Raw genomic sequence first — 1,121,398 nt, 5'->3', positions numbered from 1 at the left:
AGGTCTCCACAAGATAAATTTCATCCTTGCAATATATTGGGCGCGGTGATTCCACAAGTTTCAATGAACACATGTGGAATCACCTGCATTCAAAAGCCGGCAGCGCTTTGGACTCAGCGGACATGAGCTGCGTTCAAAGCGCTGTTGATGCCTGACCGTGGGCACATACCCTCACACTACCTTGGCACCCTTGAAATTGTTCCAGAAAATGAAGTATGTCGCCAAGAAAATTAATGCAAGTGCACATTCCCTTAGTGTGTATTGGAACACCAAAAATCGGAAAAAAAGGCAAATTGGACACAATTTCACACAAAACTCCAAAAAATGGGCTGGACAAAATTGTTGACACCCTCAACTTAATATTTGTTTGCACACCCTTTGGAATAAATAACTGCAATCAATCACTTCCTATAACCCTCAACAAGCTTCTTACATCTCTCAACTGGAATTTTGGACCACTCTTCTTTTGCAAACTGCTCCAGGTCTCTCATATTTGAAAGTGCCTTCTCACAACAGCAATTTGCTGGACGTCCTTCTGTCAGCACACCAGGAGGTAGTCCTTATCCTCTAAGTACAGGAAACGCACGAGACTCCAGAGATCAAAACAGCAAAATAATATGGAATCCATAGAATGAAGCAACATGTGTGAAACAAAAATAAAACAACTGAATATGAGTGAAACCTTAGCTTATGCAATGGACCACTCTTTTACTATGATGCCAGATTTACACACAATTGGCATTCTCTCAAACAGGTTCATCTGGTAGTCACCTGAAATGACTTCCGTTAAGCAGGTATGCCCCTCCAATGTTTATGACATCATCAGCCTGCAGAAAGTGTTTATACCAACACTGCCTTTCCAAAACACACCTGTTGGTCGCACAACACTGTGGAACTATTCCAAAACAGGTTTTAGCCAGAATCTGACAAAAACAACTCGACTAAGTAGAGAGAAACTAAAGTCCATCGAGACATGAAGGTCAGCAGTCAATCCGAAAAATTCCTAAAATCTTGGTGGTATCCTCTAGTTCAGTACTGAAAACCATCAATTGCTATGATGAAACTGTCTCTCATGAGGCCTTCCCCAGGAAAGGAAGACTTAAGGTACTGTCACACTTAGCAATATCGCTAGCAATATCGCTATAACTTGTGACGTTATAGCGATATTGCTAGCGATATCGCTATGTCTGATACTTAGCTACGACCCGCTCCCCCACTGGTTATCGCTGATCGCGCGAGAACGTCCAGGACTGTTTTTCGTCGTCAGCTTCCTGCGGTGCTTCCTGTGGAGAGACGAGCGATGCGTGGAGCCGGGCGGGAGAACGCAGGATCACCTAGTGTGACAGGTAAGTAGCGACCCCCGTCCCCAGCGATGTCGCTGGTGAGATCTGCCTGTGTGGCAGCTCACTAGCGACCACTTAGAATCGTAGAGTTGGAAGGGACCTCCTGGGCCATCTGGTCCAACCCCCTGCTCAAAGCAGGATTCGCTAAATCATCCCAGTCAGATGTCTGTCCAGCCTCTGTTTGAAGACTTCCATTGAAGGAGAACTCACCACTTCTCGTGGCAGCCTGTTCCACTCATTGATCACTCTAACTGTCAAAAAGTTTTTTCTAATATCTAATCTGTGTCTCCTCCCATTCAGTTTCATCCCATTGCTTCTAGTCTTTCCTTGTGCAAATGAGAATAATCGCTGGTCGGGATCGCTGGTACATCGCTAAGTGTGACAGTACCTTAAGAAGAATTACCTGTGCTGCAGAGCAGAATTTCTTGAGTTAAAAACCTCAGAAGCTGCAAATTGACATCACCTAAGATAACGCTTATAAATTATGCAGATGCATCAAGACCAATCAACACAATCACTGGACGTTAGACCATTGGAAAACTGTACTGTGGTCTGATGAGTAAAATTTGAGATTTATGGTATCAAACGCCCCAAAGTAAGTGCTCAGAGTAGAGTGCCAGATAAATGTGATACTAAATGTTATGTAAAATGTTCCCAATAAAAGCTTCAATTCACAAAAAAAGCAAGTACCACTCAGATCCATCATCTGTTAACAGAAGTATAGAGGGCTTCCACATTACTAGTTGTAATACAAAGGCTTTGGAAAAGAAATTCAGCAAATTCTGCGCTCCCAGATCCAAATGCCCCCCTCCTTTCTAAGCCCCTATGTGTCTAAACCACATCTAGGGTATGTGCACACGTTGCGGATTTTGATGTGTTTCCACAGCGTTCTCTCCCTTTCTCTTCTCCAGAGCCACAAGGTAGAAAGTTCACAAACCAAATCCGCACAGCAAAAACGCACTGGAATCCGCATCAAATCCGCAGTAAAACCGCAAGAGTTTTCGGCCAAGAGATGCGGATTCTCTGCAGAAAATTCCGCAGGCTAATCCGCATCGTGTGCACATACCCTTAGCGTTTGCATGTTTGGTATTTCTGTAGCGATTAATGCCGCCTAATTTACAGTGCATGTCTCCAGAAGCATGAGCTGGGCATCACAACGTACTGATCACTACAACGGCAGTTTGCAATTTTCACTCAGCAACATCCACTCCTGCTTGTTTTTGGAAAACACCCAGGGAGTCAAAATCGTCAATACAACTGTAGATAAAATCCCAGAGGGGTATAATTTCTAAAATGGGGTCACATGAAGGGGGGGATTCTGCTCTTCTAGCACCCATTTCCCAGTATGAAAACATAAAATCTAGGGCTAACACAAAATCTTGGTGGTAAAAATGTAGTTATTTTTTTTCTTCACTGCCCAATGGTATAAAATTCTGTGACACACCTATGGTGTCAATATGATCATTGCACCTCTAGATTAATTCATTGAGAGGTGTAGTTTGTAAAATGGAGTGGGTCTCTGCTGGTCTGGCACCTCAGGACCCTTACCATGTGACATGGCACCCTCAAACTAGTCCATCAAAATCTGAACTCCAGTATGGCGCTTCTTCCCGTCTGAGCTTTGCACTGTGCCTCAAAAGTAGTTTTCATCCACATATGGGGTTATTGGTGTACTCAGGAGAAATTGCATAAGAACTTTTGGGGTCCATTTTCTCCTGTTACCCTTGTGAAAATGCAAAATTTGGAGCTGAAATGCATTTTTATGGGAAAAATCTGATTATTTTTTTTTTATTTTCACGGTTCAACGTTATAAACTTTTATGAAGCCCCAGTGGGTTGAAGGTGCTCACCACACATCTAAATAAGTTCCCTGAGAGGTTTAGTTTCCAAAATGATGTAATTATTTTTGTGAAAAAAGTTAAATGTTTATTTTTTTCCTTCCAAATTCCATTAACCCCTTCGATACCAAGAGTGGTTTGCACGTTAACTCCCGGGCCAATTTTTACAATTCTGACCACTGTCCTTTTATGAGGCCATAACTCTGGAATGCTTCCATGGATCTCAGTGATTCTGACATTGTTTTCTCGTGACATATTGTACTTCATGTTAGTGGTAACATTTCATTCATATAACTTGCGTTTATTTGTGAAAAAAAATGGAAATTTGGCGAAAATTTTGAAATTGAATTTGAATTTTTATGCCCTTAAATCACAGAGACATGGCACACAAAAAAACTTAATAAGTAACATTTCCCACATATTTACTTTACATCAGCACAATTTTGTAACCAAAATTTTTTTTTGTTAGGAAGTTATAAGGGTTAAAAGTTGACCAGCGATTTCTCATTTTTACAACACCATTTTATTTTTACAGACCACATCACATTTGAAGCCACTTTGAGGGGTCTATATAATAGAAAATACCCAAAAGTGACACCATTCTAAAAACTGCACCCCTTAAGGTGCTCAAAACCACATTCAAGGAGATTATTAACCCTTCAAGTGCTTCACAGGAATTTTTTGAATATTTAAAAAAAAAATGAACATTTAACTTTTTTTCCACAAAAAAAATACTTCAGGTTCAATTTTTTTTATTTTACCAAGGGTAACAGGAGAAATTGGACTGCAAAAATTATTGTGCAATTTGTCCTGAGTACGCTGATACCTGATATGTGGGGGGGGACCACTGTTTCGGCGCATGGCAGAGCTCAGAAGGGAAGGAGCGCCGTTTGACTTTTTCAGTGCAAAATTGGCTGAAATTCAGATTGGACGCCATGTCACGTTTGGAGAGCCCCTGATGTACCTAAACAGTGGAAACCCCCCACCACAAGTGACCCCATTTTGGAAACTATACCCCCCAAGGAACTTATCTAGATATGTGGTGAGAACTTAGAACCCATAAGGGCTTCACAGAAGTTTATAACGTACAGCGGTACAATTAAAAAATCATATTTTTTCCACAAGATGATCTTTTCTCCCCCAATTTTTATTTTCCCAAGGGTAACAGGACCCTAAAAGTTATTGTGCAATTTGTCCTGAGTACGCTGATACCCCACATGTGGGGGTAAACCACTATTTGGGCGCATGGCAGAGCTCGGAAGGGAAGCAGCGCCATTTGACTTTTTTGGCTGGAATTGAGATCGGACACCATGTCGCGTTTGGAAAGCCCCTGATTTACCTAAACAGTGGAAATCCCCCCACAAGTGACCCCATTTTGGAAACTAAACCCCCTAAGGAACTTATCTAGCTGTGTGGTGAGCACTTTGAGCCCCCAAGTGCTTCACAGAAGTTTATAACGTCCAGGCGTCAAAATAAAAAAATCATTTTTTTTTCCACAAAAATGATATTTTTGCCTCCAATTTTTTATTTTCCTAAGGGCAACAGGAGAAATTGGACCCCAAAGGTTGTTTTGTAATTTGTCCTGAGTAGGCTGATACCCCATATGTGGGGGTAAAACACTGTTTGGGCGCATGGCAGAGCTTGGAAGGGAAGGAGCCCCATTTGACTTTTTCAACGCAGAATTGGCTGAAATTGAGATCAGACGCCATGTTGCGTTTGGAGAGCACCTGATGTGCCCAAACAGTGGAAACCACCAATTCTAACTCCAACCCTAACCCCAACACACCCCTAACCCTAATCTCAGCCCTAACCCTAACCCTAACCCTAGCCCTAACCCTAACCCTAGCCCTAACCCTAATGGGAAAATGGAAATAAATACATTTTTTTAATTTTATTATTTTTCCCTAACTAAGGGGGTGATAACGGGGGGTTTGATTTACCATTTATGGTGGTATTTATATTTGGCAGCTGTCACACGCTAAAAGACGCTTTTTATTGTAAAAATAGTTTTTGCATCACCATATATTGAGAGCTATAATTTGCCCATATTTTGACCCACCGAGTCATGTGAGGTCTTATTTTTTGCGGGACGAGTTGACGTTTTTATTGGTACCATTTTCGGGCATGTGACTTTTTTGATCGCTTTTTATTTTGTTTTTTGGGACGCAGAATTTACAAAAACCAGCGTTTCATGAATTTCTTTTGGGTGGTGCGTTTACGCTGTTCCGCGTGCGATAAAATTGATAAAGCGGTTTTCTTCTTCGGGTCAGTACGGTTACAGCGATACCTCATTTATGTCTTTTTTTATGTTTTTGTCGGTTTTATGCAATGAAAACAATTTTATATAAAAAATAATTATTTTTGCATCGCTTTATTCTGCGAGCTATAACTTTTTTATTTTTTCGCTGATGATGCTGTGTGGCAGCTCGTTTTTTGCGGGACAAGATGACGTTTTCAGCGGTGCCATGGATATTTATATGCGTCTTTTTGATCGCGCGTTATTGCACTTTTTGTTCGGAGGTATGATAATAAATCATTATTTTTTGCTTCGTTTTTTATTTTTATTTTTTAAGGGGTTCGCTTAAGGGGTTAACTAATGGGACAGTTTTATAGGGCGGGTCGTTATGGACGCGGTGATACCAAATATGTGTACTTTTATTGTTTTTTTTTTATTTCCAAAAAATGATTTTATTGGGGAATTTATTTTTTTTTTCTTGAATTTATTTAGCGATTTTTTTAAAATTATTTTTACACTTTTTTTTTTTACTTTATTACAATGTCCCAGAGGGGACATAACTGTCCTGTGACAGATCGCTGATCTGTCACATCACAGATCGCTGTGACAGATCAGCAATCTGTCACAGGCAGTGTGCAGGTTTCCTCCTTGCCTGCGCTTTGCAGGCACTGAGGAAGCCAGCTTCCTGCAGGCCCCCGCCGCCATATTGGATCCGGGGACCTGCAGGTAAGGAGACCCCCGCAGCAGCGTTGCACATTGCGCTACTGTGGGGGGCTCAGGGAAGCACGGAGGGAGCCCCCTCCCTGCCGATGCTTCCCTTTAACCCCCGGTACACCGCGATCGTGTTTGATCGCGGTGTACAAGGGGTTAACGTGTCGGGGGCGGTCCATGACCGCCCCTGACACATTGTGCCGGGTGTCAGCTATGATAATTAGCTGACACCCGGTCGCGATAAGCGGCGCTCACCACGTGGGTGCCGCTGATCACTATGACGTAATATTCCGTCCATGGTAATTAGGGCCCAGGGCACATGGACGGAATATTACGTCCAATGAAGGAAAGGGGTTAATTCATGTTAAGCACCTGAAGGGTAAATAAACTTCTTGAATGTGATGTTGAGCACCTTGGGGGATGCAGTTTTTAGAATGGTGTTGCTTTGGGTATTTTTTGTCATATACAGTTGTGCTCAAAAGTTTACATACCCCGGCAGAATTTTTGCTTTCTTGGCCTTTTTTCAGAGAATATGAATGATAACACCAAAACTGTTTTTCCACTCATGGTTAGTGGTTGGGTGAAGCCATTTATTGTCAAACTACTGTGTTTTCTCTTTTTAAATCATACTGACAACCCAAAACATCCAGGTGACCATGATCAAAAGTTCACATACCCCATTTCTTAATACTGCGCATTGCCCACTCTAACATCAATGACAGCTTGAAGTCTTTTGTGTTAGTTCTGGATGAGGTTCTTTATCTTCTCAGATGGTAAAGCTGCCCTCTCTTCTTGGCAAAAAGCCTCTGATTCCTGTAAATTCCTGGGCTGTCTAGCATGAACTGTGTGCTTGAGATCTCCCCAGAATAGCTCAATGATATTGAGGTCAGGAGACTGAGATGGCCACTCCAGAACCTTAACTTTGTTCTGCTGTAGCCAATGACAGGTCGACTTGGCTTTGTGTTTTGGATCGTTGTACGTCCCATGTGCAGCTTCCGGTCTGATGACTGCAAATTTGCCTCCAGTATTTGCTGATAACGTGCTGCATTCATCTGTCCTTCAACTTTGACCAAGTTTCCTGTGCCTTTGTAGCTCACACATCCCCAAAACATCAGCGATCCACCCCCTTGTTTTACAGTAGGAATGGTGTTCCTTTCATCATAGGCCTTGTTGACCTCTCTCCAAATGTAACGTTTATGGTTGTGGCCAAAAGGGTAAATTTTGGTCTTATCACTTCAAATTACCTTGTTCCAGAAGTTTTGAGGCTTGTCTCTGTGCTGTTTTGTATATTGTAGGTAAGATACTTTGTGGAATTTGTGCAGTAATGTCTTTCTTCTGGCGACTTGACCATGCAGCCCATTTTTCAAGTGCCTCCTTATTGTGCATCTTGAAACAACCACTCGGCTAGTTTTCAGAGAGTCCAGTATTTCAGCTGATGTTATTTGCGGGTTTTTCTTTGCATCCAGAACAATTTTCCTGACAGTTGTGGATGACATTTTTGTTGGTCTACCTGGCAGTGGTTTTGTTTTTACAGAGCCCCTGATTTTCCATTTGTTAATCACAGTTTGAACGCTGCTGACTGGCATTATCAATTCCTTGGATATCTTTTTGTATCCCTTTCCTGATTTATTCAGTTCAACTACCTTTTCCCGTAGATCCATTGACAATTCTTTTGCTTTCCCTATGACTGACAATCCAGAAACGTCAGTGGCTGGATGAAAGATGCAGGAATCTGTCTGGATCCCAGAAACTCACTCGGCTTTTATGCACACACACACTGATTACAAGCAAACAGGTTATAGGTGAGGATGTTACCTATAGTAGCCATTCAAACCCATTTGTGTCAACTTCTGTGCATGTTATCAGGCCAAAATCACCAGGGTATGTGAACTTTTGATCAGGGTAATTTGGATGTTTTGGGCTGTCATTATGATTTAAAAGGAGAAAACACAGTAGTTTGACAATAAATGGCTTCACCGAAACACTAACCATGAGTGGGCAAAAAGTTTTGGTGTTATCATTGATATAGTCTCTGAAAAATGCCAAGAAAGCAAAAATTCTGCCGGGGTATGTAAACTTTTGGGCACAACTGTAGGTCCGTCGAAATAAAAATCAAATGTAATGTATTCCGTAGAAAAAATGGTTTTGTAAATTTTGCTGTAAAAATCAGAAATCGCTGGTCAACTTTTAAGACATAACTTCCTAACTAAAAAAATATTGTTCAAAAATTGTGCTGATGTAAAGTAGACATGTGAGAAATGTTATTTATTACCTATTTTGTGTAATATGACTGTCTGATTTAAGGACATAAAAATTAAGAGTCTGAAAATCACAACATTTTCTCCAAATTTCAGATATTTTTCACAAATAAACGTAAGTCATATCAAAAATTTTTTACCACTTTAATGAAGTGCAATATGTCATGAAAAAAGTCTCATAATCAGAGAGATTCGTTGAAGCGTTCCAGAGTTAATACCTCATAAAGTGACAGTGGTCAGAATTGAAAAAATTGGCCCGGTCAGGAATGTGAAAATAAGGTTTAGGGTGAAAGATTTAAGCATGGAGGAGGACTTTTGAGGTGTGGGGGTGTCTTGCCAGTGACACGGTTAGTGATTTATTCCAAATTCAAGGCACACTTAGTATTCTGCTCTGATGTGCAATCCCATCTGGTTTGCACTTAGTGCGACCATCATTTGTGTGGCAACATGACCCAAAACTAACCACCAGGCTATGTAAGGGATATGTGACCAAGAATGAGTGGGATGAAGTGGTGTGTCAGATGACATATTCTCCACAATCATCCGATCTCTGGACTGCAGTGTGTAGATAAAGCAGTCAAAAAGTGCACAATATCTCTGTGTAGAAATGAGCAGATCAGTGCCCACAACCACAGCAGGTCATTGCATTCTTGCCACAGACAGCAGCTGTACAAATTTTCTGACCGTCCAGGTTCTTTGGTGCAGCATTCGATTTGCTGGACTGGTGTGACGTTATCTGTGCAGCACAGAGGTGGTGATGTGCCAGCACAGCAAATCATAAGACAAGATCAAGATTCCGGATATTTACGCAGCTGCTGCTCTCAGCCATAGTGCATTCACCTGGATTGGGGTTGCGCGTAGAGATATGCTCATCTCTACCTCCGAGAACGCCTTCAAGACTCTTGCATATTAAATTTCCCAGAGGAGCATTGCACGGCGAATAAGCCTCCTTACCTTGACAAGCCAGAGCTGGTATGTCACTCTTCACAAGGATAAACCTTACCCCTTAGACCTCAGTCCAGAGCCTCTCACCTAGCCAAATCAGATCTCATACTTTGCACTGACGAGGGCCAATAGCCCGAAACACCGTGTCTGCAAATTGAGATTCTGATTTGGCATTTATCCTAAGTCATATTACAAGACTCGTTAAAGGGTTGATTGTGACTTGTAGGATCGCTACTACCAATAGGAGGCGCTGTAGAGTAAAAGTCCTCTTTCTCTCTGAAGAGGCAATTTGCATATTAAATTTCCCAGAGGAGCATTGAACGGCAAATAAGCCTCCTTACCTTGACAAGCCAGAGCTGGTATGTCACTCTCCACAAGGAGAGACCTTACCCCTTAGACCTCAATCCAGAGCCTCTCACCTATCCAAATCAGATCTAATACTTTGCACTGACGAGGGCTAATAGCCCGAAACACCGTATCTGCAAATGAGATTCTGATTTGGCTTTTATCCTAAGTCATATTACAAGACTCCTTAAAGGGATGATTGTGACTTGTAGGATCGCTACTACCAATAGGTGGCGCTGTAGAGTAAAAGTCCTTTTTCTCTCTGAAGAGGCAATTTGCATAATAGACTTTAGACAACTAATTCCAGGTGACTAACTGATGATGTTGCTTGTAAGAATATCAAGAATTTAAAAGCTTTCAACAGAGTAAAGGGGATCATTAAGTAGTCAAAAGTTTTTAAAATGTTCTTTTTTTTGCAAATAAAATAAAGATTTTCCTTTGACTTTAGAGGTGTAAATAGTTAAAAATCTTATGTAAAATCTGTATGTGTGCATGGCATATATGGGACTGTAGGAAGATACTAAGGTGATTCAAAACGTAAAGTAAATATAAATCATAATTGCCCACTTTCAGGAAAAGCCTTGTGGATGATAACAGACTTTACTGTGCGAAATGTGGTGCTAAAAAATGGTGTTGACCATGACAATACCATTTTACAGACTTCATCCCTCTTTTAAATCTTGTTATTCTCCAAATAATTTTGCATCTGGGTGTCAGGGCTGCGTCTGTTGACAGAGTATTGGATCGGTCGCCTCGCCCAGGGCAGCGGGGTACTCGGAGCCGGTCCCGTTGCTCTCAATGGGAAGTGTCACGGCAGCGGTGACCCGGTCCGTGGCCCTGGGCGTCCATTGTAAAAGGGGAATAGTATTGGGCGTGTGGATGATGATTAAAGTTTATAATGATTCGTGACGCCACCTGTGGTGTTCGGCAATGAAGGTGTTAAGCCGACGCTGCAGACAGATCCTCTGGGACAGATGGTGTGGTGCAGCAATGATGGTGTGGCCCTCCACAGGCAGGGCTGTAGTCCCAGGGCAGTGTAGATGGAGAGATAGTGAGGAGAGGAGAACGGTGCAGTGTTAAGCGCAGAGATGTAGCAGTGCTGAGTGGGTTGGCGCAGGAATAAGCAAGCGGAGGACACCAGGGCATGTAGTTCCAAAGCTTTACTCACAGTCTGCTGTGCATACCGGTGCCCGCATACATGCCTCCAGGTCAGGGGCTCAGCCAACCTCCAGGCATGATGAAGTACTCCGTTCCAACATATGTGCCTTTTCTGAACGTCTCCCTTCTAGCGCCTATTTGAAGTACTCACAGTACTGAGTTACACTGGAGTTCCTCCTTTCAGATGTTCTTAGAACTCTACTTGTACGGCAGACAGCTGTAGCCTGCTTCAGGGACTCTTTGCTACTAAGTCCCGGCTCACTCACGTTGCTGTTGTGCCCCCAAGTCTTGTGTGAGAATAAAGTGGTGACAACTTCTATTCCTCAGGTGTCTGTCGCAGGACCATTAGTATCCATACAACCTCGGGGACCGGACCCCGGCCATGCGCTTAGAACTTGAGGAAGGGCTCTGCCCTAACCCTAATCCTTGGTTCTCTTCTTCTCCTTACGTTCCATACAAATCAATCTTTCATATGGAGAATTAGGCTTTCTGAATTTCTCTTTCCTGTGCCAGCAGACCCAGGTCACTAAGGTCTGCTGCAGTACTTCCTTCATCCATCCCACTCAGGGGATCCTCTCTCTGACTCTTAGTCAGACTGACTGACCCAGTCCTAATAATCTCCCGCTCTCTTGTGCAGACATAGCTCCACCCACCTCCCAGCACTCTTCGTGTTCCAAGCAGGGAGCCACCAAAGGTGCTTTTCTACACTATGTTGTGTGGGATGCAGGTGTTGGAGTGTGGTCAGGTGTCTCCAGGTGCAGTACCTCTGTGGCGACTGAACCCTCAGGGGCGCCACATACCCCCCCGTTAAACACACCACGTCCGCGGGCTGCAAGTGAAACAAAGATGTTACAAATAAGGATCATACAAAAATTTTTGAAATGCTTAATAAACAGTTCTTAAGCTAACCTTCCCAATTTGGGAGGCACTGACTCTTGATCATTGCAAACAATTTAACAGACTATCTATAACTTAGCATATTACCTATTTTAAAGTTATATTACCTATTTTAAAGTGCTATGGAAGTACTAATTACTAATACGTTTACTACCAATTTAAGTACTGCAGTATCTCTTTCTTTTTCTTTTATCATACACTTTTCTTTTAGACCATGAGTGACAACCGCTGATGCCTGGTTCGTCACCTGAATTTAAACCTTTATTTCTTTATTCAACACACATCTTTATTAAAGCATTATCAAATTCTGTCTATTCTGATACCTACTAAGTTCTATTCCTATCAGTATCTTTATCAAAAACTATCATAACAACCTATTCTTATCCTTCACTATAAAATACTAAGCATTGATTATTAAGACATTAGTGCAATTATTCTTGGATAAAGTAGACACTGGTCCAGCCCAAAATGTCTTGAAATGTCCTTATGATAGGAGCAGAGCTCCCAGTCCGAGGTAGTTCCTATTTAAAGAAGGCCTATGTAAAACCAAGAGAGGGCACCTTAAAAGGTGCAACTATATACAAGAAAGTCTGTGACTCATTCCAAGTTCATGATCACGGCAGTTCAAATTTCCCAAAAAAAAATACTAATGCCAAAAACTAGGCAAACTTGAAGGAAAACATGATAAACAATGGGGAAAAAATAACAAGGGCAAACGTGCCAATACCCTCCTGGGTAACAGTTAGATATTGAGGAGAATGTTCTTTATTGATGATTCCCTCCTGGGGTAGTGAAAGCTGGTTTCTTTTGCTGCTGCTTCCAGGGAAAACTTTCTGCTTTTCCACCTCCTGGTGGATTAACAAATTGCAGGTTCTCTTTCTCCCAAGGAGTTAGGTTGGTGGCTGCCTGTGCAGATTAGGTGGCAGCTGGTGGAACTGCTGCCTGTGGTACAGCAGGGGTAGCAACTTGTACCATGGGATGCTGCAACTTAGTGGATGTGGCCTGCCTGACCTTTGCAGGTACAACTACCACAGTTGGAGGTATCCCTGCCGGCTTTTTCCCTCTTGTAGGCCGCTATGAAGTCCTCCGGTATGCGGCGCACATTCAGGGCATACCAGCCACGTAGCCCTCATGCCGGGTAAAGGTGACATATTCTCCCGGGTGCAAGTCACGAGCAGGGTGTCCCCTCCGGAGGTGGGACTCTACATCCCTCTGGCTGAAGAAGAGGTCAGAGATCCTCTGGGGGTCTGAGATGAAGCCAAACCCCCGTTCTTGGTTGACATTAAGGACCTGACCCCATCCTGCTGAGTCCCGGGGACCATAGCGACCGGCAAGGACCCTTTCTTTTCGGTCTATGTCGAGGCCAAGCACGGCCAGTCTCCGCTGTTCCCGCTCCCTCTGCTCGGCTGCCAGTTGGAGGAGGGTCTGCTGGCAATAGGACTCTTCTTCCTCCTTCACCTCTTGGGGCCGGCCTCCACCCACTGTGGACAGGGGCACAACTGCTAGGGGTTCAGGTGTTCCCCCAGGGACTAGAATCCCGGTCCCAGACCAAGTCCAGCACTACCTGCCTGGACGCTGCAGCAGCTGTGCACCCCGAGGCCTTCCCAGCTGCAGGGGCAGCGGTCATACCTGGAGCCTCCTGGCGGCGTTGTGTCGACTCCGATGCAGGCATCGGGAGGCAGCCGGTGGCAGCGGTCGTGACTAGAGCTGCCTGGTCTGAGGCGGGAGACGGTGGTGGAGCGGATGGCGTCTCCGGGTCCGCAAGGGCCTCCGGTGGGACCTGCGCAGCCGTGCTAGGCCCAGGCAGGAGCACAGCTTCTTCCTGTTCAGATCCCGGGCCCTCCGGTGACTCCTCCTGGCAGGCATCGCTCAGCGGCGGTTGCAGCGGGGAGATGGTAACAGGCGCTGCTGATGGCATCGCAGCGGCCACGGGCTCCACAGATGCTGCCTGAGGGAGAACCAATGCATCGGTGGTGGGTACCGGTGGTGAAGGTACCGCTGGTGTGGGCCCCGCCTGGGTGCGCTGCAGGTTCAGGGTCCAGAGAGCCTCTTGTCTCAGCCGCAGACAGTGAGTCAGCTGGGCAATCTCATCCTCCAGCTGCTGGCGGTCCATTGTGGAAGCAGGGTTGGAGCCTTCAGCTACTGCGCGGGGAAAGTTCAGCTTAACCTCCTCGCGCTCTTTGGGCCTCCTTCCTTCTTCCATCATGGCGTCCTGGCGTTCTCTCTCCTTCCCGGGCTCCTTTGCCGCTACAGGGCTTCGCTCCTCCTTCTGGGGGTGGCGTCTTCTTCCTATTCCTCCATACCAGGCCAGTATACGAACCCCTCTGGGGGTGGGCCATGTCGCTGTAGCATAGAAGTTTAGGCAGGAGAGGCCCAGGACAGTTCGCGCTCTTTTCTTAGGTCCACCCATATTGTCACGCCCTTCTTCACCGCGCCAGTGGCCATTTTGAGAGTCCATTTTACAGTCTATCAATTTGGTTATTTTGCACATTTTCAGCAATTAAGTCCAATAAATCCTTGGCACACAGGACAAGGTGGTACCGGGCTTTGTCATCCTGTTCGTGACGCCAAGTAATGGATCAGTCGCCCTCGCCCAGGGCAGCGGGGTACTCGGAGCCTGGCCCATTGTTCTCAATGGGAAGTGTCACGGCAGCGGTGACCCAGTCCGTGGCCCTGGGCGTCCATTGTAAAAGGGGCATAGTAAGGAGCGTGTGGATGATGATTAAAGTTTATAATGATTCGTGACGGCAATGAAGGTGTTAAGCCGACGCTGCAGACAGATCCTCTGGGACAGATGGTGTGGTGCAGCAATGATGGTGTGGCCCTCCACAGGCAGGGCTATAGTCCCAGGGCAGTGTAGATGGAGAGATAGTGAGGAGAGGAGAACGGTGCAGTGTTAAGCGCAGAGATGTAGCAGTGCTGAGTGGGTTGGAGCAGGAATAAGTGGTGGACCTCAGGGCATGTAGTTCCAAAGCTTTACTCACAATCTGCTGTGCATACAGGTGCCCGCATCCGTGCCGTGTCCTCCAGGTCAGGGGCTCAGCCAACCTCCAGGCATGATGAAGTACTTCGTTCCAACACTCCGCCAACATATGTGCCTTTTCTGACCGTCTCCCTTCTAGCGCCTATTTGAAGTACTCACAGTACTGAGTTACACTGGAGTTCCTCCTTTTAAATGTTCTTAGAACTCTACTTGTACGGCAGACAGCTGTAGCCTGCTTCTGGGACTCCTTGCTACTTAGTCCCGGCTCACTCACGTTGCTGTTGTGCCCCCAAGTCTTGTGTGGGAATAAAGTGGTGACAACTTCTATTCCTCCGGTGTCTGTCGCAGAACCATTAGTATCCATACAACCTTGGGGACCGGACCCCGGCCATGCGCTTAGAACTTGAGGAAGGGCTCTGCTCTAACTCTAATCCTTAGTTCTCTTCTTCTCCTTACGTTCCGTACAAATCAAGCTTTCTTATGGAGAATTAGGCTTTCTGAATTTCTCTTTCCTGTGCCAGCAGACCCAGGTCACTAAGGTCTGCTGCAGCACTTCCTTCATCCATCCCACTCAGGGGATCCTCTCTCTGACTCCTCGTCAGACTGACTGACCCAGTCCTAATAATCTCCCTCTCTCTTGTGCAGACCTAGCTCCACCCACCTCCCAGCACTCTTCGTGTTCCAAGCAGGGAGCCACCAAAGGTGCTTTGCTACACTACTATGTTGTGTGGGATGCAGGTGTTGGAGTGTGGTCAGGTGTCTCCACCTTACCTGAATGGTGGGGTACCACACCTCAGGAGGAGGTGCAGTACCTCTGTGGCGACTGAACCCTCAGGGGCGCCACAGTATTCCAGCATCAAACACAAGAAACCTTCTAAAGCTTTGCTCTCTAGGAGGTTTTGGCGGTACCCAAGAGATTAAAGAATTCTTTTAGGAGTCTGAGAGGTCCCCCTTTTTCTGGAAGCCTCACAGTTGTTTAAGAAGAGGAGGCAGCATCATATAAATACATTTTTGTTTTTTAGGACACGATGCATCTGTGAGTGTAGCCTTGAAGGCTTTGCGGAATTGCCATTTCGAAGTACAGTGCACCTGACTACATCGCCTCTTTGGGTTTACCTTCCCTTGTCACTGATCAGAACAGATGGGAGGCTATAAAGGTGCAGCATATTGGGCTGCTTTCAGAGATGCTGTTACTCAACAATTATAGGATTACATAATTGGGGCATCAGAATACATCATTCCTAGAAATAATAGGACAACACCCATTGTACGCAGACTGTAATGGAAAGATGAAGAGCAGCAATGCAATAGTGACAGATTTTGGCAGTATTGAAATTCAGAATCTGCACAGGACACAAAGTAATGTAATGGTATTCTAGTCATATTGACTTCCAAAAATATGTTGCAATACAAGGCGTGTCCCAGGCCATTGTGTTATACTGTCTCATGTCATTATCATCATGTCCTACTGTGTGCACAGAGCCGTACACATGACCCTGTCGTTAGGTTGTCATGGTAACTGTTCTCCGTACGGTGCATCTGTCCATTACTGCCCACTCGCAGCTGGGTCACAGCGGCCCAGAATCTATGCAGGAGATTCAGTTTAATGTGCACTCAATTTATTGATAAAGATAGTTTGTCATTACATGACTGTGTGCAGGATACTTGTCAATTACCACGGTTTAGAAACCATCCTTAAAGGGAATCTGTCACCCCCTGGAATGCTTTTACGCTATTAATATGGGCATACATGTGATAGAATTGTTAAAATTGTATTACCTGTATGCCTCATAGCTGCTGTCTTGTTTCTGAGAAATAGACTTTTAATCTTTTATGTTAGTTTAGTTCTTCCAGGCTCCGGGATGTGCGGTGCCTGGAAGATAGCTCTGCCTCCGGTGTTAATTTGCATACCACCCCCGTCCAATGCATGGCACAGTGCCATATGATGTGTAGTTGTGGCCCTGGAATCCCGCGCCTGCACGCTGCACTTGTGCAATTATGCACTCTTTTTCCGCCCTTCTATGGGCAGTGTCTTCACCGTTCCTCTGCGCAGGTTAGTCACTGCTACTTCAGTAGCATACCGTATCAGTCATAAGCTTAAGTTCTTGACATTATTATTTATTACTATAGTGCCATTTATTCCATGGCGCTTTACATCTTGAGGAGGGGTATACATAAAAGAGATTACGGTAATCTTACACTAAAAGTCACGACTGGTACAGGAGGAGAGAGGACCCTGCCCGTGAGAGCTCACAATCTACAAATGTGAAGTATAATAGGTGCAGTCAGTTATATCTACAGTGGGTACGGAAAGTATTCAGACCTCTTTACATTTTTCACTCTGATTCATTGCAGCCATTTGGTAAATTCAAAAAAGTTCCTTTTTTTCTCATTAGTGTACACTCTGCACCCCATCTTGACTGAAAAAAAACAGAAATGTAGAAATTTTTGCAAATTTATTAAAAAAGAAAAACTGAAATATCACATACTCATAAGTATTCAGACCCTTTGCTCAGTATTGAGTAGAAGAACCCTTTTGAGCTAGTACAGCCATGAGTCTTCTTGGGAATGATGCAATAAGTTTTTCACACCTGGATTTGGGGATTCTCTGCCATTCTTCCTTGCAGATGCTCTCCAGTTCCATCAGGCTGGATGGTGAACTGTTATGATGAGTCACCGAAGGAGGAAAAAACAAAATACCAGCTATGTCCAGAAAAACCAGAGAGGTTGGCAGCTATCGGATTGCAGACCCCTGAACCTATCCACAACAACTAGCAGTAGCCGTGGGGGGTTCCTACGGTGCCCTAGACCCCTCGATCACAGCCGGAGAGCTACATAGCCTAAAGACAGAAAGGGGAAAAACTAAACTGCCCCAGAGCAGACCCCAAAGCAATAGGCAGCCCCCAACATATAATGACGGTGAAGCAAGATGAAAACACTAACACAGATAGAAAGATAGGTTGAGCAAATGATGGGGCCCAAGCTAACTACATAGGACAGGATAGGAAAGGTGCTGTCTGCCATCCGCAAAAACCCAATCAAAATGAGCCAACCGACTGATAGGAAAAACAGGCCCTGAAGTCGCTAGGCTTCAAAAGACTATATCAGCACTCTGGTATATTCTGAAGACAGAGCAACAGATCAACAGATCAGAGACAAAAATGGAATACAGCTCACCCCCGGCCAGGGATGGCAGAACTCCCAAAAAACAAGGCAAAACAAAAACAAAACTGAAGAGTACAAAGCAGAGCAGAAAAACTTAGCTTTGAGACGCAGGAATCAGACTGGTCTCCAAGAATCCAGCAGGAAAATCACCAGCCAGGAAGAAGGGCGTCGGCAGCCTTATATCCAGTCCTCAATTCCAGCCACCCAGTAATCATCTAGCTGCCCAGGTGTTTGGTAATCAGTCTCACTACCTTCCTTCACCAGAGGAGAGAGTTCATCAGACCTCAATGGTGAAGGGAAAAATGAACTCACAACAGTACCTCCCCCTTGAGGAGGGGTCACCGAACCCTCATCCATGCCACCAGGGCGATCCTGGTGAGCCCGATGAAAGGCACGCACCAATCTTTCGAAATGAATATCAGAGGCAGAGACCCAGGAATTATCCTCCTGACCATAACCCTTCCACTTAACCAAATACTGGAGTCTCCGTCTAGCCAGACGGGAATCCAGTATCTTCTCTACCTCATATTCCATGTTACCTTCAACCAATATAGGGTCAGGAGGTGCCACCACAGGAACCACTGGTTCAACAAACCTCTTCAACAAGGACTTATGAAACACATTATGAATTTTAAATGTGACAGGAAGAGCCAACCGAAAAGAGACCGGATTAATAATCTCCAAAATCTTGTAAGGTCCAATAAATCTAGGCTTAAACTTAGGAGAAGCCACCTTCATAGCGATATTTTTTGATGACAACCAAACCATATCACCCACCTTAAACTGGGGACCAACGGTCCTACGCCGTTTGGAAAACTGCTGGGCCTTTTCCTGGGAGACAACTTATTGTAATGCCGGTGTGTTTGTACTTTGCTTTCCCGGCGTTACTCTGCATGTCTGCATTAACCCTTTGCTCCTCTCCTCCTAACTAGCAGGGATACTGTTGCTTGTTACCGTTATGGATGCTGCTCGGGTCCCTGCCCCGCTGCGTAGCCGTACATGCGTGCGTGGCTCCGCTGCTTTGCAAGACCACCCGCTGGTGCGGTCCCTGGCTGCTGCTGTGGAAAGCTATCCGTAGGTTAATAGGTCCTCTACATTGTGTATGGCTTACCATGTTTGTTCAGGCTTGCAGCTCTCGCCAGGTGTCCTCTGCAATGCTGATTTGTTTGGCCTTGCTTAGGGTGCGCGCGGCCACACCTCCCCTGCTTTTATGAGGAATGGGTGTGTGCTACAATTGCTGCTCCAGCCTATCACTGTGAGGCAGCTGCTATATAAAGTTCCCTCCCCCTTTGGGGCATTGCCAGAGCTTCGCATTGAGTTCCTGAACCTAGCCATGTGAGTGTGTGTTCAGCTCCTGCTCTGATTCTGATCAGTTCTAGGGGAGCTGTGGCTCTTCGTCCCTGTGTGAACTGTGTCTTGTTTGTCTGCCTGCTCTGGGGGCAGAAATACCCAGTCCGCCCTTCCTGGAGGCTGCATATCCAGGCCCGTCCATGTTGTGTCTTGTTTCCTGAATCTCTGATCCTGGATCTATCCCTGCACCTGACTGTCTGAATTGTGTCTTGTTTCTTCGCCTGCTATGGGGGCAGTAATACCCAGATTGCCCTTCCCAGAGGCTGCATATCCAGGCCTGTCTATGTTGTGTCTTGTTCCTTGAATTCTGGACCTGCTCCTCTACCTGACCCTGTCTGAACTGTGTCCTCTGTGGGATGTTCCTGAGGTCCCTCCGTTTCTTGAACCCTGTGCCCAGTGACTGTGACTCTTTGCTACCTGACTTGCTGTGATTTAACCTGGGTTCATCTTGGTAGTAGGAGTCCGGTGTGTCCGCTGAGTTTCTGCCACTCTGTGCTCAGCTGGGGATTCGGTGCAATTCCCTGCCGGTTCCAGTCCAACCCAGCAGGGTTTGCACCAGACCGCTGGGGTTCCTTTCTAGGTCGCTGCCAGATGACCGGAGCCTGATGACCGTGGCCTCTCATCCGGAGCCTGATGACCACGGCCTGATGTCTGATGTCTGACGACCCCTTCCAGATGTGCTGTGCCTGATGTCCTCTGCCAGATGTCCGGATCCTATGCTTCTCTGCCCGATGTCCGGAGCCTGCCGATCGCTGCCAGTGGTCCGGAGCCTGATGACTGCGGCCTGATGTCCGGAGCTGATGTCCGCAGCCTGATGTCCGGATCCTGTCGGTCGCTGCCAGATGTCCGGAGTCCGATGCCAGTGTGCTGATGCTCTATCTAAGATCCGAGTCCTGATGCCCTGCCTGTGTCCTGATGTCCAGTCCGTGTTCCTGGTGTCCTGATGTCCGTGTTCCTGGTGTCCTGATGTCCGTGTTCCTGGTGTCCTGATGTCCATGTTCCTGGTGTCCTGATGTCCGTGTTCCTGATGTTCTGCCCATGTCCCGATGTTCCGCCAATTCCCTGAGGTCCACCCAGTGATGACGTCCTTCTGGGATCGGTGTTTGATGTTCTCCTGCTGAGCCTGTGCTACGCCTGAGGCCTGAGAGAGAGGCCGTCCTAGTATGCCCGTGCCAGAGGATCCTGGACTGCATCAACCCGTGATGACTCCTGCCATCGTCTGACGTCTGTCCTGGGTATGTGTCTGATGTTCTCCTGCTGAGCCAGTGCTATGCCTGAGGCCTGAGAGATAGGCCATCCTGATATGCCCGTGCCAGACGACCCTGGACTGCATCGGCCCGTGATGGCCCCTGCCATCGTCTGAAGTCAGTCTGAGGTCGGTGTCTGATGCTCTCCTGCTAGGCCTGTGCTACGCCTGAGGCCTGAGGAAGAGGCCGCCCTAGTATGCCCGTGCCAGACAACCCTGGACTGCATCGGCCCGTGATGTCCTCCTGCCTTTGTCTGTTAGCCTGAGACGTGTACCCTTCCCTGATGTGCGGAACCGGGAGCCTTGCATAACTTTCGTTTCTGTACCATGTCTTGTTTAAGTAAACTTTGTCTATACCTGAAGTTGTGCGGTGTCGTTCTGCCTCCTCGTCCACATGCTCAGCTGCCACAGACCCCGGTCACTACTCTTCCCTAGTCTGGGTATGCCAGGGTCCCTCCTGTGGTCCAGTGGGTCCACATTCCGTTCCCACCTGGGATGCTCGCCCCACATCGGCGTGGTCGGTCGATGTGGAGGCGCCGGCTCGGCCGCAAACGCGGTCGCTAGTCGTGACACTTATCCACTACTTGGTCCCAGATCTGGTGCATTCTCTCCACCACAGTGTCAACACCTGGGCAGGCAGAAGGCTCCACCTGCCCTGAAGAAAATCGAGGGTGAAAACCAAAGTTACAAAAAAAAGGTGACATCAAAGTGGCAGAACTAGCTCTATTATTTAAAGCAAATTCGGCCAAGGGCAAAAATGAAACCCAATCATCCTGATCGGCAGAAATAAAACATCTCAAATACGACTCCAAAGTCTGGTTTGTTCTCTCCGTCTGCCCATTGGTCTGAGGGTGAAACGAAGAGGAGAAGGACAACTGAATTCCCAGCTTGGAACAGAAAGTCCTCCAAAATCTAGACACAAACTGAACTCCTCTGTCAGATACAATGTTCTCAGGAATCCCGTGCAAGCGAACCACCTGTTGCAAAAACAAGGGCACCAACTCAGAGGAAGATGGCAACTTAGGGAGTGGTACAAGATGGACCATCTTAGAGAATCTATCACAAATCACCCAAATAACAGTCATTATCTGAGAGACAGACATATCAGAGATAAAATCCATTGAAATATGGGTCCATGGCCTCCTGGGCACCGGCAAAGGCATCAACAAGCCACTAGAGCGAGAACAAGGTTTAGACCAGGAGCAAGTCTGTTGTGAGTTCATTTTCACCTTCGTCACTGAGGTCTGGTGAACTCCCTATTCTGGTAAAGGAAGGTAATGAGCCTGATTATCAGGCACCTGAGCCTAATGAGGATGACTGGCTGAGTGGAGTCACTGACTGGATATAAGGCTGCCGACGCCCTTGTGCCCTGCGGGAGATTTCTTTGTGGACTTCTAGGACACCAGTCTGATTCCTGCTTCCCTAAAGCTAAGTTTTCTGCTTTGCCTGTTTGCATTTATGTTTTGTGTTTGTTTTCCTTGCTTTTCTGGATTCTGCCATTCCCTGCTGGGATGAGCTGAAACTCCTTTTGCCGGTTGCTCTGTCTTCAGAATATTCCTGAGTACTGACATAGCTTTTTTGAAGCCTAGCGTCTTCAGGGCCTTTTTCACTGTCAGTCTGTTGGCTCTTATTTTCATAGGGTTTTTCACGGATTGCAGACAGCAGCCTTCCTGTCCTTTCCTATCTAGGTAGTTTGGGCCCCGTCTTTGCTCAGTCCATCTTTCTGTCTGTGTTAGTGTTTTCATCTTGCTTCACCGTCATTATATGTTGGGGGCTGTCTATTGCTTTGGGGTTTGCTCTGGGGCAGTTTAGATTTCCCCTTTCTTTAGGCCTATTTAATTCTCCGGCTGATATCGAGGGGTCTAGGGCATCGTAGGAACCCCCCACGGCTACTGTTAGTTGTTGCAATCCGATAGCTGCCAACCTCTCTGGTTTTCTGGACTTAGCTAGCATTTTTGTTTTTGCCTCCTACGGTGACTCAATCATAACAGAATCACCCGCCATACCGCAGATCCTAGGGTACTCAATAGCAGGAAAGAATTGTGTTTAAAAAAAAAAAAAAAAAAAAGTGTGTGTATATTCTTTCCTCTATATCTCTGAGGCCGTAGGGGGAATTTTTTTTCTCTCAATGGAGATAAAGCAATTGTCTGATCATGTGGAGCAGCTCGCTGCGGAAGTGCTGGAAATTTCCGCCTACCTTGCTCGTTCGCATGCTGTTGAACCAAAGATCCCTACACCTGATGTACTTTTTGGGGATCGATCTAAATTTTTGAGTTTCAAAAATAATTGTAAATTATTTTTTGCCTTGAAGCCTAACTCGTCAGGGAGCTCCGCGCAGCAGGTTAAAATTGTCATCTCTTTGCTGCGTGGCGATCCCCAGGATTGGGCGTTTTCTTTGAAACCAGATGATCCTATTCTGACTAATGTGAACGCATTCTTTCAAGCTTTGGGGTTGTCGTATGACGAACCTAATGCTATTGATCAGGCTGAAAAGACCCTGTTGGGGCACCACATTTTAAAAAAGACATCAACAAACTGGAGCAAGTTCAGAAAAGAGCGACCAGAATGGTGACCGGTCTGCAAACCCTGTCTTATGAGGAAAGGTTGCAGGATTTGGGAATGTTTAGTTTGCAAAAGAGAAGACTGAGAGGAGACTTAATAGCTGTCTACAAATATCTAAAGGGCTGTCACATTGTAGAAGGATCAACTTTATTCTCATTTGCACAAGGAAAGACTAGAAGCAATGGGATGAAGCTGAATGGGAGGAGACACAGATTAGATATTAGAAAAAACTTTTTGACAGTTAGAGTGATCAATGAGTGGAACAGGCTGCCACGAGAAGTGGTGAGTTCTCCTTCAATGGAAGTCTTCAAACAGAGGCTGGACAGACATCTAACTGGGATGATTTAGCGAATCCTGCTTTGAGCAGGGGGTTGGACCAGATGGCCCAGGAGGTCCCTTCCAAATCTACGATTCTATGATTCTATGATTCTATGATTCTGTTGGCATTAAACCAGGGTCGAGATTCTGCAGAGTTGTACTGTCAAAAGTTCCGAAAGTGGGCGGTCCTTACTACCTGGAATGATAATGCCTTGGCTGCTCTCTTTCGGAAGGGTTAGTCAGAAGCCGTAAAAGATACTATGGTGGGATTTCCTGTTCCCTCTGGTCTGGACGATTCTATGTCATTAGCCATTCAGGTTGATCGTCGTTTACGTGAACGCAGGATTGCACGAGAGGTGTTGCCACCGGTTGAACTGACGTCTGAACCTATGCAATGTGATAGAGTTTTGTCTAAGGCGCAACGTCAGGAGTTCAGAAGGCGTAATAAGCTGTGTTTTTTCTGTGGAGATGCCTCGCATATTATTTCTGTTTGTCCTAAACGAGAGAAACGCTTTGCACACACGTTTTCTGTTGGTGGTGTTCAACCTAAGTTTCTTCTGGCAATTACTCTGATCTGCTCCCTGTCCACATTTTCCGCCAAGGCTTTTGTGGATTCGGGAGCAGCGCTAAACCTAATGGACTTGGATTTTGCTAAACGTTGTGGATTTCCGATGACACCTCTGCAGACACCTATCCCTTTGAGGGGGATTGATGCTACTCCTTTGGCTAAAAATAAACCTCAGTTTTGGACCCAGGTGGTCATGCGGGTCGCCCCAGACCATCAAGAAAATTGCAGATTTTTGGTGTTGCATGGTCTGCATGATGCCGTTGTTCTGGGGTTTCCCTGGTTGCAAATCCATAATCCAGTTTTGGATTGGAAGTCTGTGTCTGTGGTGAGTTGGGGTTGTCGGTGTGCCTTTAGTGAGGCTCCGGTTTTTTCCACCTCTCCTCAGTCGCATGATGTTCCTGACTATTTGGCGGACTTTTATGATGTATTTAGTGAGAATGAATCTGCGTCCTTGCCTCCTCATAGGAGTTATGATTGTGCAATTGAACTAAGCCCGGGGTGTAAACTTCCCAAGGGTCGGCTCTTCAATTTATCTGTACCCGAGCACGAAGCTATGCGGTCCTATATTAAGGAGGCGTTGGAGAAGGGTCATATTAGACCATCCTCTTCACCCTTAGGTGCCGTTTTTTTTTGTGGCCAAAAAGGATGGTTCTTTAAGGCCTTGTATTGATTATCGTGCCCTCAATAAAATTCCTATTAAATATCAGTATCCGTTACCCCTGATTTCGGATCTATTCTCTAGAGTTAGAGGTGCTTGCTGGTTTACCAAGCTTGACCTCAGGGGGGCGTATAATCTTATCCGCATTAAGCATGGGGATGAATGGAAGACAGCGTTTAATACTCCGGAGGGACATTTTGAGTACCTGGTGATGCCTTTTGGGCTCACTAATGCCCCTTCTGTCTTCCAGTGCTTCATGAACGATATTTTCCGAGACTTTGTCGATAAATTTTTGATTATCTATCTGGATGATATTTTGATCTTCTCCAAGGATTGGGATTCTCATGTGGAACATATTCGGACTGTGTTCCGGATCTTGAGGGAGAATTCCCTGTATGTCAAAGGATCGAAATGCCTTTTTGGAGTACAGAGGATTTCATTTTTGGGATTTATTTTGTCTCCGTCAACTATTGAAATGGACCCGGCCAAGGTACAGGCCATTTATGATTGGGTTCAGCCCACTTCTTTGAAGGCCCTCCAGAAGTTTTTGGGTTTTGCTAATTTTTATCGGAAATTTATAGCAAAATTTTCTAGTATTGCCAAGCCATTGACTGATCTGACTAAGAAGGGTGCTGATGTGTTGAATTGGTCTCCGGAGGCTGTTGCTTCCTTTCAGGAGCTGACGCAAAGATTTACCTCCGCCCCGGTTTTGCGGCAACCGGATGTCTCACTCCCGTTCCAGGTAGAGGTGGATGCTTCTGATATTGGTGCAGGAGCTGTTTTGTCCCAAAAGGATCCTGTAACATCTAAAATGAATCCCTGTGCTTTCTTTTCCCGAAAGTTCTCTCCATCTGAACGTAACTATGATGTGGGGAATCGGGAACTGTTGGCCATGAAATGGGCATTTGAGGAGTGGAGACATTGTTTGGAGGGAGCTAAACATCAAGTTGTGGTCCTCACTGACCACAAGAATTTGATTTACCTAGAGTCGGCTAAACGCTTGAACCCTAGACAGGCTAGGTGGGCCTTGTTTTTTACACGTTTTGATTTTGTGGTCTCTTTTCTTCCTGGAACTAAGAATGTCAAGGCAGACGCCCTCTCTAGGAGTTTCTTTGCTGATTCTCCTGTGGTGACCAAGCCTGCTATCATCTTAGGCGAAGGGGTAGTTCTTTCTGCCATCTCGCCCGATTTGAGACTTGCTCTGCAAGAGTTCCAGGAGGACAAACCTGAGCGTTGTCCCAGTGGAAAGTTGTATGTTCCTGACCAGTGGAAGAAGAGAGTGATGTCTGAAGTTCATTGCTCTGCATTGGCTGGTCATCCAGGTATTTTTGGTACTAGAGATCTGGTGAGTCGCTCTTTTTGGTGGCCCACCTTGTCTCATGATGTCAGGAATTTTGTGCAGTCCTGTGGGACTTGCTCCCGGTCTAAATCTTGTTCTCGCTCTAGTGGGTTGTTGATGCCTTTGCCAGTCCCCAGGAGGCCATGGACCCATATTTCAATGGATTTCATCTCTGATATGCCGGTCTCTCAAAGAATGACTGTTATTTGGGTGATTTGTGATAGGTTCTCTAAGATGGTTCATCTTGTACCACTCCCTAAGTTGCCATCTTCCTCTGAGTTGGTGCCCCTGTTTTTGCAACAGGTGGTTCGCTTGCACGGGATTCCTGAGAACATTGTATCTGACAGAGGAGTTCAGTTTGTGTCTAGATTTTGGAGGACTTTCTGTTCCAAGCTGGGAATTCAGTTGTCCTTTTCCTCTGCTTTTCACCCTCAGACCAATGGGCAGACAGAGAGAACAAACCAGACCTTGGAGTCGTATTTGAGATGTTTTATTTCCGCTGATCAGGATGATTGGGTTTCATTTTTGCCCTTGGCCGAATTTGCTTTAAATAATAGAGCTAGTTCTGCCACTTTGATGTCACTTTTTTTTGTAACTTTGGGTTTCATCCTCGATTTTCTTCAGGGCAGGTGGAGCCTTCTGCCTGCCCAGGTGTTGACACTGTGGTGGAGAGAATGCACCAGATCTGGGACCAAGTGGTGGATAAGTTATCTCTCTCCCAGGAAAAGGCCCAGCGGTTTTCCAATCAACATAGGACCATTGGTCCCCAGTTTAAGATTGGTGATATGGTGTGGTTATCATCAAAAAATATTGCTATGAAGGTGGCTTCTCCTAAGTTTAAGCCTAGATTTATTGGACCTTACAAGATTTTGGAGATTATTAATCCGGTCTCTTTTCGTTTGGCTCTTCCTGTCACATTTAAAATCCATAATGTGTTCCATAAGTCCTTGTTGAAGAGGTTTGTTGAACCAGTTGTTCCTGGGGTGGCACCTCCAGACCCTGTATTGGTTGAAGGTAACATGGAATATGAGGTAGAGAAAATACTGGATTCCCGTCTGGCTAGACGGAGACTCCAGTATTTGGTTAAGTGGAAGGGTTATGGTCAGGAGGATAATTCCTGGGTCTCTGCCTCTGATATTCATGCCAAAAGATTGGTGCGTGCCTTTCATCGGGCTCACCCTTATCGCCCTGGTGGCGTGGTTGAGGGTTCGGTGACCCCTCCTCAAGGGGGAGGTACTGTTGTGAATTCATTTTCACCTTCGTCACTGAGGTCTGGTGAACTCCCTATTCTGGTAAAGGAAGGTAATGAGCCTGATTATCAGGCACCTGAGCCTAATGAGGATGACTGGCTGAGTGGAGTCACTGACGGGATATAAGGCTGCCGATGCCCTTCTGCCCTGCAGGTGATTTCTTTGTGGACTTCTAGGACACCAGTCTGATTCCTGCTTCCCTAAAGCTAAGTTTTCTGCTTTGCCTGTTTGCATTTATGTTTTGTGTTTGTTTTCCTTGCTTTTCTGGATTCTGCCATTCCCTGCTGGGATGAGCAGAATCTCCTTTTGCCGGTTGCTCTGTCTTCAGAATATTCCTGAGTACTGACATAGCTTTTTTGAAGCCTAGCGTCTTCAGGGCCTTTTTCACTGTCAGTCTGTTGGCTCTTATTTTCATAGGGTTTTTCACGGATTGCAGACAGCAGCCTTCCTGTCCTTTCCTATCTAGGTAGTTTGGGCCCCGTCTTTGCTCAGTCTATCTTTCTGTCTGTGTTAGTGTTTTCATCTTGCTTCACCGTCATTATATGTTGGGGGCTGCCTATTGCTTTGGAGTCTGCTCTGGGGCAGTTTAGATTTCCCCTTTCTTTCTTTAGGCCTATTTAATTCTCCGGCTGTGATCGAGGGGTCTAGGGCATCGTAGGAACCCCCCACGGCTACTGTTAGTTGTTGTGATAGGATCAGGGGTCTGCAATCCGATAGCTGCCAACCTCTCTGGTTTTCTGGACTTAGCTAGCATTTTTGTTTTTGCCTCCTACGGTGACTCAATCATAACACAAGTCCCACAGGACTGCACAAAATTCCTGACATCACGAGACAAGGCGGGCCACCAAAAAGACCGACTCACCAGATCTCTAGTACCAAAAATACCTGGATGACCAGCCAATGCAGAGCAATGAACTTCAGACATCACTCTCTTCCTCCACTGGTCAGGAACATACAACTTTCCACTGGGACAACGCTCAGGTTTGTCCTCCTGAAACTCTTCCAGAGCACGTCTCAAATCGGGCGAGATGGCAGAAAGAACTACCCCCTCGCCTAAGATGGTAGCAGGCTTAGTCACAACAGGAGAATCAGCAAGGAAACTCCTAGAGAGGGCGTCTGCCTTGACATTCTTAGTGCCCGGAAGAAAAGAGACCACAAAATCAAAACGTGTGAAAAACAAGGCCCACCTAGCCTGTCCAGGATTCAAGCGCTTGGCCTACTCCAGGTAAATCAAATTCTTGTGGTCAGTAAGGACCACGACTTGGTGTTTGGCTCCCTCCAACCAATGTCTCCACTCCTCAAATGCCCATTTCATGGCCAACAGTTCCCGATTCCCCACATCATAGTTACAGTCATATGTAAAAGTTTGGGCACCCCTATTAATGTTAACCTTTTTTCTTTACAACAATTTTGGTTTTTGCAACAGCTATTTCAGTTTCATATATCTAACAACTGATGGACTCAGTTATATTTCTGGATTCAAATGAGGTTTATTGTACTAACAGAAAATGTGCAATCTGCATTTTAACAAAATTTGACCGGTGCAAAAGTATGGGCTCCTCAACATAAAAGTGACATTAATATTTCGTAGATCCTCCTTTTGCAAAAATAACAGCCTCTAGTCGCTTCCTGTAGCTATTAGTGAGTTCCTGGATCCTGGATAAAGGTATTTGTGACCATTCCTGTTTACAAAACAATTCCAGTTCAGTTAAGTTTGATGGTCGCCGAGCATGGACAGCCCGCTTCAAATCATCCCTCAGATGTTCAATGATATTCAGGTCTGGGAACTGGGATGGCCATTCCAGAACATTGTAATTGTTCCTCTGCATGAATGCCTGAGTAGATTTGGAGCGGTGTTTTGGATCATTGTCTTGCTGAAATATCCATCCCCTGCGTAACTTCAACTTCGTCACTGATTCTTGCACATTATTGTCAAGAATCTGCTGATACTGAGTTGAATCCATGCGACCCTCAACTTTAAGAAGATTCCCGGTGCCGGCATTGGCCACACAGCCCCAAAGCATGATGGAACCTCCACCAAATTTTACTGTGGGTAGCAAGTGTTTTTCTTGGAATGCTGTGTTTTTTAGCCTCCATGCATAACGCCTTTTTGTGTGACCAAACAACTCAATCTTTGTTTCATCAGTCCACAGGACATTCTTCCAAAATGTAACTGGCTTGTCCAAATGTGCTTTTGCATACCTCAGGTGACTCTGTTTGTGGCATGCTTGCAGAAACGGCTTATTTCGCATCACTCTCCCATACAGCTTCTCCTTGTGCAAAGTGCGCCGTATTGTTGACCGATGCACAGTGACATCATCTGCAGCAAGATGATGCTGCAGGTCTTTGGAGGTGGTCTGTGGATTGTCCTTGACTGTTCTCATCATTCTTCTTCTCTGCCTTTCTGATATTTTTCTTGGCCTGCCACTTCTGGGCTTAACAAGAACTGTACCTGAAAAGCTGTGTTGAATAATCTTTGTTTTCAGATTTGAGAGTTGTTTTGAGGAGCCCATGATGCCACTCTTCATAGGAGAATCAAATAGGAGAACTACTTGCAAGTGGCCACCTTAAATACCTTTTCTCATGATTTGATACACCTGGCTATGGAGTTCAAAGCTCAATGAGGTTACAAAACCAATTTAGTGCTTCAGGAAGTCAGTAAAACGTAGTTAGGAGTGTTCAAATCAAGAAAATGATAAGGGTGCCCATACTTTTGCACCGGTCAAATTTTGTTTAAATGCAGATTGCACATTTTCTGTTAGTACAATAAACCTCATTTTAATCCAGAAATATAACTGAGTCCATCAGTTATTAGATATATGAAACTGAAATAGCTGTTGCAAAAACCAAAATTGTTATAAAGAAAAAAGGTTAACATTGATAGGGGTGCCCAAACTTTAACATATGACTGTACGTTCGGATGGGGAGAACTTTCGGGAAAAGAAAGCACAAGGATTCATTTTAGATGTCACAGGATCTTTTTGGGACAACACCGTTCCTGCACCAATCTCAGAAGCGTCCACCTCCACCTAAAACGGGAGTGAGACATCAGGTTGCCGCAAAACCGGGTCAGAAGTGAATCTTCGCTTCAGCTCCTGAAAGGAAGAAACAGCCTCCGGAGACCAATTCAGCACATCAGCACCCTTCCTAGTCAAATCCGTCAATGGCTTGGCAATACCAGAAAAATTAGCTATAAATTTCTGATAAAAATTAGCAAAACCCAAAAACTTCTGGAGGGCCTTCAAAGAAGTGGGCTGAACCCAATCATAAATGGCCTGTACCTTGGCCGGGTCCATTTCAATAGTTGACGGAGACAAAATAAATCCCAAAAATGAAACCCTCTGTACCCCAAAAAGGCATTTCGATCCCTTGACATACAGGGAATTCTCCCTCAAAATCCGGAACACAGTCCGAACATGTTCCACATGAGAGTCCCAATTCTTGGAGAAGATCAAAATATCATCCAGATAGATAATCAAAAATGTATCCACAAAGTCTTGGAATATATCGTTCATGAAGCACTGGAAGACAGAAGGGGCATTAGTGAGCCCAAAAGGCATCACCAGGTACTCAAAATGTCCCTCCGGAGTATTAAACGCCGTCTTCCATTCATCCCCATGCTTAATGCGAATAAGATTATACGCCCCCCTGAGGTCAAGCTTGGTAAACCAGCAAGCACCTTTAACTCTGGAGAATAGATCAGAAATCAGGGGTAACGGATACTGATATTTAACAGTAATTTTGTTGAGGGCACGATAGTCAATACAAGGCCTTAATGAACCATCCTTTTTATCCACGAAAAAAAAACCAGCACCTAAGGGTGAAGAGGATGGTCTAATATGACCCTTCTCCAACGCCTCCTTAATATAGGATCGCATAGCCTCGTGCTCGGGTACAGATACATTGAAGAGCCGACCCTTGGGGAATTTACACCCCGGGTTCAGCTCAATTGCACAGTCATAGCTCCTGTGAGGAGGCAAAGACGCAGACTCATTCTCACTAAATAGATCATAAAAGTCAGCCAAATAGTCAGGAACATCATGCGACTGGGGAGAGGTGGAGAAAACAGGAGCATCACTAAGGGCACACCGACAACCCCAACTCACCACAGACAAAGATTTCCAATCCAGAACTGGATTATGGATTTGCAACCAGGGAAACCCCAGAACAATGGTATCATGCAAATTATGCAACACCAAAAATCTGCAATTTTCTTGATGGTCTGGGGCGACCCGTATTACCACCTGGGTCCAAAACTGAGGTTTATTCTTCGCCAAAGGAGTAGCATCAATACCCCTCAAAGGGATAGGCGTCGGCAGAGGTGTCATAGGAAATCCACAACGTTTAGCAAAATCCAAGTCCATCAGGTTCAGAGCTGCTCCTGAATCCACAAAAGCCTTGGCGGAAAATGTGGACAGGGAGCAGATCAGAGTAATTGCCAGAAGAAACTTAGGTTGAACACCACCCACAGAAAACGTGTGTACACAACGTTTCTCTCGTTTAGGGCAGACAGAAATAATATGCGAGGCATCTCCACAAAAAAAAACACAGCTTATTACGCCTTCTGAACTCCTGACGTTGCTCCCTAGACAAAACTCTATCACATTGCATAGGTTCAGACATTTGTTCAACAGGTGGCAACATCTCTCGTGTAGTTTTGCGTTCACATAAACGCCGATCCACCTGAATGGCTAATGACATAGAATCGTCAAGACCAGAGGGAACAGGAAATCCCACCATAGTATCTTTTACAGTTTCTGACAAACCCTTCCGAAAGAGGGCTGCCAAGGCACCATCATTCCAGGTAGTAAGAACCGCCCACTTTCGGAATTTTTGACAGTACAACTCTGCCGAATCCCGACCCTGGCTTAATGCCAACAGGGTATTTTCAGCTTGATCAATAGCATTAGGTTCAACCCCAAGGCTTGAAAAAATGCGTTCACATTATTCAGAATAGGATCATCAGGTTTCAAAGAAAACGCCCAATCCTGGGGATCGCCGCGCAGCAAAGAGATGACAATTTTAACCTGCTGCGCGGAGTTCCCCGACGAGTTAGACTTCAAGGCAAAAAATAATTTACAATTATTCTTGAAATTCAAAAATTTAGATCGATCCCCAAAAAACACATCAGGAGTAGGAATCTTTGGTTCAGCAGCATGTGAATGAGCAAGATAGGCGGAAATTCCCCGCACTTCAGCAGAGAGCTGCTCCACACGATCAGACAATTGCTTCATCTCCATTGAGAGAAGAATTCCCCCTACAGCCTCAGAGATATAGAGGAAAAAATATGCACACAAAAAAAAAAAAATTCTGACACTTTTTCCTTTTTTTTCCTTTTTTTTCTTTTTACAATTCTCTCCTGCTATTGAGTACCCTAGGATCTGCGGTATGGCTGGTGATTCTGTTATGATGAGTCACCGAAGGAGGAAAAAACAAAATACCAGCTAAGTCCAGAAAAACCAGAGAGGTTGGCATCTATCGGATTGCAGACCCCTGAACCTATCCACAACAACTAGCAGTAGCCATGGGGGGTTCCTACGGTGCCCTAGACCCCTCGATCACAGCCGGAGAGCTACATAGCCTAAAGACAGAAAGGGGAAAAACTAAACTGCCCCAGAGCAGACCCCAAAGCAATAGGCAGCCCCCAACATATAATGACGGTGAAGCAAGATGAAAACACTAACACAGATAGAAAGATAGGTTGAGCAAATGATGGGGCCCAAGCTAACTACATAGGACAGGATAGGAAAGGTGCTGTCTGCCATCCGCAAAAACCCTATCAAAATGAGCCAACCGACTGATAGGAAAAACAGGCCCTGAAGTCGCTAGGCTTCAAAAGACTATATCAGCACTCTGGTATATTCTGAAGACAGAGCAAAAGATCAACAGATCAGAGACAAAAATGGAATACAGCTCACCCCCGGCCAGGGATGGCAGAACTCCCAAAAAACAAGGCAAAACAAAAACAAAACTGAAGAGTACAAAGCAGAGCAGAAAAATTTAGCTTTGAGACGCAGGAATCAGACTGGTCTCCAAGAATCCAGCAGGAAAATCACCAGCCAGGAAGAAGGGCGTCGGCAGCCTTATATCCAGTCCTCAATTCCAGCCACCCAGTTATCATCTAGCTGCCCAGGTGTTTGGTAATCAGTCTCACTACCTTCCTTCACCAGAGGAGGGAGTTCATCAGACCTCAATGATGAAGGGAAAAATGAACTCACAACAGTGAACGTTGGTGGACAGCCATTTTTAGGTTTCTCCAGAGATGCTCAATTGGGTTTAGGTCAGGGCTCTGGCTGGGCCAGTCAAGAATGGTCACAGAGTTGTTCTGAAGCCAATCCTTTGTTATTTTAGCTGTGTGCTTAGGGTCATTGTCTTGTTGGAAGGTGAACTTTTGGCCAAGTCTGATGTCCAGAGCACTCTGGAAGAGGTTTTCATCCAGGATATCTCTGTACTTGGCCACATTCATGTTTCCTTCAATTGCAACCAGTCGTCCTGTCCCTGCAGCTGAAAAACACCCCATAGCATGATGCTGCCACCATCATGTTTCACTTTTGGGATTGGATTGGGCAGGTGATGAGCAGTGCCTGGTTTTCTCCACACATTCCGCTTATCACCAAAAAGTTCTATCTTTGTCTCATCACACCAGAAAATCTTATTTCTCATAGTCTGGGAGTCCTTCCTGTGTTTTTTAGCAAACTCTATGCTGGCTTTCATATATCTTGCACTGAGGAGAGGCTTCCGTTGGGCCACTCTGCCATAAAGGTGGAGGGCTGCAGTGATAGTTGACTTTGTGGAATTTTCTCCCATCTCCCTACTGCATCTGTGGGGCTCAGCCACAGTGCTCTTTGGGTTCTTCTTTACCTTTCTCACCAAGGCTCTTATCCCACGATCAGCGTCGGACTGGAACACCTTGGGCCCACCAGAGAAAATCATTCTTGGGGCCCACTATGTAGCTGCATAGAGTTAAATACCAGACCACCAATTATGCGGTAAAACACGCTAATATCCGGGTATAATATAAGGTTGTACATGTCTTAATTATGTAGCAGGAGTTGGGGTAGCCCCCTCATAGAATATAAAGCAGCCCCCTCACATAGTATAATGCAGCCATCTCATAGAATATAATGCAGCCATCTCATAGAATATAATACTGCCCCCCTCATAGGGTATAATACTGCCCCCCTCATAGGGAATAATGCACCCCCTCATAGGGTATAATGCACCCCCTCATAGGGTATAATGCACCCCCTCATAGGGTATAATACTGCCCCCCTCATAGGGTATAATACTGCCCCCCTAATAGGGAATAATGCACCCCCTCATAGGGAATAATGCACCCCCTCATAGGGAATAATGCTGCCCTCCTCATAGGGTATAATGCTGCCCCCTCATAGGGTATAATACTGCCCCCCCTCATAGGGTATAATACTGCCCCCCTCATAGGGAATAATGCTGCCCTCCTCATAGGGTATAATGCTGCCTCCTCATAGGGTATAATGCTGCCTCCTCATAGGGTATAATGCTGCCCCCTCATAGGGTATAATGCTGACCCCCTCATAGGGTATAATGCTATATAGATATATAGATATAGAGTTAGATATATATAGATAGAAAGATAGATGTAGAAATAGATAGATATAGAGATAGATAGTAGATAATGGATAGAAAGTAGATAATGGATAGATATAGATAGAAAGATTCATAGAGATAGATAGAGATAGATAGAGATAGATATAAAGATAGATATAGAAAGAAATATAGATAGATAGATAGATAGATAGATAGATCGATAGGTAGATAGATAGATAGATATAGAGATAGATAGAAAATAGATAATGGATAGATAGATAGATATAGAGATAGATAGCTATAGATAGAAAGATATAGAGATAGATAGATATATAGATAGAGATAGATAATAGAGATAGATAATAGATAGAGATATACAGATATAATAATAATAATAATAATATAGACATATATAGATAGATATAGAGATAAATATATATAGATAGATGGCTATAAATAAAAATAGATATAGAGATATATATAGAGATAGATAGATATAGAGATAATAGATATAGAGATAGATAGATAGATAGATAGATATAGAGATAGATATAGAGACAGATAGATATAGAAAGATAGATATAATAGCTAGATATAGAGATATGTATAGAGATAGATAGATATAGAGTTCGAAAGATAGATAGATATAGAGAGAGATATAGAGATAGATAGAGATAGCTAGATAGATAGATGGATAGATAGATATAGATAATAGAGATAATAGATAGATATAATAGATAGATATAGAGATAGATATAGAGATAGATGGATAGATCAATAGATAGATAGATAAAGAGAGAGATAGAGGTAGAGATAGAGATAGATAGATAATGAGATATAGAGATAGATATACAGATATAGTGTTAGATAGAAAGATAGATATAGAGATAGATAGATATAGAGATAGATAGATATAGAGATAGATATGGATATAGAGATAACAGATAGATATAGAGATAGATAGATAGATAGATATAGAGATAGATAGATAGATATAGAGATAGATAGATATAGAGATAGATATGGATATAGAGATAACAGATAGATATAGAGATAGATAGATATAGAGATAGATAGATAGATATAGAGATAGATAGATAGATAGATAGATATAGAGATGATAGATAGATAGATAGATATAGAGATAATATATAGATAGCTATAGAGAGAGAGATATAGAGATAGATATAGAGAGAAACAGATATAGATATAGAGATAGATATAGAGATAGATAGGTAGATAGATATAGAGATAATAGATAGATATAGAGATAGATAGATATAAAGATAGATAGAGATAGAGAGAGCGGTAGATAGAGAGAGAGATAGATATAGAGAGAGATAGATACAGAGATCGATAAATAGATAGAGAGATAGATATAGATATAGATAAATAGATAGAGATAGATAGATAAAGATAGATAATAAATATAGAGATAACAGATAGATATAGAGAGAGTAAGATAGAAAGATATAGAGATAGGTAGATATAGATAATAGAGATAGCTAGATAGATAGACATAATAGATAGATATAGATATAGATAGATATAGAGATAGATAGAAAGATAGATATAGAGATAGATGTAGAGATAGAAAGATAGATATAGAGATAGAGCGATAGATAGATAGAGATAGATATAGATAATAGATAGAGATAAATAGATAGATAGATAGAGAAAGATAGATATAGAGATAGAAAGATAGATAGATATACAGAGAGATAGATATAGAGATAGAGATAAATAGATAGATAGATATAGAGAGATATAGAGAGAAATAGATATAGATATAGAGATAATAGATATATATAGAGATAGATAGATATAGATATAGAGAGAGATAGATACAGAGAAAAGATATAGAGATAAATAGATAGAGAAAGATAGATAGATATATAGATATAGAGATAGAAAGATAGATATAGAGATAGAGCGATAGATAGATATACAGAGAGATAGATATAGAGATAGATAGAGATATATAGATAGATAGCTATAGAGAGATATAGAGATAGATATAGAGAGAAATAGATATAGATATAGAGATAGATAGAGATAGATATATAGATATAGATATAAAGATAGATATAGAGATAGATATAGATATAGAGATAGAGCGATAGATAGCGAGAGATATAGATATAGAGATAGATAGATACAGAGAAAAGATATAGAGATAGATAACGGATAGATAAATAGATAGATAGGTATAGAGATAGATAGATATAGATATTAGATAGAGATATATATAGATAGATATAGATGGTAGCTAGATAGATAATAAATATAGAGATAATAGATATAGAGATAGATAGAGTAAGATAGATAGATATAGAGATAGATAGATAGACATAATAGATAGATATAGAGATATATAGAAAGATATAGAGATAGATAGATAGATATAGAGATAGATGTAGAGCTAGAAAGATAGAGCGATAGAGATAGATATAGAAATAGATAGATATAGATAATAGATAGAGATAGATAGATATAGATAATAGAGATAGAAAGATAGATAGATATAAGAGAGATAGAGAGAGATATATATAGAGATATAGAGATAGATAGATAGATAGATAGATAGATAGATAGATAGAGAGAAACAGATAGAGAGAGCGAGAGAGATATAAAAAAAAACAAACAAAACACAATACTCACCTCTCCTCCTCGCTCCCACGCTGATTCCGGCAGCCGGCTTCAGTGTCAGGAGCTGGCCCCTCTGCCAGACACACAGTGGGTGCGCGATGTAGTGACGTCATCGCGCACTGGCTGTGAGCCAGGAGCAGAGAGGACTGAGGGCGGCGCCGGCCCTGATTTACAGCTGTAGTCTGCAGAGCAGCTTACTGGGCTGGGGGCGGGGCCTCTGGGGGTGTGGAGACCTGAAATGATATTCACTGCTTCGCAGTGAATATTCATTTCTCTTTAGCAGCGGGGACAGGGGCTCCTGCCTCCTGACACCTGCTGCTGCTCCCTGGAGCAGCGGGGGCCCTAGGCAACTGCTGGCCCTGTATGGTTCTCCGGTGGGCCAGTCCGAAGCTGCCCACGATTGCCTAGTTTGGCTGGACAGCCAGGTCTAGGAAGACTTCTGGTGGTCCAAAACTTCTTCCCTTTAAGGAATATGGAGGCCACTGTGCTCTTAAGAACCTTGAGTACTGCAGAAATTCTTTTGTAACCTTGGCCAGATCTGTCCCTTGCCACAATTCTGTCTCTGAGCTCCTTGGCCAGTTCCTTTGACCTCATGATTCTCATTTGGTCTGACATGCACTGTGAGCTGTGAGGTCTTATATAGACAGGTGTGTGCCTTTACAAATCAAGTCCTATCAGTTTAATTAAACACAGCTGAACTCCAATGAAGGAGTTGAACCATCTCAAGGAGGATCACAAGGAAATGGACAACATGTGACTTAAATATGAGTGTCTGATCAAAGGGTCAGAATTCTTATGACCATGTGATATTTCATTTTTTTTTATTTGCAAAAATTTCTACATTTCTGTTTTTTTTTCAGTCAAGATGGGGAGCAGAGTGTACATTAATGAGAAAAAAATGAACTTTTTTGAATTTACCAAATGGCTACAATGAAACAAAGAGTGAAATATTTAGTCTGAATGCTTTCCGTACCCATTGTAAATCTGAGAAAATGACTACCATTTATTATTAATTTTATTTACTGTATATAGTGCCAACATATCCCGCAGCATTTTACAATACATCTTTCAGGCAATTCTTCCAAAGTATGCAGCAATATAGAGGAATGTTGCTGTATTTTTCTAAAAAAAAAAACAAACAAATTACACACTGAATGTATTACTGCTCAGTTTGTAAATTTCTGCTCAGGCACTGTAAGGGTGTGACAGGAGCTATCATATATATGCCTCTCCCCCATGTGAGGCAGTGACCGGTGTCACAGGTAAGTGGGTCGCCCTCCCAAGGCTGTGGGGTACTCGGTACCGGGCCGGCGTCGGCGGGATGTGTCACAGTAGCGGTGACCCGGTCTGTGGCCCTGGGCGCCCAATTAATAGGGGAAATTTAAATGGTGGAATGTAATTAATGGGATAGTTCGTGACGCCACCTGTGGTGTTCGGCAAGTGAGATGTTGAGCCGACGCTGCGTGCAGATCCTCTGGGGCTGGTGGTGTGTTGCAGTCAAGATGGTGAAGCTCCCCACAGGTGAAGCTGTAGCCCCAAGGCAGTGTAGATGTAGGGGTAGAGGAGAGGCACAAGCGGTGTAGAAGCTGGTACCCAGATGTAGCGGTGCTGGGTGTGTTGGCGCAAGAATCAATGGAGGACACCAGGGCTTGTAGTTCCAAAGCTTAACTCACAGTCTGTAGTACACACAGGGGCCTGCCTCCATGCTGTGTCCTCCGGGTCACAGACTCAATCAACCTCCAGGCCACATGGAATGCTCCCTTCCAACACTCCGCCAACATGTGCCTTTCTGAACGTCTCCTCTTATAGCGCCTTTAAGTGTGAAGTACTCCTAGTACTGAGTTACACTGGAGTGCCTCTTGACAGATGTTCCCAAGAACTCTACTTGTACGGCATACAGCTGTAGCCTGCTTCGGGGACTCCTTACTCCTGAGTCCCGGCTCACTATCAAGGTTGCTGTTGTGCCCCCAAGTCTTAGATGGGAGTAGTGCATTTACAGCCCACTACTCCACCGGTGTTAGCTGTACGACCATTAGTATCCATACAACCTCGGGGACCGGGCCCCGGCCTTGCGCTTAGAACTTCTAGGCAGGGTTCTCTTCTAACCCACGTCCTCTGTTCCCTTTTACTCCTTCGTTCCGTACTAATCTCTCCTTCTCATGGAAGATCAGGTTTCAGTTCAATGTCTTTCTCCTTCTTTCCTTTCCTGTGCCGGCAGACCCAGGTCCCTGAGATTTGCACACCCTCTTCTCGGGAAAACGCATGCGTTTTATGAAGCGTTTTCGTAAGCGTTTTTGATGCTTTTGTTAAGTGTTTTAGCATGCGTTTTCCTAAGCGTTTTTGCAATACAATTGTATGTTTAATGAACATACTGCGTTTTTTTCTGCTAAGCGTTTCTGCAGCGCACAAAAAAAGCACCATTAGCACAACATGTGTGGATTCAATTATGATTACATGGGATGCTTTCTTAAGCGTTTCCGCGGCAGAAAAGCGCGTCTAAAAGCGCTGCGGAAACGCTTAAAAAAGCAACGTGGGCACACAGCCTTAAGAAAACCTGATCTGGGCTTTTGTTTTTGAAACGGACTACATGATGGTTATGGGGTAGCTCGTTTCCTCCCCCAGCCCGGTATTTTCATGTGGCCCATGGCCACAGATTCCAGTTAAAAACCTTGCAGTTAAGGGTTTGGGTGTGTAAGGGTCAGTGTCAATTTGGTTTTCGCAAGAGTGCAGAGCAGAAGGCTCTGTAGAGCTCCACCTGTGTGAGGCAACACAAGCAAGCAGAGCCAAATGGCCAAGAGAGCTGAAAGGCCTGGCACCCACAGCATACATGGCGGTGCAGTCACCCACGGCAACCAGTCTCGGAGGTAGACTGGTGTGTTCATTGGCTGTAATATGGAGGATATGTTTCCCGGCTGCGATCCAGACAATATTGTGTGCTGTGTATTTTTGTGAGTTGAGAATTAAAGAGACTTTTGTTGTGGAACTTTCCTGGGTCACTTCCTCATCAGTGCACAGTGTGGATATCGCTGCACTACACCCAAAATACAACGTCTACAGGAACTGTACAGGAATACATGTTAGAATATGTTTTTATTGTATTGTGTGAGTAATGTAAAACGTGAAACTCCATTGTATCTTATAGGTACTAATATGTATAGTAAATGTAATGTACAATGTATTTTATGTCAAACATTTAGTGAAAGTTTAGGGATTATCTTAGGAAAGCAGGTATAGCATAGGATATAGGGATTAAAGTGGCAAGGGTAAAGTGCAGTTGTGGGCACAATAGATATAGGAAGCAAGTTAAACAGGTTTAGGAACAGTTAAATGGTTGGAACCTGCTTAGTCAAGGGAGGGGGCAGTGTTAGTTGCAAAGGGAAGAACTTCCTGATTAGAGTTAGATAATTGAAGTCATGGCAGAACGTCAAGGCCAGAGGGCTGGAGTGCACAAACAGTTACAGATTTAAAAGCAACTGCAACAAACTTCATCGCATCTTCCCGAGACATCCAGGGCCAATTGCCCAAATTAGGCATAGAGAAGCCTGCCTTTATCTCTTTCCACAAGGGAAAGCTGGACAGGGAATCGCATACAGAAGTTGGGTTGGGACTCAAGGGAGAGGCAAAGGCAGGCGGAGTAACCCAGGGACCAGCGATGCCAGGGATGAAAGGGATAGCCCAGAGTGAAGGAATCGTAACAACAAAATGTGGTGTAACAGTTGAACTTGGACTGTTCAGTAAAGTTATTTTGTTTGAAAAGATCCGGGAGACCACTATTGAATGTGAGACTGTTCCTGGATCTGGTATCATGGAGACAGTGGAGGTCTGCCGCCAAAACATGAGTGTTATACAGTACACCCACAGCACGAGGGAAACAGGACACTTTATTTGTAGGGTGCCAGGGTATGTGAACAAAGCAGCTCCTCACCCATCACTACTGCCGTGTGCACCTTACTCTATTGTAGCTTTGGATGTGTGATCCATATCTTTTATTTTCCTACAGTTGCTTTACTTGGTTTACTACAGTTTACTTGGTACCAGCAATCCTCCCTTTTGGCCCAGGTGATTTTAAATTAACAAGAGACTGCAAGAAGTTTACAACCTATTTTACTGTTGTCTTTCTGTCTGAGACCTAGTGGAAGGTGATTAATTTTTTTAGCTCCTCTCACTTGGGTGTTGGGGCTACGTGGCCATCATTGTCGCTGTGGTGCTGCGCCTGTGTGGTGGTCTAATCTGGAGCCATGGGGGCTTTTCCTTTCAGTATATATGCTGTGGGGCATCTGAGTCACTCCCTCTGCTGATGTGGTTTTTAGTGATGAGCAAATGTGCTCAGATTCTCTAACAAACAGGCAATCCCCACATGTGTTCAGGTTAACAGCAGCAAATCATGTATACACAAAGACAAAAACATAATATACGAGCACCGCAAGATACTCAGACAACAACCGAGCATGCTTGGATAAGACATTATCCTAGCACGTTCGCTCATCACTAGCGTTATTATCTCAGCGATGGCCACTGTGTCTTTAAGGTCAGGGACCCACTAAGTGATACGACGTGGCAGTGGACTTCATAACTTCATATAGAATGATCAGAATGTTAACTAAAAACTTTGTTTTTAGATCTGTTCACTTTTGCTTAGCGTAATAGAACTATCTATGAGTTTTGTGTGTGGTCTACTCTTATAGTATAAAATACAATATGTTCCTATGCAATAAAATTTCTCCATAAGATCACCTTATTGTAAAGATCACCCCCTTAACTACAGGGTGGGCCATTTATATGGATAAACTTAAATTAAATGGGAATGGTTGATGATATCAACTTCCTGTTTGTGGCACATTAGTATATGGGAGGAGGAAAACTTTTCAAGATGAGTGGTGACCACGACGACCATTTTGAAGTCGGCCATTTTGGATTCCAACTTTATAAATGGCCCACCCAGTTGTATCCATATAAATGGCCCACCCTGTAGATTACATTTCCAGCATTATGCATATTGTCCATCTGTTTTGAAAAGATCCTCCTCTTAAAAGATATACAGTATATATATTTTTTTTTTAATGCAATGCAATTTTGGGTAGTCGCTTCAAAGACTGTTCACTATACTGTATATGCTGCTCCAAAAAATAATGGGAACACTAAAATACCACATCTTAGTTATTACTGAATTAAATATTCCAGTTGCAAATCTTTATTCAATACATAGTGTAATGTGTTGAGAACAATAAAACATAAAAATGATCATTGTAAATCAAAATAAATTTTCCATGGTGGTCTGGATTTGGAATGATACTCAAAATCAAAGTGGAAAATCAAATTGCAGGCTTATCCAACTTCAGTGGAAATGAATCAAGACAAGGAAATGATGCTCAGTAGTGTGCGTGGGCTGCACGTGCTCGTATGACCTCCGTACAATGCCTGAGCATGGTCCTGATGAGGCAGCTGATGTTCTCCTGAGGATCTCATCCCAGATGTCAGGATCCTGTCAGCGTCGGCAAACTGCCACGGCTGAGCAGGGTGACTTACCCACACTGCGGGAGGGCCCGAGGTCCGATACTGCAGTGAAAGTTCAAGCAGACAGGACCTGCGACACTGAAAGTAGAAAGGAGTACAAGGACCTACGATCATGTGACTGCAGGGGGCGGGGCTTAGCATCCTACTGCTGCAGATGATGTAATGTACTAACTGCAGGGATACGGTAGTAGAGGAGAGGGAAACGCAGGTCAGACAAGCAGAGGTCATAATCGGAGAGGGCGGCGCGGTACCAGAGGAACGAGCAGAGAATAGTCAAGTCACAGGCAGAGAGTCATACACAGAGAAGGTAGTGCAGTACAAGAGGGACAGGCAGAACTCGTAACAGGGACGGAACTGGATCAAAACCAAGCAAGCAACAAGTTATCAGGCACAAGGCACACGTACGCAAGGGGTCAACTAACTCAGCCGAGGGCAGGAGTATAACTGACACCAGACCTAGGTCGAGTGGCCACGAAATAGCCGCCCTCTGCCAGAGAGAGGCAGAAACAATTAACCCCTGTCTGACCAGGATGGGCCAAAGTCAAAACCCCGTCCTGGATCATGACACCAGACCTGGATTAAAGCATCAGTCAACTGCTGGACAGTCTGTGGTGCAATGTGGCGTTGGTGGAAGGAACAAGACATGATGTTCCAGATATGCTCAATTGGATTCAGGTCTGGGGAACGGGCGGGCCAGTCCATAGCTTCAATGCCTTCATCATGCAGGAATTGTCGACACACTTCAGCCACATGAAGCCTATCATTGCCACCATTGCCATGCATCAGAACGAACTCAGGGCCCACTGCACCTGCATATGGTCTCACAATGGGTCTGAGGATCTCATCCTAGTACCTAATGGCAATCAGGGTGCCTCTGGCTAACACATGGATCGCTGTGCGGCCCTCCATAGAAATGCCTCCCCACACCATTACTGACCCACTGCCAAACCAGTCATGCTGGAGGATGTTGCAGGGACCAAAACATTCTCCGCAGCCTCTCTGAACTCTGTCATGTCTGTCATGTGTGCTCAGTGTGAACCTGCTCTCATCTGTGAAGAGCACAGGGCGTCAATGTCGAATCAGCCAATCTTGGTGTTCTTTGGCAAATGGCAATCAACCTGCATGGAGTTAGGCTGTAAGCACAACACCCACTTGTGGACATCGGGCCCTCATACCACCCTTATGGAGTCTGTTTCTGACAGTTTGAGCATACACTTTGATGTTAGTGGCCTGCTGGAGGTCATTTTGCAGGGCTCTGGCACTGCTCCTCCTGTTCCTCCTTGCACAAAGGAGGAGGTAGCAGTCCTGCTGCTGGGTTGTTGCCCTCCGACAGCCTCCTCCACGTCTCCTGATGTACTGGCCTGTCTCCTGATATCTGCTTCATTCTCTGGACACTGTGCTGACAGACACAGATACCGTTGTTGCCACAGCTCACACTGATGTGCCATCCTGGATGAGCTGCACTACTTGAGAAATTTCAGTGGGTTGTAGACACTGCCTCATGCTACTGTACCGCTAGGCATGAGAGCATTTACACTACTGAGCATTATTTCCTTGTCTTGAGGCATTTCCACTGAAGTTGGATTAGCCTGTAATTTTGATTTTCCACCTTGATTTTGTGAGACTGGAGTGCTCCGGGAGTTGAATCCTCAGGACCGCGACGACGAACCTCCCTCGGGCGAGCTGGCCAGGTGTACCACCCCTATACAGGGAGCGTTAGGGGCAGGCCCAGGGGTGACTATCGCTGCGGAAGCTGATACCTGGGAACAGCCGGAGAGAAACACAGGCGGGGAACGTACTGGAGGGCAGAGGGGAGATGGAGACGACCACAAGGGAGACTGCTGCAGCCGCGGGAACGGAGGTAGACGGCAAAGGTGTAGACAGGAACGGGTTCTGGGGGAGACGCTGGAACCGGCGGACACAAGCTGGAATGGACCGGACCTAGAAGGGAACACAGGGAGGTCACAAGTAGGGAATAAGCGGAGGACCAGGAAGGGTACAAAGCGCAAAGACAGAGGAAACGCAGGAGTGTGTGGACCCGAGATCAAGCGTGAACCACAATTGATTGTCAGGCTCAGAGCATGGGGTGAGGCTGCCTGATATAGGACACGCTGCAGGACTTCTGGGTCAGGGTGCACCAGCATCATGGAGGCCAAGGGATAGGGCGACTCAGTCTGGGAGAGGCGTGCCTTGATGTGCGCCTGCGTACCTGACAGGGGACAGAGACCTGCCGCAGGACAGGAAGGGAGGACGCTGATTGACAGGCACCTGCAGTAGGGGTGGGCCGAGAGAGCCGGGAGCGCCAGGGAGCCCTGGGCGGCGCGGAGACACAGGAGACGGCAGGAGCCGCCCGCGCTGTGACAGGAGGAGCTGTGGCAGAGGCGGCCAGAGCAGCGGCCGCAGGAGCAGGGACAGCGGGAGCTGCGGCAGAGGCGGCCAGAGCAGCGGCCGCAGAAGCCCGAGGAAGAGCGGGAGCTGTGGAATGGGAGGTAGGCGTGACAGATTTTTAGTATCATTCCAAACCCAGACCTCCATGGGATATTAATTTTGGTTTACATTGATAATTTTTATGCTTTATTGTTCTCAACACGTTCCACTATGTAATGAATAAAGATTTGCAACTGGAATATTTCAGTCAGTGATATCTATGATGTGGTATTTTAGTGTTCCCTTTATTTTCATGAGTGGTGTATAAGGTTAATGGCAGACGGCATAGCCGTGATGCATAAACATAGTGGAAAAAAGACACACATAGCATGTGTATGTTCTAGTTTGCCGTATAAATGATCAATATTGCAATTATTCTAATGTGCTGTCAAGAACAAACCAGACATACAAGCATAGCACTTAAAAAGGCTCATTCTCACACAGACTTACTCAGTAGGCGAAGAGTAAGAACTAGTGTTGAGCTTTCCGATACCGCAAGTATCGGGTATCGGCCGATATTTGCCATATCGGAATTCCGATACCGAGTACCGATACTTTTTTCGTATCGGATACCGGAATCGGAAATCCAAAATGCAATGAGCCACAAAAGTGGCTCTGATTGGCTGCCGAAATGACGTCATCATGATGCGCTGTCTGTGCACATCATGATGCGCCGTCATTTCGGGCCTTCGGGGGGGCTGTGCCGACTGTCCGGGGGTCTGTACCGGCCTGCCGGTGGTCTGTGCAGGCTCCGGGGGTCTGTGCCGGCCTGCCGGGGGGCTGTGCCGGCCTGCCGGTGGTCTGTGCAGGCTCCGTGGTCTGTGCCGGCCTGCCGGGGGGGCTGTGCCGGCCTGCCGGTGGTCTGTGCAGGCTCCGGTGGTCTGTGCCGGCCTGCCGGTGGTCTGTGCAGGCTCCGGTGGTCTGTGCCGGCCTGCCGGGGGGCTGTGCCGGCCTGCTGGTGGTCTGTGCAGGCTCCGGGGGTCTGTGCAGGCATCGTCCGATGGGACTACAAGTCCCATCGGGCGATGCCTGCTACCATGACAGTGATTGACACATTAGCCAATGATGGGACAGTAGTAGTCCCATCATCCGGCTAATGTGTTGAATGTAAAAAAAAAATAAAAAAAAAAATTACATGCTACATACATGCTACATACATGCATACTACATATATACTACATGTAACATACATACTACATATATACTACATGCAACATGCATACTACATATATGCTACATACTACATGCATGCTACATACATGCTACATACTACATACATGCTACATACATACTACATATATACTACATGCATGCAACATACATACTACATATATACTACATGCATGCAACATGCATACTACATATATACTACATGTAACATACATACTACATATATACTACATGCAACATGCATACTACATACATGCTACATACTACATGCATGCTACATACATGCTACATACTACATACATGCTACATACATACTACATATATACTACATGCATGCAACATACATACTACATATATACTACATGCATGCAACATACATATTACGTATATACTACATGCATGCAACATACATACTACATATATACTACATGCATGCAACATGCATACTACATATATACTACATGTAACATACATACTACATATATACTACATGCAACATGCATACTACATACATGCTACATACTACATGCATGCTACATACATGCTACATACTACATACATGCTACATACATACTACATATATACTACATGCATGCAACATACATACTACATATATACTACATGCATGCAACATACATACTACATATATACTACATGCATGCAACATACATACTACATATATACTACATGCATGCAACATACATACTACATATATACTACATGTAACATACATACTACATACATGCTACATACTACATGCATGCTACATACTACATACATGCTACATACATACTACATACATAATACATATATACTACATGCATGCAACATGCATACTACATATATACTATATATACTACATGTAACATACATACTACATATATACTACATGCTACATACATGCAACATACACACTACATGCTACATACATACTACATACATGCTGCATACATACACACTACATGCTACATACATGCAACATACATACTACATACATGCTACATACATACTACATACATACCACATGCATGCAACATGCATACTACATATATACTACATGCATGCAACATACATATATACTACATACAATACATACATATAGACATACAGTACATATAACATAGAGTACATACTTACTGTCACTTGTCACTTTGATCCCCGAAGCCATTGTCACCTGAGGGATAAATATCAAAATAAAAAAACACCAATATACTTACCCCGATCCGCAGAAGTCCACGAGGGTCCCACGTCCATCTTGCGTGGAGAACAGCAGCATCAGCTGATGCTACCGTTCTCTACCAGCTCCAGGAATACAATGACGGAAGGTAGGTATCCTTCCGCACTGTATTCCTCCACCACTTTAAAAAAAAAAAAAAAAAGTCCCTAGTCTCACTTTATGCCATTGCTGCATGGGAATTTCCCACGCAGCAATGGCATAAAGTGAGACTAGGGACTTTTTTTTTTAAAGTGGTGGAGGAATACAGTGCGGAAGGATACCTACCTTCCGTCATTGTATTCCTGGAGCTGGTAGAGAACAATAGCATCAGCTGATGCTGCTGTTCTCCACGCAAGATGGACGTGGGACCCTCGTGGACTTCTGCGGATCGGGGTAAGTATATTGGTGTTTTTTTATTTTGATATTTATCCCTCAGGTGACAATGGCTTGTAGTCCCATCGGATGATGCCTGCACAGACCCCCGGAGCCTGCACAGACCACCGGCAGGCCGGCACAGCCCCCCCGGCAGGCCGGCACAGACCACCGGAGCCTGCACAGACCACCGGCAGGCCGGCACAGCCCCCCGGCAGGCCGGCACAGACCACCGGAGCCTGCACAGACCACCGGCAGGCCGTCACAGCCCCCCGGCAGGCCGGCACAGACCACCGGAGCCTGCACAGACCCCCTGGCAGGCCGGCACAGCCCCCCGAAAGGCCCGTACAGACCCCAGAGAGGCTGTACAAGGCAAAAATAGGGTTTTTCTTATTCCGATACCGGAAGTCCCATAGACTTGAATGGGACTTCCGGTATCGGAATCGGCGATACCGATACTTTTTTTTAAGATCGGCCAATCCATTCCGATATTTTCAAGTATCGGCTGGTATCGCTCAACTCTAGTAAGAACACAATAGGTTGACACTTGCTGTTCTGTGCTGCTCAGAATTCAGCTTGTGCTGTGCAGGTTAGAGATGAATCATTCTGGTTCTTTCATTAATATTTGAGGTCAGGGGTCACAACAACAGGCTGGCAGCTGAATTGTTTTGCAGGAGGCCTAGTACGTGCGGGTTTACACTGCTTACAAGACATGGAGAAGTGACTACACAGATTTTTTTATTTTTTTGCTGAATTTTAAATCAACATGCAAAATGATTTTAGGGATAGATGTAAATATTGTGTACTTTTACAGCTAAAGTTCCTCATTATCAGTAAGCACTACAATTTATAATAATGCCAGAAGAAGTGCCTTCATAAACATATGGCCAGATTATCTCTTGCGTTACCCTATATTATAATGACAACCAAATGATCCACAAGGTTGTCCCATCCATAGTGCCATCTATTGTAGAGTTGCCATACTGCGTTCTCCATTAGTAATGTACCCAGCCAAGGTGCCTCACGGTAGTCCTCATGCTGGATAACAAATTCATGCTTAAATGGTCATTGTAGCTTCAAGAAATGGACAAAAGTCGATTCTTTTCTATTTCCCATTCCTTTTGACTCCACTCCCATCTCACAAAACCCAATGTGAGTATCTATTCTGTAAATATTCTGAGGACTCTCAATCCTGAATATTTTTCTATCTACTGGCTAACACGGTACAAAGATATACATCTTTCCTGTATTCTGTAAATATGATCTGTATATATGATCGTGCCAAAAACTAACCCGACCAGATATCCACTAAGCCAAACCCATCTCACCAATTTATTTTATTTTTGTTAGCCAAAGTTACACCAACAGCTACCACTTCTTGCTCATCTGTTGAAATCATCTTAAAATAAAAACTCCCTATTCTTTATAACGGATTTGTCTTTCAGATATCTGTTTCTAAGCTACAATCCTTACGTTCGACCGACAGATTTTTAAGCAAATCAATTTCTGGCAGATGAGACAGATTTCAATCAGATCAAATTTGCCATTCATACATAATTATAATCTGACTAGACAAAAATTGGTCAGATATCATACTTTTAAAATAATCGTAGATAGAAATATAACCACAAATATGTGATGTACAGCCAAAGAATGCACAAAATACTGTGACCTTGCATTGTAAATCTATCAATAAATAATCATAGTAACTAAGCATTTTAATTATTTACCAGTGTGTGTAAATGCAAATGATCTTTTAGAGCTAGTGTCTAATGTCTAGGCTTTTACCGTCTACCAGTCTAAAAGGTGAGCACATTATAAGAGACATCACAACAATATATGTTGCCATTTTTCTGTCAGATTAAAGGAGGAATATTAGGCATTATTCACATGGGTGCCTGTTTTGTCTCTGCCATTTTTCATCTCTGTTATGGTACGTTTTCTTCCTGTTTTCTTTAATTTTTCTATTTTTTTTCGCTTAGAAACCCGCTGTTTACCTTGGATACCAGCTCTCAGCGCCTGCACGCTGGTATCTAAGGTACACAGCAGGTAACTAAGCGACGCGTGTGCTTGTTACCCTCGTCGTCGCTGGTCCTGATCAGTGGTGAGATCTGCCTGTTTGGCAGCTCACCAGCGATCATGTAGTGACACACCAGCGATCCTGACAAGGTCATATCGTTGTTGGGATCGCTGGTGCATCGTTATGTGTGACGGGGGCCTTAGACATGGCTTTATTTGCTTTTCATGCAGTGGCTCTGGCAGCAAGGGATTATTATCATTCCCCCTAATTGGGACAGGAAATACAAATGGCCCTTCCTACCCTCAGTTTTTTCGCTGTCTTAGTTTATTTTGTTCGTTCATTACTTCCCCAACCCTTTACAGACATTTTTATCACTGTCCCCACCAGATCTCACAATTGACATTCCCTATCAGTGTGTCTTTGGAGTGTGGTTGGAAACAGGAGTACCCGGAGGAAACCCAAGCAAACACGGGGAGAACATACAAACTCCCTGCAGATATTGCCCTTGATTGGATATGAACCCAGCACTGCAAAGCAACAGTGCTATCCACCGAGTAACCATGTTACAGTGCCTCCATAGGGCATGGAAAGGTTCTGCAGCATGATTCTGCAGCCAATAGATAGACACTTTTTTTTTATACCAGACAGCTGAGGTTAATCACCTTGCCTTCCTTCTCTTGAGCTGCTCCTGTCTACCCTAGATCATGGACTTCCACCATCTTCTGTGCCTTTGGGTAATGCCAAGCTTTTTCCAGGCTGTGATCCACCATGAGCTCCCCTGCCTCACTCCTCCCCCGCTATGCTCTTATCTGGTCCTCTGCACTCTACCGTGTGTGATGTGGCTGTGGAAGTTGACGTGAGACGCATACATATTCCTGCTCAATGTCACTTCCGGCGGTGTTCCTCAGTGGACCGTACTTCCGGTTTCTGGATCTTTGCGCTCCTGGTTCTGGAAAACAGGAGACTGATGGTGCCTGTGTCAGGCAAAGTGGTGGCATTGTCCTTGTCAACCTTGAGTCACATCCAATAATTGGATAATGCTGCTGTAAGTCACGGTCACATGTCTATAATTCACCCCAACTGAAAACAACCAGCTAAGGGAAGACCCACCATTTCCTCATCTAAAATAGTTAGAAGGCTTCGAGGCACTCCTATAAGGGTGCACAAATAGGATTCCAATCCAAATAATCAAAGAAGAATTTGGCACTCCAATTTTGATGCAAGGAAAATAAAGTCTTTGTATTGCATAAAGTATCCAGTATTGCAGTATTATTGAACATTTCGGCCTGTATTGACCTTCTTCAAAACTAAGAATAATGAACAACAGAATAAAGTTCTATAAATTAATCGTGAAAAGACTGAGGATCACATAGTACAAATGAAATGCATAATACAAGGATTTTTTATGAAATAACCTTAAAGAGGACATGAGAGGTAATTGGCCATATATTACATGAGGTAATATCTTGAAATAGATTATGAACATGATTCCTCAATTCATATAGCATAAGATGAATTAATAACGACAACATTAATCATTATGATGTGATATATACACAAAAGGCATAAGAAGAAAAAAATAGATTTTACCCGTATACTGCTCAATGTAGACAAAGTGACTGTAGGAACTGAAAAAACATAAATGCTTTGTATTACAAAAATTTCTGACAGAGATTGCAACAATAAGCTGGCATATATATTCTGACATAAAACATGAACTAACTGGAGGATCAACTCGGCACTCCTAGAGAACATTGGTCACCCTCCTTGCCTCTTCTCCAGAAAGCCACAGGATTGCTAGCAGATGCCGTTGCAGAATCAGTCAGAGAAGCAGCTAGATCTTTGGTGCTGTCAAATACAAAAAAATGGGCTTAATGGCTAAAGATGTAGGATGGAGATATTGTTTCCAAATCAAAACTTTCCTCTGTTCCCTATTATGCTGAGTGGAAAAGGCATCAGACAAAAATAAATGAAAGCCTGAACCCAATGGATTTTAGGAAAAGTGCAGGAGGAAAGAAAGACTAGATGTTGAAGCTATCAAAAAAGAGGGAAAGGTAGAGACATTTTTACTCAGAACCATCACCAAAATAAATAATTTTGCCAAAAGAGTACAAGACAGTGGTAAAACTCTGCATTACTTAAAGATAACTTCTTTTTCATTTCCAAAGTGACATGATGCTTTGACGTCCAGTCTCCAGATCCTGTAATTTGAGGTTTTTTTCTCAATTGCCAGAGATAGAACAAGGCTGGGTCTCTATTCTGATATGTTATAAATAAGGAAACTAAATGGAACTTTCAGGATAATTAAAAACTTAGAATCCTTAAATCAATATATTACCCACAAAAGGTTCAAGAAGGAATCCATCAAAACTATCATTCACCTAATGGGGAGAAACTTTGTTATGGAAGTCACCAACTTGCAGAATGCCTATTACCACATCCCCATTCATCCAATTTACTGGAAATTTCTAAGATTTGCTATCTCTTAAGACCATCAGGTTTTGCTGTTCCAATTCAATGTTCTACCAATCTGAATTTCTTCTTCTTTTTACAATAATCATGGCAGAGGCAGTGGCATTTAACAGAAAATAAAACATCAGCATTATTCTTTATTTGGATGATTTCTTGATCATTGGCAGCCTCTGTATCACTCCTCAGAGAACACCTAAAAATAACTCGCTAGATCCTAATACTTCTGGGATGGCTAATCAATCTTCCAAAATCAGACTTCATCCCTTCCACCCAAAAGACCTTCCTAGATATTCTACAGAATTGTCAAAAACAAATATCATTTTTAGCAAAATAAAAAGGATCCAGATAAAGTCCAAAAAATCTGATTTACTAACACTGAAACCAGTGCGCTTGACGTTTGCAATTGTCCATTATGGGTTCCATAACCTCATATATCCAGGTAGTGGCCTGCTCTCAAACCCATACAAGGATCTTACAAATTCTCATTCCTTCATTTTGGGACAGATGCCCCAGGTCTGTGAACAGTAAAATTATTCTTTGTTAAAAAAGTGATCTCTAAGTATAAATGTTCATTCCACAAGAGCTGTGACTGTCTCCTGGGTCAAAAGGGTTAACGCCTCTGTTATTTATTTTACTCACTTATATAGCGCCATTAATTCCACAGCACTTTTCAGACATTGTCATCACTGTCCCTATTGTGGTTCACAATCTAAGTTCCCTATCAGTATGCCATCAGTATCAGGAAACCCACACAAACACAGGGAGAACATACAAACTCCTTGCAGGCCTTGTCCTTGGTGGGACTTGAACCCAGCACCCCAGCGCTGCAAAGCAACAATGCTAACTACTGAGCCACCATGCTGCACTATTAAGCAGATTTGAAGAGCCACCATTTGGACTTCGATCCCTACCTGTTACTAAACATTATTCTGTAGATTAAATTTAATGTCAATTAGAGACCTGGTCTTTGGGAGAAAAGTTCTCCATGCAATCATACCTACCTGACAATGTTCATCTGACATTCCTTCTATAGTGCTGTTGTGGAGGATGACTTGAGAAAATAAAATTACACTTACCGGTAATTCCATTTCTAAGAACCCTCCATAACAGCACAGGTATTTCCAACCCGATAGTTTCTTTTTCTGTATTTCTTGGTGGGAAATAAATATTTCAGCATTCATGCCAGTTTGGTAATTTATAAAGGGAACCAGGAGTATGTATAATGTATACATACCCTCCGGTCCCTTCTCAGAAGCCGCCAAATCCCCACGCAACTCACAGAGTGACTGCAGACTTACCGATATGGTCTGCCAATTGATAAGGGGCCTGGGGTGGTGTAAGAAATAGAGAAAAAAAATGTGTGAACATATTAATGCCAAAAAGAAAAAAAATGGTAAATGTGTCTCCTTAAAGATAATCATAGTAATATTATTGTAGAGAAAAAAGAGAAGGGCAAAATATTAGATGTGTGCTTTTCATCTGTATTCACCAAAGAACTGCCTGTGCCAAAAATCATTCAGCAAGGCAAAAAACAAAGTTCACCACACAATATAACAGCTTAACACAAGAAGAAGTACAGCTACGTCTGAGCAAATCAAATATTACCAAAGCCCCTGGGCCAGATGGCATTCATCCACGGATATTCAGGGAGTGGAGCTTGACAATTGACAGACCGATGTATCTAAACTTCTTAAGACTTTCTTGTAACAAGGTTGATGCCACAAGGTTGGAGAATGACTGACGTGGTACCAATATTTAAGAATAAGGTGGATGCAGGCAACTAACATCTGGTGTTTGACATCAGTGGTGTATAAAATGTTTGAGGGCATTATAAGGTGGGAACCAGTTTTAGGCTCAATATTTTAAAAAAAGCTAGAGTTAGTTCAAAACTGGACAACTAGATTACTACATGGGATGTAAGGGCTCTCTTTATAATGACAGGTTCGAAAAGCTGGGCTTGCTTAGCCTAAGGACGCTTCAGAGGTGATCTTATATAAATGTATAAAAGCATGTGTGGTCATTACAAAGGACTGGACACAGGATTTATTCCTTCCAAGAAATACAAACGACCAGGGGGCATTCATTATGCATGAGGGAAAGATCATTCAGGCAGCTAAACGAAAAAGGGTTCTTTACAGTTAGAGCAGTCAGACTGTAGAATTCCCTATCACAACAGGAAATAATGGCAGATACTACTGTGGCGCCCCTGAAGGTCCAGTCGCGACAGAGGTACTGTACCTCAGCCAGAGGTGTGGTACTCCGCTCTTGGGTAAGGAGGGGACACTACCCAGTACCCACACACTACCTGAGAGCTGGCTGGGCCACAAAGCTGGAGGACACAGCACCCCGGCTGGGGATTGTAACTGAAAGAACTGTGAGTAAAAGTATGAAGACTGCACTCCGCTATGTCCTCAAATTATTTACTGCATCATCTGCCCTGCACTACAACCACTACCATCATCTACTATCTTACATCTGCCCTGGTGCCTCGCTCTACCCGGGGAGAGCTGTAATATCTTTGCTGCGTCACCAACTGCCCCAGTGAATTTGAATTGCAGCGTCGGCATCTTCTTTTTGCTGAACACCACGAGTGGTGTCACGTCTTTATTTTAACTAACTTCCCTATCTTTATTTGATTGGACGCCCAGGGCCACGGACCGGGTCACCGCTGCCGTGACAAAACCCCTGAAGAATTGACTAAGGACCATGCCGAGTCCCCCCCCCCGGCCCTAGCGGGCGCTCCACTACATCAGCATTTAAAGCAGGGCTGGATGATTTTCTCACAACAAATACCATTGGGAGTTATAAATAATTTAGCGACAGAGAATGTATAACTGGTGGAGTGTCACAATCCATTTTTGGATCTGTGGCAGATCTGGATTCTCACATATAAACTTTTTACCTTTCTGGCCATCAGGGGTTAATGTCTGTTTTTCCCCCCCCGTTGGCCGCTGGTGTAATTACATTGCTGCTTAATTTGCTGATGCAGGTGGTGACCACTCCCACCATCCTTTAAAAGGTCACCTGTTGCATCAGCTGGCTGGCGGTGTTAGAGTTCATGCTACAGCGACCGAAGTGGAGGAAGGAGTTTGCTGGTAGCGGTGATGCCTCAGCTGTTTATGGTGTATCTGGTGTCGAGATCCTGCTGTGCGGTGCTTTACAGCAAAAAGTTAAGTGTTGTATTTTTGTTACCCTGTTCCTTTTACTGTCGGTCTATCCTTACCTTGTGTTGTATTAGTGCAGCGGTGGTACCCGTGTCCTCACTTGCTAATTCCCTACTTAGGGATAGGTGCAGGACAAGCGAGGGTTAAGGTATCCTGCTCGGTGACAGGTTGAAAGAACCTGTATAGTGACGCTAGTAAGAGCAGGTCACATCCTCAGGAGAGTGCAGGAGGTGTCCATTTCCCCATTACCTATCGTAGGGCCCGCCGTTGTAATTGTGTCCTCGTTCCCTTGTTTGTTTGCTGTTAGGTGACTCTCTGTGACATTAACACCGACCTTCCCATTTTTTTCTGGTGAGCCATGGCCCAGTTGTAGGCCTTTGCTCAACTGCTCCAGACCCTCACTGATAAGCTTAAGGTGTTGCGTGGTGAGGTGGTGCAGCAGCTGCAGCAGTTGATGGGGATCTGGGCCTCAGCTCAATTGCAGGCTCTACCAGAACCCAAAATCTCTCTCCCTGACCAGTTCTCTGGAGGGAGAGATACATTTTTGGTTTTTAAGGAGGCCTGCAAGCTATACTTCAGGCTCCACCCTCGTTCATCTGGGAGTGAGGAACAGCGGGTGGGAATCATCGATTCTCTTCTTAAGGGTGATCCCCAATCCTGGGCCTTCTCCCTACCGACCGGTTCTCCATCTTTACGGTCGATAGACGAGTTTTTTGCAGCATTGGCTCTGGTGTATGGAGATCCAGATGGCGTCTCTCTGGCGGAATCCCGGCTTCGTAAAATCAAGCAGGAGGGCCGGCCGGCTGAGGAGTACTGCTCAGAGTTCAGGATTTGGGCCACTGACACGCAGTGGAATGACCCTGCCTGTTGTGAATTCTCTCTCTGGCTTCCCTCTGGTGATTACTGAAGATAGTGGAGCTGGTCAGATTGAGAGTTCTCTTTCTGGGCTCCCTCTGGTGGTTACTGGAGGTAGTGGAGCTGATCTGATTGACAGAGGCTTGCCACCTGATAATGAGGAAGAAGTTTGGAGATCTGGGGTTTCTGATTGTGATTTAAGGCAGCTGACTCCCTCTATCCCTGCTGGTGATTTTTTTCCTGTGCCGCCTAAGGTCTGATGTCTCCTGGTCTTTCCCTGCATGTTCAGCTAAGTGGTTCATTAGCTATTTTGTTTGCATTTGATCTGGTTTTGTTTATCTCTGCTTTGTGCAGGTCAGCTAGCTCTGGCTGGGGCTGTGCTGAATCACCGCCCATATGTTACTGCATGTGCCAGTTTGTTTTGTCCCCTTTTATATTGGTCTCGTTTTGCTTTGCTTTCAGAATATACCAGAGTGCTGATATAGTGGGGGGCGAAGTCGTGTGACTTCAGTGTTTTTTGCATCAGACGTGTTGGACTTTTGCAGGGTTTTTTGCGTGATTGCAGACAGTGTCTTTCCTTTCCTGTCCTGTCTAGTCAGTGTGGGCCCCATCGTTTGCTCAGTCTATTTTTCTGCCTGCGTTTGTGTTTTCATCTTGTCTCACCGACAATATATGTTTGGGGGCTATCTATTCCTTTGGGGTCTGCTCTGGGGCAGTTTAGAAATCCCCTTTCTTGCTTTAGGCTTAGTTAGCTCTCTGGCTGTGCCGAGGCATCTAGGATCATCGTAGGTACGCTCCACGGCTACTGCTAGTTGTGTGGACAGGATCAGGGGTCTGCATCCGCTTAGTTACCAACCTCTCTGGTTTTCTGTGGCTTGGCCTGGGCCTGCTATCCTCCTCGGTATTCCATTCATAACACCTGCTCTTAGGAGCCACTTTAATCAGGGTCTGTCACTACTACTCTGGTGCAGTACGCCGCCCCAAGGTCGCTGGAGGCCTCCATGTCCTTTGCCATCCAGGTAGACAGACGCCTCAGGGAGAGGCATACTCTAAATGTGCCCCCGGTGGTCCTTGTTAGGGAGGACACACCACTGCAGACGGACAAGCCTATGTAGGTGGGAGGAGTTGGTTCCCAAATGGTGTTGCCTGCTGTTCGTCATGGTATGGGGGCATGTTTTTACTGTGGGCAGACTGGTCATTCCATCGGTGTCTGCCCAGCTCGCGCCAAAATATCTATACCATCTGAGAAGCCGCGTCCCCCTGGTTGTGTGGAGGGAGGCGACCAGGGAGTGTATATTTTCTCCATTTTTTTCTCCTCAGTGTACCTTACTTGCTGTGGATGCTCACTTTGTCCAGACCCATGGCCTGAGGTGTAGGACGCTAGCAAAACCCCTAAGTGTCCAGGCCATTGACTCTCTCCCACTTAGCCAGGGGAGGTTGACCCAAGTCATGGATGATATACATTTGCGTATAGGGACTCATCATGAGGAGTCCCTGTTGTGCTACGTCTTGGGGGGAATGCCATCACCCATCGTTTTAGGCCTCCCTTGGTTGAAAAGACACAATCTGGTCATAGATTGGCGGTCCAGGGAAGTAGTCAGCTGGGATCAGTCGTGTGAGGGCTGCTGCCCAAGGGCTACTGTCTTTCTACAACCATCCCCTTCTTCTCCAGTGGGGGCAGTAGAGGTGCTGCCAGGAAGTAGGGGCAAGTCTGAACCCTCACCACAAGCTAACCCTGAGTGTCGGAATCCTCTTAGGAGGAGGGGTCAGAGGAGGGTGGTGGTTCCTTCTGAGCATTGTGGGGGTGTGAGTGTGATGACACAGGGGGACACCTCTGTTGTTGGTTCTGTGAAAAGTTCACCTTCTTGTGGCAAACGTGTGTGTGGCAATAAATGTTCAGGTCCAGACCTGTGTGTGAATGAGTACGTATGGGTGTCCACCAGAAACATCTAGTGGAAGTGTGCTGCTGGGGCCTGGAGTTCTCGGGTGATCAGGCCGTATCGGGTGTCGCCATTCTCGGCCCGGGGACTTACCAGCTGGTGTTACCCCCAGTAATGCCCGTACACAACTCATTCCCCAGGTCGGCACTCTGGAGATTTGTGGCACCTCTGGAGCATACGTTATTGTCACTTCCATCAGTCTGTGTTTGCCAGAAACCTCAGGGTCAGGTGATTGCCGAGGTGAGCTCTGGTGGATCGAGGCGTCCTCACCGTAGGTTGCTTTCAGGTGAGGTCTGGTGTTGAGGGTCCAGAGGCCCCTCATTGAGGGAGGGGTACTGTCACGATCCATTTTTGGATCTGTGTCAGATCTGGATTTTCACATATAAACTTTTTTTCCTTTCTGGCCATCAGGGGTTAATGTCTGTTTTTCGCCCCGTTGGCCGCTGGTGTAATTACATTGCTGCTTAATTTGCTGATGCAGGTGGTGACCACTCCCACCATCCTTTAAAAGGTCACCTGATGCATCAGCTGGCTGGCGGTGTTAGAGTTCATGCTACAGCGACCGAAGTGGAGGAAGGAGCTTGCTGGGAGCGGTTATGCCTCAGCTGTTTATGGTGTATCTAGTGTCGTGATCCTGCTGCTAAGGTATCCTGCTCAGCGACAGATTGAAAGAACCTGTATAGGGACACTAGTAAGAGCAGGGCACATCCTCAGGAGAGTGCAGGAGGTGTCCATTTCCCCGTTCCCTATCACAGGGTCCACCGTTGTAATTGTGTCCCCAGTGTTCCCTTGTTTGTTTGCTGCTTGGTGAATGACCAATTGTTGGGTCATGTCGCACTGGTCAGTCACTCCGTGACATGGAGAAAGATTGAGCTTGATCGACCTATTTCTTTTTTCAATTTACGTAACAGCCTATACTCACCTCCCGGGCTGACAACGCTCTGCACTTAACATTTTATACAAACATGAACAGAAATGTTACTTCCTGTTTGGACAAAATATGAAGATTGCAGCCAATCAGTGGCCACTGATGGGCTACATAATACTTATAGCAAATCGATATAATCTCTAGGTGCTATACGCATATGCCAAATGAAAATACCCACAGCTATGAATAATAACATTGTAAATCAATGGGTATCATGAAAAATAAAATTATATAAAGTTTGAATGCAAATAAACATCAGACATAAGCTGCCAGAATGACACCCTGCCTCCTGTAAACAAAGGTCTATAACCAATATAAAAAAAAATACTGTATAAGTACTACACAGCTTAAAGTGCAATTATGCAGTATAGCTGAAATACAAAAACAAAGAATAGCAAAAAGTTCACCATCAAGTAATAAAGTGTGCTCCTGCATGAAATGAATATTGTATAAGATCAGAGACCTTAGTGGAAGTTTGGGGTCTGTATGTCCCCACACATATTTCCACATCACATGTGGCTTTCACAGGGTCTAACCCATACGGTCCTTACATAGGAAAACCATGACTATAGCATCCAATTAAAACCTGGTCATATATCATTGCACGGCTTCAATAAATATAATACCTTCCATCAGTGCTACTCAAAGCTTCACACTAATATCACTTTGCAGTGCCTCAATAACATTGTTGAGTTCCTGAATTAAATTCCCCTCCCTCTCTTCTCTCAGGAGCCATGGGATGCTATAATTTCTGAAGAGGAATGTGAGGAAATCATAAGACCTCTAAAGTTGTCTATCTCAAAAATCACAATGAAGCAAAGTTTCAGCACTCCTTAGTTAGCACTGAGGTTCTTAGCCATAGTGTATGGGTGGAGAGGATAACGTGACACCTCTCTGAAGACTCCTGTTGTTTTAAATGTATGAAAATGTATTGTATTGTATCTGTTATCCCCCTGGAGGTTTCAGTTCCTGTTAGCCATTATGTGCTGGGTTAATTATAACACCATCTAGTGGTGGCTGAATTTATAGCAGTGTATTTGATAGCATTTACAGTCTGTGACTTTAACAGAAGCAATGCACTTTGGAATTGAAGCAATTCATTGTGGGAACTAAGCAGTGTATTCTGGGAAGAGGGAGACTCCATTTTTCCTTTTGTGGATCTCATAGGATGCACATGTGAATTTGTCCTCTTGTTAACCTTTGTTTTCCTGTGACTTCTCTACTTGAGCTATCTGGCTAAAGCATATCTGGTAAGGATCAGTGTTTTCTAACAATGCAGTGATTTACAGAGGTGTTATTTACTGTCTAGCAGCCAGATGTCATTAACCATTTAGCTACCAGTTCACAGTGAATGTAATCAGGGACTCATTTATTCTCATGTAATGTTTACATCACTGTAGACTTTCTATAAATGTGTTAGCTGTGTTATCATCTGCCATATACTTACCTATGTCATTTGTATTCCTTGTAGTTTTACTGCGCATGTTCTATACTGTTCACCAATAAACAAGATAGACTACAGAGAACAGTCTGCTTATTTGGAACACAGAACAGTGGTTTATGCTGAATGCTGAATTGCACACCGTGTCAACGTGTATGAAGGCAGAACAACCTGTGTGACCCTGAATCAGGAAGATGGAGTTACCCACTTTGTCCTATTGTTCATCTGTAACATTCACCACAAGTAATGTGCACCTGCATTGTGTGAAGAAAACAGCAAAGCTTATTTCCTGGTAACCTCTTCAAATAAGTTTTCTTGTCAGTAAAAGACTTTATTTTTGCAAACTGGTCACACATTCGTGGCAGAGCTGAATCTGAAGGTGTCCGCAGCAGCAACCCAATCACACTCAGTCAGAACCCCGTTTTTGTGTAGAGTGTCGGGGTGTGGTAAACAAGTACCTTGCCCACTGCTACGACCCTGCGTCACATTACATGTAGTTGGCAGGATGATTCTTTTGGGAAGAGATGGCTCCTGAAAATAGATGGCCCAAGATGGCTGCCAGAAGCATGGACTCCATGTGTGTGAGAGGAAACCAGAAAAGAGGTGCAAGCTTCAGCAGGAGATCTTCAGTGGCAGCAGTGTTCTTCCTTCAGCAGGGAAGTCGGGGCACCTACAGCAAGAGACTTTTAGGAATGTTGTTAGTGAAATAAAGCTATTGTCAGCTAGGCTGGGGGCATGTTTAGAAAGGTGGTAGCTGGTGGAGCTTCCTTCCGTTGTTTTCAAGAAGTGTAGTTAGGGTTCAGTGGTCACAACAAAGATTATTTCCTGCTACCCTCTGTACATATGCATTATTGGCAGTAGAAAAATGGACTTTATTTTTACAAACTGGTCTGCTTTACTCATCGTTGATTTCAAGGGGCCCGGTGCTGCACCAATTTTTAGTGGCAGGGCTGAACCTGAAGGTGACTGCAGCAGCAACCCAAACACACTCCCAGTCAGGATCCCGTTTTTATGTAGGATGCCAAGGAGTGGAAGACGAGCCACAATATAATAGCATAAAGTGTTCTTTATGCCATAACTAAGAAGGCTCCAGTATCACGGATTATGAAACGCGTAGGCTTCTATAGATTTGTTGATTTTTTTTTTAAATTAAGAATGTTAGCAGTTTTTATATCACAGTGGATTTTAATATGATGTGATAAAGAATTATAATTTTTACCTAAAGATGAGTGCTGGTGGGTCGCCCTCCCAGGGCCGTGGGGTACTCGGTACCGGGCCGGTGTCAGGGGAATGTGTCACAGCAGCGGTGACCCGGTCCGTGGCCCTGGGCGCCCAAGTAATGGGGTGAATGTAGTTAATGGAATGGAATAGTTCGTGACGCCACCTGTGGTGCTCGGCAAGGGAGGTGTTAAGCCGACACTGCAGACAGATCCTCTGGGACAGATGGTATGGCGCATCCACTGCCAGCACTGTTGCTGCTGTTGGCGATTCTGCCGGCGCCGTCACTAATTCCTCTGGATCTGACTCCTCAGTGTCCATTGGGACTTCAGTCAATGGTACTGCTGTCGGGGATCGTCGGCTGAGGTCAGCTGGGCCATTCCTATCCAGGGGTTCCGCTCCCAAAGCTAGGGTCAGCCCCGGGGCAGTATTCGTACCTGGCGTTTCCAGTCGTGGCTCCGGTACCGGGTGGTAGATAGCAGCAGCCGCAACTCCCGGGGTGACTGGTGGGATGGGCCGCAGTTGTATCCGTGCCGGGGGGTGGGCCATGTCGCTGTCACATAGTAATTCAGGCAGGGGAGACCCAAGACTCTTCGCGGTCCTTTCCTAGGACCTCCTATCTCTTCACGCCCTTCTTCTCCGCGCCAGCGGCCATTTTTAATATTCATGTCACAGTCTATTAAATTGGGTCTTCTACACATTTTCAAAAGTTCAAAGTCCAACAAATCTCAGGCACACAGAACCCCGATGGCATCGGGTCTCGTCATCCTGTTCGTGACGCCAAAATTGGGTTGCCCTCCCAGGGCCGTGGGGTACTCGGTACCGGGCCAGTGTCAGGGGAATGTGTCACATCAGCGGTGACCCGGTCTGTGGCCCTGGGCACCCGAGTAATGGGGGGAATGTAGTTAATGGAATGGAATAGTTCGTGACGCCACCTGTGGTGCTCGGCAAGGGAGGTGTTAAGCCGACGCTGCAGACAGATCCTCTGGGACAGATGGTATGGTGCAGCAGTGATGGTATAAATCTCCACAGGCAGGGCTGATGTCCCAGGGCAGTGTAGTTGTATTCGTTGTGGAAAGGCGCAGGCAGTGTGAAGAATGGTACCCAGATGTAGCGGTGCTGAGCAGGTTGGAGCAAGAATGAATGGAGGACACCGAGGCTTGCAGTTCCAAAGTTTTACTCACAGTCTGCGGTACACAAGGGTGCCTGCCTCCGGACCGTGTCCTCTGGGTCAGAGACTCAGCCAACCTCCAGGCCAGATGGAAAGCTCCTCTCCAACACTCCACCAACATGTACCTTTCCTGAACGACTCCTCTATTGCGCCTTAAAGTGTGAAGATCTCCAGTACCATGGTACTCTGGAGTTCCTCCTGACAGATGGTCCCAAGAAATCTACTCGTATGGCAGACAGCTGTAGCCTGCTTCGGGGACTCCCTTCTCCTGAGTCCTGGCTCTCTAATCAGTTGCTGTTGTGCCCCAAGTCTTAGATGGGAGTAGTGCATTTACAGTCAAATACTCCACTGGTGTCTGCTGCAGAACCATAAGTCTCCATACAACCTCGGGGACCGGGCCCCGGCCTTGCGCTGAGAACCTATAGGCAGGGTTCCTCTTCCAACCCACGTCCTCTCTGTTCTCCTTACTCCTTCGTTCTGTACTGATCTTTCTCTCTCTTATGGAAGCTTAGGTTGCAGTTCTACGTCTCTCTCCTTCTTTCCCTTTCCCGTGCCAGCTGGCTCAGATCACTGAGGCAGCTGCAGCACTCCTTCCTCCATCCCTTCTTCCAGGGATCCTCACTCCTGTCTCAGTGACTTCTTACCCACCTGACCTTCCGCCAGACTGAACCTGTAATCCTACACTTTCCCACTCTTTTATATATCTCAACTCCACCCACCTCCCAGCACATCCAGTGTTCCAAGCAGAGAACCACCAGAGGTGCTCTGCTACTCTCTAAGCACTGAGCCACAATGTGGTTGTGTAGAACTACCCTGTTGTGTGGGGTGCGAGTGTTGGAGCGTGGAAAGGAGTTCCCACCTTACCTGGATGGTGGGGCACTACACCTTAGGAGAAGGTGCAGTACCTCTGTGGCGACTGAGCCTCAGGGGCACCACACTGGAACTTCGTTTTAATTTTGATTCAGTCTTGCTTTTTTGCATATCACTAAAATTGCACACCCTTTACAAATGTGACTCGGATGTGACTGTAAAGGGTTACGTGTTACGCCACTATCTCACTTGACCACTAAGATGAGCTAATTGTACCCCAAAGCCAGTTCACAAATCCAAACCAATCTTCTTGCTGCCACACACAAGCACAACCGGTTCTTTAGCACCTTGCAGGTACACTTCTAGAACTCAGAAATTCACGGTGTAACACAACTCCGCTATACTTTCTCTCCAAGGAACAAACTTATTAACATTTAGATTTTATATACTAAAGGTGTTGTAGTGCTTCAAAATACAAAAATAATTAAATAAAAAGCACATACACAAAAGGCAAAACAATACAAAACAAAATGGATAAAATAAAGAGATTACTAACTTGTGAGTGATCCTGCAGAGTAGACCCACTACAATGACAGATCTATAATCCTGGTTGTATCTCCTGGGGCTTACCCTTGGTGTTTCTGGATGAGAGATTTTAAAGGGTCCCAATCAAGCCCCTGACACCTTCTGTTCAGGTGAGCGGAGGAAATTAATACATGTGCATTCAAAAATGACAGTGGACTCACTCTATTTTCCCTATTCTCATGATTTCATTGTTAAATGTACCTTGAAGAGAGTGCACAATACAGCTCTGATCTGCACACTGCATTGTTGTGATAAGATTGTCATGTACATGTGCACAAGGAATAAATATGAAAAAGTAACATGAACATGCAACCCTGTCTGATTGTTTATACCTGACAGCTTTCCACAGTTTTAGAGAGACAAAGGTGATCTATGAAGGGGTGGGAGTAGATTTAGGACAGGGAGTTTAGGTCACATCAGTGCATCAGATCGAGATCCAGTTTTACCTATTGGGGATAGTTTGTCGTAAATTAGTTAATGTTACTTGGACAATTCTAGCTGCTTGATAATATTTTAGTATATTTAGAACACCTAGTCCACCAAGTTTTCTATGGTAGTAAGTAGCATAGCAACCAAGGAGGGAGATGCAGAGGTCAAGGCCGCCCCAGGACCCGCGCTCTGAGGGGCCCACCCAGAGCTACACTACTTTTAACTGTATTGCTGTGCGCAGACCGGGTCCCCCGCCCTTCATCACAAATTCAACTGTATCGGCATCCTGAATGCCGATATAGTTGAAAGCAATAATGAAGGAGGGAGCATTAGCAAATACTCCCTCTCTCAGCATTCTCCTTCGGCGCCTGTTGTGCTCATATGTACAGGAGCTTCAGAAGAACGAGGTGAGCATTGTATTTTTTATGAGGCGTGCATTATGCTACGTGCAAGCCTATGGACAATGCATTATACTGTATGGCGGACTATTGGAAGTGCATTATACTGTATAAAGGCCTATGAGGAGTGCATTATACTATATAGAGGACTATGGGGAGTGCATTATGCTATATGGACGCCTATAGGGAGTACAATATGCAATATGGAGAACTATGGGGAGTGAATTATACTATATGGAGACCTATGGGCAGTGCATTGCATTATGCAATATGGAGGACTAAGGGGTCCATTATGGAGGCTATTTAGGGGGCTATCATACAATGTGGGGTGTACGGTGAGGGGGACATTATACAGTGTGGAAGCTAATGTGAGGTCTTTGTACAGTGTAGGGGCCATTGTAGAGTGTTGGGGCCATCAAACAGTTTGGGGGCTACTAAGAGGTCAGTATATTGTGTGGAGGGTACTATACATTATGGGTGAATTATACTGTGTAAAGGTGAGCTGTTCAGGAGGAGACTTGGGACATTATTCAATTTCAAGTCGGCGTTTATTGTTGTAGGGAAACTCAGGTTATTGTAACTGTTAATGGGACGTACAGAGGGTATTATTACTTTTTTAGGGAGCAAAATATGGGCACAGTTTTCTAGGGCACTAGCACAGGACCAGGGGTGTAACTTGACCAGCATGAGCCCCAATGCAAAAGCACCAATTATTGCAAGTCATTAATAGCATTTTCATATAGGCCAAACAGACTAAAGAGGCCCCCTAGGTGTTAGGAATCTGTGTCCTGCCATACTTATGCAGAGATCCAGATCCTCACATTTGTCTCCAGAGGCTAAGTCCTTTCAGCCAGCTTCTGAGCATGCTCCTGGAATGAGCTCCCATTGGAGTTCAGGAGTCAGGTGATCAGGTCCTGCTCCTGATTCCACTGGTTCAGCTCAAGGCTCTGGAGATTTCCGGAAGGTCCCGGTCACTATAAAAAGTGTGCATGGCTGTTCCGCCATGCGCTAGTATTTTTCATACTTGCTGCTGTGTGTTTGGTAATGGATGCTTGGACTGGTGGATGACTTATTATGAAACCCCTTCCCTCTGATATTACGATTGTGTGAGTGATTGGGCAGCCGCCAGTAGCAGCGCTAGCGCCAGCGCGCTCCAGCTATACCTTTTGCAGCAGCTAAGCGTCCTGCATTGCGCCAGCGTCCTTGCAGCGCCTTGCTTGCGGCTCTGTTCATGCCACGCTGCGGTTGCAGCCTCCCGGGTGTTCGCAGTTGCGACACCTCGTACCTAATTTTTAGGGTAGGTCTAGAGGGGATAGTCCTGGTGTTTAAGGCTATTTCTGTGACCTTTAATACCGTGTCCACATCGCTGAAGTCTGTGACCCTATACAGACTCAGCGGTATTTATGTTTTTGTTGGCAGCTCTGTGCATATAACAGAGTCTGCTTTAGTGCACTGTGTGCAGCTAAAACCCTGTGCACGTTACTGCCTGAGTGCCCTGCCTCTTTTAGCAGCGGTTACCCCATCTACCGCACGGTGGACCCGAGCGGTGAACGCACTTTATTTTAAATTTATTTTGTGCGTTCCACCGCTCATAACATAATACTAGCGCCAGGGTCTGACTAGAGATGGCAGATCAGCAGCAGCTGTTACAGCTTGTGCGTCAGCTCGAGGCTCGTCTTGCTACTCTTGAGAGGTCTCTCGCAGCTGCGCAGGCTACAGATGTTGCCGTCAGGCACTCACAGATGCGGTAGGACGTATGTCCATGTCCGCCCTTGCACCGACAGTTACCCGCCTCCCATTGCCCGATAAATATGCTGGGGATGGCGCCTCCTGTAGGGGTTTTATCAGCCAGTGCTCGATACACCTGGAGCTGCTGGCTGCGCAATTCCCTACGGAGCGGGCTAAGGTGGCCTTTGTTATCTCCCTACTGTTGGGCAAGGTGCTGGAATGGGCTACGCCTCTGTGGGAGCGTGGTGACCCCGAGATTCGGTCCGCGGCTAACTTGCTAACTGCCATCAGGCAAGTTTTTCTCGGTCCTCGGGTCACGCATGATACGTCCCTGCAGTTACTCGCCCTTACTCAGGGGTCACTCTCTGTTAGCCAGTATGCCGTCCATTTTTGGACACTGGCGACCGAGTTGGAATGGTCTGACAAGGCCCTAATCCCCGTTTTTTGGCGAGGTCTAGCGGAGCATGTGAAGGATGCTCTCTCTACTAGAGAGATTCCCACTAGCTTGGAAGAGCTAATCTCAGTCTCCTCACGTATCGATCTCTGTTTTTCGGAGCGCGGTATGGAGCGAACTCACTCCAAGCGCAAATCCGTTTCGGCTCCCAAATTTTTTGCACCACTTGAGCTAGACGAGCCGGAGGTTCTACCTCCTGAGCCCATGGAGGTGTCTCGCACCAACTTTAATACAGACTCTGACCAGGAATCCATCTGCGGTTGTCACCATGTCTGTGCGGTTTCTCTGGAAGCCGGCTCCCCGCAAAGGTCGGAGTCTGAACCGGCTATCGAGACCTTTGTCCCTCCTCATCTCAGGGCTCAGGTGCTCGCCTGGGCGCATGCGCCTAATACGCACCACCATCGGGGCTATATGCAGGTTTCAAAACTGTTGGCTGATGCGTATTAGTGGCCCCATAGAGCTTGGGACATAAAAAAATTTATTCAGGCTTGCACCTTATGTGCTCAGCCTAACCCTCCTAGACAGAGGTTGGCGACATCTGCCGACACGCGGCAGCATGCCTCTGTCACTCCCGCTCCTACTATCTCCCAAGTGTCCCTCTTGAAACCTGGTGACCTCGGTTCCTCTGATGCCTTCCAGGTGTCTCGGGTTACTGTAACCCCTACCTGGACACCAAGCTCGCCCTCGGACGAGTTTGAGCCCTATGCCACCGTAGGGCACAGGGTATTCGCCCGGAGGGCTCGGGGAGGAGGGGGCCTTAGGAGGGGGGTAATGTTAGGAATCTGTGTCCTGCCATACTTATGCAGAGATCCAGATCCTCACATTTGTCTCCAGAGGCTAAGTCCTTTCAGCCAGCTTCTGAGCATGCTCCTGGAATGAGCTCCCATTGGAGTTCAGGAGTCAGGTGCTCAGGTCCTGCTCCTGATTCCATTGGTTCAGCTCAGGGCTCTGGAGATTTCCGAAGGTCCCGGTCACTATAAAAAGCGTGCATGGCTGTTCCCCCATGCGCTAGTATTTTTCATACTTGCTGCTGTGTGTTTGGTAATGGATGCTTGGACTGGTGGATGACTTATTATGAAACCCCTTCCCTCTGATATTACGATTGTGTGAGTGATTGGGCAGCCGCCAGTAGCAGCGCTAGCGCCAGCGTGCTCCAGCTATACCTTTTGCAGCAGCTAAGCGTCCTGCATTGCGCCAGCGTCCTTGCAGCGCCTTTCTTGCTTCTCTGTTCACGCCGCGCTGCGGTTGCAGCCTCCCGGGTGTTCGCAGTTGCGACACCTCGTACCTAATTTTTAGGGTAGGTCTAGAGGGGATAGTCCTGGTGTTTAAGGCTATTTCTGTGACCTTTAATACCGTGTCCACATCGCTGAAGTCTGTGACCCTATACAGACTCAGCGGTATTTATGTTTTTGTTGGCAGCTCTGTGCATATAACAGAGTCTGCTTTAGTGCACTGTGTGCAGCTAAAACCCTGTGCACGTTACCGCCTGAGTGCCCTGCCTCTTTTAGCAGCGGTTACCCCATCTACCGCACGGTGGACCCCGAGCGGTGAACGCACTTTATTTTAAATTTATTTTGTGCGTTCCACCGCTCATAAAACTAGGTTCCGGGGCCCAGATGCGATTGCAACCCCTGTTCCTACTGTACTTACGCCCCTGCACAGGGCATTACTATATTCTAGAGGTTTGTTTTACCAGCTAGAGGGCACACAGTACCTCACAGCTGGTGCAATAATAGGGACACATACGGCAGCAGCGGCTCAGTATTGGGGTATCAGCAGGATGAGGAGTTTGTGCAGTTTGGGAATAGATGGACATGGGGCTGGAAATGTGAGAACTCAGATGTGTCTTTGTTGTAATCTCTGTAGCCGAGTCCTGGCTGGAGAAGTTGTCATGTTGGTTTGAGCCAGGTGGAAAAGGTTGGAAAACTGAACGATTACATCAGAAAGAATGTCAGCTGTAAGTCACCATCTATAACTGTGCTGTAATCTCTTATACGTTCTGCAGTGCCACAATTGGGTGTGGCATCTGAGTGGTTAAAAGCCAGGATTGTAGATAGCTCTGATCCCAGCCATAATTGCAGGATATCAAAACAGCAAGCAGTGAGTGATAGTGCGGGTACAGGTCTTGTAACTGAACCATCATAACAATGCAATATACTGGTAGTTTGCGATGAGAGAAACTATAATTCTCACAAATGTTTTGAAGGTATACATGTCAGGAAAAACTTGTACTTGTAGTTCCCAGAGCTGAAGAGGAAAACAGACACAAAGTCCCTCCACTGTGGCCTCAGATTGCCTGCAGCAGTCATGCACTGCACCTGTCTGATTAATAAGGGATGAGTCTATACATAAGAAAGGACACTATGTAATAAGGAATTATCTCCTCCATCTGGTCAGACCTTCATGCTGACTCCTTCGACCCTCAGAGTTTGCCTCACAGATCACTGAGATCCTGAATATAATGAGGCCATATACAATATATGCATAGAAAGAACAACATGAGCACAACTCAAGATGGTGCTAAGGTTAGGTTCCCAAACCGTTAAAGCAACAGATATGAACCTAGCACTCAACTTAAAGGTATTTGCAAGGAGGTTTATTGTAGTACACGAAAAAAGACGTTTCGGTCAATGTGACCTTCTTCAGTTACTACAAGGGTAAATATAATTACAAAACAAAACAAAATGTCATATAAAACAGAAAAGATAACAAAAGATAAAAAACAAAGGAAAACAGAAGTATATACATACAATAGTCGAAATGGTCATATAAAAATAGGATAAATTGATCGCAAATAACGCCAGGTATCCCACACTGCCCATATCACACCAAATAGTTTAGAAGGAGCCACAGAAAATATATAGCAGCAATCCAAAAGAATGTGAAACATGCCGTGTGGTATATAGATTGTGTAGAGCTTATAGGCATCTATCAGAAAGGACGATGGTGCTTTAAGCATCTAAAAAACAAGATGCGGTGAAGTGGAGCGTATGCTAGTAGTTGTGAATCATGTAGCAGGAAAAAAAAGGTACTTACTGAGGAGAATAATCTCTCTAAGGTAATGAGCTGTGGAGGATATAGCGAGAGGGAGCATTATTGCAATGTGTGCAAAAATCGTATCGCCTTCCCTGTTAATAGGTACATATCAGCGCTAAGCATTTACCTTGTCAGAATATAGGAGAGGGGCAAACGTGCCTCCAGATGCGGTGTCCACCGGTGCCTATAAGCTCTACACAATCTATATACCACACGGTATGTTTCACATTCTTATGGATTGCTGCTATATATTTTATACTTCTGTTTTCCTTTGTTTTTTTTTCCTTTGTTATCTTTTCTGTTTTATATGACATTTTGCTTTGCAATTATATTTACCCTTGTAGTAACTGAAGAAGGTCACATTGACAGAAACGTCTTTTTTCATGTACTACATTAAACCTCCTTGCAAATACCTTTAAGTTGAGTGCTAGGTTTATATACAATATATGCGTCCTGAAAACAAAATTCCCTACAATGTCCAAGAAGGACATCGGTTGTACCCCTTCAGCTCAGAACTGGCGAAATCTTGTGAAACCCTAACTAAAGATAGTTGACAGGCTTCCTTGATAGGAACATCACCTGAAATACTACACAGGACTTCCTATGTCCCCACCAGGCTTTAGTGCCTTATACCCTTTGGTCTTTATTTTATAGAGGCTGCCAGTCTTTAAGCTTGATGTCTCACATATTGTAAGGAGGCCATCTCCAAAGGTCCCGGTGTTCTAGCAACAAGTGATACATTTAATTGAAGTCTCTCTTTTCCTAAATTGCAGCTATATTCGTAGACTGTCCTATCCAAATTTTTAGATTATCATATTAGCCCTTTGCCAAAACTTATACTAATGTACAGTAGTATGTTCACTGTTTTTATTGGCCTGCCCACAACAATATAATCGTACAATTACAACTTCTGTAGCATTATTGTTGCGGAACCAACAGAACCTTATTAAAGAAGAAGCCTCCTCAAAATATTTATTTCGTAATCTGCAGTAAGTATCTGTGTAATGGGGTGTGATTGGTCCACAGTTTACATACCACAGCCCTGGAAAATGAGGAAGACTGCAATATGTAAGTATTTTAATGCACTTACACACCATAAACCATTAAATAGATAATTAGAACGGATTACGTAATACAAATGTTGATGAGACTTTACAAACTGACATATGTAGAGCTGTCAGTGCTTATGAGTGCTAATAGGGGTTTAATGCTTTCGCCATATGTTGCTAGAGCTTTAGGATAGTGTTATATTTCAAAATGTTGTCTTTTTCTTGTATATCACATTACATCCACTTTCCATTCCAGTTTAGTTTCTTAAATTGTGTATAGCATTGGAAATACTGCACTCTTGTGGTCAACAGTAAAATCTTTACTTTTAGGAGTAGAGAAGTCTCACTTAGGTCACTTTCACACATCAGTTTTTTTCTGACAGGCTTGATCCGGCTTCGCGCCGAAGCGCCGGATCCGGCGTCATCCTGCGTCTTTTCTGAAAACCGGATGAAACGGATCCGGTTTTTCGCCGGATCAGTCTACCTGATCCGTTTCATCCGGTTTTCTATTCATTTCTCCCAGTTTTTTTATCCGTTTTACGCCGGATCCGGTTTTTACAAAGCCAATGGGAGGCTCCCAAATGTGATTGGCTACTGAAAACCTGTATATACAGTGCTCCGGCAGGCCATATTTGACAGGTTGTAGAGGAGCAAGTGCATGTTGGAGAGGAGAGCAAGTACCTGGCCAAGATAGAAGCCGTAATGGCAAACATTCCAAAGATTAACGTGGATTTTACTGTTGAGGCAAATCATTTGAAAGCGATTGTTCTGGAGAAGGAGCGAGAGAGACAGCAGTGCCTCAAGCGTCTGCACTGACGACGTTTATGGATCCACCCCATCACAGCCAAGAGAATGATGCGTGGGGTGTATTCAACACTATACATGGAGCTTCGAGGGAACCCATGCAAATGAAGAACTTTGATGTTTTGGTGGGACGAATTGGACACCTCATCAGAAGTGACACATATTGCCGCTTCTCCATTTCACCACTGGAGCGTCTGATGGTGACTCTTCGGTAAGGCAATATTAAGGGTATGTGCACACGTAAGCGGTTTTTTTGCTTTTTTACAAAAAAAAGCTTAAAAAACGCTTACAAGAAGCATCCCATTCATTTGAATGAATTCCATACGTTTTATGCATATTGATGCGTTTTATTCCACGAAAAAATGCAGCATGCTCATTAATTTCGCGGAAAAATCCACATTTCTAACTATATTCTATAAGACTGGGTCCGCCCCGGAAAAAAAACGCACGTTTTCTGGGAAGAAGTCCAGTTGTCAGTCAGGAATTTCCTGAATACGTGCATACGTGTGCACATTCCCTTAATGTATCTCCTCCTTGTAAGCACACTTCTACTGTAATTTTGTTGCTGGTAGTTTTTAAGAATTGTTTTTATTGTATCTCCAACCAACTGACTTATAAGTGTAATGATATTTTTTATTGCAGTATGTACTCATTTTTCCCTTTTTTTGGTCACAGATTCCTTGCAACTGAAGAATCTCTTTTGTCACTCCATTTCCAGTTCAGACTTGGGATTTCCACCATCTTCGGCATTGTGAAGCACACATGCTGTGCATTGTGGGACTCTTTACATGACGAGTTTATACCACATCCCACATTGGAGAGTTGGCTTGAAATTGCAGATAAATTCCAACAAATCTGTCAGTTTCTCAATTGCTTGGGTGCAGTGGACGGGAAATATCCGCATCGTCAAACCTTCTGGATCGGAATATTTTAACTATAAGAAATATTTCTCCATTGTGCTCATGCCCATCGCTGATGCAGAATACAAGTTTATAGCGGTTGATATTGGGGCCTATAACCGCTCAAATGATTCCCAAGTTTTCAAATTGTCTGCAATGGGGCGTCATCTCTATGGAAACACCTTCCAATTTCCACCCCCAAGACCACTGCCTGAAACAACTGGGTCACCAATGCCATTTGTTTGTGTTGGGGATGAAACCTTCCAACTATCGGAACACCTGCTGAAACCATACTCCAGTAGTGGATTGACGCAAACTAAAAGAATTTTTAATTACCGCCTCACACGAGCGCGAAGAATGGTGGAGTGCGCTTTGGGTATTCTGACAGCAAAATGGCGAGTTCTATTGACCGCTATCAACCTGAAGACTGAAACTGTGGACGAGGTGGTGAAAGCTTGTGTGGTTCTGCACAATTTTGTTATTTGCAAGGAACATATTTCCATTGATGACCACCCTGAAGAAACCACCCTGCATGATTATCACAACATTAAGTATAGAAGTTCTGTGTCAGTTTCAAGAATGAGGGACAAATTTGCTGAATACTTTATTTCACCTCAAGGAAGAGTAGACTGGCAGGATGAGAGAGTTTGAAAAAATTCTCTTGTATCTTGTAACCAAAACTTATTTACCTTCTTTAGCCAAAGTATTTTACCTTATTTACCCAAGTTGTGTACCTGGTTGTGTTGTACCCAAAGTATTTTACCTTCTTTACCCAAGTTGTGTACCTGGTTGTGTTGGACCCAAAGTATTTTACCGTCTTTACCCAAGTTGTGTACCTGGGTGTGTTGTACCTAAAGTATTTTACCTTCTTTACCCAAGTTGTGTACCTGGTTTTGTTTTACCCAAAGAATTTTACCTTCTTTACCCAAGTTGTGTACCTGGTTGTGTTTTACCCAAAGTATTTTACCTTCTTTACCACAAGTATTTTACCTTCTTTACCAAAGTTTTATACCTGGTTGTGTTTTAACCATTTTATTTTACCTTCTTTAACCACAGTATTAAACCTTTTAAAAACCATTTAATAACTTTATAACCAAATAAAAGACCAAACTTGTAAACAAGCTGTTTTTTTTATTAACAAAATATTAAATAGAAAACATTACAAATCAACATAGTGTGGGTTGGAAATAATGCTGGAGGGGCTGTCAGATTGGGACACTTCGACACTGGGAGTGTGGAGAGAGGAAAGTGATGGTGGTGGAGAAGGATCAATAGGAACAGGTGAAGGGGTGGAGAAAGAAATGGAATGGGTGGACATGAAACCGGGAGTTGTATTGGAAATTTGGAAGGTTTGAGGGGTGGAGTCGAAGGATTGGGAGGCAGAAGAGGTGGGGGTGGAGAAGAGGGTTGTGTTTGCGGCATGATGGTTGTTGAAACAGCATGGTAGTAGTGGGCAGGGAGTGGAGGCGCTGGTGATATGGTTGGTAAATGGTACGGGGTGGTATGTTGGTATGGGGCAGGCTGCTGGTACGGGGAAGGCTGCTGGTACAGGGCAGCCTGCTGGCATTGCATATTGGGGGAGGAGGGATAGTGGCTGGAGGGGGGGCAGGTGTGGGAAGATGTACCGGGGTGGGTGGAGGGGGATGGGAGCTAACTTGCTCTAGAGCCGACTGGCACGATTGCATTACATGCATCTGCTGGTCAGGAGATAGCATATCCATGTGCTCAAGCACGACTGAAAAAATGTGTAGTTCAGAGCTTTACTTGCATCTGACTGCATCCTAACCAGAAGTGTGCGCAACTCAAGAATACTGCTGTTGAGCAAATGAAGTCCTGCGGTCATTTGCTCAGACAACAGTTTCAGACAGTTGTGGAAGGATGCATTCAGATGTAAGAACTCGGGCGCATAGCTCTTTTCCTGACCCCTCTGGCGCTGCCGCCCAGAACCCACAGGTGTACTAGAGGTGACAGCAGCAGAGGGGTGGGGTAAAGGAAAAGCTATATCCTCACCAGCAGATTTATGTAAAGGCGGCCACGATGCTCCAGCGCAAGGTGGTGTTACCGTAGGATCAGATGTGAGGGAAGTCTGGGAAGATGCAGATGGTCCGGGACTGTCGAAGTGTCCCTCATTAGCGGACTCCTCAGGGATCGCCCCAGAAGTGTTCAACGGTGCAGACTCCCGAGTGCTGCAGAAGGTGCTGTGAAATAAAGAGAAAAAAAGATAATTAATATACTGATATTGCATGACCCTGGCTGAAAGCAAAAAAAGGGTTAGACATGTAAACATTTTGAATTAAATGGGGTGGGTAATATTTACATTCTGTTCACCATCGTCTCCTGGAGGAACGACAGGGCTGTTGAATATTTGTATTTGCTCCTGCGTCCTCCAGAGCCACTCGAGGCACTCATCTTGTTGTTTAACTCCTTCTCGAAGCGATCCCGGATTGACCGCCACCGCTTGACAATTCTCTTTCCTGAAAAGTAAAAGCACAAATTGGTTAGTATACAACACTTTTACAGCCAGCAACATGACTGAACTGTGTATATTTACGCATTTTATGCTGGGCCCGAACCTCGAGGTCCTCCCAGTTGGCAGTAAATTGACGGCAGACTTGCTCCCAGAGCCAACGGGTCGCTAGGAGATCGGAGTGGCTGTGGTCCCCCATATTCCACAGTGGCTCCCTTTCTCGGATCAGATCGATGAGGAGGTCAATATCTAGGCCCGCCTCCTCCTCACCGTCCGAGTCAGGAGCCGACTGTGAAGCCTGTTAAAAAAGCTAAAAAAAAATACATTAGACTCCAAACAACATAATTAGGGATAAAAAATACATTTTAGTTTCAACGGTTTTATTGAAAAGGAAACATCATTAAACATAAAGTACATTCACATTAAAGTTCAAAGATCCCCTCGCAGGGGGAAGTATATAAGAAAAAAAAACACAATATGTTGTACATTATCCTTGACTTAGTAATATCAATCTATTCTTAACAGAGTAGGGAGGGAAAGAGGGGGAATGTATAATGAGTGCCGATAATATAATCAATCAATCAATCAAATTTATTATCGCCAAGTACATATTACATATATACAAGGAATTCTTTGTGGCAAAGAGGCAACATAATATATAACAACAGATACAACAAGTAACATCTAACAAGACAGATACAGTATATAGTCTACACATGACGATTTAATTGTTGAACAGAGAGTGGATAGAAGCTGTTCATATGGCGGTTGGTGCTGCATTTGGGGACTCTGAAGCGACGTCCTGAAGGGAGTAGTTGGAATGAGGAGTGTCCCGGGTGAGAGGGATCGGATGAAATTTTCAATGCGTGGGATCGAATACTCTTATCATAAAGATCCTGGATTTTAGGCAGGGGGGAACCTATAATTCTCTCTGCTGTTCTGAGAGTCCTTTGTAAGCGGAGTTTGCCATGCGCAGTGGCTCCCCCATACCAGACTATCAGAGAGGAACAAATCACAGATCTGATGACAGCATTAAAGAATAAGATCAGCAGATTCTTAGACAAACCATATCTTTTCAGCTGATGCAGGAAGAACATCCTCTGTTGTGCTTTTCTTATAACAGCATCCACGTTTTTCCCCCATTTAAGATCATGAGAGATGATAACACCAAGGAATTTGGTCTCTGTGACCCTAAGAACCACTTCGTCATGTATGTAGATTGGAAGTATCTCATGTTGATCTTTCCTAAAATCCACAACCATCTCAGCAGTTTTTTTAGTGTTGAGTACAAGATTATTGGCTTTACACCAGTCACATATTCTTTCCACCTCACTCCGATACAAGTCTTCAGCATTTCCCCTGATGAGACCAATCAGTGTCATATCATCGGCAAATTTCAAGATTTTTACTGAGTCTGCTGAAGAGATGCAATCATTCGTATAGAGAGAAAACAGTAACGGGGACAAAACACACCCCTGAGGTGCCCCGATGTTTGTGACCAAGGTGTCCGAAGTGAATGGTCCAACTTTTACACTCTGTATCCTGGCTGTCAGGAAGTTATAAATCCACAAGCATAAGTTGAGAGGGACTCCAAGAGCTACCATTTTCTTATGAAGTAAATTCGGATCAATGGTATTGAACGCTGAGCTAAAGTCCATGAAAAGAATCCGGACATATGAGTGCAGTTCATCTGTATGATCCAAAATGTACTTCAGTGCCAGATTGACAGTGTCGTTTGCCGAACGATTCTCCTTATAGGCAAACTGAAGCGGGTCCCATAGCTTCTGCGTGAATTTTATCAGGTGGGACATCATAATTCTTTCGAAGACTTTCATAGCTACAGATGTGAGTGCTACTGGTCTATAGTCGTTCAACTCAGAGGATCCCACTTTCTTGGGGACAGGGATAATTGTGGAACTTTTCCAACACTGAGGTACAACGCACTGTTTCAGTGACACATTGTATTTATTTGTCAGTATAGGGGCAAGCTGGGTAGCACATACTTTCAGACACATTGGAGATACACCATCAGGGCCAGGTGCCTTTTTGACCTAAGTCCCTTCAGGATGCGTATCACCTCTGCCTCGGAGATCACTACTTGGGTGTTACACAATGAATGATCTTTATATGAACAGACTGAGGAGCTTAGAGATGAATAGCCACTGTGTGTAGAGCTTGCCTCAAATCTGCAGTAGAATTCATTTAACTCTGCTGCCAGACTTCTGCTGGGGTTCACTATAGTGGGGTGGCTTTTATAATTGGTGACCTCTCTTAATCCTCTCCATGCAGATCTAGTATCTTTTGATGAGAACCTTTCCTCCAGAATCTTTGCATACTCGTGTTTGGCTAACTTGATCTCTTTAGATAGCGAGTTCCTAAGTTTCTTGAATTCAGCAATATCGCCTGCTTTATAAGCCTCCTCTTTTCTCTTACGGATCAACCTGACTTTATTTGTAAACCACGGCTTGTTGTTTCCCCGAAAGTGGACAGATTTGGATGGAATAAACGTGTCTTCACAAAAACGGATATATGAGGACACTGCATCAACCCATTCATCCAGACCCGAGCATGTTTCCTGGAATACCTCCCAGTCCATGCATTCAAAGCATGCTTGTAGTTGCAATTTTGCCTCCTCAGACCATGTCTTCTTTGTATAAACTGTAGGTTTGGATGTTTTCAACCTTTGCCTGTAGGCTGGAATTAAATGAATTAGACAATGATCTGAAAAGCCCACTGCTGCTCTCCTCACTGCCCTGTAGGCCCCTTTTTTTGACTGTATAGCAATGATCAAGCGTATTGTTCTCTCTCGTGAAGCAGTTTATATGTTGAGTAAATTTGGGGAGATCCAGGTTAAGTTTTCCTTTGCTAAAGTCCCCCATTACGATCACAAATGCTTCTGGAGATCCTTTCTCCCATTCTGATATTTTGCAAGCTAATTCACCAATAGCAGCTTTAACAGATGATTGAGGGGGAATATATACTGCAACCAGGAACCATAGATGAAAACTCTCTTGGAGAGTAAAATAGTCTACAATTGAGTGCAAGGTACTCTAGATCTGGAGAGCAACCTTTTCCCAGTATGTTAACATCACAGCACCAGCTAGTGTTGATGTAGAGACATACCCCACCCCCTCTTTGTTTACCTGAAGCTACACAATCACGGTCAGCTCTGTAGATAACAAAACCAGGTAGATCCAGACTACAATCAGGGATGGTCTCATTCAACCAGGTCTCAGTAAAACAAAGAGCAGCTGAATTGGCCATATCAGATCTCATGTTACAAAGTAAGCTCAGATCCTCCATTTTGTTAGATAAGGAACGGACATTAGCCAAATGGAGTGAAGGAAGAGCTGTTCTGAACCCTCTCCTCCGAAGGCATGCCAGGACGCCTCCTCTCCTACCTCTCTTGCAGTACACCTCCACAGGTTTCACAGAAGTAATGGATTTTATGTACTCAATTGTTGAATTAGCAATCATGCTCCAAGAAGGGGAGTCCATGAGAAATTGCGGATGATTCCAGAATAATAAATCGTCCCTTGAAATCATAAGAGTAGGTTTACAGAGTGCAGTGGCCATGATTACACTCAGCTTGTAGCTATAAAGACTGAACAGTCACAGCTTAGGAGAGTTAAATGACAACTTTCCATAAAGGGTACTCCCAGCACTGCTGGGGGGGGCATGGGTGCAACAAGACAGGGACATAAGGGGACATGCCAACAGTCAGTCCAAACCTGCACAGCTCACCCCTTCAGCTCCACCTGGACCACAAGATCTCCAGAACATCTCCAGCACCGCACACTCCACCAGCTTTCCTATCCCGGGATCATCTGCATGCTGGAAATGGGTACAAGTTGTAGGAAAGTTGGCAGGCAGCCAGCAGCTTCACTCTCTCCCAGCTGAAACCAGGCACGGAGCTCCACGAGGACAGAAAGACACCAGTCCCAGCTGGTCGCAGTCTCCACACTACTCCCAGCTCTGCCGAATCCTGTAGCCCTACAGCTCCACAAGATCTCCAGAACATCTCCAGCACCGCACACTCCACCAGGTTTCCTATCCTGGGATCATCTGCTTGCTGGAAATGGGTACAAGTTGTAGGAAAGTTGGCAGGCAGCCAGCAGCTTCACTCTCTCCCAGCTGAATCCAGGCACGGAGCTCCACGAGGACGGAAAGACACCGGTCCCAGCTGATCGCAGTCTCCACACTACTCCCAGCTCTGCCGAATCCTGTAGCTACGCAATGGTGAGTGAACCAAAGGGAGAATTAACAATTAAACGGGGTAAAAAACTAAAAAACTCAGGAGCCTCATGCCAGAGCAGCCATCTCTCGGCGCTCCTCCTCCAAAAAAAAAAAAAATAAAGTAAATAAATAGACGTGAGGTACCAGAGAGTACACATCAGAGACTATAATTGTAGGAGACAGATACCATGTCAGCATGCTATGTGGATAAAGATATCATCCTGGAAAGGTCATCATCCCCTTGTGCCCGAATCCAAGGGTAAAACATACATTTAACCCCTTCCTGACATGAGACGTACTATCCCGTCCATGGAAAAGTTTTTTTTTTATTTATGTCTATAACACACTCCATGTCTGACATGCCATCTAAGAGCACATTGTCCCTTTTACTGCACCGGCTATTTGGCACAATACCAGTGATCCATTTTCTGTCCCCCATATTTGTGCCATCTAGATGTTAACCCCTTCCTGACATCCGACATACTATCCCGTCCATGGGACCCGGGCCCCTATGCCCATGGACGGGATAGTACGTCTACCGCGATCAGCGGCGCCCACCTGGTGAGCGCCGCTGATCGCGGCCGGGTGTCAGCTGATTATCACAGCTGACACCCGGCACTATGTGTCAGGGGCAGTCACGGACCGCCCCGACACGTTAACCCCTTGCACACCGCGATCAAACATGATCGCGGTGTACCGGGGTTAAAGGGAAGCATCGGCAGGGAGGGGGCTCCCTCCTTGCTTCCCTGAGCCCCCCACGGCAGCGCAATGTGCAGCGCTGCTGCGGGGGGCTCCTTTCCTGCAGGCCCCCGAATCCAAGATGGCGACGGGGGCCTTCAGGCGCCTGCAGGAAGCTGGCTTCCGCAGTGCCTGCAAAGCGCAGGCATGAGGAAGCCTTCTGCAGTGCCTGTGACAGATTGCTGATCTGTCACAGTGATCTGTGATGTGACAGATAAGCGATCTGTCACAGGACAGTGATGTCCCACCTGGGACTATTTAATAAAGTAAAAAAAAACAAAAAAAAAAACCGTTAAAATAAATTAAAAAAAATCGCCAAATAAATTAGAAAAAAAAAAAATATTCCCCCAAATAAATCCATTTTTTAGAAACAAAAAAAACCAAAACAATAAAAGTACACATATTAGGTATCGCCGCGTCCGTAACGACCCGCCCTATAAAACTGTCCCATTAGTTAACCCCTTTAGCGAACCCCTTAAAAAATAAAAATAAAAAACGAAGGAAAAAATAATGATTTATTATCATACCGCCAAACAAAAAGTGTAATAACGCGCGATCAAAAAGACGCATATAAATATCCATGGTACCGCTGAAAACGTCATCTTGTCCCGCAAAAAACGAGCTGCCACACAGCATCATCAGCGAAAAAATATAAAAGTTATAGCTCACAGAATAAAGCGATGCAAAAATAATTATTTTTTATATAAAATAGTTTTCATTGCATAAAACCGACAAAACATAAAAAAAGACCTAAATAAGGTATCTCTGTAAGCGTACTGACCCAAAGAATAAAACTGCTTTATCAATTTTATCACACGCGGAACGGTGTAAACGCACCCCCCCAAAAGAAATTCATGAAACGCTGGTTTTTGTTCATTCTGCGTACCAAAAATCGGAATAAAAAGTGATCAAAAAATGTCACGTGCCCGAAAATGGAACCAATAAAAACGTCAACTCATCCCGCAAAAAATAAGACCACACATGACTCGGTGGGTCAAAATACGGAAAAATTAGAGCTCTCAATATGTGGTGATGCAAAAACTATTTTTACAATAAAAAGCGTCTTTTAGCGTGTGACAGCTGACAAACATAAAAACCACCATAAATAGTAAATCAAACCCCCTGTTATCACCCCCTTAGTGAGGGAAAAATAATAAAATAAATTTTTTTTATTTATTTCCATTTTTCCATTAGGGTTAGGGATAGGGCTAGGGTTAGGGTTAGGGCTAGGGTTAGGGCTAGGGTTAGGCTAGGATTAGGGCTAGGGTTAGGGCTAGGGTTAGGGTTAGAGCTAGGGTTAGGGCTGAGATTAGGGTTAGGGGTGTGTTGGGGTTCGGGTTGGAGTTAGAATTGGGGGTTTCCACTGTTTGGGCACATCAGGGGCTCTCCAAATGCAACATGGCGTCTGATCTCAATTCCAGCCAATTCTGAGTTGAAAAAGTCAAATGGTGCTCCTTCCTTCCAAACTCTGCCATGCACCCAAACAGTGTTTTACCCCCACATGTAGGGTATCAGCCTACTCAGGTAAAATTGCAAAACAATTTTTGGGGTCCAATTTCTCCTGTTACCCTTAGGAAAATAAAAAATTGGGGGCAAAAATATCATTTTTGTGGAAAAAAATGATTTTTTTATTTTCACGTCCGAGCGTTATAAACTTCTGTGAAGCACTTGGGGGTTCAAAGTGCTCACCACACATCTAGATAAGTTCCGTGGGGGGCCTAGTGTCCAAAATGGGGTCACTTGTGGGGAGTTTCAATAGTTTAGGTACATCAGGGGCTCTCCAAACGCACAGTACATCAGGGGCTCTCCAAACGCACATGACACCCGCAGACCATTCCATCAAAGTCTGCATTCCAAATTGTCACTGCTTCCCTTCCGAGCCCCGACGTGTGGCCATACAGTAGTTTTCTCCCACATATGGGGTGTCAGCGTACTCATGACAAATTGGACAACAACTTTTGGGGTCCAATTTCTCCTGTTACCCTTGGGAACTTAAAAAAAATTGGGGACTAATTGATCATGTTTGTGGAAAAAATACGATTTTTTTATTTTCATGCCCGGGCATTATAAACTTCTGTGAAGCCCTTGGGGGTTCAAAGTGCTCACCACACATCTAGATAAGTTCCTTAGGGGGTCTCGTTTACAAAATGGGGTCATTTGTGGGGGTGTTTCCACTGTTTAGGTACATTAGGGGCTCTCCAAAGGCAACATGACACCCGCAGAACATTCCCTCAAAGTCTGCATTCCAAAACGTCACTACTTCCCTTCCGATCCCCGACGTGTGTCCATACAGTAGTTTTCTCCCACATATGGGGTGTCAGCGTACTCAGGACAAATTGGACAACAACTTTTGGGGTTCAATTTCTCCTGTTACCCTTGGGAAAATAAAAAAATCGGGGACTAATTGATCATGTTTGTGGAAAAAATACGATTTTTTTATTTTCATGCCCTGGCATTATAAACTTCTGTGAAGCCTTTGGGGGTTCAACGTGCTCACCTCACATCTAGATAAGTTCCTTAGGGGGTCTAGTTTTCAAAATGGGGTCATTTGTGGGGGGTTTCCACTGTTTAGGTACATTAGGGGCTCTCCAAAGGCAACATGTCACCCGCAGACTATTCCATCAAAGTCTGCATTCCAAAACGTCACTACTTCCCTTCCGATCCCCGACGTGTGTCCATACAGTAGTTTTCTCCCACATATGGGGTATCATCAGACTCAGGACAAATTGGACAACAACTTTTGGGGTCCAATTTCTCCTGGTACCCTTGGAAAAATAAAAAATGGTGACTAAAAGATCATGTTTGTGGAAAAAATACGAATTTTTTATTTTCACGCCCGGGCGTTATAAACTTCTTTGAAGCACTGGGGGGTTCAAAATGCTCACCACACATCTAGATAAGTTCCTTGGGGGGTCTAGTTTACAAAATGGTGTCATTTGTGGGGGGTTTCCACTGTTTAGGTACATCAGGGGTTTTCCAATCGCGACATGGTGTCCGATCTCAATTCCAGCCAAAAACGTCAAATGGCGCTGCTTCCCTTCCGAGCTCTGCCATGCGCCCAAATAGTGGTTTACCCCCACATGTGGGGTATCAGCGTACTCAGGACAAATTGCACAAAAACTTTTAGGGTCCTGTTACCCTTGGAATAATAAGAATTGAGGGTGAAAAGATCATTTTTGTGGAAAAATATGATTTTTTTAAGTGTACCGCTGTACGTTATAAACTTCTGTAAAGCCCTTGTGGGTTCAAAGTTCTCACCACATATCTAGATAAGTTCCTTGGCGGGTCTAGTTTCCAAAATGGGGTCACTTGTAGGGGGTTTCCACTGTTTAGGTACATCAGGGACTCTCCAAAAGTGACATGGCGTCCGATCTGAATTCCAGCCAATTTTGCATTGAAAAAGTCAAACGGCGCTCCTTCCATTCTGAGCTCTGCCATGCGCCGAAACAGTCGTTCCCCCCACATATCAGGTATCAGCGTACTCAGGACAAATTGCACAATAACTTTTGCAGTCCAATTTCTCCTATTACCCTTGGTAAAATAAAAAAAATTGAACCTGAAGTATTTTTTTTGTGAAAAAAAGTTAGATGTTCATTTTTTTTTAAAATATTCAAAAAAATTCCTGTGATGCACCTAAAGGGTTAATAAACTTATTGAATGTGGTTTTGAGCACCTTAAGGGGTGCAGTTTTTAGAATGGTGTCACTTTTGGGTATTTTCTATCGTATAGACCCCTCAAAGTGACCTCAAATGTGATGTGGTCCTAAAAATAAAATGGTGTTGTAAAAATGAGAAATCGCTGGTCAACTTTTAACCCTTATAACTTCCTAACAAAAAAAAATTTTGGTTCCAAAATTGTGCTGATGTAAAGTAAACATGTGGGAAATGTTAGTTATCAAGTTTTTTGTGTGCTGTATCTCTGTGATTTAAGGGCATAAAAATTCAAAGTTGGAAAATTGCGAAATTTTCAAAATTTTCACCAAATTTCCGTTTTTCCCACAAATAAACGCAAGTTATTTGAATGAAATTTTACCACTAACATAAAGTACAATATGTCATCATGAGAAAACAATGTCAGAATCACCGGGATCCATGGAAGCGTTCCAGAGTTATGATCTCATAAAGGTACAGTGGTCAGAATTGTAAAAATTGGCCCGGTCATGAACGTGCAAACCACCCTTGGGGGTGAAGGGGTTAAAAAAAAAAAAAGTTGCTTACCCCATGTTGACAGGCTGTTTGCTCATGCCGACTCTGGGAGGTTTGCACGTTCATGACTGGGCCAATTTTTACAATTCTGACCACTGTACCTTTATGAGGTCATAACTCTGGAACGCTTCCATGGATCCCGGTGATTCTGACAATGTTTTCTCGTGACATATTGTTCTTCATGTTAGTGGTAAAATTTCATTCAAATAAGTTGCGTTTATTTGTGAAAAAAATGGAAATTTGGCAAAAATTTTGAAAATTTCGCAATTTTCCAACTTTGAATTTTTATGCCCTTAAATCACAGAGATACGGCACACAAAAAACTTGATAACTAACATTTCCCACATGTTTACTTTACATAAGCACAATTTTGGAACCAAAATTTTTTTTTGTTAGGAAGTTATAAGGGTTAAAAGTTGACCAGCGATTTCTCATTTTTACAACACCATTTTATTTTTAGGACCACATCACATTTGAAGCCACTTTGAGGGGTCTATATGATAGAAAATACCCAAAAGTGACACCATTCTAAAAACTGCACCCCTTAAGGTGCTCAAAACCACATTCAAGAAGTTTATTAACCCTTTAGGTGCGTCACAGGAATTTTTTTGAATATTAAAAAAAAAAGGAACATCTAACTTTTTTCACAAAAAAAATACTTCAGGTTCAATTTTTTTTATTTTACCAAGGGTAACAGGAGAAATTGGACTGCAAAAGTTATTGTGCAACTTGTCCTGAGTACGCTGATACCTGATTTGTGGGGGGAACGACTGTTTCGGCGCATGGCAGAGCTCAGAATGGAAGGAGCGCCGTTTGACTTTTTCAATGCAAAATTGGCTGGAATTCAGATCGGACGCCATGTCACGTTTGGAGAGTCCCTGATGTACCTAAACAGTGGAACCCCCCCACAAATGACACCATTTTGGAAACTAGACCCCCTAAGGAACTTATCTAGATGTGTGGTGAGAACTTTGAACCCCCAAGGGTTTCACAGAAGTTTATAACATAAAGCCGTACAATTAAAAAATCATATTTTTTCCACAAAAATGATCTTTTCACCCTCAATTCTTATTTTTCCAAGGGTAACAGCACCCTAAAAGTTATTGTGCAATTTGTCCTGAGTACGCTGATACCCCACATGTGGGGGTAAACCACTATTTGGGCGCATGGCAGAGCTCGGAAGGGAAGCAGCGCCATTTGACGTTTTTGGCTGGAATTGAGATCGGACACCATGTCGCGATTGGAAAACCCCTGATGTACCTAAACAGTGGAAACCCCCCACAAATGACACCATTTTGGAAACTAGACCCCCTAAGGAACTTATCTAGATGTGTGTTGAGCACTTTGAACCCTCAAGGGCTTCACAGAAGTTTATAACATAAAGCCGTACAATTAAAAAATCATATTTTTTCCACAAAAATGATCTTTTCACCCTCAATTCTTATTTTTCCAAGGGTAACAGCACCCTAAAAGTTATTGTGCAATTTGTCCTGAGTACGCTGATACCCCACATGTGGGGGTAAACCACTATTTGGGCGCATGGCAGAGCTCGGAAGGGAAGCAGCGCCATTTGACGTTTTTGGCTGGAATTGAGATCGGACACCATGTCGCGATTGGAAAACCCCTGATGTACCTAAACAGTGGAAACCCCCCACAAATGACACCATTTTGTAAACTAGACCCCCCAAGGAACTTATCTAGATGTGTGGTGAGCACGTTGAACCCCCCAGTGCTTCACAGAAGTTTATAACGCCAGGGCTTGAAAATAAAAAATTTGTATTTTTTCCACAAACATGATCTATTAGTCCCCAATTTTTTTATTTTCCCAAGGGTAACAGGAGAAATTGGACCCCAAAAGTTGTTGTCCAATTTGTCCTGAGTATGCTGATACCCCATATGTGGGAGAAAACTACTGTATGGGCACACGTCGGGGATCGGAAGGGAAGTAGTGACGTTTTGGAATGCAGACATTGATGGAATGGTCTGCGGGTGTCATGTTGCCTTTGGAGAGCCCCTAATGTACCTAAACAGTGGAAACCCCCCACAAATGACCCCATTTTGAAAACTAGACCCCCTAAGGAACTTATCTAGATGTGAGGTGAGCACTTTGAACCCCCAAGGGCTTCACAGAAGTTTATAATGCCAGGGCATGAAAATAAAAAAATCGTATTTTTTCCACAAACATGATCAATTAGTCCCCAATTTTTTTATTTTCCCAAGGGTAACAGGAGAAATTGAACCCCAAAAGTTGTTGTCGAATTTGTCCTGAGTACGCTGACACCCCATACGTGGGAGAAAACTACTGTATGGACACACGTCAGGGCTCAGAAGGGAAGTAGTGACGTTTTGGAATGCAGACTTTGATGGAATGGTCTGCGGGTGTCATGTTGCCTTTGGAGAGCCCCTAATGTACCTAAACAGTGGAAACACCCACAAATGACCCCATTTTGGAAACAAGAACCCCTAAGGAACTTATCTAGATGTGTGGTGAGCACTTTGAACCCCCAAGGGCTTCACAGAAGTTTATAATGCCCGGGCAAGAAAATAAAAAAATCGTATTTTTTCCACAAACATGATCAATTAGTCCCCAATTTTTTTTAAGTTCCCAAGGGTAACAGGAGAAATTGGACCACAAAAGTTGTTGTCCAATTTGTCATGAGTACGCTGACACCCCATATGTGGGAGAAAACTACTGTATGGACACATGTCGGGGCTCGGAAGGGAAGCAGTGTCATTTTGGAATGCAGACTTTGATGGAATGGTCTGCGGGTGTCATGTGCGTTTGGAGAGCCCCTGATGTAGCTAAACTATTGAAACTCCCAACAAGTGACCCCATTTTGGACACTAGACCCCCCCACGGAACTTATCTAGATGTGTAGTGAGCACTTTGAACCCCCAAGTGCTTCACAGAAGTTTATAACGCTCGGACGTGAAAATAAAAAAATCATTTTTTTCCACAAAAATGATATTTTTGCCCCCAATTTTTTATTTTCCTAAGGGTAACAGGAGAAATTGGACCCCAAAAATTGTTTTGCAATTTGTCCTGAGTAGGCTGATACCCTACATGTGGGGGTAAAACACTGTTTGGGCGCATGGCAGAGCTTGGAAGGGAAGGAACACCATATGACTTTTTCAACTCAGAATTGGCTGGAATTGAGATCAGATGCAATGTTGCATTTGGAGAGCCCCTGATGTGCCCAAACAGTGGAAGCCCCCAATTCTAACTCCAACCCGAACCCCAACACACCCCTAACCCTAATCTCAGCCCTAACCCTAGCCCTAACCCTAACCCTAGCCCTAACCCTAACCCTAGCCCTAACCCTAACCCTAACCCTAGCCCAAACCCTAACCCTAGCCCTAACCCTAGCCCTAACCCTAGCCCTAACCCTAACCCTAATGGAAAAATGGAAATAAATACATTTTTTTAATTTTATTATTTTTCCCTTACTAAGGGGGTGATAACGGGGGGGGTTTGATTTACTATTTATGGCGGTTTTTATTTTTGACAGCTGTCGCACGCTGAAAGACGCTTTTTATTCTAAAAATAGTTTTTGCATCACCACATATTGAGAGCTCTAATTTTTCCGTATTTTGACCCACTGAGTCATGTGAGGTCTTATTTTTTGCGGGACGAGTTGACGTTTTTATTGGTACCATTTTTGGGCACGTGACATTTTTTGATCGCTTTTTATTCCGATTTTTGGGACGCAGAATGAACAAAAAACAGCGTTTCATTAATTTCTTTTGGGGGAGTGCGTTTACACCGTTCCGCGTGCGGTAAAATTGATAAAGCGGTTTTATTCTTCGGGTCAGTACGGTTACAGCGATACCTCATTTAGGTCTTTTTTATGTTTTGTCGGTTTTATGCAATGAAAACTATTTTATATAAAAAATAATTATTTTTGCATCGCTTTATTCTGCGAGCTATAACTTTTTTATTTTTTCGCTGATGATGCTGTGTGGCAGCTCGTTTTTTGCGGGACAAGATGACGTTTTCAGCGGTACCATGGATATTTATATGCGTCTTTTTGATCGCGCGTTATTACACTTTTTGTTTCGCGGTATGATAATAAATCATTATTTTTTGCTTCGTTTTTCATTTTTATTTTTTAAGGGGTTCACTAAAGGGGTTAACTAATGGGACAGTTTTATAGGGCGGGTCGTTATGGACGCGGCGATACCTAATATGTGTACTTTTATTGTTTTGGGTTTTTTTTATTTTCAAAAAATGAATTTATTGGAGAATAATTTTTTTTTTTTTACTAATTTATTTGGCGATTTTTTTTAAATTATTTTTACACTTTTTTTTAATTTTTTTTTTACTTTATTACATAGTCCCAGGTGGGACATCACTGTCCTGTGACAGATCGCTGATCTGTCACATCACAGATCACTGTGACAGATCAGCAATCTGTCACAGGCATTGAAGAAGACTTCCTCTTGCCTGCGCTTTGCAGGCACTGAGGAAGCCAGCTTCCTCCAGGCCCCCGTCGCCATCTTGGATTCGGGGGCCTGGAGGAAAGGAGACCCCCGCAGCAGCGCTGCACATTGCGCTGCCGTGGGGGGCTCAGGGAAGCACGGAGGGAGCCCCCTCCCTGCCGATGCTTCCCTTTAACTCCCGGTACACCGCGATCATGTTTGATCGCGGTGTGCAAGGGGTTAACATGTCGGGGGCGGTCCGTGACCGCCCCTGACACATAGTGCCGGGTGTCAGCTGTGATAAACAGCTGACACCCGGCCGCGATCAGCGGCGCTCACCAGGTGGGCGCCGCTGATCGTGGTAGACGTACTATCCCGTCCATGGGCATAGGGGCCCGGGTCCCATGGACGGGATAGTATGTCGGATGTCAGGAAGGGGTTAACATCTAGATGGCACAAATATGGGGGACACAAAATGGATCACTGGTATTGTGCCAAATAGCCAGTGCAGTAAAAGGGACAATGTGCTCTTAGATGGCATATCACACATGGAGTGTGATATAGACATAAATAAAAAAAAAACAAAAAAAAACTTTTTTTTACCTCTAAGCGTGGACGACGCGAGGGAGGGCTCCCAGAAGAAGACAACATGTGTGGCTGGCCTCGCTCTGTGGCTGCTGGATGCTCGACGGCTGCTGGCTGGCCTGGCTCTGCGGCTGCTGGCTGCTCTGTGGTTGGTGGCTGATCTGTGGCTGGTGGTTGGCCTGAATCTGCGACTGCTGGCTGGCCTGGCTCTGTGACTGGTGGCTGGACTGGCTCTGCGGCTGCTGGCTGGCCTAAGCCCTGTGGCTGCTGGCTGGCCTGGCTTTGCGGTTGCTGGACACGCTCTGTGGCTGGCACCGCTCTGTGGCTGGATCCTCTGTGGCTGGATCCTCTGTGGCTGGCTCCTCTGTGGCTGGCTCCTCTGGCTGGCTGCATGATAATGGATGGATGAGTGCCTCACTGGCAATGTTTATATATGTTCTCTGGGGGCTGGGCAATGGGATCTGAGCATGCTCAGACGTAAAAGCCGGATCCGGTGGCCACATCTGGCTTTTTCCGGATCCGGCGCATTCCGGTGCCCATAGACTACCATTGTAGCAAAAGACTGTAAGCGCCGGATCCGGCGCTTTACATTTCTTTGCCGCAGACAAAAAAACGTTACAAGAAACTTTTTTTTTCCGGACGCCGGAATGAAACATTTAGCCGGATCCAACGGAAACCGGAAGAACTGGAAGGCCATGAGGCGCAATCCGGCGCTAATACAATTCAATGACACAAAACCGGATCCAGCGGCAGTTTTCGCCGGATCCGGTTTTTGAAAAAAGAGCCGGATCCAGCCTGTCAGAAAAAACCTGATGTGTGAAAGTAGCCTTAAAGTATCGTGTGCCTCCTTATTTTTCACCTACTCTTCAGATAAATGTCATAGATAGTTACTGTATGAAGTTAAAACAATCATCACCGCATTCTTCTTTTCTTAGAAACTATCCCAGAAGATTACGAAGATGTCCCCCTTGGATACAAATTAAATTTTAAATATATTATTTAATTTTAGACCACCATTGATTCCATGGTGCTGTAAATGAGGAGGGGTAACAGATTCAAATATAGTTTGCAGTATACAAACTAAAAATGATAGACTGGTACTGATGGGAGAGGACCCTGCCCTTGCGGACTTAAATTCTATAGGATAATGGGGAAGTAGACAGTAGGTCGGGGGTTGCAGCAGTTCCATTGGTGGTGGAGTGGCAGTTGGGTCATTGCAGGCTGTAAGCTTTCTTGAAGGGATGCGTTTTCAAGTTCTGTCTGAAAGTTCCGAATGTGGTGGATAATCAGACGTGTATTCAGAATTCCAGAGAATGGGGGATACACAAGAGAAACCTTGGAGGTGGTTACGTGAGGAATGTATAAATGTGGAGGAGAGGAAGAGATCTTGAAAGGACCAGAGATTATGTGTTGGAAGATATCAGGAGATTAGCTCAGAGATATGAGGTGGAGACAGATTATGGATGGCTTTATAGATCAATGTTAGTAGTTTAACCTGGCTACGTTGGGAAATAAGGAGCTAGTGAAGGGATTTGCAGAGAGGACAAGCTGAGGAGTAGCAAGGAGAAAGCTGGATTTGTTGGGCAGCAGAATTAAGGATGGACTGGAGAGGTGTGAGAGGGGGCAGGCCATAGAGGAGAATATTGCAGTAGTCAAGATGGGAGATAATGAGGGCATGCAGTAACATTTAGATTCAAGGTAATTGACATTTTCTGGAAGTATTTTTGAATTGGAGCTGGCAAGAGGTGGAAAGAGCTTGGATGTGCAGTTTTAAGAACAGGGCAGAGTCGAGGGTTACTCTGAGGCAGCGGGCTTGCGGTACAGGGAAAAGCGTGATATCATTTATTGTGATAGATAAATTGGGTAGGGGAGTTAGATGAGATGAAGGAAAGATGATGAGTTCAGTTTTGTACAAATTCTGCTTTAGGACGCATGATGAGAAGAAGGAGGATATGGCTGATAGACACTCTGGGAATCTGGACAACAGAAAGATAACATCAGGGCAGGAGATGTAGATCTGAGTGTCATCAGCATATGTATGTTATAAAAGGGTAACACTCACTGGGGCTACAGTTTAGCTTAGGCATTGTTAACTGTAATGACCGACGGGAGCCCACGCAATTTTTTGAAAAATAAACAGATATTGCATTTCACGCAGATTTCTGACAGTTGCTGTTTTGTTACAGCATGCTGTATGTAGGTTATGTAATGCTCCTACATAGGCTGGTGTGTGCGTGTGTGTCTGTGTGTCTTTATTTTACTCTCTATGTACCGTTTTATTAATGAGGGTATCTGTCTGACACCTGTTCATTACTATACCTTGGGCTTGGTATTACATATATATATATATATATATATATATATATATATATATATATATAAACAAAAAAAAATAGGCAGCACTCCAAATTAAATGTGAAAAAAGTGGATACTTTACTGATCGTCAGATGGCGACGTTTCAACGGTGACCCTTCTTTATCTTTGGCTATTTTTTTTTATTTATTAACTCGGTTGTTTGGACACTGCTGAATAGGTTTTGCACCAATTGTATAATTTTAGTAGTGCTGCCCTTTTTTTGATATATATATATATATATATATATATATACATACACAGTTAGGTCCATATATATTTGGACAGAAAGAACATTTTTCTAATTTTGGTTCTAGACATTACCACAATGAATTTTAAACAAAACAATTCTGATGCAGTTGAAGTTCAGACTTTCAGCTTTCATTTGAGGGTATCCACATTAAAATTGGATGAAGGGTTTAGGAGTTTCAGCTCCTTAACATGTGCCACCCTGTTTTTAAAGGGACCAAAAGTAATTGGACAGTTAACTCCAAGGCTATTTCATGGACAGGTGTGGGCAATCCCTTCATTAGGTCATTCTCAATTAAGCAAATAAAAGGCCTGGAGTTGATTTGAGGTGTGGTGCTTGCATTTGGAAGGTTTTGCTGTGAAGGAAACATGCGGTCAAAGGAGCTCTCCATGCAGGTGAAACAAGCCATCCTTAAGCTGCAAAAACAGAAAAAAACCCATCCGAGAAATTGCTACAACATTAGGAGTGGCAAAATCTACAGTTTGGTACATCCTGAGAAAGAAAGAAAGAACTGGGGAACTCATCAATGCAAAAAGACCTTGCCGCCCACGGAAGACACATTACCGTTCAAAAGTTTAGGGTCATTTAGAAATCTCCTTACTTTTGAACGAAAAACACAGTTCATTCCAATGAAGCTAACATTAAATGATTCAGAAATACACTCTATACATTGTTAATGTGGAAAATGACTATTCTAGCTGCAAACGTCTGGTTTGTAATGCAATATCTTTATAGGTATATAAAGCCCCATTTCCAACAACCATCACTCCAGTGTTCTTATGGTACTTTGTGTTTGCTGTGTAAGAAGGCTAATAGATGGTTAGAATACCTTTGAAAACCCTTGTGCAAGTATGCTAACACAGCTGAAAACAGTTTGGCTGATTAGAGAAGCTATAAACCTGACCTTCCTTTGAGCTAGTTGAGAATCTGGAGCATTACATTTGTTGGTTCCATTAAACTCTCAAAACAGCCAGGAAAAAAGAACTTTCATGTGAAACTCAACAGTCTATTCTTTTTCTTAAAAATGAAGGCTATTCCATGCGAGAAATTGCCAAGAAACTGAAGATTTCCTACAGCGGTGTGTACTACTCCCTTCAGAGGAGAGTACAAACAGGCTCTAACCAGAGTAGAAAGAGAAGTGGGAGGCCCCGCTGCAGAACTGAGCAACAAGACAAGTACATCAGAGTCTGTAGTTTGAGAAATCGATGCCTCACAGGTCCTCAACTGGCAGCTTCATTAAATAGTACATCCAAAACGCCAGTGTCAACGTCTACAGTGAAGAGGCGACTCCGGGATGCTGGCCTTCAGGGCAGAGTGGCAAAGAAAAGCCATTTCTGAGACTGGCTAATAAAAGGAAAAGATTAATATGGGCAAAAGAACACAGACATTGGACAGAGGAATATTGGAAAAAAGTGTTATGGACAGACGAATCTAAATGTGAGGTGTTTGGATCACACAGAAGAACATTTGTGAGATGCAGAACAACTGAAAAGATGCTGGAAGAGTGCCTGACGCCATCTGTCAAGCATGGTGGAGGTAATGTGATGGTCTGGGGTTGCTTTGGTGCTGGTAAAGTGGGAGATTTGTACAAAGTAAAAGGGATTTTGAATAAGGAAGGCTATCACTCCATTTTGCAATGCCATGCCATACCCTGTGGACAGCGCTTGATTGGAACCAATTTCATCCTACATCAAGACAATGACCCAAAGCACACCCCCAAATTATGTAAGAACTATTTAGGGAAGAAGCAGGCAACTGGGATTCTATCTGTAATGGAGTGGCCAGCGCAGCCATCAGATCTCAACCCCATTGAGCTGTTGTGGGAGCAGCTTGACCGTATGGTACGCAAAAAGTGCCCCTCAAGCCAAACCAACTTGTGGGAGGGGCTTCTGGAAGCATGGGGGGAAATTTCTCCAGATTACCTCAGCAAATTAACTGCTAGAATGCCAAAGGTCTGAAATGCTGTAATTGCAGCAAAGGGAGCATTCTTTGACAAAAGCAAAGTTTGAAGAAGAAAATTATTATTTCAAATAAAAAAGTTTTTCGAACCTTGTCAATGTCTGGACTAGGTTTTAAATTCAGAGAAAACAAAAACAAAAAACACAAATATCCTAAAATAAAAAAATAGAAAATAAACTGCAAATAATGCATAAAGGTAAAAATAATAATAAGGGTATTTAGTAAACATAGTTTTCATCAAAATAATGTACAAGCCATCCCGCCACGTCAAGGCAACCCTTGTGGGACAGTCCTAACTCTAGTATTTATAGATTTTAAATTCATTTGGCAACTCATTTCATTAATAAAAGTATGAGTTTTTATGGAAAACACAAAATTGTCTGGGTGACCCCAAACTTTTGACGGGTAGTGTATATATACTGCTCAAAAAATAAAGGGGACACTAAACAATACATTGCATTGTCTAGTGTTCCTTTTATTTTTTTGAGCAGTATATATATATACTGTATATTCACTTATATTTGTTTTGTGTGTAAACATTATAAATTTAAACATGATATGTAATGATATTATGTTCTTCAATGGACAATGGAGAATGAAAAAAGAGGAGGTTGAACAAGGAAGTAACATCACAATTCTTCTTTTTAAATAATATATCTTTATTTAGTTCTATGGAATTAAAAAAACGCATGAAAATCCACATAAAAAACGCATAAAAAACACGCAGATTTTACACTGCATTTTTATGCCAAGAGATGCAGAAACCTTGCAGAAATTTCTGCAAGCAAATATGCAACGTGCGCACATAGACTTAGTGTCAGGAACTGGAAGTGTCAAACAGTTGAGTGACAGTAGTGTGAACTGTCAGCAGCAGTCTCCAGCACTGGGCTGCTTGGGCCTAAAATTCGGGGCAGTGGATTGCCAGAGAACCCATCCGCTTGAGTCCCCTTTGCAGCCTGGGAATCTCGAGATAGATGTCGGGGCTCAGGGGCACACTCCTTCTGCAAAGCTGCAGGAGATACTGGACTAAAGCTTTCAGATGCAAAGTGAGATGGAATCTAAATATACTGCTACAATTAGAGAATAAGGCTGTGTGCACACGCTGCGGATTAGGTGCGGATTCATCCGCGCGGATTTTGTAAAATCCGCAGGTGAAACCGCAGGTCAAAAGACCTGCGGTTTCACCTGCGGATTGCTCTGCGGTTTTGCCCTGCGGTTTTCCATCTCCTCAAATGGAGGAGATGGCAAACCGCAGGAGAATCCGCAGAAAGAATTGACATGTCAATTCTTTCTGCGGATTGAAAACTGCAGATAATCCGCGCGGAAAATTCCGCACCGTCTGCACTGCGGTTTTTGATTCCCATAGGGAATCATGGTACTGTACACCGCAGCAGAAACTGCTGCGGGTCCGCAGCGGCCAAAACCGCTGCGGAACCGCAGCAAAATCCGCAGCGTGTGCACACAGCCTAATTCCTAGTGCTAGGGAAGATAACAAGAGGCATATTCTACTCATACCGAGAACCAGGGCTGAAGTTGTGTCCTGTACCTGTGGGAAAGACAACAACCCGTCGGGCCTTATCCTGTATGTCTGTTTGTAAATACTGCCATTTTTCAAATAAAAGTTTATTTGATTTTATGGAATCCGTGTCATCTGGAGTTATTATTGCTGAGGTTCCAGAAGAGGAAAGCTTGGAGCCCATGGAGACCTGCAGTGCTGAAGTGTGATGCACCCCACACACAGCAGTACACAAGGACAGGGACATGTGTTGTCTGCAGGATGCCGGAGTGAGTGGGAACGGAAGCTCGCCCATGACTACCTCGCTTGGGCATCTTACATTAGGAGCATGTCGCATTCGTTGTGCATGCTGAATGTGGGGACATGGAGGAACTCTTTTTTATGATGATGATAGGAACTGCGCATGCCTCACCAGCTGATCGGCCACTGGGATGGACGGATAAAGCTCGCAGAAGGAATAATGCCAGATGGCCCATTTTCAGAAGATGAAAGGTTGATATTTTTTGAACAGAGCATCATTTTATTGACTGTAAATTGCAAAAACATTAATGTACACATTTTATGCTTAATTAAATGTATCCTTTATGGTGGCACAACCCATTTAAGGGGGCAGTGAAAGTGATGTTTTACAAATCTGTATACCATTATGCTGTGAAGATTTAATAAATTACATATTTTCCACTAAAATGTTTTTTTCCCAGTGTTCTCATTTTCCCAATATTTAAAGGGAGAAAATGGACCCTAAATGTTTTTGCACAAATTCTCCTGATTCCAGCAGTACCCCATTTGTGGTCTGAAACTACTGCTTGGGCACATGGCAAGGCTAAGAAGAGAAGGAGCGCCATTTGGCTTTGAACTGGAGAGTTTTCTGGAATAGCTTGCATACTTCATTTGTAGAGCTTCTAAGCAAAAAAAGGAAAAAAAAAATCACCCCTTCTCAGAAATTACGCCTCTCTGAGAGTTCATCTATGGGTGCAGTTAATTTTTTTTTCTCCTAAATAGTGATAAGGGAGCATGCCAGGATAAAGTGTTATCTGAGCCCGTTCGTGTGCTAATAAAGTATCTTCAGCGTGCGCGTATACTTTGTTTGGAGTCGCTGTGTCAGTGTGTCTCATGGCTGTTCAACAGCCGCAACACCCAAAGGGATTGCCTGTTGTTAGACAATCCCTGCATGTTTTGCAGATGTCGAACAGCCGTGAGACATAATGCCACGTCAACTCAAACATAGTATTCCAGCACGCCAAAGATACTATATTTCTGTTGATGACGGACCTGGGCGAGGACTTGATTTTTGTGAATGAGTTGAAGATTTTATTGGTACCATTTTGGGGTAAATACTATTTTTTATTGCAGTTTATATGTTTTTACGTTTTGTTATCCATACTTTTCATTTTTCATTCATACCATTGTTCTCTACATATGACTTTTTAACCACATCTTAGTACTTTTTTGGATTGGGAGTATGATGAAAAATTAGCGTTTTAGCTGTGTTTGTTCTTTATTCTTTCACAGCGTTAACCATAAGGATTTAATAGTGTTAACATTTTACCATTTTGGTTGTTCCACACGTGTCAATACCAAACGTGTCTTTTTTATTATTGTTTTTGCTTTTACATAGAACATGTTCTTCCATTTAAAATGCATTTCTTGTTATTTATGTTGTACTTTGACTTTTTACTTAACTTTTTTTTTACTTAACCCCTTTGTGATACTTGAATACTAAGTAGTTTTATTGCTGGTCTACTGCATTGCAATTCACATGTACAGTTGTGGCCAAAAGTATTGACACCCCTGCAATTTTGTCAGATTATATTCAGTTTCTTCCTGAAAATGATTGCAAACACAAATTCTTTGGTATTATTATCTTCATTTAATTTGTCTTAAATGAAAAAACACAAAAGAGAATGAAGCGAAAAGCAAAACATTGATCATTTCACACAAAACTCCAAAAATGGGCCAGACAAAAGTTTTGGCACCCTCAGCCTAATACTTGGTTGCACAACCTTTAGCCAAAATAACTGCGACCAACCGCTTCCGTTAACCATCAATGAGTTTCTTACAAGGCTCTGCTGGAATTTTAGACCATTCTTCTTTGGCAAACTGCTCCAGGTCCCTGATATTTGAAGGGTGCCTTCTCCAAACTGCCATTTTTAGATCTCTCCACAGGTGTTCTATGGGATTCTGGTCTGGACTCATTGCTGGCCACCTTAGAAGTCTCCAGTGCTTTCTCTCAAACCATTTTCTAGTGCTTTTTGAAGTGTGTTTTGGGTCATTGTCCTGCTGGAAGACCCATGACCTCTGAGGGAGACCCAGCTTTCTCACACTGGGCCCTACATTATGCTGCAAAATTTGTTGGTAGTCTTCAGACTTCATAATGCCATGCACACGGTCAAGCAGTCCAGTGCCAGAGGCAGCAAAGCAACCCCAAAACATCAGGGAACCTCCGCCATGTTTGACTGTAGGGACCGTGTTCTTTTCTTTGAATGCCTCTTTTTTTCTCCTGTAAACTCTATGTTGATGCCTTTGCCCAAAAAACTCTTCTTTTGTCTCATCTGACCAGAGAACATTCTTCCAAAACGTTTTAGGCTTTTTCAGGTTAGTTTTGGCAAACTCCAGCCTGGCTTTTTTATGTCTCGGGGTAAGAAATGGGGTCTTCCTGGGTCTCCTACCATACAGTCCCTTTTCATTCAGACGCCGACGGATAGTACAGGTTGACACTGTTGAACCCTCGGATTGCAGGGCAGCTTGAACTTGTTTGGATGTTAGTCGAGGTTCTTTATCCAACTGTCAGTATCTAGTCCTAGAATGTTTTTTCTTGCCCTTAAGGTACTGTCACACTTAGCGATGCACCAGCGATCCCGACCAGCGATATGACGCGGTCAGGATCGCTGGTGCATCGCTAAGTGGTCGCTAGTGAGCTGCCACACAGGCAGATCTCACTAGCGACATCGCTGGGGTCGGGGGTCGCTACTTACCTGTCACACCAGGCGATCCTGACGTCCTCCCGCCCGGCTCCACGCGTCGCTCGTCGTCACAGCAGGAAGCCCTGCAGGAAGCTGACGACGAGAAACAGTCCTGGACGTTCTCGCGCGATCAGCGATAACCAGCGGGGGAGCGGTCGGAGGTAAGTATCAGACACAGCGATATCGCTAGCAATATCGCTATAACGTCACAAGTTATAGCGATATTGCTAGCGATATCTCTTAGTGTGACAGTACCTTTAGACTTGCCCTTAGTTAACATGGATCTTGATGTTTACATCGGCCATCTTGCTTCCTGCCAAAGCTGTATATAAAGCCAGCACCTGTTCTGTTTCATTGCTTGTGTATTATGTTTTGGACCTTGTGCCTCTGCAGTCCCAAGCCTGGACTTACTATCCCTGTTGGTCCTCTCTTAACGGCGGAGTCCTCCGTCGACCTGCACGTCTGGATCCCTGCTTGCTGACCGAGTGATTGCTGAACACTTGACTTCAGGAACCTCTGCCTGACTACACCTGCGGTGAAGTAAGAACTCCAGCCAGCTAGTGTGTTCCTCCGCTCTGCAAGAGTCTGTGTCTTGTGCCCTCATTGCTCAGTGACTTTGATTGCTGTGTCGCAGAGTATCAACTCTGCTATTACCATTTATCAGATTGACTGAACATTTATCTGGACTTATATGCTATTTTGCATTCAGATCACTAATACAATATTGCTTGAGCAACCCATTGTGTCTGCAGTCTCTTTGACCTAGCCACTAGTGTCCAGTTGTCTCCACTAGTATCGTGACAGGATACACAAGCCGTAAAAAATGGATGCCGCTTGGTCACAGACTTTAGAAGTGCGTGTTAAGAAGCTAAATATCACTGCCACTGGACACGCTGAAGTGCAGACATGGAAGAACAGAATAGAAGGCCTAGAGGGGCAGACTAAATATGATATACAAGTGCTCAGTCAGACCCTTCAGGAATTGCGTGGCCGAGTTGCGGCTCTGGAGGCACAATCTCAGGCTTCTGTTCCTACCATCCCCAAACTACCGCCTTTTAGGTTTGGTGGCGACCGAGACAAATACCGTGGGTTTCTGAACCAGTGTCGTTTATACTTTGCTGCACATGTCACACAGTTTCCTACGGACCGATCAAAAGTATTGACTATCATCATGTTGCTGACTAATAAGGCTCTTGCCTGGGCAAACCCTCTGATAGAAATCACAGGATGCATGTCTGAACGACTTCAATATGTTTATCGCCGCCATGGGGCAGATGTTTGACGATCCGAGCCGTGGCCTTACAGCTGAGAGGGCCCTGCTGAATTTGCGTCAAGGTAAACGCCCAGTGACTGAGTATGCTATGGATTTTAGAAGGTGGGCTCAGGACACCACCTGGAATAGTGCAGCAAAGTACTCAATATTTAAGAAGGGGTTGTCCAGTTCTATCAAGGACGAGCTTGCACGTGCGGAGGCTCCCACTGCTCTAGGTGATTTCATCAATCACTGTATTCGCCTAGACGCTCGCATCTCCGAACGAAAACTAGAAAGGTGGTCTGAGATGAACCGCAGCAATAAATCGCTTCTTCCTTTCCTTCCTAAGGAGAAACCGGACCCAAGTCCTCAGGAGTCCGCACCTGAGCCGATGCAGGTAAATTCCCTACGAAGTCGAGTAAGTGACGAACGGAAGGAATTTCGCTTCAAGGAGAATTTATGTTTTTACTGTGGGAAGTCAGGACATTTTATTATCAACTGCCCCAATCGTTCTCGCAGGACAACCGCAGCCGTTGTAAAACGCGACTTCTCTGAATCATACTCCATGACTTCCGAATCAGGGCCACTCGAAATTGCAGCAACCGTTCCTGATTATGACTTTTCAGATATGAACTCTGCTACATCCGAAACGATACTACCCATTAATGCTGTTATTCTATCTTCTGCAGTTTCATACCCTTGCAATAAGAAAAAAGATTCACATTGTTACCTTCCTATCAAGATCTGGATTGACTCCCGTTGGGTGAACAGTTCCGCCATGATAGACTCTGGGGCTAGCGGTAACTTCATGGACACTTCTTTTGCTAAGGAATATGGAATCTGATCACAGAGAAGAGTATCTTCAATTCTGATGGAGACTGTGGATGGGTCCCCTTTGACCTCGGGGCCCGTAGACCAGCAGACTGAACCACTAAAGGTCCTCATGGGAGATGATCACCAGGAGAAATTGCCCTTCCTTCTGATTTCCTCTCCACATTTCCCTATTATCTTGGGTTTACCCTGGTTGCAGGCTCAAAATCCCATCATTGACTGGGAGACTAAGAGATTACGCTTCCCAGCTAAAGAGGTAACTTCTGAGAAATCGATTGATCCATCTCCGGGCAACCCATCATCGGACCTAAGGTTACCGGCAGTTTATAAAGAATTTTCGGATGTGTGCGATAAAAAGAATGCAGATAAATTACCACCACACCGCTCTTATGACTGCCCAATCGAGCTTCTGCCTGCTGCTTCCATTCCTTTTGGTAAAATTTATCCATTGTCCGGTCCTGAGCTCAAGACTCTCAAAGAATATATCGACGAGAACCTGTCTAAGGGATTTATACGCCCCTCATCCTCTCCAGCCGGTGCACACATGTTTTTTGTTAAAAAGAAGGATGGATCCCTCAGACCCTGTGTTGATTACCGGGAAATTAACAAGGTAACCATCAAGAACCGCTACCCCCTGCCATTAATTCCGGAGCTTCTTGAGAGAGTTCGTCAGGCCAAGGTCTTTTCAAAATTGGACCTACGCGGGGCATACAATCTAGTCCGTATAAGATCTGGAGACGAATGGAAAACAGCATTTAGATCTCGATATGGACACTTTGAGTATTTGGTCATGCCATTTGGACTTTGCAATGCCCCAGCAACTTTTCAACATCTAGTAAATGATATTTTCAGAGACATTCTTGATCTTTTTGTCGTAATCTATTTGGATGACATTCTGATTTTTTCTAGCTCCATTGAGGAACATCAGCAACATGTCAAGACTGTCTTGCAGCGGTTGAGGGAACACCATCTGTACATCAAGCTGGGGAAATGCGAATTTCACAAGTCGGAGATCCAATTCTTAGGTTATGTAATTTCCCCACAGGGTCTGAGTATGGATAACAGCAAGATCAAGGCGATTCAGGAGTGGCCAATCCCCAAGAACGTCAAAGAGGTCCAAAGTTTCATCGGATTTGCTAACTTCTACAGACGTTTCATCAAGAACTTCTCTGACATCGTCTCGCCCATCACCCTGTTGACACAGAAGAAGACACCATTTATTTGGTCCCTTCAAGCCCAGGAAGCATTCTCTCGGCTCAAGACCGAGTTCACGTCAGCACCGGTACTGATCCACCCTGACCCGGAACTCGCCTTCATTATTGAAGTAGATGCCTCAAACTGTGCCACCGGGGCTATACTGTCCCAAAGAACAGGTGAGAAGAATTTACTTCATCCTTGTGCTTTTCTTTCCAAGCGACTGTCTCCTGCCGAAAAGAACTACGATGTAGGAAATAAAGAATTACTGGCTATCATCGCCGCCTTCAAGGAGTGGATACATCTTCTGCAAGGAGCTTCACAGCCGATCGTGGTCCTCACGGATCACCGCAACCTTGAGTTCATCAGGTCAGCAAGATGCCTGACCCCACGGCAGGCCCGCTGGAGTCTTTTCCTTAATCAATTCAATTTTACAATCTCTTATAGACCAGGTTCGCGCAATGGAAAAGCAGATGCTCTATCCCGGATGTACTCCACTGACGCTGTTCCAGATGCTCCACCTAAGACCATACTTTCTGACTGCAATTTTGTAGGAGTCATTCATAATCAAGATTTGTTGCAGGTCATCAAAGAAGCTTACAACTCTGATCTTTTCCTGTCTCAGCCATCTGATGAGGTAAGCCTTCTTTTTAGGAATGGAGTTTGGACCCGGGAACGGCGCCTCTACATTCCTGAAGCCGTGAGGTTAAGAGTGTTGAGATTGGTTCATGATTCTAAGGTTGCAGGGGAATTCAGAAGACTCAAGAATTCTTATCTCGCTTCTTCTGGTGGCCAGGTTTTCGGAAGGATGTCCAGAAGTACGTTTCATCTTGTGAGGTATGTGCCAAATTCAAGGTTCCACGTGCCTCCCCTACTGGTCTGTTACAGCCTTTGCCGGTGCCGTCTCGCCCGTGGGAATCCATTTCTATGGACTTTATTGTAGAACTGCCCCTTTCCGAGGGAAAGAGTGCGATTTTGGTGGTGGTCGATCGCCTGACCAAGGCGGCCCATTTCATCCCTTGTTCCGGTTTACCCTCTGCGAAGGACACTGCTGACCTAATTATCCAGAACATCTTTCGCCTGCACGGGGTTCCGGATGAAGTTGTTTCTGACCGTGGAGTTCAATTTACTTCAAAGTTTTGGCGAAGCTTTTGTTCAGCATTAGGCATAGAAGTTAATTTATCTTCTTCTTTCCACCCACAGTCCAACGGGCAGACAGAACGTACCAACCAAACACTAGAGCAATATCTTCGCTGCTACGTTTGCCATTTGCAAGATGATTGGGTAAGGCTACTCCCATTGGCTGAATTTTCTTATAACAACTCCCAGAGTGCCTCCACCAAGCAGTCTCCATTCTATGCTAACCTGGGATATCACTCTAGTATTCTCCCCAGATTACCGGTAGATACATCTTTACCAGCAGTTGCCGACAGGATCTCTTCACTTCAACAGAACCTTGAACTTCTGAAAGAGACTTTGGGTTCCGCACAAGAGAGGTACAAGAATGCAGCTGACAGATTTCGCAAACCAACACCAACATTTAAGGTAGGAGACTTAGTCTGGTTATCTACGAAGAATTTAAAGATGAAGATCCCTTCCCCTAAGTTGGGACAGAAGTACATTGGTCCTTATAGGATCAGTGACCTGGTAGGTGCTGTTGCATGTCGCTTAAAACTCCCAAGAACACTGAAGATACATCCTGTCTTTCATACTTCTCTACTAAAGACTGTACCAAATCCTTTTCCAGGATGTTCATCTCCTCCTCCTGATCCCGTTCTTGTGGATGGTCAAGAGCAGTTCATCGTTGAGAGGATTCTGGATTCAAGAATCTACAGAACTCGACTGCAATATTTGATTAAATGGCAAGGCTATTCCTCAGAGGAGAATTCCTGGGAACCCGTGGATAATATTAACGCCTCCGGACTGATTGAGCAGTTCCATCAAAGGTACCCTGGCAAGCCTGGTTAAAGGTCGTCCGGAGGCCGTTCTTGAGGTGGGAGTAATGTCAATATCTAGTCCTAGAATCTGTTTTTTCTTGCCCTTAGACTTGCCCTTAGTTAACATGGATCTTGATGTTTTACGTTGGCCATCTTGCTTCCTGCCAAAGCTGTATATAAAGCCAGCACCTGTTCTGTTTCATTGCTTGTGTATTATGTTTTGGACCTTGTGCCTCTGCAGTCCCATGCCTGGACTTACTATCCCTGTTGGTCCTCTCTTAACGGCGGAGTCCACCGTCAACCTGCACGTCTGGATCCCTGCTTGCTGACCGAGTGATTGCTGAACACTTGACTTCAGGAACCTCTGCCTGACTACACCTGCGGTGAAGTAAGAACTCCAGCCAGCTAGTGTATTCCTCCGCTCTGCAAGAGTCTGTGTCTTGTGCCCTCATTGCTCAGTGACTTTGAATGCTGTGTCGCAGAGTATCAACTCTGCTATTACCATTTATCAGATTAACTGAACATTTATCTGGGCTTATATGCTATATTGCATTCAGATCACTAATACAATATTGCTTGCGCAACCCATTGTGTCTGCAGTCTCTTTGACCTAGCCACTGGTGTCCAGTTGTCTCCACTAGTATCGTGACACCACACAATCTTGCGTTGAAATCTCTTGTCAATTTTTCTTTTCCGTCCACATCTAGGGAGGTTAGCCACAGTGCCATGGGCTTTAAACTTCTTGATGACACTGCGCACGGTAGACACAGGAACATTCAGGTCTTTGGAGATGGACTTGTAGCCTTGAGATTGCTCATGCTTCCTCACAATTTGGTTTCTCAAGTCCTCAGACAGTTCTTTGGTCTTCTTTCTTTTCTCCATGCTCAATGTGGTGCACACAAGGACACAGGACAGAGGTTGAGACAACTTTAATCCATGTCAACTGGCTCAAAGTGTGATTTAGTTATTGCCAACACCTGTTAGGTGCCAAAGGTAAGTTACAGGTGCTGTTAATTACACAAATTAGAGAAGCATCACATGATTTTTCGAACAGTGCCAATACTTTTGTCCACCCTCTTTTTTATGTTTGGTGTGGAATTATATCCAATTTGGCTTTAGGACAATTCTTTTTGTGTTTTTTCATTTAAGACAAATTAAATGAAGATAATAATACCAAAGAATTTGTGTTTGCATTCATTTTCAGGAAGAAACTGAGTATTAGCTGACAGAATTGCAGGGGTGTCAATACTTTTGGCCACAACGGTATTGCAATGTATTAGACTTATCAATCCAAATAATCATCCAGATGTACATTTTTCATGTACATGTTCTGTGATTTTCACACTTAGAACACGTAACCATTAAAGTCCATCGTGCTGTTCATAAGTCCGTGGTTTTTTGTGGACACTGTGTCTATAAAAACATTCAGAATTGTCCATTTTTTCCAGCAGCACGGCTGAAAAGTGCTAATTCACGTCTATTGGTCTGTGAAAATCATGCATGTGGATGGCATCTGTGCTTCATCTTCGAACAATCCGTCAGCTGTCCGTGATTAACAATACTACTGAAAAGACAAGCTTTTTGTATTTTTTTTAATGTATTTATTGATATGTGAAAACCACTGATAAAACAATGATGGCAGTTGGCAAAAACTGACCAATCACTGATGATACTCGGCTCATTTTTTTTAATGGAAAAAAGCCAGGACTTTTGAGAGAAGCCTTACACTGACAGGAGGCCTATGAGACCCTGCTTGTGGCAGGGTCTAACAGTCCACCATAACAGGCAGATCTGGTGGACATGATGTGACCTCTAGTTATCGGCTCTCTGTGGTCGTGGTGGAGGAGTGGGCGATGAGATTATAGAGGAAGCCCCCTCCCTCTACCAACCTTCCAAATGCCACGATCACTATTGATTGCAGTTTTTAGAGGGTAAAACAGCAGTTACAGAAAATCTCTATAAAAAGATTAACACTGATATTGCCCCCATATAGTGACTATATAGTGGTAGGTACCAGTGCTGCAGAATAAGTAAGAGATTACAGTGCAGTTAATGATGGTGACTTACAACTGACTTCTTTCTGTTGGAGTCATTCACTTTTCCCATCTTCTCCATCTTGTTCAGAGTCGACCGATATCACGACTTCTCCAGCAACGACTTCTCTGCAGAGTTTACAACAAAGACACATTTGGCTTCTCACATTTCCAGCTCCGTCCCCATCTATCCCCAACCTGCACAACTATTGATACCCCGATGCTGAGCTGTTAGGGTAATATATGGCACTATTACTGATCCTCTTAGTACCATACATAATAATACCCACCTCTCTGCCTCTAACAAAGTAGTCCCCTTACACCAACACTGTATGAATGGCCCCCTGTAGTCCCCCCATATTGTTTGGATGGTCCGCTGTAGTTCCCCACACTTTATCATGGCCCTCAGTTTTCCCCCACACTGTATGATGGCCCCCAGTATTCCCACACACTATATAGATAGCCCAAAGTTGTCCCCCCACAGACACTGTATGGATGGTAAAACCTAATCTTGAAACAAAATGAGCAAATACCCTCCTGTAAGTTAGTAAAACATAAAAGTACATATAAATAATATAGGTTACTTGGTAAATTTGATTAAAAAAAACGTAAAAGCCATCCTACCGTAGCAAGGTGTACCCAAAATGGGATGGTCTTATACTGTCTCTAATATTTTCCATATGTCATAAATTACCTCAATGTGAATAAGGGCAGGGAAGGACAAAGGCCCAACTGTGGACACCGAGAAATGGGAAGATATATGAATACAATGCCCAGCTCAAAGAAAGGGAGGCCAAAACCTTGTTTGCACGGAGTACAAAAACTTAAAGAGAAAACAAGAAAAATTAGACAGGCTGTAAGTTGATATGCATGCAGCCTCTAGGAGCATGTTCACAGTGGCCATTAAACAGACAAAACCTAATAAAGAAACAAAATGAGCAAATAAGTCAGCAAGCAAAATGTAATAGTACATATAAATAACATAGGGTATTTAGTAAACACTGCTTTTTATTAAAAATAAAAAAAAGCGTAAACGCCATCCCATCGCATCAAGGTGTGCCCAAATCAGGACGGTCCTATAAAGCCTCAGATATAAAAACTGTATGGATGGTCCCCAGTAAGTCAGTAGTTGACACACACACACACACACACACACTGTATGACTGGCCCCAAGTAGTTCCCTCACACTGTATGGATTACCCCCAGTAGTTCAGTAGTCCACACAAACAAACTGTGTGGATTACCCCTAGTAGTCGTCCCCAGTAATTCCCTCACACTGTATGGATGGCCTCCATTAGTTCAGTAGCCCAATAACACGTCACAGTCACACCACACCGTACGGTAAACCCCCAATACACTCTGTCCGTGTGTCAGCTCCGCTCTTTTTGTTTACCACACCCTTTTCATTCACACCGTTGTACCCTTCAGGTGACGTCAGGTCAGTAAGTTCATCCGACGCCATTCTTTCTCCGGTCGCCCCTACGTCTGGCCTGTCCACATTAGGAGGCATCAGTGTCTCAGTGTCTGCTAGCCCTACAGTAGAAACGTCTCTATCCTCCTCCCCCACATCATCAAATATGACAAAGTCCCGGAGCTTCACAAAGGTATGCACTAGGTTTGGTGGTATCCTTGGCACTCCCCCTTTTTCATCTCAATCATGACTCTGTCCACCTTATAATTCACAAAGCCCCCGTGGACACAGCGAACTCTGACGTTTTTCTCGGTCAGAGATAAAACGAGCGGAGTTCCCGTCAGAGTCACCTGACTCTTGGAGTCCAGCCTACCAGAGACTCCTTCCTGGTACAGTATCACAGTACACACCTGGGGCCCGTCATTACTTCCCAGAAAGGATATCTCACATTCCTCCCAAGACATACACATACACTGCGGTACTGCAGACATACCCACTGAGTCAACCAGTGCTGCCATTTCCTGAACCACCCCAATTTGGGTTACTGCCCCCTCCCGGGACTCCACCCCTTTTTGGGTTACCACCCCGATTTGGGTCACCGCCCCCTTCTGGGACTCCACCCCCTTTCGGGATCTCCCCATGTCCGTTATACCGGTCTTCTCAGACCACAGTTCACACAACACAGTTTATGCCTTAACGATACCACACAAGTCCTTGCTGACACCACCACAGCTCCTGCTGTCACCTATCACCAACACCACTGGCTGCTGTTCACACACAGCGGCTGGAGTCACTGCAGCTCCTGCTGCGCCGTCTTCGTGGACCCGCCGATCCACTGGAAGCCGCTTGTCCCCTTCGTAACCCCGCCGAGTTACCGGAAGCCACTTGTCACCTTCGTGACCCCACTGAGCCACATCAAGCCGCTTGTCACCTTCTTGACTCCCACTGAGCCACCGCAGGGTGTCCTGTCTGTGTGCTATTCAGGATGCACCGTCTCCACCTGAGACCATCCAACACACAGGACGCACCGGGTGCTATTCAGGGAGCCGACCCTCTTTCCAGGGTTTCCCAACAGACTGGTCTCACCAGGTCCAGGGGTTTAGCGGGTGCTATTCAGGACATCGGCCTGAGATTGCCCAACACTTACGCCTCACCAGGTCCAAGGTCATACCACGTGCTCCAGGGATCTTCCCAACACTGACCCTCCAGGACCTTGCTCACTGAACCCTCCAGGAACAGTCTTTCCCACTGACCCAGGTCAGTACCACACGAACACCAGTCCGTTACCTATGTCGGCCCCACAAGTCCTCGGATACCTCTTCTCCACAGAGGCACCCTATAGCAATTACCAGTCTCTTTCTCCTGAGGAAACGGCCGCACTGGGCTCACCGATTCGGACAATGCCTTACTCACTAGGCCGCCCCACGGTTCCAGAACCACAGCCAGGCAATGGCTTCCCTAACCATCAGCCATCCTGGCTCAGCGTTGCCAGCACTGCAACATACGCTTTTTTGAAACTGTTGCCCTTAGCAACCGACTTTGCAGTCCTCTTCCGTTGCTCCCAGCAACAAGGCTACAATATTGCCCATTGCTTTCTCCACCAAATGTGAGGTAGCGCTGTCATTTACTTGGGGAATTCTCGCTAGGCAGCGAACAAAACCAGATCCGGCACAGGTTTTCCATAAACTCAAAACATAGTCATTGCGGTTTATTCACCATCATAGAGCCACAGCAGCACTATACAGTTCATTGCCGTAGCATAATCCAAAGCAATCAACATAAAGTTCATCATAGCATAGCGTCCATTACAGAGCTTCCCTCTGTTAAGCCTGTGATCATACAGGTTATGCTTAGGAGACTTTCTAGCCTCCTTTATCTCACCCACGTCAGGGTCTCCACATGGTTCCTTCATTCAGGCTGCAGACGTCCATATCCCTCCAGCAAACTCTCAAGCTCTGGCAGCCATTACACACACAGCCACACACAGGCTGTTAGCCAGGAGACAATCCTGCGCACGGGACCTTCCGCTCTGGACCAACCAGGTCCCTGCATTCACCACCTTGTGACTCACCCTGGCCACAGTATATCGTTCATAGCCACGCCCACTGGGTCACATGACTGACCTCATCACAAGTCCTTCAGGCATTTTCACACTCTTTACAACCGTGCTTTAAACACACCCCCTGGGTGGGTTTGTAGGTAATCAGGCCCCCCCAACTCTCTAGTTACCTGGAGACTTCTCCCACTCATATTAAATCAGCATCTCAGCAAAGACCTTGCAGATCACACATACATAAGTCTCCATCTCAAAGCCACCCACTTTGAGATACCTAACGGCCATTCAACATTCTGCCATTCATCCTTTCTCCTGGGACCTCCACACAGTGCCCCCTAGTGGACACAGTGGTTACTACACCACACCACCCACTGTATGTATGCCCCCTGTACTCCACACACACTGAATGGATGGCCCTCAATAGTCCTCCCATGAGCACTGTTAAAATAAAAAAAATCTAATATTCACCTAACAATGGATCCTGAGGAGACGGCTGGCAGACTGGACCAAGGAGTGGATGGACCAACGTGATGTCATCACGCCGCCCTGACACCCGCCTTGTCCTTGCGTCTCCCTACTTTTCTGTAGACCGGAAGCTTAAATCGACATACAATATACAGAATGTAGAGAATTAGTGCCTGCTCCACTGCAGAGTTTTTCATTAGCGTGCTGTGCATACCAATACAGTTTAGAGTGGCAGTAGCTACAGATGGTCCCCTCTAAGTGAGGGGCTTGGGGCGACTGCACCCTCTGCCTCCATCTCCCCCAGTAGCTACACTACTGTACATACAGGTGTGTCATGGATGCACACATCTGTCTCTGGTTATCTATATTTCTTTTTCAAAAATGGAACTTCAGTAGTGAAATGATTTAAGTAAAAAAGCAGAAGATATTTTTCAATTAAAGTGTCTGTGTGGGAAATGGTTATATGAGCACACGTAATGTCTGCTGCTTCCAAAAGAAAGAGTTGAGAATAGCCTCTGCTTCCCCCCAATATGCACCTCATGCTCCTGTGTGTGCGGTAGCCAATCTTCTCTGGCGGGTGCCAGCAGCAGAGTAAAGGACAAAGCAGAGAGTGAATTGAACCCATATGTTTCAACATGAAATATTTTTAAAGTTATTAACAACAGACATAATCAAATTTCAAAATGGGGGCTTTAAAAGAGTAATACTAATAGAAAAAAACTCCAAAAGTTAATACTACACATCAAACTGAAAAATTAAAAAAAAAAAATAGATATAAATGAACATTAGCATTTATTTTCCACAGTGCATGGCATGCAATATAAACCCTCTGTGTGAAGCCACATAACAAATGTATTTCATAGTTTCATTAGCAACAATCTCATTCATAATGAGGCCTTCAGATGATTAGCTGACACCTCTTGCTGTTTATGAAGCTGCACTACTATACCTGTATGGCCCAATATTGACATGGGTTCACTTTATTAAACTACTGCAACTATGCTTTTTAAGTAACTTATCATAATAAGTTGTAATGTCAGGAATAACACTTACCAGTCATTATATACATTGTATCCTGCATTTTCAGATTTCCCCTATGCAGACTCTCTCTTCATTTGCAGTTGTTACTGAGCTGATAGAGGAAGAGCAGCTGCTATGATGTCTCTTTTGCACTACACAATGATGGAATCCTTCTTTTCATTTTTTAAGACACAAACAAAAGCAGCAGCATGGAGGACAATATATATCACTCCTATGCAATAATAAACAAAAATGGCGGCACAATGAGCTAGAAATGAGTAACATCATATATACTGTAAATAATCATAAATAAAGGTAATACAATAAAATACTGTCCCAGCCCATTGTAACATAGTGCAGGACACACTGTAAGCATGCAATTAACTCAGAAGAAAGACCAGTGCAAAGACGTCCAAGATAAGATGTGGTAAAAATCACAAATCTTTATTATGAGACCAAATAAAAATTGAAAGGTTGTGGTTATAAAAGTGACACAAAGAAAAAAATCACAGGGTGATGGTAAATAGTGCACATCAATAGATATCAGGATAATATAATATAAATATAGCCCAGATATGTCAGTACCAAGTAGTATATACCATATGGTCACAAAGAAGGTGTCATGGGTTAATAATAAATGGCCAGCAAAACAGAGTAACGGAAAAATCCAGAGCTGGTCACGAAGATAAAAGATACCATGACAGCCTTGTGGCCAAACAAAAGGCAATAAGTAGAGCACATACCAGGGAGAGGAGGCACTAAGCACCACACACTGCGAGCCCCAACGCAAGTTTCGGAAATAGTTCCTTCATCAGGGGGATGCAATGTAGATGTGAATCCATCTCTGAGGTGAGGTAAAAGACTTGTTAGAGAGCTCAGCATGATCTTTCTGTATCTCCTCCTTCCTGTGTATCACTCTGCTCCTCACTCCTGTCTTTCCATAGAGTATAATAGGAGGTCTAATCTTAAAATTGTATTGGGCTTACAGTTTGAGTTGAACTTTTTTTTCAGCACAGATGACAAGTTTAATCCATTAATCCCATATGACGTACTATCCCGTCCATGTGCCCTGGGACTTAATTCCCAGGGACGGGATAGTACGTCATAGCGATCAGCGGCGCCCACGTGGTGAGCGCCGCTGATCGCGGCCGGGTGTCAGCTGATTATCACAGCTGACACCCGGCACAATGTGTCAGGGGTGGTCACGGACCGCCCCCGACACGTTAACCCCTTGCACACTGCCATCAAACACGATAGCGGTGTACTGGGGGTTAAAGGGAAGCATCGGCAGGGAGGGGGCTCAGCGATCTGTCACAGGACAGTGATGTCCCACCTGGGACAATTTTACATAATCCAACATATCAATGAACATAATACTTTTTCTATCTAGAAAAAAGAACGTTCAAAAATGGCTGAAATAGGGAGGCAACTCCTTTGGAAGTATATGAACCTATATAGAATTGGAGTATAACGCCAAAAAATTCAACTAATTATATTATAATATCAAAAATTTTTATTAGTACAGGTGCAAAACAAGTACATTAAAAAGTACAATCAATATGATCAGGGAACAGAGATGACATAGAGGAATGGAATCACCGCACATGTATGGTGAATACAATGATAAAAGGATAAATAATCCCAAATCTACATGGAAACCCATGCCCATGCTGCAAAGTCTCACATATGGCCATCTATTAAGGTTACTGCCAAAGGGCATGGGGAATACGTACAGAAACTTCCATAAAATGCTGTGTGCAAAAGAGTATGGAAGTAAAAATAGTTAACCACCAAGCTTACCCATGGATGAGATAAATGTGCGGAGTGTCCAGTCCCCAGAGCCCCTACGCACGTTTCGCGCTGGGCTTCATCGGGGGGCGTATGTGGTGCTGTTGAATGTGCGGGGGATTAAATATGTATGACACAGGTGCCTGAAATTAGCATCGCCGCGGGAGGATGTGAGCGCATGAGAGGTGGGCCCCAGTCGTGGAACGTCACTTCCGGCCGTCATGACCTGTGGGAGGGACAAGGAGAGATACCACTCTCCTGACGTCATTGTCCCGCCCCAGGTAGTGCTGACGCCCGCTGACGAGGGGACCAGCCGCGCATGCGCAACCCCGCGGCGGCCATTTCTGGTATTGGCAAAGAGAAGGGCAAGTTACAATGGAGTAACACAGCCTACAGAGAGGCACGGATAGAAAAGAAAAGGAAGCGAAATGAGTGAAGAAGGGGAAAAGAAAAATTCAACACTGATACCAATGGACATATAACCCGCAATCTTCCACAAACAGAATTAGCGTAATTCTCAAAACCCACATAAAATATGTTTAACAGCCATTGTGATTTACAGAAGAAAAAGCAGTAATGTACATATAACAAGAAAAAAGTCTAGATATATACAGTTTTAACTATTTATGTAAAAGGCAACATACAATGACATCCAAATATCTCAATTGTATATAAAATATTGAAATAATATGATGATAATCAAAGCACTCATTTTCTCATGTATAATATGACATCATTCAGTCAGGACATAGCCCCACAGAAAATAATCATAATCAATTTCATTATTGATCATCATATCAAAAGAATACAATATGTCATCTCATCCAATTAAGATACAAAATATCATTTAATGTGCTATATATCCAAACATTAAAGTTAAAGCACAAAAAATAGCTAACACGCAGATGGCTCTACAAAATCTGCATGACCAAAGGGTCAGTATAAAAACTGATAGAATTTTCTTCCTTTTTCTTCAATTCCATGTCCTGCACATAAGCAGATGATTATTTCTCCACCCTTCACTCCGCGATTCCAATTCGTGCCCAGAATAAACCCCGCAATATAATCAAGAATTCATGCTAATTGTACACTGAAAAAAACGTGAAATAAAAAACAGCAATTAAAAACAAGAACAAAAAAATCCTTATATTTACTTACACATATAAAAAGCCAGAAAGCCACCTGGGACAATGTAATAAAGTAAAAAAAAAAAAAGTGTTAAAAATAATTTTAAAAAAATCGCCAAATTAGAAAAAAAAAATAAATTCATTTTTTGGAAAAAAAACAAAACAATAAAAGTACACATATTTGGTATCGCCACGTCCGTAACGACCTGCCCTATAAAACTATCCCATTAGTTAACCCCTTGAAAAATAAAAAACGAAGCAAAAAATAATGATTTACTATCATACCGCCGAACAAAAAGTGCAATAACGCGCGATCAAAAAGACGCATATAAATATCCATGGTACCACTGAAAATGTCATCTTGTCCCGCAAAAAATGAGCTGCCATACAGCGTCATCAGCGAAAAAATAAAAAAGTTATAGCTCGCAGAATAAAGCGATGCAAAAATAATTATTTTTTATATAAAATAGTTTTCATTGCATAAAACCGACAAAACATAAAAAAAGACCTAAATGAGGTATCGCTGTAACCGTACTGACCCGAAGAATAAAGCCATTTTATCAATTTTATCACACGCGGAACGGTGTAAACGCACCCCCCAAAAGAAATTCATGAAGCGCTGGTTTTGTTCATTCTGCGTCCCAAAAATCGGAATAAAAAGCGATCAAAAAATGTCACGTGCCCGAAAATGATACCAATAAAAACGTCAACTCGTCCCACAAGAAATAAGACCTCACATGACTTGGTGGATCAAAATACGGAAAAATTATAGCTCTCAATATGTGGTGATGCAAAAACTATTTTTACAATAAAAAGCGTCTTTTAGCGTGTGACAGCTGCCAAACATAAAAACCCGCCATAAATAGTAAATCAAAACCCCCATTATCACCCCCTTAGGCTGGTTTCACATTAGCGCATTTTCAGCGCGCGCACGGCCGGGGGTAGCTCCGCCCCCGAGCCGGCTCTCTGCCCGGCGTGCCCGCCCCTTGCTTGTAGCGCCGCCTACTAGCGGACAGCGGCGCCTGCGATCGGCGCACCCTATCTTTAGCATAGGGTGCGCAGATCGTGCGCAGGTCGTGCGCTAGTTGCGCTTTGACCTGCGCTGCGCACTTTTGACGGTGCGCCGTGCGTGCCAAAATCCGAAAAGTTTGATTTTGGCGCGCACGGCGCACCGTCAAAAGTGCGCAGCGCAGGTCAAAGCGCAACTAGCGCACGACCTGCGCACGATCTGCGCACCCTATGCTAAAGATAGGGTGCGCCGATCGCAGGCGCCGCTGTCCGCTAGTAGGCGGCGCTACAAGCAAGGGGCGGGCACGCCGGGCAGAGAGCCGGCTCGGGGGCGGAGCTACCCCCGGCCGTGCGCGCGCTGAAAATGCGCTAATGTGAAACCAGCCTTAGTTAGGGAAAAATAATAAAATTAAAAGAAGATGTATTTATTTCCATTTTCCCATTAGGATTAGGGCTAGGGTTAGGGCTGAGATTAGGGTTAGGGGTGTGTTGGGGTTAGGGTTGGAGTTAGAATTGGGGGTTTCCACTGTTTGGGCACATCAGGTGCTCTCCAAATGCAACATGGCGTCTGATCTCAATTCCAGCCAATTCTGAGTTGAAAAAGTCAAATGGTGCTCCTTCCCTTCCAAGCTCTGCCATGAGCCCAAACAGTGTTTTACCCCCACATATGGGGTGTCAGCCTACTCAGGACAAATTGCAAAACAACTTTTGGGGTCCAATTTCTCCTGTTACCCTTAGGAAAATAAAAAATTGGGGGCAAAAATATCATTTTTGTGGAAAAAAATGATTTTTTTATTTTCATGCAGCATGATCGCATGTGTAATGTAAAATTAAATTGTTTTATTTGATGATATAAGTAAAGTCACCTACTTTGAATACGGGACCCACCAAATGTTTCCTTTTGGCCTTCTGTTTCTGGCGAAGCTGAGCCACCCCAATTAACAAGTTTCTGTAAAGCATCCTCTACCTCAGACACCCAGAACTCATCCTAGAGAATTCACCAAAATTGGGATAAAAACCGTAATTAAAAAAAAAGCCCAGGTTGCTGTTAACTTCTTAACCCGACTGTTAAAGGCGAACTCAACAAAAGGTAAAAAGGAGGACCAGTCCTACAGCTGAGACACAGTGAAACACTTTAAAATGTTTTTAAACAATTGAGTCATTCTTTCTGTCTGACCATTAGTTATAGGCTGCGTTCACATGTCGCATTTTTTCACGTTTTCGTGGCGGTCTTTTGCCGCGAAAACACAAAAATCCAGCATCCCATGCAATCCTATGGGATTCCGCAATGCTGTGCTAATGCTGCGGATTTTCCCGCGGCAGAATCACATCGCAAAAAAATATGCAGCATGCTCATTATTTTGCGGAATCGCGGCAATTCCGCCCACAAAGGAATGCATTGTTCTGCTTACTTTCCGCATGTGGCTGTGCCCACCATGTGAAAAGTAAGCAGAAAATTTGCAGATGGTACCCACGGTCCAGAGGAGAGGAGACTGTCCTCCGGGCTGTGGGTGCCATATCCCTGTAAAAAATAGAATAAAAAATAAAAAATCGGGTTATATTCACCTTCCGGCATCCTGCGCAGCGTCCCCAGGCTTCAGCGATACACGTGGCAGGTCCCGTTCCCAGTAATGCATTGCGATAATGAGCTTTGCTGACGTCGCTGTCTCGCGATGCTGTAGCGATGCTGTAGCAGTATCGGAGCATCGCGGAGGCCTGGGAACGCAGAGCAGGACGTCAGAAGGTGAATATAACTCTATTTTTTATTATTTTTAACAGTAGATCTTTTTACTACTGATGCTGCATAGGCAGCCTCTGTAGGGTCGGTGGGCCAAGCTGGGGGGGTGGTGCCTCTTCTTACTGCGCAGAGATAAAACAGAGACAAGATGGAGGCAGTTTCTGGGTGCAACAGGTCCAAGTTTATTTCACTCGCCGTCCGTCTGACGGCCTCAGAGCACACCGCACTTTCTTTACCTCAGGCCCTCCGTTTCCAGGGCCGCTTCTTACACACCATACTCTATACTGGGGACGTGTATGCATACACCGTCCCCTCTGCACTCGTTGACGCTCCTGACAGGTCCGTCACTGTGGCCGCCTTAGGCCCATAAACCAACAGCACTTCCACTGATCAGTCGTCGTGTCCAACACGGTGTCCCACACCTGGTGTCTCGTCTCTTCTGCGGTTCTTCCTGTCAGGACCACCCCCCTGACGTTCTCTCTTTTCAGTCCCCCTGGTATTGTTTTCCTCCCAGCGCACAAACTGTCGTAGTCCTCCTGTCACTGGAGCTCCCCCTGGGGACTAGAACTTTCTGGATCCCTCCCTCAGTATTTATAGCACTCCCGGTCCCCTGTCACTGTAACTCTGCCCCCCATGACCAACGGTTTCTAAAGCCCTAAGCTGATGTCAAGTCCTTTGCTCACACTCCTCCCTGCCATCTAATGGTCAACCCAAGATACTGCACGTCCACTACACTTTCCTAGCTGTTTCCCCACTGTAGTAACTGACAACTGTCTAAACTGTGCAAACCTATCTTTCTCTATTCTGACACGTACGTCCGTCCATCAGGTCACCTTCCCTACACTCCCCCTTCCTTTGTCCATTGTCATCCTCGACAATCGTCATCCCTGCCTTCGTCACTCTGAAGCTTCACCTACACTCTGTTGTCGGACCAGCTGTTGGGCCAAACCCACTACCTTCTGGGGCCGAACCATACTGGGAGCACTATGCTCTGAGCAGCCTACTGCTACTCACCAGCGCGCACGCCACATGACAATGTCTTTCAAATTGGACTAGGTACACCCATATTCTCTCTATGGCATGTACCTTCCCCTACTCTCCCCTACTGTCACCTTCCACTATTCGGTACGCCATGATCGAGGTATCACACCTACCAGATCATTACCAGCGCCCGCCTTCCTCCTTCAGGGGTGTCTGTGGTGTTGGGGACCTGACCTAGGACGGCTGTCTCTCACGTCTTCCAACTCTTTTACCCTTCTTTCAGTTGCATGTCATGGTCGGCGTCTCGGTCTCCCAGACCCTCTTCACACATAGACCCCCTCTTCGGATCTCACACCTCCCGTTGGTCCCACAGACCTTCCCTTACCTGGACCTGTTGCATTTTACTTTGGCATATTATACATTAAACAACTTTATAATAGCACAAGTACCCATTTTTATATTTTTTTTTCCATTTTCATTTGCTTCTAAAACCAACATATAACATGAACATTGCATGTCTTCTCCCCCCCCCCTTCCTTGGACATGCACACTCCCTCTCTTCTACGTATCCCCACTCTATCAGGCTAACAAGTAAACATGGACTATCCTGTAAGAGGAACATAGAAAAACAGAAATAAAAATCACAGATAAACATTTTTTTTTTTAAATCTGACCGCAAACTGTCCTTTTGACCTGCACAACGGTGCAACGAACTCCTGACAGTTCAATCCACCTTCTGGTGGACAGTAGTAAGGGCCCCACAGCCGTGGAACACCTGGGGAAACCAAGAGTGTCCATCCAAGTCCTTTTCACGGAGGGTTCGCTTTCCTCAGACTCCGCCAGTACTGCCACCGCGTAATATCCGCGGGGGCAGTAATCCTTATAGTATGAGACGGAGTCCCCTTCTTTCAGGGTCCGGCCATGACGTATGCAGGCTACATTCACATACACTTTTTGGCCAGACTGGTCACGAATAAAACCGTACCTCCTGTCCGTGTTGGTGTACAGCAGCTGTCCCCGGGATCTTTCCACCGCCATGCCAGCCTCCCCTTTTGAGTGAAGCAGACTCCATACCTCAAGCTCCCGGATCTTCTTCTGTTTTATCACCTCCGCAACCCAAACGGAGGGTGTCGCGCCAGTCCCAGAGTCCGGTGGGCGGGACCTTGCTGAGAAAGGGCGTGGGACAGACGCGGCCGATGGTTTCTGAGGCCCAGCAGCCGCTGGGGCCAGGTGGTGGATGGGAGCAGCCGTGTTTCCGGAGGGCTGGTCCACAGGGCCTGTCAATCAGGCCGCAGCCGGTTCTAACGCTGGCATAACCGCGGCCGCAGTGTAGGCCATATCCAAAACTTCCAGCAGAGCCGGAGTGACGGTCGGTTCTGATGATGGAGCTTTTTCCGGCCGAGGGAGCACAGCCGTGTCTTCTGCAAACGAGCTCCGCCCTGGTGACTCCAGGCGGGATGGCTCAGGGATGGAGGCAGGGGCCTCGCTCAACTCCGCATATACCATAGGGCCCTCTGCAGCCAGACCTTCCGGTACGCTGGAGACTGCTTGCTGTGGCAGAATGATAGGGGCCACTTGTGAAGCCGCCGGCAGAGCCGGGGGAACTCTCACCTTCCCCGGCGCCACGGTCTCCGTCACGTCACCACGAGGCTCCTCCCGCAGTCTCTGCTCTCCAACTCGGTGTTCAGCGGGCCTAGCCTCCAGGCTCAGGAGCTCCATGGGGAAGTTCTCCGCCGGTATCATTGGCGGCCGCTCCTTCTGGCTCCGCACGGGCTCCACACCAGCTCCGCTTCTTGTCCAGGGACCCGAGGATGACGTGTTCTGGCGCAGTCCATTCTCTCGCCGCCTTTGCCACTCCAGGCAGCCGATGCCCCGACACCCGCAGCGTCTCAGACCGATCGGTGGGCAGCAATCAAATGGCGCCAAGCAGCCGCACTCCAGCTTTTCCTTGGGGTCACTCCCTCTGTGGGGTGGGGCGTCGGCAGGCCTCTCCACCCACCTGTTGGGGTCCAATACATGGAAGCGTCGGTCTCTGGGCACAGTCTGCTTCCCTTTGGGGTACGTTGGAGGGGGTCCCAGTCCATTCTGAACAACTGCAAACACCCGGATCTCTCCTCTGCGCTGAAGCGACACCACCATACTGCACAGTATCCGGTACCGCCCCGGATCCTCTGCTGACCACGCAGATCCGTCACAGCGCTTCCAATCCATATCCCATAGATCAGTTATTTGTAATCCACTGGTGTCTTTATTCCAAACAGCACAGTCCAAATCTCTTTCCATTATTTGAGGCAGGCCTGTCGCAGAAGATGGGGTATTAGTGGCGGCGATCCTGCCGACTACGCCAAATGTAGGGTCAGTGGGCCGAGCTGGGGGGGTGGTCCCTCTTCTTACCGCGCAGAGATAAAACAGAGACAAGATGGAGGCAGATTCTGGGTGCAACAGGTCCAAGTTTATTTCACTCGCCGTCCGTCTGACGGCCTCAGAGCACACCGCACTTTCTTTACCTCACGGCCCTCCGTTTTTGGGCCGCTTCTTACACACCGTACTCTATACTGGGGACGTGTATGCATACACCGTCCCCTCTGCACTCGTCGACGCTTCTGACAGGTGCATCACTGTGGCCGCCTTAGGCCCATAAACCAACAGCACTTCCACTGATCAGTCGTCGTGTCCAACACGGTGTCCCACACCCAGTGTCTCGTCTCTTCTGCGGTTCTTCCTGTCAGGACCACCCCCCTGACGTTCTCTCTCCTCAGTCCCCCTGGTACGGTTTTCCTCACAGCACACGAACTGTCGTAGTCCTTCTGTCACTGGAGCTCCCCCTGGGGTCTGGAACTTTCTGGAACCCTCCCTCAGTATTTATAGCACTCCCGGTCCCCTGTCACTGTAACTCCGCCCCCATGACCAATGGTTTCTAAAGCCCTAAGCTGATGTCAAGTTCTTTGCTCACACTCCTCCCTGCCATCTAATGGTCAACCCAAGGTACTGCACGTCCACTACACTTTCCTAGCTGTTTCCCCACTGTAGTAACTGACACCTGTCTAAACTGTGCAAACCTATCTTTCTCTATTCTGACACGTCCGTCCATCCGTCAGGTCACCTTCCCTACACTTCAATAGTAAAAAGTTGGTCACACTCGTCAAACACACTGTTTGACGAGTGTGACCAACCTGTCAATCAGTTCTCCAAGCGTTGCTACAGATCGCTTGGAAAATTCTAGCATTCTGCAAGCTAATTACGCTTGCAAATCGCTAGTTTTTCGGTGGGAATTTAAAATGCGATTTTCCCGCGGAATGGAATTCCGGAATTCTTGCGGTAACTTCCGCTGGAGTTCCGATACGTGTGAGCCCAGCCTTAGGGTGGTAAGCAGTGGAAAATGACTAATCACCATGGTTTCTTTTAAAACACTGTCTAGAGCTTGGAGACAAATTGCACCCCTCTATCAGATAGTGTTCAAAGAGATCCCATGCAAACTCAGCACATGATTGACAGAAAGCCCGGAAAGCGTTTCAACATTTGGTTACCTCGGTAAAGGAACAAAATGTTCCTGGTTACTAAATCGGTCAACTACCACCCAAATAACAGTCTTCCCTCCAGACAAAGACAGATCCGTAATTAAATTTATGGACAAATGAGTCCAGTCTTTCTAGAACCGGCAAGGGAGCCAGTTCTACAGCCGGTCGGTTATGACAGACTTTAGCACGTGCGTAAACATCACAAGCGCATGCAAAATCTTTAATATCATTAAGCATGGATGACTACAAGGGATGATCGAATAGCTTTGGATAAGAGCTTATCCAAATACCTATAGCGCTTACCGAATAGCTGCATCGGGAACCCGGATACCTGGAAAGCTCCCGATAATCAGCTGTTCGGTGCCGCAGCTGCATTTGTCAGGGCTGTGTGACAGACACAACACATGCATGGCATGGAGAGCCTGTTTGCAGGAACAGCAACATCATCAGCACAACCAGTAGCAGCAGCTGCTGTTCCAGCAGCAGCAGAAGACTAATGACCTCATTCTGCAACAGATTGCGGCTCTGCGAGAGGCACCCCAGCCACCGACCCCAATCCTTTCTGAGACCCGGTACAAAGTCTGGTCAGAGTTGAGGAAGATGAGTCCTGAGGACAATATGGAGGCTTTCCTCACCGTGTTTGAATGCACAACAGAGCGGGAGAGCTTGCTGTTTTCCCAGTGGGCTGAAGTGGTGGCCCTCTTCCTGACGGGAGATGCCCAGAAGGCCTACTCTGACCTCAGTTGGGACAATGCCCTGGACTATTGGAAACTGAAAGGCGAGATCCTTACCTGACTGGGGGTTAACACGTATGTACGGCCACAACGGGTGTTCCAATGGTCCTTTTGTGGAGGCTCGACCCGCCAGGTGTCAGGCATATGACTTGCTGCAGCTAGTAAAAAAAAGTGGCTTCAGCCCGGACCTTAACCCCATTCTAGATGGTAGAGAGGGTGGAGGTCGATCGGATGGTAAGATCTCTGCCAGCTGCTATACAGCATTGGGTGGGCCAAGGGGATGCAGGTGGTCAGCCTGATTGAGTGGTATACGGCCACTTAAGACTTCATACAAGACTCTGCTGCACTACTTTTATCACGCCGGGCCCCACCAGCCTTGGAACCTGGGAAAGGTCCATGACCCTCTGCTGGGGCCAATCAGGACCAAGCGCGTACTGAGTGGGTACCCCGGAGTGAGAGTGACAAGAGACTCACTACCCCTAAACCGGTCCTCGGGTCCAGTTGTGCCACAGCTATTAGGTGTCGGTGACGCCAAGGGCCAGGACATATGGCTGCCAACTGACCCCTGACAGCTGAACCCATGGACTGCCGGTTTACTCGGCGTGTGTTGATGTACACCCAGGCTGCCTTCACTGTGGGTCCATTCGTCCCGGTGGGTGAACCATATCTGTACGAGGTGCGTGTCAATGGAGACCAGGCCGAGGCCCTCCTGGACTCAGGAAGCTTAGTGACACTTGTGCATGGGTCATTAATCTCGGGCTTAGAACCCATTGGTAAAAATGTGTGTGTATTCATGGTAAACTTCGATAGTATCCGACAGTGGAGGTTACATTTTTTACGCCATGCGGCAAGATTAAACGTGGTGGGGGTAGTGGAGACCCTTCCTTATGGGACTGTCCTGGGAAGGAACTTGCACCTGTTCTGGTCTCTGTAGAAAAACAAAATTAATCCTCCATGGGTAAATATTTTTCCGGCAGCAGAGCCTGAAGTTCCTAACACAGAGATTCCTGCCGTAGGGGTCATCCCCAAAGGGAAAGAGTGTGATTCTGATAGGTTTCCACTAGAGGTGATGGCATGAGAGGTCGAGGAGACCCCAACAATCCCCGAGCTTGAAGTGCCTACTCTATAGGGTTGATAAAATCCAGGACTAGGTGATAGAACAGTTGGTAGTGCCCCAATCCTAACGTCAGACGGTGCTCGAAATGGCTCACACCCATATGCTGGGGGGGGCACTTGGGGGCTAAAAAGACACAGGAATGCATATTACAACTATTTTTTGGCCCAGGGGTCTACGCTGAGGTGCAGAAGTTTTGTGAATTGTGTCCTGAGTGCCGACTGACCTCACTCATCGCAAACTACCGGAGTCTGTTGGTACCTCTACCCATTATATAGGTACCTTTTGAGCAGATTGCAATGGATCTGATAGGGCCAATAGTAAAATCTGCCCAGGCCACCAACATATATTAGTGATCGTAGACTATGCCACTCAGTACCCAGGAGTCATTTGCTTCGGCACATCTTGGCTAAGCTTATCGCCTGGTAGTTGTTTGCCATGTTCTGTCACCTTGGGCTACCTAAGGAGATCCTTACTGATCAGGGGACTCATTTTATGTCCAAGGTGAAGGAGGAACTGTGCAACATTCTCAAAATGTTTAGTGGATGCTCAGGTAACGCAGAGTCATGCATATAACAGAAAGGCCACACTATATGCTCCTTTAACCCCTTAGCGACAGAGCCAGTTTGCAGCTTAATGACCAGGCCAATTTTTACAATTCTGACCACTGTCCCTTTATGAGGTTATAACTTTGGAATGCTTTAATGGATCCCGCTGATTCTAAGATTGTTTTTTCGTGACATATTGTACATCATGTTAGTGGTAAAATTTCTTCGATAAGTCTTGTGTTTATTTATGAAAAAAACGGAAATATGGCAAAAATTTTGAAAATTTTGCAATTTTAAAACTTTAAATTTTTATGCCCTCAAATCAGAGAGATGTGTCACACAAATTTCTTAATAAATAACATTTCCCACATGTCTACTTTACATCAGCACAATTTTGTAAGCAAAATTTTTTTTTGTTAGGAAGTTATAAGAGTTAAAAGTTGACCAGCGATTTTAAGTGCTTCACAGGAACTAAAGCAATGTGGAAGGAAAAAATTAACATTTAACTTTTTTTTGCAAAAAATTTACTTCAGAACCAATTTTTTTTATTTTCACAAGTGTTAAAAGAGAAAATCAACCACAAAATTTGTTGTACAATTTCTCCTGAATACGCTGATACCCTATATGTGGGGGTAAACCACTTTTTCAGCACACGGCAGCGCTCGCAAGGGATGGAGCGCCATTTGACTTTTTCAACGCAGAATTGGCTGGAATTGAGATCGGATGCCATGTTGCGTTCGGAGAGCCCTTAATGTGCCTAAACAGTTGAAACCTCCAACAAGTGACCCCATTTTGGAAACTAGACCCATTAAGGAACTTATCTAGATGTGTGGTGAGCAGTTTGAACCCCCAAGGGCTTCACAGAAGTTTATAACGTAGAGCCGTGAAAATAAGAAATCTATTTTTTTCCACAAAAATGATCTTTTCGCCCCTAAATTTTTATTTTTTACAAGGGTAACAGGGGAAATCATACCTGCACAGTTGTTACGCGATTTGTCCTGAGTACGCCGATACCCCATATGTGGGGGGGAACCACTGTTTGGGTGCATGGGAGAGCTCGGAAGGGAAGGAGTGCCATTTTGGAATGCAGACTTTGATGGAATGGTCTGCGGGCATCATGTTGCGCTTGCAGAGCCCCTGATGGGCCTAAACAGTGGAAACCCCCCACAAGTGACCCCATTTTGGAAACTAGACCCCCTAAGGAACTTATCTAGATATGTGGTGAGAACTTTGAACCCACAAGGGCTTTACAGAAGTTTATAACGTACAGCGGTACACTTAAAAAATCATATTTTTTCCACAAAAATGATCTTTTCACCCTCAATTCTTATTTTTCCAAGGGTAACAGGACCCTAAAAGTTATTGTGCAATTTGTCCTGAGTACGCTGATACCCCACATGTGGGGGTAAACCACTATTTGGGCGCATGGCAGAGCTCGGAAGGGAAGCAGCGCCATTTGACGTTTTGGGCTGGAATTGAGATCGGACACCATGTCGCGATTGGAAAACCCCTGATGTACCTAAACAGTGGAAACCCCCCAGAAATGACACCATTTTGTAAACTAGACCCCCCAAGGAACTTATCTAGATGTGTGGTGAGCACTTTGAACCTTCAAGTGCTTCACAGAAGTTTATAACGTAGAGCCGTGAAAATAAAAAATCCATTTTTTTTCCACAAAAATGATCTTTTCGCCCCCAAATTTTTATTTTTACAAGGGTAACAGGAGAAATCATACCCACACAGTTGTTATGTGATTTGTCCTGAGTACGCCAATACCCCATATGTGGGGGGGAACCACTGTTTGGGCACATGGGAGAGCTCGGAAGGGAAGGAGTGCCGTTTTGGAATGCAGACTTTGATGGAATGGTCTGCGGGCATCATGTTGCGCTTGCAGAGCCCCTGATGGGCCTAAACAGTGGAAACCCCCCACAAGTGACCCCATTTTGGAAATTAGACCCCCTAAGGAACTTATCTAGATGTGTGGTGAGCACTTTGAACCCCCAAGCGCTTCACAAAAGTTTATAAACGCAGAGCCGTGAAAATAAAAAGTCTTTTTTTATTTCCACAAAAGTGATTTTTTTAGACCCCAATTTTTAGACCCCCAAAGTTGGCAAATAGTGGAAACCCCTCAATTCTTGCTCCAACCCTAACCCCAACACACCCCTAACCCTAATCCCAACCCTAACCCTAATCCCAACCCTAATCCCTAATCCTAATTCTAACCCTAATTCTAGTTCGCCCTAACCCTAATTCTAACCCTAGTCGTGACCCGAGCCCTAACCCTAGCCCAGCCCTAGCACAACCCTAACCCTAACCCTAGCCTAACCCTAGCCCTAACCCTAACCCTAGCCCAACCCTAACCCAACCCTAACCCTAGCCCAACCCTAACCCTAGCCTAACCCTAACCCTAACCCTAACCCTAGCCCTAACCCTAGCCCTAACCCTAACCCTAACCCTAGCCCTAACCCTACCCTAACCCTAACCCTAGCCCTAACCCTACCCTAACCCTAACCCTAGCCCTAACCCTACCCTAACCCTAATGGAAAACTGAAAAAAAAAATATTTTCTTTATTTCATTATATTGGCCTATATAAGGGAGTGATAAACGGGGGGGTTATGTACTATTTTTTTTATTTTGATCACTATGATCGTTTATCATAGTGATCAAAATAATGAATGGAATCTGCCAGCCGGAGCCGGCAGATTCCCGGCGGGCGCACTGCGCATGCGCCCGCCATTTTCAAGATGGCGGCGCCCATCGGAGGATGCCGGCGGGACGTGGGACCACCGGGAGGGGACGGAGGGCCACGGAGAGGTACCGGGGGGGATCGGGGACCCTATTTCTCTCTCCTCTGATGTGCGATCACATTAGAGGAGAGAGAAATTAAATGTAAAATCGTGGCTTTTTTTTTTTTGCGGTCGCCGTTATAGGGTTAATAACGGCTATCGCAAAAGCGGGGGTCGGTAAAAACCGACCGATTCATGTTCTCTGGGGTCTCGGCTACCCCTGGCAGCCGAGACCCCGGAGAAAAACCGACACTGGGGGGGCGCTATTCACTTAAGTCACAGCGCCGTGAATTAACGGCGCTGTGGTTTTAGTACCCTTAATTACCGCCGTTAAAAGGCGTATCGGCGGTCGTTAAGGGGTTAAAGAAGGAGATTGAGTTTTAATCTTAGTATCCACCACCGAAAGTAAGCTTATGGCCAAGTGGCAAGGGCCATAGGAAGTTCTGGAAAAGGTTGGGGAGGTGAACTATTGAGTATATCAGCCCGGAAAAGAAACCCTGAACAGTTGTATCATATCAATCTGTTAAAAACGTTGAAGGATCATCTGGGGACCCTCCAATTTCGGCGCGGGAGGAGGCCGAAAGACAGGTAAGGATAGGTGACACCCTCTCTAAACAGCAGCATCAAGAGGCTCGGAAATTAGTGCAAGAAAATACGGATGTATTCTCGGAACTACCCTGCCGTACCTCTGTAATCCAGCATGACATGGTCAACGAGCCTCACTTAAGTGTGCGAATGAAACCGTACCGTGTGCCCACAGCCCGGAGACAAGCCACTGCGAGTGAGGTAAGACAAGTGCTCCAGCTAAGAGTAATTGAGGAATCCCGGGGTGAGAGGGCTAGCCCCATTGTGTTCATTCCAAAGCCGGACGGGTCATTATGGTTCTGTAATGATTTCTATAAGTTGAATGAGGTGTCGAAATTCGACCTTTATCCAATGCCTCGTGTGGACAAGCTAATTGAGTGACTGGGGCAGTCCCAGTACTTTACCAAGCTCGATCTGACCAAGGGTTACTAGCAGGTGCCTCTTACAGAGTCGTCGAAAGAAAAGACCGCCTTCATAACACATTAGGATCTGTACCACTACGTCTTCTTGCCCTTGGAACTACATGGGGCACCAGCCACGTTCCAAAGGCTGATGGATATAGTCTTAGAACCTCATCAGAAGTATGCCTCAATGTACTTGGATGATGTCATCATCTTTAGTACTGACTGGCATACTCACTTGTCCCGGGTACACACTGGCTTGGTGGTGAATCCCAAGAAATGTGCAATAGGGCTTGAGGAAGCCCGGTACTTAGGGTACGTGATCAGCCGTGGGGTTATCAAACCCCAAAAAAATAAAATTGAGGCCATACAGAACTGGCCCCGGCCTGTTACCACCAAACAGGTAAGAGCATTTCTCGGCATCACTGGGTATTACTAACTTCTCTGGAAGAACAACACTCCTAACCGATCTCTTAAAGGGAAAGAAGTCAACAATCATGGTCCGCTGGAACCCTCAGGCAGAGGAAGCGTACCAGTACTATGAAGTTGGCACTGGGCGGACAGCCCATCCTCATTAGTCTCAACTTCAAGAAAGTCTTCATCGTGCAGACGGATACCTCTAACATTGGCCTAGGAGCGGTCCTGTCGCAGGAGGTGAAGGGAGAGGAACATCCTGTCACCTACCTGAGTAGGAAACTCATCCCAGCCGAGAAAAATTATAGCATAGTGAAGGAGTACCTAGATATTAAGTGGGCTTTGGAGCCCCTATGCTATTATTTGCTTGGTTGACTGTTTCGCTTGGTGACAGATCATGCCCCCTTGGTATGGATGAGAAATGCCAAGGAGAGGAATGCTCAGGACACCAGATGGTTCCTGTCACTGCAAAACTTTAATTTCACTGGGGAACATTGTGCAGGGAAGGCGCAAGGAAATCTGGATGCCTTGTCGCAGGCACCCTGCATGTGTTTGAACAGAGGGGAGTATGTGAGGCAGTGAGAGGGATAATATGCGACGGTCGATATGTGTCCAACAGGATGCAAACGGAGTCATATTAAACCCATTGGAGCACCTTGTGTTTACAGCAGAACGCTAGTGAGTCACAAGGAAAAATAAAATAAAGTCTGGATTGGGTCCAAGTAATTGACCCAGTCAGATTTTTAGGAAAACCCGTCAAGGGCTTTTATTTTTAGAGGAATTTGCAGGTTTGGTAGTGAGGCGAATCCCTCTCTCCACTCCGGGTTTAGGAAGAGGCTCTATGGCCACAATTCCATTTAAATCTCTCAATTTGGCCTTGGGTGTGTCAGTTTGGAGTTTTCAAGCTAGCTGCAGAGCAGGAGGCTCTGTTCAACCCAGGTCTGCGTGGAGCTAACACAGAGCCAGGGGCTTCAAGGCGGCTGATGCAGCCATGAGACACGGCGGTGCCATTGTCCACGGCCACCGGTTTTGAACACAGACTGTATTTGTGGAAACCTGGCTGCAATCCGGAGGATATCACTCCTGTATGTGAGTCTGAAAATAAAGACACTGTTTATGTTGAACTTTCTGTGGTCCCTGCGTATCTGTCGACCTGCACCAACCCCGCTGCACTATACAAGATAGGCAAGATGTCCAGGGTCAGTACCAAGAGGGCTTGTACTAAGCAAAGGGAAAAGACAAAAACAGCCAGGTCACAGTCTGAGGTCAGAGTAGCAGGAAGGTAGTGGATAAAAACAAAGGGATAAGTCAGACGATGGTCAAAGGCAAATCCAAAGTCGGCAACGGAAATCAGAATACAACTCAGAGTACAAAGCAAGCACACACCACTTGAGCAAAGCTACATTTGACAATGGTCTGACCATTGTCAGTGTGCTAAATAGCGCTGTAATCATCCAGAACAGATGACACCTGTAGGAGATCCCACAGACCCAGTTAGATAGGAAAGCTGAGCTGTCATTCACACTAATTACACTTCTGCCTCACATTGGGCAGTTGAGCTGTCACTCACAATCCTGACAGCCCAGCAAGCCCTCAATCCCATAGAGCAGCAGAGCTGTCAATTTCAGCATCTATAGGACACCGTGAGTGCTGGAATCGTGACATTCCCTACTAAATCCTAGATAAAATATACTTTAGATCATGGATCTCCAACCTATGACTCTAGAACCACATGTGTTTTTTGGGCCCATGATATTTGTCTCACCGCTGTCTGCAAGCCTGGTGCATTAGTATCAGGTCTCATAAACAGCTATGAAGAGAAGGTCTCCAGATGGTGATCTTTGTGAGTATTCCAGCAGAGAGGAACAAATCTAGATACAAATATAATGGGCGTGGGAGTCATAGGGTAATATTTTAAGCTGGAGAAAGGATGATACTGCCAGTTAGAGTGTTATGTGAAGCTGAATGTGATGGTATTTTTGTGTCAATCACTCCCTCCACACCGAGTGATGTAAGAATGCTTCCTATAAGGGAGGAGTACACATCGACATATTCAATGTTTTCCTGCAGAAGGCACACTGTCATTATAATAGTTAGTAATGGGGGAATGGAGTGTCACTACTGTGAGTGGGTGTATAGTACGAGTTATTTTTAATGGTTTCAACACTCCAATTAATTATTTTACTAAATATTGATATGGTTTAATATATATATATTTATATTTACACATATATATATATATATATATATATGCATACATATATATCCTTCTGCTAAACCTTCCTGAAGGTCAGATCATTGAAACTTGTTCAAACAGTCCAAAGAGGGCAAATAACTGTTTTTTATTATCTTAACACTTATCTTCTAAACAAAGGAATGTAAATCATTTACATTCATCTTCTAACAAAAGGACCTTTGATATCCAAAGATGAGAGTTAGTTTTATAGAGTTTCCCAGGAGATGTTTACCCTAATTGGAGGCAGTTTCAGCCTCCAGTACACATACCTTGTTGACATCAAAGAAGTTTATACACAAAAAAGAGCACATAGATATACAAGGAGGGGTGACACACACAGAGAGCAGAGGGGAGATGTGACAGACAGAGACGATACGGAGATGAGAGAGGGATGGACACATGGACTTTTATACCTGAATAATTTAATGTATGGATTATTTAATCTTATCATTTATTGTGTAAATCAATTTAGTTTATACAATTCTTGTGTGATCATTTTCTTATTCATTACAATCCATTGTAACCCCTTACAAAACAGGGGGCATGATGTCACTACTCAGGGATGGATGTGGCTCCTGTCCCTTAGAGAAAAATGCGTCTCTTATGGTAAGAAAGGTTGGGGACCAATACTTTAGGTCAACAGTGATACAAATCACCCAGATAACAGACTGGGGGAGAAGTCCTTAGCTGAATGCAGAAAATCAAAAAATCTTACATGCTTTGTATTGCTTTTGTTATGTGATTTGGACACTTTTTCAGCCTTCCTCAATGAATGGGTGTGATTTACCTCAGAAAGGGGCATGGCTTCATGAAAAAGGAGGCGGCACTTCAGTTTGCAACAACATGGGGCTAATATTTTAAGACTGACATTGCACAAACAAGTTTTAATGAAGCGCTTGTCGGATTATGTTGCATCTTCTAAGTGTAATGCGTCGCCCTTGAGCCTTACCAGAAATACTACTCTAGTCACGGACTAAACCTAAGATAAAAAAATGAGCAAATACCCTGAAATAAGTAAATAAATTGCAACAGAGCACAAAAATAATATAGGGTACTTAGTTAACACAATCCCACCACGTCATGGTGACCCTATTTGGGACGTTTCTAACCTCTATCATTAAAACCTTACCATGTGTCCAATGTCATAAATGTGAATAAGGGCTGAGAACGACTGAGGCCCCGCCTAGTGGACATCCAGCAGTGGGGAGCTATACAAACATAATGTCCGATTCAAAGAAAAGGGAGGCCACGTCCGTATTTATTTTTTTAACAAAACAATGTTAAATAAGTAGCCTATATTATTTTCATGCACTATTGCTATTAATTTATTTATTGCAGGGTATTTTCTCATTTTGTTTTTATCTTAGTTTTTTTCTGTTTTGTGGCCAGTGTGAACATGCAACTATACTCTGCATGGACACCAACTTATATTCCAGTTCATTTCTTTTGTTTTTTTTATCTCAATTTTTTGCACCCTGTGCACATAAGAACATGGCCTCCCTTTTCTTTGCATCCACATGTATGGGGAAGATGCGGGAGAGAGCTGTCAGCTGAACGAGCATTCAGATGACAGCAATAGGGTGTATGCATTATGGGGCACCTTTCCAGAATTGTTGAATGGAAACTTAATAGATCCTCCTCAGTCAATGGTATAAAGGATCCATTTGAAAATAGACCTGACATAACAAATTCTGTATGTTCAATATGTTCAATATATTACATGGTCATTAAATAACACCATTTTGTCTGCTTATCACAAATCAACTCATTGCTTTACATTTCATGATCCAATCAAGTCGTGATAGCTCACTAATTTCTAGGATATTAGGCACTTAATATCTTGTGTCATTTTAAATCACATATTACAATTGGTAAAGTGCCTTTTAATGAGAGTTTACTGATGTGAATATAGTAATGTCAGGTGATGAAGTGTTCAGTTGTTTCCCTCAGACATTTATGTTTTAACCTTTACTGAAGGGGCATTGTCCTTGGTAGTAAAAGTATGTGTGACTTTAGGTGTTGGAAACACATATACAGTGCTCAGCATAAATGAGTACACCCCAACAGATTAGTCAGAAAACCTTTAGTTTCCTTTCACTATCAACATTTTCTATATGGGATATATATTTCTATATATGGGATACAATGCTACAAAACACTCCCACAAATGCAGGCCATTGTTTGAAAACAATATTTGTAATTCTGCAAACCCAAAAAACTATTTTTTTCTAGCAAATTAATTTAAGACCATGTTGCAAGAATGAGTACACCCCAATGAACGTTTTAGGAGCACACCTAAAATTTAGACTTCAAAATTCTAATTAACAAGAATTTAACCATATCCAAATTCATACAATGGATGATGCTATCCATGCCATGTTTCATCTCTATAGACATGTAAAATCGCAATAAGAAACATGACGACAATAGTTACCGCCTGGGAACTCTAGGGGCGATGATATCCTGAAAGTTAGGGATCTCATAAAAGTCTAAAAGATCTAGCATATTCCACAACTAGCCCCCATATGAGATTACCAAGGGAAGGGGAGGAATGTTAGTGTAACCTTGCTCTAATAAAAAGCAGAATTTGGCTTTGGTCATTAGTCAGCCCTGCAAGGTACAGCTTGCTGTGGTTTCTGTCCATTTTCCTAAAGAGCACCTCCCTCCGCTAAGCTCTGAGCCATTTCCATGACATCATTTTTAGCAATTTTCTTTTTCTATCCCTTTTATTCTATGTAATTATATATATACAATATTGTTTTGTTCCCATTTTGTATCAACTTTGTATATTTTTAGAAACACTTCCTACCTTTCCAGATTAAATATATAAAATGTAATAGTTCTTTTCCTCTTGCTTTCCAAACCGCACCCCTGAAGCTATACTCTTCTTGTAAAGGATGTCCAATCAGCCTGTATAAACGATTGGTTGTGGCAGCTAATAATTTTTGTTATTGTGGCGTTGGCAGTGATCGTATTGGGGTATGTACATGGAAGGAGGTGGTGGGGACCCTCAATTGCCTTCTCTCTGCTATATAACAAGCACGTGTCACATGCGGCATCCTAATGGCTCACTAACGTTTTATATTGTTATGTCATGTATTAATGTTCTTGTAATGTGTAATGTGCTGTCTCTTAATGTTATAATGCTGTAATGTGACTGCATTTGTACTTATTCAGCTTAGGGACTGTCAGGAAAAGGGGACCTTTGGCCGGCACACGGCTATCACATGTGCAGGGGGGCTTATCTCACCGCTGCCAACAATGTGATGAAAAACAGCAGACAAGGCTATTGACCTATAAATTTACTGCAGGCGCTTATTTTTAGTATCCCACTGCTCTGCCAACAATATGTCATGAACTGCAGGAATTTATGTATATCCCACTTTCTGGTTCCACTTTGGAACTCGCAGTTCTCTGGCACCCCCTGACCCTCAGGTCAGTCAGGGAACTGCACCTCGGATATTTGGTTGCCGGATGGGCTGCGTCACTGTGGACTGACTATCAGGCACGCTGCAGCGAGGGAATTATAAGTGCTCTGGCCGCAGCCAAACAATAGCTTATAAAAACCAGTCCGTCACTGCCAGCTTAACCACCTAGCCCAGAACACACTTCGCTGCCACCAGTTCCGATTTCTCTATTAATTTCTAATTAATAAAGGGGGTCCGAAGGCAACCCAAATTAATAGCGTAATTAACTTCCGGCACGTGTAAATTCGTTATAGAGCATGGAGAAGACGAAACTAATAATTTTATATTTTACTCCAAAAAGGTACGCAATGTTTACAGAAGGTATAAACCGATTTTACAATATGAGACAATTAAAGTATGTACAAGGCAATTACAAAAAAACAGGGATTAAAGGAAAGAAACACTCACATGTTGCTTAGATCATCTCAGGCAGACCAGGCTGGTGGAAGGAGCCAAACATCGCAATGCATTACAGGGTGGCTCTGTATCTGTTTCTCCTGGCAGACTGAGACTGCAGACTGAGACTGCAGACTGAGTGACAGTAGCTTATAGTTCTGGGGCATGACATCACTAAAGGGGCTGAGATACTGGTGTCCTCCCCTTTTCTCCGAGTTGCAATTTTGGCTCTGAAAACGTCTTGGCTACATAACTGGGCTGGAGAACCTAGCAGAATAATGCCAGAACCATCACTCATCTTGTCTTGAAATTAGCTTCCTATTGACTCTAAACACGGACTGTCTATTCACCTCGGTTCAGGAGAAATCCATTTCTCATATTCTGCTGGCGCTGGAGTCTGGAAAAACCCAGGTTAAGAAGCTCCGTCGAAGCATGTTCCAGCTATGTAATTTTCCGTTTCCAAACATAAACTGGCGTCGCATTATGTCCAAATGATTAGATTCTAACTCTATGCTATGGGAAATCCACAGCACATGTGGAAGACAAAGAACATTCCTTAGGGAGGGGTAAGGACATCACACACTAGAGTATTGGATTACAGGCAGGCAGAGGAGAAGAATGCTGTGAGGGAAGGGGGGGGGTTGACAAAGCCACCAGCGTGTCGTTGTACTGCTCTGATGGATGCAGCTGCTGGCAAGAGGGGGAAGGAGGGGAGTCGCTTGTCTCTGTTTAGCTATGAATGCAGCAGAGCTCAGTGTGTGGAGCGTTCTGGAAAGGTGTGTTAATAAGGGAAACCATAGATCATATTCACATTAACGTGACAGGGACAGAATGAGTTAAGTTGTTGGGAGGAGTTAAAAGGGGGATTGTACAACAGGCTTACAAGAAAAGAATTTCCTGTTCTTACAGCAGAGCCTGGGCATGCTTGCCCAGGGCAAGATGCTCTCCACAGCTAGGAACAGAGGGCGCTCGGGTCGAGGGGATAAAAGCTGCCACGGACTGTTGGACAGTGTGGACGAGCCCTGGTATTGTGGGAACGTCTCCAGAAGGAGTGTGGGTTCCCAAACCTGGATGGGAGCCATTGAGGTCATGCAGCCTACTGAAGTTATAGGAACAGAGCAAGAAGCATTGTGTTGTTTGCTGTAAAGTTTTCCTGTTGGAACAGAACTGTGGCTTGTGGTGTTTCCTGAGTACTCATACCCAGTGACTGAAGTGAGTGCATGATGAAGGTAAATGACTGTACTGCAGGACTGGGATTCCGCTTGTCTTTTGCACGGTGCCGGGGTGCTCATACTGTGACTTAGTAGACTTGCCCATGACTACCACCCCGTACCACCTTGTTACATACATATAATCCATGGCTTGGAATCGGAGGAGTATATACCCAGGGTCAGACTGGTTCACAGTGACACTAGAGAATTCTCCAGTGCACCCCGGGGTTTTGGCATGCCCCCGAGCAGGACGCACAGAGGGCCCGCTGGTGTCAACTGAATGTGCATCCTCGGACACACATTCAGCTGAAATGTATTGCCCAGTTGCAATAGGCTGCACAACTAGCAGAGGCCGGCAGCTAACATGAATGCGACATCGCAGGCGGCGCATGACAGTGATGTCGCTGGCGCATGACGTTATTGTCATGTGCTGCCTACGACGAGTGCACTCATGTAAGCTGCCAGCCTCTGCTAGGTTGGCGGCCATTTTAACATGAGATCGCTTTTTCTATGAAGAGGCGCAAGGAGTGCAGGCAGGTAAGAGGGATCTTTTTTTCTCTTTCTAATGTCACTGTAGATGCGGCATGATCTTGGGGGCCAGGCCAAGAGACCTAAGGGGCACATCAATGGACATGGGACATAGGCCCCCTTGATACCTTGGCCCTGACTGGGCCTCCTGGCCCTGGCTAGGTCCCCTGACTAGGCCCCCTTGTCCTCGCTAGGCCCGCTGGATATGACCCCTGGCCCTGGCTAGGTCTCTTTGCCCTGGCTAGTCCCCCTAGCCCTAGCCATGCCCACTAGGGCCCGTGGCCGTGCCCCCTAGGTCTCTTTGCCCTGGCAGTATTCCTTAGGTCCTTTGTCCCTGGCTGTGCCCCCTATCATAAGGCCAAGGGATTTAGCGGGCATAGCCAGGGCCAAGGGACATAGGGAGCCAGGATGGGGCACATTATTAAGTAAAGAGGGCTAGGATGAGGGACTTAAAGGGAACCTGTCAGGTACCCCATGCTGTACTAAACAGAGCTGCATTCACTTATTTATGAGTAAGCTCCCTTCATAACCAGCCCTGCATAACATTTTTCTGTAAAAATGAGGGTTAAAAAAAGCATTTATATTGTCCCTGTTTCCTATCCTAATGAGGGCTTTGACTAGACAATGGAGCGTTAGTTTCCCCAGACTAGTCAGCCCTCTTTCCATGTTATCACGGGCTTCAAAGGCGCCCTGTGCATGTCCGGAAGTTCAGAAGATGGCTTCCAGACATACACAGTTCACCTCTGACGCTGGAAAGCTTACACCTGCAGTGGTGCTGCTGAAATGTGTTGGTGCATGTTCACGAGATATGCACTGGCTGGTGATGATGACAGCTCCTGCAAATTATGTTATCAAGAGTGCTGACTAGTCTGAGGCAACTAATGCGCCATAGTTTAGTCACAGCCCTCATCAGTATATGAAGCGGGGACGATATAAGTGCTTTCTTTTAAACCTAATTTTTACAGAAAAATGTTATACAGGGCTGGTTAGGCAAGAAGTTTACTGATAAATAACTGAATGCTGCTGGGTTGCAGGGCATGTGGGACCTGACATGTTCCCTTTAATTACTATTTGGGGGCCAGAATGAGGAACACACATTATAAGTTTATGGTGGCAAGTGGGGACATTATTACTGCTGTAATATAATTTACTTTTTAGCAGACTGTTTTCCATGGGGGAACAAAACGTTGGGTCCTGTTACTGTACAGGGCAACACTATGTTGCTTTTTTCTTCATCTGATGTAGTGTAGAAGTCAGGGAAAAAGAGGGGAATGTGCCCTGGAACATATCAGCTATAAATGACTGTTATTTCCTGCAGAGACAAGTCCCGACAGGAACAAGTGATGGTGGTCTGTGCAAGATGAAGAAGAAAAGTGAAGAAAGTGAAAAGTGAAAAATGACGATGAAGGAGTTCACCTAGAGATGTCATAGGTGAGTAACTGTATAACGTATATGCACACTATACACAATAGATACAGAGCTCCTGTGTATAATGTCACTGTGATCCCTGTATTACCTGTACACCATACACTATATACAGAGCTCCTGTGTATAATGCCACTGGTGATCCTTGTATTAACTGTACACTTTACACTATATACAGAACTCCTGTGTATAATGTTACTGGTGATCTCTGTATTACCTGAACACTGACACTATATACAGAGCTCCTGTGTATAATGTCACTAGTGATTACTGTATTACCTGTACACTGACACTATATACAGTATATACAGAGCTCCTCTGTAAAATGTCACTGGTGATGCCTGTATTACCTGTACACTGACACTATCTATAAAGCTCCTGTGTATAATGTGGGTCGCCCTCACATCCAGGGCTGTGGGGTATTCGGTACCGGGCCCGATGAGCTTCAATGGAAGAAGTCACGGCAGCTGGGACCCGGCCCGTGGCCCTGGGCGCCCATTGTAAAAGGGGAATGTTTCAGTGTGCTTATGGTGGTGAAAGTTTATAAGTGATTCGTGACGCCACCTGTGGTGTTCGGCAATAGAGATGTAAGCCGACGCTGCAGACAGATCCTCTGGGACAGATGGTGTGGTGCAGCAGTGATGTTATAGCCCTTCACAGGCAGGGCTGTAGTCCCAGGGCAGTGTAGGTGGAGTGACACTTAGATGGTGTAGTGTCAGGCGCAAGGGATGTAGCAGTGCTGGGCAGGTTGACGCAGGAATAAGTGGAGGACACCAGGGCATGTAGTTCCAAAGCTTTACTCACAGTCTGTTGCAGGTACAGGTGCCCACATCCATGCCGTGTCCTCCGGGTCAGGAGCTCAGCCAACTTCCAGGCAAGATGAAGTACTCCTTTCCAACACTCCCCCAACATATGTGCCTTTTCTGAACGTCTCCGCTTATAGCGCCTTTGAATGAAGTACTCCTAGTACTGAGTTACACTGGAGTTCCTCCTGTCAGATGTTCCTATGAACTCTACTTGTACGGCAGCCAGCTGTAGCCTGCTTCGGGGACTCCTTGCTACTAAGTCCCGGCTCACTAATATGTTGCTGTTGTGCCCCCCAAGTCTTGTGTGGGAATAAAGTGGTCACTACTTCTATTCCTCCGGTGGCTGCTGCAGGACCATTAGTATCCGTACAACCTCGGGGACCGGACCCTGGCCTTGCGCTTAGAACTTGAAAAGGGTTCTCTTCTAACCCTGGTCCTTGTTCTCTTATTCTCCTCACGTTCCGTGCTAATCCTTCTTTCCAATGGAGAATCAAGCTTCCTTTCTCTGTCTCTTTCCTGTGCCAGCAGACCCAGATCACTGTGGCCTGCTGCAGCACTTCCCTCTTCCATCCCTCTCCCGGGGATCTTCTCTTTCTCACACTCTGTCCTTCTACATCCTCACTCACTGACTGAATGAAAGACTGACTGACTGACTCAACTCTTCCCGCTCTTTTGTGTGAACTCATCTCCACCCACCTCCCAGCACGTTTCGTGTTCCAAGCAAGGAGCCACCAAGGGGTGCTTTGCTATACTCCAAGCAGGGAGCCGCCGAAGGTGCTTTGCTACACTACTTTGTGGTGTGGGGTGCAGGTGTTGGAGTGTGGTCAGGTGTCTCCACCTTACCTGGATAGTGGTGTAACACACCTCAGGAGGAGGTGCAGTACCTCTGTGGCAACTGAACCCTCAGGGGCGCCACATATGCCACTGGTGATCACAGTATTGCTTGTACACTGAAACTATATACAGAGCTCCTCTGTATAATGCTCACCGATGATCACTGTAATACATGTACACTGTATACTATATACAGAGCTACTGTGTATAATGTCACTGGTGATCACTGTATTACTTGTGGCAAGAATGAGGGACATACTGTATATATCACCAGGATGAGGAAGATATATACCAGGATGAGGGACATATGTACCAGGGTGGAAGACGCGCATGTTTATATATACCGTATATATATTCAGGATCTGAGGAGCCCATTTCAAGTTTTGCATCGGGGTCTATCAGACTCTACTGTTTCACCGTAAAGACTCCATGCTTTATCAAATATATTAAACTATGACTTTTATTAGTTCATAAAAGTGGAAGGAAAGTGAGCTAAATTGGAACCAGTACCACCAGATGTATATAATGCAACTCAAAGAGATAAGCCGGGGGGTGCCTGACCCTGCTCGACTGCTGACTTGACCTGAGTTTGGTACCCTACAATTGGCGCGCTCGCTCATCGGAGGCTCATCCTGCTGGCCTTATGAGGCCCTAAATGAAAAGGGTGCAGAAAAAAGTCATAAGATCAAACTCTGCCAACTGAGATTCCATATGCATCAGCGGGTCCAATTCTCCCATCAATATTATAAAAACACTGGTACCACAAACGGTACAGGGTCAACAGCATTGGTCATGTATAAGCAAATATTTATCTGACCAATATCAGGCAAGGCGGAATATACAGTATATCCACTGTGCAATCCCTGCCTAGCCTTGCTCACCCTCCTAGCCCTATTGTTAAAAAAAGAAGCTCAATTTATCAATCCAAAAACATTGTTCAAACAAAGGTGCTTGGTGCAGCAAATATTCAAACAGACAAAAGTAACTCATCATACATTAGATAGGTAGTTCAGCAGTAGCGGGATATATATTTGCATGACTCATATGTCAGAAAATAGAGAAAAATTATCTTTCACAATTGGTGCAGAATTCAACCAGAGAAGCAGCACTTTTAGACCTAATACTATCTAATAGACCTGACATAGTAACAAATCTGAGGGGTAAAAATTACCTTGAATGGTGCTTAGATGGCATGAAAAGAAGTAGACCTGAAAGAGGGTCCTTAGTAGCGAGGTAGATGAAAGATCCTTTCCAATAAAGAACAATAATCTAACAGTAGCTGGTGTCTCAGATGAATAGTAGTGGAATCTCTCTCTCTCTCTCTCTCTTTTCTCTCTCTCTCTCTCTCTCTATATATATATATATATATATATATATATATATATAGACTTCATCTGCATGGCTATATAAGAATCATTCTCACTCTCTGGGGCCATCCCTGAGGAAGGAATCTGAGAATTCCAAAACGCGTAGGAAAGCAAGTTTTTTCTGACCCCTACAGCGCTCCAGTGCCTGTCACGTGATCTATCACGTGTCTGTGACGTCACACAAAGTCCTGCAGCGTCTCTGGACCTTGCAGGCCTGCCTTCTAACGCGGCGTCTGTAACCAACACAGACGGCCGCTGCTTATCTCCAGCTGTAAGCTAGTCACCGGCCGGGACAGCGTCATATATGGAGATTCCACTTCTATTCATCTGGGACACCAGCTACTGTTAGATTATTGTTCTTTATTGGAAAGGACCTTTCATCTACCTCGCTATTAAGGACTCTCTTTCAGGTCTACTTCTATCATGCCATCTAAGCACCATTCAAGGTAATTTTTACCCCTCTTTTTGCTCAGTATTGTATTTGTTGGCACCACTGGTTTTATTTATTGAACCTGGGTACATTATTTTTAGCGCAAGTTATATACATTTTTTTATTTGCATTTTTTCTTTGGACGAGTTGAGTGGTCTTTGCCTTTTTACTTGCAGCTTTGTACCATAATGGATCGCGCGTAGCGCTGTTGGCTCTGTATTTTCTTTTGTAATAACAAATCTGCAGGTCGTCGGGCATCTAGGAAATAGCAACCACAATATTGTTCCAAAAAAAGAGAAAGAAGGATCGACCAGCTGGATATGGATAAAAAACTTCTTCTTTATTTCATATCGTTAAAATAAGTTCAGACAGGTTAAGAACAAGAAGACATTCTGACGCGTTTCTGGCCGAAGCCCTTAGTCATAGAATATAGCTTGAATGTCCTAACGGAAGCAATATATAGGAGAACAACCTATGACATCATGATACAATTAACAAACAAAAAATTTGCATATGAAATTGCAAATACAACAACAAAACAAAGTGCACTATCCATATAAAAAAGGAAAATACAAATTGAATGATATATGTGGCAAAAAATGCTATAATAATTTGGTGACTATAAACACTTGAATACAGAGATAAGAGAACCAACAGAATCATTTTCTCTGATAATAGAAGGCCAGCAAGGACGTAATATTTGCTGCTGCTGGTAGTACACATCTCCAATATAGCTTCATAGTTCTCATCTGATCTGTGTGCCAAACAGAAAAAAAAAAACGTGCAAATAAATGCCTATATATGAGCTACAGTGTGAACACTTCTTTGTTAAAAAAGTATTAACACTGTGTAATTGCACTAAACACAATGGCATGCCGCTGGGTGTGGACACGGCCCAACGAATATAATTGCTGTAGGGGCTCAAATAGTTAAATGAGCAGAATGAAACTACCATGAAACTATTATTTCTTAGATTTAGGGACTCTATAGCGAAGGGGTCTGTTCCACAGGACTATTGAATAGCAAATGTGTTACCAATATTCAAAAAGGGCTCTAAAAGTGAACCTGGAAATTATAGGCCAGTAAGTCTAACCTCTATTGTTGGTAAAATATTTGAAGGGTTTCTGAGGGATGTTACTCTGGTTTCTCTCAATGAGAATAACTGTTTAACTCCATATCAGCATGGTTTTATGAGGAATCGCTCCAGTCACACCAGTTTAATCAGTTTTTATGAAGAGGCAAGCTAAAGACTGGACCAAGGTGAGTCATTGGATGTGGTATATCTTGATTTTTCCAAAGCGTTTGATACCGTGCCACTCAAGAGGTTGGTACACAAAATGAGAATGCTGGGCCTGGGGGAAAATGTGTGTAAATGGGTAAGTAACTGGCTTAGTGATAGAAAGCAGAGGGTGGTTATAAATGGTATATTCTCTAAATGGGTCGCTGTGACTAGTGGGATACCGCAGGGGTCAGTGTTAGGACCTATTCTCTTCAACATATTTATTAAGGATCTGGTAGAAGGTTTACTCAGTAAAATATCGATATTTTACTAGATTAACTTTGTTCAAATCATAATTTTGTCCTCTGTCTGTGTTAACTAGTGATTGAGAAATGAAGTTTTGAGGGTTGTAATGTGGCGCCCCTGAGGGTTCAGTCACCACAGAGGTACTGCACCTCCTCCTGAGGTGTGGCACCCCACTATACAGGTAAGGTGGAGACACCTGACCACACTCCAACACCTGCACCCCACACCACAAAGTAGTGTAGCAAAGCACCTTTGGCGGCTCCCTGCTTGGAGTGTAGCATAGCACCCCTTGGTGACTCCCTGCTTGGAACACGAAACGTGTTGGGAGGTGGGTGGAGTTTAGTTCGCATAAAAGAGCGGGAAGAGTTGAGTCAGTCAGTCTTTCTTTCAGTCAGTGAGTGAGGATGTAGAAGGACAGAGAGTGAGAAAGAAGATCCCCGGGAGAGGGATGGAAGAAGGAAGAGCTGCAGCAGGCCACAGTGATCTGGGTCTGCTGGCACAGGAAAGAGACAGAGAAAGGAAGCTTGATTCTCCATTGGAAAGAAGGATTAGTACGGAACGTAAGGAGAATAGGAGGCCTAGGGATTGGGGTTGGAAGAGAGAACCCCTCCCAAGTTCTAAGCGCAAGGCCGGGGTCCGGTCACCGAGGTTGTATGGATACTAATGGTCCTGCAGCAGACACTGGAGAAATAGAAGTAGTGACCACTTTATTCCCACACAAGACACAACAGCACAACAGCAACGATTGTGTGGGGGCACAACAGCAACGATAGTAGTGAGCCAGGTCTAGGTAGTAAGGAGTCCCCAAAGCAGGCTACAGCTGTCTGCCATACAAGTAGAGTTCATAGGAACATCTGACAGGAGGAACTCCAGTGTAACTCAGTATTGTGAGTACTTCACTCAAAGGCACTATAAGAGGAGACGTTCAGAAAAGGCACATATGTTTCCGGAGTGTTGGAAGGGAGTACTTCATCTTGCCTGGAAGTTGGCTGAGCTCCTGACCTGGAGGACACAGCACCGAGGCGGGCACCTGTGTGCACAGCAGACTGTGAGTAAAGCTTTGGAACTACATGCCCTGGTGTCCTCCACTTATTCCTGCGCCAACCCACTCAGCACTGCTACATCCCTTGCGCCCAACACTACACCATCTAAGTGTCACTTCACCTACTCTACCCTGGGACTACAGCCCTGCCTGTGGAGGGCTATAACATCATTGCTGCACCACACCATCTGACCCAGAGGATCTGTCTGCAGCGTCGGCTTACATCTTCCTTGCCGAACACCACAGGTGGCGTCACGAATCACTTATAAACTTTCCCCTTTTTACAATGGGCGCCCAGGGCCACGGGCCGGGTCCCAGCTGCCGTGACATCTCCCATTGAAGCTCATCAGGCCCAGTTCCGAGTACCCCACAGCCCTGAGAGGGCGACCCATTTTGGCGTCACGAACAGGATGACGAAGCCCGGTGCCACCGGGTTCTGTGCGCCTACGATTTATTGGACTTAAAAAGTTTGTGGAAATGTGCAGAATAACCAATTTGATAGACTGTAAAATGAATGCTAAAAATGGCTGCCAGCGCGGAGAAGGGCGTGACAACATGGGTGGTCCTAAGAAAAGACCGCTAACTGTCCTGGACCTCCCCTGTCTGAACTTCTATGCGACAGCAACATGGCCCACCCACCTGAGGGGTTCGTATACTGGCTTGGTATGGAGGAGTAGGAAGAAGACGCCGCCCCCAGAAAGAGGAGCGGGAGCTGGTGGCGAGAAAAGAGGCCAGACAGGAAGAGAAAGGAGAACACGCCATGATGGAAGGAGAGAGGAGGACTGAACAGCGAAGGGAGGTTAAGCTGACCCTCCCTGGCGCAATGATGGAAGGCTCCGATCTGGTTTCCCATCTGGACCGTCAGCAGCTGGAGGGCAAGATAGCCCAGCTGACCACCCGTCTGCGGCTGAGGCAAGAAGCCCTATGGACGCTGAACCTGCAGCGCGCCCAGGAGGGGCCCACACCCGCGGTACCCTCACCACTGGTGCCTGTTGCCGCTGCACAAGCTCTACCCCAGGCAGCTCCCCTGGAGCCAAAGGAGGCTGCAATATCACCGGCAGCGCCCAACACCATCTCCGCGTTGCAACCGCCGCTGAGCATAGTCTGCCCAGAGGAGTCATCTGAGGGCCTGTGGCCTGAAGCAGAGAAAGCTGAGCCCCTGCCTGGACCTAGCGCGGCTGCGCAGGTCCCACCGGAGATCCCCGCGGATCCGGAGCCACCATCTGCTCCACCGCCGTCTCTAGGACTTAAACGGGCAGTTCCAACCGCCACTGCTGCCACCGGGAGTCGCACCGTGCCTGCACCGGAGCCAAGACTGCACCACCGGGAAACATCAGGTATGATCGCCGCCCCTGCAACCGGGTTGCCCCCTGAGTTCCCGTACACTGCGTGCATCGGGCCGGTACTCCGCATGGGACAACTGGAAGAGCTGTGTTCCCTATTTAAAAGCGCTAAGCTGACTGCGATGGGGAAATGGAAGAAGTCCCTGCTGAAAAGAGTAAGGCTGGAACAAGCTCGTCCCATTCGACATCTTCTGATCTCAGCAGAAGCGCCTGAGCAGCTGATGGGTGTCACTCTGCATCACGGGTTTCCTTTACCACAAATTCAGAACCCCCGCATCTCCCCCTACAAGCGCCCACAGACACCGGTACCACCAGATGTCAGGCCAAAAACCAAGGTAGTAGTGCCGCTAACTGCAGTACCACCTGAAGTGACAGAACAACATCCCTTGGTACCAGCTGTGACTCCTGCAGAATCACAGGCAACTGAGATACCATTAGTGACAGTTGATGTGTTGCCCGCACAGGCTGCAGTTACTTCCGCTGCCATCCCATTAACACCAGCAGATGATAACCTTACTCCAGGAGAAAAGGAGTACCTGCAATTTGTAGACCGCCAGCAACAAGATGAAGACACCCAGAGCATCTCCCCTGGAAGCAGCCTAAGCAACCAGCTTCCAGAACCCCAGGAGGGGACTACTAGCCATAATGTTTACCTGAACTAACTGAAACCCAGGAGGGTATTTGCACCGTTGTGCTTTAAAGTTATTTGTCTTTATGCATCATGTTTTTTCCAGTTGTTACCCAGTTCTATTGGCAGCGTTTTTCTTGGCTGAACTGTGGAGATCATGGACGCTGAATGATCCAGAACTTTATTGTAAATAGTTGCACCTCTTTAGATGCCCTTTCTTGGTTTTACATAGCCCCTTTTTATGGATAAGAACTACCTCATCGTGGAGCATGGCTCCTATCTAAAGGACACTGCAAGAGATCCCGGCTGGCAGCGGTGTCCAGCACTTACAAGAATTATTGAAGTTTTGATGTGAAGTATTTTATAATGTGGCTTATGACAGTATTAATAGAGAATAGCTTTTATATAGAATCTAGTTAATAGCAATGACTAATAGGAGTGTTTTAGTAAAGAGATGTGAATAAAGATGACGATTTGAAAACTGCAGGTGGCGAACCAGGCATCAACGGTTGTCACTTAAGGTTAATAAAAGAAAATAGTAAATGTGAAAGAAAAGAGAAAGTGAAGAAGTGTGTTAATGATGTTACTTGAAGTGATAGTGAGTTATTGCTAAAAGCACTTTTAAATTAGGTACTATAGTAAAGTATAGATATTTAGTAGAAATTGTTTTGCAACGTTCAAGAATGAGTGCCTCCATATTGAGAAGATTAGATAAGAACTGTGTATTAGCATTACAAAAATTTTGTATGTTCCTGTATTTGTCTTCTGTTTTCTTGCAGCCCGCGGACGTGCTGTGTTTAACGGGGGGGGTATGTGGCGCCCCTGAGGGTTCAGGCGCCACAGAGGTACTGCACCTCCTCCTGAGGTGTGGCACCCCACTATCCAGGTAAGGTGGAGACACCTGACCACACTCCAACAGCTGCACCCCACACCACAAAGTAGTGTAGCAAAGCACCTTCGGCAGCTCCCTGCTTGGAGTGTAGCATAGCACCCCTTGGTGGCTCCCTGCTTGGAACACGAAACGTGTTGGGAGATGGGTGGAGTTTAGTTTGCATAAAAGAGCGGGAAGAGTTGAGTCAGTCAGTCAGTCTTTCATTCAGTCAGTTAGTGAGGATGTAGAAGGACAGAGAGTGAGAAAGAGAAGATCCCCGGGAGAGGGTTGGAAGAAGGAAGTGCTGCAGCAGGCCACAGTGATCTGGGTCTGCTGGCACAGGAAAGAGACAGAGAAAGGAAGCTTGATTCTCCATTGGAGAGAAGGATTAGTACGGAACGTAAGGAGAATAGGAGGACTAAGGATCGGGGTTGGAAGAGAGAACCCCTCCCAAGTTCTAAGCGCAAGGCCGGGTTCCGGTCCCCAAGGTTGTATGGATACTAATGGTCCTGCAGCAGACACCAGAGGAATAGAAGTAGTGACCACTTTATTCCCACATAAGACTTGGGGGCACAACAGCAATGATAGTGAGCCGGGACTAGGTAGTAAGGAGTCCCCAAAGCAGGCTACAGCTGTCTGCCATACAAGTAGAGTTCATAGGAACATCTGACAGGAGGAACTCCAGTGTAACTCAGTATTGTGAGTACTTCACTCAAAGGCACTATAAGAGGAGACGTTCAGAAAAGGCACATATGTTTCCGGAGTGTTGGAAGGGAGTACTTCATCTTGCCTGGAAGTTGGCTGAGCTCCTGACCTGGAGGACACAGCACCGAGGCGGGCACCTGTGTGCACAGCAGACTGTGAGTAAAGCTTTGGAACAACATGCCCTGGTGTCCTCCACTTATTGCTGCGCCAACCCACTCAGCACTGCTACATCCCTTGCGCCCGACACTTCACCATCTAAGTGTCACTTCACCTACTCTGCCCTGGGACTACAGCCCTGCCTGTGGAGGGCTATAACATCATTGCTGCACCACACCATCTGTTCCAGGGGATCTGTCTGCAGCGTCGGCTTACATCTTCCTTGCCGAACACCACAGGTGACGTCACAAATCACTTATAAACTTTCCCCTTTTTACAATGAACTCCCAGGGCCACGGGCCGGGTTCCAGCTGCCGTGACATCTCCCAATGAAGCTCATCGGGCCCGGTACCGAGTACCCCACAGCCCTGGGAGGGCGACCCAGTAACAATGTATTTTTATTCTTTTGAATTGTTCCCTATGGATGCTTTCTGTTCATGGACCATGATGACAGCTAGAGAAATCAATAAAACTATTACATGTATACCATCATGATACTCCAGTTCATTTCTTTTGGTTTTACTATAGATTTTTGCACTCAGTGCACTCAAGGGTTTGGCCTCCCTTTTTTGACCTGGACATTACATTTATACAGCTTCCCACTGCTGGCTGTCCACAGTTGGGTCCCGGTCCTGCTCTGCCCTCATTCACAGTAGTAGTCATCATTCAGCGCTTGACCAGCGGAAACCTTGTCACCAACGGTCACAGCCACTGGTTCACATGCTGTCTTCTGTGTGACAGCGTTGGAACTCAAAGCTGTCCACGATACCCAGAGGCTGTCAACGACGGTGACTTCAGTAAGGTTACTGCCGTTCAGAGTCGTGGTTTCCCATATTGTCACACAGAGGACAGCGTAGGAACCGCCGGCTGTTCTGGCCCCCCATTCATTTGAATGAGGTTTGGGATCAAGTTCGGGGACCGTTCTGGTACCCAAACCAAACTTTTTTGTAAAGTACGGCCGGACCCGAACATCCACGGCTCCACACATCCCTACTGTTGATGTGTAATTTTGCTCTCTACAAATTACACAATTTATTTTAGAAAAAAATAAAAATTTAACTTGATTATTTTGTTCATTGAAATCCGATATGTGACTTAAGTGTCTCCTTTTTTTTGGAACAATGTTGAATACAAAAATGAGACCTCCACAGGATGACCTAAATACCAGCACGCCAGTATTTATATGATTTGCTCCTATATATTTATCTTATCTGTGATGTGGCATTTCTAACTTTTATATTGTTTTCCCACAAGATAGGATTGTACTAAAACATTCATTATTTTTTTACTTCTCATTTATAAATCCTGTGGTCCTAGCAAATAACTGGTGATTTTTACGATAGATTGACTGACAAGTTTGGTATCGTTCATAAAATGAAATGGAAGAAACAATTAACATTTTTAAAGAAATGTGAAAAGTATGTGTAAGAGTAACACGTGAGCAAGATTCCTTCCATCTCCGCTGACGAGCTGTGAATAACAATAACACTGGCTGCACGGATTCTACAAATATAATGATTGCCATATTTATTGAAATGTCACCAAAAAGTTGTAAAAATATTATGACATGCATTATCCACTAAAGAATATTGTTAAAAAGAATATTAGGAAATGGAAATCAGATCCTAAAAAATGGCATATTGAAATGATTAAAAACATGAGGACTTGACTCACCTGTAAGGTTAAAGACATTGTCCACTTCACCTGACCAGAGACATGTGACCTCTGCAAACAATCACTGGCTGCAACACTGAAGAGCGCAACACATGCCTGTCTGTCTGGCCAGAACAGGGTTCCAGGAGAGTGCGTGTGGAGGACCTGAGCGGCACAGAAATGGCAGGAGTTCAGAAGCGGGAGTATTTTATTATTTTAGAGCATGTGTGGGGAAGGTGACTTGACGGACAGACTTGACTGAAGGAAGAAGGGACGGTTTGTGCACTATAGACGGATATTGGCAATGACAGAAGGGGAAGGTGGAAAAGGAGTGCAGTACCTAGATTTGACCACAAGATGGCAGGGGGAGCGTAGAACAGGACTTGACAGCAGCTTAGGGCTACGAAACTGCTTAGTCATGGGGGGCGGGGAGATAGGAACCCAGGAGGGAAATTCCCGAGGAAGGGGATAAATAGGACAGGACAGGGTTCCAGGCTAGGCTAGTCCCGGGAGGAGCTCAGGAGGAGAAGACTCAGTACAGAAGACTGACAACGGTGGAGAGCTCGACCAGGGGACAGACAGAAAGAGACAGTCAGGGGGTGGCCCTGACACGAGGAATCGCAGGACAGACGAGCCCCCGGGGGTACCAATTGGACGACGACCTCGGACTGGTGAAGCGCTGGTGGTAGATAGGCCTAGGGCAGCCCCAGCTAAAGATCCGCGAGGAATGTCACTGCGACTGAAGGAAAGGTGAAGGTACACGGGCCTGAATACGGAGAGCTGTAAAGGAACTGCGGTGTTTGGCTACGGTCGTCAGGAGGACAGCCAATAAACTCGGACCTGTTGCAACCGAAAATCTGCCTCCGTTTCGTCTTTGTGTCGTCTGTGCGCGGTAAGAAGTGGACCACCACCCAATCCGGGCCATTACTACACATGCTGGATGACTTTTTAGAACATTGTCATAGTTGAAATAGGTAGTTTTTATTCCTGCTGGAATGGAGTGGCATTCCACCTGCTCGACCTCTCGACTCATTCTCAATGGGGCTAATGAATGATGCACTCATCTTTTTCCAGCAGCTCCATAGGGAATGAATGGAGTGGCGCTGGGGTGTCTGGTCTACCGTGTCATTCTGTTCTGGAGATAATAGTTTCCAGTCAAGTATGAAAATGCCATGATCTGCCAGTTCAGTTGATAGATGATAACATGTTTTAAATAGAGCGTTTAAGTTTAAAGGGAATATGTCCCAAATAAAACACTATGGCCCCAATGTGTAAAGTGCCAGAGGGCAGCAGCCGTGATCGAGCTGCTGCTCCATGTCTCCCTAGCACTTTACAGGAAAATTGTTTCCCAGTCCTATTGTGCTGAAGGTGTGTGGAGCGTCACACTCACCTGCAGGCCACCGGCCTCAGCCGTCTCATGTATACCACAGATCAGGGGACACCCCAGTTTGTTTTACCACACAACAGTTTACTTGACAGTTCAAGTTCATCAGATTGTAGCACACAGTGTCGGGCACAGCACCCTCCATTTCTTGTTTCCGTAATACAGTACATTTTCGGCTTTCCTTTCAACCTGGACTATCCCTACGTTCACTGTTCCTGTTAGCCCCAGGGATTCCCAGTCCAGTTTCGAAGTATTACAGAGATCCGTTACATTCCCAAACTTGTTTTCACGTCCATCTTCCTCCATACGGAAGAAGTTAAAGCGCTCTCCATAGCACCTGTATTGAGCCTTGTTCCTTCGGATATTGCAGGAATGTCCGCAGGGAATTTTGTAAGGCCTCATACCAGCCAGCCAGGGCCGGCATTAGTGGCAGGAAGACCAGGCAGCTGCCTAGGGCCCCCGCTCCCCTAGGGGACCCCAGCTAGCGGCACAACACGCAGTCGCTATGGGGCCCGTGAGGAAGGGGGGCCCGCCTGCCCCCAGCACCGACTCCCCCCGCCGCACCATAGACGCTAGTACAGTTCAAAGCAATGATGGAGGTGAGAGCGTCAGCTGACGCTCCCTCACCCATCATTCCCCGCTCTGCCTCTGACACTACGGGTGCGCGATGATGTCATCGCACGCTCATTGTATGCCAGGCAGACTGCAGTGCAGCCACTGAGACAGGAGTCGGGAGCAGCGTGGGCACGAGGAGAGGTTGTGTTGTTTGTTTTTTTACTATAACAGTGAGTACTGGACTGTGGGGCCATTCTGGGGGGAGATGTGGGCTGTGTTATATACTATGTGGGCTGTGCTATATACTGTTAGGCTGTGCTATATACTATGATGCTGTGCTATATACTATGTGGGCTGTGCTATATACTATGAGGGCTGTGCTATATACTATGAGGCTGTGCTATATACTATGTGAGCTGTGCTATATACTGAGGGCTGTGCTATATACTATGAGGCTGTGCTATATACTATGAGGGCTGTGCTATATACTATGAGGCTGTGCTATATGCTTTGCGGGCTGTGCTATATACTATGAGGCTGTGCTATATACTTGAGGGCTGTGCTATATACTATGAGGCTGTGCTATATACTATGTGGGCTGTGTTATATACTATGTGGGCTGTTCTATATACTATGAGGCTGTGCTATATACTATGAGGCTCTGCTATATGCTTTGCGGGCTGTGCTATATACTATGAGGCTGTGCTATATACTATGAGGGCTGTGCTATATACTGTGTCGGCTGTGCTATATATTATGAGGCTGTGCTATATACTATGAGGGCTGTGCTATATACTATGTGGGCTGTGCTATATACTATGCAGGCTGTGTTATATACTATGCAGGCTGTGCTATATAATATGCGGGCTGTGCTATATACTATGCAGGCTGTGTTATATACTACGTGGGCTGTTAAATACTACGTTGACTCTGTTATATACTACATGGGCTGTGCTATAAACTACGTGGGCTGTGCTATATACTATGTGGGCTATGTTATATACTATGTGGCTGTGTTATATACTATGGAGGGTATATTATATTCTATGGGGGAGGCTGTGTTATATACTATGTGGCTGTGTTATATACTATGGGGGGTACATTTTACACTATATTCTATGGGGGAGGATGTGTTATATACTATGGGGGGTATATTATATTCAATGGGGGAGGCTGTGTTATATACTATGGGGGGCTGTATTATATTCTATGGGGGGCTACATTATATTCTATGGGAGGCTGTATTAGATTTTATGAGGGACGACTGCTTCATACTCTTTGATGGGGCTACATTATATTCTATGGGGAGGTGGGCTGTATTATATTCTATTCGGGGCTACATTATATTCTATGGGGGGCTGTATTATATTTATATTCTATGAGGGGTGATTCCATCATACTCTATGAGGGGGCTACATTATACTATAAGAGGGGGCTGCATTATATTCTATGGGGCAGTTACATTATACTCTGTGGGGTGGATGCATTATACTCTGTGGGGTGGCTGCATTATGCTCTATGGGTGGCTGCATTACACTATATGTGTGCTGAGTAGACCAGCAGCAGAGACCGGAGCAGCAGGGGAATAAAAGGAGGTTGATATTGTACTTATCTTTTTTTTAAATCAGTGAGTGTGTCATGGCCATAATACTGGAGGACCATGGGGCTGCATTATACTCTATGGGGGCTGCATTATATGCTATGGGGGATGCATTGTAATCTATGTGTGCTGCATTATACTGTATCGAGGACTATGGGGAATACATTATACTATATGAAGAACTATAAGAACTATGGGGTGCATTATACTATGGGAAGTGAATTGTACTACATGGATGACTATGGCGGTGCATTATACTATATGGAGCACTATGAGGAGTGTATTATACTATGTGGAGGACTGAGCAGTGTATTTTAATATATGGAGGACTATGGGGAGTGTTTTATAGTATATGGAGGACTATGGGAAGTGTATAATACTATATGAAGGACTGAGTAGTGTATTATACCATATGGAGGACTATGGGGCATATTATATTATATGGAGGAATATGGGGTGTGCATTTTACAATATGGAGGACTGTGGTGCACATTATAATATATGGAGAACTATGGGGTGTATTATACTAAACAAGCAAAATGCTGCTTATTCATTGATTGATTGGATTGTTTATGCCAGAACACTGATCATTGTTCTCAGCAGCACATCGCCAGTGTAACTGTAGATGTGCTGCTGATAACATTATACTGTATGGTGATCTATATGGCTACTTTCACACATCAGTTTTTTGCCGTCAGGCAGGATCCGGCTATTTTTAGAAAAAACGGATCCGGCATAAATTTTGGAGAACTGTAGAAACGGATCCGTTTTTTTGCTGGATCCGTCTCTGTTCCTGGGGGCTGGCCAATTGGATCTGAGCATGCGCAGACTTAAAAAAACCGGATCTGGTGGCTGGATCCGTCTTTTTCTGGATCCGGCGCATTCCGGCGCCCATAGACTTTCATTGTAGCAAAAAGCTGGAAGCGCCGGATCCGGCGCTTCCGACTTTTTCGCCGGAGACAAAAAACGTTACAGTAGCCGTTTTTTCCAGACGCCGGAATGAGACAAGTTGCCGGATCCGGCAAAAAACGGATGAAAAGCAATGCCATCCGGCACGATCCGGCGCTAATGCAAGTCAATGGGGAAAAACTGGATCCGGCATTGCATTTTGCCGGATCCGGTTTTACAAAAAAAAGCCGGATCGCGCCTGAAGGCAAAAAACTGATGTGTGAAAGAGGCCTTAGTGATCCATTAGTGATTGTTCTGTTCCTGATCATTCTTTCTCAGACAGTGGAAAGAGGTCGGGAAACAAGTGTTGAACGATTTCAGTATTGTCAATCACACTCATTTAGTGGCCTGAACTCAGCGCATGTAAATACAACCAAAATGTTTGTGTGTGATGTGCAATATGTTAGCATTTGGGGCCCCATTTTAAACTTTGCCTAGGGCCCCACTTTGCCTAAAACCGGCCCTAGAGACAGCATAATATGCAGTGGCGGATTAAGTGGACTATGGGCCCAGGGCTGTTCATAAAACCTGGGCCCCTGTACCCCCTTCCCACCTGAGCGCTGCGGTCCCCGTGCGGGAATTGACAGCCGTACGGACCGCAGCACTTGGTTTGCTGCGGGTCCATACGGAAAACCCGCCACCATTCCACCACGTGTGGACATGGCCTAAAAAGACGTTGCACATAAGCTGTAGGCCTACGGCCAATACGCACAAAATCGCCCAACGTGATCCTGGCCATAGGGGATCCACTTTAATGTCCCCACTTTAATTTGAAGTCCCCTACTTCATCCATTGCAGTCCCCTATCACCCACTCACTTCATCTGCAGTGCCGCTTCATCATTTGCAGCCCCTTATCCCCCCTTCCATTTCATCATGTGCAGTCCCCTTCCCCCCCAACTTCATGTGCAGCCCCACTCCCCCATCATCATGTGCAGTTAATTTTACCCCCACATCATGTGCAGTCCCCCTTACCCCCACTTCATGTGCAGTGCCCCTTACCCCCAATTCATCATGTGCAGTCCCCCTTACCCCCAATTCATCATGCGCAGTCCCCCTTACCCCCAATTCATCATGTGCAGTCCCTCTTACCCCCAATTCATCATGTTCAGTCCCACTTACCCCTTAATTCATCATGTGCAGTTCCCCTTACCCCCAATTCATCATGTGCAGTCCCACTTACCCCTTAATTCATCATGTGCAGTCCCACTTACCCCTTAATTCATCATGTGCAGTCCCACTTACCCCTTAATTCATCATGTGCAGTCCCATTTACCCCTTAATTCATCATGTGCAGTCCCCCTTATCCCCCACTTCATCATGTGCAGCCCCACTTATCCCACACTTCATCATGTGCAGCCCCACTCACCCCCCCTTCATCATATGCAGCCCCACTCACCCCCCCTTCATCATATGCAGCCCCACTCACCCCCCTTCATCATGTGAAGCCCCCACTCATCCCCCCTTCATCCTGTGAAGCCCCCACTCACCCCCTTCATCCTGTACAACCCCAGTCATCCCCTTCATCATATACAGCCCCCAGTCACCCCGTCATCATATACATCCCCCAGTCACCCCCCCCGTCATCATATACAGCCCCCAGTCACCCCCCTTCATCATATACAGGCCCCAGTCACCCCCCCGTCATCATATACAGCCCCCAGTCACCCCCCCGTCATCATATACAGCCCCCAGTCACCCCCCGTCATCATATACAGCCCCCAGTCACCCCCCCCTTCATCATATACAGGCCCAAGTCACCCCCCCTTCATCATATACAGCCCCCAGTCACCCCCTTCATCATATACAGCCCCCAGTCACCCCCCCTTCATCATATACAGCCCCCAGTCACCCCCCTTCATCATATACAGCCCCCAGTCACCCCCCTTCATCATATACAGCCCCCAGTCACCCCCCCTTCATCATATACAGGCCCCAGTCACCCCCCTTCATAATATACAGGCCCCAGTCACCCCCCTTCATCATATACAGGCCCCAGTCACCCCCCCTTCATTGTGTACAGCCCCCACTCACCCCCTCCCCCATTTAATTCATTTTATAAATGAAAAAAAATAAAAAAAGTTCCCCATACTTACCTCACAGCCGGCTCGCTCCCCAGCAGCGCCTCTGCTTTCAGCATCCTCCGGGACATGTCGGCGCGTGCACGATGACGTCATCGCGCACGCCCGACATCTGACCCGGAAGTACAGCCGGAGGGAGCCGGAGCTGAGCAGCCGTCAAGGTGACGGCCGTGCACAGCTCCCGGCCCCTCATAGAATGTGACGCGGGCGGCTGTCTGCTGCCGGCGGCGTCACAGCACAGGGCACGGCCAGCCCTGTACAGGTGCTGGGGGAGCGGTCCGGGGGGCATTTGCTTCTCTGCCACCCGGCCCAGCCCGCCCCTGCCCCTGGGCCCCCAAAAAACCTTGGGCCCGGGGCGACCACCCCATCCGCCCCTATTAAGATCCGCCATTGATAATATGTACTCCTCATGCTATCAGGCCACTGCACCTTGAACTTGACCTTGGCACACTACTCAATGAATTCTTACTTTGTCCAGGAAGAGCAGTCCTGTCCCTATCACTAAGCCCTCCCTCCTGTGAACTAGTCCCAACAGTTAAATATATCTGTCCATGCAGCCTGTTGTTGGGCAGATCTCCCTTACAAACACTATGCATCTTATAACTCTATGAAAGACAGATTCCAGCTCACCCGTCAATGCATCTTGATAGCAGGGCCGGACTGGGACTAAAAATCAGCCCTGGCATTTGAAGTTACTCAGGCCCACTAGTCACATGGTGACTATATAATATCTTTGTACACTTGTAGGTTACAAGAAGTAAGAGGAGATTAACACGACTATATAACATGTAGTCACAGCTGTGCCCAGTATTTCAGCTCAGTCCTATATATTGCTTTTATGTACAGTACTCCTCCCAAAGCTCTGTCCCCTTTTGTATGCACGGTGACAGAATTCCTGGCAGAACTGCTATCCATTGGGCAACCAGACCCCCTGGTCACAGCCACCCCTATCATACCTCCCAACTTTTGAAGAAGGGAAAGAGGGAAATTTGCGCGCCGCTGCAAATTTTAGGCCACACCCCGGCCACATCCATTTCGCAACTAGTCACACCCATGTCCACGCGCAACCGCACCCATTTAGCACTGCTGATCACACTGACTGGTACTGAGGGGACAGTGGCTGGCATTATGGGCACACTGACTGGCACTAAGGAAGAGCGAAAACAGAGAGAGAGAGAAAAAAGAAAACAGAGAGAGAAAGAAAGGAGAGCGAGAGAGAAAGAAAGAACAGAGAGAGAAAGAAAGAAGTAAAGTAAAGAAAGAAAGAACAGAGAGAAAGAAAGAGAGGAAAGAAAAAGAAAGAAAGAGGGGAAAGAAAGAACAGAGAGAGAGAGAAAGAAAAAAGAAAGATTAGAGAGAGAAAGAAAATGAGGGAAAGACAGAACAGAGAATGAGAAAGAAAGAACAGAGAAAGAAAGAAAAAGAGAGAAAGAAATAAAGAAAGATTCTATAAAGATAATATAGCAGCTCAGCTCCCATTGTAATGCCCACCTGCGCCTCCCGATGCAGGACATATCATGATCCGCTCACATGGCCTGCATCCCTGATTCCAAGGCGATCCTGCTGTCTGCGCTGTTGGAGGACGACATGGTGATGGAACTGAAGCATTCCTAGTTCCGTCACAATCTCCTCGTGAAATTATCTAATTTCCGGTCAGCTTCCAGCATATCACTTCCGGTGGAACGTCATGTGTGAGTTTTAAAATGCTCCTCGGGGCTCCGCCGTGTACTCCTGTGTCCGTGGGAAAAGCCCGCATTGTATGCTTCGTACACACTTGGCTCCGCTCTGTACATCCCGTACACATATGGCTCCACTCCGTACACTCACGGCTCCGCTCCGCATACCCCATACACACGCGGCTCCGCTCCGTACACCAAGTACACACACGGCTCCGGTCCGTACACCTCGTACACACGCAGCTCCTCTCCGTACACCCCATACACACACGGCTCCGCTCCGTACACCTCGTACACACGCGGCTCCTCTCCGTACACCTCGTACACGCGGCTCCGTTCTGTACACCTCATACACACACGGCTCCTCTCCGTACACCTCGTACACACACGGCTCTGCTCCGTACACCTCGTACATACGCAGCTCCGCTCCGTACACCTCGTACACATCCAGCTCCGCTCCGTACACCTCGTACACACGGCTTCGCTCCGTACACATCGTACACACACAGCTCTGCTACATCTACCCTGTAAACCCCTCCTGTCCCCACACATACTTACCTCATCCAGCACCATGACAACCAGCACAGCAGAGTCCGGCAGACACCAAGAGGCAGGGCTGTGCGCACAGGACCTGTGATGAGGTCACAGGAGGGGCGGAGTCAGGGGTCACATGATCAGGGGTCTGGACAAAGGCTCCTGGTCATGTGACCCCTGACTCCTCCCCTCCTGTGACCTCATCACAGGTCCTGTGTACAGAGAAGAGAGCAGTCAAGTGACGCTGTGAGTGGCTGGGGGGGGTCTCAAGCTAGGGTGAGGATGAGGTGCGTGGCGGCTTATCTCCCTGCAGTGCGCGCAGAGGGCCGGCGGCAGGAACAACAGCCAGGCCAGTGGCCGCATCAGCTGGCAAGCGGCCAGATATCACGGCCCACATGACAGCAGCCCAGCGGGAAAATGCCCGGTTTGGCATATTACCAATCCGGGCCTGCTTGGGAGCACAGACCCGCTGTGTTAGGGTGTGAAACATCCAAAGAAAAAGCGTCCAGCTTGACCAATTTAGTGAAATGGCAAGTTTATTCACCAAACTTCATACATGGAGGATAAAATCTTCGGTACAGTGGCAGACAAGTGATAGTATCGACGCGTTTCTGGAGACTAAGCTCCCTTATTCATGATACCAAATACAAGCAAGTACCTCTTTTTTAGGGTATGTGCACACGTAAGCTTCTTTTTTGCGTTTTTACCAAAAAATCCGCTTAAAAAATGCTTACAATAAGCATCCCATTCATTTGAATGAATTCCACACGTTTTGTGCATATTGATGCATTTTTTTCCACGAAAAAAACGCATCACGGAAAAAACACACCATGCTCATTAATTTCGCAGAAAAATCCGCATTTCGAATTATATTCTATGAGACTGGGTCCGCTCCGGAAAAAAATGCATAAAAAACGCAAAGGTCTACAGAGTAAGCACAGCACCTATTACCCATATCAGCTTCTAAACATTAATTCACACACGCACACACATACTGCTCAAAGAAATAAAGGGAACACAAGCAGCCTGTTGCAAATGGAAGTGTTCCCTTTATTTTTTTGAGCAGTATATATATGTGTATATATATATATATATATATATATACAGTATATACACTGTGTTCCAAATTATGATGCAAAAAATATTTCCTCATATTTTCTCTAAATTACCTATATGAATTGCAGTCATTGTTATTTTCCAGTCATCTAATATTCTAGTATAATTGCAATGTTTTTGAACAAACTGCCTATGAAAACAGTATATTTTTTAAGATAATAAACACTCAAAATGCAAGTTCCAAATTATTATGTACAGCAGAGTTTTCAACCTTTTTATTTTGAACAAAAAAATGGTCAATTGTGAAATTATAAGCATTATCAGCTTATTACAAAATGAAAGCAAACAGTTTTCAAGTCAAAACTTTATTCTAGGTGATGTTACATTTGCACATAGGACCCCTTGTTCGAACGAAGCTTCTGAACTCTCTCGTCCATTGAATTTGTCAGTTTTTGGATGGTTTGTGCTTCAATTGTTTTGCATGTGGACAGAATACCCTGCCAGAGCTGTTGCTTAGATGTGAACTGCCTCCCGCCATCATAGACACTCCTTTTGATGATGCTCCAGAGGTTCTCAATGGGGTTGAGGTCAGGGGAAGATGGTGGCCACACCATAAGTTTGTCCTCTTTTATGCCCATAGCAGCCAGAGATGCAGATGTGTTATTTGCAGCATGAGACGGTGCATTATCATGCATGAAAATGATCTTGCGGCGGAAAGCACGGTTCTTCCTCTTGAACCATGGCAGGAAGTGCTGTTTTAGAAACTCCACATAGATTATGGAGTTCATCTTTACCCCTTCAGGGATCCTAAAGGGGCCGACAATCTCTCTCCCCATGATTCCAGCCCAAAACATTACTCCACCTCCTCCTTGTTGGCGCCTTAGCCGTGTTTTCATGGGGTGTCCATCAACCAGCCATCCTCCACTCCATCCATCTGGACCATCGAGCGTTGCACGGCACTCATCGGTGAACAAAACAGTTTGGAAGTCAGTCTTCATGTATCGTTTGGCCCACTGGAGGCGTTTCTGCTTGTGTGCAGTGGATAGAGGTGGTCGACAGGATGGCTTACGCACAGCTGCAAGCCTCTGAAGGACCCTGCATCTTGTTGTTTGGGGGACGTTGGAGGCACCAGCAGCTTCAAAAACTTGTCTGCTGCTATGACAAGGCATTTTTGCAGCTGCTCTTTTAACCTGATGCAATTGCCTGTTGGAAAGAGTCCTCAATTTTTTCTTTTCAGCACGCACACGTGTGTGCTGGGAATCAGCTACATACTTCTTGATTGTGCGATAATCACGATGAAGTGTCTTGGCAATGTTGATTGTAGTCATGCCTTGACCTAAATACTCCACAATTTGTTGCTTCTCAGCAGCCGACACATCCTTTTTCCTTCCCATTTTGGCAAAAAATGTAGGCTGCTTAATAATGTGGAACAGCCATCTTAAGTAGTCTTGCCTTTATTTGGACACACCTGCCAAACTAATTTGCACAGGTATCTGCAATTGCTTTCAGTGATATAAAGAGCCCTGACACACATCACCATCAATGAGTGTAAATGACAAACAAAAAAATTCTAACCTTATCACTCCTAAACTCTTTTTGCATAATAATTTGGAACACAGTTTATATATACGTACACACTCAGTGTCAGACTGAAGAACATTGGACCCACCGGTGGATTTGATTCTGAGGGCCCACCTTCCCACCCCCACTGAAGAGCCCCATTGCAACTGCAAGGTTTGTACTATGAACTCTGCTGAAGGAGAAACCAGAGCCCACCGGAGGATTCTCCGGTTCTCTGGTGGGCCAGTCCAGCCCTGTATATACCGTATTTTTCAGGTTAGAAGATGCACTTTTATGATCTCCAAAATTAGGGGGGAAATGGGGGGGTGTCTTATAACCTGAACACTGTTCTTACCGAGGGGTTAATGCTGCAGGCCCGGAGCTAGGGGTGTTGCGGTGGTGGTGCGGCAGTCCTGCGGTGGCAGTTCTGCGGTGTGCGGTGGTGGTATGGTGGCGAGTGCTGACCCTGCCGCTGCCGCACATGGCGGCCGCCATTCTTCTTCCGGGTTCCGACTTCCGCTTCTCACTCGGCGCAAGCGCAGATGTAAGAAAGCAGAAATCTCCATCCGCACCTGCCTCTATACGATGTCTGTAGGAAAATGGCCGCAAATGCAGCGCAGACGCAGATGGAGCTCTCGGCTTAGGCCATGTGCACACGTTGCGGATTCTGCTGCGGATCCGCAGCGTTTTTGGCCCTGCAAATCCGCAGCAGTTTCTGCTGCGGTGTACAGTACCACTATAGTCAATGGAAAATTAAAAGTGCACACGCTGCGGATTTTTCCACGCGGATTTGCTGCGGTTTTAAATCCGCAGCATGTCAATTTTTTGTGTGGAATCCGCAGCGGTTTAACACCCATTGTCCAGCTGTCAAACCGCAGGCTAATCCGCAGGTAAAACACAGGTCTTTTGACCTTTGGATTTTTCCAAATCCGCGTGGAAAAATCCGCAGCACAATCCACAACGTGTGCACATGGCCTTACTGAGCTCTCAATCTGCGCATGCCCTGCATCCGGCGGCAGGGTCTAGGCCAGAGTTCCCCAACTCCAGTCCTCAAGGCCCACCAACAGGTCATGTTTTCAGGATTTCCTTTGTATTGCACAGGTGATGCAATTATCACCTGAGCAATACTAAATAAATCCTGAAAACATGACCTGTTGGTGGGCCTTGAGGACTGGAGTTGGGGAACCCTGGTCTAGGCAATGCTCTACTACAGATGGAACCCTAAAGCTGAAGAGGGAGAGAAGAACGATTCTCCCCCTCCTCTGCAGGGATGGATAATGATTGATGGAGGGAACTGTTGCTGAGCTGCCTCCACCAGTCACATATCTGTCCCTGCAAATGTTGTAACTATGGTAATCACAAGTCCAATATCCTTTTAGGAAAGGTGAGCAAACAACCCCCATCATCCTTCAGAACATACTGTATCAATGGGTATATTCTGAAGGGTGATGGGGTTCTAGCCATATTTAGTGTAAATATACACTGTAATGTAGTGGTCAAAGTATTTACTGCAAATCTGACAGTAAGAGGGTGTATTCTTGAGGATGAGGAGGGTGGTAGTCACAATATACGGCACTGCAGGCACTGTACTGCAATTGACAAATCACTCATAACAGAGAGTCATCCACAGATGCCCCATAACAGAGCGTCATCCGCAGATCCCCCCATAACAGAGCATCACCCATAGATTCCCCCATAAGAGTGTGTACCCCTGATATTTTTGTATCTAAATCTAGGTGCGTCTTATAATCAGGTGGGTCTTATATATTTATTTACACATACACAAATACAAAGCCCCTGTACAATAGCACAAAGCCCCTCTCTCTCACATACAGGTGCTTCTCACAAAATTAGAACATCATCAAAAAGTTAATTTATTTCAGTTCTTCAATACAAAAAGTGAAACTCGTATATTATGTAGAGTCATTACACACAGAGTGATCTTTTTCAAGTGTTGATTTCTGTTGATGTTGATGATTATGGCTTACAGCCAACGAAAACCCAAAAATCATTATCTCAGTAAATTAGAATACTTTATAACACCCGCTTGAAAAATATTTTTAAAATTCGAAATGTATGCCTAATGAAATGTATGTTCACAGTAAATGCACACAATACTTGGTCGGGGCTCCTTTTGCATCAATTACTGCATCAATGCGGAGTGAAGAACTGAAATAAATTAACTTTTTGATGTTATTCTAATTTTGTGAGAAGCACCTGTATGTATATACCATATATATATATATACAGTATATACAAAAAGCGAAACTCATATATTATATAGAGTCATTACAAGCAGAGCGATCTATTTCAATTGTTTATTTCTGTTAATGTAGATGATTATGGCTTACAGCTAATGATAACCCAAAAGTCATTATATCAGTAAATTAGAATAATTAGCAAAAAACACCTGCAAAGGCTTCCTAAGCGTTTAAAAAGGTCCCTTAGTCTGTTTCTGTAGGCTCCACAATCATGGGGAAGACTGCTGACTTGACAGATGTCCATAAGGCAGTCATTGATACACTCCACAAGGAGGGTAAGCCACAAAAGGGCATTGCTAAAGAAGCTGGCTGTTCACAGAGTGCTGTATCCAAGCATATTAATGGAAAGTTGAGTGGAAGGAAAAAGTGTGGTAGAAAAAGGTGCAAAAGCCAGCGGGATGACCACAGCCTTGTAAGGATTAAGAAAAGGCCATTCAAAAATTTGGAGGAGATTCACAAGGAGTGGACTGCTGCTGTAGTCATTGCTTCAAGAGCCACCACACACAGACATATCCAGGACATGGGTTACAAGTGTCGCATTCCTTGCGCCAAGCCACTCATGACTAGAGATGAGCGAATTTGTTTGGATTTTGGCCCCGAATCTGATTTTGACATATCCGTGATATATTCGAACACTATTTGTGCCGTATGTATGTCTTATGATCGGTTTCAAACATATTGGGTAATTTCTTCTCCCATTGACTCTAATGACATTTGGCTGTGTTCAACAAATATTAAAAAACAATATTCGATTCCAATTGTATTCGGAACCGAATCCAAACAAATTCGCTCATCTCTATTCATGACTAATAGACAACACCAGAAGCGTCTTACCTGGGCGAAGAAGAAAAAGAACTGGACTGTTGAAGAAAAAGAACTGGACTGTTGCTCAGTAGTCCAAGGTGTTGTTTTCAGATGAAAGTAAATTTTGCATTTCATTTGGAAATCAAGGTCCCAGAGTCTGGAGGAAGAGTGGAGAGGCCACAATCCAAGCTGCATGAGGTCTAGTGTGAAGTCTCCACAACCAATGATGGTTTGGGGAGCCATGTCATCTGCTGGTGTAGGTCCACTGTGTTTTATCAAGTCCAAAGTCAGCGCAGCTGTCTACCAGGACATTTTAGAGCAATTCATGCTTCCCTCTGCCGACAAGCTGAGAGATCCTAGACCCAACAATGCCGACAAGCTGAAGAATGCTATCAAAGCAACCTGGGCTTCCATAGCACCTCAGCAGTGTCACAGGCTGATTGCCTCCATGCCACACCGCAATGATGCAGCAATTTCAGTAGGCCAACATTTCAGATTTGAAAATCATTTTTCAAGCTGGTGTTATCAAGTATTCTAATTTACTGAGATAATGACTTTTGGGTTTTCATTGGCTATAAGCCATCTTTGAAGATTGAAAACATGGGTGTCATGTCCGCCATGTCTGTCATGCCGCAAGATGCCTGGAGCAGTGTGCACGCGCGCCTTACCTCATGGCTGCACGCTGTTGCTGGGTGATCATCCGTCTCTGTCTGACTCTGCAATCCGCTGTACTCCTGGAAACCCCTAAACATGTGACTCTTACTATGTTCCAATCCTGCTCTGATTCTGCAATCCGCTGTATTCCTGGAAACCCCTGATCATGTGACCTTTCCTATGTTCCAGCCCTGCTCTGATTCTGCAATCCGCTGTATTCCTGGAACTCCCTGATCATGTGACCTTCTCTATGGTTCTACCCAGGCTGTTCTAGCAATGCTCTCTGTGATCCTGGAGGATCTGAACTCAAAGTCCCTCCCTGGTCCTGACCTGGAAGTACTGGTGCTATGGTGCTATATCAGACCGCCCCTCCCTATGGTCAGGGCCTGATTATTGTGTTGCTTCCCTGCATGGCTGTTTGGTCTGCTCGGTCGCTCCCTGTATTCTCTGCCCCTGCACTCTGCCCTGTCGTGTGTCTCTGCACACGCTCTGTGCTTGTATTCTGCCTCTTGTCTCGTGCCATGACTTGTGTTGTCTCTCGTGCCATGTTTGTCCTTGCCTTGCTTTGCCTTGTAGTACGTCCGCTGTTCTCTGCCTTAGCCTGTTTTCGCCATGTTGTGTCCTTGCTCTGCCTTGCCTGTTTTGCCATGTCTGGTCTTTGCTATTCTGAGCCTTGTAGTACTCCTCATGTTTCTTGTCTCAGCCTGGTTTTCTGTACTTTGCCCTATGGTGCTCTCTGGCACATTTCCATGTCTAGTCTCAAGGTCCTGCCTTGACCCGGCTCTGGGCTTTGGCCTACGCTCCGCTGCTAGACTCTGTCCTATCATGCTCTCTTGCACATTTCCATGCTAGTCTCAAAGTTCTCCCTTGACCCGGCTCTGGGCTTCTGCCTACGCTCAGCTGCTAGCACTTTTCTCGCTCTGACCCCGCTCTGTTATGATTGAGTCACCGTAGGAGGCAAAAACAGAAATGCTAGCTAAGTCCAGAAAACCAGAGAAGTTGGCAGCTATCAGATTGCAGACCCCGGAACCTATCAACACAACTAGCAGTAGCCGTGGGGGGTTCCTACGATGCCCTAGACCCCTCGATCACAGCCGGAGAATTAAATAGGCCAAAAGAAAGGGGAAATCTAAACTGCCCCAGAGCAGACCCCAAAGCAATAGGCAGCCCCCAACATATAATGACGGTGAAGCAAGATGAAAATACTAACACAGACAGAAAGATGGACTGAGCAAAGAGGGGCCCAAGCTAACTAAATGGAAAAGGACAGGAAGGCTGCTGTCTGCAATCCATGAAAAACCCTATGAAAATAAGAGCCAACAGACTGACAGTGAAAAAGGCCCTGAAGACGCTAGGCTTCAAAAAAGCTATGTCAGTACTCAGGAATATACTGAAGACAGAGCTACAGGCAAAAGGAGATTCAGCTCACCCCAGCAGGGAATGGCAGAATACTGAAAAGCAAGGAAAACAAAAAACAAAACAAAAAGCTAACAGGCAAAACAGAAACTTAGCTTTAGAGGAGCAGGAATCAGACTGGTGTCCTAGAAGTCCACAGAGAAATCACCCGCAGGGCAGAAGGGCGTCGGCACCCTTATATCCAGTCCGTGACTCCACTCAGCCAGTCATCCTCATTAGACTCAGGTGCCTGATAATCAGGCTCATTACCTTCCTTTACAAGAATAGGGAGTTCATCAGACCCCAGTGACGAAGGGGAAAATTAACTCACAACAGTACCTCCCCCTTGAGGAGGGGTCACCGAACCCTCAACCACGTCACCAGGGCGATCAGGGTGAGCCCGATGAAATGCACGCACCAATTTTTTGGCATGAATATCAGAGGCAGAGACCCAGGAATTATCCTCCTGACCATAACCCTTCCACTTAACCAAATACTGGAGTCTCCGCCTAGCCAGACGGGAATCCAGTATTTTCTCTACCTCATATTCCATGTTACCTTCAACCAATACAGGGTCTGGAGGTGCCACCCCAGGAACAACTGGTTCAACAAACCTCTTCAACAAGGACTTATGGAACACATTATGGATTTTAAATGTGACAGGAAGAGCCAAACGAAAAGAGACCGGATTAATAATCTCCAAAATCTTGTAAGGTCCAATAAATCTAGGCTTAAACTTAGGAGAAGCCACCTTCATAGCAATATTTTTTGATGATAACCACACCATATCACCAATCTTAAACTGGGGACCAATGGTCCTATGTCGATTGGAAAACCGCTGGGCCTTTTCCTGGGAGAGAGATAACTTATCCACCACTTGGTCCCAGATCTGGTGCATTCTCTCCACCACAGTGTCAACACCTGGGCAGGCAGAAGGCTCCACCTGCCCTGAAGAAAATCGAGGATGAAACCCAAAGTTACAAAAAAAAGGTGACATCAAAGTGGCAGAACTAGCTCTATTATTTAAAGCAAATTCGGCCAAGGGCAAAAACGAAACCCAATCATCCTGATCAGCGGAAATAAAACATCTCAAATACGACTCCAAGGTCTGGTTTGTTCTCTCTGTCTGCCCATTGGTCTGAGGGTGAAAAGCAGAGGAGAAGGACAACTGAATTCCCAGCTTGGAACAGAAAGTCCTCCAAAATCTAGACACAAACTGAACTCCTCTGTCAGACACAATGTTCTCAGGAGTCCCATGTAAGCGAACCACCTGTTGCAAAAACAGGGGCACCAACTCACAGGAAGATGGCAACTTAGGGAGTGGTACAAGATGAACCATCTTAGAGAACCTATCACAAATCACCCGAATAACAGTCATTCTTTGAGAGACCGGCATATCAGAGATGAAATCCATTGAAATATGGGTCCATGGCCTCCTGGGGACCGGCAAAGGCATCAACAACCCACTAGAGCGAGAACAAGATTTAGACCGGGAGCAAGTCCCACAGGACTGCACAAAATTCCTGACATCATGAGACAAGGTGGGCCACCAAAAAGAGCGACTCACCAGATCTCTAGTACCAAAAATACCTGGATGACCAGCCAATGCAGAGCAATGAACTTCAGACATCACTCTCTTCTTCCACTGGTCAGGAACATACAACTTTCCACTGGGACAACGCTCAGGTTTGTCCTCCTGGAACTCTTGCAGAGCAAGTCTCAAATCGGGCGAGATGGCAGAAAGAACTACCCCTTCGCCTAAGATGGTAGCAGGTTTGGTCACCACAGGAGAATCAGCAAAGAAACTCCTAGAGAGGGCGTCTGCCTTGACATTCTTAGTTCCAGGAAGAAAAGAGACCACAAAATCAAAACGTGTAAAAAACAAGGCCCACCTAGCCTGTCTAGGGTTCAAGCGTTTAGCCGACTCTAGGTAAATCAAATTCTTGTGGTCAGTGAGGACCACAACTTGATGTTTAGCTCCCTCCAACCAATGTCTCCACTCCTCAAATGCCCATTTCATGGCCAACAGTTCCCAATTCCCCACATCATAGTTACATTCAGATGGAGAGAACTTTCGGGAAAAGAAAGCAAAGGGATTCATTTTAGATGTTACAGGATCCTTTTGGGACAAAACAGCTCCTGCACCAATCTCAGAAGCATCCACCTCTACCTGAAACGGGAGTGAGACATCAGGTTGCCGCAAAACCGGGGCGGAGGTAAATCTTCGCTTCAGCTCCTGAAAGGAAGCAACAGCCTCAGGAGACCAATTCAACACATCAGCACTAGTGTTGAGCATTCCGATACCGCAAGTATCGGGTATCGGCCGATACTTGCTGTATCGGAATTCCGATACCGACTTCCGATATTTTTTCAATATCGGAATTCGGCATCGGAATCGGAAGTTCAGTTGATTGACGGCCTGACGTCATCATAATGCGCGGTGTGTGCGCATCATGATGCGCCGTCATTTCGGGCCTTCCGGGGGTCTCTGCCGGCCTGCCGGGGGGGCTGTGCCGGCCTGCCGGGGGGCTGTGTGGACTGCCCGGGGTCTCTGCCGGCCTGCCGGGGGGCTGTGCCGGCCTGCCGGTGGTCTGTGCACCCTGTGGGGGTCTGCACCGGCCTGCCGGGGGGCTGTGCCGGCCTGCCGGGGGGCTGTGCTGATGTCCGGGGGTCTGTGCAAGCATCGTCCGATGGGACTACAAGTCCCATCGGGCGATGCCTGCTACCATGACAGTTATTGACACATTAGCCAATGATGGGACAGTAGTAGTCCCATCATCCGGCTAATGTGTTAAATGTTAAAAAAAAAAAAAAAAAAAAAAAAAAAATACTACATACATACTACATGCATGCTACATACATACTACATGCTACATACATACTACATACATGCTACATACATACTACATGCATGCTACATACATACTACATGCTACATACATACTACATGCATGCTACATACATACTACATATATACTACATACATACTACATACATACTGCATGCTACATACATACTACATACATACTACATGCATGCTACATACATACTACATGCATGCTACATACATACTACATGCTACATACATACTACATATATACTACATACATACTACATACATGCTACATACATACTGCATGCTACATACATACTACATACATACTACATACATACTACATGCATGCTACATACATACTACATGCATGCTACATACATACTACATGCATGCTACATACATACTACATATATACTACATGCATGCTACATACATACTACATGCTACATACATACTACATATATACTACATGCATGCTACATACATACTGCATGCTACATGCATGCTACATACATACTACATACATACTACATGCTACATACATACCACATATATACTACATACATACAATACATTCATACAATACATACATAGACATACAGTACATATAACATAGAGTAACATACTTACCAATACTTGTCACATTGTTCCCCGAAGCCATTGTCTTTCCGGAATAAATATTAACATAACAAACCACAAAAATACTCACCCACGATCCGAAGCAGTCCACGAGTGTGTCCCACGACGATCTTGGGTAGAGAACTGCAGCATCAGATGATGCTGCCGTTCTCTACGGGCTGCAGGAATCCAATGACGGAAGGTAGGTATCCTTCCGCACTGTATTCCTCCGCCACTTAAAAAAAAAAAAAAGTCCCTAGTCTCACTTTATGCCATTGCTGTGTGGGAATTTCCCACACAGCAATGGCATAAAGTGAGACTAGGGACTTTTTTTTTTTTTTAAGTGGCGGAGGAATACAGTGCGGAAGGATACCTACCTTCCGTCATTGGATTCCTGCAGCCCGTAGAGAACGGCAGCATCATCTGATGCTGCAGTTCTCTACCCAAGATCGTCGTGGGACACACTCGTGGACTGCTTCGGATCGTGGGTGAGTATTTTTGTGGTTTGTTATGTTAATATTTATTCCGGAAAGACAATGGCTTCGGGGAACAATGTGACAAGTATTGGTAAGTATGTTACTCTATGTTATATGTACTGTATGTCTATGTATGTATTGTATGAATGTATTGTATGTATGTAGTATATATGTGGTATGTATGTAGCATGTAGTATGTATGTAGTATGTATGTAGCATGCATGTAGCATGCAGTATGTATGTAGCATGCATGTAGTATATATGTAGTATGTATGTAGCATGCATGTAGTATATATGTAGTATGTATGTAGCATGTAGTATGTATGTAGCATGCATGTAGCATATATGTAGTATGTATGTAGCATGTAGTATGTATGTAGCATGCATGTAGTATATATGTGTTATGTATGTGGTATGTATGTAGCATGTAGCATGCATGTAGTATGTATGTAGTATGTATGTAGTATATATGTAGTATGTATGTAGAATGTAGTATGTATGTAGTATGTATGTAGCATGCATGTAGCATGCAGTATGTATGTAGCATGCAGTATATATGTAGTATGTATGTAGCATGTAGTATGTAGCATGCATGTAGTATATATGTAGTATGTAGCATGTAGTATGTATGTAGCATGCATGTAGTATATATGTGTTATGTATGTAGCATGTAGCATGCATGTAGTATGTATGTAGTATATATGTGGTATGTATGTAGCATGCAGTATGTATGTAGCATGCATGTAGTATATATGTAGTATGTATGTTGCATGTAGTATGAATGTAGCATGTATGTAGTATGTAGAATGAATGTAGCATGTATGTAGTATGCATGTTGTATGTATGTAGCATGTAATTTTTATTTTTTTTTTTTTTTTACATTTAACACATTAGCCGGATGATGGGACTACTACTGTCCCATCATTGGCTAATGTGTCAATCACTGTCATGGTAGCAGGCATCGCCCGATGGGACTTGTAGTCCCATCGGACGATGCCTGCACAGACCCCCGGAGCCTGCACAGACCACCGGCAGGCCGGCACAGCCCCCCGGCAGGCCGGCACAGCCCCCCGGAGCCTGCACAGCCCCCCGGCAGGCCGGCACAGCCCCCCGGCAGGCCGGCACAGCCCCCCGGAGCCTGCACAGACCACCGGCAGGCCGGCACAGCCCCCCGGCAGGCCGGCACAGCCCCCCGGAGCCTGCACAGACCACCGGCAGGCCGGCACAGACCACCGGAGCCTGCACAGACCCCCTGGCAGGCCGGCACAGCCCCCCGAAAGGCCCGTACAGACCCCAGAGAGGCTGTACAAGGGCAGGCTAGGGTTTTTCTTATTCCGATACCGGAAGTCCCATAGACTTGAATGGGACTTCCGGTATCGGAATCGGCGATACCGATACTTTTTTTAAAGATCGGCCGATACCATCCGATACAATACTTTGAAGTATCGGACGGTATCGCTCAACTCTAATCAGCACCCTTCTTAGTCAGATCAGTCAATGGCTTGGCAATACTAGAAAATTTTGCTATAAATTTCCGATAAAAATTAGCAAAACCCAAAAACTTCTGGAGGGCCTTCACAGAAGTGGGCTGAACCCAATCATAAATGGCCTGTACCTTGGCCGGGTCCATTTCAATAGTTGACGGAGACAAAATAAATCCCAAAAATGAAATCCTCTGTACTCCAAAAAGGCATTTCGATCCTTTGACATACAGGGAATTCTCCCTCAAGATCCGGGACACAGTCCGAATATGTTCCACATGAGAATCCCAATCCTTGGAGAAGATCAAAATATCATCCAGATAGATAATCAAAAATTTATCGACAAAGTCTCGGAAAATATCGTTCATGAAGCACTGGAAGACAGAAGGGGCATTAGTGAGCCCAAAAGGCATCACCAGGTACTCAAAATGTCCCTCCGGAGTATTAAACGCCATCTTCCATTCATCCCCCTGCTTAATGCGGATAAGATTATACGCCCCCCTGAGGTCAAGCTTGGTAAACCAGCAAGCACCTCTAACTCTAGAGAATAGATCCGAAATCAGGGGTAACAGATACTGATATTTAATAGTAATTTTATTGAGGGCACGATAATCAATACAAGGCCTTAAAGAACCATCCTTTTTGGCCACAAAAAAAAAAACGGCACCTAAGGGTGAAGAGGATGGTCTAATATGACCCTTCCCCAACGCCTCCTTAATATAGGACCGCATAGCCTCGTGCTCGGGTACAGATAAATTGAAGAGCCGACCCTTGGGAAATTTACACCCCGAGCTTAGTTCAATTGCACAGTCATAACTCCTATGAGGAGGCAAGGACGCAGACTCATTCTCACTAAATACATCATAAAAGTCCGCCAAATAGTCAGGAACATCATGCGACTGAGGTGGAAAAAAACGGAGCCTCACTAAAGGCACACCGACAACCCCAACTCACCACAGACACAGATTTCCAATCCAAAACTGGATTATGAATTTGCAACCAGGGAAACCCCAGAACAACGGCATCATGCAGACCATGCAATACCAAAAATCTGCAATTTTCTTGATGGTCTGGGGCGACCCGCATGACCACCTGGGTCCAAAACTGAGGTTTATTTTTAGCCAAAGGAGTAGCATCAATCCCCCTCAAAGGGATAGGCGTCTGCAGAGGTGTCATCGGAAATCCACAACGTTTAGCAAAATCCAAGTCCACTAGGTTTAGCACTGCTCCCGAATCCACAAAAGCTTTGGCGGAAACTGTGGACAGGGAGCAGATCAGAGTAATTGCCAGAAGAAACTTAGGTTGAACACCACCAACAGAAAACGTGTGTGCAAAGCGTTTCTATCGTTTAGGACAAACAGATATAATATGCGAGGCATCTCCACAGAAAAAACACAGCTTATTACGCCTTCTGAACTCCTGACGTTGCGCCTTAGACCAAACTCTATCACATTGCATAGGTTCAGACGTCTGTTCAACCGGTGGCAACACCTCTCGTGCAATCCTGCGTTCACGTAAACGCCGATCAACCTAAATGGCTAATGACATAGAATCGTCCAGACCAGAGGGAACAGGAAATCCCACCATAGTATCTTTTACGGCTTCTGACAAACCCTTCCGAAAGAGAGCAGCCAAGGCATTATCATTCCAGGTAGTAAGTGTCACGCGGCGGCTGCCGCGGACCTCCTCTCTTACCTCCCTCCGGCCCCGGCTCACCCGCTCTCCGGGGGTCACCTCTCTGCCGCACCGGCTGCTGCGGGCCTCCGCGCGGTCTCTCCCGGTCCCCCGTCCACGGCCCACGCCTGCCTCTGTCCGGCCCCCTGGTGCGCGCTCCCGCTCCTCCTCCTCGGCGGGTGCGTCTCCTCACTATGGCCGGGCGCGCGCTCTCCCCCGCCTGAGGACGCGCGTCTCCTCCCCCAGCTGGAGGTCATGACCCGGCAGGCCTTCGCTCTCCCTATATCAGGCCGCCTCCTTCTGGAGGCGATGCCTGACTATCATTAGTATTTGCTAGTGACTCTGGCCGCTCTCCTTGCGCTCCCCTGCCTTTTCCGTGCATTTACCTTGCTCCTCTTGTGTTTCCTCTCCTAGGTTCTGTGGCTTCAGTCCTCGCCCGTTTCCCTCCTGTGTCTTCAAGCCTTGCCATTCCTCCTGTCTCGCCAAGACTTGCCGTCTCTCCTGTGTCTCCGAGTCGTGTCGTCTGTCCAGTGCCTGTCCTTCGGATCCACCTCTCTGACCGCCCTGACCCTCCCGGGTACCGGCTACCGTGGTGATAGTCCCCCGTGGGCCTGCCCCATACACTCCCTGTATAGGGGGTGGTCCACCTGGTCAGCTCGCCCTTGGGGGGTTCGTTGCCACGGTCTAGTGGGTCCACCCCAGGAGTACCTTACAGTAAGGACCGTCCACTTTCGGAACTTTTCACAGTACAACTCTGCAGAATCTCGACCCTGGTTCAATGCCAACAGGGTCTTTTCAGCCTGATCAATAGCATTAGGTTCGTCATACAACAACCCCAAAGCTTGAAAGAATGCATTCACATTAGTCAGCATAGGATCATCTTGTGTCAAAGAAAACGCCCAATCCTGGGGATCGCCACGCAGCAAAGAGATGACAATTTTAACCTGCTGCGCGGAGCTCCCTGACGAGTTAGGCTTCAAGGCAAAAAATAATTTACAATTATTTTTGAAACTCAAAAATTTAGATCGATCCACAAAAAATACATCAGGTGTAGGGATCTTTGGTTCAACAGCATGCGAACGAGCAAGGTAGGCGGAAATTCCCCGCACTTCCACAGCGAGCTGCTCCACACGATCAGACAATTGCTTTATCTCCATTGAGAGACAAAAAAAAAATTCCCCCTACGGCTTCAGAGATATAGAGGAAAGAATATACACACACCTTTTTTTTTTTTTAAACACAACTCTTTCCTGCTATTGAGTACCCTAGGATCTGCGGTATGGCGGGTGATTCTGTTATGATTGAGTCACCGTAGGAGGCAAAAACAGAAATGCTAGCTAAGTCCAGAAAACCAGAGAAGTTGGCAGCTATCAGATTGCAGACCCCTGAACCTATCAACACAACTAGCAGTAGCCGTGGGGGGTTCCTACGATGCCCTAGACCCCTCGATCACAGCCGGAGAATTAAATAGGCCAAAAGAAAGAAAGGGGAAATCTAAACTGCCCCAGAGCAGACCCCAAAGCAATAGACAGCCCCCAACATATAATGACGGTGAAGCAAGATGAAAATACTAACACAGACAGAAAGATAGACTGAGCAAAGAGGGGCCCAAGCTAACTAAATGGAAAAGGACAGGAAGGCTGCTGTCTGCAATCCGTGAAAAACCCTATGAAAATAAGAGCCAACAGACTGACAGTGAAAAAGGCCCTGAAGACGCTAGGCTTCAAAAAAGCTATGTCAGTACTCAGGAATATACTGAAGACAGAGCTACAGGCAAAAGGAGATTCAGCTCACCCCAGCAGGGAATGGCAGAATACTGAAAAGCAAGGAAAACAAAAAACAAAACAAAAAGCTAACAGGCAAAACAGAAACTTACCTTTAGAGGAGCAGGAATCAGACTGGTGTCCTAGAAGTCCACAGAGAAATCACCCGCAGGGCAGAAGGGCATCGGCAGCCTTATATCCAGTCCGTGACTCCACTCAGCCAGTCATCCTCATTAGACTCAGGTGCCTGATAATCAGGCTCATTACCTTCCTTTACAAGAATAGGGAGTTCACCAGACCCCAGTGACGAAGGGGAAAATGAACTCACAACACCGCTCTGTGCTTCTGCCTAGGTTCCGTTCCTTGCTTTGTCCTCTCCTTTCCCTGTCTGGTTTTCCCTTCCCCTCGTCTTATTGTCACACAGGACAGTGTCACGTGTCGTCTTGTTGTTTCAGTACCGACCTGTTGGTCGTTTCACACAGGACAGGCATACGTGACACATTGCCCCTTGCCCACCTCCTGTGCCTTAGTCGTGCCGCGTGTTTGTGTCTCAGCCGTGGGCACTGGCCAGTGAGGCGTGTCTCCTGCCTCGAACCCTGGCGTGGCTCCTAGCACGCACCCTGCCTCGAACCCTGGCATGGCTCCTAGCATGCACCCTGCCTCGAACCCTGGCGTGGCTCCTAGCACGCACCCTGCCTCGAACCCTGGCGTGGCTCCTAGCATGCACCCTGCCTCGAACCCTGGCGTGACTCCTAGCACGCACCCTGTCTCGAACCCTGGCGTGGCTCCTAGCACGCACCCTGCCTCGGACCCTGGCGTGGATCCTAGCACGCACCCTGCCTCGAACCCTGGCGTGACTCCTAGCACGCACCCTGCCTCGAACCCTGGCGTGGCTCCTATCACGCACCCTGCCTTAAACCCTGGCGTGGCTCCTAGCACGCACCCTGCCTCGAACCCTGGCGTGGTTTCTAGCACGCACCCTGACACTGGCATGCCCCTCTGCAAGCGCAGGACCCTGTCTTATATGTTGAACTCTGAGCCTGGAGTGCCCCTCTGCACGCGCAGGACCCTGTCTTGTATGTTGAACCTGACCCTGGCGTGCCCCTTGGTACGCACAGGACTCTGCCTCGTACCTTGTGCCTTGGTGTGTCTCTACACACGCACTCTGTCTTGTTTGTTGAACTCTGAACCCTGGCGTGTCCCCTACACATGCACCTTGCTTTGAACCCTGGCGTGTCCCCTACACACGCACCTTGCCTTGCACCTTGCTTTGACCCTGGGGTGTCCCCTACACACGCACCCTGCCTTGTACCTTGTCCTGGACCCTGGTGTGCCCCTAGCATACACCCTGCCTGGAATCCTGCCTAGGACCTCGGCGTGTTCCCTAGCACGCACCATGTCTGGAGATCTGTCGTGCCTCCTTGCCTGAACCCTGGTTTGCCTGCCGGATGCCCGGAACCTGCCGATCATTGCCAGAGATCGTAAGCCTGATGACTGCGGCCTAATGTCCGGAGCTGATGTCCGCAGCCTGATGCCCTGATCATGTCGATCGTTGCCAGCTGTCCGGAGTCCGATGCCATTGTGCCTTTGCCTGTACCCAGGCGTGCCACCTGGCACGTACCATGCTATGAACCTTGGCGTGCCCATGCACGCACCTTGCTGTGTTTGTTCATTCTCACGTTTGCACTCAATGTTGTCCTGGAGTTGTCTTAATGAAGATACCTTGAATTTACGTCTTGTCTTGTCTTGCTTCCTGGTCGTCCTTGTCGTCAGACACTCGCACATAGTGTTCACCTGAGCCGGCCGTCTGGTCCCAGCAGTCGTGGGTGCCACGACCCAGAGGGTCCACTCAAAAAATCGGCTCAGCAGAAGCTGAGTCTGTCACAATGGGAGAGTGACATCACGGGAGAGTGACAACTTGGGAGAGTGATATCATGGGAGAGTGACATCATGGGAAATTGACATCACGGGAAAGTGACATCATGGGAGAGTGACATCTCGGGAAAGTGACATCACAGGAGAGTGACAACATGGAAGAGTGACATCATGGGAAAGTGTCATCACGGGAGAGTAACGTAAGCAGAAGAGAGAAGCCTCGGAATTCCCCTATACTTATGCTGCACTGTACACTACTCACATTTTGCATAAACTTTACATTACTTATACATTACCATATTACAGTACATACTAAAAACTGCAAGACATAGTTCACACTTCACATGACACAGTATATGTAAAAGGCACATGACATGTGAATGATGAAATTCTTGTCTTCAGGGGCAGGAAAGCGACAGTGCAGTCCACACCTACAAATTCATAATTTCCTTTTTTTGTATGTCACTTTCCTTATTTATATTGTGGTGTTTTTTGCTGTTTTTGGTACCAAATTAATCAAAATAGTGCATGTGATTCATGAATTTGCCACAAAGTAAAAATTGGGCTTTCTTCATGCTTTGAACTGTTTTTACAACTTTTTGTGCCAAAAGTCACACGTTGGTGTAAAAAAATCACAAGTTGCAACAAAATATTTGCGTACTCAAAGATAAACCAAGACTGAAGTGAAGTTGTGCCAAATTTTGCAACGTTTTTAAAAATTTGAGTTTCATTTCCTAAAATGTATTATTTCATGTGAAATTGAGAAAAAAAACTTGCCTGGCACCATTTCCCGTACTTCTGAAGTATCAGTGAGCAGATGAATGTAATTCTGCGTTGCCATGTTGGTCTCATCACAATACCCTGCACCTATGACATCTTTCAAATTATCAGACGTTGTATAGTGGTGGTCAGTACCTGGGCTATGACAAATTGGAGGTTCTCAGTTGAGCACAGTCTGCATAGCAGAGTCATTTTACATCTCTAGAGTCATAGGGTAAGTGTCACTAGGTCTTATTGTCAGCATAGGCCTGTCTCTTCTGTAGAGTGTAAACTTTTATGGTCAGCAGTGTCCTCTCTATCCCATAGAGTGTAAGCTCTTATGGTCAGTGGGGTCCTCTCTCTCCTGTAGAGTGTAAGCTCTTATGGTCAGCGGGGTTCTCTCTCTCCTGCAGAGTGTAAGCTCAAATGGTCAGTGGGGTCCTCTCTCTCCTGTAGAGTGTAAACTCTTATGGTCAGCGGAGTAATCTCTTTCTCTCCTGCAGAATGTAAGCTCGTATGGTCAGCGGGGTACTCTCTCTCTCCTGTAGAGTGTAAGCTCTTATGTCAGCGGGGATCTCTCTCTCCTGTAGAGTGTAAGCTCTTATGGTAAGTGGGGTCCTCTCTCCCTCCTGTAGAATGTAAGCTCTTATGATCAACATTCTCCTCTCTCGCTTTGTAGTGTAAGCTCTTATGGTCAGCAGGATCCTCTCTATTCTGTAAAGTATAAGCTCTTATGGTCCGCTGAGTCCTCTCTCTCCTGTAGAGTGTAAGCTCTTATGGTCAGCGGGGTCCTCCCTTTTCTGTAGAGTGTAAGCTCTTATGGTCGGCAGGGTTCTCTCTCTTCTGTAGAGTGTAAGCTCTTATGGTCAGCGGGGTCCTCTCTCTCTCCTGTAGAGTGTAAGCTCTTATGGTCAGCGGGGTTCTCTCTCTCCTGTAGAGTGTAAGCTCTTATGATCAGTGGGGTCTTCTCTCCTGTAGAGTGTAAGCTCTTATGGTCAGTGGGGTCCTCTCTCACTCCTGTAGAATGTAAGCTCTTATGATCAGCATTCTCCTCTCTCGCTTTGTAGAGTGTAAGCTCTTATGGTAAGCAGGATCCTCTCTTCTGTAAAGTGTAAGCTCTTATGGTCCGCAGAGTCCTCTCTCTCCTGTAGAGTGTAAGCTCTTATGGTCAGCAGAGTCCTCTCCTGTAGAGTGTAAGCTCTTATGGTCAGCGGGGTCCTCCCTTTCCTGTAGAGTGTAAGCTCTTATGGTCGGCAGGGTCCTCTCTCTTCTGTAGAGCGTAAGCTCTTATGGTCAGCGGGGTCCTCTCTCTCTCCTGTAGAGTGTAAGCTCTTATGATCAGTGGGGTCTTCTCTCCTGTAGAGTGTAAGCTCTTATGGTCAGTGGGGTCCTCTCTCTCCTGTAGAGTGTAAGCTCTTATGGTCAGCGGGGTCCTCCCTTTCCTGTAGAGTGTAAGCTCTTATGGTCGGCAGGGTCCTCGCTCTTCTGTAGAGCGTAAGCTCTTCTGGTCAGCGGGGTTTTCTCTCTCCTGTAGAGTGTAAGCTCTTATGATCAGTGAGGTCTTCTCTCCTGTAGAGTGTAAGCTCTTATGGTCAGTGGGGACCTCTCTCTCCCGTACAGTGTAAGCTCTTATGGTCAGCATTCTTCTTTCTCCTGTAGAGTAAGCTCTTATGATAAGCAGGGTCCTCTCTCTCTCTTTTGTAAAGTGTAAGTTCTTATGATTATATTTTTTGAACAATTGCAAGATTTCCAATATTAAGACTTAAGCAAATTAATTTGCCCCAAATCATATCTTTTTGGGAAATTCAACTGTCATCAAATTTCAAAAGATCCGCTTATTTCTAATAATGATGACTGATGATGATGATCATGATTGATGATGAATCCCAATATTGGGTTGCAGATTCTCCTTGACTTGCATTCCCTGATACATGTTAGATCAAGTGTCTGGGCTTCATCTACGTCAATGGCTTTACTGTTCTCCAGACCATCTGGTACTGTACGGCAGCATGCTGCTGAATTAATCTCACATATGTTGACAGCTGACAGATGCTGTATCTCTGTAGCCTGAAAACCAGAATAGACGGCATCAATATAATTACTTGAAGCTTGGCAAATTTATTCTAATGGAATGTTTAGCAACTTTTCTGTGGCACAGCTTGAAGTTTAGACGGGTTCAAAGCCTTGATTTTATCGTCTTATCTGGTGATACAACTTCGCGGCTCTGTCTGGTATATAAACTGCGGCTCTTGGATTGAGATTCTGTTTATTTGAAGTACAATTATCACTCGCTGCTGGATTTTCTTGTAAAAACGTTTTCTTCCAAATGGAGTTTAGAAAGAAGAAGTGATCCAGATTGTATGTTTACATATGGACATATATAATATCCTTTATGGCAAGGAGAAAATCGAAGCAATAGGCAGAGTTGGGGAATGTTCCTGCAACATGATGACAGCCATTGTGTAGCACTGCGATTAGATTGTTCCACTTTATTGTAACAATCCTACATCGTCGAAGTGAAAAACAGCCTTTTGTGATAATTTGTTCAGCCATGTTGGATATTAATCCTAAATACCCTGGTCCGGAACAAGGGTTTATTAGGGTTTATGTAGCAGTCTTTTGCCATTCAGGGGTTCTTTACAGCAAATTTGCAGCATCTCATCTCTACATCTTCAAATGCTAAATTTTAAAAGTCTCAAAATATCTGGAGTGCTGCAGATTGCTGATCCCTGGCTAGGTGACAGTAACACCGGTTCACTTTGCTCCATCGACAACTGTCTTAGAAAAAAAGGATTATGTCTATTAATCAAAGGGTACATTCATGTGAACGAATTTACAGTCTGTGTGCCATGTGGAGAACGGACCCAATGTTAGCCTATATGTGCTAGTACACACAGGCCACTTTTCACATAACCTTACAGGGAATTTGTCACCAGGTTTTCCCCATATAAAGTACGGCCACTAGCTTTAAGGGCCTGGTATTCTAGTAAACTATATTTAAGTTACCAATCCCCTCTGCTTAGCACAAAAAAGTCTATTATTGCACCCCAATACGGTGCAGTCCAGTCCGGTCCAATGGGCATCTCTGGTCTTGATCCGGCGCTTCCCACAATCGCTGTCCTCCTTCCCTGCTTCATATGGAATTTGCGTCCTAAATCATTCACACAGCGCACCCATTATCATGCTCCTGTGCAGGTGCACTTCTCTCTGCCCTGCCGAGGGCAGAGCAAACTACTGTAATGTGCATACGCCAGCTTACTTCCAAGTCATCAGCACTCTTTGGCCTTTCCAGATAGAAGTTCAGCTGCGTAGGAGTGGGATTGGGGGACACTGTGTGGGTGACGTAGGACACATCATCTGCATGAAACAGGGAAGGAGGATGGCGCTTGTGGGAAGAGTGGAGGCGCCAGATCAAGTCCAGAGACGCCCATCAGCGTGGGATTGGGAGACACTATGTGGATGCATCGGACACGTATTCCACATGAAATGGGGAAGGAGGATGGCGCTTGTGGGAAGAGAGGAGGCGCCAGATCAAGTCCAGAGACGCCCATCAGAGTGGGATTGGGGGACACTGTGTGGATGACATAGGACACGTATTCCACATGAAACAGGGAAGGAGGACGGTGCTTGTGGGAAGAGAGGAAGCGCCAAATCAAGTACAGAAACGCCCATTGGACCTGTTGGAATAGGAATAATGCTTATTGTTGTATGTTACAAAGAGAAGGCTGGTAGTGCAATAAGAGACTGCGCTGCTGTGGTAGAATTCAAGGTATCTTTATTTGCCAACGCGTTTCCTGAGCCAGTCCCAGCTCACTTCATGATGCCCTGATGAAGTGAGCTGGGACTGGCTCAGGAAACGCATTGCCAATAAAGATACCTTGAATTCTACCACAGCAGCGCAGTCTCTTATTGCACTACCAGCCTTCTCTTTGTACCAAGTCCTTGGACCTCGTGCAGACTGCTGCAGCTGTTTTATGCGATTATAGGTGTTGTGACTCTCACAACCCTATCAGGTGAGCCTAACACTTGCCGTGCACTCATCTACTTTCCATACAGACCTACGCATTGGAAGCGCCCTGTCTCCCCCCTTTATTGTTGTATGTTGCAACAACTACTATTTACTACTATTTAATACTGAAAGGTTTTCTGTATCCAGCAATAGTGTTATATTGCCATTAATTCACTGATTAAAAAAAAGATAAAAAGGAAGTTCCTGTTCACTTTGTGTGTAGCTGGAGCACATTTTACTTTCACTTTGCAAGCCAAAAGACATAAGATGCTAAGATCCTAAGCTATAGGAAATACCAGTTGTAAGCTGTGTTATCTTTGTTCTTGAATAAATATATATTCACTGTTGATCGGCTGGACAGTACAGAGATTAATCTACTGTCAACAGGATGGGACACCACCATATGGCGGTATAATAAAAGGTCTGTTTTGTGTTATGCATGGGGGATTGGGGACTTACATAGAGCATGCTAGAATGCTGTAAAAGAGGCGGTGACGATGGAGGCTCTACTCTATATTGTGAAAAACTGGTACCAGGTTCTCTCCAAGTCGTTTGAAAAAAGTGTAGCCTGCATGTAAATGGCAAGCAGCTCACGGGCACACAATTTGGGGAAAAGACTGGTCTGATAAATTCAGCGCCTTAGTTCATACACAGCTGCATTTTTTTCTGCAGTGAAAACCTGCTCTCTTGCACTCTCATTGCTTTCTAGAGGTGGAGAAAAAACGCAAAAATACGGAAAGGATTGACATGCTGAATATGCCAAAAAAGCTGCCACTCTCAAGTTCAGACAGGAAAAAAACAAGCGTGTACATGAGATTTCTGAAATCTCATAGCTTTTACTGGTACTGTAAAAAGCCGTTTTTAATTTGCATTAAAAAATAAAACGCTGCATGCGAACATAGCCTTTGCCATAAATAGGTTCTGCAGCAGCCAGGATGTTTATTATACCCGACGCTGCACATCCTAATATGGTGCAAGACCTCTTTCAAATATGTCAGATAAACATTGATTGAAATTAATACTTTTCAAAAAGAAGTTCTGCAGCAGTTGTGACATCTATAAGGGCTCATGCTCACTTGCGATGAAATCGGAAGAATTCAATCCGATAAAAAAAATCGGATTGAATTCGGACCAATGTTAATCTATGATGGTGTGCTCATCTGCGTTTTTTTTTATAGCTCGGATCGGGCTGGAAAAAAATCGCAACATGCTGCGATTGTCATCAGAAAAAGGATCACATCCCACAATAGAAGTCAATGGGTGCGATAAAAAAAATCGCACAGCACTCGCACAGCAATCATACCATGCGAGTGCTGTGCAATTTTTACGTACCGGTGTCCTTTGAAAAGCCGGCAATTCATATGCGGCTATATAATACAATCACTCCGACAGGTTACAAAAGAATTGATAGAATACATATATACACATAGAATAGGAAGAGAGAGACTAAGTGCCGGAATTGGCGCATCTTACAGATGGGATGGCTGGGGGCAGATGTTTTTAGCCGGTGGGAGGGCAATAACCATGGTCCCTCTCTAGGCTATTAATATCTGCCCTCAGTCACTGGCTTTTTCCCACTGGTGCAGAGAATTGTGCGAGAGCTCACGCCATTCCTTTCCGTAAAAAGAATCTTTTAATAAATACATACAGGTCCCAAATTTTGCACACACATACTACTAACAGTATTAGACTGACATATATAAATCTAACTGTTTTACTGTATGTAAACCATGTCTCCTATCCTGTCGGCTCTGCATTGATTTTACAGAAGCCGACAAATGAATTAAGGGATAATCTATATCTCTAAGCAATATAAAGATATATGTATATATATATATATATATACAGTATATATATATATATATATATGTGTGTGTCACTGACATACACATATATATACACCTATTCTATGTGTATATATGTATTCTATCTATTCTATTATAACCTATTCTATACTGTACCCGGCAGATGATTTGCCAGCTTTTAATATATATATATATATACTGTATATATGTATGTTTTGAAGAATATTTAGTTTTAAAACGATGTGTAAATGACTTTGAACATTTCTCTAGGTAAAAGCTCATGTTAAAATCTCATTGCAGTCGGATAACAATCACACTGCATTCGGATGTAAATCGGATGCTAGGTGTGAAAACTCGGATTGTACTCGCATAAAAAACGCATGACACTCGCATGACAATTGCATTACACTCGTCCGACTTTACTGCATCAAACTTGGACCGATTTTTTTAATCGCTAGTGTGTCTCTGCCCTAAGACAGCATAAGTAGTGTAAATTATTCAAATTAAAACTCCAACTCCCAGCATGCCCTAGTAGCTGCAGGCTGTCTGTGTATGCTGGGAGTTACAGTTCTACAGCAGATCGAGTGGTGCAGGTTGCTGACCCCTGACTACATGACCGTATATAAATGATATAAGGTCAGTCCATAATTCTATCACCTGCATTATTGACTGTATCATTGTGCTTTCTTCTGACCAGCAAACACCTCCATTCCTAGTAAAATGTTGGTCTTCCCATGAGTTAGATATTAAAGTGCACTTGATCTGATTTGAGCTTTTCATAGATTTTTGTTTTTGTGGTTTGCATCCTTTTGAGCACATTTGACCTTCATGGTAACAATATATTTAGACATGAACTATAAATAATGACGCACATTATGAAATGGTCATTTTACCATGTTGCAACATATATTTACAAAATGTAGGTGTATAAAGGATGTTGGTAATGCGGCCGATGTGATTTATCTGGACTTTGCATATGCATTTGATACAGCTCCACTTATACTGAAGCTACAGAAGCAAGGACTGGGGGAACTACAGTATGTGCAGATGGGTAAGAAATTGGCTAAATGACAGGAAACAAAGAGTCGTCATAAATAGTACATTCTCTAAATGGGATAAAGTCAGCAGTGGGGACCACAGGAATCTGTACTGGGGGCAGTGGGGACCGCAGGGATCTGTACTGGGGGCAGTGGGGACCGCAGGGATCTGTACTGGGGGCAGTGGGGACTGCAGTGATCTGTACTGGGGGCAGTGGGGACCACAGGGATCTGTACTGGGGGCAGTGGGGACTGCAGTGATCTGTACTGGGGGCAGTGGGGACCACAGGGATCTGTACTGGGGGCAGTGGGAACCACAGGGATCTGTACTGGGGGCAGTGGGGACCGCAGGGATCTGTACTGGGGACTGTGGGGACCGCAGTGATCTGTACTGGGGGCAGTGGGGACCACAGGGATCTGTACTAGGGGCAGTGGGGACCGCAGGGATCTGTACTAGGGGCAGTGGGGACCGCAGGGATCTGTAGTGGGGGGCTGTGGGGACCGCAGTGATCTGTACTGGGGGCAGTGGGGACCACAGGGATCTGTACTGGGGGCAGTGGGGACCGCAGGGATCTGTACTGGGGGCAGTGGGGACTGCAGGGATCTGTACTGGGGACTGTGGGGACCGCAGTGATCTGTACTGGGGGCAGTGGGGACCACAGGGATCTGTACTGGGGGCAGTGGGGACCGCAGGGATCTGTACTGGGGACTGTGGGGACCGCAGTGATCTGTACTGGGGGCAGTGGGGACCACAGGGATCTGTACTAGGGGCAGTGGGGACCGCAGGGATCTGTACTAGGGGCAGTGGGGACCGCAGGGATCTGTACTGGGGGCAGTGGGGACCGCAGGGATCTGTACTGGGGGCAGTGGGGACCGCAGGGATCTGTACTGGGGGCAGTGGGGACCGCAGGGATCTGTACTGGGGGCAGTGGGGACTGCAGTGATCTGTACTGGGGGCAGTGGGGACCGCAGGGATCTGTACTGGGGGCAGTGGGGACCGCAGGGATCTGAAGTGGGGGGCTGTGGGGACCGCAGTGATCTGTACTGGGGGCAGTGGGGACCACAGGGATCTGTACTGGGGGCAGTGGGGACCGCAGGGATCTGTACTGGGGGCAGTGGGGACAGCAGGGATCTGTACTGGGGACTGTGGGGACCGCAGGGATCTGTACTGGGGGCAGTGGGGACCACAGGGATCTGTACTGGGGGCAGTGGGGACCGCAGGGATCTGTACTGGGGGCAGTGGGGACCGCAGGGATCTGTACTGGGGGCAGTGGGGACCACAGGGATCTGTACTGGGGGCAGTGGGGACCGCAGGGATCTGTACTGGGGGCAGTGGGGACCGCAGGGATCTGTACTGGGGGCAGTGGGGACTGCAGTGATCTGTACTGGGGGCAGTGGGGACCGCAGGGATCTGTACTGGGGGCAGTGGGGACCGCAGGGATCTGTACTGGGGGCTGTGGGGACCGCAGTGATCTGTACTGGGGGCAGTGGGGACCACAGGGATCTGTACTGGGGGCAGTGGGGACCGCAGGGATCTGTACTGGGGGCAGTGGGGACCGCAGGGATCTGTACTGGGGGCAGTGGGGACCGCAGGGATCTGTACTGGGGGCAGTGGGGACCGCAGGGATCTGTACTGGGGGCAGTGGGGACCGCAGGGATCTGTACTGGGGGCAGTGGGGACCGCAGTGATCTGTACCGGGGGCAGTGGGGACCGCAGGGATCTGTACTGGGGGCAGTGGGGACCGCAGGTATCTGTACTGGGGGCAGAGGGGATCACAGGGATCTGTGCTAGGACCGATTCTTTTTAACCTCTTTATTAATGACCTTGTGGATGGGATTGAGAGTAAAGTGTCAGTCTTTGCTGATTTCACCAAACTATGTAGGATATTAAAATCTGACCTTAACAGTAAAATATTACCAAAGGATCTGGATAAGATGACTGAATGAGCAAACACTTGGCAAATGAGGTTTAATGTAGATGAATGTAGATTAATGCCCCTGGGACGGAGTAATCCTATTGCTGCATATACAGTAATAGAAGTATACTCAGGACTACAGAACAAGAGAAGGACTTTGGTATGCTAGTTACAAGTAAGCTGAGTAGCAGTACTCAATGTCAAGCAGCAGCTGCAAAAGCAAGCAGGATTTTAGGGTGTATAAAAAGAGAGATAAAATCCCACAATCCCACTGGTAAGGCTACATCTAGAATATGGGATCCAGTTTTGGGCTCCACATTTTAAAAAGAATATTCAGAAGTTAGAATCAGAGCAAAGACGGCAACCAGATTATTACAAGGGATGTAAGGCCTCTCATATGATGAAAGGTTGGAAAAGTTGGGCTTGTTTAGCTTAGAACAAAGACGCCTCAGAGGAGATGTCATTTATATGTATAAATATATGTGTGTCCAGTACAAAGGATGGGCACATGACTTGTTCCTTCCAAGGATTGTCCTGAGGACTAGGGGGCACTCATTACGGGTATAAGAAAGGAATTCCAAGCAGGAAAGGGTTCTTTACAGTTAGAGCAGTCAGACTGTGGAATGCCCGACCACAAGAGGTAGTAATGGCAGACACTGTAACAGCTTTTAAAAAAGGGCTAGACAATTTCTTTGATACACATAACATTGCGAGTTATAGTTAGATTAGTGACGGTATGTAGAGTTGGTGGAGAAAGGTTGAAGTTGATGAACCTAGGTCTTTATTCATCCTACATAACTATGTGTAACTACAACTATATGTAACAGGATCTGTTTTGGGAAAGGAAAAATAGAAATAAAATTATCCAATGCAGGATCCATTCTTTTGAAAGAGGACAAAAATGTTCTAAAATGTTTTCAGTTTAGCGGCAATACATTTTTTAGCCAGAACATCTATATATATAAATGCCTTATCATGTCTGTCTAACAGAAATCCCGCTGCGCCGAGCGGTCGCGGCCGATAGGCCGCAACCAATCAGCAACAGGCGCAGTGAGCAGGCGCAGTCTGCAATTAGCAGGACGCACGCCACCGCATACCAAGCCGTCGGGAGATCAGCGGCGCTAGCCGCTGTTCTCCCGACGGTTGCCATGGGTCATCTCCGGGCGCACGGGCGTCAGCGGCAACACAGCCGGAGATGCCCGGCGCTAGCCGGTACCCAGGGTCCGGAGGAGAAGAGACTCCTTCGGACCCTCGGTACCATAAACGTGTGAAAAATAGAATTAAGATAAAAAATAGTGATCTACTCACCTTCCGACGGCCCCCTGGAATCTGTCCCTCTCCACGCTGCCGGCATCTTCCGTTCCCAGTACTGCTTTGCGCGAAATACCGCTGATGACGTTGCGCTCTCGCGAGAGGACGTCAGCAGCGGTCTTTGGCGCAAAGCAGTACGGGGTATAGAAGATGCCGGCAGCGTGGAGAGGGGGGACAGAGTCCGGGTGGCCGTCGGATGGTAAGTATATCACATTTTTTTATTTTAATCTGCCGCTGGCCATATTCTAGAGTACCCGATGCTTTAGAATCGGGCCAGCAGCTAGTAAAAAATAAAGCCCAATTCATCAAGGTGTTTTTTTTTTCCATTTTTCTGGTGTAAAACTCTTTGAAATGTCCCAATTTCTTTTCCCCAAGTCTCAAAATTGTGGAAAAATTTGGAGATTTTTGCCACTTTTATGCCAGTCCCGGCCAGCTCCACCAAAGTGGCTTGATCATGGGTGGGATGGGGATGGATGAAGCCATGCTAGCGAATTCATTAAAATTTATCCATTGAGCAGCATTTCAAGCAAGCCGCAGCGCAGTTGTAAGATGCAACTAAATGCAAAATGCCAGTCTCAGTGGATCATAGTCTACACACGTTTTAGGCCAGAAATTGGATCCATTTTAACTATCGTGTATTCTCAGAACCCTAGAGGTGTTCAGATACACCTCTAGTACAAACGTATCTGTTGCAAAAAAAAAAAATGAGGAATAAAAATGGATGCAAAAGTGAAACCTAAATGTGCATCTGATTTTGCACCATTTGTAACAGACGCAATTTTTTTTTACTACTGGATCCATTACAGATTTATGACAACTGGACACGGGAACAGAGCCTAAGTCTTATTATATTAGTATAAATAATACTTTTCCCATTACTATTCCTTTAGAGTCTGCAGATTGCAGGCTGCTGGGTGCCTGTCCTAGCTCATGTAGATGTTTATCATGTAAATGGCACCATCTACAGTTCATTATTGTTATTGCAGTCCAAATAAAATCCACCCACATGCCCTTTTTATTAAAGTTAGCCTGCAATAAATCTCAGAATCAGACTTTTGTTGCATACTTTTTTCAAACAAAGCGAAATCATAAAGTAATTTTCTTTATTAATATATTTTGTTTGCTTTCTGCATCCAATAGTTGATTGATTTAATTAAAGGGCTTAAAGCTAAACCAAACAACTGGGCTAACCCAGCTGTTGGTATAAGTGTAATATGTAGGTGCACATTCACACTGAATCTATTAACTGACAAAACCTGGTATAAAAACAATAATCAAATACCTTGTAGTAAGTAAGTAAACAAATAAATAAATAGTAATAGTGCATGTAAAGAACTGGTCTGGGTTCTGCTCTTCCCCATCCATTTTGAGCCCTGCTGGCACGTAATGAGGTGAGTCACTAGAGTTAGGGTATGCCTTGACATGGTGGGATGGGTTTTACACTTTTTTTGATCAAAATTGTGCCAACTATTACCTTATATTATTTTCATGCACTATTACTATTCATTTACTTACTCCAGGCTATTTTGTCATTGTTTTTATCCTGTTTTAGTAATTAAAGGGCTTGTCCGGGCTTGGAATAAAGATCTAAACGAGGGTGCACAACATTTTTTTGGTAAAAGAGATGCATTGCCATACTGAACCCATGTTACGGCTGTACATCCACTCCGGTCCTCTTCCCAAGGCCGAGTTGGTGGGGTTGGACATGGTGCAGTCTGAAACCTACTGTGTATGCCTCATCAATGGTCTGCTGGGTCTGTCTGTATGCCTCCCTGGTTGTGAAGCCCTGGACGGTGTCTACGAACACCAGTCCCCTGCAACTCCCCTGGTTCTGCTGGGCTGAGTAGTATCCCACCGCTGCCACCAAGTGTGGAGAAGCGGGGATAGTAGGTGGTCTCGTCTGCTTGCCCGGCTGTCTTTAGCAAGACTGCATGGACCAGGGCTCATACCACTGAACGCCCGCTCTATCTCCTTGTGGGCAGAACACTACACAGACAACGCAGGGTTAGGGTATAACAGTGTGGCCAAGCTTTATTGAACCACAACACCCACTAGTAAACAGAACAATTCCAGCAATTTCCCCAAGATGGTGCACATTACAAGGTCTCACCCCTCTGCTGACTCACCGGGATGCTAGTGGATGTAATGTCAGAGCTCCCAGGGTCGCTATTCCACCTGTGATAACACACAGAGAGGAGGTCACGACAAGCGTAGGGAGATAACCGAGAGCAGTCCTGTGTTCTTTCAGCCGGGTCTGACATACCCTCAGCTGGGATCCTGAAGAGTTTCGTGTCTGTTGGGTGTTTAGCAGAATGTCCGTCTGGTAGCTCTTTGTGATGAGATGAGACCCCGTAGCTCTGTCTCAGGGCCTTTTTATACCCGATCTAAATTAACAATGCGAAAAGGATCTTAAAGTATAATCATATAAATATCCCCTAAAAATGATGCTAGGATATTTATATGATTATACTTTTAGCATCATTTTTAGGGGACCTTTTTATACCCGAGGCAGGTAAGCTATTTTTAGAATTACCCAGTGTCCTTCAGTACACCCTCACAGCCTTTCCCTCACAGCCTGCAAAAACATAGCTGTCTGGGCAATTAAGATGTACTCTCGTTTCTTCACAACCACTAAGCAACTAAGGCCGGCGTCACACTAGAGAGAAATACGGACGAATGAGAGGCGTAAAAACCACACATTGCACTCGGACCAATGATTGTCTATAGGGTAGCTCCCATCAGCCGTATATTTCTCACGCATATTTTACGGGCCTAGCAGCGTATTACAGGCAAAATACACCAATAAAGTCTATGGATGCAAGAAAAGTATGCATTACACACAGACCAGATGTGTGACTTGCGAGAAATATGCACCGGTGTCCTTTAACAAAAGCCGGCAATTCAGTGCGCGATACAGTAAAATCACATTGACGTTTAATAAAGAAACGAAAGATACATAGAATACATATATATATATATACATACATACATGTAATTGAGACACATATTAGATTAGATTAGATTAGATTAGATAAACTTTATTGATCCCGGAGGAAATTACAGTATTACAGCAGCAGAACAAAGATCAAGAACATTACAAGAACAATACACACTTTACAAAATAAGTCTATATGGACAGCAGATGCGGATAGACTGGTACTTGTAACTCACCAATTCCCCCCCATACACTTTGAACTTCATTTAGTCTTGGGATGCTTTACACTTATACATTTGTTAAACATCCCCACAGCTGTCGGAACAAACGATTTTCTATATCTTTCCTTTTTACACATTAGTTGGAGTAGACGCTTGCTGAATGTGCTCTTTTGCTTCGCAAACAGTTCATAGAGCGGGTGTGTATTGTTGCTCATTATAGCCTTGCATTTCTTAGTAATTCTATCCTCTAATACCTCCTCGAAAGTCCTGAGTTGTAGACCCACCGCCGCACTAGCCTTCTTGATAAGTTTATTCAGCTTATTCGCGTCAGCTGTGCGCACACTACTACCCCAGCATATAATTGCATCAAAGATTGCACTCGCCACAATGGATTGGTAGAACATTTCAAGCATTTTGCTACACACATTAAACGACCTTAACTTCCTTAGGAAGTAAAGTCTACTCATCCCTTTCTTGCAAACCTTCTCCATATGGCACCTCCAATCAAGCTTGCTGTCCAGGTGAACCCCCAAATATTTGAAATTCTCCACCATCTCCACATCCTGACCATCAATAGTGATAGGTAAGCAATCCTTCATGCACCTTCCATAACTCAACACCAGCTCCCTGGTTTTCTTTACGTTGAGTTCTAAATGGTTAGCCTGGCACCAGTCAACAAAGTCCAAAACCACCCTTATATATAATATATATTTATATTTCACAGAGTTCTTCATAGCAGAATAGCCGCTAAATCAATTGTCGGCTTCTGTAAAATCATTCCAAAACCCGACATGAAATGACACATGGTCTACATACATTAAACCATTTCATTTCATTTCTTTTTTTATATGTCTTTGACTAATAATTAGATTAGGGTTTATGTGTAAAATTTGGGACATCTAGGTGTTAAGGGGTTAATTTGTTGAAAAAAAATGTGTGGGCTCCCGCAGTAAAATCACAACCAGTGAGGGGGAGTCCGCGCAGCCTCACTGATGTCACTGGCTGACCTGAGATGAACTGATGAGCGTGGGAAAAAATGCAGAAACTTTCTCACGCTCATTAGTTCATCTCGGGGAGGCTGCGCAGAGATAAACTGATTCATTCTGGCAGTGGTTTACAGCAGGCTGGTCACATTAGCACCAGTCCCGTGGTAAACCTTTTAACACCTTCTGATGGATTGCAGCGGGGAACCTGACTGAGCAGCAAAGAGGTAAGGATATTGTTGCTTTTTTGTTTTAGGTCCATGGTTTATTTATGGATTAGCAGAGGAGTAAATATGGTCAAAAACTTGGTGTCTTTATTTTATTAAAAGAATTTTTAACTAATGTCTGTGTTTTTTTAACCCTTTAACCCATTCACTACCAAGGGTGGTTTGCACGTTAACTACCGGGCCAATTTTTACAATTCTGACCACTGTCCCTTTATGAGGTCATAACTCTGAAACGCTTCCGTGGATCCCGGTGATTCTGACATTGTTTTCTCGTGACATATTGTACTTCATGTTAGTGGTAAAATTTCATTCATATAACTTGCGTTTATTTATGAGAAAAACGGAAATTTGGCGAAAATTTTGAAAATTCTGCAATTTTCCAACTTTGAATTTTTATGCCCTTAAATCACAGAGATACGGCACACAAAAAAGTTAATAAGTAACATTTGCCACATGTTTACTTTACATCAGCACAATTTTGGAACCAAAATTTTTATTTGTTAGTAAGATATAAGGGTTAAAAGTTGACCAGCGATCTCTCATTTTTGCAACACCATTTTATTTTTACGGACCACATCACATTTGAAGCCACTTTGAGGGGTCTATATGATAGAAAATACCCAAAAGTGACACCATTCTAAAAACTGCACCCCTTAAGGTGCTTAAAACCACATTCAAGGAGTTTATTAACCCTTCAGGTGCGTCACAGGAATTTTTGGAATATTTAAAAAAAATTAACATTTAACTTTTTTTCACAAAAAAATTACTTCAGGTTCAATTTTTTTTATTTTACCAAGTGTAACAGGAGAAATTGGACTGCAAAAATTGTTGTGCAATTTGTCCTGAGCACGCTGATACCTGATATGTGGGGGGGAACCACTGTTTTGGCGCATGGCAGAGCTCAGAAGGGAAGGAGCGCCGTTTGACTTTTTCAATGCAAAATTGGCTGGAATTCTGATCGGACGCCATGTTGCGTTTGGAGAGCCCTTGATGTACCTAAACAGTGGAAACCCCCCACAAGTGACCCCATTTTTGAAACTAGACCCCCTAAGGAACTTATCTAGATATGTGGTGAGAACTTTGAACCCACAAGGGCTTCACAGAAGTTTATAATGTACAGCGGTACAATTAAAAAATCATATTTTTTCCACAAAATGATCTTTTCACCCCCAATTTTTATTTTCCCAAGGGTAACAGGACCCTAAAAGTTATTGTGCAATTTGTCCTGAGTACGCTGATACCCCATATGTGGGTGTAAATGACTATTTGGGCACATGGCAGAGCTCGGAAGGCAAGCAGCGCCATTTGACTTTTTTGGCTGGAATTGAGATTAGACACCATGTCGCGTTTGGAAAGCCCCTGATGTACCAAAACAGTGGAAACCCCCCACAAATGACCCCATTTTGGAAACTAGACCCCCCAAGGAACTTATCTAGATGTGTGGTGAGAACTTTGAACCCCCAAGTGCTTCACAGAAGTTTATAACGCCCAGGCGTGAAAATAACAAAAAACATTTTTTCCACAAAAATGATATTTTTGCCCCAAAATTTTTATTTTCCTAAGGGCAACAGGAGAAATAGGACCCCAAAAGTTGTTTTGCAAATTGTCCTGAGTAGGCTGATACCCCATATGAGGGGGTAAAACACTGTTTGGGTGCATGGCAGAGCTTGGAAGGGAAGGAGCACCATTTGACTTTTTCAACGCAGAAATGGCTGGAATTGAGATCAGATGCCATGTTGCGTTTGGAGAGCACCTGATGTGCGCAAATAGTGGAAACCCCCAATTCTAACCCTAACCCTAGCCCTAGCCCTAGCCCTAACCCTAGCCCTAACCCTAGCCCTAACCCTAACCCTAATGGGAAAATGGAAATAAATACATTTTTTTAATTTTATTATTTTTCCCTAACTAAGGGGGTGATAACGGGGGGTTTGATTTACTATTTATGGCGGTTTTTATGTTTGGCAGCTGTCGCACGCTAAAAGACGCTTTTTATTGTAAAAATAGTTTTTGCATCACCACATATTGAGAGCTATAATTTTTCCATATTTTGACCCACCGAGTCATGTGAGGTCTTATTTTTTGCGGGACGAGTTGACGCTTTTATTGGTATCATGTTCGGGCTTGTGACATTTTTTGATCGCTTTTTATTTCGTTTTTTGGGACGCAGAATTTACAAAAACCAGCGTTTCATGAATTTCTTTTGGGTGGTGCGTTTACTCCGTTCCGGGTGCGGTAAAATTTATAAGGCGGTTTTCTTCTTCGGGTCAGTACGGTTACAGCGATACCTCATTTAGGTCGTTTTTTTATGTTTTGGCGCTTTTATGCAATGAAAACAATTTTATATAAAAAATAATTATTTTTGCATCACTTTATTCTGCGAGCTATAACTTTTTTATTTTTTTGCTGATGATGCTGTATAGTGGCTCGTTTTTTGCGGGACAAGATGACGTTTTCAGCGGTACCATGGATATTTATATGCGTCTTTTTATCGCGCGTTATTGCACTTTTTGTTCGGCGGTATGATAATAAATCATTATTTTTTGCTTCGTTTTTTATTTTTATTTTTTAAGGGGTTCGCTTAAGGGGTTAACTATTGGGATAGTTTTATAGGGCGGGTCGTTACGGACGCGGCGATACCAAATATGTGTACTTTTATTGTTTGTTTTTTTTATTTCCAAAAAATGAATTTATTGGGGAATATTTTTTTTTTTTTTTGTAATTTATTTGGCGATTTTTTTAAAATTATTTCTACACTTTTTTTTATTTTTTTTTTACTTTATTACAATGTCCCAGGGGGGACATCACTGTCCTGTGACAGATCGCTGATCTGTCACATCACAGATCACTGTGGCAGATCAGCGATCTGTCACAGCCTCACAGGCACTGCACAGGCTTCCTCATGCCTGCGCTTTGCAGGCACTGAGGAAGCCAGCTTCCTGCAGGCCCCCGGAGGTCCCCGTCGCCATATTGGATCCGGGGACCTGCAGGAAAGGAGTCCCCCGCAGCAGCGCTGCACATTGCGCTGCCGTGGGGGGCTCAGGGAAGCACGGAGGGAGCCCCCTCCCTGCTGCTGCTTCCCTTTAACCCCCGGGACACCGCATTTTTTTTCAATGAATTAACCCCTTAATTTAACACCTAGATGTTCCAAATTTTACACACAAACCCTAATCTAATTATTAGTCAAAGACATATAAAAAATAAATGAAATGAAATGGTTTACTGTATGTAAACCAAGTGTCATTTCATGTCAGGTTTTGGAATGATTTTACAGAAGCCAACAATTGATTTAGCAGCTATTCTATGTAGAACTCTATGAAATATAAATATATATATGTGTCTCAATGACATGTATGTATATATATGTATGTATATATGTATTCTATGTTTATATATCTATTCTTTTGTTTGTGTTTTAACCTGTCATTGGGCTCCATTATATGTCCATTTTGCAAGCCTGCGAGAAAATCTCGGCATACGGATGCTTACATGCGCAAAATACGCGGCCACACCTTGACAACGGATGACATACGGAGCACTGTTCAGGGAACATTTCTGTGTATTACGACTGTACAATACGTTCCGTATTTTTATACGTTAAGTGTGACTCCAGCCTAAAGGCCTCTCTCACATTAGCTGTTACTATTTGTGGATCCACCATAAGGAAGACAATGAACAGCAATGGTGTGCATGGCAGGACTGCAAGGAGAAAGCCACTGCTCTCCAAAAAGAACATTGCTGCCTATTTGCAGGTTGCTGAAGAACACCTGGACAAGCCAGAAGGCTATTGTAACAGTGTTTTGTGGATGGTTAAGACCAAAAGAGGTTTTTGGTTTAAATAAGAAGCATTATGTTTGGAGAAAGAAAAACACTTCAGTGTAGCAGAAAAACCTCATTCCAACAGTTAAACGCAGTAGTAGTATCATGGTTTTGGCATGTGTTGCTGTATCTGGACCAGGATGACTTACCATTAGAGTTGAGCGATACCGTCCGATACTTCAAAGTATCGTATCGGATGGTATCGGCCGATCTTTAAAAAAAGTATCGGTATCGCCGATTCCGATACCGGAAGTCCCATTCAAGTCTATGGGACTTCCGGTATCGGAATAAGAAAAACCCTTTCCTGCCCTTGTACAGCCTCTCTGGGGTCTGTACGGGCCTTTCGGGGGGCTGTGCCGGCCTGCCAGGGGGTCTGTGCAGGCTCCGGTGGTCTGTGCCGGCCTGCCGGTGGTCTGTGCAGGCTCCGGGGGGCTGTGCCGGCCTGCCGGGGGGCTGTGCCGGCCTGCCGGTGGTCTGTGCAGGCTCCGGGGGGCTGTGCCGGCCTGCCGGGGGGCTGTGCCGGCCTGCCGGGGGGCTGTGCCGGCCTGCCGGTGGTCTGTGCAGGCTCCGGGGGTCTGTGCAGGCATCGTCCGATGGGACTACAAGTCCCATCGGGCGATGCCTGCTACCATGACAGTGATTGACACATTAGCCAATGATGGGACAGTAGTAGTCCCATCATCCGGCTAATGTGTTAAATGTAAAAAAAAAAAAAAAAAAAAAATTACATGCTACATACATACAACATGCATACTACATACATGCTACATTCATACTACATACTACATACATGCTACATTCATACTACATAAATACTACATGCAACATACATACTACATATATACTACATGCATGCTACATACATACTGCATGCTACATACATACCACATATATACTACATACATACTACATGCATGCTACATGCATGCTACATGCTACATACATAACACATATATACTACATGCATGCTACATACATACTACATGCTACATACTACATATATACTACATGCATGCTACATACTACATGCTACATACATACTACATATATACTACATGCATGCTACATACATACTGCATGCTACATGCATGCTACATACATACTACATACATGCTACATACATACTACATATATACTACATACATACTACATACATACTACATGCATGCTACATGCATGCTACATACATACCACATATATACTACATGCATGCTACATACATACTACATGCTACATACATACTACATACATACTACATATATACTACATGCATGCTACATACATACTACATGCTACATACATACTACATATATACTACATGCATGCTACATACATACTACATGCTACATACATACTACATATATACTACATGCATGCTACATACATACTACATGCTACATACATACTACATATATACTACATGCATGCTACATACATACTACATGCTACATACATACTACATATATACTACATGCATGCTACATACTACATGCTACATACATACTACATATATACTACATGCATGCTACATACATACTACATGCATGCTACATACATACTACATGCTACATACATACCACATATATACTACATACATACAATACATTCATACAATACATACATAGACATACAGTACATATAACATAGAGTAACATACTTACCAATACTTGTCACATTGTTCCCCGAAGCCATTGTCTTTTCCGGGATAAATATTAACATAACAAACCACAAAAATACTCACCCACGATCCGAAGCAGTCCACGAGTGTGTCCCACGACGATCTTGGGTAGAGAACTGCAGCATCAGATGATGCTGCCGTTCTCTACGGGCTGCAGGAATCCAATGACGGAAGGTAGGTATCCTTCCGCACTGTATTCCTCCGCCACTTAAAAAAAAAAAAGTCCCTAGTCTCACTTTATGCCATTGCTGTGTGGGAAATTCCCACACAGCAATGGCATAAAGTGAGACTAGGGACTTTTTTTTTTTAAGTGGCGGAGGAATACAGTGCGGAAGGATACCTACCTTCCGTCATTGGATTCCTGCAGCCCGTAGAGAACGGCAGCATCATCTGATGCTGCAGTTCTCTACCCAAGATCGTCGTGGGACACACTCGTGGACTGCTTCGGATCGTGGGTGAGTATTTTTGTGGTTTGTTATGTTAATATTTATCCCGGAAAAGACAATGGCTTCGGGGAACAATGTGACAAGTATTGGTAAGTATGTTACTCTATGTTATATGTACTGTATGTCTATGTATGTATTGTATGAATGTATTGTATGTATGTAGTATATATGTGGTATGTATGTAGCATGTAGTATGTATGTAGCATGCATGTAGCATGCATGTAGTATGTATGTAGCATGCATGTAGTATGTATGTAGCATGCATGTAGTATGTATGTAGTATGTATGTAGCATGCAGCATGTATGTAGTATATATGTAGTATGTATGTAGCATGTAGTATGTATGTAGCATGCATGTAGTATATATGTAGTATGTATGTAGCATGCATGTAGTATGTATGTAGTATGTATGTAGTATGTATGTAGCATGCAGTATGTATGTAGCATGTATGTAGTATGTATGTAGTATGTATGTAGCATGCATGTAGTATGTATGTAGTATGTATGTAGCATGCAGTATGTATGTAGCATGTATGTAGTATGTATGTAGTATATATGTAGTATGTATGTAGCATGCATGTAGTATGTATGTAGTATGTATGTAGCATGCAGTATGTATGTAGCATGTATGTAGTATATATGTAGTATGTATGTAGCATGCATGTAGTATGTATGTAGTATGTATGTAGCATGCAGTATGTATGTAGCATGTATGTAGTATGTATGTAGTATATATGTAGTATGTATGTAGCATGCATGTAGTATGTATGTAGCATGCATGTAGTATTTTTTTTTTTTTTTTTTTTTTTAACATTTAACACATTAGCCGGATGATGGGACTACTACTGTCCCATCATTGGCTAATGTGTCAATCACTGTCATGGTAGCAGGCATCGCCCGATGGGACTTGTAGTCCCATCGGACGATGCTTGCACAGACCCCCGGACATCAGCACAGCCCCCCGGCAGGCCGGCACAGCCCCCCGGCAGGCCGGTACAGACCCCCACAGGGTGCACAGACCACCGGCAGGCCGGCACAGCCCCCCGGCAGGCCGGTACAGACCCCGGGCAGTCCACACAGCCCCCCGGCAGGCCGGCACAGCCCCCCGGCAGGCCGGCAGAGACCCCCGGAAGGCCCGAAATGACGGCGCATCATGATGCGCACACACCGCGCATCATGATGACGTCAGGCCGTCAATCAACTGAACTTCCGATTCCGATGCCGAATTCCGATATTGAAAAAATATCGGAAGTCGGTATCGGAATTCCAATACAGCAAGTATCGGCCGATACCCGATACTTGCGGTATCGGAATGCTCAACACTACTTACCATCATTGATGAGAGAATAAATTCTGAAAATGTCAAGTCATCGGTCCATGAGCTGAATCTCAAAAAAAGTGGGTCATTCAGCTAAGACAGTAACACAGAAGTCGTTTTACAAAAGAATGGTCAAAGAAGAATAAAGTTTTGAAACTGCCAAGTCAAAATCCTGACCTTAATCCTATAAAAATGTTGTGGAAGGACCTGAACCGAGCAGCTCATGGGAGAAAATCCCCCAACGTGTTAAAGAGATGAAGTTGTTTTGTAGGGAGGAATGGGATAAAATTCCTCCAAGCTGATGCTTAGGACTAATCAACATTTACTAAAAATGTTTAGATGCGGTTATTGCTGCAGGGTGGAGGTCACACCAGATACTGATAGCAAAGTTTCAAATACTTTTACCAATCACAGACATGTGAAACGGGATCATTTTCCAAAATTATAAAAATGATGGTCTAATATTTTTCATTTGTTTGATTTGGTTATCTTTATCTACTTTTAGGTCTAGTGTGAAAATATGATGTAGTTTTAGGTGAAATGTATGCAAAAATATGTAAAATTCTAAAGGGCTCATAATAGGCGGCTAAACGAAAGGTGAGACCTCTCTCTGTCAGTTCATCCTTCCCCCTTGAGACCTGATCACAGGACCGTCAAGTAGAGTTGAGCGAATATGTTCGGAATCGGTCACCGAATCTGAATTTGCCATATTCGTGCCATATTGGTCCCCTGTTCGTGCCGAACTTATGCTTGATGATTGGTTCCGAACATATTCAGTAATTTCTACTTCCATTAACCCCAATAACGTTCGGCGAATATTGCAAAATCAATATTCGCCGCCAATCGTAATCAGAAATGAATTTTGAAAAATTTGCTCAACTCTACTGTCAAGGTACTTTCACGGCAGACAGAAATAACAATGGCTATCCTTAAGTCGTCCTATTGCCATTTAAGAGAATGGGTCAGTGGTAAAAAAAAAAATCAGCACTCTGATAGCATCAACATGCCATCTATTTTTCACTGTCTGTTTTGTAGGAAAAGCTTGGGAGGCCTCCATCAATATTTTTCTGCATATGAGAAAAACAGGTGATACACCATCACATGCAAAAAAAATAGATGAAAAAAATGATCCAACACACTAATGAAAATCCATCTTTTTAAAAAAAAAAAAAAAAAAAACCTCACTGAGGTGTTCACAATGGTAAGGGTAGATACAGCGACCAAGAAGCATAGAGGATGGCAGGCATTGCAGTTTTCAAATAGTATTTTAAACAATGATGTGATTTTGTAGGAGATCGGCTCCTTCACATGCAAAGCCACAAAGACATAAAAATCAGCCGCATGATTTTTCAGGTAAAACATTTTCCACTGAGTAGATCGTCAGAGGCACAATCTGCAGTGGATCAGCTTCAGGCAAGGGTCACACGAGTGTATAGTCTCTCATCCAAGAGAATTAGGTTCATTATGCAAATCACACTATGATCAGATTTTGATCAAAGTGTGATCTTAGTGCAATCCGATTTAATCGGATGAGAATATGAAGAAAAAAAAATCTCCATCTTCTCCATTGTGTCAGTCCGTGGAAATCAGACTGAACATAGATGTCATTTGAGTGCAGTCCGATGATTTCCACACACTCAATGACTTGTATGGCCATGTGCCATTCAAATATCAGCTCAAAGTCAGGCACGCAGTGGTCCAAGGAAACCATCTGACATGTCCACGGCCCTATAGAATAAAATTGGTCCAAGTGTGATCCGATGTTGTCAGATTTTCTCTACAGCTTGTGGATATGAATTTGGAAAATCTCCAGTGTTGGTACTCCACTGTAATATGCAGGAAACATAGAAAATCTGCTGTGTATAATACCCACTTGAACATATACGAAGGGCACGCTCACACTCGCATATAACATGGCCGAGTGCCGATGTTTGATTGTATAACACTCGGACCAATGTTATACTATGGGGCAGTTCAGATCTGAGATTATTTTCTTACACTAATTCGGCATGAGCAAACAATTGGAGCATGTTGCGAGTGGCTCCAATATTCAGATACAAGTCTATGGGAGTGCGTGAAACATGGAGCTGCCCACCTTGTAGCTCTGAAAAAAAAATGTTATACGATGCCTATGTGATACCACCATACAGTGGCCAATTATTGCTAGACATTCTTAAAAAAAAGACTACATATATAAAGTGTACAATAGCTACACAGCACAACGTCAACATTGCGTCAGCAGACGGTACACAAATTAACAACCAACTTACTATCAACAATGCCACAGTCATTTCTTCAGTTGTTCTTCTGGGATCCGTCACTGATTAAGGCAGCAGTCAGCCATCAAAGGCTCCAATTAACAATGAATAAATGTAAAAAATACACGTTTGATATCAATGTGTAAATAAAAGTCCGATCTAACTCTAAGGTCGGGGTCACACTAGAGAGAAATACGGATGAGTGAGAGACGTAAAAATATCTCACTAAACACAGACCAATGATTCTCTATGGGGCAGCTCCCAACAGCCGTATATTTCTCGGCCGTATTTTATGGGCCGAGACAATCGCAGCATGCTGCGATTGTCAGCGTACGGCTTCTGTAAAATCAATCCAAAACCTGACATGAAATGACACATGGTTTACATACAGTAAACCTTTTCATTTCATGTATTTTTTATATGTCCCTGACTAATAATTAAATTAGGGTTTGTGTGTAAAATTTGGGACATCTAGGTGTGAAATTAAAGGGTTTATTCGTTGTAAACAATGTGTGGGCTCCCACGGTAAAATCGCTACCAGAGAGGTAAAGCAGGTGAGTGAGGGCAGATTTTAATAGCCTTGAGAAGGACCATTGTTTTTGCCCCCCCCTGGCTACAAAAATCTGCCCCCAGACACCCCAGAAAAGGCGCATTTGAAAGATGCGCCTTTTCTGGCACTTATCCTCTCTATTCCCATTGCCCTATAGCGGTGTCTAATGGGTTAATATTAATGGGTTAATGTCATCTTGCAATTGGAAGGTGACATTAAGCCGATTAATAATGGAGAGGTGTCAATTAGACACTTATCCATTATTAACCCTAGACTATTAAACAGTAAAAAACACAGACATTAATGAAAAATTATTTTACTGAAATAAAGACACCTAGTTTTTGACAAGATTTATTACTCTGCTAATCCAAATAAAAGCCATCGACCTGTAACAAAGATAAAACAAAAAAGCAACCATATCCTTACCTCTCCGCTGCTCAGTCAGGTCCCCCGCTGCAATCCATCAGAAAGGGTTAAGTGGTTTAGAACGGGACTGGTGCTAATGCGACCAGCCCCATGTAAACCACTGCCAGAATGAATTATTTCATCTCTGCGCAGCCTCCCTGGCTGCGCAGAGATGAACTAATGAGCGTGGGAAAGTTTCTACATTTTTTTTTCTACATCTCTCACTCGTCCTTTTTGTAAGTGTGACTCCAACCTAAAAAAAAAACATCTGGTCACCGCCCAAAAAAACAAGCCATCACATGTCTCCATCAACTGAAAAATAAAAGTGATGGGTTTTGGAGATGGCGAAGAAAGCAAATTTCTTTCACCACTTAGAGGAGTTGTCTATCTTTGAGGACAATTTTATTTCTTACTTAAATACAATTAAAGAGATTCTCCGAGAAATGTACTAAAATAAATAATACACATTTAAATATTAGATGTTTTCTAAATACCTTTTATATAGCAAAAAGGTAGGCTTTATGTACTGCAACCAGGCAGTAGAAGTAGAACGGGCTGCGTGAAGCACAGGTTACGTCAGAACAGCTGTCCTGTCAGACCTCATGAACTTGCATTCTTCTGTTCAGTCAACCTGACAGGACATCCATCAGAGTAGCACTAAAGGACATGAACATGTTTCTTTAGTTGACTGAAAATGAACATTTCTCTCGGTCAGACTGGCAGTTTTAGTGCATCTGTCTTGTACTCCGTCCTACATGTCCTCTGAAATCTAGGACGGGGTGTGATTGATGGAAGCAGCCATATTAGAATCCTGACAGTGTGCAGTCCATAAAGCATACCTTTTTGCTAAATATAGGAACCATATTTAGAAAAATGTTTAATATTTATTTAATGTAACGCAGAATTGTACAAATACATTGAGAAAAACTTATTTTAAGGGGGAAAGGTAAAATAATATGGTTGCATAAGTGTGAGCTCCCTTGGGGATGTGATTCTGTTCAGAATGAGCCATCACATTTAAACTCATGTTAAATAGTAGTCAGTGCACAGCTGCCATCATTTACAGTGGCGTGTAAAAGTTTGGGCACCCTGGACAAAATTACTGTTATTGTGAACAGTTAAGCAAGTTGTAGATTACTGTTATTGTGAACAGTTAAGCAAGTTGTAGATGAAATTATCTCTAACAGGCTTAAAGTTAAAGATGACTCATTGCCTTTGTATTTTTTTTCATGAGTTATTTACAAGTTTATGACCACATAAATGCAACCCTCTTCTCCCACTCTTCACACACTGATAGCAACACCGAAGAAGAAATGCTAGCACAGGCTTCCAGTATCCGATGTTTCAGATGCTGCGCATCTCGTATCTTCACAGCATAGACAATTGCCTTCAGATGACCCTAAAGATAAAAGTCTAAGGGGGTCAGATCGGGAGACCTTGGTGGCCATTCAACTGGCCCATGATGACCAATCCACTTTCCAGGAAACTGTAAATGTAGGAATGCTCGGACCTGACAACCATAATTGACGGTATGGTGTGGTATATGGGGTACAAAGATAGTGGGGCCATTCTTCATCAATGGAAACCTCAATGCCTCTGGATATCTGAAATTGCTACATGATGATGTGTTGTACTCTTTATGCACTGAAGATGGCATGTTCCCTGAGTTTTTCCAGCAAGATGGTGCACTACCATATTATGGGTGTCAGGTCCGAGCATTCCTTCAAGGAATCTGACCCCCTTAGACTAGCATGTCTTCTGCAGTATTGCTATCAATGTGTCAAGAGTGGGAGAAGAGGGTTGTATTGACAATCCAACACAATGAGCAGCACTTTGAACACATTTTCTAAGTGGTCATAAACTTGTAAATAACTAATGAAAGAATAAAGTTACGTTAAATCCAAGCACACCATTGTTTTTTTGTGAAATTCTCAATAAGTTTGATGTGTCACATGACCCTCTTCCCATTGGAAAAATTAAAGTTGGACCCAAAATGGCTGACTTCAAAATGGCCACCATAGTCACCACCCATCTTGAAAAGTTTCCCCCATCCCATATACTAATGTGCCACAAACAGAAAGTTGATATCACCAACCATTCCCATTTTATTTAGATGTATCCATATAAATGGCTCACCCTGTATATTATAATTTTTTACATTTTAAAAATTACAAAAAGGAAAATGGGCCTATGGAAAAGTTTGGGCACCCTTGGAGATTTGTGTGCTCAGATAGTTTTGACCAAGGTTTCAGCCTTAATTAGCCTGTTATGGCTTGTTCACTATCATTGTTAGGAAAGGCCAGGTGATGCAAATGTCCCAGCTTTATAAAAACTCAGCTTCCTCTAGCTCTATGACAAAAAACAGCAGCCATGGGTTCTTCTAAGCAACTGCCTAGCACTCTGAAAATGGTGGAGGCACACAAAACAGAAGGCTAATAAGAAGATAGCAAAGCATTTTAAAGTTGCCCTTTCCTCAGTTCAAATGTAATTAAGAAATAGCACTTAACAGGAACAGTGGAGGTCGAGATAAGACCTGGAAGACAAGGCAAAATGTCAGTGAGAGCTGCTCATAGGATTGCTAGAGAGGGAAATCAGAACTCCCACTTGACAGCAAAAGACCTTCAGAAAGATTTGGTAGACTGGAGTTGTGGTACATTGTTCTACAGATCAGAGACACCTGCACAAATATGGCCTTCATGGAAGAGTCATCAGAAGAAAACTTCTACGTTCTCACCATAAAATTCAGCATCATAAATATGCAAAAGGACATCAAACAAGCTTGTGCATTTTGGAAACAAGTCCTGTGGACCGATGAGGTTAAAACAGAACTCTTTGGCCCCACTGATCAAAAAGTATGTGTGGAGAAAAAAAGCATTTCAGAAAAAGAACATCTCGCCAACCATTAAGCATGGTGGTGGATCATGCTTTGGGGTTGTGCTGCAGCCAATAGCACTGGGAACATTTCATGGGTAGAGTGAAAAATGGATTCAATGAAATTTCAACAAATTCTTGATGCAAACATAATACCATCTGTAAAATAGCTGAAGTTGAAAAGAGGATGGCTTCCACAAGTGGATAAAAGTGGAGAATGATCCTAAACACACGTCAAAATCCACAATAGATGACCTCAAAAGGCGCAAGCTGAAGGTTTTGCAATGGCCCTCGCAGTCCTCTGATCTGAACATCGTTGAAAATCTGTGGCAAGACCTCAAAATAGCAGAGGATGCAAGATGACCCAAGAATCTCACAGAATTGGAAGAAATTTCCAAGGAAGAATGGATGAAAATCACTCAAACAAGAATTGAAAGACTCTTGTCTGGCTACAAAAAGCATCTACAAGTCATGATAGTTTCAGAAGGGGGCGCTACCATGCAGGGTGACCAAACTTTTGCATTGGCCATTTTCATTTTGGTAATTTTTAAAATGTAAAAGATGAAAATATAGATATTTTTTGCCTATAATACAAAGAAAATGTGTCATCTTTCACTTTAGGCCTTTTAGAGATCATTTCACCTTCAACTTGCTAAATTGTTCATAATAACAGTAATTTAATCCAGGGCTGCCCAAACTTCTACATGCCACTGTACAGTGATTCTGATTAACCTCATATAAAGTTTTGCTGTTCTAGTAGGATTTTCCTGATATTTTCTTAGTTAAACTTTACAACAAAAGCAGTATTCAGTAAACAGCTAACACAGCAAAGAGATCTCGTTGTTGAAAGTTATCAGTCGGCAGAAAAGTACAAATTCCTAGACAATAGATTTACCATGGAACACTGTGATAAAGAAGTGGCCTAAATTTGGCACAAAAGTTACATTAGCTAGATCTGGATTTCCCTTAAAAATTGATGAAAAGACAAGAAGATAATTTGTCATGTGAACCTGCCAAGATGCCTACAGCAACAATAAAGGAGCTGCAGGAATTTCTGGAAAGTACAGGTTGCGTACTACATGTGACAACAATCTCCTGTATTCTTCATATACAGCTCTGGCAAAAATTAAGAGACCACTGCACAGTTTTATAAAACATGTCTGACAGCCATTCCAATCCACTATCAGTTGAATTAAAACCAGAGTAAACCTCATTCTAATTAATGTGCTTCTGATTAGGTGATCACCTGAGCCAAATCTTATTTAACAAAGGAAAATATAAAAAACCCTGCTGTGGTGTTCACAATCCTCTTGCAACAGGACAAGATGGATGGCAAAAGAAGTGCTAGTAATTTCCCAGAAGTAATAGGAATGAAAAAATAACTTTTAACCATGCCAAAGGAGTTGAAAAGAAAAGCGAGGAAAAGAAGAGCTCATTTTGGGCTTTACTAGCCGAGGGATACAGTGAGCGTCATGTTGCCTCCATCCTTAAAATTTCTAAGATTGCAGTCCATTCCAACAAGGACAAGCAGCAGACATTGGGGACAACAAAGCTACAGACCGGCAGAGGGCAAAAACGACTCTCCACTGACCGAGATGACCGTCATCTTATTCGAATGTCACTTGGCAACCGCAGGATGACATCAAGTGACCTACAAAAGGATTGGCAAATGGCAGCTGGGGTGAAGTGCACGGCAAGAACAGTTTGTAACAGGCTCCTAGAGGCAGGGCTCAAGTCATGTAAAGCTAGAAAAAAGCCTTTTATCAATGAGAAGCAAAGGAGAGCTAGGCTGAAGTTTGCCAAAGACCATAAGGATTGGACCATAGAGAACTGGAGTAAGGTAATCTTCTCTGATGAGTCTAATTTTCAGCTTTGCCCAACACCTGGTCATCTGATGGTTAGACGGAGATCTGAAGAGACGTACAAGCCACAGTGTCTTGCACCCACTGTGAAATTTGGTGGAGGATCGGTGATGATCTGGGGATGCTTCAGAACGGCTGGAATTGGGACAGGTTAATCTTTGCGAAAGACGTATGAATCAAGCCACATACAAGGTTATCCTGGAAAAACAGTTGATTCCTTCTGCTCAGGCAATGTTCCCCAAATCTGAGGACTGTTTTTTCCAGCAGGACAATGCGCCTTGCCACACAGCTAGGTCAATCAATGTGTGGATGAAGGACCACCACATCAAATTTCTGTCATGGCCAGCCCAATCTCCAGACCTGAACCCCATTGAAAACCTCTGGAATGTAATCAAGAGGAAGATGGATAGTCACAAGCCTTCAAACAAAGAAGAACTGCTTAAATTTTTGTACCAGGATATAATATTGGTTTCTGAACTCTTCCTGAGATAAAACATTAGTATTGTTGTTTCTAAATGATTATGAACTTGTTTTCTTAGCATTATTTGAGGTCTGCAAGCACTGCTTTTTCTGTTATTTTGACCATTTCTCATTTTCTGAAAATAAATACAAAATTTAGTGCTTAGAAATTCGAAGACATTTTGTCAGCTGCGGAATATGTTAGCGCTATATAAAAATAAAGATTATTATTAAAGATTATTATAGAATAAAAGAGCAATTTACATTTTACTCAAAAATATACCTTTAAAGAGAAAAATCAGACAAACTGAAAATTTTGCAGTGGTCTCTTAATTTTTGCCAGAGCTGTATCTGGCCTATGGGGTAGTGTGGCAAAACGGAAGCCTTTTCTTACAAGGAATAACATCCAAGCCTGGCTATGTCTTGCTAAAACCTACATAAAATCTGCCAAAAGCATATGGGAATATGTGTTATGGTCTTATAACACCAAGGTTTAACTTTTTGGCCATAATTCCAAAAGGTATTTTTGGTGCAAAGCCAACACTGCACTTATCCAACTTAACACTATACCCAGAATGAAGCATTGTGGCAGCTGCATTATGCTTTGGGGCTGTTAGCAGCTAGAACTGGGACTTCAGTCAAAGTGGAGGAATTTATAAACAGTTCCAAATGTCAGTCAATTTTAAAACCAAACCTTGAGGCCCTTGCTAAAAAGCTGAAAAGGAAGATTAATTTCACCTTTGAACACAATAACAACCCTAAACAGAGCTGTAAATCAACATAAAAATGACTTTGCCAGAAGATGATGAATGTTTTGGAATGGCCCAGACCTGGACCCTATTGAATCCAATTTTATGCAACCACATTACTTTAGTTCTTTATTTTTCCACAAAAAAAAAATTGTTTATTTTCAATTTGAATTGTACAGATATAGGTGAAATTAAAGGCGGAAAACTTCTGAAATTATTCTTCTTGGTATGTTTTTTCTTACATTACTAGCATTTTAACAGGAGTGTGTAGACTATTTATATTTACTGTATATACTACAATTTGTAATATACATATAACACTAAGAACAATCTTTCTGGTAGTAAAATTGCAAGGAAACTTCTCCTGTGTCTGCTGATGTACAAATCCAAAATATGCTGCAAATTTCATTTATTTAGGAACAAAATTCACTTATACAGATTTTTTTGCCTTTAGAACAAACTGAATTTTCTGTTTTGTACACAAGTTGGAGGATTTCTCCTTAAAGTGCTGTTATTGCATCCAAAATACAAAAGATGGATAAATCAACCAAATATAGAAAATAATTCAAATAACTTAAAAAAATACTGCTTTAATAAGAATCACAGTACATAGATATCCATTGCACGTGGCCACTCTACCACCAATGACCTCTAGTGTAACACTTCTGGTGCCAGACGGACACCCCCATTGGTTCTACTGAGGTTTAGTGGAAACATACAGAATAGGAATTAAAATCGTAAAACAATAATACATTGGACTTTTTTGCAAGAATTGTTTATATATATATTTATATATATTTATATTATATATAGGTGTTGGTTATTAACAAAAGCCTTATATTACACGGTCGATCAGCGGATCATTCCTGGCTCAGATTCCTCAGTGCACAGACATCCTCTTCCTCATTTTACAATATATACAAGTTCACCTATTGGTCCGAGGGGACACTCCAATATGGTCGGCCACGCTTGTGCTTTCTTTCCACTGGAGACAGCAAATGGCTTCATTTCTACAGAAACTATTCCTTGTGTTTCTCTCATGGAGCTGGAGGATACATCAATTTTCTGGGAGCCCAGATATAGCTAAGAGGTGCTGGATTAGAAGACTGGAGGAACAGTTCTCTGTGCAAGGTCTTGGTATCTGCATCTTAAAAAAAAAAAAAAAAAACATTTATAGAAAATGAAAGCATGTACTAAAACATGAACAGTAACTATGCATGTTCACAAATTGGACCTTTTCCATTAAAGCACTGGAGTGGTGTCACTAATCTAAGTTCCTTCCCGCTAGTCTTATATTTACCAGCTGCTGTCTTCAGCTCTTCCCATCTTGTGACCGCGCATTGTGACTGACCAGAAGTCAGAGGTAACGGTCACAAGCTCTCCGTGTAAGTCTATGAGCATTGGTTTTTCTTACATAGACTTACATTGAGACGTGACCTCTGGCTCAACCCAACACATACTGGAGCGATCTGGCAGGTCACAAACTGCTGGAAAACAACCGAAGCTGCACCAGGAACAGATGACGATATCAGCTGGTAAGTATAAGACTAGGGAACTTCGATTAGTGACACCACTTCAGCGCTGCAATAAAAAAAAAATGCTGGAGTGGTGCTTTAAATCTTTTCTAATGAACAGATATCAGCACTATCATACAGACCTATAACCAATCATTGGCCACATTGGTGACTAGTTTCTCACTTGGACCAAAAGGGCCCTCCATCTGGTGCTGCTTCCTATTTTAGTTACTCATAATCGCAGGGCAGAAAGGCCTTGCACCCCAACAATTCCCTTTCCATTCCATGTATTCCAGCACAACCTTTTGGTCATTTCTTCTTTCACATCTCTGACAATGTTGCTATGATAGAAAAATTGGAGGCCCAGTACAAGTTCTGTAGGGTAGTGGCTAGGGCAATTCTGAGCTCATCCACTCCATAACAGTTGCTCTGGTTGCTTCCATGACATCTACACCTTTGTACAGTGGAGTAATTTGAAGCTCAAGGGCCCCAATGCAAAAGTTCCAAAGGGGCCCCCAATTATTGCAAGTGTTTAATAGCATGCGTCTCATATGAATAGGCCTAAGTGACTTTTTGGGCCCTTAGGTGATGGCATCCCCGGCACCTATAGTAGCTACGTCACTGTCTTTGTATACTTCCAACATTGCTATGACTCTTCTATGCATGTTCCTAACATACATATATGTTCAGCGTATGTGAGGCCGCTCTTGTTCTGTATTCACAGTTTTTATGCAGTTGAAATTGCTCCGTGACACACTTTTCTCGTCTCCTTTGCTAATACCTTTTAATTTCTGCTGGATGGCATAGCGCGCTTTCCTCTCTTGATCCAGTTCATTACACAAGGTGTCTGGGGAAAGAAGGAAGACTTTAGCTTCTCATGCTCAATGACAGGCTCTTCTCCAAATACTCAACCCCTTCCTTCCCAGTAAATACACATCCTTCATATACATATTTTCTAGTCTGATTGGAGCCACCATACCAGTGTCCTTAATATAAAATATTTTGTCTATATTTCCGTCCACTTAATTATCCTCTTCATAGTACAATTAGACAAATATCCTTGTTCACTATATAATAAGCATAAATGGCACAAAATGCACAGATGTAGGTGTTCAGCACTGTACATGCGGGGGAAGGCACCGGCGTCGAAAAGACTGGGTTAAAAGCAGAGCACTTTGTTAGAAGTGAGTTACAGTAAGGACACTGCCTGTGATTTTGCGCTGGGAGGCAGATGGATACGAGTGGAATTAAACACAATCGCAGGCATTAACACGCAGGTAATTTTACGCCTCGATTTTTAATTTAGAAACCCATGCAAATTAGTGTGCAGAGGAGTTCAATCACTGTTTGGTAATGGTGCCTGCAAGGCCCGAGCGAGGCTTGTTTGCAATGTTTAGGCTAATCAGAGGATATTAAATAAGAAAAAATAATTGTTAAATTACCTTGCATTTAAACCTAGGCGACTGAGCGGATTGGAAGCAGCGTCAGATGAAGGCAGAACTGCGGGAGAACTTACCTCTGACAATCTGCAGCTGCTGGACCATCTCTTCTCTGTATGCCAACTCCCTCTTCATCTGGTCCTGGAAATTATCTAGAAAAAAAAAATAGAGGGAAATGAAATAAACAAATATTTCCCGACAAAAACAAGCGCAGGATATTAGTGACAAGTATATTCCCACGCCAGTGTGGACCGGTGAGCCTCCTGACACTGCTAAGCTGTTCCAGGCCATCAAACCACTATGTTCTAGGAGGCAGAAAACCATAAGGTCACGTTGCAAAGGCAGTAATCGCGGCTTCTTGTTCTTCTTGTCTACGATAGCGCTAGGAAAGCAGTACATGCCCAGGGGATGTTTCAATTATATTCTCCCTAGTTGACTTTCTAATTCAGGTTTTGCAATTTAGATGGTTCAGCGTCAGTACAAAGTGCATGCCCATGGAATCCGGGAGAATAATTGTGAAAGTGGCTTTTAATATCACATTTACTTACTATTATAGCAAATGTACCTACTTCTTAACAGCTTATAAGCCCTTAAAGGGTACCGTTACTCATTGTTACATTATAAATCAATAGTACACATTAAACAAGCAGCTTTGTAATACATCTTATTAGAGAGATCTGCTTCTTTCTCCTCTTGAACTGATCTTTTGTTCTCAACTCACGGGTAAAATCTGTATTCAGTGAAGACAGATTTTCCCATTAATGAGACAGGAGATGAGAGTTGTGCTTTTAAAATTCTATGGAGCGAAGAAAGGGGAGACAGACCCTGCCATCCTGGAGCAAGATCTCCTAAGAACTTTAGAAGTACCAGCTGTCAACAAATATTTCAGTAATGGGAAAATCTTTATTCGCTGAAGACAGATTTTATCCGTGAATTGAGAATTTTGTGAATTAATGATCAGTCCTGGCGGAGATAGAAGTGGATTTCTTTAATTAGAAAATAAGAAACTTTGTGATATATCTTATGTACAATCGATTAATATTTAAAAAAAAAATAATGATAGTAACAGTTATATTGTGCCCACAGAGAAATAATTGCAGTATTTTACACCTTACCAACTAGCTTTTTTTCTATAGTTTTAATGCATCTAAATTTCCTGTCTTCAGATCCTGCGTAAGCCTAGGCGTCTCCATGGTAACAGACTACAAATAAACTGTCGTCTGATACTGCAGTCATGTTCCCTCCCATCAGTCCTCTACTTTTTTGTTTGGCCACGTTCACACTCTCAATATTTGGTCAGTATTTTACCTCAGTATTTGTAAGCCAAAACCTGGAGAGGAACAATCAGAAGAAAAGAATAATAGAAACCCGTCACCACTTCTGGATTATCAGCCACTCCTGGTTTTGGCTACAAATACTGAGGTAAAATACTGACCAAATACTGACAGAGTGAATGTGGCCTTAATATGTATTTGGAAAGTTATTAAGAAGTATCAGAAGCACAGAAGAGAGTATGACTGCGGGATCACACTGACTACCACTAGTCCTATTAGGTATCAATTATTTATATGCATTATATGTGAATTTTCCAAATCCTGTCTTTTGACTGGTTGTCGTACTATATATTTACACATGCTAATTTATATGTGTCAATTATCTTCAACATTCGCTCCTTTCTAAATGACTGTAATGAATTGACCGGTGTAAATGCAAAATAATATCGACGCTAAAATGCCTTTATTGCTGATCTTGATGGATCTCGCTGGCAAATCATCATTATTTGTTTCTTGATCTGTACATGTAAGTTTCAGTCAATGTGGCCGTCACCCAGTGCCAGAGCCATTGCTAACTGACAAAATACTTCCTCACTCGGACAAAGGGGTTCGCCTACCCCCCAAAAAACAAGATATTGCACAAATGGAAAAAAACAGCATGCCTCCCACATGCATAATACAAGTATAGAAGTCCGCCATTAATGCAGCTTATCATACCTTTCAGGCTTTGGAATTCCCTTTCCAGCTTTTTCCTAAGATCCATCTGTTCCACCAACAATTTCTGCAGCTCATCTGTTAAAAAAAAAGAACAATCAATTACAGAGGAAAAACCTAAATACACACAAGAAAAATCTGTTTTTGGAAAGTGTTGGTTCTCCTGGCAGAGATCCAGCAGATGTAGGGAGTCTTAGGGCTGGCTCACACCACCATATAAATCAGATAAGTGTTATCCGATTTTTTATTATGCAAATTTTCTCTTCAGAGAGGAAGACGACTAGAACTCTAGTCCCGCTTATTGGAAGTAGCAATCCTAAAAGTCAATGTTGACCCTTTAACGAGTCTTGTTACATGACTTAGGATAAAAGCCAAGCCAGAATCTCAATTTGCAGACACTGTGTTTCGGGGTACTGCCCCTCGTCAGTGCAAAGTGTGAGATCTGGTTTGGCTGTGTGAGAGGCGTCTGACCGATATCCAAGAAGTATCATTTCTCCTTGCGGAGAATGACATGCTAAGGAGACTTAAAGCCGCAATGCTCCTCTGGGAAATATGCTAATTATGCAAATTGTCTCTTCAGACAGGAAGAGGATTAGAACTGTGACAGAATCTGTCTGTGAAAAAAATTGCAGTTTGTTGCGACTTCACTCCGAAATCGGTTGGATGCAAAAAAAAAAAATATCAGATGCCATACTGAGCCACAAACCTGGCATACTGATACATTACAATTCTGTAATATAAGAAACTAAATGGTTGTGTAAGGGTGGTTTCACATTAGCGTTTCAGGGCGCAGCGACGGCCTGCTCACGGCCGCCACTAAGCCCCGCCCCTGCCACGCCTCCTCCGGTAGCTCCGCCTACAGGTTGCGTTTGGCGCTGGTCGGCGCACCGTCAAAAGGACGCATGCGCCGCCAAACGCATACTGCGCACGGCCTGCGTCCCCAGTGATAAAGATAGGGGACACAGGACGCATGCAGCGTCATGCGCCCGTAGGCGGAGCTATCGGAGAAGGCGCAGCAGGGGGCGGGGCTTAGCGGCGGCCGTGCGCAGGCCGTCGCTGCGCTCTGAAACGCTAACGTGAAACCACCCTAAATGATTAAGAGCTGCTGAGTAGAGATGAGCGAACCCGAGCTTAAAAGTCCGAGGTTCATACCGGACAGTTAGTGTCCAGTGCTAAACTCTGAGCACGGACTTCTCCCGGAAATCCATTGCAATGTTCGGAGAGGGGGAGAATTTTTCTAACTGCAAAGTTCGAGTCCACATTGTTTTCAATGCAGTTTGGATTCTGGTTCATGTTTGGGTGCAATTCTGATACCGGAACCGAACTTTGGAATAGCGTTTGGGTGGGGTACCAGAACCTTCCATGGGTCTGCACATCACTAATGCTGAGTAGAAAAAAAAACTGATTGCACACGAGCAACACATGAAAAATCAAACCTATTTTATTATACGTTCCTGTAGCCTCAATGAAAAACTCTGGAGTCTTCTGGTCAGTAGCATTATTATAAGCTACATGGCTGCATTACATTAGTGTATCGCACAGAAAATCTCTACCCTGACTTGCATGAACACAGTTTCTGTACAGTTTATCATTTTATTTTCCTACATCGTGGTTGCATGAACAGAAGCTTGGGCAGCAGCAGAAGAATTCACTCACCTTTTGCCATGTTCTCAATATCTTTTTCTACAAACTGGGTCCCAGTGACATCGATTGGACTGTCTTCCCCTGTTTGTGATAAGCGAGAACAGTGAGACTAATGCCGACTATAAAAATCACCTTTATGATCCACATAATATTACATGGAAGTGAAAAACAAATGTAATTGTATCCTGCAGCATATAATAAAGCATATTCCTTCTCCAATGCTTCCAATGCATACTGAGTGGAAACTATGGCAACTTAAAATAACTGTCTGAACTGATTAACAGTGATGGGAAAGGGGATTTGTCCCAGACACCGGGTATGGGAAATATAACAAACAGCAATATTCAATGATAGATGTTAACATTTGCATCTACATAGTAATATAATGATGCTACATTGAGAACCTTTAAATAGATAAAGCAATATAAGGGCTCATTCAGACTAGTGTTACCCAGACGTGTGGCGCCTGAGTAAAAATCGTACAGCACAATGACCAACGTAATTCAATAGGGCCACCCAGTTGACAGTTTTTCCACACGGAAAAAACTTGCCGCATGCATTATTCTTTTCTGAGTATCGAATGGGAATCACCTATAAAAGTCTAAAAAAAAAAAAATCAGACCCCATACAGATTATCTGTGCGGCACCTGATTTTTACGGATATTACGGATATATTGCAATTGTTAATCTAAGAAACTGTATTTGGTCACGTACATTTTAAAATGTTATGTAAAAATGGACACACGGATGGCATGTGGATGACAATATTAATGCAGTCATCTGCATTTTCTGGATAAGACTCGGATAATTTTTTCATACGCTTGTCTGACCCTGACTCTAAGAGCCATAAATGGTCAGGACTTATAACATGTGTGAGATCAAGCATTTATCCATAAGAAATATTGATGCTTTATTTCTATAGCAGTCTTATCATTCATATACATTCCAGTCTAAAACGGCGCTCACAACCTTTTTACATAGAGAAGATGCATATGTTTCTTAGCATAATTTTGGAATACCCATTCAAAAAGGAAATAACCTCAAATACACAGTATATTGCCAACCATGACCCCAATAATGTAAGCCCTACCATAGTGTTACCATATATCCCTACTCTAGTGTTACCATATAGCCCTACCATAATGTTACCATATAGCCCTACCATAGTGTCATTATAATACCTTACCATAGTGTTATTTATACTACTCTTTACACTACTCTACCATAACGTTACCATATAACCCTACACCATAGTGTTACCAGCACTGTTCCCATTGGGGCTCACATTCTAGTGTGGGAGACAACAGTGCTAACCACTGAGCCACTGTATTGCCCCCCCCCCCCCCGAAAATGCCCTATAGTGTTATTATTTTGACCTACCAGACTAATCAAACAGCCCTTCCAGTGTTTTTTCTACTGCCCTACAATAGTATTACCATGTAGTCCTGCCAAAGTGCTTCCATATAGCTCTACCATAGTGTTATTATAATGCCCTACCATAGTGTTATCATATAGTCCTACCATAGTGTTACCATAGTCATACCATAGTGTTATATAGTTCTACAACAGTGTTACCATGTAGTCATACCATAGGGTTATCATATAGTTCTACCATAGTGTTACCATATGGCCCTTCCATAGTGTTATTTATACTGCCTCACAATAATGCTACCATATAGCCCTACCATAGCGTTATTATACTGACCTATTAGATTGTTACCATACAGCCCTACCATAGTGGTATTACACTGCCTTACCATACCATACTGACCTACCACAGTGTTATTATACTGCCCTACCATAATATTATACTGGCCTACCATAGTATTATACTGCCTTAGTGTTCTTATACTGCCCTACCATATTATTATACTGCCCTAGTGTTCTTATACTGCCCTACAATATTATTATACTGCCCTACCATAATAATAATCTTTATTTTAATAATAATAATATTTATATAGCGCTAACATATTCCACAGCGCTTTACAGTTTGCACACATTATCATCACTATCCCGGATGGGGCTCACAATCTAAATTCCCTATCAGTATGTCTTTGGAGTGTGGGAGGAAACCGGAGTGCCCGGAGGAAACCCACGCAAACACGGGGAACATACAAACTCCATGCAGATGTTGTCCTTGGTGGGATGCGAACCTAGGACTCCAGCGCTGCAAGGCTGCAGTGCTAACCACTGAGCCACCGTGCTGCCCATAGTATTATACTGCCTTATCATAGTTGTTATACTGCCCTACCATATTATTATACTGCCTTATGTTATTATACTGCCTTATCATAGTGTTATTATACTGCCCTACCATAGTGTTTTTATACTACTCACCACCAGAAGAAAGCTGTAGCTAAAATGAGCGTAGGGGTGGGCACCGTGCCAATAAGTGGGTAGCTTACAGGTACATTATCTAGATATATCATGTGATTACTTGTTTGCGCACTGTGCATATAGTATCACTTCCATTTAGCTCAAGACAACTTTAGTATTATTTTACAATTATTTAAACACTATTTATCTTTAGTCTATGGATTTTTTTCAGAATTCTAGACTTTCTTTATAATGATATATTTGTATCCTGGCTCTGCCCATCTTTGCTCAAGCATGTCGCCTTTCCACCTGAGTTACTCACTTTTTTATCTTCTGTTCTTAACAATTTAATAAAGATTAATTTAAATTACCATTAGCTATTTGTACATTTTTCGATATAGGATTTATTGGTGCTTTGTATGCCTAGCCTAACTTTTTCATATGTTTTTGGGAGATATGTAGATTGGCTGTATATATTTATACCTCTTTATATATATTTATTTCTGCTGCTATCTCACACTATGTACATTAGATGATTATTTACTCCACCATAGTGCCACCATACTGTCCTGCCATAATCTCCCACCATAGTGCTGTCCTACATAGTGTCATCATTTAGCCCTACCATAGTAGTATACTGCCCTACCAAAGTGCTATTACACAGCTCTGGCAAAAATTAAGAGACCACTTTCAAATGTTCAGTTTGTCTGATTTTTCTCTTTATAGGTATATTTTTGAGTAAAATGTAAATTGCTTTTTTATTCTATAAACTCCTTACCACATGTCTCCGAATTTCCAAGCAATAAATTTTGTATTTTTTTTCTGACAAAGAAAAATGGTCAAAATTTAAAAAAAACAGTGCTTTCAGACCTCAAATAATGCTAAGAGAACAAGTTCACAATCATTTAGAAACAACAATACTAACGTTATAACTCGGGAAGAGTTCAGAAATTAATATTTTGTGGAATAACCATGATTTGTAATCACAGCTTTCATGCGTCTTGGCATGCTTTCCACCAGTCTTTCACACTGCTTCTGGTGCAAAAATTTAAGAAGTTCTTGACTATCCATCATCCTCTTGATTACATTCCAGAGGTTTCAATGGGGTTCAGGTATGGAGATTGGGCTGCCCATGACAGGGTTTTGATGTGGTGGTCTCTTAATTTTTGCCAGAGCTGTATTTTCATAAGAGTGTTATTATACTGCAGTACCATGGTGTTACCATACAGCCCTATCATAATTTTACCATACTGCCCTACCAGTGTTATTATTCTGCCTTATCCTAATTTTATTATTTTGCCCTACCATAGTGTTGCATTCTGCCTTACCATTGTGTTATTATGTTGCCCTGCCATAGTGTTATTCTACTGCCCTACCATGGTGTATTTATACTGCCATACCATGGTGTAATTATACTGCCTTACAATAGTGTTACCATACAGCCTTACCATAGTGTTATTCTACTGCCCTACCAAAGTGTTCTTATACTGCCTTACCATAGTGTCCTTATACTGCCCTAACATAGTGTTCTTATACTGCCCTACCATAGTGTTATTCTACTGCCCTACCATAGTGTATTTATACTGCCATACCATGGTGTAATTATACTGCCTTAAAATAGTGTTACCATACAGCCTTACCATAGTATTATTCTACTGCCCTACCAAAGTGTTCTTATACTGCCCTACCATAGTGTTCTTATACTGCCCTACCACAGTGTTCTTATACTGCCCTACCAGTCTTATTAGACTGCCCTACCATAGTGTTATTATACTGCCCTACCAGTCTTATTATACTGCACTACCATAGTGTTCTTATACTGCCCAACCAGTCTTATTATATTGCACTACTATAGTGTTATTATACTGCCCTACCACAGTCTAATTATACTGCCCAACAAGAGTCTTATTATACTGCCCTATCATAGTGTTATGGTGCCATACCATACTGTTATTATATTGTCCTACCATGGTGTAATTATACTGCCTTACAATAGTGTTACCGTACAGCCTTACCAGTGTTATAGTGTTTTTCTACTGCCCTAAATCTATTTCCCTACCATAGGTTATAGTGTTATTTTACTGTCCTACCATAGTGTTGTTATGGTGGCTTACCATAGTGTCATCACACAGCCCTAACATAATGTAATTATACTGCCCTACCATAGTGTAATGGTTATCACATTGCCCTACCATAATGTTATTATACTGCCATATCATAGTGTAATTATACTGCCATACCAGTGTTCCCATTCTGCCCTACCATAGTGTTACCATACTGACACACTATTAGATTTAGCTGGCAGCCAATGTTCTGAGGAGGTAATGATATTTAGTGTAGGGTTATGTGAACAAAAGAACCATAAAAAAGTAGCTACTGTAATAACACAGTTTTTGAAGCTCAGATTAATACATGTATGACCAATGTAACAGACATCTATCAGCTTGACTCGATCACTTAGTCCCATAAACATAACCATTATCATAATCATAACATAGTTTCTCTCATCTATTTATATAATTGCCTTGTAATGTTTTCATTTCCTGTTCTGTCCAGATGTCACCGTATCCTAGAATTCCAAGCGGAGGAAGTTCACCGACCTCCATATTGGGACACCCAAGTGATGTCTTAATATGGAAACTGCTGCTGGTACCAACCTATTGCGCGATATCACCAGCAGAACACTGTTGCGCCACACACACACTCAATACGCCGTACGCACCACACACACTCTCAGACTCACACACACTCACAAACTCACGCAGCCTCTTGCGTGGTACCACCAGCGGAACACCATCGCACTGCGCCTGCGCGAATTCCACGCACGCGCAGTGTATCTGTCAGGAACACCGCACTGCACTTGCTCACTGAGCCAGTGCGCGTGTCCTGAGTAAGACAACCTGTGCTCAGAGATACCTGTGGAGCGGGCAGCAGCAGAGAAGATGCGTGCTTCAGACCCACAGGACCTGAAGCATGTGACTGCTGGGGGCGTGGCCTAAACTCTCAAGAGTTAGGAGCTGCAGGAAAACTCCTAGAATGGTAACTACGGAACAAAGTTACTAATAGGCATAGACAGGGAAATAAACCAGATCAGGCCGGGGTCAAAGCACGAGATAGCACAACAATTACCAAAGGGCAAGACAGAACGGATAGTCAAGACGTAGCCAAGAAGTCAGAAACCAGAGAAGCAGATATACAGTACAGAATCAACAGGCAAACTCACAACGGGGGACAGAACCGGATCAGAACCATATAAGCAAGCTATAAGACAACGAACAGGCACACAGGGGTCACAACACTCGGCCAAAGGCAAAAGTATAACTGACAGGGATTGGAGTATCTCAGGGCAATAAAAAGCTCTGCCTGAACCAAAGAGAGGACACAATAATTAACCCCAGGTGTGCAGGTCAAAGCCTGCACTGAGCTCAAGACATTAACCCCTGACGTGCAGGTCAAAACCTGCACTGGGATCATGACAGTACCCCCTCTCTCAACGGGGGGCCTCTGGACCCCCAGGCTTCCCCGGGTAGTTGGCATGGAAAGCCTGAACAAGGCGATCTGTATGTACAGAGTGAGCAGGGACCCACGAGCGATCCTCCGGTCCATATCCCTTCCTGTGGACCAGGTACTGCAAAGAGCGGCGCACCCGCCGAGAGTCCACAATATGTCCAACCTCATACTCCAAGTGACCCTCCACCAACACTGGAGGAACAACAGACTCGGAGTTCTCCTTGACAGACCCCACAGGTTTCAACAGAGATATCTTTAAGGAGGCGGGGAGACGCAACCTATATGCCACCGGGTTGACCATCTCCATAATCTCGTACGGACCAATGAACTTTGGTCCCAATTTAGCTGACGGTACCTTCAAGTTGATGTTACGTGTGGAAAGCCAAACCTTCTCCCCCACCTGAAACATGTGTCCCGGGGCCCTCTTTTTGTCAGCAAAATATTTGTACCTCCCCTGGGCCGGAAGAGATATTACGCTGGACTTCAGCCCAGAGGTTTTTTAACCATTGGACGGACCCCTCTGCCCCTGGACAACCGGAATCCACCCGTGAAAACTCCCCAAAATGAGGATTAAATCCATAATTGATTAGGAATGGGGACATGTTGGTGGACTGACTCACCCGGTTGTTAAAAGCGAATTCCGCCAACGGTAACGCATCACACCAATCCTCCTGTCTGGCGGAGGTCAGACATCTGAGAATTAGTTCCAGGAATTCATTGGTGCGTTCCATCTGACCATTACTCTCCGGGTGATATGCTGACGAGAAGGAGAGTGATATGCCCAATTTCATACAGAATGCCCTCCAAAATTTGGCCACAAACTGCACACCTCTGTCAGACACCACATTCAGAGGTACCCCCATGCAATCGGACCACATGCTGCACGAACAACCTTGACAATGTTTCTGCTGAGGGTAGTGATGCCAAGGGAATGAAATGGGCCTGTTTTGAAAACCTATCCACCACCACCCAGATCACGGTATTGCCCCTGGAAGGTGGAAGACCGGTAATAAAATCCATGGAGAGATGAGTCCATGGCCTATCAGGAACCGGTAAAGGTATGAGTTCCCCAGCCGGCCGGTTATGCGAGCCTTTGGAACGGGCACAAACTCCACAAGCAGCAATGAATTTCTTGACATCGGACCCCAGTGAAGGCCACCAAAAAATCCTGGCTACTGCCTCTCTAGTGGCCGTCATACCGGGATGAGCACTCAGCCTAGACTCATGAAACTCCTGCAGAAGTCTAGGCCGCAATAAATCCGGAACAAACAATTTATCCCCTGGCCTGGTCGTCGGAGCTACAGTTGTGGCCAAAAGTATTGACACCCCTTCAATTCTGTCAGATAATACTCAGTTTCTTCCTGAAAATGATTGCAAACACAAATTCTTTGGTATTATTATCTTCATTTAATTTGTCTTAAATGAAAAAACACAAAAGAGAATGAAGCAAAAAGTAAAACATTGATCATTTCACACAAAACTCCAAAAATGGGCCAGAGAAAAGTATTGGCACCCTCAGCCTAATACTTGGTTGCACAACCTTTAGCCAAAATAACTGCAACCAACCGCTTCCGGTAACCATCAATGAGTTTCTTACAATGCTCTGCTGGAATTTTAGACCATTCTTCTTTGGCAAACTGCTCCAGGTCCCTGATATTTGAAGGGTGCCTTCTCCAAACGGCCATTTTTAGATCCCTCCACAGCTGTTCTATGGGATTCAGGTCTCGACTCATTGCTGGCCACCTTAGAAGTCTCCAGTGCTTTCTCTCAAACCATTTTCTAGTGCTTTTTGAAGTGTGTTTTGGGTCATTGTCCTGCTAGAAGACCCATGGCCTCTGAGGGAGACCCACCTTTCTCACACTGGGCCCTACATTATGCTGCAAAATTTGTTGGTAGTCTTCAGACGTCATAATGCCATGCACACGGTCAAGCAGTCCAGTGCCAGAGGCAGCAAAGCAACCCCAAAACATCAGGGAACCTCCGCCATGTTTGACTGTAGGGACCGTGTTCTTTTCTTTGAATGCCTCTTTTTTCTCCTGTAAACTCTATGTTGATGCCTTTTCCCAAAAAGCTCTACTTTTGTCTCAAATATTCTTCCAAAACATTTTAGGCTTTTTCAGGTAAGTTTTGGCAAACTCCAGCCTGGCTTTTTTATGTCTCGGGGTAAGAAGTGGGGTCTTCCTGGGTCTCCTACCATACAGTCCCTTTTCATTCAGACGCCGACGGATAGTACGGGTTGACACTGTTGTACCCTCGGACTGCAGGGCAGCTTGAACGTGTTTGGATGTTAGTCGAGTTTCTTTATCCAACATCCGCACAATCTTGCGTTGAAATTTCTTGTCAATTTTTCTTTTCCGTCCACATCTAGGGAGGTTAGCCACAGTGCCATGGGCTTTAAACTTCTTGATGACACTGCGCACGGTAGACACAGGAACATTCAGGTCTTTGGAGATGGACTTGTAGCCTTGAGATTGCTCATGCTTCCTCACAATTTCGTTTCTCAAGTCCTCAGACAGTTGTTTGGTCTTCTTTCTTTTCTCCATGCTCAATGTGGTACACACAAGGACACAGGACAGAGGTTGAGTCAACTTTAATCCATGTAAACTGGCTGCAAGTGTGATTTAGTTATTGCCAACACCTGTTAGGTGCCACAGGTAAGTTACAGGTGCTGTTAATTACACAAATTAGAGAAGCATCACATGATTTTTCGAACAGTGCCAATAGTTTTGTCCACCCTCTTTTTTATGTTTATTGTGGAATTATATCCAATTTGGCTTTAGGACAATTCTTTTTGTGTTTTTTCATTTAAGACAAATTAAATGAAGATAATAACAAAGAATTTGTGTTTGCAATCATTTTCAGGAAGAAACTGAGTATTAGCTGACAGAATTGCAGGGGTGTCGATACTTTTGGCCACAACTGTAGGAACTGAGCCCTCAAAATTTCTTGTTCCAACTCTGATGAGACCCCCGCCACTAACAACCAATGGGGGAAGAATGGAGGACGGCGGCTCGGGGGGAGACACCGGGTCAAAACTTCTGGACAGGGCATCCGCTTTAACATTTTTGGACCCTGGTTGAAAAGTAATGAAGAACTGAAAGCGTGAAAAAAAAAGTGACCAACGGGCTTGTCTAGGAGTAAGCCTCTTAGCAGATTCAAGGTATGCCAAATTTTTGTGATCCGTGATAACAGTGATAGGGTGAGCCGCCCCTTCCAAAAAGTGCCTCCATTCTTCGAATGCCAGCTTGACCACAAGAAGTTCTCTATTGCCTACATCATAATTTCTCTCGGCGGATGAGAACTTCTTGGAGAAGAAGGCACAGGGATTGAGATTAGTAAGGTTGGCCGGACCTTGGGACAACACTGCCCCCACCCCTACTTCAGAAGCATCCACCTCCACAATAAATGGTTTGGATGGGTCTGGCTGGACCAACACCGGGGCGGACATGAAACATTTCTTAAGAGCTGAGAAGGACTCCTTAGCGAGTTCTGACCAATTTTTTACATCAGCCCCCTTCTGGGTAAGATCTGTGAGTGGTTTAACCACTTGAGAGAAACCTTTAATGAATCTCCGGTAATAGTTTGCAAATCCCAAGAAGCGCTGGAGCCCCTTGAGATCATGAGGCTGAACCCAGTCTGCGATCGCCAGCACCTTCTTAGGGTCCATACGAAACCCCTCACAAGATACAATCAGCCCCAATAAAGACAGTTCCTGTACGAAAAACGAACATTTTTCCAATTTAGCAAACAGGTGGTTCTCCGTGAGTCTCTGGAGAACTGTCTGTAGATGTTGTAAGTGAGACTGACTGTCCGGGGAATACACCAAAATGTCATCCAAATAAATGACAACAAAACGGCCTATCAGGTCAGAAAGCACAACATTGATAAAGTTCTGGAAAATAGCTGGGGCATTAGTTAACCCAAAGGGCATAACCAGGTTTTCAAAGAGTCCTTCTGATGTGAGGAACGCAGTTTTCCACTCGTCCCCTTCCCGAACCCTTATCAGCTTGTAGGCCCCCCGGAGATCTAATTTGGAAAACCATTGGGCCCCAGGTAACTGGTTACATAGGTCTGGGATGAGGGGAAGTGGATAAGTGGTCCTAACCGTTATCTTGTTAAGTTCCCGAAAGTTGAGGCACGGCCGCAAACCACCATCTTTCTTCTTCACACAGAAGAATCCTGCTGCCACGGGTGACACAGAAGGCCTGATATGCCCTTTTCGGAGACTCTCAGCTATGTACTCCTTCATGGCTTGGCGTTCAGGCCCGGACAAATTGAACAATCGAGCCTTAGGTAACTTGGCTCCGGGTACTAAATCAATGGCACAATCGTAGGGTCTATGTGGTGGCAGCGCCTCAGCCTCACTTTCGGAAAATACGTCTTTGAAATCCTTCAGGTACTCCGGAATACCTTCCAGACCGACAGACGACACAGATACGGTTTTAACAGGGTTAACAAAAGGCCCCAGGTTACAACACTTATCTTTACATCCCCATTGAGTGATCTCCCCCGTAACCCAATCAATGGTAGGATTATGGCATTGTAGCCAAGGCATCCCCAGTACCAGTCCTGCAGGCAAGTTATCTAACACAGACAAGTTAATTTTTCCACATGATTGGAACCCACTTTCAGACAAAAAAGTTCAGACCTGAAACAGATACCGTCCTGGGTAAGAGAGGACGAGTTAATTGCCACAAGTTTAACAGGATCCTGAAGCCTGACTGTCCCTATCTTATTAAGTCATAATCCGGGCATCAATCAGGTTAACAGCAGAGCCACAGTCAACAAAGGTGGTAGTCTGAACAGGACCATCACCAAGTTCCAGTTCCACCCGAAGCACAATTTTTGCAAGTGAGGAAAAAGGTACCTGAAGGTCTGGGTAGCCTCCTCGACTACTACCCAGACCTAGTCGTTTTCCGTCACCTTGGAGGATGAAGGACAGGAGGGGCAGTCCTTCTTCCAATGTCCAGATTCCCCACAATAGAAGCACAACTGCTTCTCCCGGCGGCGTCTTCTTTCCTTCTCATCACAGGTGACAGCGCTCAGCTCCTTAGCCACCGGAGGAGTCCGGGTCTCAACTCCACTGGAGAATAATGATGTTTCAAGTTGCATAACACCTCTTGCCCGCAGTCTGCGATCCATGCGAACCGCTTGGGTCATGGCATCCTCCAGGGAGTCAGGTGGAGGATGGAGTGCCAGGGCATCCTTCAGATGTTCACACAGGCCTCTACGGAACAGCCCCCGAAGGACGGCATCACTCCAAGAAACCTCAGCTGCCCAACGCCTAAATTCAGAACAGAACCACTCGGCCGAGTGTTTCCCCTGACAGACACTCATCACCTTGTCCTCAGCCAAACGCACTCTATCTGGCTCATCGTAAATAAGCCCTAAGGCCTCAAAAAACGCATCCACAATCATTCTCTCTGGGGCAGAAGAGGAAAAAGAAAATGCCCAGGCTTGTGGGGACTCCCTAAGGAGGGACATAACTACCCGCACCCTCTGTTTCTCATCCCCAGAGGAGCATGATCTCAAGGAGAAAACGAGCTTACAGCCCTCTTTAAATGCTCTAAATTCATTTTTGTCACCAGCAAATGTATCTGGTAACTTAAACGGGGATTCGGGTGGGACTAAAATGACATCTCTATTCCCCACCTGCTGAAAGCCTGCGGAAAGCACCCCCTGAACCGAGTCCGCAACCTGCCGTTGAGACTGGGCCAGAGCTTGGTGTTCCAAACTTAGCTTCTGCAGTGACTGAGTCAAGTATTTCACCTGCTCAGATAAGGCATGCATTGGGTCCATGCTGCAGAAGTGAGGAGAGAAAAAAAAAAGTTCACGGTCAGTTATAATGTCAGGAACACCGCACTGCACTTGCTCACTGAGCCAGTGCGCATGTCCTGAGTAAGACAACCTGTGCTCAGAGATACCTGTGGAGCGGGCAGCAGCAGAGAAGATGCGTGCTTCAGACCCACAGGACCTGAAGCATGTGACTGCTGGGGGCGTGGCCTAAACTCTCAAGAGTTAGGAGCTGCAGGAAAACTCCTAGAATGGTAACTACGGAACAAAGTTACTAATAGGCATAGACAGGGAAATAAACCAGATCAGGCCGGGGTCAAAGCACGAGATAGCACAACAGTTACCAAAGGGCAAGACAGAACGGATAGTCAAGACGTAGCCAAGAAGTCAGAAACCAGAGAAGCAGATATACAGTACAGAATCAACAGGCAAACTCACAACGGGGGACAGAACCAGATCAGAACCATATAAGAAAGCTATAAGACAACGAACAGGCACACAGGGGTCACAGCACTCAGCCAAAGGCAAAAGTATAACTGACAGGGATTGGAGTATCTCAGGGCAATAAAAAGCTCTGCCTGAACCAAAGAGAGGACACAATAATTAACCCCAGGTGTGCAGGTCAAAGCCTGCACTGAGCTCAAGACATTAACCCCTGACGTGCAGGTCAAAACCTGCACTGGGATCATGACAGAATCATTCAGCTGATCCCAGCGGCAGATGCGCGATGAGTCTACAGGCAGAGGAAGCCAGTCAGATTAAAGGAGATTTCACAAGAACGAAAGTTCATTTTAAAAATTGTCCGTGTCTGACCATGTACGGAGCAAACCACATCTCCTGGGCAGGGGAGGAAGCAAAAGACAATGCTGACATTACAGCAGGGGATCACAGAGGATTCATTTCGTGAGGTAAAATATTTCACTGACTGTTTTTAAACAATATTTTACCTCACAAAATGTAGCTTCTGCAGACTCCTGCTGTAATGTCAGTATTGTCTATCCCTGTGTGGCACAGCCAAAAGTTTTACCATAACCAGGTTCCCCACATCATGTTCCCACATGCTTTATGCATCCATTAGCCCTGTGTGTCTGTACTGTTACACACTTAACATTATGGCTGGTCCATACAATCAGGGCAACTGTTACCACCCACCTTTCGTGTCTACCTCTTTCCTCATAGACTGTAAGCTTGCGAGCAGGGCCCTCATTCCTCTTGGTATTTGTTATAATCTATGTGATTATTGTTATGCTGTAATGTCTATTGTCTGTACAAATCCCCTCTGAAATGTAAAGTGAGGTGGAATATGTCGGCGCTATAGAAATAAAATGTATTATTATTATTGTCTTTTGCTTCCTCCCCTGCCCAGGAGCTGTGGTATGTTCTGTACACAGTCAGACACAAGGGTAAGAGAGACAGAGCACAGGAGGAGACAGCTCAAACGGGACAGCACATGAGGGGAGAACACAGCACAGGAAGGAGAAAGACAGCAGAGAAGGGGGATAGCACATGGGGTAAACAGGTCAAAGAAGAGAGCACAGACGGGAGAAGTCAGCACATGGGGAAAGAGACAGTGGATAGGTGGGTGAGCACATGGGGGGGAGAGATTCTTAACGCTGCAAAGCCTGCCCCCATCATGACATTACCGTCCTCACGATGCGATAGCATCGGGCCTCCAGCTAGTTAATGATAATCTCAGTCTATGGACAGGTCACACCCAAGTCATCCGTTTCCTAATGACGTAGTGATTAATATGTCATTCCCTGATACAGATGTTAGTGTTACACCACGTCTGACATCACATGGGATTTCTCCCAGAAGAGGAAACCTTAATGTACTACTATGTGCACCAAGTCATATTAACTATTTCTATGTCTATTCGATTTGTTCAGTAGAAGGATGACTCAAAGTCTAAGCAACAGCACAATCCGAAACACACGTAATAGATGAAGCAAACCCCCACATACTGCCATTAATACTGGGCTCCCCCCGGGTTACAATATTAATTGGCTCTGGGAAGAACATTGCAAGTTAAAAAGAAAGTTTAGAATATAATTCTATTTCACTGTAAAATGATGAGTTCAGAAGTCACAAATGTTGTCCCAAAAATAAATAAGATAAAAGCGCAAATCTGATACTAATAAAGCAGAACCTTATATAATAATAATAATAATCTTTATTTTTATATAGCGCTAACATATTCCGCAGCGCTTTACAGTTTGCACACATTTTCATCACTGTCCCCGATGGGGCTCACAATCTGAATTCCCTATCAGTATGTCTTTGGAGTGTGGGAGGAAACCGGAGTACCCGGAGGAAACCCACGCAAACACGGGGAGAACATACAAACTCCTTGCAGATGTTGTCCTTGGTGGGATTCGAACCTATATACAAAAAAAGTCAGAAAAAAATGCTATAAGCTTTAAACCACTTTCTGTGTAAAGGACGGGAGCTTCTTCAGGGTCCAGTACAGTAGGAGCCAGCAGAACGACATGGAGTCACCCTAAGCTGGAGCCAAAATAGCAGCTCCTCCTGACACTGGTATACAGTTGTACAGAAAATGTAGTACCGCGCTGTACTGTAGGAGGCGCTGACAGACTTATCAGTGCAGGCAGGTCACTAATACTTATAGTGACCGTGCCGATTGGCTGCATCCTCTGTCATTTATGTGCTGCAGATCTGAGCTGTCTGTGACACTGGAAGTTGAAAGTCAAGACCATTGAATGTTAAAGATATTGTATCCTGGGGTTAATGTAACTTGAGAAAGACCACTGTATAAAAATTATGTCACTCATTTTCCTAAAAATAAAATATGAGAAAAAAACAATAGGCAAGACTTTATGCTGCAATGTAAAATGTCTTGTGAAAATACTCCATGTGCAAGCCAGCAAATAAAATATACCGTAATTCATGAAATTAAAAGCACCAACTAAAGCGAAAAATGATAAACTAACAGCAATATTATCCTAAAAGCCTAAAGAAATGCAAATATGATCTGGCAATTATTTGGTGAACACTAAAGTGAAACAAAAGAAAATAATTATTTTTTCAGAATTTTTCAGCAGTCAATGGATTCAGATCCCATTTACACCAGCGAGGAGCAACCATTCACACGATGAGGCTTCCACCGTTTTGTATTTTTTCCTAAAAGAAGTAGCAGGACCCTGGTCCAGCAGGCACATTGGCATTTTGTGGAACCAGAGCCCAACGAATGACTGTTATCCATGTGTCACACCACAAAGATGATGTCACCCCAAACATACAAATCAGAGGAGGCACTAGGGATTGTGTAAGGAGATGGCGGGGACCCTCATTTGCCTCCTCTCTCTTATACACGGGGCCCATGTGGCACCCCAAGGGTTCCCTCATATTTACAGTGTGTATTAATGTTGCATATTGTCTTGTTGTGTTCCATATATAATGTGTAATGCTTTGTACATCTCATGTCATTGTATATTCTGTGTCATTGCAATTGTATTAAGTTAGTTTAGGGATAGAAGGGGTTGCCTGTGGCAGGACGTGCTTCACCGTTGGAAGCAGAGTATACCCCTTGACGGGAAGAAGCTACTGCCAAGGACTGCCGGGCAGTGGGAACGGAACTCGAACTGTGGAAGTGCCCACCGAAACCAGAGGAGAGCCGTTGATACTGCACATTTTGTAAAGACGCAGGGAAAGCGCAGGAAGCATTACTTTATTTTCCTCATGTTACCTCATGTTCATTAAAAGTTTCATAACCTGTGGCATATCTGAGGACGTGTTTCCAGCGTGCAGAGCAACCCTGTGATAGAGGTAACTGACTGTGCTGCAGGATAGGGACTTTATCTGTCTTTCCATGTGCAAGGTACCGGGGTGCTCACTGACTGTGACTTAGTGGACTCTGCCACGAATACCACCCGGTGCCCCCTTGTTACAATGTCAGCAGGTAAGACGGGAATCGCAGTGTTAGAGAAGGTTCACAAGTGGCAGCGGTTTTTACACAGTGTATTTGGTGTGTAAAATATGCAGAGTTTTAAAATACTAGCATAATTTATGAGATTTCTGAAATCTGATGCATACGCTGTTTTTTGGGGGGAGGGTTAAACGCATATTTTTATCGTTTTGCAGCGTTTTTCACCCATTCAAATGCAAAAATGTTGCAAAAAAACACAAGTGAAGATGTGAAGAAATGAGTGCATTTTTCCTGCCACTACGTACTCCAGTTTTTGGAGCAGACATAGATAAACGCTGCAATAACGCAACGTGTGAACATACCATTGTGGTCCGGCGGCCACAGAATCTGATGTGGCTGTTGAACCAGTGTCCTGTGAATCTTGGAAACAAGTAAGCTGAAATGATTCCCAAACTTCGGTAAAGAGGAGGGAGGTTTTAAAAAAAAAAAAAAAACAGCAACTTGTGCATAGTGTTCAAAACTCCCAGGATATGAGGAGTTACAAATATCTTCTAATAATTATTTTATAGCAGAAATACTATTTATAAAATGCAAATGATCTCACTATAAAGTTTGTAATAAAGACTCATTAAAAAATAAACATGTTGAATACCATTAAGTTTTTTATTACATCGGATGAGATATTAGACAATTGCTGCTCGGTTGTTCCGTCAGCTTTGCACAGAATACACGTGCTGGAGAGAACACGGCTGTATATTTTCATCCGTCTTTTCCTTTAAGGAAACTCTTGCTCCTTTGATTGTTTTTGATACCGTAAATTATTAATATTGAATCGATGAGAATTGGCTTGGGTGGTCTGGACCTAGAATACTACTGTAGGCTAAGTCCAATAGTTTTGGTGCAGAAACGTCTTGCAGGAAGCAGCATGCTCAAGTAAGATCCATATTCCCATGAAAGGTTATTCTTTAAACAATTGAGTTACTTATTTAAATATTTATCCGGTGAAAGCTGGAGGGGACAAGCTGTTTTACTGCTGATTTAAATCTCCGTCTATCGATTGTGAATACGAAGTGCCAAAGATGTATTATTAATGTGGGCATTAAACGGGAAGAAGGGGTAATGCGCACATTTTATGGCATTGGTAGGTAGAGCACAAACGGCTCATTTATTCGACAAGTGGGAAAGGAGCATTCACAATGTGCGAGGATGTTACATTAGTGAGATGTACTGCGCGGGGCCAGAGATCACACCTACCTCTGTCAGTGTGTACCGGGCTCGGGTGAGATATATGACTCCTTTGGTCTTGGAATGACTTCCTGCTCTCCAGATCTTCGGCAGTTGAATGACTGTCTTCTGAATCTTGCTCTTAAAAAGCAATAAACAAGGTTTCAACTGTAGATGAGAAGACAATATACATCTGACCCACATAAAATTACTAGAAGTCATGTTTTTTGTAGGAACTATATAAGCCGCTCTACATGGTAGCGCTAGTCTCCAGATCCATGGAATACATAGTGTTAGACCACCGTCGTGTGAGTGACAAGCTTATCTGTATTGGGTATGTCTGCTAATATACAACTATATGCAAAGTCACACAATTATATATATATCTATAAAAAAAACACAGTCTGCAGGGTTATACAAAATATACGTTAACCCTAAAGGAAACCTTAAGGATTCTACTATGAAATGAGATCCATGATGATTTGATTGCCTCCGTTTGCCTGTTATGGCTTAGTTCTGAACAAAAGCAATGGAGATAAAACAGTGAATGATTGTAGGAAATTTTAATAAGGCCTCTTTCACACTTCAGTTTTTTGCATCAGTCAAAATCCCCCAAAAGGACGGATGGCGGATCCGTTTTAGTACTGAGGACAACGGATGCCACCCGTCCGTTTTTTGACGGATCCGACAAATGAAGAATTTTAAAGGAATCGCAGCCTGGAAAGAGAGAGGAGAGAGAGAGAGAGAGAGAGGAAGAGGAGAGAGAGAGAGATTTTTTTTTTTTTTTGTCCGGCACCCAGAAATAATTTCGGGTTAAATCAGTGTCTGGAGGATCCGCAAGAGAAATAAACGTTGAAAGCTCCGTTTTGGAGGATGGTGACGGACAGCAACTTTTGGCGGATCCTCAAAAAAAAAAAGGATGCAACGGACGGCAATCCGTCACAATCCGCCATTAATGGAAGTCAATGGGGAAAAAAAAACGGATCCTCAAAAGAAAATTGAGGATCCGTTTTTTTCAAAACCTCACGGATTGTGACTGATTGTAAAAAACTGAAGTGAGAAAGAGGCCTAAGAATACAAGAGGATTCCCTAGCGCCTTTGAAGTCTATCAGTGTGGCTGCAGGAGCTTAGATTCAAAGAACTTGTGTATGAATCATATCTTGAGCGATATACTGCCAAAAAGAGGGAAAATAATCATCTCTACGTTCACGAAGGGACGATGCTGAACCTAACCTAACTCTAAGAGTTAATTGCTGTAATGTCTGCGACTTTAGGTCTTGGATGTAATTTCAAAGTGATATGCAGATGAGGTTGCAGAAAGTAGATATTGTCCGTCTACAGTAGTGAAAGGGAATGTGAATCGTCCCATGTCCAATAATCCATTGTCACGGAATCATCCAAGGTCAACGAACGAGTGTCGACTCCCCGATCATTTTGGTTATGGAGATCCAGGGACGCGCAGGACGGTATCGACGCTGGTGATTATATGTTTATGTTCCTGGACTTGGCGTGTGACTTTACTTAACCAGAGAGTACGGCAACCTGTGTGAACCAAACGACCCATGTGTTTCGGAAAAGTTCTCTTTTCCAAAACGAATAAGGCGTTTGGTTCTCTCAAGCCCCTGTAACTCTGTGATTAAGAAATGTCATATGCCAACTCTTAGAACATGCAGATCCCAATGTCCAGAGCGTCCCTGGATCGCCATAACCACGCTGATCTGGGGAGTCGACACTCGTCGACATTGGATGAGCCGTTATGGTGGATTAGTGAACATATCCACTTTCTGCAACCTCATCTGTAGAGCCAGTAGGAATTACAACCAGACAGCAGCACAAGTGAGACCTAAAGACACACACATTAGGAGGACATCTTATTCTTAGCGTTAACTTTGATTCCGCATCGCTATTTAGTGAGAGCAGAGATGATTATTTTACCTCTTTTTAAACACATTTTATAAATGTTTGGATTTATTCTTAATATTACACTTTAAAAGCCATGTAACAACTCATTGTGACAAATAAGCAACAACAAACGACACCTGCAAGAGGAGAGATTACTTTATCCAGCGCTACACATGATATTTCAGGGCTGATTTAAAACTCCCTACTCCTAATTGCAATAATATTAAGGAACAATTTATATAGCGCAAAGCATGAGGAACAAAATCTGCACGGATCTGAACAAGATCTCTATGGAGAACACAGTTTTGCATCAGCAAATATCTTCCAGCACCCCAACAAAAAATATCTGAATGCTTGTCTGATTGAGGAGGAGTCTTCAAGACTCACTTTAAAAAGACGTTTCCTGAAGCTGATTCTTTCGGAATACTGAAACCAAAAAACAAGTGTTGCAAGTAAATCGATATGATCATAAGCATGTGTGACCTACACGCTAGGAATCCACAAAGTCTGGATGCCGCATACTTTCTGCATACTCTACTCAGAAAACAGGCATCCAGCAGCAGAAATCTGTTAAAAACATTTCTTCATTATATGCGATTCAAACCTACAGATATTTTGCCCACTTATTTTGTGAACTGTACTACAATACACATTTCGGATTACCACTTCACCATGATGAAAGAGCAAATCGGTAACGTGTTGTGTATTACGGCTCACAAGACACATGGGGAAAATATCTGTAAGCTTTAATTGCATACAATAAAGAAATGTTTGTAACGGATTCCTGTTGCTGATACCCGTTTCTGATATATGCTCCGTGCACAGAATCTCCAATGGGTGAGCTGACTACTTGCACTTTCTTCTTGTATCTAATACTTACTGTACTGTAACAATCATTCTAGAACATAAGATCTTTGCGTCCACACAGATTTTTCTCCTTGATCAGCACAAAGAGTTCCTAAAAAAAAGCTTGCTAAGGGTATGTTCACACGTTGCATTTTTGGCATGAAAAAAAAAAACAGCGTTTTTACTGTACCAGCAAAATGAGTGAAATTTGCTGCTTATTTTTTTCCTAGCAGATTCAAATCTGCAACATGTCAATTATTTCAGCATTTTTGCAGAATTTTTCACTCATACAAATGAATGGGGAAAAATGCATTAAAACGCATAAAAGCATGCGTGCAAAAACAAGGCGAAAATGTGCATTTTAGGCAGCGTGTTTACTGCCAACACTCCATTACTTGCAGCAAACTTGTCTGCGACAAATACAGATAGTGTGCACATACCCTTACTGTACCATGTGCACTGCAAGTATAGGAAATCAGCCGATTGCTCCTTTGCAAAATGCCATCTGGAATGAAAATGTTTTATAACATGCCATGCCACCTCCATTACTTGTCTACTCTTCTCATCAGATTCAGACGATGGTGAGAAGTAAAGGATCAGACATGTTCAACTGCAACATACCACACTTATTCTCCATAACATTTGGGGACAGTCGGAGTACCCCAAAATCCATTAGATGTTCTGCTGACATTCACCTAGTGTGTAGGACCACCCTCAAACGTAACCAATATATCGCTCAACTGACGGGAAGACCAATAAAGGCTGCATCTATCTTCTTCATAGCAGTATGTAAGGTAATGTAAAACAAGATTCATATCCAGGAGGTGGACAGGGCTCACATCTTCAACAGCGATGATTATGAATGTTCCAGGCACCAGACGTAAGTTTTCAGTACACCGCCTATTTACATTCATGTTAGTATTAGGATTGTATAGCTTTCTGTACACTCATCTATGTGGATGTCCGAAATGATCTGGTATCTGGAAAGCTAGTTGAACTTAGTAACTGAAGTTATTATTCTTACCATTTGAGTCTAGGCTGCAGAGATAAGATGCCGGGAGGCTTTGATGGGGGGCAGTCGTCTTCAGGCTCTGAGGAACATCTGCCATCTGCTTTGTGTAAACCTGCAGAACACAAGATAATAGATACTGTAGATATTTACGTCTTGTTTTAGTTCTATCATTATGTTGTAGGTAAGACTGACCAGAAAATGTACTAAAAGGGAGAGCAAATCAGAAAGTGACATTATAACAAAATCATCTCCTTCGCTCTTATAATGAAAGGTAAGGGGTCTTAGCATCTAGGATAGCTTCCCATAAGAGGTGACCATGCTTGGACTGTCGCACAGGAGAACAGGAAAATCCTTTGGTGGGCCCCTCTGCAAGAGTACGCCATCATATGATCAGTACCGTACTTGGCACAATATACATGAATCACTATGTACAGACAAAGGCGGCATCTTATTCATTTAACAATCATTATTATATACATTTGTGATTGAGGATAATGTCACATTTGCATGTAGGGTAAAAGTGGGGACCTGGAGTTGGTTACTGGTGGGCCCTTGGCACCCTAGTCTAAAGCTGAGGAGAACCATGACTAAAATGGTTTGGACAGGTGCCATCTTCTAGGATAATCTTTACCAGGAGAAATGCATCGACTGTACAGCAGATCTAACCTATCAGACGTACTTCATTTTTAGCAGACGAAAGTGCTTACATAGGTTTCGAACCTCGCCATCCCTTTATAGAAAAGGAAAATCGTCTGAGTTGTTGGCATTAAAGTATTAATTAAACGAACAGCTCACACTACATTTTCTAATGGTCTATTTTCCTAGAATATAGTTACACGAGACGAATGGTATTTTGATGTTGTTACATCCAGAACTGAGGCATATAGGGGTCAGCACTGAGGTCCTGATGAAAGGCTCACTGAGGTATATTGGTCCTTTGTAGAATACTTCTATCTATATTTTGCCACCCTAGATCCCTACCATGGCTTCCAGATGTCGTTTGTTATTTCAAGTAGGTATTATTATAAGAGGTCATATTTTAAAGATATATATCATACATGGTTCGGCTCAGGAAAGTTTTACCCAGCCTTGTCTAGCTCCAGTTTCCATAAAAGGCTCCCGTTTTACCCCTCTGGAGCCCTCCATATCCTGCACCTTTGTTGGATGATCAGGCAGATGTAAATAATACAAGATCTTAGAGAGGACAAGCATTTTATTATATATAATTACCAGTGCTTCAGAGAAAATTACCCACATTAGAAGAGGGCCAATATGCACAGTCTCTTCAAAGGGCCGCCATGGTACGTTGCAGCCTCCGAGCATGAAAGGACTTTCTCTAATCAGGATAATTAACTCTATGTTAATGTGCTTACATGGAACCTTACAGGTGTTCTCAGTCTACAGGGGGGAACGGGAAACACAAAGCAGAATTAAACTCCTGGGGTCTCGCTGTGTATTTCCAAGGTAAATGTTATGGTCTGTAATTATCCCCTCTTCAGAACTGAACACATACAATTACACACAAAACATCAGTGATGAAAAAGCAATAACTATTAATGCAGAGTATGTGACAGTAGTATCAGGATCGTAAGTGACATTTACAATATTTTCTCTCTGCAACATCAATTATATAGGGGAAAGCGAACAATACAGTCACGAATGATACGAGGTAATTGCCAAGGGAGGATTACCAATCATCGCTGCTATTTATTTTAATATATTTGTTGTTGATTCCTATTACATTTTACAAAAAGGTACAACTGAACAATACTGATATTTACTGGATTTACTGCACCCTACAAAGGGGTCTGGGATCCTGAGGAAAAGGCTGAAATGCATGGGAAAGTGATGAAACAGAATGGGAAGAGCCTGGAGAATATACCTGCATGCATTTCTGACTCACATATGGCTTCTGGGAATAAGTTTGTCGCAGTATTACACCACTTTTACAGATACACAAGAACAACTACCAAACCTAGATTTCTACTGAATATGTATCCCCTATCTCAGTCACAATGTGGGACAACCTGTCACAAGGGCCTCCAATGACAAATAGAAATTTGGTAGTACCACTCTACATTCAAGATTTGGCCACTGCACAATGTGCATAGAGTTTGCCTATGGGCTAAGTCCTGGTTGACGCAGGAAGGAAACGGGTTTTTATGGGAAGGGGTTGACGCTAAAGGCCCCGTCACACATAGCGATCTCACTAGCGAGATCGCTGCTGAGTCACAATTTTTGTGACACAACAGCGATCTCACCAGCGAGATCGCTGTGTGTGACAGCGATCAGCGACCGTCCCCCCTGCCGGTATCGCTGATCGCTGCAGGAAAGGCCAGGACTTTTTTTTGGTTGCGCTGGTCTCCCGATGGCCACCATGCATCGCTGCGTGTGACAGGCGGGAGACCAGCGATCGGCTGGTAACTAATGTACACATCGGGTATCCAAGGGATGTGCGTCCCTTGGATACCCGATGTGTATGTTAGTTACCAGCTTCCTGCATCAGCGCGCTGGTTACTAACGTGCACAGCGATGCCGCGCGCTGGGTGTCGCTGTGCTGATCGCTGGTGAAGCTGTCTGTTTGACAGCTCACCAGCGATCACATAGCGATTCACCAGTGATCCTGACACGTTGATATCGTTGTCAGGATCGCTGGTGAGTCGCTATGTGTGACTCCAGCCTAACAGCAGTAGCATGAATCAGCATTTTTGGTGACTTTAAGTTGGCTTGTTGTCATCTGGAGGAACTGCAAACTGTGGAGATATCCAGTCCTTGTTAAATTTAATCATAGTAAGTCATTCTGCATTTTCCGTGGACAGTCGTGTGCACCTATCAGTGATGATTGAACCAGCGGAACTAAAAAAAAAACACACTCTGACATCACACTAGCAGCAGGGCAGGCCAGCACCTCCAAGGCGTATAAGGAGAGTTCGGGTCAAGTGTTCAGCTTGGACACCCAATAATTAAAGGAAACTGAAGCATCAGAAAGGACGCACGTATGGTCACTTAAGTACCCCTTGGCCATGTTCTGTAACTTCTCCCTCCTTGGCATTGTTACAGGCACAGATAACCTTGGCTGTTGTCCTGGTTTATTGAAAATTGCCCAATTTGTGCACATTTTCCCCCCACCTCTGTTAGACCTGGTGTTCGTGTCTCTCCCCATTATCCCTTGGTGTTGAAAACAGCCGCTACCTCTGCCACCAACATTGTCTGAGAGTGATGTTTTCAGCAACTGATCTACAACAGCCCTCTTGAATGATTCCTTTGTAAAACTCTTTGGTGACTCCAAAAGGAGAGAATTACATTTCTCGTACTGTGGATCGAGAAAGCTGGCCACCCAGTATTGGTTGTGGGATAAAAAGTGTATCACACGAGGGTCTTGCCACTGACACTTGCACATAAACTGTGCCGTGTGAGACAAGCTGCAAAAAGGCAAATGTTCTGTGTCCCCAACAATAGAAACAGTACCCATCCACTTCTCATGCAGACTCACCTTCTCCTCCTCTCCAGCCCATCCAGGCTGCACAGACATCAAACTTGGGTTGGGTGTCCCCTCTGTAGCATTAGGAGTCCCCGCGGTAGCACAGAAAAACAAGCCCTCTCCCTCCTCGTCACCCAATGTTGACTTAGAATATTGGCTGGGCTGGGCAGTATCACCCATTGTGAAATCTGGCTTCATACCAACATGCTGGGCACTTAAAGGAAATCTGTCACCTGGTTTTGGCGGGCTATTTAAATGAGGTCTGTCCGGTCCGATGGGCATTGTTTCAGATCTTTGCCGCCTCCCCATCCTTGGCTGCCGTCCGCAGTTTTTTCATGAATAGGAGTAGGTGCCCGCCATCTTTCGCGCGTGCGCTAAGCATTCTTGGCTCGAGCACACGCAGTATGCCTTGCCCAACTGCGGGCAAAGCCGAAAAGCCTTACTGCGCATGCGCCGGTTAACTAAGCCCCGGAAGTATTTTGCTGTGTTCCGGGGCCTAGTTAACCGGCGCATTTGCAGTAAGGCTTTTCGGCTTTGCCCGCAGTTGGGCAAGGCATACTGCGTGTGCTCGAGCCAACAATGCTTATCGCACGAGCGAAAGATGGCGGACACCTACTCCTATTCATGAAAAACTGCAGACGGCAGCCAAGGATGGGGAGGCGGCAAAGATCCAAAACACCGTCCATCGGACCGGACAGACCTCATTTATATAGCCCGCCAAAACCAGGTGACAGATTCCCTTTAAAGCTTCCTCGTTGAGATTATGCAGTTTTTGTTTCAAGAGACACAGCAGTGGGATGGTTACGCTGATAATAGCCTGATCACTGCTCTCGAGGTTGGTGCAGTACTCAAAGTTCTCAAGAGTCTCACAAATGTCAGCGATCCACACCCACTCGACAGTTGTTATGTGCGGTGGCTGACTCTCAGTCTGATGGGCATGTTGAAGCTGGTATTCAGCTACTGCCCTCTGCTGCTCACTAATCCTCACCAACATATGATATTTTGAGTTCCACCGGGAGGCCGGTCCCAAATGAGTCGGGGACTTGGCAAATTCTAGTGCTTTTGCAGAGCTGTAAGACCAACAAAAGCGGAGTGGAATGGCGGAAATGGGGACTAATACAGCGCTCCTTCTCAAGTAAGTTCGGCAAGGCAGGGTAACTTTTCAGAAATTTCTGAACAACTAGGTTCAGCACGTGAGCCATGCATGGCATGTGTACCAGCTTGCCGACCTTTAAAGCCGCCACCATGTTATGCCCATTATCGCAGGCAACCAGACCAGGTTGAAGATGCAGCGGGGAGAGCCACTGATCGGTCTGTTGTTATAAAGCTTGCCACAGCTCTGATAATGTTTGGACTACTACTTTGCGTAAGGCTCTAACCGCCTTTTTAAGTGGACTAATGTGGACAGCAGAAGTCAGGCTATGACCACAAAAACAACGGGAAAAATGGCCTGGTGCGTGCTTGATAGAGGGCAGTAGGAAATGTTTGTACTAATGCTTTGCGTAGGGCACAAACCCAAAAACAGCGGGGAAAATAGACCGATACTTTAAAAAAAAGGCAGCACAAAATGCTTGTACTCTGTGTGCTGGAAAAATATTGTTTTGCCTCTAACAAGAGCTGTTTTAAGATGGACACTGGAAGAACACTTTCACCTCTCCCTACCTAATACATAATCTCTCTCTCTGTACTGTGACTTTGCTGTGGGTCTTCAGCTCTGAAAAGAGCTATTTTTAGTGGTATTATGCGGCTAGTGATCGGCTCCTTTAAATTGTCCCTGCTCGAGTATCTCCCTCCCTACTCTACACTGACCTAGTGTACACTGCAGGTAGCCCTGAGCTTTTGTGTTATCAAGAGGTCTAAAGACTCCCTAGCAGCTGAGCGATCTCGCCCTATGCTTGTAGATGCAATGTGCGCAAAATGGCAGCAGCAGGGCTTAAATAGACCTTATGGTGCTGGGCAGCCAGCCAATCACAGTAATGCCACAACCAAGATGTCTGCGGCATTACTGTGATTGGTTAAGAAGCCCAGCATGTTTGGTGGCTGCAAAGGAGATGCCAAACTGTAGGGCGTGACATCCGAATATAGCGAGGCGAGTACACAAGTGCACAATGTAACGAGTAACCCGAATACTGTACTATCTGTGCGAATAGCGAATAGTAACGAATATACTTGCTCATCACTAACTACTACATCTGCACAATACTGCAATACTGATATTCACTGAGTACAGACTGCTACCTCTGCACAATACTGCAATACTGATATTCACTGAGTACAGACTGCTACCTCTGCACAATACTGCAACTGCTACATCTGCACAATACTGCAATACTGATATTCACTGAGTACAGACTGCTACCTCTGCACAATACTGCAATACTGATATTCACTGAGTACAGACTGCTACTTCTGCACAATACTGCAATACTGATATTCACTGAGTACAGACTGCTACTTCTGCACAATACTGCAATACTGATATTCACTGAGTACAGACTGCTACATCTGCACAATACTGCAATACTGATATTCACTGAGTACAGACTGCTACCTCTGCACAATACTGCAACTGCTACATCTGCACAATACTGCAATACTGATATTCACTGAGTACAGACTGCTACCTCTGCACAATACTGCAATACTGATATTCACTGAGTACAGACTGCTACTTCTGCACAATACTGCAATACTGATATTCACTGAGTACAGACTGCTACTTCTGCACAATACTGCAATACTGATATTCACTGAGTACAGACTGCTACATCTGCACAATACTGCAATACTGATATTCACTGAGTACAGACTGCTACCTCTGCACAATACTGCAACTGCTACATCTGCACAATACTGCAATACTGATATTCACTGAGTACAGACTGCTACCTCTGCACAATACTGCAATACTGATATTCACTGAGTACAGACTGCTACTTCTGCACAATACTGCAATACTGATATTCACTGAGTACAGACTGCTACTTCTGCACAATACTGCAATACTGATATTCACTGAGTACAGACTGCTACATCTGCACAATACTGCAATACTGATATTCACTGAGTACAGTCTGCTACATCTGCACAATACTGCAATACTGATATTCACTGAGTACAGACTGCTACTTCTACACAATACTGCAATACTGATATTCACTGAGTACAGACTGCTACTTCTACACATTACTGCAATACTGATATTCACTGAGGACAGACTGCTACATCTGCAAAATACTGCAATACTGCTATTCACTGAGTACAGACTGCTACCTCTGCAAAATACTGCAATACTGATATTCACTGAGTACAGACTGCTACCTCTGCACAATACTGCAATACTGATATTCACTGAGGACAGACTGCTACTTCTGCACAATACTGCAATACTGATATTCACTGAGTACAGACTGCTACTTCTGCACAATACTGCAATACTGATATTCACTGAGTACAGTCTGCTACATCTGCACAATACTGCAATACTGATATTCACTGAGTACAGACTGCTACATCTGCACAATACTGCAATACTGATATTCACTGAGTACAGACTGCTACCTCTGCACAATACTGCAATACTGATATTCACTGAGTACAGACTGCTACTTCTACACAATACTGCAATACTGATATTCACCGAGTACAGACTGCTACTTCTGCACAATAGTGATTTACTGGGTACAGACTACTACATCTGCACAATAGTGATTTACTGGGTACAGACTACTACATCTGCACAATACTGACATTTACTAGGTACAATTCTACTACATCTGCACAATACTGATATTGTACCATGGTTATGATTAAGAACACTTTTGTTCGAAACGAGCAGTCCTCTGGATTTACCATTTTAACAGCATGTTTTTAAAGGTATTGCAATAAACATGAAGTTTTAACGTTTATTCTACAATCTATTTGGATGTCTGTTGCTGGAACTTTTCTGTTTGATATTCACTGACTACAAACTACTACATCTGCACAATACTGATATTTACTGAGTACAGACTACATCTGCGAAATACTCATTCACTGAGTACAGACTACTACATCTGCACAATACTGATATTTACTGGGTACAGACTACATCTGCGAAATACTCATTCACTGAGTACAGACTACTACATCTGCACAATACTGATATTTACTGGGTACAGACTACATCTGCGAATTACTCATTCACTGAGTACAGACTACTACATCTGCACAATACTGATATTTACTGGGTGCAGACTACATCTGCGAAATACTCATTCACTGGGTACAGACTACTACATCTGCACAATTTTAGTGTTTACTGTGTACAGACTACTTTATCTGCACTATGCAGGTGTTTACTGGGTACAGACTATTACATCTGCACAATACTGATGTTCCCTCTGTATAGACTACTACAACTGCACAATACTGATGTTTCCTGGGTGCTGATTTCTGTATTGCCTTTGATCTGGTGTCATCTGGGTGCAGACAACTACACACACACACACACATTACTGGTGTCTGCTAGGTACTACATCTGCACAATAGTTTACTTGGTACAGACTACTATATTTGCACAAAACTAGTGTTTATAGGGTAAAGACTACCAAATCTGAACAGTACTAGTGCTCACAGGGTACAAACTACTACACCTGCACAATACTGGTGTTTTTAGGGTACAGACTACTATATATACTTAATATTGGTGTTAGCATAACACACATGATACACTATACACAATATTTGTACGTATAACTATTGTCTTGATGGCGGGCTATTTACCAATCACAGCACAAGAGATACAGTAAGATAGAACTGTATTAGTGCTGGGAATACTGCACTCACTGATGAATTACACACTATCATGATCTGCTATATACTGTAAAAACATCATTAAAAAACCTAAATGATCATATCTGCAGGGTTAGAATTAGGATATAATACAGGTAAAAATATTTTACTGTGATAAAAAAATATTTACAGTCCAATTTTCTTATTATACATCTTTATTGTTAGTTGTTAGACTAATCCGGTAATGACCGAGAATACTAGACCATGTCTGTAATCTTGGTTCAGGTTTCTATTGGTGTATCACTGATTCCTGTAGACGGGCCTAGCACTGTCACTAATCTATCGTCACCTCCATGGCCATGCTAGCCATTACATCCCAGGAAGTGCCACCGTACTAATCCAGTACATACAGCATACCTGACATTAACCAAAGTATTCAGGAGATTCTATTCCTAATACTTAGGACACTGTGCAAAGAATAAATATATGGACGGACAATTATCTGCCTTAGTATGGAAACCAGTGCCAAGTATAACAAAGACTTTCCCAAAACACAGCATGGCTGTATGGGCTGCAGGGGACGAAATGGAATCAAGGCCCAGGAGGAAAGGTGGCCACCAACCCCTCTGCCTCATCAGAGAAGAGCTTTGAAAATTACATGGAGAAGTTGTAGCCCCGGTAAAGATTTTGCACCAGGACCCCAGAGGTTAAAGTTAGGACTCTGTGGGCTGCTAAATACTAAGGTTGAGGGGCGCACTAAATTAAGACTGCAGCACTGAGCCCCTACTCCGCAATGCCACCACTTCTGGAAGGGTCAGCTAGACAATCTGGTAAATGTAGAATCAAACTCCGTAAAGCTGGACACCTAGCATACTGTAAATGTTGACCAAAAGTGAGGTTTTCATGGCTGAACGAACGTGCCCCAAAATCTGCAATCATAGGGAATAAGTATAGGGTCATTCCCCAACCTACAAAAATAATCATGCATGCTCGGGAGTCAGGAGTGATAGCTGTGGACCAAACGTGAGCTCAGCCTACAGCTGCCCCTCGTGTACCACTGAGGAGTACAGAATAAACAGCGCAATCTGTACACGTTACAGCTTTGGGAAGCCATGCCGCGGCCGATACAGCCTGTGCCCTACTCACTGTAATAAAGAATTCACGTGTATGAGATGGTCCTGTGAGTACAATAAGTGTGGTGTACATGTATGCTATGTGTGTACGGTATGTGTGATGTATATCACATTTGTATGGTATATGTACTGGACGTTAATATCGTGTGTATGGTATGTGTTCTGGACATGTAGATCACGCGAGTATGGTATGTGTGTTGTATATGTATATCATGTGTGTATGGTATGTGCTGTACATACAACTCTGGCAAAAATTAAAGAGACGACTGAAAGATTTTCAATTTGTCTGATTTTTCTCTTTATAGGTATATTTTTGAGTAAAATGTACCGTAAATTGCTCTTTTATTCTACAAACTACTGACAACATGTCTTCAAATTTCCATGCACTGAATTTTGGATTTATTTTCAGAAAATGAGGAATGGTTAAAATAAAAAAAAATGCAGTGCTTGCAGACCTCAAATAATGCTAAGAAAACAAGTTCATAATCATTTAGAAACAACAATACTGTTTTAACTCAGGAAGAGTTCAGAAATCAATATTTTGTGGAATAAGGCTGGTTTCATATTCGCGAAAAGTTTGATTTTGGCGCGCACGGCGCACCGTCAAAAGTGCGCAGCGCAGGTCAAAGCGCAACTAGCGCACGGCCTGCGCACGATCTGCGCACCCTATGCTAAAGACAGGGTGCGCCGATCGCAGGCGCCGCTGTGCGCTAGGAGGCGGCGCTACAAGGAAGGGGCGGGCACGCCGGGCAGAGAGCCGGATCGGGGGCGGAGCTACCCCCGGCCGTGCGTGCGCTTAAAAAGCGCGAATGTGAAACCAGCCTAACCATGATTTGTAATCACAGCTTTCATGCGTCTTGGCATGCTTTCCACCAGTCTTTCACACTGCTTTTGGGTGACCTTATGCCACTCCTGCTATAAAGATTTAAGCAGTTCTTCTTTGTCTGATGGCTTGTGACTATCCATCTTCCTCTTGATTACATTCCAGAGGTTTTCAATGAGGTTCAGGTCTGGAGATTGGGCTGGCCATGACAGGGATTTGATGTGGTGGTCCTTCATCCACACATTGATTGACCTAGCTGTGTGGCATGGCACATTGTCCTGCTGGAAAAAATAGTTCTCAGAGTTGGGGAACATTGCCTGAGCAGAAGGAATCAACTGTTTTTCCAGGATAACCTTGTATGTGGCTTGATTCATACGTCCTTCGCAAAGATTAACCTGCCCAATTCCAGCCTTGCTGGAGCATCCCTAGATCATCACTGATCCTCCACCAAATTTCACAGTGGGTGCAAGACACTGTGGCTTGTACGCCTCTCTAGGTCTCCATCTAACCATTAGACGACCAGGTGTTGGGCAAAGCTGAAAATTAGAGAATATTACCTTACTCCAGTCCTCTATGGTCCAATCCTTATGGTCTTTGGCAAACTTCAGCCTGGCTCTCCTTCGCTTCTCATTGATGAAAGGCTTTTTTCTAGCTTTACGTGACTCGAGCCCTGCCTCTAGGAGCCTGTTACAAACTGTTCTTGCCGTGCACTTCACCCCAGCTGCCATTTGCCATTCCTTTTGTAGGTCACTTGATGTCATCCTGCGGCTGCTGAGTGACATTCAAATAAGATGACGGACACCCCGATCAGTGGAGAGTCGTTTTTGCCCTCTGCTGGCCTGTAGCTTTGTTGTCCCCATTATCTGCTCCTTGACCTTGTTGTAATGGACTGCTGTCTTAGAAATTTTAAGGATTGAGGCAACATGACTCTCACTGTATCCCTCTGCTAGTAAAGCCAGAATTGAGCCCTTCTTTTCCTCACTCAAGACTTTTCTTTTCAACTCCTTTGGCATTGTTAAAAGTTATTTTTTCATTCCTATTACTTTTGGGATATTACTAGCACTTGTTTTGCCATCCAGCTTGTCCTATTGCAAGAGGATTGAGAACACCACAGCAGGGTTTTTTATACTTTCCTTCGTTAAATAACATTTGGTTCAGGTGAACACCTAATCAGAAGCACATTAAGTGGAATGAGGTGTACTCTGGTTGGAATTCAACTGACACTGGAATGGAATGGCTGTCAGACATGTAGAGAAGCTGATTTTTATAAAACTGTGCAGTGGTCTCCTAATTTTTGCCAGAGCTGTATATATCACGTGAGTATGGTATGTGTGCTCTGCATATATATTATGAGTGTATGGTAGGTGTTTTACATGTATATTGTGTATATGGAATTTGTGTTGCACATTAATGTTGTGTGTGTGGTATATATTCTGTACATGTATATCATGTGTGAGTGGTATGTGTTCTGTACATGTCTAGTGTGTGTATGGCATGTGTAATGTACATGTATGGTATGTCGGTATGTCTGTATAGTATGTGTGCCTCACACTAAATTCATGAGAGTATGGCATGTGTGTGGTGTACATGTATATCATGTGTGTATGCCATGTGTGATGCACATAAATATTGTGTGTATAGCATGTATGCTGTAAATGTATATGGGGTATGGTATGTGTATTGTACATGCATATCATGTATATGGTGTATGAACTGTACACGTATATCATGTGTGTATACTAGGCATATTGTACATGTATATAATGCACATGGTGTCTTCTTCACATGTACATGATGTTTATGGTATGTGTGAAGTACATGTAAATCATGTGTATTTTTTGTGTGATGTACATGTATAATGTATGTGATGTACATGCATATCATGAGTGTATGGTATGTGTGCTGTACATGTATTTTGTGTATGGTATGTGTATTGTACATATATCATGTTTGTTGTACATATATATCATGAGTATGATGTATTTACTATATATGTATATCATGAATGTATGGTATGTGTGCTGAACATGTATATTGACTGTACGTTATATACGCTGTTTATGTATATCATGAGTGTAAGGTATATGTGCTGTACACATATATTGTATGTATGGTATATTTGCTGTACATGTATATCATGTGTATATGATAAGTGTTTTATACATGGATAGTATGTGTGCACAATACATGTGCTATAAATATATATACTACATTATATATATTTTTACTGCTCTTGTACGTGAGATCTATTTGTACGTTAAGGGTGTGTGCAGACGCTGCGGAATCCGCTGCGGATTAATCCGCACGGATTTTGCAAAAAACGCAGATAAACCGCAGGTCAAAAGACCTGCGGATTATCTGCGGTTTGGTCCTGCGGATTCACCATCTCCACAATGGTGGAGTGACATGTCACTTCTTTCTGCGGTTTCAAAACCGCAGCAAATCCGCGCGGATTTTTCCGCAATGTCTACACAGCGTTTTTTTTTTACCATTCATTTGAATGGTACTGTACACCGCAGCTAAAACTGCTGCGGGTCCGCAGCGGCCAAAAACGCTGCGGAAACGCAGCGGAATCTGCAGCGTGTGCACATACCCTAAATGTGCCAATATTTGTTACAACTGAAATTTATATTGCCCTACATATCTGTGAAATATGTATACTGAGTACCTGTTCTGTGTGCTGTGCACTACACGTAACTTATATATGTATGTTTTATGTGCTCAATATTTATATCCTACATCATGTGCTCTACATTATAATTTTTTTGTATATTTTATCTTAAATTTGTGCTATAAATGCAATTTTTGTATATTTGTGTGAATTACATGTATGTTCTATTACTGCAATCTATGGGCTCTATAGTATGGTCTATGCATATAATTCACTTGTATGTTTTATCTGTATTTTGTGTACTACATGGTATATATTCTATATGTTCTACATTACACCTGCAGTTTATGTGTATATATTACACCCGTGGTTTGTGTGTATATATTACCCCTGTAGTTTATCAGTGTATATGACGCTCATAGGTTGTGTATATATTACCCCGTGGTTTATGTATAGACATTATACCCATCATTTATGTGTACACGTTACATCAGTAATTTATGTGAATATATGTCACCCATAGTATGTGTGTGTATTACACCTGTGGTTTATGTGTATATATTATTCGTAGTATGTGTGTGTATATTACACCTGTAGTTTGTGTGTATACTACACCCATTGTTTATGTGTGTATATTACACACATGCTTTTTGTATGTATATTACACCTGTGAGTTTTGTGCGTATAGTACACCTGTGGTTAAGTGTATATATTACCCATGTAGTTTATCTGTGTATATTACACCCGTGATTTATGTGTATATGTTACACCCGTAGTTTATCTGTGTATATTACACCCGCGATTTATGTGTATTTGTTACACCCGTTGTTTATCTGTGTATATTACACCCCTGGTTTATGTGTGTATGACACCCGTAGTTTGTGTGTGTATATGACATCTGTGGGTTTTGTGTGTATATTACGCCAGTGGTTTACGTGTATATATTACCCCCGTAGTTTATGTTTATGTATTACACCCGTGGTTTATGTGTATATATTACACCCACAGTTTCTCTCTGGATATTACACCCGTGGTATGTCTGTGGATATTACACACGTGGCTTGTGTGCATAGATTATACCTGTGAGTTCTGTGTATATATTACACCCGTATATATTACACCCGTGGCTTGTGTGCATAGATTATACCTATGAGCTCTGTGTATATATTACACCCGTGTATATTACACCCGTGGCTTGTGTGTATAGATTATACCTGTGAGTTCGGAGTATATATTACACCCGTGTATATTACACCCGTGGCTTGTGTGTATAGATTATACCTATGAGTTCTGTGTATATATTACACCCGTGGCTTGTGTGTATAGATTATACCGGTGAGTTCTGAGTATATATTACACCCGTGTATATTACACCCGTGGCTTGTGTGTATAGATTATACCGGTGAGTTCTGAGTATTATATTACACCCGTGGCTTGTGTGTATAGATTATACCTGTGAGTTCTGAGTATTATATTACACCCGTGTATATTACACCCGTGGCTTGTGTGTATAGATTATACCTGTGAGTTTGGAGTATATATTACACCCGTGTATATTACACCCGTGGCTTGTGTGTATAGATTATACCTATGAGTTCTGTGTATATATTACACCCGTGTATATTACACCCGTGGCTTGTGTGTATAGATTATACCGGTGAGTTCTGAGTATATATTACACCCGTGTATATTACACCCGTGGCTTGTGTGTATAGATTATACCGGTGAGTTCTGAGTATTATATTACACCCGTGGCTTGTGTGTATAGATTATACCTGTGAGTTCTGAGTATTATATTACACCCGTGTATATTACACCCGTGGCTTGTGTGTATAGATTATACCTGTGAGTTCGGAGTATATATTACACCCGTGTATATTACACCCGTGGCTTGTGTGTATAGATTATACCTATGAGTTCTGAGTATATATTACACCTGTGTATATTACACCCGTGGCTTGTGTGTATAGATTATACCTGTGAGTTCTGAGTATATATTACACCCGTGTATATTACACCCGTGGCTTGTGTGTATAGATTATACCTGTGAGTTCTGAGTATATATTACACCCGTGTATATTACACCCGTGGCTTGTGTGTATAGATTATACCGGTGAGTTCTGAGTATTATATTACACCCGTGGCTTGTGTGTATAGATTATACCGGTGAGTTCTGAGTATTATATTACACCTGTGTATATTACACCCGTGGCTTGTGTGTATAGATTATACCTGTGAGTTCTGTGTATATATTACACCCGTGTATATTACACCAGTGGCTTGTGTGTATATATTATACCTGTGAGTTCTGAGTATATATTACACCCGTGTATATTACACCCGTGGCTTGTGTGTATACCGTAGATTATACCTGTGAGTTCTGTGTATATATTACACCCGTGTATATTACACCCGTGGCTTGTGTGTATAGATTATACCTGTGAGTTCTGTGTATATATTACACCCGTGGCTTGTGTGTATAGATTATACCTGTGAGTTATGTGTATATATTACACCCGTGTATATTACACCCGTGGCTTGTGTATATAGATTATACCTGTGAGTTCTGAGTATTATATTACACCCGTGTATATTACACCCGTGGCTTGTGTGTATAGATTATACCTGTGAGTTCTGTGTATATATTACACCCGTGTATATTACACCCGTGGCTTGTGTGTATAGATTATACCTGTGAGTTCTGAGTATTATATTACACCCCTGTATATTACACCCGTGGCTTGTGTGTATAGATTATACCTGTGAGTTCTGAGTATTATATTACACCCGTGTATATTACACCCGTGGCTTGTGTGTATAGATTATACCTGTGAGTTCTGTGTATATATTACACCCGTGTATATTACACCCGTGGCTTGTGTGTATAGATTATACCTGTGAGTTCTGAGTATTATATTACACCCGTGTATATTACACCCGTGGCTTGTGTGTATAGATTATACCTGTGAGTTCTGAGTATTATATTACACCCGTGTATATTACACCCGTGGCTTGTGTGTATAGATTATACCTGTGAGTTCTGTGTGTATATTACACCCGTGGCTTGTGTGTATAGATTATACCTGTGAGTTCTGAGTATATATTACACCCGTGTATATTACACCCGTGGCTTGTGTGTATAGATTATACCTGTGAGTTCTGAGTATTATATTACACCCGTGTATATTACACCCGTGGCTTGTGTGTATAGATTATACCTGTGAGTTCTGTGTATATATTACACCCGTGTATATTACACCCGTGGCTTGTGTGTATAGATTATACCTGTGAGTTCTGAGTATTATATTACACCCGTGTATATTACACCCGTGGCTTGTGTGTATAGATTATACCTGTGAGTTCTGAGTATTATATTACACCCGTGTATATTACACCCGTGGCTTGTGTGTATAGATTATACCTGTGAGTTCTGTGTATATATTACACCCGTGTATATTACACCCGTGGCTTGTGTGTATAGATTATACCTGTGAGTTCTGAGTATATATTACACCCGTGTATATTACACCCGTGGCTTGTGTGTATAGATTATACCTGTGAGTTCTGTGTGTATATTACACCCGTGTATATTACACCCGTGGCTTGTGTGTATAGATTATACCGGTGAGTTCTGAGTATTATATTACACCCGTGTATATTACACCCGTGGCTTGTGTGTATAGATTATACCTGTGAGTTCTGAGTATTATATTACACCCGTGTATATTACACCCGTGGCTTGTGTGTATAGATTATACCTGTGAGTTCTGTGTATATATTACACCCGTGTATATTACACCCGTGGCTTGTGTGTATAGATTATACCGGTGAGTTCTGAGTATTATATTACACCCGTGTATATTACACCCGTGGCTTGTGTGTATAGATTATACCTGTGAGTTCTGAGTATTATATTACACCCGTGTATATTACACCCGTGGCTTGTGTGTATAGATTATACCTGTGAGTTCTGAGTATTATATTACACCCGTGTATATTACACCCGTGGCTTGTGTGTATAGATTATAACTGTGAGTTCTGAGTATTATATTACACCCGTGTATATTACACCCGTGGCTTGTGTGTATAGATTATACCTGTGAGTTCTGTGTATATATTACACCCGTGTATATTACACCCGTGGCTTGTGTGTATAGATTATACCTGTGAGTTCTGTGTATATATTACACCCGTGTATATTACACCCGTGGCTTGTGTGTATAGATTATACCTGTGAGTTCTGAGTATATATTACACCCGTGTATATTACACCCGTGGCTTGTGTGTATAGATTATACCTGTGAGTTCTGTGTGTATATTACACCCGTGTATATTACACCCGTGGCTTGTGTGTATAGATTATACCGGTGAGTTCTGAGTATTATATTACACCCGTGTATATTACACCCGTGGCTTGTGTGTATAAATTATACCTGTGAGTTCTGAGTATTATATTACACCCGTGTATATTACACCCGTGGCTTGTGTGTATAGATTATACCTGTGAGTTCTGTGTATATATTACACCCGTGTATATTACACCCGTGGCTTGTGTGTATAGATTATACCGGTGAGTTCTGAGTATTATATTACACCCGTGTATATTACACCCGTGGCTTGTGTGTATAGATTATACCTGTGAGTTCTGAGTATTATATTACACCCATGTATATTACACCCGTGGCTTGTGTGTATAGATTATACCTGTGAGTTCTGTGTATATATTACACCCGTGTATATTACACCAGTGGCTTGTGTGTATAGATTATACCGGTGAGTTCTGTGTGTATATTACACCCGTGTATATTACACCCGTGGCTTGTGTGTATAGATTATACCTGTGAGTTCTGAGTATTATATTACACCCGTGTATATTACACCCGTGGCTTGTGTGTATAGATTATACCTGTGAGTTCTGTGTATATATTACACCCGTGTATATTACACCAGTGGCTTGTGTGTATAGATTATACCGGTGAGTTCTGTGTGTATATTACACCCGTGTATATTACACCCGTGGCTTGTGTGTATAGATTATACCTGTGAGTTCTGTGTATATATTACACCCGTGTATATTACACCCGTGGCTTGTGTGTATAGATTATACCGGTGAGTTCTGTGTGTATATTACACCCGTGTATATTACACCCGTGGCTTGTGTGTATAGATTATACCTGTGAGTTCTGTGTATATATTACACCCGTGTATATTACACCCGTGGCTTGTGTGTATAGATTATACCTGTGAGTTCTGAGTATTATATTACACCCGTGTATATTACACCCGTGGCTTGTGTGTATAGATTATACCGGTGAGTTCTGTGTGTATATTACACCCGTGTATCTTACACCAGTGGCTTGTGTGTATAGATTATACCTGTGAGTTCTGTGTATATATTACACCCGTGTATATTACACCCGTGGCTTGTGTATAGATTATACCGGTGAGTTCTGAGTATTATATTACACCCGTGTATATTACACCCGTGGCTTGTGTGTATAGATTATACCGGTGAGTTCTGAGTATTATATTACACCCGTGTATATTACACCCGTGGCTTGTGTGTATAGATTATACCGGTGAGTTCTGAGTATTATATTACACCCGTGTATATTACACCCGTGGCTTGTGTGTATAGATTATACCTGTGAGTTCTGAGTATTATATTACACCCGTGTATATTACACCCGTGGCTTGTGTGTATAGATTATACCTGTGAGTTCTGTGTATATATTACACCCGTGTATATTACACCAGTGGCTTGTGTGTATAGATTATACCGGTGAGTTCTGTGTGTATATTACACCCGTGTATATTACACCCGTGGCTTGTGTGTATAGATTATACCTGTGAGTTCTGTGTATATATTACACCCGTGTATATTACACCCGTGGCTTGTGTGTATAGATTATACCGGTGAGTTCTGTGTGTATATTACACCCGTGTATATTACACCCGTGGCTTGTGTGTATAGATTATACCTGTGAGTTCTGTGTATATATTACACCCGTGTATATTACACCCGTGGCTTGTGTGTATAGATTATACCTGTGAGTTCTGAGTATTATATTACACCCGTGTATATTACACCAGTGGCTTGTGTGTATAGATTATACCGGTGAGTTCTGTGTGTATATTACACCCGTGTATCTTACACCAGTGGCTTGTGTGTATAGATTATACCTGTGAGTTCTGTGTATATATTACACCCGTGTATATTACACCCGTGGCTTGTGTGTATAGATTATACCGGTGAGTTCTGAGTATTATATTACACCCGTGTATATTACACCCGTGGCTTGTGTGTATAGATTATACCTGTGAGTTCTGAGTATTATATTACACCCGTGTATATTACACCAGTGGCTTGTGTGTATAGATTATACCTGTGAGTTCTGTGTGTATATTACACCCGTGTATATTACACCAGTGGCTTGTGTGTATAGATTATACCGGTGAGTTCTGTGTGTATATTACACCCGTGTATATTACACCAGTGGCTTGTGTGTATAGATTATACCGGTGAGTTCTGTGTGTATATTACACCCGTGTATATTACACCAGTGGCTTGTGTGTATAGATTATACCGGTGAGTTCTGTGTGTATATTACACCCGTGTATATTACACCAGTGGCTTGTGTGTATAGATTATACCGGTGAGTTCTGTGTGTATATTACACCCGTGTATATTACACCAGTGGCTTGTGTGTATAGATTATACCTGTGAGTTCTGTGTATATATTACACCCGTGTATATTACACCCGTGGCTTGTGTGTATAGATTATACCTGTGAGTTCTGAGTATATATTACACCCGTGTATATTACACCAGTGGCTTGTGTGTATAGATTATACCGGTGAGTTCTGTGTGTATATTACACCCGTGTATATTACACCCGTGGCTTGTGTGTATAGATTATACCTGTGAGTTCTGTGTGTATATTACACCCGTGTATATTACACCCGTGGCTTGTGTGTATAGATTATACCTGTGAGTTCTGAGTATATATTACACCCGTGTATATTACACCCGTGGCTTGTGTGTATAGATTATACCTGTGAGTTCTGTGTGTATATTACACCCGTGTATATTACACCCGTGGCTTGTGTGTATAGATTATACCGGTGAGTTCTGTGTGTATATTACACCCGTGTATATTACACCAGTGGCTTGTGTGTATAGATTATACCGGTGAGTTCTGTGTGTATATTACACCCGTGGTCCCTGCGCACGGTCCTGGCCCCGCTCCTCACCTGGTAGCCGCCGGTGCTCCTCGGACTGTCCGCCCTCGGGCTTTGCTCCCTCCTGTCCTCGGTGTCCCGGGCTGAGGCCGGGGAGGAGGCGCTGGAGCACGGCCCCGGGACTACGCTGGCTCCTCGGTCCTCCTCGGGGAAGCGGCTGGACTCCACGTCTACTTCGGGCTCGTCCGCAGTGTCGGGGCCGGGAGAGGCGGAGCGGTAACTGGAGGTGTCGCTCAGCAGGTCCGGAGAGCTGTACCCCGGCGGCCGGCTGGGCCCGTACACCTCCCGGCTCCCGTATAACTTGGCCAGACTCTCCGCAGCCTTCACCACCGGCCTGAAGGCGGAGATGTAGCGGAGCTTTCTGGGCGTGAGCGGCTCCCCGGGCCTCCCCTCATCCCCGGAGCGCTCTTCCTCCCGGCAGGCAGCCTGCTCCTCCTGGGCTTCTCCGCTGCTCTCCGGCTCCTCCGCCTCCCCCGCGGTCTTGACCGACGCCTGCTGCTGGGACAAGGCTGGGTAAGAGGGGACCTGTAGGGCCCCGGCTGCCGGCCAGAAGACAGGGAAGGGCGGGTAAACCGAGTCCTTGGAGGCCGGGGCGGCCGGCCAGAAGACGCCGGGCAGTGCCCCCTTGTCCCCCAGGCCGCCGTCATCCTTCTTGGCGCACAGACCGAAGGCCGGGAAGCCATAGGGAGGCGGCGGGAAGAGCGGCGGCGTCATCTTGTGCAGCACTCCGGAGAAGCCCTTGCTGGGTACCGGGATTAGCGGGAAGCTGCGGCCCGCCTGCTCCTCGTCCCCCCGCAGGCTCTTGGCTGGTGGCGGAGGCGGCGGTGGCGGCGGCCGGAGCTCCAGGTGCTGGCGGGCAGAGCTGCTGCTGGACGCCGGGGAGGGGAAGGCTCTCTTGCGGGTGCCGCCGTTGAACATGGCCTTGACGTCCTCCCAGGAGTGCGCCAGGTCGTCGGAGGCGGTGGGGTCGCTGAGCCGCAGGTGCCGCCTCCAGCTGTTGAAGTTGGCGGCGTCGGGCTGGGTGTACTTGGAGTCCGGGGCGCGGTGCGAGTGGAAGATGAACTTGTTGGGGGAGAAGTAGAGGCCGCAGTAGCCGCACTTGATGCACTTGGCCCGGGAGCTGTTGTACCGGGCGGGGATGAAGCTGCCCCGGCAGCCCCAGGCGCACTCGTGCACCACATCGAAGGCGAAGTTCTCGGGCAGCTTGGGCGGGCGGTGCTCCCCCAGGAACGACTTGCACAGGCGCTCGGCCTCCCGCTTAGTGATCATCCCGCAGCGGCGGGACGAGATGGGCATGGCCCCCGCCCGGCGCAGGATCTCCAGCTGCACCGGGGTGCACTGCACGCACGTGATGCCCAGCGCCACCCGCCGGTTGTGGATCTCGTTGTAGCTGTAGCTCTTCAGCAGAGTGTTGGAGATCTGCGCCAGGCACAGGCGCTCCTGGCCGTCTATCACCAGCGACACGATGGGCACCCCGTACAGCGACGTCTCCCCCACCTGGTTGGGCTTCAGGGACGAGAAGGGTTGGGGGTCCTGGCCCGGGGGCTTGGTGCTGGGCGACGAGCCGGGCTCCCTCTGGGCGCTGATCCCCTCCATGGTGTCTGCCCTGCAAGATACAACGGGGGCACAGTCAGCGCCATCAGCAGGAAGGAGACAGAGCGAAGGCGGCAGAGACAGAAGGAAGGCGGCAGAGACAGAACGGAGGCGGCAGAGACAGAAGGAAGGCGGCAGAGACAGAAGGAAGGCGGCAGAGACAGAGCGAAGGCGGCAGAGACAGAACGGAGGCGGCAGAGACAGAAGGAAGGCGGCAGAGACAGAGCGAAGGCGGCAGAGACAGAAGGAAGGCGGCAGAGACAGAACGGAGGCGGCAGAGACAGAAGGAAGGCGGCAGAGACAGAGCGAAGGCGGCAGAGACAGAAGGAAGGCGGCAGAGACAGAACGGAGGCGGCAGAGACAGAGCGAAGGCGGCAGAGACAGAGCGAAGGCGGCAGAGACAGAAGGAAGGCGGCAGAGACAGAAGGAAGGCGGCAGAGACAGAGCGAAGGCGGCAGAGACAGAACGGAGGCGGCAGAGACAGAAGGAAGGCGGCAGAGACAGAGCGAAGGCGGCAGAGACAGAAGGAAGGCGGCAGAGACAGAACGGAGGCGGCAGAGACAGAACGGAGGCGGCAGAGACAGAAGGAAGGCGGCAGAGACAGAGCGAAGGCGGCAGAGACAGAAGGAAGGCGGCAGAGACAGAAGGAAGGCGGCAGAGACAGAACGGAGGCGGCAGAGACAGAAGGAAGGCGGCAGAGACAGAACGGAGGCGGCAGAGACAGAAGGAAGGCGGCAGAGACAGAGCGAAGGCGGCAGAGACAGAAGGAAGGCGGCAGAGACAGAAGGAAGGCGGCAGAGACAGAACGGAGGCGGCAGAGACAGAAGGAAGGCGGCAGAGACAGAACGGAGGCGGCAGAGACAGAACGGAGGCGGCAGAGACAGAACGGAGGCGGCAGAGACAGAAGGAAGGCGGCAGAGACAGAGCGAAGGCGGCAGAGACAGAGCGAAGGCGGCAGAGACAGAAGGAAGGCGGCAGAGACAGAAGGAAGGCGGCAGAGACAGAAGGAAGGCGGCAGAGACAGAGCGAAGGCGGCAGAGACAGAAGGAAGGCGGCAGAGACAGAAGGAAGGCGGCAGAGACAGAACGGAGGCGGCAGAGACAGAACGGAGGCGGCAGAGACAGAAGGAAGGCGGCAGAGACAGAACGGAGGCGGCAGAGACAGAAGGAAGGCGGCAGAGACAGAGCGAAGGCGGCAGAGACAGAGCGAAGGCGGCAGAGACAGAGCGAAGGCGGCAGAGACAGAAGGAAGGCGGCAGAGACAGAAGGAAGGCGGCAGAGACAGAACGGAGGCGGCAGAGACAGAAGGAAGGCGGCAGAGACAGAACGGAGGCGGCAGAGACAGAACGGAGGCGGCAGAGACAGAACGGAGGCGGCAGAGACAGACCTGTGTATACATCACCAGCTGGAACTAGATATATATATACAGGACATAACACCCCTGAGCTGACCGTGCACAGTGTCCTTATAATCACAGGCTCGTGTGTTGTATACAGCAAATAATAGATATCGCATGTCTAGTCCGGATGGATAGAATATTCAGGGCAGTATATCTGTGATATGTAATGTTAATATTTAATAGAAAACAATTCCCTGGCTAATGCCACATTCTCACTCATTTATATATAAATAGACGTGTATATATTTGTGTGTACAACATGTCAATGATAGTGGTATGTGAATATATAATATATATACCACCTCTATATTATGACTTGTCAATAATGACGACAATTTTGCGAGTTTGTTTCTCTCCATATTTGTAATACTTTTCGTAACTTTTTGTAATGTAAAAGAAAAAAAACAGAAATCTTGTGTTGGTTGTTCTCCTCCTGTGAAGGGGCCAATGAGAGGTTCTTCTTTGCCCCTGTACAGTGCGATCTTCTGTCACTGCCCCTAGTGATATCACATTGTTATTTCTTAGAGCTGAAGATTTCGTTTAATTATTGGCACATTCAGTAGAATTTTCATATTTATTTATTCTATTCGAAAATGTTATTTATTCGAATCTGATTCCTTTTTCCCATAGATTCCAGTGGAATATAAGAACATTTATTTTACAGTCATACTGATATCGCAGTTGCACTATCATAACTATAGATATAATAAGTATAGGTGCAGGTATAATGTCTATTGTTATTAATCTATCAGAATGATGAAGTGAGGCCGCGTTCACACGGTCAGTATTTGTAGCCAAAACCAGGAGTGGCTGATAATCCAGAAGTGGGGACGGGTTTCTATTACACTTTTCCTCTCCTGATTTTAGAGTATAAATACTGATGTAAAATACTGATCGTGTGAATGTGACCTAATTGACAAAGTCGGCTCTGTTACCGGTGTCCTGCTTTATCGCCAGAGCCGCCATCATTGCTGACCAGTAGAGTGTGAGCTCCTAGAGTCAGGACCGTCCCAATCCTCAGTGCCGGGCTCCTAGCACTGTCTGGCCCCGTCTGATGCAGAGAACAGACCGGATGCGTTACCGTCAGAGAAGTGACAAATCTGAATTCTCCCCACAGCCCGCGTGTGTCCGGTGTCACCAGGCTCCCGCTTCTTACATGTCACCTCCTATATGTTGTGTGGCCACGGCAGGAAATGTAGTGTCCTGTTTTTTATTAACTTTTCTATGTGTAATATATGCTGTGTAGGATGTAATAATCTCGTGTATTTAGGATATATATATATATATATATATATATATATATATATATATATATATATATATATATATATACTGTGCGTGCAAAAAAATGATATATGTGCAATTGACATGTATTCTAAATAATCTGATGTTTTTAAACATGTCTCGTAAGCACATAAAGTAAGAGAGGATAATAATATTGTGTGTATGTCAAAAAGTTCTATTTTGTGTGTATATGACAAGGTCGCGAGTTGTGTGTCTGTATAGAATATTCTCATCTATTATCAGATGTGTGTGTATATAATATTATCTTCTATATATTATCAGATGTGTTCTGTGTATATAATATTCTCATGGATGTATGATGTGTTATGTATATAATATTCTCATGGATGTATGATGTGGTGTGTTATGTATATAATATTCTCATGGATGTATGATGTGTTATGTATATAATATTGTCATGGATGTATGATGTGTTATGTATATAATATTGTCATGGATGTATGATGTGTTATGTATATAATATTCTCATGGATGTATGATGTGGTGTGTTATGTATATAATATTCTCATGGATGTATAATGTGCTATGTGTATAATATTCTCATGGATGTATGATGTGTTATGTATATAATATTGTCATGGATGTATGATGTGTTATGTGTATAATATTCTCATGGATGTATGATGTGTTATGTATATAATATTCTCATGGATGTATGATGTGTTATGTGTATAATATTGTCATGGATGTATGATGTGTTATGTATATAATATTGTCATGGATGTATGATGTGTTATGTGTATAATATTGTCATGGATGTATGATGTGTTATGTGTATAATATTCTCATGGATGTATGATGTGTTATGTGTATAATATTCTCATGGATGTATGATGTGTTATGTATATGATATTCTCATGGATGTATGATGTGTTATGTGTATAATATTCTCATGGACGTATGATGTGTTATGTGTATAATATTCTCATGGATGTATGATGTGTTATGTTTATAATATTGTCATGGATGTATGATGTGTTATGTATATAATATTGTCATGGATGTATGATGTGTTATGTGTATAATATTCTCATGGATGTATGATGTGTTATGCATATAATGTCATGGATGTATGATGTGTTATGTGTATAATATTGTCATGGATGTATGATGTGTTATGTATATAATATTCTCATGGATGTATGATGTGTTATGTTTATAATATTGTCATGGATGTATGATGTGTTATGTATATAATATTGTCATGGATGTATGATGTGTTATGTGTATAATATTCTCATGGATGTATGATGTGTTATGCATATAATGTCATGGATGTATGATGTGTTATGTGTATAATATTGTCATGGATGTATGATGTGTTATGTATATGATATTCTCATGGATGAATGATGTGTTATGTATATAATATTCTCATGGATGTATGATGTGTTATGTATATGATATTCTCATGGATGTATGATGTGTTATGTATATAATATTCTCATGGATGTATGATGTGTTATGTGTATAATATTGTCATGGATGTATGATGTGTTATGTATATAATATTCTCATGGATGTATGATGTGTTATGTATATGATATTCTCATGGATGTATGATGTGTTATGTGTATAATATTCTCATGGACGTATGATGTGTTATGTGTATAATATTCTCATGGATGTATGATGTGTTATGTTTATAATATTGTCATGGATGTATGATGTGTTATGTATATAATATTGTCATGGATGTATGATGTGTTATGTGTATAATATTCTCATGGATGTATGATGTGTTATGTTTATAATATTGTCATGGATGTATGATGTGTTATGTATATAATATTGTCATGGATGTATGATGTGTTATGTGTATAATATTCTCATGGATGTATGATGTGTTATGCATATAATGTCATGGATGTATGATGTGTTATGTGTATAATATTGTCATGGATGTATGATGTGTTATGTATATGATATTCTCATGGATGTATGATGTGTTATGTGTATAATATTGTCATGGATGTATGATGTGTTATGTATATGATATTCTCATGGATGTATGATGTGTTATGTATATAATATTCTCATGGATGTATGATGTGTTATGTGTATAATATTGTCATGGATGTATGATGTGTTATGTATATGATATTCTCATGGACGTATGATGTGTTATGTGTATAATATTCTCATGGATGTATGATGTGTTATGTATATGATATTCTCATGGATGTATGATGTGTTATGTGTATAATATTGTCATGGATGTATGATGTGTTATGTATATAATATTCTCATGGATGTATGATGTGTTATGTGTATAATATTCTCATGGATGTATGATGTGTTATGTATATGATATTCTCATGGATGTATGATGTGTTATGTGTATAATATTCTCATGGATGTATGATGTGTTATGTATATGATATTCTCATGGATGTATGATGTGTTATGTGTATAATATTCTCATGGATGTATGATGTGTTATGTATATGATATTCTCATGGATGTATGATGTGTTATGTGTATAATATTCTCATGGATGTATGATGAGGTGTGTTATGTATATGATATTCTCATGGATGTATGATGTGTTATGTATATAATCTCATGGATATATGATGTGGTGTGTTATGTGTATATAATATTCTTATGCATGTATGATGAGGTGTGTTATGTATATAATATTCTTATGTATGTATGATGTGGTGTGTTATGTGTATAATATTCTCATGGATATATGATGTGTTATGTATATAATATTCTTATGTATGTATGATGTGGTGTGTTATGTGTATAATATTCTCATGGATATATGATGTGTTATGTATATAATATTGTCATGGATGTATGATGTGTTATGTATATAATCTCATGGATGTATGATGTGTTATGTATATAATATTCTCATGGATGTATGATGAGGTGTGTTGTGTGTATATAATATTCTTATGGATGTATGATGAGGTGTGTTGTGTGTATACAGTAATTCCATGTCTTTTCTGTGTAATATAGTGAGGTTGTGTGCGGGTTTCTTGTGTGTTGGAGCTGATAGTTTTGTCTGAAATTTTATTGTAAGACTTCTCAAAGTAGCGATAAATGTTATACAGTGTTTTTTAAAAATGGAAAATGTCCTTATAGAATCTAATTTATTATGTTTTTGTATATTTACTTATTGATTGATCCATTCATTTATTCGGCTTGGAAACTGATGAAGTATTATATTCATTTCTGGCAGAATAAAAGTAAATTCTACAAAACATTTCTGTCTAATCACAGTCTATCCATCCCTGTCCTATCAGTTTGGGTCATCTGTATCAGAGCAGTGTGAGCCTTATGTTGGTGTGATACAGCTTCTGATCACACTGGACTGTCCCCACACACAGTCCTGATCTCCTCCGAGGTCCATCCCTGCCTCTTCCACATCACACATGTCCTGTGGATCACACAGCGAACAGTCCAACATCGAGGACTACAGCCTGTCTGTGACCCCTACACAATGTAGGGGCAGTGCAAGCCCATGTGTGGTGTCTGCCCAGTCTCACAAATCTATCACCTGAGTGTGAAGTATTCCAGAACTGCTCCAAATGATTTCTCCTGCTATGTCCCAAATATTATCTAGCTATTTCTCTGTCTATCTCATTTATCCATCCATTCATCTATCTAAATATTGCACAATTGAATTTACTGTAAAGTACATGCACAATGTGATTTTGATATTACCACCCATAGCTGATGATACATATTTACTATATATGTAATATAGATTTATTCAATACATTAGATATAATATTTAATTTTTCTGCGTGTTATTATTCAGCTTTGAAATTGAAACCATTCCCCCAATGTGTGATCTCTATATTGGTTTATAAGCAGCCAGCAATATTGTGTCCCACGCGTGGAAATATGCCTGCATCACTATCACGGGGGAGCCTTTCGTGGGGATCCTCCTCGTGCTCCTGCTGGACATATTTCTTTTCTCCCTCCTAATAATCCTTTTTGTGCTTTTCCAAATCCAGCTCTCGGTCTCGGGGTAAAGTCCTGACAGTGGCTAATCCTGGAGCAGCTTAGGCTGTTTCACTGCACAATGGCCCAGGTCCTGCACAGGGGAAGAGGCTTATCCTAAAGAGATGAAGGGGATTGCTGCTAATTACCTGGAGTAATAGGATGAGGAGCAGCACTGCTGAGATTGGGGTGTCCTCTGTCTACCCTGGTTATGGGGGGGATCACATGTAACATTGATTTGGTGATCTCTGGAATTCCCCTATAGTGATGATGAGATTGTGTTTAACTGCACGATAGATAGATAGATAGATAGATAGATAGATAGATAGATAGATAGATAGATAGATAGATACAGAGAGATATAGAGAGGTGCCATGAAAGCTGTGTGTCACTTACCCTCGTGTCCTGTGGGCTGCTGCTGTCTCCTCCAGGGTAGAAGCTTGCTCTCCCACGGTCCCCCACTTATGGGCTCAGGGGGTGGCAGGACATGGAGGCTGAGGCTGGCACCCTGGGCTTGGGGTCCACACGAGCACTGAGGATGCGGCTGATCTGAGTGCTCCCAATGATCCAGTGACAGCTACAATAATAGGGAGGCGACTCCACTTAGCGCTGACATGTTCCCTTTAACCCCTTGTGCGCCGCCCAGCCCTGGCTGGTGGGCTCCTTCCTCCCAGAGAGTGAGCTGTGCAGCAGATAGCGGAGGTAAGTGGGGGGATTACTCTTCACCTGTGAGTGTTTATTATTATTACTACTAGCAGATACCACCCTCATCCTCCTCCTCCTCCCACCACCTCCTCTCTGGTCTGTGTGTGTAGGGGGGGGACCCTTTAAATCTGATGTGTGAGAAAAGTGTAATCATGAAGATGATAATTATTACTAATTAATTGCTGGATAAACATAAGAGGATTCGATCCATTTCCCAGGATCTCTCCCAGAGTTTAGCAGTGAGGGAAATGAGTTTCATATTTAAGAGTGGCAGCTTAGGAAGTGGAGCCTGGTGGCACATTGGGGCAGGGGCTTTCTCTGGGTCTTTTTCTTGCGGCAAGTGGTGTTAGAATAAGGGGCAGCTCACTGGAGCTGTAATAACCCACAGCTAACTAATAGTCATATACTCCCAGCACATTGTGGCTGCTCTGTCCCGAGCTGATCAGACCTGGTGGAGCATGCAGGACCCCACAATGTCCTCATGTTCTGTCTCTTAGATTGTATGAGGGATGCTACACGAAGCTCATGTATCACCAGGAACAGAATACTCCACAGGAAAGGGTGAGCTCCATGAAGAATAAAAGCTGCCATGTGTGGAAAGGTGCAGGAGCTGTCTACAGACAATAAGTGTACGAGATATTACATTATTACACTATGTCTGTGCATAGAACTCCTCTAATATGTAGATGAATAACAGCCATATCTATTATCTCATTGGTACCTATTTAATTTCTATATATCTATAGTCCTATCTAATCCATATATCATATCAATGGGCTAAATAAACCACTACACATTTTTCTGCTGTGCTGCCTCTAGTTGTTTCTATCTATCGATCTTTCTATCATCACATACATAGTCACTTGTCTCGTACTTTGTGTATCTATTTGTATACTTATTTCTCTTTAGCTCTCTAGTATATATAACCGAAGCTACATAGTTTTCCTGCTTCGCTGTGATCTGGGTGATCCCCATTTCCTAAGCTGGGCTGATAATAGATATCCAGGGCTTGTCACGTGTAATTCTGTATACATATCTGGCAGATATTTACTTTTTGTGTTGTGGTTGCAGCATTGTTGTGTTATATATGATTCCCCCCAGTCAGCACTGCCTGTCCAGCTTGAGGTTTCACAGAGTTGCCCCCCAGGCGTTCTATACAACACTGTGGCATTAACAGCTCTTAATGGACACGTTAATTAAACTGTAATTAATCATACTGTCCGGAGTAAATGCGAACAATTACACTAATCAAACACAAGTTAATATCGGTCACAGCATCGCCCCCGGCCACACTGCTGCTGCCTCTCCAGCCCCAACAAGAGCAGCAACGAGGAGAAGAGCAGAGACCCCAAAGCAGGAGCAGAAGAAGGATATATGGTAGGGAATGAGAGTATCATGTGCAGTGTAATAAAATATCATGGCCTGTATACAATAACTGCATGGTCTGATACAGTATGACATGGCAATAGTTTGGTAGAGCATACTATTGTATGATATGGTAACACACAGTATCTCTATCAATCTATAGATCTATCTATCTATCATCTATACATATATAATCTATCTCTCATATCTCATATCTATCTATTATTTATCTATATATTATCTATCTATCTATCATATCTATCTATCTATCATATCTATCTATACATCTATTATCTATCTATCATATCTATCTATACATCTATTATCTCTCTATCTATCTGTCTATATATTATATATCATATCTATCTATACATCTATTATCTATCTATATATTATCTATTTATCATATCTATCTATACATTTATTATCTATCTCTCATATCTATCTATCTATCGGAGAAAAAGAGGTCGCACTCCAAACATACCAAAAAATGTGAAAACAAAAAAACATATCTATCTATTATCTACATATCCATCTATTTATTAATTGGTTGGACACTACATGTAATAATGCTAATAATGGGATATGTGGACCGAAAAGTAATAGCAGTCCCGGAGAATCTAGACCTCTCTACATTATGGGGTATTTCTTATTGCAGTGTGTGAGGTTACAATATGGCATTACTGATGGGCTGATTTGCTCCCCTCTGTGCTGTCTTTTCTGGGTTCCACCAGGGGAGGGAGGCTGGGGGGTCACAGGAGGGGCCATGTCCTCTGCAGACTGTCACAGACACCCAAACCTGGATGCAACATTTATAGGGAGGGATAATGGCGCAGCTGATAGCGATCTTGTGCTCGGGTTACCGAGCAGCCGCCCGGCGTCCTCAGCCTCCCCGGCATTACAATGTTATGCTGTAATTATGCCTGTGCTGTCAATTATTCAGGGAGTGTGTGAGGGCTGGTGTCAGGCTGTGACAGGAGGCTGGAGCCTCAGCCCTGCTCCTCACACCTCACATGGCTGTAATTAGACTTCAGCCTCCCTCTCTCCTAACTTTCTCCTGTGTCACCTGTCTGTGCCCTGCACCAGCTCAGCCCTATACCATTACTCCTCAGTATACAGCTCATTGTTCGAAGCAATGTGTATATATATACACTGCTAAAAAAATAAAGGGAACACTACAATACCACATCCTAGATACCACTGAGTGAAATATTCCAGGTGCAGATCTTTATTCATTACATTCCCCTTTATAGGGGTTCTCTGTTCCATTTGCACAACAGCAGGTAACATCGATTCACAATTGGGGTTGCTCCAGATTATTTTCACAGAAGCGGTGCTCCCTTTTTTTTGAGCAATATATATATATACACATGCACTGTAACTATACCAGGCTTCTGCATACCCGAATGGCCACAAACTCAGAAGTGCACCCTATATTTTACACCCCAAATTCTGAGAGCTGGGTGATTGTACCAAAGTCTGTCCTGGCTATTGCAGAACTAAAGTCCCCTCATTTTCGGTCCCTGAGGACTTATTGCTCACACAGCTCTGAAGTCGCCAGCCTGGTCCCCAGACCTTACACACATTGCTTCGGGTTCTTAGCAGCACCTGGGGTTGCTTTTTTTTGTTTCATATACATGGCTGCTACAATCCTGCTGAATAATGGGAGAAGGTTCTGTGTGTGATCATCACTTGGGTAATGGAGTCACCTAAGACCTCATGCAAGAAAATACATCAAGAAGAACACATTCACAAACTGCATGGGAATTACAGCACAACATATTATTAAAAAAAATAAATATATATATAATATATTTTTTGCATATATATATAATATATATATATATATATTACACCCCATATATATATATATATATATATATATATATAGCAGCGATCTACATAACACCATGTGTCATTATTAGGTTGCCGATGAGAATTGTTAAGAATAATAACAATTGATATTAATAAAACAATTATAACTTCTAGATCTGTTTCCCATTGGTGCTGATTCTCGATTTTACTATTAATAACATTAGTAATAATTACACTAAAATTAACTAAATGGAAACCCATCTCCTACCGAAGCCCAGCACTGTCAGCTCTCGCCACTGTAAGAAAACTTCAGCTCAGTTTTTTTTTGTCTGTTCTATTCCAGGAACTCCCTAGCTTTACACATCACTGCCAGCAATTATGCCTATTTTACATCCAGCAAATCCTAATTACACGATCGACCCATAATAATAGTCACAGCAATCAAATATTTACAGTAGATATCTGAGCTGTAAAAAATGAATCTATAAATCCTCTGTGTTCTGTAATTTATATTATTGGAAATAAGCTGCCTAATAATTGTGTCTAATCATTATTGCATGTTATTGTTACTTATGATTATTTTATAGTTTTAACATGATATTTTTGTATTTATATTTTTCTATTTATTTATTTATTTTATTATTATTATTGTTTTCTTTTTATAATGTAATTTATTATTTGTTGTTACTTTTGTTTTCAGATATTTAGCTAATATGAAAACATATTTATATGGGCGAAAGCCAGGGGAAAACTATCACTAATATTAATGTATTTTTGTTCTCCTTTAGATGCAGGTTGGAATTCACTGATGTATTTTTCACAATATTCAGAGATGAGGTATCTGACCTTTTGAGATGACATGCCTATTTATTATTATTATTATTATTTATCAGCACTGATGCTGTGCTGCGGGTGCCAGTGTGGCGGGGCCCTGTAGAGCTGGAGCCCCCTGGCACACACATGCAGGGCAGGCCTGGCAGCAGGCACCGGGCTGTACGTGCGGCTGCCACTTGTCACACTGCTGCCGTCTTCCCGTCTCCCATCTCCTAGCAGTGGAATGAAGTGGAGTGTGCTCCTCGTCTGATAATTAGCTTTCATTTACATAATTAGTACAGTATAAAGAGTAGTGGGGATAATCACAAGGTAAAGACGGATTTTGCTTACTGTGTAAACACGAAGTCGGAATGAAAAAGCAGATGTAATTACACATTGCCTTGTGTTAAGACAGGGCCCTAATTGTAATGAATTTCTAATTAACATTCAATGATTAGTGCAGGAACCAGCCTGTATGTGGCTCTATATGTGCAGCAGTACAGACTGGGCGGCGGAGAGGAGGAAGCGCAGCCCGAGGTCCAGCCCGCAACCGAGAGCCAGGAGACGCGGCGGCAGCACGCCCGCTGCAGGGAAGGGAGGACTGCAGCCCCTGCTCACTGCTGGGGGGTCTGCAAACCAGTGTACTATCTATCTGTCTATCTATCTATCTATCTATCTATCTATCTATCTATCTATCTATCATGTATCTATCCCATATCTATCTATCTATCTATCTATCTATCTATCTATCTATCTATCTATCTATCTATCCCTACCTATCTATATCTATCTGTAAAAAAGAAGGAAACACAGCACATTCAGGCTGTATATAATGGTTGCAATTTCTCCCAAGACAACCAACTCTGCTTCCCTTATAGTAAACCAAATACAAATGTGATACAGCACAGTGTATGAAGATAGATGAGGATGCATTTACCCAAATGCTACACTTCAGCCCTGCTCTATGGGACATCTGTATCTATCTATCTCTCATTATCTATCTATCTATCTATCTATCTATCTATCTATCTATCTCTCATATCTATCTATAATAATGGAGGCAGCACAGGTTCACACTATGACCCCAAACCTCTCCACAATGGGCTATTAGAAATTTGCATTTTTTTCCTAATTTTTCAATTGGTGTTCTGCCTTTATTATTGTATTTATATTTGAAGGGTTTAGGTTTTACTTCTTTCCTGGTAGACTTCGCACCCCTAATTTTTGCTGGTGCTGTTTCTTAATTTTTATCTATCTATCTATCTATCTATCTATCTATCTATCTATCTATCTATCTTTTAGATTACCTTTCTTTCTTTCTTTCTTTCTTTCTTTCTTTCTTTCTTTCTTTCTCATATAATCACTAGGTTGCTTCCTGATTTTCTTTATTTATTCAGTTTGACATCATTTGAATTACATTTGTGGCTTCACTTTTTAACCTTTTCTTTCCCGTATACAGAGCTGCTCTAATATATTATTTATGTCTGTGACCGATGTTTTCTATCATGACACTGTCATTTTCTCTATCTAGTTTTTTTCTATTATTTCGTTTCCAGAGTAATTTATAATCACGTCTCTTATCTTTTAAGCTTTCATCTATTTCTCAAAACCTTTTTTTAATCATACAGATACTCGGATCTCTACTTCCTAACACACAGAACTCCTCTGAAGGTGAGCAGTGTGTGGAGGGGTTAATTCAGCACGTTTCCCATTGATATTGTAAGTGAACCGCAGACTATCCATCTCTGCCAGAGCCTGTCCCGGGGACATGCCAGGAGATGCTGGGACACACTGGGAGCCCTGGGAGAGGCCCCTGACCTCCCTTTTGTCACAGAATGGGAGATTAGCGGCAAAATTCTCCATTTAATAATTCAGGAGAGGGAATTATTTATCTGCCAGGTGTCAGGGGTCAAGCACATGGGCACTCTCTCCTTCCAACAGTGCCACCTCTAATAGCACTGCCTGATTTACTGCACTCAATCTAATGAAGAGGGAAGAGGCTGGACAGAGGCTCAGCCTCACCACTGCTAGTGCTGGACTCCTGCCTTACAGGACACTCCACTCACTAGAGAAACACCCTACACACAGTGACCCCTCCCCTAATAATAATAATAATAATAATAATAATAATAATAAATAATATTCCTCTGATTTCCTTTTTTCTGCCAAGTTGTTGAAATGTATATTTATCTAGTTATATATGAGTAGCAAGTTGGAAAAGCTGAATGATAACCCACTGAGCTGTGGTTTGAGGTCACTGATGTCCTCACCCAGATTTCCCAGTTTGGAGATCTGTCCTAAATCAGCAGAATGGTCTGTGGCCATCCAAAAGAATCCTGACTGAGGCCTGAGAGAAGATAGAAGTGACTCTTTCATTTTGCATTATATTCCATATCATTCATATCTAAAGAGACTGTGTAGCCTCCTTGAAATGAGTGCAGTTATATACATCCAAATACATATGTCACAATGAGTGCAATTGCATATGGCTTTCATTAAATTAGACCCCAAAGTGCACAAAAATGATGACAAAGAAATGAATTGGGATCTCACCACCTTCTCAGTTATTTATTCCTCTCATCCAGAGTTCTGTGACTCTGTCACTTCTATCCTCTGGTGTCTGTTGTGTGATCTCAGTCCTGTAGAATATGTCCCCACCTACATGATAGGCTTATAAAGCTAAATCATTGTTAGATGAAATGTTCTCCAAATCCCTTACCCTCTAATATATCTAACTTCTTTGCCTAAACAGTCTGTTATATAAGCAGATAGATTTTACCTGCAGAGATGGAAAAATATTAAGATTTGAGAATCCTCAGTGGTTGATACTTTTTTTTATTGGCTAACTGAAAAGATGGGAACAAATATTATTATATCAATAAAAGGTATCAACCACCGAGGACAGGACTGTCAAATTTTAACATGTTTCTATCTACTGCCTAACAGGAAACAAATTCATTTTTTATGAAGACAGGCTGTCTCTATGAGATCATTCAGATTCAGCATTAAACTTCACCCTACCAATCTCCTTACCAAGACCCAATTGATCTCACCAGGTAGTTATTTTAGAATAAATCCTGAAAATCGAAAATAATGCTTTAATGGGTCTTCAAAGTTGCTTTTGTTTGTACTTTTCCAAACTTGCAGTATATTTAGGATCCTATGATGCTGTTAGGTCAGGTCTCCGGACCTGTGGTTGGGTTGAGCACAGTTTAACCTTTTCCAGCGCACATCTTGTCTAGAAAAGGAGGTTAGAATACTATTGTATATTAAAAAGAGCCATAATTTATAATATTTAATACTTAAGTTTTATTTACAACCCCATAAATGTGTACGACTTTGTTCTCTGAAGGCTTCCTAATCTTGCAATGATGGTTCCCAAAATGCAAGTTGGAGTGAAGGATTGTACAAATCGAGCCAGTATTTGTGCTATGTACTCCCACAATTATGAATGGAGGGCAGCAGAAAGGAGAAAGTAATTAATAGCATATCTATAATATCTCTGCCCTCATTCTTAAAATTAGGTAGACATCTGCTTTTTTTGTTCGCTTTACTTTAAGAAGTCATCACTGTACTGAAAGTGTGTATATTTAATGTAGAGATAAATCAATGTGCACGCTGATAACTATGCATATACATTCACTCTAGGCGCTATATCACACTGACAGGTGCTGTACTCATCTGGTTAAGCATTGGTTTTGACCTACTAATATGTCTGATGATACTATGATGATTATGCCCCTGTGTCAAACCCATCCTCTTTTATCAGAAAATCACTGATTTATAGCTTCTGTAGACCGCTCTCTAATTTGCCAACCCCTGATATTCTCACTTACTACCCATACAGTATACTGTAATTTAAGAGCATTATGTGCCCATTTTATGCCCTTACTTTTCCTCAATGCCATCTAAGACACCTTTTTCATCTGCCCACTTTTCCTCTTAAAATGTGTTTGGCTGTATTTTATTCTAGATATATACGTATATGTATATAAAAAAAAAAATAGAATAAATATAGGTACTGAATACATCATTTTGTGGTAGGTACACATCACAGTTCCTAATGACATAAATTAGAAAGGACTTCATTTATGGCCATGTTGTGAGATCACACTATAATAATGTAGCTTGTTTCAATGTGAAGTCAGTGTTATGTGCTACTTTAAGATGCAAATCACTTAAATTATTTGAACTTTTTTTTTTATTGTGGGTAAAAATGAACCATTGTGAAGTTTTAATTAGCTTACCGGAGAGAGTCTAGAATAGTCTAGCACTTCATTGCCCTGAAGTAGACTTTCTTATAATAATTTAGGGTCAATGTCTGTTACTCCTCCATGTACCATAGATGACCATGACGACCATGCATGTTCAGTGCTGTAGAACGATTTGTGTGATTGCATCTCCACATGTCCACCAGTCCATATGAAATTGTGTTAATTTCTGTATTTCCCTCTCTATAACTGTTTTTTTTTTCCATTTTGGGTAGGGGAAGTGGTGGGGAGTAAACATAAGATTGTGTTTCTGGTACACCATGAGAAGTTTCCTCTCCTTATGGCCGTATGTGTGTTTCTGGTTGTCTTGGCACTTGTATGCATGTGACTATGTTCTCTTTGGTCCTTCAGGACTATGAGTAATAAAATACCTTTATATTGATGTAAATGTCTCATTTTTTTATACCTCCATGGTAGTGTTTATAGATGATTGTGCATGGTGGTATGTCCTGGTCCCCAAATGTTTTTGAATTTTTCCATGTTCCTTTGTGATTGTCTTTATTGGGGCCACTTTGTGTTTGCAGTTTTTAGTCTTCTCAAATTTTTTTTTTTTTATGACATAGAATTGAACTTCTACTCTTGTACATTCTGCATTGAATGGTTTGAGTGTTATTGTATCTGACCATATTCCTCTTTGATTGGGAGCGGGCCTATAGGACTGTATGGCTGGGTCGCCATGCCCCTCTGTGGCTGCTTCAGAGTTTTCCTATGTGAATGTGTGTCTAGAATAGGCTGATTTAACAGCGGCATCTTTCTGATGTGCACCTCGGCTTCTCCAGCAGAGACATAAAGTATGTGTAAGTGGCTTTATTTCTGTAGGGGACGGATAAAACCGCAGCGTGTGGAAAAAAGATTGAATTTCCAGCTTCTATTTTCCAAACATTTAGGGCCCCCAGAAAAAAAAAATCAGCAGTTTTCTTTTGAACCAGACTAGAGAGTCATTTTTCGGTTAAAACCTAGAGATCCGTGTCCTATAAAATGAGAACCTTCTCCTCCCGGGGAGATTGCCCTATAAATCACCACAGACTAATTCAGTGCAAGTTTAATAAACGCTCCTATTGAAAATGAATGTTCTCCATTTAACAGTTGTATCAGCACCATATAAAAGCATGACCCCAATAAATCCCTCTTTACAGGCGGATCAATCCCTCCTCCCTATTGATCTGCAGTCACAGCCTCCCTCTGTAACATTTTCTGGATAGAAATAGCATTTCGATTAGATCCTTTATTAGGAAAAGATTGTTTCAAGAGGATCAGTGCAGGAGATAATTAAACTGTGACATTTTAATTACTGGACATTGATAAAAGAATGGAGAAGGAGAGCTGGATAGTTTAATGTCGTGTAATGGGAGGACAGGCACTGGCGGGGTCTCGCCTAATCTGCTGACCTAGTAATGGCACTATAGCTTCTATACTACGTGGCAGCATTATATACAGCCAGACTGCACAGAGCGGACACAATGTACACATATGGCTACTTGGTTAACCACATGTGTAGAGATTATTGCAGGAGCAGACACAGACAGGAGAGGGCCCCTGTGCAAGAACAAGATATAGGTCCAATAGCTCATCAAAATGCACAATCCCACCTGCTATGGAGGTGAATGTGGGCTCTCATACTGCTTTGGTCCCTGTGCAACTGTACAGGTTGCACCAGTGGTATGTCCGCCCCTTGATTATTGTCCCCATGTTCAAAAGAGATTTCATAGATTCTCCAATTAACATAATCCTAATAAAGGTCCAAGTACAATAGTTTTGGTTCAATGTTCCTGTCGCAAGTGTCCATTTATGTCACGTGTCATCAGCTCCATGGATAGTTTTATCTCTGAGATAAACCGTTACTCGACACTATAGACAGCTCAGTGACAAAATGAGGAGCCAGACTTTACCATAGGCAGTGTCATCTCTGAACTATCACAATGTAAACCTCAACACTATGGACAATTCTAACTCTTATGGGATCAGTTGTCAGCTCAGCACCATGGACAGCTCCATCTCTCATAAGATCAATGGATAGAACTATGCAGCCTGGACAGCTCTGTCTCAATGGTAAATCAAGGCATAGTCCTTAGTACCATGGACAGCTCCAGGCACAGCCCTTAATACCATGGACAGCTCAAGGCATAGTCCTTAGTACCATCGACAGCTCCATCTCTCATAAGGTCAATGGACAGAACTAGGAAAGATATTTATCTTTGTACCGTGTTAGCCAGTAGATAGAAGAATATTTAGAATTGAGAGTCCTCAGTGGTTGATACCTTTTAATAGGTAACTTCAAGTCTCAGAGAGAGAGAAGAATCTCGGAGTACAAATTTATGAAAATTTTCTACACAATCAGTGTAGGAATGAATGTGTCGCATGGATTTATTTCTTTTTACATCAATTAAGGAATTTGCTCTTCAGACCTTCTGGGGTCATCACACAACACAGAACCAGACTGCAATCAGAGGGCAATAAAACCTTCACACTGCTTATCTATGAACTGTTCCATTATTTATGCTTATCCCTCTCCCATAATGACTATTCCACTTCACATCACTTGTCTTAGCTACTGGGTTATTTCTGTGCTATCTTGTGTATAAATATGTGATTCTTTAGATTTTGTATTAGTCTAGCCTGATGAAGAGACCTGCGTAGTCTCGAAAGCTTGCAATTTGTTACCATCTTTTCAGTTAGCCATTAAAAGGTATCAACCACTGAGGACTCTCAACTCTAAATATTCTTCTGGACAGAACTATGCAGATGCAGCCTGGACAGCTCTGTCTCATTGAAATCAAGGCATAGTCCTTAGTACCATGGACAGCTCCAGGCATATTCCTTAGTACCATGGACAGCTCCAGGCATAGTCCTTAATACCATGGACAGCTCAAGGCATAGTCCTTAGTACCATTGTCAGCTCCAGGCATAGTGCTTAGTATCATGGACAGCTCTAAGCATAGTCCTTAGTGCCATGGACAGCTCCAGGCATAGTCCTTAGTACCATGGACAGCTCCAGGCATAGTTCTTAGTACCATGGACAGCTCAAGGCATAGTCCTTAGTAACATGGACAGCTCCAGGCATAGTCCTTAGTACCATGGACAGCTCCAGGCATAGTTCTTAGTACCATGGACAGCTCCAGGCATAGTCCTTAGTACCATGGACAGCTCCAGGCATATTCCTTAGCACCATCGTCAGCTCCAGGCATAGTTCTTAGTACCATGGACAGCTCAAGGCATAGTCGTTAGTAACATGTACAGCTCAAGGCATAGTCCTTAGTACCATCGTCAGCTCCAGGCATAGTGCTTAGTACCATGGACAGCTCTAGGCATAGTCCTTAGTACCATGGACAGCTCCAGGCATAGTCCTTAGTACCATGGACAGCTCCAGGCATAGTTCTTATTACCATGGACAGCTCCAGGCATAGTCCTTAGTACCATGGACAGCTCCAGGCATATTCCTTAGTACCATCGTCAACTCCAGGCATAGTCCTTAGTACCATGGACAGCTCCAGGCATATTCCTTAGTACCATCGTCAGCTCCAGGCAAAGTCCTTAGTAACATGGACAGCTCAAGGCATAGTCCTTAATAACATGGACAACTCCAGGCATAGTCCTTAGTACCATGGACAGCTCCAGGCATAGTCCTTAGTACCATGGACAGCTCCAGGCATAGTCCTTAGTACCATGGACAGCTCTAGGCATAGAACTTAGTACCATGGACAGCTCCAGGCATTGTCTTTAGTACCATGGACAGCTCTAGGCATAGTCCTTAGTACCATGGACAGCTCCAGGCAAAGTTCTTAGTAACATGGACAGCTCCAGGCATAGTGCTTAATAACATGGACAGCTCCAGGCATAGTCCTTAGTACCATGGACAGATCCAGGCATAGTCCTTAGTACCATGGACATCTCCAGGCAAAGTCCTTAGTAACATGGACAGCTCCAGGCATAGTCCTTAGTACCATGGACAGCTCCAGGCATAGTCCTTAGTACCATGGACAGCGCTACCTCTTAAGAGACCAAAGTATAGCCCTCAGCACTATAGTCAGATCTAGCTCCTGTGAGATCACAGTATGGACCTCAGCATCATAAACTATCACTAATAAAATCAAGTAACAGCCTGAGGCATCATGGACATATTTATTATAATATACAGTCAATCATTTCAAGGCAAAGTTCTCAGCACCAAGGACAGCATATGCTAAGACTGATGTATAGACATCAGCACTATGTGCAGCTGTATCTAAGCCCAAGGTGTAACATTACTATGGGCAGCTTGTATGCTTCAGCAGATAGCTTTATCTTTATTTTAGATCAATACGTACACTTCACCATAATGGATATCTCTAATTAAATCTGGATATTGCCTTAAATACTAAGGACAGTCCCGATTCTGCTGAGATCAAGGAGACCGCAATCTTTATACACATACACACACACACACGTACGTAGGCCCACAGATGCACACTCCTCAACCTTGCACTGCAACATCAAGAAGGAACAGAAATTGAATTATTTGAATCACAGCACCAACAGCCATGTTAATAATATGCAATTGAGCATGTTGGCTCACAAGGTCATCTGCATTCTGGGGATCTTCTTGGGCAACTCAGCTTTGCACGGATTTCGGTAGTGAGTTGATATACTGGTCAACTACCACTCTTTCTACCATCTGTGCTGTAGAGGAGGTCTCAGACTGCATGCCATGTTTGCACCAGGTATTAAAGATCTCCCATCTGGGACCAGGGAGGTTTGTTCCTTTGGTTGCGCCAGATGTGCACCCGCTATGTTTGGACTACCAGGGTAACATCAAAACATGCCATAATCTCCACCGTCAGCATGTTGTACTCCTTGGCTTCCTGCAAGGTCAGGTCATAGTATGCTTTCTGCGGTTCTCCAGAAAGGGATGGAGCTAGAACCTATGCCCATTGTTCTGAGGCCAGTTTTTCTTTTTCACCCACTCAAATACAGTCAAGAAAGACTCAAAGTCATTCTCTAGAGTTATCTTCTGCAAGGCCTCCTGTACAGTTTGCCTCACCCAGTTACCTTCACTTTGACTGCCAGGTGGTACCACCTCCCTGGCCCGGACAGTTTCTGCCAGGAGAACCATCAGCTGCTGCTGAACCTGCTATAATTGCTGCTGATTATTCTGTTGTTGCTCCTTAAACTGCTGTTGCTGCTGTAGTTGCCATTTGAACTCCTGCTGCTGCTGTTTAATTGGTTTGATCAGGAGTTTGTTATTCTCCTGTTTGGTCAGCTGCTGCTGTTGCTACTGGACTAATTGCATTATCCTTCATGCCCACATTCTCCACCAATAGTAGAAATTCACACCTTTAGGTAGGCATTAGGAAGCATTCACAGAGGCACTGAATTCTTTTATCAAAACAATGTGACGTTTATTTCCACAGGTTGTGCATCATAAAGCATGGGGAACCTATATTCACTGTGGTGGCTACTGTGAGGGACTCCCTCATACATTGTATGGACTACTGTGGGGGCCATTATACAATATGTGAACTAATGTTGGGGCCGTTATTCAGCTTGTGACAATGTGGAAGCCATCACACAGCATGGGAGCTAATGCAGGTGCCATTATACAGCATGGGAGCTAATGCGGGGGTCATTATACAGTGTGGGAGCTAATGTTGGGGCCATTATATAGCGTGGGAACTAATACGAGGACATTATACAGTTTGGAAGCTAGTGTTGGGACCATTATACAGCAAGAGAGCTAATGTGGGGGTCATTATACAGTGTGGGAGCTAATGTGGAGAACAATATACAGCGTGGTAGATAATGCGAGGGCCATTATACAGAATGAGAGCTATTGGGGTGGCCATTATACAGTTTGGAGCCTATCTTGGGGGCCATTATTCACTGTGGGGTCTACTATGGCAGCCATTATACAGTGTGGGAGCTAATGCGGGGGCGATATAGTTTGAAGGCTACTGTGGGAGCCATTATACAGTGTGGGGACCTATACACAGTGTGGGAGCTACTGGAGAGCCATCATATACTGTGGGATCTACTGTGGGAGGCTGTCATAAACTGTGGAGGCCAATATACAGTGTGGGGACTACTGTGGGGTCCTTTATACAGTGTGTGAGCTCCTGTGGGGGGCCATCAAAAACTGTGGAGACAACTTTTGGGGCCATTATAAAGTGTGGGAGTTATTATGAGGGCCATCATACAGTTTGGGGGCTACTGCAGGGCCCTCAAACTGTGGGGGCCATTATACAGTGTGGGTGCTATAGTGGGGACTATTAAAGAGTGTGGAGGCCACTGTGAGGGCATAAAGGAAACCTTTTACTATATAAGAGGCACAGTGGTGGTATTATTATGTGGGGCAGTAAGAGGAGCCATCATTGTACCACACAGCAGGTGCAGTAATAGAGACAAATATGGCAGCAGCGGCTCAGTATTGGGGTATTGACAGAATAAGGAGGTGGGACGGGGCTGGAAATGTGAGAAGTCAGATTTGTCTTTGTTGTAATCTCGGCAGACTCTTGAGTCTTGACTAGAGAGTTGTTGTGTCAGTCTGCGCAAGATGGAAAAGATGGTAAAAGTGAACGATTCCATCAGAAAGAACTTCAGCTGTAAGTCACCATCTATAACTGTGCTGTAATAATTTCTATGTTCTGCAGGACTTGTATCTACCACCATATGGTCTCCATATGGGAGTAAGCTCTGTTAGTTTTTGTGTAGAGCTTATTTTTCACTAACAGTGCGGTCATTTGCTGAGGTTCCCCTATGCCCACTTTTAGGGGGTACACTGTAATTGTAATCAGGGTTACCAGGTTAAGTACCCATAATTCTGCACATATAGTGAATATTTACTTGTCATTCTTTGTTGAACTAAAATATCACAAAAATAATAGTGCGCCAGGTCAGAGTCAGACAGTGACCTAGTACCATATATATTCGCATACCTCTAGAAGTCACAATTTTCTATTGTCATATTAAACTGAAAATGAATACTAAAATGAATACTTTTCTGCACCCAATGGCAAAATATAGCTGATATATTTAGGTATACAACTTGTCATTTTGAATTGATGTGACTCAACAAATCAATCTTCACCAGGAATCAAGTAAATTGGCACCATATACAAAGGAACAATTCACAGCCCACCATGAGGTTTCTCTAGGGATTTGGACACATTCCTTCTTTAATAAGATATTGGAAGTTTACCCAGAGAGAATATCTCCAACTACCAACATGGGGACAAACAACACAAACACTATTACACATAAATGAATACAGTGTTATACTGTATAACTAAAACAAATCAAAGTGGGGCATTTAAAGTTGTGTTCCAGCATGAGATAAATATTGCTGAATAATTAGAAGCTCTTTAAAAATCTAATATACCTTGTGCTCCATTCCATCACTATTTTCAAGATTGTTGCTTTGGATGCACACAAGAATGCAAGTAGAGATCTTTTAAGTGGTGAAAATGTATATTCATTAGATAGCCCAAATATGTATAAGTGCCCAAGCTTGTTTAGTCTTATTAATGGAATTAAAGTGATTGTGTGCACTACTAGCACAACTCCTTCTCCTTCCTCATGTTTGGACCTGTTAAAAGAAAAAAAAAACACCAATACTCACCTCCGGTGCCGGCGATGTTCCAGCGGTGTCAGTGCTTGCATTGCCGGGGCTCACGTGAGGTTGTGACTTCACATGAGCCCTGTGCCCAATCAGTGCTGGTGTCATTATCCCCACCTTCAGACAAATTGAACATCAAAAGGAAGTCAGAGAGTCAGCATGGCGAAAGGGACAGAGTAGATGGTAACAGTGAAGAGGGGGCATCATGAAGTGAGGACAATGTAGTGGTAATATGTGCAAAAATACTTGGCACTCAAAAGTGAAGAAGCAGTATATTCTTTATTTAGCATCCAGACAAAAATACACTCATACCGCATGAACATTTTCGGTCCAACAACGGACCTTCATCAGAAAGGTTTTTTTAGTTTCTCATGGTGATAGATATATAGATAGCTATAGATAGATATAGAGATAGATAGATAGATATAGAGATAGATAGGTATAGAGATAGATATAGAGAGATAGATATAGACAGATAGATAGATTTAGAGAGAGAGATAGAGAGATAGATATAGAGATAGATAGATATAGAGATATAAAAAAACAAAACAATACTCACCTCTCCTCCTCGCTCCCACGCTGATTCCAGCAGCCGGCTTCAGTGTCAGGAGCTGGCCCCTCTGCCAGACACACAGTGGGTGTGCGATGTAGTGAAGTCATCGCGCATCGGCTGTGTGAGTCAGCAGAGGGGACTGATGGGAGACAGAGCGGCGTCATCTGACGCTCTCTCCCATTACAATTGAGGGCAGCGCCGGCCCTCACTTATTGCCGCATAGCGGCTTACTTGGCTGGGGGGGCGGGGCCCCTGGGGGAGAGCGGGGTGCAGGCCATGAAATGATATTCACTGCTTTCCACGCCCACGTGGGCATGGGAAGCAGTGAATATTCATTTCCTTTTAGCAGCGGGCACAGGGGCTCCTGGCTGCTGCTCCGCTGGCACAGAGCCCCCATTAGCAGCTGTGTGGTGTGCCGCTATTAGCGACACACCACTGGCTGGGGGCCCCTGGAGCAGCGGAGGCCCTAGGCAACTGCTGGCCCTGTATGCCAGCAGGTGCCAGGGCCCAGGGCCCACCAGATGCCAGGGCCCAGGGCCCACCAGATCCCAGGTCCCACCGGAGAATCCTCCGGTTCTCCAGTGGGCCAGTCCGACACTGCGTGTGCCGAATCAGTGCCCCACATACTGGCGCCTGGGAAGCACCAGTACTGTTCGTGGACAAACATCTGACTGGGATGATTTAGCGAATCCTGCTTTGAGCAGGGGGTTGGACCAGATGGCCCAGGAGGTCCCTTCCAACTCTACGATTCTATGATTCTATGATTCTATTCCCTGGCACCGGGTTCTGAAGGCAGCTTTCATCATTCTTCCCTGCTCGAAATGCGATCAGCACTAGCAGGGATAAATTGTTGAGAGTTGTATTCAACTGATAACCGCAAGATAAATAAATAAATTAAAAAACGCCATGGGTTCCTCTGTATTTTGATAACCAGCCAGGCAAAACTGACAGCTGCAGGCTGCAACCCTCAGCTGTCAGCGTTAGCAAGGTCGGTTATCACAAATAAAGGGGTCCCGACACTGTTTTTTTTAATTATTTAAATAATTTAAAACAGCATGGGGTCACCCTCATTTTGACAACCAGCCTTGCTGAAGCAGGCAGCTGGGGGCTGGTATTCTCAGGCTCACAAGGGGCCATGGATATTGCCCCCCCCAGCCTAAAAATAGCAGCCGGCAGCCACCCAGAAAAGGCACATCTATTAGCTGCGCCAATACTGGCGCTTTGCCGGGCTCTTCCCAATTGCCCTGTGGCAGTGTCAAGTGGAGTAATATTTGTGGGGGTGATATCACCTTTGTATTATTGGATGACATCAAGCCCATGGCTTAGTAATGGAGACATAAGACACCTGTCCATTACTAATCCAATAGTTATACTGTATTGTAAATAAAGACACAGCAAGAATAAAGTCTTTTATTTGAGATAAAAACAAAACACATTTTTCCTTTTTTATTTAAAAATAACAAACGCAGTTATACTCACCTATCGCCCATTCCATTGCATCCCTCATCTCCTGTAATAAAACAAAAATATAACACAATATCCCTTACCTGTCCATTGTTCTATCCCACACCGTAATCCATGTTTGGGGATGAACAGTTTAAAACCTAGATGGTGCCAAGATGGGATCGTTCAGGCTGACTACCAATGGAGATGAGCTGCTGGGAGCGCAGCATCAGTCAGCAGCGGTGACCTTATCGAGGTTACCATGGGTCACTACGGCTGCGTTCCCAGAGGGGCTGAACTGAGCTGACCTCAGTCCCGTGAGAAAAAGTCACTGAGTTCACCGCAGATCAGCCTTGCTAATGAGGACAGCTGAGGGTTGCAGCCCGCAGCTGTCACTTTTGCCTGGCTGGTCATCAAAAATACAGGGGAACCAACGCCATTTTATTTATTTATTTATAGCACAGGTAGTGGCTGATGAATACTCCCATCAGCCGTCGCCTGCTGATCTCGCTGTTATCAGTTGAACTCAACTCTCAACATTCTCCCCTGCTAGTGCTGATCTCAGCGCGAGCTGGGAAGGATGATGGTAAGAGGGGTTTTCAGCACCTGGCGCCGAGGAATACTGCAAACTGCATCGCTGCTTCCCAGGCGCTGGTACGTGTCACATTGATGACACACAGATGTCTTGCGTGTGTCATCAGTGTGCACATGTGTGGGACTTTTTGTGGCCCATGCTGCTGTTAAAAAATGGACATGTCAGAGTATTTTGCCCACAGACACACAGTCTGTGGAAGCACAGACATGTGCACAGACCCATTCACTTGGTCTATGTCTTTAAGTGTCTTCGGTATGTGTGAAGACTATCACCACACATACCGGACACACTGTTGTGTGAAAGAGCCCTTATACAGTATATATAAAAAAAGTGAGTACACCCCTCACATTTTTGTAACTATTTTATTAAATATTTTCATGGGTAAACACTGAAGATATCACACTTTGATATAATGTACAGTAGACCTTGTAGATCAGGTATATCAGTGTAAATTTGGTGTGTCCTCTAAAGAACTCAACACAAACTTGGCCAGATTGTGCCCAAAGTGTCAATATTTTGTGTGGCCACCATTATTTGTAAGTATTGCCTTACCGTTCTTGGGCATTGAATTCACTAAAGTTTTACACGTTGCTCCTAGAATCCTCTTCCATCAGAAAGAAAACACATCCAAAAGGTACCTGGGTGTAATGTTTATTTGTGATACTAAGGCTAGTTTTACACTTGCCGTGTTTTTGCTGGCCGTTTTTGCGGCCCCAATGCATTTCTATGGGGCCGCAAAAATTAGTAGGAGGGCCGTGCTCCGTATGGCCGTGAGGGCCGTATTTGCGGCTGTGAAAAAATATTGAGCTTGCTCGATAATTTTCACGGCTTACAGACACGGCCGCAATGCATTTCAATGGTACCGCAAAAACAATGTTAGCTTGTTTTTGCGGTACACCGTATTTGCAGATCGCCGTTTTTTCCCCTATTTGTTATAACAGGGAAAAATGGCGATCCGAGAAGGTTTTTTGAGGCCCGTTTTTGTGGAAGAACGTGGAAATTATGGCCATATGGCCCGCAAAAAAGGACAGCAAAAACGGACCTCAAAAAACACGGCAAGTGTAAAACCAGCCTTATTGCATATAATCAGTACTGTGGTTCATGTATGATCCGCAGTTTGATGATGGTTGGTAACAACAACTCCCAGTATCTTACCATTGTCAACGACATACTGGCAGTTCTAGGTTCATGTGATACAAATGTATATGGCTGAGGCTGACCTTACAATGCAACTGATTGTTATACTAAGCTTGGTGCTGTATTGATGCACTGATAATAGTTTTGCTGCTGTGTTCATCTACTGACAGAGATACTGCTGCAGTTTTTCTGGTGCTGTATTCATGTACTCATGCTGGTTCTGGTGCTCACTGTACTCCTGTAATGATGATTTTGATGAAGTATTCATATACTGTTGATCGTTGTTTTGATGTATTCATGTATTGGTTCTGGTGCTGTATTTTTGTACTGCATTTGGTTCCACTTCTGTATTCATGCAGTGATGGTGGTTTTGGTGCTATATTTAGGTATGGAAGGTGGTTCTGGTGCTGTATTAATATACTGATGATGGTTCTGGTAATGCATTCCTGCTCCTGTGGTGGTTCTGGCTCTGTATTCTTTTACTGATGGTGGTTCTAGTGATATATTCATGTACTGCTGATGATTCTGTTGTTGTATCTTGTGTTGAATATGGTTCTACTGCTTTATTTATTCATGCACTTATGGTTGTTCTAATGTTGTATTCATGTGCTGATGATGGTTCTAGTGATGTATTTATGTACTGATGGTGCTTCTCGTGATTTATACATGTACTGATGATAGTATTTGGTGCTGTTTTCTTGTACTGATGGTGATGCTAGTGATGTATTCATGTATTGCTGGTTGTTCTGTTGCTGTACTCATGTATTGATAATGGTTTTGGTGCTGTATCTTATATTTGTGTATGCATTTTGTCATTGCAATTGGCTATGAGGCGTTATGTTTAAAGCTACATCTGTCTCGAAAGCGTTACGAATTTATAAACATATACTATAATCATAGAAGTACTTTATAAGCAACATCTATCTATTTATAAGAAATGCGTATGTTTTCATTAAGCGTGGGCACTATTTTCATTCATTTTTTACATCTTTGTATATATGTGTTCCTCTGCTTCCTTTTTCCATATGGCATCAATCACCAGCATTGGATTTGCCTTCACGGCGCATGCGCATGATTTAACTCCCCGTTATTGTCATCACCTTTTATTGCAGGGTGCGTGTGTGCTATATTTTTCCATCAGCACCGCGTTATTTGTTAGGCTGTGATTTTTATAGTTCTAGAACCATGCTTTGATGCTTCATTATTGCAATATGTCATTGGATGTTATTAGAGGGCGCTTGACAACAGTATATGTGCGGTCACACTGGTGTGGTTCTCATTCATTTTTGCGACTGTGCCATATTTGACTCTCAGGTCTCGGTCTTGACTCATCCTTGGCGCCTGCTCATTTATCCCTCTCTCTTGGTTATTGAATCAGCTACGACCTTATCTTTCTACACATGCGCAGCTATATTTGTTTGACATCCATTCAGACTGCGCCTGCGCAGCTTCCTGATTCCTAAGTTTCGGTTTGGCTTTTCATCTCGGCGCCTGCGCCTTTGTTACTTCTGGACGCCAGCTCCGTGGACGCTGTACTAGTCTACCATATGTAAGTAATTTATTTATAATTTTGTGGCATACAAAAAGGACATCACTTGTGACTAGGATTCACCTCCATCTCCCCTGAAGCCACGCCAGAGGTGGGGTGTATTGCCCCTCCTGGTATTAGATCTTGCGGGCATATGGCCTCACTTTAAGACCTCTATTTGGTTTACCTTTATGCAGTCCACAGGCGTTCTATCAATCCATTTGTCTCTCATTTTAGAGACACTATTGCCTTTGTCTGTGGTTATTGCAATTCTATGCATACAATTGTTATTTTGTTATTTTGCCTATATTTATTTACATTTGGAGGCTCCATTATTTCCTTGGAGGCACTTTATTTTATGGACTATCCAGATAGCCTTTTTTTGGGCACTATAAATCATATATTGGGTCCATATTTTTGTGTGCACACCGCCATCTTTATAATTAGGGGTCTTTGCATGTATGATTATCTGTGGCTATTTGTAATCAGGGCTTTCTGTTTTATGTTATATATAGCACGCAGTACACCCTATGCTTTGTTTTACTATATATTTAGACAGTCTATTTTGGGCACTGCAAACCATACATAGGTTTCATACTTTGTGTACAAAACCATTATTTCCACAAATAGGGGTCTCCATTTAAGGTCTTCTGTGGTTACTTGTAATCTGGTTTTTTGTACTATATCTATGTTATATATAGTGTCCAGTGCATTTCTTATTACTGTCAGCGATACACTGTCTTCATTTAACATTTGGTCTATACAGATTTTGTATTTTTTGCATGTTTCTACATCTTCATGCATTATTATTTTGTAGGTCTTTGCCCAGCACATTGGAGGGGGTTGACATCAGGTTCCCATTTTAGAACCTGTTCTCTGGGAGTGTCATTTATGACCAATTTGTCTTGGCCTTTTTAATTGGTTTTATTCATTTTTTTCACTTGTGTGTGTTTTTTTATGTTTGCAATAAAATACCGTGTATTTTTGATAATAATTTGTCATATTTTGCTTATTTTGGGGTTGATCGCGTCCATATACACACTTCTTTTCTTCTTCCTTGCTATCATTTTTCCAGGTATGTGGACAGCAGTACCCTATAGATAGTTTGTAGTGCCTTCAAGTCCTCTTTTCTTAGATAATTTTCCAAGGTCACTTGTTGTCCCTGTTCCTCTTGAGTGGTGGCACACATTGTTGGTTCATCATGGATATGGAGGCTAGGGAAGCGGCATGGTTGGGCCAGGTGTCAGGTATTTTTGGAGGCACTAGTGCCATAGAGCCTATTGATGATTCATTTCAAAAACTCTCCTGTGACCTCATCCACCTCAATAAAGCAGTTGCAAAAACATTGTGGAATATTAAAAGCCTAGAAGAGTACCTTAAACTAAAATTGGTTCCCAGGAGTTTGAGAGTGCAGATTTTCCCCGCATGGGAAGTGGAACCTGGATTTCGGCAAACATGGGAGTCTGGTCTCTTCCAGTGCTCCACAATTTTGATTAATATGCTTATAGAACATGATGAGGCATTATTATTGGATTTGAAAGAAAGGGTGGAAGTTGGGGAAACCAAACTTAAGACTTTTGACATGCAGTCTGTAGTATTACCATTTCAACAAAGGCTTAAAGATATTATGGACAAATACGAAAAGGAAATAATACGTGGCAAGAAAACCAAGTTTGCTAGGGATAAGCATGATTTTGATGATAGAAAAGCTTATAGATGGATGCATAATGGTAATCATAGAGGTAAAAGGGGTATTGTCCCCTTAAGTAAATCAATGGACCCTGGTCCAGTTCCCTCTCAGGATCCACCATCTTCTAGTGATTTTTTGTTGTCAGACACCGATCAAGAAATTCCACCAGGACGGGTAAGCGGCAGAGCAAGCCCTCCAAATCCAAGGAGACGATATCAGCAGTACAGAGCATGGTCCCCGATGTACGGGAGGGAGACGAGACAGAACCGGAGGCGGTAGGGAGTGATCTGGTTCCAGGCACACTTCAGGTGATCAATTTATCCAACCATCCTTTGACCCAATATGAAATCAAACTTTTATCAAAAGGTTTGTCATTTTCACCCACTAAAGTATTGGATAAATTCGAACTAATCAAGGATATATATCTTTTCTGCAGACAAGTCACCTTCAAGTTGATGTACCATCAACCATCGATTATTGATACTCTTCCAGAGGAAGATCGACAGACGTTTCGTGATCTCCTTGAACTCATGACTGAGAATCAAAATGGTGCAGGTAAAAGAACTATGTTTTCCCAGAGGCTCCCTTCCAAGGCCACTCCTTCACTCTCCTTGTTCCCGGCGGTAGAAGTATTCTTCAACACTACATGTCTTGATATACAAGATCTTTTACCCGATCACAATCAGGGTAATAATTTAAGTCGGTAGGAAAAACAGGCCTTGAAGAATTTACAGGATAATAAATCTTTCCTTATAAAGGAGGCCGACAAGGGGGGTAATGTTGTTTTGTGGCCAGTGGAAATGCATTTGAAAGAAGCCTCTAGACAATTACACACTGCTAAATATAGGATTCTTCCATCTGATCCTACAGAGACTTTTACATTTAAGATTGATAGTTTATTAAAAAAAGCTTTTGACTTGTGCACTATAAATAGAAAAGAGCGTGATTTTTTAATCACAACATTTCCAATAGTGCCCACATTCTACATGCTCCCAAAAGTCCATAAGTCAATAGAGGAGCCACCGGGGCGCCCTATAGTTTCGGGAATTGGAAGTCTGTTTGAGCGTCCATGTTCTTATCTGGATTTTTATTTGCAGCCTTTTGTTCTCTCTCTAGGCTCATTTGTCAGGGATTTTTCCCATCTTATTAACCAACTGGATGGTCTTTTGGTGGATGAAAATGCTTTGATGATTACGATGGATGTTGAATCTCTTTACATTTGTATAGAACATTCATTAGGGCTACAAGCTGTTTCACATTTTTTGAATTTACGGACGTCAGGAGACCGTCTACACGACTCTTTCATCCTGGATCTACTCAGGTTTGTGCTCGAGAACAAGTATTTTGTTTTTGAACGTAAATTTTTCAAACAGATATCCGGTACTGCCATGGGTGCCAAGTGCGCACCCTCCTATGCCAACCTATTTTTAGGTTGGTGGGAGGATACGTTTGTACGCCATCTACCTTCTTTTCAGGCACATGACATCAGGTGGTACCGGTATATCGATGACGTTCTATTTTTCTGGTCGGGTTCATTGGTGGAATGTGAAAATTTTATTTCACATTTGAATTCTAATTCTTGGAATATTTCTCTCACGTATAGTATCTCTCATGTGTCCGTGCATTTCCTGGATTTGAGAATCACCAAAAATGGAGGGCGGATCTGTACTTCACTTTTTCGGAAGGCAACGGCCTCAAACAGTCTGCTTCATTATAGCAGCTTCCATCCTCCACATGTCCGCAACGGTATACCTAAAGGACAATTCTATAGGATCAAGAGAAACTGCAGTGAACAAAGCCAGTTTCTTAAAGAAGTCAGATCACTCTCTACTCGTTTCAGGGAAAGAGGATATCCAAGACTGGTCATTTCACGAGCCTTTCAGGCATCTGACCGCAAGGAACGTAAGGAACTTTTGGAATCAAGACAGTGGAGGAAATTTTCAAGTACCAACATAATTACCACCTACAATAATCGATGGACGGAAGTCTACGATATTCTTTATAAGAACTGGAACATTTTGTTGAGCGACTCCAAAGTGATTCCGTTTGTTGGTGAACGCCCTAGACTTATTGCCAAGCGGGCGAAAAATTTGAGGGACTCTCTTTGTGTCAGTCACTTCAAACGTCCTACAGTACCATTGAATAGGGGGACTAAAGTAATTGGCACCCACCCCTGCGGGGGGTGTACAATTTGTCCATTTGTTGTCTCTGACAACACTTTGAATCTTTTGTTTTTTCCGGGTTGCATCCGTACCACTCTTCATTCTAATTGTCGCACACGTAACGTTATTGACATCATGGTTTGCAGTTGCCTAAAAATCTATGTTGGCCAAACAAGCCAAGAGCTCCGCCGACGTATACATCATTTTTCAAACATTATGTGTGCACGCAGGGACCATGGTTTGGGCAAACCCATCACTTCGCTGGCCAACCATTATTTACTTTGTCATAATGGTTCTCCGGGGAAAACTCGCATCATAGTCGTTGATAAGGTGGAGTCTTCCATAAGGGGTGGTCATTGTACTGATGCTCTTCTCAGAAAGGAGTCCAGATGGATTTTTGATTTACATAGTTTGGCACCAGAAGGCCTCAATGAAAAATTGCTATTTACTGGTTTCTATAAGAAATAAATTTTCCACGCCATCTTTGGCCATATAGTGTTTCATTCTATCTTCGCCTTTACATGCTGTGCTTTTTGACTTAGCTTTATCATTCATTTTTTGGATGGATTGCTTCCATGTGTCATACCAGGCATTTCCATTCATTGTCAAGCCTGTCACCTGACTTCAGCCCTTGAGGGGTCCATGGTGGCTGACTTGTTTCAGGCCTTCTGGCTCGGCATGGGAGCCTCCGGTCCAGTGCCGCACTCATGGATCTATTTCACTGCATTGACAGTGTTGGTTCTATGGGTCTATCACATGGTGCGGATGGCTGGCATTTCCAGTCAGGTCCAACTTTTTGTGGCTTAAGGCCAGTTCATTCCATTCTCTCTACCCAGAGGTGTATATGTATATTTATTCGGGTGGGGCATTTGTCATCAAGCAATGAAGGGAAAAGAAGGAAAGATAGTAGGAACAAGAAAAATGTTAACTATGTGATAATTCAAGTAAAAGGGATAAGTGAGAATAAGGGCAAGATATAATATAATTTTGGGCAGCATAAAGCCATGTCGACTTCTTTTTACTTTGTCCTTGTAATATTCGCCTTACAACCAATGACCATGTGGTTTTTTTTGTTTTTTTTTGGCCTTATGGTAACACATTGGGTTAAAATTGCTCTCACTTCATTTATTGTCATTTGATAAATATTTTCATTGTTAGTGGACTTTTACAGGGCCCCCTTTTAAGGGTGCCTCATTCTTTTAACGTCCACTTATTTTTTATCATCTGTATGATAAATAGCCATCTACCAGGACATAGGGCTTTAATTGTTTTTTTCATTGCATTTTTTATTATTTTCATTATATTTGTGTATGCATTTTGTCATTGCAATTGGCTATGAGGCGTTATGTTTAAAGCTACATCTATCTCGAAAGCGTTACATACTGTATTTATAAACATATACTATAATCATAGAAGTACTTTATAAGCAACATCTATCTATTTATAAGAAATGCGTATGTTTTCATTAAGCGTGGGCACTATTTTCATTCATTTTTTACATCCTTGTATATATGTGTTCCTCTGCTTCCTTTTTCCATATGGCATCAATCACCAGCATAGGATTCGCCTTCACGGCGCATGCGCATGATTTAACTCCCCGTTATTGTTATCACCTTTTATTGCAGGGTGCGTGTGTGCTATATTTTTCCATCAGCACCGCGTTATTTGTTAGGCTGTGATTTTTATAGTTATAGAACCATGCTTTGATGCTTCATTATTGCAATATGTCATTGGATGTTATTAGAGGGCGCTTGACAACTGTATATGTGCGGTCACACTTGTGTGGTTCTCATTCATTATTGCGACTGTGCCATATTTGACTCTCAGGTCTCGGTCTTGACTCATCCTTGGCGCCTGCGCATTTATCCCTCTCTCTTGGTTATTGAATCAGCTACGACCTTATCTTTCTACACATGCGCAGCTATATTTGTTTGACATCCATTCAAACTGCGCCTGCGCCGCTTCTTGATTCCTAAGTTTCGGTTTTGTTTTTCATCCCAGCGCCTGCGCCTTTGTTACTTCCGGACGCCAGCTCCGTGCACGCTGTACTAGTCTACCATATGTAAGTAATTTATTTATAATTTTGTGGCATACAAAAAGGACATCACTTGTGACTAGGAATCACCTCCATCTCCCCTGAGGAAGCCACGCCAGAGGTGGCGATACGCGTGGGGTGTATTGCCCCTCCTGGTATTAGATCTTGCGGGCATATGGCCTCACTTTAAGACCTCTATTTGGTTTACCTTTATGCAGTCCACAGGCGTTCTATCAATCCATTTGTCTCTCATTTTAGAGACACTATTGCCTTTGTCTGTGGTTATTGCAATTCTATGCATACAATTGTTATTTTGTTATTTTGCCTATATTTATTTACATTTGGAGGCTCCATTATTTCCTTGGAGGCACTTTATTTTATGGACTATCCAGATAGCCTTTTGTTGGGCACTATAAATCATATATTGGGTCCATATTTTTGTGTGCACACCGCCATCTTTATAATTAGGGGTCTTTGCATGTATGATTATCTGTGGCTATTTGTAATCAGGGCCTTCTGTTTTATGTTATATATAGCACGCAGTACACCCTATGCTTTGTTTTACTTTATATTTAGACAGTCTATTTTGGGCACAGCAAACCATACATAGGTTTCATACTTTGTGTATAAAAACCATTATTTCCACAAATAGAGGTCTCCATTTATGGTCTTCTGTGGTTATTTGTAATCAGGTTTTTTGTACTATATCTATGTTATATATAGTGTCCAGTGCATTTCTTATTACTGTCAGCGATACACTGTCTTCATTTAACATTTGGTCTACACAGATTTTGTATTTTTTGCATGTTTCTACATCTTCATGCATTATTATTTTGTAGGTCTTTGCCCAGCACATTGGAGGGAGTTGACATCAGATTCCCATTTTAGAACCTGTTCTCTGGAAGTGTCATTTATGGCCAATTTGTCTTGGCCTTTTTAATTGGTTTTATTCATTTTTTTCACTTGTGTGTGTTTTTGTATGTTTACAATAAAATACCGTATATTTTTTATAATAATTTGTCATATTTTGTTTATTTTGGGGTTGATCGCATCCATATACACACTTCTTTTCTTCTTCCTTGCTAGTAATGGAGACATAAGACACCTATCCATTACTAATCCAATAGTTATACTGTATTGTAAATAAAGACACAGCAAGAATAAAGTCTTTTATTTGAGATAAAAACAAAACACATTTTTCCTTTTTTATTTAAAAATAGCAAACGCAGTTATACTCACCTAACGCCCATTCCATTGCATCCCTCATCTCCTGTAATAAAACAAAAATAAAACACAATACCCCTTATCTGTCCGTTGTTCTATCCTACACGGTAATCCATGTTTGGGGATGAACAGTTTGCAACCTAGATGGTGCCAAGATGCGATCGTTCAGGCTGACTACCAATGGAGAATGAGCTGCTGGGAGCGCAGCATCAGTCAGCAGCGGTGACCTTATCGAGGTTACCACGGGTCACTACGGCTGCGTTCCCAGAGGGGCTGAACGGAGGTGACCTCAGCCCCGTGAGAAAAAGTCACTGAGTTCACAGCAGATCAGCCTTGCTAATGAGGACAGCTGAGGGTTGCAGCCCGCAGCTGTCACTTTTGCCTGGCTGATCATCAAAAATACAGGGGAACCAACGCCATTTTATTTATTTATAGCACAGGTAGTGGCTGATGAATACTCCCATCAGCCGTCGCCTGCTGATCTCGCTGTTATCAGTTGAACTCAACTCTCAACATTCTCCCCTGCTAGTGCTGATCGCAGCGCGAGCAGGGAAGGATGATGGTAAGAGGGGTCTTCAGCACCTGGCGCCGAGGAATACTGCGAACTGCGTCACTGCTTCCCAGGCGCTGGTACGTGTCACATTGATGACACACAGATGTCTTGCGTGTGTCATCAGTGTGCACATGTGTGGGACTTTTTGTGGCCCATGCTGCTGTTAAAAAATGGACATGTCAGAGTATTTTGCCCACAGACACACGGTCTGTGGAAGCACAGACATGTGCACAGACCCATTCACATGGTCTATGTCTTTAAGTGTCTTCGGTATGCGTGAAAACTATCACCACACATACCGGACACACTGTTGTGTGAAAGAGCCCTTATACAGTATATATAAAAAAGTGAGTACACCCCTCACATTTTTGTAACTATTTTATTAAATATTTTCATGGGTAAACACTGAAGATATCACACTTTGATATAATGTACAGTAGACCTTGTAGATCAGGTATATCAGTGTAAATTTGGTGTGTCCTCTAAAGAACTCAACACAAACTTGGCCAGATTGTGCCCAAAGTGTCAATATTTTGTGTGGCCACCATTATTTGTAAGTACTGCCTTACAGTTCTTGGGCATTGAGTTCACTAAAGTTTTACACGTTGCTCCTAGAATCCTCTTCCATCAGAAAGAAAACACATCCAAAAGGTACCTGGGTGTAATGTTTATTTGTGATACTAAGGCTAGTTTTACACTTGCCGTGTTTTTGCTGGCCGTTTTTGCGGCCCCAATGCATTTCTATGGGGCCGCAAAAATTAGTAGGAGGGCCGTGCTCCGTATGGCCGTGAGGGCCGTATTTGCGGCTGTGAAAAAATATTGAGCTTGCTCGATAATTTTCACGGCTTACAGACACGGCCGCAATGCATTTCAATGGTACCGCAAAAACAATGTTAGGCTAATTTCACACTTGCTTTTTTTTGCAGCGCGTTTTTCCCGCAAAAAAACACATTGAAAAAACGCATACAAACGCATACAAATGCTGCGTTTTTTTCAAGCATTTTTATGAGCATGCATGAAAAAAACGCAGCGTTTTTATGCGTTTGTATGCGTTTTTAGTGCGTTTTTACCGCGTTTGCGTTTTTTTCCAACATTAGGTGGCCCCTCACACTAACCCAAACCATGACTTTACTAACCCTAACCCTAACCCTGACCCTATCCCTAACCCTGACCCTAACCCTAACCCTAACCCTGACCCTAACCCTAACCCTGACCCTAACTCTGACCCTAACCCTAACCCTGACCCTAACCCTAACCCTTAACCAAACCATACTAACCCTAACCCTAACCCTGACTCTAAACCCTAGCTAACCCTAACCCTAGCCCTAAACCCCCTTAACTAACCCTAACTCTAACCCAAACCCCTAAATTCCATTGTCCAACTAATGGTAAAAAAAAAAAACGCATGCACAAAAAAACGCATACATAAGCATGCCAATGCGCACATATGCGCACCCATAGACTTATAATGGGTGTCTTGTTATAACAGGGAAAAATGGCGATCCGAGAAGGTTTTTTGAGGCCCGTTTTTGTGGAAGAACGTGGAAATTATGGCCATATGGCCCGCAAAAAAGGACAGCAAAAACGGACCTCAAAAAACACGGCAAGTGTAAAACCAGCCTTATTGCATATAATCAGTACTGTGGTTCATGTATGATCCGCAGTTTGATGATGGTTGGTAACAACAACTCCCAGTATCTTACCATTGTCAACGACATACTGGCAGTTCTAGGTTCATGTGATACAAATGTATATGGCTGAGGCTGACCTTACAATGCAACTGATTGTTATACTAAGCTTGGTGCTGTATTGATGCACTGATAATAGTTTTGCTGCTGTGTTCATCTACTGACAGAGATACTGCTGCAGTTTTTCTGGTGCTGTATTCATGTACTCATGCTGGTTCTGGTGCTCACTGTACTCCTGTAATGATGATTTTGATGAAGTATTCATATACTGTTGATCGTTGTTTTGATGTATTCATGTATTGGTTCTGGTGCTGTATTTTTGTACTTCATTTGGTTCCACTTCTGTATTCATGCAGTGATGGTGGTTCTGGTGCTATATTTAGGTACGGAAGGTGGTTCTGTATTAATATACTGATTATGGTTCTGGTAATGCATTCCTGTTCAGGTGGTGGTTCTGGCTCTGTATTCTTTTACTGATGGTGGTTCTCGTGATATATTCATGCACTGCTGATGATTCTGTTGTTGTATCTTGTGTTGAATATGGTTCTGCTGCTTTATTTATTCATGCACTTATGGTTGTTCTAATGTTGTATTCATGTGCTGATGATGGTTCTAGTGATGTATTTATGTACTGATGGTGCTTCTCGTGATTTATACATGTACTGATGATAGTATTTGGTGCTGTTTTCATGTACTGATGGTGATGCTAGTGATGTATTCATGTATTGCTGGTTGTTCTGTTGCTGTACTCATGTATTGATAATGGTTTTGGTGCTGTATCTTAAAGTGATATTCTTGTACTGTATCAATGTGTTGGTGATGGTTTTGATGCTCTACTCATATACTGATGATGGTTCTGGTGCTGTGTTCAAGTACTGATGATAGTTCTAGTGCTCTAATCATGTACTCTTAGTGGTTTTAGCTCTGCATTCATGTACATATGATGATTACGGTGATGTATTCCTGTAATGATGATTGTTTTAATTTGGTATTCCCTCATACGAAACAGTGATTTGTCCTATATACTGCAATATGATGTTTTAAGTACCCTAAGGGGACTAAATAAAAATGAATTAATTCCGTCACAGCAAAACCCCAAAAACAATAATGGAATTGTGTTTATTAATTGCCGGTTTATATTGCTTTGTGGGGAGGGTCATCATTTAAATATTAGCCTTGGACAGCAGGAAAACTAGAATTGGCCCTGGTTATACAGCATCATTAAGGTCTTTACCAAGCAAAGATTTCAAAGCAGTCTGGAGTTTCAAGTTGTGGCGTACAAGATCTTTTTAACAAGATCATGCAGCATAGTGGAGGTTCCTTGCAAATTATGGGAACCTAGTCCAAGAGTCCTTGAAGGCGGTTTCACACGTCCGGATAATTCCGGTACCGGAAAAAATGGTACTGTAGCTATCTGTGTCAGTGTGGACACGTGGTACCTCCGAGTGGCAACAGTGTGCTGGACGTGTGCTACATCAGGACCACACGGACGGCGCCGGGAAGAAGCGCTCCAGTAAGCGCTGTTCCCGGTGGCTGGTGCTGACCACGGCTGTAATTCTGCTCTCCTGGCAGGAGAGCAGAATGAATGAAAACCCAATGTAGGTTTTTCCCTCATTTTAATAACCACCAGACGAAACTTACAGCTGTCAGCTGTCAGCCAGATTGGTTGTGAAGAATAGAGTGGTCCCCATGCTGTTTTTTTAAAATTATTTAAATAAATAATTTTAAAAAACGGCGTGGGGTCCCCCCTATTTTTGACAACCAACCTGACTAAAGCCAACAACTGAGGGCTGATACTCTCAGGCTGGTAAGGGGCCATTAATCTTGGCCCCCCCAGCCTAAAACAACAGCCCCCAGCTGCCCAGAAAAGGCACATCTATTAGATGCGCCAAATCTGGAGCTTTGTGCGGTTCTTCCCACTTGCCCTGTAGCGGTGGCAAGTGGGGTAATTAGGGGTTAATGGCACCTTCTCTATTATAAGGTGATATTAAGCCCGGATTAGTAATGGAAGGGTGTCAATAAGACACCGATCCATTACTAATCCTACAGTAAAGAAAGGGTTAAATACACAAACACACAATAAGAATAAATTATTTTAATGAAAGAATACAACACACATTTTTATTATCTTTATTATACTGGTAATTCCTTAGCGAAGCCATCGATCTTCTGAAAAAAAGTTGAAAATAATTAAACAAATCTATACATTACTTGTCCGGCACTCAGTCATGTCCCACGGCGTAAATCCATCTTGGGGGGTTAATATATTTACAGTGGGAGCGCTGCTAGTACATCCGTTCCTGACTGTAACTGACTGGGGAATGAATGGAGCAGAGCCAGACTGTGATGAGCGGTGACATCACCGCTAGTTACTGAGCAGGCGCCGACTGCTCCATTCATTCCCCAGTCAGTTACAGTCGGGAACGGATGTATTAGCAGCGCTCCCACTGTAAATATATTAATCCCCCAAGATGGATTTACGCCGTGGGACGTGACTGAGTGCCGGACAGGTAATATATAGATTTGTTTTATTATTTTCAACTTTTTTTCAGAAGATCGATGGCTTTAGTCAGGTTGGTTGTCAAAAATAGGGGGGACCCCATGCCGTTTTTTAAAATTATTTATTTAAATAATTTTTTTAAAAAAACAGCGTGGGGACCCCTCTATTCTTCACAACCAACCTGGCTGAAGCTGACAGCTGAGGTTCGCAGCCCCCAGCTGTATGCTTCGTCTGGTTGGTTATTAAAATGAGGGAAAACCCACGTCGGGTTTTCATTCATTCTGCTCTCCTGCCGGCAGAGCAGGAGAGCAGAATTACAGCCGCGGTCAGCACCAGCCGCTGGGAACAGCGTTTACAATAGCCGCTTCTTCCCGGTGGCCGTCTGTGAGCACGGAGGACTGTGTGAACAGTTCTCCGTGTGCACATGTGCAGCACGTGTTGCGGGCAGTGTGTCCGTGTTAAAACGGACATGTCTCCGTGTTTTGCACACTGACACACGGTCCGTGAAAACACACTGACATATGCATAGACCCATTTGAATGGGTCTACGTGTGTCAGTGTCTCCGGTACGTGAGAAAACTGTCAACACACGTACCGGAGACACTGACGTGTGAAACCGGCCTTACATGGACCTCTGGCAGCTCCGTGCTGGCTCAGTTAGACCACCCACAAGGTCCAAAGCCATAGAAAACCCAAGAATCCCAGGCACCAGAGAAAATGGGGATAAAACATAACCTTTATTACATTATTCATCCTTAAAAATCACATGGTGAAATACAATTAAGGCAGATGAGTGAAGCAACGTTTCCGCCCAAAAGAGCCTTTTTCAAGCCAGAAGTACAATAAAATGGCTGTAATTTTTGTTGTACTTCTGGCTTGAAAAAGACCCATTAAATGTGTCCTCATTACTTAGAAATGCAAGCATATACTTATCCATCAGAGAGGCATCTGACGGACTCCAAATTTATTCTGCAGCAAGACAATGACCCCAAACAGCCATTGTCATTAAGAGCTATGTTCAGTGTTAAGGAGAACATGGTGTCCTGATAGTGATGACATGGCCCCCACAGAGCCCTAATCCCAACATCAAGTCTGCCTGGGATTCATAAATGTCTACAAATGTACCTTGAAGAATTGAAGGGTTACACCATATATTTGATTTAGATTTCTCTTTTGTTCATGCACTTTGCGTAAAAAAAACTTAACACTTCTATTTTTGAAAGCATTTTTACTTTGCGGCACTTTTTTTTGCACCTGCCTAAAACTTTTGCAAAGTACTGATTATGGAAATAGACCTCATGGGTCATTCTTGAGGCCATACATTAATGGCCTGGTGTTTACTGTACATATGGTGCTAAAATGAACTATTTTGTAAAAAATGTTAAGTTGTAATCCAGGCCTGATAAGAGCTGCCAATAAGGGTGGAGATCCTTAATGGATCTGTGCTTCACTGACCTTTTATAGATGCTACCAGCCCTTAATAAAGAAAACCTATTCTACTCCTGAATGCTCGCCTGAATCTGCTTAATTTCTATCAATTGTGAAGCTGTTTGCTGGTAAGTGATGTTGCAAAATGAAATTTACACAATCAATAGACAAGACTTTATTGATTAGGTTAAAATGGCTCTTAGCAAGACTGAGAAAATGAGTCAAGAGGAGCAATTAAGTCACCCAGTCATTAAAGAGACTAAATGTGGGCTAGATGACAAGGGGTATAAAGTGAGGAACTGTTGGTGGGTGATCAGATAAAGAGATCAAGAGAAATATATGGGCAGTGGGTCCAGGAATATGTGACTGGTGAAAGGTTATGCTCAATTACATTTCCTCACCCCTTGCATTGGAATAAAGGGACTTAGTGTCATCCAGCTGGACCAAGATGTGACACTTGTCACATTGTTTCATTCCTTCTCGTGTCCCCAGACACCAGTTTCTATTAAAAAAAAACAACTTGGGTTAGACAGGATTATAAACCTTGAACCTAGAAGCGGCTGTGTGGACTGCCTGTGAGTGGAAGAAAGGGAAGCATCATGTATCCAATAAAGTGACCCCTATAAATCGCTGCTTTAGTGCTCTCTCAATCATTTCTCAGTAAATGGACTGTGAGCTTGGAGCTCAGGGACAGGCAAGCCTCAGGTCTGCAGGTTTATGGCCCATTTGACTCCAGCTCTGATATTTCATATAATTACCATTTATAAGACAAGCATCATTGTCTCCCAAGTTTAACGCAAGTCTCAGGGCTGTGCAAGGCTGCTGAATCATTGTCTGGAATCCCAGGTGAAACTGAAAGTTATGTGCAGACTTCCCTCTGATATTCTTCCTCTATGAAATGTAGGCAGTATGCCAGGAAAGGGTTAATTCTAGCACTGATATAGGCCAAATGCTAAGACACCATTATGCCTATTCAGTCATCTTTAGTGACTGAGACTAGCTAAAGAAAGGATGGCCAAAGATAAGAATCATTTTATTTCTATAGCGCCAACATATTCCGCAGAACTTTACAATTAAGCAGAGACATATACAGACAATAAAAGTATCACAAAGTAACACATAGTTTAACAGTTCCAGAAAAGTGAGGGCCCTGCTCACACGCTTACAATCTATTAGGAAGTTCCTCACTCTTCACCAATAAAACTTACGGACCCTTTCCCTTTTCCATACTCCCTTCCATGGTACGATAGTGAGTACTTTGTTCTACTGTTTATTAAAAAAATAAAAGAAAAATATGTGAAAAATAATCTATAAGAAAACAGGAGAGACACAACAGGTAGAAAGTGCTTGCCATGTATGGTCCAGTCATCATCGTAATAAATAGTGGTTCTCATATACAATGGCTTGCAAAAGTATTCACCTCTGACATTTTTTGTGTTTTTCTACCTCACAAACCTTGAATTTCACTGTTCTTTTTTTTTTTTTTCCACAGTTTGCATCAATTCACGTAAAGAACATGCCTACAACTGTGAACATTTGGTTTTATTTTTTTTTGTGAAGCAAACAGGAAATTGAACAAAATAACTGAAGACATCAGTGTGCATGACCATTCATCCCCTTAAAGTCAGCAATTTGTAGAGCCTCCATTTGCGACAATTACAACTGGAAGTCGCTTTGGATAAGTCTATATGAGCTTTCCACATTTTTCCACTGGGAGTTTTGCCCATTCCTCAAGGCAAAACTGCTCCAGCTCCTTCAAGTTAGATGGTTTCCTCTCGTGAACAACAATCTTCAACTCTAACCACAGATTCTCAGTTGGATTAAGGTCTGGACTCTGACTAGGTCACTCCAAAACACGATTCCTCTTAAACCACTCAAGTGTTGCTTTAGCAGTATGCTTTGGATAATTGTCTTGTTAGAAGGTGAACCTCCGTCCCTGTCTTATATCACTGACAGATTGAAACAGGTTTTGCTCAAGAACATCCCTGTATTTCGCACCATCCATCTTCCCCTTGATTCAGACCATTTTCCCTGTCCCTGTTACCAGTAAACATCACTCCAACTAACATGTTTCATTGTGGGGATGGTGTTCTTGGGGTGATGAGCTGTGTTGATTTGGCGTCAAACATAGTGTTTACTTTGGTGGCAAAAAAGTTAAATTTTTGTCTCGTCTGACCACAGCATTCTCCTCGATACATTTTGGGACTCTCCCACATGTCTATTGGCAAACTAAAAACAAGCTTTACAATTTTTGTAAGTAAAGGCTTTATTCTGTCCACTCTTCCATAAAGGCCACCTCTATGGAGTATATGGCTTATTATGGTCATATGGACAGATACTCCAGTCTCTTATTGGGAACTCTGCAGCTCCTTCAGGGTTACCTTTGGTCTCTGTGCTGCCTGTCTGATTAATGCCCTCCTTGTCCGGGCTGAGAGTTTTGGTGGGTGCCCCTCTCTTTCCAGAAAAATATTCAGAATTGAGAGTCCTCAGTGGTTGATACCTTTTAATGGCTAACTGAAAAGATGGTAACACATTGCAAGCTTTCGAGACTACTCAGGTCTCTTCATCAGGCATAGATGCATGACACTCTGCACACTTTGAATGCTGGAGAAAACATGTTTTCAGCATGTGCCAGAGCTGCCGTCGTCTGTGTAGGGTCTTTCTATATGTAGCAACTGCTGCTTCATCCAGGACATTCTGCAATGTTTTATTACAATGTGAAAATGCAGAGTGAACAGGAGAAGGGAGGAGATCTGTATGAAAGATGTGTAGATTGTTCATAAGCTATTTATGACACGTAGATTTCTGTATTTGTAGTAAATGGGGGTGTCTTGAGTGGGGTGACAGTTACTGACAGAAAAGGAGAGAAAATTATAGTCAACGAGAGAGAGTGGAGTTAGTAAAGCCATACCCTGAGCAGAGCCGGGAGAAGACCAGGTCCAGAGTATTCCCATCATCCTGTGTAGGAGAGTTAGTAAACTGAGAAAGGCCGAAAGAAGAGGTTAGAGAAAGGAGTATCAGATGTGTAGAGTGAATAAGGATGTTAAAGTCCCCCATGATAAGAGTGGGGATGTTGCAAAATAGAATGGAAGCCATGTGGAAAAGAGATTAATAAACTGGCCCCCCCGTTAGAGTTGACCTAAAGTCTGGAACTCCATTGCCAAGGAAGCCACAGTACCCATTGAGTATGGCACAGGCAGATGCAATATCCAAAACATTGCAGAAGTTCTTAGAAAAAGGAGCCATTGTCGAAATTACATCAACATGCAATACTCCACTGTTACCAGTCAAGAAAAAGGTAGAAAAAGGTCAGCCTGCACAGTACCATACGGTCCAAAACTTGCGGACTGTTAATTAGGTCACTGTCCTCAATACACCCATTGTGCCTAACCCTCATACTCTATTGGCACAGATCCCTCACACGGCCACCCATTTCACGGTCACTGATCTCGCCAATGCTTTCTTCTCAGTACCACTCCACCCAGGTTATTGGTATTAGTTTGCCTTCACACAGTAGAGCAGACAGGGTGGTACTCCCCCCCCCCAAGGTGCCTAAAATTCGCCCAGCCAATAAATGGCTGCCATGTCTTCAGTCCTGAAGGACTGGCACAGACCAGACAGTCCTTTTCCAGTATGTTGATAACTTACTCCTTTGCTGCCCCAGTCAGTAAAGATGACTGTATTAAAACACTGTCTCTCCTACAGTTTCTCGTAGACAGTGGCTGCAAAGATTCTAACAAAAAACTCCAGTTTTGCTGTACAACTGCCATGGTTTTAGGCCACTGTATTTCTGCAGGGGTGAAGCACCGCACTACAGACAGAAGGAAGGTAATTGAGATGCTCACCCCTCCTTCCAATCCTGCAACCTTGAGAACTTTTCTTGGCCCCCATGGGCCTTGACCCTTATGCAGCCTCTGTATGATTGCATATCCACACAGCCTTTCCAACCAACGTCTGAAGCACTAGAATTTCTATACTGTCAAACTGACCATCGCTTCCGCTTCAGCTTTAGGCCTCCCAGACCACTCAAAACTCTTCAGGCTGTACTGTCATGAACAGTCAGGCCACACATCTGGTGCACTCACCCAAGCCCATGGTGGTCGACAGCGACCAGTGGACTACTACTGAACCATATAGACCCCATAGAAAGAGGTGCTCTCTCATGCTTGAGAGCCATAAATGCTGTGCAGCTTATCTTGGATGACTTTCTCCCTCACTGTTTATGTCCCTCATTACTGCCATTCTTTCTCAAGTACAACCTAAACATCTCAGTACTGCTAGCTATCTTAGGCTTTAATGTGCCCTCTTTATGCCTGTTAACATCGCCATTCACTGTTGCTCTACTCTGAATCCAGCCACATTGCCTCTGGAGGGGGGAGGGGATGGCAGAGGTAACCTGGGTGATCTGCTAGTTGAGCCAGAAGAGGAACATGATTGTATACAACTAATGCTGCAGGAAACGGCAGGTTTCAGTCATGTTATCGATGTCCCACTAGATAACCAACCCAGACCAGCTCTTTATGGACAGAACATGGTATGGCGTGGATGGCCGGTTCTACAATGGATATGTTGTTGTTTCTCTCCATGAAGCCATAAAAGCAGAATCACTGCCTCCACATTTCCACCCTAGAAGACTCTGTAGATATGCTAAAGACCAATCTGCTACCATTTATATAGACAGTCGCTATGCTTTTGGCATAGCTCACGACTATGGACCTATATTGAGAGCTTGATCTTTCCTCACAAATAAGCAAGCCTATCAAGAGTTATAAATCCGTCCAGCGCCTGATGGAGGTCCTACTTTTACCCAATAGAGTTGTCATAGTGAAAGCCAAAGGTCAGGCAAAGGACTCAACCATAGCAAAGTTCACCAGCTTATATATCAAGAGACAACTCTTCCGGGGTGGCAGCTGCATAGATGGCCTTCTCCTGAAGCTACAAGAAAAGGCTGGTGTTGAAGAATTCACGAGATGGCAAGACAAGGGAGCTGTGCAGTCACCAGTAGGACTGTGGCTCATGGAGGAGAAAGTTTGCCTTCCCCGGGTTCTGTATCCCTTGATGGGTCAAGCCACCCAAGGCAATACCCAGCAATCAAAGACTGCAATGACGGACCTCGTCCACCACTAGTGATCTGTTCCTGAGTTCAGTGTTACTGCAGTCAAACACGTTGAAGCCTGTGTGACCTGTGCATGCAACAATGCAAAACGCACTACCAAGACGCCTATGAGACATACACTGGGGCCCGTGTACATGTTCCAGTATCTTCAGATAGACTACATTCAACTTTCCAAGATGCAAACCTAGGAGTATGTACTTGTGTGTGTCGACCTCTTCTCAGGATGGCCAGAAGTGTACCCAGCGTGTAAAGCCACCGCCAAGGCTACAATGAAGAAACTAATCTCCGAAGTTGCCTGAATATACGGGGTGTCTGAGACCATAGAGAGTGACAGAGGCACCCACTTTACCAGAAAAGTGATGCAGGAAATAATATCTGCCCTGGGAGTGAAACAGACCTTTCACACTACGTAGCATCCACAAAGTAGTGATAGAGTAGAGAGATTGAACGGGACCCTGAAATTGAAAATCCAAAAAGCCATGACTGAAAGGGGCAGGCCATGAACAGAATGCTTGCCCTTTGCACTCTCCTCAATCAGGTATACTCACAACAAAAAAACAGGCCTCAGCCCGTATGAGGTGTTATTTGGGTCAGCCACTAGGCTAGGGTTGTTTATTCCACAGCAGCTCCAGATGCAACATAACAAGCTGTTTTCTTATGCTATTGTATGCTATTGCACTTACAGAACGCTTATCTGAGATATATGCTTAAGTTTACTCTTCTCTCCCAGATCCAGATTCTGCGGAAGGGAGCCACCGCATACAATTATGAGCCATGTGGCCAAAAGACACATCAGAAGAGATCTTGAGCCTCGATTTAAAGGCCCTTAAATGGCTGTAAATCTCGAAAGAATGCCCAACTGGATTCACCTTAGTGCAAAAAATCAAATATTGTAGGAATTAGCAGTACAAAAAGTGAACATATAATCCCTATAAAATCAGCTTTTATTTCATATAAATATAAAAACCACCAATTTCCCAGTGCAGTAAATGGCAGATGCCACAATAAAAAAGACCTAAACTGAGATGCTGCAAGGCCCTAAAATAAACTCATCTGATACCTTCCTATCCGTGGAGGTTGGCACCCTAAGGATCCCGATTTTTTGGCGCCCCCACTCAGCGAGAACTGTCCCTTGCTGCCCTGTTGGTCCCTGATATCACAGGTATGAAAACAGTGACTGATAGTATAGCGATGAATAGTAAAAGTGCCCTAGAGCTAGACCAAAAATCCCAGACTAATAAACAGACAATTACCACATCATGACATCAAGGTCCACCATACTGCAAAACCATGTCCTAGCAATGAGGCATACATGAGAGATAAAAAAGTGGCCACTTATCATTTGTGGAGTAACCTCAACGCATTTCCTCGCACCAGCGGTTCATCAGGAGGCATAAAAGATGTAGAAGATGTCCATCATGTCAGATATCAAGATGAGATGACAAACTGGATTCACGCCTTACACAGCAAGAAGATAGCTGAGCCCAAGAAAACCACCAAACGATGTGGACGCACACTCTGTGCCTTATTCTTTTTGCCTTAAATGGGGGGTCATCAAGGGCTATGTCCCAAGAGAGAAAGAATGGGGAGCTAGTTATCAATTTATGGTTTAAAACCTCAGATTCTGTAGTCAGTTATAAATGTGCCCTGTGTAACATGGTCTCCTGCCCTAGGGTGGAGTGGCAGCGTGGGAACACCTATAGACTCCCCGAAAAGTATATACAGTGCCTTGCGAAAGTATTCGGCTCCCTGGAACTTTTCATCCTTTTCCCACATATCATGCTTCAAACATAAAGATACCAAATGTAAATTTTTGGTGAAGAATCAACAACAAGTGGGGCACAATTGTGAAGTTGAACGAAATTTATTGCTTATTTTAAATTTTTGTGGAAATTCAAAAACTGAGAAGTGGGGCGTGCAATATTATTCAGCCCTTTTAACTTAATACTTTGTTGCACCACCTTTTTCTGCGATTACAGCTGCAAGTCGCTTGGGGTATGTCTCTATCAGTTTTGGACATTGAGAGACTGAAATTCTTGCCCATTCTTCCTTGGCAAAGAGCTCGAGCTCAGTGAGGTTTGATGGAGATCGTTTGTGAACAGCAGTTTTCAGCTCTTTCCACAGATTCTCAATTGGATTCAGGTCTAGACTTTGACTTGGCCATTCTAACACCTGGATACGTTCATTGTGAACCATTCTATTGTCGATTTTGCTTTATGTTTGGGATCATTGTCTTGTTGTAAGACAAATCTTCGTCCCAGTCTCAGGTCTTTTGCAGACTCCAACAGGTTTTCATCAAAAATTTTCCTGTATTTGGCACCATCCATCTTCCCATCAATTTTAACCATCTTCCCTGTCCCTGCTGAAGAAAAGCAGGCCCAAACCATGATGCTACCACCACCATGTTTGACAGTGGGGATAGTGTGTTCAGGGTGATGAGCTGTGTTGCCTTTACACCAAACATATCGTTTGGCATTGTTGCCCAAAAAATCGATTTGGGTTTAATCTGACCAGAGCACATTCTTCCATATGTTTCGTGTGTCTCCCTGGTGGCTTGTTGCAAACTTTAAACAACACTTTTTATGGAAATGTTTGAGAAATGGCTTTCTTCTTGGTACTCTTCCATAAAGGCCAGAATTGTGCAGTGTACGACTGATTGTTGTCCTATGGACAGACTGTCCCACATCTGCTGTAGATCTCTGCAGTTCATCCAGAGTGATCATGGGCCTCTTGGCTGCATCTTTGATCAGTCTTCTCCTTGTTTGAGATGAAAGTTTAGAGGGACGGCCGGGTTTTGGTAGATTTGCAGTGTTATGATATGCCTGCCATTTCAATATGATCGCTTGCACAGTACTCCTTGGGATTTTTATAGTTTTGGAAATCATTTTATATCCAAATCCGGCTTTAAACTTCTCCACAACAGTATCACGGACCTGCCTGTTGTGTTTCTTGGCCTTCATGATGCTTTCAGTGCTTCAAACAAAACCCTGAGACTATCATAGAGCAGGTGCATTTATACAGAGACTTGATTACACACAGGTGGATTATATTTATCATCATTAATCATTTAGGACAACTTTGGATCATTCAAAGATCCACAATGAACTTCTAGAGTGAGTTTGCTGCACTGACAGTTAAAGTGGCCAAATAATATTGCACGCCCCACTTTTCAGTTTTTGAATTTCCACAAAAATTTAAAAATAACCAATAAATTTTGTTCAACTTCACAATTGTGTCCCACTTGTTGTTGATTCTTCATCAAAAATTTACATTTTGTATCTTTATGTTTAAAGCATGATATAAGGAAAAGGTTGAAAAGTTCCTGGGAGCCGAATACTTTCGCAAAGCACTGTATGTGTTACTCCCGCCAATAATGGCTATGGGTCTCATTGTGACTCCTGGATTATGGTGGGGTAGAACACTGGAGAAAACTGGGCCTACAACACTTAAATAAGCTCGAAAAAAAAGACTGCAAGAGCAGAAGCCTCCTTACTAGAATGACTCAGTTACAACCAGAAAACGTGACCAGAGCCAAGAGCAACTTCAGTGATACTCCTTTTCAGAGACAATCTGCAACCATTAACTCCAGGTTAACCAAGAGAAATTATCCTGCATGGTCCTTAAACCGTACAGCTAATATCATAGATGCCAAATCCAGGAATACTTTAATTAACAATTGAAGTAAAAACAATTCAAGTTGTGAAATACCCACTTTAGTACTTGCCTATGACACATTTTTTCAGCTAGTCCTAATATAGTGAAATGTAATTTATAAATTCTCAGGGAGGATAGTATCATGGACTCCATCTTGGAAAAGGGAATCAGGGTTGCGTCTCGTAAAGCATCTATGATAGGCAACTATTTATCACCTAGTCCGTACAATAACCATACCACCACTAACCACGGCAACTGGTTATCTGTTAGCGGTTTTCACAAATGCGGTTTTACGACTTGTAAGACATGCCCATATGCTGTTAAAAAAATCTTTTTCCAAAACTGATAATAGCAAAACGAACAATATTAAAGGGGTTGTCCACTACCAGAACAACCCCTTCTTGATCCAAATGTTTGCTCCCATAAAATAATAAAGCCTATACTCACCTCCCGTGTTGCTGCCGTTCCCACAGAGTTGGCACTCGCGGTCTTGGAGGTCTGATGCTACTATTATGACATTTGACCTCGATGCCCAATCAGTGCTGGCGTTACTGTCACTGCCTTCGGCAAATTGAACATAGAAAGGAAGTCAGGGCTGCAGTTGATCTTGAACTTCCTCTTCCTGCTTAATTCAATAGGAGGCTGGGACAACGATGCCAGCTCTGATTGGACACTGGCATCACGTGTCACAACAACCACATGGGAACCCCAGAAGGAGGAGTGCTGACACTGAAGGAATGGCGCCAACACTGGAGGCGAGTTTAAGCTTTATTTTTTTTTATGGGGGCCAAGCAAGGGGTATGAGAAGAAGTTGTCCAAGTGGTGGACAACTTGTTTAAAGGTTTTTTGAATTGCAATACAGATCATCTGATCTATAATATTGAATGTACTATATGCAGGTTGAAATACATTGGTTCCACTACAAGGAAACTTAAGAAGAGAAGAAGGGAACATTTGTATGATACTGTTCATCCAGCCAACTGTAATACTTACAACACGTCAATATGCTTTATTAACAATCACTGCTAGTTTTTCTATTTTTGCTATTGAACATGTTCCCAAGCATATCCATATCGGTAAGAGTGAAAAAAACACTCAATAACAGGGAAGCCTACTGGATTTTTTCCTTAGACACAAGGGTCCCCTCGGGTTTAAATCTCAGAAGATAAATTATGATAAATCGTTGAAATACTTGGCATTACGTACATGTGAGTTTTAATCTTATTGTTTTTCCTATATGTTGTTCCCACATACCATTCTCATTAATCAGACACACCTGCATCATTGTTTAATCAATAATGTGCACATATAAGGGTCCTCCTTTTCCTTGCCACATATTCATACCAAGTTTAAGAACGCATTTAGTGTTCAAAATGCGTCTGGTAATAGCAATTCTTTGCCCATGTTCCCACTTTTTTTTTGGACTACTGCTCTTAATGCTTCTGATACTTATTTGGATACATATCCTGGTTTTAAATAATCTTGAATAAAGAGTATCATACATTTTATCAAGACTTTCTGTCCTGGGAGCTGGGTCATTTTTCCCTGTCATGCTGTGGTTGACAGGCAGACTGATCCAGTGAAGCGGTGTAGGAAGAGGAGATATTAGGGGAGGAGAATGTATCTGGGGGAGTCTTCAGGCGGGCACTTTGGCTGGAACAGCCACCCACTGCCACAAGAGAAGAGAATTGTGAGAGCAGGATTTATCTGTCACCACTCCATTTTGGTTATTGCACCTGCAGTTCCTTGCTTGCAAAATGGAGTCAGACTACCATATATTTAGATTAGGGTCTCTGGAATTTCTTAATCTAAAGGGACTTAGGGATAACAGGAAAGTGAAAGAAAGAAGTTAAGCTACACTTAGACTCTAATGCTGGGTGTAGATAGTGTTAACTTTAGCCAATTAGATATATGTATGCTAATGCCAGCAGATATGTAGAGATAAGCTGAGCCAAATATATTGTTATAATGTATATCCAGCCAAAATCTATATAAACCCTGATCGATGATATAATAAACAGAGTTCTGTTCTGATACAAAGAATGACTTTGTGGTACCTCTCTCTTTGTACATGTACTTGGATTTTACAATTTAATTTGGAGCATGCTGAATTCCTCAGAATGTCCCACATTATGTGGCAAAGACACTACTGTGGAAAGACGGGGGGGGGGGGGTCGGCGGGCACCCCGATCCACTAGCCAAACTAGGGGGTCATCCCACCAAATGCCCACTCTCCCTTTAACGGGAGCATAACGATACTCAAACAACACAGAGTGAGGGCAAAACAGTGTGGCAATACTTTATTAAACCACTATATAGACAGATATGTGTGGCACGCACACAGAGAGGAGGTAACGATAAGCACAGGAAGATGACAGATCATTCAGGTACAAGGCCAGTTGGCCAGAGAGTCACCACCTGGCTTCTCTAAACATCTCCATGGAGCCAGGTGACCGACAGGTCCCAAACCTGGCTTTCTCCAAACATATCCTTGGATTTGCAATAGCCAATAGAGCTGATCTGTATTCTTACAGCCGGGGCCGAGGTTTGCTAAACTGGCATCCTGTAGAATGATAAATCTGTGTCCCTTGTGATGGAGCCATGATGTATTGGCTGCTGTCCTGTTTGGACTCTCTGGATGTCTAGATGTCTTGGATAAATCTCTGGCTTTTTCACTCTCACAGAGGCATATAGCCTCTTATTATGGTTACCAAGTGTGCTTCAATCAGTATTTACAGGTAAAGCAGAAGACTGGAGATTTTGCTAATCTATTTTAAAAGTCAACAAACTAACTGGCTTGGACAATGTGTCACAACAAATTGTCAACTTACAAGTCAATACGACAGGTTTAGAAAAGCAAAAGTCTATTTTCTTGACCAACCAGAAAGAAACACATATTCAAAAGTCAACATATGGATAAAAGTCTATTCTTTCTGGCTTGCTAAAAATATATGTCTGGTTAATTAAGATACAATGCTGTTTCTCCACAACTACTATTGTATGAGTTTAGGGAGAGGAAAGATTTTTCATTCTTTTCTGATGTAGGATTCTCTGCTCAACAGTTCTGGGTCTTCTTTGAAAGGTTTTTCATTACATAAGACACCAATTATTTCCTATTAATCTGATCTGGGATGCAGATGGTTAGTTCACCTTTTGCACTCTTCTTCTGTGAAACCATGCTATGATGATACATGCAGTAAGTAGTTTAGCATTGTCTAGTTGAAAGATGTAAGGCCTTCCTTGAAACTGCCATTATCCTTGATTAAGCATATGTTGTTCTAAAACCTCTATATAATGCTCAGCATTGATAGTGCCTTTGAAGATGTGTAAGCTGCCAATAACATCAGAGATTCAGGAACTGTACGCTGATAAGAAGCTGCATTGTCCCTTTCCTGTTGAGTTCACAGGACACGGAATCCATGGTTTCCATACATAATTTCAAATTTTGATTCCTGTGATCACAGAAGTTTTCTATTTTGCCTCAGTCCATCTTTAATGAGCTTTGGTCCACAGAAGTCAGCAGCATTTCTGTATTGTGTTGCTACATGGCTTCTTCCTTGCGTGATAGCGCTTTAACCTACATTTGTGGATTGCTCAGCAAATTGTGTTCACAAGCAATGATTTCTGAAAGTCTTCCTGAGCCCATGCAATGATTTGCATGACCGGATCAAGCCTGTTTTATTGCAGTACTGCCTGAGTGCCTGTAGATCACAAGCATCCAATATTGACTGCTGACTAGAGTTGAGCGATACCGTCCGATACTTCAAAGTATCGTATCGGATGGTATCGGCCGATCTTTAAAAAAAGTATCGGTATCGCCGATTCCGATACCGGAAGTCCCATTCAAGTCTATGGGACTTCCGGTATCGGAATAAGAAAAACCCTTTCCTGCCCTTGTACAGCCTCTCTGGGGTCTGTACGGGCCTTTCGGGGGGCTGTGCCGGCCTGCCAGGGGGTCTGTGCAGGCTCCAGTGGTCTGTGCCGGCCTGCCGGGGGGCTGTGCCGGCCTGCCGGGGGGCTGTGCCGGCCTGCCGGGGGGCTGTGCAGGCTCCGGGGGGCTGTGCCGGCCTGCCGGGGGGCTGTGCCGGCCTGCCGGGGGGCTGTGCCGGCCTGCCGGTGGTCTGTGCAGGCTCCGGGGGTCTGTGCAGGCATCGTCCGATGGGACTACAAGTCCCATCGGGCGATGCCTGCTACCATGACAGTGATTGACACATTAGCCAATGATGGGACAGTAGTAGTTCCATCATCCGGCTAATGTGTTAAATGTAAAAAAAAAAAAAAAAAATTACATGCTACATACATACAACATGCATACTACATACATGCTACATTCATACTACATACTACATACATGCTACATTCATACTACATAAATACTACATGCAACATACATACTACATATATACTACATGCATGCTACATACATACTACATGCTACATACTACATATATACTACATGCATGCTACATACATACTACATGCTACATACTACATATATACTACATGCATGCTACATACATACTACATGCTACATACATACTACATATATACTACATGCATGCTACATACATACTACATGCTACATACATACTACATATATACTACATACATACTACATACATACTACATGCATGCTACATGCATGCTACATACATACCACATACATAACACATATATACTACATGCATGCTACATACATACTACATGCTACATACATACCATATACATACTACATGCATGCTACATACATACTACATGCATGCTACATACATACTACATGCTACATACATACTACATATATACTACATGCATGCTACATACATACTACATGCTACATACATACTACATGCTACATACATACTACATATATACTACATGCATGCTACATACTACATGCTACATACATACTACATATATACTACATGCATGCTACATACATACTACATGCATGCTACATACATACTACATGCTACATACATACCACATACATACTACATATATACTACATGCATGCTACATACATACTGCATGCTACATGCATGCTACATACATACTACATGCTACATACATACCACATACATAATACATATATACTACATGCATGCTACATACATACTGCATGCTACATACATACTACATACATACTACATACATACTACATATATACTACATGCATGCTACATACATACTACATGCTACATGCATGCTACATACATACTACATACATACTACATGCTACATACATACCACATATATACTACATACATACAATACATTCATACAATACATACATAGACATACAGTACATATAACATAGAGTAACATACTTACCAATACTTGTCACATTGTTCCCCGAAGCCATTGTCTTTTCCGGAATAAATATTAACATAACAAACCACAAAAATACTCACCCACGATCCGAAGCAGTCCACGAGTGTGTCCCACGACGATCTTGGGTAGAGAACTGCAGCATCAGCTGTTGCTGCCGTTCTCTACGGGCTGCAGGAATCCAATGACGGAAGTTAGGTATCCTTCCGCACTGTATTCCTCCGCCACTTAAAAAAAAAAAAAAGTCCCTAGTCTCACTTTATGCCATTGCTGTGTGGGAATTTCCCACGCAGCAATGGCATAAAGTGAGACTAGGGACTTTTTTTTTTAAGTGGCGGAGGAATACAGTGCGGAAGGATACCTACCTTCCGTCATTGGATTCCTGCAGCCCGTAGAGAACGGCAGCAACAGCTGATGCTGCAGTTCTCTACCCAAGATCGTCGTGGGACACACTCGTGGACTGCTTCGGATCGTGGGTGAGTATTTTTGTGGTTTGTTATGTTAATATTTATTCCGGAAAAGACAATGGCTTCGGGGAACAATGTGACAAGTATTGGTAAGTATGTTACTCTATGTTATATGTACTGTATGTCTATGTATGTATTGTATGAATGTATTGTATGTATGTAGTATATATGTGGTATGTATGTAGCATGTAGTATGTATGTAGTATGTATGTAGCATGCATGTAGCATGTAGTATGTATGTAGCATGCATGTAGTATATATGTAGTATGTATGTAGCATGCATGTAGTATATATGTAGCATGTATGTAGTATGTATGTGGTATGTATGTAGCATGTAGTATGTATGTAGCATGCATGTAGTATATATGTAGTATGTATGTAGTATGTATGTGGTATGTATGTGGCATGTAGTATGTATGTAGCATGCATGTAGTATGTATGTAGCATGCATGTAGTATGTATGTAGTATGTATGTAGTATGTAGCATGTATGTAGTATGTATGTAGTATGTAGCATGCATGTAGTATGTATGTAGCATGCATGTAGTATATATGTAGTATGTAGTATGTATGTAGTATGTATGTGGTATGTATGTAGCATGTAGTATGCATGTAGCATGCATGTAGTATGTATGTAGCATGCATGTAGTATGTATGTAGTATGTATGTAGTATGTATGTAGTATGTATGTAGCATGCAGTATGTATGTAGCATGTATGTAGTATGTATGTAGTATATATGTAGTATGTATGTAGTATATATGTAGTATGTATGTAGCATGTAGTATGTATGTAGCATGCATGTAGTATGTATGTAGCATGTAGTATGTATGTAGCATGCATGTAGTATGTATGTAGCATGTATGTAGTATGTATGTAGTATATATGTAGTATGTATGTAGCATGTAGTATGTATGTAGCATGCATGTAGTATGTATGTAGCATGTATGTAGTATGTATGTAGTATATATGTAGTATGTATGTAGCATGTAGTATGTATGTAGCATGCATGTAGTATGTATGTAGTATTTTTTTTTTTTTTTTTTAACATTTAACACATTAGCCGGATGATGGGACTACTACTGTCCCATCATTGGCTAATGTGTCAATCACTGTCATGGTAGCAGGCATCGCCCGATGGGACTTGTAGTCCCATCGGACGATGCTTGCACAGACCCCCGGACATCAGCACAGCCCCCCGGCAGGCCGGCACAGCCCCCCGGCAGGCCGGTACAGACCCCCACAGGGTGCACAGACCACCGGCAGGCCGGCACAGCCCCCCGGCAGGCCGGTACAGACCCCCACAGGGTGCACAGACCACCGGCAGGCCGGCACAGCCCCCCGGCAGGCCGGTACAGACCCCGGGCAGTCCACACAGCCCCCCGGCAGGCCGGCACAGCCCCCCGGCAGGCCGGCAGAGACCCCCGGAAGGCCCGAAATGACGGCGCATCATGATGCGCACACACCGCGCATCATGATGACGTCAGTCTGTCAGTCAACTTTAAACTTCCGATTCCGATGCCGAATTCCGATATTGAAAAAATATCGGAAGTCGGTATCGGAATTCCGATACAGCAAGTATCGGCCGATACCCGATACTTGCGGTATCTGAATGCTCAACACTACTGCTGACCTTGTTTGTTGTGCACATGGATTTCTCCAGAATTAGTGAGGAATGCAAGTGCTCTTTACTCGAGTTGGCCTAGGGAGCTTGGGTATGCACAGAGTATTGCAGGTGCTCGAGTTATGTGTTTGAGTCCCTGCAGTCGCTAGTTTTGCAGCTGTTAGACAGCCACAAAACTAGTAAAGATTTTCCATGTATATCAGGCTATCCCAGCATGTTTTGTGGCTGTCTAACCACTGCAAAACATGTTTCCACTGGGGGCTCAAACATGTCACTTGAGCACCCACAATACTCGGTGCATATCCAAGCATCCTAGGCAAACCCAGGTAACGAGCACACGCTTATCATGATCCAGAATCTACAAATCTTTGATATTATGTACTGCACATGGTGCAATATTCAAAGTCTTTGCAATTTTACATTGAGCAACATTTTTTCTGAAATTGTTCCACAACTTTTACTGTATATGCAGTTGTTCAGATTGGTGAACCTCTGACCATCTTTGCTTCTGAGAGACTTTACCTCTAGAACATGCTCTTTCTATACACCGTCATGTGACTTAAATAGAAATTAAACCTCCAACGGTTTTTCATTAGTATCACCTACTGTTTTAGTCTTTTGTCGTCAACCCTCTCCAAAATTTTCAAGATGGTTTGCTGCCATCAATTTTTAGTTACCCTTTTCAAATGAAATGGACACGTCTAACTTTCACATTCTCATTTGTGTTTTATGTTCTGTTCTGAATAAAATATCGCTATAAGGCTGGTTTCACATTTGCGCTTTTGCGCGCAGCGCATCGTGCGCACCAGTGCGCATGCGCACTGCGCACCTATATTTAACATGATGTGCGCATTGTCTTGCGCATACTTGCGCTTTCGTGCGCATGCGTTTTTTTGTCTTTCGCGCCAGGCGCGTCAGACGCAACATGTTGCATTTTTGGTTCCGCCCTGTCTCGTTAAAACAACGCATGCGCACGGAATGCGCACGGAATGCGCAAAAACACCACATTGGAGCCTATGGGAGCGCAATACTTGCGCATGGTATTGCGCACGCTTGCGTTTTTATGCGCATGCGTTTTTACAATAAACATGACTGAAATGTGGTCTAGACAGTAAAAAAAAAAATTAAACCAAGGTGATAAAATGGTGTGGGCACTGGGATTCCACAATACTTTAAGGATTGCTCACGAGTGGACACACAGCACAAGCTGCACCAATGTAAGTATGAAAAACCTAATGTCTGGCTGAAATTTCAATACATTTCTATGTACTTATGTCTCTTTTTTTTTTTATTGCAGCATGTCTTCATCTGGTGAGGAATATGTCCCCGGGACAGGGCAAGAGGCAGAAGAAGTGAGTACTATGCTTCCGTATGGATTGGAAAAAATAAACACATGTGATTAATTTTTTTGGTTTAATTTTCAGACCTCATCCTCCATCACGCCACCACCACCGGAGGAACGGCAGGAGCAGCAAGGCCAAGTGCGGGCGGGAAGACGTGATGTAAGTACAGACGGACTGTTATTTTTTTTTTTACTTATTTTCTAGTCTGGTTTTTTTTTTTTTTTTTTTTTTTTTTTTAATTTTCATGGTTGTTTTTTTCGATGTTTGTTGCTTTTTTTGCATTTATTTTCATTTAAAACAAATAATTTTTTCATGGCTTGTTTATCTAAAGCTCAAAGTGTGTATGTGTGTGTGTGTGTGTGTGTGTGTGTATGTATGTTTGTTTGTTTGGGTATATGGGAACGGGACTATGGGATGGCGGATATGTATGATGGTATATGGGCACGGGACTATGGGATGGAGGATATATATGATGGGTATATGGGCATGGGATGGAGGATATGTATGATGGTATATGGGCACGGGACTATGGGATGGAGGATATATATGATGGGTATATGGGCATGGGATGGAGGATATGTATGATGGTATATGGGCACGGGACTATGGGATGGAGGATATGTATGACGGGTATATGGGCACAGGACTATGGGATGGCGAATATGTATGATGGGTATATGGGCACAGGACTATGGGATGGCGAATATGTATGATGGGTATATGGGCACAGGACTATGGGATGGAGGATATGTATGATGGAATATGGGCACGGGACTATGGGATGGAGGATAATTATAATTTTCTATAACTAACCACAGTTAGTTACTATGCCCGGGCAGCGCCGGGCTCTTCAGCTAGTTTTCAAGATTTTTTATTTTAAAATCTTTCAAAGATTAATGTTTGTCTTTCTTTTCTAGGCTCCACAGCGGGAGGAGGACCTCGCCCTGGACAACGACGAGCTCATCCGTCTAGTCCAGGAGCGAGTCCCGTTGTGGGACACCCGTCACCAACTGCACTCGGACAACGTGGTGATCCGGCGGCTCTGGAACGAGGTGGCCGCAACGCTGATGGATGGCTGGGACAACGCCTCTCCCCGGGTCCGCAAGGATTTTCGTAAGTATTTAAATGCAGTGTGATGCAGCAGTGATCTTGGCCGGGATCACCCAACTGTGTGTGATGCTATTAACTCCATGGAGTTTCTATCATCACACACAGTTGGATGATCACAGCCTCCAGTGCATAGTCTTACTTTTTTTCTTTTTTTTTTTTCCACCACAGTGAACAAAGTCAGAACCCGTTGGCGCTCGATGAAGGACCGCTTCAACAGGGATATCCGTCAGGAGAATAAGGTTCGCAGTGGTGCTGCGGCAAGGACCGGCACGAAGTACAGATACCATCGTGCCTTGGCATTTTTAAGACCGGTCCTTGCCTCCCGAACGTAAGTATTTTCTAGTTGTATTGTGTTTTATTCTGTGCTTTTCTATTCCACAGGAGTTGGCGATTGTTAATTTATGGTAGTAATTTCTTTCTTTTCTTTTCACAGCACCTGGAGCAGCACCCTGCAACCTGGGCCCGAAGCGGTCCTTCATCAAGCTGCCCCGGACCCCTCCCAGCCATCCATCAGCGAGGAAGCACCTTGCAGGTCTGCACCACAGTCATCTGGAGACCAGGAAGCTGGTCGCTCAGGTGTTCCCCTGTCCCAGGTCTCTGCCACTGGTTTTGCGGGCACTTCCCGCCAGCAGCGGCAGAGGACCTCGGACAGGCCTCTCATGCCCGAGTTCGTTGAATTGAGCTCGGTCTTTCAGAGTAGCCTCAAGGCACTCTCCGATAGACTTGAGAGTGGTTTCCTCCTTTTGGACCAACGGTACAAGTCTATCGAGGGTCGCCTTGAGCGCCTGGAAGTCGACCTCGCCAGACCAGCGCATCATTTTTACACCCAAATAGCTCGGGACACGGCGGAACACCTTACCCCTGACCTCCAGTTGACTGTCATGCAGGCCTGCAACAATGCTTTTATGCAGGCTATGCAGCAGAGTAGGATTATGCAGCAGTCAGCGGTGGCATTTCCACCGGTGCCACCCCTGACTCGTTTTACAGCATTACCTACTTCTGCTGCATATCACTGCACAGCCACCACACTTCCAAGCCTCGCCGGACACCAATATACCGCCCCAAGTCCGAGTGCAGCTGGACACTTACCCGCCAACACCATGCCAAGCGCTGCTCCTGCCTGGCCCACCACTGCTGCCGCCACCACCACTGGATGGCCCGTCGTCACCACCCCTGCCTGTAGCGCCGTCACCACCACCACCAGCGGGAGGACCACCCCGGTATGGACCGCCACAGCCACCACGCCTGCATGGACCGCCACCAGCACCACCACCTCGGAGCAGCATCAGCTGGGGGACCCGCATTCAATATTTACGGCCCCTGCCAGGACATCCACCACCACCAGCATGCCACAGCAGGTACAAGATCCTGGCAGGCGGTCCACAAGCGCCAGGCGGTCCCCCAGCTCCAGCCAGTCCACAGCCTCCAGGCGTTCCAGAGGCTCAAGGCGGTCCAGAGGCTCAAGGCGGTCCAGAGGCTCAAGGCGGTCCCCGGGGTCTAGCCAGTCCTCAGGCTCAAGCGAGGACAGCAGCAAGACGACGGGCCACCGTCATAAAAAAACAAAGAGGAGGACTCTTACCCTCCCTCCTCCCTCACCTCCCACTTCACAACTTTCCTTGCCTCGGCTCCCTTCCCCCACTTCTTTGGTTCCTCCTTCCCCTAGAACCCCTTACTCCACCCAAAGCCGTTCCTCATCCCTCCACACCCCCCAGTTTCCAACAACTAATAAGTAAAATAAATGTTAAATTTATATTTCAAAATAATGTTTGGTTATTGTGTCTTTCGCCGCCTGCACACACTGCGCCATACACTATGGTTTGTTTTTCTTTACTTTATACCGGATGGTCAGCCATCCAACTCTGAAAGGGATACTATTTTTCATTTTTTTTTATATATATATATATATATATATTATATATATATATATATAAATAAAAAAAAAATGAAATATAGTATCCCTTTCAGAGTTGGATGGCTGACCATCCGGTATAAAGTAAAGAAAGGGAAACCACCAAAAAAAATAAATAAATTATATATATATATATATAAATATATATGTATATAAATATATATATATATAAATATATATATATAAACATATATATATATAAATATATATATATATATATATATATATATAAATAAATATATATATATATATATATATATATATAAATATATATATATATATATATATAAATATATATATATATATATATATAAATATATAAATATATATATATATATAAATATAAATATATATATATATATATATATATAAATATATATAAATATATATATATATATATATATTTTTTTTTTTTATGGTGGTTTCCCTTTCTTCACTTTAACCTGGGCAGGTGAGTAGTGGAGTTTATTAAGACACAGTACACTAGGTATAAAAAAAACATGTATTTTATTTTTAACAAACAACAAAACTATTAAACCATTTGATCCTGCCATGCTACACGACCAACATCGGATAAAAAGTAGTCCGCAAATTGGTCCCTCATTTGGGCAACTTCGACTGAGGACCGAAGAGGGTGCTGAGTAAAATCTGGCAAAGGGTTGGCAGCAGGCTCATCCATGTCAAAGTTCGGCCGCTCCTTTACCATAACAAAATTGTGCAGAACCACGCATGCCTTCACCACCTCATCCACTGTTTCCATTTTGAGATTGATGGCGGTGCTGAGAATTCGCCATCTGGCCACTAGAATGCCAAAGGCGCACTCTACAGTCCTGCGAGCCCTCGTAAGCCTGTAGTTGAAAATTTTCTTGCGGTGGTCCAAGTCACGGCTGGAGTACGGCTTCAGCAGGTTTGGGCACATCTGAAATGCCTCATCCCCAACCACTACAAATGGCAGTGGTGGAGTTTGGGTTTGGGGAAGAGGCCGTGCCAGTGGAAAATTGAAATGGTTGCCGTACAACCTCCAGCCCATATCAGAGTTCTTAAAAGTCTGTGAATCGTTGCCCCGTCCGAATGCCCCTATGTCCACCGCCACAAACCGGCAGTCTGCATCCGCAATGGCCATTAGGACTGTGGAAAAGTACTTCTTGTAGTTGTAGTACTCGGAGCCACTTCTTGCGGGTTTTGTGATGCGGATGTGCTTCCCGTCCACCGCTCCTAGGCAGTTCGGGAAATTGCAGACTGCCCAGAATTTCTCCGATATTTGAAGCCACTTTTCGGCAGTGGGCAATGGCAGAAACTCCGGACACAGAACATCCCACAGAGCCCTGCAGGTGTCGGCAACAATCCCGGATAAAGTAGAGATTCCCAGCCGGTACTGGAAATGCAGGGATGAAAGACTCTCTCCAGTTGCCAGGAACCTGCCAAACATAAAAAGAAAAAATAATTATATTTCTGTCTTGGGTATTAATAAAAACACTGAAAATAAAAAAGTACATGGCCTAACTATTTTGCATGTTTTTTTAATACAACATAGCAAAAAAACATTTTATAAAGGCTTGGGATTAGTACATGCCAGAAGAAAAACCATTATGCAAAAAAGCAATTTCCCAAAAATAATGTTAAAATTCAATAGCCAAAAAAAAACCTAATTTTTTGGACCAAAAAAAAAAAAAAAAAAAAAAAAAGGGAAAAAGCCAAAAAAATTATGCAAACATAACAACATACATACCGTAAGGTGACAAGGAGCCTTTCTTCGGGAGGAATGGCATGCCGGAGCTGAGTGTCCCTTCTCCGAATGTTTGCTTCAACCATACCCAGCAAGTCAAGGAAGCTTTCCTGGGACATCCGTGTATAGTCAGCAAATTTCTCTGGGTTTTCCTGTAGCTCGCTGTACAGCGTGTGATATGCTCCACGGCTTGCCCGGAGTTCGATGATTGGATGCCTCCAAAACCGACGCCGCTGCCGTCTCTGCTGTCTCTCCCTCTCCCTTTCTTGCTGGCAACAAAAGGCATACGCCTGAGACAGCGCAATGTCAAGATCCAGCTTGAAGCGGAAATTATCCAGACGCAGGTCCATCTTGACACCGGAAACAGCAGCAAAATCTGATGAATTCAGCAGTACAGGGTCTATAAAACATTCCAATGACACACGCCCACTGGTGACCCATTGGTGGTCAAGGATTTTTCTATTGTGAAATGTCACACCTAAAAACGCATGCGCATAAAAAACGCAACCGCATGCAAAAACGCATGTAAAACGCAAGTAACACTGCGTTATTTTGACGCATCAGCGTGCGCATGAAGAAAAAAAAAACGCACATTTGTTTTGCGTTTTTCTTTGCGTTTTTTATGCGCACGATGCGCTGCGCAAAAAAACGCTAATGTGAAACTAGCCTAAGAGATTTCCAAATTATTGCCTTCTTGCTTTCTTTACATTTTAAACAGCATCCTTAATATACATATATATATATTATATACATACACACACATACATATATATATATACACACACACACACACACACACACACAGTATATACACATTATATATATTGTAAGATAGTGTGTGTTGGGGGACACTCACTTGGCAATGGGATAAAAGCACACAGGAATGTTTCTCGCTTAAACTGTCTATTCGGTTTATTTAGACATCATATATCGCACCATGCATAGTCCATTACTTAACATCAACGGAACATAGTAAGGCACCACCAGTCTTTTCATGTAGCAGATACTTGTCTGCCCTTACTACAACCACCTTTTCTGAGTTTACCTTCCTGAAGCTCTGCTCCACACGCTGACTTCTTGTCAGTCCTGGCTTCCTGAAAAGCTGACTAACTGGGATCACTGTCCTGGATGATGACTTGTTCCATAGGCCAAACCCAGCAGTCCAGACCCTCAGAAGGATGGTAGCTTCCCCACCACAGTTAGCTGTCACAGGTACATGGTCTCACCCTGTGCTCTTCAGGAACCAGTCCACTCGCAGGACCTTCCAACAGAGACCATCCAGGTACATGACCTCACCATGTGCTCTTTAGGAATTGGGTCCACTCGCAGGACTTTACAACACACAGCCCATGTGCCCATTATGTAGCTGTAACCACCCCTATATGTAGAAGGTGTGTGTGGTTAGCCTAGCCCCTCTAAACTAAACAAGGCTCATAGAACTACAGGTCTCAGCACAGAGGACCTCATCCCATGCGACACATACCGGCCATTTACAACAATGCCGGTCACTGTGTCACAATATATATACAGCTCTGTAAAAAATTAAGAGACCACTGCACAGTTTTATAAAACTCAGCTTCTCTGCATGTCTGACAGCCATTCCATTCCAGTGTCAGTTGAATTCCAACCAGAGTACACCTCATTCTACTTAATGTGCTCCTGATTAGGTGAGCACCTGAAACAAATCTTATTTAACGAAGGAAAATATAAAAAAAAAACCTGCTGTGGTGTTCACAATCCTCTTGCAATAGGACAAGCTGGATGGCAAAACAAGTGCTAGTAATATCCCAAAAGTAATAGAAATGAAAAAATAACTTAACCATGCCAAAGGAGTTGAAAAGAAAAGTCTTGAGTGAGGAAAACAAGGGCTCAATTCTGGCTTTACTAGCAGAGGGATACAGTGAACGTCATGTTGCCCCCATCCTTAAAATGTCTAAGATGGCAGTCCATTACAACAAGGTCAAGCAGCAGACATTGGGGACAACAAAGCTACTGACTGGCAGAGGGCGAAAATGACTCTCCACTAACCAGGATGACCGTCATCTTATTCAGCAACCGCAGGTTAACATCAAGTGACCTACAAAAGTAATGGAAAATGGCAGCTGGGGTGAAGTGCACGGCAAGATCAATTCGCAACAGGCTCATAGAGGCAGGGCTCAAGTCATGTAAAGGTGGAAAAAACTTTCATCAATGAGAAGCAAAGGAGAGCCAGGATGAAGTTTGCCAAATACCATAAGGATTGGACCATAGAGGACTGGAGTAAGGTAATCTTCTCTGATGAGTCTAATTTTCAGCATTTCCCAACACCTGGTAATCTAATAGTTAGACAGAGACCTGGAGAGGCGTACAAGCCACAGTGTCTTGCACCCACTGTGAAATTTGATGAAGGATCTGTGTTGATCTAGGGATGTTTCAGCAAGGCTGGAATTGGGCAGGTTAATCTTTGCAAAGGACGTATGAATCAAGCCGCATGCAAGGTTATCCTGGAAAAACAGTTGATTCCTCCTGCTCAGGCAATGTTCCCCAACTCTGAGAACTGGTTTTTCCAGCAGGACCATGCGCCATGCCACACAGATAAGTCAATCAATGTGTGGATGAAGAACCACCACATCAAATCCCTGTCATGGCCAGCCCAATCTCTAGACCTGAACCCCATTGAAATCCTCTAGAATGTAATCAAGAGGAAGATGGATAGTCACAAGCCATCAAACAAAGAGCTACTTAAATTTTTGTACCAGCAGTGGTATAAGGTCACCCAAAAGCAGTGTGAAAGACTGGTGCTGGTGGAAAGCATGCCAAGACGCATGAAAGCTGTGATTAAAAAATCATGGTTATTCCATGAAATATTGATTTCTGAACTCTTCCTGAGTTAAAATATAAGTATTGTTGTTTCTAAATGATTATGAACTTGTTTTCTTAGCATTATTTGAGATCTACAAGCACTGCATTTTTTTGTTATCTTGAACATTTCTCATTTTCTGAAAATAAATAAAAAATTTAGTGCTTGGAAATTTGAAGACATGTTGTCAGTAGTTTAGGGAATAAAAGAGCAATTTACATTTAATTAAAAAATGTACCTATAAAGAGGAAAATCAGACAAACTGAAAATTTTGCAGTGGTCTCTTAATTTTTGCCAGAGCTGTGTGTGTGTGCGTGCGTGCGTGTGTGTGTATATATATATATATACACACATACACACACATATACACACACCCACATATAATATATACATATATATACACACAGATATACATATGGCAAGACAGGCTGCTGCATGTGATGTACCACTGACAGATAATGGAGGTGGCGGACATGGAGAAATCCTACCAATGGCTGGAGAAAGCTGGACTCAGACAGCACAGAGGCACTAATCATAACAGCACAAGAAAAAGCACTAAGTACCAGACAGGGCTGTCACCAGGAAATTTGGGGCCACAAACTGGCAAAATTTTCAGGGCTCCCTTGAGACTCCGTCCAGGCTCCACCTCAGCCTCGCCCTCCACCCATCGAACTGTCCAGAGTCCCACCACTTTCTCTCGGAAAAACACTTCTCACCAATCACACATCTCCAGATCACATACATAGAGCCAGCAGCTCTTGTGTGGCCAAAAGATTTTTTAAATCTGCCACCACAACAAGGTAGATTTTTTTGGCCGTGCCCTACTCTATTCTAACCTATTAAACATTTGTTAAAATATCCAATACAATTTAGGTATATTTTTTATTTATTTTTCAATTTTTAAAATGACCAATAATATTACATCTAAAGGGACAAATACCACTGCACCATGACCAGACACCATATTACCACCACATGGTGACCAATAATACCACACACAAGGAACAAATACCACCACACCATGTCCAGACCACATATTACCACCACAGTGACAGAATAATAGCATATACAAGGGTCAAATACCACCGCACCATGCCCAGACCACATATTACCACCACATGGTGACTGAATACTACCATACTGATCATTAATAAAAAAAAATACTATCACCATAAGTGCCATTATACACAGGAGATCTGTACTTAGTATGCAGTGTCTGTGTTCAGGTAATACAGTGATCACATTATGCACAGGACCAGTGACGTCTTGGTGAAGTCCTTCAGCTTCGCTTTTCATCTTTCATCCAGCACAGACGGCCATTACGTCTCCCAGTGAGGGCTCGTCACTGCAGGAAATAACAAAGTTATCTGGGGCACCGCTTGCAGAACACATTATTTTTTTCCCCAACTTCTACACTACACCAGATGAAGAAAAAAAGGCGACATAGTGTCGCTCTGCACTGTAACAGGACCTCCCCCTATTTAAAACAGTATCCTCAAAAAAAATAAATAAATACATCACTGTAGTAATAAAACCCCTAAATTAGCCCCTATGGTAATATTACGGTATCCCCCATCCTGGCCCCGTGTATCTCATTTTTGGCTCCAGCCATATGTTCTCCCATTTAGCACTCATGAGTATCCATTCTGCCGCCATATGATCTCCCGATCCTGCGCTATCAGTCCCATGATCCTGCCACCCCATCTGTCTCCATCCTGCCCCATGATCCTGCAACATATGTCTTGCATCCTCCCCCCTCCTGTGTCTCACATCCTGCCCGTGTCCATTCTGCCCCCTCCTGTGTCTCACATTCTGCCCCCATGCCCATACTGCCCTCTCCTGTGTCTCATATTCTGCCCCCATGTCCATTCTGCCCCCATGTCCATTTTGTCCCCGGATTGCCGCTTTCAATAAAAAGAAAGCAAACAAACAAAAAAAAACACTCTTCTTACCTTGCCGCGCTCCTGCAGCAAAGCTCACTTCACGTCGTTCAAGCGTGCTCTCGCCCGGCGAATGACAATGATGTCATACGCTGGCGACGTGCGCGCTGATGTCAGCTGCCAGCCTCCAAATGGCTGGGGGTTTTTAACTATAGACGTGCGGGCCCAGGCCTGCACGTCAATAGAGTTTTTAACTGCCGCTAGGGCCCAGTTAAGCCTGCTGCTAGGGCCCAGTGAGCAGATGAGACTAGGCCCTCTCTGCCCACTGGGCCCCATATGCCAGTCAGGGCAGTAATGCCCTGATGGCAGACCTGGTACCAGATCCATAGAAGCAGGAATATACCACACAAGACAAGACCCAAGGTGCAGACTATGCAAAGAAACCTCAGAAACAGTCCAACACATAGTGGCAGGATGCAAAATGCAAGCAGGAACAGTGTGTACCAAATGCCACAACCAAGTAGCAGGAATTGCATACAGGAACATCTGCACAGCAAAGTGGTGGAGAATGAAAAGGCAAAAATCCTGTGGAACTTCAAGATCCAGATGGATCCAGGTTTTGGCTAACCAACTAGACATTGTGATGGTAGACAGGGAGCAAAAGAAAGCAATGATAATAGATGTGGCAGTGCCAAGTGACAGCAACATCAGAAAGAAGGAATATACGAAGCTGGAGAAATACCAGGGCCTCAAAGGAAAACTGGAGAAGATATGGAAGGTGAAGGCAACAGTGATTCCAGTGGTGATATGGGTCACTGCTCCAAGTGCTCCTAAGTTGGAAGAATTGCTACAACAGATCCCAGGAGCAACATCTAAACTCTCTGTCCAGAAAAGCGCAATGCTGCCAACAGCTAAGATCCTGCGCAGAACCTTCAAACTCCCAGGCCTCTGGTAGAGGACCTGAGAAAGGGGAAGGACGAAAAAAGACCAAGAGAAGGAAATATAATATACAGTGCCTTGCGAAAGTATTCGGCCCCCTGGAACTTTTCAACCTTTTCCCACATATGCTTCAAACATAAAGATACAAAATGTAAATTTTTGGTGAAGAAACAACAACAAGTGGGACACAATTGTGAAGTTGAACGAAATGTATTGGTTATTTTAAATTTTTGTGGAAAGTCAAAAACTCAGAAGTGGCGTGTGCAATATAATTCAACCCCTTTAACTTAATATTTTGTTGCAACACCTTTTGCTGCGATTACAGCTGTAAGTCGCTTGTGATATGTCTCTATCAGTTTTGGACATCGAGAGACTGAAATTCTTGCTCATTCTTCCTTGGCAAACAGCTCGAGCTCAGTGAGGTTTGATGGAGATCGTTTGTGAACAGTAGTTTTCAGTTCTTTCCACAGATTCTCGATTGGATTCAGGTCTGGTCTTTGACTTGGCCATTCTAACACCTGGATATGTTTATTTGTGAACCATTCCATTGTAGATTTTGCTTTATGTTTGGGATCATTGTCTTGTTGGAAGACAAATCTCCGTCCCAGGTCTTTTGCAGACTCCAACAGGTTTTCATCAAGAATAGTCTTGAATTTGGCTCCATCCATCTTCCCATCAATTTTAACCATCTTCCCTGTCCCTGCCGAAGAAAAGCAGCCCCAAACCATGATGCTGCCACCACCATGTTTGACAGTGGGGATGGTGTGTTCAGGGTGATGAGCTGTGTTGCCTTTACGCCAAACATATCGTTTGGCATTGTTGCCAAAAAGTTTGATTTTGGATTCATCTGACCAGAGCACCTTCTTCCAAATGTTTGGTGTGTCTCCCAGGTGACTTGTTGCAAACTTTAAACAACAGTTTTTATGGATATCTTTGAGAAATGGCTTTGTTCTTGCCACTCTTCCATAAAGGCAAGATTTGTGCAGTGTACGACTGATTGTTGTCCTATGGACAGACTGTCCCACCTCAGCTGTAGATCTCTGCAGTTAATCCAGTGTGATCATGGGCCTCTTGGCTGCATCTCTGATCAGTCTTCTCCTTGTTTGAGATGAAAGTGTAGAGGGACGGCCGTGTCTTGTTAGATTTGCAGTGGTAGGATACTCCTTCCATTTCAATATGATTGCTTGCACAGTGCTCCTTGGGATGTTTAAAGTTTTGGAAATCATTTTGTATCCAAATCCGGCTTTAATCTTCTCCACAACAGTATCACGAACCTGCCTGTTGTGTTCCTTGGTCTTCATGATGCTCTCTGTGCTTCAAACAGAACCCTGAGACTATCACAGAGCAGGTGCATTTATACAGAGACTTGATTACACACAGGTGGATTATATTTATCATCATTAGTCATTTAGGACAACATTGGATCATTCAGAGATCCACAATGAACTTCTGGAGTGAGTTTGCTGCACTGAAAGTAAAGGGGCCGAATAATATTGCACACCCCACTTTTCAGTTTTTGAGTTTCCACAAAAATTTAAAATAACCAATAAATTTCGTTAAACTTCACAATCGTGTTCCACCTGTTGTTGATTCTTCACCAAAAATGTACATTTGGCATCTTTATGTTTGAAGCATGATATGTGGAAAAAGGTTGAAAAGATCCAGGGGGCAGAATACTTTCGCAAGGCACTGTGTGTATATATATATATATATATATATATATATATATATACACACACAGTACAGACCAAAAGTTTGGACACACCTTCTCATTCAAAGAGTTTTCTTTATTTTCATGACTATGAAAATTGTAGATTCACTCTGAAGGCATCAAAACTATGAATTAACACATGTGGAATTATAAAATTAACAAAAAGTGTGAAGCAACTGAAAATATGTCTTATATTCTAGGTTCTTCAAAGTAGACACCTTTTGCTTTGATTACTGCTTTGCACACTCATGGCAATGTCTTGATGAGCTTCAAGAGGTAGTCACTGGAAATGGTCTTCTAACAGTCTTGATTGAGTTCCCAGAGATGCTCAGCACTTGTTGGCCCTTTGCCTTCACTCTGCGGTCCAGCTAACCCCAAACCATCTCGACTGGGTTCAGGTCATCTGGCGTAGCACCCCATCACTCTCCTTCTTGGTCAAATAGCCCTTACACAGCTTGGAGGTGTGTTTGGAGTCATTGTACTGTTGAAAAATAAATGATGGTCCAACTAAATGCAAACCGGATGGAATAGCATGCCGCTGCAAGATGCTGTGGTAGCCATGCTGGTTCAGTATGCCTTCAATTTTGAATAAATCCCCAACAGTGTCACCAGCAAAGCACCCCCACACCATCACACCTCCTCCATGATTCATGGTGGGAACCAGGCATGTAGAGTCCATCCATTCACCTTTTCTGCGTCACACAAAGACCCGGTGGTTGGAACCAAAGATCTCAAATTTGGACTCATCAGACCAAAGCACAGATATCCACTGGTCTAATGTCCATTTCTTGTGTTCTTTAGCCCAAACAAGTCTCTTCTGCTTGTTGCCTGTCCTTAGCAGTGGTTTCCTAGCAGCTATTTTACCATGAAGGCCTGCTGCACAAAGTCTCCTCTTAACAGTTGTTGTAGAGATGTGTCTGCTGCTAGAACTCTGTGTGGCATTGGCCTGGTCTCTAATCTAAGCTGCTGTTAACCTGCAATTTCTGAGGCAGGTGACTCGGATGAACTTATCCTCCACAGCAAAGGAGACTCTTGGTCTTCCTTTCCTGGGGCGGGCCTCATGTGAGCCAGTTTCTTTGTAGCGCTTGATGGTTTTTGCCACTGCACTTGGGGACACTTTCAAAGTTTTCCCAGTTTTTCGGACTGACTGACCTTCATTTCTTAAAGTAATGATGGCCACTCATTTTTCTTTACTTAGCTGCTTTTTTCTTGCCATAATACAAATTCTAACAGTCTATTCAGTAGGACTATCAGCTGTGTATCCACCAGACTTCTGCACACACAACTGATGGTCCCAACGCCATTTATAAGGCATGAAACCCCACTATTAAACCTGACAGGGCACACCTGTGAAGTGAAAACCATTTCCAGTGACTACCTCTTGAAGCTCATCAAGAGAATGCCAAGAGTGTGCAAAACAGTAATCAAAGCAAAAGGTGGCTACTTTGAAGAACCTAGAATATAAGACACAGTATTTTCTCACTTTTTTGTTAGTTATATGATTCCACATGTGTAAATTCATAGTTTGGATGCCTTCAGAGTGAATCTACAATTTTCATGAAAATAAAGAAAACTCTTTGAATGAGAAGGTGTGTCCAAACTTTTTTTCTGTACTGTATATATATATATATATATATATATATATATATATATATATATATATATTTTTTTTTTTTTTTTTTTTTTTTTGCACTCACCCAGCTGTGGTTGAGGTAGGCACAGGAAGTGGTATAGGAGAAATATCCAGGTAAGTTTATTTAGAACTTTATTAACCACTCAGGATAGCAAACGAATGAACAGCCTTTTCTGGCACAAAGTGAAAACACAAAGTAAAGAGTCCATACAATACAGCGGGTCTGCCAGCTCAGTATTGCGTCCGATTCTTTAGGACTTACACAGACCAACACACAGGAGATCCACACATCTCCAGACCCATACACTAAATGAGACACTGTTTCCATTTTATCTGCCAAACCACAATGCTAGGGTGGGGATATGTGAGCAGCCATTGCCATCCATCTCTTGACTGCTCGTAAAACCCATCCCTGGAATGGCCTAATAACTCTAAGCACTATATGTGCTGTAGCATGCTTCCGAGCTCACATCACCACAGCTACCAACCGCGATGACACAAGGACCCATCCGGCAGCCATCTTACATACCTCCCCCCTCTGCCCAAAGCCGGGGGCTTAGCACCTTCTACCAACCAGTCAACTCTCGGCACATGGAAGTTAAAATCCTGAAATGCTAGGGACCACCTGGTCACTCGGGCATTGTTCCCCTTCTTCTCCCTCATCCACTTCAGTGGGGCATGGTCTGACACTAGTCTGAACTTCCTGCCTAAGAGGTAGTACCTAAAGAGTGTCCAATGCCCACTTGATGGCTAAACATTCCTTCTACACTATTGAGAAATTTTTCTCGCAGGATGACAACTTTCGAGATACATTATGGGGTGCTCTTCCTCATTCACCTTGTGATAAGACAGCGTCCAGCCCAACATCTGACAAGTCCGTCTGGACCACGAACTGTTTGGAGAAATCCGATGCCATCAGCACCAGCTGTTTACACAGGGTTAGGTTCCGTTCCTAGAAGGCCGTCTCAGTTTTTGGAGACCACTTAGCCTTAGCTGATTTGCCCCTTTAAGGAGGTCTGTCACAGGTGCGGCTATCATGATGAAGTTCGGAATAAACTGGCGGTAATATCCCACAATGCCCAGGAATGCTCTGACCTGCTTCTTTGAGAGATTGTGGCCATCTCTGGATCGAGTCAACTGTATTTATATGGGGCTTTATTTTGCCTGTGCCTACGACATAGCCCAAGTATTTAGCTTCCTCCATTCCCAAAGCACATTTCTTCGGGTTTATGGAAAAACCTGCCTTCCGTATAGCATCAAGCATTGCCTGGACTTTGCTCAGATGGCTTCCCCAATCATGGCTGAAGTTTACGATGTCAACCAGGTAGGCTGCTGTGTATCTCTTGTGGGGAGCTAGAATCCGGTCCATAGCTCTCTGGAATGTGGCTGGAGCACCTAGTAACTCAAACGGTATCCTTGTGTACTGGAAGCATTAATCAGGCGTTTAAAAGGCAGTCTTCTCTTTGGCATCTTGGAACATGGGAATTTGCGAATTCCCTTTTGTAAGATCAATGGTAGTAATGTACTGAGTCTGCCCTAGCCTCTCAATTCATTGAGTATATATCAAACTTAGAGACCTCATTCAGTTTTCTATAGTCATTCTGTCAGGAACACCGCACTGTACTTGCTCACTGAGCCAGTGCGCGTGTCCTGAGTGTCAGGATCCTGTCAGCACCGGCGTGCAGCCTCCGCTGAGCAGGGACTCACCCGCACTGTAGGGGTACCGGGGTCAGGTACAGCCAGAAAGTACCGATGCACAGGACCTGTGGATGCTGAAGTTTAGCAAGCAGACACGGGACCTACGGTCATGTGACTGCAAGGGGGCGGGGCTTAGCGTCCTGCTTAGTGAGATGGAAAGACACTATACAGAATTACTCAGAGTCAGGCAAAACGGGGTTCATACACAGAGATAGCCGTAACGTACCAAGGATGAGACAGAGCAGATAGTCAGGGCCAAGCAGCAGACAAAACCAAACAGACATAGAAGGTACCAAGCAGAATCCAAAGCAATATCCAGAGAACAGACCGAGTCATACACAGATTATCAAGCAACCAGAACACAGCACAAACACACTCAGGGGTCACCACACTATGCCAAGGGCAAGAGTATAACTGACAGGGATGGGAGCGTCCTGAGGCTATAAGAAGCCTCTCCCAGAACCAGGGAGAGGCCACAATCATAGCCCCAGGTGTGCAGGTAAGCCTGCACCGGGATCACAACCTTTAACCCCAGAAATGCCAGTCATCAGCACTGGTTCCAGACCTTAACCCCACGTGTGCGAGTCAAACCCGCACTGAGATCATGACACATTCCAAAACTGCCATTCTCCATTGGTTTGGTACAAAGGCTATTGGACTGGACCAGCCACTCTTGAAATCTTCAATGATTCCCAGGCTCAGCATCTGCTTTACCTCTTTCGAGATCACCTCTCGTTGGGCTTCGGGAATCCAATGCGGCCATAAAAGTTGAACACGGACATGAGGCTCCATGACTGCAACCACATGGACCAGGGATCGTCCTGCCGAATGCCCACTTTCTTTTTAACATGGGCATAACGCTACTCAGACAACACAAGGAGAGGGCAAAACAATGTGGCAATGCTTTATTGAACCACAAAAAATGGCAGATAACACGTAGAAAAGTCCCAGCAAAATACTCCAAGATGTTGCACATCACAGTCTCACCCTTCCGCTGACTCGCTGGGATAATGGCAGTTGTTACTTCAGAGCTCCCAGGGTCCACTACCCCACCTGTGGCTTGCACACAGAGAGGAGATAAAGCCAAGCTTAGGCAGATGACAGGTCATTAAGGTACAAGGCCAGTTGATCCAAGGGTCAAAACATGGTTTCTCTGAACATCTCAATGGAGCCAGGCAATAAGCGGGTCCCAATCCTTGCTTTCTCCAAACATATCCATGGTTCAGTGATGGTCAATGGAGCAGATCTGTATTCTTCCAACTGCCGTAACCGAGGTCCCCTAGGTTGTTTCCTGTAGAATGATAGATCCATGTCCCTCGTGATGAAGCCATGATGTTTCGGAAGCAGCCCTGTAGGGTCCCCTGGATGTTTGGATGTCTTGGCAGAATCTGTCTGTCTCTCAGTCTTTCTGTATAGAGGCATGTAACCTCTTTTTCTACTTAACAAGTATCATTCATTCAGTATTTACATAAAGGGTAAGAATGTAGATGAGATCAAGTAACATTACTTGATTATTTCATCTAGTTGCATAGTTTTTCCTCCTCTGTTTTCGTAGTCAACAACCATCTGGCCTAAACAATGCATAATTAACATATCAGTAAACCTCACTAGTCATCAAGGATAAGGGTCTCGTTTCAATTAGCAACGCACCAGCGATCCCGACAATGATACAACCTGGCAGGGATCGCTGGTGCGTCACTAAATGATCGCTAGTAAGCTGCCAAACAGGCAGATCTCTTCAGCGACTCAGCAACGATCAAGCGATCAAACACAGCGATGCATGCTGGCCAGCGGATCGCCGCCGATGAAAAAATGGCCCAGGTCATTCCTGCACGATCAGCGATATCCAGCAGGGGGGCCAGTCGCTGATGCGTGTCACATGTAGCGAGATCGCTGGTGCGTCACAAAACCAGTGACGCATTAGCCATCTTGCTATGTGAGACGGGGCCTTAAGAGCAAAATATGTTACATGAAATGTCAATATTACAGGCTTACACAAGCAAAAGTCTGTTTTCTTAACACAAATTTAAAAGCCAACATACAGATAACAGTATATTCTTCTTTGTTTGCTAAAAATTAACATCTGGTTAATTAAGATACAATGCTGTGTCTCCACAGCTTTCTTCTCCCTGGTTGGTGAATTTTATAGTTGACGTCTCCAACCTTTTCAACTATTTTGCAGGGGCCCTGCCACTTGGCCAGGAATTTGCTCTCCATTGTAGGTACCAGCACCAGTACTCGCTCCCCAGGGATGAAGTGTCTCACCTTCGCTGCCCTATTGTACACCCTCGACTGTTCCTCTGAGGAGGTGTTGTCTCATGATGGGCATCACCTTGGCAATCCTGTCTTGCATCTGGGCCACATGCTCGATTACACTCCAGTAAGGTGTAGACTCCACCTCCCATGTCTCTTGTGCTACATCAAGGAGCCCATGGGGGTGTCAGTCATACAAAAGTTTAAAAGGGGAGAACCCAGTAGAGGCCTGTGGGACTTCTCTGATGGAAAACAGAAGGTGCGGTAGTAGACAGTCCCAGTCCCGGCCATCCTTCTCTACAACCTTCTTTAACATGGCCTTCAAGGTTTTATTGAACCTACCCACCAAGTCATCCATCTGTGGATGGTAGACTGAGGTCCGGAGTTGTGCGATTTGCAGGGTTTTGCACAACTATTTCATCACCTTTGACATAAACAAGGTTCCTTGCACCCTTAGGGACTCTTTAGTCAACACCATTCTAGAAAAGATATGGAACAACTCTCGGGCTATACGCTTGGCGGAGGAGTTACGTAGTGGCATGGCCTCCGGACACCATGTAGCATAGATCACTGCCACCAAGATATACTGGTGCCTTCTGGCAGACTTGACCAGGGGTCCCACAAAATCCATGGCTATGCGATCAAAAAGAACCTCAATCATGGGCAACGGCACTAAAGAGCTACGGAACTAGGCAACCAGGGAGGTCAACTGGCAGGTGGGACAACGGTGACTATCGGGCCTGTAGAAACTCTGGAGGCTCCGTTCCTGGGTTTTTTCTACTCCTAGATGACCACCTAACACATGGGTATGGGCCATATCTAATACCTTGGGTCTGTACGGCCCTGGTACTAGTAACTGCTCCCTCTCAGCTTAGTGAACCAATATATTAACTCCTCTTTCATGGCAAAATATGGGTACCGAGTGTCAGCACCCGGCTCTTGAGCAACACCATTAAATACCGTCACATTATCAAACGCCCCCTTTACACTTAAATCCCTGAGTTGGGTGGTTTTAAAGTTTCCACCGGACACCTACAGCTCAGGGATGTTGGCCTCTGGGAATGCTGCTTCATCCTCATCACCAGCAAGCACATAAAATGGAAACCTGTCAGCTGCGGCCTGGGACGAGGCTTTTTTAGCAGTGTCCTGGCTGTTGTCCTGGCAACTAGATTTCCTCCCTTTCCCCCACGTCCCAAAATAATGCAAAGTCCCATGAGATTATAATAGGGTGCAATAGGTAACATAGTAACATAATTTTGAAGGCTGAAGGAAGACCTTATGTCCATCTAGTTCAGCTTATTTTTAGTGCAGCTGTTCTGCATTGTTGATCCTGGGGAAGGCAAAAAACCCACAGAGTAGAAGCCAATTTTCTCCATAGGGAAACAAATTCCTTCCCCTAAGCTGGGTCAACCATCTACCAATAATATTCTGTTATTCGTAACCTTCTATACTGTTACTCACAAGAAAAGCATCCATTCCTTTCTTAAATTCATTCAGTGAGTTGGCCATCACCACTTCCTCAGGAAGAGAATTCCAGAGCCTCACTGCTCTTACCGTGAAGAACCCTCTTCTATGCTGGTGCAGAAATTGTCTTTCCTCCAAGCGAAGAGAATGCCCCCTTGTTCTTGTCACAGTCCTTGGTACAAACAGTTCATTGGAGAGATCTATGAATTGCCCTCTGATATACTTGTACATATATATTAAGTCTCCCCTAAAGCTTCTCTTTTCTAGAATAAATAGACCTAATTTTCATAACCTTTCTGGGTATTGTAGTGAACCAACTCCATTTATCATTTTAGTAGCCCGCCTTTGAACTCTTTCAAGTTCAGTAATGTCTTTCTTGAGCACCGGCGTCCAAAATTGCACACAATACTCCAAGTGTGATCTGACGAGTGATTTGTACAGAGGGAGAATTATGTTTTCATCTCGTGTCCCCAGACCTCTTCTGATGCATCCCATGACCCTATTTGCTTTGGTGGCAGCTGCCTGACACTGGGCACTCCAATTTAGCTTCTTATTGACTAAGATGCCTAAGTCTTTTTCCATGTCTGATTTCCCCAGCAGTTTCCCATTTAGTAAGTAATTATAGCATCTGTTTCTCCTTCCCATGTGCATAACCTTACACTTATCTGTGTTAAACCTCATTTGCCATTTTTCAGCCCAATTCTCCAATTTACTCAAATCTGTCTGTAGTTGCAAACTGTCCTCCTTTGTGTTAACTACCTTACATAGTTTTGTATCATCTGCAAATACTGATATTTTACTGTGTAAGCCATCCACTAGATCATTAATGAATATATTAAATATTAGGGGGCCCAATACAGAACCCTGTGGTACCCCACTAGTAACCCTGGCCCAATCTGAGTATGCACCAATAATAACCACTCTATGTTTTCTATCACTAAGCCAGCTACCTACCCATCTACACACATTTTTCCGTGGCCCAAGCTTTCTCATCTTACTTACCAATCTTTTATGTGGGACAGTGTCAAATGCTTTAGAGAAGTCGAGATAAATGACATCCAATGATTCTCCTTGGTCCATTTGAGAGCTTACATCCTCATAGAAGCTGATCAGGTTAGTTTGACAGGAGCGATCCTTCATAAATCCATGTTGATATGGAGTTAAACATTTATTAACATTGAGATATTCCATAATGGTATCCCTTAGAAACCCTTCAAAAATTTTACCCACAACAGATGTTAAGCTTACCGGCCTATAGTTTCCAGGTACCCTTTTACACCCCTTTTTGAATATTGGTACCACATTTGCTTGCCGCCAATCAAAAGGAACAGACCCTGTTTCTATAGAGTCTTTAAATATAAGGAATAGAGGCCTGTCTATCACATTACTTAACTCCCTTAATACCCGAGGGTGAATGCCATCAGGGCCTGGTGATTTGTCAATTTTAATCTTACTAAGGCGGTTGTGCACTTCTTCCTGGGTTAGGCAGGTAATACTTAATGGGGAGTTTACATTATCATTCTGCATTTCCCCTGGCAAATCCTTTTCCTGTGTGAACACTGTTGAGGTCCTTGACTACACCCACCTCATGGGACTCGGAACCACAGTTTGTGTTTTTGACCAATCAGGCCACAGGGTAGTCTTTAGTGTCGCCATGAATAAAGCGAATGCCCACCTTCTTCCCAAACAATAAGCCGATGAGGAATTGTGGCCCTCACTAGGGTTACCAAACTACCTGAGTCCAGCAGGCCAGTCATTTGCACTCCGTTTACTGACACGGGGCATGACAGCGGTCTCTCACCTGGTTGAGGGACAGCACTGCAGGTGGGATATGCAAAATGCGAGCAGCACCGTCCTATGCTGCAGTCCATTGGTTCCGTGTTCATGGGGCAACAGACGGCTATGTGACCTGGGGTAAGACACCGCCAACAAATAACACTATTGGATGGGGCCTTTGACAATAACTCAGATGCCTCCTGGGATCTTGGATGCCCCCCCATATGTGGCTCTAGCTCCTCTCTTTTGGCTGTCCTCCCCCCTTTGTAAACCCCAGTATGGAGATGCCAAGACCCCTTGCTTCCCCAAGGAACTCTCAACAGCCTGGTACCTCTCCATCAGGCTCACTAGGTCATCGGCATTACTAAGATCTCCCTCGGCAACCCAGGATTGTACCAGGCTTAGTACGGAAGTGTATTCACCTGTCCCTGACATCCCTCTCCACCATCTATACAGGGGAGGAAGATTCAGGTTGCAACCATTTTTGAACCAGGTATAGGAGGTCAAACATTTGGGACTGGGGAGGCTTGTCACTGCAATAGGCCCAGTGGTGCACCCGTTGCGCCCCGACAGTCAGAGTCACTCCTAAGCATGCCAAGATCTTAGCTTTTAACCCTTTTAACCCTTTAACTTCAACCCCCCCAAAAAACCTTTTTTTGGATTTGCGTTTTTCACTCCCCTCCTTCTCAGAGCCATAACTTTTTTATTTTTCCATCAATATGGCCATGTGAGGGCTTATTTTTTGCAGAATGAGTTGTACTTTTGAATGACACCATTGATTTTACCATGTTGTGTACTAGAAAATGGGAAAAAAATTCCAAGTGCAGTGAAATTGCAAAAAAGTGCAATCTCACACTTTTTTGCCTTTTTGCTAGGTTCACTAAATGCTAAAACTGACCTGCCATTAGGAGCCTCCAGGTCATTACAACTTCATAGACACCAAACACGTCTAGGTCCTTTTTTTGTCTAAGTTGTTGAAAAGATTCCAAATTGTGCTAAAAAAAAAAAATTTCCGATACCCGTAGCGTGTCCATTTTTTGTGATCTCGGTTGGGTGAGGGCTTATTTTTCGCGTGCCAGGTTGACGTTTTTAATGATATCATTTTGGTGCAGATACGATCTTTTGATCGCCCGTTATTGCATAATAGGCATTCTGTGTTTCCCCTGTTAAATATGGCACCAGAACCTTCGTCCACTGCTCCGGAGGCAATTTTTCCTGTTCCGCCACCCTTTCAAAAACTTTTGTAAGGCTCTTCTTACCATCTTACTTACATGTGAGTCATCTCCTGAAATTGGGGCGGTTGCCCTGCCACGGATCACCTCTGCCAGGGGTTTCATCTGCTGCTTATATTGATGCTGCCATATTTGTTGCTGTTGGAGATTAATATGCATCAGTTGCTTTATCAATTCCTCCATGTTGTCGGCGTTCGTTCCTGCGGTTGCTTTCACTCAGGACATGCGGTATCTGTGCGGCAGTCACACTGCCCCTTGGGATTCGTGCCTGTGCTTCTAGCATCAATTGTAGAGATTTGTACTCATTCAGCTGCGGTTGAGGTAGGCACAGGAAGCGGTATTGCTGAAAACCCTCACTGTAGCATTGATCCACTCCCGCCTGGATTACTGCAACGCTCTATTAATTGGCCTCCCCGCTACTCGACCTTCCCCTCTCCAGTCCATACTTAATGCAGCAGTCAGGGTCATCTACCTGGCTAATCGGTACTCGGACGTGTCCGCTCTTCGCCAATCCTTACATTGGCTGCCCATTCATTGTAGGGTCCAATTCAAAGTACTTGTTATCACCCACAAAGCTCCCCACAGTGCAGCACCCCCCTACATCTCCTCCCTCAATTCTGTCTATCGGCCTAGCCGACCGCTGCGCTCTGCAAAAGACTTTCGACTAACCTCTGCACTAATCTGCACCTCCCACTCCCGACTCCAAGACTTTTCCCGCGCTGCGCCAATCCTCTGGAATGCTCTACCACAAGAAATTAGGACTAACCACACTTTGCACAGTTTTAGGCGCTCTCTCAAAACACATCTATTCAGAGCAGCCTATCACGTTCACTAATCAGTCATTTTATGTGCAAGTGTGAGTATGTAGCCCATTCACTATCTCTGACTGTCCCCCACCTTCTCAAGATGGCTGCACCATCATTGTAAATACAACATTGTAAATACACACCTGTACTTTGTATCTCCCCCACCTCATTGTAGATAGTAAGCTCTCACGAGCAGGGTCGTCTTATTTTACTTTAATTACTGTATTGTTAACGTTGTTACTTATGACTTGTGTTTTGAAACTGTTAAACTGTAAAGCGCTGCGGAATATGTTGACGCTATATAAAGATTATTATTATTATTATTATAAATGCCCAGGAAAGTGTATTTAAACCTTCATAAATCGCTCAGAATATCAAACAAATGAACAGCCTTTTCCGGCACAAAGTCAAAACACAAAGTAAAAAGTCCATACAATATAGCGGGTCTGCCCGCTCAGCATAGTGTCCGATTCCCTAGGCCTTAGCACAGACCAACACACAGGAGATCCACACATCTCCAGACCCAGACACTAAATGAGACACTCTGTCTCCATTTTATCTGCCAAACCACGCTGCTGGGGTGGGTATATGTGATCAGTCACTCCCACCCATCTCTTTTGACTGCTCGTAAAACCCAACTCTGGATTGGCCTAATAACTCTCTAAGCACTATATGTACTGTAGCATGCTTCCAAGCTCACATCACTGCAGCTACCAACCACGAGGACACAAGGACTGTTACAGAACCACTCAGCACCCAGAATATGTTGTGCAGTTATACATATATAATAGGTTCCATGTGAGATGCATGTCCCTAATGTATCAGCAGTGTCCGCCCTCCCCCCACCTTTGTAATTCCCACAGTAAACATCCGGCCACTTGCGGCTTTTGTAATGCATGTCTGGCCTGACGCTTGTCTATTGGCCGGCCCTCTGTATCTGTGTGATATATTCTGTGTCCTGTGAGTAAAGTGTTGTCAGACTGGAAATGCATGGAGAAGCAGTGATCTTTTATATGCACCCATGCACTCAGAGGAATTCCCGCCAGCGTCATTCATTCAGACTCCAGCCAACGCAGAGCGGACCTCCGAAAATACGGGGTGGTACTGAAAGAGGTACCCCAGCTTGGAAGACCCCGTTACACTGGTGGCAGACAGCGGGACTTGATACCCCTTCTACAGGAGGAAAGGAATGAATGGAAAATAACTACCAGAAGTTAAAGAGGACTACATTAAAAGATCTGGTGGAAGCCCGAGGGTTGATTGCCAGCAACAAAACAAAAGCGGATTTGATAGCAGCGATCATGGAACACGACAGTGCAGCGCCCCCCAACGTGAATGTGGAGGAGACCGAATTCCAGAGGGAGGTAAAAAACAGACTGGCGTTCTATGGCCCAAACCCTGCAGTAGAGATCATACGAGAGGTGATGGCTGATGTGCGTACTGATCTGAAGGAAAAGATGGCCGAGCTGACCAGGATAGAGCTAGCCAAGATGGAGATGGCAGAGCGGACCAAAGTGGAGCTGGCCAAGATGGAGATGGCAGAGCGGAGAGAGGAGAGTCAGCGAGCAGGGGGAGCTCTGGCCTTCGACCAGGTACCTTCAACAGTAAGCCACAAAAAGATCCAGTACAATGCCTTCCGACAGTTGGGGGAGGCAGAGGAAGACATTGATGGCTTTCTGCAGGACTTTGAGCGGCAGTGTGCCCTTCATCAAGTAAAGCCGGAGGACCGGGTTCAGATTCTGGCCAGCAAGCTGACAGACCGGGCAGCGGACGCCTATCGCACGGTACCTGATGAGGACTGTATGGACTATGAGCGGATCAAAGAAGTGATCTTGGCCCGGTATGCGCTGACACCAGAGGCCTATCGCCAAAAGTTCCGCGGACTTATAAAACGCGTAACCGATACCCACGCTGAATGGGCCTGTAAATTACGGCGGTCATTGCTACAGTGGGTACAAGGGAGCCAAGCAACCACTAAGGAGGACGTCCTCCAGCTCTTCCTGTTAGAACGATTCTTTAATGGACTAAACCCCGAGACACAGGAAAGGCTTCGGGACAGGCGGCCAACGACTCTTGAGGAAGCCGCTCGTCTGGCCGATGAACATCATGATGCCAGGAGGCCGCAGTTCTCCGGATCAAAGGTGGTCACTAGGGTCCCGCCCATGGACCTGGAGGGCCCCAAACCACCGACGATTATAGGGGGATCGGCTAGAAACCCGGCCTACCACAGTCCCCCTGGGGCGCGATGCCACACCTGCCATCAGCTGGGCCACCTGTAAAGACAATGCCCCAACCGGACTCAGCATACCCAGTGGCCAAAGGCGGGAACAGCTACCTTCAGCCGGGCTGCTGTACACTGCTACCAAGGCGAAGCTGACCCGGCATTGGGGGCTACGACTAACCAAGGGGTGGAAGAGATGGAGGAAGTGCTGCATGAAGTAGACCCCGTGCAGACAGCCCGGGCAGATAATCGACAACAGCATCGACAGGTCGCGTGGGTTAATGGGAAACGTATGCAGGGACTAAGAGATTCCGGAGCAACTTTGACCCTTGTGAAGCCTCATCTCATCCGGGACCAAGAGAAGACGGACCGGACAGTGGCAGTCCTTGTAGTAGGGGGAGCCATACATCGACTACCCACTGCCAGGATTCACCTGAACTGAGGAGTTGTGGATGGCCTTGTTGAGGTCGGCTTGATGGAGGATTTGCCTGCAGACGTCTTGCTGGGAAATGACTTGGGGCCCATGTTGTCTGCATTCTCGGTGGCCCCTCTGGCTGAGACCTATCCTGTGACCACCCGGAGTCAAGCTCTAGCTGCGGAGGCGGAATCATACTCAGAGGAGGCCCAGGTAAGACATCCCAGCCCTGCACGTATTCCCATAGCCAGACACATTTCTTGGGCCACCCCAGATGAATTTAAGAGGGAGTTACTTGAGGATCCTTCATTGGAGGGATATCGTGGGAAGGCACAGGAGGGGAGAGGAGTACTAGAAGGGGAACAGTTTGTATGGAAGCAGGGACTCCTCTACCGGATCACAGAGCAGCACCACACAGGGACAAGCCCCACTATAAAACAACAGCTGGTAGTTCCCAAGAAGTATAGGCAGGAGTTACTGCGAATCTCTCATGATATACCCTTGGCCGGGCACTTCGGCGTCGGTCGCACCAGGCATCGTCTGACACAAAACTTCTTTTGGCCGGGGGTAACCTATGATGTTCGTCAGTACTGCCAGACCTGTGACAGTTGTCAGCGCATTGGCAAGAGGGGGGATCGATGCAAGGCCAAATTATGCCCCCTCCCCATTGTGGAGGAACCATTTAGCCGAGTAGCGGTCGATTTGATAGGGCCGTTAGCCAAACCCAGTCCGTCCGGGAAAAAGTATATATTGACAGTGGTAGATTATGCCACATGGTATCCAGAGGCGGTTGCGTTACCTAACATACTGGCAGAGACGGTGGCGGCAGCCCTGCTCCAGGTTTTCTCACGGGTTGGATTTCCCCGGGAGATTATCTCGGACCAGGGTACCCAGTTTACAGCAGAGGTCACCCACCAACTGTGGAAGCTGTGCGGCGTAAAGTCCATTAGAAGCGCCCCGTACCACCCGCAAACCAATGGGTTGTGTGAACGCTTTAACGTGACATTAAAACAGCTCATTGGGACTTTTACCAGGACCTACAGGGACTGGGAGAAATTCTTGCCACACCTCCTGTTTGCCTATCGGGAGGTGCCCCAAGAATCCACGGGGTTCTCCCCGTTCGAGCTGGTATACGGGAGACGGGTAAGGGGACCCCTAGACTTAGTGCTGGAACACTGGGAAGGGGAGGGCCTCATAGAAGGGGTACCTATTGTACCCTATGTGCTGGAATTCCGGGACCGCCTACAGGAGCTGACTCAGGCTGTACGTGAGAACATGCAGGCGACCCAGCGGCGCCAGCGCATATGGTACAATCAGAGGGCCAGAGAGCGCACCTTGGAAATAGGACAGAAGGTCCTAGTGTTAGAGCCCACTAAGCAGAATAAGTTTCAAGCTGCATGGCAGGGGCCCTACCAGGTAGTGGGGAAAATAGCCGACACACCCTATAATGTCGCCAATTGTGACGACCCCAGGGTTATCCGCATGTTCCACGTGAATATGCTGAAGCCCTACCGGGAGCGCCCTGAAGAGGTAGTGGCCATCTGTGCACCTGAAGCAGAGGATTTAGCCGGACTTCCCTTGCCGGATGTGTTAGGGTAAAGGACTCAGTCTAAAACATGGGACCAGGTACACTTGGGTGAAGACCTAGGCCCCCGGGAGAGACAGCAGGCGGAGGTGTTGTTGAGGCTGCGACAGAGGATGTTTTCAGAGAGACCGGGGTACACTCGCCTGGCACAACACAAGGTTGAGACCCAGGATCAGACCCCCCTGCGACAAAACCCCTTTCGCGTCCCTGAGTCTGTACGAGAGGGGATGCGACAAGAGATACAAGAGATGTTGCGTTTAGCGGTCATTGAAGAGTCAGATAGTCCCTGGGCATCCCCCGTAGTGTTAGTGCCCAAGAAGGATGGGACTACACGGTTTTGTGTAGACTATCGTAAGCTCAATGAGAAAACAGTGACGGATGCATACCCCATGCCGCGTGTGGATGAGGTGTTAGACCGGCTGGCGGGGGCAAAGTATTTGACCACCATCGATCTATGCAAAGGCTACTGGTAGATTCCCCTTAGTCCTGACGCTATTCCCAAGTCGGCATTTGTCACCCCGTTCGGCTTATTCCAGTTTCGAGTTATGCCATTCGGGATGAAGAATGCCTCGGCGACCTTCCAAAGGCTGGCTGACCGGCTTCTGGATGGTCTCCAGGACTATGCTTGTGCCTACCTGGATGACATCGCCATCTACAGTGCGACATGGGAAGAGCATCTAAATCACCTAGAAACAGTATTGGACAGGATCCACCAGGCCGGAATCACCCTGAACCCAAACAAGTGTCACGTGGGCAAAGCAGAGGTCCAGTATTTAGGGCATTGGGTGGGAAGTGGGAAACAGCGACCAGAACCAGACAAGATTGAGGCCATAGCCAAATGGCCCATGCCACGCACTAAAACCCAGGTCATGGCGTTTCTAGGGACAGCGGGGTATTACAGGAAATTCGTTCATAAATTACAGCAGCGTAGCCAAGCCCCTCACTGATTTGACCCGTAAGAACCAACCCCGCCAGGTAACCTGGACCTCAGAGTGTGAGGAAGCCTTCCGCCAACTAAAGGACGCCCTCACCAATACCCCTGTATTAGCCGCACCCAATCCAACTACACGTTTCCTTGTTCATACAGACGCTTCGCTTCTATGTTTGGATTGGGGGCAGTAGTGAGCAAAGTCGGGCCGGACGGCCAAGAACACCCGGTAGCTTACCTGAGTCGGAAACTACTGCCCCGTGAAGTAAGCTATGCGGCCTTCGAGAAGGAGTGCCTGGCGGTAGTATGGGCACGCAAGAAGTTGCAACCATATTTGTATGGACGACAGTTTTCCCTCCTAACGGACCATAATCCCCTAGTCTGGCTTAATCGGGTCTCTGGAGACAACGCCAGATTGCTGCGGTGGAGTTTAGCCCTACAACCTCTGGACTTCACCATCCACTACAGACCCGGCAAACAAAATGGTAACGCCGATGGACTAAGTCGACAAACGGAACTTGTAAAACCCCATAAATTTCGGTCATCCCCAAACCGATCCGTTGAGGATCAGACTGTGTATGCCGATTGCATCGCTGAAAAGGGGAGCCGTGTTACAGAACCACTCAGCACTCAGAATATGTTGTGCAGTTATATGTATATATAATAGGTTCCATGTGAGATGCATGTCCCTAATGTATCAGCAGTGTCCGCCCTCCCCCCACCTTTGTAATTCCCACAGTAAACATCCGCAGGCTCCGGCCACCTGCGGCTTTTGTAATGCATGTCTGGCCTGACGCTTGTCTATTGGCCGGCTCTCTGTATCTGTGTGATATATTCTGTATCCTGTGAGTAAAGTGTTGTCAGACTGGAAATACATGGAGAAGCAGTGATCTTTTATATGCGCCCATGCACTCAGAGGAATTCCAGCCAGTGTCATTCATTCAGACTCCAGCCAACGCAGAGCGGACCTCCGAAAATACGGGGTGGTACTGAAAGAGGTACCCCAGCTTGGAAGACCCCATTACAAGGACCATCTTACAATTATATATATGTATATATACACAGTTGTGCTCTTTACATACCCCGGCAGAATTTTTGCTTTCTTGGCCTTTTTTCAGAGAATATGAATGAGAACACCAAAACTTTTTCTCCACTCATGGGTAGTGGTTGGGTGTAGCCATTTATTGTCAATCTACTGTGCTTTCGCTTTTTAAATCTTAAAGGGAATCTGTCACCCCATTTTTCGAGTATCAGCTGCCGGCACCGCCATCAGGGGCTTATCTATAGCATCATGTAGTGCTGTAGATAAGCCCCCAATGTAACCTGAAAGAGAAGAAAAGCGAGTTATATTATACACACCGAGGGTTGTCCGGGCCCGGTTTTGGTCCGATGGGTGTCGCGGTCCGCTCCGGAACCTCCCATTTCCCGGAGACACCCGCAGCACGGTCGGACACCTCCACAGCACCGCTGGAGACCCCCTCATCCCAGCCTGTGGCTTTTAGCAATGGTAAATCCGCATTATAAGACCCCAAATTTGGAGGGAAAAAAGTGTGTCTTATAATCTGAAAAATACGGTATGTCACACAAAATAGTTGATAAATAACATTTCCCATTACTTTACATTAGCACAGTTTTTGAAACATCATTTTTGTGTGTTAGGAAGTTTGAAGGATTAAAATATCTCATTTTTACAAAAAGAATTACAAAATCATTTTTTTTAGGGAAGTAACTTTGAAGGGCCTATATGAAAGAAAATTCCCTAAAAGTGACACCGTTCTAAAACCTCCATCCCTCAAACTCCTCAAAACCACATTCAAGAAGTTTATTAACCCTTCAGGTGCTTCACAGGAATTAATGAAATGTGGAAGGAAAAAATTAACATTTAACTTTCTTTCCACAAAAATGTTACTTTAGCCCCCAATTTTTTATTTTCACAAGGGTAATTGGAGAAAATGGACCTCAAAATTTGTTGTGCAATTTCTCCCGAGTACCCCGATTACCTATATGCGGGTGAAAACTACTGTTTGGACGCAGGGCACGGAAGGGAAGGAGAACCATTTGACTTTGTAAACTTAAAAATGTCTTGAATCGAGAGTTGATGCCATGTCGAGTTTCTAGTGCTCCTGATGTGCCTAAATAGTGGAAACCCCCCACAAGTGACCCTATTTTCTAGACTATACCCCTCAAGGAATGTATCTAGATGTGTGGTGAGCACCTTGAGCCAGGTGCTTCACAGAAGTTTATAATGTAGAGTCATAAAAAAAAAAAATATATATTTTTTCCCACAAAAATTTCCTTTTAGCCCCATTTTTTTTATCACAAGGATAAATGGATAAAATGGACACCAAAATTTGTTGTGAAATTACTCCTGAGTATGTTGATACCCCATATGTGGGTGAAAACTACTGTTTGGGCGCATGGTAGGGCTCAGAAGAGAAGGAGCACCATTTGATTTTTTTTTTATGCAAAAATGACTGGATTTGATAGTGGACACCATGTCACATTTGGAGAACCCCTGATGTGTCTAGACAGTGGAAACACTCGACCAGTGACCCCATTTTAGAAACTAGACCCTTCAAGGAATGTATCTAGATGTGTAGACAAGAAATGGGGAAAGATTCCGGCACAACCATCCAGGGATAAAATGGATTCTTTACTCAAACGTAGTTAAAACATAAAAAGATGAGGCCTCGCCTTTTAATGTTTTAACTACGTTTGAATAAAGAATCCATTTTATCCCTGGATGGTTGTGCCGGAATCTTTCCCCATTTTTGTCTACCTTCCGGTGATCACCAGTGGAAACAGCAGCCTCAGGAGGAACTTCGGGACAAATTTCCAGCTACACATTATCAGCGCCTTCATCCCTCTCCCTGCATCTCCCCATATCTAGATGTGTGGTGAGCTCTTTGAATCCCCAGCTGCTTCCCAGAAATTTAGAACGTAGGGCTGTGAAAATATATATAAAATAATAAAAAAATCACATTTTTCCCACAAACATTTTCTTTTGCTAGAAAATTTTTCTATATTTTCACAAGGGTAACAGGAAAAAATGGACCCCAAAATTTCTTGTGCCATTTCTCCTGACTGCACTAATACTTCATACGGTTGAAAAACTACTTTAGAGGCACAGTTTAAAGTTCAGAAGGGAAGAAGCGCCATATTGGAGTTTTTGATGGAATTTTTTGAGGATGGCATGTCACATCTGAGGTAGCAGAACCCTCCATAAGTGACTTCATTTTAGAAACTTCACCCAGCAATGAATTAATCTAGAGGTGCAGTGATCATGTTGGCACCACATGTGCCTCATGGAATTTTATAATATTAGGCGGTGAAGAATGAATAATTACATATTTTTCAGTTAAAATATTGATGTAGCCCCAAATTTTTAATTTGTATAAATGGACCTCAATTTTTTTGTGCAATTTCTCCTGATTGCACCAATACCCTACATGTAATCAAGAACTAATTTTGAGGCACAGTGCAAAACTCAGAAGTGAAGGAGCGATATATTACAGTGCAGATTTTACTGTTATGGCTTGCGGGTGCGATGACCCACTGGAAGAGCACGTGAGGTGCCAGGACAGCAGAACTCTCCAAAAGTTACCCCATTTTGCAAAACTACACCTCTCAAATTAATTAATCTAGAGGTACAGTGGTCATATTGATACCTCAGCACCTCCTGCACGATCATGAAGAAATTACTCCAGCAGCAGTCCATTCCTCGTGAATCACCTCCAAATTTTTGAATGGCCTTTTCTTAACAATCCTTTCAAGGCTGTGGTTATCCCAGTTGCTTGTGCACCTTTTTCTACCACACTTTTTCCTTCCACTCAACTTTCCATTAATATGCTTGGATACAGCACTCTGTGAACAGCCAGCTTGTTTAGCAATGACTTTTTGTGGCTTACCCTCCTTGTGGAGTGTATCAATGACTGCTTTCTGGACATCTCTCAAGTCAGCAGTCTTCCCTATGATTGTGGAGCCTACGGAAACAGACTAAGTGACCTTTTTATACCCTTAGGAAGCCTTTGCAGGTGTTTTTTGTTAATTATTGTAATATACTAAGATAATGACTTTTGGGTTTTCATTGGCTGTAAGCCATAATCACCAACATTAACAGAAATAAACACTAGAAATAGAACACTTTGTTTGTAATGACTCTATAATATATGAGTTTCACTTTTTGCATTGAAGAAATGAAATAAATTAAACTTTTTGATGATATTCTAATTTTGTGAGAAGCACCTGTATAGTTTTTAACACATCACCAATTTTCTAAGTAAATATATTTCTAAAGATGCCATTGACATAAAATTCTCACCACATGTCGGTAACAAGCCATTCAATCCACGCAGGCAGAAAACTCAAACCTTAAATGTCCATAAATTAAGTCATGTGTAATAATGAGAAATGACACAGAGACAAACACATGAAGAAAGAGATGTGCAAAAAGCCATGAAAATTCATTACACCAGATGAAAGCTATCAGTAATTAGAAAGCAATCCTGGCACTTAGTGAAAAATTATATCAGTTGGTTTAACTGATGGCCTATAAAAACCATGGTGCCACACAACACAAGAAACATCCAATGATGGGTAAACCAGTGAGCTGCTTCAAGACCTTTGCAACCTTCTTGTTGCAAAACATACTGATGGCATTGGTTACAGAAGAATATCTAAACTATTGAAGGCTCCTGTTGTAGCCATAATCTGGAAGTGGAAAGAGCATAATTTCACCATAAACCGGCCACTATCAGGTTCTCCCTGCAAGATCTCAGACATAGAAGTGAAAATGGATTATCAGAAGGACTGTCCAACAGCCAAGGTTCACCTGTGAAAAGATTCAAAATGACCTGTAATCAGCAGGAACAATTAAATGTTCCAGTGCATTTAAAGCTTGCTCAACAACATTTGAAGAAGCCTGTGAAATACTTGCAGAATATAGTCTGGTCAGATGAGACCAAATTGTACTATTTGGTGCCCTAATACACACCATGTTGGGAGGCCAAAAGGCACTGGATATCACCTTAAAAACACCATACCAACAGTAAAGTTTGAAGGTGGGAACATTGAAGGTATGGAGCGGTTTTTCAGCATATGGCACTGTAAAACTTCATATAATTGAAGAAACGATGAATGGACAAATGTACAGAGACATTCTTGATAAAAATCTGTTGTCATCTACCAGGATGATAATGAAACAAGGGTGGACATTTTAGCAAGACAATGATCCCAAACACACAGCCAAATAAACTCTCAGTTGGTTTCAGAGAAAGAAAACATAGTTGCTAGATTTGCCAAGGGAATCATCTGTCCTGAATCTAATAGAAAATTTATGGAAAGAACTAAAGCTCAGAGTTCATAGAAGGAACCCATGGGACCTTCAGGATTTGAAGAGTGTTTCTGTAGAAGAATGGGCCAAAATCACACCTGAGCAATGGAAGCGACTAGATTCTTCATACAGGAGGTGTCTTGAAGCAGTCTTCACCAACAAAGGCTTTTATATGAAGTATTAAATAAATTTCAATAAGTGTGCTCAATACTTTTGCCCTGTGTCATTTCTCATCATTACACATAACTTAATTTATGGACATCTATAGTTTGATTTCCTTGGTGTGTGGATTGGATGGGTTGTTACAGATATCTTATGAGAATTTCAGTCAATAGCACATTTAGAAATTTATTTCGAAATTTGGCGACGTTCAATACTTATTTTATCCGCTATATATATTATAGATATATAGGGATACCTTGGGTACAACTTTTTTAATATTTGGAATACACAGCTACAGTGGGGATAATAGAATTCTTGCTGGTTGGTAGGTGATCAAATGCCGATTTCATGCAATAAAATGCAATTTAATAATTTGAATATCATGCAATGTGATTTTCTGTTTTTTTATTTTTAGATTCTGTCTCTCACAGTTGAAGTGTACCTACGATAAAAATTACAGATCTCTCCATTCTTTGTAGGTGGGAAAACATGCAGATTAGTCAGTGTATCAAATACTTATTTTCCCCACTGTATGTCTAGGACTGTAGCCTATGTAATGGTTACCAAGTTGTGTGAATTATGGGATAGGTATGACATCATCAAATAAAACGTTAAATATTCATAATTATAAATGCAGTTTTCTTTTCTGTGGTTAGCTTGTCATTTTAGACAGGGTTGCCACTAGGAATTTTGGGGCCCCATCCTGGCAAAATTTTTTGGGCCCCTTGAGACTCCACCCAGGCTCCACCCCAGCCCCGCCCTCCACTCCTCAAACTGTCCACAGCCCCACCGCTCTCTCTTAGAAAAATTCCACTTCTCACCAATCACACATTAACAGTTCCCATCTCCAGATCACACACATAGCCAGCAGCTCTTGTTATGACCAAAAGATTTTTTAAATCTGCCACCACTAGGTAGACTCTTTTGGCTGAGCCCTATTCTACTCTAACCTATTAAACATTTGCTAAAATATCCAATACAATTTAGGTATTTTTTTTATTTATTTTTCAATTTTTAAAATGACCAATAATATCACACCCAAAGGGACAAATACCACCACATCATGCATGCCCAGACACCATATTACCACCACATGGTGACCAATAATACCATATACAGGGAACAAATACAGCCATACCATGTCCAGGCCACATATTACCACCAGTGACAGAATAATAGCACATACAAGGGACAAATACCACCGCACCATGACCAGACCACATATTACCAGCACATGGTGACTGAATACTACAATACTGATCATTAATAAAAAAACATATTACTATCACCATAAGTGCCATTATACACAGGAGATCTGTACTTCGTATGTAGTGTGAGTGTACAGGTAATACAGCGATCACCAGTGACATTATACACAGGAACTCTGTATATAGTGTCAGTGTACAGGTAATACAGTGATCACTGGTGACATTGTACAAAGGCACTCTGTATATAGTGTATAGTGTCATTGTACAGGTAACACAAACTCACCAGTGATGTCTCTAGGTGAAGTCCTTCATCTTTGCTTTTCATCTTTCATCCAGCACAGATCGCCATCACGTCTTCCAGCCAGGGCTTGTCTCTGGAGGAAATAACAGAGTTATCTAGAGCTCCACTTGCAGAACACATTACTTAATTTTTTTCCCAACTTCTACCCTACACCAGATGAAGAAGAAAAAAAGGCGACATAGTGTCGCTCTGCACAGTAACAGAACCTCCCCCCCATTTAAAACAGTATCCTCAAAAAAATAAAATAAATACATCACTGCAGTAATAATATCCCTTAATTAGCCCCTATGGTAATAATATCCCCCATCCTGGCTCCAGCCATATTTTCTCTCATCCTGTCCTCATGAGTATCCATTCTGCCCCCACATGATCTCCAGATCCTGCCCCATCTGTCTACATTGTATCCATCCTGCCCCATGATCCTGCATTATGTGTCTCCCATCCTGTACCCTGTGTCTCACATTCTGCCCCCTCCTGTGTCTCACTGTCACATTCTGCCTCCTCCTGTGTCTCTCTGTCACATTCTGCCCCGTGCCTCACATTCTGTCCCCTCCTGTGTTTCACTGTCACATTCTGCACCCTCCTGTGTCTCACTGTCACATTCTGCCCCCTCTTGTGTCTTACTATCACATTATGCCCCCATGTCCATTCTGACCCCGTGTCTCACATTCTGCCCCCATGGGCATTCTGCCCCCTTCTGTGTCTCACTGTCACATTCTGCCCCCTCCTGTGTCTCACTGTAACATTCTGCCCCATGTCTCACACTCTGCCCCCTCCTGTGTCTCACTGTCACATTCTGCCCCCTCCTGTGTCTCACTGTCACATTCTGCCCCCATGTCTCACATTCTGCCCCCTCCTGTGTCTCAATGTCCCATTCTGCCCCCCCTGTGTCTTGCTGTCACATTCTGCCCCCATGTCTGCATTCTGCCCCCATATCTTGCATTCTGCCCTCACGTTCTGCATTCTGCCCTCATGTCTCACATTCTGCCCCATGTCCTTTCTGCCCCATGTCTCACTGTCATATTCAGCCCCCTCCTGTGTCTCACTGTCACATTCTGCCCCCTCCTGTGTCTGTCACATTCTGCCCCCTCCTGTGTCTCACTGTCACATTCTGCCCCCATGTCTCACATTTTGCCCCGTCCTGTGTCTCACTGTCACATTCTGCCCCCTCCTGTGTCTCACTGTCACATTCTGACCCCATGTCTCACATTCTGCCCCCTCCTGTGTCTCAATGTCCCATTCTGCCCCCGTGTCTTACTGTCACATTCTGCCCCCATGTCTGCATTCTGCCCCCATATCTTGCATTCTGCCCTCACGTTCTGCATTCTGCCCTCATGTCTCACATTCTGCCCTCATGTCTCACATTCTGCCCCATGTCCTTTCTGCCCCATGTCTCACTGTCACATTCAGCCCCCTCCTGTGTCTCACTGTCATATTCTGCCTGCCCCATGTCTTGCATTCTGCCCCATCATGTGTGCATTCTGCACCCATGTCTGCATTCTGCCATGTCTTGCATTCTGCCCCCATGTCTTGCATTCTGTCCCCATGTCTTGCATTCTGCCCCCATGTCTGCATTCTGCCCCCATGTCTGCATTCTGCACCCATGTCTGCATTCTGCCATGTCTTGCATTCTGCCCCCATGTCTTGCATTCTGTCCCCATGTCTGCATTCTGCCATGTCTTGCATTCTGCCCCCATGTCTTGCATTCTGCCCCATGTCTTGCATTCTGCCCCCATGTCTTGCATTCTGCCCCCATGTCTTGCATTCTGCCCCCATGTCTGCATTCTGCACCCATGTCTGCATTCTGCCATGTCTTGCATTCTGCCCCCATGTCTTGCATTCTGTCCCCATGTCTGCATTCTGCCCCCATGACTTGCATTCTGTCCCCATGTCTTGCATTCTGTCCCCATGTCTTGCATTTTGCCCCATGTCTGCATTCTGCCTCCATGTCTTGCATTCTACCCCATGTCTTGCATTTTGCCCCCGTGTCTACATATTTGGCCCTGTGTGTCTCTAATCCTGCCCCCTGTCTCCATATTTGCCCCTGTGTGTCTCCAATCCTGCGCCCTGTCTCCATATTTGCCCCTGTGTGTCTCCAATCCTGCCCCCTGTCTCCACATTTGCCCCTGTGTGACTCCAATCCTGCCCCCTGTCTCCACATTTGCCCCTGTGTGACTTGAATCCTGCCCCCTGTCTTCACATTTGCCCCTGTGTGACTCCAATCCTGCCCCCTGTCTCCACATTTGCCCCTGTGTGACTCCAATCCTGCCCCCTGTCTCTACATTTGCCCCTGTGTGACTCCAATCCTGCCCCCTGTCTCCACATTTGCCCCTGTGTGACTTGAATCCTGCCCCCTGTCTCCACATTTGCCCCTGTGTGACTCCAATCCTGCCCCCTGTCTCCATATTTGCCCCTGTGTGACTCCAATCCTGCCCCCTGTCTCCACATTTGCCCGTGTGACTTCAATCCTGCCCCGTCTCCACATTTGCCCCTGTGTGACTCCAATCCTGTCCCCTGTCTCCACATTTGCCCCTGTGTGACTACAATCCTGCCCGCTGTCTCCATATTTGCCCCGTGTGTTTCCAATCCTGCCCCGTCTCCATATTTGCCCGTGTGACTCCAATCCTGCCCCCTGTCTCCACATTTGCCCCTGTGTGACTACAATCCTGCCCGCTGTCTCCATATTTGCCCCGTGTGTCTCCAATCCTGCCCCGTCTCCATATTTGCCCGTGTGACTCCAATCCTGCTCCCTGTCTCCACATTTGCCCCTGTGTGACTTGAATCCTGCCCCCTGTCTCCACATTTGCCCCTGTGTGACTCCAATCCTGCCCCCTGTCTCCATATTTGCCCCTGTGTGACTCCAATCCTGCCCCCTGTCTCCACATTTGCCCGTGTGACTTCAATCCTGCCCCGTCTCCACATTTGCCCCTGTGTGACTCCAATCCTGTCCCCTGTCTCCACATTTGCCCCTGTGTGACTACAAACCTGCCCGCTGTCTCCATATTTGCCCCGTGTGTCTCCAATCCTGCCCCGTCTCCATATTTGCCCGTGTGACTCCAATCCTGCCCCCTGTCTCCATATTTGTCCCTGTGTCTCCAATCCTGCCTCGTCTCCATATTTGCCCCTGTGTGACTACAATCCTGCCCGCTGTCTCCATATTTGCCACTGTGTGTCTCCAATCCTGCCCCCTGTCTCCATATTTGCCCCTGTGTGACTACAATCCTGCCCGCTGTCTCCATATTTGACCCTGTGTGTCTCCAATCCTGCCCCGTCTCCACATATGTCCCTGTGTGACTTCAATCCTGCCCCGTCTCCACATTTGCCCCTGTGTCACTACAATCCTGCCCGCTGTCTCCAAAACCAGGGGAGAGTCTTGAGGAGATCATTTGCATATTCCCAATGCCTTCTGGGATAAGTGAAGAGTCTCCGCGAGCTCAACGATCACTGGGTTTTGACTGTTGCAGCTGAAAAGAGGAAATCGGAAAATCGCGCGTCTATCGGCGCGCGAATTTTGGCTCATCTTTCATCGTTTTTAAGAAATCTCAATATGGAAGAGGCCAGGAGCCATTTGGTGAGCTACATTTCTTGCTACATGTTCACAGACTTACCAGTGGAAAAGCCAAACTTCACATGCCATAAATGCAAGCTTGTGTCCCTGTTGGAGGAAAAGTTGCAATATCTCGAAGAGAGGTTAGCTACGTTGAAGATCATTAAGGAAGGTGAAGAGTTCTTGGACAGAGCAGAATTATCTCTTCATGTTACAGAAAGAGAAGAAATTCGAAGTGCACCTGAAGAAACAGAGGAATGGAGACATGTGACCCAGAGAAGCAGGAGGATCAGGAGGCAGTCAGCACCCATACTGCTCAGGAACCAGTACCAGGCTCTCGCGCAAGAAAACGATGAAGAAATACATCAGGATAAGACTTTGCCAACAAACAGCAACCTTGTACGCCTTCAGAGTCCTCCTGGATGGAGAAAGAAAAATGTTGTGAAGAAGAAACGGAGAGTGGTGGTCATGGGGGATTCCCTGTTGAGAGGAACAGAGGCCGCTATCTGCAGACCGGATATAACTTCAAGAGAAATGTGCTGTCTTCCAGGTGCAAAAATTAAAGGTGTGTCTGACAGGATATCAGGACTCTTCAGACCTACAGATGACTACCCATTCCTGCTACTACATGTGGGGACAAATGACACCGCAAGAAATGACCTGGAAACCATCTGCAGAGACTTTGAAGACTTAGGCAAGAAAGTGAAAGAACTGGGAGCGCAGGTGGTCTTCTCTTCCATCCTTCCAGTGGATGGCCATGGAACAAGGAGGTGGAATAAGATTCTGCAGGTGAACAACTGGCTACGTCGATGGTGCCGTAAGCAACGATTTGGATTTATGGATCACGGAGTAAATTACCTTTACGATGGACTACTTGCTAGAGATGGGGTGCACCTTAGGGTATGTGCACACGTAGTTTTTAGTCTCTGCGGATTTTGTAGAGAAAACCGCAGGAAATCCGCAGGACAAAGTGCTGCGGTTTTTCTGCGGTTTATCTGCGGATTATCTGCGTTTTTTCTGCGGTTTTGCCCTGCGGTTTTACACCTCATAATGGATGAGGTGTAAAACCGCAGCGTTTCTGCACCAAACAATTGACATGCTGCGGATTGTAAACCGCAGCAAAACCGCGCGGAAAAAAACGCAGCATGTGCACAGCTTTTTTTGATTTCCATAGGAAATAAAGGTACTGTACAACGCAGCAGAATCTGCTGCGTTTCTGCAGAGCCAAAAACGCTGCGGAAACGCAGCAGAAACCGCAAAGTGTGCACATACCCTTACGAAGACTGGAAAACAGTTATTTGGAAGTCGCCTTGCTACACTTGTAAGGAGAGCTTTAAACTAGAACAACATGGGAAGGGAAGCAAAAGACCATAAAAAGCCATACACCTGACAAATGCTATTGCGAAATCTGCTATTAGAAGTGGAAAGGAAGAACAAAGACAAAAGAATCTAATTAATAAAAATATTGGAGAAAGAGAAACCAATCACAAACTAAAATGTTTCTATACTAATGCACAAAGCATGGGCAACAAACAAGGAGAATTGGAACTACTAACACAGGAAAAGAAATATGATGTCATTGGAATCACTGAAACTTGGTGGGACAATACACATGATTGGAATACAAGACTAGAAGGATACAACTTATTTGCAAGAAACAGACTTGATAAACGAGGAGGAGGTGTCGCATTGTATGTTAGAAACGCGTATATCTGCACAGAGATTGAAGCTTCAGAGACAGGGAGTTCTGTGGAAACTGTTTGGGTTAGAATACAAGGACAGAACAATGGAAAGGACACCATTTTAGGCATTTACTACAGGCCGCCTGTGCAAGCTGAAGATATGGATGAACTCTTTATGCATCAGATGGCCAAGTTCTCCAAAAAATATGACATAGTTGTCATGGGAGATTTCAACTATCCAGATATTTGTTGGGAATCTCTCTCAGGCAAAACTAACAGGTCAAGGAAATTCTTATCCTCTCTTGCTGACAACTTTATCTTCCAAAAGGAAGGAGAGAAAACAAGGGGAACTGCTACCTTGGATCTAATCCTTATAAAAAGGGAGGAAATGGTTGAGGAGGTAAAAGTGGCTGGGACCCTAGGAGGTAGCGACCATGCTATTTTAGAATTTTGGATAACTAGAGGAGGAAGACCTGTGAAGACTCAGACGTCAAGGTTAGATTTCAGAAAGGCAGATTTTAAGGGATTCAGAAAGAGAATTGGAGGGATCCAATGGCTGGATATCCTTAAAGACAAAAATGTCCAGGAAGGATGGGAAATCTTGAAAAATGAAATTCTCAAAGCACAATTGTTAACAATTCCAAAAAGAGGGAAGAATAGGAAGCATTTAAGGAAACCAGGATGGATGAACACAGAACTTAAGCACATGCTAAAAAAGAAAGAAATGTTTATAAAATGGAAAGAGGGAGGCATATCTAAAGAAGAATATAATGCTGTCTGCAGAACCTGCAGGGCACAAATCAGATTAGCTAAAGATGAAAATGAATTGAGGCTTGCAAGAGATGTCAAAAGCAATAATAAAGGATTTTGGGGATATGTCAAAAGTAAAAGAAAAGTCAAAGATGTGATAGGATTTTTACAGGATGAAAATGATGAAATGGTAAGACAGGATGTTGAGAAGGCCGAACTTTTAAATTCCTATTTTGCATCTGTTTTCTCTCAGAAAGGAAATGTAACATCAACTGTTCTTCACTGTCCTATTAAGGGAATAGAAGAATCCAGGATATCTATAAACAGAAAGATAGTGAGGAAACACTTAGCTAACCTAAATGAATTCAAGTCTCCAGGTCCAGATGAATTACACCCCAGAGTACTGAAGGAGATAGCAGAAGAAATTTTTGAACCTCTCTCCATAATCTTTGAAAATTCTTGGAGAACAGGAGAAGTCCCAGAAGACTGGAGAAGAGCAAATGTTGTTCCTATCTTCAAAAAGGGGAAGAAGGTGGACCCAGGCAACTATAGGCCGGTGAGTCTGACTTCTATACCAGGAAAGATCTTTGAACAAATTATTAAACAACATGTATGTCAGTACCTGGATAAGAATGAAGTGATTAAACAGAGTCAGCATGGGTTTGTAACTAATAAGTCATGTCAGACTAACGTAATTTCCTTCTATGATATATATATATATCTTTTTGATCTCTGATCCAGATATTGTTTTTACAGATATGAGCTGGCATGGAGATACTACACCAAAAAATGTGTGGCCTGTATTCCAATTACACCTGGAGCTAGCTATATACGGCTAATATATCCCATAGGTAGCAGCAGCAGCACCAGAACACAGGAAGGGAATGGACCCTCTTGATGTATGCAATGCTCTATATACACACATACAATGCCTGCAGGCCTTGCACTGATGTGTATACAGCGACGTACACTACCCTGCCTGTCTAATACTGGAACCTATAAACTCCGGAATTAGTCCTTAGAAGGACTGTTGGTTTAGCTGGATGTCAGTATTTAGAATGGTAGACCCCACACTAAGAAATCTCCAATTCTGACCCTATCAAGGCAGCCGCTCTCCCTACACTCTCTCACAACAGAGCTGAATGCGTCGAGCAGGGCGGCATCCGGTCTCTTATACCTCTGATGATGCTGTTCGGCCAGCCAATCACTCCATGACCACAACTAAGAGGGCTGCGGCGATTCATAATGTGGCGCCACTGAGGGTTCAGTCACCACAGAGGTACTGCACCTCACCCAGAGGTGTGGTATCCCACTTCCCAGGTAAGATGGAGACACCTAACAGGACTAACCCCTGCACCCAACACACACCCTAGAGCAGCAGGGCACCCTGGATGGACCCCAACGGAGGAGGATCTCAACCCTGCCGGGTGGTAAAGGGTGTTGGGAGGTGGGTGGAACTAGAGGGTTTAGAGCAGGAGAAGAGAGAGTTTAGTAAAGAGTCTTCCCTGAGGGGAGGAAGGGGAAGGACGTGTGTAGAAAGTCTTCCCGTAGGGGAAGAGGTGAACAGACGTGTGGAGCAGCTCCTGGTCAGGAGAAGCTGCTGGAAGGAAAGGAACAGAAGGAAGCTCCCTGAAGAGGGAAGGGATCCTAGAGGCACAGCGCAGCGACCATACTGCCCAGTGGTGCTCGCTCCATGCCGGCAGACGTAGAGTGGTGGGATCAGGTCGCAGAGGGGTATCGGCCCCCGAGCCTAGTGGAGATCTCATTAGACTCAACTAGCAAGCCGAAGGCAGAGGCACCTTTGGGTACCTCAGCCATGAGCCACAGTTATCTTCTCCAGAGGGAGCAAAGGAAAGCAGTGAGGACGTTACCTGACAAGGTCCGCGGCTGCTGGTCTGGACACTTACTGTGAGGTGTTGGGAAGGAAGAGAAGTAGAAAAGCCATCACAGTGAGACGGTCAGGAAAGACACATACTGAAGGGAGTACTGGAAAGGTGTTCTCCATCCGCTGGGAAGTTTGCTGGACCTCTCACCTGGAGGACACAGCATCAAGCGGGCATATGCGCATCAGAACTGTGAGTAAACCTTTGGAACTGCACTCAGAATTCAGAGGAGAAAGCTTTCTGAAACACCTACTCAGCACTGCTACATCTATCATCATCAAACACAACATCTTTACTACAACTGCTGCCCTGGGACAAAGCTCTGCCTGTGGAGAGCTATACCAACTCTACTGCATAACCATCAGACCCAGAGGCTCTGCCCTGCAGCGCTGGTCACCTCTGACTGGAAACCACAGGTGGCGTCACAAACATTTTACAAAATCTTTATTTTTCCCCTGTAAATATCCCCTTTTATTTGACGCCCAGGGCCAAGAACCGGGTCACTGCTGCCTTGACACTGCCCCTTTAAGAAGAGGCCCGGTACCGAGTATCCCTATTGCCCAGGTGGGCAATCCAATAGCCTGGCAGACAATCCAGAGCCCCCTTTTTTTCTACATTTATTTGCTTGTTCACACTGCAGACTACAGCCAGATCATTTTAATACAACAGTGTGAAAATCCAGCAATTTAAAACGGCTTTGTCCGTCCTAGGCCTCACACCTGAGTGCGCAGAAAATTCTGGCCTTTTTGTGGTACTGTAGTATTTTTGGAGTGTCTTACAACATTTTTGTAAACCATTTTGCTGACCAAAAAATATTTCGCTGGCCAAAAAATATTTAGCTACAGTTCCTATATTTATCACTGTGTTTTGTACGCCACACGCATCGCATATCGTTGCGCTAAATATTTTACAATTTTAGTACTCCAACAATTCTTTTTAGTATCATCGCCAACTTATTGACAATTTTGGCGGGCCAAAAAAAATCCAGGCCACATATTTAACAGTGTTCTATCTCCGTCAGATACCAGATCTATCTGTGTTCTACAAGTTGTGGCATTTCCGGCCTATATTAAACTGTTTTTGCTGTCTGTTACCCTAGATCTATACAGTATTTTAAGGTAAAAAAATTAGAAGGCCACATAATTAACAGTCTGTTATCGCCATCAGACGCCTGGTCTATCTGTGCTCTACTTTTCAGGCCTACATTCCTCTTTTTTGCTGTCTGCTACCCTAGGTCTATACACTATTTTGGGGGAAAAAATTAAAAAACTTCAGGCCACATACTGAACAGTGTGGTATTTCTGTGACACGCCTCCTCTATCTGTGGGCTACAAAGGGTGCTTTTGAGGCTTCCATTCACCTTTTTTGCTGTGTGTTACCCTACCTCTAAACACTATTTTACTATTTTGGGGTAAAAAATTAAAAAATACAGGCCACATATTGAACAGTCTGGTATCGCTGTCAGACGCCTGATCTATTTGTGGCCTACAAATTGTGGCAATTCAAGCCTACATTCCACTGTATTTGCTGTCTGTTACCCTAGGTCTATACACTATTTTTGGGGAAAAAATAAAAACACAGGCCACATATTGAGCAGTGTGGTATCTCGGTAAAAATACTTCTGTTTCAAGTTGTTATGGCTGCTTTATAACTGTGTCTTAAATGCAACTACTACCACCATCGTCATCTTTTGCCTAGAGGCAGTCACTTCGCAGATAGAAAGTCTAGGGAGCAGAGGGTGAATGCTTGGGCGGTGTTGTAGTCTGTCTCTGGATTACGAAGGCGAAATATTCTAGATTAAATCATAACTGGAAGATCCAGAGCAAGAGCAGGTGGAAGAGTTCGGGGCTAGGACTCGCAACTACTGAGGCCTGGTGTTCCGGGGCCAGATTCTGACAATCCATCATCTACTATTGCTGAACGTTTTGGACGAGGACATCAAAAAGGAGCCCCTGCAGTTTTGGGTAAGAAGTGGAAAAACACAGAAGACAGAATAAATCCATTTCCACATTCCAAAATTCCTCTTTCTAATAAATGGATCTATCTAATAAGCGTCAGATTATTATGCTGTGTGCGGATTTGTCACTAAACCTGAAGGGTTTCCTGATGCCAGGGAAGCGAATGATAATCCTGAAGTCTCATGCACGCGTTGCTTATTTTTTCCTTGTAGTTTCAGTGCAGATTTAAACCTGAAACAGGTCAATTCTTTCATCGTTTTTGATGCAGATTTCATCCATACTAATGAGTGGGGTAAAATCTGCACCAAAAAACGCAAGTAAAGTAACGCAGCAAAAAAAGCTGCCTATTTTATGCAACGTTTTTCCTGCCAAGAGATGCAGAAATTTCTGCACCAAATTCTTAATGTGTGCACATACCCCAAGGATACAATGACCTTTATTAAGGTGTGCGGAATTTTTAGGCAAATTGTAAATGGGCCATAAGAGATTTAGCTGACTGAAAAGTCAAAACTTGTTACCATGATACTGTTTAATGTGTGTATACAATTTAATGGGTGTTTCCACTTAACCTTAAAATTTGAACTACATCTGAGAACTGAGATTCATAGCAGCATTTAAGCCTTAATTATGTAATGTATTAAATTCCCCCTTTCCCACTTATATTTATTTCCTAAACAGTGACCATACATTAAATTTTCTGCTTATAATTATATATATTTTTTAGATTTTATTTATATTATTTAATTATATATATATATATATATATATATATATACTACAAAGTTTATATCTATCGTCTATGTATCTGTCCATCTACATGATTCTCATTGTGACATCACGGTACAATCTATGTCACAGTGATGTGATGACATCATCACATTCTACATTCCAGTGTTACAGCCCGTAGGAAATCACTGCCTCACAGACCCCCAAGGGTGAGGGAGTTCCTTTTGTTTTTCGTGATGAACGAAGCAAAAATTGATTACAAAATGGATAAAGAGAGAAGACGAGCCCAACGAGATTGGGTACTGAGAGAGAGGAGAGGATTAAATGAAGAGCAGGTATTATTATTCGCTTTAGGGCGAAAAGACATTACTCTACCGAACATGGACACTGACGCCTCTGAAATGGCGTCCAAACGACAAAATCTTGAGAAAATTAGAAAGTCCAAAAGACATGAGATCCTTACAGAGAGAAGGATTATGGAGAACCTCATGGAGTCCCACTCTGCAGCCTCCGCTGAGCTTCAGAGTGCCATACTTATCTCCTTGAAAAAAATTGGAGATCTGGCCCCTGCAATAAGGATGAGGACTAAAGAAGCCATCCTAAATAAGCGGAGAAACATCGGCGCAGATATAAAGCTGGACGAGGTTCTCCAAGAAACTCCAAGACTGGTCTCATCCAGATCTAAAAGAAAGGACATCCTGGACCTGCAAAGAGCGGCAGCCAAGAAGAGAATTTGGAACAGCAGAGACTGGGTTATCCAATGCAGGAGACAGCTGACCTATGCTACACCCATTATTAATGGGAATGGTGCACTATGGAGTTCCCAGTCTTCAGCCAAAACCATCAGCGTTTCTTTACCAGAAAGAGCAATGGATGAAGATGAAACAGGTAAGATGGAAACAGCTCAGTAGGATAAGACTGTGGGCGAGGAGGATTATACTCCTAAAATTATGTGCAGACCTCAATTATGACTTGTGGAAGAACAGTCCTTGCTGCCCGTAGCAGCCAGTCACATTTCAGTGTTCCATTGAATGTTAAGAACCGGAATCTGTGCTGTGAATCGTTGCTACGGGCAACAGGGACATTTTTGCAATTAGACAGTAAATGAAACCCCAAATATTCGACATTTCCTGCTCATGTATAGAGTTCTGTTTAAAATTGTAATGTGATATCTGGAGCTATATTTATTAACCCCTTCTTGACCGGGTAGTTTTTCGTTTTTTTCCTCCCTTTTTCGAAAAAGCCATAATTTTATTTCTTCATTTGTCTTCTAATACAGCCGTATGTGAGCTTGTTTTTTTTTCAGTGGGCCGAGCTGTAGCTTCAAATGACCGCATTTATTTTGTCATTCAATGTTTTTTTTGTTTTTTTTTTTAAAAAAAGGAAAAAAAATTAGTTTGGTAAAATTGTGTAGAAAAAAGGGATTCCAACATGTTTGTTCTTTATTGTGTTAATTGTGTGATAAAAATGACCTCACAACAAAAAAATTTCCCATGTCAGATACAATTCTGGTAATGCCCAATATGCATAAGTTTTCTTTTTACTAAAATGGTGGAAGAAAATTAGAAATTTAATAAGAAAAAAAATGACAATTGGTTTGTGTCGCCATATTCTCAGACATTGTAACATTCTGATTTTGAAAAAAATGCAATTTTGGTAGTTCCATTTTTTTTCTCATTTCAGTATTTACTGTTTGGGATAATTATTTTTATATTTTTGTATAGTGGATTTATACTAATGGAGTGATCCTAGTTATGCTCATTTTTTATTATTATTAACTGGAAAGGATAAGTAATTCAAATTAAATTTTTGAATAAAAAAAAAACAAAAAAACTTTTTTTTTATTTATTTCATTTTTTAGTCTCTTTAGAAGATTTGACCCTGAGATTTTCTGAACTCTTGTAAAGGGACTGTATCGCTGTATGTATCTTTAGTTACGTTTTCATATGAAATTAAGCCAGGCTGGTCTTAACATTTGGATGAAAATAAAAGATAGGACCCATATAGACATTACAACTGATAAACCCCTTGCAATTGTGTCCTGAGGGGACTAATGGGTGCTGGTGCGCACAAATCGGCATTTACTTAATTTAAGTACCACTCTTAGCAATGAAATAGTAAAACTGAAGCAATCGGAGTGTTCTCCAGTCACTGCAGTTATAGGCAGGTGGCAGCTATGTAATACAGCTGGTGTTAGCCTGGTAAAATGCATGCTCAGCGCCTGAGCCCGCATTTAAAGGGAATCTGTCACCCCTTTTTTGAGATATCATACAATGATATAATTCAATTGTGTGTCACATAAGGATTCTCTTAGTACTTTTGCTTCCCCCTAACCCCGCACCTTTCATGCATAAATACCTTTTTTTATATCGGTTCAGATGTATGTAAACTGCCGCTGTCCGGTCCGCTGGGCGGGGCTTATTCAACTGCTCCCCCCCTCCCTGTCTTGCTCTACGCATTTCTTCTTGTGTAGAGCCAGACAGGGATGGGGGGAGCAGGTGAATAAGCCCCGCCCAGCGGATCGGACAGCATCAGTTTACATACATCTGAACCGATATAAAAAAGGTATTTATGCATGACAGGTGCGGGGTCAGGGGGAAGCAAAAGTACTAAGAGAATCCTTATGTGACACACAATTGAATGATATCATTGTATGATATCTCAAAAAAGGGGTGACAGATTCCCTTTAATGGAAAGTGTATTTTCATTATTTGTTCTCAAAGAGATTAACAAATCTTATATTATCTCAGCAGGTGCAAACGTTTTGATGCCCTCTGGCATAGCAGATGTGAAAGCAGAAGACCTTGGTGATGCCAGATCCCTTATTTTACCTGAGAGAAAACTGGTTAAAATAGAAAATCCTATTGACCTTTACAGCCTTAATTTACTCACTGATATTGGAAGAGGAAGCTATGGAAAGGTAAGAATTTATACTACTCCGTGCTCCCCAATGTATTCTTCACCAGATACACAGGATGGTACAAATATTCATTACAGGATCTTCATATGTAATGATAATTGGGATACACCAGTGATCCATTACACAGATCCCTAGAATAGATGAGAGTTTGCTCTGATCTTCTGTGACTTTTCTCCAGGTCGTCTTGGCATCAGATCCGGTCAGCAAAGAATTACTAGCCCTTAAGATCATGGAAAAGAGTTGTTGTGATGAAGAAACATTCTCCACAGAGTTAAAGGTCCTAAGTATTGGCGCCGACTGCCGCTTCATAACATCTCTGAGGGGTTTTGTAGAAACATCACAAGATTATATAATAGCCATGGAGGCAATGGCCGGAGGAGATCTGTTTAGCCAAATGTTAGAATCGATGAAGTTCGATATAGAGACCACAAGGTAAATATCTTAGGCTGAATCATAATAATCTACTGCCCGTTCATTATAGTCCTAAAGTGTGTGCAACCACTGATCCATCCTCTACTTTCTTCTCCACAGACGCTTTGCAGCAGAAATGGTTTGCGGAATCCAGTTCCTCCATGAACACGGCGTGATACATCGGTAATCAGTTCATCTTCATAAATCTATGTTGTCACCTTACATATCTATTGTAGAAAGTTCTTTTCATGAATTATCCTCACCATCAGTGTCTGCTCCTTTTCTCTGCAGTGACCTGAAGCCTCATAACGTCCTCATTGATGGCACTGGACACATAAAAATCTGTGACTTTGGCACTTCAGCCTTGAATGTGGGCAAGGATGACATCTTGGAAGAACTTGTTGGCACGAAGGGTTACATCGCGCCTGAGGTAAGGAACATCCCTGAGTGATTGATGTCGATAGTAGGATTGAGTACTAATCTGAGTATCCAGCTCATATCTCATCACAGACCGGTCCTCATAGGCTCTGTGTGTAAATCCCCTCCCCGAAATATTCAGCTCATCTCCTATCTTATGTTCCTACAGGTACTGGATAGAGAAGGCTACAATCATCTGGCAGATTCCTTTTCATTTGGTGTCATCCTGTACATGATGATTGTGGGGACGTCTCCATTCTATAACAGTGGCGATATGGACGACTACCATGAGTCTTTGGACAACGTCCTATATTTCCCACCCTGCATCTCCATCGATGAGCTTGACATCCTAGAAGGGGTAAGTAGGATTAGGTGAGGAAGAATGATGGTAGATTATAAGGAAGGATAGAGGACATGATGCTGACAGTCCATAGACATTGTGTAATAATGTATCAGTAATAATACATAATATAACGATCAATGGTCTCTCTCATCTTCCAGCTTCTCTGCAAAACTCCATCTGCTCGGTATGCCATAACATCGTTCATTAGAGAACGCCCATTCTTCCACTCCATAAACTGGAGCGACGTGGAGTCCGGCAGAGCCGAACCACCATTCCATTATGAAAATGTAAGTATAGCACATAGGGACATCCATAGTGTTACCTCTGCCCAGTAGCACACATACCCACCATACACCTCATCATTATATCCCCCAGTATACAGTATATATGTGAGGCGCCAGTTCTAAGAAATGTACATTTCTCTTCTTAAAAAGGAGAAAAGCAGCGCTCACCTTTAAAAATCACTTTCTTAATAACATCCTTTAAGACATATCATCAGTAGAGAGAGAAGTATCAGGTGCGACTGTTCACAGAGTCCAGCCGATATAGTCTTCAGGACATTAATAAAGGAGTATTTTTATACGGCGAGTGACGCTTTTCTTCATTATTGGCCTGCAATTGTTTCCCCAGTTTGGTGTCTATTAAACTGGGCTCCCCTGTGGTCCACGGACCCTTTTTGAAATGTGCAACCTGCGATATTGTGATCTCCGCCCAGACTTTATGATGGTGTCGAGTCGCTTCCATTTCTTTATTTTGAATATATTTCTTTTCTTACAGGAGTAATAGGCTGATATAAATCAGCCCGATTCCAGCAACATCGAGGAATGAAGCTTTAATTAATCGGATGAGACAATTACCTGGACTTTCTAATTTACCGGACTGTGACAAATACTACAGAGCTTTCACCACATTAACAGCCATGTAGATTCGAGCACCAAACATCCAGGGATGTATTCCGATCGCCATATTTGGGGTCAGGAAGGAATTTTTTTCCCCTGAGGATATTCCAACAACAAGTCCTCGGGGTTATTTTTCGCCTTCCTCTGGATCGAAATGGCAAGTAAACAAAGGCTGAAATTGAAGGACTTCTTTCAGCCAAACTTGCCATTTGGTTGACTCATTTACACTGTGGTGGTAAGGACAAGACTACTGGATGTGGACAGAGAAGGCAGCGGCTGCTCCTTCTCCACCGGATATGGCCAAAAAGAAGGCAGCGGCTGCTCCTTCTCATACTTGGCCATAGGCCGGGGTCACCCTTGCAAGAAACTCGCACGAGTCTCGCGTCTCAATACCCGGCACTGCCACCGGCACTTGGACCTTAGCGCTCAGCTGCATAGAAACAAACTCCAGTCTTGAGTGACAGCGGCAATTGTGACCCCGGCCATATACAGACACAACCGGGTCATGGACAGAATGAAGAAGCGGCTGCTCCTTCATCTACCTGTCCATGGCCAAACAGAAGGCCATATGGTTGATTGTGGTGCTGTAAGAATCCAAGAAAACTCCATCTACACAGATCACACGTTACACATTCCTGCTCTTCTCCTCTCCATCGTGTGTGATCCTGACCTGGATGTGCAAAAACAGCACAAGTACAACCAATGGCCCGAGGAGCGGAATCATCAACATCTGCTCCTCTCTATAGAAAGTTACTGTATCTACAGACTTTCTTATTTCATCTTTGCATATTAGTAACAACTTTTATGCAAAAATAAATATATTGAACATCAATGCTGCTTCTAGAACGATTCTTCTGACAGAACTGCTGTTTGGTACTTTTACTAATATCCAGATGACCTAATGTAATTGTGGAAGGGGCTGAATATCTCTCATGAGGATTTCTGCATACAGTAAAATATTTAAGTTCTAAAAAAAGATGAGAGAATTTAATCTACTCAAACTTTACAAGTATCCTCATTTACTGCTCTCCCAGTAGCATAACTTCTGGAGAAGCAGAGGTTTAAGTCGCCCCAAGCCCCTCACTCAGACGGGCCCACCCAAAGCTTAACTTATCGGTGAGGGCAGCCAGATGATACAGAAAGACTTGATACAGAATAGCAGGGGGGCACACTAGACGAGCCCTGGGCAGAGATAAGGGGGATAGAGCGACATGATGAAGTCTGTGACTCTGAAGTACAAGGTGCTCAGTGCTCAGAGACATGGCCGAGGTAAGGAAGGCTGAACCTGACCACTGAGCAAGACACAGAAGTACAAGGTGTTCAGTGCTCAGAGACATGGCCGAGGTAAGAAAGGCTGAACCTGACCGAGCAAGACACAGAAGGTGAAACATCAAGACTGAACCAATAAATATCTGAAGACAGATTTTTTAAAGGTTTTATGGACTGATGAGATTAGAGCGACTTTTGATGGACCAGTTGAAGAAGTAATTGGTACAAACATCTATTTTGACACCAGCAAGGTGAAGGTGGGGAATAGCTATGGGTTGGGATTATTAATGATGAGCTTGATGGACCTTTTCAGGTGGCAGATGAACTTAAAATCAAGTCCCAAACATATTACCAGTGTTTAGGAGACTCTTCCTTCATACAGTGTTACAGGAATAGATCTGTATATTTCAAGAAAATTATGATTGTTCTGCAGGACAATGCTCCATCGCAGCATCAATGTCTCCACTGCTCGGCTGCCAGTAAAGATGAAAGAATAATGATACAACCCCTTCCTCACCGGACCTAAACCATTATGAGTAATTGTGGGCCCTTCTTAAATGGGAGATTTACGGTGAAGAAAAACAGACACATTTCTGTACAGTATAACACACAAAAATGAACTGTAACCTTTAATTCAAAAAAGGGGTCCAGTTCTGAGAAAAGATCCACGATAAAATTATTTTTAATAGTGATTGGTGAGCACTAAAATGCTTGTTGTTCGGGTCGAGCAAATTGTAATACTCGGGTACTCGGACAGATCAACGAACCCAATGTAAGTCTATGGGAGACCAGAACATTTTTACCGCAATCTCCCCCGGGGGTCCTTTTAAGGTCTAAAAACTTCAAAAAATGATGGAAACACTGCTCAAATGACATGGGGACATCATGGGGATCGCCCCTGGAAGCATTCCTGACTCCTAGTTCACAGCTTTAAACAATGTTTTCAGAGTTTCATGCCATTTTTACCGATGCACCAAAAAACATACCAAAACGGATTTTGCTGGGAAATATGTTAGGGTACATCCTTTCCAGGTTAATTACTTGTATATAAGGCAAAATAAATAACCCCGGACCAAAATGTTCCTCCCCCACTTGGGCTATGCGCAGAAGCAGCGTTTTTGAAGCTTTTTTCAACTTTAACATTGCTTTCAACCAAAACAAATGCATTCACTGGGAAACGTCATTGTAACATTTACCAACCATAGCTGGCCATGTGGTGTGTGACACATAAGCAGACCCATCTTGTTTCATTTATGAAGGAGGGATTCTTAAAGTCACAGAGCCTATTTTTACAGGGGCATCAGGCAGCATTAAGCTGCTTAAAGGGCCATTATTAAACAGTGGGTATCCTAAACTGTTATAGCCTTCTAGCTATTGAACCCGTTCTATGCCCGGGTGGTGAGCATTTTTATTGGTATATGTGGTATATGGTCTCCCAATCTGGTATGTGCTGCCCCCCTCCTGTCCTGGTATGCAAGGCACCCCCTCATCCCTATAATGGTATGTATGGCCCCCCTCATCCCTATAATGGTATGCATGGCCTCCTCATCCCTATTCTGGTATGCATGGTCCCCTCACCCCCCAATCCTGGTATGCATGGCACCCCATTCCTCATCCTCGTATGTATGGTTCCCTCACCCCCAATCCTGGTATGCATGGTCCTCTCATCCCCCAATCCTGGTATGCATGGTCCCCTCACCTCCCAATCCTGATATGCATGGTCCCCTCACCCCCCAATCCTGATATGCATGGTTCCCTCACCCCCCAATCCTGATATGCATGGTCCCCTCACCTCCCAATCCTGGTATGCATGGTCCCCTCATCCCTTATACTGGTATGCATGCTATCTCTCACCCCCTTATCCTGATATGTAAGGTCCCCCTCACCCCTATTAAACTGCACACATACAAAAAAATATTTATACTCACCTTTCTTCCCTGTGCTCCAGAACTGTCCTGTTCTGCCACAGGCCGGGGGAGGAGTGCAGCGCTGGAGTACGCGCATGCCCATACCGCGCTGTCCGGCGCCATATTGTTGAAGACACACTGCAAATGTGTCTTCAGTAAAATGGCACCAAATAGCGCTAGGCGCATGTGCGATTGCGACGCCGAACTCCTGCCCGGACTCCAGTGAGAAGAGAAGCACCACTGCATCACTCCTCCCGCTCAGGTAAGTATGGCGCCGGAGATCGTGGTATGCATTCAGTGTCTACGCGTACCACGATCTCTGGCGCCAGGCTCGGACTGGCCCATAGGGTAACAGGGGAATTCCCCGGTGGGCCCCTGTGCAGATCTGGGCTCCCAATCCCATTGTGTGGGAAGAACTTGGCATAATTCACTCTATACAGAAAAAAGCAGCATCTCATCATTCATTAACCAAACTAGCCAGTTTATTATTATATACTGCTATAGGTAAATTTGTGAGCAAGGGTAGTGTAATATTTGTGTGCAGGTAAAAAGGGGGCCCCCAAAGTCTATTTTACTGGTGGGCCCTTGGCACCCCAGTCCGACACTGCATACAGATGATCGCTGTCGAACTTCAAATGGGCCTGGACATGTGCTGAGTGAGCAGGTGGACTTTGAGTGTCCTGCAGAATTTTAATCCATGATGACGTAGTGTGTTACTAATGGTGATGTTTGAAACTGTAGTCCCAGCTCTCTTCAGGTCATTGACCAGATCCTCCCGTGTAGATCTGAACTGATTCCTTTCCTTTCTCAGAATCATCCTTATTCCCACGCTGCGAGATCTTGAATGGAGCCCCAGACTGAGAAAGATTGACAGTGATCTTGTGGTTCTCCCATTTTCTAATAATTGCTTCAACAGTTGTTGCCTTCTCCACCAAGCCGCTTGCCTATTGTCTTGTAGTCCATCACAGCCTTGTGCAGGTCTACAATTTTGTCCCTGGTGTCCTGAGACAGCTGTTTGGTCTTGGCCATGGTGGAGTGGTTGCAGTGTGATTGAGTGTGTGGACAGGTGTCTTTTGTGCAGGTAACGAGTACAAACAGGTGCAATTAATACAGGTAATGAGTGCAGAGTAGGAGGCTTCCTAAAGAAAAACTAACAGGTCTGTAAGAACCAGAACTCTTGCTTGTTAGTAGGTGATGAAATACTTTTTTCAAAATGCAAATTAATTATGTAAAAATCATACAATGTGATTTTCTGGATTTTATTTTTAGATTCTGTCTCTCACAGGTGAAGTGTAGGTGGGAAAACTTGCAAAATTGGTAGTGTATCAAATATTTATTTTCCCCACTGTATATAAATAGTATATATCAAAAAGATTAATTTAGACTAAAAACATTTACATAGAGTGATATTTACTTACTGAGTTTAGTGTTCACTTGTAAATCAATGGAGGAAAAGATTTCAAAGTCAATAGAATGGTCAACCTGAACACTAAAAATTAAATATAAGACGAAACATTACTAACATTTATATTTTGAAAATAATGCCAAATAAAATATATTATATTACATCTTAGACCACAGAGATATGTTCACTTTTAAACACTTTCACAGGTTAGGTATAATCTACAGTATACATAGCTGAAACACCACCGTGCCGTACAAATGTGGTGGTCAAGCTCAGCTCCCATTGAGACGAATGGGATCTGAGCTGCAGTACCGAGAACGGCCACTATGCAATCTACAGAGCTGCGATATTTTGGCTCCATACATTGTGCACTTTTCGTGACCACTGCACCAGGTATCAGTTGACCCGTGATGGTGTCAGGTTCTGCTCCCCATTATCTAATATTTTATATATTAAACATACTCTCTATATCATTTCTATGTATATATTTATTTATGGAATATATTTTATAATTGTCATGTCCACTTACAATCAGGTCCCATATCCGTAATTCAGAGTTCCTTTGAAAGATGCGCTGACGTTTTTGATCATGATCTCCACAGCGTCATCCTCCTTCAGATCCACTTCACTGCTTTCTATCGATAGATTACTGATCTGAATACTGAAGCAGAGGCACCTTAGTCAGTATCCTTATTATTAACCCTAAATGAGCGGTTACATCGGTCAGCAGGCTATGTCGCCCCGTTGCAAAGACAGCAAATTTGTGCAAAGGTACATTCTTCTAATAGCCAAAATAATGTGTGGTTTGTCCAATAGGAGCAATCAAATATACGGCGCATTGTTAGGAGTATAGTGCATTCATGAAGAGAGCGCTCCTCAGACCTACTCACTGGCTACTCTTGATGCAGAGAAGCCAGGAGTCCGTCACCGCAGAGTGGGGGTGAGCGCACCCCATCATTAATATATCAGGCTTATAACTACGAGATCAGACCTATCTCCATGTATAAGGCAGGTCTGCTATATTGCAAGCACTAGGATTTGTGATTTGCCAGTGGTGGACTTTTGTGACTATAAATCTTTATGGACTGTGTACTATATTTACTATTATTTTTTATTATTATTATTATTATTATTATTTATTATTATTATCATTATTATCGTTATTATTATTATTGCTATTATTATTATTGTTGTCATTATTATTATTATTCAGGCCCTTGGGCAACTTAGTCGCAGTCCTCATTGTCGATTTTTGCACCTCACTTTCATAGGTCTATAACCCTTTTTTGTTTGGGTCGATATGAGCTGCATTTTTATTACTACCATATTTTGAGGTCCATATGACTTTTTTTTATCTCTTTTTTTTCGGGGGGGGGGGGTGGAGTTAACTAGCCAAAAATCAATGACTCTACCATTTCAGATTGATACTTACTAAATAGTATGAAGTGGTTATTCGGGCGGATGCTCCGATTCAAAATATGTTATTTTTTTAAAATTTAATTTATGATCTGGAAAAAGGAGGGTAGATCTTAACCTGCCATATATATACATATAGCCTAAGAAGGTCCTACAAGTTCATGGGAGTATAAATAAATCATATAGCCAAAAAGGACACTGACTTGAATAAAAAGATACATTTTATTAACATATAATTCAGACAAAAACCATAAAAACACAATTAAAAAGGGAATCTACTGCAAAAGTCATGTCACTGGTAAATGTAAATTAATAAACTGAATTATTTATGAAGTGATCATTGGATGGTGTTTAGAACACTAATTAGAGTATGAATCTATATGAAGAAATTGTGCTCAATTTTCACAATTTTTTTTACATGTATATTAAAGAAAGTCCGTATAAATCAACAGTCCACAATGTCTCTATCTAGTGGAGTCAGTTAAAATGGAGGCATATGGGAATATAATAGCAGCCACAGAGGAATAAATAGAAAGTGCATTAAATTCAATCTTTAAAGAAGGGAGACACCTTCAGGAATTCAAGAGTGGAGGAACACCATAAACATTTCAGATCATGAATAAATACTTCATATTTACCAGGACTTGAGCCCCCTAACGCGTTTCGCTTTCTGCTTCTTCAGAGAAGCTTCTCGGTGTCCCTTAGCGTATTGAACCCGTTTCATAAAATTCAACAATGCTGTCATTCTTACTTTGTTAAACCATATGTGACTTTCCCCAGAAATCCGACAGCTTTTTCTCCCGTGATGTTAGGAAAAGAGGCATGTCTGAAAGCGGCCTGGATAACTTCGGAAGTCTTCTCATTCACTGGAAAAGCACAAGAAGAAGTCAAACCATTTATAATGGCACACAGAAAAGTTTTAACACTTTAAGAAAAAAATGGATGGATAGATGGATGGATGGTAGTGGCATGATGGTGAGCGTGTGTAGGAACAGTTTGTAGGTGTATTGTGGTATTATTGGCACTATTTGGCTTTGAAAAAAAGCGTGTTCTGTTCCATAGAAGTTTGGTAACATTCATTAGTTATGTAGTGGAAATGGTTTTGGTTATGGTTTAGCGGTTTTATTTTGGATTAGTATTGCGGTATCATTGGAAATGATGGCTTTATACAGTGTGTTTTGTTTTGTAGTCGTATGGTAATAGTATTCATTCATTGAAAAGTGGAAATGGTTGCTACCATCGTGTAACAGTATTACTTCAGCCACGTATAGTAGTATTATTGGCAATAATTGGCTTTGCACAGTATAGGTATTTTAATACTATTCATTATGGTGTAGAAATGTTTGTGGTTATGGTGTGGCGGCATCATTTAAACTGAGTATAGAAGTATTATTGTAATATTAGTTTTTGTACAGTGTAAAAGTACGGTAATAATATTTGTTGTCTATGTGGGGATACGGCTGTGGTTATGGTGTGGCGGCATTATTTCATCCTCTTATAGAGGTATTGTTGGTAATAGTAGTCTTCGTGCAGCTTGTAATGTTTTGTAGAAGTAAGGTAATATTCATTTTATATGTAGTGGACACAGTTTTGGTTAGGGTTTGGCGGTATTAGCTTGGCCTAGTATATGGTATTATTGGTCGTTAAACTTGTGCTTTGTTCTGTAGTATTGGTAATATATATGTAATGGGAATAGTTATGGTCACAGTGTGGCAATATTATTGAGAATATGTTTTTTTTTATACTGTATGCGTTTGTGCTCTAGAAGTATTGGTAATATATATGTAGCGGGAATAGTTATGGTCACAGTGTGGCAATATTATTGAGAATATGTTTTTTTTGTACTGTATGCGTTTGTGCTCTAGAAGAATTGGTAATATATATGTAGCGGGAATAGTTATGGTCACAGTGTGGCAATATTATTGAGAATATGTTTTTTTGTACTGTATGCGTTTGTGCTCTAGAAGTATTGGTAATATTATTTTTTCACTATGTAGTAGATATGATTGTGGTCACAGTATGGCGGCATTATTTTTCCTTAGTATAATGGTATTATTGGTGATAAAAGGCTTTCTACAGTGTTTTGTCCCTTGGGGCTTGTTCCCCTGACGTAAATACATGTAAATAAAATGGAGCACACTTTCTCACGGAGGATTATGGCGCAGGGAGAGTCGTAGCCAACAGGGTTGATGCATGAGACATATTGGATAAGCATTAAACACAATCTTATCTGTAGCTTAGTGGAAACCTCCTGTGAATGTAACAGGACCACACCGGGATGTGTGCGAGCAAATATAACCTGGTAATAGTATTACAGCAGTGACTTCAGTGTTTGTGTACATTAATGCCTATACATTACATCATTATTACAGAACGGTTCTGTATATCAGGACTACGTTTCTGTGAGGTAAATGTATGAGGAAATAGTATCATATGTTGGACACATGAATGCCTTTTACTATCCAGAGCAGCCAAAGCCCAGCTTATACACAGGTGAGGTAAAATGAAAGCTGCTCTGTGCTTGGTTGCTATGGGCAACGAGGCCTGTTCTGACATATGAGGCCTAATGTTGTGGAAAAAATATTGAGAAATCTTTTTTTCCCCAGTGACAAAATTCAGTGACAGAAATGTCTGCAACAAAATCTGTTTCCACAAAGCATTTTTCGTGTGATTTTTTTTTTTTTAATCTGTGTATTTTTGATAAAATGCAAGTAACCTATCTTACTTACCGTAATAGGTGCAGAAAATCCGCAACATCAAAAGCTCATTGTGGGAACACAGCTCTAAAGGGAATCCATCAGCAGGATTTTACACCCCAAACTATTTATATGTGCAAAGACAAGTCCAGCAATACTTTTACATGGCCAGTCCGTTCCCCCATTCCTGAGAAATCAGTGTTTGTGTTGATAGGCAAATGAGGACGAAGGGCTATTTGTAAATCAGAAGCCTCTGTCACTCCAGCTCTGTTCTCCACCCAGAGCGGCTTCCTCCTGCTTGACGGACAGCCTCTATGATGTGTGACAGCAGGCAAAGGAGCTGTTGGTCAAGCAGGAGGGGGAATAGAGCTGGAGTGACGGAGGATTCAGATCTACAAATAGCTCTTCAGCCTCATTTGCATATCTAGATGCTGATTTCTCAGTAATAGAGAAACAAACTGGCCATGTAAAGGTACTTCTGAGCTTGTCGTTGACAGAGCTACATATGAATATATATACTGTAGTTTGGGGGTGAAGTCATGGTGACAGATTCCCTTTAACTGCAACTTTCTTAAAGGGGAAATCCATTTCTGAATAGAGAGAAGATAGGTGCTACCGGTGTTGATGGCTGCTTGATACTGACAGGTCCTATACATAGACAGCATGTACTGTGCACCCTCCAAATAATCCTATTTCTTAGGGCTCTCGGATATACGATGAGCCTGTACATAGAGTGGAGTCCTGGATCATACATATACACTGAATCTGTACAGTGGCGCGTGCACAGGGCTGCCACTAGGAATTTTGGGGCCCCATACTGGCAAAATTTTTTGGGCCCCCTTGAGACTCCACCCAGGCTCCACCCCAGCCCCGCCCTCCACCCCTCAAACTGTCCACAGCCCCACCGCTCTCTCTTAGAAAAATTCCACTTCTCACCAATCACACATTAACAGTTCCCATCTCCAGATCACACACATAGCCAGCAGCTCTTGTTATGACCAAAAGATTTTTTAAATCTGCCACCACTAGGTAGACTCTTTTGGCTGAGCCCTATTCTACTATAACCTATTAAACATTTGCTAAAATATCCAATACAATTTAGGTATATTTTTTTATTTATTTTTCAATTTTTAAAATGACCAATAATATCACATCCAAAGGGACAAATACCACCACACCATGCCCAGACACCATATTACCACCACATGGTGACCAATAATACCACATACAGGGAACAAATACAGCCATACCATGTCCAGGCCACATATTACCACCAGTGACAGAATAATAGCACATACAAGGGACAAATACCACCGCACCATGACCAGACCACATATTACCAGCACATGGTGACTGAATACTACAATACTGATCATTAATAAAAAAACATATTACTATCACCATAAGTGCCATTATACACAGGAGATCTGTACTTAGTATGTAGTGTGTGTACAGGTAATACAGTGATCACCAGTGACATTATACACAGGAACTCTGTATATAGTGTCAGTGTACAGGTAATACAGTGATCACTGGTGACATTATGCACAGGACCTCTGTATATAGTGTCAGTGTACAGGTAATACAGTGATCACTGGTGACACTGTACAAAGGCACTCTGTATATAGTGTCATTGTACAGGTAACACAAACTCACCAGTGATGTCTCTAGGTGAAGTCCTTCATCTTTGCTTTTCATCTTTCATCCAGCACAGATCGCCATCACGTCTTCCAGCCAGGGCTTGTCTCTGGAGGAAATAACACAGTTATCTAGAGCTCCACTTGCAGAACACATTACTTAATTTTTTTCCCAACTTCTACACTACACCAGATGAAGAAGAAAAAAAGGCGACATAGTGTCGCTCTGCACAGTAACAGAACCTCCCCCCCATTTAAAACAGTATCCTCAAAAAAATAAAATAAATACATCACTGCAGTAATAATATCCCTTAATTAGCCCCTATGGTAATAATATCCCACATCCTGGCTCCAGCCATATTTTCTCTCATACTGCTCTCATGAGTATCCATTCTGCCCCCACATGATCTCCAGATCCTGCCCCATCTGTCTACATCGTATCCATCCTGCCCCATGATCCTGCTCCATATGTCTCCCATCCTGTACCCTGTGTCTCACATTCTGCCCCCTCCTGTGTCTCACTGTCACATTCTGCCCCCTCCTGTGTCTCTCTGTCACATTCTGCCCCGTGTCTCACATTCTGTCCCCTCCTGTGTTTCACTGTCACATTCTGCACCCTCCTGTGTCTCACTGTCACATTCTGCCCCCTCTTGTGTCTTACTGTCACATTATGCCCCCATGTCCATTCTGACCCCGTGTCTCACATTCTGCCCCCATGGGCATTCTGCCCCCTTCTGTGTCTCACTGTCACATTCTGCCCCCTCCTGTGTCCCACTGTAACATTCTGCCCCATGTCTCACATTCTGCCCCCTCCTGTGTCTCAATGTCCCATTCTGCCCCCCTGTGTCTTACTGTCACATTCTGCCCCCATGTCTGCATTCTGCCCCCCATATCTTGCATTCTGCCCTCACGTTCTGCATTCTGCCCTCATGTCTCACATTCTGCCCTCATGTCTCACATTCTGCCCCATGTCTCACTGTCACATTCAGCCCCCTCCTGTGTCTCACTGTCATATTCTGCCTGCCCCCATGTCTTGCATTCTGCCCCCATGTCTGCATTCTGCCCCCATCATGTGTGCATTCTGCACCCATGTCTTGCATTCTGCACCCATGTCTTGCATTCTGCCCCCATGTCTTGCATTCTGTCCCCATGTCTGCATTCTGCCCCCATGTCTGCATTCTGCCCCCATGTCTTGCATTCTGTCCCCATGTCTGCATTCTGCCCCATGTCTTGCATTTTGCCCCCATGTCTACATATTTGGCCCTGTGTGTCTCTAATCCTGCCCCCTGTCTCCATATTTGCCCCTGTGTGTCTCCAATCCTGCGCCCTGTCTCCATATTTTCCCCTGTGTGTCTCCAATCCTGCCCCCTGTCTCCACATTTGCCCCTGTGTGACTCCAATCATGCCCCGTCTCCACATTTGCCCGTGTGACTTCAATCCTGCCCCCTGTCTCCACATTTGCCCCTGTGTGACTCCAATCCTGCCCCCTGTCTCCATATTTGCCCCTGTGTGACTCCAATCCTGCCGCCTGTCTCCACATTTGCCCCTGTGTGACTCCAATCCTGCCCCCTGTCTCCACATTTGCCCCTGTGTGACTCCAATCCTGCCCCCTGTCTCCATATTTGCCCCGTGTGTCTCCAATCCTGCCCCGTCTCCATATTTGCCCCTGTGTGACTCCAATCCTGCCCCCTGTCTCCATATTTGCCCCTGTGTCTCCAATCCTGCCCCCTGTCTCCATATTTGCCCCTGTGTGACTACAATCCTGCCCGCTGTCTCCATATTTGCCCCTGTGTGTCTCCAATCCTGCCCCCTGTCTCCATATTTGCCCCTGTGTGACTTCAATCCTGCCCCGTCTCCACATTTGCCCCTGTGTGACTCCAATCCTGCCCCCTGTCTCCACATTTGCCCCTGTGTGACTACAATCCTGCCCGCTGTCTCCATATTTGCCTGTTATGATTGAGTCACCGTAGGAGGCAAAAACAGAACTGCTAGCTAAGTCCAGAAAACCAGAGAGGTTGGCAGCTATCGGATTGCAGACCCCTGATCCTATCACAACAACTAACAGTTGCCGTGGGGGGTTCCTACGATGCCCTAGACCACTCGATCACAGCCGGAGAATTAAATAGGCCTAAAGAAAGAAAGGGGAAATCTAAACTGCCCCAGAGCAGACCCCAAAGCAATAGGCAGCCCCCAACATATAATGACGGTGAAGCAAGATGAAAACACTAACACAGACAGAAAGATAGACAGAGCAAAGACGGGGCCCAAACTACCTAGATAGGAAAGGACAGGAAGGCTGCTGTCTGCAATCCATGAAAAACCCTATGAAAATAAGAGCCAACAGACTGACAGTGAAAAAGGCCCTGAAGACGCTAGGCTTTAAAAAAGCTATGTCAGTACTCAGGAATATTCTGAAGACAGAGCAACCGGTAAAAGGAGATTCAGCTCATCCCAGCAGGGAATGGCAGAATCCAGAAAAGCAAGGAAAACAAAAACAAAACATAAATGCAAACAGGCAAAGCAGAAAACTTAGCTTTAGGGAAGCAGGAATCAGACTGGTGTCCTAGAAGTCCACAGAGAAATCACCCGCAGGGCAGAAGGGCGTCGGCAGCCTTATATCCAGTCAGTGACTCCACTCAGCCAGTCATCCTCATTAGGCTCAGGTGCCTGATAATCAGGCTCATTACCTTCCTTTACCAGAATAGGGAGTTCACCAGACCTCAGTGATGAAGGGGAAAATGAACTCACAACAGTACCTCCCCCTTGAGGAGGGGTCACCGAACCCTCAACCACGCCACCAGGGCGATCAGGGTGAGCCCGATGAAAGGCACGCACCAATCTTTTGGCATGAATATCAGAGGCAGAGACCCAGGAATTATCCTCCTGACCATAACCCTTCCACTTAACCAAATACTGGAGTCTCCGTCTAGCCAGACGGGAATCTAGTATTTTCTCTACCTCATATTCCATGTTACCTTCAACCAATACAGGGTCTGGAGGTGCCACCCCAGGAACAACTGGTTCAACAAACCTCTTCAACAAGGACTTATGGAACACATTATGGATTTTAAATGTGACAGGAAGAGCCAAACGAAGAGACCGGATTAATAATCTCCACAATCTTGTAAGGTCCAATAAATCTAGGCTTAAACTTAGGAGAAGCCACCTTCATAGCAATATTTATTGATGATAACCACACCATATCACCGATCTTAAACTGGGGACCAATGGTCCTATGTCGATTGGAAAACCGCTGGGCCTTTTCCTGGGAGAGAGATAACTTATCCACCACTTGGTCCCAGATCTGGTGCATTCTCTCCACCACAGTGTCAACACCTGGGCAGGCAGAAGGCTCCACCTGCCCTGAAGAAAATTGAGGATGAAACCCAAAGTTACAAAAAAAAGGTGACATCAAAGTGGCAGAACTAGCTCTATTATTTAAAGCAAATTCGGCCAAGGGCAAAAATGAAACCCAATCATCCTGATCAGCGGAAATAAAACATCTCAAATACGACTCCAAGGTCTGGTTTGTTCTCTCTGTCTGCCCATTGGTCTGAGGGTGAAAAGCAGAGGAGAAGGACAACTGAATTCCCAGCTTGGAACAGAAAATCCTCCAAAATCTAGACACAAACTGAACTCCTCTGTCAGATACAATGTTCTCAAGAATCCCGTGCAAGCGAACGACCTGTTGCAAAAACAGGGGAACCAACTCAGAGGAAGATGGCAACTTAGGGAGTGGTACAAGATGAACCATCTTAGAGAACCTATCACAAATCACCCAAATAACAGTAATTCTTTGAGAGACCGGCATATCAGGGATGAAATCCATTGAAATATGGGTCCATGGCCTCCTGGGGACCGGCAAAGGCATCAACAACCCACTAGAGCGAGAACAAGATTTAGACCGGGAGCAAGTCCCACAGGACTGCACAAAATTCCTGACATCATGAGACAAGGTGGGCCACCAAAAAGAGCGACTCACCAGATCTCTAGTACCAAAAATACCTGGATGACCAGCCAATGAAGAGCAATGAACTTCAGACATCACACTCTTCTTCCACTGGTCAGGAACATACAACTTTCCACTGGGACAACGCTCAGGTTTGTCCTCCTGGAACTCTTGCAGAGCAAGTCTCAAATCGGGCGAGATGGCAGAAAGAACTACCCCTTCGCCTAAGATGGTAGCAGGCTTGGTCACCACAGGAGAATCAGCAAAGAAACTCCTAGAGAGGGCGTCTGCCTTGACATTCTTAGTTCCAGGAAGAAAAGAGACCACAAAATCAAAACGTGTAAAAAACAAGGCCCACCTAGCCTGTCTAGGGTTCAAGCATTGGACCACAACTTGATGTTTAGCTCCCTCCAACCAATGTCTCCACTCCTCAAATGCCCATTTCATGGCCAACAGTTCCCGATTCCCCACATCATAGTTACGTTCAGATGGAGAGAACTTTCGGGAAAAGAAAGCACAGGGATTCATTTTAGGTGTTACAGGATCCTTTTGGGACAAAACAGCTCCTGCACCAATCTCAGAAGCATCCACCTCTACCTGGAACGGGAGTGAGACATCAGGTTGCCGCAAAATCGGGGCGGAGGTAAATCTTCGCTTCAGCTCCTGAAAGGAAGCAACAGCCTCCGGAGACCAATTCAACACATCAGCACCCTTTTTAGTCAGATCAGTCAATGGCTTGGCAATACTAGAAAATGTTGCTATAAATTTCCGATAAAAATTAGCAAAACCCAAAAACTTCTGGAGGGCCTTCAAAGAAGTGGGCTGAACCCAATCATAAATGGCCTGTACCTTGGCCGGGTCCATTTCAATAGTTGACGGAGACAAAATAAATCCCAAAAATGAAATCCTCTGTACTCCAAAAAGGCATTTTGATCCTTTGACATACAGGGAATTCTCCCTCAAGATCCGGAACACAGTCCGAATATGTTCCACATGAGAATCCCAATCCTTGGAGAAGATCAAAATATCATCCAGATAGATAATCAAAAATGTATCGACAAAGTCTCGGAAAATATCGTTCATGAAGCACTGGAAGACAGAAGGGGCATTAGTGAGTCCAAAAGGCATCACCAGGTACTCAAAATGTCCCTCCGGAGTATTAAACGCCGTCTTCCATTCATCCCCCTGCTTAATGCGGATAAGATTATACGCCCCCCTGAGGTCAAGCTTGGTAAACCAGCAAGCACCTCTAACTCTAGAGAATAGATCCAAAATCAGGGGTAACGGATACTGATATTTAATAGTAATTTTATTGAGGGCACGATAATCAATACAAGGCCTTAAAGAACCATCCTTTTTGGCCACAAAAAAAAACCCGGCACCTAAGGGTGAAGAGGATGGTCTAATATGACCCTTCTCCAACGCCTCCTTAATATAGGACCGCATAGCCTCGTGCTCGGGTACAGATAAATTGAAGAGCCGACCCTTGGGAAATTTACACCCCGGGCTTAGTTCAATAGCACAGTCATAACTCCTATGAGGAGGCAAGGACGCAGACTCATTCTCACTAAATACATCATAAAAGTCCGCCAAATAATCAGGAACATCATGCGACTGAGGAGAGGTGGAAAAAACCTGAGCCTCACTAAAGGCACACCGACAACCCCAACTCACCACAGACTTCCAATCCAAAACTGGATTATGAATTTGCAACCAGGGAAACCCCAGTACAACGGCATCATGCAGACCATGCAACACCAAAAATCTGCAATTTTCTTCTTGATGGTCTGGGGCGACCCGCATGACCACCTGGGTCCAAAACTGAGGTTTATTTTTAGCCAAAGGAGTAGCATCAATCCCCCTCAAAGGGATAGGCGTCTGCAGAGGTGTCATCGGAAATCCACAACGTTTAGCAAAATCCAAGTCCATTAGGTTTAGCGCTGCTCCCGAATCCACAAAAGCCTTGGCGGAAAATGTGGACAGGGAGCAGATCAGAGTAATTGCCAGAAGAAACTTAGGTTGAACACCACCAACAGAAAACGTGTGTGCAAAGCGTTTCTCTCGTTTAGGACAAACAGAAATAATATGCGAGGCATCTCCACAGAAAAAACACAGCTTATTATGCCTTCTGAATTCCTGACGTTGCGCCTTAGACAAAACTCTATCACATTGCATAGGTTCAGACGTCTGTTCAACCGGTGGCAACACCTCTCGTGCAATCCTGCGTTCACGTAAATGCCGATCAACCTGAATGGCTAATGACATAGAATCGTCCAGACCAGAGGGAACAGGAAATCCCACCATAGTATCTTTTACGGCTTCTGACAAACCCTTCCGAAAGAGAGCAGCCAAGGCATTATAATTCCAGGTAGTAAGGACCGCCCACTTTCGGAACTTTTGACAGTACAACTCTGCAGAATCTCGACCCTGGTTTAATGCCAACAGGGTCTTTTCAGCCTGATCAATAGCATTAGGTTCGTCATACAACAACCCCAAAGCTTGAAAGAATGCGTTCACATTAGTCAGAATAGGATCATCTGGTTTCAAAGAAAACGCCCAATCCTGGGGATCGCCACGCAGCAAAGAGATGACAATTTTAACCTGCTGCGCGGAGCTCCCTGACGAGTTAGGCTTCAAGGCAAAAAATAATTTACAATTATTTTTGAAACTCAAAAACTTAGATCGATCCCCAAAAAATACATCAGGTGTAGGGATCTTTGGTTCAACAGCATGCGAACGAGCAAGGTAGGCGGAAATTCCCAGCACTTCCGCAGTGAGCTGCTCCACACGATCAGACAATTGCTTTATCTCCATTGAGAGAAAAAAAAATTCCCCCTACGGCCTCAGAGATATAGAGGAAAGAATATACACACACTTTTTTTTTTAAACACAATTCTTTCCTGCTATTGAGTACCCTAGGATCTGCGGTATGGCGGGTGATTCTGTTATGATTGAGTCACCGTAGGAGGCAAAAACAAAACTGCTAGCTAAGTCCAGAAAACCAGAGCGGTTGGCAGCTATCGGATTGCAGACCCCTGATCCTATCACAACAACTAACAGTAGCCGTGGGGGGTTCCTACGATGCCCTAGACCCCTCGATCACAGCTGGAGAATTAAATAGGCCTAAAGAAAGAAAGGGGAAATCTAAACTGCCCCAGAGCAGACCCCAAAGCAATAGGCAGCCCCCAACATATAATGACGGTGAAGCAAGATGAAAACACTAACACAGACAGAAAGATAGACTGAGCAAAGACGGGGCCCAAACTACCTAGATAGGAAAGGACAGGAAGGCTGCTGTCTGCAATCCATGAAAAACCCTATGAAAATAAGAGCCAACAGACTGACAGTGAAAAAGGCCCTGAAGACGCTAGGCTTCAAAAAAGCTATGTCAGTACTCAGGAATATTCTGAAGACAGAGCAACCGGCAAAAGGAGATTCAGCTCATCCCAGCAGGGAATGGCAGAATCCAGAAAAGCAAGGAAAACAAAAACAAAACATAAATGCAAACAGGCAAAGCAGAAAACTTAGCTTTAGGGAAGCAGGAATCAGACTGGTGTCCTAGAAGTCCACAGAGAAATCACCCGCAGGGCAGAAGGGCGTCGGCAGCCTTATATCCAGTCAGTGACTCCACTCAGCCAGTCATCCTCATTAGGCTCAGGTGCCTGATAATCAGGCTCATTACCTTCCTTTACCAGAATAGGGAGTTCACCAGACCTCAGTGACGAAGGGGAAAATGAACTCACAACATTTGCCCCTGTGTGTCTCCAATCCTGCCCCGTCTCCATATTTGCCCCTGTGTGACTCCAATCCTGTCCCGTCTCCATATTTGCCCGTGTCTCCAATCCTGCCCCGTCTCCATATTTACCCGTGTCTCCAATCCTGACCCCGTCTCCATATTTGCCCCTGTGTCTCCAATCCTGCCCCCTGTCTCCATATTTACCCGTGTCTCCAATCCTGCCCCATGTCTACATATTTGCCCCTGTGTGACTCCAATCCTTCCCCGTCTCCATATTTGCCCCTGTGTGTCTCCAATCCTGCCCCCTGTCTCCATATTTACCCGTGTCTCCAATCCTGCCCGCTGTCTCCATATTTGCCCCTGTGTGACTCCAATCCTGCCCCCTGTCTCCATATTTGCCCCTGTGTCTCCAATCCTGCCCCTGTCTCCATATTTGCCCGTGTGACTACAATCCTGCCCCCTGTCTCCATATTTGCCCCTGTATGTCTCCAATCCTGCCCCATCTCCATATTTGCCCGTGTGACTCCAAACCTGCCCCCTGTCTCCATATTTGCCCCTGTGTCTCCAATCCTGCCCCCTGTCTCTATATTTACCCGTGTCTCCAATCCTGCCCCCTGTCTCCATATTTGCCCGTGTGACTCCAATTCTGCCCCGTCTCCATATTTGCCCCTGTGTCTCCAATCCTGCCCCCTGTCTCCATATTTACCCGTGTCTCCAATCCTGCCCGCTGTCTCCATATTTGCCCCTGTGTGACTCCAATCCTGCCCCCGTCTCCATATTTGCCCCTGTGTCTCCAATCCTGCCCCCTGTCTCCATATTTGCCCGTGTGACTACAATCCTGCCCCGTCTCCATATTTGCCCCTGTGTCTCCAATCCTGCCCCCTGTCTCCATATTTACCCGTGTCTCCAATCCTGCCCCCTGTCTCCATATTTGCCCCTGTGTGACTCCAATCCTGCCCCGTCTCCATATTTGCCCCTGTGTCTCAAATCCTGCCCCCGTCTCCATATTTGCCCCTGTGTCTCCAATCCTGCCCCCTGTCTCCATATTTGCCCGTGTGACTACAATCCTGCCCCGTCTCCATATTTGCCCCTGTGTCTCCAATCCTGCCCCCTGTCTCCATATTTGCCCGTGTGACTACAATCCTGCCCCGTCTCCATATTTGCCCCTGTGTCTCCAATCCTGCCCCGTCTCCATATTTGCCCCTGTGTCTCCAATCCTGCCCCCTGTCTCCATATTTACCCGTGTCTCCAATCCTGCCCCCTGTCTCCATATTTGCCCCTGTGTGACTCCAATCCTGCCCCGTCTCCATATTTGTCCCTGTGTGTCTCCAATTCTGCCCCGTCTCCATATTTACCCGTGTCTCCAATCCTGCCCGCTGTCTCCATATTTGCCCCTGTGTGACTCCAATCCTGCCCCCTGTCTCCATATTTGCCCCTGTGTCTCCAATCCTGCCCCCTGTCTCCATATTTGCCCGTGTGACTACAATCCTGCCCGCTGTCTCCATATTTGCCCCTGTATGTCTCCAATCCTGCCCCGTCTCCATATTTGCCCGTGTGACTCCAAACCTGCCCCCTGTCTCCATATTTGCCCCTGTGTCTCCAATCCTGCCCCCTGTCTCCATATTTACCCGTGTCTCCAATCCTGCCACGTCTCCATATTTGCCCCTGTGTGACTCCAATCCTGCCCCGTCTCCATATTTTCCCCTGTGTCTCCAATCCTGCCCCCTGTCTCCATATTTACCCATGTCTCCAATCCTGCCCCCTGTCTCCATATTTGCCCCTGTGTGACTCCAATCCTGCCCCGTCTCCATATTTGCCCCTGTGTGTCTCCAATCCTGCCCCCGTGTCTCCATTCTGCCAGGGATACATATTGCCCCTTTCAAAAATAAAAACTTTCTTCTTACCTGACCTCGCTCCTGCGCTGAAGATGGAGCTGCTGCTGTGTGAGCTGAAAGGACCTGTGGTGACGTCATCGTCATGTGATCAGGGGGCTGATCTGATCAATGCTGAAGGCCTGTGATAATGATGATGTCACCACAGGTCCTTCAGCTCTTCTCTATCTTTCGGATGTCGGGCGCTGTGGCGGCTCTGCTGATGTGTGTGCTGCAGGCCCGATCGCAGCGCACACTTGGGGCCTGCCCGGCGCCCCTATGACGCACAGCACTTGGGGCCCGATGACTGGCAGCACAGGAGCGGGGCCCCTGATCTGCGGGCCCCCTTCTGTACTGATGTTCATCGGGCCCCATACAGCAGTAAGGGCTGTCATGCCCTGATGGCGGCCCTGATTTTAGATATATAATTGTTATAAATATAGATGTCTGCCCTTCCTTCATAAACCCTTCATCTCTCTAGCACCATTTTCTGAACAATAGATATCCATCTATATTAAAAACATTCTGTAATTACACCATGTCGATCTCACCTACTGTAATCAAAATATTGGTGCCGAGTACATTACCCTAAAACTCCACGCTGACAGCTTTAAGACACAAGTAATATTAGTCCTATAAATTAAATCGCTTTTCCCCTGAAGGAATAAATGAGATTATCGATTTATCAGTTGTTCTTTAGCTTCTTTGTGTCCTCGTGTATTTGCCATGCACAATTTACACTTTTTACGGTTTAACCTGTCATATTTCATCTTCAGCTTCAGACCCTTTCTTCACAGAAACTTTATTTCTTCTGGAATATATAAAATATTTTAAAAGTGTACTTATCCATGAGGAAGACAGATACCGCATTTGGGGTAATAAAGGAGAAAATGATCTCAGTGTCCTCTGTGGAACCAAAGGCTATGTAGAGGAACGAATTCTGAGTTTCCACCCACCATTTAAACAGAATTTCCACGTTACTTCATCACAACCTTTGCTGGTGTTGTAGACACAAACTGAATTTTTTGGAGGATTTTTTCCTCTTTTTGAGGTTTTCATGGTGTTGTAGACAGAACATATCACACCGATTTCTGTTCAATTAAATACTAAGCCCTATTGGAGGCCAAGGATTGTATATGACATGGCCTTTGCTTTAAAGATTCTATTGATCTGACCTTTTCTGTCAGTTCATTAATTGGCACAGACATACTATAACCATCCATTAATGATTCTATATACTGTATATCCTGGTATTTTAAATATAACTATCCATTAATAATAGTACATACTGTATCATGTTATTCTCCATAATAGTGCTGCACCTCTGTGCATGATGGTGGTCTGCATTAACAGCGTGATAGAACGCACGCCACGCTGTATATTTGGTTAGCTGTACAGTGTTTTCAGTTCAAGACGTGATGTCATCATATAGTGACAAGACTTCCAGCTTTATCTTAGGGTATGTGGAGACCATCAGTAAGCGCTGCGGGTTGGACGCCGCGTACTTGTGCAGTGTCCAATCTGCAGCCACCCGATGTTACAGCATAGTGGATGGGATTTCAAGAAATCCCATCACAGCTATGCGTCCACAGACACTCTCTTACAGCTAAAGGAAAGATGTACTTTTCCCTCTAAATGCCCTTTTAAAGACCTCTGTGCGGACAGGACCTCCCCACTGTAGCTGCCTTAGGTGAAACTGTACCCATCTTACTGCCGGTATACAGGATGTTAGGGATCCTAGCAAGGACTTCGCCTTCCTTAATGTCATTATAGGCTGCTGTATTGCTGACAGTGCCATAGTAACATAGTAATTAAGGTTGAAGGAATGCTTTAACCCCTTTCTGACATCTGAAGTACTATCCCGTCCACAGTACCCGGGACCGTATGACCGGGGACGGGATAGTAAGTCAGCGCGATCAGCGGCGCCCCCGGGGGGGGCTGACACCCGGCTCATTAACCCCTGGCACACCGATCAAACATGATCGCAGTGTACCGGAGGATAAGGGAAGCATCGGTCAGGGAGAGGGCTCCCTGCGTGCTTCCCTGAGACCCCCGGAGCAGCGCGATGTGCTGCGCTGCTCCGAGGGTCTCCTTCCCTGCAGGTCCCTGGATCCAAGATGGCCGCGGAGGCCTGCAGGGAGGGATTTTTTATAAATTATTTTTACACGTTTTTTTTGCTTTTTTTTTGTTTTTTTACTTTATTTTATTGTCCTGGGGGGGGGGACATCACTGTCTAGTGTCTGACAGGTGCTGCTGCAGGCTTTCTCAGAGCCTGCTCTCAGCAGGCACTGAGAAGACGCCTCTCTGCAGGCCCCCGAAGGCCCCCGCGGCCATCTTGGATCCGGGGGCTCTGAGAAAGCCTGCAGCAGCACCTGTCGGACACTAGACAGTGATAGCCCCCTTGGGACAATAAAATAAAGTAAAAAAACAACAACAAAAAACGTGTTAAAAATAATTTATAAAAAATCCCTAAATAAATTTAAAAAAAAAAAATATTCCCTAATAAATTCATTTTTTGGAAAAACAAACAAACAAACAAAAAATAAATAAAAGTACACATATTTAGTATCGCCGTGTCCGTAACGACCCGCCCTATAAAACTGTCCAACTAGTTAACCCCTTTAGTGAACCCCTTAAAAAATAATAAAAAACAAAGCAAAAAACAATGCTTTATGATCAATAACACGCGATCAAAAAGACGTATATAAATAAACATGGTACCGCTGAAAACGTCATCTTGTCCCGCAAAAAAGAGCTGCCATACACCATCATCAGCGAAAAAATAAAAAAATTATAGCTTGCAGAATAAAGCGATGCAAAAATAATTATTTTTTATATTAAATTGTATTCACTGCATAAAAGCGCCAAAACATAAAAAAGACATAAATGAGGTATCGCTGTAATCGTACTGACCCAAAGAATAAAACCGCTTTATCAATTTTACCACACGTGTAACGGTATAAACGCCCCCCCAAAAGAAATTCATGAAATGCTGGTTTTTGTTCATTCTGCGTCCCAAAAATCGGAATAAAAAGCGACAAAAAAAGTCACATGCCCGAAAATGGTACCAATAAAAACGTCAACTCGTCCCGCAAAAAATAAGACCTCACGACTCAGTGGGTCAAAAAATGGAAAAATTAAGACCATGTTAGCACAATGGTGGAAGAAAGTCGAAGTTCCTAAGTTTTTGGACATACTTGATAAAATAGGCCAACATAGTGATTTAGAACTCAGATTTGCGATTAACAACAATCACATCCACAAATATACAAAAAAATGGAGGACTTGGAACAACAAATTCCATATCAAATACACCTATTAAGAGGTATTATATTTTGAGGCCTAAACATGGCCGTTGTAGTACCAGGATGTCGTATCTCCTTCCAAGAATGTTACCCCATAATAAGGATTGTCGATTTTCTTTTCCTTTTTTGTTGTTATTTGCTATATGCTATTTAATGCCTATTTGTGGGTTCTCTAGTTTTAAATTTCTTCCGTACCTGTACAAGGTTCTTTACTTCCCATTCCCTTTCCTCCCTTCCTACCTTCCTTCCCTTACCCTGTTTAATGACTGAAAACCAATAAAATTATTTGAAAAGAAAAAATGGAAAAATTATAGCTCTCAAAATGTGGTGATGCAAAAACTATTTTTACAATAAAAAAGCGTCTTTTAGCGTATGACAGCTGCCAAACATAAAAACCCGCTAAAAATAGTAAATCAACCCTCCCTTTATCACCCCCTTAGTTAGGGAAAAATAATAACATTTAAAAAAAATTTATTTATTTCCATTTTCCCTTTAGGGTTAGGGCTGAGAATAGGGTTAGGGGTTTGTTGGGGTTAGGGTTGGAGTTAGAATTGGGGGGTTTCCACTGTTTGGGCACATCAGGGGCTTTCCAAATGCAACATGGCGTCTGATCACAATTCCAGCCAATTCTGCGTTGAAAAAGTCAAACGGTGTTCCTTCCCTTCCAAGCTCTGCCATGCGCCCAAACAGTGGTTTACCCCCACATATGGGGTATCAGCCTACTCAGGACAACAACTTTTAGGGTCCAATTTCTCCTGTTACCCTTGGGAAAATAAAAAATTGGGGGCAAAAATATGATTTTTGTGGAAAAAAATATGATTTTTTTATTTTTATGACTCTACGTTATAAACTTCTGTGAAGCACTTGGGGGTTCAAAGTGCTCACCACACATCTAGATAAGTTCCTTGGGGGGGCTAGTTTCCAAAATGGGGTCACTTGTCGGGGGTTTCAACAGTTTAAGCACATCAGGGGCTCTCCAAACGCGACATGACACCCGCAGACCATTCCATCAAAGTCTGCATTCCAAAACGTCAGTACTTGCCTTCCGAGCCCTGACGTGTGCCCATACAGTTGTTTTCTCTCACATATGAGGTATCAGCGCAATCAGGACAAACTGGACAACAACTTTTGGGGTCCAATTTCTCCTGTTACCCTTGCGAAAATAAAAAAATTGGGGACTAAAAGATCATGTTTGTGGAAAAAATATGATTTTTTTAATTTCACACCCAGGCGTTATAAACTCCTGTGAAGCCCTTGGGGGGTTCAAAGTGCTCACCACACATCTAGATAAGTTCCTTGGGGGGGTCTAGTTTCCAAAATGGTGTCAATTGTGGGGGGTTTCCACTGTTTAGGCACATCAGGGGCTTTCCAAACGCAACATGGCGTCCGATTTCAATTCCAGCCAAAAAAGTCAAATGGCGCTGCTTCCCTTCCGAGCTCTGCCATGCTCCCAAATAGTGGTTTACCCCCACATGTGGGGTATAAGCGTACTCAGGACAAATTGCAAAATAACTTTTGGGGTCCTGTTACATTTGGAGAAATAAAAATTGGGGGTAAAAATATCATTTTTGTGGAAAAAATATGATTTTTTATTGTACGGCTGTACGTTATAGACTTCTGTGAAGCCCTTGGGGGTTCAAAGCTCTCACCACACATCTAGATAAGTTGCTTGGGGGGTCTAGATTCCAAAATGGTGCCATTTGTGGGGGGTTTCCACTGTTTAGGCCATCAGGAGCTCTCCAAACGTGACATGGCGTCCAATATCAATTCCAACCAATTTTGTGTTGAAAAAGTCAAACGGCGCTCCTTCCCTTCAGAGCTCTGCCATGCGCCGAAACAGTGGTTCCCCCATATATCAGGTATCAGCGTACTCAGGACAAATTGCACAGTAACTGTTGCAGTCCAATTTCTCCTGTTTCCCTTGTGTGATGTAGTGACCACTGTGTCCGCTAAGGGGCGCTGTGTGGGTGTCCCAGGACGGGCAGAAAGCCATGTCCAGAGTGGTAACAGGAGCAGGGTCCTAAATGACCATTATGTATCCCAAGGTGAGTGGCCTTGGGATGAAGGCTTGATTATGTGCTGATCAGCAGAGCTGATGTTTTGTTCCAATGTGTTAGGGAGAAGCCTTCAGGTGATTGGTGAGACGGGTGGGATCAATCACCTACAAACCCACCTAGGGGCGGGTGTCTAGAACGCAATAGTAAAGTATATGTGTGTGAATGGTTGTAGGACCTGTGATGAGGTCATAGCCATGTGATCCGGTGGGCGTGGCTACGGACCATATAAGGTGGCCATGGTAGATCACATGAGTGAATGCTTGGACCCGGTTGGTCCATATGGAAGGTCTCTGCAGATCGACTGCAGAGAGACATGTCTGCATTCCTGAGTGCACGTGGAGACGTGTGTCTGATAGTTCCCTGGAGGGAATGAACGTCTGAACTGAGAAGCAGCCATGAGGTAACCCGGACAGGGGATATAACTGTGAAGCTAGAGAGCCTGTGTACCGGACATAGCAAAGCCTGTGTGACCACAGGATAACAGAGTGGAGCTCTGTCATGGACGTTATGCTGTATTAATATGAACTTGCTGTTGCTATTGATGGTTTATGCTGCATAATAAACCGAATGTTGGTGGTATATGAGAAACCTGTGCCGGACCTGATTTATCGGCTGCCTAGTGAGTATCCCCTACCTGATTGACAAGCGCTACCTTACACTTGGTAAAATAAAAAAAATTGGACGAAGTAATTTTTTTGTGATAAAAAGTTAAATGTTCATTTTTTTTGTAAACATTCAAAAAATTCCTGTAAAGCACCTGAAGGGTTAATAAACTTCTTGAAGGTGGTTTTAACCACCTTGAGGGGTGAAGCTTTTAGAATGGTGTCACTTTTGGGTATTTTCTATCATATAGACCCCTCAAAGTGACTTCAAATGTGATGTGGTCCCTAAAAAAAATGGTGTTGTAAAAATGGGAACTCGCTGGTCAACTTTTAACCCTTATAACTTCCTTAAAAAAAAATTTTTGGTTCCAAAATTGTGCTGATGTAAAGTAAACATGTGGGAAATGTTGCTTATTAAGTTTTTTATGTGCCATGTCTCTTTTTATGTGATTTAAGGGCATAAAAAGTTGGAAAATTGTGAAATATTTAAAATTTTCACAAAATTTCCGTTTTTTCACAAATAAACGTAAGTTTTATGAATGAAATTTTACCACTAACATGAAGTACAATATGTCATGAGAAAACAATGTCAGAATCACCGGGATGACTGGAAGCATTCCAGAGTTATTACCTCATAAAGGAACAGTGGTCAGAATTGTAAAAATTGGCCCGGTCATGAACGTGCAAACCACCCTTGGGGGTAAAGGGGTTAAAGCTCATTTGCCATTTATCAGCCCAAGCTTCTAGTTTACATAAATCCTCCTGTAATATAAAATTGTCCTCCTCAGTATTGACTACCCTGCAAAGTTTAGTGTCATCTGCAAATATTGAAATTCTACTCTGTATGCCCCCTACAAGGTCATTAATATGTTAAAAAGAAGCGGGCCCAATACCGACCCCTGTGGTACCCCACTGCTAACCGTGACCCAGTCCGAGTGTGCTCCATTAATAACCACCCTTTGTCTCCTATCCCTGAGCCAGCTCTTAACCCACTTACACATATTTTCCCCTATCCCCATTGTTCTCATTTTATGTACAGTGGGGCAAAAAAGTATTTAGTCAGTCAGCAATAGTGCAAGTTCCACCACTTAAAAAGATGAGAGGCGTCTGTAATTTACATCATAGGTAGACCTCAACTATGGGAGACAAACTGAGAAAAAAAAATCCAGAAAATCACATTGTCTGTTTTTTTTTCATTTTATTTGCATATTATGGTGGAAAATAAGTATTTGGTCAGAAACAAAATTTCATCTCAATACTTTGTGATATATCCTTTGTTGGCAATGACAGAGGTCAAACGATTTCTGTAAGTCTTCACAAGGTTGCCACACACTGTTGTTGGTATGTTGGCCCATTCCTCCATGCAGATCTCCTCTAGAGCAGTGATGTTTTTGGCTTTTCGCTTGGCAACACGGACTTTCAACTCCCTCCAAAGGTTTTCTATAGGGTTGAGATCTGGAGACTGGCTAGGCCACTCCAGGACCTTGAAATGCTTCTTACGAAGCCACTCCTTCGTTGCCCTGGCGGTGTGCTTTGGATCATTGTCATGTTGAAAGACCCAGCCACGTTTCATATTCAATGCCCTTGCTGATGGAAGGAGGTTTGCACTCAAAATATCACGATACATGGCCCCATTCATTCTTTCATGTACCCGGATCAGTCGTCCTGGCCCCTTTGCAGAGAAACAGCCCCAAAGCATGATGTTTCCACCACCATGCTTTACAGTAGGTATGGTGTTTGATGGATGCAACTCAGTATTCTTTTTCCTCCAAACACGACAAGTTGTGTTTCTACCAAACAGTTCCAGTTTGGTTTCATCAGACCATAGGACATTCTCCCAAAACTCCTCTGGATCATCCAAATGCTCTCTAGCAAACTTCAGACGGGCCCGGACATGTACAGGCTTAAGCAGTGGGACACGTCTGGCACTGCAGGATCTGAGTCCATGGTGGCGTAGTGTGTTACTTATGGTAGGCCTTGTTACATTGGTCCCAGCTCTCTGCAGTTCATTCACTAGGTCCCCCCGCGTGGTTCTGGTATTTTTGCTCACCGTTCTTGTGATCATTCTGACCCCACGGGGTGGGATTTTGCGTGGAGCACCAGATCGAGGGAGATTATCAGTGGTCTTGTATGTCTTCCATTTTCTAATTATTGCTCCCACAGTTGATTTCTTCACTCCAAGCTGGTTGGCTATTGCAGATTCAGTCTTCCCAGCCTGGTGCAGGGCTACAATTTTGTTTCTGGTGTCCTTTGACAGCTCTTTGGTCTTCACCATAGTGGAGTTTGGAGTCAGACTGTTTGAGAGTGTGCACAGGTGTCTTTTTATACTGATAACAAGTTTAAACAGGTGCCATTACTACAGGTAATGAGTGGAGGAAAGAGGAGACTCTTAAAGAAGAAGTTACAGGTCTGTGAGAGCCAGAAATCTTGATTGCTTGTTTCTGACCAAATACTTATTTTCCACCATAATATGCAAATAAAATGAAAAAAAAAACAGACAATGATTTTCTGGATTTTTTTTTCTCAGTTTGTCTCCCATAGTTGAGGTCTACCTATGATGTAAATTACAGACGCCTCTCATCTTTTTAAGTGGTGGAACTTGCACTATTGCTGACTGACTAAATACTTTTTTGCCCCACTGTATCAACCTTTTGTGTGGCACCGTATCAAAAAGCTTTTGGGTCATGAGGTTATTCTTCAGATACTCCAGTATAGTATCTCTTAGAAAACCCTCCAGGATTTTACCCACAGTAGAGGTTAAGCTCACTAGCCTATAATTTCCAAGTTCAATTTTTGTCCCCTTTTTGAATATTGGCACCACATTTGTTATACGCCAGTCCTGTGGTACAGACCCTGTCATTATGGAATCTTTAAAGATTAAAAATAATGGTCTATCAATGACTGTACATAATTCCTGCAGTACTCGCGGGTGTATCCCATCTGGGCCCGGGGATTTGTCAATTTTAGTGATTTTTAGACAACGCCGTACTTCCTGCTGGATTAAGCAGGTGACATTTAATGGAGAATTTTTTTTTTATCACTGATCATGTTATCCGTCATGGGATTTTTTGTGTGTAAATACTGTTGAAAAAAGGTCATTTAGCATATTGGCTTTTACCCTCATCCTCATCTACCATTTCACCCAGACCAGACTATTTTTAAAGGGACCAACACTATCATTTTTTAGTTTCTTACAATTTATGTAGTTAAAGAATATTTTGGTATTATTTTTACCTTCTCTGGCAATGAGTCTTTCTGTCTCAATCTTTGCTGCCTTGATTTGCTTTTTACAGATTTATTTAATCTTCTGTATTTATTTAATGCCTCATCACTACCTACTTGCTTTAATTCACTAAATGCTTTCTTTTTTGTCACTTATTGCTCCCCTTACAGCTCTATTTAACAATAGTGGTTTCCTCCTATTTCTAGCATGTTTACTCCCATACGGTATATATTGTGGCACAGGTCCTATTTCAGGATGCTAATAAACGTCTCACATTTTCTTTGTGTATTTTTATGTCTCAGGATATCGTCCCAGTTAATTGCACCAAGATCATCTCTCATCCGTTGGAAATTTGCCTTCCTGAAGTTTAGTGTCCTTGTAACCCCTCTACTATACATCTTATTAAAGGATACATGACAACTTATTATTTTGTGATCACTATAACCTATGTGATCCCCAACCCCTATATTTGATATGCGGTCTGGCCTGTTGGTTAATATTAGCTGCCAGTCCCATTATTTTGGCTATCTTGTTCTCTGGTAGGAGACAGACCTGGTGCTTGGAGTCCAGTACCAATCCCAGGAAGGATTGTATTTTTTCCGGTCTTAGCTTTGATTTGAGTGTATTTATCACCCAGCCTAGCTCCTTTAGGGCCACAGTCACTTCCCTCACCTGTTCTGTACAGTAATTTTCTGACCTCCCAACTATAAGGATGTTGTCCAGATACGGGATGATAATAATGTCCTGAGAACGAAGGTAGGCGATCACCTCCGACATTACCTTTGTAAACCCCCTTGGGGCCACTGACACACTGACTGGGAGGGCTGCATACTGATAGTGCCTGACCTGTCCCTAGACATACAGAGCGACTCTCAGGAACTTTTGATGGTCCTGATGGATGGGGATGTGGTAATTGGCATCTTTCAAGTCTATGACCGCCATGAAGTAATCCTGGAACAACCACTTTATAACCGTGTTCACTGACTCTATTTTGAAAGAATAATTCACAACCCATCGGTTGAGCTTCCTCAGGTTGACAATAGTCCTCAGAGAACCGTCCAGCTTCTGTATCAAAAAGAGGGGGGAATAAAATCCCCTTCCTATCTCATCCATCGGGACTTTGCATAGCACTCACTTTTGTACCAGTCCCAATATCTCCGCCTCCAGGGCTGGCTGTTCTCTTGGCGATTCCCTGCGGGGTGTTAAGATAAATGTCTGGCATTATGGATGGAAGAAGTCTATCTTCAGACCATCCTTGATGACACAAGATCCAGCGACTGGGGGAGATGTTCACCCAGGCAGGGAGAAAGAGAGAGAGCCTTGCCCCTACCTCTGACCTGATGTCATGGGGGGGCTTTTTTTCACCCAGGCAGGGAGAAAGAGAGAGAGCCTCGCCCCTATCTCTGACCTGATGTCATGGGGGGGGCTTTTTTGACGAAGTAGAGGGTCCTCTGGACAAGTATCCAGACCCCTTCCTATCTTTCAAGTCGCAGCTTTTTCTTTCTCCTGGGGGACGACCCCTATTAAATTTTCTTCTCCGAAAAAGTTTCCTAGCATCCCCGGAAAAAGGGGAAATCCCATCTTATCCCCTGCCTTCTCTAAGATATACGCATTGTATGTTAGAAATGCGTATATCTGCACAGAGATTGAAGCTTCAGAGACTGGGAGTTCTGTGGAAACTGTTTGGGTAAGAATACAAGGACAGAACAATGGAAAGGACACCATTGTAGGCATTTACTACAGGCCGCCTGTGCAAGCTGAAGATATGGATGAACTCTTTATGCATCAAATGGCCAAGTTCTCCAAAAAATATGACATAGTTGTCATGGGAGATTTCAACTATCCAGACATTTGTTGGGAATCTCTCTCAGGCAAAACTAACAGGTCAAGGAAATTCTTATCCTCTCTTGCTGACAACTTTATCTTCCAAAAGGTAAAGGAGAAAACAAGGGGAACTGCTACCTTGGATCTAATCCTTATAAACAGGGAGGAAATGGTTGAGGAGGTAAAAGTGGCTGGGACCCTAGGAGGTAGCGACCATGCTATTTTAGAATTTTGGATAACTAGAGGCGGAAGACCTGTGAAGACTCAGACGTCAAGGTTAGATTTCAGAAAGGCAGATTTTAAGGGATTCAGAAAGAGAATTGGAGGGATCCAATGGCTGGATATCCTTAAAGACAAAAATGTCCAGGAAGGATGGGAAATCTTGAAAAATGAAATTCTCAAAGCACAGTTGTTAACAATTCCGAAAAGAGGGAAGAATAGGAAGCATTTAAGGAAACCAGGATGGATGAACACAGAACTTAAGCACATGCTAAAAAGGAAGCAAAAAATGTTTATAAAATGGAAAGAAGGAGGCATATCTAAAGAAGAATATAATGCTGTCTGCAGAACCTGCACGGCACAAATCAGATTACTAAAGCTGAAAATGAATTGAGGCTTGCAAGAGATGTCAAAAGCAATAATAAAGGATTTTGGGGATATGTCAAAAGTAAAAGAAAAGTCAAAGATGCTATAGGATTTTTACAGGATGAAAATGATGAAATGGTAAGACAGGATGTTGAGAAGGCTGAACTTTTAAATTCCTATTTTGCATCTGTTTTCTCTCAGAAAGGAAATGTAACATCAACTGTTATTCACTGTCCTATTAAGGGAATAGAAGAATCCAGGATATCTATAAACAGAAAGATAGTGAGGAAACACTTAGCTAACCTAAATGTATTCAAGTCTCCAGGTCCAGATGAATTACACCCCAGAGTACTGAAGGAGATAGCAGAAGAAATTTTTGAACCCCTCTCCATAATCTTTGAAAATTCTTGGAGAACAGGAGAAGTGCCAGAAGACTGGAGAAGAGCAAATGTTGTTCCTATCTTCAAAAAGGGGAAGAAGGTGGACCCAGGCAACTATAGGCCGGTGAGTCTGACTTCTATACCAGGAAAGATCTTTGAACAAATTATTAAACAACATGTATGTCAATACCTGGATAAGAATGAAGTGATTAAACAGAGTCAGCATGGGTTTGTAACTAATAAGTCATGTCAGACTAATTTAATTTCCTTCTATGATGGTATTACTGATTGGGTGGATCAAGGAAATGCTGTAGATATAGTATATCTTGACTTCAGCAAAGCATTTGACAAAGTCTCTCATACAATCCTTATTGAAAAAATGACTAAGTATGGAATGGACAAGGCAACTGTTAGGTGGATTCATAACTGGCTTAGTGATCGGACCCAAAGAGTGGTCGTAAATGGCTGCACATCCAGTTGGAAGAATGTCTCAAGTGGGGTACCACAGGGCTCTGTCCTGGGCCCTGTATTGTTCAACATCTTTATCAACGATTTAGATGAAGGAATTGAGGGTAAACTGATTAAATTTGCTGATGACACAAAGCTAGGAGGGATAGCTAATACTAGAGAAGAGAGAGAGAGGATTCAAAAAGATTTAAATAAACTGGAGAAGTGGGCAGCAACTAACAGAATGGTTTTTAACAGGGAGAAATGCAAAGTACTACATCTGGGCAATAAAAATGAAAAAAGCATATATAGAATGGGAGGAATAGGGCTAAGTGACAGCACATGTGAAAAAGACTTGGGTATACTAATAGATCACAGACTGAATATGAGTCAACAGTGTGATGCAGCAGCAAAAAAGGCAAATGCAATTCTAGGATGTATTAACAGAAGCATACAGTCTAGATCACGTGAAGTAATTATTTCCCTCTACTCCTCTTTGGTCAGACCTCATCTGGAATATTGTGTCCAATTTTGGGCACCACATTTTAAAAAAGACATCAACAAACTGGAGCAAGTTCAGAAAAGAGCGACCAGAATGGTGACCGGTCTGCAAACCCTGTCTTATGAGGAAAGGTTGCAGGATTTGGGAATGTTTAGTTTGCAAAAGAGAAGACTGAGAGGAGACTTAATAGCTGTCTACAAATATCTAAAGGGCTGTCACATTGTAGAAGGATCAACTTTATTCTCATTTGCACAAGGAAAGACTAGAAGCAATGGGATGAAGCTGAATGGGAGGAGACACAGATTAGATATTAGAAAAAACTTTTTGACAGTTAGAGTGATCAATGAGTGGAACAGGCTGCCACGAGAAGTGGTGAGTTCTCCTTCAATGGAAGTCTTCAAACAGAGGCTGGACAGACATCTAACTGGGATGATTTAGCGAATCCTGCTTTGAGCAGGGGGTTGGACCAGATGGCCCAGGAGGTCCCTTCCAACTCTACGATTCTATGATTCTATGATTCTATGATTCTAAGATGTCCTCCAGTTTCTGATTGAAGAGAAACCGACCGTCACACGTATGGAGCAGAGTCTATTTTTCGAAGGCAGGTCTCCCGAACACCCTTTTAGCCACAAGGCCGGTCTACCCGAGTTGGATAGGCTTGCCGCCCTAGCTGCTAACCTCACAGAGTCGGCTGAGGAGTCTGTTAGAAAGGCCGCTGCTCCTTGCAACAGAGTCATAATGGCCAAGATTTCCTCTCTTGGAACCTTACTCCTCATTTGTTCCTCCATCTGTTGCAGCCAGACCATGATGGAACGGGCAGTACACGTCCCAGCTATTGCCGATTTCAGACCCCCTGTAACTGCCTCCCAGGTCTGCCTGAAGAACCCATCTGCTTTCTTATCTAATGGGTCTCTAAGCGTGCTACTGCTCCTTCGATCTTAGGGATTTTATCCCAACCCTCCAAGTCCTTCTGAGATGAAGGCAGGCTACCAGACCTCTCCAGCTTCTTCCACTCCTTATCTATGAGTGCCTTTAAACTAGTGTTAACTGGCAAAGTGAACTTCTTGTTTTCCTCCAGGCCCCCAAACATAATCTCCTTTAATAGTATAGGTGCCTTTTCCTCCTTTAGGCCCGTTGATGACCTGACTGTCCTAACCAGTCTATCCGTGTCCTCGGCCAGAGAGCAAGGTCGGCCGCCTATATCCCTGTCCGAGGAGGAGTAGGAGGATGGGGAGGAGGGGAACGGGATTCCACATAATATTCCCCACCGGATTGAGAGGCCTCTGAATCCGTGTCAAGCCCCCGAGCTCTTTTGCTTTCCTTTTTCAATGCCGACTTTAGGGAACCTTTCCCCTCTGCCCTGATCATGGCCCTAAGGCTCGTGGCGAAGTTGAGGGTCTCTTCTGGTATTGTTTTCTGTATGCAGTCAGCACAGAGATCCTTCTGCCACTGAACTGCCAGCAGGGTTTTACAAAGGGCACACACTCTATTCTTTGTCTCGACGCTAGCCTTCCTAGGCCCCTAGTGATTAAGCAGATGACCCCTATTAACAACAAAAGTGACATTCTCGTTGATCACTCACCACCCGCTGTCAAATCAAGGGTACGGGATTTGAAGGCTGATCAGGGGTAAGAACAACGTCCCTCCTGGATATCGAGGAGTCCTGTGATCTCTAGTCAGAACGGCTGCCACTCCTACAACTCGAGCGGCTGCTCCTCTTAGTGCGCCCAAGCTAGTGACACTGGTGAATGCTCATGCACCCAGTATCCACACGCCCTGGCTGGCTTTTCTGCCATGGTCACCGCCATCTAGGCCCCGGCGCACACCTTCTCACATCACGCGGGCACGCCCATTCCCACCGTGCTTCACTCGCGATGTCAGCAGCATGTGCTCCCAGAAACCGGGCTCATTAAAGGAGCGGCGGTCAGAAGACAGAGAGTGGCGCGGCGGCCACTGAAGAGTCGCTTGGCCCATGACTGCGCCGCTCCACGCCCATACGTACGTCGAGGCCCCACAGGATCCGCAGACGGCACTTCCGCCAACTGAAGGCCAGCATAAAGGCATTCTGCCTGCTCTTCCAGTGCCAAGACAGGCATGGATGAGTAGATGGATAAAGTCTTCAACCACCTCGGGTTTCAGCACGAGGGTCCCCGTCAGGACAGGAAACCCAACTGAAGTGAGGGAGAGGTACCACCCTTTCATTTCAATAGGTTTCCTGTCCTGGCTGGGCGGATCCCTCTCTTAGGTGTGCCGTCATGGGTGAAGGGAAAAAAATGCATTTAACACACTCTGTTAGCCCCACAGTGAATTCCCTCGCACACACAGTATGATGAACCCAATGTCTCAAACAGTATGCTGACCCCACAGTACATATCCCCACATAGCATGACCCCTCCACACAATGAAACCCCCATAACACCTCATACAGTATATGGCCAATGTTTACATTAGAAACCAGCTTGCTCGCTGGTCCTGATCGCTGGAGGGGCTGTCTATTTGACAGCTCACCAGCAATCAGCCTAACGATGTCCCAGCAATCCCATCCATGTCGGATCGTTGGTGGGATCGCTGGGACATCGTTATGTGTAATGGGGCCTTTAGACAAACACGCTGAATGGTGGAGAAAAGATCCGAAAGTTCCACCATTGTATTCATATCTTAGACCTACACGATAATATCCCAGAAGTGTAAAGCAACGTACACATTGCTCTAAGCTTCCACTTCTGATAATACAGATCGTTGTGGGTCAGGAAGTGGAAGAGACATTTGCGGTTAAATGTGAACATCTCAGGAGTACTCCAAATGATCAGGCAGAACGCTTCATGAGCTCTCTGTCTAATAATTAAGTAAATTAACGGTGGGGGGTGGAAATGCTGTACCTCAATGAACAGGAACTATAAGGTGGGCACTCAAACAAGATTTTTCATTTTGCTAAAAATTCTGTCTTACTGTATAGCCCTAAAAGTACATTATATAGAAAAAAACTATAATGAGGTTGTCCAAAATAATGAAAACGATGCACACAGGCAGCAATATCTGCTCACCCTTCTAGATTGCAGATTTCCAGTGCCATGTCTCCGATGCTTCTATTTACATAGGGTACCCAGGTTGTGCCATCTGCAGCCAAAGTGTCTTTTGCAGCGTATCAGTGGAATACGGCTCAAGACCATGAAGCCAGTGATTGGCTGGAGATGTCATATGGGGCATTTGAGCTGTGACGTCTGCAGCCATTGTAAAAAGAAGCATCAATGAATGTGTCACTAAAGCTGCCAGGAGTTAGGAAGAGGAGTATCTTGAAGTTTAATAAATGGTTTGTCCAGGCATAAAGGTGCTATGCCTACATGTTTTCAGTATTGCTTTATAAGTTTTTAACCCCTTCATGACCCAGCCTATTTTGACCTTAATGACCTGGCCATTTTTTGCAATTCTGACCAGTGTCCTTTTATGAGGTAATAACTCTGGAACGCTTCAACGCATCCTAGCGATTCTGAGATTGTTTTTTCGTGACATATTGGGCTTCATGTTAGTGGTAAATTTAGATCGATAATTTTTGCGTTTATTTGTGAAAAAATCAGAAATTTGGCGAAAATTGTGAAAATTTCGCAATTTTCAAATTTTGAATTTTTATTCTGTTAAACTAGAGAGTTATGTGACACAAAATAGTTACTAAATAACATTTCCCACATGTCTACTTTACATCAGCACAATTTTGGAAGCAAAATATTTTTTTGTTAGGAAGTTATAAGGGTTAAAAGTTGACCAGCGATTTCTCATTTTTACAACAAAATTTACAAAACCATTTTTTTTAGGGACCACCTCACATTTGAAGTTACTTTGAGGGGTCTATATGGTAGAAAATACCCAAAAGTGACACCATTCTAAAAACTGCACCCCTCAAGCTACTCAAAACTACATTCAAGAAGATTATTAACCCTTTAGGTGTTTCACAGGAACTAAAGCAACATGGAAGGAAAAAAAGGACATTTTAATTTTTCCAACAAAAATTTTCTTTCAGCATCAATTTTTTCATTTTTCACATGGGCAACAGGATAAAATGGATCCTAAAATTTGTTGGGCAATTTCCCCTGAGTACACCGATACCTCATATGTGGTCAAAAACCACTGTTTGGGCGCACGGCAGGGCTCAGAAGGGAAGGAGCTCCATTTGACTTTTTGAATGGAAAATATGCTGGAATATTTAGCGCTTGCCATGTCGCGTTTGGAGAGTCGCTGTGTGCCTAAACACTGGAGCTCCCCCACAAGTGACCCCATTTTGGAAACTAGACCCCCCAAGGAACTTATCTAGATGCATAGTGATCACTTTGAACCCCCAGGTGCTTCTCAAATTGATCCGTAAAAAAAAAAAAAAGTACTTTTTTTCACAAAAATTATCTTTTAGCCTCAGTTTTTTCATTTTCACATGGGCAACAGGATAAAATGGATCCTAAAATTTGTTGGGCAATTTCTCCTGAGTACACCGATACCTCATATGTGGTCATAAACCACTGTTTGGGTGCACGGCAGGGCCCGGAAGGGAAGGAGCGCCATTTGACTTTTTGAATGGAAAATTAGCTCCAATCGTTATCGGACACCATGTCGCGTTTGGAGAGCCCCTGTGTACCTAAACATTGGAGCTCCCCCACAAGTGACACAATTTTGGAACCTAGACCCCTTAAGGAACTTATCTAGATGTGTAGTGAGCACTTTGAACCCCCAAGTGCTTCACAAAAGTTTATAACATAGAGCAGTGAAAATAAAAAATCATTTTTTTTCCTCAAAAATGATTTTTTAGCACGCTATTTTTTATTTTCACAAGGGTAACAGGAGAAATTGAACCAAAAAAAGTTGTTGTCCAGATTGTCCTGAGTACGCTGGTACCCCATATGTGGGGGGGGGCACTGTTTGGGTGCACGGCAGGGCGCAGAAGGGAATGAGCGCCATTTGACTTTTTGAAATGAAAATTAGCTCCTATCGTTAGCGGACACCATGTCGTGTTTGGAGAGCCCCTGTGTGCCTAAACTTTGGAGCTCCCCCACAAATGACCCCATTTTGGAAACTAGACCCCCTAAGGAACTTATCTAGATGCATAGTGAGCACTTTGAACCCCCAGGTGATTCACAGAAGTTTATAATGCAGAGCAGTGAAAATAAAAAATCTTTTTTTTTCCCTAAAAAAATTTTTTTTAGTTGGCAATTTTTTATTTTCACAAGGGTACTAGGATAAATTGGACCCCAAAAGTTGTTGTCCAGTTTGTCCTGAGTACGCTGGTACCCCATATGTGGGGGGAACCACTGTTTGGGCACACGTTGGGGCTCAGCAGGGAAGTAGTGACATTTTGAAATGCTGACTTTGATGGAATGGTCTGCGGGCGTCATGTTACATTTGCTGAGCCCCTGTGTGCCTAAACAGTAGAAACCCCCCACAAGTGACCCCATTTTGGAAACTAGACCCCCCCAAGGAACTTATCTAGATGTGTGGTGAGCACCTTGAACCCCCAAGTGCTTCACAGAAGTTTATAATGCAGAGCCGTGAAAATAAAAAATCATTTTTTTTCCCTCAAAAAAAATGAATTTTAGCACGCAATTTTTTTTTCACAAGGGTAACAGGAGAAATTGGACCCCAAAAGTTGTTGTCCAGTTTGTCCTGAGTACGCTGATACCCCATATGTGGGGGATGACCACTGTATGGGCACACGTCAGGGCTCGGAAGGGAAGTAGTGACGTTTTGGTATGCAGACTTTGATGGAATGGTCTGCGGGCATCATGTTACATTTGCAGAGCCCTTGATGTACCTAAACTGTGGAAACCCCCCACAAGTTACCCTATTTTGGAAACTAGACCCCCCAAGGAACTTATCTAGATGTGTGGTGAGCACCTTGAACCCCGAAGAGCTTCACAGAAGATTGTAACGCAGAGCCATGAAAATAAAAAATCTTTTTTTTTCCTCAAAAAATGAATTTTTAGCTCGCAATTTTTTATTTTCACAAGGGTAACAGGAGAAATTGGACCCCAAAAGTTGTTGTCCAGTTTGCCCTGAGTATGCCGATACCCCATATGTGGGGAGGGACCATTGTTTGGGCACACGTCGGGGCTCGGAAGGGAAGTAGTGACGTTTTGAAATACCGACTTGATCGAATGGTCTGCGGGCATCATGTTACGTTTGCAGAGCCTCTGATGTGCCTAAACAGTGGAAACCCCCCACAAGTGACCCCATTTTGGAAACTAGACCACCAAGGAACTTATCTAGATGTGTGGTGAGCAGCACTTTGAACCCCCAAGTGCTTCACAGAAGTTTATAATGCAGAACCGTGAAAATAAAAAATCTTTTTTTTACTCAAAAAATGATTTTTTAGCCCGCAATTTTTTATTTTCACAAGGGTAACAGGAGAAATTGGACCCCAAAAGTTGTTGTCCAGTTTGTCCTGAGTACGCTGGTACCCCATATGTGGGGGGGAACCATTGTTTGGGCACACGTCAAGGCTCGGAATGGAAGTAGTGACGTTTTGAAATGCAGACTTTGATGGAATAGTCTGCGGTCGTCATTATGTTTGCAGAGCCCCTGATGTGCCTCAACAGTGGAAACCCCCCACAAGTGACCCCATTTTGGAAACTAGACCTTCCAAGGAACGTATGTAAGATGTGTTGTGAGCACTTTGAACCCCCAAGTGCTTCACAGAAGTTTATAATGCAGAGACGTGAAAATGAAAAAATCATTTTTTTCCACAAAAATAATTTTTTAGCCCCCAATTTTTTATTTTCCCAAGGGTAACACGAGAAATTAGTCCCCAAAAGTTGTTGTGCAATTTTTCCTGAGTACGCTGATACCTCATATGTTGGGGTAAACCACTGTTTGGGCACACGTCAGGGCTTGGAAGGGAGGGAGCACCGTTTGACTTTTTGAACGCAAAATTGGCTGGAATCAATGGTTGCACCATGTCGCGTTTGGCGACCCCCTGATGTGCCTAAACAGTGGAAACCCCTCAATTCTATCTCCAACCCTAACCCCAACACACCCCTAACCACAGCCCTAACCCTAACACATCCCTAACCACAAGCCTAACCCTAATTCCAACGCTAACCCTAATTCCAACCCTAACCCTCTTTCCAACCCTAACCCTCTTTCCAACCCTAACCCTCTTTCCAATCCTAACCCTAACCCTCTTTCCAACCCTAACCCTCTTTCCAACCCTAACCCTCTTTCCAACCCTAACCCTCTTTCCAACCCTTACCCTCTTTCCAACCCTAACCCTCTTTCCAACCCTAACCCTAACCCTCTTTCCAACCCTAACCCTAACCCTCTTTCCAACCCTAACCCTCTTTCCAACCCTAACCCTCTTACCCTAACCCTAACCCTCTTTCCAACCCTAACCCTAACCCTCTTTTCAACCCTAACCCTAACCCTCTTTTCAACCCTAACCCTAACCCTCTTTTCAACCCTAACCCTAACCCTAATGGAAAAATAAAAATATTTTCTTTATTTTATTAGTGGTGCCTACCTATGGGGGTGATAATCGGGGGGTTTATTTACTTTTTCTTTCATTTTGATCACTGTGAGAGTGATCAAAATGAAAGAATTGAATCTGCAGCCGGCAGATTCGGGCGAGCGCACTGCGCATGCGCCCGCCATTTTCTAAGATGGCGGCGCCCATGAACCGGACCCGCCGGACACCGGGAGCGACGGGGGGACTTAGAAGGTGCCGGGGGAGGTGAGATGGGGTGAGGGGGGGATCGGAAGCTGGCGGGGAGCGAAGGGAATGGGAGGGGGGCAGATCATGACAGCGGCGGCAGATCGCCGCTGTCATTCAGTTGCGGGGGGGGCGATCGCCAGTGGGGGGGGGGTGGAATCGGTGTCTCCAGCCATGTCCGATGCTACAGCAGCATCGGCCATGGCTGGATTGTAATATTTCATCAATTTTCATTGATGAAATATTACTATCGCTCTGATTGGCTGTTTCACTTTTAACAGCCAATCAGAGCGATCGTAGCCACGTGGGGGCGAAGCCACGCCCCCTGTGGCGAAGAACAAAGCCCCCTGTATCTGCGGGTTGGGTGACCTTTCAGTGACCTAGGTCACCCGACCCGCAGGGGGGCTTTAAAGTCATGACGCCACATAGGCGTCATGGGTCGTTCTGGCACGACTTTTCATGACGCCTACGTGGCGTCAAAGGTCGTGAAGGGGTTAAAGGTCAAAAAGTTTTGGGGATTTTATGGACTGAATATGGATCTTTACTTTTTTGCAAGTCTGATTCTGACGTCTGGCAGAGATGCGATTCCGTGCTTCTAAACCTGAAACTTCCACGGAGTTTCTACCAAGGGTGAGCTGATTTTGCTTGTTTACTCATTTGCTGATTACCTGGAGGGCAGGTTCTGTAACAATAACAAAATAAATCATACTCCCCTGCTGTCAACCTCCCGGACTCTATGCCGGCCACCATGTGGTCTACACCAACATTAGTTAAGTAATTGTGCTACCAGACACACGATTGATGCAACTTGTGGTGCATGCAGTTAAAGTTACTTGACCACTGCAGCCTATCACATGCTGCAGTGGTCCTGTGTCTGGTAGAATGGTGACCTACAAGAAAACAAAAACCTGGCCAGCACCTCCATATAGTGAGAACAGCTGCAATGACTGCACTAATGTAAGGGCCAAAACATATGAAAACACTGAATACATGAGTTCTGAAATTCATTATTGCTAAATAAAATGTACTTAGAAAAAATAAGTCCAGCGCTGTAAGTCCATAAAATCCATTTTCTTTTATTCCATCACTTCCAGTAGTATAAAAGCAATTACGTCATAGTCCAGAACATTAAAATCAAACGCGTTTCAATGCAAAACCGTACGTCTTAATCATTGACAAAGATCTAATGGCAGACTGAACATTTTAGACTAGTTGACAGTTCAATCCCACCCACCAGATCCAGCTACCTGATAGGGACTTGCCGCACAACAGGATCCGTGCGCTCCAGGAGGAGGTGAGCAGACACTAAACTTTTTATAAATACTTAATTAATATCAATTGAACAAAATAAATGTCAACTGACAAACTGACAAGATTAGAACAATGGTAATGTTGGACAGTATATTGGGAGAACGCTCATATCAGGAAAAATAGAAGTAAGGGTATCTTGAGTTCATGTGATCTACAACTGTGAAAATAAAATGAACATATATATATATATATATATATATATATATATATATGTTTTATTTAGATAACCTGGATAAAGGCCAATGTAGGCCGAAACATTGGTTCTGTTATTTATGCCAAGTGTGCCTGCAATAAAAAACATTATGGTATTTACTTCAAGATTACGTTTTGTGCCAAATGTTCTTCCTCTGCAATATTCAAGGCTTTTTTCCTGACGGCACATCATTTAGGGATTGCAGATTCCCTTTACTTTATAATATTACCTGAAACACTGTCGCGTTTCAGTGTCAAACATTCCTGGCTGAGATCCAGCCAGTGCTTAACACATGGGGCCTGTGGATAGAGCAGCATGTATCCTCCTCTCTCAGGATCAATTTAGTCAGCACTGTATCACAGGTGGGTACAGAACAGCAACAGATTCTCCAGAGAAAATACAGCAAAAACAGCCGCACCATAGACATAGGTATTTATTCACCTATAAGCTCACATGTGGCCCTTCAGCCCCACCACACGGGCTCTTTCTCAAACTTGTACTGGAGCTGAAATGCCACATATGAACACACAAGAAGACATGGATGTACCCACAGATAAACACGCATCCCCACCGCGAGGAACACTCAACTCAGCACCTAAGTAAAAGAATGGGTCAGAAACCATGGTGAGATGACCCCTAAAATTGCCCCCCCCCCCATTTCACTGAAAGATACCTGTAAAAGTAAAGAAAAAGTGATGTACTTTAGGGGTGAGGCTCAACAGGAAGCGGGCTGTTTGGCTTCAATTAAAGTGTCCATCATTCGGCAGATGCCCTAATGGAAACTAAACAGATAAAGGGATACAGATAAGTAGAAAAAAAAAGGAGAGAAGCCAGCGCTGCTTGTGGTCAGAAAGCAGAGCATAAAGTGCATATGCACATAATATCTAACTGTATTCAAAATGAGATATTTGGCAAAAAATTGATCAATTCATTTGAGCCACCCCGCCGCGCCAAGGCAATCTCATGTGGGGCGGTCCTACTCTACATTTTTAATATTCACTGTGCCATTTCGGCCTCCTAAATACATTAAAAACAAGACCACATTAAATGCAATCCGTACCTGAAGAATTTTTGAATTGCTCCCATGGAGCCAGATAAAGCAAGTGCAGATAAAGGCCAACCAGGTCTGAACATAGACATCTCAGGTTTAACCTCCACACATTGCCCGACCAGCAAACATAGATGATGGGCGATGCAGGCTCAGACACAGCCTTAAATAAAGCTTGGGGCAGGGCAGGGCTGCTGTGTGTGTGTACAGCAGCCTAGATCCATCACAGTGAACACAGAAAAAATGTCGAACATAACCCAGCGCGCACGGCAACAGTGGTGCTCAGCCACATACCAACATACAGAAAAAAAGGAGAGAAGCCAGCGCTGCTTGTGGTCAGAACAATATCTCATTTTGAATACAGTTAGATATTATGTGCATATGCACTTTATGTTATGCGTTCTGACCACAAGCAGCGCTGGCTTCTCTCCTTTTTTTCTGTATACGGATAAGTAGGATTGTTTTTAAAGAAGCACTCCTCTCATTACAACTTTTATTCTCTCAATATATTGCAAGCACCATATTATTTCGCACTGTGTACTTACAATTGCTCATTTTGCCCTTATACCCTCTATGCTGTGTGACTTTGCATCCTGGTACACTGTCAACTTCACCCAAGACCTGCAGGTCATCCACAGCCATCACACGTGCTTCCAAGGTAACTTGCCCGCACTTCTAGCACCAACCGTGGTAGATCGGATCGCTTGGCTGCTCACAGAGGTAGACGCAGGCACGTTCCTTCTGCTGGTTTATTTAAAATATGGCATAAACCACTGCAGGCTCAACAAAATAAACACGGCATTTCTGGCTGGCAGAACAGGAAAACAAAAGATAAAGTATAGCACAGTCTATATGCCTGCTGACACACACATGCCCACACATTACACATGGACTTACCCTTCCTGAAGATGATTGCACATGATGCATTCCGCAGGTTCTTGTCTCTGAGGAGTGTCCTTCCATCGTCTCTGTGGTGCAGCATCCCCTCTTCCTGGGGCCCGACTGCTGAGCTTTCTTGCTGTAATGGCACAGCAGAAGTAGGAAAAGAGCTGAGCACTCATGTAGAGATCAGTGGATGCAGAGAGGGCAGTGGCCATGTTTTAAGCAACCTCTCAGGGCTGATGTAGGCCGGAGCTGGTGGACAGAGCCTCATCCAAGGAGAGCAGATGACTCTTTTCCCCGACTCTTTGCCCGATGGATAATCCTCTGGTCTTTGGTGGACCTGATTGAGCATAATTGCATTCAACTGTTTCTGCATGCTAAGGCTACAAAGACTTGAAATTTTGGTGGGGGGGGTGGAAGGATCTGATGTTCTTGAGCAGTGGGTCCCCAAAACAGTCCCCCTTATCTCATGGGTCCCATAGCTGCAGAGTGGTCTGCCACTATGGACCATATGCCCCTGGTTTTGGGTCATTGTCTCATCTGTACTGTGAAGTGTCGTCCAATCAACCTTGCTGCATTTAGTTAAATCTGAGCAGAAAGTATTGCCCCAAACACTTCAGAATTCATCTGGCTGCTTCTATATCCAGTCACATCATCAATAAACACTAGTGACCCAGTGTTATTGGAAGCCATGCATTCCTACGCCATCACACTGCCTCCACCATGTGTTAGAGGATGTGTTGTGCTTTGGATCATGAGTCATTTCAAGCCTTTGCCATACACCATATTTTCTTTTCCTCATCATTCTGGTACAAATTGATCTAAGTTTAATTTGTCCAAAGAATGCTTTTCCAGACCTGGGCTGACTTCTTTAGATGTTTTTTGGTGAAATCTAATCTGGCCTGTCTATTTTTAAGGCTGGGATCACATGAAAAATAGGTATTAGACCTACCGGTAATGATGTTTCCAGGAGTCCATCCTGACAGCACCATGGAGGACGTCCTCCTCCTCCTTACAGGGACAGGAAAGCACACGAGAGGTTAAAAGGCCCCGTCCCACCCCTTTCCTTCAGTGACTTAACAAGTACCACAGCGTGGATAATGCTATAACTCTTTTAATGGTATCATCATATTACATCATATGACATAGGTTATGTTAAGTTATCAGGCAGGGAACTACCCGTGCTGTCAGGATGGACTCCTGGAAACATCATTACCGGTAGGTCTAATACCTATTTTCCAGGACGTCCACCTGACAGCACCATGGAGAGTACCAAAGCACCTCCTCAGGGTGGGATCACCGCCTGGAGAACTTTTCTCCCAAATGCGGTATGTTGGCCTGATAGCACGTCAAGTTTGTAGTGCTTGCAAAATGTATTCAGGCTGGCCCAAGTTGCCGCTCTACAAATCTGCTCGACTGAGGCGCCTGTGCGCTCGGCCCAGGAGGCTGAAACTGCTCTAGTAGAGTGGGCCCTTAAGGTATCTGGTGGGTTGGCGCCTTCCGACTAGTAGGCGTCTGAAAGTACTGAGGTGATCCATCTTGCGATGGACGCCTTAGAGGCTTTTCTCCCCCTATTTTTACCCCCGAAGATGAACAGGTTTGAGTCAATACGCCAGTCATTGGTGGCCTCTAGATAGCTTATAACTGCTTGTCTTACGTCTAGGGAGTGGAGACGCTGTTCTTTCTCATTGCGGGGATTGCTGCAGAAGGATGGTAGCACTATCTCCTGATTTATATTTTGGTAAGAGGCTACCTTGGGGATAAAAGCCGGATCTAATCTTAAGGTTATATGATCGTCTCTGATCTGGAGAAATGGATCCTTGGTGGACAGGGCCTGGATCTCCCCTATTCTTTTGGCCGTAGTAATGGCTACCAGGAAAGCCGTCTTCCGAGAGAGAGTCGAAATGGACATTCTATCACTAGGCATGTAGGGGTCCCTACATAAAGATCTGAGTACCAGGCCGAGGTCCCAGGGCGGGGTGAGCTGCCTAATTGTGGGGCGAAGACGTTGCGTGGCCTTTATGAATCTTACCACCCAAGGATGGGAGGCTAAAGGGTAGTCGAAGAAGGCGCTCAAAGCCGAAATCTGGACCTTTAACGTGCTGGGTTTAAGCCCTTTATTATATCCCGACTGCAGAAAGTCTAGGACACTAGGGAGGTCAGGGGTACCTGCCGAGAGGCCGGCCCTGCCACCTTCCAGGCAGAATCTCTTCCATATTTTTCTGTAGATTGCGGATGTTACTGGTTTCCTGCTGGCCAGTAGAGTGGATATGACCTGCTCGGATAAGCCCTTTGCTCTCAGGATGTCCCTTTCAGGATCCATGCCGAGAGGTGTAGCCTTGCTGGGTCTGGATGGCGAATCGGCCCCTGATGGATAACATCTCCCTTCAGGGGTAGCTCGACTGGGTTTCCTACTGCCATGGCTCCTAGCAGCGGAAACCAGCTTTTCTTTGGCCAGTATGGCACTATTAATATCACCGACGCGCGGTCCTCGCAGATCTTCCTGAGTACCGCCGGTATCAGCGCCAGTGGTGGGAATGCATACAAGAGGGGTTCCGTCCAGGCCTGGCTCAGGGCATCTACTCCGTCCGGGTGGTCTGCTGGGTTCAAGGAGTAGAATCTGGCGACCTTTGAGTTCTTCCGGTTTGCAAACAGGTCTATACTGGGAGTCCCCCAACGCTGACAAAGCTGATGGAAGATTTCTTCGTTTAGTTCCCCCTCTGTCGGGCTGACCCGCTGTCTGCTTAGATAGTCCGCTACTACGTTCTGAGAACCCTCTAGGTGGATTGCCGTTATGGAGAGGACCACCTCTTCTGCCCAGGCGAATATTCGTCCTGCAAGTGCCTGGAGTGGTCGATGTCTCGGACCGCCCTGGTGCTTCAGGAATGAGACTGCCGTTGTGTTGTCGGACAATATCCGGACATGTCGATTTCTCACTACAGACCGGTTCTGATGCAGGGCTTCCCAGACCGCATAGAGCTCCCTGAAGTTGGAGGATCTGCTTCTGATGCTGACCGGCCATCTTCCCTGAAAAATTCTCCCTTCTACGTGGGCTCCCCATCCCCACGTACTGGCGTCTGTGGCGATTACCACGTACGGCGAGGTTGTCCATAGCACTCCCACCTGTAAGTTCTGGGGCTGTATCCACCACCGCAGGGATCTTCTTACCGTGTCTGGTAAGGATATGGGCCCGTCGAGAGAATCCTGACGCCTGTTCTATCCTGCGAGGATTTCCTTTTGCAGGGGCCTCGAATGGGACTGGGCCCATCTGACGCATGGAATGCAAGCCGTCATCAGACCCAGAACTTCCATTGCACCTCTTATGGAGGAGCGATGTCTCAGTAGTCCCTTGACTCTGTCCTGAATTATCTGCTGCTTTTTTCTCGGTAGCCAGGATATTCTGTCTCTTGAATCCAGAAGGACTCCCAGGAAGATCTTCCTGCTTTCTGGCTTTAGGTCTGACTTCTGGTCGTTGATCAGCCAGCCGAGATACTCCAGTGTTCTGATCGTTCGGCTCCTGTCCTGAATGAGCCTTTCTTCTGATCCTGCGACTAGGAGAAAGTCGTCTAGATACGGTATTATAATGACTCCCTGCTTTCTCAGGTAGGCTACCACCTCCGCTACCAGCTTTGTAAATATTCGGGGGGCCGAAGCCAGCCCGAACGGAAGGCACTGGAACTGGAAGTGGCAGGTCCGGGACGGTAGACTGATTGCGAATCTCAATAAGCTCTGAGATGAGGGATGGATGGGGACCTGATAGTATGCACTCTTCAGGTCCAGAGTACACATGACGGCATCCCTGTCTATAAGTTGAATTGCTGAACGTATTGATTCCATTCGAAACCTTTTGTATACCACCCAGGCATTTAGGGGTTTTAAGTTTATGATTGTTCTGGCCTCGCCAGATGGTTTTGTAATGGAGAATAGGGAAGAGTAATGACCTTTTCCCCTCTCCTGCTGCGGAACTGGCACTATGACCTCTGACCTGAGCAGGTCCTGTAGATCTGCCCACATGGTAGAGTCTTCCAGGACTACGGTGGGGGCGATGTATCTGTAGGGGGGAAGGGAATAACATTCTATGGTGTACCCCTCTGTGATGGTTCTGAGGACCCACTGGTTCTGGGTTACCTGGCGCCACCTTGCTGCGAATCGTCGCAGTCTTCCCCCAACACCTATGGCGTCATTGCCTTCTAGACCTGGAGGATGACGCAAAAAGAGGGGCTTTGCTTCTCCCCCCCTGGCTCTGAGTGTTTCTAAAGGAGCCCCTGTTGGATCTACCCTGGCTCCTAAAGTCAGTCTGTCTCCTGAAAAAGGGCCCTCTATGAAAGGACTGGGGACGCTTGGGTTTTTCTTCTGGAAACCCCTTGTTTTTGTCAGACACCTGCTCTAGGATGCTATCTAGAGCTGGCCCGAACACCCTTGAGCCTGAAAAGGGGATGGAGCAAAGCTTTGCCTTTGAAGCGTTATCCCCAGACCAAGACTTCAGCCAAACCACTCGCCTTGCTGCGTTGGAAAGGGAGCTGTTTCTGGCTGCGAATCTTACTGACTCGGCCGACGTATCTGAAAGGAACGCAGTGACTGATTTCATCAGAGGGAGGGATGCTAAGATCTCAGATCTAGGGGTCTTGTTGGATAAATGCTCTTCCAACTGCCCCACCCATAGGAACATGGACCTGGCCACTGAGGTGGCTGCTATGTTAACCTTAGTAAGGGCAGCTGCCATTTCCCATGTTCTCTTTAATAGAATATTCGCCTTCCGGTCCATCGGGTCTCTGAGACTTGATGAGTCCTCGAAGGGGATGGCGGTTTTTTTGGTCACCCTAGCTACAGGAACATCGATTTTAGGAATTTCCTCCCACAATCGTGTTTCCTCTGGGTCAAAGGGCAGTCGGCTCTTAAAGTCCCGAGACAGTACGAGTCGCCGTTCTGCCTCTTTCCATTCTTCTAGGACCATTGTCTTAATGTGTTCGCTTACGGGGAACACAGTTTGTTTCCGAGCGACCAGTCCCCCAAACATCAGGTCCTGTCGGGACTGCGGTTTTGGAACATCCTCTATCTGGATGGTGTTCCTTACCGCCTGCACCAAGTCCTCGGTGTCCTCTAACTTAAATAGGTATTTCCTGCCTTGGTCCCTCCTGTCAGTCGGGATCTCCCCCTCCTCGGGATCCGAGTCCCGGGGGTCTGACCCCTCAGGCGAGCTCGTCTCCGAGGCTAGCTCCATCTCCCACCTCGGCCGCTTCCGGCTTGGCCCCGGACTAGGGGACTGCTGCCGTGAGAGACTGGATCTGGAGGCCTGTACTTCCTCCCGAATCAAGGATCGCATCTCGGCAAGGAGGGACGGCTGCTCGTCTCTTAGGCTAGTTTCACACTTGCTTTTTTTGCAGCGCGTTTTTCCCGCAAAAAAAGCATTGAAAAAACGCATACAAAAGCATACAACTGCTGCGTTTTTTTCAAGCATTTTTATGAGCATGCATGAAAAAAACGCGTTTTTATGTGTTTGTATGCGTTTTTAGTGCGTTTTTACCGCGTTTGCGTTTTTTCCAAACATTAGGTGGCCCTCACACTAACCCAAACCATGACTTTACTAACCCTAACCCTGACCCTAACCCTAACCCTGACCCTAACCCTTAACCAAACCATACTTAACCCTAACCCAAACCCTAACTAACCCTGACCCTAAACCTAACCCTAACCCTGACCCTAACCCTTAACCAAACCATACACTAACCCTAATCCTACACCTATCAGGACAATGGAAATGTTTATACGGCTGTCCTGGGACACCCACACAGCACCCCCTTGCGGACACAGCGGTCACTGCACCACACTATATATATATACTGTATGTATATATATAAAAATGAGTGTATGTATGTGTGTTGTATCAAGCCACGCCCACTTCACATAGAAACCAATCACTAAGTATCTTTCATTTCACCAGAGCTGTTTAAAAGATGAAAGCAGAGCTGTGATTGGATGCTATGAGCAACAGTTTTCCTTGTAGACAGTTGTGGTAACTGAGGCCTATTATTATCATTTCTATGGTATCGTCCTTCTGTAAAGCTGGAAATAACACGATTTATTACCGTGCCAACACAGACCACCCTCTGACACAGACTGCAGGGGGAGCCCAGTATCACACAGGATAGGATTAGAAACATGGCTCAGCAGTCAGTATCACACAGGATAGGATTAGATACACAGCTCAGCAGTCAGTATCACAAAGGATAGGATTAGATACACGGCTCAGCAGTCAGTATCACACAGGATAGGAATATACGCAGCTCGGCACACAGTATTATTATTATTTATTATAGCGCCATTTATTCCATGGCGCTTTACATGTGAGGAGGGGTATACATAATACATAGAAGTACAGTAATCTTAAACAATACAAGTCACGACTGGTACAGGATGAGAGAGGACCCTGCCCGTGACGGCTCACAATCTCCAATGGGATGGGTGAGGATACAGTAGGCAAGGGTAGAGCTGGTCGTGCAGCGGTTTGGTGGATCGGTGGTTACTGCAAGTTGTAGGCTTGTCGGAAGAGGTAGGTCTTCAAGTTCTTTTTGAAAGTTTCCATGGTAGGCGAGAGTCTGATATGTTGTGGTAGAGAGTTCCTGAGTAGAGGGGATGCGCGGGAGAAATCTTGTATGCGATTGTGGGAAGAGGAGATAAGAGGGGAGTACAAGAGATCTTGTGAGGATCGGAGGTTTCGTGCAGGTAAGTACCGGGAGACTAGGTCACAGATGTACGGAGGACTCGGGTTGTGAATGGCTTTGTATGTCATGGCTAGGGTTTTGAACTGGAGTCTTTGGGTAATGGGGAGCCAGTGCAGGAATTGACAAAGGGGAGAGGCCGGGGAATAGCGGGGCGACAGGTGGATTAGTCGGACAGCAGAGTTAAGAATTGATTGGAGGGGTGCGAGAGTGATAGAGGGGAGGCCACAGAGCAGGAGGTTGCAGTAGTCAAGGCAGGAGATGATGAGGGCATGGACTAGGGTTTTTGCAGATTCTTGGTTGAGGAATGTACGGATCCGTGAAATATTTTTGAGTTGAAGTCGGCAGGAAGCAGAAAGGGCTTGGATATGTGGTTTGGAAGAGAGATCAGTGTCAAGGATAACCCCGAGGCAGCGAGCTTGTGGGACTGGAGAGAGTGGGCAGCCGTTTACTTTAATGGATAGGTCCGTTGGGGGGGTCACGTGAGATGGGCGAAAGATGATTAATTCTGTTTTGTCCATATTAAGTTTTAGAAATCTAGCTGAGAAGGATGAAATAGCAGACATTGAGGGATTCTGTTTAGTAGGGAGGTGATATCTGGTCCAGAGATGTAGATCTGTGTGTCATCAGCATAGAGATGATACTGAAAGCCATGAGATTCTATAAGCTGTCCGAGGCCGAAGGTGTAAACGGAGAAGAGCAGGGGCCCTAGGACTGAACCTTGCGGGACACCGACGGATAGGGGGAGCGGTGAGGAGGTAGTGTGCGAATGGGAGATGCTGAATGTCCGGTCTGCTAGGTATGACGCAATCCAAGATAGGGCCAAGTCTGTGATACCAAGAGATGAGAGGGTCTCTAGTAATAGGGAATGGTCCACTGTGTCAAAGGCAGAGGACAGGTCCAGGAGGAGGAGGACAGAGTAGTGTCGCTTGGCCTTGGCGGCTAGTAGGTCATTGGTGACCTTAGTTAGGGCAGTTTCAGTGGAGTGGTGTGGCCGGAAGCTGGATTGCAAGTGGTCAAGGAGGGAACAAGAAGAGAGGTGGGAGGATAGTTCAAGATGGACGTGTTGTTCCAGTAGTTTTGAGGCATAGGGGAGAAATGATATAGGGCCATAGCTAGATACAGAGGATGGGTCAAGAGAGGGCTTTTTGAGGATAGGTGTGATTGAGGCATGTTTAAAGCTTGAAGGGAAAACACCAGTTGTTAGTGATAGGTTGAAGAAATGGGTTAGGGTTGGGATGAAGACTGTGGTGAGGTTTGGGATGAAGTGGGATGGGATCGGGTCAAGTGCACAGGTAGTGAGATGTGATGTTGAGAGTAGAGTGGAGAGTCGATATTCTGTAATGGTGGAGAAGTTGGTTTTGGGGGAGGAGGGCAGGGCAGGTAGGAGGAAGGGCACTGGGGGTTGTTGACCAAAACTGTCTCTGATGTTACCAATCTTCTCCTTGAAAAATGAGGCAAAGTCTTCAGCTGAGATGAGTAGAGAGGGAGGAGGGGCTGGGGGCGGAGGAGAGAATTGAAGGTGTTGAATAACTGTTTAGGTTTGTGAGACAGGGAGGATATGAGAGATAAGAAGTAGGTTTGTTTTGCTGCAGTGAGTGTGGCCTTGAAAGTAGTGAGGGACTGTTTGAATGTGACGAAGTCCTCATTGGAGTGGGAGTTTTTCCATCTCCGCTCAGCAGCCCTGGAAGCCCGCCTCAGTTCTTTGGTCAGACTGGTGTGCCAAGGCTGTCTGTTGATTTTGCGAGCTTTGGTATGTTTGAGAGGGGCAACTGATTCCAAAGCTACAGCTATTGTGGTGTTATATACAGTATCACACAGAATAGTATTAGATACACAGCTCAGCAGTCAGTATCACACAGGAGCAGAAAGTATTGCCCCAAACACTTCAGAATTCATCTCGCTGCTTCTATATCCAGTCACATCATCAATAAACACTAGTGCCTCCACCATGTGTTAGAGGATGTGTTGTGCTTTGGATCATGAGTCATTTCAAGCCTTTGCCATACACCATATTTTCTTTTCCTCATCATTCTGGTACAAATTGATCCAAGTTTAATTTGTCCAAAGAATGCTTTTCCAGACCTGGGCTGACTTCTTTAGATGTTTTTTGGTGAAATCTAATCTGGCCTGTCCATTTTTAAGGCTGGGAACACATGAAAATTATATTATATATATACACTCACTGGCCACTTTATTAGGTACACCATGCTAGTAAGGGGTTGGACCCCCTTTTGCCTTCAGAACTGCCTCAATTCTTCGTGGCAGAGATTCAACAAGGTGCTGGAAGCATTCCTCAGAGATTTTGGACCATATTGACATGATGGCATCACACAGTTGGCGCAGATTTGTCGGCTGCACATCCCTGATGCGAATCTCCCGTTCCACCACATCCCAAAGATGCTCTATTGGATTGAGATCTGGTGACTGAGGAGGCCATTTGAGTACAGTAAACTCATTGTCATGTTCAAGAAACCAATCTGAGATGATTCGAGCTTTATGACATGGCGCATTATCCTGCTGAAAGTAGCCATCAGATGTTGGGTACATTGTGGTCATAAAGGGATGGACATGGTCAGCAACAATACTCAGGTAAGCTGTGGCGTTGCAACGATGCTCAATTGGTACCAAGGGGCCCAAAGAGTGCCCAGAAAAAATTCCCCACACCATGACACCACCACCACCAGCCTGAACCGTTGATACAAGGCAGGATGGATCCATGCTTTCATGTTGTTTACGCCAAATTCTGACCCTACCATCCGAATGTCGCAGCAGAAATCGAGACTCATCAGACCAGGCAACGTTTTTCCAATCTTCTACTGTCCAATTTCGATGAGCTTGTGCAAATTGTAGCCTCAGTTTCCTGTTCTTAGCTGAGAGGAGTGGTACCCAGTGTGGTCTTCTGCTGCTGTAGCCCATCTGCCTCAAAGTTCGACGCACTGTGCGTTCAGAGATGCTCTTCTGCCTACCTTGGTTGTAACGGGTGGCAATTTGAGTCACTGTTGCCTTTCTATCAGCTCGAACCAGTCTGCCCATTCTCCTCTGACCTCTGGCATCAACATGGCATTTCCGACAACAGAACTGCCGCTCACTGGATTTTTTTTCTTTTTCGGACCATTCTCTGTAAACCCTAGAGATGGTTGTGCATGAAAATCCCAGTAGATCAGCAGTTTCTGAAATTCTCAGACCAGCCCTTCTGGCACCAACAATCATGCCACGTTCAAAGGCACTCAAATCACCTTTCTTCCCCATACTGATGCTCGGTTTGAACTGCAGGAGATTGTCTTGACCATGTCTACATGCCTAAATGCACTGAGTTGCCGCCATGTGATTGGCTGATTAGAAATTAAGTCTTAACACACAGTTGGACAGGTGTACCTAATAAAGTGGCCAGTGAGTGTATATATATTATAATTTTCATGTGTAATATATAAAAATGAGTATGTGTGTGTGTGTGTGTTGTATCAAGCCACGCCCACTTCACATAGAAACCAATCACTAAGTATCTTTCATTTCACCAGAGCTGTTTAAAAGATGAAAGCAGAGCTGTGATTGGATGCTATGAGCAACAGTTTTCCTTTTAGACAGGTGTGGTAACTGAGGAATATTATTCTTATCATTTCTATGGTGTTATCGTCCTCTGTAAAGCTGGAAATAATTTATAACCGTGCCCACACAGACCACCCTCTGACACAGACTGCAGGGGGTGCCCGGGGGAGCCCAGTATCACACAGGATAGAATTAGATACATGGCTTAGCAGCCTGTATCACACAGGATAGGACTAGATACATGGCTCAGCAGTCAGTATCACACAGGACAGCATTAGATACACAGCTCAGCAGGTGGTCTCAATAGGATAATAGGAATAGATACACAGCTCAAGAGACAGTATCCCACAGGATTGGGTTAGATACAGAGCTCAGCAAACAGTATCACACAGGACAGAATTAGATACACAGCTCAGCAGACGGCATCACACAGGATAGGATTAGATACACAGCTCTGCAACAGGATGCATCAAATGTGAGGACATTTTCTTTCCAAGAATTCCACTAATTCCGTCTGATTTGCCTTTTGATTTTAAACGCCTCCAGTTTCCACTTCGACTGCCATTTGCAATGTCCTTTAACAAGGCTCAGGGACAGTCTTTTAAAGTAGTAGGGATCCATTTGCAATCGCCATGCTTTTTCATGGTCAACTTTACAGGCCTGTGGCAGTTACTATGCCCGGGCAACACCGGACTCTTCAGCTGGTATATATAAAATCAGTCCGATTTTTATCCGGAAAAGTTGGACAATTTATTCTCACTGCAATCTGTTTTTTTAACCAGTAGTTACTACTCATTTACAGTTTCCTATGTTACAGAACTGCAATGTATCCATTTTTATCGGACTGCAATTGGCCAAGTTATGTGAGCGAGCCCTAAGGCTGATTAATGGTCTGCACCCTGTGATGAACCCTCTGTATTTGCTTTCATGCAGTCTTCTCTTTATGGTAGATTTACATACTAAAACATCTACCTGTACTTCCTGGATTGTGTTCTTCACTTGGGAAGATATTGTGAAAAGTTTTTTTCTTCACCATGGAAAGAATCCTGAGATAATCCACCAGTGTTGTCTTCCATGGATATCGAGGCCTTTTTGAGTTCCCAAGCTCACCAGTGTGTTTTTTTTTTTTGCAGAATGAACCAAACTGGTGATTTGGCCTCTCCCAACACTTCCGCCAACTCTCTGATGGCTTTTTCCATTTTTTCAGCCTAATGATGGTCTGTTTCTCTTCCATTGATCGCTCCTTTAAGCAAATATTGTGAGTTCACAGCAGCAGCTTCCAAATGTAAATGCCATATCTGGAATTCGCTCCAGATCGGTTACCTGCTTAATTAATGATGGATTAACAAGGGAAAGCCCATTAACCCCTGATTCTCACAGCTGACACCCGGCCCGAAGTGCCAGAAGCGGTCTCGACCGCTCCCGGCACTTTAACCTCCAGAATACTGCAGTCAAATGATCGCAGCGTTCCAGAGCCGGCAGAGGGGCTGACAGCCCCTCTGCCTTTGGATTGGAGACCCCGCAGCATGTCGCAGGGTCCCGATCGCTGCCTTAGAGACCTGATGTCGTCATGATGACATCCGGGTCTCCAGGCCTGAGAGACTTCCTGTCATGCGCAGTGCATGTCAGGAAGTCTCGCAGGTCAGTGTAAAATGCATGCAGCGCTGACTGCTTCTATAGCATGCAGATCTGCATGCTGTAGAAGCAATCAGCCTGCACAAAATGAGTGCCCCACTACAAAGTGTAAAAGTAAGAATTAAATAAAAATTTTTTTTAAATAATTGTGAAAATATTTTAAAAAATAAAAAATACGCGGAATGGTATAAACACCCCCCCCCAAAAAAAAAAGAAATTCATGAATTGCTGGTTTTTGCTCACTCTGCCTCCCAAAAATCGGAATATAAAGTGATAAAAAAAAGTCGTGTGCCCAAAAATGGTACCAATAAAAACATCAACTCGTCCCGCAAAAAACAAGACTTCACATGACTCATGACTCTGTGGGCCAAAATATGGAAAAATTATAGCTCTCAAAATGTCGGTGATGCAGAAACTACTTTTTGCAATAAAAAGCGTCTTTTACTGTGTGACAGCTGCCAAACATTAAAACCCGCTATAAATAGTAAATTAAACCCCTCTTTATCAACCCCTTAGTTAGGCAAAAATATTTTTTTTTTATATTTATTTCCATTTTCCCATTAGGGTTAGGGTTGGGGCTAAAGTTAGGGTTGGGATTAGGGTTATGGTTAGAGGTGTGTTGGTGTTAGGGCTGGAGTTAGAATTGGGGGGTTTCCACTGTTTAGGCACATCTGTCTGGGGCTCTCCAGACGCGACATGCGTCTGATCTCAATTCCAGCCAATTCTGCTTTGAAAAAGTCAAACAGTGCGCCTTCCCTTCCGAGCTCTGCCATGCGCCCAAACAGTGGTTTACTCCACATATGGGGTATCAGCATACTCAGGACAAATTGCACAACAACTTTTGGCGTCCATTTTCTCCTGTTACCCTTGAGAAAATAAAAAATTGGGGGAGAAAAGAATTTTTGTGAAAAAAAATGATATTTTATTTTTACAGCTCTACATTATAAACTTCTGTGAAGCACTTGGGGGTTCAAAGTGCTCACCACACATCTAGATAAGTTCCTTAGGGGGGTCTACTTTCCAAAATGGTGTCACTTGTGGGGGGTTTTCACTGTTTAGGCACATGCGTCCAATCTCAATTCCAGCCAATTTGCATTGAAGTCAAACGGCGCTCCTTCCCTTCCGAGCTGACATGTGCTGGAAAACATGCGGGTACATCATAGGTCATGAAGGGCTGAAAAATAAAGATATTACAAAAAATACACTACCGTGTAAAAGTTTGTGGTCACTTAGAAATTTCCTTAGTTTTGAAAGAAAGCAGTTTTTTCCAATGAAGCTAACATTAAATGATTCAGAAATATACTCTATACATTGTTTATGTGGTAAATGACTATTCTAGCTGCAAACGTCTGGTTTGTAATGCAATATGTTCATAGGTGTATAGAAATACATGCAGCTGAACGCTCCGCTCCCGAATGCCGGTGGCAGTGCCGGGTATTGACGTGCGAGACTCTTCCGAGTTTCTCGCATGTGATTATGAGCCCTAAGGGCTTATTCCCACTTGCGATGAAATTGGACCAATGCAATCCAAAAAAGATAAAGAAATTGGATTGCATTAGGACCAATATTATTCTATCGTGTGTTTATCTGCGTTTTTTTTCAGTTCGGATCAGATCATGATCAGATTGGAAGAAAATGGCAGCATGCTGCGATTATAATCGGATCGCATCCTGTAACAGGAGTCAATGGGTGCAAGAAAAAAAAAAAATCACAGCACTTGGACCATGCAAGTGCTGACTGATTTTTACACACTGATCTCATTTGAAAAGCTGGAAAATCATCTGCCATGTACTGTAAAATCACAGCTGGAGCCGACAGCATAGTATAGACGGATTACATACAGTAAATACAAATAGGATAGACATTATAGATGTCAGTAAGATACAAGAGAACACAGAATAACAGATTTGCAAAAATTCTCTGCAGCCAAAAATATGGCAGTGATCAGCAAGTGCTGGAGAATAAACACAGGGTATTTAGTCGATACGTCTTTTTGCAAAAAAATGTATACCAAGCTGCCTCACCAACGTCAAGGTAACCCGTGTCGAAGCAGTCCCTATCTAATGTATTAAAAACCTGAACATCTGAACAGTGTCTAATATGAACAGGATTCAGACAGGCCGCTCCACAGTATGGGCTTATGGTCTGAGACAGCTCTTTTGTGCACATCACACAGGAGAGGGGTGGGGTCTCCCAAACCATGCTAAGCAAGGAAAAAACGGATTAGAAACACATGTGACATGCACAAATGTGAACACGTCGGTCAGACAGCGCTCACACCACCCATTAACTAAGATACAAGAGAACACAGAATAACAGATTTGCAAAAATTCTCTGCAGCCAAAAATATGGCAGTGATCAGCAAGTGCTGGAGAATAAACACAGGGTGTTTATTCTCCAGCACTTGCTGATCACTGCCATATTTTTGGCTGCAGAGAATTTTTGCAAATCTGTTATTCTGTGTTCTCTTGTATCTTAGTTAATTGGTGGTGTGAGCGCTGTCTGACCGACGTGTTCACATTTGTGCATGTCACATGTGTTTCTAATTATAGATGTCAGTGACAAATACAATTAGTACAGTGTGTATGCAGCTTATTGTACATGTATTTAATTAAATTATTTTTCTGAAAAAAATGGCTGTGAGCTGATATCAATAGCCAGGGACACTCCATGGGTATTAAAATTGGGGACCCCTCAAAAAATGACGTGGGGTTCCCCTATAATTAATAACCAGCAAAGGCTATGCAGACAGCTGCGGGCTGATATTAATAGCCTAGGAAGGGACCATGGATACTGCTCCCACCCAGGCTACAAACATCAGCTCTCTAAGATGCGCCAATTCTGGCACATAGCCTCGCTCTTCCCACTTGCCCTGTAGTAGTGGCAAGTGGGATGATAGCTGGGGGGGTTGAAGTCACCTTTGTGTTGTCTGGTGACATCAAGCCCTGAGGTTATTAATGGAGATGTGACAATAAGACTCCCCCATTATTAACCCCATAGTCACTTTGTATGACACCCAGAAAAATTCCTTTAATTGAAAGAATGACACAGACTCTTAATATTCTTAATTAAACCATACTTACGACCTCGCCAAATCCCCTGATACCCTCATCCTCTGCAAGAGTTAAAAAAACAAACAAAACAATATTCCTTACCTTTATGCAGAGATGCTGCTAATGCATTTGTCCCACGACGGGTCTAGCTCTGCTACATGTAGATAGCAGGCTGCATGTTTGTATGATGTGACAAAATTACGCAGAAGCCCACGCCATTTTATTCAGAAAAATAATCTTTTATTAATTAAATACATGTACAGTAAGCTGCACACACACTGCACTAATTGTATTTGTCACTGACATCTGTATATCTACCTATTGTATTTGTATTTACTGTATGTAATCCATCTCTTCTATCCTGTCGGCTCCTGTAGTGATTTTACACTATGCAGCTTCTGAATTGCCGCCTTTATCTATTATATACTAACCGAAGAGCCCGGCGTTGCCTGGGCATAGTAACCAACTGTGCTTAGTTATAACAAATTATAATGATTATATTGCACATAAAAACCGTGCATCTAATCTTATCCTGTGTGATACTGACTGCTGAGCCGTGTATCTAATCCTATCCTGTGTGATACCGACTGCTGAGCCGTGTATCTAATATTATTCTGTGCGATACTGTCTGCTGAGCCGTGCATCTAATACTATTCTGTGTGATACTGTGTGCTGAGCTGCGTATCTAATCCTATCCTGTGTGATACTGTCTGCTGATCCATGTATCTATTCCTATCCTGTGTGATACTGACTGCTGAGCCGTGTATCTAATCCTATCCTGTGTGATACTGGGCTCCCCCTGCAGTCTGTGTCAGAGGGTGGTCTGTGTTGGCACGGTAATAAATAGTGTTATTTCCAGCTTTACAGAAGGACGAGAACACCATAGAAATGATAAGAATAATAGGCCTCAGTTACCACAACTGTCTACAAAGAAAACTGTTGCTGATAGCAACCAATCACAGCTCATTTTTCATCTTTTGAACAGCTCTGGGACAGCGTGGCGAGTTTTGAGTGGCGACTTTTGTGTTTCGACTTTCATGTGGCAAGGTTGGTGTATGTGTGGTGAAATGTGTGCTGAGGGTGGTATATGTGTTGAAGCACGTGGTAGTGTGTGGCGCATTTTGTGTGTGTTCATATCGCCGTGTGTGGTGAGTATCCCATGTCAGGGCCCCACCTTAGCAGCTGTACGGTATATACTCTTTGGCGCCATCGCTCTCATTTTTTAAGTCCCCCTTGTTCACATCTGGCAGCTGTCAATTTGCCTCCAACACTTTTCCTTTCACTTTTTCCCCATTATGTAGATAGGGGCAAAATTGTTTGGTGAATTGGAACACGCAGGGTTAAAATTTTGCCTCACAACATAGCCTATGACGCTCTCGGGGTCCAGACGTGTGACTGTGCCAAATTTTGTGGCTGTAGCTGCCACGGTGCAGATGCCAATCCCGGGTATACATACATACACACCCACATTGAGCTTTATATATATATGTTTTGAAAAATATCTCCTTGAAAACGATATGTAAATGGCAAAATTACTGTATGTAAAAGCTCATGTTAAAATCGCATTGCAGTCGGAAAACAAACACTACATTCGGATGTAAATAGGTTGCTAGGTGTGAAAAATCAGATTATACTCGCCTAAAAAACGCATGACACTTGCATTACACTCGTCCAACACTCCTGCATAAAAATCAGACCGATTTTAAAATCGCTAGTGTAACTCCAGCCTAAAGGTGCAAACTGATTGGTTGCTCTGTGCAATTGGTCCATGCTTTCCAGCATTAGCTTTGATAAATTTCCCTCAATATTGAAAAATCAATTAAGATGCCCTCAAATATGGTGCTTGGTTTTATTAGTAATGTGACTCTTGGCACTGCACAGTGATAATTTACTATTAGAGATGAGAAAACTCAAAAGTTTGCCGTTCGTATAGGACAGTTTTTTTTTCTCACACAGACCCAAAGTTCAGGCCCCCATTGTTTCCAATGGTGTTTGGGTTCTGGTTCAAGTTCGTGTAAAGTTCTGGTACCCGAATCGAAAATTGGAATAAAGTTCGGGTCGGGAACCAGAACTGTAACTTCCACAGGTCCATTCATTCCTATTCGCCATGTACAGGTGCTTCTCACAAAATTAGAATTTCTTCAAAAAGTTAATTTATTTCAGTTCAATACAATCAACACAAAAAGTGAAACTCCTATATTAGATAGAGTCATTACAGACAGAGTGATCTATTTCAAATGTTTTCTGTTGATGTTGATGATCATTGCTTACAGCCAATGAAAACCCAAAAGTCATTATCTCAGTAAATTAGAATACTTTATAACACCAGCTTGAAAAATGATTTTAAAATCTGAAATGTTGGCCTACTGAAATGTCTGTTCAGTAAATGCAGTCGATACTTGGCCAGGGCTCCTTTTGCATCAATTACTGCATCAGTGCAGCGTGGCATGGAGGCGATCAGCCTGTGGCACTGCTGAGGTGTTATGGAAGCCCAGGTTCCTTTGATAGCAGCCTTCACTTCGTCTGCATTGTTGGGTCTGGTGTCTCTCATCTTCCTCTTGACAATAGCCCATAGATTCTCTATGGGGTTAAGGTCAGGAGAGTTTGCTGGCCAATCAAGCACAGTGATACTGTTGTTTTTATACCAGGTATTGGTACTTCTGGCAATGTGGACAGGTGCCAAGTCCTGCTGGAGAATGAAATTTCCATCTCTATAAAGCTTGTTGGCAGAGGGAAGCATGAAGTGCTCTAAATTTCCTGGTAGACGGCTGCGCTGACTTTGGTCTTGATAAAACACAGTGGACCTACACCAGGAGATGACATGGCTCTCCAAACCATCACTGATTGTGGAAACTTCACGCTATTCCTCAAGCAGCTTGCTTTGTGTTTCTCTCCACTCTTTCTCCTTAGCCCAGGTAAGACGCTTCTGGCGTTGTCTATTGGTCATGGGTGGCTTGGCACAAGGAATGTGACACTTGTAGCCCATGTCCTGGATATGTCTGTGTGTGGTGGCTCTTGAAGCAATGACTCCAGCAGCAGTCCACTCCTTGTTAATCTCCCCAAAATTCTAATGGCCTTTCAAGGCTACAGTTATCCCAGTTGCTTGTGCACACTTTTTCCTTCTACTCAACTTTCCATTAATATGCTTGGATACAGCACTCTGAACAGCCAGCTTCTTTAGCAATGACCTTTTGTGGCTTACCCTCCTTGTGGAGTGTGTCAAATGACTGCCTTCTGGACATCTGTCAAGTCAGCAGTCTTCCCCATGATTGTGAAGCCTACTGAAACAAACTAAGGGACCTTTTTAAACGCTTTTTAAAAGCCTTTGCAGGTGTTTTGTATCAATTATTCTAATTTACCGAGATATCTTTTGGGTTTTCATTGGCTATAAGCCATAATCATCAACATTAACCCCTTATTGCCATGTGACATACTATCCCGTCCATGTGCCCTGGGACTTAATTCCCAGGGACGTGATAGTACGTCACAGCGATCAGAGGCACCCAAGTGGGACAACCTAATAAAGTTAAAAAAAAAAAAAAATATTCCCTAATAAATTCATTTTTTGGAAATAAAAAAAACAAAAAAGTACACATATTTGGTATCGCCGCGTTCATAACGACCTGCCCTATAAAACTGTCCCATTAGTTAACCCCTTTAGCGAACCCCTTAAAAAATAAAAATGAAAAACAAAGCAAAAAATAATGTTTTATTATCACACCGCTGAACAAAAAGTGCAATAACGCGCAATCAAAAAGACGCATATAAATATCCATGGTACCGCTGAAAACGTCATCTTGTCCCGCAAAAAACAAGCCACCACACAGCATCATCAGAGAAAAAATAAAAAAGTTATAGCTCGCAGAATAAAGCGATGCAAAAATAATAATTTTTTATATAAAATGGTTTTTATTACATAAAAGCGCCAAAACATAAAAAAAGACATAAATGAGGTACCGTACTGACCTGAAGAATAAAACAGCCTTATCAATTTTACCGCACGCTGAACGGTGTAAACGCACCACCCAAAAGAAATTAATGAAACAATGGTTTTTGTTCATTCTGCATCCCAAAAATCGGAATAAAAAGCGATCAAAATATGTCACGTGCCCGAACATGATACCAATAAAAGCGTCAACTCGTCCCGCAAAAAATAAGACCTCACATGACTCAGTGGGTCAAAATATGGAAAAATTATACCTCTCAATATGTGGTGATGCAAAAACTATTTTTACAATAAAAAGCATCTTTTATCGTGTGACAGCTGCCAAATATAAAAACCGCCATAAATAGTAAATGAACCCCCTGTTATCAAAAAAATGTATTTATTTCCATTTTCCCATTAGGGTTAGGGCTAGGGGTGTGTTGGGGTTAGGGTTAGAATTGGGGGGTTTCCACTGTTTGGGCACATCAGGTGCTCTCCAAACGCAACATGGCGTCTGATCTCAATTCCAGCCAATTCTGCAATGAATAAGTCAAATGGTGCTCCTTCCCTTCCAAGCTCTGCCATGCGCCCAAACAGTATTTTACCCCCACATATGGGGTATCAGCCTACTCTGGACAAATTGCAAAACAACTTTTGGGGTCCAATTTCTCCTGTTACCCTTAGGAAAATAAGAAATTGGGGGCAAAAATATCATTTTTGTGGAAAAAAAAAATATGATTTTTTTATTTTCACGCCTGGGCGTTATAAACTTCTGTGAAGCACTTGGGGGTTCAAAGTTCTCACCACACATCTAGATCAGTTCCGTGGGGGGTGTAGTTTCCAAAATGGGGTCACTTGTGGGGAGTTTCAATAGTTTAGGCATATCAGAGGCTCTCCAAACGCACGACACCCGCAGACCATTCCATCAAAGTCTGCATTCCAAAACATCACTACTTCCCTTCCGAGCCCCGACGTGTGCCCATACAGTAGTTTTCTCCCACATATGAGGTATCAGCGTACTCAGGACAAATTGGACAACTTTTGGGGTCCAATTTCTCCTGGTACCCTTGGGAATATAAAAAAATTGGGGACTAAATGATCATGTTTGTGGAAAACTACGATTTTTTTATTTTCACGCCCGGGCATTATAAACTTGTGTGACGCCCTTGGAGGTTCAAAGTGCTCACCACACATCTAGATAAGTTCCTTAGGGGGTCTAGTTTCCAAAATGGTGTCATTTGTGGGGGGTTTTCACTGTTTAGGTACATCAGGGGCTCTCCAAAGACAACATGACACCCGCAGACCATTCCATCAAAGTCTTAATTCCAAAACATCACTACTTCCCTTCCGAGCCCCGACGTGTGCCCATACAGTAGTTTTCTCCCACATATGGGGTATCAGTGTACTCAGGACAAATTGGACAACAACTTTTGGGGTCCAATTTCTCCTGGTACCCTTGGGAAAATAAAAAATTTGGGACTAAATGATCATGTTTGTGGAAAAAATACGATTTTATTTTCACGCCCGGGCGTTATAAACTTCTGTGAAGCACTGGGGGTTCAAAGTGCTCACCACACATCTAGATAAGTTCCTTAGGGGGTCTAGTTTCCAAAATGGGGTCACTTGTGGGGGGATTCCACTGTTTTGGTACATCAGGGGCTTTCCAAACGCGACATGGTGTCCGATCTCAATTCCAGCCAAAAAAGTCAAATGGCGCTGCTTCCCTTCCGAGCTCTGCCATGCGCCCAAATAGTAGTTTACCCCCACATGTGGGGTATCAGCGTACTCAGGACAAATTGCACAATAACTTTTAGGGTCCTGTTACCCTTGGGAAAATAAAAATTGGGGGTGAAAAGATCATTTTTGTGGAAAAAATATGATTTTTTAATTGTACCGCTGTACGTTATAAACTTCTGTGAAGCCCTTGTGGGTTCAAAGTTCTCACCACATATCTACATAAGTTCCTTGGGGGGTCTAGTTTCCAAAATGGGGTCACTTGTGGGGGGTTTCCACTGTTTAGGTACATAAGGGGCTCTCCAAACGTGACATGGCATCCGATCTGAATTCCAGCCAATTTTGCATTGAAAAAGTCAAACGGCGCTCCTTCATTTCTGAGCTCGGTCATGCGCCGAAACAGTGGTTCCCCTCCCACATATCAGGTATCAGCGTACTCAGGACAAATTGCACAATAACTTTTCCAGTGCAATTTCTCCTTTTACACTTGGTAAAATAAAAAAAAATTGAACCTGAAGTATTTTTTTGTGAAAAAAAGTTAAATGTTGATTTTTTTTTAAAATATTCAAAAAATTCCTGTGAAGCACCTGAAGGGTTAATAAACTTCTTGAATGTGGTTTTGAGCACCTTGAGGGGTGCAATTTTTAGAATGGTGTCACTTTTGGGTATTTTCTATCATATAGACCCCTCAAAGTGGCTTCAAATGTGATGTGGTCCGTAAAAATAAAGTGGTGTTGCAAAAATGAGAAATCGCTGGTCAACTTTTAACCCTTATAACTTCCTACCAAAAAAAATTTTGGTTCCAAAATTGTGCTGATGTAAAGTAAACATGCGGGAAATGTTACTTATTAAGTTTTTTGTGTGCCGTATCTCTGTGATTTAAGGGCATAAAAATTCAAAGTTGGAAAATTGTGAAATTGTCAAAATTTGCGCCAAATTTCCATTTTTTTCACAAATAAACGCAAGTTATATGAATGAAATTTTACCACTAACATGAAGTACAATATGTCACGAGAAAACAGTGTCAAAATCACTGGGATCCATGGAAGCGTTTCAGAGTTATTACCTCAAAGGGACAGTGGTCAGAATTGTAAAAATTGGCCCGGAAGTTAACGTGCAAACCACTCTTGGGGGTTAAAGGGTTAATAGAAATAAACACTTGAAATAGATCACTTTTTGTAAAACTCTATATAATATGAGTTTCACTTTTTGCATTGAAGAACTGAAATAAATTAGCTTTTTCATGATATTCTAATTTTGTGAGAGGCACTTGTACAAGCAGATTACAAAAGGTGTGGAACACATGAAGCTACCAATGGGTGATCAATCCTACTAAGAAAAAGTGCAAAAACATAGAAAGTTTATTAGACTGAAAAATGAGTGCGAGACATACATATTATACTGTATATTTAACAGAGGGGATGTTTGGTGGTATCAGAGTGACTGCAATAGGATTACCATTTTGTCACCCACAATCCACCAGTGTCATACATTCAAGAAAAGAAGAGACTCCTGAGACCTGTATAAATATGGCACTTTATGTAGCAAGTCCTGGAAGACGCTGTAATGCACTGGTGATCACGAGGAGTGAAGTTTTGTCTGCACAGAACAAGTCCCAATCATCCTAATAGTGTGACTCGTGCTCTGTGTACAGGCAGATACGTCCTCTTACCCGCCCTGCGGATGGCCTAGGCTGGCTTACAATGCACTGTATATGAGGCTGGCTACTATGGCTAACACTGTCGGGCATTACTTCTCCTGTCCGATGTATTCTTCCTCATATACGCCACACATTTGGGATATGTTACCAGCAGGCCACATGGAGACACTATTTATTCCGCGTTACGGGTCGTTCAGCAGTCATATGGCTCATGCTTACAGTGCATTTAACACTGGCTTGGCTGAGCTAGTCCATGTATATAGTCTGACTTGCTTCTTCCTTGTGATGTCTTCTCACTCCTGGCTGTTCTGTGCCCGTCTCTCTTCTAACGCCCTACAGACCCACATGGACACCACCTCCGTGTTCCCATCATCAAACTGAACGATGAACGGATGACCCTGTCAGAGAGAGATAAGACCATTATATCCCGAATCTCCACGCTGCATTACCCCCGACAGCTGCATTCCTCAGCACCCATTGCTCTAGCCATGAATTTTAATATGTGAGCATTATCATAGGACCGCTTGTCACTCATGTATATAAATGTCCTTTCCAACCATAATATTCCGGTGCCTTTGTTCATTCTATATCCAGGGATTTCTATTGGAAATGTAGATCTTAGATGTTTGTAATTCCTTTGTGGAACGAAAAAACTTCTATTCTATGCACTGAAAAGGCCTCATTATCTAAAAATCCGACACGTCTCATCCTATAAACAAAGCCAATGGAGGTAATGATGGGCGTGAAAAAAATACAGCAAAGTATTACTAAGGTTAAGGGCTTGTGCACACGAACATATAAATCGGACAAGCGCTATCGGATATTTATCGAATAGCACAATGACCAAAGTTGAGGCTGTGCAGATGGCTGATTTTTCTCTGCCAAAATCTGAAAAAAAAAAAAAAAAAAAAAAAAAATCACATCATAGGAAAGTGTAAATGGTCCTGGAAGTGATTAATAGCTGCCGAGTACAGAACCGGACTGTATACGGACAGCACACGGATGATGAGGGAGAAAAGAATCTCCCACTTTGCTGGACTGAAAATTGGACCAATTTGTTATACTGTCGTGTAACCCTAGCCTAATAATAAGTCATGTACTAAGCTATTTCCCCACTACATACAGCCATATAAAGAGGATTGGGTAAGATACGTTAAATTTAAAAGGCAAATTATATACACTCATGGCCAAAAGTGTTGGCACCATTGAAATTGTTCCAGAAAATGAAATATTTCTCCCAGACGTATTGCAATTACACATTTATTGTGTATTGGAACAACACAAAAAACTGAGTTAAAAGAAAAATTGGATGATTTCACACACAACCCTAAAAATGGGCAAGACAACATTGTTGACACCCTCAACTTAAAGTTTTGTTGCACGCCACTTGTAATAAATAACTGCAACCAATCACTTCCTATAACGATCAAAAAGCTTCTTACACCTCTCAACTGGAATTTTGGGCCACTCCTCTTTTGAAAACTGCTCCAGGTCTCTCATATTTGAAGGGTGCCTTTTCCCACCAGTAACTTTAAGATCTTGCTGACACTAGGCACTACACTGTGACCCAAAATCTTATGGTAATCTTCAGATTTAATGATGCATTACACAGTCAAGTCACCCAGTGCCAGAAGCAGCAAAACAACCTCAAAACATCTTAGTACCTACAGTCAAATATGGTGGAGGTTCAGTGTTCTTTTGTGCACTTTAGGCCATGACTGTATGTATATATTTTATCATTAAGGGAAACAAAATAAATATATTTTACTTTTTTACACTTTGGAGATACCTGGAACAAATTTAAAGGGGTTGTCTAGGCATAATACAACTATGCCAAGGGAATGGGGAATGTTTAAAAAAACAAACTCAGCCATACTCACCTCTTGGCACTCATCTGGATCCAGTGGAGGTAGGAAATGGTGATGTTACCGTTCCATCAGTTGACGGACTACTGAAGCCTTTGAGTGGCTGTTGCATTCGGGCGGCTTGAGTAGTGAATCATTGCATGTATGAAGACAATGAGCAACTCCACGTTGCTTTTCTGCTGCAGTGAGACAAGCCGCAGAGATCCCACAGCCGATCTGTGACACCACCTCTTTTTGTCTCTGCGCAGAACATGGAGCGTGGCCAAACAATTCAGTGCACCTGCCCATCGACTTGTTTTCCATCCATATCCACATTCCTCTGGCTCCTGCTAAGTCATAGCAGTAAAAAAAAGGAAGAGGATGAGATACAAGCAAGTGGGAAGGAGAACTGAGTGGCTTGGCCATACCAAGGGTGCACACAGTGCATGTTCTTGTTTTGAGTAGTGACTTTGTGAGGACACGCTCTTTTTAAATGATTCCAAGACTCTTATAGATCATAAAAATATTAACAGTTTTCTCTACATAAAAGGATTGATTTATATATCAATCAACGTAGCATCAAAAAGTGGTATAGTTACTATTTGGTAATGGCAAGGAGACACCTGCTTTGGATAAATTAACCCCTTGACTTATTTTGCTCATTGTAATTACTGGTGTCAGGAGAGCAACAAATATAGCAACTATTATACAGCAAACAGCCAGTCTTATGAGAAATTAATGCTTACCGCTGTATATTTCATATTACGCATGGTTATCTACACGTTGAGTAGAAATAATTTGGTTTTTATTTACCCCTGGACTGACCTCGTCATGTCAGGAGGCCTCGGAGCCAGTGTGAGGTCTTGGCACTGACCAGTAGCTGCTTCTCATTTCTGGCAAGTGATACGGTTCTAGGGTCAGCACATGGCATTTGTGAACCTCTTAGTGAAATGCTCCGTGCATTAATCATCCTGCTGCCCGCTCAGCCAGGCCCACCTGACTGCTACAATCAGGCACCATACTGCCCCTGGGACTCCCTGCACAATATTAATTGTTTCTAGGCCTTGATGGTCTTTTAATCCAAGATTAATTTATGCATTTTTAAATAACTCTCCTTATGATTAATAAGCTTGAAAATTAAAAGGAGTTGGAAGCAATTATCATAAGCGGTTGGTCATAACCTCATTAAGGGGAGGAGGAGTGGTTACTTAAAATACACGGAGCAATTTTCCATAATTCTCCAGATTGAGACAATACTTTAACTGAAAGGTCAGAAAATCCTTTGGCGACACGATGACAGGGTTATGTGATGGGCTGCCAGGCACTGTTCTCAGACTCATGCTGATCATTGATGCATTACCGGGGCAGCGGCAGAACATTCCCTGTCATACCGCTAACAGTATCCGTATAATGCAATGTAAAGGGTTTAATTACAGAAGGTATATACGTTACTGCTCTGTTACCATGGCACTCCTCTGCGGTAGGTTGTGATGGCTCATTAAATCTGCTAAGTTTAATGTGCCGACAGTGGGTGAAGGTTTCAGCGCTACATATCATTACAAAACATTGTCCATTATTGCGCATTAATTTTTCAGGATAACCCTCAGTGCTGGCTATGGAAATGGTATTAAGGACAACTGCTCACATCCCTCTTAAGCATGCTCAGGTACGTGTCTCTGACAACCCGTCCTGTCAAAAGGCAAAAATCCGACTCTAGGAGACAGTAATCCAACTTGTAAAGTTATATCAAATTTATATCAAGGTGAACAAGTTAGAAGGTGAGGGCTATAACATCCGCACAACTCTTTATACAGCTCAATCGGGGCACAGATCTGCCTTACACCAAGGTAACGTTCAATCTGGTCCATATATAGCTGGAAAAAACCTTAAATCATCGCTCTTAGAGTGTCATCCCTTGTGTTACGATATCAATCTGCTGCTGTGATTTCACTCGGAAATCGGATGGGTGCGAGAAAAAAAAAAAAAAAAAAAATCAAAAATCAGTTGCCATAAAGACCACAGCCCAGCATCCAATTTTTACGGATACATTATAATTCTGTAACATGGGAAACTGTAAATGATTAATAGCTGCTGGCTAAAAAAAAAAAACGGACACACACGAATGACAAGTGAGAAAAAAAAAATTCCCTACTTTTTTGGATGATTTTTCATACGCCCGTGTGACCCTAGCCTCAGATTTAAAAGGACGTCTTCAGTAGTTTTCTCTAGTGATTAGGGGCCTGGTCAGGAAAGGAGAGATATACCATAGTCCGGCTGCCATATAGGATTATTACTGAACCTTCTAAGAGAGCAATGTTGGCTCCAGGATGGAAGCTTTCCTGATGTTTGCCACTATAGTACTGCCCTGCAAGGACCTTACTCCGCTATATCAGTACAGATCTACAGGTGTCAGCAAGCTTTGGTCCAAGGGTGTGAACATCCTTATACAGAGGGGTCTTGGCTTGCTGCACCCAACAGTGTTACACTGGGGGAAGCACTGGTACGTAGGGCTCATTCAGACGTGAGTGATTTTTCTTACGTCACATTTAATCAGCGCTTTTGATCAGTTTCATCAGAATTTGGTCTGTACGTCAGCTTTTACCAGAGTTTCATCAGTCTTTCTAGGACGAAAAAAAATGCAGGATCCTCAATCTTAACTTATCAAACATTCCTTGAATAATAGACAGCCTACAGATGGCTTCAAAGTGCAGTCCGTTATTTTCCACGGGTCCATAGACTTGCACGAATGCTATCCATGGAGAACACAAGAAACACGGACGCCTGAATGAGCCCTTACTGAAAGGAACATCTAGATAAATGTGAGGACTATGGGAGAACCAAAGGATTATACATACTGATGTAAGCAGGTAGACATCTAACTTAACTTTTGGTAATGAATTCCTCCAAATGGGAAGTGGGACCATAAGAATAAATACTCCATCTCCGTAAACACCGTACCGGACTTTAGAGAGTCCATGATGGAAATAGTCTAAGGACGCTCGTACAGGGCCGCCTGACAATGAGCCGTAAAATGTCCGGTACGATAACCCATCAGTAGCGTTATGTCATACTACAAGGATAAACCTCCCGAGCGGCTGCTTCTGATCTATAACCACTTCCCTCCCTTCCATCACATAGTAATAATATCAATACACAATTCATCACTTTAGAGAGCAGACAAATGTTTTCCTAGACTCCTTGTAAAATAACTGAATTAGGCCCCTGGAGGGCTCGGTGTTAAGCGGCATAGAGAAGTTCAATACAAGAATTTGCAATTACCACCCTTCCCTTCTCAATCACGCTAGTTCTTATAGTGAATCCTCGGCAGGTCTCACAGAACGACGCAGACAGACCTTTGGTCACAGTGGAGCCTGCCTGTCGCAGAGGAATAACAGAACGAAGGTGCTAAAAGGGCCTTTATCATCTCTTCTCTTCAGCAAAATACCAACATATTGAGAGGAGGAGGCAGGGTAAGACGGCGCAGCTCTGGGTTATATGCTTGGGTCAATGCTTTACACACAAAAATAAGGACCGAATATCTTTATATGATCCGATAGACAACGTTCTTGCTTGGTTCCTGTGATAACCTCCCAATAAATGAGGTCTGAGCTGAAAAAGTAAATTAATGTGTATGCAAAATGTAAATGCATATAAACACATGACCTTTACACAGAGAAAACCAAAAACAAAATATCCTAAAATAAAAAAGAAAAAAATAAATTGCAAAAATTGCATGAAGGTAGTAATAATAATAGTAATAAGGGTATTTAGTAAACATAATTTTGATCAAAAGAATGTACAAGCCATCCCGCCACGTCATGGCAACCCTTGTGGGACAGTCCTATCTCTAGTATTTAAAACCTTTCCACGTTCCAACTCAGACGGGCGGTCACACCATTTTGTGCATATAAGGGTGTGACCGCCCTGCTTCTGAGTTGGAAATCCATCCTGTCTGGCCTATGCTTTACTGGTGGTTCAGTCCCTCGATCCTTGTTCACATTTACGTCACTTGACAAGTGGAAAGGTTTTAAATACAAGAGTTAGGACTGTCCCACAAGGGTTGCGTTGACGTGGCGGATGGCTTGTACATTCTTTTGATCAAAATTATGTTTACTAAATACCCTTATTATTACTACCTTCATGAAATTTTTGCAATTTATTTTTTACTTTTTTATTTTAGGATATTTGTTTTGTTGTTTTTGGTTTCCTCCCAATAAATTGTATAGTACATAAGTCAATGCTCATACAGTGAAATGTATGTACAAAAGTGGGTCTCTGCCCCTCCAGATATGCTGGGTTTAGTATATACTTAGATTTTTGTTATTAAAAGACAAGCCAGGATTTTTTTTTCCATTTCTGCGACGTTCCTCTGTTATTTCTCTTGAAAATGTAGGACTAAATCGGCAATTGTGCGTTACAGTTTTCCAGGTCTACTGGGAGTGCCTGTAAACAGTCTGTCATGGGCACCTCTGATTGGACAGCATCTGATGGTGCAGAGACACAACCCCAACTAGTAACACCCAGTTGTCATTTTATTTAGATTTCTTAGGAAGACTAGAGGGGCCATGCAATATAGAGGTAGAAGAACAGGTGCCTAGCCAGGTTATTTGGGGAATTTGAGTATGTACTAAAACAGATCTTTTAACATTATACTTGATCAATTTCCAAAGGTGACAACGGCAAGAGCAGCCCATTAGAGTGCTAGGGTGGCTGTCACACCGCTTCTTACAGACGGATTCACATGGAAATATGTATTTTTATTCCAACTTTCTTCAACAAAATGATTCCTCTCCATTACTGCTCCATCACTGTAGTGTCACAGTAATTCTGGTACTTCCTCATGTCCAAAAAGGAGGTTAATGAACAGAACTGTCATTTCCTTGCAGAATATATGAAGCAATGTGGCATGTGTGGTTGCATCTATGGAGAACCTCTTCTTCAAACTAAAACAGTTGTACCCTTAACCAGTGGGAGGATGCGCGGGGGTGGGGTGGTTCTCGACCTTTGGCAGAGAGGGAGGAGGGCTTCTGGGGAGTCACTTTGTACTATGTGGTCTTCGAATCCGCCCATATCAACCTCTCTCTGTATCTGTTCTACAAGATCTCCGATACTGTCACTACTATGCAGTAAACATGTTAACATTCCTGGTAATGATTTATTGGACATCAAATCTTGATAACTTGCCATATCTGTAATGTATCTGATCCTTAATATCTCCTCAATTAACTTGATTTGCATTCCAAAAATAAATACATTTTTGCACCCATTTTATTATTCTATTTGTGCTATTTTATATTTGTTCGCCTGTTTGTTTTTTGTCTCCTTTTCCAGCTTGTTATCGGCAGAGATAAGCAATTCCATTTTATCAATTGCAATTTTTTTTATTTTGGTGCACATTTTGTGCCGTTTTTCAAAGAGTGCGAATTTTGACATCAAAAAGTCACAAAAAGAGTTCAAGACCGAAAAAGACCATTTTGCCCCTGCTTAATCTTAAACAGATTCACATGAATGGGGTGAGTATTTTGGAGAACGTTCAAACAAAAGTCAGTTATGAATCATCGCCCAGAGCCAACTGGCTTGCTAGGTCACTGGCCACAACTCTTACCATTAATTCTTCTGGAGCAGGTCTCTCTTTTGGTAGTTTTCTCATACTATAAAACAGAAAACACGTTGGCGATTAGGCTAGTTTTTACAAACCTCACTGGCCGGGAAAAGACCATACAGTGCATACTTATTCATATGGATTATGTCTACAGATGAAGATTAAAAGTCACAAATGACAATGGGAAACATATACGTAATATTCTTACCACTGAGTAATGAAATGTATAAACGACTCTGAAAATTCCCCCACCGGAAGAATTGGAGAATCCTAAAACAATCCAAATACAATACTCGTTATTAAAGGACTCACAAAGGATAAACGGTGCAAAAAACTACAATTTTCTACAAAAACAAAGTAGTGTGAGACCTCTTTGCAATCACTGGGAACCTACAACTAATCCATATTGACACAGCAATGTATTCATGGAAGAACACAACCCTATCTTTATCCAGTCAGGGATTAGAGTAAGGTTTCTGGTAAGGTACGCCACAGCTCATTGGAAAATGGATAACAGAAAGGAGGTGTCATTCGATGCGCTGCTGAAGGAAGCTGGATGGCAAGGTGAAATCAACAGTATTTTATTGTAAAGGTTTACAGGTCAATGTGTTTCAAGGTCTCACACGACCTCTTCATGATGATGATGAAGAGGTCGTGTGAGACCTTGAAACACGTTGACCTGTAAACCTTTACAATAAAACACTGGTCATTTCACCTTGCCATCCAGCTTCCTTCAGCAGCGCACTGAATGACACCTCCTTCTTGTTCTCCATAGGTCCATACGTGACCGGTGTCCTGCAGCAGCTGTAATACGTGTCCATCTCATGTTGCTTGGTTGCAACCACACCAGGTGAGTGTTCTCACATTTCCTACCCTTTGCGCTCTTTTGTCTAATAGTTCTTTCTCTATCACAGCTCATCATTAGAAGAGCTTGGCACCACACTCCCGCTCCACGCATTTTGGCAGAGCTGAGTGAAACTGGGGTGAAAGTGACAAAATTTGCCAATTTTTCCTAGAAACTTCTCTTTCAGCAAAAATTTTGGCATAATCGCTTTGATGAATTGGGGCTGAGTTTCAATACCAGACACAGTTAAGGCCTGTTTCACACATCCGTTTGTCACCATCAGTCAAAATCCGCCATTTTTCTTTGCGGATCCGTTTTTCCCCCATTGACTTTCATTATCGGCGGATTTTGACTGATGGCTGTCCGTAGCATACGCATTTTTGCGGATCCGCCAATATTTCGGCGTCCGCTGACCTGACCGGACGGACCCTGCAACGTTTTTCCTCTCTCCGGATCCGCTATTTTCTGTTTTAACCCGCAATTCTGTCTGGCTGCTGGATGAAACTCTCTCTCACTCACCTCCTCCATTCCTCGCCCGATCTCCAGCCACATCTCACACCGTCTCTCATCGCGCGATCGCCTCCCTCATGGTCTCTCATCGCGCGATCGCCTCCCTCATGGTCTCTCATCGCGCGCTCACCCACATCCCGCGAGATGATCGCTCACCGCAGATGCTCTTCCGGATACTTCTACATCCGGCGGTATTAATTTTTTTATTTTTTTCCTTTATTCCCAGGCGCGGTTCCTTTAAATTTTTACCATCGGCGGATCCGTACATCCGCTGATCCGCAGACCCCCGTTTGTCAGTCCGCCTGCGGATCCGTTTTCCGCTATTTTGGCGGATTTAGGCTGACAGAAAAAACTGATGTGTGAAACAGGCCTAAATTGACATAAGTGACGTTGTGTCTCAAAAAAGTACTCCCTCTCTTCTAATCTCATACATAGAGGGATGTGACTAGATTGTCAACTGCCAGAGGGAGAAGGAGACTGATTCTGTTCAAGTAACCCCCCCCCCCACCAACTGCACAGTGACATCAACACTACAGGGAAACAAAAGGATGCCTTTAGCATAGCTGTAGTACAAACAATGTAAATTATTTTATAACAGCTGTTAAAGGGAATCTGTCATTAACTTTTTGCTGCCCCATTTATTTTTTAAATTTTTATAAAATCAATGTTTTACCTGCTGCAGATCTACCATGTCTCTGAATACTGAGCTCTGTATAACCCCCACCCCACACAGATTAGAAACTTTCTGTTTACACTGTGCATAGGCAGAAAGCTGCCAATCAGTAGTGAGCGAGGGACTATACAGAGCTCTGCATGGCACCATGTTTATCAGTCCTCCTTATTCTAGTGTACTAGTGATAATCTGCTGATAAAACCGTGATTGCATCAAAATATATTTGCACCAAACAGACCAGTAATGATGGCTGATATCGGTCTTTACTTTATTCTGCTCTCAAATTGGGTCGCAAAAACCTGGTGACAGATTCCCTTTTATTTAGCTTTTTTTATATGCAACAGTCAGAGGAGTTATTATCCCCTGGCAAGTAGAACCTGCTTGCTGGAAATATGTATGTGTATTGCAGTACATGTATTTTCTCTTGCATTAAGTGCAAGTAGTATCTACAAATGTAATGCAGCTCCCTACTGGTTGGAAGTTATCACTTTGATAATATACATCCAATAATAAATCATGTTTTCTGAACATGTCATTAACATTACAGATGTTTGGGTCCTTACCATTCATTTTTTTATGTCAAATTGTGGTTATTTTGTCAAATTCTAAAAAAATAATATTCTAAGCGTCTATTGACACTGAATTTATACGTGAAGCAAGTAAAACTCTACACAGATCCCAAAAACATACCCCCACACACTGCCCTTGTTACCGGCACGTGCCTACATGCTGGAGGTGACCATACACTCCTTTGTGAAAAGAGCGCAGTACCAAGCATATGCCAATCACCAGGGCGGTATCACACTGCCATCTGATTGCTAACCATACAGATAATTACTGTGGCCCAATTATCAGTGAAACAAGTGCTGTAATTACAAGAGGGACAATTAGTGGGAGCCCTGATTAAGGGTTTCGATTCCCATATTAACAGAACATGGTTCATCCAGCACAGTCAGGAAACAATACAACCCACAATCTGCTCCTGCACAAATTAAATGCAGAGCAGACCAGATTTGTGGGCCAATTCCAGTCCACAATAACATAACATATGGGCTAGGAAATCTGAGCAATATTTAGTAGACAGGGGCTAATATGGCCAGCACATTGTGCGGGATGCTAATATAACTCAGATATGCTAATCTTCATCTACCCCCATTTACACTTTTTGGAGAGCAATAACCAACTGGTCCTAGCGCGGTGAGACGAGATGACTGGCATCAGCCACCGAGCTGGACGCCCATCTATAGCACAAAAATGTGGCTACGTAGGATGACAAAATATACAATCTGATGCCTTTATCTACATAAATATACAAATCTATGCGCTGCCACGCGGATACATACGAGAGACCGCTCCTAATCTTGATGTGCATCCTCTATTATGTCCCATTCAATTACGCTACCTCCACATGGAGATCTTCTCCTTAGATTTCCAGCAGGCAGGGGATGAGCCCCGATTAATATTCTCCAGCACTGTCCATGGGGCCTGGTACAACAGATAGGATCAGTCTGCAGGGGGCTCTCAAAAGAGCTAGGAGTGGGGGGAGAGCATAGGCCAAGCCATGTTAAACAGCTCCAAGCCTTGCCAATGAACTCTCTCAGAGGGTGTCGTCCATTGTGCTTCATTAGGAAACAAAATATAAGCTTTCCACTCCATTAGGAATGACTTTAGGAGCGAAAGCACATAAGTCTGAGACTCACCTCATCAACAATGCATTGCAATATCTGGAACGGCTGCGGCGAGAGAGAGAGAGACAAGTATTAACCTATATGCAATATCTCTACAGTAGAGTCATAAGAGACGCAAAAAAACCCCACCATTAATGCAATAAAAATAGCAAGATTAATCAACGGCAGAGAGCTCTTATAAAAACATTGATGCTGGAGCATCGCTATTATTTCTAATGGTACCTAATCTAATACAGGCCGTTAAATGTTTGCTTTTTCTTCAAAATGCAATTTGCAAAGTTTAAAACAAGGCAGTGGAGCATGCAGAAAGAATCAGCCATCAGGAAAAAAAAAAGAGAAAAGTGAATTTTTTTTTTCTATATCTCCCCCCTTTTCAGATTTCCCTACCGCCATCATCCTCACCCCTCCCTTCCGCCTGGACTCGTAATACCCACCATTAAAGAGCCATGATTTTTCTGAATCTGGGAGGTAAAGAGATGAAAAATATTACATAAAAACATAATAAATAAGAACGTGCACAAAAGAGTGAAAGAATAGAAACGCGAGAGCAGAGGGGAAAAAGGCAATATGTAATTAGCATGTCATAATCAAAACATCTCACTAGGACACATTATGATCACTGGGAGAAAATGATTGTCTTGCTGGTGGCAATTTGTGGGCATGTGTTAACACAATTTACATAATGAAAATACACAAGTGTTAATAGCTCTTCTCTCATTTATGGGTGAAAGTCGGCAGAATGCTAATTTACCACAAACACTTTTTAGTATCCTCCAGGTTATATTAGAAGAGGGAGGGAAAAAGAAAAAAAAAAAGAAAAAAAACATAATCCATTTCAGCGGCAGAGCCGTTTCCGCTCCGTGTATAAATAATGTTTTATGCGGCTCCATCGTGAGCGCAGAGCTTAATGTGGCAATCATCGCTAATGTGAGGAAACTCGCTCTTTTTAAATTAAAAAACAATTTATTTAAAATTGAAATTAAATCATCGTCAGAAATTAGAATTTCTGGCTGCCTGCCAGGGCTGGCCTGGCGTGTCACCCCTGCCTAATTTCTGGCTGGAAGACACAAACTTTAATTATATCTCTGTAATGGGACAGGGAGCCGGTGTGGGGAGCGAAGGGCCGGCGCTGCCAGAGAGGACCGCTCTGTGTGCAAGACAGATCTGAAGTCCCCTAATGAAGGGTCCAGGGCGTGATGAGGCGTTTCAGAGGTATAAAGTATGTTGGAATGGGGATCACCACAAGTAACCGATAAAATCAAGTTTCAGATTCTAATGAAGACCTATGGATAAGCTGAGCCTAAGTATTTCAGTAGTGTGGTGCGCAGGCAAACTGCTTTACCGCATATTCACACAGTTTTGCAATGCTGTAATTTGCTGTGGCATTTATAAGATCGCAATCAGATGGCTGAATAAATTGGACTGCGATGTCCGAACTGGCTGAGCGCGACAGCTGCATAGTGATAGAGAAAGGTGTGATTTCGGTGGCATTCAGGAGGCACAGTACAACGTAGTTAATGATAGATTAGCTTCACTATAGAGGTGGGAGATGGCACCAGGAGAGAACGCGCTCTGGGAATGAGCAGGTTAATAATCGATGTAAGAAGCGGCAAGGTGGCAGTACGCTGCCCGGTTAAAGTACAAATATTCAGAGAATAAAGTTACCTTTAAGTCCACAAACTGACAGATCATAAACTGGTGGCTCTGGACAGGAGCCTTCGTCAGGTGGTTTTGAAAGTCATCCGATGAAGGCTCCTGTCTGGAGATGAAAACCAGTTTGTGATATGGTGATTTGTGGATTTCAATAAAGGTAAGATTATTCACTTTAGGGCTCGCTCACATGAGTGTATAAATCAGACGAGTGGAAATCCGATTAACAATCAGATTGCACTCGGACTAATGTTAAGGTCCCGTCACACCTAGCGACGCTATAATGATCCCGACAGTGATACGACACGACAGAGATGGTTGCCGCATCGCTATGTGGTCGCTATTGAGATGTCAGACAGTCCAATCTACCCAACGACGGAGCAACGATCTAGCGTGTCATAGCGACCTTTGTAACGATGTCGTTGGGACGGTGTCACATTGCATGTTCCATTGACGATTCACACCTTGATGAGGGATGTACTGTGTGACGCTGTATTTACACAGGCGTGGATTGCGCTCCCTTTCTCACGCCCTCTCAGCTTTGAATGGTGGACGCTACCGCGTCCTGATTGGCCGTGCATTTAAAAGGTGACGCACTAACGCTCCATTTCATTGTTCTCGAACACGTCTTTTGGCTAGCACACCCGAGTAACGGTCATCGGTGTCCTATTTGACCACCAATCGGAGCCGAGGTAGGCGTGGAAACGGGAACGCTAATCCCCGCCTTGTCTTGCTTCTGAGTCGCTAACGAGGTCGTTAGGCTAGGTGTCAAACGTGACGATCCAAGCGACTCAGCGGGACATGAGCGACCAAAGAAATGTCCAGACATTTCGGGCACGATCAGCGATACCCGGCAGGGGGGCTGGTCGCTGGTCACTGTCACACACAGCGATCTCGCTGGTAAGATCGCTACAACGTCACAGTTCTAGTGACTCAGCAGCGATCTCGCTTAGTGTGACAGGGCCTTTACACTGTGGGGCACTGCAGATCCGCGATTGGTTTCTGAAGCTAATTTTCACTTTAATTTAATTAGAAAAATAATTAGTCTATCATTTTTGGTAAGAAATTATCATAATTTTTGTCCAAGGACCCATCCAATTACAGCATGTTCTGCTGAAAATCTTGTCGATATGATTAGCCTAAATGTCCCCTGAAAACATTAGAAGAGAACAGGATCAAGTTTGGACTAATCCTTCTGTTGTCCCAGAGATAAGTGGTGGCAGAGGCAAAGGGGCAAGATTAATGGGAAAGTCTGTAAGGTTAGCTGCCATGATTCATCAGAGAAGCCTTCCTATAGTTAATATAAAAGGAATACTCTGGGATTTTTCTTTCTTTCTGGAAGTTCTCCATTCTGCAGTAAGATGTACCGTAGGTGTACAGACAGGAGCTTTGGTGAACGCCAACTGAAAAAACTTTTCCTAAGGAGTTGTGATCATCCAAGCCCATATGATATCTTTGACCCATTGAAGTCAAAGAAGAAAGACAGTGCACAATCAGATAATGAATTGGGTATGTAGTCTACATTAAGACTGGTGTTTTACAAGCCAGTCTTAAATGATGGGACCACTAGAGTAAGACGTGCCTAATTCATTAAGAGACACGTGCCATTAATGGAATAGGCGCATCTTAGAACTGGTGTGCACTTTCCCCAGAAATGTTACACCAGTCCAAGACTGGAGAACATTTTGGCCATATAAATTGGACCAAGATCAGAATGCAATACTCAGACTGGCTGGCTGCTATCCCGACCAGAGCATGAGAGCTGCACAGAAATAGATGAAGTTGTCATGCTCAGGTCGGGAGAGCCGCCAACCAGTCTGAGCACTGCGTTCTGATCTCAGTCTGATTTATACGGCCGTCTGACTGCTCCCTTAAGATGCCGTACATTTTGATGAAATAGAAGGGAAAGCTTTGTTAAAAAAAAAAAAAAAAAAAAGGCCAAAAGTCGTAAAATTTTTGTGCAACTTTGAGCTGCTAAAAAACTGTTGCGACATTCGTTGGTATTTTGCACCAGAATTCACCATCGTGAATAGGGGCCATCATGATTATACGCTACCCATCACTACTTTCTTTTGGCTGGATGTTCCTCCAGATGTAGACATATCTCTACTCCCATTTCCATGTCACAGTCTCTTTTCCTCTTGTGATCTTTCTTCTTCACACTGAGCTCTCTTAGCTATCTCTTCTATCTCGTTCATCAGATAATCTTCCATTCTCCCCCCCCCGACACAATGCACGCCAGCATTTTATTCAAATAATTCTTAAAAACAGCTTAAAAAGCCGTTTGGAATAACAGAGAGCATCTCCATCAATCAGTGCGGGGGAGGGCGAGGATTTCCACTGGTAAGTGTATAAACAGCAGATCAGCTCTTCAGAAGCAGTCATAAAAAACTCCATTAACTTCTGACAAAGAATGCAAATTAATCACAACATGGGGCAGGGTTGGAATTAGTGTGTGTTCTGATCACAGGCTATGCCTAGAGATACCTCCCCAAAACCCCCGCCTTGGTGAAAGCATACCCTTGAGGAACCCTGGAGAAGATTTTTTAAGAAAACCCATATAAAACCCATTTTAGGCCTGTGGGATCAATTCACAATCCTGCAATGAAAGACCAGCCATGTTTTCCCAGAAAGAACTTTAACAATCTTCAAAGCAAATGGACCAAACATTATGGGCACATTAAGAGGAAAAAAAATGACCTTCATACAAATCCTCGGCGAGACCACATGTGACATTTATGTGTAGTTCATCAACTAACCTAAAAAATTAGAAGGCGGAAATGGCACCGAGAAGTAGGCTAGCCATGTGGAGCAACGCTTCATGGGGTTAGAGGAGGATACAAAGAACATTCATTAGGGTTCACCCAAAATTAAACTATACTGGAACAGGTGTAAGTACAATGGGTGGAGGGCTCACAGTTGAACCAGAGTCCAGGAGGGCCCAAAAGGTCACCCTGGCCCATATGAGAAGAACAGTTCCTTATGACCCATGACAGTGGAGGGCCCTGTTGGAGACCTTGCACTGGGTCCCACATGCTGAAAAATATGCCCCTGTAATATTGTACAATTATATCCATCTTCATAACTCTCTGAATGAAGGCAGGGATATTAATAATGGATGACTTCATTAAGTTTGTCGCAGTTTATATATTTTCAGTAATCTGCCTTGTTACATGTAATATCGGATATGTATACTAATACATGCGTGTAATCATACATGGGCAGACTGGTCTAGAAGGAAAAGTGTCTGTTGCCCATAGCAACCAATCACAATACAGCTTTCATTTTGCCAGAGCTTTATAACAAAATGAAAGCGGAGCTATGACTGGTTACTATGGGCAACAATGGGAGGTTTTCTTTAAGACAGCTTTGATAAAGGAAGCTTACAGTACACGATATACATGCGAGTATTAGGTTCCATCCTTACCAATGCAAAATTCCTAATATTTAAGCCCTGCTCCCAGGGGGGTCCAGAAACACCCGTAAAATATACACTCCCAAATCAGTTTTGCTTAAAGGGGTTGCCCAGCTTTAGTTAAACATTTTTTCACTTAAATGCATGTATTTGGGACTTAAAATGTTTTCTGTAATTGGGTTTCATTAAAAATATTGCACCATTTGTCTTTTACATGCTCTTTGTCTCTCTGTGCATTCAACTTTGAAGTATTCTGCATTCATAAACCAGAGTAGCTTAGAAAAAGACAGCTTAAGTAGTCACAAACTCTCCGGTCAGTCCACTAGAAGAAGCTCACCCATGGAGTCTCAGTCAACTCATCCTTCCTGCAAAAGAGAGCACAAGACAAACTGCAAAAAATAATTTTTACCTCCAAATACAAGATTTAAGTTAAAAAAAGGTCCCAAAGACAAAATCCTTTTAAGCACCTTATTGGACCTCCGTAAGCCTCTAATTTAATAGGAAGGAATTCATTTTTCTATTAATTTCTGTACAAGTATGGCAGAACCCCTCCCCCCCCCACCAAAAAAAAAATGTTGCATGCTTTATAACCATGTACATGAGGCCTAATTGTTGGGAGGACCAGCTGCCATCTTTTCCAGTCCATGCAAGCCTTGGAAATAAACAGGCATAAATAAAAGAAGCCGTCTTTGGATCTATCGTACAGTATAGCTCTGCTTGCTGCCAAACTCTGTGGAGGCCCCTGGGTAGTTGGACTCTTGGGGCGCTATTATTCTATGATGACCTGGAGTCTGTGAGGACTCGCAACCACTAGTGATGAGAGCATGTGCTCCGATAAGGTGTTATCTGAGCATGCTGGGGTGCTAACCGAGTGTCTTCGGCGTGCTTGAATAATATGTCCGATACCACGCGGCTGCATTCAAATTCTCGAATATATCAGACCACAGGTGAAACATCTCACTTCCATTTGTTGTAATGTTTACATTGGAGCTCCATCTGGCCTCCAATGTCAGCTGGCCAGGCGGGTACCTGATTGTGAATTTATTTCAATATCAAATCAATATTATTTTTCATTCATAGTGTGAAGCCCCCAAAAGAACCTTGACACATAGGCTGGTGCCCGTTAGGCCTAATTGGTAATCTGGCACTGCTCGCAGGCTCTTGTTTCTTGTTTACTCACATGATCAAAATTGTCAGTACCCCTCATTTAATGACAGAAGACCCACTATGGTCACAGAAATAATTTGAATCTGACAAAAGTAATAATAAATCAAAAATCTATGAAAATGAACAAATGAAAGTCAGACATTGCTTTTCAGCCATGCTTCCACAGAATTAAAAAAAAAAAAAAAATTAAAAACTCATGAAATAGGAGTGGACAGAAATGACGGTCCCCTTAACTTAATATTTGCACAACCTTTTGACGCAATCACTGCAATCAAACGATTCCTGTAACTGTCAATGAGACTTCTGCACCTCTCGACAGGTATTTTGGCCCACTCCTCAAGAGCAAACTACTCCAGTTGTCTCGTGTTGAAGGTTGCCTTTTCCAGACGGCATGTTTCAGCTTTTTCCGAAGATGCTCAATAGGATTTAGGTCAGGGCTCACAGAAGGCCACTTCAGAATAGTCAAATGTTTTCCTCTTAGCCATTCTTGGGTATTTTTATCTGTGTATTTTGGGTCATTATCTTGTTGCAAGACCCATTACCTGCGACTGAGTCCAAGTTTTCTGACACTGGGCAGCACATTTCTCTCTAGAATCCCTTCATAGTCTTGAGATTTCACTGTACCCTGCTACACAGATTCTAGACACCCTGTGCCAGATGTAGCAAAGCAGCCCCAGAACATAACAGAGCCTCCTCCATGTTTCACAGTAGGGAAAGTGTTATTTTCTTAAAAATGCATGATGGGTTTCTTGCATGCGTTTCTATTGCGCACAAAGCGCTGCGCTAAAAAACTCTAATGTGAAAGTAGCCTTAGCGCTATATAAAAATAAAGATTATTATTATTTTGACCACGTGTGTATGCACTTTCCTCTCTAAAATCAATGGACAAGACCAATAGTGGGAAGTATGGAAGCATGGTATAGGCAAAGCCTATATTAGCAACAAAAACCGTGTTTTTTTTGCTTTTTTTTTTTTTTTTGCGCATTTGGGGTCCCCACTGCATGATGTTGCCTTATCGTGAAGGATGGGGTCATCATGTACCCCAAGAACCTCACATTAATGATATAGTAAATTGCAGTAATAATCTTCAAATATTATGTTTGCGCATAGCGGCTACATTTTTGTGTTTGCTTCTAAAGTGCCCTTTAATACTGATGTCGCTAGAGGGTACATGCCGTGTGCCATATTTATTATGAGTTGTACACACATTGTGTGTTCTTCAACAGTTTGGAATAGCGATTAGGAACAAGATACCTTTGTGATATATGCCAAACTTAACATACAAAATATTCGTGTAGATGTACGCCAGCCAAGAGTTGGAGAAAGGAAAATAAATGGTTTATTTGCGCCATTTTTGAGCACCGTTCAATACTACCAAGTACTTCTATTGCTGTAAAACTTTGACTTTATGCCACTTTTTGCCTCCTCATGGCTGTAAGGTCTCGTCATTGAATAATTCCAGCCGATACGCTACTGCCACAGTCTGGGAATAGTGGTTCCCAATGCCTGAATAACCTTACAATCAGTGTGTGGAAACCGAGCTGCGCGCAATAAATACACTTTACGGGAGGCTTGTAGACGCATCCAATTTGTTATTTGTACTCTGCCACTGAGGGCGCCTGGCACACTCGGGCATCGGCAACCTGATCCTGCCGCTCTGGCCTGAGGACGTGCAGCAGAATCTCATTCCGCCTGCAGGTGAAAGCTCTGTTACTCCATATGGAGTCAGGAAAATTAACAGCGCAGAGAAGACTGAGGCAGCAGCAGGGGGCAGGTGGAAAGAGGAGGGGGCACCGCTCTTTTTTGAAAAGGGGATAGGAAAAAAAAATGAAAAAGAAAAATGAAATTTGGAGATGAAAGGATGGAAGTAATGAATTAATGGGGTGTGAAAACACAGGCAGCTCGGCTGTAACAGACAATATCCAGTCACATATCTGATCAGCGGCTCTCTGGGGCATTCTCATTTCATTTACTGGACGATTTCTACAACTGGAGCCAAAACGCGACTTATTCCGAGAAAAACACTTCCCCGATGTTCTTTAAATAACAATAGGCTCCTTATATATGACCTGCATTCGCAAGGCTCTATGCGTGGGCTAAAATATTCACATTATACATCTGTACAATGAAACTAGAGAATTAAATGACTATACGGGACGGACCTGGGAACACCGATCTCTACAGCGTAGTCAGGTGCATTTACAATCGCAGAGAGGAATAAGGTATCTATGAACTTAAAAATATTAGTTAAGGTAAATGAGAAGAAACTGATAGTTGCCCTCTTTCTAAGAAAAGAAGGCAAATGCTATGTTGGTCGTTTTGTAGATAGAACTCGCCTAATGTCAAATGGATTGGTGAAAAAACAGAATACACGGTTGGCATTCTAGCGCTGGCCATTTTTCAATGACTGTTTGCTAAGAGAAGTCGGAGAAACTTACATAAGTGTTTTTTTTCCTGATAAGAAAAACTGAGGACGCTAAAAATGGATCAGAATAGGACTTAGGCTGGGGTCATACTTGCGCGTGTCTCTCACGTCAATACCCGGCACTGCCGCGGGCACTCAGGACCGGAGTGTGCAGCTGCATGTATTTCTATGCAGCCGCACACTCCGTTACCGAGTGCCGGCGGCAATGCCGGCTATTGATGAGCGAGTTTCTTGCATTACACACGCAAGTGTGGCCTCGGCCTTACTCAGAGCCTCACGGATTTAATAAGTCGGATGTGTGAATGGTTAATGATTAATTAATGATGATTAATGAAACTATGGGACCGTGTGCTTTCCATTTAAAAAAACGGACGGCACAAGGGTGTGCACAATGCCTTAGGTTGAATTCACACATAAGTTGTACACAGATTTTCAATTATCCATTCATAGATCAGTTTTAAAAAGGCAAGTTTCTGCGCAGATCCATGCAGTCTTCAGATCAGACTTGACCATTAAAGTTTGCGGGATCTGTAAAAAAAAAAAAAAAGGCCTGAAAAATGGGAGACGTCATTTTCAGTTCAGTTTTTCATCCGTGAGTCATGTTTTCAATCCATCGCCGACAGTAAATGGATTAAAGACAGGTGAGAAGAAAAACTAAAGCAAGATGGATGACGCATGTGGACAAACCAAATTGTCCGTTTCACACAGCTGTAAAAAATGGAAAATGATGTGTGACTGTAGTGTAACACTGATGGTCCAATGTCACCCAACGCAATCACATCAATATAGAAACCTTTTAAAGATTTGCTAATTTTGGCCTTTTAAAGTGGTTTTAGTTCCCGAGAAATCCTCATAAGACTACGTTCCCACGATGAGCTTTTGCAGATTTTCTGCACCTACTAAGTAAATTGGGTTACTTGCGTTCTTTTCATTGCGCTTTTATGGCGTCTTTGCCTCTTGTTGATGTGTCACGTTTTTAATAAAGCTGCGTTGTTTTTGATACTTCCTGGTGTTTGGCTCTGACAATACTTTATTGATGTAGCCATGTGTGGATTACATGCGCTTTTGATGCATTTCTGCTGCGCAAACGCACTAAACACGCATGTGCGTGTTTTACCTGTGAACTTTCCACATTTAATGCAAGTCTATGGGGAAAATCTGCACAGAAAAACTCTGCGTACCAGCAAGAGAAATTGACATGTCACGGATTTGACACACACCGGCAAGTCGGTTTATGCAGAGTAAGAAAAAACACAGTGGGCAGGAGATGTTGATAAATCCCATCCACTTCGCTGGAACAGTAAGACACAGTATTCTTGACACGGTGAACATAGGCAGTGTCAAAAACTTACTAAAACTCATTGTGGGCACACAGCCTAAAAGGCATGTGTAGATGACGTCTTTTTTTCCAGACGGATTTTGCTTGAAATCCACCTGAAAAAAGAGCCGCAAAAAATGATCGTAACACACAGCAATGTAAAAACAACACTGCTTGTGCACATTTTCAGTGTTTGTTTTTTGTTTTTGTTTTTTTACTTCTTTTGGCAACTTCCACTAGAAAGCTGCACACTAGTTAATAATTTAAAATTATAAGGGACAAGAAGAAAAAAAGAAAAAGAAAAAAAAAAAAAAAAGACGCCGGTAGCGAAATCATCTTAAAAAGCATGGCAAAACCACCAAAGAAGCTGCTTCAGGAAAAACACCACCGGCTTTTTCCTGCAGAAACTTTGCCGAGGAAAACCTCAGTGCTTGTGCCGGAGTCTTAAAGACATTGTGTTCACATAACTTCATAGGATAAAAACAAAGGACAGGTTTTAGAAAATGTAATTCTCAAACTGGATTCAAGAATATCTTAGGGTATTGTTCACATGCTGCGTTTCCTCAGTGTGTTATTTTTTTTCCGTGCGGAAAAAAAACACGCTGTTTTGCAGTATAAGCAAAATAAAGGAGATTTATTTTAACCATCAATGTGTGTTTTTCAAATCTGCAGCATTTTAGTTCTTACAGCTTTTTTCACCTATTAAAAAAATGCAAACGCGCGTATTGTACGCTGTGTTTTTACTGCCAAGAGATGCATTTTTAGTGCAGGAAAACACTGCAAAAACGCATAACTGTGAACTTTGTTTACACTTATAAGACCATTTTGTGGGGAATCGGGAAGAAATTGAAGTGAACACCCCTCCTCCCTACCCAAATTAAAGGAACCCCGACAATGGCCTTCCAAAAGATTTCTGTCTGATAAACTAGGACCAACGGGGAGGGCTTTCAAATCTGGACTGTGGGTGCATGTAGAAAGAAGAAAAACTGGGTGGGTGAAGAACGGGCTAGATATGAGGACCACAAGGAATGAGGACATAGACTGGGTGTGGGAATAATGGACTGGGGAACTTCCTTAAAGTGCTGGACATATGGGCACTGGGTTAATTTACACTCGTACTATACACAAACATGGTTGAGCGCCGGTAGAAAAGGACATTATACACTAGAGAAATCCGGGAAATGGTCAGCTCTATGGATACGAGGACGAGTTACCAAATTCTGGAACTTGCACTATAACAGGACATAGACTTAATAAAAAATATGCATATATTCTATCACAAACACTTACACATCAAGATGCTATTCTAATAATCTTCCAGGGCGAGATCCCTCAATTAGCATTATAATAGTCTGTTAATAGCTGCCTGAAGAGCTCCGCCAGTCCCCTCCTATAAATAACCAAGCAGAGCCCGAGGCATGGACCAGACACCGGTGTCTTCACTCGCCAACAGCATGTGATTTTCCCAGGGATCGTCAGCCGGCCAAGTGTCCAGCCATTCATATGGAGGCCAGTGTCAGGAGACCGCCAGATGCAAGTTCACAGACCCCCAGTAACTCATTCCTTATCACACATTACCAAATACACTGCAAACTAGATGAATGAACTTACTAAGCTGAATCTAGCAAGATCAAGATAGGTCAAGATCAATGTTTTGAGCTAGAACAAAACAGTGGTGCGATATTTGAAGGAATTATGGATTAGAAAGTGTCAAATTAGGATTTATCTCACCCTCTATATACCATGCACCACTGCATTTTAATGAAGGCGTTTCATTACAGAATATTAAGCAAAAGAGGTGATTGCTGGCCTACTGACTACCTGGATTGGCACTGGATGATTGCATTTGTCATACACACACACACTACTGCCTGATGGTAAAAAAGGGCCAGCAAAGGTTAAAGGATACAGGCTATTAGGCGTATACACAGAACATTTAGGCAATTTTGTTAGAACATTAGCAGTACAGCCTTCTGATCACTAGCTAGTGTCAGTAAAGTACAAGCTGCAGACAATGCAAGCTGCAGGGTGAACAAAGTTCTTAAAAAGGTATGATGAAGGGACAATGCATGTGTTTTTGGTTCTGCATTCTTAGAAATGCTTTCTACTCAGGCAATCAGTATGTTCATCCCAATTATTACTGATGGTGGCTAATAATTTGTGAATGACCAGTCTATTATACTGCTGGAAACAAGATAGGCAGGAGGACAGTAGGGAGGGAACCTGCTGCTAAGCTAAGGGAAACTGATGCATGTGTCTACACCCGATATTTCCAGTTTTTCTGATATTTCCTACCTTAAAGAAACACACCTGCCATCAAAGTTTTTATCATCTTACTCTATTGCAGTCGTCATATCATATAGCACTGTGTACTTACAATTGCTCATTTTTCCCTTCTACCCAGCTAATTCTTCTCTTTACCATTAGGTCTATGACATCAGGTGATTTACAACTGACTAGCTGAATCCTTCTAAGCTCTATGTTAAAACAGGAAATCTATTTCCCAGCATGAGTCATCACTGCACTGGGGGATGACTCACGCTGGGAATGAGATTTCCTGTTTCTACTTAGCGCTTAGGAGGATTCAGGTAGTCTGTATTTAATCACATGAGGTCAAAGACCTAACAGAAAAGATAAGAATTAACTGGTTAGACGAATGCAATATATTAACCCCTTAGTGACAGAGCCAATTTTTACAATTCTGACCACTGTCACTTTATGAGATTATGGCTTTAGAACTCTTCAACAGATCCCACTGGTTCTGAGACTGTTTTACATAACATATTGTACTTCATGTTAGTGGTAAAATTTCTTTGAAACGAATTGATTTTATTTATGAAAAAAAAAAAAAATTTGGCAAAAATTTTGAAAAACAGAAATTTAGCAATTTTCAAACTTTTAATTTTTGTGCCCTTAAATCAGAGACTGGTGTCACACACACAATAGTTAATAAATAACATTTCCCACATGTCTACTTTACATCAGCACAATTTTGGAAACATAATTTTTTTGTTAGGAAGTTATAAGGGTTAAAAATTGACCAGCGATTTCTCATTTTTCCAACAAAATTTACAAATCCATTTTTTTTTAGGGACCACCTCACATTTGAACTGAGTTTGGGGGGTCAATAGAACAGAAAATACCCCAAAGTGACACCATTCTAAAACTGCACCCCACAAAAGGTTTATTAACCCTTCAGGTGCTTCACAAGAACTAAAGCCATGTGGAAGGAAAAAATGATCATTTTACGTTTTTCACAAAAAAATTAAGCTTTAACCAAACTTTATTTTCACAAGGGTATCAGGAGAAAATGGACGAAAAAATTTGTATGTGGGGGAAAGCCACTGTTTGGGTGTATGGCAGGGCTCAGAAGGCAGGGAGCACCGTTAGACTTTTGAACGCAAAATTGTCTGGAATCAAAGGCAAGTGCCATGTAGCATTTGGAGACCCCTAATGTACCTAAACAGTGGAAGCCCCCCAATTATAACGCCAACCCTAACACAGCCCTACCCCTGACCCTAATCCCAACCATAACCGCAACAACCCTAATCCCAACACAACCTTAACTCCAACTGTAACCACAGCAGAACCCTAACCCTAGTCCCAACCCTACCCAAACCCTAGCTCTAACCCCAATTCTAATCCTAGCTCTAACACCAACCATAGCCCCAACCCTAACCCTAGCTCCAACCCTATCCTTAACCCTAGCCTCAAGCCTAACCCCAACTGCAAAGAATGGAAAAAATGCATTTATTTTAATTTTATTTTATTATTTTTACCTAACTAAAGGAGTGATAAAGGGGGGGTTGATTTACAATTTTTTTATTTTAATCACTGTGATAGGGTCTATCACAGTGATCAAAATGAACCAACAGGAAAAATCTCCTATTGTTGCCGGCTGCCGGAGGTGCTCGGGGGGCCCCATTTCTCTCTCCTCTGGTATGTTAGATCATATCAAAGGAGAGAGCAAAATGAATGGGAAATCTGACTTTTTTTGTGATTCGGTTAATAACAGCGATCGCAAGACTGGGGGCGGTAAAAACCGACCCAAATCATGTTCTCCGGGGCTTCAGCTACCCCCAGTAGGCGAGACCTCGGAAATTTTCCGACTCTGATTGTGCGCTATAATCTTATTTCTCAGCACCGCTTTTTATTTTTGACAAGTACTCTTAACTGCCGCCGTTAAAAGGTGTATCGACGGTCAATAAGTGGTTAAGAGAATAAAAACATTGATGGGAGCACTTTTTTTAAAGACTACCTCGCCCCAAATCAAGAGTGACAAGTTTTCCCTCCTGGGCCTTGTGATTAAGTGCCTGTTTTACAGTCTTTACAAGGGGCAGTGCTCTCCGGGTAATAATACAGTGCAGCCTAAAGACACACACACCCAGAGAATCCAGTGACCAGTGGTTCCTTGGTAAAGGCCATACAAATTAGCCCTAAACAAAAGCCGTACAGTGAATTAAAACAAAAAATAAATTAAAAAAAAGTCAGAATACTCATGGGAGCAGCAGAAACAAGCACAAACAATGGCCAGTTTTGACCTAGGGGCACGTCCTCTTTATGGCTAAACAATTCCATTTAAATACTCCAGACCACTACTGCAGTAAAGCCCACAAAACCCCACTAAAGGGTGTACACAGGACAAAGCACAATAATGATTCAGGGGGCATTTACATGTACAAACATCTGACCAATTTCTGTCCAGCTAGATGAAAATATGAGGGTGCAAATGGCCGTTTGAACTGGTTAAAATCTTTCTGATCATAGTCCTGTGAGCTCAGAACAATGGCTGAAACGATCATTGTGTGCACATAGCCTTTCATGTTACTGGCAACACATATATTTATACAGAGAACAATGTTTTTGAAACCTCAAAAATAATCAGTGTCGTCAAATGACCAGTTTGCAGAATTTGCTGTTTGTCGGCTTGGTTAGAAAGGCCAAAAGTCGGGAATGAGTATTCTTACAAATGTTAGCGCCCCAATTACTTATTGTCCGATGTAAAGAGGTGAAAACTCAGACCAATTTTAGAATCTGTAAGAGTGGTCACAAATATCTGTGTGAGTGCAGTTTAAATGGACTCTGTCAACACAAAATGACTGTTCAAACCAAACACAGGTGCTCAGTGCTTCATGGCATGGCCCATCATTTATATACACCTTCCTCCCACCTGCTTGTTTTCCATCTGTCCCTCTTCTGGCTCTGAAGACAAAACTGTCAATCAAAAAAGAGGGGTGTGGTGGAGTGAGATAGGGAGGTGCACTTAAATGTCTGGGCATTTCATGATACACAGAGTGCCTGCACTTGGTGTCAACAGTCATTCTGCGCTGACAAGAGTTCCTTTAAGTCTGTTAGCACAGAATGACTGTTCAAACCAAGTACAGGCGATCGGTGCACCCATGGTGAGGCCAAACATTTAAGTGCACCTTCCAATGTACCGTATTTTTCGGACAATAAGACGCACTTTTTTACTCCAAATTTGGGAGGAAAGTGTGGGGTGCGTCTTATGGTCCCAATGTAACATGTGGGGAGGGGGCAGTGGCGGAGTGGGATCACACTCGCAGGAGGCAGGAAAATGTCGCAGGAATCCGAAGCTGGGAAAACCACGTGGTCCCGATGCTTAAAGTGTCAGCGCCGAGCAGTGGGGCGGGCAACAGCAAATGAATATTCCTTCACTTAAACAGCGGACCCACATGGTTTCCCCAGCGCCGGATTCCTGCAACGGCTGGGGAGATCGTGTGTCCGGTGGAGAAGGAGGCGGCAGGAGCAGGGTGCCACTGGAGAGATCGCAGCAGTCACATACCTGAGAGCACAGCGCGGGCTGGGCTGATGCTGAGTGCTCCCGTCATTATATGACCTGTGGTGAGGTAATCAAGAGGGCAGGCTGGAGCATCACATGACAGCACAGAGCCCTCTTCATTATGTCACCACAGGTCCTGCAGACACTGCACTAGAAACAATGCAGCTTCCACTTACAGGACCTGTGGTGAGGTAATAAGTGGGAGGGCTCTGTGCGGTCATGTGATGCTCCAGCCCTTCATTACCTCACCCCACAGGTCCTGTAAGCTGTAGAGAGATACTTTTGGTTTTCTAGCACGGCTGGCTGGCTGTAGGACCTGCACTGATGTGAGCGCAGCCTGTACAAGTAAGAATTAAAAGTTTAGTAATTACAATACATAAAAAAAGCACTCTGCCACTCCTGTGGTGAACTATAACTCCCAGCATGCCATAGGATCTGCAGGACATGCTGGGAGTTATAGTTGTCCCATGGGATCTTAAAGCAGCACCCCAGTGTTATTTTTCAGTGCTGGAGTGGAGCTTTAAATATAAGCCCTGAGCCCCATTCTTATACTCACCCTCCAGTGTCTTCATATAGTACTTTACAGAAACCACACTGATCCCGCAGCACCATCTTCTACCAGTAGCTTTAACATATAACATACTATTTTATATAATAACACCACATATAGTATGTTATTAAATATTTTATCAAATTTTTTGCTTCAAATATTTTTTTCCACCTCTAAAACCTGGGTGCGTCTTATAGTCCGAAAAACACGGTACAGTTTTCCCTCTATGTCCACCTTCCTCTTTGCTTCACAGAACCAGAGAAGGGCAGAGATAGAGGGAAAAGATGTAGGTGGGAGGGTTCATTTAAATGTTTGATCACACCAAGGGCGCATCGAGCACCTGTACTTGGTTTGAACAGTCATGTCCTGATCGTAGAGAACTAAATAAAAACATTTAAGAATCCTCATTTTTATCTCCGCAAGGAGAAACCTTACTTCTTAGACCCTAGTCCAGAGCCTCTCACCTAGCCAAATCAGATCTCATACTTTGCACTGACGAGAGCCAACAGCTCGAAACACCGTGTCTGCAAATTGAGATTCTGATTTGGCTTGTATCCTAAGTCATACTACAAGACTCGTGAAAGGGTTGATTGTGACTTGTAGGATCGCTACTACCAATAGGTGGCGCTGTAGAGTAAAAGTCCTCTTTCTTTCTGAAGAGGCAATTTGCATATTATTTTCCCAGAGGAGCATTGCACAGCGAATAAGTCTCCTTACCTTGACAAGCCACAGCTGGCATGTCACTCTCCGCAAGGAGAAACCTTACTTCTTAGACCCATTTTTATCCCAGATCTGAAGTCCCATAAATGCTCTTTTCATATGCTGTATTCTACTATGCATTTTCTTTTATACTGCTTGCAGATATCAATGTACTCATATGATCTGTTAACTCATATATTGCTATGTTTATACGTCAATAAAAAAAGTTTTGATAACAAAAAAAAAAAAAAAAAAACATTTAAGAATTTAAGAACACAGTGAGACCTCTCCAAAAGACAACCAATTATTGGATTTCTGGTGCCAAGTTCCACTTAGCACCAGATATTATTATGTAAACTAACTATTGCCCCCAAAGCACAATTCTGAGTGGTCGTCTAAAAGAAGCTTCACCGACAATAATCGTCCTTCATAGGCAATATGGGAAAGAAATGTACGTTACCTGTGGGTATGGGAATCTTCCAAGTGCTAGCTGCAGAAAGACAAGAAAAGAAAAGGCACATGTCATGAAATTCCAAGACATTTCCGTAGTGAGCTAAGAGACATTTTTTAAAGGATTTTTTAATAAAGCTTATTATTGTGATTATTTAATAAAGCTGAATTTTTCAAAACTTTGTACATGAATATTTAGTAATTAGTTGGGTCTACCATCCCCAAAATTGTGACGTCTCTGTGTACCACAAAAGCATCAGCAATAAAGCATTTTACTGCATCGAGCAATCAAGAGCAAAACGAAATATGGGAAAAGTTGCTAATGAATTCACAGTTCCTGTAAACACGCAGAGACTTCTTAATTATTAGTTCTTACAAGACGTAATGGCGAACGTATTAGGAAGGAGGGTCGGCAGAGAGCGTGGCACACACAACATTCAGACGCAGCCTGCGGACATTGCAGGGCATAAAATGTGCTTCAGATTTAATGAAGCCTTTATGGCTTCTTAATTCTGCCTGTGTGTTTCAGGGAGGGTCACCCAGACAGGAGGGGTACCTTATTACTGGGCACATAGAGAAAGTGATGTGCTCATGAACTGCAGAGGATTTTCTTAATTAACTACTGACTTAAAGGCTGGAAGCTGAACAATCACAGAGCACAATGGTAGATTGCAATCACTTACGAGGTGAGCGGGTTCATCGCAAACACATCAGCGCGCTATCCCGAATATACCCAAGCTCTTCCACAGACTTCTTGGGATGTCAGGAAGCCGCCATGTTTATATGGATCACCCAGATCTCGGGAAGAAGGGGTTAATCGCGCTCCTTGCAGGGCAGGTAACTCATAAGGGGGCTCTCATGGAGCTGCAACAGTTCACTGAGTGAGCGATTACAGGGGGCAGCGGCAGAGTAACTGTGAATGAGGCCGAGAGAGCAAGTGAAGGAATTACAAATGAATGTAATCTGATGTGTACAGGCTGCAAATGCACAGTGTGTCTGGGGGTTTAGGAACAAAGCCTGAGCGGAGAGAGGGGGGCAACGAAGTGCCATGTTTAATGTATAACACTATTAGCTGGCAGCGAGCAGAGGCTCTGACCCCTGTAGAGGGGCACCAGAGCGATGGAGGACACGGCGGCCTGACCTGTAGCAGGACACGGGGTGCGACTAGTGAGAGCGTAGGGGCACTGCAGGTCAGGACACCATGTAAGACACAGAGCAGGTGAACGGAGAATGACACATCATAGGATACTGGAAGAAAAGTATAGAAATGGGAAGAAAATTGACAGGATTAAACCTGATCTCCCCACACAAACATGTTTATTCAATCTGACAAGGGTGGTGTACTTACTTAAAAAACATGTCAATTTGGCTGTATAATGCTGATATTAAGATTATTATTTTGTGAGTCCAGCTATAGAATGGTATGGTACAACTGAGTCCATTTCTGCTCAGTGTCTGCTCACAGAGCCTGATGGACAGCTGCAGTTGGACTGAGCAGCGTGAGATATCAGCAAGGAGGAGGGACACTGAGAAGATGTCAATAAGGCAAGGTAGGCAGAAGCAGAATTTAAACTTTGATAAAGGATTAAGCAAAAGAATAAAGGATTTTCAAAGTAAATACGGTGTCCTTATCAGGTTTAAGGAAGGTATTTAGTAATGTGTGCAGTTTGTATTGTGAAATTTAGTGCTAGATCTGCTTTAAGCTTGATGAGGATCGAGGCAGACAAGTGTAATAACTCACTCAAGAAAACAATATACACGCCATTATATGTAGTAGAGCCATAATATTACAACTACTGACCGGTGTGTGAATAACAGATCCTCTCATAACAATGGTACCTGTCAAGGGGTGGGGTCCGTTTGGCAGCAAGTGAACAGTCAATTCTTGAATCTGATGTTTTGGAAGTAGAAAAAAATGGGCATGTAAAAGGATTCAAGTGACTAGGACTAAAGAGAACTTGCTCACTAGGTCAAAGTATCTCCAAAATGGTAGATCTTGTGGGGTTTACATGGTACATAGTGGCTAGTGCCAACCCAAAGTGATCCAATGATGGACAATCAGTCAACCAGTGACAAGGGGGGCACCCAAGGCTCACTGGTGTTAGAAAAAAGGCTAGTCCATTCGGTCTGAACCCTTAGAAGAGCTACTGTAATTTAAAGTGCTGAAAGAGTTAATGCTGGATACAGCAGCACAGAATGGGTTGTGAGTTCCCGGAGCAAACAAGTATTTTCCCCCAACACGTGATCGGTAGCACTCAAGAGTGGCATCCAACAATACAAGAAGTGCTAACTGTTCATGGTTTTCATTTTTTTTTTTTTTTTTTACAGAACTTTAATACCCTACGCCTAACAAAGACTCAAAAAGTGATATGAACAGGAACTTCACTAGTTAAACCATGAAAAAGTGACGGATGATGTAACATAATGAGTCCACTCTATACGCCATGGATCTAGTAGAAAAATAAAACCACGCTGGTAAGTGCTCTCGCCAGTCTCAGAAAATTCTAATTTTGCGCATGTGTTTTCAGGAGTCTTATACTAGTTTTCTGGCGTTTAAATAGAGCGGACCGAATCGTGCATTAAAAAAAAAAAATAAAGTAGACCTAATCTCAATACTTGTGACTGCATCCTCTGAATAACCTTATTAAATTGGGAAATCCTTTCAATGTTATGAGAGTGCGGCGCGCACCATACCAAGCGTGATCTCTGCGCATCCGGAGCGTACAGTTCTTGTTTAAAAGCCCTGCTCCCCTCTGCCCACCCTGCTGGACAGAGACCTGCTCCCATTCACACTGTAACCCACCGTGGCGGCTGTAATTGCCTTATTTATCTTGTGGCTCGCGCACAAGCTGCGTGTGCATTGGCTGCCTGAGTTTGATGCATGGAAGTCCCAGTCGGGCCTGAGTGACACTTCGCTTACACTTCACAGCCGTCCTGCAGCCCCGCCGCTCTATGTCCCTGCGCAACCGCTGGATAAATCATCTCAGAGTTTTACTCCAGCAAAGTTTGTTTGCGGCTGGAGCGCCAGCTTCTGAATCGCTGGAGCACAGGGCCAGAACGTGCACTAATTACGGAGGTTCTGGTCAGTGAGTGATGGATAGCCCTCCGCAAGGCAGCCACCGTGTTCTCAGCATCGGTGACAGAGGAGGAGGGGGGACATTCTGCAGGCAACTATTAATTCACAGCCAGAGGTGCTGCCACTTAATTGTGCGCCTAAATTGCCCCCAAAATCAACACCTAGTGAGGTCAGCGAGTGTCGCCGAGCCCCCTGGCCAATGAGTGGCTGGCTGCACTTTGCTTAGTATTGTGCATCACAAGGAGAACATGCAATAGTCACTGCCATTTACTTTAATTAAGATCTAATAGGCCTAATTTACCAAACACTTGGCTGATTAAATACAAAACAACAGAAACCAGTGATTCTTCACTAATCAAATATTTACTGGGTAAGAAACAAGCAGAACCTTCCCGTGGAAATGAGAACAAAAAGGGAATCTGTCACCAGGCTTTACTACCCCATCGGAGAGCAGCCTGATATAGGGGCAGTGATCCTCATTACCACGCTGCGTCACTTACTGGGCTCATCGCAGTTTTGATAGAATCACAGTTTTATCTGCTGCAGGTCTACCAGGTCTCTGAATACTGAGTTCTGAATAACCCCACTCACACAGCTGATGGGCAGATTTCTGCCTATGCACAGTATTCACAGAAAGCTGACAGTCAGTGGTTGGAGCGGGGGATAGAGGTCATGAAAATCGAGGATTACATGGCAGCACGTTTAGTAGACCTCGAGTGCATTGGTGGGATTCAGCCGGCTCTCTCCTGGGGAATCAGTTGTTAAAATTACCACCGGTTCCCCAGTTCGGCAAGATACAGTGCCCCGAAGCCACTGACTTCCATTTCTACAATACTTAAAATGGTGGTCGGCCTACAGAGGCCAGCAGCTGACATCAGCGACGTCTGCTGTCAGCCTGTTCCGCAATACATATGTAGCAAGAAGAGGATGCCATGGGCGAGCGTAGAGGTAAGAAGGATCTTGTTTTTATTTGTGCGAGTTACAGAGGGACACAGGACGAGTGACACACGAGCCCGTGATGGGTGGCACGTGGGACCAGAATGAGGGACATTACAGGAAAAGGGAGAAGATAGAGGACATTATTACAGAAAGAGACCCAAAATGGGGACATTAAACAAAGTGCCTAGGATGAGGAGCATTATTACAGGATGGGGCCCAGGAAGGAGGACAATATAGGAAAGGCCCAGGATGGATGTCATTGTTACAGTAAGGGACCAGGATGGGCTACATTACTGTATGGGGGACAGAATGAGGAACATAGATTATTGGTCTATGGTGGCAAGTGGGGCACGTAATTACTGCAGGGGTCAAGTATGGCACATTACTACTGCTGTGATATATTTTACTTTTGAGCATACTGTTTTCCATGGCGGGAACAAAAGGAAGGTCCTGTTAAGGTGCAGACAAATATCAAAGACTGAACGTCACTTCCAAAAAGAAAAAGATGTGTTAACTGATACAAGCTAAGAGAACCACTTCCATATGATGCCTCTTGTAGGCTGATAGGCAAGATCAAGCTGTGATTGAAACCACCATAGGCCGATCAGTGGAGTGTTCAGTCAGAAAGCCTGACTGCTCACACCTGTTTTTCTGCTTGGAAGTGACATCAGTCTTTGATATTTGTATACTCATGCTTCCTGACTGAGCACTTCCCCCCCCATCAGCCTCTGCCAGTTTCAATCACAGCTTGATCCTACCTACCCATAACTGTAGGCTATCAGCCCAGGAGAGGCATCATATTAGGTTAGGTTCCCAGCAAATAAGGTCGCTTCGTCAATGGCTGTTGGGCACTCATAAATTGGCCAATATATGCACTTAGTATCTTCATTTAACTTTTTTTCTAGAGCAACAATGCAATTATAATTTCATATATTCCATGTGTGCATACTATAGCGTTACAGAGTGCAATTTTAATTTGTCTGTTACTGTGCAGGGCGGTACTAGGTCACTTTTTTTTCTTCATCTGGCACAGTAAAGAAGTTGGGGGACAAAAGTGAGGAATGTGTACTAGAAGTGATCGGTTATAGATGACAGAGTGTGACTTTCTGCAGAATAGAGTCCTGGCAGGAAGAAGTGATAGTGGTCTGCACTGGATGAAGAAGAAAAGCTTAGATGAATGACTTAAACTACAAATGTCACAGGAAAGTCACTTTATTACCTGTACAAAGTTACCTGTGTGTAAAGTTACCGGTGATCACTTTATTACCTATACACCTGACCAAATACAGCGGTCCTGTGCATAACATCACTGGTGATCCTTGTATACCATATAGGAAAAAAGCAATAAGGAAACGTGGCACTTCCAAGAGATGTTAAAATTTTGTTTTCTTTATTGCAACTTCATTAAAATGTTAAATGCATTTAGCCCTCAGAATCTCTGATGCGGTTCCGGGGTTACTTCATTCCCTTAATCGTAGAGAAGTTCTGCCTCTAATCTATAACCTATTTAAAACCAATGTGGACCAAACATTTATATACCGCACAAAAAGGAACGCAATGCCAATAGTTTTATGAATTATGACACTGATCATATAGTATATTGTCTCGAATGCACTAGTTGTACCATGAAGTATAAAGGTTGTACCATAAGAAAATTGTATAATGTCACCAGTTATCACTGTATTACAAGTACACTTATACACTATATAAAAAGCTGCAGTGAACAATGGTACTGGTGATCACTGTATTACCTGGACACTATTCACTATATACGGAACTCCTGTGTATAATGTCACTGGTGATCACTGTATTACATGTAGACAATATAATATCCACAAAGCTCCTGTGTATAATGTCACAGGTGATCATTGCATTACCTGTACACTACATACAGAGCTCCTGTATAGAATGTCAATGGTGATCACTGTATTACATGTAGACAATGTAATATCCAGAGCTGCTGTGAATAATGTCACTGGTGATCACTGTATTATCTGTACACTGACACTATATACAGAGCTCCTGTGTATAATGTCACAGGTGATCACTGTATTACCTGTACACTATATACAGAGCACCTGTGTACAATGTCAGTGGTGATCAATGTATTACCTGTACACTGAAACTATATAGAAGTCCTGTGTATAATGTCACAGGTGATCATTGTATTACCTGTACACTATATACAGAGCTCCTGCGTATAATATCACTGGTGATCACTGTATTACCTGGACGCTATACACTAAATACAGAACTCCTATGTATCATGTCACTGGTGATCACTATTACTTGTACACTATACACTATATACAGAGCTCCTGTGTATAATGTCACCAGTGGTAATATTTGTGTTATTATTGTGATTTTTATTAATGATTAGTATTAATGATCATTATTATTCGGTCACAATGTGGTGGTAGTATACGGTCTGGTCATGGTGTGGCAGTATTTGTCACTGTATGTATTATTATTTTGTGACTATGTGTTGGTAATATATGATCTGGTCATGGTGTGTCAGTATTTATCCTTTGTATGTGTTATTTGGTTACTATGAGGTGGTAGTATGTGGTCTAGTCATGGTGTGGTAGTATTTATCCCTTGTATGTTGTATTCGGTCACTATGGGGTGGTAATATGTGGTCTGGTCATGGTGTGGTGGCATTTTGTGCATAATTTGGCCTGTGTCTGCTGAGGACAGAATAGGTGCAGTAGGCAGTTGAGGTGACAGGAGGTCATCCTTTCCAATTTTGCAGGTTCCTTTAGTACTAATTTGAAAAACTTTTAGAAAACCCTTTAATACTATTCAACATACTAAGAAGTAACCGACAGTGACTGGGACAACGGGTACTGGACAAAAGGCAATGAGACTATACATGAAGGTAGACGTAGAGTAAGAAGAGTACTTTTTGTAGTTGAAAAATGGGCATGGCTTTAAAATGGGTGTGGTTTTCTAATACAAACGGGGAACCTGTAGTTAAGAACTTGAATCTAACCCATGCTGTAGTGATAATCTACTGCTGATAAAACTATGATTTTATTGATACCACAGCAAATAGTCCAGTAAGTGAAACAGATCTGGAATCAGCGTCTCTGCCCCTACATCATGCTGCTCTCAGTCTCAGCTTAGGTGGCAAATACCTAATGACAGATTTTCTTTAAGGTTATGTTCACATTGCGTTTCAATGATGCAGATGAAGTCCCCGTGAGCTCTGTTGGACATCCTTTATTTCTGTATTCGCCTATTTGAGGTGAGATCCAAGATGTGGTTGACTGCATATTGGATCCCACCTCAAACACACGGATACTGCTAAAAATGTTGCCCGACAGAACACACAGTGACCCTGTGCCATTACAATCAATGGACCAGTTAGCGCATACGGTACATCCCGAATCCTGTTTTCCATGGCTTCAGAAGTAAACTAATATTGGAGCCACTGACGTAAGGTTAAAAAGCAATCTGAACACAGTCTTAGGGGTCCGTACACATTAGATATAGCTGTTAGGAGAGATAGCTGAGAAGTGATCAAGCGTACATCTGAGTTGCCCAAACACATGACCGCTCACCTCAAGCCTCGTCTGGCAGTGACATATCTGTCTAAAGAACAAATTGGGTACTTTGCAACCTCAAGGTCTTAATGAAAATGCTGGTTTTGGTGCGTTTCTATAGGATATTATTGGGTTTTCTCCTGATCATTTTTAGGGTTTGGGTGTTTTTATTGTTTCTGTTATTGTTGTACTTACATTTTTCTGTTTTATTTTGGGTTTGTTGATATGAGCCTCATCCATGACGAAAGAAAAGTTTGGGGATTAAACCATAAGCAAGATATCGGAATCCATCCGAGTGCAGCCATACTAAAAACGGCATTTACACAAGATCATCTACGCAGAATTTCTTCCTGCTTTGATATGAGCCTCATCCATGACGAAAGAAGAGTTTGGGGTTAAAACCAATAAGCAAGATATCGGAATCCATCCGAGTGCAGCCATACTAAAAACGGCATTTACACAGGATCATCTACGCAGAATTTCTTCCTGCTTTTATCTGAGCTTTATCCATGACGTAAGAAGAGTCTGGGAAAAATCTATAAGCAAGATATCGGAATCCATCCGAGTGCAGCCACACTGAAAACGGATTTATACAGAATCATCTATGTAGGATTTTTTCCTGCTTTTTATATGTGGTGGACCTTGATCATTTTTCACAACGGTTTGGTTCAGAATATAATATCTTGGGATTTCCAGACATTTTTTGTTGGTAGTTTGGTGATTGGTAATTTTGTATATTCTTTGTAATAATTGTGCATATTCAGTATGGGGCATATTTTGATGGACATTTTGAAGTGTTATGCATGTATATTTGTCCTTTCGAATTTTGTGAGAAGAGTTAGTGGGTATTTCCGCGACACTTAACATCATATATTTTTATATCAAATACTTTCATATTGTGAAATCCCTTTGCTCAGGTTATTATAGTGATTATGTTTATGCACAATGATCATTTAGGCTTTACAATAACTGATATACTGAATTTCGCTTGAACTGTTTAGTTATGTGGGCCAATGATATGAGCAGCATGGGGTTGGAGTGCGCATGTGCGATTCGGCACCCTCCTGACATGCGTGCCGTGGGCAGTCACACTGACGGTGTTCGTCCCTCATCATCATTTGGATGATGGGGGATAGGAGGCTGTTCATTATGACCGCGGCAGGATGTCTTTTAGTGAAGTGGAGTGGAGCGCGATCGGCACATGCGCCATACAACCATCCCTATAGTGCTTTTTGAAAGGGCTTGATTCATTGGCTGAAGCATGGAAGACAGATTCTTTCTGATTGGCTGAGACTGGTATTTAAACTCAACACACCCATTGCTTAGACACGCCCCCCGAGGAAGCTGGGAGCGAAACGTGCATGTCGGGGTGGAGGGATTTTTCTCCCAGGGGACTTCTATTAACGCTGCCAGGATTCAGGTAATGGCCTCAATAGCTTTAATGCTAACTAGTTTACATAGGTATACCATGGATGTTATTATATAACTTTGGTTTATCTGAGCCGATGAACTTGTGCTGTGTAGTCATTATACTCTGCATGTTTGAGTAAACAGCAGACATTTATAGTATAGCTTTCCAGCAGCATACATCAACTGATTGCTTATTAGCTATGAGGTTCTATACCATGCAGCAAAAAAAAATACATACAATGGGAGGTGCAGGTCCCTCTCTTTTTGCACTGATTTTGGAAACTTGTATGTCTTTTAATGTTTTGATATTTGTATTAATAAAAGTAATTATATTTTACCATTTGAAATGCTCTGGTGTTGATCTGTACTCCAATTGGAGGTGATCTTGGATTTTTGTACTTAATTTGTGGTGAGCATTACGATTGACAATTTGGCTAGGGTAGTAGTAAAGAACAAAGACGTCAAGACGCCACTATTTGGTATCATGCTCATATAATGGTGATCATCACCGCTCAGTAAAGGTTACATTGTACAAAAACCGCTATGTCTATGGCCACAAAGTGCCGGCCCACGCCACTCCTATACAGCGTCACTATAACATTACTCCATGGTTGATTAGGTACAGTGTAAACGGACATTTTATTTTCTAGACCTCAGACGAAACAAGAGATCGCAGGCAGCGCCAGGAACTGTATCAATGACACGAGGGAGCATAGCCCAAATTTATTATAAATTGCTAAAAAAAACACCAAAAACTGCAATTGGGGAAAATCAAATAAATATCCTATATACTACTCTGTTAGGTCTAAGAAGAAGCCATACTGGGAAATAGTTGTAACAAAAAAAAAAAAAAATAGTCCTTAATGGGACGTTGTGTAATTTCGAGCCATTCCCGGATTCATACTACTCCCACTACTGAGTCTTAATTTAGAGGAGATGCTCTTTAAGTCTCATTTGTATAGTTATCAATCATTTAGATTATACACTTGTTTGGATGAACCACTTGCCTCATTTATCTGGTCTTGTAAATGTTATGCTAGCACAACTGATGTGATTACTCTGAACATTTATTCTTGGTCTGATGGATTGCATTCACCTCCGGTAAGTGCGCAGAAATGCAGTAGGTAATGGGTTAAATAGCAAATCCCTAATATGACGATGATATTGAAAGTGAAAGAATGTGCTGTAAATAAAGCAGCAGATACAGGTGCTAGGATCTGATTCCAGCAGTATACTGTAAAGGAATTGCTATTTAAGCTACAGTCATCGCTGATTACTAGATTAAAGAGGTTGTATCCTCATAGATGACCCTTTCAGGGAGAGGATTTTGCTCATACGTTCTACCTGTTTCATCACAGTGACGTCTCTGAAGTCAAATAGGACATCTATCCTATACACATGCACTATCCCCATATGTTCCCATACAGTGCCGAATGATCATACTCCCCCATACACAGAATGCTAGGCTCATTCTCTTATCTGCCCACCTACCAAATAGGCTGAACTCTTCTCTATCCTGACATCATCTGTCAGAGGAGGGTAGGGAGGTTCCCCATGTACATTAGATGGTGGTCCCAACCAGCTGCAATTGGCACTTTTAACTAATGTGTACTGGGGCCTTAAAGGGAATCAGTCACCAAGGTTTCGCAACCCCATCTCAGACCCTGATGCCAGCCATGTGTCACTTACTGGGCTGCTTGCTGTCACTTTGATAAAATAAGTTTTTTCTGCTGCTGATCAAACAGTTCTCTGAATGCTGAGCTCTGTATAACCCCACCCACACCACTGATTGGCAGCTTTCTGCCTATGCACATTGTACTCAAAAAGCTGCCAATCAGTGGTGGGGGCGGGATTATTCAGAGGTCATGAATATAGATGACCACATGGCAGCAGGTTTACTAGTCCTCTAATGATAAAATCGGCTTTATCAGCAGGAGATTATCAAAACTACAGCAAACTGGAATCGGGGTCTCTGTCCCTACATTATACTGCTCTCAGATTAGTTGGAAAAAAATCTGGTGATGGATTGCAGGGTAATGCAGCAAGAGCTTGTACATCAAACATTCAGACCCACCTTCTTGGAGAGTTTGGATTTAAAAAGTGGAGGATCGGATTTCTTAACTCTATAATCGATGTGGCATTTTCCTATGGACCAGGCATTGCTGTATAGAATGTCAGGATTACGCAGAATACAAAGCTATATTAGCTCATGATATGTGTACAGATACAAATCTATATTAGTCCCTATAGGTGTTTCTACCTCATCACAAGGAGGGGAGTGATAGGGATTTGGGGCATGCACCAACCAGCTCCCCACATTGTGTCTTGTATTAGCTATGATAGGGGATTTGGGGCATGTGCCAACCAGCTCCCCACATTGTACCTTGTATTTGATATGATGGGGGATTTGGGGTATGTGCCAACCAGCTCCCCACATTGTGTCTTGTATTAGATATGATAGGGGATTTGGGGCATGTGCCAACCAGCTCCCCACATTGTGTCTTGTATTAGATATGATAGGGGATTTGGGGTATGTGCCAACCAGCTCCCCACATTGTACCTTGTATTTGATATGATAGGGGATTTGGGGCATGCGCCAACCAGCTCCCCACATTGTGTCTTGTATTAGATATGATCGGGGATTTGGGGCATGTGCCAACCAGCTCCCCACATTGTGTCTTGTATTAGATATGATAGGGGATTTGGGGCATGCGCCAACCAGCTCCCCACATTGTGTCTTGTATTAGATATGATAGGGGATTTGGGGCATGCGCCAACCAGCTCCCCACATTGTGTCTTGTATTAGATATGATAGGGGATTTGGGGCATGTGCCAACCAGCTCCCCACATTGTACCTTGTATTAGATATGATAGGGGATTTGGGGCATGCGCCAACCAGCTCCCCACATTGTGTCTTGTATTAGATATGATAGGGGATTTGGGGTATGTGCCAACCAGCTCCCCACATTGTGGCTTGTATTAGATATGATAGGGGATTTGGGGTATGTGCCAACCAGCTCCCCACATTGTGTCTTGTATTAGATATGATAGGGGATTTGGGGCATGCGCCAACCAGCTCCCCACATTGTGTCTTGTATTAGATATGATAGGGGATTTGGGGTATGTGCCAACCAGCTCCCCACATTGTGTCTTGTATTTGATATGATAGGGGATTTGGGGTATGTGCCAACCAGCTCCCCACATTGTACCTTGTATTAGATATGATAGGTGATTTGGGGCATGCGCCAACCAGCTCCCCACATTGTGCCTTGTATTAGATATGATAGGGGATTTGGGGCATGCGCCAACCAGCTCCCCACATTGTGTCTTGTATTTGATATGATAGGGGATTTGGGGCATGCGCCAACCAGCTCCCCACACTGTGCCTTGTATTAGATATGATAGGGGATTTGGGGCATGTGCCAACCAGCTCCCCACATTGTACCTTGTATTAGAAACGATGATAAATAGCTGTATATTTGTTGGGACTGCACCACCTTTTTTGAACATCCATGTTTAAAGGGTTTTCTCTTTGCCTTCTTTCCCTTCTCTTAATTAAACTTATACCCAAATAGAAATAAAAAAGTGCCAACCTGATGATTGGCAGATGATGCAGGACTGGCTTCTGAGACTTCTAGTGCACAGCTGTAATTGCCATTGGTGTTTATTTCACCATTTTTAGTGGTAAATTTAAAGACTGTTCGTTTATTAATCCGTCTTTTAGGATCTCCATATTTTGTAATGGGGTATATGCAGAGGGGTTGTCCTCAAATGACAACCCTATATGACGGTCACTTTAGTGAACTACCTTCAATGATTCCTCGCCGTCTTAGTTGTATCACAGACCAGATGTAGTAACACGGCGTCAGTGTGTACAGTGCACTGTCCTGTGATACCTTGTTCCGGTCCCTTAGTCATAAAACCAGAACCCTTGGTGGTCCAGGCATGGGGAGACTGTGGAGGGGCTGCGGCTTGGATACAGGGACGCACTGCACGACCAAGCCCCATTCCACATAAACTGTATTTTTATTCCTGTGCTTGACTTCTGATTATTTAAAAAGCTACCTTTATACAGTGATAATGAAGAGGCTGACTCCCATAGGGAAGCACGCTGTATATAAATGGAGCTATTATTACAACCATCACTGTCAGTGCTCCGGGGATCGGCTTCAAAGTATGTGAAATTATGAAATCTATAGCCGCACGGAACACTGTCCATTCCCTCCGCAGGACGTGCACTTCATTTATAAACCCTGCGCTACTCTCACACAGGGTGATAAAATATCAATGTGAACGCAGCTCTATCATGTGTCTGCACTGCACATATATACATTACAGTGTTCACATATACACACATAAATGGTATTCTCACCTCCATAAATGAGATTCCCAAGCTCCAAACATCAGAGTGAATTCCATATTGTTCTCCAGCAATGCGCTCAGGCTATAACGTGGGAAAGAAGGAAAATAAAAAAATAAATAAATACCAAGTAAAAAAAAACAACAATTTGGCAATCTCATAATGAATACCATATTACACCCTTTAGTAAATGAACAGATACCAAAGTTTGATCATTTTGTCTTTTTCATGATATTGCCATTTTTCTTTCTCCGTTGCCATTTTTGCCCTGCCATATTGCTTGTCACCTTTGTAAATGTGCAATTTGCCTGAACATGCTGGCAAAATCACAGAACGTAAATATAGGTTGTCCCGAAACTGATGGGAACAAGGTTAAAGGGGCTGTCCACTACTCCGACAACGCCTTCTGAATCCCTATGGTTCCCCCCAGTAAAACATTTATAATCTCCTCCGGTATCAGCGCCATTCCATGGGTATCAGAACTGGCTCTCACACGGAGAGTGGCCAATCAGAGCTGGCTTCCCTCTCCCATCCTTGGGACAAATTAAAACATCCAGAGGAATTGGGAGCAAACCCTCACTTCCCCCCAGATTTCAATTATGTCTGTAGGAGAAATGGGTTAAAACAGAGCAGAATGGCTGCAGGGATTGTGTGACAGAACAACGTCACACGATCCCCGGGAGACCTAGTGCTGACACCACTGGAACGGCGCCGACACCAGAGGTTAGTGTAAGTGTTATTATTTTACTGGGGAGATACAAAAGGGTTCAGAAGGGGTTGTCCGAGTAGTGGACAAACCCTTTAACATGTTTCAAAAATAAGTGATAATAAAAATGCTCACTACCCCTTTATGGTAGGGACTCACGACATAGCTAGGGATAAAACTGAATGGGAGGAGACAGATTAGATATTAGAAAAAACTTTTGGACAGTGAGGGTGATCAATGAGTGGAACAGGCTGCCACGAGAGGTGGTGAGTTCTCCTTTAATGGAAGTCTTCAAACAGAGGCTGGACAGACATCTGTCTGGGATGATTTAGTGAATCTTGCTTTGAGCAGGGGGTTAGACCAGATGGCCCAGGAGGTCCCTTCCAGCTCTACCATACTATGATTCTAGCACGTGAAGAAGTGAGGCTGAAAGTCTGCTTTCAGCTGTAATATTAAAAATTGCTAATTTCTTGCTCATAGTTAACTCCACTGTAGAGATTAACAATTTGTTTGATGCTGACCTGGTCCAGCGTCCAGTCATGTCCTGCATGGCAGCCGATCTTCACTACTGAGCTCGGCATCCTCAGCCTGGCATCTTGGGCGCCGCTGGCTAAGTACTAGTACTCACATAGTATCAAGACGTTGTGGGGCCTAGTAAGCACCAACACCACCTAGGATGCCGGGTGGAGAACAATGACTTGCTGCCATGGGAGAACAGGATGTCAGACTACAGCAGTAGGAATTCAATTGCCCAATTCTTCCACAAAGCTATGCAGAAAGCAGAGAGGCCATTAACAAAGCGCAAACAGCTTGCAATGACTTTACGCTAATACAGCTGAAGGTTACGACAACTTTCATAAAGCAGCAGGATCTCAGCGACACCTTTGCAGAGCGCGCTCACCCGCCAGACTATTCTGCCGGGATGTCAGCAGAATACAGGCTGCCATATCATGTAACGCTTTCAGACTAAAGGCTTGGGATCACACAAGGATCAACAGGTCTACCTAATGGAAACTGATGAGATCACTAAAAAATAGCCAAGTCATAGGGTATAGCCACATATACAGCGAGGATGTCTTGCAGTCATGGCAATGCTGTCCTGCATGGGCCCCAGTCGCTAGATAACTCACTACTGTGATAGCTGATGTTCTGGGATGTACACAATGCTTTCTGGTGCCCAAGTAATAATAACAACATCATTTTTTAGCCTTTGAATGTTACTTGGTCAAGGGCTGAGTTCACTCAAACATTTTCTTTGTGTGAAGGTCAGGAGAGTAAGAGAGTTAAGATGGGAGCACTCCCCTGACGGAGATTCGCGCTGTGCTCTTAATGCACCTGGCTGCCTGACACTTCCTCTCGAAGCCTCATAACCCGGGGGCCTCCATACAAGAAAACAAACTCTGAAATTAGTGCCAGCTGAGTGTGTTCAATGCGGTTATCCAGGTCAGTGCTTGTGAGGGGAAGTAACAGTAAATAAGAGTCACAACGTGGGACCCTAATGTGCGGAATATCCCAGTGCTGCCTCCTGCTGCCTCTCACCTGGGAATTGCGGAGGATTCTAACTCACAACATTGGTTCTGTATCTGGCAAAATCAAATATTTCACTCAACTGGTAATAAAGTGACATTAGAGTTAAAAGCAAACGAGTGCCTATTCAGAAGCAGGATTTTCTGCAAGCTCCACAAACTACTAGTCTTGTAGAAACTTGGTAAAGAAACTCAAGGTCCAGATGCTTTTGGGTGCCTATACCTCCAACCTTAGCTATGGACTAAAGGGGTAGCACTAAGCTGAAGGATCGCTGGCACCTGTAATTTATACAGATGGGCAATCATTTCAACAGGGGTTCTGGGCTGCCAGTTTCAATGGGGGCTGCCGGGTAACTCATTTTGTATCCGTTGGATTGTAATGAAGGATCGAACAGGTTCAAGGAAAATAAAAATATTATGAAAAGTAATTTTAACATATTTCATTTTTTTTATGCATACCTGTTTTTTTCCAAATAAACCTCTCAAAAAGCATGAATGGTCTTGTGTGTCATAGCACCCATAAGTTAAAATGGTTTGGGGTTCAAATAGTCTGATATATCTACAAAGTGTCCCAATTCTCATGTTCTGTAACTTACCACTCCAAAATTTTGAGCGGGCATTTCTTCATCAGCATTCTGCCTGCATCATAGGTGTTGGAACCGCCTAACACTTTCCAACATGCATGGTCTGATAGCTTGCCTACCCTAAACGGAAATCCCACCTTTCAGTTATACCTATATGCAATTTAGCAGACACGAGAGATGGAGAGGAGACACAAAGATTCGCCTCCATTTTCTATAATGGTACTGGATATCTCTGCTGCTAGAGAAGGACTACAACTGACAGCAGGCAGCGGAAAGGTAGGGACAAACCTCTTTGACAAGGTGAATAGTAATGCCTAGTTATTTATTCTTAGAGCACCATTGATCCATGGTGCTGCACCTGTGAAGGGGTAACATACCAGATACAAATATACAATGATAGACTGGTACAGAGGGGAGAGGCCTACATTCTACATTCTAGTTGTCCATATATTCATACATTTGTAAGAAGAATAACAGAGAAACATCATAAGGTGCTTCAAAATTATTATTTTATGGGAAGTACAAGTATTTATTAAAATTAACATGTCAGAAGAGCTGGCAAGTCCTTTTAAGATTTATCCAAAATGGGACTGCAAGTATACAATTAAAATAGACAGCTTTCTCACATCTAGAGAATATAGGATAGATGTGTCCAGTCTGTTGGATCTAATCCTCTTTTCCAATTAGCAGATGGAGGTCCCCTTCATCTGCCAATCAGTTTAATACCCAACTGGGATCTCCCTTCATGTCATCAAACAGACCCTCAAATTAATTACTGTCCCACTAAATGTGTGGATTAGATCTGGTACAGATAAAGCCTTGAGGAACCCACGAGACCTATGCACCCTATACAAGTTACAGTGCCAATATAGGATGAGGCAAAGTGAGTGTGTGTATATAATACACACACACACACACACACACATATACACACATACATACACGATTCTAGTTTAACCTTTCTGCACATACATACATACATACATACATACATACATACATACATACAGTGGGTAAAAAAAAAAAAAGTATTGATCACCAATTTTCTACATAATATATTTCTAAAGGTGCTATTGACATGAAATGCTCAGCAGATGTCGGTAACAACCCATCCAATCCACACAGGCAAAGAAATCGAACCATAGAGGCCTATAAATTAAGTTATATATAATAATGAGCAATGACACCTAGTAAAAGTATTGAACACATGAAGAAAGGTGCAAAAAGCCATGGAAAGTTAGGACACCAGTTGAAATCTATCAGTTATTAGAAATCAATCCTGTCACTTAGTGTAAAATAATATGAGCTGGTACAACTGATGGCCTAAGGTGTCTCATTACAGAGGCACCACTCAAGAGACCTCTCATGATGGGTAAAAACCAGTGAGCCGTCTCAAGACCTTCACAACTTTATTGTTGCAAAACATACTGATGGCATTGGTTACAGAACAATTATCTAAACTACTAAAGGTTCTGGAGAGAATAATTCGGATGTGGGGAAAAAAAAAAAAAAAAAAAAACAACTTAATTCCACCGTGAATTGGCTACTCACAGGTGCTCCCCACAAGATTTCAGACAAAGGAAAGAAAATAATTATCAGAAAGTTGTTAAAGAGCCAAGGGCCACTTGTGGAGATCTATAGGAAGACCTGGAATCATCAGGTACAACAGTTTCAAAGAAAACTGTAAGAAATGGACTCAATACATGTTCAAGAGCATTTACAATTTGCTCAAGAACATTTAGACAAGCCTGTGAAACACTGGGAGAATATAGTCTATTCAGATAAGACCAAAATTGAGCTCTTTGCATACCATAATATACAGTATGATACTATGTTTGGAGGCCAAATAGTAGAGATGAGCGAATTTGTTTGGATTCGGTTCCGAATACGATCAAAATTGAATAGTTTTTGCAATATTTGTCGAACACAGCCGATTGTCATTAGAGTCAATGGGAGGAGAAATTACCAAATATGTTCGGAACCAATCATAAGACATATTTGCCCCGAATAGTGTTCAAATATGGCACTAATATGTCAAAATCAGATTCGGGGTCAAAATCTGAACAGATTTGCTCATTTCTACCAAACAGCACTGCACGTCACCCCAAAAAACACCATACCAACAGTGAAGTTTGGAGGTAGGAATATCATGTTGTGGGGCTGTTTTCCAGCATATTGCACTGGTATACTTCACATAGTTGAAGGAAGGATGCATGTACAAATGTACTGAGACATTCTTTATAATAATTTGCTGCCATCTACCAGGATGATGAAGATGAAACGAGGGTGGACATTTCAGCAAGACAATGATCGCAAACACACAGCCAAGGAAACTCTCAATTGGTTTCAGAGAAAGAAAATAAAGCTGCTTGAATGGCCGAGCCAATCATCTGACCTGAATCCAATAGAAAATTTATGGAAGGAACTAAAGCTCAGAGTTTATAGAAGGAACCAATGGAACCTTCAGGATGTGAAGAGTGTTTGTATGGAAGAATGGGACAAAATAACATCTGAGCAACGCAAGCGACTAGTTTCTCCATATAGGACATCTTTGGGTTGATTTCCCTGTATACATTATATACATACATACTGGCATTAGGATACAATTTTACAGTTCCTATTGTACATGTACAGGCTGCAATGAAAGATATAATCCCAAAATACCTGTCTAACTTACCGCCATATAAGCATTTGTGCCCACATATGTTTTGGCGATAGAATTCACCAGCTAGGAAAGAAAGGGAATGATGGTGTTAAACCAACAATAGCATAAAACGGGCAATTATTTCTCATTTAATCCACGCATCAAACAAAAGGAGAATGAAATGGAGTGATGACATAAAAGACAAAATAAAAAATATATAGAGTGCTTTTATCTGCAGGCATTAAACAGAAAATGATTACACTTATTGCTTCCACTCCGATGTGTGAGCAAAGCGATTGTTAGTGGTGCTGAAGTTCTCATTTAGACAAACCCCTGGCCTGCTGTAAGTATCGGCATTCTCCGGTACAGTACAATTCACAGAAACATAATGTACAAAGCATCATTTACAAGAACATAGAGAAGTGCTTATGACTCATAGATGAGATCTACAACGGTTACTTACAAATGTGGCATTACTCTACATTTTACTTTACCAAGTAACATTTCTGCATAATAATGTGGGCAAAGAAGTCATAGGAATGGAGTATTATAATGTCTAATTATAGCTGGAGGTGATCATAAGAAAGACGTGTTACGAGAATGGCGCCGCAGACAATACAATAGGTAAAATTACTTAAAAGGAATTGTTTGCTTTGTATAGCTCCATCCAATCCTTTATTAAAGTAGAAAAAGGTAAATGAAGTTCGAAAAGAAAAACTTGGGCTACAATTACACTGAAAGATAATTCTGAATAAATGTTCTTAACACTCATTTGATGATAATCTTTTGGTGTAAACAGGTTGATGATCGGCCGATGAACGAGCAAAACGCTCCTCCTTTGAGCAAAACCATGTTCTGATCAGCGAAAAAGATCATTGCTCTCCTTGGTGCATCATCCTGTGTAAACTGCTAAGAACTATGGTAGGCTATATTCACTGAGCGATCTATTACAAATCGTTTGCCTGTGTAAATAGACTATTAAATGACCAGCGATTGACAAAAGTTTACCAATTGGTGGTTGAATGGTGATACAGGTCGGTCTGTGTAAACAGAGAAGTTGAAAGGGCAAATGTAACTCAGATTGATGATCAGAGGATGGCTGCGAGCGTGGAGGAGGACGACGACCGCGAGCGTGGAGGAGGCCTGCGAGCGTGGAGGAGGACGACGACTGCGAGCGTGGAGGAGGAGGACGACGACGACTGCGAGCGTGGACCACAGGTTCACTGTGAGTGAGGACCACAGGTTCACTGTGAGTGAGGACCACAGGTTCACTGTGAGTGAGGACCACAGGTTCACTGTGAGTGAGGACCACAGGTTCACTGTGAGTGAGGACCACAGGTTCACTGTGAGTGAGGACCAAAGTGAGTGACGATCACTTAGTGAGGATCATTGGATCACTGGATAATTGGATCACTGTGCGTGATTCACTGGAACATTGAGTGAGGATCACTGAGTGAGGATTACTGGACCATTGAATGAGGATCACTGTGTGTGATGATCACTAAAAATAAAAGCAAAGGTGCTTAAACATCAAGATTTACTGTAAGCTCAAACTAATAGTCTTACAGAAACGTGGCAGAAAACATATGGTCCATGCGCTTTCAAATGTCCCAACCCCCATCTTTAGCTGGGGACTAACTAAGGGTTTACACTTGGCTGAAAGATCACTAGCGTCTGTACATTATATGGATGGGTGTTCATTTCAAAAGGTGCTGTGTGAAGTCAGTTTCAATGGGTAGCAGGGTAGTTCACAACTGACCCAAAGCCTTTTTTTATGTCCCTAAAGAAAAGTGTAGAGAGCAAACAAAAACTATTAAATTTAAATTGAAGCATTATGTGGGAACTATATGATAGTACGGTATTATGGGAATTCCATAAGGCGATATAGTCATGACACTCTTCGTATTAAGTGGACTGAGAAATTACGAGAAGAGGAAGGGAACACTAAAATCCCACATCCTATATATCACTGAATGAAATACTCCAGTTGCAAATCTTTATTCATTACATAGTGGCATGCATTGAGAACAAGAAAACATAAAAATGATCAATGTAAACCAAAATGAATATCCCCATGGAGGTCTGGATTTGGAATGATAATCATAATCCAAGTGGAAAATCAAATTACAGGCTGTGGAAATGCCTCAAGACAAGGAAGTGATGCTCAGTAGTGTGTGTGGCCTCCATGTACTTGTATGACCTCAGCACAACACCTGGGCATGCTCCGGATAAGGCGCCGGATTTTCTCCTGAGGGATCTCCTCCCAGACGAGGATTAAAGCATCAGTCAACTCCCGGACAGTCTGTGGTGCAACATAGCGTTGGTGGATTGAACAAGACATTATGTCCCAGATGTGCGCCTTTGGATTCAGGTCAGGGGAACCGGCATGCCTGTCCATAGCATCAATGCCTTCATCATGCAGGAACTGCTGACACATTTCAGCCACATGAGGCCTAGCATTGTCATGCATCAGAAGGAACCCAGGGCCCATTGAACCTGCATATGTTCTTACAACTGATCTGAGGATCTCATCTTCGTACCTAGCGGCAGTCAGGGTACCTCTGGCTAGCACATGGAGGGTTGTGCAGCCCTCTAAAAAAAAAAAAAAAAAAAAAATGCCTTCCACACAATTACTGACCCACTGCCAAACCGGTCATGCTGGAGGATGTTGCAGGCAGCAGAACGTTCTCCACGGCTTCTCCAGACTCTGTCACATGTGCTCTGATAGAACCTGCTCTCATTTGTGAAGAGCAAAGGGGGACAATGTCGAATCTGCCAATCTTGGTGTTCTCTGGCAAATGCCAATCGCCCTGCATGGGGTTGGGCTGTAAGCACAATACCCACTTATGGATGTCGGGCCCTCATACTACCCTTATGGAGTCTGTTTCTGACAGTATGAGCAGACACATGGATGTTGGAGGCCTGCTGGAGGTTATTTTGCAGGGCTCCGACACTGCTCCTCCTTGCACAAAGGAGGAGGTAGCGGTCCTGCTGCTGGGTTGTTGCCATGTTAAAACTGCATGTTAAACGGATGTTTTTGTGGCAGTGATGAAGAGATTCTTACTTTATGTCATGGTTTTCTTTAATTCTGCCTGACCTTTTTTTTTCTTCTAGAAATAGCACTATTCTTGTCTATGGGCTCTGGCTGGTATTGCAGCTTACCGATACTTTAGATAACCGGGCTAAGCTGCACTAACAGCCACACGTCATAGACAAGAATGGCGCTGCGACAGGAACAAAAACTAATACTTTTTTCCAATTTGAAGAACTGCTAATTATAAAATGGCATCAGGTGACAGAGATAAAGGAAAGAGTAATGGTAAGTGTTCATTCACTATCTAAATCACTGCTAATTCTATCACAGTACAACAAAAAGTCACATACAGTTAGGTCCATACATGTTTGGACAGAGACAACATTTTTCTAATTTTGGTTCTAGATATTACCACAATGACTTTTAAATAAAACAATTCAGATGCAGTTGAAGTTCAGACTTTCAGCTTTCATTTAAGGGTATCCACATTAAAATTGGATGAAGGGTTTAGGAGTTTCAGCTCCTTAACATGTGCCACCCTGTTTTTAAAAGGGACCAAAAACTAATTGGACAGATTAATTGTAATTAAAATGTTCATTTCTAGTACTTGGTTGAAAACCCTTTGTTGGCAATGACTGCCTGAAGTCTTGAACTCATGGACATCACCAGACGCTGTGTTTCCTCCTTTTTGATGCTCTGCCAGGCCTTCACTGCGGTGGTTTTCAGTTGCTGTTTGAGGGCCTTTCTGTCTGAAGTTTGGTCTTTAACAAGTGAAATGCATGCTCAATTGGGTTGAGATCAGGTGACTGACTTGGCCATTCAAGATTATTCCACTTCTTTGCTTTAATAAACTCCTGGGTTGCTTTGGCTTTACGTTTGTGTCATTGTCCATCTGTAGTATGAAACGACGACCAATCAGTTTGGCTGCATTTGGCTGGATGTGAGCACACAGTATGGCTCTGAATACCTCAGAATTCATTCGGCTGCTTCTGTCTTATGTCACATCATCAATAAACACTAGTGACCCAGTGCCACTGGCAGCCATGCATGTCCAAGCCACCATGCATGCCCAAGCCACCATGCTTATGAGTGGCTTGCCCCTTGCAGTGAACCCTCTGTATTTACTTTCATGCAGTCTTCTCTTTATGGGAGATTTGGATATTGATACGCCTACCTCCTGGAGAGTGTTGTTCACTTGGTTCGCTGTTGTGAAGGGGTTTCTCTTCACCATGGAGATTATTCTGCCATTATCCACCACTGTTGTCTCCAGTGGGCGCCCAGGTCTTTTTGCATTGATGAGTTCACCAGTGCTTTCTTTCTTTCTCAGGATGTACCAAACTGTACCCACATTGTTGATTTTTCTAAATATCATGTCAACTGACTGTTAGGGGACATTGGGTTTAATTATCAGCAGTTTACAAAAACCACCCATGTGGGAATGCCCACCATTTTTTTTTTTTTTTTAGGTAAAAAGGACACCCCCGGATTGGTGGTAGGTACTCTTTCAATTTGCCTATTTCTTCCCCTTTGAACACATACGAGAACTGACTGTTCACTTGCTGACTAACTGATCCCCACCCTTAACAGGTGTCATTGTAACAAGATGGTCGGCATCATTCACTTCACCTGTTGGTGGATGCAATGTTATGGCTGATTAGTGTATATTTTGTCAGAATTCCCCTGTAATGCTGCCATTCCTAATGTCAGACACTTATGGCAGCACTTCACAAAGAAGAGTCAAAATGCTCCAAAGCGTCGGACGGACCTAGATACACAATGTGCAGGAGATAGACACAGACAGCTAGAGACACACAATACCGCAGCGTGCGAGGATGGCGGTGCAGCAGGTGGGGCCACACAGAATAGCTGCTGGCCCCCTGAGTCCTGTGGTCTCTAGCCGAGTACGGGGGAGTGAAGGGGCCTATTCAAAGTGACATGACAGGACGGTCAGGGGTCAACCTGATGGGTACTCTCTGGGGAGGGCTAGAGATGGAAATTAATTACAATTCGGGAGGAGGGTCTTGCCCAGACCTCGCAGTCTTTGTTTTGCTCAACATTCATTTTTATTAATTATTATTATTTTTGATAACAGTCTCCCCTGGAAGCCTCCCCCCAGCTCATTCTTTTGTGCGGACAGAACCGATCTTCTCCTAACTCCCCAGAACGCATATTAATCAGGCCGCAATCCCATTAGTAATTACCACATCATCTGTTACTCACTTTAACCCCTCACCTGCTGGAGAGACCCATAATGTCCAGTGGTATAAAGACTCAGTGTACAGTAATGTGTGAGAGGAGAGATGGTGTCTCACTGTGGACGTCTTAAGGCACCGGCCTACAGGTGACTACGTGACTTACCTGTATGCTAACTCCAAAGTCACACAATTTCACCTGGCCACGGGTGTTCACCAGCATATTGGAAGGCTTCACGTCTAAAACACAGAAAGCATTTATTTGTGATGATCTAATCAAAATCCTGTATAAAGGCATTATATTACAGACTGTAAATGGATGTAGACAAGATAAAATACTAGTATATAATTCTGTAAGACGTAACATTGTGCCATATGAGGTCCAGGATCAGTGGTATAAGCTAAAGGTGAAGTTACCTGAAATAACATTTATCTGAATCTTCATGAGGACATGTGATACCAATAATTGGTGTCCACTTTATATAGCCCACAGAATACTGCTATAGAGTTTCCACATAATACCGCACACCAGTTTTCAAATAATACCACCAAATACTGCAAAATAATAACAGGTATTTTTAGTTTGCTCGAGGTTCCCATTTTTGGTAGTCACTTTAAAAAATACACATAGCCCAGTATTCCACCCCATAAAACTGGTTTTGGCCACGTGTGGCACAATCTTGAATATCCCCAAGTATGACGTTCTCTAGAGACTGCATAACGACTAGTCGTGCTCTAGGTCTAATAAATCTACTTGGCTCTTTTTGATCAGCTGGGGTACTATTGGTCTGTGCTGCCCCAATCACACACTGATGGCACGTCCTAGTGATATGGGATACTTTAACGTCCAAACTAACGTGTGGTCAAGTTCAGTTTTAGGGGGTGAAAAAAAATTGTGGAAACTCCAGGAGCAAACTAAAAAAAAAAGTCAATATTAATTTGCTGCATAGGGCGATGTACTTTTGAAAACTGATTTGCAGAATTACGTGAAAACTATATGACCGTATTATACAGGGGATATCTGAGACTTTAATATTTCAGGCCAGTCCTTATAAGGGATATGCCATTATTCTGCACAAAATATGTGGAGCGGACCCTGCATGCCACACCATGGACAATCAGCTAATCATTGGGGTACTGGCAACCGACCCACACCAATCTGATATACATCTCAAAGTACTAGAAAACCCTTTACGGGAATTGATTTTGGATTCTGCATATGAATGGGGCATTATATGGTAGTTTTGTCTTGGATGTACAATTGTGCATAAATATGTGATCCTACCCAAAGATTTCTTTTTAGATTTATTTCACAAGATGACCTCTCTCCATACGTGTGTGTTTGATCATTGCAGTTTTTATGTGCAACAATCAATTACCCCAGCAATAAAAATATTTTATCGCTCATCACAGACTGTTTTGCTGATTTATAAGGGGCAATTAGGATTATGAATGCGCATAATTGTTCTGATCTTAACGATAATTGCTTCATGTAAGCGGCCTTTACCTGAAACCTGAGGAATGATTACTCAAATATGACAGCACATTATTCTATGGCTACATGTAGTAATATGGCAGCATGGTATGACAGTCCGCTACACAGTATGACACATTACTATAATTAAGACTAAAGGAAGAACAGTGCCAGCAAGGCAAAACTTTGGGCCTGTGCACACGTTGCGTTTTTGTCATGTTTTATCTGCACAGTTTTGTCACAAACTCTAAAGGGTTTCCTGATGCCAGTAAAGTGATGAGAATCCTGACGTCTCATTCACATGTTGCTTATTTTTTTATTTGCAGATTTGGTGCAGATTTAAATCTTCAGCACATCAATTCCTCCAGTGTTTTTGCTGCAGAATTCACCCATATATATTAAGCAGCATTTTCCTGCCAACACAACAGCTTTTGCCAACCAGTATTCGCAGTTAAAAAGAGTTCATACGAACGTTTGTCTGTAAAGACCTTTCAACAGAGCAGTGCTTTCTGTCAGCAATGTCATGACATAGTGCTGCACGAAACAAAGGAGGGAGAATATTACATAATAAAACGATTCCACAATTCTGATTGGCGCAACTTAACACCTTAGATTCTACTGTCAAAAGTGACAGTGGCATTATAATGTTGGGAATTAAGAGGAGGTGTCTCTTCTAGCGCCTATACCGATATCATTATACCATAACTATTAAAAAAATAAAAAATACATGGACCTCACATCTACATATTTATTTACTGCAGCCAAGCAAAAGTTTCAAAAATGAACATGAAGGTTCAAGCAATCAATCGCAGGTTCAAAATCCCAGGGGGGACTATTAAAGATGTAAAAACAGTAAGTAATATTTTTTAAAATAAAAAAAAATATAAAAGTTCAAATAAACCCACTTTCCCGTGTGTAGGTGTATATGTGTGTGTACGTACGTATGAATGCGTGTGTACGTATGGCTCTATCTATATATCCAAACCAGGGCTGTGGAGTCGGGAGTTGGTAGAAAATGGACTGTCTACAGACTCAGAGTCTTAAAATATATAATACATTGGGTACAGTAGCACAATATAGGATGTGCTGTAAACATTTTCAAAAGAATTTGAGAAAGTTATGAAATGTCCTATAAATGTCCGTTCTGTTCCTGATCTAAAGATCTGGGCTTTAGTGGAGATGAATCTGTGCTGCACTTTATGTACATGCTCAGTAGTGACCAGGGCTGTGGGGTCGTAGATGAGAGGAATCTGTGCTGCAAATTATATACATGCTCAGTAGTGACCAGTGCTGTGGGGTCGGAGATGAGATGAATCTGTGCTGCCCTTTATGTACATGCTCAGTAGTGACCAGTGCTGTGGAGTCATAGATGAGATGAATCTGTGCTGCCCTTTATATACATGCTCAGTAGTGACCGGTGCTGTGGGGTCAGAGATGAGATGAATCTGTGCTGCCCTTTATGTACATGCTCAGTAGTGACCAGTGCTGTGGAGTCATAGATGAGATGAATCTGTGCTGCACTTTATGTACATGCTCAGTAGTGACCAGTGCTGTGGAGTCATAGATGAGATGAATCTGTGCTGCACTTTATGTACATGCTCAGTAGTGACCAGTGCTGTGGAGTCATAGATGAGATGAATCTGTGCTGCACTTTATGCACATGCTCAGTAGTGACCAGTGCAGTGGAGTCATAGATGAGATGAATCTGTGCTGCACTTTATGTACGTGCTCAGTAGTGACCAGTGCAGTGGAGTCATAGATGAGATGAATCTGTGCTGCACTTTATGTACATGCTCAGTAGTGACCAGTGCTGTGGAGTCGTAGATGAGATGAATCTGTGCTGCACTTTATGCACATGCTCAGTAGTGACCAGTGCTGTGGGGTCAGAGATGAGATGAATCTGTGCTGCCCTTTATGTACATGCTCAGTAGTGACCAGTGCTGTGGAGTCGTAGTTGAGATGAATCTGTGCTGCCCTTTATGTACATGCTCAGTAGTGACCGGGGCTGTGGAGTCGGAGATAAAGATGAATCTGTGCTGCACTTTATGTACATACTCAGTAGTGACCTGGGGAGTTGGAGTGAGGGAAATTGAGGTTTGGCTTACCAACTCCACAGCCCTAGTCCAAACTAATAAAATAAAAATATTTATCCTACATGGTAAATCTTGAAATAGAAAAGTATAGAAAAATGGCAAAATTGATAGTTTTTTTTTAGTCACTTCACCTTCTCAAAAAATGGTGAGGAGGAAAATTACTATTGAAGATTGGCTCCTGGGCCCACATAACCTTGAGGCTGGCCTAGTAATGCCTTATTGGACAACTTGCTTGACAACCACACTTCCTCCTACAAACCTTCCTGTTACGGGTGGAGCCGATCTCCTCCTTTGCCGCCATCATTTAGTCACAGCCATAAATAATACATCACATAAAATAAAATGAAAGGAGAGGAGGATTACCTCTGTGCAAAATTTTTAGGCTCCAGAGATATGTGAGGCCTTTCAGCACCTGGTAAAACAAGAAGAAATAATATTAAATTATGAAGTATCCACCCTGTGTAAATATTTTAAGCACTTCTTCACACATCATGGTTCACGGTCCGAGTACAGACCGTGATGTACAGACTGACCGAAACTCAACATCCCAGGAGGGTAAGGACTTAAAACGTGGGTGTGTTAAGCTGGCCTGAAGTGTTTCCAGGATTATTATACTGATCCCTAATACTATCTGACACCCCACCGATCAGCTGTTCTCAGCTCCGGCCTAAACCGTGAACAGAGCCAAACAGCACGGCTCTGTTTTCTGTGTAGTGGCCGCTCCTGGGTACAACAGTTCAGATCCTACTTCTCTCAATAGGAGCGGAGCGGCATTTAGTTCTCAGACATCTGTGTTCTACTGAATGGTAATCAGTGGAGCTACTGGTAACTATTTTTCAATTGACTCCTATATTTGGGTGAATTCATATTTATCATTTGAAAGATGCTCATCTAAAAATGGTGGTAAAATATGGAATTGTTTATTACACATTGTCTGCGAAACTGGAAGATGTAAATACCACCTAGTCCTTAAATACCGTATATTAATGGTGGTGCACAGTCATGACATCTGATCAGCTTTCTAATAGCAGCAGCTAAGAGCAGAGATTCTATTTTGTGGGGCACCAACCCTCTCAGTATGATCTTACTTAGGGTATGTGCAAATGTTGCGGATTTTGCTGCGGATCCGCAGCGTTTTTGGCCCTGCGGATCCGCAGCAGTTTCTGCTGCGGTGTACAGTACCACTATAGTCAATGGAAAATGAAAAACGCTGTGCACACGCTGCTGATTTTTCCCGCGCGGATTTGCTGCGGTTTTAAATCCGCAGCATGTCAATTCTTTGTGCGGAATCCGCAGCGGTTTTACACCCACTCCATTGTCCAGGTGTCAAACCGCAGGCTAATCCACAGGTAAAACGCAGGTCTTTTGACCTGCGGATTTACTTGCGGATTTTTCCAAATCCGCAGCACAATCCGCAACGGGTGCATTTTTTGTCATCCCAGAAAATCGAAATCAATCATGTAAATCACATTCTGATGAGAGTTTGATCTGTACCAGTATAGTGTGATCAGATTCTCTCGGATGAGAAGATGAATGAAAAAAAATGTCTTGATCTTCTCCATTCCTTGAGTGCGCAGAAATCAATGTTTCTCAGGCATTCATTGACTTCCATGGCCAAGTGTGACCAGAACATTGGATCAACTCAAGCATGTAACTTTATTATTTTCCCTCGGACAGTCACTGTCCAAGAAAAATAAATTGGACATGTGTATGGCCCCACAGACTAACACTGGTCAGAGTGTGATCCAATGATTTATCCTATCGAAGATACCCTCCTCTGCACCTGCCCTCATTGTGTTCCATGTAAGACTCTTCGGAATCAACCAAAAGTAGTTTTTAAAAAAAAAACAAAACAAACTGAAAATAAAGTAGTAAATAACAGTCTTGAGAAATGGACATTTAGCTTTATATAAAAGGTAAACTCACTGCAACAGAAATCCTTCCCAGGACTTGTTCAGGAACCTTTCGGTACACATCTAGGGATCCTCCTGTGTGACAGAGGACGGAAAATCGATCACATTGTGCACATGTACCATTGTCTGTGCAATGCTCCATACATCAAGGTCATCACATAATACAGAACTACACTGGCCCCAAGGTGGCCCATTTCTGGTTATGTGGTTTTTCTGTGAAGAAGGAGCTGCTCCTATAGTGAACATTTAGAATTATTTACTTACCAAAAAAAGGTCATGGTTCCTCAAGATCAGAGATACCTTTTGTGCCCCACCAATAATGCAAGCTTGATGGTTGAGGCCGTACAGTTATGGACTCCAGTTTTAGAGACACCCCTGACTATATATTTCAGATATACGAGGGTCTCAACAAGTAGAGTGTCGTGACAATTCTGAACTATGTGGCCCATCTAAGGCTAGTTTCACACTTGCTTTTTTTTGCAGCGCGTTTTTCCCGCAAAAAAACGCATTAAAAAAACGCATACAAATGCATACAAACGCTGCGTTTTTTTCCAGCATTTTAATGCGCATGCAGGAAAAAAACGCAGCGTTTTTGCGCGTTTGTATGCGTTTTTTGTGCGTTTGCGTTTTTTTACAGATTTTGGAAAAACCCCACAAAAAAGAAAAAACAACCATTCAACAACACACAAGACCAATGGGACTTCATTGTGGGTGTGGTATGTTAATATATATACACCCTGTCTACAGTATTCTTCACATTTGCTTGATTCTTCTCGTGACCATGGATCTGCGCTGGAAGAGTTTTCACTTCAACTTGGATTTGGACATCGCGATGGCTCAGGCGTATGCAGTTGCTTGCCATGAACAAAGGAAGAGAGAGAGGCAGCGAAGACGGCGGCGTATGTGGATACATCCGATTGTTGAACTCCGGGAGAGCCGTGTGGCATACCATACCCTCTACAGCGAGCTCCAGTCAAACCCGGAGAAATTTACAGATTATATCCGGATGTCCCACGAAAGTTTCATGGATTTGCTTGCTCGTGTCCAACAATCCATCCGGAGACAGGACACACAGCTCCGTCGTGCGATTCCTCCTGAGGAACGGCTACTGGTGACATTACGGTATGTTTTAAAAACAAAGGGGTGTGGTCTGATGTTTTTTTTTGTAAATTTAGTATTCAAAACCTTGGGTAATTAGTTTTCGTGAATGTACTAATATTTTTTTTATAGTTTTTAAAAATAATATACATAAATATTAATTTTACTTCTTTGTCTGTTCACAGATTCCTGGCGACTGGAGAAACCCTATCCTCACTACACTTCCAGTACCGTATTGGAATCTCTACCTTGTCTGGAATTGTTGCTGACACCTGCCGGGCTCTCTGGAATGTTCTTTGCCCAGAATTTATGCCCCTGCCCACCGCTGAAAAGTGGATGGAAATTGCTGACAAATTCTGGACAGTATGCAATTTTCCCAACTGTTTGGGAGCTGTTGATGGGAAACACATACGGATCATCAAACCCCAAAGAACGGGATCTGAGTACTATAATTACAAAAAGTACTTTTCAATAGTACTCATTGCAATTGCGGATGCCGGATGTATGTTTGTAGCAGTGGACATTGGAGCATTTGGCCGTGGTAATGACTCGCAGGCTTTTAAAAACTCAGACATGGGCCGGAGGTTGTATGGCAACCAATTTAATTTCCCTATGCCACGGCCTCTTCCTCACACCGAAGCTCCGCCACTGCCCTTTGTAATGGTTGGCGATGAGGCTTTTCAAATGTGCGGAAACTTACTGAAACCCTACTCCAGCCGGGACTTGGACCACACCAAAAAAATTTTTAATTACAGGCTGACCAGGGCCAGAAGAACTGTCGAGTGTGCTTTTGGGATTCTTGTTTCCAGATGGCGAATTCTGGGCACGGCCATTAATCTTAAACTTGAAACAGTCGATGAGGTGGTGAAGGCCTGTGTGGTTCTACATAACTTTGTGATGGCTAAAGAGCACCCGACCTTTGCACTGGACGATGATGCTCCTAACCCATTGCCTGAATTCACTCAGCACACTCTCAGGTCATCCGTTGAAGTTGGCCAAATGAGGGACAAATTTGCGGCCTACTTTATTTCTGATGTAGGACGGGTGCACTGGCAAGATGAAATGGTGTAATGTTGTTGTTTATGGTAATAAAAATCCTTATTTGATACCATTACTGAGTGCACTATATTTTTTAAACTCCGATTAATTAAAAAACTTCCCATGTATAACTGAATTTTGTTATGTTCACACACCTGGGCAGGTAAATACACATACGAGTTAAAATGCAGCATTGCTAGTCTGCGTGAAATATATTGGAATGAGCAAAGCTGCAGGCCATGAATCAGGAAACAATTTTTTTTCAAGATAAAATTGTGCAAATAGTTTAAAACAAAGTATGTGATTTTCTCAAAACACAACACTCAAAACCCAACCCCAATGAAAGTCCATGGGGAATACAAGTCAGCATTGAGTGGATGAATGTAATCTGCTCCATTAAAAGTTATTACACTAGGCCTTGGAATGACTATACTAGGCCGTGGTATTTCAAATATGAGTATACTAGGCCTTGGGGCTAGTAGTATATGTGAAATACCACGGCCTAGTATAGTCATACCAAGGCCTACTGTAATAACTCGATTTTTAACAACTAGCATCTTGTTTCAACAAAAACAAACTGGTGAAACTAGAAAGAAACTTATTTTTTAGACAAGTTTCAACAGTTTGTTTTTCATGAAACCAGATTCTATTTGGTAAAACTAGAGTTATTACACTAGGCCTTGGAATGACTATACTAGGCCGTGGTATTTCAAATATGAGTATACTAGGCCTTGGGGCTAGTAGTATATGTGAAATACCACGGCCTAGTATAGTCATACCAAGGCCTACTGTAATAACTCGATTTTTAACAACTAGCATCTTGTTTCAACAAAAACAAACTGGTGAAACTAGAAAGAAACTTATTTTTTAGACAAGTTTCAACAGTTTGTTTTTCATGAAACCAGATTCTATTTGGTAAAACTAGAGTTATTACACTAGGCCTTGGAATGACTATACTAGGCCGTGGTATTTCAAATATGAGTATACTAGGCCTTGGGGCTAGTAGTATATGTGAAATACCACGGCCTAGTATAGTCATACCAAGGCCTACTGTAATAACTCGATTTTTAACAACTAGCATCTTGTTTCACCAAAAACAAACTGGTGAAACTAGAAAGAAACTTATTTTTTAGACAAGTTTCAACAGTTTGTTTTTCATGAAAACAGATTCTATTTGGTAAAACTAGAGTTATTACACTAGGCCTTTGAATGACTATACTAGTCCATGTTATTTCACATATGACTATACTAGCCCTTGGGTTGGTTTTTAACATGTATTTACCCATCAGTGTGTGTGAGCGGCGCAAACAACATTAATGAAACTTATTAATGGTGAACCACAAATGTAAATTTATTTTTTATCACAAAAAAAAAATTTAAAAATTATTTTTTACGGCGTTTGGGGGCAGATGGTTTCAATTTGGGGGTGTGCAGGGAATATGCAACACTTGCAGTTGAAGACGGTGTTTGAGGGGAAGGGGCAACAAAACTTGTGGGGGAAGGTAGTCCAGTTAAGGGAATTAAACTTGGAACACTTGTAGGAGAGGAAATCTGTTCAGTTACATTAGTTGTAATGGCATGTCGCCGTAGGCTTGTGTGCCTGGACCGACTTTGGCCCAATGCCCGCCTTGATTGATTTCGCCTTGAAGTAGGGGCAAATATGGAATGTAGGTCCCCCGTCTGCTGGTATGGCTGCTGCTGCTGAGGTGGCGGCTGCTGCTGCAGAGGTTGCGGCTGCTGCTGAGGTGGCGGCTGCTGCTGAGGTGGCGGCTGCTGCTGAGGTGGCAGCTGCTGCTGAGGTGGTTGCTGCTGCTGCTGAGGTGGCGGCTGCTGCTGCTGAGGTGGTTGCTGCTGCTGCTGAGGTGGCGGCTGCTGCTGAGGTGGCTGCTGCTGCTGAGGTGGCGGCTGCTGCTGAGGTGGCTGCTGCTGCTGAGGTGGCTGCTGCTGCTGAGGTGGCGTCTGCTGAGTTGGCTGCTGCTGCTGAGGTGGCTGATGCTGCTCTTCTTGTTCAGTGCTCGTCCTTGCAGGAGGACTGGTGGCGGCAGTGATGGCCCAGGTTTGCAGAGTGGTGGTGGCAGGGCTACTACATGTTGTTGTAGCGGCAGGGCTGTTCCATGTTTGCCTAGTGGTGGCTGAGCTCCACGCATGCATGGGATTGGCGGTGGTGCTCCAGACAGGAGCAGCGCTTGCCATGGTGGTGTCGGTGAAGTGACCAGCTGCACTCAGACTTGTGGTGGTGTAACGGTGGGTGTCCAGCCTTTGAAGAGAGGTGTCCGTGCAGTGGTATGCAGCACAAGTCGGTAGTGAGGTGAAGCGAGTCAATGGTGGCACAGGTGGAAAGGACACCACTGACTGCTGACCGTACCGATTATGCTGCATAGCCTGCAAGAAAGCATTGTTGCAGGCCTGCAGCACATTCAGCTGTTGATCAGGACTAAGGTGTTCCGCCATGCCCTTTTCAATCTTACTAAAAAAATGGTGTGCTGGTCTGTTGAGGTCGGCCTCCAGACGGTCAAGGCGCTGTTCTACAGAATTGAAGCGGTGTTCAAAGTGGTTAAAACCACGTTCCATCAGTGCAAAACCGCTTTCAACTCTGTCGGACAGTGACTTGAGGCTGGAATTAAATGTCTCGCTCAAATGCATAAACTCGGGCAAGACATTCCTTTCCAAGGCCCTCTGCCGCTGGCGGGTAGTGCCCGCATAACCAGTGGCAGAGACCTGGGACAGGGGAACACCTGATGGCCCAGCTTCCTGGTCACCAGCTGTGTGTGTGTGGGACCTGCAAGGTGCTTCCTGGCTGTCGGATGGCTGGGACGGGTCAGAGGACGTCCGACGAAGGACCGCTCCAGGGCCAGGTTGCAGGGTGCTGCTCCAGGTGCTGTGGAAGAAAGGAAAATCATTACTACCATGCCTTTACAAGAAGCATCAGCTGTGGATTAGAAAAACACAGATTAATAAAAATAAAAACCCAAAATGTATAATACTTACGATCTTGTGGCAAGGACCGGTCGTAGGAACTGCAACGCGTGATAGTGACGGTATCTAGTTCTGGTCCTTGACGCAGATCCACTGCGAACCTGGCCCTCAGCACGAACATCACTGTTGAAGCGGTCCTTGATCGAACGCCAACGTGTTCGGACTTTGTCCACTGTTGATAAAAAAAAACAGTGCCGTCAAGTACAACAGTCACTGCTTCACAATTTAGCAATACAATACTCAAAGCAGTCACTGTAGACCACGATGACACTGTTGGGTTTCCTGCTAGAATACGCCTAGCACGAAACCCAACAGTGCCGTCAAGGACAACAGTCACTGCGGCACAATGTAGCAATACAATACTCAAAGCAGTCACTGTAGACCCCGATGACACTGTTGGGTTTCCTGCTAGAATACGCCTAGCACGAAACCCAACAGTGCCGTCAAGGACAACAGTCACTGCGGCACAATGTAGCAATACAATACTCAAAGCAGTCACTGTAGACCCCGATGACACTGTTGGGTTTCCTGCTAGAATACGCCTAGCACGAAACCCAACAGTGCCGTCAAGGACAACAGTCACTGCGGCACAATGTAGCAATACAATACTCAAAGCAGTCACTGTAGACCACGATGACACTGTTGGGTTTCCTGCTAGAATACGCCTAGCACGAAACCCAACAGTGCCGTCAAGGACAACAGTCACTGCGGCACAATGTAGCAATACAATACTCAAAGCAGTCACTGTAGACCCCGATGACACTGTTGGGTTTCCTGCTAGAATACGCCTAGCACGAAACCCAACAGTGCCGTCAAGGACAACAGTCACTGCGGCACAATGTAGCAATACAATACTCAAAGCAGTCACTGTAGACCACGATGACACTGTTGGGTTTCCTGCTAGAATACGCCTAGCACGAAACCCAACAGTGCCGTCAAGGACAACAGTCACTGCGGCACAATACAGAGCAGGGAAATACTCACTAAACGCCTTTTTGGCGGATGCTGTGGCGCTGTCCCAGCCATCCATCAACGCTGCGGCCACCTCATTCCATAGCCGCCGTGTCACCACATTGTCCTTGTACAGCCGGTCACGGCTGTCCCACAACGGCGAACGCTCCTGGACCAGGCTGATGAGCTGCTCATTATCCAGGTAGACGTCTTCATCCCGTTGTGGAACCTAGACAAAACACATTCATTAGAATAATCAAATTTAAATTGACTAAAAAGTTACAAAAAAAGAAAAAAAAAAAAGAGTAAAAATAGAAGATAAAAAAAAAAAAAAAACATTACAAATCATTTGATACTTACATTACGTATCACCACCGGGACTTGGCTTCGCTGCTCCTGCTGTTCGCCCTCACTATTCCCGTCCGCAGATGATGATGACGATGTCTGAAAGTTGAAAAAAACGTAAGAGATTTGGAGAAGCAGCAGATATACTTACCAGATGCACGAAAATAATCACCTCACGGTCTGCTTGCGCCAATTCCTGCCGCGATGGGGAATACTCCGATTCTGAAGACATACTGCATGTAAAAATAATAAAAATCATTAGTACATACATAATTTAAAAGGACAGGCATATAATGTAATATACTCACATTCTTCGCTGATATAATGTGTTCTTGGTTGAATGTCTGCTCTTCAATCTGTCTAGTGTAGTAGTGGCAGAGTTTTGGCAGGCACCTCCTTTATATAGCCTTTTTTTTTTGGACTTTAGAAGATTCTAACTAGGATAAAAAGTGGACACCACCCAAAAAACGCTGCGCTAAAAAAGCGCATACCTGCGCATGCCAGTGCGCACGTATGCGCATCCATAGGCTATAATGGCCATTTTTAGCGCAAAACGTGCGCATACGTGCGCATGCGATTTTTTCAAGGGCCAAAAAATGCAACATGCAGCGTCTGGAAAATACCATCGCACAACCCAAAAAAACGCAGCGCATGAAAATCGCATACATGCGCTTACAAGTGCGCAGGTATGCGCACCCATGTTAAATATAGGGGAAAAATCGCATGCGCACGTATGCGTTTTTTTCCAGCGCTAAAAAACGCAAATGTGAAACCAGCCTAAGCATGACACGACCTTAGACAAAGAATCTGTCTATGGCCACATGGCCCAAGAGAGGTCTAAGGCCATAGAATTGGACATGCGTCATTGACATGTCTACTGACCAGTACCCCCATTAAAAATATTAGACCATCAGCCGAACCTGTTGATATCTGCAGGTTCAGCCAACATTCGTCTAAGGAGTGTGGTGGTATTTTAAAGGGAAGGTGCCGTGTTTTTTCATAATTTAATGTAAAAAAGAAAATAGTATAAAAAGATATTGTTCCCTAAGCTTGACTCAGTGGTGTGTATGTTGTTTTTTTTTTTTACTGTATTAATGCAGCCACTGGGGGCTGCAACCTTACCTTGCTGGCTGCTGAATGACACTTTCCATGCTCATTTACGGCAGTCCCTGGGCATAAGACACAAGAGTCGGCTGCCGACCCTATCTCTTTCATTGCAGCTGCATCAGGAGTGAACTGGGCATGCCTCTGTGGGCAGCTCAATTCACAGCTGTAGGTGTGGCCAGGCGCCATCTTATTAGAGCCCAGTGATTTCCTTTAAGCTCCATTTACACTCTATTGCAAGCCCTGTTATCACTGATGCTGTACTGTTCCAGCATAACAGGGCTTGGATGTTCACTCTGCACATACCAGCTGCAGGAGAGGATACAGGACGAGCTCCTGGAGACCGAGCTGCTATTTCCAAAACACCTGACCAGCTGCTGCCCCTGCTCTTGCAAAAACATAGGAGAAGCTGCTCCCTGCTGTCTCAAAACACTTGGCAATCTGCTGGACATCTAATCCTCTCCTGTGTGATACTGACTGCTGAGCCGTGTATCTAATCCTCTCCTGTGTGATACTGTGTGCTGAGCCGTGTATCTAATCCTATCCTGTGTGATACTGACTGCTGAGACGTGTATCTAATCGTATCCAGTGTGATAATGACTGCTTAGCCGTGTATCTAATCCTATCCTGTGTGATACTGACTGCTGAGCCGTGTATCCAATCCTATCCCGTGTGATACTTATTCTGAGCCATGTATCCAATCCTATCCCGTGTGATACTGACTGCTGAGCTGTGTATCTAATCCTATCCTGTGTGATACTGACTGCTGAGCCGTGTATCTAATCCTATCCCGTGTGATACTGACTGCTGAGCCGTGTATCTAATCCTCTCCTGTGTGCTACTGACTGCTGAGCCGTGTATCTAATCCTATCCTGTGTGATACTGACTGCTGAGCCGTGTAGCTAATCCTATCCTGTGTGATACTGACTGCTGAGTTGTGTATCTAATCCTATCCTGTGTGATACTGCTCTCCTGAAATGCTCTGTGCTGCTGTCACCCTGCTCCTCCACCATATATATCCCTCTGGGCCTCCCATAGACCAGTACACTGCTGTCCTGAAATGCTCTGTGTTGCTGTCTCCCTGCTCCTTCACCATATATCTCCCTCTGTGCCCCCCATAGACCAGTACACTGCTCTCCTGAAATACTCTGTGCTGCTGTCACCCTACTCCTCCACCATATATCTCCCTCTGTGCCCCCATAGACCAGTACACTGCTCTCCTGAAATACTCTGTGCTGCTGTAGTGGTAGGGGCCCAGATTGGGGGGTGGACCACTGCTTACCCTGTCCGGATGACACAGACATCAGGCGATGCAAGGACGAGGCGGAGCAGATTCCAATAGTAACAGTTCCGGATTTATTCGTCGTCCTCCTGACGACCACAACCACGCACCGCAGCCTCCTTACAGTTCTCTGTCTCCAGGCACCTGCACCTTTGCTCCAGTCGAAGTAACGTCCCTCGCGGATCTTGCACTGGGGCAGTCCTAGACCAATCTACCGCCAGCGCTTCACCCGCCCGAGGTCATCGTCCAATCGGTACCCCCGGGGCCTCGTCTGTACTGCGGTCCGTCGGGTCAGGGCCACCCCCTTGACAGTCTCTTTGCTGTCCGTCCCCTGGTCGAGCTCTTCTCTCTTCACCGTCTTCTACCCAGCTCCTCCTGGGACTAGCCTGCCTGGGAACCCTATCCTGTTCTATTTATCCCCTCTCTCACTGGGAATTCCCCTACTGGGTCCCTATCTCCCCGCCCCCATAACTAAGCGTTTCTCAAGCCATAAGCGGATGTTGAGTCCTAAGCTACTCCCCCCTGCCATCTTGTGGTCATTTCTCAGTACTGCACTCTCCTATCTACCTTTCCTGTCATGAACTCATTTTCTGCTCCACCAGTTGAGAGTTCCCCTTCCATTCTCCCTCTGGTGGTGACAGGAGGTAGTGCGGTTGGTTTAAGTGGTAGTGATCTGCCACCTGATGAGGAAGATAACGATTGGATCTCTGGAGTATCAGACTGGATATAAGACAGCCAACGCCCTATCTGGGTGCTGGGGATTCAGTCTGCTTCTCAGGTCCTGGACTTCAGCTCTCTTCCAGTCTTCTAAAGTTAAGTTTGTTTTTTGCTAATGTTCACACTTGCGCTTGTTGGTCAATTCAGTTTTTTGTGTAATCAGCCTGCCCCTGCTGGGGCTATGCTGAATTTCCACTCCTATTAATCAGTATTTGCCAATCTGCTTTTTGTCCCTTATTAGATTGGCCTCTTTTTTGCTCTCTCAGAATATTTCAGAGTGCTGATATAGGTTTAGAAGTCTAGTAACTTCAGGGTTAATTTTGCTATCGAAGTGTTGGACAATATTTTTGAAGGTTTTTTTTGGCAGATTGCAGACAGTGTCTTTCCTTTCCTGTCCTTTTTAGTTAGCCGGGCCCCATCGTTTGCTCAGCCTATTTTCCTGCCTTTGTTTGTATTTTCATCTTGTTTCACCGTCAATACATGTGGGGGGCTGTCTTTCCTTTGGGGTCTGCTCTGGGGCAGTTAGTTTTCCTCTTTTCCTGCTTTAGGCTTATGTAGTTCTCCGGTTGTGATGAGGCATCTAGGATCATCGTAGGAACACTCCACGACTGCTGCTAGTTGTGCGGTTAAGATCAGGGATCTGCAATCTGCATAGTTACCAACTTCTCTGGTTTTCTGAGACTTAGCTTGTTGTCTTTTTTTCCTCCTCAGTTACCCATTCATAACACTTTCCTAGCTGTCATCCTTCTATCCTGTCAATCTCCGTCTCTTGTGCACAAACAGTCCCCTCCTTCTACCAGTCATGTCTGGCCGTCAAGTCACCTTCCCCACACTGTCACCCTGCTCCTCCCCCATATTTCGCCCTCTGTGCCCCCCATAGACCAGTACACTGCTCTCCTGAAATACTCTGTGCTGTTGTCACCCTGCTCCTCCACCATATATCTCCCTCTGTGCCCCCCATAAATCAGCACACTGCTCTCCTGAAATACTCTGTGCTGCTGTCACCCTGCTCCTCCACCATATATCTCCCTCTGTGTCCCCCATAGATAAGCACACTGCTCTCCTGAAATACTCTGTGCTGCTGTCACCCTGCTCTCCTGAAATACTCTGTGCTGCTGTCACCCTGCTCCCAGAATCCTTGCTGCCTGCCATCCTCGGTGACCGAAGACCCCATTCCTCTCCTCAGATCCTGTCCTGGCGATGTGTGAAAGCGAGGCGACAGGGGCGTGATATATGGTGGAAGGAGCAGGATGACAGCAGCACAGAGTATTTCAGGAGAGCAGTGTGCTGGTCTATGGGGGGCACCCTGTTCGGTGCCAGGGATTGTACATAGAGCGCTGTGTTTTATACACATGGATGGACTGTCTGCTCCACAGAAATCCAGGAAACATTTCTGCTGATTGATGACCTGTTCTGATCCAGACTTTGCATGCAAAGACAGTGGGTAACTTTGCAGGCCCCATCAAAATGGCTGCTCACTGTGTTCCTAGATGTCATCCTCTCTTTTCCCTTAGCAAATACCCAGAAGGGGAGGAGAGGAGTGACATCACACCCATGTCAGCAGATTCCGCCCATAATTACTGCAGGGCAGTAATGTGAGCTAGTTGTACACTAGGTTTTTGTGCCAAATTTCAGTAGCTGCTCCCTCTAGTGTTAAGTGGAAATGCCAAACTTTTTAAAATTATTTTTCATTTTTTACAAAATTAAAAACAAATGATAATATTTAAGAAAATGTAAATATTAATTCTTCACATTTTTTCAATTGCTGAAAACAAGTTTTTGGATGGCACCTTCAGGGAACCTGACAGTGGATACATGCTGCCCGATCCACAGGCAGCATTTATCAGATACGGACTGTATGGTCTCATCAGGTATGTTTGACTCTGAAACGTTCAGCATTAGAGAGAAAAATATAGTTTAAAAATCCCCGGGGATTGAGCCACATGGGAGACTAGTAGGACTGACGGGTCCCCGGCAGCTTCTCCCCTTGAGCGATAGGTCTCTCTCTCTATATATGCATTCATGGAGAGGCCTGGGAGAAGCTGCCAGGTACCCGCCGCCCCAACTAGTCTCCCATGTGGCTCAGTCCCCAGATGATACAGCCAGTGTCTGATACATTTAGCCGTTGGTTTGGGCAGCATGTATCAGCTGTCAGGTTCCCTTTAAGGAAAATTTCTCCTAGCAACTAGTTATCACAACTATTATAGTCTTTACGGTTCATACTTTAAGGTGCTTAAAACAAAAAGGAGGGTTTTTTTCTACCACTTATTGTTCTATTAATTCGATTCACACAGTGGCATGCCACCGTAGTACAAATAGATGTGAAGAATAGCCGTCATTCCACTTTTATTAGTAGCCCTCCTTCATATACTGCACACAGAACAGCAAAAGTTCTAGGATGCTCACATATAGTCATATTAATACTGATCTGAACTCACCATCCATAAATTCCGTACAGATAGAAATTCGATTCTCTGCAAAAAAGGCGCCATAAAACCCGATTATGTATGAAGAGTCGCACTGTAAAGGAGAGAAAAATGACAGTGTCAGCCCGCTCTGCCTCGTTTGTGACAATTCCCAAAACATAGACGCCAAGCTCACGCACCTTGTACAGAATCTCCAGCTCTGACATAATCTGTCTCTGCAGTTCCACAGTAATGTCTAATGGGATGACCTACGGAGAAAAGACACAAAACACTTGTCACTGATTGATACTGTGTTCGGCCTGCCACAGATAGCAGAGGCACGCTCCAGACCCCAGACAAGCCATGACTGGCGCTCCCACACTGGCACAAGTGTACTAATCTCCGCTGGCTGACGAAACAAGGCTGTAAAATATATTAAGTCAGACAATGTGATGAGAAACATTACAGAGCTGTACAACCACGTCCCAGCCTGCTGACACTTAACGCACAAGTTTTAGACTCAGAGGTGACAGCTTTCTTGGCCGTTCGGTCAACAAAATCTGTGCTTCTTACATCGCCACACCGGTCATCAGGTTGTATGTGGTATTGCAATTTAGCTCTATTCACTTTAAATGGAATCTGTCACCAGGTTTTGCCACCTAATCTAAAAGCAGCATAATAAAACCCACGATATAAACAAAATGAGCAAATATCCTGCAGTGAGTAAAAAGCAATAATGCATGAAAATAACATGGAGTACTTCGTTAACATTGTTTTAATCAAAAGGTCACCTTGTCGCGGTGGGATGGCTTTTATATTTCTTTGATCAAAACAATGTTACCTAAGTACTTTTATTATTTTCATGCATCCCAGGACTCTGCTCTGCCCTCAACAGGACAGAGCAGTGCACCTGTGCCGGAGCCACGACAAGAAGGAAAGAAGAGGACGGCATCGTATGAAGATGGGCGGCGCCGGACCGGACCCCCGGGTGAGTATAATCTAACTCTTTTTTTCTTACCTTTCAGGTTACATCGGACTGATATATAGGAGAAGCTGCAGAAACTCACCCCAATCAAAGACACACTCTGACGACGCTCGACCGCGCTCCGACCACCCCAAACAGCACTTGTACGTGAAAAACTGATGTGTAAATGAGGCCTCGGGTGTTTGAACATAAACCATATGGTTTCTCATCCTAATAGTCAAGAAAATGATAGAAGAGGGCAACAAAAGGACTCATTCCAATGTTGCTGTTTTTTTCAATTTAAAAAGGGACAGACCCTATAAATATGCCCTTACTAATTTATTCTGATGGTTTTGCATCCACTTTATCTAAAGTCTTTAGCTCATTGTATCAGACAACACTACTAAACAGAAGTTAATGGATTATGTAGCAATCATGGTGCCACCCATCAAATATAGCGTCCTACTCAAAAAAAAAAAAAAAAAATCATCGCCGACCTGACGGGAAGTAATCTAGCCACTAAGTGCGAACCTTCCATTGCTTACTGTGTGCTAACGTTCCCTCTGGCACTGACAGAGAATATACACAATGTGTCTTGACGAGCATCTTATACAATGCACTCGTATATCTGTGCAGTCGTCAGAACAGACATATAAATTAAGATTTATATGTAGAAGGGGGAGGAATGTAGACGCGCGATATGCGGAGGCATAAATTAAATTTCAGAACGCTGGCATCTAAAGGAATAGAATAAGACGCAACCTGTTTCAATCACAAGCTTGCTGTAGGGTTATTTATAAACGCTCCGACTAATCCAGCTTGTAACTGGAATATAGAACTGCCAAGAGAAATTTAAAACACACTTCCCCAAATCAATAGTCATTTGCCAACTCCACTCACTTACATTTTTCAGAGCAGAAAAACTTGAAAAAAAATATAATAATTTGCTGCTACATCATAGCAATTTTACTCAATTAAAGGGTGAGAGGCATTTAACCTGTGTCAGGTGCAGCCGAGGGAGGAACATGCCCCAGGGACGGGTCAGAATGCAGCGTATGTAATGGAGGGGGGCCTCAGTCCCGGCGGAAATTATCTGATTCTGTTATTTTTGGGGTCTTGAATAGTATTATGTTACTTATATAACACCAACAAACTCCACAGATTTTACATATATTATCACTGTCCCCATTGGGGCTCACAAATCTAAATTTCCTAGCAGTATGATTTTTTTTTTGTAGTGTGTATGTGGGGTTGTGGGGGGACACTGGAACCCCCAGAGGAAACCCACTAAAAAGCAGGGAGAGCAAACAAATTCCTTGTAGATGTTTTCCTCACTGGGATTTGATACAGGGACCCCAGAGCTGCAAGGCTATAATGCTAACCACTGAGCCACCGTGGAGCACAATCAGTTCAAGTGTTCGCCACATTGTCATGGATCATAACCATAGCTGGGCCACATACAAATATAAACATGGAAAATGGCAATTGTAATGAGACACACACATCTACAATGAAGTGAATACAGCGAGGACTCCCACCGATCACTAACGTAATGACCATATACTGGGCGTCAGACCCTCCACATCACAATACTTATATTCAATGTAGGGGAAAACTATATATTTATATACACACACACACGCATATATATATATATATATATATATATATATATATATATATATATATATATATATATTTTATGCTTTTCAGCGATTTGTACGTAATGGTGGATGGTCATCAATACGGCCATCAATACCGCACCCACAGGGGTTGTCCTACAACATTTACTTAGATATTTAGTGGTGTAAGGGGTAATTAATGCATCTCATTATAATACCAGATTTTACGTTTCACAGTCCCAGTACGGAATACGATGTCCCGACTGGCCGGAAGTCTTGGGAACCAAACCCAACAGCCTTTAAGCCATGTATGAGGCTGCCAAGTTCAGATCATGAGACCTGCGGCCGCTCTGAACATTGCAGTCTGTATTCGGAACATGAATGTCCTCTTCCTTGAACACGGAAGACATTGGGTCTCCATAGTCCAGATCTGTACTAGAAGTCATCATGGGCATCTCCTTATAGAGCATCATATTACGGATGCATTCCCCATGGTGTGGTATATGGCACAATGACACCAGAAGCATACGGCACATTCATACAGGTGCCCTATTTGGAACATGTATGTAGCCAAAAAACAGCTACATGTATGATGAATACGTTTTCCGCTCAGTCGCTGTAGTTGTAACTTTACACCACTTCTTCCTACACCTGATGAAGTCACGACGGTGATGATACGCGTCGGGTTATGGGAGCGGCACCTTGTCCCTCCATACCAGCATATTCCTAATGGTTATCCATGTTCAGTGAGCATGTCCTTTTTCAGCCTGCAGTTTGGGGTGGTATAGTATGAGATTTTCCTAACCCTTCCTTACCCTACCAGGCACCAGCTAGTGCACTGGCCTTTGTATTGGTGGACTGTTATTTGGTGCCAACTCCAACCATTTTGTGGCAGTCTTTAATCCTCTTTACGGGTCCTTTACCTTATCTTTCAGTTATAAAGCTATTTGTATATACATTGTAAGCTTATCTATTAGACATGCTGTACATTGTGCTGACCTTTAATTAGGAATCTACTTGATATATAGACATGATATAAGGTTGGCTGCATTTGTGTGTTGTATACCTACCTTTTGGATATGCTGTATATAATATGACCCCCTAATCAGGAACCTCTAGATATATAAGTATTACACAGGGCTGTTTGCTGCTCCCATATATACAGGTTACGTGTGGTAACTACTGCATTTTTAAGTGTTTTTATATTTTGTGGTGTTTTTGTATGTCCTATGAAATAAAAATTATAATTTTTCTAAAGGTGAACCCTGCTCATATGTATGTCTTCTTTCCTCTTTTGGTTACTTGGATTTACATCACAGGCAGTACACAATGATCATCCATGCCGGTGCGTTAAAGTAGTATTCTCACCTTGAGATTTTCGGCATAGCCATAGGATATGCTATAAATATGTGATACAAATATGGCCTAAAATTCAGTGCCCCAACCAGACCAGTGAGGTGTCACCAACCAGGAATACAAGGAATGGAGGTGGCTACACATGTGCAGGTCTCGCTCTATTCGGTGAGTTATGGAAATAGCTGGACAGAGGACCCCTGTTATCCACATAAGTGTGGGTCCCAGAGGTAAGGCCCAAATCTATCAGACGTATCCCCTGGATATACCATAAAAGTCCAAGGTGGGAATACTCCTTTAAGGTAATTACTCCACAGTCCGTGGTAGTTGGTTGTTCCGTCCACCACTCGGAGAGGTCGGGCTACGAGCTGTCACTTATTATGTGGACTCTTAGGTCCGGGTGATTAATTTTCTGCTGCTCTGTTTAAATTAGCTGGAAAGTCTTAAAATATACAATTCTAAATAAAGCAATCTATCAACGTCTGTCAGAGGAGACCTTGTACACAAACCGCGCCAGAGAAAAACAGAGCAAACAGCCCAGGTCAAATTAGGCTGATGTTCAGTTTTAATTCACTTAATCACCGGCGACATAATTGTCTTCTCCAGTAAGTAAACCACTGCAGGGCATAAGATAGGATTACATGTCCACGTGAAAAGGGTTATCTGCCTCCCTGTTCTTTATCTGCCGGAGGGGTGAGGAACACTGAGATCTTACATCTACGAAGTTGATCTAGCAAATTTGTAAGCAATTATTACAAGCGAGGGGGTCTTTGTAAAGGGTGTAACACCGCCAAACATTTTATAACGGACCTATTATACTAAGCAGTCAAATGCCCTGATCAGAATGATGTAATCAAAGCAGATTCCAGATTATTCGGATGTCCCATTTTCTGGGGAAACATCATGGAATGATCGGACAGACTTCAAATACTCAGCATTTTTCTATTTGCTCCACATTGTGATTAAGTTTGGTAAATTTATGTGACAAACAAGTGTCGTAACAGAAGCTTAATGGGGCTGTCATTTGTGGCACACTGCTAATATCCAATCGGGGGGGGGTATCAATGGTCCAGCCACGGGAGAGATCAATGGAGCCAAAAGTAGACCGAAGAACTCTTGAGAGGGGCAAAAGCATACGCAACAGGGTAGTACCGCATAAAAAGAACACTACTGAGAGGGTGGTTGTGCTCACCTGGGGGTGTTGTGTGTAGGCACACCACCGGTTTAGGCATCAATATCCACTGCTGCGTCCCCGGGGATAGAGACCCAGATAAAAGTAGACTAAGGCCGGGGTCACACTTGCGAGTGTGATGCGAGAAAACCGTGCAAGTCTCTCACATCAATACCCAGCACTGCACTTCGACCGGAGTTTGAGGCTGCATGTATTTCTATGCTGCCGGGTATTGATGTGAGAGACTCGTGCGAGTTTCTCGCGTCACACTTGCAAGTGTAACCTCGGCTTAAAGGCGCATTGATACTGTAAAATTATAGTTTCATGATAATCATACAGTCTAAACAGACAACTTAGAGTTTTCCCACTCACCCACCAACTACTCAATCAACTAGCAAAATGCTAGTTCGTTGGGTGAAATATTGTTTTTGCCCAAAAATTTGCCAAAGGACCAATCTTGGAGCAGATTGTCCATTATTTAAAGGAGCTGGGCTGTGAAGAATAATGTCAAGCTGTGAGCACTGAACACTCTGTTACTGATCATTCAGTCGGTTTGTGTAAACAGGCTATAAAAGGACCGACAGTCAGTAAGCAAGTAGCCGAACGGCAGTTTCATGGTGCTGTGCCGGCTGCTATAAACCTAATTCAGACGTTCATTTCTCACGATTAGAACGTGTCCCTATTATACTCTATGGGGCTGATCACATGTCCGCATTTCTTTACGCACTGCGTTTCTGAAAAAAAAAAAAAGGTCAGTTTTTGATCTGAATCGTATAAATAGAACCTGGCACTCAACTTAATGCTGGTGAATAGTTGCTTTATTTGTAGTACTAAACAAACGTTTCGGTCACAAGGAACTTCATCAGTTACATACTAGTAGTTCCAGAACAAGTGTGTAGCGGTACAGACAAATATATCTGCGTCAAATGGGTAAACAGTCTTAATGCCTTCAATGTTGAAGTGAATAGCAGGCTTAGTGAGCGCGGGCGTCTGTGTCCTGATGCGGTATCCACCGCTTGTACAAGAGGTGGATGCCCCGTCAGGACACAGACGCCCGTGCTCACTAAGCCTGCTATTCACTTCAACATTGAAGGCATTAAGGCTACTTTCAGACTAGCATTACAAGGCACAGCACTTGGCCGCCGCTAAGCTCCTCCCCGGCCGCGCCCCCTCCGGTCAGCTCCTCCTATTGTCACATGACGCTGCATGCTATCAGCATACCCTATATTTAGCGTTTGGTACGCTGGCATGTTTTTGCCAGCGCATGCGCCCTTTTTGCGCTGCGCCGATGTGCGCCAAACGCACCTTGTTGCATTTTTGTGCGCTCGGCGCAGCGCAAAGAGGGCGCATGCGCCGGCAAAAACATACCAGCGCATGGCCAGTGTACCCAATGCTAAATATGGGGTATGCTGATCGCATGCAGTGTCATGCGACCACAGGAGGAGCTGACCAGAGGGGGCACGACCGGGGGTGGAGCTTAGCGGCAGCCGAGCGCAGCGCCTCGTAACACTAGTCTGAAAGTAGCCTAAGACTGTTTACCTATTTGACGCAGATATTTGTCTGTACCGCTACACACTTGTTCTGGAACTACTAGTACGTAACTGAGGAAGGTGCTTGTGACCGAAACGTTTGTTTAGTACTACAAATTATTCACCAGCATTACGTTGAGTGCCAGGTTCTATTTATAAGTGTCACATGGTGTGGGATCCTACCTTGGCACCTTCAGCATTAGTGTGCACGGTTTCTTTGTCTACGTTTTTGATCTGAGTCACAGATCAAAATCACCCATAAAAGACTATGGGTCTGTGAGAATCAAAGCATCAGTGTGCTGTTTTAACAAGTAGGCTTTTTTTTTTTGGCAAATGACAAAATCAGTAATAATTGGAAAAAAAACCTGACACATTGTCCAAATACCAATAAAAATCTGATCCAGCACACTGCTAAAAAAAAAATAAATCAGCAATTATTTCATGTATGAGAAAAGAGTGGATGTCTGAATGAGGCGCAGACCTTTCCTGCCACGGTGGCCTCTTCATTCTGATGGTCAGCGGGCTGCACAGCAGTTGAATATTTTTGGCTTATCTTAGCAATATGCCACCAATGTCTCTGATAAGATGATCTCTATAATCTGTTCTCTTCTGGCAGTGTGTCTCTCAGAGAACAGAAGCCAATCATTCCTGTGTATGGAAGAGTTGTGAAAGAGAGGTCAGCAAACAGCTATCCAATGTGTATGAGGGTCTTAAAAAGAATACGTCACCGGGTTTTTGCCATCTAATCTGAGAGGAGCATAATGTAGGGAAAGAGACTCCGATTACAGCGATGTGTCAGTTACTGGGCTGCTTAGTGTAGTTTTCATAAAATCAGTATTTCAAGCAGGAGATTATAATTGGCATGCTACGTTCCCTGATGCGAGCTAGTCCAACCACGCCCCTACCACAATTTGGCAGCTTTCTGCCTATGCACAGTATACACAGAAAACTGTCACAGTGCTGTGGGTGGGGTTATACAGAGCTCAGCATTCAGAGAACAGGTAGATCTGCAGCAGAGAAAACAGGGATTTTATCAAAACTATAGCAAGCAGCCCAGTAAGTGACATCACTGGAATCAGGGTCTCCTGCACTTAAATGGGGTAGCAAAAACCTGGTGACAGATTTCATTAAAGAGAAAGCTGAAAAAGTTTATCTTTCAGATGAAACTTGGCGTGATCAGAGTCTAGCGTCAAAACAGTTTTTTTTTTTAAATATTCTTTTATAAATTATTATATTTTCTATTATTTTTCGCAATAAAATATGAAAAACACATCTTGGAAGGTTTTAACATAAGAATGTGGTAACTCTTTGAAACCCAACCTTTAAAACCTCAATAAGTGGACAATGATATTCCATTTATTCCTCTGGTGTCAGGCAATCTAAGTACAGAGACCAAAGGACTGAAGACTCGAGGGACATTGCTGATTCATGGGTCATTTTACTTTTGCTGAATGACAAGCTATTACCACGAGCCCCCCCCCCCCCATACGATCATTGTCGTCTAATCAAAATAAATCAATAAAAAAAACTCTAAAAAAATCACTAAAAGACATAAAGACATAGCTAACTGAAGAGAATGGAGTAAACGTATACTGTTTTCTCACCTTCACAGCCAGGATTTTTCCACTTGGTACGTGGTATGCCCTGGAGAAAGAATATAAATTATTAGATTAGTTTGTAAATTATTTTGGCTACCAAAGAGCTAAAAGACAAAAACTGCCATATTTTACTAAATAAGGGTATGCTCAGACTAGACTTTTCTTTACAGGAGGAAATAACTGATGATTTGTTTCAGTCACATAGCAGAAATTTCTCATGCACCACTCTTGGGCTGCTGTGCGTAGAGATTTCTCATGCACCACTCTTGGGCTGCTGTGCGTAGAGATTTCTCATGCACCACTCTTGGGCTGCTGTGCGTAGAGATTTCTCATGCACCACTCTTGGGCTGCTATGCTTTCTTGGGGCGGCTCTACATCCAACCACCTACCTAAGTCCAGAATAACTAAATTCCAATGCACCAAAGATACTAACAAAAATGTATTATGTAATCAGAAACATTAATGGGGATCTGTCACTGGGATTTCATCCCCCCCCCCCCCCAATAAAAAAAAACTAATTATTGTGACTCTTTTAAAGAAAAGTCCACAAATATCTTTATATTGCTAGTCCGTTCCTAGGTAATTAGAGTTTGTATTAATATATAAATGATGCTGAAGAACTGTTTGTAGATCTGAAGCCTCTGTCACTCCAACTCTATCCCAACCCAGTGCTTGTAATGACTTTAAATAATACTCTGCTCAAAAAAATAAAGGGAACACTTAAACATCAGAATATAACTCCAAGTAAATCAAACTTCTGTGAAATCAATCTGTCCACTTAGGAAGCAACACTGATTGACAATCAATTTCAAATGCTGTTGTGCAATTGGAATAGACAACAGATGGAAATTATTGGCAATTATCCAGACACCCTCAATAAAGGAGTGGTTCTGCAGGTGGGGACCACAGACCATATCTCAGTACCAATGCTTTCTGGCTGATGTTTTGGTCACTTTTGAATGTTGCTTGTGCTTTCACTCTCGTGGTAGCATGAGATGGACTCTACAACCCACACAAGTGGCTCAGGTAGTGCAGCTCATTCAGGATGGCACATCAATGCGAGCTGTGGCAAGAAGGTTTGCCTGTCAGCGTAGTGTCCAGAGGCTGGAGGTGCTACCAGGAGGCAGGCCAGTACACCAGGAGACATGGAGGGGGCCGTAGCAGGGCAACAACCCAGCAGCAGGACCGCTACCTCAGCCTTTGTGCAAGGAGGAACAGGAGGAGCACTGCCAGAGCCCTGCAAAAAATGACCTCCAGCAGGCCATAAATGTGCATGTGTCTGCACAAACGGTTAGAAACCGACTCCATGAGGATGGTCTGAGTGCCCGACGTCCACAGATGGGAGAAACGTTCCTCTTTGATATGCCCTATTAATGCCCTTGAGTACAAAATAAATTTTTGGGAACATTTCTTGTGGCTGACAAGTTTTTCAAATGGAATCCGATTTTTTTTCTTAAGTGTTTGCTTCTTGCAGACCTGTGATCTCAGTCTCTAGTTTGGAGCGGATTCGATGAGGAATCTGCTTCAGAGAAGTGACACGACTTCCTTTTTTAAATCAGGCATTTCCGCAACATTCTCAGGAAACAAACCACTTTAAAAACTCCTTATATGATTAGCAGAGTGGCTTTAATATTGAAACAAATAGGAAAAGTATCAACAATTTTTTAGGGTATGTGCACACAGTGTCATCAAGACGTTGTCCAAGTCGCTGAGGTTTTCCAAGGCTATGACTTTTCAGAAAAAAAAAAATCCGGCGGTCTTCTTCCTGAAGCGGCTTCGCTAGCAGTCTTGTTGACAATTCTTGTGGCAGCTCAGCCACCGGCATCTTTTCCCTATACCATCAACTACAAAGAGCGGGCAGCTTCCCAGAGAAGAGACCTGAAGAATCAACATGTTACAGTTTCCGAACCCTGAAGCGGTTAAAAGAAGGAACAAAAAGACTAAACATGTGCACAGCATTACTGTGGATTATGTTAATTTTTTTACGCCAGCTTTGCGGTGGTTTTTCTAGCTAGAGTCCAGACAGAATCCACCTAAAAAGAAGTCATCTGCATATACTCTTTAAGGACTTTGCAGTGAATCTTCTCCAAAATCTTTCTCAATAAACTCTAGGTGAACCCAGCCTAATCGTTCCATTATGCCCACACAATGATTTCTTTAAAGAAGCACTCCTCTTCCCATCGGAATAGTGATCCTCTTCATATATTGCAGTCCTCATATTATATATCACTGTGTACTTACAATTGCTCATTTTGCCTTTCTACCCAGCTAATTCTTCTTTTTCCCCTGCTCTAAGTAGAAACAGGACGTCTCTTTTCCCGGGGTAAATCACCTCCTCTTCAACTCCTGACGCAGCTGCTCCCCCTCCCTGGGACTTTTGCAGGGAAAATTGACCTCCTGTTTCTACATAGAGCTTAGAAGGATTCAGCTAGTCTGTTTTTACTCACTAATGTCATAGACCTAATGGAAAAGAGAAGTATTAGCTGGGTAGAAAGGCAAATTGAGCAACTCTGTGTACATAGTGCTATATATAATGACAACTGCAGTATATTAAGAGGATAAAAATTTTGATGGGAGGCCTGCTTCTTTAAATGCCATAATACTATCGCCATGCAGTGCCTACATAATATATTAATTCATCACTCCCCCCCCAAAAAAAAACAAAAAAACAAACCTCATTACCATAACACTGACATGTTCTTCACAAGATATTGTCAACACACACCAAAATAAAACTGCCCTTTATTGTCCAAATTGTACTGTCATACAATGCATGAAGACCCTCCTGGTGTGTTACTAGTGTTTCCTAGAGGCCACTACAGATATAAAAGGGGCTCTGATGACATGTACTACAGTCTATATACAAAATCAGCCACATCTAATGCAAGTTCTGGAATTAGGCCATGCATATTTCTTCATGCAACAGAATATGGCACAGTATCATATGAACATCCTAAAATACCTCTGCGTCCCAGCCCCCCCACCAAGCCCACTATCTCCCTGTCTTATTAAGACTTCCAAAACCCCGAAGCTGTACATTACAGTAGCAAATAGTATATCTAAATGAGACCATAAAATCCCTCAGTTCCGTGCTCATAAAACGCTATGTAATGAAGGTTTCAATTTCCTAAAAATATGTGCCACTTTTCCTCAGTGCCACTTAGCGTCTAACTCTTCAAAGAGAAGAGTCTGGTTAATAATTTTGCGGCGATTTACAAGAAGTGCAAAACTGGAAGTCCAACGCACAAATGAGCTTTGAGTGTCTTCTGGTTCTCTGAGTGAGAACAGAAAAGCTAAAATCTGTCAGCAGGTTTTTGCCATGTAATCTGAGAGGGAGCATGACGTAGAGGCAGAGGCCCGGATTCCAGCGATGTATCATTTACTGGCCTCCCCTTTGCAGTTTTTAATAGAGTCCCTGTTTTCTCTGCTGTAGATGTAGCAGTGCTATGAATGTCAAGCTGTGTATAACCCCGCCCAGGTCACGGATTGACAGCTTCCTGCACATAATGTGCAGTCAGTGGTGGGGGCGGGGTTACACAGATTAGCTGGACTAGCTTGCACATGAGAATTAGTCCCGCAATGATAATCTGCTGCTGAAAAATCACTGATTGTAGTGAAACTACAACAAATAGCCTAATAAGTGACAAATCCCAGTAATCCGTGTCTCTTCCATTAAGCTGCTTTCAGATTAAAAAGAGGAAATTTGCCGACTGATTCCCTTTAAACACCATGTTATAAAAGGGGTGATGGAGGCAGAGGGAGCCAGGAAAGTAAAGAAAATAATGGATTAACACCGGAAGCATCTATGGAGAAGATTGTGCCGTTATTCCTAAACAAACTGTAAAATGTGTTCTCTGTGCCAGCTCCAGACCACGGACAGATATACTAGACGTGCAGCTGCCCATAGGCACTGTAGGCAAGGTTCTGTCACCAGGACGGATCTGTGGAAACTACCGTGTTTCCCCGAAAGTAAGACCCTGTCTTACATTAATTTTACCCCAAAAAGTCCCACCCTGTCTTACTTTTGGGGGAGGTCTTACATTAGCCGAAAAAAAATGACAATTTCTTTTTAACCAATAAATTAACATTTATTAACATGCTGTTATACCCCATAACAGTGCCGTATCCCACGGCACACAGCCCCACACCCCATAACAGTGCCGTATCCCACTGCACACAGCCCCACACCCCATAACAGTGCCGTATCCCACTGCACACAGCCCCACACCCCATAACAGTGCCGTATCCCACTGCACACAGCCCCACACCCCATAACAGTGCCGTATCCCACTGCACACAGCCCCACACCCCATAACAGTGCCGTATCCCACTGCACACAGCCCCACACCCCATAACAGTGCCGTATCCCACTGCACACAGCCCCATACCCTATACAGTACATGTTTCCCTACTTGGTTTTTAAATGCTGGACGTTTTCCTCTGCGGTGCGGCTGTGGGTGCGGAAGGCCTGTGCTGCAGGGAACGCTGTGCCAATCAGCAGGGAAACAGCGGTGACGTGGGGCTGGGGCGGCCAATTACAGCCCAAGCTGCTGGACCAATCAGTGCTCGAGCCGGGGGCCGGCGGTGACGTGGGGAACAGGGGCGGCCAATGAGCTGTTGAGCTGGGCGGATTGCGGGGTTAACACGGCGAGTTAACCCCATGAGCGCTGGACCCGCCCAGCTGCACCTGAGGACACCTCTGGAGCCTGGGGACCCAATGGGGAACAGCGGCGGCCCAAAGGTAAGGGCCTTACATTTCACAGCGGCCCCCAACCCTGCCTTACATTCGGGGGAGGCCTTACATTGAAGGACCCCCCCGTAACCCCCACCCTGTCTTACTTTCGGGGGGGTCCTACTTTCGGGGAAACAGGGTAGGACATCTATTAGCGATCTTGCTATGGGGTCATGGAGAGGAGTATGGAATCCATGTATGAAAAGGATATGGACGAATATCTTGTGGCATCCTGGATGAAAGTTTAGGGGACTTGTCCACAAGGTACAATAACGCAAACTGTCTTGCTTTAATTAGGGCATCTTATAAACAAAAGTATAAAACCTCCCAAACTCCAGTTTTTGAGTGATATTACAGATGCCATGGTTTCAGGTATAACTGAATGTTCAGGTGACTTTTGAGAATAAGGTGTTGTGTGTGTACGTGTGGAATAACATGATTTCTGGATATGATCACTTTCATCCTGCATTTCTAGCAGTTTTGCCCCTGCCCTAGCAGCTTGTTACTCTTTGCTTTTATCTCCCTCCCTTGTCCTTTGAGTTTCATAGCAGCAAGTGTAATTTGATCCATTAATGCAGACAGATTTGTAGACAGATATGAGCAGTTTTTGAGAATGAATGATCTGTCCAGGATCCAAACAAGTGATTGGTAAGTGGGAAAAGATACAAGTTCTCTAATAAAAGATACATCACAAAGTTTCTTATCTTCACATGTACTGTTTAATGAGAACATGTAAATCGTCATGGAATAAAAAGCGCTATAAAAAATGAATAAAAACATAAATAAAGTGTTGTTACTATTTAAAAGGGGATGTCCACTACTGGACAACACCTTCTTAACAGCATGACTATTTGCCATTAAATAAGCTCATACTTACCTCTTGAGCTGCCACTAGAGTTGAGCGACGTTGGTCGGATCAGGTTTCATGAATCAAAATTCGTTTCAGATGAAACTGGTCCGACTAGGGCAAAAAAACTCGGAGTTTCGTCCGAAACCCGACCCCAATGCAAGTCAATGGGGAATGAAAGTCGGCATTGAGCGGATCCACTCAATGCTGACTTTCATTCCACATTGACTTGCATTGGGGTCGGGTTTCGGACGAAACTCCGAGTTTTTTTGCCCTAGTCGGACCAGTTTCATCTGAAACGAATTTTGTTTCATGAAACCCGATCCGACCAAAGTCGCTCAACTCTAGCCGCCACCATTCTTCCAATAATGAAGACAAGTTCCCCAGGGGTTACATGACAATGTTATGTCATATGAAAACTGTAACAGATTAGCAGCAACTGATTGACTGCAGCCTTCAGTATCCCAGCTATTATTCGCTGTCTGGTAGTGGACAACCCCTTTAAGCCATGTTCATATCTGCAGTGAAGGCTCCAGTGCAAATTCTGCTGAAAATACCAGACAAAAAACACTGAAGCATGATAATAATCAATAAGGTCTGATCTGTCTGATCACAGATGACAAATCATTTTGCTGCTCTGCTCATATGAAGGATGCAGAAAAAAAAACTGGATAAGAAAAACAGGTATGAACCCAGTCATATACAGTCATGGCCAAAAGTTTTGAGAATGACACACATATATTTTCACATGATCTGCTGTCCTCTGGTTTTTATGTGTGTTTGTCAGATGTTTTTATCACATACAGAAATATAATTGCAACAATATTATGAGTAACAAAAGCTTATATTGACAAAATGAGTTAATGCAGCAAGTCAATATTTGCAGTGTTGACCCTTCTTCTTCAGGACCTCAGCAATTCTCCCTGGCATGCTCTCAATCAACTTCTGGATCAAATCCTGACTGATAGCAGTCCATTCTTGCAAAATCAATGCTTTTATTTTGTCTGAATTTGAAGGTTTTTGTTTGTCCACCCGTCTCTTGATGATTGACCACAAGTTCTCAATGGGATTAAGATCTGGGGAGTTTCCAGGCCATGGTCCCAAAATCTCTATGTTTTGTTCCCTGAGCCATTTAGTTATCACCTTTGCTTTATGGCAAGGTGCTCCATCATGTTGAAAAAGGCACTGTTGATCGCCAAACTGCTCTTGGACGGTTGGGAGAAGTTGCTCTTGGAGGACATTCTGGTACCATTCTTTATTCATGGCTGTGTTTTTAGGCAAGACTGAGAGAGAGCCCATTCCCTTGGCTGAGAAGCAACCCCACACATGAATGGTTTCAGGATGCTTGACCGTTGGCATGAGACAAGACTGGTGGTAGCGCTCACCTGGTCTTCTCCAAATAAGCCGTTTTCCAGATGTCCCAAACAATCGAAAAGGGGATTCATCAGAGAAAATGACTTTACCCCAGTCCTCAGCAGTCCCTGTACCTCTTGCAGAATATCAGTCTGTCCATGATGTTTTTTCTGGAGAGAAGTGGCTTCTTTGCTGCCCTCCTTGAGACCAGGCCTTGCTCCAAGAGTCTCCGCCTCACAGTGCGTGCAGATGCACTCACACCTGCCTGCTGCCATTCCTGAGCAAGCTCTGCACTGCTGGTAGCCCGATCCCGCAGCTGAAAACACTTTTAAGAGACGGTCCTGGCACTTGCTGGTCTTTCTTGGGCGCCCTGGAGCCTTTTTGGCAACAAGGGAACCTCTCTCCTTGAAGTTCTTGATGATGCGATAGATTGTTGACTGAGGTGCAATCTTTCTAGCTGCGATACTCTTCCCTGTTAGGCCATTTTTGTGCAGTGCAATGATGACCGTACGTGTTTCTTTAGAGATAACCATGGTTAACAGAAGAGAAACAATGATGCCAAGCACCAGCCTCCTTTTAAAGTGTCCAGTGGTGTCATTCTTACTTAATCATGACAGATTGATCTCCAGCCCTGTCCTCATCAACACCCACACCTGTGTTAATGGAGCAATCACTGAAACGATGTTAGCTGGTTCTTTTAAGGCAGGGCTGCAATGATGTTGAAATGTGTTTTGGGGGATAAAGTTCATTTTCTAGGCAAATATTGACTTTGCAAGTAATTGCTGTTAAGCTGATCACTCTTTATAACATTCTGGAGTATATGCAAATTGCCATTAGAAAAAATGAAGCAGTAGACTTTGTAAATATTAATATTTGTGTCATTCTCAAAACTTTTGGCCATGACTGTAGTGCCCTTGTTTTAAAATGCTTTCTTCCAGGCGGTGGCAGGGCATTTTCAGGACAAGAAAAAAGGGGTGGTTGAGGACTTAGACATTGATGATCTGCCCAGGACACTATTTGAGTCATGATGATTGACTGCCCGGCTTCACCCAACTAGGTAGCGGAAACTGGCTGTCAATCACCATGACACCAGTAGTCCCGCCCTGTCAGCAGGGAGAGAAACCGCTGCTCTGCTGACGGGGAGCAGCTAAATCTCTGGCAGGAGCAGTCAGCGACCTGCACCGGGTACAACAGACAGGTAGTTGCCTCTGTTAGCAACTACATGCTTTTTTTCTAAAGTCCTGGATATCCTCTTTAATGTGGGGGCCTGATATCTGGCACCCCTGCCTCAGCTGTTTTTAGCTCCCACTGTAGCTGGATGTACACAGCAAGAACAGTTCAGATCTTATTCTTGGGTTCCGCATCTTAGCTCCTATTAAAGTTAATAGACGACTCATCCAAAGGGCTCAGTCAGACGTCGGCATAAATCGGGCCGAGATCGGAACGCAATGCACGGACTGGATGGCGGCTCTCCTAGCGCAAGCTGACAGCTGTATAGAAATACATTAAGCCGTCCGTGCATTGCGTTCCGATCTCGGCCCGATTTATATGGCCATCCGATTGCTGACCGGCAATTTATATTTAGGGCACAATCACTCACTTTCACAGAACTTGACTAATTTAAGGCGGACCATGAGACGACCTAGTTGAACATGGAAGCACAAACCTGACCATTACAGATCAAATCCGCTGCAAGCTTCATCATGCAGGTGTTTTTGGCTTGTTTTTTTTTGTCTGGGGTGACTGGCACTTTTTTTTTTTCTAAACCTCAATATTTTTGCAGATTTGAAATTGTGAACTACACGAGCCTGACTTAAAAAAGCACGGTTGAGTCTTAGGAAAATAATAAATAATTGGTACAAAAAACAATGGACTTAAAATTAATGAAAAGAATAAAAAAAAAAAAACGGGGGGCAGGTTCTAAAATAAATCATTAACACTTCATGCGCCCAGCTCTGTGCCAACTTAATTAGCTCATCCTGAAACTGGACTCTGGCTTCCAGAGATGCCTCTACAGTTTCCCGAGCAATTAAAAAAGGGAGGCTTAATGATTTAATTATGGTGTGCGCCAATTCACCCGTGGAGGCCCGGGTTACATTTCGTGTGCGCGGTACACGCCTGGTTTGGTTTACAGATCACTGACAGTACCAATTTAACATTTAATTATGGGGATGATTTGGGTCACAATGGAGAGCGCAGGTGGATGGTGGGCACATGTCACAAGGAAGGAAAGGGAATGTGCAGTCTTTAGTTGGAGGTCTCAATTGCCTCAACTTACCCCAAACACACAAACTGTAAAGTGATTAATGCAGCCTGAATGGGGGCTCTGGTTACACGGTAACACACACCTTCCACGCACCTCTGTCTTACTTAACAGCCAGTCCTTTAAATGAGCCTGAAGCAGATGCAGTAATTACTTGTCTGTCCGCACCATTTGCATACTTCTAATCCAGACCACGGACTGTTAACCCTTTGTGTGCTGGGTGCAACCTAAGAAGAGACTGACTACAAAAGCTGGCGAGTCACTAGTCTGAAGTTGATCAAAATGGGCGATTACAACCAAAGCGATTATTTGTCGGGGGACATTTGACAACTTACACAATCGGTTTATCCAACCAATGGGTGGAAAAAACGACAGCCATCTTTAAAAAGAATCCAGTAGTTGCTAGTCTTTGGCCGTCAGCTATAACACCTGTAAAATAAACGTTCTCCATTCTTTGTCCTTGACCCTGAATAGGTAAGGCCAGTTTTAATATAAGGATTAAGATGTTTAGTGGTTCATTGAGCAAACAATCAATTGCTTAATGGCCATTCAACCATAAACCCTTTCCTATTTGCTTTACATGAAAACTGGGTAATGTTTTTCTGAGGGTAAGGCCCTAGAAGACCCGAAAAAGTTTCCCTTATGGGTTTCTGTCAACTTTTAGAACAATTTAGACGGCAAGAGTAACACGATCTATGGCACTAAGTCTTGCCGACAATGATGCCGGAACCCTGATGGACTCTATGAAAGGAGATAACGTCCATGCCTGGTGTAAATCCTATCCTCCTATCTATAAGATAGCAAATAACTTATTGATTACTGGAGGACCCTCACTAATCACAAGAATGGAACTCTGCAGACAAACTCTGTATGCTCACTTCTGCTCCATTCGTTCTCTACGAGACCAACTGAGAAAGCCAAGTCATGAGGATTCACCAGATTTCCGGAAAATTAGTTCTTTTCTCAATTACAAAAATTTAAAAGAAAAACAAAGTTGTGTTGAAATGGCTCACAAAGAAAAATGATTTATTAATATAAAGAAAGTATTTCAATAACAATATTTTTATAAAAAGGCAGAGTGACTAAATGTAGGGCCACATAACCAAGCCTAGGTTACACTATATAACTGTTCAATGTATGGATGACTAAAGTGTAAATCACAGTGGATTATGCAAGGCAAAGCACAGTGTTAAAGATCACTTACCTGATATAACGGATGTAAGCCCTGGTTGTGATGTAGCTCCGGCGTGTTTCACCCAGCTTAGTCAGGGGGCAATTTCTCTGCTCAATTACAGAAATGTAATGGAGCCTAAATCTGTCCAAACCCATAATAAAGTATAGCTAGGTATTGCGCCAAGCTACCGTAAATTATAGTTATTCTATGGTACTGCTAACAAGACCAAAAAGAGGAGTGGGCATGTATCTTCACATAGACATTCAGAAGTCTGGATGAGCTGGTGATAACCACTCTGGAAATAACCATTGTGGAAATTGTAATCATAGCCATATTGGTTGTCATTCAGGTAAGTTGCAAATCGCTTTTGCACAACGCTTCCACCCTTGTACCATTTATTGAATGATTGACGGTCATAAATTGCTCCGACACTATTTAAAAAGAGGTTCTTTCGCAGCTCCAGTTGTTGTAAATCAACAATATACACACCTCCGACACTACAGATCATTGATAATGGACAGGGAGCACTACGTTATCTTTTAAAAGGAGGTTCTGCAGCATATGAGGGGCGCATTATAAGAAATAATGCATCTCCTGCTATCAGTTTAGATGAATATCCGGAGTCGCCAGGTAACTCCGTAACCTATATAAATGTTCTCCTTGTGCCCGCAGAATTTCTCATTGACCCCTATAATGTACAGCACATTATCCCATATATACTGTGACCACTAGTACGACATTGTACGCTCTGGATCTCCAGCTGAAGTCAGAAAACATCGCCATTTATACCACGCTTGCGCTTCTAGACGGCAGCTAGGTGGGAGGTTATTATTTAATCCAAACCTTTCCACAACTATTTAGATTAACTGAGTTAGAGCTCGGCGGAGCTTTCCATTGTCAGATGTGCCTACATAGCCCCTGGGACTTTAGTTGTGCAAACCTTTTAAATGGGCCTTTTTATTTTGCGTGACGCTTAAGTATGCAAAAAAAAAAAAAAAAAACAGCTCACAATGCCTTTTCATTTAAGAATCAGCCTGTTTCTAATTAAACTGATGCCGGTAACTGGTTGCCTAAGTTTTAATCAGTTTCAATCACCTATTGATCTGCATACAGAAGCTAAGCAAAAATCATCTGAGTAAGAGATGGTTTGGGAATAGCTTGAGCGGAGAACAGACCCAGCGGCCTTGGGAAATAAGTCCTGTTTTAAGCATCCGATAAAGAAGCTGTTCAGCACTGCAGCCCAAGACCCGGCGCAGAATGACTTTAACTAACCAGCAGAAATTTATCATCTTCAGCCAAAATCAATGTTCTGATCAATCCTCCCCCCAAACATTGCCGTCTGCAGGGACTAGCTGGCAATTTAGGGAAATTACACCATGTAAATGCTTGTGCTTTTAATTGAACCGTTTCATCAAGACGCCTTCCTCGGGCAGGCCCTCCATCTATCTGCCCTGTACCAGGCAGTTTGTCTTGTGTGATGCAGCCAGCGAGGGGCAGCACGCAGAGACATAGATGAAGCGCAGACCTGCAGCAAGCCATCATAGACAGACTAACGGCGGGACAAAGGCTTATACAAGCTGTAAAACTAAAGTTTTATCAGAAATCTGCAGGTTATACACCAGTCTGCTTAGATAAAGCATAACTATACATAGAGATGTATCTGAAGGCTCTCCCTGGAGACATGTGGGTAATGGACTAGGAGACATTTTTCACTTCTTTCCATCAAAAATCCTAATGACAAAAACTCCAGTCATCCTTTGCCCTTACTAAAATGCCTGATAACAGATAACAATAGATCACAAATCTATAGAGTACACGGAATCATGCCGCCCGGTGGCACTGTTGCATTGCAGCTATGGGGTCATGGCTTTGAATCAAACGAAGGGCGATATCTACATGGATTTCCTCCCACGCTCCAATTGCCCCAAATACAGAGAGAGTAGAGTGTGAGCCCCATTACAGGCAAGGACTCATGTGAATGGTGATCTTTGAGGAATATGTTGGTGCTGTATAAATAATAATATAAAAAGGGTCCAACAAGCACAGTGGCTTGCTAAAGTATTCACTCCCTTGGCATTTTTCATGTTTTTGCTACCTCACAACATGAAAATTCACTGTTTTTTGAGGGTTTGCATTAGCTAGTTCTTGTAAAGAACATATACGGTATATTCCCTCCCATAAAGTCAGTACTTTGTAGAACCTCCTTTTGCAGCAATTACAGCTGTAAGTCACTTTGGATAAGTCTTCATGAGCGTTCCACATCCTGCCACTGGGATTTTTGCCCATTCCTCAAGCCAAATCTCCCTCAATTCTTTCAAGTTAGATGGTTTCTTCTGGTGAACACCAATCTTCAAGTCTGACCTCATATTCTAAGTTGGATTAAGGTCTGGGCTTTAACTAGGTCACTCCAAAAAACATTTTCATGTTTCCCTTTAAACCATTTGAGTGTTGCTTAAGCAGTAAGGTTTGGGTCATTGTCTTGTTGGTAGGTGAACCTTTATCCCAGTGTCAAATCACTGAGAGACTGAAACAGGTTTTCTCAAGAATATCCGTGTATTTCACACCATCCTCCTCCTGACTAGGACCATTTTTCCTGTCACTGCTGCTGAAAAACATCACCACAACATGATGTTCCCACCTCTATGATTCACTGTTGGGATGGTGTTTGTGGGTTGATGAGCTGTGTTGATTTGGCCCCAGACATAGCATTTTCCTTGGTGGCCAAAAAGTTCAATTTTAGTCTCACCTGACCACAGCTCCTTCCCTCCATACATTTGGGAAGTCTCCCACATCTTTTGTCAAACTCCAAATGAGTCTTACAATTGTGTGTAGGTAAAGGTTTTTTTTTCTGCCCACTCTTACACAAACGACACCTCTACGGAGTGTATGGCTTATTGTGGTCGTATGGACAGATACTCCAGTCTCTGCTCGGTCACCCTGCAGCTAATTCAGGGTTACCTTTAGTCTCTGTGCTGCCTTGCTAGTTAATGCCCTCCTCTTGCACGAGCTGAGAATTTTAGCGGGCAGCCCTCTCTTGGCAGGTTTGCTGTGGCACCATGTTCTTTCCATTTGATGATAACAGATTTGATGGTGCTCTGGGGTATCATCACAGATTGGGATAATATAATACAATATATATATATATATATATATATATATATACATACAGTGCCTACAAGTAGTATTCAACCCCCTGCAGATTTAGCAGGTTTGATAAGATGCAAATAAGTTAGAGCCTTCAAACTTCACACAAGAGCAGGATTTATTAACAGATGCATAAATCTTACAAACCAAAAAGTTATGTTGCTCAGTTAAATTTTAATAAATTTTAAACATAAAAGTGTGGGTCAATTATTATTCAACCCCTAGGTTTAATATTTTGTGGAATAACCCTTGTTTGCAATTACAGCTAATAATCGTCTTTTATAAGACCTGATCAGGCCGGCACAGGTCTCTGGAGTTATCTTGGCCCACTCCTCCATGCAGATCTTCTCCAAGTTATCTAGGTTCTTTGGGTGTCTCATGTGGACTTTAATCTTGAGCTCCTTCCACAAGTTTTCAATTGGGTTAAGGTCAGGAGACTGACTAGGCCACTCCAACACCTTCATTTTTTCCCTCTTGAACCAGGCCTTGGTTTTCTTGGCTGTGTGCTTTGGGTCGTTGTCTTGTTGGAAGATGAAATGACGACCCATCTTAAGATACTTGATGGAGGAGCGGAGGTTCTTGGCCAAAATCTCCAGGTAGGCCGTGCTATCCATCTTCCCATGGATGCGGACCAGATGGCCAGGCCCCTTGGCTGAGAAACAGCCCCACAGCATGATGCTGCCACCACCATGCTTGACTGTAGGGATGGTATTCTTGGGGTCGTATGCAGTGCCATCCAGTCTCCAAACGTCACGTGTGTGGTTGGCATCAAAGATCTCGATCTTGGTCTCATCAGACCAGAGAACCTTGAACCAGTCTGTCTCAGAGTCCTCCAAGTGATCATGAGCAAACTGTAGACGAGCCTTGACATGACGCTTTGAAAGTAAAGGTACCTTACGGGCTCGTCTGGAACGGAGACCATTGCGGTGGAGTACGTTACTTATGGTATTGACTGAAACCAATGTCCCCACTGCCATGAGATCTTCCCGGAGCTCCTTCCTTGTTGTCCTTGGGTTAGCCTTGACTCTTCGGACAAGCCTGGCCTCGGCACGGGAGGAAACTTTCAAAGACTGTCCAGGCCGTGGAAGGCTAACAGTAGGTCCATAAGCCTTCCACTTCCGGATGATGCTCCCAACAGTGGAGACAGGTAGGCCCAACTCCTTGGAAAGGGTTTTGTACCCCTTGCCAGCCTTGTGACCCTCCACGATCTTGTCTCTGATGGCCTTGGAATGCTCCTTTGTCTTTCCCATGTTGACCATGTATGAGTGCTGTTCACAAGTTTGGGGAGGGTCTTAAATAGTCAGAAAAGGCTGGAAAAAGAGATAATTAATCCAAACATGTGAAGCTCATTGTTCTTTGTGCCTGAAATACTTCTTAATACTTTAGGGGAACCAAACAGAATTCTGGTGGTTTGAGGGGTTGAATAATAAATGACCCTCTGAATAAACTTTTCACAATTTAAAAAAAAATTAAACAAAGAAATAACATTCTTTTTTGCTGCAGTGCATTTCACACTTCCAGGCTGATCTACAGTCCAAATGTCACAATGCCAAGTTAATTCCGAATGTGTAAACCTGCTAAATCTGCAGGGGGTTGAATACTACTTGTAGGCACTGTATATATATATATATATATATATACACACACATACATACATACATACACACACATATACACACACAAACACACACAGTACAGTCCAAAAGTTTGGACACACCTTCTCATTCAAGGAGTTTTCTTTATTTTCATGACTATGAAAACTGTAGATTCACTCTGAAGGCATCAAAACTATGAATTTACACGTGGAGTTATATCATTAACAAAAAAGTGTGAAAGAACTGAAAATATGTCTTATATTCTAGGTTCTTGAAAGTAGCCACCTTTTGCGTTGATTACTGCTTTGCACACTCTTGGCATTCTCTTGATGAGCTTCAAGAGGTAGTCACCGGAAATGGTCTTCCAAACAGTCTTGAAGGAGTTCCCAGAGATGCTTAGCACTTGTTGGCCCTTTTGCCTTCACTCTGCGGTCCAGCTCACCCCAAACCATCTCGATTCGGTTCAGGTCTGGTGACTGTGGAGGCCAGGTCATCTGGCGTAGCACCCCATCACTCTCCTTCTTGGTCAAATAGCCCTTACACAGCCTGGAGATGTGTTTGGTGTCATTGTCCTGTTGAAAAATAAATGATGGTCCAACTAAACGCAAACCGGATGGAATAGCATGCCGCTGCAAGATGCTGTGGTAGCCATGCTGGTTCAGTATGCCTTCAATTTTGAATAAATCCCCAACAGTGTCACCAGCAAAGCACCCCCACACCATCACACCTCCTCCTCCATGCTTCACGGTGGGAACCAGTCATGTAGAGTCCATCCGTTCACCTTTTCTGCGTCGCACAAAAGACACAGTGTTTGGAACCAAAGATCTCAAATTTAGACTCATCAGACCAAAGTACAGATTTCCACTGGTCTAATGCCCATTCCTTGTGTTCTTTAGCCGAAACAAGTCTCTTCTGCTTGTTGCCTGTCCTTAGCAGTGGTTTCCTAGCAGCTATTTTACCATGAAGGCCTGCTGCACAAAGTCTCCTCTTAACAGTTGTTATAGAGATGTGTCTGCTGCTAGAACTCTGTGTGGCATTGACCTGGTCTCTAATCTGAGCTGCTGTTAACCTGCGATTTCTGAGGCTGGTGACTCAGATGAACTTATACTCCGCAGCAGAGGTGACTCTTGGTCTTCCTTTCCTGGGGCGGTCCTCATGTGAGCCTGTTTCTTTGTAGCGCTTGATGGTTTTTGCCACTGCACTTGGGGACACTTTCAAAGTTTTCCCGATTTTTCGGACTGACTGACCTTCAGTTCTTAAAGTAATGATGGCCACTCATTTTTCTTTACTTAGAATTTGTATTATGGCAAGAAAAAAGCAGCTAACAGTCTATTCAGTAGGACTATCAGCTGTGTATCCACCAGACTTCTGCACAACACAACTGATAGTCCCAACCCCATTTATAAGGCAAGAAATCCCACTTAATAAACCTGACAGGTCATACCTGTAAAGTGAAAACCATTTCCGGTGACTACCTCTTGAAGCTCATCAAGAGAATGCCAAGAGTGTGCAAAGCAGTAATCAAAGCAAAAGGTGGCTACTTTGAAGAACCTAGAATATAAGACATATTTTCAGTTGTTTCACACTTTTTGTTGTTAATTATATAATTCCACATGTGTTAATTCATAGTTTTGATGCCTTCAGAGTGAATCTACAATTTTCATAGTCATGAAAATAAAGAAAACTCTTTGAATGAGACAGTGTTTCCAAACTTTTGGTCTGTACTGTATACACACAACGGAATATAACTCCAAGTAAATCAAACTTCTGTGAAATCAAACTATATACTTAGGAAGCTACACTGATTGACAATCAATTTCACATGCTGTTGTGCAAATTGAATAGACAACAGATGGAAATTATTGCCAATTATCAAGACACACTCAAAAGGAGTGGTTCTGCAGGTGGCGACCACAGACCACATCTCAGTACCAATGCTTTATGGCTGATGTTTTGGTCACTTTTGAATGTTGGTTGTGCTTTCACACTCGTGGTAGCATGAGACGGACTCTACAACCCACACAAGTGGCTCAGGTAGTGCAGCTCATTCAGGATGGTGCATCAATTCAAGCTGTGGCAAGAAGGTTTGCTGTGTCTGTCAGCGTAGTGTCCAGAGGCTGGAGGCGCTACCAGGAGACAGGCCAGTACACCAGGTGATGTAGAGGGGGCCGTAGGAGGGCAACAACCCAGCAGCAGGACCGCTACCTCTGCCTTTGTGCAAGGAGGAACAGGAGGAGCACTGCCAGAGCTCTGCAAAATGAACTCCAGCACGCCACAAATGTGCACATGTCTGCACAAACTGTTAGAAACCGACTCCATGAGGATGGTCTGAGTGCCCGACCTCCACAGATGGGGGTTGTGCTCACAGCCCAACACTGTGTAGGATGCTTGGCATTTGCCACAGAACACCAGGATTGGCAAATTCGCCACTGTCGCCCTGTTCTCTTCACAGATGAAAGCAGGTTCACACTGAGCACATGTGACAGACGTGACAGAGTCTGGAGACGCCATGGAGAGAGATCTGCTGCCTGCAACATCCTTCAGCATGACCGGTTTGGCAGTGGGTCAGTAGTGGTGTGGGGTGGTATTTTTTTGGAGGGCCGCACAGCCCTCCATGTGCTCGCCAGTGGTAGCCTGACTGCCATTAGGTACCGAGATGAGATCCTCAGACCCGTTGTGAGACCATATGCTGGTGCGGTTGGCCCTGGGTTCCTCCTAATGCAGGACAATGCAAAACCTCATGAGGCTGGAGTGGAGTGTATCAGCAGTTCCTGCAAGATGAAGGCATTGAAGCTATGGACTGGCCCGCCCGTTCCCCAGACCTGAATTCGATTGAGTACATCTGGGACATCATGTCTCGCTCCATCCACCAACATCACATTGCACCACAGACTGTCCAGGAATTGGTGGATGCTTTAGTCCAGGTCTGGGAGGAGATCCCTCAGGAGAACATCCGCTGCCTCATCAGGAGCACGCCCAGGCGTTGTAGAGAGGTCATACAGGCACGTGGAGGCCACACACACTACTGAGCATCATTTCCTTGTCTTAAGGCATTTCCACTGAAGTTAGATCAGCCTGTAATTTGATTTTTCACTTTGATTTTCACTATCCTTCCAAATCCAGAACTCCATGGGATATGAATTTTGATTTACATTGAATATCAATTGTTCTTTTAGTCTGACATGTCTCTGAATTTCCAAGTAATAAATCTTGTATTTTTTTTCTGACAAAGAAAAAATGGTCAAAATTAGCGATGAACGAGTACACTCGTTACTCGAGATTTCCCGAGCATGCTCGGGTGTCCTCCGAGTATTTTGGCGTGTTCGAAGATTTATAACTCGTGAAGAGTTTTGAAACCAATATTTTGTGGAATAACCATGATTTTTAAAAGCAGCTTTCATGCATCTTGGCATGCTTGCCGCCAGTCTTTCACACTGCTTGTGGCGCAAAATGGCTTGTGACTGTCCATCATCCTCTTGATTACATTCCAGAGGTTTTCAATGGGGTTCCCATGACAGGGTTTTGATGTGGTGAAATTATATATTATATATATATATATATATATATATACATATATATATATATATACATATACATATACACACACATATACACACCGTATATACTCGTGTATAAGCCGACCCCCCTAATTTTGCCACAAAAAACTGGGAAAACTTATTGACTTGCGTATAAGCCTAGGGTGGAAAATGCAGCAGCTACTGGTAAATTTCAAAAATAAAAATAGATACCAATAAAAGTAAAATTAATTGAGACATCAGTAGGTTAAATGTTTTTGAATATCCATATTGAATCAGTGCCCCATATAATGCTCCATACAGTTCATGATGGGTCCATAAGATGCTCCATACAAAATACACCCCATATAATGCTCCACAAAGGTTAATAATGCCCCCATAAGATGCACCATAGAATAATATGCCCCATATAATGCTCCATAAAGGTTATGGCCCCATAAGATGCTCCATAGATTATGGCCCCATAAGATGCTCCATAGATTATGCCCCCATAAGATGATCCATAGATTATGCCCCCATATGCTGCTCCATAGAATATGCCCCATATGCGTCCCCATAGCATATGCCCCCATATGCTGCTCCATAGGATATGCCCCCATATGCTGCTCCATAGGATATGCCCCCATATGCTGCCCCATAGGATATGCCCCCATATGCTGCCCCATAGGATATGCCCCCATATGCTGCCCCATAGAATATGCCCCAATATGCTGCCCCCATAAGATGTTCCATATATTATGCCCCCATATGCTGCTGCAAAAAAAATGCCATACTCGCCTCTCCTGCTCAGGACCCGAAACCGGAGATACTCACCTGTCCGGGGTCCATCGCTGCTCACCGCTGTCTGCCGCTTCCTGTGCCGGTGACTTTTCAGCCAGCAGAGGGCGCAGCGCGCACTAACCACGTCACCGCGCCCTCTGCTGCCTAAATGTCATTGACACAGGATGCAGCAGACAGCGGTGAGCAGCGATGGACCCCGGGGACAGGTGAATATCGCTATACTTACCCCCTCCTGGGGCGGTCTCTGCAGCCCCGCTTCTCCACGGTCTCCCTTCCTGCCTTCAGCGGTCACGTGATACCGCTCATTACACTCATGAATATGCGCATATTCATGAGTTTAATGAGAGGTGCCATGTGACCGCTGAAGGCAGGAAGGACGTCCGTGGAGAAGTGGGGGGCTGCAGAGACCGCGCCAGGGGGTTAAGTATGATCTCTGACACCCCCGCTCCCCCTCCCCCCCCGCAGGTATATGACTCATGTATAAGCCGAGAGGGGGACTTTCAGCCCCAAGAAATGGGCTGAAAATCTCAGCTTATACACGAGTATATACGATAGATATAGATATCTATCTATCCATCTATCTATATCTATCTATCCATCCAACCCTGACTTGTGCTTCTCAAAAACTTAGACCCCGACTTGTTTGAAGATCTCTTTGATCTTCATGGTGCTGTTTGGTTAGTGATGCCTCTTTCTTAATGGCCTCTGTGGCCTTTCAAAAAATCTGTGTATATACTGACAGACCATGTGACACTTAGATTGCACACAGTTAGGCTTCCTTACACTAAGCATATGATTTATGAAGGCAATTGCTTGCACCAGAATTTTTTTTAGGGGATTCATAGCAAAAGGGGTGAATACATGTGCACATACCAATTTTTAGTTATTTGATCCCATAAATTTAATGTATGCCTATTTTTATTTTCACTTCACTAACATACTTTTTAGTGCTGAAGCCTCGCACACAAATCGGATTATAAAAATATTTAAACACAGGTTGTAATGTAACAAAATAGGTAAGAAGCCAAGGGGGTGAAAACCTTTGCAAGCCACTGTAGATAAAGCTTTTGTTAGGGCCTTTGCTGCCATCATTACATCGGCATCTGGGCATTAATTTAGGGACATAAACATAGCTTTTGCAAGGGTCTTTACCTGAAACGGCATTATATTGGCACTTTGGCACCACTTGGACTTATCTGGTACATATAGGCAGATTTTGTTTGCTTCTTATTGTGATAGCAACATTGGAACCGAGGATTGCATCCATCAAGGGGGAACCAAAAAGATTACAGAGAGATCCTTACCTCCTGTCAAAATACTTAAGTGCCACAGTCACTACTGACCATGGTACCTGAACAGACAAGACGACCATGATCAGAATTACCATCGATATTCCGGTGTTGGCAGAAGATGCAAAGCACAGTGGGTAAAGCAATGCCTACTGAGAACTTTGACATGGTGCTAGAAGGAGTTAGAAGGGTTGTCTCATTGTAGGAACTGTCCAAACGGCAGAGGCTCTAATGTATATTTTATGGAAAAACGCATAGCTGGTCATTGACGAAGGCTGAACTCGGACATCTGTGAAACATGGTACGAGTGTTGAACGTGGTGACTAAACCGGGCGCAGGTCTCACGACTCGAATTCAACAGCTCCACAGGCAGATAGAAGGCTGCTTTGCTCAAGCCAGGAAGTCCGCGATCAGCTGATCGCAGACCTCCAGACCTGATCACGGCCCTTACTCTGACCACGTTTCATGGACGCCTGAATTCGGCCTTAAACACCTTTCCAAGTAGCCACCCTGGGTAAGTTATGAAAAGGTGAGCGGTGATGAAGTGGAGTAGAGCATCTGTACGGGGTCAGACCCTACTGACTGGATAGCTAATCTGACCCCTTTATGTTATGTTGGCCATTTTTGGTTTGGATGGGATATCATCTTTGTATTCTGATTTCTAACACATAAGTGATATACGTACTGCGTGAGATACAAAGCATCTAGAACAGCTCAACAGAAACAAGAAGAGCGGACATGAACAGAGGATGAGTTTCTGAAGTGCATCGCGGCACACGCGCTTAATTAGGCCGTGAAATGGCGGCACAGAACCAGCGCTGTCTGTTCCTCAAGCGAGAACAGGATGGATGGGGCACACTGACAGTTGTTTGAGGCTTAATTGGTTTTGTATGAAAGTTAAATTCAAATAAACGTGCGAGCTCCTCATTTACTGCCAGGAATAAAAACATACAGACTTGTTAAAGGTGATGGGAAAAGTTTTTATGACTTTAAACGAGCTCTTCCTCTGGAGGTTTTCCGCTCTGTGATTTCTAATATATATCAGCCTCTCTCCTCTTCATATTTTTTTTCTTTTTTGCTAAATCAATTAGCTATAGTTTATTGCTTTGTTGCCTACATTGTGTAGCCTTCACTTTACAAGGCAGAGGGAAATATTACAAAATGTACGTGCCAGTGAGCCAGAGGATAGCATATGGCAGTCCCTGGTTGCTGCAAAATACAGGGACAGCAGACATAAATCTGGATACAACTAAAAGGGGATTTTCTAAATCAAGAAAATAATGTGAAATATCCAGTAACTATTGCAGGAATGCCTGTCTGATGATAAAGTGATGTTTCGCACTTGTGCTAGACCTTTTCTGTAGCATTGTGCTAGTCTAGTCTGTAGAGTAAAAAAAATGTAAACCTAAAGGCTCTATTACAAGCGAATGGGAAAATAAAGATCAGAAAGGATCATAACGGATCACTCATGCCATTCTGGCATCGGCATAACACAGAAGACATGATGCCAGTGTGAGCTTCATCAGCATCAGAAATCACAATATACTTAACTGGCTATACCTGCACACTTCAACCAATATAACATCATACCCTCCTTTTTCACCTCTCGCTTCCTAACACTCAATGTAGTCAAAACTGAACTCATTATCTTTCCTCCATCTCACGTATCTTCCCTACCCGATCTATCTATTATGGTAAATGGCATCACGAGCTCTCCCGCACCTGAAATCCGCTGCCTCAGAGTAACTCTTGACTCTGCCCTGTCCTTCAAACCACACGTCCAAACTCTTGCCACCTCCTGTCACCTCCAACTCAAAAATATTTCCAGAATCTGTCCCTTCCTCAGCCCTCAATCTACTAAAACTCTTGTTTATGCCCTCATTATCTCCCGCCTTGACTACTGCAACACTCTCCTGTGTGGCCTCCCTGCTAACTCTCTTGCACCAACTCCAGTCTGTCCTCAACTCTGCTGCCCAACTAATCCACCTCTCTCCTCGCTACTCCCGTCTCTCCCCTTTGCAAATCCCTCCAATGGCTCCCAATTCACCAACGAATCCAGTTCAAACTACTAACACTGACCTACAAAGCCATCCACAACCTGTCCCCTCCCTATATCTCTGAACTAATCTCCCAATATCTTCCCTCACGTAATCTTCGATCCTCCCAAGACCTCATTCTCTCCTCCACACTTATTCGTTCTTCACACAACCGCCTCCAAGATTTCTCCCGAATATCCCCTATCTTCTGGAATTCCATGCCTCAACACGTCCGATTATCCACCACCCTCGGATCCTTCAAACGGAACCTGAAAACCCATCTTTTCAGGAAAGCTTACAGCCTGCAATAACCATTCTGCCGCCTCACCACTGCCCAAGCCGCCGCCTCATCACCACCAGAGCTGCTGAACCCCCGACCTTCTGTCTCTTCCCCATTATCCCATAGAATGTATGTCTGCAAGGACAGGGTCCTCTCCCCTCTATACCAGTCTGTCATTGTAAATTTGTTTACTGGTAACGATGTCTATAACTTTGCATGTAACCCCCCTTCTCATGTACAGCACCATGGAATTAATGACGCTATATAAATAAATAATAGTAATAATAATACCCAAGGGAATCGGATTTGGCATGATATACACATATCTGTCTGAAAAGGACAGATTAAAGAAATGACAATGAAATAAATAGTTGGAATGTATTAACACTAGGACTACCGGACTGGTCACCCCCCCTAAAAATACTGCTTGGAGTCATTTTGGTTTGTTTTTGTTTATTTTTAGAGTTTCTTGTTCCTGGTATTGTTGTAACTTTAATTTTATAGAATGAGAAATAGCAAGAATATCGTCAGGCTTTAGCGCACTTCTTCTAGACATATTAGCAATTAGCAAAACTGCAGGCCGTATTCTACAGAAATTATGTAGTCCACTCGAGAGTTCACTGGTTCACTGACGGATGTGTATGTCAAGTATATTTGCAATTATTATAAGTCTAAGCCAACATTTATTCTAAACATACAAGTAAATGAAAACTGCAGTACTGTGCAAATTAATTGGGACAAAGCATTTTTTTTAGTAAAATCGTAAGTTGGTTACCAGTCAGTGATTCAAACCAGTTTTAACTGCTTTGAACAGGTGTGAGTGCCTGTTCAAAGCAGATAAAACTGGTTTGAATCACTGACTGGTAACCAACTTACGATTTTACTAAAAAAAAATGCTTTGTCCCAATTAATTTGCACAGCACTGTAAAAGAAATAACATTTAGCGACAAAGACTAGCCAAAAAAAAAAAAAGTACCTTTTTTTTCAAAATTTACCTTTCATTACCAAAGGGAGTTATTTTCACTCCCTACTATAACTATAGTAGGGAGTGAAAATGACTCCCTTTGGTAATGAAAGGTAAATTTTGAAAAAAAGGTATTTTTTTTTCAAAAATTATTTGTCACAAAATCTTTTTTTGTATCCTAAATGATTAAAGTCACCGAGTCTCAAGCCGGAATTCGGAAAAATGTAGTCACAGAAGAGACATAAAACTTGCGAGGAGTCAAGACGACTCGGTAGTTCTAGTGTTAATGTGCTTGACGAAAGCTAACCCGTACAATACGTTCATTAAAGCCATGGCATATTACTAGGAAACAAAAACACATTATGATTGGTGGGGTTACAGCTTTCTGGACGCCTACTAACCACATGATTGAAGGGAAAATTTAGGGCTGATTTAGCGCTTAGTCCCATTCTAGATTTCCAATGCACAGCGGTGCTCCCAGCTACAAAGCACCACGGTGCAAGGGAATCTGTCAGTAAGATCAACACTCCTAAGCCGTCTATATGGACATGTAGATCACAGGAAGCTGAATAAAAGGATATCTTGATACCTGCATTTTTTTCCTTACATGTGAATGAGCTGTTAAGATCTATGGGCCCGACTTTGATCTCCCTGAGAATCTGCCTCCAGAGATAATTATATATGAAAGGAGGATTTACCAGTGTGAGACATGTAGAACAGGAGAGCAGACAGTCAGTCATTTCACGTCTCACACTGCTATCTACCCCCTTTAATTTAAGATAATATTCTCTGGAAGCAGATTCTGTTGGAGATCTATGTCCAGCCCATAGATCTTAACAGCTCATTTACATGAAAAAAAAAAAAAAAAAAAGAAAAATCTGAATTTCTCTGAAATAAGATGTCAGATTGCAAATATCAAGCTGCCATTTTATTCAGCTTTGTTTGAACTTCCGGCCCATATAGACTGCTTAGGAGGGCTGAGCCTAATGACAGGTTCTCTTTAAAAGGCGACAAATTAGGGCTGCTGTCCCTTCATTCTGGGGATTGGTGGGGATTAGTGATACATCGCCATTTTCAAAACCTGTTTGAAGTCACTGAACCTATATAAAAACATTTGTCCTGGTCGAGGGATAAGCAAGTAAGACACTTATTACAAGACACAGTTCTGAAATGTACGAAAGCAGGCTGTGCACCCATGTGATAAATCCAGGTCGTTTTATCCCAAATAAGTACTGTATATCAGAAATGGCATAACTTGTTATTGTACAATAAATTAACTATCTGCCAAAACAGGAACATTTCTTTAATTCATCCCTAAAAAGTTTAGTTTTTTTTTTTTAGAATGTAACACATGTTGCTATACTAGGCTATGTTCACACAGTTTTTTGAGGAGGACATATTGGACAACTCTTGTTTTTTCTTTTTGCAGCCTTTTAATTGAACAGTGACTGGTTCGGAGTGGATTCCAGTAGAATGTGCTTCAAATAAGTGACAAGCACTTACATTTTTCCCTCCAGGAAACCCTAAGGCTATGGTCAAACGGCCATAATTCACCTCATCCGAGAGAATGGGGCAGATTATGCAAATGACACTGATCACACTCTTTCAGAGTTTGATCAGAGTGTCGGCACAGGGTCATCAGAGTGTCGGCACAGGGTCATCAGAGTGTCGGCACAGGGTCATCAGAGTGTCGGCACAGGGTCATCAGAGTGTCGGCACAGGGTCATCAGATTCTCTTGGATGAAAGAATCGGAGCACTCCATTCTGTGAGTCTACGGAAATAAGACTGCACTCAGCTGTCATCTGCGTGCAGTCTAATGTTTTCCACCCACCGAAAGACTAGAATGGCTGAACAGCATCTGATTTGAAAGTGTGAAAGTGAAATCGCAGCATGTGGTGATTATTCCACCGACACTGAATAACACTGGTCAGCCTGCTATCCGATAAATATCAGATAGCGCTCGTGCGAGTGAGACCTAAAAGAAAAAAATGAATTTCTTGTATGAACAAAAAAGTTTATTTCCCATAGAAATAAATAGAAAGAAAAAAACCTTAAATACCGTGTGAACATCGCCTAATTAAAAAACTGTGGCCAGTATGTATTGTGAATGCACTTTTTACAACGTCTGATCACCTGAAATGTGTGTGCCCACGCACCCTGGTACGACGGGGGCATTTCAACCACCCATTGGCCTTTACAGATCTGCATGTGCAATACTAGACAGAACTGTGACATATGCCTTTGTATAAAGAAAAGTCCTGAAAACTAAAAAGGAGTTTTTTTATTCTTTCCTAGAGTTAGCGCAATGATTAGATTACATATGATATTTCGTCCGTGGCGTCGGGTCTGTCGACCTCTCACATGGCAGTGCTGCACTCGGCTGTAATATCCAGCAGTGAAATCGTTAACAATCCTGCATTTTAGAGGTTTATAGTGGGGTGTCGGGAATGCCCCCTGGTGATTCATGTGAGGAAGGGGCTTTGTATAGCTTTATTTCTTTACAGAAATGTTATTATCCCTGAGAAGCAGGCTGGTGATTACAGTGCGTGGAGAGTATTGTTTCAGGGTTCTGGACAGACCGATATTGCTACACAAACAAGTTTTCATCCAATTGAGTGGAGGAAAAAAAAAAAAATCAATATGTGGCTGCCATATTTCAGAAGAAAAAAAAAAAAAAATCTGCCGAGTCTGGATTAACACTACTGTGTGAGCGAGTGTGACCGCATGGAAAGTATAATAATAAATCATTTTGATCTCGTCATTATAGATCGGAAACATATAGGACACATGTATAGAAGCAGGCACTTTACATGATCCAGCACATCTGCCAGCTGGACTGATGGGTATTCTGCTACATGGGGCTGCAAGGAAAGACCCTGCATCTACTGTACACGGAGATGGGATAGGAAAAGTCTGTAATAGAACAACTGATCCAGCATCGGGGATTCAAGGACATTTTTCTCGGATTGCAGCATATTCCTAATCCAGAACAGTGACAATGGATGTTTTAGGATCAGATCACAAAATCCGGTCTCTACCGCGTACAAGCAGGGACCAAACTGAATCCACTGGGGCAATGAAGGACTCCCGTGTGAACACCATATTGGATGCATGTCGCATCTTTGTTTCCTGATAGAAATTGATTTGTCACAACATCCGATTATAAGAACCTAACAAGAGGTGACAATCCCGCTATCAATCAGATATTCAGTGTAAAAGGTCTAGATTAGTGTGCAAGGCCCTATTCACATGCCTGTCTTCATGTACGAGTTCTATTCTTGTTTTTCATGGATAAAACACATATCTATTATAGTGGAGGAGGCTTTTCACAAGTCTACATTTTTTTTTTTGCAGACCACATTTCTGCACAAAAATCACCGCGACATGTCTGTTTTCCTAATCCATGATCAACAATGCCATGGATTTTTTCTTTGCATACCAGAAAATCACTTTCTGGAATGCCGACGGTAAAAACTGACTCACTGACGAAAATCATTTTTTTTCTTCCGATACGAGAAAAAAAACAAACAAAAACAAATCAGGCCTATATGCAGATCCCTAGAGTTAGGGGGGTGCTCCCCTTAAGAATTCCTCTACAATGAGACTTCGGTTTCATCCTAGAATTAGAAACAAGTGTTCCCAAGAACATTCCCTTCCGATGATCAGCCCATCTCAGCTGGCCTGCAATCACCCAAAATCTCAGAGGGGTGCAATGATTGGGCAGTGAGCTTCCGAAACAGTGTACACAGGACCTGTGCTGCCGATAACATGATGTCCTTGTATTAACCATCGCTCTTTGAGGATATCTATTGCTATCGGCTTACAGAGCACTATTTGGCAGTTATTTGCTGGTCTGGATCGGCCCATGTAAATGGGGTATTAGAAACAGAAATTGCTGTATTCGGCTGACTTTCCATTAATGTGTATTGACACATTTACATAGGTAACTCATCGGGTATTGAGTGGGGAGATTTAATATAGCAAAGGCCAAGAAGAAATATTAAAAAATACCATATTATCAACTTTATTGGTCAGTCATTTAAGAGGCCGCAGACTAACAAGAGTTCATCCAACAGAAACCTATGTAGCCTATCCTGGTGCATGTAGCCTAGCAGATACTAATACTAAAACATTAACCAAGGAAGAGACGCTTTATCCCTGCCAGGCGTGGCCCAACGGCTACCGTATACTGATCTTGTGATCACCTTGTTAATTCATGAGATATTATATATCCGAGTGGCGATCAGAGCACTTGGAGGAGTGACCCCTAAGTTGGAAGAATGGCTACAACAGATCCCAGGAGCAACATCTGAGCTCTCTGTCCAGAAAAGCGCAATACTGGGAACAACTAAGATCCTGCGCAGAACCCTCAAACTCCCAGGCCTCTGGTAGAGGACCCGAGAATGGGGAAGGACAACAAAGACCACCCCAGTGGGGTGAGAAGGACGTTTATAATTATACACACACAAAACTAATGTTTATTTGGTCATGCCGATAAAGCTTCTTTGAATTTTATACACACATCTACATATCCTTGTTATACTTACTTATACACAGTGCCTCCATTTCCATGACCAAGAATATCACGGTTCTGGATGTCAAGTTCGTTGATCTACAAAAGAAACAAAACAAAAATTTAACATATAAAAAATTGTGCATTGTTATTACAAAATTAACAATGTAAAGAACAATAATAATTGTGCCCTCCGAAATGGAATATGAAATATGTTAAAATGCAATTCCCCAATACTTTATTTCTACCAGAATCCCACTGTTTTGAGGCTGGATAAAAGCATTTTGCTTGCCCAGTATTGCCCTTTAAATTCTGCTTACAGACTACAGGTTACCATTTACAACACAGGACCTGACACCAGGTCAAAAGTGGCCACTATTTGCTCTTATTTTATGTATTCCTGCTGCTCCCCTAAGTATTCAGATTTAGTTTATTTATGCTTTTAATCTGCCATATAGTTGCATAGATATCGGCCTCTTTATTTCGTGTCAATGGCCTTACTATCCTAAGTGGGCATGGTTGGTAGTTCCTCTGGGGTGTGTCTTTAGGATGCACTATTCCATTATGCATAATTTGTATTATTACCTTGTGAGCTCCACCTACTTGGTAAAGGTAATGAAAATTGGCACGGAAAAAAAGCCCATATCTTTGTAAATATATGGCGGATTTAAAAAAAAAAAAAAAAAACTAAGGGGAGCAGCGAGCATAAAATAAGAGCAAATAGTGGCCACTTTTGACCTGATGACAGATAGTCTTTAATGGTTCCTATATTCCAGGCTGCTGTAAAACAGCTCATCCTCTGCCGACACAGCCATGTGGCAAATATGAGACGATCCCTTTAGTGAGCTATTCCGGTGATAACATGTTATTAGGGAAGTGTTATGTAAGCAACAGAGATGGAAAAGTGGCAACATATGACGGTAAAAATCAAGGATCAAGTAAAGAAGAAAGGGTAATAAAAGAAAAGATGCACTGAAAATGATGAAGAACGGAAGCAGGAGTGAGGGACAGATGTGGGCAGGAGAGGCCGCAGATGGGAGATCTCGGTGATGGTGGCGCGAGTGAATTAAGAGAGAGAGAGAAATGAAAACGGAGAGGAAGAGAACATGGAAAATGAGTGACAGAGGAAGAAGGTGTCAAGCTTAGGATGTAAAGTGTCAGCCAAAAGCAACTTGGGGCAATAAACAACACAAGGCCCAGGTCATTTCAAGTTCAGCTGCAAGAACAGCAAGATCAATACAACATTTGCCGTCCAATTTATAAAAGGTGATACCAAGGGACAGAGCGATGGAAAGTTTAATGACAATTTGTTTGCCTGGGTCATTTCATTAAAGTTTGATAAAAGGTGTCAGGCTTGGATGATATATCAGAGGTGCGGAGGGTCACACCAAGGGAGGGCTGATGGGGCTCTTCAGTGACTCGGACGGACACTAAGTGAATGGGTTAGCCTGTTTAACACATCTTCAGGCGAGAGTGTGAAGGTTATATCACATCTACCAAACCCCACATTCCGAGATATTTAAAGTGCGGTTAAAAAAAAAAATATTTGCTCCTAACCTGATTTAATTTATCAAACTAAATGGCGTCAGATCTTTAAAGGATTTTCTCCTGAATCATAACTGGGCACCTACCCCCATTGTTCAGGAGAAAAAGCGTCAGATGTGCGCCATATGTAGCGGTATTACACATGGCTGCAGCTCCCTGCAAAGAGTATAGCGACGGAGCGATGGATTCGACAATATGTGACTTTAGAGAAATTGCACCTGGGAAAGCACCTACTGCCAATAACTTGCCAAAGTAAGTTTTCCAACATCTATATGGCCCATGTAAAAATGTACAGGCCCCCCATCAATAACTGGTCGCGGTACTTTGAGATCCAATTTTGATGCACTTTGGCTAATAAGTCGTCACTTCATGGGAAATGTAGGCATTGGGGAAAAAAAACAGGGTTAAAAAGAACAAAATCAAGGGGATGAGGAAAGGAAAGTTTCTATCCTTTTGGTTTAAAGGGGATGTCCAGTTAAGAAAACCTATTTTCATACTGTCTCTCTGGGGATTGAGGGGGTCTCTGTCTTAGATTCTCAAGTCTTGGTCAGAGTGGAGAGTGGTGAGGTTCTGTTCCCATGTGTACTAGTTGTGCTTTTCATACTGCATATTTTTATTATGCAAAAAAAATGTGGCACCGTGTAGTACCAGAAAAGTGAGTGGGACTTAGAGAATTCGCATCATTCTTATGATGGCATCAAACTCAAGCAGTTCGCATGTGCATTGGTTTGGGAACAGAACTGTTCCATTCCAATCAGAACTTGTCACCAGGCCTGTAAACCAGTGCCGATCAGCTTGTATATAGTCACCTTGATATGTGTGTTGAACCTTTACGGTCAGGGTGTGTGCAGACGTTGCGGATTCTGCTGCGGAATTGTATGCACGGATTTATCTAAATCCGCAGGTCAAAAGACCTGCGGTTTATCTGCGGTTTAGCCTGTGGTTTTCCCCTGCGGTCTGACACCTGGACAATGGAGCAGGTGCTAAACTGCTGCGGAATCCGCAGAAAGAATTGACATGCTGCGGTTTTGAATCCACAGCAAATCAACAGCGTGTGCACTGCGGTTTTCATTTTCCATTGCTTTTAATGGTACTGTAAACCGCAGCAGAAACTGCTGTGGATCCTCAGGACCAAATCCGCTGCGGATCTGCAGCAGAATCCGCAACGTGGGCTGATTGGATGGGGGGGGTGAGTTTTGTGACCTTGTTTTGAAAGACACCATGGGTTTTTGGCTTTAGCATATCATGTACTGGAAAACGGGGAAAAAAAATTCAGAGTGCGGTGAAATTGCAAAAAAGTGCAATTCCTTTTTTTTTAACCATGTTCACTAAATGCTAAAACTGACCTGCTGTTATGATTTTCCATGTCATTACGAGTTCATAGACACCAAACATGTCTAGGTTCTTTTAAGTGTGAAAAAAAAAAAAAAATTATTTTTTCTGCAATGTAGTGGCAACCAAAAAAAGTATGTCATTTTTAATTTTTTCTCATGAAGAACAATGTACATAGCGCAATAAAACCAACATAACAAGTGGATCCTCCAAGTTTTACAAAATATGCCTCTTTTACTGACTAATGCAGGCTCAAAAATTATTCAAACACTTTATTACAAGTATCTTTAGTGGTAAGAGCAACTTTGGCTGTTATAACCTGCTGCAAACTTGATGCACAACCAGACACTAGCATAGGCCAGCGTTCCTGAAGAATCTTAGCCCATATCCTCCTCAAGACCAATGATAGCTAGTTCAAAAATATTCTTGGATTAATATTCTATATATAGAATAAGACGCTTGTCATGAAGGGGTTCAAAAATTCTGAGACTGCAGAAGTCACTGAAAGTGGCATTTGTGTAGAATTTGGAGGAACCCCTGGTTAAATTAGCTGTGTTAAGCTACTTAAATTGTAGACCGCAAAAAAATATGTATTTATTTTTAAATCTAATTTGCAATTAGAATTGAGTAACTTGAATTGTAATTTTATACGTACACACATGGATGACACCGCCTATGGATGTGACGTGTAAATAGGCTTCAATATACTTTGTGGGGCTATAGATTGTACATCCACACCTCTATAATGTTCAAACACACATTGTCCAAACAAAAAGCAAAGTTTCCTCCTAGAATCTATGCAGCGCCAGAAGCAGTCATGGGTGAGAATCCAGAAGCGCAGACACAAAGCTGAAGACAGTTTCTCTGCAATCGATAGGACTGCAGATACGGAAATCTGAGTGAAGCCAATGGAGTAACTATCTAGATACTGTCCTGCTTCCGGATAATTGCAGACCCTGAGGAATTGCATGAACAAAGTAGAAAAAGTATCTATACCGGGGAGGGGGGGGGGGGGGGTAGAAATCACTAAAAAAATATGTATATAATTTAACATAATCACAGGTGATAAGCCACAAAGATTAAAAACATTTAAAAGGCCCAACGTGGCCATAATACAAAGACCCAGTCTACTATGAGACATAAGCAAAAGATGCCATACTGGAAGACCCAGGAAATAAAGTTGGAATTTCCCTACTGTATCCACTTTATTTCCTGGCTCTTTTGGTATCTTTCGCTTCTGCATATTGTATTACAATAGACTGTCTGTGTCTTCGTATTATGGTCACGCTTGGCCTTTTAAATGGTTTTAATCTTTGCTTGTGGCTCATCACCTGTGATTATAAAGTTAAATATATATTATTTGGTGATCACCTTGGTATACATATATTTTTTTCTTTCATGCAATGTGTATAAGTTTTGGCATGTTATGGTAGATCCCTACATACCAAACTTAGTGTCTTCATTTAGACCCTGAGCAATGACACAAAGAAATAGATGTCGGTGTCCATTCCGTCAGAAGCACAGTGAGCAGAAAGTAGCCCGAGAGGTTTACTGTGTCGTCACGTCATACACTCCATCAGCATCTTCAGATTTCAAGACGGACTCCGCTGACATCAGGAACATCAATATTAAAGATTATCAACCAATAATGTGAAGAAATAAATGCTGTATATATAAACCCTACAGAACAGAAACACAAGACTGCAAGAAAACCGATATAAAACCTAACTAAATTCATTTGTAGAATCTCAGCACAAGCAGCGCTCTTCATTTACCCCATGATACCTTTATATAAAGTGTTATGTCTGCAGTCTATGAACACAATTTACTGCACCGCCGTTCCTGTTGAATATTTTATCACTGGAATTAATAGACCATGAAACCTTAAATTGAAGTTGAAGTAGATAAAAGTGGCTGATAGGGATTTCGGTGAGACTGTTCGGGGTGTTGGTATTTTTCCTGTCTGTGGGTCTATTCCAACTTCAAGACCTAAATAGCATCCTTGGTTAAAGTAAAGTAAAGCGGTGACCATGTTGTGATCCTCGTCAGAGTTATTAGGCTCTTCCCTAAAGGATAGATCAAGATAATTCCCTCGAATCATAAAGACCTGTGGTTTTCACACCAGTATTGATGAGGATATATGTCGGAGTCAAGTGCTCCCGATTCCCCGGTACATGAATCGGGCATGTAAACTCTAAAAGTCGCTATTTCTTTGTGTAACTTCAAACTGAACAAAATCTTAGCGACTTTTCAAAGCTTTTTACACAATTTTTCTGCCGTAAAATCTTTGATGAGTCAGGGTCAATTTGTATATATATACACACGGCATCTTTTAAATGTCATTATATCCACTTAGTTTTTGCTATAGGAAGACACTACAGGAAAACACGGCGGCGGTGTTTTACCTGGACATCCTTTATTTCCCCCAGAAGTACGGACTGGTCACTCCTTTCAGCTGCTATACAGCTTTCGATGCCTGAAGCGGTTAAATAAGTGAGGGGAGGGTATTCCTTTTATAGGCGGGGAAGACAGTGCAGATAGAGACCTGGGCACAAATAATGACATTGGGGGTGGGGGTGGCATGGGGGGTGGGGATAGAACAGTTAATAATTTAAGAAAGAATAGAGGTACAGAGAGATACATAAAGTGCATGTATACTAATGCCAGAAGTCTCGCCAACAAGATGGAGGAATTGGAGTTAATGTTGTTGGAACATAATTATGACATGGTGGGGATACCTGAGACATGGCTGGACGAGAGCCATGACTGGGCGGTTAATTTACAGGGCTATAGTCTGTTCAGAAATGACCGAACAAATAAGCGAGGGGGAGGCGTGTGTTTATATGTAAAATCATCCTTAAAACCCATCCTTCGTGATAATATATATGAATCTAATGAAAGTGTAGAGTCCCTGTGGGTAGAGATAAGGGGAGGGGGGGGAAATAATAAATTACTATAGGGGTTTGTTATAAGTCTCCAAAAATAATGGAAGCAACAGAGAATATCCTCATAAAGCAAATGGATGAAGCTGCGACTCAAGGAGAAGTCATTATTATGGGGGACTTCAATTACCCTGAAATACATTGGGCAACCGAAACCTGCAGTTCCAGCAAAGGTCATAGGCTTTTGACAACTATGAGAGACAATTACCTTTCACAACTGGTTCAGGACCCAACAAGACGGGGGGCACTGCTAGACCTAATATTAACCAACAGGCCAGACCGCATATCAAATGTAAGGGTTGGGGGTCACTTGGGTAATAGTGATCACAAATTAATAAGTTTTCATGTATCCTTTAATAAGATGTATAGTAGAGGGGTTACAAGGACACTAAACTTCAGGAACCCACATTTCCAACGGATGAGAGATGATCTTGGTGCAATTAAGTGGGACGATATCCTGAGACATAAAAATACACAAAGAAAATGGGAGACGTTTATTAGCATCCTGAATAGGACCTGTGCACAATATATACCATATGGAAATAAACACTCGAGAAATAGGAGGAAACCACTATGGCTAAATAGAGCTGTAAGGGGTGCAATAAGAGATAAAAATAAAGCATTTAGAGAATTAAAGCAAGTAGGTAGTGATGAGACATTAAATAAATACAGAAAATTCAATAAATTCTGTAAAAAGCAAATCAAAACAGCAAAGATTGAGACAGAGACTCATTGCCAGAGAAAGTAAAAATAATACCAAAATATTCTTTAACTATATAAATAGTAGGAAGCTAAAAAATGATAGTGTTGGTCCCCTTAAAAATAGTCTGGGTGAAATGGTGGATGAGGATGAGGAAAAAGCCAATATGCTAAATGACTTTTTTTCAACAGTATTTACACAAGAAAATCCCATGACGGATAACATGATCAGGGATAAAAATTCTCTATTAAATGTCACCTGCTTAACCCAGCATGAAGTAAGGGGGTGTCTAAAAATCACTAAAATTGACAAATCCCCGGGCCCGGATGGGATACACCCGCGAGTACTGCAGGAATTAAGCACAGTCATAGACAGACCATTATTTTTAATCTTTAAAGATTCCATAATAACAGTGTCTGTACCACAGGACTGGCGTATAGCAAATGTGGTGCCAATATTCAAAAAGGGGACAAAAACTGAACACGGAAATTATAGGCCAGTAAGTTTAACCTCAACTGTGGGTAAAATCCTGGAGGGTTTTCTAAGAGATACTATACTGGAGTATCTGAGGAAGAATAACCTCATGACCCAATGTCAACATGGGTTTACAAGGGACCGTTCCTGTCAGACTAATCTGATAAGCTTTTATGAAGAGGTAAGTTCAGGACTGGACCAAGGGAATTCAGTGGATATGGTGTACATGGCTTTTCAAAAGCTTTTGATACGGTGCCACACAAAAGGTTGATACATAAAATGAGAACAATGGAGATAGGGGAAAATATGTGTAAGTGGGTTAAGAGCTGGCTCAGGGATAGGAAACAAAGGGTGGTTAATAATGGAGCACACTCTGACTGGGTCACGGTTAGCAGTGGGGTATCACAGGGGTCAGTATTGGGCCCGCTTCTTCTTAACATATTTATTAATGACCTTGTAGGGGGCATAGAGAGTAGAATTTCAATATTTGCAGATGACACTAAACTCTGCAGGGTAATCAATACAGAGGAGGACAATTTTATATTACAGGAGGATTTATGTAAACTAGAAGCTTGAGCTGATAAATGGCAAATGAGCTTTAATGGGGATATAGGTAAGGTCATGCACTTGGGTAGAACAAACAAGATGTATAATTATGTGCTTAATTGTAAAACACTGGGCAAAACTGCCCCTGAAAAAGACCTGGGTGTATGGGTGAACGACAAACTCACATTTAGTGGCCAGTGTCAGGCAGCTGCTGCAAAGGCAAACAAAATAATGGGATGCATTAAAAGAGGCATAGATGCTCATGAGGAGAACATAATTTTACCTCTATATAAGTCACAAGTGCGACCACACTTAGAATACTGTGTACAGTTCTGGTCTCTGGTGTATAAGAAAGACATAGCTGAACTGGAGCGGGTGCAGAGAAGAGCGACCAAGGTTATTAGAGAACTGGGGGGTCTGCAATACCAAGACAGGTTATTACACTTGGGGTTATTTAGTCTGGAAAGTCGAAGGCTTAGGGTGATATTATTACAATGTATAAATATATGCGGGGACAGTACAAAGACCTTTCTAATGATCTTTTTACTCTTAGACCTGTGACAGGGACAAGGGGGCATCCTCTACATCTGGAGGAAAGAAGGTTTAAGCTTAATCACAGATGCAAATTCTTTACTGTAAGAGCAGTGAGACTATGGAACTCTCTGCCATATGATGTTGTAATGAGTGATTCCCTACTAAAATTTAAGAAGGGACTGGATGCCTTTCTTGAAAAGTATAATATTACAGGGTATATACACTAGTTTCCTTAATATTGCGTTGATCCAGGGAGCTAGTCTGATTGCCGTATGTGGAGTTGGGAAGGAAATTTTTTCCCCAATGTGAAGCTTACTGTTTGCCACATGGTTTTTTTTTGGCTTCCTCTGGATCAACATGTTAGGGTAAGTTAGGATAGGATATGGGTTGAACTTGATGTCTTACTTCAACCTTAATAACTATGTTACTATGGGGCTCAGTGGTTAGCGCTGCAGCCTAACCATTGCTGCAGCCTTGCAGCGCTAACCACTGAGCCACCGTGCTGCCCCATAGTAACATAGTTATTAAGGTTGAAGGAAGACTTTAAGTCCATCTAGTTCAACCCATATCCTATCCTAACTTGCCCTAACATGTTGATCCAGAGGAATAGCCTTGCAGCGCTGGAGTCCTGGGTTCGAATCCCACCAAGGACAACATCTGCAAGGAGTTTGTATGTTCTCCCTGTGTTTGCGTAGGTTTCCTCCCACATTCCAAAGACATACTGATAGGGAATTTAGATTGTGAGCCCCATCGGGGACAGTGATGAAAATGTGTGCAAACTGTAAAGCGCTGGGGAATATGTTAGCGCTATATAAAAATAAAGATTATCATTACTATGTAAAAGATGAAGTTGTGCACAGCAAGTCGCTTTGATATTGCTGTGCATATGTTCACTCTTTATTTTTTTAGTGCTTTTTCAGGAGGAACCCACCTGAAAAAGCAGCTGTGTGCACATTCCCTAAGAATCCCAGACCACAGGACTAGTATATTTCTGATGACAGAAAAGCACCTTCCCAGCCGCAGCAACAATGCTTCCTATCAGGCGCTGACAATATCAATAAGCGATCAATACCCGTATTCACCCAGAGTGACAGGAAAGAAATAAATATTTATACCATATAACCTGTATCAATGCACCACTATTCCTGGCCTGTCAATATCTGATTAACTTGAGGAATGGCTTTTCGTTTTCTATTAATGATTAATAATGAGTTGTAATAACCCTATAACTGCTGGAAGCCTCAGCATTACAGCAAGTTGGGCACAAATCCAGGTCAGATGATGCCTTTCTTCTGACCACACCGAGGTTGATCGCTCCCATCGTGTTCTCTTTTTTTTATTAGTGCAAGCGGCCCGATTCTATGCAACGAAGAGGTTTCCGCATGGTGGAGTTAGTGGCCAGAGTGAGTAAATGAAGAGTGTGTGATGGATGTGTGTGTGTTTACTAGGTGGGGGTGAATGGAGGACACCGAGGAGGCGCTGCTTAATTGTCTTCTTGACATGTTCAACTATGACGACTTGATTCATGAAATGCCGATGAGTCTTGGAGAGGGTCACGCGGGGAAGACGCTGAGATAATTAAGATTTCAAGCGTCTGAACAAGGAAGGAAAGTGAGCAGCAGTTAGGAAATCAATAAGACCCTTTTATTTGCTGTGACACAGATGTCTTGGCCAATTGATCCTAATAGGTAGGCTTGATAGCATCGGGCAGCTGCCTCCCCAGAGCAGCGAGGGGGAGCCGGCTGCTTATCAAATGCACAAGTCCCACGTGCCTACTACGCGGGCAGCAGACTTGGACCAGTTCTTGCTACACAACACATAAGAAGAGCCAAGTCCTGACTTCAGCAGATGAGAAAGCAGAAGTGAACATGACGCTGTGAAATAATTCTGATAAATGAGCGATTAAAGTGGTAGATTATTTCCACCCAGTGAGAAAGAGGCGAAACCTCGATGAGGGATTCAGGCTATGTCCTCAAATCTAAGCAATACCATCTACGTTTATCCTAAATGAAGCGCGCCACTCTAAACAGATCCCTAATGATTTCTTTAAAGGACATGGACCTCTTTAGGGACAATTTTAATTTCTACTTTCGTGCATGTATTTAGGGCCAAAAATCACTTTTGCAATTGGGGGTTCATTAAGGATTTTGCACTGTTTGTGTGTTGGTTTGTTTTTTACATGTTCTTCGTTTCCCTGCACTTTTCTTGCTGTAGAAGGAGTTAATTGAGAATGCATCGGTAAGATGGTTCGGACAGGAGAGTTTGTAAGGGTTATCTAATTTTTTTTTTTTTTTTTTAACTGAGCTCCTCTGCGCTGATTTATGACCACAGACCACATCAAAGCGGAGCTGAACTTTTCTGGTCATAATTCCATGGAGTGGAGCTCAGAAAAAGACAGATAAAAGAGTTACAAACACTCCCCATCAGAACCAGCTTACTGACAGATCCTCAGTTAACTCACTCAGCAGCCAGCAGAGTTTGTAACTCTTATCTGTCTATTCCTGACCTCCTCGCCACTTAATTATGACCAAGTTATTCAGTTCCACTTTGATATGGTCTGTGATCATAAATTAGCACAAAGGAGCTCAGAAAAAGACAATCTCTCCCATTAGAATCTGCTTACTGATAGATTCTCAGTTAAAGGGAATCTGTCACCCCTTTTTTAAGATATCATATAATGATATCATTCAATTGTGTGTCACATAAGGATTCTCTTAGTACTTTTGCTTCCCCCTGACCCCGCACCTTTCATGCATAAATACCTTTTTTATATTGGTTCAGATGTATGTAAATTGCTGCTGTCCTGTCCAATGGGAGGGGCTTATTCACCTGCTCCCCCCCTCCCTGTCTTGCTCTTCTTGTGTAGAGCAAGACAGGGAGGGGGGGGGGGGAGCAGGTGAATAAGCCCCGCCCATCGGACCGGACCGTGGCAGTTTACATACATCTGAACCGATATAAAAAAAAAGTATTTATGCATGAAAGGTGCGGGGTCAGGGGGAAGCAAAAGTACTAAGAGAATCCTTATGTGACACACAATTGAATGATATCATTATATGATAGCTCAAAAAAGGGGTGACAGATTCCCTTTAACTAATTCTGCAGCCAGCAAAAGAGTGCAACACAGCGGTTATAGAAGGCAAACTCTGCAGTTTTTGTTTTAATGAAACCCAATTGAAAAAATGATCTTTACCCCAAAATACATGCATATAGCCCATTAAAGATTGGACAAATTTATTCTCCTCATCTTCTAAAACGTATATATTTTTTAGCCAACATAGCAGCAAGTAGACTTGTTTTTACAAGACGAATTGTAGTTTTAAATGATACCATTCATTCCGCCATGCGATGTTTTGGAAAATGGGAAGAAATCTGTTAAGAAATATTATTATTATTATTATTATTATTAATAATGCAATTCTATTTCAAACAGATACGTCTTCGCTGCTTTTAATTCCACTTTTTTCGGGAGCAATTTTTACCAAAACTAATTTTGGGAATTTGATTTGAGGATTGTAGGTGAGGGGCGTTGCAGGGGGCTGATGTGAGCCAGTGTACGCCCACACCGGGAACCACACCATTTAATAAATGCTGCTGTCAGAGGCATGTCTGCACCTACATGAAGAGACAGATGGATTTGCACTAGCGACATCCACAGATCTGTGGTTAGATCTCCAAGATGTTTGGAACAACCTCCCTGACGAGTCATTCCAAAAACTTTGTGCAAGTACAAGTATACCTAGAAAAATTTGTTTTAAAAGCAAAAGGCGGTCACACCAAATATTGATTGGATATAGATTTTTTTGTTCATTCACTTTGAATTTTCAGAATTAAAAACAGAAAACACCACTTTTTTTTTTTTTTTTATAAGATTCTTATTTTACAGCATATTTTTCAACACTGCTGAATAAATACAATATTGCAGAAATCAGCGTGCACCTATGGGAGAATTCCAGCTATATCATGCAGTGTTAGGATAAACCTTATAGCAAATACAGTGAGAATACCTTAACTATGCATCTGATAATCTGAAAAAAAAAAAAAATTATAAAAGTCTAGAAAACTGTGCAGAAATAAGCAAAATAATTTGCCCTATGGGAATATATAGATATCATGGACAGTGAACTCCGAATGGATAACCCCCTAGTTTAGCCGTAATAAAGAGCAGCAGAGTAGCAATGATTACCTGTTTGTTGCACCCAATCAATGTTGGTATTACATGGCCAACCCTGGAGATTTTCTACAATTAGATGTGTCTTATACACATTTGTAAAACCATCTGATAATCCAGAAATACTGATAATATTACACACATCAGGCTCCACTGATCCAGGATTAAAGAAAATGTATTGTAAGCGATGATGGCTCACCTGTCCATTGGCCAGAATTTTCTTAAGCTCCGCAGAAGAGGTTTTAAGGCTGTAAGAGAAGACCACACACCCCGATAGTCATGCACTGTATATAAGTTTAACATCATTGCCATGTATTGAGAATATAACAATTTAAAATAAAAATCCTTTATACGAAAAGCAGGAAAAAAAATTCATGTAACTTTACTCTACTGATCTGTTTACAGTTGTGGCCAAAAGTATTGACACCCCTGCAATTCTGTCAGATAATACTCAGTTTCTTCCTGAAAATGACTGCAAACACAAATTCTTTGGTATTATCTTCATTTAATTTGTCTTAAATGAAAAAAACACAAGAGAGAATAAAGCAAAAAGCAAAACATTGATCATTTCACACACAACTCCAAAAATGGGCCAGACAAAAGTATTGGCACCCTCAGCCTAATACTTGGTGCACAACCTTTAGCCAAAATAACTGCGACCAACCGCTTCCGGTAACCATCAATGAGTTTCTTACAATGCTCTGCTGGAATTTTAGACCATTCTTCTTTGGCAAACTGCTCCAGGTCCCTGATATTTGAAGGGTGCCTTCTCCAAACTGCCATTTTTAAATCTCTCCACAGTTGTTCTATGGGATTCAGGTCTGGACTCATTGCTGGCCACCTTAGAAGTCCAGTGCTTTCTCTCAAACCATTTTCTAGTGCTTTCTGAAGTGTGTTTTGGGTCATTGTCCTGCTGGAAGACCCATGACCTCTGAGGGAGACCCAGCTTTCTCACACTGGGCCCTACATTATGCTGCAAAATTTGTTGGTAGTCTCAGACTTCATAATGCCATGCACACGGTCAAGCAGTCCAGTGCCAGATGCAGCAAAGCAACCCCAAAACATCAGGGAACCTCCGCCATGTTTGACTGTAGGGACCGTGTTCTTTTCTTTGAATGCCTCTTTTTGTCTCCTGTAAACTCTATGTTGATGCCTTTGCCCAAAAAGCTCTACTTTTGTCTCATCTGACCAGAGAACATTCTTCCAAAACGTTTTAGGCTTTTTCAGGTAAGTTTTGGCAAACTCCAGCCTGGATTTTTTATGTCTCGGGGTAAGAAGTGGGGTCTTCCTGGGTCTCCTACCATACAGTCCCTTTTCATTCAGATGCCGACGGATAGTACGGGTTGACACTGTTGAACCCTCGGACTGCAGGGCAGCTTGAACTTGTTTGGATGTTAGTCGAGGTTCTTTATCCAACATCCGCACAATCTTGCGTTGAAATCTCTTGTCAATTTTTCTTTTCCGTCCACATCTAGGGAGGTTAGCCACAGTGCCATGGGCTTTAAACTTCTTGATGACACTGCGCACGGTAGACACAGGAACATTCAGGTCTTTGGAGATGGACTTGTAGCCTTGAGATTGCTCATGCTTCCTCACAATTTGGTTTCTCAAGTCCTCAGACAGTTCTTTGGTCTTCTTTCTTTTCTCCATGCTCAATGTGGTACACACAAGGACACAGGACAGAGGTTGAGTCAACTTTAATCCATGTCAACTGGCTGCAAGTGTGATTTAGTTATTGCCAACACCTGTTAGGTGCCACAGGTAAGTTACAGGTGCTGTTAATTACACAAATTAGAGAAGCATCACATCATTTTTCGAACAGTGCCAATAATTTTGTCCACCCTCTTTTATATGTTTGGTGTGGAATTATATCCAATTTGGCTTTAGGACAATTCTTTTTGTGTTTTTTCATTTAAGACAAATTAAATGAAGATAATAACAAAGAATTTGTGTTTGCAATCATTTTCAGGAAGAAACTGAGTATTATCTGACAGAATCGCAGGGGTGTCAATACTTTTGGCCACAACTGTATGTAGTTGAACCTATCTGGACATATAATAATCCAGACGTCTGATAATCCGCCTCTTGCTTGCAGCATAGAACTGCAGTTTAAAAAGGACTTTACGGTGCGGTTTTGCCTGTAATTGTGGATCCTATAGTAGATGTCCGTTAATAATGGTGCTGTGAAATACCCACATCCGTCACTACCAGTAAGGACAATTCCTGCAGACAGACACATCCATTAGGGTTCATTTACAGTCTAGTGAGCCTCTGTCTGTCCTTGTGGCATCAATACGTTTTTGTCGTATTTAATAGCACAGTAGATACACTATTATATACACTGGTATACAGAGGGGGAAAGTGCATTGCACGATATGGTATTATTTCTCAAAAATCAAAACAGCCCCTTGGCATATGCCTCCATTTTAGGCTTCAAACACCAAGTTAAAGGGCATCTGTTCAATGTACTGGTGCTCGGTGCACCCTTGATGCTGTCAAACACTTAACTACACCTTCCCACCTGCTTCTTTTCGCTCAATCTCCATACCCCCACACCTTCTTTGATTGACAGCTCTGGTTTCATACAGCCAAACAAGGGCAGAGATAGATGGAGAACAAGCAGGTGGGAAGGTGTACTTAAATTTCTGGCCCCACCATGTAGAGGAGTGCTTGTACTTGGTGTTTATTTCAGAGATGGACTATTGTCAGCATACAATAACTGTTCAAACCATGTTGTAAAAACTGTGCTTCCATAAAGGTCCTTTCTCAATCCCTAAAAAAATGACTTTCAAGTGGTCCATAAGAACTTTTTAAGGTTCAGCTTCCTCCAATGTCCCACTAGGTCTCATGGACACGGGTGTACTAGTTACATCTTCTGAGCTGTAGCACAACACCCATTGCACATTATGGGGCTATAATATACCTTAATATGCCTCTGAACACAAAGTTTTCCCCCTTCAAACTTAATTCAGAATCATACAGAAAAAACGTGCGTTGAACCCTCAGAGATGTTCTCCCCTAACCGGCATTGCACCGTACAGAGACACCACGAAGCGGCACGTGTTTATGGCAGTAGTTGGCACGCCAACTTTTCGTCATTCTTTCAAGGTAATTGCATTTAGATGTGCTACTAATTGGTTATAGTTACGTTTGTTGGAAGTTTCGGAGTCCTCATTGTCATGTGTGTACCTTGTATCTGTGCAGGTAAGATGGACATCCCCTTTAAATGTTTTCTATAGTCGGTTGACATAATAGTCATATGACAAATCTCCAGAGCCCTGAGCAGTGAGTAATATAGGGTTAGGACCCTGATGAATGTACACATGTAATAGGTCGTGCTTCAGTCCCCTTATTAGCCGTCCGTGGATTACTTCCATTATTTTCCATTCACTGCCTCAGCCGTTAAGTTGCTCCTCGACAGTTTAGAGAAACACATCCACGCAGCGCTTACTGCATTTTCCTGAACACAGCCCTGGGGTAATGCTTTTATAGGGGCGCCTGACTGACACCGAACAGCAACGTGCATGCTTTAATGTGCAAGAACGCACTTACCTATTGCTGGGTAAGCTGTCCGACACCGAGGGGCTGCAGTTGCTGGATGCTCCCGCTCGGGTGTTCACCTGTAATTAGGGATAATAAAAGGCATCTATGTACTTATCATATTCATGAGCAGTGAAAAGCATATTTGGTTCATCTGAGCTACTGGCATGATGGAAACAAACCATGTGCTTGATTTTCATATATTTGACCACATCGCTGTCAAAATCTACGGCAGCTTGGAAAAGCCTTTAAATTTACACAGCACAATAACATCATTCGCAAATTAATGTGATTACTGGCAAGGCTTGCTTACATTAATAAAACAGCACTTTAAAATATTGTTCTCGCCGCAACAATAAGCGTCGGTGATTTCAAAAATGAATCAAACTGTGATTAAAAATTTGCAAAGCTTGCGGGGCTCTGCTGGATACCTGAGCGCGCCTGCGACAGAAAACAAAGGAGCGCGGGACGCCGAGTCCCACATAGGTATCGTTTCACCACACTTTATAGGGATTGTCTGGATTCTCCTGCCGCTGGGAACGGTAAAAAAATAAAATATCTGGCTAATTTCCAAGAAAAAAGGAAAAACAAAACAAAAATGAGAAAGAAAGAAAAAAACAAAACAAAGAAATTAAATGCAAAACATTATAAATCAGTCACTTCTTAAAGCAACACTTATGGCCAAATTCTTTATTTATTAAGATAATAGAGATTATTATTGGACTTATGAGGAAATAATGTATCACCCATGATAGGTAGGTAGATAGGTAGGTAGGTAGGTAGATGAGGCAAAATGAAGGCAGCAGACAAAACTAGAAAACAAAAAAAAGTGCAATATAAGTGGACTTTATCAGCCCATGTGGGATCATTTTGGTTCAAGGTGTGGACCTCTCTCAGGCTTGACAAGACCTCCTATATTGTACTTTATCTTGTTGGTGTGCGGTCTACATTATGTACACACACGATTTTGCAAGTTTTCCTGCCTACTAAGAATGGAGAAGTCTGTAATTTTTATCGTAGTTACACTTCAACTGTGAGAGACAGAATCTTAAAAGAAAAATCACATTGTGTGATTTTTACATAATTAAATTGCATTTTATTACATGAAATAAGTATTTGATCACCTACCATTCAGCAAGAATTCTGGCTCTCACAGACCTGTTGGTTTTTCTTTAGGAAGCTCTCCTACTCTGCAATCACTATCTTTATTAATTGCACCTCTCCACACACTCAAGCAATCAATCAATCAATCACACTCCAACCTCTCCACTTTGGCCAAGACCAAAAAGAGCTGTCTAAGGAAACCAGGGACAAAATTGTAGACCTGCACAAGTCTGGGATGGGCTACAGGACAATAGGCAAGCAGCTTGGTGAGAAGGTAACAACTATTGGCACAATTATTATTCCTCAGTCTGGGGCTCCATGCAAGATCTCGCCTCATGGGGTAAGGATGATTCTAAGAAAGGTCAGGAATCAGCCCAGAACTACACAGGAGGACCTGGTCAATGACCTGAAGAGAAGTGTCTCAAACATTACCATTAGCAACATACTACGCCATCATAGATTAAAATACTGCAGGGCACGCAAGGTCCCCCTGCTCACAGCAGCACAAGTCCAGGCCCGATTGAAGTTCGCCAATAGACATCTGGATGATCCAGAGGAGGCATGGGAGAAGGCGATGTGGTCAGATAAGACCAGAAGGCGATGTGGTCAGATAAGACCTAAATAGAACTTTTTGGTTTCAACTCCACTTGCTGTTTTTGGAGGAAGAAGAAGGAAGAGTACAACCCCAAGAACACTGTCCCAACCATGAAGCATGGTGGGGGAAATATACTTTGGGGTGTTTTTCTGCAAAGGGGACAGAATGACTGCACCGTATTAAAGAGGGGATGGATGGGGTCATGTATCACAAAATTTTGGACAACAACCTCCTCCCTCAGTAAGAGCATTGAAGATATGTCATGGCTGGGTCTTCCAGCATGACAATGGCCCGAAACACACAGCCAAGGCAACTAAGGAGTGGCTCCATAAGAAGCATTCAAGGTCCTGGAGTGGTCTACCCAGTCTCTAGACCTGAACCCAATAGAAAATCTTTGGAGGGAGCTGAAACTCAATGTTGCCCAGAGATAACCCCGAAACCTGAAAGATCTGGAGAAGGTCTGTATGGAGGAGTGGGCCGAAATCCCTGCTGCAGTGTGTGCAAACCTGGTCAAGAACTACAGGAAATGTCTGACCTCTGTAACTGGTATTATCTTCATTTAATTTGTCTTAAATGAAAAAACACAAAAAGAATTGTCCTAAAGCCAAATTGGATATAAAAAAAAGAGGGTGGACAAAAGTATTGGCACTGTTCGAAAAATCATGTGATGCTTCTCTAATTTGTGTAATTAACAGCACCTGTAGCGTACCTGTGGCACCTAACAGGTGTTAGCAATAACTAAATCACACTTGCAGCCAGTTGACATGGATTAAAGTTGACTCAACCTCTGTCCTGTGTCCTTGTGTGTACCACATTGAGCATGGAGAAAAGAAAGAAGACCAAAGAACTGTCTGAGGAATTGAGAACCCAAATTGTGAGGAAGCATGAGCAATCTCAAGGCTACAAGTCCATCTCCAAAGACCTGAATGTTCCTGTGTCTACCGTGCGCAGTGTCATCAAGAAGTTTAAAGCCCATGGCACTGTGGCTAACCTTCCTAGATGTGGACGGAAAAGAAAAATTGACAAGAGATTTCACCGCAAGATTGTGCGGATGTTGGATAAAGAACCTCGACTAACAACCAAACATGTTCAAGCTGCCCTGCAGTCCGAGGGTACAACAGTGTCAACCCGTACTATCCGTCGGCGTCTGAATGAAAAGGGACTGTATGGTAGGAGACCCAGGAAGACCCCACTTCTTACCCAGAGACATAAAAAAGCCAGGCTGGAGTTTGCCAAAACGTACCTGAAAAAGCCTAAAACGTTTTGGAAGAATGTTCTCTGGTCAGATGAGACAAAAGTAGAGCTTTTTGGGCAAAGGCATCAACATAGAGTTTACAGGAGAAAAAAAGAGGCATTCAAAGAAAAAAAAACACGGTCCCTACAGTCAAACACTGGCGGAGGTTCCCTGGTGTTTTGGGGTTGCTTTGCTGCCTCTGGCACTGGACTGCTTGACCGTGTGCATGGCATTATGAAGTCTGAAGACTACCAACAAATTTTGCAGCATAATGTAGGACCCAGTGTGAGAAAGCTGGGTCTCCCAGCAGGACAATGACCCAAAACACACTTCAAAAAGCACTAGAAAATGGTTTGAGAGAAAGCACTGGAGACTTCTAAGGTGGCCAGCAATGAGTCCAGACCTGAATCCCATAGAACACCTGTGGAGAGATCTAAAAATGGCAGTTTGGAGAAGGCACCCTTCTAATATCAGGGACCTGGAGCAGTTTGCCAAAGAAGAATGGTCTAAAATTCCAGCAGAGCATTGTAAGAAACTCATTGATGGTTACAGGAAGCGGTTGGTCACAGTTATTTTGGCTAAAGGTTGTGCAACCAAGTATTAGGCTGAGGGTGCCAATACTTTTGTCTGGCCCATTTTTGGAGTTTTGTGTGAAATGATCAATGTTTTGCTTTTTCCGTCATTCTCTTTTGTGTTTTTTCATTTAAGACAAATTAAATGAAGATAATAATACCAAAGAATTTGTGTTTGCAATCACTTGCAGGAAGAAACTGAGTATTATCTGACAAAATTGCAGGGGTGTCAATACTTTTGGCCACAAGAGTGTGTGTGTGTGGATATTATATATATATTAGTCAGAATTAACATGAAAACATGCAGAGTATTGGTGCTTTAATTTTAATCAATTCCATCACTTCTTGTAGTAATAGTATAGATTCAGAAATTAAATGTAGTCGAAAGAATTAAAACGGGAAAAAAAAAAAAAATTGACTTAGAGGTATTAAAAAACCTTCCAATAGCACTTCTGTAGGCCATCAAGGGGTTAACACGAAGTGAAACCGCACAGCGCAAGGTTCTGATCCGTCCTGTACTCACAGCCGCAGTTCCTGCTAGTAAATGTAAGTCCCGCTTGTCAGTAATGCTGAAAGTACAGATTTTTTTTTTTTTTGACGTTTCAATAAGTGGAACACAGCATTTCAAATCCATCCAACTTTACTGAAACAATTATTGAAATTCCTACCTTGAGGCCATGTATGTTCCGCTTCCCGGGAGGCTTGCAGGCTGCAACAGTAATAGACTAAATTGTAGATCACATCGGGGCCATTTACAATCCCCCCCACCCCCCTTCTTCCTTTGAAATGAATCGTTTAAAAAGAAATGAGAGTGACACCAAAATTAGCAGCGAGGAATGATTGAAGAGAGGCTCTCCGAGCAGAGAGAGGAGTCCCAGAAGACTGGATCCTTTCTGTGAAATCACACACCCTCCTGACACCGTCTCATCTAAATTCTAATTTCTGCTTAAAAACACATAATAAAAAAAACACACACACACACAGAGTAAGCTAAAACTGATTGTGTGCTGCCCCTAATTCCACATTCTGGAGCAGGTGCGGTGATACTGGGAATTCCTTGCAGAAGGACTATTCATATTAATATCCAGGATGCTCTCCACGTGCTGCCTGTCAGCGCAGGGCGTCTTATTAAATGCTCCTAATATCTATCTCGGAGAGGGGCAGCCTGGGCTCATTTCAGGCCACAGACAGGAGCTCTGCATATTACAGCCATATCAGAATGGTGACACGCAGGTGGGATGCAGTTATAAATAATAGTGACCCCTAGACTGAAACTGCTCAGTGAATACATGAAACCTTGGATTAATCTAAATATATCGGCAAATGGAAAGAAAGAAAAAAAAAAAAAAGCATTTTCACTGTAAGTAAAAAAAAAAAAAAAAGTAAATACAGACCTTTTAGTCTCATCTGTCAAATTTTTGAAAAATTCATGTAAAGATATCACCCAATTGTGCGCCCCATTAGGATTCTTTTAGGGTTTTTTTTATTCCCCCTGACCCCGCACCTTTGATGCAAAAATACCTTTGTTATGTTAGTGAAGAGGAATGCAAATCACGCTGCGGTTCGGTCCGATGGGCGGGGCTTAGTCGGCTTTTCCCCCCCTCCTCGGCTTGCTGAGCGTAATCTTCATCTGTGAATATCACAGATAACGTTGCTTTCCGTGCTTGCGCATTCAAAATGGCCTCTGGCGCCTGTGCAGTATGCTTTGCCTAACTGTGGGCGAAGCATATAATCGGTACTGCACATGCGCCGGTATTTTCCAGTGCGGTCTATGCCCTGGAAGTCTTCACATGCAGGACACACTTCCGGGGCATAGACCGCGCTGGAAAATACCGGCACACGCGCAGTACCGATTATATGCTTTGCCCACAGTTGGGCAAAGCATACTGCGCAGGCGCCAGAGGCCTCTTTGAATGCGCAAGCAGGGAAAGCAACGTTATCTGTGATATTCACAGATGAAGATTGCGCTCAGCAAGCCGGGGGGGGGGGGGGGGGGAGAAGCCGACTAAGCCACACCCATCGGACCGGACCACACCCCTCCCCGGTGAGTATAATAAAACTTATTTTTCTTATCTTGCAGGTCAGATCGGTGCTCATCTACAGCATTAGGCAGTAGCCGTATCTTATATCGGCCAAAACTGCTGACAGGTTCATTTTAAAGAGGATTTTCCAACAGTATGAGCAGATTAAACTTTCCACCTGGAATAGTGGCTGCAGAGCCGAGTAAAACAATTTAAAAGCTTTTTTTTATATATTTCTTTTCTCCGGTGTAGTTATTAGCGAGAAAATACATGATTTCTACTGCTATTGTGCAGTATAGAACAGAGCAGAGTGTCATTAAAACACATTTGCAGGTGCAGCTCTCCTCTCACAGCTCTGGCCCTTCCCATACACAGATACTGTCATAAGAGAAGATCTGGAGTGTTTGTAATCACACTGCTATAATCTCTTCCCTCCACACTGACTGCCATGAAATAAAAGCTGGAGGTGTTTCTAATCACACTGCTATATTCTCCTCCCCACACACTGTCTGTCATGATATAAAAGCTGGAGGTGTTTGTAATCATACTTAGTTCTGCCAGTACTTCTTTCCCCCCCACACTGAAGATGAAAATGTTTGTATTCACACTCAGCATTACAAGGCTGAGACCAAGACTGTGTGTCATTACATGCGTCACATGAGAAATACTGCTCAAGGTCTCGCTATGGGTGAGTTTTTCTTTCCCCTGCATGACGCCTCCTATTTATGATTGATTAACATCATGCAGGGGACAAGCTGCACGCCACAGAGAAGAATCACCACAATTATCAAGTTGGGGTGATCATAAATAATAACTACGGTAACTTTACAAGCCAATATCTCCGCAAAAGAGATGAGATTTTCAAAAAATAAAAACTACATTGTATTAGAAAGATTGGACATGTTGAATTTCAGCTCAGGGCAAACAGAACCTGCGACTGAGGATACTAATGGAGGTGTGAACCTAACTCTAAAGTACCTGAACGAAGAGCAAAATGACATTTTTTAAAGTTTGATGGAAGTGGCAAGTAAATAGGGGTTATATTCTGTGCAGGAAACACAATAAGAACTGGGCATTTGCCTTACAAAGTTTAAAGTAAGAGCGACAGTAGCAAAAAAAAAGAAAAAAAATTGTGTGATCGCTTCATTCCGAAGATTAATGGTGGTCACAAGGCAGCAGGAAATGTAAGCATGTCCTGTTATGTACAATTGCTTCATCTGGTAGGAAACGCCTATAGGATATAAATATTATCTCTCCGTCAATATAATTACTTAAACCATGACCTATATAGTCAAAATAGGAAATAGTTAATCTCCCCTTTAATTCTGAAAACACTCCAATGTACAAAACTGACTGCATTGCTATCCAGCTGGGCTTAGATGTTTCCTGGAAGCTGACCAGCTTTAGTCTATACTGGTAATAACCCAAAATAAGTATATTGATTTTTGGACTCTTTGGGACAGATCATAAAGTCTAGACACTACATCTTTGCTATAAAGATACTGAGGCTTTACAAAACCTTTACAAATTTCCACTTTTTTTGCACACACTGTAAAACACAAAAAGGTACAACTAATCTGGATAATGTTTAGATGCAATTAGATGTTAGTTAAGGACCTTAAATTGGTTTATAGTTTGGACAATAAATTTTTGTCAGAAGGGTCGAACAATGAAAAGCAAATCAGAGACAGAATAAGAACCAGCCTTTTAAAGAGGTTTTATCTTCTTCTTAAAAGGGTACAAATGAAAAGGGTTTGCAAAATTAAGCAACTTTGCAATTTACCTGGTATCAAAAATCCACTCCGTTCTTAATAATGGAGGGATTTTTAATTCCATAATTAACTCCTCGCTGCAAAGATCACATAGGTAAGGAGTGCAGCACTTGCAAGCTTTTGGCTTCAGAGCTTGCAAGTGCTGCCTTGATGCTGCAGAGGCAACGATGTCTCTGCTTGAAAGGATATCAGAAATGTCAATCTTCAGGTGTGCACTCACAGGATGAAGGCGGTCCGGAGGCAGGGGAGTGACACGCTCCCACTACAGTACACAGAGGATGGAAAAAATAAAAAAAACTTGAACTCAATTCTCTAACAGGATATTTATAAAATAGGTTTTCCAGATTAGATATTTTTTTTAAGGGGATTATTTTTTTATCTACATATACATATTAAGTACGTCTGTTTCCAGCAAAACTGAGTAAGAACCCTTAAAGTATGTGCACACAACATGTTTTTCAGGTAGATTCCGTCTGGAATCCGTCTAAAAAAGTGCCCCTTAAATTGAAAATAATGCACAGCAATGTCAAAACGACAGTGCTGTGTACGTTCAGTCTTCTATCACTTCTACAGTATAGTGTAAGAGACGCCAGTGGTGAAGTCACCTCCAGAAAACGACAGCTGTTGTTTTCCTGAAGCGACTTTGGCTGGGAAAATCCAGAAGGATGCGCTGGCGTCTTAAAGATGCTCCATGCGCAAAGCCTCCTGAGAAACTGATCATTTGATAGAGTATCCTTGCATAAATAGACAGTATAACTATGCAGATATGCCTTCCATGAGCCTGAAAAAGCTTGATATTACCCACTCTCTTCATAACCCCATATCTGGCAGTCATACAACATATCACCAAGATTTGTCGGCATTAGATAAATTTAAGCAATAGCTGAACAGAGTTTTCAGCATCCTGGTGGAGGAGGACAGGGTAGACTTCGCTGATGCTTTTAGGAGAAAACATTGTATGACTTGGAGGGTTTAAATCAGCAGCCGGGAGAGGCGCGGGGTTCTGCGGAGCGGAGTGCAGCTCCGGATTTCCACAACTTGCTGTCTGTCAATACCACACGACAAATAAAGATGATTATTATGAATAGGAACACGCTCACAGGTCTTGGCTCACACAGCGCAGGCTGCTCCCTTCCCACGTCCCCTGCACGCCACAAATTGTTGTTAAAGTCACTGTCAATTTTGATTGATTGTCTTGAAGTAAAGAATTACATTTTTGCCCCCTGCTCTGTCTCGGTGGAATGCATATTTAACCCCTGCTGTGTCAGCGGAGAGTGTGCTGTGCCCCAGCTATTAACAATCGTCACACACTCTATAATTATTGCACACATCAATAAGCCTTTGTGCAACGCAGCAAGATGTGAAGTAATGTGTGAGCGCGGGCGGGCCTGCAGCCGGGAACAGGTGCACCACTCCACACCTTTGGGTGGCAGAATGCGTGTGTAAACGTTTCTCAGGCGTGATGATGCTAGTGTAAATGCAAATATACTCCGTGAATAAGCACAAACAAAGCTCGAGAAGGTGCATGTCCTACCCCAGGAAAACATGGACTTCCGCCACAGACGAGTGGTACAGTAATGGGCATCTGAGACAGCACACTCAGAGTATTAAGACCACATTTTGGGCATATAAATCACAATATTTTGCAACTTCTGCTCTTTTATACCAGTCTTAACACCTTTCTAAAATGTTGGCAGGACCCCATAGCTCAATTAAAATGTATTCCAGAAAGTGGAGTAAATTATAGCAGATATCAGGTAATAGCTGGAGTAACGTCCCAATTCTTGTAATAAATTTGGTGCACCTTACTCAAGTAAAAACTTTTCTGGAATACTAAAGTACGAAACATCAGTCTTGATGAATCGGCCACATAACGCTGATAATTTTCCTTCAGCATCCAGTAGGGTTTATTTCATTTTATAGCCTGCCCTTAAATAGGTGATCTTTAATTGGTATCTGCAAAGTTAAAATCAATGGAAGTGGATAGCACAACTATAACCAGTGTATAGTGAGGCCGGTTTCACATGTCCGTGCTCGGATCGGAAAATCCAGCCTGACCGCCGGGTCCCCTGACCTGAGCCAACGGCCTCGCAGGAATATATAGGAGCCAGCTAGGCACAGATCAGATGATCTGGTCGTCAGACTGGGTATTGTGTTCTAAATAAGGACCATGAACAGAATTTAGAGTTCCGGTAGGTTCTTACGTCCTCCAGGTATAGTTGACTAATACAGGGCTGCTGAAGAACAGGGCTCCCTACCAACTGCACTATACAGCCGTCCAACTCAGGAGGGTTACGGACGTTGTAGAGAATCACAAAAACCATTGAAAATGTAATCACATTTGTATCAATGGGAGCTGCTCATAGTCTGCATATTCTGAAGCTGTGATGCCTATCTAAGGAACTGTAAGGAATAAATGTAACCAAATTTCCTCTCCTAAACAAAACTTCTGAATCCACTCGTGGAATAAACCTGTATTACAAGAATTCACCATAAACTCCTGCCATGATCAATATCTATATTCTCGAAAATTGGCTCAGATACAAAGTTATAGTAAAGTACCGCAGGTGGAGAAGCCTTGTATAAATTGTAAATGATGACCATAGTAAGTAACTCACTTGCCATAGACTTCTGTGCAAGGTGCAAGCTCTAAAATATACAGCTCTAAAACAGTTAGCAAGTCGCAGACAAGTTACAAAGAAGTTTTTGTTGTGCAACTTTTCTGAGAGCGGCTGTGGCACAAGACAGGATTTGTGCACGCGATAACTTTCCAGGAGGATATGCTCCGTAACGCGCCTGAAAAAGACGCTCGATAAACGTTATAAAGAATGAAAATGTGCATCGCAATGTAAGAACGACTTGCTGTTCCTATGTTCAGTCTACTGATCATCTTCAACATATATCGATTAAAAATAGTGACCTAACCATCCTTCAGGTGGCTTCCGCTAGGAAGCGGCTCACTAGTTCATATATACAAGCTGAAAGAAAAAAAGAAGCCTGGCGGCAAGGCCACGCCTAAAGGTAACTGAGAAGATGCCAAAGACGACGCTTCAGGAAAATACTGCTGGCATTTTCTTGAAGAGTCTTCCTGTTCCTACCATCTGAAAGATGCCATGTGCACATACCCTAACAGTTTCCATGAAGGTTATAACCCAACATTCCTAGACTTCTACCTGACAACTGGTCAGGAGCATTCGAAAATTAGTCGTTGAATTGGCCTGCCATACTGGTAATTAACCAACTTTTCCAGACCTTTTTTCCTATCCAGATAAACAATATCAACCTCATAAAATTACCGTCCTCAGTCCTAAAAGCCAAGAGTATAAAGTCCCCTGGAGAATGCAGTGTTTCCTTCTACAAGTCTCCTACAAGAAATGATCTGGAAAAAATGATCTAGATGTTGTTTCAAGGATGAGTGCATCCGTTTCATTGATGATCTGTCACACTTTGTGATGGCTTTGGACGACTGAATGGCCCTTAAGGCTTCATATATACAGAGAATCGGTTAGTTACTATCCATCATGTGTGATCAGCCAGTAACTTCCAATAATAAAGAGGGCGTCAAGAGGTTAAACCTCATCTTGAATTTGAATTTCTAGCACAAAAAGGTGAATAAAGAACATCTCCACCACCATAGACATGAAGCAGAGGGGGCAGGATGTGCTAAATGTGTAGGTCTGACATGCTACTGCATAGTGCCATTTATTTAAACTGTTACAACAAATTCTAAATAGTTAATATTACATGGGTAAATTGTGATACTTGGGTTTTTATCTGTTCATTTTATCTATAGATCCAAAAAGAGAAGGATAAAGTGTTTCTTGGATTCTTATGAATCCAAACTCTAACTTTAGTTTCAGCAGCTAAATGAAGAAACCCAGAAACTGCAGTGGGATCAATAAAAGCCGAGGTCCTACAGATGGGGTATTGTTGAATTAAAAATGCTTTGGGCTAATCGGATATTTTTGCACTAACCTCCAGAGTGTAATGAGGTTAGGAATGAATTCAGACATCTGTGTCTTACAGTCCTTACATAGTCTGCAATGCCTGAACCAACCCTCAGGTCTCTTGACCCAAACTAAAGCTTCATATATGCCTATGAGGCTGTTAGTTCAGGTCAGAAGAGCCATGGTTGGTTCAGGTACGGAAGTCTGTATATGGACTGTAAGACAAGCAGGACTGTGGAGTCGGTAAGCCAAACCTTCGAGTCCGACTCCTCAATTTCCCCGACTCCTGTCTCCAACTCTGAATCCACAGCCCTGGTCACTACTGAGCATGTACATAAAGTGCAGCACAGATTCATCTCATCTCCGACCCCACAGCCCTGCCCCCTACTGAGCATGTACATAAAGGGCAGCACAGATTCATCTCATCTCCCACCCCACAGCCCTGGTCACTACTGAGCATGTACATAAAGTGCAGCACAGATTCATCTCATCTACGACTCCACAGCCCTGGTCACTACTGAGCATGTACATAAAGTGCAGCACAGATTCATCTCATCTCCCAACCCACATCCCTGGTCACTACTGAGCATGTACATAAAGGGCAGCACAGATTCATCTCATCTCCCAACCCACATCCCTGGTCACTACTGAGCATGTACATAAAGTGCAGCACAGATTCATCTCATCTCCCACCCCACAGCCCTGGTCACTACTGAGCATGTACATAAAGTGCAGCACAGATTCATCTCATCTCCGACCCCACTGCCCTGGTCACTACTGAGCATGTACATAAAGTGCAGCACAGATTCATCTCATCTACGACTCCACAGCCCTGGTCACTACTGAGCATGTACATAAAGTGCAGCACAGATTCATCTCAACTAAAAGCCAAGATCCTTAGATCAGGAACAGAACAGACATTTATATGATATTTCATAACGTTCCTAAACTCTTATGAAAAAATTTACAGCACCAACTGCATTGTACTGCTATACCCAAATTATTATGTAATTTTAGGAGTTGGAGTCAGTTCTCATTTCAATGCCAGAACACCCCCCCCCCCCCCCCCCGGACGTTTTTGTTACAAGCAAGAAATGATATCTAGCAAACGCTGCAAACTGGCCACAGAAGGTAAATTACTTATTGTCAGCATTCTGCAGCACAGATATGTACTGAGATTATGTCAAAAGCCCGGACAACCCCTGTAAAGCAAAATAAGACGACCTCGCTCGTGAGAGCTTACAATCTACAATGAGGTGGGGGACATACAAAGTACAGGTGTGTATTTACAATGATGGTCCAGCCATCTTGAGGGAGGGATGGATGGAGATAGTGAATGGGCTACACATGCACACTTACATATAGAAAGACTTTGATTAGGGAACGTGATAGGCCACTCTGAACAAATGTGTTTTGAGGGAGCGCCTGAAACTATGCAAATTGTGGATAGTCATAATTTTTTTGGGTAGAGCATTCCAGACGATTGGCGCAGCACGGGAGAAGTCTTGGAGACTTCCTCTTCATGCTCAATTTGTACGAAGGCGGGGACAGTGACACCAGTGCTGATTGGGCACCGGGGTCACGTGTCACAGCCAACCACGGCACAGAACCCCCCCCCCCCGGGGAGAACGCGTGCCGACACCACGGGAACGGCGCCAGCAAGGCAAGGAAGTATAGGCTTTTTATTTTATAGGGGCCAAACATTTATATCAAGAAGGGGCTGTCCTACAAGAGGACAACCACTTTAACCATCAAGGTAAGGCTTGCTCCATCATGGTATCTAAAGCTTTAGGTGTCAAGTGCTACATCTGTATCAAAAGCAGTGCCAAGGAATAGTGGAGGAGTTGAATATACCAACCAATTAGGGTTGCTTCTTTCTTCTCTGTAAAATTGTTTGTTAGTCAACTTCTTCAATTTTTATTTGCACAGATTTTGATACATTTCCCCAATATGTATTGTTAAAAAGGACACAAAATTACATCAACTGAGAAGTAAAATAGTTATACTAGTTTGCAAAATAAGTCAGGTTAATAGCGAGGCCAAACTGCAGACACTAACAACAGTTCAACCACGTTTTCTGTGTGTACCCATGCATGTGATATAAAGCCATACAGCGATAAGAAAAAAAAAAAAAAAAAGGAGCAAAAACATACAATTAATTTTTTTTTTTTTTAAATGTTCCACAATATACTGCAGGATGCATATGGCACCCATGAGAAAAAGTGGAGGTAGCACAGGTGCAAATGTACCAAACACGGTGACCAGGTATTGGTAAGTGTGGCTCTTTTAATTGTGATTTTTGGGGGGATTTAATCAGGGCTGTGGAGTCGGTAAGCCACAGTTGCGACTCTGAGATTTTATCAGGCTCCGACTCCGGCTCCTTCATAAATGGCCAATTCATAACAACAAATTTACTGTTGTAAAATATTAAACATCGTGCTTATTCAGTTTCTCACCATCATATAAGTAATCAGACCACTTAGAGCAAAAACTACATTTATTAGAATACAATTAGAATATAGCAAATAACTTTTATAAACTTTTCTAAACTGTAAGTAAATATGCAATAAACACTTTTATGCAGTTAATAAGAAGAAATCTATAAATTTGTCCTCAGAAAAAGTATTGCCTCTGTTAGATCCTCCTTCATGGATGCCCTCAAATCTGATCTAATTATTTTGAGAGCAGAGAACAACCTCTCTACACTAACTTGTGTTGGTGGCAAAGCAGTAACCACTCGGGCAACATCTCTGACAATGTCAGGATACAGAGGAATCGCTTGTTGCACTGTTATTTTTGATGAACGGTCAAATTTCTCAATTTCTTTTAGTGCACATGAAAAATTCTGCTGAAATGTACTGGCTGTGTTCCTTGATGGGGATGACTCTTCTTCTATGCGGGAACGCGTTGCACGGTCCTTGTGATCCAAATATTTTTCGAAATTAAATTCTTCATCAGTTGATGATGAGGGTGAAGATGTGGCAGGACGACCAAATTCTTCTTGTTCCTCCTGACTGTTCTGCAACCCTTTCATCCTTACTGCTATTTCAAACAGAGCTTCTTTTCCTTTACTTAGCTGTTGATCATCTAGAAGAATCCGATGCATTGGGTCTACATAAACAGCTGCCAAAAGAATGTTATTTTGTAATAGTAGCTCCTCTCTCCGTTTCATTGATGTAGCAATGCCACTTGCAATTAACCCTCCTCTTTGGGACAGGCGAAACATCAGGTTCTTCCACTCCTTTAAGAAAATACCTGGAGTTAAGTCCTCTGCTTGTAATTTTTTAGTCACTGTAAATGGGTGCTCTAGCAATTTTTCCAGCTCAGTCACCTGATTCCACTGACTTTCATTTAGCGTCAGTTGAGGGTTAGCCATGTCTACAAGAAAGGTTTTCAGTTCAACCAAGCGCTGAATCATTAAGTAAGTACTGCCCCATTGTGTGGCTTGATCAATAATTGCCCCTTTTCCAGCACGTCTCTTCAAAATTGAGTCAACTTTAGGGGTCCTGGCAACAGTAGCCAATTTTCTCACCTTGCCAATCAGTGCAGCAGCATGTCCTTCTTGCAGACTGTCTCTTATAGCCAGCTGTAGCGTATGCACAACACAGCGCATGTGATGAATGAAAGAACATATTGACACAGTTTCAACAAGATCATCTAAACGATCATGTTGCTGTTCATCTGAAGCAACTTCAGTTTGCTCCTCAGTTACAATACTGTGTTCCTCTATTTCAAACATTTCTGTGTCTGTGGACCCAGAATGTTCTTCTAGCTGCTGGTCACCATCATTACTCTCATTCATTAGCTTAATAGTACTTATCATATTTGAAGCATTGTCAGTTACGACAGAAAGAACTTGCTCTTTTTTAAGTTCATAGTCTTGCAGAACCTTTTCCACCAAGACCTGGAGAAACTCACTGGTGTGATGAGCTTTGGTGTCTTTTACTGCCAATGTCTTGGTAACTATTTCATTTTTGTCACAAACAAATCGGACATTGATGGCAAAATAGTTCACTCTGTGACGTGTGCAGGCATCCATTTTAAGAAACAGAAAGCGTCCCTTGAGAGTTTTTTTTAAGTTCTTCCTTTTGTTTAAAAGCTTCTTCGATTACTAATTTTCTAATACTCTCTCTCTCCAGAGAAACACCAAGCTTGCGGGCCATTTCCCCATTCAGACACATAAAAGCTGGTCGTGAAAATAATGAAATAGGCACACTATCCTTTACAACAAGCTCTATGATCTGTTTTTTAAATGTATCTACTGTCATTGTCACAGTAACTTTGTCACTGACAAAATATCTTGCAACTGATGGCTGCAAAGTTCTCTGCTCCTTTGTTTGGCTGGAAGAGCTGGGCACTGGTTCATTGGTTTGGATGCAGTCTTTCTCATCCACTGCTTTCAGTACTTCTGGATGAAAGCGCTGTAAATGTCTCTTTAGATTAGAAGCTCTGGTAGGAGCATTTTTATCTTTGCCTGAATATGCACTCATCTTGGCTTCACAGCATTTGTTTTCGTCTGGATCATTTGTCATACACTGACAGACATAATGTTTTCTATCTTGAGTGATGGTGAAATGTTCAAATACAGCTGATTTAATGTGATGCTTCTTTGACATTCTCAGGTTTTTAATTCTGCATTCACAATCCAAATGACAATTGTTTTTCCTAAAAACAATTGTACAAAATTATTGCCAGGTCGTACAACTGATATAGTGGTCAGTAATACTGTTATTATTCCTCATGTACTCACAGTTAACTGATGCAAAGTTTGTTGAAAGGATAATACTTCTTACAGTCTTCCTCTTCTGAGTAGCAGGCAGCTGTGAGATGCTTGGAAGACGCACACCTAGTATGATCTAGTCTAGAGGAGGAGCTTTACTACTAAGAATTTGCAACACATTTTCACTTTCAGTTTCATACATTGTAAGTAGGGGGGCTGGGGCAGCATGAGGTTAACCAAGTATAAGATTAGATAAGGGCAGTGGAGACACACAAGAAGTAAGAAATGTCTCTATCTCCAGCAGAACTGCTTATCACTGTTGTTCATAGTTTGATAGAACATATATATTTGAGTAACATTTATAAAATTCATATGAAAGTTCAATTATGAAATATTAATACATTTTTTTTTAAAGCTGGAGTCGGAGTCGGTACATTTCTACCGACTCCAACCAAAACTAACTCCGACTCAGACTCCACAGCCCTGGATTTAATGCCCTTTAAATTTAAGTGTGACCCTACCCAAAAATATTTCCCTCTCAATGTCAAATCAATATTAAATATGTCACCAAAAGAATAATGAAAATGCTGACAGATGTGCATGCATATGATGCAAACAGTGGGTGTAGGGAACAGCAGGTACATGCAGGGGGGAAAGAGACCACCTACCACGTGGATAGATTTGCAGAGGTTCTATCAAAGGGCTGCTAGTCTGCTGCTCAAGGACCATGGTACAGTACTGCAAGGAAAAAACAAGAATAGTATTAAAAATAGGAGCTCTGAAAACAGTGTGTAAAATTTCAGTCATGTAAGAAATCAGTGCATCTGAAACACATAACCAGACCCGCAGTTTCTTTAAAGACTTAACTTGCACGTTAAGTAGCTAAAGGAGCGGTCCAAAGTAATTTTCCTACTAAATGCCTATCTATTTAGTGCTGTAATCTAAACTATTTTCTAATATACTTGAATTGAAATCCCCTACCATTCTCTAACTTCATTGTCTGCTTTTATATATTTTTATTCACTTCCTTTTTGATGACACTTTGAGAATCCAAGTGCATGCCGGGATACTCAAAGCATCATCTGGAGGCAAAGGCTGCTGTTACTGTCACAGCCCCTGCCCCCCTCCCTGAAACGAAGCATCAATAGTGACACGCCTTTCAGGGGCTGGGCTATTCCCTGTGTGCTGTGCACAATGACAGAGCCCTCTCTACTGCCGCCTCAGATCAGCAGTAACCAGCCAGCAACAGTGTGCATTGTCAGAATTCTTATAGTGGAGAGAAAGCGCTACCCCCACAAGTGGCATCACTGTTTCTGCACACTGGGTATGCGAACAATTAGCTCTATTGCTGGCTCCTTACTGCTGACTTGAACCAGAAATAGAGAGTGCACTGTCATTGTGCACATCACACAACGTGCAGGGATTAGCCCAGCCCCTGAAATAAGTAACAGATAATACTTCATTTCAGGGAGGGGGCAAACACTGCAGCCTCTTCCTCCTGATGACGCTTTGTTTAGGTATTCTCAAATGAAACGTCATCAAAAGGGAAGTTAAAAAAAAAAAAAATAGAAAAGCAATTATATAATGTAGTTAGGGAAGGATATGGAATTTTAATTAAAGTATAATAGAAAATAGATTAGAATATGGCACTAAATAGATAGAGATTTAGGAGAAAAATTACTTCTGACTTCAAACCACCCCTTTAAATACATATTACCCGAGAAGAGTCTAGAAACCTGTACACCCCGATTCACTACATATCTGCCAAATGTCACGGGACTCTTCTTGCGTAATCTATAAGCAGCGAGTATTGTATGTTAACTACATTTTATAACTGATTCTATAACAGACCCTATAGACAAGCATGCTTACAATGCTAAACCCCATATGCTGTTGATATAGTGGCTGAAATATTAGATCAGGTTCCCTTAAGGCTGGGTTCACACGTAGCGGAACTCTTGCGGAAATTACCGCGAGAATTCCGGAATTCCATTCCGCGGGAAAATCGCATTTTAAATTCCAGCGATTTTCCAGCGGAAAAACTAGCATTTTGCAAGCATAATTAGCTTGCAGAATTGCTAATGTTTTCCAAGCGATCCGTAGCATCGCTTGGAGAACTGATTGACAGGTTGGTCACACTCGTCAAACATAGTGTTTGACGAGTGTGACCAACTTTTTACTATTGAGGCCGCCTATGCGGCATCAATAGTAAAAGATAGAATGTAAATAATAATAATAAAAGAAAAAATGTTATTCTCACCTTCAGACGTCCCGCGCAGCCTTCCCGCCTCTCTCCACGCTCCCGGTCCCAATCCTTTGCAACAATTACCGCGATGACGTCCGTTCTCGCAGGATCGCGACGTCTCGCGGTCGTTCGCGATGATGTCGCGCGAATTACCGCGAGACTTCGCGATCCCGCGAGAACGGATGTCATCGCTCGCAAAGGCTTACTGGGACCGGGAGCGTGGAGAGAGGCGGGAAGGCTGCGCGGGACGTCGGAAGGTGAGAAAAACAATATTTTTTATTTTAAATTCTATTTTTTTACAGGGATATGGTACCCACAGCCCCGAGGACAGTCTCCTCCGGACCGTGGGTACCATCCGCAAATGTTCTGCTTACTTATCTCATGGTGTGCACAGCATCCTGAATAGGACCTGTGCACAATATATACCATTTGTGAATAAACATGCTAAAAATAGGAGGAAACCACTATGGCTAAATAGAGCTGTAAGTGGCGCAATAAGAGATAAAAATAAAGCATTTAGAAAATTAAAGCAAGTAGGTAGTGATGAGGCATTAACTAAATACAGAAGATTAAATAAATTCTGTAAAAAGCAAATCAAGACAGCAAAGATTGAGACAGAGAGACTCATTGCCAGAGAAAGTAAAAATAATCCCAAAATATTCTTTAACTACATAAATAGTAAGAAACTAAAAAATGATAGTGTTGGCCCCCTTAAAAATAGTGGATGAGGAAAAAGCCAATATGCTAAATGACTTTTTTCCAACAGTATTTACACAAGAAAATCCCATGACGGATAACATGATCAGGGATAAAAATTCTCCATTAAATGTCACCTGCTTAACCCAGCAGGAAGTATGGCGGCATCTAAAAATCACTAAAATTGACAAATCCCCGGGTCCGGATGGGATACACCCCCGAGTACTGCAGGAATTAAGCACAGTCATAGATATAGACCATTATTTTTAATCTTTAAAGATTCCATAATAACAGGGTCTGTACCACAGGACTGGCGTATAGCAAATGTGGTGCCAATATTCAAAAAGGGGACAAAAACTGAACTTGGAAATTATTGGCCAGTAAGTTTAACCTCAACTGTGGGTTAAATCCTAGAGGGTTTTCTAAGAGATACTATACTGGAGTATCTGGAGAAGAATAACCTTATGACCCAATATCAACATGGGTTTACAAGGGACCGTTCCTGTCAGACTAATCTGATAAGCTTTTATGAAGAGGTAAGTTTCGGACTGGACCAAGGGAATGCAGTGGACGTGGTGTACATGGACTTTTCAAATGTGCCACACAAAAGGTTGATACATAAAATGAGAACAATGGGGATAGGGGAAAATATGTGTAGGTGTGTTAAGAGCTGGCTCAAGGATAGGAAACAAAGGGTGGTTATTAATGGAGCACACTCTGACTGGGTCACGGTTAGCAGTGGGGTACCACAGGGGTCAGTTTTGGGCCCGCTTCTTTTTAACATATTTATTAATGACCTTGTAGGGGGCATAGATAGTAGAATTTCAATATTTGCAGATGACACTAAACTCTGCAGGGTAATCAGTACAGAGGAGGACAATTTTATATTACAGGAGGATTTATGTAAACTAGAAGCTTGGGCTGATAAATGGCAAATGAGCTTTAATGGGGATAAATGTAAGGTCATGCACTTGGGTAGAACGAACAAGATGTATAATTCTGTGCTTAATTGTAAAACACTGGGCAAAACAGTCACTGAAAAAGACCTGGGAGTATGGGTGGACGACAAACTCACATTTAGCGGCCAGTGTCAGGCAGCTGCTGCAAAGGCAAATAAAATAATGGGATGCATTAAAAGAGGCTTAGATGCTCATGAGGAGAACATAATTTTACCTCTATATAAGTCACTAGTGCGACCACATTTAGATTACTGTGTACAGTTCTGGTCTCCGGTGTATAAGAAAGACATAGTTGAACTGGAGCGGGTGCAGAGAAGAGCGACAAAGGTTATTAGGGAACTAGGGGGTCTGTAATACCAAGACTTGGGGTTATTTAGTTTGGAGAATCGAAGGCTTAGGGGTGATCTTATTACAATGTATAAATATATGCGGGGACAATACCAAGACCTTTCTAATGATCTTTTTACTCTTAGACCTGTGATGGGGACAAGGGGGCTTCCTCTACGCCTGGAGGAAAGAAGGTTTAAGCATACTCACAGACGTGGATTCTTTACTGTAAGAGCAGTGAGACTATGGAACTCTCTGCCATATGATGTTGTAATGAGTGATTCCCTACTAAAATTTAAGAAGGGACTGGATGTCTTTCTTGAAAAGTATATTACAGGTCATATACACTAGTTTCCTTAATATTGCGTTGATCCAGGGAGCTAGTCTGATTGCCGTATGTGGAGTCGGGAAGGAATTTTTTTCCCCAATGTGAAGCTTACTGTTTGCCACATGGGTTTTTTTTGCCTTCCTCTGGATCAACATGTTAGGGCAAGTTAGAATAGGATATGGGCTGAACTAGATGGACTTAAAGTCTCCCTTCAACCTTAATAACTATGTTACTATGTTACATGCGGAAAGTAAGCAGGACAATGCATTCATATGGGTGCGGGATCGACGCGATTCCGCGAAATTAATGAGCATGCTGCGTTTTTTACCGCGAAGGAATTCCGCCGCGGTAAAAACCGCAGCATTAGCACAGCATTGTGGAATCCCATAGGAATGCATGGGATGCTTATTTTTCGCGTTTTCGCGGCAAAAATCGCACGGTAAAAACCACTGCGGAAACACGAAAAAAACGCCACGTGTGAACTCAGCCTAAACGGAATCTGTCACCAGGTTTTTGTTACAACATCTGAGAGCAGCATAATGTAGAAGCAGAGACCTGGATTCCAAAGATGTATCACTTACCGGGCTGCTTGCTGGAGTTTTGATAAAAATCAGTTTTCTCTGCTGCAGATCTAGCAGGACTGTGGAGCTCTGTATAACCCCGCCCACACCACTGATTGGCAGCTGTGTACATTATGCATGGGCAAAAAGTTATCAATCGGTGGGGGCGGAGTTATAGAGTGCTCATTAATAATGGAGTCTGCTGCTGAAAAAAAAAAAAACACTTTTTTTTTTTTTTTTAAACTACACTAAAGCAGCCCAGGAAATGACACCTAACTGGAATGAGAGTCCTTGTCTTTACATTATACTGCTCTCAGATTATGGCAAACACCTGGTAACAGACTCCCTTCAGGGTATGTACCCAAGATTAGTAATTGCTACGAGTTTGACGCAGCCAGTTGGGGCAGCATAGTGGATGGGAATTCAAGAAATCCTAGGTCCACTATGCATCCATAGTTTCCTGTGGATCACCCCCGCAGAGATGGACACGCGGCGCGCATCTCTCAAGACATGTCAAATTTCACCAATATAATGGATTTACCTGCGTTCAATAGAAGGCAGTGCTTTGGAAGCAACGAACATACACACCGTCCAAAGTGTGGGCACCTGGCCTTAAGGGTAACTATTCCATGTCTAAAAATTACAATGTATCATAAAGGGAGGAAATGGTTGAGGAAGTAAGAGGTGGCTGGTAATTTAGGAGTCACCGATCATGCTATTCTCAATTTTTTGATTACAAGAAGAGGAATATCAGCGAGGACTCAGATTTTAAGGTTGGAATACAGAAAGGCAGATGTTAATGGACTCAGAAAGAGGGTAGGAAAGGTCCAATGGCTGGATGTTCTAAAGGACAAAAATGTTCAAGAAGGATGGGAGATTTTGCTAAGTGAAATTCTTGCTGCACAATCAGTAACAATCACGAAACGGAGGAAGAATTTTGAAAAAATTGGAAGCATTTATATCAAGTGGAAAGAGAGGCTCACATATCTAAAAAAGAATATCGGTCAGACACCTCTCTCACAGCCAAACCAGATCTCACACTTTGCACTGACGAGGGGCAGTACCCCGAAAAAACAGTGTCTGCAAATTGAGATTCTGGCTTGGCTTTTATCCTAAGTCATGTAACAAGGCTCGTTAAAGGGTCAACATTGACTTTTAGGATTGCTACTTCCAATAGGTGGCCCTAGAGTTCTAGTCCTCTTCCCCTCTGAAGAGACAATTTGCATAATTAGCTCTTTCCTTTCCACACACTGATTTGCCTTGTAGAGCCTTTCCCACTCTCAGATGGTATCTCAATCACTGAAAGAAGTAAGGAGGAGAGTAGAAAGAGCCAACACAAACAGTAGCAGTGTACTGTATGATCTGTTGGAAGTAGCAGAACTGCCAGCTATGTACAAGAGTTGCACAGATTCTACAGAACTAAAAATAGTAATTTTTACATTTTAAATGGAAACCATTAAAATGTTGCTTCATTTTGCATTTATGAAGCAAATGAACAATAAAAAAAATAAAAAAAAATTAAGTTCAAGTTTTTTAGTAGAATACAAATTAAAAAGTGCGTACATTTCAGAGCAGATTCCACAGTGTACACAGTTCCCGCACTGCATATTTGCCATAATTGGCATACATTCCTTTTATATATTAGTCTGCTTTTTTCCCTCTATACAGAGTATTGTTCATATGCCAGTATAATTTTATGCAAAAGAGAAAGAAATTACAGCAGCAATATTTCTATTATACCTTATAAAACCGCTAGTAGAACCATTCATCCTGAATTTTATATGACAAATTGCTACTGTATCTTCAGTAAATGGATTGAGAAGGCTAAATTCAAAAGTTAATTTCTATATTAGCAAGCAGCTAACTAGAATATGATTTAATATCTTCTATAAATTTGCCAAAGAGGTTTCATTTCAAATTTCATCATTACTATATTACTCTCCCTTCCACTCGTTCCTCACTTTCTTAATACTTATACCTAAAGCAAAATATACGACTGACCTTCATTTATGTACCTCACAGGATATACAGTTAGGTCCATATATATTTGGACAGAGACATTTTTCTAATTTTGGTTCTAGACATCAATGAATTTTAACCCCTTCATGACCCAGGCTATTTTGACCTTAAAGACCTGGCAATTTTTTGCAATTCTGACCACTGTCCCTTTATGAGGTAATAACTCAGGAACGCTTCAACGCATCCTAGCGATTCTGAGACTGTTTTTTCGTGACATATTGGGCTTCATGTTAGGCAACTTTCACACATCAGTTTTTTGCCGTCAGGCAGGATCCGGCTATTTTTAGAAAAAACGGATCCGGCATAAATTTTGGAGAACTGTAGAAACGGATCCGTTTTTTTGCTGGATCCGTCTAGCAGGTTATATCTGTTCCTGGGGGCTGGCCAATTGGATCTGAGCATGCGCAGACTTAAAAAAACCGGATCCGGTGGCTGGATCCGTCTTTTTCTGGATCCGGCGCATTCCGGCGCCCATAGACTTTCATTGTAGCAAAAAGCTGGAAGCACCGGATCCGGCGCTTCCGGCTTTTTCGCCGGAGACAAAAAACGTTACAGTAGCCGTTTTTTCCAGACGCCGGAATGAGACAAGTTGCCGGATCCGGCAAAAAAACGGATGAAACGCAATGCCATCCGGCACGATCCGGCGCTAATGCAAGTCAATGGGGAAAAACTGGATCCGGCATTGCATTTTGCCGGATCCGGTTTTACAAAAAAAAGCCGGATCGCGCCTGAAGGCAAAAAACTGATGTGTGAAAGAGGCCTTAGTGGTAAATTTAGGTCGATAATTTTTGCGTTTATTTGTGGAAAAAAACGGAAATTTGGTGAAAATTTTGCAATTTTCAAATTTTGAATTTTTATTCTGTTAAACCAGAGAAGTATATGACACAAAATATTTACTAAATAATATTTCCCACATGTCTACTTTACATCAGCACAATTTTGGAAACAAAATTTTTTTTTGTTAGGAAGTTATAAGGGTTAAAAGTTGACCAGCGATTTCTCATTCTTACAACAAAATTTACAAAACCATTTTGTTTTATGGACCACCCTCACATTTGAAGTCACTTTGAGGGGTCTATATGGCAGAAAATACCCAACAGTGACACCATTCTAAAAACTGCACCCCTCAAACTACTCAAAACTACATTCAAGAAGATTATTAACCCTTCAGGTGCTTCACAGGAACTAAAGCAACGTGGAAGGAAAAAATGGACATTTTAATTTTTCCAACAAAAATTTTCTTTTAGCATCAATTTTTTCATTTTCTCGTGGGTAACAGGATAACATGGATCCTAAAATTTGTTTCGCAATTTCTCCTGAGTACATCGATACCTCATATGTGGTCATAAACCACTGTTTGGGCGCACGGCAGGGCTCAGAAGGGAAGGCGCGCCATTTGACTTTTTGAATGGAAAATATGCTGGAATATTTAGCGGTTGCCATGTCGCGTTTGGAGAGCCCCTGTGCGCCTAAACATTGGAGCTCCCCCACAAGTGACCCCATTTTGGAAACCAGACCCTCCAAGGAACTTATCTAGATGCATAATGAGCAATTTGAACCCCCAGGTGCTTCACAAATTGATCCGTAAAAAAATAAAAAAAAAAGTACTTTTTTTTTCACAAAAATGTTCTTTTAGCCTCAGTCTTTTCATTTTCACAAGGGGAACAGGATAAAATGGATCCTAAAATTTGTTGGGCAATTTCTTCTGAGTACACTGATACCTCATATGTGGTCATAAACCACTGTTTGGGCGCACGGCAGGGCCCGGAAGGGAAGGAGCACCATTTGACTTTTTGAATGGAAAATTAGCTCCAATCGTTAGCGGACACCATGTCGTGTTTGGAGAGACCCTGTGTACCTAAACATTGGAGCTCCCCCACAAGTGACCCCATTTTGGAAACTAGACCCCCTAGGAGCTTATCTATATGTGTGGTGAGCACTCTGAACCCCCAAGTGCTTCACAGAAGTTTATAACGCAGAACCGTGAAAATGAAAAATATTTTTTTCCCCTCAAAAAATGATTTTTAGCCCACTATTTTTTATTTTCACGAGGGTAATAAGATAAATTGGACCCCAAAAAGTTGTTGTCCAGTTTGTCATGAGTACGCTGGTACCCCATATGTGGGGGGGCGACCACTGTTTGGGCACACGTTGGGGCTCGGAAGGGAAGTAGTGACGTTTTGAAATGTCGACTTGATGGAATGGTCTGTAGGCATCATGTTATGTTTGCAGAGCCCCTGATGTACCTAAACAGTGGAAACCCCCCACAAGTGACCCCATTTTGGAAACTAGACCACACAAGGAACTAATCTAGATGTGTGGTGAGCACATTGAACCCCCAAGTGCTTCACAAAAGTTTATAACGCAGAACCGTGAAAATAAAAAAATAATTTTTTTCTCCACAAAAATTATTTTTTAAGCCCCCAATTTTTAATTTTCTCAAGGGTAACAGGAGAAATTAGACCCCCAAAGTTGTTGTGCAGTTTTTCCTAAGTACACGGATACCCCATATGTGGGGGTAAACCACTGTTTGGGCACACGTCGGGACTCGGAATGGAGGCAGCGCTGTTCGACTTTTTGAACGCAAAATTGGCTGGAATAAATGGTGGCGCCATGTCGTGTTTGGAGACCCCCCTGATATGCCTAAACGGTGGAAACCCCTCAATTCTAATTCCAATCCTAACCCCAACACACCCTAATCTCAACCCTAATCAGAACCCTAACCACAACCCTAAGCCCAACACACCCCTAACCGTAATCCCAACTCTAACCCTAATCCCAACCCATCCATAACCCCATTTCTAACCCTAATTGAAAAATAAAAATATTTTATTATTTGTCCCTATGGGGGGGTGATAAGGGGGGTGGTGATTTACTTTTTTTTATTTTGATCACTGTGAGAGTTTATCACAGTGATCAAAATAAAAAAAAAAATGAATCCAGGAAATGCCGGCGGGTACACTTCGCATGCACCCGCCATTTTCGAAGATGGCGGCGCCCATGGACCGGGACAGTGGGGGTTAGTGAGTATCGTGGGGGGGGAGCGGATGGAAGGGGGGCAGATTGTGACAGCGGCGGCCGATCGGCGCCGTCAGTCGGGGGGGGGGGGGGGGTTTAACTTAGTGTCTCCAGCCATGTCCGATGCTATTTCAGCATCGGCCATGGCTGGATTGTAACAGCCAATCAGAGCGATTGTAGCCACGGGGGGGGCTAAGCCACCCCCCTGTGGTGAAGCACAAAGGGTCCTGTCACTGTGGGTCGGGTGACCTTTCCGTGACCCCGGTCACCCGACCCGCAGGGGGGCTTTAAACTCATGACACAGCGTATGCGTCATGGGTCGGATTGGCGCCGACTTTCATGACGCATACGCTGTGTCACAAACAATTCAGATGCAGTTGAAGTTCAGACTTTCAGCTTTCATTTGAGACTATCCACATTAAAATTGGATGAAGGGTTTAGGAGTTTCAGCTCCTTAACATGTGCCACCCTGTTTTTAAAGGGACCAAAAGTAATTGGACAATTGACTCCAAGGCTATTTTCATGGACAGGTGTGGGTAATCCCTTCGTTATTTCATTCTCAGTTAAGCAGATAAAAGGCCTGGAGTTGATTTGAGGTGTGGTGCTTGCATTTGGAAGGTTTTGCTGTGAAGGAAACATGCGGTCAAAGGAGCTCTCCATGCAGGTGAAACAAGCCATCCTTAAGCTGTAAAAACAGAAAAAAACCTATCCGAGAAATTGCTACAACATTAGGAGTGGCAAAATCTACAGTTTGGTACATCCTGAGAAAGAAAGCACTGGTGAACTCATCAATGCAAAAAGACCTGGACGCCCACCGGAGACAACAGTGGTGGATGATCGCAGAATAATCTCCATGGTGAAGAGAAACCCCTTCACAACAGCCAACCAAGTGAACAACACTCTCCAGAAGGTAGGCGTATCAATATCCAAATCTCCCATAAAGAGAAGACTGCATGAAAGTAAATACAGAGGGTTCACTGCACGGTGCAAGCCACTCATGAGCATCAAGAATAAAAAGGCTAGACTGGACTTTGCTTAAAAAACATCTAGAAAAGCCAGCACAGTTCTGCAAAAACATTCTTTGTACAGATGAAACCAAGATCAACCTCTACCAGAATGATGGAAAGAGAAAAGTATGGCGAAGGCGTGGTACAGCTCATGATCCAAAGCATACCACAACATCTGTAAAACACGGCGGAGGCAGCGTGATGGCTTGGGCATGCATGGCTGCCAGTGGCACTGGGTCACTAGTGTTTATTGATGATGTGACACAGGACAGAAGCAGCCGAATGAATTCTGAGGTATTCAGAGCCATACTGTGTGCTCAGATCCAGCCAAATGCAGCCAAACCGATTGGTCGTCGTTTCATACTACAGATGGACAATGACCCAAAACATAAAGCCAAAGCAACCCAGGAGTTTATTAAAGCAAAGAGGTGGAATATTCTTGAATGGCCAAGTCAGTCACCTGATCTCAACCCAATTGAGCATGCATTTCACTTGTTAAAGACTAAACCTCAGACAGAAAGGCCCACAAACAAACAGCAACTGAAAACCACCACAGTGAAGGCCTGGCAGAGCATCAAAAAGGAGGAAACACAGCGTCTGGTGATGTCCATGAGTTCAAGACTTCAGGCAGTCATTGCCAACAAAGGGTTTTCAACCAAGTACTAGAAATGAACATTTTATTTACAATTATTTCATCTGTCCAATTACTTTTGGTCCCTTTAAAAACAGGGTGGCACATGTTAAGAAGCTGAAACTCCTAAACCCTTCATCCAATTTTAATGTGGATACCCTCAAATGAAAGCTGAAAGTCTGAACTTCAACTGCATTTGAATTGTTTTGTTTAAAATTAATTGTGGTAATGTCTAGAACCAAAATTAGAAAAATGTTGTCTCTGTCCAAATATATATGGACCTAACTGTACATCAAAAGTGGGTAATGTTTTAGAAGGAGAGATCAGTGTGTCATTTATGAGGAGGCAAATTTTCTGCTAACGGACTTCCAGATATATGCAAAAATATGGATTCAGCAAAAATGGCGACTTGCCAATAAGGTACATTTTCCACCATTCGCTCATCTCTGTACATAAGCAGATAAGGCCTGTTTCACACATCCATTTGTCTCCATCAGTCAAAATCCGCCGTTTTGCAAAAAAAATGGATCCGCCATTTTTCTTGGCAGATCCGTTTTTTTCCCCCATTAACTTGCATTATCGGCAGATGGTCATCCATTGGATCCGTTTTTTTACGGCTCCGCCAAAATTTTGGCGTCCGCTGACATGACAGGATGGACAATGAAACGTTTTTTAGGCTGGCCGGATCCGCATTTGTCACTGCGCATGCCCGGAAGCATTGCCTTTGCCGGAAATTTAACCCTAAATCCCGTTCTGGCGGCTGGTAAAAATCTCTCCCTCTCGCGCTCTCTCCTCGGACACGGATTCCTTTAAATTTCTGCCTTCCCCGGATCAGTCAAAGCAACGGTCCGGTAGCACACGTTGCTTTCAAAACGGTTGCGGATCCGTGTCCCGCCATTTTCGCGGATTGCAGCTGATGTAAAAGACACGTGTCTGAAACAGGCCTTGGGATTAAACCTCATCCTAATTAAACTTTTGAAGTACTTTGTCATCAAAAAATATTTATATTTAACAGCCAAATTTTCTGGACACATTAGATACTTGGTTCCAGTGCACACAGTACTAAAATATAAAACAGTCCAGCATTGGTCCAGGTAGATGCTTCATTCTTTATTACAATCCTCTAAAACCATTGGAAACATAGGGAAAGTTAGTTCACTCATGGACTTCAGGTGGTTGTTCCACCCTTTAAAAATGGTTGTACACCACTGAACAACCCCATTTTAAAGGGAATCTGTCACCCCCTTGGACGTACCTAAGCTATTAATATGGGTATACAAGTTCTAGAGTACTTAAAATGGAGTACTTAAAATAGTCAGACCTGCATGCCTCTTATCTTCATTTAGTGCTGTTTGCCAGCTGTGGGCTATTGGTGGCCACAGCTGGCAGACAGGAACTACATGACAGCTCTATAATATGTAGCTGCTTCTTCTTAAAGAGACAAAAAGTAATTTCTACAATTATCTCAGAAACTCTTTAATGGGCTGAATGAGCTATTACCTCGTTAATCCATCATAAATTAGGCAGCTAAAAGGTCTGGAGTTGATTCTAGATGTGGCATTTGCATTTGGAAGCTGTTGCTGTGAACCCACAACATGCAGTCAAAGGAGCTTAAAAAAAAAAAAAAAGAAAAAAAAAAAAGAACAGACCATAACTCGGCTAAGACATCAGAGATAGCAGAAATGTTAGGAGTGGCCAAATCAATAGTTGGTACATTCTGCAAGAAAAAAAAAAAGCCTAGACGTCCAGAGAAGACAACAGTGGTGGATGATCCCGGAACCCTTTCCATGGTGAAGTAAGACTCCTTTTTTGTACATTTCTATGGCCAGGGCCCTGGGAATACCCCTTAGGCCTCTGAAACTAGACATTAAGCTTACCTCTATGGATCATTACTTCCTTACCCAGAGCGTTGAAACTATTACGGATAGTCTAGTATTCCATCAGGTAGGGTGTTCTCCACAAGGAAGAAATTACTTTCCTGGTTCTTCAGTCCCTCCCAGCCAAGGTTGTTTTGAGCCTTCCCTGGCATAGATAACATAATCCCCATATTGATTTGGTTTGTGGGGATATCATTACTTGAAGTGAGGAGTGTCCGGGTAAAAGCTTCCAGGAAATCAATAAAGCCAGGTGTTCCACTACTCAGGTCCCTTCGTACAGTAGAGCGTTTCTGGAGGTATTCTCTGAAAGGGGAAGGTTGGTATTACCACCACATTGGCCTTATGATTGTTAATTACAATTGATTGATTGTGTGGCCCTGCCACAAGGATAAAATCTTTAATCTTTCAGAATCTGAGAGGGTTACTATGAGGGATAATGTTTGGGAGAATCTCCAAAAGTTTCATACTTCCGCCAAAATCTCCGGTGGGAGCCAATTTCTTTTTTTGTAGCTAAAAACGATGGGGGATTAAGGCCATGTATTGACTATTGAGGCTTGAATAGATCATTTTGAGAAACCAGTATCCCCTTCCTCTCATTCCCGACTTGTTTAATCAACGCAAGATCTAAATTAGATCTTAAAGGAGGCTTAAAACCTGGCCCGCATCAAGGGTGGGGACGAGTGGAAGAAAGCCTTCAATATGGCCGAAGGGCATTATGAGTATCTAGTCATGCCATTTGGTCTTTGTAACGTTCCTGCTGTATTTCAGGTTTTAGTTAATAGGGATATTTTGGGGTTATTCGGGTTTTTTTTGTGTATATTGGTATTTTAATTTTCTCTAAAGATGTGTAGTCCCACAGGGATCATGTTCGTATTGTCCTTAGTAGGCTGAAGGAAAATGTCTTGTATGTTAACTTGTCCAAATGTTCTTTTGAAGTGGAGGAGGTTGGGTTTCTGGGGGTGAACTTGTCACTTGCCAGTTTCTGCATGGTTCACGCCAAGGTGCTAGCGATATGGGGACTGGGACCAACCCAGGAGCTTTAAGGTTCTTGGGTTCTGCCAACTAATGAACCTTCTATAAGTGTTTTGGTAAGACTGTCAAACCCCTTCCTGATCTCACCTGCAAAGTAGCAGATGAGTCTAGGTGGGGGTGATGCCCCTCGAAAAAGCCAACGCAAAACGCGCGTCGGGGTTTTCCTGCCTGCACCACTGAGTTAACATGCATTCGTTACATTGTTTAATTTTTTTGCACTTTAGCTCCTTACCGCTCTTGCCCATTTTGATGTTTAAGTTTGCATCCCAGGGATAGTTATACCCACACTTTGCACCAGCAAATATCGTTTACATAATCTTTTTACTGTTTACATATTTATCTGCGCACTTTGCATTTTTTTAAGGTTTGATGTTCCAATGTTCACATAATGAATGCTGTTATGGTATCCTTATTTAAACCACAGGTTTTAGATACACATTTGGAAACAAACCTAATTTTTCTGCATATTCACTTACTTTGGTATAATCTATTTATCTGTATATGTATATACTACATTCTTTTTGAGATGTTAATTACCACCAGCTAATCATGCTATTTACCGCTATGGTGGGGCGGTATTTTTCTTGTTGTAGTGTCCTCACTTTTAATGAAAAAACTGCTTTTCATATTTAATGAAAAAAAATTTTTTAACAATATTATAATATAAATTGGTATATTTTAGACTAGGCTTCCTTTCACTCTTTTTTGGATGATGACTCTAGGTGGGGGGGTAGAGGATAACAGAACATTTTCTTGCATCAAGAAGGCGTTTTCTTCACTCTCGTCCCTGGTTCAGCCCAATTTGGATACACAGTTTGTTGTGGAAGTAGATACTGTACATCAGAAGTAGGAGTTGGGGCAGTATTGTCCCAGGGGTCTACTTCTTTCCACCACCTTCAACAGTCTGCCTTTTTCTCTAGAGATTCCGTTCCACAGAATTAAATCACAGTGTAGGTGAACAGGAGTTGTTGACCATTAAATGGGTCATCAAGAAATGGAGACATTTTCTGGACAGTGCCAGACATCCATTCGTAGTCCTCACAGACCATTAAAATTTAATTTATCTGGAAAATGCCAAGAGGCTTCGTCCCAGGCAGGCAAGGTGGGTCTTGTTTTTTTTCACCATTTCATTTTTCCATTTCTTAAGTTCTCCTGGGTCTAAAAATACTCGTGCAGATGCACTTTCTCAGAGCCTGTGCCCAGTCCAGCAACAGGAGCTTAGCTCATCCCCTATTCTTTCCCCAGAAGTGGTTGTTGCTACCAACAATAAATGGAAAGTACTCAAATCACAACATATGGCCCCCTACAGACACCTTAACAGATAAGATGTTTGTGCCTGTTAACCTTAGGCTCTGTATTATACAGAGGTGACATGATTCTGTACTGGCTGGACAACCAGGAGTTAATGGGACCACACTTCTGGTTAGAAAAAAATACTGGTGGCATTCTTTATTTCGGGACACTGAGTTGTTTGTCCAGTCCTGTGAGGTGTGCGCGAGGCATAAGGTACCGCGGTCCGCTCCAGCCGGTTACCTCCTCCTTCTTTCTATCCTAGACCGTCCCTGGTTGCACATCTCAATGGATTTCATGACGGATCTCCACGCCTCTGCAGGTATGACTTATCTGGGTTGTTGCTGACCATTTCTCCCGCCAGTGTCATCGTAATTCTCTTCCTCGGTTGCCATCATTTCATGATATGGTATATCCATTTATTAATGTGGCTAGCTTGCATGGTGCCCCTGTTAATATTATATCCGTTCGGGGTACACAATTTATTTCCAGGTCTTGGAAAGCCTTTTGTGGGTGGATTTGGATGGAATTATATTTTTCCTTTGCATACCACCCTCAGTCTAATGGTCTCTCTGAGAGGACCAATTAGTCGCTGGAAATTTATCTCAGGCGCGTCTGCTCTCATAACCAACTCGAATGGGGGGGCTTACCATCGCCGGAGTTTGTCCTCATGAGTATTTGGGTATGTTACCCTTCTTTTGCAATTTTGGGGTCCATCCAAGGCCTCCAGTCTTCCTAAAGATTGGGAAGAGATTCCAGGGGGGAGGTTTAGGTAATCTGATTCTGAGATCACCAACAGACTGAAGGGGGTATTGGAAGAAATTCGCCAGCAGCTCCACAAAGATACATTCAGCCAGAAGGTTGTGGCTGATTAACATCGGTCTCAGAGGGAAAATCTGGTGGTTGGTGATTTGGTGTGGGTGTCCACAATTAAATTAAAACTTAAGGTTCCCTGCTTTAATCTCACCCCCAGCTTTATTGAACCTTTTCCTATCCTAGAGTTGGTTAATCTGGTTTCTTTCAGAGTTAAGCTTTCTGACCGTTTTAGGATTCCCAACAAACGTTTTTCATCAATCTCTCCTTAAGAAAGCCCAGAGATATTTGGTTTCTCAATCCCCTCCTGGTCCTGTCTTGGTCGATCATCAAGAGGAATATGAAGGTGAACAAATAATTGATTCCCAGGAAGTCCAAAATTCCATCCTTTATTTAATTGACTGGAAGGATAATGGGCCAGAGGAGCGGTTGTGGGTCCATAAGGGGCACATCCATTTGGATAAACTAATTGCGGAGTTTCATTCTAGGATTCCTGATAAACCAGGCAGTGAGAGTCCAGAGGTCTCTTCTCAAGAGTGGGGGTACTTTCAGGCAGTCAGGAAGGCGGTTGCGGTCTTACCAGGAGGGTTCTGGCACCTTGGATCAGAGGATCAGAGGGCGCTGGAGCGGATCTCCAATGGACAGAGGGCTGGGCTCTCGTGTCTCTGCGCACAAGTGCTTACAGGCATACCCCGGCTCTCCTGTGAGTAAACTCTCGCCGCTGTTGACTTCGGGGAGAAGGCAGGGCGAGGCAAGGATGTGACCCCGCTTTCCCCATGGACTCCGGGTCCAGGGGACCTACCTCAAGGCGTAGTGTGGTTGGGAGGTGGGACAGTCACTCCTAGCACCAATGCTATTCAGGGGTTCCAGGACACTGGGTTCCCTAGCGTCAGCTGTTACTAGGAGTCATCGGAAGCTACAGTATGTCTCCTGGTTTATGTATGTGTTGGGAGGTTCCTTTCTCTCTGCCCCTTACTCTGCCTCTCTGGGTAGGGGGTTGAGAGTTGGAGTTACCTCAGAGGTGATATTTACACCTGCCATATTCTATTGTTTACCACTGATTATTCATTTGCACGTCCGTGGTACGGTTGGTAGTTCTTTGCTGAGTGTGTCTTTGGTTTGTCTCTAACTCTGGTGTATGGTGACTTCTGGTTCCTACATCCCTGATTTCATGCTCCCTGACCTTCAAAGTTTGTTTGATAGTTTTGATTCTGCTTTACTAGCATAGTTTATTGGTGTGCTTGACTCGTGTGACCAGGGTACCCAGCCACCCCACTATTGGCACCTGAGAAGGGCTCTGCAAAAGTCACCATTCCCTTAAGTGGGAGTGGCTGACGAGTACCCCGGGCCTCAAGGGTGTGCATTAGCGTGACGGCTTGCATACCGCTGTTGCTGGCCTTCAGTCCGGTCATCTCATCATTACTGGAGTGTTACATTAAGGCAGAAAGACCCACAAATAAGCAACAACTGAAGTCAGCTGCAGAATTGGCCTGCATTACAAAGCATTACAAAAGAGGAAACCCAGCGTTTGGAGACATCCAAGCAAAAGAAATAACTGTGTAAAAAAACATGTATTATTGCAATTTTCTGGAGCAATTTTAAGGGTGCCAACAATTTGGCCATGACTGATGGCGCTGTTAATGTACTATACTCTGGCAGTGCCCGATGCCTCTGTGCATCAGTAGCGGTGAGTGGGATCATCATTTGTCTTCTCTGCTGCCTCCAGAGCACAGTACACCATGAGGTTTACCCTACCGATGGAACGCTCTTAGGGTGGCCATATTAAACAATCGTTCATTTGGTGAAATTTAACAATGAACGATAGTATTAGGCTAAGTGCACACACTGCGGATTGGTCTGCGGATTTTTATCTGCAGAACCGCAGGTAATACCCCTGCGGTTTTAACTGCGGTTTTGCCACCTGGACAATGGAATAGGTGGCAAACCGCAGCAGAATCCGCAGAAATAATTGACATGTCAATTGTTTCTGCGGATTCAAAACCGCAGCTTTTCCGCAGTTAAAAATCCGCAGCGTGTGCACAGCAGAATGTAAATCCCATAGGATAACATGCTACTGTACACTGTCTGCAGAACTGCTGCAGTTCTGCTGCGGCCAAAACCGCAGCGGAACCGCAGCAAAAACCGCACCGTGTGCACATAGCCTTAGATAACAGACCGTCACCATCTAGAAAGAATTCGATCATGTTTAAAGTTTTCAGCCAATGGTCATTAGTACTTGACTGTATATGGTGCATGAAAGGAAAGTTGGGTGGAAATAGAGGTCAGCGAGAGGAGCACTCAGCTGAGTCTTCTTGGTGTATGGCCAATGCCGCCCAAAAAGAACAAGTCACTTCATACTGCCGGCACAGAGGACTGCAGACACAGCATCTTAATCTTGATGTCTGGTCTCGCTCAGCTTATAGTATGTGTGGATACACTTCACAAGTAGACTTAAGTTAGTGCAATCCCACCGGAATGAGGAGAAGAAGAAGAGGCAGCTGACAGCCTGGAGGGGGTTAATTACCAATGAGGCGTAACTTTAAGTACTGCATAAAAAAAGCTAAGAAATTGATAGTTCATTTATCCGGCACGATACCTAATGCACAAGTCATTAAGAGAGATTATTCCTAATGTGCTGTTCACATTAAAAAACATCAAGCGAGACCCTCACCCTCCAAGTCATAAGAGATCATTTGTATCTCCAGGACCTGACAAGTAGCTGGAAGACAGATGGCTAGGGATGACTACACAGACACAGGTAAGTGCTAGACGGAGGAGTGCTGAACAAGGGCTCCGACAGCAGAGATATACATTGTGTTCTGTCCTATAGAGTCTCTGCAGTGGGGCAGTTCATCTACCACCCGGAAAAGCTGAAGCCCATCATCTGCGATAACACAGCATCGGGCCTATTCAAGTCCCTGTGCAATTGGGGAAAGAGTCAGGAGGTCCCTATATACCTAAAATTGCTATACAATCCAACCAAAACTGACAGATATGAGCAACTTTTTTTCTCATATGTACGGCAATCTTTAGAGTGGTTTTCCGCCTATAACATACATTCCTCACTGATGAATCCTGACAGTGTCCAATGTGCACACTCTCAGGATTCCTGCCTGTTGCCTACGCGGGATAGTCTTGAGACCACTCAAGCAATTTGCATCCTTGCGGTCATGTATGGTCTAGCAATATTTCCTGCTTCTCTGAATGTTTTATTGAGAGAAGAGGATGTGAGGTGTCACACAACCACAACTATACACATCGCATACGAGTGGCCAGGTGATGACCTCTCACGAAGGCAACATGGAGGAATCCTGAGAGTGTGCATATTGGATACTGTCAATATTCGGCAATCTGCAGGAAGATAGAGGCATTGCAGAAATAGATGTTTAGTCTTGAAAATCCCCTTAGGAATTATTACCATTTTTAAAATGGCGGCTTTTCACTTTGTATGTCCAACACTTTATGAATGGCCCGAGACCTTCACTGTTTTCAAGAATAAAAGGGGCCACAGTGATGGTGAGGTGCTGCATCCGCTCTACAATCTCTCTGTAGAGCGAGTGGCTGGGACCGAAGGGGATGAGAAAATTGACATTAACAGAAATGATGAAACACTTCTAGGACACAGGACTTACATAGGACAACATAGCCTTCATCTCCTCATCACTCCTGACAGTAATCCGGTCACCGTCTTCATCTTCATCTACAAGATTACAAATAGAAAAGAACTGAAATTTAAGAAATAAAAACAAAACCATAAAACAACAACACATTTTTAGCACAAGTATGAATCTCTGTTTGTATACCCACATGGCCAAAAACCATGACCATGGCCCACACCCCTCCAACAGTGACGATCCCCTGTACCTGCAGTTGGGGGTTGGAAGAAGACGCAAAGCTACTTTGGGCAAGAGTCAGGAGGTCGTCAAACACCTAGCATTACTAAACGATCCAACCACAATTGCTGAACATAGGCACAACTTTTTCACTTATTTTATATGGCAAGCTTTAAAAGGAGTATTCCCATTTTAAAGTGATCATTACAGGAAAAGAAAAATGAATGAAAGAATGAGTGTCATAGGGTTCTGTGGGCCAAAACATTTTGGGAGATAGTCAAAAACCTTTAGTTTTGCTGGGAGCATAACATCAAGCGAAGCCTGTAGGAAAAGGGGTGCCTGCCCGACCATCAGTAATAGTGAAGAGAAAATGGGAGTAGTGGCTCATCACTCAATCCACTGAGTTGATCTCTGGGTACAAGAAGGACTTTCTTAAAGGTGCAGGACAACAAGGCATTTCGGAGACTGTCTCCTTCATCAGGTATAAAACACCAATTTACGCAAGTTACTTACCTGACGAAGACTATTTGTCTCCGTTACCGTCGATAAAGTTCTCCTTGTACCCGAAGATCAGTCAGTGGACCGAGTGCAGACCAACTACTCCCATTTTCTCAGCGTCACTCCATTTTAAAGTGAAGGCATACCACACCCAGCATGCAGGAAACTGCAGAAGGTCACCCTTCAAATAAATAGGGTCAGCTGCATTTCCCAGCAGGGCACTATACGCTCTCAGACATCATACAATGATGGCATACCCCAATGCTTTTCAATATGGGAAGACCCTTTATGACTTCAGCTATAAGACGTATGAACAAAACTTCCAGAGAAAAGTAGAAGCACATTAGCGGTTCTCTACTTCTGCACCTGGTGATCGCACTCTGTCCCGATCACTTCAATGGGAAACCAGCGATTAAACTCCCACGTAATGCCTAATTCTGATACGACGGGGAAACTCAACAGCATAGCTAGCCCTAGCCGAAAATAAAGTCCAACTTCAGGACCAGGGGCTACTTCTCAGTTCTAGCACATGCTACCACCTTTAAGTAATAAAAAGTGAAAATGACTACAGCCCGCGCTAACACCACCCTATGTACATGAACTGCAAAAACATTTTTTAGAAAGCACTATACGCTAACCGAAAAGAATCATGCAAGTAAGAGAGACATCCTAATGCAAAGCGTGCTATTCCAGCTGTGCAAAGCGTCGGCAGTGAAGAGACCCCAGCGTGGTCCCAGCCTGCGCTTCACAGACTTTCTATACAGAGAGCTGCACAACCCATTTCTTTTTATGGTTTTAGTCTCCACCAGACATTTCTAGGAGCTGCCCAGGAGGTCAAATGATAAAGCCCAGGACGTAGAAAACAAAGTGAAGCAGTAAAAACTTAAATGAAAACTCTCCCGTGCCGCAAGTAATATTCACAATAAACAAGTGCTAACTGATCGAGAGGGACGCGTCGAGGCGAAGATATCATCATATGATAGGCAGTATACAGGCGCTGCACTCTCCCTCCCCGCACCATACATTTACCAAAAAATACATTTTCAGAAAATCTGACCAGCTGCAGATTTTCACCCAATGTAACATAATATACTTGGGAAAGTGAAAAGATGAACCGGGTATACACAAGTTAATTACAATGTTTCACCTTTTGGACAGGTATTCGCTGAGTTCGAAACTGCTAAGCTCTGATGGTATACAGTCCCCCCAAAAAATCCTCTAAAAGCCATAGGGCCTGAGGTTAGTGGGTCCTAATTCTTTTCTTCACTGCAGAGTAAAAAACTAAAATTTTGTTTACCAGCAGCTGCCACTAGAGGGAGCTAAATGCATACTTTTCTTATTTATAAAACCCCCAACTAAATTATATTGGGGGTAACGCAAAGGAACTGTATAGAAAATTAAAAAAGACAGATAATAGAAATTGTGATATAATATAAAAATAACCAGATCAGACCCTATATTGATTAAAAGGGTGCACCACGAATAAAATGCTAAAAACTAACAGTTTCGAGTGCTTCATCCTTTTGTTTCAAGTACAGAGACCCCATCTGGTGGTCTTCTGCCATCACTGTTTAATTCCTTGCAGCTTTGTAGTCACATACATCCATGTGACGACTGCAGCCAATCACTATGATTGGCTGCAGCGGTCACATGCATACATGTCACATAGTCACTACAGGGATGTAAACAAGAGACGGGTGGCAGGATTTTTTTCAACTAAATATATCAAAAAAGGAGAGGTGTGAATTGTTAAAGGGTTATCCCCATGCCTATGTTTCATGGACAAGTTTTCAATAACTGCTTGTAGTTCCTGACCACCCGATTCGGAGATACAAAACAGCCAAATGCACCGGAACTTCACTGTTTGCCTAACTCCCATAGAAGTGTATGGGAATTGTAGCAAAAACCTCCCATTCATTTCTATGGCAGTGACACAGATTGCATAGCACAGCATTAAATAACTATACATACAAAATCACAATACATCCAGTAACACAAGATGCTTTCTCGCCTTTGGGGATGGGATCCAATGATTTCTGGGAGCAGCCTTACAGGGAATAAGTTGGCCTTTAAGCTGACATAGTAGCACAGTGGATTGAGTTGGTATAAATAGCTGTCTGGAGGGTGACTCTATTAAAGCGGGTCGGACAGCCCAATCGCTGCCTCCGTTCTGCAGAAACGGAAGTTTAATCAGACATGCTAATTAGGATGCTCTGTGCACGCTGGGTGTGGCCAAGAGACCTAACACACCGTTCTGCTCATTGGTTGTGAATGTCCCCGCCTCCCTCATTGGTGATTGACAGCTTTGGTTGCCTGGGCAGAGCAGTGTCTACAGAGAAAGCTCAGATAAGCCAGCTCTGACAATTACCCGTGAGGAAGGCAGGGTGTGCGAAACCAGTGTTAGGAGCGCTGCACTGAGCCTCTTGGTCACACCCAAGGTGCACCGACTTTCCCAGTTAGCATATATGATTCGATTTCTGCAGAACGGAGACAGTGATTACAACACTAAAGGTGCGATTTTTATAGGGGTTGTATCCCCTATAAGAAGATGAACTTACTACATACTGACAGTTTGGGCTGATAGACTCCCGGTAACACCAGAGCTTTTATAAAAATTTCTCTAAAGATGATAATAATAATTGTCTCACATTCAAATGCTGTCGTTGTAGCGTCCGGGAGAACCTGGCCGATCACATCCTAGAGAGAGTGAAACAAAAAAAATAATGAATCCGCAAGTCAGACTGATGAACGTAGGCTTTACTTCTTCCAGAGTCCTGATCACCACTCCTGGCGTGTCTGTTCTAATAAATACTTGTGTACCCCGGGAAATAGCAAATCTGGGACAGATGATCTTAGATCTCTGCATTACACTGTTCCTCCAGGAAATATACAAAACTGACCCTCCTACTGTCAGCGGTAACTGGACGTAATCAAAGTGTAAATGGACAAGTGCTTCGCTGGACGACCACTAAACCCCCCACAGAGGTGGTCGCCCAGCGTTTCCAAAGTTCTCAACATGTCCACACTGGTCATCAAACAAACAAAACAAGAATAAACAACATTAACTTATACCCTGCAGTGAGTAAAAAGCCATAAAATACCATAGTACTAGAGGATAGGCCTGTCCTGGCCGGGTACACCTTGGCACTGGTGGGATGGCTTTTACGCTTTTTCTTTTTTATCAAAAACAGCATTTCCCAAGTACCCAATGTGATGTATATGCACTGTTGCTTTTTCCTTCCCTATAGCAGGGTATCGCTGCACTTTGTTTCTATCTTAGGTTGTTTCATAGTTCTGAACAGCATAACTTAAACTGTATCTGTATGGGGGGTCCTTTGCAGGAACTCATACCCAAACTGAACCTGTTTTCTAACTGATGCTAACGGAGCAGAGGACCCCACTGATTACGGTATTATAAGGTGCGTCTGGGTCACCTTATGTGTCAGTTGTTATAACAGAATAAAATGTTGAGCTGCACTTTTTCTCCAGTTCTAAGAAATGGTCATAATGGAATCAGGGTGGTCACCAGGGTCCTGCATCAGTATGAAACCAATATGTTTGGTATGAACTCTGGTTTTTTCCATTTTAAGAACAAAAACTGAACTCCTAAACAGAAATTTGAACGGAGCCATAGTGGCCATTCGGCTGCATCTTCAGGCAGGGTCACACATCTGGGTCTCACGGTCTGAGTGAGGACTGTGTTGCACAGACCGGCCGCAGGTCTCCTGATCCAAACCTGACAGTCTCAGGTGTCCATAAGGCGATCAGTTTGGTCAGGATACCCATAACCGGCCCGTGCATAGCAGTCCATGACCCGCAGCTTTAGATTTGCCAAATGAGCCACATTTCTACCAGATATTAGATGACGTGCTCAGGAAGTGGCACAATCAGCACCACATCTAGAGAACGATGGCACAACGCTGGCATGACATCTTCGCCACTGTGAAGTCTCTTTCTATGTTTAAACCATGATGCACGAATACATCAGAGTCAGGGATCACATGTATGGTGCGGTCTCAGGACCTGTGCCTGCTCTGCACCCGGCAAGTGTCAGTCGAGGCCAGCACCGATCGCTGCTATTTAACCATTTACATGCCACTGTCAATCATTTTGGCATGCAGTGACGCCAATCACCCCTCTTGTGATGTTGGGTTACCATGGCAGCCAGGGCCCTGCTGAAGCGTCCTCCTCCTCCTCCAATCACTGCCAACTTGGTCCTCCTATAAAGCTCAGGCTTCAGAAAAGAACGATGATTGCACTGTAGTATGGTGGTACACAGTACAAGCGACAGAAAAACAACAAAAAAAAGTTTTGATGCCAGAATATGCTGCCACAAACTATAATGAACCCAAAAAACAATGGCAGGATTGCGGATACAGCCCTACGTCACCATCTTTTCCACACATTATGTAGTATAGTGAATGACATCATTCAAAAGTACAAGTCGTCCCACTTAATAATAAAAAAAAACGAAAACACACCACAAAGGGCGATATTGAAGGGGATAAAAAAAGTTATGGCTCTGGGAAGGAGGAAAGCGCAAAAATAAATAATAGCCATCGACGAGGGGCTTAATGAGCCGGCACTCAGAGATTTACTGATGTATAGAGGACTGTCACTGACATGAGGGGCACTTTGGCAGGTAGAAGCCCCCCCTGTAGTGTGGGCTCTATGGCAGGTAGAAGCCCCCCTGTAGTGTGGGCATTATGGCAGGTAGAAGCCCCCCCTGTAGTGTGGGCACTATGGCAGGTAGAAGCCCCCCCTGTAGTGTGGGCACTATGGCAGGTAGAAGCCCCCCCTGTAGTGTGGGCACTATGGCAGGTAAAAGCCCCCCTGTAGTGTGGGCACTATGGCAGGTACAAGCCCCCCCTGTAGTGTGGGCACTATGGCAGGTACAAGCCCCCCTGTAGTGTGGGCACTATGGCAGGTACAAGCCCCCCTGTAGTGTGGGCACTATGGCAGGTACAAGCCCCCCTGTAGTGTGGGCACTATGGCAGGTACAAGCCCCCCTGTAGTGTGGGCACTATGGCAGGTACAAGCCCCCCTGTAGTGTGGGCACTATGGCAGGTACAAGCCCCCCTGTAGTGTGGGCACTATGGCAGGTACAAGCCCCCCTGTAGTGTGGGCACTATGGCAGGTACAAGCCCCCCTGTAGTGTGGGCACTATGGCAGGTACAAGCCCCCCTGTAGTGTGGGCACTATGGCAGGTACAAGCCCCCCTGTAGTGTGGGCACTATGGCAGGTACAAGCCCCCCTGTAGTGTGGGCACTATGGCAGGTACAAGCCCCCCTGTAGTGTGGGCACTATGGCAGGTACAAGCCCCCCTGTAGTGTGGGCACTATGGCAGGTACAAGCCCCCCTGTAGTGTGGGCACTATGGCAGGTACAAGCCCCCCTGTAGTGTGGGCACTATGGCAGGTACAAGCCCCCCTGTAGTGTGGGCACTATGGCAGGTACAAGCCCCCCTGTAGTGTGGGCACTATGGCAGGTACAAGCCCCCCTGTAGTGTGGGCACTATGGCAGGTACAAGCCCCCCTGTAGTGTGGGCACTATGGCAGGTACAAGCCCCCCTGTAGTGTGGGCACTATGGCAGGTACAAGCCCCCCTGTAGTGTGGGCACTATGGCAGGTACAAGCCCCCCTGTAGTGTGGGCACTATGGCAGGTACAAGCCCCCTGTAGTGTGGGCACTATGGCAGGTAGAAGCCCCCCTGTAGTGTGGGCACTATGGCAGGTAGAAGCCCCCCTGTAGTGTGGGCACTATGGCAGGTAGAAGCCCCCCTGTAGTGTGGGCACTATGGCAGGTAGAAGCCCCCTGTAGTGTGGGCACTATGGCAGGAAGAAGCCCCCTGTAGTGTGGGCACTATGGCAGGTAGAAGCCCCCCTGTAGTGTGGGCACTATGGCAGGTAGAAGCCCCCTGTAGTGTGGGCACTATGGCAGGTAGAAGCCCCCTGTAGTGTGAGCACTATGGCAGGTAGAAGCCCCCTGTAGTGTGGGCACTATGGCAGGTAGAAGCCCCCTGTAGTGTGAGCACTATGGCAGGTAGAAGCCCCCCTGTAGTGTGAGCACTATGGCAGGTAGAAGCCCCCCCTGTAGTGTGAGCACTATGGCAGGTAGAAGCCCCCTGTAGTGTGGGCACTATGGCAGGTAGAAGCCCCCTGTAGTGTGGGCACTATGGCAGGTAGAAGCCCCCTGTAGTGTGAGCACTATGGCAGGTAGAAGCCCCCCCTGTAGTGTGAGCACTATGGCAGGTAGAAGCCCCCCCTGTAGTGTGAGCACTATGGCAGGTAGAAGCCCCCTGTAGTGTGAGCAGTGCCCTGCGAGTGATAGAGGCTTCAATGTACAGATCAGCTAATGGCAGAGACGCCGGGACCTCCAGCAGGGTGTGACGTCACTGTGACGGAAGCAGGGACACCCGTGTCGGTCCCTTGGGGCCTTCCTTACCAGGATGTCCCGAAACAGCAGCTGTGTGGCCGGCTGCACGGTCCAGTCCACGGCGCCTCCATCAGGGATGCGGATCCGGATGACTAAGGCCTGGCTGTCCATGTCCTGAGGGTGCTCGTAGCCAAGTAGCAGCATCCCGGCCCGGGCCGGGTTACATCGTCAGGGAACACAGTGTGACTGGCGGAACCGAAGAGTTGTGCGCCGGAAGATCGGGGAAGAAAAGGGCAACGGACATGTCGCCATATTTAAAGAAGGAAACCCGTCATTAGACCGTACATGCGACATATTTGTCAGTGGCAGCGAGCAGGCAGCTCTTCAGCGAGGACATGTTACATTCTTCTTGAGAAACAGGGAAATACAAATCCCACCACACGACGCTATTACATGGAGTTCTCGGAAAGAAACTATTGGGCTCTTTCTGTTCAGAAGAAAATGACGTTTTGACTGCAAAAAACCTTAGCGTGAACTTACCACAAGGCTGAGGTTTTCTTCTAGGTGGTCAAAATGACGAGTCAGTGATGCAGGGAAAGGTGGGGCTGAGCGGCGACAGGACTAAGGTTTGGAAAGTGCTTTGACTCCCCTAGAGCACTTAAAGGGTTGTTGTCGGATAGCACTGTTGCAGTTTATTGCTACTTAAAATTTGCAGTCATTCTTGAGATATTAACAATTTTGTTTACGGATTGTTGCCTAGGAGACCGACCACCGCTGCTGCCTAGCTTGTAAGCGCTGCGCTGAAGCTGGCCAGGGTTAGGAGCTAACAGTGCCCTCGCTCCAGCGATCCTGCTCCGCTTCAGCACAGCGCTTATTAGCTGACTAGAAAAGATCCTGGAAGCATTGTACATGTGCTGCTGCCTGGCAGCGGTGGTCGGTCTCCAAGGCAATGAGCTGAAAACAAAAGGGTTAATATCTCAATAATGGCTTTAAATTTTAAAAAGCAGTAAATGAGAAAATTGCTTGTATTTACAAGCACTAGCCAACAAAACCCATATCTGAAGAAGGAAATAACCCGTTAAGACTCATTTACATATGAATTCATACAGCAATGTTTTCGGTCAAGGAGCTACATAACCATGTGAACAATTTGGGTGAGGAGGGAGGAAATCATTATGGCAGATTCCCTTTAAAGTCATGGTAGGCAGGGAATGTGGAGCTCTTTATTAGGAAAGGATTTGCTAACAGCTACTGTGATTAAGGGGCTAGTTCACTACTGGACAAGCCCTTCATAAAGGGAAACTGTCAGCAGGATTGTAATGCGGATCAAGGGCGGCAGTTCAACTGATGAGAGTTGATTTCCATGAGTTGTCCTTGACACCACAACTTTTCCAGGTAAGTGAGATCCCCTCTCCCGTATTCATGTCTTCTCTGAGGATGCTACACATGAGGTGTCGTCTCTCCGTTTTTTTTCCTTTACTGACCGTGTAACACAGACATTTGCTTTCTGTCTGATGTACAAATCTTTTCTTCAGAATCAAAGCCTCATACGCCTAGGATGAACAGCACAAGTTATCACCGCAGACTTTTAAAGAGGCAAAAGATAAAACAAAAAATTGTGCAGGTCCTCACAGCCAATATTGGACCACTCATCAAATAGTTAACTGGGTCTTCCTATTTGGGCACTCTTTTTATCAATCAAATTAGTCTTTGCTTCTCTTGATTGTGGACAAGCAGCATTCTGCTTGTGGAAACTCCCAATAGAGCGCTGAGCGGGGACCAGACCTTGGGGAGCCCATACACATTAGAAAAAAACCCCAAAGGAAATGACCAATTTGAACCCCAACAAACGAACGTCGGCTGCTTCAGTGAAACAAGCGGTCGTTCGCTATCGTTCAAAACATTGATCAGGAGTGCGGAATTATTTTTGGGCTAATGATTTACACTGGCCGCATCATCTGCCAAAAAATCCAAAAATTCAGATTCAGCTGGTGATGTGTTTGGGTCCATCGACAAACAATGTTTAAAATATTAAACAATGCTCACAGGTTTCTAATATTGATACCAAGGTTCTGTTCAATTTTAAAGGGTTATCTGGTGAAAAAAAGTTATCACCGATCTACAGTGTAATGCCGGTGTGTTTGTACCTTGTTTCCCCGGCGTTACTCTGCATGTTTCTGCTTTAACCCTTTGCTACTTTCCCCCTAACCAGCTGGGATACTGTCGTCTGTTATCTGTATGGATGCTGCTCAGTTTCCGGCTCTGCTGTGTAGCTGTACATGTGTTGTAGAGTCCTTGCTCCGCTGCATGACCCTCCGTGTGTGCGTTCCCTGGCTGCCGCTGTGGAAGCTGTCCACGAGTTGTGAGGTCCTCTGCAGCTGGTGCATGACTTTCCACGTGTACCCTAGGCCTCAGTTCCTGTGCTGCCCATGCTGTACTGTTTGTCTGTGCTTAGGGTACACGCGGCCACACCTTCCCTGCTTTTGTTAGGGGCAGTGTGTGCGCTTGAATTGCTGTCCCCAGCTTATTGCTGAGGGCAAGCTCCTATATAAAGTTCCTCTTTCCTGTTGAGCAGGGCCAGAGCTTCACATTAGGTTCCTGAACTGAGTCATGTGTGTTTCGGCCTTCATGTTGCTCTTGGTCTGCCTGTGATCAGTTCTTGGAAAGCTGATATCTTTTGTCCCTGGACCTCGCCTGTCTATGTGTTGGTACCAAAGTTCTTGCCTTGAATGTGGATTCCTGCTGTGTGGAAATCCTGAAGTCCTTCTGTGTCTTGAACCATGTACCTAGTGATTGTGAGTTTCCTGTAAACCTGTGTTCGTCTGTTTAAGATGGGAGTTCCAGTGTTCCTGCTGAGCGTATACTACACTGTGCTCTGCCTACTATGCAGGGCTAGCTCCGTCCAACCTCTTGTCTAATCCTGCGGTGCTTGCACCATCCCTCTTGCGTTCCTTCCTAGGTCCAATGTCCAGAGCCTGATGACCGCTGTGTGGTCCACATTCCATTACCACCTGGGACACACGCCCCACGTCGTCATGGCCTGGGAGCGTAAGCTAAGCCGCATCGCGTCCCTTCCATACATGACATACAGGATGGGTGAGAACTTGTTCGATGGGTGTCTGAACCCTGACCCGCAATGATCGTCAGAATGATTTTCCCTGTTAGAATGGAGTGGTAGTGTACATGCTCAACTGCTACTCTATGAATTTGCTATGGGGGAGTCAGCACATGCCGCAATCTCAGGCACCATTTTATTGAAGATACTATGTAGGCGACAGTGTCGTAAAAAAAAAATGGAGCCGGAAATGTACCAATAAAAATGACTTTTCTTTTTTGAATCAGATAAATTTTTATTAACGAAATTCAAACAGAGAACCAAGTCCAGACATTACAATGTCCAACAAGGTCACATATTTTCAATTACAGCGCATACCAGCCAATGACTTTTCAACAAATTTCTCCTAAATATTCAGCAGGGTGGGTCATTTTGTTAACAGGGGAGTGTTCAATTTGTCAGCAGGTCACTTTTGAGGAGTGTTGTTTTTTTTTTTTTTTTTTTTTTGTAGTCTCCCTAACATAAAAGTTTGTGCCATTACCGGTATGTAAATAGAGCTGAGGTTTGGCTATAGAATTGTGTGCGGCTGGATCCAGGGATCATGGAGGTATCACGCAGACGTACGAGCTAAATGTGCAGTCCCCTCACTACGTTGACATCATGCACGTGTCGTATATCAGCTGCATCAGGTGGTCTCTCCACCGCACACATCTTTTCCTACAGGTTTGGTGGCTCAGAGTTTAGTGACAGGCACACGGCCTGTCACTAAGGTGTGATTTTCATATTGGCAACACCTATCAGTTGCCACAGATGAGTTTGAGCAAGCTTGAAACAAAGACTTTGATCCATAGTGTTGGAAAGTGCCAACAATTTTCACCGGGCTGACAAGAGTGGTGCTTTGCTTTTTCCGGCATCCACATAGAGAATATGAGGATAGGTGATAACTTGTTTTCACTGTATAACCCCTTTATGTTTGGGTCTTTATTCTGATGTATACATGTTATAAATAAAAAAAAAAAAATACATAACTTACATTTCCTACAGTTTTCTATGCCAAAAGAGTGTTCTTTCGACAGGTTTACAACTAGTTTTTTTTTTTATCTAAAGTAAGTACCGAAAGGTGTTTGAAAATTTCTACTCTTCTGACAGTTTATTCAAATTGTTAGGTTCACATTGTTTTACACTGTAAAATATACAGTCATGGCCAAACTGTTCCAGAAAATGAAGTATTTTTCCCAGACAATTATTGCAATGACACATTTTGTTATACATGTTTATTTTCTTTCACACAAAACCCCAAAAATGGGCAAGACAAAATTGTTGGCACCTTTCCAAGATTGTGGATAAAGAACTCAGTTTCAAGCACATGATGCTCGTTCAAACTCAGCTATGGCAAGTAACAGGTGTGGGCAATATGAAAATCATACCTGAAACTAGATAAAAAGGGAGAAGTTGACTCCATTCTTTGCAAAGTGTGTCTGTGTGTGCCACACTAAGCATGGAGAACAGAAAAAGGAGAAGAGAACGGTTTGAGGACTTGGGAACCAAAATTGTTGAATATCAACAATTTCAAGGCTACAAGTCCATCTCCACAGATCTTGATGTTCCTTTGTCCACGGTGTGCAACATAATCAAAAAGTTTACAACCCATGGCACTGTAGTTAATCTCCTACGTAGACAACAGAGGAAAAACTGAAGAAAGGTTGCAATGCAGGATAGGCCGGATGGTGAATAAACAGCCCCAATCAAGCTACAAAGAAATTCAAGCTGTCCTGCAGTCTCAGTGCATCAGTGTAAACTATCTGTCGACATTTGAATGAAATGCAACGCTACGGCAGGAGACCCAGGAGGACCCTACTGCTGATGCAAAAAAATAAAAATGCTAGACAACGGTTTGCCAAAATGTAAGTGAGTAAGCCAAAATCCTTTTGGGAAAGCTTTTTATGGACAGATTAAACTAAGATAGAGCTTTTTGTTAAATCACATCATTCTACTGTTTACTGAAAATTGAATGAGTATTACAAAGAAAAGCACACAATACCTACTGTCAAATATAGTGGAGGTTCAAATATGTTTTGGGGTTGATTTTGCTGCCTCTGGCGCTGGGTACTTTGACTGTGTGTAAGGTATCATGAAATCTGAAGATCACCCAAGGATTTTGAGTCGTAATGTAGTGCCCAATGTCAGAAAGCTGGGTTTGCGTCCTAGGTCACAGGTCTTCCAGCAGGACAATGACCCCAAACATACTTCAACAAGCATTAAGAAATGGATAGAAACAAAGCGCTTAAGAGCTCTGAAGTGATCAATAATGAGTCCGGATCTCCATTACATTGAACACCTGTGGAGAAATTTTAAACTTGCTGTTGGGAGAAGGCACCTTTGAAATATGAGAGACCTGGAGCATTTTGCAAAAGAAGACTAGTTCAAAATTCCAGCTGAGAGATGTAAGAAGCTTGTTGATAGTTATAGGAAGCGATTGATTGCAGTTATTTATTCCAAAGGATGTGCAAGCAAATATTAAATTGAGAGTGCCAACAATTTTGCGCAGTCCATTTTCCAGGCTTTGTGTGAAGTTATGTCCAATTTGTCTTTTTTTCTTTTGTTTTTTTCAGTTGTTCCAATACACACACACACAGGAAGTAAACGTGTATAAAAATACATGGTACCTACAATAATTTTCTCGGAGAAATACTTAATTTTCTGTAACAATTTCAAGGGTGCCAACACTTTTGGCCATGACTGTACGTGGATTCAGAAATCTATCTACAGAGAAGATCTCCTGGCTATATATCTGATCATTCACTGGACTGGATAAGAGCTTAATGTATTATGTAGCTTTATGCAGTGGCATTGCTGGGCTGCACAGGTTGGTGCTTTGTCACTGGCAATGCTCCAGTCTTGTCACCACGATGTTAGGATTTCACGTCCTGGCTAAACGCCTTCTACCATTAAGCACATTAGTGAGAGTGACGGCCTGAGATATGCTGATTACAATCGGTGTGCTATTGATCTGTGTGTCATAGGTAATCTTTCAAGAGTTAATAAGCACATGTGTTAGAGATCTTGACGAGTTTTACATCCTCTGCTCGTTAGCCATTCATCTTCTTAATATAAAACTCCCTGATTACACAGGATCCCTCAGGAGTAATAGTCTCGTAACTGGCTCCAAATATGATTGGGTTTACTGATTTATACCCATTTAACACTAAAAGAGGTGAGAAGAGCCTTAACTACTAGAAGTTTCGAATGGCTACACGCACAGTGTGATACAAATGAGATTGGAGAGCACTTGTCCGATTGTTTTATTTTCGGCCATTCCTTACGAAACCTCCTAGTGACCCAAAAAGGTATTCTACTTCTCAAACACTTTTACTTCAGCCATGTACTTAGTGCCAACTTCTAACTCAGCCCTATATGGGTACGTTCACATGATCGTATTTTCGGTTTGAGTGCTGTCGGTGAAAATTACCGACCTCACACAGACAGAACTAGGAGCAATGTTACTCAATGCTCAGATGACCATTCTTTTACACACAGACCAAATTTCCATGTGAAAAAATTATAACATGCACTATTTTGCTCTGGATTTGGGATGAGACTCCCCTGTTCAAGTCTATAGGTCCGCAAAAAATAAATCAGATGGATCATCCGTGTTGCATGTTACTTTTACACATACATTGTGCAGGACACTGAATTTGGTTTTGTAAAATTTATTTACTGCTGATGTATAAAAATGAATGCCATATGGATGACAATGCAGATGAAAAATTGTCACTTTATTCTAGATTTTTTTTTTTACACAGCTGTGTAAACTTATCAGTGAATTATGCTCATGTTCATAAGGGCTCATTCACACTTTTACAGTGCTATCCATGTTTTTTTAAGGCCTCTTTCACACTTCCGTTTTTTACAATCAGTCACAATCCGCCAGGTTTTGAAAAAAAACGGATCCTCATTTTTTTTTTTTTTTTGAGGATCCGTTTTTTTCCCATTGACTTGCATTAATGGCGGATTGTGACGGATTGCTGTCCGTTGCATCCGTTTTTTGTGAGGATCCGCCAAAAGTTGCTGTCCGTCACCATCCTCAAAGATTTCAAAACGGAGCTTGTAACGTTTTTTTCTCTGGCGGGTCCTCCAGACACTAATTTAACCCGAAATTCTTTCTGGGTGCCGGACAAAAAAAAAAAACTCTCTCTCTCTGGCCAGCGATTCCTTTAAATTTCTTCATTTTCCGGATCCGTCTGAAAACGGATCCTGTGCCATCCGTTCACATCAGTTGAGAACGGATCCGCTTGTCCGCCTTTTTGGCGGATTATAACTGATGCAAAAAACTGAAGTGTGAAAGAGGCCTAAGGGCTCATTCACACTTTTACAGTGCTATCCATGTTTTTTTAAGGATAGCACTTATACCTATGACAGTCTATGGGGTTGTTCATATTTCTGTGAATTTTTGAGGACTGAGTGGTCCATGTAAAATCACGTAGACGTGTCTGATTTTGATCCGAGTGTTGGATCAAACTCTGCATTGAAAGTCTATGCGTCTGTGAAAAACATCAGACAGCACTCTGATGCAATCTATTTTTTCACATATTGAAAGGAGAAGGTAGGGAAACTTTTTTTTTTTCTCTCACCAGAAAAAAAATATGCAAACTGCCTCTTCAGAAAGAAAGAGGACAAGAACTCTAGCGCCACCTATTGGGAGTAGCAATCTTAAAAGTCAATATCAATTCTTTAACAAGCCTTGCCACATGACTTGGATAAGAGCCGAACCAGAATCTCAATTTGCAGATAGTGTTTTAGGCTTTCCTACTCATCAGTGCAAAGTGTGAGCTCTCATCTGGCTAGGTGAGAGGCTTCTGACCGGGATTAAAGCGGTAACGTTTCTGCTAGTGAAAGAGTGACATGTTAAGCCTCATATGTGAGGCTTTTAAGCTTTGCAATGCTCCTCAGGGTAATCAAATATGAAAGTTGCCTCTTCAGAGAGGAAGAGGACAAAAACGTTAGGGCCACCAATCCCGGTCAGAAGCCTCTCACCTAGCCACACCAGATCTCACACTTTGAACTGAGGAGGAGCAGCACCCCGAAACACTGTCTGCAAATTGAGAATCTCACTCTTCACAAGGAGGAATGTTATCTCTTGGGGTCCCCCCAAAAAAATGATGAAACTCTTATGAAAATATGGTCAAAAACACAGATGAATTTCTGATATACACCTGAGAGTTTGCTTCTAATTTGTGCTGTGGATTCTGGAGGAAATACAAATTAGATTTTTTCCAATTTGCATCGTACCCTTGGTGCTACTGCCCAACATGACAACCTCAAACTACTTTCTAATCTAGACAAGTCTAAAGGTGGCCCTACACCATGGATGACTGTTGACCAAGCGCACCCCAACTAATAATGTCCTATCCTTGCTTCTCCCAGGAGATGATTTGTCATCAGAGTTGGTTAGCAGAGGCCTATACCCCTCTCCCCATTGAAAGCTTATACTGTAAACTACCAAATTTGTGTGGCCACATTGCAGCTAGGCTCCACACAGCTATTATTTAAGCCCACAACCCAAGGTTTGTATTACAGAAGAGCTGGCTACTCCCTCTTCCCGTGCCCTGCGGTTGTACTTATTCACACTTACATGCTCACGTTCTATGGTAATTCAGTAGAACCAGGCGGTCCAGACTAAAATAGTTTTTCAGTTTTTTTTCTGTTATGCAAGCCTCCACTACACGGAGGGAAATGCTCCACTGTGGAACAAGACTGCAGCATGTCAGGACAACCTTTGGGCATCTCCAGCTTCCATCTCCTGAATGGGATGGTTTATGATACATGTGCAATGATTCCCGTAATCCCCATTGATATGAATAGGAGAGTTGCTGAAATATGTGCAACAAATCTTCTATTTGTGAATATATCCTTAACATTAAATTATATATATTTGTCTTTGAATATTTATCTAGTGGAAATAAAACCCCCAGATCTGCATCGGTCTAGCATTAATAGGACTTGGTGATTTGACCCTAGCCTTTGTACCAACTATGAAACCAAACTTTGGCATTTCTTGCAATCATTTCACCCTATCTGCCCTGTGAGGGTCTGATCTTTCAGGGCCGAGAGACTTTATTTCAAAGACACACTATCTGTCTGACCCCCGCTGCATGACGATACAAAATACAGAGACACGGAGTGTTGAAAGGTGGCAGGGATCTGATCTGGGTGCCAAGCTTCAATTACAGCCAGTGTCGGGAAGTATTAACCATTTACCTACCAGGTGGTCATTACATTTCGATCTGTAATTGTATAATTTCCAAGAGCAATTGGTGATTAACCAAATCGTGTTCCACTCACAGGAATGATTCCCTTTTGCGATCTCCTACAAGATTTACCTTTTGCATTAGACCCGGACCTACCAAAAAAATAACGCTTATGTCGGAAAGACTTCACAGTCTGCGAGATTGTGCAGCTCAGTTCAGAAGTGTGAATGAGGTCTCAGTGACAGATGGAAGAGCAGCTTTATCCATGCTGAGAAATGATATTGTCACATTGACCCCTGACCCTTGACAGCTCATCTCTCACCATGATCAACTCCATGGGAGCAAAAGGTGCATTGATTTCCATGTAATACAAGAAAATATTACATTTGCCTAATTGTTACACAGTGACAGCGTAAGGCAAGAAATCAAACGCCTGTTTAATGCAGCTTGCAGCTCGCAGCAGCCAGATCGATGAAGCAGTTTGTCAGAGGCGTCCTCGGAGGAGCTTGCTCCGCCGCTGATCAGACACGAGGCCTCGTTATTTGTATTTATTGGAAATCAGGTGTGCATAGTCAGCAGTATATGCTATCCGAAATCAAAGCAGCCCTTCTCCAGGCTTGAGGAGAGGACACTAGAAGAGGCTGCAATCACTCTGGTAATTAAAAAACATTTTATTAGAGTCATATGTAAAACCAAACCTCATAGCCTATAAACGGCCGAATCTCTGTGAGAGCACAAAACCAATGATCCCCCTAACTAAGATTGTTGGATCTTTCCCACCAATTAGAAGCTGATCTTGAGAGTCTGTCTGCTGGGAGCCCCATCTTTATGGAGGAAGAAAAAGCATTTTAAGGTAACGACTGACAACAGTCACAGTTAGTGACAACTCTTTATCCAAATCTACAGGAGGTTCTAGTAGTAAATGTCCTCCCTAGTTGCTCCAGTGAGGAATACAACATGTCTAAGCCAGATCTTGTCTTTCGGCTAAGTTCCCACCACAAGTTTTTTGATGATGCATATTTTCACAGTGCAAAAAAAAAAAAAAAAAACACACTTAAAACACAAAAAAGACAAAGCAAGTGCTCAGGAGATGACCTAAAAATGCAAAACAATGCTTTAGGACATGTTCTTTTTATTCCATCTTTTTGGAAAACTCATCAGGTTCTCCCACATGTAAAGATGTCGGGTGTACATATCCTTGGGATGTAATTTGGCTACGAGTCACATGCTATTTAGGATTTCCAATATTCACAAGTAAAATAAAACTTTGACTGTGGGTTGTAGTCACTAATATCTGAGCTGGAATGGCCAATTTGAATCTGCAACCAAAAATCCAACAGGTTGGTGGTGCCACAAGAGCATCACACTGTGTGTAGGAACATGGCCACATTCGTAATTATCACGTGATGATGACGCAATGAAACCGTGTGATTGTCATTTTGCATGGCCAAAACTGTCTAGACTCCTAGCCTTCTATGATATCAGTTTGATTTTCATCAACCAGTCACATATAAAGGGACACGGTCAGCACAGAATGGCTGATAAAACTGTCGCTCAGTGATGCACGGCGTGACCATTCATTTATATACACCTTCACACCTGCTTGGTTTCCATGTATCTCAATCCCCCTTCTTTGATTGTTAGCTCTGGCTTCATAGGGCCAGAGAATGGTGTAAATCGATGGAAACCAGGCAGTTGGGAAGGTGTAGTGACATGACTTGCCGTGAGGTGAAGCACTGAGCGCCTGTACTTAGTGTGACAGTCATTCTGTGCTGACAGTCGCTTTAAGAAAGGGAAAATCTGTACAGCTATATATACCGTAGTTGCTAATCACTTGTGTTATTTCCATCCCACCTTATAAAAGAAAGAGCCGGAATCTGACTTTTGTGTGCCCCTTCCTTTTTATATATGTGGACCACAGGGTCACTCACTTAATAGCTCATATATGCAAATGTTAGACCATGGCAGTGTGCACAAGAACATGTATGCCCATGAAATAATGAATTCTGAGCGAATACGTGAATTCTACTGCCAGTGCAAATATATAGGGTACATTCATAAGTAATACATTATATAAAACATCCAAGGTATACAACCAGAATCGGAGAACATACTCACATGGTCGCCAGCAGGCAACATTAACAAAGGTTATGACTTTGCAAAAAAAAAGAAAAAAAAAACGAGAACTGGTGGAACAAAGTCAAATCAAATAGGACTGTCCTGGTGTCAGAACATGGCATCTTTGTCTTCTTTGATGAGAAAGTAGATGGTCACCGGTCCACGGCTGGTAAGAACAGTCTCAGTGACTCGGGCAAATAGCCAGGATCCCAGGCCGTACATCAGAGTGGGGATCCCTGCCGAGCGGACACAGAACCAATCAAAGAGTGGAGGATAGAGAGAGGCACGGTCATTACCTACCATGTACTGCTCTGCATTCTCATCCCATCATCTCACGCTTTCCCATTATTGTGCCAGCAATGAAGGGACAACTTTATTTTATTTATATATGTTAGAAGCATTCTGCAGCTTTACTAATGAAAGGCAGCCAGAGAGATAATAATGCGATTAATATGAAACCCATAATAACCCGCTAACATAATGGGCTGTTCTAACCAACGGCAGCAAGGGAGATTTTAATAAGCTGCGATAATAAAGCAAAGTAATTAATCCCAGCCATATGGATAAGCAGCCACAGGAAGCCACGCTCCACATATTCTGTTTGAAAAGACAATTGATGGCCTTTATAAAGCTAAATATTTAATAAGCCTTGGGTGGGAGGCAGGATGGAGTGTGTGGGGTGTAATTACAGCATCTCTCCATCACTTACCTAGATTTATGGCTTTTAGCGTGGTAAAGAAGTGGTTGTGAAGATGCAGGTCCTGGGGGGCAGCACGGGAACAGTGATATTTAATGAATGGGAAACAGCCCGTTCGGAGGATATGGTAATTTGTGCCATTCACTTTCCAGTTGAAGTTCGATAAGCCAAACTGGTCATTATTAACCGTGCTGTACTTGACACAAAAAGAAGTCCAATGTGGCAGGTCCCGCTGGAGAAGGTGCTGGGTCAGAACCTCCGAGGCGTCAGGACGATGATGCCTGAAGGACGCGGCAGGGAAGAAAAGGATGCGTAGCAATGTGTCGTGGGCTTTTTTCCCCAAAAGCATGTCTGCAAGACACAAAGCCAAAGTGAATATTCTGTGTGTAGACCGCCGGCCAAAAATGAGAAACATGGCAAATATCACAAAGCCTGAGGACAAGCAGCATTCAGCGACCTGCACAGGATTCAGAAGCTTTTCAGTTTTTGAATACTTTTAAACGTTTATCATTTTGTTGACAAGCCAAAAACAGCCTGATCACTTTATTAAACAGCCACTATAATGGTCAGATATTTCCCCTTTTGTTACAAAGCACCAACGTATTCCACAGTGCTGTGCAGATATTTCTACCATATACAATCCCTGTCCCTAATGGGGCTGACAATTTACAGTAAACACATGATATAGTCAATTTCATAGGAAGTACCCAGAGGACACCCATGCAAACATGGGGACCATGTACAAACTCCATGCAGATGTTATCCTTGGTCAGATTTGATGATGGTACCCCAGTGCTACAAGGCAACAGTGGTCATCCGACATCTGTGGTTCCACTGATCCTGAAAAATAAAGGAGTACATTGCAAGTGTAGCCCTGTATTCTATTTGCTGTTGTTTTTTTTGCACAGCTTTCTCTGGTCACCCAGATGTGCGCAGAACTGCATCATCGGCCCAATCTCATTATCATTGGGGTCTCAGAGGTCAGATCTCGCCAATTATAAAATCCAAGAAAGGGAGAAAAATGGTGGTTGGGTTCAGCAGTGACACAGTTAATGACATGATGCACCACTGGGGCAATGGAATAAAAACTTGTATTCATTGCCACGCGTTTCGGAGCCGGTCTAGCTCCTTCATCAGGCAGGTGTCCTGCGATAGCTTATCATAGTGATATGACACCAATACTTATCAGATCATCTATTTGACCTCTCCTCTGCAGGGCATAATAGTACATCATGGGTGCAAGTGTATGGAGCATGCTCAAGAGCTGAACTCACTCTATAGAGGGCTGGTACCAACTGCGTTATACAGCCAGTACTGGTCTTTAACAGCACTGATTGGAGCTAGCTCCGATTAATATTGTTTAATGACTTAAATGCCGCTGTTAATCTCTGGATTTGCCATTTCAGAGTCACAAATCTGGCGGGCATTGTTCAGATGCACTACAATATGATCGCCTGGTGCCAATGGGCTGCTGAAGGCTCCATCGCCATCTTGATGCTCTTGTGAGACCCAGCAACAGGTTAAGTTTCATATAATATCATTATTTGCAATATATACTGCTATACTGTACTACTATATTACAGTATGTAGTGCAAGTGATTAAATTATGACATCCTGTCACTGCAGGGGCTGAAACCAAGGGTCATGGATCAGGCAAAGCTCAAAAGAGGAAGCTGTCATTCACCTAAAGGGGAGACGCGGAGTATGGGGGCAGAATGGTGCACAGAGTCCTAGGCCACGCCAAGGTACGCCGAAGCCCCTTCACTTACATATATAAACTATTTTTTTTATAAAACTAAAATCTACAGTATCTGTATGATTTTTATAGGGGCTAAGTCCTCTATTATGATGGTCTAAATTGTTCATTTTCAGTTTTGAGAGTTACACACTTCCTTTGGATAAACACTCCCATCTTCCTCTTCACCTGTGAAGACAATGACTGTGAGAGATAGAAAATCACTGATTGAGGCGATTCCAAATATAACATTTATATTTAATTTCTAGTCATTATATCATCATCATCATCCTTCCCCAACATTCTTATCTGGGGTTCCACGGTTATTTCTGGACTCTAGTGGGTGCATGTCCCCTCTCAGTGATGTTCCTGGGGTTCTGGTGCGGCGCCTGCAGCAGTGCTGGCTATAAGCCGCTCTGACAGCGCAGGAAATAATAGAAAGAAACCTTTGCTGCTCATTAGCCAGCTTTGTTAAGACATGAAAGTTGCTAAGTGTCTCCACTTCTCTTTATTAGCACACAAAGAGAAGGCTCCTGCTCTGTTAATTATGGAGGTGAGGGCGGCCTTGTTTGTGCCTGGCTATGATTAATAAGTCCCAACACCTGCCATTTTACTGCAGTAAATAAACACGGCGCTGATTAATTATCAGGAGGCGGGGGCTCAGCAAATCCTACAGCTCTTCATCAGGAACAATAAAGATATGTGCACGCAAGACTGTTGTGGAATTTACAGTTTTTCAATGCAACAATGTAGATTTCTTACACATTTCAGATTTTGCACTGCAAAGTGTTCTTTGTTTTCAGAAAAGTCGTGTCCCTTTGTTCCGTTTGATATGATAATACAGCACAGTACAAAAAGAGGACTTGAAAATCCTCCAATAATGAGAACAGCAAAAGAACAACAAGGTTTACCCGTACAGGCCTCCAAACAAATGCACTATCAGGATGCAGTGGACCCATATAATAAAGATGGCAACACAGGTGCAAAAATACCAATCAAGCAACTGCTCCAGCCTACCAATACATGGAGGGGGCGATTGCCTGGTATGTTGATGCACAAAACAACTTGTATGCGGCGCTGTTCACACTAAGGCCATGCACAGCGTCCAGGCCAGCCTAGTACCAACACCCTTCTATTAGTTCAGGCAGGCTGCCCAGCACTAACAAAATGCATGCCATGTGAACAGACACCGCAGATTACAAGACCAAATGGGCCCAACTGCACCCCGAATAAAAAGTGCAAAAAACACATTTTAAAAAAATGTGGAGTATTAGCTAATATTTTGGCCAAAATACGTGAGCCCGTAACCTATCAGTTTGATATGAAAAATATAAACTGTACGTTACTCACCCTCCCCAGATTCACAGACTAGTTTCCTCTGCTATTTCCAGCACTGGCGGACACAGATAGAAAAGGGCGCCTGTGAAAGATTCATTTATGGGCCCTTTGCAGTCCAAAATTTCATCATAATGCACAATTCCACCTGCTTTGAAGGTGGAAATGGCCTCCCCTTACCTCGCGGGCCCCGGTGCGGCTGCACCAATCATATGTCCGCCCTGGATTTACAGTGTCTGTTGTCATCAACAGCGCTGCAGCCAGTCGATGAGCTGTCAATGTGATATCAGCGCTGCAGACAAGAGACATGGGCCAGTGTTGGAGACTCAATGTTGGACCCAGAAGGGTGAGTAAGGCGCAGTTTGATTGTTTGCGTTTACAACACACTGCACCTGAGGACGCGGGTTTTTCGAAAACAGAAAATCCCTTCAAATCCACTGTGAAATCAGCAGCGTGAATTGATGTGCTACCCATTTCAAATTTGCAGCGCTGCGCAATTCTTGTTCCATTTTTTTTCTCTGCAGTGTGTGGATGAGATGAGGTCTGGAGACCCGCAGCATATCCGGACTTGAAAGTTGTGTGTGTGAAAGGTCTTTTCTGCCATCATGATGGGTTTATTTTAGCAATTACTTACACAACTCCTGAAAAAACTATATCGGAATATTTTTTTCTTATAGTGCAGCATTATGCCATTTATCTGTTGTTTCTGCTTGAAATATGGGAATATATCGACTAGTCATTGACATGTCTCTTAGCAAAAGGTTGTATCTAGTGATGAGCGAACGTCCTTGGATAAAGTGTTATCTGAGCACAATCGATTGCTAACAGAGTATCTTCAGCGTGCTCAAAAAATATGTTCAATTCCCAGTGGCTGTTCAACAGCCGCAACACATGCAGGGATTTCCTAACAAACAGGCAACCCGTGCGCATGTTACAGCTGTCAAACAGCCACGAGACATGGAGCCGCGGGGACTCGAGCATATTATTTGAGCACACCACAGACACTCGATTAGCACATGAGCGTGTTCGGATAACGCCTTATCAGAGCACGTTTGCTCATCACTAGTTGTATATCTACCACAGACACAAATGCTAACAGATTCAAGGTTCCCTGCTCTTTGTTGCTGTCTCTGGTCACTGGACTCAGCAGTAGTGCTGGTGTAGACAGCACCAGATGGCTAAACCCAGTGATTGGCTGCAGTGATCACTATTGTTATGCTTTTCACCTGCTGATTATTGCACTTTATAAGGAATCTGTGATTAGGATCAACCCTCGTAAGCCGTATGTTATTGACATGCAGGTCATGGACACTTGAATACAATGATACCATGATATCTGTGATCTGTCTTATTCCAGAGAAATCCACATTTTTTCCTAATGAGGAAATGAGCTGTTAAAATCTATGGGCCGGTTACCAGTGTGAGACATGTAGATCAGGAGAGAAGACTGTTAGTCATTACATGTCTCACACTGGTAACTCCCCCTTTAACTTAATATAATCTCTGGAGGCAGATTCTCAATGAGATGTGTCCGGCTCATAGATCTTAACAGCTCATTTCTATAATAAGAAAAAACGTGGATTTCTCTGGAATAAGACAACCGATCACAGATTTCAAATATCATTTAATTAATCTTTCTATGACCTGCGTGCCCATATATACGGCTTGAAAGGGTAAATCCTACTTACAGATTCCCTTTAAATAACCTGCCAAGAGGAGTAGATGGGTAGACAAAAGGACAACTGCTATCAATATACACTACTTGTTCGAAAACGTAAGGACGATTTTTAAAAGTCGTCATCTGTAGACAATCCAATTATGTCAGTTACAGGGGAGAAGGGTTCCCAATTTTTACAATCTCATTCACTCTCATCTGTATGCTGCTGGTTTTCGCTGCAGATTTTAACAGCGCAAACAAATACTACATTTGCTGCATTTTTGTCCCATATTGACTGGCTACACTCAAAATATACTGGCATCATATGTTATAAAAAAAGGTGCAAATGAAGTTCTTCAGATTTAGGAAGGACATCCTAAAAATTGAAAAAATAAGCAGCATAACAAGTTCCATATACATGAAGAATATTGCTAGGCCTGGTAAAGTTTCTTCATCTTCACACACATTTCAAAAACTTGAATCCTATTATCACAAACACATGCAACGTTTTATCTCCCAAGACGTCTTTTGTTGTATTTAAACTGCCATCAAAAGAAAAACCCCAGTGTATGTCAGGGTTTTTCAGTGATTTCCTTAATAGCAGCAAAACCAAAGTGGTTTTTACAAAATGCTGCCATTTTTTCTGCACCATACGGTACCTGTTAAGATTACTATTGCATCCACCTAGTAGTATCGGGCGAAGCATGTGCACTGCTAATTCGCAAATACAACCCTTCGGTCTCATGCAGACGTCCGCCTTTTGCATTAAAAAAAAATGTATTGTTTGTCACTAGCGTGCTGGATCCGATTTTCATCCATTTTTACCATCACTGTGTCATCCGCTTCCCTGCCCATTAGCCTGGCGTATAACATGGTTCATATACACCCAGACTGATCGCATGTCTCCCGACCTGGACTTACAGTCATACGAGTCTATGAGGCTGCCAGTTTGGGTCAGGAAATACTGCAGTGCGCAGGACCTCTCCCAACGCCTGCGCACTGCAGGACTCTGCTCTGCCCTCAACAGGGCAGAGCAGTGCGCCTGCGTCACGACGGGAAGGAAAGAAGCATCGTATGAAGATGGGAGGCGCCGGACCGGACCGCGACACCCATCGGACCGGACCGCCCCCCCCCGGTGAGTATAATCTAACTGTTCTTTCTTATCTTTCAGGTTACATCGGGGGCTCATCTACAGCATTACAGATGTCAATGCCGGCAGCTCATATTCGAAAAAAGGGGTGACAGATTCACAGATCAGTGCTGCTGATTTTTCCGCGCGGATTTTGAAAAATCCGCAGGTCAAAATACCTGCGGATTAGCCTGCGGTTTAGCCCTGCGGTTTCACACCTCACAATGGTGAAGGTGTGAAACCGCAGCGGAATCCACACAAAGAATTGACATGCTGTGGATTGTAACCTGCAGCAAATCCGCGCGGAAAAATCTGCAGCATGTGCACAGCGTTTTTGGTTTTACCATTGCAAAGAATGGTACTGTACAACGCAGCAGAAACTGCTGCGGACCAGCAGGGCCAGAAACGCTGCGGATCCGCAGCAGAATCCGCAACGTGTGCACAATTGCACATAGCCTTAACAATCCTTTCAAGGCTGCGGTTATCCCACTTGCTTGTGCACCTTCTACCACACTTTTTCCTTTCACTCAACTTTTCATTAATATGCTTGGATACAGCACTCTGTGAACAGCCAGCTTCTTTAGCAATGACCTTTTGTGGCTTACCCTCCTTATGGAGTGTGTCAGTGACTGCCTTCTGGACATCTGTCAAGTCAGCAGTCTTCCCCATGATTGTGGAGCCTACTGAAACAGACCTTTTTAAATGCTTAGGAAGCCGTTGCAGGTGTTTTTGCCAATTATTCTAATTTAGAGAGATAATGACTTTTCATTGGCTGTAAGCCATAATCATCAACATTAACAGAAATAAGCACTTGAAATAGAGCACTCTGTAATGACGCTATATAATATGAATTTCACTTTTTGCATTGAAGAACTGAAATAAATTAACTTTTTGATGATATTCTAATTTTGTGAGAAGCACCTGTACATGACAGATGTGAGGATGTCAAATAATATAAAGGAGTGATTAATAATTACTAGAGCTTTTTTCGGTTTTGCGTTTTTCGTTCCCCTTCTTCCCAGAGCCATAACTTTATTTTTCCGTCAATATGGCCATGTGAGGGCTTATTTTTTGTGAGACGAGTTATACTTTTGAATGATACCATTGGTTTTACCATGTTATGTACTTGAAAACGGGTAAAAAATTCCAAGTGCAGTGAAATTGCAAAAAAAGTGCAATCCCACACTTGTTTTTTGTTTGGCTTTTTTGCTAGGTTCACTAAATGCTAAATCTAACCTGCCATTATGATTCTCCAGGTCATTATGAGTTCATAGACACCAAACATGTCGAGGTTCTTTTTTATCTAAGTGGCGAAAAAAAATTCCAAAGTTTGCTAAAAAAGAAAAAAAAAAAATTTTGCGCCACTTTCCAATACCCGTAGCATCTCCATTTTTTGCGATCTGGGGTTGGGTGGGGGCTTATTTTTTGCGCACCAAGCTGACATTTTTAATGATACCACTTTTGTACAGATACGATCTTCTGATCGCCCATTATTGCATTTTAATGCAATGTCGCGACGACCAAAAAAAACGCAATTCTGGCGTTTGAATTTTTTTTTCCTGCTCTGCTGTTTAGTGATCGGGTTAACCCTTTTTTTTTGTTGATAGATTAGGCCATTCTGAATGCGGCGATATCTAATATGTATTATTTTTTTTTATTATTATTGTTTTATTTTGAATGGGGCGAAAGGGGGATTGTGAACTTTTATATTTTTTAAAACATTTTTCTTTAAATTTTGGCATGCTTCAATAGCCTCCATGGGAGGCTAGAAGCTGCCATAGCCTGATCAGCTCTGCTACATATAGGCGATGAGCAGATCGCCTATATGTAGCTGAATTACAGCATTACTATGAGCGCCGACCACCGGGTGGCGCTCATAGCAAAGCCTCTTCAACAAACATAGCGGTCTCGAGGAGACCTCTGGTTGTGATGGCAATGCATTGCTGACCCCCAATCATGTGATGGGGGTTGGCGATGCGCGTATTTCCAGCCCGGCCGCCAGAAGCGCTGGTTAAATGCCGCTAACGGCGTTTAACTAGTTAATAAGCGCGGGTGGATTGCGATTCCACCTGCGTCTATTGCGGGCACATGTCAGCTGTTGAAAACAGCTGACATGTCCCTGCTTTGATGCGGGCTCACCGCCGGAGCCCTCACCAAAGCGGGGGATACTGACCTTGGATGTACTATTGTGTCCAATGGTAGTAAGGGGTTAAAGAGCTAGCACTGGTGGAGCCACAGGTGCAGAAGCAACCTGTCAGATTACTCTCCCCAAACAAATAATGATTGTGCAGCCCAGTATAAGATAAGATGATCCTTAAAGCACCAGTTTGTTTTTTTATTTGACTGCTGGAGTGGTATCTCTAATGCATGTTCCCTGCCCCAAGTACCAGCCACGTCTTCTGCTCTTCGTCATCACCACTCTAATGCCGCTCTGCCATCTTCTGACTGCAGCTCCTGACTGACCAGAAGTCACAGGTAACAGCCACAAGCTCTCAGTGTACAGTAAGGCTGTGTGCACATGTCCTGGATTTTTCAGGTTTTTTTTGGCGTTTTTCCCCTGCAAAAAACGCTTAAACGCATACATTAAGCATCCCATTATTAGAATGCATTCTGCAATTTTTGTGCTCATGTTGCGTTTTTTTTCTGCAAAAAAACGCATCGCAGCATGTTCATTAATTTTGCATAAAATCTGTGGATTTGCCACTATGTTCATTGTATTAGGATGCTCTGGAAAAAAAACCCCGCAAAAAACACGAAAAAGGCAAAAAATAAAATGCAGAGCCTGAGAAGGAGTCTGTTTTTTCTCAGGAAAATTCTGCTTACGTGGACACATAGTCTAAGTCTATGAGAGGCACATTCTGGTCTCAGACTTATATCGAGCAGTGAGCTCTGGTACCCGGCAAACACTGAGGCGATCCGGCCGGTCACAAACTGCAGAAGACCGACCAGAGCGGCGCTGAGAAAAGAAGACGACAGCTGGTGAGTATAATACTAAGGGCAGGGAACTTTGATTAGTGACACCACTCCAGCAATGACATTTAAAAAAATACATTGAAGTGGTGCTTAGAGCTCTGCTCCAGGAGAGAAATCGCTTTTTTTAAGTTGTGTTTGGAAGCGCATTGAGGCGTAATGTTGCACATACAGCGTATTTGCCACCTAGCAGCATCCTCCTCTGGCTGATTGACAGGTCAGTGGCTGTGTACCAGAGCAAACAACCTGTCAATCATCCAGGGGAGGATGCCACTAGGTAGGAAATACAGCGAGAGGCCAAGCAGCTAGAAGTGCATCATCACGCCCCAATACACAGGTGCAGCTCACTAAATTACAATATCATCAAAAAGTTCCTTTATTTCAGTTCTTCAATACAACAAGTGAAGCTCATATATTCTATAGAGTCATTACACACAGAGTGATCTATTTCAAGTGTTTATTTCTGTTGATGATTATGGCTTACAGCCAATGAAAACCCAAAAGTCATTATCTTAGTAAATTAGAATACTTTATAACACCCGCTTGAAAATTTTAAAATCCGAAATGTTGGCCTAATGAAATATATGTTTAGTAAATGCTCGCAACACTTGGTCGGGGCTCCTTTTGCATTAGTTACTGCATCAATGCTGCGTGGCATGGAGGCGATCAGCCTGTGGCACTGCTGAGGTGTTATGGAAGCCCAGGTTGCTTTGATGGCAGCCTTCAGCTCGTCTGCATTGTGGGGTCTGGTGTCTCTCATCTTCCTCTTTACAATACCCCATAGATTATCTGTGGGGTTAAGGTCAGGCGAGTTTGCTGCCAATCAAGCACAGAAATAAACACGTGAAATAGATCACTCTGTGTGTAATGACTCTATATAATATACAAGTTTCACTTCTTGTATTGAAGAATTGAAATAAAGTAACTTTTTGATATTATAATCTTGTGAGATCCGCCTGTACTTCCAGACACAACTGCAAAATGTGACGTCTAGGCTAGCTGCTGGAGCGGAGCTTTGGGCCACAAAGGGATCAACTCGGGGCGGGCTCACCATTAGTGCAGCGGCACGTCTGAGGTAAGGGGCATTATGAGGCGCTATTGGACTGCAAGCGGCCCTCTTCTGTGTCTGCCCCTGGAAAGGTCATAGATATATATAATTTTTTTTTTTTTTTGGGGGGGGGGGGGTAAAGTTTCAGACAGGCTTCCTTTAAGGACCATTAATGTATATTATGCTATAAACTGGGCACAAACTATACACCACACACACACCACAGTACATGAACTAGCAGGAGATAGAGTCCGCTCCATACATGTGTCTCACTTTAGCACAGCGCCCTGATAACACTGGGGACTCGGCGTTACTATCAGTAGCAGTGAGAGGTGCGGTGCGGGCGGGGACTCAGGCGCCTGTATCTGCCCCCCACGTATATATAGGCTCCTCCAGGACAAGTGACGCCCCAGTGTCCCTCCGCCAGTCACTACCGGGCAGCAGCAGCTCACCTGCCTCATCACAGCAGAGCAGAAACTGAACGCCCTCTGATGACGTCACGGCCATGTGAGCGGTCACATGAGTACAAGGCCTAGCCGATGCTGATTGGCGCAGCCGGAGCTCCGGTGTGTGCTCTGAGCCTGCGCAGTGTGGGTGCGCTGCCTGCTCTCTCACCTTCTCCTGTAGACACACACTGCTGATGGAGTTATGGAAGTTGTAGTCGTACTGTAATCCCGTCACACTGTTCTGCCATCTTTGGGTCACTGTTGTAGGATATTAGCGTTGTCTTATGATCGGAGTGTCCCGCTAATCCTGTGTACTGACTGCTAATCCTGTGCACTGATCTGCAGCGATAGTGACCATGCTGTGGCCTGTGACGTCTGCAGGTCGTATTCCAGGGGGGGATTCTTTCCATGTCTGGCAGATCGTCAGTGGAGCATTTAGGTGCTGACTCCCCCACTCTCACCTTCAGGATCTGGGCCAAAGCCATGAGTGCAGCACAAAAATAAAGGGGTGTAATTGCACTAATTTGTGACACTGACCCCCAAATGAAAATGGCAGCCCCCAGTGACTGAAAGAAAAATTGAATAAAAACAAAACTATTAAAGTTGTAGATTTAATTTTGTATGAAAAATAATAGATTATGCAACCAATAATAACAATTGCGGCACTTTCCCTTTGAAGGAGTTGTCCAGGGCTATTACTGCACACGTTCAGTATTTATAAAGCAGAACCTGGTTTTGGCTAGAACCACCGATGTAAAAATCTGACCAAATACTCAACGTGTGAACGTGGCCTTTTGGAATCATCTATACGCTTTCCTTGGCTAAAAGGAGGATTTTTGTGACCTAGCTACTGTCCTGTTGAAGTGATGACTTGCAGATCTGGGCACCAAAACATCTCTCATCAGTGGTTTTCTATGATGACCCACACCTTCTGCTCTGCCTTGACTGCTGGTCTGGGCAGTATATGATATTGCCATTCAATAAAATCAGTTTGATTATGCCAATCGCAATCGGATCAGAGAGGGATCGAAGTGGGATCCAAAATAAAGTTTCTCCACCTTCTTCATTCTGTGAAAATCGGACAGCGCTAAAATGTTATCAGAGTGCACTCCGATTTATTTTTCCACAGACCCGTAAACATGAATGGGAGAGTGGATTCTCAGAGGCAAATCTCGCAATCCGTCCAGGAGGACTCCACTGCTGACACAGAGATATAAAGAAGCTAGACTGCAGTTTGCCAAAATGTACGTGAGGAAACCAAAAACATTCTGGGTCTTGTGAACTGATAAGACCAAGATCGAGATTTTGGCAAAACACATCATTCTACTGTTTATCAAAAATGGAATATATCCCACAAAGAAGACAGTACATACAGTCAAATATGGTGGTGGCTCGAAGATGTTTTGGGGTTGTTTTGCTGCCCCTGGCACTGGGTGCTTTGACTGTGCAAGGCATCATGAAATGTGAAGCTTTTGGGTTTCAATGTAGTGGACAGTGTAAGAAAGCTGGGTTTGTGTCATGGGTCTTCCAGCAGGACAGTGACCCCAAACACTTCAAGAAGCCCTCAGAAATGGATGGAAACAAAGCACAGGAGAGTTCTGAAGTGGCCAGCAATGAGTCCAGATCTAAATCCCATTGAACACCTGTGGAGAGATCTTAAAACGGCTGTTGGGAGAAGTCACCCTTCAAATATGAGAGACCTGGAGCAATTTGCAAAAGAAGAGTGGTGCAAAACTCCAGTTGAGAGGAGTAAGAAGCTTGTGGAGGGTTATAGGAAGCGACTGATTCCAGTTATTTATTCCAAAGGGTGTGCAACCAAATTTTAAGTTGAGTGTTTGTGTTTTTTGTGTTGTTCCAAGACACACAAAGGAAATCATCATGTGTATAACAAAACGTGTAATTGCAATAATTTTCTGGGAGAAATACTTCAATTACTGAAACAATTTTAAGGGTGGCAACACTTTTGGTCATGACTGTATAATATGGAACATGTGCACAGCAATATCGCTTTGACTTTCCAGGGCATTGTTAATTTTCATCCAGCATTAATCAGCCTGAAGAATATATTGTGTGCACGTAACCTGAGGCTGACTTCACATGTCTGTTGCAGATTGCGGTCCCATTACAATACATGTGCCTTTTCACACGTCCTTTTTTGTGAACCGATTTTCTGAAACAAACAAAAACCCCATAGTGTAGAGACTCACGCTCTCAGCTAGGCATTAGGTAGCAGCGTTCACACAATGAAGTTTGGTCCAAACGTGCAGTTTTATTGCTTTCATAAAGGAGTAAAAAACAAAACCGCCTCTTCTGGGCGCAAAGGTATAACAGCAAATGAACCGTTCATTCAGCAGGCACATATATGTCAGTGAGGGCTCACCCGTACAGCTTACAGTCCTTTCTCCTGCAGCAACCTTTACACACTGAAGAGGTACAGTATCAAGCTGGGATCACACATGCGAGAAACACGGCCGAGTCTCGCATGTTAACACCCAGCACTGCCGCCGGCACTCGGGAGCGGAGCATTCAGCTACATGTATTGCTATGCGGCCACACGCTCCCGAGTGCCGGGTATTAACATGCGAGACTCGGCTGTGTTTCTCGCATGTGTGATCCCGGCCTCACCATCAGCTTGGGCTCCAGCAGCTTCCAGAGCCAAACAGAAGTATTCAACTCCATGCACAGTTCACACTGAAGAGGCTGCAGACTCCACACACTACTGTGAAGCGCTAATATGCAGACTGCTAAGCTTTCCTAGCATACCCATGCAGTCTCCATTCAGAGTGGAACTCTGGCTTGTCTCTCTTGCAGCTACCATGTGCAGCCCCCATTCAGAGAGACACTGACTTGTTTTTCTCCCAGCAGCAACTCACATTTTGGCTGGTCACTCACCAGCTTCACCACACTCCACTTTGCTCAAAATCCAGCAGACTGACACAAGGTGAAACCATTTCCTGGTGCTTAGTCAGAGCGAGCCATGAGCGTCTAATTAAGACCTTCAATGCTAGGATTTAACACAGGCCTACCTGACTTTGCTACAGTAGACATATCATACTTTAAACCATTCATGACTGATGACATACATTTACATCAATAGCCGTGTCCCTGCCTTTGATGCGGGCACATACTCTGAGCTTAGATCTTTGCCTGCACTTGATGGCTGATTTAATCAGCCATCAACTGCCTCTAACAGATGGGAGGACGTCAGGATCGCCTCGTCCGACAGGTAAGTAGCGACCCCCGACCGCTGCTATGTCGCTGGTGAGATCTGCCTGTGTGGCAGCTCACTAGCAACCACTTAGCGATGCACCAGCGATCCTGACCGCGTCATATCGCTGGTCGGGATCGCTGGTGCATCGCTAAGTGTGACAGTACCTTTATGGCCTGTTTCACACTTCCGTTTTTGACCATCAGTCAAAGTCCGCCGTTTTAAAAAAAACGGATCCGCCATTTTTTTTTGGCGGATCCGTTTTTTCCCCATTGAGATGCATTACCGGCGGATCTTGACGGATGGCCATCCGTTGGATCCGTTTTTTGCGGATCCGCCAAATTTTTTGCGTCCGCCGACATGCCCGGACGGACCCTGCAACGTTTTTTTTGCTGCAGGATCCGCATTTTAGAGTGCGCATGCCCGGAGGAAGAAAGTCAGCCGGAAATTTAACCCTGAAATGATTTCTGGCGGATGGAAAAAATTCTCTCTCTCTCTCTCTCATTCTCCTCCCCGGGCTACGGTTCCTTTAAAATTCTTCATTCATCGGATCCGTCAAAAAAACGGTCCGGTGGCATCCGTTCACATGAGTTTAGCAACGGATCCGCTTTCCGCCATTTTGGCGGATTTTGACTGACACAAAAAACTGAAGTGTGAAACAGGCCTAACAAGTTAAATGCAGCTTGCAACCAATGACAGCAGCATTTAATAGACGCAGACAGGAAGCGCGTCATTGATCCCGCCCATCAACATGCCCGTCACATGATCTCGAGGCACCGATGGGTTGTCATGATAGCGGGGGTCTGCTGAAACCCCCCCATACCTCTCATCACGATCCTCCTGTGAATGCTGGTCCGTGGCTGGCGTTCATAGGATATCGTGATTTTTGCTATACCTAGCAGTGCTTAAGAGCTGGCATTCACAGGAGGGATTGTGATAGCAGGCAGCAGACTCCTGGCTGTCATGTCAATCCATCAACGCCCCAGGATCAAGTATAGTACAGGCAATCAGACGAACGCAGCTGCAAGTCTCCTAAGGGGACTTTTAAATACAGAAAACTATTTAAAAAAAGTCTTAAAAAATATATATAAAAAAAGTTGAAATCAGTTCCCTTTTGCCCCATTAAAAATTAACCAAAAAACTGGTATTACCGCATTTAGAAATGTCCGCTCTATCAAAATATAAAATAAGTTAATCTGATGGGTAAATGGCATAATGAGAAAAAAAAAGCCATAATTATAGTTTGTCACCCCAACATAGCAAAAATGCAATAAAAGGTGATCAAAACATTGTATCTAACCCAATATAGCGTCGATAAAAACATCAGCTGAGGGCCTAAAAAATAAGCCATCACACCACCCAATATCCCAAAAAATGAAAACATTACAGGTATCGGAAAATGGCGACAAAATCAAAACAATTTTTTTACAAATTTTTAATTTTTTTCCCACCACTTAAATAAAAAAAAAAAGAAACTATACATGTTTGGTAGATCTGCATACTCGAACTGACGTGGGGAATCATATTGCCTGGTCATTTTTACCATATATTGAACATGGTAAATACAAAAAGAAAACTAAAACCATTGTGGAATTGCACTTTTTTTTTATTTTTTTGCAATTTCACTGCACTTGGAATTTTTTTCCCTGTTTTCCAGTAAGCTATATCATAAAATGAATGGTGTCATTCAAAAGTAAAACTCATCCCGCAAAAAAAAAAAAACAAACCCTCATACTATTGAGAGAAAAATTAAAATGTTATGGCTCTTGGAAAAAGGGGAGGAAGAAACGAAAAATGAAAAATCGCCCGGGGGTGAAGGGGTTAATAAGTGTCGCAGGACAAACAATCAATTCTCTTTTTAGTCAGCACGTGAGCACAAGAATGCAAATTATATAAATGCAGTGATTGGACCGACCACTCATACAGACATTGCCAAATCATGAGTGCGTGACATGCACAGTCTGCCGTCAAATAGTGACCGCAGGCGTTTGTCCTGAAACCAGACAGCCTCTGTACCCGCTGACCTCAGATGAGGAAACCTCTAAGGCCTGTTTCACACATCCGTTTTTTGTGTCCACCAAACGGATCCGTTTCCGTTTTTTGCCGCAAACGGATCTGTTTTTTTTTAAAACGGATCCGCGGTAACCGCTGATGGAAGTCTATGGGACAAAAAAACGGATCCGCCAAAAAAATGGCGGATCCATTTTTTGACGGAAACCGACGGATTTTGACGGATTTGAAAAAACGGAAGTGTGATCCAGGCCTAAGGAGAATCTTGCACACTTGGTCCCATGGCTGCACACCACTGGCATTGATAAATGTACTGGCTTTTAGGTCACATCTTTTTCCGAGAGCAGTAAGAAACCCAGTTACATAGGTCTGCAGTGACTTCTGTATGCACAATCCAAGTAAGAATACAGCCCACAGTGATGTCCCACTGACAGCGCAGATCTCTTGTATTTCAGGCATCTGAAGAAAGCGGAGCAGGATGAACATAAGCCTTTGATCCTTGTCTCTTAACCAGTGGGATTTGACTCTTCTAACTGCTTGCACCACGTCCCTTCTCCCAGCAAGCACATGAGATCCTACACAATACTTTTAATTACAAATTAGGTGATTTGCTTTGAAGAAGATGTCCACCCAAAATAAACAATTGATCATATCTCTATAAATGAGAAGGTAAAGCATGGGCCAAATTGTGTCTCTTACTTACAGACATATTGACATTTCTCCATTCTTTTTTGCGTCAGCCATATTTGTATTAGTGACAACAGGGAGTGCAGCCATATTGTCACTATAGAATAAGCCTCATTTCTGAGCCATGAGGCCAGAGTCAAACTAAACGTATGAAACGTATGAAAAAAGGTGCATCTTCTGGCACTTAGCCTCACTCTTCCCACTTGCCCTGTAGCGGTGGCAAGTGGGGTAATAGTTGGGGAGGTTGATGTCACCTTTGTATTGTCAGGTGACATCAAGCCCTGAGGGTAAGAATATTAAAGGGATCTGTGTTTTTCTTTCAATTAAATGACTTCTTTCTGGTTGTCTGTGTTTTCTTACAATATGACTATGGGGTTAGTAATGGGGGCATTTATTGACATTAAATATATATATGTGTGTCACTGGCATCTATATATATATGTATTCTATGTGTATATGTCAATTCTATCTATTCTATTCTAACCTGTCAGTGTGATATTACTGTATGCGGCACATGAATTGCCAGCTTTTCAAAGGACACAGGTGAGTAAAAAAAAATCGGACAGCACTCGCATGGTTCGAGTGCTGTGCGATTTTTTTTTTTTTCTTCTATCGCACCCATAGGCTTGCATTGGCGAATCTCGGTGACAATCCCAGCATGCTGCTATTTTACACACACACAGAATACCCCAGAGAAAATAAATGGTGATGTGAGCTGCCCCACAGATTAACACTGGGCCGAGTCCTATGTGATGTTTTCTCTCATAGCATTTAGAAAGGCTCATACTGCTGTGCACTGGATATGGAGTCTCCATAGAGATCCATGATCCCACAGCACTTTCTAGCTGATGGTTTCCCTTTCTTGCCCATCAATAATGCATATTTAAAGATTCACTGCAGCGTTTTTTTTATTTTATTTCAGTGCTGGAGTGGTGTCACTAATCTAAGTTCTCGCCCCTAGTATTATACTTACCAGCTGCCGTCTTCAGCTGTTTCCGGCACCGCTCCAGTCATGTGCCACGATCTTGTGACCCCAACTTCTGACTGACCGGAAGTCAGAAGTAATGGGCATGAGCGCTCAGTGTAAGTCTATGAGAGACTCATTCTGGCCTCATAGACTTACATTGAGTAGTGTCCTCCGGCTCGCCCAGCAAACACTGGAGATATCCTGCAGGTCACAAACTGCTGAAGACTGACCGGAGCGGCGCCAAGAACAGCTGAAGATGGAGGCTGGTAAGTAGAAGACTGGGGACAGGGAATATTAGTAGATTAGTAGCACCACTTCAGTGCTGAAATAAAAAAACCCAGCTGGAGTGGTACCTTAACAAAAGCACAAATGTTGCACGAATTAATCGAGTGAACATATGAAGCGAACAATATAAAACAGGAACAGATTTTTTTTTTACTAGTTCACAAAATCATCCATAGGGTTAAAGATCAGGCATGTAGAATAATGGCGTATACCGCACATGCTTTCCAGGTGCTAAGTGTAGTCCTTATTTAACCTATAATGCCATCCTTTAGGATTTTCATAATACCCTTCTTGTGCCGGATTATAGAAGACACAATTACATGTTAGCCACATATACATTCTAAATGCTGATTAAAATAGCACAATCTACTCCGTAATCTGGATTAACTGCTGGTTATTATGCTCTTTCTTCTGTTCTTGTTTTCCGTCATACTTGACCTTCTCGTGAGGATATTGTATGCGTTCAGTTTTCTTGGTGGGGTTAGAAGAATGGTCTAACCTTATTCTTCAAATTTCAGTTTGTTTTCTTCTGTAACTCCAAGAATCGCTTCAATTTCTTGTACTGTTTCCTGGAAATTAGAAAGTGAATGTAAGGTGTTACTATATAGAAACCTCCATAATGATCACACCTTCCAGAAATAACATAGCATTGCATTACAGGTTTAGGAAATAGTGAGGTTTTACGGCATGCCTCAAGTTCATCCATTGGAATGACTGATTCATTGCAGAGACATAACTAAGGCTTCATACAGATGGCAGTTTTTCACATATGAGTTCTAGCTGTGTTTTTCACGGCTAGAACTCGTACCTATTATAATTTAGTGGGCTGCTCAAAAAAATGAAAATCTCCAATGCACATCTAAAAACTGAACAGCGCTTGGATGCCATCAGTGTACTCTTCATTTTTCTTGACTGTTTGATAGGAGAAGTTAGAGATGCCTAACATCAGTTTTTATAACTTTTTTCACACATAAAATTTATGAAACACTGGTGATAAAAACTGGCACACTGACCAAACACGGATGAATATCAGATCCAAAACAATGATGAAACACGGACCATTTTTTTGCAATACGATAAAAATCAGTGAAGTCTGAATGAACCTTATTGGGCAAAAGTTGAGCTTGCAGCTAAGACCTTGAGGGCCCCAGAAGTCTTTTCTAACCATAAGAGGAAAGAGGACGCCAATGTGATAAATAACACATGATAGGGACAGTGTGATTCTATTACGTCATGAAATGTGGCTTTAGCAACTCCTTCATGACCAGGATTGTTTTGAACAGAACAATAATCACCTATGTGGTCCGTCGCTACATTTCTTCATACATGGATACATGGAGTTGTGGTTATGGTGACATGACAGCTAATATGATCACATTTCCTAGTGAACTACTTATTACACTTGGCAGGGAAGACACAGAACACGTCTTCTCTGCATTACCTTCTCCACTTTTTGACATTGCTATGATGTTATCAGTGATGACCAATGGACAATGACATAGGAGCATTACATTTATATTGGGTGGATGGAACAGGTTGCCTCCATACTGACAACCCCTTTCTTACTGGCGGAGACCAATGCAAGTCCGGCCACCAGTGATTCCAGCAGACAGTTGATTTTGTTGGGTAACACATGACAGCTGTTCAGTTGGCCAGGGCAGGGACTCCCCTCTATGAGGTCTGTATGTCCTACTTGACAGTAGAAGCCCTTTAATACCTGGTCCCATTGGTCCACTGTGCCTCCCCTGCTTGGTACAGTAGTTACATTTTCACAACTTCCAATAGGAGGAGTCATGTACTCTCACTGCAAAAGATCACATTTCTGTACAAAACACATCCTGGACTATTGCTCTAACTCAAGTTAAGGGAGGAAGCAGATTAATTATAGTGGATCTGTTAGAGGATTTCACAACACAAGCCGCATACATTATTATACATGGAAAAATGGTTGTTTAATCCTGATATTAGAATAGGTATGTTATGAATCCTGCTATGAAGTGAGAGTGGTCATGAAATCAAGTGTATTCAGTCTCTGACCTCCCAGCCTGACAGCTGCAGCTTGTACTGAGCAGTGTGAGATCTGAGGAGGGAGGAGGAACACTGAGGAGTTGTCAATCAGGCTTAGTGGGAGGAGATTTTTCAAAAGGATTATGCAACCATTCTGACATGGATTTTTAAAGTAAACACGCCAGCCTCATAAAGGCTAAAATATCTAATACTGTATTTATTTATGAAATCTGGTGGCAGATCTGTATTAAAGACACATGTCGGCACGCGGGGAGGGGGAATATAAGAACTGTCTGTGGTAATATAGTGAATATTTCTATTCAATGCAGCCAAAGGGCTAATAATGTCTCTGAACATATTTCATACAACTACTCTGAGATTTACAAGTGTTATGTAATATCTACTTACAACTTAATGTCCCATAACAATGTTGGCTATAACTATTGTCTGTGTCTGTCCATTTCACTATTGATGTACGTAACCTTTCAGTATAAATCATCTCATTGTTACATATAATGTCCCAGTGATAGGAACCTCGTGCCGATCATTAACTCTCTGCCTCTCGTGCAGGACAGTAATTACTAGACACTGAAAGATGTTCTCATGAAGAATGAAGCGTCTCTGTACACGTTCCTGCCCAGTGACTGCCAAAACAGAGCTGAAATCGTTACTTAATTAACAACTCACCTTGAAATTAGTTTCTCCCTGCATGTTAGGGGCTGATATTTCCTGATGGATGATGAACAGATTGCGTGCAAAGGTCATCAGTGCTCCCTGGAGGTCTTCAGCAATGCTCCTGGTAATGAGAACCAGAAAGAAGCAGGTCAGTGCCCCAATGCACACATTATTTTACCATTTATTCACATGTAGAAGTTTAGCCTTACTACAAAACTAAGGGACTGGCCTATTTATAATTGTCCACTTATGCAAAGTTATACATCACCCTGCCTATTCCTGTCATTCACACTAATTTCAGTCTCTCGAGCTGCTTGACAAAATTTCCAGGGGTGGGTGTCCACATCAATAGTGTCAATACAGCTCTCATTGTAAGGCCAGTTTCAGACAAGTGTTTTATTGGTACTTGTGTGAAGCAAGTTCGCCATGGGTCCAAACTGGCGGGGCTATAGTGACATATGAAGTGGTCAGTTTGGGCCCATAGAACTGCAGTAGGATTAGGACTTGCATACGTAATACTATCACAAATCTGCGCCCATGGTAAACTTGTCTGCAGAGTTCCAGCATCTGCAGCATACTGGTAAAATATTTTATAAATCTGTCCTAGGACTTCAATCATAGATCGCTTGTGCCTAGTGGACCTCTTCATTTCCTGAATGTGCAGATTGACCAGGACGAGGTAGCTACAAGAGATAAGCAGAAAGATGTGCAGGACCACAGTGCAGATGTAAGGGGGATGACCAGACCTCGGGTACCTGTGTCCTGGGACAGGAACTGTTAAGCCTGCATTCCCTGTTCCCTGGGCGAAGCAATAGCGAGTCGGACCAACCTCCTGACCGTGGGGGGCGGGGGAATAAAAAGGAGAAAGCGCGCACAGCAGAGGGAAGCTAGGCGCCAACCCGGCGCACCACGCAGTCAGGTGAGCGGCGCGCCCCGTCTTCCCCACAGAGTACCGGTGCCACGACAGGCCACATTGAGAGGGTCCCCCGCCATCTGCAGAGGGACCGCTGCAGTGAGGGGTGCTGTGCGTCCAGCATCAGCCAGGGAGAGGAGTTCTCTGTCCTGGGAGCACCAGCATTGTGCAGGCCAGTGTCTGCCGTCTTCCGCCACCAACAGCGGGGACCAGAGAGAGGGGGACGTGCAGTGTATGCCTGGTGACTACCAGAGAGAAAGGCGCCGGACGCTCTGTGTCTGTGAGTGCAGCACACGTGCAACATAAGAGGGACCGGGTACGGCACAGACACTTGCGCCCTGATTTTGGCAGTTTATACTTGTCGGGCCACGTTGGGCTCGTACAGGACTGTAGCCCGCACCCTTGTCAGCCACTGCAGCATATGGACTAGGTTGATCACAATTTGTGTCCGAAAACACTTACATGCCATGCAGCACTGTTATGTTTTAAACATAGTTCTGACACACTCGGCACGCATGGTCTATTGGCAAGCTGCCAAGGGGAAGAGTGTGACCTAAAATACAGTTTCATGCTCCAAAATTGTGTCACGAATTGGAGTAACATAGTAGACCAAAGTCGGCTAATTAACAAATGTAAACTTAGATCAGACAGTCTAAAATGCACCAAAATTATTATCCAGGCATGAATCACTTTAATACACTCCCCAAATTTTATGACTAGAGTCTAAGCTTGCATCATCCAAATATGATACAGTTTTAGTAAATCTACTCCACTGTTACTAAAAGCAAACATTTGTCTCATAAAAGTGGTCAGCATCTTGGTGCATCTCTGTACAATGCAGGTTTTGGTTGCATATCTACCGGCAAGATTCTGTGATGGGTAAAGGCCTTCTTCCTTATTAACACACTTTGGGTGGGGAGTTCTGGCTAATAGTAAACACTAAGATGTGGTGTTTTATATTCAGATGTTTTTCCATAAGCTTTTTATAGGTTCCATAGAATTGGATAAGTCTATACCTACAATGTCCATGGAGAGGGTGCATACTGCATGGTTCCAGATCGCAAAGACCATCAAATCTTACCCTGCTATGTCATAGCTATATTTTTCAATTTCTAAAGGAAAACAGTAGTCCAGCGAGCCTTTAACAAGACACCTTCCCTTGTTAATTAAGGCCAGTTGATTTTGCTTTTCCATCACTACTCAACTTCCATCACCCATAAAAAGTGTTCTTTCTCCCCAATCTGCAAATGCCTGATAGAAAAAAATCTCCCATCCCAACATCAATTTCCATCTTGGCTTAGTATCATAGTAACAAGCATCTCCTATTTGATGACTCAGCAGCAGTTTACAGATACTTTAGTTGCCCTGATCTTTGACTGGTCCATGCTTAACTGGCATTGGGATTCCTATAACAAATTTCTGCTTAAACACCCCACCCTGGGATTATTACAAAACTGTCTATTAATGTTGGTGAAGATGTCCTTCTGTACATACTTGGAAATTGTTCCTAAAAGCCACAAATATGTATTAAGTCTTGTGCTTTTTCGCTTTTGATCAGTTTGGTTACCCTTACCTTAGACTGTGGATCTTTGCCCTAGAATCATTCCTTCCAAGAGGCGGCTCCCCCTGCTTACACCATCTGGCCTCCATTACCGAGCTTCCCCGGAATGGATTAGTATATCCTATCCTACAGTTGATAATAACTACACCACCTCCACAAACATCTAGATAATCTCATTGAATGTGTTGGGTTGGAACATACCTGTGTGTAGTGCAGTGGGGTTGGTGCAGTGAGACAGACAGGCAGTGACCCAGCAAAGTTCAATGCAAAATGTATTAAATGTCCAAACTCAAAGAAATAAACAGCACATGATATCCTCCGGATGGCAGCCGGGAAACAAGACAGTCCAGATCCGAGACTGTGGGCGACTGCACCACTGTGCTACGCTGAGGGGTTCCAGGCCTTTTGGCTCCATGTTACCTCACACAGGCTCAGATCTGCAGAGCCTCCTGCTCTGCACACTTGCAAACCAAAAACTGATACACCCAACCCTCTGCTGCAGGCCACAAGGAAGACCTGGCCGGGAAGGAAGCAGATAGCCCCACTACCATCCTGTAGTCCACTTCAAAAATAAAAGGCCATGACAGGTATTCTTAAATCTGCCTTGGACAAATAGCTTGCCCATAACAAACACTTACTTTTATTTTGCATTGCAATCACAGCTATGACTGTGACTGCAATGCACTCCTGCGGCTTCAATACGCTTCTGTACGCATCCTGGGGGACAGATAGCGACTCTCACATATAACCCAGGTCACTGTCTCACAAGTGGAATAAAAACCTCACTAAACTCTGATATTGTCATCCTCCGGGTAACTCATTCGAGTGGGGACTGATCACCCCCATCTTTAAAAGCTAACTGGAATGGCTGCTGTCTAGAAGCCTCAAGAACATCTAAGAGGAGGGGATTTGCCAGTCTCCTAAAAAAAAAAACTTGCCACATTCCATCATACACTCACATACAGATCCATAGTACAGATCTCTTCTTGATAGCCTAACAATAGCCAAAACTCCATAGATTTTACTAAATGAGTACGCTCCCACGACACCCAACCAAGCCTTTTACACTTCCTTGCTGGTCTTTCTCAGGTAAATCTATGGGCACCCTTGAGATGGCGGGAGATTTTAATGCGGTTCTACAGGCTGATCTAGACATATTGGGTACAATGAGCAGAACAACCCCAGTCATATCAGCAATGCTGTCTATTTTATCTGGTCTGATACAATGTGACTCGTGGAAACTCCTTTACCTCAACTACCACAGATTACACACATTACTCCCGGGTATATGACTCATTCTCCTGAATTTATTATTTCCTAATAACCGATACGTTGATCCCCAAGATATGCAACACACTTTACCATATGACAGTCAACTTGGACAACGGATCAATCATGGTGTCCTAGAATCTCCTCCAGGATTACCACCAAAAATTTTACTTTGAATTTTCCAACTTATTTAACTTCTCCGGATTTCCAATCCTATCTAAATGCCAAATTCAAGAAATCACAACTGGAACCCTGCAGATGGAAGTACCCCAAATTACTGAGATCTTCTTAGATTACTATAAAAACCTCTATAGAGCTCACAGGATGGATAATGTCCTACTGATAAAACCTTCAGTGTAAGTAAGCAACAGCACACAGCCTGATAAGTGACATATCTTTGAATTCAGTGTTTTAACCCCTACCTCATGCTATCCTTAGATTACAAAGCAAAAACCTGAGGACAAATACCATTTAGTAATACAATGAGTTGAGTCTAGTTGGCACATGACCCCAAGTATGCAAATTGCATACATTTAGTCATGTGCACGGTGGCTCAGTGGATAGCACTGCAGCCTTGCAGCGCTGGAGTCCTGGGTTCGAATCCCACCAAGGACAACATCTGCAAGGAGTTTGTATGTTCTCCCCGTGTTTGCGTGGGTTTCCTCCCACATTCCAAAGACATATTGATAGGGAATTTAGATTATCATCACTGTCCCCGATGGGGCTCACAATGTGTGCAAACTGTAAAGCGCTGCGGAATATGTTAGCACTATACAAAAATAAAGATTATTTACTATTATAAAACTTGAAAAACTAAATCCCCTCTTTTCTTTTCCCCTCTTCTCTTTTTACATTTACGCCTTTTTGGAAATCCAGATATTCAAAATGGTAGCCCCCAAACAATATTTCAAACATTGCACAAACAGAGTATTTGCTCAAATGGCAACTTGGTAAACCTCACCTAAAAATCCATATACTCACTCCATACGATTCGAGAAAATTACCCTGACCTACACATCCCTTACTTACAGGCATTGAGTTACATACATAAATGCCTCCCTGTCAAACAATCACCCATGTGGGACCAAACTTTCCGTTGAGTTGTGGGCACTTCTGTTGTCACAAGGGACCATTTTTCTGCACTCTGAAAATACATTATCACACTCGACCACAACAGGCCCTTCTGGCTGTAGACTTTCCTTACCTGACATCTCGGAAGAACAATCAATGCTGACTGTTTCCCTTAAAATGCTCCCACCAGATATGTTGAAATGACCTTAAAACTCTTCCACAGATCATACATCTCATCTCCCACCCTAGAAACTACAAGATGAGCATTTTTCCAACAGATGCATGTTTTTAAATCTGACTTTTCCCAAGCCGACATCACGCACTGTTTATGGTCGTGTGATGTGATAGAGAGAGAGGTTTTGGCTAAGAATAAAACACTATGGGCCTGATTCATCAAAGCTTGGATTCCAGAATTCTGTCGTAAAAGCTTTGAAAAGTCACAAAAATTAGGTGCAAGTCAGATCTGTGCCAAAATTTTGTGACGCCAGTTTCTCCAAGCTCCGCCAAAATGGGTGAAGCTGGGACAGGACGCCACAGTTCGCCTAATCCATAACTAGCTGTAGCGTTCCGTACACCAGAAATCTGACTCCATTCCCCATACCTCTTCATGAATTAGGAGCGTCTTATTCCATAAAACCCCCTTGACGGTGTTCACGCTGGTCTTGATGAATCACGCCATATGTCAGTTTTGTACCCTTGACATGGTCTGGAGCCTATTCGGATGGGTAGATCTCATTAAGCAAATGTAAAAATGAAGCTGGAAAACTAATCCATGATCTCAGCTGCAGCAAAAAAGGCAATCTTTCAAACTTGGATATCTCCAAGCACATGAATTATTTTTAAAAAAATGATCTTTTCTGTTTCAAATAGATTGGGTAGAGGCGTCCATCCGTACAGAATCAAGGATAGAAAACTTCTTTAATACATGTGAAATTATCACAGCTATCCTATCCTCCACAATGCAGAAAAAAGAAAACACTCACTTCCGGAAGACAATCTGGTACTCTAAAAGGGAACTTCTAAAACAACCAACCATTCAAAAACATAACGCGCCTTGGAAAATAGGAGCATGAAGAGACTCAGGAAAAAAACACTGATTGTCTCCAATTTTGTTTGTTTTGTTAATTGCTGTACAGTTAGTTAAATCCCATCTCATCAAATAATTATTGATCCCGGATGACGTTCTAAGGACATTAAACATTTAATACTTGTGGACCTTATCGCCGGGTGCAAGACGTAAAACCCTCTTTCTGGTTTATCGTTATTTGATTATATATGTATTACGATATTAATATTACAAGTTGTATTCATATTATACCTTGGCTTCTTACATTCTAGCATGTTATTTTATTGGACGTTCTGTTCCCCTAGCTTACTTATGTTAAAAAATCTCTGTAGAAAAAAAAAGTGAACAGAGCCCACGGATGGCTTTCACAACCTGTCCATTTATTTCACAAACCCATTGATAAAGTGACCAAAGAGTCTGATTAAAATGGTTTTTTTCCCCTCTTTTTCTTCACTGCGTAGCTGAGATATAGCTTTCTGCGTTTTACTGTATCTAATAGGCAAATTTCGCCATCAGTGATTCTTCTCCGGAGGGGTTAACTTTTAACCCATATGACTCTGCCTAATCAGAGGAAGACATTGTCAGAGAGGAAAACAAATACAAAACTCACAATGTCAAAACAGGCTTTTCATCTTGATCTGGTGAGTCTTGATGCGTTTCATTTGATCATGATGAGAACTCTTATCTTCTGTTGTGCACCGAAAGAAGAGGAGAGCTACAGTGATGGACCAAAGAAATGTTAAGATCATCATGAGAACAGCATTTGTCACATACAACACGCTGGACCTATAACAGGTATCTGGGCACAGCACCAATCTCCTTATTCCCTGATACCTGTCCAGAGTGTTGTGTGTGAAAAAAGCTGCTACTACGATGATCTTCACTGCTCTGGCGCTCCCACACAGCAGCTTTTCTCCTCTCCTGGTGCTGGAACCAATGGGAGTAAGGCATTGTCAATGAGATACCTCAAGTGTCACATCATCACACTGAAAATGGTTATGATTGGCCAGCATTATAGAGGGGGAAAAAGTAAAACACACCCCCAACCACAGAAGTTCTACAACAGAGTGATGAGAAAGAAAAAAGAAATGAAAAAAAAAAAACAATTTAATCAGCTCTTCAGCCACTTTATGATGAGGTAGGCAGTTATGAATAAAAAAAGTAGCTAAAGTGAAAGGTCCTCTTTAAGACCATTTTTTTTGGGCTCGGCAGAACTCATGGGAAGCATTCTGTTTGCAGCAAGATATAAAGCATTCTCTATGAATAGGTAATAATTAATGTTCACATCACCAGATAAAATTTATGAAATATCTAAGGTCAGAAGTCTCCAGAATTGAATTGAGATACTCACATCATTCCTATTCGATGCCTTTTCTGGTTTTCCACGAGCGCAAACACTGTCCCTTGTTTTTCCTGCCAAGTAAAGAAAATGTGGTATTTGTGACCTGATTAGTCTGAATAATCAATATATATTAAGTTCTAAGATAACCTGCTGCCATGAACGGGGATAGTGTCAGGGGTCAACGGCTGATTATCTGCCAGACTTACATTTCAATAATAAACCCATGGTCAGCCATGGATTGAAATAGAAATGACTCTTGTCCCTATCCTCCAACCCTTATTCTTCTATAGACCGAATTGTGGCCTGGCTTATCGGACCTCATGTTATGATTCACTCTTCCCACATGGACTTCAGTCACAATCTTGTCATAGCTATGGTTTGTTCACCACTGCAATTCAGTTCACCATTTCTATCAGCTCAGTGCTTTCCTCATAACACCATACACATTGTTTAAAGGTTTTTTCCATTGTCCTAATATTACATACTACTTTACTACTTTTTAAGGAGCTGATTTTTAGTCTATAAGGTACTTTATGCAATTGGTTTTAATTTTGGCCAAAATGCAGTGAATATAGAGGGTTGGGCATTTTGTAATATATAGTAAATATACACTCACTGGCCACTTTATTAGGTACACCTGTCCAACTGTGTGTTAAGACTTAATTTCCAATCAGCCAATCACATGGCGGCAACTCAGTGCATTTAGGCATGTAGACATGGTCAAGACAGTCTCCTGCAGTTCAAACCGAGCATCAGTATGGGGAAGAAAGGTGATTTGAGTGTCTTTGAACGTGGCATGATTGTTGGTGCCAGAAGGGCTGGTCTGAGTATTTCAGAAACTGCTGATCTACTGGGATTTTCACGCACAACCATCTCTAGGGTTTACAGAGAATGGTCCGAAAAAGAAAAAAAATCCAGTGAGCGGCAGTTCTGTGGCCGGAAATGCCTTGTTGATGCCAGAGGTCAGAGGAGAATGGGCAGACTGGTTCGAGCTGATAGAAAGGCAACAGTGACTCAAATTGCCACCCGTTACAACCAAGGTAGGCAGAAGAGCATCTCTGAACGCACAGTGCGTCGAACTTTGAGGCAGATGGGCTACAGCAGCAGAAGACCACACTGGGTACCACTCCTCTCAGCTAAGAACAGGAAACTGAGGCTACAATTTGCACAAGCTCATCGAAATTGGACAGTAGAAGATTGGAAAAACGTTGCCTGGTCTGATGAGTCTCGATTTCTGCTGCGACATTCGGATGGTAGGGTCAGAATTTGGCGTAAACAACATGAAAGCATGGATCCATCCTGCCTTGTATCAACGGTTCAGGCTGGTGGTGGTGGTGTCATGGTGTGGGGAATTTTTTCTTGGCACTCTTTGGGCCCCTTGGTACCAATTGAGCATCGTTGCAACGCCACAGCCTACCTGAGTATTGTTGCTGACCATGTCCATCCCTTTATGACCACAATGTACCCAACATCTGATGGCTACTTTCAGCAGGATAATGCGCCATGTCATAAAGCTCGAATCATCTCAGATTGGTTTCTTGAACATGACAATGAGTTCACTGTACTCAAATGGCCTCCTCAGTCACCAGATCTCAATCCAATAGAGCATCTTTGGGATGTGGTGGAACGGGAGATTCGCATCAGGGATGTGCAGCCGACAAATCTGCGCCAACTGTGTGATGCCATCATGTCAATATGGTCCAAAATCTCTGAGGAATGCTTCCAGCACCTTGTTGAATCTCTGCCACGAAGAATTGAGGCAGTTCTGAAGGCAAAAGGGGGTCCAACCCCTTACTAGCATGGTGTACCTAATAAAGTGGCCAGTGAGTGTATATGACCCTTCAAGGGCCGGCAGCTGAAGTCAACTTGCCCATCACGGGCAGCAAATGGCAATGACGTCAAGCTCCGCCCAGGTGGGCATGCCAAGGTCAGCTGCTGGCTTATCCTAAGTGCTATAGAAGAGGATGCCAAGCATTGTGGGAGCCAGGGAAGGTAAGAAGAATATATATATATATATATATACACACTCACTGGCCACTTTATTAGGTACACCATGCTAGTAAGGGGTTGGACCCCCTTTTGCCTTCAGAACTGCCTCAATTCTTCGTGGCAGAGATTCAACAAGGTGCTGGAAGCATTCCTCAGAGATTTTGGACCATATTGACATGATGGCATCACACAGTTGGCGCAGATTTGTCGGCTGCACATCCCTGATGCGAATCTCCCGTTCCACCACATCCCAAAGATGCTCTATTGGATTGAGATCTGGTGACTGAGGAGGCCATTTGAGTACAGTGAACTCATTGTCATGTTCAAGAAACCAATCTGAGATGATTCGAGCTTTATGACATGGCGCATTATCCTGCTGAAAGTAGCCATCAGATGTTGGGTACATTGTGGTCATAAAGGGATGGACATGGTCAGCAACAATACTCAGGTAGGCTGTGGCGTTGCAACGATGCTCAATTGGTACCAAGGGGCCCAAAGAGTGCCAAGAAAAAATTCCCCACACCATGACACCACCACCACCAGCCTGAACCGTTGATACAAGGCAGGATGGATCCATGCTTTCATGTTGTTTACGCCAAATTCTGACCCTACCATCCGAATGTCGCAGCAGAAATCGAGACTCATCAGACCAGGCAACGTTTTTACAATCTTCTACTGTCCAATTTCGATGAGCTTGTGCAAATTGTAGCCTCAGTTTCCTGTTCTTAGCTGAGAGGAGTGGTACCCAGTGTGGTCTTCTGCTGCTGTAGCCCATCTGCCTCAAAGTTCGACGCACTGTGCGTTCAGAGATGCTCTTCTGCCTACCTTGGTTGTAACGGGTGGCAATTTGAGTCACTGTTGCCTTTCTATCAGCTCGAACCAGTCTGCCCATTCTCCTCTGACCTCTGGCATCAACAAGGCATTTCCGGCCACAGAACTGCCGCTCACTGGATTTTTTTTCTTTTTCGGACCATTCTCTGTAAACCCTAGAGATGGTTGTGCGTGAAAATCCCAGTAGATCAGCAGTTTCTGAAATACTCAGACCAGCCCTTCTGGCACCAACAATCATGCCACGTTCACTCAAATCACCTTTCTTCCCCATACTGATGCTCGGTTTGAACTGCAGGAGATTGTCTTGACCATGTCTACATGCCTAAATGCACTGAGTTGCCGCCATGTGATTGGCTGATTAGAAATTAAGTCTTAACACACAGTTGGACAGGTGTACCTAATAAAGTGGCCAGTGAGTGTATATATATATATATAATTTTTTTTTTTTTTTTAAATACGTTGGAAAAGAGCAGCACAATGTAGGATATTATTCCAGGAAGGGGCTCAGGTTGGGGGACATTATTCCTAAAAGAGGCCCAGGATTGGGGACATTATACCAGGATGACGGACATTATTCCTGGAAAGGGCGCAGGATGGGGAACATTGTACCAGTGTGGGGAACATACAATCATGCAATCGTAGAGTTGGAAGGGACCTCCTGGGCCATCTGGTCCAACCCCCTGCTCAAAGCAGGATTCGCTAAATCATCCCAGTCAGATGTCTGTCCAGCCTCTGTTTGAAGACTTCCATTGAAGGAGAACTCGCCACTTCTCGTGGCAGCTTGTTCCACTCATTGATCACTCTAACTGTCAAAAAGTTTTTTCTAATATCTAATCTGTGTCTCCTCCCATTGTTTCATCCCATTGCTTCTAGTCTTTCCTTGTGCAAATGAGAATAAAGTTGATCCTTCTACAATGTGACAGCCCTTTAGATATTTGTAGACAGCTATTAAGTCTCCTCTCAGTCTTCTCTTTTGCAAACTAAACAATCCCAGATCCTGCAATCTTTCCTCATAAGACAGGGTTTGCAGACCAGTCACCATTCTGGTTGCTCTTTTCTGAACTTGCTCCAGTTTGTTGATGTCTTTTTTAAAATGTGGTGCCCAAAACTGGACACAATATTCCAGATGAGGTCTGACCAAAGAGGAATAGAGGGAAATAATGACTTCACGTGATCTAGACTGTATGCTTCTGTTAATACATCCTAGAATTGTATTTGCCTTTTTTGCTGCTGCATCACACTGTTGACTCATATTCAGTCTGTGATCTATTAGTATACCCAAATCTTTTTCACATGTGCTGTTGCTTAGGCTTATTCCTCCCATTCTGTATATGCTTTTTTCATTTTTATTGCCCAGATGTAGTACTTTGCATTTTTCCCCTGTTAAAAACCATTCTGTTAGTTGCTGCCCACTTCTCCAGTTTATTTATATCTTTTTGAATCCTCTCTCTCTCTTCTCTAGTATTAGCTATCCCTCCTAGCTTTGTGTCATCAGCAAATTTAATCAGTTTACCCTCAATTCCTTCATCTAAATCATTGATAAAGATGTTGAACAATACAGGGCCCAGGACAGAGCCCTGTGGTACCCCACTTGAGACATTCTTCCAACTGGATGTGCAGTCATTTACGACCACTCTTTCGGTCCGATCTCTAAGCCAGTTATGAATCCACCTAACAGTTGCCTTGTCCATTCCATACTTAGTCATTTTTTCAATAAGTATTGTATGAGATACTTTGTCAAATGCTTTGCTGAAGTCAAGATATACTATATCTACAGCATTTCCTTGATCCACCCAATCAGTGATTCCGTCATAGAAGGAAGCGGCCTAGGATGGAGAACAATGTACCAGAATGGGGACAATATTACTAGGAGGGGTCCAGGATGGAGGACATTATACCAAGTAGGGGTCCAGGATGGGGGACGTTACTACTGGAAGCGACCTAGGATGGAGAACATTATTCCAAGAAGGGGTCCAGGATGGGGGACGTTACTATTGGAACAGGCCTATTATGGAGAACATTATACCAAGAAGGGGTCCAGGATGGTGTACATTATTACTGGAACGGATTCAGGATGGGGGACATTGCAAGAAGGGCCCATGATGGAGTCATTATAACAAAAAGGGGCCAGGATGTGGAAATTATTACACTATTACTACAGAATGGGGACATTATTACATGAAGGGAAAACACGGATGCATTTATAGAATATAGACTGCTACAGGGGCTCATACAGCTGACCATCATGCAGGTGGGGTCCCAGATCCAAATTTTGCACCAGGGCCCATCAGACTCTAGGTTATGCCACTGACTGGCAGCAACCAGTGGGACACAGCTACATCTATCTACTGCTTGGAAAAGTCAGGATAGAAGTGGTCTTCATGGCAGAATCGTGGTCAAGAAGCCATACCTACAACATGGAAACAAGGCTAAGACACTCATACAGTATGTGCACAAAAACATAGGAATTGCGGTGCAGAAAAATGGCAGTACAACAGACATTCGGATTTGCCTAAGCCTACATCCATAGAACATTCCTATATTCCCTATATCCATTCGCTCACTCACTCATGTTACCTGCATCTTAAAAACAACTCCAGAATCCAACCATTTCTCACCTCTGGAGGTCCCGTCTCACATAGCGAGATCGCTAGCGAGATCTCGCCTGTGATCTCGCTACATGTGACAGCGGCGGATATCGCTGATCATGCTCGAGTATCCTGGGACATTTTTTCATCGGTGGTGTCCCGCTGGCCAGCAGGCATCGCTGTGATTGATGCCAACGAGCGACCTCGTTGGCGACACAGAACTCAGGGACGCAGGCTGGAATCGTTCAGAATAGCTGCTGTGTTACAACGCACCAGCGATCCTTAGGGTCTCGTTTCACATAGCGACGCACCAGCGATCTCGACAACGATACGATCTGATAGGGATCGCTGGTGCATCGCTAAATGATCACTAGTAAGATGTCAAACAGGCAGATCTCTTTAACGACGCACCAGTGATCCCGACAATGATACGACCTGATAAGGATCGCTGGTGCGACAGGAGATTCGAGCACGATCAGCGATATCCAGTGGGGGTGCCAGTCGCCGCTATCTGTCACATGTAGCGAGATCGCTGTTGCGTCACAAAATCGGTGACGCATTAGCGATCTCGCTATGTGAGACGGGACCTTGAGACTGCATAAACTTTTACTGCTGCTCTGGTCTGGACTACTACAATTGTCTATTGATCGGTCTCCCTCTAAACTTTCTCCACTGCAATCTGTACTGAATGTAGCAGACAGGGCCGTCTTTCTGTCCAGCTGCTACACCGATGCATCAAACTTGTGCCAGTCATTGCACTGGTTACCCATCAGCTACAGAATACAAAACAAACTTAACTCTCTCACCCACAAAGCTCTCCGCAGTTCTGCACCACCCTACATCTCCTTCCTCATTTCTGTCTATCATGCTACCGATTCTCTTCGTTCTAACACTCTCCATAATTTGAACCTCGCACGCCCATCTCCAAGACTTCTCTCATGCTGTGCCAGTTTTCTGGAATGCACTACCACATACGATGCGATTAATACTTAACGCCCACATTTTTAAGTGCCTTAAAAACACATCTCTTTAGACAGGCCTAGTACCTCACTTCACTAATCTAACTCTTCCCTGTTCCCGCTTTCTATATTTTCCATCATCAGTCTTCCACATGCTCAATGCATTTAATAGCACTTGGTAACTGTACTTAGATACTAGCTGTGACCCGGATCACACAGCTTATATAAGAACCCCTAATTGTTATAATGATGGCTGGACCATACATGACAGGCCCTTTCTAGCTATTGTGTCCCCCCCCATTTCAAGCTTGTGAGCAGGACCCTCACTCCTCCTGTAATTGTTGAACTGTGTGTTACTTTGTGATGCCTTTAATGTTTGTACATGTCCCCGCTTAACTGTACAGTGCTGCACAATATGTTGGCGCTATAGAAATATTATTATAATTATTTAGCTCTGTTGTTAGCTTTGGAAGGAACTCTGTACAGAGGTTGTTCCAAACATCTTTGATAATTATGTGTAAGTATACCTAGAAGAATTGATGCTAATTTTAAATCAAAAGGTGTTCACGACAAATATTGAATTTGTTTAGATTTCTCTTTTTTTCATTCACTTTGCATTTTGTTAATTGACAAAACTAAATGACCACTTCTATATTTGGAAGCATTATTACTTTAAAGCATTTTTCCTACACCTGCCTAAAACTTTTGCACCACACTGCAGGCACCATTAACAGCTACAGGACCTGCCATGGATGTGTCTGAATGTACGCTGTGCCACGGGTGAACCACAGTGTGGCTAATGTGAATTAACAGAAAGTCTCTTTGGAGCTCTATGGAAGGAGATCAGCTGCACGTTTTAGCTATTTACACCAATGCTATTCCATTTTAAGTACATGGATATTATCTATTCTTTTATATCTCACCTTTACATCATAACCAATACCATGGGCTTTACACATCTGGAAGAAGACATTGTAATACACAAGAGAAAGGTTTGTGTGAACCATCCGGGTGCTGAGAACGGCAACTCGTTCTAAAATTATTGTCTGGAATAGAGAAAAACGAGAATTTCCCATGAGAGAGATGACTTTTTTTATTAAACCTCAGTTGCAGGACATTGATTCTGCTGACATCACATCGTACTATTTGCATCTAGCGTCACTGGAGGAGGATACGTCTGTCCTTGAAGTAATTGTACAGATCTGTACTCTACCGTGGAAAAAGAGGTCTTCATTTCAGTCTAATAATCCACAAGAGAAAAAGTGATATGTTGTAGCCTCACATAGGGGACAAAGCTCTTATGTACCACAAGTGGTCCCTGTCCGTGTATCACAAAGGACATTGAATGATGTGGGACATAAAAGTGGTGCAGCCTGTTCTCTTCCAGTCTCCCACAGGAGCACCATGTGTGCACTGCTCTTTATGGCTTTCTCTGATCAATACCTTTTATAGGCTGTAATCCAAAACCTCTGTGAGGAATCAAAGAGCAGGGTATCGATGGCTCAGTTTTACAGCTGACCTGCTCCATTGTGTTCCCGGTGTTTACACTGCCTTCCCCGGCTACAGAAAAGACTTCTAACTATTGTGTTCAAAGTAGATATTTATTACAGTTTATGTGCCGCCCATCGAGCCATCCAAACTAGCAAAAAGGATTATGCCTTAAAGTGAACTTGTGGCCCACACAAAATTATACGTGTATCAACATTATAACTCCATCAAGAGTAAGACCGCTATCTCCATTCTGGGTCCCTATAGTGTTACGCATGCAGGAGGTGCGCGTGGGTCGTGGAATGAGGAGAGCCTGAAGGAGCGTGGCTAAGCGAACACCTGACTCTTCTCTAGAACCCCTGATGGTGGGGTTAGATATGGCTCCAGATGGACGCCAGGTGCTACTCCAGGACAGACTTCCAACGCATGGAAGCTGACCCGCAAAGGGACAGGACACTGTAAAGGCAGGTACAGGTAGGTACTGTATGTATACTGTCTGGCACAGCTGATTCACAGACAGGTAGGTACAGGCAGACATGGCTAGTATACAGGCAGGCGGTGCAGGCGGGTATGGCTGATATACTGGAAGAGGTAGGACTCAGTTCAACTGGACGGGCAGGAACAGCTTCAGAAGGAACTGGGTCACAGGAAAGGTTCCAGTCCGCAGGTGCGGACAGGCAGGGAACCGCAGGTTCCCGCAGGACAGACAAGAGAAGGGTCACATAGAACAGATAGAGTCAGGAACACACAGAACAAACACAAGGACGGGTACATACAGGAGCAAATTCACAAAGGGTACTTACAATGAAGTAGCAAGTGTAGCCACAGATCACTAATGTTGCTCAGTGACAACAGAATAGAGATAGCTACTAATTCAGACACAGCTGGTTTGGAGATAGGTATTGGTTCAGACACTGCAGGTTTTAGAGATAGGTACTGCATCAGATAGCTATATAGGTACTGGTTCAGACACAGGGATTTTTGAGATACGTACTGGTACAGAGAGCAGGTTTAGGGAAAGATCCAGATTTAGATACAAACAGGTTAAGGGATAGGTCCTAATACAGACACAGAGGGCTATTAAATGCATAAAGCATGTGAGAACATGATGCAAGGAACCTGGTTATGGTAAACAATTTTGAATGAGCCACACTGGGATATTTAGGTTAATGCATTGGGGCAATAGGCCAGTCAGAATAAATGCATTTTTAGGGCACACTTAAAACTGTGGGGTTGGAGATTAATCGTATTAACCTGGGAAGTGCATTCCAAAGAATTGGTGAAGCACGTGAAAAGTCTTGGAGACGGGAGTAGGAGGTTCTGATTATTGAGGATGTTAACCTCGGGTCATTAGCAGAACGGAGGGCACGGGTAGAGTGGTAGACTGAGACGAGGGAGGAGATGTAGGGTGGTGCTGAGCCATGGAGTGCTTTGTGGGTGAGGGTAATAAGTTTATACTGAATTCTGGAGTGGATGGGTAACCAGTGTAAGGACTGGCACAAGGTAGAGGCATCGGAATAATGATTGGTGAGGAATATGATCCTAGATTTACACATGGTCATATACCATGGTGAAAACAAGTTATCACTTAGCCAAAGGATAAGCCTTTGCCAAACTCCTTTCGCGGGCCGTCACTGCAAGCGGTCCGGTGTATGGGGGAGTTTCAAGAGAGAGCTGTCAGCTGAACGACCATTCAGCCGACAGCTATTTAATGTGAATGACCAGCTTAAGTGTAGGGAAGTTGAAAAATAATTAAAAAAAAAAATCAATACTCATCTGTTTAAACTTCTGCAGCTCCAGAACCATCACTCCGGGTGGTCTCCTTTTAGATTCCGGCAGTGAAACATGTTGTCCATGCATGTGACCGCCACAGACAATCACTGGCCTTAGTGGCTAAAATAGCATAGGATTACTGCGGTCAGCGATTGGCTGAAGTGACCAGTGTGTGTCCTGCATGTCATCACTGCAGTACCAATAAATTAAGACCATTGGGTCTACTGGAGCAGTGGTGCGGACGCTGGAGGGGTTTGGACAGATGACTACTGCTATACTACTGCTATTTTTTTTTTTTACCAATTTCCCAAAACTCACTTATGCTTTTAGACAACCATCATAAATCTGGTTCCGGATTTTTTAATACTAGTGATTTGGTTAGTGTAATTTTTTAGTCCCGTCTCCCATATTGCCTACATTATTCTGACCACGCGATCACACAATGTTTGAACCGTGAAGGAGTGCCTGTATATCACAACCTTACAGATCATTTGGTACATTTGATCCCATCGAATATAATGAAATGCCAGCGTGAACCTTGACAACAGCACTTGGAAAACTCTGCCGCAATCAATCTCCGAGTGCAAGCTAATCATGTTTATAATATTTGCAGAATTATTATCACCCATGGCTGGAGTCATTAACGTGCAGAGGGGGGACTATAGGAGGTGCGTTTCAGAAGCTGTTCACTTGCAGTGGGGGAGCAGAAACTCGAGGAGCGTTTGATAGAATAATCCATGTCTCTGTTTAACAAGCGTGAAGCAGGATGGGGTGGCGGTGATGGAACGCCATTGTTTAAGGGTTGGCATTGCTCTTGCTGGGTCTTCACAGCCCATACACTGGCATAATGAAGAGTCTTGTAAATTATTAATGCTGTGCTTATTTAGCCTCATCTATCTTGCAAATAATGAGTGATTGGTTTTATACATAATTACAGGAGCAGCAGCACTGAGAAAATGTATTCTTTTATTGAAGGGGGTTCATAAATAGGGAAAAGTGGGTGTTAATGTGGTGAGGGCTAGAAAGGTAAGAGCGTGGTGAGTCACACTACACTGCGTCTTACTGAAAGGGGAGAAGAGGAGATAAACTTCATTAAATGAGAAAACAGCAGGAACGGGACGGAAAAGATGAGAATAGAACATCAGTAATTGTGTGGATATGGCAGGAATGAATCTCAGCTGCCCACACATCCAACCAGTCTGCGAGTTCATGATCAAAACCATAAATTCTGTTACTTATGACACTGTTAACACAAAGCACGGTCTTAACAAGGCCGAATATAGCTGCGGAGCCTGCAGGAACAACCCTAGTAGCTGGATTTTTGTCAGATCTTTTTTTCTCACTTCGATGGACCATCCTGTGGAAATTATTTTCCAGACTACTGTATCTGGATCATCGGATTGTTCATATGAAAGAGACGAGAGTATAGAAAATCGACTACGTTTCATCCAGAAAACTTGTGCGATCTTTCATCCTTACTGTCATCCGTATGTCCATTTTTTAGTCCCGCGTGTGATCTGTTTTCATTCACGATAAAATAGTTTTAGGTTAATAATGGCAATGTATCTGTAAAATTTGGATGGCACACGGGGGTTATGGTGTTCTGTATGGGATCGAATTTTTTTTGCACCCACAGACTTGATTGAGTCTCCCCGGAGACATGGAAGAGAAGAGTGCGTGATGTGATTTTTTTCACATAGACACCCGGTCCACCGTTCATGCGAAAAAACGTTCATATGAACATCTCTATCGAATTAGATTGATCAGTGTGAAGTCCAATCTTTACACAAGACACCACACGTCCGTATAACATGCTCATCCGAACGAGCCCTAATACTTATCTGTATCAAGTGGGCATAGTCCCAGCACGCAGGGGTATGTATTCACTTTTGACCTGTGTTCTGTACAATGTCAATTTCCTGGATTGTCTTTATCTGACCTAGTGGCCACCTCTACTGTTCAGGCCTTTGGGTGCTCTTCGTTCTACATTTTAGACTCCTATTGATATTGTAGACCACGTCTTGTCCTCTCATGGGGGCTATGTCGCTCTCATGCACTGTGTGATCCACTTTTATTCTTGTCATTGTAATACTGTATAATAAAGTACATGTAATTTTTTTATATGTTTTGATTTCTTTGTGGTTGTTTGGCCGATTGGCTTTGTGTGTCGGTGGTGACGGCGAGACTAAATTCCATTGTCCGCAACCTACACTGTCCAATTGGTGGCACCGTGCTGTATATTTGGGGTAATATTCTGCATTGGTGGTCTTTAAATACTTATCTGTATGTATGCCCAACATAGCAGAAATGAGCACTATATTGGTAACACACCAGAGACTGTACATAAGAAAAATGTATTTTTAAAAGTGTATTCAGATCTTGAACATTTAAGATACATCCACAGGATATGCAATAAATGTTTGGCACATAAATGTGGCACCAAGAAAACCCAAATCTATCTTCAGCACAAAGTCCCATTTTGTACGGCTGTCAGTAAAACGGTGGTCAGAATTCCCATACAAAGGAATGGAAAGAGGCACGCACCTGTATGGGAATTGTCACCTCCTTTCCAATGACAGGACTGCGCATCAGGGACCCTTTCTTGACATAACTGGGGGTCTTATTGTTGGGATCCACTTTTACCATATCATTATGGCATATCTTGTGGATATGATCACAAACATCAGATCATGGGAAAGTGCCTGATCAAATCACCAGAGCGAGCTCTGCTCATATACTGAGTCAGCAATTTATTCTGAAAGATTTCATCAAAGTTCATTCACATTTAGGCTTTGTTTTCATAGTAAAGATTTGCACGATTTTCCGTACCGTTCCCCCATAACCATGACATCATGATATAAAAAAGGTTCCTCTGCTTCTTTGACCGCTACCAATTACCTACACCTCCATCTCTGGCGACTCACACAGATTTCCTAGACATGAAAACTTTTTTTAAAACTGTGTAAACAGACATGATCAAATGACTGGTGGATTACTTATAATTACACGTCAGGAAGTAGCCCAGGAAGATCATAGGCCATTACAGCTCTGCCATTATTAGTGGACCCTACTAATGTGTTACTGGGACAGACTGGGATTTACCTCGGCTGGTTGAGCGTTGTGTCTGGAGCGTCGCACTTTCTTTGGCACCAGTGGCACAGTCAGGCGGCTGCTTCTACAGTCCAGTGTCCCATTGGTAAGGTAGAGCAAAAGTTGGGTCATTGCTAGTTGATCACTGTAACATAAGTCAAGGTCTGTTGCCCAAATCTAAAGAAAGAAAATGAACAATGTCTAACACACAGCTCATGTCCATGTCAAGTTCTATCAACTGCAATTAATCCGAGCTGGACATAAGTAGGCTAATTAGTCGGCACACCCTGTAATCTAATGCCTGCAGAACATAAAATCAGTGGTCTACAAACTTCAAGGTTTATACTTTTAGATCAGGAACTTTGCTAGAGGGGTTCCCTTTAATTAGGAGCTCCCAAGCACATTGAAAGGAGTGGTCTTAAAGCAGCTGCCTCCCTACAGCTATGTGCCATCTGTATTGACCCCATTGATGGACAACTTCTGTAACATGAACACATGAAGTACGCATGTGCACAGCTCAGGGGAAATTGCTGTCTTACATTTGCATTCTTGGCATAAGTGTGTAATGACTTTTTCAAGGTCATAGTGAGCAAAGGCAATTGTCCCAATGAAGAGGTCACTTAGCTTACTTGACATTCTGTACACGGACATCTGTCCTGCTCAGTCCTCAATGCTGGGTCAGATTTAGGGTCTCCCCCTATGTGCTACCTGCCAGCGAGAAACTCCTCTGGTCGCACTGAGCCGAGCCAGTGGTGTAAGCGGCGGCTGTTAAATGGCATCATTATAACATTATTAAGAGGTCAGCCAGTCTCAGCCTCTTGCTAAACTCCTGCTAATTTCTAAATCATATTCACAAGCAAATGCCCTCTAAATGAATCACTGCCGGGAAACTCCTTAATAACCAACTGGCAGGAATCTGCTGGGCTATTAAAGATCCAATCCGTCATCGTAAGGATCTGCTCCGGGGGGCGAGGGAAGCGCTAATCGGCAGCTGGTAACGAGCTGCCCACAAGGGGGCTGTCCACTTCTGTTATTTAGAGATGGACAAACATGACCACAACAATTCACATTGTTTTTGCTGCCAGGAACAACGGTCTGTCATTTTGCCACTTTTACTAAGCGGTGTGACTAGGTGATAGCTGTCAAAAAGGGCAGTGATTAAAGTCGATGCATTGTATACAGCTGACAGCTCTCCAGCAGTGTCTGTGCGGCAGAGGCTTCGAAAAGCTAAATCAATCATTAAATGTGTATTTCTATTTTTTTTTTTTTATCATTTTATTATATAAACTTTTAACTTGGCCTTGTTTATGCTTTACAGCCGACTCAAGAGGAGCCTGCTATCTAGTACCCGATTTGGAATACAAATGATATGCAAACACAATGGTAATGGTTAATTGATATGGTGATGATATTAAAAAGCCAAGAAATTTAAAAGGAATCAGTCAGTAAGTTTTTGCTATGTGATCTGAGAGCATCATAATATGGGGGCTGAGACACTGATTCCAGTGATGGTGTCACTTACTAGGCTGTGTGTTGATGTTTCAATAAAATCAGCGTTTTATCAGCAGGAGAATTCCACTACAGGAATAGGTGAGTTGTGCCTCCTGGTCATCTGCTATGTAACTAAGCCCCCATCACTGATTGGCAGGTTTGTACCAATTCAGTGTTCACAGAAAGCAGCCAATCAGTGGTGTGGGCGGGGTTATACGGGGCTCAGTATTCAGAGCACTCCTAGATCTGCTGCAAAGAAAACACTGATTATAACAAAATGATAGCAAGGTGACCAGAAAGTGACACATCGCTGGAAACCGAGTCTGAGCCTCTACTTTTTGCTGCTTTCAGATTACATAGCAAAAATCTGGTGAAAGATTCTCTTTAAAGAAGTATCCAAGCTTCAGCAAATGGTATTCATTGTATAATATAATATTATATACTTTTTCTAATATATTTTCTTTATCAATTCCTAAAAGTTTTTAAGATTTCTGACTGTTGTAACTTCTTCTGGATAAAGATGAGTGGTATGCGGTCATCACAAGGGAGCAAGGACGGCTGCAGTTATCAGTTACACATTAGTGGGTTTTTGCTACGCAGATGGGAACTTAGCAGCCAAACTCGCAAATGGTTTACTATGATCTGTTGCGTTTTTGCTATGGGGTTTTTGGCCACAGGATTTTATCTTTACATCATCTGTACTTGCCATACAGTTGAAAAATAAGATTTAAAAACTTTGCCAAATTTTGCACATGGTTTCTGCTGCATTGTTCTGGGAACGATCTACTACATGTATGCCTTGTAGCAAGCTGCTCAATTGTGTGACCAGGACGTGGCGGGAGATAAAGATGGACAGACAGCAGAGATCCTTTAAATCATGAAGAACTTCTGCAGAACGTATATTGGAAACATTTTTGAGACCTAACGAAAAGGAAATCTGTGATGAGACAAGTGAGGCTTGAGAAGAAAGAAACAATTATTGATGTGTTAGAGGTGAAGTAAGGCCTAATGGCTGCCCAGGAAAACTCAGATCAGGCCTCTAAAGGTACGTACTGTATATATAATGTATATAACATATACTGTATGTTAGCATCTTACCTCTTGCTCAAAACTCTGAGGGTCTATGAATGTTACCAGTTCTAAGGACAAATATCCAAGTATCCCACGGGTCTTGCAGGCCTCTCCGACGCCATCACACATTGACGTCAGTATGTCGGGGGGCACTGAGCACTGAGGAACAGAGCTGCCTACACAATGCAATGGGCTGACGCTGTGAATCTGGTCCCCACAGGACAACATATGGATCTCCCCATCTGGGCTGATCAGCAGATCTATAGTTAGGCAGGTAATACTTTCTGCTGGTGGGAAAGCCTCAATAACTCCTCCTGGAATAAACAGAAGAAAAAGTACAAGTGTAAAAAAGAAACTAAAACAGAAAACATATAAGCAAATGTAAATCATCTGTATTTTTTAGGCTATTTAGGGTTACTAAACGGGCACATTTTTACATTTAGTGCAAATTAAAATAACTCTACAGTATGTTCCACAAGTGTGGGTTTAGGAGCTGAGCTCTCTCCACAGGTGTAGATGCCGGCTGTGTAACGTAGTCGGCATCTGTTAACAGCAGCGATCTGAGCTGGGCACCGATCACTGCTGTTAACCATTTAAATTACATTTAAATAACACAGTCAGCTGCATATTACTGAGTCGCTCACCGGCTCCCATTACCCAAAGGCTGAGCTACATAGCAGACCACCATTTACACTATATACTACAGTATACAGAACAAGCGATTAAAGGATTGCAGGTTGAAGTTCCCCTAAGCAGACTAGAAATAATGTAAAATATAAAAAAAAAGTTGTTAAAAGAAATATATTTTTTTCCAAATTACCCCTCTTCCCCCATTAAAAATAAATAAAAACATTTAATTCCCCCAAACTATGCATAAGCACATGTACCGCAGGTATTACATGGCTAGTTCGTTCCTCTGTTACTGAGAAATCAGTGTTTGGCTTGAAGATCTGAAGCCTCTGTCACTCCAGCTCTATTTCCCGCCCAGCGCCGTCTCCTCCTGCTTGACTGATGGCTCCTTTGCCTGAAGTCACACATTGTAGAGACTGTCAGTCAAGCAGGAGGGGGAAACTCTGGGTAGGGAGTAGAGCTGGAGTGACAGAGGTTTCAGAACTTCAAATAATTCTGCCATCCTATTTGCATATCAATTAAAATGTTGATGTCTCAGTAATGGAGGAACTGACTGGCCATATGAAGGTATTGCTGGACTTTTCTTGAAAAGAGCTACATGCGCATATAAATAGTTTGGAATGTGATACTCTGCTGCCAAATTGCCTTTAAGGGGTGAAAATGCCTTTCATTTTATTGTCACAAGTTTAACTGGTGTCAAGAGGACAAGGTAGAGCACTTACCTTGGCTCACTAATACTTGTAGAAACTTGTCCCATGTTGGATAACGGCTCCTGTTTATTGGCTGTGCATAGTGCGCCAAGACCCATGGAAGCTCCTGTGCAATCCTCTGCAGGGCCTTTTCCTAATGTGGGAGTGAAACAGATATGAGAAGAGCAACATTACATTACATCAAGAGCAAGAAGTGGAATATATACATCATGAGGGTAGGTACTGAGAGAAGGGGAAAAAATCGGACATTTGCAGAGCCTCATAGAATTCCATGGGTGTCAGTGCTATACAGATGGCACTCATCTAACATAATCGGTTTTCAGCACGAACCCTAAGAGTGTATGCACACGTTGCGGATTCTGCTGCAGATTATTTGGCGCAGATTTGTCTAAATCCGCAAGTTTATCTGCGGATTTAGTGCGGATTAGCCTGCGGTTTTCCCCTGCGGTTTGACACCTGTCATGGAGCGGGTGTAAAACCGCTGCGGAATCCGCACAAAGAAGTGACATGCTGCGGATTTAAAACCGCAGCAAATCCGCGCAGAAAAATACCCAATGTGTACACTGCGTTTTTCATTCTGCATAGACTTAAATGGTGCTGTACAACGCAGCAGAAACTGCTGCGGATCCGCAGGGATAAATCCGCTGCGGATCCGCAGCAGAATCCGCAACGAGTGCACACACCCTAATTGTGACGATTCTGCAGTCACTCGTAGTCCCTGTGTCATAAAACAAAAGGTCTGGAAACGGTAGTGGTTATCACATCTGAAAGGCAGCAGATCACGCATGGCCTTTGCATGTTCTACACAAATTTACGTAGGCACCTTCTCAAAATTGCTTTTCTTGGATTCCAATAAAAACGACCCCAGAAAAAGTAAAAATGCTTGAAGGGGTTATCATTTTTTTTGTATCTTTTACATTCGCTCTTTCTACATAAAAATATCCAGCTGCCTCTGTCCTTTGTTAATATAACTGCAGCATTGACATTGTGTTGATTATAGAATGACCACTGCAGCCAATCACTGGGCTCAGTGGTAATGCCGATGTAGATGGCAGCGATCACGTGATGCCAAAGGGACGTCACCACTGTAGCTATACCGACAAAGACCAGAGGCAGCAGCGGAAAGCTGCACCTGTAGCCGCAGGGGGTCAGGACAGCTGTATTTGTACAAAAAGACAAAAGAACAAAAAAAAAATAAACTGGACAAACCCTTTAGGTATATTATATTGTGAGCCCCTCGCGCGACAGGAACTGATGTGACTGTGTCCTCGGTTGGATGTAACTGATATATAAATATTGGGTAATGAATAAATGATGATAGCATTCAGCAGATATTTGCCTCTTCTCACCCTTACTCTCTAGGCATTTATATATATAAACGTGTAATATAAATAATTCTATATGTTATGACGTTATTGCTTCTTTTCATTAGCTGCACATAAATCTATATTATTATTGTAATCTTAATTTAAAATCCATTTCCTAAGCCAATAAATACACAGAAGGATTGTATGCATGGTAGACATTAATTTGGGGAGCAGCTTCAAAGGAAAAAAAAATAAAAACAAAGTATCAATCCTGCATCAGATCGTATAGCGCGCATACAATAAAAGCAAGGCAATTAGAATGGTTTCCTGGACGATACAATTCACTGTGTGCAACTGAAAATTATGTAATGATATAGTTTACATACTGTATACTCTAAGGCTTATTTAGCTATCATTTTGGGTGCACTGAGTGTTTCCTTAATATTTTTGGGGGTACTACTGCGGTAATTTTTAGTACTTTGCATGCGCTATTTTCTTTTATGGGTAATATGTAAGTCAGTGGTTAACACTGTTGCTCTGCAGCGCTTGGGAAAAGAGTTCAAGTCTAAGGACAACATCTACATGGAGTTTGTATGTTCTCTCTGTGTTTTTGTGAGGTTCCTCCATGAACTCCAATTTCTTCCTACACTCCAAATACACACTTAGGGAATTTTAGATTGTGAGCTCCATTGGGGACTGTGACTGATGTCTGTAAAATGCTGCAGAATATGTTGGCGCTATGTAAACCATACATCTATTATTTTTAGTTTGCGCAGGTATGCAGAGACATCAGCAGCAATCTCTGCGGTTGAATTGAGGCTGACAGTAAGGGCTCATACTCATCTGCGTTTACAAAGGACGAGTGCAATCTGATAAAAAAAAAAAATCAGATTGCACTCTGACAAGTGTTAGTCAATGATTCTGTGCTTCTCTGCAATTTTTTTTCTCCGCTCAGGTAGGACTGAGAAAAAAAATTGGAGCATACAGCGAGTGGCTGTGTATATCGGAGGATATTCTGCAATGCAAGTCAATGGATGTGAGAAAAAATTCTCACGATGTGAGTGAAGACGTCAGTAAGGTGACCGGGGTTCATTGGCTATGAACTCCGGTGACCTTACTTACATCAGCGTTAGACAGTGCAGGAGCGTTCTCATGCTGCTGTCTTAGTGTTTTCCAGCTGGCTTACTGAGCAGTTGCATCATGCCACCGCTCAAACAAACATCCTCATGTAGAAAAGTTGCAGTTCTTTGTGGAACAGTATCAAATAGGGATTATATCTGCGGACATGTGAGGAATACTTTGTGTTTTTATTTTGAAATTATTAAGGGGGTAAAAGAGGGTCAGTGTCAGGGCTTGGTACCAGGATATCCTGGGGCTAGGGGCTTCTCCCTTATCCCTCAAGCTAGGAGGCACCCTAGTCTATCCCTGCTCCCAGGATTACTTCTGATGGTGAAGACGTCAAGGCCATGTGCCTTGCTGTGTTCCTATGTCAGCCCTGATCTGTCCCCTACACCACCCAGGTACGTGGGCAGTAGTAGTGTATAAGAATGCACCAACCAAGCATACAAGGGAAGACAGACATGGATAAATGAAAATATCCAAGATCTTGGCCCCCTGAGGAAGCCATCGTGAAATGCGCTTAGGGGAGCGTGCCACGCTCACACTCACAGATATGGCTAAGAACCTATAATGATAGGATTTGCTTCACTAACATTGGGATATAATTGATTCAAATGGTCATTGACCTCATGGAACCCATGGCTCTTTATATTACCCATTTTTGGCAATTATGAATCTGGCATTATTTAAATGAATTGTTACTTTAAATTGATATTATATTGAATATTTTGGTTCTATTTCTCGACCTGTATCTTTGGTTGTGGGGTGACACCATATCTTGGTGCACCCTTTTTGATTGGATTTAAACATCTCTGTACTGACATAACTTTGTAATATATGCTTGCAATATTTTTTATATACTTGATTTGCGATTAAAGATTCTATATATTTTTAATGTGTTACTCTTACTGGTTTCTGTGCTCCAAGTCCAATATTTTCAAATTTAGGGGGAGCTCCACAGGGCTATAGCCCACAGTAGTCTGGTTTGAATACCCCAAGACTGTTCTTTATGATTATGGTTTCTGTAACTGATTTTTTGTTTCTTTGTATAGGAGGCTATGTGGAGGCCCATACTGTATATAGGAGGCTATGTGGAGGCCTATACTGTATATAGGAGGCTATGTGGGGGCTCATACTATAGATAGGAGGCTATGTGGGGGCTCATACTGTAGATAGGAGGCTATGTGGGGGCTCATACTGTAGATAGGAGGCTATGTGGGGGCTCATACTGTATATAGGTGGCTATGTGGGGGCTCATACTGTATATAGGTTATGTGGAGGCCCATACTGTATATAGGAGGCTATGTGGGGGCTCATACTGTATATAGGAGGCTATGTGGGTGCTCATACTGTAGATAGGAGGCTATGTGGGGGCTCATACTGTAGATAGGAGGCTATGTGGGGGCTCATACTGTAGATAGGAGGCTATGTTGGGGCTCATACTGTAGATAGGAGGCTATGTTGGGGCTCATACTGTAGATAGGAGGCTATGTGGGGGCTCATACTGTATATAGGCTATGTGGGGGCTCATACTGTATATAGGTTATGTGGAGGCCCATACTGTATATAGGAGGCTATGTGGGGGCTCATACTGTATATAGGTTATGTGGGGGCTCATACTGTATATAGGTTATGTGGGGGCTCATACTGTATATAGGAGGCTATGTGGGGGCTCATACTGTAAATAGGAGGCTATTTGGGGGCTCATACTGTAGATAGGAGGCTATGTGGGGGCTCATACTGTAGATAGGCGGCTATGTGGGGGCTCATACTGTAGATAGGAGGCTATGTGGGGGCTCATACTGTAGATAGGAGGCTATGTGGGGGCTCATACTGTAGATAGGAGGCTATGTGGGGGCTCATACTGTAGATAGGAGGCTATGTGGGGGCTCATACTGTAGATAGGGAGCTATGTGGTTCTTATACTGTATTTGTTAGGAGTTGTCAGTGCTCATACTGTATCTAGGTAGCTATATGGGGGCTCATACTATATAGGGAGCAATGCGGGGCATATACTGTATATAGGTAGCTATGCGGGGGCTCATATTGTATTTAGGAGGCTGTGTGTTGACTCATTGTATGTAAGGAACTGTGTGGGTGCTCATATTGTATGTAGGGGGCTATATGGGGAATATTGCCAGGGTCTGTGAGTTGCTATCCTCATTGCAGTATGGCTTCTGCTCTCCTTTTCTTGTCCTGATTGAAGGAATTCCCTGATAAAGCCCTGAATGACCAAAAGAGTGGGGAAAATGTCAGAAGAAGTTGCCAATAAGCTAAGTACACAACTGTTCAGTCCATAGAATAGTCCATGTCTACAGAAATGTGACAATGAGGTACATGGATGTTTTGTTGTGTTAATTGCACTGCCACACGATCGGTCATTTATGATCTGAAGAGTTATTCTTTGTTGTACAAGGACATCATATATGCTTCTTCTTGGACTTTGTAAGGGTTTTTTTCTGGATAGATTGTTTAAAAATAATAATGAGATTATATATATATATATATACACAAGGGGCACTGATTAAAGACTGACCCTGACTCACTTCCTGTGGACTGAGAGCAATGAGACTTGGCACAGTTATTAGTCCTCCTCTACATAGGTGCCACCTAGGAACACACACTTCTCCCATCACACCTCGCTTGTAGAAGTCAGCAGGGTGCCATTGTGACTTCGGAAATCAGAGTCTCATCATCTGGAAAATGCTTGCCCTTCAAAAATAACTTCATTGTTGGAAAGAGGTGGAAGTCCGTTGGTGCGAGGTCGGGGGAATAAGGGATGCAGTAGAATTTCAAAGCCACAGGAGCATGCTTCCATTTGGGCAACATGTGAGTTGTGATGAACAGGTGCATTCCCTTGCAGAAAGCGGACTTCTTTGGTGAGCATGCCACGTCTCTTGGCTTCGATGGCCTCCTGCAATTTCCACAGAAGTGAAGCATAGTATGCTCCAGTAATCATGGTACTCCTGGTACATAAATACTACTCCGTGCAGTTAGAGTAGTGGTAGGGATACAAAGGGGCAATCAACGAGGAGTGGGGGCACCATACCAAAGAAAGGGAATTGTGAAGGGCAAAACTAGTCCCTATCTTCCCTCATTTCTGCTTTTTTTTTTTTTTTTTTCTTAAATCACTGGGTTTCCATATAAATGTGTGTGTATTTATGTATTGGGTTTTTAAACGAAGTAAAAGAGAATTTTTAAAGGTTCTTTTTGTTATTGTTTACATGTATAAGGGCCTCAGATTGATTGCTTTGGTTGTTGATTGAGGGGGCTATGTGGGGGTTCATGTTGTATGTAGGGGGCTATGTGTGGGTCATACTCTATATGGGGGATGTCGGCATACTCAATTCTACTCAATATTAAGTCATACAATTATTAATATATTTTTATTATATTAATATTGAGCAAAATTAATTTCAGCGTATTTGTTCGGCCTCCACAATAATCACGGTCTGTCAAAGGGACCCTTGGGAAAATTAATCTCCCACCCCTACTGTATTTTGTATGTGCTATGTTCTTTATAGTGCCATACATAAGTGAAAAATCACAGATGATGTGATAGACAATCTGCAAATTATTTTAAATTGTGCTGTCTTACCCCAGAAAACTCACAAGACAATGCTGGCCACTAGGGGTCTCCCTTTGCTATCTTACTGCTGTTAAGGTGTTTTTTGTCTCTATCAGAGACCCTGAGACCGATTACCGGGAAGTGGGGTCAGATCTTTGTCCCACTGCTCCAGCGCTCACGTTTGCCATACTGTAACATGCAGTTCAGTGCAGGCGAGCCACTAGACAATAGTAGGAGTAATCCTTGTCCTTGCAGGGAGGTGGGGTAAAGGAAATTCTAGGTCCTATAGTGCTGGCAGAACAATGGTGAAGAGGTAACACCCACTTACAAAAGGAGTGGACAGCAAGATAATGGAGACAGTTCCTGGACACATTAGACCGGTGTTTGCACCAAAAGCAAGATCACGCTTTCGTACAAGATTTGGGTGACAGGATAGGTACTCTTTAGACATTTCGTCAACACATGAACTTAAAAAAAAAAAAATCACATAGAAGCATATTTTGGGTATAGTAACTCGCTCGATACAAGCATGCAATGTTTCACCATAGCAAAATCCTCTGTTACCTAGTCTAAAATTTAGCACTGGTTATGTAAAAGGGGTTGAGTACAACGTAGGGATTCAGAAGGGGTTGTCCGAGGAGTTGACAACCCCTTTAAAGAGTGGCACACCAGTCACATATGAATAGAACGCACCTTCACCATTACTATTGTCCATTTCTGAAAAATTACTCTGTGTGCTCTTTTTTTTAGAACTGCGCACAAGTATGCTTATACCGAAAATGACAGTATTATTCAAAGGGGATAATACGGTGTATACCGGCATGTTCTCTCAGAGAGAGACTAAGAAGTGATGGTTTCGGGACTCCTGTGTTGTACCCTGTGACCCTGGAGGTCTCTTCCACCTCTAATATTTAGGATTCTATGAAGTCTTGCATTATGGCGACGAACAAAAGAATGCCGAAATCCTTCTTCTCTGGCAGAAGAGGAGTTAACAGTGGTCCTATAAGAACACATTGCACATCTCCACTCGTCTCCTTCGCTTGTCACAGCTCGGCTGCTGGAACCTGGCCCTCCGCATCCAATTGATGGTGTGGAATCTCTCTCCTCCATCTGGCCTATGAAGCCCGGAGCTGCAGCTAGGATATTTTGTCACTGCTGTTTTCTTGCTGTTTTTTCTCTATTCTGCTCCCAGATGGTGAAAATAACATTCAAACTCTCTTTTTTTTTCCTTGGGTCTGCGTGTGATTTTTTTTTTTTTTTTATTCGCTTCTAACAATGGTCCTTGGCATCATTTCAATGTTCTACTTCGGTAATTAACAGTACTGATATGGCCACAATTACAAGTCCCCCTCTCTTCGGCGGTAACGCTGTGAATTAGTGGGAGCTAATGATTGCAAGTGGAGAGGGGGGCTTGAGCGCAGACGGTGAAACGTTTGGGGTTTTTTTCATTTTGTAGGATGGAATAAAAAGGTACAAGCGGCGCGTTCCGCGGTCGACGATGATTACCTAGTAATTAGTTTACACAAAAGCCTTCTATTTAATGGCAAAACAGTGTAATTAACGAGTGACAGAAAATCAAAGGGTTGCTTTGTAAGCATATGAAAAATTAACACGGAGGGATACAAGTGAATTAAATCAATAGTGAGCAGAACGTGAGATTGATACCTGGGGGGCCCACAAACACATTGCTCTACATGATATTATATTGCTGCTTATTAAATTGCCCTGTGTGTTATTATATCATTTTCTTTATTGCCGTATCATTTTTCTTGATATTATTATCAGTCTCCACATCCCCATAGATCACTGCGGCTAAGTATACATCTTTGTCTTAATATGTTTTCATGCCTCCTTTGATTTAGTAGCTTACAACTTATCGTGTTCTTTGTACACTTAGACGCCCCCACCTCCACCCCGGCGCGCTTTACTGGCGTCTACGGGGTTTAACCCCGGCGATGTCCTCCGAGGAATCTTGTATCAATATTTAACGCAAATAGTAGCACTTTAAGATACAGTGATTATCCGACGTCTATGGAGCTTCGTAAACATCATATTTCTTTGCAAGCTGATTTAGAAATGATGCGCTAATGCCTCACTGCTGGGAAGACCCCCATTTGGGAGAGTTGCTCCGAACAATAGATTTTTAAATGCAGCCCCTCAGGGCAAGGTTCTCATAAGAATAAGCATTTAACGCTCATTTCCAGACAGCTCTGCTTAAAGGGGGATATTCAGAACTGATTAACACCCCGCCACTGCGAGCGATCAGCAGATTATTTTAGATCTTTACTGTCAATCATTTCGGATACACGAGCTGGACCTTCCTTATATTGGGGGTTACAGCAGGTCACGGTTTCGCCGCCCCCCATCTCCTGATCTTAGGGATAGCGTGAGGGGTCTGTTGTCTGAGTCTGATCTCATTTTCCTGCGAACAGGGGATGCCATAAGGAATTCACACTCGTCATTTGTCAGCAGAACATAGCGAACAGCAGGAGTCTGATGACTGCCCTAGATATGGGGAATGCAGCCAAAACCCCACAGTGAGAAAGATTACTTAACCCTTTTTTGCCTGCCCACAAAAGATGGAAGGGGGGGCATGAGAGGTGTTGAAGAGGTGGTCTGTACGGCACCACGGGATCTATCGGTTGTAGTAGAGTCGGAACAGATCAAGACAAAAATACTCAATTATATCAGCAGCACTTATCAGTGTTTTGATAAATGTAGGCGATGCACTAAAAAAATCAAATAATTGCAGATGTTTTAAAAATATGTATATAATGGGGCAGACAAATTGATATAAATTTAGAATTAAACTAGCTGCGGTAAGTTTATCACAGCGGCTCACGATTAATGATAAATCTTGCGCCGACTTCTTTGTCACTTAGTTGGATAATTTGGATTACATCTTTATGCCGACAATGTCTCACCTCTTTTTCCTTACATTTACACGGTATGATAATTGCGATCAGGCGTTGTTGAAAACGATGGTCTCACAATTATTTTGCAGAGTAAACAAGTTGCTGATCACCTGATGAGCAAGGAAAAAAACGTTCGTTCATCGGGTGAAATGATCTTTTGGAAAAGATGATCGTTCTAGGAAGGGCCTTGTCCTGTGTAAACAGGACTCCCAATGCTGAGAACCATGGCAGCCTATGCAAACGGAGTGATCTGCCTGTGTAAACAGGCAATCAAACGACCACCGATCGGTAAAAGTTTCCCGATCAGCGGTCATATCGTGCCCTAAGTTGGTATACAGTGGGGCAAAAAAGTATTTAGTCAGTCAGCAATAGTGCAAGTTCCACCACTTAAAAAGATGAGAGGCGTCTGTAATTTACATCATAGGTAGACCTCAACTATGGGAGACAAACTGAGAAAAAAAAATCCAGAAAATCACATTGTCTGTTTTTGTTTCATTTTATTTGCATATTATGGTGGAAAATAAGTATTTGGTCAGAAACAAGCAATCAAGATTTCTGGCTCTCACAGACCTGTAACTTCTTCTTTAAGAGTCTCCTCTTTCCTCCACTCATTACCTGTAGTAATGGCACCTGTTTAAACTTGTTATCAGTATAAAAAGACACCTGTGCACACCCTCAAACAGTCTGACTCCAAACTCCACTATGGTGAAGACCAAAGAGCTGTCAAAGGACACCAGAAACAAAATTGTAGCCCTGCACCAGGCTGGGAAGACTGAATCTGCAATAGCCAACCAGCTTGGAGTGAAGAAATCAACTGTGGGAGCAATAATTAGAAAATGGAAGACATACAAGACCACTGATAATCTCCCTCGATCTGGTGCTCCACGCAAAATCCCACCCCGTGGAGTCAGAATGATCACAAGAACGGTGAGCAAAAATCGCAGAACCACGCGGGGGGACCTAGTGAATGAACTGCAGAGAGCAGGGACCAATGTAACAAGGCCTACCATAAGTAACACACTACGCCACCATGGACTCAGATCCTGCAGTGCCAGACGTGTCCCACTGCTTAAGCCTGTACATGTCCGGGCCCGCCTGAAGTTTGCTAGAGAGCATTTGGATGATCCAGAGGCGTTTTGGGAGAATGTCCTATAGTCTGATGAAACCAAACTGGAACTGTTTGGTAGAAACACAACTTGTCGTGTTTGGAGGAAAAAGAATACTGAGTTGCATCCATCATACACCATACCTACTGTAAAGCATGGTGGTGGAAACATCATGTTTGGGGCTGTTTCTCTGCAAAGGGGCCAGGACGACTGATCCGGGTACATGAAAGAATGAATGGGGCCATGTATCGTGAGATTTTGAGTGCAAACCTCCTTCCATCAGCAAGGGCATTGAAGATGAAACGTGGCTGGGTCTTTCAACATGACAATGATCCAAAGCACACCGCCAGGGCAACGAAGGAGTGGCTTCGTAAGAAGCATTTCAAGGTCCTGGAGTGGCCTAGCCAGTCTCCAGATCTCAACCCTATAGAAAACCTTTGGAGGGAGTTGAAAGTCCGTGTTGCCAAGCGAAAAGCCAAAAACATCACTGCTCTAGAGGAGATCTGCATGGAGGAATGGGCCAACATACCAACAACAGTGTGTGGCAACCTTGTGAAGACTTACAGAAAACGTTTGACCTCTGTCATTGCCAACAAAGGATATATCACAAAGTATTGAGATGAAATTTTGTTTCTGACCAAATACTTATTTTCCACCATAATATGCAAATAAAATGAAACAAAAACAGACAATGTGATTTTCTGGATTTTTTTTTCTCAGTTTGTCTCCCATAGTTGAGGTCTACCTATGATGTAAATTACAGACGCCTCTCATCTTTTTAAGTGGTGGAACTTGCACTATTGCTGACTGACTAAATACTTTTTTGCCCCACTGTATGTAAATAGACCTTAGGTCAAGTAAAGTGCCAAAATTCTCTAAAGCACTAATAATTTGTACCATCAGTGTAGTACATCTACAATTACTGCCCAACTAATTGAAGTTATTTGCGCTGAATATAATGGATGACAGTTGTATCATTTTCAGAAGTAGCCAAGTTTTTTTTTTAATCCAGTACATGGTCGACTAATTAAATTCACCACCTAATCTAAGAACAGCGTAATGTACAGAGACCCTGATTCCAGGGATGTGCCACTTACTAGGTTGTTTGCTGTAGTTTTGATAAAAATCAGTGTTTTAACAGCAGAAGAGTATCACTAGAGGACTAGTAAACCTGCTGACATGTAGTTCTATATATTCATGAGCTCTAAATATCCCCACCCCACCACAGATTGGCATAACATTCTGCCTATACACAGTGTAGACAGGAAGCTTCCACCTGTCACTTGTGTGGGTGGGGTAATATAGAACTCAGGACTGGTATTCTTGCAGCAGATAAAACAGGAACTTTATAGAAAAAAAATCAGTAAACAGACCAGTAAGTGATACATGGTTGTATTCAGGGTCTCTGCCGCTACTTCATGCTGTTCTCAAATAGGGTAGCAAAAAACCTGAGATTCCCTTGTGTGGGTGGGGTAATATAGAACTCAGAACTGGTATTCTTGCAGCAGATAAAACAGGAACTTTATAGAAAAAAAAAAATCAGTAAACAGACCAGTAAGTGATAGATGGTTGTATTCAGGGTCTCTGCCGCTACTTCATGCTGTTCTCAAATAGGGTAGCAAAAAACCTGAGATTCCCTTTAAATGATCATTAAAGGGTAGCTATACTTTCAAGAAAATTCTCAAAATAAGCTGTCCTGTGTGTGTACATGAGAAATAACACGTTCTGGACATTTCATGACTTGTAATCAGCATTTCTGACAGTTGTCCACCCTACAGGCTCTATCTCTTAATTTACAAGTGACTGAGTTGGTGGTAGAAGACTAGCTGTTATGACGACTATCACATAAAGCACAGATAAAGAAATTTCTGCTTTATACACAGGAGCAGAAGAGGAATGGATGACATTATACGGCAGTACTGAGCTGTGTAGATGTGAATCCAGTTCTGAGGTGGGATACAAGACTTGGTAGAAAGATTAGCAGAATCTTTGCTTGTTTTCTCACACTGCTCCTCACTTTGCTCCCCCTCCATTCTCTATAAAGTATAATAAAAGAGGTTTTTTTTCATAGTGGATGATAAGTTCAGGGAGTAAAGGATAAAGGATCATCTTTATTCTCATTTGCACAAGGAAAAACTAGAAGCAATGGGATGAAACTGAATGGGAGGAGACACAGAATAGATATTAGAAAAAACTTTTTGACAGGGTGATCAATGAGTGGAACAGGCTGCCACGAGAGGTGGTGAGTTCTCCTTCAATAGAAGTCTTCAAACAGAGGCTGGACAGACATCTGTCTGAGATGGTTTAGTGAATCCTGCTTTGAGCAGGGGGTTGGACCAGATGACCCAGAGGTTCCCTTCCAGCTCTACAATTCTAAGATTCTATGAGTAGGCAGAAAAGAGGCTCATAAGTGGAGAAAGAAGCACAATTCTCTTATAAGATAGATAAGATATAGTACAAAGTTACTTACATTAGCTTGACCTATTGATTTATGTATAATTTGCTACAGCACAGTTCAACTGTGTTATGGAAAAAACAACAACATTTTGCTTATATGAGCCATAATATTTGGAATACCCCAACTTAGGTTCTTAGCCTCCTGAGACTGATTTTTGATTGGGGGTTCTCTGGTACAAAAATTTTGATTGCCTTTCCTTAGGAATAGCCATCAATTTTTTGAACAATGGGGGTCCGACACCTGTGACCCCAGCACATCAACACCATGAAGTGTCAATGAGACTTGTTGAATTCGGACCCCCACAGGGCATTCACTTACAATCTATTCTTAGGACCTTTTGCTTGACAAAGGATCTCCAAAATGACAGGTGTTGTGGGTTGTTAGCAATATGCAGTGGTTGGTACCTACCAAAAAAAGAAAATTAGACTGCTGCCCTGCCTAGGGGATTCTGTGCATGGGTGGGATTCTATCAAGACTAGTGAGCTGACACTTGCTATATTTATCTACAAAAAGTTGTCCAAAAAAACAAACAGTGAACCAGAGAAAGGTCATGGGTGCCAAAGGCTTCCTGAAGTGCACGGGCATCAAAGGCTTCTTGGCTGATCCCAAAGAGCTACTACTATACGATATCATAATCGGGTGAATATTAATGCCATGATAGAAGTGTGTCTGTACAAGCAGCACATCACAGCTTGCTCAGTATGGGGCTGTACAGCCATAGACGGATCAGAGGACCCATGGTGACCTCTGTCCCCCACCAAAAGCACATACAATGAGCACCAGAACTAGACTGTGGATTAATGGTAGGAGTGGGCCTGGTCTAATGAATCACGTTCACGTCAAGTAGGCAGCCAGTACATGTGTCACTTACCAGGGGAAGAGATGGGGCCTACAGGTACAATGCAATGCACTGCATAATGTATTGCTGGGAAAACTTGGCTCCTGGCATGCATGTGGATGCTATTGATAAATACAATCTACCTAAACAGTGCAACCATTCATGGCCGCAATGTTCCTTAATGGCAGGATAATGTGCCCTATCGCAATGCAAAAATTGTTTGTGACTGGTGTGGGGAAAATGCCAAAGAGTTCAAGTGTTGACTTGGCCTCCAAATTCTCAAATTAAATCGAGCATCTGTGGGATGTTCTGGAAAAAAAAAGTCCTTTCCATGAAAGCCCCACCTCACAACATAACAGGACTCAGCGGATGTCTCCTTTCATAAAATACAATGCAGTTTGTTCTAAAAAAAAAAAAGCAGCTTTTCTCACTGTCCACAGGTTGACCGGTAGGTGTACAGTGACGGCACATTGACCATCAGTGAGCTCAGAGTATGGTGCTCCATCTACAGGAGTAGAGGCGCTGTGCTCAGGGATTGGGTGCTACGCTGTGGATGTGACGTCAGTGTAGCAACCAATATCACACACCGGTAGGTGTACAGTGACGGCACATTGACCATCAGTGAGCTCAAAGTAGGGCGCTCCATCTACAAGAGTAGAGGCGCGTGCTCAGGGATTGGATGCTACGCTGTGGATGTGACGTCAGTGTAGCAACCAATATCACACACCGGTAGGTGTACAGTGACGGCACATTGACCATCAGTGAGCTCAAAGTAGGGCGCTCCATCTACAAGAGTAGAGGCGCTGTGCTCAGGGATTGGATGCTATGCTGTGGATGTGACGTCAATGCTGCAACCAATATTAGAAAACCGGTAGCGGTGGCAGAGACTCAGCACTGGACCTGGGTACGGTCAGTAAAATGCAATTTGACTCTTTACAACAAACGGCGCGGGGACCGGGATTTTCAGAACAGAAACAACCCCTTTGAAGGGGATCTGCTGCTGTCCTGGTGTTAGATACCAAAGGTCACTTTCAGTGGGGTCTTGATGGGTCCATGATGTTTTGGGGGTACAAGGGTGATCTGCAAAATATTAGTTACAGGCGGTGGTTTTAATATTCGAGCAGATGAGAATACAAGTATCAATATCTCTATCTAGATGAGCCAATATAATGTAAGATAAACGCATAGTGATAAATTGCATTTGTATTTATTTGGGGCACTAGCAGATATTAGGGGGCCACATTTTACAAGTGACTGGAGTAAAAAGTGAAAGCAGCAATGGTGGGTGGTGACCATGTAGTACTGAGGAAGACAGCGCAGCCTGAGATGACAAGGACAGCTTCTCAATCATCTATCTGCTTCATCCTTCTTTCGCAGGCACAGGTCTCAATGATGTGACACACACAGAGAAAGGGGAACTTGTCATTATGTATCATAAACTGTTATGCAAATACCTCAATTTGTAACTATTAACATAATTTAGCGCTCAGAGACATACACTCATTTCTAATCATCGCAGTGGAATGGAGTCTTGTTCTGTCGCTCTTAGCCTGCAGGAAAGTCTTTCATCAAGATGCTGTAATGTTTTAATAACCTGCCAGCGTTCACCGGCTGTGCCGTTGCCGATGACACTCTTACATTGTCCTCATTAAGGAACAGAACAGGTCGGGGAATAACAGGACATTAAAGCATTGCCGGTGTGCAGGATCCCGAGGCTTTGAAGCTGCTGTTACTGACAATGCAGGTCTGTTAACCCCATCTGTGATGAGTTTGGGGGACATTACCCGTAAAATGGACTCACCTGCGCCCACTTCTGCTTCCAGGTTTGGGCGCTGTACCTCTGACGCTCCTTCACTGCCCAGGCATAACATGGAAGGTGTGCAGCAGTGTCGCAGAAAGCGCTCCCGTTGCCGCCGCATTCATTGTCCACTTTAAATAACCAGCGGGTTACCAGCAGATTATCGATTATAAGTTGGCTCAGAGAACTGAAGAACTGTGAATATGGCAGAAATGCAGATATTGAAGAACGTAAAACAATAAGGACAATATACAAAGGCGAACATGACATATATAGGTTTATAAACAGGCTTATATAGCAACGGTGAGTTTATTTAACCCTTGGGGAATCATTACACTTTTGTGTTACATAATATATTAGGTTTCTGTAGCCTTAAGCAACGCTATAGATCAGTGGTACGATATAATATGGATGGTTGTACACAAAAGAGGACAACGGAGTAAATAGGAATAGATGGTTGGTCTAAAAAGCCCGTTGTCTAAGTCCACATACCAGATCAGACACTCCGAAATATTAGTGATCGAGGACAGCGGCTGTCAAGGGTGTATGGCCAATGGTGGCCACTTATGTAGAGATCCGGGTCACAATTTTTTATCAGTCCAATAGTGCTTTTAATCTGTTACCTAGACGACCCTCGGGATGGCCCGATTACTACTGCGGTCAAATTGCTGTCAAACTAATGAAGTTATTAACAGAAAATCACAGCAAAATGCAGCAGTTTAGCAGCAATTTCTTAATAAGGCCTTATCATAATTAATTGTATTTACTTTTGCTGTAATCGCCACAAGAAACTACAATTTTGCCTGTGTGTTATTCTGTCACAACTCCCGTGCCGCAACCTCTCTCCTACCGTCAGCCGCGGCATCCTCCTCTAACTGGCCCGCGGCCTGCGACGTCACTGCATGCTTTGTGCATGCGCCGTAGGCCGCGTCTCCCTCCACCTCCTTGTGCTCCGGCGGTGCCCTGACCCGGAAGCACCGCCGGACCAATGGGGCTGTCCAAGGGTATTTCAGGCCGCCCTCCTGTAATGGAAGCGCCTGATCATCGTGTTTTATCTGCACGCTAGGCCTTCCCCTGTGCCCTTTGCTCCGTGCCCTGTGCTCATCTCTCTCCTGTGCTTTCTCCCCTGCAGTCCCTGCTCCGTCCTGCTGTCCGTGCCTGTCTCCTGCCGTCCTACTCCGGTCCTGTGCCCTTGCTCCGTCCTGCTGACCGTGTCTACCTCCTGCCATCCTACTCTGGACCTGTGTCCCTCCTCCGTCCTGCTGTCCGTGGCTATCTCCTGCTCTCCTACTCCGGTCTTTCCACGCGAATCCTTCTCTGTACTGGTGCTCGTGGTACCTCGCACTTAGTCCTACTTCAGTCCATTCCGAGCCGCCCCTCTTGGTACCGGCTGCCGTGGTATTCGAACCTATGGGCCTGCTCCTAACAATCCCTGTGTAGGGGTCGGCTCCACCTGGTTACTCACCCGGGGGCCCCTCGGTGCCACGGTCCAGAGGGTCCACTCCTGGAGTCTTGCCTCGCCAAGCTAGGACGCTAACATATTCACACTTGTTGGTAGGATAACTTTATTTAAAGAAATAAGGAACTATATATTGGGTCTAAGGGTAAGACCCTACAGCCCGATGGCCATTGGGACCAGTGGTGGGCAATGGCTGAACCCATAAAATCATGCGGCCAATAGCCACCACATGTGGTAATGGTTTTGGCCATAAGACTTACTGTACTATATTATAAGGTAAATAATAATGGGCTTAATATTTAACAGGTGCTTTTGCCCCCAATATATTTTCACCTTACAGACACAACTGATGGTACCTGCAAAGATGGGAAGTCATGGCAGCTTGATTTCATCTTCCTTTTACACTGTGGATGTGACATTTTTAAGTGGCTCACCATTTCTACAGGCAACGGAAAGTTAGACAACAAGAGAAAGAATGGTCCTTTTTACCTACAAGGAGGAACTGTACATTCCGATGACTAAATTAAAAAGTTATTCCTTTACCCCTTGTTCACACCATGTCAGAGAATCAGAGAAAGTGTGCCAAAATTGCACACGCAGCATTGCTTCTGGGCGACAATATCATCCTGGGTCAGAAAGTACTAAAGATCCATACAATCATATACATGGTGCTTGTTTAGCAGAAATCATCCTGCCATACACTGAACATATAGTCCCAATGTATGTAACTGTATGCGGTAGTCATTGGTACTCTACATGGACCACAGTATTGGACCAAACTACACATTACACCTATAGAAGCTTTAATCACATCCCTTGCAAAATTGGTCTTTTATTTGCAGCTACAACATGATTTATACATGATTTTTGGAGTGTGTGTGGGAACTTTTGCCCATTTTTCCAGAACAGAATGTGTGAGGTCAGATACAGATGTTGGACGAGAGAGCCTGGCTCACAATCTCCGTTCTAGTAAATTCAAAAATTTTGGATGGAGTTGAGGTCAGGGCTCTGTGCGGCCAGTCACGTTCTTCTACACCAAAGTCATCCAACCATGTTGACTGGGGCACAATCACACTGGAAAAAAACAGGCCTTTTCCAAACTGTTCCCACAAAGTTGAAAGCTTCCATTGGCCAAAATGTCTTTTGTATGGTGAAGCTTTAAGATTTCCCTTCAATGGAACTAAGGGGCTACCTAAGACTGCCAGATAAAGAAGTGCAATTTGTCACTCCACTTAAAGTGAACTTGTCAGCAGGATTTTGCTAAGTAACTACAGCATTGTCATGATGGGGCTGTTACACTGTTTACACTGATCAAAATGATACCTGGGGTGAAGAAATCAGTCTTGTGGTTCTTGTGTAATCAGTGTTTGAAATTTTCAGTTAATGATATGCCTATGCTCTGGGGCTGGACTTCTAACACTGATTACATAAGAACCACAAGACGGATTTCTTCACCCCAGATATCATTTTAATTAGTGTAACAATGTCAACATGACAATACCTATAGTTTACTTTGCAAAATTCTGCTGACAGGTCCGCTTTAAGAAGTTTCCACTTCTCCAGAGTCCAGTGGTAGCCATCCAACACTTGGCAATGTTCTTGGTGATGTAAGGTTTACATGCAGTTGCTTAACAAAAAAAAACCCCATGTCTCGAACTCCTGTTGATGTTTAACAGATATCTGGCAATATCCAAAGTCACTCATTTCCATACCGAAAGCGACAGGTGTTGATGATATTACAACCCGCACAACTGCTGACATGTGTCCATCATTGACATGTGTCCTGTTCATTAGACTAGGACATGTGCACAATACCTGCCGATAGTGCACTAGTCATAATGCCATCAGCACCGTTACCTTCCAATGTGGAAGAGCGCAGCTTGTGACGTCACTGGGTAACTCCATTAATGCCGCAAGAGGTTTGGAGACAAGCAGTCATTGAGTCAGAAGAGACTTGGTGACATTCATGCACACCGTTGCTAATGACTCGGTGACCCTAATCTGTAAATGTACGTGGTCTATATTTGTGGCCGAGTTGCTGCAGTTCCTAAATGTTTCCAGTTTTCAATAATACCACTCACAGTTGGAGGTGGAATATTCAGGAGGGAACATTTATTTTACATGGTGAAAATGGGCAATATTCAGAGTTGACACCCCAAAAAAGTTTTAGAACAATTCTCAAGTGAACCAATGGCTTGGAGGGTGACCTAATTACTAGGTATAACTATAGCATGGTTAGTATAGAGAGCTGTATAATATTCTTCTCTCACCTGGAGTCTCTATAACATGGAGGCATACAAGATGGAAAGAAGGTTTTACCAAAATAGATTTTACACTATGGAGAAAAAAAGATGTTGACCTTTGAAATACTCTGCCTCGGGTATTTAAAAGATAAAATTGTGATGTTAAAAATAATCAGGCATTTGTAGGTGATCTAATGGGTTCAAGTCAACAAGGAATTGGTGGGAATGGTATAGGGTGAGCACTCATGGCTCTGTCCCGGTGCTGAGTGGTAGGACGTCAATCCTCAGAATAAATAATAGTAAATCACGGCCCCTTGGCATGCAGTTAGGAATAAACTTTTCATTGGGAGCTCTGCATTAAATCATCAATAATACTTATTACGGACTCATTTTCGGTCCTTCATGAACCTTTATCAAGACTTGTGTCATTGCCTAGGGGATTTAAAGCTTCTCCTTGTGGAATGTGCCAAACTGGTATAAGGAGACTTATAGGCCATGCAATGCTCTTCTCAGAAATGAAATAAGCAAATATCCTCTTTAGTGAGAAAGAGGACAACAACTCTAGCACCACCTTTACGAAGTAGCAATCCTAAAAGTCAATATTGAGCCTTTAAGGAGCCTTGCCACATTACTCAGGGTAAAAAGTAACTGGCCAGACCTACAGCTGTATCCTGCCACAACAATGAACTCCCTAACAGCCCCATTCAGACATCCGTAAGTCAAGTACGCGTTCTGCATTTTTCACAAATAGAGCATATACCCGTTAAAGTCTATGGTACTATTCACAAGTCCGTGGTTTTTTTTTTTGTGGATCTTGTGCCTGCAGAAAAAGAAAAATCACAGAGATATGTCTGTTTTTGATCCGAATCATGGAAGTCTATGGATCCGTGAAAATCACTGATGGCTGTCCATGATGAACACTGCAAGGTATAGCAGAAGCTTTTTAGTTTTTTTTTTTTTTTTGATGTAGTGGATTTGGTGTTTTGGAAGCATGAAAAATCACAGATGACTGAGGCCTAAGGGGTTAATTTTTGCCTTCATCTGGATCAACACCACAAAATAATAGATTGAGTATTCTGACCCCAGCAAATGAGGATTATTCCTTCTTTACTTTCAAGTGTTAAAAAAATCTATCTTATGATATGATGGAGGTAAAAAAAGACAATAAATGAGAAATCATACAGGCCTTAGAGATACCAGTGACCTGTAAGCCAAGGAGGCATGGGTAAATACACACACATTTCCAGGACTAAATGGGCATTTTACATAATTTGCTAATTTTCTAACCTGCTCTTGGTTATAGATATCATACTGTCCTGGAGGAGTGGGGATGTTGGCACTTGCGAATATCCGCTTACTTCCGGACTTGGTGCGGTACAGATGCGCAACGTCCGGCTCCGTGCCTAGGACAGGGACCCCAAGCATATCGGCTACGGTCAGATCATCGATATGTGGGACTCTCCCAATAATGTAGGTCTCCCGGCCTTGAGTCAAGTTTCGAATGCGCCGCAAAGTCTTTGGACTGTACTTGAGTAGAGTGGAAAGGCACATGTGGTGATTCTGTCATGAAAAAAAAAAAAAGATAGGGAAATCATTTATTCTTTTTTGCAAAACGCTATTTTTTATTTTTCATCTCTTTGCAATATTTAATATTCTTCTCAGTTTACTCTAAACACAGTGCAAGATGGTGAAAGTTATCTTGTGACCATGGTTAAAAAAGACTTTAAAATAATAAATGGTCATTGGGAACTGACCTTATACCCTGGGATAATTGAAAAGTTACGTATAAAAAATAAGCTCATATAGAGAAAAATACATAATTGGACTAATATTAGTCACAGGCCGTATACTTCTTTTCCTTGGAAAACAATGGACTTGAGAAATAACTGACAATTAAAAGGAAAAATGTTATCTGGGAATATATAATGTATTGTGAAAAAATGTATATCCAGTGGATGAATGTTTTGCCATTATTGAACTAGGCGAAAGATAAGACTTCCCCATAATATATAAATTGGTTTATAAGGACTTTTCCCAGTTTTGGGGGAAATAAAATAAAATAATTTGTTTATAAAATTTATTCTGGGGGAGATAAGTAAATGAATGTCTAATTCTTGTTTGTTAATATTAGACTGGCTGAACTTGATTAAAAAGATTAACGTTTAGGAAACAATGGTATATACAGGTAATCAGTGCAGAAAGAAACTTACCACGTAATGGGCCATTGCAATAGCAGGGGATAGAAATAAAAAAGGGAAAGTTAAAGAGCATTATTCTTATATTTAATGTCCTGAACTTCTCTCTCTCCCTCCCCTTCTCCTAGTTAGAAGTGCCTGCTTGGCCAGATCGTTCACCCCCAGTGATGGTCACAACGAAGGGGCAGCATTGCTCTTTATCTTCTCTTGGAGCAGCAGATGTACGGGGCGCTACAGCTTAGTCTCCTTCACTTGAATGATGCGGCGTACTGGAGGTCTGGTAGTGAGAGACCATCAATGTCTGCTCCTCTACGCCGCTTTAATTTTGATATATAAATTATGACTATATTAAAGTATAAGAATATATTGAAATGTAGAAAACCATAGAGACCACTTGTATGTAAATAAGAACTACGGTATTAATTACATAATAGTTACACTATATGCAGTAGTTACCCTATATATACAGTGGGTATGGAAAGTATTCAGACCCCTTTAAATCTTTAATTCTTTGTTTCATTGCAGCCATTTGGTAAATTAAAAAAGTTCATATTTTCTCATTAATGTACACTCTGCACCCCATCTTGTCTGAAAAAAATAGAAATGTAGAAATTTTTTCAAATTTAATAGAAAAGAAAAACTGAAATATCACATGGTCATAAGTATTCAGACCCTTTGTTCAGACACTCATATTTAAGTCAGATGCTGTCCATTTCCTTGTGATCCTCCTTGAGATGGTTCTCCTCCTTCATTGGAGTCCAGCTGTGTTTAATTAAACTGATAGGACTTGATTTGTAAAGGCGTACACCTGTCTATATAAGACCTCACAGCTCACAGTGCATGTCACACCAAATGAGAATCATGAGGTCAAAGGAAATGGCCAAGGAGCTCAGAGACAGAATTGTGGCAAGGCACAGATCTGGCCAAGGTTACAAAAGAATTTCTGCAGTACTCAAAGTTCCTAAGAGCACAGTGGCCTCCATAATCCTTAAATGGAAGAAGTTTGGGACCACCAGAAGTCTTCCTAGACCTGGACATCCAGCCAAACTGAGCAATCGTGGGAGAAGAGCCTCGGTGAGAGAGGTAAAGAAGATATAAAGTAGATATGACAGGCTCAAACCCCAACTTAGGTGCTCTGGGAAAAAACAAGACTAAAGTATAGGAGTAACCCCGGCACACTAATAACATGAAAGTAAAGTCTTCTCAACGACAGTCTTTAATTGTTGTGATTTTATTGATTATGAAAAAAAAGGGTGGTGTTACAATCCAAAAAAGGGTGGTGTTACAATCCAACGTTTCAGCTCTACATCTCGAGCTTTCATCAGGGATATGACTAGATCCTTGGTTTTGAGGTGTGTGTATAAGTGGTATAGGTTTGCCTTTGTAATCCAGCTGCTGGAACGGTACCTATAGTAACCACGATGTGTAGGGTCAGCACGTGACTCCCGTCCTTGTGTCCTAAATCTAGTCAGGTGTGGAGGAGGCCGGCCTCCTCCACACCTGACTAGATTTAGGACACAAGGACAGGAGTCACGTGCTGACCCTACACATCGTGGTTACTATAGGTACCGTTCCAGCAGCTGGATTACAAAGGCAAACCTATACCACTTATACACACACCTCAAAACCAAGGATCTAGTCATATCCCTGATGAAAGCTCGAGATGTAGAGCTGAAACGTTGGATTGTAACACCACCCTTTTTTGGATTGTAACACCACCCTTTTTTTTCATAATCAATAAAATCACAACAATTAAAGAATGTCGTTGAGAAGACTTTACTTTCATGTTATTAGTGTGCCGGGGTTACTCCTATACTTTAGAGAGGTAAAGAAGAACCCCAAGATCACTGTGGCTGAACTCCACAGATGCAGTAGGGAGATGGAAGAAAGATCCACAAAATCAACTATCACTGCAGCCCTCCACCAGTCAGGCCTTTATTGCAGAGTAGCCCGATGGAAGCCTCTCCTCAGTGCCAGACATATGAAAGCCCACATAGAGTTTCCTAAAAAAACACATGAAAGACTCCAAGACCATGAGAAATAAGATTCTCTGGTCTGATGAGATGACAATAGAACTTGTGGGGGTTAATTCAAAGCAGTATGTGTGGAGAAAAACAGGCACTGCTCCTCTCCTGCCCAATACAATCCCAACAGTGAAACATGGTGGTGGCAGCACCATGCTATGGGGGTGTTTTTCAGCTGCCGGGACAGGATGACTGGTTGCAATTGAAGGAAACATGAACGCGGCCAAGTACAGAGATATCCTGAATGAAAACCTCTTCCAGAGTGCTCTGAACCTCAGACTAGGCCAAAGGTTCACCTTCCAACAAGACAATGACCCTAAGCACACAGCTAAAATAACAAAGGAGTGGCTTTAGAACAACTCTGTGACCATTCTTGACTGGCCCAGCCAGAGCCCTGACCTAAACCCAATTGAGCGTCTCTGGAGAGACCTGAAAATGGCTGTCCACCAACGTTCATTATTCAACCTGACGGTACTGGAGAGGATCTGCAAGGAAGAATGGCAGAGGATCCCCAAAATCCAGGTGTGAAAAACTTGTTGCATCATTCCCAAGAAGACTCATGGCTGTAGTAGCTCAAAAGGGTGCCTCTACTCAATACTGAGCAAAGGGTCTGAATTCTTATGACAATGTGATATTTCAGTTTTTCTTTTTTAATTTGCAAAAATTTCTACATGTCTGTTTTTTTTCTGTCAAGATGGGGTGCAGAGTGTACACTAATGAGAAAAAAAATGAACTTTCTCGCATTTACCAAATGGCTGCAATGAAACAGAGTGAAAAATTTAAAGGGGTCTGAATACTTTCCGCACCCACCCACTGTATGTACTGTATATAACTATTATATGTAATTAATAATTGATTTTGCTTATATAGAATAATATATATGTATACATATATAGTCCTCAAGATGAAAGCAGCACACCAAAAGAAATCCAGTCAAAGTGCTATCTATTAGCCCATCTGGCTAGTTGCCCATACAGCGACGTTTCGGTCCTGGGAGTTGTGGACAACTCCCAGGACCGAAACGTCGCTGTATGGGCAACTAGCCAGACTTTTACACACACATATATATATATATATATATATACATATATACATACACACACAGGTATATACTATAGAGATACACGGTATATCTTGTATATGTGGGAATAAAAATACATTGTTAGCACAAGAAGTTGCAATACTTCGGTTATCAGTAATACTTATGGGTGTACAGGAGGTAACATAGTTCAAAGGAATTTACATGTATTTTATATGTATTTTTCCTTAGTAAAAGTCAACAAGGAAAAATGCATAGCGTGTAAGGGATTTTTTTTTAGAAAATCCCGTTTACTCTAGTGACACGCTAGACCGCAAAAATAATTGCCAAATTGATAAAATCTGGCATGACTGTAATATAGCATATTCCACATTATAGGATATCGTGGTCATATTATTCAGCATTGTATCAGGCTTGGTCTGGAGCTGCAGCACAGCTTTTCACCACTAGTGGGCAGCAGCCACAACCAGTAACAACGTCACATCTTACCCATACAAATAGACGATGCTCTATCTACTATATACCAGTCGCTCATAGACAGATCACAGTGTAAGGGTACAGCAGAACATGGATTTATTTCTACAAATATCTCAGATAATTACTTCTCAATAATAAATGCAATATAGCTTACAAAAAAAAGTAATCATTTAATAAAAGTAATTAGAATAATATAATGCATGTAAACTAGCTACAGACTGAATTGACTTTTTTACATATGTTAGAAATGGATTTTTTTTTTGTAACCGAGATAGGTTTTCCTATATGTGTTTTTTTTTTATTTTGTCTTTCAAATACATGGCTTCAGTTATTTGTAAACCACATTTTAATACATAAATAGATATAATTTTTTTTTTTAGTAGAGACATAGGAAGAGTCTATAGGCCATGGAGATCTATCATTCCCCGGGTAGATGACCCCCTCCGGGTACCCTGCTTAGCCATCAGAGCCCCCTGATTAATCCGTGGCTGGGTGGTGACCTCGCTGTAGTTGAGCTCTTTAAATTGATAAAAGCTGTTGAGGTGATGCTATAATCGCTCACATCTTTAGTGCCTCAGAAATGGCCTCTCTGGGAATACAACTAATTACTACACATCTGTATTTATTTGATCCACGCAGAATTATCCTTCTGTCACTCGGAGAAGAAGCTGCCAGCCTTTTGTAGAAGGCTAACTCATCCCGTGCCGCCCTCCTGGCGTATACTGTGGCAGTAACACAGAGAATCAAACGGAGAAGACACAAAGCTGTGTTGTGTAAGGGGCAGCCTGGAGGGTCTCCGCGGGGCAGATATTCCTCCTGCCTATATCACCCTATAGGGCAGAAAGATTATTCCAGCAATCGATTTGCTTGTGATCTGATGTTAGTTGCCATAAGGACTTACAGGGAATCTGTCCACAGCCTCGGGGGTGAGGATGGTAAATCTGTCATGCAGCTCAGTGGCGTCCTGGGGGTTCCCAGATAATACCGCCGCCCGCAGACCGAGAAGCTTGCGGTAATATTGCTCCGTCTCCTCATCCAGCTTCACAGGGGAAATATAGATGACATCCACGTTGGGGTCTACAGGAGAAAAGCCCACAATCAATATAGGAGATCCTAATCAGGACGTCTGCTATACAGAGGCCATTGCTTGCAGTTATCATGGTGCCGTTAGCGTTTCTGCATATATAATGGTGCGGCGCGCTCCACTTACTACAGCCGGCGCCTGGTATGGGTGGAATATGCTTTAGGTAACGAGAAAGGAGATCAGGGTCAGTGTAACAGGAGATCCGTCACTACCGCACACGGGAATAACAGCCATTGTTCTTATAATATCTGGTACAGGGGGAAGTCTCCGCCAAAATATTAGGGGGGACTCCTACACCTCTACGGAGGAGGTCCAATATTCATTATTAATGTCAGCTTTGACTAGTAAAAATTAATATACAACCTAGTGACGCCTTTGCGCTTTCTGTTCCACATACTATGTATTGTATGAACGACGACTAATAGACAAAACCGTGTATCAATAAAGAGTATTTATTACACGCCAGATTCTACATTCTAATAACTACCACACTAATACAGGACACAGCAATACAGCAACAGCACACCATAAAGCCGCAAGTACTAATTAGATATTTATTTACACACATTTACATACATGGGCTTACATGCAATATATATATCTAATATATAAAGCTCAATGTATGTGTGTATGTATGTGTGTATGTCCGGGATTGGCATCCGCACCGTCGCAGCCACAGCCACAAAATTTGGCACAGTCACACGTCTGGACCCCGAGAGCGTCCTAAGCTATGTTGTGAGGCGGGATTTTAACCCCGCGCGTTCCAATTCACCAAATGGGGAAAAAGTGTGTGTGCATCAAGCTCCGCCCCTCATTATGATGTCACAATGGTTGCTGATGTCATCATAGGTTGCAAGCCCCGCCGCTCATTATGATGTCATAATGGTTGACTATGGGATGGAGGATGTGTAATGGGTATATGGGCACTGGACTATGGGATGGAGGATATGTATGACGGGTATATGGGCATTGGACTATGGGATGGAGGATGTGTGATGGGTATATGGGCACGGGACTATGGGATGGAGGATGTGTATGATGAGTATATGGGCACGGGCCTATGGGATAGAGGATATGTATGACAGGTATATGGGCACGGGACTATGGAATGGAGGATATGTATGACGGTTATATGGGCACGGGACTATGGGATGGAGGATATGTATGATGGGTATATGGGCACGGGACTATGGGATGGAGGATATGTATGACGGGTATATGGGCATGGGACTATGGGATGGAGGATATGTATGATGGGTATATGGGCACGGGACTATGGGATGGAGGATATGTATGATGGGTATGGGACTATGAAATGAAGGATGTGTGATGGGTATATGGGCACTCGACTATGGGATGGCGAATATGTATGATGGGTATATGGGCACTTGACTATGGGATGGAGGATATGTTTGACGGGTATATGGGCACGGGACTATGGGATGGCGGATATGTATATGGGCACCGGACTATGGGATGGAGGATGTGTGATGGGTATATGGGCACTGGACTATGGGATGGAGGATATGTATGACGGGTATATGGGCACGGGTCTATGGGATGTATGATGGGTATATGGGCATGGGACTATGGGATGGAGGATATGTATGATGGGTATATGGGCACGGGACTATGGGATGGAGGATATGTATGATGGGTATATGGGCACGGGACTATGGGATGGAGGATATGTATGATGGGTATATGGGCATGGGACTATGAAATGAAGGATGTGTGATGGGTATATGGGCACTCGACTATGGGATGGCGAATATGTATGATGGGTATATGGGCACTTGACTATGGGATGGAGGATATGTTTGACGGGTATATGGGCACGGGACTATGGGATGGCGGATATGTATATGGGCACGGGACTATGGGATGGCGAATATGTATGATGGGTATATGGGCATGGGACTATGGGATGGCGAATATGTATGATGGGTATATGGGCATGGGACTATGGGATGGAGAATATGTATGATGGGTATATGGGCATGGGACTATGGGATGGAGGATGTGTGATGGGTATATGGGGGCACTCGACTATGGGATGGAGGATGTGTGATGGGTATATGGGCATGGGCCTATGGGATCGTGGATATGTATGATGGGTATATGGGCACGGGACTATGGGATGGAGGATAATTATAATTTGCTATAACTAACCACAGTTAGTTACTATGCCCAGGCAGCGCCGTGCTCTTCAGCTAGTATATATATATATAAATGGAAATACATTGATACCAATAGAAGAAATATGAAACACGTCCTCCGTGTCACTTGTGAGCTTCTTGTCTTTTCTAATTAAAATACAAAATAGCCTGTGAATGTATCTGAGAACTGTCTAATATCTCACATTTCCATGTGTTTCCATAATATAGCTCATATCTATCTATGCCTCTACTGTATGTATCAATCTCAGAACCAAGCATTAATCTACATAGATAATTATTGTATCTCATATCTCTGCATCTAATACATTTCCAGCTCACATCTCCCTTCTTTCTTTCATATTGGGGCAGCACGGTGGCTCAGTGGTTAGCACTTGCAGCGCTGGGGTCCTGGGTTCAAATCCCACCAAGAACATCTACAAGGAGTTTGTATGTTCTCCCCGTGTTTGCGTGGGTTTCTTCCGGGTTCTCAGGTTTCCTCCCACAGTCCAAAGACATACTGATAGGGAATGTAGATTGTGAGCCCCAATTGGGAAAGTGCCGATAATATCTGTAAATCGCTGTGGAATTAATGGTGTTATATAAGCGAGTAAAATAAATAAACATAAATAAATATCTATGCATCTCATATAAATTTCATAGATTGTAAGCGTGCTCTCCTTAAGGCTAAGTGCACACGTTGCAGAAAATTTCTGCTCAAAAACCTGACTCCCTTCCCAGAAACCGCACCTATTTTTCCGCGGCGGTTTTTGCTCGGTTTTGATGCGTTTTTTTCTGCAGCGGTTTCAAAACGCATGGAAGAAGCCAAAAACGCGGAAAAATCCGCAAAATTAATGAGCATGCTGCGTTTTTTACCGCGATGCGGTTTTTTTCGCGGTAAAAAACGCATCAATGTGCACAAAGTGCAAAATGCATAGAAATGACTGGGAAGCTTATTTTTAGCGGTTTTATAGTGAAAACTGCTAAAAAAAAACGCTAAAAAAAACTCTGTGTGTGAACACAGCCTTAGTTGTTGAATGATGTATAGATCTGTAATGACTTATATAGTTCGTACATGTCCCCACCATGGATATGTACAGTGCTGCGGAATATGTTGGCGCTATAGAAATAAAATTCAAATCCCACTGCAGTAGCTTGTATGTTCTCCCGGTGTTTGAGAGTGAGAACTGATAGGGGCTCACAATCTACATTCCCTATGGAGACAGTGATGATAATCTCTGTAAAGCGCTGTGGAATATGATAGCACTACAGTATAATAAATAAAGCATAATAAATAATAATACGGCTATACATCTGTCTCTTTTTCCATCTCATGTCTATCTATCCATCCATCTATCTCGTATCTATGTCAAATCGATGCATTTCTCAATCACATATCTATCATCTATTTATTAGTCCTCTGTGATTATTAATAGATAGTATTTCATACAGCAATCGCTTTCCATTCCTTGCGTTATTTTACAGATGCGTGACTGTCTATAACTCTTTTTCTTGCTCAATTACAATAACTTCTCGCTCTGGTTCCTTCTAATGCTCTATACACAATCTATATCTCTATCTACTCATTGCTTTATGTAACTGCACCCAGTAATTACTCCTATTGCTCCATATAATTGCCCACAGCAAACTATTTCACACATCATTTCTCATTTTCGAGTCAAATAAATAACAGCTTTGCTCCTATATTCGTCACTAGACTTGGAAATCTCCCCACGGAATCAGGCCATAGAGATTGGGAGTCACCTGCTATGTCGCACAGTCGCCCGATCTGCAGGTTCTGCTGGATATGCAGGTCCGGGGTCTGACTTCTCTGTCTTTCTGTATAGCCTGAAATGGACAAGAATAAATCATTACCCATTATTCCGGATTACGATCCAACAGGGCACATGGCCAACATGTGGGAAATTTGTTATGAACATGGAGTTCATCGTATGTGCCATATTTAGGAGCACTGTGTAATTTCAGCAAAAATTTTTCTGAAATAAAGAAGGTGTGTAAGAAGGTTACGTGAAAAGGTATGTAAGAAGACGGTGTGCAAGACAAAGGTGTGCAAGACGAAAGTGTGCAAGACGAAAGTGTGCAAGACGAAAGTGTGCAAGACGAAAGTGTGCAAGACGAAGATTTGCAAGAAGAAGGTGTGCAAGACGAAGGTGTGCAAGACGAAGGTGTGCAAGACGAAGGTGTGCAAGACGAAGGTGTGCAAGACGAAGGTGTGCAAGACGAAGGTGTGCAAGACGAAGGTGTGCAAGAAGAAGGTGTGCAAATTTGAGAAAACAAGGACATTCCCAATGATTACCTGCAGATACAGCGGTGACGGTCTGACGGTCCTCCTAGTCTCTGTTTGCAAGGAGCTGTATGGTGACTGCTGGGGCCTTCAGTGGCCACAGTGGTCACGTGCCTTAACACCAGCTTCACTGTAAAGCAGAGGTCTCAAACACGTGGCCCGTGGGCCGCATGCGGCCCCTGAGGCAGTCATCTGCGGCCCACGGTACACCACGTCTCACTCCCTGAGGCAGGTAGAAGGGGGAAGGCACGCATTCAGGAGCGTACGATGGCTGTTCTGTGTGGACAGGTCCTGGGATGAGGTCACAGGAGGGGGAGGAGCCAGGGGTCACATGATCAGGGGCCTCAGTGTATGCAGGACGCTAATGTCTGTGCTGGTTGTCATGGTGCTGGATGCGGGTAAGTTTATGTGTGGGGTCAGGAGGGGTTACAGGGTAGATGTAGCAGAGCCATGTGTGTATGGAGCGGAACCGTGTGTATACGAGGTGTACAAAGTGGAGCCGTGTGTGTATGAGGTGTACGGAGCGGAACAACGTGTATACGGAGCGGAGCTGTGTGTGTACAATGTGTACGGAGCGAAGCCGTGTGTGTACAATGTGTACAGAGCGGAGCCGTGTGTGTACGTGGTGTACGGAGCGGAGCCGTGTGTACGAGGACCGAGGTGTAGGGAGCAGAGCCATGTGTGTACGAGGTGTACACAGCAGAGCAATGAGTGTACGAGGTGTACACAGCAGAGCAATGAGTGTACGAGGTGTACGAGGTGTACGGAGCGGAGCCGCGCGTGTACGAGGTGTACGGAGCGGAGCCGCGCGTGTACGAGGTGTACGGAGCGGAGCCGCGCGTGTACGAGGTGTACGGAGCGGAGCCGCGCGTGTACGAGGTGTACGGAGCGGAGCCGCGCGTGTACGAGGTGTACGGAGCGGAGCCGCGCGTGTACGAGGTGTACGGAGCGGAGCCGCGCGTGTACGAGGTGTACGGAGCGGAGCCGCGCGTGTACGGAGCGGAACCGCGCGTGTACGAGGTGTACGGAGCGGAACCGCGCGTGTACGAGGTGTACGGAGAGGAACCGACTGTGTACGAGGTGTACGGAGCGGAACCGAGTGTGCACGAGGTGTACGGAGAGGAGCCGCTGTGTGTACGAGGTGTACGGAGGGGAGACGCGTGTGCACGAGGTGTACGGAGCGGAGATGTGCCTTTTCCAAGGTGTAAGGAGCAGAGCCGTGTGTGTACGACGACCGAGGTGTAGGAAGCGGAGTCATGTGTGTACGAGGTGTACAGAGCGGAGCCGTGTGTGTATGAAGTGTACGGAGCGGAGCCGCGTGTGTACGAGCTGTACGGAGCGGAGCCACGTGTATGAGTTGTACAGAGCGGAGCCGTGTGTGTACGGAGCGGAGCCGTGTGTGTACAAGGTGTACGGAGCGAAGCCGTGTGTGTACGAGGAACAAGGTGTAGGGAGCGGAGCCATGTGTGTACGAGGTGTACGGAGCGGAGCCGTGTGTGTACGAGGTGTGAGGAGTGGAGCCGCGTATGTATGAGGTGTACGGAGCGGAGCCACATGTGTACGAGGTGTGCGGAGTGGAGATGTGCGTATACGAGGTGTGCTGAGTGGAGATGTGCGTGTATTTTGGCATGGGGTGGACCCCATTTGAAAGTTCGCACCAGGGCCCATAACATTGTCGTTATGCAACTGCTCATGCTAGAAGAAAGGAGGAGTGCGCCGCTCCGTAGTGGCTGTGGCCCTGCATGATGACATCCCTCTGGCGCTGTGTAATGACATCAGGCCAGCGCACAGAGAGCGAAGGCGTGACTTTCCCCCATTGCTGGCTTTTGCAGGTGACTTTGGCAGTGCGTGTACAGCGAGATGATAGCGCCGTCTCACATGCAGAGCCGACACTATCATCCGCTGAGGTAAGCTGTACATCACAGCTGACAACCTATTTGAATGGTCACGATCGATATTAGCACCGATCGCAGCCGTTTAACCCCTTAGATACCACTATCAATTGTGACTGTATTAAGTTTGAAAGGAATTCGGCCCGCCAGCTTAAATTTTTTTTATGTGCGGCCCATTTACTCTGCCGAGTTTGAGACCCCTGCTGTAAAGCATGGGAGCCGTGATCACTGATCTGCTTCAGGAGCCAAGAGCTGGTCACATGTAACCAAAGACCAGGAGGACCGTCGTCTGTGCTGGATCTACAGGACAGGCGAATACAGATTTTTCGTTTTTTTTACAGATGGATAATCTTTTTAAGGAGGGGGATACACATCAACTTTGGCCAAGGGACAGTTTGTGCTAAAGATCGCTGTATGCCGCAGCTTAATCCAAGTAAATGGGGTGGCATCATATTCTGCAGCGACTTACAGATGTCATCATCACTGTCCCCATTGGGGCTCGCTATGTAAATTCCCTATCAGTAGGTCTTTGGAGTGTGGGAGGAAACCAGAAAACCCGGAGGAAACCCACGCAAACACAGGGAGAACACACAGATGTTGTCCTTGGTGAGCATTGAACCCAGGACTGCAAAGCAACAGTGCTAAGCACTGAGCCACCATGCTGCAAATTATAATGGTCACAATAAGCCCCGATCTGCTGGACTTTTTGTGACTTGCTTATTGTGGTACCTTGGGAATCACTTCCATTTTCCCGCAGTGTAGTAGGGGCATACAGCAATATTTGCACGTGCAACCTGTCTCTTGGCCAAAGTTACCATACAGCCCTATCCTAAATAGGGATGAGCTGCAATATCAGACACAATCCATGGATTTGCATTTTTTTTTTTTTTTTTTAACCCTGGAGAAGCTTTTCCACAGCTATGATGGCTGTCAACATGTCAGAAAGTCTTGAACTGAGTAAACAAGGTTCCACGGGTCCTAAAAAAACACATTGGTTAAAATGTAAAATTGTCTGGCTGCCCATCATAGCCATTTTAGTCCTAGCCGCCACTAATACTCACTAAGCCCATACTAGTAACCCAGATAGAGGAGCGGTGTACAGTCAGCATCCCCATACACGTAATGCCGCCCTCCCTCTCACTGAGCGGCGGCGGTGGTAGTGGTGGGGGGGGGAGCTTTCCCTAGGGGCCCCTGCACACCTATTTGCCTGCACTTTGCACGGAAACCTCCTTTTAAGTTCCTCCAATTCATAAATGTAATTAAATAATTACATTACTGCTAATTAACATGAAACGGCAGATTATTTAAGCGCAAAAAAACACTATTCAACTTCTTAATTATTCTTGTTCACACAGCATTTCCTTTTGCTCGCGCGCCCTAGGTGCAGATAAAGCAGCCCATCTGCTGGTAATTAGAACTAAATAATTTCCGACAATGTAGCTTATCATTTTGACTGCACATTTGATTAAAAACATTGTACAAGCAATATCCCAAAGCGACAAGCGTCAGCGCGAGAATGGGGCGAGGGGGTACCTGACCCGCGGGGGGCTACGTTAGGTGAATGTTTGGAATAGCTGAGAAGCAGAAGCGCAGTCGGTAACACAAACACAAGCTGTGGACCCATTTTCCCAAAACTAGAGGCAAATCGTGCATTTTGTAAAAAGGCGATGAAAGCGTGCAATAATGGGATCGCCCCGCCGCGCGTGCTTGGGTGCACAGTGTGCCCTACATGGAACAGACACACAATACACATGTAGTCACACGGCTCTGTTCATTACACATACAGAAGTTTCTTAACTCATTTCACACGGATGAAAAGCAAATTATAGGAAATGGCCCCTCGGCTGCTCGTCTCCCTCCTTATCCCCCACATCCCATAATGAGTTTATTTGTTTAACTCCCCGAATTAAACGCCGCTTCTAGTGCGGGCCTGGTAATATCACTCTCATCATGTCGAGAACATTTTCCTGCAGAGACCCATCTGAATAAGAGAAGGTCCCCGCGCTGAACTCAATCAGGGAAGCGTAATGTGCTGGGTAATAGAGGTGCTTGATAGATCTGGAGGCTAAGAGCTCTTTACCTAATGATGGGATATGGATAATGCTCCTCCTGCACGTCCTGATGTGATTCCAGTTGGATGCCAGATGCTAAAAAATCAAGGGAAGAGCAATGAGTGAGCGAGGCAGTCTGGAACGCGCTTATCGGAGAGGGCGAGGGGGGTCTTAAGCTTCCTTCCTTCATCCTGCCGTACGGTTAATCCAAGCTTAAATTATATTAATTGATTTAATTATATGCTTTAAAAACATCTCCGCCCCCCCCACACACACCCTCCCTCCCCAATTAATTTAATTAGGAGGCTGCATGATGCGGCTGGTGGTGAGGGGAGATTAAGGCCGTACTCGCTTTAATTAAAAGAATATGAATTAACACGGAAAGTGGGGGGGTAGGTGGGAGGTAAAGCAAATATAAATGAAATGGTGCGCACTAATTAAAAGGCCGTGTTAAATACTTCTTGATAGAGCAATGACAGCAGAGAGGTGTTTAATCCCACCGTGCGTGAGGAGAGGTTTGATAATAATAATAATCTTTATTTTTATATAGCGCTAACATATTCCGCAGCGCTTCACAGTTTGCACACATTATCATCACTGTCCCCGATGAGGCTCACAATCTAAATTCCCTATCAGTATGTCTTTTTTAAAGTGTGGGAGGAAACCGGAGTACCCGGAGGAAACCCACGCAAACACGGGGAGAACATACAAACTCCTTGCAGGTGTTGTCCTTGGTGGGATTCGAACCCAGGACCCCAGCGCTGCAAGGCTGCAGCGCTAACCACTGATATTTCATGGTGATATATTTGATATCGAAATGTAGAAGGGACATACAATCTGTTCCTCTCGGAGATATCAGACCGTCTCTGTGCCATTAGCTTCCAACATCTGGATGACAGTGACCCCACAAATCGCACCACCCGCCCCGAAACACAACATTACAACTCTCGCCTTCCCACTAGAGATATGTAATCCACCGAGCCACCATTCACATCCTAACTGGTGCACGTAGGTGTGAAGGGGGAGGTGGACCCAATTAATGATTCTATGACCACGCTGGAGAAGGTCTAAGCCCTGGGAGGAAGGGTTGTCATGAGATTGCCACGGCTCAGGATCTACAAGCAGTGGGTCTGTTAAAGAAGCCCTCCTCCTCCCATCAATGGTTTTATCCTCTTAATATATTACAGTTATCACATTGTATAGCACTGTGTACTTACAATTGCTCCTTTTGGCCTTCTTCCTAGTTAATTCTTCTCTTTTCCATTAGGACTATGACATCACATGATTATAAACTGACTAGCTGAATCCTTCTGAGCTATATGTAGAAACAGGAGGTCGATTTTCCCTGCATGAGTCATCAGTCACTGCAAAAGTCACTGGTAGGGTGAGGAGAGAGCAGCTGGGTTAGGAGATGAAGAGGGGAATGATAAGTGCAGGGACAAGAGACTTCATGTTTCTACATAGAGAAGAATTAGCTGGGTAGAAAGGCAAAATGAGCAATTGTAAGCACACAGTGCTGTATAATATGATGACTGCAGAATATTAAGAGGATAAAAACTTTGATGGGAGGAGGCGTGCTTCTTTAAGTACTGATAATAGTCCTAAAAAAAAAGCTTACATTTTTATATATGTTGAAGGTCTTTAATATTTTACATCTGATTTGACCACTTTAATGATATGTTCATCGTGGCAAATCCAATATATTTTTGAAGGCAGAAATTGGAGGTTGATCCTCAAATGTATGTGCAAAGTATGTGTCAGTGGATCTGCATGAATAATAGCCCCATTTCATGGAGATAATCCAGACTGGACAATTCTACATTTTTTTTATAGGAGGAACACCAAACCATGTATATTCTAATTCTTCTCATTAATTATTTTCACTTACTTGCTTAGAGGCGGATTGTGAGCAGATGTGGGTTTACTGGGTTAACTATTAATTAGAGGGAATCTGTCACCACGTTTTTGTTACTTCATCTGAAAGTTACATTATGTAGGCGCAGAGACCCTGGTTCCAGCAGTGTCACTTACTGGGCTGCTTGTTGTAATTTTGATAAAATAACAGTTTTATCTTCTGCAGATCTAGCTGTTCTCTAAATGCTGAGCTCTGTATAACCCCGCCCCCACACCACTGATTGGCAGATTTCTGTGTACACTGTGCATAGGCAGAAAGCTGCCAATCAGCGGTGGGGGCAGAGTTATACAGAGCTCATGAATATGGAGGACTACATGGCAGCAGGTTTACTAGTCCTCTAGCAATATTCTTCTGTTGAAAAAGCTATGATTTTTCAAAACTACAGCAAGCAGCCCAGTAAGTGACACATCGCTGGAATCAGAACCTCTGCTATTACATCATGCTGCTCTCAGATTAGTTGGAAAAAAACTGGTGACAGATCCCCTTTAAAGTAGAAGGCCTGCAGGGAATAGATTCATCAGACACAGTGACATCATTGTCCATGGTTAGTATATAATACTGCAGCTTGGGTACATTTATAGAGACTCTGTCAGGAGGATTTTGCTATGTAGTCTGAGGACAGCATTAGGCAGGGGTTAAAACACAGGTTTAAATGATGTGTCATGTATTGATGTGTGCTGTTCTTTACTTAGAGTAAAGGATTTTTATCAACTGATGATTATCATTGTCCAGACCACAGCAGCTACAGTAATGCATGCATGCCAGTCTGACTCCGCCTCCTCCTGTGATAAGCAGCTCACTGTCTATAGACAATGTACATACAGAGCCTGGTGTGGGCGGGGGCAGCTTTCTCAGCTTTGCTTCAAGCTAAATCTAGGAACTCTGGTAGTTTACGGAGTGCAATGATTCTGACACAAAGTGATACATCATTGGATTCAGGATTTCTTTCCTTACATCATGCTGCTCTCAGAGAAGGTAGCAAAAACCTGGTAAAATGTTCCCTTTAAGAAATGCAATAACATAGACAAGATTGGAATGGTCTCTGGGAAAATAAAGCAACCCTTTATTTAAGGCTGTTCAAATTATTATTATTATTATTTATTTATATAGCACCATTAATTCCATGGTGCTGTACATGAGAAGACACATATATATATTTTACACTACGTGAAATAACACAGGCTGTGTGCTATTCTATAAAGAAGAAATCCAGAAATCCAGATGAATGATGCCTGCAGGAAGGCTAACTAGGCCTCCGTTAGCAAATCTGCTGGATGCATTTAATATAGGGGCCTTTGTCTTTCCTTACATTAAAGAAACACTACTTAGAAAAGTCTTCCCCAAAATGAAAAATCCTAATCTTCAAAATTCGGCAGAAATGTATGGAAATAAAACGAGACCTGGAATAAAGTTAAAGAGGAAGAAGTGTGCACTAAGTGTCCATTTATGATCATGTAGCTGCAGGGCACTCGCGCTGCAGAATGCTCCGCCAACTTATAGCCATGTTTTGTCACATTCATTTATTTTCATATTTGTGTATTTATTAATTGCCGGGATGATATGGGAGCGGATAATTAAATGCACGCTGCAGTTTAGAGGATACAGAGCGATGTGTGCGACAAATGAACCCGTAAAAACGTCAATATCTAAAGGGATTGGATTATCACTGGTTAGACAGCCTGCAAATGTCACCTGGACAGGCGCTCAATTATGAGGGAATTTGCATTTTTCATAATTCATTTTATTATTGAACAAAAAAATACATTCCTAAAATAAAAGAAAATATCAGTGACAGCGGTTTTTTTCGCTAACAGTCATGAGCTCTCAATAGGGTTTAGATCAGGGGAGGACGGGGCCATGGCATTAGTCTTTGGATGCTGCGATGGAGCATCCTCCTGCATAAAAGTCATGGCTTTCGTGAAAGATTCAGACTTTTTCCTGTACCGCTGTCTGATAAAGTGTCTTCTAAAGATTAGCAGTAGGTTCTGGAGTTGAGTCCATTTAAAAGGTCCAACCTAGCTCATCACTAGTAATTCCGGCCCATAGCGGTGCCCACCTCCATTTTGCTGGCATCTGAGCTGAAGTGGAGGACTGTGCCCATTACTGATCCAGTCCTGGACCCATCAATCTGGTCCTCAAGAGTCACTCATCTATCGGTGCATAAAATCTTTGAGAAATCTGTCTTCAGATGTTTCTTGGCCCAGTCTTGGCGTGTCTTGTTCAGTTGTGGTCAGGTTTCAGCCTTCCCCACCACGTCTCTGAGCACTGAACACCTTGTACCTCTGGGCCTCCAGGGAGGTGGCATCTCTGGAATACGACAGCCCTGGAGGATAATGGCTTCCTAGTAGCTTCTCGGTTGATTTTTCTCAAATCTTTAGGCGTTAATGTGCGTCTTTTTTTCTCATTGCAAACACGGCACATTTTAATTTTCATGGTTGTGGTTAAAACCTCAACGATTTCACAGTGATCAGGGCAAAAAACATGCCCTGGCCGCGGCACATTAATACAGCCTCGATTGATTCATTATTAATAGACATCAGCAAAAAGATTTGGAGTACCCTGGTCCTGCATCCACTCTAGCACTTCATGGCAGACGGTCCAGGGCAGTACGAACTTCCTCGCAGAGCTCTCGATTGCCAGCACTGAGCGATTCTTGCGGTTTCTAAACCCCCTGTGACTCATGTCAGGGCGCTGCAGAGGACTAGTAATCACAAGAGGCGCTGAGGATGCCAACATTTGAATGCTCCCCAGAGAGGCTGGCCCTGACCCGGCTTGCCATCTTTTTGGTAATACCTAATTAACACCTCTGGGTATCGTCCTATGTATGAGGGTTTGCAAACGTACATGCATTACATAGTGTCTGTTCAAATCACTATATAGTCTGTGTAATACAGGACACGGCGTCTGGACCAAGAGATGAGGATCCTGAAAACGAGACTATGAAACTAACTCTCATTCATTGGAGCTGCGATAAGATCTCACAGTCTGCTACACTTTCTATAAAGACAAAGCCGGAAGTACTGTACATGTTAATAAAAAGAACAAACAAAAAAACAAGTATCTGCTTTCCCTTTTTCACTGTTAAATCTAATAAATAAAAATAAATACAAAATATTATGCTATCTTATTTAAATCTAATGACTATAAATGCCAGTAATTCTATATAAATAATATTTTTATGTATTGTACCTTGAAGTACAGTAATGGAGCTAAATGCGATGAAAAATCCACCAATTGCTCACCTTTCTTCGGGATCGAAAGTTCCGTAAATGACGTTCCCTGGACTCTCCTAACATTTTCTTTACACGGGTTCTTTGTACGTGCAGAAGCCAAGCAATGACAATGACGCCGGCGGCCCACCTCTGCCGCCGATAAGCTAGGTATGCCAGTCTGTCTCTGTAGCCTCGCCATGTGGCCTGGATCTTCTGAGCTGCGGCCGCCTTTCCATCTCTGCCCTTGTAACGCTGTCCAGGGCGGCTCAGGAAATTCTGAACCCAGGATCCGTTTTCTAGGACGGATAGAAGCTGGGATACTGATGGTGTCCTGCCCAGCTGCTGGTCCAGAATGGCTGCTCTCATCTTGTCTCCATTTACCACTGCTGTCAGTACGGCGTAGCCCTGGAGCAACTTCTGCAAGCTCTCCAAAAAGGGCAGAAAGCTATCCCACCCGAGACAGTAATGCTGTTTAAAGGCCAAAAAGTCTGCCGCTTTGTTGTCTATGAAACCATTATGGATGGTGAAGCAGTGACCAGTGTCCGGAGTAACTGGAGCTAATGCCCATGCATCCTGGAAACAGAGAATGGTGTTACCAGCTAACACATAGCGAGCAAACAACAAAACAATCAGCGGGTACATTCATTACCTTTGGATGGAATATGAGGTGGCAAGTGGCATTTGTATGAAATGTTACTCTGTACATAGCTGATCCATAGTAACACACATGATGGACCCCAATGACTTATAATGGGGTCTGTCAGGATTTTGTCATGGTGACTTTCATTTTTTTTCACCAAGATCACTTTAGTCTGACAGCTGCACCATTTTTGAGACTGTTACCAACATATGTAGGCAGTATCTGGTCTAATATATCATTTTATTAAAACATGTATTGCATAAACAGTGACTTATTTTCTGTCCTCCTTCATCCCTACAGCATTGTGTGCAATGGTTTGTGTATGGAGAAATAATATGATTTTAAAACCAACTACCTGTGACTCTGGAGATCCATCGCCCCGCTTCTCCCTCCACATCACATTGGTAAATGTCCTTGTAGTTTTGGCCGACACATTATGGGGTGTTGAAGCGATCTCTGCAGCACTGTCTGGTATCGGACGCTCAAATTCATCACGGGGACTGCCAGCGTTCTTATGGATGTGCTCCGCTTCCAAGGTTGGGTTTGCTGGCTTGATAGCATTTCTGACTGTAAGATGGTGAAATACACAAAACGTGAGATTTATATATAATACACGCTGGACCTGGTGTATATAGTCTTGAGCCAGCTACATTAGGTAGCTGTTGGCAGAACTATGGTTCGGCTGACCGTTTGTCGAGGAGCCATCTCAGCTACCTCTCCCATACACAGGTGCACTCCTGTGTTATCTATGAGAAAGACACATCTGGCGGCAGCTGCTCTCCTGGAGAAAAAAAGAATTGACCATACGTCTGATATGCCGAACCCTTAAATCCCCAGATAATCAATTGTCCAGGGCCCCCATAGACATCAGCCGAACGTGTCGACATTGGTTTATTTGGTTGACATTATTCTCATGTGTACGGGGGGGCTTTGCTCACCTTTCCCTGCTCCAGCGCTGTCTCTCTGATACTACTCCCAGTTTATTGTTTATAGGCTACAGCAGTGAAGTCATGACTATAGCAGGAGTGACCACTGCAGCTAATCACTGGGCTCAGCAGAGGTGAATTTATTATTTTTTGATAGCACAATCCTATGGGCTGAAGAAACTATATGCATAAAAATCCCTTTAAAGAGGTTGTCTGATCTCAGAAGAAAAGTCTGCATCCACCCTATATGATTGCCGGCTGCTAAGTCGTGACAGTGTACCCAATGTCATGATTCCCCTGTGTTCCCTATGCGGGTGGGTGGTCACATGACTACATGCCAACTAGAAGTCGGGTGAGTCTAGTTGGCACATGACCGCAAGTATGCAAATTGCATACATTTAGTCATGTGCACGGTGGCTCAGTGGTTAGCACTGCAGCCTTGTAGCGCTGGAGTCCTGGGTTCGAATACCACCAAGGACAACATCTGCAAACCCATGTTTGCGTGGGTTTCCTCCGGGTACTCCAGTTTCCTCCCACATTCCAAAGACATACTGATAGGGAATTTAGATTGTGAGCCCCATCGGGGACAGCAATGATAATGTGTGCAAACTGTAAAGCGTTGCGAAATATGTTAGCGCTATATAAAAATATAGATTATTATTATTATTATGTGACCACCATCTGCCTAGGGAATACAGGAGTCTGCAATTTTTCTAAGACCAGACAACCCTTAAGATGTATGCAAAGATAGAGCTTACCAACTTGTATACTAGAGCCATAAATATCCATCAAGATGGTAATGACTAGTTTGGCCAGCTGGACAGGGCACCCTTTACATTGAGGCCTCTGAAGACTAATCCCACAGATGGACCGGAGGGTTGAGCTGCAAAATATTTCAATTCCAGTTGTCTGTGAAGCACTAGAGAGAACTGTGCAGCTAAAGAATAGCAGCAGCACAGTCCTGTGTGTCTTCTGCTCATTACAGATCTAGAAGACGATATAATTTGGACAATATTGGGAGTAATATTGGCCTTTTTAGAGGGGAAGTATATGATAGTGATATTATTTACTCTATTGAAGCATTATTTAGGTATTGTATGGTGTGTGACAAAGTCAGCGAAATAGTACTGGAGGAGAGATATGTATCACTGCGGTTGTTAGCTTCAGTGACATGAACCTAGGAAAACGCTCCAGGACACAAAGTGCTGAGAGGGGTTAATCGGCGATGTTTAGGGCTAGGTTGAGTGAACAGCTAGCTAGTAGAGTGGGTGGAGTCCAGAGGATAAATACACAGCCTTCTGGCTCATTCAGTGTGGGGTATGTCTGGAGGTGCACTGTCCATTGCTGTGTTTTCATGATAAAGAAAGCTGAACTTTTGTTGATCCCACAGCAATACGGACTGTGCCATACTATATGTTTTGTTTTCCTGTTAGGCTAGAAAAGCCGTTTTGTTTTGCTATAACTGCACTGGTTTATGCGGTACCTTTAATAAACCAGTGGAAGATTTAAAGAGACAGTGTTCCTGTGTCTATTTCTATGTGACGCCAAGTGAGCCGATCTACCACATGTATTATTGTATATCTGCAGCTTTAAAAATACTGAGAAAATCTGGAGGAGATGAACCCTAATTTTTCTTGTCATTTACATGACCCCTCTTTTTTTTTTAAAAAAAAAAAAAAAGCTCAGCGCTCAGTGAGCGTAATTTGCTGAATATATAGTAGCAGTAAAAAATGTTCTGAGCAGAAAATTATCCAAACTCAGTGGCTATGTCATGAGAGTAACTAATAGGAGAATCCAGACTCATGGTGTCACATTGGAGTTAGAAAATGTCGTTGCCTGCTCCGACATTCTTTCAGTGATCGGACAGTTGGGCTTTGTTTAATTAGGTCATATATAAACCAATAATTAGAAGGCCATGGTCATTCCGAGCAGTAATATCAGAGGCTATGGTGATAGAACAACAATAATGTGTTGAAAAGGGTATTGGTCACGTTGAAAATCTTACTCTAGAGATGGCCTTGGTTACTGTACTAGAGTGCGTAATTGGTAATATAAAGATAATTTCTAATGAAGTAATGCAATTCTGTGGTTCAAAATAATACGGATGATAATAAAAATCTCTGTATGTTCTGCTTGGGAGTGTAAGTTGTAAAAAAAAAAAAGAAAGTGTTATAATGATGGGGAATCAGTTGACGTCTATTATGTTACAGGCAGCACATAGTAATTTTTATGAACTCCAGAAACATATTGACCGATTTTCTCAAACCACCTTCGATGTAATTCTTGAAAAAATAATATTTTCAACACTAAGCCTGTGCCAATTGGCTAATAAGAAACATGACCGAATACACTGGACGCATAAGCCTGAGTGTCATGATCCAGGCCGGGGTTTGTTTCTTGTTATTCTCTCCACGGTCTGGTCGTGTGGGGGTTAACCTTCTCTGCCTCATTTTGGGTTCTGTGTGACTATTTCAGTCTGCTGTGGCCTGCCGACCAATGTCAGCGATAGTTCATGCTTCCAGGCTAGAGCAGCTAACCCCTTGATACCGTGCTTTGTCCTCTGCCCGTTTACTCTGTTCCCGTGACTTCCCTTTCCTGCCAGTCCGCTTGTCTTAGTGTTTTCTCCCTGTGCTTGGACCTCTTGGTATGTGATCCGGCTTGTCTTCTGACCTGTTTGACTGTCTCACGTCTGTTATATCTGCTCCCGTCTGGCTCTGACTTCTGGCTTGTATTTGACCACGTGTATTGATTTTTCCTCAGGTCCTGTTTTTCCTGACTGTTGCTGACTCGGCTCGTTTGACGACACTTTTGCCACCAGGTGGCGCCTGTGCTGCTGCTTAGTGGTGCTATGCTGTGTGTGCAACCTCTCTTCCCTCACCATCACCCCCTGGTGAAGGTTGCGCTACACTGCACTGCAGCAGCATTACAGGAGTCATTGAGACTGGCTTTTTGCACAGTGCTCCCTCCACCTCTGCCTGCCTCCTAACCTCCTCGAAGTGACTGATAGGCTGCTGTGTTTGCAGTGAAATAGCAGATCACTGTCAATCATATCCCTAAGGGGGCCGGATTGGGGAGGAGCAATCCGCTCATGAATACACCACAGTACCTTAGTGAAGCCATTACCCACACCAGACACCCTACTGCGCACCTGGAACAAACAGGACATGTGCAAGATTTCAGTTCGGCATGGACACCATCACTCAACACATGGACATGTTCCTTGCCTGGCTTGAGCCTGCAAATTTGCAACATAATTTGCACACACTTCATTAACAATAAAAAATAGTTTTCAGATGTTTTTAGGTGGACTATCTGGCATTGTTAGTTCTCGGGAGAAATCTGCCAGCAGACTCCTTTTAAATACATTTCCCCCCCAAAGTTTACCTTTGCCTTGCATAAGCGTAGCTGCTCTTCTTGCATGGACACCATGCAGGGGCAGAGGCTGTTCCTTTATAGCAGGAGGAACCAAGGTAATACGAGCAGCTGGAGGAATAAGGCCTCTCTGTATCAGACTCAGGATTCCTAAGGAAGGAGCATTTCAGTAAGTGTATCGAAAATATTCAAAATGTGAATTCTGTATACAAGAATGTATTCACAGTACTGCAGCTTTCATCGGAACCATTCAACCAGTTTGTAATCAGACACCTCCCTTACGGTTAAAGAGTAGACGCTTTCAGGGCTGAAATGTGAAGTCAAGTCACTGTATGTGACTGCAGAATCGTAGCTGTGTGCGGTACGGAAACTTTCAGGATTCCCCTGTATTCACTGGGTGGTAAGTCACCTGACCACATGTTTGCGATTTGTATACTTGCTGTCACATGCAGACTAGACTTTCCTGACTTCTCTCAATAGAAGAAAACTGAGAACAGAGGGGAGAGTCTAGTCAGTATATGACCACCACTATATATATCTGAGCAGTCATGTTTCCACTCATGCACTTGGGTAAGATAAGGGAATTGTGACAGCGTGGGCATTGCACACTGTCATGATTTTGCAGCCTGCAGTTGCACAAAGTCCATAATGAAACTATAGTCCAAAGTGAAATATATATAACAATATAGATTAATATTTATACAAAATGTTTTGATCTGTAAATCTCTTGGGGGTCAATGGTATTTTTTTCCCAACACCAGCATGCTCTGGGTATGGAATTTTTCTGGCGTTTCCTCACTGCCTTATGTAGACTTGAAAAAACAACACTAAAACAGCACATTTCAAATGTTACAAAATGTAAAACCCACAAATCAAAAGAAAAAAAAAGAAAAATGCTTAACTTTCATGGAGACATTTATAAGTGTTTCTTAAAAACTCGTGTGTGAAAGAAGCCTTATTAGCTGGGCTACTATAATGTAGTGAGTAAATGATGGTATATACACACATGGTGGCCACGGTGCAGCGGAGATGTGGCTCATATTGAAGCCTCCTGTGCTTTTATGGGTACAGCCACTGATACCTGTCCACACACTGATCAAGCTGTGTAATTACCCATGAACATGTGAACTAACCCATTGCTTTCCCTACATTACATTGCCATCATTCCTGAAGAATTATGAATGCAGGACTGGGCTGTAAACACAAATTATATCTTAGCAACAATACAAGTATGAGTAATGCAAAATATTTACAAAGTTAAAGGGAATCTGTCATCAGGTTTTTGCTACCCCATCTGAGAGCAGCATAATATATGGGAAGAGACACTGATTCCAGCGCTGTGTCACTTACTGGACTACTTTCTGACATTTCAATAAAATCCCTTTTTTATCTGCTGCAGATCTAGCAGGTCTCTGAATGCTGAGCTCTGTATAACCCCGCCCACATCACTGATTGATAGCTAATTATGTACACTGTGCATAGGCAGAAAGCTGTCAATCATTGTTGAGAGCAGGGGTAACACAGAGATCATGAATATGGAGGACTACCTCTCAGCAGATTTACTATTTCTTTAAAATCTACTGATAAAATAGTGATTTAATCAAAAATACAGTGAGCAGCCTAGTAAGTGACAGATTGCTGTAATTAGGGTCTCTGTCTCTGCATTATTCTGCTCACAGATTAGGTGGCGAAAATCTGGTGACACATTCCCTTTAAAATATACATTGTAGATTAATACAGTATTAAGCTATGAAATGGTTGCTCGGCTTTCTCCAGCAATCCCTATGACAGGAGCAACGGTCAAGCATCCAAGCCTCTAGACCACACCACACAGCCAGGGTGCAGAGCTATGTTCTCACGATCAACGGGGGTCACAGCAGTCGAATCCCCAGTGATCAGTGATCCCCTGTCCTGTGGACAGAGGAAACTTACTAAGGAAAATCCCTTAAAATAAGTTGTCCAAATACAGTAAAGATTATTTATTTACGGTAGTTTTAAAACTGTAAAACAAATATAAATACAGTTAAATACACTTTATATACACTTGATATTTCAGAAACAAATTGTGAACAGTTGAAAACAAAACACATAAAAACAGCCTGGGTCGCATCTGGCATTGTAGTTCAGCGACACTGAAGGGAATGGCGTTGAGCTGCAATACCACACACTGGCTAAGGACAGGAGTGGCGCTGTTTTTGGGCAAGGTTTTAGGCAATGTTCACACGATGAGCATATTCCATCAGTATTTGTAGCCAAAACCAGGAGTGGGTGATAAATACAGAAGTGGTGACGGGTTTCTATTATACTTCTCCTCTGATTGAACCACTCCTGGTTTTGGCTTATAAATATGGATGTGAAATACTGACCAAATACTGATCGTGTGAATGTGGCCTTAGGGTCCGTCTGAAAAGAACCTGCAGGGGCAATAGTCCTGCAGCCCCTTGCTCGGAGTACAGACTGGTCCACAGCAGCTTGCATTTACCATTTTGTGAAGGCGTCCAGACACCTTAGATAGCAATAGCCGAATGCTCTTTCATTGTTGACTTTCCCATACACATTCACGCTCACTTCAGTTAAGTGTGCATATGTTTTCAATAGGGAGAGCTGATTACACAGCTGCCAGAGGCAAATCTCCCTGGCAAACATAACAATTAGGCCGAGATCACTCGGACAAGTCTCACATCTAAATACCTGGCACTGCTGCCGGGAGCGGAGCGAGTGCAGTAATCAGACTGCACTCAGATGTCATCCGAGTGCAGTTTGAGGTTTTTCTTGCACCCATAAACTTGAATGGGAGAGTATCTTCCCAGTTCAGAGTGAAATCACAGCATGTTTTTTTTCACCGACAGATTCTGCCACTGAAAAAAATTGTTCATCAGCACCCCACTGAATAACATTAGTCCGAGTGCTATCCAATAAATATCAGATAGCACTGATCACTATAGTGGTGTGACCCAGGCCTTAGGCATTGCAATTCAACATGCACAATCCTTCTCCTTAGGCCGGGGTCACACTTGTGAGAAACTCGCACGAGTCTCGCGTCTCAATATCCAGCACTCGGGATCGGAGTGTGCGGCTGCATGTATTTCTATGCGGCTGAGCGCTCCGGTCCAAGTGCCGGATATTGAGACGCGAGACTCGTGCGAGTTTCTCACAAGTGTAACCCTGGCCTTAGGCTTACCCTCTCCTGAGGGTATGTGCACATGATCTGGAGTTGCTGCGGGTTGGACGCTGTGTACTTGTGCAGTGTCCAGATGTTACAGCATTGTGGATGGGATTTCAAGAGATCCCATGCCCACTATGCGTGCACAGATGCCCGCGGCTCACCCGCGGAGACAGACATGCGTCACATCTCTCCAGACCGCAGCATGCCAATTTCTCTTGCAGAGAAGCGAGTCTCCGCAAGAGAAATCTCACCAATAGAATGTATTGGACGCGGTGAACACATGCAGAGTCACCTGCGTTCAACAGACGGCAGCGCTTTGAATGCGGCGAACATACGTTGTGTCCAAAGCACTGCCAGTTCTGGATCGTGTGCACCCGGCCTAACAGCTCAGGACGGCGACATATGTGGAGCGGAGGGGTCCTGAAACTGGTTGGATCCAGCAATATAGCAATAAACTTGTGTTGCGCTCCTGGCTTCGGAAACTTGCCACCTCCGATAGTCTGCAGAGGTGGCCAGTAACCTAGGCAACGAGCAGTAAACTATACAATTAAAAAAACCTCCATAAATGGCAAATGTGCTTGTTTTTACCTAATAACCTCTATAAGTGATCACAAGAAGCTCTCTAGTGTTTTCTATACATGCTAAGGACTCAGCAGAAGGTAATATAGTGCACAAATGTAGCAAGTCCAGTGTAAACAGAACATACTTCAAAATATAGGAAATTGAATGAATAAAATCGGGAAAATGGCTTCCTTGTATTCCACACTAGCTGGCACTTTTCAGAAAGAATGTTTCTCACCGATGACATTGGAACAGAAATCATAAAAATGAATAAATACAAACATTACTGATGAATTCCATGTTTGTGAGAGGGCATCGGATGTCCTAATCTCAGCTGACGGTGCTAATTTCCCACATACATTATGCTGTCACTGGCCATAGGGAAAACAGGTGGTAGTTAGTGGTAATTATCCCCCCGTGTAGTGGCCGTGGGGTCAGTATTCACACCTCTCACCTTTCTGCAGGTCTTTTTCATGCACTGGTGGTGGCGGCAGAGAGGCGTCCACACGATGGGAGGCTGGGAGGACGGACAGATGACTGACGGTGGGGCCTCTGGCAACCCTCTCAATAGGCACCTGTAAGGAGCAAGATTTAACCCGGTGAATGCACGGATGCCGGGAATACATCATCTCTGCTAGGTCCTGTTCTATCAGGCAGAGGTGACATATTCCCTGGAAACTCTCCAGACAATAAACTATACAAGACATCATTAGAGTATCACAATATTAGAAAAAGCCTCCTTTTTGCCTCTAGCGCCGGAGCCATTTCTGGTCCCCGGTCCTCATCGGAAATGTACCCGGCAGGTGTGGTAGGGGAAGGCATGCAGAACTTTTGCAAACGCCACATCTGTTTTGCAGAGCGGGTGACATCAGCGGTGCAGAAAGGAGAAAAAAGATGGTAGGATGGGGGTTTGAGAGAGGAAGATAGGAGCTGGCTCAGTCTGCCTGATGCTTTGCACGTGGGCATAAGGCCAGGCAGAGAAGAGCGGGCCCATCTTATTGGAATTCAGCGGTGGCCCTCGCTTCCTGTCCAGAGACAGATGTAACGCAGCCGTCCATGGCATTGCAAGCAGGCACTGAGCTGTTTCCAGGGATTTGTGCGGAGTGGAGAAGCAATGTCGGAGGCTCACCGTGCGCCCCGGCATAGCAAAATGACAGCCAATCTCCCATTCCACATGACAAGCACTGGATAAAAACTTTAAACAAATGGTGACCTTTCCAAAGATTAATTTGTTTACCAGCAGAATCCTCCTCTCCTTGTCATCCCAGATGGAGCACATCCGAGCGTCCCCAGATTCTAGGTGTAAGGAACGCTGACTCCAATCAGCGCCAACTCTCCGGCAATTAGTTCCGGGCTAGTTTTTTTCCCCCCTCTCTCTTGTATAATATTATCCCCATCCCTACACACACAATTACCTCCCCATCCGATCAGGGAAATTGTCACGCTTCCCATTACTGGTTTAGTAAGTACATTGCAACGGAAACATCAATTTGATTACAATGAAAGTAAACCTCCGTGACAACCTCCAACAAGGGCATGAAATGTCTATTATTCCGGAGCGTTACTCCTGGTGGTACACGCTGCGTGACAGCTTGGTATCAAAGCACGATGTCATCAGTGATCTATAACCGAAAATTAAAATATAGGGTAACTGGGAACAAACCCATCACAGATCCATAGAAGAAGTGATAAGCTCAAGATCAGTGGGGGTCCAACCACTGAGACCCCCAATGGCGCCAGAAGAAGGGATGCGTGGCCTTCATTTCACTAACGGAGCAATCATGCATGTACAATGCTCGGCGATCACGGTAGTCACATAGTGTTTAAAGGGCAAGTCGCACATGTGTGGACGTCGCTTATTTGCTTATTCTGCCAGTAGAGGTTTCAGTAGTTGCATTGTGATCTTTTTATTTAAAAAAGTGTGCCACCTTCTCTTGTTAAAGGCAATCTCTCACTAGGTTTTTGCTATGTACTCCGAGAGCAGCATGATGTAGGGCTGCGACCCCAATTCCAGCGATGTATCACTTGCTGGTCTGAATGTTGTCATTTTGATACAGATCTAGCGCTGCTCAGAATGCTGAGCCCTGTATAACCCTGCCCACACCACTGATTGGCAGGTTTGTGTACACTGTGCATAGGCAGAAAGGTGCTAATTAGCTGTGGGGGTCAGGTTAGGCAGAGCAGATGACTAGGGGGCAAGAGACACTTAAGGCCATGTTACACGTATCGATGTCCCAGCGATCCCACCAACGATCCGACGTAGATGGGATCGCTGGGACATAGTTAGTTGATCGCTGGTGAGCTGTCACATAGACCAGGGTTCCCCAACTCCAGTCCTCAAGGCCCACCAGCTGGTCATGTTTTCAGGATTTCCTTAGTATTGCCCTGGTGATAATTGCATCACCTGTAGAATACAAGGGAAATCCTGAAAACAAGACCTGTTGGTGGGCCTTGTGGACTGGAGTTGGGGAACCCTGACATAGACAGCCCCTCCAGCGATCAGGACCAGCGAGCAAGCTGATTTCCAATGTAAACAGTGGGTATCTAAGAGCCGCGCAGCTCTTGGATACCCACTGTTTACATTGGAAACCAGCTCCCAGCGTCGCTGATCGTTGGTCTCTCACTGTCACACGCAGCGATGCGCGCTGGCCAGCTGGAGACCAACGATCAAAAAACGGCCCAGGACGTTTGAGCTCGATCAGCGATACCCGGCAGGGGGGCCGGTCGCTGATCAATGTCACACACAGCGATCTCGCTATGTGTGACAGGGCCTTTAGACCTGTAGCGATAATCTCCTGCTGATAAACTTATTTTATTGAAAACGCAACACACAGCCTTGTATGTGACACATCACTGAAATCAGGGTATCAGGTCTTATATCAAGCTGCTCTTAGATTAGACAGCAAAATAGATTCCCTTGAAGGGTATGTGCACACGCTGCAGATTACTCTGCGGATTTTTCCACGCGGATTTGGCTAAATCCGCAGGTCAAATGACCTGCGTTTTACCTGCAGATTTAGTGCGGATTTCCCCAGCGTTTTTACACCTGCGTTTTCCTATAGTGGAGCAGGTGTAAAAACGCTGCGGATCCGCAAAAAGAATTGACATGCTGCGGATCTGAACCAGCAGCAAATCCGCGCGGAAAAACTTGCAGCACGTGCACAGCATTTTTGAAAATTTTTGCACATTTGTCATTCTGTGCTTTTTGTTTGTGTTTCAGTCAGGGTGGAGTGAACATGGTCCAACAGACTTGTTCACATTGTGCATGTCACATGTGTGTTTTTAATCCAGTTTTTTTCGTGCTTATGCATGATTTGAGAGACCCCACCCCTCTCTTGTGTGACATGCACATAAGGAGCTGTCTTGCATCACGTGCCCATACCAGAAAGCGCCTGTCTTAATCCTGCTCATTTAGATACAGTTCATATGTTCAGGTATTAAATACATTAGATAGGGACTGCTTCAATACGGGTTACCTTGACGTTGGTGAGGCAGCTTGTTATACATTTTTTTGCAAAAAAACGTATAGACTAAATACCCTGTGTTTGTTATTACCTTTTATCAGCACTTGCTGACTACTGTTATATGTCTTATTGCAAGGTATTTTTGCACATTTGTCATTCTGTGCTTTTTGTTTGTGTTTCAGTCAGGGTGGAGTGAACATGGTCCAACAGACTTGTTCACATTGTGCATGTCACATGTGTGTTTTTAATCCATTTTTGAAAATAGGTAGACTTGAATGGTGCTGTAAACGCAGCAGAATCCGCAGCGTGTGCACATACCCTAAGGCAGCACAAACTGTACAGCACTTTGGTACGAAAAAAAAATGGCTGCTGGTGGGGGAGCATGGGGTCAGCCTCCTCCTATAGAAAAGCAGGTTTCCCATGCGAGATGCTTTACAATTGGATATCTGGTCACATGCTCCCCCACCGCAGACATTATCGGGACAGAAGTGTTCGTCAGTTTGTTATCATTGTTAAAAATATAAAAGTGTGTGGATGTTAAGAAGGCTGTTAGTCTAGTAGCGCTTTAAGGCTAAGTTCACACGTAGCAGAACTCCCGCAGAAGTTACCGCGGGAATTCTGGAATTCCATTCCGCGGGAAAATCGCATTTTAAATTCCCGCGATTTTCCCTCAGAAAAACTAGCGATTTGCAGGCGTAATTAGCTTGCAGAATGCTAGCGTTTTCCAAGCGATCTGTAGCATCGCTTGGAGAACTGATTGACAGGTTGGTCACACTCGTCAAACATAGTGTTTGACGAGTGTGACCAACTTTTTACTATTGATGCTGCCTATGCAGCATCAGTAGTAAAAAGAGCTAATGTTAAAAGTAATAAAAAAATTAAAAAATCGTCTTATACTCACCTTCCGACGTCCCGCGCAGCGTCCCCAGGCCTCCGCGATGCTTCGGTAGGTCCCATTCCATGATGCATTGTGGCAATGACCTTTGATGACGTTGCGGTCTCGCGAGACCGCTACAGTATCGCGAGACGCGACGTCAGCGAAGGTCATCGCAATGGTTTACTGGGAACGGGACCTGCCGGGAGCATCAATGAGGCCTTATGATGCTGCGCGGGACATCGGAAGGTGAACATAACACGATTTTTTTATTTTAATTCTATTTTTTACAGGGATATGGTACCCAGAGCCCGGAGGACAGTCTCCTCTCCTCCGGACCGTGGGTACCATCCGCAAATGTTCTGCTTACTTTTCGCATGGTGGGCACAGCCACATGCGGAAAATAAGCAGAACAATTCATTCCTATGTGGGCGGAATTGCCGTGATTCCGCAAAATAATGAGCATGCGGCAAATTTTTCAAAGATGCGATAACGCCGCGGGAAAATCCGCAGCATTAGCACAGCATTGTGGAATCCCACAGGATTGCATGGGATGCCGTTTTTTTGCGTTTTCGCGTCAAAATCGCACGTTAAAAACTGCCGCGAAAACGCGAAAAAACTGCGACGTGTGAACGCAGCCTAAATGTGAAATTTAGTACATATTCCGTATTATAAATTGAACTTAAAGGAAAGCTATTATTAGAAAATGATTTATTGATTTAATTAGTTTTTCTGAGTTTCATATATTTTTTTATTTTTTTTTTTAAAATAGCTCAATCTGTATTAATAATAAAAATAGAAATCTTGTAGTTTTCACATTGGCCACAATGGAATTTTAGATTCTAACTTCCTTTAGTTTCAGGAAATAACATATTTACTTTAGCCACATTGGTCGGATCCCAAACCTATCATTTTCTATTGAAGTGTCTAATGAGCGTGTGCAAGGATCGTTGTGAAGTGAGGGGGAGCAGGGTCAGCTGTGGCATCGCATAGAGTGATTGGTGGATCCTGTGCTGTGTATGGAGGTGTTACCTCTCATTGAAAGGACAGGACAGAAAAAAACTCCAATTATCAGTGTTACAATTACAAGATTACTAATTTTATTTTTTTAAATTAAGATCCTAATATGAAAAAAGAACATTGCCAAAATAAAAATACATGCAACACAAATGCCTGAATTACGCAATGTCATTTTCTGATGATAGCTTCCCTTTAATGCCCACACATTTGCATCACAGGGAATGGGACCTACCGAAGCATCGCGGAGGCCTGGGGACGCTGCACGGGACGTCGGAAGGTGAATATAAGACGATTTTTTAATTTTTTTATTACTTTTAACATTAGCTCTTTTTACTACTGATGCTGCATAGGCAGCATCAATAGTAAAAAGTTGGTCACACTCGTCAAACACTATGTTTGACGAGTGTGACCAACCTGTCAATCAGTTCTCCAAGCGATGCTACAGATCGCTTGGAAAACGCTAGCATTCTGCAAGCTAATTACGCCTGCAAATCGCTAGTTTTTCTGAGGGAAAATCGCGGGAATTTAAAATGCGATTTTCCCGCGGAATGGAATTCCAGAATTCCCGCGGTAACTTCTGCGGGAGTTCTGCTACGTGTGAACTTAGCCTTAAAGCGCTACTAGACTAACAGCCAGGGATTTGCCTAAAGGACAATACGCTTAGCAAGTATATGTTGACATGCCTTTTTTAACTATGTATTTTTAGTCTCATAGAATGGTAGAGTTGGAAGGGACCTCCTGGGCCATCTGGTCCAACCCCCTGCTCAAAGCAGGATTCACTAAATCATCCCTGACAGTTGTCTGTCCAGCCTCTGTTTGAAGACTTCTATTGAAGAAGAACTCATCACCTCTCGTGGCAGCCTGTTCCACTCGTTGATCACATTCACTGTCAAAAAGTTTTTTCTAATATCTAATCTGTGTCTCCTCCCATTCAGTTTCATCCCATTGCTTCTAGTCTTTCCTTGTGCAAATGAGAATAAAGTTGATCCTTCTACAATGTGACAGTCCTTGAGATATTTGTAGACAGTTATTAAGTCTCCTCTCAGTCTTATCTTTTGCAAGCTCAACATTCCCAAATCCTGCAACCTTTCCTCATAAGACAAGGTTTGCAGACCGGTCACCATTCTGGTCGCTCTTCTCTGAACTTGCTCCAGTTTGATGATGTCTTTTATAAAATGTGGCGCCTAAAACTGGACACAGTATTCCAGATGAGGTCTGACCAGAGAGGAGTAGAGGGCAGTAATGATTTCTCATGTGATCTAGAATGTATGCTTCTGTTAATACATCCCTGAATTGTATTTGCCTTTTTTGCTGCTGCATCAAACTGTTGACTCATGTTCAGTCTGTGATGTATTAGTATACCCAAGTCTTTTTCACATGTGCTGTTGCTTATCCCTATTCCTCCCATTCTGCATATGCTTTTTTCATTGTTATTGCCCAGATGTAGTACTTTGCATTTTTCCCTGTTAAAAACCATTCTGTTAGTTGCTGCCCACTTATCCAGTTTATTTAAATCTTTTTGAATCCTCTCTCTCTTCTCTAGTATTAGCTATCCCTCCTAGCTTTGTGTCATCAGCAAATGTAATCAGTTTACCCTCAATTACTTCATCTAAATCATTGATAAAGATGTTGAACAATACAGGGCCCAGGACAGAGCCCTGTGGTACCCCACTTGAGACATTCTTCCAACTGGATGTGCAGCCATTTACGACCATTCTTTGGGTCCGATCACTTAGACTAGTTTCAAACTTGCGCCTTTCGCGTGCACATGAAACTTATGCAAAAAACGCTTACAAACACTTGTAAACGCTGCGTTTTTTCGTCGCATCATCGTGCGCATTACGACAAAAAACGCTGTGTTTGTATGCGTTTTTATGCATTTTTCCATGCGTTTGCATTTTTTATGCACATGGTGTCACAATCACAGGAGGAAAATCCTTGAAAAATTCTTGCAGCAGACTCCACCAATGGGACAGCAGTGGGCGTGTGTTATGGAAATTCTTTATATAGACCCAGTTTACAGCTGAATTCTTGACATTTGCCTGATTTTCTCTTGACAACATGGATCTGCCCAGGAAGAGTTTTCACTTTAACTTGGATCTGGACATCAGGATAGCTCAGGCTTATGCAGTTGCTTGCCATCAACAAAGGGAGAGAGAGAGACAGCAAAGCCGGCAGCGTTTGTGGATAGATCCGATTATTGAACTCTGGGAGAGCCGTGGAGCGTACCACACCCTCTACAGCGAGCTACAGGCAAACCCGGAGAAATTTACTGATTACACACGGATGTCCCAACAAACCTTCAGGTATTTGCTTGGTCGTGTCCAAGATGCCATCCGGAGACAGGACACACAGCTCCGTCGTGCGATTCCTCCCGAGGAACGGCTCCTGGTCACATTGCGGTACGTAGTATTGCAAAAACAATGCCTGCATAATTTTCTTTGTTCTCACATGGACAATTCCAAAGCTGGCAGAATTATTGTTCTGCCATGTAGTTAACCAAAGGCTGCAGTATTTTTTTTTATGACATGTAGTAAAGAAAAGGCTGCATATACTGTATATTTGTACGCCTTTTTTTCTTGTGTTAAATTGTATTTTTTGTTGTTGTAACAATCCATATACACAAATATTAATTTTTGTTGTTTCTCGGTTTCACAGATTCCTGGCTACTGGCGAGAACCTCTCTTCTTTGCACTTCCAGTACCGTATTGGAATATCAACCTTGTCTGGAATAGTTGCGGACACCTGCCGGGCTTTGTGGGACGTTCTCTGTCCCGAATTTATGCCCCTGCCCACTGTGGAAAAGTGGTTTGAAATTGCTGAAAGATTCTGGACAGTCTGCAATTTCCCCAACTGTTTGGGTGCCGTTGATGGGAAACCAAAAAGAACAGGCTCTGAGTACTATAACTATCAAAAGTACTTTTCTACAGTACTAATGGCCATTTCGGATGTAGACTGTATGTTTGTTGCAGTGAACATTGTGGCATTTGGGCATGGGAAGGACTCCCAGGCTTTTAAGAACTTGGACATGGGCCGGAGGTTGTATGGCAACCAGTTCACTTTTCCCATGCCACGTCCTCTTCCCAACACCGAAGGTCCCCCACATCCCTTTGTAATGGTTGGGGATGAGGCATTCCAGATGTGCCAAAACCTGCTCAAGCCCTTCTTCAGCCGGGGCTTGAACCACACCAAAAGAATTTTTAATTACAGGCTGACCAGGGCCAGAAGAACTGTTGAGTGTGCCTTTGGTATACTTGTCTCCAGATGGCGCGTTCTCAGCACAGCCATTAATCTGAAACTGGAAACAGTGGATGAGGTGGTGAAGGCCTGTGTGGTTCTACACAATTTTGTTATGGTTAGAGCGCACACGAACTTTGAACTTGATGATGCCGCGCCTAACCCCTTGCCTGAATTTACTCAGCACCCTCTCAGGTCATCCGTTGAAGTTGGCCAAATGAGGGAGCAATTTGCGGCCTACTTCAACTCAGATGTGGGACGGGTGGAATGTCAAGATCAAATGGTGTAACAAAGTTTTATTTTGTGTGTATGTTAATAAAAAACCTGTGTTGATACCTGTACCGAGTGCACTCTGTCTTTTTACACTTCAATACAATAATCAACTGGCCAGGTGTACCAGTGAATTCGTGATGCTGTGTTTTGTGCATGATGAATTTACTAGTACTACTGACCAGGTGACTATACATACACACAAGTTGAATGATCTTTATCATCTCTACACTTTGAGTTCAATTTGCTGCGACGGTGGAGATAATACAGATAATTTTTGTGTCACCTGGCATGATGTTCACAATAGTGATTTGGGACTGCAGTTGCATCCCTCACTATTTATGACACCTAACGCTGTGACTATATTATTTGCAGTATCATCACTGTGGCTTCAGTTTGAACGCAGACAGGAGACATAATAAAGTTTATACAACTAATACAATACCCAGGCCTGGTGTCATGCTGAAGTGAGGACGCCAAAAGTAACGCATCCTGACTTCAGAAGGTTATCACACATGGGCAGGAGAATACACATAAGAGGTAAACTGCAGCATCGCTACAGTCTGATAGAAATATATGCAGACTGAAGCGACGCTGCAGGTTAAAACTCATGTGTATTCACCTGGCCAGGTGTGATAGTTATGAAACAAGGGCAGGGTATTGCACATATGGCGTGTATTTTCCCCGTCATCTCCTCAGTTTCTCAACACACACTGAATAGAGGATGTGGTTAATTACAAGGTATATCTAGAATCACCTTGCCTTGTATCACAAAAAGTTAAATGATGATGGTAAAAACACACCATAGTCAATTAACTTTTGATGATACCTGGCAAGGTAACAATAGATACACCTTGCACTCAACAACATCCTCTATTCAGTCTGTGTAATATTAGCTGACTCAAGAGACTGGTGGGGAAAATACAAGTCATATAGATTTGTGTTTTTGACTACACATATCTCCATGACTGACACAATAAACATGTGTCAGTAATGGAGCTATGTGGTGGCAAAAACGCTAAGTGTACGGCGCAGTGTGTGTATGGCGCAGTGTGTGTAGGCGGCGAAAGACACATTAATGAAACAGTATTTTGTGAAAGCAGAATTGCACATTTATTTAAAAAAAAAAAAATATTTTGAAGGACGTTTGGGATACTTTGGGGTTGTGGAGAGACGAAGAACAGCTGGAAGTTGACAAAGGGGTTCTAGGTGAAGGGGCGACTAAAGTAGTGGGGGAAGGGAGCTCAGGGATGGAAACGGAGGCAGGTTGAGAAACATTAGAAGGAGAGGGCGGACTGACAAAGTCTTTTGTTTCTTGTTCTTCTTTGGGGCAGGAATCACCTGCCTGGACCGACTACCACCGTGTGACCGCCTTACATTGCTTGACCGTGTCCGTGATGATCAAAAGAGGGAATGTGGGTCACCCCTCTGCTGCTCGGTGGTGGTGCTCCTTGAAGGAGAATATGTGGTGTCGGTGCTCCTAGAAGGAGAAGTGTTCTCGATGCTTCTTGTTGGAGAAGTGGTGGCGGTGCTCCTAGTAGGAGAAGTTGTGGCGGTGCTCCTAGTAGGAGAAGTTGTGGCGGTGCTCCTAGGAGGCGAAGTGGTGGTGGTGCTCCTATGATGGGGAGAGGTGGCGGTGCTCCTATGAGGCGAAGTGGTGGCGGTGCTCCTGGAATGATAAGGAGTGGTGGCGGTGCTCCCATGCTGATGCTGAGTGGTGGCGGTGCTCCTAGACGGAGATGTTGTGTCGGTGCTCCGACCAGGAGAATAGGTGGTGGTGGCCCAAGCTGGTTGTGCGATGGCGGTGCGCCAAGATGGTGGAACGGTGGCGGTAGTGGTGCTCCAGACAGGAGCAGCGCTTGCCATGCTGGTGGCGGGGGTGGAGTGTCCAGCAGCACTCGGCATTGGTGTGGTGTATTGTTGGGCAGCTTGGCTAGGAATGCAGGTGGCCATGCAGTGGTATGCAGCAAAAGTCGGTACTGTGGTGAAGCGAGTCAGTGGTGGCACAGGTGGGAATGACACCACTGAGTGCTGCACGTACTGATTCTGCTGCATAGCCTGTAAGAAAGCAGTGTTGCAGGCCTATAACACATTCAGCTGTTGCTCAGGACTAAGGTGTTCCGCCATGCCCTGTTCGATTTTACTAAAGAAATGGTGCGCTGGTCTGTCGAGGTTGGAGTCCAGCCGGTCAAGGCGCTGGTCGACAGAGTGGAAGCGGTGTTCCATGTGGGTATAACCGCGTTCCATGAGTGAAAAACCGCTTTCCACTCTGTCTGACAGCGACTTGAGGCTGGCATGAAAGGCCTCGCTCAAGTGCATGAACTCGGGCAAGACAGGCCTGTCCGAGGCCCTCTGCCGCTGGCGGGTAGTGCCCGCATAACCAGTGGCAGAGACCTGGGACAGGGGAACACCTGATGGACCAGCTTCCTGGTCACCAGCTGTCCGTGTTGCTGACCCGCAAGTTGCTTCCTGGCTGTCGGATGGCTGGGACGGGTCCGAGGTCGATCGATGAAGGACCGCTCCAGGGACAGGTTGCAGGGTGCTGCTCCAGGTGCTGTGGAAAGTAAAGTAAAACATTACTATCATGCATTTACTAGAAGCATCAGCTGTGAAATAGAAAAGCACAGGTTATTAAAAAAAAAATATATAAAAAAAATACATAATACTTACGCTCTAGTGGCAAGGACCGGTCTCAGGAAAGCCAACTCGCGATGATAGCAGTACTTTGTTCTGGTCCTTGCCGCTGACCCACTGCGAAACTGTCCCTCAGCACGAACATCAGTGTTGAAGCGGTCCTTCATTGAGCGCTAATGTGTGCGGACTTTGTTCACTGTTGGAAAAACAAAGAAAAAACATTATACAATGCACTGATGGCAACATCTGTATCATCACACACACCTGAGTGAACGTGGCAAACATTCAATGCGGCATCACAATAGAATTCAATACACAATGCAGTCACTGTTGATCCTGATGACACTGGTGTTTACTGCAACCAACAGCATCAAGAGTGAAAGCAGGAACAATACAGCAGTACAATACACAATGCATTCACTTTTGATCCTGATGACACTGGTGTGCTCACTGCAAGAATATATCTTGCAAGAAATACACCAGTATCAACAGCATCAAGAGTGAAAGCATGATCAATACAAAATGCATTCACTGTTGATCCTGATGACACTGGTGTGTTTACTGCAAGAATATATCTTGCAAGAAATACACCAGTATCAACAGCATCAAGAGTGAAAGCATGATCAATACAGCATTACAATACACAATGAATTCACTGTTGATCCTGATGACAACGGTGTGTTTACTGCAAGAATATATCTTGCAAGAAACACACCAGTATCAACAGCATCGAGTTAAAGCATGATCAATACAGCATTACAATATACAATGCAGTCACTGTTGTTCCTGAGGACACTGTTATGTTCCCTGATAGAATATATCTATCAGGAAACACAACAGTATCCTAAGGAACAAGAGTCAATGCGGCATCAACAGCAGGGAAATACTTACTAAACGCCTTTTTTGAAGCTGCAGAGGCACTGTCCCATCCCTCCATCAACGCTGCGGTCACATCATTCCAGAGCTGCCGGATCACCACAATGTCTTTGTACTGCTTGTCACGGCTGTCCCACAATGGGACACGTTCCTGGACAAGGCGTATCAGGTGCTCGTTGTCGAGACAGATGTCTTCATCCCGTTGTGGAACCTAGAAAAAAATTATAATCTTGGAAATTGATGAGAATCACATAAAAAAAAGGAAACAGAAAAGAAGAAAGATATAGAAGATGAAAAACAGGACAGAAAAAAAAAGGAATAGAAAACTTTTTTTTTTTTTAAAAAGGGACCTTCAAAGACTTGATACTTACATTGCGTCTCTTCGCCGTGACTTGGCTAGGCTGCTCCCGCTGTTCCGCCTCACTTGCCGGTTCCGATGCTGAGGTCTGTAAAAGAACACAAATTATTACCCATTTGTAGAGGCAGCTATACTTACACAAAGGCAGCAAAATCCTCACCTCCCGGTCAGCTTGGGCCAGTTCTTCTTGGGATGGCGAATATTCGGATCCAAAAGACATGCTGGAATAAAAAAAAAAATGAAAAAACATTAGTACATAATATATTTTAAAGGACAGGAACACATATATAGATTTTATAATACTCACATTTTAGCTGCTGAAGCTGTAATCCAAACTTGAATCTTGTCTCTTGCTGGGTGGGTGTATTCTCTCTTGCAGGGCTTCTTATCTCTTGCAGACTGTCTGTAGAGTGTGGTCTGGCACTACAGACCCCTTCTTTTATGTACACTCCTCCAAAACAATGTTGCTTGTTAGGGGGTGGATTAAACAAGTGTCTAGACATTGTTTACTCTGAAATCGCGCACGCTCACAACGCGCTGACGTGCACACTTCACAGCGCACGTCAGCGACCCCATAGACTCTAATGCAATTTTTTTGCGCATTGCGTGCGCACACGCGATTTTTTAACGATGTTGGGCGGAACAAAAAATGCAACATGTAGCGTCCAGCGCGTCTGGTCACACACCTGGAAAATGCTGAGGCATGCGTGCAATCGCTAGACACTGCGCCCGCCATTTTAAATATAGGGGACAATTGTGCGTGCGACCAATAGCGCACGATGCGCTGCGCGATAAAACGCTAGTGTGAAACCAGCCTAAGCCAGTTATGAATACACCTAACAGTTCCCTTGTCCTTTCCATACTTAGTCATTTTTTCAATAAGGATTGCGTGAGATACTTTGTCAAATGCTTTGCTGAAGTCAAGATATACTATATCTACAGCATTTCCCTGATCCACCCAGTCAGTGATTCCTTCATAGAAGGAAATTAAGTTAGTTTGACATGACTTATTAGTTACAAACCCATGCTGACTCTGGTTAATCACTTCATTCTTATCCAGTGATACATGTTGCTTAATAATTAGTTCAAAGATCTTTCCTGGTATAGTAGTCAGGCTCACTCCCATTAGTGATGAGCGAGTATACTCGTTGCTCGGGTTTTCCCGAGCATACTCAGGTGGTCTCCAAGTATTTGGAATAGAATCATAGAATCATAGAATCGTAGAGTTGGAAGGGACCTCCTGGGTCATCTGGTCCAACCCCCTGCTAAAAGCAGGATTCGCTAAATCATCCCAGTCAGATGTCTGTCCAGCCTCTGTTTGAAGACTTCCATTGAAGGAGAACTCACCACTTCTCGTGGCAGCCTGTTCCACTCATTGATCACTCTAACTGTCAAAAAGTTTTTTCTAATATCTAATCTGTGTCTCCTCCCATTCAGTTTCATCCCATTGCTTCTAGTCTTTCCTTGTGCAAATGAGAATAAAGTTGATCCTTCTGCAATGTGACAGCCCTTTAGATATTTGTAGACAGCTATTAAGTCTCCTCTCAGTCTTCTCTTTTGCAAACTAAACATTCCCAAATCCTGCAACCTTTCCTCATAAGACAGGGTTTGCAGACCGGTCACCATTCTGGTCGCTCTTTTCTGAACTTGCTCCAGTTTGTTGATGTCTTTTTTAAAATGTGGTGCCCAAAACTGGACACAATATTCCAGATGAGGTCTGACCAAAGAGGAGTAGAGGGAAATAATGACTTCACGTGATCTAGACTGTATGCTTCTGTTAATACATCCTAGAATTGCATTTGCCTTTTTTGCTGCTGCATCACACTGTTGACTCATATTCAGTCTGTGATCTATTAGTATACCCAAGTCTTTTTCACATGTGCTGTCACTTAGCCCTATTCCTCCCATTCTATATATGCTTTTTCCATTTTTATTGCCCAGATGTAGTACTTTGCATTTCTCCCTGTTAAAAACCATTCTGTTTGTTGCTGCCCACTTCTCCAGTTTATTTAAATCTTTTTGAATCCTCTCTCTCTCTTCTCTAGTATTAGCTATCCCTCCTAGCTTTGTGTCATCAGCAAATTTAATCAGTTTACCCTCAATGCCTTCATCTAAATCGTTGATAAAGATGTTGAGCAATACAGGGCCCAGGACAGAGCCCTGTGGTACCCCACTTGAGACATTCTTCCAACTGGATGTGCAGCCATTTACGACCACTCTTTGGGTCCGATCACTAAGCCAGTTATGAATCCACCTAACAGTTGCCTTGTCCATTCCATACTTAATCATTTTTTCAATAAGGATTGTATGAGAGACTTTGTCAAATGCTTTGCTGAAGTCAAGATATACTATATCTACAGCATTTCCTTGATCCACCCAATCAGTGATACCGTCATAGAAGGAAATTAAGTTAGTCTGACATGAGTTAGTTCTCGGAGACTTAGTTTCTGTCGCCGCAGCTGCATGATTTGCGGCTACTTGACAGCCTGAATACATGTGGGGACTGCCTGTTTGTTGGGGAATTCCCTCATGTGTGCAGGCTGTCAAGTAGCCGCAAATCATGCAGCTGCTGTGACAGAAACTAAATCTCCGGGCACTTCTAAACACTCGGAGATCACCCGAGCATGCTCGGAAAAACCTGAGTAACGAGTATACTCGCTCATCACTAACTCTCATTTAAAGGGGTATTCCCTTCTCCAAGATCCTATCCCAATATTTAGTAGATGCAATCATAATAATATTAGCATATACCTCCAATTAGAAATGTAGTATAGTTTTTTGATTCTCTACGTCACTTACCCCATGTGCAGGACATTGCAGTAGCTTAGATAGCCATGGTTAAAACCACTAACTTTCACTATATGAGTGATTGTAACCATAGTTATCTAAGCTACTGCAATGTCCTGCACAATATGTAAGTGACAGATAATCAGAAGAACTATACTATATTTCTAATTGAAGTTATTTGGTAAAATTATTATTACTACACCTACTACATATTGGTATAGAGTCTTGGCGATGGAAATAGCCTTTTAACTACTTTTCAATATAATTATAGGAAGATTTGCATTTCTATAGTCATAAAGTTGCATACAGATGGATCACACATTTGATGACACTGTTTAAATGTGCACTCAAAATGTGACGTAAACTAACCCTAACAAATGGCTAAATAGAAGATTTGATTTACAAAGTTGTCATAAGAAAGAAACTAAATTTTCGTTCTGGGTGAGGAAGCTCTTTAATTTGCACGAAGATACAATAAAGCTGAATAATAAACCTCGTCTGTACCCTGTATCAGATGTGTTCTGTCAGCCTGGTTTTACTTTTGCAATACACTCAGATGTATGACAGACAAAGCCCTACAGTAAGCAGAAGATAATCCGGTTTTCGTGTACAGTAAGGACCATAGGTGATTTGTTTAATCCCTATTAATATTTTCATTGATGAGCAAGCAGATCTGTATGCTTAAGTTACAAAAAGTAACTGGACCCTGTGCTGTCTGTTACTACAAGACGCCTGGACTGTAAGTAAACGAGCAGCAGAATATTAGGGCCGGCAGACTTACAGATGTTTTTGGTTTGCAGCTGATCAGGGGCAGGCTGATCCCATAGCTCTGACTGAGGAGGTCACGGTGAGTCAGGTTCTCAGGATTACACATGATGCGTGTGCTCAAGGTCAGCTTGTGCTGTAAGACAGATGAACACATGGGGCAGAATAAGAAAATGTGGAATTTTAATACAAGTTCTCAGTTGTCAAAAATTTTCTTCTCGACCTGTGCACATACATTTATGTACCGTATGTCGCAAAACAAATAATGTAAAATATAGGTTTCCTTACAAATTTTGGGGTGTTAAAAATGTTGAATGCAGAGGTAATTGAATACAGACTCCACCACCGTTTGAGTCTGTTTTGATAAAGCTTGAAAAGGTATGTTCCCACGACCTATTTTCTTTCCATATTTTTGGAGTGTGTATTACAAAGGCATGAAACCTCATTCACACGCTGCAGAAAAAAAACCCCAGCATAAAATATTCAAGGGTTCCATAATAACAGGTTTGCATCACAGAACTGGAAAATGTGGTGAGGATTAAGAACTAGTGTAGCTCAAAACGGATCAATAGTAGCACTAACATGTCTTTTTAATTTTGCTTTTTCATGTTTGAATCTACAAATAAATGCAATGTTTTAATGAAACTTGCGATTGCTGGATTTTCCACATTTTTTCAAGGTTCACTTGCTCAGGAAACCAACCTGAAGCCTCCGTGCACTGCACCGTCATCGCAGGCATTTCCCAACCCGGTGAGCTGATGATTGGTTCTTTGCATTTTTCTACCCTCAAATGTCGGGCCAATATTCATAAAGGGACCAAATCTGAGCCTGGAAAGTATAGGCCAATAAGCTTAACCTCAACTGAGGGCAAAATCTGGTTGCTTTCTAAAAGATGCTATCCTGAAGAACATCAATAAGAATAAGCTCATGACTGAACATTCACATGGGTTTATGATGGATCGGTCCTTCAACCGTTTAGTGACGGAGCCAATTTGGTACTTAATGACCAGGCCAATTTTTACAATTCTGACCACTGTCACTTTAAGAGGTTATAGCTCTGGAGCGCTTCAACGGATCCCGCTGATTATGAGATTATTTTTTTCGTGACATATTGTACTTCATGTTAGTGGTAACATTTCTTCAATATAACTTGTGTTTATTTATGGGGAAAAAAACGAAATTTGGCAAAAATTTTGAAAATTTTGCAATTTTCAAACTTTTAATTTTTGTGCCCTTAAATCAGAGAGCCATATCGCACAAAATAGTTAATAAATAACATTTCCCAAATATCTACTTTACATCAGCACAATTTTGGAAAAAAAATTTTAGGACGTTATAAGGGTTAAAAGTTGAACAGTGATTTCTCATTTTTCCAACAAAATTTACACAACCATTTGTTTAGGGACCACCTCACATTTGACGAGAGTTTGGGGGGTCAATATGACAGAAAATACCACAAAGTGACACCATTCTAAAAACTGCACCCCTCAATGTGCTCAAAACCAAATTCAAGAAGTTTATTTACTCTTCAGGTGCTTCACGAGAATTAAAGCAATGTGGAAGGAAAAAAAATGAACATTTTCCTTTTTTTCAGAAAAAAATTAATTTGGAAACAAACTTTTTTATTTTCACAAGGGTATCCGGAGAAAGTGGACCATAAACTTTGTTGTGCAATTTCTCCTGAGTACGCCGATACCCAGTATGTGGGGGAAAGACACTGTTTGAGCGTACGGTAAAGCTCAGAAGGGAGGGAGCACAGTTTGACTTTTTGAACGCAGAAATGGCTGGAATCAATGGCGGGGCATGTCACGTTAGGAGACCCCCTGATGTACCTAAACAGTGGAAACACCCTCAATTCTAACTCCAACCCTAATACACCCCTAATTCCAACACTCCCTTAACCCTGAACCATGTGTCTCCATCCTGCCAGGGCAGACACAGGGGGCAAGACGAAGACGGGCAGGATTGGTGACAGACTGGGGGCAGGATGGAGATGGGGCATGATTGGAGACACAGGGGCAGGATTGGAGTTACAGGGGGCACGATTGAAGATACTGGGGCATGATTGGAGGCACAGGAGGCATGATTGGAGGCACAGGAGGCATGATTGGAAGCACAGGGGACATGATTGGAGATCCAGGGGGCAGAATTGGAGACACTGGGGGCATGATTGCAGATACTGGGGGCATGATTGGAGGCACAGTTGGCAATATTAGAGGAACAGGGGGCCGGATTGGAGACACTGGGGGCAGGAATGCAGACACAGTGGGCATGATTGGAGACACAGGGCAGAATGGAGATAAGGGGCATGATTGGAGACACGGGGCAGAATGGAGAAATGGGGCATGATTGGAGACACGGGGCAGGATGAAAGACATGGGGGCATGATTGGAGACACTGGAGGCAGGATTGGAGACAGATGGGGCAGGGTTGGAGACAGATCGTGCAGGATCATGGGGCAGGATGGATACGATGGAGACAGATGGGGCAAGATGGATACTCATGAGGGCAGGATGAGAGAACATATGACTGAAGCCAGGAATGAGAAACACGGGGGCCAGGATGGGGGATATTATTACCAATAGGGGCCAATTAAGGGATATTATTACTGCAGTGATGTATTTATTTTATTTTTTGAGTATAATGTTTAAATGGGGGGGGGGGGGGGGAAGTCCTGATACTGTGTAGATTTATACTATGTTGCTTTTTTTTTCTTTATGTGGTGTAATGTAGATGTTGGGAAAAAAATAAGTAATGTGTTCTGCAACCGGAGCTCTAGATAACTGTGTTATTTCCTGCAGAGACGAGTCCTGGCTGGAAGAAATGATGGGGTCTGTGCTGGATGAAAGATGAAAAGCAAAGATGAAGGACATCACTGGTGAGTCAGTGTGTTACCTATACACTGACACTATACACTGTATACTATATACAGAGCTCCTGTGTATAATGTCATTGATCACTGTATTACCTGTACACAGACACTGCATACTAAGTACAGATCTCCTGTGTATAATGGCACTTATGGTGATAATATTGTGTTTTTTATTACTGATCAGTAATGCAGTATTCATTCACTATGTGGTGGTAATATGTGGTCTGGACATGGTGTAGCGGTATTTGTTCCTTGTATGTGATATTATTGGTCATTTTAAAATTTGAAAAATAAATTAAAATATACCTAAATTGTATTGCACATTTTAACAAATATTTAATAGGTTGCAGTAACGTAGAGCTCGGCCAAAAGTGTCTACTGTGTTATGGTGGCAGCTTAAAAAATATTTTGGCCAAAACAAAAGCTGACGGCTATATGTGTGATCTGGTGATGGGAACTGTTAATATGTGATTGGAGAGAAGTGGCGTTTTTCCAAGAGAGAGTGGTGGGACTGTGGACAGTTTGAGGGGTGGAGCCTGGGCGGAGTCTCAAGAGGACCCCGAAAATTTTGCCAGTATGAGGCCCCGAAATTCCTAGTGGCAGCCCTGTCCCTACGTCATGTAACAAGACTCGTTAAAGTGTCGACATTGACTTTTAGGATTGCTACTTCCAATAGGCGGCGCTAGAGTTCTAGTCCTCTTCCTCTCTGAAGAGACAATTTGCATAATTAGCAAAACTGAGGTAAAAGCTATGCAGATATGTCTGCTTCTGTTCCATTGCAGAAATCCATGCACACGCTGCAAAAACAATACCGTTCACATGTAAGGAATTGTTTTTTTACGCTGCAATAGTATTTTCTACATGTGAATGTATCTATAAGTCTTATAAATCACCCCCAGACACTTACATACAATATACACAGCATGCCCACCACAAAGCCACATGTAACTTTCTTGCTGACTGACAGAGCCTCCAGCTAGACACATCTTTGTGCCAAGCTGACTTTGATTCTTCTATCAGAGTTATGTGAAGTAAAGTGATTTCCTGAAAAAACACAGTTAAGTCTGTTTATTAGTATTCTATCTGACTTACCTTCACCCTCAGTAATCGTTCATTTAATATGTTGCCCTTGTTCTGTACTGTCATACTTTGGTTGAAGCAGAGTAACTTCTTTGCATTCCCGGGTACACCATTCCAGGGTCACATGCCACCACAGTACCTAATAGTTTCACTCTTGCTTACTATGTCAATATATTTTATTTTGTAATTCAATAGCACTCAAAAATACATGTGAGGCAATACAAATGTGCAATGGTTCTGCCATGCAAACAATTTTTGATAAGAAAATTAAATATGTTGTAAAAAATGTTTTCACGTTTGCCCCCAACTCCAAAATAGTTTCCATAGCAAAAAAAAAAAAATTACTTTGCTGCTTGGATCAAGTCACATTGTCACAAGGATGACACACTGATGACACATGGATGGCACACTGATGACACATGGATGGCACACTGATGACACATGGATGGCACACTGATGACACATGGATGACACACTGATGACACATGGATGACACACTGATGACACATGGATGGCACACTGATGACACATGGATGGCACACTGATGATACAAGGATGACACAAGGTAGGAACATGGATGGCACACTGATGACACATGGATGGCACACTGATGACACATGGATGACACAAGGTAGGAACATGGATGGCACACTGATGACACATGGATGGCACACTGATGACACATGGATGGCACACTGATGACACATGGATGACACAAGGTAGGAACATGGATGGCACACTGATGACACATGGATGGCACACTGATGACACAAGGATGACACAAGGTAGGAACATGGATGGCACACTGATGACATATGGATGGCACACTGATGACACATGGTAGGAACATGGATGGCACACTGATGACACAAGGATGGCACACTGATGACACAAGGTAGGAACATGGATGGCACACTGACACATGGATGGCACACTGATGACACATGGATGGCACACTGATGACACAAGGATGACACAAGGTAGGAACATGGATGGCACACTGATGACACATGGATGGCACACTGATGACACAAGGTATACACATGGATGGCACACTGATGACACAAGGATGACACAAGGTAGGAACATGGATGACACACTGATGACACATGGATGGCACACTGATGACACAAGGATGACACAAGGTATACACATGGATGGCACACTGATGACACATGCATGGCACACTGATGACACAAGGATGACACAAGGTAGGAACATGGATGGCACACTGATGACACATGGATGGCACACTGATGACACAAGGATGACACAAGGTAGGAACATGGATGGCACACTGATGACACATGGATGGCACACTCATGACACATGGATGGCACAAGGTAGGAACATGGATGGCACACTGATGACAAGGTAGGAACATGGATGGCACACTGATGACACATGGATGGCACACTGATGACACATGGATGACACAAGGTAGGAACATGGATGGCACAATGATGACACATGGATGGCACACTGATGACACAAGGATGACACAAGGTATACACATGGATGGCACACTGATGACACACTGATGACACATGGATGGCACACTGATGACACATGGATGGCACACTGATGACACATGGATGGCACAAGGTAGGAACATGGATGGCACACTGATGACACATGGATGGCACACTGATGACACATGGATGGCACACTGATGACACATGGATGGCACAAGGTAGGAACATGGATGGCACACTGATGACACAAGGTAGGAACATGGATGGCACACTGATGACACAAGGATGGCATACTGATGACAGGAATGGCACGCCGATGGCATATGGACGGCACACTGATGATACAAGGATGACACAAAGTAGGCACATGGATGGCACACTGATGAAACAAGGATGACACAAAGTAAGCACATGGATGGCACATTGATGATACAAGGATGACACAAGATAGGAACATGGATGGCACACTGATGACTCACTGATCCAAAATCTGATGTCAACAGTATTGTTTGTTCTTGTAACAGTTTTATACAGACGTGTGAAGAAGGCCTTAAACACATTTCATGTCACAGTTCTGAGGATTTATTTTCTTTTTTATTGCTTTTAACCTATATCTGGTATCTTGGTGGTATCTGCACAGACTGATCTTTGGTCTTCATTAGGAATTTCTTCAAGAATCAGCAAAGTTGGCACACACAATGCATATACCTATACCTTTTTAATTACATAGTGCCATCGTATTCCACAGCGCTTTACAGACATCTTCATCACTGTCCCCATTGGGGCTCACAATCTAAATTCACTATCAGTATGTCTTTGGAATGTGGGAGGAAACCGGAGTGCCCGGAGGAAACCCACGCAAACACGGGGAGAACATACAAACTCCTTGCAGATGTTGTCCTTGGTGGGATTTGAGCCCAGGACCTCAATGCTGCAAGGCAAGAAATCCAAAAGGTGTAACTTTAACCCAAAGCAAAAATAATGTTATCCTGGAGTTTCAGGGGAAAAAAAAAAATTACATACAGAAGTACTTTACGGACCCAAAGAGGCATACGAGTGCCATCTTTGGCATCATTGTGACAAGGATGCATAATAAAGATATGTGTCTGAAGCCTAATTCATACTTTTCAACAGGCAAAATTAGGTGCAGTCCCACAAGCATCCCCAGAACTGCCATGAATTAATATTTTTTTTTTGAGGGGGTAGAGGTTTGCCTAAACAACCCCACCTCTTTTGTGCTCAGATTCTCAGGATTCTACCAGAAAAATAAAAACTATAGTCAAGTTTGCTAATATATTACCATAATGCACTGATAACCATTATCATATATAGGAGTGAGAGTATTTTTGAATATCACTGACATGGCTATTAGTGGTGAGCGAGTATACTCGTTGCTCAGGTTTTCCCGAGCTTGCTCAGGTGTCCTCCGAGTATTTTGGCGTGCTCGGAGATTTAGTTTTCGTCGTCTCAGCTGCATGATTTGCGACTGCTAGACAGCTTGAATACATGTGTGGAATGCCTGTTTGTTAGGGAATCTCCACATGTATTCAGCCTGTCTACAAGTCACAAATGATGCAGATAAGATGACGAAAACTCAATCTCTGAGTACACCAAAATACTCAGAGATCACCTGAGCATGCTCGGGAAAACGAGCAACGAGTATACTCACTCATCACTAATGGCTATCAAGGCTGCGATTTCCAGAATTCCGTGACTTTTCCATCTTGGTGTTACAATAGTAATGTTGAGGAATGTAGAAGCAAATATGATTTCTTGGTAATCTACCAAGTGTATTAATAAAAACTGAGATATTTCAGAAGTCAAAGGGGTCTATACATTTAAGCCAAAGGACTGTCTGCCAGCGTAGCAGATATAGCACCGCTGAGCACAAGGTGCCTAGATCACAAATTATTTACCAGACTAACCAGTCAGTAAAATGCTCTGTGCCTTGTGGGGATTCGCTCTGGTAGGCAATAGCAGGAAAGCAGTAAAGAAGCACACGCAGGTTTTCAGTGCAAGCTCAGTGTTTTATTCACACTGGCTGCAGAAAAGAAACAAACAGTCTTACATCAGACAAAGCAGAGGTCCAGCTTCTTTAAACAAAGTAGGTTAGGGCCCGGACGTGTCAGTCCATTCAGACCTGATGTTGCCATAAAATATGCCTCAGCTTTTCCCAACCCAAAACACACTCTGAGGATTTCTAGCTGTATATTTATGGTGTCCTAAGTCCTTCAGCTCTGCAATCCGGGCGTTACCCCCAAAAAACAGAATAGCAGAGAAGGTCCAGGACAGGGCTTGGCCCCCTTCTTCCCTGCTGTCACCAGTGGGAGAGGCTCTTGATAGAAGGAATATACCTCCCATCAAGCACCATACCCCTCAATGCGCCACATACTCCCCCTTTGTCAACCCGTAGGGGATGGACAAACGCCATACAGTGTACTCTGGATAGTGCATCTGCATTCCCCTGCAGCTTGCCTGCCGAATGTTCCACTGTAAATTATGCACGGACAGGAACCACATGGTGATCTGAGCATTCCCCTCCCTGGCTTGACTCATCCACGTAAGAGGAATGATCGGTCACCACGCAAAATGTCCTCCCCAGCAAATAATAGATTTGAGTGCCCACTTACTGGCGAGGCACTATACTGTAACTGGTTTCGGCTAGGGTGAGCTTTCGGCTCAGGTAACCCACGGGGTGCTCTTCCCCTTTAATTTCTTGAGACAAAGTCCTACTTACGAGGTATCTTTCTGTACGATAAACTCCCTTTGAAGTCAGGGGTAACCTGGACAGGTGTCCTAAACAACAATGACTTCAATGTCACAAAAGCCTCCTCGGTCTGAGCATCTCAGCGGGTCATTGCGGACTTCCTCCCTTTCAGGCAGTCAATCAATGGAGACGACAGTGTGGTAAAATTGTGAATAAATCTCCTGTAATGCCAAAGTAACCCCAGAAAAACTCTCACCTGCCTCATCGTGTGAGGGTGGGGCCAGTTCTGTGTCGTTTTTATTTTGTTCACCTGCAGTTTGTGGATTCCCTGTCCAATGATATAACCTAGGTACTGAGCTTCCTCTACCCATATGGCACATTTCTTTGGGCTGGCAGTCAGCCCCAGGTTGTCGGAGGGTGGGTGTACACTACCGCCTTCGGTAGGTGACTTGCCCAGTCAGCGGTATAGACCATGATATGAAGGTATGCTGAGGCATACCAATGATGGAGACAGAGGATGATATCCATTACCCGCTGGAATGTTGCCGGAGTGTCATGCAAGCTAAAAGGTAATACCTTATATTGATACAGCCCTTCGCATGTGATAAAGGACGGTTTATCCTTGGTGACCTACATCAAGTGTGCTTGACAGTACCTGTTTGTGAAGTCTAGGACTTTAGAAATTCTGGGCTTGCCCCAATCGCTCTATCAACTCGTCCACCCGAGGCATGGAGTAGGCGTCAAATTTTGGTATTCCCTTGAGTTTTCGAAAGTCATTACAGAACCGTAAAGTTCCATGCGGCTTAGGTATTAGTATTATCCAGCTAACCACTCTATCTGGGACTCCTCAAAGACCCCTAGTCGCAGCATCGATTTCACCTCTTCCTCGATGGCTTGTTGCCGAGCCACATGCACCGGATACGGCTTTTGATGGACTGTGGCTCATTGAGAATGTCATGCTAGATTAACGAGGTACGCTCAAGAAGTGCGGAGAAGACATCCATATTCTGCCAAACAAATTTCCCGGCCTCCTGAACCTGTTTAATGGACAAAGTGTTAGCTATTCTTAAGGCCCCTTTACATTTAGCGATGCACCAGTGATCCCGACCAGCGATATGACGCGATCAGGATCGCTGGTGCATCGCTAAATGATCGCTAGTGAGCTGCCACACAGGAAGATCTCACAGCGATGCAGCAGCGATACAGCGGACGATACTTACCTTTCAGACGCCGCGATCGTGACGTCCTCCGTCCGCGTCCACACGTCGCTCGTCGGTGCCAGCAGGAAGCGCCCGACGACAAATGGAGCAGCGCGATCAGCGATGGACAGCGAGGGAGCCGGTCGGAGGTAAGTATCACACATAGCGATATCGCTGCTGCGTCACCAAATCGGTGATGCTTTAGCGATATTGATAGCGATATCGCTATGTGTAAAACCCCCTTTACTCTCCCTGAAACATCAAGAGGTGACTGAGCATTTTCCGAAGTAAACGCAGATAGCAGGCTGTCCCCACAAAGACCTTCCTTATCAGTCCATTGCTTTAGTAAAATTGACATGGCTGGCATGCCTTGTAGTTTGCCGTCCCACCTTTCTCTAGTACCTCGCCTTCATAAGCTCACAGACAAGAGACAGAACTGTCTCCATCCTTTCTTATATTTTTGCGATGTGTTCAATCACACCCTTATGCGGGGTGGGTCTTTGCTCCCATGCTTCCTTGGCCATGTCGAGCAACCACCGGGGATGTCTGCCATGCAACAGTTCGAAGGGAGAAAACCCCGTAGATGCCTGGGTCTCCTTTCGCACATTGAAAATAAACAGGGCAGCAGAAAATGCCAGTCTTTCCTGCCCTTGGATACAGCTTATTTGAGCAAGTTCTTTAATGTTTTGTTAAACTTTTCTACCAGGTCGTTTGTTTGGTGATGATAAACATACATATACAAGTGTTTAACATTTAGCAACTGGCAGAGTTCCTTCATAAAGTTAAAAATAAAGGGAGTGCATTGGTCTGTCAAAGTTTCCGTAGCTTTACCCACCAGAGAGAATATGCCCATTAGTTCTTTGGCTATGAGTTTAGCCGACATATGGTACAGAGTAACTGTCTGCGGACACAATAATCAAGGACTACCAGAATATGCTGGTGACCTCTGATGAACTTAATTACTGGCCTTACCATATCCATGGCTATTCTTTCGAACGGTACATCTATAATCGGTAGAGGTACAAAAGGACTCTGGAAATTTAGCTGGGGGTCCGGTCACCTGACACACTGGACAGAACTCACAATACCTTGGTCTTGGCTAACTTCAAAGCAAGGTAGCCCCATACATAACGTTGACCATCTGGGGCACATTACTAAAGGACGCCTGTCCAAACCAGAGCTGGAGTGGGTGTGGTAAGGCCCTCCAGAATTTATCAGTCCCTATGCTGTCCAAAATGGCAATGGCAGACCGTACCTCGAGCTGCAATCACTTTAGTATCAGACACAGCAAGTCATAACACTGGGACTTCACCGGTATGGAATAGTTAAACTCCCACTGATGCATCGGATGGGCCCAAACAACACATTTCTGCCAAGTCGTGCCAAGATCTCACCTTGACGATTGTGTAGTCCATCATTTGCTCAGCCGGTAGGTCACAATAGGTCTTCTGATGTCAGAAACGAACTTCTGCCCATTGATCCCAGGGTTGACCTCCCCATTTTAGCCACTTTCTCAAACATTTACGGTAGGTCTCAACGTCATCTGATGATTCCATTTTGGAGAATTGCTGCACGGACTGTTTTTCTGGACATCATGGACCGCCTGCGGAGTTCCTACTGTCTTTAGTGCCGTCAGGTACTGTACCAGCAGCTGGGTGGTTTCCTGTTATTTTTGGTTAAATATTTGTTGCTGCCGGGTGGCTTCCATGAGCGCTTTCACCACTGCCTCCATCCCTGCGAATTCCCTGTCTGGGTTTACCGCAATCCCTTTACCCAGGATATACACAGACAGCTGGCCAGCACAAACATCCGGTTTTAGCGCTTGCCTAACTCCGTGTGCCCGCTTGAAGCCACCAATTGTGGGGATTCGGTCTGGTAGGTAATGGCAGGAAAGCAGTAAAGAAGGTTTTCAGTTCAAGCTCAGCGTTTTATTCACACTGGCAGCAGAAAAATAACAAACAATCTTACATCAGACAAAGTAAAGCCCAGCTTGTTTGCTTGACCTCCTTCCCTGCTGTTCACTGGTGCAAGAAGCACTGGATGGAAGGAGTATACCTCCCATCCCGCACCATGCCCCTCACTGCATCAGTATCAGTGGCCAGAATACTGGAATAAGTCTTATTATTACTATGATGATATTGCAATTATTGTGAAAATTCTTATGATAAAAGATACATGATAAATGATACATTATGATAAAAACTGCTTATGATAAAAGCTACAGAAATGCCACCTTTAGCGATAGATATATAATATTACATTATGTTACATGGTTTTCCTAACAGAATAAACATGAATATAAAAGCTTTATCAGTCCTTATTCGGTCATAAGAGATTTTTCTATTGTACGTAAAAACATGGACTGTTTTCGATCATTTTAACCAGTCTGTCACTTGTTACTGCCAGTGTTTCAGAGTTTTTTTCACACATGAAAACATAAAAAAAATGCAAATTTTGATCCATGACACAGACAAAAAATGAACCAGTCTCCGTCACTTTTTTTGAGGCCACGCGGTCTACAGAACCACAGATGTGCAAACAGCTCAATAGACAATCATGGGATAAGTTCAAGCAGTGAAAATCACAGATGGAATACATACATGATTCACGGACGTCTGTATGAGGCCTTATAAGTGAATAAGATCTTGCAAAACGTGTTTAGAAAGGAGAAATAAAGCTGCGGCCAAATACTCTGCGACTGTCACGCACGTCGCAGCTGTGGCCTACTCAATCACGGCATTTCACCATCAAGATCTAAGCTTTATTATGCCAACCGAGGTTTACCTTGTTTGAAGGGTAGAAGGTGGCAAATTATAGGTGGCAATTTCCCAGCTGGAACCCTAACTAGTTAATAATAACACTGCGCCCGCCTGCATGCCAGGCATGAGGAACAGCTGGTAAAGCAGCACTCTCACTCCATTAAGAAATGAGGTGCGCGTGCCCGGTCACAGGATATGTATTTTTAAGCAGGTGTTGGAGAGTCGCTGCCGCAAGCAATTTTCTGCCGGAGGGAGGTGCAGGTGGCAGCAATGGGTCAATTAAATAAGGTTCCATTATTCTACAGAATAGCCACAATATACAGTGAAGGAAATTATTATTTGATCACGTGCTGATTTTGTAAATTTGTCCACTGACAAAGACATGAACAGTGTATAATTTTAAGGGTAGGCTAATTTTAACACTGAGAGACAGAATATCAAAAATAATATGCAGAAAATCACATTGTATAAATTACAGCTCTGGCAAAATATAAGAGACCACTGCACAGTTTTATAAAAATCCTGCTGTGGTGTTCATAATCCTCTTGCAATAGGACAAGCTGGATGGCAAAACAAGTGCTAGTAATATCCCAAAAGTAACAGAAATGAAAAAATAACTTTTAACCATGCCAAAGGAGTTGAAAAGAAAAGTCTTGAGTGAGGAAAAGAAGGGCTCAATTCTGGCTTTACTAGCAGAGGGATACAGTGAGCATCATGTTGCCTCCATCCTTAAAATTTCCAAGATGGCAGTCCATTACAACAAGGTCAAGCAGCAAACATTGGGGACAACAAAGCTACAGGCCGTCAGAGGGCGTAAACGACTCTCCACTGACGGGGATGACCGTCATCTTATTCGAATGTCACTCAGCAACCGCAGGATGACATCAAGTGACCTACAAAAAGAATGGCAAATGGCAGCTGGGCTGAAGTGCATGGCAATAACAGTTCGTATCAGGGTCCTAGAGGTAGGGCTCAAGTCATGTAAAGCTAGAAAAAATCCTTTCATAAATGAGAAGGAAAGGAGAGCCAGGCTGAAGTTTGCTAAAGACCATAAGGATTGGACCATATAGGACTGGAGTAAGGTAATCTTCTCTGATGAGTCTAATTTTCAGCTTTGCCCAACACCTGGTCAACTAATGGTTAGACGGAGACCTGGAGAGGCGTACAAGCCACAGTGTCTTGCACCCACTGAAATTTGTTGGAGGATCGGTGATGATGTGGAGATGCTTCAGCAAGGCTGCAAACGGTGCAAACACGTTTCCTGCAGCGGTGCTCCAGGTGCGCCGAACGTCTGTGGAGAAAATCCAATCTACATGAAGATTTCATCCATTTTAAGTTTATGCTTAGAACATACAACACTGCCCTTCACCTCTCCAAACAAGCCTATTTCAACACCCTCATCACCTCACTGTCCAGTAACCCGAAACGTCTCTTTGACACTTTTCATTCTCTACTCAATCCAAGAGTACAGGCCCCAACCACGGAGCTCCAAGCTGACGATCTGGCCAATTATTTCAAAGAAAAAATTGACCAGATTCGATAGGAAAATATCTCTCAATCACCTCATACCATGCACTGCACTGTCCTCCCTCCCCCACTGCATCTAGCTCACGCTCTGATTTTGAACCAGTCACAGAAGAAGAAGTAAGCAGGCTCCTTGCATCTTCTCGCCCAACCACTTGCACCAGTGACCCATTTCCGTCACATCTCCTCCAGTCCCTTTCCCCTGCTGTGACCCCTCACCTAACTAAAATATTTAACCTCTCTCTCTCTTCTGGTATTTTGCCCTCCTCATTTAAGCATGCCATCATACATCCACTACTTAAAAAACCATCCCTCGACCAAAACTGTGCCGCTAACTATAGACCTGTCTCTAATCTTCCCTTCATCTCTAAACTCCTGGAACGCCTGGTCCACTCCAGTCTTATCCGCTATCTCTCAGAAAACTCTGTCTGTTCTCGACCCTCTCCAATCCGGTTTCTGCTCTTTACACTCCACTGAAACTGCCCTCACTAAAGTCTCTAATGATCTGCTAACAGCCAAATCAAATGGTCATTACTCCATGCTAATTCTCTTGGATCTCTCTGCAGCATTCGACACTGTGGATCATCAGCTCCTCCTCACTATGCTCCGTTCCATTGGCCTCAAGGACACCGTTCTCTCATGGTTCTACTCCTATCTCTCCGACCGCTCCTTTACTGTATCTTTTGCCGGTTCCTCCTCCTCTCACCTTCCCCTTACTGTTGGGGTCCCTCAAGGATCGGTTCTAGGCCCCCTCCTCTTCTCCTTGTACACTGCCCCTATTGGTCAAACAATCAGTAGATTTGGTTTCCAGTACCATCTCTATGCTGATGACACCCAATTATACGCTTCTTCTTCTGACATCACGCCAGCCTTTCTAGAAAACACCGGCGATTGTCTAAACGCTGTGTCTAATATCATGTCCTCACTATATCTGAAACTGAACCTGTCAAAGACTGAACTCCTGGTGTTTCCTCCCTCTACTAATGTACCTATACCCGACATTGCCATTTCTGTGTGTGGTTCCACTATTACTCCCCAGCAACAGGCCCGCTGTCTTGGGGTCATACTTGATTCCGAGCTTTCCTTTGCCCCCCACATTCGATCACTGGCTCGCTCTTGTCATCTGCACCTCAAAAACATTTATAGAATTCAACCTTTTCTTACTTTTGACTCTGCAAAAACTCTTACTGTTTCTCTTATTCATTCTTGTCTCGACTATTGTAACTCTCTTCTAATCGGTCTCCCTCTTACCAAACTCTCCCCTCTCCAATCTGTCTTGAATGCTGCAGCCAGGATCATATTCCTCACCAATCGTTACACCGATGCCTCTACCTTGTGCCAGTCATTACACTGGCTACCCATCCACTCCAGAATTCAGTATAAACTTATTACCCTCACCCACAAAGCCCTCCATAGCTCAGCAGCACCTTACATCTCCTCCCTTGTTTCAGTATACCACCCTACCCGCGCCCTCCGTTCTGCTGATGACCTGAGGTTAGCATCCTCAATAGTCAGAACCTCCCACTCCTGTCTCCAAGACTTTACACGTGCCGTGCCAATTCTTTGGAATGCACTTCTAAGGTCAATACGATTAGTCCCCAATCCCCACAATTTTAAGCGTGCCCTGAAAACGCATTTAATCAGACTGGCCTATCGCCTCAACACATTAACCTAATCTATCCCTGTGTGGCACAGCCAAAAGTTTTACCATAACCAGATTTCCCGCATCATGTTCCCACATGCTTTATGCATCCATTAGCCCTCTGTGTTTGTACTGTTACACACTTAACATTATGGCTGGTCCATACAATCAGGGCAACTGTTACCACCCACCTTTCGTGTCTACCTCTTTCCTCATAGACTGTAAGCTTGCGAGCAGGGCTCTCTTTCCTCTTGGTATTTGTTATAATCTACTGTATGTGATTATTGCTATGCTGTAATGTCTATTGTCTGTACAAATCCCCTCTGAAATGTAAAGTGCTGCGGAATATGTCGGCGCTATAAAAATAAAATTTATTATTATTATTATTATAAGGCTGGAATTGGGCAGGTTAATCTTTGCAAAGGACGTATGAATCAAACCGCATACAAGGTTATCCTGGAAAAACAGTTGATTCCTTCTGCTCAGGGAATGTTCCCCAACTCTGAGGACTGGTTTTTCCAGCAAGACAATGCACCATGCCACACAGCTAGGTCAATCAATGTGTGGATGAAGGACCACCACATCAAATCCCTGTCATGGCCAGCCCAATCTCCAGACCTGAACCCCACTGAAAATCTCTGGAAAGTAATCAAGAGGAAGATGGATAGTCACAAGCCATCAAACAAAGAAGAACTCCTTAAATTTTTGTACCAGGCGTGGCATAATGTCACCCAAAAGCAGTGTGAAAGACAGGTGGAAAGCATGCCAAGACACACGAAAGATGCGATTAACAAATCATGGTTATTCCACAAAATATTGATTTCTGAACTCTTCCTGAGTTAAAACATTAGTATTGTTGTTTCTAAATGATTATGAACTGGTTTTCTTAGCATTATTTGAGGTCTGCAAGCACTGCATTTTTTTGTTATTTTGATCATTTCTTATTTTCTGAAAATAAATACAAAATTTAGTGCTTGGAAATTCGGAGACATGTTGTCAGTAGTTTATAGAAAAAAAAGCAGTTTACATTACAAAAATATACCTATAAAGAGAAAAATCAGACAAACTGAAAATTTTTCAGTGGTCTCTTAATTTTTGCTAGAGCTGTATACAAATGCATTTGCATTTTGCAGTGAGAAATAAGTATTTAATCCCCAACCAACCATTAACAGTTCTGACTCCTACAGACCAGTTAGATGCTCCTAATCAACTCGTTACCTGCATTAAAGACCTCTGTCTTATATAGTCACCTTTTTAAAAGACTCCTGTTCAGACTCAATTAGTCAGTCAGACTCTAACCTCTACAACATGGGCAAGACCAAAGAGCTTTATAAGGATGTCAGGGACAAGATCATTGACTTGCACAAAGCTGGAATGGGCTACAAAACCATAAGAAAGACGATGGGTGATAAGGAAACAACTGTTGGTGCAACAGTAAGATAATGGAAGAAATGCAAAATGACTGTCAATTCACATCGATCTGGGGCACCATGCAAAATCTCACCTCGTGGGGTATCCTTGACCATGAGGAAGGTGAGATATCAGCCTAAAACTACACGGGGAGGGGACGTGTTAATGATCTCAAGGCAGCTGGAACCACAATCACCGAGAAAACCATTGGTAACACATTACGCCGTAAAGGTTTAAAATCCTGCAGTGTCCGCAAGGTTACTCTGCTTAAGAAGGCACATGTGCAGGCCTGTCTGAAGTTTGCCAATGAACACCTGGATGTTTCTTTGAGTGATTGGGAGAAGGTGCTGTGGTCATATGAGACGACAAAAATTGAGCTCTTTGGCAGTAACTCAACTTGCCGTATTTGGATTAAAAGAAATACCTATGACCTAAAGATCACTGTCCCCTCTGTCAAGCATGGATGTGGAAACATTATGTTTTGGGGGTGATTCTCTGCTATGGGCACAGGACTACTTCATCGCATCAATGGGAGAATGGATGGAGCAATGTTCCATAAAATCCTGAGTGACAACCTTCTTCCCTCCACCAGGACATTAAAAATGGGTCATGGCTGGGTCTTCCATCAAGACAATGACCCAAAACGTGCAGCCAAGGCAACAAAGGAGTGGAGTGGTGTGGCCTAGCCAGTCTCCAGACCTTAATCCCATAGAAAACTTATGGAGGGAGATGAAGCTCTGAGTTGCCAAGCGACAGCCTCAAAATCTTAATGATTTATAAGTTATCTTTACAAAGAGGAGTGGACCAAGATTCCTCCCGACATGTGCACAAACCTCATCATCAACTACAAAAATGTCTGACTGCTGTGCTTGCCAACAAGGGTTTTGCCACCAAGTATTAAGTCTTGTTTGCCAGAGGGATAAAATACTTATTTCTCACTGGAAAATGCAAATAAATTTATATAATTTATACAATGTGATTTTCTGGATTTTATTTTTGATATTCTATCTCTCAATGTTAAAATTAACCTACCCTTAAAATTATAGACTGTTCATGTCTTTGTCAGTGGGCAAACTTACAAAATCAGCAAGGGATCAAATACTTATTTCCCACACTGTATGTCGTGTACAGGGATATGTTTCTATCCATAAGGGACTATCCTGGGTAATTCTATCATAGAAGTATCAGATGAAAAATGATAATTTCCAATTATACAAGTAAGGGAATATTAATTAGAACTGCAGCTACATTTACTGACAATAGCAAAATTAGGAATGTACGTTTCTTCTACTTACGAGCAGTTACCGTATGTGATTCTATGCCAAGATCTGCTGCATGTGTGCTCAATAAATCCCCGATATACTGTACAACTGACATATAGGCCATAATATTATCATGGAAAACCACCCCATTAATATATAGTAAAACAAGTACACATATGTATAGTGTTACCAAAGGGGGTATATTCTGAATTTCCCCATGGTGGGACGATTAAAGGATTATCTGATCATAAAATATATATATATATATATATATATATATATATATATATACATACACACACACACGCACACACACATACATACATACATAAGGGACCATCAAAAAAAATTAATGGGATACATAGGAGAAGAAAATTAGCGAAAAAAGAGGTCCAATACAAAATTTCAAATTTTATTGACAATAATTTTATTCAAGTATATCAGGATTATAGAAAAAAGGTGAAATGAGAGTCAATGATGATCACAACAGGTACATGGGCAAAAACAATAGGGCACACAAGGGTACATGGACATGGGAATGTGCATAGTTTTATAAATGTACAATACCAAATTTAAATATTCCACATACACCCATAATTAGAAAAATAACCAGTCACAGTGTCCCAATGGAAGCCGGATAGCACTGCCACAGGAGGAGGACCAGCCACCACTCGTGGTATGTACTAAATCCAGATTTAACTACAAACAGTATCACAGCATAATATTACCTTCAGGCTGGTATGTAGTATAAGTCCACCCAGGTGTACCCTCCCCAACGCATGTTTCGGCTAGATGGCCTTCATCAAGGGGTATAAAGAAAGTGAAAGACAGGAAGTATTTAAAAGAGAAGCCCACCAATGGAATTGTAGCAACTCCACACATGATAGAGCAAGCCAATAGAATCACATGTTTTAACTTCCTCCCATAAAATGGCCACTGTCGTCATGGAGATGTCAAAATACAACACGTTCCCAAAAACTATTGGTATCAGATATAATACCTATATATCCCAACTGACATACTGTATAGGGCAGCATGGTGGCTCAGTGGTTAGCACTGTTAACTTGCAGTGCTGGGGTCCTGGGTTCAAATCTGCAAGGAGTTTGTATGCTCTCCCCATGTTTGTGTAGGATTCCCCCGGGTTCTCCGGTTTCCTCCCACACTCCAAAGCCAAACTGATAGGGAATGTAGATTGTGAGCCCCAATGGGACAGTGATGAGGATTGTCAGGAAGATATGAATTATTTTCCATTGTTCTGGGGACACAACCAGAGCTGGCCTGCTGCCCCTTCCACCATTGGTTTCTGTGGGACCAAGTCCTGCACGCAGCCCCTCTCGCTATCTGTGAATTCCACCCCCCTCCCTTCAAACTAATGGTCAGCTTAGAATGCGGAGCTTTATTGCCTGCCAGCACTAGCAGAGCTGAATGTGTTTTCCCTCCAAAAATGTCTTTGTCCTCTAGGCATAACCCTCGAAGTCAAATTTAATAACACACATTAATCCCAGAAACATGAAAATTAGATTTCCAGGGTCTGAACACTTGGGGTTTTGCATGGCAGCATTTTGCGGCATTTAGGGCTATCAGAAACCTGGGAAATTAATTTCTGCCCACCAGTAAATCACAGACATACCGTGTGTGGACTTTAAAAAATGGTAAAATCGCAAGGGAAATGATAATGCCAATATCTTCAGCCTGCGAGCTTCCAGGCCAAAGATACCAAGAAAAGGAGTTATTGATAACTTTCAAAGACGTGCAGCTCCTGGAAAACATTGTCTTATCCTCTGGCAATACCCTTATTGGCCAGCAGGTTAAAGGGGCACCAGAGAGCTGCAAGTTCCTGACTAAAAGGGAAAGAGTTTTCCTGACAATGATGCCTGTAAAGCACTGTGGAATTAATGGTACTATCTAAGGCTAGTTTTACACTAGCGTTCAGGAGGGCTGCGGATGGGAGCCTACTTCCTCCATTCTTCCTCCGTGAAGCTCCTCCCACGCTTTGCCTACTGCCGCATGCATCCAGCATTTCCCTGCGCACCTATCTTTAACATTGGGTACGCAGGGACATACGTTGTATGCGGATGCGTCCGCATATGACGATTTGATGTTTGCGGCGACCGCACAAAAACGGCGGCCATTTTCCTTAAGCCGAAGGCCACCGAGACCTCAATCTGCGCACACGCAGTCTCAAGAAAATGGCCGCCTAGAAACCAATGATGCACTCGGCTCTGCTCACTGTGGACACTGGGCCGCAGCATCACCACATTTCTGTCGCCGGCATCCTGAGGAAGGGACCCTGCTCCATGCAACGCAGTCTGCTCTGCCTCCCCGCCGACACCGGCCCCGAAGCATCCACACCGCTGGGATACCCGAGGACTGCAGCATTGCCCCACTTCTGCCGCTATCCTGAGGAAGGGACCCTGCTCCATGCAACACAGTCTGCTCTGCCTCCCCGCCAACACCGGACCCGAAGCATCCACACCGCTGGGATACCCGGGGACTGCAGAATTGCCCCACTTCTGCCGCTATCCTGAGGAAGGGACCCTGCTCCATGCAACGCAGTCTGCTCTGCCTCCCCGCCGACACCGCACCCGAAGCATCCACACCGCTGGGATACCCGAGGACTGCAGCACTGCCCCACTTCTGCCGCTATCCTGAGGAAGGGACCCTGCTCCATGCAAAGCAGTCTGCTCTGCCTCCCCGCCAACACCGGACCCGAAGCATCCACACCGCTGGGATACCCGGGGACTGCAGCATTGCCCCACTTCTGCCGCTATCCTGAGGAAGGGACCCTGCTCCATGCAACGCAGTCTGCTCTGCCTCCCCGCCGACACCGGACCCGAAGCATCCACACCGCTGGGATACCCGGGGACTGCAGCATTGTCCCACTTCTGCCGCTGCCGGCTTCCTGAGGAAGGGACCATGCCTCCTGTGACCTCACTCTACCGCCGCTGGCCCTCAGGTAAGATACCTTAAATTTGGACAATAAGACGGACTCCCATCTTATAAAAATCATTTTTTTGCTATTTTCCACCCCAAAATTTGGGGTGCGTCTTATGGTCCGGTGCGTCTTATAGTCTGAAAAATATGGTAATGTTTATTTTTGCTATTGAGTCCCCCTTGCTGGTTTGCAAACATTTTTCATCAGCACTGGCCATTGGGAGATTGAAGAAAAGTTTGTTGGTGATCTCTGGTCAATTTACAGAGGGAGTGTGACACATTGCACTTTTATGCACTTACGGTAGGTTAGAGGCCCCCATACACATTAGACCAAAGTTGTACAAAATGGACAATTTCTACAGAAAAATAAATCATTTGTCATTGGGTTTTTAGATGACAAAAGAGCGAACACCGATTGAGTTTTAAACGGTGAACGTTTGTGGTCATTCCAAGCAATCAATAGGGTACGTCGGATATAATCACTTAACTATTGCCAATGGCATAATGTGTATGGGCTGATTGTTCAAAAAAAAAATGAAAGATCTTTTTTTTTCTTTCAGCTTCTCGCGTGGGTGTTGATCTACGATTATTGAAGGTTTTTTTTGCTATACATAAATGTGTATGGCGAAGTCTTGAAACAAATCTTTTGTATGAATGATGATCGGTTATCGTTCGATTTCATCTCATGTGTATGAGGGTCTTAAAAAAATAAAGTAAAAAAATAAAAAAACAAAGAAGTACTGTGATTGAACCGTGTTTCAGTGTAGTGTGCTTTACAAGTGCAGCGATCACTACAGGGGAGCTCAGGAGCCTCTGTGGGTGCAGAATTCCCAGAAGCCACTCTGTAGGAGGGCAGCCATGTGTGTGGTTTCCTCCATATTAAAATGCCACAAAAATGAAATACAAAATGGGTTAGAGAATCGGAATTCACAAATGTTGACTCACACGTAACATATGGAATATGTAGAAAAAAAATCCTGTGACCTAACATTTACTGTAATTTCCAAAGGTCACACTAAGGCTACATTCACACATCCATTAACCCGTCAAAGTGGGGTCCATTTATTCAATGGACAGAACACAGACCAATAGTGTTTCATCCATACACACATCAGTTTTCAAAATGGATCCGTGTGTCCAATCCGTGAGACTCCGAGCAGGTCCTGTTCTCATTCCCATCAGGCTCATGTTAGATTAGTCTATGCCCTATGGGGATCCGACAGACACGGATGAAAATGGAAAATATACATATTTTATTTGTGTTGCATTTTCACTGATCCACTGATGTTAATAGCATTTTGACACCTTGCGGCGCCGGCAGTTAGAGCCCCGCTGGCGGGAGGAAACAAACTTTAAATCCCCTGGCAGCGTTCGGCTTCCAGTAATAGGGACGGCACAGATGCGGGTTTAGTCACTACTCTATCTATAGAGAGCGACGGCTGTAACCACGACCCCGGCACTGACTGACAGCCGGCCTAGCATTAAGGCCGGTCTGAGCTTGGCATTCGTGTACATTCATGCTAATTTTTTTGAGGCATTTAAAAACTCAAATAACCAATTCATTAAGATATTTATGCCAACATTCTGGTGTAAAACCACTTAAAAAGTTGCTAAATTGTGAAAAACCTTTGCAACTTTTGGTATTTTCACATTAGTCATGGGCATCATTGCCAAAATGGACAAAGCATGGGTGGGGACAAGGCGTGCCTACGCCGGACTGTCTAATGCATGAAAAGTTATGTCATTTTGGTGACATAACTTACGACAGAAATGTACTCCAATCCTTGGCTAGAGTACATTCATGTCAGAGGCAAGCGACACTTGTAAAATGCACCTAATTCATGAAGTGGTGTGCGCTTTTCATTGAATTAGATGCATCTTACTCCTGCATGTCCCTTCATTACAGGTAATCTGTCAACAGGTTTTTTCTTCTCCATCTGAGAGCAGCGTAATGGAGGGAAAGAGACCCTGATTCTAGAAATGTATCACTTACTTTACTGGGTGACGCAATGAGTTTTCTCTGCAGAGCTCAGATAGCTTATCCCACCCACACCACTGACTGGCAGCTTTCTATGTACAGTGTATATTGACAGAAAACTGCTAATCAGTGGTTGGACTAGGGGACACGAGGGCAGCTAGTCCAGCAGTGATAGTACTGAAACAACAGCACCCACATAGTATGTGACACATCACTGAAATCAGTGTCTCAGCCCCAAACTCATGGTGTTCTCAGATTACATAGCCAAAACCTGCTGATGGATTTCTTGGCTTGGAAACTGCTTCAGGAAACGCTCCTTCTTGGGGAAGTTTTGGAGTATTTTTTTTCTTGAAAAGGTTCTGAAAAGTATTCATTGTAAGCATTTTTGGAGCCTTTTGATTTAATAGTTTGAAGCAGATTTCATCAGAATGTACTATAAAAAACCTCTTCAGGAAAAAAAAAAGCTCAGAACTCCTCATACGAACACACAAAGATGATTTCCAATAGAAATGAATAGGAAAAGTCTTTCAGGCGTTGTTGAGATCCTCACAGATCGTCATGATTTAGACGAGCCGTGGTGTTATTTCCACTGCTCAGTCGATTTTGGTGTAGCTTGGAAAAACTGGGGTGAAATCACCAAAAGTTGCAAAGTTTTTTGCGCAATTCTGTTGTGCCAAGACTTTGCCACTTTTCAAAGCAATTGATGCCAGAATATAGAGGAGTATGGACTGACATACCAAAAAAGAGACAAAAACCACAGCATCACACCATGATAAAAAAATGCAAGCAACTTAATATAGGTAATGGATGCAGAAAATCTGCAGCATGAAAAACCCACCAAATTCTCATGGTGGGAGCGTAGATCCAATGCATGATGAGCTCAGGTTTGGGCTTGGCTACTCGGCCTTTCAATTAGAATCCATGAAGCTCAAAATGGAAACCATTAGTGACAGGCAGAGGTCTGACCACCAGTGATCAGTAAATTGGGATAAGGGATACATTTTGATTTTGGGGTAACCGATACATAACTAGCAGCCTCCAATGTAAAATACGCACCAGGGCGGCCATTGAGCAAACTGCAGGGTAATAGCAGACAATGGCCCATGATAACATTTCCTACAAGATAAACTCTCACCTTCCTTGATGCGCTGATAACAATCCCAATCTCTACAATACCCGACTTGTATTGGACTGACCTGCTGTCCGGGGGATATGCGACTTGTTGGAGGATGTGGTCTAGTATCCAGGAGATCTGACACCAATGCTTTCTGGTTCAGTTTTGCAGCTTCATGCTGAGGAGTCCTATGTAATAAATGTTATGAAATTGCGCAGTTATACCTCCTTATCCCCACACTGGCACTAATGTGTGTATACTTCGGTGAGGGCACCCACCATTTATGGACAGCTGGTGTATACTTCTCCTTATTGTCCTGCACAATGGTCATTGGACTGCAGCTGATGGAACTTAAGTAGTCCTGGGTGTGCTTCTGCCAAACAGACAACATTGCAAGTGGGAATTTAGAGCTGAGCAATCTGCTACACATCTACACAAAGCATGAGTGCATCAGTAGTGATGAACGAACGTGCTCGGAGAACGCTTTATCTTGGGCTTGCTTGAGTAATCCGTTTGAGTCCCTGTGGCTGCATGATTTGAGGCTGTTAGACAGCAGCAACACATGCGAGGCTTGCTAACAAAGAGGCAAACCCCGCATATGTTGCGACATAGTGATGCTCGGGTGTTAACAAAGTGTCTTCCGCGTGCTTGAAAAATATGTTTGAGTCCCCGCGGCAGCATGTCTAGCGACTGTCCTACATCTGTCTGTCAGGCAATCCCTGCATGCGATGCTGCTGTCGAACAGCCAGGAGACATGCAGCCGCGGGGACTCGAACATATTATTTGAGCATGCCGAAGACAGTTAGCATGCTCATATAACGCCTTATCTGACCACGTTCACTCATCACTAATGCAGCTGTCTAACAGCCACAATACACGCAGCTGCGGGGACTCGAACATATTACTCGAGCACACCCAAGATACTCGGACAGCACGTTCGCTCATCACTATTCATCAGTAATTTACAATATTTTGTTTTCATGGATCAGCTTACAAAATGTACAATTTTCTAATAATCTTTACCGTTTTTACGATTTCTGCTTGCAGTCAATGAATAAAGCTATTCTTGTATACGTCGAGAAGCTCAAAACTAGCCCAAATCAATTTCTGCCCACGCACGGAGAGCTCTGACAGGCTGATACAAATCCTGTATCAGTGTGAGCCACACATATTAAAGTCAGATTAAATATTAAAGTCTACTTACAGGAGTTGCAAGTTTTGAAGTTTTAACTACTATACATGTAATAGGGGTTAACTTCCCGATCGCTGGGGGGTTTGGTCGCTGAGATTCGCTCCGATCCCATGAACCTGAGTCCAAAGAGATCCGTGTGAATGGAGTGATGGTCAGTCATGCGCACTGCCACTCCGCGCAACCTCTGTGGCATCGGAAATAGAGCACTGCCCTCGGCTGGTTTGCAGCACTCTAATGAATGGAGATGCACATGATCAACGGCTGCTCCATTCACATAGGGTTTTTCAGAAGGTGGGGATCCCAGCGATCGGATGCCTAGTGATCGGGAAATTATTCTCTATTCCATGGATAGGGCATAACTTCCAAATAAATTGTGTAAAGGTTCGCTCATATCGGTGTTTAAACTCGGCAAGTGCAATGTGAGAAAACATCGCATTGCATTCCATGCAATGTTATTTAATTAGCCAGTGATCATCTGAGAGTTTTCCTCACCTGGAATTGGGGTGATGAAAAATTTGCAGCATGCTGCGTATGGCCGCGTAAACCGGCTGAGCCTCGCCAATGAAAGTCAATGGATGCGAGAAAGTATATATATATATATATACTGCACAATACACAGAACATGAGTGTGCAGTGCGATTTTTGCGCATCCATCTCATAGTAAACCTGATATTTCATCAGCCAAGTACAGTAAATTCACAGCATGAACCATCAGAATAAAATAGATATATAGATAGAATACAAGATAAAAAAGGTGTGGGGTCCCCATATTTTTCTTAACAAGCTGAGGGAAAGCCAAAAGTTGGGGGCTAAAATTTCTCATGGTGCGATTAGTGAAGTCAGTTAAGAAAACGGAGTTCATCGGCTATGAACTCCGGTCACCTTACTGACGTCAGCACTTGGCACTGAAGCTGCATTCTCACGCTCAGCTCCGTGTCTCCAGGATGCGGGGCTGAGCGGTAGCATTTAAAGTCACTGCTCAGAAATGCATCCAACTGTAGCTGAGTTGGGACATATGGATTATCAGAGGGTAGGGGAGGATTTCCTTTTTTTTTTTTTTTTTTAATTTTTCTTTGAATATTAATAAATGGGTAAAAGAGGGTAGGGGATTTTTTTTTTTGTTCAAATAAAGGACTTTACTGTGTGTGTGTGTGTGTGTGTGTGTGTGTGTGTGTGTGTGTGTGTGTGTGTGTGTGTGTGTGTGTGTGTGCGCGCGCGCACTTTTTAACTTAAACTGACGAGTAGTGATGAGCGAGTATACTCGTTGCTCGGGTCTCCCCGAGCATGCTCGGGTGGTCTCCGAGTATTTCGGCGTGCTCTGAGATTTAGTTTTCTTCGCCTCAGCTACATGATTTACAACTGCTAGACAGCTTGAATACATGTGAGGAAAGCCTGTTTGTTAGGGAATTCCCACATGTATTCAGCCTGTCTACAAGTCGCAAATCATGCAGCTGAGAGTAGGAAAACTAAATCTCCAAGCATGCCAAAATACTCGGAGATCACCCGAGCATGCTCGGGGAGACCTGAGCAACAATGCTATTCGCCCATCACTACTGACGAGGTTAGTAATGGGGGTGTCTTATAGACGTCTAAACCCTGGGCTTGATGTCAGCTTACATTACAAAGCTGACATCAACCCCAATACTTTTATTACTATTACACCAGGGCAAGTGGGAAGAGCAAAGGCTAAGCTCCAGAATTGGTGTATTTAATGAATGCACCATTTCTGGGGAAGCTGACGCTATTAGTCTGGGAAGGGGCCAATATCCATGGTCGCGTCCTAACCTATTAATATCAGCCTGCAGCTGTCTGCCTAGCCTTTGCTAGTTGTTAAAAAATAGGGAAGACCCCACGTAAAGACTAAATAGACAGCTGTGAGCTGATATTAATAGCCTGGGAAGCACCATGTTTATAACCCCATTCCCAGGCTATAAACATCAGCTCCCAGCTGTTGGCTTTCCCTCAGCTGGGAAAGAAAAATAAGGGGGACCCCATGCCATTTTTTATTTTATTTATTAGCTAAATGCAACACACACTGCACTGATTCTATATCGCAATGACATCTATCTAAAAGATTGTTTTATTAGTTAGAAAATGAGCTAGAAATGACAGAAAATTACTGTATGTAAATGCTGATGTTAGAAACGCATTGCCTACGGATGCTAGGTGAGGAACAAAAGCGCAAAAACTCTCCTTTGCTGGCTGAAAATCTCAGCTACTTTATATGCACAGATGTGAGAATACCTTTCTCTTCACCCTCCCTGGGTCCAGCGCTGTGTCTCTGCAGCTGGCACTGTCTCTGTTGATCTGCTACACTAGTGAAGTCAACTGGACAGTGCAGCAGCTGATCACTGCCCTTAGCATCTCAGCTCACATAGAGGGCACGAGCCACAAAAATCAGTGATTGGCTGCAGCGTTATTGAAGTGCCAATTAACAGATCAGAGCAGCTCTGAACTTGAGGAGGGTAAATGTAACCTCAGCTTGTTGTTTCATATAAAGCGGAGCCTGTCGGTTAAAGATTGTTGAAAGTGAACAATCCCTTTAAATTAACATTTATATTTTAAGGAACGATGAAATGAAAAGATCTTCATATGTATACAGCACAGGTGGGCTTATGTGACCGTTTCTAGTTCAGACTTTGGTTAGTAAGATTTCATCATTTTCTTACCCTCAGCCCAAGTTCTGTCCTGTGAATGGCCGTCTCCAGGGCCTGGACATCCACAGTCGCTCCCGTCTCCTGACTTGTATGCAGCAGTTCCTTCTTCAGATGTTCCAAGTCACTCTGGACCTGCAGTACAAGAATCCGCCATCTTGGCCATGGGTCCTTCACGGTTTATATTATGCATACAAAGACTGGAGGCCGCAATGCAAAATGTCATCGCTCTCCATACACGACGGATTGTAGGTGTTCATCTGGAGCTGGGATTACAGGGCGTCTGCAGCCCCCCTCAGCTCACAGCTCGTAGGGTGCAGAATCCCTACACAAATCACTTTTTACGCTCTCGTGATGAGCATTTGGCCGTTTTTTGCGGTCACAGATTCTTTAGGTTACTTGCGATTTATTCGTTGCGTTTTCTAAGCAGCAGGTTTTTTGTCTCTTTTTTGTGCGTCACGTTTTAAATAAAGCTGCTCTGATTTTGATATTTCCCGATACGCGGCTTTGGCATTCTTCTGCCCAATAAACACCATATAAAAACAAACCCTCCAAAAAAAAGGCAGAATTCAGGATTTTTGTTTTTTTGCCATTTCTTGGATTTTTTTTTCTGTTTTTCAGTACAATACGGTAAAACGAACGGCGTCCTTCCAATCTATAACCAGTCACGTAAAAAAACAACAATCCCTCGTACGGCTGTGGGGACGGAGAAATAAAAAAAGTTATGGGAAAAGTGGAGAAAAAAGTGAAAGGGAAAAAAAACATTGGCCAAGGTGGGAAGGGGTTAATGCTGTGCTCAGAGTGTAAATATATGGCGCTGTATCTATCTCGGTGTCACACCCTGTGTAATGAGGGGGCAGTAACCGCACTGGGGGACAGAAGACTCCATCCACACCTGCCGTCCAACCACTCTGGGCCCCGTCCACTCCTCCGGCACTGAGCCCACACTGTTCCCGGGGTCGTACCTGAACCAGCAGGCAGCCCACAGGATCCGCGCCCCCCGATACTCCCGCCATGGATCAGCCCGGTGAGCAGCTCCCTTCACCGCTGCTTGTGCTGCCATGACAACGAGACGCGCGGCAGAACATACCATTTAAAACAGGGGGAGAAGGCATGTTCCATCTAGCGCAGTACAGGCAGGGCGGAAGTGGTACAGTTGCCATGAGGAAGTTGGGTTGTTGCCATGCGGAAGTGTGTTGGGCAGTAGTACGGAAGAGGCATCGGTCCAGCCATGGCCTCTGTCCCCTGTGTGCTCCTCACTAGCTGTGCGGCCGGATTTACCGGGGAAGACCTGGTGACACGTAAGGCTGCATGTCCTGTGTATATAATGGAGGGGAGGGCTGGAGGTGACGGGACCCTGCTGTCATCCATGACAGGGAAGGCTTCTCTCCTGTTCAGTAGCCTGAGCTGTCAGTAATCTGTATCCGCCATAGTTATTAACCCCGAGTATCCGGGCACGTAGGGCCAGGGTGCAGGTATAGGGGGAGCGGAGAGTGTGGGGTACGCGGCCCCCATAGCTCGCCCTTGATGGGATCAGCATATATGGTAGCAGGTAAAAAAATAATTTTTTTTAGCAATCTTAACAAAAGGGTTAAAGAATGGTACATTTTAATAGATTAGGACTGGACTTGTATGGAAGCGACAGAACCAAATATGCTTTTTTTTCTATTCTGTACTCTTAAACTTTTTTTTTCCTCTTAAGGTTCATTTACGCTGCAAGATTATTTTAGTAACGCTTGTCTCATCATAATCTCTGGAGCGTAAATCGGCTGCCGATGGCTCGATGAGTGAAATGATCCGTTGTTTTGGTTCTTAGCAGCACGTCGTCCTTTGTAATCGGGAAACAACGGCGGCCCATGTACATTGGCCGATCTGTCACCGGTTGCTCAGTGCGTATAGTAAGGGGTTACCAGCTGGAATACATAGCAGGGTATCGATGGCAGCATCGGGGGTTTTCTGTACGCCCCGGCTGCCATGACAACCCGCAGTCACAATTGATAACTGTCAATACCGTCGTGATCAGTGCGTAACACAGATGGCAGCTGAATATCACTTCTGGCATCTGCCGCGTATGGAGCGGGCCTCGATCCTGAACCCCCCCCCGTACATCTGCACCCGACATGCGTCTTATATGTGCAGCAAATGTCGATTGCGGTGAAAGTTCCGCCTTTGGCGAGCAGTATAATCCATCTCCAAAGGGATATTGGGCCAGATCCATACAGGGGAGGTTTGCTGACAATATCTCACAAAAGTATAATAAATGAAAGCAATCGTCGTTCCAATTCCCTGCTGCTCCCATGTCCCTATTGGTCTCAAATTCTCCAAATAGTCTCCTGTGACCACTGCAGGCAGTGACCTGTCATGCTGGGCGCCAGGAAAAGTCAAAATTGGTGAGTCCTGACTGGTTGATCCATTTACTGACTACCTGGAAAGATGGTAACAAATGGCGTCTTTCCAGACTCCTCCGATCTCTTCATCAGACATATTGTAACACAGAATCTGAGGAGCCACACACGGTACATACAGTGCCTACAAGTAGTATTCAACCCCCTGCAGATTTAGCAGGTTTGATAAGATGCAAATAAGTTAGAGTCTGCAAACTTCAAACAAAAGCAGGATTTATTAACAGATGCATAAATCTTACAAACCAACAAGTTATGTTGCTCAGTTAAATTTTAATAATTTTTAAACATAAAAGTGTGGATCAATTATTATTCAACCCCTAGGTTTAATATTTTGTGGAATAACCCTTGTTTGCAATTACAGCTAATAATCGTCTTTTATAAGACCTGATCCGGCCGGCACAGGTCTCTGGAGGTATCTTGGCCCACTCCTCCATGCAGATCTTCTCCAAGTTATCTAGGTTCTTTGGGTGTCTCATGTGGACTTTAATCTTGAGCTCCTTCCACAAGTTTTCAATTGGGTTAAGGTCAGGAGACTGACTAGGCCACTGCAACACCTTGATTTTTTCCCTCTTGAACCAGGTCTTGGTTTTCTTGGCTGTGTGCTTTGGGTCGTTCTCTTGTTGGAAGATGAAATGACGACCCATCTTAAGATCCATGATGGAGGTGCGGAGGTTCTTGGCCAAAATCTCCAGGTAGGCCGTGCTATCCATCTTCCCATGGATGCGGACAAGATGGCCAGGCCCCTTGGCTGAGAAACAGCCCCACAGCATGATGCTGCCACCACCAATCTTGACTGTAGGGATGGTATTCTTGGGGTCGTATGCAGTGCCATCCAGTCTCCAAACGTCACGTGTGTGGTTGGCACCAAAGATCTCGATCTTGGTCTCATCAGACCAGAGAACCTTGAACCAGTCTGTCTCAGAGTCCTCCAAGTGATCATGAGCAAACTGTAGACGAGCCTTGACATGACGCTTTGAAAGTAAAGGTACCTTACGGGCTCGTCTGGAACGGAGACCATTGCGGTGGAGTACGTTACTTATGGTATTGACTGAAACCAATGTCCCCACTGCCATGAGATCTTCCCGGAGCTCCTTCCTTGTTGTCCTTGGGTTAGCCTTGACTCTTCGGACAAGCCTGGCCTCGGCACGGGAGGAAACTTTCAAAGGCTGTCCAGGCCGTGGAAGGCTAACAGTAGTTCCATAAGCCTTCCACTTTAGGATGATGCTCCCAACAGTGGAGACAGGTAGGCCCAACTCCTTGGAAAGGGTTTTGTACCCCTTGCCAGCCTTGTGACCCTCCACGATCTTGTCTCTGATGGCCTTGGAATGCTCCCTTGTCTTTCCCATGTTGACCAAGTATGAGTGCTGTTCACAAGTTTGGGGAGGGTCTTAATTAGTCAGAAAAGGCTGGAAAAAGAGATAATTAATCCAAACATGTGAAGCTCATTGTTCTTTGTGCCTGAAATACTTCTTAATACTTTAGGGGAATCAAACAGAATTCTGGTGGTTTGAGGGGTTGAATAATAAATGACCCTCTGAATAAACTTTTTCACAATTTAAAAAAAAAATAATAAAAGAAATAACATTCTTTTTTGCTGCAGTGCATTTCACACTTCCAGGCTGATCTACAGTCCAAATGTCACAATGCAAAGTTAATTCCGAATGTGTAAACCTGCTAAATCTGCAGGGGGTTGAATACTACTTGTAGGCACTGTATACACAGCAGGACACAGAGCAGTAATAAGCGAGTGCAGGGACACAGGACTATGAACATGGGAAGGGGAGAAGAGTGGGCAATAAGTAAGATGCCTGGTAGAGGATATCCGTCCCAGATCAGTGTGTTCTGTATTGCTCTTCAGTACTGATGTTCGACTACAGAGATCGATATCAGAGGAAAAGCAGTAGTCAAACAAGATACAATCCTTTATGTTGTGGTCGCTCCAGTATTCTAGCAAACAGCTAAGGAAAGCTGCCCCCAGTCCGGGTAGTGTTATATGAAGACCATTCAGGGGACTCAGTTGGCCACAATGACAGCCACAGACAGTGCCACGTGTATTCTGGCTGGAATATCTGCTTCATTAGTCATGTGTGGAGTGTACCTTCTTGTATGTATCATGGCCCTATAAAATCTCTGCAGAGCCAATGGGCACTCACTGTCGGGTCTGACAAAGAAATTAATATGAAATTGGGGGCATGCAGGAGGTTTTGGTTTTTTTTGCTAGATTTGTAACAATTACAACAGAAAAAAAATGTTGCATTTACCATCACACTCTTACATACTGATTAATAGGTATTAGGTTTTTGCAATGTAATCTGAGGACAGCATGAGGTTGGGGTTAAAGCCCAGAATTCAACGATGTGTCACATGGCAGGCTGTGTGCTGCTGTTTTCTTACAATAAAGGTTTTATCACTTGGTGATTATTATTGCTGGGGCTAGCTGGTGCGTCGGCTCTCTCCCGACTCGGCCTCCTTCTGCAGGGGCAGCTTTCTCAGCTCTGCTGGATTGCTAAATCTAAAAACTCTGTCTCAGAACGCCTGCACCCAGTAATTTTAAGTGACACATTGTTGAATTTAGGGTCTTTTTGTACGTTATGTTTTTCTCAGATGAGGTAGCAAAAACCTGCTGACAGATTCTCTTTAAATGCAATGTATGTAGGGTAGAATACATCAGTACGTAATAGTGTGATGGTATTTCCAACATATTTTGTTCTGTTTTTATTGTTCCATATCTACCTACATACCTGTCAGCAGGTTTGGTATGAAATCTGATGATAATATAATGTAGAGCAGAGAGCCTGATTCCAGCAATGTGTTACTGTAAAATAATGCATATCCTGTAAAATACTCAGGACTAGTTACCAGATAAAAATATAGTGGTTTATTTGATTTCTTCCATCAAAGAAAGGTTATTACAAAATAATTCAGGTGAATAAAAAGAGGTGAGATATTGTCCATTGTTCATAGCAAAAGCTTTCCATCTTCATTCTCTGAGATCCCACATGGCAAAAGCAACATGTATTCTTCTTCTCTCCGAGATCCTGAATAGCAAATGGCTGCTGTGTCTCAGTTCGGCTTCTCACATCGCCGTCAAGTAATATACCAGCTGTTATGTCGTGTCATGGCCCAACACAGGCGACATCTTCGTGTCTGTCTCTCATGATGGTGAGGGAAGAAGAGCGACCTCTACAGTTAGCCATGAATTATATACGTCTCCTAAAGCACGTGGTCTCTACATATATGGAGCTGTCTTTCTACCATGAGCCAAGCTTAAAAATAGCCTATGTCATGTAAGCTAAAGCATTCTACAGAACTGGGTCTTATAAGAAATTAACGGATTATTAATATTTAACAATTCCCCCTTTTGAGGGAGACAGACATTAATTGGAACCCTCAAATATAACGATCTTTTTTCTTCTTTTCTTCTTCTTTGACAAAATAATTTAATATCAATAATAAGAATAATAATAATAATAATAATATTAGATTACCGTTATAAGTACTCAATGACATAATTGATGTGAATTCATGTTATGGTTAGCCGTGAACAATATTAATATAAAATATGTATAATTATACTTCCCTAAGTCTAAATTGAAGCATCTCAGGTCCAGTCATCATCATCTGGTGTCATCTGGTCTTCATTTTGATGTCTTCTGTCTTCTTCTTGGTTTTTAAAAATACAGTTTTCTTATAGCATATAGATGTTGTAGGAATTGTGTGGTGTATCAAATCAAAGTCCATAAATTCAAATGTTGATAAGAAACAAAGTCTATAGATGAAATGCAGCTTTAATATCTGTGCAGTGTCATCTTTAAAAACCTGGGCTTACATTGGCTCGCCTTGGATATTCTGGAATCCTCCATCGGTACTGGTCTTTGAACAGGTGTGACGTCTTTGGTCAGCAAAGCAAGGGTTAAAATGACTCTTCCTTGCTAAACATAGCACCATAACCAGTCCTTGTCCTAATGCACAGGACATATGTCAGGGTTGTAGCTTCCTGATAATTACCTTCATTGTTCACCAGCTTTCATCGAAGCTTTTCAGGTGATTGAAAACCTCTGGAACTTGATAAGAACGTGATAACACCGTTCATCTCAGCATCATAGGATCATCGTCCTCTGGTTGTCAGGTTAGACACTTTAATTGTGACTGTCGGTGGTGGATACTGCACTTGTGACTGTCAGTGGTGGATACTGCACTTGTGACTAACACAGTCTATTACTCAGTAATCATAGCTTTGTTACCTTCTGGGATTTCTGGATCGCGGCATTCTTCTTCTTGCAACTGATAAAAATCAATGAAGTTTAGAAATGTGAAAAGTCTTTATTAACATAATTTCAGTATCTTGCTTGAAGTCTTCATTCCCTATTCTATACCAAATCTGGTAATTTCCCTATCCCATAATATCACAGCGTACCATAGCAATCAGTAATATCCATATAATTATTATCAGAATTTGTACTGTATATGGATTTCAATATTTGAAATAATAAACCAATAATAAGTGATAATACATTATTATCCATTTTTTTCATGTGATAGAACATTTTTATGTCATAGGTGTAATTACCTTTTTCAACCCATAGGTGTCACTGTATTTTATGTAACCAGTGTTTTCATCTTTATTAATAAGGAATATATTTATTATACTAATAATATGTAGGAATGTATAGCCATGAACCAAAATAAGAATATATGAGTGAGCGAATGAATGAATAAAAGAATTGTTGCATATAACTCAGAAGTGAAACATTTTCCTTAGTAATAGAACCATATAATTGCTATATTTAATGAAGCAATATTCTCAGTAGATATTACTTTACTAAATATTGGTGAAAGAATTAAAAATAATGAAAAATAAGAATAAAAATAAGAATAAGGCCTTTATGTTGATGCAGAGTAGTTATGTCTTCAGTAACATATACCCTTAATATTTCCATGATCTGGATTATTTCATAATTGTCATAAACTTGTGTTATCAAAATATTCAAATCATGCAACTTTGCATGTAATTCCTCTTAGTGTAAAGAAATGACTCTTTATAATACTTGTTATTATACCCAATACTTATACCATTGTATCTTATTAATATTTTTTTTTCCTATTAAAATGTGTGAAGAAGAGGTATTAATCAAATGTGATTATGTAGTCAGGATAAAAAACATATTTCCCCCTTAATACCAAAAAATATTGTTTCATGAAATAATTCATTTATCAAAACCAAAATTAAAAATAATTAATTTATAAATTGTGTAAATATTATACTTGCTTATACCATTATTTGTCTGAAGATGTGTAACCATCAAAATTAATTTGAATATCATAAAATTATCCTTTGGAAAAATTAATTTAAATGTAGTTTAAGATTAACACACTTGGACAGAGAAGGAAGGTCCACTATTCCCAGATGCAGCTGGTGAATACCAGGCTCTGTGCTGGTGCCTGTTTAAAAGAGCTAAAGCTGATAAGGAAAGAATAGATTCTCTTCCTAAACTATTTTCTATTTTGTTGTGCGATTGCACTTATCCACAATTAACTAAATCAAGAAATAATTACTATAGAAATATAGAAATATATGTTTGTATAGATAATATTTCATTATGTATCCTAATATTCTAATAATTTAACTGATCTGCATATTTCCTCCTAAAGATAAAAGCTTTTGGGGTTTTTTTTTTTTTTTCTTTCTCTCATGCATTCAGGATCCTGAGGTCTCACAAACGTATCACATTACTCGCTCAGCAGCTGCTCATACACTCAGTCACTGTCACTCAGACTGTCACATATTAAGTTTAAACCAAATACCTCACATATGAAGGTGTGATGAATACACGTATTTTAACCCAAATTATCCTAATTATCAATTCATTGTAAACTATTTCAATTTAGTCTCTTAATATTTCTTTGAATATTCCCCAAATACACATGACATAAATATATGTATAGCTATACTTGACATTTAGGCCTGGAAAAAAAATTCCATTGCTTTGCAAAAGTTGAGACCCCCTTTAAAATTCTTTTCCTAAGGAACAGGGACATAGTATACTGGTATACTTGTATTATTAGAACAAGGTTCAAATTCCCCTGCTGTGGTTGTCATTCAAACCATGCAGTAAAAAAGCACACACCCAGAACATTTTAAAAAGCAATTGGTTATTTCCTTTTAAGGGTTAGATATATAAAATCATGCAATTATTGCAACATCCTGTGTAAATAAAGGCATAAATCCTTGGAAGAGAATTTTTCTCGATTAAGTCCTGCTTTGAAATGAAAATTCTAAGGAAACATAAAAAATAAGGTTAATATCATATAATTCTAAATATTATTACTGATGTAGATTTTAATTTTCATTAAAAAATACAGTTCTACTATTTCTACTTCTACAAACACTCTATATATACTGTATGACTATGTATATATCCACAAACCATAAAACTACAGGATTATACTCTATAAAATAATTACATATAACTCACTAATTGTATAACACTGTTACACAATATATATATTACTTTTTCTAACCAATTCCTACACCCATACTTATTTCTCTGCAAAAAATATCCTGAAAGGTTCTTGCCATTTTAAAGCTGATAGATTCTTGGAGCAGAGTATTCAGTTTACAGGCCATGATGTCACTCACCACCTGTTTCTGTCTGTTAAATTCGGCCATCTTTGTTACAGAAAGAAAATCAGAACTCATCATTTTTCTTAATTCAATTTGTGTCTTTTCGGTGTTCTTTTGCATCATTCCATATGGTTTATAACAAACATGTGATTTTCTTTTTCTTTCTTTGTAGATTTGATTTTGGGGAAATCTCATTTTAGAAGGCTTTGCTAATACAGGCTTCTGATAAGATTTTACTCTGCCTGTCTTTACAAAATTAGCACAATTTACTTTCCTCTCACGATTCTCGTGTTTTCTGGCAAAATCAAGGAATTGCGCACATTCAAACAAAGAATCTTTTTGTGACGCAATAACACGAGATGCAGGATTTAGAAACCAAAATTTGCTTACAAAACTCCTTATGAGGGACGGTGTTTTGACATTCTCACTCAGCATTCTATACAAACGTTCATATATGGACATGAACGTAAAAATACATTCCTTCCGACCAATCCTTAATTTTTGAAGAATATCAATATCTGGATGATTTTCATTTGATGAACAAAAAATGAGAATTTTTAATCTGTCCTTATCAGTTAAATTCTCATGTGTCTCACCAGATAACTTTAAAGACAATCTCCTAGCAAAATTTACAGGGATCCACATTTTGAACAACTGATTCTTCTCCTCGTTAGATAAATCAAAGTTATCAGTACAACTTTCATAAATCTCAGAGTTTCTACAAACATCTATTTTGTTGTCATAAGCAGGAATTATTTGGCATATTTTTATCAAATTCTTCCTCATGCTACTTCGGATTTGGGCCTGTGAGTCTTCTATTTTTAGTGGTACGTCTTTCCCTTGTACGTCCTCTACGTCAGTTCTGAAGTCTCCTCCTACTTCTCCATCTTGTTCCACGTCTGCAAGGTCACCTTCAATAGCTGCTACTACTTGTAACTGTTTCTCCACATTACAGTGAATCTCGGGAATATCACTATCCTCTACACAATCATTTTTAGATTTCTCTGACACAGATCTATGAAATATATCTACCATCTGTAGAATATTTTTTAATCTCTCTCTTTCTCTATTGAAAAACTTAGAATCTAACCTCTGATTCTCGAGTTCACACTCGGCATATAAACTTAACCATAAAACTTCTGAATTAGAATTGTCTACAGACTTAAATTTCAATTTACTCTGCTTAGCAAGACAATTAATGACATCCATTTTATCTTACCTTGAAATGTCTCAGCTCCTTTGATGGACAACGCTGGGTTCCTGTCTTCACACGTCTGGCTTAGGTCTGGTACTTTTGGCACTTGTAGTACTTCTCAATCTATCTGGTACTTCTTACTTCTAGGTTCTATGTGATTCTTGTAAGTAGTGGAATTCCCGATAACTTGCACATATGATTTGACGTTAGCAAAGTCCAATCCCCCGTGTGTGCAAGTTGAGGGAAATCCGCAAAAAAGTACAAAAATTCAGATCTGGCTGGCTCTCCAATGTAAAATAATGCATATCCTGTAAAATACTCAGGACTAGTTACCAGATAAAAATATAGTGGTTTATTTGATTTCTTCCATCAAAGAAAGGTTATTACAAAATAATTCAGGTGAATAAAAAGAGGTGAGATATTGTCCATTGTTCATAGCAAAAGCTTTCCATCTTCATTCTCTGAGATCCCACATGGCAAAAGCAACATGTATTCTTCTTCTCTCCGAGATCCTGAATAGCAAATGGCTGCTGTGTCTCAGTTCGGCTTCTCACATCGCCGTCAAGTAATATACCAGCTGTTATGTCGTGTCATGGCCCAACACAGGCGACATCTTCGTGTCTGTCTCTCATGATGGTGAGGGAAGAAGAGCGACCTCTACAGTTAGCCATGAATTATATACGTCTCCTAAAGCACGTGGTCTCTACATATATGGAGCTGTCTTTCTACCATGAGCCAAGCTTAAAAATAGCCTATGTCATGTAAGCTAAAGCATTCTACAGAACTGGGTCTTATAAGAAATTAACGGATTATTAATATTTAACAGTTACATACTGGGCTGCTTGCTGCAGTTTTGATAGAATCCCTGTTTTCTCTGATGCAAATGTGGCACAGCTAAGACCTCTGGGCCATGTATAACCCCACACAAACAACTGACTGTCAGCTTCCCGTACACTGTGAATTGTCATCAAGAGGTGGGGCTCAAGTTACCCAGATTAGCCAGACCGGCCTACACAAGCCTTGTAGACAGTCAGTGATAATCTGCTCCTGATAAAACACTGATTGTATTGAAACTCCAGCATACTGCATAATAAGTGATCATGCACGTGTCATGGCAGGTGTGTCCTCTGCACTGCTCACCTCCAGATAGTCTCTGTGAGGGACTGTGCATCTTATGGATCCCATACACCGTTGGTTCCTTGCCATACAGTTTTTGTGCCATGTGCGTAAACCTCGTGTATTTTACCTGCATTTTCCATGTTAGACTCTGTATTACACCCCCGTATAAGTGCTGTCACATCATTCTCTATTTCTTGTTTTTTCCTGACATGAAGGTGATCGTTCTGCAGAGATCTGTATGGGCGTGAGGACGTACCACCAGGTGGCTGTCAGAGACCATGTTACAAGTCTGGTCCAGGCTCTTCTGAGGGATTTATCAATATAAATGGGACCTTTGATTAATTTTCTCAGTGTCCATAGAATCCAGTATTTCCTGATTATTACGTGTGATATTTGTAGAGCTGTACAGCAAACAGAGGTAGTGCAATACTACCACTATGTTACTGTGGGAGCAGATATACGGACTATCCACATATAGATGAGATACGTCAGGAGCGTAAGATCACACCAAGGACATGGCTTGTTGCTGCTTTCAAGAGGTGATTATGGGTATGAATACTTTGTCTTTGGGAAATCTGTATATATAAACTAAAGGCACTGTTAAATAAGTCTGAACTATTGTTCATACACTTGTTCGATCAAACATGTCCAGCGATCAAATGGTGTATCTGTTTGGCAACATTCACACATCTATGTGCAGTGTCGGTGCTCTACCCCATTTATTTTTTTTTATGTGACTGCAATCAGACCCATTGAGTATTCTGGGCCTTGGAATAGGGCACAGAATCCTAGAACATTACAGTTGGAAGGGACCTCCAGGGTCATTGTGTCAGACCCCCCTGCTCAATGCAGGATTCACTAAACCATCTCAGACAGATGTCTGTCCAGCCTCTGTTTGAAGACTTCTATTGAAGGAGAACTCACCACTTCTCGTGGCAGCCTGTTCCACTCATTGATCACCCTCACTGTCAAAAAGTTTTTTATCTAATCTGTGTCTCCTCCCATTCAGTCTCATTCTATTGCTTCTGGTGTTTCCATGTGCAAGTGAGAATAAGGGTGATCCCTCTACATTGTGACAACCCTTCAGATATTTGTAGACCGCTATTAAGTCTCCTCCATCTTATAGAAGGGAACGCCATTCCGACAGAACGGTTGGCTGAACGAGGGAAATGGCTTCACAACTCGACTCAAGGCCGTATTGCCACTAGGCACCAGAGGGCGGAAGGCTGCAGTGGGCAGTGCCACCATGAATAAGTATATGGAAAAAAAATAATTTTCCCCTGCACAGATTACAACAAAGGCACATTTCACTTCTCATATTTTCAGCACCGTCCCCATCTACTCTCAACCTGTACATACTCCTCATCCTCCTAATACCCCAATACTGATCCGCTGCAGCCATATGTGTTCCTATTAGTGCATCTTCTGTGTGGTACTATGTGCCTTCTAGATGGAAAAACAAACCTCCAGAATATTTTAATGCCCTGTGCAAGTGCCCTAGAACTCAGTGCCTACATTTTGCCCCCTAGAAAGTAATGCCTTCTGTGTGCTCCTTTGACAGTCGCAATAACCTGCGTTCCCCTATAATAATAAGTTGCCACTACATTTTTTTTTTTTTTAATGTCCTGAGTCTCCTCCCTGTATAGCTCCCCTCTACATAGTATCATGCGTTCTTATACTCAGTATAATACCACCCGCACGGTATACTAACCCCTTAGTAGCTCCCAAACTGTTTGATGGCTCCAACACTGTATGATGTCCCCCAGATAGCCTCCATATAGTATAATGTACCAGATAGTCCTCTATATAGTATAATGTACTCCCTATAGGCCTCCATGTAGTATAATGCACTTCTCATAGGCCTCCATATAGTATAATGTGCATCTCATGGGCAGGCTCTATATACAGTTGTATAATGCACCCACATAAAAAAAACAATACTCACCTCTCCTCCTCGTACTCCCTCTGCTCCATGTGCCCGCATATCTCAGGACAGCGGGAAACGAATAGCCGACAGCTTAACTTGTGATAACAGGGCCCAATAGCGGCTAGGTGGCAGAGCGGGAAAATTGTCTCCCTGCTCTGCCGCAGAGTGTAATTTTAAGGGGGCGCTGTGCATGCCAATACAGTTACAGTAGTGTAGCTCCGGGTGGGCCCCTTCAGAGCATGGGTCCCGGGGAGACCGCCCCCTCTGCCCCCCCATATCAATACGGTGCATCAGGGCCGTTTGGGCGACATCTCTTTCAATATGATTGAGCTGGTTAAACCAAGAACAAGGGGAGGAAATCTGGATAATTTGATTCTGAGACGGGAGTGTGAGTGGATGTTTAGATTACAATCCGTCTCTCCGGATGGGATGAACGAATATATGTCATACGCCTGTTTTATATAATTTCCTGGTTGGTAGAATGTGTTTCCTTGGTGGGTGGTGGGGGTCTTTATTTGTCTGGCATATTGGAGGATGCTTGTATGGCATAGTCCACATTGTTTGGCGAGATAGGTTTATTATTTTCTACGGATATATTTATGTCTCTAAGGTTATTAATGCCCAAATATGTGTGCGTGAAGTTGTGCCTTGTTCCGGCGCCATTTTGGGTGCGCTCCACTGTTGAGCGCATTTAAATGATTCCTCGCTGTTTCGTCTATTTTACTTAGTTCTGGATTATCGGGTAACTGGCATGGCACGATGTAAAATCACATGACCGGAAGTTCCAGCGCCATCTTGGATGCGCTCCAGTGTGGAGCGCACGCTAATGATTATCTGCTGGTGTACACCTTCATTACAGCGGTGGAACGCCGGATGATCAGGTACATTTGGATTGCACACCTGGGCTCTAATCATCCACGTCTTTCCACTGATTAAGCCACCAGATGGTGGGTGGCTCATGAATACAATCTAGGTGGTTATTTAAATCCGCTCGGTCTGACCTTTGATGCCTCCATTATCGTGATATCAGGCATGGAGCAGCAATATCGGTGAAAGCATTGGTTATACCTCCTGATGAACCGCCACGGCGGGGAAACGCGTTGAGGGCTCTCCATAGACATAAGTGACCAATCTTTATAATATATCTGATTGTTTATATCCCCCTGAGTTAGGGTTCTTTATGGGCATGAGAAGTGACCAATTTTTATAGTGTATCTGATTACGTATATCTTACTAAGTTACTATGTACTTTACCATGTGAAGATATTTTGTGTCACATTTGATATGTATACCTTTATTATGAGGGTTCTTTATAGACATGAGAAGTGACCACTTTTTGTAATCTATTGCCTATATCCCCTTAGTGGGAAAAACAATTTACCTTGCCATGTGAGGGTATTTATGTCATATAATGTCATGATGTGGAATATGTTTTTTATTACTTTTGTCTGCATTAGCTCTAGGGCATTTTGTTGTTTTCATCTCTGCACTATTTGAAAATTGTTTTCCTTCCTGTGATATCAGGGACTGTTAGGGAAGTGAGGGATAGTCCTCGTTGAATGGGGGCGCCAATATCGTACTGTTTAGGGTGCCAACCTCCACGGCTAGGAAGGTATCAGCTAGGCCTAATTTAGGGCTGTGCAGCACTTTAGACTAGGTCTTTTTTCTATTTTGGCATTTGCCAGTTTTTTTTGCACTGGGAAGGTGTCTTTTAACAAATTATTTAAATAAATTGTATGTCTTTTAAGGGGATTCGCATGTTCACCTACTTCTTATTCAAATCTCTATGAATTGTTTGATTTCTTCTTCATGGGTCCCGGGGAGACCGCCCCCTCTGCCCCCCCCCCCCCCCCCCGCTTAGCTGAGCTACTGCCCTCACTGTCAAAACATTTTTTTTCTCTAATCCCCTCCACGACAGCGCATAGGAGGTTGCCTCCCCATCCTGATTAGGGACAGAAAACAAGAGGTTAAATAGCCCTCACCTTCCTCTAATCCCCAGTGTTTTCCTGTCCCTAACAAGAATGAAGAGGTTCTATGTGCTCCGTGGATGGGGCCGGCGAGATCCCGGAGTTTTTTTCCCCTTACCATCAGGGCTGTGGAGTCGGAGTCGGAGTTAGTTTTGGTTGGAGTCGGTAGAAATGTACCGACTCCGACTCCAGCTTTAAAAAAAATGTATTAATATTTCATAATTGAACTTTCATATGAATTTTATAAATGTTACTCAAATATATATGTTCTATCAAACTATGAACAACAGTGATAAGCAGTTCTGCTGGAGATAGAGACATTTCTTACTTCTTTTGTGTCACTGTTCTCCACTGCCCTTATCTAATCTTATACTTGGTTAACCTCATGCTGCCCCAACCCCCCTACTTACAATGTATGAAACTGAAAGTGAAAATGTGTTGCAAATTCTTAGTAGTAAAGCTCCTCCTCTAGACTAGATCATACTAGGTGTGCGTCTTCCAAGCATCTCACAGCTGCCTGCTACTCAGAAGAGGAAGACTGTAAGAAGTATTATCCTTTCAACAAACTTTGCATCAGTTAACTGTGAGTACATGAGGAATAATAACAGTATTACTGATCACTATATCAGTTGTACGACCTGGCAATAATTTTGTACAATTGTTTTTAGGAAAAACAATTGTCATTTGGATTGTGAATGCAGAATTAAAAACCTGAGAATGTCAAAGAAGCATCACATTAAATCAGCTGTATTTGAACATTTCACCATCACTCAAGATAGAAAACATTATGTCTGTCAGTGTATGACAAATGATCCAGACGAAAACAAATGCTGTGAAGCCAAGATGAGTGCATATTCAGGCAAAGATAAAAATGCTCCTACCAGAGCTTCTAATCTAAAGAGACATTTACAGCGCTTTCATCCAGAAGTACTGAAAGCAGTGGATGAGAGACTGCATCCAAACCAATGAACCAGTGCCCAGCTCTTCCAGCCAAACAAAGGAGCAGAGAACTTTGCAGCCATCAGTTGCAAGATATTTTGTCAGTGACAAAGTTACTGTGACAATGACAGTAGATACAATTAAAAAACAGATCATAGATGTCACGCTTACCGTCTCCGCCGGCTCCACGCTCACCGCCCCCGCCTCGTGCTCGGCTCCTGCTGCCGCCTCTCTGTCGGATCCCGCGTCGCCCGCCGCCTCCGGCGCCCTCCCCGCGGCGGGCGCGCGCTCGCCTGCACTCCTGTCCTCGTCCCGGCGTTCTGCCCGGGGCGCATGCGCGCCTTGCGCTCCAGATCCCAGTACAGGCCAAGCCAGGCCTTCTCTCCGCCTTCCTGACCCTGCTGACCTGACCCAGAACTCCTGTCTCTATAAGAGGCAGCCTCTTCCTCCAGATCACCGCCTGATCGTCACTTGTCTCTTACTGTGACTCTGGCCCCAGCCTGCCTGCCATTTCCTGCTGCTCCTTCCCTTTCCTCGTGCACCCTGTTTAACCTGGTCCTTGTGTTCCTCCCAGTGCCCGCCATCTCGTGTCTGTGTCCAGCCTGTGCCTGCGTCTGACCCGTGTCTTGCCGTTCCTGCCTTGCCTGCCTGTATCCTTCAGCCTCCGTTCCTGGCTTCCAGTCCTGCCGGTTCCGGTCCAGCTCATTCTTCTGCCTGCCCGCTGCATCTCCTGTTGTGCCCCTCCGTCCTCGGGTACCAGCTGCCGTGGTGAGTAGTTTCCCCTGGGCCTGTCCCTAACGCTCCCTGTATAGGGGGTGGTCCACCTGGTCCGCTCGCCCAGGGGAGGTTCGCTTGCCGCGGTCCAGTGGGTTCACCCTTGGGAACCATCACAGAACGATCAGGCCATGGACCCCGCTGGTACTTCTACCCCGACCCAAAAGGAACTTCTGTTCCTGCGGGAAAATCAAGCGAGGATCATGTCGTTCCTCAAGTCCATGGAGTCTCGTCTCTCGTCACTACAAGCCTCGGATCCAGGGAGTGCCACCCAGATCGCCAGCCTCCAGCAGGAGCTTGCCCAGCAGCGCGACGCTCAGGCTCATATCCTGAACTACATGGCCTCGGTGGACAACCGCTTGCTGGCCCTCCAGACCGCGGCCACAGCCCCGGCACAGCCTGCGGTTCCGCTCCCTTCCCCTCGACTGGCTAAACCCCCGCGATATAGTGGCGACCCCAAAACGTGTAGAGGGTTTTTAAATCAATGCTAGCTACATTTTGAGTTGCTGCCTCAACAGTACCCCACTGACCGTGCCAAGGTGGCCTTCATCGTGTCCCACTTAGAAGGAGAGGCTCTAGCTTGGATTAACCCCCTCTGGGAAAGAGACGATCCCGTGGTCACCCAACTCTCCTTTTTTCTAGACACCTTTCGTAAGGTGTTTGATGAACCCGGTCGCCTTGCCTCCGCTACCGAGGCACTGTTCAATCTTCATCAGGGCACGCTCTCAGTAGGTCAGTACGCCATTCGGTTTCGCACCCTGTCCTCAGAGTTGGGTTGGAACAATGAGGCCTTGGTGGGAGCCTTTTGGCGGGGTCTTTCAGGGCGGATCAAGGACGAGTTGGCGGGTCGGGATACCCCCACCTCCTTGGAGGATTTAATCTCTTTGGCCACCCGCATCGACCTCCGCTTTCAAGAACGTTCCCGAGAGCTCGCTAGGGACAGGAGACCCCTTCGCGCTCCTCCGGTCGCTCGGAGTCCACCTCGAGTCCGCTCAACTCCAGCTTCCACGCTCCCGCTACCAGAACCCATGCAAGTGGATCGCCTCAAACCGGTGGAGGAGCGTCGGAGAGAGAGGGTCGAACAGGGGCTCTGTTTCTACTGTTGGAGTGCGTCCCACTTTCTTCGTGCCTGCCCCACTCGCCCGGGAAACGCCTCCGCCTAGGACAGGTAAGAGAGGTCTTCCTAGGTAATTTTGACTCCTCTCTACCCTTGACCCTATCTGTCCTTTTGCACCTGGATTCTAAACGTTTTTCTGAATGGGCCTATATAGATTCTGGGGCGGCCGGTAACTTCATTCAACTTGAGGCGGTTAAGAGACTTGGAATTCCTGTCAGATCCCTGGAGACCCCTCGGCAGATTGCTTCGGTCGACGGTCAACCCCTGCAGGAGTCCGTTACTCAGGTTACCGAAGAGGTGGAGCTTCAGGTCGGAGCCTTACACCGGGAGAAGATAGTATTCTACGTACTGCCTTCTTTGTCCCATGCCATCCTTCTGGAACTCCCCTGGCTAAGGACCCACGAGCCTATCCTGGATTGGCGCTCTGGTGACGTTCTGCGATGGGGTCAACTTTGTCAAGATAAGTGTTTACTCCCTGTACAGCCGCCGAAATTTTCACATCCAACGTCGATGTCAACCGAATTACCCTCCGCCTACTGGGCCTTTTTGGATGTCTTCGACAAGAAGGAAGCAGAGACCCTGCCCCCGCATCGTCCATATGACTGCCCCATCGATCTGCTCCCCGGTTCTACGCCGCCTCGTGGTCGGATCTACCCGCTGTCTCCCTCCGAGACCCAGGCCATGTCCGAATACGTTCAGGAAAACTTGGCCAAAGGCTTTATTCGTAAGTCTTCCTCACCTGCAGGCGCTGGGTTCTTTTATGTCAAGAAGAAGGACGGGTCCCTGCGTCCCTGTATTGATTATAGAGGGCTCAACGATATCACCATCAAGAACAAATATCCTCTGCCCCTCATTCCGGAGCTATTTGACCGTCTACGGGGTGCACGGATCTTCACTAAATTAGATCTTCGAGGGGCCTACAATCTGGTCCAGATCCGCTCCGGTGATGAATGGAAGACCGCCTTCAACACTCGTGACGGCCATTATGAATACCTCGTTATGCCCTTCAGCCTATGCAATGCTCCCGCGGTGTTCCAAGAATTTGTCAACGACATTTTCCAAGATCTTCTTTACTCCTGCGTGGTGGTTTACTTGGACGACATTCTGGTGTTCTCTCCGGATTTGTCCACACACCGAAAAGACGTGCGTCAAGTTTTACTTCGTTTGAGAACACATCGTCTCTACGCCAAGCTGGAGAAATGCGCCTTCGAACAGTCGTCTCTGCCGTTCTTGGGTTACATCATTTCCGATTCTGGCTTGCGCATGGATCCGGGAAAAGTGTCTGCGGTACTCAACTGGCCGCGTCCTCAGGGAATTAAGGCAATCCAACGGTTCCTGGGATTCGCCAACTATTACCGGCAGTTTATTCCGCACTTTTCCTCTCTGACCGCTCCCATCTCTGCTTTGATCCGAAAGGGAGCCGATCCTCACCACTGGCCTCCTGAGGCCGAGAACGCCTTCCGAACCTTGAGGCAAGCCTTTGCCACAGCCCCGGTGCTACATCGTCCAGAGGCGAACAAACCATTCACCCTAGAGGTAGACGCTTCTGCCACCGGAGCCGGTGCGGTTCTCTCCTAGAGATCTCCTTCCGGTCGCTTGGTGTCCTGCGGCTTCTTCTCCAAGACATTCTCCCCTGCGGAGAGAAACTATACCATCGGGGACAGAGAGCTGCTTGCCATTAAGCTAGCCTTGGAAGAGTGGCGGTATCTTCTGGAGGGAGCGGTACACCCACTCCAGATCTACACCGACCACAAGAATCAATCAGCACAAAGGCTTAATCCCCGGCAGGCCCGATGGTCATTATTCTTTAACCGGTTCGATTTTGAGCTCCATTTCCATCCGGGTGATAAGAATCTCAAAGCGGATGCCCTGTTTCGATCCTTCCTGGTCACCGACAACGAGGAGGAGCCTTCACACATTGTGGAGCCAAGCAAGCTCATCGTAGTCGCGCCTGTTAACCTGACTTCCTTGCCCCCCGGCAAGACTTTTGTCCAAGATGATGACAGGAGGCGAGTTCTACATTGGGGTCATGCTACCAAGTTAGCGGGTCATGCCGGCCTCAAGAAAACACTCTCCCTCATCTCTCGTTTTTATTGGTGGCCTTCTTTGTCTCAAGATGTCCGAAGTTTCATCCTCTCCTGCCCATCGTGTGCCAAGAACAAGGTCCCACGTCAGCCACCCTCCGGTTTTCTGCATCTACTTCCGGTTCCCTCGGCTCCGTGGCAGCATATCGCGATGGATTTTATTACGGATCTACCTCGTTCCTCAGGTCACACGGTCATTCTGGTGGTCGTGGACCGCTTCTCCAAGATGGCCCACTTCATCCCTCTGCCCGGTCTACCTTCCGCTCCTGACCTGGCGAGAATTTTTATATCTCATGTCTTCCGGATTCATGGCTTCCCCAAGCACATTGTCTCGGACAGAGGGGTTCAGTTTACCTCGCGTTTCTGGAGGGCTCTATGCAAGCTGATGGAAGTAACGTTAGACTTTTCCTCCGCTTATCACCCTCAGTCCAACGGTCAAGCGGAACGCACGAACCAGATCCTCGTAGCATACCTCCGACATTTTTCCAACGCCCATCAGAACAATTGGTCCAGCTTGCTCCCTTGGGCCGAATTCGCTTACAACAACCATACCAGCGAATCCTCCGCCAAGTCGCCTTTCTTTACGGTCTACGATCAACATCCTGGTATACCTCTGCCGGTACTCCGACCTCGGGTGTGCCGGCAACCGATCTTCTGACCGAGGAGTTCTCCAGGGTCTGGCAGGAGACCAAAACCGCACTTAAGCGAGCACGAGACGGGTTCAAGAGGCACGCCGATAAGAAACGCCTGGATTCTCCGCTGTACCACCCTGGGGATAAAGTTTGGCTATCCTCAAAATTTGTTCGTCTCAAAATTCCCTCCTACAAACTAGGTCCCCGCTACATCGGTCCCTTTGAGGTTCTAGCCCATATCAATGACGTTGCCTACAAGCTAAAACTCCCCGCTTCACTGCGGATTCCTAACTCATTTCACGTTTCCCTCTTAAAACCGGTCATACTCAACCAGTTTCATGCTTCTACTGGCAGCACTCCCGCGCCCGTGTCCGCACAGGATGTCTTTGAGGTTAAGGAAATTCTTGCTATGAAACGATCTAGAGGTAAAACTTTCTTTTTAATTGACTGGAAAGGTTTTGGCCCTGAGGAGAGATCCTGGGAACCCCGGGAGAACATTCAAGCCCCCCAGATTTTAGCTAAGTTTCTTTCCGGCCGTGGGAAGAGGGGGCGTAAAAGGGGGGGTACTGTCACGCTTACCGTCTCCGCCGGCTCCACGCTCACCGCCTCGTGCTCGGCTCCTGCTGCCGCCTCTGTCGGATCCCGCGTCGCCCGTGGCCTCCGGGAGCGCCCGCCGCCTCCGGCGCGCTCCCGCGGCGGGCGCGCGCTCGCCTGCACTCCTGTCCTCTGCCCCGCGCTCTGTCCCAGCGTTCTGCCCGGGGCGCATGCGCGCCTTGCGCTCCAGATCCCAGTACAGGCCAAGCCAGGCCATCTCTCCGCCTTCCTGACCCTGCTGACCTGACCCGGAACTCCTGTCTCTATAAGAGGCAGGCTCTTCCTCCAGATCACCGCCTGGTCGTCACTTGTCTCTTACTGTGACTCTGGCCCCAGCCTGCCTGCCATTTCCTGCTGCTCCTTCCCTTTCCTCGTGCACCCTGTTTAACCTGGTCCTTGTGTTCCTCCCAGTGCCCGCCATCTCGTGTCCGTGTGCAGCCTGTGCCTGCGTCTGACCCGTGTCTTTCCGTTCCTGCCTTGCCTGCCTGTATCCTTCAGCCTCCGTTCCTGGCTTCCAGTCCTGCCGGTTCCGGTCCAGCTCATTCTTCTGCCTGCCCGCTGCATCTCCTGTTGTGCCCCTCCGTCCTCGGGTACCAGCTGCCGTGGTGAGTAGTTTCCCCTGGGCCTGTCCCTATGCTCCCTGTATAGGGGGTGGTCCACCTGGTCCGCTCGCCCAGGGGAGGTTCGCTTGCCGCGGTCCAGTGAGTTCACCCTTGGGAACCATCACAATAGAGCTTGTTGTAAAGGATAGTGTGCCTATTTCATTATTTTCACAACCAGCTTTTATGTGTCTGAATGGGGAAATGGCCCGCAAGCTTGGTGTTTCTCTGGAGAGAGAGAATTAGAAAATTAGTAATCGAAGAAGCTTTTAAACAAAAGGAAGAACTTAAAAAAACTCTCAAGGGACGCTTTCTGTTTCTTAAAATGGATGCCTGCACACGTCACGGAGTGAACTATTTTGCCATCAATGTCCGATTTGTTTGTGACAAAAATGAAATAGTTACCAAGACATTGGCAGTAAAAGACACCAAAGCTCATCACACCAGTGAGTTTCTCCAGGTCTTGGTGGAAAAGGTTCTGCAAGACTATGAACTTAAAAAAGAGCAAGTTCTTTCTGTCGTAACTGACAATGCTTCAAATATGATAAGTACTATTAAGCTAATGAATGAGAGTAATGATGGTGACCAGCAGCTAGAAGAACATTCTGGGTCCACAGACACAGAAATGTTTGAAATAGAGGAACACAGTATTGTAACTGAGGAGCAAACTGAAGTTGCTTCAGATGAACAGCAACATGATAGTTTAGATGATCTTGTTGAAACTGTGTCAATATGTTCTTTCTTTCTTCACATGCGCTGTGTTGTGCATACGCTACAGCTGGCTATAAGAGACAGTCTGCAAGAAGGACATGCTGCTGCACTGATTGGCAAGGTGAGAAAATTGGCTACTGTTGCCAGAACCCCTAAAGTTGACTCAATTTTGAAGAGACGTGCTGGAAAAGGGGCAATTATTGATCAAGCCACACGATGGGGCAGTACTTACTTAATGATTCAGCGCTTGGTTGAACTGAAAACCTTTCTTGTAGACATGGCTAACCCTCAACTGACGCTAAATGAAAGTCAGTGGAATCAGGTGACTGAGCTGGAAAAATTGCTAGAGCACCCATTTACAGTCACTAAAAAATTACAAGCAGAGGACTTAACTCCAGGTATTTTCTTAAAGGAGTGGAAGAACCTGATGTTTCGCCTGTCCCAAAGAGGAGGGTTAATTGCAAGTGGCATTGCTACATCAATGAAACGGAGAGAGGAGCTACTATTACAAAATAACATTCTTTTGGCAGCTGTTTATGTAGACCCAATGCATCGGATTCTTCTAGATGATCAACAGCTAAGTAAAGGAAAAGAAGCTCTGTTTGAAATAGCAGTGAGGATGAAAGGGTTGCAGAACAGTCAGGAGGAACAAGAAGAATTTGGTCGTCCTGCCACATCTTCACCCTCATCATCAACTGATGAAGAATTTAATTTCGAAAAATATTTGGATCACAAGGACCGTGCAAAGCGTTCCCGCATAGAAGAAGAGTCATCCCCATCAAGGAACACAGCCAGTACATTTCAGCAGAATTTTTCATGTGCACTAAAAGAAATTGAGAAATTTGACCGTTCATCAAAAATAAGTGCAACAAGCGGTTCCTCTGTATCCTGACATTGTCAGAGATGTTGCCCGAGTGGTTACTGCTTTGCCACCAACACAAGTTAGTGTAGAGAGGTTGTTCTCTGCTCTCAAAATAATTAGATCAGATTTGAGGGCATCCATGAAGGAGGATCTGACAGAGGCAATACTTTTTCTGAGGACAAATTTATAGATTTCTTCTTATTAACTGCATAAAAGTGTTTATTGCATATTTACTTACAGTTTAGAAAAGTTTATAAAAGTTATTTGCTATATTCTAATTGTATTCTAATAAATGTAGTTTTTGCTCTAAGTGGTCTGATTACTTATATGATGGTGAGAAACTGAATAAGCACGATGTTTAATATTTTACAACAGTAAATTTGTTGTTATGAATTGGCCATTTATGAAGGAGCCGGAGTCGGAGCCTGATAAAATCCATGAGCCGGAGTCGCAACTGTGGCTTACCGACTCCACAGCCCTGCTTACCATGAGCTGGGCAGCCGGGGTCGATCGTCCCGCACCTTCCTCCCCGTATGCTGCTCCCGCCGCTGGCGGGACCCGCACCATCCTCCGGCGCTTCGGCAACGCTGGATGGTGAGTGGGACTGGGGGCCTCCAATAGCTCCCCAGCGTGGGATTCACTCCCCCCCCCCCCCCCCGCGCGCCGCATGCCTGTCTCTCCTGAGCGGCTAGCACCAGAAGTGACGTGCACCACTGGGCCCAAAGATGCGACGTCACTTCCTCTCTGCATTTTTGAAGGAAAAAAAAAAGCAAACAGGTGGCGCCAGGAACTTAGGGGGGAGCGATCTCATCCGATGGGATGAGGTAAAGGAAGCTGGATCTCGGTTCCTATTTAAGGACCCTGATGTAAGACGCCATAAGGTAGGACTAACGTCTGCATGATGGATGCGTCTTCCTGAAAGCTGCTTCTGCAGAGCCCAGCTCAAACCCTGGCCCATTTAGTACACTCGGAAAAGGGTATATGCCTTTTTGGTTTAGGACCCATCCTTAGGGGCCCCCCTCCTTTTCTCTCTTTCAGGGAGACAAGGATCTTACACCAAAAGCGGAAGAAAAACCTAGAAGCCGAAAATGCGCCATCTGTAGGAAAAAACTCTCCTCCGATTATAAAAAGACATTGTGCCAGCAATGCACGGCAAAAATCGTACGGGTGGAATTAAGAGGGATGATGCAACAGGAAATCCAGTCGTCCCTGACTACCTTCTCCCAGTCATCCGGGGGGGGGGGGCCTCAACCTCAAGGAAGAGGAAATACGCCCCTGAGGACATCTCAGATTCAGAACCCGAATCATCGGTTTCGGTGGACTGGAGGGAAGAGGGTGAACTAACCCCAGTCCAGTCAGAGGATAAGAAGTGGTTCTTTTACTCAGACGATATGGAGGAACTACTCTCAGCAGTCAGGAACACAATGGGAGTAGAAGAAGATAGGTCATCCTGCACTTGGCGGGGTGGTCTATTTGGCGGCCTGAAATCCAGGAAGAAAATGGTTTTCCCTATCCATGATAATATCCAGAGTTTAATCCTGGAAGAATGGGAACTCCTGGAAAAGAAGCTAAGTATCCCGGGCGAAATGAAGGATCGATTTCCCCTGGACGAAGAAGCCGCGAAACCTTGGACTGAGATTCCAAAAGTGGATATCCAGGTAGCCAGAGTAGCTAAAAATACTACGCTACCCTTCAAGGACTCCTCGCAGCTGAAAGACCCACTGGACCGGATGATGATAGCCTATTGACGAAGTCCTGGGAAGCCTCAGCGACTTCCTTGAAAACAAATGTGGCATCGGCCTGTGTAACCAGGACCCTATACTTCTGGCTTCAGCAGCTAAGAGACCATATAAAAAGGGGAACTTCGAAGGAAAATCTCCTAGCTTCTCTACTACTTCTACAGAAGGCAGCCGCCTTTTTAGCAGACTCCTTGGCGGAGTCGGTCTGTATTGCGGTAAGAACGTCTGTGCTTTCCAATACCACTCGAAGGGCCCTATGGAGTGGAGATATCCTATCAAAATTATGCTCTATCCCATTCAAGGGCGAATATATATTTTGCCCTTCATTGGACGAACTATTAGAGAAGGTGACTGACAAGAAGAAAAACCTTCCCGAGCCGAAACCACCAAAGAAAAACCCTATCATCCACCCCAGGCTCAAACCCCGCAATACAGGGGTAAAGGGAAAACGAGACGTTGGAGCTACCCAAAAGGCGGAAGAGGCAGGATTATTTTTCACGATTCCCGTTCAGACAGAGATAAAAAATGACGCCAAGCAAGTAGGGGGCAGAATCGCAGATTACTTCCCGAGCTGGCAGGAGATAACAACAAATCAAAGAATCCTGGACTCGGTCAGATGGGGGGGAAAAATAGAATTCTCCTCCAGCCCCCCGCAAAACTTGGAAGTTACATATCTTCCGTCAGCAAGACTTCAAAAAGTTCTACACTGCGAGCTCCAAAAGATGCTATCATCAGCGGTAATCTCTCCAGTCCCAGAACTGGAACAGGGTCAGGGCCACTACTCCTGGCTGTTCGTAGTAAAAAAAAGCCAAGTGGGAAATACGGGGTCATCATCAACCTGAAGAAGCTAAACCAAGATGTCCGGTACCAACGCTTCAAGATGGAATCGATAAAGACTACGATACCACTGATTGGATGAGACTTTAAGATGGCCACCATAGATCTCCAAGAGGCCTATTACCACGTTCTCATCCATCCATCCCATTGGCAATATCTAAGGTTCGCAGTCACTCTAGACACGGAAGTACACCACTTCCAATTCAGAGTTCAACCCTTCGGGATCTCTTCGGCACCCCGAACATTTACAAAGATAATGGCAGAAGAGGTAGCATTCCTCAGAGGGATATATGTGTCGTCCCTTACTTAGACAACCTCCTGGTCTTGGCTCCCTCCAACACCATTCTAAGACAACACCTACAAACAGTCCTGCAGACCCTGGCGTCCCTGGGCTGGATGGTAAACATTGGAAAATCAGACCTGAATCCCTCAACCAGGAAGGTCTTTCTAGAGATCCTCCTAGATTCCCACAACCAAATATCCTTTCTTCCGTCCACCAAGCAGGTAGGCGTGAGATCAAAAGTTCAGACTCTAAAAAGTCAGAAAACAGTGACCATAAGGTTTGCCATGTCAACATTGGGGTCAATGACTTCTTGCATCCAAGCGGTCCCCTGGGCCCAGGCCCACTCAAGGATACTTCAGAGATATATCCTTTCCCGCTGGAACAAAGACCCGGAGACCCTCAATACGAGAATCTCCCTACCCCAGCACGAAAAGCTGTCTCTCAACTGGTGGCTCAACCAGGGAAATCTAGCAAAAGGGACACCCTGCATACAATACCCCATGACGTCGATCACAACAGACGCCAGCAAACGTGGCTGGGGAGCAGTATCGTCTCAGGGAATCTTCCAGGGACTCTGGCCCAGAGACATGGAAAAACAATATTCCAACTACAGAGAACTGAGAGCAGTAGAAAAAGCCCTAAAGGCAGCAGAAACATCAATCCAGGGAACCCATGTCCGGATTTACTCCAACAATATGACCACCGTGGCCCATCTGCGTCATCAGGGCAGCACAAAATACGGAAGTCTGCAAAACGTTTCAGCACGGATATTCAGCTGGGCAGAACACAATCTCCAGTCCCTTTCAGCTCTCTACCTAAAAGGATCCGACAACACCGAGGCAGACTTCCTAAGCAGGACAGACTTAGATCCAGGGGGATGGAGCCTCAACGTCAGAGTGTTCCATACCTTAACCAAAAAATGGGGTCTCCCAGAGGTAGACCTATTTGCGAGCCGGGAGAATGCCAAAACAAAGCATTACTTCTCCATAGGTCCAAACAAGAAACACTCACCCGTGGAACTTCAGACTGGCATAAGCCTTTCCACCGATTCCCCTAATACCAAAAACTCTGCAAAAGGTCAGGACAGACGGGGTCAACACTATCCTGATCGCCCCTCTCTGGCCAAAAAGGAGCTGGTTCGGAGCCCTAAAACTGATGAACTCAGAGGGTCCACTGATCCTGCCCGTGGACCGCGACCTTCTACATCCAGGTCCCATCCTTCACCCGGCTCCCCACAGCTTCAGCTTGGCAGCCTGGTTTCTGAAACCACAATCCTGAAAGCCAGAGGCCTCTCAGATGCAGTGATAGCTACCCTACAAAAAAGTAGGAAACCAATCACAAACGCCATATATTCCAATATAAGGAAGACCTCTTCAGCATGGTACGGATCCACTCCCATAGATCCCTTCCACCCCAACGTGACAAAGATCCTAGACTTCCCACAGGACGGTTTATCCAAGGGTCTGAAACCAAGCACCTTGAAGGTCCAAATATCAGCCCTAAGTTCTTTCTTCGATCAAAACCTAGCAGAGCATCGATGGATCAAGAGGTTTATGTCAGCAGCTTCCAGAATCCATCCAAATAAAGCCAACATGGTCCCAGCATGGGACCTAAATATAGTACTAAAAGGTCTAACGAACCCTCCATTTGAACCTATCGACCAGGCCCAATTAGATAAACTATCCTGGAAAACAGCACTACTCGTAGCCCTTACAACGGCAAGAAGAGTGGGAGAAATTCAGGCTCTGTCCATCAGAGAACCCTATCTAAAAATTCTGGACGATAGACTAATTTTCCAGCTAAACCCTTCCTTTGTGCCAAAAGTGTCTTCGAATTTCCACAGATCCCAGGAAATAATACTGCCCTCATTCTGTGATAGCCCGAGGGACGAGAGAGAAATGGGATACCATTCACTGGACGTCCAGCGAGCAGTTCTGACCTATTTGGAAGAGACAAAGCTATGGAGGAAAGATCAGAATCTGTTCAGTATGGCGGACCAAACAAGGGGAAGAAAGCGTCCAAAAACTCCCTAGCTAACTGGATCAAAAAAGCAATCACGGACGCTTATAAAAACCAGGATCTACCTCCTCCGGTATCCCTGAAAGCCCACTTCACTAGAGCTGTCTCCGTCTCCTGGGCAGAAAAAGCTGATGCATCCATTGAGCAGATCTGCAAGGCTGCGACCTGGTCTTCAGTCCATACCTTCACTAGGCATTATAGATTAGATCTTATGTCAGTACGAGATCTAGCCTTTGGCAGGAAAGTCCTGCAAGCCGTGGTCCCTCCCTAAACCATTATTCTTTGGCATAACTCCTATGTGCTGTCGTGGAGGGGATTAGAGAAAATAGAACTACACTTACCGGTAGTTGGGTTTCTAAGACCCTCCATAACAGCACGAGTCATTTCTCCCCCCAACAAAATTTTGTTCATGTGAATAAATAATATTTCAAGCATTCACTCTATGTGGTCCTTGGAAAACACTGGAGATTAGAGGAAGGGGAGGGCTATTTAGCCTCTTCTTTCCTGTCCCTAATCAGGATGGGGAGGCCAACTCCTATGTGCTGTTGTGGAGGGTCTTAGAAACCCAACTACCGGTAAGTGTAGTTCTATTTTCTAATGTCTAATCTGTATCTTTTTCCTTTCAGTCTTATTCCATTGCTGCTAGTCTTTCCTTGTGCAAATGAGAATAAGGATGATCCCTCTACAATATGATAGCCCTTCAGATAGTTGTAGACAGCTATAAAGTCTCCTCTCAATCTTCTTTTTTCCAAGCTAAACATTCCCAAATACTGTAACCGTTCCTAACAGGACATAGTTTGCAGACCGCTCACCATCCTGGTAGCTCTTTTCTGAACTTGAATCCAGTTTTTCAATGTCTTTTTTTTTTTTTTTAAAATGTGGTAGCCAGAACTGGACACAGTATTTCAGATGCGGCCTGACCAAGGAGGCGTAGAGGGGGATAATTACTTCACATGATCTAGACTCTTTTCTTCTCTTAATACATCACAGAACTGTGTTTGCATTTTTTGCTGCTGCATCACACTGTTGACGCATGTGCAGTCTGTGATCTATTAGTATACCCAATCTTTTTCACACGTGCTGTTGCTTATCCCTATTTCTCCCATTCTGTGTATGCTTTTATCATTTTTCTTGGCCAGATGTAAGCATTTCTCCTTTAAAAACCATTCCGCTAGTTGCTGCCCACAGCTCCAGTTTGTTTAGATGCTCTGAGTTTCATAGATCTCATTCTGAGATCTGTCATTTTAACTGATGTCTGAACACCTCCATTTTACTCAATGAGTCCGTGTACTGTCTGATTAAAAAAAATTGGGCAGCACACGGACACTGCACACGGATGTGACTGCAGCATAATTTTTGTTGGTCATCAGCTGATCCCATCTTATAAACTAGAAATAATGTAACATATGACAGGTGGGGATTGAACTATTGGACCCCTCATGTTCACAAGCCTAAGGCTAAGTGCCCAAGTTGCAGAAATGCTGTGCCGCCGCGGGAATTCGCATTCATTTTCCCACAAAACACAAGCGTTTTTAGCTTGCAGAATGCTTGCACTTTTCCAAGTGATTTGAAGCATCGCTTGGAAAAGTGATTGACGGGTTGGTCACACTTGTCAAGCATAGTGTTTGACAAGTGTGACCAACTTTTTCTACTGATGCTGCCTATGCAGCATCAAGAGTAAAAGATATAATGTTAAAAATAATTAAAAAAATAAAAAGTAGGGATATACTCGCCTCCTGTCGGCCCCCGGAGTTGTCCCGCCTCTCAGCCACGCTGCCAGCATCTTCCGTTCCCAGGGATGCCTTGTGACAATGACCTCTGATGTAGCATCACACGAGACCGCTACGTCATCAGAGGTCATTCGCGCAATGCGTCCCTGGGAACAGAAGATGCTGGCAGCGTGGCTGAAAGGCGGGACAACTCCGGGGGCCGTCAGAGGGTAACAATATCCCTATTTTTTATTTTAATTCTATTTTTTACAGGAATATGGTACCCAGGGCATGGAGGAGAGTCTCCAGAAAAATGATAAAAAATTCCAGCTACTATAAGATCCATTTATTGAGTGAAAAGTAAGACAGAGTTGACATGATTGTCTCTATTACGCGTTTCGACATGATTCCTTGCTCCCACACACCACAGGCTGTTTTCAAGTGAGCTGGTAAGACCTTTTTTTTTTTTTTTTTTTTTTTTTTTTTTTTTTTTCTCCTCTCTCATGGAGGAGAGTCTCCTCTCCTCCAGACCCTGGCTACCATCCGCACATGAAGCGCTCACTTTACGCATGGTGGGCATAGCCACATGCGTAAAGTGAACGTTTCAATGCAATTCTATGGCGGCGGAATCGCCGCGAATCCGCAGAAAAAATGGACATGCTACGGATTTTGCTGCTATGCAATTCTGCAGCGGAAAAATCTGCAGCATTAGCACAGCAACTGCCGAATCCCATAGGATTGCATGGGAATGCGTCTTATTAGCGTTTAACGCATAAAAAATGCAACGTGGGCACTGCCAGTTTATATGCCCGTGTAATAGCACTACGTTCCTACAAATTCCTGGTATTTCCATAGGGTCTTTGGTGCGTGAATGAAATTTGCTATTGGAGAAGACTTTAGGGGAATATATTAGACTGCCATTAGCTAACAAGCAGCTTTGTGCTAGAAAACAAAGTCTACGCCATCTGTGAGCTAGCTTAGTTACCCTATGGTCTACATTAATTTCTGAATATTTCGGTTGGTATATACGGGGCCTCATCCCCTTTGTACTGAACTCTGCCCTCTTCTTTCTTCAAAGTATTTTTAAAGAAGTGGAAAACCATGGCGTGCCCTAATAGCTGCCAAATTTTTATGCCAGTTATGTGGAGTATAGGCCTTTGTAAGTGGTATCCCCCTCCACACCTGCCCATTTCTGATAAGGCACTTTGTACCCTCTTATCCCTCATTGGGGCGACCTCCTGTCTGTAATCATTAGTATTAATATCAGATGCTGACTGTGCGCCATTCCCCAGTCTCCTGGCCACTGCGGCCAGTCATGCACTCTAGCAGTCAGATGACCAATAAAAACCAGGACATTACCACTTCCTGTCCTGTAGGAGACCACCAGAGCTGCCCTCCCCGCTTTACACTGCAGCTCTTCCTGTCTACAGTCATGGCCAAAAGTTTTGAGAATGACACAAATATTATATTTTCACATGATCTGCTGCCCTCTGGTTTTTATGTGTGTTTATCAGATGTTTTTATCACATACAGAAATATAATTGCAATCATATTATGAGTAACAAAAGGTTATACTGACAGTTAGAATGAGTTAATGCAGCAAGTCAATATTTGCAGTGTTGACCCTTCTTCTTCAGGACCTCAGCAATTCTCCCTGGCATGCTCTCAATCAACTTCTTTATCAAATCCTGACTGATAGCAGTCCATTCTTGCAAAATCAATGCTTTTATTTTGTCTGAATTTGAAGGTTTTTGTTTGTCCACTCGTCTCTTGATGATTGACCACAAGTTCTCAATGGGATTAAGATCTGGGGAGTTTCCAGGCCATGGTCCCAAAATCTCTATGTTTTGTTCCCTGAGCCATTTAGTTATCACCTTTGCTTTATGGCAAGGTGCTCCATCATGTTGAAAAAGGCATTGTTGATCGCCAAACTGCTCTTGGACGGTGGGGAGAAGTTGCTCTCGGAGGACATTCTGGTACCATTCTTTAGTCATGGCTGTGTTTTTAGGCAAGACTGAGAGAGAGCCCATTCCCTTGACTGAAAAGCAACCCCACACATGAATGGTTTCAGGATGCTTGACAGTTGGCATGAGACAAGACTGGTGGTAGCGCTCACCTGGTCTTCTCCGAATAATCCGTTTTCCAGATGTCCCAAACAATCGAAAAGGAGATTCATCAGAGAAAATGACTTTACCCCAGTCCTCAGCAGTCCACTCCCTGTACCTCTTGCAGAATATCAGTCTGTCCATGATGTTTTTTCTGGAGAGAAGTGGCTTCTTTGCTGCCCGCCTTGAGACCAGGCCTTGCTCCAAGAGTCTCCGCCTCACAGTGCGTGCAGATGCACTCACACCTGCCTGCTGCCATTCCTGAGCAAGCTCTGCACTGCTGGTAGCCCGATCCCGCAGCTGAAACACTTTTAAGAGACGGTCCTGGTGCTTGCTGGTCTTTCTTGGGCGCCCTGGAGCCTTTTTGGCAACAAGGGAACCTCTCTCCTTGATTGTTGACTGAGGTGCAATCTTTCTAGCTGCTATACTCTTCCCTGTTAGGCCATTTTTGTGCAGTGCAATGATGACTGCACGTGTTTCTTTAGAGATAACCATGGTTAACAGAAGAGAAACAATGATGCCAAGCACCAGCCTCCTTTTAAAGTGTCCAGTGGTGTCATTCTTACTTAATCATGACAGATTGATCTCCAGCCCTGTCCTCATCAACACCCACACCTGTGTTAATGGAGCAATCACTGAAACGATGTTAGCTGGTCCCTTTAAGGCAGGGCTGCAATGATGTTGAAATGTGTTTTGGGGGATAAAGTTCATCTTCTAGGCAAATATTGACTTTGCAAGTAATTGCTGTTAAGCTGATCACTCTTTATAACATTCTGGAGTATATGCAAATTGCCATTAGAAAAAATGAAGCAGTAGACTTTGTAAAAATTAATATTTGTGTCATTCTCAAAACTTTTGGCCATGACTGTAGATGTGTGGTGCACCAGGCCAGATATTCCAGGAAAGTTCATTTTCATTACAGTAAGGAAATAATTATAAACTAAAACCTCTGCTCAGTAAAATGAGGAGTCAGTTGTGTGCCATGGCCTTGATATCCAATCTTACAAGTTGGGTGGAGTTGGCCAACGTTGCGATGCTTTTCTGTAGCCTACTTGCAGTGGCTGCTTGTATTCCTATTTCTCTTCATTCCAGCTTTTGGTGCAGTTTTTTTATGTTGGGCCCAGAATATTGGACGCCCCATGTAGAATAACCCAAGCGTTGCACATTTGTGGTGGAGTTGTGGACGAGGTGGCTTTAATATCTGTCAATAAAGGAGGTGACGCGAAGCCAGTTGTCGGGAAACCTGACAAACCTTTTTGGTGCTGTGTGCATATTTCTCGCTCACATTGGGTTCCTCTCGGTAGCCAGGCCCGGAAGGCACACATTCAAAGCACATTCCTGGGATAACATTTGTTTTGGAGGCACAGCCTGTCTGAGGCGTCCGCTCTCTGTTTTACAACTGTCTGCGAGGCGGGCACGGTGCTGTAGTTTGGGAGACTTAATAGAAAGTCAATAGGAGAAGCAGCAAGGCTGATCAGGAGGACAACTCTGCTGTATCATGACGTGTATGGCCATCAGAGAGTCTGGAAAAGGAACCATCGATTCCGAGCTTTTTTCATAAATCCATGGTACAAATGGTGATAAGGACCTGACCAATATTTATTACGCCTCCGGTCAGACTCATTCACTCCCTTCTTGGTCCTGAAATGTGTACATCTTTAGTGCCAAAATCGGCAATAAAAATGCTTGTGGAACTAGGCCCTTTTTTTTTTTTTCTCCCTCTGGCACAGATTCAACCCAAAAAACTACAGTGGGTAGTGGCACATTGATTGTCCCCAATAAATGTGGCCTATTCCTGTGCAGATCTGGAATCTGTCACCCCATTTTTGCCCCATAAGCTGGGGCCACCGCCATCAGGGGCTTATCTACAGCATTCTGTAATGCTGTAGATAAGCCCCCGATGAAACCTGAAAGATGAGAAAAAGACGTTAGATTATACTCACCGGAGGGGGAGGTCCGGTGCCTCCCATCTTCATACGATATTCTCCGCCTTGCTTCTCCCTCGGCTCCTGCTCACACACACTTTATCTGCCCTGTTGAGGGCCGAGTAAAGTACTGCAGTGCACAGGCTCCCGGAAAGGTCAGAGAGGTCCGGTGCCTGCACACTGCAGTACTCCGCTCTGCCCTCAATAGGGCAGATAAAGTACGCCTGTGCAGGAGAAGAGGGAGAAGCAAGAAGGAGGACGGCATGGTATGAAGATGGGAGGCGCCGGACGGGACGGCGACACCAATAGGACCGGACCCCCGGGTGAGTATAATCTAACTTTTTTTTGTTTTTCTTATCTTTCAGGTTACATCGGGGGCTTATCTACAGCATTACAGAATGCGGTAGATAAGCCCCTGATGGCGGTGCCGGCAGCTGATAGGGCTAAAATGGGGTGACAGATCCCCTTTAAGCTGGAAATCCAAGGCAGACTCCTGATGCTTTAGCTCAAATTTCTGAGCAAACGCACATCAATTATTTTTTTTTTTTGTGACGTGTCTGTTTTGTATGGGAATAACCTTATTGGTTCCATTTTAAGTTTTACCTTTTTTTTTCTGGGCAGAAAATGGAAACTAATGCAGTTTTGTCATTATTTATATTGCTTTTTTTAATTTATATTACGGTACATTTTTAGTCCCACTAGGGAATTTGATCATACGATCACTCTATTAATGCATTGCAATACTCCAGTACTGATGTGGAATAGGCCAGTTAGCCCCACTCTCTGTCTAAACCCTCAGATGCCACAGTTGGTGTTACCTGCAGCATCTTAGGGGTTAAACGGCCACTACTGGGGTCTTTTCTGATCCCACCTGTTGTATCAGAGTGAACTGTGCGCCACAAGGGGTTGGTTACATGGTTAATTTCAATGGGAAAACAGTCACTGACATTAGTAAGAAAATGTATCTGAAGCATGGGAAAATGTTTCTCTTCATATGGTGACCTCCACGGTAAAATACTATTTAGTTACTGGGAATTTAGTAGTCACAAGTGTTTAACCTATAGTAAAAGGTGTAGTGCATTTCACTAGGATCAGCCATTATTTAAAGGGGTTTTCCCATGAACAACAGTCATTTTAATCAATAGATCTTGGCATAATAATAATTTCTACAATTGGATGTATTTAAATAAAATGTTCCTGTGCTGAGATAATCTTATAAATGTGCCCCTGCTGTGTACTGTGTAATGGCTGTGTCTGACCGTGCAGGGACATGGTCTAATCATACCACAGCTCCTGGGCAGGGGAGGAAGCAAAAAGGTATCCAGACAGAACATCATTGAATCCACACGGTTCAAAGAACACATGCAGAATCACCTGCGTTCAAAAGCCAGAAGCACTTTGGATGCAGCAGACATATGCTGCTGCGTCAAAAGGCGCTGCCAATTCCTGACCATGTGCACATCATTTTATAAGATTATCTCAGCACGGGAACATAATGATTAAATACCTCCAATTTCGGAACTTATTATTCCAAAATCTGTTGATTAAAATTAACTTTGCTCATGGGAAAACTCCTTTAATGTTTGGTGGACATCTACCTGCCAGGACCCCCACCGATCCTGAGAATGAAGAGGCTGAAGCAGTTGTGCCACCTTAAATCGCCAACATTGCTTCTGTCCAAAAATAGAACAATCTGATAATAACGAAGAGTAGAGAAGCTTGTCCTGCAAATCTGTAGTCAGAAAGGAAGTTGTCCAGTTATTAACAATTAGACCCCCAGTGATGTCAAAGAGAGTTTGAGTCCAGCTTGGCCACCATGTTGTATTGTAGTTTTCATCTAGTTCACGAGATTTCTTTTGGTCACCAGCTTCCAAATCATCTTCTCGTCATTTTACATTAAACTCTCTGGTTCTTGCAGAAATCATTGGAGCAGAACAGCTTCCTGCACCGGTACAGGAAGCCGGGGAAGTGCGACAGTACCCATGGAGGATAGACAACAAGTATTACTCTGCCAATGTGAATATCTGCATTGTACCCAGCACAGCACATGTTACCACTCCGGTGGCAGAGTCCGTCCAGGCTTTCATTGTATACTTTGACAGCACAATGGTAAGTGCCCATGGTCACAAAGTGAAAGTAGACGTAGACATTACCATGTTCTACTTCGGTCAATGTTTGGAAAATCTTTACAGGGGATCTGCTGGAAAAGCCACTGTTTACTTGCGTTTTTCTTTTGTTCATGCACCTTTCCATTTCTGAGATTTGGTCCCCTCTTTGTGCGTAAATCTAGTCTTTTTATACAACTAGGTGTGATCCTCAAGAACTGGCCCATGGAGAGGTTTTGATTACCACGCCCACTTGGATAGAAAGACTAGTTTTACGCACAAAGAACAATGGGTCATATCTTGGGAACGGAGCTGCGCAATAACAGAAGAGGAACTAACCAGATTCAGAAGAACAGCGGCATTAACAGGATCGGTTATAGCTTGCTAATCGGTGGGCGTCAGTCCACTGGGATTTTCACAGAGCAGCAGATTGGGGAACTGTTATCCTGGTTAGAATGGAGCGTCAGTGCAACCTACCCTCCATTAACTCCTTAGGTGGCTGCGGAGCGCTGCACTGTACTTTTTCTGGCGACCCCCTAGAATCGTAGAGTTGGAAGGGACCTCCTGGGCCATCTTGTCCAACACCCTGCTCAAAGCAGGATTCGCTAAATCATCCCAGACAGATGTCTATCCAGCCTCTGCTTGAAGACTTATATTGAAGGAGAACTCACCACCTCTCGTGGCAGCCTGGTCCACTCATTGATCACTCTGTCAAAAAGTTTTTTCTAATATCTAATGTGTCTCCTCCCATTCAGTTTCATCCCATTGCTTCTAGTCTTTCCTTGTGCAAATGAGAATAAAGATGATCCTTCGGCAATGTGACAGCCCTTGAGATATTTGTAGACAGCTATTAAGTCTCCTCTCAGTCTTCTCTTTTGCAAGCTAAACATTCCCAAATCCTGTAACCTTTCCTCATAAGACAGGGTTTGCAGACCGGTCACCATTCTAATCGCTCTTTTCTGAACTTGCTCCCGTTTGTTGATGTCTTTTTTAAAATGTGGCGCCCAAAACTGGACACAGTATTCCAGATGAGGTCTGACCAAAGAGGAGTAGAGGGCAATAATGACTTCACGTGATCTAGACTGAATGCTTCTGTTAATACATCCTAGAATTGCATTTGCCTTTTTTGCTGCTGCATCACACTGTTGACTCATATTCAGTCTGTGATCTATTCGTATACCCAAGTCTTTTTCACATGTGCTGTTGCTTAGACCTATTCCTCCCATTCTGTATATTCTTTTTTCATTTTTATTGCCCAGATGTAGTACTTTACATTTTTCCCTGTTAAAAACCATTCTGTTAGTTGCTGCCCACTGCTCCAATTTATTTATATCTTTTTGAATCCTCTCTCTCTTCTCTAGTATTAGCTATACCTCCTAGTTTTCTGTCATCAGCAAATTTAATCAGTTTACCCTCAATTTCTTCATCTAAATCGTTGATAAAGATGTTGAACAATACAGGGCCCAGGACAGAGCCCTGTGGTAACCCACTTGAGACTTTCTTCCAACTGGATATGCAGCCATTTATGACCACTCTTTGGGTTCGATCACTAAGCCAGTTATGAATCCACCTAACAGTTGCCTTGTCCATTCCATACTTTAGTCATTTTTTTAATAAGTATTGTATGAGATACTTTGTCAAATGCTTTGCTGAAGTCAATATATACTATATCTACAGTATTTCCTTGATCCACCCAATCAGTGATTCTGTCATAGAAGGAAATTAAGTTAGTCTGACATGACTTATTAGTTATAAACCCATGCTGACTCTGTTTAGTCACTTCATTCTTATCCAGGAACTTTCATGTTGTTTAATAATTTGTTCAAAGATCTTTCCTGGTATAGAAATCAGACTCATCGGCCTATAGTTCCCTGGGTCCACCTTCTTCCCCTTTTTGAAGATAGGAACAACATTTGCTCTTCTCCAGTCTTCTGCGACTTCTCCTGTTCTCCAAGAATTTTCAAAGATTATGGAGAGGGGTTCAAAAATTTCTTCTGCTATCTCCTTCAGTACTCTGGGGTGTAATTCATCTGGACATGGAGACTTGAATTCATTTAGGTTAGCTAAGTGTTTCCTCACTATCTTTCTGTCTATAGATATCCTGGATTCTTCTATTCCCTTAATAGGACAGTGAAGAACAGTTGATGTTACATTTCCTTTCTGAGAGAAAACAGATGCAAAATAGGAATTTAAAAGTTCGGCCTTCTCAACATCCTGTCTTACCATTTCATCATTTTCATCCTGTAAAAATCTTATAGCATCTTTGACTTTTCTTTTACTTTTGACATATCCCCAAAATCCTTTATTATTGCTTTTGACGTCTCTTGCAAGCCTCAATTCATTGTCAGCTTTAGATAATCTGATTTGTGCCCTACAGGTTCTGCAGACAGCTTTATATTTTTTTTTAGATATGCCTCCCTCTTTCCATTTTATAAACATTTCTTTCTTTTTTAGCATGTGCTTAAGTTCTGTGTTCATCCATCCTGGTTTCCTTAAATGCTTCCTATTCTTCCCTCTTTTTGGAATTGTTAACAATTGTGCTTTGAGAATTTCATTTTTCAAGATTTCCCATCCTTCCTGGACATTTTTGTCCTTAAGGATATCCAGCCATTGGATCCCTCCAATTCTCTTTCTGAATCCCTTAAAATCAGCCTTTCTGAAATGTAACCTTGACGTCTGAGTCTTCACAGGTCTTCCTCCTCTAGTTATCCAAAATTCTAAAATAGCATGGTCGCTACCTCCTAGGGTCCCAGCCACTTTTACCTCCTCAACCATTTCCTCCCTGTTTATAAGGATTAGATCCAAGGTAGCAGTTCCCCTTGTTTTCTCCCCTACCTTTTGGAAGATAAAGTTGTCCGCAAGAGAGGATAAGAATTTCCTTGACCTGTTAGTTTTGCCTGAGAGAGATTCCCAACAAATGTCTGGATAGTTGAAATCTCCCATGACCACTATGTCATATTTTTTGGAGAACTTGGCCATTTGATGCATAAAGAGTTCATCCATATCTTCAGCTTGCACAGGCGGCCTGTAGTAAATGCCTACAATGGTGTCCTTTCCATTGTTCTCTCTTTGTATTCTTACCCAAACAGTTTCCACAGAACTCCCAGTCTCTGAAGCTTCAATCTCTGTGCAGACATATGCATTTCTACATACAATGCGACACCTCCTCCTCGTTTATCAAGTCTGTTTCTTGCAAATAAGTTGTATCCTTCTAGCCTTGTATTGTATTGAATAAAGTATCAGGCATTTGACCTAAAGCACCAGTTTGTAATGGGGGCAAAATTCCCCAATCTACCATTGGTGCAGGTCTCAGCGATGGGACACCCACCTATCTGCAAGTTAACTTGGTTTCCATGGATAGCCCCTCTAAATGCTGATGGCCTAAATAGGTCATAAATACCCAGAATCAAGGTTATTGAGGCTGTCGTAAAGTTCTCTCTAATGATGGAAGAAAGGCTGAGAGACCTAAATAGGTAAATGGCAAAGGTGAAGAATAGGAGATGACAACAGAAGAAGTCTGATATATAGAGAGGTTAAGACCGCCAAGGGTCAATTATGGAGGCCCACCAAAGGTCTGAAGTATCAGGGAGGTAAAGGACAAACCACAGGGTTGAGCAAAATCCTCAAAATGACCCATCTACCCAACAATGGAGGGCATCGTATGTCAAAGCTGAAGATACCAGGTAAGTAATATGTAGAGGCTGAGGGTATGCTTTGTAGGAGTTTTGCTACTTTTCCCTAACTTTTCACATGAGTGATTTAGCAGCTGTTGAGTAAATGTGTGGATACCAAAGAAAACATTTCAGGCAATGTTTTTTCCTCCAAAACGGATAAACACTCTGAAATAGCTTCCACTACTTGTTTGTCTGCTGAGTGGAAATTTGAAGTATGTAGCCACCTGAAAATCCAAGTTCACCTTCAGATATTAAAGGATACACAACTTATCCACAATTGTAAATGGTTAGTGAGAATTATCGTCTAATGGTAAACTAGCGGGAAACTGTTCCGTGCTGTGCCCTTGGCAGCGTAGTACAGACCTCCCCTTCTGGTTGTCTGTATTCTGCCTGTGGTGCATCAGATAGGGGATGAAATAAAACCGCTACTAGCGAGGCCATGGTATATTTGAAACCTCTGCACCTTTTCTGCTGTATGTGAAAGTCTAATATATAATATATGCTGTACTGTGTAAAATTTGAGCCAGGTATGGAAAAAAAAAAAGCTGCAAAGTACGATTGCTTTAAAGAATTTACCGCATGTAATGAATGGCTATGGGTGAGACTATGCAGCGAAGACTAGCGTCTGTTGCAAATAATTGACAGGATAAGGCTCGTAAACCCGCACCACAGGTGAGAATACACAGCTTCAAATGGCAGCACAGTGGGCATGGGATACATAGAAATCCCTTCCACTGTGCTTGTAATCTAGGATGGAGCGTTTTGGACTCGGCACGGGCGAGCTACGTCCAAAACGCTGCTATTCCGGATCGTGGGCGCATCTCCTTAGGTACACTTGTACACAGTTTTTGAGGGAATTCAACACCTAATATCTTGGAGAACTAACCACAGATCTTTTGTGAATGTAGGCTTGTGCAAATCACTTCACATAATTCCATACAAACTCAATGATGAGATCTGAGCTCTGTGGTGGCTGTATCATCACTTCTAGGACTCCATGCTCTTCTTTATGCTGAAAGTAGTTCTTCTTAACATTGGCTGTATGTTTGGGGTCATTGTCTTGCTCTAGAATAAATTTTGGGCCAGTAAGACGCCTCCTTAGGGTATGTGCACACGCTGTGGATCTGCAGCGGTTTTGGCCCTGTGGATCCGCAGAAAACTTAGCTGCGTTGTACGGTACCGTTATATCCAATGGAAAATGGAAACCGCAGTGCAGACGGTTCGGAATTTTCCGCGCGTTTTTTGCTGCAGTATCCAATCCGCAGAAAGAATTGACATGTCATTCTTTTCTGCGGATTCCGCAGTGGTTTGCCATCTCCTCCATTGCAGAGATGATAAACCGCAGGGCAAAACCGCAGGCTAATCCGCAGATAAACTGCAGGTCTTTTGACCTGCGGATTTAGCAAAATTCGCGCGGGAAAACTCCGCAGACCAATCCGCAGCATGTGCACATACCCTAAATGGTATTGCCTTACAGATAAGTATCTGCCTGTGAACACCATTAATCCTGACCAAATCCTCAACTCCAGTTACTGAAAATCATTCTCCAGCGCATTGATAAACAAATTGCCTTTTGTTACAGTCAAATATTTCACATTTTGACTCCTCAGTCCAGAGCACCTGCTGCCATTTTTTTGGTTCCCCAGTCCCGTTGTTTGTCCTTTTTTCAATGCCGAGGGTATGGCTTTTTGGTCGGTATTCTTCAATGAAGACCACTTCTGGACGGACTTTTCAAACAGTAGATGGGTGTAGCGGAATATCATTGGTTGATGCTGATTCTGAGCTGACGGCACTGCTGGACATCTACCAATTTAAAAGTAAAGTAAGCATGAGGTTTCTTTCATGTGTGCGCTAAGATTTTTTTTGGTCAACCACTGCATCATTTGCTGCCTTTAATATTGTCGATTGTGTTGGCGTCCTCAATTTTAAGAAATGCTGGCAGATCCATTGTGCAATAGCATCAAGGAGGCTTCTGCCTGGCCCAAATATACAGCCACTGTAATGAAGTACTATCTTTGGCGTAAAGAAGAACAAGAAATCCTGGAAGTAATGATTTGGCCCCCACAGAAAACGGATCTCAAAATTGAGTCTGTCAGGGATCACATGCCGAGACAGAAGGATTTGCACAAGCGACATCCACAGAAGATCTGTGGTTAGATCTCCAAGATGTTTGGAACAACCTCCCTGCCGAGTTCCTTCAAAAACTGTGTTCAAGTGCAAAATGCAGTCACCCCAAATATTGATGTGATTTAGATTTCTATTTTGGTCATTCACTTTGCATTTTGTTAATTGATAGAAGTCTTAATAGTTTACTTTTTTAATTTTTTTTAAAGCCTTTATACTTTGTAGCATTTTTCCGCACCCACAACTTTTGCACAGCACTGTATATATCGGCTTTCATAAAAATAAAGATGAATTCTGCTGCGTCACCTGTTTGCATGTCCTTTTTCATTCACATAATGAACCATAGCTGGTTGGTCATCTGCAGTTAGCTTTCCGTATACAGAATGCCACTTGACTTTTCCCCATTTCCTATTGACTCTTTTTATACAGTTCAACGATTCGAGGAGTTCTTTTCTTACCACACTCATTGGGGTAATCTATCATGGATGAATTGTGCTGGTGAGGGCACTTGCATCCATGAAAGAGCCCCTTCACACATCAAAGGGTGAAAATGCGGGGGTCATATTGTGCATCAGTGAGGAAGACTGTAGCTCTAAAAAGTCAGGTTCATCTGCTGTCAGGAGGACCAACGAATATGTTGGAATTTAATTGCCCAAGGGGGATAAGTGGCGCCAACAGTGACTGATAGCAGCGTGTCCTCTGCCTGTAATTAAATGATTGACCACTAGCTATGGTATACGTATGTTTACAGGTATAACGCTTGCGCTGTAATAACAACGCTTGTCATGCTCCATCGTACCTGTCCGGCAGACGCAGGGCGCATATAGTGAGTGCACTGAAGAACTGTGCTAGTGCTAAGAACACCCGGTTTACTGTCCTATGTGTCTGCCGCGGTCAGAGCAAACTGATCGCCGCAGTCTAACCCCTGGATACATTGCTAGGTGACCATGGCATAGGAGCGGTCACCTCATAGAAGAGAAGAAAGAAATGGTGAAAATTGAAATAAAAATGATCAAAAAGTTTCAGTGGTATTAACAAAACAGATACAGCTCTAGAAAAATAAAAAATGACGCTGACACTAACTTTCCTTTTTTCCTTTTTTTTTCTTAATGCTTTTTTTTTTTTTTAAAGCAGAAAAGCATGATAACCATTTGGTATTACCATAATTGTATTAATTGGCAGAAAAGGGTTACCAGGTTATTTGTACTAGTTTTTACAGCGTTCAGTGTATAAACTCAACAGCAGATTTGCATTATTATTATTTTTTTTTTCTTCGCACAAAATTTTTTTTTGCCTTTTTATCTGGTAACGTTTGCTGACATTCAAAACTGCAGCTCCTTCATTGAAATCCATGGTGTTTTTATGTATACGGGTCCGGTGGGCGGCCATAGCCCGTGACTGACAGCTATCTCTGCATGCACAGACAGGGAAGATTGTCAATCGCTAGTAGGACCGCCCACTGGACTCCTATGCACACAGCGGGGATTTCGATTAATAAAGTAAAAGTTTTAGTAAAACATTTCCTACTAAGCTGTATAATCCAAGTGATCATCTCCTCCTGCTCTATAACACCCTGCCTGCAGATCGGACTCCACTTTCAATAACACAGGTTCCCTTTAAACATTGAGGTGAATGAATACAATGGTGAATTTACTTGTGACCTCAGTCGTGAATATTCTGATCCTATAACCCTGTATTCTTACACTTAATGGCAGAAATCAGGTCTGGAGAAGGTGTCGTCTTGGCTTCCATTGCTGGAAGACTGGCTGCTGGATGTTATGATCTTGGTGTGTGATCGTGCCTGCGATACAGGTGAGGAGTAGTGCTATGGCCATCATGGAGTTAATAATATGCTCCGTCACGTGTAACCCTCTCTGTCCAGCAGAGGGGGCTGCGTCGTGCTGCGCCTGGACTACTTTTTAGGTTCACGAACACTGCTTGTACTAATCTGGACTAAAGTCTTCTCTGTTCCTTGTTAGAGCCGCATTAGGTTTTTCATTATGTTTGATCCTGCTGAGTAGGTTTTGTGGTTAATGGCGTTACTGGTTTCTGCACAGGCGTCAGCCGACAGGCGGCGCAGGAGTGGTGTATACAGCACGGTTTCGAGTTGGTGGAAGTGAACCCTGAAGAGCTGCCGGATGAAGATGGTAGGTTGGCAAATTTAGTTGGTATTTTGGCCATCAACAAAGAATGTTCATCCTGTTCACTTACATTTAATCTGTTCTGTAGATGATTTCCCAGAATCCACTGGTGTCACGCGGATAATTCAAGCTCTTAATGCCAATGTATGGTCCAACGTGGAGATGAAGAGTGGTAGGTGGTGGAAAAATAATGTCTGAAATATGGTTTTGAAAAGGTTATTTCCATGCTATAAAGTAATGGCATATCTCCAGAATATATTGCTTTATAATCTCTGCCGGTCCAGCCTACACGCCCCCACCTGGTCCTGAGCAGGTACTGCAGCAGGATTTGGTGCTACATCCCCTTCTAAGTTTCCGCAGCACAGCGATGCACCAGGCCATCTGGCTGTGCATGAAACTGGAGACTGTGCCAGTTACCATAAGGGGCTGGCTGTGGTACCCTGCAGCGATGGGACAGAGAGCCATCATTCAGGCAAAAACAGTGAATGAGCGCTAGACCACTATTTCTACCCCTTAATTCTAAGGATCAGTCAGGGGCCCAATGGTTGGCTGATTTATATGGGTATTATTATCCTAGAGACACGACATCACTTCTTAAAATGATTAAACTTCTTTAAATCGGATCTCTCACCAAATCTTACAATACAAGTTGTATTATTTTTTACATGCATCATAGACCTGATGTGTCTGAGGTATTTGCTTTGAAAAGCGCATGTGATGAGTCGCGCGCACACACACACACACACACACACACCATGCAGCTTGTACTGAGCAGTGTGTGATCTCAACAGGGAGGAGGGACACTGAGGAGCTGTCTATCTGGCTAGATAGGAGGAGCTTGAGTTTCAGATTTGATTATACAGCCATTTTGACATGGATTTCAAAATGAACACATCGGCCTCATCAGGTGTAAGATCTGTTTATTAATGTATCCAAGTTGTATTGTAAAATTTGTCAGATTGTCTTTAAGCTGTCATGAAACTAATACATTTTTGACCAAACCAGATTTTGGTGATTAAACCTCTCACGGAGAGTGACAGTGAATACGTTTCCTATAAAGATTCTGCTTGAAATCTGTTTTCTCTCCACATCCTAATGGAATGGCATTTTTAGCTCCCCAAATCTCCTGTTTAGGATTCTCCATGTGTTTGTCTTTCAGACATGCCCCCAACCTGCTGACTTACCCCATTTCCTTATAATTCTAGAACCATCTTTCGGGATCTTCAGCTCCTTGGCGGCCATGAACCACAGCACAGAGAATAATGGGGATCCACAGGCTAATGTGAGTTTTATGGGATTATCAAGATCGATGTGGTATGTTTGGTGTGTAAATCCGCAGAATGTCATAAATGCCAGAGATGCGTCAGATCAAAAGTATGTAAAAAATTCTGTGTGAATTGGGCTAAATTGTTAATGGTTCCTTTCAGGTGTCCAGTGGAGCCGCCACATTGCCTTCCACCGATCAGGGGCGAGCTGGGGACTCGGGCAGTCCTAGTGATTCTCAGATTGATATTGTAGTAGGTGAGTTTTCTATCATGTGCCCTGATGATCGTTTTCAGATTCCGCCAGATAAATCTTCGCCTTCCGAGCAGCAACAAGAAGTGATTTATCTCCATTGCTAATCATGTGGTTGGATTGCATTGGAAGCATTATGGATGAGGAACCTGCAGATCTCTCTATAGCCGTGATGAAGCGGTATAGAGGGGTCATGTCGTCAGCCCTTCCCAATGACAACTAGTGTAATGTTGCCTACATGTATGAGCCGCCAGTGATATCCACATATGTACAAGACGTCGGGCTCCATATAACTAATCACTGCTGGCTTTATATGTGAAGTGACTGTCCACTTTAAAATAACCTACAATAGGTCATGTAATGTTGTTTCTCGTAGCTGTAGATAGTGCGTTTTATTTTTGAGCTGTTTTTTTCAGCCAGGTCTCCTCATTTATGCTAAAAATACGCTTAAAAAATATAAAGGAAAACAATTCACTGGTTTTCACGTTCCGTTTTCATCCCCAGACCCTATGCTGGATCTCGATATTCGAGAGCTTGCCAGCCTTACTTCCGGGGAAGGAGATCTGGAAAATTTCGGACGACTTTTCAATAAACTTCAGGAAATGAAAGGTAGCACTCGTCATGTTGAAAAGGATTTTGGGTATCGCACTACTGTTCAATATGGTTTTGCCAAAGATGTTTGGTTAGGTAGAAAAATTACGTTCTGAAAGGGAACCCGTCACCTCGAGAAATGCTAGATACTTGCAGATATAGGGTTAATCTGTGCAGCCAGTTTATCGGAAGAGCTGCAGGGTTAAAATGACATTTTTTGGGGGGAGCTGTGAACAGTCATCGCTCACTGCACAGTGATCATGCTGTAATCCCTCCCCGGTACATTGATTGGCAGCCTGCTCTGCACACACTGCACACATGTGCTGCAAAGCGGGCTGTGTGTGTTCATTGTATAGCGAGGGGTGACTGTACCGGCTCCTTGCAGTGCCCCAATGACTGGAAGCGAGCAGCTGCAGGGAGAATAAAACTGAGATTTCTCAGTGTCCGCACTTCCAGAAACCGGGCTACACAGGGTATAAATGCCTTTTTCTTGCAGATTAACCCCATAGCTGTAAACACATGGTGTTTCTCAAGGTGAATGATGGGTTCATTTTTAAAAGGTTTCTGTTTTGATTCTCCCTCTCATAGTCAAAGCAAAAGTTTGCTGAAGCCCAGCCATATACACTGCGTTCCAAATTATTATGCAAATTGGATTTAAGTGTCCTAAAGATGTAATTTTTTGTTTTTCAAATAAACTCATAGATGGTATTGTGTATCAGGGCTCTTTGGATCACTGAAATCAATCTCAAATGCCTGTGATAATTAGTTTACCAGGTGAGCCCAATTAAAGGAAAACTACTTAAGAATGATGTTCCACATTATTAAGCAGGGCACAGGTTTCAAGGAATTTAGGAAAGAAAAAGGATCTCTCTGCTGCTGAAAAGCATCAAATAGTGCAATGCCTTGGTCAAGAGATGAAAACATTAGATATTTCCAAAAAATTTAAACGTGACCATCGTACTGTTAAGAGATTTGTGGTTGATTCTGAGCACAGACATGTTTGTGCTGATAAAGGCAGAATGAGGAAGGTTTCTGCCAGGCAAGTTCATCGGATTAAGAGAGCAGCTGCTAAAAAGCCATTACAAACAGCAAACAGATATTTAAAGCTGCTGGTGCCTCTGGAGTCGCTCGAACCTCATGGGGTAGGATCCTTCAAAGGCTTGCTGTGGTGCATAAACCTACTATTCGGTCACCCCTAAAAAGTGTTCACAAGCAGAAATTGTAGCAGTGGGTCCAGACATACATGAAGACTAATTTTCATACAGTCTTGTTTACTGATGAGTGTCGAGCAACCCTGGATGGTCCAGATGGATGGTTGGTGGATGGCCACTATGTCCCAACAAGGCTGCGACTTCAGCAAGGAGGAGGAGGAGTCATGTTTTGGGCTGGAATCATGGGGAAACAGCTGGTAGGGCTCTTTAAGGTTCCGGAAGGTGTGAAAATGACCTCTGCAAAGTACTGTATATAGAGTTTCTGACTGACAACTGTCTTCCATTGTATAAAAAGCAGAAACATGCCTTCAGGAGCAAAATCCTCTTCATGCATGACAATGCACCAACTAATGCTGCAAAGAATACCTCTGAGTCATTGACTGCTATAGGCATAAAAGGAGATAAACTCATGGTGTGGCCACCATCTTCCCCTGACCTCAACCCTATAGAGAACCTTTGGAGTATCATCAAGCAAAAGATCTATGAGGGTGGGAGGCAGTTCACATCAAAACAGCAGCTCTGGGAAGCTATTCTGACTCCATGTAAAGAAATACAAGCAGAAACTCTCCAAAAACTCCCAAGTTCAATGGATGCAAGAATTGTGAAGGTGATGTCACAGAAGCGTTCCAATGATAGCATGTAAGTTGGCCTGTTAGGATGTTTTGGAGTTAAATAGCTTTTTTGTTCAGTGAATGTGATCTCCTAATGCTGCAAATTCCACAAATGAGCATTTTCAGTTCTTTAAAACATATCAAATGTTTAGAAATTCTACTGGGCCTAATAATTTGGAACAGTGCAATTTGAGTTTTTATTCATTTTGGAGATTATACTGTTATCATTGGGAGGTTTCTTCAATAAAATTTGATGTATTTTCTAACGGGTGATGACTTTTAATAGAATGACCGTCATTTGTACTGACTATTTAGGAAAATCAGAGAAAAATATAATTTGCATAATAATTTGGAACGCAGTGTAAATGGTCACTATTTCACTGTGCAGTGCCGCTGGAGAGATCTATTGAATGTATGGGCTGATTCACCTGACATTGACTTTTGGCCAGAAGTCAGCCTTATGATAATTAGCTTTTGCCTGCATCTGTAAATGGGGTTACCGCTTTTGACAATGTTTTCACAGTGACCGTGTAGTCTGGACTAGTGATGGGCGAGTAGCATTGTTGCTCGGGGTGGTCTCCGAGTATTTTGGCGTGCTCAGAGATTTTTTTTTCGTTGTCTCAGCTGCATGATTTGCGACTTGTAGACAGGCTGAATACATGTGGGGATTCCCTAACAAACAGGCACTCCACAGGCATTCCACATTCGGGAAAACCCGAGCAATGAGTATACTCGCTCATCACTAGTCTGGACACGTAAGGGAAAGGGCACACAATCAGTAAACGCTGTGGTCTGGATGCTATGTATTATACAGTGTCCAAATATTACAGCATTGTGGATGGGATTTCAAGAAATTCCATGCCCACTATGCGTGCACAGACACCCAAGGAGACGGACATGAGGCACGTCTTTCCAGACTGCAGCATGTCAATTTCCCTTCTGGAGATGCTAGTCTCCGTAAGAGAAATTTCACCCATACAGTGTGTTGGACGCGGTGAATCCATACGGTTCAGTGATCACATGAGGATTCACCTGTGTTCAATAGACGGCAGCACTTTGGACGCAGTGAACAGGCACTGCCACTTCCAGATTGTGGGCACCCGACCTCACATCACCATTACACAATTGAAAAGTCAAATATCTTCCCGTCTATGTGGGGGCTAATACTTTATATAGGAGGCTGTATGTGGGATCATCATGTATATGGGGGGCTGTATATGGGATCACACTTATATAGGTGGGGTGTCAGCATATTTAATTCTGCCCAAGATTACGTGATACAATATCAAATAATGATTAATATGTTGATATTGAGTAGAATAAATTTCAGCCTATTGGTTCGGCCCTCCACATCAGTCATGGTCTCACATGGGGCCCCTCAGGAAATTTCACTGCCCATCTGCTCTAAAATAGCAAACCTGCCCAGACTCGCCAGTTTATTACCCCTGCCGCTACATCGCCGCTTCCTAGCCAGCTGATCACATGCTGTCTAGCCACTTGGCTGAGGTCTATGATCCGCTTTCATTGTCACGTGTTCAGACTGCGTGTGATCAGCTGGAAGTAAAGCGAGACTGGCAGAGAACGGAAGTCCTGGAGTGCTGTATAGATTTGGCTGATGAGCATTAATCTATTATTGTAAAGCGTTTCTTGCTGTTAGAAAAACACAATTATTTACTAATTGTCCCCTTTAAAAGTAATGAGTGCTTACACACTCTGGGCTTCTAGTTTATAAATGTATCAGGAAAACTGTCATTGGAGCATATTACCACCAATCACAGTGCAGATTTCACTTTTTCCCCAGAGCAGTTTAAGATTTGAATGCTGATCATTGATTGGTTTCTATCGGCATCAAGGACCGTTTTTCTTTGACAGTAGTGACAAAAGGTTACATTGTTATAGGGGTATTTCCATCTCCAAGAACCATGCCTAATATGTAGTAGTAATAATATTATCAAAAACCTCCAACTAGAAATGTAGTATAGTTTTCTGATTAGCTATATTGCTTACTCCATGTGCAGGGCAGTGGAGTAGGTTAGGTATTCATGGTTATGACCACTCATATAAAATGACAGTCAGTTGTTAATAGTCATAATCATGGATATCTAAGCTACTGCAATGTCCTTTGCACATGGGGTAAGCGACATAGCTAATCAGAAGAACTGTATTACATTTTTATTTGGAGGTATTTGCTAACATTATAATGGAAAGTGCTGCGGAATATGTTGGCGCTATAGAAATAAAATTATTATTATTAATATTGTGACACTACTACATATTGAGAGAGGATTTTTGAGATGGGAATCCCCTTTGAAGTTTTTCCTTCCAATATTCAATAGTCATACAAGTTTCCAAAATGTTTTATTCTTCTCATCAGATAAAGCTGCCTCTTTGCCACACGAACAAAGGAAACTTCACGCAGAAAAGGTAATTTGCATAGTAGTACTGCTTACTCTATAATAGTTGTGCTCGTAGACCGGACTGTGTGCCCTAGACCCAGTCACAGCTGCAATATTTTTCACCATTCTGTTGATTGTAAAAGGGCCGTATCTTGCAGGTTTCCTGCTATGGAGATGACGTAGTAGATTGAAAATGATTCCATCGCGGATATTGACTGTCCAGTCTTCATTAGTTAGCTGGATTTGATCACTTGAATTGACTCTGACCAGCTTGACGCTGCCCCATCTGAGAGCAGCGTATATTGGGGCCAGAGACCATGATTCCAGCACTGAGTCCATCTGCTGTAGTTTTGATAAAACACTATTTTATCTGCTAGTCTCTCAATGATGAACTCCTGCTATGTCGTCCTTGATAGTAATGAGATGGGCGAATCTATTTGTAGTATCCCAGCCCGTCGGCCAGGACGGCAGTCTGTGACTCCTAGGCAAGAGGTCTGTGAATCTCTTTACCTCTGTACGGTCACCGCTCTTCTTCTGGTTAGTCAGGCTAGCCATCATTACGGCATGAAGTACACACAATTAGCCAGCCACGCTAATCAGAAGTTAACCTGTGAATGCCGAAGAGCATGGAGATCAGCAGGTCTCCTGTACAGCGGTCACGCGTTACTGACCTGGCTGAGGGACCAGAGTTGAGCGAATTAATTTTCCCATCTCTACCACATCGCAGGAGTTCATCATTGGGAGGCTAGCAGAGCTGCACCAGATGCAAAACTGTTTTATCAAAACTACAGCAAGAAGCCCAGGAAGTTACCCAGCCCTGGAATGAGGGTCTCTGTCCCGATTTTAGGCTTCCCTCAAACTGGAAAATACAAACCTACTGCTAGATTCTTATCTAAACAGACTAAAAATTACTGTCATGACCAGTAAGACAGCAGTGTATGCACATGTCTGAGCACCATAAAGGGGTGGATATGCCTATCCTGACAATTTTAAGGCCATGTGCAGCACATAGTTGACCGGATTATGGAAAAGCCTGAGCAGGCATCACTGCTTCCATTACGCCAATACAAGTGAATCGGAGATGCAGGAATGGCGTAGTCCAGCACAACTCCTCAACACAGGAGTTTTAGAAACCACGTAGTTCACTGTGCTGAATGGTGGAGATGGTCATTCCCATTGGTCGAGCACCTCCTATCTTGTTGACCTCCATGTCTCCAACTAGAAATTCCCTGGAGAACAGTCTAGCATTCTCTGGTTGTGTAGACACCCTGAAAGTCAACTGTGTCTCAAACTTTCCAACACTAATCAGTATAATTCCCAGTGTAAGGCTTCTTTTACACTTGCCGTGTATTTGCAGGCCGTTTTTGCGGCCCCAATAGATTTCGATGGGGCGGCAAAAACGACCTGCAAAAATACATCGGAGCGCCGTGTCCCGTATGGCCGTATATACGGCCGTGAAAAAATATCGAGCTTGCTCGATATTTTTCACGGCTCATGGATACGGCCTCCATTAAAAACAATGGAAGCTTGCTTTTGCGGAACACCGTATTTGTGGATCGCCGGTTTTTTCCCTGCAATTTGTTACAACAGGGAAAAACGGCGATCCGAGAAGGTTTTTTTTGTGGCCCGTTTTTGCGGGAGATAACAAAAATCACGGCAGTATGGCCCGCAAAAAACCTGGCATGTGTAAAAGTAGCCTGACATGGAAAATTAATTCAGGTACAACTACTTGTTCCTTTAGACATTTTTCTTCTGTTTCTAAGGTTGCCAAAGCATTCTGGATGGCCATTGGAGGAGACCGTGATGAAATTGAAGGCATTTCTTCAGATGAGGAGAACTGATCGGGAGAAACGTTGTGTATACTGCCGAGAGCCCATGAGGAATAACACCGTCACATTTCTGTTGTGCTTATAGTGATTGTTCCTCACTTTTTGTACATTTCCTTCAAAGCAAGGAATTTAACCCCCCCCCATGTCTAGCACATGTTCTCATCAGTGATCCCCAACTGTCTATTTATTAGAAAGAAACCAATCGGAATAGTCTATTTTATATTCATTCCCACATCCCTGCTCTGAGGTGTCGGGGAAACAGTGATATGTTCTGTATGACGCGCCTCCATCCACCAGTGAACCAGTTTTGATAAAGACTAGTTCTTCTGCGAGTGTCTGGTCTGTGGTTGATATGTTGTCGATTTCCAGCTATGATTCTATATGAGACTGACATGTTATATCCCTGCCAAAATCTGAGTGATCTGGGCTTGATATTCACACTCCCTTCATGTGAATGGGGCCATGCTGCAGTAAGCTGCACGGTGCGTGGCTGGGGTGCTGCTGTTGACGGCAGGCAGTTCTATACCCCATTCATTTTTACAATAGGTCCCAAAGGTTGGACCCTACCTGATCATCAGTTGATGACATGTCCTATAAATAGCATTTCTAGAATTTTATAAGATTGGTTAATACTGTTTAAGAAGATGATAAACTTAATTGCATCTGGGAGCCACACAAAGAAAGACCTTCAAATATCTGATATACACTCCTCAACATTGAAATTACAACTTCAGGAAGCGGGTAGGTGATATAACTGATCTGCTGGTGTCCCCCACTTGTGGGATCTGCCCCGATCCTCAGAATGGATTTTTTTTTTTAATCCTTGATGGGGGAACTTCAATCTCCTATACAAAATATAACGGCCACCATGCCATTCATTCTCTACACAGCTGCAGGAAAAAGCCATTTCATTCGGGAACTAATGGAGTATAGGTCACACATGCACACTGCCAATTCAGTCTAACCCTATCAATTGACTTGGGGTACTGTGTGGTTGCCTTCAGTATTATATTTTTTTTTTAACCATGCACAGCACCGTATCTTTTGGTATTGGCTGATTCTTATGAGAACCTATAAATGTAAAATCCCGTAAAGGAAATCTGTCAGCAGGACTTCACACCACAAACTATTTATGAGCACGTAGATCTTTCAAACAAGTCGCACAATATCTTTACAGTGCCAGTCTGTTCCTCTATTATTGAGAAATCTGCGCTTGAATTGATATGCAAATAGGCAGATTTGAAACCTCTGCCACTCCAGCTCTATTACATGCTCAGTGTCCGCTACCTCCCTGTTTGACTGATGATGGCTGATTTGCCTTGAGGTCACACAACATAGAGGCTGCTAGTCAAGCAGGAGGAGGCGGCTTTAGGTGAGGAATAGAGCTGGAGTGACACAGGCTTCAGATCTTTTATATTTTTTATTTTAAAGTGAACCTGTCAGCAGGATTGTGCTGAGTAACCTATACACAGTGTCAGGTTGGTGTTGTTATACTGATTAAAATGATACCTGGGGTGATGAAATCCATATCTTTATTTGTAGTTTTCAGTTAATGATGTGCCCCGGGGGGGGGGCTGTGGGGGGGGTCTTCGTATGGTGCTCGGATTAGTTATTCATGTGTATGGCTTATGACAGGTCACTGATCCCTCACTGACCTGCCCCCAGTTTTACATTTTTAATATAATATGTTTTGGAGAAAAAAACCACATTCAGCAGGCTGCACCTGTGCTGTAGCATGAGCACATCTATAATGTCCATGTAATTATTTTATTTGCTAATATAAATTTATTTTTTTTTTTTTAAATCTCTCAAAATGGTGCTGACCACGCCTGTGCAGTAGCATCTATTGGTGATCTGATAGACGCTACTGCGCAGGCGCCAGCATAGTACAGAAAGGAAAAAAAATTGTCTCCACCAAGATGGCGCCATTTTGAGAGATTTAATTTTTTTTTTTCCTTGAATAAATTTATATCAGCAAATAAAATAGTTCCATGGATATTATAGATGGGATCAGTGACCTGTCATGAGCCATTCAGATGAATATCTAATCGGAGCATCACATGCAGAACCCCCAAAGGCCGCCCCGGAGCACGAGCATATAATTAATCTTTATTTTAAGTTAAACAACAACCACGAGACTGATTTCATCAACCACTGTATCACTGTAATTAGTATAATGGCGCCAACCTGACACTGTCTGTAGGTTACAAAACATTATTATACACAGCTCTGGCAAAATTAAGAGACCACTGCAAAATATTCAGTTTGTCTGATTTTTCTCTTTATAGGTATATTTTTGAGTAAAATGTAAACTGCTTTTATTCTATAAACTACTGACAACATGTCTTCGAATTTCCAAGCACTAAATTTTTGTATTTATTTTCAGAAAATGAGAAATGGTCAAAATAACAAAAAAATGCAGTGCTTTCAGACCTCAAATAATGCTAAGAAAACAAGTTCATGATCATTAAGAAACAACAATACTAACGTTTTACCTGAGGAAGAGTTCAGAAATCAATATTTTGTGGAATAACCATGATTTTTTTAATTACAGCTTTCATGCGTCTTGGCATGCTTTCCACCAGTCTATCACACTGCTTTTGGGTGACCTTATGCCACTCCTGGTACAAAGATTTAAGCAGTTATTCTTTGTCTGATGGCTTGTGACTATCCATCTTCCTCTTGATTACATTCCAGAGGTTTTCAATGGGGTTCAGGTCTGGAGATTGGGCTGGCCATGACAGGGATTTGATGTGGTGGTTCTTCATCCACACACTGACCTGTGTGGCATGGTGCATTGTCCTGCTGGAAAAACCAGTCCTCAGAGGTGGGGAACATTGCCTGAGCAGAAGGAATCAACTGGTTTTCCTGGATAACCTAGTATGGGCCTTGATTCATACGTCCTTCGCAAAGATTAACTTGCCCAATTCCTGCCTTGCTGAAGCATCTCCAGATCACCGATTCTCCACCAAATTTCACAGTGGGTGCAAGACACTGTGTCTTGTACACCTCTCCAGGTCTCCGTCTAGCCATTAGATCACCAGATGTTGGGCAAAGCTGAAAATTACACATCAGAGAAGATTATCTTACTCCAGTCCTCTACGGTCCAATCCTTATGGTCTTTGACAAACTTCTTGGCTCTCCTTTGCTTCTCATTGATGATAGGCTTTTTTCTAGCTTTACATGACTTGAGCCCTGCCTCTAGGAGCCTGTTACGAACTGTTCTTGCCGTGCACTTCACCCCAGCTGCCATTTGCCATTACTTTTGTAGGTCGCTTGATGTCATCCTGCGGTTGCTGAGTGACATTCGAATAAGATGACTGTCACCCAGACAGTGGAGAGTCGTTTTTGCCATCTGCCGGTCTGTAGCTTTGTTGTCCCCAATGTCTGCTGCTTGACCCTGTTGTAATGGACTGCCGTCTTAGAAATTTTAAGGATGGAGGCAACATGACGCTCACTGTATCCCTCTGCTAGTAAAGCTAGAATTGAGCCCTTCTTTTTCTCACTCAAGACTTTTCAACTCCTTTGGCATGGTTAAAAGTTATTTTTTCATTCCCATTACTTTTGGGATATTACTAACACTTGTTTTGCCATCCAGCTTGTCCTATTGCAGGAGGATTGTGAACACCACAGCAGGATTTTTTATACTTTCCTTCGTTAAATAAGATTTGGTTCAGGTGATCACCTAATCAGGAGCACATTAAGTAGAATGAGGTGTACTCTGGTTGGAATTCAACTGACACTGGAATGGAATGGCTGTCAGACATGTAGAGAAGCTGATTTTTATAAAATTGTGCTGTGATCTCTATAGCAGATCATCTCATAATAATAAATGATCAATTCAATTATATATGGACCTTATAGGCCAGTGGTTCCCAAACTCCAGTACTCGCGGACCCCAACAGGTCATGTTTTCAGGATTTCCATAGTGTTACACATGTGAGAGAATTCCTGATGCCTTGATGATACTCCCAGCACCTATGAAATACTAAGGAAATCCTGAAAACATGACATGTTGGTGGCCGTGAGGATTGGAGTTTGGGAAATGCTGTTATAGGCTATTATCCATCATTCAATAGGAAAGATGCAGAGACTCCAGTAATACCATAAGTAGGAAGTTGCCACCATATCATCAGGGTCAAAAAACAAGGACTAACTAAAGATAACGGACAGAGACGCATAGGGGGGTCTGAAATATGGATTGTGAGTGCTCTGAACAAATCAGCCATTATAGTGGGCCCAAAAGTAGCAGATACATCTTTAGCCAAATCTGCATATTAGTCACAGAGAAACAGACTGTCCATGTGAAGGTATTGCTGGACTTGTCTTTGAAAGGACTACATGCGCTAATATAGTTTGAGGGGTGAAATGCTGCCACCGGATTCCCTTAGGCTGTGTGCACACGCTGCGGATTCCGCTGTGTTTCCGCAGCGGTTTTGGCCGCTGCGGACATGCAGCAGTTTTAGCTGCGGTGTACAGTACCATTCATTTGAATGGGAAAAAAAAAACGCTGTGCCGACGCTGCGGAAAAAACTGAGCGGATTTGCTGCGGTTTTGAATCCGCAGAAAGAATTGCATGTCAATTCTTTCTGCGGAAACCGCTGCGGGTTCCTATCTCCACCATTGTGGAGATAGTGAATCCGCAGGACCAAACCGCAGGCAAAACCGCAGATAATCCGCAGGTCTTTGGACCTGCGGATTATCTGCGGTTTTTGCAAAATCCGTGCGGATTAATCCGCAGCGGATTCCGCAGCGTGTGCACGTACCCTTATACAGGTTGGGGAGAGCCATAGAATATTGAAGCCAGTCACAAGAGACAAATCACTGTTGGAACAGGAGCCGGCCACGTGGATGACTGTGCTGGCTCTATTACTCCCCTGTCCTAGGTCAGGATGCTGGAGGGTGGTGTTGATGTTAAACAACTCTTATTCTTTCTCATTTTCTTATTTCTTTTGATGGTTTTTGTGGTAGACCTTCTTTGTGTTACTCATTCATTGAAGAAAAAAAAAAAACGATTTGTGATCACAACTTTCTTTAACATCCAACAATCTTCACTTGTAATTTACCCTTTAGTTCTTAATATTTAATTTTTTCCATGTTCTCCTTCCAAGTAATAAAAGTGTTGAATTCAGACCTGGTAAATATACATGCCAGGAGAAGACTGAGGCACTTCAAGCTGGAAGCTGTCTTCATCATCAGCAAATGTTCTTGTTTCCAGTGACATCATACAATGAGTAACACTTTAAAATAAAACAAGACCCTAAATTGGGATTCCGATTGTGGAAAGTCTCGGGATCCTTCCCCACTAAGGATTATCAGACATTGATGTCTCCGAGCTGGTGGGGTGTAGGGGAGGCGCTCTCATAAATAATGTGTGTGCTGATCTCTGTGGATTTACTAATGAAATACACAGTGGTGATATCATTCTTTCCAATAGCTCATTTTTTTGGAGTAATAGATAACAGATTCAATTTATGGAGTTGTAATTGGCAAGAATTTCCCATATTATGAGGCTTTATTTATTTTAATACTGCCCAACACTTTTCATAACCATTTTTAAGGAGATATTCACTATTATGTCCCAGCATCTTTTCCATTTGAAATTGCTTTCTCCTGGAAAAGAGCAACATGGGTTAAACAATTTGGGAGGGGAATGTTCTATTATAATAAAGTAGATGAACACATAAATGAGGATCAAACTGCTCCATGCACTATCTCCACCATGCTCTTTCTTGACCAACAGGTCGGCCGTTACAGTAGCCGGAAAATTAAAGAGGTTGTCCACTACTTTTACATTGATGGCCTAACCTTAGGATAGGTCATCGATGGCTGATCAGCTGGGGTCCGACACCCAGAAATCCCACCGATCAGCTGTTATCAATGTCTGTGGCCGCCGGCAAGAAGTACTCACCAAACTGCTCCGTCTACTTGTAGTGGGCATGGCTTAGTACTACACATCCGCCTCCTATTCAAAAAGGAGGTGGAGGTATAGTATCCTGCTGCGTACATTGCAATTAGACGGCCAGCTCCACAAGTAAGTACTTTCCCGCTGCCGACACTGATCCCAGGTGTTGAACCCTGGCCGATCAGACTTTGATCACTTATTCTAAGTATAGGTGATCAATGTAAAAGTATCAGACAACCTCTTTTAAGTCAGTGGAAAGGTGCAATACAATGCTTAGTTTGAACAGTCAGTGCTAACAGACTCCCCTAAAGCTGGCCAAAGATGCCACTAGCAAATAATATGAAGGTATTAGTGCTCCATGGGGGGGTTTTATTTTTGCCTTCTGGATAAACATGTTAGGCTAGTGTCATGATCTGTATGTCAATTCTGGTTTAGTGCTGCAGGGGTTAATGCTCTTGGCCTCTCTGGTTCTGGGAGGGCTTTAAATAGCCTGATTTGGGCTCTGTCAGTTGTCAGTGATACTTTTGACCTCGGCTTAGTTCCTGACCCCTGTGTATCTGTGGATACTGTCTACCTGTGTATGTTTGCTCATGTATGACCTGGTTCGTTCCTGTTTCTGATATGCTGCCTGCCTCTGTACTTGTTTTGCCTCTCTGTTATGACCTTTGCCTGTCCCTGACCATCCGTTCCATTGCTCCTGCCTGTACCGTGCTGCCATCTCAGGTTTCCAGACTCTGCTTTGTGACTGACCACATCCCTGTCTTGCCCCTCCTGTACTGTGCCATCTCCTGGCTTAGACCCGCGCCTGCCTGACTACTCTCTGGGCATCTCTAGCCCAAGTGCCACTCTCCATGGCTTGTCTCCGCCCCCAGACACTCCCCAGCAGTCACGTGCTTCAGGTCCTGTTCACCTGAAGCATGCATCTCCACCACTACCGCCCCGCTCCACAGGTATCTTTGAGCATATTTTGTTCAACTCAGGACACATGCACTGGCTCAGTGAGCAAGTGCAGTGCAGTGTTCCTGACAGCTAGAAGTTGAACTCTATAAACTTTACATCTACCTTAGAAACTATGAACAAGACATGCACGTTCAAATGACAGGTATTGTGAATTGTGGCAGAATTTGTGTTTTTATTGAATTAAAAAAAAGACCCTGACCAGATCTGGACCTTCAATAATTTAGGCTCCGTTCACATCCTCTAATTTAAGGCTACAGCATGGACATAGTGTAATTACCCATTATTATGGAGAGAGAAAAAAACAAAACCAAACTGCACAGTATACTTTAAGGCTGAGTTCACACGTAGCTTTTTTTTTTTTTTGCGTTTTTGCTGCATTTTTAAACGCGCAATTTTGCTGTGAAAACGCAAAAAAAAAAAAAAGCATCCTATGGCATTCCGCACATGCTGTGGTAATGCGTATTTTTCCGCAGTGGAAATGTATCGCAGAAAAATAAGCAGCATGTTCATTCTTTGTGCGGAATTGCGGGAAAATCCGCACACATAGGAATGCATTGTTCCACTTACTTTCCGCATGTGGCTATGGCCACCATGCGAAAAGGAAGCAAAACATTTGCGAATGGTACCCAGGGTCTGGAGGAGAGGAGACTGTCCTCCAGGCTCTGGGTACCATATCCCTGTTAAAAAAATTAAAATAAAAAATCGTCATATTCTCACCTTCCAGCGGTCCTCAGCGATGCTCCTGGCAACTCCCGTTCCCAGCGATGCCTTGCGACAATGACCTTTGACGTAGCGGTCTCGCGAAATCACGACGTCATCAAAAGTCATTGTCGCAAGGAGTTGCCGGGAGCATCGCGATGATCAGGAATGCTGCGCGGGACGCCGGAAGGTGAGAAAAACACGATTTTTTTTTTAATTTTAAACTTTATATCTACTAATGATGCCGCATAGGCAGCCTCAATAGTAAAAAGTTGGTTACACTAGTCAAACACTATGACAGGTTGGTCACACTCGTCAAACAATCAGTTTTCCAAGCAATGCTACAGATCGCTTGGAGAACGCTAGCATTCTGCAAGCTAATTATAGTGGTTTGAAAAAACCACTATATTGTAATCCGAACGCTGCTAACTTATTCTTCTTATTATTATTATTATTATTAAGTTGATTTCCGCAATTAATACAGCACGAACCGCTACACGCACAGACTCCGTTGAGGTGTCGTTTCGAAGCCAGCGTCCATGAGAGGTGTGCTAAGTATTTTTCGTGTCGATCAGATTTGTAGTTTTTGCGCAATTTGCGTTTGAAAAATTTTTTTCCCGTCATTGGAATGCACTGTCTCCAATGCTTTTCAATAGGAAATGGCAAAACGTGCCCTGAGGCGATTGAAATGACAGTTGAGCTCATTGATATGCACAGGCAGACCCAGTTACTATGCCAACACCTACGAACTTCACTTGAACCCCAGCACAGAGCCTCTGCCACATAATATCAGCTCTTAAAGCGAAACCCACAGCACAAATGCAAATCTAGCTTCATCACATGACACATGCCCCTGAGAGAGAATGTGTGCGCCAAAGTGGATTTAAAAGAAGCCCAGTGAGCCAAATAGCTCTTAAAGGGCCAACGCGCCAAAGTGATTGTTAAAGGGCCGACACACCAAATCGGAGACTGAGCCACCCCGGCCTCCAAATCGGAGGCTGAGCCACCCCGGCCTCCAAATCGGAGGCTGAGCCACCCCGGCCTCCAAATCGGAGGCTGAGCCACCCCGGCCTCCAAATCGGAGGCTCATCGACCCCGGCCTCCAAATCGGAAGCTCATCGACCCCTGCCTCCAAATCTGAGGCTCTTTGACCTCGGCCTCCAAATCGGACCCTGTGGGGCCCCACCCACCAAATTGGACCCTGAGAGGCCCCGCCCACCAAATTGGACCCAGAGTGGTCCCGCCCACCAAATTGGACGCAGAGTGGTCCCGCCCACCAAATTGGACCCAGTGGGGTTCCGCCCACAAAATCAGACCCAGAGGGGCCCTTGCCACAAAATCAGACCCTGAGGGGCCGCGGCCACAAAATCGGACCCTGATGGGCCCCGGTCACAAAATTGGACCCTGATGGGCCCCGGCCACAAAATCGGACCCTGAGGGGCCCCAACCACAAAATCGGACACTGAGGGGACCCAACCACAAAATTGGACCCAGAGTGGTCCCGCCCACCAAATTGGACCCTGAGGGGCCCCACCCACAAAATCAGACCCTGAGGCACCCACAGTTAAATCGTATCCTGACTTGAAAGTCTTGCAGGGGCAGCAGGCAAGTCTCTCTTAAAGGGGCAGCCCGGGCACCATTTCAAACCACTATCTGTACTTCCTTCAGGAAATACACATCTAGTTACGCTTGCAAATTGCTAGTTTTTCCGCGGGAAATACGCGAGAATTTAAAATGCGGATTTCTCGCATATTTCCCGCGTTATGGAATTCTGGAATTCCCGCAGGAATTCCACACGTGTGCACATAGCCTTAACCTCTGTTTGGAATGATACTGTATACTATTTATACTAAGCTATTCTGTAAGAAGAAAAAAAACAAAAAACATCCTGAATGTATGCCAAAAAGACATTGGGGTGGTCTGGAATTGTCACCAAGATTTTTCCTGATAAAGCCAAATGTGCTATCAAAATCTGACGTGAAAAGAGCCTAAAGGCTGTTTCAGGTGTCCAGGAAATCGGTCCGAGTGGAGACCGGCCATGGTTCTTCCTACCTGAATGTCACAGCTTTACATATGGCTAAGGCTGTGACATTCGGCTCGGGAGAGCCATGGCCGGTGTCTGCATTGTGGTCTATGGTCGGCTATATAGGGTTTATTTACATTCACAATCAGAACTTTACACAATCATTGAAAGTGGGAGAGAAGATAAAAGTACTGGACTTGTTCTGCATAACACCACTAATATATTGATTATTTTCCTTATTTGCTGCCGTGATTGGATGAGACGATAAACTTTAGATAATTGAAACCAGAAATGTATTTTGATGACATATATGATGGGTTCAGCTACAATATAATTCTGAAGTACATAAACAACACATAAGCAGAACTCAAAGTAACCAAAAGTCAGAAAAAGAGGCAGAAATATCATACAAATAAAAGACCCAAATTAATAAAAAAAGGAAATGGTAGGAATTTCTTATACAAAACATAAAAAATGTCTTGCAGGTTGTAGGCAACCCTGTTTCATGCTACAAAGAGATAGGGGTGAAATCCTACCAATATGCTACAAATACATGGTACGCCAGCCCCGACCTCAACTACATACTGTAGTAGTTTATGGAACTCAGCGCAGGTTGTTCCTAATCAGTTTTGGGATGACCGCGCTGGAGAAAGGTACATGAGAAGAAGACATATACTTCTGCAGCGCCACGGAGGATGTGCGCTTCACTGGTATCCTCTATACCAGAAGCTACAGGCAGCAAGAAATGAATTTCATCTCATACAAGCCAAAAACAATAAACTTCAGAAGGAGCGTTCATCTGAGATCTCAGGATCCATAAGTAACAAGGACCAACCCTATAGAGAGGGCTATAAGCTCACCACAAATGAGCAGCTTGCTGTTTTGTTGAGATTTCGGCTAGTATGACACGCTAGGGTCTGCACAAGTAGGAGGAACATGTGCTCTTTACTGAGAAAAAAAAAGGAGCCTCAGGACATGAACCAGATACCTGCGCAGGTAAAGAAAAGGTAACCAGCCTGACGAGGGAGGGGTTAAATACCAGGCAAAGTGCTATCCAGATGAGCTGCCATGGATTCCACCCAGTTGTGCCCTTCGTGGCAAGATCAGATCCACCACAAGCTGGGTTTATCAGTGAGATGTACCTGTAAAACAGCAAGCTTCACACTCAGGCGATGACACAAAGTTACATGTGAGCACTTCAGAAAATGTACTCCTCCAGTTCTCATTCCTTTACAAGTTCTTGGGACATTTAAGACCAGTCTGACTTGCTTTCCAACTCAGGACCTCACTACGAGCCTAGATGCGAGTAATGCTGCCGCGGTCCAATCTATAAACTTGTCCCACGTTTAAAATACACATCTGTTCCAACATGGTGAACAGAATTACCTTACCCTATAATGCATGAAGACGAGAAGAAAATTGAGCAAAACATATGAAGGTGACGGGTCACCCCTGCAGCACAGATCCATGGGAAGGGTGGTACTTTAAAGGCACGGTCACATCTAGTGGAGGAGAGAAGACCTAACACTTAAGAGTTCTGTCAGATATTTGTAGTAAAAAACTGTACCCTGTATCACAAAACGTGTGCTTAGTCTTTACACTGAGGTCCAGTGACTTTCCCAATTATACTATATGTTAAGTCTGTAGAGGTTTTGTATTGCAGTCTTCTCTGTATACGTGATGTCAGGGGTGCCCTGCAGTATTGGCAGGGTAAAACCGCTGAGTGTTTGTTTTCCAAAGTAATGCTGGGAGCCGGTAACATACCAGCTGCAAGAGGGGAAGGGTTCCAGATGAATGAAGTCAAGAATCAGTTCCACATTGGTTTGCCTTTGTGCTGCGGAGCTCTCGCTCTATGTGGACTGTGCAGTTCTGTTATTTTCCAGGTCTTTGAGTTTGTGACCCGGACACGCTGCTCTATGAGACGCTAGAGCATCGGATGGTTGGAGAACCCATCTGGGTGAGAACCTTATCCAACCACTGCAAGGGGCCGTTCAGGTGTAGCTCGATCCAACAGGGGGTGCTGGTCACAGTCTGGCGCCTGCAAAGACAGAAATACATATGAGGAGTAATTCTAGAAGTCACAACATCTGAATGAAAAAGGAACGGAGCCCATTTGATTAGACATATCATGGCGTGCTGTCATGCAGGCAGCAGACAACTGACTTTAATGCTGTTTATAGCATAGTGTTTTGCTACATTTGTGTCTTTTTTGGCGATCTTTTTGGAAGGGATCAAAACCAGTATGACCAGTTGTCAATTTAAAGTATCCAGTAAACTACTAAGAAGTCTACATATATGTAGCTTTTGGGCAGGTTTGTAGCATTTTGGGGATAAAGGATGCTTTATTTTTATAATGAAGATATATCTCGTAGGCATTTCAGATCCATAACTACTACTAGATACTTTTTTTCTTATCAACATGAAAAAAGGCAATGGTGCAAATAGCCATGATTACAAATGTTATATAATTTTGTATCTACGGCTGCTATACAGACTTCTAGCAAATCCTGAGCAGATTGTTTGTAAAGTTTCTCATTCCAGGTTGTATTACGGCAATGAAAAAACAGCTTAAGGTGAACCTACCAATAATGCAGCAATTTTCATTCTGCTGTTTGGAAAAAAAAATGACTGGAAATCAATTAAGTCAATGATTACTCCCTTATACCAGAAGAAAGAGTTCCCAAATAATAACAGGAATCTGATTGGATACTAAGGGGTTATGGCTCCAAGCGGTATCAGTTTTGATAATTCTCCCCATGTAAGTTCACCCGGATCACTAGTCTTATAGATACAGAACGGGGGGGATTTTTGTAATTGGTAACAGTAAACTCTGTATAAGTGATACACAAAGCACCTGAATTTCTATATACAGAAGAGCAGACATGTTTCCAGTGACTGTTTTCGTGGCATTCTTTTCGTCAGATGCTTCCTTACACTCCATAATAATAGGAGACTGGCTATGTACTCTGCATTCTGGTTGTTGCTTTGCTTTTTGTAGCTCTTTTTGGGATCAGGGTTGTTGTTTCTTTAGTAAAAAGCAGAATGCTCTAGTTATCTAGTTTTTTCCCTGGTGGTTTTCCCCCATATGCTTCTCTACAGAACTTCAAAACATCATACGCACCGGGAAAACAAATTCTTAAAAAATGTAAAACATAGCGTTTGTTATATGCTAATCACATCAACTTTGCATTCAGGGGCTAGTTCTGAAATTAGACAAGTCGGCTGCACGGAGATCTGCAGGCATGGTAATGAATAGGTTAATAAAGGAAGAAGTTAAGTGAAATGTGAGCAAGAAACCTCAGGATCTGTAATGAGGCTGCCAAACAGAGGCACATCTGGGTTCCATTAGTTCCTCTGGCTCTGCGCCAGGACTGAAACTGGCTGTCAAGTGTGGAAGATGAGACTTAACCCACTGCACACCAGGCACTGAAAAATCACTCTCCTGGTTTAGCCATAGTTTATCATAAGCCGTCCTGGGCCGTAAGGAGTTAAATAACGTAAATGGTCACTGAACATCTAGAACCCAGCAGACAAAGCGGAGATCTGCGCTGACTGTCTGCTGCTCCCACAATAGCAGAATGTTATACTCTGGCAACGGTTGGGCGTTACACCCTCCGTATAATGACATTTGTCACACTGGTGTCACCTCCCCGGACACGAAGGCTGAACCCAGCACGGCCACAACTAAATCCATTTCGGAGATCCCAGAAATAGAATGTCATCCCCTCTAATCAGTCACAGAAACAAGACTGGAGAACGTCAATCCCAGATTAGCAGATATACGGCACATGTCCTGCGTACACAGAACGAGCAGTCGCTGGCCTCTTCTACCAACCTGTACTCCGCTCCCCAGCCCTTGACGAAGCTCATCCGTATAGTACACATCCGGGTCAGCTGGTACACAGCTTCAAAGCCTTGGTTCACCGACTGGGCTAGTAAAGCAGCAAACTCCTGGTTATTAAAAATCTTCAGATTGCAACCTGCAACAGAGATTTCTGTTATTCTCACATCTACGAATGTCAGGCTCTTAATGCATGAATGGTCTCGCTAGGACGCCATTACTAGGAATGCTGGATCGTACACAACAAAAAAATCCCAACATCATCCAATGTGCCCCAAAACATTCTATGTCAATGGGAGCCAATGACAGACATACCTAACTACCGTATATAGCACTACCGTTGTGAAAACTGGGGCGGACATTGCCTATCAGTACTACTAAAGTAATCCCAAAATAACGTGTGCGCGGAGACCAAATAATATAAACATAAAAGGAAACATGTTAAAAAGTTTGAGTTTAACCTAATTAAATGTATTGGTAGCAATATCATCAGATTCCTGGTAACAAAGATATTTTTGCTCCACACAAAAAATTAAGGGACTTTTCCACTACTTTGACATTGATGATCCATCTTTCAGGCTAGGGTCACTCTAACGTATTTTCTCCTCCCATCGGAGAGATTCGAGCAGATTATGCTAATCACACTGATTAGAGTTTGATCAAAGTGCGATCCGATCAGAAAAATCAGACATGTGGACGTCTGCATAGAATAACATTGGTCCGAGTGCGATCTGATGTTTTGTCGAATCGCACTTGGACCGAAAATACGGCCATGTGCACGAGGCCTTAGGAAAGGTCACCAATATCAGATCCAACAATCGACACCCCCACCCATCAGATATTACCAGCTTTGCCAGCAGCTGTGTACACAATGGACAGAGCCTGGACTGCACAGCTCCATACAAGGTTTAGTGGCCCTCTTTGGTACTGCAGGTCAGTTCTTATTGAAGTGGATAGGATCTGAGCTGCAGTCGCCATGAGTGGCCACTAAACCGTGTATGGAGTTGTGTGTTCTGGCTCTGTACACGGTTTGCACCCGGCTGCCGGCGGAGCTGATTCCAGCTGATGGGTGGGGGCACCAGGTGCTGTGCCTAAGGGTAGAGCCTCACTACCAAAGTAACGGACAACCACTTTAATAAATCTGTGCACCCAATGTAAAAAATAACATGAAAAATCCTAGACAGTTTGCATTACACGGGATGCTGGGTCAGAAAGGTTTTTCATATAACAAGAAACACTCCTATTACCTGGCGGTATCTTGCACACAGTAGCGGGGTGCCAGCCATAGCGTTGGTTACAATTCGGAGATTGTACAAATATTGCACTGTCACTGAGGCATTCAGCAAACACTTCACCTCCAATGTAGTAGAGACGTACCCCTCGACCTGGAACAAACAGGAAAATAAATGTCACAACTGATTTATCATCCACCCCATCCATAGACCAGTATTAAAGAGAATCTGTTGGCAGGTTTCTCCCATATAATCTGAGAGCAGCATGTAGGGGCAGATACCATGATTTTCCAGCAATGTGTCACTTGCTGGTCTGCATGCTGTCATTTTGATACAAGCACAATTTTATCTTCTGCAGATCTAAAATGCTGAGCCCTGTATAACCCCGCCCACACCACTGATGAGCAGCTTTCTGCCTATGCACAGTGTACACAGAAAGCTGCCAATCGGTGGTGGTGACAGAGTTACACAGAGCACTTGCTTTGGATGCAGCAGACATCTAGTCCTGTAGTTATAATTTCCTACTGATAAAACCCAAATTTTCTTTTAACAGCAAAACATGGCCTAGTAAATGACACATCGTTGGAGTCAGGGGCTCTGTCCCTACATTATGTTATTCTCAGATTACACAGCAAAACATCTGCTGACAGATTCCCTTTAATATAATAAATGTCTGCGTTCTCTCACATGTGATGACCCAAACAGCCACCTCTGTGAAACAAAACAGAGCAATGCTTGGAAAACTAAAAAGCCACCACCGCCCTCCGATCTCTCTCAACAGAATGCAGACAGTTTATGGCAGCTTGTACTCTGAAAATAGAGGCAGAGCTTCTGCACACACTGTGGCAGCCTGTATAATCATTCCATTCACAGAATATAGCAAATCAATGCTGGAAATCACTCCAGCCTGGAAAGGGGACAACAAGTAATTGGCACACAGACACATACTGCAAATCATGCATTTCACCAAATATATTATATACAGTGTATAATACATCACATAAAGGATTAACAGGAGAACTCTGGGAGACTTATTTACAGAAGCTTTACATGGACAGATTGTTTGCCTTGTAAAACTACTGATATTTATTTAACTTTATGACTAGTTTATATAAGGCAGGATATTTTGGGTTGCTGTTTCTTTAAATAAGTGAACATCTCCGTATCAAGAAAGTACAAGTATAAATAGAAAAAGAAGAAAAAAAAACAACAACCTAGAAATACAAGTAACAGAAGAGCAGATGCTTCTCGCGCACCGCAGAGTCTTGCAGCTTGGGTCGGCCTTGTGGGAGTGTGGGGAGAAGGGGGATCTCGTGTGCTGAGGTTACACACTCGGTCCCTGCAGCGCTTCTTGGACAGCCTTCGTATTATGGGAGGTCCTCTATTCTAATGCTCAAAGGTCCAGAATGGAAACATTTTTTTCCAACCACTGAAATAACGAGAAGACTGAATGGTTCCAGTTACTTCCTCTCGGGCACAAATGTTCAGTTTCTGGAGAGAGCTTTGGGACAGTCCCCCTAGCAGAGGAGACAGAGGCCTGTACCCTGGATGGTGAGGGCCATGGTTAGCTGACGCTACTACTTTACCGCACGCTTCTCAGATAGAAGGGGGCCCCTGTGCAAGGACAGGATATGGGGCCTTTGCAGTCCCATAGTTCTGTCCATGAGAAAAGCTTCTTGCTGATTTGGAGGTGGTAGTGGCCCCCTACCTCTCGGGCCCCTGCTCGGCTGCACTAATGATATGACCACCCCTGGTTCTAACACAAGAGAGAATCTTGACTACTGCACAGAGAAATGTATTAGGGTAAGGCTATGTGCACACGCTGCGGATTGGTCTGCGGATTTGTATCTGCGGAACCGCAGATAAAACTGCAGGTAAAATGACCTGCGGATTGGCCTGCGGGTTTCCCCTGCGGTTTATCACCTCTACAATGGAGGAGATGGTAAACCACTGCGGAATCCGCAGAAAAGAATGACATGTCATTTCTTTCTGCGGATTCAAAACCGCAGCTTTTCCGCAGCATGTGCACAGCAGATTGTAAATCACATAGGATAACATGCTACTGTACACTGCAGAACTGCTGCAGATCCGCAGCGGCCAAAACCGCAGCGTGTGCACATAGCCTAAAGATAACATGGACTGAGGATGTGAGAAGTAGTGAAAGATTATCATTCTTCCCAGATGGATTAACTCCTTCCTGAATCATTGCTCCCATTGACCAGACATGACAGCTCCAAAGAGGCTATACCACTTTAAAGAGGCCTGATCAGCCCTCCTGACCAGAGATGAGTGAACCGTGGTTCGTATCGGTCAGTTAAGACTAGTTTCACACTTCAGTTTTTTGCCATCAGTCACAATCAGTTGGCTAGCGGATCCAGCTAAAAAAACTGATCCGTCGCATCATCTTTTCCATCCGTTTTTCGACGGATCCATTTTTTAAAAGCTGGCAATTCAGTGCGCTGTACAGTAAAATCACACTGACATGTTAGAAGTGAAAGAATAGACATATACACATAGAATAATATGTGTATATACACACACAGTACAGACCAAAAGTTTGGACACACCTGCTCATTCAAAGACTTTTCTTTATTTTCATGACTATAAAAGTTGTAGATTCACTCTGAAGGCATCAAAACTGAGTTAACACGTGTGGAATTATATAATTAACAAAAAATTGTGAAACAACTGAAAATACTGTATGTCTTATATTCTAGGTTCTTCAAAGTAGCCACCTTTTGCTTTGATTATTGCTTTGCACTCTCTTGGCATTCTCTTGATGAGCTTCAAGAGGTAGTCACCAGAAATGGTCTTCCAACAGTCTTGAAGGAGATGCTTAGCACTTGTTGGCCCTTTTGCCTTCACCCTGCGGTCCAGCTCACCCCAAACCATCTCGATTGGGTTCAGGTCTGGTGACTGTGGAGGCCAGGTCATCTGGCGTAGCACCCCATCACTCTCCTTCTTGGTCAAATAGCCCTTACACAGCTTGGAGGTGTGTTTGGGGTCATTGTCCTGTTAAAAAATAAATGATGGTCCAACTAAACGCAAACCGGATGGAATAGCATGCCGCTGCAAGATGCTGTGGTAGCCATGCTGGTTCAGTATGCCTTCAATTTTGAATAAATCCCCAACAGTGTCACCATCAAAGCACCCCCACACCATCACACCTCCTCCTCCTCGCTTTTTGGTGGGAACCAGGCATGTAGAGTCCATCCGTTCACCTTTTCTGCGTCGCACAAAGACACGGTGGTTGGAACCAAAGATCTCAAATTTGGACTCATCAGACCAAAGCACAGATTTCCACTGGTCTAATGTCCATTCCTTGTGTTCTTTAGCCCAAACAAGTCTCTTCTGCTTGTTGCCTATCCTTAGCAATGGTTTCCTAGCAGCTATTTTACCATGAAGGCTTGCTGCACAAAGTCTCCTCTTAACAGTTGTAGAGATGTGTCTGCTGCTAGAACTCTGTGTGGCATTGACCTGGTCTCTAATCTGAGCTGCTGTTAACCTGCGATTTCTGAGGCTGGTGACTCGGATGAACTTATCCTCCACAGCAGAGGTGACTCTTGGTCTTCCTTTCCTGGGGCGGTCCTCATGTGAGCCAGTTTCTTTGTAGCGCTTGATGGTTTTTGCCAATGCACTTGGAGACACTTTCAAAGTTTTCCCAATTTTTCGGACTGACTAACCTTCATTTCTTAAAGTAATGATGGCCATTCGTTTTTCTTTACTTAGCTGCTTTTTTCTTGCCTTAATACAAATTCTAACAGTCTATTTAGTAGGACTGTCAGCTGTGTATCCACCAGACTTCTGCACAACACTACTGATGGTCCCAACCCCATTTATAAGGCAAGAAATCCCACTTATTAAACCTGACAGGGCACACCTGTGAAGTGAAGACCATTTCCGGTGACTACCTCTTGAAGCTCATCAAGAGAATGCCAAGAGTGTGCAAAGCAGAAATCAAAGCAAAAGGTGGCTAATTTGAAGAACCTAGAATATAAGACATATTTTCAGTTGTTTCACACTTTTTTGTTAGTTATATAATTCCACATGTGTTAATTCATAGTCTTGATGCCTTCAGAGTGAATCTACAATTTTCATAGCCATGAAAATAAAAGAAAGGCCTTTGAATGAGGAGGTGTGTCCAAATTTTTGGTCTGTGTATGTGTGTGTGTGTACAGTGGGGAAAAAAAGTATTTAGTCAGTCAGCAATAGTGCAAGTTCCACCACTTAAAAAGATGAGAGGCGTCTGTAATTTACATCATAGGTAGACCTCAACTATGGGAGACAAACTGAGAAAAAAAAATCCAGAAAATCACATTGTCTGATTTTTTTTCATTTTATTTGCATATTATGGTGGAAAATAAGTATTTGGTCAGAAACAAAATTTCATCTCAATACTTTGTGATATATCCTTTGTTGGCAATGACAGAGGTCAAACGTTTTCTGTAAGTCTTCACAAGGTTGCCACACACTGTTGTTGGTATGTTGGCCCATTCCTCCATGCAGATCTCCTCTAGAGCAGTGATGTTTTTGGCTTTTCGCTTGGCAACACGGACTTTCAACTCCCTCCAAAGGTTTTCTATAGGGTTGAGATCTGAAGACTGGCTAGGCCACTCCAGGACCTTGAAATGCTTCTTACGAAGCCACTCCTTTGTTGCCCTGGCGGTGTGCTTTGGATCATTGTCATGTTGAAAGACCCAGCCACGTTTCATCTTCAATGCCCTTGCTGATGGAAGGAGGTTTGCACTCAAAATCACACGATACATGGCCCCATTCATTCTTTCATGTACCCGGATCAGTCGTCCTGGCCCCTTTGCAGAGAAACAGCCCCAAAGCATGATGTTTCCACCACCATGCTTTACAGTAGGTATGGTGTTTGGTGGATGCAACTCAGTATTCTTTTTCCTCCAAACACGACAAGTTGTGTTTCTACCAAACAGTTCCAGTTTGGCTTCATCAGACCATAGGACATTCTCCCAAAACTCCTCTGGATCATCCAAGTGCTCTCTAGCAAACTTCAGACGGGCCCGGACATGTACAGGCTTAAGCAGTGGGACACGTCTGGCACTGCAGGATCTGAGTCCATGGTGGCGTAGTGTGTTACTTATGGTAGGCCTTGTTACATTGGTCCCAGCTCTCTGAAGTTCATTCACTAGGTCCCCCCGCGTGGTTCTGGGATTTTTGCTCACCGTTCTTGTGATCATTCTGACCCCATGGGGTGGGATTTTGCGTGGAGCACCAGATCGAGGGAGATTATCAGTGGTCTTGTATGTCTTCCATTTTCTAATTATTGCTCCCACAGTTGATTTCTTCACTCCAAGCTGGTTGGCTATTGCAGATTCAGTCTTCCCAGCCTGGTGCAGGGCTACAATTTTGTTTCTGGTGTCCTTTGACAGCTCTTTGGTCTTCACCATAGTGGAGTTTGGAGTCAGACTGTTTGAGGGTGTGCACAGGTGTCTTTTTATACTGATAACAAGTTTAAACAGGTGCCATTACTACAGGTAATGAGTGGAGGAAAGAGGAGACTCTTAAAGAAGAAGTTACAGGTCTGTGAGAGCCAGAAATCTTGATTGCTTGTTTCTGACCAAATACTTATTTTCCACCATAATATGCAAATAAAATGAAACAAAAACAGACAATGTGATTTTCTGGATTTTTTTTTCTCAGTTTGTCTCCCATAGTTGAGGTCTACCTATGATGTAAATTACAGACGCCTCTCATCTTTTTAAGTGGTGGAACTTTCACTATTGCTGACTGACTAAATACGTTTTTTCCCCACTGTATATATATATATATATATATATATATATATATATATATATATATATATATATATATATATATATATATATATTCTTTTGTGTTTTAACCTGACAGGAGCATGCTCAGTTGAAAAAAAATGGATCCGTCACCGGCATCCGTCATTTGACGGATGACGACGGATCCTGCGCCCATAGGTTGTCATTCTAGCATTCTAGCAAACGACGGACAGCGACGGATCCGTCACGGTCCAATTTTTCAACGGACACAAAAAACATTGCTTTGTGCGGTGTGATCGGCCGCCGGACAAAAATTTTTCGATGGATCCAGCGAACTATGGACAAAACATGAGGCCATCCATCGCTAATACAAGTCTATGAGAAAAAAACGTATCCAGCGGCATCAGTCGCCGGATCCGTTTTTTTAAAAAAAAAAACTACGAATTGTGACTGATGGCAAAAAACTGATGTGTGAAAGGGGCCTAAGTGTCCGGGGCTAAGCGCCAAACATGGACTTCTCCCAGAAGTCCGTTATAATGTTCAGAGTTTCGGGGAAAGTCTGAGAGGAGAGAGAGGGAGATAAAGAATTTTCCTTGCTGAAAGTTTTGGCCCCATTGGGTTTCTGGTTCTAGTTCAGGTACAGTTTTAGTACTCAAACCAAACTTTGGAATAAAGCTCAGGTCGGGTACCAGAACTGCCACTGGTCTGCTCATCCCTACTCCTGACTTGTCCGTATCAACAAATACTTGTAAACCTCATAGAATTTTAGTTAGGCAGGACATATTGTTTACTGAGCTACTACTATTATTCCTCATGAAACAGAAGAAGAAATAGACACATGGGTGTTACTTTTCCACAAATCAATGAGGTCTGTCCCTACATGGTCTAACACTGTACTAGTGGCATTACATTACAGCCTAAACTTCATTCTAGAGCTGCATTCACAATTCTGCAAGCTGTAGAGCAGAAATCCCATATCACTCCCTCTCTGTGGAGAGCTGGCTCTGGGGATTTCCCAGTAATTTTGTGTTTAAAACTCCCAGATCACAATGGGAGCTCAGCTAAGCTTGACAGCTGCCAAAGACCAGCATCAGAATTATGAATGCAGCTCTGGAGCACAATGTAATATAGAACTGAATGTATTCACTATTATATTTTTATGTGAGCTGTAAAACTGCACTTTTTGGTTGTTACAATAGGGAATCGCTGCTTCAATAGTGAGTTGCACTTTTTTTTGTACAATCAGGTCAGATGACTTGACATTTTCAGTAAATAATGATGCAATTTCTCACAACCTATGGCTTATTTTCTAGCAGGTTATGTAAAACCTCTGAGCTGTTATTATAAGAACCTACTCCCTATTTTCCTTCACGTATGATACATTATACTTACCGATGTGTCTCCGGGTCAGCTCCACAGCAGCATTGCGATTAACGTTCGAGAGCAGGCCCAGGCAGAAACGCTCAGAGTTCGAGGGGTCTGTAAATCCGTCTACTGTCATGGAGGGTTGGGACGCGTGAAAAGTCTCCCCCACTCGCTGGTTGAGTTCGTAGTAGGAGATGGAGCACCAGAAGGCAGGCTCACAGTATGTGACAGGCTGGAGATCTGCGCACACATAAAGTCAACATTATTGCTTGCATGGTGAATAATGTGCATTTTCAGGCTTGAGAATCAAAAATGCATTTTGTTCCTAAAATTGAGAAAATATTTTTAAAATTTTCCAAAAAATAAATTCTGGCATCCCATAAATCTATGTCAAACTGTACAAAAATGCTGCACCATAGCTGTGGAAATGCAAGGAAGCCGTGAAGCCAGTGTGAGTCTAAGGCTCTGTTCATACACGCAGCTTCCATTCATACCAGCAGCCATAATGGGAAGCCAGATCCTGCATACGATGGGACCCAAGAGGTATTGATGAACCCTACTTACACAGGTTCTGCCATTTTTGGAGGCAAAATTTATTGTAGCTGGGATCTCTGATAAAACAGGTAAAAGAAGCTTTGAACTGAGCCTTTAAGTGGGTTTCCGGTTAAAACACGATATCTCCTGCCCACATGATATATGATAACTTATTGATCGGTGGGGGTCTCACTGCTGGCGCCTGCACTGATCCACAGAACAGGGCACTTTGATCCCCATTAGAATGGAGCAGCAGTGCTCACGTGCATCCATTCATTTTCCGTGGGGCTGCTGAACGCTGTGCTGGGCTTTTTACAATTTTTTGGTTCTGACGACTGGTCCAAGCTACAGTAATTCCAACCTCAACATCAGTAAGTAATAACCATTCCTGTGAATACGTCTCATAACTTGTTTTCTCTGGACAGCCCCTTAGGGTAAGTGCACGCCATGTTTCCCTGGGCGAAGCTGCTTCAGGAAAGCTTTGTTGGAGAACTTACCATCATTTTTTTTTGCAGCGCTGGAGTCTTTTTACCATTGTTTACACTATAAAGAGCTGGTGGCTTCCAAACGAAGTCACCTACATAATGAACACGGTTTTCTGAACCCTAAGGCTGTGTTCACACGTTGCGTTCTTGCAGCGTTTGTTTATGCAAATTTTCAGCTGCATTTCACAGTACCAGCAAAGTCTATGAGATTTCTGAAATCTCATGCACACACCTTGCTTTTTTATTCCTCATTTTTTTGTGAAAGAGCTGTGGTTTTGCAAAATGCAGCATGTCACTTCTTTCAGCATTTTTCACCCACTGAAAGCGATGGAAGTGCAAAAAAACACTGCAAAAATGCAGGTATCAGGTTTTGCTCCGTTTTGGGTGCCAAAACCTAATGAAAATGGATGAGGTTATTTTTTTATGCACTAAACTTTATCGGCATGCACAAGAAACAAATGTACCCTGACAAAAACGCAGCAAAAAGTAAGCAAAACCTGCTTTTTGTAAGAAGCTTAAAAGCAGCTTTAAAGCAAACCTGTCAGCAGGATTTTGCTAAGTAAATTACAGACAGTGTCAGGTTGCCGCCGTTAAACTGATTAAAATGATACCTGTAGTGAAGAAATCTGTCTTGTGGTTTTTGTTTAATCAGTGTTAAGGGCCTGTCACACTAAGCGATATCGCTAGCAATATCGCTATAACGTCACTGGTTTTGTGACGCAGCAGCGATATCGCTTAGTGTGATGCTTACCTCCAACCGGCTCCCCCGCTGATTATCGCTGGGCCGTTTCTCGTCGTGGGCTTCCTGCTGTGGCGACGAGCGACGCGTGGATGCGGGCGGGAGGACGTCTTTATCGCCTCGTCTGACAGGTAAGTAGCGACCCCCAACCCCTGCTATGTTGCTGGTGAGATCTGCCTGTTTGGCAGCTCACTAGCGACCACTTAGCGATGTACCAGCGATCCTGGCCGGGTCATATCGTTGTCGGGATCGCTGGTACCTTTAGGGCGCGTGCCCATGATGCGGAGTTGCTGCGGATTGGACGCTGCGTACTTGTGCAGTGTCAAACCTGCAGCGGCCATATGCTACAGCACAGACCCCCACGGATCACCTGTGGAGACGGACATGCGACGCTTCTTTCCCGACCGCAACATGTCTATTTCTCTTGTGGAGACTGGCAATAGAATGTACTGGACGCGGTGAATCCGCACAGCTCACTGAACACATGAGGATTCACCTGTGTTCAATAGTCGGCAGCTCTGCGGACGCAGCGAACATGCCCTGCCCTGTATCCAAAGTGCTGCTAGTTCCGGATTGTAGACACCCGGCCTTATAAGTTTGCAGTTAATGATATGCCCGTGCTCTATGCTATGTTCACACGTTGCATTTTGTTCCCTTTTTTGCATTCAAAGTTTAAAATAAACATGTCGTCAGTGGAATTTTGCTAAGTCCTGCTGGCTTCTGTGGCTCAGAGCATGAAGATCAGACTCTGCCTAGTCCCACCCCAGGGCACGGGCATATCATTAGCTGATAACTTCAATCACTGATTACACAAGAACCACAAGACAGATTTCTTCAACCCAGGTATCATTTTAATCAGCGTAACAGCAGCAACCGGACAATGCCTGTAGTTCACACAGCAAAATGCTGCATTAAAAAAAAAAAAACGTAGCAAAAATGCAACATGTGAACATTAAAAGACTGAACATGTGCACAGCAATGTAGTTTTCACATTGGGTTTGCATTAGGTTCATTTTATGCTGCACAGGCAGGTTTCAAGTGGAATGAGCTCCTTAAAAAGGTGCGTTTCCACATCAAAAACTCATTGTTTCCGAACACCTCAAAGATATCCATATAAACAGGCATAGATGCCAGAGTTAATATCCTCAGCTATACCTGTTACGTTGGGCGACAACCAACATGATCACCATTGCTGCTTGCTACCAAGCTTTCCTAGAGTCCAGCATGGTAAATCTGCCCAGTTATGTAGGGGGAATGCCTCTTAAAGAGAACCTGAAGCTGATACATGCTGCCCTGCGTGTGTGTATAGGAAGGGAGCTGTCAATCCACGGCAGCAGATGGGAAGAAGCCACCAGGTACCCAACAGTCACCAGTGCGATGTCTATTAAACTGTTTATCTCTGAAACTCTGCAGCATTTCAGGGTTAAACATATATGGCTGAAATCACACAGCCGGGGATCGGGCAGCATCTGTCCACGGTCAGTTCCCTTTAAGTAACGCTTTTTTAGAGCTCTATATTAGAAGTAAAGAAGAAGAAGTGTTCTGTGCGATGTTCTCATAGTGAAGCAATGAAATGGCACACTTTAATGTTAATACACCATAGAGGTTTTCACCTCAGAAACCACAGCTTTCTTTAAGAAGAGGAAGAGCAGAGTGAGTGAAGTAAGGCAGATCTCACTCCCACAATGCTGCAACCCCTCTGATAAGGACAGGCCCCTCATATACTCAGGTCTGGCTCACGGCCAAGCAAAACCGCCTGACCTAAACTCTGCATCCGGCCAACTTCCCCGGGATCAGGAGGAGAGCACTCAGGGGCATGTTTATATTAATATTAATACGCAGCGCTATCGTAATGTATTATTCTTACAGAATCGCTGACAATCCACTTTACTGTGAAAATATACAAAGATATCAACACTCATCGGGAACAGATGTGGCCTGGGACTAATATGTGATCACTTTGCCTCCCTGTGCCACAGAGGCATCCGTCACGTCACACTGCATGGCTCAGTCCTAGGATCTGAACAGAAAAGACTCCCACTTTCCAAAGGGCAAACCATAAAGCCGCACTTTATATGAAGCACAGCTAATATTGATGTGAACTGGAGATACAGGAGTTTAAAGGGAATCTATAATCAATGGTTTTTTTCTTGCGAGGTAATGTGAGAACAGCATGACGTAGGGGCAGAGAGTCTGATTCCAGCCATGTATCACTGACTGGGCTGCTTGGTATAGTTTGGATAGAATCCCTGTGTTCGCCGCTGTAGATGTAGCAGTGCTATGACTGCTGAGCTGTGTATATCCTCGCCCACACCCCTAATTAGCAGCTTCCTGAGTACATTGTCAGCAGGCTGTCAATCAGGGGTTACACAATTAGCTGGACTGCCTTCCCCTAGCCCTAACTGAATGTATTCAAACTACAGCAAGATGCTAAGCAAGCGACAAATCCCTAGAATCAGGCTCTCCGCCGCTACATCATTCTGATCTCAGATTAAATAGTAAAACCCTGCTGACTGATTCCCTTTAAGCAGTAATTACAGGGTTGGGAATTTTTCAGAAGGTCCTGTACATATAACTATGGAAGAACACTAGCCTCATCATCTCCCCAGCCTGAATTTGGTGATAACGGAGAACAGATTGTGGTGAAACGCATAGCTAATATCTATATAATAGATTTTTGCATCTGTGTAACGGTATAGCGGTATAACCGTATATAAGAGAGGGGGAAAAGCCATTCCTGAAACATTAATTTCTTGTGCTCTTATGCCACTGCCCCGGTTGTCCCCACCAGTCTCTGTTTACTTCAGTGCAGTAATAATGTACCGTGCAACCACATGACCACTGCAGTCAATCACTGGCCAGTAATGCTTAGGACAGCTCACTGCAGACTGATAATTCATATCACAATTTATAGTATTACTACTCTTGAAATAGTTCTTTAAAATTGACGGCCTGTTATTAGGATAGGCCATCAAAATTAAATACTTCTTGTGAAGAACCTCCACCCTAGGACTGTCCAGAAAGGAGTTACGATCTTTCATAGGTTTTGGAGTTTTGCAGCTGCAAGGGATGGGGATTTAGGTTCAGCCCAGAGGGCAGGAGGAGAGTGACCCAGAGGGGTTAAATCATGGGTCTCAAACTCAGCAGAGTAAATGGGCCGCACATAAAAAAAAATTTGAGCTGGGGGGCCGCATTCCTTTCAAACGTCATACACCTCGTACACACACACGGCTCCGCTCCGTCCACCTCGCACACATACAGCTCCGCTCCGTACACCTCGTACACACGCGGCTCCACTCCGTACACACGCGGCTCCGTACCGTACCGTACACATTGTACACACGCAGCTCCTCTCCGTACACCTCGCACACACGCGGCTCCGCTCCGCACACTTCATACACACACGGCTCCGCTCCGTACACACAAGGCTCTGCTACATCCACCCATAAACTTACCTTCATCCAGCACCATGACAACCAGCACAGACAGCAGCGTCCTGCATACACTGAGGCCCCTGATCATGTGACCCCTGACTCCTCCCCCTCCTGTGACCTCATCCCAGAACAGCCATCGCGCTCTCCGGAATGCGCACCTTCCTCCTGCCTCAGGGAGACATGTGGTGCACTGCGGGCCGCAGATGCCTGCCTCAGGGGGCGCATGCGGCCCGCGTGTTTGAGACCTCTGGGTTAAATGCTTGTGTAAAGCATGGCTAGTGCTTTTTCTCTGGGGAGGTCGTGACGACATAGTGTGTGGGAAGAAGTCGAGGAACAGAGGGGACCACAAGTCTCCCGCTGGCAGCCCCTTCCCCGCAAGCCAGGCCTTTCATCTACTGGTAACTGACCCATATATTCTGATTATATCTTTTGTCCTACCACTATCTGTATTTGCATATCTGACCATTGTATAAGTATAACAATCGTGTACATAGTATATTGTCTACTGTGCCCTTAAGGCGATTAAATATATAATTTAACCTTGGGCTGCTGTTTTAGGTTGATCCATGAATCCACATGTCCTTTTCTCGGTTTAATTTTTCATGCTACCGGGGTTGGTTTCTGGTCTGATATAATCCTGTTAACGGACCCGGCTTATATCTAACAACGAACTGGAGGCAGTCCTGCTGGGCTGAGCAGGCACTATTTCACTAGTGCTAGTGAAACGGGCCTATCAACATTTCAGGGTTCTGGGTGAGTGTGGTGCCACATCAGTGACTGTATGGGCCACCTCCTCTCACTCCCTGTGCCCTTGTGGATAGGGGGTATCTGTGTAAAACTGTGCCAAGCTGACCTTACGTGTCCCCAGTGGGTGCGGAATGTCACATTGGTACAGGTGGGGAGACCTTATCACGTGATCCCGCTGACGTAATATTGACATGAGGCGGAATGACAAGGTGCAGATTCTTCACAAACGGTGGCAGTGGTGGGATACTGTATGATCTCTCTGGTGCCATCCGTCACACTTGTGGTTGCTGTTTGAAGAAGCCACCCCCATCGTTTATCAGTCACAGTTTCATCATCGACTGTCCCTGGTATTAAAGCCTAGTTCTATTCAACTGACGAGGAGAAGCTGTGGTAAAATGTATAACCAACGCTTGGTAAACTACGAAGGGGTCACAGTACTAGTTGGGGCACCAATGAAGGGGACACGGTGCTAGCTGGGGCAACCATGAAGGGGACACGGTGCTAGCTGGGGCAACCATGAAGGGGACACGGTGCTAGCTGGGGCAACCATGAAGGGGACACGGTGCTAGCTGGGGCAACCATGAAGGAGACACGGTGCTAGCTGGGGCAACCATGAAGGAGACACGGTGCTAGCTGGGGCAACCATGAAGGAGACACTGTGCTAGCTGGGGCAACAATTAAGGCGACATGTTACTAACTGGGAAACAATGAAGGACACACAGTGCTAACTGTGACAACAATGAAGGCAACATGGTGATAGCTAGAGCAACAATAATGCAGACACAATGCAAACTGGGGCAACAATGAAGAGGACATGGTACTAGCTAGAGCAACAATGAAAAGGAGACGGCACTAGCTGGGGCAACAATGAATGTGACACAGTAGTAGCTAGGGCAAGAATGAAGGGGAGACGGTGCTAGCTGGGGAAACCATGAAGGAGACACGGTGCTAGCTGGGGAAACCATGAAGGAGACACGGTGCTAGCTGGGGAAACCATGAAAGAGACACGGTGCTAGCTGGGGAAACCATGACGGAGACACGGTGCTAGCTGGGGAAACCATGAAGGAGACACGGTGCTAGCTGGGGAAACCATGAAGGAGACACGGTGCTAGCTGGGGAAACCATGAAGGAGACACGGTGCTAGCTGGGGAAACCATGAAGGAGACACGGTGCTAGCTGGGGAAACCATGAAGGAGACACGGTGCTAGCTGGGGAAACCATGAAGGAGACACGGTGCTAGCTGGGGAAACCATAAAGGAGACACGGTGCTAGCTGGGGAAACCATGAAGGAGACACGGTGCTAGCTGGGGAAACCATGAAGGAGACACGGTGCTAGCTGGGGAAACCATGAAGGAGACACTGTGCTAGCTGGGGCAGCAATTAAGGCGACATGTTACTAACTGGGAAACAATGAAGGACACACAGTGCTAACTGTGACAACAATGAAGGCAACATGGTGATAGCTGGTGCAACAATAATGCAGAGACAATACAAACTGGGGCAACAATGAAGAGGACATGGTACTAGCTAGAGCAACAATCAAAAGGAGACAGCACTAGCTGGGGCAACAATGAAGGGGAGATTGTACTAGCTGGGGCAACAATGAATGTGACACGGTACTAGCTGGGGCAACAATGAAGGGGACACAGTAGTAGCTAGGGCAAGAATGAAGGGGAGACGGTACTAGCTGGGGCAACAATGGGACACAGTACTAGCTGGGGCAACAATGAAGGGCACACGGTGTTAGCTGGGGCAACAATGAAGAGGACTTGGTGCTAGCTGAGGCACTAAAGAAGGGGACATAGAACAAGCTGGGGCAACAATGATGGGGAGACGGTACTAGCTGGGGCAACAATGAATGTGATATGGTACTAGCTGGGGCAACAATGAAGGGGACACAGTAGTAGCTAGGGCAAGAATGAAGGGGACACTGTGGTAGCTGGGGCAACAATGAATGGGACACAGAACAAGCAGGGGCAACAATGAATGGGGACACGGTGATAGCTTGGGCAACAATGAAGGGGACACCGTGCTAGCTGGGGCAACAATGAAGGGACACTGTGCTAGCTGGGGCAACAATGAAGCGGACACCGTGGTAGCACCATGGCTCCTGACTGTAACTGGCAGCTCTGATTGATGCAGTTTAACCCCTTGCACATCTTACATGGTGCTGCATCATGTTACGTCAGCCAGGGGCCTATTGAAGGTCCCAGTTTCTGCATCTTTTGCCCTTTATAAAGATTTATTACAGGGAATGCTTTATGGGAGATCTCTAAAACCCTAAATTTACAATACACTGCAATTCTAAAATACCTAAGAGAAAAATTTTTTTAAACTATTCAATGAAAAAAAAAAAAACATTACACTTGTAATGTCTCCCTCTTTCTCATTAAATTCTTCCAATAAAATAATAAAAAAATAAGCATGGTCGGTATGGGTTGGTCCAATATCCAAACTTAAAATAAATACGGTAAATGAACTAAATTGTTATAATGTGAGTTAAAGGACATAAAAAATAAAATATGCTAGAATTGTGTATGTATATATATAGCTAATACAGTTGTAAAAAGGTACTAATAAAAACTACAACTCAACTCAAAAAACAAGCTCTGGGGCCCCATTCACAGGGTCAGTACAGTATTTGGTGAATATTTTACCTCCGTATTTGTAGCTAAAACCAGGAGTGGCTGATAATCCAGAAGTGGTGACAGGTTTCTATTATACTTTTCCTCTGACTGTTCCTCTCCTGGTTTTGGCTTACAAATACTGAGGTAAAAAATTCACCAAATACTGAGGTAAAATACTGACCAAATACTCAGTGTGAACATGGCCTACAACAGCATGATATTTGAAAGCAATGAAACCTAAAAGAAAAAAGAAAGCTTTATACAGTTAGAACCACCGTTATCACACTGACCTGCAGAATTTTAATTACTAGGTCATATTACTGAGAGGACGTGGATGAAAAAAACAGATGCAGGTGCTGTAGCCGTGATATTGGGGCGTCACAGACACGGCGTGCCTAGCGGTCATCTGTCCCTTATGTTACACAGCGCTGACACACTCAGCTGGCCGCATCTCTTGCCTTGTGAATCATTGAGATTTTGGGCATCTATCACAAAGCGACGGCAGATCAGCTCATGCTTAGCGAGAGCCAGAGCTTACAGCAGATGGGAAGGACTGAGTCACAGAGCTGGAAAGACCAGAGTCTGAGGCCAATAACTGATAAAGAAATGGCGGTGGCTGCGGCCCACGTTCTCTGGCGCAAACACACACACAGTCACAGATACACAGGGAAAGCTCTGAGTAATCAGGACAAGGCTAAATCAATCCATCTATATCTGGGATTAACTTGCCAGTGCTCAGACCTTGCATGCGGACATTTAAGCCTTAATGACCGTGGACATCGCGGCTATCGAAAAACTCATTCACTGAAACTGGGTATAAAACAGCCACAGCGTCAGATCAGCGTCACACAGCGTCAGATCACAGAAACTATAAAAGACAAATTTAAGGTCGGAAAGTATGTTCGCACGTTGCGTTTTTTCAGCGGTTTTTTTAATGCAAATTTTCCGCTGCGTCTTACAGTACCAGCACAGTCTATGAGGTTTCAGGAATCCCATGCACACAGCTTGGTATGTTTGTCCTCAGTATTTTGTGCACAACCTTGGGTTTTGCACAATGCAGCTTCTCACTTCTTTCAACGTTTTTTTTCAGCGTCTTTTCACCAATTAAAAGCAATGGGTGGTGCAAAAAACATTGAAAAAATGCTGCAAAAACACAGGTATCAGGTTTTTCTGAATTTTTAGTGCCAAAACCTGATGAAGTAGAATCAGATTTTTTTTTTATGCACTAAACTTTATCAGTATGCACAAGAGACAAATGTAGCATGACAAAAACGAGGCAAAAAATGCACCAAAGATGCAGCACAAAACACAGCAAAAAAAAAAAAAACTCACCAAAAACGCAGCAAAAAACAAGGAAAACCTGCTTTTTTGAGGCAAGTTTCCTACTGCCAAGAGAGCAGCAAAAATGCAACTTGTGAACATAGCCTAAGACTAAGACCTTATTCACACATCATTTTCAAAGTACAAGAAAAATGGATTACGATCAGTGGTTTTTCCTACCTAATCTATTTTTGGTCTATGGGTTCAACTGTAGCGTCGGTGTGGCATCAATCTTTTTTACTATGCAAACAAACAACCTCCAAACATCTCCTTCACATCATCACTTTAATCTGTACACAACTGACAGCACTTGGGTGACACACGGATGGCATCTGTGGTCTAGCCAAGATTTTCACAGACTTGCAATTTTGATCTGTGACTTGAACACATCGCCATTGTTTTGGCCGACATGAGAACAGCTCCATGGACTATAATGTGTAAATGTTCTCTCCTTGAAAACAAAGATCGAAGACGCAGGTGAATCGCAGGTGTCTGAAAGAGGCCTTCCAAACTAGAAGATCCGTAGGGCTCATTCAGACATCAGTGATTTTTCATCAGTATTTCTATGCCCAACCCAGGAGTGTCTTGAAAACAAAGCAGGAGGGGTCAGTCTTTCAATTATAGGTTTTTTCTGTATGTTCCACACTGATCAAAAATAGCTGACAACTAAGTGAGGCCTTAGGCTGTGTGCACACGCTGCGGATTAGGTGCGGATTCATCCGCGCGGATTTTGTAAAATCCACAGGTCAAAATACCTGCGGTTTTGCCCTGCGGTTTTTCATCTCAATGGAGGAGATGGCAAACCGCAGCAGAATCCGCAGAAAGAATTGACATGTCAATTCTTTCTGCGGATTGAAAACCGCAGATAATCCGCGCGGAAAATTCCGCACCGTCTGCACTGCGGTTTTTGATTCCCATAGGGAATCATGGTACTGTACACCGCAGCAAAAACCGCAGCGTGTGCACACAGTCTAAGGATTAAAACTAATTCTGATTCGGGATCTTTACACTACATCCACACAAAACACAAACATCCTATTAACTTCCATGGGCCACTGTTCAGAGATGATCTGCGTCCCCCTTTTATTTTAGGTGGCCGGGGGCAAATGCACAGAATAAAACAATGAAAGCGAGGCAGCTCTGTCTCCTTTATTCTCAGTGTGGGTCCTAGGGGGTTGGAGTCTCACCGGTCATAAAGCGATGGCACATCCTAGTAATATGCTATCATTTTGCGAGATGAGAAAACCCCTTTAAACTGCAGGAGAAATGTACATAGAAATACATAAATCATGCACATTCTTGCTGCTGGCACTCGCACTACTTTTGTGAAGGTCGGTGTTTCTCCTAAGGCGGGCCGTGGGCTGACTGTTGTGGTTTTCTAGCACAAAGGGCACTTTGAGGTGAGTTTCTAGGTAAAATGCTGCAGTCAGGAGGTTTATTAGGGCTGTTTATCAGCAAACTGCAGCTGAGCTGTACGCAGCTATAATGCATGGCCATACACCCAATGTCCCCTCACATAAAGCCAATACCATTACATGTCCTTTATCAGTACTCTATGCTGAAGACATGCAATCAGTTCACCAAATTATAAGTGAATGACAGCAAAACCCAAAAAATGGGGCGGCACAGCGGTTGGTATAAATGCAATGTGTAGGTGCATATTCACACTGTGGCCAGTGACAAAACCTGGAATGAAAACAATGAGCAAATACCTTGTAGTAAGTAAATAAATAACATAAGGTACTTAGCTGACACTATTTGTGTGAATAAAGCATCCCACCGCAACAAGGTGGACCCAATCAATATGGTCCCTAACTAGTATCTCACCTTGCTATGTGCTAGCAGGTCTCAAAATAAATGGGGTCAGAGGCCTGCTGCCACATAGCAAGGTGGGATACTAGAGTTAGGGACCATACTGATTAGGTACAACATGGTGGGATGGCTTGGTCATAGGGCCATATTTCATGTAGATAGCCAATGTGGTAAGCTCTAATGGCTAAATTGATCTTCCTCTCAAGTCGCAAAATTTGTCACAAACTTTTGTGACTTTTTGTCTAGCAGCGATGACCCTGGCACATTTGAAATAGTGAATGGGGCTTTGCCGTTAATTACGAATGTGGCACACACCCAGGGCCTTAGGTCGCTGTTTCTTCTTCAATTTAATCAATAAATCAATTTTTTTTTAAGTGAACGGGGCTTAGCATAGCGTGGTATGACTGGCGTACATTACAGCTAAAATCTACACCAGTTCATTGCTGGCAAAGATTTCATTTTCTGACACATGGATGACCCCCCAAAAAAAAAATGTTCAGTGCATAGTCAGCTACAAGCACCGAGATGCCAACCAATGACCACACCAGGAACGCGTGGACATGCAACGTGTAGATATCCACCGGGCTTGTTCCGGCTGATTTACTAACCTACATGCATTAGAAATCGGCCTGAAATGGTCTTTCCTGCTGGCTCCACATTTATTATTTGCTAGACCGGTTCTAAGCACATTTGCGCCATGCTGGTTGACGCGGTGTGGCATGCCGGACAGTAGACTGAGAACAGGCCTAAACGGTGATCCTGTACCCTAATACAGTATCTTACAATAATCCCAAACATTTTGGGGGAAAATAAGTTAGAAACCAATAACTTACCCATGTTACTGTGTGCAGGGGACATGGAATTTGGAGATAGGCTTGGTGACCCTAAAATAATAAAATTAATTTTAATAATACAATCATAATGCTAGGAGTTATTATAACAGCTTCTAGAAACATGTCACTATGTTTCACAGTGTAGATATTGCGTTCCATTGATTTTCAGAGGCACGTCTTACCGGAGTCTATGCTGTGGTTCATTTGATCACTGGTTTCCCCATCTTCACTCAGGTAACCCGGAGGCGGTGTTTCTAAACAGAAGTAACAGGTTACTCAGATGCTGAATATATGTACACACATCTACAGTTCACCATAGGCGCCAATGGTATTTCGGCAGCTTGCACACCAGCATTCGGGAGATTCACTCTCTACTCATAGAATCATAGAATGGTAGAGTTGGAAGGGACCTCCTGGGCCATCTGGTCCAACCCCCTGCTCAAAGCAGGATTCGCTAAATCATCCCTGACAGATGTCTGTCCATCCTCTGTTTGAAGACTTCCATTGAAGGAGAACTCACCACCTCTCGTGGCAGCCTGTTCCACTCATTGATCACTCTAACTGTCAAAAAGTTTTTTCTAATATCTAATCTGTGTTTCCTCCCATTCAGTTTCATCCATATTCGCCACGCAAAAAAAAACAAAAAACGTATTTACTTGGAAAAAAGAAACCATATCAAAACTTTGTTCACATGCAGCGTTATTGGGCAGTCAGGGCCATGGGAACTCGGCACAGAGGCTGCAATACCAGAGTGAGCGGTGCCAAGGTCAGCAAGGTTTAGTGTATGGCAGACAGTGTGTGCAGGAGGCCGAATGTAGCAATCGCGATGGTCAATTACTGCAAGATTTTGTGTGCCAATGGTCTGATACAGGTTGGCAAAGCAATGGCCGCACGGCTTCTGCACCACCGCCGCATCGCCTGACAATATCCTTAGGTTATTTACCACCCTGGACCATGATAATCACATAGAACTTGGGGTTCTGGGTTAATGCATTATCCAGTTTTTGCTCAAGTTATATCCACATCACAAGTTTTAGGTAACAATCATATTTTTAACCCCTTAAAACAGCACTTCTGGCATTGTTTTGTGTAATATATTATTGTGGCATTCACCGTGGGCAAAGCATAATGATAGAGGGTTAGGCCGGGGTCACACTAACCAACGCAAAATACGGTCAGTATTTTACATGCGTAATACGGATCAATGGCCCCTAAATAGTGCTCTGTATCTCAGCCGTAATCAAGGTGTGGTCGCGTATTTTGCGCATGTAAGCATCCGTATGTAATCCGTATGGCATCCGTATGGTGAGATTTTCTCGTCACCTTGCAAAATGGACATATAATGGAGCCCTATGACAGGTTTTATAACACAAACCAAAGAATAGATATAGACACATAGAATGTGCATATATATAGAATACATACATATATATATATATATATATATATATATATATATATATATATATATATATATATATATGCATTCTATGTGTATATATCTATTCTTTCGTTTCTTTATTAAACCTGTCAGTGTGAGTTTACTGTATAGCGCACTGAATTGCCGGCTTTGCTAAAAGACACCTGGTGCGTATTTCTCGCAAGTCACATGTGTGGTCGGTGTGTAATCCGTATTTTTTGCGCACCCATAGACTTGCATTGGCGTACTACGGGCGTAGTACGCTGACAATCGCAGCATGCTGCGATTGGCACGGAGCCTAGAATACGGATGAGAAATATACGCCTGGTGCGAGGGACCCCATAGGGAATCATTGGTCCGTGTCTAATGCGTGCTTTTAGCGCCTCTCACTCGGCTGTATTCCTCGCCAGTGTGACCCCGGCCTTATAGTACATATTGTTAAGGACATGGCCGTACCAATTGTGTGTCTTTTTAAAACACGCTGATTTTTTCTAGATTAAACTTTTTTTTTTTTTTTTTTTTTTTAACTGGGATTTGGGGGAGGATTATTTTTTTGATTTTCATTTTCTTTGTACATTTGAAAACATTTTTTCCTTTTCATTTTTATAACATTTATTAGTCCCCCCAGGGACCAGTGCTTGACAGACTGCCTATCAGACACAACAGTTCACAATTGTGCTGATGAGTTGACAGAGGGAGATTTCTTCATCTGTCAAACTGTTCATGTGCTGCTGTCACCGCTGACAGATGTATATAAGGAGTTAAGACAGCTGGGATTGGCAGCAAAGTCGATGTCGGCAGTGCATATCAGTCGGGCTGCTGCCACTGATCACAATGATAGAGGAGCTGTAGCGTGTGATCAGTATGACGTATGTAGCTGTCAAAGTGACATGTGCTCGTGACAGATATGTATATCATATATGGTTAAAGGGTAAAAAGCATAAACTAATTTACATTTTGTAGCTTTCTCCCAGAAAATGATCATTTATAGTAAAAGATGATTGTGTTAATGCTGCGATTGCAGAGTTATCAAGCAAGCATTTTACCAGCAGTTGTCCACATTTCTGCAGATATTTAACCCTTTCGCGCCTGAGCCTGTTTTTGCCTTCGTGACCAGGCCAATTTTTTCAATTCTGACCAGTGTCACTTTATGAGGCCATAACTCTAGAACGCTTCAACGGATCCTGCTTATTCTGACATTGTTTTCTCAAGACATATTGTACTTCAGGATAGTGGTAAAATTTCTTAGATATGAACTGCGCTTATATGTTAAAAAAATCGAAATTTGGCAAAAATTTTGAAAATTTTGCAATTTTCAAACTTTTAATTTTTATGCCCTTAAATCAGAGAGTGATATCGCACAAAATAGTTAATAAATAACATTTCCCACATGTCTACTTTACATCTGCACAATTTTGGAAACATAATTTTTTTTTTTTAGGAAGTTATAAGGGTTAAAAGTTGACCAGCGATTTCTCATTTTTACAACACCATTTTTTTTAGGGACCACCTCACATTTGAAGTGAGTTTGGGGGGTCAATATGACAGAAAATACCCAAAAGTGACACCATTCTAAAAACTGCACCTCTCAATGTACTCAAAACCACATTCAAGAAGTTTATTAACCCTTCAGGTGCTTCACATGAATGAATGGAATGTGGAAGGAAAAAATAAACATTTAACTTTTTTTCACAAACATTTTACTTCAGAACCATTTTTTTTATTTTCACAAGTGTAAAAACAGAAAATGAACCACAAAATTTTTTGTGCAATTTCTCCCAAATACGCCGATACCCCGTATGTGGGGATAAACCACTGTTTGAGCACACGGCAGAGCTCAGAAAGGAAGAAGTGCCGTTTGACTTTTTCAATGCAGAATTGGCTGGAATTGAGATAGGACGCCATGTCGCATTTGGAGAGCCCCTAATGTGCCTAAACAGTGGAAACCCCCACAAGTGACCCCATTTTGGAAACTAGACCCCTTAAAGAACTTATCTAGATGTGTCATGAGCACTTTGAACCCCCAAGTGCTTCACAGAAGTTTATAACGTAGAGCCATGAAAATAAAAAATCATTTTTGTTCCACAAACATGATCTTTTAGCCCCCAATTTTTTATTTTCACAAGGGTAACAGGAGAAATTGGACCCCAAAAGTTGTTGTCCAATTTGTCCTGAGTACACTGGTACCCCATATGTGGAAGAAAACTACTGTTTGGGCACACGGGGGGGGGGCTCGGAAGGGAAGTAGTGACGTTTTGGAATGCAGACTTTGATGGAATGGTCTGCGGGTGTCATGTCGCGTTTGCAGAGCCCCTGATGTGCCTAAACAGTGGAAATCCTCCACAAGTGACCCCTTTTTGGAAACTAGACCCCCCCAAGGAACTTATCTAGATGTGTGGTGAGCACTTTGAACCCCCAAGTGTTTCACTAAAGTTTATAATGTAGAGCCGTGAAAATAAAAAAATCATTTTTTTTCCACAAAAATGATCTTTTAGCTCCCAATTTTTATTTTCACAAGGGTAACAGGAGAAATTGGACCCTAAGAGTTGTTGTCCAATTTGTCCTGAGTACGCTGGTACCCCACATGTGGGGGGGGACCACTGTTTGGGCACACGGTGGGGCTCGGAAGGGAAGTAGTGACGTTCTGGAATGCAGACTTTGATGGAATGGTCTGCGGGCGTCATATTGCATTTACAGAGCCCCTGATGTGCCTAAACAGTGGAAATCCTCCACAAGTGACCCCTTTTTGGAAACTAGACCCCCCCAAGGAACTTATCTAGATGTGTGGTGAGCACTTTGAACCCCCAAGTGTTTCACTAAAGTTTATAATGTAGAGCCGTGAAAATAAAAAAATCATTTTTTTTCCACAAAAATGATCTTTTAGCTCCCAATTTTTATTTTCACAAGGGTAACAGGAGAAATTGGACCCTAAGAGTTGTTGTCCAATTTGTCCTGAGTACGCTGGTACCCCACATGTGGGGGGGGACCACTGTTTGGGCACACGGTGGGGCTCGGAAGGGAAGTAGTGACGTTCTGGAATGCAGACTTTGATGGAATGGTCTGCGGGCGTCATATTGCATTTACAGAGCACCTGATGTACCTAAACAGTGGAAACCCCCAATTCGAATTCCAACCCTAACCCCAACACACCCCTAACTCTAGCCCTAACCCTAGCCCTAACCCTAGCCTGCCTACCTGCTTTTTTTTTCTTTACTTTTTTTTTATTTTTGTGTTTTTTATTTTTTGTATTTTTGACTCATAGTAACGCCACTTCTCTGATCTCACACTGGCAGATGATCAGAGGAGAAGCAGCGTTACTATGTGACAAGATCGCTGCCCGGCACATAGTAACGCCACTTCTCCTCTGATCTCACACTGACAGATGAGCAGAGGTGAAGCAGCGTTACTGTGTGACAAGATCGCTGCCTGACACAGCTGTGCCAGGCAGCGATCAGCTGTGCCAGGCAGCGATCTAGTCACACAGTAACGCTGCTTCACCTCTGCTCATCTGTCAGCATGAGCTCAGAGGAGAAGTCGCGTTATAATGAGGGAGATCGCCGGGAAACAAGCAGCTTTCCCAGCGAGCTCTCTCATTGGCTGCTGTGAAGCGACGTCATCAGGACCTGAACCAATCAGGTCTCGATGACGTCGGGGGTCCCAGCATGCATTGTGCACCGGGATCCCCGCGTTATAAGGTATGAGGGGGTCCCGGGGGGCACAAAACCGCCGACAGTAGATAAACGTCGGCGCTGCACAAAGCCCAGCAAGCGCCAACGTTTATCTACTGTGGGCGGTCGCGAAGAGGTTAAGCCCCCATCTTTTATAAAGGGAGGTGGTTACATTTTATAATTCATGTGGGGTAGCACCTTTTCCAACAAAACCTATAAATTTGATTAACAAGTATTATTCTGAGACAAAATATACATCCGTACCTGGAATGTAGCTGCTTATCGGCTCAATGCCTGCCGGGAAGTTGGTGTTCTCTGGGATGGAATGACTGTAGTCATCGAGAGGAGGGAATTCTGTAGGAATATCTGCGTTTCTTGGGACGAGCACAGGAGGCAGAACTGAGACAAAGGAACAGAATAAAGTTAAAGAGAAGCATTTATTTGCACGCTGTGAGGATTCTCTGGTGTCGGCACAGTCAGTCATGTGACTGCAAGTATTCTATTTGCATACAACCGGCCACTTTCCGACTAGACTGTTTCTGGCCTTGCTCAATACGCTTGCATTGAGCGAGGCTACACCGATCTAGTCGGTATGTGACCGTGTGTGTGCAAATCAGCGCGGTACCAGAGAATCCTCATAGCACGCAGTGCACACGATGTAATGATTCACAAGTCTGCAGTCCCATAGATGGACTGCAGACTTGTGCCTAGAGGACAGACAACCCCTTTAAGCTTGTTACTTGTTATCTATAAACCTATAATAAGGTGATATAATATTGTGCAATGATAAACACCTTGGTCAGCCTAAAACAGAAACTTCTAGAGGAACCCATACCCGGCTGCCAGCTGCTTCTCCCAACTCCCACATATATAAGAACACTCGGATGGGCTGGGGTTCTCTGTGAGAAAATCACTGCTGGCCTCCTGTGGTAATGACTTTTTTCCTGGAGAAGAGACGTACCATCTGTAAGAAATCTGACGTTCTAGATCCTCCTCTTCCCTAACATCATCTTTGGGGAGAGACGAAGCAGCCATAACGGTTAGACTTTTGTCTGATCCTGCCGATATCGGCGGATTTAGCTGATGTTAGACTAGGGTGTATGGGACCCAAAAAGGTATCAAGGAGCCAACCTTGAAAAGGAATAAAAGCAAAGTTCTGCTTCCTTATGGGTAAATGGAAGGTAAATCCAAGGCTAATTATTACCATGCCAATAATCTCTTCCATGTAATCAGTTGTGTTATCCTGTATGTCCATTGCCTGCAGCGTTAATTCACATACCTGGAGTCTCCACTCTTTGATAATGATATGGATTTACACACACTTCATCCTTCTTCATGTTGAAAGCGTATTCACACAATTCCATTGCCCGGAGCTCGTGGTGACTGTGCAGGTCCGGCCACCTCCAGAGGCGGCAGTAGATGACGTGAGGCAATCCTTTCCGATGGGACACTTGCAGCCTACCATCCAGAGACCTGCAGAGAGAATGCACAAGCGGTTATCATCAATGCTCGGCACTAGCAGAGTCCATAAATCTAATAGAAGAGAATCTCGACATGCTGTCTAGTTTGAAGACACCAAAATGCTCATTTCTCCACGTATTCATAGGAATTGTTCTACTTTAATTAAATTTACACATATTATGATTTCCATCACCAATAAAGTAGATAAATTGTAACACTGTGTATTGTAAACTAATTTTAGTCTCATAACCACATGAATATGGTGTATTTAGAGGGTAAGGATCTAAGTGAAAACTTTTATGCACAAAAAAAGTGTCACATGAATGTTGCCGCATTCGGCAGTGGTAAGAAAAAAATAAATCACGCACAAGCACATTAGAACTGCTACGCGTGGCCCTAACAACTAACACGCTGGCACAATGTGCAAGATTTATTCCAAAATGGACAGCTTCCACTGCAAGTCCAAAGAGAAGCCATAAGTCACAGGCAAAAAGGTCCTAAAGTCACAAAGGACAAGGCTATTAGTCCAGGTTAGGAGACATGAGGTCGGTCCGGGGATTGTGATTTCTACATGGACCGTAAATCACGGACATCTTACTCCAGCATCAGGGTCAGTTCATTCCTGGCGGATAAACTGCAGCTTAGCCAAGCCGCTTTCCAGCCGCAGAACTTCTGGGCATAAACTGAGGTGCAGCACAGATTGCCAACCTGCAGCATGTGAATTGTAGATTGGGGATTTTTATTGCAGATTTTCCTCTATGTAATGAATTAGGAAAAAGCCAAGGCAAATACGCAAGAAAATCCACATGTAAAAGGATAAGAGGCATTATATACTGGTGGGTTCACGGCAGAAATGGATGAACCTTTAATGTGAATTATTACATTGGTGAAGAATAAAGGAATGGTACATCTGTACATCATACTGGGATTATAGTACATCTGTACATCATACTGGGATTATGGTAAATCTGTACATTATACTGGGATTATGGTACAAATGTACATCACACTGGGATTATGGTACAATTGTACATCACACTGGGATTAGGATATAGCTGTGCATCACACTGGGATTATGGTACATCTGTACATCATACTGGGATTATGGTACATCTGCACATCATACTGGGATTATGGAACATCTGTACATCACACTGGGATTATGGTACAATTGTACATCACACTGGGATTAGGATATAGCTGTGCATCACACTGGGATTATGGTACATCTGTGCATCACACTGGGATTATGGTACATCTGCGCATCACACTGGGATTATGGTACATCTGCGCATCACACTGGGATTATGGTACATCTGCGCATCACACTGGGATTATGGTACATCTGCGCATCACACTGGGATTATGGTACATCTGCGCATCACACTGGGATTATGGTACATCTGCGCATGACACTGGGATTATGGTACATCTGCGCATGACACTGGGATTATGGTACATCTGCACATCACACTGGGATTATGGTACATCTGTAAATCATACTAGGATTATGGTACATCTGTACATCATACTAGGATTATGGTACATCTGTACATCATACTAGGATTATGGTACATCTGTACATAATACTGGGATTATGGTACATCTGCACATCACACTGGGATTATGGAACATCTGTACATGATACTGGGATTATGGTACAAATTTACATCACACTGGGATTAGGATATATCTGTGCATCACACTGGGATTATGGTACATCTGCGCATCACACTGGGATTATGGTACATCTGTACATCATACTGGGATTATGGTACATCTGTACATCATACTGGGATTATGGTACATCTGTACATCATACTGGGATTATGGTAAATCCGCACATCATACTGGGATTATGGTACATCTGCACATTATACTGGGATTATGGTACATCTGTATATCACACTGGGATTATGGTACAAATGTACATCACAATGGGATTAGGATACATCTGTGCATCACACTGGGATTATGGTACATCTGTGTATCACACTGGGATTATGGTACATCTGTACATCATACTGGGATTATGGTAAATCTGCACATTATACTGGGATTATGGTACATCTGTACATCACACTGGGATTATGGTACAAATGTACATCACACTGGGATTATGGTACAAATGTACATCACACTGGGATTAGGATATTATTAGTGCATCACACTGGGATTATGGAACATCTGTACATGATACTGGGATTATGGTACAAATTTACATCACACTGGGATTAGGATATATCTGTGCATCACACTGGGATTATGGTACATCTGCGCATCACACTGGGATTATGGTACATCTGTACATCATACTAGGATTATGGTACATCTGCACATCATACTGGGATTATGGTACATCTGTACATCATACTGGGATTATGGTACATCTGTACATCACACTGGGATTATGGTAAATCCGCACATCATACTGGGATTCTGGTACATCTGCACATTATACTGGGATTATGGTACATCTGTATATCACACTGGGATTATGGTACAAATGTACATCACAATGGGATTAGGATACATCTGTGCATCACACTGGGATTATGGTACATCTGTGTATCACACTGGGATTATGGTACATCTGTACATCATACTGGGATTATGGTAAATCTGCACATTATACTGGGATTATGGTACATCTGTACATCACACTGGGATTATGGTACAAATGTACATCACACTGGGATTATGGTACAAATGTACATCACACTGGGATTAGGATATTATTAGTGCATCACACTGGGATTATGGTACATCTGTGCATCACACTGGGATTATGGTACATCTGCGCATCACACTGGGATTATGGTACATCTGTACATCACACTGGGATTATGGTAAATCCGCACATCATACTGGGATTATGGTACATCTGCACATTATACTGGCATTATGGTACATCTGTACATCACACTGGGATTATGGTACAAATGTACATCACACTGAGATTAGGATATTGTTACATTGGTGAAGAATAAAGGAATGGTATATCTGTACATCATACTGGGATTATGGTACATCTGTACATCATACTGGGATTATGGTACATCTGTACATCATACTGGGATTATGGCAAATCTGCACATCACACTGGGATTATTGTAAATCCGCACATCACACTGGGATTATGGTAAATCTGCACATTATACTGGGATTATGGTACATCTGTACATCACACTGGGATTATGGTACATCTGCACATCACATTGGGATTATGGTACATCTGCACATCACACTGGGATTAGGATACATCTGTGCATCACACTGTGATTATGGTACATCTTCACATCACACTGGGATTATGGTACATCTGCGCATCACACTGGGATTATGTTCTGTAGGACAACATGATTTATTTGAGTCCTCTGCAGAGAAAGGAGGTGGTGGTCAGGTACTGCACAGACCTCACGGATGGGAGGGCCGATCTACGAGGAATCTATATATACATGAGCGGACTTAGCACACAGATACAGGAAATGTGACAGGTCACACAGAGCTGAGAAGGGACGAATGGCCGGATAAGATAAACCATAGATCACACCAAAGTCATGGCACTACCATCTGTTAGTGCTTAACCCTTAGTACTAACCAGTGCTATACATTGACCCCAAACCTGTGTAAAATGTGAACACCCCAATATTGGGATTCTTTGCTACGACAAAGAACTCAACGATTCCTCCTTCTTTCTGATCTGCTTTGCCTCCTTTTCTTGTGGTCACAGACAGAGCTTACACTGGGCTATAGATGCAGAAAATTCCCACTGACATATCATTCACATATTACAGATAATTAGCATGTCCCCATCACTCCTGGGGCCCAGGACATGGAAAGGTCCACTCCCCCCAAAAAAAGCTGGAAAAATTGCTGGTAAAAAAGCATGAAAAACTCTTCCTATTCATGTCTATTGTAAATCTACTTTGCTGGTCATATTTTATTGCTTCACATTTTGAAAAACACCTGGTGAAAAAAAAAGAAAAAGAAAACGTGCATGTGTTTTCTTAGCTGTCAATTCAGAAGTAGCTTCTGACGGAATCTCCTCCAAACTAGGCACTGACCAATTCGAATGATGCCGAAAAAATAAATAACATTTCCAAATACACATGAAAAACTCTTGAAAACTGCTTCAGAAATGAAAAGCTGCTCCAAAAACTCCCTGAAGAGGGAACATTTCCCAAAAAAAAAAAATTGTCATTTTTGAAAGCCTCAACAAAAAAAAAAAAAATCCATCTGCAGACAACCTCAGAGAAGCTGAGATCTACTATGCCCTAAATAACCAGGCCTGAAAGGGGTGTTCTCAAGTTTACATTGTATCCCTTAGGCCGGGATCACAATTGCGAGAAACTCGCACCTCAATGCCCAGCACTGCCGCCGGCACTCGGGACCGGAGTGTATGGCTGCATGTATTTCTAGGAGTTTCTTGCAAGTGTGACCCCGGCCTTACCCACTAGATAGGGACTAACTTTACCATCACTGAGGGTCTGACAGCCGTGGCCCCCACCGATCCAGAGAATCGGGGCTCTGAGGAGCTCGCACTGAATGGAGCAGCGGTCCATCATGTGCACTGCGTCTCCATTCATTCTCAGTCTATGTTCCCACTATGATCTTTTCGTGCATATATTTTACACCACTTCTTACAGTACCAGCAAAGTAGATGGGATTCATAGGAATCTCCTGCCCACTCTGCTTCTTTTTTATGCTGCATCAACAGACCTGGGGTGCGTTTCCCAAATCCACAACAAGTCAATTTCTCTTGCGGATACCGCGGCGGAAACGCACTAAAAATGCATGTAATCCGCATCTATGCAAGTCAATAAAGTTTTGTCAAAGGCAAATACCAAGAAGTATCAAAAACAATGCAGCTTTATTTAAAGGGAATCTGTCACCTCATTTTTGCCCTATGAGCTGCAGCCACCGTCATCAGGGGCTTATCTACAGCATTCTGTAACACTGTAGATAAGCCCCCCATGTAACCTGAAAGATAAGAAAGACGAGTTATATTGTACTCAGCCGAGGGGGCGGTCCGGTCCAATGGTTGTCACAGGTCCGGTGCCTCCCATCTGCTAGCGATGATGTCCTCCTCCTTGCTTCTTTCGCGCTCCTGCGCAGGCGTACTTTATCTGCCCTGTCGAGGGCAGAGTAGAGTACTGCAGTGCGCAGGCGCTGGGCCTCTCTGACCTTTCCCGGTGCCTGCGCACTGCAGTACAGATCTGCAGCGGCAACGTGTGCACATACCCTTAATGTTCCCAGTGACATCTGAGGTCAATGCTTTTCCAGTGGGATAGACATTATTATTTACTTGCTTAAACCAGTAATGAGATCTTTCAAAGCTTAAAACTAAACTGTAAAATTGACATCAATTTGCTTTTTTGTCATTATATGAATAAAGGGAATGTGCAAAAACACCGTATACAAGAAAAAATGTTAGCAGACTAATAATTCAATGACTGATGCTCTGAGTCTACTTGCAAACACTTCTGAGAATGTGCTGAGCTCCAGGACACAATACTCAGATATTTGAGAAAGTTATTTTAAGGGGCTCGAGCGCTAGCTGGGACTTGCCCTCTGCCAGAAAACACGTCTAAAGCCTACAAGCGACTGCCAGTCTTGGCCTTAATCCAGTGGAGCGGAGCCTTGCCATTTGTTGCCAAGTCAGCCACTTATGAACTGCAAAAGGCTTTGCTGCAACAGTCACCGCCGACGTCTGCACAATCTGCATGGGACGAAGTTCTCCAGGACACATGTAGCACACGCTGATGATTATCGGTGCGAGCATTTCATGGGCGACCTTCTACCCGGTCAAGCCTGTAGCTCGCTCATACACGTTTAAACATAAAACACAAAACCCCTAACACAGGAAACCTGAAAAACGGAGATCCCGGGAATTATCATGTGTTTTGTTTATAGTAAGGGCATGGAGTTTATCGGATTCCCATGCTGATAATTTACATACAGAATATGATAAATGGTTCTTTGTTAGGTGTGCTAGTATACAACCTGTAACCGGTCCACAGTATGGAAGAAGGAAGGGGGGCTATCTTCTGAGAGGCGAGACCTTGCACAACAGCTAATATGGCTAATATTCTCCCATAGAATGAAGGGGAAAACCCTCTGTAATTCGCTATGTGATGGAACACGCTACAAGTTCTATTAGGAGACAACCTGCGTCCGCCCAAGAATGAAAAAGGGGGTACAGTACAGACCTCAAGAACGCTATGGGCACCATACTACAGACTTGGTCCATCCTTTTCTTTATCTGGTTCTTTTCTTCTTTATTTCTGATACACTTTCCTTACACTGCTGCTTCTTGTAATTCATGACTTACTGTATTATTCCCTCACTCCTTCTCACTATATAGTCTCTGGCCCATATTACAAATTTTGTTCTAACTTTTTATCCTGTTTTTTTTTCTTCTCTTTCTCAGCTACTCCCTGGTCTGTTTCTGTTACATTTTCCTTACACTCTTGCTTCTTGTAATTCATGACTGAATTATATAACACTCTCTCCGTACTGTGTCGCTTCGGGCCCATATTACAGATTATCTTCTATATACTTTTTTTTATCCTGTTTTATCTTCTTTCTCAGCTGGTCCCTGATCTGTGTCTATTACATTGTTGCTTCTTGTAACTCATGACTTATACTGTAACACCCCCTCTGTACTATGTCCACTCTGGCCCATGTTACAGATTTTCTCTCTGATTTCCCTTCTTGTTCTCTGCTGGTCTTTGTTCTGCATCTGTTCCATTCTTACTCTGTTGTTTCTGGTAACTCAAAACTTACAACGTAACATTCCCACCTTCCATGTTGTATCACATACTGGGCTTACACGTATGTTTCTGCTCAGTTTTTTTACTTACTTATTATGCTTACATCAGTCTTGCTGTGACTTATTTCTATAAGCTTTATGGTGGGCTGTTACGATTCTTATTTTTCTGGTTTCTGCAATAACTTGTGGGAAGGTGGGGTATCAAAGATTTTTCAAGTTACCATTTACCTGATGTATTCAAATTATTGGTATTTTATTAAAGGCTCTGTCCAGGGCTTTTGTTTGATACTCTCTAAAGCAACTATGGTGGCTCAGTGGTTAGCACTGTTGCCTTACAGTGCTGAGGTCCTGTGTTCAAAACCCACCAAGGACAACATCTGCAAGGAGATTGTATGTTCTCCCCGTGTTGCGTGGGTTTTCTCTGGGTTCTCTGGTTTCCTCCCACACTCCAAAGACATACTGATAGGGAATGTAGGTTGTGAGCCCCAATGGGGACAGCGATGGTAATGAATGTAAAGAGCTGTGGAATATGATAGCACTATATAAGCAATGCAAAATACTAACTGTTAAAAAAGGGAAATTTTTCTCTATAGGATTAGGAAGCCAGTCTTCTGGTGCTCGGTCCTCTGAAAGGCTACAGGTCGTGATATCATCTTTTGGAAGTCTACTCAACATCAGGTCTCTATTCAAGGTCGTTCAGCATCTCATCAAGAGCGGAGTTACAAAGCCCTTCCATAAAAGAGTATAGAGAGCACTGGCTCTGCACAAAGCACCATGGGAAATGGCGTTTAAGGGCCTTGTTAAAACTACAGAAAGGCGCCAATCATAAGTAGCTACTGTTTACAACCACCACTAGACAGAACGCCGATACAGGTCTCAAACTACTGGTAATAGCATTAAAGACCCGATGGAATGCTTCTCGTACTTTGTTGACAAGTCGCACAACCCTATAATATATTCTCTCCATTTCTCTCAGATAGATTGTCAGTAGGAAACCAAGTGCATTTTTCAAAACATATATTCAGTCAACCATGGAAAAGTTAAAAAAAATATATTCAATCTAAATATCCATGAGGAGCAGTGAAGGCCGTGCCCACGAGTCTGACACACAGCTAAACAAAGCTATAATCAGACTATGGAGTCATACAAGACGACCCCCGGATGCTGCATGAGCAATGTGTGTGCGCTCCCATATATACAAAACGTCCGGATCAGACACTCTCACCCAGAATCCCAGGGCCGCGGAGGGTTTTCCAGGCGGGGAGCTCACTTGGTGGTCCTAAACTAGACAGCAACAGCCAAATACTGTACGACTGAAATCAGAAGCACCATTCTTATTTACTGCTGGAATATCTGAGATGATAAACATACTTTCTTCCGAGCCGCCGGTGATTATTCGCCGCAGCTTTATTATACGAGTCGGAACTAGACTCCACGCTTACAATGTTTCACTAGGGAGAAGATTTAACCATTCTCGTACCCTGTATAGCAAGAGAAAAGGGATTAGAGGGACACTTACAAAACTGTGCACTGTGGATGAAACAAACAGATATTTCTTAGGGAAAAAAAGTCTTCATATATTTACTGTTTACCTACAGCATCCCATGTATCGGGACAAACAAGTGTTCGGGCAGGATTGTACCTAAGGCTATGCCGTGACCAACGTAATTCAGTCCGTGTGCTGTTCCGTGCACACAACGGACAGCACATGCGCAGCACTGACCAGAGCACGTCTAGTGCACACAAGCAATCGCTATAGGCACGGGTCTCATACTAGCCTCATCTGTTCTGTGGAGCAAGACAATGGCTACATCACATATTCATGTGACTGGCCTGTGACCTGCTACATTCATGCAAACAATCTTTAAAGGGGTTTTCCATCTTCAAATGTTCTCACTCCATCAGCTTTCCCTTTGTAATAATAATATCAGCTGTCCTCATCTTGCCCAGCTCCAGCGCTGCAACCAATCACTGGGCTCAGCAGCTTGTGCTGTTTACATCAGTAGACTTGCTAAGCCAAGTGACTGGCTGCAGTGGTCAACGCCGTTGCAGTCGTGACATCATCGCTGAAGCCTGTAAACAATCACCTGGAGCAGTGGCGGAGGAGAGCCATCCCTGGAGCTGGGGAAGATGAGGACCGCTGATATTAGCTTAAAATTGGGTAGGGTGATGGGGTCAAAACAAACTGAAGATGCAAAACACCTTTAAGTGATTCAAATAATACCACAAATACTACATCACAGGCCCTTCAGGCTGTAAACTAGGCATAACACTGTGTATATGTTTTTACTGAGTTTTCACTTAAATCCATTGATTGAAGAGGAACGAAAGACAAAGCTAAGCTCAGCGGGTGCAGTGATGTGGACTTCGGATGGACTTTGGAGCACAGACTGTGAGAAGCCCACAGAATCACTGGATGGACCGCTCACATGCTCCTCCATGAGCTGCCATTTTTGGGACAGAAGTTCTGTCAATGCGTGAAGAAAGCTGAAGTAACAGGACAACGTGACCAATTCACTTAAGCAGGCCAAGATGCGCCAAAGTTATTAAGAGACACGCTTCTCTTAATAAATTTAGCACATTTCACTGGAATGTTTAGCCTAAGAAACACTACTTTTCAAGGAAATCTAGCTTAATCCAAAACGACTGGGGTTTTTTTTTGCCATATTAAAATCTATGTTAAAAAAATGGGTAATTTGTAATTTTCACACCTGTCACTTTTTGCATTTTTAGACTCCTACTGCCTGCTCTTTCTGGAAGAATTTTCAGCAGGCTCAGTATCATCACATGCAGAATGACAATGACAGATAACACCTCTAGGCACAGCTGATAACACAGAATCCATCAATAACAATATGTGATGTCAAAGCTGACCCTGCGCCCCCTCCCTTCACAATGACTTCTGCACATGCTCACTAGATGCATCAATACAAAAGACGGTTAGAGTTTGTTCATTGTGGCCAATGTACATATGTTGTTTCCTAAAACAACAGGAAGGATGAGTCTTAGCAAGCTCTAGTGGCCAGTGTGAGAGTAGAACATGTAGTTAATTTAGTTTAAAAAAAATATTATAATTGTGCTAATTTACAATTATTCTAAAAAAAAGTATTTAATAGTGTTCCCTTAATCAGATGTTAGGGCCAGTGACAGCAATCATGCTAAATCCGCCAGAAGTTATTCTTCACCAGCCAGGTGAGGTTGTCCTGCGGTCTCACGAGAGGCTCCTGATAGAGCGCACTGCTCTGCAGGGTAATCCTCCCACTGCTGCTCCCATTCACTTCCTCTTCATCCCCCACTGCAGTGCGAGGAATGGTCGGGTGACTCATTTCCTCCACAGAGAGCAGCTTACCTCACTTTCTGTGAATGAGCCCAATAACAATCACAATCCACCATATCTGTGTGCACAGTATACAGAAGAGTTTATACAGCAGTGTCACTCGCTGTGTCAGCTGACTCACACACAACTTTCACAGGCAGGACTTCTTACCAAGACACTGACACATGGCAGCATTTGGCACAGCAGTATTACGCAGCAATCTTTGGGAAAGCCTTGCATGACTGGGGCTAATGTAACGCGGTCTTGTCTTCTAGCACAGTTAAACTCATTTTGTTCACATGTGATCAACTGCAAGCGGTGACAGCAAGGTCTAGCTGACCGTTAATCAATGTCTCTCATGGTCTTCAAGAGGAGTGGTCTTCTCTATGAACATGGCAGGAATTCATAGTATATGATGGAACTGAAAATCTGACATTGGATAAGGGGTAGTCCGCTTACCGCCATTATGGCAGGCTATGCCATAAATGGTGGATGTACACGGGTCCTAAGTCGGAGATCTGCACCCATCTTGAGAAAGACGACCTGTTGCTGTCAGTGGAGAGGAGGATTTACATGCATTGCTCTTTCAAGTGTTCTACTAAGGCCATGTGCACACGATGCAGATTTGCAGCGTTTCCGCAGCGGATTTTACCGCGCAGAAACGTTGCATATCCACATTGTGATGTACAGTACCTTTAAAATGAATGGAAAAAAAAAAAAGCTGTGCAGACGCTGCGGATTTTTCCGCACGGCTTTCCTGCGGTACAAAATCTGCAGCATGTTACTTCTTTTGTGCGGTTTTCCATCCCCCCTGTCACCAAATCCACAGGGGGAAACCCCGCAATGGAAAACCGCACAAAAACCGCATGAAAACCGCGTGAAAAATGGAAGAAATCCGCAGGAAAAATGCAGGTCATTTGACCTGCGGTTTTCTTCCATTCTGCACGGAAAAATCCGCAGGGCTCAAAACTCCGTCTGCACTCAGCCTAAAAGTCAAAATATCAGAACTCCGCTAGAAAAGTTACTGGAGAAAGCCATGAAGTTGCAGACACCTCGCCATTCACAGCAGCTCGAGGCAAGGTCTCACTATTGCGATGAGTGTGGGCCCCAAAGATGAGAAAGGCGTCTATCAAACATTTACATCAGATCCCATAGATATGCCATTTGGGATTATACTTTTAATGGGATTCTGTAAGCACAAAATGACATAAAACCGAGCACATGCACTTGGTGCACCCTTGGTGTGGCCAAACATTTTAATGCACATTACAACCTACTTCTTTTTCATCTATCTACGCAGCATTCCTCTAGTTTTTGTAAATACAGATTACTCACTCAATGTCGAGGAAGGCAGAGATCGATGAACGACAAGTTACCAGGAAGATACACATAACCGCTTGGCCACGCCAAGGGTGCACCGAGCACCTGTGATTAGTTTGAACAGTAGCAATCATTCTGTGCTGATAAGACTCCCCATAAGAGTAGACATACACAATCAATAAGAGATATGGTGTTAAAGCAGAGAATTATATGCTTGAACAAAATCCTACAGAACTATAGGCGCCCATATTGTTTCCTGACTTAATAGGTGCATGGGGGAAATAAAGCGGGAATTTAAGGTGTGTATTCTTGCTGTAAAATGTGAGCGCTTACCTTCAAGAATGATAGTGAAGTCAGAAAGGGAGTTCTAGATGTTACCTGCTGTCTTCACTCTTCATCCTCAGAGTCACGCTTTACTAATGGGGAACTTAGAAGGGATGGATTGTGGTAGAAGATCAAGGTTATGGGAAATCATGTCATCACAACTGACAGTCTAAATGTTTACAGTATTATGTCTGCTGCGAGGCGTTCTCTGGGTACAGGACGGGAGAGCGGCCAGATTGTTCTGTACAGCTCAGATAGAGGATGTTAATAAAGAGAGTTCAGTCATTTGATGGGAAGATTTATCAATGGCACTTCTGCTTCTGCGGGAGAAAGAGCTTTGTCTTGCTCACCACTCGTTTTACTATGGCCACCTCATATCCTCAATATCTAACCACAGAAGCCCACCAAAATAAAAGTGCAAGCCATTTTTCAAGAAAAAGGTGCAATCAATCCAGATGGTAACATATTTAGTATTACTGATACCTCTCACATTTGCTATAACTACACGTGGGATCAGGCTCCAGGAGGACACATTTCACCTGGCACATTTTGGGACAACTGGCGCAAAGAAAACTGTCTTTCACAACTTCTACCATATGTATTATGTGTTTTAGACACTTTAGGAGCCATAAATCCTACAAAAAAATGAAGTAAATGCCTAGTAGAAATAAGTTATAATCCATCTTTATTCAAAAAAGAATGTTTTTTAAAAAGTGAACAATGGAGATACACATGCAAAAAAGACTACTATCACAAGTCACAACAAGTACAGTTTTACACTATTCAAGGTGTTACAAACCATTAATTCAGCACTGAGTAGATATTTTTATATAATACAGGTGGTGAAAAAATAAGCCTACAACATGTATAAATTAATCCCTATATACTGAAAAACACACAGGTGCCCACACAATAAATAGTTAGATTATAATAACTCATTAATGTTAGAAAACCTCTCCTGCATATATATAGCCGTGCACACCATCAGAAAATGTACCAATAATAGATTATTTAACATACAGCTTGCAAAGTGCAATAGTGCATAGCAGCAAAAGAAAAAAACAAAAATGCTGTTTTATATATCAGATGGTAAGCACCTCTATAGAGTGCAAATGTGCAAAGCAAAGTGCATAAGAATTAGATTCAATATATATCTTAGTAGTGTGAAAAGATATTGATTAGGTCTGCAAAGTGCAAACAGTGCCCAGCAGCTTGAGATTAATGTAGATTTTGTATCAATAGAGAGTGTCGACACTTACCCCCATAAGGAAGAAGCTATACGCGAAACGCGCGTCGGGGCGTAAGGACTGCTCACAGGTCAGGTACAGTTTCCCTGGTGTGACTTTCTACACAATGACCTCTCTACTGTACTTGTTGTGACTTGTGATAGTAGTCTTTTTTGCATGTGTATCTCCATTGTTCACTTTTTAAAAAACATGCTTTTTTGAATAAAGATGGATTATAGCTTATTTCTACTAGGCGTTTACTTCAATTTTTTGTAGGATTTATAGATCAATGGGAAGAGCCTTTATTAGGCCTGTATTTGTTTTCTGTGAATATACTCTAGGAGCCATGTTTGACAACGGGATTGTGGTCTGGCCGAAAAGGAGTGTGGCCTAACATCTGACACCGTGACTAGAAATCTTAGCTGAATAATAGGTTGCGTAAACTCAAGACTAGTCTAAAGGTGCACCAAACCTATCAAACAACATAAATCAATGCACTAGGTCCAGGTTCTGATGAAAGTCTGAAATATCGTCTGTTTTTCATCCAGAAAAAAAAAAAAATGGATGATTTTCTTTTTTTCATCCAAATGCCATCTATGTGTCCTTCATACGCGTTTTTTTTTTTTAACTTCTGTTTTTACATATTAACATTTAATGAAGTTTACAAGACCCATCCATGTGTACGGGGTCCATTTTTTCCTCTACTATAGACATAAATAGGTGGGTCTCATCCTAAAAAATGGAAGATACTATAATCTGTCATCTGATCACCTCTATTTAATAACATTGGCCCATGTGCTTCCCAAATTCACGTGGGCAGGGAGGCGAAGACCACAGGCGTGTCAATGTTGGAGCTGCCGTGGACTAAGCAGTTGAGTAATGCTTTGTTTTATTTAATTAACAATGTTTTTAATCACTGAGTGCAAACACAACTTGATATATTATACTTTTGTGGTGTACACCATCGTACTGCAGTCAAAGAGTATGCTCACATGGTGTTTTACCCTACGTTCAGCGGTTCCATCGAGGATTACGTCCGAACAGCTCCAAAACTGGATTCGATCATATGTGCCGACGGTGCCATTGACAGTAATGATGCTCTGTCGTACACCATTTATGGTTGTATATGCCTCTGGGAGGCAGGCACCAAAACACAGTAAACTACAGCTTGCCACCAGCCTCAACTAGGTGCATATGTCTGAAAAAGATGTACGACAGAGCACATTGTGACCCCGTCTGCATCATTACTGTCAATGATGTGCCATCAACACATATGCCAGTTTTGCAGGGGTCGGACTTAGGCCCAGATGGAGACACTGAACATGGAGCCACGAAACCATGATGTGAACCCTACCTAAGACTGATGTATGAAGGAAAGAAGAAGATGGCTGTTAACCCAGACAGACTCGGGGATGCTACATGTGGTCTATGGGCTAGGCATCCACCTTGGTCTATGCTGAGATTCTGCTTGTGAAGTTGGCAGAGCTTTGTAAGCACAGATCATATAATATCACATCAGAGGCCCAATATTAGCTAGATAACCAAAATAAAATTCCACATGGTCAGGTGGAGGAAAACCTCTAGACCACAAACATAGAAAACCAAAAAATTGAAAACCATAAAGGTACAAAGGGGGATCAAGGGTAAATTAAATAAGGAAAAAGGATATAAATGGCTATCAAGAAATTATCAGTAGTACCACACGGATAACTATCCTTCGCCTATTAATAACTATAAGTGTAGATGTATAATACCGTTACTCCTTGATATAATAGAGGCTCCATGAACGATGAATAATTAGCATAAAAATTTATTTAATTTTATTAAACAACAAAATTTAGATAGTGACAACATGGAAACAAAACACGGGACAGTGAAAATATTAAATAAAACAATCATAGAATAAATCACCAAAACAAAAAGAAAAGGAAAAACATATGTCCTATGTATACAATTGTATGCCAACACGCAGTAAATGACTGCATATAAAAAGGGCAAATGTCTCTCTTTGAGGCTCCCGGTGTCCCACACGTGCCTGCTGCACCCACTCCCTATTATATCATGACTGAAGGTAACTAATCTAATATTGTATTTACCTATTTGCTCCCACCTGTGCCATTTATGCAATGCTGTTCATGACACAGCCATTTACTTTATCTAGGTGTTTTACTATGGCTGTGCCAGATATGGTAAAAGGGGAGTACTCAACCTTACTGAGAGTGGCTGCAGCTTTGTGTTAGGCAGTGTGTGACAGTTTCCCTTTCTTCTCTATTTTTGTACAGAGAGACATTTGCCCTTTTTATATGCTGCTAACCTCAATACGCACAATTAGCCATTTAAGCCTGTATTTCGTCGTGAATACATTGTGCAGTCATTTACTGCGTGTTGGCATACGATTGTATACATAGGACATATGTTTTTCCTTTTCTTTTTGTTTTGGTGATTTATTCTATGATTGTTTTATTTAATATTTTCACTGTCCCGTGTTTTGTTTCCATGTTGTCACTATCTAAATTTTGTTGTTTAATAAAATTAAATAAATTTTTATGCTAATTATTCATCGTTCATGGAGCCTCTATTATATCAAGGAGTAACGGTATTATACATCTACACTTATAGTTATTAATAGGCGAAGGATAGTAATCCGTGTGGTACTACTGATAATTTCTTGATAGCCATTTATATCCTTTTTCCTTATTAAATTTACCCTTGATCCCCCTTTGTACCTTTATGGTTTTCAATTTTTTGGTTTTCCAATATTAGCTAGGCAGCTTTAGAACAAATCCGAAGTCAAGCTGATCCCATAAAGCAGACCCTAGGGATGACAGAAAAGGAGAAAGGAAGGGACACTGAATAACCCTACGCAAACACAGAAGGTGCAGACTGCAGTGAAAGTCTACACAGACTGCACACAGACATGAATGGGACGTCACTTACAGGATTTCACAAGCCAGTGACTAAGTGCAATCTCAAACAAAAGCTTTGCACAGCCCACGTGTGAGTGAAAAAGCAATGGATGTTCATCCTGTGTAGGTGAGGAGGTTATGGAGAGTTCCCCTGAGTAAGACTTAGGTTCTCAACACCCACACAAGCCTCAGTAAGAGCCGCAGAAAACAACCTCATTCTCCAAACACAGGAAATGAGCAATCACACCTCCCTTCATGAGAGAGAGAGACCCTGGGCAGTCGCCTGCTCCCCCAGACAGCGCTTCACTGAGGGAAACCTAACGTTGGCCTAAACTGGTGGGTTCATTGTGAGGAACACGTGTGCTCCATCTACATGTGGTGCTCCAGGTACTTTCCCTCTCAATACAATGCACTCATGTCCCTTTGGTGGGGGATTTCCTGACCAATACCTCTTAGGCTCTTACCATATGTCAGTGAGACAAGTCACAAAAGTAGCTGAGGCACCCACCAGTATGACAGTTTTTATAGTAACATAGTTAGCAAGGCTGAAAAAAGACATTTGTCAGCCAACGGAGGGCAGCTATGTACCCTCGGGTCTAATCCGAGCGTGCTCGGATTAGACCCTTACCAGAGCATGTTTGCTCATCACTAGTAAGGACGATTGGGGCACTCACCACTCTGTGATAAAATCAGGGCTGTGGGGTCAGTGAGCCAAACCTTCAACCCTGACTCCGACTCCTCAATTTCCCCGACTTCCGACTCCACAGCAGTGGTCACCACTGAGCATGTACATAAAGTGCAGCACAGATTCATCTCATCTACAACCCCACAGCCCTGGTCACTACTGAGCATGTACATAAAGTGCAGCACAGATTCATCTCATCTATGACTCCACAGCCCTGGTCACTACTGAGCATGTACATAAAGTGCAGCACAGATTCATCTCATCTATGACCCCACAGCACTGGTCACTACTGAGCATGTACATAAAGTGCAGCACAGATTCATGTCATCTATGACACCTCAGCACTGGTCACTACTGATTACTTGGTAATCAACTGAGCCACCCTGCATGTATTTACTCCATTCACTGCTAGCAAGCAGCCTGAATGATACAACTTCCCACCTCTGCTGCCTCTATTCTCTGCTGTAATATATCCAAATGGTAAAACTCCATACTTCTGCAGCTTTACCATTTTGCTGCATATTTAAATGTGCTTGCTAAAGCTTTGGTATAATTCATTTGTTGCACTGTATGTAATACTTACTGCTTTAGATCTGTGACTGGGGCCTTTCTAGATCTTATCAGGTGGAAGGTGCTATAGCATATTGCCACATCTTGGTCTAGTGCCTTTGATCATCTAACCATCCCCTGGTGTGCTGGCCCCAGCTGCCAAATTATACCCAACCAGCTCCCACAATCCCTCTCTCCTGACCCTGTAGTGTGGCCTATATATGTAGTAGTTGCTAAGGGGAAGCACGCAGTGTGGGGTACAGCACGCAAGCATCCCATAAGCAAAGCATCACAGAAGATAAGCATCCAGCAAAACGGCAGTTATATATGGCAGTTAGTCAGGGCAGGAGTCAGGTAACCCACACTTTGCCTTCCCCTTTAACCATGTGCTTTATTTTTATCCTCCTGTGTTCCCCTGCCATCCACATTCATCACCCTATCCCCCCTCCATCACGACTCATACACATCAGCCCCTCTATACTTCCTTCTCCCATGTACAGCTCCCACACACTCCTCACCTTCCTGAGAAACCTCAGCCCATCTTGCCCAAACATATCGCAGAAAAAAACTACTTGCAATTCCAATAACTATTGGCTCTTTATCTTCCTTCTCCTACTGATTTCAGGGGACATCTCCCCCAACCCTGGTCCACCATCCCCCAACCTCAACCCCTACCCTACCTCATATCAAAACCACAATAATCTGATTAACATTACTTGCACTACCTCATCTCAATCTTTTCATTGTGCCCTCTGGAATCCACGGTCTGCTTGTAACAAGCTTCCTTTCCTACACAACTACTTTCTGAACAACTCTCTTAATCTGTTGGCCCTCACCGAAACCTGGATTCAGGATTCTGACACTGTCTCTCCTGCTGCCATTTCCTACGGTGGCTTACAATTCTCTCACTCCCCGAGACCCACAAACAGACCTGGTGGTGGAGTTGGCATACTCCTGTCCCCACAATGCACTTTCCAGGTCATCCCCCCAGTCCCATCACTCTTATTCCCTTCTTTTGAGGTCCACACCATCAGGCTTTTCCGTCCCCTCTCCCTCAGGGTAGCGGTCATATACCGGCCCCCAGGCTCACCCACCCACTTCCTTGACCACTTTTCAGCCTGGCTGCCACACTTCATGTCCTCAGAACTACCAACCCTCATCCTGGGAGACTTCAACATCCCCATTAACAGCCCTAATTCCACATCTGCATCCCAGCTTCTATTACTAACCCCCTCTCTAGGCCTCTCACAGCTTTCAACCTCTGAGACACATAAGGACGGTAACACTCTTGATCTGGTCTTCTGCCGGCTCTGTTCAATCTCCCACCTAAATAACTCACCGCTTCCACTCTCTGACCACAACATTCTCTCCTTCACGCTCACAAATCCTCACCCACCCCAGCTCATTCCTACCTACCACACAGTCAGAAATCTACAAGCTATTAACCCTCAGACACTTTCAGATTCCCTACACTCATCTCTGTCCCCAATCTCCTCTCTTTCCTGTCCTAATCTGGCTGTTCATCACTACAATGACACTCTTAGAAGCACCCTTGACCAAGTAGCTCCCCTCACCCTCAGAACCTCCAAACACAGAGTAAAACAGCCCTGGCTCACATCGCAAACTCAACTTCTCCAGCGATGCTCCAGGAGTGCTGAACACTTATGGAGAAAAACCCGCACACCAGAAGACTTCATCCACTTCAAATTTATGTTAAGAACCTATAACGCTGCCCTTCACCTTGCCAAACAGACTTACTTCACCACCCTGATCTCCTCACTAGCCAACAACCCCAAGAAACTTTTTGACACTTTTCACTCCCTCCTCAGGCCAAAAGCACAAGCCCCTATCACAGACATTTGTGCTGATGACCTGGCCTCCCACTTTACAGAAAAAATAGATAATATCCGTCAAGAAATCTGCTCCCAACCACCAAGTGCTGTGACTCCCATCCCTTCCTGCATCTCCCCTGGCTCACTCTCCACATTTGATCCCATCACAGAAGAAGTCCCCAGACTCCTCTCCTTCTCGTCCGACTACATGCACTACCGACCCCATTACCTCACATCTCCTCCAGTCTCTCTCTCCAGTCGTCACAACCCACCTAACTACAATCTTTAATCTCTCCCTCTCCTCGGGCATTTTCCCATCCTCCTTCAAACACGCCATCGTTACCCCATTACTAAAGAAACCTGCTCTCGACCCATCCTGCACAAACAACTACAGACCAGTCTCCAATCTCCCCTTCATCTCTAAACTTTTGGAACGCCTAGTTTACTCCCGCCTTACCCGTTACCTCTCCATTCACTCCCTTCTAGACCCTTCACAGTCCGGCTTCCGCCCCCTACATTCGACTGAAACTGCACTCATCAAAGTGACCAATGACCTTCTGACAGCAAAACGTAACGGTGACCACTCTCTGCTCATTCTTCTTGACCTATCTGCAGCTTTCGATACTGTTGACCACCATCTCCTACTCTCTAGGCTCCAGTCACTAGGCATTAAGGACACTGCACTCTCCTGGTTCTCTTCCTATCTCTCTGACCGCTCCTTCAGTGTTTTGTTCTCTGGCTCCACGTCATCTCCTCTTCCTCTTGCTGTCGGGGTACCTCAGGGCTCAGTCCTTGGCCCCCTTCTTTTCTCTCTCTACACGGCCCCAATTGGACAGACCATCAGCAGATTTGGCTTTCAGTACCATCTTTATGCTGATGACACACAACTATACACGTCTTCCCCCAACCTTACCCCCGCTGTACTACAGAACGCCAGTGACTGTCTGTCCGCAGTCTCCAATATCATGTCCGCTCTCTATCTGAAACTCAACCTCTCCAAAACTGAACTTCTTCTGCTCCCGCCGTCTACTAACCTCCCTAAATCTGACGTTTCCCTCTCCGTGGGTGGTACCACAATAACACCCCGGCAGCAGGCGCGCTGTCTGGGTGTTATGTTTGACACCAATCTCTCCTTCACATCCCATATACAATCCCTTGCCCGCTCTTGCTGCTTACACCTAAAGAACATCTCTAGAATCCGCCCTTTTCTCACTATGGAAACAACAAAAACTCTCACTGTTGCATTGATCCACTCTCGCCTGGATTACTGCAATGCTCTATTAATTGGCCTCCCCGTCACTCGACTATCCCCTCTCCAGTCCATACTTAATGCAGCGGCCAGGATCGTCCATCTGGCTAATCGGTACTCGGACGCGTCCGCTCTTCGCCAGTCCTTACATTGGCTGCCCATTCATTATAGGATCCAATTCAAAGTACTTGTTCTCACCCACAAAGCTCTCCACAGTGCAGCACCCCCTTACATCTCTTCTCTCATTTCTGTCTATCGGCCTAGCCGATCGCTGCGCTCTGCAAACGACTTTCGACTAACCTCTGCACTAATCCGTACCTCCCACTCCCGACTCCAAGACTTCCCCCGTGCTGCTCCTATCCTCTGGAATGCTCTACCCCAAGACATCAGGACTATCCACAATTTGCACAGTTTCAGGCGCTCCCTCAAAACACACCTGTTCAGAGCGGCCTATCACATTCACTAATCAAAGTCATTCTCTGTGTAAGTGTGCGTGTGTAGCCCATTCACTATCTCCATCCATCCTTCACTCCCGCAAGATGGCTGGACCTTCATTGTAAATACACCATTGTAAATACACACCTGTACTTTGTATCTCCCTCACCTCATTGTAGATTGTAAGCTCTCACGAGCAGGGTCGTCTTATTTCATCTTATTTTGCTTTAATTATTGTATTGTTAACGTTGTTACTTATGACTTGTGTTTTGAAACTGTTAAACTGTAAAGCGCTGCGGAATATGTTAGCGCTATATAAATAAAGATTATTATTATTATTATTATGTGCATAAAGTGCAGCACAGATTCATCTCATCTATGACTCCACAGCACTGGTCACTACTGAGCATGTACATAAAGTGCAGCACAGAGTCATCTTCGACCACTCAGCACTGGTCACTACTGAGCATATACATAAAGTGCAGCACTGATTCATCTCATCTATGATCCCACAGCACTGGTCACTACTGAGCATGTGCATAAAGTGCAGCACAGATTCATCTCATCTATGATCCCACAGCACTGGTCACTACTGAGCATGTACATAAAGTGCAGCACAGAGTCATCTCCGACCCCACAGCACTGGTCACTACTGAGCATGTACATAAAGTGCAGCACTGATTCATCTCATCTATGATCCCACAGCACTGGTCACTACTGAGCATGTACATAAAGTGCAGCACTGATTCATCTCATCTATGATCCCACAGCACTGGTCACTACTGAGCATGTGCATAAAGTGCAGCACAGATTCATCTCATCTACGACCCCACAGCCCTGGTCACTACTGAGCATGTACATAAAGTGCAGCACAGATTCATCTCATCTATGACTCCACAGCACTGGTCACTACTGAGCATGTGCATAAAGTGCAGCACAGATTCATCTCATCTACACCAGCGTTACAGCGTGATATTTTAACGTGGAATGATAAGTGTTCCAATCTTCCTTGTATTTGTGGACTCTTTTCATGGTGAGGACCATCATTCATTTCTTTGCAGCAATTAAGTCTAGAATACCGAATAGGATTACCGCTAGATTATGCATGATGTCAATAGTGAGCAGTGCGAGATGCTTGTTTTCCCTTCACCCATGACAGCACCACCTGAGAGAGGGATCCGCCCCGCCAGGACAGGAACCTACTGAGACATAAGGGGCGGCACCTCTCCCCCGCTTCAGTTGGGTTCCTGTCCTGGAAGGAATCCCACTGTGGCGGTGCCTGTCATGGGCGAAGAAAAAGATAAAAGACCCAGGCCCGTCCCGGCGCGGGAAGAACAGGTAGCTTACCTGTAGCGCCGGCCGTCGGGTCCTGGAAGCGCAGTCCCCGGGGTCCCTGGGGCTCCGGGTTCATGCGGGCGTGGATGGGATCCCGGTGGCTCTGGGAAGCCCCCACCGCGCCGCCCTCCCCTCGCGCACGCCGCATCTCGATCCCCGTGGTAGGGGAGAGACGCTGGCGTCTTCCGGCCGCTGACGTCAGCGGCGCTTGGAATGCTGGGTGCGCCGGCTGACGTCAGCAGAAGGCGACGGTGTAATGGTGCCGGGTGCGACGCCGGCTTCTGAAGCGCTGAGCCGGCGGTCGCAGGGGGGAGGGGAGGAAGACGCTCACCAGGTGGAGGCATGCAATTTAAAAGGAGGAAGACAGCTGTAGATCGGCGGTGCAAAATGGAGTCCGAGCAGGAACGTTCAGCGTCCCTGCCTCCCTCACAGCCCTCTGGCAGGAAGCATGGAAGCCATTCAAGCAGCAGTCGCCCCAGCCGCAGGTCGGGGCACTCCTCAAGGTCCAAAGAGCGCGGGTCAGGTGCTCCAATGCAGCCTCCAAGTCCGGTACCCTTGATTACGGGTGGTGAGTGATCTTCGTGAATGTTAACAGTATATTAATAGGGGTTTTCTATTGTATGCTTCACCCTGTAGGAAAGGCCCAGAAAAGCAGGAAGCAAGAAGAATAATAGGGGTTGTGCTATATGTAAATCTCCCCTAGCAAGAGACTGGCAAAAAGATCTCTGTGCTTCGTGCATTCAGCGGACTATGGCGGAGGAAGCGCCTAGTTTCGCAGCCAATCTAATATCTGCCCTCAGGTCAGAAATGGAAGGCTCAATTAAGTCCTTATTGAAAAAAGGGAAAAAAAGCAGGAAGGATTTCCCTAGTTCCCCCTCAGATTCTGCGTCAGTATCATCTCAGGCGGAAAAATCATCCTCCTCAGACTCCTCAGATAGTGACACAGGGGGTAAGCCATGTTTCCCTGTAGAAGATACAGATGCCCTCCTAAAGGCCATTAGAACCACAATGGGCCTACAGGAAGAAAGGGCGGCTAAAACCCTAGAGGACGTCATGTTTGGGGGGCTTCAGGAGAGGAAAAAACGAACCTTTCCAGTAAACGCGAAAATCCAGGCGCTTATTGAGAAGGAGTGGAAAAAGCCTGAAAAATCGGGGGCCCTTCAATCCGCCTCTAAGAGACGATACCCCTTTGAATACAAGGATACGGAGGTATGGGACAAAGTCCCAAAAATAGATGCAGCGGTGTCCAGATCTTCCAAAAGGTCGGCCCTGCCCTTGGAAGATGCAGGGGTTCTTAGAGACCCGCTGGACAAAAAAGCGGACTCATATTTGAGGCACGCATGGGAAGCGACAGCAGGAGGTCTAAAGCCGGCGATAGCGGGCACCTGCACGGCACGCTCCCTCATGATCTGGCTGCAGCAGTTAGAAGAGAAGCTGGCGTCAAGGGTCCCAAGAGAGAAGATCTTATCAGACATGTATCTCTTGCACGGGGCAGCGGCTTTTTTGGCAGATACCTCGGCGAACTCTATGCGATTGACAGCCAGAGCAGCATCACTATCAAATGCTGCTAGACGCGCGTTATGGCTTAAGGGCTGTCCGGGTGACCTTCAGTCCAAGGCCAAATTGTGCTCTCTCCCCTGCGATGGTCGATTCCTGTTCGGCAAGAACTTGGACGATATTCTGGAGAAAGCAGGCGATAAGAAAAAAGGCTTCCCCAGATTCCCTATGGATCAGAGGAGACAGCCCTTTCGGAGGGGGAGATTCAATAGAGGGCGTCCTCCCGCTGACAGGAGAAGATGGGAGGATAAAAGAAAGAAAGAATCAGGGTTTATGTTTGGTGGAGGCACCTCCACCTCAAAAAAGTCACCACAATGACGCCGGTATTCCAGTAGGAGGGAGATTGGCACTCTTTTTCCAGGCCTGGGAAAAGATCTCCTCCAATACCTGGATTCTGAGCATCCTAAAAGAAGGCCTGAAAATCCCCTTTATTCGTCAGCCAAAACCCGTGGTCGTCATCACACCTATCAGGAAGATGACCGAAGAACAACTGGCCTTAGAAACAGAAATCCTGAGCCTGATAGACAAGCGGGTACTGTCCGAGGTGCCACGCTTACAGGAAGGAAAGGGGTTTTATTCACCCCTTTTTCTAATAAAAAAACCGGATCAGTCGTTCAGGACAATCATAAATCTCAGACGCCTCAATCTTTGGATAAGGAACCCGACCTTCAAGATGGAATCAGTGACTACGGCAGTGAAGCTGCTACATCAAGATTGCTTCATGGCCGTAGTCGATTTAAAGGATGCGTATTATCACATCCCTATCCATCCAGATTACCAGAAATACCTGAGGGTAGCGCTTTATATTCAGGGCACACTAAGGCACTTTCAGTTCAGGGCTCTTCCGTTTGGCATATCCATAGCCCCGAGGGTCTTCACCAAGGTCATAGCGGAAGTGACAGCCTTTCTCCGGATTCACGATACGGTCATAATACCATACCTGGACGATTTTCTTATAGTGGGCAGTTCAGAGGACCACTGTACAGCACAGTTGACTCAGGTGATCAACACCTTGCAAGAGTTAGGGTGGATAGTCAATTTCAAAAAATCAAAATTACAACCCCTAAAGAAACAGACCTTCCTAGGATTTATACTGGACTCAGAAAGGCAAGAGTGTCTGCTCCCAGAGTCCAAGATAGAGAAGGTACAAAATCTGGCCTTGGCGGGCCGAAACCAACCATGTATGACATTAAGAAAAGCAATGTCCCTACTAGGTACCCTAACATCCTGTATTCCGGCGGTCAGGTGGGCTCAGTTTCACACCCGGCAACTCCAGGGGGAGATACTAAGAGCACAAAGATCGCTAAGAGGGCGTTTGGAAGGGAAGCTGGAGCTTTCCTCAAAAACCAGAGACTCTCTCAACTGGTGGTTGAACGGGACAAATCTGACCTTAGGAATACCATGGGACAGACAGGCGACAGATATAATTTTAACAGATGCAAGCTCCTCGGGGTGGGGGGCACACCTAAGGGGCCTCATAGGTCAGGGTTCCTGGACACCTCAAGAAAGGAAGGCATCCTCCAACCTGAGAGAACTGTGGGCAGTGGGCAAGGCCCTAAGCCACTTCATTCCGCTACTCCAGGGTCGAGACGTACGCATCATGTCAGACAACAAGGTAGCAGTGGCATACATCAACCACCAAGGTGGGACAAAATCACACTCCTTAATGGAAGCAGCAACAGACATTCTGAGCAGTGCAGAGGAACACCTACACTCTGTGACAGCCCTACACATAAAAGGGGCAGAAAACATAGAGGCAGATTTCCTGAGTCGCAATACCCTGAGGCAAGGAGAATGGGCGCTAAACCGGTCCATTTTTCAAAAGATAATTCAGCTTTGGGGGGAACCGGTGATAGACCTCTTTGCAAACAAGCACAACAGGCAAACAGAAAGGTTCTGCTCTCTAAACCCGAGGGAAAATCCATGGGCAGTGGACTCGTTGCACATCCAGTGGAACTTCAGACTGGCTTACGCGTTCCCCCCAGTAGCTCTGATCCCAACTGTGGTAAGAAAAATCAGAAACGATCAAGCCAGGGTGATTCTAATAGCTCCATTCTGGCCAAAAAGGCCCTGGTTCGCTCTGCTACGGAAGATGTCCCTCTCCGATCCATGGGTTCTGCCAGAAATCCCGGACCTACTAGCTCAGGGTCCAATATTGCTCGCTCAGGTCAAAGGATTCCATCTGACGGCGTGGAATTTGAAAGGTCGCTTTTAATGGATAGGGGGTTCTCCCCTGGGCTGGTGGCCACTCTGCTAAAAAGCAGGAAACCGGTGACTACTAACATCTACGGCAGAACATGGGATAAGTTCCTACAGTTCTTGGGTAAGCCGTTAGGAAAAGAACCCCGATTAGTGCCATCCTAGAGTTCTTACAATCTGGGTTGCAGATGGGATTAGCAGTAAACACACTTAAGGTTCAGGTGTCGGCACTAGGGGCGCTCTACAATTGCAAACTGGCATCAGATAGGTGGATAGCCAGATTTATTAAATCCTGCCATAGAGCTAAGCTTATTCCAATACCCAGAATAGCCCCCTGGGATTTAAACCTGGTGTTAGAAGCCCTTACAAAAGATCCGTATGAGCCATTACATCAGCTACCCCTAAAGTTCTTGACCCTAAAAACAATCCTGTTAGTAGCCCTCACATCAGCCCGCAGGATAAGCGACTTACAGGCTCTCTCAGTAAATCCTCCTTATACGCAAGTCTTTCAGGATAGGGTAGTATTAAGAACAGACCCCAGTTATCTGCCCAAGGTAGTATCAGATTTCCATCGGGGTCAGGAAATTGTCCTTCCATCCTTTTGCGAAAATCCAAAAAATCTAGGGGAGGAAAAATTCCATAGTCTGGATGTTAAAAGGGCTCTCGTAGAATATATATCTGCCACTAGCCAGTGGAGGAGGTCACAGTCCTTATTCGTAGCTTTTCAGGGTGCCAGGAAAGGCTATGGGGTTTCAAAAGGGACTATTGCTAGATGGATTAGGGAAGCCATTAGTGTAGCCTATTCAGCTAGTGGTATCCCGATTCCTGACGGCATCAAGGCTCATTCCACCAGAGCCGTGGCGACCTCCTGGGCTGAAAAGGCAGAGGTATCAATCGAACAGATTTGTAAGGCCGCTACCTGGGCCTCACCTTCAACCTTCTTTAAGCACTATAGATTAAATCTATCCTCCTCTGCTGACTTAACCTTTGGTAGAAGGGTGCTGCAAGCGGTGGTCCCTCCCTAAGGTGTTTCGAAGTCTCCAAAAATCTCTCAGGTGGTGCTGTCATGGGTGAAGGGAAAACCACCATGGTTACTTACCGGTAGCCGGTTTTTCCGGAACCCATGACAGCACCCGTACATTCCCCCCCTTTTTCACTGTATGGGTGTGCACAATTAGTAGGGTGTTTTGAGTGTTGTGGTGTTGGATTAAACATGTAACTAACCGGGAAGTCCTCTCAATGCTCTGTAACCCAACTGAAGCGGGGGAGAGGTGCCGCCCCTTATGTCTCAGTAGGTTCCTGTCCTGGCGGGGCGGATCCCTCTCTCAGGTGGTGCTGTCATGGGTTCTGGAAAAACCGGCTACCGGTAAGTAACCATGGTGGTTTTTCTACGATTGAGTATATTAGTATATGCATTACACCAAACCTCAATTCCTACAATGAATCGTTATTCCAGTTATGGAAAAGACCATTTCTTAAGATTTGTCTGTTCAGCCTAACAGGGTGGCAACAGACTATGTAGGGACAGCGAGTAGTCACAATCTCATACTCAATGACCACCCCGTGTCTCAGTGCCGGTGAGGCAACTGATGATTAGTATCTCATGTTCAGAGGTGACCAAGAGAGTTCTGATCTAAGCTTCTGTTAGTAGGTGGCGAGGAAAGTGGTACAACTGTGCAATGTCAAGGAGGGAAGGATAGATTGTAGCTCGTGTGTCTGCCCCATAACAATGCAGTATATATGGGGCAGCTGGATCAGCCTTTAGTGCAAAGGCTCTGCAAACAGCAGGATAGACCTCAGCTTCCTAGATCCTTATGAGTAGGACTTGGGAGAATAAAGAAAGCATGCACAAGAAGAACAGAAATATGTGGCTTCCATCTGGTCTACACAATGGCACCTGTGTATGGGTATCTTCTATGCATGAAGCAACAATGCGATAGAAAGTTCCTAATTTCCTCTGCTATTAGCAGTGTGCTGGGCTGTAACCTTATGGAATGTATGACTGGAATAGTTTCCATCTGCCTAAAGTTTTAATATAAAGCAGTTAGTCAGTGCCGCTACAGAGTCCTTCCAGTAACTGCAGAATTTCTACCAAGCCCAGAACATTTTCATCTAGGGCCAAAATAACATTTCCTGTAATAGTGGTCAGAAAATGGACGCTCAATAAAATAGCATGTGCCCAGACACATTTCCTTATAAATCAAATCAACTGTTCATCAAAAAGATTTTCCTTTTTTTTTCTCCGAACAAAAACAAACCAAAAATCCCACTGCACACACCGCCAGTATTATTAAAGGCAGGGGAGACGTGTGGCTAACTAATAGGGACGATTCTGGGTATGGTCGTGAACAGGTTATGCCAATACGCTGGGAATCTGGCCCCTGGTCGGCACCTTATATTGGATGTCTTAGCCAGCTTTGTGCCAGCTCTTACAAGTCAGTAAATACGTGTAAAATGTTGAATTGACACAAGGGAGAATTACGATAATCATTTATCCGTACATCATTCATCTAACAAAAAAAAAGCTCAAAAAGTCATGTTTAAGGGGTAATTCAAATGCGACACTACATAACACAAGCTGGGACCCCACCAATCACAACAGTAAGACTCTGCTAGTCCTCGGGGAAAAGACGCACATTTACTTACTTTCGCCATAGAAATGGAGCTAAAAAGTACAACAAGTCCTGCTTTGGTGGGAAACCTGATTCTGCAAAGACACCCCCTTGTCCGTATGGCTTTTTAAGGCATATGGATATCATAGAATGGGCTGTCTCCACTCTGAAACCCCCTCTGTTAGCCAGCAGGGAGGGAAGTTCTGATAGACTTGTGCTTTCACTGTAGTAAATGGACAAATTTATCCCAATGGTCACCATGGAATGCCTGCTTAAGAAGAAACTTCTGGCGGTTTGTATCTTCGCCTGGCAAAACCGATGTGACACATGGCAAAGAGTTGCCCTGTCTTTAAAGAGAATATGTCAGCAGGTAATCTGACAGCAGCATGATGTAGGGACAAGACCCTGATTCCCAGCGATGCATCTCTTGGTTTCCTGGGTGCAGCGGTTGTGATACAATCCCTGTATTATCTGCTGCAGTTCGTGCAGAGCTCAGAATGCTGAGCTGTGTATGCCCCGCCCACACCACTGATCAGCAGCTTTCTGTGTACAAGCTATATTGACAGAAAGCTGCTAAACAATAGTGGGGGTGAGGTTGGACTATGAGCTATGATACACCTAGTCCTGTACTGATAAAATACTGATTTTATTGCAACAGCAAAACACAGCTAAGTAACACATCGCTGGAATCAGGGTCTCTGCCCCTACATTATGCTGCTCTCAGATTACATAACAAAACCTGCTACCATACTCCCTTTAATGTTCTTTTAACACCTTAGAATTAGGTTTGGGATCATATAAGTCCCAATTATTGTAACAGATTGCCTTTCATGCCAGTTCTGAAGACTCTGGGACAGCAAGACCTGTTCTTTTTTTTTTTTTTACTAGAAATGTAGTTTAAATATTAGGGAAGAAATTATACTCTAATGTTTTTGCTGTTTCTTAGCTCACACATAGCATATCTTCCTGAAACTATACCGAAGGTCACCATGACCATGCTGTCTGGTCCCTGGGTGACTGGCAGCTGAGGGCTCCGGCTGTGTATCACAAGGCCTCGGCGTCTGCCAAGTAAGCCCAAGTGTTACACACGTTCTGTATACCATGGGAGAAAGGAGGGCTTATAAACTGATCAGGAACAAGGACAGTTTATGCCATGGTATTACATCATCACCTTAGCATAACAGCGGCCTGTGTCCACATTTCTAAACATTGTTTTCTATTTGCTTCTCCAGTTTCGATGTACCTGCAGTAACAGACAGTCAGATCCTGGGTTGATGCTGCCATATATGCGCCCCTCTACTGATAGCTAATCTACCAAGTGCACGGCAGCGCAACGTAGGGGACAAATGGGAAAAAACGCAAGGCTGCAGGGTTACACTACACAGAACACGCCGTCTGTTACCATGGAAACACATAGTCTTTACAGGAGCTGTGAAAACAAAACAAATGGGAAATATTTTAAATTAGACCCTTAGCAAAGTTGCTTCATACCAGATTTATGGGAATATTAAAATTGGTTGGGAAGGTAGACTGCCAAAACACGGCAAACACAGCACGAGCGATGCTAAAAAGCGCTGTCAGACCGTATGCCAGCAAGCCAGGCAATGTCACCAACACCAGCTATTTCACAATCACTTACATTCCAAAATTCACTTTTTTTTTTTCTTTCTGAAGCGTTTGAATGGGTTTCCTGACATCACTTTATTTTCGCATGCTTTACTATGACTGGCTTCACATGCATAGCAATCGTCCTTAAAGGGAACCTGTCACTGGATCTAAGCTGCCCGAGCCAGAGGCGGCATGGATCAGAGCCTGGCAGCACATATGTTTTAGGCTGGGCCTAGACCTCTGACTTTTGGGCGACTTTTCTGCTAATTGGCTGTTTACACCAAAATCATCAAGTCACAGAGAAGTTGAAAAATGTTTTTCTGACCGATGGTTCAAAAAGTTGCTGATACATCAAAAGTAGCCTTATATTGAAACGCTCCAGTGTTTCAAAGAAAGTATATAGTTTAAAGATCCAAATGCGTACCTTAGAGACAAGACCAGTCCGGCCCCACCCCTGACCGGCTTCTTCCCGCTTCGCTCCAAGTGATTTACAAATTTGCCAATCACCTGGTGCAACGCAGAAAGAAGACAGCCGGGGGCAGAACTGGACTAGATGTTTAAAGGGAATCAGTCAGCAGGTTTTTTTGATATGTAATCTGGAGGCAGCATGATGTAGGGGCTGAGACACAGATTTTAGGGATGCGTCACTTACTGGTCTGTGTGCTGTTGTTGCCATACAATTAAGGTTTTATCATCAGGAGATTATCACTGCTCAGTCCATGGCGCACATGAGCCCTGGTCCGACCACACCACATTCCTCTGATCAGCAGCTCACTGTCAATACACAGAGAAAGCTGTAGTGTGGGCAGGGTTAGCGTTTGAGCTCTGCTACATGCCACATCTAACAACTCTGATTGTGTCACAACTGCTGCACCCAATAAACTAAGTGACACATCGTTGGAATCAGGGTCTCTTTTCCTACATTATGCTGCTCTCAGATGAGGGAGTAATGACCTGGTGACTGATTCCCTTTGAACTATGCTTTCTCTGAAACACCAGATACTTGCTGCAGTCAGGCTCTGTGACTCATGCTCTCTGTGGTTTGAGCAGCATGAAATGACTGACAGGTTCCCTTTAATGAGATTATCAAGCACTGGCTGCTTCAAGAAGAACACCACCACATTTAACGAGATATGCATCGGTCTATCGAAGGAAACTTGGCTATTAGGAAAAGTTGTCTATGCTCCTGATTTTTTTTTTTATTTTACCAAAAGCTATAAAAGAACAAAATGATTAATATAGCAATATAGTGATTCCCAGCTACACCTACACCACAGATTATCAGACCTCCAGTAATGATGTCTTAATAGTATTATACAGAGGCACACACAAATAGGATTGCATAGGGATAATACTTGGTCTGTGCATGTGTTCAACAAGAGAACGAACCCTTTATAACATTCTGCAATGCACCAAAACCTGAAAGCATAAAGTATCACTTTGTTTTACACCTGAACATAGATATCCGTTTTCACTAAGAACTGACTCTGACAACCTTACAGAATAATGATGCTAGATGTAAACTAAAGAACACTTCAATATGGGCCACGTTCACACGGTCAGTATTTCACATCAGTATTAGTCATCCAAATCCAGAAGTGGTGACGTGTTACTTTTATACTTTTCCTCTGATTGTTCCACTCCTGGTTTTGGCTTACAGATACGGATGTAAAATACTGACCACATACTGAATGTGTGAACGCGGCCTTATAGTGAGGCCAGCCCACCCTGCAAAAACTCAACAGGTCTCCATTTACTACCAGTTTTCCTCCCTGAGGCCAGAATGCAGATCTATCCATGCACTGATTGAAGAAATGGTTAATTGCCAGCACCTCTTTCCCATCATTACACAGGCGACCACAATGAGTTGTCTATCGTGAGCAGCCTAATGAATTCCAGAAAACCTAAGGAAACTTACATCATCCTCAGATTGGGCTTTCAAGGCATTTATTGTATGAATTGACTGTGATCGGAGGCCTTGCTATCAGGCTGACAGTAGTGACAGGTGAGATTAGTCAGAAAAGTGACAACATAACTCTTCTTAGGTATAGCCTTACATGTGAGGTTAATCTGGAGGGAGGGTTACAGCAGCTGTCTGAATTCGCTCCACGTGTGGCAGGTAATCACTTTAACATACCACATATCAAATTGCAAAATCAGCAAGTAAGGACCCTCAGTTTCTAGTCTACAGTATATACAGGTTTTTATGTCCCCCTTAGTATGGAAAATAATGATGGAGGGAAAGAAATGACGAAATGTACTTCAAAGTCAGTTTTATGACCAATTACGTGTGACACTGGACTCCTCCCTAAGCTGGATAGAGAAACCCTCTTCACAACATATCTACGACCAGCCGAGCACAGCAGACAGCTGGACAAAGTGCACAACTTATCCAGAGCTCTATCCGGCCCAAACATAAAAGAACGGCCTATATGTGAATGCTACTTATAGATTCCAACAGCCCTAATTTGGCTAAAAGAAATAGTCAAGCGCTTCATGTAAACCTACCTTAGAACAAACTAAGTTTCAACTTGAACTACTGGAGACTCTTGAGGAAACAACTGGTAACTGCGAAACGTCAAGCTCAATTTTAATGTATTTTAACATGATAAAGATATAAGAGAACAGATGAGGTGGGATCTCTATCTTGTGACCTGCAGGCTGCCTTTCCTGTGACAATGAGCCTGTGTGACCCCACATTCTGAGGAGTCTTTCTTCATTTTGGAGAGAGCATGCACATTCTTTATACTTCCCAAATGTCATAAGAGTTTGACTTTTTTTTCCTATTTTTCCTGCTATATATTTGCAACTCGCATTCTCCGACCTCCTACCACATGTGAAAACAGCAATTGAACAAATATCCCACTCCAACACTGTTTACTAGTGATGAGCGAGTATACTCGTTGCTCGGGTTTTCCGAGCATGCTCGGGTGTCCTCCGAGTATTCTGGTGTGCTCGGAGATTTAGTTTTCGTCCTCTTATCTGCATGATTTGCAACTTGTAGACAGGCTGAATAAATGTGGGAATTCCCTAACAAACAGACATTCCACACATGTATTCAGGCTGTCTAGCAGCCGCAAATCATGCAGCTGAGACGACGAAAACTAAATCTCCGAGCACACCAAAATACTCGGACAGTTGAGCATGCTCAGGAAAACCTGAGCAACGAGTATACTCGCTCATCACTACTGATTACATCTTGCATCTGCTATAAAATGTCAGACACCACCCCGGCAGCTTTATCAGGTTAGGATTGGTACACAACCTCTTTTTGAGCAGTAAGCTCTTTGCATTGCAATTACTTAAATAAAGCTTTGCACATATATGTGTTACAGGTGAAGGAGTCTGTGTCGTCAATCTCTTCAAATTTGCCAGAAAAAAAAACAGATATTTATTCTGGTAAAATGATTGACCACCACTAAACCTATTAAAAAGGTGGGGTAACGTCTTTTCCCTTAATGGGACAGATCCATCAGGGCATTAAAGGGAACCTGTCACTATGAAACTGTAGAATCTGCAGCAGTCAGATTATGGAGCAGGGAAGCTGAGCAGAATGATACATACCGTAGTTTTGTGAGCAAATAATCCGTAAAACCTGTGTTTTTATCATTTAATCTTCTGCTCTTTCTGGGATTTTTGGTCCAGTGGCCAGTCCTATCAGTGCAGAATTAGGAATGCAGCTCTGGAGTATAATAAAGGCAGCTCCTCCGGATCAGTACCGCAATGTATTTGCTTAGCTAAGATGCAATTATACTGCTGTATTTTCAGTCCATATCATGTATGTGCCAAAAAATAGGACCAGATTGGACTATTGAAGACCCTCTCTTACATGATGGAGGACTGGACGTGATGAATTAATTCTTCTTCATTTGTGACACCATTAAAGGTGGGCTTATAGCAGAATACACTTGTAATAAGGATGGACTACAACTCCCAGCCATTTAAGTAAATACAGTTTTCATTGGCGCGGACGTCCTAACTTGCACAAGCTTTGTGCGCACATCAAAAGGAAAAAGCACAAACCTCTGAAAAGCTCAAGCTGTTTCCGGCTCAGCTGAACAGCGATCAGCAGCGTATGAAAGTTGGCGTTGTTCAAAGAAATGCAAATTCTGAGGGCACTGCCACCTCCGAGAGCCGACCACAAACCAAACATCCACCTACACTCAGCACGGGCCTAACGCGGCATGCCAGTGATGGGGGTGACAACGTTTCCATTCAGTGACCACGACATTGCTGCTTGCAAACATCCACTGATGGTGGGCATATTCTATGGCTTCCACGCTGCTTCCCGGTGAAAGAACCGTGCTTTACATTTAAAGGGATTGTTTAGATGAGAGTATTATCGGACCGTGTGTTGTCCATGTGCATGCACAGACCATTTTTTCAATAAGGACCTATGGCTTTATCTTTTGCTTATTTTTATATATGCTTTCGATATGTCACAGAAAGTAATACGCTTTTAATTTAAAGTGTGGCCCACGGACCAAAAAAGTTTGTGCACTCTTAATTTAAAACATGACATACCCACACGAGACAAAAACCGTCGTGCAATAACAAAAGCAGGTAAAAAAACACAAGTAACCTAATTTACCTAATAGGTGCAGAAATTCTGCCAAAATCTGCAACATCAAAAACACACCAAAAGCTCATGATGGGAATGTAGCCTGCAACGATGCCACCTTAGGAGTATAGCTTTTTACTTTACTATAACAAGGGAATAAAAGAAATACATTTCAAGAAATTACAATATCTTCCTAAATTAAACTTACCCTAACCTAATAGGTAACAGGCAGGAACGACGGGATGATAGCACACGATGCGAGTACAAATTAAGCAATGTTACAATGTAAGGGGGGGGGGATACTTGGCTTATCCGTGAAAATAATAATAATAATAATAATAATGATAATAATTTAAGAAGTTAAAAAAAAGAATTCAGTGGACAAGAGGAAAAATGTGACAATTAACATATGTGAAAATCCTTCCAGGGACAGCAGACACTTTACCACTGCAGCATCTGCTGCCAGAGGAGTCTCCCTGCACCGATAATTATCATATCAACTGGTTGGAAAAGAGGATGTTCAGGCAACTCTTCAGCCTCCATCACACATGCAATCCCCCATATAATGAACAAACCCACTGACCGTGACCGACAGATCATTACGGCAGAGAGTTTGCAACATAATAGTGAAAGATACATGGGAGAGATGGAGACCTTCCAAATTTCCTGGGGAAGTGAGTGAAGAAGTTCCAGCACCTATAATGATGGTAGAATGCTGAGGAAGAGGAACCGCACACTCAACAAGAATGGATAACAAGATCCTGTATATATTGGACTGGTATGTTCTACAAAAAAAAAAAAAAAAAAAAAGTTTTAACTTGTTCAGGGAAAAAAGAGCAGCGAAACACAAGTTCTGTGTGGAAGAACTCTTTAACGGGAATTTGTCAGTAGGATCCACCCTCCTAAACTATCAATATGGGCACGTAGTTCATAGGAAGCTAAATAAAATGATACCTTCTTATCTGCGATCCGATGTCAGGCTAGTTTCACACTAACGTTTTTTAGCGCTGCGCTTCGTGCGCAATAGAATCGCATGCAAAAAACGCATCATGTGTTTTGTATGTGTTTGCGTTTTTAAGGCACATGCGTTTTAACCAGTTTCTAGCCAAGTTAACTCTTAAAACGCATGCGATTTTAAATACAGGCGTGCGTTCCCATAGACTGTAATGTGATTTTTTTGCGCATTCCGTGCGCAAGCGTTTTTTTGAGACAGGTCGGACAGACCAAAAATGCAACACGTTGCGTCTGGCGCGCACTACAACAAACGCATGTGCACGAAACGCATATGAATGCGTGCTTACACTAGTCCATGCGCCCCCATGTAAAAGATAGGGGTGCAGGACGCATGTGCATGGAAGCGCACGAAGCGCAGCGCTAAAAAACACTAGTGTGAAACCAGCCTTATTCCGGAGAAATCCACATTTTTCTTATTAGTAAGTGAGCTGTTCAGGGCTAAGGACCGAACACTAATCTGCATGAGAATCTGTCTCCAGAGATTATAATAAATATAAGGAGGCGTTACCAGTGTGTTGTGTAATGGCCAATCTCTGATCTCACTGCAGAACTGTGTATACCTGACATCTGCAGGTTCCTCTCAGCGTCATCTCATAGGCAGACAGTGCTGTAATACAGCAGAGCTGTGAGAGCTGCAGCAAATGTGTTTGTAAGGAGACCTCAAAGTTCAGTTCTCCTGTTCTGTGTTAGTTGCCTGTCTCACACTGGTAACTCATAGAATCATAGAATCGTAGAGTTGGAAGGGACCTCCTGGGCCATCTGGTCCAACCCCCTGCTCAAAGCAGGATTCGCTAAATCATCCCAGTTAGATGTCTGTCCAGCCTCTGTTTGAAGACTTCCATTGAAGGAGAACTCACCACTTCTCGTGGCAGCCTGTTCCACTCATTGATCACTCTAACTGTCAAAAAGTTTTTTCTAATATCTAATCTGTGTCTCCTCCCATTCAGCTTCATCCCATTGCTTCTAGTCTTTCCTTGTGCAAATGAGAATAAAGTTGATCCTTCTACAATGTGACAGCCCTTTAGATATTTGTAGACAGCTATTAAGTCTCCTCTCAGTCTTCTCTTTTGCAAACTAAACATTCCCAAATCCTGCAACCTTTCCTCATAAGACAGGGTTTGCAGACCGGTCACCATTCTGGTCGCTCTTTTCTGAACTTGCTCCAGTTTGTTGATGTCTTTTTTAAAATGTGGTGCCCAAAATTGGACACAATATTCCAGATGAGGTCTGACCAAAGAGGAGTAGAGGGAAATAATTACTTCACGTGATCTAGACTGTATGCTTCTGTTAATACATCCTAGAATTGCATTTGCCTTTTTTGCTGCTGCATCACACTGTTGACTCATATTCAGTCTGTGATCTATTAGTATACCCAAGTCTTTTTCACATGTGCTGTCACTTAGCCCTATTCCTCCCATTCTATATATGCTTTTTTCATTTTTATTGCCCAGATGTAGTACTTTGCATTTCTCCCTGTTAAAAACCATTCTGTTAGTTGCTGCCCACTTCTCCAGTTTATTTAAATCTTTTTGAATCCTCTCTCTCTCTTCTCTAGTATTAGCTATCCCTCCTAGCTTTGTGTCATCAGCAAATTTAATCAGTTTACCCTCAATTCCTTCATCTAAATCGTTGATAAAGATGTTGAACAATACAGGGCCCAGGACAGAGCCCTGTGGTACCCCACTTGAGACATTCTTCCAACTGGATGTGCAGCCATTTACGACCACTCTTTGGGTCCGATCACTAAGCCAGTTATGAATCCACCTAACAGTTGCCTTGTCCATTCCATACTTAGTCATTTTTTCAATAAGGATTGTATGAGAGACTTTGTCAAATGCTTTGCTGAAGTCAAGATATACTATATCTACAGCATTTCCTTGATCCACCCAATCAGTAATACCATCATAGAAGGAAATTAAATTAGTCTGACATGACTTATTAGTTACAAACCCATGCTGACTCTGTTTAATCACTTCATTCTTATCCAGGTATTGACATACATGTTGTTTAATAATTTGTTCAAAGATCTTTCCTGGTATAGAAGTCAGACTCACCGGCCTATAGTTGCCTGGGTCCACCTTCTTCCCCTTTTTGAAGATAGGAACAACATTTGCTCTTCTCCAGTCTTCTGGCACTTCTCCTGTTCTCCAAGAATTTTCAAAGATTATGGAGAGGGGTTCAAAAATTTCTTCTGCTATCTCCTTCAGTACTCTGGGGTGTAATTCATCTGGACCTGGAGACTTGAATACATTTAGGTTAGCTAAGTGTTTCCTCACTATCTTTCTGTTTATAGATATCCTGGATTCTTCTATTCCCTTAATAGGACAGTGAATAACAGTTGATGTTACATTTCCTTTCTGAGAGAAAACAGATGCAAAATAGGAATTTAAAAGTTCAGCCTTCTCAACATCCTGTCTTACCATTTCATCATTTTCATCCTGTAAAAATCCTATAGCATCTTTGACTTTTCTTTTACTTTTGACATATCCCCAAAATCCTTTATTATTGCTTTTGACATCTCTTGCAAGCCTCAATTCATTTTCAGCTTTAGTAATCTGATTTGTGCCGTGCAGGTTCTGCAGACAGCATTATATTCTTCTTTAGATATGCCTCCTTCTTTCCATTTTATAAACATTTTTTGCTTCCTTTTTAGCATGTGCTTAAGTTCTGTGTTCATCCATCCTGGTTTCCTTAAATGCTTCCTATTCTTCCCTCTTTTCGGAATTGTTAACAACTGTGCTTTGAGAATTTCATTTTTCAAGATTTCCCATCCTTCCTGGACATTTTTGTCTTTAAGGATATCCAGCCATTGGATCCCTCCAATTCTCTTTCTGAATCCCTTAAAATCTGCCTTTCTGAAATCTAACCTTGACGTCTGAGTCTTCACAGGTCTTCCGCCTCTAGTTATCCAAAATTCTAAAATAGCATGGTCGCTACCTCCTAGGGTCCCAGCCACTTTTACCTCCTCAACCATTTCCTCCCTGTTTATAAGGATTAGATCCAAGGTAGCAGTTCCCCTTGTTTTCTCCTTTACCTTTTGGAAGATAAAGTTGTCAGCAAGAGAGGATAAGAATTTCCTTGACCTGTTAGTTTTGCCTGAGAGAGATTCCCAACAAATGTCTGGATAGTTGAAATCTCCCATGACAACTATGTCATATTTTTTGGAGAACTTGGCCATTTGATGCATAAAGAGTTCATCCATATCTTCAGCTTGCACAGGCGGCCTGTAGTAAATGCCTACAATGGTGTCCTTTCCATTGTTCTGTCCTTGTATTCTTACCCAAACAGTTTCCACAGAACTCCCAGTCTCTGAAGCTTCAATCTCTGTGCAGATATACGCATTTCTAACATACAATGCGACACCCCCTCCTCGTTTATCAAGTCTGTTTCTTGCAAATAAGTTGTATCCTTCTAGTCTTGTATTCCAATCATGTGTATTGTCCCACCAAGTTTCAGTGATTCCAATGACATCATATTTCTTTTCCTGTGTTAGTAGTTCCAATTCTCCTTGTTTGTTGCCCATGCTTTGTGCATTAGTATAGAAACATTTTAGTTTGTGATTGGTTTCTCTTTCTCCAATATTTTTTTTAATTAGATTCTTTCGTCTTTGTTCTTCCTTTCCACTTCTAATAGCAGAGTTCTCAGTAGCATTTGTCAGGTGTATGGCTTTTTCTGGTCTTTTGCTTCCCTTCCCATGTTGTTCTAGTTTAAAGCTCTCCTTACAAGTGTAGCAAGGCGACTTCCAAATACCTCCTCATTTTCTTAAAAACAAGCTCTGGAGGCAGATTCTCAATTAGATCAGTGTCCGAGCCATAGCCCTGAACAGCTCATTTACATGTAAGAAAATCGTGGACTTCTCTGAAACAAGACATCAGATAGCAAATATGAAGGTATCATTTTATTTAGCTTCCTATGACTTACATGACGTTATAGACAGCTTAAGAGGGACAATCCTACTGACAGATTCCCTGTAAAGGCTGCTCACTTCAATATTTTACAGATCTGTTTCTTGAAGTGCTACGGCCTACTGCTCCACAACTGAGCTGCCGCTATTTCTACCAGTTGACAATAATGCTCCTTCACCACAACAGCTCTAGCAGGGCAGATATATGAACCGACTAAGCAAAAATCATAAGACAAAAGCATTAATTAGATCCATTTTGCTTTGTGGTGTAAACATGGAGGAGTCCAAATACGGTAATCTAGTTTCTTACTGTTCTCCCTGCTTATGCCATAAAGAAATCACATTACTAACAATTTATCAATTTCCTCCTCTGGTTTACTAGTGTTCACTATGGGACCAACAAGAAGGAACACATGTATGAAATCACTGTATCTGGCCATCAATCCGAAACAGATTATATCTAATACATACATTTATAGACAAGGATGAGGGTTTTTTATTTTTTTAAGGGTTTGTTGAGGATTAGGAAATATGGCTGCTTTGTGTCACGTGCCCCGTCCTGAGTAACACGGCCAGCAGGCCGATAACTGATACAACAGGACGCGGCACGTGTAATTGTCCTATGTGACGCGGCCCGCAGGTCGGTAACTAATACAATAAGACAAGGGAATAGGGAAAACCTGGGTAACAATAACAATGGTGGCCCTGCGATAGGGAACGGGGAAGTGGAGACCTCCTGCACTCCCCTGAGTCAGTGTCTCTACACTCCTAACGTTCCCTAGGCCGGTTCCGCACCGGGCGCCGATCAGGAACCTCAAAACCCTGACTCGCCCTGCACCTAAACCCTCGCTAGGGAATTGGTCGGTGCGGAAACTAATCCCACCACTGCACTAAACACACATAAGGAAAAGTGACAAAACAAGGGACCACCACTTAGCTTTGCTCTGTTGCTTACGCTCCCAGCAACAGAGCCCACCACCTGCGTGCATCTTTTCCTTCACCGAGTCCATCATCTGGGTGCACTGTCCAGCAACGGATCTTCTCAGCACCATAGTGCAGCCTTGGAGCAAACAGAGTCCACACCTGCGTGCAGCTGTCCAGAAACAGAGTCCAGCAAATGAGTCCAGCTTTTCTGCCAAAGAGTCCAACATTTTGAGTCCAGCTTTCCGCAACTGAGTCCAGCATTCTGAGTGCAGCTCTACACCATAGCTGCCACTCCACCAATCCATGCCAGCCCTCCTTGCAGACACCATAGCTCCTACTCCAGCACTCTGACTGAGCTGCCAGTGACTCTCCTTCAGCTCCATTCTTTACCCAGACTTGCTTGCAAATGAGGAACTTATCACCAACAGTGATTAACACACCTGATACTCTCTTATAGAGCAATCACACCTGTTACATAATTACGTGCACAAACTAAGGTAACCAAAGTGCAATGACCCTAATGGCCACCGGGGGCAAAACCACCCTTGGCACACAGCCAAAGGAAAAAAAAGGTTACTTTGTGCATTTAATCTGTCAGATCCAACCTGGATCGTGACACTATGTCTATAACTGTATATGGTCTGGTATTGCATTGATGTAAACTGGGAAGGATGGCAAAACCACAAAATCTGTGAACAGCAACAGGGCTGTTTTTCAAGAAAGCAGCCATGTTGGGTGTCCCAGGACCAGAGGCTCCTTCTCTATCCCTAACGCTAGGGGCGCCCTAACTCGCCCTGTTCCCTGGATAACGTCTAATGGTGAAGACACCGGGGCCCTGTACCTTGCCTTAGCTCCTGAATCTGCCCTCAACCTGTACCCTTCCCCCACCCAGGGAAGAGGGAAGTAGTGTACCGTAATACACCAACCAGACTAACAAGGTAATATGAACAGGGATAAAGGAAAATACCAATCATACAAATATACTCACACAGGCAGAGGTAAACAGCGGGGAGTAGAGGATGGGGTAAAACCAAAGTAGGAGAAGGAGTGGAATTAGAACACACCCAAAACCTAGCAACAGTCTCACATAAATCCACCAAAAGCCTTCTCCAACAACTACCACCAACCACAATCTATTAACCATGCAGCATAAGCTAGATTTATGAATCAGTGCTAGCCAGGGCCCAGATTATATAGGAGATGGGAATGGCTAACAGTGCACAGCTGAGAACCTTAATGCAGGAAAGCTTCCAGGAGCTCTCAACTGAGATTAACCCCTGCAATACTAAAAGGAACCTGTACCGTTTAATATGAAGGTAAAGTGCTTCTAATCAGTGCAGGAGAAGGAGAAAACAGACGCTGTGGTCTTCTGGCTCCTCTCTGTCGCTGTAAACCCGTGACACATTTTCTAATCTTGTGGAACTCCATTACCAATAAAAAGAAACTTCTTCTATTTCTTGGTTGTTGTTTTTTTCCGCTGTAATGTACAATCCACTCTTTCATTTTAATACCTGCCATGTACTTTGCATTGGCAAGTACCAAGTACCAATTACCAAGACTCGGAAGATGGATTAGCAACACAAAATAATAGATTTCATGAGCTCTGGTTTTACACTTCCATGTGCCTTTTAATAAGAGAACATACTTATATTTACAGAACTATTTTCATATGTACACGCCAATGCCGACCGCAAAGTATTTGTCAGGATATCCACTAATAACCAGCGGCCAGTTCTGGTTTTCTCTACTTCTAGCTAGGCTTGACACAGAACTGAGCGTCCACCCCTTCACTGTGTCGGTGATGTGTTGGCGGGGGGGAGTGTGGGGGGTGTGTGACTGACTGCTCATTTAAAGAGGACCTGTCACATGCACAAAAAATTGTAGCTAAATGCACAGTAAAAATCCCGATTTTGTCGCTGTTTTGTGCTGCGTTACTCCACTGAGAAGTATGTGAAATCTCTGCTTATAGTGCAACTGTGCGTTTGTTCATCACTGGGTCGTGTGCTTTCACCCCTCCCTCACAGATGCTGTCAATCACAGCTTGACAGCTGATCTAGGAGTCTCTGATGCTGCCAAATGGTGATTAAAAAATGAGCTGAAAGTGCACGCCACCAGAGAGTTGGTCTGCAAGCAGAGATTTCACGTACCGCACTCCAAAAGCTATTTTCTCTGCAATGGATTGACACAGAGCACAACGGCAAGGTGTGGTACAACCAGGGGATTTCAGGAATTTTTAAGAGGAATTTAACTCAATTTGTTTTGAGCAAGTGATGGGTCCTCTTTAAAAAGAAGCAATTTACATGATAAATTATATCTGTATACACATGTTTACTATCAATATTTCTAATAATGACCAAGAGTTTTGATAAAATTTCGAAACTTACTGTACGTGTTATTTCATTTGGCATAGACAACCTCGCCACTTACAATTTTCTCTAAAAGAAAAATATATTGCACCAAAAGAGAAAAAAACCGGATTACTTACCGGTAATACTCTTTTGTAGAGTCCACGACAGCACCCACTGAGAGAGGGGATCCGCCCCAGGAACAGGAAACCTACAGAGAGATAAATGGGGCGGTCCCCCTCGCTCCCTCAGTTTGTATTACCGAGAACAACGGAGGAACCGCCATACATGTTTTAGTCATTTTGCTTGGGCGATTCATTTATCTTACCCCTATGCAGTTTTAAGCTTACTAAGTTTAATCACATATCTAACTTAAATCATAATCTCCACCACCAAGGAGACCCATGTGTGAAAAAATTCTTACGGGAGGGAAGTGAGCGGGTGCTGTCGTGGACTCTACAAAAGAGTATTACCGGTAAGTAATCCGGTTTTTCCTCTTCGCCACGACAGCACCCACTGAGAGATTTTCAGAGATAATCACTTGGGCGGGCACACCGTGTTAAGGACTGATCTACCAAAAGTTAGATCCTCGGTAGAGGACAAATCTAGTCTATAGTGACTATAAAAGGTAGATGGAGAAGACCAGGTTGCAGCCTTACATATTTGTTCAATTGGGACGTTCGCCCTCTCGGCCCAGGAGGATGATATGGCTCTAGTAGAGTGCGCCTTAATCCCCAGTGGAGGGTCTTCTCCTTTTGTCAGATACGCCATTGTGATCGCATCTCTAATCCATCTGGATATCGTGCCTGATGTAACTGCAGACCCCTTCCTGCTGCCCTGGAATGAGACAAAAAGAGACCTACTCTGCCTCCAGGGACTGGTCCTATCAAGGTAGGCTAGCACAGCTCTCTTCACATCTAAGGTGTGATATTTCTCCTCGTCCTGTGTTGACGGGTTCTCATAGAATGAAGGTAGGCATATCTCTTGAGACCTATGAAATTTAGTTGCCCGTTTGGGCAGATAGGACGGGTCCGTCTTTAAAATGAGACTGTCTCGTGTTGTTAACAGGAACGGTGGGTCTACTGACAGAGCATGAAGATCACTCACTCTCCTGGCCGATACTAAGGCCACCAGCATAGCCGTTTTCAATGAGAGGCACTTTACTGACGCTGAGCTTATAGGCTCAAATGGTGCCTGAGTGAAGGCATCCAAAACCAGAGTAAGGTTCCATGCTGGAAGTCGAGGCACATGCACCGGTTCTGCTCGTTGACAGGCCGAGATAAACCGAGTCACCCATCTATTTGCTGCCACGTTATAGTTAAACAGGGCTCCTAGGGCTGACACGTGGACCTTAAGAGTGCTTACTGAGAGTCTAAGTTCTCGGCCTCTTTGTAGAAACTCTAGAATGGCCGTAATGGGAACTTCACCAGCTAGTTTTGTTGGGTGAAAGGCCAGGAACTTCCTCCACACCTTAGCATAAATTTTTGTCGTGGACTCCTTCCTGCTTTGTAGCAAGGTATTGATTAGGTTCTTTGAGAAACCCTTCTGCTTCAATAGTTCCCTTTCAAATTCCAGGCCGTTAGGTGTAGGGCTTTGGCCTGTGGATGGTAGCAGGGTCCCTGCGAGAGAAGGTCCTGGTGCAGCGGCAGGATCCACGGGTCGGTTATTGACATGGCTCTCAGCCATGAAAACCACGGTCTTTTTGGCCAAAACGGGGCTATCAAGATGACCCTCGCCCTCTCCTGTCTTATTTTCCTGACTACTGTTGGTAGTAGCACCATCGGAGGAAAGGCATAGGCTAGTTGGAATGCCCAGGGTGTTTGGAGGGCATCTAGAATATCTGGGTTGTCCGACCTGTAGAGAGAAGCAAACCTTTTTACGCGCCTGTTGGCTCTGGTTGCGAATAGGTCTATCTCCGGTCTGCCCCATTCTGACGCTATCATTTCGAACACGTCTCTGCTGAGGACCCACTCTCCCTGGTATAGGGCCTGGCGACTGAGATAGTCTGCTCGGGAGTTGTCCACTCCTCTTATATGGAGCGCTGACAAGGAGAGAAGATGGACCTCGGCCATCTCCAGAATCTTTCCCGCGATAGACATTAGTGGCATTGACCGCGTGCCTCCTTGCCGGTTTATATAGGCCACTGCGGTGGTATTGTCTGTCTGGATCCTTACGTGGGCGCCTCTTAACTGCGGGAGGAAGCGAGATATCGCATAAAAAATCGCTGTTAGCTCCTTTACATTAGAGGAGGCCTCTATTTCATTCTCCCGCCACCAGCCTTGTACCATGTGCTCCTCTAGGTGGGCTCCCCAACCTAAGGGGCTGGCATCTGTGGTGAGTATCTTGGAGGGAGTCACCCACCACTGTACTCCCTTCGATAGATTGGAAGGAATTAACCACCATTTTAGGGATTCAACCACCTCGGGCGATAGGGATATCTTCCCCTCCAGCCGCCCCTGCAGTCTAACTATCTCCTGCAGAATAGCCCACTGTAGTCCTCTAGAGTGAAACTGAGCCCATTGCACCGCTGGAATGCATGATATTAGTGACCCCAGCAAGGACATGCCCTGTCTCAATGATATTACGGGTCTTCCTGTAGCATTCTGTACTTTGTCGATTATGGCCATTACTTTGGCGTTTGGCAGAAGGCACTCCTCAGTTACAGAGTCTACTTGCAGGCCCAAAAACCTTTGACAGGTCACAGGCTCTAGTCTGGATTTCTCCCAGTTAATTAGCCAACCCAGTGTTTGTAGGGATGAGATAATTCTAGCTATTCTTGCTTCACACTGTGAAACAGAATTCCCCACTATGAGTAGGTCGTCTAAATAAGGGACAACTAGGGTGTCATTCAGCCTTACATATGACATTACTTCCAGCATTAATTTGGTAAATACCCGAGGAGCCATGGATAGCCCGAATGGCATTGCCGCAAACTGGAAATGCTGAATCCGACCTCTGAACCAGACTGCTACCCGCAGGAACCTTTGGTGCCCTTGATATATGGGGAGATGGTAGTAGGCGTCCTTTAGGTCCAAGACCGCCATATAACACCTGGGAAACAAAAGCTTTATTGCAGACTTAATCGACTCCATTTTAAACGACCTCAGTCTTAGGAAGGTATTAAGTTTTTTTAAATTTATTATAGTCCTGTAAGAGCCATCTGGTTTTGGGACTAAGAATAGAGGAGAATAAAAGCCCATCCCTGTTTCGTCGTCTGGGACCTCCACTAGAACCTGTTTAGATAGCAGTACCGCAATCTCCATCTCCAGTGCTTCCTGCTGAGAACGGGACTTCATAGAAGTCAATAAGAAGGAGTTCGGTGGATACCGAACGAATTCTAATTTTAGGCCTGATGATACAATACTTAGGGCCCACGGGTTTGATGTCACCTTCATCCATTGGCGGCTGAATCTTAATAGCCTGCCACCTACCGGTACAACGGTTTTATCGGGATCTGTCTCCTCTGAAGGGACGTTTCCCGAATAGGTTGCCTCTTTGCTTGGGGTCCTTATTTCCCCAGCGATCCTGGGGTCTAAAGTCTTTCTTTTTTCCGAACGGCGGCTTCCTGTAGACCCTCCTGTTGAACGGAACATACGGGTTAGGGAACCCCTTTTTCCTCTGCCCCGCTTTTGTCAAAATTTCATCCAGTTCTGTACCAAACAGGTACTTACCCTGGCAGGGTATAGCACACAATCTAGTTTTTGTTTGTGTGTCTCCTTTCCACCCCTTCAACCATAAGGCCCGCCTGCCTGCATTGGTCAGTCCCGCGGCTCTAGCCGACAACCGGAGAGAATCCGCAGAGGAGTCGGAGAGGAAGGCCGCTGCTCCCTTAATGAGGGGCATAGAGGAAAGAAGCCTACTCCTGGCTACTCCATTTTTAATATTGTCCTCCAAGTCGTTCAGCCACACCAACATAGATCTTGCCGTACATGTGGCTGCTATTGCGGGCTTAAAGGCTGCCGTACAAGCTTCCCAAGATCTTTTGAGGAATGTATTGGTCTTACGATCCGAAGAATCAGCCAAAGTTCCCGAATCCTCCACCGGCAAGGAGGATCTACGGGAGGTAGAGGCCACTGCCGCATCCACCTTGGGGGCTCTCGACCAGGCCGTTAACTCCTCATCATCAAAGGGATACTTACGCTTTGACGTTAAGGGGAGGAAGGTCCTCTGACCTTGTTTCTCCCATTCCCTCTTAACTAGGTCTTTAACAGCTGGGACCACTGGGAATGCTCGGACCTTTTTACGGGAGATACCCGCAAACATTATGTCCTGAGGGGTTTTGGGGTCCTTATTCTCCGGCAACCCCATGGTATTTCGGACAGACTTCACGAGATTACCGACACTGTCCGTGGGAAAACACGTCTGATCCTCGTCCTCTGAGGAAAGGTATTCCTGGGACTTATCGGAATCTAGTTCTCCGGTATCTGACGGCGACCTTGACGCCAGCGAGACTCCTCCTTTAGATGAATGTATTTCTCTCATTGAGGAGTGACCCCCTAGACTACTGGAACCGCCTAAGGCCCGTAGTTCCTCTCTTATCAGTGCCCGGATATCCTCCTTCTTTCGTGAGGATTCCTCCTGCAAGGCCTCCTCCACACATGATTGGCATAATCTCTTTGGGTGGCCATCCGGGAGGGTCTGCGAACATAAGGCACACTCACTATGTTTCGCCTTCTCTGTTCTTTTAGCCTAAAAGGGGTCACCGCAAATGATGCGGCCGGCGACACCGCGCGTCTGCGCCCCCCCCCACGCACTGGGACCTTCTCCTGCCGCAGGTATGACTCCCAGCAGCGCCGCTCAGCACACAGCGCACAAGCCCTTCTGCCACTCTGGGGGGGGTCCCGGCCTCAGTACGCCCGATGGCGTTTGTAATGCGTCCACCCCCTCGGGGGGGGGGGGGGGGGGGAAGTATAGCCATAACCCCAGTGAGCTTTGGCACCACTTTCGCCTCCAGCCTCACCTGCATTACACCAGCTCTGGGGGGGGGAAATACACCTCTCCGCCCGACGCTGCCTCCGGTCCTGGGGCCCCTGCTGCTCATATTATGCAGGCAGGCGGCTACCAGACCAGGTATCCTCTTCTGCGGGTTCCTTCCTAGGAACAGGAAACCAAACTGAGGGAGCGAGGGGGACCGCCCCATTTATCTCTCTGTAGGTTTCCTGTTCCTGGGGCGGATCCCCTCTCTCAGTGGGTGCTGTCGTGGCGAAGAGGAAAATGTAAAACTTCAAACATTTTCTCCTTGACTCCAGATTACATGTAAAACATGAATATAAATAATACTTTAAGTGGTAAATACTACTCAATTCCCGGACTGGAAAGGGAAGGACTTTAATCCAATTAGTGTTGGGTTGTAATATTTGGTTTTAGACATAGCAGGAAATTATGCTACTTCTTTTTAATCACAGGGAGTGCATTAAGGAATTTTTTTTTTTTAAAACATTCTTGGAAATCTGAGGAAAAAAAAATTTCCATAATGTTTGAAGAAAAACTCCGTAAGGAAGACCGAGTCCTTTCCTAAAACCCCTTCCCCCATTCTATATCAGTGCTGCACTGGAAACTAAAAAAAATAAAACTTTTCTGTAGGTCTAGTTACTGAGTATTTATTATGCTTACTTACATAGGGCCATCATATTCCTCAGCAATTTACATACACTAGCATCACTGTCCCCATTGGGGCTCACAACCTACATTCCCTATCAGTATGTCTTTGGAGTGTGGGAGGAAACCTGAGAACCCGGAGGAAATCCACACAAACACGGGGAGAACATACAAACTCCTTGCAGATGTTGTCCTTGGTGGGATTTGAACCCAGGACCCCAGCACTACAAAGTAACAGTGCTAACCACTGAGCAAGGAGAAGCCATTGCTGTTACACGCAGCATAGTAGCAGTCATAATTAAAAGTGCCTACACACCTTACATAGTGGTCAGCTGATCATTCACTCCGAAAACTATTCTCCCTGAACCCCCTTATTATAAGTGCGGGTCCTGCTGTTCTGATGGTCGCATATTTCCTACATGCATAGAACAATCGGGCCTTAACATTTAACATTCGTGAACCTTCTCTCCTGAGACATCAACTTTTTAGTAAACTGATAGTTGGCCAGTCTCATCAAAATCGTTAGGTTCAGCTGATCTACCTCTGTGTTTGGGGCCATAAAAGGAATCTATTTCCAGATTTTTGCCACCTAATCTGAGGGAAATATAACGTAGAAACAGAAAACCTCACTCCAGTGATTTATCACTTACTAGACTGCTCGCTGTAGTTTGGAAAAAAAAACTTTTATCAGCAGGAGATTATCACTAGAGGACCAGTAAACCTGCTGCCAGGTAGTCCTGCATATTCATGAGCTCTGTATTACCCTGACCACACCACTGATTGGCAGCTTTCTGCCTATGCAGTGTACACAAAAGCTGCCAGTGATGTGAGAGGGTTATACAGAGCTCAGCATTCAGAGAACTGCTAGGTCTGCAGCAGCTAAACAAGACTCTATTTCTGAATAAAAACATGTTCAAGCAAGTTTAAAGTTTGCGCAACAACATTTAGACAAGCCTGTGAAATACTGGGAGAATATAGTCTGGTCAGATAAGACCAAAATTGCCAACTGTTTGGATGCCATAATACACACCATGCTTGTAGACCAAAATGTTATGGAAGGAACTAACGCTCAGAGTTCATAGAAGGAACCCACAGAACCTTCAGGATTTGAAGAGCCAAAACACCTGAGCAATGCCTGCGACTAGTTTCTCCATATAGGAGGCACCTTGAAGCTGTTATCACCAATAAAGGCTTTTGTACGGAGTAGTAAATACATTTCAGTAAGCGTGTTCAATGCTTTTACCCTGTGTCATTTACCATTATTACACATAACTTATAGACATCTATAGTTTGAAATCTTTGTGTGGATTGGATGGCTTGTTACCAACACCTACTGAGAATTTCATGTCAATAGCACCTTCACAAAATATATTTACTTAGAAAATTGGTAATGTCTTCAATACTTATTTCAGCAGCTGAATAATATAGTAGCTGATCCAGAAATGCAAACCCAATAATTACTAATACTCACTGAGTCTGCAGAGTTAAAGATTCTTCAGTAAATTCTAAATACAGAATACATGCCTGAGCAAGACTTTCCCCTCTAGTAATCATATACAGTGCTATTAAAATCTGTATACCCGGAATAGTAATTCCTGACATTCCTAGAAGATGCTGCCATCTATGATGAAGGTGGTACCGCTGTCTCTTCTGCACAAGTATAGGTAAAATGTAATAAAATCCAGATAATGAGACAGCGCTATGTGGAGGAGGCTGTGCTGCTATATAGTGTTGTGTGAGTTGCATTGGGTCAGTAATATTCTTTGGGAGAAGACTTAAAGAAGTCATCCACTACTAGGACCACTTCTTGTCATACCCCTCGCTTGGCCCCCATAAAATAATAAAACCTATACTCACCTCCCTTGTTGGCACCGTTCCCACAGTGTCGGCACTCGCTCTCCCCTTGGCTCCCGTGCGGAGTTGTGACACGTGGCACCTACGCCCAATCAGCGCTGGCATCACTGTCCCCATCTTTGTACAAATCGAACATGAAGAGGAAGTCCGGGATCAGCTAGAACCCAAACTACTTCTTCATGATCGATTGGTCTGAAGACGGGGACAGTGATGCCAGCACTGACTGGGCGCAGACGTCACGTGTCACATCTCCGCACGAGAGCCACGGGGAGAGCAAGTGCTGACACCGCGGAGCAGCACAGCGCCAGCACGGGAGGCGAGTATGGGCTATGTTATTTTATCGGGGCCGAGCATTTTGATCAAGAAGCGGTTGTCCTAGGAGTGAAGAACCCCTTTAACTCAGGATGCATTTGCACAAGCCAAAATGTTTTCCCAGTAGGATATATGCAAAATGTATGTGTATCCAATTAGATCCAAAGACATACAGTGAAATTGTGTATATGAGATTACACTGAACAATAGCAAGTTCAATTTTCTCAGAAGATTTTGTTTTCATAATCAGGTAGATAAATTGAACACCCTTCGTAAAGTCAATGATCTTAAAGGGATTGTTAAGTGGATAAAAATAGTTCATAAAAAAGGCACAGACTATTAAAATTGTTCATATTCCTACATTCTACTTCATAGTTATTTCTCGTTATGCTGGGAAAGGGCAGAAAATGCCCATTCAAGCCAATCAGTGGCTGAGGCAGTGGCTTCTTCCACCACTCTAACCAATCACTGGCTGAGGCAGTCACTTCTGCCATCACTCTAACCAATCACTGGCTGAGGCAGTCACTTCTGCCATCACTCTAACCAATCACTGGCTGAGCTAAGTCACTTTCTGCTGCCAGTGACCGGCAGAGCCCTTATTTCCTGCCACGTTTGGTTTTGAGATGGGACCAGGAAATGGAGACCAGTAGGGACTGGGTAAGAATTGACATAGAAGCAACAGGGAATTGGAAAAGCAAGTAAAGTTTAATTAAATTATTATTATTTTATTTTTTTAAAGTCTGAGACTTTACTAAAGTTATTTTTGTCTACTGGACAGCCCCTTTAAATTCGCACCATTTGCTGCATGCTCCTAACAGCTGTGTCTGTATTGCACATTTCACCAATAAGAAAAACAAAGATAAAAGGAATCTAATGAAGTTAAAAATGGCCACAGAGGATAATAAAACTAAGTTTGTGCTAAAAATCGTATGAAAGCTACAGAAGGCATTAACCTCCTGGGTCACAGCACAGGAATGACGCAGGATGCCCATTTTGTGAATGCTATTTCCTTGTTCTCATGAGATGTATGGTTTTCACTGCAGATCACAGATGACGGCAAACCCTTTGGGAAAGGGACGCTAACTAGGAGCATTAAGCTAAGTACATTTCGAAAGCTAAACATATAGCTCATGTCTGTAACTGAATCCAGCAGATAGCTGACTTATTATACCGGACTCTGATGCACAATCCAGCTGGTTTAGCTGTTCCCATCCAGAAAACACAGATTTTCTTGGCTGGTTGTTTAATTTGGGGGACTGAAAATTCTGTATGAAGAGTCTATGGCAGACAAATGGTATAATAAGTGATTCCTGATGTATATCAGGACAGTGCACAGCATTTACTACTACCTGCAAGTGTGCAGCCTGGTGTGCCTTCTCCCGTGGATTACTGTGGTTGCACCGTACGCACACCTCCAGAGTGGGGTCACACACAGATCTCGGCCTATAGGTAGCACGTGTCCTAGGTGCGTCTGCTGAAAAGTGCTTTTTCACGGATACTCATTTCTTATGCCTTACCCACTGTTAATTCCCGCACGCTTTTGCCATTACCAATAGGCAAGCCTTTAAAAAGCTGCTGTGGCATTTAGGAAGCAGCTTCCCGGCATACGCACCTCGGCCACGTGTTACACGCATCCTGAATGCATTTACATCTACTAAGAGCATAGATTTGCACCACCATTTTTCTGCTGCACGGTCCTTAGGGCCTGTGCACAAGTTGCAGGTTTGTCGCATTATTTTCTGTGCAGATTTGTCACAAAGCCTGAAGGGCATGCCGGCAAAGTGAATGAGAATCCTGACGTGTCATGCATATGTTGCTTATTTTTGACTTGCAGATTTAATTCTGAAGTTTGTCAACTCTTACTGCGCTTTTCCAGCCAGATTTCACTCATGTTAATGAGTGGGGAAAAATCGGAACCAAAAACATGCTTATTTTATGCAGTGTTTTTCTTGCCAAGAGAAACAGAAACTTCAGCACCAAATACTTAAAGGGAATCTGTCACCTCATTTTGGCCTATGAGCTGCGGCCACCGCCATCGGGGGCTTATCTACAGCATTCTGTAATGCTGTAGATAAGCCCCCGATGTAACCTGAAAGAGAAGAAAAACAAGTTAGATTATACTCACCCAGGGGGGCGGTCCTGTCCGATGGGTGTCGCGGTCCGGCGCCTCCCATCTTCTAGGGATGACGTCCTCCTTCTTACTTCTGCCGCGGCTCCTGCGTAGGCGTACTTTATCTGCCCTGTTGAGGGCAGAGCAGAGTACTGCAGTGCGCAGGCGCCGGACCTCCCTGGCCTTTCCCGGCACCTGCGCACTGCAGTACTCTGCTCTGCCCTGAACAGGGCAGAAAAAGTACGTCTGCGCTGGAGCCGCGGCAGAAGTAAAGAGGAGGACGTCATCGCTAGAAGATGGATTCGCCGGACCGGACCGCGACACCCATCGGACCGGACCCCCGGGTGAGTATAATCTAACTCGTATTTCTTATCTTTCAGGTTACATCGGGGGCTTATCTACAGCATTACAGAATGATGTAGATAATGCCCTGATGGCGGTGGCCGCAGTTCATAGGCCAAAAATGAGGTGACAGATTCCCTTTAATGTCTGCACAAACCCTTAATACATAACATTATATTTGGTGTATATTAGACCAAGCAATCATATAAGATTATAGAATAAAAATATTTGAAAGGAAAAACGAGTATCATCTAAATCCTGCAGGAATAATGCTGGCTGATGTCCTAGCACTTATGTAACCTTGCTGACGGGGCCCTTCTCCCTTCACAATGCGCCTTTGTGCTCTTCCCCAATCAACTCGGCACCATATATCCTATTATGTATATACTCTGATTTTTCACAAATTGTACACAAGAATTTAAGCCTTAAGCAAACACAAAATTGTTGGCAAATTGTACTTAAGGATACTTTCCATGAAAAGGAAACTTACTAGATTAACTGTCTAGTAATTACAGCAAGCATAAACCCTGCCCTACCGGGCTCATTCCTGACTTCTCTACATGGTTCATGACACCATCAATGTCTACAAAGAGCTGTGTCTTAAACTACCTGGAATTCGTATACCATCCCAATAATCCAGCAGATAGATTATTTCAGGGTCCTTGGTAAAAAAAAAAAATATATATATATATATATAGATTTTCCAAAATCAAGGTAAAAATTCGGAGATGTTACAGCATTTTCGGAAAAAGTAAATGATGCCCAATGCCCACAGCAGTAAGACAGATGTGCAGAGACGTTAATCCAAATGCTCCGGCACTAGTTGTTATTTGGACATCTTTCTTGATAGTTCTTGGAGGAATATTTTACGCATTTTATGTTCTCCAAATAAATAAATAGAAAAATAAATAATCAAAGTGTATATATATATATATATATATATTCTAATTAGTCTTTTTTTATCTTATGGGTTTGGGAAGGTTAGATATAAAATTATCTATATTCACCCATTACTGCTTCTCCGCCACTGTCCCTTCTTTGCGGACAAGCTGCATTGATGACATCACAACTATATGGCACATGGTGACATGACCACTGCAGGCAATCACTGGGCTTAGGGATCTCATGTTGTCTACACTGAGAGAAATGTGCAAAGCGCAAAAGTTGCAAGTGAGCAGTGCTCAAAGACAACAGCTGGGCGAGAAGTGAGACACCGTAGTGTGCAGGGGGGACTGTGACTTATCCCACGGGTGGCACTGTAACGCACACCTCTGCAGCTGCATCGTACACCTCTGCAGCTGCATAACCCCATTTTGAAGCAGAAGATTGCAAAATTTGACATGAACCTGTATAACAGCTCGCTGGCCAAATGCATGTCTACACTCACTGATCTGTTTTGTGACTTCTATCCATAAAATTTACAGTATCCAGTATATTCTCCTATACTCGGTCCGTCTTTACATTTACGCCTCTATTAGTGTAAATTATACTTTAAAGTAAACTTCCTGTTCTAAGAACAGAAATGTGACCATCTCCCCTTCCCTCTCGGTAGCGCACAGCAGAATCGCGGAGGAAATTCAATCTTTTCTTCATAAACAATTTCAATCTATCGGTCCCATATGCACATCTCCTCGGCAGCCGGACCTGTTGACATGCCGCCGCGGTAATACGATAGCACGGCTGGGTGAGCAGGTATTTACTTCAGACTAAAATTGCAGTAGTTAAGATTAGGAACACTGGCGCTCTTGTCACACCTTTCTACATGAGCGAGGTCTGGAGCAGAAAATTACTCTAGAGATGCAGCTTATTTAGTTGTCGGAAATAAGTAGCTCTTGCAGAACTGTGCTGGGTCGTAACGAACACCGACAATAACAGAAAGCGTGCGAGCAGAACTATGACGAAAATTAATTTGTGGATGCAAGCTAGAGCTACCTGCTCAGTGATGGGGACGCCGCATAATACAAAAAGCAATTTATCCATTCACGTATATTTACAATGCAGAACTTTTATTAAAGTCTCACAGTACCATCTACAGTTCTGTACAGCCGCCTCTGTTCTCTACATTAATGAAAATAAATTATGGCAGGCCCTAATGATGCACTGTAAAAAAAAAAATGCAAATATGGAAATTATTGGCAATTATCAAGACACCCTCATTAAAGGAGTGGTTCTGCAGGTGGGACCACAGATCATATCTCAGTACCAATGCTTTCTGGCCGATGTTTTGGTCACTTTTGAATGTTGGTCTCATGCTACCACGAGTGTGAAAGCATAACAAACATTCAAAAATGGCCAAAACATCGGCCAGAAAGCATTGGTACTGAGATATGATCTGTGGTCCCACCTGCAGAACCACTCCTTTAATGAGGGTGTCTTGATAATTGCCAATAATTTCCATCTGTTGTCTATTCCATTAGCACAACAGCATGTGAAATTGATTGTCAATCAGTGTTGCTTCCTAAGTGGACAGTTTGATTTCACCGAAGTTTGATCTACTTGGAGTTATATTCTGCTGTTTAAGTGTTCCCTTTATTTTTTTGAGCAGTGGACATTTAAAGGAAGTCAGTCACCCCCAAAACTTAATTTATACTACTCATAGTTCTGTAAGGGACATAGCCCCTAAAAAACTGTGGTCCAGTGTGCAGCAAGTGCCACAGACAGGAGAAAGGGATGCAAGTAGACCTGCACTGACACTGTACATGTGCACCAGTATGGCTCCTGCGGCTTCAGTGCGGACGCGCACTGACACTGTGCATGTGCACCAGTATGGCTCCTGCGGCTTCAGTGCGGACGCGCACTGACACTGTGCATATGCACCCGTATGGCTCCTGCAGCTTCAATGCGGACATGCACTGACACTGTGCATGTGCACCAATATGGCTCCTGCGGCTTCAGTGCGGACGCGCACTGACATTGTGCATGTGCACCAGTATGGCTCCTGCGGCTTCAGTGCGGACGCGCACTGACACTGTGCATGTGCACCAGTATGGCTCCTGCGGCTTCAGTGCGGGCGCGCACTGACACTGTGCATGTGCACCAGTATGGCTCCTGCAGCTTCAGTGCGGACGTGCACTGACACTGTGCATGTGCACCAGTATGGCTCCTGCAGCTTCAGTGCGGACGTGCACTGAAACTGTGCATGTGCACCAGTATGGCTCCTGCAGCTTCAGTGCGGATGTGCACTGACACTGTGCATGTGCACAGGTATGGATCTTGCAGTGTCAGTGCGGATGTTCAGGAATGAGGAATGAGTTTAGGCAGCACTTGTTCTGGGTAAGTGAAAGCTGTCAATCAAGCTAAGGGTAGGTGACTGAGGGGGGCAGAACGGTGCACTGAGCCCTTGGTCAAGCAAAAATTCTACCACCTAGGGAGAACCCCAATTTGCATATATAATGAAACTTTTCTGTACAATTAAACAAGGGAAATCTATACTGCAGGTATTAATTTCAGAATGGTTAAGTAATAGGATTATATAAGTAGTTTTAATCAAGTTTTGGGAATCATACTCCCTTCAAAAATTTTTAGTAATTTTTCTTTATCATATTACAATCTGTTTAAAAAAGAAAATCTTGCAATTTTCCCACTGGCCACTTGGCTTAATTCTAGATTCAAACTTCCTGCCCCCCCTCAGGAAAGCCGTATGGACATTAGCATCAATATACTGACTTACACCATCCTTAGTTAAATTGAAGTATGTAATGAGCATGCTCTAATTAGGGCAAAGGTTATTGTGTCGAGAGGGGAGAGGAGGTGAGCTGTGACCAGAGGAGAGAGGAGGTGAGCTGTAACTTTAATGTGAATGGTGGATCTTGTCTTTTCAGTTGTGTATGGAGGTGCTACCTTTCATTGTAATCCTGTCTGCTATGATAATGAGACTCCTAAAAAGTCTTTGGTACAGAACAGGACTCACAGGAAGTTTAAAGAGGTTGTCCACTACTTTTTCATTGATGATTCATCCTTAGGATAAGTGATAAATGTCTGATCAGGTGGGGTCTAACACCAGGCAGCCCAGCTGATCAGCTGTTCTTGGTGTCATCGGTCAGAAGTGCTCAGTTGCGGAGCTGCTGTCTTCTGGCAGTGGCAGGATATGCACATCCGCCTCCCATTGATTCGGGAGGTCAAGGATAGGTCATGAAAGAAAAACTGGTGGACAACATCTAAGGGTGTGTGCACACGCTGCGGATTACGCTGCGGATTAATCCGCACGGATTTTGCAAAAACCGCAGATAATCCGCAGGTCAAAAGACCTGCGGATTATCTGCGGTTTTGCCTGCGGTTTGGTCCTGCGGATTCACTATCTCCACAATGGTGGAGATAGGAACCCGCAGCGGTTTCCGCAGAAAGAATTGACATGCAATTCTTTCTGCGGATTCAAAACCGCAGCAAATCCGCGCGGATTTTTCCGCAGCGTCGGCACAGCGTTTTTTTTTTCCCATTCATTTGAATGGTACTGTACACCGCAGCTAAAGCTGCTGCGGGTCCGCAGAGGCCAAAACCGCTGCGGAAACGCAGCGGAATCCGCAGCGTGTGCACGTACCCTTAAGGGGGCTTTACACATAGCGATATCGCTAGCAACATTGCTAAAGTGTCACCGATTTTGTGACGCAGCAGTGATATCACTAACGATATCGCTACATGTGACACTCACCTCCGACCGGCTCCCCCGCTGGCTATTGTTGATCACGTGAGATCGGCCTGGTCCATTTCTCGTCGGCGGCTTCCTGCTGGCGCTGACGAGCGACGCGTGGACGCGGGTGTAGGACGTCATCATCGCCGCGTCTGACAGGTAACGACCGCTGCTGCGTCGCTGCTGAGATCTGCCTGTTTGGCAGCTCACTAGCGGTCATATCGTGGTCGGGATCGCTGGTGCATCGCTAAATGTAACGGGGACCTAAGTCTAGAACTAAACTTAGTAGCTGGTATTAAAATTGCTAAGGCTAAGTTCACATTAGGCGTTTTTGCTGCGTTTTTTTTTTAATGCTAATTTTCAGCTGCTTTTCACAGTACCAGCAGAAATCTCAGGCACACACATTGTTTTTTTGTCATCAGTATTTTGTGCTTTGCATGGTTTTTTGGACATAGAGCATGTCACTTATTTCAGCGTTTTTCACCCATTGGCTTGAATAGGTGGTGAAAAAATACAGGTGTCCTGTTTTGCTGCGTTTTTTTGTACCAAAGTATGATTCTATGGAATAGGACTTTATTTCTAACACTAAACTTGATCAGCATGCACAAGAGACAAATTTAGCATGCCAAAACCGTTGCAAAATGCACACAAAAAATGCAGTGAGAAAACAAGGAAAACAAGCTTTTTTTTTCTGCAGCTTCTTTCCTGCCAAGAGATCAGGTTTTGCTGCAGGAAAAAAAAAACGCCTAGTGTGGACTTACACATAGGGACGAAGCAAAAGAGAGTATACAGACATTACAGCATGGGATCACAACTTATTCTTTTTGTTAGGTGAAGCATTTCCCTGCCTGATTTAAAAAAAATGTTATACCTCAGGGCTCATACTCACATGTGAGAAACTCGCACAAGTCTCGCACGTCAATGCCCGTCACTGCCGCTCGCACACAGCTGCATAGAAATACATGCGGATCAATCCGCAGACCAATCCGCAGCGTGTGCACACACCCTAAATCTCCGAGCATGCCACAATACTCGGAGACCACCCGAGCTTGCTCGGGAAAACACGAACAACGAGGATACTCGCTCATCACTAATAAGATTATCTCAGCACAGGAACATTTTATTTAAACACATCCAATTGTGGAAATTATTATTCCAAGATCTACTGATTAAAATGTACTTTTCTAGTGGGAAACCTCTTTGAGTTTAAATACGGCCTCTTATTCTTTACGTCGTCTCTCAATCTTGTAGGCTCTTGTATAGGTCACGGTGTCTTGCCTTATGTCCACATTCTCACATTTTCTCTTATTGAATGAAGCAATTTAGGTTTAATGCTATTGCAGCATTGTATTCTTATAAAAGGATTGTTTTCTTTTCTTTTTTCATTTTCTCTTTGTCTATTCTATGGAGCATAATCAAAACTAAAAAATCATCTTTGAAAAATGTTCCGGAAGTTGAGCCAAGTGCCTCTTTAAATGACCGCATCGGCTTCCTACCATCTGGACTATTTAAGAAATAAAAATAAACTTGTGTCTGTGCCAAAAAGTATTTCATGGTAAAGCCTCCATATTTGATTGGAAAATATGTCATTTGCCCATCAAATTAATGGCCGCAATTCATCAAATAGATTTTGCTAATTGCATTGAAAAGTTTCAAAAACTTTGGGCAAGCAAAAGTTGCATAAACATTTAGCGACTTTTGTCGTTTTCATGCAAGTTTCTTCCAGCTCTGTCATACTGGGCAGAGATGGGGTGGAACGAGGCGCATCAGGGTGCAGGGTGTAACAGCTTCTTTAATTCATGTCATGTTGGGGTATTAGGCCGGGATCACACATGCGAGGAATACAGCTGAGTCTCGCATGTTAATACACGGCACTGCCGCCGGCACTGAGGAGCGGAGCGTGCGGCTCCATGCCTTGCTATGCAGCCGCACGCTCCGATCTGAGTGCCGGCGGCAGTGTTGGGTATTAACATGCGAGACTCGGCCGTATTCCTCGCATGTGTGATTCCGGCCTTATGCCAGACATTCTATGCCAGAGAATGGAGTAAGAGCTCTGTTGCGACAAACGCCATTATTTAGATACTCCTGATTCATAAAGAGCGTCAAGAGCGTCTGACTACAGAGCGCCATCCCCCCACACACACAAAAAAACCTGATGTGTGAATGAGGCCTTAGAATTACTTCGCATTCAGTAACAGGCGAGTCACTTATACTCTGCATGCATTTTCGAAAGTGACTTAACATTTCAAGAGATGAAACAACTTAAAAAGGTTTATCAACAACTGGACCATCCCAACCAGGGAGGCGGAAAAAAAAAAGAAAAATAATGCCTTGCATCCTGCATGGGAGTTAGGCTGTGTTCACATGTAGCTTTTTTGCGGCGATTTTAAACCCGCGATTTTGCCACGAAAACGAAAAAAAAAAAGCATCCCATGCATTCCTATGTGATTCCGCACATGCTGTGCTAATGCTGCGGCGAATTTTTCCACGGCGGGATTACATCGTGGAAAAATACGCAGCATGCTCATTCTTTGTGCGGAATCGCGGGAAAATCCGCCCACATAGGAATGCATTGTTCTGCTTACTTTCTGCATGTGGCTATGCCCACCATGTGAAAAGTAAGCAGAACATTTGCGGATAGTACCCACGGTGTGGAGGAGAGGAGATTCTCCTCTAGGCTCTGGGTACCATATCCCTGTAAAAATAGAATTAAAATTAAAAAATCATCATATTCTCACCTTCCGATGTCCCTCACAGCGTCACCAGGCCTCAGCAATGCTCCTGGCAGGTCCCGTTCCCAGTGATGCATTGCGACAACGACCTTTGATGACGTCGCGGTCTCACGATAACGTAGCGGTTTCGCGAGACTGCGACGTCATCAAAGGTCATTGTCGCAATGCATCACTGGGAACGGGACCTGCCGGGAGCATCGCGATGATCGGGAACGCTGCACTGGACACCGGAAGGTGAGAAAAACACAATTTTTTATTATTTTTAACATTAGATCTTTTTACTACTGATGCCGCATAGGCGGCCTCGATAGTAAAAAGTTGGTCACACTCATCAAACACTGTGTTTGACGAGTGTAACCAACCTGTCAATCAGTTTTCCAAGCGATGCTACATATCGCTTGGAAAACGCTAGCATTCTGCAAGCTAATTACGCTTGCAAATCGCTAGTTTTTCCGCGGGAAACAGGCGGGAATTAAAATGCGGTTTTCTCGCATATTTCCCGCGGAATGGAATTACGGAATTCCCGCAGAAATTTCCGCGGCAATTCCATAACATGTGCACATAGCCTTACTGTGTCTTCCACTCAGATGAAATAGGAACGCTGTAGAATCATAGAATCATAGAGTTGGAAGGGACCTCCTGGGCCATCTGGTCCAACCCCCTGCTCAAAGCAGGATTCGCTAAATCATCCCAGTCAGTTGTCTGTCCAGCCTCTGTTTGAAGACTTCCATTGAAGGAGAACTCACCACTTCTCGTGGCAGCCTGTTCCACTCATTGATCACTCTGTCAAAAAGTTTTTTCTAATATCTAATCTGTCTCCTCCCATTCAGTTTCATCCCATTGCTTCTAGTCTTTCCTTGTGCAAATGAGAATAAAGTTGATCCTTCTACAATGTGACAGCCCTTTAGATATTTGTAGACAGCTATTAAGTCTCCTCTCAGTCTTATCTTTTGCAAACTAAACATTCCCAAATCCTGCAACCTTTCCTCATAAGACAGGGTTTGCAGACCGGTCACCATTCTGGTCGCTCTTTTCTGAACTTGCTCCAGTTTGTTGATGTCTTTTTTAAAATGTGGTGCCCAAAACTGGACACAGTATTCAAGATGAGGTCTGACCAAAGAGGAGTAGAGGGAAATAATGACTTCACGTGATCTAGACTGTATGCTTCTGTTAATACATCCTAGAATTGCATTTGCCTTTTTTGCTGCTGCATCACACTGTTGATTCATATTCAGTCTGTGATCTATTCGTATACCCAAGTCTTTTTCACATGTGCTGTCACTTAGCCCTATTCCTCCCATTCTGTATATGCTTTTTTCATTTTTATTGCCCAGATGTAGTACTTTGCATTTCTCCCTGTTAAAAACCATTCTGTTAGTTGCTGCCCACTTCTCCAGTTTATTTAAATCTTTTTGAATCCTCTCTCTCTCTTCTCTAGTATTAGCTATCCCTCCTAGCTTTGTGTCATCAGCAAATTTAATCAGTTTACCCTCAATTCCTTCATCTAAATTGTTGATAAAGATGTTGAACAATACAGGGCCCAGGACAGAGCCCTGTGGTACCCCACTTGAGACATTCTTCCAACTGGATGTGCAGCCATTTACGACCACTCTTTGGGTCCGATCGCTAAGCCAGTTATGAATCCACCTAACAGTTGCCTTGTCCATTCCATACAAGTACTCAATCAGCAGTTGTTGATTGGCTGCAGTGTTCACATGATGCGCCCGCTGGATGTTGTTCTCAGCAGACAAGCAAGTACAGAGAAGCAGCACCGATGCGGAAGGAGAAAAATGTTTGTTTTTTTCTAGCTAATTAATAAAGAGTTGTCCAGTACTGGATAAACCCTCTAAGGGCATATGTCAACCGGTGACTTTCTTACTTTAAGGAAAAATACATTACATGCACATTTTATCATCACTCTCTAGGGCCTCGGCCATGGAAACCACTCTCTCAATTCATCCCTGTAGCCACACAGGCTCCAGACAGTCTCATGGAAACTGCTTAGGTGCATTTTTAATTAACTATATGTCTTGACATAATGGATAAGTGAGCGTTGCATAAAGGAATATTTCTCGGCATTGCCATTAATTGGAAGGGTTAACCTGTCTTCTCTCCGAGAGTGCGGCTGAGAGCGGGTACTTACAGCGCAGCTCAGATTGTTTAATACAAGCTGATATTACAGAGGAAACCGAGGGGAATGCGATCTGATTTCAATTTAAATCAAGCGCTCCATGATGCTGTTTATATCAGTGAGTAGATCAAGCAGAATAATAACATTTCTCTCCTGTTACGTACAAGTAACGGCTGCTAATAAATTAATAAATTAAAATTAATGGTCGCTCAGTCCATTAAATCTTGTTAATTTTATTTCTCCTATAACCCACAAGTTTACATTAGAAAAACAATATATATTTTTTTTAAATGATAATTTTAATTGGATCCCTGATGTGACAATCCCGCGTGTTATGGATTTCTTAATTTCTTTTCTTGATTTTATTTTTTTCTACAAAACATTAGTCATTAGTGTTATTAAGTACAAATGCCCCAGATTTAAATTGCTAACAATCAAAAAAACAAAAAAGAACACATTTAATGTTAACGTGGAAGTCAGAATGGATACAGGCTAGAATCCGCTCAGGTGTACCACGCTATGGCTCACGGTAAATCTCCTTCACATCGCCGCTGCTGCTGCGGAGGAGGATAACTCAGCAACTGGGAGAATGAAATCATCCTGACTTCCTAATGCACCCACCTATCAGAAATCACATGGCAAAAGAAAGCTGGATTGTTCAGCTGATTAGCAATTAATAGAGAAAAATCAGGACAAAGAAAACCTTCCAATATCTTTACAACACTGACTTTCCAGCCAAGAATGGTAGAACATTTCTTGGCATCCATGTTTCATCTTCAAACCTAACTTGTATGAAAGCAACAGAACTGCTATATACTATGCAACCGAGTCAGATCGGCACGCTACTAACATTGAAAACTACAGCAGAACGCGGGTCGATTCACCCTCTGCACCACAATCCGCATTTTTTTTTTTTGCCGCTGTTTTTCTTCAATGTGGAAAAACGTTCAGAAAAGCAACGTGTGAACCCACCGTAAAGTTCCCCATCAATCGACTTAATGTCTTTCTTCAAGCTATATGACTATTAAATATTAGTTGCTGGGTGAACAAAATACATGTGCACGCTCGGTTTGGACCCGAATGCATAGGTTATGATGAAGGAGGACAGGGTAAGAAGCCGCTGCTAAGTATTTCTGGAGGCAGACTATCTCCCTGTGAACAAAATTCCACAGTCTGATCCTTTTTTACTCCCAAAATCATCTGACAGGGGAGAGGAGTACAACAAAAGATAGTCGACCGGTTGCCATAACCTTATTTTAAAATTTATATGGATGCCTTTGGATAATTTTTTTATTAATGGGTCCAATGGTGAAAAAAAAGAAAGCCAAACTATACCTCCTAGACCAGCAATGGTCCTCTGTACCTCTGTACTCCGAGCTGTGTCCAGCACGGGTCTAGTGGGATCAATATCTAGCGGGGATGTTAAGTGAACCCTGTAACAAATCAGTGGCCACTGATCGGCTGCAGTGTTCACGTTTCATCTAAGCTAGAAACAAAGAGTGAACCCTGAACGTAAAGCTCTGATATATGGAATGGTTTAGCACACTGCAGAATGCAATCTCTAGAAGCCATTATTAAAAAAGTAAATACAAAAAACTTACCAAAAAAGGAATTGCTGACGCGTATCTGCATGATAGACACCAAAAGGACATTTTTTTTATTAGCGTGTGTTCAACTCAAAACAGGACGCCTTGATGGCCATATTGACATTTAGTAACAGAATCTCTCAACATGGCGTCTCTTCCTTTGCATTGATGTCCACAGTCATATATTAGGTGGCTCAGTGGTGTTTTGCGCAGTAGATCCACACTGGATCCAATTCTGACCTGTTTGCAATTGTAAAGATTTTGACTTTGTATTACCACGAACCCAACCCCTAAGGACAAGAAGGCATTTGGTGACCAAAGAAACTGTCCCATGTGTATGTCTGTAATAGGCTCTTTGAAGCTACATTGGTATCCCTAAGGCTAGGTCACACCGGGGTATATTCTCTCCTCCGAGTCTGACTATGCTGACCAGAGTGTGATCAGATTTTCTCAGATGAGGAGAAAATTGAGGAGAAAATGGGGAAATTTTTTTCCCCCATCTTCTCCATTCTGTCAGTTTGTAAAAATTGGAGTGCATTCAGATGTCATTTAGTGCAGACCGATGTTTTCCATGGACTTAGGCCTCTTTCACACTTCAGTTTTTTGCATCAGTCAAAATCCGCCAAAAGGACGGATGCTGGATCCGTTTTAGAACTGATGACAACGGATGCCACCCATCCGTTTTTTTGACGGATCCGCAAAATGAAGAAGTTTAAAGGAATCGCAGCCTGGAAAAGGAGAGAGAGAGAGGAGAGAGAGGAGAGAGAGGACAGAGAGGAGAGAGAGTTTTTATTTTTTTTTGTCCGGCACCCAGAAAGAATTTCGGGTTAAATTAGTGTCTGGAGGATCCGCCAGAAAAAAAAAACGTTACAAGCTCCGTTTTGAAATCTTTGAGGATGGTGACGGACAGCAACTTTTGGCGGATCCTCAAAAAAAACGGATGCAACGGACAGCAATCCGTCACAATCCGCCATTAATGAAAGTAAATGGAGAAAAAAACGGATCCTCAAAAGAAAATTGAGGATCCGTTTTTTTCAAAACCTGGCGGATTGTGACTGATTGTAAAAAACTGAAGTGTGAAAGAGGCCTTACTGACTTGTATGACCAAGTGTGATCCAATAATCGAATCTCACTCAGGCATGCTGCAATATTTTCCTCGGACCGGTTGTCTAAGAAAAAAAAAATCGTACATGTTCTCGGCCCCAGAGACAGCAAGTCATTTGTCCATTGTAGGTCATATGCACACTCTTTTTTACGTTTATCGAGCATTTTTTCAGGAGAGATCCAGGCGGAATATGCCTGAAAGAGACACCATGTGCACATACTGTTAGGAGAAAAACTCCACACAAAAAAGTCATTTCTTCAGCATATTGGATTTTGGCAAAAATCCAAAACTCCAAAACAAAAACCCCTTGTACACAGAGATTTTCATATTTCACTATTACTACATTCAACCCCCATTCTCTTAAGAGCACCTTTAAAAAACGCCACTAAACGCTGTATATGACTCCAACTCTATGGAAATTAAAGAGTTTGTAATCACTAAATCTGTAAAGCAAAGAAAAATGTGCTAACTCTAAAGGGCCTGTCACACTAAGAGATATCGCTAGCAATATCGCTATAACTAGTGACGTTATAGCGATATTGCTAGCGATATCTGTGTGTGTGATACTTACCTACGACCGGCTCCCCCGCTGCTTATCGCTGATCGCGCGAGAACGCTCAGGACTGTTTCTCGTCGTCAGCTTCCTGCAGCGCTTCCTGCTGTGACGACGAGCGACGCGTGGAGCCGGGCGGGAGGACGCAGGATCGCCGCGTCTGACAGGTAAGTAGCGATCCCCGTCCCCTGCTATGTCGCTGGTGAGATCTGCCTATGTGGCAGCTCACTAGCGACCACTTAGCGATGTACCAGCGATCCTGACAGCGTCATATCGCTGGTCGGGATCGCTGGTACATCGCTAAGTGTGACAGTACCTTAAAAGTAATAGGAACCAACAAATCAAGAAATATAGCAATCAACGTTAGGAGCCGCAGGATCAAAGTCTTCTGATGAATGGAACTTTTTTTGTGACACATTAACTATATAAATATGCACTGCAGTAAATGCCACACTACATCTTGGTACTGAAAAGTGACTATACAGCTGTAATATATACTCAGTGATCCTATTTAGTGTCCTCCACTGAGACCAACGTTCTAGCCCTCCTGCATCTCAGATGGCCACTGCTGTGGCAAGAAGGGCTGTAGAGTCGGTGTCCATTTTGGTGGAGTCGGAACAAAATGGACTAACTCCTAAAATATACAATAAATTGGGTACAGTAGTACAATGCAGGATGTGCTGTAAATTTTTTCATAATAACTTGGGAATGTTACAAATGCCTGTTCAGTATCTGATCTAACGATCTCAGCTTTTAGTGGAGATGAATCTGTGCTGCACTTTATGTCCATGCTCAGTAGTGACCAGTGCTGTGGAGTCGTAGATGAGATGAATCTGTGCTGCACTTTATATACATGCTCAGTAGTGACCAGTGCTGTGGGTCATAGATGAGATGAATCTGTGCTGCACTTTATATACATGCTCAGTAGTGACCAGTGCTGTGGGGTCGTAGGTGAGATGAATCTGTGCTGCACTTTATGTACATGCTCAGTAGTGACCAGTGCTGTGGGGTCGTAGGTGAGATGAATCTGTGCTTGACTTTATGTACATGCTCAGTAGTGACCAGGGCTGTGGGGTCGTAGATGAGATGAATCTGTGCTGCACTTTATGTACATGCTCTGTAGTGACCAGTGCTGTGGGGTCGTAGGGGAGATGAATCTGTGCTGCACTTTATGTACATGCTCAGTAGTGACCAGTGCTGTGGGGCTGGAGATGAGATGAATCTGTGCTGCACTTTATGTACATGCTCAGTAGTGACCAGTGCTGTGGGGTCGTAGATGAGATGAATCTGTGCTGCCCTTTATGTACATGCTCAGTAGTGACCAGTGCTGTGGGGTCGTAGATGAGATGAATCTGTGCTGCCCTTTATGTACATGCTCAGTAGTGACCAGTGCTGTGGGGTCGTAGATGAGTTGAATCTGTGCTGCACTTTATGCACCTGCTCAGTAGTGACCAGTGCTGTGGGGTCCGGAGTCAGGGACATTGGGAGAGTTGGAGGTTTGGCTTACCGACTCCACAGCCCCGGTGGCAAGGGAACTGCAGTGATAATTTAGCAGCTCCCCTTCTTTTTCCTAGGCTGTGGAGGCCGATGCGGAACTCTTGGGAGGCCAGACAGCTTGAATTTTCAGCTCAGTGGAGGATGTAGGAGAAAAAAAATAAATGTAACCTTCAGGGTATGACCCCCAAAACGTCTTTTAAACTGGGGCAAACCTATTTTTTTCAAGCCGAAAGCACATCATGAAGACACTGGCTGCGTTTTTCCTGAAGCGCCTCTCCTGGCTCACTTAAGATTTTTTGCGCTATTTCCCTTATTTACGTGTATGTATGGAACAGTGGTTGGCTTTCAAGCAAAAAACTTGAATTGGACATGTCACTTCTATTAATGGCTTTGCGTCTTTAGAAACCTGAAGCCGTTAAAGGGAATCTGTCACCCCATTTTAGCCCTATCAGCTGCCGGCACCCCCATCAGGGGCTTATCTACAGATTCTGCAATGCTATAGATAAGCCCCCGATGTAACCTTAAAGATAAGAAAAACAAGTAAGATTATACTCACCTGGGGGGGCGTGGTCGGGTGCGGTGGGTGTTGCGGTCCGGTCTGACACCTCCCATCTTCTAGCGATGACGTCCTCCTTCTTACTTCTGCCGTGGCTCCAGGGCAAGCGTACTATATCTGTCCTGTTGAGGGCAGAGTAAAGTACTGCAGTGTGCAGGTCCCGGGAAAGGTCAGAGAGGTCCGGCACCTGAGCACTGAAATACTTTTACTCTGCCCTCAACAGGGCAGATAAAGTACGCCTGCGCCGGAGCCGCAGCACAAGTAAGAAGGAGGACGGCATCATATGAAGATGGGAGGACCCGGACCGCAACACCCACCGTCCCCGACCCCACCCCCCCGGTAAGTATAATCTAACTTGTTTTTCTTATCTTTCAGGTTACATCGGGGGATTATCTACAGCATTACAGAATGCTGTAGATAAGCCACTGATGGCAGTGCTGGCAGCTTATAGGCCAAAAATGGGGTGACAGATTCCCTTTAAAAGAAGCTCAAAAATAACAGAACATATGAACAGCGAGTTACTTCACATGAACAACATATAGTCAATTTTTAGTTCCAGAGTGAAGGGTCGTGCTAAGCAATACCTAGTGTAAGAGAAAAGAGAAGAAAAAAGGAAACGCAAAAAAGAAAAGAAAGGTAAAGGAATAGAAAATATGTGCTCTGTTTCAAAGCTATGTTAGCATGAAACCTAATGGTAAAGCCGCAAGTAAAGTAAAAAGATAAATAAAAAAAATAAAAAAAAAATCAGTTGTATTTTTACTGAAGATTTTATCCTATGCATTGTAAAGCATAACATCCCTAGCAGAAATTGACATGCTGCAGAAATAAAAACCCACTCCGCAGGACAATTTCCACTCTGATTTATTTCAATATTTTATCTGATCGAATCCAGTTTGCAGCTATTGTAATATAGTGAATATTTCCCAACTGCAAATCCAGATGAAAAATCCACAGGATAGAAACAACCTCGATTTCACAAATCGATACTGCCACGTGTAGCTGGTGGACTCTCGATGGTTACCAGAGAACCCCTTTATGCGAGATCCCACACTTAACATCCTTTTACACTAAGGTATTTTTTTACACCAATGTTAGAGGACTCACATAAAACACAATTGGGGAACATTGCAATAGACAGAAGTAGGTCGATGGTGTAACAAAAGCTGCGCCAACGATTGTGGAGTTAATGATCACCTTGCCTATACACAATTTTAGTCCATAACGGACATTACAGTTGGTCACATTTGTCATACATGATCAATGACAAGTTATTTTTCTGTAAACATTCTAAGATAGTTTGTTCATTTTCACCAACTTTGGTCTAATGTCTATGAGTGAAGGAAAAAAGCTCCGCTGTGTGAATGGGAAGAATTGATAAAATTTTGGTAAATACAGTATTTCAGGAATTTTCTGAGTTCATAGGTTTTTTTTCTTTGATTCTTGATGCCACAAAATGCAATATTAGCCATTAAAAAGAAAGAAAAGAAATTCCTGAAATACTGTATTTAACAAAATTTTATTTTGACATGAACTTTTCCCTGGACCTAATGAAGGATAAGCAATAGACACACAAAATGCTCCATCCTACAATGAACAACATGCCTATAATAAAGAATACAGATAGTAAATCATCCACAAACAATATTGTTTGTCTAATGTCATTAGTTAAAATGAAAACCATTTGACTTCTCTTTATTGATAGACCTAAGCCTAATGATGGACTACAGACGGACCTCCATGCACCACAACAAATATGACACAGATAAAGGTGGAAATGCCTCATACGACACCTGGGATCCTGCCAGAAATTGCTGCCACGTGTCCAATAAACGAGAAGCCCTTCTTTTGCACGTGAAAACGTTTGCAGGGGAGCAAAGAGTTAAGGTGGAACAGTGAAATCCCGCTGTTCATGAGTGGAGATTGAATAAACTGTCTGCAGCAATGTGATACCTGCGAGTGCCGCCTATTACTGTAACCAGCCTCCTGCTCAGACTAATTGCATTAATGCCTGGAGCTCTCACCCCGATGCTGTCTGCACTCCGCGCCTACTGCACCCACGACCACTGAGAAGGATTGACTGCAATTTACTGGAATAACATATTAATTAGTGGTTCCTTCCACAAAAATATTTAGAATTGAGAGTCCTCAGTGGTTGATACCTTTTAAAGGCTAACTGAAAAGATGGGAACACATTGCAAGCTTTCAAGACTACTCAGGTCTCTTCATCCGGCATTGACTAATACAACATCTGAAGAGTCACATATTTTTCTAGCTACTGGCTAACACGGTACAAAGCTATATATCTTTCCTGCATCCTTCTAAAAAGAAAGAACTGTAAACTAGCTGTCCTCTTAAAAAATACAGTTATCAGAGTTGTGTGTATGGGGAACTCCTGACTTGGCCAGATAGAGATTGGGCAAATTACATTTCTCAGGGGAGATAAGCCACCACCAAAAGTGTCTGACAATCTAAAACTGACCATGCACATTACATATCTCTTACCCAAAAGAATGTTCACCCATCTACTATCTTCCAAAACTCCCTCATAGACAGAAAAGCTTGGCTCAGGTGCATGCTCAGAAAGCCGCTGTGACTTCTCTGGCCGAGGCTTATCTCTACACCGACGCAAAGATCATCTAACGGGAGAATGAGAATGCCTCCTACATATTACAGTTGTGGCCAAAAGTATTGACACCCCTGCAAGTTTGTCAGATAATACTCAGTTTCTTCCTGAAAATGATTGCAAACACAATTTCTTTGGTATTATTATCTTCATTTAATTTGTCTTAAATGAAAAAACACAAAAAGAATTGTCCTAAAGCCAAATTGGATATAATTCCACACCAAACATAAAAAAGAGGGTGGACAAAAGTATTGGCACTGTTCGAAAAATCATGTGGTGCTTCTCTAATTTGTGTAATTAACAGCACCTGTAACTTACCTGTGGCACCTAACAGGTGTTGGCAATAACTAAATCACACTTGCAGCCAGTTGACATGGATTAAATGGATTAAAGTTGACTCAACCTCTGTCCTGTGTCCTTGTGTGTACCACATTGAGCATGGAGAAAAGAAAGAAGACCAAAGAACTGTCTGAGGACTTGAGAAACCAAATTGTGAGGAAGCATGAGCAATCTCAAGGCTACAAGTCCATCTCCAAAGACCTGAATGTTCCTATGTCTACCGTGCGCAGTGTCATCAAGAAGTTTAAAGCCCATGGCACTGTGGCTAACCTCCCTAGATGTGGACGGAAAAGAAAAATTGACAAGAGATTTCAACGCAAGATTGTGCGGATATTGGATAAAGAACCTCGACTAACATCCAAACAAGTTCAAGCTGCCCTGCAGTCCGAGGGTACAACAGTGTCAACCCGTACTATCCGTCGGCATCTGAATGAAAAGGGACTGTATGGTAGGAGACCCAGGAAGACCCCACTTCTTACCCCGAGACATAAAAAAGCCAGGCTGGAGTTTGCCAAAACTTACCTGAAAAAGCCTAAAACGTTTTGGAAGAATGTTCTCTGGTCAGATGAGACAAAAGTAGAGCTTTTTGGGCAAAGGCATCAACATAGAGTTTACAGGAGAAAAAAAAAAGAGGCATTCAAAGAAAAAAACATGGTCCCTACAGTCAAACATGGCAGAGGTTCCCTGATGTTTTGGGGTTGCTTTGCTGCCTCTGGCACTGGACTGCTTGACCGTGTGCATGGCATTATGAAGTCTGAAGACTACCAACAAATTTTGCAGCATAATGTAGGGCCCAGTGTGAGAAAGCTGGGTCTCCCTCAGAGGTCATGGGTCTTCCAGCAGGACAATGACCCAAAACACACTTCAAAAAGCACTAGAAAATGGTTTGAGAGAAAGCACTGGAGACTTCTAAGGTGGCCAGCAATGAGTCCAGACCTGAATCCCATAGAACACCTGTGGAGAGATCTAAAAAATGGCAGTTTGGAGAAGGCACCCTTCTAATATCAGGGACCTGGAGCAGTTTGCCAAAGAAGAATGGTCTAAAATTCCAGCAGAGCATTGTAAGAAACTCATTGATGGTTACCGGAAGCGGTTGGTCGCAGTTATTTTGGCTAAAGGTTGTGCAACCAAGTATTAGGCTGAGGGTGTCAATACTTTTGTCTGGCCCATTTTTGGAGTTTTGTGTGAAATGATCAATGTTTTGCTTTTTGCTTCATTCTCTTTTGTGTTTTTTCATTCAAGACAAATTAAATGAAGATAATAATACCAAAGAATTTGTGTTTGCAATCATTTTCAGGAAGAAACTGAGTATTATCTGACAAAATTGCAGGGGTATCAATACTTTTGGCCACAACTCTAGATGGGCAACTATGCAGCACGGTGGCTCAGTGGTTAGCACTGTTATTTTGCAAGGACAACATCTGCACGGAGTTTGTATCTTCTCCCCGTGTTTGTGTGGGTTTCCTCCGGGTTCTATGGTTTCCTCCCGGCTCCCACAAATCAAAGACATAGCAGTGCTGCGGAATTAATGGAGGTATTTAAAGGGAATCTGTCACCCCATTTTTGCTCTATGAGCTGCGGCCACCGCCATTTGGATGGCGGTGGCCATTTGGATGGCCATTTGGACCGCCCCCGATGGCCCCCGCCATCGGGGGCTTAGCAACAGCATTACAGAATGCTGTAGATAATACAGCATTCTGTAATGCTGTTGCTAAGCCCCCGATGTAACATGAAAGATAAAACAAACAAGTTAGATTATACTCACTGGGGGGTGCGGTCAGTGTCTCTGTCCGGTCCCTCCCATCTTCTAGCGATGACGTCCTCCTCCTTACTTCTGTCGTGGCTCCTGCGCAGGCGTACTTTGTCTGCCCTATTGAGGGCAGAGCAGAGTACTGCAGTGCGCAGGCACCGGGAAAGGTCAGAGAGGTCCGGCGCCTGTGCACTGCAGTACTCTGCTCTGCCCTCAACAGGGCAGATAAAGTACGCCTGCGCAGGAGCCGCGACAGAAGTAAGGAAGGGGACGTCATCGCTAGAAGATGTGAGGCGCCGGACCAGACCGCGACACCCATCGGACCGGATCGGAAGCCGGGGTGAGTATGATATAACTTGTTTTTCTTATTTTTCAGGTTACATCGCGGACTTATCTACAGCATTACAGAATGCTGTAGATAAGCCCCTGATGGTCTGTGGCTGCAGCTCAGAGAGCAAAAATAGGTGACAAATTTCCTTTAGAGGCAGTAAAATAAATATATTTATCTGCTGAGTTTGGGTCTGATAAATGCCCCCGAATAAGTGAATCTGCCCTTAGCTTAGGTCTCCATTTATCAGTTGTGTGTGATCAGTTATTTGATGCCTTCGCTGGACACATTAGATGCAGAGTTGTGCACCAATCTGGTGTTCAAACCCGAATCAGAAAACACCGTATGCAGTGTTTATTCACCCGGCTTTAAAACCAATCTGACACAAGAACTTTCCTTCAGAGTTTCTACACAACACTGAAGGGGAAAAAAAGTCAGATAATAAAAATAAAAAAATATTATTTTATTTGTATAGCACCAGCATATTCCGCAGCAGATTACAATTAAAGGGAATATGTCACTGGGTTTTTGCTACTTTATCTGAAAGCAGCATGATGTAGGCAAACAGACCCTGAATCCAGCGACGTATCACTTAGTTTACTGAGTGCAACTGTTCTGACAAAATCAAGAGTTTTTAGTATTAGCAAAGCAGCAGAGCTGAGAAAGCTAACCCCACCCACACCAGACTCTCTGTGTACATTGTATATTGACAGTAAGCTGCTAATCAGAGGGGGCGGAGGAGGACTTGCAAACACACACCAGCTAGTCACAAGAATGGTAATCACCAGGTGATAAAACCCTTAGTGTAACTAAACAACAGCACACAGCCTGACACATTCTTGAATTTTGCCTATTAATTCCTACCTCATGCTGTCTTCTGATTACATAGCAAATTCCTGCTGACAGATTCCCTTTTTTAATGGTCAGATACATGGAAACACAGCCTTACTACACTCTCAGTACTGAAAACACATAAGCACTCAGCCATTTCATTTACAGAAATACACTGCAGTTTTAATGCCACGGGAGTGTTCATTATCACACCTTCCACATCAGCTGTTCACTGTGGTTGGATGGTTAAAGGAGGTTTTCACATTTACAACATTTATCACCTATCCACATGATAGATAATGAATATATAATCAAGGGGGAGGGGGGGGGTGTCTTGGTGATGAGACCCTTACTGATTCTAAGAATGGGTGTCCCAAAGGTCCCCATGTGAATGTAGAGACAGTGAGCATGTGCGACCACCACTCCTACAGGCAGTCAGTGGACCAGAGCTGGCATATGCTCATTAGCACTCTATTCACACGGAGACTTTGGGACGATAGTTGGCCCCAGCAATCAGACCCCAGAGATCATACACTTATCTATAATGCTCATAGACTATGTATGAGGTTTATGGCACAAGACCAGCAAATAATGTGGAGCAAGTCAGTGAAAAAGTCATATTGTCATATATTTTGACAATATAATGTATTCATCAATTTTGCCTGCCAACTCCACCCTCTGCCAACAACAGCCTTAAATATAGAAGACAATGTAACTCCCCTTATGGCATTTAAAGGGATACTGTCACCAGAATTTTGCTACCTCATCTAGGAGCAGAATAAAGAAGAGAAAGGGACCCTGATTCCAACATTGTATCAATTAGTTTACTGGGTGCAGCAGTTGTGATACAAACAGAGTTCTTAGATGTAGCAGAGCTGAAAAAACTAACCCTGTCCAAACTTTAGCTTTCTATGTACATTGTCTATTACGGCCATGTGCACACGATGCAGATTTGCAGCGTTTCCGCAGCGGATTTTACCGCGCAGAAACGTTGCATATCCGCATTGTGATGTACAGTACCTTTAAAATGAATGAAAAAAAAAAACGCTGTGCAGACGCTGCGGATTTTTCCGCGCGGTTTTCCTGCGGTACAAAATCCGCAGCATGTTGCTTCTTTTGTGCGGTTTTCTATCTCCCCTGTTACCAAATCCGCAGGGGGAAGACCGCAATGGAAAACCGCACAAAATCCGCATGAAAACCGCGTGAAAAATGGAAGAAATCCGCAGGAAAAATGCAGGTCATTTGACCTGCGGTTTTCTTCCATTCTGCACAGAAAAATCCGCAGGGCTCAAAACTCCGTCTGCACTCAGCCTGACAGTGAACTGCTTATCAGAGGAGAGGGCAGAGTTGGACAACTGCTCACTAGTGCACCAGTCCAGGGCAGTGATAATGTCCTGGTGATAAAACCTTCACTGTAAGTAAACCACAGCACACAGCCTAATAAGTGACACACCGTTGAAATTTGTATCTCAGCTGCTATCTCCTGCTGTCTTCACATTGCATAGCAAAAAACTGCTGACAGACTCCCTTGAAGGTGCTATTAACACTATAAAATTGTCTGACAGGCTAAAATGTTCATCATATGAGTTTTCTTGGATGGAGTATGCTTTAGCTTCTAAGTCCTGAACCAAAATGTCAGGTTGCGGAATCACCAGCGAGGCCTAATTCAGGGGGGTAAGCATGGCTCTAGGCGAGCTTGCTGAACATAGATGCTCACGGCTAGTGGGCACAGCAAAATATTTTCTAAGCAGTGACGGCCTCAAAATAATACAAGACACTTTGAGTGGTCAGATATCACATATAATATAATTACTTAACCACGTATTTCCCATCAAGAAAAGGAAAAGTAGCAGTTGCGGGTTGTGGTCGTAGTAAACATCTTTTATGTTATTCCCTTTTTTGTCTCCCCTTTATGGAGAGTGACACATGGATGAATGTGTCTGGCACGGGTTACAGTAGATTCCCCAAATATCATTAGGAGAAACTCTTCTCCGGTGTATTAAACAGATTACAATTTGTGAGATTTAGCGTCCGATAAAGAGTCGCAGCACCCCAAATCTGCTGAGCATCCAATGGATCTAACTATATGGTGGCTCCGTACAGACAGCCTCCAGTGAGAAGGCAGGGGAATGGGCAGAGCGTACACAGGAGTAGCTGTGTGTGCACCACTCCCTGCGCACAGATTCCAAAGTCACATGGTTTGTGGTTAAGGAGAAAAACTATTTATTGCCTGAGCAATGGAAAGAAGCTTCTGTTGGGGAAACTCACACCAACCACAAGGCTGCTCAGCTATTTGGGGTGCATTCGCTAAGGATCACAATGGAACAAGCGTTCAAAGTCCTTCGTCACCCCGAAAGCAAAATGTAGATGCATTGGGAAAAATACAATCCTAACTGTGCTGCAGTGTGAAATAACACGAGGCTGGAAAAATCCCGGTGCTGATTAATCTCTCACTGGGAAACTAACCTTTCTGGATTCTTATTTAAAGAGATTTATGAAGTCCTTACTATTTGGTGTAAAAAAAAAAAAAAAAATCAAATATATTAAGAGGATACAAATTTTGATGGGAGGTGTACTTCTTTAATAACACACATATTTTACTGTTGCTATCTAGACTTAAGACACGCCAGAATCTAATTCCCCAATCACAAAGAACTAGCCATTTCATCTCTTTGGACCACAAAGAAAATCGACAGATAGGAGAGAAAAGCATGACCGCTCCAGACAGCCAGAAACGCAGAACAGCAGCAGAGAACGGAGATTTCGCTGGACTATTATTTTCCCAGAGCTGACACTCTAATGAGAGAAACTGAAGGTCACAGGCCCAGAGAGTCAACCAGGCGTTAACCCTTGATTTCATTTACAAAGAAAGCAACTTCCTTTCTCGCCAAGAACTGTTTTTATTTGCAATTCTGGAATGCAACCAAAACAATTTGAGCACTTCCATCTAAATGCTGCCCCATTAACCCTTTGCACAGGGGCTGATGATCATTAAGTGAAAAACTCTATGCTTTCATTTGCAAAAAAGCATTCGCGTTCGCTCGCGCTATTCTACATTTAGACTTGAAAATTTGTTTTTTGAGTAGGGAAGTGCAGCTGCGGGAGGCAATAAAAGGGAACACATCTACGCGGCTGCTCCTCGCCCCCTCTGCACGGTGAGGGTTTCGTAGTGAGAATAACATCTGTATATACAGAAATCCACATGTACAGATGGTTATCATTAATTGAAACGGGGCTCTTATATTGCAACCTGATACAACAGGATGGGGGGTTTAACAAGACGGCAATTATACTGAATTTAAACATTGAAACGTACGGCCCTCTAACTTGTTATGCCAAGTCCTCAGGAGGCTCAGAAATCTCTGCAGCTCATCCACACTTTCTGGTGAGAATATCTACAAGTAGACCGAGCTATGGTGCTGAGCAATATGCAGGTGACAAAAAATATGGCTTTATTCCAGTAACCGCCAGAGACAGTTCCTATAGTTATGCGGGCAGCCAGTAATTGACCCTTATATTAAGTAGAGATGATTCCCTGATTCAGAGGCCATATTGGTAGTCAATGGCTGCCAACCAGAGCCCTGCAAGCCTCCTCCTACCTGCCAGTATTCCCTTCTCCGATTTGTAGGCCTGGCGTGATGTCACTATTGTGACGAGCCTACCAATGAGATGAGGCATAGACAGGAAGAAGGAGGTTAGCAGGGCACGAACTACGACATGGTGACCCCGCTGGACCAGGATCCTGCGTCTCAACTCTGACATTCTGGGAACTTTCTGTAATTAGATCACGCTGGGCATGTCGCTGGAAGGTAAGTAATACACAGCTCTGTTAAAGGGAGTCCTATGGATTCTGGCATTCGGGAAGCCTTATTAAATGACTGCTCCCAGGATTGGCAGATTAAATTCAACTGCATGGCAGAATATACATCTAGAAGGCGACTGTTCTGTTAAAGGGAATCTGTCACCAGATTTTAGCTACCTCATCTGAGAGCAGCATGATGTAGAAAAAGAGAACCTGATTCCAACGATGTATCACTTAGTTTACTGGGTGCAGTAGTTGTGACACAATCAACAGTTTTTAGATGTAGCAGAGCTCAAAGAGCTAGCCCCACCCACACCAGGCTCTCTATGTAGTCTATTGACAGTGTGCTGTTTATCAGAAATAGAGCGTAGTTGGACCAGGGCTTACATGAGCAGTAGTCCAGGCAGTGATTATTTCTTGGTGATAAAACCTTCATTGTATGGAAACAACAGCACACAGCCTAATAAGTGACACAGTCCTGAAATCTGTATCCCAGACTTTACATCATATGCCATTTTCAGCTTACGAGGTAATACAATTTATTCGATTGTGATATATAGCAAAATATCCCGATCCATCATGCAATGTAGGGTAAGGCTATTGGAGAGTTGTATTATGGGCATAGCGGCTTCAGAGATAACATAGATATCAGTACATGACATTGCAGCAAGTGGCGATCACCTGAGTCTTAAGGTTGTCACCTCCGTCTGTCCTATTTTTGGGTGAAGAGCAGACGACAACAACATGACTCCAGCCAGTCAGGTCAGCAATCTCTACAAGACCGAAGTGTCTGCTGCCCAGCAAACGCCGCTGTGCCCCAGACTTCCAGTTCCCCTCCCTGTAGTTCAGCCTTAGTAGTAGGTGCTAGGGTCAGGCCACACATGCCAGCCAACGCTTTCCTGCTGAATTCTGCTCCTGATGTTCATTTAACCTTCATGAAAGTATCTGCCATTTCCAAAGATATATACTCAGGGAAAACAGGCAGCGTGGTGTGCGGTAGATCAATTATCACTATGCTGCGCTGCATTAAGTACCGAATATATGCAAAGACCAACACCATAGTCTCCTGTATTCACTATCTCAGTCAAGTCGTGTTAAAAGGGAGTCAACTGTACTGTACATACTGACAGGGAATCTGTCTGTAAAGGCCCCGTCTCACATAGCGAGATCGCTAGCACGTCACCAATTTTGTGACGAAACAGAGATCCCGCCACATGTGACACATAGCGGCGACCGGCTCCCCTACTGGATATCGCTGATCGTGCTTGAATGTCCTGGGCCGTTTTTTCATCGTCGGCGTCCCGCTGGCCAGCATGCATCGCTGTGTTTAACGAGCGACCTCGTTGGCGACGCAGAACTCAGGGACGCAGGCTGGAATCGTTCAGAATAGCTGCTGTGTGACAAGGTCCCAATGACCGCCGAGGTCGTTATATGGATCGCCGGATCGTTGCTGCGTCGTTGAAGAGATTTGCCTGTTTGACATCATACTAGCAACCATGTACCAGGTCGTATCGTTGTCGGGATCGCTGGTGCGTCGCTATGTGAAACGGGACCCCAAGACTAACCCCCCACATATGGGCATGCACGTCTTTAGAATAATGGCATAAAACCTTTGATGAATTGGGCACTATATGTACGAAAACTAAAGTGTGAATCTGTTTTTACTCTGGTTAAAAAAAAAGAATCCAGTTGTTTTTTTTCTTAGAGAGGATTGGTTACAAGTGGATGATATCTGGACCCCATTCTTGGTGGTGGCAGGAGGTCCCAGTGGTTGGATCCCCAGCAATCAGTCAGTTATAACTGAAAACTTACAATCTTGGTAGAACCGTTTAACTATTACACAGTAACATTGTTCAAAGGAGATGTCCTCTACTTTACAATCCTTTACTAATAGCTGCAGTCTGGTGCAGAAAATAAAAAATGTGCTTACTTGCCTCCCACACTGTGCCGGACCTGCGATCTCCCCACTGTCCCTTCCAGTGGTCACCGGACATTGGCTGCAGCGATCACATGAAATAACAATGTTAAGTGCCTGCAGGGAGAGACAGCGGGAGGATCTCAGGAGCGCCAATGGTCCAAGAGACAGGTATCCACTTTTTGATTTTATGCTCCAGACTGCTGCTATTAAGAGGTTGCCCAGTAGTGAACAAGCCCTTTAAAGAAGATTTATGCATATATTTTTTTTCCCTTCAAAAAAATTATGATAATAGGAAAGGTAAGAAATTACATATTACATTTTACAATGTTGAAGTATATCTCAGCCTACAAGTCATTTTCTGAAGGGATTTCAAAATGAAATAATCTTTCCCATTTCTCCGGCCTTCATATAATGATGGGAAGGGATCCGCACGTGCAGAAGCAATGAGATCTCTCCTTGCACTGATCAGATATTTCAGTAAGGCTGGAGAGATGGAGGAGCAGACTTTTATCAATACATTTCAGCAGAGGAGGATTATCTAGTAGATGTCAGAACCAATGAGTCACAATCTGATAGGCATGTCTTACCACATCTGGGCAAGGCTCACTGGTATCTATCACCACCGCCGCTCCTTACTACACACGAGCACCACGTATAAACAAACCCAAGACTGTACAGAGTATGAGACAGACACATGCCGGGATATACAATCCCTGATCTGCTGGTGAATGAGCAGGCAGTAAACACACGATTACACAGCCAGGGCCAAAGGTGAAGCATTGGAAGTGGACCGCCATGTCCTAGCTGTAACCATATGTAACTCGGGTGGCACTGCTCAATCAAAAGCAGAAGGTTTCACCTTCCAAGACAGAGTTGTACAAAGTGCAGAGAGTAAGCCTGGCACCTGGGCATCCATATCGCAACGCTACAGACCGGCAGGTTACATGTATGAGTACAGAATTAAAGCACATGTCATGGCAAGTCTGGACACCCACCAAGGATAGATGTGGTTGCCTAGTTGTGGCCGAGGTGTGACCACGCGCAGGCAACAATTAATGGCTAATTAAGCAATTACTTGATTTTCAGAACAGTTGTTTCAGCCATAAAATCATGCGGCCAATTGTAAAGGCATTGCTGTGAGCTGTTCTGCAAAATCAAGTGATTGCTGATTTTTTTTATTAACAACCAATCGGCTTGCCCATATAGCCTTACCGTTTATTGAATTGAAGTCTAATTTTGTAAATACAGATTTATATCCAAGAAAGGTCATCAATATCACTCACTGCCTGATGTGACTTAGGTAGGTTTCATCTGGAGTCGGTCTGTACCAGAAGTGAGTGGGGGGAGCACTGTATATATCTGCCTAAGGCCAGGGTCACACTTGCGAGTGCAGTGCGAGAGACTGGCGCGAGTTTCTCACATTGCACTCGCAAGTGTGACCCCGGCTTAATTCACATTTACTCCTGCGGGGGTTCAGACATGAACATCCAACTTGCATATGAATAAAATGTTGCCACCATCTGCACTTGAATCACATAGTTTAACAACAAACATCTGAGCGGTGGATAGAACAATGTGGTTGGGGAATCTCTGAGGCCAGTACAACTGCAGTGCTGTGCATGTAGCCATAGCCAGACAGCTGGAGCGGCCCAGAAATACATGCTCACTATTCAACACAGGGGGTGAATAAGCCACTGCCTGGCGTTTGAGAGATCAGCTATGAGAAAATGATCAGTTTGGAAATTAAGATATTCTACAGCAATTTGCATGTGTATGGTCAAACTCTGAACTGTGAAAGTCAAGTACATAAATGCTCTTCATTATTTCTAGGAGCAGTGTCCCAGTCTTAGGGCTCAATCAGACGAGCACATACAAAATCATCAACAAAATCGTCCATTTTTATCCAGAAAAAAAAAAATAAATTTCCTTCTGTATTGTCATCTGTGTGTCATCCTTATGTCGGTTTTTACAGCCACATCATGTCCATATGGCATCCACTATTTACATCAAGAATTTAATAAATGATAAAAGGCCAATACAGTCTGCTATGTCTACGAATGCAATGGATCCATAAAAATCTCATGGCGTGCGGATGGTAACCTATATGTGATCAGTTTTTTGCACACCCACTGACTTATAATGGGCAAGTCTGATCCGAAATATGGATCAAAGTAGTGCAAGATGTGATCTTTTACACGCAGTCCATCAATGGATTACCACATTGACTTTATTTGTCCTTGTACTGTCCAGATCATATCCTTTTTCCCAGGAGGGGACACAGACAGAAAAGGGACCCTGTGCAAGAACAATATATATGGGCCCTTTACAGTCCAATAGTTCCTCATAATGTACAGTTCCTCCTGCTTTGGAGACAGAATCAGGCCCCCTCACCTCTCGGACCCTTGCGTCGCTACCCAGGTTGCACCAATGATATGTTCACCATTGTGTTTTCCGCACATAGAAAACACATTCACTTGTATGCTTGTCTGGAGGGCCCTGTCACACATAGCGACTCACCAGCGATCCCGACAACGATATCAACGTGTCAGGGTCGCTGGTGAGTCGCTACATGATCGCTGGTGAGCTGTCACACAGACAGCTTCACCAGCGACGATGAGCGCGCGGCGTCGCTGTGCACCTTAGTTACCAGCGCGCTGATGCAGGGAGCTGGTAACTAACGTACACATCGGGTTTCTAAGGGGCGTGCATCACTTAGAAACCCGATGTGTACCTTGGTTACCAGCTCCCTGCATAAGCACGCTGGTAACTAAGGTACACATTGGGTTTCTAGGCACAGCGCGCCCCCTTAGAAACCCGATGTGTACCTTAGTTACCAGCTCCTGCTTGCTGGTCTCCCGCCTTTCACACGCAGCGATGCGAGATCGCTATGTGTGACGGTCCAACATTATCAGTCCTTGCAGCAATTGGAGAGATACCATTATCTGCAAGAAATGTTAAAAGCACCACATACACATTACAGAAGGCAAAACCAGACGATCTCACTGGGACCTTCCGACTCTGAACACCCAATCCTTTATCTGGGAGATAAGACTGTCATCCGCTCTCCCAACTGAAAACCCAAATGCTTGGCTGATCTCGGCATTCAGGTGTATGGCAAGGATTTGGGAGAGACAGCTACCAGCTGAACAAGCACAGACACAGTGTGGACCTGACCTCAGATGTCACCAAGAAGACTGACCACTGCTGGATTTGATCCTACCTGATCACTGTGCAGGGAGATAAGCAGCTTTCACAAGTGTCTTCAGCTGCTTGTCTCCCTCTACTAATTGAAAAAAAAAATTAAAAATCCACACAGCTTCAGCTACAGACACTAGACAAGAAAGGCAAACGTGCTATGATCTGAGACCAACCCGACGGATCATTTTGCTCAGATAGCGGGAGAAGGGGCCTCAGTTTCCTGTACAGGCGGTAGTCCAGGAGCACCGCTCTGCAGGGTACAGTGGTGAAGTAGCTGCACGGATGCATTTTAAAGACGCCGTTTACCACTTTGTTTAGGTCCTATTTAGAGGGCACTGAATTAGGTGATCTGTGTCCTAGATAAATGAACGCCATCTACAGATGACATAACCGCTGGGGGTTGTGTATTTAGAGAAAAGAAATTCTTTCAATTGGATTATACCTTCAGTGAAGAATGGCTAAAATCCAGCTTTACAACTGTACTATTCTCAGCACTGAGCCCAGCCTGCCCCCCTATCCAGCCTTATGCATGTACTCACATGTCCTCCCTGCCTGGGACACCTTTGGAACATGCAGATTATGTGCCTGCCTCTCAAAAATAAGGTAGAAAGCTGGAAGAATAGTTCCAGACACCTTGGGTGACATGCCAGTGCCAATGAATTTGCAATCGGAAAACTGAGAGATGCAGGAGAATGTCCTCACAAGGCCCAAACAAACAACTGTTTGTCATCCCCAAGCTGCAAATGTAGCTACTGAAACAATTGGACTTAGCCCTTAAAAAGATCATAACCCAACATACTATAGCAGTTGTCGAAAGGAAAAAAAATAACTTTTAATCCATATGCAAATGAGGGTGCTTCGGTGCAGCCTTGGAGAGGCCAAAGTCTCGGTGCAGACTTGGCGTGCCAACGTCATGGTGCAGCCTTGGCGTGGCCAACATCATGGTGCAGCTTTACACCCTCCAATTTGCCTATCTAGCACGTCCCTGAGCTTTATTGACACAACTGGCTTTCTCACAGTTGCTGCTCCCTAAGGGTACCGTTACACATAACGATGTCCCAGCGATCCCACCCATGATCCGACGTGGATGGGATCGCTGGGACTTTGTTAGCTGATCGCTGGTGAGCTGTCACATAGACAGCCCCTCCAGCGATCAGGACCAGCGAGAACGCAGGTTACCAACGTAAACATCGGGTTTCTAAGGGCTGCGGGGCCCTTAGAAACCCGATGTTTACCCTAGATACCAGCGTGCACTGCAGGCAGGGCGGAAGGTGGAGGCAGAGCGGCGCACAGACAGACCGGCGTAGCTCTGCTATCTGCTACTCCGGTCTGTGTGCCGCTCTGCCTCCACCTCCCGCCCTGCCTGCAGTGCACGCTGGTATCTAGGGTAAACATCGGGTTTCTAGGGGCCCCGCAACCCTTAGAAACCCGATGTTTACATTGGTAACCAGCGTGCAGCGTCGCTCATCGCAGGCTCCCACTGCCACAAGCAGCGATGCGTGCTGGCCAACGGGAGACCAGCGATGAAAAAATGGCCCAGGACGATCCTGCACGATCAGCGATACTCGGTAGGGGGGCCGATCGCTGCTGGATGTCACACACAGCGATCTCGCTGGAGAGATCGCTGACGTGTCACAAAATCAGCGATCTCGCCAGCGAGATCGCTGTGTGTAACGGGCCCTTAACTTCAGTGACTTCATTGCAGATCACGGTGAGAAAGTCACACTGTGATCTGCTGTGAACTCACTGAGCTAAACTGCGGTGACCTCATCACTGACTTTTTCCCAAGGTGCTGAGGCCACCGCAAGTTCAGCCCAGCTGGGAACGCAGCCTCACTGACCGGCAGTAACCTCGTTAACGTCAACACCAGTCACTGAGGCTGCGCTCACAGCTGCTCATTCACCAGTGGTTCTCAGCCTGGAAGGTCGCATCTTGGCACGTCCAAATTGAAAACTGTTTATCCACCAGACATGGATTACGGCATGGGACAGAACGTCGGACAGGTGTGGGAAATTGTTGTTTTTTTATTTCATTTTTATTACAATAGACAATGGATTCAGTGGAATTAGGCGTTAGGTGAGTATAACTGTGTTTGTTATCTAATATATAAAGCTCAAGTGTGTGTATGTATGTGTGTATGTCCGGGATTGGCATCCGCACCGTCGCAGCTACAGCCACAAAATTTGGCAGTCACACGACTGGACCCCGAGAGTGTCCTAAGTTATGTTGTGAGGCGAAATTTTAACCCCGCGCGTTCCAATTCACCAAACAATTTTGCCCCTATCTACATAATGGGGAAAAAGTGTGTGTGTATCAAGCCCCGCCGCTCATTATGTCATAATGGTTGACTATGGGATGGAGGATGTGTGATGGGTATATGGGCACTGGACTATGGGATGGAGGATATGTATGATGGGTATATGGGCACGGGACTATGGGATGGCAGATATGTGGAGGATATATATGATGGGTATATGGGCATGGGACTATGAGATGAAGGATGTGTGATGGGTATATGGGCACTCGACTATGGGATGGCGAATATGTATGATGGGTATATGGGCATGGGACTATGGGATGGAGAATATATATGATGGGTATACGGGCATGGGACTATGGGATGGAGGATGTGTGATGGGTATATGGGCACTCGACTATGGGATGGCGAATATGTATGATGGGTATATGGGCATGGGACTATGGGATGGAGAATATGTATGATGCGTATACGGGCATGGGACTATGGGATGGAGGATGTGTGATGGGTATATGGGCACTCGACTATGGGATGGAGGATATGTATGATGGGTATATGGGCACAGGCCTATGGGATCGTGGATATGTATGATGGGTATATGGGCACGGGACTATGGGATGGAGGATAATTATAATTTGTTATAACTAACCACAGTTAGTTACTATGCCCGGGCAGCGCCGGGCTCTTCAGCTAGTTTTTAAATAAAAATGGAAAACTGTGTTTTGTTTTATTTTTAATAAAAGACTTTATATTTGCTGTGTGTTTATTTACCAGATAACTATAGAATTAGTAATGGATAGGTGTTTTAATAAATGTCTCTCCATTACTAAGCCATGGGCTTGATGTCACCTGACAATACAAAGGTGACATCAACTCCACAAATATGAAGCCCACTTGCCACCGCTACAGGTGGGAGGAGTCTGGCAAAGTGCCAGAATTGGCGCATCTAATAGATGTGCATTTTCTGGACAGCTGAGGGCTGATATTTTTAGGCTGGGAGGGGCCAATATCCACCTCCAGCTGTCAACTTTAGCAAAGCTGGTTGTCAAAAATGTGGGGGACGCCACGCCATTTATTTTAAATTATTTATTTAAATAATTAAAAAAAAAAAAATTGGGGACCCCTCTATTCTTGATAACTAGCCTTGCTAACGCTGACAGCTGAGGGTTGCAGCCCCCAGCTGTGAGTTTTGCCTGGCTGGTTATAGAAAACACAGGGGAACCCATGCCGGTGTTTATTAAAAGCGCAGGTGGCGGGTGATGAACATGCCCATTATCCACTCCTGCTCTCAATGTTATTAGCAGCAGCAGGAGTAGGCTGATGGGAGTAATAGTCCCATCAGCTGTCTGCTGTCATTGTGCTTACCTGAATACAATTCTCATCATTCTCCCCCAGGGAGAATGATGAGGGCCGTCTTCAGCACACAGCGCTGAAGAACAGCGGTTACTGTAACGCTTCTTCTAAGGCACTGGGACGTGTCACATCATGGATGACATCCCAGTGTGTCACCTGTGTGCACGTTTGTGGGACGTTTTGCCGCCCGTGCTGCCAGTAAAAAACGGACATGTCTACGTGTGGGTCACACGGTCCGTGGAAATACACGGATATGTGCACAGCAACGTCGATCTCAATGTGTCTATGTGTCAGTGTCTCCAGTACATGTGAAAATTGTCACCACACGTACTGGAGACATGAACATGTGAAAGGGCCCTAAGGGTATGTGCACACGCTGCGGATTCCGCTGCACTTCCGCAGCGGTTTTGGCCGCTGCGGACCCGCAGCAGTTTTAGCTGCGATGTACAGTACCATTCAAATGAATGGTAACCAAAAACCGCTGTGTAGATGGTGCGGATAAATCCGCGCGGTTTTCCTGCAGTTTTGAAACCGCAGAAAGAATTGACATGTCAATTCTTTCTGCGGAATCCGCAGCGGTTTCCTATCTCCACTTTTGACCTGCGGATTTGCAAAATCAGTGCGGATTAATCCGCAGCGGATTCCGCAGCGTCTGCACGCACCGTAAGGGAGTGTTGACTGTGTGAACACCAGTGGTGTAAATCAAGATCAGGGACAGTGCTAGCTATACAAATCGTAGGGCATAATGGTGCACTGAAATATTGGCCACAATAAGGGTGCGCTGAAGTGCCCTGATTTGCATATTGGTTTAAGGTAATTTTTTGTCAACTACAACTCTTATATGTATGTAACTGGTATGATTTTTCCGACCCCTTTGTAAGAATTTAAGTTGCTGAATTTGCTGTTTGGGGGAGACAGAACCCCTTCAAATGCAACTGATTTCACTGCATCCACAAAATAGGATATTAATATATGGAGGGAGAGGGGTGTGCAATCCGGAATTGAAAAAGATCTACTATGCATCATCGGGACCATAGATTACCAGATGCCTCATCAGCACCAAGTGTTGGTAAAGTATCTGACAACTACCAGAAGTTCCATTTATGCCAATCCCTTGGACCTCGTGTAGAAAACTCAACTATATCTGTAGACGTGACTGTGCAAATCCCATCAATAGAACCTTTTTTTTATTTTAGTTACAGCCACAGTCCCCCCGCGATTAGCTCATGGGGACCTTTAACTTAAAGGGAACCTGTCACTGGTAAAGGCCTCTTAGCTCTCAAGTACTTATAGACCCAGTACTCGCCCACACAGGGTGCCCGCATGTGATTACCACCCGTTACAAAAACTAACAGCATTCTGTCTACTGTCCTGTCTCAGCCAATGGGCCGTGCTGGGGCAGATCACCCAGGACTGGAAGGCCGCTTTGTTAGGGGGTGGGGAGGAGGTATGTAAAATAAGTGTTCATGATGTAAGACAACCCATGATGGTGACGTATATAAGAGAGGGGATTCCCTTGGCAATGATGTCTCTGTTGGCAATTTTGCATGTGGATTTACACACAACAAATCTGGTAGAGGGAAGTGTGAGTGTTTTACAAATCCCATCCAATACTGCAGAAATCTTTGATATGTGATATCTGCTTTGTGTGGGTATATACGACCTCAGGACGTCGATTCATGTCACATATTGCAGATTTTTTTGTGATTGTTTGGAAGTAAAAATGCACAATAACTCTACAATGAAATTCCACGGATCAACAGTAAAATCTGCATGGGTGGATTGGGTGGATGGATTTTTCACCCACTGACGGAGATTTCCGCTTACACTGGAGTAAGATGCACCTGATCTATTAGGCTAGTTTCACATTAGTGTTTTTTAGCACTGCGCTTCGCGCGCAATAGAAACGCATGCAAAAAGCGCATCATGCGTTTTGCATGCGTTTGCGATTTTTAGGCGCACGCGTTTTAACCAGTTTCTAGCCATGTTAACTCTTAAAACACATGCGATTTCAAACGCAGGCGTGCGCATATCCATGCGCACGCCTGCGTTCCCATAGACTGTAATATGTTATTTTTCCGCATTCCGTGCGCATGCGTTTTTTTTTACGCCATTGGACGGACCCAAAAATGCAACAGGTCGCGTCAGGCGCGCCTGGGCGCACACTACAAAAAAACGCATATGAGCGCGTGCAAACGCTAGACCATGCGCCCGCCATTTTAAACATAGGGGCGGCGCATGGCGCATGGACGCGCACGATGCACTGCGCTAAAAAACACTAATGTGAAACCAGCCTTAGGCAGCACATACTGGGGGGCACTAGAAACTCACAACTACACCTTGCCGTGTCCGTGCGTGGTACGGCTCCTTCCACAAAGTGCCACTCGCTTTTGGAGAAAACAAAATAATTGCGTATTTTACTTTTTTCCCTGCAACGAAATGCACACAATTCTGTCTGTATTTCCCTGTTTAACTGCAGAAATTTTCCACAGCCAACCCACTACGTGTGGAGCCGCTGGTATAGCGGAAGGTAAAGTATCAGAGTCTCGCCGAGCATTAATCGCAGGCTGGTTGTCACGCAGTTCTCATAGGCGCTGACTATATGTTGTGGGTACAAGTACTAGAACAAACCAGGCACAGGGGGCACCAGACTACACCCGGGTACAGCGACTGTGCCCCCTCTAGCCCGGGTACAGCGACTGTGCCCCCACTAGCCCGGCTACAGCGACTGTGCCCCCACTAGCCCGGCTACAGCGACTGTCTCCCCACTAGCACGGGTACAGCGACTGTGCCACCACTAGCCCGGGTACAGCGACTGTGCCCCCACTAGTCCGGGTACAGCGACTGTGCCCCCACTAGCCCGGGTACAGCGACTGTGCCCCCACTAGCCCGGGTACAGCGACTGTGCCCCCACTAGCCCGGGTACAGAGACTGTGCCCCCACTAGCCCGGGTACAGAGACTGTGCCCCCACTAGCCCCGGTACAGCGACTGTCTCCCCACTAGCCCCGGTACAGCGACTGTCTCCCCACTAGCCCCGGTACAGCGACTGTCTCCCCACTAGCCCCGGTACAGCGACTGTGCCCCCACTAGCCCCGGTACAGCGACTGTGCCCCCACTAGCCCCGGTACAGCGACTGTGCCCCCACTAGCCCCGGTACAGCGACTGTCTCCCCACTAGCCCGGGTACAGCGACTGTGCCCCCACTAGCCCGGGTACAGCGACTGTCTCCCCACTAGTTCAGGTACAGCGACTGTGCCCCCACTAGCCCGGGTACAGCGACTGTGCCCCCACTAGCCCGGGTACAGCGACTGTGCCCCCACTAGCCCGGGTACAGCGAGTGTGCCCCCTCTAGCCCGGGGTACAGTGAGTGTGCCCCCACTAGGCCGGGGTACAGTGAGTGTGCCCCCACTAGGCCGGGGTACAGTGAGTGTGCCCCCACTAGGCCGGGGTACAGTGAGTGTGCCCCCACTAGGCCGGGGTACAGTGAGTGTGCCCCCACTAGGCCGGGTACAGTGACTGTGCCCCCACTAGCCCGGGTACAGTGAGTGTGCCCCCTCTAGCCCGGGTACAGTGAGTGTGCCCCCTCTAGCCCGGGTACAGTGACTGTGCCCCCACTAGCCCGGGTACAGTGACTGTGCCCCCACTAGCCCGGGTACAGTGACTGTGCCCCCACTAGCCCGGGTACAGTGAGTGTGCCCCCACTAGCCCGGGTACAGTGAGTGTGCCCCCACTAGCCCGGGTACAGTGACTGTGCCCCCACTAGCCCGGGTACAGTGAGTGTGCCCCCTCTAGCCCGGGTACAGTGAGTGTGCCCCCTCTAGCCCGGGTACAGCGAGTGTGCCCCCACTAGCCCGGGTACAGTGAGTGTGCCCCCACTAGCCCGGGTACAGTGAGTGTGCCCCCACTAGCCCGGGTACAGTGAGTGTGCCCCCACTAGCCCGGGTACAGTGAGTGTGCCCCCACTAGCCCGGGTACAGTGAGTGTGCCCCCACTAGCCCGGGTACAGTGAGTGTGCCCCCACTAGCCCGGGTACAGTGAGTGTGCCCCCACTAGCCCGGGTACAGTGAGTGTGCCCCCACTAGCCCGGGTACAGTGAGTGTGCCCCCACTAGCCCGGGTACAGTGAGTGTGCCCCCACTAGCCCGGGTACAGTGAGTGTGCCCCCACTAGCCCGGGTACAGTGAGTGTGCCCCCACTAGCCCGGGTACAGTGAGTGTGCCCCCTCTAGCCCGGGTACAGTGAGTGTGCCCCCACTAGCCCGGGTACAGTGAGTGTGCCCCCACTAGCCCGGGTACAGTGACTGTGCCCCCACTAGCCCGGGTACAGTGAGTGTGCCCCCACTAGCCCGGGTACAGTGACTGTGCCCCCACTAGCCCGGGTACAGTGAGTGTACGTGCCCCTGGCATGGAGGTGCCCCCGCCCTGCCCTCACCTGGGGATGGTGATGCACTTGGTGCTGATGCTCTGGGTCGCCAGCGCTTTCTCCAGCTCGTCCAGCTGGCCGGTCTTCTTCAGCTTCTTCACCAGGCTCTTCACCGCCTTCTCACACCACTTCTCCTCCTGGCCATTCTGCTCGCCCTTCTTCCAGCCCAGCAGTCTCTTCACGATTGGGGGAGTGAAGGGCAGAATGGAGGACATGGCAGCCCCCTGTGGTAAAGATGCGGGCTAGAAGGAGAGTCGGGGCTGCTTGTCACACGCCTGTGTCCTCCGGGGTCGCACCTCTACCTGCCGCTCATCGCCAGCACTTCTCCACTCTCTCTCTCTCCCTCTGCCTAGCACCTACAATTCTCTCCTAACTTTTCATATCCCCCCCTCTCGGCCCGAGCGCGTCACCTCCCCTCCCTCTGGGGGTATTCCTCCGCCCCTGGCACCGGTCACTCCCACCATGTCCCGCAAACACCCCTGGAGCTCCGCCCCGTTTAGTGACGTCACGTTCCATGCATCGCATATAGGCCAGAGACTACGGTAGGCGACAGGGCGGGGCGGAAGGTGATTGACATGGACGGAAGATTAATGCGCCTGGTGACGCGGTCCTCTCTGGCCACTGGCCACTTTCTCTTGCGTGGGTGATGGTGCAGACTGATATTCATACACTGCGTTACTTTCCACACAGCGTACAAAAGTTTGTATTCTGTGCCAGTAATAGGTTGTAACACTACAAATAACAGACCTGGAAGGGTAAGCTGTGAGCTCTGGTACCACTATTGGGGTACTAGCTGCACCCTGGCATGGGAGGGCACCCACAGTTATGGGCAAGGCTAGTACCAGTGTTATGTGGGCCAGTACCAGTGTTATGTGGGCCAGTACCAGTGTTATGTGGGCTAGTACCAGGGCTATGTGGGCTAGTACCAGTGTTATGTGGGCTAGGACCAGGGCTATGTGGGCTAGTACCAGTGTTATGTGGGCTAGGACCAGGGCTATGTGGGCTAGTACCGGTGCTATGTGGGCCAGTACCAGTGTTATGTGGGCCAGTACCAGTGTTATGTGGGCTAGTACCAGGGCTATGTGGGCTAGTACCAGTGTTATGTGGGCTAGGACCAGGGCTATGTGGGCTAGTACCAGTGTTATGTGGGCTAGGACCAGGGCTATGTGGGCCAGTACCAGTGTTATGTGGGCCAGTACCAGTGTTATGTGGGCCAGTACCAGTGTTATGTGGGCTAGTACCAGGGCTATGTGGGCTAGTACCAGGGCTATGTGGGCTAGTACCAGTGTTATGTGGGCTAGGACCAGGGCTATGTGGGCCAGTACCAGTGTTATGTGGGCCAGTACCAGTGTTATGTGGGCCAGTACCAGTGTTATGTGGGCCAGCACCAGTGTTATGTGGGCCAGCACCAGTGTTATGTGGGCTAGTACCAGTGTTATGTGGGCCAGTACCAGTGTTATGTGGGCCAGTACCGGTGCTATGTGGGCCAGTACCAGTGTTATGTGGGCCAGTACCAGTGTTATGTGGGCCAGTACCGGTGCTATGTGGGCTAGTACCAGTGTTATGTGGACTAGTACCAGTGTTATGTGGGCCAGTACCAGTGTTATGTGGGCCAGCACCAGTGTTATGTGGGCCAGTACCAGGGCTATGTGGGCCAGTACCAGTGTTATGTGGGCCAGTACCAGGGCTATGTGGGCCAGTACCAGTGTTATGTGGGCCAGCACCAGTGTTATGTGGGCCAGTACCAGTGTTATGTGGGCCAGTACCAGTGTTATGTGGGCTAGTACCAGTGTTATGTGGGCCAGTACCAGTGTTATGTGGGCCAGTACCAGTGCTATGTGGGCTAGTACCAGGGCTATGTGGGCTAGTACCAGTGTTATGTGGGCTAGTACCAGTGCTATGTGGGCCAATAGGCCAGTACCAGGGCTATGTGGGCCAGTACCAGGGCTATGTGGGCTAGTACCAGTGTTATGTGGGCTAGTACCAGGGGTATGTGGGCTAGTACCGGTGCTATGTGGGCCAGTACCAGGGCTATGTGGGCTAGTACCAGGGCTATGTGGGCTAGTACCGGTGCTATGTGGGCTAGTACCAGGGCTATATGGGCTAGTACTAGTGTTATGTGGGCTAGTACCGGTGCTACGTGGGCTAGTACCAGGGCTATGTGGGCTAGTACCGGTGCTATGTGGGCTAGTACCAGGGCTATGTGGGCTAGTACCGGTGCTATGTGGGCTAGTACCAGGGCTATGTGGGCTAGTACCGGTGCTATGTGGGCTAGTATCAGGGCTATGTGGGCTAGTACCGGTGCTATGTGGGCCAGTACCAGGGCTATATGGGCTAGTACCAGTGTTATGTGGGCTAGTACCAGTGCTTTTTTTGGCTTACCGTGTACCACAGCACCAGCCTGGCGAGCAGAGCATACCATAATCCGTGTGCCCCATCTCACCCAGCTTTCATGGCGTCTGCCCGGATTCACCTTATTTGTAAGGGCTGTGCCTCTCTATGAGTATAGCTGGAACAGCAACTTTGCAAACTACAGTTTATTAAAACCCTCCCAAACCATGAATACAATATCAGATTTATTGTTCTGTCTTGTTGTCCAGGTTACCAGCCACCTCTGCGGTCTAGCAGCAGTGGCCGAACATGCAGAGTACTTGCAGGCATTTTCCAGTCTGGGCTCTGAGGCTGGCTGGGATCACTGGTGCGCTATATTAGTTCCTAGCGTATTTTCCGATGCTGCAGAGACAAATCTGCCTCATAGAGCAACATCAGAAGCTCACAGTTTGGGCCTGCGGGTGCAGCAATGCCACTCTTCTGCCACTCTTCTGTTGTGTTTTGTCTATTCGTGTGAGAATTTAAATAAAGCTTTTTCTGTCCGATTATATATGGGTGTCTGCGGACGTCATTAATGTCTGCCTGCTTGGTAAGGCCTGATTCTCATGTCTGGTTTTTATCTCGAACGTGAAATAAACAGCAGTTTTCATTTTTGTTCAGTTTCAGATTTACAGCCGTTTGGTCATCAGTGATTTTGTGGTAAGCGGAAAAAAATAATTGCAATGCGTCTCCGGCTAAATAAAGGGAACAAATCGTGTCCCCAAAAACTATTAACCTAAAGCTGCCCGGCCGCCGCACTGAAAGCCTGGCTGCTGGGAGGAAATGCTGCGAGACTCGTTAATTGCAAGTTAATGGGTGCGAGAGAAAAAATTGCACAGCGCTCGGACCATGCGTATGCCATACGTTTTTTACAGATACCTTACCATTCTGTGGCATAGAACACTGTAAATGATTGTAGAATAATAGTTCCAGAGAAAAAAAAATGTATTGCATACGGATTGCATACGCATGTTCCGTTTAACCCCTTTCTGACATCAGACGTACTATCCCGTCCATGGGACCCGGGCCCCTATGCCCATGGACGGAATAGTACGTCTAGCGCTGATCGCGGCTGGGTGTCAGCTGATTATCACAGCTGACACCCGGCACAATGTGTCAGGGGGGGTCACGGACCGCCCCTGACACGCTAACCCCTTCCACACTGCGATCAAACACGATCGCGGTGTACCGGGGTTAAAGGGAAGCATCGGCAGGGAGGGGATTCCCTCCATGCTTCCCTGAGCCCCCCACAGCAGCGCAATGTGCAAAAAATATTCCCTAATAAATTCATTTTTTGGAAATAAAAAAAAAAACAATAAAAGTACACATATTTGGTATCGCCGCGTCCGTAACAACCCGCCCTATAAAACTGTCCCAGTAGTTAACCCCTTTAGCGAACCACTTAAAAAATAAAAAAAGAAGCAAAAAATAATGATTCATTATCGTACCGCCGAACAAAAAGTGCAATAATGCGCTATCAAAAAGACGCATATAAATAGCCATGGTACCGCTGAAAATGTCACCTTGTCCTGCAAATAACGAGCTGCCATACAGCGTCATCAGCAGAAAAATAAAAAAGTTATAGCTCGCAGAATAAAGCGATGCAAAAATTATTATTTTTTATATAAAATTGTTTTCATTGCATAAAAGCGCCAAAACATAAAAAAAGACATAAATGAGGTATCGCTGTAACCGTACTGACCCGAAGAATAAAACCGCTTTATCAATTTTACCACACGCGGAACGGTGTAAACGCACCCCCCAAAAGAAATTCATGAAACGCTGGTTTTTGTTCATTCTGCGTCCCAAAAATCGGAATAAAAAGCGATCAAAAAAGTCACGTGCCCGAAAATGGTACCAATGAAAACGTCAACTCGTCCCGCAAAAAATAAGACCTCATATGACTCGGTGGGTCAAAATATGGAAAAATTATAGCTCTCAAAATGTGGTGACGCAAAAACTATTTTTACAATAAAAAGCGTCTTTTAGCGTGCGACAGCTGCCAAATATAAAAACCGCCATAAATAGTAAATCAAACCCCCCGTTATCACCCCCTTAGTTAGGGAAAAATAATAAAATTAAAAGAAAATGTATTTATTTCCATTTTCCCATTAGGGATAGGGCTAGGATTAGGGCTAGAGTTAGGGCTGAGATTAGGGTAAGGGGTGTGCTGGGATTAGGGTTGGAGTTATAATTGGGGGGTTTCCACTGTTTCGGCACATCAGGTGCTCTCCAAATGCAACATGGCGTCTGATCTCCATTCCAGCCAATTCTGCGTTGAAAAAGTCAAATAGTGCTCCTTCCCTTCCAAGCTCTGCCATGTGCCCAAACAGTGTTTTACCCCCACATACAGGGTATCAACCTACTCAGGACAAATTGCAAAACAACTTTTGGGATCCAATTTCTCCTGTTACCCTTAGGAAAATAAAAAATTGGGGGCAAAAATATCATTCTTGAGGAAAAAAATATTTTTTTTATTTTCAAGTCCGGGCGTTATAAACTTCTGTGAAGCACTTGGGGGTTCAAAGTGCTCACCACACATCTAGATAAGTTCCGTGGGGGGTCTAGTTTCCAAAATGGGGTCACTTGTGGGGAGTTTCAATAGTTTAGGTACATCAGGGGCTCTCCAAATGCACATGACACCCGCAGACCATTCCATCCAAGTCTGCATTCCAAAACGTCACTACTTCCCTTCCGAGCCCCGACGTGTGCCCATACAATAGTTTTCACCCACATATGAGGTATCAGCGTACTCAGGACAAATTGGACAACAACTTTTTGGGTCCATTTTCTCCTGGTACCCTTGGGAAAATAAAAAAATTGGTGACTAAATGATCATGTTTGTGGAAAAAATTCGATTTTTTTATTTTCACGCCCGGGCGTTATAAACTTCTGTGAAGCACTGGGGGGTTCAAAGTGCTCCCCACACATCTAGATAAGATCCTTGGGGGGTCTAGTTTCCAAAATGGTGTCATTTGTGGGGGGGTTTCCACTGTTTTGGTACATCAGGGGCTTTCCAAACGCGACATGGTGTCCGATCTCAATTCCAGCCAAAAACGTCAAATGGCGCTGCTTCCCTTCCGAGCTCTGCCATGCGCCCAAATAGTGGTTTACCCCCACATGTGGGGTATCAGCGTACTCAGGACAAATTGCACAATATCTTTTAGGGTCCTGTTACCCTTGAGAAAATAAAAATTGGGGGTGAAAAAACCTTTTTTTGGAAATAATATGATTTTTTAATTGTACCGCTGTACATTATAAACTTCTGTGAAGCCCTTGTGGGTTCAAAGTTCTCACCACGCATCTAGATAAATTCCTCGTGGGGTCTAGTTTCTTAAATGGGGTCACTTGTGGGGGGTTTCCACTGTTTAGGTACATCAGGGGCTCTCCAATCGCGACATGGCGTCCGATCTGAATTCCAGCCAATTTTGCATTGAAAAAGTCAAACGGCGCTCCTTCCCTTCTGAGCTCTGCCATGCGCAGAAACAGTGGTTCCCCCCACATATCAGGTATCAGCGTACGCAGGACAAATTGCACAATAACATTTGCAGTCCAATTTCTCCTGTTACCCTTGGTAAAAATAAAAAAAATTGAACCTGAAGTATTTTTTTGTGAAAAAAAGTTTAAATGTTCATTTTTTCTTTTAAATATTCAAAAAATTCCTGTGACGCACCTGAAGGGTTAATAAACTTCTTGAATGTGGTTTTGAGCACCTTAAGGGGTGCAGTTTTTAGAATGGTGTCGCTTTTGGGTATTTTCTATCATATAGACCCCTCAAAGTTGTTTCAAATGTGATGTGGTCCGTAAAAATAAAAGGGTGTTCCAAAATTGTGCTGATGTAAAGTAAACATGTGGGAAATGTTACTTATTAAGTTTTTTGTGTGCCACATCTCTGTGATTTAAGGGCATAAAAACTCAAATTGGAAAATTGCGAAATTTTCAAAATTTTCACCAAATTTCAATTTTTTTCACAAATATACGCAAGTTATTTGAATGAAATTTTACCACTAACATGAAGTACAATATGTCATGAGAAAACAATGTCAGAATCACCAAGATCCATGGAAACGTTTCAGAGTTATTACCTCATAAAGGGACAGTGGTCAGAATTGTAAAAATTGGCCCGGTCTTGAACGTGCAAACCACCCTTGGGGGTGAAGGGGTTAAAAAAAATTGAATGCCACTCGCATTGTACACGCATGACACTTGTCCGTTTTTTCGGTCCTGATATCGGAAAGTTTTTCTTCTCACATACTCACATATGGGTATGAGCCCTTAGCTAAAGAAAGGTGTTTTCGCCTTTAGATCAGCTCCCCTGGATGTCCTGTCAGGTTGACTGAAAAGAAGAATGTGAGTTCATGATGCCTGACAGCACGCTGCTCTGACGTAACCTCTGTCTTGTACTTCACGCAGCCCATCCTACTCCTACTGCAGGTCCTCTGAAATCTAGGATGGGGTGTGATTGATGGTAGCTGCCATCTTGGAATCCTGACAGGTTGCAGTACATAAAGCATACCTTTTTGTTATATACAGGAATTTAGAGAAAGTTTAATATATAAATGTGTATTATTTATTTTAGTTATTTATTTTAGTACATTTCTCGGAGAACACCTTTAACCTGCAGATTAACTCCATATCTGGAGGTTAATAGCGTTTCAGGACATGACAGATTCCTTTTAAGACTCATTCAGATGAGAGTAGAATGCGTCAGTCTGCTGTATTGGAGCATACAAACAGCACAAGGACCAATGCAAGTCAATGGGAAAGGTCGCATTAACATTTTTACATACAGACCGTGATCAGCGTGCTTTACTTTGATCTGTATTTTGGATCAGACTTGTCAATTATAAGTCAATGGATGAGTAATATACGGATCACACACAGCTTACCATCCGTATGTCTTGTGTTTTCCATGGATCCGTAACTAATAACATCCTGTTAATACAGCAAGGAAGTTCAGACATTTTAGGCTACAAAGGGCTAATGAGCTGCACAATGGCCCATGTTATGAATGCTGAGAGGCCCATTGTTCTTGGGCAGGATACCTCTGAACTTTGGGCTACTAGACTGCCCTCCTACAGTGACAAAAACAAAAAGGCGTCTGCCTCGGAGGAGGTGTGCAAAATGCTCTTCCTCAGTATGAAGGTCACACCTGAAAAGCTATTTATATGTAATCATGTGGCCCCCATTAATGGTGATTAATTTCCACATCCTTATGTCCTTAAATTATTTTTTTTATTTAAAGTTTGGATTGATCAGCTCATCCCTAATTATTGACTGTATTTTTGTATGTTGTTATTTCATCAGTCTACTTTAGATCTCTTTTTCTGGTCAGCACACTCTCAGTTTTGCTTCTGTATTAAATGTGGATTCCACAATCTGTAATTTTTTTTTTTTTTTTAAAAAGCCCAGCATCCTTAAGTGAACGTGTCATCAAAACGTGATCTGGTTTGTAACAGGCATTGTTTTTTCAATTTTCCAGATCAGTATCAGTATATATATACTAAGAGGCCTTGCCATTGTCACACTGACTTCTAAGACAAGATTTATAATCTTTTGTGTCAGTTCATAATGCTGGAATTGTAATTCACACTATTTCCTGTGTTTAATCTCTGTGGTTCTTTAGGGTATGATACTTTAGATGACTTGAGTGTATTATGTTTTTGATCGCTGCGCTCTGCAAACGACTTTTGACTAACCTCTGCACTAATCCATACCTCCCACTCCCGACTCCAAGACTTCTCCCGTGCTGCTCCTATCATCTGGAATGCTCTACCCCAAGAAATTAGGACTAACCACAATTTGCATAGTTTTAGGCGCTCCCTCAAAACACATTTGTTCAGAGCGGCTTATCACGTTCACTAATCAAAGTCATTCTATGTGTAAGTGTGCATGTGTAGCCCATTCACTATATCCATCCATCCTTCACTCCCTCAAGAAGGCTGGACCATCATTGTAAATACACCATTGTAAATACACACCTGTACTTTGTATCTCCCTCACCTCATTGTAGATTGTAAGCTCTCACGAGCAAGGTCGTCTTATTTCGTCTTATTTTGCTTTAATTATTGTATTGTTAACGTTGTTACTTATGGCTTGTGTTTTGAAACTGTTAAACTGTAAAGCGCTGCGGAATATGTTGGCGCTATATAAATAAAGATTATTATTATTATTATTATTCTGGGGGGTCACAGGACCCTAACCACAGAGTACCGTAACCCATTATTGAGATTATTTTACTGTCATCAGCAGTAGTGTATATAGGTATTTTTGTCAGGAGTCAGCGGCGTCCCCTATTTGGCATTCTGCTTTTTTAATTATAATGTTTAAAATTCTAATAAAGGTATATTGATTTTATACAATGGATCTCTTCGTTACTCAGGCCAGGAATTTGGAGCCAGAGCATGTTTGTTATTATACTAAGACTAATACTTTCTGTCCTGTACATAAGTTTTTACAACTCTGTTTTGTAAATTGCTGGAATAAGGCATTTTTTCTTTAAACTCATTTCATTTAACTCTCAGCTCAAAAGTATACAACACATCAAATACAGAAAGGTACATTAAGGATTTATAGTTTACATTATTTTGTAGTCAACATATACACAACACCTGTATTCACTAGAAAAATGTAAATAAAGATAAATAATATCTATGGAATTACAAAATCAATATTGTGATATCCATAGATCACCAGCTCATGACCAAACTTCTCTCCAGCAACAGGGATCAGAAACATATCGGCTCAGATCATTCTACTAAGGTCAGAAGGCTGGTGGGACCTGATGGCGTTGGAAAAATAGGAGGTCCAAGGAGATGCCCTCCATCCCTCCCACACTTAAGTTAAATTGGAAGACATTCTCTATTTTGGCATACCAAACTTTCATAAGGAATTGTCATATTAATTAAATTCTTCTGAGAAAAGGGAGGGGTTCTATCTCCTATCCACCTGAGGGCTATCTCCTTCCTGGCCAGGAAGAGAGTTTCCCGATGAAAGATACAATTATGATGGATCCATAAGGACTCTAATCAGATACTCAATATGTAGACCTCTGGTGTGTATAGGATGGGTATTCCCAAGAAGTCTTCCAATAATTCCAACACATCTTCCCAGAGCAAACAGATGTGAGGACATTCCCATGCCATAAGCTAAAAGTCCGCCCCAGACATTTTGCACCAATAACAGTTAGCACACTTTGCGTTTTTGCAATGTTTTTTTTCCGTGCAGATTTGTTACAAAAACCTGAAGGGATTCCTGATGCCAGCAAAGTGAATGATAATCCTGAAGTCTTACGCACAGGATGCTTATTTGTGACAGATTTGGTACAGATTCAAATCAATTCAGTCAATTCTTTCAGCATTTTTGCAGCGGTTTTTTTTTTCATCCATTGACTTCAATGAAGTCAGTAAAAAACACTATAAAAAGGTCTAAAAATGATTGTGTATTTGATGCTTTTTTGTAGCTTTTTTGCATGAGTTTTTAGACAGCAATGAATGCTACAGAGATAGATAATAATAACCTATTTGGCCTCTGTGTCAATATGAGAGTCAAATGCCCCTTGGGCACATTCATATGGTAACTATTCTCCTGCATTGTTTACAGGTGTATTAAACATATTATGGTTAGGTGTGGTTGTTATTTGATTTTGCACCTTGGTCTCCTCATTTGTATACAGCGGCTTAGTTCTCCTTTTATGAGACTTCCATACTGTTACACCTTGGAGCATTAATTCTGTCACCCCCTGTTTACTTTCATTTGCCTTTATACAGTGGGGAAAAAAAGTATTTAGTCAGTCAGCAATAGTGCAAGTTCCACCACTTAAAAAGATGAGAGGCGTCTGTAATTTACATCATAGGTAGACCTCAACTATGGGAGACAAACTGAGAAAAAAAAATCCAGAAAATCACATTGTCTGGTTTTTTTTCATTTTATTTGCATATTATGGTGGAAAATAAGTATTTGGTCAGAAACAAAATTTCATCTCAATACTTTGTGATATATCCTTTGTTGGCAATGACAGAGGTCAAACGTTTTCTGTAAGTCTTCACAAGGTTGCCACACACTGTTGTTGGTATGTTGGCCCATTCCTCCATGCAGATCTCCTCTAGAGCAGTGATGTTTTTGGCTTTTCGCTTGGCAACACGGACTTTCAACTCCCTCCAAAGGTTTTCTATAGGGTTGAGATCTGGAGACTGGCTAGGCCACTCCAGGACCTTGAAATGCTTCTTACGAAGCCACTCCTTCGTTGCCCTGGCGGTGTGCTTTGGATCATTGTCATGTTGAAAGACCCAGCCACGTTTCATCTTCAATGCCCTTGCTGATGGAAGGAGGTTTGCACTCAAAATCTCACGATACATGGCCCCGTTCATTCTTTCATGTACCCGGATCAGTCGTCCTGGCCCCTTTGCAGAGAAACAGCCCCAAAGTATGATGTTTCCACCACCATGCTTTACAGTAGGTATGGTGCTTGATGGATGCAACTCAGTATTCTTTTTCCTCCAAACACGACAAGTTGTGTTTCTACCAAACAGTTCCAGTTTGGTTTCATCAGACCATAGGAAATTCTCCCAAAACTCCTCTGGATCATCCAAATGCTCTCTAGCAAACTTCAGACGGGCCCGGACATGTACAGGCTTAAGCAGTGGGACACGTCTGGCACTGCAGGATCTGAGTCCATGGTGGCGTAGTGTGTTACTTGTGGTAGGCCTTGTTACATTGGTCCCAGCTCTCTGCAGTTCATTCACTAGGTCCCCCCGCGTGGTTCTGGGATTTTTGCTCACCGTTCTTGTGATCATTCTGACCCCACGGGGTGGGATTTGGCGTGGAGCACCAGATCGAGGGAGATTATCAGTGGTCTTGTATGTCTTCCATTTTCTAATTATTGCTCCCACAGTTGATTTCTTCACTCCAAGCTGGTTGGCTATTGCAGATTCAGTCTTCCCAGCCTGGTGCAGGGCTACAATTTTGTTTCTGGTGTCCTTTGACAGCTCTTTGATCTTCACCATAGTGGAGTTTGGAGTCAGACTGTTTGAGGGTGTGCACAGGTGTCTTTTTATACTGATAACAAGTTTAAACAGGTGCCATTACTACAGGTAATGAGTGGAGGAAAGAGGAGACTCTTAAAGAAGAAGTTACAGGTCTGTGAGAGCCAGAAATCTTGATTGCTTGTTTCTGACCAAATACTTATTTTCCACCATAATATGCAAATAAAATGAAAAAAAACCAGACAATGTGATTTTCTGGATTTTTTTTTCTCAGTTTGTCTCCCATAGTTGAGGTCTACCTATGATGTAAATTACAGACGCCTCTCATCTTTTTAAGTGGTGGAACTTGCACTATTGCTGACTGACTAAATACTTTTTTTCCCCACTGTATATACATGGTGGATCCATTTACTCTGTGCATCACACTACCATCCATTATTTAAATGTTAATTATATTCTATGTGTATATATACCTTTCCATCTTGTCTTTACAACCAATGTGGTGGTTTCATTCAAAAGTATTCAGGCATATATGGATGGTATTTTGTTGTACATTTTAGTTACCACTGACGAGAGTGTTTTTATATTGTGCCGGGTCTGTTTTTTTGCATCTTACACAATCGCCTATTTTCTCTTTTTAAATGGTTTTAATGTGTGTATTTATTTGAACTGATGTACTAATAAAGGATTTTTACATTAATCATTGGAGAAGAGAATCTCTTTTTCTGCCAGATCTATAGAGATAGCTAATAGTAAATCTAGGTAGATAGACATATAAAGACAGTTATATATAGACAGACATATATATATATATACAGACATATAGATACAGAGAACAGGCATATAGACAACCTCTGGACATGTAAAACTGCAACCTGTGGAACTTATTGGACAGCTTTTTATGATTAAATAAATACATGAAAATAAAAACAACAACGTGAGGTCTGATAGAGGTATCTATCAGACCAGTAAGTAAAAAGAAAAGACACACACAAAAAACCTCATTTAAATTAACACTCCCTAACACTTTCCTTGGTTCCCTCTCCATTACTAAACCCTGGGCTTGATATCAGCGGCTATAAAATAGCTGACATCAACCCCACAACTATTACCCCACTCAGGGCCGGCTACAGGTTTTTATGGGGCCCAGTCTCAGGGGGCCACTTTAACACATACTACAATTCATGATGCACAAATATGGCAGAGAAATATAGGTATAGTACAATGCCAAATATTCACCTACTTCTTACATTACATGAGTGATAGCTATTGTAAATCCTAGCAGAGCAAAGCTCACAGAGTCACTGCAGACTTATCATTTTAGACAGGACAGTATAGTCCTCCATACAGTATTATGGGCACCACATAGTCCTCCATACAATTTTATGGGCACCACATAATCCTCCATACAGTAATATGGGCACCACATAGTCCTCCATACAGTATTATGGGCACCACCTAGTTCTCGTTACAGTACTATGAGCACCACATAGTCTTCCATACAGTATTATGGGTACCACCTAGTCCTTGTGTTATGACCGTGGACACGGCCCAGCCAACACTTCCACATCTCCAGACCACGACGGCGTGGGGCGTGCGTCCCAGGTGGTAATGGAATGTGGACCCACTGGACCACAGAGGGAAACCTGGACCTAACCAGACTAGGGAAGGGCAGCGAACAGGGTCTGTGGCAACTGAGTATGTGGACAAGATGGCTACATACAGGACTAGACGACACCGTACAACTTCAGGTAAGAAGAAACATTAAAGTTTACTTAAACAAAGTCTCAGTACATAAGCAGAACATAACAATGCCAGGCTCCCGATTCCGCACATCAAGGAAGGGTACACATCTCTGGTTAACAGACGTAGGCAGGAGGTCATGACAGATTAATGCAGTCCAGGGTCATCTGGCACGGGCATACTAGGAGGACCTCTCTCTTGGACCTCAGGTTTAGCACAGGCACAGCAGGAGGACATCAGACACCGACCTCGGACAGACGTCATTACAGGGTGGACCCCAGGCAACCGGCGGAACATCGGAACACAGGCAGGACACGGACAGCACAGGATCAGGAACACCGGCGTGGCAACTCAGGTCATCGGCTGATCAGATCCAGGCAGAGCCGTCACCGGGAAACAAGGCTGGAGACTCCCCAAAAACATGGAAGAGGAGTCCATCCAGGAACACAGGCGGGACCGACTCTGGAACACATACTGGACCACCAGGACTACGGACCAGACGTCTGGACACAGGCTGGACAACCAGGACCACAGGCTGGACATCGGGACACAGGCAAGACATCAGGACACTGGCAGGACATGGACTGCAAAGATCCAGGAACACCAGCGTGGCAGCACAGGTCATCGGCTGAGATACGGATGGCACAGGACCAGGAACACCGGCGTGGCAGCTCAGGTCATTGGTTGAGACACGGACAGCACAGGTCATCGTCTATTCAGATCCAGGCAGAGCTGTCACCGACAAACAAGGCTGGAGACTCCGCAGGAACACATAGGAGGAGTCCATCCAGGAACACAGGCGGGACCGACCCTGGAACATAGGCTGGACCACTTGGACCAGGGACCGGACATCTGGACACAGGCTGGACATCAGGACTCAGACAGGACATCGGGACACCAGCATGACATAGGGAAGCGGTCGTCAGGTTCCGGACATGAGACACGACCTTCAGGCACCAGTCAGCGATCGTCAGGCTCCAGGCACCAGTCAGCGGATGCCAGACTCCGGACATCGGACACGATCTCCAGGCACCAGGTAGTGATCTCCAGGCACCAGGCAGCGGTAGTCAGGCTCCGGGCACCAGACAGCAGTCGCCGGACTCCGGACATCGGACACGATCTCCAGGCACCAGGTAGTGATCTTTAGGCACCAGGCAGTAAACGTCAGGCTCCAGGCTGCGGTCATCAGGTTCCGGACATGGGACCTAAAAAAGAACTCAAGCAGGATGGTGCAGGCACCTTCGGATTTGACCGCGGACGGACGGAGCTAGCACCGCATAACAAGATGAGCATAGCGTAGAAGACGCTCAGCAAAAACGCCAGACTCCATCTTCAGAAGACGAACCCATGTTTGTTCACAGGACACCAGTTACAGGAAACTCACAGTCACTGGATACACGGTTCCAGACACAGAGGGACTTCAGGAACAATAACACAGAAGAATTCAGGACAAAGACTTTGGTACCAACACATAGACAGGACAGGTCCAGGGACAAAAGACATCAACTTTCCTAGAACTGATCATAGGCAGAACAGGAGCTGAACACAAAACACACATGGCAAGGTTCAGGAACTTAAAGCGAAGCTCTGGCAATGACCAACAGGAAAGAGGAACTTTATATAGGAGCTGCCCCTCCTATATAAGCAATTCATGTGCACACACTAACCCTAATAAAAGCAGGAAAGGTGAGCCCGAATGCACCCTAAGCACAAACAAAAACAGAACAGCATGGCAAACACAGGAACTGAGGCCTAGGGAACCTGGCAGGGATCAAAAGACAGAATATATCTTGAAATCAACATTCAACCCCATAGCTTTTAATGTAAGAAATAGGATCTATTGATAGCGCTGAGAAGCGATTGCTAAAGGCGCAGGCGCAGAAAAGACTAAGGAAATAACAGATGGTGAAAGTCACACTAACAGTGTTTGCTTTGTATGCCTCATGCAATATGGCGCTGGAATGTCCAGAAGTAGGAAGTGCACATGCGCACGAAAATGAAATGTCAGACAAGCAACATGATTGGCCGAGGATTTTTTGCTATCGTCATGAGGATAAGGAACATGCGCAGTAGATTATAATACACGCCCATAACGGCCTCCTCCATATGTGCCTTTGTTTCCCGGACTAAGTGAGTTTAATATTTGCACAGCTGCACTAATTCTAGGATGATGATGCAATTATTACTGTTACATAAGATTTACATGATATATGTAGAAAAATATTCAGAATTGAGAGTCCTCAGTGGTTGATACCTTTTAATGGCTAACTGAAAAGATGGGGTAATAAATTGCAAGCTTTCGAGACTACTGAGGTCTCTTCATCAGGCATTGACTAATACAAAATCTGAAGAATCACATATGTATGCACAACACAGCACAGAAAAAATGCAATAGATAAGACAAGAGACGTGAAGCAGAACTATCATTATGGGGGGATAGACAGTCATGGCCATAAATATTGGACCAGTTCAAAGATAAGGAGTGAACGTTTTATTGTCCTCTGATTGGGGTATGGTTCTGTGTTGTGATGCCCCCATAAGGTCTTAGGAGCAAATTCCTTAATTGATGTAAAAAAGCATAAATATATGCAACACATTCATTCCAGCTCTTCTGTCTCTCTGAGATGTAAAGTTACCTTTCAATATCAGTAATTTCATGTCCATGGTGCTGTGATCAGGCATACAAAAATGATTTTCCACAGGTAGATCAATTCTTTTTTATCTTACTGTGTGGTGATGAGAATTCATCCTTGTTCTCAGTTTTTGCCCGGTCTCCCCCACAAACAGACCCCCAGTTGGACATTTAGTACAAATAATTAAGTACACCACATTAGATGTGATGCAGCTGGGATCTTGTAGTACTGATGTGAATTGGGGATCTTTATCTTGTCCATGGTCATTATAAATCGACAGGTTTTACATTTTTTCTGGTTGCAAGGAAAGGTTCCTGCAGCCTTCACATTCCTTTAGGTTCCTGTAGCCTTTACTGACTATCAAAATAGGGGGACCCCCCAAAAAAAAGATGTGGGGTCCCCCTATGTTTTATAACCAGAAAGGCTATGCAGACAGTTGCGGGCTGATATTCATAGCCTAGGAAGGGGCCGTGGATATTGTGGATATGGCTGCACTAGGGAGATGGCTGCACTAGGGAGATGGGTGCACTGAAGACATGGGTGCACTAAAGAGATGGCTGCACTAGGGAGATGACTGCACTAGGGAGATGGCGGCACTAGGGAGATGGCGGCAATAGGGAGATGGCTGCACTAGGGAGATGGCTGCACTAGGGAGATGGGTGCACTGAAGAGATGGGTGCACTGAAGAGATGGGTGCACTAGGGAGATGGCAGCACTGGGGAGATGGCTGCACTGGGGAGATGGCTGCACTGGGGAGATGGCTGCACTGGGGAGATGGTTGCACTGATGAGATGGCTGCACTAGGGAGATAGGTGCACTGAGGAGATGGCTGCACTGGGAAGATGGCTGCACTGGGAAGATGGCTGCATTGGGGAGATGGCTGCACTGGGGAGATGGCTGCACTGAGCAGATGGCTGCACGGAGCAGATGGCTGCACTGAGCAGATGGCTGCACTGGGGAGATGGCTGCACTAGGGAGATGGTTGCACTGATGAGATGGCTGCACTAGAGAGATGGGTGCACTGAGGAGATGGTTGCACTGGGGAAATGGCTGCACTGGGGAGACGGCTGCACTGGGGAGACGGATGCACTGGGAAGATGGTGGCACTGGGGAGATGGTGGTACTGGGGAGATGGCGGCACTGGGGAGATGGTTTCAGTAGGGAGATGGGTGCATCGAGGAGATGGCTGCACTAGGGAGATGGTTGCACTAGGGAAATGGCTGCACTGGGGAGATGGCTGCACTGGGGAGATGGCTGCACTGGGGAAATGACAGCACTGGGGAGATGACAGCACTGGGGAGATAACAGCACTGGGGAGATGACAGCACTGGGGAGATGGCTGCACTGGGGAGATGGCTGCATTGGGGAGATGGCTGCACTAGGGAGATGGTTGCACTAGGGAGATGGGTGCATTGAGGAGATGGCTGCACAGGGGAGATTGCTGCACTGGGGAGACGGCTGCACTGGGGAGACGGCTGCACTGGGGAGAAGGCTGCACTGGGGAGACAACTGCACTGGGGAGACAGCTGCACTGGGGAGACCGCGGCACTGGGGAGACCGCAGCACTGGGGACATGGCGGCACTGGGGACATGGCGGCACTGGGGAGATGGTTGCAGTAGGGAGATGGGTGCACTGAGCAGGTGGCTGCACTAGGGAGATGGTTGCACTAGGGAGATGGCTGCACTGGGGAGATGGCTGCACTGGGGAGATGGCTGCACTGGGGAGATGGCTGCACTAGGGAGTTGGTTGCACTAGGGAGATTGGTGCACTGGGGAGATGGCTGCACTGGGGAGATGGCTGCATTGGGGAGATGGCTGCACTGGGGAGATGGCTGCACTAGGAAGATGGGTGCACGGAGGAGATGGCTGCAGACTCAGTAGGGCAATGGGTGCACTGGGGAGATGGGTGCACTGGGGAGATGGGTGCACTGGGGAGACGGGTGCACTGGGGACACGGGTGCACTGGGGAGATGGCTGCACTGGGGAGATGGCTGCACTGGGGAGATGGCTGCACTGGGGAGATGGCTGCACTGGGGAGATGGCTGCAGACTCAGAAGGGAGATGGGTGCACTGAGAAGATGGCTGCAGTAGGGAGATGGGTGCACTGAGGAGATAGCTGCTCTGGGGAGATGGCTGCACTAGGGAGATGGCTGCATTAGGGAGATGGCTGCATTAGGGAGATGGCTGCACTAGGGAAATGGCTGCACTAGGGAGATGGCGGCACTGGGGAGATGGTGGCACTGGGGAGATGGCTGCACTTGGGAGATGGGTTCACTGGGGAGATGGCTGCACTAGGGAGATGGCTGCATCGGGGAGATGGCTGCACCGGGGAGATGGCTGCATCTGGGAGATGGCTGCACTGGGGAGATGGCTGCACTGGGGAGACGGCTGCACTGGGGAGACGGCTGCACTGGGGAGACGGCTGCACTGGGGATATGGCTGCACTGGGGATATGGCTGCACTGAGCAGATGGCTGCACTAGGGAGATGGTTGCACAAGGGAGATGGGTGCACTGAGGAGATGGCTGCACTGGGGAGATGGGTGCCCTGGGGAGACGGCTGCACTGGGGAGACGGCTGCACTGGGGAGACGGCTGCACTTGGGAGATGGGTGCACTTGGGAAATGGATGCAACGAGGAGATCGCTGCACTAGGGAGAAAGGCTACTTTCACATCAGCGATTTTTGCCAAAGTGTCTGCATTAGTCATACTCATCAATGGGGGAGGCAGCACTAAAAGTGCCTAGGGCAGCATAAACTCTAAATACAGCCCAGCCATCTCCCCAGTGCAGCCATCTCCCTAGTGCAGCCATCTCCCTAGTGCAGCCATCTCTTTAGTGCACCCATCTCCTCAGTGCACCCATCTCCCCAGTGCACCCATCTCCCTACTGCAGCCATCTCCTCAACGCACCCATCTCCCTACTGAGTCTCCAGCCATCTCCTCAGTGCACCCATCTCCCTAGTGCAGCCATCTCCCTAGTGCAGCCATCTCCTCAGTGCACCCATCTCCCTAGTGCACCCATCTCTTCAGTGCACCCAGCTTCGTAGTGCAGCCATCTCCCCAGTGCAGCCATCTCCCCAGTGCCGCCATCTCCCCAGTGCCGCCTTCTCCCTAGTGCAGCCATCTCCCTAGTGCAGCCATCTCCCTAGTGCAACCATCTCCCTAGTGCAACCATCTCCCTAGTGCAACCATCTCCTCAGTGCACCCATTTCCCTACTGCAGCCATCTCCCCAGTGCCGCCATCTCCCCATTGCCGCCATCTCCCCATTGCCGCCATCTCCCCATTGCCGCCATCTCCCCAGTGCCGCCATCTCCCCAGTGCAGCCATCTCCCTAGTGCAGCCATCTCTTCAGTGCACCCAGCTCCCTAGTGCAGCCATCTCCCTAGTGCAGCCATCTCCCTAGTGCAGCCATCTCCCCAGTGCACCCATCTCCCCAGTGCACCCATCTCCGCAGTGCACCCATCTCCCCAGTGCACCCATCTCCCCAGTGCACCCATCTCCCTACTGCAGCCATCTCCTCAGTGCAGCCATCTCCTCGGTGCACCCATCTCTCCAGTGCACCCATCTCCCTACTGCAGCCATCTCCTCAGTGCACCCATCTCCCTAGTGCAGCCATCTCCCCAGTGCAGCCGTCTCCTCAGTGCACCCATCTCCCTACTGCAGCCATTTTCTCAGTGCACCCATCTCCCTAGTGCAGCCATCTCCCCAGTGCACCCATCTCCCCAGTGCACCTGTTTCCCCAGTGCGCTCATTCCCCCCCGATAACTCATTCTCCCCCCCATCCATGGCTCTGGGCTCATTCTCCCCCCCCGTATGCAAGGCTCTGGGCTCAGTCTCCCCCCTGTATGCATGGCTCTGGGCTCAGTGTCTCCCCCCCTGTATGCATGGCTCTGGGCTCAGTCTCCCCCCTCCTGTATGCATGGCTCTGGGCTCAGTCTCCCCCCCTGTATGCATGGCTCTGGGCTCAGTCTCCCCCCTGTATGCATGGCTCTGGGCTCAGTCTCCCCCCTCCTGTATGCATGGCTCTGGGCTCAGTGTCTCCCCCCTGTATGCATGGCTCTGGGCTCAGTCTCCCCCCCCGTATGCATGGCTCTGGGCTCAGTCTCCCCCCCGTATGCATGGCTCTGGTCTCAGTCTCCCCCCCTGTATGCATGGCTCTGGGCTCATTCTCCCCCTACCCTTATGCATGGCTCTGGGCTCAGTACCCCTTTGTATGCATGGCTCTGGGCTCAGTCTCCCCCCCCGTACGCATAGCTCTGGGCTCAGTCTCCTCCCCCGTATGCATGGCTATAGGAAGAGGCATGCGCGCCAGAGATCATCGGAGATCATCGGCACCGCTGGAGGAGGTGAATAAGATGTCATTGAGGGAGGGGGGAGGAGGGATGAGGGAGGGGGGAGGAGGGAGGAGGGTTGGACCAACCCAGACTTAAAAAAAAAAAAAAAAATATTGCTCAGGTGCCGCCCCACCCACAGAGTCCCGCCCCAGGCACAGGCCCCACGAGTGCCTAGTGGCAAATACGGCCCTGGCCACAGGTTAAACTGTGGTGAAGATCAGGGGCCGAAATCAAACAAGTCGAATCAGTGAATCGTACCTGTTCTCCCAGTAAAGCCAAAGCTCACACTGAAGACTGGGCACTAATACATACTCTGCCTTCTGTATAACGGTTCCAACTACAGATGCGTAACTGTCCGTGACGAACCTCCTGTAATTTTTTCATAGTTATTATTGTTAAACCTGTCTGATAAATGATGTCTTTGCAGGTTGTGCCCGGGAGCCCGTCAGTCATTCTTCATAACTTGTTTGTCATGTCAATATTTGTCTGTACTACTAAAGCAGAATCCTCCTCGCTGTTATGTCTGCAAGCTAAACTCTAAACTGTGCAAAAATGTAAAATAAATAATTTCAACTCTATATTACAGGATCTTTTTCTCACAAATGGCTTCCATAATATGGGTACAAATGCAATAATGTCCTGTTTTTTTTTTTTTTGTTCAGCAGAGTCGACTAGGGAAAACTGGTCTAGGTGAAGTATGTTTTATTCTACTGCAAGTGATGTACTAAATAATTGTTTTTTTCTATAGTGCCAACATATTCTGCAGCCCTTTACATTCTAGAGAGGACTTGTATAGACAATAAAGACACAACAGAGTTAACACCGTGATGCAGCGGTGTCCACGCTGTGCCGTGATGAGGCACTGACCCAAGCAAGTTCAAAACAAAACGTGTTTAATGTGCAAAACTCACACAGTGCACAGCACGCTGTATCCTCCGGATCACAGCCGGGAAAACAAAAGACAGTCCGGGACTGGTTGCCGTGAGGGACCGCACTGCTGTGCACGCAGGGGGTTCAAGACCCTTTTGCTCCACGTGGCCCTGTGTTGCCTCACACAGGGAGTGCTCTGCAGACAAACTGCTTTGTCTGCTTGCAGGACCAAAACTGACACACCCAAAACCCTCTTGCAGGGTTTTTTCCTTTTCCTCCAGACTCTGTGGCCATGGGCCACTTGTAAGGTCTGGGCAGGAGGAAACTGACCGGTCTCACTACCTTCCTGCAGTCCGTTTAAAAAATAAAAGCCCATACCTGGTTTTCCTGAACAATTCCTTGGTCACATAACTTGACCAAGTTCACACTCACTTTTATTCTGCCTTGTGACTCACAGGCAACTTGCTGTGAGCACAAGGCTCTCCAGCGGATCTAATACTGAGCGCATCCTGGGGGACACATAGCGACCCTTACATATGACACCGGTCACTGCCTCACATACCCTCCCTATTCAAACTTGTGCGGTTGAGCATTTGTCACCATACAGGGGGCCCGTGAGAGGGCATCCGCATTTCCCTGTGATTTCCTCGCCCGATGTTCCACTGAGAAACTGAAGTTTTGTGGGGAAAAGAACCAGCTGGTGACTCGTGCATTCCTCTCTTTTGCATTTTTCATTCAGACCAGGGGTGAATGGTCCGTTACCAAACGAAACTGACACCCGAGCAAATAGTAGCGTAGGTCCCATTTAATCGCCAAGCACTCCTTCTCCACTACGCTATAATTTTTCTCTGCCGGAGTCAGTTTCCAGCTCAAATAGGTGACTGGATGCTCATCCCCGTTCACCTCTTGCACAGTACCGTTCCTAGGCCTACCTCTGAGGCATCGGTTTGCATAATGAAGGTTTTCTTGAGGACCGGCTGTCCACACAATGCTGACTTCAGAGACTGGAACGCTTCCTCTGCTTGAGGATTCCACCAGACCATCACCATCTTCTTACTTTTTAACAGGTCCGTTAGGGGTGCTGACTTCCCAGCAAAATTGGGTATAAATCGGCGGTAGTACCCAATGATACCAAGGAATGCCCTCACTTGTTTGGTACTTAAGGGCTTGGGCCAGTTTTGAATGGCCTCAATCTTGTTCACTTGGGGCTTGATAACCCCGCGGCCAATCACGTATCCTAAGTACCGGGCCTCCGTGAGACCTATCATGCACTTATTTGGGTTTGCTGTTAACCCTGCGACACTAAGAGACTCGTAGTACTGCTTGTACCTGGGACAGTTGGGTATCCCAGTCGGTACTAAAGATTACTATGTCATCCAAATAGGCAGAGGCGTAATCCAGATAAAGCGCTAACACAATGTCCATCAGCCTCTGGAATGTGGCCGGAGCCCCATGTAACCCAAAAGGCAAGACGGCATATTGATAGAGACCCTCTGGTGTTATAAAAGCGGTCTTTTCTTTAGTTGACTCTGTTAAGGGGACCTGCCAGTAACTTTTTGTGAGATCCAGCGTGGTGAAGTACTGGGCCTCCCCCAGTCTCTCAATTAACTCGTCCACCCGTGGCATGGGATAGAGGTCAAATTTTGACGCTTCATTTAACCTCCTGAAGTCATTACAGAAGCGTAATGACCCATCTGGTTTTGGGATTAGGAGAATGGGGTTGGCCAACTCACTTCGGGACTCCTCATTGACTCCCAACTGGAGCATTTGCTTCACCTCGGCCACGATGGTTTGCCTTCGGGATTCTGGCACTCGGTACGGATTAATCCGTACCCTTACCCGGGGCTCAGTGACAATGTCATTTTGTATCACTGAGGTCCGCCCCGCCAGCTCTGAGAATACGTCCGTTTTCCTCTGCATGAGGGCCCGAGCCTCCCGCCGCTGCTGTTTGGTGAGAGCATCATTTATTTTAACCTGACCCCCTGCTGTGTCCTTGGCCAGTGCCAGAGGGACCCCTGTTGGTATGACCAGAGTCGCCTCCGTAACCAGACATTCCCGGTCCTTCCAGGCCTTTAGCAGGTTTACATGGTACAGCTGCACGGGTTTCCTTTTAACGGGTTTGTACACTCTATAATTCACTTCCCCCACCTTCTCCCGTCTCTCATAAGGCCCTTGCCACTTGGCCATGAGCTTACTCTCTGGGGTGGGCACTATTACCAACACCCGGTCACCTTCTTTAACCCCTTCCCGACCAGTGACACAACATATGCGTCATGAAAGTCGGTGCCAATCTGACCAATGACGCATATGCTGTGTCATGACTTTAATGTCCCCCTGCGGGTCGGGTGACCGGGGTCAATGAAAGGTCACCCGACTCGCAGATACAGGGGGCCTTGTACTTCACCACAGGGGGCGTGGCTTCGCCCCCACGTGGCTACGATCGCTCTGATTGGCTGTTAAAAGTGAAACAGCCAATCAGAGCGATAGTAATATTTCATCAATGAAATTTGATGAAATATTACAAACCAGCCATGGCCGATGCTGGAGTAGCATCGGACATGGCTGGAGACAGTTATCTGCCCCCCCCACTGACGATCTTCCCCCTCCACCACTGAATGACAGCGGCGATGTGCCGCCGCTGTCATCATCTGCTCACCCCGCCTTCTCTCCGCTCCCCCCAGCTTCCAATCAAGTCCCCTCCCACCCCCCAGTACCTACCGAGTGCTGCTGTCGCTCCTTGTGTCCCGCGGTCCCGGATCATGGGTGCCGCCATCTTGGAAAATGGTGGGCGCATGCGCAACGCGCCCGCTCTAATCTGTCGGCTGCGGATTCGATTCATTCATTTTGATCACTGTGATAAACTCTCACAGTGATCAAAATGAAATAAAAAGTAAATAACCCCCCCCTTTATCACCCCCATAGGTAGGAACAAATAATAAAATAAAGAAAATATTTTTATTTTTCTGATAGGATTAGGGCTAGAGTTAGGGCTAGGGTTAGGGTGGAATTAGGGTTAGGGTTGGAATTAGGGTTAGAGTGGAATTAGGGTTATGGTTGGAACTAGGGTTAGGGTGGAATTAGGGTTAGGGTTGGAATTAGGGTTAGGGTGGAATTAGAGCTTGGGATAGGGTTGGAATTAGGGTTAGGGTTAGGGTTGGAATTAGGGTTAGGGTTGGAATTACAGTTAGGGTTGGAATTAGGGTTAAGATTTGGGTTAGGGGTGTGTTGGGGTTAGGGTTGGGATTAGGGTTAGGCTTGTGGTTAGGGTTATGGTTAGGGGTGTGTTAGAGTTAGGGTTGTGGTTAGGGGTGTGTTGGCGTTAGGGTTGGAGTTAGAATTGAGGGGTTTCCACTGTTTAGGCAGATCAGGGGGTCTCCAAGCGCGACATGGTGCCACCATTAATTCCAGCCAATTTTGCGTACAAAAAGTCAAACGGTGCTCCCTCACTTCCAAGCCCCGGCGTCTGCCCAAACAGTGGTTTACCCCAACATATGGGGTATCAGCGTACTCAGGACAAATTGCACAACAACTTTGGGGGTCTAATTTCTCCTGTTACCCTTGGGAAAATAAAAAATTGGGGGCTAAAAATTATTTTTGTGGAAAAAATTGATTTTTTTATTTTCACGTCTCTGCGTTATAAACTTCTGTGAAGCACTTGGGGCTTCAAAGTGCTCACCAGACATCTAGATAAGTTCCTTGGAAGGTCTAGTTTCCAAAATGGGGTCACTTGTGGGGGGTTTCTGCTGTTTAGGCACATCAGGGGCTCTACAAACGTAACGATGACAGCAGACCATTGCATCAAAGTCTGCATTTCAAAATGTCACTACTTACATTCCGAGCCCTGACGTGTACCCAAACAATGGTCCCCCCCACATATGGGGTACCAGCGTACTCAGGACAAACTGGGCAACAACTTTTGGGGTCCAATTTCTCCTCTTACCCTTGTGAAAATAAAAAATTGCGAGCTAAAAAATCATTTTTTGAAGAAAAAAAATTATTTTCACAGCTTTGCTTTATAAACTTCTGAGGTTCAAAGTGCTCACCACACATCTAGATAAGTTCCTTGGGGGGTATAGTTTCCAAAATGGGGTCACTTGTGGGGGTTTCCACAGTTTAGTCACATCAGGGGCTCTGCAAAGGCAACATGACGCCCACAGACCATTCCATCAAGTCGGCATTTCAAAATGTCACTACTTCCCTTCCAAGCCCCGTGTGCCCAAACAGTGGTTCCCCCTACATATGGGGTACCAGCGTACTCAGGACAAACTGGACAACAACTTTTGGGGTCCAATTTATCTTGTTACCCTTGTGGGAAAAAAAATTTGCGGGCTAAAAATCATTTTTTGGAAGAAAAAAATGATTCTTTATTTTCACGGCTCTGCGTTATAAACTTCTGTGAAGCACTTGGGGGTTCAAGGTGCTCACCACACATCTTGATAAGTTACTTGGGGGGCCTAGTTTCCAAAATGTGGTCACTTGTGTGGGGTTTCCACAGTTTAGGTACATCAGGGGCTCTGCAAATGTAACATGACGCCAGCAGACCATTCCATCAAAGTCAGCATTTCAAAATGTCACTACTTCCCTTCCGAGCCCCGACGTGTGCCCAAACAGTGGTCCCCCCACATATGGGGTACCAGCGTACTCAGGACAAACTGGACAACAACTTCAGGGGACTAAGTTATCCTGTTACCCTTGTGAAAATAAAAAATTGCGGACTAAAAATACTTTTTTGAGGAAAAAAAAATATTTTTTATTTTCACGGCTCTGCGTTATAAACTTCTGTGAGGCACCTGGGGGATCAAAGTGCTCACTATGCATCTAGATAAGTTCCTAAGGGGGTCTAGTTTCCAAAATGGGGTCATTTGTGGGGGAGTTCCAAAGTTTGGGCACACAGGGGCTCTCCAAACACGACATGGTGTCCGCTAACGACTGGAGCTAATTTTCCTTTCAAAAAGTCAAATGGCGCTCCTTCCCTTCTGAGCCCTGCCGTGCGCCCAAACAGTGGTTCCCCCCACATATGGGGTACCAGCATACTCAGGACAAACTGGACAACAACTTTTGTGGTCAAATTTCTCATGTTAGCCATGTGAAAATAAAAAATAGCGTTCTAAAAAATCATTTTTGAGGAAAAAAAATGATTTTTTATTTTCACTGCTCTGCGTTATAAACTTTTGTGAAGCACTTGGAGGTTCAAAGTGCTCACTACACATCTAGATAAGTTCCTTAAGGGGTATAGTTTCCAAAATGGTGTTACTTGTGGGTTTTCTTCACTGTTTAGGCACACAGGGGCTCTCCAGACGCGACATTGTGTCCGATAACGATTTGAGCTAATTTTCCATTCAAAAAGTCAAATGGCGCTCCTTCCCTGCCGTGCGCCCAAACAGTGGATTATGACCACATATGAGGTATCGGTGTACTCAGGAGAAATTGCCCCACAAATTTTAGGATCCATTTTAACCTGTTGCCCATGTGAAAATGAAAAAACTGAGGCTATAAGAAAATTTTTGTAAAAAAAAAGTACGTTTTTTTATTACGAATCAATTTGTGAAGCACCTGGTGGTTCAAAGTGATCACTATGCATCTAGATAAGATCCTTGGGGGGGTCTAGTTTCGAAAATGGGGTCACTTGTGGGGGAGCTCCAATGTTTAGTCACACAGGGACTCTTCAAACGCGACATGGCAACCGCTAAATATTCTAGCATATTTTCCATTCAAAAAGTCAAATGGTGCTCCTTCCCTTCCGAGCCCTGCCGTGCACCCAAACAGTGGTTTATGACAACATATGAGGTATCGGTGTACTCAGGAGCAATTTCCCAACCTATTTTAGGAACCATTTTATCCTGTTGCCCATGTGAAAATGAAAAAATTGATGATAAAAGAAAATTTTTGTTGGAAAAATTAAAATGTACATTTTTTCCTTCCACATTGCTTTAGTTCCTGTGAAGCACCTGAAGAGTTAATAATCTTCTTGAATGTAGTTTTGAGTAGCTTGAGAGGTGCAGTTTTTAGAACGGTGTCACTTTTGGGTATTTTCTGCCATATAGACCCCTCAAAGTGACTTCAAATGTGAGGTGGTCCCTAAAAAAATGGTTTTGTAAATTTTGTTGTAAAAATGAGAAATCACTGGTCAACTTTTAACCCTTATAACTTCCTAACAAAAAAAAATTTGGTTTCCAAAATTGTGCTGATGTAAAGTAGACATGTGGGAAATGTTATTTAGTAACTATTTTGTGTCACATAACTCCCTGGTTTAACAGAATAAAAATTCAAAATTTGAAAATTGCAAAATTTTCAAAATTTTCGCCAAATTTCAGATTTTTTCACAAATAAACGCAAAAATTAAAGAACTAAATTTACCAATAACATGAAGCCCAATACGTTGAAGCGTTCTAGAGTTATTACCTCATAAAGGGACACTTGTCAGAATTGAAAAAAATGGCTTGGTCATTAAGTTCAAAATAGGCTAGGTCATGAAAGGGTTAAAGGTCCTGACCGTGGCCCTTTTATTGTACGTGCGGCTCTGTGCAGCCTGAGCATCCATCAGGTGCTCCCTTACTATGGGTCGTACGGCTGCAATCCGATCCTGCATGCTTGCCACATGCTCAATTAAGCTTCGATGTGGAGTGGGCTCCTGCTCCCATGTCTCCTTAGCTACATCGAGCAATCCCCTTGGATGACTGCCATATTACAGCTCAAACAGGGAAAAACCTGTGGGCGCCTGGGGTACCTCCCGGATGGCGAACATCAGATAGGGCAATAACATTTCCCAATCCCTCCTATCCTTGGCAACCACCTTTTTCAGCATGGCTTTGAGGATCTAATTAAACCTCTCCACCAACCCATCGGTTTGTGGATGGTACACCGACGTCCGTAGCTGTTTAATCTGGAGCAGCTTACATAGCTCCCTGGTCACCTTAGAGATAAAAGGAGTTCCCTGATCTGTAAGGATCTTCTTGGGTAGCCCAAGGTGACAAAACATGGCAAACAATTCACGGGCTATTAGTTTATCTGAGGTGTGATGGAGTGGTATCGCCTCTGGATACAGGGTGGCAGTAGTTTTCCACCACATATGGGGTATCAGGGTACTAAGGTAAAATTGTACAGTTTTTGCGTTCCATTTTCTCCTGTTAGGCTTGTGAAAATAAAAAAGGGGGCTAAAGCACATTTTTGGGGGAAAGTTTTGACTTTTTTTTATTATCACAGCTATATAAATTTCTGTGAAGCACTTGGAGGTGCAAAATTCTTTGAGGGGAGGTCTAGTTTCCAATATAGGGTCACATGGGGGTTTCCACTGTTTAGGTACATCAGGAGAATTCCAAACGCGACATGGCGCCCGCTCTGAATTCCAGCCAATTTGCGTTCAAAAAGCCAAACAGTGATCCTTCCCTTCTGAGCCCTGCTGTGCACCCAAACAGTGGTCCCCCCCCACACGTGGGGTATCAGTATACTCAAGAGAAATTGCGCAATAAAGTTTGTGGTCCATGTTAAAAAAATGGAAACAGTAAACATTATGAACAGAAAAACATGACAGGGACTGACGTATATCTGACCATGCAGTCCTCATTTATAGTTCACAAGAAATTTGTTCAATAAAGAAAAGTAGTGAGAGGTTATGGGGTGACTGAGTGATGGAGGGAGTAGGGGTGTAGGGGGTTTTAAAAGAAAGTAACCAGGTATTGATATTGGTATTTTCCAAAGGGCAGACTAGATCCTGGCAGTTGTGGATGCTGATGTGTTATTCACAGTTCCCAGGTTTTGAAACAATTGGCTTGAGTGTCATTTGAGATACTTGCATGCAGATCGTTGATCATAAAGTTATCTATGTGGGCTGGAAATTCTGGGTATGAAATATGCATTTTTTCCTAAGCATGGGCTATCATTGTTTTGCCAATAAAAAAAAAAAATGAGGAGTCCGAATTAGCATGGATGATTTGTGGTGTAATAATACTTCCCAAGGGTCTCCACGGAGTGAAACGTGAAATATAATAGAGGCCAAGTAATATACAAGAGACAAGAAGCTGGATATCTCCTCGGACAGGTCCTCCGCACATGTTGAACATTACCTTTGGATGGAGGCACATGTACGAGCACATGAGAACTTTGTATGCATGTCATTTCTTCTGAGTTTATGTAGCAGGAAGAAATGGTGGTCCATGTGGGTCGCCCTCCCAGGGCTGTGGGGTACTCGGTACCGGGCCGGTATCAGTGGGATGTGTCACAGCGGCAGTGACCCGGACCGTGGCCCTGGGCGCCCAAGTAATAGGAAGATGTGAATGGTGGAATGTAGTTAGATGAATAGTTCGTGACGTGGTGTTCGGCAAGGGAGGTGTTAAGCCGACGCTGCAGACAGATCCTCCGGGACAGATGGTGTGGTGCAGCAATGATGTTATAGCCCTCCACAGGCAGGGCTGTCGTCCCAGGGCAGTGTAGATGTGGAGAGACACCTAGATGATGCAGTGTTTGGTGCAGGGGATGTAGCAGTGCCAGGCGGACGGGCGCAGGAAGGAATGGAGGACACCAGGGCATGTAGTTTCAAAGCTTTACTCAAAGTCTGTAGTGCCCGCTTCAGTGCCGTGTCCTCCGGGTCAGGGACTCAGTCAACCTCCAGGCAAGATGGAATGCTTCCTTCAAACACTCCGCCAACTTATGTGCCTTTTCTGAACGTCTCCTCTATAGCGCCTTTAAGGGTGAAGATCTCCTAGTACTGAGTTACACTGGAATTCCTCCTGACAGATGTTCCCAAGAACTCTAATTGTACGGCAGACAGCTGTAGCCTGCTTCGGGGACTCTCTACTCCTGAGTTCCGGCTCTCTATCCGTGTTGCTGTTGTGCCCCCAAGTGTTAGATGGGAGTAGTGCATTTACAGCCCACTACTCCACCGGTGTCTGCTGCAGAACCATTAGTGTCTATACAACCTCGGGGACCAGGCCCCGGCCTTGCACTTAGAACTTCTAGGCAGGGTTCTTCCTCTAACCCACGTCCTCTGTGTTCCCTTTTACTCCTACGTTCCGTACTTGTCTTTCACTCCTATGGAAGCTCAGGCTTCAGTTCAATGTTTGTCTCCTTCTTTCCTTTCCCGTGCCAGCTGGCTCAGATCACTGAGGCAACTGCAGCACTCCTTCTTCCATCCCTCTTCCAGGGATCCCCACTCCTCTCCGAGTGGCTTCCTCTCCCAGACTCTCCTTCTGACTGACTGACCGACTGACCTCTAATCCTAAACCATCCCGCTCTTTTATGTATTCTAAACTCCACCCACCTCCCAGCACGTCTAGTGTTCCAAGGAGGGAACCACCAAAGGTGCTCTGCTTCTCTTTAAGCAAGGAGCCGCAATGTGGTTTTGCTGAACTACTCTATTGTGTGGGGTGAGAGTGTTGGAGCATGGTCAGGAGTCTCCAACTTACCTGGATGGTGGGGCACCACACCTTAGGGGAAGGTGCAGTACCTCTTTGGTGACTGAGCCTCAGGGGCGCCACATACCCACCCCGTTAAACAGCACGTCCGCGGGCTGCAAGGTAAACAAAGTTGACAATACAGGAACTTACAATTTTTTGTAATGCTGAATAAACATTTCTTATACTAAACTTCCCAATGTGAAAGGCACTCATTCTTGAACATTGCAAACAATTCTTAATTAGCTATCTAAAATCCTAAGTCAAAAGTGCAATTTTCCATACAATACTTAATTCAAAGTGCTATTGTCTGTTACTCACTATCACTCCAGTATTCTTCATCTTTCCATCTCTAGTACACATTTTCTACTTTCTTTCAACTCTGAGTGACAACCGTGGTGCCTGGTTCATCATCTACATTTTCAATTCTTTATTATTCTCTATCCAAATCTCTTATCTCTTTATTTAAACATTCTAAAGTATATATAAAAAACATTTACTCTCATAAGACACACCATTATCAAATACAGTACTTCACATTAAACTTTTCAATAATTCTTGTAAGTGCTGGACACCGCTCCCAGCCGGGATCTCTTGCAGTGTCCTTTGATTGGAGTTATGCTCCAAATGCGATAGACATTATCTTCGCAAAGTGTCCTGTCATGGTCACGTGTGTCTGGACGCAGCGAGTACCGCAAGGTGAACCCATATGACACATGTGACCCTGGATACACCGCCTCCAGCTGGGCGAATTTAAATAATAAAACGTGCAGCTGGATACACCACCTCCAACTGGCAAATTTAGGTATTACACATATTTATACAATAATCTGGAAACCCCGCCTCCAGTAAGGCCAATTTAAATAATAAAGGGGAAACCTGGGTAACAATAACAATGGTGGGCCCTGCGATAGGGAATAGGGACATGGAGACCTCCTGCACTCCCCTGAGCCAGAGTCCCTGCACTCCTAACGCTCCCTATGCCAGTTCCGCTCCGGGCGATGCACAGGAACCTTAAAACCCTGACTCGCCCTGACCCTAAACCCTCACTAGGGAATTGGTCGGTGCGGAAACTAATCCCACCACTGCACTAAACACACACAAGGGAAAATGACAATACAGGGGGAACACGTACGCTCCTAGCAACAGAGCCCACCACCTGCGTGCATCTTCTCCACCCGGATCCATCACCATAACCGGATCCATCACCATAGTGCAGCCTTGGAGCAGAGTCCACCACCAGTTGCAGCTGCCCAGTAAACAGAGTCCCAAAGATGAGTCCAGCTTCTGCCAAAAAGTCCAGCATGCTTGAGTCCAGTTTTCAGCAACCAAGTCCAGCATGCTGAGTGCAACTATCACCATCATCGCCACTCCACCAAGCCATGCAAGCACCTCCTGCTGACACCATAAACTGCGACTCCACCACTCCATGCCAGCCCTCCATGCAGACTCCATAGCTGACTCAACCCCTCTGGCTGGGCTGCCCAGAACTCTCATTCAGCTCTTTCTTTCACCCAGGCTTCCTTGAGAATGACTAACTCACAATATCACCAACAGTGATTGAACACACCTGACTCTTTTATAGAGCTTCACACCTGATTTATAACTACGTGCACATTAAACCAAAGAAACTAAAGTGCGCTACGGCTCCCCACCACCGGGGCAACTTAGAATGAACGACACCACGTGTAATAATTCTAATGGCCACCGGGGGCAATCAGAGCACTTTGACACCAAGCCAAAGGAAAAAAAGTTCACTTTGTCCATTTACTTGTCAGATCCACCTTGGATCATGACAGTACCCCCTCCTTAATGAGGGGCCTCAGGACCCTCAAGACCACTCCTCATCAGGAAAACACCTACAGCGGGGACGCCCAGATCCTGGGTTCACCCCTCCACCCCCTGAAACTACAGGTTTATGACAAACGCACTGCTGGTATTGGCAATACATGTTCTGGAGGCACCACTTATCTCCACAGCGCCGACCTGGGCAACGAGTTTATGTATGTGTATGTTTGCTATGAGCTGATCAGACTCCATAACACACTTTCACAAGATGTTTTTTGGTGGCAACCCATATATGCTCGTTCACACACAGGTCCGGACCTGAACGTTTATTGCCACGCATTCGTTTGTCTTTATTCGGTGAACTCATTCTTGGATCGACAACAGAGGCGTCCCCCTGCGTCACCATACTCACACCCCCTTATTCACCAAGGGACACCACCCTCCAACCTTTTCACCATGAGGTCTGCGCCTCCCAGGGTTGGTTAATGGCGAGGGGTGAGATTTGTCCCTACTCCCCCGCAGCACACCTGCCGCTCACACCTGGAGGAGAAGGGGACAGGAATATGGAGAAAATATACACTCGCTGTTCGCCTTCCTCCAAACGACCAGGAGGGGGCGGCCTCTTCGGTGGTATAGAAGATTTGGCGTCAGCCCCGCGGACTATAACACCAGTCTGCTCACTACAGGGATGTACCCCTTCACCTCGGGGAACTCCAGACAGCACCATGGGGATCACCAACTCCACCCACCTGTCTGATTACGTCCGCCAGTATGATCAAGTCCCGCTCCCCAGCTGCAACTCTAGGGGGCTTTTTGCCAGCGCCGCAGGGATATGGAGGAGAAATACACTCGCTGGTCGCCTCCACACGAACAGGAGGGGCGGCTTCTTCAGTGGTATTGAAGATTTGGCATGAGCCCCGCGGACTATACACCAGTCTGTTCACTACAGGGACGTACCCCTTCACCTCGGGGAACCCCAGACAGCACCATGGGGACACTGTTATGAGCTCATTTTCTTGTTCACCTTTGATGTCCGATGAACTCCCTCTGCTGGTGAAAGGAGGTGGTGAAACTGATTTGGATGGGAGAAACCTGTCACCTGAACAGGTGGATTGCAATTGGACATCCGGAATCTCTGAGTGGATATAAGGCAGCCGACGCCCTGTAGGGTTGCTGGTGATTTCTCTGCTCTGAGCTCTGGCCTCCAGTTCAGTTCCTGTCTTCTAAAGCTAAGTTTTTGCTCTGTTATTTTTCCATGAAATTTTGTCTGATTTGCTTAGTTTTGTGTTCAGCCAGCCCCGGCTGGGGCTTTGCTGAATTTCCATTTTTGGAAAAAATGAATTGAAAAAAATGGCTTGGTCATTAAGTTCAAAATAGGCTAGGTCATGAAAGGGTTAAAGGTCCTGACCGTGGCCCTTTTATTGTACGTGCGGCTCTGTGCAGCCTGAGCATCCATCAGGTGCTCCCTTACTATGGGTCGTACGGCTGCAATCCGATCCTGCATGCTTGCCACATGCTCAATTAAGCTTCGATGTGGAGTGGGCTCCTGCTCCCATGTCTCCTTAGCTACATCGAGCAATCCCCTTGGATGACTGCCATATTACAGCTCAAACAGGGAAAAACCTGTGGGCGCCTGGGGTACCTCCCGGATGGCGAACATCAGATAGGGCAATAACATTTCCCAATCCCTCCTATCCTTGGCAACCACCTTTTTCAGCATGGCTTTGAGGATCTAATTAAACCTCTCCACCAACCCATCGGTTTGTGGATGGTACACCGACGTCCGTAGCTGTTTAATCTGGAGCAGCTTACATAGCTCCCTGGTCACCTTAGAGATAAAAGGAGTTCCCTGATCTGTAAGGATCTTCTTGGGTAGCCCAAGGTGACAAAACATGGCAAACAATTCACGGGCTATTAGTTTATCTGAGGTGTGATGGAGTGGTATCGCCTCTGGATACAGGGTGGCAGTAGTTTTCCACCACATATGGGGTATCAGGGTACTAAGGTAAAATTGTACAGTTTTTGCGTTCCATTTTCTCCTGTTAGGCTTGTGAAAATAAAAAAGGGGGCTAAAGCACATTTTTGGGGGAAAGTTTTGACTTTTTTTTATTATCACAGCTATATAAATTTCTGTGAAGCACTTGGAGGTGCAAAATTCTTTGAGGGGAGGTCTAGTTTCCAATATAGGGTCACATGGGGGTTTCCACTGTTTAGGTACATCAGGAGAATTCCAAACGCGACATGGCGCCCGCTCTGAATTCCAGCCAATTTGCGTTCAAAAAGCCAAACAGTGATCCTTCCCTTCTGAGCCCTGCTGTGCACCCAAACAGTGGTCCCCCCCCACACGTGGGGTATCAGTATACTCAAGAGAAATTGCGCAATAAAGTTTGTGGTCCATGTTAAAAAAATGGAAACAGTAAACATTATGAACAGAAAAACATGACAGGGACTGACGTATATCTGACCATGCAGTCCTCATTTATAGTTCACAAGAAATTTGTTCAATAAAGAAAAGTAGTGAGAGGTTATGGGGTGACTGAGTGATGGAGGGAGTAGGGGTGTAGGGGGTTTTAAAAGAAAGTAACCAGGTATTGATATTGGTATTTTCCAAAGGGCAGACTAGATCCTGGCAGTTGTGGATGCTGATGTGTTATTCACAGTTCCCAGGTTTTGAAACAATTGGCTTGAGTGTCATTTGAGATACTTGCATGCAGATCGTTGATCATAAAGTTATCTATGTGGGCTGGAAATTCTGGGTATGAAATATGCATTTTTTCCTAAGCATGGGCTATCATTGTTTTGCCAATAAAAAAAAAAAATGAGGAGTCCGAATTAGCATGGATGATTTGTGGTGTAATAATACTTCACAAGGGTCTCCACGGAGTGAAACGTGAAATATAATAGAGGCCAAGTAATATACAAGAGACAAGAAGCTGGATATCTCCTCGGACAGGTCCTCCGCACATGTTGAACATTACCTTTGGATGGAGGCACATGTACGAGCACATGAGAACTTTGTATGCATGTCATTTCTTCTGAGTTTATGTAGCAGGAAGAAATGGTGGTCCATGTGGGTCGCCCTCCCAGGGCTGTGGGGTACTCGGTACCGGGCCGGTATCAGTGGGATGTGTCACAGCGGCAGTGACCCGGACCGTGGCCCTGGGCGCCCAAGTAATAGGAAGATGTGAATGGTGGAATGTAGTTAGATGAATAGTTCGTGACGTGGTGTTCGGCAAGGGAGGTGTTAAGCCGACGCTGCAGACAGATCCTCCGGGACAGATGGTGTGGTGCAGCAATGATGTTATAGCCCTCCACAGGCAGGGCTGTCATCCCAGGGCAGTGTAGATGTGGAGAGACACCTAGATGATGCAGTGTTTGGTGCAGGGGATGTAGCAGTGCCAGGCGGACGGGCGCAGGAAGGAATGGAGGACACCAGGGCATGTAGTTTCAAAGCTTTACTCAAAGTCTGTAGTGCCCGCTTCAGTGCCGTGTCCTCCGGGTCAGGGACTCAGTCAACCTCCAGGCAAGATGGAATGCTTCCTTCAAACACTCCGCCAACTTATGTGCCTTTTCTGAACGTCTCCTCTATAGCGCCTTTAAGGGTGAAGATCTCCTAGTACTGAGTTACACTGGAATTCCTCCTGACAGATGTTCCCAAGAACTCTAATTGTACGGCAGACAGCTGTAGCCTGCTTCGGGGACTCTCTACTCCTGAGTTCCGGCTCTCTATCCGTGTTGCTGTTGTGCCCCCAAGTGTTAGATGGGAGTAGTGCATTTACAGCCCACTACTCCACCGGTGTCTGCTGCAGAACCATTAGTGTCTATACAACCTCGGGGACCAGGCCCCGGCCTTGCACTTAGAACTTCTAGGCAGGGTTCTTCCTCTAACCCACGTCCTCTGTGTTCCCTTTTACTCCTACGTTCCGTACTTGTCTTTCACTCCTATGGAAGCTCAGGCTTCAGTTCAATGTTTGTCTCCTTCTTTCCTTTCCCGTGCCAGCTGGCTCAGATCACTGAGGCAACTGCAGCACTCCTTCTTCCATCCCTCTTCCAGGGATCCCCACTCCTCTCCGAGTGGCTTCCTCTCCCAGACTCTCCTTCTGACTGACTGACCGACTGACCTCTAATCCTAAACCATCCCGCTCTTTTATGTATTCTAAACTCCACCCACCTCCCAGCATGTCTAGTGTTCCAAGCAGGGAACCACCAAAGGTGCTCTGCTTCTCTTTAAGCAAGGAGCCGCAATGTGGTTTTGCTGAACTACTCTATTGTGTGGGGTGAGAGTGTTGGAGCATGGTCAGGAGTCTCCAACTTACCTGGATGGTGGGGCACCACACCTTAGGGGAAGGTGCAGTACCTCTTTGGTGACTGAGCCTCAGGGGCGCCACATACCCACCCCGTTAAACACAGCACGTCCGCGGGCTGCAAGGTAAACAAAGTTGACAATACAGGAACTTACAATTTTTTGTAATGCTGAATAAACATTTCTTATACTAAACTTCCCAATGTGAAAGGCACTCATTCTTGAACATTGCAAACAATTCTTAATTAGCTATCTAAAATCCTAAGTCAAAAGTGCAATTTTCCATACAATACTTAATTCAAAGTGCTATTGTCTGTTACTCACTATCACTCCAGTATTCTTCATCTTTCCATCTCTAGTACACATTTTCTACTTTCTTTCAACTCTGAGTGACAACCGTGGTGCCTGGTTCATCATCTACATTTTCAATTCTTTATTATTCTCTATCCAAATCTCTTATCTCTTTATTTAAACATTCTAAAGTATATATAAAAAACATTTACTCTCATAAGACACACCATTATCAAATACAGTACTTCACATTAAACTTTTCAATAATTCTTGTAAGTGCTGGACACCGCTCCCAGCCGGGATCTCTTGCAGTGTCCTTTGATTGGAGTTATGCTCCAAATGCGATAGACATTATCTTCGCAAAGTGTCCTGTCATGGTCACGTGTGTCTGGACGCAGCGAGTACCGCAAGGTGAACCCATATGACACATGTGACCCTGGATACACCGCCTCCAGCTGGGCGAATTTAAATAATAAAACGTGCAGCTGGATACACCACCTCCAACTGGCAAATTTAGGTATTACACATATTTATACAATAATCTGGAAACCCCGCCTCCAGTAAGGCCAATTTAAATAATAAAGGGGAAACCTGGGTAACAATAACAATGGTGGGCCCTGCGATAGGGAATAGGGACATGGAGACCTCCTGCACTCCCCTGAGCCAGAGTCCCTGCACTCCTAACGCTCCCTATGCCAGTTCCGCTCCGGGCGATGCACAGGAACCTTAAAACCCTGACTCGCCCTGACCCTAAACCCTCACTAGGGAATTGGTCGGTGCGGAAACTAATCCCACCACTGCACTAAACACACACAAGGGAAAATGACAATACAGGGGGAACACGTACGCTCCTAGCAACAGAGCCCACCACCTGCGTGCATCTTCTCCACCCGGATCCATCACCATAACCGGATCCATCACCATAGTGCAGCCTTGGAGCAGAGTCCACCACCAGTTGCAGCTGCCCAGTAAACAGAGTCCCAAAGATGAGTCCAGCTTCTGCCAAAAAGTCCAGCATGCTTGAGTCCAGTTTTCAGCAACCAAGTCCAGCATGCTGAGTGCAACTATCACCATCATCGCCACTCCACCAAGCCATGCAAGCACCTCCTGCTGACACCATAAACTGCGACTCCACCACTCCATGCCAGCCCTCCATGCAGACTCCATAGCTGACTCAACCCCTCTGGCTGGGCTGCCCAGAACTCTCATTCAGCTCTTTCTTTCACCCAGGCTTCCTTGAGAATGACTAACTCACAATATCACCAACAGTGATTGAACACACCTGACTCTTTTATAGAGCTTCACACCTGATTTATAACTACGTGCACATTAAACCAAAGAAACTAAAGTGCGCTACGGCTCCCCACCACCGGGGCAACTTAGAATGAACGACACCACGTGTAATAATTCTAATGGCCACCGGGGGCAATCAGAGCACTTTGACACCAAGCCAAAGGAAAAAAAGTTCACTTTGTCCATTTACTTGTCAGATCCACCTTGGATCATGACAGTACCCCCTCCTTAATGAGGGGCCTCAGGACCCTCAAGACCACTCCTCATCAGGAAAACACCTACAGCGGGGACGCCCAGATCCTGGGTTCACCCCTCCACCCCCTGAAACTACAGGTTTATGACAAACGCACTGCTGGTATTGGCAATACATGTTCTGGAGGCACCACTCATCTCCACAGCGCCGACCTGGGCAACGAGTTTATGTATGTGTATGTTTGCTATGAGCTGATCAGACTCCATAGCACACTTTCACAAGATGTTTTTTGGTGGCAACCCATATATGCTCGTTCACACACAGGTCCGGACCTGAACGTTTATTGCCACGCATTCGTTTGTCTTTATTCGGTGAACTCATTCTTGGATCGACAACAGAGGCGTCCCCCTGCGTCACCATACTCACACCCCCTTATTCACCAAGGGACACCACCCTCCAACCTTTTCACCATGAGGTCTGCGCCTCCCAGGGTTGGTTAATGGCGAGGGGTGAGATTTGTCCCTACTCCCCCGCAGCACACCTGCCGCTCACACCTGGAGGAGAAGGGGACAGGAATATGGAGAAAATATACACTCGCTGTTCGCCTTCCTCCAAACGACCAGGAGGGGGCGGCCTCTTCGGTGGTATAGAAGATTTGGCGTCAGCCCCGCGGACTATAACACCAGTCTGCTCACTACAGGGATGTACCCCTTCACCTCGGGGAACTCCAGACAGCACCATGGGGATCACCAACTCCACCCACCTGTCTGATTACGTCCGCCAGTATGATCAAGTCCCGCTCCCCAGCTGCAACTCTAGGGGGCTTTTTGCCAGCGCCGCAGGGATATGGAGGAGAAATACACTCGCTGGTCGCCTCCACACGAACAGGAGGGGCGGCTTCTTCAGTGGTATTGAAGATTTGGCATGAGCCCCGCGGACTATACACCAGTCTGTTCACTACAGGGACGTACCCCTTCACCTCGGGGAACCCCAGACAGCACCATGGGGACACTGTTATGAGCTCATTTTCTTGTTCACCTTTGATGTCCGATGAACTCCCTCTGCTGGTGAAAGGAGGTGGTGAAACTGATTTGGATGGGAGAAACCTGTCACCTGAACAGGTGGATTGCAATTGGACATCCGGAATCTCTGAGTGGATATAAGGCAGCCGACGCCCTGTAGGGTTGCTGGTGATTTCTCTGCTCTGAGCTCTGGCCTCCAGTTCAGTTCCTGTCTTCTAAAGCTAAGTTTTTGCTCTGTTATTTTTCCATGAAATTTTGTCTGATTTGCTTAGTTTTGTGTTCAGCCAGCCCCGGCTGGGGCTTTGCTGAATTTCCATTTTTGTCCCTGATCGGTTAATTCTCTTTTGCTCTGTTTTTAGAATATATCGGAGTGTTGATATAGGGATTTTGAAGTCTTGTGTCTTCAGGGCCGTTTTTCCTATCAGACGTGTTGGGACATTTTTGGTTGGATTTTTGCGGATTGCAGCCAGCATCTTTTCTGTCCTTTCCTATCTAGTTAGTTGGACCCCATCGTTTGCTCTGCCTGTCTTTCTGTCTGTGTTTGTGTTTTCATCTGTTTTCACCGTCAATACATGTTGGGGGCTGTCTATTGCTTTGGGGTCTGCTCTGGGGCAGTTTAGATTTCCCCTTTCTTTCTTTAGGCTTATTTAGTTCTCCGGCTGTGACGAGGTGTCTAGGACCACCGTAGGAACACTCAATGGCTACTGTTAGTTGTTGTGAATAGTATCAGGGGTCTGCAATCCGCTAGCTACCAACCTCTCCGGTTTTCTGGACTTAGCTTGTATTTTTGTTTTTTCCTCCTCCGGTGACTCATTCATAACAGGACACCAATTCCACCCACCTGTCTGGTTACGTCCGCCTGTATGAACAAGTCCCACTCCCCAGCAGCGACTCTAGGGGCTTTTTGCCAGACTGCAGCCACCATTTGATTTTCTAGTGAAGCCAAAGGGAAGGCCCCAGACCCTGATAACTACTGCTGCAGCGGCTCTAACACACCATGCCGCTCCTCACTCACCTCAGTGAGGCCCGGCAGCAATTACTCAGCGGTCTCCACATGGTCAAGGCTCACCAGAAAAAAATGTATGGTTGGTGATAATGTCATGGTCACGTGTGTCTGGACGCAGCGAGTACCGCAAGGCGAACCCATATGACACATGTGACCCTGGATACACCGCCTCCAGCTGGGCGAATTTAAATAATAAAACATGCAGCTCGATACACCGCCTCCAACTGGCGAATTTAGGTATTACACGTATTTATACAATAATCTGGAAACCCCGCCTTCAGTAAGGCGAATTTAAATAATAAAGGGAAAACCTGGGTTACAATAACAATGGTGGGCCCTGTGATAGGGAATAGGGACGTGGAGACCTCCTGCACTCCCCTGAGCCAGAGTCCCTGCACTCCTAACGTTCCCTATGCCGGTTCCACACCGGGCGACGCACAGGAACCTTAAAACCCTGACTTGCCCTGACCCTAAACCCTCACTAGGGAATTGGTCGGTGCGGAAACTAATCCCACCACTGCACTAAACACACACAAGGGAAAATGACAATACAGGGGGAACACGTACGCTCCTAGCAACAGAGCCCACCACCTGCGTGCATCTTCTCCACCCGGATCCATCACCATAACCGGATCCATCACCATAGTGCAGCCTTGGAGCAGAGTCCACCACCAGTTGCAGCTGCCCAGTAAACAGAGTCCCAAAGATAAGTCCAGCTTCTGCCAAAAAGTCCAGAATGCTTGAGTCCAGTTTTCAGCAACCAAGTCCAGCATGCTGAGTGCAACTATCACCATCGTTGACACTCCACCAAGCCATGCAAGCACCTCCTGCTGACACCATAAACTGCAACTCCACCACGCCATGCCAGCCCTCCATGCAGACTCCATAGCTGACTCAGCCCCTCTGGCTGGGCTGCCCAGGACTCTCATTCAGCTCCTTCTTTCACCCAGGCTTCCTTGAGAATGACTAACTTACAATATCACCAACAGTGATTGAACACACCTGACTCTTTTATAGAGCTTCACACCTAATTTATAATTACGTGCACATTAAACCAAAGAAACTAAAGTGCACTACAGCTCCCCACCACCGGAGCAACTTAGAATGAACGACACCACGTGTAATAATTCTAATGGCCACCGGGGGCAATCACACCACTTTGGCACCAAGCCAAAGAAAAAAAGTTCACTTTGTCCATTTACTTGTCAGATCCACCTTGGATCGTGACATGTCCTATGTAAAACCAAGAGAGGGCACCTAAAGAGGTGCAACTATGTACAATTGCAGTTCTGGACCATTCAACGTTCATGATTTCCTTAGTTCAATAGAAAGGCTGCCAACAAAACAGGGCAACACTGGAAAAACAAAAACTAAAACATAATAGAAAAACAAAGCACAACTGTGCAAATACCCTCCTGGGTAACGAGAGTTAGTTGTAGGTTACTAGTGCTGGTCCCCTCCTGGGGTTCTGGAAGCTGCTGATTGGGAACTGCTACCAGATGTGATACTTTGGGTGTCTTCATCCTGTTGCTCGTTTCTTGCTAGTTCCGGTGCTCTGGTGCGTGGCCTAGCACCGAGGGATGCTGCAGCCTGTTGGCGCTGATAGGCGACTACATGGGGACTCGGCAGTCAAGGGATCCCAAGGTCACTATCCCAAAGCAACCTAGACTCCTCCAATCCCCGAAGATGCCGAATCGTGAGCGCATGTTCCCGCCATACCCTTCTCAGTAGGGACCTCTTCCACCTCCCCATTTCCGACAGCGGGGGCAGGTGACTCTTCCAGCTGCCCCATTTCGAGTTCCCACAAGCCAGCCTCTGACAACGTGAATTCGGGGGGCAACCCATTAGGAGGGCCGGGATGTATACCTGGTGCCTCCCGGCAGTGCGGTCTCTGCTCCGGTGCAGGCGTAGTGGCAGTGGGCGCTGCCCGGTGGGACACCGGGGACGGCGGTGGAGCTAACGGCGGCTCCGGGTCCGCGGGGGTCTCTGTAGGGACCTGCGCAGCCGTGTCAGGTCCGGATGGGGGCTTCTCTTCCTCCGCTTCAGATCCCTGTGCTGTGTACAACTCCTCCGGTAGTAGCGGCAGGGAGGGAACAAGGTACGCTGCCGGTGGCATGGCAGCGGTTTCAGGCTCCACAGGGTCTGCCTGGAAGAGGTCCGGTGCAGCAGCGGCGGGTACCGGTGTCGCGGGTACCGCAGGTGTAGGCCCCTCCTGGGCGTGCTGCAAATTCAATGTCCATAGCGCTTCTTGCCTCAGGTGCAGGCGACGCATCAGCTGGGCAATTTCATCCTCCAGCTGCTGGCGGTTCATCTCCGATACTGGGTTGGAGCCTTCAGCCATGGCGCCAGGAGATCCACTTCCCCGCACTTCGCAGGCCTCCTCCCGTCTCTCTCCAAGATGCCGTTCTGGTGTTCTTCTCCCTCCTCTCTCGGCCCCTTTCCCGCCATTGGCTTCTGCCCCTCCTTCCTGGGGCGGCGTCTTCTTCCAGCGCCTCCATACCAAGCCAGTATACGAACCCCTCGGGGTGTGGGCCATGTTGCTGTCACATAGTAATTCAGGCAGGGGAGGCCCAAGACTGTTCGCGGTCTTTTCCTAGGACCTCCCATCTCCTCACACCCTTCTTCTCCACGCCAACGGCCATTTTTAATGTTCATTTTACAGTCTATTAAATTGGGTCTTCTGCACATTCTCAAAAGTTTTTAAGTCCAACAAATCTTAGGCGCAGAGAACCCGATGGCATCGGGTCTCGTCATCCTGTTCGTGATGCCAAGTTGGGTCGCTCTCCCAGGGCTGTGGGGTACTCGGTACCGGGCCGGTATCAGTGGGATGTGTCACAGCAGCAGTGACCCGGACCGTGGCCCTGGGCGCCCAAGTAATAGGAAGATGTGAATGGTGGAATGTAGTTAGATGAATAGTTTGTGACGCCACCTGTGGTGTTCGGCAAGGGAGGTGTTAAGCCGACGCTGCAGACAGATCCTACGGGACAGAAGGTGTGGTGCAGCAATGATGTTATAGCCCTCCACAGGCAGGGCTGTTGTCCCAGGGCAGTGTAGATGTGGAGAGACACCTAGATGGTGCAGTGTTTGGCGCAGGGGATGTAGCAGTGCCAGGCGGACGGGCGCAGGAAGGAATGGAGGACACCAGGGCATGTAGTTTCAAAGCTTTACTCACAGTCTGTAGTGCCAGCTTCTGTGCCGTATCCTCCGGGTCAGGGACTCAGTCAACCTCCAGGCAAGATGGAATGCTCCCTTCCAACACTCCGCCAACTAATGTGCCTTTTCTGAACGTCTCCTCTATAGCGCCTTTAACCCCTTACCTACAATGGACGTAATATTCCGTCCATGTGACCCTGGACCTAATTACCATGGACGGAATATTACGTCCCAGCGATCAGCGGCGCCCAAGTGGTGAGCGCCGCTGATCGCGGCCGGGTGTTAGCTGATTATCACAGCTGACACCCGGCACAATGTGTCAGGGGCGGTCATGGACCGCCCCCGACACGTTAACCCCTTGCACACCGTGATCAAACGCGATCGCGGTGTACCGGGGGTTAAAGGGAAGCATCGGCAGGGAGGGGGCTCCCTCCGTGCTTCCCTGAGCCCCCCACGGCAGCACAATGTGCAGCGCTGCTGCGGGGGTCTCTTTCCCTAGGCCCCCGGATCCAAGATGGCGACGGGGACCTTCGGGGGCCTGTAGGGAGCTGACTTCCTCACTGCCTGCAAAGCGCAGGCATGAGGAAGTCTGCAGAACTGCCTGTGACAGATTGCTGATCTGTCACAGTGATCTGTGATGTGACAGATCAGCGATCTGTCACAGGACAGTGATGTCCCACCTGGGACAAGGTAATAAAGTAAAAAAAAAAAAAAAAAAAAGTGTTAAAAATAATTAAAAAAAAATCGCCAAATAAATTAGTAAAAAAAAAAAAATATTCCCCAATAAATCCATTTTTTCAAAATAAAAAAACAAAACAACAAAAGTACACATATTTGGTATCACCGCGTTCGTAGCGACCCGCCCTATAAAACTGGTCCAATTAGTTAACTCCTTTAGCGAACCCCTTAAAAAATTAAAATAAAAAACGAAGCAAAAAATAATGATTTATTATCATACCACCGAACAAAAAGTGCAATAACGCGTGATCAAAAAGACGCATATAAATATCCATGGTTCCGCTGAAAACGTCATCTTGTCCCGCAAAAAACAAGCCACCATACAGCGTCATCCGCAAAAAAATAAAAAAGTTATAGCTCGCAGAATAAAGCGATGCAAAAATAATTATTTTTTATATAAAATTGTTTTCATTGCAAAAAACCGACAAAACATAAAAAACGACCTAAATGAGGTATCGCTGTAACCGTACTGACCCGAAGAATAAAACCGCTTTATCAATTTTATCGCATGCGGAACGGTGTAAACGCACCCCCCAAAAGAAATTCATGAAACGCTGGTTTTTGTTCATTCTGCGTCACAAAAATCGGAATAAAAAGCGATCAAAAAATGTCACGTGCCCGAAAATGGTACCAATGAAAACGTCAACTCGTCCCGCAAAAAATAAGACCTCACATGACTCAGTGGGTCAAAATACGGAAAAATTATAGCTATCAATATGTGGTGATGCAAAAACTATTTTTACAATAAAAAGCGTCTTTTAGCGTCTGACAGCCGCCAAACATAAAAACCGCCATAAATAGTAAATCAAACCCCCCGTTATCACCCCCTTAGTTAGGGAAAAATAATAAAACTAAAAGAAAATGTATTTATTTCCATTTTCCCATTAGGGTTAGGGTTAGGGCTAGGGTTAGGGCTAGGGTTAGGGTTAGGGCTAGAGTTAGGGCTAGGGTTAGGGCTAGGGTTAGGGCTAGGGCTCAGATTAGGGTTAGGGGTGTGTTGGGGTTAGGGTTGGAGTTATAATTGGGGGGTTTCCACTGTTTGGACACATCAGGTGCTCTCCAAAGGCAACATGGCGTCTGATCTCAATTCCAGCCAATTCTGCGTTGAAAAAGTCAAATGGTGCTCCTTCCCTTCCAAGCTCTGCCATGCGCCCAAACAGTGTTTTACCCCCACATATGGGGTATCAGCCTACTCAGGACAAATTACAAAACAACTTTTGGGGTCCAATTTCTCCTGTTACCCTTAGGAAAATAAAAAATTGGGGGCAAAAATATCATTTTTGCGGAAAAAAATGATTTTTTTATTTTCACGCCCAGGCGTTATAAACTTCTGTGAAGCACTTGGGGGTTCAAAGTGCTCACCACACATCTAGATAAGTTCCGTGGGGGGTCTAGTTTCCACAATGGGGTCAGTTGTGGGGAGTTTCAATAGTTTAGGTACATCAGGGGCTCTCCAAATGCACATGACACCCGCAGACCAATCCATCAAAGTCTGCAGTCCAAAACGTCACTACTTCCCTTCCGAGCCCTGACGTGTGCCCATACAGTAGGTTTCTCCCACATATGAGGTATCAGCGTACTCAGGACAAATTTTACAACAACTTTTGGGGTCCAATTTCTCCTGTTACCCTTGGGAAAATAAAAAAAATGGGGACTAAAAGATGATGTTTGTTGAAAAAATACGATATTTTTATTTTCACGCCCGGTCGTTATAAACTTCTGTGAAGCACTAGGGGGTTCAAACTGCTCACCACACATCTAGATAAGTTCATTAGGGGGTCTAGTTTCCAAAATTGGGTCACTTGTGGGGGGTTTCCACTGTTTAGGTACATCAGGGGCTCTCCAAAAGCAACATGACACCCGCAGACCATTCCATCAAAGTCTGCATTCCAAAACATCACTACTTCCCTTCCGAGCCCCGACGTGTGCCCATACAGTAGTTTTCTCCCACATATGAGGTATCAGCGTACTCAGGACAAATTGGACAACAACTTTTGGGGTCCAATTTCTCCTGTTACCCTTGGGAAAATAAAAAAATTGGAGACTAATTGATCATGTTTGTGGAAAAAATACGATTTTTTTATTTTCTTGCCTGGGCATTATAAACTTCTGTGAAGCCCTTGGGGGTTCAAAGTGCTCACCACACATCTAGATAAGTTCCGTGGGGGATCTAGTTTCCAAAGTGGGGTCATTTGTGGGGGGTTTCCACTGTTTAGGTACATTAGGGGCTCTGCAAAGGCAACATGACACCCGCAGACCATTCCATCAAAGTCTGCATTCCAAAACGTCACTACTTCCCTTCCGAGCCCCGACGTGTCCCCATACAGTAGTTTTCTCCCACATATGGGGCATCAGCGTACTCAGGACAAATTGGACAACAACTTTTGGGGTCCAATTTCTCCTGGTACCCTTGGGAAAATAAAAAATTGGGGACTAATTGATCATGTTTGTGGAAAAAATACGATTTTTTTATTTTCACGCCCGGGCGTTATAAATTTCTGTGAAGCACTGGGGGGGTTCAAAGTGCTCACCACACATTTAGATAAGTTCCTTTGGGGGTCTAGTTTCCAAAATGGTGTCATTTGTGGGGGGTTTCTACTGTTTTGGTACATCAGGGGCTTTCCAAACGCGACATGGTGTCCGATCTCAATTCCAGCCAAAAACGTCAAATGGTGCTGCTTCCCTTCCGAGCTCTGCCATGCGCCCAAATAGTGGTTTACCCCCACATGTGGGGTATCAGCGCACTCAGGATAAATTGCACAATATCTTTTAGGGTCCTGTTACTCTTGGAAAAATAAGAATTGAGGGTGAAAAGATCATTTTTGTGGAAAAAATATGATTTTTTAATTGTACGGCTGTATGTTATAAACTTCTGTGAAGCCCTTTGGGGTTCAAAGTTCTCACCACACATCTAGATAAGTTCCTTGGGGGGTCTAGATTCCAAAATGGTGTCATTTGTGGGGGGTTTCCACTGTTTTGGTACATCAGGGGTTTTCCAATCACGACATGGTGTCTGATCTTAATTCTAGCCAAAAACGTCAAATGGCGCTGCTTCCCTTCCGAGCTCTGCTATGCGCCCAAATAGTCATTTACACCCACATATGGGGTATCAGCGTACTCAGGACAAATTGTACAATACCTTTTAGGGTCCTGTTACCCTTGGAAAAATAAAAATTGTGGGTGAAAAGATCATTTTTGTGGAAAAAATATGATTTTTTAATTGTACCGCTGTACGTTATAAACTTCTGTGAAGCCCTTGTGAGTTCAAAGTTCTCACCACATACCTAGATAAGTTCCTTGGGGGGTCTAGTTTCCAAAATGGGGTCACTTGGGGGGGTTTCCACTGTTTAGGTACATCAGGGGCTCTCCAAACGCGACATGGCGTCCGATCTGAATTCCAGCCAATTTTGCATTGAAAAAGTCAAACGGCGCTCCTTCCCTACTGAGCTCTGTCATGCGCCGAAACAGTGGTCCCCCCCCACATATCAGGTATCAGCGTACTCAGGACAAATTGCACAATAACTTTTGCAGTCCAATTTCTCCTGTTACCCTTGGTAAAATAAAGAAAATTGAACCTGAAGTTTTTTTTTGTGAAAAAAAAGTTAAATGTTCATTTTTTTTTTAAATATTCAAAAAATTCCTGTGACGCACCTAAAGGGTTAATAAACTTCTTGAATGTGGTTTTAAGCACCTTAAGGGGTGCAGTTTTTAGAATGGTGTCACTTTTGGGTATTTTCTATCATATAGACCCCTCAAAGTGGCTTCAAATGTGATGTGGTCCCTAAAAATAAAATGGTGTTGCAAAAATGAGAAATCGCTGGTCAATTTTTAACCCTTATAACTTCCTAATAAAAAAAAATTTTGGTTCCAAAATTGTGCTGATGTAAAGTAAACATGTGGGAAATGTTATTTATTAAGTTTTTTGTGTGCCGTATCGCTGTGATTTAAGGGCATAAAAGTTCAAAGTTGGAAAATTGCGAAATTTTCAAAATTTTCGCCAAATTTCCGTTTTTTCACAAATAAATGCAAGTTATTTGAATGCAATTTTACCACTAACATGAAGTACAATATGTCTTGAGAAAACAATGTCAGAATCACCGGGATCCATGGAAGCGTTTCAGAGTTATGACCTCATAAAGGTACAGTGGTCAGAATTGTAAAAATTGGCCCGGGAGTTAACGTGCAAACCACCCTTGGTAGTGAAGGGGTTAAGTGTGAAGATCTCCTAGTACTGAGTTACACTGGAGTTCCTCCTGACAGATGTTCCCAAGAACTCTACTTGTATGGCAGACAGCTGTAGCCTGCTTTGGGGACTCTCTACTCCTGAGTCCCGGCTCTCTATCCGTCTTGCTGTTGTGCCCCCAAGTGTTAGATGGGAGTAGTGCATTTACAGCCCACTACTCCACCGGTGTCTGCTGCAGAACCATTAGTGTCCATGCAACCTCGGGGACCGGACCCCGGCCTTGCGCTTAGAACTTCTAGGCAGGGTTCTTCCTCTAACCCACGTCCTCTGTGTTCCTTTTACTCCTATGTTCCGTAATTGTCTTTCACTCCTATGGAAGCTCAGGCTTCAGTTCAATGTCTGTCTCCTTCTTTCCTTTCCCGTGCCAGCTGGCTCAGATCACTGAGGCAACTGCAGCACTCCTTCCTCCATCCCTCTTCCAGGGATTCCCACTCCTCTCCGAGTGGCTTCCTCTCCCAGACTCTCCTTCTGACTGACTGACCGACTGACCTCTAATCCTAAACCATCCCGCTCTTTTATGTATTCTAAACTCCACCCACCTCCCAGCACGTCTAGTGTTCCAAGCAGGGAACCACCAAAGGTGCTCTGCTTCTCTCTAAGCAAGGAGCCGCAATGTGGTTTTGTTGAACTACTCTATTGTGTGGAGTGAGAGTGTTGGAGCGTGGTCAGGAGCCTCCAACTTACCTGGACGGTGGGGCACCACACCTTAGGGGAAGGTGCAGTACCTCTGTGGCGATTTAGCCTCAGGGGCGCCACACATGCATCCTTCCATGACGCTCTATCTCGTGTATCAACCAAATATGCCTCACATTTACATACATACAGTAGCTGTGTATGATATGATGACAGATGCTGTTCAGCAGCGAATAGAAAACAGAAATTCGGGCACTAGTGTGGAGATGACAGTGGCATATACAGTACGTTCAAATGACATAAAATCCTGTAGGGGGTCAAAGCCAAGCACAATCAATGTTTTATTTGCAAGTATCTCAAGTATTCTGAAGTAGGAATAAAGTATTTATCTCTAATTACGTCAAAAGAATAGAGGAAGAGAAGAAGCGTAGTTATTTGCATCTGGTCGGAAGACCCTATTGTACCAGAGAGACTTAAGGGGAAGGTTGGGAGAGACAAGTTTGCCCAAGAATTTAGTTGCATCCCACGCCTTAAGGGAGTGAAATGTTAGGGAATTCAATTTTGAAGATCTGGAAGTGCTGCATAATAGAAAGTTTATGAGTAGTGATGATCGAGAATGCTCGGAAAAGTATTAGTATTGCCTTACAAACAGGCAATCCCTGCATGGACTGCGGCTGTCGAACAGCCGCGAGACATGCAGCTGTGACGACTAAAGAATTTTTTTTCAGGCGTTCCGAAATACTTGATTAGGAAAACTCTATTTTTTAATTTTTAGAGGATTACTCTAATCCCTATTTATAAGCAATAAGAAGTCACAGGCTTTTCCATGAGGCATAAGAAGTATGTGGAGACATTAAGAGGCAAACTACCGAAGAGGTAGAGAAGTTTTGGGACTATTGTCATTTTGACAGCATTAATGCTACCTAGCCAGGATGTAGTCAGTGGAAACCAACTGGATGAGAGAGTGAAAAATGGAGCTAAACATATTTGGACAGTAACCTGTAACTATATCTTTATATACAGTGGGTGCGGAAAGTATTCAGACCCCTTTAACCCCTATCTGACATTAGATGTACTATGCCATCCATATGCCCTGGGCCTGTATGACCATGGATGGAATAGTACGTCATAGCAATCGGCCACGCACACGTGGGGTGCTCGGCCATTCGTGGCCGGGTGTCAGCTGATTCTCACAGCTAACACCCAGCACTAAGTGCCAGGAGCGGTCACAGACCACTCCCAGCACTTTATCCCCCCAGAATACTGCGATCGAACACGATCGCAGCATTCCAGGAGCAGGCAGAGGGCATGACAACATCCGGGTTACCAGAGCTGAGAAGCTTCCTGTGTCATGTGCAATGCATGTCAGGAAGTCTCTGAGGTCAGAAAGCACAGATTGCAGCGCTGACAGCTTCTGTAGCATGCAGATGATGCTTCATCTGCATGCTATAGAAGCGATCAGACTGCAAAAAATGTGTCCCATAGTGGGTTAAGTGTAAATATTAGAATGAATTAAAACATTTTTTTTAAATAATTGTAAAAATATTAAAAAAAATAAAAAAGGAAAAATCAATATTTATTCTATCACTGAATAAATATGTCAATAAAAAAAATCTAAACAATAAAAGAACACATATTTGGTATTTCCGCATTCGTAATAACCCGACCTATAAAAGTGTCCCACTAGTTAACCCCTTTAGTGAACACCATAAAAAAAGAAACAATGCTTTATCATCATACCGGCGAACAAAAAGTGGAATAACACGCGACCAAAAAGACAGATGTAAATAAACATGGTACTGCTAAAAACGTAATCTTGTCCCGCAAAAAAACAAGCTGCCATACAGCATCATCAGTGAAAAAATAAAAAAGTTATAGCTCTCAGAATAAAGAGATACAAAAACAAGTATTTTTTCTATAAAAGAGTTTTTATTATATAAAAGTGCCAAAACATAAAAAAAATGATATACGGTAAATGAGGTATTGCTGTAATCATACTGACCTGAAGAATAAAACTGCCTTATCAGTTTTACCACATGCGAAATTCATGAATTGATGATTTTTGCTCATTCTATCTCCCAAAAATGGGAATAGAAAGTGATCAAAAAATGTCATGTGCCAGAAAATTATACCAATAAAAACATCAGCTCGTCCCGCAAAAAAAACAAGACCTCACATGACTCTGTGGGTCAAAATATGGAAAAATTATAGCTCTCAAAATATGGTGATGCAAAAACTATTTTTTGTGATAAAAATCGTGTTTTAGTGTGTGACAGCTGACAAACATAAAAACCCACTATAAAGCCAAATTCACACGTCCTGATATTTCCGGTACCGGAGATGTCAGTGTCCGTGTGCTACTTTCACAGTTGCCTTTTTTTGCGCTGCGTGCGCAGTGAAAACGCGCATAAAAACGCATCATGCAGTTTTAATGCGTTTTCTTGTTTTTTGCGCATGGTTTTTGCAAAAAAAGCATGTGTTTTTTTGCACTGACGTGCGCATGACTATGCGCACATCAGCGCTCCCATAGACTTTAATGGGTTTTGGGTGAATTTCGTGCGCATGCGTTTTTTTGAGACAGGTCGGACGCACAAAAAATGCAACAGGATGCATTTTGTGCGCCCGGGTGCACACTACAAAAAAACGCATGCGCATACAAACGCATGACTATGCGCACCCATGTTAAGTATAGGGAAAAAAACGCATGTGTGCGCAAAAACTCAGCGCAAAAAAACGCAAGTGTGAAACCATAATACTTGCAGCACATGTGTGGTATGTGTGTGCCGCATCAGTACCACACGGACAGGCGCCAGGGAAGAAGTGTTCCAGTAAGCGCTGTTCCCCGGTGCCTGGTGCTGAACACGGCTCTCGTCATTCTCCCCTGCTCTGCCGGCGGCAGTTAAGGGTACTTAAACCACACCGCCATTTAAGATTCTAGCGCCCCCAACATCGGAATTTCTCTGGGGTCTCGGCTGTCAGGGGTTTTTACCGACCCCGGTGTTGCGATCGAAAAAAAAGTCAAATTTTCCATTTAATTTCTCTCTCCTTTGATGTGATCAGAGGAGAGAGAAATAGGGTCCCCCGATCAATCCCCCGGTAACTCCGTTACCCCTGCAGGCCCCCATGAAGTCCCACGGGCTTCTTCTTCAAGGAGAAAATGGCGGACACATGCGCAGTGCATCCACCGAGATCTGATGGATGTCACCCTGCAACAATAGATTTTTTCCTATTGGTTCATTTTGATCACTGTGATAGGGTCTATCACAGTGATCAAAATAAAAAAAGTAAATTAAACCCCCCTTTAGTTAGGGAAAAATAATAAAATAAAAAAATGTATTTATTTCCATTTTCCCATTAGGGTTAGGGTTGGGGCTAAAGTTACGGTTAGGGTTGGGGCTAGAGTTGGGGTTAGGGTTTGGATTATGCTTATGGTTGGGATTAGGGTTAGGGTTGGGATTAGCGTTAGGGGTGTGTTATCGTTAGGTTTGTGGTTAGGGTTATGGCTAGGGTTGGGATTAGGGGTAGGGTAGGAGTTAGAATTGGGGGGTTTCCACTGTTTAGGCACATCCTGGGCTCTCCAAACGCAACATGGCATCCAATCTCAATTCCAGATAATTTTGGTTTGAAAAAGTCAAACGGTGCTCCTTCCCTTCTGAGCTCTGCCATGCACAGTGGTTTACCTGCATATATGGGGTATCAGCATCCTCAGGATAAACTGTACAACAATTTTTGGAGTCCAATTTCTCCTGTTACCCTTGGAAAATAAAAAAAAATGGATCTGAAGTAAATTTTTTGTGAAAAAAAGTTAAATGTTCATTTATTTTAAGCATTCCAAAAATTCCTGTGAAGGGTTAATAAACTTCTTTAATGTGGTTTTGAGCACCTTGAGGGGTGCAGTTTTTAGAATGGTGTCACTTTTGGCTATTTTCTATCATGTAGACCCCTCAACGTGACTTCAAATGTGATGTGGTCCCTAAAAAAAAATGGTGTTGTAAAAATGAGAAATCACTGTTTAACTTTTAACCCTTATAACTTCCTAACAAAAAAAATTTTGGTTCCAAAATTGTAGTGATGTAAAGTAAACATGTGGGAAATGTTACTTATTAAGTATTTTTTGTGACATACTGTATCTCTGTGAATTAAGGGCATGAAGATAGAAAGTAGGAAAATTGCGAAATTTTCTAAATATTTGCCAAATGTCCGTTTTTTTCCCGCAAATAAACACAAGTCATATCAAAGAAACCCCTTGGGGGTAAAGGGATTAAATGCACTGTGAGGTCTTATATAGACAGGTGTGTGCCTTTACAAACCAATTCCTATCAGTTTAATTAAACACATCTGGACTCCAATGAAGGAGTAGAATCATCTCAAGGAGGATGACAAGGAAATGGACAGCATGTGACTTAGGCTGGTTTCACATTAGCACTTTTGTGTGCAGCGCATCATGCGCAATAGTAACGCATGCAAAAAACGCATCATGCGTTTTTGCATGCGTTTTTTAGGCACATTCGTTCTTTATGGGTAAACCCAGTGTCTACACATTTTTCCGACAAAAACACATGTTCATCAAAATGAAGGCGTGCGCATTTCCATGCGCACGCCTGCGTTCCCATAGACTGTAATGCGTGGTTTTGGCGCATTCCGTGTGCAAGCATTTTTTTACAAATTTCGGCGCACCCAAAAATGCAACATGTTGCGTCTGGAGTGCAAAGGCGCACACGACTAAAAACCGCATGCGCATGAAGACGCATACGAACGTGTGCAAACGCAAGACCATGCGCCCCCCATGTTAAAGATAGGGGCGCATGCGCATGGATGCGCCGCAAACGCGGCGCACAAGAACGCTAATGTGAAACCACCCTTAAATGTGAGTGTCTGAGCAAAGGGTCTGAATGCTTATGACTATAAACCAGACAGGCCTAAATGCATCTGCACTAATACAGGGTGCAGCGGACCCAAGTAAAATGGCAGCTGCACAGGTGCATAAATACCAAATGAAACAGCCAGTCTACAATCAGGGATTGGCCGTGTGGTACATCAGTGTAGAATAAATAATCCACATGTGGCAGTGTTCACACAGGGAATGCAGGACTTCTGGTTCACAACCTCTTAGTAACACCATATAGGGGGGCTGCCCAGTGCCAACTAGAATGCATCCCGTGTGAACAGAGGCCACAAGTTTGCAGAACCATTTGGGCCCAACTGCACCCTGAAAGAAATATAAAAAGTGCACAAAAACATATCAATATATGTAAGGTATTGGTTGATATTAAGGCCTTAATACGGAAGCTGGCAAACTGCGTCAAAGTTCATGTTAGGAGCGGCGGAACGCACTAAATAAAAATGATAATAAAGTGCGTTCGCCGCTCGGGGTCCACCGTGCAGTAGGTGTTACAACCGCTGCTGAGTGAAGGCAGGAGCAATATGGCGGTATAATGCGCACGGGTTCAACTTCACCCGTAGTGCGCAGAGCGGACTCTGTTCACACACAGAGGCGCTGCAATACAAAAACACAAAGAATACTGAACCTGTTAGTGTCACAGAGTTCAGTTAAAATGCACACACGGTATCTGGTCACAGGAGCAGGCCCTAAGACAGAGGAGCTGCGTCCTTCTAGACCTACCGTGTGTGCGGCGTCGCTACTGCGGGCGCCAAGGGGGCTGCAACTGCAGCGTGGTGTAGGACACTGCCGCTCGACGAAAAGGCTGGAAGGCAAGCGCGATGTCGGACGCTAGCGTAGCGGTGAGCACAGTGGCTTAAGGCTTGCCACTGACTGACGCTGACTACTAAACAAATTCCCTATCACCATGCGTAATATCAGAGGGAAGGGGTTTCATATGAGTCAGTCACCAGAATCATACATCCGTCACCATTCACACATAGCAGTATAGTCTATACTAGCGCCTGGCGGAACGGCCATGTGTGCTTTTTATAGCCGTGCGGGACCTTCCATATCTCCGAGATGGACCAATGAGATCTGGAACAGGACCTGGGCATATGACTCCCGATCTCCAATGGGAGATCGTCTCGTGAGCATGCCCAGAAGGAGCACAGAGGGACTTAGTCTCTGGAACGGTCTGCTGCAAAGTAATCTCCTCTGTAGTAGAAAGACAGCAGGAGACCGCAGAATGCGAGGCTCTAGATTCCTGCAGAGCAGACGCAGAAACCTGACACCTAACAGTTCCTTACACTTGCCAGTCCTACTCTAACATGAAAACCTCAAAAAGAGAAAAAAATCCTCAAAAAAATTCAGATACAAACCAGACAGGCCTAAATGCATCTGCACTAATACAGGGTGCAACAGACCCAAGTAAAATGGCAGCTGCACTGGTACATAAATACCAAATGAAACAGCCAGCCTACAATCAGGGAATGGCCGTGTGGTACACCAGTGCAGAAACAATAATCCGCATGTGGCAGTGTTCACAAAGGGAATGCAGGGCTTATGGTTCACAACCTCTTAGTAACACCATATAGGGGGGCTTCCCAGTGCCAACTAGAATGCATTCCGTGTGAACAGAGGCCACAAGTCTGGTTTGTATCTGAATTTTTTGGAGGATTTTTTCCTCTTTTTGAGGTTTTCATACGTATGACCATGTGATATTTCAGTTTTTCTTTTTTAAGAAATTTGCAAAAATTTCTACATTTCTGTTTTTTTTCAGTCGATGGGGTGCAGAGTGTACATTATTGAGAAAAAAATTAACTTTTTTGAATTTGCCAAATGGCTGCAATGAAGCAAAGAGTGAAAACTGTAAAGGGGTCTGAATACTTTCCGTTCCCACTGTAAGGGAGTAATTCCAACTTGTAAGTAGCCTAAGTGAGTAGTAGACCATTGGAAATAGTAGATAGACTATAAGATAGAATTGTCAGGTTCAGGTATAGAAACATTGAGGTCACATGACTTGAGGAACGAGTTGGGTATAGTAGGTAGAACTTAATATCGATATTTAGTAGTAAAATGGACTAAAAGTTATTTAAGTCAAAATCACATCTATTGGGTTTAGGTGCTATGACTACATGAAATAATTTAGAGGTTGAAAGCAGGGTGAAGCCGGATTTAAGGGAATGCTGCAGCAACCTTGGCAGTTACTACTCAGTCTGCAACTCATGCACCTGGAGGTGGCCCTCGTCTGCCTGCTCCATTACTTTTCGACGGAGATCCCAAGCAGTGTTGTGGGTTTATTACTCAGTCAGTGCACTATGAACTGCTGGCCCACCAGTTTCCCTTTCACTGGGCTAAAGTGGCAGTTTTAATGTCCCACTTAGTGGAGAGCCTTGACCTTGGATCTGCAAGTCTTCCTGGGGGCGTTCAGCAAGATCTTCAACGAGCCGAGTTGTGTGACCTCTGCCACACCCTCTCTCAGACTGCGACAGGGAGGACTGACAGTAGGACAATATGCCATGCGCTTCCGCACCCTGTTTGCTGAACTTGGCTGGAACAACGAGACATTGGTAGCCGCCTTCTGGGGGGGTTGTCTGGAAGGATTAAAGGACAAACTGGATGGAATAGGTGTCCCTGCTGCGTGAGAGGAAACCAATGCCGCAAACTCTTCCGAATTCCTTCCACGTATCTCTCCTCAAGCCAGTCATCTTGACCCTTTTCTTCAAGGATTCTAGTTCCATGCCAGCACCAGCCTGCTCTGAGGATGTCTTTGAGATGAAGAGCATCTTGGCCATGAAGAAGGTGAGGGGTAAAACGTTTTTCTTTGTTGATTGGAAAGGACTTGGTTCTGAAGAGAAATCGTGGGAGCCCAGGAATAATATTCATGTCCCACTTCTCCTGAAAAGGTTCCGTTTGGGATGTTTGAAGAGAAAGTGGCATAAGGAAGGGGCTACTGTTATATTATTGTTTCTGCATGGTTCCCCTTCCTCCTCCCAGCAGGGCCGCCGACAAACTCACTGTTGGTGTCTCCTGCTCCGGCTTCCGCTGCGCTTCTTGGTTCCTTGGCTTACACATGTTGCACATGTCTCCTTGTAACACACTTAGAGTGCGCACATTCCTCACTTGTTAAAAGGGTAGTGCGCTCACTCCAATAGTGCCCCAAGCATATAGTGCGATGTATTAGGTATTTAAGGTCCACTCCCCTGTAGGAATGTGCCTAAGCAACTTTAGTATCTAGTGTTTCTTATCCCACTAGTCCGTTGTTAGATCCCTGTTACTTAACCCGTCCTGCGACCCTGTACCATAGTCTGTCCTGTGATCCTGTGCCCATCCTGTAACCCTGTACCAGAGTCTGTCCTGTGTTCCAGTACCCATCCTGCAAGCTTGCACCAGAGTCTGTCCTGTGTTCCTGTACCCGTCCTGCAAACATGTACCAGAGTTTGTCTTGTGGTCTAGTAAGCGCCTTGTCTGAAAGAGCTGTTCTGTCAGAACCTGAAACCGGATCCTAAACCTGTCCCATCTGAATCCACATCAGTATCCATTCTGCCAGTGATCCTGTCCTACCTGCTACTTCGAGTCCATACCTGAATCCCTGACCCTTGGGGTAAGCTGCTGCAGTACCGAGGACTGGCCTGGAGTGGTCCCTGGTGGCTGCCTTCTGAGCCCCACAGTGTACCTAAACCACATATATCTTCCACATTTGGCATTTCTGTAGTGATGAGAGCCTGCCTAATTTACAGGTATGTGTCTCCAGAAGCACTGGCTGGGCATAATGTACTGGTGACTACAATGTACTACAACGGCAGTTCTCAATTTTCAGTCAGCAACATTCATTGCTGTTTTTTTTTCTGGAAAACACCATTGAAGTCAAAATCGTCACTACACCTGTAGATAAATTCCCAAAAGGGTATAATTTCAAAATTGGGGTCACTTGAGTGAGGATTCTGCTTTTCTAGCACTTAGGGGCTCTGTATATGAAGTCCGCAAACTATTCTAGGAAAATCTGCCCTCTAGGAGGCAAATAGCACTTCTTCCTTCCCGAGTCTCTCCGTATGGCTAAGCAGTACTGTACATCCATATTTGGGGTATTTCTACTTTTAACAGAAATTGTGGGACAAATTTTGATGCCATTTTTACCCTTTTCACAGCATGAAAATGTAAAACTTGGGTATAATACACAATCTTTCTTTACTGCCCAATGATATAAAAGTCTCCAATATTATCACTGCACCCCTAGATGAATTCATTGAGGGGTTTAGTTTGTAAAATGGGGTCACTTATGTTGAATTCTGCTGTGTTGTTACCTCAGGGACTCTGCTAATGTAACATGGCACCCTCAAACAAGTGCAGCTATATCTGCACTGTAAGGCCGGAGTCAGACGTAACGTTTAAAAAATCGGATTGATTTTGTCAGGTGAGAATCGCACAAATGTTCTCCGTATGGTGATCCGTATGTAGTCCGATTTCAAAACGATGATGCGATTTTCTCGCATCTAAGGATCTGTTTGACATGCGTAAGGCATCCGTATGGCGTGATTTTCTCGCCGGCTTGCAAAATGAACATACAATGGATCCATGGCCTCAAAAATTTGTGAAAACATATATACAATCTATCTATATCTATATATATATATATACAGTTGTGGCCAAAAGTATTGACACCCCTGCAAGTCTGTCAGATAATACTCAGTATCTTCCTGAAAATGATTGAAAACACAAATTCTTTGGTATTATTATCTTCATTTAATTTGTCTTAAATGAAAAAACACAAAAGAGAATGAAGCAAAAAGCAAAACATTGATCATTTCACACAAAACTCCAAAAATGGGCCAGACAAAAGTATTGGCACCCTCAGCCTAATACTTGGTTGCATAACCTTTAGCCAAAATAACTATGAGCATCCGCTTCTGGTAACCATCAATGAGTTTCTTACAATGCTCTGCTGGAATTTTAGACCATTCTTCTTTGGCAAACTGCTCCAGGTCCCTGATATTTGAAGGGTGCCTTCTCCAAACTGCCATTTTTAGATCTCTCCACAGGTGTTTTATGGGATTCAGGTCTGGACTCATTGCTGGCCACCTTAGAAGTCTCCAGTGCTTTCTCTCAATCCATTTTCTAGTGCTTTTTGAAATGTGTTTTGGGTCATTGTCCTGCTGGAAGACCCATGACCTCTGAGGGAGACCCAGCTTTCTCACACTGGGCCCTACATTATGCTGCAAAATTTGTTGGTAGTCTTCAGACTTCATAATGCCATGCACACGGTCAAGCAGTCCAGTGCCAGAGGCAGCAAAGCAACCCCAAAACATCAGGGAACCTCAGCCATGTTTGACTGTAGGGACCGTGTTCTTTTCTTTGAATGCCTCTTTTTTTCTCCTGTAAACTCTATGTTGATGCCTTTGCCCAAAAAGCTCTACTTTTGTCTCATCTGACCAGAGAACATTCTTCCAAAACGTTTTAGGCTTTTTCAGGTAAGTTTTGGCAAACTCCAGCCTGGCTTTTTTATGTCTCGGGGTAAGAAGTGGGGTCTTCCTGGGTCTCCTACCATACAGTCCCTTTTCATTCAGACGCCGACGGATAGTACGGGTTGACACTGTTGAACCCTCGGACTGCAGGGCAGCTTGAACTTGTTTGGATGTTAGTCGAGGTTCTTTATCCAACATCCGCACAATCTTGCGTTGAAATCTCTTGTCAATTTTTCTTTTCCGTCCACATCTAGGGAGGTTAGCCACAGTGCCATGGGCTTTAAACTTCTTGATGACACTGCGCACGATAGACACAGGAACATTCTGGTCTTTGGAGATGGACTTGTAGCCTTGAGATTGCTCATGCTTCCTCACAATTTGGTTTCTCAACTCCTCAGACAGTTCTTTGATCTTCTTTCTTTTCTCCATGCTCAATGTGGTACACACAAGGACACAGGACAAAGGTTGAGTCAACTTTAATCAATGTCAACTGGCTGCAAGTGTGATTTAGTTATTGCCAACACCTGTTAGGTGCCACAGGTAAGTTACAGGTGGTGTTAATTGCACAAATTAGAGAAGCATCACATGATTTTTCGAACAGTGCCAATACTTTTGTCTACCCTCTTTTTATGTTTGGTGTGGAATTATATCCAATTTGGCTTTAGGACAATTCTTTTTGTGTTTTTTCATTTAAGACAAATTAAATGAAGATAATAACACCAAAGAATTTGTGTTTGAAATCATTTTCAGGAAGAAACTGAGTCTTATCTGACAGAATTGCAGGGGTGTCAATACTTTTGGCCACAACTGTATATATATAGTGGTGTAGTGACCACTGTGTCCACTAGGGGGCGCTGTGTGGGTGTCCCAGGACAGGTGTACAGGCACATCCAGTGTGTAACAGGAGCAGGGTCCTAAATGACCGTTATGTATCCCAAGGTGGGTGGCCTTGGGATGAAGGCTTGGTTATGTGTTGAGCAGCAGCACTACAGCTGATGTTCTGTTTCAATGTGTTAGGGAGAAGCCTTGAGATGATGGGTGAGACGGGTGGGATCAATCATCTACAAACCCACCCAGGGGCGTGTGTCTAGAATGCCATATGTGTGTGAATGGTTGTAGGACCTGCGATGAGGTCAGAGCCGTGTGATCGAGTGGGTGTGGCTACGGACCATATAAGGTGACCAGGGTAGGTCACATGAGTGAATGCTTGGACCCGGTTGGTCTGTATGGAAGGTCTCGTCTGGCTGACATGTCTGCCTTCCTGAGTGCACATGTGGAGACACTGCGTATCATGGCTGCACGTGTCTGAGAGTTCCCAGGAGAGGGAATGAACATCAGGACTGAGAAGCAGCTATGAGGTAACCCGGACAGGGGATATGACTGTGAGAGCTAGAGAGCCTGCGTACCCGACATAGCAAAGCCTGTGTGACCACAGGATTAACAGAGTGGAGCTCTGTCATGGACGTTATGCTGTTTGGATATGAACTTTCTGTTGCTGTTGATGGTTTATGCTGCATAATAAACCGAATGGACTGAGTTATGTTGAGAAACCTGTGCCGGACCTGATTTATCGGCTGCCTAGCGAGTATCCCCTACCTGAATGACAAGCGCTACCTTACAATATATATATATATATACACTCACTGGCCACTTTATTAGGTACACCTGTCCAACTGTGTGTTAAGACTTAATTTCTAATCAGCCAATCACATGGCGGCAACTCAGTGCATTTAGGCATGTAGACATGGTCAAGACAATCTCCTGCAGTTCAAACCGAGCATCAGTATGGGGAAGAAAGGTGATTTGAGTGCCTTTGAACGTGGCATGATTGTTGGTGCCAGAAGGGCTGGTCTGAGTATTTCAGAAACTGCTGATCTACTGGGATTTTCACGCACAACCATCTCTAGGGTTTACAGAGAATGGTCCGAAAAAGAAAAAAAATCCAGTGAGCGGCAGTTCTGTGGCCGGAAATGCCATGTTGATGCCAGAGGTCAGAGGAGAATGGGCAGACTGGTTCGAGCTGATAGAAAGGCAACAGTGACTCAAATTGCCACCCGTTACAACCAAGGTAGGCAGAAGAGCATCTCTGAACGCACAGTGCGTCGAACTTTGAGGCAGATGGGCTACAGCAGCAGAAGACCACACTGGGTACCACTCCTCTCAGCTAAGAACAGGAAACTGAGGCTACAATTTGCACAAGCTCATCGAAATTGGACAGTAGAAGATTGGAAAAACGTTGCCTGGTCTGATGAGTCTCGATTTCTGCTGCGACATTCGGATGGTAGGGTCAGAATTTGGCGTAAACAACATGAAAGCATGGATCCATCCTGCCTTGTATCAACGGTTCAGGCTGGTGGTGGTGGTGTCATGGTGTGGGGAATTTTTTCTGGGCACTCTTTGGGCCCCTTGGTACCAATTGAGCATCGTTGCAACGCCACAGCCTACCTGAGTATTGTTGCTGACCATGTCCATCCCTTTATGACCACAATGTACCCAACATCTGATGGCTACTTTCAGCAGGATAATGCGCCATGTCATAAAGCTCGAATCATCTCAGATTGGTTTCTTGAACATGACAATGAGTTTACTGTACTCAAATGGCCTCCTCAGTCACCAGATCTCAATCCAATAGAGCATCTTTGGGATGTGGTGGAACGGGAGATTCGCATCAGGGATGTGCAGCCGACAAATCTGCGCCAACTGTGTGATGCCATCATGTCAATATGGTCCAAAATCTCTGAGGAATGCTTCCAGCACCTTGTTGAATCTCTGCCACGAAGAATTGAGGCAGTTCTGAAGGCAAAAGGGGGTCCAACCCGTTACTAGCATGGTGTACCTAATAAAGTGGCCAGTGAGTGTATATATATATATATATATATATATATATATACTGTGTATATATATATATGTGTCAGTGAGACACACACATAGATATATATATATATATTTATATTTCATACAGAGCTAGATAGAGCAGAATAGCCGATAATTCAATTGTCGGCATCTGTAAAATCATTACAGAACCCAACAGGATATGAGACATGGTTTACATACAGTAAACCATTGCATATTGTTACATTTACATATGTCCCTCACTAATAATGTTAGTAGTGTGTGTGTGTGTGTGTAAAATTTTGGAGCTGTAGGTGTTAAAATAAAGGAATAATTCACGGAGAAAGCTAGTGTGGGCTCCTGTGCAACTTTCTCCGCCAGAGAGGGAAAACCAGTGACTGAGGGCAGAAATTAATAGCCTAGAGAGGGACCATTGTTTTTGGACCCCCACCTGGCTAAAAAAAAATCTGCCCCCAGCCACCCCAGAAAAAGCGCATCTGTAAGATACACCTATTCCGGCAATTACCCTCTCTCTTCCCATTGCGCTGCAGCGGGTAATGGGGTATGGGGTCAGGCGTGGAGTCTGCGCAGCCTCAATGACTACCGCTGACATCACTGAGGCTGCGCAGACTCCCCGCCTGACCCGCGTTGAACTGACAGTGTGGGAAAATGTTCAGAAACTTTCCCACGCTAATGAGTTAATCTCCGGTCAGGCAGAGAGGCTGTGCAGGCAGATTCTCAGTCATTCCACAGTAATCTACAACCAGGGCAGTAGCATTTGTTCCCTAAGGGGTCTAGTTTCCAAAATGGTTTCACTTGTTGGGGGTTTTCACTGTTTAGGCACATCAGTGATTCTCCAAACGCTACATGGCATCTGCTAATTATTTTAACAAATTTTACATTCAAAAAGTCAAATAGCGCTCCTTCTTGTTTTCCTTCACATATTGGGTATCTGCACACTCAGAATAAATTGCACAACAAATTGTATTTAGTAATTTCTCATGTTCCCCTTATATAAATGCAACATCTGGAGCTAAAAAAGAAAAAATGTGATTTCTTTATTTTCACGGCTCTATGTTATAAACTTCTGTGAAGCACCTGTGGGTTCAAGGTGCTCAATCCACATCTAGATAAGTTCCCTAAGAGGTCTAGTTTCTAAAATGGTGTCACTTGTGAGGGGTTTCCACTGTTGAGTCACATCAGGGGCTCTCCAAACAAGACATGGCGTCTGCTAATTATGCCATCAAATGTCGCATTCAAAAAGTGAAATGGCGCTCATTCCCTTCCGAGCCCTGCTGTGTGCCCAAACAGTGATTTCCACCCACATATGGGGTATCGGGATGCTCAGGAGAAATTGTATTGTCAATTTTCACATGTTACCCTTGCGAAAGTAAAATAAAAATAGGTCTAAAGGAAATTTTTTGTGAAAGAAATGTAAATGTTTATTTTTTCTTTCTACATTCCTAAAATTTCTGTGAGAAATGTTATTTATTAACTATTTTGTGTGATTTGATCTAAGAGCATAAAAATGAAAAGTTTTAAAGTTGCGAAATTTTCAAAATTTTCACCAAATTTCTTTTTTTTTTCACAAATAAATGCAAGTCATATCAAAGAAATGTTATTACTATCATGAAGTACAGTATGTCACAAGAAAACAATCTCAGAATCAGTGGGATCCATTGCAGCATTTCAGAGTTATGAAAGTGACAATGGTCAGAATTGCAAAAATTGGCCTGGTCAGGAAAGTGAAAACAGACTTCAGGGTGAAGGGGTTAATCAATATCTCACTGAGCACAAGAACAATTTTCAAAATATTGTCAAGACTGAGTTTCAGACAAAAATGTTTTGAGCCCTAACATGAAAGTAAGGTTAATAATATGACTTTCATTACAAAATCTTGTTTTATTCAAATTAGCTGATGCAAAAAATGAATACACCTCACATAAAAATAACTACATCTAGTAGTTTATATGTGTTTTCATGACAGCACCAAGTCTCCTAGGCATGGAATGAACAAGTTGGCAACATACTGCAATATCTATCTTTCTCCATTCTTCAAGTGTAAGAAGATGAGTCGAGACGGAGTCAGCGGTGTGCGGTGCCCTTTAAGGACGGAACTATCGGGGCTGTCACCACTGTTGGCGGGGGAGGTTTCCTCTGAAAGGGAGAGATCTTTCTGTCAGACAGCAGGGGGGTGCGGGGTATATAAGGAGACCTGAGCGCGGGAACGGGTCATACTTGGCGGGAAGGTGACAGGAGACGGTTGACTCCCTCTCCGCTGCTCGCGCTGACAACTCCACTTTTCCCATACCTTAGTGTGCTGTCCTTAAGACTTCGCGTGACGTTACCGTCTGTTTCCGCACTGATGGATACCCCTGTTTTACCTGAGATACAGGACAAACTGCTTAGAGACTACTCCGTAAGACCGCGGGCTGTTGCGGCCTGTACACGTGCTCAAGACCCATGTCGTGCTACTCGTATCTCCGTAGCAGAGCCAGAGACTTTGTACATCAGTTGAGATGCCGCTGGGAGATTTTCCAGCCTCTCCCCTGCCAGAACTGCAACTGATAAGTTGTCTTGTTTTGTATATTCTTTTTCTGATTGCCTTTCCCTCCGTGCCTGGAGTACTACTTGTTATTACCTGTTCATTAAATCCTTGTTAACCCCTCTCTCTGTCTCCAATTACTCACTGCATCCCATGAACCATTTTGTTCCTTACACAAGAACAACCTCTTTTGGAGCCTGATTACTGGATGGAGAGTGATGCTCAACTTGTCTCTTCAGAATTCCACACAGGCTTTCGATTGGGTTCACATAATTTTGCCAAAGATGCTGTTTAACCCCAGCCTATATTTAACAATGCAGTCTGCACTAAGATTTTTCTAAGTGACCCAGGCCCTTATTTTAGTTTAAGATCACTGATCTTTAAAAAGAATACTGGAAGAAAGTGTGTGCCTCTAATATGGCCACCACTGAGTTACCAAAGCTACAACAAAAATATACCCCTCCACATTGTTTCTTTTTGACACCGAATTAATTAAACAAAAAATTATAAAACACAGATGAATCCTTTCTCCACCTTTAGGGCTCATACTCACAAGTGAGAAACTCGGACCAGTCACGCACGTCAACACCGGGCACTGCCGCCGGCACTCGGATCGGAGCGATCAGTTGCATAGAAATACATGGAGCCGCACGCTCCGCTCCAAGTGCCGTGCCGGGTATTGATGTGCGAGACTCGTCCGAGTTTCTCGCATATGAGTATGTGGCACCCCTGAGGCTCAGTCGCCACAGAGGTACTACACCTCCTCCTGAGGTGTGGTGCCCCACCATCCAGGTAAGGTGGAGGCTCCTGACCACACTCCAACACTTGCAACCCACACCACAAAGTAGTGTAGCAAAGCACCTCCGGCGGCTCCCTGCTTGGAGTGTAGCAAAGCACCCATTGGTGGCTCCCTGCTTGGAACACGAAACGTGCTGGATGGTGGGTGGAGCTTAGTTACATTAAAGAGAGCGGGAAGAGTTTAGGTAGAGAGTCAGAGTTGTTGTTGAGTTGGAGAGAGAAGAAGATTCCCAGAGAGAGGGATAGATGGATGGAACTGCTGCAGCAGATCCCAGTGACCCGGGTCTCCTGGCACAGGAAAGGAAGAGAGAGAGAGAGCGACATAGACTGAAAGCCTGATTTTCCATAGAAAGAAAGATTTGTACGGAACGTGAGGAGTAAAAGAGAACAGAGGACTTGGGTTAGAAGAGAACCCTTCCTAGAAGTTCTAAACGCAAGGTCGGGGCCCGGTCCCCGAGGTTGTATGGATACTAATGGGCCTGCAGCAGACACCGGAGGAATAGAAGTAGTGACCGCTTTATTCCCACACAAGACTTGGGGGCACAACAGCAACTGGATAGTGAGCCGGGACTTAGTAGCAAGGAGTCCCCGAAGCAGGCTACAGCTGTCTGCCGTACAAGTAGAGTTCATAAGAACATCGGACAGGAGGAAGTCCAGTGCAACTCAGTACTAGGAGTACTTCATTTAAAGGCGCTATAAGAGGAGACGTTCAGAAAGGCACATGTTGGCGGAGTGTTGGAAGGGAGTATTCCATCTGGCCTGGAGGTTGACTGAGTCCCTAACCCGGAGGACACGGCACGGAGGCAGGCACCTGTTTGTACAACAGACTGTAAGTAAAGCTTTGGAACTACATGCCCTGGTGTCCTCCACTCATTCCTGCGTCACAAACCTGCCCAGCACGGCTACATCCCTCGCGCCTGACACTACACCATCTAAGTGTCACCTCACCTACACTGCCCTGGGACTACAGCCCTGCCTGTGGAAGGCTATAACATCACTGCTGCACCACACCATCTGTCCCAGAGGATCTGTCTGCAGCGTTGGCTTACATCTCTATTGCCGAACACCACAGGTGGCGTCACGAATCACTTATCATAAGCACACTGAACATTCTCCTTTTACAATGGGCGCCCAGGGCCACGGGCCGGGTCCCAGCTGCCGTGACATCTCCCATTAAAGCTCATCGGGCCCTGGGTGTGAGGGCGACTCAAGTATAAGCCCCTAATGTGATCTACGGTCCTTGGAAATTAACATTTGATCAGATAGATGTATGTGAGCTGTGTGTGCAGACTCCCAGAGAATGTCTTTGAAATTACAGTAGTTTCAGAAATAGTAACATTGCTGGTTTCTTTCATGACCCTGAGAGTATCGCTATTTATAATAGATAGGGTCCCTTGGGTATATATGCATTAATATTCTTGAACAGTATAATCTTTATAAATCTTTATAGCAAACTTTATAAATTGCTTTTGTATCATATTTCTAATACCAGGGATATGCAGAGTTTTACAATGACAGCAGCTGTAGTTGTCCAGTCACATAGAACAGACAGAAATGGGAGCCTGAGTGCACGTTCATCTTATGCTGCTTATTTTCTCCCTAATGTACATTGCATTTTATTTATTTTTTCGTCACTGCACAGTAAAACAAAAGAATTAAAAAAATAAGAGAATACAGTGGCATGTAAAAGTTTGGGCACCGTCGATCAAAATTAATGTTATTGTGTTATTGTGAACAGTTAAGCAAGTTGAAGATGAAATGATCTCATTTCCTTTGTATTTTAGAAATATATATATATATATATATATATATACTAGATTAAGGCCCGATGCTATCGCTCAAGAGAGGATAGTGACACACCTCTTGCCATGATAACCCTCAATACACACACACCTCCTCAACATACACTCCTCTCACCTTTCACCATCTCCACTCACATCCACTCACTCTTTCACTCCACATACGACCCTTTCTCTCACTCCGTCTCTCATACTCACACTGTCATCGTCGCTGCTCCATGATCCCCGACATCTTCTTCCGCCGGCGCCATCCTGGATCCCGACGTTGTCCACGCCAGCGACATGTTCTTGCGGCCATGCCATCTTGAGTATTCTGAAATCCTGCGAGTGGACATTAGTGGCGATAGTGAAAGGTGAGAGGAGTGTGTGTTGAGGAGTGGTGTGTTGAGGGTTAACATGGCAAGAGGTGTGCTGTGATGTCACCAGTTACAACTGGACGGAAGTTGTTACAACCCGGAAGCTGCTTAGCGCATTTATTATAGTAGATTAAGGCCCGATGCTATCGCATCGAGAGGATAGTGACACACCTCTTGCCATGTTAACCCTCAATACACACACACCTCCTCAACACACCACACCGCCTCAACACACACTCCTCTCACCTTTCACCATCTCCATTCACGTCCACTCACTCTTTCACTCCACATACGACCCTTTCTCTCACTCCGTCTCTCATACTCACACCGTCATCATCGCTGCTCCACGATCCCCGACATCTTCTTCCGCCGGCGCCATCCTGGATCCCGACATTGTCCACGCCGGCGACATGTTCTTGCGGCCACGCCATCTTGAGTATTTTGAAATCCTGTGAGTGGACATTAGTGGAGATAGTGAAAGGTGAGAGGAGTGTGTGTTGAGGAGGAGTGGTGTGTTGAGGGTTAACATGGCAAGAGGTGTGCTGTGACATCACCAGTTACAACTGGACGGAAGTTGTTACAACCCGGAAGCTGCTTAGCGCATTTATTATAGTAGATAGATGTATCACACCTATGTTTTTATGTGGATAAGATATTTACATAGTGAGCCTCAAGAAGGACAGTATTACTGATGTATGTAAAGTGCTATTGAAATAATAGTACTCTATTAATAAATAAAAAATTAATTATTATTACCTAAGTTATGTAGGTATGTGTTAGCTATGTAGTTGAAATCTACGTATGTTTGCCTAAATTTTTTTTGTTTTTGCCTTTTTTTTTTAATCTATATATACCTATACCTATGTATATTTTTATGGATTTAAATATGTCTATGACATATATGTGAAAGAGATAATTAGTGTAAGATATATCTATCTGCTTAAATATTTATATATATAACATATATCAAGCTATGTATAGAAGTCTTAGAAGTCTATTATCTATATCTATTTAGAATGTAACTATTATTTATATATCTATATATCTATCAATTCCAGGACCAACTTAAATAGTTTAAAGTAAGACATTTTTGTAAACGACATTTCTAGTGAAGATTTTTGGGCTATTAGGTAGCAATTGTCCTTGAAGTGGTGTATCCACCACTTTGACCCTAACATTGCTGCGTTGCTTTACTCGGGAGAATGCAACATACAATTGTCCATGGGCAAATACAGGTTCGGGCAAAAAAATTCCAACTCGATTGAGGGTCTGTCCTTGGGATTTGTTAATGGTCATAGCAAAAGCAGGTTTTAGAGGAAACTGTCGACGTTTTAATTTAAAAGGTAACCCAGTTTCTGAAGGACACAAATCGATGTGTGGAATAAACACAATGTCTCCTTCAGCTGAGCCAGTAATCACTTTAGCCTGTATGATGTTGCGGTGTAAGGCAATGACAATGAGGCAAGTGCCATTGCAGAGACCTTTCTTGGTGTTTAGGTTTCTTAATAGCATCACAATGGTGCCAATTTTAAGTTTTAAGAGATGTGATGGCATTCCTGATGGTGTCAGAGAGTTTAAAAATTCAACTGGGTAGTTTTCACATTCCTCTGCCTCATCAGCATCGACAGAATCATCACTTGTATATACAGTATAATCACCACTAATGCGATCCATTACTTTACAGTTCAGAAAATCAACGTCATCATTTTTCGGACATAGTATAGCATGTGATGCAGCAGTGTCGAGGCTTTGTTGGTCATTAACATCAATGCAAATATGGTCTCCAAAGATCTCGGTTACTATAGAGCCAGTGCAAAGCATGTCTGGAGGAATTTCAATGACATCCTCTCCAAGGTTATGTTCATCAGACAGCTCACCATTTCCAAGTTTAAGCAACCAAGTGCTGTATTCAGGATCAGTGGAGCGCATGTTGTTTTTTTTTTTTTTTTCTTAGAGTTGGAAGGGACCTCCTGGGCCATCTGGTCCAACCCCCTGCTCAAAGCAGGATTCGCTAAATCATCCCAGTTAGATGTCTGTCCAGCCTCTGTTTGAAGACTTCCATTGAAGGAGAACTCACCACTTCTCGTGGCAGCCTGTTCCACTCATTGATCACTCTGTCAAAAAGTTTTTTCTAATATCTAATCTGTGTCTCCTCCCATTCAGCTTCATCCCATTGCTTCTAGTCTTTCCTTGTGCAAATGAGAATAAAGTTGATCCTTCTACAATGTGACAGCCCTTTAGATATTTGTAGACAGCTCTTAAGTCTCCTCTCAGTCTTCTCTTTTGCAAACTAAACATTCCCAAATCCTGCAACCTTTCCTCATAAGACAGGGTTTGTTAATTAGCGGTAGTCTGGTAAAATGTTGCCAATGTTCTGAATATTTAATGCAGGAATCTACAATGTCTATTCTTGTTCCATGAGCGATGACGGGAAGACATTGTCTGAAGTCTCCTCCAAGAACAATAACTTTACCTCCAAATGGTGTTTTATTTTTTTCAGCAACATTTGTTGTCATGATGTCACGTAGAAGTCTATCTATCACATTCAATGCATGTTTTTGGACCATAGTGCACTCATCAATAATAAAAAGTTTTGTACTCTGTAAATGTTTTCCTGCATTTGTATCGTTTTTAATCCTGGAAACAGATGTTTCGTTGATCGGAATAGGTATGCCATATAGAGAGTGGATTGTTCGGCCTCCTTGTATCAAGTTAGATGCTATTCCTGTAGTTGCTGCAGGTGACACAATTTCTCCTTGTCCTCTTAAATGATGTGTAAGTAGATGGTATAGGTAGGTCTTTCCACTGCCACCAGGTCAATCGAGAAAAAAGCACTTTGGTATTAAACTGCTATTTTGTAAAGCTTCAGTAATGACATCATAGGCAAAAAGTTGCTCCTGATTAAGAGTTTCTTTAATCTCTGCAGCTTTTTTAACTCATAATCCTTATCATATTGTTTAAGGAGTTGTTTAATATTTTTTGCTGGGCGTGGTAAATTATAATCAGCAAAAGTTTTTCCATGGACTATGAGGACATCTTGGACATCTTTCATAGCATATCCTTCACAATCGATACACTCTTCAGTGTTGCTGTGGTATGTATGACAATAGTCTTGTAAAAAATGGTCCTTAAATTCATTCCACAATTCAAGTGGATTACTGGGGGGGCCAAAAATACAGATATAAGCAAACATGTCTCTAAGTTGGGAAGGCATGTTAAGAATGCAAGCATCTGTTAAAGTATGTCTCCAGATGCTATCATCGAATAATAATCCAAGTGCTAACGCAGCATCCTTAAAGGTTTCATGCATAACTCCATTGACGGTTTTAATGCTGTCAAAACTGGTAGCAGCTTTTACATGCAGTAACAACAAACGTAAATAATAGCATTCTTGGTCTTTCACACTAACAGTATACATTCTTCCAATAACTGTGAGACCCCCTCGTTTTCTTTGTTCCCATGTGCCTTGTTTCCAAACGTAGTGTTCTGGAATTTCGCGGTAGAAATAGTTATGTGCATTGTGGTCGATCTTATTAAGGTTGAAATACGCCATAAGTGTAGAATTGGAATTGAGCTTTTGATGGATGTTGTCTGCAGAGTCATTCTCATGAAAATAGAGTGGTTGAGAATTAGGCAGATGTACGGCTAGGCGAATGATGGCATGAGATTGTTTATGCATAGGAAAAGCAAATATCCGCCATGCAGCCTCAGGTGCACTAACATATCTGGTATCCGTAAATTGGTGTGTTTCATCATGTTGGATGTTATTTTGGGAAATTTCAAGGTTGACTTTGTCATGTCCTTTGTAAACGTATTTAAATAAATATTTTACACTTTGAATGGAAGCACATATTTCTACATTAATATGGCACTTGTATTTGGTGAGTAAAAATGGGTTATATGGAACTACCCATGAATTGTCAATCGTCTTAGAATGGTGTTCATATGTTTTGCCAATGGGTCTGCGGTAATTGGGATAGCCATCCTTTTCTTTGATGGTATATGGTTGGTTTTGTTTTGGGAAACCTTTGCTACACTTTCCAAGATCCATACAGGGAGAATTAGGATTGTGTTCTCCACAGGGACCATGAATCATGTGTTGAAGAACAAAGTTATGGAGCTGAGGGTAGATTGTTTCATCAGGTATTTCAGCCCAGACTATATTGTCTATGTCCGCCTCAGTCCGTAATTTAGACAGGCTGTCAAGAATAATTAAAATATGAGCGTGTGGGAGACCACGCTTCTGAAATTCAATGACATGGACTATTGCAGTGACGTTTCCAAATAATCCACTGCTAATGTCTTTTAAGAGGGATTCCAGTTTAATTTTAAAGACACGTGCAACCAAGTCTGGTCTGTGTTCAACACGCTGCCACGGTTCTAAATGTGTAGTAATCTCATTCCACTTAGGATTACATGTCATGGTGATAAATAGATCCGGTCGACCATACTTTGTAACAATAGCCATAGCATCCTGGTAGCGCTGCTGCATGTTTCTTGGACTGCCTTCAAAAGAAGATGGTAAAATGGCGGTTTTCCCAATAGGGATGCCCTTTTGAACCGATTTTTTGAGTAGATGTTCTTGAAGGAGGCAGTAATCCTCCACTTTTAAATCTTTTTGGTGTTTGCGGATGTAATGTAGGCGATTAGCTTCGATTTTGACATAAGCATCTACTAAATATTGCTGTGTTAGCTTACCACCATTGAGGAGTGGATTAAAGTAATTTCTGACAGATAACATATAGCAATAGTATTGGAGTTGAGTGATCCTCCTCGAACTTTTGCCTTGTTGTTTGAGTCCATCATGCCATCCTTGGTCTCCATAAGGGAAAAATATTGGATAGAGGAGGGCATCCAAATTGCTATGGAGAATACTAATTTGTTGTGTTTTTGGAGCTAAAGGGTTATGGGGATCAGGTTTTAAATGAATTAATATGTCTCTATTGAAAGGTGGCTCACCATTGTCATTTTGAAACACGACTGCTACTTCACTGACAGTGGGATTATTGTAGCGTCGAGGGTCTTGAGTACGATCTTGTTTAATAGCCATAGTGATGTTTGGCATGACAGTTCCGTTTTGTAGAGATTTAATTTTTGCTTGTTCTTCCACATCAAGTAACATTTGATAAGCTTCCACAAAAGGATTAATAGTTTGGATTTGAAGGGCAATAATGTTCATCAATGTAGGATGACATTTTTGATTTTCTTTACATCGTAAGCGTTGTTCGTTTGCGGCAGTGGTATCGAGAATGTAAAGTTGGGCAAATGCGCGTTGCTGGTCATCTGAGGGATGTAGTGTTCCAGTTCTATGATAGATCTGGCCATGTATGCGGAAACAGTATGGGCCATATCCAGGAGGTGGTGAAATATTTGCACCCATGGAGGCAAAAGCAAAGGAACTGTTAATACTTCGAATATTATCCATGAAATTTTTGCTAAATTCACTTTGCTCTTTCAGCAAACGTGTAAAGACATCAGGATATTGTAGTATGGGTACATGGACTTTACCCTTCTGACAGCAGAGCGTAAAGTTGTTATCAGAAGGTATCTCTGCTACAAAATGCAAAGCTTCGCAATGCTCACATACATGGGTCATGTCACCACAGCTGTGTTCGGTAATACTATTTTCATCATTAGTGAAAATGTGAGGTTGTAGTAGAAGTGCATGTCCAACCGATGGGGTGCGCCTAGTTTTGAGACCAACGTATATTTGTCTTGGTTGCACTTTCTGCTGGCTAACTGCAGCTTGTATGTGAAGAAACTGTGCGTTGGTATTGAATGGTGGTATTGATAGGGCAGAAACAGATTGCTGATTAGTTATGTCAGTGAACGGCATATAGGATGAAGTGTGGTAGTAACTTGTTCCACATGCTGATGTGGAAGCATCCTGTTGTGAGTCTACTAATAATGATGAGGAAGAAGCCGTCTGTTGTTGGCGGTGATGGCGTGTAGAGGCTTCTTCAGCCAATGTAATAGATTTAGAGTTAGGGGATTCGTGTGTGAGACGACGGCGTTTATAAGCCTTAATCTTGTCAAGTCGATGCTGTTTTTCCTCAGGAGTCTCATTAGCACGGCGTTGTTTTTGTCGTAGTGCTAAAGCTGCTTTCCTTTCACTGGCATTGGCATACTGTGCATCGGTATTGAATGGTGGTATTGATAGGGCAGAAACAGATTGCTGATTAGTTATGTCAGTGAACGGCATATGGGATGAAGTGTAGCAGTAAATTGTTCCACATGCTGATGTGGAAGCATCCTGTTGTGAGTCTAATAATAATGATGAGGAAGAGGCCGTCTGTTGTCGGCGGTGACGGCGTGCAGAGGCTTCTTCAGCCAATCTTATGGATTTAGAGTTAGGGGATTCGTGTGTGAGGCGACGGCGTTTATAAGCCTTAATCTTCTCAAGGCGATGGTGTTTTTCCTCAGGAGTCTCATTAGCACGGCGTTGTTTTTGTCGTAGTGCTAAAGCTGCTTTCCTTTCACTGGCATTGGCATACTTTTTGTTATGACTCATGTTGGCACAGGTAAAGGAGTCTATTTGGCAGTTATCTGGCAGTGAAGAAGGCGTCCTGGAGTATTGTAGAGTAAACAGATACTAATTGACCCTGTAATTGCCCAGCAGTAGTTATGAAGTGGTAGTGGCAAATTGGCCCTGTAGTTAGACACCGGCAGAGGAGCAAGGCAGCAGTAGTTATGGCGGTAGAGGCAAATTGGCCCTGTAATTAGACACCGGCAGAGGAGCAAGGCAGCAGTAGTTATGGCGGTAGAGGCAAATTGGCCCTGTAATTAGACACCGGCAGAGGAGCAAGGCAGCAGTAGTTATGGCGGTAGAGGCAAATTGGCCCTGTAATTAGACACCGGCAGAGGAGCAAGGCAGCAGTAGTTATGGCGGTAGAGGCAAATTGGCCCTGTAATTAGACACAGGCAGTGAACAGTCAGAGGAGCAAGGCAGCAGTACTTATGGCGGTAGAGGCAAATTGGCCCTGTAATTAGACACCGGCAGAGGAGCAAGGCAGCAGTAGTTATGGCGGTATTGGCAAATTGGCCCTGTAATTAGACACCAGCAGAGGAGCAATGCAGCAGTAGTTATGGCGGTAGAGGCAATTTGGCCCTGTAATTAGACACCGGCAGAGGAGCAAGGCAGCAGTAGTTATGGCGGTAGAGCAAATTGGCCCTGTAATTAGACACCGGCAGAGGAGCAAGGTAGCAGTAGTTATGGCGGTAGAGGCAAATTAGCCCTGTAATTAGACACCGGCAGAGGAGCAAGGCATCAGTAGTTATGGCGGTAGAGGCAAATTGGCCCTGTAATTAGACACCGGCAGAGGAGCAAGGCAGCAGTAGTTATGGCGGTAGAGGCAAATTGGCCCTGTAATTAGACACCGGCAGAGGAGCAAGGTAGCAGTAGTTATGGCGGTAGAGGCAAATTGGCCCTGTAATTAGACACCGGCAGAGGAGCAAGGCAGCAGTAGTTATGGCGGTAGAGGCAAATTGGCCTTGTAATTAGACACCGGCAGTAAACAGGCAGATGACCAAAGCAGCAGTAGTTATGGCGATAGAGGCAAATTGGCCCTGTAATTAGACACTGGCAGAAGACAAAGGCAGCAGTAGTTATGGCGATAGAGGCAAATTGGCCCTGTAATTAGACACCGGCAGAGGACAAAGGCAGTAGTTATGGCGGTATAGGCAAATTGGTCCTGTAATTAGACACCGGCAGAGGAGCAAGGCAGCAGTAGTTATGGCGGTACAGGCAAATTGGTCCAGTAATTAGACACCGGCAGTAAACAGGCATAGGACCAAGGCAGCAGTAGTTATGGTGGTACAGGCAATGCCAAGCGTCCGCACAGCAAGTCGGCGTGAGGTAAATGACGCAATTTCACGAATGCAAGATGGCGTCGGCGAAGGACGTCGTTAACACCTCTTGCCATGTTAACCCTCAACACACCACACCGCCTCAACACACACTCCTCTCACCTTTCACCTCCACTCATGTCCACTCACTCTTTCACTCCACATACGTTCCTTTCTCTCACTCCGTTTCTCATACTCACACCGTCATCGTCGCTGCCCCGACATCTTCCTCTGCCGCCGCGATCCAGGATCCAGACGTTCTACAGGCCGCCGACATGTTCTTGCGGGACGCCATCTTGGATTTCGTGAAATCCCGCGATATTCAAGATGGCGTCGCCGCAACAACATGTCGCTGGCATGGGCGACATCGGGATCCAAAATGGCGTCGGCGTAATCTCGCGAGATTTCGCCGACACCATCTTTTTGGATCCCGATGTCGTCCACGCCAGCGACATATTGTTGCGGCGACGCCATCTTGAATCTCGCGGGACTTCACGACATCCAAGATGGCGTCCCGCAAGAACATGTCGGTGGCCTGGAGAACGTCTGGATCCTGGATCGCGGCGGCGGAGGAAGATGTCGGGGCAGCGACGATGACGGTGTGAGTATGAGAAACGGAGTGAGAGAAAGGAACGTATGTGGAGTGAAAGAGTGAGTGGACATGAGTGGAGGTGAAAGGTGAGAGGAGTGTGTGTTGAGGCGGTGTGGTGTGTTGAGGGTTAACATGTGCGTGTGTGTGTGGTGACGTCACCGGTTACAACTGGACGGAAGTTGTTACAACCGGAAGCTGGTTAGGGCATTTATTATTATAGATATATACCGTATATATATATACAGTGCTGTGCAAATTTATTGGGACAAAGCATTTATTTAAGTAAAATTGTAAGTTGGTTACCAGTGATTCAAACCAGTTTTAACTGGTGTGAGTGCCTGTTCAAAGCAGTTAAACTGGTTTGAATCACTGACTGGTAGCCAACTTACGATTTTACTTAAAAAAATGCTTTGTCCCAATTAGTTTGCACAGCACTGTATAGAAGGTTCTTAATTTCCTGTTGACATTGTAGAGAGCCAAGCATACGGGCAGCACGGTTGCTCAGTGGTTAGCACTTGCAGCGCTGGGGTCCTGGGTTGAAATCCCCACCAAGGACAATTTCTGCAAGGAGTTTGTATGTTCTCCCTGTGTTTGTGTGGGTTTCCTCCGGGTACTCCGGTTTCCTCCCACATTCCAAAGACATACTGATAGGGAATCTAGATTGTGAGCCACCATGGGGACAGTGCCAATAATGTCTGTAAAGCCCTGTGGAATTAATAGTGCTAAAAGAATGAGTAAAAACAAAATAAAAATAAATTCACAGATCCATGTGTGTGGCATTGAGTCATAGGCTTTCCTGTTGTCAATCCAGGCTGTGCTGAGATCGGTCTGTCTGGATCTTGAGTCTTGAGCGACTGCTCTATCTACTAGAGCTTCTGATGTTGGTTCCAATGACTTTCTGAGCTGGATTCATGTACTGGTTCATATGGTTCTATAGCTTGGTGGCTATGATGCCTGACAGGAGTTTCCATGCTGTTGTAAAGCAGGTTATTGGGCGGTAGTTGGATGGAACTGTTCCTTTGTGAGGATCCTTCATGATCAGCACTGTTGTTCATGATGTGGATCATGTCTGAGTCAGGTGCTGTCGTGACCCGCTGTTGGATGTTTGTTTCTGTAATGATGACTGTTTCTTGCCCTAGGTGTTTGCTGTGTTTCATTCTTAGATCTTGCAGCCACATTGCACTGGTGTGCGTTTTTTCCTTCTCCCATATGTTCCTCCAGTATTGTTCCGTCTCTGCTATTGGTGGAGTTGCTGCCTTTGTGCTGTTACTCTGTAGTTGGGAGTACATCTTGGATGGTTCTTTGGAGAACAGGGCATTTATCTTCTGTAATGTATCTCCCTAGTCTTGCAGTAAGTGCTGTGAGCATTTGTTTAGCTGTCTCTAGGGCTTCAGTTGGGGTCAGACCTTTGTACTTGTCCAGCTCAATCTTATTCTTGATCTTTACATGGGTCGCCCTCCCAGGGCTGTGGGGTACTCGGTACCGGGCCGGTGTCAGGGGAATGTGTCACAGCAGCGGTGACCCGGTCCGTGGCCCTGGGCGCCCAAACAATGGGAAATGTAGTTAATGGTAGAATAGTTCGTGACGCCACCCGTGGTGTTTGGCAAGTATGGTGTTAGGCCAACGCTGCATACAGATCCGCTGGGACTGATGGTAGGGTGCAGCAAAGATGTAAAAGCTCCCCACAGGTGGAGCTGTAGTCCCAGGGCAGTGTAGATGTAACCAGCACGGGGATGTAGCAGTGCTGGGGGCGTAGGGATCAGACAAGACACAGCGGTTGCAGTTTCTGTACCTTTACTGAGTATATGCAGTCCAGGGTCCTGATTACAGATGGTGTTGGAGCAGGTTAGCCTGGAAGCAGATCAGGATTCTCTCTCAGCAAAAGGGCTGTGCAGTCTCCTTCCTAGCGCCTTGTGGTGTGAAGCACCCTAGTACTTAGTTACTCCGGAATGCCTCTCTTCTGATGTTCCTAGAACTATACTTGTATGACAGACAGCTGTAGGCTCTCTCGGGGACTCCTCTCCTGAGTCCTGGCTCTCTATGCAATTGCTGTTGTGTCCCAAGTCTCTGATGGGAGCAGGGCATTTACAGCCTCCTACTCCTCTGGTATCTGCTGTAGGACCTTTAGTATTCGTACAGCCATGGAGACCAGGCTCCAGTTCGTGCGCTCTCAAGCTGAGGGAGCTCTCCTTCCTAGCTCAACAACCTCCAGCTTCTTTCCACACGTCTGCACACTTCACCCTCTGCAGACTATCTGACCACTCCTTCCTCTTGGCCCTCAGGGAGCACCCCCTCCCCTTCATCCTGGTTCAGAGTTCCCCCCGCTGGCCTGGAGTGGAACTGTGTTACATGCATTAGGTTAACTGCTGGAGAGACCCATCAGTGCTTCCAAGCCTGGCATTACCCTCCCCTGGAGGAAGGCAAAGCCACTGTGGTGACCATACCCCCGGGGGCGCCACATTCCCCCCTAGGGCAAGTCAGCACTCCTGGGCTGAATAAAAGAAAACACGAATAACATATTAACAATTGAACAATAATAATTTGTACAAGATTTGAAAAAGGGAAAAATGCACAAAAACCAAGAGCTAAAAAATGGTCTATGATGATAAGTCCAGCATCAATGTCCATGGTCCAATCCTGGCAAATGGAAAATTATTTACAAATAAAGTTTTTGACCACACACAAGTCCCGTGGTTCAGTGTCCATGAAACAAATCTCCAAAGTAAACTCTTACAGGTTACCTGTAGGCACAAAACTTGAAAAACAGTTACATATTTACATACGCAATTTCAACAATTTCCACATTTACATTGCTTTATATACGGTATCTAAGAAGTGGTATACCTTGTGTGGTGCGGGTGGACCTGCATAACTCTAGTGTGGGTAAACTGGGTAGCATTCTCCTATGGACTCTTAGACTCACCATGGGTACAACAGGTTCACTGTTGTGAGTTCATTTTCCCCTCTGTCACTGAGGCCTGGTGAACTCCCTATTCTAGTGAAGGAAGGTAGTGAGCCTGATTATCAGGCACCTGGGACTAATGAAGACGATTGGCTGAGTGGAGTCACTGACTGGATTTAAGGCAGCCTACGCCCTTTCTGCCTTGCGGGTGATTTCTCTTTGGACTCTTGGACACCAGTCTGATTCCTGCTCTCCTAAAGCTAAGTTTTCTGTTTTGCCTTTTTGCATCTAAGATTTGTTTTTGTTTTTCTTGCTTTTGGATTCTGCCACTCCCTGCTGGAGTGTGCAGTGTTCCGTGAGCTCTGTCTTCTGAAAGTACCTGAGTGCTGATTTAGTTTTTGAAGCTTAGTTGCTTCAGGGCCATTTTTATATCAGATTGTTGGCTTTTTCTCTGATAGGGTTTTTGGCAGATTGCAGACAGCAGCCTTCCTATCCGTTCCTATCTAGGTAGTTTTTGGGCCCCGTCTTTGCTCAGCCTGTCTTTCTGTCTGTGTAAGTGTTTTCATCTTGCTTCACCGTCATTATATGTGGGGGGCTGCCTATTGCTTTGGGGTCTGCTCTGGGGCAGTTAGATTTCCCCTTTCCTTCTTTAGGCCTATGTATCTCTCCGGCTGTGATCGAGGGGTCTAGGTCATCGTAGGAACCCCCCACGGCTACTGCTAGTTGTGTTGATAGGTTCAGGGGTCTGCAATCTGATAGTTGCCAACTTCTCTGGTTTTCAGGACTTAGCTAGCATTTCTGTTTTTGCCTCCTACGGTGACTCAATCATAGCAGAATCACCCTCCAAACCGCAGATCCTGGGGTACTCAATAGCACGAAAGAATTGTGTTTAAAAAAAAAAAGAGTTTGTATATTCTTTCCTCTATATCTCTGAGGCCGTAGGGGGATTTTTTTTTTTTTCTCTCAATGGAGATAAAGCAAGTGTCTGATCGTGTGGAGCAGCTCGCTGCTGAAGTGCGAGGAATTTCCGCCTACCTTGCTCATTCACATGCTGTTGAACCAAAGATCCCTACACCTGATGTATTTTTTGGGGATCGATCTAAATTTTTGAGTTTCAAAAATAATTGTAAATTATTTTTTGCTTTGAAGCCTAACTCGTCGGGGAGCCCCGCGCAGCAGGTTAAAATTGTCATCTCTTTGCTGCGCGGCGATCCCCAGGATTGGGCGTTTTCTTTGAAACCAGATGACCCTATTCTGACTAATGTGAACGCATTTTTTCAAGCCTTGGGTTTGCTGTACGACGAACCTAATGCTATTGATCAGGCTGAAAAGACCCTGTTAGCATTGAACCAGGGTCGAGAATCTGCAGAGTTGTACTGTCAAAAGTTCCGAAAGTGGGCGGTCCTTACTACCTGGAATGATAGTGCCTTGGCTGCTCTCTTTCGGAAGGGTTTGTCAGAAGCCGTAAAAGATACTATGGTGGGATTTCCTGTTCCCTCTGGTCTGGACGATTCCATGTCTTTAGCCATTCAGATTGATCGGCGTTTACGTGAACGCAGGATTACACGAGAGGTGTTGCCACCGGTTGAACAGACGTCTGAACCTATGCAATGTGATAGAGTTTTGTCTAAGGCGCAACGTCAGGAATTCAGAAGGCGTAATAAGCTGTGTTTTTTCTGTGGAGATGCCTCACATGTTATTTCTGTTTGTCCTAAACGTGAGAAACGCTTTGCACACACGTTTTCTGTTGGTGGGGTTCAGCCTAAGTTTCTTTTGGCCATTACTCTGATCTGTTCCCTGTCCACATTTTCCGCCAAGGCTTTTGTGGATTCGGGAGCAGCGCTAAACCTAATGGACTTGGATTTTGCTAAACGTTGTGGATTTCCGTTGACACCTCTGCAGACGCCTATCCCTTTGAGGGGGATTGATGCTACCCCTCTGGCTAAAAATAAACCTCAGTTTTGGACCCAGTTGGTCATGCGGGTCGCCCCAGACCACCAAGAAAATTGCAGATTTTTGGTGTTGCATGGTCTGCATGATGCCGTTGTTCTGGTGTTTCCCTGGTTGCAGATTCATAATCCAGTTTTGGATTGGAAGTCTGTGTCTGTGGTGAGTTGGGGTTGCCGGTGTACCTTTAGTGAGGCTCCGGTTTTTTCCACCTCTCCTCAGTCGCATGAGGTTCCTGACTATTTGGCGGACTACTATGATGTATTTAGTGAGAATGAGTCTGCGTCCTTGCCTCCTCATAGGAGTTATGACTGTGCAATTGAACTAAACCCGGGGTGTAAATTTCCTAAGGGTCGGCTCTTCAATTTATCTGTACCCGAGCACGAGGCTATGCGGTCCTATATTAAGGAGGCGTTGGAGAAGGGTCATATTAGACCATCCTCTTCACCCTTAGGTGCCGGTTTTTTTTTGTGGCCAAGAAGGATGGTTCTTTAAGGCCATGTATTGATTATCGTGCCCTCAATAAAATTACTATTAAATATCAGTATCCGTTACCCCTGATTTCGTATCTATTCTCTAGAGTCAGAGGTGCTTGCTGGTTTACCAAGCTTGACCTCAGGGGGGCGTATAATCTTATCCGCATTAAGCAGGGGGATGAATGGAAGACGGCGTTTAATACTCCGGAGGGACATTTTGAGTACCTGGTGATGCCTTTTGGGCTCACTAATGCCCCTTCTGTCTTCCAGTGCTTCATGAACGATATTTTCCGAGACTTTGTCGATAAATTTTTAATTATCTATCTGGATGATATTTTGATCTTCTCCAAGGATTGGGATTCTCATGTGGAACATATTCGGACTGTATTCCGGATCTTGAGAGAGAATTCTCTGTATGTCAAAGGATCAAAATGCCTTTTTGGAGTACAGAGAATTTCTTTTTTGGGATTTATTTTGTCTCCGTCAACTATTGAAATGGACCCGGCCAAGGTACAGGCCATTTATGATTGGGTTCAGCCCACTTCTTTGAAGGCCCTCCAGAAGTTTTTGGGTTTTGCTAATTTTTATCGGAAATTTATAGCAAAATTTTCTAGTATTGCCAAACCATTGACTGACCTTACCAGGAAGGGTGCGGATTTGTTGAATTGGTCTCCGGAGGCGGTTGCTTCCTTTCAGGAGCTGAAGCGTAGATTTACCTCCGCCCTGGTTCTGCGGCAACCTGATGTCTCATTCCCATTCCAGGTAGAGGTGGATGCTTCTGAGATTGGTGCAGGAGCGGTGTTGTCCCAAAAGGATACGGTAACATCTAAAATGAATCCCTGTGCTTTCTTTTCCCGTAAGTTCTCTTCATCTGAACGTAACTATGATGTGGGGAATCGGGAACTGTTGGCCATGAAATGAGCATTTGAGGAGTGGAGACATTGGTTGGAGGGAGCCAAACATCAAGTTGTGGTCCTCACTGACCACAAAAATTTGATTTACCTAGAGTCGGCTAAACACTTGAACCCTAGACAGGCTAGGTGGGCCTTGTTTTTTACACGTTTTGATTTTGTGGTCTCTTTCCTTCCTGGAACTAAGAATGTCAAGGCAGACGCCCTCTCTAGGAGTTTCTTTGCTGATTCTCCTGTGGTGACCAAGCCTGCCACCATCTTAGGCGAAGGGGTAGTTCTTTCTGCCATCTCGCCCGATTTGAGACTTGCTCTGCAAGAGTTCCAGGAGGACAAACCTGAGCGTTGCCCCAGTGGAAAGTTGTATGTTCCTGACCAGTGGAAGAAGAGAGTGATGTCTGAAGTTCATTGCTCTGCATTGGCTGGTCATCCAGGTATTTTTGGTTCTAGAGATCTGGTGAGTCGCTGTTTTTGGTGGCCCACCTTGTCTCATGATGTCAGGAATTTTGTGCAGTCCTGTGGGACTTGCTCCCGGTCTAAATCTTGTTCTCGCTCTAGTGGGTTGTTAATGCCTTTGCCGGTCCCCAGGAGGCCATGGACCCATATTTCAATGGATTTCATCTCTGATATGCCGGTCTCTCAAAGAATGACTGTTATTTGGGTGATTTGTGATAGGTTCTCTAAGATGGTTCATCTTGTACCACTCCCTAAGTTGCCATCTTCCTCTGAGTTGGTGCCTCTGTTTTTGCAACAGGTGGTTCGCTTGCACGGGATTCCTGAGAACATTGCATCTGACAGAGGAGTTCAATTTGTGTCTAAATTTTGGAGGACGTTCTGTTCCAAGTTGGGAATTCAGTTGTCCTTCTCCTCTGCTTTTCACCCTCAGACCAATGGGCAGACAGAGAGAACAAACCAGACCTTGGAGTCGTATTTGAGATGTTTTATTTCCGCTGATCAGGATGATTGGGTTTCATTTTTGCCCTTGGCCGAATTTGCTTTAAATAATAGAGCTAGTTCTGCCACTTTGATGTCACCTTTTTTTTGTAACTTTGGTTTTCACCCTCGATTTTCTTCAGGGCAGGTGGAGCCTTCTGCCTGCCCAGGTGTTGACACTGTGGTGGAGAGAATGCACCAGATCTGGGACCAAGTGGTGGATAAGTTATCTCTCTCCCAGGAAAAGGCCCAGCGGTTTTCCAATCGACATAGGACCATTGGTCCCCAGTTTAAGATTGGTGATATGGTGTGGTTATCATCAAAAAATATTGCTATGAGGGTGGCTTCTCCTAAGTTTAAGCCTAGATTTATTGGACCTTACAAGATTTTGGAGATTATTAATCCGGTCTCTTTTCGTTTGGCTCTCCCTGTCACATTTAAGATCCATAATGTGTTCCATAAGTCCTTGTTGAAGAGGTTTGTTGAGCCAGTTGTGCCTGAGGTGGCACCTCCGGACCCTGTATTGGTTGAAGGTAACTTGGAATATGAGGTAGAGAAAATTCTGGATTCCCGTCTGGCTAGACGGAGACTCCAGTATTTGGTTAAGTGGAAGGGTTATGGTCAGGAGGATAATTCCTGGGTCTCTGCCTCTGATATTCATGCCAAAAGATTGGTGCGTGCCTTTCATCGGGCTCACCCTGATCGCCCTGGTAGCGTTGTTGAGGGTTCGGTGACCCCTCCTCAAGGGGGGGGTACTGTTGTGAGTTCATTTTCCCCTCCGTCACTGAGGCCTGGTGAACTCCCTATTCTAGTGAAGGAAGGTAGTGAGCCTGATTATCAGGCACCTGGGACTAATGAAGACGATTGGCTGAGTGGAGTCACTGACTGGATTTAAGGCAGCCTACGCCCTTTCTGCCTTGCGGGTGATTTCTCTTTGGACTCTTGGACACCAGTCTGATTCCTGCTCTCCTAAAGCTAAGTTTTCTGTTTTGCCTTTTTGCATCTAAGATTTGTTTTTGTTTTTCTTGCTTTTTGGATTCTGCCACTCCCTGCTGGAGTGTGCAGTGTTCCGTGAGCTCTGTCTTCTGAAAGTACCTGAGTGCTGATTTAGTTTTTGAAGCTTAGTTGCTTCAGGGCCATTTTTATATCAGCTTGTTGCCTTTTTCTCTGATAGGGTTTTTGGCAGATTGCAGACAGCAGCCTTCCTATCCGTTCCTATCTAGGTAGTTTTTGGGCCCCGACTTTGCTCAGCCTGTCTTTCTGTCTGTGTAAGTGTTTTCATCTTGCTTCACCGTCATTATATGTGGGGGGCTGCCTATTGCTTTGGAGTCTGCTCTGGGGCAGTTAGATTTCCCCTTTCCTTCTTTAGGCCTATGTATCTCTCCGGCTGTGATCGAGGGGTCTAGGTCATCGTAGGAACCCCCCACGGCTACTGCTAGTTGTGTTGATAGGTTCAGGGGTCTGCAATCTGATAGTTGCCAACTTCTCTGGTTTTCAGGACTTAGCTAGCATTTCTGTTTTTGCCTCCTACGGTGACTCAATCATAACAGTTCACCACTGGCAGGGCGACGGTTCTCTGTCTCCACTGCTGGTGTGCCATCTGCTACCCGATTCTCCTGATTCTCTTGAGTCACATCTTCCTGTGCTACCACTTGGGGAAACAGCAACACTGGCACCACTATAGCATCGTTCACTTTAGTCCAATTCGCAGGGAATTCTCCAAGCACTGTGCTGACCTTCTCTTCTTCCACTATGGGCTGGATGTTATCTGGTTCTTCTCTTCTTTCTTTCAACTGGTCAGGACACAACTTCAAATGATCTCTTGATACCGCTGCTGAGGTCTCTCCTCCATCTTTACTCACAAGGCACACCTTAGTATTATCGAAATTTGAGGGCAGAATGGTATAAGGTTCAGCTTCCCATTGATCATCCAATTTGTGCAATCTTCTCTTTATTTTCAAGACTTTCATGAGCAGCCAAGGCCATGCTTCTCCCCAGGCCAGGGGCCCCCCCATTCATGAGCAGCCAGGCCATACTTCTCCCCAGGCCAGGGGCCCCCCCATTCATGAGCAGCCAGGCCATGCTCCAAGTTCTCCCCAGGCCAGGGCCCCCCCATTCATGAGCAGCCAGGCCATGCTTCTCCCCAGGCCAGGGGCCCCCCATTCATGAGCAGCCAGGCTTCTCCCAGGGCCCCCCCCATCCATAAGCAGCCAGGGCCATGCTTCCCTTCTCCCCAGGCCAGGGGCCCCCCATTCATGAGCAGCCAGGGGCCATCATGCTTCAGTTCTCCCCCAGGACGGAGCCCCCCAAAATCATGCCTGCCATGTTCAGTTCAACTTCTCCCCCACCCCAGGAGTCCCCCAAAGTCATGCCTGCGCCTCGGTCCCAGTCCCTCAGTCCTGCTCAGCTCTGTTAGTACTCTTACCTGGAGCAGACAGCACAGGCCAGACCAAGAGGATCCATCCATTCCACACTGTCGAGTGTCCGCACTCCGCACATTCCTGAGCTGCTGCAGCATATGGGCAGGGGCATGGCACAAGTGAGTGACTCAGACACAGACAGACACATCACACACTGACCTGCGGCTGCACTGCAGCCACCGTCCGGCCGGCACCACAGGCACAGTGAGTGACAGTCAGTCTGTGTCTGTCTCCTCCTCTCCTCCCCCACAGCGGCAGCGCAGCACTGACCTGGCCGCTGATCTGATATCATCACCTCACCTCAGCCAGAGGTGTAGCTAGGGTTTTGGTTCGGGGGGGCGAAACTTCTGAGTGGGCCCCTAACTAGGTCACTTTGATTACAACTCGGTGACGCCCCCTAATAGTGGATGTAGGAGATGACTGCACTGTACTGAAAATAATCCCTATATAAAGACCAATATTGATATTACCGCCATATGGTCAGTGGTAAATACCAGTCCTACAAAACTTATGTGATTACTGCACAGTTTTAGTTGGGGTCTTACAGCTGACGATTGTCACTTGGCGGCCGCCGCGCACTCCTCCCATTACTTCTCCCCGACCGCAGCTTACCCGCTCGCCGGTGGCCTCCTCGCCGTGGCGTCAGCTGCCTCGGGCTTCTCCGCGGTACCTCCCGGCTCCTCTCCTCCACCCGGCGATCACGTCCGTCCGGTCTTCTGGACCGCGCCGGATACGCGCTCCCGCCCCTCCTCGGCGGGCGCGCGCACACACTATGCCCGGGCGCACGCGCGCCTCCTGTTCCTCCTGAGGACGCGCGTCTTCCTCTCCTGCACTGAGAGGTCACGATCCGGAAGGCCTCTGCTACTTCTCCTATATCAGGCCGCCTCTTCCTGCTGGCAGTGCCTGATTATCACTTCGCTTCGTTAGTGATTCTGGCCCGTTTTCCTATGTATGCTCCTGCGTCCTGTTTGCCTGTAGCTCACCTGCCTTTTCCACTGTCCTCTCTCCTAGGATCGGGAGGTCCGTGGTCGTGTCCCGTCCAGTTCTGTTCCCGCACCAGTGTCCTTCTGATCGTGCCTGCTGTCGCCGTCTCGCCTGTGTCCCTGACCTGACAGCCATCCGTCTTCCGGATCCAGAGGAGGTTCCCGCCTGCATCCCTGGCCTGTGGCCGGCCTCTCTATACATCCCCTGGGTACCAGCTGCCCCAAACACTCCCTGTTTAGGGGGTGGTCCACCTGGTCAGCTCGCCCCCGGGAGGTTTGTTGCCACGGTCTAGCGGGTCCACCCCAGGAGTACCTTACAGAATAATCAGGCCATGGATCCCGCTGGTACCCCAACCCAAAAGGAACTTTTGATCCTTCGTGAGAATCAGGCGAGGATCATGTCGTTCCTGAAATCAATGGAGTCCCGTCTTTCTTCTTTGCAAACCTCCGATCCTGGGATTGCCTCCCAGATCTCCGGCTTGCAGCAGGAACTTGCCCAGCAGCGCGACACCCAGGCCCACATTTTGAACTATATAGCCTCAGTAGATAACCGCTTACTAGCTCTTCAGTCTGCGGCCGCTGCCCCTGTACCGGTGGCAGCTCCTCATCCTTCCCCCCGGTTGGCTAAACCCCCACGCTATAGCGGTGACCCCAAACTCTGTCGGGGGTTCATTAACCAGTGCCAGTTGCATTTCGAGTTGGCGCCCCTGCAGTATCCTACCGACCGGGCCAAGGTGGCCTTTATGGTATCCCATTTAGAGGGTGAGGCACTGGCTTGGGTAAATCCCTTGTGGGAGCGTGATGACCCGATAGTCTCCCAGCTTGCGACCTTCTTGGAGACCTTTCGTAAGGTCTTTGATGAGCCCGGCCGTCTGGTTTCCGCCACGAGTCCTTATTTTGCCTTCGCCAGGGTACCCGCTCTGTGGGACAGTACGCCATCCAGTTCTGTACGTTGTCCTCTGAGCTTGGATGGAACAACGAGGCCCTAGTGGGGGCTTTTTGGCGCAGCTTGTCGGCTCGAATTAAAGACGAGTTGGCAGGCAGGGATACACCTACGTCTTTGGAGGATCTCATCTCGCTGGCAACGCGAATTGATCTGCGTTTCCGGGAGCGCTCCCGCGAGGCCGCCAGGGAGAGAAGGCCCACTCGTTTTTCTCCTCCGACACGCAGTCCTCCCCGCTCGTGACCCTCCACCTCGGCGTCAGCTCCTGAGCCCATGCAAGTGGACCGACTCAGACCCGCGGAGCTACGCCGCCAGGAGAGATTCACTCATGGTCTTTGTCTCTATTGTGGCAGCGCCTCCCATCTTCTACGTTCCTGTCCTGTGAGGCCGGGAAACGCCTCCGCCTAGGACAGGTAAGAGAGGCCTCCCTAGGTGTCATTGATACCTCTCTACCCTTGACCCTTCCTGTTTTGTTTATCCAGGGTTCCAAACGTTTTTCTGAGGTAGCCTATATTGACTCTGGGGCTGCTGGGAATTTTATCCAACTCGAGGCGGTGAAGAGATTGCGGATACCTGTCAGGTCCTTGGAGGTTCCCCGGCAGTTAGCCTCAGTAGACGGCGTTCCCTTGCGCGAGACCGTTACACTGATCACTGAAGAGCTGGAGTTACAGATCGGGGTCCTGCACCGTGTGGGAATAGCCTTCTTCGTGCTGCCGTCTCTGTCCCACACCTTCCTCCTGGGTCTTCCGTGGTTGAGGATGCACGAACCTGTCCTGGATTGGTGGTCCGGAGATATTTTTCGCTGGGGCCGCTTCTGCCAGACTAGATGTCTCCGTCCAGTACAACCCCTCAAGAGCTCGTCTCCTGTCTCGGGCCCTGCGGATCTGCCCTCGGCCTACTGGGCCTTTACGGACGTCTTTGATAAGAAGGAGGCAGAGATTCTTCCACCGCACCGGCAATATGATTGCCCGATCGAGCTTGTTCCCGGGTCGACCCCGCCCCGGGGGCGAATCTATCCGTTGAGTCCACTCGAGTCCCAGGCCATGACTGAGTACGTACAGGAGAATTTGGCCAGAGGCTTCATCCGGAAGTCATCTTCTCCCGCCAGAGCTGGTTTCTTTTTTGTCAAGAAGAAGGACGGGTCTCTCCGCCCCTGTATTGACTATCGGGGCCTTAACGAGATTACTATCAAGAACAGATATCCTCTACCTCTCATCCCCGAGTTGTTCGACTGGCTACGAGGGGCGCGAATCTTTTCTAAATTGGATCTCCATGGAGCCTACAATCTCATCCGTTTTCGCTCCGGAGATGAATGGAAGACCGCCTTCAACACCAGGGATGGACACTACGAGTATCTCGTCATGCCCTTCGGTTTGTGCAATGCTCCCGCAGTCTTTCAGGAATTTGTAAATGACATTTTCCGAGACCTTCTGTACTCCTGTGTGGTCGTATATCTTGACGATATCCTCGTCTTCTCTCCCGATCTGTCCACCCACAGAAAAGATGTCTGCCGAGTACTGTTACGATTGAGGGAGAATCGCCTGTACGCCAAATTGGAGAAATGCGCCTTTGAACAGTCTTCCCTTCCATTTCTAGGCTATATCATCTCCGACTCTGGCTTGCGTATGGATCCGGAGAAGGTGTCTGCCGTGCTTAACTGGCCACGTCCCCATGGGGTGAAAGCCATTCAGCGATTTCTCGGCTTTGCAAATTACTACCGGCAGTTCATCCCTCATTTTTCCTCGTTGGCTGGCTCTATCTCCTCTTTGATCCGTAAAGGAGCCAACCCGCACGTCTGGAACCCTGAAGCAGAGGACGCCTTCCTGTCTCTGAAACAAGCATTTGCCACGGCACCCGTACTCCATCGTCCTGAGGTCAACAAGCCTTTCGACCTCGAAGTGGATGCGTCTGCAACTGGAGCTGGAGCGGTTTTATCTCAAAAGTCTCCCTCTGGTAGGCTTGTTACGTGCGGTTTCTTTTCCAAGTCCTTCACCACTCCAGAGCGGAATTATTCCATCGGAGACCGAGAACTGCTTGCCATCAAGTTAGCTCTGGAGGAGTGGAGGTACTTATTGGAGGGCGCCGTACATCCCTTCACAATCTTCACAGACCATAAAAATCTGGCTCACTTTCGGTCTGCACAGACACTCAACCCACGACAGGCCAGGTGGTCTCTATTCTTCGGTCGATTCGATTTTGTTCTGCATTTTCGTCCAGGCAATAAAAACCTCAAAGCTGACGCTTTGTCCAGGTCCTCTCTTTCCGCAGATGTCGAAGAGGAACCCACGCATATCTTAGATCCATCCAGGCTCATCACGGTGGCACCGCTTTCTCTCCTTTCACCTCCACCTGGCAAGACTTTAGTGCCGGAAAAGGACCGAAGACGAATCCTACACTGGGGACATGCTTCCAAGCTGGCTGGTCATGTCGGGCTTAAAAAGACACTTGTCCTGGTGTCCTGCTATTACTGGTGGCCGACTCTTCCCCGGGATGTCCGGGATTTCGTCGCTTCCTGCCTCTCCTGTGCCAAGATCAAGGTGCCTAGGCAGCTGCCTTCTGGCCTTCTACACCCGCTTCCAGTACCCTCGTCCCCTTGGCAACACATTGCCATGGACTTTATTACTGATCTACCCCTGATCTACCCCAGTCTGCCAACTGTACTGTCATCCTAGTGGTGGTAGATAGGTTCTCTAAGATGGCACATTTCATTTCTCTTCCCGGATTGCCATCGGCACCAGCCTTGGCGAAGATTTTCGTTCAGCATGTCTTCCGCCTTCATGGACTGCCCCAACATATTGTTTAAGACAGAGGAGTCCAATTCACCTCTTGTTTCTGGAGAGCCCTATGCAGATCGATGGATGTCACTCTTGACTTCTCCTCATCTTACCATCCACAGTCCAACGGTCAGGCGGAACGGACGAATCAGAATTTGGTGAACTACCTCCGGCACTTTTCTAATGTCCACCAAGACGACTGGTCTGAATTACTCCCGTGGGCTGAGTTTGCCTATAACAACCACGTCAGTGAGTCTTCTGGCAAATCCCCTTTCTTTGTCGTCTACGGGCAACATCCAGGTGTACCTCGGTTCCTCCTGCCTCGGGTGTACCGGCGGCTGATCTTCTGACCGGTGAATTCTCCAGGATCTGGCAGGAGACCAAGGCCGCTCTCGAGTTGGTTCGTGACAGGGTAAAGAGACATGCAGACAAGAGGCGCCTGGATGTCCCGCCATATCACCCAGGTGATAAAGTTTGGCTGGCCTCCAAGTTTATTCGCATCAAGATCCCTTCCCATAAACTGGGCCCCCGCTATATTGGACCTTTTGAGGTCTTGTCCCGCATTAACGACGTCTCCTACAAACTACGGCTTCCCGCCTCTCTCCGCATCCCTAATGCTTTTCATGTGTCTCTTCTAAAACCAGTCATCCTCAATTGTTTCCGTTCCACGGCTCCTCACTCGCCTCCGCCTGTCTCCGCAGACGATGAGTTTGAGGTTAAAGATATTTTGGCCATGAGGAGGCAAAAGGGAAGAACGTTTTTTTTGGTTGATTGGAAGGGCTTTGGCCCCCGAGGAGAGGTCCTGGGAGCCCCAGGAGAACATCCAGGCTCCTCAAACCTTGGCTAAATTTTTTTCCGGTCTGCGGAGGGGGGCGCGTAAGGGGGGGGTACTGTCACGCGGCGGCTGCCGCGCACTCCTCCCATTACTTCTCCCCGACCGCAGCTTACCCGCTCGCCGGTGGCCTCCTCGCCGCGGCGTCGGCTGCCTCGGGCTTCTCCGTGGTCCCTCCCGGCTCCTCTCCTCCGCCCGGCGATCACGTCCATCCGGTCTTCTGGACCGCGCCGGGTGCGCGCTCCCGCCCCTCCTCCTCGGCGGGCGCGCGCACACACTATGCCCGGGCGCACGCGCGCCTCCTGTTCCTCCTGAGGACGCGCGTCTTCCTCTCCTGCACTGAGAGGTCACGACCCGGAAGGCCTCTGCTACTTCTCCTATATCAGGCCGCCTCTTCCTGCTGGCGGTGCCTGATTATCACTTCGCTTCGTTAGTGATTCTGGCCTGTTTTCCTATGTACGCTCCTGCGTCCTGTTTGCCTGTAGCTCACCTGCCTTTTCCACTGTCCTCTCTCCTAGGATCGGGAGGTCCGTGGTTGTGTCCCGTCCAGTTCTGTTCCCGCACCAGTGTCCTTCTGATCGTGCCTGCTGTCCCCGTCTCGCCTGTGTCCCTGACCTGACCGCCATCCGTCTTCCGGATCCAGAGGAGGTTCCCGCCTGCATCCCCGGCCTGTGGCCGGCCTCTCTATACATCCCCTGGGTACCAGCTGCCGTGGTAATAGTTACCCGCGGGCTTGCCCCAAACACTCCCTGTATAGGGTGTGGTCCACCTGGTCAGCTCGCCCCTGGGAGGTTCGTTGCCACGGTCTAGCGGGTCCACCCCAGGAGTACCTTACAATGATCTTTGTGATGGAATCGTTCACTTTTCACATCTTTTCCATCTGGCCCAGACCGACATGACAACTTCTCCAGCCACAACTCTGCTTCAGAGAATACAACAACGACACCTTTCACTTCTCATATTCCAGCCCCATCACCATCTATCCCCAACCTGCACAAACCCCTCATCCTGCTGATACCCCAATGATGAGCCGCTGCTGCCGTATGTGTCCCTATTACTGCACCTGATACCCCAATACTGAGCTGCTGCTGCCGTATGTGTCCCTATTACTGCACCTGATATCCCAATACTGAGCCGCTGCTGCCGTATGTGTCCCTATTACTGCACCTGATACCCCAATACTGAGCCGCTGCTGCCGTATGTGTCCCTATTACTGCACCTGATACCGCAATACTGAGCCGCTGTTGCCGTGTGTCCCTATTACTGCACCTGATTCCCCAATACTGAGCCGCTGCTGCCGTATGTGTCCCTATTACTGCACCTGATACCCCAATACTGAGCCGTTGTTGCCGTGTGTCCCTATTACTCAACCTGATTCCCCAATACTGAGCTGCTGCTGCCGTATGTGTCCCTATTACTACACCTGATACCCCAATACTGAGCCACTGATGCCGTATGTGTCCCTATTACTACATCTGATACCCCAATGCTGAGCCGCTGCTGTCGTATGTGTCCCTATTACTACACCTGATACCCCAATACTGAGCCGCTGCTGCCGTATGTGTCCCTATTACTGCACCTGATACCCCAATACTGAGCCGCTGCTGCAGTATGTGTCCCTATTACTGCACCTGATACCCCAATACTGAGCCTCTGCTGCCATATGTGTCCCTATTACTGCACCTGATTCCCCAATACTGAGCTGCTGCTGCCGTATGTGTCCCTATTACTACACCTGATACCCCAATGCTGAGCCGCTGCTGCCGTATATGTCCCTATTACTGCACCTGATTCCCCAATACTGAGCTGCTGCTGCCGTATGTGTCCCTATTACTACACCTGATACCCCAATGCTGAGCCGCTGCTGCTGTATGTGTCCCTATTACTACACCTGATTGCCCAATACTGAGCCGCTGCTGCCGTATGTGTCCCTATTACTACACCTGATACCCCAATGCTGAGCCGCTGCTGCTGTATGTGTCCCTATTACTGCACTTGATATCGCAATACTGAGCCGCAGCTGCCGTGTGTCCCTATTACTGCACCTGATACCCCAATACTGAGCCGCTGCTGCCGTATGTGTCCCTATTACTGCACCTGATACCCCAATACTGAGCCGCTGATCATGTATGTGTCCCTATTACTACACCTGATACCCCAATACTGAGCCGCTGTTCAGGGGCGGACAGAGACTGTAGTGGCCCCCTGTGCAAGAAATTTTTCTGGCCCCCCCTACTAGCAGCAGATCCTGCAGACTTCCGCACCTCTGCTGCCTAACGGGCAACTTGTGGCACCGATCCGGCACGCCCCATTCATTCTCTACTGGGCTTGCGGCCAGCTGCGGCAAGTGCAGTTGTGCTAGATCCGCGATACATGGTGCCACTAAATATACAGCGGATATGCTGCATTTTTTAGAGCGGGAAAATCTATACCATGTCAATTTGTGCTGCGGATTTTCTGGGCTGTATTTATTATTTGCCAGTTGCAGCCTCCAAATTATATATACAGGCCAGCACAGCCTCCAAATAACATATATAGCCCACTAGCCCAGCATTGCCTCTAGTTGTTAATATATACAGCCCAGCACAGCCTCCAAATAAAATATGGTATACAGCCCAGCATAGCCTTCAGTTAATATATACAGCCCAGAACACCATCCAAATAACATATACAGCCCAGCATAGCCTCCAGTTAATATATACAGTCCAGCAACAGCCTTCAGGTAATATATACAGCCCAGCACAGCCTCCAGTTAATATATACAGCCCAGCACAGCCTTCAGGTAATATATACAGCCCACCACAGCCTCCAGGTAATATATACAGCCCAGCACAGACTCCAGGTAATATATACAGCCCACCACAGCCTCCAGGTAATATATACAGCCCAGCATAGCCTCCACTCCTGGTAATATATACAGTCCAGCATAGCATTAAGGTAATAGATACAGTCCAGCATAGCCTTCAAGTAATATATACTGCCCAAAACAGCCTCCAGGTAATATATACAGCCCAGCATAGTCTCTAAATAACATATATAGCCCGACAGCCTCCAGGTAATACATATAGGCACCCCCGTTTCCCTTTGTTTCATAATGCTGTCCCCATATGCAGTCTACTTTTTGCATAGTGCTTCTCGCCCTATGTGGCCCCTCCAGTTTATGCTGCTTCTCCCCATGTGGCCTCCCCAGTTTATGCTGCTTCTCCCCCTATGTGGGCCGCCCGATTCATGTTTCTTCTCCCCACCATGAGCCGCCACATTCATGAGCAGCCAAGCATGTCCCCCAGGGGCCCCCCATTCGTGAGCAGCCAAGGCCATGCTTTTCCCCAGGCCAGGGCCCCCCCCATTCATGAGCAGCCAAGGCCATGCTTCTCCCCAGGCCAGGGGCCCCCCCATTCATGAGCAGCCAGGCCATGCTCCAAGTTCTCCCCAGGCCAGGGTCCCCCCCATTCATGAGAAGCCAGGCCATGCTTCTCCCCAGGCCAGGGGCCCCCCCATTCATGAGCAGCCAGGCTTCTCCCAGGGGCCCCCCCATTCATAAGCAGCCAAGGCCATGCTTCCCTTCTCCCCAGGCCAGGGGCCCCCCATTCATGAGCAGCCAGGGGCCATCATGCTTCAGTTCTCCCCCAGGATGGAGCCCCCCAAAATCGTGCCTGCCATGTTCAGTTCAGCTTTTCCCCCACCCCAGGAGCCCCTCAAAATCATGCCTGCGCCTCGGTCCCAGTCCCTCAGTCCTGCTCAACACTGTTAGTACTCTTACCTGGAGCAGGCAGCGCAGGCCACACCAAGAGGATCCATCTATTCCACTCTGCCGAGTGTCCGCACTCCGCACATTCCTGAGCTGCTGCAGCATGTGGGCAGGGGCATGGCACAAGTGAGTGACTCAGACACAGACAGACACATCACACACTGACCTGCGGCTGCACTGCAGCCACTGTCCGGCCGGCACCACAGGCACAGTGAGTGACAGTCAGTCTGTGTCTGTCTCCTCCTCTTCTCCCCTACAGCGGCAGCGCAGCACTGACGCTGGCCGCTGATCTGATATCATCACCTCAGCCAGAGGCATAGCTAGGGTTTTGGTTCCGGGGGGCGAAAATTCTGGGTGGGCCCCTATCTAGGTAACTTTAATTACAACTCGGTGACACACCCTAATAGTGGATGTAGGAGATGACTGCGCTGTACTGAAAATAATCCCTATATAAAGACCAATATTGATATTACCGCCATATGGTCAGTGGTAAATACCAGTCCTACAAAACATATGTGATTACTGCACAGTTTTAGTTGGTGTCTTACCGCTGACGATCTTTGTGATGGAATCGTTCACTTTTCATGTCTTTTCCATCTGGCCCAGACCGACATGACAACTTCTCCAGCCACAACTCTGCTTCAGAGAATACAACAACGACACCTTTCACTTCTCATATTCCAGCCCCATCACCATCTATCCCCAACCTGCACAAACCCCTCATCCTGCTGATACCCCAATGATGAGCCGCTGCTGCCGTATGTGTCCCTATTACTGCACCTGATACCCCAATACTGAGCCGCTGCTGCCATATGTGTCCCTATTACTGCACCTGATACCCCAATACTGAGCCGCTGCTGCCGTATGTGTCCCTATTACTGCACCTGATACCCCAATACTGAGCCGTTGTTGCCGTGTGTCCCTATTACTGCACCTGATTCCCCAATACTGAGCCGCTGCTACCGTATGTGTCCCTATTACTACACCTGATACCCCAATGCTGAGCCGCTGCTGCTGTATGTGTCCCTATTACTGCACCTGATTCCCCAATACTGAGCTGCTGCTGCCGTATGTGTCCCTATTACTACACCTGATACCCCAATGCTGAGCCGCTGCTGCCGTATGTGTCCGTATTACTGCACTTGATATCTCAATACTGAGCCGCTGCTGCCGTATGTGTCCCTATTACTGCACCTGATACCCCAATACTGAGCCGCTGATGATGTATGGGTCCCTATTACTACACCTGATACCCCAATGCTGAGCCGCTGCTGCCGTATGTGTCCCTATTACTACACCTGATACCCCAATACTGAGCCGCTGCTGCCATATGTGTCCCTATTACTGCACCTGATACCCCAATACTGAGCCGCTGCTGCCGTATGTGCCGCTATTACTGCACCTGATACCCCAATGCTGAGCCGCTGCTGCCGTATGTGTCCCTATTACTGCACCTGATATCTCAATACTGAGCCGATGCTGCCGTATGTGTCCCTATTACACATACGGCTCCGCTCTGCACCCCCTATACACACACGGCTCCGCTCCGTACACCTTGTACACACGCACTCTGCTCCGTGCACCTTGTACACATGCGGCTGTGCTCCGTGCACCTTGTACACATGCGGCTGTGCTCCGTGCACCTTGTACACATGCGGCTGTGCTCCGTGCACCTTGTACAAACGCGGCTGTGCTCCGTTCAACTTGTACACACGCAGCTGTGCTCCGTGCACCTTGTACACACGCACTCTGCTCCGAATACGATGTACACATGCAGCTCTGCTCCGTACACGCTGTACACACGCGGCTCCGCTCCGTACACCTTGTACACACCTGGCTCCGCTCCGTACACCTTGTACACACCTGGCTCCGCTTTGTACACCTTGTACACACGCAGCTCCGCTCCGCACACCCCATATACACGCGGCTCTGCTCCATACACCTCGTACACATACGGCTTTGCTCCGTACACCTTGCACACACGGCTCCGCTCCACTCCGTACACCTTGCAAACACGGCTCCGCCCCGTACGCACACACGGCTCCGCTCCGTACACCTTGTACACACACATGGCTCCACTCACAACATACACATGCAGCTCGGCTCCTCTGTACACCTCATACATGCATATCTCTGCTTCGTACACCTTCTACACACACGGCTCCACTCTGTACACCTCATACACACACGGCTCTGCTACATCCACCCTGTAAACTCCTCCTGACCCCACACATAAACTTTACCTCATCCAGCAGTGCACCATGACATCCAGCACAGCAGAGCCCTGCAGCCACTGAAGCCCCTGATCATGTGACCCCTGACTTCGCCCCTCCTGTGACCTCATCACAGGATCTGTGCTCACAGAATAGCCCAGGAAGACATTGCTGGCTGTGAGGTGTGGGGCCCACTGCTGGCAACGGGGCCCCCCACCGCCTTCTCAGGGACCCATAGCTGCCCCCTCTGCCCCCCCCGTAGCTACGCTACTAACCTCAGCCCTCACTCTGCCACCTCCTGCAGCGCTGCTCTCCTCTGCTCTCCTCCCTGCAGCGTTCCACATGGCTAATGTGAATTGAATAATTAGCCATGTGGGTGCAGGAGGCTGGAGGGGCCCCCTTTCCCCTGGAGCCCTGTTCTATGAACCGGCTGCACGGGCGGTAGGTCCGCCCCTGGTGGAGAATGAAAGGGCTAAAATCCTGTGTGACTTCAAAATCCAGACGGATAAGCAGGTGTTGGCTAACCAACCAGACATTGTGATAGTAGACAAGGACCAGAAGACAGCAATGATAATAGATGTATCAGTGCCAAGTGACAGCAACATCAGAAAGAAGGAATATGAGAAGCTGGAGAAATATCAAAGGAGAACTGGAGAAGATGTGGAAGGTGAAGGCAACAGTCATTCCAGTGGTGATAGGAGCACTTGGAACAGTGACCCCTAAGTTGAGAAAATGGCTACAACAGATCCCTGGAACAACATCTGAACTCTTTGTCCAGAAATACGCAATGCTGGAAACAACTAAGATCCTGAGCAGAACCCTCAAACTCCCAGGCAACTGGTAGAGGACACAAGAATGAGTAAGGACAAATAAAGACCACCCCCATTCTGGTGCGAGAAGGAACTTTATATAATATAATATAATATAATACATACAGTATATATATAGATATATATATTGTGGTGTAGTGACCACTGTGTCCGCTAGGGGGCGCTGTGTGGGTGTCCCAGGAAGGGTGTACAGGCACATCCAGGGTGGTAACAGGAGTAGGGTCCTAAATGACCGTTATGTATCTCAAGGTGGGTGGCCTTGAGATGAAGGTTTGATTATGTGCTGATGTTTCGTTCCAATGTGTTAGGGAGAAGCCTTCAGGTGATTGGTGAGATGGGTAGGATCAATCACCTACAAACCCACCTAGGGGCGTGTGTCTAGAACGCCATAGTAAAATATATGTGTGTGAATGGTTGTAGGACCTGTGATGAGGTCATAGCCATGTGATCCGGTGGGCATGGCTACGGACCATATAAGGTGGCCAGGGTAGGTCACATGAGTGAATGCTGGGACCCGGTTGGTCCGTATGGAAGGTCTCGTTAGACTGACTGTGCTGAGGAAGATGTGTCTGCCTTCCTGAGTGCACGTGTGTAACAAGGCTGCATGTGTCTGAGAGTTTCCAGGAGAGGGAATGAACGTCAGGACTGAGAAGCAGCTATGTGGTAACCCGGAGAGGGGAAATAACTGTGAGGCTAGAGAGCCTGTGTACCGGAGATAACAAAGCCTGTGTGACCACAGGGTTAATAGTAGAGTTGAGCGACTTTTGTTTTTTTAGGGTCGAGTTTCGTTTCGTGAAACCCGACTTTTCCAAAAGTCGGGTCGAGCAAGATCGGCCGATTATAGGGAAAAGTCGGGGTCGTCCCGAAACACGAAACCCAATGTAAGTCAATGGGGAATAAAAGTCGGCAGTGAGAGGAGGACAGGAAACACACCTACAGTGCCCATTTGAATGCCAAAAGCATCAATTCTTCTTACTTAAGCTTGTCAACCTTAATTAACTTCATAATACAAGTTACGCACTGAAAAATGGGGGTTATTTGGCTAAAGTTGTGGGGGGGTAGGGCTGGCTCCAGGTTTTCATGTGCCCTGAGCGAAAGAGCGCCCCTTTAACACATACCACAACTCATCATGCTCCGATACGGCAGAGAAATAGCGGTATAGTACATTGAAAAATACTTCACTTTTTACATCTCATGACGAGGCCCATCTATTTCTCCATACAGAATCATTGGTCCCATATAATGTTTGAAACAGTATATGATGAGCTCCACATAATGCTACAGTATATGTTGGTCCCCATGGATGAAGCTCCACTGTCTTATGGGCCCAAATAATGCTCCAAACATAATGGGCCCCATTTCTAATGCTCTAGTGTATAATGGGCCCTGTAAATGCTGCTCCAGTGTCTGATGTCCACCTTTGGAATGTTCCAGTGTATGGTGGGCCCCATCCATCATTCTCCAGAGTATAGTGCTCCCCAAAAATTGCTGTCCCAACATTGAAAACAATCAAATAAGTCTCCTCGCTAGGGAATCCCTGTACTAGTCTGGACTCCTCGTCGTCCCCATCTTCCATCTCACTGCACAGTATTTCAACCTTGCAAGTGCTGTGATCCTGAGCAAGCAGGGGGGCCCACTCGTTGGCGACGGCACTGGCACAGGGCCCCTGATAGTACGGTGGTGTGTCTGATGGCGGGTGGGCCGAACCTGCACTTTCATCTGCAGCTTCCTCTTTGTCACCGTGTAAGATGGAACTGTATATGGGAAGGGTAACCTGAGTTTCATCAGGGTCAGATTCAGGCCGTGTAGTGTGCGAGGGGAATGTAGTGGTCTGGGTCAATGTACCAGCAGATTCATCGAGCAGTGGCTGGGCATCAGTGCACTTGTGTCGCTCCCAGGAGTACGGTCGCCACAGTGGCATTACCTTCCTCCTAGGGAGTGTGATGTCATGCTTGGGAGCAACAAAGGATCTCTCTAGCAGGTTAACTGATTGGGCGGCGTTATTCCCACGAGTCATGACCCTCCAAACAGCGTTCATGAAGGCAAAGTGTTTGTTTTACGTGGACAGTATGGTTGCAAAGCTGAACCTTAAAGGAATGTCCAGAAGGGCACCACCAGGAGTGGAGCCTACGGTTAAATTCGACTCCACCTGGGAAACCTCAACCATGCCAGCTACAGAACAGATGCACACATTGCAAGCTTAATTCCGTTAACGAACGAGACTCCGTCATGCCCCGCGGTCCGAGTCCGCTTTACTAGAGGGATACGTGAGGCTCTGGCACATGAGATTGGCCAATAACTGGTGTGTCATGCCCTTACATGTCTGTGGCTGCATGTGCGCTACACTGAAAAGGCCAGCGTTTGTCGCTTACAGGTGCAGATAACCCGCTGAACAACGTTAGTGATGGGGATCACTGATTACAATTATTACCCGCGAACGATGATTTCCCAGTAAGTGCAGGTCAACCGCAGTTCCGGAATTAGGCCTAACCGTCATTCCTGAAAAAATGAAAAACTTACGTGTGCAAACCACAGGTGCTGTAGCTTGCTTAACAGCTCGCCAGCCGTTCTCACGCCCAGTATGGATTACACGTGATTGCACAAAGGTGAGAAAGGGTACCGTATCCCCGGATAACATGTATGGATAGCGTACACATTCAAAATATATGTCTATACATCAGGAGGCAGGCTCAGACGGTGTTAGGCCCAGTATGGCTTGCACGTGATTGCACAAAGGTGAGAAAGGGTACCGTATCCCCGGATAACATGTATGGAAAGCGTACACATTCAAAATACATGTCTATACATCAGGAGGAAGGCTCAGACGGTGTTAGGCCCAGTATGGCTTGCACGTGATTGCACAAAGGTGAGAAAGGGTACCGTATCCCCAGATAACATGTATGGATAGCGTACACATTCAAAATATATGTCTATACATCAGGAGGCAGGCTCAGACGGTGTTAGGCCCAGTATGGATTGCACGTGATTGCACAAAGGTGAGAAAGGGTACCGTATCCCCGGATAACATGTATGGATAGCGTACACATTCAAAATATATGTCTATACATCAGGAGGCAGGCTCAGACGGTGTTAGGCCCAGTATGGATTGCACGTGATTGCACAAAGGTGAGAAAGGGTACCGTATCCCCGGATAACATGTATAGATAGCGTACACATTCAAAATATATGTCTATACATCAGGAGGCAGGCTCAGACGGTGTCAGGCACAGTATGGATTTGACGGCCCAGACTACACAGCGGAGGAGCAGGGAGAGGTAAAGATTGCAAATGCTGGGGCCCTGCCCAAGCAAGGGGGGCCAACTCGCGGGCGTCGGTACTGGCACTGGGCCCCTCATAGTACGGCGGTGTGTCTGACGGCGGGTGTGCACCACCACCGTCAGAGACACTTGATTGCACTATGAGGGACCCTGTACCAGTGCCCGCGCCCAAGAGTCGGCCTACCCACCTGTCCAGGGCAACGGCACTCGCACGGTGTCGTGCGCTAGGTGGTGACCCCGGCCATGGGGGGGGGAGGCAGCACAGTTAGGGAGTTTTAGAAAGTGGCATATGTTGATGTTGGACATTCAGCTGATGCAAAAGGCGAAATAGGTCAAGTCCCAGGAAGAGGTGGACCAAAGCAAGCCATTTTTCTGTCACCCTATGTGTCATCAGGGGAAGGTGGGACAAAATCCTTGGAAACCCATGCATGGTTCATTTTAATGAAGGTTAGATCATCCACATTTTGGGTTGACAGACGGGTCCTTTTTTCTGTCAGGATTGATCCAGCTGCACTGAAGACTCTTTCCGATAGCACACTTGCAGCTGGGCAAGCGAGCTCCTGTAAGGCATATTGTGCCAATTCAGGCCAGGTGTCCAGTTTAGCGGCCCAATAGTCAAAGGGGAATGACCTGTGTGGGAGAACATCGATATGGGAGGAAAAGTAGTTTGTAACCATAGTTGACAACTGCTATCTCCTGTCACTTTCCATCGATGCAGTATTACCAGTTGTGTGAGCGGTACTTGAAAAATCAGTCCACAACATTGTCATGAAACCCCTGTCTCCAACGCCACTTCTGCTGTGTGCACCATGAACACCTCTGCCAAGCTGCCCCCGGCCTGTATGGCTCGTGTGAGAACCATCACCGCTGCTGTGTGCTGGGAATGCCTCAAGCAACCGATTTACCAGAGTTGCTTGTTTATTAGCCAATATTAGGTCAAGGTTCTCCTGTGGCATGATGTTTTGTAAGTTGCCTTTATAGCGTGGATCCAGGATTCTGGCCAACCAGTAATCGTCATCGTTCATCATTTTGGCAATGCGGGGGTCCCTTTTTAGGATCTGCAAGGCATAATATGACATGTGGGCCAATGTTCCCGGTGTCAATGATGCACTGCGAGTGCTGGTTGGAGGAGCACTTTCTGGCAAATCCACATCCCTCCAGTCACACACAAACCCTGTACCAGACCTTGCCACGCCAACATTTTCACTTGCCCCACGAGATGCATCCTCCTCCCCTAAGTAATCATCCCCATCATCATCCTCCTCCTCCTCTTCTTCCTCCACCTCGTCCAGGAGAGGTCCCTGAGCAGACAATGGCTGAATGTCATCAAGGATTCCCTCCTCCTCTTCCTCCTTATCAACATTGGCTGCAGACGCCTGCTCCTTAAGGTGCGTCAAAGTTTGCATGAGCAGACGCATAAATGGGATGCTCATGCTTAGGATGGCGTCGTCTGCGCTTACCAGCCGTGTGCATTCCTCAAAACACTGAAGGACTTTACAGAGGTCTTTCAGCTTCGACCACTGCACACCTGTCAACTCCATGTCTGCTCTCAAAGTGCCTGGCCGTGTATCCTCCCACAAATGCATTATGGCCTGCCTCTGCTTGCACAGCCGCTCCACCATGTGCAGGGTGGAGTTCCACCTTGTTGCAATGTCGATAATGAGGCGGTGGTTGGGAAGGTGGAGCAATCGCTGCAGCTTCTGCATACGAACGGAGTGTACAGGCGACCGGCGGATGTGCGCGCACAGTCTTCGCACCTTCTGGAGCAGGGCTGTTAACTCCGGATAATTTTTGAGGAAGCACTGCACTACCAGGTTCAAGGTGTGAGCCAAGCAAGGTATGTGGCTGAGTTTTGAAAGGGCTATGGCTGCCACAAAATTACGGCCGTTATCACTAACTACCTTGCCTGCCTCAAGATGTACACTGCCCAGCCATGACTCAGTTTGTCGCTTCAAGTACTCGGCCAGCACCTCGGCGGTGTGTCTGTCGCCCAAACACATCATCTGCAACACAGCCTGCTGACGCTTTCCACTAGCTGCTCGATAGGGGGACACCTCGTGTGCAACAGTGGCAGCTGCAGATGGAGTGCTCGTACGACTGCGCTCTGTGGACGAGCTTTCGCTTCTGGAGGAGGAGGGTCGAACGCCTACAGCCAACTGTTTCCTATACCGTGGGCTAGGCAGCACTGTCCCACCACCGCTGTCCCCTGTGGACCCTGCATCCACCACATTAACCCAGTGCGCAGTGATGGACACGTAACGGCCCTGGCCATGCCGACTGGACCATGCATCAGTTGTGAGGTGCACCTTTCCACTCACTGACTGCTTGAGTGCATGGACAATGCGGTCTTTTACATGATGGTGGAGGGCTGGGATGGCTTTGTGAGAGAAGAAGTGGCGACTGGGTAGGTCATAGCGTGGTACTGCATAGGCCATGAGTTCGCAGAAAGCTGCGCTTTCCACCAACCGATAGGGCATCATCTCAAACGAGATTAGTTTGGCAATGTGGGCGTTCAAACCCAGTGTACGCGGATGAGAGACTGAGTACTTTCTTGACCTACTCATAGTGTCTGGGAGGGTGAGCTGGACTTGAGAGCTACATATGGTGGAAGTAGCGGTGGACAGGGCGGATTGAGAGAGGGTTGATGATGGTGATGGAGTTGGTGTTCTTTCTGATGGCCTAGATTCAGTATTTCGTTGATATAACAGTGGGATTCCCTGACTGCTGTGGCCTTGCAACGACACCTCAACATTTGCTGCTGTGCTAACCGGTGGGCTTACAGTGGGGGAAACAATGTAGCGTTGCTGACTACCTTCTTTGTGATCAGTTGCACATGTGGCACTTGAGGTTTGGTGTTGTGTCCACGCTTGCAAGTGCATGCTGGTTAAATGTCTAAGCATGCAACTGGTATTCAAATTTTTCAGATTTTTCCCTCGGCTAAAGGTCTTTGCGCACTTCTTACAGATAACCTTGGCCTGATCATGAGGATTTTGTTCAAAAAAGTGCCACACTGCACTCTTCCTACTTTGGCAGACATTTTGCGGCCTAGCACGCTGTGATATTTTGACCCTCTGGACAAGCTGTCCAGCAACTCTTTTGATTTTTGGAACCTGTCTTTGGAATGCTCCGGGCCTGCCAGATAACAGCTGTTGCGATATCGATGTCTGCTGTGGATGCTCCTCATCTGAGCTATTGGAAGCAGCACCCTCTTCCCCCAATGGATGCCAATCTGGGTCAACAACTTGGTCATCCATCACCTCCTCTTCAATGTCATGTGCACCTTCCTCTGTGTCACCGTGTATGGTGGTATAGTGTGCGGGAAGGGGCACCTGAGTCTCATCAGGGTCAGAATCTGGCTCTGTACACTGCGAGGACAATGTAGTGCTCTGAGTGAATGTACCAGCAGAATCATCTATCAGCGGCTGTGCATCAGTGCACTCCATGTCAGATTCATCTTGGCCTGGGTAATTCACCATTTCACTTGATAATCCATGCATGGTGTGTGAAAACAGCTCCATGGAGTAATCAGTAGTATGGCCTGCGTCATCCTTCAATCTTGGTTGGGGTGAAGGACACAAGGAAAGGTGTGGTTCATGAACATGAGCCTCCAATGACGACTCAGTGCTTTTATTTTTTACAACTTCAGAAGAGGAGGCGATAGAGCTGGAGGCTGAGTCAGCAATGTAAGACAAAACTTTTTCCTGAAGCTCTGGCTTTAAAAGCGGTTTGCCAACTCCTAGAAAACTAAGCCTTCGAGGCCTTGTGGAGCCAGACGATGACGCAGGCTCAACACCTCCTGCATTCGGTCCTATTTTGCTTTTGCCACTACCATCAGATCCACCACCAACACCATCATTACCAGCTGCCAACCCCCGCCCAATTCCACGGCCTCTTCCACCAGCGTTCCTCATTTTTGGTAGAAATGTAGACAAAATCCAACAAACTATATAGTAATGTAAAACAAGGTACAAGGTGTCTATAGGACAGGGGAGATTTTGAATTTCTGCAGACACTTGTGGACACTGGACACTTTTGGATTGTGTGAGGCCCACTGAATATCAGAGCGCTATGTCACAGGCTCGATGGCACAGGTGTGAAAAAAGTGACTACAGGATAAGGGAGATTTTGAATTTCTGCACACACTAGTGGACACTGGACACTTTTGGATTGTGTGAGGCCCACTGAATATCAGAGCGCTATGTCACAGGCTCGATGGCCCAGGTGTGAAAAAAGTGACTACAGGATAAGGGAGATTTTGAATTTCTGCACACACTAGTGGACACTTTTGGATTGTGTGAGGCCCACTGAATATCAGAGCGCTATGTCACAGGCGTGAAAAAAGTGACTACAGGATAAGGGAGATTTTGAATTTCTGCACACACTAGTGGACACTGGACACTTTTGGATTGTGTGAGGCCCACTGAATATCAGAGCGCTATGTCACAGGCTCGATGGCCCAGGTGTGAAAAAAGTGACTACAGGATAAGGGAGATTTTGAATTTCTGCACACACTAGTGGACACTGGACACTTTTGGATTGTGTGAGGCCCACTGAATATCAGAGCGCTATGTCACAGGCTCGATGGCACAGGTGTGAAAAAAGTGACTACAGGATAAGGGAGATTTTGAATTTCTGCACACACTAGTGGACACTGGACACTTTTGGATTGTGTGAGGCCCACTGAATATCAGAGCGCTATGTCACAGGCTCGATGGCACAGGTGTGAAAAAAGTGACTACAGGATAAGGGAGATTTTGAATTTCTGCACACACTAGTGGACACTGGACACTTTTGGATTGTGTGAGGCCCACTGAATATCAGAGCGCTATGTCACAGGCTCGATGGCACAGGTGTGAAAAAAGTGACTACAGGATAAGGGAGATTTTGAATTTCTGCATACACTAGTGGACACTGGACACTTTTGGATTGTGTGAGGCCCACTGAATATCAGAGCGCTATGTCACAGGCTCGATGGCACAGGTGTGAAAAAAGTGACTACAGGATCATAGAGATTTTGAATTTCTGCACACACTAGTGGACACTGGACACTTTTGGATTGTGTGAGGCCCACTGAATATCAGAGCGCTATGTCACAGGCAGAAATTGGCTAGTGTCTCACAAACTACAAGGTGTATGTAGAATTGGGCAGAATAGGAATCTCCCTAGAGTGTAGGTCTGTAAGAACAGAACAAGTCCTCCACTTATCCTTCCACAGTGACACACAGATAGCTTCACTGTGGCCGTGATAACAGCCGTTACACGGTACTGAGAGGAGCGTGCACGTACACGGCTGTCCGGTGTACGTAAAATTGTCAAGCTCCGTGTTTTTTAAGTATACGGACTGACACACGCTGTCTCTCTATAGTTTTGAATGTGATCAAACAGCAAATATATTTAACTGTTTGAAAGCTAGACAAAACTAGTAGGTGCAGGTCTGTAAGAACGGAACATGTCCTCGACTTATTCTCACATAGTGACACACAGATAGCTTCACAGTGGCTGTGATAACAGCCGTTACACGGTACTGTGTGAGGAGCGTACACCGCTGTATGGTGTGAAAAAATGCACGCTCAATACCTCAGCAGGACAAAAAAAAAATTGGGATTGCTTTTAAAAAAGCAGTTTGCAGAGCAGTGGGTAAACAGCTATGCAGCTGTCAGGAAGCCTTAGAAGGCAGCCTAACAACCAACACCGCTGATCCACCACAATATAGCCTCCCCTTGCACTGCACACCCAGTGACTGGTGTGTTGTACAGGCAAAATCGCTAGCAGCAGAAGCAGTTTTTTTTTCTTCTTCCCTGCCTAACGCTCTCCCTAAAGAATCAGCAGCAGCAACCTCTCCCTATGCTAAGATCGGCAGAAGTAAGATGGCGGTCGGCGTGCACGCCCTTTTATAACCCCTGTGACGCCCACCAAAGCCAGCCAATCACTTGCATGCCCTTCTGAAAGATGGTGGTGACCCCTGCCTATGTCATCACGTTGCCCACAGTGTCCGTGGATCCTGATTGGCTGAAAAAGAGCGCAAAACAAACTTTTGAAACGCGACTTTGGCGCGTAAGTCGCCGACCTCGTGGCCGACCTCATCCTAGGGTCGGGTTTCGTTTCATGAAACCCGACTTTGCCAAAAGACGGCGACTTTTGAAATTTTTCGACCCGTTTCGCTCAACTCTAGTTAATAGAATGGAGCTCTGACATGGACGCTATGCTAATTTGATATGAACTTTTTGTTACTGTTGATAGTTTATGCTGCATAATAAACCGAATGGACTGAGTTATGTTGAGAAACCTGTACCGGACCTGATTTATCGGCTGCCTAGCGAGTATCCCCTACCTGAATGACAAGCGCTACCTTACAATATATATACACACATATGTGGCGCTCCTGAGGGTTCAGTCACCACAGAGGTACTGCACCTCCTCATGAGGTGTGGTACCCCACTATCCAGGTAAGGTGGAGACACCTGACCACACTCCAACACTCACATTCCACACGCACACCAGTAGTGTAGCAGAGCAACCTTGGTGGCTCCCTGCTTGGAACACGAAGAGTGCTGGGAGGTGGGTGGAGCTTAGACTGCACAAGAGAGCGGGAGAATATTTGGAAAAGGTCAGTCTGTGAGAGAAGATCCCATGAGAGGGATGGAGTGAAGGAAGTGCTGCACCAGACTCCTGTGACCTGGAGCTGCTGGCACATGAAAGAGCCATAGAAAGCCTGATTCTTCAGAGGGAAGAAAGATTAGTGCGGAACTTAAGGAGAAGAAGAGAACTAAGAACTAGGGTCAGAGCAGAGTCCTTCCTCAAGTTTGAAGCGCATGGCCGGGGTCCGGTCCCTGAGGTTGTATGGATACTGATGTTCCTGCAGCAGAAACCAGAGGAATAGAAGTCGTCACCACTTTATTCCCAGCTAAGACTTGGGGGCACAACAGCAACGTGGGTGAGCCAGGACATGATAGCAAGGAGTCCCCGAAGCAGGCTACAGCTGTCTGCCGTACAAGTAGAGTTCTAAGTAACATCAAGAAGGAGGAACTTGAGTTTAATACGCGACTACAACTACTTCAGATTAGGCGCTAGTGTGGAGACATTCAGAGAAGGCACATGTTGAAGGAGTGCTGGAAAGGTGTACTTTACCTTGCCTGGGAGTTGACTGAGCCCCTGACCAGGAGGGCACGGCACCGAAGCGGGCATCTGTGTGCACCAGACTGTGAGTAAAGCCTTGGAACTACTTCTTTACACCATCTCCCCACTTGCCAACCTCATCTACTCTGCCCTGGGACTACAGCTCCACCTGTGGGGAGCTTCAACATCATTGCTGCACCACACCATCTGTCCCAAAGAAGCAACCCTGCAGCGCTGGTCAAACTGACCAGAAACCACAGGTGGCGTCCCGAATCATCTCAACTTTATCCCCATCACTCTACCCCTTTTACATTGACCACCTGAGGCCACGGACCGGGTCACTGCCACTGTGACATCTCCCATTGAAATCAATGGGCCCGGCACCGAGTATCCCACGGCCTCTGGGGGCGAGTCACATATACTATATTTATCTTTACATTTTAAAAATTACAAAAATGAAAAGGGGCTGATGCAAAAGTTTGGACACTCTTGGAGATTTGAGTTCTCACATAACTGTGACCAAGATTTCAAACCTTAATTTGCTTGTTAGGGTTATGGCTTGTTCACTATCACTGTTCGAAAGGCCAGGTGATGCAAATCTCCCAGCCTTATAAAAACCCAGCCTCCTCTACCAAAAATAGCAGCTATGGGTTCTTCTAAGCAGCTTTCTAGCACTCTGAAAATAAATATAGTGGAGGCCCACAAAGCAGGAGAAAGTTACGAGAAGATAGCAAAGCGTTTTCACGTTGCTCTTTCCTCAGTTCGAAATGTAATTAAGAAATGGCAGCTAAAATTTCGGTGAGAGCTGCTCATAAGATTGCCACAGAGGCAAATCAAAACCCCCACTTGACTGCAAAAGACCTCCAGAGAAATTTAGCAGACCCAGGAGTTGTGGTACATTGTTCTACTATTCAATGACACATGCACAAATATGGCCTTCATGGAAGAGTCATCAAAAGAAAACCTCTCCTGCATAATCACCATAAAATTCAGCATCAGAAGTATGCAAAAGAACATCTAAACAAGCCTGATGCATTTTGGAAACAAGTCCTGTGGACTGATGAGGTTAAAATAGAACTCTTTAACCACAACGATCAAACATATGTGTGGAGAAAAAAGAACACAGAATTTCAGGAAAAGAACGTCTCACCAACCAGTAAGCATGGGGGTGGATCATGCTTTGGGGTTGTGTTGAAGCCATTGGCACGGGGAACATTTCACAGATAGAGGGAAGAATGGATTCAATGAAATTATAACAATCTTGATGCAAACATAACACCATCTGTAAAAAAGCTGAAGTTGAAAAGAGGATGGCTTCTACAAATAGATAATCATCCCAAAGACACATCAATATCCACAATAGACTACATCAAAAGGTGCAAGCTGAAGGTTTTACAATGGTCCTCACTGTCCTCTGATGTGAACATCATTGAAAATCTGTGGCTAGACCTAATTATGACTTACAGCCAGTGAAAACCCAAAAGTCATTATCTCAGTAAATTAGAGTACTTTATAACACCAGCTTGAAAAATGATTTAAAAACCGAAATGTTGGCCTACTGAAACGTATGTTCAGTAAATGCACTCAATACTTGGTTGGGGTTCCTTATGCATAAATTACGGCATCAATGCGGCATGGCATGGAGGCGATCAGCCTGTGATACTGCTGAGATGTTATGGAAGCCCAGGTTGCTTTGATAGCAGCCTTCAGCTCATCTGCATTGTTGGGTCTGGTGTCTCTCATCTTCCTCTTGACAATACCCCATAGATTCTCTATGAGACTAAGGTCAGGCGAGTTTGCTGGCCAATCAAGCACAGGGATACTGTTGTTTTTAAACCAGGTATTGGTACTTTTGGCAATGTGGACAGGTGCCAAATCCTGCTCGAGATTGAGTTTCCATCTCCAAAAAGCTTGTCGGCAGAGAGAAGCATTGAATGCTCTAAAATTTCCTGGTAGACGGCTGCACTGACATAGGTCTTGATAAAACACAGTGGACCTACACCAGCAGATGTCATGGCTCCCCAAACCATCACTGATTGTGGAAACTTCACATTAGACCTCAATCCATTCCAGTTCTTTTTCTCCTTGGCCCAGGTAAGACGCCTCTGGCGTTGTCTATTGGTCATGAGTGGCTTGACACAAGGAATGCGACACTTGTAGCCCATGTCCTGGATACGTCTGTGTGTGGTGGCTCTTGAAGCAATGACTCCAGCAGCAGTCCACTCCTTGTGAATCTCCTGCAAAGTTTTGAATGGCCTTTTCTTAACAATCCTTTCAAGGCTGCGGTTATCCCGGTTGCTTGTGCACCTTTTTCTACCACACTTTTTCCTTCCACTCAACTTTCCATTAATATGCTTGGACACAGCACTCTGTGAACAGCCAGCTTCTTTAGCAATGACCTTTTGTGGCTTACCCTCCTTGTGGAGTGTGTCAATGACTGCCTTCTGGACATCTGTCAAGTCAGCAGCCTTACCCATTATTGTGGAGCCTACTGAAACAGACTAAAGGGCCTGTCACACTAAGCGATATCGCTAGCAATATCGCTATAACTTGTGACGTTATAGCGATATTGCTAGCGACATCGCTGTGTCTGATACTTACCTACGACCGGCTCCCCCGCTGGTTATCGCTGGTTATCGCTGATCGCGCGAGAACGTCCAGGACTGTTTCTCGTTGTCAGCTTCCTGCTGGGCTTCCTGTGGAGCGATGAGCGTGGACGCGGGCGGGAGGACGCAGGATCGCCTGGTGTGACAGGTAAGTAGCGACCCCCGTCCCCAGCGATGTCGCTGGTGAGATCTGCCTGTGTGGCAGCTCACTAGCGACCACTTAGCAATGTACCAGCGATCCTGACCGCGTCATATCGCTGGTTGGGATTGCTGGTACATCGCTATGTGTGACAGTACCTTAAGGAACCTTTTTAAATGTTTAGGAAGCCTTTGCAGGTGTTTTTTGTTAATTATTCTAATTTATTGAGATAGAAACGGTAAAGAGAGGGGCGCAATAGTGCAGTTACCAAATTAGCAATTAGTTTACTGTAAGGTAAAATTCTCACCTTTACACATTGTGAGTATGCACAACACATATAGTAAGTATGATAGGAGAGTTGCAGATGGCATCGGACCCACAAAGGATTTTCAAGAAATTCTGGATAGGATATTCAAGATGCCGACAATTCCGCGCTCCTCCAAAATCAGACAAGGCAATCACAGAGTTCAGAAGAGTGGCATACTTTGTTCAGGGCTATAAAACTACACCTTTTGTGGACGTCCTGTCCACTTCTTCAGGTACATAGCCAAACTATGGCAGAGTTTGAGCCAAGTGTCAATTGCATAATCGGCCCAATTCTCTCACATGAGAGAATCATTGCTCGCTCGATCCCGGTCTAATGTCGGGTTCAGATGGTTGTTTAGAAAATTGCGGACATGACTGACTGCAAGTGCAGCTTTGTATCCTGATCAACATTTCAAGCACTATACTATTCTAGTCCGTATGTCTGTGCAGGAGCTGCCTTTACATTGCGTGTGTTATTCTGGTCCATAAAATGGTCTGCAATTTTTTTCATGCAGACCATAAGTCCATACGGAAAATCGGCGATGTGCAATGGCATACTAATCATAAGGGTCCGTGTGTGGTCCATGGCCATGGTGCACAGGGACAGATTATACACTTGTTTGAATGAACCCTAAATAATTGAATTCACATTTTTCATTCAGTTCCATTGCCATAGGTATATAAAATCAATAACCTAGCCATGTGTATAGAAAATAAGAACAGCACTCAATTCTCTCGTGCATAACCATAATGTTTATTACATAGTCCACGTGACAGTTCTAGACTCGAGTCAAAACGTGTCACAAATGAGAAATCTGTATAGCGACTATGGACTATGGAGTAAAAACTAGGGTTCTGCATTGATCAAGTCGGTGCCGGTCTTTCTTTCTATATGTATCTGTGATGACTTCCCTCGATACAAGCATTACACCAATTGAGTGCCAACTGGTTCTGTACTGAAACTACCTACTGCAGTCATGTAGTCTGCCTTTACAGTGAAACAAGTCAGGTTGTGAAATTTCATTTTTCCTAAATATTCTATGGTCATCTTAGTGGTATTAATGAACAGTAGAGACTTTATAGAACCACAGCAACTGAGCCATAAGGAGAAGACCAAAGTTATAGAGTGGGGTTGCCAAGTGCTGAGGCATCTAGTGCATTAAAATCGCCAACGTTTTTCTAAGTCAATAGCTGCAAGGCTCCAAATCTCCTCTGACATTAACATCAGCACAAAAACTGCACCATGAACTTCAGCTTCATGGCATACAGTTGTGGACAAAAGTATTGACACCCCTGCAATTTTGTCAGATAATACTCAGTTTCTTCCTGAAAATGATTGCAAACACAAATTCTTTGGTATTATTATCTTCATTTAATTTGTCTTAAATGAAAAAACACAAAAGAGAATGAAGCAAAAAGCAAAACATTGATCATTTCACACAAAACTCCAAAAATGGGCCAGACAAAAGTATTGGCACCCTCACCCTAATACTTGGTTGCACAACCTTTAGCCAAAATAACTGCGACCAACCGCTTCCGGTAACCATCAATGAGTTTCTTACTATGCTCTGCTGGAATTTTAGACCATTCTTCATTGGCAAACTGCTCCAGGTCCCTGATATTTGAAGGGTGCCTTCTCCAAACTGCCATTTTTAGATCTCTCCACAGGTGTTCTATGGGATTCAGGTCTGGACTCATTGCTGGCCACCTTAGAAGTCTCCAGTGCTTTCTCTCAAACCATTTTCTAGTGCTTTTTGAAGTGTGTTTTGGGTCATTGTCCTGCTGGAAGACCCATGACTTCTGAGGGAGACCCAGCTTTCTCACACTGGGCCCTACATTATGCTGCAAAATTTGTTGGTAGTCTTCAGACTTCATAATGCCATGCACACGGTCAAGCAGTCCAGTGCCAGAGGCAGCAAAGCAACCCCAAAACATCAGGGAACCTCCTCCATGTTTGACTGTAGGGACCATGTTTTTTCTTTGAATGCCTTTTTTTTTCTCCTGTAAACTCTATGTTGATGCCTTTGCCCAAAAAGCTCTACTTTTGTCTCATCTGACCAGAGAACATTCTTCCAAAACGTTTTAGGCTTTTTCATGTAAGTTTTGGCAAACTCCAGCCTGGCTTTTTTATGTCTCGGGGTAAGAAGTGGGGTCTTTCTGGGTCTCCTACCATACAGTCCCTTTTTATTCAGACGCCGACGGATAGTACGGGTTGACACTGTTGTACCCTCGGACTGCAGGGCAGCTTGAACTTGTTTGGATGTTAGTCGAGGTTCTTTATCCAACATCCGCACAATCTTGTGTTGAAATCTCTTGTCAATTTTTCTTTTCCGTCCACATCTAGGGAGGTTAGCCACAGTGCCATGGACTTTAAACTTCTTGATGACACTGCGCACGGTAGACACAGGAACATTCAGGTCTTTGGAGATGGACTTGTAGCCTTGAGATTGCTCATGCTTCCTCACAATTTGGTTTCTCAAGTCCTCAGACAGTTCTTTGGTCTTCTTTCTTTTCTCCATGCTCAATGTGGTACACACAAGGACACAGGACAGAGGTTGAGTCAACTTTAATCCATGTCAACTGGCTGCAAGTGTGATTTAGTTATTGCCAACACCTGTTAGATGCCATAGGTAAGTTACAGGTGCTGTTAATTACACAAATTAGAGAAGCATCACATGATTTTTCGAACAGTGCCAATACTTTTGTCCACCCTCTTTTTGGTGTAGAATTATATCCAATTTGGCTTTAGGACAATTCTTTTGGTGTTTTTTCATTTAAGACAAATTAAATGAAGATAATAATACCAAAGAATTTGTGTTTGCAATCATTTTCTGGAAGAAACTGAGTATTATCTGACAAAGTTGCAGGGGTGTCAATACTTTTGGCCACAACTGTAGGTTTCTATGGAGGAGCAGCTGCATGCAATCCTTACTTCAGCAAGCACAATGTCAAGTGTCAGATGAAGTGATGTAAAGCCACTGCTGGACTTTGGAGCAGTGGAAATGTGTTCCCTGGAGTAACTAATCACATTTCTCTATCTGGCAGTCTGATGAAGGAGTCTATGTCTAGCAAATGACAGGAGAACGTTACCTGCCAGACTGCAGTGTGCTAAATGTGAAGTTTGATGGAGAAGCTATAATGGCTTTATTTTTCAGGGGAATACTTTGTGAAAGGACCAGTTGCACCAGTGTGCCCATTGCTCTATTTATTTCTATGTATTGAAAGGACTGCTACCTCCATCAGTCCCATGAAAGTGAATGCAGCAGTCAGACCCTCAGCAATCATATATTTATTGGCTGTCCACATCTTTGAAAACCCCTTTAATGATGACACTTTTGATACATGAACTCAGTAAAAGATACAAGTGGACTTGTAGCCATGCGTTATAAGACCGCAATGTTGTGCTTTTGCATCTAAACTAACTAAAATGAAAGTGGCCATGGTGGGACCAGCAAGTTACTACGTCTGACACTCTGCAGTCTGCCAGCAGAAATCCAAACTTACGAGACAAAAGTTAAGTTTTGGAAGGTGTATGTCACATTACATCTGGCGTAGAAGTAGCACAGCATTTCAGAAAAGCAACATCAATAGTTAAATATGGTGATGGTAGTGTGATGGTCTGGGGCTCTTTTGCTGCTTCAGGACCTGGAAGACTGGGTATGATGAATAGAACCACAAATTCTGCTGTCTACCAAAAAAGCCTGAAGGAAAATGTCCGGCCATCTGTTCGTGACCTATAGCTGACGCCCACTTGGTTTGTGCAGCAGGACAATGATTCAAAACACACCAGCAAGTTCACCTTTGAATGGCTTAAGGAAAACAAAATTAAGTCTTTGGAGTCCTGACCTTAATCCGGTTGAGATGCTGTGGCATGACCTTGAAAAGGTGGTTCATGCTCGGAAACCCTCCAATGTTGAATTTCACTGGAACCACATTCACTATCAGAAATTGTGGTTTTAGCAGAGCGACATTGCAATCTTATGTTTCAAGGCCATTAAGTTGTTACATAGCGCTACACTAAGTACAAGGCGACTTTGGTCTTTTAAAAGTTACACTATATAAAATGGTAGCTGTGTATCTGTCCCGCATCAGATGCATCCATGCAATTAGTGCAGAATGCACTTTCACGGTTTTGGCATGAAACCAGTAGTGTAACCAACAAAGGTTACTTTGTAGTATATCTTGTAATAGTTGCACCTGCATGAGTAGACAAACTTCACTATGATACAACTAGTGACTCGCACAGTATGAGTAATTGGATTAAGTTTTCAATATTGTATAACCTCATCATTGTCACCAGTTAAATAACAATCACATTCTTTTGTTAAAGGGGTTGTCGGGGCTTTTCACATAATCTCAGTACATATCTGGGCTGCAGAATTGTGACAATAAGTAATTTACTTTCTGTCACCAGTTTGCACAGTTTTCTAAATATTCTGAACAGAACGTCCAAGGGGGGGGGTGTTATGGCATTGAAATCAGAACTGGTCGTAACCTCCTACTCTACTCCAAACACGCCCTCTATAGCAACAACCCCACCCTCCATAGCTACAGGCCCCCCCATCCACATGAAGAAGCCCTCATCACACAGTAACAAATCCTCCCCCTCTAGCAGCCTCACTGCAGAGAGCAGACCACCCAGCTGCTCTTCCCCCAGACACAGCTGAACAGTGATCTATGGAAAGTGAAACTAGTGAGGAGGGAAAATCGTCCTGTATTCTGGGACAGGCTGCTCCCATCAGTATTTGTGTCATTAGAGACACAGTGCTCACACATACACTGCACCGAATCTGCTGCTGTGTGAAGACATCAGTGACACAGAGCTGTCTCATTCACACAGCAGAGGCTTTGTCACACAACAGATTACATCAGTGACTGCCATCCCCTGTGCAGATTAGAAGCTGCAGACCCCCATCACTGGCCATCACACAGTCTGTTCTCACTGCTGCCAGCAGCCTAGGACAGTGAGGGAAGGAATTACTGACAATGAGTTATGTATTGTAATCATGGAGTGGCCCAGAATACAGGATGATTTTCACTCATCACTAGTTTCACTTTCCATAGATCACTGTTCAGCGTGTGTCTGGGGAGGAGCAGCGGCTCTCTGCAGTGAGGCTGCTAGAGGGGGAGGATTTGTTACTGTGTGATGAGGGCTTCTTCATGTGGACGGGGAGGGCCTGTAGCTATGGAGGGTAGGGTTGTTGCTATAGAGGGCATGTTTGGAGTAGAGTAGGAGGTTACGACTAGTTCTCATTTCAATGCTATAACACCCCCCTCTTGGACGTTCTTTCAGAATATCTAGAAAACCGTGCAAACTAGTGACAGAAAGTAAATTACTTATTGTCATAATTCTGCAGCCCAGATATGTACTGAGATTATGTGAAAAGCCCGGACAACCCCTTTAAACTTTTTCATCTTGTTACATTCCTTGACATTGCGCTCTATCAATGATCAATCAAAGACATGATGTCATTGAGATCTTTAGTTTCACCACAACATGTCTAGGAAAAAAAGATAACAAGAGATTAGAAATACTACCAAGGACCTGATGCAAAATTAAATCTATAAAACGTTGCAGGCAATTTAGATGTTTGAAAGAATTAAGACTCGAGTGTCTGTGTAACGTGGTGACAGGCTCTGGGGATCAATGAAATATAAGAAAGTCATTTTAATAATAGATTTTTTGAAAATGTCTATATCTTTATATATATATTTTTTTCAGTTCTTGCTATGGCAGCCAGATGCAAAGAGTGATGTCATCGGGACTGTCTGACCATCTAATGCAGGACTTTGGAACTAAAATGGATTCTGGGGCCACTTAGAAAACTCCCATTAGGGTGTGGGCCACAATTTTAATTTTAGGCTGGGGCTACACAGCATGATGGAGGTCGGGTTGTCAAAGTTCGCTCTGTGTATGTATGACATCAGGGTGTCGAACAAGTAAATGGTGTCACATTGTGATACCAAGTGACTGCGAACTCACAGTAAACTATATACAATATGATGGCCACATAGCCCGCTAAATAAAGCATGATGGCCCCACAACCCCCTAGAGTATGATGGTCACTTTGCCCTTCTCTAAATATCGTATCACAGCTCCACAGTTCCTCTATATACAACATGATTGCCAATAGCCCATTATACTATATACAATATGACGGCCCCATAGCCCCCTATATACAATATGATGGCCCCACAGCTCCTCTATTAATAATACTCCTATATGTCCCTGTTGCTTAAAGATCCTCCCCGGTGGTACTGGCAGTGTCAGGCGAGCTGCATAATGATATTTCTATTTTAAGATATAGTATTGGCCGGCCCGATAGCTGCCCCTCTGCCTCTAACCCTGCAGCCAATCAGCGGCTGGTTCACTCTCCCTTACTTCCTTTGGACAAAACTGACAAGAAGTCTGAGAGCAGCAGCATCTCTCTTATCTTCCAGTTGTCCATTGTGTCCAAATGAAGTGAGAGTGAAGTGGTGCATTAATCATCGATGATTGGCTGCAAGGTTCATGCAACACAATAGCATAACATAAGTATCAGAAGACTTGGCACCAATGCCGCTGGAATGGTGCCAGCACCAGAACAGAGTATAAGGTGATTTTATTCTACATGGGAGAATATTGTAATTGAAAGAGTTGTCTAGGTAGTGGACAAACAATTTAAGCATTTTTATTGCATCTTTTTCCTTCTCTATTTAGGCACCTATCCCTCTTTCAGCAGGGAGTAAGTAAAGGGCTGTAGAGATTTGTATCCTCCTACTTTGCCCTATGCTAACAAGAATGTATTGCATGTTGTAGTAAAAGCATATACTGGAATTTCATCATCTCACACCGATGTACCATTTGTTAAACTATTTGCCACCACACTATACTATAAACTGGGTCAGAGGAGTTTTACGGGTTGTATAAATTTAAAGAGTAAGGCTGAGTTCACACGTGGCTTTTTTTCGCATTTCCGCGGCGGTTTTAACCGCGCGATTTTGCCGTGAAAATGCGAAAAATAAGCATCCCATGCATTCCTATGGGATTCCGCAAAGCTGTGCTAATGCTGCGGTTTTTTACCATGGCGGAATCGCTTTGCGGTAAAAAACGCAGCATGCTCATTAATTTTGCGGAATCGCAGCGATCCTGCCCCCTTTGGAATGCATTGTTCTGCTTACTTTCCGCATGTGGCTGTGCACACCATGCGAAAAGTAAGCAGAACATTTGAGGATGGTACCCACGGTCCGGAGGAGAGGAGACTGTCCTCCGGGCTTTGGGTACCATATCCCTGTAAAAAATAGAATTTAAAATAAAAAATATTGTTATTCTCACCTTCCGACGTCCCGCGCAGCCTTCCCGCCTCTCTCCACGCTCTCGGTCCCAGTAAGCCTTTGCGAGCGATGACGTCCGTTCTCTCGGGATTGCGAAGTCTAGCGGTCATTCACACGACGTCATCGCGGTAATTGTCGCAAAGGATTACTGGGACCGGGAGCGTGGAGAGAGGCGGGAAGGCTGCGCGGGACGTCGGAAGGTGAGAATAACAATATTTTTTTTTATTATTATTATTATTTACAGTACATTCTATCTTTTACTATTGAGGCCTCAATAGTAAAAAGTTGGTCACACTCGTCAAACACTATGTTTGACGAGTGTGACTAACTTGTCAATCAGTTCTCCAAGCGATGCTACAGATCGCTTGGAAAACGCTAGCAATTCTGCAAGCTAGTTTTTCCGAGGGAAAATTGCTGGAATTTAAAATGCGATTTTCCAGCGGAATGGAATTCCGGAATTCTCGCGGTAATTTCCGTGAGAGTTCCGCTACGTGTGAACCCAGCCTAACCGTCGTTTTAATTTTTATTTCAGAAATCAATAGTACATACGGAAATAAGCAAGGTTTTAATGTATCTTATCAAAGAAATTTGCTTCTTTCTCCTCCTGAACTGATCATTCATTTCCAATTCATAGATAAGTTCTGCATTCAGTGAAGACTGATTTTTATATTTCTGAGATTGGAGATGACAGTTGGTGCTTTTGAAAATCCATGGGGAGGAGAGGGAGGGGCTAGAAACAGATACAGACAACCTACTAAAACAAGAATTATAGTTCTCCATAAAACTTTATGAGCACCAACTGTCACCTTATATCTCAGTAATGGGAAAATCTGTCTTCACTGAACACAGATTTCACTGAACAAAGATTTCTCAAATAAGATATAGTGCAATTTTTTTTTATTTCCACATATACTTTTGACTTATCAAATAAAGAATATGATGATTACTCTTTAAATATAATAATAAATAACACATGTGCTTATGTACTATATGCAGCAAATTTGGTGGAATAATGAGTTATGTGTCAGTCTTCTGGACAAGAGCTGATTCTTTTGTAATACAGTATTTGCCCTATTTATTGTGCGTGGTTGGTGCTGGTCCACATGCCTCATTTCAGAGCAATACAGTAACATACACTTCTTTTGTTTGTCTGTCTCTCCATGGAAATTATGAAAAGTGTTTGTGTATATTTATTTCCCTGGAGGTGTAATGCAGGAGACAAGGTTGTAGTGTGGTGTCAGCGGCAATCCCTTCTGTAAGGAGGTGACTCAGACTCCTGCTTTGTCCTTATGATGTCTGTATTGTGAGGAGTGTTGTGACTAAGAAGTGAGTCATTATATATACACAGTGCACAGATAAGGCCACAGACTACATTCACACTACAGTCTTCTGTACCCATCACCCTTCTACCACAATACCATACCACTGCCACAGGCTTGGGAAAATCAACACTGATATCAAGCCACAGATGGCAGCAATGTGGGCACATTCCTCTACAGATGGGCATTGAGCCCCCTTAAATTAATTAAACTTGACTGCTCACAGAGAATTTTATCATTATCAGAATGATAATAACAGCGTTGATAGTCTTCCCTTTTAAAAAAACATCTTATTTTTTGCTTTAGCTGATATAGCTGTATACATACATGAAAGAGAAAAAGACTGAGAAATGCTATATATAGCCAAAAGATTGCCGATTACACATATGGCTTATTAAAAGTTTCACTGAATTTTTAATTGTTTCTAATCTTTGAGTGCCACCTGCTTTTTTTAATTCATATATAATGACACATATATATATATATACAGTGTATGTATATATATATACTGCTCAAAAAAATAAAGGTAACATATAAACAGCACAATGTAACTCCAAGTCAATAACACTTCTGCAAATCAAGCCCCCGTTACACACTGCGATATCGCTAGCAATATCGCTGTAAAGTCACCGATTTTGTGACGTAGCAGCGATATTGCTAGCGATATCGCTACGTGTGATACCTCCGACCGGCTCCCCTGCTGGTTATCGCTGGTCGCGCGAGAAGGTCCTGGATCATTTCTCGTCGTCAGCTTCCTGCTGTGACGACGAGCGACGCGTGGACGCGGGCGGGAGGACGTCAGGATCGCCGCGTCTGACAGGTAAGTAGCGACCCCCGACCCCTGCGATGTCGCTGGTGAGATCTGCCTGTGTGGCAGCTCACTAGCGACCACTTAGCGATGCACCAGCGATCTATATCGTTGTCGGGATCGCTGGTGCATCGCTATGTGTAACGGTACCCTTAGCCTGTCCAGTTATAAAGCAACAATGATTGTGAATCCATTTCCTTCTGTTGTGCCAAAGGCACAGATAACAGGTACAAATTATAGGCAATTAGCAAGATAACCCCTATAAAGAAATGATTCTTCAGGTGGAGACCACAGACCATTTCTTTGATCTCATCCTTTTATTTGGCTGTTGTTTTGGTCACTTTTGTATTTTGTCATTGCTCTCACTCCTAGAGGTACTGAACAGTAGCATGAGGTGGTGTCTACAACCCACAGAAGTTGCTCAGGTAGTGAAGCTCAACCAGGATGGCACATCAATGCGAGCTGTGGCAAGAAGGGTAGCTGTGTCTTTCAGCACCGTGTCCAGAGCATGGAGCAGATACCAGGAAACAGACAAATACACCAGGAGACGTGGAGGGAGCCGTAAGAGGGCAACAACCCAGCATCAGGGTCGTATCTCTTACTTTGTGCAACGAGGATTAGGAGAAGCAGTGCCAGAGCCCTGCAAATGATCTCCAGCAGGCCACTAAACATCCATTAACAGCTCAAACTGTCAGAAGCAGACGCCATGAGGGTGGAATTGCACAAAAATTTGGCGAAATTTTAAAAACTATCAAATTAGTTTATGAACTTATTTTTTTCTTCCCATTTCAAGTATGTGTTGGGAGGACATTAAAGGGAATCTGTCAGTAGGATTAACACTCCTAAACTGTCTATATGGGCATGTAGGACATAGGAAACTGAATAAAATGATACTTTGTTATCTGCGGTCCGGTCTTATTCCAGAGAAACACAAATTTTTCTTATACAGTCATGGCCAAAATTATTGTCACCATTGAAATTGTTCCAGTAAAAGTATTTTTCCCAGAAATTTTTTACAATTACATATATTTTGTTATACACATGTTTCCTTTGTGTGCATTGGAACTTTTTTGTCTCTGTGTCAGTAGTGGGATTTTTCTGGGTCTCCTGCCATGGAGGTTAATTTCATTAAAATGTCGACAGACAGTATGCGTTGACACTGATGCACCCTGAGTCTGCAGAGCAGCTTGAATTTCTTTGGAACTTGATTGGCGCTGCTTATCCTCCATCCATATGATCCTGCGTAGTAACTTTTTATTAATTTTTCTCAGAGTCCACATCCAGGAAGATTAGCTACAGTGCTATAAGTTCAAAACTTCTTCATTATGTTGCGCACCATGGACAATGGAACATCAAGATCTCTGGAGATGATCTTGTAACCTTGGGATTGTTGAGTCCTCATATAGTTCTCTTCTCCTCTTTCTGTTCTCTATGTTTAGTGTTTCACACACAAATACACAATTCAAAATTGAGTCAACTTCTCCCCTTTTTATCTGGTTTCAGGTGTGATTCTCATATTGCCCATTTCTGTTACTTGCCACAGGAGAGTTTGCACAAGCATCACATGCTTGAAACAAGGTTGTTAACCCACAATTTTGGAAAGGTGCCAACAATTTTGCTCTGTCCATTTTTGGAGGTTTTGTGTGAAATTATGTCCAGTTTGCCTTTATTTTTCCGTTTTTTTGTGTTGTTCCAAAATAAACAAAGGAAATAAACGCGTAACAAAACGTGTAGTTGCAATAATTTTCTGGGAGAAAATCGGCCATGACTGTATGTAAATACCACTTGCAGACTTTGGGTAGGATGCTGCCTGTTAGATAACTCTGCCTCCAGAGCTTATTTTATATAAAAGGGGGAGTTAACAGTGACATGTAACTAACACAGAACAGGAAAAGTACAAATTGTCTCCTTACAAACACATTTTCTGCTTCTCTCTGAGCCCTGTTGTATTGTAACAATATTAAAACCATGTCTGCCTGTGAGATTAAAGCTGAAGCTGAGAAGAACCTGCAGATGTGTCAGGTATAATAGCACAGAGCCCTGTAGTGAGATCAGGAGAGCGGCCATTACACATCACACTGGTATCCATTACACATCACACTGGTAATGGCCCCTTCATGTAAAGTAAGCTCTGGAAGCAGAGTTATCTTGCAGGCAATTTTTACAATTCTGACCAGTGTCAGTTTTTAAAGTAACAACTCTAGAATGTTTCAACAGATCCCACTGAGAATGTTTTTTTCATGACATTTTGTTCTTCATTGTAGTGGTAAAATTTCTTTTATATGACTTGCGTTTATTTGTGAAAAAAAAACACCCACAAGTGACCCAATTTTGGAAACTAGACTCCTCAAGGAATGTATTTAGGTGTGTGGTGAGCACCTTGAACTTGAGCTGCTTCACAGACGTTTATAACATTGAGTCGTGAAATTAAAAAATCACATTTTCCCCACAAAAATGTATTTTAGCCCCAAATTTAGCATTTTTATAAGGGTAACAGGAGAAATTTCACCATACAATTTGTTGTACAGTATGTCCTGAGAACGTCAATGCCCCACACGTGGGATACAAACTACTGTTTGGACGAACAGCAGGGCTCGGAAGGGAAGGAGTGTCATTTGACTTTTTGAATGTAAAATTTGCTGGAATCATTAGCGGACACCATGTCCCATTTGGAGAGCCCCTGGTGTGCCTAAACAGTGGAAACCCTCACACAAGTGATTCCTCAAGGAATGTATTTAGATGTGTGGTGAGCACCTTGTACCCCCAGGTGCTTCACAGAGGTTTATAATGTTGAGTTGTGAAAATAAAGAAATCTAATTTTCCCCACAAAAATGTTATTTTAGTCCCAATTTTTTTTCCTTGCAAGGGTAACAGAGAGAAATTGCACCATATTATTTGTTGTGCAATTTCTCCTGAATACGCTGATACCCAATATGTGAGGGAAAACTACTTTTCAGTTACAGTGCAAAGCTCAGAAAGAAAGAAGTGCCATATTGGAGTTCAGATTTTGCTGGAATGATTTGAGGTTGCCATGTCACATTCGCAGAGCTCCTGAGGTGCCAGATCAACAGAACTCCCCATATGTGAACTCATTTTACAAACTACACCCCATAATGAATTCATCTAGGAGTGCAGTGATCATATTGACACCACATGTGCCTCACAGAATTTTACACCATTGAGTTGTAAAGAAAGAATAAATTACATTTTTGCAACTAAAATGGTGTTTTAGGACAAAGTTTTTAATTTTTCAAAGGGCTAACAGGAAAAATTTTTGCAACAAACTGAGGTCCATTTTTTCCTAAGTGCGCCAATACCCTACATGTAATTGGGAAATACTTTTCAGACACAGTGCAAAACTCAAAAGGGAAGAAGCGCCATATTATAGGGCAGATTTTGCTGTTCTGGTTTGCGGGTGCCATGACCCAATGGGAGAGCCCCTGAGGTGCCAGCACAGCAGAAGCCCCCATAAGTGACCCCATTTTACAAAATACATCTCTCAATGAATTCATCTAGGGGTGCAGTGATCATATTGACACCATGGGTGTGTCACAGAATTTTTATACCATTGTGCAGTGCAGAAAAAAGAATTGCATTTTTACCACCAAAATTTAGTTTTAGCCACAGATTTTACATTTTGACACAAGTAGTGGGTAAAAATTGCACCAAAATTTGTCACACAAATTCTACTTAACATGGCAATACTCTCGGCAGGGACAGAGTGCTATTGGCCTTCTATAGTTCAGATTTTGCTAGAAGAGTTTGCCGACTGCATATACAGAACTCCAAAGTGCTGGAAGAGCAAAATTCCCTGCCAAGTGACCCAATTTTTTAAATTATACCCCTTTGTGAATTTATCTACAGGTGTAGTTACAATTTTGACTCCATGGGTATTTTCCAGAAACAAGCAGCAGTGAATGTTGCTGAGTGAAAATTGCAAACTGCTGTTGTAGTGAATAGTACGTTATACCCAGCTCATTATGGAGACACACCCTTTAAATTAGGTGGACTCTCACCGCTAGAGAAATGCCAAACACGTACACGCTATATATGGTTTAGGGACACTGGGGTTCAGGAGGAATGAGGGCATTTGGATTTGGGAGCACAGAATTTGCTGAATTTCTTTTGGAGGCAGAGGAGCCATTTCACTTTTCCAGATTCTTTGTACTACCAGTTACGTGAAAGCCCCCTATATTTCCGTTAACAGATGATGGACCTCAGTTGGGACCAGCCTTTTTGTGGATTGAGTTGAAGCTTTTGTTAGGAACATTTTACATAACATTTGGGATCACATTTATCCTGCGTACTATGTTGAGCGCTTACTTTGGGGCTTCCATCTAAATCCCTGAGTGGCATGATTCAATTAACCTCCTGAGGGATCCATTCACTATAATTAGGCAGAAAAGTTACTCTGAACTGACATTCAGCGGTGTCCCTCTTTTCAGAAGTGCAGAAAACTGTGGCCGATGGCACTTTTATGCATGCCTAAAAAGACGGACACTGCCGGATCATAGGCCAGACAGCATCCACAGTGCCTCCATCTGACTCATTATAGGGAATATTCCGCTAGGGGTTCCTTCTGAATCATGTATTTCTGAAATATACATGGAAACCTCGATGTAAGCACTCAGCGCAGAGTGCAGGAAAAATGTAAGGCCAGCCTTTTTGCGATCTTTGGGAGGCAGAAAGAACAAATCAACAGGTGAAAAATTAATTATTTTTTACGCTGTTCCTCGTATGAGATAAGTGATTAAGCGACTGTATTCTTCGGGTCGGTGCGATTACAGAGATACCAGATTTATATCTGTTTTTATGTTTGGCTGCTGTCACACACTAAAAGACGTTTTTGTTTGCAAAAAACAGTTTTTGCATTGGCATATTTTGGGAGCTATAATTTTTTCCATATTTTGATGGACAGAGTCATGTGAGGGCTTGTTTTTTACGGGATGAGGTGAAATTTTTATTGGTACCATTTTCGGGCACATGACATTTTTTGATCGCTTTCGATTCCTATTTTTGGGATGCAGAATGAACAAAAACGAACAATTCAGGAATTGTTTTCTTTTTTTCTACATCGTTCTGCTTGTGGTAAAATTGATAAGGCAGCTTTATTGTTCGGGTCAGTACAATTGCAGCAATGCCACATTTATATAGTTTTTTTATGTTTTAGCGCTTTTACACAATAAAAACTATTTTATAGAAAAAATAATGTTTTTGTATCACTTTATTCTGAGACTTTCATATTTTTCATGCTGATCACTTGTATAGCATAGAGATGCAGGAGCATCCCTATGCTATGCAAGCTGTCAGCGCTACACCGAAAGGCAAACTTGCTTCATCATGCTCTGAGCATGATCAAGAAAGAGGCTTTCTTCCCTCTGCCTGCTCCCGAAATGTTGCGATAGAGTTTGATTGCAGCATTTAGTGGGTTATTGTGCCGCGAGCAGCACCGGATCACTCCTGACAATGAGTGCCAGGTGTCTTCGGTGAGAATCAGTTGACACCCGGCGTTGATCGCGCACGCACAGCGTCTGTGAGCACAGAATCGCCTGGATGTATTCATACGTTCCAGGTCAGTAAGTAATAGACCACATGGACGCATGGATACATCTAAGGTTGGAAAGGGGTTAATAGTTTGGATAGGTCAAATGTGATGACAGATTCCCTTTAAAGTGGTTATTTCAAGTTCATAAATAGGTAAAAATTTACAAAGTGCTTGTAATAACAAGCAACTTTGTAATTTACCTCTTATCATCTCCTTCTCAAGAACAGAGGGATTTTAAATCTTGAAGTGTGCAGTGCATTGCTATTTTGCACTTCCAGCCTGGCTTATTACCTAGGTAAGGAGCTTGAGTAGATTGTAAGCTCTATGCTTTTACAGCCTGCTTGTGCTGGATCCAGCTTCAGTACCCCTTTGCTTCTCCCATGTTGCAGAGACAAATCTGCAGCCTGGGAGAGCGCTCAGTTGCGACTAGCGGCGTGACCATGCTGCAGGTCTGTACTTGCAATCTTCAGGACTGATTCACCCTAGCAAAGAAGATAGCCAGGGGAGAGAAGCGGTGCGCTTGCAATCTTGGTGACTGGATGCAGCACATAGATAATGCAAGGCAAGAACAGTCCAAGAACAATATAATTCTGTTTAAATACAATTACAATAGTAATTTAAACAGGAAAGATGTATATCTTTGTACCGTGTTAATGTGAAATACAAGAAGTGTGAATAGCATAATAACTTTTGAAATTTAGGAATAACACATGAGATACTTAGCACACAATTTGGCCAAAAAATGTGAGCCCATTCACCAACGTCAAGGTGATCTCATTAAATGGGTCCCTGACCTGACTGCCTAGTGTGAACACTTACTTATGGCTAATAACTTGGTAAAGCCTGTATTATAGGAAGGTTGGACCAGCCCCGGGCTGTTCAGACTCTGTGGGCCCCCCGGTCATGTGATGGGGTCATGTGACGGGGTCGGGAAGTCACTAGTTTTCATGACGCATACTGTGCGTCAAGGAGTGGGAAGTGGTTAAATACTGAGGTAAAAAACTCAGAAAATACACGTGTGCACGAGGCCTCACAAATACTGAGGTAAAAAACACCAAATACTCAGCGTGTCCATGAGGCCTCACAAATACTGGGGTAAAAAACACCAAATACTCAGCGTGTCTATGAGGTCTTACAAATACTGAGTGAAAACTCACCAAATACTCAGCGTGTGCACGAGGCCTTATAAATACTGAGGTAAAAACTCACCAATTACTCAGCGTGGGCACGAGGCCCTATAAATACTGAGGTAAAAACTCACCAAATACTCAGGGTGTGCACGAGGCCTTACAAATACTGGAAGGCTTCCACCCAACATTTAGTCCTGACTCACCTGTACCTAACATCGAAACCAGCTAATAGTCTGCAATCACCAGCTGACCTGGACCCATGACCTGTCAGACAAGTTACTTCACATGAGTCACACAGAGGCTTCATGAACTTCCTCAGATAGAAGAAGCAGCCTCCGGTGTGCAGCCTGTGGCCGGATACACAGGAAGAGACGCTCCTCGTCACAGGCTGTGTCCAACATGGCAGCAAAGGGGTTAATGCCACAGACAAGTCGCTGTCTCCTCACATACTGGACACGATACTGCATCTGCCGACGAACAAGCGCACATTGCGCAATATTAGTCATGTCCCAGATGTTCAGCATGTGGAGGACCAATGGGGGACAAAAAAGACCCCAGGATTGGAACAGGAGCATGGGAAAGTGGACGGCGGTCGGAGTGGCAGGGTGTATATAGGGGTCGAGTAAGTAAATATATATATATATACACATATATATACACTCACTGGCCACTTTATTAGGTACACCATGCTAGTAAGGGGTTGGACCCCCTTTTGCCTTCAGAACTGCCTCAATTCTTCGTGGCAGAGATTCAACAAGGTGCTGGAAGCATTCCTCAGAGATTTTGGACCATATTGACATGATGGCATCACACAGTTGGCGCAGATTTGTCGGCTGCACATCCCTGATGCGAATCTCCCGTTCCACCACATCCCAAAGATGCTCTATTGGATTGAGATCTGGTGACTGAGGAGGCCATTTGAGTACAGTAAACTCATTGTCATGTTCAAGAAACCAATCTGAGATGAATCGAGCTTTATGACATGGCGCATTATCCTGCTGAAAGTAGCCATCAGATGTTGGGTACATTGTGGTCATAAAGGGATGGACATGGTCAGCAACAATACTCAGGTAGGCTGTGGCGTTGCAACGATGCTCAATTGGTACCAAGGGGCCCAAAGAGTGCCAAGAAAAAATTCCCCACACCATGACACCACCACCACCAGCCTGAACCGTTGATACAAGGCAGGATGGATCCATGCTTTCATGTTGTTTACGCCAAATTCTGACCCTACCATCCGAATGTTGCAGCAGAAATCGAGACTCATCAGACCAGGCAACGTTTTTCCAATCTTCTACTGTCCAATTTCGATGAGCTTGTGCAAATTGTAGCCTCAGTTTCCTGTTCTTAGCTGAGAGGAGTGGTACCCAGTGTGGTCTTCTGCTGCTGTAGCCCATCTGCCTCAAAGTTCGACGCACTGTGCGTTCAGAGATGCTCTTCTGCCTACCTTGGTTGTAACGGGTGGCAATTTGAGTCACTGTTGCCTTTCTATCAGCTCGAACCAGTCTGCCCATTCTCCTCTGACCTCTGGCATCAACATGGCATTTCCGGCCACAGAACTGCCGCTCACTGGATTTTTTTTCTTTTTCGGACCATTCTCTGTAAACCCTAGAGATGGTTGTGCGTGAAAATCCCAGTAGATCAGCAGTTTCTGAAATTCTCAGACCAGCCCTTCTGGCACCAACAATCATGCCACGTTCAAAGGCACTCAAATCACCTTTCTTCCCTATACTGATGCTCGGTTTGAACTGCAGGAGATTGTCTTGACCATGTCTACATGCCTAAATGCACTGAGTTGCCGCCATGTGATTGGCTGATTAGAAATTAAGTCTTAACACACAGTTGGACAGGTGTACCTAATAAAGTGGCCAGTGAGTGTATATATATATACACAAATATTACTACATGCGGGCAGCGCCCACATGCACAATCCTCAGGTTGTATAACTTTCAACTGGTCAAAACATTTGTCTCAGTAGGCCAAGAAAGAAACGTGGCAGGAATAAAGTACACCTCATAGTAACTTATGTGTGAGGCAGAGGTTACAAGACCCGCCATCTCGTGCCCACCTTACTAGAGGTGCCCACTTCCCACATATAAAAAAAGTTGATGGAAACAGACGACTTCCACTTCGATGATTGGTTACCGGCCGCCCGACCACACCCCTTTCACAACTAGTCACACTCATGTCCACGCCACAGCCACACCCATTTAGCACAGCTGAACACACTGACTGGTACTGAGGGCACAGTGGCTGACATTATGGGCACAGTGGCTGGTACTGAGGAAAAGAAGAACAGAGAGAGAGAAAAAAGAAAACAGAGAGAGAGAAAGAAGAGAGAGAAATAAAGAAGAAAGAAAGAGAGAAACAGAGAGAGAAAACGAAAGAACAGAGAGAAAGAAAGAGGGGAAAAAAAGAAAGAACAGAGGGGGAAAGAAAGAGGGGACAGAAAAAAAGAACAAAGAGAGAGAGAGAAAAATAAAGAGGAAAGAACAGAGAGGGAGAGAGAAGGAAAGAAAAGAAAGAAAGAAAGAAATAATGAAAGAAAAAAAGGGGAAGGAAAGAACAGAGAGAAAGAAAGAGAGGAAAGAAAGAAAGAACAGAGCGAAAGAAAGGAAGAACAGAGAGAGAGAAAGAAAGATTAGAGAGAGAAAGAAAGAGGGGAAAGAAAGAGAAAAAGAACAGTGAAAGAAAGAACAGAGGGAAAGAGAAAGAAAGAACAGAGAGAGAAAGAAACAGAGAAAGAAAGAAAATTCTATAAAGATACCATACCAGTCTGGCTTACATTGTAGTGCCCACTTGAGCCTCCTGGAGCAGAACATATCATGATCCACTCACATGGCCGACTTCCCAGAGTCCAAGGCGATCCCACTGTCCGCACTGTCGAAGGAGGACACGATGGTGGATCTGAAGCATTCCCTGAAGTGCCTCCATGGTTCCGTCACAATCTCCTCCCGAAATTACCTCATTTACGGTCAGCTTCCAGCACGTCACTTCCGATGGAACGTCACGTGTGAGTTTTCAAGTGCTCCTCGGAGCTCCGTCGTGTACTCCTGTGTTCATGGGAAAAGTCAGCTCCCGGTCGGGGCAGTGGCGCAGACTCTCAAAATCTGGAATGGTTGGGAGGTATGAATGCTCCCCATCATACACCTTGTACATGCATGGCTCCGCACACCTCATACACACACAGTTCCGCTTTGTATGCCTCGTACACACGGCTCCACTCAATACACACATGGCTCTGCTCTGTAAACCTTGTACACGCGCGACTCCGCTCCGTACACTACACTTTGCACATGAGCCGCTCCGCTCCATACACCTCACACAGACGGCTCCACTCAGTACACACATGGCTCTGTTCCGTTAACCTCGTACACATGCGGCTCTGCTCCATACACCTTGTACACACGCGGCCACGCTCTGTAAATCTTGTACACACGCGGCCACGCTCTGTAAATCTTGTACACATGCGGCTTTGCTCCATACACCTCGTACACACGCGGCTTCGCTCCGCTCCGTAAACGCACGGCTCAGCTCCATATACTCCGTACACCTCGCACTCACACCCGGCTCCACTCCGTACACCTCGTAAACATGCGGCTCCGCTCCGTACACTTCGTACACATACGGCTCCGCTCCGTACACCTCGTACACACACGTCTGTGCTCCGTACACCTTGTACACACGCGGCTCCGCTCCGTACACCTCGTAAACATGTGGCTCCGCTCCGTACACTTCGTACACATACAGCTCCGCTCCGTACACATACAGCTCTGCTCCGTACACCTCGTACACACACGTCTGTGCTCCGTACACCTTGTACACACGCGGCTCCGCTCCGTACACCTCGTAAACACGTGGCTCCGCTCCGTACACGTCCTACACACGCGGAAACGCTCCAAACACGTCCTACTCACGCGGCTCCACTCCGTACACGTCCTACACATGCGGCTCCGCTCCGTACACATCCTACACACGTGGCTCCACTCCGTACACATCCTACACATGCGGCTCCGCACACATCCTACACATGCGGCTCCGCTCCGTACCCGTCCTACACACGCGGCTCAGCTCCGTACACATCCTACACACGTGGCTTCGCTCCGTACATGTCCTACACATGCGGCTCCGCTCGTACACGTCCTACACACGCGGCTCCGCTCGTACACGTCCTACACACGCGGCTCCGCTCCATACACCTCGTAAGCATGCGGCTTCGCTACATACACCTCGTACACATGCGGCTCCGCTCCGTACACCTCGTACACACACCCGGCTCCACTCCGTACACCTCGTAAATGTGCGGCTCTGCTCCGTACACCTCGTACACATACGGTTCCGCTCCGTACACATACGGCTCTGCTCTGTACACCTCGTACACATACGGCTCTGCTCCGTACACCTCGCACACACACGTCTGTGCTCCGTACACCTTGTACACACGCAGCTCCGCTCCGTACACCTCGTACACACGCGGCTCCGCACCGAACACCTCGCACACACACCCGGCTCCACTCCGTACACCTCGTAAATGTGCAGCTCTGCTCCGTACACCTCGTACACATACGGTTCCGCTCCGTACACATACGGCTCTGCTCTGTACACCTCGTACACATACGGCTCTGCTCCGTACACCTCGCACACACACGTCTGTGCTCCGTACACCTTGTACACACGCAGCTCCGCTCCGTACACCTCGTACACACGCGGCTCCGCTCCGAACACCTCGCACACACACCCGGCTCCACTCCGTACACCTCGTAAATGTGCAGCTCTGCTCCGTACACCTCGTACACATACGGTTCTGCTCTGTACACCTCGTACACATACGGCTCTGCTCCGTACACCTCGCACACACACGTCTGTGCTCCGTACACCTTGTACACACGCAGCTCCGCTCCGTACACCTCGTACACACGCGGCTCCGCTCCGTACACCTCGCACACACACGTCTGTGCTCCGTACACCTTGTACACACACAGCTCCGCTCCGTACACCTCGTACACACGCGGCTCCGCTCCGTACACTTCGTACACACGCGGCTCCGCTCCGTACATGTCCTACACAGGCGGCTCCGCTCCGTACTCGTCCTACACACGCGGCTCCGCTCCGTACACGTCCTACACACGCGGCTCCGCTCCGTACACCTCCTACACACGCGGCTCCGCTCCGTACACGTCCTACACACGCTGCTCCGCTTGTACACGTCCTACACACGCTGCTCCGCTTCGTACACTTCGTACACACGCGGCTTCGCTCCGTACACGTCCTACACACGCTGCTCCGCTTGTACACGTCCTACACACGCTGCTCCGCTTCGTACACTTCGTACACACGCGGCTTCGCTCCGTACACCTCGTACACACGCGGCTTCGCTCCGTACACCTCGTACACACGCGGCTTCGCTCCGTACATCTCGTACACACGCGGCTCCGCTCCGTACACGTCCTACACACGCGGCTCCGCTCCGTACACATGCGGCTCCGCTCCGTACACATCCTACACACGCGGCTCCGCTCCGTACACGTCCTACACACGCGGCTCCGCTCCGTACACGTCCTACACACGCGGCTCCGCTCCGTACACTTCCTACACATGTGGCTCCGCTCCGTACACGTCCTACACACGCGGCTCCGCTCGTACACGTCCTACACACGCTGCTCCGTTCCTTACACCTCGTACACACGCGGCTTCGCTCCGTACACCTCGTACACATGCGGCTCCGCTCCGTACACCTCGTACACACGCGGCAATGCTCCGTACACCTCGTACACCCGCGGCTCCGCTCCATACACATCGTACATGCGCGGCTCCGCTCCGTCCACCTCGTACACACACGCAGCTACATCCACCCTGTAAACCCCTCCTGACCCCACACATACTTTACTGATTCAGCACGATGACAACCAGCACAGCAGAGTCCTGCATAGTTACATACATCGAGGGCTGTGCGTGCGCACAGGAACTGTGATGAGGTCACAGGAGGGGAGGAGTCAGGAGTTACATGATCAGGGGCCTCCGACTGAGATGCCTCATCATGTGACCCCTGACTCCTCCCCTCCTGTAACCTCATCACAGGTCCTGTGCGCACAGAGCAGGGATTTATCAGTGAGGGGCTGCGGTGGCCGGTGGCGGATTATAATGTTGCAGTTTACCCTGGGCTGGTGGGCCCCCCCACACCACTGGGCCCTGGGCTACCGCCCATATTGACCTCATTATAATCCGCCACTGGTCACGGGTTATCCTGCCCGGCCGCAAGTCTTTCTGACAAAGCCTATTAAAGTGCATTGAGCATCCCACGCACCAATTGGCCCGCTCCCAACCGGTTGTCCTGACCCTGACCAAGCCCAAGACCGTATGTTAAAAATGGAGGTGAAGGCCCTGATCACTCTTGCTGTGCAGGCATGCTTCTCTAGACGTCGTCTCCTTGCGTATCTTTGCTGGTTGACCTCCAGGGAACATCTGCTGGGCTTGGAGTGGAGAGAGCTGGGTTCTTGACAGGCAACTTCTGGTTTCTGTGTCTTGACCGGTGTAGAGCACAGGTCCTTGTCTTTACCTTCACAGTTGGAACTCTTTTTATTGCCTGAGATTGAGCTGTCAGACAGTTTTACCAAAACAATATGAAAATAATATATTTGACAACAAATGAAGTGCAGTGAAGAATATTTCTTCCTTGTTATAATAGGGACCGTTTTTAAAAGTTGCTAAAATGTTACCAAGGAAAGAAATAGATGTACTCAGTTTAAGAAACTGGGATAGCGGGTATGAAGACCTCCATTGCTGGGTAGTTAAGAGTGCAATGCTGTCACGCAGAACTGGAAAGGGATAATGGGGTCTGATTCATGATTTCCAATTATTTTCAGTCACTTTTCCTTTTTTGTCTTGTGGCATGCACTGACTTTATATGCTAAATTCAATAAAATGGCACATGTAGTTAATGGATCTTGCACAAAATAAAAAATGCTCTTTATTTTTGTATTTAAGCTACTTTGCCACTTTTAAGGGATTGCATATTTCTTGACTTCATATGGGTTACATGTTCCACTAAAATGTTGCAAGATTTGCGCCAAAATTTCAAAATTTTCAGGCATGCATAAAATCACTTAAAATTTTACAACATTTTAAAAAGTCGCAAATGATGAATTTGGTAAAAACACCTACAAACCGTAAAATCTGCCCAGAAAATAAACAGGTGAATACATATAAAATAGACTTAAAAAAAAGTGCAAATGAAAAGATGAATACGGCGCAACTAAAAAATGGCGCATAACATTAAAAACTCTACAAAAAACAGGTGCAATTGCAATAATGAATTTGGTTCCTAGTCTCTATTTTTAATATTGGCAACATTGTTTATTATATTTGCTTATATATCAGCAATATAATCTACAACACTGTAATGCAACAGTCCTAGCCAATGAACCACCACACTTCCAGGCTAAGATTGTAAATTATATTTTTTTATTACCTCTTATGCTGGAATTCATGCATATGACAATGCCTGGAATAACACACCATTAAACAGGTGTGATCGCAAGTATAGGTGGCTGAAGAAACAAATGGATTGAAAGATACAGAATTTGCCATTATACTATATTGAGGGCTAATTGTGGTCCTTTATAATATTTGGAGGGATATATGGGATGCATTATAATATTTGAAGGGGTATGTGGGGGGGTCATTATGCTGTTTGACGGGCTATGTGGGGGTCATTATACTGTTTGTAGGGCTATATGGGGGTATTATACTCTTTGCAGGGCTATATGGGCCCATTATACTGTTTGGAGGGCTATGTTAAGAGCCATCATCGTGTATAGATGGCTTTGTGGGGGCCATTATACTCTTTGAAGGGATATATGGGGGCAAATATACTCTTTATAGGGCTATGTGGGGCTGTTATACTGTTTACAGGGTTATGTGGGGGCCATTATACTGTTTGGAGGGCTTGTGGGGGCCATTGTAATGTGTGTGGGCCTTTATACAGTGTGGAGGGTTGTGGGGGCCACTATACTGCATGGAGGACTTTGGGGACCACTATACTGTATGGAGGGCCATCCTACTGTATGGAAGGCAGTGTGGGGGCCATCATATTGTGTGGAGGGCTGTGCAAGGGCCATCATACTGTATATGGGGGACAATGTGGGCCATTATACTGTGTTGAAGTTCACCATGGGAGTATCATACTTTTTGGGATGGTACTGTAGGCTCATTATATTGTGTGTGGAGGAATTCACTGTGGGAGCATCTGTGTTTGTGAAGCACATCTGTTGATGGGGGCCATGAAAGGGGAATTTTAGTGCGTGGGAACACTGAGGGACTTCAGTAGGGTAAAAATTACTTTGTAATATCTGCAAAGATATCTGCAAAGTTGTAAGATATACTCTTCTGTGACCATGCTGAATATTAGTTTTTTTTGAGTGGGAGTGGCCAATTAGGACTTCCGCTATGGGGGCTTATGATTTCTATGTATGTCACTGCCATCAATACTGCAATAAACTGAACTTAACATGCTCCTAAGACATTCTTCAATGGTGAATATACTGTATTTGCCATATATCCCATGCATGGTTGGGGCTGGCTACAAAACTAAATAAAAAACGGGGAGAAGGTTTTATTGCTCAACTGTGTAAGGGAGGTACTCAGAAGTAGGACATAAGTCTCAAAATGTCCAAAATAATACTTTGGCACTGAAAATGCAAGCTGAAAAATTGTTTATTCGAAGACCTATGGAAGACAGATAATCACAGAAAACCAATGTTTCGGCCTGTTATGGCCTTTGTCAATGTATATCTGTATAGTCAAAGGAAACAAGTGATAAATCATATAAATCTAAATCATAACAAATTTGTGCAGTCTGTCCCATAAAGCAAACATAAGATATATGAGTTAAATAACAGGAGTACAGTCATCTCACATAATGAACAAGCAGGTTCAAAGAGTTTCTTCATGTGATGAAAGTACATTTAAGGAGCTTTCAATGGCATCTTGCTTTAGTAGATATAACATGTAATGAACTGGCTCCAGATTCGAGGTGTATGTAATAATGCAAGAGAATCTAAACACAAATGGAGAATCATGAGTTAAACTGTGGTGAACGTTAGACGGTAATAAAAAAAGATGAACAACCATTTCAAATAAAAGCAACGATGTGAATACTTTTCTGCCCATTGATGACAAAAGTATTCTAGGAGTGCTACCTTTATTGTCTAACCAGAGAATAGTATGTTTGCAAGCTTTCAGAGCACAGAGGCTCCTTCTTCAGGCAAGATCTTCGTGCTTCAAACAAAAATAGAATATCATTAAAAAGTTCATTTATTTCAGTTATTAATTAAATAAAAAAGGAAGAGGAAAGGGAAAAAATCAAAATAAAAAATAAAGAATGATAAAGTGAGAGAAAAAAAGGAAAAATAGTAAGAACAAAAATGAGGATAAAAATATATAAGGAAAAAAGGGAAAAAATAAGGAAAATGTAAGTAAAAAGGAAACGATGAGAAGAATAACAATAGAAATAAAGATACAGGAAATTAAGAAAGGCGAAAGGAGGAAAAGGGAAAAAAAATAAGGAAAATGTAAGTAAAAGGAAAAGATGAGAAGAATAGCAATAGAAATAAAGATACGGGAAATTAAGAAAGGCAAAAGGAGGAAAAGGGAAAAAAAATAAGGAAAATGTAAGTAAAAGGAAAAGATGAGAAGAATAACAATAGATATAAAGATATGGGAAATTAAGAAAGGCGAAAGGAGGAAACCAGAAGCCAGCTATAGCTTCCTGAGATTAGTTAGGTCATCTGGAAAAGAAAAGAAAGTTAATTAGTTATCATGATTAAATAAATAAGGAAATCTCAGAGTACAACCTCGTAGTCTCCATTTAAAGCAACACGGAAATAAAGTTTGGAGAGTATGAATCCAGTAGGACTAGAGCTCTTTCAATTTTTTTAATGCGTTCACCACCCGTTCGGGCTAATGGTACCTGTTCAATGATTTGGAATCTCAGTTGTGAAATTGAATGACCCATGGTATTGAAGGTACGTCCAAATCGAATGGTAGACTTATGTTGAGAAAAGTGGACTCAGATATGTTGGGTAGTTTTACAAACATATCAGAGACCGCAGGAGCACTTAATTGCATATACTGCGAATGCGGATTCACAAATAAAATACCCTTTGACAAAGAAACGTTTACCTGTCATGGGGTGAGTAGTTAGGCTGGTTTCACATTAGCGCTTTTGTGCGCAGCGCATCGGGCGCACCAGTGCGCATGCGCACTGCGCACCTATATTTTACATGATGTGCGCATGGTCTTGCGCATATTTGCGCTTTCGTGCGCATGCGTTTTTTTGTCTTTTGCGCCAGGCGCGTCAGACGCAACATGTTGCATTTTTGGTTCCGCCCTGTCTCGTTAAAACAACGCATGCGCACGGAATGCGCACGGAATGCGCAAAAACACCACATTGGAGCCTATGGGAGCGCAATACTTGCGCATGGTCTTGCGTTTTTATGCGCATGCGTTTTTTACATAAACATGACTGAAATTTGGTCTAGACAGTAAAAAAAAAAAATTGAACCAAGGTGATAAAATGGTGTGGGCACTGGGATTCCACAATACTTTAAGGATTGCTCACTAGTGGACACACAGCACAAGCTGCACCAATGTAAGTATGAAAAACCTAATGTCTGGCTGAAATTTCAATACATTTCTATGTACTTATGTCTCTTTTTTTTTTTATTGCAGCATGTCTTCATCTGGTGAAGAATATGTCCCCGGGACAGGGCAAGAGGCAGAAGAAGTGAGTACTATGCTTCCGTATGGATTTGAAAAAATAAACACATGTGATTAATTTTTTTGGTTTAATTTTCAGAGCTCATCCTCCATCACGCCACCACCACCGGAGGAACGGCAGGAGCAGCAAGGCCAAGTGCGGGCGGGTAGACGTGATGTAAGTACAGACGGACTGTTTTTTTTTTTTTTTTACTTATTTTCTAGTCTGGTTTTTTTTTTTTTTTTGGTATTTTTTAGTTTTTTTTTTTTAAATTTTCATGGTTGTTTTTTTCGATGTTTGTTGTTTTTTTTCCATTTATAACAAATAATTTTTTCATGGATTGTTTATCAATATCTAGGGCTCAAAGTGTGTATGTGTGTGTTTGTGTGTGTGTGTGAGTATGTTTGTTTGTTTGGGTATATGGGCACGGGACTATGGGATGGAGGATATATATGATGGGTATATGGGCATGGGATAGAGGATATGTATGATGGTATATGGGCACGGGACTATGGGATGGCGAACATGTATCATGTGTATATGGGCACAGGCATATGAGATGGCGAATATGTATGATGGGTATATGGGCACAGGACTATGGGATGGAGGATATGTATGATGGAATATGGGCACGGGACTATGGGATGGAGGATATATATGATGGGTATATGGGCATGGGATGGAGGATATGTATGATGGTATATGGGCACGGGACTATGGGATGGCGAACATGTATCATGTGTATATGGGCACAGGCATATGAGATGGCGAATATGTATGATGGGTATATGGGCACAGGACTATGGGATGGAGGATATGTATGATGGAATATGGGCACGGGACTATGGGATGGAGGATAATTTTAAATTTATATAACTAACCACAGTTAGTTACTATGCCCGGGCAGCGCCGGGCTCTTCAGCTAGTTATCGATATTTTTTTTTTAAAAATCTTTCAAAGATTAATGTTTGTCTTTCTTTTCTAGGCTCCACAGCGGGAGGAGGACCTCGCCCTGGACAACGACGAGCTCATCCGTCTAGTCCAGGAGCGAGTCCCGTTGTGGGACACCCGTCACCAACTGCACTCGGACAACGTGGTGATCCGGCGGCTCTGGAACGAGGTGGCCGCATCGCTGATGGATGGCTGGGACAACGCCTCTCCCCGGGTCCGCAAGGATTTTCGTAAGTATTTAAATGCAGTGTGATGCAGCAGTGATCTTGGCCGGGATCACCCAACTGTGTGTGATGCTATTAACTCCATGGAGTTTCTATCATCACACACAGTTGGATGATCACAGCCTCCAGTGCATAGTCTTACTTTTTTTCTTTTTTTTTTTTTCATCACAGTGAACAAAGTCAGAACCCGTTGGCGCTCGATTAAGGACCGCTTCAACAGGGATATCCGTCAGGAGAATAAGGTTCGCAGTGGTGCTGCGGCAAGGACCGGCAAGAAGTACCGATACCATCGTGCCTTGGCATTTTTAAGACCGGTCCTTGCCTCCCGAACGTAAGTATTTTCTAGTTGTATTGTGTTTTATTCTGTGCTTTTCTATTCCACAGGAGTTGGCGATTGTTAATTTATGGTAGTAATTTCTTTCTTTTCTTTTCACAGCACCTGGAGCAGCACCCTGCAACCTGGTCCCGAAGCGGTCCTTCATCAAGCTGCCCCGGACCCCTCCCAGCCATCCATCAGCGAGGAAGCACCTTGCAGGTCTGCACCACAGTCATCTGGAGACCAGGAAGCTGGTCGCTCAGGTGTTCCCCTGTCCCAGGTCTCTGCCACTGGTTTTGCGGGCACTTCCCGCCAGCAGCGGCAGAGGACCTTGGACAGGCCTCTCATGCCCGAGTTCGTTGAATTGAGCTCGGTCTTTCAGAGTAGCCTCAAGGCACTCTCCGATAGACTTGAGAGTGGTTTCCTCCTTTTGGACCAACGCTACAAGTCTATCGAGGGTCGCCTTGAGCGCCTGGAAGTCGACCTCGCCAGACCAGCGCATCATTTTTATACCCAAATAGCTCGGGACACGGCGGAACACCTTACCCCTGACCTCCAGTTGACTGTCATGCAGGCCTGCAACAATGCTTTTATGCAGGCTATGCAGCAGAGTAGGATTATGCAGCAGTCAGTGGTGGCATTTCCACCGGTGCCACCACTGACTCGTTTTACAGCATTACCTACTTCTGCTGCATATCACTGCACAGCCACCACACTTCCAAGCCTCGCCGGACACCAATATACCGCCCCAAGTCCGAGTGCAGCTGGACACTTACCCGCCAACACCATGCCAAGCGCTGCTCCTGCCTGGCCCACCACTGCTGCCGCCACCACCACTGGATGGCCCGTCGTCACCACCCCTGCCTTGAGCGCCGCAACCACCACCACCAGCGGGAGGACCACCCCGGTATGGACCGCCACAGCCACCACGCCTGCATGGACCGCCACCACCACCACCACCACCTCGGAGCAGCATCAGCTGGGGGACCCGCATTCAATATTTACGGCCCCTGCCAGGACATCCACCACCTCCAGCATGCCACAGCTGGAACAATATCCTGGCAGGCGGTCAACAAGTGCCAGGCGGTCCCCCAGCTCCAGCCAGTCCCCAGCCTCCAGGCGTTCCAGAGGCTCAAGGCAGTCCAGAGGCTCAAGGCGGTCCAGAGGCTCAAGGCGGTCCCCGGGGTCTAGCCAGTCCTCAGGCTCAAGCGAGGACAGCAGGAAGACGACGGGCCACCGTCCTAAAAAAACAAAGAGGAGGACTCTTACCCTCCCTCCTCCCTCACCTCCCACTTCACAACTTTCCTTGCCTCAGCTCCCTTCCCCCACTTCTTTGGTTCCTCCTTCCCCTAGAACCCCTTACTCCACCCAAAGCCGTTCCTCATCCCTCCACACCCCCCAGTTTCCAGCAACTAAAAAATAATTTAAATAAATGTTATATTTTTTTTTCAAAATAATGTTTGGTTATTGTGTCTTTCGCCGCCTGCACACACTGCGCCCTACACTATGGTTTGTTTTTCTTTACTTTATACCGGATGGTCAGCCATCCAACTCTGAAAGGGATACTATATTTCTTTTTTTTTTTTTTATATATATATAAATATATATATATATATATATATATATATATATATATATATATATAAATAAAACAAAAATGAAATATAGTATCCCTTTCAGAGTTGGATGGCTGACCATCCGGTAGAAAGTAAAGAAAGGGAAACCACCAAAAAAAAAAAAAAAATAAAAAGCCAAAAAAATTATGCAAACATAACAACATACATACCGTAAGGTGACAAGGAGCCTTTCTTCGGGAGGAATGGCACGCCGGAGCTGAGTGTCCCTTCTCCGGATGTTTCCTTCAACCATACCCAGCAAGTCAAGGAAGCTTTCCTGGGACATCCGTGTATAGTCAGCAAATTTCTCCGGGTTTTCCTGTAGCTCGCTGTACAGCGTGTGATATGCTCCACGGCTTGGCCGGAGTTCGATGATTGGATGCCTCCAAAACCTACGCCGCTGCCGTCTCTGCTGTCTCTCCCTCTCCCTTTCTTGCTGGCAACAAAAGACATACGCCTGAGACAGCGCAATGTCAAGATCCAGCTTGAAGCGGAAATTATCCAGACGCAAGTCCATCTTGACACCGGAAACAGCAGCAAAATCTGATGAATTCAGCAGTACAGGGTCTATAAAACATTCCAATGAAACACGCCCACTGGTGACCCATTGGTGGTCAAAGATTTTGCTATTGTGAAATGTCACACCTAAAAACGCATGCGCATAAAAAACGCAACCGCATGCAAAAACGCATGTAAAACGCAAGTAACACTGCGTTATTTTGACGCATCAGCGTGCGCATGAAGAAAAAAAAACGCACATTTGTTTTGCGTTTTTCTTTGCGTTTTTTATGCGCACGATGCGCTGCGCAAAAAAACGCTAATGTGAAACTAGCCTTAATTACCTTTTATGATATGAGAATATTGGAGACAACTTTAGTATTGGAAAGTTCTGTGACGTTGTGTGGCAAGAGTTCTCTGTGTTTGTCTACTGGATTGGGAGCCGTTGTCAGCCTTAAGTAGATGTTTTTTATGTTTCTCTATATTTTATTACGTAAAAGTGGCTTAGTCTAGAACTCAGGAATGTTAATATAAGCTTTATGTAGGAGACTAAAATGCTTCATAAAACAGGGGTTAATCTTGCCCATAAATGGATGATAGGTGCTGACAAAGGCCATTCTATTGGTATGGACAGATCGAGAGTTTCTAGAATCACTTGGTTATAGGGTAGCCCCGAAGGCAAAACTTGAATTCCATTTTGCGTTGTCTACTGGCTCGGTTGGATTTTTTAGAGACAATGCGATCTATGCGACAATGTTGCCAGTTGGCTTGACGTACTAATCTATATCTAATGAGCCCCCTATTTCAATGGACAAGTCAGTATCCAGAAAAGTGAATTGTACAATCATGATGATGACATTCACCCTACATCATCATGATTGTACAATTCACTTTTCGGGATACTGACGTGTCCATTGAAACCTGATACATATAATAATAATCTTTTATTTTTATATAGCGCTAACATATTCAATAGCGCTTTACAGTTTGCACACATTTTCATCACTGTCCCTGATGGGGCTCACAATCTAGATTGCCTATCAGTATGACTTTGGAGTGTGGGAGGAAACCGGAGTGTCCGGAGGAAACCTATGCAAACACGGGGAGAACATACAAACTCCTTGCAGATTTTGTCCTTGGTGGGATTCAAACCCAGGACCCCAGCGCTGCAAGGCTGCAGCGTTAACCACTGAGCCACCGTGCTGCCCATACATATGAGTTAAGGTAATTAAGAAATGGACCAGTGTGTCATTCTTACCATGCCAAATAACAAATATGCCATCTATGTAAGGCTTCCAATAAATAACATGTGCGAGAAAGAAAGCATGGTTATAGACTAATGATTTTTCGAAATCTGCCATAAAGATATTGGCATAGCAAAAACTGATCTTCAAACATAAAAACGTTTTTTGTAAGGATGAGTTTCAATATTTCAAAACAAAACTGAGACTGACTATTCGTAAACGTGATGTTAAGTTGCCGGAATTCAGTAACTTCCTGGATGCTTTTAGAATATTCAATATTAGTATACAGGCTGTTACCATCAAAAGTGGCTAAAGTTAATAATTTAAGAAAGAATAGAGGTACTGTCACGGGGGCTTAGTTCAACTAAGGCTGAAATACCCGGCGCCCCTGTGGTGTCCCTTTTACTAGGGGAAACCCTGTCTGACCCTCAACTCAGGGTTTTTGCTGAAGGTGCAAACGCCTGAGCCTCCGACCTTTCCTTATCTCCTGCTCAGCCCTGCACTTAACCCTCCACCCTCCACCCAGTGAGGAGACACACCACCAAAGCTCCCACACAAATAATGACAGACAGGGAGAACTTAAACTGCACTGCGCCACACACACACAGGAATAAACAGTAATGTGAACAGGGCACAACTAAACACAAATATGGGAAGGAGAAAGGATAACGACGGATCATACGACACCAGATATGAATCTCTCTCTCTTGAACACCTCCACTCCAGACGGAACCACTTGGTATGAAACACAAGCTATAATCGGCGACGCCCATATGCCAGTAAGACTATTTAAAGACCGTGGGCGTGACTAACCTTCCAACCTGGTCTCCAGCAGGATTAACCCCCGAGAGCCTGAAGATCAAGCCGGCGCCACTGAGTCTATAGTGGCTGGAGGTGGAACTACCTCAGCCTGCCGGACGCTGTGGTGTGAACAGCGTCCGACATGACAGTACCCCGTCTTCTACGAGGGACCCCAGGGCCCTCAAGACTCATAGGACCCGGCTTGTCCGGATGACGACGGTGAAAAGAACTGACCAGCCGATCCGCATGTATGTCTGAGGCTGGAACCCAAGACCTCTCCTCCGGACCATACCCCCGCCAGTGCACCAAATACTGAAGAGTACGGCGTACTACTCGAGAGTCCACTACCTTGGCGACCTCGAACTCTAAATCGCCATCCACCATGACTGGAGGTGGCATCGGCGTCGTGTCCACCAAGCCTACCACCTTTTTCAATAAAGCCCTGTGAAAAACGTTATGTATTCTGTACACCGCAGGAAGTTCCAACCGATAAGCCACTGGGTTAATGATGGCAGAAATCCTAAAAGGCCCAATAAACCTTGGACCCAGTTTTAAAGATGGGATTTTGAGTTTTATGTTCTTCGTAGCTAACCACACCCATTCACCCACACACAGGTCCGGACCTGGCACGCGTCTACTGTCAGCCACCCGTTTGTACCTGGCACTCATGCTCAACAAACGCTGTTTCACCCGCCTCCAGACTGATGACAATTGGGCTCCTAGCTGATCCTCCTCCGGGACACCCCCGGAGTCACCCTGACGTAAGGTACAAAACTGAGGATGTTGACCGTACACACAAAAGAATGGAGACTCTCCTGATGACTCTTGGCGGTGATTATTTAACGCGAATTCGGCCAGAGGAAGGAAAGTAGACCACTCCTCCTGGTTGTCGGACACAAAGCATCGTAAATACTGTTCTAGATTTTGGTTCATGCGCTCAGTTTGTCCATTAGACTGTGGATGAAACGCCGATGAATGTGACAACTTGATCCCCAACCTTGAGCAAAAAGCTTTCCAAAACCTCGCCACAAATTGCGTACCCCTATCAGATACTATGTCAGACGGTACTCCGTGGAGTCTGACCACCTCCTTCACAAATACCTGAGCCAACGTCTTAGCATTGGGCAAAGAAGACAACGCCACAAAATGCGCCATCTTTGAAAAACGGTCAACCACCACCAGGATGACCGTGTTCCCTGCCGAGGCTGGCAAGTCAGTGATAAAATCCATGGAGATTTCTGTCCATGGCCTATTGGGTACCCCCAGAGGCTGTAGCGTGCCAGCAGGACGGGTTCGGGGTGACTTAGCCCTAGCGCACGTGATGCAAGCTGCCACGTACGAGACCACGTCCTGCCGGATTTTGGGCCACCAGAAACGACGCGATACCAGCTCTAAGGTGCCCTTCACCCCTGGGTGACCAGCCAGTACCGAATCGTGGTGTTCCTTCAACACCTTAAGCCGAAGATGCAGGGGTACAAATGATTTGTTGGCGGGAAGACCTGGTGGTACCTCCTCTTGGGCCTCGGCAATCTCCGCCTCTACCTCAGTCGTGAGAGCCGAGACCACTACCCCTTTCTGGAGGATGGGTACCGGCTCTTCCCGAGGTTCTCCCCCCGGAAAACACCTAGACAAAGCATCCGCCTTGGTGTTTTTAGCCCCGGGACGGTACGTCACAAGAAAATTGAAACGAGTAAAAAACAATGCCCAGCGAGCCTGCCTAGGAGACAGACGCTTGGCCGACTCCAGGTAGAGCAGATTCTTATGGTCAGTGATAACTGTGACCTGGTGAGCCGCCCCCTCCAAGAAGTGTCGCCATTCCTCAAAAGCCAGTTTGATGGCCAACAACTCCCTGTTGCCGATATCATAATTCCGTTCGGCCGGCGACAGCTTCTTGGAGAAGTAGGCGCATGGATGCATCTCGCTCAAGGACGAGCCTTGAGAGAGTACTGCCCCCACTCCCACCTCCGACGCATCAACCTCTACCACAAAAGGTTTAGTCACGTCTGGTTGCACCAGAATGGGGGCTGAAGCAAAACTATTCTTCAGACGCTCAAATGCACGTATAGCCACCTCAGGCCAGTTCGCCAGATCGGCACCCTTTTTTGTCATGTCCGTGAGCGGTTTGGCGACAGTCGAAAAGTGTTTTATAAATTTCCTATAATAATTCGCAAACCCAAGGAACCGCTGGAGTGCTTTCAGACTCTCCGGCCTCTCCCATTGCAGCACCACTTGCACCTTAGCGGTGTCCATTTTAAAACCGGCTGCGGACACAATATATCCCAAAAAGGGCAACTCCTGGACAAAAAATAAACATTTTTCCAGCTTAGCATAGAGCTGGTTCTCCCGGAGCAACTGTAACACCTGCCTAACATGCTCCAAATGAGTGTCCCGATCGCTAGAATAAATGAGGATATCATCCAGGTATACAATCACAAATCTCCCCAGGACATGAGCAAATACATCATTAATAAAATGTTGGAAAACGGCAGACGCGGTGGTCAACCCAAACGGCATAACCAGACTCTCAAAATGACCCTCAGGAGTGTTAAACGCCGTCTTCCACTCATCCCCCTGACGGACCCTTATGAGGTTATACGCCCCCCTGAGGTCCAGCTTGGAAAACCATTTCGCCCCAGCTACCTGGTTGAACAAATCCGGGATCAACGGCATTGGGTAGGGATCACGGATAGTAATCTGGTTTAACTCTCGGAAATCCAGACACGGTCGTAACCCCCCATCTTTCTTCTTAATGAAGAAAAACCCCGCGGCTACAGGCGAGGACGAAGGCCGGATGTGACCTTTGCTCAGACTCTCCGCGATGTAGTCTTTCAGAGCCTGTCTCTCAGGACCAGAAATATTAAACATCCTGGCCTTAGGTAATTTGGCCCCGGGTTTTAACCTAATCGCACAGTCATAGGCTCTATGTGGAGGCAGTTCTGAGCAACCCTTCTCAGAGAAAACATCCGCGAAATCCTGCAAAGCCTCCGGCAGGCTGGGCGTCACGGCGGACACACATGTGGCCAAGCAATTGTCTTGGCAGAAACCACTCCATTGTACTATGTCCTGAGTTTTCCAATCAATTACCGGGTTGTGCCTGGACAGCCATGGAAAACCCAGGACCATTTGAGCTGGGAGATTACGGAGGACCCTACATGTAACCGACTCAGAATGTAGGACCCCAATGTGGAGTTTCACCTCTGCCACAAACTCAGTAATCTCCCCTTGAGGGAGGGGAACAGCATTAATGGTCACCACCTGTATGGGGTGAGGAAGTTTTTCGATCTTAAACCCGGCGGTGTGTGCAAACTCCTCATCTATGAGATTGGTGGCGGAACCGCTATCCACAAACACTGATATAGGTAGCTCTCTGCCGGCGATAATAACCTTGGCAGGGAGCATACATTGAGATACCATCATGGAGGATATGCATACGCTCAGTTGGGTCTCCTCCATACCCTCTGAGCTTAACAGTTTTCCGCCGGTGTGACCCTCTTAGGTAGTACCGGGCAAACGTTAACATAATGACCTCCTTTACCACAGTAGAAACATGCTCCGGGCTTCCGGAATCCCGGAGCGCGAGGCTGAACCTGTGCCACGCCAGCAATCTGCATAAGTTCAGGGGACTCATCTACTTCAACCACACCTGCACCTCTGTTTTCCCCCAGAGGTAGCGTCTCCTGTGCCCCCTGACGAAAACGGCGATCAATACGTATCACCAAACTCATGGCAGACTCCAATGATGCCGGAGTCTCATACATCAGGAGGGCTTGTTTCACCCTCCCTGATACTCCATGAATAAACTGGCTCCGCAGTGCTGGGTCATTCCACTGTGTGTCTACAGCCCAGCGGCGAAATTCCGAACAATAGTCTTCTGCCAAACGCTCCCCCTGGCGGAGGGCGCGGATTTTAGATTCCGCTAGAGCCAGTCGGTCAGGGTCATCGTAAATGAGCCCGAGGGCAGAAAAAACATTATCGACCGAATGAAATGTAGCAGAGTCAGCTGGTAAGGAAAATGCCCATGCTTGGGGGTCACCACTCAGTAATGACAACACCAGCCCTACTCGCTGGGCCTCATTACCTGAGGAGATTGGCCGCATGCGGAAGTATAATTTGCAGGCCTCCCGAAATACGACAAATTTGCTGCGATCGCCTGAAAATCGTTCTGGCAGCGGAAACTTCGGCTCTGCACCGATACCTGCAGATGCCGTTTGCACCTTTGCTACTACAAGGCCCTGCTGCTGAACTGCCCCTTTCAACTCGGAGACCTGTATGGACAGCGCCGCCAACTGGCGGGTTATGGAATCTAATGGATCCATGGACTCCTGAAAAAATGTGGGCCGATTATAATGTCACGGGGGCTTAGTTCAACTAAGGCTGAAATACCCGGGGCCCCTGTGGTGTCCCTTTTACTAGGGGAAACCCTGTCTGACCCTCAACTCAGGGTTTTTGCTGAAGGTGCAAACGCCTGAGCCTCCGACCTTTCCTTATCTCCTGCTCAGCCCTGCACTTAACCCTCCACCCTCCACCCAGTGAGGAGACACACCACCAAAGCTCCCACACAAATAATGACAGACAGGGAGAACTTAAACTGCACTGCGCCACACACACACAGGAATAAACAGTAATGTGAACAGGGCACAACTAAACACAAATATGGGAAGGAGAAAGGATAACGACGGATCATACGACACCAGATATGAATCTCTCTCTCTTGAACACCTCCACTCCAGACGGAACCACTTGGTATGAAACACAAGCTATAATCGGCAACGCCCATATGCCAGTAAGACTATTTAAAGACCGTGGGCGTGACTAACCTTCCAACCTGGTCTCCAGCAGGATTAACCCCCGAGAGCCTGAAGATCAAGCCGGCGCCACTGAGTCTATAGTGGCTGGAGGTGGAACTACCTCTGCCTGCCGGACGCTGTGGTGTGAACAGCGTCCGACATGACAGGTACAGAGAGATACATAAAGTGCATGTATACTAATGCCAGAAGCCTCGCCAACAAGATGGAGGAATTGGAGTTAATGTTGTTGGAACATAATTATGACATGGTGGGGATATCTGAGACATGGCTGGACGAGAGCCATGACTGGGCGGTTAATTTACAGGGCTATAGTCTGTTCAGAAATGACCGAACAAATAAGCGAGGGGGAGGTGTGTGTTTATATGTAAAATCATCCTTAAAACCCATCCTTCGTGATAATATATATGAATCTAATGAAAATGTAGAGTCCCTTTGGGTGGAGATTAGGGGAGGGGGAAAAAATAATAAATTACTGATACGGGTTTGTTAAAAGTCTCCAAAAATAATGGAAGCAACTGAGAGTATCCTCATAAAGCAAATAGATGAAGCAGCGACTCAAGGAGAAGTCATTATTATGGGGGACTTCAACTACCCTGAAATACATTGGGGAACCGAAACTTGCAGTTCCAGCAAAGGTAATAGGTTTTTGACAACTATGAGAGACAATTACCTTTCACAACTGGTTCAGGACCCAACAAGAGGGGGGGCACTGCTAGACCTAATATTAACCAACAGGCCAGACCGCATATCAAATGTAAGGGTTGGGGGTCACTTGGGTAATAGTGATCACAAATTAATAAGCTTTCATGTATCCTTTAATAAGATGTGTAGTAGAGGGGTTACAAGGACACTAAACTTCAGGAAGGCAAATTTCCAACGCATGAGAGATGATGTTGGAGCAATTAACTGGGACGATATCCTGAGACATAAAAATACACAAAGAAAATGGGAGACATTTATTAGCATTCTGAATAGGACCTGTGCACAATATATACCATATGGAAATAAACATGCGAGAAATAGGAGGAAACCACTATGGCTAAATAGAGATGTAAGGGGTGCAATAAGAGATAAAAATAAAGCATTTAGAGAATTAAAGCAAGTAGGTAGTGATGAGGCATTAAATAAATACAGAAGATTAAATAAATTCTGTAAAAAGCAAATCAAGACAGCAAAGATTGAGACAGAGAGACTCATTGCCAGAGAAAGTAAAAATAATCCCAAAATATTCTTTTACTACATAAATAGTAAGAAACTAAAAAATGATAGTGTTGGCACCCTTAAAAATAGTCTGGGTGAAATGGTGGATGAGGAAAAAGCCAATATGCTAAATGACTTTTTTTCAACAGTATTTACACAAGAGAATCCCATGACGGATAACATGATCAGGGGTAAAAATTCTCAATTAAATGTCACCTGCTTAACCCAGCAGGGAGTACAGTGGCATCTAAAAATCACGAAAATTGACAAATCCCTGGCCCGGATGGGATACACCACCGAGTACTGCAGGAATTAAGTACAGTCATAGATAGACCATCTGTTGTGAGTTCATTTTCCCCTTCACTACTGAGGCCCGAGGAACTCCCTCTTCTGGTAAAGAAAGGTAGTGAGCCTGATTATCAAACACCTGAGCCTAGTGATGATGACTGGCTGAGTGGAGCTACTGACTGGATATAAGGCTGCCAATGCCCTTCTGCCCTGCGGGTGACTTCTCTGTGGGATCCTTGGAGACCAGTCTGAATTCCTGCTCTTCTAAAGCTAAGTTTTCTGCTTGGCTTTTTGCATTTGTGCTTTGACTTTGTTTTGCTTTGTTTTTCTGGATTTCTGCCATTCCCTGCTGGGGTGAGCTGAATTCCTTTAGCTCTGTCTTCTGAAAATACCTGAGTGCTGATTTAGGTTTTGAAGCCTAGCTGCTTCAGGGTCTTTTTCCATATCAGTTTGTTGGCTTATGTCTTTGATAGGGTTTTGGCAGATTGCAGACAGCAACCTTCCTTTCCTGTTCTGTTTAGTTAGCTTGGGCCCCATCGTTTGCTCAGCCTATCTTTCTATCTGTGTGAGTGTTTTTTCATCTTGCTTCACCGTCATTATATGTTGGGGGCTGCCTTTTACTTTGGGGTCTGCTCTGGGGCAGTTTAGATTTCCTTTTCTGTCTCTAGGCTATTTAGCTCTCCGGCTGTGATTGAGGGGTCTAGGGCACCGTAGGAACCCCCCACGGCTACTGCTAGGTGTGTTGATAGGTTCAGGGGTCTGCAATCTGATAGTTGCCAACTTCTCTGGTTTTCTGGACGTAGCCTCTATTTTTGTGTCTGCCTCCTACGGTTACTCAATCATAACAGAATCACCCGCCATACCGCAGATCCTAGGGTACTCAATAGCAGGAAAGAGTTGTTAACAAAAAAAAAAAAGTGTGTATATTTTTTCCTCTATATCTCCGAGGCCGTAGGGGGAATTTTTTTTTCTCTCAATGGAGATAAAGCAATTGTCTGATCGTGTGGAGCAGCTCGCTGCAGAAGTGCGGGGAATTTCCGCCTACCTTGCTCATTCACATGCTGCTGAACCAAAGATTCCTACACCTGAGGTATTTTTTGGGGATCTGTCTAAATTTTTGAATTTCAAAAATAATTGTAAATTATTTTTTGCCTTGAAGTCTAACTCGTCAGGGAGCTCCGCGCAGCAGGTTAAAATTGTCATCTCTTTGCTGCGTGGTGATCCCCATGATTGGGCGTTTTCTTTGAAACCAGATGATCCTATTCTGACTAATGTGAACGCATTTTTTCAGGCCTTGGGGTTGTTGTATGACGAACCTAATGCCATTGATCAGGCTGAAAAGACCCTGCTGGCATTGAACCAGAGTCGAGATTCTGCAGAATTGTACTGTCAAAAATTCCGAAAGTGGGCAGTACTTACTACCTGGAATGATAATGCCTTGGCTGCTCTCTTTCGGAAGGGGTTGCCAGAAGCTGTAAAAGATACTATGGTGGGATTTCCTGTTCCCTCTGGTCTTGACGATTCTATGTCATTAGTAGAGTTGAGCGATACCGTCCGATACTTCAAAGTATCGGATCGGAATGGATCGGCCGATCTTAAAAAAAAGTATCGGTATCGCCGATTCCGATACCGGAAGTCCCATTCAAGTCTATGGGACTTCCGGTATCGGAATAAGAAAAATCCTGTTTTTCCCTTGTACAGCCTCTCTGGGGTCTGTACGGGCCTTTCGGGGGGCTGTGCCGGCCTGCCAGGGGGTCTGTGCCGGCCTGCCGGGGGGCTGTGCCGGCCTGCCAGGGGGGCTGTGCAGGCTCCGGTGGGCTGTGCCGGCCTGCCGGGGGGCTGTGCAGGCTCCGGGGGGCTGTGCCGGCCTGCCGGGGGGCTGTGCAGGCTTCGGGGGTCTGTGCAGGCATCGTCCGATGGGACTACAAGTCCCATCGGGCGATGCCTGCTACCATGACAGTGATTGACACATTAGCCAATGATGGGACAGTACTAGTATGCTAGTATGCTACATTCATACTACATATATACTACATGCAACATACATACTACATACATACTACATGCATGCAACATGCATACTACATATATACTACATGCATGCTACATACATACTACATACATACTACATATATGCTACATACATACTACATGCTACATACATACTACATATATACTACATGCATGCTACATACATACTACATGCTACATACATACCACATATATACTACATGCATGCTACATACATACTACATATATACTACATGCATGCTACATACATACTGCATGCTACATGCATGCTACATACATACTACATACATACTACATGCAACATACATACTACATACATACTACATGCAACATACATACTACATATATACTACATGCATGCAACATGCATACTACATATATACTACATGCATACTACATATATGCTACATACATACTACATATATACTACATGCATGCTACATACATACATACATACTACATATATGCTACATACATACTACATGCTACATACATACTACATATATACTACATGCATGCTACATACATACTACATACTACATACATACCACATACATACTACATACATACTACATACATACTACATGCTACATACATACTACATATATACTACATGCATGCTACATACATACTGCATGCTACATGCATGCTACATACATACTACATGCTACATACATACCACATACATACTACATACAATACATTCATACAATACATACATAGACATACAGTACATATAACATAGAGTAACATACTTACCAATACTTGTCACATTGTTCCCCGAAGCCATTGTCTTTTACGGAATAAATATTAACATAACAAACCACAAAAATACTCACCCACGATCCGAAGCAGTCCACGAGTGTGTCCCACGACGATCTTGGGTAGAGAACTGCAGCATCAGCTGTTGCTGCCGTTCTCTACGGGCTGCAGGAATCCAATGACGGAAGGTAGGTATCCTTCCGCACTGTATTCCTCCGCCACTTAAGAAAAAAAAAAAAGTCCCTAGTCTCACTTTATGCCATTGCTGTGTGGGAATGGCATAAAGTGAGACTAGGGACTTTTTTTAAGTGGCGGAGGAATACAGTGCGGAAGGATACCTACCTTCCGTCATTGGATTCCTGCAGCCCGTAGAGAACGGCAGCAACAGCTGATGCTGCAGTTCTCTACCCAAGATCATCGTGGGACACACTCGTGGACTGCTTCGGATCGTGGGTGAGTATTTTTGTGGTTTGTTATGTTAATATTTATTCCGTAAAAGACAATGGCTTCGGGGAACAATGTGACAAGTATTGGTAAGTATGTTACTCTATGTTATATGTACTGTATGTCTATGTATGTATTGTATGAATGTATTGTATGTAGTATGTATGTAGTATATATGTGGTATGTATGTAGCATGTAGTATGTATGTAGTATGTATGTAGCATGCATGTAGCATGCAGTATGTATGTAGCATGCATGTAGTATATATGTAGTATGTATGTAGCATGTAGTATGTATGTAGCATGCATGTAGTATGTATGTATTATGTATGTAGTATATATGTAGTATGTATGTAGCATGTAGTATGTATGTAGCATGCATGTAGTATATATGTAGTATGTATGTAGCATGTAGTATGTATGTAGCATGCATGTAGTATGTATGTAGTATGTATGTAGTATATATGTAGTATGTAGCATGTAGTATGTATGTAGCATGCATGTAGTATATATGTAGTATGTATGTAGCATGTATGTAGCATGCTGTCACGGGGGCTTAGTTCAACTAAGGCTGAAATACCCGGGACCCCTGTGGTGTCCCTTTTACTAGGGGAAACCCTGTCTGACCCTCAACCCAGGGTTTTTGCTGAAGGTGCAAATGCCTGAGCCTCCGACCTTTCCTTATCTCCTGCTCAGCCCTGCACTTAACCCTCCACCCTCCACCCAGTGAGGAGACACACCACCAAAGCTCCCACACAAATAAGACAGACAGGGAGAACTTAAACTGCACTGCGCCGCACACACACAGGAATAAACAGTAATGTGAACAGGGCACAACTAAACACAAATATGGGAAGGAGAAAGGATAACGACGGATCATACGACACCAGATATGAATCTCTCTCTCTTGAACACCTCCACTCCAGACCGGAACCACTTGGTATGAAACACAAGCTATAATCGGCGACGCCCATATGCCAGTATGACTATTTAAAGACCGTGGGCGTGACTAACCTTCCAACCTGGTCTCCAGCAGGATTAACCCCCGAGAGCCTGAAGATCAAACCGGCGCCACTGAGGCTATAGTGGCTGGAGGTGGAACTACCTCTGCCTGCCGGATGCTGTGGTGTGAACAGCGTCCGACATGACAGTACCCCGTCTTCTACGAGGGACCCCAGGGCCCTCAAGACTCATAGGACCCGGCTTGTCCGGATGACGACGGTGAAAAGAACTGACCAGCCGATCCGCATGTATGTCTGAGGCTGGAACCCAAGACCTCTCCTCTGGACCATACCCCCGCCAGTGCACCAAATACTGAAGAGTACGGCGTACTACTCGAGAGTCCACCACCTTGGCGACCTCGAACTCTAACTCGCCATCCACCATGACTGGAGGTGGCATCGGCGTCGTGTCCACCAAGCCTACCACCTTTTTCAATAAAGCCCTGTGAAAAACGTTATGTATTCTGTACACCGCAGGAAGTTCCAACCGATAAGCCACTGGGTTAATGATGGCAGAAATCCTAAAAGGCCCAATAAACCTTGGACCCAGTTTTAAAGATGGGATTTTGAGTTTTATGTTCTTTGTAGCTAACCACACCCATTCACCCACACACAGGTCCGGACCTGGCACGCGTCTACTGTCAGCCACCCGTTTGTACCTGGCACTCATGCTCAACAAACGCTGTTTCACCCGCCTCCAGACTGATGACAATTGGGCTCCTAGCTGATCCTCCTCCGGGACACCCCCGGAGTCACCCTGACGTAAGGTACAAAACTGAGGATGTTGACCGTACACACAAAAGAATGGAGACTCTCCTGATGACTCTTGGCGGTGATTATTTAATGCGAATTCGGCCAGAGGAAGGAAAGTAGACCACTCCTCCTGGTTGTCGGACACAAAGCATCGTAAATACTGTTCTAGATTTTGGTTCATGCGCTCAGTTTGTCCATTAGACTGTGGATGAAACGCCGATGAATGTGACAACTTGATCCCCAACCTAGAGCAAAAAGCTTTCCAAAACCTCGCCACAAATTGCGTACCCCTATCAGATACTATGTCAGACGGTACTCCGTGGAGTCTGACCACCTCCTTCACAAATACCTGAGCCAACGTCTTAGCATTGGGCAAAGAGGACAACGCCACAAAATGCGCCATCTTTGAAAAACGGTCAACCACCACCAGGATGACCGTGTTCCCTGCCGAGGCTGGCAAGTCAGTGATAAAATCCATGGAGATTTCTGTCCATGGCCTATTGGGTACCCCCAGAGGCTGTAGCGTGCCAGCAGGACGGGTTCGGGGTGACTTAGCCCTAGTGCACGTGATGCAAGCTGCCACGTACGAGACCACGTCCTGCCGGATTTTGGGCCACCAGAAACGACGCGATACCAGCTCTAAGGTGCCCTTCACCCCTGGGTGACCAGCCAGTACCGAATCGTGGTGTTCCTTCAACACCTTAGGCCGAAGATGCAGGGGTACAAATGATTTGTTGGCGGGAAGTCCTGGTGGTACCTCCTCTTGGGCCTCGGCAATCTCCGCCTCTACCTCAGTCGTGAGAGCCGAGACCACTACCCCTTTCTGGAGGATGGGTACCGGCTCTTCCCGAGGTTCTCCCCCCGGAAAACACCTAGACAAAGCATCCGCCTTGGTGTTTTTAGCCCCGGGACGGTACGTCACAAGAAAATTGAAACGAGTAAAAAACAATGCCCAGCGAGCCTGCCTAGGAGACAGACGCTTGGCCGACTCCAGGTAGAGCAGATTCTTATGGTCGGTGATAACTGTGACCTGGTGAGCCGCCCCCTCCAAGAAGTGTCGCCATTCCTCAAAAGCCAGTTTGATGGCCAACAACTCCCTGTTGCCGATATCATAATTCCGTTCGGCCGGCGACAGCTTCTTGGAGAAGTAGGCGCATGGATGCATCTCGCTCAAGGACGAGCCTTGAGACAGTACTGCCCCCACTCCCACCTCCGACGCATCAACCTCTACCACAAAAGGTTTAGACACGTCTGGTTGCACCAGAATGGGGGCTGAAGCAAAACTATTCTTCAGACGCTCAAATGCACGTATAGCCACCTCAGGCCAGTTCGCCAGATCGGCACCCTTCTTTGTCATGTCCGTGAGTGGTTTGGCGACAGTCGAAAAGTGTTTTATAAATTTCCTATAATAATTCGCAAACCCAAGGAACCGCTGGAGTGCTTTCAGACTCTCCGGCCTCTCCCATTGCAACACCGCTTGCACCTTAGCGGTGTCCATTTTAAAACCGGCTGCGGACACAATATATCCCAAAAAGGGCAACTCCTGGACAAAAAATAAACATTTTTCCAGCTTAGCATAGAGCTGGTTCTCCCGGAGCAACTGTAACACCTGCCTAACATGCTCCAAATGAGTGTCCCGATCGCTAGAATAAATGAGGATATCATCCAGGTATACAATCACAAATCTCCCCAGGACATGAGCAAAAACATCATTAATAAAATGTTGGAAAAAGGCAGGCGCGGTGGTCAACCCAAACGGCATAACCAGACTCTCAAAATGACCCTCAGGAGTGTTAAACGCCGTCTTCCACTCATCCCCCTGACGGACCCTTATGAGGTTATACGCCCCCCTGAGGTCCAGCTTGGAAAACCATTTCGCCCCCGCTACCTGGTTGAACAAATCCGGGATCAACGGCATTGGGTAGGGATCACGGATAGTAATCTGGTTTAACTCTCGGAAATCCAGACACGGGCGTAACCCCCCATCTTTCTTCTTAATGAAGAAAAACCCCGCGGCTACAGGCGAGGATGAAGGCCGGATGTGACCTTTGCTCAGACTCTCCGCGATGTAGTCTTTCAGAGCTTGTCTCTCAGGACCAGAAATATTAAACATCCTGGCCTTAGGTAATTTGGCCCCGGGTTTTAACCTAATAGCACAGTCATAGGCTCTATGTGGAGGCAGTTCTGAGCAACCCTTCTCAGAGAAAACATCCGCGAAATCCTGCAAAGCCTCCGGCAGGCTGGGCGTCACGGCGGACACACATGTGGCCAAGCAATTGTCTTGGCAGAAACCACTCCATTGTACTATGTCCTGAGTTTTCCAATCAATTACCGGGTTGTGCCTGGACAGCCATGGAAAACCCAGGACCATTTGAGCTGGGAGATTACGGAGGACCCTACATGTAACCGACTCAGAATGTAGGACCCCAATGTGGAGTTTCACCTCTGCCACAAACTCAGTAATCTCCCCTTGAGGGAGGGGAACAGCATTAATGGTCACCACCTGTATGGGGTGAGGAAGTTTTTCGATCTTAAACCCGGCGGTGTGTGCAAACTCCTCATCTATGAGATTGGTGGCGGAACCGCTATCCACAAACACTGATATAGGTAGCTCTCTGCCGGCGATAATAACCTTGGCAGGGAGCATACATTGAGATACCATCATGGAGGATATGCATACGCTCAGTTGGGTCTCCTCCATACCCTCTGAGCTTAACAGTTTTCCGCCGGTGTGACCCTCTTAGGTAGTACCGGGCAAACGTTAACATAATGACCTCCTTTACCACAGTAGAAACATGCTCCAGGCTTCCGGAATCCCGGAGCGCGAGGCTGAACCTGTGCCACGCCAGCAATCTGCATAGGTTCAGGGGACTCATCTACTTCAACCACACCTGCACCTCTGTTTTCCCCCAGAGGTAGCGTCTCCTGTGCCCCCTGACGAAAACGGCGATCAATACGTATCACCAAACTCATGGCAGACTCCAATGATGCCGGAGTCTCATACATCAGGAGGGCTTGTTTCACCCTCCCTGATACCCCATGAATAAACTGGCTCCGCAGTGCTGGGTCATTCCACTGTGTGTCTACAGCCCAGCGGCGAAATTCCGAACAATAGTCTTCTGCCAAGCGCTCCCCCTGGCGGAGGGCGCGGATTTTAGATTCCGCTAGAGCCAGTCGGTCAGGGTCATCGTAAATGAGCCCGAGGGCAGAAAAAACATTATCGACCGAATGAAATGTAGCAGAGTCAGCTGGTAAGGAAAATGCCCATGCTTGGGGGTCACCACTCAGTAATGACAACACCAGCCCTACTCGCTGGGCCTCATTACCTGAGGATATTGGCCGCATGCGGAAGTATAATTTGCAGGCCTCCCGAAATACGACAAATTTGCTGCGATCGCCTGAAAATCGTTCTGGCAGCGGAAACTTCGGCTCTGCACCGATACCTGCAGATGCCGTTTGCACCTTTGCTACTACCAGGCCCTGCTGCTGAACTGCCCCTTTCAACTCTGAGACCTGTATGGACAGCGCCGCCAACTGGCGGGTTATGGAATCTAATGGATCCATGGACTCCTGAAAAAATGTGGGCCGATTATAATGTCACGGGGGCTTAGTTCAACTAAGGCTGAAATACCCGGGGCCCCTGTGGTGTCCCTTTTACTAGGGGAAACCCTGTCTGACCCTCAACCCAGGGTTTTTGCTGAAGGTGCAAATGCCTGAGCCTCCGACCTTTCCTTATCTCCTGCTCAGCCCTGCACTTAACCCTCCACCCTCCACCCAGTGAGGAGACACACCACCAAAGCTCCCACACAAATAAGACAGACAGGGAGAACTTAAACTGCACTGCGCCGCACACACACAGGAATAAACAGTAATGTGAACAGGGCACAACTAAACACAAATATGGGAAGGAGAAAGGATAACGACGGATCATACGACACCAGATATGAATCTCTCTCTCTTGAACACCTCCAATCCAGACCGGAACCACTTGGTATGAAACACAAGCTATAATCGGCGACGCCCATATGCCAGTATGACTATTTAAAGACCGTGGGCGTGACTAACCTTCCAACCTGGTCTCCAGCAGGATTAACCCCCGAGAGCCTGAAGATCAAACCGGCGCCACTGAGGCTATAGTGGCTGGAGGTGGAACTACCTCTGCCTGCCGGATGCTGTGGTGTGAACAGCGTCCGACATGACACATGCATGTAGTATGTATGTAGTATGTATGTAGCATGTAGTATGTATGTAGCATGCATGTAGTATATATGTAGTATGTATGTAGTATGTATGTAGTATGTATGTAGCATGTAGTATGTATGTAGCATGCATGTAGTATGTATGTAGTATGTATGTAGCATGCATGTAGTATGTATGTAGTATGTATGTAGTATATATGTAGTATGTAGCATGTAGTATGTATGTAGCATGCATGTAGTATATATGTAGTATGTATGTAGCATGTAGTATGTATGTAGCATGCATGTAGTATGTATGTAGTATGTATGTAGCATGTAGTATGTATGTAGCATGCATGTAGTATATATGTAGTATGTATGTAGCATGCATGTAGTATATATGTAGTATGTATGTAGCATGTAGTATGTATGTAGCATGCATGTAGTATGTATGTAGTATGTATGTAGCATGTAGTATGTATGTAGCATGCATGTAGTATATATGTAGTATGTATGTAGTATATATGTGGTATGTATGTAGTATGTATGTAGTATGTATGTAGTATGTATGTAGCATGTAGTATGTATGTAGCATGCATGTAGTATGTATGTAGTATTTTTTTTTTTTTTAACATTTAACACATTAGCCGGATGATGGGACTACTACTGTCCCATCATTGGCTAATGTGTCAATCACTGTCATGGTAGCAGGCATCGCCAGATGGGACTTGTAGTCCCATCGGACGATGCTTGCACAGACCCCCGGACATCAGCACAGCCCCCCGGCAGGCCGGCACAGCCCCCCGGCAGGCCGGTACAGACCCCCACAGGGTGCACAGACCACCGGCAGGCCGGCACAGCCCCCCGGCAGGCCGGTACAGACCCCCACAGGGTGCACAGACCACCGGCAGGCCGGCACAGCCCCCCGGCAGGCCGGTACAGACCCCGGGCAGTCCACACAGCCCCCCGGCAGGCCGGCACAGCCCCCCGGCAGGCCGGCAGAGACCCCCGGAAGGCCCGAAATGACGGCGCATCATGATGCGCACACACCGCGCATCATGATGACGTCAGGCTGTCAATCAACTTTGAACTTCCGATTCCGATGCCGACTTCCGATATTGAAAAAATATCGGAAGTCGGTATCGGAATTCCGATACAGCAAGTATCGGCCGATACCCGATACTTGCGGTATCGGAATGCTCAACACTAGTCATTAGCCATTCAGGTTGATCGGCGTTTGCGCGAACGCAAAGCTGCACGAGAGGTGTTGCCACCTGTTGAACAAATGTCTGAACCTATGCAATGTGATAGAGTTTTGTCCAGAGAGCAGCGTCAGGAGTTCAGAAGGCGTAATAAGTTGTGTTTTTTCTGTGGAGATGCCTCGCATATTATTTCTGTCTGTCCTAAATGAGAGAAACACTTTGCACACACATTTTCTGTTGGTGGTGTTCAACCTAAGTTTCTTCTGGCTATTACGCTGATCTGCTCCCTGTCCACATTTTCCGCCAAGGCTTTTGTGGATTCGGGAGCAGCCCTAAACCTAATGGACTTGGATTTTGCTAAACGCTGTGGATTTCCGATGACACCTCTGCAGACGCCTATCCCTTTGAGGGGGATTGATGCTACTCCTTTGGCTAAAAATAAACCTCAGTTTTGGACCCAGGTGGTAATGCGGGTCGCCCCAGACCATCAAGAAAATTGAAGATTTTTGGTGTTGCATAATCTGCATGATACTATTGTTCTGGGGTTTCCCTGGTTACAAATTCATAATCCAGTTTTGGATTGGAAATCTGTGTCTGTGGTGAGTTGGGGTTGTCGGTGTGCCTTTAGTGAGGCTCCGGTGTTTTCCACCTCTCCTCAGTCGCATGATGTTCCTGATTATTTGGCGGACTTTTATGATGTATTTAGTGAGAATGAGTCTGCGTCTCTGCCTCCTCATAGGCGTTATGACTGTGCAATTGAACTGAGCCCGGGGTGTAAATTTCCCAAGGGTCGGCTCTTCAATTTATCTGTACCCGAGCATGAGGCTATGCAATCCTATATTAAGGAGGCGTTGGAGAAGGGTCATATTAGACCATCCTCGTCACCCTTAGGTGCCGTTTTTTTTTGTAGCCAAAAAGGATGGATCATTAAGACCTTGTATTGATTATCGTGCCCTCAACAAAATTACTGTTAAATATCAGTATCCGTTACCCCTGATTTCTGATCTATTCTCCAGAGTTAAAGGTGCTTTCTGGTTTACCAAGCTTGACCTCAGGGGGGCGTATAATCTTATTCGCATTAAGCATGGGGATGAATGGAAGACGGCGTTTAATACTCCGGAGGGACATTTTGAGTACCTGGTGATGCCTTTTGGGCTCACTAATGCCCCTTCTGTCTTCCAGTGCTTCATGAACGATATTTTCCGAGATTTTGTCGATAAATTTTTGATTATCTATCTGGATGATATTTTGATCTTCTCCAAGGATTGCGATTCTCATGTGGAACATATTCGGACTGTGTTCCGAATCTTGAGGGAGAATTCCCTGTATGTCAAAGGATCTAAATGCCTTTTTGGAGTACAGAGGATTTCTTTTTTGGGATTTATTTTGTCCCCGTCAACTATTGAAATGGACCCGGCCAAGGTACAGGCCATTTACGATTGGGTTCAGCCCACTACTTTGAAGGACCTCCAGAAGTTTTTGGGTTTTGCTAATTTTTATCGGAAATTTATAGCAAAATTTTCTAGTATTGCCAAGCCATTGACTGATTTGTGTTATGATTGAGTCACCGTAGGAGGCAAAAACAGAAATGCTAGCTAAGTCCAGAAAACCAGAGAAGTTGGCAACTATCAGATTGCAGACCCCTGAACCTATCAACACAACTAGCAGTAGCCGTGGGGGGTTCCTACGATGACCTAGACCCCTCGATCACAGCCGGAGAGATACATAGGCCTAAAGAAGGAAAGGGGAAATCTAACTGCCCCAGAGCAGACCCCAAAGCAATAGGCATCCCCCCACATATAATGACGGTGAAGCAAGATGAAAACACTTACACAGACAGAAAGACAGACTGAGCAAAGACGGGGCCCAAAAACTACCTAGATAGGAACGGATAGGAAGGCTGCTGTCTGCAATCTGCCAAAACCCTATCAGAGACAAAAGCCAACAAGCTGATATAAAAATGGCCCTGAAGCAACTAAGCTTCAAAAACTAAATCAGCACTCAGGTACTTTCAGAAGACAGAGCTAACGGAATACTGCACACTCCAGCAGGGAGTGGCAGAATCCAAAAAGCAAGAAAAACAAAAACAAATCTTAAATGCAAAAAGGCAAAACAGAAAACTTAGCTTTACGAGAGCAGGAATCAGACTGGTGTCCAAGAGTCCACAGAGAAATCACCCGCAGGGCAGAAAGGGCGTAGGCTGCCTTATATCCAGTCAGTGACTCCACTCAGCCAATCGTCTTCATTAGTCCCAGGTGCCTGATAATCAGGCTCACTACCTTCCTTCACTAGAATAGGGAGTTCACCAGGCCTCAGTGACGGAGGGGAAAATGAACTCACAACAGATTTGACTAAGAAGGGTGCTGATGTGTTAAATTGGTCTCCGGAGGCTGTTTCTTCCTTTCAGGAGCTGAAGCGAAGATTCACCTCCGCCCCGGTTTTGCGGCAACCTGATGTCTCACTTCCGTTCCAGGTAGAGGTGGATGCTTCTGAGATTGGTGCAGGAGCTGTTTTGTCCCAAAAGGATCCTGTAACATCTAAAATGAATCCCTGTGCTTTCTTTTCCCGAAAGTTCTCTCCATCTGAACGTAACTATGATGTGGGGAATCGGGAACTGTTGGCCATGAAATGGGCATTTGAGGAGTGGAGACATTGGTTGGAGGGAGCTAAGCATCAAGTCGTGGTCCTCACTGACCACAAGAATTTGATTTACCTAGAGTCGGCTAAGCGCTTGAACCCTAGACAGGCTAGGTGGGCCTTGTTTTTTACACGTTTTGATTTTGTGGTTTCTTTTCTTCCTGGAACTAAGAATGTCAAGGCAGACGCCCTCTCTAGGAGCTTCTTTGCTGATTCTCCTGTGGTGACCAAGCCTGCTACCATCTTAGGCGAAGGGGTAGTTCTTTCTGCCATCTCGCCCGATTTGAGACGTACTCTGGAAGAGTTCCAGGAGGACAAACCTGAGCGTTATCCCAGTGGAAAGTTGTATGTTCCTGACCAGTGGAAGAAGAGAGTGATGTCTGAAGTTCATTGCTCTGCTTTGGCTGGTCATCCAGGTATTTTTGGTACTAGAGATCTGGTGAGTCGGTCTTTTTGGTGGCCCTCGTTGTCTCGTGATGTCAGGAATTTTGTGCAGTCCTGTGGGACGTGCTCCCAGTCTAAATCGTGTTCTCGCTCTAGTGGGTTGTTGATGCCTTTGCCTGTCCCCAAGAGGCCATGGACCCATATTTCAATGGATTTCATCTCTGATATGCCTGTCTCTCAAAGGATGACTGTTATTTGGGTGATTTGTGATAGGTTCTCCAAGATGGTTCATCTTGTACCACTCCCTAAGTTGCCGTCTTCCTCTGAGTTGGTGCCCCTGTTTTTGCAACAGGTGGTTCGCTTGCACGGGATTCCTGAGAACATTGTATCTGACAGAGGAGTTCAGTTTGTGTCTAGATTTTGGAGAACTTTCTGTTCCAAGCTGGGAATTCAGTTGTCCTTCTCCTCTGCTTTTCACCCTCAGACCAATGGGCAGACAGAGAGAACAAACCAGACCTTGGAGTCGTATTTGAGATGTTTTATTTCCGCTGATCAGGATGATTGGGTTTCATTTTTGCCCTTGGCTGAATTTGCTTTAAATAATAGAGCTAGTTCTGCCACTTTGATGTCACCTTTTTTTTGTAACTTTGGGTTTCATCCTCGATTTTCTTCAGGGCAGGTGGAGCCCTCTGCCTGCCCAGGTGTTGACACTGTGGTGGAGAGAATGCACCAGATCTGGGACCAAGTGGTGGATAAGTTATCTCTCTCCCAGGAAAAGGCCCAGCGGTTTTCCAACCGACATAGGACCATTGGTCCCCAGTTTAAGGTTGGTGATATGGTGTGGTTATCATCAAAAAATATTGCTATGAAGGTGGCTTCTCCTAAGTTTAAGCCTAGATTTATTGGACCTTACAAGATTTTGGAGATTATTAATCCGGTCTCTTTTCGTTTGGCTCTTCCTGTCACATTTAAAATCCATAATGTGTTCCATAAATCTTTGTTGAAAAGGTTTGTTGAACCTGTTGTTCCGGGGGTGGCACCTCCAGACCCTGTATTGGTTGAAGGTAACATGGAATATGAGGTAGAGAAAGTACTGGATTCCCGTCTGGCTAGACGGAGACTCCAGTATTTGGTTAAGTGGAAGGGTTATGGTCAGGAGGATAATTCCTGGGTCTCTGCCTCTGATATTCATGCCAAAAGATTGGTGCGTGCCTTTCATCGGGCTCACCCTGATCGCCCTGGTGGCGTGGTTGAGGGTTCGGTGACCCCTCCTCAAGGGGGAGGTACTGTTGTGAGTTCATTTTCCCCTTCACTACTGAGGCCCGAGGAACTCCCTCTTCTGGTAAAGAAAGGTAGTGAGCCTGATTATCAAACACCTGAGCCTAGTGATGATGACTGGCTGAGTGGAGTTACTGACTGGATATAAGGCTGCCAACGCCCTTCTGCCCTGTGGGTGACTTCTCTGTGGTATCCTTGGAGACCAGTCTGAATTCCTGCTCTTCTAAAGCTAAGTTTTCTGCTCGGCTTTTTGCATTTGTGCTTTGACTTTGTTTTGCTTTGTTTTTCTGGATTTCTGCCATTCCCTGCTGGGGTGAGCTGAATTCCTTTAGCTCTGTCTTCTGAAAATACCTGAGTGCTGATTTAGGTTTTGAAGCCTAGCTGCTTCAGGGTCTTTTTCCATATCAGCTTGTTGGCTTATGTCTTTGATAGGGTTTTGGCAGATTGCAGACAGCAACCTTGATTTCCTGTTCTGTTTAGTTAGCTTGGGCCCCATCGTTTGCTCAGCCTATCTTTCTATCTGTGTGAGTGTTTTTTCATCTTGCTTCACCGTCATTATATGTTGGGGGCTGCCTTTTACTTTGGGGTCTGCTCTGGGGCAGTTTAGATTTCCTTTTCTGTCTTTAGGCTATTTAGCTCTCCGGCTGTGATCGAGGGGTCTAGGGCACCGTAGGAACCCCCCACGGCTACTGCTAGTTGTGTTGATAGGTTCAGGGGTCTGCAATCTGATAGTTGCCAACTTCTCTGGTTTTCTGGACGTAGCTTCTATTTTTGTGTCTGCCTCCTACGGTTACTCAATCATAACACCATCATTTTTAATCTTTAAAGACTCCATAATAACAGGGTCTGTACCACAGGACTGGCGTATGGCAAATGTGGTGCCAATATTTAAAAAGGGGACAAAAACTGAGCTTGGAAATTATTGACCAGTAAGTTTAACCTCAACTGTGGGTAAAATCCTGGAGGGTTTTCTCAGAGATACTTTACTGGAGTATCTGAAAAAGAATAACCTCATGACTCAACATCAACATGGGTTTACAAGGGACCGTTCCAGTCAGACTAATCTGATAAGCTTTAATGAAGGGGTTAAGTTCCGGACTGGACCAAGGGAATGCAGTGGATGTGGTGTACATGGACTTTTCAAAAGCTTTTGATACGGTGCCACACAAAAGGTTGATACATAAAATGAAAACAATGGGGATAGGGGAAAATATGTGTAAGTGGGTTAAGAGCTGGCTCAGGGATAGGAAACAAAGGGTGGTTATTAGTGGAGCACACTCGGACTGGGTCACGGTTAGCAGTGGGGTACCACAGGGGTCAGTATTGGGCCCGCTTCTTTTTAACATATTTATTAATGACCTTGTAGGGGGCATAGAGAGTAGAATTTCAATATTTGCAGATGACACTAAACTCTGCAGGGTAATCAATACAGAGGAGGACAATTTTATATTACGGGAGGATTTATGTAAACTAGAAGCTTGGGCTGATAAATGGCAAATGAGCTTTAATGGGGATAAATGAAAGGTCATGCACTTGGGTAGAGCAAATAAGATGTATAATTATGTGCTTAATTGTAAACCACTGGGCAAAACCGTCACTGAAAAAGACCTGGGTGTATGGGTGGATGATAATCTCACATTTAGTGGCCAGTGTCAGGCAGCTGCTGCAAATGCAAATAAAATAATGAGACGCATTAAAAGAGGCATAGATGCTCATGAGGAGAACATAATTTTATCTCTATATAAGTCACTAGTGCGACCACACTTAGAATAATGCGCACAGTTCTGGTCTCCCGTGTATAAGAAAGACATAGCTGAACTGGTGCGGGTGCAGAGAAGAGCGACCAAGGTTATTGGGGATCTGGGGGGTCTGCAATACCAAGACAGGTTATTACACTTGGGGTTATTTAGTTTGGAAAATCGAAGGCTTAGGGGTGATCTTATTACAATGTATAAATATTTGCGTTGACAGTACAAAGACCTTTCTAATGATCTTTTTACTCTTAGACCTGTGACGGGGACAAGGGGGCATCCTCTATGTCTGGAGGAAAGAAGGTTTAAGCATACTCACAGACGCGGATTCTTTACTGTAAGAGCAGTGAGACTATGGAACTCTCTGCCATATGATGTTGTAATGAGTGATTCCCTACTAAAATTTAAGAAGGGACTGGATGCCTTTCTTGAAAAGTATAGTATTACAGGGTATATACACTAGTTTCCTTAATATTGCGTTGATCCAGGGAGCTAGTCTGATTGCCGTATGTGGAGTCGGGAAGGAATTTTTTTCCCCAATGTGAAGCTTACTGTTTGCCACATGGTTTTTTTTTGCCTTCCTCTGGATCAACATGTTAGGGAAGGTTAGGATAGGATATGGGTTGAACTAGATGGACTTAAAGTCTTCCTTCAACCTTAATAACTGCTACTATGTAAATTTCTGAGGTATAATATATTTTATCCATCACAATGATGGCACTCCTTTTATCCGTTGGTTTAATACTGTTATTGTTTTCTCTCAGAGATGTGAGGGCCCTAGATTTTTCTCTAGAAAGGTTATTTTTTAGATGAAGGCAGGACCGAAATGTGCATTGGGGCGGGTGTGAACTTCCCATTGATCCCTGCTGTTCCTGTGCATAGGTATAGGCCTTCATTACATGTCTGTTTTCACATGGCCATGGCGGCTGTCTGTATATAACTATACATGGGTTTACTGGTTATTCTCTAGCACTTGCTTTCTATGCAGGGACTCAATTATTACATTACTATGTATCATGACATTCCTGTCTTTGACTGTATATACACAATATACCGTATTTTTTGGACCATAAGACGCACTTTTTCCCCAAAAATTTTTTGGGGAAAGTGGGGGGTGCGTTTTATGGTTGCAATATATTTACATCCGTCCATGGCTGGTGACTGGTGCGGGTGCCGCGTGGCTCTGTGGTGCTGTGGTGGCAGCAGGCTGTGCTCCGGTGCAGGGGTAGCAGCTCTCTGTGCTTTGTCGGGGGCTCCGCTGGCATTTCCTCGAAGCCCGGAGGCCCCCGCACATCCGTTGCTGGCTGCTGCCATGTTGCGGTGGCCTCCGGGAACATGGACGCCGGGAAGATGGCCGCCGGTCTGGGGACGGCGCATGCGCAGGTTCAGATCTCGTCCCGAGATCTCGGGGGACAAGATCTCGTTGCCAAGATTTGAATCTCATCTCCCGAGATCTCGGGACAAGATCTGAACCTGCGCATGCACCGTCCCCGGACTGGCGTCCATGTTCCCGGATGCCACCACAACATGGCAGCAGCCAGCAACGGATGTGCGGGGGCCTCCGGGCTTTGAGGAAATGCCGGCGGAGCCGCCGCCCCTGCACCGGAGCACAGCCTGCCGCCACCCTCACCCCACAGAGCCCACCTGCCCCAGCCCAGCCCAGCTGCCCCAGCCCAGCACAGCAGCACACCCGCCCCAGCCCAGCACAGCCCACCTGCCCCAGCACAGCCAACCTGCCCCAGCACAGCCTACCTGCCCCAGCCCAGCACAGCTGCTCCAACCCAGCACAGCTGCCCCAGCACAGCCTAGCTGCCCCAGCCCAGCCCAGCTGCCCCAGCCCAGCTGCTCCAGCCCAGCCCAGCTGCCCCAGCCCAGCTGTCCCAGCACAGCCCAGCTAACCCAGCCCAGCTGCCCCAGCACAGCCCACCTGCCCCAGCACAGAGCCACCGCCACCGCACCAGCCTGGACCACTGAATGACCCCTGTGACCACTCCTCCACCTGTGCCGGATCCCTTCCCAGGTAAGCTGAATTCGGACTGTAAGATGGACCCCCATTTGACACATTATTATTTTTTTCCCTATTTTTCTTCTGAAAATTGGGGTGCGTCTTATGGTCCGGTGCGTCTTATAGTCCGAAAAATACGGTAATTAGGTTAGTCATGTTACACACTTTGCTGTATGTAGCTATGTCCATGTGTGTGCTCCCCAGTTTTTTACAGCACTTTTTGTGACATGTGTGACACCCCCTGCTGTGTATTTGTTTACTAAATAAACTTTATTTTGTTCATTTATTTGGACCATAATATTGTCTTTTTTATCTAGTTTGTTTCTCTTCATGTTCCATGATGATAGGTCCATGTCAGTCCTCTATATATTTACATGACTTCTGTTTCAGACATAAGGTTCTCTTTAGTAATTTCTACTCAGCCATGTGTTTTAGTCGTATGAGCTTTATTCATCTCTGAAGGAGCCTGAGGACTGCCATCGGTAAATCTGATTATTAGAGTGTTGTGAGTGATATATATACTATATGAGTGTTAGAATAAACATACACAATGGATGAGAGGAGTACTAAATGAGAAAGGTAATGAAAAAATAAATAAATGAATATCGAAATGAATGTGTCATGATCCAGGACGGGGTTTCTCTTTGGCCCATCCTGATCAGACTGGGGGTTAATTGTTCCGCCTCTCTCTGGCAGAGGGCGGCTATTTAATGCTCACTGGACCTAGGTCTGGTGTCAGTTATACTCCTGCCCTTGGCTGAGTTAGTTGACCTTGTGCGTACGTATGCCTTGTGCCTGATATCTTGCTTGCTTGTTTGGTTTTGATCCGGTTCTGTCCCTGTTACGAGTTCTGCCTGCCCCTCTTGTACTGCGCTACCTCTCTTGTATGACTCTCTGCTTGTGACCCGACTTCTCTCTGCTCGTCCCCTTGGTACCACGTCGCCCTCTTGTGTATGACCTTTGGCTTTGTCTGACTACCCGTCTGTTTGTCCCTCCTGTGCCTCATTTGCCCGTACTGTTGTGACCTCCGTTTTTGCCTGACTCTGAGTTGTTGTATGGTGGCCTGTCATATCTGAAAGCAGGACGCTAAGCCCCGCCCCCTTGCAGTCACCTGACCATAGGTGCTGTACCAGCTTGCTAACTTCAGTGTTCGCAGGTCCTGTGCCTCTTTACTTTACGGAGCTGACTGGACCCTGACACTAATAGTATGAAGCACGCATTGTCACCTCTGCTGCCCTGCTCCACAGGTATCTTTTAGCACTGTTTCTGTACTCAGGACACGCGCACTGGCTCTGTGAGCGAGTGTAGTGCGGTGTCTCTGACATTATAACTGACCCATACCATTTTTTTTCTCTGCTCCCATTCTCCTGTGTATGTGATGGATCCTGTGCACGCTCTTTCTGAGCAGGTGAGGCACCTGACTCAGATGTCTCAGAAACTCCTTGGAGAACAACGAGTCCTGGCTCAGTCTCAGCAGCTGATCGCTGACACTGTGCAGGGGGTATTCTCATCGGGGTCTCGGGATGTTACATTAGTTTCCCCTGAGTCTCCGGTTAAGTTACCAGATACCTTTTCTGGAGATAAAAGGAAATTCAGAGTTTTTAAGGAGGGTTGTAAGCTTTTTTTTTTCATTGAGACCACACTCTTCTGGGGATGAGGGTCAGAGAGTGGGGGTCATTATGTCTCTGTTAAGGGAGCCCCCCAAGCTTGGGCTTTCTCCCTTCCGACCACGGCCCCCGAGCGTATGAATGTGGATGCATTTTTTGAAGCCCTGGGGCATATTTATGACGAGCCTGATCGAATGCGTATGGCTGAGGACATGGTGATGAGTGTGTGCCAGGGGAAGCACTCAGCCGAGTGGTTTTGCTCAGAGTTCAGACGCTGGGCTGCTGAGGTCTGCTGGAATGACGCCGCCCTCCAGGGTTTGTTCCGTAGAGGCCTGTCTGAACATCTGAAAGATGCCTTGGCTCTCCACCCTCCGCCTGATTCCCTGGAAGAGGCTATGACACAGGCCGTCTGAATGGATCGCAGGCTACGGGCGAGGGGAGTGATGCAAATTGAGAGACCGTTATTCTCCCAAGGAAGGGGAGCCAGTCATACATTGGAAGTCACAGAGATGGGAACCATCGACCTCAAAGAAAATGAAAGGAGACAACGGCGCATGGGAAAATGCTGTTTTCACTGTGGAGATTCTGGACATTGGAAAAAGGATTGCCCCTCCGGTCCACTGACCAACAAGTGACTGAGCCCGGGTGATTGTCATGGTGGTCACCCAGGCTCTCAGGTACCCTTTTCTGCCTTCTCTAAAATGTTGTTACAAGTGGAACTTTGTTATGGGAGTGTCTCTACATCCACTTCTGCCTTCGTGGATTGCGGTTCATCATTGAACTTTATTGACTCAGACTTGGTGGCCAGGTGTAAGTTAGGGACAGTTAGGTTGGAGACTCCTATTCACATTGTTGCCATTGACAAAACACCACTGGTTAAGAATAATGTTATGTTTCGCACTGAAGAGTTTCTCCTTAAAGTGAGTTCCTTACACCAGGAACAAATTTCATGTTTTGCTATGGACAACCTGCCTGCGGGACTGGTGTTAGGGTTCCCCAGGTTACAATTGCATAATCCTGTAATTAATTGGGAATATCGGGACATTGTTAAATGGGGTCCCTATTGTTCTGAAAAATGTCTTGTTACGGTGTCTGTGTCGTCCGTGGGTCTGGAAGGTATTCCGGAGTGCCTGAAAGACTATACGGACGTTTTCTCCGAAAAAGAGGCTGAGGTTTTACCACCACACCGCCCATTTGATTGTGCCGTTGACGTGGTTCCAGGTGCTAAATTGCCCAAAGCCCGTTTGTATAACCTTTCGGGTCCAGAACGGGCCGCGATGAAAGAATATATTTCCGAGAGTCTCCGTAAGGGACACATTCGTCCTTCTGTTTCTCCCATAGCGGCGGGGTTCTTTTTTGTAAAGAAAAAAGACGGTGGTTTACACCCATGCCTCGATTTTCGTGAGTTAAATAAGATAACTGTGAGGAATACGTATCCCCTTCCACTTATTCCTGATTTATACAATCAGTTGTCCGGAGCTAAGTGGTTTTCGAAATTTGATCTATGGGGAGCGTATAACCTTATCCGAGTCCGGGATGGAGATGAGTGGAAAACCGCTTTTCTCACTACAGAAGGGTTGTTTGAAAATTTGGTCATGCCTTTCGGTCTGACCAATGCTCCAGTGGTTTTCCAAAATTTCATTAATCATGTGTTCTCTGATTTCATTGGACGTTTTATGGTGATATATTTGGATGACATATTGATCTACTCTCCTGATAAACAGGCTCACATTGGTCATGTTCGGGCAGTTCTCCAAAGGCTCCGGGAGAACTGTCTCTTTGCTAAATTAGAAAAATGCTTATTTTTTGTCCAGGAACTGTCTTTTCTGGGGTTCAGTGTGTCTGCTGAAGGGTATCGCATGGATCCTAATAAGGTGCAAGCCATTGTCGAGTGGGTTCAGCCTTGTGATTTGAAGGCTCTGCAGCGTTTCCTAGGATTTGCCAACTACTACCGTAAATTTATAATGGGGTTCTCACAGGTGGTTAAACCCCTCACAGACATGACTCAAAAGGGGGCCGATATCAAGAATTGGTCAATCGCAGCGGAAGCGGCGTTTCAGTTTTTAAAAAAATGTTTCATGTCTGCCCCGGTTCTTATTCAACCGGACCCGTCAGAACCATTTATTGTTGAGGTAGATGCCTCAGAGGTGGGGGTGGGGGTGGTATTGTCCCAGGGACCCGCCACTTTGACCAATTTGAGACCTTGCGCCTTTTTCTCAAAGAAGGTCTACCCTGTGGAGAGAAACTATGATGTGGGGAATCGAGAAGGCCGTAAAGTTGGCCTCTGAAGAATGGAGGCATTTTTTGGAGGGGGCTGTCGATCCTATAACAGTAATTACGGACCACAAAAACCTAGCTTACATTGAGTCAGCTAAAAGGTTGACTCCCAGACAGGCTAGATGGTCACTTTTTTTTTTCCCGGTTCAATTTCTCGATCACTTTTCGGCCAGGATCTAAAAATGTCAGAGCGGATGCCTTGTCACGCAATCTAGATCTGGTGTCCCCCCCGGAACCTCCATCCTCCGTTCTTCATCCTGGGGTGGTGGTGGCAGATATTTCTAATATGTTGGAACGGGAGATTCGGGAGGCTCAGTCTCTGGCACCTCCGACTAAGCCGGTGGATAAGCTTTTCGTGCCAGCTCAGTTTCGCCTCAAGGTCCTCCGGGAGTTCCAAGACTCAGTTCTGGGTGGACATCCAGGGATCTCAGCTACCCGGAAGGCCATTGCTAGAGTACTCTGGTGGTCTGCTTTAGCCTCTGATGTTGGGGAATATGTGTTTGCTTGTGATGTTTGTGCCCGTGCCAAAACTCCCCATAACCGTCCGGCCGGGGAATTGGTACCACTGCCAATTCCTGAGAGACCATGGACTCATTTGTCCCTGGATTTCATCACCAACCTTCCCCCCTCCAAGGATAATACCGTCGTTTGGGTTGTGGTGGACAGGTTTAGTAAACAGGCACATTTTGTACCTTTGGCAGCTCTACCTAATGCGGAAACGTTGTCCAGATTGTTCGTTGAGCATGTGGTGCGGTTGCATGGGGTACCCTTGAATGTGGTGTCTGATAGAGGAGTGCAATTTGTTTCCAGATTTTGGAGGGCTTTTTGCAAGAGGTTGTGTATTGGTCTGTCCTTTTCATCCGCTTATCATCCTGAGACTAATGGGCAAACAGAGTGGACCAATCAATCTCTGGAGCAAATTTTGCGTTGCTTGACCTCAGCCCGACAGGATGATTGGTGTTCTGTGTTACCGTTGGCCGAGTTTGCATTTAACAACCGCATTAACCAGTCTACAGGTACATCTCCCTTTTTCTGTAATTATGGGTTTCATCCTCATTTTGGAAAAATATTCAGGATTGAGAGTCCTCAGTAGTTGATACCTTTTAATGGCTAACTGAAAAGATGGTAATACATTGCAAGCTTTCCATCCAAAGACATAAAGAACTCTATTATCTATAGCCAAGCCATCAGATACAAACGTATATGTTCCAACCCCATGGATAGAGACAAACACCTTGGTCGCCTCAAAAAGACCTTTTTGAATCAGGGTTACCATCCAAGAACAATTGAAAACCAAATTACAAGAGCCACCAGATTGTCAAGGAATCACCTGCTACATTACAAAGCTAAAGAAGAAAATAACCGAGTGCCTCTAGTAGTCACCTACAACCCAAATCTGGAGGTGCTAAGGGGAGCTGCACGGAAATTACAACCTTTACTACAAAAAGATGCCCGATTAAAATCCATTTTTCCAGACCCCCCACTGCTGTGTTTTAGGCAGCCCCCAAATTTAAGAAGCATCATTGTCAGAAGCTCCCTGTCCTCTCCAACAGCTGCAGGAACCTTTCCTTGCAACCAGAAAAAATGTAAAACCTGTCCATTTATAATGACCACGGACAAGATAAAGATCCCCAACTCACATCACGACTACAAGATCCCAGGTACTTTCACCTGCATTACATCTAATGTGGTGTACTTAATTATTTGTACTAAATGTCCAACTGGGGGTCTGTATGTGGGGGAGACAGGGCAAAAGCTTAGAACAAGGATGAATGCTCATCGTCACACAATAAGAGAAAAAAGAATGGATCTACCTGTGGCAAAACATTTCTGTATCCCTGATCACAGCAACGTGGATATGAAATTACTGGTATTGAAAGGTAACTTCAATTCTCAGAGAGAGAGACGAGTTTGGGAGTACAAATTTATGACGAACTTTGACACTCTCAGTGCTGGAATGAATGTGTCGCATGGATTTATGTCTTTTTACATCAATTAAGGAATTTCCTTTTAAAACCTTGCGGGGCATCACAACACAGAACTAGACCCCAATCAGAGGACCATAAAAGATCCAGACGCCTTATCTATGAACTGGTCCAATGTTTATATTTATGTTTCTCCCTCTCCCATATTGATAGTTCTGCTTCACGTCACTTGTCTCATCTATTGCATTTTTTCTGTGCTGTATTGTGCATAAATATGTGACTTCAGATTTTGTATTAGTCTAGCCTGATGAAGAGACCTGAGTAGTCTTGAAAGCTTGCAATGTGTTACCATCTTTTCAGTTAGCCATTAAAAGGTATCAACTACTGAGGACTCTCAATCCTGAATATTTTTCTATCTACTGGCTAACACGGTACAAAGATATACATCTTTCCTGTATCCTCATTTTGGAGAATTTTCCCGTTTGAATTCTGGGTGTCCTGGGGCGGATGAGATGATCCAGCGGTTGGGGGAGGTATGGCGGAAGGTCCAGAGTAACATTACGAAGGCCCAGGACAAATTTAAGTTTTTTGCGGACAAAAAACGATCCGCGGGGTTTCAGATTGGGGATAAGGTATGGTTGTCCACCAAGAATATAAGGCTCAAGGTCCCCTCTGCGAAGCTTGGACCCAAGTTTATAGGTCCCTATGTAATTACCGAAGCAGTTATCCCGGTGGCTTTTCGGTTGCGGCTCCCGCCATCTCTGCGGATCCCAAATGTTTTCCATAAGGCCCTTTTGAAACCTGTGAGGTCCGGTGAAGAGGGATCATCAGCTTCCCCACCACTGGTTTTGGTAGACGGGCAGTCGGAGTACGAGGTGGAACGAATCGTCGACTCTAGGTTGGTCCGTCGTGCCCTTCAATATCTGGTACATTGGAAAGGCTACGGTCCGGAAGAACGGTCGTAGGTTCCTGCTCGATCAGTCCATGCGGATCGGTTGGTCCGGGTCTTTCACGCCCAGTACCCTGAGAGACCTAGGGGTCCGGTGGCCCCCCATTGAGAGGAGGGTACTGTCATGATCCAGGATGGGGTTTCTCTTTGGCCCGTCCTGATCAGACTGGGGGTTTATTGTTCCGCCTCTCTCTGGCAGAGGGCGGCTATTTAATGCTCACTGGACCTAGGACCAGTGTCAGTTATACTCCTGCCCTCAGCTGAGTTAGTTGACCTTGTGCGTACGTGTGCCTTGTGCCTGATATCTTGCCTGCTTGTTTGGTTTTGGTTCTGTCCCTGTTACGAGTTCTGCCTGCCCCTCTTGTACTGCGCTACCTCTCGTGTATGACTCTCTGCTTGTGACCCGACTTCTCTCTGCTCGTCCCCTTGGTACCACGTCGCCCTCTTGTGTATGACCTTTGGCTTTGTCTGACTACCCGTCTGTTTGTCCCTCCTGTGCCTCGTTTGCCTGTACTGTTGTGACCTCCGTTTTGCCTGACTCTGAGTTGTTGTATGGTGGTCTGTTATATCTGAAAGCAGGATGCTAAGCCCCGCCCCCTTGCAGTCACCTGACCATAGGTCCTGTGCCAGCTTGCTAACTTCAGTGTCCGCAGGTCTTGTATCTCTTTACTTTCCGGCGCTGACTGGACCCTGACACTAATAGTTTGAAGCATGCATTGTCACCTCTGCTGCCCTGCTCCACAGGTATCTTTTAGCACTGTTTCTGTACTCAGGACACGCGCACTGCCTCTGTGAGCGAGTGTAGTGCGGTGTCTCTGACAGAATGACTAAATAACATAACAGGCCAAAACGTTGGCTTTCTGTAATTATCTATCTTCCATGTGTCTTCGCATGAATTATTGATTTTTCAGCTTGCATTTTTGAGTGCTGAAGTATTATTTTGAACATTTTGAGACTTATGTTTTACTTCTGAGCACCTCCCTTATTTCCCGTTTTTTTATGGTCTCTTTTTATTGCTCCTGTCATAATAGTACAGATGTAATTATTTTACTTTTCTTTTAATCAAGAAGAATCTACTAATAAACTAATATTATATCTCGAGTTACTACTCTTGGTGACAATGTAATATTTTGAACAAAACTAAATAGTGCATGCACACAGACACTCTGCTAATAACACTAGAGAGTGCAATTTAATAAACACTATTTTCCTTCCAATTGTTGTTTTTACTTACCTGTTTTGGCTCCAGGGTTGGTCCTCACATCTTCCTTGCCCAACAGTCATCTTTCTGTGGTCTCATCACTCTTGTAGGCTATTAAGGCCAGCTCAGGCATCTACATGCCAACTTAGTAACTTAGTATTTAGCTAGATAAGCCATGCTGTTACTACGTGTTGGCGTCAAGGTGGATCAGTGGTTAGCACTGTTGCTTTGAACCATTAGCCTCCTGGGTTCAAAACTTTCCAATATCTGCAGAGTTTGCATGCTGTGTTATTGGGGATTTCCGCTGGGTGCTTGTGTTTCCAACAAAGACGTATTGATAGGGAATGTACATTGTGAGCCCCAGTACGGACAACAATGATGGTGTCTGTAAAATGCTGCAGAATGTCATGCCATCAGCCACAGGCCCGGTCTCTGCTGCACAGGGAGACCGGCGCCTGTCTCGCAACTCTACTGGTACTGCTCACCCTGTCCGTGGCTCCAGACGATCAGCGGCTCCTTTCTCTGTTAAGAACCTGTATCCTCTTGGCAGGTCTCCTGGTAATGCTCTTAGGAGGCGTGCCCTGCTTCCTGCACATACTTAAAACAGCAGGGCACCTGTTTTCTATTAGGGCTGTCTGTGCTGTGATGTTCTGTGCATAAAAGACATCCTCCCCTTGAGGGAGGTGCCTGAACAACGTGTTTATTCTGTGGGATTGTTGTCTCCCATTTAGGCCACACTCTGTTGAGCTCTGCATGCCAAGACTAGTGCTGTCTTTTTACTAATTACTCTGTCTCCTCAGAATCCTTTGCTGGCAGTTCCCTGTCCTGGATCCTTCTGGACATTCTGATTTCTACCCCAGGCTTACAAAGGATCTCCTCTCGGAACCATCCAGATACTACTGCCAGCTAGATCAGCCTTTCTGTGATTACACAGAGCTTCCGGGATTCTCGCCACCCCCTCTATACGGTCTGTACGGGTCGTCCCTCTGGTCTGGGTATCGCCGCATTAAGGTCACCTGGTGTTGCGACAGGGGAATTCCTGTATAGGGGTACACCATGCTCGGTGTATAACTACGTGGTTCTGTGTCGAGGTCCAGAAGGTTCTTCCCTCAGGCACCTTTTCCGTTTGTTTGCTTCCTTTAATAGACATCCTTGGTTTTTTGAAGCTCATTCTCCTGTCACTTGTGTATTGGGTATACAGCTACCACCATCAGTGGTCTAGTGAGTCCACTATACATCTTCATGCCCTGTGGCCGTAACACAGAATATAATGGTGTGATGTAAGGAAGCATAATAAAATCTCTGTTGCACCACTGAACTATCCCAGCTCTTCTGCATCAAGATGTCAGGCTGCTTACTTGGCTTTGCTGTTTCAAGGTGCTGTCTGCACACTCGGCTGTGCTGCATCAAAGTAACTGATGACATATTCAGCTCCACTGTCCTATGTTCCTGCACTAATTCCTCCAGTCCAGTAGCGCAGCTATCGGGGGGGGGGCAGAGGGGGCCGTCACCCCGGGCCCAGTCACATGGAGGGGCCCACTTGGAGCCGCGGCCGCTTCTGTCATTAAGTAATAAGCAGCCACGGCTCTCTGATGCTTCAGAGAGACATGGCGGCATGCTGCGGTGTCTCCCCGGGCCCATCACATGATGGAGGGGCCCACCCGGAGCCGCTTCAGTCATTAAGTAATAATCAGCCGCAGCTCTCTGATGTGTCACTGACAGGGCGGCACACTGCTGCGCCGCTGCCTTGTCTCCATCTGCCCAGAGACTATGCATGCTGCACAGCAGCAGCCAATAGCAGAGTCTCACAGTACTGCAGTGCACAGTGCGGGGTGGAGCGCTGCTAACCTGATAGTCTGACAGGCTGGCAGCGCTGCGGTTAGCAGGTGCGCTCTGATTGGTCCATGCTGGCCCTGGGTCCTAGTGAGCAGCTGCAGCTTAGGTTGTGCCAGTGTAGAAGGGAGAGTCCCCGCTGTGTAACCGGGCTGGAACCAAGGGGACTGTCACCAAGGTCCCTAGGGAGACTGTTTCCGGGGGGACATAATTAGAAGACGGACCTGAGAAAGTTCTAGAAGGATTGGGGGCGGAGCCAATATAAAAGGAGCTGAGGACGCCAGGACTTGGCACTTGACAAAGCGGGGAAGAAGTAGCAGGAAGACTGGAGGGCGCCAGAGAGCCAGAGCTAGAAGGAGATGACTAGAGGGACTGGAGAGAGACTCACCACGGGCAGGAAGGAGATGGCACCAAGCCAACCAGCAGAGGGATCTCGCCTGCACGACCTCGCTTTCCGTGGCCGTCACTGCCCAACTCTAGCATGCGGCTGTGGCCTACCCGCTGCCGCCCGCGGCCGTCACTGCCCGACTCCAGCCTGCGGCTGCGGCCTGCCCGCTGCCGCCCACGGCCGCCACAGCCCGACCCCAACCCGCGGCTGCAGCCTGCTCGCAGTCGCCTGCAACAGCCCGACTCCAACCCGTGGCTGCCTCTGTCCAGATCCTACCTGCAGCTGCAGCCTGCCCACTGCCACCCGCGGCCGCCGCTGCCGAAATCCAGCCCGCGGTTGCGGCTTGTCCGCTGCTACCCGCGGCCGCCGCTGTCCGGCCCCAGCCCGTGACTGCGGCCCACATGTCTCAGGCCCCGGCTGCCGCCATCCTGCCTCCGCAGGGAGGCGCAACGCAGGGGAACTCTACAGGGGCCTGTTGCGCCCACACACCACCTGGGCGTAGGAACGCCAGAAGCCTGCATCAGATCTTCATCGGCTGGGCCCAGCGGCTGAGACGCCGAAGAGATAACGACCACCACTCTGCCGGACATCACAGGAGTATAAGTGACACGTTGTAGTTGATAACCTGTAGTTATTGGACCCGTAGACGGCCACACCGCGGCCCCATAGTTACCGGTTCCGACCGGGTAGTCGTGTTTGAGTTACCTGTGTATTATTGTTCTAATCCCTGCGAGGATTTGTTGTTAGCTTTTCGGTTACTCAAGATAGCCCTTATAGATACAAATATATATATATAAAAGTTACATTTTAAGTTCACTCCGACTACTGTCTCGTCACTGCATCCTGCGTACCTGCGATACCTACACCAGGAGGGCCCAGGAGCCCAAGACAGTGCCTGGTCTGGACCAACTATTACGGACGGAGACGGACATTTTCAGGAATGTAAGGGCTGATGACTGATGTGGAACAAAATCTTTTTTTTTTTTAAATAAATTAAAAGGCTTGGATTGGATGATGTTATTGTGAGAGTGGGGTGTATGTTAGGGGAAGAGGGGGAGCTGAATTAGGCTATGTGCACACACTGCGGATTCTGCTGCGGGTCCGCAGCAGTTTTTGCTGCGCTGTACAGTACCATTGTTTTCAATGGTAATAACAAAAACGCTGTGCACATGCTGCAGATTTTTCCGCACGGATTTGCTGCGGGTTGCAATCCGCAGCATGTCAATTCTTTGTGCGGATTCCACTGCGGTTTCACACCTTCACAATTGTGAGGTGTGAGACCGCAGGGCTAAACCGTAGGCTAATCCGCAGATATTTTGACCTGCAGATTTTTCAAAGTCCACGCGGAAAAATCTGCAGCACTTCCAACTACGTGTGCACATAGCCTTAGGGTATAGGGGGTGGCGCTGTAGGGGCCTTGTATTCCAATTTCCATCCATATATGCAATGCAATCTTATCTAAGGCCGGGTTCAGACTAGCATAAGGCATCCGATGCGAGAGCATCAGATGCGATATGATAATGACTCTCGACTCCAGCTCTGCTGCGTGTGGGAGCCGAGTGTCATGCTACTGTGCTCCGAGCCTCTCGCACAGAGCAGATCAGAGCACAGCTGCGGAGGAGGCAGAGAATCTAATTTATCTCCTACATTGCCGGCATCGTCGTATATTGCACTGCACTCGGATGATATCCAAGTGATGTGCATTGTCTCACTCACACTAGGTGCGAGTGAGCCGAGACTCGGCCGAGTGTCGGTCACAATTGGAGTATACTGCGATTTCACTCACACATAGAATACGGCCGAGGAAAAAAACAGTGATGGGAGCTGCCCCATAGATGAATACTGGTCCGAGTGCTATGCATGTTTTATCACATAGCACTCGTCCATATTCATCGCTAGTGTGACTCCGGCCTAATAGTTGTTGTCTGGAGAGGGTGGAGGTAGCAGGCTTATTATATTTACAGCTTTGGTCTTTTAATAAGCCCCAGTCTGTTAGGGCTCATGCTCACATGCGAGAAACTCAGACGATTTTCGTGCGATTCTCTCGCATGAACACCCAGCACTGCCGCCGGCACTCGGACCGGAGTTTGCGGCTGCATAGAATTACATACAGCCGCACGCTCTGGTCCGAGTGCCGGCGGCAGTGCCGGATGTTCATGCGAGAGACTCGGACGAGAATCGTGCGAGTTTTTCGCATGTGTGACCCCGGCCATAGGGTCACATACGGCAGCAGCGGCTCAGTATTGGGCTATGAGCAGGATGAGGAGGTTGTGCAAGTTGGGAATAGATGGTGACGGTGCTGGAAATATGAGAAGTCAAATGTGTCTTTGTTGTAATCTCTGCAGCCGCGTCGTGGCAATCTGTGTCTGGTTTAAAGACTGGAAAAGTGAACGACTCCATTAGAAAGAGCATCACTTGTAGTAAGTAACATAGTAACATAGTTTTGAAGGCTGAAGGAAGACCTTATGTCCATCTAGTTCAGCCTATTTTTAGTGCAGCTGTTCTGCATTGTTGATCCTGGGGAAGGTAAAAAACCCACAGAGTAGAAGCCAATTTTCTCCATAGAGAAAAAAATTCCTTCCCCTAAGCTTGGTCAGCCATCTACCTAGAATATTCTGTTATTCGTAACCTTCTATACTGTTACTCACAAGAAAAGCATCCATTCCTTTCTTAAATTCATTCAGTGAGTTGGCCATCACCACTTCCTCAGGAAGAGAATTCCAGAGCCTCACTGCTCTTACCGTGAAGAACCCTCTTCTATGCTGGTGCAGAAATTGTCTTTCCTCCAAACGAAGAGAATGCCCCCTTGTTCTTGTCACAGTCCTTGGTACAAACAGTTCATTGGAGAGATCTCTGTATTGCCCTCTGATATACTTGTACATATATATTAGGTCTCCCCTAAGTCTTCTCTTTTCTAGAGTAAATAGACCTAATTTTGATAACCTTTCTGGGTATTGTAGTGAACCAACTCCATTTATCATTTTAGTAGCCCGCCTTTGAACCCTTTCAAGTTCGGTAATGTCTTTCTTGAGCACCGGCGTCCAAAATTGCACACAATACTCCAAGTGTGGTCTGACGAGTGATTTGTACAGAGGGAGAATTATGTTTTCATCTCGTGTCCCCACACCTCTTCTAATGCATCACATGACCCTATTTGCTTTGGTGGCAGCTGCCTGACACTGGGCACTCCAATTTAGCTTCTTATTGACTAAGATGTCTAAGTCTTTTTCCATGTCTGATTTCCCCAGCAGTTTCCCATTTAGTAAGTAATTGTAGCATCTGTTTCTCCTTCCCATGTGCCTAACCTTACACTTATCTGTGTTAAACCCCATTTGCCATTTTTCAGCCCAATTCTCCAATTTACTCAAATCTGTCTGTAGTTGCAAACTGTCCTCCTTTGTGTTAACTACATTACATAGTTTTGTATCATCTGCAAATACTGATATTTTACTGTGTAAGCCATCCACTAGATCATTAATAAATATATTAAACAGTAGGGGGCCCAATACAGACCCCTGTGGTACCCCACTTGTAACCCTGGCCCAATCTGAGTATGCACCAATAATAACCACTCTTTGTTTTCTATCACTAGCCAGCTACCTACCCATCTACACACATTTTCCCCTAGCCCAATCTTTCTCATCTTACTTACCAATCTTTTATGTGGAACAGTGTCAAATGCTTTAGAGAAGTCGAGATAAATGACATCCAATGATTCTCCTTGGTCCATTTGAGAGCTTACATCCTCATAGAAGCTGATTAGTTTGACAGGAGCGATCCTTCATAAATCCATGTTGATATGGAGTTAAACATTTATTAACATTGAGATATTCCATAATGGTATCCCTCAGAAACCCTTCAAAAATTTTACCCACAACAGATGTTAAGCTTACCGGCCTATAGTTTGCAGGTTCCCTTTTACACCCCTTTTTGAATATTGGTACCACATTTGCTTGCCGCCAATCAAAAGGAACAGACCCTGTTTCTACAGAGTCTTTAAATATAAGGAATAGAGGCCTGTCTATCACATTACTTAACTCCCTTAATACCCGAGGGTGAATGCCATCAGGGCCTGGTGATTTGTCTATTTTAATCTTACTAAGGCGGTTCTGCACTTCTTCCTGGGTTAGGCAGGTAATACTTAATGGGGAGTTTGCATTATCACTCTGCATTTCCCCTGGCAAATCCTTTTCCTGTGTGAACACTGTTGAGAAAAAAGTTTTTAAAACAGTTGCTTTTCCCACATCGCTCTCTATGATTTCACCCTCATTGTTCTTTAACCCCTTAGCGACAGAGCCAGTTTGCAGCTTAATGACCAGGCCAATTTTTACAATTCTGACCACTGTCCATTTATGAGGTTATAACTCTGGAACGCTTTAATGGATCCCGCTGATTCTGAGAATGTTTTTTCGTGACATATTGTACTTCATGTTAGTGATAAAATTTCTTCGATAAGTCTTATGTTTATTTATGAAAAAAACGGAAATATGGTGAAAATGTTGAAAATTTTGCAATTTTAAAGCTTTAAATGTTTATGCCCTTAAATCAGAGAGATGTGTCACACAAATTTCTTAATAAATAACATTTCCCACATGTCTACTTTACATCAGCACAATTTTGGAAGCAAAATTTTTTTTGTTAGGAAGTTATAAAGGTTAAAAGTTGACCAGCGATTTCTCATTTTTACAACAAAATTTACAAAACCATTTTTTTTAGGGACCATATCATATTTAAAGTTATTTTGAGGGGTGTACATGACAGAAAATACCAAAAAGTGGCACTATTCTAAAAACTAGACCCCTCAAGGTGCTCAAAAACCACATTCAAGACGTTTATTAACCCTTTAAGTGCTTCACAGGAACTAAAGCAATGTGGAAGGAAAAAATTAACATTTAACTTTTTTTTGCAAAAAATTTAATTCAGAACCAATTTTTTTTATTTTCACAAGTGTTAAAAGAGAAAATCAAGCACAAAATTTGTTGTACAATTTCTCCTGAATACGCCGATACCCCATATGCGGGGGTAAACCACTTTTTCAGCACACGGCAGAGCTCGCAAGGGATGGAGCGCTGTTTGACTTTTTCAACGCAGAATTGGCTGGACTTGAGATCGGATGCCATGTTGCGTTCGGAGAGCCCTTAATGTGCCTAAACAGTGGAAAACTCCAACAAGTGACCCCATTTTGGAAACTAGACCCATTAAGGAACTTATCTAGATGTGTGGTGAGCACTGTGAACCTTCAAGTGCTTCACAGAAGTTTATAACGTAGAGCCGTGAAAATAAGAAATCCATTTTTTTTCCACAAAAATGATCTTTTCGCCCCCAAATTTTTATTTTTACAAGGGTAACAGGAGAAATCATACCCCCACAGTTATTGTGCGATTTGTCCTGAGTACGCTGATACCCCATATGTGGGGGGAACCACTGTTTGGGCGCATGGGAGAGCTTGGAAGGGAAGGAGTGCCATTTTGGAATGCAAACTTTGATGGAATGGTCTGCGGGCATCATGTTGCGTTTGCAGAGCCCCTGATGGGCCTAAACAGTGGAAACCCCCAACAAGTAGCCCCATTTTGGAAACTAGACCCATTAAGGAACTTATCTAGATGTGTGGTGAGCACTTTGAACCTTCAAGTGCTTCACAGAAGTTTATAACGTAGAGCCGTGAAAATAAAACATCCTTTTTTTCCACAAAAATGATCTTTTCGCCCCCAAATTTTTATTTTTACAAGGGTAACAGGATAAATCATACCCCCACAGTTGTTGTGCGATTTGTCCTGAGTACGCCGATACCCCATATGTGGGGGGAACCACTGTTTGTGCGCATGGGAGAGCTCGGAAGGGAAGGAGTGCCATTTTGGAATGCAGACTTTGATGGAATGGTCTGTGGGCATCATGTTGCGTTTGCAGAGCCCCTGATGGGCCTAAACAGTGGAAACCCCCACAAGTGACCCCATTTTGGAAATTAGACCCCCTAAGGAACTTATCTAGATGTGTGGTGAGCACTTTGAACCCCCAAGCGCTTCACAGAAGTTTATAAACGCAGAGCCATGAAAATAAAATGTCTTATTTATTTCCACAAAAGTGATTTTTAGACCCCAATTTTTAGACCCCCAAAGTTGGTAAATAGTGGAAACCCCTCAATTCTTGCTCCAGCCCTAACCCCAACACACCCCTAACCCTAATCCCAACCCTAACCCTAATCCCAACCCTAATCCCTAATCCTAATTCTAAACCTAATCCTAGTTCGCCCTAACCCTAGCCCTAACCCTAACCCTAACCCTAACCCTAGCCCAACCCTAACCCTAACCCTAGCCCAACCCTAACCCTAGCCCTAACCTTAACCCTAATGGAAAACTGAAAAAAAAAATATTTTCTTTATTTCATTAGGTTTGCCTATATAAGGGGGTGATAAATGGGGGGGTTTTGTACTATTTTTTTTATTTTGATCACTATGATCGTTTATCATAGTGATCAAAATAATGAATGGAATCTGCCAGCCGGAGCCGGCAGATTCCCGGTGGGCGCACTGCGCATGCGCCCGCCATTTTCAAGATGGAGGAGCCCATCGGAGGACGCCAGCGGGACGCGGGACCACCGGGAGGGAAGTGAAGACCACGGAGAGGTACCGGGGGGGATTGGGGACCCTATTTCTCTCTCCTCTGATGTGCGATCACATCAGAGGAAAGAGAAATTTAGTGCATAATCGTAGCTTTTTTTTTTTTTTTGCGGTCGCCTATATAGGGTTAATAATGGCGACCGCAAAAGCGGGGTCGGTAAAAAACGACCGATTCATGTTCTCTGGGGTCTTGACTACCCCTGGCAGCTGAGACCCCGGAGAAAATCCAACACTGGGGGGCGCTATATACTTTCTCCACAGCGCCGTGAATTAACAGCGCTGTGGTTTTAGTACCCTTAATTACCGCCGTTAAAAGGCGTATCGGCGGTCGTTAAGGAGTTAAAGGGCCGACACCATCAATTTTAATCATTTTACTGTTTATATAATTAAAGAATAGATTGGGGTTTGTTTTACTTTCCTTAGCAATGAGTCTCTCAGTTTCCACTTTTGCTAAATGTATTTGTTTTTTTACACATTTTATTTTTTTCTCTATAACTTTTTAATGCTTCTTCATTGCCTTCTTGTTTTAGCTTCTTAAATGCCTTGTTCTTGTTATTTATTGCCCTTTTTACATCCTTATTTAGCCACATTGGTGTTCTCCTGTTCCTAGCCCTTTTATTTCTGTACAGTATGGCTAGCTTGCAGTGGGTGTGTAAAACTGATTTAAATATTTCCCATTTATTTTCTGTGCTCCTATTTTTGAGGACATTGTCCCAATCAATTCGGCGAAGGTCCTCTCTAAGCTGATCAAACTTTGCTTTCCTGAAATTCAGCGTTTTTGTAACCCCCTTCCAGGGCACCTTACTGAAAGACAAGTGGAATTGTATTATATTGTGGTCACTGTTCCCTAGGTGCCCATCGACTCGTACTTCTGTTATTCTATCTGGCCTGTTGCTTAAAATTAAGTCCAGAAGGGCTGTCCCTCTAGTTGGGCCCTGCACAAGTTGTGACAGATAATTATCATTGGTTACTGACAGAAATTGGTTTCCTTTCTGAGATGTGCAGGTTTCAGTTTCCCAGTCTATGTCGGGGTAGTTGAAGTCCCCCATAATAATCACCTCATTGTGATTTGCTGCTTTGTCTATTTGTTTCAATAATACATTTTCAGTGGTTTCTGTTATATTTGGTGGCTTATAACAAACCCCTATGAGGATTTTATTACTTTTCCCTCCTTGTATCTCCACCCATAGAGACTCCACCTCTTCATTTCCCTCTTGTATATCTTCTCTTAGTGTGGGCTTTAAAGTGGACTTTATATATAGACAGACTCCACCCCCTTTCCTTTTTTCGATCCCTCCTAAACAAATCATATCCTTGCAAGTTAGCCGCCCAGTCATAGCTGTCGTCTAACCATGTCTCAGTTATTCCTACTATGTCGTATTTTTCCTCATACATTACCAACTCCAGATCTCTAATCTTATTGGTCAGGCTTCTTGCGTTGGTCAGCATGCAGGAAAGAAGTTTTGCTTCCTTTTTCTAAGCTTCCTTCTGAGTACCCTGTCTTGGGTCCTCTTTACCACATCTAGTATCCTTGATTAGTTTGTCCTTCTGCTGCATGTTCTTGTCTGCTGTTTTTCCTCCCATCCCCTCTTCTTCTAGTTTAAAGCCCTCCTGATGAGTGTGGCAAGTCTTCTGGCGAATGTGTGTTTCCCAGGTTTTGTGAGGTGTATCCCATCTCTTGCGAGAAGTCCATCGTAGAGGTAATTCACACCATGGTCCCAGAATCAAAAATCCTTGCTGCCTGCACCACCGTCGTAGCCAGTTGTCTCTATGACTGCACTGTAATCACTGATATGTTCTTTAGGCCGGGGTCACACTCACGAGAAACTCGCACGATTCTCGTGTGAGTCTCTCGCATCAACACCCGGCACTGCCGCGACACTCAGACCTGAGCGTGCGGCTGCATAGAAATACATGCAGCCGCATGCTCCAATCCGAGTGCTGGTGGCAGTGTTGGGTGTTGATGCGAGAGACTCGCACGAGAATCATGCGAGTTTCTCGTAAGTGTGACCCAGGCCTAACAGTGACCATCTGGCAGGGTCTAATAGGATGCCAGTTATTCCCCTCAAGTCCATGACAGGCAGAGATAGGATTAGGTCTTTAAACATTAGAAAAAAGCAAGGAGAGGAAAATATAGATAGTGGGGAGGGACACAGGTAAAAATAGGGAGATACTATCCTATAACAAAACTCCTGACCTTTTTTTGTCATAGAAAACACCTGACCTGAGAGAAGTGTTTGAGAATGGATAAAAAATACAAGTCAGGTGCTCTCAAACGAAAAGAAAAGGAGCAAAATAAAAAGCTAGTTTCATCTTGTACACATCTGATCAGTTATTTTTTGGTTAGTCAACCTGCTGCATTTTCAGAAAAAATTGATGATGTGGCTCAAAATCAACCTAGCAGCAGCTTGGCGCTGGCTAACCGAGAAGACACTGCTAGCGTTGCAAAAAGCAATTACCCAACCAACACCAAGTTTTCCACAACAGACCCATGGAAAGCCCATCAAGATAGTGTTTGCAGGAGCGGTGATGATGAGGGATCTTAAACTTGTGATCCTATTAGAAGCTTAGACTCTCCTATCAGTCCCACCAGCCACACTGAGGAGCTTGACACCAATCCAGGTCTTAGTATGACCACTACTGCCTCTGACAGCATATTTAACCCCTTCACTCCCAAGGGTGGTTTGCACGTTCATGACTGGGCCAATTTTTACAATTCTGACCACTGTACCTTTATGAGGTCATAACTCTGGAACGCTTCCATGGATCCCGGTGATTCTGACATTGTTTTCTCGTGACATATTGTACTTCATGTTAGTGGTAAAATTTCATTCAAATAACTTGCGTTTATTTGTGAAAAAAATGGAAATTTGGCAAAAATTTTGAAAATTTCGCAATTTTCCAACTTTGAATTTTTATGCCCTTAAATCACAGAGATACGGCACACAAAAAACTTGATAAGTAACATTTCCCACATGTTTACTTTACAGCAGCACAATTTTGGAACCAAAATTTTTTCTTGTTAGGAAGTTATAAGGGTTAAAAGTTGACCAGCGATTTCTCATTTTTACAACACCATTTTATTTTTAGGACCACATCACATTTGAAGCCACTTTGAGGGGTCTATATAATAGAAAATACCCAAAAGTGACACCATTCTAAAACCTGAACCCCTTAAGGTGCTCAAAACCACATTCAAGAAGTTTATTAACCCATTAGGTGCGTCACAGGAATTTTTTTGAATATTTAAAAAGAAATGAACATCTAACTTTTTTTCACAAAAAAAATACTTCAGGTTCAATTTATTTTATTTTACCAAGGGTAACAGGAGAAATTGGACTGCAAAAGTTATTGTGCAATTTGTCCTGAGTACGCTGATACCTGATTTGTGGGGGGGAACGACTGTTTCGGCGCATGGCAGAGCTCAGAATGGAAGGAGCGCCGTTTGACTTTTTCAATGTAAAATTGGCTGGAATTCAGATCGGACGCCATGTCACGTTTGGAGAGTCCCTGATGTACCTAAACAGTGGAAACCCCCTACAAGTGACCCCATTTTGGAAACTAGACCCCCCAAGGAACTTATCTAGATATGTGGTGAGAACTTTGAACCCACAAGGGCTTTACAGAAGTTTATAACGTACAGCGGTACAATTAAAAAATCATATTTTTTCCACAAAAATGATCTTTTCACCCCAATTTTTATTTACCCAAGGGTAACAGGACCCTAAAAGTTATTGTGCAATTTGTCCTGAATACGTTGATACCCCACATGTGGGGGTAAACCACTATTTGGGCGCATGGCAGAGCTCGGAAGGGAAGCAGTGCCATTTGACGTTTTTGGCTGGAATTGAGATCGGACACCAAGTCGCGTTTGGAAAACCCCTGATGTACCAAAACAGTGGAAACCCCCCACAAATGACACCATTTTGGAAACTAGACCCCCTAAGGAACTTATCTAGATGTGTGGTGAGAACTTTGAACCCCCATGGGCTTCACAGAAGTTTATAACATAAAGCCATACAATTAAAAAATCATATTTTTTCCACAAAAATGATCTTTTCACCCTCAATTCTTATTTTTCCAAGGGTAACAGGACCCTAAAAGTTATTGTGCAATTTGTCCTGAGTACGCTGATACCCCACATGTGGGGGTAAACCACTATTTGGGCGCATGGCAGAGCTCGGAAGGGAAGCAGCGCCATTTGACGTTTTTGGCTGGAATTGAGATCAGACACCATGTCGCGTTTGGAAAACCCCTGATGTACCAAAACAGTGGAAATCCCCCACAAATGACACCATTTTGGAAACTAGACCCCCTAAGGAACTTATCTAGATGTGTGGTGAGAACTTTGAACCCCCATGGGCTTCACAGAAGTTTATAACATAAAGCCATACAATTAAAAAATCATATTTTTTCCACAAAAATGATCTTTTCACCCTCAATTCTTATTTTTCCAAGGGTAACAGGACCATAAAAGTTATTGTGCAATTTGTTCTGAGTACGCTGATACCCCACATGTGGGGGTAAACCACTATTTGGGCGCATGGCAGAGCTCGGAAGGGAAGCAGCGCCATTTGACGTTTTTGGCTGGAATTGAGATCGGACACCATGTCGCGTTTGGAAAACTCCTGATGTACCAAAACAGTGGAAACCCCCCACAAATGACACCATTTTGGAAACTAGACCCCCTAAGGAACTTATCTAGATGTGTGGTGAGCACTTTGACCCCCCCAGTGCTTCACAGAAGTTTATAATGCCCGGGCGTGAAAATAAATAATTCGTATTTTTTCCACAAACATGATCTTTTAGTCACCATTTTTTTATTTTCCCAAGGGTACCAGGAGAAATTGGACCTTAAAAGTTGTTGTCCAATTTGTCCTGAGTATGCTGATACCCCATATGTGGGAGAAAACTACTGTATGGGCACACGTCGGGGCTCGGAAGGGAAGTAGTGACGTTTTGGAATGCAGACTTTGATGGAATGGTCTGCGGGTGTCATGGTGCCTTTGGAGAGCCCCTAATGTACCTAAACAGTGGAAACCCCCCACAAATGACACCATTTTGTAAACTAGACCCCCCAAGGAACTTATCTAGATGTGTGGTGAGCACTTTGAACCCCCCAGTGCTTCACAGAAGTTTATAACGCCCGGGCGTGAAAATAAAAAATTCGTATTTTTTCCACAAACATGATCTTTTAGTCACCATTTTTTTATTTTCCCAAGGGTACCAGGAGAAATTGGACCCCAAAAGTTGTTGTCCAATTTGTCCTGAGTATGCTGATACCCCATATGTGGGGGAAAACTACTGTATGGGCACACGACGGGGCTCGGAAGGGAAGTAGTGACGTTTTGGAATGCAGACTTTGATGGAATGGTCTGCGGGTGTCATGTTGCCTTTGGAGAGCCCCTAATGTACCTAAACAGTGGAAACCCCCCACAAATGACCCCATTTTGAAAACTAGACCCACTAAGGAACTTATCTAGATGTGAGGTGAGCACTTTGAACCCCCAAGGGCTTCACTGAAGTTTATAATGCCAGGGCATGAAAATAAAAAAATCGTATTTTTTCCAGAAACATGATCAATTAGTCCCCAATTTTTTCATTTTCCCAAGGGTAACAGGAGAAATTGGACCC

General features: G+C 44.2%; 8 protein-coding genes and 4 long non-coding RNA genes across 35 annotated transcripts; 6 read left to right on the top strand and 6 right to left on the bottom strand.

Annotated features, from left to right (window-relative positions):
• Positions 1-207,978: 207,978 nt before the first annotated feature.
• On the bottom strand, positions 207,979-256,337 carry SKOR1 (SKI family transcriptional corepressor 1). The gene is made up of 8 exons (XM_073568937.1): positions 254,739-256,337; positions 234,676-234,775; positions 230,934-231,044; positions 214,184-214,252; positions 212,531-212,605; positions 210,617-210,691; positions 209,882-209,947; positions 207,979-208,733 (listed from the first exon to the last, which is right to left on the bottom strand). Exons 1-8 carry the CDS (start codon positions 256,320-256,322, stop codon positions 208,624-208,626), a joined length of 2,190 nt encoding a protein of 729 aa, XP_073425038.1. The 5' UTR covers positions 256,323-256,337; the 3' UTR covers positions 207,979-208,623.
• Positions 256,338-316,104: 59,767 nt separating this feature from the next.
• LOC141084300 (uncharacterized) lies at positions 316,105-318,508 on the top strand. The gene is made up of 3 exons (XM_073568936.1): positions 316,105-316,718; positions 316,884-317,043; positions 317,149-318,508. The coding sequence occupies exons 1-3, from the start codon at positions 316,673-316,675 to the stop codon at positions 318,446-318,448; spliced, it is 1,506 nt and encodes a 501-aa protein (XP_073425037.1). The 5' UTR covers positions 316,105-316,672; the 3' UTR covers positions 318,449-318,508.
• Positions 318,509-432,156: 113,648 nt separating this feature from the next.
• On the bottom strand, positions 432,157-598,817 carry MAP2K5 (mitogen-activated protein kinase kinase 5). 2 transcript variants are annotated; one of them, XM_073568919.1, is made up of 23 exons: positions 598,586-598,817; positions 594,792-594,840; positions 591,445-591,512; positions 571,679-571,748; positions 559,219-559,259; positions 555,058-555,125; positions 551,705-551,753; positions 551,342-551,362; positions 539,299-539,363; positions 510,764-510,803; positions 502,721-502,789; positions 502,554-502,635; positions 490,618-490,679; positions 489,055-489,103; positions 485,291-485,364; positions 479,932-479,982; positions 474,451-474,522; positions 461,119-461,148; positions 444,069-444,095; positions 443,647-443,679; positions 440,128-440,189; positions 439,923-439,968; positions 432,157-432,871 (listed from the first exon to the last, which is right to left on the bottom strand). In XM_073568919.1, exons 1-23 carry the CDS (start codon positions 598,718-598,720, stop codon positions 432,767-432,769), a joined length of 1,368 nt encoding a protein of 455 aa, XP_073425020.1. In that variant the 5' UTR covers positions 598,721-598,817; the 3' UTR covers positions 432,157-432,766. The 2 variants fall into 2 exon arrangements, with proteins under 2 accessions (XP_073425020.1, XP_073425021.1); XM_073568920.1 differs by lacking the exon at positions 551,342-551,362 and having other exon boundaries at positions 598,586-598,816.
• Positions 493,950-495,994, bottom strand: LOC141084288 (uncharacterized). The gene is made up of 2 exons (XM_073568906.1): positions 495,729-495,994; positions 493,950-495,618 (listed from the first exon to the last, which is right to left on the bottom strand). Exon 2 carries the CDS (start codon positions 495,381-495,383, stop codon positions 494,124-494,126), a length of 1,260 nt encoding a protein of 419 aa, XP_073425007.1. The 5' UTR covers positions 495,384-495,618; positions 495,729-495,994; the 3' UTR covers positions 493,950-494,123.
• A 1,104-nt stretch (positions 598,818-599,921) lies between the features above and the next one.
• On the top strand, positions 599,922-601,854 carry LOC141084299 (uncharacterized). The gene is made up of 2 exons (XR_012230973.1): positions 599,922-601,311; positions 601,476-601,854. It is a non-coding gene; the product is annotated as an uncharacterized lncRNA (long non-coding RNA).
• Positions 601,855-608,472: 6,618 nt separating this feature from the next.
• On the bottom strand, positions 608,473-621,246 carry CUNH15orf61 (chromosome unknown C15orf61 homolog). 4 transcript variants are annotated; one of them, XM_073568934.1, is made up of 3 exons: positions 621,124-621,246; positions 610,647-610,985; positions 608,473-610,173 (listed from the first exon to the last, which is right to left on the bottom strand). In XM_073568934.1, the coding sequence occupies exons 2-3, from the start codon at positions 610,981-610,983 to the stop codon at positions 610,046-610,048; spliced, it is 465 nt and encodes a 154-aa protein (XP_073425035.1). In that variant the 5' UTR covers positions 610,984-610,985; positions 621,124-621,246; the 3' UTR covers positions 608,473-610,045. The 4 variants fall into 4 exon arrangements, with proteins under 4 accessions (XP_073425035.1, XP_073425033.1, XP_073425034.1 ...); XM_073568932.1 differs by lacking the exon at positions 621,124-621,246 and adding an exon at positions 620,961-621,091; XM_073568933.1 differs by lacking the exon at positions 621,124-621,246 and adding an exon at positions 620,782-620,933.
• LOC141084296 (uncharacterized) lies at positions 608,536-627,275 on the top strand. 2 transcript variants are annotated; one of them, XR_012230970.1, is made up of 4 exons: positions 608,536-608,672; positions 612,041-612,153; positions 612,261-612,379; positions 626,628-627,275. It is a non-coding gene; the product is annotated as an uncharacterized lncRNA (long non-coding RNA). The 2 variants fall into 2 exon arrangements; XR_012230969.1 differs by lacking the exon at positions 626,628-627,275 and having other exon boundaries at positions 612,261-613,990.
• Positions 617,299-620,401, top strand: LOC141084298 (uncharacterized). The gene is made up of 2 exons (XR_012230972.1): positions 617,299-618,965; positions 619,299-620,401. It is a non-coding gene; the product is annotated as an uncharacterized lncRNA (long non-coding RNA).
• A 963-nt stretch (positions 627,276-628,238) lies between the features above and the next one.
• Positions 628,239-747,656, bottom strand: IQCH (IQ motif containing H). 11 transcript variants are annotated; one of them, XM_073568909.1, is made up of 21 exons: positions 747,639-747,656; positions 746,564-746,683; positions 742,981-743,075; positions 742,785-742,890; positions 718,763-718,882; positions 702,916-703,036; positions 698,747-698,884; positions 694,792-695,003; positions 693,827-694,369; positions 688,699-688,765; positions 684,186-684,269; positions 680,083-680,258; positions 674,734-675,006; positions 669,748-669,939; positions 654,648-654,768; positions 653,323-653,609; positions 650,746-650,910; positions 645,306-645,428; positions 638,025-638,086; positions 630,806-630,914; positions 628,239-628,680 (listed from the first exon to the last, which is right to left on the bottom strand). In XM_073568909.1, the coding sequence occupies exons 1-21, from the start codon at positions 747,639-747,641 to the stop codon at positions 628,612-628,614; spliced, it is 3,186 nt and encodes a 1,061-aa protein (XP_073425010.1). In that variant the 5' UTR covers positions 747,642-747,656; the 3' UTR covers positions 628,239-628,611. The 11 variants fall into 11 exon arrangements, with proteins under 11 accessions (XP_073425010.1, XP_073425008.1, XP_073425013.1 ...); XM_073568907.1 differs by lacking the exon at positions 747,639-747,656 and adding an exon at positions 747,514-747,626; XM_073568912.1 differs by lacking the exon at positions 747,639-747,656 and adding an exon at positions 747,444-747,525.
• Positions 630,833-637,874, top strand: LOC141084297 (uncharacterized). Its single transcript, XR_012230971.1, has 2 exons — positions 630,833-630,941; positions 636,478-637,874. It is a non-coding gene; the product is annotated as an uncharacterized lncRNA (long non-coding RNA).
• On the top strand, positions 747,548-799,244 carry AAGAB (alpha and gamma adaptin binding protein). 3 transcript variants are annotated; one of them, XM_073568930.1, is made up of 10 exons: positions 747,548-747,575; positions 782,634-782,824; positions 790,334-790,430; positions 790,676-790,765; positions 790,848-790,931; positions 791,965-792,041; positions 792,187-792,280; positions 792,779-792,883; positions 797,062-797,111; positions 798,847-799,244. In XM_073568930.1, exons 1-10 carry the CDS (start codon positions 747,563-747,565, stop codon positions 798,922-798,924), a joined length of 879 nt encoding a protein of 292 aa, XP_073425031.1. In that variant the 5' UTR covers positions 747,548-747,562; the 3' UTR covers positions 798,925-799,244. The 3 variants fall into 3 exon arrangements, with proteins under 3 accessions (XP_073425031.1, XP_073425029.1, XP_073425030.1); XM_073568928.1 differs by lacking the exon at positions 747,548-747,575 and adding an exon at positions 747,679-747,849; XM_073568929.1 differs by lacking the exon at positions 747,548-747,575 and adding an exon at positions 747,984-748,100.
• A 9,531-nt stretch (positions 799,245-808,775) lies between these two features.
• On the bottom strand, positions 808,776-930,710 carry SMAD3 (SMAD family member 3). Of its 7 annotated transcripts, none has more exons than XM_073568921.1 (9): positions 930,285-930,710; positions 839,595-839,788; positions 838,580-838,714; positions 833,410-833,481; positions 833,228-833,278; positions 820,724-820,936; positions 813,588-813,725; positions 812,335-812,479; positions 808,776-810,537 (listed from the first exon to the last, which is right to left on the bottom strand). In XM_073568921.1, exons 1-9 carry the CDS (start codon positions 930,488-930,490, stop codon positions 810,414-810,416), a joined length of 1,278 nt encoding a protein of 425 aa, XP_073425022.1. In that variant the 5' UTR covers positions 930,491-930,710; the 3' UTR covers positions 808,776-810,413. The 7 variants fall into 7 exon arrangements, with proteins under 7 accessions (XP_073425022.1, XP_073425026.1, XP_073425025.1 ...); XM_073568925.1 differs by lacking the exon at positions 930,285-930,710 and adding an exon at positions 922,221-922,246; XM_073568924.1 differs by lacking the exon at positions 930,285-930,710 and adding an exon at positions 920,042-920,089.
• Between the last annotated feature and the right edge of the window lie 190,688 nt (positions 930,711-1,121,398).

This window comes from Dendrobates tinctorius, unplaced genomic scaffold (genome assembly GCF_039654945.1).
Source record: "Dendrobates tinctorius isolate UK_male_01 unplaced genomic scaffold, ASM3965494v1 ptg000022l, whole genome shotgun sequence".
Lineage (NCBI taxonomy): Eukaryota > Metazoa > Chordata > Amphibia > Anura > Dendrobatidae > Dendrobates > Dendrobates tinctorius.
This window is presented reverse-complemented; position numbering and strand designations above follow the sequence as displayed.

What these genes read in the sequence shown, in the direction of transcription:
- IQCH (XM_073568907.1), bottom strand. Translation starts at nt 747,564, where the DNA reads ATGGCGGGAGTATCGGGGGGCGCGGATCCTGTGGGCTGCCTGCTGGTT. An exon ending in ACTTTCGATCCCGAAGAAAG is followed by an intron (nt 688,766 to 693,826) that starts GTGAGCAATTGG and finishes TTGATTTTTTAG; the next exon opens with CATCTGGCATCCAACTGGAA. An exon ending in GGAAGCAGAAGTGGGCGCAG is followed by an intron (nt 654,769 to 669,747) that starts GTGAGTCCATTT and finishes CTCCCACATTAG; the next exon opens with GAAAAGGCCCTGCAGAGGAT.
- LOC141084300 (XM_073568936.1), top strand. Translation starts at nt 316,673, where the DNA reads ATGGATGGCTGGGACAACGCCTCTCCCCGGGTCCGCAAGGATTTTC. An exon ending in CCGGGTCCGCAAGGATTTTC is followed by an intron (nt 316,719 to 316,883) that starts GTAAGTATTTAA and finishes TTTCCACCACAG; the next exon opens with TGAACAAAGTCAGAACCCGT. An exon ending in CCGGTCCTTGCCTCCCGAAC is followed by an intron (nt 317,044 to 317,148) that starts GTAAGTATTTTC and finishes TTCTTTTCACAG; the next exon opens with CACCTGGAGCAGCACCCTGC.
- MAP2K5 (XM_073568919.1), bottom strand. Translation starts at nt 598,720, where the DNA reads ATGCTGCTACTTGGCTACGAGCACCCTCAGGACATGGACAGCCAGGCC. An exon ending in TTATCAGATGCATAGTTAAG is followed by an intron (nt 539,364 to 551,341) that starts GTATTCTCACTG and finishes TTTCTTTTGTAG; the next exon opens with ATCAACGAACTTGACATCCA. An exon ending in GCACAAATGCTTATATGGCG is followed by an intron (nt 474,523 to 479,931) that starts GTAAGTTAGACA and finishes CCCACGTTATAG; the next exon opens with CCTGAGCGCATTGCTGGAGA.
- SKOR1 (XM_073568937.1), bottom strand. Translation starts at nt 256,322, where the DNA reads ATGGAGGGGATCAGCGCCCAGAGGGAGCCCGGCTCGTCGCCCAGCACC. An exon ending in GGAGCACCGGCGGCTACCAG is followed by an intron (nt 234,776 to 254,738) that starts GTGAGGAGCGGG and finishes TGTGTTCTGCAG; the next exon opens with GTTTACACAAAGCAGATGGC. An exon ending in CCCGGTACACACTGACAGAG is followed by an intron (nt 214,253 to 230,933) that starts GTAGGTGTGATC and finishes TATCACAAACAG; the next exon opens with GGGAAGACAGTCCAATCGAT.
- SMAD3 (XM_073568921.1), bottom strand. Translation starts at nt 930,490, where the DNA reads ATGTCCTCCATTCTGCCCTTCACTCCCCCAATCGTGAAGAGACTGCTG. An exon ending in GATAAGCAGCTACATTCCAG is followed by an intron (nt 833,482 to 838,579) that starts GTACGGATGTAT and finishes ACTTCTGTTTAG; the next exon opens with AAACACCGCCTCCGGGTTAC. An exon ending in CCCTGCACACAGTAACATGG is followed by an intron (nt 820,937 to 833,227) that starts GTAAGTTATTGG and finishes ATGTGTGCGCAG; the next exon opens with ATCTCCAGCCTGTCACATAC.
- CUNH15orf61 (XM_073568931.1), bottom strand. Translation starts at nt 617,159, where the DNA reads ATGGGGAAGACTGCTGACTTGACAGATGTCCAGAAGGCAGTCACTGAC. An exon ending in TGACACACTCCATAAGGAGG is followed by an intron (nt 610,986 to 617,095) that starts GTAAGCCACAAA and finishes TGTGTCTTGCAG; the next exon opens with ACATGCTTTTGGGGAAAAAA. An exon ending in GCTAAAAGCCATAAATCTAG is followed by an intron (nt 610,174 to 610,646) that starts GTAAGTGATGGA and finishes TCCGCTCGGCAG; the next exon opens with GGATCCCCACTCTGATGTAC.
- LOC141084288 (XM_073568906.1), bottom strand. Translation starts at nt 495,383, where the DNA reads ATGCATTTGAGCGAGACATTTAATTCCAGCCTCAAGTCACTGTCCGAC.
- AAGAB (XM_073568928.1), top strand. Translation starts at nt 747,780, where the DNA reads ATGGCCTCTGTCCCCTGTGTGCTCCTCACTAGCTGTGCGGCCGGATTT. An exon ending in TAAACTTCAGGAAATGAAAG is followed by an intron (nt 792,884 to 797,061) that starts GTAGCACTCGTC and finishes TCTTCTCATCAG; the next exon opens with ATAAAGCTGCCTCTTTGCCA. An exon ending in GGAAACTTCACGCAGAAAAG is followed by an intron (nt 797,112 to 798,846) that starts GTAATTTGCATA and finishes TCTGTTTCTAAG; the next exon opens with GTTGCCAAAGCATTCTGGAT.